The sequence below is a fragment of the Sceloporus occidentalis genome, unplaced genomic scaffold, assembly GCF_023333645.1.
Source record: "Sceloporus occidentalis isolate IW3139 unplaced genomic scaffold, rSceOcc1.0.p SCAF_3, whole genome shotgun sequence".
NCBI lineage: Eukaryota > Metazoa > Chordata > Lepidosauria > Squamata > Phrynosomatidae > Sceloporus > Sceloporus occidentalis.
The window spans coordinates 220,662,031-221,815,463 of NW_028316983.1; the positions used below are offsets into that span (position 1 = coordinate 220,662,031).

Here is a 1,153,433-nt window from a genome sequence, read left to right on the forward strand (position 1 = left end):
CTGTGAATAAAGAGCACTTCAGGAGATTTGGCTTCTCTGGTGGTTTATCAGTAGAAGTCTTGCATCGCTTTGCTGAGTGTCCCCGGAGGTTCCTGCATTGCTTCAGTTCCTGGAAGACATCCAGTTGCTGTTATTTCAACTGCTTTTGGAGCCACGCTTCAGCTTCTAAAATTGCTAGCTCTGCTACAAAGGTCTGATTTAACCCCAGGACTTGTTTGAGTTGCTGACAGTGGTTGTTGGACCCCAGCAGTTGCGCTGACAAGACTCAGTCAGGAAGGTTACAGGTCTGAAACTGGGACTGAGCAGAGCTGCTGAGGATATCATAGAGAAAACTGAAAATATCTCATCCACAGGCTTACCATGAATGGAGGACAACTTGAGGGCAGTTAACAACAAACATGGCTGGGTTAACTGAAATAAACACATTCATTTGGAATTTAGGGGGGAGATACACTTCATTAATATCTCCTGGTTGTTAACCCCTGGTTGTCATGAATTTCAACTGTCACTTACTGCTGTTTTGAAAACCTGATAACACTTTGCCTAGTCTTCCAACTCAAGGTTTATCATTGCCTAGGCCAGTTAAGTTATTTTGGTACCTGAGGCAGAAAATTTCACAAACATCTTTCCTGGAAGTAAATATATAATAAACTGACAAGCTGCTGTTTTTTGATGACACCAAAAATGTGCCTGAGGTGTGGTTTTTTCCCATCTTATCTAATTATAACACCGCAATATATGTTTGGCATTTGAAGCACAGATACAATTATCAGTGGAAGTAGTATTTACCTCTGAATAAGTATTCTTACTTGTATCACAAAAATACACAACCAAAAATATTTCTCTCTTTTTTAAACTCCTGGTCTTGCTCAAGAACTTTCAGCAATGGTCAGGTGTGCTGGAGTGGAAAAGCGCTTTATTTTGACAAAGAGATAAAATGACAGAGTAATCATCACCTGGTTACTAGCTAGTGTTGGGATTTTACCTTCTGCTGTAAGAAGAGAGATGGACACCAAACTCAGAAGCTAGGAGGTTTTATTTTAAAGTAACAACACTGGTGAGTGCAAGGAAAACCATGGCGGACCCAGCATGCCAAACAAAGCTTTTATACCATATAAAACCTTTGAGACTTACTGAAAGAAAGAACTTGGCAGCATGAGCGTTCATAGACTTCAGTCTACTTCCTCAGATACAATTAGAAATGCATCTGAGAAAGCAACCTGAAGTCTACAAAAGTCTCGTGCTGCCAACTTTTTTCTTTCAGTTAGGAGTTTATCACATGGGAGGAATTTCTCTTAATTTCGAATGAAAAGAAAGTGGGGCCTGAATGCATTCATGTGAATTCGCTAGTTCAGCGAATTTACGTGAATGCAAATTGTGTTCAAACTGGCTTCCCATTGCCCAAAAATAGCTTGCCATTGCCCGAAATTGTGTGTGATCACCTCTCACGCAATAACGTGAAACCCCATGATTGCATTCGGATTGCCATTGGATTATACTTCCAATTTCTCTTGTATGATAAACTCCTTAGTCTCAAGGGTGCTATAAGATCTCTCTACATACTGATTCTACAGAGTAACAGGACTATATCTTTGAATTCTACCATATAAAACCTTATCTGTCTGAGAACAGATTGGCTTTAAAATGTCTCATAGGCGGGGAGTGTGCAGAGGCTGCAATATCCCACCCATTAGCTGGTGTTTTCACTGATAGGTTAAGGCGCAGTCTGCTTAAGGGATGGACAGTCCATAAATTGCTTATCAGTAGGACAGTAATCACATTCCAAAGAAAGCAAGCTCAAGCAAGCAAGCTCAACAAGTTTCATATCTCAATACGGATCTTTCTAAAGCTGTCACCCTCTATGGATATATTTATATACACTCAAAGCATTTTAGCTATTCTACATGGTATACATAATCTGTTGCTGTCATTTCTATTTCACTTTTCAATGTCAAGTGTAAAACCAGTTTTCCTATTTCCTCCCATTTTGCTGTCCTCAGGTTAAACTCAGAGGAAAGAAAGAAGCAGCAAGGATTCATCAGTGATTTCTCTCACTGCACTTCATCCCAATCTTCAGAGAAGGCCCAAGACATTTGGCTGCCCAAACAAAAGGACAACATTCTGTACATGTCCTGGGTTCTATGTTACCAATCATAAATGATTATTGCAAACACAATCACTATTTAAATCCTATGTGTACATTTTGGTGTCTGCATCTAAAAAACAATGTTGTTGTGTGCCTTCAACTCTTTTCTGACTTATGACAACCTATCACGGGTTTTTCCTGGTAAGAGTTGTTAAGAGAGTGCTTGCCTTTGCCTTCCTCTGAGGCTGAGAGAGTGTAACCTGCTCAAGGTCACTGAGTGGATTTCCATAGCAGAGCAGGGATTTGAACCCTGGTCTCCAGAGTCATAGTCCAATGCTCAAATCACTACACTACTCTGGCTTTCATATAAAACAATAGACCAAATTACATATTAAATTTAACACTTATCCAGTGTCCCAAAAGTTCCATGTATCCAGTGAAGTGCCAGTGCTGGAACTGATGTTGTATATGTGCTACTCAGCAGTGCAGCAAGCAACCTTTGAAACAAATTAGGATGCAGCATAGGTGCAAATGCATAACAGAAAATCCACTATAAAAAAATTCCCCCTTTTGAACCTTCCTAAATACATATTGAAAATCCTGCTACCTTATTCAAAGTGAATTATTAGTATTTTTATTTATTTCCTGCTTTTCTCCCAGTATAGGACTAAAGGCTGCATGAAAAGAACCAAATTCTTATCCCCGTCAAGTGCAGCTTCTTTTCTTCAGTTCTACCTCTCTTTCTGAACCCACTTTTAGAGTGGCCCCATGTATCCCAGTTTTCATCTGTGAAATGTTGGTGAGTTTGTAATTAACCTTGCACTTGCACATGTCTATTTTTCATTGCTGTAGAAGATCATATTCCCTTTCTTTCTCTCTTCAGCAACCAAAGCACACTCATTGTAGGATCACAGAAGCATCTGGCTATGTCAGAGGTGAAATGATGGCATCAGCCGCTGAGGACCTCAGTAGATTGCATAATTGTTTCTCCATTTCCCAAGCACTGTTGAAAATAGTCTGTCTGTACTCATTTAATATGAAAAGAAGGATCTGAAGATTACAGCAATCGTTAAATTGCCAGGAAATCATACTGATAATCATTCTTCACATACATTGGAAGTAAGCCACCTTGAGTCTCATGCCAGGAAAATGGTGGGATATAAATAAAATAAAATAAAATAAAATAAATGAATAAATAAATACACTGCCAGGGCTTTGCAAATGATCAGCAATAATTTCACCCAAGCTTCAAAATGAAATGCTAGCATCACAGTAAATGATCCATGCTGTTATTAAAACAGTGACGATGGCTGTATCATGATTAGGTCTTTGGTCAAATGATCTATCAGGGCTCTTTTTAATGGCTGGGTTCATCCATATAACTAATTCAGGAAGATGATATTAGTGATAATAGAGAGGGAGTGCTAAGTAGTATACAAATGATTAAATGGTGCTAGACAGTATATAAATAGATTAATATGTTTGTAGTAGATGTGTATGGAAGAAGAAATGCCAAAAATATTGGTCGCAACTTGAATCTAACTGGTAATATTTAGCACATCCTAGCTGTGGATGCTTTGCTTGAAATGTCTTTCTTCAAAGTTATTTTCTTTATTGCTTGCACAAATGAGTTTGATGAAGATTGTTGTTGTTGTGTGCCTTCAAGTCTTTTCCGTCTTATGGCAACTCTAAGGCAAATCTATTACAAAGTTTTCTTGGCAAGCTTTGTTTAGAGGGGTTTGCCTTTGTCATCCTCTGAAGCTGAGAGTGTGTGACTTGTTCAAGGTCACCCTGTGGCTGAGCAGGACCTCGAACCCTGGTCTCTAGAGTCGTAGTCCAATGTCCGAACCACTAAACTGGCTCCTAGGTGACAGTATGTAGGGGCTTTTCTCCTTATGAAATAAAATGTTATATTTAAGGAATTCCGGATCAAAGTGTTGATACTCATCCATCCATTTCCCCTCTGGCATTGAACATTAGTGTCAGAAACCTGCAGCTGCAACAATAAGAGATGGAAATTTGACACACTCTGGGTTGGAGGTGATGAGGATTAGAAGTATAGTGTTAGATAACCTTGCTCTGTTGAATAGAATACACTGCATAAATCAGCCAATAACCTTGGCTAGGTTTTCCAATCCCAAACCAAACGAGGGGGGGAGCATGCAAAGCACCACTCTGTTCCCTTATCAGCCTTGGTCATCTTACTCACATTGAGACACCAGATGTAACTAAGGGGCCCAGGGGAAAACAAAGAGAAGATGAGGTAAAGTTAATAATTGCTGTGACAATTCGCATGTACGGTTTTGCTATGAAAGGAAAACTTCTATAATATTTCCTGGCAAATGTGTAGAGTCCAGTGGGACTGAAAACACATTGGTTACTTCAAAAGGAGCCTTATTGGAAAGACTGCTGGTGACCACCAGGTTGTGACTGATGTTGATGTTAGTAGCTAGTAAAGCCTACTGATAACAAATAAAACAAACAACTGAGCAGACAGAGACAAAAATTTGATGAGATTTCTGTTTTTTACTTGTATTTTGTTTTAATCTTGAAAGCTCCCTTGACCCCCATCTTTGGAGAAATGATGGAGTAATACATAAAGGAATGCAGTATACTACAGTACACATGAATGTTAGAGGTTTTGTATCATGCCCAGAGTCAGCCAACATAGCAAATGGCACCTTACTACACAGTCAAAACCAAGATGCATAGTACACAAAGCCAGATAAGTTATTTTGACCTCTGAGACAGGAATTCCTCTTCTGCTGCTAGCAATAGAAATATAAGAAGAAGAAACAACATTTGCTGGCCTTTCATGAAATCTAAGAATGGTTGCCTTGGCTGGGCTAATCCTGAGCACAGCTATGTTATGACAATTCAGATCATTTTGGCAAGTGACTCTTATAGTATTTTGCCACACATTGAATAAACCTGTATAGGAGCCAGCATGGCATAAGGGTTTGAGCACTGGACTATGGCTCTGGAGACCAGGGTTTGATTCCTAGCTCAGCCATGAAAACTACTGGATGACCTTGGGCAAATCACACTCTCTCAGCCTCAGGGGAAGGCAAAGGCAAACCTCCTCTTAACAAATTTTGCCAAGAAACCCCCATGATAAGTTTGCCTCAGGCCAGGTCACCATAAGTCAGAAATGACTTGAAGGCACACAACAACAACAAATAGACCAGAATATACATATGCATTTATAAATTGTTCTCTTTTTATATTAAGAAGAAACACATTAACGGGAACCCTCAGCTTCACTTAAGAAAGTGCCCAATGTTCTTGGACTACACCAGCTTTATATCAGCCCTATCAGTACTACTGTTGGGTCAAAAGTTTAGAAGAAATTATTGCTCCACCAGAGCTGTTCCAAGAGTAGCACCGTAGGGAATCATCTTTATTAGGACCACCACAAATATCACAGAACTACGGTTAAGAACAAGATGGAGCCTGTCCCCTGTTTCCTATTTTGTGTACAAAATCTAACTGGCAGGTTAATCTTTCGTCATCAGTGGCAATGGGTTAGCATTTTCCATCATACCTGAAGGCAATAGCTTAACTTTCAAGGTGTGAAAACAGGCCAGATGGCATAATATTTCTTCTCCAGTTCCTTACTGCCACATCCCAATATTCTGCCTAATGGTAAAACTCGATCTGTATATTGAAGAAGAGTTCAAAACATGGTGGTACCATTGAGGCAAGACTTGGACACAGAAGTGGACAACTTAGCAAAATGAGCAGGGAGACAGCCAAGCTATCTCACCACAATTTGCATTAAATGAAGAAATACGTAGCACCATCTAAAGAAATGGCCTCTTCAAGTCCAACATCAAACTGTAGCACTGAGAAGTTTGTAACATATAGATTAGCCTTAATCAAGCCACTGTGACGACCCATGACATTACTGCTGATGTCAAGAGCCAGTGTGGTACAACAGACTGAATGCTGGACTAGGACTCTGGAAGACCAGGGTTCAAATGTAAGCAGCTTGCCTGAAACAAGCCATGTGGGAAACAAGGCAGGAAAACTCAGAAATAAAAGATGGAGGAATAGGATTAAGACATACTGAGGCATTAAGCTATGTCAAGCCAGGAAGGGCCCAGAGCAAGCCTCTCCCAAAAAAATAGTCATATGCTTTTTCTCTTTTTTTTCTTCTTCTTCTTTTTTAAATAGAGGGCTCTCATAATCTGTGACCCTAAACAGTATCTTATTTTGTTTGTGCATAAATCATGCTTGGTAGGGAAGAGAGATCTTAAATCATTGTTTGGAAAGGGGTAGAGAAAGCACATCCTCTATTACAACTCCCCTTTCTCAAAGCTTCCTTTCCCTAGAAAAAGCAACTGAGAGGATGCTTGCATTTCCTCCTCAGCCATTACACTCCAAGTACTAAAAGCAAGTACATATGTCAGCCACTGGTTATATTTTTTTTTCCTTTTCCCAGAAGATCATAAGACTCTTTTAAGTACCGAAGTTAGGTTTACTTCACACCTTATAAATTTTCAACATGGCAAACACTACCATCTAGGGAAAAGTGTGCAAACCATGCATTGATTGTCATGTGTGATTATCGCTCACACAGGTTTGGCTCAATGCGCTTGAAGGGCACACATGCTAGAAAGCTGTGTCCAAAGGGAGATCTATTATGTGGCTGATTTAAAAAGCGAGTGAAAATTGTCTTTAGTATATTGCAGAACAGTTGCAACATATGAATTGGCCCTTAGATGGAAACAAAAACCTGGTGCTCTTTTTATTGGGGCACATGCTCTTGGCCTGTGCAAGAGTTTCCCGTTTTCGTCCCTCAATGACACCATGTCTTTTCTCATAGAATCATAAAAGTTGAAAGAGACCATCCAGTCCAACCCTCTGCCAGGCAATAACACACAATCAAAGCACTCCCAACAGATGGCTATCCAGCCTCTCTTAAAAAAAAACTCCAATGAAGGAGACTCCATTGCACTCCTAGGGTTCCACTGTCGAACAGCTCTTACTGTCAGAAAGTTCCTCCTAATGTTGAGGTGGAATCTCTTTTCCTGTAGTTTGAATGCATTGCTCCATGTTCTAGTCTCTGGAGCAGCAGGAAACAAGCTAGCTCCCTCCTCAATATGACATCCCTTCAAATACTTAAACAGGGCTGTCATATCACCTCTTAATCTTCTCTTCTCCAGGCATAACTTAGAATCATAGAATAATAGAGTTGGAATGGTTTCCAGATCCTTCTCCATTTTGGTTGCCCTTCTCTGGACATGCTCCAGCTTCTCAGCATCCTTCTTGAATTGTGCTACCCAGAATTAGATGCAGTGGTCAGGTGCTGACCAAAGCCGAATACAATGGTAGTATTACTTCCCTCGATCACCTCTTAACCTTCTTTTCTTCAGGCTAAACATACCCTGCTTCCTAAACCGTTCCTCATAAAGCATGGTTTCCAGACCCTTCACCATTTTGGTCCTCTGGACACTTTCCAGCTGGTCAATGTCCTTTTTGAATTATACTGTGCCCAGAAATGGACACACTATTCCAGGTAAGGCCTGACCAAAGCAAAATAGAGTGATGCTATTACTTCTCTCTATTGATACAGCTGAGAATCTCATTGCCTTTTTTAGCTGCTTCATCACACTGTCTCAGATCTTAGAAAAGTAGTTTTGGAGGGCAGCTCACAGAATCCCCATTCAGAATGACAAAGGAGTCTGGGGACTGTTGCCCAAAAATCAACTTCCATCATTCTTAGGGTTAAGTCTGGCTGCTTTCCACTGAAACTGTTTAAAAGGAGCCATGGTAGATAGGATAACCTGAGTACATATCCTATTTTAAAGCCAGTCCTATTCCACAGTACAGCATAAAGAATGAGTTTCAATGGTCAGTCAAGATCTAATTTAAAAAGTTTGGGTTGCTCTATGTTAAATGGCAGTATGTGAAATAATCTTGTAACATCTTTCAGACTAACTGTGCAAAAGATATTGTAACATAAGCTTTCATAGACTTGCTCTACTTTCTTAGATGCATGGAGTAAACTGGTACCCAGGTAGGTCCTCTATAATCAGTCTATATAAATGACATTATTCATAGAATCATAGAATCATAGAATTGGAAGAGACCGCAAGGGCCATCCAGTCCAACCCTCTGCCATGCAGGAAATCTCAATCAAAGCATCCCCGACAGATGGCCATCCAGCCTCTGCTTAAAGATCTCTAAGGAAGGAGACTCCACTACACTCCAAGGAAGAGTGTTCCACTGTTGAACAGTCCTTACTGCCAGGAAGTTCCTCCTAATGTTGAGGCAGAATTTCTTTTCCTGCAGCTTGCATCTATTATTCCTGTTCTCTGGAGCAGCAGAAAACAAGCTTGCTCCCTCCTGAATATGACATCCCTTCAAATATTTAAATAGGGCTATCATATCACCTCTTAACCTTCTCTTCTCCAGGCTAAACATACCCAGCGTAGGGCATGGTTTCCAGCCCCTTCACCATTTTAGCTGCCCTCCTTTGGACATGTTCCAGTTTCTCCACATCCTTTTCAAATTGTGGTGCCCAGAACTGGACACAATATTCCAGGTGGGGCCTGATCAAAGCAGAGTACAGTGGCACTATTACTTCAACCTATTCAACTTATTCATTTCAGCAGAATTAAATTCAGAAGGCAAAAAGGCACCAACATTCTTGAAATCAATCTACTTTTTATTATTATTTTGATTTGGGATTATTATTTTTACTTTTACAAAAACACCACAGCACAATGTCACTTGCCCTTATTGTATGCCTTTCAAGTTGCCTGTCATAAATTTCATAGGGTTTTCTTAGGCAAGGAATACTCAGAACTGGTTTTGCCAGTTCCTTCCTTTGAAATATAGCCTACAACACACTGGTATTAATCAGCAGTCCCCCAGCGTACTAACCAGAGCTACCCCTGTTTAGCTTCCAAGAAGCAGCAGGATCTGGTGCCTTTAGGGTTACAGAGCAGGAAAAATGTAACTAGAGGCTGTGTACAAAATATGATCTACTACTATCAAAGGCCAGGATTTGCTTCCCGCTTGGCCATTAAGCTCACTGGGCTACCTTGGGCAAGTCACACTCTCTTGGCCTGAGGGGAAGGCAATGGCAAACCTCCTCTGAGCAAATCTTGCCAAGAAAACCCCATGGTATGTTAATCCTAAGGGCCTCCATCATTCAGAAACAACTTGATGGCACACAACAGCAACAAAAACTATCAAAGCCTGGGAAAGTTACTTTATTGGACTACAACTCTCAGAAATTTGGTCTGGAGGATTATAGACCACAATGCAATTTTTCCAAGCTCTGTCCTTTAGATGGGTGTCACTTAAATAGGTAAAATGGTCCAAAATGGTATTTATGTACAGTAAGCTCTCCACATTTGCAGCTCTGACTTTTTTGGATTTGCTTACTTATGGATTTGCTTATTCACAGATTGTTCTCTCAAGGAATCTCTAGGTCCTCCAGCATGACTTTGCCAGAAGTTGACCATAGAGTCTTGATGGAGGACCTAGAGATTCCTAGAGAAAACACTTCTCTGGGCATTTGTAGGTCTTCCAGCACAATTCCATGGTCAGACCATAGAATTGCACTGGAGGACCTAAAGATTCCTAGATAGGTGGGTTTTTATTTGAAGTTTTTCCACGTTCACAAGGTCCTGCATCCCTAACCCCAGCAAATGTGAAGGGCTTGATGTACAATTGAGATCCTTGTTGAAGCTTCATTTCCAGACACTGTTGACTTCAAGGAGGCAACAGAGATGGACTTCAGGATTCTCAGAACAACCTCTGAGGCAGAACAAAAAGTTCCCTGATGAGTTTGGGGATGTCTTCCAGTTCATCAGCCCAACATTTCCAAGACCTAAGAGCTGAAACATCCCTGTGTGAATGTTTTTCCTATGTCTGCATGTAATAGAAGAACATGAAACAATATTCATTGCCAAGACAAAGCTGGGGAACCTGAGACCTCTCGCACCCATTGCCTGTGCCTCTTTTCTATAAGTCCATTGTGACATCGCTCTTTGAAGGAAGTCCCTTGTAGAGGGGGACGGTCATCCTCCTTTTCCAGGACATGTCCTCCATTTCAACCTTCTGTCTGGTAAGAGTTCCAAAATGTCCTCCATTTCCATTTTGAGCATGCATTTATGTTTGCAGGATCATTTTGAGCTTTTCTGTGGTCATGCCCTCCATTTTTCTTGATTGTCCTACATTTTGCAGGGCTTTGTCCTCCTTTGTAGTTAGGACATCAGGTCACCCTGCCCTTGTAGGGATATTCCAAGGGGCTTTTAAAACTCAGCGAGTCAAAGTACATATTTGAAGTTATTCCCAACTCTTTCCTCCTCAGTGACTCAAGCAAATGCATTGAAATTAGTCCTATTTTGTCCTTTTTCTTGCTACTGCGCCCACAAATAATAAGGGATTACTTAGAACCTTTCCATTCCCCTTGGCTGCATCCACACTGCAAAAATAATCCGGTTTGATACCATTTTAACTGCCCTGGCTCAATGCTGCGGAATTCTGGGGACTATATTGATCATTGAGACCCAAAACACAGTGCAGAAATAATCCGGTCATCCAGAAATAATCTGGTTCGACACCACTTTAGTAAAATGTGTTTTTACTCTTGTAGGATCGTGTCTAGTTCCTTCACACAGCTGTCCTTCCAAGTTTAGTCTTCTTCCAATGGCCACGTCTGCAAGGCAAAACTAATGCACTTTGACAGCACTTGAACTGCCATGTCTCAAAACTATGCAATTCTGGGAATTGTAGTTTGCTTTTGCACCACTGGTGCCCCCCCCCCCCCAACAAACTACAAACCCCAGAATTCCCTAGCATTGAGCCAGGGCAGTTCAAGTGGTGTCAAAGCGGATTATCTTCTGCAGTGTGGATGCAGCTCTGGTCGTGATGGAGACTGTGTGTTTCGTTTCCCAGCCTTTTTCAGCATTTCGTGCTTTTTATGGAAAAGCCGGCAATTCCAAGATCTGTCCTCTCTCCACGTTTTAATGGATGGGCACAAGTTTTGTTTTCAATGGGAAAGCTGATCAAATTAAATAGCCGTGTGGTTTCCCTTGATTGGTCCTTCCTATTTTAATTTTATTGTAATTACACCCGCGCAGCCCTTCATTTAATTTAATAAAGGAACTGAATGAATAAATGAAGGAATGCATGAAGCCTCCCTGGACTCCAGGTAGTAGTACCTTTTAAGTCATATTTATACACGTGTGCCTTCGAGTCGTTCCCAAGTTATGCCAGCTTGATGTAGTAGTGGTTTGCATGTTGGACTGAAAAGGACTTTGGAGGCCAGGGTTCGAATCCTGCCTCAGCCACAGCTGACCCCTGGTCAAGTCACACTCTCTCAGCCTCGGAGGATATGGCTATGGCAACCTCCTTCTGAAGAAACTGGCCAAGAAACTCCTAGTTTTCTTAGGATGACCCTAAAGTCGGGAAGGACTTGAAGGCACTCAACAACAACAACAACAACAACGAAGGGTTTTCTCCTAGGGCTGAGAGTGTGTGATTCATTGAACCCTGATCTCCAGAGTGTCAAACCACTAAACCACTATAATTCTCTGTTCAAAGACTTAAAGTTCTCCGCATTCATAGCTGGCAGAGATCTGCAACAAAGTTTGGACCTTCACCTTCTTCGGACCACAACTCCCAGGATGGGGGGATTCTGGGAGCTGTAGTCCAGAGTTTTAAGGGCAGGATTTCCCTTCCTCTCCCTTTTGTCATTCACCAGGAGTTTCCATCTGCAGAACATAAAGCATAAATTCTGTCCCGACACGTGTCGGAAAAGCGTGACTGACTGTCCCTAGACTAACCCCCTGAGCCTTTCCTTGCCACAGACTGCATCCACATTCCAGAAATAATCCGGTTTGACACCGCTTTAGCTGCCATGGCTCAATGCTATGGGATCCTGGGATGTGTAGTTTGTTGTGGCACCCAGAGCTCTCTGATAAAGAAGGCTAAATGTCCCAGGTTTCCATCAAATTTCACCAAATGGCAATTAAAGCGGTGTCCAACTGGATTATTTCTGCAGTGCGGATGCAGCCAATATCCGAATGGTCAAGCATAATAGTATTTAGGAATATGGAGGAGGATGTTTGTGAATTAAATCCAAGGATTTCTTTGAGCTTTTTTCCAAGTTAAAAAACGAAGTGGTGGTGGATTAGATTCGCTTCAGAGTAACTGTTCAGGGCAAAATAAATCAACCCACCTTTGCCTTTTCTTCCCTTTCCTAATAGGAATGAATAACCTAAAATTGTTTTCAGGCTTCTGGGACGAGGTCCAGAGATTATTTCTTAAAAAAATAATGTTGTTGCTGCTTTGAAAACTCAATAAATTCAATTAAAGGAACAAGCCATCGCTGCAGTCCGGTCCATTATTTCGGATTGCAAAGCCCAGAGGTCTGGGTCGGAAGATGTAGCAACAACACAACTGGAAACCAAGCAATCCGGATTAACGGGTATTCCGCGTCTGATCCGGATTCCTCAATGGTGTGGCACTAGACGCAAACGGAGTAAGGTAAGCAGGAACTGCTCCGTTAGTTGGACCCACTGCAGGGAAGCCATGCAGCTGAGATCTGTGTAAACCCTGTGTAAAAATTCATTTGGGGATCACAACCCTAGGACCTCCATTACAGATTCTCCATTTTTCCCAGTCTTTGATCACTTTTCGACTAGCAATTATTAGATCACTCTCCTTAGATTTTATTAGTCTGGTCAATCAGATCTTGCCTGGTCCACTTAATCCTCAGCAGAGATCCTATTCTCAGATTCATTTCTGCTTCGTGCGGTCCATTCATTCGCAAGGATCTAGTTCCCAGAATTCCTTAACATTGAGCCAAGCCAGTTAAAGTAATCTCAAGATGGGTCATTTCTGCAGTGGGTTTTGGACCCGAGTCACCTTGTCCTCAACAGTCATGGTCAGAGTTGGAAGAGACCTCAAAGGCCATGCAACCCAACCCCTTCTGCCATCCAGCCTCTGTTTAAAGACCTCCAAAGAAGGAGTCTCCACCACTTTCCAAGGAGGCATAGTCCACTTTAAAACAGCTCTTGCTGTCTGAAAGTTGCTCCTAATGTTGAGGTGGAATCTCTTTTCCTGTAGCTTGTAACTATTGCTCTGGGTCCTGTTCTCTGGAGCAGCAGAAAACAAGCTTGCTCCACCCTCAATATGACATCCCTTCAAATACTTAAACAGGGCTGTCATATCACCTCTTAGCCTCCTTTTCATCAGGCTAAGTATGGGTCCTAGAGCAAATCAGGTCCGAACTCTCTCTAGAAATACACCTGGACAGAAGGTTTAAATGTAGGACATGTCCAGGTAAAGGAGGACACCTGCTCAGGGCACCTGCCCTGGTACTTTCACCATTTGACCAGCGCCAGAGCCTCGCTGTGCGCAATGCAAGCAGAGGCCTCCAGGGGGCGCCGGAGCACTTCGTTTCCAGATGCTGGCTCTGCTTCCACTAAATCCAGGACTTTTGCAGAGTCCCCAGGTGTCCTCACTGCAAAGGAGGACAAGGCACTGCCGAATGGAGGACATGCCAGGGGAGTGGAGGACATGATTCTGCGCCATAACTGCAGAAGGCACCACACAAACGTTGAGAAAAATGGAGGTCATGACCAAATAAAAGCTAAAGGCACTCCTATAGAAATGTCAATCCATGCTTCTTGGTCCTGCTCAAAGTGGAGGACATTGTGAAACTTCTCCTGGACAATGAGAAAAGCACTGATATAAATGTCAATTCATGCTTCTTAGTCCTGCTCAAAATGGAAGACACTGGGGAATTCTTTCTGGACAGAAAGGGCTGAAATGTAGGACATGACAAAATAAAAGCCAAAAGCTCTCGTTGTCGAATTCCTCCTGGACAGAAGGCTAAAATTTAGGACATGTCCTGGAAAAGGAGGACAGCTGGTCACCCTGATCTAAGTGCATCTCCAGACAGGTCACTGAAGCAGGAAAAAGGACAAGTGCAGAGGAAGAAAACCCGTTTCACCCCTTTCCTTTTCCTTATTAATTTTTCTCGCTTCTGTCTCATGATTGAGTGACATCCCACAGTGACAGACATGTCTAAGTTCAGTATTCAAATCCAGGAGTATCCATGTTTGGCCATGTAGCAAAGTACAAGAACATCCCAAATCCACAAAACAGGAATACCTTTATGAAGGCCAGATGAAGGTGTTTGGGACAGAATGACCAGATGTCAAGGGTACAAGTGAAAGGGATCTAGGAGTCCTAGTAAACAACAACTTGAACATGAGTCAACAGTGTGATACGGCAGCTAAAATGGCCAATGCGATTCTAGGCTGCATCAATAGAAGTACAGCTAGCCCTCGCCTACTGTATAGTGTCTAGATCAAGGAAGTAATAGTGCCACTCTGTTCTGCCTTGGTCAGGCCTCACCTGGAATATTGTGTCCAGTTCTGGCAGCATTCAAAAAGGATAAAGCTGGAGCATGTCCAAAGGAGGGAGACCAAAATGGTGAAGGGTTTAGAAACCAAGCTTATGAGGAGAGACGTAGGAAGCTGGATATGTTTAGCCTGGAGAAGAGAAGGTTAAGAGATGTTATGATAGCCCTGTTTAACTATTTGAATGGACATCATGTTGAGGGGGGAGCGAGTTTGTTTTCTGCTGCTCCAGAGAACAGGACCTGGAACAAGGAATGTAAACTACTGGAAAAGTGATTCCACCTAAATATTAGGAGGAACCTCCTGACAGTAAGGGCTGTTTGACAGTAGTAGACACTCCCTGGGAGAGTGGTGGAGTTTCCCTCCTTGGAGGTTTTTAAACAGAGGCTGGATGGCCATCCGTTGGGGATGCTTTGATTGTGAGTTCCTGCATGGCGGAATGGGGTTGGGCTGGATGGCCCTTGGGGTCTCTTCCTCTTCTAGGATTCTGTGATTTTATGAGTCTGGGTGACCTGAGCAGGGCTATGATTCTATGTCATAACTGCAAAGGAGGACAAGGCACCACAGAATGTGGGACATTTGAGGAAAAAATGTAGGACATGACCAAATGAAAGCTCAAAACACTCCTAGAAATGTAAATCCCTGCTTCTTAGTCCTGCTCAAAAATGGAGGATATTTGGAAATGTCTCCTGGGCATGACAAAATAAAAGCCAAAAGCACTCATAGAAATGTCAGTCCATGCCTCTTAGTCCTGTTCAAAATGGGGGACACTGGGGGATCCCTCCTGGACTGAAAAGGCTGAAATGTAGGACATGACAATAAATAAATAAATAAATAAAGGCCAAAAGCACTCATATAAATGTAAATACATGCCTCTTAGTCCTGCTCAAAATGGAGGACCTTTTGACATTCCTCCTGGAGAGAAGGCTGAAATGTAGGACATGTCCTGGGAAAGGAGGACACCTGGTCCCCCTGGTTTGGGATCAGTTCCACAAAGAGGGCCCTCCTTCCTTCCTATCCGCCCGTGATCAGTCCTGGGTGTGTTGTGTAGAAACTGATTAAATAAATGCTAAACAAAAACAGGGATCACAACGTGTGAGAACTTGCAGCTTCAGGAAGAGGAACAACCGGATCAGGTGCGTGGCTTTAGTTCTGGATTATTCAAGCAAAGCACAAAAGACGAGACTGCATCTACACTGCAGAATGGATGCAGTTTGACACTGCTTTCCCTGCCACGGCTCAAAGGTATGGATTTCTGAGATTCGTTTGTCACATATTTAAAAAGTATCCAGCTTGGTGTAGTCGTTTGAACTTTGGACTAAGAGCAGGGTTCGAATCCTGGCCATGGCTGACCTTGGGCAAGTCACACTCTCTCAGCCTCAGATCATTCCAAGAAACTTGCCAGAAAAACCTCACAGGATAGAGTCACCTTTTAGGGTTGCCATAAATCAGAAGCGACTTGAAGGCACACAACAGCAACAAAAAAAAACAACGACGACATATTTAGCCTTCTCTGTCAGAGAGGTCGGGTGCCCCCAACAAACTACAAATCCCAGGATTCCATAGGTTAGAGCCAGACTCGTTAAAGTGTTGTCAAACTGCATTCATTCTGCACTGGGTTCATTCCAAGATCCAAAACACACTGCAGGAATAACCCAGTTTGAGACCGCTTGAACTATCCTGGCTCAGTGCTAAATCCTGGGAATTGTAGCTTTGTGGGACATTTAGCCTTCTTTGTCAGAGAGCTCTGCTGCCACAATAAACTACAATTCCCAGGATTCCCTAGCACTGAGCCAGGACAGTTAAAGCGGATTATTTCTGCAGTGTGTTTTGGACCTGAAAGGTCTATACCGACTTCTTTCTTTCAGGCTAGGCTGCGTCCACACTGCAGAAATAACCCACTTTGGCACCACTTGGAACTGCCAGAGCTCAGTGCTATGGAATTCTGGGAACTGTAGTGTTTGTGAGGCACTGAGCCTTCTCTGTCAGAGAGAGAACTCTGGTGCCACAATAAACTACAATTATTATTATTATTATTATTATTATTATTATTATCATCATCATTTTCTTACATCCCGCCATAGAATCATGCAAACAACAATCCTTAATGGTGAGGGACGCTGAGCGATGGTGATCCCTAATCAATCCCTTGATGGTGAGGGATGATGGGAGTTGCAGTGCAAAAATACTCAAAAGGGCACAGTGGTTAGCCCCTGCAATAGACAAACAAACCAGAACAGAAGTTCTGGGTTTAAAACTACTACACTTCCAAAGTGGAGCAGAAAAGGCATCTTATCCTATCTGTGGTTGTTGTTGTTGTTATTGTTGTTGTGTCCCTTCAAGTTCTGGCCGAATTGTGGCGATCCTAAAGGCCACCTTGCCATTGGGATTTTTTTTTGGGGGGGGCAAGATTTGCCTCTGAGGCTGAGAGAGTGTGACCCAACGCATGGGTTCCCAGGGCTCAGCAGAGAGATTTGAATCCTGGTCTCCGGAGTCATCGCTGCCAAACACACTGCAGAAAGCAATCCAGTTTGAGACCACGTGGAATGCCCTGGCTCAGTGCTAAGGAATCCTGGGAATTGTAGTTTACTGTAGCCCCAGAGCTCAGTGACAGAGAAGGCTCACAAACCCGACAGTTGGGTTCTCTGCAGTTGAGCCAGGGCAGTTAAAATGATGTCAAAATGGATGGTTTTTGCAGTGTGTTTTGGAGTCCAGGACTCAAACCACTACAACTCCTGCTTGTTCCGGAGTAAATCCAAAATAAGAGTGTGCTTGGAAAGCGAGAGAGGATCGAAAATAGGCTCAGGAAAGAGCTTCGCATCATTTATTCCGATCGTCGGGATTCAAGCACGGATCCCTTTTGCAAACGGAGCAACCCTCTCTGCGCCAAATACTAGGATCGGGAGTAGGGTCAGAAAGAAAAGGAGCCTTTGGGAAGGAGAGAAACCCTTTGGGGAAACCAGATCATCCAGTCCCAGCCGACCTGAAAGAGAGTCCTACCTGTTCAGACTTCCTTCCCTGGCTCTTTCTTAGGATCAGGACCCAAAAAACGATCCCAAGAATACTTTGGCTTCTGGCATTTCCTCTTTGGATCACGGTTATGGCAACAGCAATTCTATGGCAATTCTTAAACAATGATTGCAAGGGATAATCACACCCCAAATCCCCCAAACAGGGATCCCTGTATGCACATGTATTTGGTGCATTTGGGTTGGCCCCATAAAGGGTACCTCTGTTTTGTGGATTTTGGGTGTGATTGTACTTTTCTTATAGTATGTAATCCCTGGAGATGTTTCCTATACTTTACAATAGTAACGATTATATTATCCTGTATATTGTATTTTGTGCATTTTGGTTGGCCCCATAAAGAGTACCTCTGTTTTGTGGATTTGGGATGTTCTTGTACTTTGATTATATGGCCAACACAGCTATAGTCTCTGGAGATGTTTCCTATAGTTACAATAGTAATGATATTATCTTGCGTGTTGTTAATTTGTGCATTTTGGTTGGTCCAATAAAGGTGTCCCTGTTCAGTGGATTTTGGATATTATTGTACTTTGCTTATATGGCCAAAGATAGCTATAATCCCTGGAGATGCATCCTGTAGTTATAACAGTAACGGTAATAATGTATTATTCTGTATATTGTAACTTGGTGCGTTCCTTGTTGGTCTCATAAAGGGATCCCTGTTCGGTGGATTTGGGATCTTGCTGCACTTGCTTCGATGTCTAAGGCAGCCATAGTCCCTGGAGAGGTTTCCTGTCATTCCAACAGTCACGATAATATTATCCCACCCAAATCAATGGGGGAAATAGCGATAGCGCCACCGGCCAAAGGCACCTCGGTTAATCGTTTGCAGATTTCTTCCTTCCAGGGGAAACAGAAAGGGAAAGGGTCTGATTCAGCCGATGCCTGGATTTAGTGTTTTGGGGGAACATTGCAAGGAAAGCTTGAGGACCTGGATTTTATTTTAGTTTTTAAAATTGTTTCGGCAACAACAAGGATCCCTCTGAGCGCCGGGATCCTTTAATGTTAGGGATCAAGTTGGGAAAAGAGGGGGAAAGGGGTTTATGGGCAGAAGAAGGGGAAATGGAGAGAAATGGCAAGGAAATTAGTCCTCCTTTTTCAAAAGCGATCCTGGGATCCACCCGGCGATCCAACGAGGCAAAGAGGAGGATTTCCTCGCTGGATCTCCTGCAAAATAAAGACACATCAGACAAACCCAAGGCTAAACTGGCCACCCTTGCCTTGTCCTCTCCTTTTTCCTTCTGCGATCGGTTTTGCGGGAGCCAATGGTCCGGAACACACTGCAGAAATAATCCAGTTTGACACCGCTTGAAGATGGTTCCTGGCTCAGTGGTAGGAAACCCTGGGAGTTATAGTTTGTTGTGGCACCAGAGCTCTCTGACAAAGAAGGCTGAATGTCTCCCAAAACTACAAGGGTCCAGGTCTCCAAGCCGAAGCACGCTTACTTTGGAGTAACCCCAGATGTGGGACTTAATTCGGTTTAAAGCGATGGCCGCAAGGGAGGCAGGTTGGCACTGCAGAGGGTCCCGATGCTTTTCGATGCAAGTTGCCTCCGATTCAGACTTTTTGGGGGAGACATTGTAGGAATAATCCAGTTTGAGACCGCTTTGAACTGCCCTGGCTCAAATGCAAGGGGATTTGGGGAACGATAGTTTTGTGGGGCGTTGAGGCTTCTCTGTCTGTCGGAGACGCAGGTGCCACAGAAACCACAATCCCCGGGCGGGATTCGCTAGCACTCAGCCAGGGCACTTCAAGCAGGTCTCACACTGGGTTGTTTCAGCGGTAGTGTTTGGGACCTGAGTGAAAGGATGGAAGGAAGGAAGGAAAGACAAGGAAAGAAAGAAGAAAAAAGGAAGGAAGGAAGGAAGGAAGGAAGGAAGGAAGGAAGGAAGGAAAAAGAAGGAAGGAAGAAAAGAAGAAAGAAGAAAGAAAAGAAAAGAAGGAAGGAAGGAAGGAAGGAAGGAATGGAAGAAGCATGATCTTTCCTTGAGTCTACTTGCTGAGATGCATGGATTCTTCTTTTCTTTTCTCCTGGCTGGCTTCGCTTTCCCTTGGCAACTTTTCCTGCCCTGCTTTCTTTGGGTTCATTGTTGTGGTGGTTGTTGTGTTTGTTGTGTGCCTCCAAGTCGCTTCCGAGTCCGACTCCTGGCGACCTTCAGGCGAAGGTATCCTAGGGATTTCCTTGGCCAGTGTCTTGGGGGGGGGGGGGTTGCCATGGCCTTCCTTCCCCTGGGGCTGAGACAGTGTGACTTCTTGCCCAAGGGGCTTTCCGTGGCCGAGATGGGATTCGAACCCCGGTCTCCAGAGTCAGAGTCAAACCACTCTAACCACTGCGCCTCGCTGCCTCTCTTTCTCTGGGTGCCTGGGTTTTCCTTTCCAAATATTCCATTGGCTGCAAATGCTGGAAATGTGGGGAAAGAAAGGGATGCTTCTTATTCAATACCATTATTCCTCTCCAAAAACAGAAACCCAAACCACTCCTTGGAAGGAAGGCTGCATCCACATTAGAGGAACAACCCGGTTTGGCACCGCTTTAAGTCTTTCTGGTTCAAGGCTATGGAATTCTGGGATTTGGAGTTTGTAGGGGGTCCAGAGCGGAGGTGAAAAGTAATATATTTTAATAATAATAATAATAATAATAATAATAATAATAATAATACATTTTTATTTTTAATCAAAAGAGCCTGTTCGGAGAAAACAATGATCCACATCCTAAACCTTTGATCAAGAGGAGAATTAACAGGGGAAAATGTTTCAAAGGGAAATGAATCGGATGCATCCACACTGCAGAAAGGAGCGGGTTTGATACCGCTTTAAGTGCCACGGCTCCATGCTATGGAATTCTGGGAATTGTAGTTTGTTTCCATCTCATGGAGCTATGGCACTTAAAGCGGTGTCAAGCCCGATCTTTTCTGCAGTGTGGATGCAGCCCCAGTGCAGCAGAGACGCCTTTCCAACCGGGTTTTGACGTTACCTTCCGAAGTTTCTTGGTGGGTCTCCGAAAGGCTGCTGCTCTGTCTGTCTGTCTGTCTGTCTGTCTGTCTGTCTGTCTGTCTGTGAGGTCAAAGCAATACGTCGTTTTATCCTCGAAATAAAAGGAAATCGATGTTTCTTGGGGGGATTTGTGGCGATGAGGCGCCAAAGAGCAAAGAAGCAGCAGCAGCAGGGAAGGTTTGGCTGTAATGAATGCGTCCCGGTTTGTCAAATGGCTCCCATGTTCCAGAAAAGAGGATTCAATCAATCAAGGATCAGATCATTAGATCGCATGGATCTGCTTCCAAGGAAGAGTATTGATTAATAAATAATAATAATAATAATAATAATAGATTAGATAATTGGATCGCATGAATCTGCTACCAGGGAAGATGATTGATTAATTAATTCATAAATAATAATAATAATAATAATAATAATAATAATAATAATAATGGATTTCATTAGATCGCATGGAACTGCTTCCAGGAAAGATAATTGATTAATTAATAATGATAATAATAATAATGGATCAGATCATTAGATGGCATGGATCTGCTTCCAGGGAATAGGCTTAATTAATTAATTAATTAATAATGGATTAGATCAATAGATCTCATGGATCTGCTTCCAGGAAGATAATTAATGAATTAATTAATTAATAATGGATTACATAAATTTGGAAAGCATGGATCTGCTTCCTTTGGCAGTAAAGGAAAATGGCTTCCAGAGAGAGAGAGAGAGAAGGAATGGAGGCAGGGTTCGTTCGTTCGTTCATTCATTCATTTAGAGCATTTATTATGGAGTGTGTTTTGTTCTTCTCAAAAGGGGGGAGTCACCTTAGGTGACCCTTAGGGAGGGTGGGAGAGGCAGCATGGCCTAGTGGTTGGAGTGGTTTGACTGTGGCTCCGGAGGTTCCCAGCTCGGCCAAAGAAACCTGTTGGATGACCTTGGGCGAGTAAGTCACACTCTCTCAGCCTCAGAGGGAAGGCAGAGAGAGAAAAAGAAACTCTTCTGAAGAAAGGAGGAAAACAGGGCACTGTGCCTTTAAATCCAAGTTGCTACCCAAACACAAGTAAACAGAGGAAAGAGAACCAGGGGGCGGGGTTAGAACGTTGCGACTCGCTTTCCCCGCCCTCCAAGCCGCAGCGATTCGAATCTTCACAGCAAGAGCGTTCTAACCCCGCCCAGCTCGGGACCCGCGCTGGGCGGGGTTAGAACGCTCAAGCCGTGAAGATTCGAATCGCTGGGGCTTGGAGGGCGGGGAAAGGGCTGCAAAGCCACTTAAGCTGCTGAAATGGGATGGGAGCCCGAAGAAGAAGAAGGGGAGGTTCAGAGCTGCTCCAGGAGGAAGCCGAGCAGGAACTGCAGCAAAGAGGACTCCCTTGTTGTAATCCCAGCAGCATCCGAGGAAAGGGTTGGGGAGCGCAGGCCTCCTCCTCGACAGCGGAGCTTAGAGGGCTCTCTGGCCTCCCGCGCGTGGATCTAATGCTCCGGAGAAGGCGCTGCTGCTGCTGAAGAGGAGAAGGAGGAGGAGGAGGAGGAGGAGGAGGGCTGGGAGCCAGGAGGAGGCTCCGGGGAGGAAAGAGGGCAGCGGGAGGTAAGGCAGTCTTCACCTTTGTAAGAATGGATAGATGGATCAATAGATAATATATATATATGTCTGTGTGTAGATGATGATATTTATACATGGATAATTATATATATATATATATATATGTATATAAAATTTATATATATATATATGTGTGTGTGTGATATAATATATACGGATAATGATATTATATATATATATATATATGCACATACACATATATATATGGAGAAGGAGAAAATATATATTGATAATGAGATATATATATATATATACACACAGAGAGAGACATATAAGGATATAATATGTATTGATAATGATAGATAGATAGATACACACACATATAAGGATATAACATATTGATAATGATACACACACACACACACACATATATATATATATGGATAAAGATATAATATATATTGATAATGATACACATATACATATTTAAGGATAAGGATACTGATATTATATATATATATGTATGTGGATTATGATATTATATATTGATAATGATACACACACACATTATATTTACAATGATATATGTGTGTGTGTGTGTGTGTGTGTATATATATATATATATGGATAATGATATAAATCTATTGATAATGGTCATGATAATATGTGTGTGTGTGTGTGTGTGGATAATGACATAATAGATACTGATAATGATAATAAGGATATTGATATATATCTTACCCGCTTCTCCCCATTGATACCCCCGCGGTGCCTAATTTTCCCACTTGGGAAGGGGATTCCCACCAGGGTGGCTAGATGATGATGATGATGATGATGATGATAATAACAATTACTAGTAGTAGTAGTAATACTAGTAGTATTTCTTACTTGCTTCTCCCCATTTACACCCCGCGGTGGCTTAGCCGAGGCCTCCCGGAAAGGCACTTTTCATATTTGGAAGGGGATTCCGGCCAGATAATGATCATAATAATGATAATGACTGCTATTGAATCCTCATTGAAACCCCTGCGGTGGCTCGGCCGAGGCCTCCCGGGGAGGTATTTTCCTACTTGGGAAAGGGATTCCGACCAAGATGGCTAAATAACAACAACCACGATGATGATGATGATGATGATGATGATGATGATGATGATGATGATGATGATGATGTCAATGACCATGATAATAAAATCTATGTATTTCTTGCCCGACTTTTCCCATTCAACCCCCGCAAGGGCTCGGCCGAGGCCTCCCGGGGAGCCACGTTCCTGCTGGGGAAGGGATTCAGACCAGGGAGGCCAAATTAATAATAATTAATAATTAACAATAATTAATAATAATATTTATTACCCGCCTCTCCCTGTTTTTAACGCGCCTGCGGTGGCTTGGGTGAAGTGTCCTAAGGAGGCGTTTTCCTACTAGGGAAAGGGATTCCTACCAGGGTGGTCAGATGATGGTAATAACAATACTAATAATGATGATGGAGGACAAAATGTAGGACGTTCAAAAATGGAGGGCATGACAAGCGACAAAGCTGGAAACCACTCCATGCCAAAGTCTGCTTCTCAGTCCTGCTCAAAATGGAGGATGTTTTTCAGTTCAGAAAAGGTGGGGAATGGAGGACCTGTCGTGGGAAAGGAGGACCTGGGGGGGGGGCTTTGATGGTGTATTCCTGCATGGCAGGATAATAATACTAATACCAAGAGTATTTATTCCTTGCCCGTTTCTCCGCATGGATCGAGGCCAACCGCAAGGAACAGACCCGCCGCAATCGCTTGGAACGCGCCACTTAAAATGCGCATCGGCTGGAAAGGGCAAATGAGGCGTCCTCCTCTCAAAAGGAGGACCAGGGTTAGGGTTGGGGTTAGGGCCCGAAAATGTAGGACAGTTGAGAGAGAGAGAGAGAGAGAGAGAGAGAGAGAGAGAGAGAGAGAGCAGGACCAAAGAAAAGCGGGAAATGCTCAGAGCAATGTAAATTCGGATTCCTTCGGGACAGGACTTGGGGATGGAGGACAGGTCCTGGAAAAGGAGGACCTTTGGTCACCTTGGTTCCGACCAATAAATTCGATCCAGTCGGTTCTCTGGATCCATTGATTTTTTTTTCTGTCGGTGGATTCAACCATCCAGGGCTTGGAAAATATTCATATTCATATATATATATATATACACACACACACATATGCCAACAAGCAAATCTTGATATCTTTTTTTACCATTTTATACCTGCGGCACCTTTTGGAAAACCCACTGGGCGACCTTATTTTATTTCATTAAATATAAGCCACACTCTCTCAGCCTCAGAGGAAGGCCAGGGCAAAAGCCCTCCCTCTGAAGAAACCTGCCCCCCAAAACCCCTGTAACAGGACCTCCAATAAGTATTGATTGATGTATTGTATTTCTACCCTTTCTTCAGAGAGGAGAGTGGCTTTGAGTGTCGGACTAGGACTCTGGAGACCTGGGTTCAGTTCCTTCTCGGCCATGAAACCCACTAGAGATCCGGCTGCCTCTCAATTCGCACAGACTGGAAATAACCCGGTTTGGTACCGGTTTAACTCTTTCTGGCTGAAGGCTATGCAATTCTGCTCTGGGCCCCACAACATACTCCAACTCCCAGAATTGCATAGTCTTCAGCCAGAGCAGTAAAAGCGGTACCAAACCGGGTTATTTCTCCAGTGTGGCTGCAGCCACTTGCCTTACTTTCGATTTGGATCCGTCTCTGTCGGGAAGAACAAGGGCTGGGTTTTGTTCCTTGGCCGCGCAGCAGAGACTTCCCATATTGTCGGGTCTGTGGCCGCCCTGAAAAAGCAAACCCCCAAAGAACAAGGGGACCCACTTTAGTCCAAGCCGAGAGAAAAAAGGAGATTTACTCAATGTTTCCCTGCTCTGTCCCTTAAAATAAGTACGGAGTGCAGTTCCTCTGTGCCTTGGAGGAAACAGGGAGCAAAGCTCCTTTGGAATAAAGCTCCTCTTTCCCTTGAAGGAAGTATGGAGCAGAGTTCCTTTGAAATATGGAGTGTAGCTCCGCTTTCCTTTGAAATGTGAATTAAAGCTCCTCTTTTCATTGAAAGGAATACGGAGTGAAGCTCCTCTGGAAGAAATATGGAGTAAACTTCCTCTTTCCCTGGCAAGAAATAGGGAGTGGAGCTCTACTTTCCCTTGAAATATGGAGTAAAACTCCTCTTTCCCTTGAAATGTGGAGTAAATTCCTCTTTCCTTTGGAAGAAATACGGAGAAAAGCCCCTCTTTCCCTTGAAGGAAGTGTGGAGTAAAGGTCCTCTGTCTTTCCCTTACAAGAAAGAAATACTCCGGACTAAAGCTCCGGAGCGCTGGATCCAAACTACAGGGAAAGCGATTCCAGCCCAACCTCAGCGGAAGGCCTTCCTGAGAGTAAGGGCTGTTGCACCGCGGAGTAGGCCGAATGAGAGTGGAAATGGGCTTGCCTTCTTTGGAGGCTTTGAAACAGAAGCTGGATGGCGATCTTTTGAAGGGTGCTTTGCTTCTGTGTATCCCTCCAGGGCGGGACGGGCTTTGGACTGGGTGGCCCTGGGGGGGGGTCTCTTCCTCGGCTTGCTTTTGGCCTGGTTTATGAAGGCAGGCGACCCAGTGGCAAAACGGAAAACCTTCTGGGACAGAAGAAGCACCCCAGGGGCTCAATTGAGGCATCAATGCATGCAAATCTGGGGGGATCTGGGAGGGAGACCCTCCCCATGGCCAGGCCAGCCCCAGAGCCTGTCTCCCTGAAGGTGGGGGGCGCCCCCTCCCAGCCCCTTGGACTCCGGATGTTTGTTTCTGTCTGACCTCAAAGCCCAGCGGTTGCTTTCTCTCTGCTTCCGAAAAAAGGGGCAAGGGAAGGGTCTAAAGAACATCCCTCTTTGGCTGCATCCACACTGGAGGGATAGCCCGGTTTGGCACCGCTTTAATTCTTTACGTATGGACTTCAGCTTGGCCCTTTGGTTTCCACGGACCTGGAGAGTGTGTCTGGGTTTAGGTTTTGGTCGGACCACCTGCCATGGTTTTGTGGGCTTCTGTTTCGACGGTGGGCGCCTCCCCCATAGAAAGAGCCATAAACATAAGCTACATTCATATACATATGTGGAATATATATGGGAAATCCATAGATAGATAGATAGATAGATAGATATAACCCAGTGGGTTTCTCCTTGATAGAAAGAGCCATAAAAATAAACTATATATATATCTATATATCTATCTCCCCCTCTCTCTCTCTATATATATATCCAGTCGTACTTTTGAGACTAGACACACATATATATTAGTGTCCTCAGAAAAGCGAGTGACATAGATCCAAAACATACGTACAATCAATTCAAATAAAACATTCATCCATCTACAGACAAAGCAAACAGAAACAACTCCTCCTCATTTCACATATTCCATATATATATATAAATTATGGATTTTTTCCATGGAGGAGAATGCATATGGATTTTTATTGTTTATTTTTATGCATATTTTTGGTGTGTGTATGAAAATCCGTATATAAACAATATATATGTGGTTTAAGATATATTTTCTATCCTGATTATATATATATATATATATCCATACATAAACTATATATATATATATATATATTTAAGATGCATTTTCTATCCTGATATTTCCATATATATATATATGAAAATCTGTCTATAACCCATATATATATATATATATATATATATATAAAGAGAGAGAGAGAGAGAGAGAGAGAGAGAGAGTTTAAGATGTATTCTCTAACCTGATATTTACATAAATATATATATCCGTATATAAACAATATATATAAACAATATATATTGTTTAAGACGCATTTTCTATCCTGATGTATAAACATATGAAAATCCGTATATAAGCCATCCCGATATTCCGATTTGATTCCGCGAAGACGCCTTAATAGAGACTAAATGCATTCCTAGCCAAGATACAAGAGAGAGATACCTCTGGTCTCTTATCAGTTCCGTCCCTTTGCATTCTGTTCCAAGACCCTTTAAAAACAACAACGAAGTCGTTAATCCGGGACGAATATATGTGGCTTTTACATATATTACTATTACAAAAACATGTCCTTTGGGGTTTTTTCTTTAAAAGGAGACTTGTGTATTTAAGCCTAAATTCTAGTGCATCCCGTTGAATAAACTAGACCCACTTTCTAAGTGTAGGGTTTCCTTGAAAAAGCCAGGTCCGGAGTAAACTGTGGGTAAAACCCCAATGTTTCCACCTCATTACCTTTAACGTAAATGTAACTTCCGTCTAAGGACTCAGTTTCTGCGCAGAGTAAACACTCACCGAAGCGCCTTTTCTTTTCCAATTGGGGACTTGACTGTAAAATCCTGTAGTATCTCTGCTTGGGAATAAACCCTTTGACTAAGGACTCCCAGCTAGATTGACAATCCAAGTGGATTCACTTCGTTTTTACATTGAAACTGATATACTTTTATACTTTTTCATGGACTAATGACTCCCACTTAGAACTGCAATCGAAAAGTATTCCCTTTTGGACGTTAGAACTGGTCCTTCTCCCATCCACTTCCATCCCGGTTCTGTTCGGGAAAATAGGGTTCTTCTTAACAAATAGGGAAACCGAACTTTCCGCAAACTCCTTTTCCAGGGGAAGCGCGACCTGGTCTTTGTTTCTTGCAAGCTAAGCCCCGACTTCCCTGGAAAGAGCCCGGGGCAGCAAGGGACCCACAGCCAGGGACCCTGGAGGCAGGCAGCCCGGCCCTTTGGGCTCCCTTCAAGGCAGCGGGGCTCCCACCGCCCCCGAAGCCCCGCCAAAAGACAGCTCGCTTTTAAGGCAGGAGATCGATCTGCTGAAAGAGCTGCATGCAGAAGTCCATAGATGTGTCTCTCTGTGTGGGGGAAGTCCTTTCACACACCTATACGAGAAGTCCGTGTGTGTCTGTATACACACACACACACAGAGATATGTGGGAAGTCCTTGTGTGTGTGTGTGTGTGTGTATACACACACACACATACATATGGAAAGTCCTTTTATACACACACACACATGAGAAGTCTACGTGTGTATGTATACTGTATACACACAAACTCACACGTACGTATATACACACAAATATATATGGGAAATACACACACACACACACACACACACACGAATATAGTCCATATATATATATATATATATATGGGGGAAATTATCTAACTATCTACCAATACACACACACACACACACACACACACAGTATTGGAAAATCTGTCCCCCCCCTCTCTCTCTTCTATATACAAATACAAATATGGATTTCTGCATACAAATCTTTAACAATATTAGTGTTCCCAGACAAGTGAAAAGCATATATCCAAACCATTGCTTTACTATCAGTTCAATCGAATCAAACATCCATCCATCTACAGACAAAACAAACAGACAAAACAAAAAAGAACCTGGTGCTTCATTCCTTACTTCCTTTTCTATTATGGTCCTGCGGCTTGACTAGCTAAGCTCCAAAACACACTGTAGAAATAACCCGGTTTGGCACCGCTTTAACTCTTTGTCTGGCTCTTTGCTATGGAATTCTGGGAGCTGGAGTTTGCTGTGGGGTCCAGAGAGGAGAGGAGTTCCGCTCTGGATCCACAACAAACTCCAACTCCCAGAATTCCATAGCCTTGAGCCAGACAAAGAGTTAAAGCGGTGCCAAACCGGGTTAGTTCTACAGTGTTAGTTCTACAGCCGTTCATCACCGCATTTTTAGCTCCAAACAGGGGCTATTAAACGCACATGTTTCAGGATGCGCCTGCTTTTCATCTCCAGAGGGAAGGTTTCCAACTTTTTTGGGGGGAGAAAGCACATGGTTTTCCTTCTTGTGTGTGTTTTGGAAGAAGGTGTGTGTAAAGGGGAGGCAGGGGGAATAGTAGGTAGTGTTCCGCTTAAATCAAATTTGTAAAGATTTGGAGGCACTGTAAGGGAAGGACCTTCTCCAAGTAGGAAACTGTTTTGAATCTCAAAAAGTCAAGGAGTCCTGTTTTCACACACCTCCATAGAAGATCTCCCCCCCTTTTTTTTCCCCAGGGTGTCCTCATTGCAAAGGAGGACCAGGCACCGCGAAATGGAGGCTCTCCCAGTCAAAAATGGAGGACAGGACTAAAGAAAACGCTAAAAAAAAGCCCTATCAATTCATAATTCTTGGTCCTCTTCATAATGAAGGGCATTTTGGAATTCTTCCTGGACTGAACGTGGAAATGGGGGGCACAGGTCCAGGAAAAGGAGGACGCCTGGTCCAGGGTGACTTGGTGTCCTCACCGTAAGGTGCAGCAAAAAACGCAGGACTTTCAAGAAAATGGCAAGACATTCCCCATGAACAGACCAAAAGCACTCTGTATAGATGTCAATCCATTGCCTCTTAGTCCTGCTCATAATGGAGGACCATGAGGAATATCTCCCGGACAGAAATGGAGGACCTTTGACCAAACAATAAGCCAAAAGCAATTGTGGAAATGTAAATGTGCGACACTGAAAGGGAGAAAAATTATGGCCACATAAAAAGCTAAGCATATGTCAATTCGTGCCTCTTCGTCCTGCTCAAAATGGAGGACGTTTTCGAATCCTTTCTGGAGAGAAGGTGGAAAGTTGATGGTCAGGTCCGGGAAAAGGATGACGCCTGGTAATTCTGAATTCAGCATGACTTTCTTTCTTTCTTTCTTTCTTTCTTTCTTTTGGAAGAAAGTGATGAGTTGCGGGAAAGGTGAATGAGCGGCGGAGGCCGCATCCGCACTGCAGAAATAATCCGGTTTAACACCGGTTTAGCTGCCCTGCTTCAATGCTGCGAGATGCTGGGAACTGTAGCTTGTTGTGCCACAGTTCCCAGAATCCCACAGCATTGAGCCAGGGCATTTAAAGCGGCGTCAAACCGGTTTATTTCTGCAGTTCGGACGCAGCCGGAGTTGATAGTGAAACCCTCCGACGGTCAGACGCCTCCCATGAATTCCCGAAGGGTTGACACTGCATTCATTTTTAAAATAAAATAAATAGGCTGCATCCACACTGGAGAAATAACCCGGTTTGGACGCGCTTTAGTCTGGCTCAAGGCTATGGAATTCTGGGAGTTAGAGTTTGTTTGTTTCATATATATATGAAAGCTGGATCGGAATATATATATATATATATATATATATATGAGAAGAAGCTTGGGATATGCATGTTTATGTATATAAAAGGTGGCTCAGTGTGTGTGTGTGTGTGTATATATATATATATATATATATAGAGAGAGAGAGAGAGAGAGAGAGAGAGAGTGCCTCGGAATATAATATATGTGAGAGAGGTGGCATGGGATATATATACATATGTGTGCGTATGTATAAAATAGAAGGTGGCATATATATATATACATGAAAGATGGTTTGGGACGCATACCTACATGTATATACATTTATATATGTATGTATCCCAAGCCACCTCGAATATATTTGGGTGTGAAACATCTGAAGGCCTTTTTTGGAATGAAAGAGGCAAACGGATGCGTCCGCCAGCAGCCTTTCGATTGTAACTACTCCTCGTGGGAATTTATTGCCTCTTTTATATATAGGTATATATATGTGTGTACCTGTGTGTATTTATATGTGTGGTATGTATGCATAGGTAAATATATACACACATACATCTAGGTTGGCGTAGTGCTTTGAGTGTTGGACTACGACTCTGGAGACCAGGGTCTGGCCATAGAAACCCCAATGGGGTGACCTTGGGCGGGTCACACTCTCTCAGCCTCAGAGGAAAGCCAGGGCAAACCCCCTCTGAGCAAACCTTGCCCCCCCCCCCCAAATAAAACCTATGATAGCTCCCTCTGAGGGTCGCCATAAGTCAAACGTGGCTTGGACGCGCACCATAAAGGCTTGGAAAAACATTGGGATGGTTTGCTCCTCTTTTTCATGCGATGTTTGGTTTGACTTTTAGTGGAGGGAAAGGGGCGAGTCACACGCTCTCAGCCTCAAGGGGAAAGTCGGGGAAAGCCTCCGGGGAACAATCCTGGCCCAGAAAAGACCACCGTCAAAGGCCTTCGGGCGACAGAAGTCGGGAATGACTTGAAGGCGTCCAACAGCAACGTGTGTGCGTGTGTGTATGTATATCTGTGTATATCTGTGTGTATATATGTGCATGTGTATGTGTGCGTATGTGTGTGTATGTGTGTGTATATATGTGTACCCACAAACGTAGTCTTTCTATTCCCCGCCAATCGCCCTGGACAAGGAGGCAAGAGGGTGGCAAGAAGGGCCTGGCAGGGGGCGACTGAAGAGGGCAGCTGGGCTAGGGATCCGGGGGAAGGGGAATTGTAGCGCGACCCCTCCTCTTTCTCTACATCTTCATCCCCCTCTTCAGCTCCAGATCTCTCTGAGGCTTGTGAAGCTGGTCCTCCCTCGGTGGCCCACTTTTTATGGGGGGCTGTCTCTGCCTTGGCGGCGGAGGAGGAAGGGGGGTGGTCTGTGGTGCCAGCCGTTGGGGGGAATGGAGGGGCCCAGGGCTCTTTGGCTGGGCCTTGCTTTCCTCTGAGGTTCAGATCCATCCATAGTGGTGGTGGTGATGATGATGATGATAACACCAGCTAACCCCGGGGGGCATCAAGCGCTTCCCTCTCTCCCCCACCGCCTCACAAGGGCCTTGCCAAGTAGGCCAGCATTCGTACCCCTTCTTGCCCCTGGGACAGGGCTGGGGAAGAGGAAGGGCCCAAAGGGAAGGAACGGCAGGCTGGCAACTCAAGGTCCATGCTCACAGCCTCAGGGAAGGCTCTTGGTTTTGTGCAGCACTACCTTAGCCGAGTTAAGGTGCATGCTCTTAAGTTAAGTCCCATGCTCTCGGGTGAAGTCACACTCTCTCAGCCTCAGGGGAAGGCAATGGCCAACTTCCTCTGGGCCAGTCTTGCCAAAAAAACCCCAGGATAGCTTTGCCAGGAGTGGGAGAGGGCTTGAAGGCGCAAAGCAGCCACGGGGCAGTCCGAAGAAGGCGCTTCGGCTGCGGGGCTCAGTCTGCCGGGGCCCCGCTCCGTTCCCTGGGGCTCTTGCTGGGCGTTGGAGGCCCTGGGGCCCTGGGCCAGCTGGGAAAGCTCCGCCGAGAGCAACCGAGCAAGAGACTTCGGAGCTGTCGCCTGGCAAAGCCGGGTCGGGTTTTGGAGGATCTGGGAGTGTGGTGTTTATAGCTTTCTTAGGCTCGGCTTTGTAAGAGCGGGGCAAGGGCTGGGTTTGAGCTTCCTTGGCTGAGTCGCTGCTGGGCCTCTCTGGAAAGAAAAGGGAAAGTAAACCCAGAGCAAGTCCTTAAAAAGGAATTCTACCGAGCTGCGATTCTCTGGAGTTGTGGTTGTTGTTGTGTGACTTCAAGTCCTTTCCCGATTTATCGCGACTCTATTATCATGGCTTTTTGTTCGTTCGTTCGTTTGTTTGGGGCAAGTTTCTTCAGAGGAGGTTTGCTCTTGCCAGCCTTTGAGGCTGAGAGAGTGCTCAGTGGCTTGTCTATAACCGAACCAGCATTCGAACCCAACGCTCAAACCACGACACTTCGGAGGTGAAATCCCCCCGACTTTAAAGGGGATTTTCTTTCCAAGGAAACCTACAAGGATCCCAGTCTTATAATTTCAGTGGAACTATCCTGGCTCAATGCTATGTAGAATCCTGGGAATTGTAGTTCGTTGTGGCACCAGAGCTCTCTGACAGGGAAGGCTATGTCTCACAAAAGTCAGAAGTCTCCAGCTTTGAGCCAGGGCAGTTAAAGCGGTCTCAAACTGGATTATTCTTGCCGTGTGTTTGGGACCTCTGGCTCTTAAATGAGTTCCCTTGCATAGCCAGGTAGGCTACAAATATCAATATATATTTTGGAAAGGCCCCAGGAGAAGCAGGAGAGGCTGCCTTTCCTGGGATATTTAATACACACACACACACACACACACATTTTTTAGTTCTCCTTCATTCACAAGGATTCAGGGAGAATGATGCTATATAACAGGCTTATTAGGCTAAGCAGAGCTCCCCTCTGAATCCCACAACAATCTTCAACTCCCAGAATTCCATAACCTTGAGCCAGGGCAGTTAAAGTGGTGCCAAACCGGGTTATTTCTCTACTGTGGATGCAGCCTAGATCTCAGTAATTAATCCTCTTATTGAGGAATAATGGAAGATACAAACAAGAAGGAGATATGGTAGTCATCAGAGGAATATACGATTTCATTGAGACAGGAGAAATGTGATGAAATTAAAGTAAATTTTCAACCGGGAAAATTAAACATCAGTTTAATTTCTTATCAGAAAGTTGATGCTATCCATGTATCTGTTTCTGTTTTATAGGTTCAGTCTGTGTGAATTATGTGAGCTTGTAGTAGGAGTGTGTTATGTGGATGAGGGTAAGGGGTTGATGGCAGGTATTTATATGTATATATGTATGTATATATGTGTATATATATATATATATATATATATATATATATATGTTTGCATTTGTGAAGTCGAAGGCTTTCACAGCCAGCATCCCTATTTTTTTTGTGTTTTTTTTTTGGGCTATGAGGCCATGTTCTAGAAGAGTTTATTCCTGTCTTTTCGCCAACATCTGTGGCTGGCATTGCCTATGAGCAAGTATTCCCCTATCTTTCCCTATGGACAAATATTCCTTTGTTTCCCTATGGACAAATATTCCCCTATCTTTCCCTATGGACAAATATTCCCCTATCTTTCCCTATGGACAAATATTCCCCTATCTTTCCCTATGGACAAATATTCCCCTATCTTTCCCTATGGGCAAGTATTCCCCTGTGTTTCCCTATGGGCAGGTATTCTCCAGTGATTCCCTATAGCAATAGCAAGTGCATTTCAATACCACTTATCAGTGCACTTAAGCACTCCCTAATGGGGTTTACAATGTGTCAGCTAATTGCCCCCAACAAGCTGGGTACTCATTTTAGCCACCTTGGAAGGTTGCCAGGCTGAGCTGACCCTGAGCCCCTGGCTGGGATTCAACTCACAACCTTGTGCTTTATGAGTGAGTGGCTTTAGTACAAGCATTTAACCACTGCACACGTACTGTCATTTGTTTTTGTACATCCTTTTATTATATATGTATTTTAATTTGTAAACAAAATCATTAAAAATAATGACTCCTCTTTTTCTCCCCATCCCTGCTTGCCTTATTTCTTGCTTAGGATCGGCTTGTGAAGCCCCCGGAGGCAGAGAATGGGGAGCAAAGCTCTGCCGGCACCCATCCCGGTGCACCCCTCCTTGCAGCTGACCAACTACTCCTTCCTACAGGCGGTCAACACTTTCCCATCCACGGTGGACCCCTTGCAGGGCCTCTATGGCCTCAGTGCTGTCCACACCATGCATATGAACCACTGGACGCTGGGATGCTATGCTGCAGCTGCCGCAGCCTCAGGCGGCACAGGAGTGGGGTCAGCCCAAGGCTTGGTGGAGCGGTTCCCCTTCCCAGCACTGCCCTTTGCTGCCACCCACCTCTTCCACCCTAAGCAGGCGGCCGCCATCGCCCACGTCCTGCCGGCACTGCGCAAGGAGCGGCCCCGCTTTGACTTTGCCAATCTGGCCCTGGCCGCCACGCAGGAGGATCCGCCTAAGGCACCCCAAGCTTCAGGGGCCTCCCAGGGTGAGCTGGGCAAGTTGGTCGGAGGGCCTTTAGGCAAGCTGAGCCCTGAGCGCAAGGCGCCCCGGGGTCGGCTCCCCTCCAAGACCAAGAAGGAGTTCATCTGCAAGTTCTGCGGGAGGCACTTCACCAAGTCCTACAACCTCCTCATCCATGAGAGGACCCACACGGACGAGCGGCCCTACACCTGCGACATCTGCCACAAGGCCTTCCGGAGGCAGGACCACCTCCGAGACCACAGGTCAGGACCCCAGACCCAGAAAAGGGGAGCAGACCCAGAGGAGTGGGTGGATAGGTGGCTTTCCCTAGGGTTAGGGGTCACCTAACACAAGGGTCAGCTCCCCACAACTGACCTCCTCCCATCCCACACCAGACAGGATTAAATGTCAGGATTTTTGTGTACACTCGTCCTTCCACATTTGTGGCTTTGACTTTTGCAGATTTGATTATTCACGGATTTGATTAATATGTTCTCTCTAGGTCTTTTTTGTGGGTTTTTTCCAGGCTATGAGGCCTTGTTCTAGAAGAGTTTACATCTTCTAAAACACTGCCTCATAGCCAGAGAAATCCACAACAAACTATGGATGTGAAAAACTCACAAAAAACTACAGATGCGAAAAACACACAAAAAACTATGGATGCCTGGCTGAGAAAGCCTTTGACTTCACAGTCTCTATGTTCTCCAGCACAACTCTGTGGTCAACCAAAAGTCACACTGAAGGATCTAGAGATCCCTAGAGAGAACAGTCCACTAGGCATTTGTAGCTCCCCCGGCTCAATTCTATGGTCAATGTCTGGCAGATGTTGACCACAAAGTTGCACTGGAGGACCTAGAGAGATTTTCTCTCAGGTAAAAACATAGTGTCTTTGTTATTTGCGGTTTTTCCACATTCAAGGGGGTCCCGTGCCCTTAATCTCAGCAAATGTGGAGGGATGAGTGTACTAATCAAAGATATACCAGTGTTAGTCTGTAGAATCCATATGTAGAGAGATCTTGTAGCATCTTTGAGACTAAATTCAGTGGTCCCCAAAAGAAGTGGGTGACATGAACTTTCATAAATTTAAGTCTGTTTCCTCAGGTGCAAGGAGTGGGGGATCCCCTGGTAGCATGAGTTTTCCTAGGCTTGAGTCTACTTCCTCAGATGTGTGGAGGCGAGGGTTCAGAGGACGCTTCATGCCTCTGAGGAGGTAGACCTAAGTCTACAGAAGCTCATGCTGCCAACTTCTTTCTTTCAGTTAGCCTCAAAGGTGCTACAAGATCTCTCTACGTACTTTTGTACTAATGCTACTCATAAAGTGTAATTCCTCTATATCACTGAATGTCGTGGCAATAGTTGTGATGTAAACATCTTGTTGCTGTTGTGTTCCTTCAAGTCATTTCCAAGGCGGGGCTTTCTTGACAAATTTCTTCAGAGGGGGGCTTGCTATTGCGTCCTCTGGGGCTGAGAGAGAGTGTAACTTGCCCAAGCTCAAACCATGGGTTTCCATGTCCGAGCTGGGACTTGAACCCTGATCGAACCCTGATCTCCAGAGTCATAATCCAATGCTCAAACTGGTTCTGGTTCTCCGCTGGCACAATTAAAATTATCTTCTTAACTTACAATATCATATGCACATCCTCAGTGTATTTACATAGACATAATTCCATGTACCTCAAGTGAAAATCTAGTAACATGTGATATTTTTAAAGATAATTTTTTAAAAATAAAAAATTATTTAAAAAATTAAAATATTTTATTGGAAATTGGAAATTTTAATTTTAAAAAAATCTGGGGCCTCTCTCCTCCCACTGAGCTTCACCCCACTCCCACCATCTCCTCAGCATTTTAATGGGAGGCAGGTGAATGCCACAGCCTGTTTCTGCCAAAAAGCAGATGTTTGAGGAGCAGGGATGTCACCCCATTTTAGTCAGGTCCACACCCCCATCCCGCTAGTGATGCCACTGTCCCTAGGATGGTCATGCTTCAGTCATGCTCACTAGACCATTTCCAGTCTGTAAATGTGGGGCGGAGTTGGGGAAAGAGGCTCTCCTTTCGGCACCACCTTAGTCAGGTTAAGTTACATGCGTCTCAGAGGAAGGCAATGGTCAGTCTCCTTTGAATAAATCATCATCATCATCATCATCATCATCATCATCATTATTATTATTATTACCCCACTCTTCAGCCAAAAGGCTGTCAGAGCGGCTTACAAATTGTTAATCTTGCCAAGAAAACCTTGTGATATGTTTGCCATAAGTCGCAAAGGACTTGAAGGCACATACTGTAACAGCAGCAGCAGCAACAAACTCCTAGAACAGTTTGGAACCCCTTCTTGACATTAGGAGCTGGGGAAAGTTACTTTTCTTGGACCACAACAACTGCCAGAATTGGAAGCACCTTTTAGCCATCCCCACTTCTGCACAGGCTCCATTTCCTCGGAAATCAACTCACCAGAGCTAGGAAGAGTCACTTTTTTAGACTTTGTTGTTGCTGCTCTGTGCCTTCAAGTCCTTTTCAACTCATGGCAACCCTAAGGCAACCTTATATCATGGGGTTTCTATTGGCAAGATTTGTTCAAAGAAGGTTACCCATTGCCTGCCCTTGAGGCTGAGAGAATGTGACTTGACCAAGGTCACCCAGTGGGTTTCCATGGCTAAGCTGGGAATCAAACCCTGGTCTCCAAAGTCACGATCCAACACTCAAACCTAGCACTGAGCGTTGAGAGCCACCACACTGACTCTCTCTGCCTCCCCAAAACTCACAGCACGCACCTGACCAGCATGTTGGTTGGGCGTTTGGAAGGTGTAGTCCCAAATAATTTGTTTGGGAATATTGTTGTGGTTCTGAGGCTGAGTGTCACCCTGCAGTTTCCTCAGTTCCTGTTCTCCAGAGTTGCAGTCCAATCCTCAAACTTAGAGTCCAACACTCAGACTTATGGCAACCCTATCACAAAGTCTTCTTGGCAAGATTTGTCCAGATTCCTAAATAACATGTTTTGGGAATATTGTGGTGGCTCTGTGGTTGCATTGGCACTCTGCAGTTTCCTCCATTTGACCATTTGACACATTTCTCTTCTCCAGCCCTGTGCAATAAGGGATAACAGTTTTGGCCTACTTTGCAAGGTTGTTGTAAGGCTGTGGGGGAGAAAGGAAAGTACTTGATGCTCCAATGTTAGGTGGTGTTACTAACCGCACTGTTGATGGATCTGAAGCTCAGAGGAAGGCAATGGCAAAACCCGCATGATAGGGTCTCGGAAATGACTTGAAGGCATATAGCAGCAACAACAACTGATGAATCCTATTTGAGTTTATTTCTAAAGGAGTAGGAAATTTAAGTTGGTGGTAGCCATAGGCATTTATCACACTGAGGTTTTTGCAGCTTTTTGCAGCTCAGATTTGACATGACTGCGGGTCCAACGATGTGAATTCATGTGATAGCATGATGTATTATCACGTGATTCCTTTCTATGGGGGCGCCTTCCATGGCGCTTCTGCAGTGAATCCAAAGTGATCCCTCATTTTGGTGAAATCGGTAACAAGCGAATTCACAGAAATCGCTCCCAAGCTCACTTCGCTTTCACTCTGAATTGGTCTGGTGTGGAATGCAACTTTGCTTCTGCTCTGGTACATCACCGCAACCCCCCCGGGTTGCAAATTTCCCATGATGCGGCGCTGCAATTTCCCCCCATTTCTTTTTGGTGGTCCTTTCACTTTCAGGGCAACTTTCAGGGCAACTCATTTTTTTGGAATGTGTGTGTGTGTGTGCGCGCGCGCACGTGTGAATGTGAATATACAGATATGTCTGTCTGTCTGTCTGTTGAAATTGCTGAAATGGAAGGGAAAATAAAAAAGGGGATGAAGAAGACACAGAAATATTCACGAGGAAAATATTCATGCAATCACGTGAAACAGGGAACAAGGACTTGCACCCCTTTTCAGCCCAGAAACGTACAATGCCATGATGTGTTCAGACACCCACTGAGCATGTGCAAGGTTGCTGATTCGAATAGTTGAATCTGCATGGTATGCACCGGTGTGGTAATACAATTTGCACTCACTCCGCTTTGTGTGAATCTGCGTCATGTGACTTGCCTTGGTTTCGATTCCCCCTCAATTTGGAAGGGCAATGGAAGGGCAACCAGGTGTGATAAAACATTCACATTATAATGTGAATTCATATAGCTGAACCAGGAGTCACCCCGGATCTGAGCTGCAAAAACTTCCGTGTGATGAACACCATAGTTTGATCTGTGTGCAGAAGAGCCAATGATCTGAAGGCCAGCTGTCTGACTTTGGCACTGCTTCCCTTCCATTACAGCAGGTCCAAATGAGGACAGGTAGGGCCTTGTCTCTGGGCCATGTGTGTATATGTGTGTGCTCCTTTTTTTGGACTTACATGAATCCCCTTGACTAGGCTAGAACTTATTTCCAAACTTAGAATCTGCAGCCCAGATTTCCAAGATCACTACAGGTGCTTCTTTGGGCCATTCTTAAAATGCTTTCTGTATTTTTCTAGCTTGTGTGTGTAACTTTATAAGTACCCTTAAAAGCTTAGTGATGGCCACAAAGCTTTTCTTTACCCCTGTACTAGAAATCTGTTCTTCTGTGCCTTCAATTCCACTCAACCTTTGACAACCTGTCAGGGTTTTCTTGGCCAAGATTTATTCTGAGGAGGTTTGCTACTGTCTTCCTTTTAGGCACAGAGAATGTGGCTTGCCCAAAGTCACCCAGTGAGTTTCCATAGCTGAGCAGGGATGTGAACCCTGGCCTCCCAGAGTCTTAGTCCAAACAGTCAAACCACCACACTAAGCTAGCTCTTCTTATCTACATGTCTGCTTATCTGTCTCTGGAAATCTACTTGTTAGAAATCCAGTTAGGAAATAGCAGATAACTTCAGTAGATTTATTACTTGGTAAACTTGGATCAAAATGGGAAAAGGTGGGAGCAGGGAGAAAAGAAAGGAGTATTTCCTCATGCTAATAAGATGGTTGTTCATTTCTCTCATATATGCACCAGAGACAGATATTTACAGTGCTTTGGAGCTGGTCCAAAAATGGTATCACTGCTTGTGGATTTTAGATCTTTGCAGTGTTTTGGTTTACAAATCTGTACATATAACCCCTTTCCCTTCTTGCTCAGTTTAAACATTATTTGGTCTCTTCTATTCCCACTAAAACAAAACCGAATCTTTGCACCCAATCCTTTTGGATTGATACACATAATGGCAAAACTCCTTCTGATGTTAACTAGAGGAGGGCTTATGTTATATGCATGTTCACCTGGAAGTAAGTTTCACTCTGTTCAGTTGTGCCTACTGCCATAGGATTACTTCCATAGGATTACGCATTTGTAGATCAAGCCTACATATTTTAACTGTGAAGTAGGTTCCACTCTGTACAGTGAAGCTTATTTCCTAGTAATATGTGTTTAGGATAGTCTCTTTTATTTGTTATCTGAGAAGGGCAATGAAACACTGAGAAGTATTACTGTCATGCATTTGAAATCTGCAGAAAGAAAAAGTAGGAGGTGGCTTAGGATAATATTGTTTTTGAAGACTTGAACTACCTAGAGGCAGCTGGTTGTTGTGGCTTTTTGCTGTGTCTACAGATACTGATTCCAAACTGCCTCTATTGGCTTCCAGGTATATCCATTCCAAAGAGAAACCATTCAAATGTCAGGAATGTGGGAAAGGATTTTGCCAGTCCAGGACTCTAGCAGTTCATAAAACTTTACACATGCAGGTAAGGTTAGATCATATCACGTTCAACCATTTATTTTTGATCTTAATTCCTTTCCAGTTCTTTATACTTAATGGGTACATTTTTAAAATATAGATAAGTAAAGAATGGCAACATATGTTCAATGAGTGATTGTTTCACATTTCAGTATTTGGAAAACAAGGAGAGAGACTCTTCTTTCCATTGTTCAGAGCCATTTATTGCATTTTTGGGGCATATAAATCAAACTAATAAGTTTAAACAAATTGTCTAAACCTACAGTCTTGTGCCCAGTTATTTGTGAGTAAATCCGCTTCAATGCATTGAGTCAGGCTGCATTTGTGCATTTAAGACTTGTGTGGCACTTCTGAAGCAACATACAAATGGCTACATGAGATGCACACTCTGTTTGAAAAGCTTAGGTTAAAAAGACTAGCTTTATGGAAAGCTTTTTGCTGATAGAGCTGAAGCATATATCCCTGGGAAGCTGGGTAGATTAGCAAGAGACATTTTTCTGTAGATCCTAGAGATGGGGAAATGTGATGAAGTGAGAAGAACTGACCTTGACAGGCAGGAAGATATATCCATGTAGTTAAGCCTGTAATCTTAAGCACACTTACTAGGGAGTATATCCCAGAGAATTCAATTGGACTGACATCCGACTAAACATTCATACAATCAGCCTGTAAAGTATCCTATTGCAGATAAAGTGACCTGCACCTGGATCTCAAATGCAGTTGCTGAGATCAGTAAAACTTGCCTTCAACCTAAGGCTCCAATTTGATGGTTACCTAAAGAGATAAATGGCTGACAGAAGGATGCCCAGTAAATATTCTGAATGAGAAAGGATTTGAATTCAGAATCATTATGCTTCAGTCACAATTTATTATTATCACATCTGGATAGCACTTCCTAATAAATATGCATGACTGAACAGCAAATATCTGAGGATACCTATCCAGGATTCTGTATCTGCATTCTGTGCATATTTACCAAGGAGTTACTTCAGGGTCAGCTTCCATAGGATCAAGCTATAAGTGCACATGCATTTACAAAGTAAAATCTATTACTGTCTAAAATCTATTGTAGATAAAGTAAAATCTGTTGCTGTCTAAAGTGTTTTCTGCCAATTTTCACGTACACAGAATTGCAATTTCATGCAGAAACCACTGGTTTTCAGGGAAGAAGATTTCCATTGAAGTTGCTTCTCAGTACATTCTTAGGGTTGCAGTGGTTTATTCCCCCCTCCACTGTTGTGGTGTTGTTCTTGTACAATGCAATGAGGCCAAAAAAATGGGGAGGGGGGATAATGGGTAAACTTTGAAAACTCAGTAATCCAGGTAGTTTGTAACAGGGTTTAATCCTTTGCTTGCTTCAAATCTGAACAGGAATCTCCACACAAATGCCCCACATGTGGAAGAACCTTTAATCAAAGAAGTAACCTGAAAACTCACCTTCTCACCCATACAGACATCAAGCCCTACAACTGTGAGCAGTGCGGCAAAGTGTTCAGGCGAAACTGTGATCTGCGGAGGCACAGTCTAACTCACACCCCGCGGCAGGACTTCTAGAACAGCCAAGAACCTCCACAGGGAGCTAACTCTGGCTCAAGGACTTGAACTGTAGGAAAATCTTGATGTCTGCACACAGGCAGGCAAATATATGCAGGGGCCCAATTCTCCCTGTTCCCCCCCCCGACTCCAGCCAAATCCTCTGTGAGACTGAGGTGGGCAGAAGAACATCGGTCCCGAGCCTTCTCCCCACACCGAGAGCACAGGCCGATTCCTTGTAGATAATAAGAGCGCAGCTCATTTTCGAGCTTTGTACAGAAGAAACTGTGGTATCACGTGTTTGCTTCCTATCGTCTTACCAAATGCACATTGGTAAAACCAGCAAATCTGGGAGTGAAAGTATTGTTTTTCAAAATGTATTTCAAAATAAACATTTTCCCCACCAAAAGCTCTCATACTTGGCTTATGCAATTCTTTATTTAATTTATTTAATTCGTTCCCCTTTCTGTAAATTAATAATCAAGTGAACTAAAGTCTAGTTATTTAAGCTAACTGTATTTCTATGTTTTTATTTTTCTTTCTGTGAGAAAGCATTGATTTTTAAAAATTACTTGTATGTTTGTAAAAGGAATCTATATCTGCTAGTTTAATGGTGAAATTCTTGGTATGTTTACTCAGATGTTAAGTCCCACTAAGATGAGTTGGACCTTAGTGCTTCTAAAGACTTCTAGCTCAGCCCTTCAAAATACATTGAGCAACTATTGCCTTTTGCCTTCCTTTACGGACTTTTCTCTTTCTTTCTTTCTTTCTTTCTTTCTTTCTTTCTTTCTTTTTTAAAAAAAGCTATGGGAGCACATGGAAAGTTAGAAAAGGAAGATAATGTCCATAAAATTCCTTGGCTGAGTCACTGCTTAGTGACATTTTGAACCACCCAGTAACTAGCAAGTGCATTTAGCATTAGTCCAATCATATCCATGCCTGGGAGAGCTAGCATGATGGTGAAATGGTTTGAGTGTTGGAGAATCTGAACTCTGGAGACCAGGGTTTGATTCCCAGCTTGGCCATGAAACCTACTGGCTGACTTTGGGCAAGTCACATACTCTCAGCCTCAGGGGAAGACAATGACAAATCCCCTCTGAACAAATCTTGCCAAGAAAACCCCATGATAGGATCACCATAAATCAGAAATGACTTGAAGGCACACAAGAACGACCACAACCCATGGCTGCTGAGAAATCAGTCCAGTTCAATGGGACTTCTTAATATGTCTATTTATGCCTGTAGGTATAAATAGTGAAACCAGTGGCACTTACTTCTGAAGAAAAGGCTGCATCTAGGCGTGTTTACTTCCCTTGAGTTCACTGGGATTCTCATTCAGAGCCAAATCGATCTGGGACTGTGCTTTAAAAGCCAACAGTCCAGGGTTTGATTCCCAGCTCGGCCATGAAACCCTTGGGCAAGTCACACACTGTCAGCCTCAGGGGAAGGCAATGGCAAAACTCCTCTGGACAAACCTTGCCAAGAAAACCTCATGATAGGTTGCCATAAGTAAAAAAAATAATGACTTGAAAGCACGCAACAACATTCTTATGTATTATGCATTTCTTACGTGGGCCCTCCACATTCACTGGGTTTAGAGATGAAAGACACGTGTGAAAGTGGGAAAACTGCAAATAATAATAATAAAAAACTTCTGTTTTTAATCTGACAGCACCATAGGGTTGCCATAAGTCGGAAAGGACTTCAAGGTACACAACACACACATGCCATTGTATTTGAGAAGCCTACAACCATATCTGTCTCCTCAAAACAATCCCCCTTGAATTTAACAGGACTGGCTTCTAGGTTAGGAGTGGGCAACTATGTGGAAAGTGGGGATCAGTTTTCAGTCACGTAGAGGATTGATGCTGAAGCGTAAAATAATTTTCCTCCTTAAACTTTTGGCATCTTTATGGATCCCTGTCCCAGATTCTGCATACAATGACTTAAAAGAAAAACAAACGGGGAAGGGGGCTTGGAAATGGCTCAAAATCCTCCCTAAACCCTCATGCCATTTATTAGTAACTTATTGGCAATCAGGCCCCAGGAGCAATCATCAGCTCTTCCCTAAAGATTGCCCGAGATAGCCTCCTCCTCCTCCTCCTCCTTGCTTAGACTTTGAACAGGGGCGGCAGTTCAAGAGGTCGGGAGACAGGGACTTTATACAGCTCAAGATGATGCAGCCCTCCCTGGGAAGCTCACAAACAATCACCAAGCTGGCGACAGGCTTGGCACTCCTAGCTAGGCCAGAAGGGTCAACTTCAGGCACCCTTTCAGTGGCCAGAACCACATTTCGGCCACCGGCTGCATCCTCACTGCAGAAACAATCCAGTTTGACACTACTTGAATTGCTCTGGCTTCATGCTATGAAATTCTGGGAATGATAGTTTTGTGAGACATTTAGCCTTCTCTGTCAGAGAGCTCTGGCACCATAACAAGCGACCATTCCCAGGACTCCATAGCATGGAGCCATGGCAGTAAAAATAGCGTCAAACTAGATTATTTTTGCAGTGGAGATGCAACCTTAATGCATTTTGACATTGCTTTAACTGCTATATCTCCAAGCTTTGGGATTCTAGGAATAGTAATTTAGGGAGACATTTAGTTTTTTCTGTTGCCACAACGAATTACAGTTCCCAGAATTCCATAGCATGGTCCCATGGCAGTGATAGCAGTGTCAACCTGAGTTATTTATGCAGTGTGGCTGCAAAGCCAAAAATCCCCCTTTTATCTCAGGCTTTGGAATCTGCCTTTCTCTGCCCAGTTTGGCGTGAAATGGCCTTAGCAACCACCCCAAACTGCCAAGGCCTACCGACCAGGTGTGACCCACAACTCCTGGTGATGGTGGTGGGCTCAGGGTGATGTCTCCTTTTCCAGGATCTAACCTACATTTCAACCAAGAGGAATTTCAAAATGCTTTTCATTGTAAGCATCATTAAGAAGCATGAATTTACATTTATATGAGTGTTTTTAGCTTTTATTTAGTAATGCCCCTCATTATTCTTGAATGTCGTAAATTTTCCAGTGCCTTGTCCTCCTTTGTGGTTAGGGCATCTGGTCAACTTAGGTGGGCTCCAGTCATGCCCAATAGTCCACCAGGGCCAGGAAATGTGGAGCAGACCTGGGAAAGTTCCTTTTTTGTGTGTGGACCACCATCTTGGTCAAGTCACACTCTCTCAGCCTCGGGGGAATCTCCTCTAAACCAACCTCCTCTGAACAAATCTTGCCAAGAAAACCTCATGATAGTGTTGCCGTGGGGTTGCCATATGTCTGCAAGGACATGAGGGCACACAATAACAACCACCAAGTCCTAGAACCATTGAGAATCATGTCTTGACTCTAAGAGCTGAGAAAAATTATGTTTTTTTGTGGACCACCACCTTGGGCAAGTCACACTCTCTCTGCCTCAGGGGAAGGCAATGGCCAACCTTCTCTGAACAAATCTTGCCACCATGATAGGTTCACCTTAGGGTCGCCATAAGTCAGAAAGGACTTGAGGGCACACAGCAGCAACAATAACCAACTCCTAGAACTATTCAGGACCCCTTCTTGATGCTGGGAGCTGGGGAAGTTACTTTTTTTGGGACCATGACAACTTCCAGAATCCCAAAAAAAGTAACTCCCCCAGCTCCTAGAGTCCAGAAGGGGTCCTGCATGGCTGCTTAATTTATTATCCTTTCATTTTGACTTTATTTTTGACATTTTCTGCCTCAGTATGTGGCTTTTGGTGCTATATGCCTTACGGGTAGTTGGGACTAAGGCGCCATTTTGTGCTGGTGCTCCGCCTCAGTTTGGTCTGCTGCTACTCTGTGGATAACAGAGTAAAAACAAAATAAACAGCATGAGGTGAGAAAGTCAACATGAAAGAGGAAGAGAGGAAGAGAAGGGACATGTCAATGGCCATGCTGCCAGCTCTCTGGGCAAATGCCTGCCAAGTGCTCCCTGGTCAACTTCCTGACTTTTTTTAATTGGGAAGCAGGTGAGGGAGAAGAAGCCCTTCCATGCTTGCTTTAGGTAGGGGGAAGGTAAACTTGGCCAGGTCACACTCTCTCAGCCTCAGAGGGTGGTAATGGCACACACACACCCCTCTGGACACTTGCTAAGAAACCCCTGTGATAAGTTCACTTTAGGGTCACCATATGTTGGAAACATCTTGAAGGCACAAAACAACAACAACCAGAAGTAGGAGAAAGTGGGGGGAGACACCCTGAAATTTTGGGGTGAGGAGGAGCAATATGGTAATCTGAGGCCAGGGTGACCAAACGTCGTCCTTTTCCAGGACATCGCCTGCACTTCAAGCTTCTGTCCTGGAAGAATTTAGAAAATGTCCTCCATTTTGGACATAGCTGAGAAACCTGAACTTATACATGAGTGTTTGCAGCTTTTATTTTGTAATGTCCTACATTTTCCTTCAGTGCCCTACATTCTGTGGTGCCTTGTCCTCCTTTGCCGTTAGGACATCTGTTCACCCTGTCTGAGATGCTCCTAATAAGTAATGATTGGAATCATGCTTGTACATGAGAGCCTCTTTCCTCTTTGAATGGCCTCCTTTCAAAAAGGTGTGAGGGCAAAGAAGGCCTCAAGAGCCGGGAAATGTGGACTACAACTCCCAACATTATTCAGTCAGCATGGCCATTGGTCACGATGGCTGGGAATCAAAAAGTTGTTGTTCAGTAATGAAAGAAGAGTTATCCACCCGTGCTCAGATGTCTTCATCTTTTGTCTCAGTGGTGCTACAAGATGCTTTTGCACACTGATTTTCCAGACTAAAATGGTATGTCTATAAATTCCTGTTTATTGTGATGCTCCAGAGCTGAACCCTGCCATGGGGTTGAAAAAAATATACAGTGGTCCCTCCACATTCGCTGAGCTTTGGGATGAAAGACCCCCGTGAATATGGAAAAAGCACAAATTAAAAAAAAACAACCCTCTTCAGCACAACTTTATGGTCAACTCCAGCAGAATTGCACTGGAAAACCTAGAGATTCCTAGAGAGAACATATTAACCAAATCCTCAAATAATCAAATCTACAAAAGTCAAAGCTGCAAATTTGGAAGGCCAACTGCATTGGTTTTAGGGCCCTGGCTCAGCTTATTCTCATATTCACATTATTTTAGTTTGAAGTTACAAATTCAAATGGTCATATACTGACTACACAGTGAGCACTGGTTGATTCTCATATAAATACATTCTTGCAACTAGGGACCCTGCAAATGGTATTACAACTGATGCCTATATGGATCTTTGATACATTCCCATTTTGTAGGTGTAAATAGTATGTTTGACTCTTCCTACTTCAACACTTTCAAAACCCTAAAGAACCCCTTCAATACAGGCCTTGCCATCCAATACTTCTTTTTAAAAAAATTTAAATATATTTATTACCTCACGGGTAATACAGATAACTATGTCATCCTAGGCATGCCATAGGTATGCTTCAATGAAAATTTTAGAGAAGATTTACAAAGGTCAGTGTTACAAACGTAAGCCCTGCAAACATGTTGTTATAAACAGATCAAACAACAAACTATGCAGAAAGACCACTCCATTCTATTCAAGTCATTCTGCTTTTCAAATCTGTTCTGAGTCCTGTTAGGAAACACACTAAGAAGCCCAGAAGCCCTTTTCTTTTGTTTTATTATACGCAGTAACCTCTAAAATGTAGATGGTACCTAAAGATCAATATACCAAGACAAGCCACACACAAAAAGAAAATGGAATATTAATTACTGATATTTGGGAGTGGAAGAGATTTCAGCAGCCATTCACAGCAAGGCTTAAAGTCTGAGTACGTTCAAGGTTAAGTTGACCTACAAAATCTTTATTCTTCGTGGTTTTGGTTTGACCTGGCAAATAGGAAACAAATTTGCCATTCAATACTTCTGACCACATATGCTCTTTCCTCGGAAGCTATATATGTGAGATTTTTAACTGCAGCAAATACTCTCACAATATAATTCTGTAGGTCAACTTAACCTTGAATGTACTCAGACTTTAAGCCTTGCTGTGAATGGCTACTGAAATCTCTTCCAAATGACAGTAATTAATATTCTATCTTCTTTTTGTGTGTAGTTTCTCTTAGTATATCGATCTTATCTACATTTTAGGAGTTATTATCTATAATGATACAAAAAGGGGGGGTTCTGGGACTTCTTATTGTATTTCGTAACAGGACTCAGAACAGATTTGTAGATTTGAAAAACAGGATGACTTTGATGGAATGGAGCGGTCTTTCTGCGCAGTTTGCTGTTTGTTCTGTTTATAACAACATGTTTGCAGGGCTTACATTTGTAACACTGACCTAAACAAGTGAAACTGATATAAGACAATGCATAAGCCCTGGCTAAAAATATTCAGGCAGCTGGAAGCAACATTTCAATGAGGCACAGAGAGTGGGTAGTTCGTATTTAAGAATTCTGCAGTAGCATTTCGCCATGATATTAAAATATAGCCCCTCTATAGCCCCTGTCCTGTTTTTCAACCACAGCTAGGAGCTTCAAAATACTACACTTTTTTCAAAATAAAAAGAAGATTGCTCTCAAATAGTGCAGCATTTTTCAAATTACATTATTTTGGACAGAATATTTTTGGGCAGAAGTTTTCAGAATCTCCTGGCCAGCATGGAGGGACTGAGGGATTTAACAGTCCAAAAAGTAATGTTTCCAAGGTCAAGCTAAAGAAGAATATCCATTTCAGAGCATTAGGGCAGGAGTAAGTCATCTGAAATTCATTTGGGCAGTCTGAAGTAGTGGTTTGAATGTTGAACTATGACTCTGGAGACCAGGGTCTGAATCCCAGCTCAGCCATGTAAATCTACTGGGTGACCTTGGGTGAGTCACATGCTCTCAGCTTCAGAAGATGACCATGGCAAACCTCATCTGAAGAAACTTGCCAAGAAAACCCCATGATAGGTTCGCTTGAGGGCTGCCATAAGTTGGAAACGACTTAAAACCACACAAGAAAAAACAAAAAACAAAAAATCACACCCCAAGAACTGTAGAAAGGGTTATTGTAAGGAGATTTTTTTTAAAAAAAGGTTTCACAGTGATGGTGGGCCAGCATGACTTTCTCTTTAAAACAAACAAGCCATTAAAATGTATTAAAGTTGCTCTTTGTAGTGGCTGCAGCAGCACCATTCTCAGCAGCTAGTAAGAAAAATTGCAAAAATAAATTTCAATTTAAAAAAGGAAACTGTGGCCACTCACTGCTCTGATCACAATCATCCAACAAATTCCCCTTCTAAATTTAATAAGGTGGTGATAGTTCATTTTAGCAAAGTAGAAACAAGATAATTCCAGAGGGAAATTAGCCTAAATCAAGAATGGGGAATTTGCTTTGTTCCATTGGTTGTTGGACTCCAACTCTTATCAGACCCAGCCAACATGCCCTGTGTCAGAGATGCTGGCAACTGTAGTCCAACAACCTCAAGAGAACCAAGGTTCAGCAAGAGATAAGAGCTTATGATCCAAGCTGGGGAATATTGCTTATTGGACTACTGCTTCCAAAATCCTCAAGCCACCATTGGCTACTGACCATACTGGCTTGAGGATTGTGAAAGCTGTCATCTCAAACAAGTAGTTTTTCCAAAATACTGCTACTTAAAAATTGCAGAGCAGTTGGGGAATAGTTTGTCTTATTGTTCCATCTCCAGAAAGCTGGGGAGCAGTCAAGCAGAATGCATGGTATCACCAATTTTCCTGAGATCACAAGACTAACCTGAGAGAGGAGGCTGATGTTAATAAGAAGAGAAGGAACAATTTTGGATCTTTTAGCATCCTAAAAGACCAAAAATTAAGAAGAAAGGCAAACTGTGGCTGCACATTGAATTTTAGGTTATCATGGAGCAAGGGTGGAAATCATGCAGTCCAGAATTGTACTGCAATTCTCATAGGCCCTCACTAGCACAGATGGCCTTGAGGAATGCTGAAAGGCGCTGTCCAAATTCTTGAGAGCCACACAGTTTTGTCTTAGGGCGGCAAGTAATAAAATAGTATGGGGCAAGGAGGAGCTAAGCCAGTCTCAAGTAAAAATAGGTGTTGTTATTGTTAAAAGCCCTGACAAAACATAAAACCCAAGAGGCTATTATTTGGTGATCCAAACACAGAAATTACATAACCACTTTTACCAGGTAAGTTCATTGATTTGTAATATTGTGAAATGAAAAAGATGGGCAGCCAAAACAAAAAGAATTATGCTTTTCTCTGGAATTACCCCTGCACTATGGATCAGGAAGTATCAAATTAGGAAGTATGAGTTTCAAACACCATGAAAAATTGTTCCTACCACAGTTATTAGCAGCAGTTGAGGTGTCATGGTTTGAGAGTTGGACTACAATCCTAGACACCAAGGTTCAGCTCCCTGCTTAGCCATGATACCTACTGGGTGAATCTTGGACAAGTCACACACTCTCAGCCTCAGAAAACCTTAGGATCACCTTAAGTCAGAAATGACTTGAAGGCGCACAACAGCAACAGCAAAGTTGATGTAAACCAGAAAGGTGCTGGGGCTCGAATCTGTGATTAAGCAAGTGAGGCAGGCCTCTTCATGCAGTTGATCATTTGGGGCATGATTAAAAAGCACCAAGCTGTCAGTTCTTTAATTAAATCTTACATTTTTACTGTATGAGAGAAGAGTTGGATTTTCTGCCTCTGATGTCAAAGCATTTGGGGCTGCCTCTTTTGGGATGCCACTTCACTTTAGAAGCTTAACCCCAAGTAACCTGGGATGAGCTATGATTACTCAATGACAATAGAAATTCTGGACATGCTTAGAGGAACTGTTTTCTGACCACATATATTCCAGTGCTGAAGTCTTATACCTTTTGATTGGAATAAACTCATCCTCTGCCTTCATAATGACCAACAAAAACGTAACCTTAAAAAAAGATTCCCTGATCACCAGTCATTTGACTACTGTGACCTTTTGGTATATGGTTCATGGCACATTTAATGCCAAAGTTTACAATTATAAGGTTTATGTTGTTCATTATTATTAACTACATTGTTTCTAGATTCTTCATTATAGTGTTCATTCCCTTTCCATGATTGCAAACATAGGAGCAATAGATACTTTTTTTATCATTATTATTATTAGAGCAAAGTTATGTAGGAAAAAGTAGGAAAAGAAGGAAACCACATTTCAGATAGATTGAGTTAGTACAGAAAGCCACAGCCCTGAGATGGGCAGACCTGAGCAGAGCTATTGATGGTTCTGATCTGCACTGCAGAAATAATGCAGTTTGACACCGCTTTAACTGTCATGGCTCAATGCTACAGAATCCTGGCATTTGTAGTTTGCTGTGGCACCACAGCTATTTGACAGAGAAGGCTACACATCTCACAAAACAACAAAATGACTAAACTGAGCCATGGCAGTTTAAACTGTCAAAATGCCTTATTTCTGCATTGCACATTGGACCCTGGGCTCTTGGAGGTCCCTTGTTTATAGGGTTACCATAAATCAAAGTCAACTTGATGGCACATAACAACACATAGCAAATTTTGAGTGCACAGCATAATGTGGCAAAGTGAAGCTGTTCTCCCCTTACAGTTCATCACACGTTTGTGGACTGAACTCTCTTATGCCAACCCAGGGTCTAAAATAGCTCTCAGGGCCACAAGTAATGCTGTTTTTGAGTCCCACTTTTGGAGGGAAATTGGGATATAGATAAATATAACAACAACAATTAATTACAGTTTTAGGGTGTTGGAATGATTAACACAACAAATAACTTTAAAAGATAACTCTGAAATATTTATTCTTTATGTAGAGTGGTCTGTATAAAACTGGTGGCAAACTGGCATGGATGGGAATTCAGCAGTGATGGGGACCCAGACACTGGGGGGAGGAATGCATTTTATGGCCTTGGAGGGGCTTCTGGGGGGCTTCTGAGCTGCAGGTTGTGCATACCTAGCATAATTTATGAACATGCAGCTATTAGTTTGATAGCTTAAACTCAACATGTTGCTGTGTCACTTTAGATCCACTACTCTGACCACTGTGGGCAAAATAAATGACATGCATTTGCTAAAGCCGTGGTTTTCAGTCTCTGGTCAATGGACGAGGGCCAGCCCACAGGCTGCTTGTTGCTGGCAGTGGAAGAGACTTGCATCTTCTTGCTGCCAGATGGAAACTTCTGTTCTCTCCCTTTCTCCCTCTAGTCTAGCTCTAGAGAGCAAGTGTTGAAGGAACAGACCTGGGAAAAGTTATATTTTGGACTACAACTCCTGGAAATCCCCAGGCAGCGCACTCACTGGCCACTTTCCCAAGCTTTATTAACAATGTCTCAGCACTGGGCATCAGCCTATTACTGGGCAGAACAGACTGGAGTTGACACATTTCATCTCATTCTAAGAGAATTTCTGTCTGCACAGGGGATCTAAGAGAAACATAACTATCTTCATGAGACTAGCTGGCAAATATAGGGCAAGGGGGGTGTCTTCCTCAACTCTTCACTTTCTGAACAGGATGAACTGTTATGTATACTACTAAGATCCATGTCTAGCATTCCAGCTACCTAACTCTGACTCAGGTTAGTTCTGGAGTGAAGACACACTTTTCTCTACACAGGGTGGGGATGGAAGACCTTCCTATCTGAGAACGGTCACATTTCTTAAGGGTTAGAGCTTGGAAAGTTGCTTCTTAAAAGTAGTACATATTACTTTTATAGTAATGATAGTCATATTACTAGCAGAAATAGCAAAGGCTTGGAAAGACTTTTTTCGTTCCTCCCCTCAGTTGTCAGATCAGTTTTGCCATGGGTCTTCTGGAATTAGTCCAATGGCCAAAGATTGCCCACTGCTGGCCTAAGTCATGAAGGCAGGTGATCTGCCAGTAGCTCCCAGTTTTCAGACAAATAAAATATGGCTCCCTAAATATTTGTTCAAAGAATTTTTACTCAATTCTCTAGTAAAAAAAAAAAAGGGGGGGGGCTCATACAGAGCAACTAGTAAGACACTAGTAAGACAATGTAAAAGACATGGCAAGCAGAAATGGATATGAAGGGAGACGGAAAAGAAATCATGCTCAGGTACCAATTCTTAAAGGGTTGGGGTTTTTTTTGCCTATGCTCTTTTAAAAAACTAAATGGAGAGAGGATTAAGTTCTGCTACTTCATTAAATCTATAGCCTCTCCAAGATGGTCATATGCAACTGAGTCTATGATTTCAGATACTTGATGCAGAAATTTAAAATAAATTTATTTAGGTCCCAGAAATACATCCATTGTTTATTCCAGCAGGTTTTAACTTGTATTCTTAAAATATGTAAAACTGAAATGCAAACCAGGAGTTACTTAATAGAAGATTGATAACAGTAGACTCAAGCTTTCCATTACCATGGTTACAATGTTTAGCAGATTAATTGGTTAGACAAGTTCATTAAAACATGCTTGATTGAATGAAAAGAGAATACATAATTGAGGGATGGTTTTTTAAATTTTGAAGTTCCTGTTGCTGAAAAACTAACACATACCAATATACAGATGGATATGATGGTAGTGATGGTGATAAAAAAAAGAATTGTTTAAGGTAATGTGTGTTATCTTCAGAGCATAAAACATATTGGCCAGGGGATTCTTGGAGTTGCAGTCCAACAAAGAGGCTTTTTAATGCTCTACATATATTAACATGAACTACTGAACATTACCTACCAAGTGTACAATATTACCTTTATAATGGTGTAATTACTAAAAAAAAGACAAACTGACAATTGGGATGATTAAGAAATTAGTATATACAGTACATTATAATAGTATCTTCCTGTGTTACAGATTGGTAATTTTATTTGGTAACTGAAGCATTCTACTACAGGTTGCTTCTGTTTCATACTGCTGTTTTATTTACATTCCTTTGTTATGTTTTCTCATAATTTTTTTGAAAGTTTAGGTAAAAATCTTTGATGGATTAGAGCAGGGGCTCCAACTAACCAGGCAGCATATCCTTAATTGTTTAAAATATCTAATGCAAATACTTACAAAATCTTAGAAGAAGTCTTCCATCTTTTTTGAAAGAAAAGGAGGAATGCCTCTGAAACACATCACTTTTGCAATACATTTGTGCATAAAAATGAAATATTTCTCTCTTGAGAACTATATGTTTTGCATATAGAAATGTATGCAAACATGATCAACCAATTTAATAGAATTTCACAGGGGTACACTTCCTTACATCAACATTTCCTAACCTGTAGGTCTTTAGATATTGCTGGTCTGTAATACCCAGAATTCCTCACCATTGGCCATGTGGGCTAGGGCTTCAAGGAGCTGACATCCAAAGACGCTTGGGAACTCAACCACGACTTTACATAGAATTATAGAGTTATAAGAAGACCATATGGGCCATCAAGTCCAACTCCCTGCCATGCAGGAATACACAATCAAGGAACCCTGACAGATGGCCATCCAGCCGCTGTTGAAAAACCTCCAAAGAAGGAGGATCCACCTCTCTGGACTGATTCTCTCAAGGACCCATTTATCTGTCTTTTTGGCTGTCCATGATATCTTCAGCACTCTTTTCCAACTCCACATCCCAAATGAGTTGATTGTGTTTTTATCTGCTTTTTTCATAGTCCAGCTCTCACATCTATACATAGTGATGAGGAATACTAGGGCTTGTATGATTCTAACTTTGGTGCTCAGTTGTATATCTTTACTATTTAGGATCATCTCTAGCTCTTTCATGGCTTCCCTTCTCATTCCTAGTCTTCTTATCTCTTGACTGCAGTCTCCATTGCGAGCAATGTTTGATCCCAGGTACAAGAAATATTTGACTATTTTAATTTCCTCAGTAATAATAGTAATAATGATAATAACAATAAACAACTTTATTTATACCCTGCTTTTCTGTTGCCAAACAATCAAAGTGGCTTACATCTAAAAATCTGTCTAATATACAATACATTGTACATATAATATCCTCGTCCCCCCTAAAAAAGAATTAAACACATTACAATTAAAATTTGTCATTCAAATAAATTGTTAATAATAAAATAATCAAGTGGGCTGAGTGGCACATGATACACTGTCTAAGCCGAATTTATGTAGATTTTTTGTGGCCATTTTTTTTGTTTTGTTTTGTTTTTTCTTTATGTTCAGCAGCAAGCCTGCCTTTGCACATTCTTCCTTGGTCTTTCTTAGTAATCGTTGCAAGTCATCGATGTATTCCACTATTAATATTGTGTCCTCCGCATATGTTGATGTTCCTTCCTCAAATCGTCACTCTTCCTGCTTCTGAGTCTAGCCCTGCACTTTGTATGATATTTTCTGCGTACAAGTTGAACAAGTATGGTGATAATATGCAGCCTTGCTTGACTCCTTTACCTATTTGGAAGCATTCTGTTTCTTCGTATTCTGTTCTGACAGTTGCCTATTTCTTAGCAGAACTGTCAAGTGTATTGGCACTCCTATGTCTTTAAGAGCATTCCATAGCTATTTATAATTGATGCAGTCAAAGGCTTTGCTATAGTCTATAAAGCACATTTTGATTTTCTTTTGGAATTCCTCACTATAACATCCCTTCAGATATTGAAACATGGCTATCACATCACCTCTTAACCTTGTTTTCTCCAGGCTAAACATACCCAGCTCCATAGGGCATGGTTTGCAAACCTTTTACCATCTTGGTTACCCTCCTCTGGACATGCTTTAGCTTAACAACATCCTTCTTGATCTTGAATTATGGTGCCCAGAACTGGACACAGTATTCCAGGTAAGGTCATATTAGCCTGAAAGTAAATCCCACAGAATCTAATGCACCTTGCATGTCTTCACTAAAGAAGATTGGTCTGTTAATCTTTCTCTCAAACCTGAAAATTTGCAAGTTTCTTTTATTGAGGCTGCAGCAGATTCCAGTGGGAAAAATTGTCCCAGATTCCCTTAGGTTAGCTTAGTTTCCCAACTCTGGCCTGTTACAAATATGACTAAGTCTAATTTTATGAAAAAGAAAAGGTAGCCAAACATTTTGCTTTGTCTTTAAAAAATGTGCAGTTCTTTGCAAAGCAGAAGCACTCAGAATTGTCAACTGACATCCTTTGGCGTCATTACCATCTTCATGAAAGGGCTGGGATTACTGCCTGAGGGAGTTGGAGGATGCTTTCAAGGTGTGTTGCCCATAATACATGTCAATCCTGTATCTCCTTGGCATGGATTGAGTAGTACAGTTTCTAAATCTCCTGGTGACCCATTAGCTATGGATCACCGATAAGAGAGAATGCTATTGCTTCTGTCTATCATATTATTACACATCTGACTCTATACAAAGCCAAACAGCTGTATCATACATATTTTAGTGTTATGTGAAGCTTGAAGGATGGGGTAGAAGTGTGTGTGAATTTGTCGACAGAATGTGTATTATGCAGTTCCAGTCATCTTATGCAATTCTTTAGACTGGCTGTTGTGCAAGTAAAATTCCAGCTCTGGCCCAAAGCATGTAATTTATTTGTCACATTTGTGTCTACATTTCTTCCAAAGAACTCAGGGTGGTGCGCATGAGGTGAATATATCTTGTCCTCACAGCACTACTGTACAATAGTGTATGAAACTGAGAAATAGTCACTTGCCCAAGGCCAGCCAAATTGCTTAATGGCTAAGTGGGGATCTGCAACCAGGTTAGACCAGATGTTAGCTAACCACTATATCAGCATCACTTGCCCACATACTTAAAACTCTCCTGAACAAGTGAATGGCATGACTACCTGTAGCACCATTACCACTGTGCACTATAAGCTAAGGTAGTCATGTGATTGCTACATCTGTAGTGCAGCCAGAGGTTCTTGCACAGCTGAAACACTGGTGCCTTTCATTAGTTGACATTAGTTGTCATTCCTTTCAACCTGCCCTGTCCATTTTGAATTTAGCTGCAATCCCCATCGTAGCTGCTTGGAAAACTGATTTTCCTAGCAACAGTATATTATTGTGAAGGAAAATATTTTTGTCTTTGCCTTGAATCTGCATTTAAGGCCCATTAGCTTTAAAAAAAATACATGGTGGAGATGAAAACCATGTTAGAAATAGTATGCAGATGCAATTTTGGGATCTTCTTTGGAAGACTGTATTTATGAGCATTTGTACTTCACTATTTATCTCTGCACCACTGCAAGCTGGGGCAGAATTCTTTGCAAATTGGATTTATGGACATGACCAGAAGATTTTTTTAAAAACCACTCAAAAGTGAAATAACAAGAAGCCAGCCAATGCCAATTTCCTTGTGTTTGATCAGCAGTAACATGATACCCACAATCTTAGGGCCAGCACATATCTGTAGCAGTTGCCAGGTAAAAGACCATTTCATCATCCTTTTTTTTTCTTTTAATTTTTTAATTGAAACTAAACTTCATACATATAACTTTTTAACAATACATAATTCCACATATATATATATATATATATATATATATATATATATTCTGCATTTCATTACAACTTGGCTAACTATACAGGTCCTTTTAAGACACTGGAGGCCTGGGGCAGAATGTACACTTGGGGATCCAGTCCACTGCCTTGTTTTCCATTATGTTTATATGGTTAGTAGGAATCTGAAAGACAAGAGTTGGCAACAGTGCAGGAAAGCCAGGGTTAACATGACCCTCTCTGTGCCCTCATATGTGAAACCTGAGAAAATTATCCCTGTGCCCTCCCTTAAAAAGGCCCTACTAGAATAGGACCATCTTCTTTGGTCTCTCCACCACTAGATGCTAAATCGCCCTTCTCTGGCTGTAATCCTGTGACCACTTGCATACTTGGAAGTGAGCACAAGTGAGGCTATACTTTCAAATGAACATTTGTAGGATCAGGCTGCTAAGTTCTGTTCTGATGTTGCTAAAGAGCCATCCCATCGGTGTACGCATTTCAGAACTTGGAAATGTCACTTTTGGATTACTACTCCTGGAATTCCCCCAGTCACTACTGCCACTGCAAGTTGTCATCCCCCAAAGTAACATTTCAAAGCTCTGGGAAAGATATACAGATAGTTATACCAGGTCAAATTGTCCGCCATTCCACTGCTGTCTCCTCTGCGCTTCAGGCTTTCCCCCTTCACCTGCTACCTAATCCTTTTCACCGGAGACACATTCAAAGCATTTGCTCTACCACAGAGTTATGCCCCTCCGCAGCTTAATATATGAATTGAAAGCCTCATTGTATTTGTTGCGTGGTCTCTACATAGCAATCTTTGCGCTCATACAGCATGATTCCCAAGGGAGAACAGATATGTCAGGGCCTGTGCATTCAAAGCAATGTGTCTTGAAGTAGCTGAAGGCTACACAATCAAACCTGGTGGGCTTCTTCTGTCAATTGTTTACTGCCAGTGAATGAAACCTTCCCTGTACTTCCATTTTCACCTTTTTACCTGCTGTTTTTCAATCTGTATCTGCTGCATAGCTTTGATCAAATGTCCTAATGTTCAGGTAACCATATTATCATTGTACCCACAGCCATCTCATCTTTTTTTTCTCTCAGTAATTTTCTTTTAACACATTTTGCTAATAATCACTAATACTAGTAGAAGAGTACAAAGGTCTTTTATCTTCAGCAGAAATTAATTATTTAATTTAGTCCACAGAGGAATAGTTATGGAAGGGGAGGAATTCCAAATGGGAATTCTGCACCCCCAAATGATTTTTCCTTCAGTTCCTACATTTCTAGCATTGTAGTAACTTAATATTTCTGTTGAGTATTTGCATTCAAAGGAAAGAGGCAGATAAAGTTACCAAGGGAATGTGAATACAGCAAATGTGAGAGTTCTAGACATGAGCTTTTTTACTGTCTCACTCTTGGCAGCACTAGAAATTTGAGGAAACTGAACCAGAGCTCTCTTAAGCAGAGTATTCTAAGCACAAAAATTACAAACCCCAAAAGGCATTCAAGAGGGGTATCAACAAGCTGGACCAAGTCCAGAGGAGGGCAACCAAACTAATTAAAGGTCTGGAAACCATGCACTTGAGGAGTAGCTTAGGGAGTTGGGTATGTTTAGCCTGGCAAAGAGGCTACTGAGGATGGAAGAAGCTTGTTTTCTTCTGCTCCAGAGACTAGGACATGGAGCAATGGATTGAAACTACAGGAAGATAGATTCCACTAAACCATTAGGAAGAACTTCCTGACAGTAAGAGCTGTTTGACAGTGGAATATGTTGCCTTGGAGTGGAGTGGAGTCTCCTTTGGAGGTCTTTAAACAAAGGCTGGATGGCCATGTGTTGGGAGTGCTTTGATTATGTATTTCTGCATGGCAGGAGATTGGACTGTATGGCTCTTGTGGTCTCTTCCAGCTCTATGATTCTGTGGCAGTTAAAGCAGAATCAAGCTGTGTCGTGTAGTGAGACTAAAAGAGGAGTCATGGTGATGGACTTTCCCTGTGTGACACAGACAGGAGGCCTCCAAGGCTTCCCACTCCACAAGACAAAGATGGAGCCCTGCTAGAATCCGTTGCTCTTGTGATACCTCCAGGGGACTCCTGGGATACAGCCTCCCTCAAAAACCCAGAGTCTCATCCTGACATTGCTCCACCTGCTCAGTAATTAGGCTTCAAGAGAAGCAATTAAACAGCCTGATTGAAGGGGGGGGGGGCTTCTCAAAGGGAAGATCTAAACCTTGGGGAAGTGAGGCTTAGCTCTTCCCTCCTTAGCAGTGATCCCATACCCACAGGCACAGCAATGCCACCTGTGCTGGAGTCTGGCTTTTTAAAAGCAAGGTGGCAGTTTTCAAGGGGGTGGTTTGCAGCAGTACAGAGTATTAGCTCTTCCCTCCCCAGCCATACCCCACCTCTTAAATTACCCTTTCATGCTGCAATTAGAATTGTTAAGAAGTGCTATTGCAACCAAAGCCTGAAGGCAGCATGGGGAAGGGGAGTCACAGGAAAAAAACACACCTCTTCTCCTATATTTTCACAGGGCAAATTGTGCATGTGTGTATGTGCATCTTTGTGTGTGCGTCTTCAGTTTGCCTGTTGGCTTATGGTGACCCCATGAATTTCACAGGGTTTTCCTAGGCAACGAATACACAGAGGTGGTTTGCTACTGCACTTCTCTGAAACAGAGCCTATAGCACCTGGCATACCTTGGTGATTTGTCATCCAAGTAGTAACCAGGGCTGACCCTGCTTAGCTTGAAATACCAGAGGGCATCTGGCATCTTGAGTGTATTTAGGCTTGGAAGATCATTTGCCCCTCTTCAAATATGATGAGGGGCAATGGTGGCTGAGAAAGAATGTGGGTGAGCCAAATCTGGACCAACAGATCAGAGGGACTCCATATTTGAGTTAGGTTAATCTATTTAAAACTATCTCCAATGAGATTTTAAAAACCAAACTATTTATTTTTAAGGTATGAATGTATGTTGTTTATAGGTGGCAGATACCATCATGGAAAAGGCATTTCTTCTCTCTCACATGCAGGAGAGAATGGTTCTTCTAAAATGGTTCCTAATGTCTAACAGCGTTCTTTCCTTCAAATATATCACTTCTTTTCAGATGCAAATGTATTGATTGATTAATTAATGCAGTCCTAGAGTCCAGGTAATAACAAATCGTTTAGATAATAGGTTTAAATATTAATAGGTGGATTTAATTGCACTTTCCAAAAATCTAGCAAGCCTTCCAAATATAGAACAAAAGAAGAGGCATGCTGGATGAGACAAAAGGCACGTCTAATCCTGTTGGTGCTAATCTCCCTAAATTTATCTACACTACACCTCTTTTAAAAATCCAACTTGATGATCATCATTACATCTTGTGACAATGAGTTCCACAATTTGCTTACATGCTGTTTAAAGAAGTATCTTAAATTTCAACCTAAGTAAAGGTGAACCTACACATGATGGGCAGTTCTAAATCAGGCATTATGAGAGGACATCTTCTCAAGCAGAGGACTTGTTCTGGAGGCAGTTGTTTCCCTTTCTGTTATTAGAAAATTCAAAATAAACTCTTCCATATTCTTCTCTCTATGCAGAAGGAAAGTTTGATGTTTTTATTTTTCTTACAGCCATGAAAAAGATTGGTAGAAGTGGGCAAATAGCAGGGGAAAGAGTTAAGCAACCATTCGGTTTCACTGGCATGCTGGCCTTTATTTCAGACTCCTACAAATGCTTTTCATTATTTGGAGATTAAAAAAAAATGACAGGAGGAAAAAACAACAAAGCTGCCCATCACATGCAGTTTGGCCCTCCATGTTTCGTTTTTATTGGCCTGTTTCGTATGTGGAACTTCCATTCCAGATAATCATGATACAAATAAAACATTTCCTCACTAGAGTGGAGAAAATGAGTCAACTGAGACTCATGTCAGTCTGTCTAAAGTTATTTTGATATATAACAGGTCCTGTTTTTATTACCTGTAAAAGACTATCAGAGAAAGCATCAGCTATTCTTACACTTCTGAGGTTTGGACCCTTCTTTTGCTGTTCCAGAAAAGGCAGTTCAGTGGGAATTTCTTAATCATTACTGTCTCAAGATGTTGCTTCCAGGAGGACTGTACAGTTTAATATGGGATCCATCTTGCAGTACTTACCTATGTGATCTACTTTACTGGTGAGAGTGATTAAATGAGAAGGAAACACTTATATGAATATGCTGAGGTTATAGTTAGCATCACATCGACCATATGATGTGTTTGTAACAACAGATGACCTAAAACCTGCTAGTCTTGAAGGCTATGGTTTAAACAAAGGAGAGCTGGCTTTAAACATTTTCAAAGTGAAGGCCAGCATTTAAGGAGCATATAATAATTCAAAGTGTACTAAAATCCAGTTCTTTGTCTTAACTAGAGGAGACTAATTGGGTGTATAGAAGTGAAATAAATGTTGGCTTACAAAATTCCCATTAATTTGCTAGATCCACTCTAGCTAAGATGTAAGCCAATATCACTGTTGATTTACAAAGTCATCATACACTTTAATTATGCTAGTTTGGGTGGACACATCTGTATTCAGTATTCCTTGAACCAGGGGTAAGAACTGTGCAGCCCTGCAAAAGTCATTGGACTTCAGATCCCAGTATTCCTCAGCTCTGGGTATGCTGGCCAAGGTTTCTGGCAGCCGAACTCCAAAGACATTTGGAGGGATGCACAAGTCCCACTTCATGGGTCAGAAATATCTTTCAGTTTGGTGGCCAAATGTACTTTCAGAGAAGGAGGGGTGATGGCAGTGTATTCCAGTTACAAGTGTATTTTAGCATAAATTGCAAGCATGTTTTAGTTGAAAGCTCTTTTTGATAGAAACTAAGTTCTAAGGAATTTCAGCTTTTTAAAATGGGAACTTGGAAATACCCCAATAATGGTGTGAGGGAGGAGACATTGATGTTTGGGGATGCCTAGACTGGGACCCTTGTACAGCCTGATTTAGCCTTAGGGCCTGAAGTTCCTCACCTCTGCATTAATCCCTGGAAGGGAAGTCCACAGAAAATAGCAGAAACACAAGACATGTCCACCACTTTCATAGAAAAACCAACAAAACCCATCCACATGCCACAAAAATATACAGAGAGGGGCCATTTGCTCATGATGTACGACACACATCCAGTTCACATCTGCATCATCATACAAGCAATGCCAGGACCCATCCAGTCCTTCGCCCTCAACGCAGCCCAGCAGTAACCTCACTGCTACTAGTCTTTAGGCACCCTTCCAGCTTTTTGTTTTTCCTTCCAATGTTTTAAGTCAAAGCAAATAAAAAGAGTGTGACTGTCAAGTGGGGAAAGGTGAGCGCTTCAGCTAGATCAAAATAGGAAAACAGTATGATTGGAATAATTATGCAATTAAAATGATTAAAAAGTTACTGAGTTTTGATTAGGCATGATTAATGGAACCATGCATTCTTGGCATTCCTGCTATATTCATGTGGAAGTATAAACAACTACATTCCAAAGATGTGTAATCCTTGCCTTGCTGAGACCTTAGGCAAAGTTCTTCATAATTTTTCAGTGTTTTCTGAATAAAACTTTGACATCATTGAAAATGTATGTACGCATTGCCTTAATTTCTAATAGTAGCCCAGTCATGTCCTACCAAAATCACCTGCAGGAGCTATCAAAAAATTAAAATGCACATGCATTCATTTGCTTTCACTCTATTTGGAACAAAATTCTCATATTCTCAGGATTAAGATGGAATATATTTTGACTACTTTTGTGGGTGTGAGAGAGAAGCATGCATGAGTACAGAAAAGCGATAATGCTGCTTTATCTAAAAAAATCTTACAGTAAAAATGGAGATACCATAAATTAATAGAGCATTAAGGAAAACATCAGAACTGCCACAATTGTATTAATCCATTCTTTTTATGTGCCACTTTCTTCATGCTGCTCCAGACAACTGAAAAGTTCATATTACAAAGCATTCTCTTAAGGTCCACAGCCATCAAATTCAATATTAAGTCAGTAAAAACAGATAAACATGGCACCACACATGTACGGCTATGACATTACAACAAAATCACAACGGCAAGCATTTAGGGCTGCTTCCCCCATTCAAACGGATGGAATTTATCCGGAGAATGTACCATTCTCGCTTATGTTTCAGAAGTTTTGCTCAGGAAACAGTTTTGAAATGATTATGAAGGCTCTCCTTACACCTGCAGCACCAATGGCTTATCATAAATGAAAAAGGCTGGAAATACAGAATGTTCAAATGTTTATTGAAAAATTTCCCCCCTACATTCAACAATAGTTATAAATTCATAAAGGCAGATCACCACTCCAGACCCTGCTGATGCCAACTTCCCCCCCAAACACATTAATAATGGAAATTTTTAGTTCAGTTTAACTAGATGACACAAATATATCAGGTCTGTACATCCCAAAAGAACAAAAGCAGAATCTCAATTTAATTTTTGCCGTGCTTCTCACCCCCCACTCAAATAAAAATGAATACAGAAATATGTATTTCAGGAGAGTGGCCACATAAATTTTTATTAAGGAATTATACAAGGAAAAATGGTTTGCAAAATGCATATATTAGGCAAAAGGACATACAGAAATGTGTATATTGGGCAAAAGTGCATACAAGCATTTAAGCATTAGGAGAAATGCATGTTAAAAATATGGAGATATTAGACAAATGGCATGCAACAACCAGCATCGGCTTCCATTCAGATTTCACAGGAAAAACAATGCTATCCAAGGAGGAAAGAAAACAGAATAAAGTGAAGCCTGGAAAAATAAGAAATGGAGAGGAACCGAGACAGATTTGCCCATCTCTGCTACACACACGCACACACACATTTTCAAGCCCGTTTCTGTTAATACCTCATCAGATCCTAGGCCTGTACTTTTTCATCATGACTGGTCCTTTAAGTCCACCTTTCCATCCTGTCCAGCTAAGTGCACAAGGAAGATTTGTCCACGTATGATTTTACAAAACACTGTCTTACTTTCATTAAGCTAAGCTTCCTGCTGATGTCATTCTTGCATTACAAAGGTCTTAATTTAAACCATGACATAAATGCTTTTCATCAGTTCGATTTTATTTTGTTCTTTGTGCCAAAGTTCTTGCATTTTTAAAAATAAAGAGTAAGTTGTATAATAATTGCTGCAGGACAGACTGCTTTATTCTCAAATATGAAAGACAAATGGGGTGTGACATGCATATGTTTCAACACGCAAGAGTTATTTCTTCAGGACCTCACTTTCCCCCCTTCTTTTCTCCATGGAATAGTTTGCTTCCTTTCGATCTGACCGAATAATAACACGAGACTTTAAGCACAACTCTCAGCAACAATTGGGCCAGGAGGTGAAAAATGTTTTGCCTTTTGCCTCCTTCCTCCCTTCCCATCAGGAATTTGTGGGTTATATTTCACAACTAAGGCTGCCAGAATGGAAACTGGAGAAGGCTCCTGTACCTATAATGGCTGTGTAGAAGAGGGAATTTCAGCCAGAGTTGCATGTTACCTGGTTGCATGACAAGCAACTCTTGTTGAAATTCTTGTCTCCACAACCATTAAAGGTACATGAGATCTTGCCAGTTTTAGATATGACAGCCTTATTAAGACTTTTTTTTTTTGGGGGGGGGGGTGGAATCAGAAGGATTCATTACTCTTTCATTTCGCTTTATTGGTGACACATGTTACCAAATTCCCTGAAAGATAAAATATTAGTGGTTTCTCTTGCCTTATTTCATGCATGGCAACCACACAGGCACAGCTACCTATTTTCAAAGGTTACTTCTGTCCAAAGAATAGTTTCAAATTCAACGTAACTATCACTACTTTACATGGATGTTTTCCTGGAATGTTACAATTAATGAAGATATAGATTGGCCTTCAAGGCTTTTGTTTCTCTCTAATCCAAGTTTTGTATTTCTCCTTAGACCAGGGGCTCCCAACCTGGTGTGCCTTTACCCCCAGTGGGTGTGAGATGCAATTTCAAGGGGTGCAACAAAGAGTGGTTTATGTTCTTGAGTGATGAATCATGAGTTATCACTCAGCTGGCCCCCAGTGTGCTTTGAGAAGTGGTAGTAGGCAGTTGTGTTGCACAGATAGTAGTCTCATTGTTAATGTAATAAAACAGAGGGAATTTTACCATTTACAATAGGTTACAACTTTTTCTGAATTCAAATTTTCTGAATTTTCTGAATCTAATTTCTCAATTTAGAATGGCATTTTATGCACTGAGTTAAAAGCTTTTTTTTTTTTTTTTAAAGTTCAGTTTGTTCATCCACAGTAATGTATGTGGTTCAATTTGTGGTATAAATATTATAATGTAGACTTCTTCATCTTCAGATGTAATATTAGTTTTGTAGTGGGTGTGAACATTAACCCAACATTTCTGAGAGGTATGGAGCACAGAAAAAGTTGGGAAGCACTGCTTTAAACTAAGAGACCTTTTGCACTACAGAGTTATATCAGTGTGATTTCACTTTAACTGCCTTGGTTCCATCTTTTGGAATCCTGTGATTTTTTGTTCTGTATTAAGAAATCTCAGCCAGACAAGGCTTGTGCCTCACCAAACAACAAACCCCAATATTTCATAGGATGGAGCTATGACAGTTAAAATGGAATCAGACTGCTACAACTGTGTAGAGTAAAAGGAACATAAACCGAGAGCATCTGCACTTGCTTTATATCAGGAATTTATTCTCCATTTATTTGACAGCATATATTTATTCTAAATTATTATGCTGTCTGTCTAAACAAATTATGAGTAGAGAGATAAAATTGTATGGGGTCCTATTGGTTTTCCAGTTTTTACAGTGGAGTTATATTGTATTTGTCATTTAATAATTTTGATATGTCAGCTGTCCTAGGCTTTACACTGAAGAGGGGCCTAGAAACACGAAATAAGCATGCACACATACATAGATGTAACAGCAAAGCAGGCAGCAATGCATTTTTTTAGACTCATTGAGGTAATGGTTGCTGTTGGCTGAACTGAGATGCAGAGAAGCACAGAGTCTGGAGGATAATATTGATGATCATCAACTGGCATTCCACCTTCTGACAGTCTAGCAGAGAACCACTGTTGGCTGGGAAGGCAGAAATGACTCCAAGAGACCCACATCCTGTCAACACTTCCTTAATAATTATTAATGTTTAAGGTGCCACAAGGGTCTCTGTTTTTGCTTCAACAGAATAATGCATGGGAATGCCCCGGCCCCAGATATTTCATTAATTGTGTTACTTCTGGAAAGTACTATTTAGCGCTACTCAGCAATTAGACTGAAATAGTGCATCCTGGCAACTCATACTCCAAGGGCAAGGGAGGTAAATCTTTCGGCACATAGCTCTCTGTACTCAAGAGTTCACAGTGGAGTTTATCAAACGGGAGGAATTTCTCTTAAATTTGAATGAAAAGAAAGTGGGGCCAGAACGCATTCACTTAAAGTTGCTAGTTTAGCGCAATTACATGAATGTGCATTGCATTCAAAGGGCTTTCCATTGCCTGAAAATGGGATGCCATTGCCCAAATTTGCATGTGGCAGTCTATCACGCAATAATGTGAAAACACATGATTGCGTTTGGACTGACTTCCCATTGCTCCAATTTGTGTGTAGTGGGTTATCATGCAATAACGTTAAACCCCATGATTGCATTCAGATTGCCATTGGATTATACTTCCAATTTCCCTTTTCTGATAAACTCCAGTGAAGGGATGGTTGTGTCCTATTTCCTCAGGATGGGAAATAATCCTGCACTTGTAATCACCATGCTCTTTGGAGATAAGGGTAGCAGTGGCTCAGCTTGTAGTATCTAACTCCCTCATCCATTGCTGTATGAGGATTGTGTTAGTCATCCTTAGGGTAGTGCCCCAAAAATTAATGTGCTGAATTGACTTATGTTAGTCATAACAAACTTAAGTATCATTGACATCAATTGGTCTCTGTTAACAATAACAATCTTGATCCAACTCACTATGTGCTTCATTATTTAAAGAGCTTTTAATAGTAGCCAAACTTTTAATTTATCTATTCACAAATTTTAATTTGCCTACTTTGAGAAATATGCATTTGGGGGGGGTTTTTGCGGGGGAGGGGGTCACTTTAGAAATACTGTAATTAAGTCAGAAGCTAAGTATAGATGCATAACTACAAGGAGCAAAATAAGAGTATGGTCCCCTGCGAGTAAGAATTGTGCCCCGACATGATTTTTTTTTCAGTTCCCCAATTTCTAGCATTCTAGCAATTGCTTATAAGTTCAGATGAGCATTTAGAAATGGTAGATATCTCTATAAAAGGTGCAGGCAAAGTTACCAAGGGAATGTGAATGCATCAAATACAAGTAATAAATAGGCAGAACTCAGAGATATTACTTTTTGGAGATTAAAATTTTCCAGTCAGTGGCCATGATGACTTGGGGATTCTGGTAGTTGAAGCCCACAAAAAATGGTGGGATACAGACCGCCCCTTTCCCCGACGGATCAGGGCCTCAGCTGCCACAGTGGCAGCCCCAGAGGCCCCGATCCGCCACTTTTCCTGGCCTCGGGGAAGCGGCAAAATGCCGCTTCCCCATGGCCTGGAAAGGGCTGTCCTTGGGTCTTCATGCCACAAGGACACTCCAACAGTGGCAGGGAAAGGGAGAACGGGGCCGCTTGGCCCCTTTCTCTCTGTATCGCTGGCGTGGCTATTTAAAGGCCACGCCAGCGATACGCATGGTGGAAGGAGCTCCAAAGTGGAGCTCCTTCTGGCACCACTGAAAGGGCGCCACAAGTGCCCTGCAGCAGCGCCAGGATGTGACGCCTGTGCCGTTTGGACATGGTGCGTCCATCACATCAAAATGGCGGTGCCCATGTAGACAGGGCACCGCCATTTTGACGTACAGAGTACATCCTAGGGTTGCAGGGTGTCTGTAAAGGACACCCCGAGGCAACTCTAATACGTATCCAGGCTGGTGCTTTGCGCCGGTCAGGATACCACCAATATTTCCAAGCTGTACTGAATATTCACCAAGTACTGGAAATTCTATGTTTGATTCTATGGGCCCATACAGACAGGCCAAAATAAAGCTGCTTCAGGTCACTTTGGAGGTATGTTTTTTAAATTATGCATGCATCCTAAGAGGTTGGAAGACACACCAAAGCCACACTCCAGTCCTAAGGACTGTGGCACAGCTTTGGCACAGCTTCTGGCCTCTTAGGATGTATGCATCATTTAAACAGTATACCTCCAAAGTGACCCGAAGCAGCTTTATTTTGGCCTGTTTGTATGGGCCCTCAGTTTCCTTTTTACAAAATCACATTAAGTGTCATCATAGATATTTGGTAGACACATATGTCTTGAGAAAATATATGGAGGGGGAAGCCCTGACACGAAATGCTTTCTATGAATGCTCTTATAATACTAGACTTCTCACATTTCAAAGAAGTGCTAATTTTCACAATTCTCAACAAGCTATTCTTTAGATACATTATTTCTTTCTGATATGAAGCTACAGGGTATAATGTCAAAAGAGAAGTCATGTTAGCAAGGTCTTTACTTTTCTCCTTTTGTGTGGGCAGGAGAAAAGGAAGAAGCTCATAAATTGAAGAAGCAGGCATGTACACATAAAAGATATGTTACTGCTTTGATGCTTTTTGGATGTCAGCTACTGGATTAATTCAAGTGTAGACAAAGTTAAGTTCATTTGAGGAGCATTTTTGAAAATAAGTATTAATATATTTCAATGGGGGGCACTATGCGGTGTTACTTTTGAAGACAATTTGAAAGCTTCAGGTACTACAGAAGCCAGTTGCCCATGTGCTGGTGGTGCTAAGAATTTGGAACACATAATTCCATCTTCACAACTATACTGGTGCTTTTTCATTCCAGGCCCACTTTAAAGCGATGGTACTGACAGAAATAATGGCCATAGAGAATCTGCACAAATTGAACCGAAGCAATGAGGAAATAAAAATAGTAAAAGAATTCCCATACCTGGGATCAAACACTGATCACAACAGGGACTGCAGTCAAGAAATTAGAAGAAGCATAAGAATCAGGAGAGCAGCTATGAAAGAACAAGAGAAGAGCCTGAAGAGCAAAAATATATAATTGAGCATGAAAGTTAGAATCATACAAGTCATTGTATTCCCTATTATGATGTATGGATGCGAGAGCTGGACAGTTAAGAAAGCGGATAGGAAGAAAGTCAATTCGTTTGAGATGTGATGCTGAAGAAGAGTGCTGAGGATTCCATGGACAGCCAAAAAGACAAATAAATAGAATAGATCAAGCTGGAAATCTCCCTGGAAGTCAAGATTACTAAACTAAGGCTGTCGTACTTTGGACACATCACAAGAAGGAGAAAACACTAATGCTAGGAAAGATGGAGGGAAGCAGAAAGAGAGGAAGGCGAGCTGCCTCCTCCACAGGGTCACCATGGGTCAAGATCGACTTGAGGGTGGTTAACAACAAAAACAACAACAGACCTAAAGTGACTGAAAATACTTTAGTTGTTCTAAATCGGGGGTTCGCAACTTAAATCATGGGGCCAAATATAGCCTATCTGGGGTTTCAAACTGGTCCTCTGAAGTTCCTCAGAGTGCTACAGCCCTTTCCCCACAATACTATCATTTGATGATTTCCTAATTTTGTATCTTTTCTGCCCTCCTAATAAGTTGAAATGCCTCTTCTAATACTTAGCTACTGGTAGAAAGAATTCTTGGCACTGACCATGGCTGGAAAAAAAAATCTGCTCTGTTTAGGAGCTTTCCTGGGTCCTGAAGAGACTGGACTTGCCCATGTATTGGTTATGCCCAGACATAGAACTGGTGACTCCCTCTCGGCAGATGACTGCTGAAGGCCAGCAACTGCCTAAGACTAATCAATGTCTTCAGTGTCAGTCAGGGTATGGAATAGTTTTCTCTCTGTCAGATGTAGAAGAGCTCAAATGAGAAGATAAGGCCACCAGCTCCTTACATTATGCATCAGGCCAGTTAGTAATGTGTGGAGATGCAGCCCTTTCAAGCTAGCAAATACAAACCATCCTGTGGAACCACTGGTGTTGCTACAGGGAAGGGTTTTTGTTTGTTTGTTTTTTATCAGAATGAATGTTTTGTCGCTTATGATAAGCATTCCCAATGACATTTTCCTTCAGTTCCCAAATGTTTAGTATTGCTAAATGAAATATTGATAATCGTAAATACTTAGAACTCTTACACTTGCTGTTTTTACATTCCCTTGGTAACTTTGCCTGCCCTTTATCTTTGGATACCTAAACTATATTTCTAAACGCTCAATTAAAATGTTCAGTTGTTACAGTATGGGAAAATGGGGTGTAAAGAAAATTTCATTGGATGGAGAAGTCTTACTTGGAAATGATGCCTTCATTTTGTCCCCTCCCCATAACTACATATCTGAGTGGAGTTCTTCTAGGCAGTGAATCATGACACTGATGACAGACTTGCTTTACTCACACCATGGCACTGAGTTCTTTAAAGTGTCTGACTTCCATTTCAGCACTGTGTTTATGTATGGTGTGTGTGTGTGTGTGTGTGTGTGTGTGCATACGCCGTCAAGATGCCTGTCAACTTCTGGCCAACCAAATGAATTTCATAGGGTTTTCTTCTTAGGCAAGGAATACACAGAGGTGGTTTGGGCAGTTCCTTCCTCTGAAATATACCTTATAGTACATGGTATTCATTGGTAGTCTGCCATCCAAGTGCTAACCAGGGCTGACCCTCCTTAGCTTCCAAGATCAGGTGCCTTTAGGATATTTAGGCCCTTCTCATCTCTGGTTCTGTGTAAAATCTACATATCCTGTTCCATAGTTTATTCTTGAAATAGGAAGAACCATCCTCAGAGTAGTGTAGGTAAAAGACTAAACTTCAGAACAGGAAGCCATTTCTTAAAACACTGTTCCTGTCAGGATCTCATTAAGTGGCTTCAGAATGCGCAAACACTACTTTTTTGGACTGCTAGAATCTCTCCAAGGAAGTTTTAGTAAAAAATAAAAATATAATGCTTCCAACAGTTGGTAGCCTTAGGCAAACTGCTCTCTTTCACTTTTCATCCACAATATGGCAACAATAATACTGACTGCTTTATAGGGTTTATTTATTTAGTATTGGTTGGTTTTTTATCCTGCCCTTTGCTGCAAAACAGGACTGATGATAGCTCACAATAAGACTGAATAAAAAATCCAATAGAAACACAAACTAAGTCCAGATATTACTAAAATTAAATAAGAAACAGGAAGCATGAAAAAATATAAGTGAAATGCATCTTCCTCATGAACCAATAGGTTACAAAAGCTCTGTCTGAATAAAAAAAGAGAAGGACCAGTAGAAGGACCACAGGAGGGGATAATCTAGTCCAGTGGTACTCGAAATGGCAGTGCCTGGACCGGTGCCCATCCACGAACGATCAGCAGCTGAATCACACCCCAGGGAAAAAGAGATAGAAATGTAGGCATTGGGAAGAAATGTGATACCAGTTCCTTGGAATTTAGGAAAAAACCAATTGTTTTCCCTCTCCATATCAGATAGCCTGAGAAGCACTGGTCCAGTCTCCTTTGGTAGAGAGGTCTATAGCCTCGGAGAAGTTAATGAGAAAGTTCTGTTTTGGCATGAAACTCAAATGAAATGGACAAGTCCTGTCTTCAGACTTTTGTTGTTGTTGTGTACTTTCATTTCTGACTAATGGTGACCTTAAGGCAACCCTATCACAAAATTCGATTGCTGTGTGTCTTCAAGTTGTTTTTCACTTATGGCAACCCTATTGTGGGGTTTTCTTGGCAAGTTTCTTCAAAGGAAGTTTGCTATTGCCATCCTCTGAGGCCAGGAGAGTGTGACTTGCCCAAGGTCACCCAGTGGGTTTACATGGCTGAGCCAGGATTTAAACTCTGGTCTCCAGAGTCATTGTCCAATGCTCAAACCACTACACCACATTGGCTCACCCTGTAGTCTTCAGATTACAGATGGGGAATTGTATTTTGAAAAATACTTATCTGTGGGGCTGGAAGTGGGAATACAACATATATCCCACAAATAGAAACTAAGCACCACAAGTTCACCTAGAATTTCTCTTTTGGATATGTTGATGTGGGTTAAAGGAACCCTCTAATGACTGTTTTGAAAAAAGAATAGCCAAAATGGCCTCCCAAAATTGCATTACAAAGTGCTATAACCCACTCTACTGCCTCAGGAGCCTACCATCTCATTTTACTGTGTGTAGATCCTCAAGCCCTCAAACAGATACTAAGGTAATAATGTTTAAAAATTTCAGGGAAGGAAGGGCTGTTTCTAGCCCCTTATTGACAGGCCATGTTTGCTGACTCCTAAGACAATTCCTAATTTTGTTCCTGCTCTCACTTTTTGTCTTGTCTTTGCTTGTAACGCAGGATTTGGGAGGGTCCTTTTTATGTGTGGTCTGCACTCAGTTTAGTCTCAGCTTCAATCCTGCACCAGAGGGATGAAAAGGTGCATGCTGGTGTTTTTGTTATTTTGTTAAGGAACCACCTTTCCCCCCTTTCCAGTTCTGGAGCATGTGCACCATAGTATTTGTCTCAGATAAGTCGAGGAGGAGATGGGTGTGTTCCCCAGCAAGGACAAATGGAGGGCAGGTACAAAGGTGTTGCCGCTTTGAGGTAATGCAGGAGGATCGCAGTGTTGGCTGACTAACTTTGGGGAAATCCTTTGCCATTGTTGCTCCTTTCTGTAAGTCATACCTGGAACTTGACTCACATTAAAACACATTATGAGGATCGTGATGTCTTCATCACAGCCACTTCCCATCTCTAGTGTTTGAGGGATAAGCAAGGGCCAGGAAAGCTCAGCAGTCTTCTTCACACTGTTTGGCTGCTGGAAGAAAATCCAGAAACGCACCCATACTCTCACCAAAGTAAAAGGTGAGCTGGAGAGAGAGAGCCTTTAGCTAGGAGTAATTCCCACTGAAGTCAATAGGGCTTATTTCTGAGAAGACCCATGTTGCTATGTACTGTGTAAAGCAGGGATACTGCAGATGCATAAATAACACAGAGATAAAGCATTACAAATGAACAATTTGACAAGATATTTGAATCTGCAAATATGCAATGTAGATAAATATAAATAGAATATTTCCTGAAAAAGAACAAATGAGCACACATGGGAGAGTGGTTTTTTAAAAAAATACTGGAGCTGCAGCTCATTTTGTTCCTTGCAGCCAAGACAATACCCTATTTCATGCTAATGAGAGATCTATGTGCACACAACTGGCATGCTCCCTTGTTCTGATTTTACACATGTATGTGTTGCACAAGACCAGTTGACAGTTGGACTGAAAATATTCGTTTGGCATGTCAGGGGCTGATCTTGATAAAAATAATCTGAAGCAGATTCAAGAGAGGCTCGGAACATGCTTCACAGGCAACAGTTTGTGAGAACGTGAGAGAGCACCTCCTTAGTGGCTGCTCCTAGTCAATGGAACTCCTTCCCACAGGAGGCCTGGTTAGCTCTCTCCCTGGTCTTTTTTCACCAGCAGGTTCAGACCTTTTTATTTAGCCAGGCATTTGATTGATTTTAATCATATGGCTGAATATTGTTTAAAATAGTATGCTTAAGTTTCCAATTGTATTGTAAGTGTATTTTTAAAACTGTTTTTAACTTTGTGTTTTAAGATGAACTTTTATTTTAAATTTTGTAAGCAAGCTTTGGTCCCTTGGCAGGAGAAAGGAGGGATAAAATCTGAATGAATGAATGAATGAATGAATGAATGAATGCTGTTATGTAGATTCTACCAAGGTTTCACAAACAGGGAGGAACCAGTGAGCACCTCAAGGAAATCATCACATGTTGGTCAGACACATGAGTGCAGAGTGGCAGCTCCATGTGTGCCTTATTCTTGTAAGCCGCCCTGATTGCATTTTGTAGAGAGGTGGGATATAAATATTATTTATTATTATTATTATTCATGCTAACAAGGCATTATTTTCATGTATGAAACTATAAGCTTTCAAGTGCAGCCATGGAGAGAGCTTCTCCACATTTCTGTCCCCTTCTCATTTCTAAGTCTTTTAAACATACTGGCAATGTTTCAGTTATCTCCTCAAATAATCTGGACTAGAAACTTGCTCTCAGGAACAAATGAAACCTGAATTCTACTGGAATTATTTTGAAATCATATTTTATGAACTGCAGATTCTCAAGACATGCCTCTGTGAGAGAGCTTCCCACACTACTAGTTGAGTAATTCAGTGCAATGACTGAAGTATGGAAATGAATGCCTGAGAAAAGCAGGTAGAGATGAGTGTTCAGTTTCATGTGCCAGCACTGCTCCTTCCTTTTTTGTGTACTATAGTGTATGAAGATACCTGAAAGTGATCAACCCACTCACCCCCCATGTGTGAACATGCTACAAGACACTTTACGAATAGGTGTAAGGATAGCCTGAGGCTCCTAAAGCCTGGTACTAATACCTATTACAGAGGTATGATTTTCTATACAGTGCCTCAAAGCCTTATCAGATGCATTGATGGCATCTTAGGGGTGTTTGTCCCATATGTAAGAAACTATCAATACCAACGGCAAAACAAACACTTTAAAACATGAACAGACTATACAGTGTTTAGCAACAGTGGAATGTATCCAGTTCATACAGGGACTGTCCTCAGGCAATTCAATCATCATAATTGCACTTTCACACTGTGTTTTCTGACATCTTCTTTTCTGTGGAGTCCAGGATCTGGGATTCTTTATTTTGAATGAACGTAGATGCCTCCTTCAGGGTCTAAGAGAGAGAGAGAGAGAGAGAGAGAGAGACCCTGTCAACCACATTCCAAAATAAACTCTCCTGCAAGAAAAATGACTGCTTACAGCACACAACTGCTCCAGATCCTTTTCTTTAAAAACAAAACAAAAATGTAAATCTGCTCTTCTTCAGAACCAGTGAGAGGAGCAGAGGTGATAAACATTAAGTCTACAGTAAATTTTATTTTATTCGTTTTGGTGTAGGAGCTTTTCCATTCAGTTCGACAGAAAGCAGCTTTTCACTTTTTGTGGGTCAGTTTTAGGGATTTATCACAAGCTTGATGCCGTTTCATAGACTTCAAGTAAAAAGAAACAAGAGTGATCATTATTCTGTTTGCCAACATCTTCTGCAATTGGTGACTCTCTTGAGGACCAATAAATTATCAGGGAAATGGACATACCATTGATTCCAATAGGAAAACATATGGTTGGTTGCCGCTACTAACAGTGAGTTGCACCAGATTGAACCGACCTTAAGAAGATCCACTGAAATCTATCTAAAGTATCTGTACTAGAGCTTATGACTTAGTATGCTGACTATAAATGGAAGACAGGGGTATTGTTGTTGTTGTGTGCCTTCAAGTTACTGACTTTTGGCAACCTTAAGGCAAACCTATCAGCAGGGAATGGATTCCTGATCTCCAGAACTGTAGTCCAACATTCAAACCATAACACCACACTGGCTCTCTCTGACTGGGGTACAGTACTTCATATACATAATGCATGTATATGCATAATACATACTGTATTTTGAACATTACTAGGACAGAAATTTAGGAGGTTTCTTCTCAGTCATTCTTTACTCATACTGTATTTATAACTCTTAAAACTAAGATAGGTCTTCAGCTGCTTTTGGAATAGTGTTTTTCAAGCCATGTGTCCCAATATATTTTTGAGTGGGTCACACAATGAAATCATTACTTTTTTTCTTTTTCTTTTTGGCATTCATTGATAATTACTGTTGTGTGGATCCTTTACGTCAGGGGTGAGGAGAAGGCAGATTGAGATCTATTCAAGGTGATCTGCAGTAGGTTGCTAAGGGTTTCTGACTCCCAGTTGCCTAACAAACAGAACAACTAAAATGGCTCATCCCCTAAATTAGATTGATGAAAAAGAATGCTGGTAAAGAGATCTGAAGTGGATCTATGAGAGAAGACGTCAAGCATGCTTCTAGCACTGGCTGCAAATTATGGTCTGAGTACAATAATTTTGTTCTTTAATGCTTATCAGGTGTCCATTCACCCAAGTCACTGTTTTGCACAGTGCACTGGTTGGTGGACTTCAATTCAAAACAGTAACTCTTGGATAATGAGGTCTGCCCATTCCTGGTTTAAGAAGCAAGTTTCCTTCCCTCTCTATAGGTTATACTTGTATTTTATACTTCTTATTCTCCAAAAGGTTGACTCAACTCACAGTTGTTTTGCTATTAACCTCTTGCTGTCCTCTCAGCTTGATTGCCACTTTGTGGTTGATCTTATTTGTAAAATTTAAAGCTTTGGAATGTTAGTTTTAGACTATGGCTCCCAGAGTGGCCATTCTAGACTTTTTTTGGACTTCAAAAAAGTAACATTTCCAACTTTTGTTAACATCTGCAACCCATCATGGACAAGTTCATGGCACCTTTAGAAAAGAGATTCCATTGCCGCTGGAGCAGCTATTCAATCTCATCTGTCTGTTTTAAAGAAGAAGTTAAAGAGATATATACCCAGAATGTTTATGTGCTGGACTGGTAATATGCACATTATGTGCCAGGCAAACTCCCTTGGATGGGACGAAAAGAGTAAGAAGAAAGGGCTGGAAATCTATCATCAGTAATTGCAGTTAATGGGAATTGCACAGTTACAATGAGTAACTTAGCTCCAAGGTGCTATCTTTATTTTCCCAGGGTACATTAACATGAATCTTTGAATACATGACATATACTTTCATGGCTAATTGACACAACATATTGGGCTTGGGGCAAGTGTATTTGAAGCAATCTAGACAATGTGAACTTCTATCCAGGCTATTTGAAGGTGAGATGATTATGTACATGCTACCATTCTGTACAGGAGCGCAATATTGTGCTATAACACACACACATTCTGAACTGAATTGCTTGGAGAACAACAGAACATGGATAAAAGCAAAAAAAAAAAATATAATCCAAATATGAAATGAAGTAAAAACAGATAAATAAAAGGAAGAACACTAGGAAACATTTTCTTGCATTTCTACAAAATATGCCTTGGTGGGTGGCATAGGAGCTTTTCACTGAAGATCTCAAACCTTGGGCAGACTTATATGGGAGAACAGTCTTTCAGATAGCATAGCCTAGGTTCAAGCCGGCATTATAAACCAACAGTTTGAATTGTGCCTGAAAGTAGACTAGTAGTACCCTGGTAGTCAATGAAGCTGCCATAACAGGGGAGATGCATACAGAATTGGTGAAAGTTTCTAAGTACTTTTGAAATGCAAACTACACAGACCATGGGCTTATCTACATAATTTAAATACTCCCCATTCTATTTGAGTAGAATGTGATTCCTCCACGTGTGATTCAAAGGAATTCAGGCTTTTTATCAGCAGAGGAATCACAGTTTTTACTGGAGTATCTGTGAGTTCATGTGTATTTATCAAACACGTAGCCATCCTCCAATTTCACATGGCTTTGCATGTGTGCACGTTTTTGGCAGAGGGAAGGTGAATAGATGTAAATTTGTGCAGGAAAACAAAGACAGTTGAGCTTCAATGCAAATGTTTTAAAAATCCACAGCAATTTACATAATACACTTATATGTAGACTAACCCATGTCACAGCAGACCAAATGGGATGCAACCAAAACATATACTACATGGCTCAGTCAAACTTCTTTTTTTCTTAATAAAAGAGAACACAATTTCAAAAGAGATTTGGCATGCAGGCAAACAGAAGTATAAAAGCTTCTTGAATATCTGGAACTCTTGTGTAGTTTTTTGGTTCCAGGACTAGGTTTGTGCTTGCAGTACAAACAATAAAGCCTATATTTTTTTCTATTATGCAGACTTCAGAAGAGTAAGGACCTGGCAAGGGATGGAGGAGAACATTGTTTTTTCTGTCTGATTATTTTCCTATGTGATGCCCTCCAGATGCTTTGGATGCCCATCAGTCCCAGCCACCATAGCCAATAGTCAGGAATGCTAGGAGCTGAAAGCTAAAACATCTGGAGGGCATCAGGTAGGGAAAAGTTCTTCTATCAGCAATGTTTATATATAAGATGCCTTGCCAACACAGAGGTGGTTATTTGACCAGCTTCTGTCCTTTTCCTGTTCAAACTTCCACAAGCTCTTTCATTCCCATTTAAGTAAGAGGATCTTCATTCATTACTATTGTGTCCAAGGGTTTGCCAACAGATTGTCCAGCTAAGGTAAAAGGTGTGATCTAGGTACTGTAGGCTATACTCCCTTAACAACAGGATACTCTGCTTCTGCATGTGTTCCCACTTACCTCTCAAGCAGCAGTAATATATACTTCAGTGCCAACTTGAACTGTAAACTCCTTTCTTTATTGTTTGTACTGCAAACACAGTGGGAATTGACCAACAGGTGTATATCCTGGTATCCCTACATATCTACTACATTAAAAACTTTACTGCTCTATTTACTATTACAGTATGAAATACCATGGTTGGAGCAGGCGGGTGTCAGTGCACTTAGAGAGGGAATGTTTATCTAGAATGTTTATGCATCATAGATGATTCAAGTTTTGGGCATGGATTTGAGGATCATCAGAAACCTTGCACTTGTTGTGTTTCTTCAAGTTGATTTCAATTTATGGTGACCCTAAAATGATGAACCTATTATGGGGTGTTCTTGGCAAGTTTCTTCAGATAGGGTTTGCCTTTTCCATTGCCATCCTCTGAGGCTGAGAGTGTGTTACTTGCCCAAGGTTTACATAGAATCATAGAATCATAGAATCACAGTGTTGGAAGAGACCACAAGGGCCATCCAGTCCAACCCCCTGCCATGCAGGAAATCTCAATCAAAGCATCCCTGACAAATAGCTATCCAGCCTCTGCTTAAAGACCTCCAGGGAAGGAGACTCCACTACACTCCAAGGGAGTTTGTTCCACAGTCGAACAGCCCTTACGGTTAGGAAGTTCTTCCTTATACTGAGGTGGAATCCAATGTCCCGGGTCCTGCTCTCTAGAGTCATAGCCCAACTCTCAGACAACTACACCACACTTGTTCTATAATCTTACACTATAATAGTGTAATGTTCAGTAATGGGAGTTCACAAGTAATATTTCTTTCCCTTTTATTCTCCTTCCATTGTAATGTGTGTAAATATCAGCCTGACCAGGTAACACTCCATACATCTGACAGAGTGGGATACAGTCCACAAAGGTTTATGTCAAATGATCTTTAAAGCCTCTGTTGTTTCTTCTATAACAGGCTAGCACACATCCTGGAAATTTTCACAAACAGTCTAATTCCAGTGGCTTGTGTTAACATGTGAAAGTGAATGGCATTCATATTAGCAAAAAAGATTTAAAAAAACAATGCCAAAATTGTCTATCAAGGGCCCAAAATTAATTATGTATTCCAGAAACTTAGCACTAACATGTTTTATTTTTTGGGGGGGTGGGGGGGAGGGAAAGATGCAGTTCAAATGTAAACTTTTGTCAACTCTATATTACTTTTTTCCTGCAAAGATTTACATATAATATTCTGAAATACAGATACACTGAACATAGTTGGTTTTATATATCATAAGGCCAGCTTTCACTCATTGTTACTCTATGAATGATAGACTTCAACAGATCCTGCAAACTCCATGCTTGTTTGAGTCGATCTCTATGTAATGTAGTGTTTCTTTTTGTTTATGCCAAATGTTATTTCCTTTCACTTTTCCCAGAATTATAGCTCTCATCATTTTATTTTCCTTATAATATGCTCAAAGCATGGGTTTAGTGCTTTTGGCTACTAAGGAGAGTTTTGGTTTCATTTGCTCTCAAACGTATTTGTCTTTTTGCCATTCGGTGGTATCCACAGACCTTTTCCTCCAGCATCACATTTGAAATGAGATTTTGTTTTTCTATCAGCTTTCTTCACTTTCCAGCTTTCACAACAATACTCAGAAAACAAAAAATATCATAGTATGGATGTTTCTGATTTTATTTCACAATATATCTTTATACTTGAGGACCCTATCTAGTTCCATAATAGCTGCGTTTCAAAGTCATTCTTCCTTGGATTCTTGTGATTTCTTGACTACAATCAGTTTCAACTGACACCTTAGACAATGTATAGAAAATCTTTAACAATTTTGATATCTACATCACCCACTTAAAAGTTATGTAAATCATCTGTGGTCATTATTACTGTTTTCTGAATATTCAGCTGTAAGTCTGCATTTTTAATTTTTTCCCCTTTTATTTTGTAAGTAGTTGCTTCAAATCCTTTCTGTGTTCTGTTAGTAATATGATATTTAATGCAAAGCTTAAATTTCTTCCTTCAGTTTTCATATCTTCTTCATCAAAGTCCAGTCCTGCTTTCTGTACAATATGTTCTGTTTATAAATTAAACCAAGTGATTAACTGCTTCCTTGTGGAGGCTCCTTGCCAATTGAAAACCATTCCGTCATTATTATTAACATTTATTTATAAAGCGCTATACATTTACACAGCGCAGTACATAGTAATTTTGTTTCTCCATATTCCATCATAACAGTGATTTAACAGTCCAGAGCACAGATAACATATTAGTGAAATGTCAAATGTTCTGGCACCTATTTCTTAACTGATAGTTTTTCATAATTTCAGCAGTCAAAGAATTTATGATAATCTATAAAACACATACTGGTTTTCTTTTGAAATTCTTTGGTGTGCTCCATTAGCTGATATATGTTTGCAATATGATCTCTAGTGCTTCTTCCTTTTCTGAATCCAGTTTGTACCTTTGGCATTTCTCACTTGATATATGGTAACAGCTTTTGTTGTAAAATCTGGCATCTCACTTTGCTTGCATGGGAGATTAACTCAATGGTTTTATGGTTATGATACTATCTGGTGCCCCCCTTTTAGGAGACTGGAACGTAAATTAAACATTTACAGTCTATGGGACAGGTTTTGTTTCCCATATTTGCTGGGAAAATGTTACAGTTTGGATAGAGTCTGTCTCTGCAGCTTGAAATAGTTCTGTTCCTGTGCCATCTGTTCCTTATGATGTATTTCTTCCAAGGATTTTGAGAGCAGCTTCCAGTTCACCTTCTTAAATTGAATGCTCTTTAACAGAAAGTTCTTCTTTTAAAAAAAGAATCTGTTGTCCTTTAATCTCTGCAGTGTATTGCTTTCATCTTGTTGTAATTTTGTCCTGATCATATAATGTGTTCACTGTTGATCTTTCAGCCATCCTTACTCTCTTTGATTTTTTTGGATCTTATGGGAGAAGTCTTCTGTTATTCCCTTGTTGTTGTCTTTCTTTTGTTTCTTTGCAGTGTTATTGTAACAGTTCTCTGTGTCTCTGTGCACAAGTTGCTGAATAATTGTATTCAGGATTCTCACCCAATTTCTGTCATATTTCTACTTTATCTTCTTGTCTGTCATTTACAATTAGAAGAGTTTCATTAGTCATCCATTGAAGCTTGTCTTTCTTTTTTGTCTACAGGTATAATTTTTACATTGTCACACATTTTCAAGCAAGTATGCAAGAGTAACATTATAATACAAACATTGCTGGTTATGATGGGAATGAAGGCTGAGTTGATAGGAAGTAGGTATGTATCATAAACTGAGAATAAGGCAGTGCAAACAACCTTATGTGTATGATCCACCCCTTGAAATAACACACTTCTCTTGTACAGAGTCTCCCACCACCAGGGACATAGCCAAGGGGGAGGATCTTGGGGTCCGGACCCCCCCCCCCTTCCATTAGAAAAATGAATGGTGTGTGCTGCTGTGCCGCCGCACTCAAGCCCCATTATAATGGTGGCACTTAGTCTGGACCCCCCCCCCTTCCTAAAATCCTGGCTATGTCCCTGCCACCACCAGACAAAAAACTCCTACGTTCTCTGTTTAAGCTTTCCAAATATTTGTATGTGCCTTGAGGTTGCCTGTCATCTCATGGTTGACTGCATGCATTTCATAGGGTTTTCTTAAGCAAGGAATACTCAGAGGTGTTCCTCTGAAATATCTCCTATTGCCTGGTATTTGTTTGCAGTCTCCCATCCATGTACCAACCAGGAGTGACCCTGCTTTGGATCTGAAGCCTTTTGGATATAATACTGTTGTTTAATTCTTGTATAATATTGGTAAAATAAAAATTTAACTGCTGTTCCAATAATCAAATTGTCTGATTTCTTGGATCTTATTGGTAGATAGTAGATAGGTAGATAATAAATACATACAGTTGGCCCTTCTTATACACAGATTTTTTATACACGGATTCAAGCATACACGTTTTGAAAATGTTCCAAAAAAGTATACATTTCAAATATCAAACCTTGATTTTCCATTTTTTATAAGAGACACCATTTTGCTATGTCATTATATTTAATGGGACTTGAGCATACACGGATTTTGTTATACATGGGGGATCTTGGAACCAAACCCCAGCATATAACAAGGTTCCACTGTACAATGAATCAATAATTGAATGGTGATTTAATAAACAGGTAAATTGCATTGATTCAATGGGTCTACTCAGGACTAACAGTAGAATTTGGGCTGTTATATCCTGTCATCCGCTACATCTAGAGAGGCTGATGTTGCTTCCTAGTTTCCAGTATTTTCTTCAACACAGAAACACATAAAAATCCAGAGTAATGAACCATGCTTTAAAAAAAGTGTGTGTATGCTTTCAAGTTGTCTGAGGTCTTATGGTGAACCCATGAATTTCACAGGGTTTTCTTAAGCAAGGAATACTCAAGGGTGGTTTGTAGGCTGAAATATACCCTACAGTACCTGGTGCTCATTGACAGCCTCCCCTCCAAGTACTAATCAGGACTCATCCTGCTTAACTTCCAAAATCTCCATCCTGGGAAAAAATGGAGTATAGAGTCAATAAAATAAATAAATAAATAAATAAATAAATAAATAAATATAAGTTTCCAAATCCTTACATCCCATCATATGTTTTAGGCGACTCTGGACCATTTACCCTCCTGACCCAAAACAATCTCCTTTCAAGATGCCCCATCCTGGTCTCTGTACCACAGTGCACTTTAACATGCAATCTCTCCAAGTCAGATTTTGAAAAAGGTACTGTAGGTTTTACCCCACAAAATAAGAGTTAGGCCACCCAACATCAACATCACTTGTTTCTTAGTCTCCTGACACAACTGACGGTTTGGGTGAGTCTTTCTCCTCCCTCTTTCATACTCTGGCATGCTGCAGTCTTATAGGCTGTAGCCTGTGAAAAGAAACTTTCTCTTTGTCTGGTTCACTTGATGTCAAGATGATAAATTCTCCAATTACTTGGGCATGAGAGGGAGAAAGAAAGAAAGGTATGTATATATGTATGTAGGAGCTTCCTTTTCATCTATGAAAGCTTGTTTTTCTCAGTCTTGCTTGTGTTGTCTTTGACTATCCATTTCGTTAGTTTCTGTTTTCTGATCTGATCTATAGAATGCTCTGGAGATGAATTGGCCATGTTTGCACTGCACTTCTGAAATGTATAATTAAAAATATGTGGCATAGGATGGCATCGGCCCTTTTTTCTCTTTAATCCTTTTTTTTTTAATTCAAACAATATCTGCAAGAAAACAAAGAAAGAGAGTGGGTGGGGTACAGACAGTGTGATCATTTGCTTCTCATTTCTTAAGAAGCACTTATAATTTTTCTCCCTCATCAGTCATGCTGGCTGCCTCTTGAAATTCACAGTCATTCTGTACCTGTATTTACTCATCTCAAGTATCCTTTACCTTCCAGCTTTTCATCACTTTGGAACAGTATTTAGGACACAACAGTAAGTACTCCTTTCTCTTAGTAAGGATGTTCATCATTCTCACATGTTACAGGCACAAATGTATTAGGCAAGTAAATTGCACTCCTAAGTCATAGACAGGGTTGTAAAGCTGTAATTAATCATTAGCTGTCACTTATATCCTCTTTTTTAAGCCTCCTTTGGCCCCATTTCCCCTTTGTGTGTTTGTTGTCTCAGTGCCTTCTCTGCTTGAAAAATAAATAGTTTCACTTTACTTTTCTAAGTTAATGAAATCTACTTCTTCCATTTATAGCAAACAACAGCATTGTTGACAGCTGTGAACTCATCCTGATCCACCCTCATGGACCTGTCAATCAAATATGATATTGCCTTTAAAAACTGCTTGTGTTGCAATAGAAACACCCATATAAACAACATTAATCCACTGTTAATGCATTCATGGTATTACAGAAATATATTATATTTTCTTTACCTTTGTGTTGGTTAAGCAGCAGCTATAAATTGATCAAAACCAAGATATCTGGCCCTTCCGGTTGCATACATTTGTAGAATAAAGGCCTTATTTGACTTATCAATCAATTTGACTTATCAATTAATTTGACAACATCGATATTTTGATATGTCTTATATTTCTCCATACTATTATGTCACACCCCATTATCTCAGAATTTACATAATGCTCTATAATGGACGGCTTGTACATTTTCCCTCTGTTGTGGAAAAGTACTGTGCAATTGTAGTTTATGCTTGGTCATTTGCTTCTTATGCCATGCGGACTTAGAAAATTTGAAAAATAAACTCAGAAATGGGAGTTTGGTACATTATTCAGTTCTATGACAAGGGAAGATTGAACACAGTGAATAAATCAGTTGGCAAAAGCTACAGGAGAAATACATTCTCTGTTCCAAAGCTAGAGAGCATTAGGGGTTCCAGATACTATTGAATGCCTTATCAGCCCTTGTTAGCACAGTGAGTGTTCAGGGATTATGGAAGCTGCAATTCAACATTATATGAAAGGCCCCACGTTCTACCTTCTTACCCTTTCAACAGATGCTCTCATCATCATCACATCATTAGTGCATTTAATATTCTTCAGTGGTTCTGATAACAGGAAACTCACTTGCCACAGCCACAGACTTACTTGGTGACTTCTGACTGGATGACAGAAGTAGTGATTTAAAAGAAATGGAAGTCAGGGCAAAAAAACTGGCAGTTGGTTGGTACATCAATGTAAAACACTAGCCAATGTTTTGTTAAATTGGAGTTCCAATTATGCTATTCTCTCATATGAAAATGAGGAAGTCTCTTTCTTTAGGCTCTGTTTTGCCTAATAATTGATAGGGAAACAAACATTTCCACAGGCAGCTGATTATTAAATAAAAATTATTAGACAGAGACATAAACACACACCTCATATATTATATAACATAATCACTACATAGGTAAATAAAATGTAGACTCCTAGTTCTACTGCTGGGCTTCCCTCTTTATCCCATCACTTAATAGAGTTGGTGAGATACACATCAATTCACTGACTGGGGTGAGAAAGGTGAAGAAGGCCCCTATCTGTCTCACAGTTATTCAACACTTATATCTCCCTTTAGGAAAGGGAAATTTAAGACAGAATTGCCAGATTTTGCCAACTGACAGGCAGATCTACTTTCAATTCTTGATACTTTCTATCATATAAACACAATCCTTGGAGGACTACATCCTCAGAAGGGAGAGGTAATTTATCGCTATTGATTTTTTTGGCTGACTTAATGAAGTTTGCTTGGAGAAAACACAGATCTCTTTTTTTGATAAAATTCCCAGCTTGGTAGATGAAGGAACTGCTGTGGATATAGTATATCTTGATTTCAGTAAGGCCTTTGGCAAAGTTCCCCATGACATTCTTGCAAACAAGCTTGTAGAATGTGGGCTAGACAAAGGAACTGTTAAATGGATTTGTAACTGGTTGACTGGCCGAAGCCAAAGGGTGCTCAACAATGGCTCCTTTTCATCCTGGAGAGAAGTGACCAGTGGGGTCCCACAGGGCTCTGTCCTGGGCCCAGTGCTATTCAACAACTTTATCAATGACTTGGAGGACAGAATTGGGAGCAGATGACACCAAATTAGGAGGAGTAGCTAATACCCCAGAGGACAGGATCAAAATTCAAAACAACCTGAATAGATTAGAAAGCTGGGCCAAAGCTAACAAAATGAATTTCAACACGGAGAAATGTAAGGTACTGCACTTAGGGCAGAAAAATGAAATGAACAGATATAGGATGGATGACACTTGGCTGAATGAGACTACATGTGAAAGGGATCTGGGAGTCCAAATAGACCACAAGTTGAACATGAGTCAACAATGCGATGCGGCAGCTAACAAGGCCAATGCGATTCTAGGCTGCATCAAGAGAAGTACAGTGTCTAGATCAAGGGAAGTAATAGTGCCACTCTATTCTGCTCTGGTCAGGCCCCACCTGGAATACTGTGTCCAGTTCTGGGCAGCACAATTCAAAAAGGACATTGAGAAACTGGAGCGTGTCCAAAGGAGGGCGACTAAAATGGTGAAGGGTCTGGAAACCATGCTCTATGAGGAACAACTTAGGGAGCTGGGGATGTTTAGCCTGGAGAAGAGAAGGTTAAGAGGTGATATGATAGCCCTATTTAAATATTTGAAGGGATGTCATATTGAGAAGGGAGCAAGCTTGTTTTCTGCTGCTCCAGAGACTAGAACACGAAACAATGGATGCAAACTGCAGGAAAAGAGATTCCACCTGAACATTAGGAGGAACATCCTGACAGTAAGGGCTGTTCGACAGTGGAACAAACTCCCTCAGAGTGTAGTGGAGTCTCCTTCCTTAGAGGTCTTCAAACTGAGGCTGGATGGCCATCTGTCGGGGATGCTTTGATTTAGATTTCCTGCATGTCAGGGGGTTGGACTGGATGGCCCTTGCGGACTCTTCCAACTCTATAATTCCATGATTCTTTTTGCAAGCGTGGTTTGAGACACATTTGTCATAACGAAAGCTAAGTAACTGGGCTACCCCAAAGCAGACTGAATGCTCCTGTTGACTGGATACTTATGTTTTGTACTCTCTTCTTTCATCTTAGCCTGACATTCTTGTTGCACAATTAGCAACAATAATAAATGTCTTCTTTTTCTGAGAAATATACTGTTTTATGAACTGATTCAAAGCAAATCTAACTCATGGTCAGGTGCTGATGGACTTGCTTTATTTTGTAGTAGAGAAAGTCACAGATGAGTGGTATTACACCCTTTAGCTTGGCTTGTTGACTGATATGTAAATAAATATTATACAGATTTTCCATTCTTTTCTTATTAGTCAAGCTCCAGCAATCTCGCCCCTTTGAAAAATGATGTCTTCACTCAGATCCTGTCCAGTAGAGTAACTACCGGTTCACCATAAAACAAGAGGTTTACAGCTAGGTATCTTTTTTCATTGCACTGCATTTGATGTGCATTGATACTATATATAAATATTTCCAGATCATATATTTATTTGAGTTTAGTGCCTTCACCTGAGTTCTGTGCAAAGTAGTTCTGTGCTCTAGTTACACCGAGGCCCATGACATGCAGCCATGACACCAGCAGAATGCAACCCTGTATATCTGAAAAAGTGAGCTATAGTAGGCCACAAAAGCCTATGCCAAATAAATTGGATGAATCTTTAAAGTGCCACAAGAATCTCTGTTGTTTTTGCAGCAACTGACTGCATATGCAGGGGGTTAAAATCAGCCTATGAGGCTCTTTTCAACTCTATGTTTGTCTGATTTTATGCTTATCTTGGGAAAGGAGGGTAAAAACCTTCCACAAAAATAAAATTAAAAAATTACAGATATGTCGACAGCATGCCTGGAAATGTCACAGGTGGCCCTTAATCATAGAGTGTGCCAGAGACAAAATCCATATGCTGCCCACAAAACACAGGAGCGGATGGAGTCATAATGTTGGGCTATTCCCTGACTCCATTTCTACACATTATTATACACAACATGTGATGTCCTGCCAGGACTGATTGACTTCCCCCTGCATTTTCTTTCGTGTTGGTTCAGGCCATAGATTATTTTAGTATAGAAAAGTTCATTGTATTAGTTTGTGGGAGGAGCTGTAGGTTTCCCCTGCATTATTTCCAGGTTTGGTTTGCCCTTTCCCAGCATGCTCTGCTGTAGCTAGAGGTTTTTAGTGGGGGAGCAGTCTTTGCTGAGAGCAAGCAGGCCCAGACAGCCGGAAAGGGCATTTCTTACACCTCAGCCGAATTAGTTACCATCAGCAAGAAAATAGAGGAATCCAGGAGCTGAAAGACCCTGCACCAGCTCCATTGAGTGAGGAGAGCAAACCATGAGACCCAGAAAGATGACAACCTGAAGATTGCTGCAACTGTAAAGTACCTTTTGTTTAGAGCTGGGGAGGAGAAAACTCTTTATTTTGTCCTTTAAATTAAATTTCCCCCCCTTTTAAACTTTACATTCAGCTTCAGAGCCTTTTTTGGGTAGAAGAGTTTGATCTCACCAGGGTACCGGCGTTGCACACCCAAACCTGCCACCACCTTTAGTTGGGTGTGTCTTCACACAACACGTAGCCACTGTGACTGTACTCCATCAGACAAAGAGCTGCAGGAGTACAGATGTTGCAGGAGTACTGCTGTAGTAGAACATCTTCTGTTTACATGCTGGAGGTCCTTGATTTTAATCCAAGGTCTAATCCAAATTAGGAAAGGTAGCAAGAGCTTCCAAACACTCTCAGGTACAACTGAGTCAGTCAGGAGTATTGGCTATTACAACAGGATGGCACCCCCAAAGGCCAACCAACCTTTTTATACAGTCCTTTCCACTGTCACTTAAAAAAAAAAAACAACCATAATGTTACGATGGGCAAAAGAATGGCACAGAACCTGAAACAATCCTGTCAAATGCCTCTAAAATGTTCTCAAGTGTCCTTTAAAATAACTAGATGCTTATCACGTGAGTTTAGGAACTCAGAGCCCAAACAGACATGCCAAAATAAAGCTGCTTCAGGTCAATTGGAGGTATTCTGTTTAAATGATGCATGTGTCCTAAGAGGCCAGAAGCTGCGCCAATGCTGTGCTCCAGTCCATAGGACTGGAGTGTGGCTTTGGCACAGCTTCTGGCCTTTTAGGGTTCATGCATCATTTAAATAGCATACCTCCAAGTGACCTGAAGCAGCTTTATTTTGGCATGTCTGTTTGGGCCTTTAGTTCTTTCTCATTGCACTTCTTTTGAAACTTGGTTACACTCTTGTTACTGGAAAAGTAAGTCATTGCAGATAAATATCTTACTTGAAATTAGTTCATTTCGAGTTCTAGTCTCAGCCTTTCATGCATGGAGAGGAGAGAAGATGCTGTAAGTATAAAATACCTCTTCCTCCTTAAGAGGAAGTCGTAGAATACTCTGGCTGGCATCCTGTTAGAGGCCTATAAATTAACTCTGTGCCTGTCTTTGTTTAATTTTGGTCACTGCAGAGGTTGGTATTCCCTTCCTCTCCCTCCAGTGACCAAAAGACCCCCCTGGATCTACCACAGGGCTATGGAAACCCACCCACCCCCATCCAAAGCCATTTATGTTTGAAGACGAGCAGGAAAGGGAGAAATGTGGAAGTATCTGGTTGTGTTTCCCTAGCCAGAGACAAAATGATTACATCAGATGTGGATAGGGTTGCCATAATTCTCTACTGTAAACCAGGACAAAATTTAGACCAAGATGTAGGACAATTGTAGGATAAATTTTAGTCCAAAATGTAGGGCATTTAAGAAAAATGGAGGACCTTAAATGTCCTACATTTTGGGCTAAATTTTATCCTACAATTGTCCTACATCTTGGTCTAAATTTTGTCCTACATTTTGTCCTGGTTTATAGTAGAGAATTATGGCAACACTAGATGCGGAGGTCTCTGAAAGATACTGGTGAACTCAACATATGATGTAATTTTTTTTCCAGTACTGGCCAGAGGAAGACATAGCCAGATGGTTCTGCAATCCCATGAATGGCTGTAAGTGAGGAGCATTAGTGGCTCTCCAGTATGTGTTAAATGGTTCAGCGTAGCATAGTTCAATATGCTAATTTACATGCTTGCAGCCTATATAGGATGGTCTGTTATCTATGTCTAAACTTTAATTTTGCAAGCAAGGCAGAAGTGTTCATAACTGTTTGGCCAGCAGTTGGTATAGCTGGAGTGCCTGGCATTTGCCAACAAAGATCTTCCTTGTATACAAAAATACATGTCTTCCTGAATTTGGGGAGGCTTGGTTTCTCACTGAATGGGTATGAGTTGCAATATGATTCAGATGAGGCACTGTATTCACATATAGCCAAAGAGAAGGGGAGGAAACATATGGGAGATGTTGCAGATCTTAAATTTTCTATTATGTCATGTGTTACTTCTTTTAAAGGTAGTCTGTCCTGGGAAACTGGACAGAACTGGATGTTAGTGTTTTGTCTGGCATTCCAAGCAAGGGAAGGGTTCTAGGAAAAGTATAGAGGCAAAGGAAGTCGTATTGATGAGAGCCTGCATATGTAGTGGCTTGAATGTTGGAGTAGGACTCTGGGAGACTAGGATTCAAATTTCCATGCACTTATAGAAAGCAGTGGGTGGTCTTGGGCAAGTCACACAGCCCAAGAGGAAGGCAATGGCAAATCCGCTCTGAACAAATCTCACCAAGAAACCCTCATGATATGTTTGGCAATCACTATAAATCAGAAATGACTTGAAGGTACACAATCACCTCCACCAACAATTTCTACCGTGTCAATGAATATCTTCTAGCATAAAACTATGCATTTAATTTATAAAATTAATGTATCTTTCTTTGCATGTCCAAGCTATATTATTATGAGTTTCATGCCAACAGTTGTATCATTATTCTACTTCCACTTTAACATGGACAACAAAATCTCTCCTTTTTGTTTCACTCTTTTTTGCTTAAACTATGTCCACTTTTCCTTTCCCTCTATAGCACACAAAATAGATTGCTTAATGCTTACAAGAGCAAGTCAGGCAACAGTTTAACCTTTGACAATGGCAGTATTTTTAGATTTAACTGAAAGCACTTAGTTAAGAAAAATCTGTTTCCACTTTGCTGATGAGATGTTTTAAAATGAATGGCAGGTTACAGTAACATATGGCAAAACGATGACTTTCCCGAGGACCTGAGCTTCCACCCTTTACTCCGGTGAAGTCCAGGGATGTAATCAGAGTCATATGATTGATGGTATAGATTCTGAAAATGAAATCCCAAATGAAATCACTCAGCAAACTTTGCTCTACCACAATGTCTACCCTAAACTTTACCTAAGTGCTTTCTGATTCTATCCCAGTTGCAAAGTAAAAGTGCAGTCATATACATGTCTGCTCAGAAGTGAGACCACCTGAATTCTCTGAGACATTTCCAGCTGATATTACTGCACCATGCAGTTAAAGTGCTGGGCTGTATTTCTCATAAAATTATTGTTTAGTAGAGCTTATAGTTTTTACACTCCACAACGTAATTGTTAAACTGTTCTTGCGTGCCTTAAAATAATTTCTGATTCATGGTGACCCTAAGGCAAACCTATCATGAGGTTTTCTGGGGTGAGAATGTGTGACTCACCCAAGGTCACACAGGGAGTTTCTGTGGCTGAGAGGGGAATTGAACCCTGATCTGCAAAGTCATAGGCCAGTGCTCAGACCATTATACCATGCTGGCTCTCCATTGTTAAAATACTAATAGAAAATCTTACATTTTGGAGTAGATGTGTTTCTGAGGCAGGAGTTTTAGTATACTTTTTGAAAATATAGGTATGTAAGGTTTTAAAAAATGTGATATATATATATCTATACAACTCATACTTTGGATATATAGCATCTCCTGCAGTTATACTTGCATGCCTAAGTTATTTTAAAAATGTGGAAAATGAGAACAACTTCAGCAGTTCATTCAGTGGTTAGACGACAAACCTGGACACTGAAAAACAAAAACCAAGCTGGATCTTTCAGATCGTGGTTTAGTTGGTAGCGGAATTGTTTGATCTATAAATGCATTCTGGTTAGAGAAGAAAATCTATGGAATGGCTACCCTTCCTAGAGACTTTTTCAGTACTGTATCTCAGGCTGCATTCGCATTGCCAAAATAATCTGGTTTGACACTGCTTTAACGATCATGGCTCAATGCTATGGAATCTTGGGAATGTTAAGGTAAAGGTTTGGCTAAACTTTCTTTCTTATATGTGATTCAATTCCATAGGAGAAAAGTTGTGTTTTTCTTCCATTTTGATTTCCAAGTTGAGTCTGAAGCAGTATGCTCTAGTAGGAAAAGCATTATGACTTGATAATGATAAATGAACTAGAACTAATGATAATATGAACTAGAACTTCGATTTTTAGTCATTTTGTAGAAAGAGGTAGCCCTCACACACATAGATTCCCCATGGAATCAGGAAAGCATTAATTCTATTTTGCTGTTTCCACATCACATGGATTTCCAAGTAAAAATTATGTGCAGTAGGTTTGCTTTCTCACATTGTTCTGGTTTATGGATCTTTTTTTTTTGTCAGATCCAACCAGATTTTTTTACTCCCAGTGCAATGTTTTAAATTTGCAATCCATCAGAGGAATATTACTTTTGTGGAGAAACACCCCCCCCAACCCCTAACCCCCAAATCAGAATAGACTTTGAGCTGTTGATTCCTTTTCAAATATTTGTCTCCATTTGTACATGAAACATAAGCAGCTGAGAACACATAACAGAGAAATGTTTCAAATGATGCTGGGAGTGGAATGGAAGGAAATTCAGGGTTACTGTCAAGTTAAGCTACAGTGGGGAATGATCCCATCCTTACTGCCTTTTGGGATTCGGAACAGGCAGAGCCAGCTGTTTGGGAGTAGAATGCAGACATCCTGAGTGCTAAAGGCTTAAATTGTAGCTAAAATCAACAAATTACTATGTTAAAAGGCACACTGCCTCCTTTTCTGACCTCCTCCCAGAATTGTTAATCTGTTTTAGTATTTCCAAACCAATAGTGCTTAAGGAGAATGAAAAATCTTAAAAAAAAAACATCAAACAAGATTTTCTCAGGTTACTATTGTAGAATTTTTATGCTGAATGATGAGGAAGAGACAAACTAGAAAACTTACACTGTTCTGAATTTCAGCTAAAATGTCTAGATTTTAAGAAAAACAGTTAGGAAAAACAGCCTGTCAAATCTAGACAATATGACACTAAAGGCACTGTGAACAACAAGTGTTATGACTAAGGATGGATAAATTGGTCATTTTCACTTTCTCCAATCTTTACCTGTTTATGAAAAATCTCAAATAATTTCCATTGCTTATGAAGTAATTTGTGAATGTTGGGAAGTATGGGGTTTTTTAAAAATAAAAAATGAACCGAACAAAATTCTTAATAATCTGCACTGACCAAATTCTATAGGTGCAGCTGTTCCTAGCGAGGAGAGGATTATGTTATACCCGCCTGACACATAACTGGTAGGGATGGGGAGTTGCTCAGGAAAAAAAAATAGCTGGCAACCTAATTTAGCAGCTCAAAGAAGATGAATAGCAATGGATTGACAGCCAGACTTTTATGACCTGAGCATCTCCTCTGCATCCCTCTCATACCACACCTCTGAATTATTAAAATCTCTGATTCTTTCCTTTGGATTTATGAAGCAACAGGGACATTTTATAAAAGGTTGTTATGAAAAAATGAGCCAAACAAAACTAATTCATTCCCAATTGTCATTGTATATTGGAGATCTTCTAATTCAGGTACAAGCTTCTGCCTGCCGAAAAACTCATTGGATTGCATCTGTATTTCCCCCTAACTTGCCCCACAGGGTTCTTGTTGTGATGGTAAAGTGAGATAAGCATTTTAGAGCAATTTAAAAGGATTGTAAAATAATTAACAATAATTGCCTCTAACCTAACTCATAATGCTAAATCTACAGATCATATTATAAGTATTTTTCTCAAAAATAACTCCTAATACATCTTCATTCAATACTTTAATGAAGTGCTCCATTTACCTTAAATTACATTAACACAATGTTATGTTGCTCTATCCACAAGATACAACACACAATGTGTTCCCTGTACTTTGAGGTAAGAATGAAGAGCTGCTTCTAAAAGTGCTGCAGTTTCCAGCATCTTATTTAGATGGTGATATAAACCAGCAGCTTTTTCATAAAAGTAGAATATAATGGGGGGGGGGGGATGTGTGCTATGCAGAAATATAAAATGGGAGGCAATTAAATGAATAGTTGTCTAAACCATCAGAAAATGAATGTTGTGCTTGGCAGTGTAGAATTTTATTTCCTCTTTTTTGTTGTTATCTAGAATAATAGAATCAGAATCATAGAATCGTAGAGTTAGAAGAGACCGCAAGGGCCATCCAGTCCAACCCCCTGCCATGCAGGAAATCTCAATCAAAGCATCCCCGACAGATGGCCATCCAGCCTCTGCTTAAAGACCTCCAAAGAAGCCGATTCCACCACTCTCCGAGGGAGTGTGTTCCACTGTTGAACAGCACTTACTATCAGGAAGTTCCTCCCAATGTTGAGGTAGAATCTCTTTTCCTGGAGCTTGCATCCATTGCTCCGTGTTCTAATCTCTGGAGCAGCAAAAGACGCCAGGTTGACTGAATGAAGCACATGAATGAAAGACATCCAAGCCACTCTGTCATTAACAGCCCTGCTCAGGCTTTGCAAACTCAGGGCCATGGCTTCCTTGACTGAGTCTATCCACCTGTATTGTGGTCTTCCTCTTTTTCTACAGCCTCCCACCTTTACCAAGCATTACCACCTTTTCTAATAAATCCTACCTTGTCATGATATGCCCAAAGTATGACAGTCTTAATTTAAAAACATAGTCATAGTCTACTCATCTTGGCTTTAGGCAATATCTTTCTTTATAAAAATATTTGTTTATTTAACAAACTTAGTGACAACAGTCAAAGCAGAAAATGAAATAGGTGGGATACAATAAAAGTGAAAAATACATTAGAGGCTTATGCTTAAGGCAAGACATCAGAGATATCAGCTCACCAAACAACAGCCTTCCAGAAGAGGTGTTGAGAGGTAGAAGAAAGATATTAGCATTATTACTGATGTAGGCTATAAAAGGGAGACCAAGATGTGATAAAAGTGTCACTACTAACAAGTCTGTTAATTATTTTAATGCAGTGTGATAATTTTTCCATAAGAAGGGTCTCCCACTTTTCCCCACCAATCTTCCATGGGGATTAACATTTGTTTCAAATGTTACACAATGGTAATTTGAGCAGCAACCAGAAGAAAAGTAACTTCTTTGTACTGCAATTTCTTGTTGTCTTTAACAAAGAGGTATAATAATGTATGACACTAATAGTAATGAATTTCTTGCTTAGTTATTGTGGATACCTGTTTTAAAATTTGAGTCCAAAAAGCCTTTACAATGGGGCAATCAATCCACATATGGATACAAATAGCCTTTAAGCCACCACCCCTCCAATACACTAGGCTAACTTCCTTTACAATTCTAGATAGTTTCATGGGGTTAAGTACTACCTATAGAAAAGATGAAACACATATTCCTTGATGAGAGCGGATATAGACTTAAAGGGTGAAGAGGTCCAAATATGAGACTAGTCATTGTCTGAGATTTGTATTGCTATGTCTGTTTCCATAGTTCACATCCAATCCCTCACCATAAATTGAATTTATTATTCATTTGCAAATTTTAGCCACAGTTACCTTTAGAAGTTCATCAGTTACAATACACAGTGATTCCAAAAAAGTCAATGGAACTGCACCTTTAGAAACTAAGTACTTAGCAAAAGAAGTGATTTGGTCTAGATGTGGCTGAATCCATACCAGAAAAATAATCCAGATCCACTGTGCAGTACTTTGTAAAAGTACTCATAAAAATTCAGCCTCAAATTGTATTGATAGCCAGACATTTCATCTGGCCAAATTCAGATTGGTACAAAAGAGAATCTTTTTCCATACACTTTCCCCACTTCCTAGCATGCATAAACATATCAGTTAATAGCCTTTCTTGTTTTTCTGTCAGTCTTATCAGCCACCTTGCACTTTCATTGGATGAAATCCCCCATGCAGTCCCCTTCCCCTCTTCGCTCCCCAGTGATTGATCATGAGAGAGGGAACTTCAAATGTCTATTAACACAAACACAAACACACACACACACACACACACACACACACACACACACACACGTGGGACAGAGGACAAGTAGTGCACAGGTCTCTGGGACAGAAAAAGGGGACAAGGAGAGAGCTGTGAAGCCTTTGGCCATGAGCCACTTGACACTGGAGCAACTTCACAAGTGGGGCTTGACCATGCAGTGTGTTTTGGAAACACTGCAGTGTCTGTGAAAGTTTATGTTAGCAACTTCTTTCTCTCAGTTAGGCCCAAAAGAGAATGCAGAAATAATCCAGTTTGAGACCATTTTAACTGTCCTGGCTCAGTGCTAGAGAATACTGGGAATCGTACTTTATTGTGGCACCAGAGCTCTCTGACAGAGAAGGCTAAATGTCTCACAAAACTGCAGTTCCCAGAATTCTCTAGCATTGAGCCAGGTCAGTTAAAGCAGTCTCAAACTGGATTATTTCTGCAGTGTCTTTTGGACCCTAGTCTCAAAGGTGCTACAAAATCCTTTTGCAATCTATGTTTAATCAGGAAGCGCTCAAGCTTGATTTGCTCCTGGAACCATTTATTTCGATGCCCAAGCTATCTATAGAACTCTCCTCCACATTTCAGATGAGTTGATTTCAAACCCTATTAGCTTTCTTCACTCTCCAGCTTCCTCTTTTAGCATGGAAATACCTGTTCGAATTAATGGGGAGTGAATATTGCTTGATATAAAGGAGGAAGTGTTTTTTAATTGTAGCTACTTCCTCTTAGTAAATTATTTATATAATGTATGAAATATATTTATGTTCCATCAAATTAACCCAGGTATTGATCCTAACTAGATGTTTAACATCAACAGGTTATGGTGAAACAGTATAATTTTTAAAATGAAATGCTGTGAGACATTTGACACTTTCAATACCTATCAGACAGCAAAAATGCTCGTGAAAACAGAGCCAACTTTCCCAAAGAATTGGACAAGCAATACCCCAAAGAAAGTTGTACCATTGAAAAGATCCTTCCACCAGGCATACCCAGAAATGTTGCTTAGCAGTCAATAGTACAACAACACTGAACCAGAGACAGTTTAGATAGTAGGATCATAGAATCATACAGTTGGAAGGGGTCTTCTGGTTTATTGAGTCCAAACAGCTGCTCAGTGTAGGGTTTCCCTAATGCAAAACACTCCATGCACATGCATGCGGCCACAAGGGAAAAAATGTTAACTCTGCAGTGGGAAGAAGCTTGATGCATCCAGTAGCTACATTTGGTGTCAAGACTTCTTTTGATCTTCAGTGATTAGTGGAAATGATATTGACCACATTCATGCAGAATATACCATCCCAAGACAAAACATGCTCCCATGTAGATAAGAAACAGGCTCAAATGTAGGATGAAAATTCTCAGTGAACCTGTCCTTGGATAATAAGAGGTTCTGCTGCCATTAATAACATGTTCTATCATTTTCCACTGGCACTGAAGGCATAATAAGGTTCACATTTGGCTTAAGATAGACATCTGCTGATCTTTGCATGCTGTATATAGTTTTTGCTTCTCATTGTAATCCCATCATCAGATAATGAGGTCAGCAAACAATTAGCATAAATATTCCCAGCATTGTTTTTTGTTGTTGTTGAAAAACATTTTTATTGAAAACATCTTTGAACAAAACATCAAGAATGACAGCCTGTGAACAAACAAAGCAAATGACTAACACATGAATATAACAAACATATTTTTAAGATTTTGCTGAAGTCTAGTCAGTTAAGAATGTCATTAAAGGCTCTAATAAGAGAAAAGTCCACCTTTCTTGTCAATAAATTGAAATCGTTTTTTTTTAAAAAATCTCTCTGGTTTTCCCTTTGATATACCTTATGTTCATGGTCAATTTCTTATACAATGTCAAATCTAAAACTCTTTGGAACTATGTTTAAATGTGCTAATCTTCTGCATATTTCCCATTTTGGGGGATTTGTTTATGTGTGACAAATAAAAGTTGTGAAATTATGTATTTGTTATGTAGCAATGTGTTATTATAATCCACAATTTTATTGAACTCTCATCTGGAATAATTTATTTATATCATTTTACCAGTGCATCTTAGTTGGACTCATACCTTTTTTTAACCTTCTTTAACTAATACATTATAAAATTGTGAAAAGAAAGTCCTCATTGATAGTTGGGGAGTAGCACAAATCAATTCAAATTCTGATAATTGCTTTGGAGTCCCCTGCAATTTTTACCCAGTCATTGACTATATATTTCAATCTTAGGAAATCCAACCAAGTGTTTTTGGTATTAGATAATGTCCTCTTCAGTAACACTGTTGTTTTAACTTCTGATCCATTAAATACATCTCTGATTGATACATAATTCCTGTCATGCATATGATCTCTGTTATTCCACCAGGCTTTGAGCATTTGACCTCATCTCATGGGAAAATATATCCTGAAGAGTAATTCCCCCCCCCCTTCTACCTGATTAAACAAAGCAAATAAGTATGCAAATTCAGAGCCTGAATCTAACTAAAGGGGATTGCCCAATTGAATTTAAGAACATCTCAGTAATAGAGAGCAAACAAGATGGCAGTTTCTCCCTCTGTCTCACTACAAATGATCCAAAATGGTGGTCATTCTAAAATCTTCCTCCTGCTCGCCACTAAACTATCCATGCACAATTCCCTCATTTTTCTCTTCCATCTGGTTTCCTCCAATGTTGTCATCTATTCTTCTTCCTCAGTCTCAATGTATTATCTTCAAAATCTCTCAGAATCGGTATGTTTATTGCTCTGCATATTTCAACTGATTTTTGCCACCAGGATTCTTCCTTTGTGTGTAATCAGAACCTTAATTGTGTATCTTCAGGCATACTTGATATCTGTATCTCTCAGTCTTGTAGTGATCAGTTTAAACTCTCTCCCTTTTGCCAGTGTATACAGTACTGGGTTGCATCTTGGAAAATCAAAACTTTTGTACTGAAAAAATCCAGTTTAGAAAAACCATTCATGATTCATATTGTTGACACATTTTTTTGCGAAACTTAGGAATGATAACAATATATTCAATGAGTACTAGGCTTTTTAGGTCTAGGGCTAGAGTTGTAGGTGATGGCTGAAAAAGAGATTTAAAAGCATTTTTTTCTTCCTAAGAACCAATTTGGTGGATTCCTTTCAAATCAGAAATAGAAAGCTGGAGAACAGGGCTGAAGTCATTCAGCCAAGTAACAATTATTTTGGCAAGCACCTATGCCTTCTCCTGTCTAGGACCCCTTTCATTCTTAAATTATTCTTCCAACTTTGATTTTCCAAATCCACCCCCTTTTTGTGGCCATTTGCAGTTATTGAATTATTAGATCATTGGAGATCCCCAGTTGTGACGCCGCATTCATAGAGTCCTCCAATTTGTAGATTTTGTCAATAGTTTCTAATCAATTTGATCTAAAGCTGCTGTCTTGAAGCTTCTTTGTGTATCTGGCTAACAATCACCTTTACTGGCATTTCTGGAATTCGGCCTCGTCTAGGTCTTCCTCCGTTCTTCCATTTTATGGGTTTGGTGCCATCATGAGAGAATCTAAGTGGCCCACTGTGCACTGACTGGTTCTTAGGGAGAAAAAATGCTTTTAAATCCCTTTTTCAGTCATCACCTGCTACTCTTGTTAAACCTTGGTGCTCTTTGAAGTATATTGCCACAATCTGAATCAATTTGACAGGCTCTTGGTGGTAAAATCAGGTAGATGTGATGTGGAAGATAGAGATTATGCCGCCATTACTTTGTACTGTTGGCCACATCCCAATACGCCCAGAATTATAATAAAACAAAGAGCGGTGCCATCTCAGGGCATTCCACTCTGCCATATGATGAAGCAAAAATAATTTGTGAAAATATTGTGAAAACATATACTTTTTAATGACCAGAAATGTAACGTCAGATCCAAAACAGAAGCAGTGAAGCCGAGCAGACATCTTACTTGCTACTAGTGTTAAATGAGAGCAGTTCCCCAGCTGCCACATTGCATTGTATAGGGATATTTTTGGAGTTTGTTTTGTATGGGGACCCAGGATTTATAGCCAGATTTCCTGGCAACATGCTGTGCAGGTTGCATGTGAAATCTGATTGAGGTGAGTGAATTAATGTGGTGACTGTTTGGAATGTTGTCCAGCTGCCAGTTAGAATTATGTTTGTTTGCCTTTGGCACAAAGTGTGAACGGAGCAGCCATACATTTCAGAAGTGTGAGCGTACATTTTTATATCTCACACTAATGAATACATTTTTTTGTATCCTTCTCGCTGGGGAGAATGCACTTGTAACCGTTGTTTACCACTTGTGTGGTAAGTGGGGTGCGGGTGGGGAGACCTTGGCCTCAGTTTTAATATGACAGCCACATATTAGATAGATGGACAAACTTTTAATTATGTTTGCAATTAGAACCAAAGTGAGCTCAGAGGATTTTGGTATTTTAGAAAAAAATGAGTGGCTGAAAGGAAGTGTTATAACAATTAAACATTTTGAGAGAAAAAGTGACTGAAAGATTTAATATCTGTTGGCATTAAACTATATTTCTTTGGGGGAGCTTTTTATTTTTAAATAAACTCACCAGTTTCAAATATGCACGCTGCTTCTCATCTCCATGCACAACCTCTTCTTTTATCAACAAGCTGATGGTATTGCACTTTACAATGTGTTTTTGATGTGAAATGTGCTATATAAAAGTGAATTGCTGTTAGTGCTGATATGACTAGAATTTTTCCCAAGCTGTCAATAGCTGACACTAAACCAATAAGGTACAAAGTACATCTGAAGAGTGTTGGGGTGTCAGGCAGGCTTCTCCTCTTTCTCGCTACACAAACAATTCTCTAGATTGCTTGTTTGAGTTAGCATTTTAAAAAACTTTTCTTTAAAGCCTTAAAAAAAAACCAGATTTGATGTTCAATTATGCATGTGTGTGAGAGAGAAGAGAGATAACACAGAGGTGAAGAGAGGGGGTATTTAGTATTTAGTACAGAATTGTGAGGATTTAGACAAAAGAGTTTCATAAATTCTGGTGTGTGAAATTATGTAACAATAATTGGAAATTAACTTTTTAAATATGCTGTTAGTTCTTCATGCAGGCCATTCTATACAAAGGTTTCTTTGTTTTTAATTAGGATGCTTCTAATGTATATGTAGTTACAAATGAAAGACATGGTCATCTGCAAATGGTGGGTAGTGGTGACCAGGAAAAGATCTGACTCCCATTTCCATTTTAAAGTGAATTTGGGAATGTACATGCTAATACATCCTTCCAAAAATACATAGCACATTAGCTTTAGCCACAAAGTCTTTACTGGACTAACCAATATAACTGCAAAATACTAATGAATAATATTTTTATGCTAGCATAATAATATAATATTTGTACTTCTTGCTATTCTGTTCATTCAAGTCATTTCAACTTATAACAACTCTAAGGCAAACCTTATGACAACCCTAAGGCAGGGGTTTCTTGGCAAAAAACAGTGGGTTTGCTTTTGCCTTTCTCTGAAGCTAAGAAAGTGTGGCTTGCTCCAGATCACCCAGTGGGTTTCCATGGTTGAGTGGGAATTCAAACCCAGGTCTCCAGAGTTATAGTCAAATGTTCAAACACCTCATCGCACTAAGAACTTGCAGTGTTAAAATGAACTGAATTCACTAACTACAGAAAAGGATGGAAAAGTGATCAAAATAGATATATAGACATTTTGTTCACTTGACAAATTCTGTCCAATAGATACAGAACTGACACCCTCCCCAACAGTGATTGTACAGTTCTTCATTCTTTGTCTTTTATTCTGTTCTTATCCATAAAATAAAACTGGAACATAAAATTGCCATTTTCTGCAGAATGTTGACTATCAATGAGCCTATGAAAGAAACTGAATGTTGCTGTAATTTATTTATTTAGGTATTTATGTCCCTCCCTTCAGTCCTAATGGCTCTCAGGGCAGCTTACAATAATATGATGGGTGAACCACGGGTAGCTGACAAGTAGACTGACAATCTAAGGTGGATTCTCCCATAGATGCACAGGCCATATAAGAATTATATGAGCACAGCAATATACCTGACATCAAATTATGTTTTTGCGTGGTGAGCAAAATCTAAATACCAAGTATAAAGACACTTATAATCGTGGTTCAGAATTAGAATTCAGTGTTTTTGAAAGCTCACAGTGGCAGTTGAATTTGACAAAGCATGTTTCCAGTCAGAGAGCTCCCACGTACTACCAATCAAAATACATTATGCAGGACTAGACTGGCAACTGTCACCAGAAAACCTTTTCATCCGCCGCCCCTAGACTGTGCAATGACCTGCCGGGATAAATTTGACAGCTAAGTATAGTGTCTGAATTTAAAATAGTATTAAAGACCTATCTCTTCTGACAGACCTACCCAGTCAGTTTTAAACTATGAATTTTAAATTGGTACATTTGAAATTTTATGCTTGGATGATTTTAATGTGTAATGGTTGTCTTAATCTTATGTTTATGAGTTTCAACCACTGTGTTTACATGGTTTCATGTCTTTAGTTATATACTGTATTTTAATCTATGTTTTTACCATGCCTTGAGCCTTGGGCATAGAAATGGTGATGATGATGATGATGATGACGACGATGATTCTTTAATAGATTTTTGTTGTCGATGTTGTAAAAAACAGAAAGAGAGTGAGAGAGAGAAAAGAAAGAAAGAAAGAAAGAAAGAAAGAAAGAAAGAAATGGTAGGAAAACTAAAGGACTATGTACCTCATTGTGAACCCATACTCTCCAAAAGTCATGATTTGGCAGGGACAGTCCTGATTAATCTCAGTTCACTTGAATTGCTGTAAAATGAGTTAACAGTGCAAAAGTAGTTTGTCTTCAGTTAATTCAGTGGGGGCAGAGGAAGGGGCTGAATCTTCCTCTTCCCAGTAGGCTCAAGCAAAATAAAAAGGCCGCAGCCTCTTCTACCTTTTTTCTTCTTCTCAAAAACCACTTTTGCTATCTTGATGTCACTCTGATGTTTTTTGGGTACATGTGCCCCAGTTTTGGAGAGTATGTTAACCTTAGGAACTTTAGGAGAGACATCATTGTGTGTGGAGGATTTCTTGATGCACATGGAGGTGAGGACTTTCTCTTGTTTTCCAATAGCGAAATGCACTCCTTTCAAGAGTGTTACTCAGCTCCTGTTTGAAGTGAATGAGGTGAGTGTCTTAAACTTTTTCCCCAACTGTCTTGTGATGATTTTAAATGTATTGGCTATAGCTATGAGCCTAGTGTTTTTTCTGCTTAATTTATTTTTAATGACCTATTGCTTTTTAGTTTGCTTTTAATGTTTGTTAGCCATCGCTACAGTTCAATCTGTCTCCCTCTTTCTTAGTAGAAAGGCTATAAATATAATAAACATCACATAAATAGACACGGAAGATTTACAAGAATACAGAAGGAAGACAATGACCTCTCCTTCTCCCTGACATAAAATTTAAGGAAGATGGCAGGGTGAGTGAATTAGAAAAGTCTCACAGGACAGCACTCAAAGTTTCAAAACACCAGAACTATGGTGTCAGGTTTGTCCTTGCTAGTTGAATATAATTTCTGTTACAGGGTACCTTATATACATGGATACTCTTCTTCCTATCTCTTTCTTTTACATTTAAAAATAGACCAGTTTCCCCCAATACTTTCCTATGTTGCCAAAATGGCTGCATCTGTCAGCAACAAAATCTGAATAGGATTTTTAGCTGACTTGTGCTCCCTCTCCTGGCTGGCATCTATCTCTGCAGAAGAAGACCAAAAGCAAGTAGCAAGTACTTAAAAGTTTGTGTCGCACATACATGGATTTTTAAAAATAACACTACAGTGTTTCTCTTCTGACACTCCATAAGAGTTTCATGGTTGTTAGTTTTTATGTGATATATTAGTCAAAAGAGGACACAGTCACACAGCACAGCTGGATCAGTTCATCGTTTTGTTTGATGTGCTATTTACACTTCTCATCTTCAGAAGCAGCGAATAAGATGAGCCATACCACAGTGGTAGCAACACATGGGTGAAGCATAGGATAAATCACAACTACTTAGGATCTTTGCCCAGGCATCAGACAATCCTTAACCTTTGTATGTTTCTACTTATTCTTAAGCTTTGTGTGTTTTGGGTCCCTACCAAACATTCCAAACTATATTTGGCAGTTTTTGGTTGAACATTTGGAGAAACAGAAAAGATTATTCAACCATGGAATTAATTAGCTAAGTGGATGGTGGGCTTCCTCACTTCAAGCAATGACTTGGCATCCATTTATTAGGTATGCTCTAATTTCAGGCACTGGACAGCAGGCTGGACCAGACTCCCTTCCCATTCTTACAGTTTTATGAATGTCTGTGTTCTCTTCTTCCCAAGATTTCAGATGATGCCTTTTCTTAGCCTGTATCACCTGGGTGCTACTACTACTAGCTAACTATTTCTTGGCAAATAGTGTCTATACCGCTGTAACAGTCACTGGCTCCTTACTAAACTCTGAAAACTATTTTTTTAAAGATGTAGACGGAAGTGGGCAAAAATTAAACCCTTGAACTTCAGAGACAATTTGGGCCCCAGATGGGGAGAGGTGGAAAGAAATTTACCTCTCAAACTTGTGGAAGTTGAGGCTGTAGCTAAGAAGGTGAAAGATAGGACAGGATGAACAATTTGAATGCTTAGCAATTTGCATTTGATATTTAGTTAGACAAAGTAATGGGGTGAGACTAGGGCAGGTTTCTCAATCATTTTTAAATTGGTTATCATATATATTAATTTGACATTTTCTGTACTCATTTGTTGTACCATGCTTAAGTCTTGATTCTATACATGCTATGTATAAATACATTAGTTATTTAGAACAAGGTTAGGTGGTGTGTTGCTTTCACTTTCTGTGTCTTGAATTGGGGCTCTCAAGTATTCAGGGCTCCAGAACCTAACTTCTTGAGACACCAACATCCTATTGTGACTTGTTCTCAGTCTAATTCTCAGTAGTGAGGATATCAGCTAGGGTATAGTATCTTCTATAGTACCTACTGAGTCTACAATGTAATACCACCCATCCTGAGTATCCCCAAAACAGTGACAACACACCAGGCACTAGAAGTTCTAAATCTTGACGCTTGTGTCCTCCATTCAAACAATTCATCTCTAGAATGAGAGTTCAGTCTGATTCTTTATCTCTTTTCCTGATTTTTGCCTATCATTTCCATAATTTCCATAATACACAATTTCCATTTCTACCTGCTGTTCTTATACTCCATAGTGAAACAGTAAAGAAGTATTTGGACATAGGTACTATAGCAACTTGAAAGAAACTGCAAGAACTGAATATACATGCAACCCTTCAAATAATGCAGTGAATCTGCAAAGAAGAAAATAACACACTCAAACAGCAAGACTGTATTGCTCTCATGTATACATTTATAAAAGCATATGAAGGTATAGAGAAAAATATCTTTATAGCTGGTGGTAACATTTATTTGCTACCTCTTTTTATAATCTGATAATATATTAAATATATATATTAATTGGATCAATCCGAAACCATGCTTCAGTAAAATGCAAACACTTCTTAAGTAGTTGCTTGCAGTCTCCATCACTTAAGTTTCTAATAAGGTAACACTTAGTGAAACCTTCTAAGTTTTGAAGAACTGTAAAAGGATTGCCATGAGAGAGTTCAATTAAGCAGATGGAAATGGAAACAGAATTATTACTACTGTCGGGATTAAATCTAACTGTTCTGTACCATTCTCATGAGATATATACAACCCTACATATCTCTTTTAATTTTGTAAAATAACTGATGGCATCCAAGTTTCTACGAAAACAAACAAACAAAAAAACCCCGACACAACCACCAAGCTTTCTTTCAAGAGTTTTTGGAGAAATGTGGGTGGTATTGTTCCCGCAAAAATATATGATATGTATTTGCCTCCTGGAAAGCAACAAAATCAAGCGTATTGTGGCTCATGACATTAAAAACACTCTTTCCAGTTATTTGTGTTATAGTATGCAAGGAGGAGGTTCCTGCCCTGATTAAAAAGGAGTAGGAGGAGAGCAGACCATTGGGATGTCAAGTCCATTGGAGGGAAAAAAAAGACACATCTGTTCTCTATTCTCCTTTCTCCCGATGTCTGGAAACACAGAGATCTAATTTCTCATTGCAGCTGGCCACAGGGAGGTCAATTTGAGTGTATGACTATTCTCTGAAGATTATCTCTAGAATGTTTTGGTTTCAGTCCCAATTTCTATCTGCCTTCTGCTTTACAGAGTTCATTTTGCTTCAATACATTTTGTTGCAATTTATGTGTGACTCTTGAATCCACTATAAAGTTGACTCCTGAGTTCCGCAGAAAGGAATTTAGCTCCCCCCTTGTTGGTTCACATGTGGTTATTACTTTGTATAAAGATGTTCTTTAAATTCTCATCCCATGTGACGGTTCATGAATCATTGCCCACTTGTTCCTGACTTCCTCTGCTTCATGTTTAGATTTTAATCGTTTTCCTTGGAATGCTATGAGTAGTCATCTGTGCTCCTGAAAAGGAACTCTCCAAGGCTATTGACAGGATGTTTTGCTAGATACTGACTTTGGTTGATGGACCAAGTTGTACAGACAAATTCTTGTTCCAGTAATACATGCTATGGGCTGCAGTGAGGTGTGGACAATAAGGGTAAAAGGCCCAACTTCCACTTATCTGGGGTGGGGAATTGTGGTGCTGTCAAAAAAAAAAGAGCTTCAGTGTGCATGCACACTCCAGGCTCCCCTCCCCCCCCAATCTGATAATCTCCATAGTTGACGAAGATTAATGAAATTTGTAAATATAGCTTGGAGAAATTGCTGAAATGGACAATTTTCTTCTGACTTGTTCTCTTCTGAGCATTTTCTGCTAATTGTTGTTGTGTGCTTTCAAGTCATTTCTGACTTAAGGTGACCCTATCACAGAGTTTTCTTGGCAAGATTTGTTCAGAGAGGGTTTACTTTTGCCTTCCTCAGAGGCTTAAAGAATGTGATTTTTGTTCAAGCTCCCAGTGGGTTTCCATGAGTGAATGGAGATTTGAATCTTGGTCTCCAAAATTGTAGTCCAGTACCCAAACCACTATGACTGGCAAATACAGCTGCCTATATTTTGAAAATAGGCAGGTTAGTTAGGTCTTGGCAGAAAGGATACATCCTTTTTACAACAAACACCTTTCTGCCATTAGAGGGCATGCTCAACAATCTAGAGCAGGATAAGGGGACATTAGCTTCCCAGAACTTCAAGATTTCAAATCCCAGAAGCCCAGCTAGCATGGGCAAGGGTAAAGGGATTATGGGAATTGTAGTCCACAACATCTGGAGTGCCAACATTGTACACACCCATGCTACACCCTTGCCTATTCCACTTCAAGAGACTGCCAAAGAAAGAGCAGGTACATATAGTCTGGTGTTATTCTGTTTATCATGGAATCTTACAATCATAGAGTTGGAAGAGACGCCAAAGGCCATCCAGTCCAACCCCCTGCCTTACAATCAAAGCTTTCTCAACAGATGGCCATCCAGCCTCTGTTTAAAGACCTCCAAAGAAGGAGACGCCACCACTCTCCAAGGGAGTGTGTTCCACTTCAAAGAGCTCTTACTGTCAGGAAGTTCATTAGTTTAGGTAGAATCTCTTTTCCTGTAGCTTGCATCCATTGTTCGGGTCCTATTCTTTCAAACAGCAGAAGACAAGCTTGCTCCATCCTCAGTAAAAAACCCCTTCAAACACTTAAACAGGGCATATCACTTCTTAATCGTCTCTTCTCCAGGCTAAACATACCCAGCTGCCTAAGTCTCTCCTCATAGGGCATAGTTTTCAGACCCTTCACCATATTAGTCATCCTCACCTCCTCTATCAGTCCATGTCCCCTGATCCAGAGCCCTCCCCCCATTTCAAAGACTGCAGACTGCTCCCATCTACAAGGCACGATGATGAGACTTCAATATTGCTTCAAAATTCATTTCAGATAAAATCTTTCCAACTGCCAAGACCACCTAACATCTAGCATGCTAATTTGCTTAAATTTCTATACAAGTGAAGGGGCTGTAAATTTTTCAGATAACAATGTTTTCTTTTCAACCAAAAGGGATCAGTATGGGAATATTTTAATCTGATTATATTTGAATACTTGTTAAAAAGTGACATTATATACAAAATATAGCAACATTAGGTGTAACATAAGAGAAACATAAACACACTGTTAAATTGCCTCTTGTTTCTTCAGGTCCTGGCAAAGGTCACTGTGCAGAAAATCTGTTGGCGATCTTGATCAAGCTTCAGAAGCCAAGCCTCTCCAGAACTGTTTATATTGTGATGGAGTGGCATATTGATTTGTTCTTGATTGCAAAGTTGATTATCTTTGAGTACTGAGGAATACTATCTAATTATCAGTGTAGCTAAGTTATTTTTTAAAACTAAAATGTTACTTTAAAAATTAATTAGTTACAATTACATTCTAAGGCACCCACAATGTATTTAGTTACTATGATAGCTACAAATTAAAAGTAACTACTGTATATCAATCCTTGTCATCCAACAATAACTAGTCACTTGTAATTACTTTTTATAAAAGTCAGAATGCTATAAGTGCTGGTCTGTGATACAAAACACACTTACATAGGGCCCAAACACACTGCAGGAATAATCCAGTTTGAGACTACTTTAACTGCCCTGGCTCAATGCTAGGGAATCCTGGGAATTGTAGTTCTGTGAGATATTTAGCCTTCTCTATCAGAGAGCTCTGGTGCCACCAAAAACTACAATTCCCAGGATTCGCCAGCACTTAAATGGCTTTAAACTGGGTTATTTCTGCAATGTGTTTTGGCCCCTCGTGAGACTATGCCCTGTTACTATAAAAGCGACTAACCCAGTTAGTTACACTGCAAAGTAGTTAATACTTCAGTTATTGAAATTGAATTAATTACCCATAGCACATTATTTGTGCCTAGTTCTGAGCTTCATGTTTTATGTGTGTGGGGAGAAAAGTCTGCCAATATAACTATGGATAGAACTCATTGTGTCTTTCCTTTTTTGCCATTTATACAGACTCACTGATCATGACTCAGAAAATTTTATTTTGCTGTTTAGTATAGGTTTTCAAATAATCTGTTTATACTGAATAAAAATTATTTCAAATGCATGATATTGAAAGTATGGCCCATGACTCCAAATTATTTTTTGTGGCTCCCAAGCCCCTATAATACCCAAATGCTGTTGCACCCCAAATTTGAAAATTTTAGGTGTGAAATTTCACCCCAAGATGTCAACTGTTGCTCTGAAAGACCCAAATTTGTAAACAATGTCATCTCCCCAAACAGAAATTTAAATCAGAACTAACCTTTGGTCACTTCCACTTCTGATTTATTGTTTAGGTCTGGCTGATTTTAAAGTGCTCTAGTTTATTTGTAGGGTCAATTTTAGCCCCATCACAGTTGCCCATCCCTGGCATAAATAGTATGAAGAAAACAAGAATGAGAGTTCCAGACATGTCTTAATTCTTATTTTGAACCTGATCCACTTTACCAGTATGCTTCCCATAATGTCTGGGTTGCTGCTGTTATTATTTATAAAGTGCCCACAATTTTCTAGTCATTAAATAAGTTTTTGTCCCCATTACTAAGAAAAGCAAAACACTGCAGGCTGCTTTGCTTTGTGTTGCTTATATTCATTACTTCCAAGCTGTGAGTAGACTGAAAAATTTGACAACATCAAATAACAACATGGAGCCTTATCACATGGAGGTTTTTGCAATTCAGATCCGACTGTGGGTCCAACGATGCCAGTTCACGTTATAACTTGAATGTTTTATCAGACGCGATTCCTTTCTATGGGCACTCCTTCCTTGGCACTTCCGCAGTGAATCCAAAGTGACTCATCATTTTGATGAATTCGGAAAAAAGTGAATTCACAGAATTCGCTTTCAAGCTCACATCGATTTCACTTCAAATTGGTCTGGTGTGGAATGCAACTTTGCTTCTGCTCTCATACATCACTGCAACCCCCCCCCCCCGGGTTTCAAATTTCCCATGATGCAGTGCTGCAATTTACCCCCATTTCCTTTTGGTGGTCCTTTCACTTTCAGGGCAACTTTCAGGGTAACTCATTTTTTTGGAATATATATGTGTGTGAATGTGAATATACAGATATGTCTGTCTGTCTATCTATCTATCTATCTATCTATCTATCTATCTATCTATCTATCTGTGTGTTGAAATTGCTGAAATGAAAGGGAAAATAAAAAAGGGGATGAAGACACAGAAATATTCACGAGGCAAATATTCATGCAATCACGCAATTACGCGAACCAGGGAACAAGAACTTGCACCCCTCTTCACCCCAGAAACATACAAGGTCACGATGTGTTCAGACCCCCACTGAGCCTGCGCAAGGGTGCCGATTCGAATCGTTGAATCCACATAGTATGCACCGGTGTGGTAATACAATTTGCACTCACTCAGCTTTGTGTGAATCCACATCACGTGACTTGCCTTGGATTCGATTCCCCCTCGATTCGGAAGGGCAACGGAAGGGCAAGCAGGTGTGATAAAACACTCACGTTATAAGGTGAATTCGCATAGCTGAACCAGGAGTCACCCTGGATCTGAGCTGCAAAAACCTCCGTGTGATAAACACCATGGTTTCAGACTGTTCAGGTAGCAAGTTGGTCAGCAAGTATCTGGTGACAGTAGTCCAGTTTGTGACCATTGGAAACATTCCTCCTCTTCCCTGCTTTGAGATACAAACCTATATGTGACTAGGAACTTTTACAACATTCTCAGAGGAAATGTTTACACAAAAGCAACATTTTAAAAAGTTATAAATTTAAAACAACCTTAAATCTGAGATTACCAGATACACAGCACTGTATTTCAGTAGAGATCTACTACCCACATTTATTTGTTACTCTATAGAAACAAATGGATTCACAAAAATAGTTTTGAAGGTTCATCCTGCAATAACACGACGTGTTTAAAACAAATAGAATATGTAATGCTACAACGAATGGCCAGTCCCATTTGCAGTTCACATCTTTGCCTGAATGTCTACATTTGAGAATGTAAATAATTGAAACCAGGGTGTTCGTTTGTGAGTTGTTTTCTTTTTGGAGAGAGGAAAAAAGAGCACTCTTTTGAAAAGACCTGGGGGTTATAATAAATCATGGAGCATTTCTTTAAAAACTAGATACATCTAGTACTTATGCTTGTATATCATGTACTATAACAAGGAAGAGACACTTTGATGGATGCTTTCTTGGTTTTTGAGGTATTCACTCATGAGGTGTTCAGATGAAATGTATCTCATCTAAAGGATGCAGGACCCAGGAGCTTTGGAAACTTGGCAAATGTCCTTATATAAGAAGGAACTCACTATTGACAGCTAGTTATTTGGCCACAAATTTGGTCTTAATATTGAGAAACAGAAGGCGTTTGCTCAATAGTAACTATCCATTTTATATTATTTTGCCAATGAATCAACAGAGAATAATCTGCGGAATATTCCCCCCCATCAAACCACAATACAAGAGGCTATGCTTTATTATTAGCTTGACATTGTCTTTGTTTTCTGCTGTTGTCCTACATTTTAACCTTCTGTCCAGGAGAAATTCTAAAATGTCCTCCATTTTGAGCATGACAAAGAAGCCCATTGAGTAATACCACATTTGCTGTTCACCTTTGATAAATGTGTCAACTTGGCGGTCTATACTCACTGCAAATAGGGGGACAGGATGGATCCTTCTGATGCTGTGTCCACACTGAAGAAATAATCTGGTTTTGTACTGCTTTAACTGCTCTGGCTCAAGGCTATGGAATTCTGGGAACTGTAGTTTCCCAGAATTGCAAACTACAGTTCCCAGAATCCCATAGCACTGAGAAATGGCAGTTAAAGTGGTGTCAAACTGGATTATTTCTGCAATGTGGATGTGACAGTTGTGTGTCTAATTGTTGTTGTTCCCTGCCTCCATCCATAGGGACAAGTGGGTAAGAAATAACCACTTCAAAATAACAACAACAACAGCAGCAGCAACATAGAAAGGGTGATGTTGATAATAACAGCAATAAATAATAATAATTGTCCTCCTTAGTGGTTTTGACATCTGGTCACCTTGCCTAAGGGTGGCAGTAAACTTAAAAAGACTTGAAGGCAAAGAACAACAAAGATCCCTCAAATCTAATCTAATCCGCCCTGACAAAGGCTGCATCTGCACTGCAGAAATAACCCACTTTAACACCACTTTCAACTGCCATGGCTCCCTGCTGTGGGATTCTGGGGATTGTAGTTTGTTGACTTTCTTCCCACTTTATTCACGGTCCAGTTTTCACATCCATAACATAGAAATGGGAAACAGGAATGCATGGACAACCCTAATCTTGGTATCCAACAATATACCTTTACACTTGAGGATCTGCAACTCCCAGAATTCTGCCATTCCCAGAATTACAAACTACAGCTCCTAGAATTCCCTAGCACTGAGCCATGGCAGTTAAAGTGGTGTCAAAGGGGATTATTTTTAGACCCGTGGCACTCAAACTATGTGCCCTTTAAGAAGAGCTTGTGGACTTCATCTCCCAGAAGCCTCAGCCATGTGGGCCAATAACCTGGGATTCTGGGAGCTGGAGTCCAAAAAAACAAAATCCATTAAAAGAGTACATTTTGGGGACCACTGTTTTGGATCTTAGGGAACTGTAGGTATACATGTTTCTCTCATACTTCTGTCTATGAGCTCTGGTGCTACAACAATAAGCTACAACAGTTCCCAGGATTCCCTAGTGCACTGAGCCAGAGGCAGTTAAAATGGCGTCAAAGGGGATTATGAAAGTGATTCTGAGGAGATTCCAACTGGGGAGGGGCGGGGCTACGGGAAGGGGGAGGAGCCAACGGCTCAGAGTCGACTACCCGTCGACTCTGAGCCGTTGGCTCCTCCCCCTTCCCCGTAGCCCCGCCCCCTCCCCAGTTGGAATCTCCTCCGAATCACACGGTCGACTCTGACCGCTGGCTCCTCCCCTTCCCCTTAGCCACGCCCACTTTCCCCGAGGGAGACTCGCTTTAACAAGACTTCCGCCGGAAGTGTCATATTCAAACACGTCCGACGACGCCAAAGGGGGAATATTTACGCCGAGACACCAGTCGTCCTGGGACAGAACCCGGAAGTGTCTTAGAGGCTGAGGATGGCGAAGCCTTCAGAGGAGTGACCCAGGGCTTGATGAGCCTCTTTGGCGGCTGCCTTGGACCAAGGAGCGGCAGGTGAGGAGGGAAAGAGACGGTGCGAGACATACGTATGGCACTTTGGCAGAAGAAGGTCCAAAACAGTGCCCCCCAAATTGTTCCCTTTAAGCCTGTAAGGGATTTTGGACTACATCTCCCAGAATCCCAGGCTATTGGCCAACGTGGCTGAGGCTTCTGGGAGATGAAGTCCAAAATCTCTTAAAGGGCCACAGTAGGGACACTGCTTTAGTCTATGGAAGCTCGTGCTTGGTAGAGGAATAAAGTAGGTCTAACTGCTTTGTCCTAATAATGGTCCAAAACTCACTGTAGGAATAACCCAGTTTGAGACCGCTTTAACTGCCCTGGCTCAGTGCTAGGGAATCCTGGGAATTATTGTTGTGGCTCCAGAGCTATCTCTGACAGAAGGCTAAATGTCTCACAAAACTACAGTTCACTGTCAGGAAGTTCTTCCTAATCTTTGGGCAAAATCACTTTTCCCTGTAGTTTCAGCCTGTGGCTCTAGCCTCCGGAGCAGTGGAAAACACACTTACTCCATCCTCAATATGACAACAATCTTCAGATACACCTGAGGGAGTAGACTGAAGTCTACGGAAGCTCATGCTGCTAGTTTCTTTCAGTCAGTCTTAAACGTGCTGCAAGATCTCTCTATGTATTGATCCCTTCAAATATTTGAGCATGGCTATCATGCCAAGGTAGTGAGATTATGTGTGTTACAGAATGGTACTGAATGTTTTTATTTATTTATTTCTCTTTTGTCCCACTCTTTTCTCAGTGTAACCCCCAAGGTACATTACAGTCTGAGTTAAGTCAACATATTGCATAAAACTAACCAGTTATGATGTTGCAGGGTAGCAGTGTGGTCCATTTAACAAATACAAACAAAAATCCATCAGTGATACCTTTACTGGCCAACCGAAATGCACAATATACTTGTTGCAAGCTTTCAAAGCTCCATGGGCTTCTTTATCAGGCAAGATGTTACAAACCAAACAAGAGGGGGAAAACAATTGGAGATGTTAGTCAGATGCCTGCAGACGATATCATCCCCAGCATTTTTACTAAGCACTGAAACATGTAGACATCTGACTAACATCTCCTGTTGTTTTTTCTTCTTCTCCTGTTTGGTTTGTAACATCTTGCCTGATAAAGAAGCCCATGGAGCTTTGAAAGCTTGCAACAAGTATATTGTGCATTTCACTTGGTCAATAAAGGTATCACTGATAGTTATCTTGTTATAAAACAGTGAATTACATAAAGCATTTATTAAACCTGAGCACTGAATTTAAATTAAAAAAAGGTATTTACAAACTTAATGGGGGCGAGGGGAGTACAAGAACTACCATAAAATGATCTAGCCTCCTGTGGAAGGGAGTCTAAAAGCCTAGGAGTGACCACTGACAAGGCCCACTCTCATGTTGCCTCCAGATGAATACTTGTTCTGGCACAGGCTTAGGAGTAATTGGTGCAGATATATCATGCCATCATAACAGAAATATAAATAGTGTTCAACCTTTGGCCCCAGATCTGTTGCAACCTACTGCATGTTGTCAAAGGAGAAAGCTTAAATAGATAGCTGACTGCATGTTTTTACTTATGGGCATCGCCAAACTATTATTTTGTTCAATATATAAATAGATAATAGGTTATGCTTTACAGTTAATGCATAACTGTGGGATCACTACTTAACAGGTTGTGGTTTAAACCGGTTAACTGAGAATACTAAAATTATTTATTTATTTATTTATTTATTTATTTGCTGTATTTACGTTCCGCTCTTCAGCCAAAAAGGCTCTCAGAAGCCTTACAGACTCTTACAGAAAGTTAATTAGACGTTTACTTGCCCTCAAACTTACAATATAAAAAGACATGACACAAAAAGGAGAAGGGAAGGGGGAAAGTCCATTGGTTCTTCTCTCTCTCTCTCTTTGAAGCCTGGACCATGGCAGATGGAGGGCTCTGCAATCAATCCTCTGAAATTCAATCCTCTGAAAGCAGTATTAAATCAAACCAGTGCTTCTCAATTATTTTCTGTCATGCCCCCCCTAGGAAGAAGAAAACATTTCGCGCCCCCCGCGCGACTGTAAATAGTATCATTTGTCTATAAAATTGTTAAAAGTACACCTCTGCATAACAGAGTTTCGCGCCCCCCTTTACGGAGCCTCGCGCCCCCCCTGGGGGGCCCGCCCCACTATTTGAGAAACGCTGGATCAAACCAAGTTTAATGTTACCAATTCTATTGCAGCCCAGTTTTGTTCATTCTCGCTGAAAGCTATTAGATAGATAAAGTTTGGATTTAGGGGAGAAACCGATTGCCAAGAAGGGGTAGCTTGAAACCGCCCCTTCTGAATACGGATTGGGGCCACAGCAAGCACATGTCGCAGCCCCAGTATGCCTTCAACCCCGCTGAAAAAGGAGCGGATAAGATCCACTCCTTTTTCAACTGGGAAAAGGACAGCTTTGCCAGCCCTGCCATGGCCACGTGGTGGGGCTTCATGACACTCCAGTGGTGTGTAAACACATGCATCATGGGCAGCTGGGTGGCTTCAAGCTGGCTTCCTGGCATCATCGAAGCATGCAGTGTCTAAACACCATGCACCAGTGACACCCAGAAGCGGGCTTATTTCTCCCGTCTGTTTGGGCTCTGAGTGACCAAGGCTATAGAGCTACAGCTGTTTTTTTGGGAAAAATCATCACTGAACTAGGAGAGATGGCTCAATAGACATATATATTATTGCACTGTTAGACTTGTAGGTTAACATGTATGAGTGTTGGTGTTTAACTCTAACAGATGTGATTTAGATTCCTTGTCAACAGTAGTATTAGGTGTGTTCTAAACTGTGTATTGGGCATACTAAGAAGATATATGTGTCTCTTTTAGGTTCTATCATCAAAGGCACCATGCTGGAGTCATATGTGACTCCTATTCTAATGAGCTATGTGAATCGCTACATTAAGAACTTGAAGCCTTCGGATCTACAGCTGTCACTCTGGGGAGGAGATGTGGTTCTTAGCAAACTTGAACTGAAGCTTGATGTACTTGAACAGGTATGTTCTCATTCTTGCTATTTTGTCCTTGAATTAAATAAAATTAAATTTCAATGTAGGTTTATTACTCTCTGTGAACATTACCACAATAAAGGCCAGCATGCTTGGAACAGAATAACGTGAATTTGGGATGATGCCTTACTTTGGGGATATGTATTTTTCCCCCACTCAATTAACTGCTATTGTCAGGTAGATAATCACATAGATGTCTGAAAGGTGTGTATATTTCTCCATTGTGGAGTGTTGGAAGTCAGAACTGGTGTAGTACAGTTTGCTGTTGTTGCTAATTGCCCTTGAGTTTTCCTTGACTTATGGCAACCCTGTGGATGAGACCTGCAAGACCCCCCTGTCCTCCACTGCTCTGCTTGACTCCTGCAGGCCCAGGCCTGTGGCCTTTCTGATTGATTCCAGCCATCTAGCATATGGTCTCCCTCACTTTCTATTCCCCTCTACCTTTCCTAGTATTACTGTCTTTTCCAATAATTCAAGCCTTCTGATGATGTGGTTGGAGTACCACTGTCCTAGAACCATTTGTTTGTTCTCTGGGCCATCCACTGTATCCTTAGCACTCTCTTTCAGCACCCGGTCTCAAATAGGTTTTCTTTCTGTTGGCTTTCTTCACTATCAGCTCTCACATCTGTACATGGCGATGGGGCACATGATGGCTTGGACTATCCTTACTTTAGTGTTCAGAGTTATATCTTTACAGTTTAGGATCTTGTGCAGTTCTTTCTTACCTGCTCTTCCCAGCCCCAGTCTTTTTCTAATTTCTTGACTGCAGTCTCCATCCCTGATCAATGTTTTATCCATAGTATGAGAACTCTTTGACTATTTCAATTTTCTTGTTATCTAGGATGATTTCTTGGTCATTATTATTATTATTTTAATATTCAACAGTAAGTCTGCCTTGGCACTTTCCTCCTTGACCGTCTTCAGTATTTGCCCCAGGTCTTCTCTGATGGCCTTCTAGTAGTACTGTGTTGTCTGATTACCTTAGGTTGTCAATGTTCCTTCCTCTCATCTTCTTTCCTCTTGTGTCTGAGTCTAAGCCTGCTCTTCATATGATATTTTCTATATACAGGTTGAATAAATAGGGTGATAGTATGCAGCCTTGCCTGGCCCCCTTGCTGATTAGGAAACATTCTGTTTTTCCTTATCGAGAATCATAGAACCATAGAATAATAGAGTTGGAAGACACTGCAAGGGCCATCCAGTCAAACCCCCTGCCATGCAGGAAATCCAAATCAAAGCATCCCTGACAATGGCCATCCAGCCTCTGTTTCAAGACCTCAAAGGAGGGCGATTCCACTACACTCCGAGGGAGTGTGTTCCACTGTCAGACAGCTCTTACTGTCAGGAAGTTCTTCCTAATGTTGAGGTGGAATTTCTTTTCCTGTAGCTTGCATCCATTGTTCCAGGTCCTGTTCTCTGGAGCAGCAGAAAATAAGCTTGCTCCCTCCTCAATATGACATCCCTTCAAATATTTAAAGAGGGCTATCATATAACCTCTTAACCTTCTCTTCTCCAAGCTAAACATCCCCAGCTCCCTAAGTCATTCCTCATAGGGCATGGCTTCCAGACCCTTCACCTTTTTAGTCGTTCTCCTTTGAACATGCTCCAGTTTCTCTTCATCCTTTTTAAATTGTGGTGCCCAGAACTGGACACAATAGTCCAGGTGGGGCACTATTACTTTCCTTGATCTAGACACTATACTTTTATTTATGCAGCCTAAAATTGCATTGGCCTTTTTAGCTGCTGCGTCGCACTGTTGACTCATGTTCGACTTGTGGTCTACTTGAGTTCTGATGACAGCCTCTTGTCCTTGTTCTAAGTACAGATTTTTCATCAGGACAATCAAATTTAGTGGTACTTCCATTTCTTTTATTTGAAGTACAGTGCACCCTTGTTTTACGCGAGGGATCCGTTCCGGACCCACCCCCCCTTGTAAAACAAAAAATGTGTATGCTCGAGCCCCAGTACAAGTAATGGGGCTTGTGTTCATGGCGGCATGTGGCACTGCTTTCAGCATATTCTGAAAGCAGTGTATAATGCGCCCACGTATGATGCGGGCACACTGTATTTATACCCCGCTCTTCAGCCACAAAGGCTATCATTTATTTGAGAACATTCCATAACTTTGCTGTAGTCAGTAAAATACATGCACATTTTCTTTTGGAAAATGAAACAGATAGAGTCATAGAACTGAATAGAACAGAATCACAGAGTTGGAAGAGACCTCAAGGACCATCCAGTCCAATCCTCTGCCATGCAGGAACACACAATGAAAGCATTCAACAGATGGCCATCCATCTTCTGTTTAAATCGTAGAAAGAAGGCAACTCCACTACTCTCTGAGGGAGTGTGTTCCACTGTGGAACAGCTCTTACTCTTAGGAAGTTCATCCTAATGTTTATGTGGAATCCCTTTTCCTATATACAGATACATACATTATTCCGGTAAACAAAAAGATTAGGAATGTTTAGTCCTCTAAGACAAAATGTAGATTTTACTGTGGCAATTTGTCCAGATGAAGAAAGTTTTATGTTGGTTATTCCTCACAGTAGAGCTGCCTGTAGGGGTTATTAGATGGAGACTATTTTGACAGGCAATTTATTCAATTTCTACTGTACATTCTCAGAGTCTCTCTAGAAAATATGTCCCATATACACAAGATGCAATTATTTATTTCCTTTTCTTATTGGTTTTTCTTGAGGAGAATGAATATACAGTAGAGTCCCTATTATCTGACATAAACGGGCTGGCTGATAGTCAGATAACCGAAAATGTTGGATAATCTGGAGGGTCCAAGAAGTAGTCCCCAATGATGGTGTGTGCGCACCCGCACCGCCATTGGAAACAAAAGTCCCTCGCCTCCCCTCCCCTCTTCCCCTTCCTTCCTTCCTTCCTTCCTTCCTTCCTTCCCTCACCCATGCCTAGAAGCCCACTCCCACAGCCGGTGACACCGGGGGCGGGAACACCACTTGTTCCACTCACCTGTGATGCCAACAACCCCCTGTGGCCCAAGAACAAATATGCATTTGGAATCTTGTAAGGAGGGCAAATTATTGAATAAGCAAATTTCAGCTTGCACTTAATAGTTCTAAATGTATCCCTACAAACCTTCTTTTCCATAGAAGTGACCATGTAGCTTGCATTTCTGAATTCTATAGCATGTAAACAATGCAGCCCTGTTTTAAGATTGCTATACATATATGACTGAACTAATTCAGCCAATCACTTGATGCTTTGATGGTTCCTGAGTGGCAAAGTTATCAGGTTGCAATCCAAGGAAAGGGCATGTATTTTGAAAACCCAGCTCTACAGCTACTGCAGACATGTGTGCTGTATCACTTCTTGCTGCTGCTGTGAAGAGTAATCAATAAAGAAAGTGGGTTAACAAGGAGGTGAAGAACATGGTCGTGTTCAGACCCCAGATATGCTGAATCCTACTTATTGTTGTGCTGGTGTGTATGTGTGTAATATATGTTTTAATCTGGTTTTAATATTCTTTAATTGTTTAATCTTGATTTACCTTTTGTGTTTTGTGAATTTTTAACAATGTGTTTTAAACTTGTAAGTCACTTTATGTTTCAAACTGGGAAAAAGGCAGGGTAGAAATAGTAGTAGCAGTAGTATTTATTTATTTATTTATTTATTATATTTATACCCCACCCTTCAGCCCTAATGACTATCAGAGTGGCTTACAATTATTATTTTAATTAGACGGCTCCCTGCCCTCAGGCTTACAATCTAAAAGACACGACACAAAAGGAGACGGGAATGGTGGTGGGAAAAGGGATGATGTCCAGTGGTTATTCTCTCCCTCTGAGGCCTGGACTAAGGCAGATGGACTGGAGGGAGGGCTCTGCTTCTTCAGGCTAGCCCTGATCGAGCTGGGCCTGCCTGTTCACTCCCTCGCAGGCTGAAGGATGACAGTTATCATGGAGAGAGGGAGGGTGGTGGTGGTGGTGGTGATGATGATGATGAAGAAGAAGAAGAATTTTGTGAGGGAGTATGTGTTCCCCACAGATTATTCTCCTCCTCAGTGCTTTTTGAGGTGTGCTTTCCCTTTTCCCTGTCTTCTCCCTTGGTTTGTGTTTCTTTTCTCCACTGAGGCTGCTTCTGCACTGCAGAAATAATGTAGTTCGAGATTGCTTTAACTGCCCTGGCTCAATGCCATGGAATTATTGGAGATAATTAGCATTCTCTTTCAGAGGGCTTTGGTGCCACAACAAACCACATATCCCAGGTTTGCATAGCTTGGAGTCATGACAGTTAATGCTGTGTCGAACTGCATTAATTCTGCTGTGCAGATGCAGCCTGACACTGCAGTTCTGTGTGCACTTGGGCCTCATGGAACAGTGAAAATTGTTTCTAAGTAACTGTGTGTAGGCTCAGGCTGCAAGAAAATGTCTTGTCCTTCAGAACAGTGTTACTCAAAGTGATGATTTGTGAAGACATTGGCTGCCAGTCCCTAGTGAGTTTCCGGGAAAGGAAACAACAGCCAATGGGCATAAACATAGTACCAGTCCCTGGTACATGGGGAGGAACCCTGCTGACTATGATATCAAATAGCTTAAAAAGCACTACTTTCAAATGCAAAACATGCCTGGGAATACTTTTTCTGCATCTGTATCCACTTACTATGACTCTGTACATATATTTACCCCATATTCCATGGGATTCAAATTTGAGAAAGATATGATTTGAAATGGAAATAAAGGGGTTAATAGCTGAAAATCTGTGCCTTATTTTGTTGATTAAATTTCATAGTCATTACAACTATGCCTAAGTCAGGTTCCAAAGAGTTCCAGCTGAGCTATGTCATTAGTATGACTTTGAATCTCTGCTCAGTTTCAGAAGTGGCTTGCCATATGATGTGTAGGGGGTGAGGAGGAGGCAGCTTTACAAAGAACGTGTTCTGCATTCTACCATAAATGCTTTAAAATGACATGAGCAGAATGAATGCCAGAGTTTCCAAAATACTTTGCTGAACTGAATGCATTTCTAATATTTTGAGATATTTTGTAAGATACAAAACCAGTGTGTTGTAACTTCCTTGCCTTTAAAGGAAAAATGCACTTTTCTTTGAATAATCCTTCATGTTTGTCGTTGTCGTCGTCGTCATCATCATCATCATCATCGCATCCACCATTTCCCCAGAACCAGGACTTAAGGTGTCTTACAAATTAAATACAAATACAACATACAAAACGTACATGCAAAGCATAAAAAAGGTTGACACTGAAAGGGCATTAAACTATTAATAACATTAAAACCAATTTAAAACATACAGTTAAAATAACAAAAATCAATTAAAACATACAACTTATACAGGTAAAGTTTATTTTATGACATTGAATGACATTTCTGCCTATCACTTTGACAAATAGCTGTGCCTTTATTTATCTGCCAAGCTTTGAAAAGAAATCAGTTTCCATATGTGTGGTTAACTGTACCATCCTATACATGTCTGCGCAGAATTACATACTGTTGACTTGATTGAGACTAACTCCCAGGCTGAGTAGGCTTATCAATTATTTCATTATGATATGTAAAATAAATTTGGCATTCTTCATTGTGCAGGTCTGTTTGAAATGTGAATCTTTGATTTAGCTTTTAGCACCAATGGAATATTAATTCTAGATTTAGTAAACAGAAAAATGGGTACCATAGAGTGCAGGGGACAGTTTTTCTGCATCACCCCCAAACTGGCTAATGAGTGGCTGAAAATAAACCCAGAAGAAATTTACAATTTCTGTTTATGGCCAATTTTATTATTTTTTGGGGTGGGTGGGAACATGTTTTAAGAGCTAGCGTGAAGTAGTGTTTTGAGTGTTGGACTATGATTCTGAGAGACCAGGGCGCAAATCTTTGCTCAGCTATGGGAACTGCCTAGGTAACCATTGGAAACTCACACTTTCCAAATCTCAGAGGAAGGCAATAGCAAATCCTGTCTGAACAAATCTTGTCAAGAAAAGCCTATGACAGGTCACTATAAGTAAGAAAGTATTAGGAGCCACACAAAACATACACAGTGAGTATTTTGAAGGTATTCACTACTCCTAGAGGGTTTCATGTGTTGCTGTGAACCAGTTTTGCATTCACCCTCCATTTGGGGAGGGGGAGGGAGTAGAGGCTGGAAGAGTTTGGTAGGGATCTGGGTTAATTACAGCTGTCCCTCCGTTTTCACAGACTTTGAATCTGCATCCCTTGCCCATTTGTGGGCAGCAAATGGAGGGGGACCAAATGGGGCACGTGCCGCCATTCCAGCCAATGGTCTTTAATACCAGCAATTTTCTGTTTTTGCAGGGAAGGTCTGGAACAGATCCCCCATGCAAACAGAGGGGTTACTGTACATAGTTCCTAGGGTCATGGTCCATGCTTCAGTCCCCCCCCCCCCCAAGTTAAAATATGGCCTGAGTGCTTGAATCTTTGCACATGATGAAAACCAGTATCTTACCCTTTTCTGTTTTGGCGGAAAGCCCTTCTTACTACGATTACTAATTCTTTCTTAACACTATTGGAAGGTGAACTGGCTGTTAGTCAGACTTCATAATAGCATTTTTGTATAACATGCTGTCAGGGACGTAGCTAGGATTTTAGGAAGGGGGGGGGGTCCAGACTAAGTGCCACCATTATAATGAGGCTTGGGTGCGGCAGCGCAGCAGCACACACCATTCATTTTTCTAATGGAAGGGGGGGGTCTGGACCCCAAGAAACCCCCCCCCCCTTGGCTACGTCCCTGATGCTGTGCTATGGGTAACACAAACACACACGCCATGGATGTTCAGTTTACTTTTCAGTCCTCTGATTTCAGCTTTGATGCTGATTTGAATTCAGTATTTTGATGTGCTCTCTTTCCCCATACAGGCATACCTCAGTTAACAAAGCTTCTGACAAAGAAGCTACTGTTTACAACACTTTTCCTGCCCACCCAGCCGCATTTCTTTTCCTTCTTGTCCTTTGTCTTTGTGGAAGATGTTTTAAAATGGCATTGGCAGGGTGGTGAAGGCCTGGAGAATACAGACTTTCAGTTACTGGGTTGCAGCAGTGTGTCTGAAGTAAACAGTGCAATAAAGCTTGATGAGGGAAAGAAAGGGATTTTTTCAGCCAATCTTACTCTAGTTGTGTTTGCCTGCCTACAACAGGCAAAGTAACAGCAACTACCACTAGAAATCCTTCCTGAGCATGCAAAGGACAGAGGGCATGGGGAAAAGTGATTTAGTTTGCCTCACGAGGTACCTACAACACATTCAAAAAGCATAGAACTGTAATGTGAAGTCGAAGGCTTTCGTGGATGGCATCCATAGTTTTTTGTGGGTTTTTCAGGCTATGTGGCCATGTTCAAGAAGAGTTTCTTCCTGACGTTTCGCCAGCATCTGTGGCTGGCAACATCAGAGAATGCTCATCTGGAAAGGAGTGGGTATATGTATATTGTGTGACCTGGGAAGGCAGGAGTGATTTGCATGTGGATTTTTCTGTTGCTAATAGCAGGCCTCAGGGTGGGAGGGTCTGCAAAGGAGGATTAGTGTCTGCTTGATTAGTGCTCATTGTCTGCTGGGAAACCCCAGGCCCTGGGAGATTTCTCATTTGCATTTGTTGAGTCTTTATCTTGCTATCTTTCAGGACTGGTCGCCAAACCTTGTTTACTTTAAGGGTTTCCTCTTTCCTGTTGAAATTGTCCAGGTGTTTGTGGATTTCAGTGGCTTTCCTATGTATCCTGACATGGTAGTTGTTGGTATGGTCCAGAATTTCAGTGTTTTTGAACAGTATTTTATTCCCAGAACATGTTACAAACCATCCTGGGCATAAAATAGTGTACAACTACTTATATATCTGTAAAATATATGATACTCTCCTATCTCCCTAATTCATTTCATCAACAACAACAAAATTGTGTGTGTATGTTTGAATGTATGTATAAGTAGACTGCAGATGGAATACTGGATCACAGCAAATTTTTCAAAAGTGTCTTTTGTAAATTACCTGTTCAGGTTGCCCTTGGTAAATACAGTTGTGTATTTGGAGGTACTCTCAGGATCAGTTTTCTAGCTCTAGAATTTACCCTGAAGGTTTATGTTAAACCTTTCAGCCTAATGATTTTCTGAAATCCCTGTTTGATCTTTATTCAGTGAAATAGGGTTTTACTAGTCACTGATGAGTTAGAATACAGAATACAGTTGTACTTTCTTCAAGCATAAATGCCTGCACATGACTGTAGAGTGTGTGTATGAAATACAACTTTATCAATGCATGTTGATGATACTCCTGAAGATTGCAATAGTTTGCTCTTGTATATAATTGTGTGTTGTTTGATATTGACCATAGAAATAACTGTGCAAGACGTGGTTATGCTTTATGTTCATTTACTTGCATTTCTTCTTATTTCTACTCTCTTACGCTGCCTGATACTTTTTCAGATATCTGGCCATGCCCTGGTAGTGGCGGTTGAAATGCATGCAGAACCAACATATTGTAACACACATTAACACACACAACTTCATGAGATGATATTTGTGGCTCCAAGTTTTTCTTTCTAGCCCAAGAGCCAGTTGTTTTAAAAATGCAGCAGAGAACTTTGACTACACAATTCATATATTCTGTAAATCATGGACTTTGCAGGATCCACTTATTTAATATGAAGGTGAGAATTAATTGCATAGGAAACTTATGTGATATAGTACAGTAATTACCTTTCAACCGGAAAGTTTTTAACAGGCAAACGAGTTAAATTATATATTGGTCATTATATAACTAACTTGGTCATTTCCTGTAACTTTTGTTTTCAAGGAGCTGAAATTACCATTTACATTTTTAAGTGGACATATTCATGAATTGCGTATCCACGTACCATGGACAAAGCTTGGTTCAGAGCCAGTCGTAATCACAATCAATACGATGGAATGCATCTTGAAGCTGAAGGATGGAGTCCAGGTAAAACAGAACTTGCAAATCTGAATAAGGGAGCAGGTGTGAATTAATCCCCCCCCCCCCGAAACTTTTGATTTGGCTGGCTACAAGTGGCTGCTTTTTATTCTTCTTCTGAGTTTTTTTTACATTTACTGAGAATATTTGTGTACTGCCACAAAGTTGTGGATGCCAGTTCAGTTTTTTCCCCTTCATTACATCACTTTTGCTCCAAGTCATCTTAATGCATTTTTCCTGGACTTTTCTTCTTTCTATTTTCTACCAGCTGAGAGAATGGATTGTTTTACTGTAGTTGAGTACTGGCATATTTGCAATATCAGAAAGTGATGTAGGACTGAATTTTAATTTCTAATATTATAATATTGTATTCTTTCATACCAGTGCTCTAAATTGGGTTTAAGTGATTTAACATCCCTTTCTTGTTGTCCCTGAACTAATTGTCATATGTGAGCTTTTGTCCTGTAATTGTACACCCTGTATACAATTGTACAATCTTTCTTCTGTAATTGTAAACCCAGGTTCTTAACTTTTCTGTCAGTACAGGGTTGGATGTGCCCAAGGGATGGCTGGAATGTTGAGATGGAGTTGTCAAATAACAGGTTGCTGGAATTGTGAATTGTCTCAAGTTCTAGCTTCTGCTAAGTACAATGAGCAAGTTACATATTTGAGTATGTGCAGTTGCAAATAGTTGTGTGTGTGTGTATGACTGATTGTGAAGGAAGGAAGACTAGACAATGGAGTAACACCTGAGTTCGGTTTAGGCATTCATGTACAAAACTTTATTTCTTTACTGGAGCCCATAATTATGAGAAAGTCAGAATATAAATGAATAAAATAATTTTCCTTTATTCCCCAAGCCACTCCCACCACACTTTCCTTTTTCACCACTGATTGCTGTGCTGCTTCCTTCTTCACCCAAGCAAACTCTTGCTGTAAGGATTTCCACTGTGGTTTATGTACTACATCCCAATACTTATTCATATGGTTATCTAGTCTCCTTGGCTTTAAGCAACATCTTTCCTCCTGGCTTAGGCTCCCAATGACCATAGTTAAAATGGAACTTGTCACCTTGGTCCAAAACACTACAGAAATAATCCAATTTGAGATTGCTTTGACAGCCCTGGCTCAGTGCTAGGGAATCCTTGGAATTGTAGTTTATTGTGGCACCAGAGCTTTCTGACAGAGGAAGTTAAATGTTTCACAAAACTACAGTTCCCAGAATTTTCTAGCATTGAGCCTGGGCACTTAAAGCAGTCACAAACTGGATTATTTTGCAGTTTGTTTTGGACCCTCATCTCCATACGCACAAGGTTTTGAATTTCAGTTGACATTCTCACACACAACCAGCTCATATCATTCTGTCCCTGGACTCTCCACTCCACCTCATGCATCTGAGGAAATAGGCCCAAGTCTCCTAAAGCTCATGCTACCAGCTTCTTTCTTTCAGTTAGTCTCAAAGATGCTACAAGATCCCTTTGCTTCTTATATGGATGCAATAGCTATGATAGTATATGAGAAATTATTCAGTGTACGAGGAGTTGAGGGTGGGCAATAGTGTATATGATTGCTCAGACATGGACAGATCTGGCAATATTGGTTTTTCTTGGTTTCTACTTTTCCAGTCTTCAGTTTATTCTGTCCCTTTTGTGGAAAGTTGAATTAATTTTTGTGTGCATTATTGCTCAGTATGTTTGTGTACACAGCTTGACAGAGGTCAGAAAACTGCATAATGCAATCTAGAGAATTTAAATTATTAAAGAACTTCTACATTAAAAAATTCTCATATTGAACAGGGAAGTGTGATTTTTTCTCATGTTTTATTGATAATCAAACTGAATAAAATTCTGCTCTGTCACTGGCAACTGCTGTCTTCCTACTTTACCATGACAGCACTAAAATCCACATTTACAAAATCTCTGAGAAGTCACAACTTCTGTGCAGCTAATGTTAAACTAAATTACTGCCTCAATGAGTTCTGGCTTTTTAAATTATTTTTATAAAAATGTGTATGCCACAGTACCCAGAAGTCGCTCCCCAAAATTTAAAACTGCAATAGGTAGATGCATGATAATGGCTGCCAGTATTCAGTTAGGCTGATTCCATTTCTGCCTCTCTTCTAGGAAGGACGTTGTAGCTGCCCAGAATCCATGTTTAAAAGGGAAGCTGGAAATGAACCTGACATACCCTATTTGTATATCTGCACAGATCTGTGATTCTGGCTGGATCCTTAGCTTTAATCAGATCCCAAGATGCTTGTGCACAACTCTTTTCTACTGTACATTTTTGAATGTATTATATTGGCTTTGTCATGTTGGGTTTCCTTTAAAATAAAGTATTGCCCCCATGTGAACTTAGTGAAGAGAACCAAAGTGAAGCCCATATCACAGACAGAGCACCCACATCATATGCAGGCACATTATACGCTACTTTCAGCATACACTGAAAGCAGCGCCGGAAGAAGCGGCACCGCATGCAGGAAGGAGCAATGGTGTGCATGCCCATGGCGTGTGTGTGCTGCTGCAAGCATGAGCCCCATTACTTCTAATGGGGCTTGGGTATACGTGGAATTTCTTTTACACAGGGGGGTCCAGAATGGATCCCCCGCAGAAAAGAAGAGGCCACTGTATTAGAGTGAGTTGCGATGCTGATTAAGTCCCCTTCTTGTACCTGTACTGGAAGTAAAATTGGTTCTTGTCACTTACCAACTTAAATTATTGGTCTGCTTAATTTGCTTTTCTTTCAGTTGTTATTGATGTTACATTTTATTGATTCTCAAGTGAAATATACAGGACTCCCAAGCAATGGAGAGCCAGCGTGACATAGTGATTTGAATGTTGGGCTACGACTTTGGAGACCAGGATTTGAGTCCTAGCTTGGCCATTAAACCCACTGGGTGACCTTGGGCAAGTTGTACTCTCTCAGCCTCAGGGGTAGGCAGTGGGAAACCTCTTTTGAAGAAACTTGCCTTAGTGTCTATGAGTCGGCACACAACAACAAACAACAACACAAGCTATGATACAGACTGTATTAATCTTTTTAATGGCATCAAGGTTAATAATTAGATTTCACAAGTCTAGTTACTGGTAACTCAATTTTTGGCATATTTTCATGTCATTTAATATTTAAATATAATGAGAAGTGGTGCATGTTTTAAGAAGTCTGGTTCTAGTTATGCCCACCATGCAGTGCTTTATTTAAAAAGATTTCCAGAACTGAAGTATTTTTTCCTTCCTAAGGTAAAAGTTTTGAGGCCAGATGTCCCATAAGAAACACATTTTAAATGCAGCAAATTACGACTAATTATAGAAGTTGCAGAAACAGATTTGTAACACATGACTTTGTGCAACCCAGAACTAATATTTGATATTGGACCACGCAGATGGCTACTGCTGGAATGATCAGATTTCCTGCTTGCCTGGTATTTGAAACTTGAATTTTGTGGCACATACAGCAAAAGGTCAAATGTCACAAATGTAAAGCACTCCCAAAACAAGTATTTGTTACAGATGTTTAAGAATCTATAGCAAGAAAGGAGTTTTGAAAATTACAACTGACATTTGGACAAATTATTCCATGGTATGTTCACCCTTGGAGAGTAACTCTTGGATTCAAGCCAATGATAGGATTTATCTTTGTAATAAGAAGAATGTAAATGAAAGCAATCTTTCCCCTTTCTAAGCATATATTTAGGAAGTTATAAATTCATTTTATATCATGACAAATAACTCCTCCTAGATTACTAGTTTCCAACTTCCCCCTTTCCTCATCTGCCCTTAAGAGCTTCAGATATCTGGTTAAGCATTTTCTTTGCCTTTTATTTTAAAATATATCTTACACTCTTAAGTGGTTTTCATCAAAGCTGGTTATACATGTTATCTGTATATCATTCTTTGTGTTGATAGGATGTATGGTATCACAAATTCTACTTTCATATTATATATTGTTTCCCAGTGTGCAAAGGAATCTTGTAGCATCTTTGAAATTGAGTGAAAGAAGTTGTAGCATAATATTTTGTAGACTTGGGGGCAAAACAGACCAGCTCTAAATGCTGGCTTCCTGGTAGGTTGGGGACGTGGCATTTAGACACTGTATGCCTCCAAGATGCCCAGAAGATGTCCGCTTGCCCAGACTTGTGCCTGCTTCTGGCCTGCGCAAAAAGGAGTGGCAATCTGACAGTCAGAATTAATGCAACTGACTGTGTACCACAGATTCCCTTTAAAGCAGTCATAAACAGTTGGGAGTTATAAGCTATTTATGGTCCTTGGGTATGGGTTAGGTGCCCCCTATTTCTCCCCATAGCCCAGGGGTTAAAATCAGACACAAGGAAAAGCCTTTTGTACATTAATCCTGATTGTGGTTGCTAGAGTGGAAGAGGATGAGATCAGTTCTAATGGGGAGATCCCATTTTCATTTCCATCTAAGAAAGAATTTTTTTAAGCATTTAAGTCGAGTGGCATAGTAAAACTTTAAAGGGATAGTGTTGTTTTTTCCATGTCTTATTTGAATAGGCTGTTGAACTTTCTGTGCTAGACTGGGGAAAGCTTCTGAACTGAGAAGAATCATACACATGTCTCTGTGTGTGGTCCCTGACCCCAGCAGCTAACCTTCAAAATGTTATGTTCTTTAGAGAAAGTGTTCAGGGAATCAGGTCCATTCTCTTTCTTATTAAGAAGTTCAGGCCATAAAACCATAAAAACCTTCCTCTGAACTTTCTGGAGAATTAATGGTAAATGGTACCATGCGACATGTGGTGTTAAATTACTTGTTTTGCTTTTTAATGCAGTGGATCCCCAACAGATTAATATAGACTATTGGGGCTATATTGAGTGAGGCAACATTATTTTGCCTGTTTTCTCCTAGCATTTTTGGTTTATCACCACTCAATTTCATTCTATGTGAGTGCTAAAAAAATTGTCCTGACAGTATCCCCAGGGCTAACATTTCTATTTAATTTGGTGATAATGATAGTTTTCCTTTCAGAATGTGTAGTTTTTTGTTTATATAGGGAAGCATTGATGGTTATCCATCCCAGCATCTGGAGGGCCACATGATTTCAACTCTTGTCCTACTTTCTGGGTGCTCTTACTTTCTTTGACACCTTGGACTTATTCTCATTAACATAACCTGCCTCTTGTCCCTAGAGTCAAGTGTTGGGCCAAAGCAGATGTGAGGCAAGAGATCAGTAATTAAGGTAGCCAGCATTTTATTATATAGCACAGTCCTCTGTCATTTTGACACAGTGTTTTGTCATTTTGATCAAATTAACCTCACTATGGATTTACTCTGAAATTGAAACAGAAATTACTTATGGGAGATCATAGTCATGGATATCGTAGACATGGATCTGGCTACATTTAACCTGTGGCATTCTCCTTTCATAGTGTATGGCACTTAAACCTGTTAACCCCAAAGAACGATAGCTTTTCATTTTGTCCAAATGGAGAAACTTGTTTCCACGTTCAGGACAAGGTAGGATCTTAAACCTGTTTCAAACCAGTTTAAGTTCAAGGTGTGGTCTAACATGGTCACTGTGGTTTTCTGTTTGGCAACAGTTGGGTTTATGGTAACCTCCTGGTTTAGTTATTATATGACATGAAGAGAGGAGTTATGTACATAGGTTAAATTATTCATAGTTTATTACATGGAGAAAAGTTCACCTGAGACAGCTCAAGGGGGAACATAGGGCAGTATACCCTTACACACAGAAGGTCTCTAAACTGAGTGACAAAAAGACTAACCAGGAAAGACTTGTACTTGTGAATGATTATTTAACAATAATGCAAAAAAACTTATACACTCATAAATTGCATGTGTTTACTGGAATAATACAATTTAAACATCCAATGGAATAATGAAACTATGTAAACCATCTAGAACATTATTGTACAGCTAAAATGTTGAAACATAACCATAATGTGAGGTATCCCATCTCTAAAACTTAAAAACAAACATAAAGGGAACAGAGAAATGGATAAGGTAAAGTCCACAATTCGGTTAGAAGTCAATTTAAAGCAGATAGAAAGTTCATGAAGTTTATCATGTACTGTAAGTTTTGCAGAACTGGAAGCCTGAAGAGCCTATGGCTTGAAAGAATCTTGGAAATAAATTTTATAGGACATTAGGTTTAGAATCTTGTGACTCCAAAGAATTTAACTGTGTCTTCAAGTTAGCGAGAGACACTGAACAACATTAAGCAAGAAATAGGAAATGATTCACAGTATAATTATGAATTAAATCTTTACAAGCAAAATCTGAAAAATGAATTTTGCAAGAATATGATTTGGCTTGAAGAAGAGAAGAAATTGATCTTTTAAAAAGCATTGTGAAAGAAGGGAAATGGGAAGCACCCTGGTTTTTAAAATATATCCGGGGGTAGTTGTGTTGCCAATATAACAAAATACAATATTATGCAAAATCCACAAAACACTTAAGTTTCGCAGTATCTAAAGCATAAACAGTTTGACATATACAGGGTTACTGTTTGACTTCGGTTTGCATGTAGACATTAAACAAAATAGAACATTACTATGATTATATTTTTTTCATGCTTGCATGTTTTTTCACTTTAATTACCTTGTTTGTAGGGTTGCCATAATTCTCTACTAAAAACTGGGACGAAATGTAGGACAAAATTTAGACCAAAATATAGGACAATTATAGGATAAAATTTAGCCCAAAATGTAGGACATTCAAGGTCCTCTATTTTTCTTAAATGTCCTACATTTCAGGTTAAATTTTATCCTACAATTGTCCAATATTTTGGTCTAAATTGTGTCCTACATTTTGTCCCGGTTTTTAGTAGAGAATTATGGCAACCCTTTTATGGGGAAAGTGCAAAATCTTCATAGAATCCCCCCCCCCTTTCTAGAGTTATATTATTTGTGTTTAAATATGGTAAGATGACAATTTAAGTTTATTGCAGTCTTGTAATCAAGTTCACCTAAAGAGGATTAGGTGATGTTTCCTGCTTTTGTGGCCAGACATAATGCTGCAGAATTTTTTTTAATTCAAGGACAAGCAGTGAGAAGACATGTAGGTTCTGCTGGCTTGCTGCATTTGTTCCTTTCAAACATATACCCCCCCAACTTTGGCCAATGATAATTTAGCACTGTTTAGGCAACATTATTAACCACACTTAGGTCCATTGCTTAGTCAAGTTTTGTTTTTTCTTATTGGTAAATTTTATGCCATTTGTATCATCCTTTCTACTGAAGGCTTTTGTGGAGTTAACATATCGAAATCCATTGACTATCCCGCCACAGTGTGGTTTTTAAGAATATCAGAAAATCCTCAATTGGTGAGGTTGTTGATTAATTTGTAGGATTTGATAGTCAGCCATCCAAGAATTATGCTACCTTTGCTAAAATTAGAAATTATTTGCTTATTCAAGGTTCAGTTTTTAGCCTAATATGTTGCTGCAAAGTACAAAATTTTATTTTTAAAAAGTTCTGAATATTTTTTATTGACTTGATCAATTAATTTTGTTGTCATTTGTTTAGTCATAAATTTATGCTGTTGTTTTGTGCAAGACCCTAATATCATTCTACCATTTCCTGTGATTTACTTAAGCAATTTACCTCTAAATAGTTGCTTGCATGTACATCATACTGAATCTTGTATGTATTCTCTTGTAGGAAGCAACTCTTGGGAAAGAATGTATAGAATCTTCCTAAAATTTAAATATATTTCTCTTGTTGGAAAAATTATATCAAAGAAGGTTTTGCCATATGTCCTAAAGTTATTTGAATTCCAAGTGTCTGAGTTCCTAGGGGAGTGCATTCTGTAGTTAGATCCCCTCAACCGATAATGCTTTAGCTCCGGATCTCATGCATTTGTCAGGAATTTGTAAATGTCATTGTCCCATAAGAGTGCAGCTGTCTTGGTGGGTCATGGGGATGTAGTTGCAGATGTACTGGAGCTCTAATTAGTGTGTGTTACTTTGTGTAGTAATCTGAAATCTTAAAATTCAGTACATTGCAATCTGTTAATGTGCACTTGAGCTATTCATATATAATTGCAATAAAGGAATGTGCTTAATGTTTTAACTTCCCTGCTTTTAAATTGTTGGTTAGATTTTATTAAAACATTTTAAACCACTTTTAAGGCTGAAACAGTCTTAGCTATAATGCATTTTATTTGAAGATGTCTCAGTACACTGTTTAAATAGCTGTTCTAAGATGAACAGGATAACAAGAATTTTCATAAGGAACATATCACACTTCTTAGATATTGTAGTATTCTAGAGCCATGCTTTGTTGCAGAATGCAAACAGAGCTACATCTAAAATCTAGGCATTTTAAAATCTTCAGGTGACACTGTCATCATGTTGCTATTACCTGCACTATACGTTTTTGAACAAGAAATGACGATAGAGATGTGATTGTCTCAACAAATATATTATATTTTGCCATTGGGATACTTTTTTGTTCTGCTCAGTGTAACATGCCCCATGTCATTTTGTGGGCAAAACATGTAGCAGAGAAGCCGATGTGAGTGCTTAAATAGGAAGCCCAGGTGGGAGGGCAACAAATTCATGCTGTGTTGATCCTCTCCATGGAGGATCATGTAGAGATTAGAGTTAGGGATGAAAGGACTTGATTCAAATATTTTTCATCTGCCTAAGTGAGGGTTAAATAAGGTTTTAAAATTTAGTTGTCCTTATTCAAACAACCTCTATTGAAATCTGATTGACTTTCAGTAGGATTTAAAGCTGCATTCCTAAATTCATTTACAAGAGAATTAAACACCATTGAACACTGAGTAAATATGTAGACAATTGTGCTGTAAGCATCCTAGAGTCTGTGCTTCAGCTTGTGTGGTTCTTTTCACTAACATAGCTCATGAACACAAGAACATATTAATATATATTTTTCTGTTTGGCTGTTAAGTATTAATATAGAAATCCCAGTGGAATGGAAAGGGTAGGATAGCATATATGTAAGCGATTCTCAGTGGCTGCATCCAGGCTTTAGAGTGAACAGGTGTGGCACAGGGAAACAGGAGGATCACTTTGATGGATCTCATAAGAGGGAGAGGACTCAAAGGCAGTGGGATATCTTAAGGTACAGAGCGATATCTTTAAATTTTCTATAGAACCATGGTCAGCTCTAGGTTTTTGTGGGCCTCTGTGTCATGTAACAGGTTTTCCTAATCCCTTGTGTAACAGGTCTGACCTGGAAGTATATATACAGAGTATAATGTATAGAATATGATGCAGAATCTAAGATATAATGCAGGAAGCTAGGTATATTAGAGTTTGTGTGTTCCTGGGAACAAGGAGATAGGCTAATGTCAGGTGGAACGCCTACCCAAATGTGAATAAAGAGATCATGATGTTTTCATTTCTATCACTACTGATATCTGAGTAGATTTAACTGCTAAAAAAACATCATAGCAGGTGCAATGGCTGATGTAATATGGTAGAAGGCAGCCAAAAGCCAAGATCCAGCTCTGCATGGTTTGTTTATATTATCTCCAGTAAGACTTGGAGCGATGTTATATCTAAGATCTGTTTTGGTTGGATAACATAAATGAAGCACTGTGAGCATCTTTATTTTGCTAGAACAGCTGATGGCTGAGCAGAGGCTAGGGAGAGAATAAAAGAAGCCAAGAGGAGGCTGTAATCAGACTGCTCTGCCAGTCTCTCTGTATCTCTTTGTGATTATAATGGATGTCTGTGGAGATGCTTATGATTGCAATGTCTGCTGTTAGATTTAACAGTGCTCAAGCAGATTAGCCCTTAGATGCCTGTGTTTTAAGAGATGCTTCTTTAGAAATATATAGTTTCTCAACAGATGAGATGGTATTCTTAATGGATAAATAGCTAAGTTATTATTATTATTATTATTATTATTAACGTTTATTTATAAAACGCTGTAAATTTATATAGTTTATAAAGTTATATAGTTCAAGTTGGTATTTTTCCTCTATGTGTTAACTACCTGTATTAAAGTGTCTTAAGGAAATCAGAGAGCGAAGTTCAGTCCCTGTGAACATGTACCATCTTTTGTGCCATATCCTGTCATGTAATGACTGCATGATGCTTTACATGCAAAGTAATGTACAGTACTGTGATCAAAGCAAGGCACTTAGACATTGGCATATCTTATGTTTCTCTCTAGACAAAATGTACAGTATATGTTGGGTATATGTGTGACTGCATATAATGAGAGCCAGCATGGTGTAGTGGTTTCAGTATTGGACCATGACTGTGGAGACCAGGGTTTGGATCCCAATTCAGCCATGGAAACCCCCTGGGTGACCTTGGGCAAGTCAGACTTTCTCAGCCTCAGGGGAAGGCAAAAGGAAACTCACTCAGAATAAATCTTGCCAAGAAACTTCTGCCATAGGTTTGCTTAGGGTTCAAATTACTTGAAGGCATACATAACCACCAAATTGCATATAATAAATAGCTTAAAAGATTACCAAAGAGCTGACTCATTTTCCCATGAGATTTCAATACTTACGAATGCTTAAGTAAAAGCTTAATCAGTATGCAAAAGGATCTTGTAGCACCTTTGAGACTTAACTGAAAGAAAGAAACTGGTAGCATGAGCTTTCATAGATTTGAGCCTACTTGCTCAGATGCATCTGAGAATGTAGGCACAAGTCTATGAAAGCTCATGCTACCAGTTTCTTTTTTCAGTTAAATCTCAAAGGTGTTACAAGATCCCTTTGCATACTAATTTTCCAGACTAACATGGCAATGTCTTTGAAGTGTTAATATTAACTCTTCCTGCCTGATTTTTACCACCATCATGAGTTGGACACCTAGCTGGCTAGAAGGTGATAATGGGACCCAAGACAGAATACAAATTAACTGAGAAATGGCAAGTCCCTAAAGAGATAGGAGAGGGGAACCACACACACACACACACACACATCTCTTTTCCCAGGACTGGGACTCAGTGGCTTCACAACATTAAAAAACAGTACAATTAAAAACATTAAAAAAACCGACAACAACGTACATTAAAAAGAATTTTTTAAACTGGTCCAACATCCCAGTCTGTCCTTATAGCAATTCCTTAAATGCCTGTGTGAACAGGTAGGTCTTCACTTGCCAGCAGAAGGCCATCAAAGAGGGAGCCATTCTGATCTCCCTGGGTAGGAAGTTCCAGAGTCTAGGGGCAACCACCGAGAAGGCCCTCTCTTGCGTCCCCACCAACCGCATACGTGCTCAAGCCGCGGGGCGTGCGCGGGGCGGAAGGGGCGGCGCGTCCCATTCAATTGAATGGGTGCGCATGCCTGTTGCGCGCTGTGCCGCCGCGCATGAGCCCCATTGTTTCCAATGGGGCTTGAGCATAGGCGGAATTCGCCTTACGCGGAGGGATCTGGAACTGATCCCCCGCGTAAGGCGAGGACGGACCGTACAATGACTTTCCTACACTAAAATATTCTATGGCCTGAACCAACACAAAAGAAAATGCAGGGGGAAATTCAATCAGTCCTGTCAGGACATCACAATGTTTCTTGCTGTTCTTTTCGTTCATGTAGGTTGTAGGCATCTAGCTAGGCTGATCCTGTTCTCTTCAAGGCCACTGCAGAGCCAGAGCATTGTATTCAGAGCTCTCTAGAAAAGGAGGGGTGAGGAGGTGAGTGTGTACTATGGTCACACACAGTAAAAAAGAGTGGGGGCCAATAGCCCATTTACACTTTACTCTGTAGCTCATTCTATGAGTCTACTGTAACCACTGATTCTTTTGCAAAGCCATGTACAGAAGCAGAAAGTAAGAAAGCATAAGTTCAGCTATATTTATGTCCCTCTCAGCATCACTGCTCATAAACATCTCTTCTACTGAGAGAGACATGTGGCACTATGGTCAAGTTCTCTGGGATTCTGTAAAGTCCATTTCTTTTGTACCTGTAACATATAAAACTTTAAAGCTTTAATATTTCAGCTATTGAAGATAGGTATCAGTATACAGCCAGCCCTCTATATGGATTATGTGTCTAAGAATTCAACTGTCCATACCTTTTTTTTTTGGGGAGGGGGATATATATGTGTGTGTGTGTATAAATTACAAAAAAGCAAGCTCAGATTTTGCCTTTTCTTTTCTTCTTATCCGTCTCCCTACTTACACTAACCATCCACACTTACTTAATCCCATTTACATTCTATTCTACCATTTGACTCTTCTTTATTCTATTTTCCACATTCTCAAACAAACTATCTCATTCATACTGACTTCCTTCCTACCAATTTTGACCTATTGTATATACTCGTCTTTCTTACATCTATCTCTTTTCTCAGTGGATCCCCTCATCCTGTAACACATCTAGTTTATATATACCTTTATTAAGATGAGTCTAGCTTAACCTCCTTCCAAATTTACTACTGCTACTTTCTCCCACCTTTGTTCTAAGAACTTGATAACTTCGTTCCATTCTTTTTTCACTTGTTTCTTGGGTCTATCTCTCATAGCTTGTGTTAATCTGTCCATCTGTATTCCCTCATACAATTTCATTAACCACTCATAAATTGTTGGACAGGTTTCACTTTTCCATTTTTGTGCGAAGCATATTTGTGCTAATGTAACCATGTAAAAAAATATAAATAAACTATTTATTATTATTATTATTATTAAAAAAATAATTTTTCCTCTTTCCCTTTTATATCCTTTTCAAAAATCCCTAATAAGTAGCATTCTGGTTTTAGTCTTATATGTTTCTTCAAAATTACATTAATTTGTTCATTTATTGCTTTCCAATACTTTCTTGCCCATTTGTATGTCCACCAACAGTGATAAAAGGTTCCAACCTCTTTCTTACATTTCCAACATAGATTGTTTTTAGTTTTGTAAATTTTTGCAAGTTTTTCCGGTGTAAGATACCAATAGAAGAACATTTTGTAAAAAATTTCCCTTAAATTTTGAGAGACTGTGAGCTTGAAATTGTTAATCCAGACCTTTTCCCATCGTGTCATTTGAATGGTATACCCAAATTTTTTTGCCCATTTCACCATCTGTTTTTTCACCACTTCTTACATCACATGTTTTAACACTTTATATATTTTCCTAATCAGTTTGTCTTTTTCTCCCATTAATTTTTTTTCTAGTTCAGATTTCTTTTGGTTTTCCTCAATTTCGTAAACTTTAACATCTTCCAAATATCAACTATTTGCCTATAGGCGAACCAATTAATATTCCATCCCTTCTCGTTTAATTTTTCTCTTGACTTTATTTCTAATCTGGCCCTTTTCTTTCTTAAATCCTTATATTTATACCATTTCTCCTCTCTTATCATTTCTGTTCTATAAAAGGCTTCATGAGGGGAAATCCAACCCTTCATCTTTGGTATTATCCTTCTTTTGTAGTTATTCCAAACTTTAATCAGTGGTTTTCTTAAACAATGATTACTGAATATTTTATTTTGTTTATCTTTCCCATATGCGTGCCATCCAAATGCTATTCCATCACCCTCTAATTCTAGTAATTTGTTGTATTCTAGTATGATCCAATCTTTGATCCATAACAAACAGCAAGCCTCATGGTACAATTTTAAATTTGGGAGATTTAATCCGCCCCTTTCTTTTGCATCTTGCATGATTTTAAAAGTTTAATTCTAGCCTTCTTCCCTCTCCAAATAAACTTTGACAAATCTTTATTCCAATCTTGAAATAGTTTATCATGCACTATTATTGGTAGCATTTGGAATAAGAACAAAATCTTGGGTAAAGCAAGCATTTTGATCGTAGATATTCTGCCCATTAAAGATAAATGTAATTGTTCCAGTTAGTCAAGTCTTCCTTAATTTTTATAATTATTTTCAAAAAACTCAGCTATCTTTTTAGTAATTTGTAACCCCAAATTTTTGACTTTTTTCCCAACTTTGATTCCAGCTTCTTCCTCCAATTGTTTTTCTTCTTTCTCTCTCATATTTTTTGTCAAGATTGTAGATTTGTTTTTATTAATTTTACATCCTGCTATTTCACCAATTTTTTCCATAATCTCTAGAATCTTTTTGATATTTTCCATCGGATCTTCAACAAATAGGATTATATCGTCCACAAAGGCTCTAACTTTATAATTATGTTTCTTAATTTTAATTTCTTTAATTTGATAATCTCCCTTAATTTCTTTTATAAGAATTTATAAAATTTCTTTTATAAGGAGTTTTTAATTCCATCACAAGTAGAAACAAAAGGGGGGCAAGGAACATTCTTGCCTCATTCCTCTTTTAACTTCTATAAAATTTGTCCTTTTTCCATTAATTCTAATTTGGGCTTTTTGATTGTTATATATTTTCCCTATCCAATTGGTAAAATTGTTCCCTACCAGTATTTTCCCCAACAATTCCATTAGTGTAAACCAATTAACTGAATCGAATACTTTCTCTAGATCCAAAAAGAACAAACCTAATTTCTTATCATTATGGTTTTCATAATACTCTATAGTATCCACCAAAATTCTTGAATTATCCCTCATATTTTGTTGAGGAAGGAATCCCCTCTGGTCCTCATCAATCAAATCTTTCAAACATTTCTTATGCTGATTAGCCAAAATAAATGAGAAAATTTTGTAGTCGTTGTTTAATAGAGAAATGTGTCTAAAATTGGATGGGTCACATACAGTGGAACCTCGCCGTACGCGGGGGATCCGTTCCGGATCCCACCGCATATGGCGATTTCCGCCTATGCTCGAGCCCCATTGTAAACAATGGGGCTCGTGCGCGGCGGCGCGGCGGCGCACAATGGGCGCGCGCACCCATTCAATTGAATGGGACGCGCTGTCCGTTCCGCCCCGTGCGCGCGCCGCGGCTTGAGCACATATGCTCAAGGCCGCGTATGGCGGGCGCGCGTATGGCGAGGTTCCACTGTATATCCTTGTCTTCTTTCGGGATCAATATTATTTCAGCTTCCCTCCATGAATTTGGAATATTACCTTCTATGGCTTCATTCATAATTAATTGAAAGATTTCACTTAATTCCTCCTTAAAGGTTTTATAAAACATGGCAGTTAGGCCATCATTTCCCGGTGCTTTCCCCAATTTACTATGACTAATTGCTTGCTCAATTTCTACTGTAATTATTGGTTGGTTTAGTTGATTTCTTTGCTTTTCTGACAAAATGTTTAATTTGCAAGAAGTCAAATATTCTTTGATTTCTTCTCTCTTGGCTGGTTTTTCTGCATATGAATTTCTGACATCTCAAGGAACCGGCACTGTTGGCACACAGCCTGTAAATGTGCAAAAGCACTCCTGGCCACTGCAGAAACCTGGGCCTCCAAGTTCAAAGTTGAGTCCAGGAGTACAAACTGTGAACTCAGGGGGAGTGTAACTCCATCTAACACAGATTGAATTCCTATTCAATGATCTGCCTTCTGCCTGACCAAGAGCACCTTTGTCTTGTCTGGCTTGTGTTTCAGTTTGTTTGCCATCATCCAATTCATTACTGATGCAAGACAGTCTCCTTGCATTGGGGTGGAAAGGAATGATAGCGTTGGGGGTCATCCGCATATTGATGGTGGATCTTTGTGGCTTTCTTTCACTCCTCTCGTGGTATTTTTCACATTAGAATATTTATACCACCAGTTTCAATTAGAGTGATTTAAGTTTTCATCCCCAGTGGGTGAGAACATATTTCCTGAGAAAATACTATATTATCCTATATTCCTGTGGTGAAATCTGAGCACTTTGGTGGTAGCTAAGTGCTGCTCCTAGCTACTGAGCTTCCAATAGTGCTAGCTAGTGATATAAAACAGCACCAACACATCAGTTGGAATTTTCCTCTCTGTAATCCAGTTTTGCCAATAAATTTAAGAATGAATGCAAGTAAATATTAGGTATATAGACAAACAATAGAGAAAATAGGAATTTTTCATGTGAGGTTAAGTAAAATTTTACATACAACATCTCTGGAAAATATTCCAGCAAACTTAATAGTGTTTTCTGTACTGTTTAAACATTATGGGATTGACTTTTCATGGGGCTAATAAATCTAGTTTTATTTGCCACACAGAAATTATTGTAACCACTGCTTTGTCCTCAGTAAATCAAAAACAATCCTTCCCCCCGTCCCCACCAACTTTACATTCTTTTTTGAGGCTGTGGTAGCTAACAGAGACCCACATCACCGTGCATAACATTCTAATGATATAATTGAAACCAAATTTTGAGAGAGAAAGAGAGATTGTTATGTGCTAAATGAGCTATTTTGGGGACAGTAAAAGAAATGACTTCATGATTCACTATGTTAGAAAATGAACTCTTTCCCACCAATACTGTCAGGATTCAATTAATATATGGCAACAGCAGGCCCTGTGGTGTTTGTAGAACCATGCGATTTTTAAAGCATTACTATCCCCCCTTTCCTCCTTTGGTACTTCTACATTAGACATAGGTTTCATTTGCTTTTTTTTAAAATGCATTTTTGGGGTGAAGGGAAAAACTCTTGAATTTCAAAGTAATGGTTGAGGCAGATGAAATTGACTAACTTGCAATTATGAACATGAGGTCTGCTACTGCCCAGTATTCATTAACATTGTAATATGTGTATAATATCAGACATGTGGGCGAAAGCACCTTTTTCAAAAGTGTGGTTTCCGCATAGCAAATCTATGTGCTGTGCTTCAACAAGGAAAGTTACCTGAGAGTAGGGTGGGGGAAGTAGCCTAAGCATCCATTCAATTCAAAGTTGTGGACTCTACTTTTAATACGCACATACTGATATGTTATAAATGAGGGCAATAACTTGGTTAGTTTACAGACTCCATAGCACAGTGTAGTGTTATCAATCTACTAGCTATAATAGGTCTAATTTAAGAGATAGATCCAGGTTGGTAGACTTACTGTTTGCCAAGTAAGGAGCAGAAAAAGGTGCTATAAAAATGGCAAGCTGGGAGCTAGTATCTCCTAACAGATTTCAGATACTGTGCTACTGCTTAGGCATGCCAGCGTACTATGTTGTTTGGGATGAAGTAAATCCCCTGGATGACGTTGGGCAAGTCATACTCTCTCAGCCTCAGAGGATGGCAAAGACAAACCCTCTCTGAACAAGCCTTGCCAAGAAGACACATTATAGATTTGTCTTTTGTGTGTGTATGTGCCTTAAAGTGAAAGGGATAGTCAGTGCCTCTCTACACCAAGGCAGTGTTCCAACTTGCTTTCTGTAATGTGCTCTACTTCGGGCTACCCTTGTACCAAATTCGGAAACTTCAATTGGTTCAAAATGTGGCAGCCAGACTGGTCACCAATACATCTTCTGGACTCGTCCCTGCAATTGACATCTCAGGTAGATGCGATGGCCAGAAGTGCTTGCTATCAACTTCGGTTGATATGCCAACTATGACCCTACCTAGACAGAAGGGACCTTGAAACAGTGGTACACGCTCAGGCAACCTCTCTTCTGGATTTCTGTAATGCGCTTTACATGGGGCTACCCTTGTGCCAAGCTCGGAAGCTTCAGTTAGTGCAAAATATGGCAGCCAGATTGGTCACCAGTTCATCAAGGTTCGACCATATTACACCTATCTTAAAAGATTTTCACTGGCTCCCTATTTGCTTCCGGGCACAGTATAAGGTGTTGGCTATTACCTATAAAGCCCTACATGGCTTGGGCCCGAGTTACTTACAGGACTGCATCTCCTTATATAATCCGCCCCACACTCTTAGAACATCGGGTAAGAACCTTTTGGAAATAGCAACCTTTAAATATGTTGCTACTTTGCAAAGAGCATTCTCATCAACAGCTCCGAGACTTTAGAATAGTCTTCCCTACATGGCTTGGGTCCAGGTTACTTACGGGAATGCATATCCCTATATAATCCACCCCGCACTCTTAGAACAAGTGGGAAGAATTTGTTGGAAATACCATCATCCAAACATGTTTCTACTTCCCTGAAGGCATTTAGTATAGCGCCCCCCCAAGACTTTGGAATGGATTCTCAGAAGAGAGCCGCCTTATTACATCTCTAGAAATCTTTAAGAAGGTGGTAAAGACAGAACTCTTTCGCCATGCTTATCCTCCTGACCTCCTATGAAGATAATTAGTATGGAACGAGTCCAGCCGACCCCTTGATTGATGGATGCTATTGTTTTTAGATTTGATGTTTTTTAGGTTTTATGTTTTTATTTTATTGTGGTTTTAATGTTGTTGTAATTTTTAACTTGTGATTTTAACCTTGTTGTGATCCTGCTTCAATCCATGGGGAGAGGTGGGAAGATAGAAATAAAAATTATTATTATTATTATTCCCGAGGAGATCCGCTTGGTGGCATCATTAGAAACATTTAGAAAAGCAGTTAAAATTGAGCTTTTTAGCCGAGCATACCCCCACCTGATATAAATACCCCCCTGATATGATATGAATGATATGCCCCCATCTGTGTATGATCCCTGTCTTGCTTGTTGATGCTATTGTCTGATGTTGGATATTTTATTGTTTTTAGCTGCTTTTAATTGAATTTTGATGTAAACACTGTGTGCTGTTACCGCACTTCGATCCACCGGGAGAGGCGGGGAAACATAAATAAATTTTATGTCGTCGTCGTCATCATCATCATCATCATCATCATCATCATCATCATCATCATCATCATCTATGTTTGACCATATAATACCAGTGTTAAAATCTCTTCACTGGCTGCCAGTTAGTTTTCGGACACAGTACAAAGTGTTGGTTATTACATTTAAAGCCCTACATGGCTCGGGCCTGAGTTACTTGTGGGAACACCTACATAATCCTCCCCGCACACTCAGAACATCTGGCAAGAATCTATTGGAACATTATCACACAAGATTAATATTGACTTCCCATAGAGCATTCACAGTCGCAGCCCCCACATTGTGGAATAGTCTACCGAAAGAGATCCGTCTTATTAGCACCATAGATGCCTTCAAGGAAGCACTTAAGACGGTTCTATTCCAGCGGGTGTATCCACCTGATTTTATATAAAACCATAATTAATGCTCCACTCCCAATGACGCTCATAGGACTACAGTTGCTTATATATTAAGGAACTAATAGGAATGTTTAATTCAGTGTTAGTATTTTATAGTTTATATTTGTATTGTACTGTATTTTTAATATGATGTAATCCTGCTTCAATCTTTGGAGAAGTGGGAAATACGAATACAAATTATTATTATTATTATTATTATTGCTTAAAGGAAGCAGTTGTGAGGCCTTTGCTGAAAAGCCACCCCTGAATTCCACTACAGTGCGTCCACGTCATACGTGGGCACATTATACACTGCTTTCAGCATACGCTGAAAGCAGTGCTGCTACTTCTGGCGCTGTGCCACTGCACCACAAGCACAAGCCCCATTACTTGCAATGGGGCTCAAGCATATGTTTTATGTTTTACGTGAATCCCCCGCGTAAAACAAGGGCGCACTGTATAATATATAATTATCACCCAGTGTCCAACTTACCATTTTTGAGCAAGGTATTGGAATGTGCAACGGCTTCCCAACTCCAGGAGTTTCTGGACGAAACGGATTATCTAAATCCATTTCAATCTGGTTTCAGGCTTGGCTATGGAACAGAGGCAGCCTTGGTCACCTTGGTGGATGACCTACACAGGGGACTGGACAGGGAGAGTGTGTCCCTGTTAGTACTGGTGGACCTCTTAGTGGCTTTCTTAGTGGCTTTCAATACCACCAGTCGTGGTATCCTTCTGGGCTGGCTCACTGGCATAGGATTGGAGGTACTGTTTTACAGTGGCTCCATTATTTCTATGATGGGTAAACCCAGATGATGGTGCTGGGGAACTCCTGCTTGATGCCCTGGCAATTGGCCTGTGGGGTCCCTCAGGGTTCTGTTTTTCCCTCTATACTTTTCAGCATATACATGAAACTGCTGGGTCATTGGAGTTTTCTGGTGCAGTGCCACCAATATACATTATCCAATTCTACTACTTCTTTCCACCTCAATCCAAGGAGGGTGTCCTGATCCTAAACCAGTGACTGTTAACAGTAATGGACGAATGAGGGCAAACAAATTGAAACTTATTCTAAACAAGACAGAGGAATCGGGGAATAGTGATCCAGTCCGTGTGAGAGGGGGTTATGTTCCCCCTGTTAGCAATTTGGGGGTACTCCTGGACTCAGCTTTGAACTTGGATTCCCAATTCTATGCAATGACCAGGAGTGCTTTTGCATATTTAAAACTTGTGCACCAACTGTGCCTGTTCCTTGAGACTCTGGTTCTGGCATCGGGAGTACACACCTTGGTTATATCCTGTTTGGACTACTGTAATATGCTCTACTTGAGGCTGCCCTTAAAGAGTGTTCAGAAACTTTAATTGGTCCCAAGAGTTGCAGCCAGACTGTTAACTGGGGCAAGTTACAGAGACCACACAATGCCCCTGTTGAAACAGGTCCAGCGGCTGCCAGTTTGTTTCCGGGCACAATTCAGAGTTCTGGTTACGACCTATAAAACCTATATGGCTCAGTCCCGGGTTATTTGGCAGACTGTATCTCCCTGTATGCATCGGCCCGGGCTCTGAGATCATCAGGAGAGGCCCTTCTTTCAGTCCCCCCACTACAACACTGTAAATGTAGTTTTTACAATTAGTTCTTGTGAAGAACATAGAGAAACTACAGTACAGTAGATGCAATTTTTATAGGACTATGGAACTGGTATAATTGGTTCAAAAAAAGAATTAAAATGGAGAAGAGAGCATCTCCTTAGACCCTGCCAACACCAAAGAAGCTAACCACCAGTGAGAGAGGCAAAGTGGACTGGGAAAGCATGCAAGAACTAAGAATTACCAAGTGCAATGTGGTTGGCATGGCTCAAGTCCTTCTGTAGCAGCTTTCAAATAACACTCTTAATTTTAACCATTGTACTAAAAGCAGCAGCTAGTACAGCACTTGTAATGCACTCTGTAATTCATACAGAAGTTATAAGGTACCCTGAAGTAAAGAATTCACAGGTTTTACTGTTCCAGCTTCAAGAGCGCTTTCCCCTTGGGAACCAGAATCTCTGGGCCCTTTGCCAGTGGTTAAAGCTTTGTCTCTGGTTGTCCAGGGCAACATGGATCTCTCTAGGCAATTAAGGAAGCAAGGTGGTTTGACAAGAGTAACAGAAATCTGGTCCTAAAAACATGGATTAGACATTTACAGCAGAAGGCTGATAGTGCTGAGAAATAATTACAAGGACTAATGTTGGAGATCAAGTGAATCCTTTATGCGCCCTCCCATTAAAAAACTATTTTATGCATTTGGAAGGGATGTATGTTCCCTCGCCCCTTTTCTATGCAGGGCTTGAATGTCAATGGCACTATATAAATAAGTCATAATCATCATAATCACTGGTTAAATTTAGAGTTGAGCAACAGTGAATATCAGGAGTGTCCAAGCAAAAAAGAAAGAGAAACCTACAGTTGTTTCCCAAGCTGAAACACAGTACATATTTCAAAACAAACAGTACAAAGGACCCAGTGCCTCTGAAGCTGGTCACATGATGCATCAAAAAAGAAGAAGAAAGGAACATTTTTTGTGGGTTTTTCGGGCTATGTGGCCATGTTATAGAAGAGTTTATTCCTGATGTTTTGCCAGCATCTGTGGCTGGCATCTTCAGAGAAGGAACAGTTGTTCAACTCTGGATGATGAAAAGAAATGCCATGGAAATCTTTGGTTACTTGATGGAGTAAAGTCTAACTGGCTACACCCAGTAAGAGCCATGGTATGGGAAACAGGTACTAGTGCATAAAACTAAAGAGGTGCCCAGGTGATACCATAATAATTCTCACATGTCTGGTTGGTGGAAATGTTCCAGGGTTGATAAATAGGCTTTTCCAGTACTCTGGATTGGCTAGTGTACAATTATCCTTGTGGGTCAGCTGTCTTGATGGTATTTTGGCACCCACGTAGGCATCTACTGTTTGCATAGTTTGGTTAGAGCAACTTTCTTTCCTCTAACTTAGTGGTTCTCAACCTTTGGTCCTCTAGATTTTTGAGACTTCAACTCCCAGAATTCCTGAACAATGAGCATACTGACTGGGACTTCTGGGAATTGAAGTTCAAAACATCCAGTGGCCCAAAGATTGAGAACCACTGTGCTAACTAGTTGAGGAGACACATGTCCAGTTACTGTCTGGGGTAGTTGTTGTCCTCTTGAGAGCCTTCCAATTTTTGGCCTAGAATCTTAAAATAATTTGATGGGAACTACTTCTGAGTAGAAGGACCACCTGTTGCCAGATTTCAAACCTGAAGGAATCATCTTAGACTTTTCAGACAAAGAATCTAAATCCACTTTAACACTGTAGCAGATTTGACAAGACACAGTCCAAGAAGATATCCAACCTAATGCCAGTGTACTATCCAACCTAATCCAGCCTAATACCAGAGTACTATCCCTTTATTGTGGCCTCTACAGTTTCACTTGGAGTTTATGACTGGCAGTGAGAATGAAAGATGAAGTTGAATCTGGGACACGTTTTCTGCTTTTTAAAACTAAGAAGCAAACAAAAAATTAAATTTAGTTTTTGGGGGTGTTTTAATATTTTAAAAAATCCAATTACCCCATTTTTATCATGCTGGTTCTCACAAACAACTTTAGGGGTGCATTTGACCAATGAGATATGCTTTAGCACCCAAGTTGTAGCTAGTATCAGGTAATCTTTTGGAATATTGATTCACAGGATACCAGATTCTTTACTGATCTCTACTACCTAATCATTAGGACCTAAATACTGTAAAGGCGTAGATCCTGTCTGATCTTGGAAGCAATGAGAGGTCAGCCATGATTAGTACTTGGATGGAACACCATGCATGAATACCAGGAGCTGCAGGCAATATTTCAGAGGAAGGAACTGGCAAAACCACCTTGTAGTAAGAAAATCCTTTGAAATTCATGTGGTCATCACAAATTGACAGGCAACTTGAAGACAGACAGACAGATACATACACACACACACACACACACAGAGAGAGAGAGAGAGAGAGAGTGCATAAACAACTACAGAATCTGTTTAGCTTAGAATCCGTTCCCATAAACTTGTTTACAGTTTTGGACTGTCCTCATGTTCAAAATGGAAACCCCTCTAGACCGATCTGTTGCCTGCTTAGGCTCATAATCTATCTTGAACAGGACCTTGAGAAGATTCTGTTTTTCTAATGGAGGGTTGTTTATCTGACCATGGTTTATGTTCCTTTCTTAATGGGATGTGGGCTTCAGGATGTAAGTATAGCAATCTGTTGGTAAAGCTGTTCCAAAATGGGTAACTTCAGTGCAGGCAAAGCTTCAGTATTCAACTCATTTGAGAATAACTATAACATATTTTATAAGAAAATATACGGTAATATATGCTAGCTTCCATACAATATGTCCTGTCAAATGTCCTTGTCAACATGAAAGGCAACTCCCTGTTTCTAACTGCATTTTTCAACATATCCCGTGAATAGCCATGATGTATACAGTTCGTTAAGAAGTTGAACATAAATAAATACAGATTTTTTTAATGTGAAGGAAGTCGATAATTTTTAAATGGTGACGGCAGTGACTTGTTGTGTGGGAGAATAATTTAAGTTTTGTTACTGCCTTTTGAATTTGGGATCTGCCAATGAAACCGTTTTACTTCTGGCAACTCTCAGTGATAGAACTGAGCTTTATGGTGTTGCATATGCAGTTGACTGAAATGCTGCCATGAGATGCCTGTGGGAGTTCTTTTCATACTCATTGGTTTGGCTGTCACTCAGAGAACTGCTTTCAAAACTATTTTGGTGAACTCAAGGATCATATGAATAATGAGTCACATTGTAAAATTGAGTAGCCTGCAACTCTTCAGAGACACAACTGCTTGTATTGAGGGGATCACATCAAAAGCAGATACTGGAGCACTAAGGAAAATATTTGCATTTTCAACTGCATTTTCAGCCAGCTCCTTGCCCCTTGTCTTTTTTAAATTGTAAAACCTTTTTTTTTAAAGCGGCTACTCTTCTCTGACTGACAAGCACTTCAACCAAAACATTAATTTCTACATAGTTTATGTATAGTCTTCCACTTTGATTTTATGTGTGTGTGTGTGAGGGATGCTTCTGCCATAAAATTGTCGGTCATCATGTAGTTTCATAAAGCAGCTATTTAAAAATATTAAACTTTTGGGCCAGGATCCAATGGTATACATTTATATCTAATGTCAGTGGAATTATTCCCATCCTGTAGCCCTCCAAGATGCCAAAGCCCTGTGCACAGTAGGCACAGAATCAAATGAATCCACAGAAGGGTGCTACAGGATTCTGTACTTTGGTTGTAGTCCTGCACACTTAGTTGTGGGACTAAGTCACTTTCAGTTGTGGAAGTAAACTCAAGGGCTACTTTTGAGTAGACACATATAGGATTGCAATGTGGCCATTTTTGGGGTTATTTTAGTATTTTTAAATGGAGAAGGGAAGGTCCAGACAAATTTGAAAAAAACAAACAGTTTTTTCCCCTGGGGTTTGCCCTCAGAAAATGTTGTTGTTGTTGTTGTTGAAAGAAATGATTTTTGAATATTTTCGTTCAGAGTTATGAATAAGTGGATGGGAAGACTTTAAAGTAAAAAAAATGTACATTATCTAATAATTGCAATTCCTAGTCTTGGCATCCTTTTCTGTCCTTTTTGTTGGAATGAATGGTTTATGTATGTTTGATACCATGGCAGTATAGAGGAGGGGGGAATTTACCCATCTATTTTACTAATGTTAATGGTTTCTTCTGTTTTTTTTTAAATCATTTTTTATCTCCTCTTAATAAAGTGGTAAAACCAAACTGGTTCTTTAAAATTGAGGACCTTATAAGTCCATTTGTAACCAAAGAGAAGAAAAAACCAGCCACCCTAAAACAAAACAAAACATTAAAAAAGACATTAAATTTTGTAACAGTTGTCTGACTTAACTGTATTTTAATATACCAAACATAATTTTATCCAAAACAAAATTGTATAATTGTATAATTATGTATAGAATACATTTTATGATCCTGAAGTAATAAAATGATTTCCAGTCTGTAAAGGATTCCAATATTACATTTTTTTCCTAAAAATGTATATCTTTCTGGAAAAATGGGTTTCCCCCACCCAAGGCGTCAAAATTCTGTACTTCTGATTTTAAGGTTATATCACATGTGCTTTAAATTAATTATATTATTCAAATTTTAATTCTGTTTCATTCATCACATCTGTTTATCTCATTTGGATTTTAGACAACTGAAAATACAGAGCAACATTCTTAACAGCATTCTCAGCCAGTCATTTTTGGAGAGTACTAAGAAAAAAATATATGTTGGTCCTAACCTTTTGCTAAAGAAACATATATTATTTAATAGCCAATACTGTATTGCATAATTCAAGGCTTTTAATTCAAATTTTATTTTTTTACAAATTTGCATAAATATCTCTATTGCAACATGGCTGTGTTACTGTATTGTGTATTATATTCACCTACTTTTCCCAAGATTGGCAAATGTTTCAGTTTCCTCTTTCATTTAAATAGCATTAATGTATGATCTGTTGATATAAGATCATTCTCCAGAACAATTCTTACAAGGATTTTCATTATTTTTTTTTTTACCTGTATTGCTAAATCTTGTGGAGTGTTTTTACTTTTTGTTGGAGGAATATGATCCAGTACTTTTAGAGATATTTTAACTATAATTATTTTGTAGGCTTTTGTTTTGTTTTGTTGTTTTTTGGGGGAGAAAAAAGGCTACCAGAAATGCAGACATCCCATTGATTTTCTGTTGCATTAGGGACATTACTATCTATGGGAACCTAGAAGCATAGGAAACCAGTCTGGAGCGTGACTTTGGTGCTACTTCTGGACTCTTAGCACGCATGCATCATTGAAACACCATACCTCCACTGTGACCCGAAGCAGCTTTATTTTGGTTGTCTGTAACAGGCCTTAGAATCTTTTCCACTTTAAACATTTGGAAGAGTTCCCCCCGCCCAACCATTTTTGGTATAAAACTCTTTATAATATAGCAAATATTTTCCAGGTTTCCATTTTTGAGAAAAAAATAAATTAAACATTTTTGTCTATGTTTTAGGCTTAATGGGTTTCTGTCTTTCTCTGTATCAGTCCCCCCCCCCCCCCCCGTTTTACAACTATTTTTAAGGTGAATCAGATACTCTATATGTCTAATCATAGTACCACATATGCGTTATTTGCTTTGAAGGTAACAAACTGGAAAACTCAATTTTGATTTATCTTTTGTAATTGATGGGGTTATGTCTTTCTATTACATTTGTAAATTTTGCCACTGACATTGCCCTTAGGGAGAAATGTATTATCATTATTGGAATTGTTCACTTCTGCCTATCTATTTCTATATTGATATAGATATACAATCAGCTCTCTCTGTCCATGGATTCGGCATCCACAGATTCAGCCATCCACTAAAATATTCAACAATAACAACAAATTCCAAAAAGCAAACCTCGATTTTGCCATTTTGTATAAGGGGCACCATTTTGCTACACTGCTGTATATAATGGGACTTGAGCAGCTATAAATTTTCCAAATTCCAGTGGATACTGAAGGGCCACTGTACATTCCTTTTCAGTACCTTACTAGATTTTAATTACTGCTAATTGATTATTGTCCTGAATTTCTGTTCAGCCTATATATTTGTTTTCATAAAAGCATTTTCTGTATCTTTAGATACACTTTTTTCGCTTTGTATTTAAAAAATTCTCTATGGCGGTTTCTATACCGCCCAAAAGTACGTGCTGGGCACATACTAGGGTTAGAAAGGGGCATCCTTTCTGGACACCCCCAACCCTAGTACATGCTGAGCACGTACAACATGGCGGCGCCACTGCGGTTCCCTGGAGCAGCAATCACGGGCGCCGGCAGACTGCCCTTTTGGGCGGTCCGGAAAGTGCCTTTGTTAAGGACAAACCAATTTTTTGTTTTCTTTTTTCCACAAACATTATCCTTATAAGTGGCACGATATATGCAGTATTTCTACTAAAATACTAATATATGATTGCAACAAGAGCTCTCTAAATTGTATATTGTAGGTTGAGGGGTATTGTGGTGTCAAAATAAAACATTAATAATACTTGATTATCTGTTCATAAGGAGCATGACAGTCTGTATGACTGTGCCTATTCATCCAGGAAAGACGTCTATGGGTTTACAGGATGGATATCATGTAGATAATAAAACATTATAGTTACTCTATGAAGCCCATCATTGCAAGCAGCTGTTTAATGGTTTTTAAAGTATCATTTGTATTTTTTAAATATTGTGGTAAAAAATTAAATTTTAACATTGTTTATGTGAACCATATTAAATACTGTGCCTTCTCAACAAACATTTGGATGGAAAGAGTCCATCTGTGTAAAGACTGCTATATGAAATGAATGCTTAACTAAATTCAAATTTTGTAGGTCACAATGGAACTTTCCTCCTTTCTACCCCTCATTTTGCCTGTAACTCTTTATGTTACTCCAAAACCAATTCTCCAGTGCTATTTGTGGGATAAATTGGTGGGTTTGGAATGGCAAGGAGGGATCTCCTTTGAGTTCCTCTGGATTCCAGCATTCTCCCAGTGGAATCCCACTGCTGGATCCTGTCTTCTTTAACTAGAACAAGTTAAAATATATAATGATAAAATAATTGCTGAGTTGTTAATGTTCGACTTTGTCTTGGATATATACTGTTGCTAAAAGAGGTCATGATATAATATAGTTGTATGTTTATTCTATGGCTTGCTTTAACTTGAAACACTGCATTCTTTCCTCTGTAGATACTGAATATTCCCTGAGCTGCTTCAGTTTGGCATTATATGAGAAAATTAAGAGATGCTTCCAAATTTTCACTTTCCCACACTTTCTTCTCTTCCCATGTTACATATAAATCTTCTCTGTCCTGTTGACCCTGACTTCCATATAATTAGTGAACTTAGTTGAATTCTGTAATTCAGTTTTTATCCTTTTCAGAAGCCCTTCCCACTCTTGGTTTATCTGAAATCAGTTCAGCCTTACGTATTGCCATTTCTCATTTGCCGACTACATTATTGTTTCGTCTTTTGTTAATGGTATACAAAGGGATCTTGCAGCACCTTTGAGACTAAGCAGGCGAAAGATGTTGTAACATAAGCTTTTGTTGACTTGGTCTATTTCCTCAGATGCGTGAAGTGAACTGATGCCAAGGAAGGACCTTTATAATCAAACTGTATGAATAACCATAGAAATGCAAAACTTATGGGTATGATGATCAGTTTTAACTTTGGTCTTTGAGGGTCAAAGGAAAGGAGGAGGAAAGATGTTGCTTAAGGCCAGGGTTATTGGATGACTATATCAATGGTGGAGGGTGTTGTGGAATGTGGCGTGTGCAGGCTGGGAACCAGAATAGAGATATGATCAACTGACCAACTTGAGGCTGGGGTGTTCACCATAGTTACAATATCTTTAGTGTGCCAGGAAGCCATTGTCTCTGTTCAACCCACTGTTGATGGATTGGAGTTTATGGGATATTCCAATTCAGCTATTTCTCTTTCCAGGCTTTCTTTGTAGTTTTTGTTGTTGTTCAAGGATAGCTGTCCTGTTTTTGTTTTTCATTTTCATGCAGTATGATTATAAAGATCCTTCCTGGACATCATCTGAGGAAATAAACCAAGTCTACAAAAGCTTATGCTATTACATCTTTTGCCTAGTTAGTCCTAAAAGTGCTACAAGATCTTTTGTATACTGAAAATCCAGACTAATACAGCACTGGATATGCTTTTTTGTTAATAGTACCTGATAAAATGAAATTATATATTTATTTGCCACAAGTATGCCATAATTAACTGACTTGTTCAGTAGTACAAGAAAGATGTGAGTGATGGTTTTATGTTTGCATTAATATATTAAATAGAGAGCCAGCATGGCATAGTGGTTTGAGTGTTAGACTACGACTTTGGGGACCAGGGTTCGAGTCCCACTCAGTCATGAAACCTGCTGGGTGACTTTCCTTGGGCAGGTGAAATGCTCTTAGCCTCAAGAGAAGGCAATGGCAAACCTCCTCCGAACAAATCTTGCTGAGAAAAGCCTATAATAGGTTCACTTTAGGATTGCCATAAATCGAAAATGGCTTGAAGACAGACAACACACAAACACAATATGTTAAAGCCTTGTGGGTATCATTTTGAATATTTTGGTAAGATATTTACTCTTAATGTATAAAATTCAGATTGTTCAGTAACATTTATTTTTATGCCTTGTGTTACCTATTTGAATTGTAGTATTGAAGACTGAATTTAATCCAGAACAAGTCATGTAGCATGGCTCCCCAAAGTTGTCTCTGTAGTCAAAGGATCCTATAGAATGGGATGGCCATGGAGGGTGAGGTGGGGGGACGTGTTTTCCCAGACACAGGGATCACCTTTTAAACTATTGTATTGGCTCTTGAGTTACACAGTTCTGAAAGCAGGTTGGCAAATAGATGCATCCTCAGAGAAGATGTAAATAAAGTTTGAAGGAACTGGTCATTTTCACTTGGACAAAGTGATAAAGGAGCAGCATCATTGAGATTTTTTAAATTTTCTCGCTTTTAATTTTCTCACTACATTACAAAGTATCTTCTCATAGAATGGCATCCATTTAGCCTCTTTTTGGTGTGGAATGTTTGCCAGCTGAAAGGATTTCTTATCCTTTTAGAACCACTGCCACCATCATGAAAATGGAGCTAGCCATATAATTCTCTATTCACTTCCTCTTGCAGCCAAAAGGAGAAAAGGCTTCTGCTTCAGTTTAATTTTAACTGAAATCAACTGAGGTCTCATCTGACCTCTAAAACTGTGGATGATCTTAACTATACTTAATGGAAACAAACAAGGTTCATGGGTTCAGGTTCAATTAAATATGGAACTAGAAGCTTCCCTCTTAAAACTGTGCTGAGGGACATGCTAGTCCGAGGCTTGTTGCAAGAGATTCTTATGGAATGCCGAACCATGGTTTACTGTTATACCTTAACTAGCCCATTGAGCATTTATATAACAGAAGTTCTTCTTGAGCCTGACTGAACTTCTGCTTTTCACATTTAATTAGAAATGCAGGCAGTTTCACAGAGTTTTACTGTTTAAACTGATAATCTAAGTAGAACCCTACTGCAAAGAAAAAATAGGTATTGGGTTTTTGCTGATATGTTCCTTGCTTGTATTTGTAACTGCTGTTTCTCTTTATTTTTTGTATTGAATAAGGATTTTACAGATTTAGCCAAATCACTGTCTGAAATCACAGCATTTTGAATTTGAGCTAATATCACAAATAATATATAAGTCTTGTTAACACGTTGTTCACCTGCCAGATCAGGAAGAACTTGTTGCTATAATGACACTAGCAAAGGAGTTAGTTCACTGGTTCTCAACCTTCCTAATGCCACAACCCTTTAATACAGTTCTCTTGTTGTGGTGACCCCCAGCCGATGGTCTTAGTTCCTAAGACTGTCTGAAATATGTGTTTTCCGATGGTCTAAGGCGACCCCTGTGAAAGGGTTGTTCGACCCCCCAAAGGGGTCGCGATCCACAAGTTGAGAACCACTGAGTTAGCCTGACAATGCCTGTTGAAATACTGAAAGGTAGAATTGTTAAAGGATGGCAGTCAAATTAGGAATGGAAGGTCAATTACAAGTCTGAAATAAGTATGATGCCTTCCACATCTAGTTCTATTTTTCATCATCTGATACATATTGAAGAGAAACCTTACTTAAATAACTGAATGGGGGGAAAAGGTAATGCATAAGACCTTGGTAGAAACATTTTCAGAAGACATGTTTGTAACTACAGTAGTTTGAAACGAATTTCAAATCTTAAAGTAGGCATACACTCTGATTTGTGTTGAACATATTTAATGTTGGTGCAAACAGCTGAGGGTAGTAGGAGAAATTTTTTGTGGGAGTCAGAGGCTATGGAAGTGAGTTCATGATTTTGTGACTGTCATCTGATCTTTAACCATGTTTAATGGCCTATTAACAATGTGCCTTCACCTCGCTGTGTACTGATCAGGATTATGGGCTCACATTATTTGAAGTTAATGTTACTTAAAGTGCCACTTTGTGAATTATATATATATTTCAATATAGCATTAACATGTTTAAGGTTTTCAGAGTACTGATTATCATTTTCCCAAATGTCTATATTTTCATAACTGTGCTTTAGCTTTTGTTATTGGTTTTGGCAGCAATTTAACAGAAATAATCTTGTTTTCAGTTATTTGATTTGTATATAATCCAGCACATTTTATTTCATGTTAAGCCGCTTAAAAATGCTACTTGTCTGCACTTGTGACTAATGAAGGAATTACCAAGGCCTGACCTTATTAAATATTCATTGCCCTCCACCTGCTGCTACTTAAACATTAAGATAGGGAAGAAATAACTTGGAAGGTCAAATAGGAAGGCTGTACACAGGCAGTGGTCCTCCTAAATGCCATGTACACTTCAGTCTCACATCTCTTCAAAAATCTGTGAAATGTATTAAGAAATCTGTAACCCAGTAACCCAATAAAAAATTAACAGGACAACAAACTAATATGTTTTGGATACAGTACTAAACCATAATTAACAGTGATTCATTAAACAAGGATCTGGCTTGCAGATGTTCAGACGTTTCATTTAAAGTTAATTTGTTTAATTTGCCACCTTTGTAGACATCTTATTGCTGTACCAAAGTCATTTGCAGTGCTCAAGTCTTGTTAAGGTGTCACTACTTCGTCCTTCTCATAATACTGATTCACAGCAGAAATGGCCTGAGGAACACTTGCCTCCGTCTGGCATCTTTGATTATGTGCACTTCAGGCACAGTTTTGTAATATGCTTTACATTGGACTACCTTTGTACCAAGTTCAGAAATTTTAGTTATGGTAGTTCAAAACATTGCAACCAGATGGATCTAGAAGTAAGCATATCACACCAATATTAAAATCACTCATGGCTGCCAGTTAATATCCGGGCAAAATACAAAGTGTTAGTTATTACCTATAAAGCCTTACATGATTTGGGTTCAGGTTACCTATGGGATCACCACCTCCCATATAATACGCCCCATATACTCAGATCCTCTGGGGGACATTTACTTCAGCCAGCCAGGACTACATTGGCAACTGTCACTCAGGGGACCTTTTCGTCAGTCACCTCTAGACTATGGAATGACTTGCTGAGAGAGATTTGATAGCTAAACATGCTGTCTGAATTTAAAATGGTATTAAAGACCTGTCTCATCCAGCAGGCCTACCTAGTTGATTTTAAACAATGAATTTTAAATGGGTATCTTTTCAATTTCATATTTGGATGACATGTTTAATGTGACCAACGGTTGTGTTTTAACCAATGTGTTTAAATGGTTTTCTGTGTTTTAATCTATGTTGTATGCTGCCTCGAGTTTTGGAAAGGGGGTGGATAAGAGAGAAAATTTATTATTACTTTATTATTATAGTTATTATTATTATATTGTTATACTCTCTCAGCCTCAGAGGATGGCATTAGCAAACCTCCTCTGAAGAATTTTGTCAAGAAAATCTCACGATAGGTTCACCTTAGGGTCACCATAAGTTGGAAACAACTTGAAGGCATACAACAACATGATCTGAATGTAAAGGATATCACTCCTTTTCCCAGGACCACTTTCATTTTCTGCTCCAGTTTTGGCATTTTTTGGCAATCCATGCAGCTTGTGGAGAGACCCAGAGACAAAATAAATGGCTCCTGGACCTACTGAAATCCCCCCCCCAAACAAAAAGAAAAAGGAGCAAACTTTAGCAAATTGTAAGTCTCAATTAGAGTAGATCAACTGAATTGTTAGGTAGCTGACAAGTCAACATTTATGTAAGTATTATTAATTCAGTAGGTTTACCCTAGTTGGGGCTAAGATTCAGATTTTTTAAGTGTCTATGTCATGGTACTATCTTAATAACAGGGAAATTGGACAATGAATTATGACAGAATTGCATTGTAAACCAATTAAAGGAAAAATCTGCTTAGTTATTTCAGATTTAGGCACTCAGAAGTGTAATTTAGTTTTTGGAGTAATTCCTACAATTACTGAGAATCTGTTATGAAATCCTATATTAGAATTCAGCCTAATAAAAATGGCTTTTGAAATGGAAACATATAATTTGCATTTCTTAAACTTTAAAATGTTTGTCATATGGTGTAACCTAGATTTATTAGACTGTAGTAGTTTTAGTGCAATTTGGCTGGAAAGTTTGTCATGACATCAGTGTAATCTCTATGCAGTATGTGATTTCAGTTGGTTCCAGTGTTAAATATTTTCATAATTATGCTAGTTTTGGCAGTTAACTTGGAACTTTTTCACATCTCTTCTAATGAACATGTTTTATTTCTGGGTTTGGGAGCAGCCACATGTGTTTCAAAAATTAATTGTGTGTTTTCAGAGTTAACACTGAACAGAAATATGTATGACTACAGTTTCCTTTGACAGAAAAAGGTCTAAAAAGAAACATAGTTCTTGCAAGGTCATTGCCACATGAGGTACCTCCTAATAATAGTCCAAACTTTGTTCTACAAAAGTGTTAATAGTCATTGTTTTATTTTTTTAAAAAAAAGCTTTTGAATAATCTTTGTAGTTAGAAAATTGGTATTCCTAATAGTGGATGAATAAATGTCATTACCTTTGTTATTCCATATGAATTTCACGTTGCATATACATGCATGCATTGATATTTTAATAAAGACTAACTTCTTTTCAACTCTGGAAATGCAGATTTGTTAAACAGGTATGAATATATCTAGAATAAATATGTAATGAACGGTATTGAAGTGGAAAATACACTAACAGAAGAATTCAGATATAGCTAAGACATATAGATATAATATTTTTTTATTTCAAAAGCTAGATACATAAGATAGCTGGGACAGAAACGTGGTTTGAAACACACACAAACCATCATTCCCTCTGTGTGTGCAGAATCAGTAATATGAGTTGCAGAAATTTAGTGTTTTTTTTAAACTGATTCAGACAATTGGCAAATAATTTTAAAAAGCACAGGTAATTACAACTTGTTACATTGTTTGCATTTTTCTTGTCTGATTATGAATGAATTTGTTGCATTTTATAGGATGACCATGAAAGCTGTGGTTCCAGTTCAACAAATCGTAGTACCTCAGAAAGTACAAAAACAGCAGTGAAACCAAGAAGAATTCAGCAGGCTACCCCTGACCCTGATTTGCCACCAGGTAGTTTGTTATATAAACTGTATATTGTGGTACTTAATAACAAATATAATAACAGAAATGGAAGCACAATTCCTTTTGCTTTTAGCAAAGTGAAATGTATCCTCTCTCAAACTCATGCTGGTTGGAGAGTACGCTGTTTAATTGAACATAGTGTGGAATGTGTTTCATTGTATAAGTGGAGCATTATGCAAGGTTTTGGAAGCCAGTGGTTTATTCCTTTCTGTTGAGCATTTAGGTCAAAATAACTCCTAAGTCATTTAGCAAGCCCAAGGCATTACTTTTATATACCTTTATCTTTTCATTGGCCTTCTGTGTCAAAGGGAAGTGATAGAAAGATATCTGTGCCCATAGACATTTTTTGTTGCTTGAAAATGGGGGAAGAAGATGATCACAGGCACCTTTTTTCACACAAACTTCTCAAAGGTGAGGTTAGCCATGCTGTTACTTTATCTGGCTACGAACAGCTGGTCTCCTTTTTATCTTTTGCCTGAATTATGAAATCTTTCTGACCCTTATCCATTGCCCTGAGAGGCTGGGATGGTGAGTAAATGTGACACAACTTTCTTTCTAGTGGCACTTTGACTGTGGAAGATCCTCTTGAGAGAGGTCAAGCTGGCTCCATCCCTTTTGAGCTTCTGGCAAGCTGTTAGGACTTCATTATTTTGTATTACCTTCAGTCATTAGACACTCTGACTGTTTTAACTGGTATAATTTTTTTAAACAACAACAATTTTAGTCTGTTTTAAAATACTTTTATCTGTTGGTATTATCTCAAGGACACTGGTAAACTCAAAAGTGATAAATGCACGTTTCATATAAATAAATAAAATGACTATCTTAGAGAGAAATTGGTCTTGAAGTACTAGTTGAAGGTCACTGGCATCAATTGTTAATGTCCACTTAAAATCATATTGCCTTCAGATTGTAACATTGGTCTTGCTACTTCTAGAGCTTTCTTTAGTATGTACATCAATTAGCAACATGTTTCTCGGTGTGTGGATTATTTAGTGGCTTTTATTTGTTCTTTTGGTACAGGTTAACCTGAAAACAGGGAAAAACTTGTATTCAGGTTACTCAATATAGAAAACCTGTATTCAGGTATCTTTGTTTTTGTTTTGTCTAAACGCTGTCTCCTAGACTAGCACATTTATTGAACTCATTTTTGTATCTGGCAATTTGTAAATGAGGCTCCTAAATAAAGGATTGATAAATTTGTATTTCTTTTTTAGGATATGTGCAGAGTTTGATTTGGCGTGTTATAAACAATGTCAATATTGTCATCAACAATCTCATACTCAAATATGTTGAGGATGATATTGTTCTTTCAGTCAATATCACTTCAGCAGAATGTTATACAGTGGATGAATTTTGGGATCGAGCGTTCATGGACATATCTGGTAAGTATCTGGTAAGAATTAGGGAAGTGCAGGTTGATCTGTTGCCTAGAAGCTAGTTACTGCTATTTTCTTGAGATGGGATCTAATGTGTCTCTCAACAGATTAAATAAAAATACAGCTAGAAATTGTCATTCTAATTAAATAAGGTAACCTATTTTTTTAAAAAACAGTAATTTAAAACATTTTCACCTGAGAATATATTCTTAGAATATGAGGCACTGCAAAAGGAAGTGTTAACCTTCCAGATTCTATACTTAGTTTTTACACTGACTATACCAGGTAGCAAGATGTATGTGAAACTCCTAGTGCAATTTCTCTGGTGTTTCACACAGCATTGTGGCATGTATTAAAATAGTATGGTCCATTTATTGTGTATCTGATAATTATTCAGCAGTGTGAAAAGCATATGAGTGTATGTCTACTATTTGCTTTATTTAAACAGCAGTCTTTTTATTTTTATTTTTTTCAAAGCAACTGATTTGGTACTAAGGAAGGTGATAAATTTCTCTGACTGCACCGTTTGCCTAGACAAGAGGAATGCCAGTGGTAAAATTGAATTTTATCAAGATCCACTGCTTTATAAGTGTTCATTCAGAACTCGTCTACACTTCACATATGATAATCTTAATTCTAAAATGCCATCTATTATTAAAGTAAGTACCTTTCCAGATCCATTTTATGTTTCATGCATGAATAATTCTTCAATGTATACCCCTAACTCCTTAATAATTGTGGTAATCAGAGAGAGAATTTCTGTTCTTTAGGGATTCTTTATTTCTGAGCTTCCTGATACATATTAAAAACATGGGTCTGAATTCAGTTGTTAGTCTCAAACAAGGCACAAAGTCTAGTCGCTAGTTCGAACTAGAGTACATTGGTTGAATCAGTGGGGTTGATATAAATATTGACTTACCAGTACATTGGTCTAGTAAAGTGCCATTTCTTTTTTAAATATAAACTACCAAGTAATTATTAGATAGTTAAAGCCATTCAGTTTAGTTCATTTTCAGTTTGTCAAGTCTCAGACTGCTTCTCAGCCGCAACCTGAATTATTATATGGAGCTGCTGGATCACAGTTTTTACAGTATCAGTGTTTCTTTTTTTGGGAAATTCATCTTTATTTGAGCTTTCTGGTCTTCTCAGGGTTGGTGTTTCTCTGAAATAACTAAGTATTAAACAGCTTGGTGATTAGTTCTGAACATATTAGTTTATACTGCAAGAAAATCCTAGAATTGCTTCCTCTTTTAAATACAGTTGTCTACATACTAACAGATTATAAATGAAGTATATTTGTATTTCAATAACACTGGAGATGTTAAAAAGAGATGATAGTCATTTAAAGAAATTTGTGTTTAGTAGCTTCTGAAGCAAAAATAGGTCACTGTATAGAATTATGATTACCGTATACTCGTGTATAAGTCAACCTCATGTATAAGTCGAGAGAGGGTTTCAGGGTCAAAATCCTGGATTTTGATATGACCCATGGATAAGTCGAGGGTAAAACTTAGGGAGCCATAAGGAAGAATGGAAAAGGGGAAATACCACTTCCGTCCGTTTCCTTCTCTGGTCCTCTAGGAAGCAAGTGAATTTAAATCAAGATTTGTTTCCACAGGAAGCAAAGGTTTGCAAAATGGACCAGGCAATTGTTTTTCAATGGGGAGTTTTCTCCATAGGAAGCTAAGGCTTGCAAACAGAACAGGCAAGTGATTTTCAATGGGGAGTTTTCCCCATAGGACACAAAGGGACCAGGCAAGTGCTTTTCAATGGGGAGTTTTCCCCATAGGAAGGAAAGCCTTGCAAAGCGACCAGGGAAGGAGAGCATTGCAAAACGGACCAGGGAAGGAGAGCCTCGCAAAGGGACCAGGGAAAGAGAGCCTTGCAAATGAAGAAGGGAAGGAAAGACTTGCAAACAGACCAAGCAAGTGCTTTTCAAAGGGGAGTTTTTGCGATAGGATAAGAAGGAAAGGCTTGCAAACGGACTGGAGGGGGAGGAATTCAATTGAGATTGGGGCACCAGGCTTTCTTGCTATAAGACCTTTCTAAGTACTATTGCTGTGTTGACCCTTCTATAAGTCTACCCAAGATTTTAGGGGCAATTTTTGGGCATAAATTTCTTGACTTATAGTCGAGTATATACTAAAATAAGCTCTTACATAAGCCGTTTTTCTTTGACCATATCTGTCCATTGCACATAAGCAGAAAGTTAAATCTTGTCCTTGTCTCTCTTTTAAATGTGCCACGTGATTGATTTAAATGAGGAATGAGATTCAGACATGGATTTGATTATCAGGTTTTATGCCAAGTTTTAGCAGAGAGGAATCTTTTATGGTTAAATCATAAACTTCTGATAGTATATAATGGAAACATTGACACTGTCTTCACTAGTGTCAATTGGTGCTGTGGTTGAATTCTATGCTTTCCTTTTTTTCGTACTTGTAGAGGTGGTTTTAATGAATTATGGATTTCCATAAATTGTAGCCAGAAAACATGAAATAATATATAGGTTGCCTATTTATCTTTGTAGGTGGTCAAAAATACTCTTTGTCAAAGTACTGTTTGGGTTTTTTAATATGAGAGTATATAACCTGTTTTGCAATTAAAACTAAAATTTGACTTAAATATTTATCAGTTGAAGGTTCATATTAAAATTGAATTTAATTGCTTGCTTCTGAACCTGATCCAGTGCATACTGTATATACTCGACTATAAGTTGACCTCACGTATAAGTCGAGGGCATGTTTTGGGGCCAGAAATAATAGATTTTGCTATGATGCATGGATAAGTTGAGGGTAAAACTTAGGGGCATATAGCAAAGGTTCTGAAGGAAGAAGCAAAGTGAAACAATGTCAAAGCATTTACAAAATTCCAGCAGGCATATGTGCTTAGTCTTAAGGCTGGATGGATGCGAGAACACAGAGGGTAAGTGCTTCTAGGACGGATTATACTCTTGCTTTTCACCAGGGGATGGCCCCTTCTTTTAAATAAGAGTTAAGATACTGTACTTACATTGACCCGTGGATAAGTCGACTCAGTTTTTTTGGGTCCGTTTTTTGACCTGAATTTCTAGACTTCTCTCTCTCTCTCTCCCCTTGCTATTATACCACCGCCAGTATAGCTCACAACATCATTAGGGTACGCAAGCCTCTCCCCCACGACAAGGGGGTGTCAATGGAGAGGTCTAGACTTATACATGAGTATATACAGTATTTATTTACTCACTTTATATTTTGTCTTTCTTACAAGGCAGCTTATAATTAAACAGAACAAATTCTCTTAATACATAAAATAAGCCAAAGCCTAAAAAATCTGTAACATAACTTAAAAACATACCAGTGAAAGACAGTACAGAACGTACCCAGCTAGAAGCCCTTCTGCAACAAGCCGAAGGTCAACCTGAACAAACAGATCTTTACCAGTCAGCAAAGGCAACAAGGTGACAGTCTAACTTTCCTTAGAGATGAGTTCTTTAACCTGGGAATGGCCAATAAGAAAGCCATTTTTTAAAAAGTCAGAACTGAATCTTCCTAGGTTTAATATGAATATAAATAAATACCTTTCAGTATATAAATACCTTTCAGTATTTATAAGGTTGTTGTCTCATCACAATTGAGTCATTTAAACCGACAGCTTCAGAAAATGACTTCAGCCTTGGGAGCCTCCTCAGTTTGTTCGGTGACAATACCTTTAGTAAGGTATTAGCATTGGTTCTTATGACAGCTTCAGGCATCAGCTTGTTTCCAGCACCAAGATCATCTTGCACAATACCATAGTCAAAAGACCATTTGGTCTAGAAGAGTTCCAGTTCAGTTCTGATGTCCTTGTACCAACAGCTCTCCTCCTCCATTAGCCTCAGGCAAGGCAATATCTCTCCCCTGGGAGCAGAAAGCCAAAAAGATACCCTCTTGTTAGACACCCCTACACAAGATCAACTGCCAAAGAAAGAAAGAAAGAAAGAAAGTTGAGAACAAGTCAGAGCATGGCCTTTGTTTTCCTACCAAAACTCTCTTTTTGCAAAAATGATCAGTTTGAAGTGAATGCATACAAATGACAAAGGTCTGTTGATTGGTGTTGAAGTGTCTCCTCCATTTGAAGCAGAAAGGCCTGGTCTTGGCTGCATTGAAGTTCTGCTTGGCAGTCAGTATTTTGTACCGTATAGGGAAGTTTACTATAGCTTCATTGGTCAAACATCCCTTGCTGAAGAGGTTCTTAAAAGGCTTGTTTCACTTGTACCTTCACTTGTGCTCTTAGAGTGGACAGATTTTACATACAAACTAAGTAGTTCACTGCTCTCATGTGACCTTGTTGCCTAAAAAAGTCTTAGCATTCCATATGGGGCAGGGCATAACCATGCCTACTTTTCTAACTAAGCCTGAGAATGCAGTAGAAAAATCACTGTGTTCTCTGGATGTTAGAAGACTTCTTATTTTATAAAGTATAAGCAGATAATCTATTTTTTCTGTGTGGTATTCATTTCTAAAGCCATGTTGTATGGTGTCTCACTGCCAGAGCTGTGCCAGATTGCTATATAAGATCAGCCTTCAACATTTAAGAAGCCTTGCTATTTGATTATTAGTGCAGAGGGAGACACCATCTTTAGTTAAGCAGTGCTTTCTTTGCTTTTGGCATGATCTGTCTATTACTACAGTGAGCTGTTTACTGATTTTTGTCACTCAAAGATATCACAAAGAAGAAAAACATACTGTTTACCTATTACTGTGGTTTTTCAAGTGTGCATGTGTGAATTCACAAACCTGCTTTTTGACACATCCTATTTGGATTAATTCCAGCAAATGGCAGAACTGTGGGGATTAGTTTTGGTACACCCAGGCTTGTGCAGTTGGAACAAGAGATGGGCTTCCCACCCAAATCTCTGATGGTTCCTTAAGAGGCCCTGCACTTGTGCAAAACCCATTTGTGTGAGTTCACATGTGACTGCTCCAAGAACCATAGTTACAGGTTAGAAGCCTTTGCCTATAAGCCAAATGTACAGTTAAAGTCTATCATCTTTGAGTATTTTTAAATATTGCTTTCCTATCATTTTGATGCCCTGTAATTATAGCATATTAGAGTCCCCCCCCCCATCTGTCTAGAAGAAAATAATCTATGGTATGTTCAGTTTTTACCATGAATGCATGCAAGTCTAAAGTGATGGGTACAAATGTAGACAAATGTTAATGAAAATAATTCATACAGTCCATTGCTCAAGCTATGAAATCTGTTGACATTATTATGTGACTGTACAGTTTTTGCATCACTGAACCATTATTCTGCTTTTGACTTTTCAATTTCTGTGAGAAGCTAGATTGAATGGGATTTTCCCAAATGTGTTAGCCATCAGCTTTAGAATTATACAATCGCAGAGTTGGAAGAGACCAGAAGGGCCATCCAGTCCAACCCTCTACCATGCAGGAAATCACAATCAAAGGATTCACAACAGATGGTGATCCAGCCTCTGCTTAAAGACCTCCAAAGAAAGAGACTCCACCACTCTCTAAGGGAGTGTGTCCCACTGTCAAACAGCCCTTACTGTTAGGAAGTTCCTCCTAATGTTGAGGTGGAATTTCTTTTCCTGTAACTTGCATTCATTGTTCCAGGTCCTGTTCTCTAGAGCAGCAGAAAATAAGCTTGCTCCCTCCTCAATATGACATCCCTTCAAATATTTAAACAGGGCTATCATATAACCTCTTAACCTTCTCTTCTCCAGGCTAAACACCCCCAGCTCCCTAAGTCGTTCCTCATAAGGCATGGTTTCCAGACCCTTCACCATTTTAGTCACTCTCCTTTGGACACGCTCTATTTTGTCAACAACCTTTTTTAATTGTGGTGCCCAGAACTGGACACAATATTCCAGATGTGCCTGACCAAAGCAGAATAGAGTGGCACTATAAGTTCCCTTGATCTGGACATTATATCTCTGTTGATGCAGTCTAGAATTACATTGGCCTTTTTAGCTGCCGCATCGCACTGTTGACTCATGTTCAACTTGTGGTCTACTTGAACTCCTAGATCCCTTTCACATGTAGTCTCTTTAGGCCAAGTGTCCCCCATCCTATTTCCATGCCTTTAATTTTTCTTCCCTAAGTACAGTACCTTACATTTTTCTGTGTTGAATATCATTTTGTTAGCTTTGGACCAGCTTTCCAGTTTATTCAGGTAATTTTGAATTTTGATCCTGTCCTCTGGGGTGTTAGCTACTCGTCCTAATTCGGTGTCATCTGCAAATTTGATAAGTATGCCCCTAATTCTGTCATCCAAGTCATTGATACAGATGTTAAATAGCACTGGGCCCAGGACAGAATCCTGTGGCACCCCATTGTTGAGCACTGTTTGGCTTCGGCCGGAGAACCAATTACAAATCCATGTAACAGTTGCCTTGTCTAGCCCACATTTTACAAGCTTGTTTCCAAGAATGTCATGGGGAGCCTTGTCAAAGGCCTTATTGATATGAAGATATACTATATCCACAGCATTCCCTTCATCTATCAAGCTGGTAATTTCATCAAAAAAAGAGATCAGCCTTAAGGGCATCTACCAGTATATTAAAATATTCTGCATTTGGGTGACAGTGATTCAAAGGAGAATATAATTTTGTTTGTGGATTGGATTTTTATGGAAAAACTGTCAGTTTTTTCTGTATTTCAAAACTCATTTATGCATTAAAGGTTTTGTTGCCCTTTTTAAAGACATTAAAACTTGGCAATAAGTGTATGGAATTATTCTCATATGCTTGTACAGTACTTGTTTAAAAACTGCCATATTGTTTCCTTTACTTTAAATCTGAAGTATGTATGTTTGATAGACTTTATTTGATAGTTTTTATCCAGTCGAATAACTGATTCTTATACAGATTGAGTATTCCTTACTTGGAATTCTGGAATCCAAAGTACTCCAAAACAAACAAACAAAAAATTCTGAGGTACAACTCAAGTAGCAGAGTATGCACCTGTACTGTATTTGTGAGGCTGGAGAGAGATGCAAGAATGTCGTGAATCAACACACTGCCATTTCATAAGCCCTCAGTCTCTTTTCCATCTCATTATGTATATGCAAATACAAATATTCCAAAAATCTGAAAAAATCCAAAGCACAGAACTCTCCTGGTCCCAAGCATCTTGGATAAGGGATACTCAATCTGTAATTGAATATGCTTCACCTTAAACATCCTGATCTTTATTTGTTATCTGTTTCATTGTATTTATAGATTCATACATTAGTTGAAAGTCTGAAGCTATCCCTTACTGATCAACAACTGCCTATGTTTATTCGTATAATGCAACTTGGGATATCTTTGTACTATGGAGAAATAGGCAATTTGAAAGATGGGGAAAATGAAGACCTCATTTGTCACACTAAGGATGTTTTGGGGAACATCTCAGGTAATAAAAACTGTACCCATTTATATGCCCCCTGAAGCATTAAAGGAAATTATGGTTCAGATGGAAAACTGGCCTTTACAGTGGTTGTTTGGTAATTTTTGAGGTGAACTTATGTCTGTTTAAAGATATATTTGCAAGGATTTTAAAATATCATCTTCGAGTTCATATAATGGGTAATGATTCTATCTGTAAGATTACTAAGGCAAACCACATTTCATTTTTATCTTTTATAGGCAGCTAATAATAGCATAGTGGTTTAAGGGTTGGACTGTGACTCTGGAGACCAGGATTCAATTCTCAGCTCAGTCATGAAACCCACTGGGTGACCTTGGGCATGCTTTCAGCCTCAGGGAAAGGCAAAATTCTGAACAAATCTTGTCAAGAAAATCCCTTGATAGGTTTGCCTTAGGGTCACCATAAGTCGGAAATGACTTGAAAGCACACAGCACACGCATGAACGCGCGCGCGCGCACGCACACACACACACAGTGTCATAATAACTTATTTTACTGAAAAGCAGATTGTGTAAGTCAATATGCATTTTTCATTATTTTAAACACCTCATTGGTGTTATATAAATATCTGAAAGATAACATAAATGATTAGTCCTAGGATCTTCCACAATCTGTTATCATTTACTGAAAATGAGAGGTGAAATATTTAGTCATGGATTTGATTATTTTTGCTAATTGTTTCCTGTAAATTAGATTTCTAAGATCAAAATCCACCTTTTACCAGTATGATGAAACATTTTTTATTTTTCTTGATTAGTGTAGTGTAGTGTGGATTCATATCTTATTGTGCCTTTTAAAGACAATCTATAGCTTCTATTTAATTTATATATTTATTGCGTAGTCCAACATCTTCCCTCTTTAGTGTAATTTGGTGCTATAATATGGCCCAGTTAGTTCACTAGGTTGTTGTTAATGCGTTAGCCAGAACATCATATTAATAATGCTGCAATAATTCTAACAGTTATTGGCCATGGTGATTGTGGAAAGGAATTATAACTAGATTTTCACTGTGCTCCATTTAAATGGCTGAAGCAGGACTAGGGAAAATCTGTTCCCCAAACCTCAGAAAACCATTTCTCTGCTGGGCCAACAACAGAAAAACTTGGCTTGTTCTCTTGACTCTGTTGAAGGTACTTTTACAGTATATGGTCCAGTTTCATGTACAGTGAACTAGGCCTGACTGGAAAGGTTTTGGAATTACATTGCGGCCTTAACATGTGCCAGAAAAAGCCCTTGTGCGCCCCAGAAGAAGTAATGGGGCGCACACTGCACCGTGCCGTGGGCACGAGCCCCATTACTTCTAATGGGGATCCAGCATATGCGATATTTCCCTTATGCGGAGGGGTCCGGAACAGATGTCCCGCGTAAGGGAAGGGCCCACTGTATTCTTATTTTGTCATAACTTATCTTTCGAAAGAAACCTAAAACTTGTATTGTCCAACTAGAAAAATATGAGAGGCAAAAATTACCAGTCTTATTTGGGTTTCAATTATAGAGGATGCCAAAGACCCAACTTCTGGGAGATAACATATTTTGAATTACTTTAAAAAGCCATCCCAATCTTATAAAAAGATAATAGCCTTTTTACAGCTTGTCTGACATGGTAAAGATAAGTATGCCATTCTTAGGAATAAAATATAATCACTGTAAACCCTACTCTATTTGTGAGATAATCAGCTAATTTGGGTTAATAAAAATATTGTGTGTGTGAGTAATGTTTGTAGATGCATTACAAATCAAAGCGTTTATTATTACAGGAGTCATTTAATTTTTTAAATGTAAAATTTGCAATTTCTCCTTATTAGCATCAGTGAAAGAAGGGTGAGGGCCTATGTTAGTTAATACATGGATGCCAAAGGAAAATGTTATAGTTTATCACTTTTTATTACAAATGGGAAAATTTACCTTGACCAACTTGATAATGATGCTGGTGCAGATGCTAATAATAATAAAAAATAAATTACTGTTATTTCCTATTTCTTATTTGCCTCTCCCTGTGTATCAAAGCAGGGGACAATGGATTAAAATGCAGCAACAAGACACATGGCACAGTTAAAAACACGAACACTAATTAAAATACATAATTATAACATCTGTTAAAAACATACATGTTAAAAACAATAAATTCATAATTTAAAAGTCAAAATTTGAAAACCATCTGGATAGGTCTGCCAGAGAAGATTAGACTCTAGTGCTATTTTAGACTCAGACAGCATATTTAGCTGTCGAATCTCTTCCGGAAGGTCATTCAATCGCTTAGGTAACCTGGACCCCAACAGGAGGGACAAAAAGCTGGAATATCCAGAAGTAAAGAGACGTTGGGAATAAAGCAGAATGAGGAAGGCCCTTAGAGTTTAAAAAATGTAGAGAATGCAACCAGAATTTCTGCATAGTCTTAAAATATTTCCTTAGAAAACCAAGGTTGTTTATGAGCTCTTGATGGTAAGGAGCTACGGTATGTTTGGGATGCTGAAAGCCCTTGATCTATCTCTTTTTCCCAAACTTGCCTAACTATATTTACTTTAAGTCTTGGGTGCAGACTACAATCCTAAAATAATCTCGCTTTATACTCAGACCAAGTTACCTCCCAGCTGTAAGACTAGTAAACTATGAAAGTGTAGAGAGATGCTAGCATTCCTAATTTGCACACCACATTAAATAAACCATGGATGAAAAAACTCTAGTTTATCTAGTCCTCCTGCTTGCAGAAGGAGCCAAGTAAAAATGACCAAACATTGTGCATCAGCATGCTTGCTTAGTCACAATAAGCCAGAATTTTAGAGAAGCTTTTGAAGAATTCCATCTTATTTTAATACCTGAATTCTACCTGTGCCTGCAGTGGTTCTTTGTTTAATATTTAAATAATGTGGTGAATGCTGTGCAGAGGAGTCAACCCTTACTCTGCAAAACCTCAGCTCCTACTCTCATGTGGTGTTTGTGACATCTATGATTTGTGTTTATGCTGGTTCAACTGCAAATAAGACACTGTGCAAAGCAGTCTCTTGTCCTATCAGTCCTAATTTGCTCAGGGAAACAGACTTTTACAAAATCGCTAAAGAGAGAAAGCGCATTCTGATTCGGATAGTAACATTTTGAATGATACTACTTACTGACCCAAGAACAAAATGCCCATCCTCTTCAGAAGAGAGATTACATAAAAACTGTTGTATTCTCAGTACAATTTTAAAAATAGACAAAATCTGTAATAGTACTTCTTACGCTTCTAGAGTAGATGAAAAGGAAATGTAAACATGATACAAAAATAAGGGGCAGATAAGACTCCAGTATTAAAACACTAGTTAAGTCCATGTTTTAAAAATACATAAAGCTGTATGCCTAAATGTAAGATTCCTAAGTTTCAGTGTTGAAGTATTCTTGTTTAAATTTCTGTGTTGAAGTTATCTTCTAACCTTCAGTGAGATTAAAAACAAATATCATATTGGAAATATATTGAAGGAAATTTTCATTTAGAATTCTTCAAGCTGTTCTGTCTTAAATCTTCTACCAGTTATGGATCCTTATAACACACTGAGGTTTCTTAAGGCATTGATTTGATAGTGCATGCATAGGGAAAAGCTGGAAAAAATGAAATGTAATATTTTCATGCCACTGACATTTGTCAACACCTTACAGGGGAGAAATCAGAACATAAATAGATTTCTGCTGTTGAAGAAGGTTTATTTGGCAATCATATATTTGAAATTGTTCAAGAACAGTTAATCCTTGTGTTAAGACTGTTGGCAATGCTGTCAAGGCCATGGGCCAGCGTTGTCAAGAAGCATGTAAAATCTGTATGCCTAAATGTAAGATTTGTGTAATGATGACTGATATCAAAAATTTTATTAGGCATTATGTATTTTTAAAACATGGACTTAACTATTGTTTTAATACTGGAGTCTTATCTGCCCCTTATTTTTGTATCATGTTTACGTTTACTTTTCATCTACTCTAGAAGTGTAACTATTACAGATTTTGTCAATTTTTAAATGGTACAGAGAATACAGCAGTTTTTATGTAATCTCTCTTCTGAAGAGGATTTAATATGAATAGTTAAAGATCATTATATGAACAGTGACAGCAGTGTATTTCATGATGCTGAAGAGTATAGTTTCCACTCCCAAATGAATTGTTTAAGTAGGGTGTCTTGTAATACAGTGCTGTCTTAATTCTGTAGTCTTTCATTATGCTGACAACTGTGTTCAGTGGAAGTTCTTTTCATGGTCAGAAAATTGTCAGTGACTCAGCTGTTGTAGCTCATCTTTTATTCAGCAGTCCTTGATGCAGAAACAGATTGTTTCAAATAAGACATTTCTTTTGACACTTTTCTTTGTACAAAAAGGCCATCATCAGGTCTAGATAATTTTGCATGCAGATTTTCCATTTGAAACACCAGTCCTTCTCTGTTTTTTTTCTTCTTTGCTTTCTTTTTAGATTCCCAAACCACTTTTAAAATACTTTTTAGGTGGAGAGTGTGCGGTATCTTTCATGGTAGATAAAAACCACTGCTTTCAAAACTAGTTTGTAATTCAGTTGGATGTTTACTGTGGTTAATTTACTCATAAAATTTCCCTCAGATAAATGACCCTGTTAAAAATGATATCTGAATGTACCATAAATTAGCATATTAAAGGTTTTATTGTTAACTTCTAACTAATTCATGGCCACCTATCAAACACACGTCTATTTTTCCACAGGGAAGCAAAATCAGTGGCAAGTCACTTTCTCCTTTTCTTGTATTACTGAAGCAACTCATTTCTTGGATAAAGTCGTAGCTAAACCGTCTAGAGTAGCTGATGCAACTAGAAGGCCTCTGTAATACAGATGTATGTGTTATAGAATCTGAATAGGGATATTAATGTTCCCTTTGTGTTGCCAGTAGTACATCTTTGAAGATAAACTAGAAAGTAAACAGTGACTTGCACAGCTGATAGTTAGACTTCATTCTCATCACGTAAAGTATTAAAAAAACCCTTAAGAAAATCTTAATATACCTATATCTAAAATTTTCTCAGTATGCTATACAGTAAGAATGGAATTACAGTGCACCTGCTCCATATGCGGGCGCACCATACGCGGCTTCCGGTTTACATGGAAGCCAGGCAGCAATTAAATGAATGGTGCGTGCACCCGCTGCGCCCATACACCGTCCCACCGTGAGCACAAGCCCCATTATACTGAATGGGGCTTGAGCATACACATTATTCGCCTTATGCGGGGGGGGGGGGTCTGGAACGTATCCCCGCGTAAGGTAAGGCTCCACTGTAAAATGATCTGTTTATGGTTGCCTAAGTTATGCCTCCATGTCATTAAAAAAAATCATACTCATAATGCCAGTAATGCTCACTTCTCTGTACAGTTGGCCCTTCATATTTGCGGACTCGGAATTCACAAATTCGGTTATTCGCGATATGAGCCTAAGCCCTGCCCACTTCCTTCTCCCATGGGCAGGGATCACACGCTGGCTCCCCTGGCCTTTCCTCCCATGCCAGGGACAGCTGGCTACAGCTATTCCTGACATGGGAGCAGGCGTTACTTGCAAATTTCCCACATTCACGGGGGTCTTGTTCCCCTAACCCCCGCAAATGTGGAGGGCCAACTGTATATCTGTAAACACATGATCTAATACTAATTGCTAACTATGTTCAGGCTGCAAGTGTTGTATCTTAACACAGAGGTTGTATTATATACACTGAATTTGTTTGTTTGTGACTAATATTGCATTATAAGCCGAGTAATTCTGTTGTTCTTGTTTCTTTATTTTTAAAGGTTCAGAAGATGAAGTGGGCAAAGATATGCAATATACTTCTCCAGAATCTTATGTTCAGCAAGATGATGATCAACAACAGGGATGGGTGTCATGGGCCTGGTCTTTTGTACCTGCTATCGTGGGTAATGATGATGATGAAGGATATTGTGTTGGCATAGATGATGGAACAACAATTAATCCGCAGAAATTACCAACAGTTAAGGATCCTATTGTTTCTATAGGATTTTATTGTACAAAGGCCACTATCACTTTCAAGGTAAACATTGCTTTTCAAACATATTTTACCTTTCTTTCCTCAGGGCTGGAAAAATAGTGATATAAAGATAGCTATAAAACACAAATAAGATCTTTTAAACAGTGTGAATGTCTACTTACATGTAAATCCCCTTTTATTTTAATTTAATAAAATATTATATTTAAAATAAAAAAAAAATGAAAAAGAAAACGGATTTGAAAAAGTGAATGAAGTATGGTATTCCAACTGTTGTCCATGGCCTGAATGACCTTGAGACAAGTACTGTCTCATATTCTGTTTTATATTTTAAGCATCAAGTGCGCAGGGGAATTTTGAGTATCATATTGAGCTCCTTTAAAGAAAGACAAGATATAAATAAAATACATATTTAAGTAAAACTAGGAAAAAAATTAGTTGTTGTGTGCCTTCAAGTCATTTCCAACTTATGGCGATCCTAAGGGAACCCTATCCCAGGGTGTACTTGACAAGATTTGTTCTGGGGTGGATTGCCTTTGCTTTCCTCTGTGGCTGAGAGAATGTGTTTTGCCCAAGGTCACCCAGTGAGTTTGCATTGCTGAGTACGATTCTAACACTGGTCTCCAGAGCCATAAACCACTATACCGCCATACCTCTATCTTGGGACAGTCATTAATCAAAATGACTAAAATTTGGAAAAGCAGCTATGAAGGAATGAGATGAGATTCTTATGTAAAGACATAATAATAATAATAATAATAATAATAATAATAATAATAGGATTTATTTATATGCCACCCAATCACTGAGAATCCAGGCGGCTTACAACAGAGGGGATAATAGATGGTTCCCTGCCCTCAGGCTTACAATCTAAAAAGACACGACACAAAAGGAGAAGGGAATGGTGAGGGGGGGGGGGATCAGGTCCAGCATTCTTCTTTCCCTCTGAGGCCTGGACCAAGGCAGATGGACTGGTGGGAGAGCTCTTTTCTTAATCGAGGCCGGGCCCAATGGCCTGTCCTTTCACTCCCTCTAGGCCAGAAGATGACAGTTGGAAGGAGGGAGGGGAGGGCTCTTCCTCTTCAGGCCCGATGGCATTGGGCCTGTCCTTTCACTCCCTCTAAGGCTAGAAGATGACAGTTGGAAGGAGGGAGGGGAGGGCTTAAAAAACCAAAGTCAGAATCATCCGGGGTACACTACAGTTGTCACTCCATATTCGCTAGGGTTAGGGGAACAAGACCTCCGTGAATATGGAAAAATCGCAAATAACAAAAACACTGTTTTTACCTGAGAGGACACCTCTCTAGGAATCTCTAGGTCCTCCAGTGCAACTCTGTGGTCAATGTCCAACATACAATGGCCATAGAATGGCACTGGAGTAGATTTCAGTGCAACTTTTAGTTAAAGTTGACCACAGAGTTGCACTGGAGGACCTAGACAGTCCTAGAGAGAACATATCAATGAAATCCGTGAATAATCAAATCTGCAAATATCAAAGCCGCAAATATGGAGGGATGACTGTATTTCAGATTTTTATGGCAGGTTTCAAAAACTGGACATTAAATAAAGCTGGCAGGAAGAAAATCAATGGTGTGGTGGACAAGGGTAATTAGTTTTCTGTTGCTAATTGAGTTGATACTCAAATCCGCAGATGTTCAAGTCCCATTGCCTCTAATGGCAGCGCAGCCATGTGGCTGTGCTGCCATTAGGGACAAATGCACTGAAGTCCTCCTTCCTTCCTCTCTCCATCCTCCCTCCCCCTCTGAGGCTTCTGCCCCATGCTTGGCTTCAGAGGCTGTTGAGGTGCAGTCTAGAGCCCCATCAGCCAGAATGAGCTGGCGCCAGGGCCAAGGTTTGGGTCTATGAGCCTGAAGGTTCAACCCCAGGTGTTGGGCCTGAGGGGTGGGCTCCAAGACCCAGGCCCCAGGCCTCTCTGGCTGATGGGGGCTTCAGCCTCCACCTTCAAACCACCCCTGAAGCCAAGCCTGGGGCAGAAGCCTCAGAGGGGGAGGGGGAGGGAAGGAGGACCTTAGTGCAGTTGTCCCCAGTGGTGGCATGGCTGTGTCCACATGCTACCATTGGAGACAATGCAGGTTTGCCATCTGCAGATGCTCAAATCTGCAGATGGCAAGTCCATGGATACTGAGGTCCCACTGTACTTATTTTTTACTTCCCTTTACCCTAGTCCCCACATAGTCAAGAAGGAGAGTGGCCTTTGTCTTCATTAAGATTTCTCCAGACCATCTTAACTGACAACAGAACTAACATCTGAGACAAAATGCAGGCCTGTGACTCTAACATAGGGCTAAAATAGATGTTTGGAGCTGGCTTGGGGGCATGGCATTTAGACACACCATTCCTCTAAGCCAGACAGAGCCGGCCTGGCGATTATACGTCAACCAGCTTCTCTCCCATTTGGGGGCGTGGCATTTATATTCCATTTTTCCTAAAGCCAGCTCTTCCAGGGGAAAAGCCAGCTTTTTTGGAGAAGGGGTGGCTTTTTTGTACCCCTAAAAGGAGTGGATTTTAGCCACTACTATTTGGGGTGGAATCTGGCTGGATTGGGGCTCAGCATCTGTTTGCCCTGGCCCCATTTCAGCCTGAAAGGGGAGGCTCCAAGCAGCCCCTTTTTGCCCATCTGTTTTGCCCCATAGTCACTTTTCTTCTTTATGATTTTAAACATCTTCACCTGCTGAAGAAGCCAGTTGAAAGCTTGTATGATGTGTTTGGTGCATTTTATTTGGTAAAATAAAGGTATCACTATTTTGTGGGTTTTGGATTTTGTTGCATTTTGCTACATGGCCAACATGGGTACACCTGAATATGTTTCCATTGCATAGTGTTTGGTTAGCCCCTCACCTTGAAATCAGAAGTGAGACAGAGAGCTGTGTGTATATTGATTCCCTAGAAACTGTCCTTATACAAACTCTAAGAAATCACAGCTGCTTGTTCAGTTATCTTCATATTAGCATAGTGCCCCAACATGATCCTGGCCATGATTCCATCTGTCTGAGAGAACTCACTTTATTCCTTAAGTTGTCCTTGCTTCCCCATCTTCCAGCCTTTGTAATATTGTGCTTTATTATTCCCCAAGTCACTTTTTTCACTAACACGTAGGATAAATCTGCACAATTCCTAAGACACTAACGTTGAAATGCTGGTTTAATGAGAACCCAGCTTAGAATGCAGTGACCTTTACATGTTTCAGGTATTATCCCCACTAGATATGATAGTGTAAATTGTGGCCTTTGTAGAAGTAACCGGACTCCTTAAACTTACTTTGCGTTTAATATTTCTTATATATTTAGCATCATACATTAAAATAATTTTACCACATCCGGACATCTTGAATTTTATATCTTTACACTATAAATTGCTATGTATAAGAGAATTATGGCGGCACTGAGAAGGAAAACATTAGAATTCATTGTTCTGCTTGAATGCTAAGAATGTATGGAATTAATTTGTGGTTCATATTTTGGTCAAAAATAAGGTCAGGTTTCTGCATTAGCATTCTGAATAGCTGATACCATTCCAGCTAAAAAAATCATGCCAAATTAAACGTAGCATTTTCCTAATAATGTCGAAAATTGTTCTTGCAGTGTTTGCGTTCTTTTAATCAATTAATTGCTTTTCCTCTAGAATAATTGCATACAGCTGAAGAACGGCTTTTTTATCCTGTTTAAGTTGAGGGTTTGCCTTACAGATTTTTGCTTGAAAACAGCAACCATGTGTACACACAGTTGGAAATAACTAAGTAATTAGAGTTTCTAGGGGTTTTATTTTATAAGAAAGTTTAGAAGGAATTATTTTGGCAGTTGAAGATGTCAGAGCATGAAGGCTTAACTGCAGAGGCTTAACATTTTAAATGTCATCATTTTCCCCTTATTCAGTTATGTTAAACTGAAATTTACAGTGTTAATCTCTTCTTATTGTTTTATGTATTTTGACCAGAGCCTACACAAAAAAACTAATGTTTGTTTATTAATGAAGTTCACAAGGTTTGCTTTGATACATTCATCGTGTGAATTATTTCCTGTGCTGTAATAATAAACAGAGAGATATTCAGTCAAGTTCATAAACTGTGTGACACCTGTGTGTCTGTTCGTATATCTTTTCCTTTGATTGTTTGTGTAACTGAAAAACTAAAAATGTTTGAGCTTTTTAAATTGTGCCAATACATAGATTAAATTGCTATATTCAACTCCAGGTTATTATTCTCCAGTTTGGATAATGTGCTACAGCTGTTCTAGCACACCTGTTTCCTGCCCAATCATGTTCACCGATAGTAAAATTTAATTTGTCGTCATCTTTTCTGTGCAATAATGATAGCTTATATGTATTTAATACTAATGTTGATTAATGGTAAACCTTCATCATATTGTTACACAGCTCACTGAAATGCAAGCTGAAAGTAGTTATTACAGTCCACAAAAAGTAAAATCCAAAGAAATAATATGCTGGGAACAAGAAGGAACTACAGTTGAGGTAATTTTCCATTACTTCTGTACATATATTAGTTTATAGTAAATGTCTTGGCATGAGTATTTTTCATTATTTTAAAAATAATATTCATTATAACTGCCATTCATTATTTTGCACTGGCTGTTAAAATAATGATTTTATATTCCCCTGTTATTGGATATTGTACAAGTGCCTTCGAGTTGCCTGCTGACTTATGGTGACCCCCTAAATTTCAGAGAGTTTTCTTAGGCAAGAAAAACTCAGAGGTAGTTTTGCCAGTTTTCTCCCTCTGAAATATAGCCTACATCACTTAGCTTCTAAGATCTACTATCTACCTAGCTACCTACCTATCAGATGGAATCTGGTGCCTTAAAGGTGTTTAGGCCTTTATTGGGCGTTATATTAAGCCAAATAAGTACTATTGGGGATTCTAGTTATACTAATGTAAGCATTAAGTATAGAATTCTCAGATCTAGTCTACATTACAGCTATTGTTCTGTTGATTCACTTAATCATAATAAGCTATAGTAATGCTGTATATGTTCATCTATGCAACTATCATTTAACCTCAGATAGGTAAGAACATCTATAAAATTTGAATATTAGCCCTTCTGAAGTTGTTCACATTGACACAATGTTTTTCAGCATGTTAAATTTATTCCCTTAGGTCCTCATGCGTGGTGAACCTTTCTTTGATTGCCAAATAGGCTTTGTTGGTTGCCATGCTCTTTGTCTTAAAAGTATTATGGGGATTAAAGATTTTGAAGAGAATATGAACCGAAGTGATTCAGTAAGTACAAAATTATTTTACTGGATTGCAGTTAGGATAGTTGTGACTGGATAATATTTTTAGAATATTTAAAAGATACTGACTAGGAAATAAAAAAAACCTTGTGTTCAACTCATGTCTTTGAAACAGGAATTTGTAGCACTGAATGGAAAATTACCTTTGAAATTGGAGGGAGTTTTAAACTTAATTTCATTATACCATGACAGCCTAAATTTCAAAGAAAAGAGCATAACTCCCAGTTGCTCTTTGGATCCTATTCTTGATATTAGAGTAGAACAAATTTGTGGAAATTTGTTTAATCCACAAAACTAACAATGAAAAACCTCACATTAAGTGGTACATATGTAGTATATCTAACTCACATTTTTTAAAAATTAACAATATAAAAATACTATATTTCAGAATGCTTATTGCTTTAATATTATCTAGTTTTTTAAAATGTTATTTGGCTAAGGATTTAGTTCTACTACTGTGGCTGCTACGTATTATATACGACCTGTAGTTCAATGTGGCATAATGGGGGAACATGCTTGGGTATGCAACAGTATTTTTCTCCATCCTCAGATTGAGGTGAAAATATTGTCAACATTTGTTTCTGTGAAGTAAGCATGAAAACAAATCTTATTTGTTACATGACATTTTCACTGTCTGGAGATGCCTGTAAGAATAAAGATAAAAGCACTGTATGCTGCCTTTATGTAAAAAAAAATGTAAAAATGTTCAATGACAGGTATAGGGGCAACTTTTCATCTTTTGAAAACTTATTTCTCATTTCAATAATAATAATAATAATAATAATAATAATAATAATAATAATAATAATAGCTACCATCATCCTGCTTTCCCCCAGAATTGGGTCTCAAAGTGGCTTACAGTTTAAAAGAACAATACAATTAAAATAATAGAAAAGTGAGCATTAAAATAGAATTAAACTATTATTGTATTAAAACACATCACTCATTGAAAGAATCAAATCCAGTTTATAAATTAATTTAAAAAGATAAACATGCTTTAAAACAGTACAGTTAAAACAGTAAAAAAAAACAACCCTCCATGCCATTCTTTAAAGCCTTTCTGTTTTAAAAACCTATCTGAGTAAAAAATGTCTTAGCCATCCAACAGAAGAACAACACAGAGGAGGCCACTCTGACCTTCGGATTGCAGAGAGTAGGAGAAGCCACCAAGAAGGCTCTCTGTCATGTCCCCACCAACTGTGCTTGTGATGCTGGTGGAACTAAGAGAAGGGCCTCTCCTGATCTCAGAGAACAGGTTGGCTCATACAGGGAGATATGGTCTGCCAAATAGGCTGGACCTGAGACATATAAATGATAAACAGCACTTTTAATTGTGCCCAGAAACAAACTGGTGGCCACTGGAGCAGTTTCAACAGGGGCACTGTGTGGTCTGTAACCTGCTCTGTAACCTGGATGCAGCTCTTTAGATTAACTTTCATTATGAAAATTTGGAACAGTTGTAGACCAAAACCACCTCAAATATGCAGAATATCAGCAATAAAGAACCTGATCAAGTATGATAGCATTCCTTGTTATCTCCTTAATTATTAGGGTTTCAGTTGACACATTGTTCTGTTGTGAAATACATTGTCTCAGAGTAAATTGAAATCACTTTGAATTTTTGGCTGGAACATGGTTGAGAACTGGCAGAATGTAAATCTCCACTGCCATAACTTCAGAGTATTGTGGAGATTATGAAAAGTCCAGGGCTGGGGGGAGAGATGTATTTAAGTACCAGTCCAGAAGTGCAGTTGTGTCACTGGGGGACTGCTTGTGTAAGTAGTCCCCAGAGATATGTAAGCCTATCAAAGGTTTATCCACTGCCATAACTGACAGTTGCACTAGCATAATGCCCTACAAGATCCTGGCCTTAACATTCCCTGCCAGTTGCCATAAAGTACATGGGACAGAATTTGTTTATATTTTTAAACTCAAACTAACTACGATTTTTATTTCTCTTATAAAAGGAGGCCTACTTTTTCCATTGTGGAGAAAATTTGAGCACAAAGGGGATGACATATCTTACCAACTCACTATTTGATTACAGAAGTCCTGAAAATAATGGAGTTCGTGCAGAATTCATTTTGGATGGAGCTGCTCATAAGGTCTTTTTCTCTCTTCCCCCACTTGATTTTGTTAGTTCAGTCTTTACATCCTATGGCTGATTTTTCCATCTTCCATGTTCAGTAGGTGTGATTATGAATTCATTATAATCTACTTTTCCTATATAATACTTTGTCATTTAATAACTTCATGTTAATGTTTGGAATTGAAAGAGTGAATTAGAGTGATGCCACAGTGGGCTGGTTGAGTTTATTTTCACTTTTTTTTAATACTCAGAGGCCATAACTAATTTAATCTGTAGTCTTCTTTGTACGTAAGGGGAAATGAGTGACTATGGCGGGGTACAGACAGCCTGCACCCGCCCCTTTCCCTGACGGATCGGGGCCTCAGCAGCGACAGCAGCAGCCCCAGAGGCCCCGATCTGCCGCTTTTACAGGCCTCGGGGAAGCGGCAAAACACCGCTTCCTCGCGGCCTGGAAAGGGGTTTCCTTGGGGCTTCATGCCCCAAGGACACCCCGACAGCGGCGGGGAAAGGGAGAAAGGGGCTGCTCGGCCGTTTAAAGGTCATGCCAGCGATACACGCGGTGGAAGGAGCTCTGAAACGGAGCTCCTTTCGGTGTTGCTGAAAGGGTGCCACAAGCGCCCTACAGCGGCGCCATGATGTGGTGCGTCCATCACGTCAAAATGGCGGTGCCCATGTAGACAGGGCGCCGCCATTTTGACGTACAGAGTACGTCCTAGAGTTAGGGAGTGTGAGGATGGTGCGCGCTCCCTAACCCTAGAATCGCTGCCGCCATGCCCCATTTTGGCGGTGTAGATCCTGCCTTTGTGAGCCACTTTGAAGCTTCATCTAAGATGGAATAGAATTGTAAGGAGTAGATAGATAAAATAACAAATCCTGAACAATGAATATAATGTTCAGCTGCAGTGGAGATTGAAGGTTCAAATCCCTCATTAGCTACCTTTGGTCAATGTACTCTATTATAGGAAGGATCAGATACCAGTGTGATAACTTTAAAACAGTCATAACGGCTAGTCATGCTATCCATTTTTGCATTCAGTAAGGGCTTTATATCAAGAGTATAAAACACATAACTCTTCCCTCAGATGTAAAAAGGGAAACAGGTATAAATTAAATATATTTCTCTTTAAAACATTCAAAAGCAGTTGTCTGATCCTTTCCCATCTGACACTTTCAGGTACTTTGAAGATATGGTAGGTCCTTGGTATCCTTGGGTTTGATATCTGTGGATTTGAGCACAGAACAACCACAGATTGAAATGAAGAAATATTTAATTTTTTTAACCTGCGATGGCCAGGGTAAGAAGTGGTCCCAGGGCAACAGCAGAGGCTGTTGCACAAGACTAAGGCAAGCTAGTCCCTCCCTCCCCCACAGAAGTAAATCCAGCCACAAAGCCACAGTCAGAACTTAAACCTCTTGCTCACTCTCTTTCCTACCTTCATATTACAAAGCCACTGCCAAAATTTAAACCCCTGCCTCACTCTATTTCCCACCCTCTCACGAGGAAGCCTCTGCCAGAATGTAAACTGCCTCACTCCTTTCCCCACTTTCTCACAAGAAAGTCTCTGCCAGAATTTAAACTCCTGCCTCATTTTGTTTCCCATCTTCACAGAAGGAAGCCTCTGACATAATTTAAACCCCTTTCATGCCAATACACCTTCTTGCCCAACTCCTTCTGCTGCCATTCCCTGAGGTGGATGGGTAGCAAAGGGGTTTAAAATCTGGCAGAGGCTTTGTAATGGGAAGGTTGAGAAGGTGGGAAACAGAGTCAGGAAAGGGTTTAAATTCTGGCACAACCTTGGTGACAGGAAGGTGGGAAATAGTGCAGGAGAAATACCTTTCTGGTGCCTGGATCTTGTTGCTCAGGTGATTTTAAATGTTAAATACTGACATGAGCATCCATGGTTTTTGCTGTACACAAGGGGTTCTGGAACCAACCTCCATAGATATTGAGGGCCCGCTGTATACGTTTCTTCTATACATGTACCCTTTGCACTTAATACTCAGTTGTTCCACTTTTTTATCTATTTCCAAATATAAAATTAAAAGTATGTTTAGAATAGAGGCTGTTTTGAACAGGATACCTACATCTGAGTGTCAGATTACAAACTTCCATGTAAAACATGCTAAATATTACACCTCTTTTAAACCCACAGTCTATTACATATTGGTCTGGACTGTGATTTGAAACTGGTGTTTGCTTTTTTAAAACATGAGAAGAGCCCTGCGGAACAGGATCAAGCATGAATTTAGTCTAGCATACTGCTTCCTGCAAAGGTTCATGGTAGCCATAGTCTTCATTTCTTATGCCTTTCCAGCAACTGGTAGTTTAGTTGTGTCCTACCGTTGAATGTATAAGTTCCATGTAGTCATCTTGATTAAATAGCTTTATTCTCTACAAATTTGTCTAGTTCCCTTTCATAGCTATTTAAACAAGTTACAATGTCAACCTCTTGTGGAAGTGAATTCCATAGTTAAGAAATACTTCTTATCAGCAGTCCTCAGGAAGATCCTGAATACAGTGGTACCCCGGGTTACGAAAATGATCCGTTCTGCCGCCGCTTTCGTAACCCGAAAGGCTTCGTAAGCCGAAAAACCCATAGGCGCTAATGGGGAAAAGCCGCGATTTGGTGCGAAATAGCGCCGAAAAGCACCAAAAGTTTTTTCGTAACCCGAAAAAACTTTCGTAACGCGGAACAGTTTTTTTAAATATATTTTTTTCGTAACCCGGAAATTTCGTAAGGCGGCGCATTCGTATCCCGGGGTACCACTGTATTGTGAAGGAGTACTTTTATTAGCAAGCACTTTACCATTGCACAACTACTGTACTGACAAATCAGGTGAATGCGACGGTCAGGAGTGCCTGTTATCAGCTTCGGCTGATATGCCAGCTGCGCCCTTTTCTGGAAGTAAGGGATCTCGAGACTGTTGTGCACGCGCTGGTAACCTCACGCCTTGACTTCGGTAATGGGCTCTACATGGGGCTACCCTTGTGCCTGGTTTGGAAACTACAGCTGGTTCAAAACATGGCAGCCAGGCTTGTGTCAGGAACATCTAGAAGGGACCACATCACTCCGGTTCTGAGGTCCCTCCACTGGCTGCCTATTGGTTTCCGGGCCCAGTACAAAGTGTTGGTTATTACCCTTAAAGCCCTAAATGGCTTGGGTCCAAGCTATCTCAGAGACCGCCTCTTCCCATACTATCCTCCCAGTGCACTCCACTCCTCTGGGAGGAACTTGTTACAGCCTCAAAAATCGAGGCTTGCGGCGACCTCCTGGAGGGCTTTTCTGCTGTTGCCCCCAGGCTCTGGAACGACCTGCTGGACAAGATTCGTCAATTAACATCTTTGGACAGCTTCAAAAAGGCTGTCAAGACAGATCTCTTCAGACAGGCCTTCCCAGACTAAAATATCCTGGCCTCAGGATCTCAGGATCTCCCCCCTCCTCAGTAATGTCTCCAAAGTCCCCCTTTCTTTTCTTTAGAACTGAAGTTGCAGTGGTTTATCGGTTGGTATTATTTTGTTTAATTTATTGTTGTTCTAACTAGTTGTTGTGGTTTTAAATTAGATATGCAGTTTAATAACTTTTTAAGGGGGGAGGGAAATATATTGTTTTTATGCTGTATGTTATTTTAATGTTGTAAACCGCCCGGATTGGTTCGCTACAGGGCGGTATATAAATAAAAATTTATTATTATATTACTATTATTATTACTCCAAGTTGATAGGTTTACTCAGTTGCCCAACACTACTCTTGCAATGTTCTGCTTAGTCATCATGACTTCGGATACAGTTACTATAGTTAAATTTGGGAACAGTTACACTAGCTTACATTGAACCTTTATTTGAAACCTACTTACAAAGTCATTTTGATCATCCAGTTTGGAAGAGATCCTTTTGGGCCTCTTCAGAGTTTAGTTAGGGTTTCCCCATTCTGAAGAATTTATTGTAATTATTTAACCATCTCATTGCTCATCCCTAACACCACATCATTTCTGAACAAGTTAAAATGTGCTTATCTTAGAGCAGATCGTTGTGGAACACCAATTGTTTTCCTACTTCTATTGTGAGAATTGTCTTTTTATATAATGAGGTTCCTGCTGGCTGCAGAGCGGGATGAGAAGAACTGAAAGTCCCATATTTCTAGTTAAGGCTCAATAAATTCATCTTGCTAAAGCAGCAAAGCCTTCTTTATTGGTAGTATTTATACATTTTCCTTACCTAACATTGACCTTTAAGTCTAATGGCATTATTGTAATTTGTGGTTTATTGCTTAATAAACAGGGCATAAACAGATTCCTAATGAGTCTCAATAATCTGTTTTCTAAATGTATTTCCTACAAAGTTTCATAAGCTACAAGTGTTGCCTTTGTAAGTTTGCATACAGCGGCTGGTTTACTAGGAAGTAAGAGGTCATATTGAGACACTAATTAACTAGCTCCTGTTGGTAAAAGCTGACAGAACATCTAGAAACATTACAAATGTCCTTTGTGTAGCTGGCTGTAGATATTGCATTTACTATCTGAAGGATGATTTCTTTGACTAACCTCTGTCCTTTGTTTTGATAGGTTTTGCCATGTATTCATGCACAAACCCAAACAATCATATATCTCTTGCACTTAGGTATATCTCTGCTAACACTGAGTTGTAATCTCAAGATTCTTTCTTAACAGAACATTAGTTTTATGTACTTTGCTTTGTTGGTAGGAGATGTACACAGAGATAACGGGAATGCAGAGGTTTGGGGCTTTCTACATGGATTATCTGTATACAATGGACAGCACCAGTGGCAAAGGTACTTCATTTCCTTGTTTGCTTTCTCTTTGAATAACAGAAACAAAGGCTTCTTCAGAGGCACTGGACAGTCCTTGACCGATTGTCCTCAGATTTACCTTTTAAAAGCCTAATTTGGAATGTGGACTGATTTGCTGGAAATTTTAAAAGGTGTAGTTTGGCCACCCACCCACTCCCTATCTTATTCTGAATTTTCCATATAAAAGATTTCATTTGTAAAGTCTAATAGATTTTGTTGTGTAGTTTGATGTAAAAGGAATTTTAAATCTACAAAACTGGATTGAAATCCACACTCAGCATAGCAATTTGGGATTATTGTGAGGACAAATTTAGGAATGAGCAAAGGAAGGCTGTGCACATCATATTGAACCTTTGAAAGAGACAAGACTTAGAATGTAAAAATGTAAGAGTGAAAACTTAATCCTGTGCCCTTTTGCTTGGAGGGTGACTTGGAATAATACATTTGGAAAGGATTTCAAAGGTCAGCTAGTCTGATCTCCTGCTGATGTAAGAAATCTGTAGCTACAGTATCCATGAAATGTGCCCATGCAGCCTCTATATATGAATTTCTAAAGAAGAAGAATCTATTATTTTCTGACATGTTATCCACTGTTAGATAGTTCATACTGTTAGAGCTTCTTTCTTGTGTTTAGTCAAAATCATATCCCTCCTTGGATAATTTGAACCCGTTAATTTGGATCCTACTTTGGAGAAATAGAAAATAATTTTGGTCAGTGACACTTACTCCTTGGCAAGTTTGCATAAGATAGCAGCCGAGTATTTTGAGCAGCCATTCCTACTCCAAACTGAATAAGCTAGAGGAACAACGTTATTCATTATAATTACCTTAAAGAAACCTTTGTGTTGGTTAATTGAAAACATATAATATGCAAAGAACTAAATTGGGATAACATCAGAATATTGTATACGAGCAACATTCGTACCATTCTGCTGCACCTCCTTAGGGAATAGGAAGTTCCGGACTGATACTTATAAGGCAATCTCATCTATGTGTACTCAGAAGCAAGTCTCACTGTATTTGGTGGGATTTATTCTCATACGTACTGGATCACAGTATCATAAAGATGGAAAGGACCAACCCCCTGCCATGCAAGAATACAAAACTAAAGCACTCCTGAGAGGTGACTGCCAACAAGTCCATCTGGTGCCATCTGGCCATGAAGAGAGAGATCCAGGCCCAGCTCCATTGGGCCTGGCCTAGATTAAGAAGCAGAGCCCTCTCCCAGTCCATCTGCCTTGGTCCAGGCCTCAGAAGGAGAGAAGAACTGCTGGACCTGATCCTCATCCCCATTCCCTTCTCCTTTTGTGTTGTGTCTTTTTAGATTGTAAGCCTGAGGGCAGGGAACCATGTAATTAAATGTAATAATAATTGTAAGCCACTCTGAGAGCCTTTGGCTGAAGAGCGGGGTATAAATACTCCAAATAATAATATTAATAATAATCAATACTAATAACTTCTCTTTCAAAACCTTACGCTTGCATCCTGTTCAGTATTTACAATGTTGTAAGCTAGACTTAGAGCTGAAAGAGACAACCATATAGAGGTGGCTTGATGCCACTCTTTGAGTGCTGGACAGGGCTACAACAACTGCACGCCACGCCCCCGATCCAGTTTCCCCCCAAAATGCCGCTCCTTTTTTAAAAAATAATTTTTATTATACAAAAAACCCATATAAAACATACACAACAAATAATCATGAACCACATACAAATAATACATACATATAACAATCAACAAGTCGCATACTATAAACAGATTATTAGAAATACTATACAAACAATTCATTTTCAGCACTTCCAGTAGATCACATGATACCCTGCTTACCTAACTTAATGAATCCCCACTAAATTATAGTTACTTGTATAACTTCTGTTATAAAATATGAGAAACTCATCTTCCTTTACAGACCTTCACTTAATTAGCCTGAGTTTAACCAAAAAATCATCCATATAAGATAATTAGTAAATATAATTATATCTATTAAATCTATTATATCTAATTATTAATTTATATTAATATATTATATCTTGTATCATCATTATAACATTTTCACTCCACAATAAATGTCTAAACACTCCCATTCCCTTCTGATAGATTCAGTTTTATCATTTCTTAGACTTGCAGTAAGAATATCCAGTCTTTTAGCCTCCCTAATCTTAACCAACCATTCCTCTTCTGGTGGTATCTGCGTACTTTTCCAGTGTTGAGCATAGATAATTCTGGCCAAAGTAACCATATACAAAATTAAACGAGAGGCTTTTTTTTTGCCTTAGCACTATCAAGAGAACAGATCATATTTAACAAAAATAAACGAGGATCCATTGGAATGTTGATATGCAAAATATTTCCCCCAAAATTCCATAGCTTTAGTACACTTCCACCAAAGATGAAAATAATTACCATCATGTTTATCACATTTCCAACATTTTTTGCTCACGGTTTTATACGTTTTATTGATTTTTACAGGAGTCATGTGCCATCTAAACAGCATCTTAGTATAATTCTCCTTATAATTTTGACATAACAAAATGCCGCTCTTTTTTTTTGCTGTGGCAGTGGCTGCCTGCCATCTGGTCAGATAGGCAGCATGACACCGGCTTGGGGCATCATCAAGGCGCGCATCATCTGAAGGCCACGCCCCCATGCTGCCCCTGAAGCTGCCAGTCTGTTTCACCCCTTACTTATATTTATGAGATTGGCTTCATTGCCACGATTGCAAATGACACCTAAAATCTAACCTGAAAACTAGGCAGATGAACCAACTGAAGAGGTTCTATGGCACTGGTAAGCAGGTTGCTAAAGTAAGATATATCCAGACCCTTCCTGCAAGCATTATGACAAGCAGTTACGATAGGACCCCACAAGACTTCCTGCCACTGCTTGTTGCACCAAAGCTTGTTGGTGGGAGCGGGCTGGAAGTGTTACATTCCAGCATCCTGCCTTCCAGTGATGCAGAATTATTTTGATCAGGCAACTGTCTGGCTTTAAGGGAGGTTTTATGGGGCCAGATTGGGAAATGGATTCTTAACTATGCAACATCTCCCATGCCTTTAGTTTTGCAAACCCAATACGTTAACTCTGTCCTTGGTTGAAATAGCCGCTCCCTCTCCTTCTCCCCATCCCTTTCTCCATGCAGAACAGCAGTTTTGGTTGCTCACTGAAAGCTTTAAAGAAATGGGACTAACCTAACTTTCTTGGGTGTGGAATTCCACAGTTGAGGCACTACTACAGAGAAAAGCTTCTCACTTGTACCCACCATTTAATTGGGGAAAATATGCAGTGTCTGTGTGTGCACAATTGATCTTTTGTGAGCTGATTTTGAGAGAGGCATAAAACATGAGCATTGAACTTAAAGTCATTATTTCAAATGTCAGCTCCATGCTGCCATGGTATTTTCTCCTATCACTTATGGAGGGTAAAAATGAAAATGAAACTCCCCATAAAAATTAATAGAAATGATGATCTTGTACACATTAGTTTATGTTGGAGAAATATCAGCAAAGATCCGAAAGTACATATTGGCTGAGGGAAGAGCCTTTTTCATTGGATTCAGGAGATTGCTGTTTCCCTTTCCATGTAGCCTCTGCATTCTCTCAGTTTCAGGAATGAGAAACCATCTAGTGCTGAGTCATGGCTGGTAGGGAGTCTGGCCATGTAGGTGGGAAAACGGTTTGGTTTGGGGAATTCCCAACTTGCAGATTTGCTGATGGAGCTTTTTCAACATGAATTGCCATCTCCATATCTTCTAACATATTTTCCTTTTGCTAAAATGTACATTGGGGGTAGAGGTGGGTTGCCAATTTGTATAGGCCAAAGGTTTATTGCTAACTGCCATTATGCCAGCTTCAACGTATGGCAATCCCATGAATGAGAGACTTCCAAATCACCTTGGCATCAACAGCCCTGCTCAGGACTGTAGTTTGATTGATTGAGTCTATCCTTCTGGAATATAGTCTTCCTCTTTTCCTACTGCCTTGTAACTTATCAAGCATTATTGCCTTTTCTAGTAAGTCATGTCCTCCCATGATATCATAGTTCAGCAGTCTCAGAAGTATACGTTCCATAATTTAAATTGTAATTTCAAGCTGCTCTTAACTTGAAGAAGAGATGGAATATAGAACATATTTTCTTGATGGAGTTTATGGCAAATTTGGAGGGACAATTGAAACTGATCAAAAGATTTAGTTGCCATGCCATGCCATGCCATGCCATGCCACTGATGTACCTCCTGATGCAGTCACTTCAATAAAAGAGAAGTAGTAGTTCAGGAGATCTAATTGGACATTTCCTATGACATCTGTGCTTTGATCTCTAAAGAACATGTGTGTGTCTAAATGGTTCCCCTGAGCAGGCGGGTGCTCTGCTCTCCCAAGCCCTAATTTCGGCTCCAGATTGGTGCTTTTTGCCCATTTGTATTGGGCCATAGTTAAATTCTTTAATACTCATATAGCATTCTATTCTTTATAATTAGTCTGTAAATATGATATTTCTAGCTAATTTGTGATTATGTAAACAAACCAGTATTTTCCCCTAGCATTATCCTGGAGCATATTAACTATGTGGAAAAACCTTCGTTGTATTTCAGTGTCTGGAAATCAACCAGATGTGAGTTCAGTGAAGACTGAAGACTTTGGCAATATTCAGGAGATGTCTTCAAAAAGCCTTATTGTAGGCCCTCTTAGTCTTCGCCTTGATAGCAGTGCAGTGCACAGAATCATGAAAATGGTTGTTTGTGCTTTAGAACATGAATATGAGCCATATAGCAAGTCTAAACTAGGTATGTAATCTTTTACTTCTTCTTACATTTTTAAAAATGTATAATGTAAATCGGTTACAGTGGAAAATGTTGACAGCAGATAAAAAGGATATGTAAAAGTTGTATGAAAGTTTGAATTGAATTGGGTCTTTTTTGTGTTGCTTGTAAGAACTCAGATGCAATAGTTCAGAAGTGCTGCAGCGCTACTGCCTGACAAGGAAGCTTATCACACTCGCCTTGGTCCCCGATCTGGGCATGGACGGGGAATGTGCATTGCTGAGGGAGAACGGATTTTATTGCACACCGCACTGTCCTCACGCTGGCCCCATGCCTTCACCCGGCACCAGGCCATCCCCAATCAGGGCTCAGGCGTGTGATTTTGCTCTACCTGAAAGCTTCCGTCTTACAAAACCCACTCACCTGCACCATGATTGGGTCTGGCCGGGTGATGGCATGGGGCCGGCCTGAGGACAGTGCAGTGTGTGATAAAATCCGTTCTCCCTTGGCAACGCGCATCCCCTGCCCGTGCCCAGATCGGGGACCAAAGTGAGAGCGATAAGCTCCCAGAATAGTGTCTGTTTAAGGAACTTATTGTGGTAACTTCAAAGAAGTGAAGGAAGGATATGGTATCACAGCAGTCATGTCTTTAAGATCCTAGAAGTATTTCCAGATCCATACTTGAAAGGGATACTTCCATTATTTGCACCATATAAATAATCTCATATTGCTTTAAAAGACTGGGAGATCAAGAGCTTACAGCTTACATCTTTGCCTCTGAGGGGATTGAAGGAAGGGCCCTCATCTGCCCTCAACAAAGGAACTCCTCTCCCCCACAAGGCACCTGGCTCCATCTTTGCCTCTGAGGGGATTGAAGGAAGGGCCCCCATCTGCCCTCAACAAAGGAACTCCTCTCCCCCACAAGGCACCTGGCTCCATCTTTGCCTCTGAGGGGATTGAAGGAAGGGCCCTCATCTGCCCTCAACAAAGGAACTCCTCTCCCCCACAAGGCACCTGGCTCCATCTTTGCCTCTGAGGGGATTGAAGGAAGGGCCCCCATCTGCCCTCAACAAAGGAACTCCTCTCCCCCACAAGGCACCTGGCTCCATCTTGGCCTCTGAGGGGATTGAAGGAAGGGCCCCCATCTGCCCTCAACAAAGGAACTCCTCTCCTCCCACAAGGTACCTGGCTCCATCTTTGCCTCTGAGGGGATTGAAGGAAGGGCCCCCATCTGCCCTCAACAAAGGAACTCTGCTCCCCCCCCCCCACAGAAGGCACCTGGCTCCATCTCCCTCTCCTTCTGGTCCCTCTCCTTCTGGTCCCAGAATTCCCCACAGGAAGATGGACAAATTTAACCTGTGCTGCCTGGAAGAACTTCCTGCCTGCATCGGACTCTTTCCCAGAAGGCCTGAGCTGGCAATATTATTATTGCTTTCGTTATTATTGCTATTGTTGTTTTTGTTGACCTTTTATTGTAAACCCCTCAAACTCCTTAACACCTCAGTTAGAGAGCCAGCTACACCTCTTTCTTTTCTCTGTGAACCCCATCCTTCTCATGGCTCGCCACATTTCCCCTAACCTGATCCCCATTCGGCCTCTCCCTGTCTCCCTGCTTCCCTTCCTCTGTTCCCTCTGGAACTGCCGCTCTGCTGCCCCTAAAGCAACAGCAATCCACGACCTTTTTCTCTCCAAATCCCTTAATCTCCTTGCTCTCACTGAAACCTGGCTCCCAGCCCATGATACTGCAACCTCTGCTGCCCTTTCTTTTGGTGGTCTCTCCTTCACCCACACAAACCGCCCTGAGGGTCGAGGAGGAGGGGTTGGTATCTTGCTATCTAACTCCTGCCAGTTTCAAGTTCTATCTTTTCCCCTCAGCTATCATTTCTCTTCCTTTGAGTATCATCCTATCAGACTCTTTTCTCCTGTACAGCTCCGGGTCGCAGTTATTTATCACCCTCCTGGCTCTGCCACCCAGTTCCTCTCAGACTTTGAATCATGGCTGACATTCTTTCTTTCAGATTCAGTCCCCACTTTGATCCTAGGTGACTTCAATATCCACACTGATGATTCCAATAACCCTACAACATCTCGCTTTAACTCTCTGCTAGCTTCTTTTGGCCTCCAGCCACACTCCAACTCTTCAACTCATTCTCTTGGTCACTGTCTTGACCTGGTTCTTGCTGCAAACTGTGCCATTTCTGACTACCTGGCACTTGACTTTCCACTATCTGACCATCATTTAATCTCCTTTGCTCTCACTTATACTCCACCTCCTCGTCATACTGTTCAACGCCATTTTCGTGATCTTCAATCTGTTGACTCTAACCATCTTGGTCTGACCCTGGATTCATCTCTCTCTTCCCTAAATCTCGGGGATTCTGCTGATTCAGCAATGTCTTTATTTAACTCTACTCTTTCCTCGACTCTCGACCATTTTGCCCCTGTCTCTGTACGCACTTCTTCCTCTAAGACTAGGCCTCAGCCCTGGCTTACCCCCAACATTAAGTTTCTCCGGTCCTGCTCTAGAGCAGCCGAACGTCTTTGGAGAAAGTCCAAAGAGTGGGCTGATTTTATCCATTTCAAATTTGTTCTTTCGTCCTTCTCACGCTCCCTCTCTATGGCAAAACAGAATTATTACAAATCATTGATCTCCGCCAATGAGAGGTGCCCGCAGCGTTTGTTCTCCACCTTCAACACTTTGCTTAAACCTCCCTCTCCTCCTGTCTCTTCATCATTCTCTCCTAATGACTTTGCTAACTATTTCATCTCTAAGATTACCACTATTCGCTCTGAGATAGTCCCTCCTGATTCTTCTTCTGCTCTTAATCTTCTATCACCTTCACCTAACAAATTTTCTGTGTTTCCTGCTGCTTCTTTGGATGAACTCTCTACACTTCTGAACTCTGCCAAACCTGCAACTTGCTCTCTTGATCCAATTCCTACTCGTCTTCTAATCTCTATAGCTCCCTCCTTTCTGCCCTCACTTCTCCATATCTTCAATCTCTCTCTCTCTACAGGCTCCTTCCCTTTGGACTTCAAACATGCTCTCATTTCCCCAATTCTGAAAAAACCTTCTCTTGACCCCTCCTCCTTGTCTAGCTATCGTCCGATTTCTCTTCTTCCCTTTCTTTCTAAGGTTTTGGAACGGGTTGTCTATTCGCGCTGTCTTGAGTTTCTTGAAGCCAATTCCATCCTTGATCCCTTTCAGTCTGGCTTCCGCCCAAGGCATTCTACAGAGACAGCTCTCACCAAGATCTCGAATGACCTTTTACAGGCCAAGGCTAATGGCCTTTACTCTGTTCTCATCCTTCTTGATCTGTCTGCAGCCTTTGACACCGTTGATCACTGTCTTCTAGTTGATATCCTCTCTGATCTTGGGTTCTCAGACTCTGTTCTCGACTGGTTTAGATCTTACTTGTCTGGCAGATCTTTTGCAGTAGTTGCAGGGGGCCAGACTTCTTCTCCAGTTCCCTTATCTGTTGGAGTTCCCCAGGGCTCTGTTCTGGGTCCCCTTCTGTTTTCTCTCTACATACTGTCCTTAGGAAAACTCATCAGCTCTTTTGGCTTTTCCTACCATCTGTATGCCGATGACACCCAGCTGTATCTTTCCGCCCCTGACCTTTCTCCAAGGCTTGAACAGCAAGTTTCGTCTTGCCTCACAGCTGTCTCGCAGTGGATGCGCCATCGGCGTTTGAAGCTCAACATGTCCAAGACGGAGCTTCTTGTCTTTCCTCCTAAGTCCACCCTTCAACACTCCTTTTCTGTCTCTGTGGACAACGTTTCTATTCAACCAGTCCAGCAAGCCCGCAGTCTTGGTTTTATCTTTGACTCTTCTCTGTCGTGTATCCCTCAGATCCAGACCACAGCCAAGGCTTGTAGATTCTTTTTATACAATATTGCCAAAATCCGACCATATCTCTCCGCCTCTACTGCCAAGATCCTGGTCCATGCCCTAGTGGTCTCACGACTTGATTACTGTAACGTCCTCCTGGCTGGGCTTCCTCTTTCTCACCTCCGTCCTTTAATCTCTGTTCAGCATTCAGCTGCACGCATTATCACTTCCACCCACCGCTCTGACCACGTCTCTCCTGTGTTGGCATCCCTTCACTGGCTCCCCCTCCCTTTCCGCATTCAGTATAAGCTCCTGCTGTCCACGTTTAAAGCCCTCCATGGACTGGCCCCTCCCTACTTATCAGACCTCCTTTCTCCTCACCTCTCCACTAGGGCCCTCCGTTCTAGTAGTCAAGGTCTGCTGTCTCAGCCCAGGATTTCCTCTGCCCCATCCCGGATTCGCCCCTTTTCACTTGCTGCCCCTCACTCCTGGAACCTTCTTCCCCCACAAGCAAGAGCCATCACTTCTTTAACCAGCTTCAAAACGGAGTTGAAAACCATCCTGTTCAGAGAAGCGTTCCCAGGCATTGCATAATTGTCGCTCACTATTTGATGTTCTTGTGGTGCCTGTTTATTGAACCCTTTCCTGTATTGCTATGTACTGTATATGTATTATCCTACTTGTGAGTATGTATTTTCCCTGGAAAATGATTAACCATCCATTATGAAGCCTCCCCCTCCCTCCAGTCCATCTGCCTTGGTCCAGGCCTTGGAGGCAGAGAGGAACTGCTGGACCTCTTACCCTTTCCCTCCACCACTCCCTCCTCCTTCTGTATCATGTCTTTTTAGATTGTAAGCCCGAGGGCAGGGAATCGTCTAACTAAAAGATTGTATGTACAGCGCTGTGTAAATTTACAGCGCTTCATAAATAAAGGTTAATAATAATAATAATAATAAATAAAAATAAATACTAGGAAGACAATCAAGGAAGAGGAACAAAAGGCTGAAATCATGTTGAGACACTATGCCAGTGTAAAAATCATTGTCCAAGCTGTTGTACTTTCTCAGAGGTTTCAGAAGTGTGATCCCAAATGCAGTCCATTGTTGGGCATTTGCACACATAGGCCTCTCTTTTATTATGTTAGTGGGTGAGGAGCTAATTGACCATTGAACAATGGGTGAGCTCAAGGCCATGACATCCATTGTACAGTTGCAGGGATCTGGCTAACTACATCGGTGTAAGTGTATAAGAATATGGTTCAGTAGAACCAGGGACAATGTTTGCTTGTTTTTCATTTAGACATACTTTGTCTTAGTTACAAGATGAAAGAGATAAAATTAAAATTAGGATTGACGCTATGGTGAAATAAACTATAGCAAATATATAAAGTTAAGGAAGATTTTTCTCTCCATAGAGTGTAAATGTTTCAGGGATTATAAATTTACATGAAAATAGAACGAGTCATATAAAATAGTGGATTTAGAACACAATAGACATTTATTTTTGTCATAATGCTAACTTTGAGTAACACTATTACAGATTTTGTAGATGGAGCTAAAACTGTGCTAAACTCAGATGAAGTAGCAGCTTTGGAAGAGTATATTCCAACTCGAATCACGAACTTCACAATCCTGAAATGCACTGTTACTATTTCTATGGCTGAATTCAACTTGCTGGGCCATTTGTTGCCTATAATCATGGGTCAAAAGGTATTTTAATTTTGTTTGTGATTAATTATATATTTGGAATTTAAACCTAGACACCTATTTGGATTGATGTGTTATAGGTTAACATAGCACATATATATTTGTATGTATAACATATAGGCATCATTTTTAAAAATGCAAACTTGGAAATGTTTGACTTAAATGTAATGTGCACTATAATCAAATTGTCTTGCATATTTTCCCCATTGTATTTCCTCAAGAGTTCAAGCAGCTTCTTAAATACTGCAAATCTTCAGCCTTTACGACCTCTGCCTTGCATCCAAATGCTTGTGGACAAAGTCGTCCTAGAACACTCTGTGCCAATGTACGCTGAACAGCTTGTGCAAACTGTTAGCAGCCTTAACCAACCATCTGATAACTTACTGCACTATTGTTATGCACATTGCTATCTTAAGGTAATTTATTTAATTATTTAAAAAAAGCCACCTATTTATTGATCCATAAATAGCCATTACTTTCCAGTGCTACAGTTACGCCAATAACTTGGATATCACAGAGTCATACAACTTTATTAAATTTGGATTTATTTGATGTTTTGTGTCACTGGTTTAAATATATGCTCTGTTTTGAGTAATAAATATGCTGTATGTTAGAAAATTTGTACCTTATATTACTTCCTAACTTAGTTTTTCTAAATCTAGGTAAAGTAATATGTTTTTAAAAATTAAAATGATATACAATTTCAGTTCTTGTATTTTGTGTTCCACTACAACTTGATATTTTGGGTTTGTTTCAGATATTTGGTTTTCAGGCAGGGCTGTCCTCACTGGATGTTAATGGATCTTACAGTTCACCAGCTCCAGTTGTTCCCCCACTGAGTACTGCTTTTTATGGCAAAATGCTTAAACTTCCTAAATGCTGGTGAGTGTGAAGTTTTTAATACGGCAAAATACAGTAACTATGAGTATATAATAAACATTATCAATTAATTGTACATTTTATTATGCTAAATTATTATGCTAAATGTATACAACTGTGTGTACGTGGCAGGAGGCAAGTGTGTGCATATATGCCCTTACATATCTAAACACAAAGTACTCTAGAATTCAGCAGTACAGTGGGCCCTCTTTATACGCAGGGGATCCATTCCAGACCCCCCCCCCCGGAGGATAGCAAGATCAGCATATGCTCAAGTCCTATAGACCTCAATGGTGGTGCGGTCACATGGCCGCACCACCATTGAGGACAGTGGCACTTTTCCCCCTCCCCGATGCTGGCCTCGCTGTTCTCTTCTGTTACCTCTTCATCCCTCTCTTCTGCTCCTCCTCCTCTTCTTCCCTGTCACTGTTGCCGCTGCTCTTTCTCCTCCTCCTTCTCCTCCACTTTCCTGCCGCCTCTTCCTCCTTCCTCTTAGGGCCGAAACAGACTGCTGAAATCATCCAGCATGAGAGTGCTTTAACTGCCCTGGCTCAATGCTAGTGAATGCTGGGAATTGTAGTTTGTAAGACATAGAGTCTTCTCTGTAAGAGAGCTCTAGTTCCACAATAAACTACAATTCCCAGGATTCCCAAACACAGAGCCAGGGCAGTTAAAATGGTTTCAAGATGGATTATTTCTGCAGTCTGTCTCAGCCCTTTCTCATCTTTGCTCTTTCTCTTCCTCTTCTCTTCCTCCTCCACTTCTTCCCTGTTGCTGCTGCTACAGCTCTTCCTCCTCTTCCCTTGCCTTCTCCACCTTCCTCCTCCCCCTCCATCATGCTGCTGCCGCCTTCCTGCTTTTCCTTCCTCCTCCTCTTCCTCTTCTTTCCCGTTCTCCTCCTCCTCTGCCAACACCCCCCTCTAGGGTCTTTCTCCTCCTCCTCCTCTTTCCCACCTCCTCCTCCTGCTTCTTCTTCGCTCTTCTCTTCTTCCTCTCCTCCTCCTCCTTCTCCTATTGCTGCTGCAGCGGCTCTTCCTCCTCCTCTTCCCCATATTCTTCACTTTCTCCTCCTTCTCTTACCCCCCTCTGTTGTCCTGCAGACGCTAGTCCTCCTTTTCTTTCCTCCTCCTCCTCCTCCTCTTCTCAGTTCTTCCTCCTCCTTTTCCTTGTTCTCCTTCTCCCTCCTCTTCCTCCTCCTCTGCCAACGCCCCCCCCCCCCACGGGCTTGCCATCCGCGTATGCTTAAGTCTGTGGATGGCAAGTATGCCTATACAGAGGGTGGACTGTATATAGACAGCCCTCCATACCCATTGATTCTGCATTCATGGATTCAACCAGTCATGGCTTGAAAATATTTTTTAAAACTAAAAAAACCAAAAGGAAGCCATGATTTTGCCATAAGGGACAACATTTTACTATGCTGTCGTATATAATGAACATGCATGGATTTTGGTATCTATGGAATAATGGAACCTGGAACCAAACCCCAGCAAATACTAAGGACCCACTGTGTATTGTTATTCTGCTTTATCATGCTGTAAACTTTCCAGTCTCTGGTCATATTATTAAGGTTCTCTTTGCTAGGAGACAAGTCCTTTTTCATTTAGAATTTTAAACTAAATATTTTTTGCTGATAACGCATTGTTATTGCTTGTTTCTGTCCTTTTTAAAATGAATACCACAGTTTATGGACTGATGGTGATTCATGTGTTGAAAATCTCTTTTCTTACTTGAGTCAATATCCCTAACTGCGGTCTGATATCAACTGCAGCAGCATGATAAATAATCTAGAGATGTGTGTTCTTTATTCAGAACATTTGTAAATGCTCTTTTAATTTCGTACCAGCAAAACTTCGGCATCTTTTTCATAAATCCAGTGTAGTCTTTGGTCTACCTCATTTTCTTGCTGTTTTGCATGGCTCTTGGAATTTTCTAGTTCTATTTTATGTATTCTTTGTTGATCTGGGTATGCAGTAAAGGAGCAGGTTAGGGAAAGTGGGCGAGGGGGCAAGGGGGAGGTGTGGCTTTGGTCCATAAAAGCTATATTACCTTGACCAGGCATCCAGTTCCAAAAATGAGACACATCGAGTGTGTTTACCTGACTCTGAAGGCCAAGGACAGTCTGGGGATTCTGTTGGTCTACCGCCCACCCCGTAGCCTAACAGACTCCCTGGCTTTGCTGACACAGCTGGTCTCGGAGCTGGTGTTGGAGTCCCCTAGGCTTATAGCCTTGGGGGACCTCAACATCCCCTTCGAGGCCAGCACATCAGATCCAACAGGTGTGGCTCGGTTGTTCAAGGACTCCATGACAGCCATGGGTCTGTCCCAATTGGTCTCGGGTCCTACACATTGTGCTGGCAACACATTCGATGTAGTCTTCTGTACGGGCCGAGAACATCCATGGGTGGATATAAATGATTTCTTCTTCGTGGTCTCTGCGAATCATACAAATGGGTTGTACTGCGCCTGCGTAGTGCCTTCGGAAACTTCTGGAATCACTAGGCAAAGTACACTTTGCAACATGTTGAAACTTTTTGGCGGTAACCCCGCCCATCCCCTATAAAACCTCCGTTCCCGCTCTTTTCCCCAGTTCCTTTTTTCCGCCGCGTTAGCTGCCATTAGGAACTTTGCTCTCTATCTCAGTAAAGGAATCACTGGAAATCTGACCTCGGACCGTTTTTTGACTCTTCTCTGCCCTGCCCTTGAACTGATTTTGGTTTTAGACCCCGGACTGTTTGACTTCGCGCTTGCCACTTCCTCGGCTTGTCTTTCCTCGCCCGTTGCCAACCCAGACCGTCTGACTTCGCTCTTCGGATCATGCCATCGGTGCCCTTCAAGAAGTGCTCCGTGTGTGGGGGTAAGATTCCCGGCCAGGATCCCCATTCGTCCTGCCTTTTGTGCCTGGGGGAGACTCACGTCCCAGCTTCCTGTGCCTTGTGCAAGTCTCTAACCCCCCAAGCGAGGAAAAATCGGGAGACCAGGCTGAAGGCCGCAATATATACTAAGGTCTTTACTTCGGGGGCAATGTCGTCTGTGGGGGCTTCTTCTTCTACCGCGACCCCCTTGCCGACCCTCGTCGAGGCTCCAACTTAGCCGCTACCTGCTGACCCGTCGGCTCTCGCTGTGGATGCCCCTACCGCTCTGGCCCCTCCTGAGCAGGGTCCGTCGGAAAAAGTCCCTCGGCCCCCGAAAAAGGACAAAAAACACAAGAAGGACTCTAAGGAGAGCCATGTTGTCAACAAGGACTCGAGCTCCCAAAGGGCTCTGCCTCGAGATCCTCTGTCCCGAAGGCACCCACTTCTTCCACTTTGAAGTCGGGTTCCGCTTCGATGTCCTCGACCACCAAGACCCTGTCGCCTTCAGGCTCGGGCAAGTCACCGATGAAGACGGGGACCCCTTCATCATCTAAGAGGCCCCGTACTTCTTCATTGGAGGGGGACCACTCTGCGTCGAAGCGACATCATTCCGACGACCGGGACCCCCTAGTGATCCACCAGAGGGAGGTGCCCCATGACCGCTCGGACTTCGACCATGGACGCTCGGATACCGACCGCAGGCCGTCGGACGCCGATCATCGGCCATCAGACCCTCGCCTGGCAGCTAGATCTGCAAGGAGCTTGGTCTCCAAGGCTCCCAAGACCGACAATAACCGCTCCGATCGTCGCTTGGATTCGCCGTCAGGTTCCCGGCCTCTTCCCACCTTTCACCACACGTCGGAGGACGTTGTTCAACTACTCTTGGAACCTGCTTCTCCCGCTAGTTCCAGACATGATCGTCGTTCCCTCACTCCAATGCCAACTCTCACGCGCCGTGTTCCTTCACCGTCGCCATCTCGAGACCCAGAGCCCGAATACTATTATGACACCGAGACGGACAGATACTACAGGTTAATCCCTCGGGATGCTGTCGACTCCCTCTTCGAACCTCGGGTTCGAAGACCCAGGCCAAGAGCCTCTTCTAGACCTTCTAGGGCGTCGGCGTTTTCACCCCGTCGCGTAGAAGCTTCCACCGATCCGGACGTCGTAGACCTCGAATCGGACGAAGAGGCACCATCCCGGGCTCGTTACCGTCCCAGAGGTGATTCACTGTCTTCCCGAGATGATGACTACCAGTCGGTCAACCAGGATTTTGCCCAGCCTGGTGCAGTCTCGCTGTCCGACGACGTCCGGACCTTCGCAGAGCACGTCATCAAAATGGGCAATGCTCTGGACATTAAGCTCTCCCAGACCGAGGAGGAGGCGTCGGACCCGATTGAAAGACGAGTACATGGCAAATTGCCTACTCCACCAGCAATTCCTCTTCTTCCCTCTCTGGAAAAGTTGGCCAGGCGTTCTTGGGAGGCTCCCGCATCGACGGCATCGAACAACAGAAAGGTTGAGTCCCTCTATAGAATCTCGCCGACTACTCCATCATGGCTGTTTGGACACCCCAAACAGAATTCAGCCATTGTAGAGGGCTCCCAGCGTGCGTCGACCCCGAAGGCCTCCCTGATGCCCTCGGACAGGGAAGCCAAGAAAATTGACGCCCTGGCCAAAAAGGCTTACTTCTCCTCGGCTCTGGGCATGAGGGTAGCCAACTATAACGCATGCATGGGTGCGTACATCCAGTGGCTCATGGAAAAGATCTCCCCTCTCGTACCAGACTTGCCTGACGAGTCCCAAGCAATCCTCTCGGAAGTCCGTGACGAGGCCCACTCGACTGGAGGTTGGCTCATCACCTCCGCCAGGCATGCCACCGACTGTTCTGCAAAATCCATGGCTGCTGCCATAGCACTCCGCAGGCACGCTTGGCTAAGGTCTTCCGACCTAAACCAGAATGCCCGCACGACCATCGAGGACATGCCATTCGATGAGGAGGGCCTCTTTCATCACGAGACTGACGACAGGCTCAACTTTAAGTATAGGATGAGGACCGCGGCAAAGAAGCACGGTATGTCATCCTCCCCCCAGTCATCTTCCCGCAAGCGCTTCACCGCTGTGCGCCAGTGGTATGGCCAGGGCCAGAGACCTTACCAACAAGATCGGCCCTTCCAGTGCCAGGACCAGTCCAGGCAGCGTTTTCTGTCCCAGTCTTCTTCCTCCTCAGGCCGCCGGTCGGGGCCCAAATACAAGAAGAACTACAGGAGGCAGGATTCGGATCAAAATAAGAAAAGAAACTGAGGGGACGCAGCGTACTCCGTCGTTTCCTCTGCCCCTTCTTTCCTTGACAGACTGAGGCCTTTTTCTACCACCTGGGCCTCGATCACCACCAATTCTTAGGCCCTCACCATCGTCTGTAGGGGTTATGCCCATGAATTCGAAGAGCTCCCACCAACTGGAGCTATCCTTTCCACACACCCCTCAGACGAAGTACGCACCCTTCTTGCCAAAGGCGCCATCTCCTCTGTCGATCCCATCGACATTCCCAGATGCTTCTTCTCCCGTTATTTCACGGTCCCTAAGCCTGACGGAGGCATCAGGCCCATATTGGACCTTAGGAAATTGAACTCTTACCTGTCTTATCGCCGTTTCCGGATGGTAATTCTTGCCTCTATTTTACCTCTGTTACAACAGGACCTGTGGTTTGCAACGATCGACTTAAAGGATGCCTATTTCCATGTCAGCATCCGAGAGTCGCACCGCAGGTTTCTGGCCTTCACCGTCGGGACGGACGCCTACAGATACAACGTCCTCCCCTTCGGCCTGTCTACAGCGCCTCGTATCTTCACCAAGTGCATGGCACCCGTGATATCCCATCTGCACCGCCGTGGCATGAGAGTCTTCCCGTACCTAGATGATTGGCTCTTCGTGGCCCCTACACGTCAAGAACTGCAGCGACACACCTCAGAGATGCTCCAGCTCTTACGGGACCTGGGACTGGTGGTCAACCTCAACAAGTCCCAACTGCTCCCCACCAAGCAGATAAGATTCATAGGGTCTATCCTCGACTCAAACAGCTGTACGGCATACCTACCTCCAGACCGTTTCCATGCTCTGGTTCGAGCCGTCAGCCGATGCAATGCACAGAGGCGGGTAGCAGCCAGGAACATCCAGGTGGCCTTGGGTCACATGGCATCGACAACATTCGTCACACCGTGGGCAAGACTCCGTTCTCGACCCCTACAGTCATGGTTCCTGTCAGCCTTCAACCTGGAAAGAGACCCCCCATCCCGCAGACTGACCATCCCAAGACCGGTCGCGCGCTCCCTCCGTTGGTGGCTCGACTCCCAGAACGTCTGCGTCGGCATGCCCTTTTTGCTGCCCCAGCCAGAATTGGTGCTAACCACGGACGCATCGGAAGAGGGATGGGAAGCCCACGCTCTGGACCTGTGGGCCAAAGGTATCTGGTCCCTAGACGAGAAGGTGTTCCACATCAACGCACTAGAACTGTTGGTGGTGGGAAAAGCCTTAAAAGCCTTCGAGTCTTCAATATCGGGCAAGGTTGTCCAGCTCAGGACAGACAACACCACGGTGATGTACTACCTGAACAAACAAGGAGGCACCAAGTCGCGCACCCTCCTAGACATCACGCTCCGAATATGGGACTGGTGCATCGCCCGAGACATTTTACTTCAAGCTGTACACTTGCCGGGCACCCAGAACTCTCATGCAGACCTACTCAGCAGGTCCCCGTCGTCATGCCACGAGTGGAGACTCCATCCAGAGACAGTACACGAACTCTTTACCCGATGGGGAACCCCACAGATAGACCTGTTTGCGACCGTGTACAACTCCCATTGTCCCCAGTTCTGCTCCCGGACGCCAAACGACGGCTCCCTCGGAGATGCGTTCGGGTTCCGATGGTCGGGGGCAACGCTCTACGCCTTTCCCCCCTTCCCTCTGATCACCAGGACGGTTTCCAAGATGACCTCGGATGCAGCCGACGCGATCCTGATCACGCCGTGGTGGCCGGGACAGCCCTGGTTTCCTTGCCTTCTTCACCTCTCTCGAGCCAACTTTCTCTGGCTCGAGTACAGGCCGGATCTCCTCACGGTGCAGGGTCCGACACCCGGACATCGAGACCCTTCCCCTGGTAGCATGGAGAATCCATCCCTAGCCCAGCTGCCAGTCTCGGTACGGAGGGTCATCCTGGCGGCCCGGAAGCCGGCCACCCAGAAATCCTATAGGCTGAAGTGGAATAAGTTTCTTCGGTTCCTGTCAGACAGGCACCTCTCCCCGGCCCAGGTAACGACACCGCTGGTCCTAGAATTCCTGATGTCCCTAATTGACGCGGGCCTCTGCCTCACGTCTGTTAAATGTTACCTGTCGGCCATTTGTTCATTCTTCCAATTTGAGGGCAAACCCTCCTTTTTCAAAGACCCTCTAGTTAAAGGGTTTTTAAGGGGATGCAATAATTTACACCCTCAGGTATCCTTACCGGCCCCGGCTTGGAGCCTCGAGACTGTGTTGGGGGCCCTACAGTCTAGACCGTTTGAACCTTTAGCCACCACAGACATCAGACGCTTGACTTGGAAAACGGTCTTTTTGGTGGCCATTACTTCTGCCCGCCGTGCGGGCGGACTTTGTGCCTTATGCCGTGACCAGCCCGCCCTTAGGTTCCACTTGGACAAGGTAGTTCTTAGAACAGATATTACCTTTCTGCCCAAGGTTGTTTCCTCCTTCCATATGTGCCAGGACATTGTTCTGCCTACCCTGGCCCCGAACCCGACTACCGATACCGAGAGGGCCCTCCATACCCTGGACGTTCGTAGCGCCCTAGCCTTTTATTTGGACAGAACCAGAGACTCGAGCTGCTCCGAGAGGCTGTTCCAGTGCTACTCGGAGCTGAGGAAAGGACTGCCTGTGTCGGCCCAGAGACTCTCTAAATGGGTATCTAGTACCATTGCCCTATCCTATGAACTCTTGGGCAAGCCCTTGCCGACCAGGGTTCGCTCCCATGCCACAAGGGCGGTAGCGGCCTCTTCTGCTTTCCTGTCTGGTGTCCCTTTGGATGACATCTGCAAGGCTGCTGTATGGTCACAACCTCTAACCTTTATTAAGCATTACAGGTTGGACACAAGAGCCAAAAGGGATGCGGCTTTTGGGAGAGCTGTCTTGGTATCAGGACTACATTGATTATATGTAGCTGTCCACTGTGTTCCAGACTCAGACAGCACAAGACTCAATGCTTGGTGTCTTTGGATGCCCTCTTCTGGGCTTGTTCAGGAGGTGGGATTTCTTCCACAAGTTTTATAAACAAACCAATCAAATCTTACATTTGTGTTCAGTTATTTTTTATTGATGCCATTAACATTGTTGGTTCACTCAGGTGTCATGACACTCCTGCCTCCATTAACCTTAGCTTGCCAGTCTCAACCCATTTGTATGATTCACAGAGACCACGAAGAAGAAGGACAGGTTGCTTACCTGTAACGGTATTTCTTCGAGTGGTCATCTGCGAATACATACAAATCCCGCCTGTCCTCCCCTCAGTGTCCTGCTCTGATTGGCTCATTCTCTTGTCGCCTACACGGCGGAAAATTGCGGAACTGGGGAAAAGAGCGGGAACGGAGGTTTTATAGGGGATGGGCGGGGTTACCGCCAAAAAGTTTCAACATGTTGCAAAGTGTACTTTGCCTAGTGATTCCAGAAGTTTCCGAAGGCACTGCGCAGGCGCAGTACAACCCATTTGTATGTATTCGCAGATGACCACTCGAAATACCGTTACAGGTAAGCAACCTGTGCATTTCCCCCGTCATGGACGGATCATTCTCTGGTCAAGGTAGGACTAAAAGCCATGATCCAAAAACCCCTCGGGGGTGGAGGTCCTATTAAAATGGTCCACCCTCGAAAGCTGATGGAACCCAAAAGGTTCCAAGAAGCATTAGAGGGTGCTATGTTTGGGAACGATGGCGATTCTGCTGAAATCCTGGTTGACAACTGGAATTTGAATCTCACCGGGCTAATAGACAGTATCGCTCCCAAGCGTCCTTGCCAGCTCCAAATAAAAGACCCTGGTACACTAAAGATCTTCGCCAGATGAAGCGGACTGTGCAACGACTAGAGCGCTACTGGTGGAAACACCAGAACTTATCTGACAAGACACTCCATGAGAGCATGTTACGTTCCTGCAGAGTGGCAATCGATGCAGCAAAGAATTCGTTCTGTGCTGCACAGATTGCATCGACAGAGTTTTGTCCAGCAGAGCTGTTCAGGGTGGTTAGGGAATTAACACAACCCCCGGCCACCCTGAACCCCTTATTAGAGACAACTATAGCCTGTTGTGATGCCTTTAATGATTTTTTGCCGATAAAATCTCTCAGATAAGGGCTGATCTTGACGCCAGTCTTTTGACCGAACCTGTAGCAGAGGCATCCAGTGACTCTGGAAACAAGGTTATTCTGTATCGTTTTGAGTTTGTTAGTACCGAGGACGGGGACAAGCTCCTTGGTAAGGTGAAAAGGATGACTTGTCCTCTCAACCCTTGCCCTTCTTGGTTGACCATTCAGGGAGGAGATGCTATAAAAACTGCATTACATCTTATAATAAATCCATCTCTTCGGGAAGGGATATATCTACTGCCTTTAAAACAGGCAGTAGTATAACCTCTTTTGAAGAAACCCTCCCGTGATCCCCTGTTAATGAGTAACTATAGACTGGTCTCCCTATTACCATTCTTGGGCAAGGTGATTGAGAGGGCAGTCGCCTCTCAACTCCAAGCAGTCTTGGATGAAGCCAATTATCTGGACCCATTTCAGACTGGCTTCAGAGCGGGACACGGAGTCAAGACTGCCATGGTCACCTTAGTTGATGATCTCCGTCTGGGCATTGACAGGGGGAATGTGACCCTGTTAGTGCTCTTGGACATCTCAGCGGCCTTCGATACCATCGACCATGGTATCCTTCTGGAACGCCTGGGAGAGTTGGGTATCGGGGGCACTGTGCTCCAGTGGTTCCAATCCTACCTCTTGGGAAGGTTCCAGTCGGTGAGGCTGGGGGATACTTGCTCTCGTAAAAGAGAGGTGACATCTGGCGTCCCTCAGGGCGCCATTCTATTCCCCACGCTATTTAACATTTACATGAAGCCGCTGGGAGAGATCATGCAGAAGCATGGAGCACGGTGTTATCAGTACGCTGATGACACCCAGATCTATCTCTCCGTGTCTCCGACTGATACAGTAACTAAGGATGGCACCTCCCCTCTGGATGCCTGTCTGGAGTCAATAATGGGCTGGATGAGGGAAAACAAACTCAAACTGAATCCAGAGAAAACAGAGGTACTCGTAATAGGCACCCCAAGTCCAGATAGGGAAATTTGCCACCCTATCCTTGACGGAGTTATGCTTCCCCTAAAGGATAAAGTTCGCAGTTTGGGAGTACTCCTGGACTCATCTCTACAGTTATCATCTCAAGTAGATGCGAAGGCCAGGAGTGCTTGGTACCAGCTTCTACTAATACGCCAACTGTGTCCCTGTCTGGACCGAAAGGACCTTGAAACTGTAGTATATGCACTGGAAACCTCTCGCTTGGATTTCTGTAATGTGCTCTACATGGGGCTACCTTTGTACCAGGTTTGGAAGCTTCAGCTAGTCCAGAACGCTGCAGCCAGATTGGTCACGGGTACTTCAAGATCGGACCATATAACATCTATATTAAAATCTCTCCACTGGCTGCTTATCAGCTTCTGGGCACAATACAAAGTGTTAGTCGTTACCTATAAAGCCCTACATGGCTTGGGCCCGAGTTACTTGAGGGAGCGCCTCTCCCTACATAATCCGCCCCGCACCCTCAGAACAACGGGGAAATACCTACTTGAATACCCCAGGGTAAAATTAGCAGCAACTCATCAGAGAGCCTAAACGGCAACAGCCTCTGCCCATTGGAATGCACTTCCAGAAAAGATCCGACTCTGTTCCACATTGGAAGCCTTTAAGAAGGCATTGAAAACTTATCTTTTCCAGATAGCATACCCTCCTGATTCTCTTGAAAGATAGTAACCCTAATTAAGATCAGGATGTCCAACCACAACTGATAGTTTTTAATTGTTCTGTAGATGGTTTTAGACTTATATTGAATTGTGTGAAATTGTTGATGTAACTGTTGGTGTAATTGTTGTTATATTGTATTGCTTTGTATTGTGACATGTGTCACATAGCTTGCACAGTGTGAACTGCTTTGATCAGGAGGAAAAGCGGTATACAAATAAAAGTTTTATTATTTATTATTATTATTATCTTTATTCACACAGATTCAAGTACAACACAATATTTTTTGTAGTATATTTCTATATAGTGTTCCAACAAGTTGAAAAGATCTGCTTTATTTACCTTTGGACATTAAGAAGCACATATTCTAATTAATACACCACCAGGTGTAATTTGATTTTTCTTAGTCATCTGTTCATTGGTACTTAATTATGTGAGGTCGAAGGCTTTCATGGCCGGCACCCATAGTTTTTTTGTGGGTTTTTCGGATTATGTGGCCATGTTCTAGAAGAGTTTATTAATTACATTAATTCCATTCCACTTCTGCTAGTATTTCAGTGCATCTATCTAGATTTTAAGCTTAGGATAATGATTTGTGTTTGTGTGTATGTATGAATGAAAAGGAAAACTACTTTCTGAGTAATTCAAGGTGCTATCCTTACATCTTAATCTCAGAAGCAATAACTTTGTTACTGGAAAATGTGATACATAGGGATACATCAATATCCCTATGTATTTTTCTTATGATGGAGTTTTGTTTTAGTAAATAAATAAATTTCAGAATGGTGTGTAAATAAATTGAATGTCCATGCGAATCTTAAATAATTTGGAAGGATGCATTCAAAAATATGTTTGTACTCATTTCTACTCACTTTGGTCTTATTGAATGGTTGCTCAAAATATGTATGTTGTATTTTGAAACTAGAGTGTATGGCACAACAAGGTGAAGCATACCTAAGCTAACAGATACTTTTGTTTGGAAGGAAAATATTGTTTCATTTATAATCACTCATTCCTTTGCAGGCCAGTGCAATAATTGGGCTGAATTAAATAACTTAGTTTAACTTTGTTTTCTTTAGAGGCACATGTATGTATTTATGTGTGTGTATGTGTCTGTTAAAATTAATTTAGGCTAACGATATAACCTAAAAATAATAATTTGAGGATAATGAAGTAGAAATAAATGAATACTGCAGCCACATTGTTAAATGAAGTGTAGAATGAAGTGAATAAAACTCCAGATGAAATACATCAAATAGCACTTGAACTAAATCGAAATGAGCATGTGGATTGAAAGCATCATTGAAGCCATGCAGTGAGTGGGAACTAGTCTGGGAAAATAACCTGGTAATGTCATTAAACTTTTTTTCAAAATTATACCACCTGCTTTATTTGGATTTTGAGATTTCACATTCCAGAGTTGCTTGAAGTATACACATCTGATGATACATATGTTCTATATACACAACAGGTCATAGTTTTTAAAAACAAAGACATTTTATGAACTGTTATGGAATCCCCTAGGTAGTGTGTTTTGAATTAGCAGTGAAAATCTCAACTTTATTTCTGACATAAATCTATAAAATAGCTTTCAGTTTTCTTCTTTAAAAATAATTCCAAACAATATACATCCAATATGTGGTATTACAGTAATATTTGCACTTTTCAAACTCAATTTGACAAACTTGGGTAACATTCTTCATTGACATAGATGAAATAGCATAATTAAAGTTGGACAGTGTTAACAAAATATTTGAAATCAGCTGCAGAAAATAGTACTTTGATGTGCTGCTTTCAATTTTGTTCAAAGTATCATGATATTTTGAATATTTCAGAACAGCAAATAACCTTAATGTTTATAATATTGTTACAAAGAAAATAGTATCTTATTGATCACCACATTTAATACTATTGAAAGTTGTGCTTTCAAAAATAGTTTTTGAAGGCTTGAATTTCTGATTTTGAAAAGGCAAACCATAAGAAACAAATAGGGAAACCAAGTTGTTGAGGAGTTAGGTACAAATGAAACAAGCAGGCATTAAACTGTTTGTAAATTTGATTGCTTGCCAGTTGAATTACATGCATAAAATATCCTAATAAAATATCCTAAGGTACTGTGGGATTAGTTTATAAACTAGTCCATAATGGCTTTTCACTCCTTGCCTCTCTTCACACTATTAAGTGCCGAATTGGAGCAGCATGAAGATGACATTTTCATGGAAGTCATAAATAAGTTTCAGAGACCTCCCAGCCTCATCCTACTTTTAATGTGCATAGTGGAAACTGTATTTCCCCAATAATCCTGGACAGATTACAACAAAAACCCAGTTATCCTTGGTGGAGTCAGAATATTTACGGAAAAGCTCTATGTTTCTTGCAACTGTTATTGAGTAAGAGTATGATTTTCAGTGAGGCAATGAAGTCTCATTGACTGCACTTATCTTGAGATACAGTGTAGGTTCTTGACAGTTGCATCATTTGAGAATTAGATTTGATCCCCATCACATTGCTTCATACCAAATCCTGTGCAGCTCCAGTTACTGTATATTGCACTGTGTTCCCAAGGTGTTGATGCTCATTGTAACTTGTTCATTTGGAATGTGAGCTCTCTTTGAATGCCTTGGGCTGTATTTTTTTTCATTTTTATGTAGTTGGCTCGCTGTACAACAGGTGAAAAGTGTAAATCTGGGATAGGTATATATTATAAGACACCAGTATTGCTAAAAGTGACCTTGATTAAAACTTCAGTGAAATTTAACATAGACAAACTGCTCTTTCTATAAGTAGATGTCCTAGATTCTGAGGATATCTCAATTAGGTACTTCAGAGCAGGAACATTGCCTGCTTATTCTTGAAAATGCTTCTGCATACCTATATCACTATCAAGACTGAGTGATTATTCCTAATGTTCGTGTAAGTAGTTAAGTCATTTCCCACAAACAGTTCCATATATAAGTTGCTGAAGAGTCAAATTCTATTAATTATTGCTTAAGAGATACTTAGTACAATTGGATTCCTTTGGTACCATGTATAAATACAAGTAAATTCTGGAGGCATTAACATTTAAATATTTTATACAAATCCTGAAAACATTTCATACAAATCCTGGAAACCTCTGAAGTCCAGAAGAACTTTCAATTTTAATTTAACTGATCTTCAGTTATTTTGCTTAAGGTCTGGAATGTTGAATGGAAGGGACATGCCCTTGTTGTTCCTTCCATTCATTCACAAATTTTAGCTCAGTGAATAGTCATCCTCTGCTGGCTGTTACTGGACTGATGCCCAGAAAAGAGACATTATTTCCCTATGCTCAGATTCCAGGTTTTTGTTTTTCCATGTAGACTTGAACATATTTTCTTGGTCTTGTAAAGAGATAGAGTTACAATAATTTTTCACCTATGTATATGTTTTCTGACTTTATTATGCATTGTTGTAAAGAGAAGGAGAGTAGTGGTCAGGTTGAACGGGCGAGTGGGGGGCTTGAGGACCCAGAAGCGGTGAGGGGTGGAGAAAGGACCCAGCCGGAAAGGGGGAAGCAATTAGGGGTTACACCTGCGGAGAGGGGTGGAGCCCCGGAGAGTCTGAAAAGGAGCAAGGGAGAGGCGCTCGGGGGGGAGGGGAGTGACTGGAAGACGGGGACGCGGTGAGGAGACAGGGCAAGGGAAAGAGGAGGCGCGCTCAGAGGCAGGAGGAGGACGCCGAGGTTGACGGGATTACTCCCTGGGAGGTAGAGTGCATGTAGGCCCAGTCCTGACTACTCACCCCGCCTGTCCCCGGGAGGAGATTGGAGGTGGAGGACAGCCGTGGAACCCTGAAGTAGGTTGGAGAAGAGAAGGGCTGGGAGAAGGAGAGGAGCCGTGGTGGGTGTTAAGGGAAGGGCGCCAGGCAGTAGCAGCGGCCCCGAGACCCGCAACGAGGGAAGGACAGGGAAGTCCAGCGTGGGATTATCGTCCTCTCCGCTCACGCACCCTGTGAAGAAGGGCCCCATTGGTTGGCTGCAAGCCCCGGGAGAGAGGAAGAATTCCTGGCTGGGCCAGTGAAGCAACTAGGTCAGCGGCACAGGAACTTCGGGCCTAAACTTAAGTTGTCAACTCCAGTGAAGTAACTGGGAAGTGGGCATATGCAACTGTGTGACTTGGAACCAGGAATAAACTGGCTTTGAGTTTGGTTGGCAAAGTTATATCAGCCTCAGTGTTTGTTTGTAGCGACTTTTTTTTTTGCATACATGGAGCCAATCCCAGGGGCGGCGACCAGGGGCGTGGCAGCCACGGCCACAATTGTCATCATGTTTTATTCTTTGTAAAAATGATTCTGGTTATCTACATGTATCAAAACGTGTGATGTGGGTTTTTGGAAAAAGTAGAATGGCAAATTTCCCAATTTCTCTGCATAATGTTATGTGATTAGCACATTTGGTTTAAGTATTTTATTGAAACACATTCAAAACTTAAATGGCAATTTTCAACCCACATTATTCAATTTTTTTCCTTTAATAGCAAAGATGCCAGTTATTTAATTTATCGTATTTATAGAACCCCCCCCCCCCCATCCCCATAAAGTCGACACTGGTTTTGTATGGCTTAGTTGTTGTTGTGTGTCCTATGGTTGTTTCCAATTTATGATGACTCATGAGGGGTCATTTTTGCATGCAAAAATGATTTATCATGTGGTTTTCTTGGCAAGATTTGTTTAGAGGCATTTGTCTCTGCCTTCCTATGAGGTTAGGAGAGTGTGACTTACCTAAGGTCACCCCAATGGTTTTCCATGGCTGAATTGAGATTCGAACCCTGGTTTCTCAGAACTCCAGGTTAAGGGATTACTGTTATGGAAATGAGAACAAAAATGGTGGAACATCACTGAGAATGATGCATCACTTCCAGTATTTATTATGTATGATTCATGTGTTGTAAAAGGATCAAAATTCCTGGAAACAGATCCATTGTTTCTTTTTTCCATCCAGATATTCTCTTCTCCTCTCCCATATCTATGTCGTCACATTTTCTAGGGACTGGAATATTGACTGATTCACAAATTTCTGTTAGTTGTGTTACATTATGTATGCATTTATTAAATTATTGCACTTACATCCTGCCTTTCTCCCAAAGTGGGAACTAAGGCATGAAAGTAATGGCAATCACAGTTTACTGTTGGAACAGTAGTTTAAATGGCTATCTTTGGGGTATTTGATGCCTTTCTTCACATTATGGAGGTAATTGCTCTAAATTCCTTTCATAGGGTAAGTGTACATTGGGTGACATCTTAAAAGACCAACACCTTTGCTCATTTAATCTCCAGTATAAGATGGCTATGCAAGGTTTTCATCACCTGGATTGTTCACAAAGATATCTCTTAGGTGTTAGTCTTCTGAAATGTAGGACCTGTCACCCTGTGAATTCATTCAAAAATGTGTGGGGTTATATGGATGTTATGGTTTAGTTTGTTTGAATAGAGAGGATAATCTTTGCTGTGTTGCTCTGTATCATTTTCTGGAATCCCCCTCAGTCTAAAGCAGAGGTTCTCAACCTTCCTAATGCTGCAACCCTTTAATACAGTTCCTCATGTTGTGGTGACCCCCAACCATAAAATTATTTTCATTGCTACATGCAAATATGTGTTTTCCAATAGTCTTGGGCAACCCCTGTGAAAGGGTTGTGCGACCCCCAAAGGGATCCCGACCCACAGGTTGGGAACCACTGATCTAAGGTTATACTGTTGACTTCATATTTCTACATTTTAGAATTTGTTTTGAAGATCCATATTTTTCATTGTAATACTTGAATTTTTATATTGTTTATGATGCTCAGTTGTAAACCTTAATTAGTGGCCTTTTCCAGTTTGGGAGTTTTGATGAGAGGTTCCAGGGCCATGGTCTAGTCCTCTATCAGTTTTGTGCTCTAATTACAACTTTGACCTACATTTCTAAAATGGAGTATTCCTGTATCTTTCCCCCTTTGTTCCCTTGAAAGAGTCTGACATCCTTTTGTAGGCTGTTGACTTTGTTTCTTTGTTGTGAATTTTGTTGGTGTTTTTGCATGCAAAAATGATTGTAGATCATTTCATTCTTCTTGGGGATTTTATAATTTTCAGATGAATATGTGTAGTTTTGACAGGTTTTGAGAGATAAAATGGGCTGATTGATTTGCAGAGAGAATGTCTTATGCCACATTCTGTGCTATTGCCTGAAGGCTCCTATACAACAAAGTAGTAATGAACAGAATAATGTGATATTAAACATTGTGCATAAAATAAGTTTAAAACATATGGCTACACAGACAAGACATACCATCTGGAGGGTCATTTTTTCCTCTTCCCCCCTTTTTATTCTACAGATTAAGGAGAGAGATCTAGGAACTAAATTAATGCTGCTTTAGAGGTGGAAAAGAACAGTAGAAGGGAAATTGATGCAGTGGTTTGTGATTGGAATGTGGTTGGTGTAAAAGAATTTGAGGTGTAATTAGGTGATAAATAATACTGTTCAAATACAGCAAGTTTGTCTTCTTTTCCTTGCAATAGCTTAAATATGATGAAATTCACTTAGAAGAACTTTGTGTAGACGCCAGCTAAATGTATCCAGGCTTTTTCTTATTTCCCTCCCTCCTAAAAGTAGTTACCAGGTTCTAGTAGCAGGTCTTGTGTTGGAAAAAATGAACTAATCTTATTTTACTGTACAGGATATGAGTAATAAAAAAAATAATTTTTGGAAATACTTGGCAAGTTCCGGTCTTACATTTTGGGACTCTGTATAAACCTGTAGAGCCAGCTGTTCATTGCAGTGTTCTTTCAGTCACTAGGAGGTGTTGATTTTAAAGGAATGAGTTGTTTTTTCTGAAGATACACATTGGTAATATTTCATAGCAGGTCTGTGAGCTTGTGTGAATTGGTTACTTGAATCCAGCTGCTTGGAGGGCCAAATCATGTTTTTATTGAAGAACAGTAATTGTAATTAGCTTAAATAGTACATCAGATTTTTCTTAAGTCTTTAAGTGAAATTACCTGAAAATAAAGAATTCAAATGAGTACAGAATTTTTTCTTTTTTTTTAAAAAATAAACAAACTGCATACCATTGCATAATGAACATTGCTTGTCCCTTCTTTACATCTGTACTGGAATTGTTCCAGCCTTGGCTTTAATGAGTGGTAGTAGCCTTTAGCTATATAAGGTTTATCTCTCCCAAGAGAATAATAATGGAGTGATAGTTTTTTAATCTGTTCTTCTAAATGGTCATATGTAAAACGCATATTTTTAAAGGACAAAGAGAGGGAGCTTAAACATTTTAAAGAATTTAATTATTTAATGCTAGCATAAATGAATAACAAAACTGTAAGAGATGAAGATGTGGAAGATCTGCTTTACATTCTACATGTCATATTTCATGATATATCTTACCCTGGATATTGAGTCTTCCAACGGTATCATTTATATTTCAACATGTTTATAGTGAAAACATAATTCCAAAATTATTTTTCATCTTCAATTACTCCCAGTCAAAATTTCCTTTAACAAACATTTGTTGACCATTTGGTACAGTAGAATGTACTGGTGTGTGTGTATGTGTGTGCACGCGTGCATGCCCATCCTGCCTTTGAATACGTAATATTTTCTTTAAATTCTCCCCATTCACTTAAAATCAGTATCTTTGTCCCAGAGGAAGTATTAAAAACTACAGTAAGTTTTAAAATTTGCATATTGTTAAAAAAGGGTCTTATTTAATATAGTGTTACTAGTCATCAGGGAACTTTTTATGTGGAAGCAGTAAGTTTAAAAGTCACTGTAGTTCAGTACAGTAGCAGTATTTCACATCACACCAGAGACTTGTTTTAAAATGAAGTTATTCACAGATTTGGTATTAGAGATAGTTATTATTGCTACTCATATTACAAACTACATACTTTTGCATCCTTGTCAGAATCCTGTAATGGAAAGAGACAGTTAGAGATGTTTTTATTTAATAACTTTTTATTATATTTGTGTACTAGTCTTTTTTCCCCAAACACACTGCTGAAATAATCCAGTTTGAGATCGCTTTAACTGCCCTGGCTCAATGCAACGGAATTCTGAGAACTGAAGTTTTGTGGGATATTTAGCCGCCTCTGCCAGAGAGCTCTAAACTACAATTCCCAGGATTCCCTAGCACTGAACCATGGCAGTTAAATTGGTCTCAAACTGGATTATTTCTGCAGTGTGTTTTGTACCCAGTGATACATTTTTTACATTGGTCTTACAGTTACTGGAAATACAAGGACTCATTCTTCCTAGACAGAAGGCACACAACAACAAACGTAATAAAATATATCTCAGGAAGTAGAATTCAAAGATATAGAGATCTTGTTGTACCTGTGAGACTAAATGCATCTGAGGAAGCAGACTTTAGTCTAGGAAAGCTCATGCTGACAACTTCTTTCTCCTTACTGTGGCAACCTCCCTCTATCTTCTTGTGGCTGAGCCAGCCGGCTGAGGCCCCACGCGGCTCCACTGCCTCTGGAGCAGGCCTTGCCATGGCTGCCCCCTTCCTTGAGGCCCAGCGCGGTTCTGCTGCTGGAGGGGGCCTTCTTGGCTTTGGCAACTTCCTTCCTCAGGGCCTAGCTCCCTTGCTAGGCCTTGCTGGGCTCAGGAGGGGCTCAGGGCAGGGCCCCCACCACTGCCTGCCACACGGGGCTTCAGCCAGCTTGGCCTCAAGGAGGGAGGCCTCTGCAGCAAGGCCCCCAAACATGGGAAAAAAACATTGTGGAAAATGTCCCCTATGCCCCTTCAAGGTCATTTGGAGGCAAAAGGACTTTTTGATCTTTTGTGAAGGCGGGTATGGTGAGGGCATGCTGCCCTCCAAGGTCTCCTGGGGTGCCAATACAGCCCCCCAGCCTTCCATAGTTGCCCACTCCAGCTGTAGACTGTGTTTGTACAAATGATAAAACGTCTGTCAAATTTGGTGGTATTCTATTAATAAGTCTTGATTTATTTTTGGAACATATTAAAAGCCTTTAAATGGTGGAAAAATAGGAATAAATTGACCCAGAGTATTAAAGCTTTCATAGAACAGCAACATTAATTTGTGTTTATAATTACAAATCAATTATGTCAAAACTGATACTACAGTTTATGTAATTTTCCTTAGACCAACTGAGCTTTTTCTGTCTTTCCACTTCCATGAATAGTGTTCTACATTTATTTCAACAATTCTTTGTTTTGTTCTTATTTCTCAGGTCCAAGTGGTCTGATGTTGCAGTGAAAGAATGCATATTTGAGCTTCCAAATCTCACAATTCAAGCAACAAGGGCCCAAACTTTTCTAATGCAAACCATTTGGCAGAGTTGGGCTTATACTGGAAATGTTAGTTCACCAATTGTGAATGAAGCTTTAGTGAATGAGGCCTTCCAGTTACCAGGTAAATGCTATATATTGTTTTAGCCAATACTGTAGTTTGATAGACTTGCCCTAGCATAATATTTTTTTGGTTTTAGTAAGGGATTATAAACAAAACTTCATATTCTGTCATCCAACTTTTAGGGATGCTTAAATTGGAAAATAAATATTTCATCTATTTGAGTCCTCATGGTTATAATCCAGAATACATCAAACCATTAGGCATTATTTCTGTCAAGAATTTCAAAATGTATTTATGACAGATTCCCCCCCCCCCCATTACAGTTGTATCCTAATGTAATAATCTGATATTAATATGTACAAACATGGAGTAAAACATACTGATGTGGGCTTAATGTAATTTTTGGCCCCTACACCAGGAATGGGAGTCATGCATCCTTCCAATGTTGTCAGTGCAAGTCCCATCAGCGCTAGCTAACTTAGCCAGTGATGCAGAATGCTGGAGTTTGCATTCCAACAGTATGTGGAGAGCTGCACGATTCTCTGCTGTAGACTAAGCGCAAACCTACTTAGTTGCAAATAGGAGAGTAGATGACAATGGAGTTCATGGATGATTTTCTTATGAAACTGAACATGAGGTGAAGCTGTATCTTTAAAAAGCATCACAGGCAGTGTATGCTTAACTCTGTTTTATCATTGTTGGATCATAGCTCCATTCTTCTAGCTTCCAGGCATTTATTATTATTATTACTAACCTTTATTTATAAAGCGCTGTAAATTTAATTTTTCATGACCAACTGAAATGCCAGGTGGATATCTACTGAAATATCCTTAATACACCTCTGTAGGAACTCTTCATTCTGAGACTTTTCTAAAAAGACCCGCTACGAAAACATTGTTGTCTTGGTACTTGGTTGGCATGACTCATGTGTCAGGACACACCATGACTTGCCTAGTGGACAGTGGGTAATCTTGTTGGGGTGGGGTGGGGATTTGCAACAATACCAATGCTATGGTCAGATCTGATTCTCATAATGTTTAGTTTTTCATGGGTAGAACCAAATGGGTCCACGGCATTGCTAATATCCCTTTTGTAGATACTGCTCACCTTCTCATCTCTTCTACATCTTCCCTTGCCTTACTTCATACTGTCATGGTGTTCCCTCGCTTGTTTCTTGCATACTGCTGCTCACTCTCCCATCTCTGCTCATCCCTCTCTTGCCTCACCTTGCATTGTCACAGTCCACTCCTCACTTGCTTCTTGTGCACCACTGCTTGTGTCTTTCACTGCCCTGTCTCTCCTGCTTCTTCCTTGCTTCAGCTTGCTTCATCTTAATGAGCCTCTTACCTGCTTTTTACACACTACTGCTTCTATTCCTATTTTCCTTTTCTCTCCCTTGTCTCACCTTGTATCATTGTGGTGCATGCCTCATTTGTTTCTTATGCACCATGCTCACTCATCTGTCTCTCCTACTCTGTTCCGCACCTCACGTTGTGCTTTTGTAATGAGTCCCTTGCTTGCTTCTTGCACAATGCCTCAGGTCACTCACTCCTCCTTCTCCTTTAATCCCTCTCTCTTACAGCCTCAGTGCTCCCCTTGTTACAGGCTGGGCAGTTTTGGTTGTCAGCTTTGAGGCCTGGAAATATATATATAAAGTATGGAGCATAACCTATAGAGTATGAGATATAAAGTATAAGATAAAATGTAGATAACTATGTGTATCAAAGTGTGTGCGTGCGTGTGTTACTGGGAACAAAACAACAGGTTAATTCCAGTTAAAACACTTAATCAAATGTGAAGAAAGAGATGAGAGTGTCTGCGTTTCTATGAATATTGAGACCAAAGCAAATCTGACCAGTAATGCATTCCTAGCAGGTACAATGGCTGAGGCAATCTGATGAAAGGCAACTAGAAATCAAGATCTAGTGGTACTTGAGATTGTTTATATTATTTCTGATAATCTCATTGGTGGATCAGTCAATGCTTTCATTTTGAATGAATCAGATAGGACAGCTGATAGGCTGGGCAGGGGCTATGGAGAAAATAGAGGAAGCCAAGAGCAATCAGACTGCTTTCACACCATAAGAAGAGAAGGCTACAACATTGCTTTCAAACCATGCTATTCCCGATAAACTCAGGCATGCAAAAAGGTACAACTGGTAAGAAAAACATATAGGCTATGATAAAATAGATATATTTCCCATTCTGACTGCAATGGAAGCCAATTATAGATGATTATTGCTATACAACAGATGTTGTTAGATTTAACAGTGCCCAAGGATACTAACCCTTTGTATGCATGGTTAAGAAATATTTATTTCCTCAACAGATGAGATAGTATTCCTAATGGATAAAGGGCTAAGATAGATTGGTTAGGATGGTATATGTAATTATGACAGAAAAACCTCCTAGAAAGATGCAGAGATAAAGGCTGAGTCCTTGCAGAAGTGTAACATTTGACTTGCCATATTGTTGTTGTGTTCATTTCCAACTTATATTGGCACAGAGACGAACCTATCACGGGCTTTTCTTGGCAAGCTTTGTTTGGGAATGGGTTGCTGTTGCCTTCCTCTGAGGCAAGAGAATGTGACTTGCCCAAGGTTACCCATGGGATTTCTATGGCTGAACAGGGATTTGAACCCTGGTCTCCAGAGTCATAGACTGACATTGAAATCATTATACCACACTGGCTCTCTAAGTTGCCATATACTGTAATATAATGAATATATAATGCATTACATGCAACACAATGTAATGTGGTGAAAGCATGTCAAGAGAAGGGCGACCAAAATGGTGCAAGTTCTGGAAACCATGCCCTATGAAAAACGACTTAGGGAGCTGCTGCTCCAGAGGATATGGAGCAATGGATGCAAACTACAGGAAAAGAGATTTTAGGGAGTTAATCCTGCTGCCTTGGAACATTTTTGCCAACTAAACAAAATTTAGTTTTGAGTAGACCCTGAAATTATTGTCATTAACCTGTCTGATGCAGATGTTTGCTAAGAAATGTTTAAAATGATCTTGTGATAAAAGGCCGAAGCATATGGCCCAGAAGGAGCGGCCTCCGGCCACTCTGGCTTCGATCACGCTGGAACCATAGTGACTGTTTGGCCTGCTTCCAAAGGGGGGCACTGCTGCAGTTTCAAATGGGCCGCTGACAGGAGTGGATTAAATTCGCTCCTTTTTGGGCTGGCTTTTCCCGGCTTGGCACAGCTTCAGAGCAGCTTCTGGCTGCTTTGGGAGTGTGTGTAATGTAAATGGCACACCCCCAAAATGACCAAAAGCCACCTTATTTCTATGTGCTTTTTGGGCCAAAGAATTTTTTTTAAGTTATCCTCTCTAATGCTCTTACTTAGAAAGAAAGATTAATGAAAGTCCAGGGAATGCCATTTTGACATTAGGATGTAGATTTTCTGAAATTAAAGTGTTTAAAAAGGTATGGTTACTGTTACAACTGTTTATTAGTACATCATTCTTTAGCAATGTATTTCTTCCCTAAGAAAACCCAACATAAGTCGACAGGTAACTTGAAGGCATGTGCGCACATGTGCACATACACACACACATGGTATAAGTATAGTGGCCTTGTTCAAATTTCAGTTCAGCCCTGAGCTTATTAAGTGGCCTTCAGCAGGCAATTACTTTTTTTTTACTTGCACATAATAATTATAATAGCAGAATAATTTACTAAAAAAGATTATGGCGGGTTATAAACCGCCGCTTTGCGGCGATCTGCCGCCGCCTCTGTTTGCTCTGTAAGGGAGCCGCTGCAGCCAAACCACGCGGCTCCGTTACGGAGCAAAAAAGAAGCTCCAAAATGGAGCTTCTTTAAGCGGCATCTCTATGATGTCGCGAGGCGCCAGGGGCGGACTCGCGACGTCATAGACGCTGCGACACGTGCGGACACACAGCGTCCGATACGTAAATATGACGGCGGCTGTGTGGAACGGCCGCCGCCATATTGTACGTACAGAATACGTACTAGGGTTAGGGGGGTGCGGAAGCACCGCCCCTTCCTAACCCTAGTACGTATTCATTATGTACTAAATGGCGGTCTGTAACCCGCCTGTGTGTATACTTTGGAGACAAGCTTGGCAAAAGGATTTGTATCACATATTACAAAGTAACAAAATTTATTTATTAATGAGTAACAGTAGCAACTAATTCTAGCTCTTCGATACTTGTACGACGGTCATGTTTTCAAGTCACTTTATCAGAATCTTACTTCACAGTTTTTAGGTTTATGCTGAAACAATATTACATGTATATCTAAAAGGTAATGGATGGTCTCTTTCAACTCTATTATTCTATGATTCTAACTATCAATAAATGTTACCTTTTGCTTTGGAATTTTCGTAAGACTTTTTTTTAAAGTATTTGGCTGCAGCCACATTGATATGCCAGGAGAACATAAATGCAGTTGCATGTGGCTTTGGTTTTCTCTGGGAACTGGAACTTGCTACTACATTTTCCTTGTCCTGTTCAGGTAGTCCATAATTTTGTTGACAGTCCAGTACCATTAATTTGGTATTTTTAGGAAAATTGCTTGCAGACCTTAAATTTCTCTGCTTAAGGTGATCAAATAGGCATTTGAATCCCTCATGTAAATGATGTATTAAAGTTAAAATAAAATCTACTTTCCAGAAAGTAACTGCAAAACTATTTTATGCAAGACTTCATGTGGGATACCTTAATGGTTGAATAATAAATTTTACCTCATAAAAATGAAATTCAATAATACAGTAGCTTTCTCAATGCAGTAGCATCTGGTTAAATCTCAGGAGAGCCAATATTTTCCAACTCATTAGGATCATGTCGTTCTGTATGTCGTCAACATTGACTTAGCCAAGCTACCTTTACTTACATAACCGCCAAACTATTAAATAGGTCTCTTGTGGAGTGAAGTCAAATATTCCTCTTATTTTCCTTTTGCCTTGGAAGAAGAGAAGAAAATGTACATGTTGTAACATTTAAACATCTGGTCAAAACCACATCAGGGTAATGCTAAGGAAAGTAACAGGATTCAGAATTCTTCCCAGGTGTGCATATAAAAAGGGGGTTGGAGTCACTGCATAGTTCTTTAACCACTTAGGAAAAAGATTGAAATATAGTGATTTGCTGTTCTAATGCCCCTGTTTGAAATCTGCTCTTTCCCTCATTCTCTTTTTTAAAAAAAGTATTTTTGAGTTCAGTTGTAATGTAAGTTGTTGCGTGTTAATCATTTCCTTCCAAAGTACTGGCTTGGAATGTGTATTCCACATAATATAGCCAAAACGGCTGCTTATTTTGAACAGTACAGGTTTGATTTTAAACAACATGCAATCTGTGCTTTTGTGAGTAACTGCTTGATTGTGGCATAGTGTGGATACAAGAACCTTCCTGAGTGTAAACATTTTCCTTTTCCTTTGTCGATTGTGGTGCATTACAGAATTCTGATTCATAAATAGGTTTCTATGCTCAATTCTGGTGCACTGTCTTACAGTATATCCATATTGCCTCCGTGGGTCTAGCATGCCATGCCAAAGAAATTGTCATTGTTAGCTTTCATAAAGCAGTTTTTGGCAGTTCTTTTGCATTCAGAAGCAGATGGTTTATAGCTGGCTACAGTTGGAAGCAATGTACAGAACAATTGTTAGGGATGCCTTGGAGAGATTCAGTAGATTTGGTCATCTGAGATTCTCAGTTTTTGAAAAACAATTCTGAGTAATTTTCAGGATTGGTATTTCCTGTAGTTAGTTACATTTCCTGTAGAGAGTTACAACACTTCACAAGTTAGTTTCAGAAAGAAATGTGGTGCTTTATGAAAAGAAGAGTCATGAGGCTACTCAGATCTAGTTTTGAATGCAATTAAGTTTATTTAATTAATGTTCTTTTTTAAAAAAAAAACACCCAGAGATCAAAAAAACTTATTAACATTTGTCACCAGTACTTGTGCAAAATAAAGGCATGTTTAATACTTAAAAGGATAAAATAAATAGTTTTTGGGAGCACAACTGCTTCTTTCAGTAGGCGCTCTCTTTTTAGTCTGTTTGCCTTATTTCTGGTAACACAACTGTAAATATCCCGTTCTTATATGTCTTGGAGTCTAATTAGATTCCCAGGATATTAATGTCATAGAACAGTCAGGTGCAAATATTCTAATTTTCTAATATAAGAAAGTACACCAGAGTTGAAAATCCCACAGTGGATTTAAGTTGGCTGCAACAAGAAAATGGCAGCCAAGCACAACTTTCTTACAAATCTGTGCAAGAAATACATACTATAGTCTTGAGCCAAGATAGATGCTGACAGCTGAGATAGCTTCAAAGCGTTGCTGTTCTGTGTTTTGGCAGCAGAAGGAGCTTCAAAGAAATACTGACTCAGCTGTTTTGCTCCCTCCCCCTTTACTTAATCCTGGGCTTTCATTACCTGTCACCTTTTTCCATGCTAAGTTGAGGAGTTATTTTGTGCTAGTGCTTAAGTCAGTAGACCTAAATACTGAGCAGGTTGAATTGTAAGGGGGCAGGGGCAAAAAAAATAAATAAAAATAAAATAAAATAAAAAAATCACCATCCCTTTTCATAGCTGTTTGTTAGCTTCAGTTGCTGAATAGCCAAGATTGTGCTTACTGAGTACTTTATTAAGCAGACCGAACTGAAATTCTGCTCCTTCCACTTGTGGAGAAAAAAATGCTGGATGATTCCATTGACTTATATTACAGCCTTCCCTCCTGCTCTCTAATGCTTGAGCAACAGTTCTCTGCTGGACATGCTGCAGTATCCCAAGATACTAAACTTCCTCGGTCTAACCTTGAAGCATTAGCTGTTCTTTTCCAAGTCCACCTACGTGTTCCATTATTTCCCCAGTTTCTACTGTTGTTCTGTGTGCAGGAACCTGTGTGATACGTGGTTCATTGACTACTTCAAGGTTAAGAACTGGAAGTTAATGCTTTGGCCACAGTGCACAGCAGCTGTGTATATATTATCAAAGTCAGGAGGCATATAAGAGGAGTAAGAATGTTCTGTCTTATTATCCTCATATACAATGAGCAGGATTCTGTCCCAGAGTCCTGAATGTTGTTGTAAATCAAAAAATCCTAAAGAAATTAAGACCATTTTCTATGAGCAGTGTTACCGCCTTGAAAGACTAATTTATTTATTTTCACTCTTAGTGTATTGCTTTTTCATTGCCAAAGGCAATTCTAGGACAGCATGAATAAAAGACAGCATATGACTATAAAAATTAAACTGGTTTATACAAACTAGAAATAAAATAATCTAGAAATAAATAATTAAAATTAATAAAATATAATAATTAAAATTTAAAAAATCTAGAGCAAATTAGTTTGCAAGTCTAATTCAATTTTAAAATTTCAGGTCACCTCAAAAAGCCGGGACAAGTAGAGCCATTTTAATTTGGTGCAGAAAATAATACCAAGTCAGAATGCTTCTACAGAGAAGATTTCTCTTAAATGCACACTAACCTCTCAGTGTGTCACCCCCAGCATTTGGGCCTCAGAAATTTGGGCTACCAGATTGTGGGCATTAATCTCAATCTACATTTATAGATTGCATGTTCAATTAAAAAAAAACCTCAGCTAACTGAAAAGTTGTTGTTGTGTGCCTTCAAGTCATTTCTGACTTATAGCAACCCTATGGCAAACCTATCAATGGGTTCTCTGGGCAAGATCTGTTCCGAGGAGGTTTGCCATTTGCCTTCCCTGAAGACTGATAGCATGCAACTTGCCCAGGGTCACCCGGTTTCATGGGTTTCATGGCCCAGCAAGGAATCGAACCCTGGTCTCCAATACTCAAACCACTATGCCACACATGTTCTGCATTTTGATTTTTTTTAAAAAACTTTAGCTGTTTTAAAGATTAACCACACTGAATTAGTTGGTCACTAAAATCTTTCTAGCCAGACACTGTAAATATGTAGTTCTGCTGGGAAAGAATGGCTGATTAAAATTTGAGATTGCTAAAATGAATATAAATAAATAAATAATAAAACTTTTATTTATATCCCGCTTTTCTGTTACAAGACAATCAGAGCAGCTCACAACATATTAAAATCCACATTTACAAAATTATGTCCCAAATTCCCCCCGTTAAAACAGGATTAAACATGTACAATTAAAGTATTTATTAAAAACACAATTAAAAAACACAATAAAAATATAACAAGGACAGAGCGGTGGGCTAATCCATGATGTGGGGGGCAGTCATTCTGTGGCCGGGCACTTTATTCAGGAAAGGCCTGCTGGAAGAGATCTGTCTTGACAGCTTGGCAATTTGACGGATCTTGTCCGGCAGGCCGTTCCATAGTTTGGGAGCAATTGCAGAGAAGGCCCTCTGGGAGGTAGCAGTTAGTCTGGTTTTTAAAGGCTGCAATAGATTCCTCCCAGAAGACCTGAGGGTGCGGGGAGGATTATATGGAAGCAGGCGATCCCTCAAATAGGTTGGACCCAAGCCATGTAGGGCTTTAAAGGTTATAACCAACACCTTGTACTGTGCCCAGAAACTAATAGGCAGCCAGTGAAGAGATTTTAAGATGGGTGTAATTCAGTCACTCCTAGTTTTTCCGGCGACCAGCTGGCTGCCATATTTTGCACTAGTTGAAGTTTCCGGACTAGGCACAAGGGTAGCCCCATGTAGAGCGCATTACAGAAATCAAGTCGTGAGGTTACCAGTGAATGTACAATAGTTTCTAGGTCCTTTACTTCCAGGAAAGGGCGCAGCTGGCGTATCAGCCAAAGCTGATAGCAGGCACTCCTGATTGTCGCATTCACTTGGTTCGTCATGTGAAGCGACGGATCTAGGAGCACCCCCAGACTGCGAATACAGTCCTTTGTGGAGAGCGTGACCCCATCTAGGACTGGAGGTTGCAACCCTATACCTGGTTTGGGGGCCCCTACTGTAAGTACCTCTGTTTTGTCTGGATTCAGCTTGAGTTTGTTTTTCCTCATCCAGCCCATTACCGCTTCAAGACACTGATTGATGAGAGAAATGCCATTTGTTGTCATAGCTGCTGATTGGGACATGGAGAAATATATTTGGGTGTCATCAGCGTACTGATAACACCCTGTCCCATGTCTGCGAATGATTTCTCCCAGCGGCTTCATATAAATGTTAAATAGCATCGGGGACAGTATGGCGCCTTGAGGGACGCCACATTTAAGCTCTGTTTTTGAGGAGCGACTCTCCCTGAGCATCACCTTCTGGAATCTACCCGAGAGGAAGGACCGGAACCAGTGGAGTGTAGTGCCACCAATTCCTAACTCTCCCAGGCATTCCAAGAGGATGTTGTGATCTATTGTATCGAAGGCCACTGAGAGGTCTAGAAGCACCAACAGGGTCACGCTTCCTCTGTCAATGCCTAGACGAAGATCGTCAGCCAGAGCAACCATGGCAGTCTCCACCCCATATACTGTCCTGAAGCCGGTTTGAAATGGGTCTAGATAATCGGTTTCATCCAAGATGGCTTGGAGTTGAAGGGCGACAGCCCTCTCGATCACCTTGCTCAAAAATTGCAGATGGGATACAGGCCTGTAGTTCTTCATATCCAGGGGGTCCAGGGAAAGTTTTTTCAGGAGCAGTCTAACAACCGCCTCCTTTAGGCAAGTTGGAACACAACCTTCCCTAAGGGATGCATTGATGACATCTCTAAGAAATGCCCTCAAGGCATCACCCCCCTGGACGGCCAGCCATGATGGGTAGGGATCAAGGGGACATGTCATCTTCTTCACATTTCCAAGGATTTTGTCCACATCATCGGTACTCACGAACTCAAACCGATCCAGTTTAACCTCAACAACGGGTTCACTGGACATCTTATCAGTCGATTCTGCTACAATCCCAGCATCCAGGTTGGCTCTTATCTGAGAGATTTTATCTGCGAAGTAGTTGTTAAAAGCATCACAGCAGGCCATTGTTGGGTTAAGCAAAGGGTTCTGCACAGGTGGAATGCATTAGCAGTTTGTGGTAGAAGAAAAAAAAATGTGATAGGTCCCATCAGTTTCTTTGGTGTTGAAATGGATTTCATTTGTTGCCTTCTGGGCTATTCTGGAATATACACTTTACTTCTGTTATCTTTTATACAAAACCTTTCCTAGTCATGCATACTTTTAATAGTACTTGACACAATGGTAGTTCACGTGCAAAGAGACAACTTATTTTACAGTTTGTAAATACGTCTACACCTGGAAGTGGTCTTTGCTGAATACAAGGAAATGGCTTTCTACAGGATTTTTTCAGTTGCCACTGTAACCATGTTGAAATGTCTGGTACCAGTCATTCATTCACAGCTTGTTTGTTTGTTTGTTTGATGTATTTATTATACCTTGCTCTTCAGTTACGAAGGCTTTCAGATGGGCTTACAAATTGTTAATTTGCCAGCTCCCTGCCTTCAGGTTTACGGTCTAAAAAGAGCTGAAGCTAAGGGTTATAAAATGTCACTCAGTCTATAACAATTAACATACCTACACACACACACACACACACACACACACACACACGTATATGTGTTGTTTGGAAAAAAAATCTCAAATAAATCAAATCATATAATCAAATAAATAAAACAATCCACCAAGTATACAGTAAAAAAAAAACAAAAACAAAAGTCCTGTGGGGAGACTTCCAGTCTCTTGAAATGCACCAATCTTTTTGAAGGCCAAAAATGAATTCAGTTTGAAATAGTATAATTTGTCTTCCTTCAGAAGACAAATGACCATACTGAAAAACTTGATAGGGGAGAATGAAGTCGGCTGGTTTCTGTCAATGACAGTCCACCACTATTTTCAGCCAAATAAATATTTTCAGCCACAGGACTTTTGTCTTTCTACTATAAACTTAATGGATGGTTTTATTTATTTGATTATATTATTTGGTTTATTTGAGAGGTTTCTTTAAAACAGCATATATACATATATAAATAATTTTAATATTATTTTTTATAGATTGAGTGACATTGTATAACCCCGAACTTCAGCTCTTTTATCCTTTGGTATTGGTTAGGTTTTCATTCCCCTTTTGTTGAATTTTGCAGTCTAAATAAGACAGGACACACAAAGAAAATGAGAAGAGGATTAGGTCCAGTAAATACTGCCAGTCCTTCTCTCCCTCCAAGGCCATGGCAGTGGCAGTTGGGATGCCACTTTCATCTGCTTCTGGCCTTAGGCATGATGGAACTGTGCTTCCATCTTCTTTCCCTCCAAGGTCAGGGTAGTGGAAATTGTATGAATGACTTACTTTCATATATTACAAATATTTCAAGTACAGTCGGCCTGCTGTATCAACAGTTTAGCCATCCATGGATTGTAAACATCCGCAGATGGTCTTGCCCCGTTATCTTCAGTGTTGGCACGTGTACGTGTCCTCACCAATGTGGTCATGCACATGTCACATGTCCATAGACAACAATATGACTTGAAGACTTTTTGGTATCTGTGTGTGTGTGGGGGGGGGGGAAGGAACCCTCAACTATACATGTTGCTGTTCTGTTCTTGAAATGTTTATGCATTCCTGATTCTTTTCTTAGTATTTGCTCTGTAGGGCAGCCTGTTAATGAGGATCAGTTCTTATCTGTGCCAGTCTAACATTTTGAGTTATAAAACAAATAACTGTTCCAATCCTTCCTCCAGAAATTCTGACATGGTTTTGAGGGCAGATGGTTACTTGCAGGTGGGACCACTCGCCTGGCTTTATTCTGCATACAAAATATGATTGTTCCTGGCTCTACCCTTATATCTACTGCTTGGCCCCTTTTGTGTTTGGCAACAAGGGGCTGTTAATGGTGACACAAGTAAAGCTGGTTCTTACAGTTAGACCATAGGAATTAAATAACAAGATCTGTTACACATCAGAATATCCAAGCTCTTACTATCAAAACGCAAGTTTATTCTTGACCCCATGTTGCTAAGAGTTCTTTAATGCTATTTTGTACACTTCAGCACCTGTTTCACAGAAAAGGAGTTGTCTTTCTAAGATTTATGTACACAACAGGCCTATCTTGGAGATTGTTTTCATCTGTGTTAGGAACTGTTTGATATTTAAGTTGTGTGACTGTTTCCCAACAAAAGTGATGTGACATCAGCATGGAGGTGCAATAAGAGCTCTCTCAGGATTACTTTAGACAGAATGGAAGACTTTGGGTATGTACGGTTGTGTGGCCTTGAGTATAGTTTATATTTGATATATGAGCTGTCACATAGCTGTTGCATGACTGAGATGTGCCTGTAAGCAATGTAATATGCAGATGGGTTTTCTCTGAAACAAAGCCAGATACTAAATCTGAATGTGTTCATTTGGAGGGTAAAAAAGTACTTCATAAAACATATGGAAGCATTTCTATTTTCTTTCTTTTTTTATTAAATAGCCCTTTTACTCTTTAAGAGTTTTTATGATGCTGAAGCTGGTTACCTGAATTGGAATCTGCATGAACGGGAAATAGAGCAGTGTGGTGAGGACATTGCTCATTTAAATTATCAGTTTTTTAAAACGATTAACTCACTTTTCTAGAACGCTATGTTAGCCTTGGAAGACAATACGTGGAGAAATAATCTTGTTGAAAACAAATTAGATGAAATGTTGAGGTCTGGTATTTTGTTCTTGGCTCCTTTCTCTTTATTTTTCTGAGGGGAAACAAACCGGTAAAGGAAGTCTACCCACTGCCAGATGACATTATAAACAAGGTGTGAGTAACTGCTACAGATTGAAGACTGGATTTCCCTCCTGCAGGACCATAGAGAGCTGCCCCTCTGTTGTTCCCAAATAGTGCCCCTGAAAGCATTTCAGGGGCACCATTAGCCATTTTGGTTTCTTAGAGAGGGCTTTTGCACCTCTAAGGTGCAAGCAGGCTGTTCCCACAGAAGAAAGTTGCAACGCTTTGGGAAGCACAAATGTGGCTTTGAGGAGCCACATGCAGCCCCCAGGTCCCACATTGTCCACCCTTGCAATAAATCAATAAAATACAATAGCAAACCTTTCTGCTTTGTTTACTTATTCCTACAAGAGCAAGAATAACCAAGCAGTTTGCACAAGCTGCTTTATCTGTGGCTTTTCATGTCATGTGAACATGCTCACAGGTATGTTTTTCACAGAACAATGTATGTCTTCTCTCACTACATATTATTTCATATATTTCACTACATAGCATACATACATGAAGGAAGAGCCCTCCCTCCAATCCATCTGCCTTGGTCCAGGCCTCAGAGGGAGTGAAGAACCACTGGACCTCATCCCCTTTTCCTCCACCATTCCCTTCTCCTTTTGTTTCGTGTCTTTTAGATTGTAAGCCTGAGAGCAGGGAACTGTCTGGTTAAAAATAATAATTGTAAGCCACCCTGAGAGCCATTAGGGCTGAAGGGTGGGATATAAATACCTAAATAAATAAATAAATAAATACATTTCATACATACATTTCACTACATGTTATTTTAAACATTTCATTCATTTCTGAGAGTCCTAGTAGACCACAAGTTGAACATGAGTCAACAGTGTGATGTGTTAGCTAAAAAGACCAATGTGATTTTAGAATGCATCAATAGAAGTATAGTGTCTAGATCAAGGGAAGTAATAGTACCACTGTATTCTGCTTTGATCAGGCCTCACCTGGGATACTGTGTCCCGTTCTGGGCACCACAAGTCAGAAAGGATGTTGACAATTTGGAGTGTATCCAGAGGAGGGCCACCGAAATGGTGAAGGATCAGGACACCATGTCTTATGAGGAAAAACTTAGGAAGCAGGGTATATTTAGCGTGGAGAAGTGGTGGTTAAGAGGTGATCTGTTAGTCCTGTTTAAGTATTTGAAGGGGTGTCACACTGAGGATGGAGCAAGCTTGATTTCTCCTGTTCCAGAGACTACTAGAACATGGAACAATGGATGCAAGCAACAAGAAAAGAAATTCCACCTCTTCCTGACAGTAAGAGCTGTTCAACAGTGGAATTCACTCCCTCAGAGTGTGGTGGATGTCAGGATTTGAAGGGTTAAAACACAGCACACAGGGAAATGCTTGATGTGTGTGTTTGGCCATGAGCCTTCAGCAGAGTGGCAAGGCTGATCTAGCACAGCTGAAGCTCATTGTGTTAAGGACTCTTCAGTGTCCAAGTGCAGGTAGCCATGGATGATGAAACATGTGTCTGGATTACAGAGGAGACACATGGCATGGCTACACACCTGAACTCACTGGGTTTGGGAGACCACATGGTCTGGAGTCTGTATAAACCCAGGGGTTGCAAGGGTGTGGTGTGGGTTTGAAGTAGGAGTTGGATTGGTATGTTTTGGAGTTTTAGAGATCTAGTATTGTACTATAGCACTGTGAATAAAGAGCACTTTGGGGACTTTTGTTTCTCTGGTGGTTTATCAGAAGAAGCTACAGCATCGGTTTGCTGTGTGTCCCTGGAGGTTCCTGCATTGCTGCAGTTCCTGGAAGACATCCAGTTGCTGTCATCCCAATTGGCCTCTAGGAGCCACACTTCGGCTTCTGGAAATTTGCCAGCTCTGCTCCAAGGGTCTGGTTTAACCCCAGGACTCATTTGAGTTGCTGACAAGGGTTGTTGGACCCCAGCAGTTGCGCTGACAGTGGAGTCCCCTTCATTTGGTCTTTAAACAGAGGCTGGGTGGCCCTCTGTCGGGGGTGGGAGTGCTCTGATTGTGATTTTCTGCATGGCAGGGGATTGGACTGGATGGTCTCTTCCTTTGGTCTCTTCCAGCTCTATAATTCTATGATACATAATACATTCTGTCATATATTTTTCTGATATAGATCTTTCATCTTATTACTGTATGCTTCCTGATGTATGTAAATGCAATAGGCTTACTTATTCCTAACTTTTTAGACATATTACCTATTTATTTTCATGCTATGCTTCTGAAATATGGATTTTGCTTGGTTTAATCAGTTTTGCAGCCTGTCTTCTATAGCTGAAATTACTTTCTATATATAAAATGTTTGAGTGTTAATGCTTTGAAACCATTACGAGCATTGAGATTTTGGTTCCTGTTCTGTATTTATCACATTCATTTGACTTAAAGAGGGTTTACTAGAGCTAGTATTTCAGTGTCTTCTGAAGTATGTACTGTGTTTATAACTTGCTTTTCCTTGAAAAGGTCAGCCAGTGATACATGACTCCTACTATGGTTTGTTCTTTTCAGATCTATCTATATTGTCTATTTTGTACCTGGGAATAAACAAATAGATTTATTTTTCTTGTTTTGTTGTTCTCGGTAAAACAAAATAAAATGGTTTTTAACTGGGCTACAGTGGGGTATGGTTAGAGTTGTGATTCCATACACTTAATATAGTATTTCCCAGTACACAAAATGCACACAAGAGCTCTTTGTAATACTTGGTATGCAGCACAGATTTGTAATTAATGTAAATAAAGTATATTTATGTAGGTAAGGTAATTCCCTGAGCTCTTAATCAGCCTACAACAACCACTGATGATCCTCTATGGCTAAGCCTCTCATAATGCTGCTTTTGAGGCTCTGAGGGTCCCCCCCCACCACCACCTTTGTTAACTCATAGTGTAGGCTGTTTTTCAGGTGTTGAGCCAAAAAGACTTCCCCCCCTTTTTTTTGTTTGTTTGTTTTGTTTGATTCCCATTTTTAATTTCTCCAGAGAGTTTTACTTCCTATGACAGGGTTAATCTTTATTTCAAATGCTTGAATATTTATATTGTCCATACACTGTGTGGTCACTGGGTGGAACAGCAGCAACTGTTTTCCATTGTTTCCATTATCTTCTCGTCACTTTTCTTTCTGCAGCATGTTCTTAAATGTATGGATCTGGTTGCTTATTTTAAAAATAGCAAGACACACTGCTGCTTTGTTTAGCTTGCAGATCCTGAAATAGTGTCTGTGATAGATTGCATACACCTTTTTGGGCATTCTTTTGTCTTATGCATTAGTGATAATAAAGATCTGGTGCCATTTAAAAGAACTGCCTGCTTCACTGCTATTGAAACATTCAAAGAAAAATCTCTTGGTGCATTCTATGACACTCACTGATAACATCTGGCCCCAAAACAAATACATAGAGTAAATCTTGCTATCTTAGCCTCAAAGTTTGCAATTCTGTGAACATTTACATATAATTCTCATTCAACTTACTGGGACTTGCTTCTGACTAAAATACAGAGGCTTACAATATCAGTTTGTTGGTTTCCCATACTTTTTACATTTAATGCAGATATTTTGAAAATGAACATGAATAGTCAGAGGTAATTATTTCTGTGGTTTCATACAAAAATACTCTATGGCTGAGATCCTATTTCAGAGACTGTGATTGATAACTTCTAGATGTCATGACTACATCCCTGACAAGATGCACATTCCTTCTAGTGAATTGTGGTGGTGCAAATCAGGGAGTCTGTTGCAAAGTGTGAGTTCGTGTTGAGCAGTAGGTCCCACTGGACTCTGGTGCCCACACTATTGGCTCCATTTTCACAATGTTCCCAGAGATTTAACTTCATATGTGCTCCCTCCTAAGGACCCAAGCATTACTTAATTTTGCAATTCACCTGTATGTGATCCTGAGGCAGTTTATAATGATGCAAATTAAAACAGTGCAAATTAAACAAATTAAACTGTGTCCAGTTCTGACACCACAGTTCAAAAAGGAGGTTGTCAGGCTGGAGCATATCCAAAGGAGGGCCATCAAAAAATTTTATTTATTTTTTATTTATTTAGGTATTTATATCCCGCCCTTCAGCCCTAATGGCTCTCAGGGCAGCTTACGTTTATTATTTTTTAACCAGACAGTTCCCTGCCCACAGGCTTACAATCTAAAAGACACGACACAAAAGGAGCAGGGAATGGTGGGGGGGAGGGGATCAGGTCCAGCATTCTTCTCTCCCTCTGAGGCCTGGACCAAGGCAGATGGACTGGAGGGAGGACTCTGCTTCTTCCAGGCAGGCCTGGTGGAGCTCGCCTGCCTCTCTCCCCTTTAAGATGGTGGCTGAAGGGGGGGGGGCTAGTCTTCTTCCAGGCAAGGCAGTTGGAGCTCACCTGCCCCTCTCTCTCCCTTCAAGATGGTGGCTGATGAAGGATGATGAAGGGTCTGGAAACCATGCTTTATGAGGAAAGACTTAGGGAGCCGGTTATGTTTTACCTGGAGAAGAGACAGTTAAGGGGTGATATGATAGCCCTGTTTATGTATTTGAAGGGATGTCATATTGAGGAGGTAGCAAGCTTGTTTTCTGCTGCTCCAGAGATTAGAACACTGAACAGTGGATGCAAGCTTCAGGAAAAGAAATTCCATCTCAACATTAGGAAGAACTTCCTGACAGTAAGAGCTGTTCAGCAGTGGAATGCACTGCCTTGGAGAGTGGTGGAGTCTTCTTTGGAAATCTTTAAGCAGAGGCTGGATGTCCTTCTGTCAGGGATGCTTTGCATGGCAGGGGGTTGGACTCGATGGCCCTTGTGGTCTCTTCCAACTCTATGATTCTATGAACAGGATGCTGAAGTAATGTTTAATCAAATTAAATTACTCTCCTCTTCCCATAAAGTTTTAACGAATACACGCGCATGCACACGTACGCGCATGCGCGCGCACACACACAGTGCGCCCTTTTTATATGTGGTGGATCCGTTCCGGACCCCCCCGATGTAAAAAAAACCCGCGTATGCTCGAGCCCCATTGAAAGTAATGGGGCTCGTGCATGGCGGAGCAGTGCGCGCGTGCGCCATAGGTCCACACCCCATTAAGCTTAATGAGACATGCCACTGCTTGCGCCCCGTGTGCTCCTGCAGGTTCCCTCGCAGCTTTCAGCATATGCTGAAAGCCGCATATAGTGTGCCCGCATATGGCGCGGGCGCACTGTATATATATCCCCAACAGAAATGAATTAAAATCGTTCAATACCTCTAATGCCCTTTTCTGAACAAAAAGGATTAAACTTAATTAAATGTCCCTCCCTGAATGCCTCTATGCTTACTAATCACAAAATAATATCTTTATAATTAGTGGCCCCACTGATTGCAACACCCAGAATAAATGCAACAGCCAACGACTGAATTAATTATTATACTGGTTTGCCAGATTTATTATATGTGAGAAAATCCTCCCAAATGGCATGCACCAATGCACTTTAGCCTAATTGGTTGAAAAGGGGGGCAGGGTTTTGCTGGATGGCCTAAGATGGCAGTTCCTAGACTGGATGAAAATGACCCCATGAGGTGGCCCAAGATGGTAGCCCCCAGGAGATGGACAAAATAGCACCGCACCCTACTGAACAGAATGGCCTCTGCCAGGTGGGCCAAGATTCTCCCAACTGACTCCTTATTAGTAATGCTGAGCTGTGTGGCTTTGTGGCTCCAGCTGGAACAGACTCTCTCTCTGACAACAGAGGAGGGAGAGTTATACACATACTTGCGATGGTTGCCTTGTAGCTCTTTCCACTACTCCTCAGTCTTATGCACCTCTCTGGTGCCCCAAGCAATTCCAGAGACCAGAGTGTGAAGGGGACACATGTCTTAAATAGGCTTCTTTTTTGAAGGTAGCAGGGGGAGAAGATATTAGATTGGTGTACAGCCCATTGTGGTGGAGGGCTAGTCTCTGGAACTGCTTCCACCAGACATGAGACCAGGTGGTGGTGGAAGGAGACTGTCCTTGGGGCTGACCTGGGATTGACACTCTGTCACAAAGTCATGGACTTTGGGGGGGGAGCACTCCAGGTTTGGCCTACTAAATAAGACTGTATGAGATAGCCCAGTCTCGATTAAGAAGAAGAAGAGCCCTCCCTCCAGTCCATCTGCCTTGCTCCAGGCCTCAGAGAGAGAGAAGAACTGCTGGATCTGATCCCCTTCCTCACCACCATTCCCTTCTCCTTTTGTGTCAAAGTGTCTTTTTAGATTGTAAGCCTGAGGGCAGAGAACTGTCTAATTAAAATAATAATTGTAAGCCGCTTTGAGAGCCTTTAGGGCTGAAGGGCAGGGTATAAATACCATAAATAAATAAATAAATAAATAAATAGCAACCAATCTCTTTGGATTGCCCTTGGTGCTTCGCTCAAGGGATAGCTGGGGAGGTGTCCTCTTCTTGCACCTTCAGTGTTCTTGAGTTGCCTGTAAGAGTTAGCTTGTTTTTGTCAGTTTGCTTATTCCCAGCCCTTAAACAGTTTAAAGAGTGAATAAAATGACCCTTGTTTGTTCCAGCTGCTGTGTCTTGTCTCATTATTTCATGGTGGGTCAACAATGTATTCACATTGTATTTTGTATTTGGAGTTGAGCACACAGGAAACAGACCTAAAATGGATTATACAAGTCATAGATGTCTGCTAGGAAGTAAACATTTAAATATATTAAGTGCTGTATACATTTATGTACTAAATAAAGAAAACTAAAATTAAAATATCCCCGCTCGGTTAAAATTTTAACTGAAACTCCATTTTTCAGTGAATGATACTCATATTTCAGTTTTTTCTTAAGCATATTTCCTATGCTACCAGTCTATGTTATCGCCATTGCCTATCTGAGTTATAATAAACCTGGATTCTATTGTAAATTCACCAGAGAGCTTAATGGGAGTTAAGACGTGCCCCCTTTGCTCAGTATTTTTGCTTTGTTTTAAGAATTTGTGTGTGGTTGTGCTCACTCAGATGGTCTCTAGTTCTTAAAAAAAGCATGTTTGTATGCTCTGTATTGGTAAATGTATATACTAGCTGTGCACCATTGAAATGTCAGGCCTTTTGCTGCCAGACAGAATGGAGACCTTGGCAGTAATATTACAAGTTCTGTATGTAGTGGTTGCATTGCAAGTGTCCCTGAGAGAAATGTGGGTAAAAATCATAGTGTGATGCATTTCAGTATTGAATTAATTTGTAAAAGAATGTCTGCTTCTTATTTTGAAGATAATACTGTATTAATGCATACTAGGCATATGAAAACAATTATGGAAATAAGGGTGTGGGATCTGAGCTGCATTTTCAGTTGGAATGTAGTACAGCTTCTGTTAAAGACCCATGTAATTCAACACCTCTGCTAATAGAGATATTAATGTTACTTTTTAAGGGTAATGATCTCTTCCATCTTCACATGTCTCTGTTGTTTTTGTTGGGAGAGATATTGCCATATATAGTCATAGATAAATTGCTCTGAAAGTTCCAGTGTTGATTGATTTTTGACACACTTCCTCTTCTCCTTTATCTTTGCTTGTAACTAGAACAAACTGGATCCAAATTTACTCTCCATTTGAAATATAGTCTGTCAAGTTTTCCTTTGAATGTAGGATTAGAATCTCCTTCCTACAAAACAGTATATTTTATATATTATATGTTACAGCTGAATGTATTGATCTGTCTCAGAAAACTCATGAGACATAGAATTATATCCATCAAGTTTAACTTGAGAAAAATGAATTATTCTTATGCAGTGGTACAATAAATTTGAAATTTGGACCATTAACATGCCCATGAAATGATCTAAAACAGCCATATCTATTGAGTATTATGTACGGTCAGAAAACTATAAACATTTAGCAAAAGAGCATGGATGGTCAGTCTTCAGGCTTGTGGGATTTTCTTTGTTTTTTACTAGACTTCAGGTATCCAACTACTGGAACTTAGGGCAAAAAATAACAAAATGAAAATAAAAAAATCTGAGTCTGATAATTTGTGTAAAGTAACAGAACAACCAGACTCATGATTCTGCTACCCAAGAATACAGTTATTGTCACACAGGCATTCTTTTTATTTTGTTGGATGATATTGTTAAACAATTGAGAGGCAGAAATCCCTTTGAATCAACTGTATGCCACACAATTAGATCTACTGCTACATCCAGGACTACCCTCTGCCCATACTTGGGAGTAGTAGACACTGTTCAATATAGCCTCTATGTAATCATTTTTGGTTTATCATCTTCGAGCCTGGTAACTTATGCATTGGTGCATCTCAAGCTATCTGTTGTGGAGGACCAGCAAATCCACCTCCCCAGTGTGCAGGGAGCAGTACTACAATTGTTGCCATTAGTTACCATTGCTTATTTTTTCCCTGGACATTTGCCAGGGATTGGCAGCCAATTGCATCAGGGCTGGCACCAGTCTGTGAATCATCACTTTGAGTAGCACTGCCTTATGTGATAGGATGCCCCCTGAAAATTCTCCAAATCATTGGCTTATTATTATTATTATTATTTATGCACCCAGGCCTCAAATCTAAGTGAATTTTATAGGACTATAATTATATAAAACTGAATTGCTTCATCCCATGTGCTATCCTGTTTAATTTCACAGTTTTCATTTCAGCTGTCTAATCAGTCATACAAATCATAATGGTGCTGTTATTGTAAGTAAATTTTCTACATTGATTTCTGTCTCTTAGATAGAACCTACAGATTGAATAGGGAAGTGGTGGAAGCATGCACTTCAGATACACAATAACTGATAAGATTTAAAGTGTTGTTTTTTTTTTTAAATATCTATTATATTCAGGGCTTCAGAATATAAAAATGAAAATCTGTGTGTAACTAATAGCAGCAGGTATCTTATTAACATGTACATTTAAGATACTGATATCTGTGACATCAGACAACTGTAGACAACGTGCTGACAGAACATACTGTGAATGGAGACTTTTATACCAGTTTCCCCTGTGTTAAGCAGATTTTAATAAAATTATTTGTTTTATCTCATTTTTATCATGCTGATCTTGCTTCCCTCTCTATGAATCCATTCAAAGCAGATCCATGAAGTCTGTGTTTTAAAAAAGATTATATTTTTATTGTTCCTTTGCATTAAAATAATGCAAACTCAAAACAGCGATTGTCTACTGACTTAATTATGAAGAGATGGAAGAGATAGTATTTACTGGAGGCGAAGAAGTTCTTAAAGATTAAGCAGTTGTGCTGGTTCCAAACAAGTAACAGAGCACACATTTTGCTAACTTAAGACATGCCTTAATTCCATTAACTGTGGTCTAATATGTTGTGCATCCCACTCTTGGTAAACCACAGTGGCATTTACTGGCTATTGCTTCAAAGCACCACTGTTTTTCATCCTTTTTCATTGACGAAATGTGTCAGAGCAACATTAACTAAAGTCTGGAAAACAGTTCTCAAGGCTTTTGCCTTTAATGAAAAATCTAACATGTAGTGCACTTGCTGATATAATCAAGTCAATGGAATTTCCAAAATCTTGACTCATTGTCTTCAGACTATGAAGCAATATTTTTTATGAAGTAGTTTTAAAATGCATTTTTTTGAGGTAGAGAGCATATGGATTAGAAAGGTCTGTTTGCAACAGCAATCAGCAGTGATCATGGTGTTGTATTACAATCACCCTATAAAATAGCCTGTATTTTTTTAAAAATGGAGAACTAAAAGAGAAGTTGTGTGTAAAGGGGAAGTATCCATATTTGTGAAGCACGTGAGAGGTCTGGAGCCTCTTATATTTTGAGATTGTTTCTCCAGCTGTCCTGATGAACATTAGTTTTCAGTCTGCAAACCTCTATGACTTTAGCTTTCATTTTAACTTTGTTTATAGTAATTATGGTTATGGTGACTAGAGAGAGATTTAATTATAATGTTTCCCAGACCCTTGTAGTAAAATAACCAAGGCAAGAGCTAAGCCATATTTTAAAATGCTTGCAGTGTTTCTCTGCACAGTCATAGACAGCAGAAATTGGCGTCCCCATTTCCACGATTCAGTCTATTACTGTACTATTTGCTGGCACCATGGAGCTGTTTCTGAATCGTCTCCTCTCAGAAAATGGCATAGAGTTCTTTTTGACATTTCTTGTCTTTGGTCTGATCAACATTTCTTGTTCCTTGCCTGATTAATTAAATAATTCATTTATGTTTGCTGCAATGCAAAGAGCACCGTTCTTGGCACACTCAGTGCAGAAGTGGAAGAGGAAAAGGCTACAGAACGGAGAACACTATCAGCTATGCCCCTAGGCTGGGAGGATTTTCCACTCTCAGGCATCCCAAACATATCATTCCTTAGCCATTCAGTAGAGATGCTGTTGGAGCATGAGGCTGATAGTCATTTTGGCCTATCCTGCTCCTAGCAAGCCATATGGTTCTGTTGTCCACCTTCCCTGTTGTACCTCTGGTTGTCTTTTACACAATTCAAAGTATCCATTTCACCTGCAGAAACTGGCAAGCTCTCTATTTGCAGTCCCCTGAGCTTTAAGCTTCTCCAATAGCATAAGTGTGCAGGTGTATTACACTTGTATTGCAGGTTTAATTCTGCCATCTTTTTCTGTTTAGATACATGCAGATCCTTTGTTTTGCCATTAATGTTTTAAATACCCTATTTCCATTTTTTTCAGCTAATAATGAATGTCAATTAGGTTGGAAGTTCAGGGGTAACTTTCAGGTTTCAATGTTAGATTACCATATTCAAGTTTTGCAAAATTTATTTTAATTAAATGATACCAAGCATACCAGTTATTGCCTATTAAATGATACCAACTGCAGTACCCTGCCACTGGACTGGATGTTGAATTTTGGCTGGTGCATTTTGTAGTGATAGAATGTGATCTCTTTTCACTTTAAGGAAAAGTTTAATATGGTCTGCCTGTGCACTGTCCAGATGTCAGAGATGAGAAGAGCAATTGCATGTATGTGTTAAGATATTACAGACACAATCTAGAATATTGTTGGACTGTTGGAGGATAGTCTCAAGTTACTTTGTTCCTCTTTGGTTTGTTGGGCCTGTACATTTTATTTGTAGGTGTTTTATAAGTACAGTTTATATGTAGGTGCTTTTGTCACTGATACAGTTAGCAATAGCACAACAAATAGAAATGTTTGTGTCTTTGTGTCACTTCCAAGAAGAAACAGGAAGCACAGATAGGAGGGCATTACAGTTTCTCAAAGACATGTATCAAAGGAATATGCTAATTTAAACATCCTGTCTATTGAGTGCACATTGGTTGCATATCTTTTAAAATTAAATGTTTTAAAGGTCAGATCAAAGCAGAACAGAATTACCTGAAATGTGAGAAATAATACTATGGTGGTTCTGTAACAGCATTGCTTGTTACCTTTATTTGTAAGAGAAAGTGATGTTTCAAATGTTTCAGCCCTCTGTGTATTTCTGAGCAGAGAGTTGATCTCTACAGCTGCTCATCCATTTTTAGGCACTCCTGTATTGAGTAAGTTTGCATACATCAACCTTGCCCAATCTGGTGTATTCCAGGTCTGTGAGGCTACAATTCCCTTCACTGCAAGTCAGCATGACCATTTGGTGAAGGCTAGTTAATGCATTTCTAGCAGGTTATATGCCTATTTTCCTTACCCTTCTAATCGTTTTCTCATTCTCTGAAAATTGCTTCTGTTAATTACCTTTTAATGGTGAGCGGGTTTGTCTTAATGAATGAGGTAGTAAAAGCCAACACAGGGTTTTGGAGACAAAAGAAAATTTCAAACCAGCTCAGGGTAGAGGACTCAATTGCCTAATGGTGGGAAAAAGGGGAAAAGAACAAAACAACCAGTTTGACTTCACTCTTAGATAGATACACACATGCGTGCTTGCATGTACACACAAAAATTATAGCATTTACAGCCAATTCCTACTTACGTTTATTCAGTTATGGACCCTGATGTGTTCAGTGGGCATTATTCCAAAGTAAGATTGTTTAGACTTGCAGCCTTAAACAATGAACATACAAGCATTCTGGACTGCATCTTTCAGATTTGTTCGTCCTTATTGTGGTAAAGCTAGGCTTGTGTAAAAGTGGATCATTTTCTTTTATAGAAGGATATCTGAAGCATTTCAAAACAGTTTCTCCTTTATTCTCCCCCCCCCCCCCCCCCGATATTCTCTACTAAAGAAAGTAACTTGATTCATACAGTGGGACCAAGCAAAAGATTCAGGGCACTCTCTATAATGTCTTATAGTGCTCACTTCATTTCCCTTAAATATATAGATTTTGAGGATCCTTATTTTAAAGTATTTCAGGATCCTAGATCAAAGGAGAGTTTTCACAGCATCTTTTGTTACAGAAAACAAGTGGAAGCTTCACCAGAATATTTGTCATACTCTTTATTGTCAATCAGTCATAATATTTGTTATACTCTTTATTGTCAATCAGTTACATCGTCTGTGGAGTAGGTAGTGATACTGTCTTGAAGCATCTATTCTGCATAAATAACAAATCACAAATCATATAGTGGCAAACCATATTGTGGCATCTGAGGAAGCCATCATTGTAATGGAATTTAAAGGGTGACTTCCAGCTTTCAGTGTTAGATTGCCATATTCAGTTTTTGTAAACTTTATTTTAGTTGTTGTCTACTAAATGATACCAGGCATTAATATTTTTTTATTAATGTTTAATAATATTAATGTCTAACACTTGTGATGAGAAATGTTTCTTGACAAATTCCTCAAATTCCCTATGTCTTCCTTTATTATCTCAGTGCAGTAAGTGAAGATGAAAGAGAGCTCTGGTCATTGACTGAAATAAATATATGTTATGCTATGAAAGAGCATGAAGTAGTCATTTGCTAGGGAGCAGGGACCTTCTACCTCATTGTTCTGACTTAGCAGCCATTCTTTTCATAGGGTATGAAAGCTGTATTCCACTAGGTTGGGATAAAATTATTGACTCCGCTGCTGACTCTTAAATTGGATCCTTAATTTTTGACCTGGGAACATGGAAATTTTTAGACAATTTTGTAACTGCCAGATTCAAGTTTGATTCAGAGATGTTAAAAATTTGCATAAGACATTATTCAAATGTGAGATTTTACAGGAGGCAGCTTTTCTTTCTAATTCTCTGTCAAGTTCAGAACCCTTAAATATTTGTTTTGTTGTGTATTCACAAAAACTGCACAAGCCTCTTGAGTAAGTCACTTGACCTTATAGTGAACAAAGAAGAAAATGCCACATGATTATGACAAAATGTATATAACCAATAGGACGTTTCACAGTGCACTAATTTTTACTGATTTCAGTGATTTGTGCCTGCTAAAGCCAATGCAAATAGTGGTAACATCTGTAAAAAATCAACAACTAGCATGAAATCCTTTTAACATTTTGCACATAATAAACTATTTTATATATAAACTACCTTATTGTTTATATTTGAAACTAAAAAAAATATTCACCCTTTTTCCAGCATTCAGACAAAATCTTTAATAAGTAGACATTGCATAAAAATGACACAATCCAGCAGTTATTTCGGAAGGCTAGCATAATCATAAATTTGCCATCCATGCTTTTCCAAAAATACTAACCCATATTGTTCTCTCTGGACCTGTTGGAAGGATGATTAATCCAGCTACTGAGGTTTCCCTTTATGCGTTTGATGGAACACTTGGCTTGCTTGGCTACAGCTGTGTGTTTATGTGCAGTGCACACCTGCAGGGCCGCCTGACAAATAGCTGTAGTATGCACGATATACAAAATTACCCTGGCAGTGCTGCAAATAAGGAAGTTTCTGTTTTTGAGACCCATATGTGTGTGAGCTTGGGATGCCAGCTGGGGTATTTATGTTGCATTGCACAGATGTAAAACTGCCAACTGATTTTATACCAAATAAAGCCTAATCTTTTTATACATACTTGGTGTCAGAATTATGAAGTGGCATGTAAGAATGTTCTCACGATTTAAGCGACTTTTAAAATAAAAGCTGAAGTTTTTAAAACTGTAACTTAGAGTATAAGAAAACTTAGAATGTTAGAAAAATAAGAACAAACGTAATTTGCATTTATTTAGATGAATACTATTCTACAGTTTCTTACAAATTTTATTATTAATGGTGTATAGTTATTAGGTGCAAATCATGATAAGGATTTGATTTATTGTATGTGTATCCACTATATTACAGACCCTTTTTTCCTGTAGGTCACTTCATCTCTGTGTTGAATCCATTTTATGGGCTCTGAAATGTGAAAGCCAAATGTATATTGCTACTTAGCTTGAAAGCTTTGCCTTCCTGTTTTCAGGAGTATAATTTGTAACAGACTGAAATTTATAAAACCAGTCAAACACCATGTAAATGCTTAGCATGTATTTTAGTTAGTCAAACTTTTGAATGTGCATCATTTTCCAGAGAATAAAACATGACACCCTTTTTGAATGTGTACATAAAAGAAGTAAGTGTTAAAGTAATACACATTAGTTGAGCTTCTGTGGATGTTAACAACCAAATCCCTGTTAGAAATATTATTGCTGTACATGAGAATAAAGTAGATAAAGTATATCAGGTAACTTGTTAAATGAGGGGTGGAGAGGAATCCTACCACTTAAATATAACTTTTTATGTGGCAACCCAGTGCAGAAATAATCCACGTCCAAAATACAGTGCAGAAATAATCTAGTTTGAGACCATTTTAACTGCTCTGGCTCAATGCTATGGAATCCTGGGAACTGTAGCTTATTGTGGCACCAGAACTCTCTGACAGAGAAGGCTAAATGTCTTACAAAACTACAGTTCCCAGAATCTCCTAACCTTGAGCTAGGATAGTTAAAACGGTTTCAAACTGGATTATTTCTGCAGACGTTTGAAAATATTTTAGGGATATAATCCAGTCAAAGCAAATACTGGCTTCAGTAGAACAATTACAAGTTACAAGTTGTGCGAATTCCTGTGGAAGACAATATGATTGAGCAGTGTAAAGGAACATGACAATTTCCTGAAATAATAGTCAAAGAGAATAAAGGTCAGGAGGAGCCTGCTAAAGATAGGAAAACCAAATCAAAAGTCAAAGTTTCAGCCTGTTCTTTGCATGAGAAGCAGATGTAGGAACTGGGGAGTAAGAATCAGAACAAGGAGGGAACAAAATCTGAAGAGCAGAAGAATCTAGTATAATTTGTTCATTGACTGATTCATATACTGAGGCTAGGGCAAGATATTCAGGCAACATTGGATTCTCAATCTGTGCAAGTCTGTGATGTGCAAAGAGGCATGAAAACTGGCACATCCTTATTCCAGCTTCAGCTTCACAATTCTTCATAGAACTACATTCTCCACCTGAATTATAAACGAATCTAAGAGCCTTGCTGGGGGAAAAGTAGCTGAAGAGGAGATGTTGGAGTGGTGAAGCAATAGGCAGGAAGGCTTCCTTGACTTTTTTCCTGTCTACTGCTTGTCATCTTACAACTTCCTTTCCCTCCACTAGATATACACCTGGAGTTGGGAATACTGTGTTTCCCTCTGCGTATCTACCTCTGTCTAGTGCCTAGAACAAAGCAAAATAAAAATTGGGTGTGGTGTGTAAGGCTATCATGTAAGAGTTAGTGAGAATATGGGGGAAGTAACCTTCAGTCTACAAATGACGTGTAATTACTGATCACCTTAAACATGTCAACCATAGTTAGATGTCATTGATTGGTGATCACGTGACATTCATTCTCTTCATTCCTGTATTTTATCCGTAAGAATGTTGGTTTGAGACCCCACTTTGTCACAGGCCTTCTAAAGGCCCATTCCCACTTATGTACATTTAAACCAGTTTGCTAATCGTTTTGACACCAAGTCACTGATTCTGTTGAGGCCAATACCTAGTTCCCACTATGGAAGTGAATAATTTAAAGAATTCCTTGCATTCGTGTCTTTTTTGATATGCTTGTTGTTCACACTAGCTGGTCTTTTTTTTTAATATGTCAATTATATGATGCGCATGTATGTGTCATTGGTGCCAGCCTGGGCTACTTCCTGGTGCTCTGGAGCTCACAAGCCTCCTGAGGAACAGGCAGTCTGGGGCTCCAGGATTGGGCAGGTGGGGTAGATCCCCAATATCCCTGGTGGAGAGGAAGTCCAGGGAGGTTTTTTTGGCCAGTTTCCTCACAGGAGGCTTTGCCATTGCTGTGCTCTGAGGCTGAGAGAGTGGGACTTGCCAAAGGTCACCCAGTGGTTTGCATGGCTCAGTGGAGATTCAAATTCCTCCCCAGGTGTCCTCCTTTTCCAGGGGGATTATGCTGTTGCCACTGCCACCTCCCAGAGATTTTGGGGCTTCCCACCCCCACCTACCCACCACGGGGAAGCCTAGCCGGGAGGTCACTCCTCCTCCTCCTCCTCCTCCTGTGGCGCCTTCAGGAGTGGCTCCATCTGGGGGAGGCTCAGCCATTGCCTCTTGGGGGAACCAAGCCCCCAGCAGCGACTGAAACACAGTGGGCAGGCAGTCTGAGGACTCCAGGATCAGGTGGAGGGCCATCCCCAACATCCCTGGCGGAGAGGAAGCTGAGGGAGTTTTCTTGGAGTTTTTATTCAGAAGAGGCTGTGCCATTGCTGTCCTCTGAGGCTGAGAGACAGAGGCCCGGAGGAGGTGGCAGCCGGGATCCCTGAACAGAAGCCAGATCTGTGAATCACTGACCTGCCTCAGCAGCCCTTCTCTGGCAAAAGTCCACCTCTTTCCCTCCCTTTTGGGACTTGTCTGGGTTATTATTGCCAAAGGCCACCCAGTGGGTTTCCATGGCTCAGTGGGGATTCAAACCCTGGTTTCCAGAATGGAAGATGTTTTGGAATTCCTCCTGGGCCGAAGGTTGGATTCTAGGATGGGTCCCCAAAAACTGGTGAGGGATGGGATATACCCCTGTACCAACCCACTGTCAGAAAAGAGCTATTTGTTCAAAGCAAGGCAGAGCAATCACCGTCGCATCTGAAACCATTTCCAATGGGAATGAGGCACAAATAAAGCGACCAGCAAATCAATGTAACTCATAGTGGGAATGGGACCTCAGTTCCTTTTCAGTCATACTGTAATTCCAGTGGAGGGCTTTGAAGGCTTGAACTGTGACCATGCATATCCCAGTTTAGATTAGATAGTTATTACATGCTTACTTCATAATTCTGAAAAGGAAAGTAATTTAACTAGTCATTCATCCATAGTAGTAAACTAATTGGATTAGGGTGTAGCGAATCTTTATGCTATAATCAAAATATGAATGCATTAGATTTAGATGTTGGTCCAAATGAGTTATGTACTTGCATTCTGTGAGCTCCACATTCATGTATACTGTTTATTATAAATTATCTGGCGAAATTACTGTGTTGATGTTCTTTGGAAAGAAACTCTTGCATTTTAGAGAATGAACCAAATCTCTAGCATAACCCCCAGGTTGTGTGTGTGTGTCTGGATGTTTCTTGGACCCAAGCTTAGACAGTTCCTCTGGATAAGATTGTCTTCTTTTGATAAGTTGAAGTAAATATTATTTGCTTTATGAGATATTCTGCTTGTGAAAAGGACATAATTTGATCATATTTTTGCTATCTATTGGTATATTTATTAAAATTATTATTGTGTTTGGTGGATGTCATGAGATTCTTTCAGCCTTAAAAGAGTGAAGATAGAGGTTACATCCCAAACTTGCAAAATAAAGTCCAGTTGGAAGGCAGCGCTAAACTAAATAGGTGTTATTTCCAGCACCAAAAGAATGTAAAACATCTTTATTTAAAAAATAAAAAAATTAAAATTAAACTAGATTGTGCTGTAAAAGGAGATTGCAGATCAACAGTGGACAACTGATAGAATAGTATGTGCATCAAAATATAGCGTACATGGGTCAAAATGTGTTAAAATGGGTTATTATACTGTCAGTATAATTTATACACAGTTTGCTTGACTAATTATCCTAATACAGTGATTCCCAACCTTCCTAATGCCTCGACCCCTTAATACAGTTCCTCATGTTGTGGTGACCCAAACCCATGAAATTATTTTCATTGCTACTTCATAACTGTAATTAAATAGGTGTTTTCCAATGGTCTTAGGTGACCCCCATGAAAGGGTCATTCGACCCCCAAAGTGGGCCCGACCCACAGGTTGGGAACCACTGTGCTAATAGATATGACTCTATTTTAATGTGTATACTTGGAAGATGTATATAATTTTCTTTGCATTTAGCATAGTTAATGAATGGCTATTACAGGACAATATTGGACCTCCTGTGAGAAGTCATGCTGCAAAGATGGACTTTTTTCCTTGTGACAGCTTCAGCACTTCTAAAAAGGCTTTTACTTCAAACAGTATCACCACCACGACAGGTTGCATGTATCCAGTTGAAGGCTTGTAGTTCTTGGCTCATGCACAGATGTCTTTCAATAATGCTGGCCTATAATTTCTTCAAATTGCTTCGTTTATCAGCAGCATATGTCATCAATCCACAAGTGCTTGCTTGAGTCAAGCCTCAGAATTCTTAGCTTACAGATGCAGCTGCAAACAGGTGAACAGGCAGAAAGTAATTTGTGTAGCTTGGTGGCTGTCAGACAAAAGACAGACAATCTGTGTTTTAAACAGATTGCAGACCTTGCATGAGCCAGACAAAAGGGATTTCTACAACTGCAAATAATTCCAAGGTTGACATATTTTCCTTTCTGCCATTAGGTGATTTGTTAAAATTGAAAACAATGAATGTAATAAATCTAAACAGAAACTGGAGATAAGATGAAAGAAAAAAGGTTTGCACTCTGTTGAAAAGTATAGAATTGGCATTCACATAGGGCTTTTTCTTACCAGGATATGCAGATGATCATAACTCCCAAAGCCACTAATATTCATAGGTTACACTAGAGCCAAAATATTTTAAAAGCCTTCAGCAATTAAGAAGCTACTATAAGCAAAATAATCTGCTGAGCAAAAATAAAAGGGTTGGGGATTTTTTGGTTAACTTTGGAATGTTACCATATAAGTAGCAATTTTTATGGAAGCTAATGTTGCCGATGAATAGTTTATATTCACTGGTATGCTAAGGTGTACTGTGCGACCTCTTCCTAAACACTTGCATTACATATATTCACAGAGGTGAGATCATCATCTAATGAAGAATGGTTTCAATTTGTCTTGGTAAATCAAGTGAATACCATATTTACAGGGGAGAAATGCACTCATACAGGTTGCTGTCTGCAGTCCAAATTGCTGATCAGAGAGTCTTTGTACACATTGGTAATGTGCTGTGCAACATAAGCTGAAATATATTCCACAAGGGAGGAAAACGGAATAGTTTACATACGCTGTTCCTAAGTGCAATGAATATAAAACTCCATTACTCACGTTAAGCAGGTGCTTTTTATATGAGGCTTTAAAGAAATATAAAACTGCTGATGAAATGATTGGTTTGTATAGGCATGACTTAACTTCCAGTGGCCTGATCAGATAAAGAGGCTAAAAATGATCCCACAAACATTTGTTTAATGTTTTCAGGGATTAAAGGTTAATATCTTTTTGGTGGAAGGAACTGTTATTTTGGACAGTAAAGTCAAAAATCCTGAAATACTGTTGTAGAGTTTTCTGGATAGCTTCCTGCAGGTGGATAGGTCTTGGATCTGATGGAAATAAATAGAAACATTTTAGGTCTTTTTTGCATTTACAGTATTGCCAACTGTGATTTCTTAGTATTGTTTAAGATCCATGCCTGTGATGGAATAATGAAGGGGAATCAGATTTGCTTTTGGTTAAATATGTATATAGGAGGGGGAATGTGTGTTCCATATATACTTAAAAATGCAGGCTGGAACTGATGCAGAGATGTGAAACATGAATGTGGGAAGAGAGCTTTTTAGGGAGAGATTAAAATAATGTGAATTATTGATACTGTAAAAAAATCTGAAAGCATTTTTGAAAGCACTATAGATACATTAGATTGTTTTTCATTACAAGGATAATGACAGATGCCTACAGACTGAATTTTAAGAGATTAAATTACAATTGAAGGTAGATAAATTATGGTGCCTTTTTCTGGGTTGGTTTTAGTTTAGTAAACATATAAATCAGGGAAGGGAAACTTTCTGTTTTGGAAAAAAAAGTCTGCTGGGCCTAAAACGGCCAAATAAAGTCTAAAAACATGGCACAAAATGCCCCTCATTCATTCATTCATTCATTCATTCATTCATTTTATAACCCCTGGAATGATGTTTGGTGCGTGGGGATTTGAGGCAAACAACTTTTTGTGGGTATTGTGCAGTAGCAGATGCACCCCCCCCCCCCCCAGGTTTCCTTGGGGCTAATGCAGCTCCCTAGACTCCCACAGCTGCGCATCCATGATACAAATGGTGAATCTGCAATGACATGTGGATTAAATTTAGAAATAAATGCCTGACCCTGTAAAAAAACGTCATTCCAGAAGCTCACTGTTACTTCTGGCTGTTCTCCTCTCTGCTGCTTCTATTAACATTCTTCGTTTATTTTTTCTTGGAGGAGAACGTAAGTATATTGTTTGTGAAATTGTACTTGCAAGATTTACACTGCTTCAGGGGAGCCCTTTGTATGCATGCTTCCAGGCAAGGCCCGTGTTGGAGGGCTCTGGAGATGCTCTGATAACAAAATGTCTGTGGCTCCATTCATCCACATAGGTTTGTGTAATAATTGGTTCACTGTCCCCTCAATCTTGTGAATCAGGTCACAGATATATCAATATGCGTGTGGTTTTGGGAGGTGTTTGACCCCTTTGATAGGAATGCTTTTAAGAATGTTTTGCCTCAATGTTCTATAAATGTAATAATAAGAATTAGAATAAAGAATTGCTTCTCACCTGCCTCTCCCCGTGGAGAGACAGAGAACAACAACAATTTGAAATACAATTTAAATACAATTTAAAAGGACAAGATATACATATATTAAAATAATCCACATTCAAAATTCATCATTTAAAAATCACAAGTTAAAAGTTGATTTCCCCAACCAGGTGTGTATCTACACTACAATTTGATGCCAATTTTGTGGTCTCTTCTATGGAATCTTAAGATTTGTTGTTTGGTGAGGTTCTTAGAATTCTGATACAGAGCTCTAGTGTTATAGTTTCAAGAAATCCATAGATGAGAATTCAGAATACCTTGCCAAACTACAAATTCCAGGATTCTGTCGGACAGAGCCATGACAAGTGGCATTACACTAATATATTTGTATAGTTTAAATACATTCCAGGCATCAACAGCTTTTATTTAAGAAAATTCAATATTTAACACAACACATGTGTAAATTTTACACACAAAAAAAAAGTTGTGAAGAGAAGTGGAGGGAAGGGATCAGATACTCCAAGTTTTGCACCCCCCTTGATCAACTCTCACGGCCCCTTGGGGGTCCTGTCCCACTGAGAACCACTGTGCTAGTGTAAAGAATGCAACATTTTAAGACAATTTTAACTGGTAGGGAAGAATATTAAGTAGTAATAAGGGATTGTTACAGTTTAGGGATTTGAAATGAGAGATGAGATTGTGTGCTGCTCCTTATTTGCCTGGAAACACTCTGCTTGAATCTGGGATTAGGTAAACTAGTTCTTGAGGTCCTTTCTCTCTGGATTATTTTTAGCCAGGATATAATTCATAGAGATATATTGTGTAAATAGGACAGTTGACTGTCCTGAAATGAAGGAGTTAAGAGCTGAAAATGGAAAGGAGAGAATAGGTGAGGGAAATAATGACTAGATCAGGGAATCAGAGCATTTTCCAAATTATTTGAAGCTGAAACCACAATAGGAATATTCTATTTCTGATAATGCCATGGTGTCTGTTTTTTAAAAAACAAATAAGCTTCTGCCTTAGTGTCTCTCAGTGGCTGTTGGAGTGGAGGTGTGTGGACCTGAAGCTTGCTTAAACTCATTCTGTGATGTTCAAATTGGCCTAATACAAAAAACTACATAATATGATCCAATTCTGGATTTAATACCCCCCCCCCATGCACACACACTTCTGGTTACTTCACCTCTAGCTGCTTTAAGAAGGAACAGGGTAAGGCCCTTCTGTGGAAGCTGTTCTTGATTGTCTTCACGTGCTAAAAGAAGCACTAACTACAGTTGGCCCTTGGTATCCGTGGGAGATCATTTCTGGACCCCCCTGCAGATACCAAAATCTGCGGACGTTCAAGCTTGCATTGTCCCCAATGGCATGCATGTATGCAACCATGCCACCATTGGCAATGCATGCATGTGACTGTGCTGCCATTGGGGACAATAAAACTTAACAGTGGCATGTGCCACTATGGGACAACAGTGGCTGTACCTAATGGCAGCAGGGCCACATGTACATACCACTATTGAGGACAATGCAGGCTTGCCACTCACGGATGCTTGAATCTGCAGGTGGGAAGTCCGCAGAACAGAAAGCCAACTGTACAAGTTGATGAGTATGTCTTGAAATAACCATGCTGCAGCTTATGGTAGAAAATCATTAAGCAAAGACATTTATCTTAGTGAATACACTGGTTCTGGAATTATTTCAGAAGATACTTATAAAGTCCAAATATCAAGCATACTTGGTATGGGGATAAAGGAGGAAGAATAGGTGGACAGTGTGTCTTATAATTTATTGCAATGATGACTCATTTATACTGGTTTGTTTGTTTTCTTTTCTTTCACCTCTCTCTTGCTAATTCTTTCCAATTTTGCATTCAGTTAAACAGTAAATATTTATGGACTTTTACAGAGTTTGATATTGTTCAATGTTATTTTGACACTGTTACTAATTCAGTACTACTTCTGATTTTTTGGCTACAACTTGGGCAATAGATTTTTCACTATTATTCACCCTGTATATTTTTTTAATTACATGTAGATTGAGACCCACCATGGTATACTAACTTGAGTGTTTGACTAGGACTCTGGGAGACCAGGATTCAAATCCATATTAAAATGAAAGAAAGAGCTTAATTTCAAACACAATCAGTTTCTAGTTTGAATTCTCACTTCCATATAAGCAGGGGAGGCAGTCACTGAGGTTTTTAATTCTTTATGTCTTTTTTAAGACATAGCCTTGTTTGTCTGGAAAATCAGGATGCAGAGGGATCTTGTAGCACCTTTGAGACTAACTGAAAGAAAGAAGCTGGTAGCATGAACTTTTGTCAACTTGGGGAAATAGATAGGTTTATGTAAGCTCATGCTACCAGCTTATTTCTTTCAGTTAGTCTCAAAGGTGCTGCAAGATCCCACTTCTGCTCATTTTTAGGTGGCCAAATTGATTTTTCCAAATACTGTGAATACATGTAATTTTCCTCAGTGTTGTAGTTTATGAAATAATAGGAATGGCTGCAGCAAAACATAATTGGGTGAGTGGTGAATGAGGCTTCTTGTGCAACTGTGTAAAAGTTCTGCTCTCCTGACCTATCACATCCCCCGTTGTTGCACGTCTAGGTTTCTCTTCTGAAATGGCCACCAGTAAGCACTGAGTTGTGCCAAACTGTGTGGTAGTCTCCTTGAGTGGAGCGAGAGAGAGAGAGACCGCCCAACCTATTTTCTCGTTTTACTTAAAGCAGAGTTTGAACTTTGATTTTGATAAAAGGATAGCAAGTGCATTTACCTGCAGTGCAGCTCTGGTGCATATGTTTACTTTTTATTTTGCTACTGAATTGATGGTTACATACAGTCAGAGCCCATTTTTACTCATGGTAATGTCCTGAAACTGCAGGATTAAATATAGCCAGAGAAGCATGGTTCCTGTATTGTGTAGCATAAGCAAAGTTGTATGGATATATAAAAATGACTTGCTAATTAATTTAATGCAACATTTTATGTTCATATATATCATTTTGTTTACATAAGTTTTTATGTAGTAAATATATATGCATAGATATTATATAGTTGTGTAAACAAATAAAAGTATACAAAGAGATTCACCTTAGAGTTTAAGAGAATAGTATAAGACTATCTAAAGTAGATAATTAAAGTATAATTAAATGTAAATGCCTTGGTGAAAGAATATAAAAAATATTTGAATTCAGCAGGCTAGTACATTTGCAGTTTTCTTTTATTAGGTGTGAAATCTAAGAATCCCCTGCCAACTCTTGAGGGCTCAATCCAGAATGTTGAATTGAAGTACTGCAGCACATCATTGGTCAAATGTGCCTCTGGGACCATGGGATCAATAAAAATTTGTGCCAAAGCTCCAGGTATGTGCAGCTGGACCATGTAAAAGTTTACGGCCTGTGTAGGAGAATTGGCCTTCCTTTTTACAAGGAGAGTTACTGAAACAAGAATTTATTCATTGTTCCTATGAATCAGAGGTAGTTTTTATTTTTGTTTTTAGAAACAGGGTAGGATGATGTAGTATTGCATCGTCAATAGTAAAAAATAAACACTATTGAGGTGTTTTGGCCATTACAAATCTTCCAGATCTACAAATGTCAGAATCAAGTTACTTATAGATATGGCTATGAATATGGAGGTAAAAACTGAATGTTGCATCTTTGTGAAGGAGCATTCACCAAGCTGTGCCCCCTGGGTTGTTTTGGACTACAACTCCCAGCATTCCTGACCATTTTCATGCTAGCTAGGGCTTGTGGGAGTTGGTAAAAAAAACAACATCTGGAGGGCACGTTGTTGAGAAAATTCCCATAAAAGCTAAGCTTAAAAACCTATTCAAGACATTTTTGGAGTTATTCTTGAAAGGAGATCAAGTGCACTATGAAGTGATTAAACTGCAGTCAAATTGTTTTGTATCTCAAAGTAGTTAAATCTTCACTGAATTATAAGCTTATCTAAAACAGAATGGATTCTGTACTGTGAAACAGTTTTTGTCTCCCACTCCCAATTATGCATTTGCATCCAGTAGTGCATAGCTGGGAACAACAGTTTTATTTATGCATCTGGGAGTAACAAGTGTTAATAAGTAGATGATTAACGGTTCCTGGACAAAATAGCATTGCTGCCTTAGAATTAATTTTATCTTTTAATATCTATGAAGACCCATTTATATAATATCAAAAGAAAAATACATAGGGAATCTAAATGTTTTTGATCAAAAGGAGAAAACAATATTGCTGTTTGCAGGTGTGTCACCTGCTATAAGTTATTTCTTAGGCAGATTTTCTGCCTTTGCACAAAAAGGTTCTGCTTCTGATTTCTCCCTACGGTCTCTGTAAATGAGGTCAGTACTGTAATTGCTACCAGAAGGAAAGCCACACCACACTGCAGAAAGATAACAAAATGGCAAAGTCACTTTGTGAAAAAGGAGATGACTGAAGGTTGATTTCAATATTTTTTTTATTGCCAAGCAAGGAAATTGATTTATAGTGTTAAAAATATCCAGATAAATCCACAAAAATATAGTTTGTGGCTACCTTAATTAACTGATTGAAGATATATTAAAGAATACCCCCAAACTGCATCAGAGGGTTTCTCAGGCCTACAAGGCAGGTTCTGAGAATGCATCAGGAATTGCAGGGCTGTGAGTGAATCACCCCTTCTGGTTCTTTGGACATAAGCAATCCTGTTAGCAGAACACCCCACTGGATCCTGGCCAGCATCTTATAAAGTAACATTATTTGCAGTCACAGCAAATAATGCTACATTATAAATCACTGGACAGAATCCTGTGGAGTGTTGTATTAACAGGATTGCTTGTATCAACAGAACCAGGAGGGATGATGGCTTTCTCCCTCTGCAACTCCTGACACATTTTCATAACTGTTTAGGAGAATCTCAAACTATTGGCCAATATGGCTGAGGCTTCTGGGAGCTAAAGTCCAAAATCTCTTAAAGGGTGCAGTTTGGGGACAACTGATTGTACAGCAATGCAAAAAGAAAGAAAGAAAGAAAGAAAGAAAGAAAGAAAGAAAGAAACGTTTGGGGGGGGGGGGGCAGAATCTGACCATTCTAGTAAGATACAGATTCGTTTATAAATCTTGTCTTGCCTACTGGCTTAATTGGCCAATTTCTCACTGGATGATGAAGAATTTTTCTTGTTATGCTCCTTCAAGTTGTTTCTGATTTACAGCAACTCTAAGGCAGTCCAGTCATGGGTTTTTCTCAGCAAGATTTGTTGGGTTTGCCTTCCTCTAAGGCTGAGAGACTGTGACTTGCCCATGATCATCTGTAGACCTTTCCAAATTTAGGGAAGCATTATACACTTGCTAGATTGTATATGGCATCTGTGAAACAAGTGTGATACTTATTTAAAATTTCTCTACTAACAGATTTTATAAGGTAAATTCTAGAACTGATTTCTGTTTAGTATGATAAAAATATTCAAAAGAAAAAGAAATCACATTTTCATGTAGAATTTATGGATCTGGCCTCAGCCTCTGGCCCTTTTGATAGATGACATATATATTCAAAATTCCATTTTATTTCTCTGCAACAGTTCCTCACTTAATAGTAAGTACTCAAGGAGGAAAAAAATGCTTCCAATTAGTTACATGGTCATTGTTACATTCTTTGTCAGATATGTTCTAGTTAGCTACTTATCACCCAATTACGGTTTTGAACATAACAAAGATGCAAGTTCCATCGAACGTGAAGTGGGCAACATTTTCTGTTAAAAGTTCTTGTAATGGAGACACTTGACATGTCTTAGGAATTTTAAAATCCCTAGTACAGAGCCTTCTTGGACTGTGTTGAAACACATGTTCTGATAGTTCTGATAGTTATGCTTTTTACACACTTATTTATTTGCATGCATAAACCAGTGAAGTTTTACATTCTTTTGGCTTCAAACAGGTCCTTGAATTATTTTTCCAAAAAAGAAAAACCAAAAAAAGAGGGAGGGGTAGGTTGAACTGTTTGGCTTTGCCATTGTGTTATTTTTTTAGTATTGATCAAGAAAGAAACGTACATTTTAAGCATGCTTAAAATGTGGCTCTTGTTTGCTTTATGGCAGTGACAAGCTCTGTTATAGAGTATTTAGTGTAGTTTTGGAGAATGAATAGAGCAGCTCCGTTAAGCTGTACCCAGTGGGTCCTACGTATATACAGAAACAGCTTTGATTAATTATTTGTGAGAGTAAACAATTTTTTCTCCCCAGAGAGACTGCCTTTCACTTTACACTCTCAGTAATTCTAGTAATGCCAAGGTTAGCACATTATTGTGTCCAATATTAGATTAATCCATAGTATAGTGTGCCTGCGTCATACACAGCTTTCAGTTTATGCTGAAAGCCATGCTTTGGAAGAGGTAATGGCGCGCGCTCTGCACCACACCGCATCAAAGGCACAAACCCCATTGTTTTCAATGGGGCTCCAGCATACTCAGTATTTCCCCTATGCAGGTGCGGGGTCCCGAACAGATCCCCTGTGTAAGGGAAGGGTGCATTGTACGTGGATTTAATGCAGTTCAGTTCTCAAAATTAGATATTTAACATACGTAAATGTGCTTCAGATGTTTGCAAGATTATTGGTGTATTTCGGTTTTTTAATTTTAAAATTTGCAGGTTAAGTATTGTTGTCCTTTAACATATGTACAGTAGTACAAATTATTTAATACATTTTAATTTCCAGAAAATTAACATTCGAGGATTATTTGATGTTACAATTAATAGAGTAGGATATGTTGTCCATTTCTTTAGTATAATAAACTGCATGGTATTTATATTATTCACCATTGTTCTGTGAACTCTCCTGGACACCTATTCATTGAATCACAACGTTTGAATCATGCATTTAGGAGACGGTGGGAAGGAGAAACTGATTCCTTTAATTCAAGGACCATCTGATACAAGAGACTTACACAGCAGCAAATGGCTCAATGAAAGCAGAAAACCAGAGTCTCTCCTCGCTCCAGATCTGTTAGCTTTCACAATTCAGATCCCTCAGCATAAGGACTACAGCTATAGTTCTGGTGAGTGTTGAATTCTTGAGAAATGAATATTTGGTTCTCTTTGTGTTGAGTGTAGTACTCAGAAGGATTGTAAAGAATTCTAGGGCACCCAAAAGTTGCAAAACAGTTATTTTTGTTTTGCATGTTTTAATGTGGACCCCTTAGAGACATAGTGTGATCTCATTTAGAAAGCTAGAATTGGAATCCTCTGTTGGTATTATCCTAAGTATCTTTATATTCTGTTAAGGTAAGATACCTTAGTTCTATGTTGCTTATATACATATTCTATGATGTTTCTATACATATGCATGGACATGCATGCTGACATACAATTCTCATAATCCCTGACTATTGGCAATGCTGGATAAGAGTGTTGTGTCCAAATGTCTGAATGGTTCCAGGCTGGTGCAGGTTGATAATAAGGCAAAGAACATTCGTTTTTATGAACTTAAAAAAAGTTAATTAAATTCCAGCTAGATAATTTGCACCATTCTGCTGACATAACAGCTTCTGTCAGGAGAAGTGGGAGTGCGTCAGTTCTCTTTTCCCTGAACCATCTCACATCCCATCAAAATTTGTGATTGAGGCAGGTTTTTTTTGGGGGGGGGGTAATGCAGAGGGCTGCAGGGAGAGAAAACAGCCCCATTCACCTAGTATTCTGGGTTGTTGTGACTACAAGTTCCAAGGATGCATTGCAGTTACAGCCATGTCTTACGCCTTTCTTCATGGCATTAATGGAGTATCATGCGTTCATAGGGCCAACAAAATAGACGGGGATGTAAGATGAAGTGCAGGGGGGGGGGTTAACTTGTTGAAAGATGCCAGATATGGGTTCATCTTTCATGGCCTCATATTTGGATTGTAATTCAAATTGCCATTCAAACACTGAGAGCTGATTATAATTTTTGAAGGAATCTCCCATTAACATTAGATGAAGAAGCTACAATGAATTTGCTGATTCATTCATTTATTCTTGCTGTTTTATTTAAGCACATGAAATAGTTCCAATATAATTATTGAGGCCACACTGCCAAAACGTCCTGTTTGTTAACTGACCTGACCTACTTTGCTTATTTTCAAGCAATAGGGGCAGTTAGGGAGATAGAAATGGCTTAACTGTAAAGGTTCTTTAAAATATTTAATTGCAAAAAGATTGTTTGTACCTATTAGAGTAGACCAGCTGATTCAGTCAGAACTTATTAAATCAAAACTTTATCTAAGTTCCATCAAGTGAATGATTGTAAGCTTACTTGGAGCTAATAAATGGATTTATCCATTAAACAGAAATGTAGTAAGTCCGTTGGGAAAGCAGACTGAAAGAAATTAGTCAAACAATGAGTTTTAATACAGATGTTGTTTGTTTTTAAAATCTGTTTATTTTTTTTAAATTACCTTATTTTTTGAACCTCAAAAAGATTTCTAAGGTGGCCAGTAATCCCAGTTGTTAGAATATAACTAGTGGGGGGAGCTCCAATTTCTAGTAATATTATCTGGAGTAGTAAGCAAACCACTTGATTTTGCATTGGATTTCATGTTACATTAGTAATGTTGCATTTCAGTCTTGTTTACAGGTCTTAAACAGAATAAAGAAAAAGATATTTTAACTCACATATTGAAGTTGTGTAGTGGGAAATGTTATGAATGTGTTTAGTGTCTTTGCAATGGAGCAGAACATATTTTTCAAAGTGATACCTTCATTTCCTTTTTAAAATATGGAAAATATGTTCACTCCTGACTCTTAATGATTGTGTTTCTAGAATGTTTTGCTCGTGTAGATTATTTCTGTTGTGATATTTTTTCTTCTCCCCCAAAGTATAAGGAACATTTTGCATACTGCATTCTACAGAAACGTAAATTAAAACAGCAACAACAATGTTACTTGATACTTCCATACTTTATAAAGGTTAATTTTGTTCAGTGGGGTTAATTGGAGAGGAAGAGATGGGCATAAAACTGAGGTTTGCTGCCTGACTTTTTTTAGACCTCAAAAGTGGGTAAAATGAAGTTACTGATTTTCTTACTCAAGATTAATATTCAAGCTGCTGTCAGTTCTGACAGAATCTAGATCGCAAACAGCATGGTATTAGCTGTATATTGTAGTTTAGTTTAAAATATTACAAAGCCCCATGTGATCAAAATATTTAGTACATTATTTTGGGGACTTTTATCAAATACAGTGAATGGGCAAATATAATGTAGTAGTTAAAGACAGTTCACATATATGGTTGGGCATAAAAGCATAAAAATTATACTATCTATCTTGTTACATTTCCTCTTCTCTCCCTGAGGACTTAACTATGTACTTTATCTATAATTGTTGCCAGTTTTCTGTGATGTTTCCACTGGATTTCTGCTGGGGAAAAAACTTATCCTCCTGATGACAGAGCTTGCTTGAATGATTTCATGCTCTTTGCATTTTTGTTCACGGGAATTAGAAGCAAAATGGAACTACAGCTGAATATAGCATCTATTTTTGTAATTTTGAAGTTTATACTCTGTTATTGGAACTAAATGAAGAGATACAGGTGTTCTCCAGCTCAAATCTGTTGGGATTTCTTGATGGCTGAGGCTTGAAAAGAAAATGCATGTGTTTCCAGAGTCAAACAGCAGCTGTGAGACAAGGATTTATGCTTTTCTCAGAACTTTGGGATTTCAAAATGTTACATTTAATCACAGGCACAGAAAGAGAGCAAATGTTAAAGATGTTACATATAAAAAGAGAAGATTGATCTCTTTACCATCCGAGCCAGTTGTGGGAATAGAGGAACAAAATAGTCTTTAATCTTAATATGAATAATTTCAAAACGATTATAATAGTTGCTAAAACTGAGTCATCAAAGTTCTTGCACAGAATAATTTTACTCTTACATAATCTGAGACATTCTTACTTCTTTGAATGCAACTAATAGGAAATGTGCTCCAATTTGACATTGGGCTTTATTGAAATGTATCAGTCAATTAATATATTTAATTTGTTGAAAATAGCATGTCAGACTAATGTTTAAAACATTTAATTCCCACTGGATTAAATTAGAAAGTGTTAAGCAGATACTTAACTCTCCCTCTGGAATCAACTCGACTTAAAAGTTCTGTTTTGAAAATCTGAGATTAGGTTGGGAATCATTTAAATTGTTATATGAAGCTAAATAGAGCAGTCTAAAACATGTAAAGCCAATCAGCAGTAGAAACAAAAATTCTATAATATGACAAAACGGACAATGTACAGTCGGCCCTTCTTATACACGGATTTTTTATACACGGATTTAAGCATACACGGTTTGAAAATGTTTCAAAAAAGTATAAATTTACCTTGATTTTCCATTTTTTATTAGGGACACCATTTTGCTATGTCATTATACTTAATGGGACTTGAGCATACACGGATTTTGTTATACACGGGGGATCTTGGAACCAAACCCCAGCGTATAACAAGGATCCACTGTAAAAATATTTAAAACAGTGGTGCCAGCATTAACTATCTCAAGAGGTGTGACTCAAAACTGGCTTAACCTACCTCTTAAAACTTATTTATTATGTCTCTTGGTATGTTGTTTTTCAGGACGAAGGATTCTATAGTTCTGCTTCTTGATGTTTTCTGTGTTTGCTCCAGACTAACACAGAAAAAAAAAATCTCGCTAGAATACAGTGTTGGGGTGGGGGAGACCTCCATTTGAAGATGTAAGTTTTTCTAGGGGAATTAAATTCTAAGGCATTTGATGTCCGAACAATTTCTTTAATTTAGCACCAGCAACCAATGATAGTCTTCAATTTAAAAAAAAAGTTTGTTTTTAATTACTTAGAAAAATATACTGAAATTATACTCATTGGATTACTGTTTATTTAAAAATAGATCTTTTGTGATGGTATACTGTTGAAGTAGGGTGTCTTTCATAGTTGCTATTACATATTTATATGTGGAGAAGAAGTGTTTTCTTTCTTTCTTTCTTTCTTTCTTTCTTTTTTTTTTTTTTGATACAGAGGTTTTAATCTTTCCAGATCTTGTGGTGAGATCATAGTTCTATGTTTATGACATAATGTTCTGTTCTTATGGAAATGATACTATATAACAAATTGAGCATTTCAATTGTTTGTGGATTTTAAATAGGAGAAACTGAATGGATGAGACCAAATATAGTACTGTAAAAAATAAAAAAATGATGATTTAGAAACAATTTTTAAATTGTAGCTGCTCAAAAGATTTAGTTAAGGTTTTAAAAATTGATATCCTTTTAAGTTGTTTCTACAAGTGTAAGTGATTTCTTTTGTACTCTGTAAAGGAGCTTTGGATGCTTGAGAGAACACTGTTCAACCCCAAAGCACTTCTGCATCTGCTAGCTTATAAAAAACTTGTGACAGCTTTAGGGTTATGAAATGCTGCGATGTAGCTACCTATACCAAGTGGGAAGCAATTCCTTTCCTGTGTCGCACCTGTTACCGTTCTCTTCAGTTATAAATCTGTGTTGAGCAGATGACAATGCCTATTCAAACTTCTTCTGGTAGTCATAGCTATTGGTAGATGAGATGGTCTGAATTTGATCAGAAAACAGGACTGGCTTTATGGACAAAGGAGTTATTTCCATACCCTATAGTTATTCATCATATGAAGGACTTTAGAGAACAGAAGGTAACCAAAGCTTCAAGCATAGAAGAAAGGGAATGTTACTTGTCATCATAATCATCATAAATTACTGAGGTGATTTTTATCTTGATATTATTTAATTACATGTTGTAAACAGCCTTCAGTGAACAAAAACACATAAAGATTGTATAAAAATTGAAATAAACAAATATCCATTCAGTTTTAATTTTAAGGGAGTATAGCTGTGACTTTGCTCCTCTGGATGTCTACTCACCTTACTCCGGTGCCCTACCCCACACGTCCCAAAAATGAAGACTATAGATTTTACCCAAGGGTAAAGAGGAAGGAGTGAGATGCATCAGTTGTAGCACATATCAAAAAAGCTCATTATGATAGATAAGCACTAGAAAACTGAAACCTCCCTATCATTAGTACCAGTGTCGCCTTGGTATTGGGGGGAATTATTAGCTCAAAAGGAGGCCTGTGAGAGGTGGGAAACTTTGGGAATCTTTTTTCCTCTGTATACTAATACTAACTACAGAGAGACTCTGGGATCAGTGAACATAAAGATTTTATTTGAAAATGTGCAAAAATGCATACAAACACACAAAAAACACTGCAACCTTAAGAACCATGATATGCTAGTATCAAAATTAGAGTAAATCTAAAGAAGTAGACTAAATCAGTCATCATTTGAAAAGTACAATCTGAATAACACCTTTGTATAGCTTAAAGACATACAAAGAACAGATTTGAACTACTAACAGCCTGAACACACCGGCAGTAAGTGCCAGTGTGGAGGCATGGTGTTTAGACACACCATACCCCTGAGTCTCCCGGAAGCTGCACAGCCATTACACACTGGCCAGCTTCTGGGTGACTTGGGAGTGTGGCGTTCAAATGACATTCGCCTCAGAGCCAGCAAATTTTTCCCGCTCCTATTTGGGGCAGAAGCTGGCTAGATTGGGGCTGCAGCGTGTGGTCGCTGCAGCCCCAATCCGACTCTGTCAGGAGTAGTGTCACGCTGCCCCTTTGGGGCTGTTTGTTTTGCCCCTAAGTTTCATGGCCAGAAAGCCAGAAGAACTCGGGACTGAAACCAGGAATATTGGTAGGGAAGAATGCAAAGAGATATTATTTGTAGCCAAAAAGAAAGAAAAGCCTTATTGTATGACAGATTAAACCCTTCAATCATTTAAGGGCAGATGAGAAGCAAAAGTAACAGGTCACAGAAACAGGGTCAGAATCCTACGGCAACCTCACGTACCTGGTCATGATCGGGGTTGTCACCATGGTCCTGAGCTGGCCGCTGAAAAGGAGCAGTTTTTGTCCGCTTCTTCTTGGTCCAGCTCTTCTGAGTTGGCATGGGCTCAGTGAATCTTCCAGCTGCGTTCGGGGCGTGCGTCGTATAAATGCTACGTGACCAACAGCGGACCTTTGGCCCATCTGTTTTGGGCACTTGTTACATTATCCTTTCATAGTGTAAGGATTGGGATATATTTCCTATATACCATTATTTTGGGCAATATAGGATTTGATCTGAATTTACAATCTCAGAGATGGCTAGATGTAGGAATATGCTGTTCAGCTCAGTGAATAACCTAATCTTCCTTGATTTATCCCATGTTCAGGTTTTCACCTCTTTTCTCCTTTGTCTTGCAGCTAGTAAAGGAACAGAAAGAAGTTAGGTGGTGTTTGTCCCAAAGTTCTTTTTTTTTTTTTTGGTAACTTAGATAGAAATATTCTAAAATGTAAATGACAATACCAATACAGTTCTTAAATGTAAATGTTGGAAATAATCAATATTATGGCAACCAGAATAATAGTTAAATATACATGCTACATTATAAAATACAGTAGTTGACAGTATTGGAAATATATGCTTGCTGACAGTTATTCAGTCTGAATATCATAAAACCTGATTTGAATATGAAAAATTGTTTTAATAGCTTTTAAATTATTTTTGTAGGATACTAGGGAAATTTATACTGATTAAAAAAAACATGTAACCTCTCAATTTCTACATGATTTTATGCCACAGGTGGGCAGAAGAGACTCCAGCTGTTCACTTTCTGTTCAAAGCAGCTATGGTGCTTCTAACTACATTTAATCACTATTATTTAGTGCTTCTGTTAATGGTGGAAGCTCCTTAGTAAGGAGGAAAACATAACAGTAAATGCCAAAACATTTGTTTTAAAAAATGGTTGAATTTAACTGAATCATGATGTATATATTTGCTGAACATGGGCTCCAATTCTGTGCTTAGATATACCTGTGCAAATATTGTTTGAAACAGTGAAATTTAATTGAACTAAATCTAGGTGGTCAAGATTTGTGTTTTTTTTAAAGACAATGCCCTGTAGTTTTCTTATTCAAAGTAACTGTATTAAACAAAACTAAATTGTGGATGGTCCATAGTTCCTTGGAAAAACTTTATTTGAAACTCTGGAAACCCTTGTCAGTCAGTGTAACAGAGTAACTCATCTGACCTACAACACTAGAGCTTTGTGACAGAGAATTTTGAGTGCCTCACCAAACTGTAAATCCCAGGATTCTGTAGGATGGAGCCATGCAATTAAAATGGTATCGAACTTCATGGTGCAGATAAACTCGTTTGTGTTTGAGTGCCTTCAAACTGTTTCTGACTTAGGGTGACCCTAAGGCAAACTATCACCGTGTTTTCCATAGCTCCAACATGGAAAGATTTCTCAAAGAGCAAACAAAGCCTTAAATCTCAGTGTGGCTATGTACTGACACTGTGTGTGTGGTGTGTGAGCACCTTCAAATCCACGTATGATGACCTATTGAATTTCATAGGGTTTCCTTAGGCAAAGAATAGTCAGAGATGGTTTTGCCAGTTCCTACCTCTGAAATATAGCCCATAGCACTTGGTATCCCTTGGCAATTTCCCATCCAAATGCCCACTGTGATAGGCCGGGGTAAACCTTTCATATCCCCATCCAGATCACCCCCCTGAATGTCAAAAGCAAGTTCTAGAGCTCATATGCCTCAAGAAGTAAAGAAAATGTACATACTTCTTCTCTTTCATAATGCCTGATACTGACTAAAGTGGATATACACAAGAATAGAACACCAGGGTCTGCTTGATGGAGAATATTCATCAATGAAAGGAACAACCATTTCCTCCTATATAAGGGAGAACTACATGATTTTGTTATTGCAGGAAAAGAGTTTTCTGTGACTACTGGGATAGTTGTGTATATATTTATAAATTGGTCTTTCTTTATTCACAAGGCACTGAATAATACATCTAGGCTTCCAAGATCATGAAATCACAGGGAAAAGAATCTGCATGATTCTATTTTTTAAAAAAATCATACAAGCTATATAAAGCAGGCGACAATAACCTGAATCAATATAAAGCACATTTTTATATTTCATTTAAATATCATCAATTAACTGTCTGCCTTTATTTGATAGTGTTGACTCCTGAGCAGTCATCACTGACAAGATTGGAGTTTATGAGTTTTGTAGTTTGGTGAGCCACTGGAACTTTCCAACTGAATTCTAACAACCCCTCTCTAAACTACAAATACCAGGATTCCATAGAAGTTGTCATAGCATAATGATGGGTTGTAAAAGGGTCCTTAGAGTTTATCTGAGAGCCACCATGGTGTAGTGGTTTGACCATTGGACTGTAACCCTGGAGACCAGGGATTGATTGCTCGTCCATGGAAACCCAATGGATGACCTTGGGTGAATCTCACTGAGGGAGGCCATATCGATAGCATTAGCAAGGTTTATTTTGCAACAAGATCTCCAGCTGCTAGGACTACTATTGTATAGGGTTCCATTTGGCCTGGAACAAGAATGCTGTTGATACATCTCTGCCTTAGAGAGGCTGACATGGGGGAGGAGAAAATGCAGTCACTCTCCCCAAGGCTGCCTTCTCCTGTTATATAGAACCAAGGAGTTCAAGCTTGCGGTGAACTTCAAGTTTTAAACCTGAGCAGCTGAATGTTATATAGTGGTGGTGGGAGATTTTCACCCCTAAGAACCCATATCCACCATGACTGCCTTTTTATTGTTGTCACTAGGTTTTCGTATTTCTTTTGAGTGTGGTAATTGTTCTAGTCAGGCAAAAGAGCCACTAAATTTATTTTAAATAAATAAATAAATAACACTGGTAGCTCTTCAGTGTTACAGAAATATGTAGACTTACAGTTCCTTGTCATGCCATGTTGGGATTTTTTAAACGTGACAGACTCCTATTTTTTTCATTAAGGGAATTCCTTGAATTTATATTAACTGTTTTCCTATTTTGGCTGGCAATCTAATTTCAGAGTAGTATGCACTGTATCTCCTGAATTCAGTATTAGATAGAATGATAATGGTGCTGTGTTGGTTGTTTCAAATGGGTATCCCCCTCCCGCATAAATATTTCAGTTTACAGAGACTTATGGCAAAGCTCATTAAAGGAGTAATGGGGGTGTCGGAGAACGTTTGATTTTTCCCCATTCATAGTTAGTGCAAAGTTGGTAATTGTAAAGAATGTCAAATAAACATTTATGATTAAACTGACACCTTGTTTAAATATGCTACCTATATATGTAGCAGTATTCAAAAGGAAGACAGCCATGTGCCCTTTGGTTGAAGCAGTAATAATTAGTAATGGTGCCAGTGCTTTTCTTGCATTTAGCTGCTTTCAGGACTATGGCAGTGGCAAGCAATACTAGCTGCATTCAGGGGCAATCATAACTGGTTATTTAAACCAGTGCTACTTAGGCTGTTGCCTGTACTCTGATGTTGGCGCATGAACCATTGGCTGCTGATCTATGATGAATTTCTAGGAAACTATGTGAGTATGATAATACAGCACAAATGGATACTAGTCCCTGATGCACTAGGAAAAAGTGTTGACTTACCACATCTGATAGCTTGAGAAACCCCAGTGTAAATCAAAACTTGAAATGTTACTTATAGTGCTATGCCCCAAGTAGCTGATGTTACAGTACATTTTTAAAAAGTAAATCTTTACTTACCCAGTTCTAAATAGTAACTATTTAATTTAAAATTTAATTAGTGTTTTAAAAAATCTGAATGTTACAGTTCATTCACCTCTAGTACAAATTTTGATCTCCTATCTATTTCATAGTTGCCCAACCACTCCCAACTATGACCAACACAGCAGTATGAGGCATAGCATGAGTTATTACTTGAACCATGAGGTATTTCTTCTCTGTCATTTAACAAGGCCACATCTCCATAACTACAAAAGTGAAGTTACTATTATACTTCAAAATGAGTTGCATGATACCTTGTTAATTTACAATTGCAAAGTTATGCAATTATACCTTTGTTACTGAAAAAGAAAATATTTCAAAGAAATAGTTATTGTAATTAGTTACTTCTGTGTTCTGATCATTCCATAGTTTTTTATGGTCTACATAATCAAAGGCTTTGCCATATTCTATAAAGCACAAGCTGATTTTCTTCTGAAATTCTTTGGTGCACTCCATTATCCTTTATCCAACATATGTTTTCAATATGATCCCTAGTATCTCTTCTGCAACAAGAATAACCAAGGTTTCAGCAAGCTTTGTTTTGTGAGCCATTATTGTTATTGTGTGTTTTCCAATTGTTTCCAACTTAGGGTCACCAAATCACAGGAAGTTCTTGGAAAGATTTGTTCTGAGGGGGCTTGCCTTTGCCTTCCCCCGAGGCTGAGAGTGTTTGATGTACCCAAGGTCATCCATTAGGTTTCCATGGCTGAGCCGGGATTTGAACTGATGTCTCCAGAGTCATAGTTCAGTGCTCAAACCACTACATCACCCTGGCTTTCTTTATTGAGTCACAGCTAAGCACAGTTTTTTTATCCATCTCATGAGATTTCCAGCACCAGAGGAACATCAAGGCCAGATACTGTACCTAAGGATTGCTGCAGAAGCAGTTGTACAGTTAGCCCTCCTTATCCGCAGATTTTTTCATCCACAGATTCAAGCATCCATGGATTGAAAATATTCAAAAAATATAAATTCCGAATAGCAAACCTCAATTTTCCATTTTATGTAAAAGACATCATTTTGCTATGACATTATATTTAATGAGACATGAGCATCCACGGATTTTGTTAGCCATGGTTGGTCCTGGAACCAAACCCCAGCAGATATCAAGGACCCACTGTATTTGTATGCAATGAAAAATTATGGTTTATCATTAGTTGTAACAAGATGGAAAGAGGCATGTAGAATGCCCACACCCTTCTTCTCCTCTGGTATTGTCAAAGGAGGAGATCCACAGTAAACCATAGCTGAGCATAAATGAAGTTTATCTGGTCTTGGGTGAAATGACGGTATGCTCTAAATGGAAGCTTCTGATCTCCTCCTTTGGGAAAATCAGAGGATAAGAGGGGTGCGGACGTTCTACAAGCCTGTGGCTCTTTGCATCTTGTCCCACTAATGATAAACCACAATTTATTGTTAAATCCAAACACAGCTGTTTTCACAGCAATCTTTTGGTATAGCTATCCAGCCCTGATGTTCCTCTGCCTTTGAAGTCGCCTTAGAAGGAACAAAAAAATATACTGAATATGAGAGAGAAATGTTAGAGGGAGTCGGGGATGAGAGACTGTTTTCAGATTCTCTGGTTTCTTTCTGGTTGTTAATAATTGCCACTAAATTAGGGAACTACTGCTGTTTTCTACATATGTTGGAGTCTATGCAGCTGTGTGTGAATGGTAAGGGCTATAATTTGGATTTCAGCTGTAATTGTATAACAGATACCTGATTATTTTCATTAAGAGAACAAGGAAATGCTGAAGGCTAATTTGATAGTTTTATGTCCCTTTAGCACAGTACTTCTCAAATAGTGGGGCAGGCCCCCCAAGGGGGGCGCGAGGCTACGTAAAGGGGGGCGTGAGGCTCTGTTATGCAGAGGTGTAATTATAACAATTTTATAGACAAATGATACTATTTACAGTCGCGCAGGGGGCGCGAAATGTTTTCTTCTTCCTAGGGGGGCATGACAGAGAATAATTGAGAAGCACTGCTTTAGCACCAAAGGTTTACTAGTAGTTGAGCTAGTAGTGGTCTCTCTCTGGATCCATTGCCTCCAAAAATTAATAGGCATTCTTGTGTGCTGATATTTGCAATCTACTTAAGAAGTTAATATTGTAAAACTAGCATGAAACTGATGCATTAATCTTACTGATATATGAATTTTTATATTTTCATATGTTATTTATAGATATATTGGGAATATTAAAAGTTTGTTCCAGGGGAAAAACAATTTAACTCATACTTGACAAACACTATCATTTGATGGTTCACATGTTTACTATTCTCAGTAGAAATTTATATTATTTGTGTTCTAGCTGTATTTTAATATGTAAAACAGTCTGAAATAATTTTACATCTGAAATCTATGACATAATGGTCAGTAATTATTTTTTCTTAGTTTTTCCCTTACGTGTATAATACCCTCTTAAAGGAATGGCTAAATAGAAATGCTGTTGCGTTTGGAGGGAAACATCTTTATCAGGTTAATATAAGGCATAGTTGTACCCTACTTGAATTACTCATTCATAATGGCTGAGCAGCATGTAGACTTTGAAATCCTGGGAAAAAAATATATGTGTGCACATACTCTGAAGTCTTTGCTTTAAACAGCTGGAAAACGTTCCAGTGAGTAGGCAGCTACTTGCTGTTGTCTACTGTTTCGTCTTCATGGAGGCATGATCAGTTGAACTACTGACCAATCTCATTATTCCTTAGTCACATTCTAAATTTGTGAACTTGGTTGTTTTATAACTTCAGGGTTCACTTGATCACATTAGGTAATTCTTCTTCTTCTTTGTCTCTTACTGTCCTTCAGTAACTTGACCTCAATTATAGTTGAATTTGACAGAGCAGCTGTCAGTTTTGATGTGTGTAGCCAGGATAAGATCCATAGTTGCACAAAGTTTTGGCAGTTTGAAAGTTAAGTATGAGCGGAATAATAATATATTTTAGCAGTTTTGATGTTACTATATGTTACATTTATTTTTATGTATAAGAACATGATTCATGAAAAATATGTACATAGCCAGCAGTGTGTTTGATGTGATATGAAAGACAATCTCTGTCCCAAAGAGATTTGTCTAATAAAATTGAACTAAAGTGGGAAACCAGAAAAAGGCAGAACAACTTTAATAAATGTTGTCTATCATTAGTTGGCTGGCTGCTTTCCTTTGATTCAGAAGCATGTTCTGTTCTTTCATCCTGTGTCTCCAGATAACAGTGTCATAGAATTTAACTAGATATGCTTTTCTATGTCTGTCCGTTTTCTTCATCTATTCTGTAAGTAAAAGACAAAGCAAAAAGAAACTGTGGCGGGATACAGACGGGCAAAAAGGGGTGTATTCATGACGTCATGAAGGTAGAGCCTTCAGACGGCCCTTACCTGAATGCCGTCATGAACGCGCCGCCCGCACGCCCCAAGCGGGAAGAAGCGGCATTAAAAAGGTGCTGCTTTTTTCCGCTTCTTTTTGATATGCGGCGTACGTACGCATCTCCGTCTGTAAGTTGCTGCACCGGTACGCCAGAATTGCCACGCCGCAAATATAAGTTGCCCGTTTAAAAGCTCCGTGTCAGCTGCGTCGCATAATGGGTCGGGGTCCGGGACATGCGTGGTTTGCAGTCAGGCTTTAATTGCAGCGTCCGCTGTCATGGAGCTGTGGAAGCTGCGGCACAGCTGCAGCGCATTTTAAGTCTCGTAACCCTAACCCTAGAGCTCCATGTGCGCATGCGTTGCTGGAATCGCGGGAAGTTGTAAGTTTTGCCGGCGGATGTTTTGGTTGTAGAAAGTGATAAGGGAAAGTTTGGAATTTAAAGTGACCCCCTACACACATTCCTGCGCCATTTTCACCTGGGAACGGGCACAGTTCGGCTGCTCCTGGCACAGCTGTGTGGCGGCTCCCCTTTGCCACCAGGCAGGATGGCACAGCCATCCACCAGCACCCCGAAAAAAGGCAGGGGGACGTCTTGGTCTCATGCGGAGACGGCTGACCTGATAGCTATATGGTCCCAGCCAAACATTCTGCAGAAATTGGAGCAGTCCTACCTGAATGCTGACACATATCGAGAAGTGGAAGAAGCCATGAGAGCCAAAGGGCCACAACAGAACTTTGGAGGAGTGTCACCGAAAATGCAAGTCACTAAAATCTCAATACAAACAATACAGAGATGCCCAGGCCAGAGGTACTAAGAAGGGCACCCCCCTGCCCTTTTACAAGGAGCTGCATGCTTTCATTAAAAGTGATGGAAGCATCAGACCCAACAGACTAGCCACCAGTGGGGAGCATGTGAGGGTCCCGGTGGGCCAGCCAGCCAGAGCGGAGCCTGTGGTGGTGGAGGAGGAGGAGGACGAGACCCCGGACCTTGAATGTGCCCAAGACCTTTTGATGCCCCCTCAGGGTAAGATGCGCCATGGCCCCTGGGGGGAAGGGAGGGGGAAATGGGGGAAGGGGAAGATGTGGCCCCGAGGTGGGCACAGGGCAGAGATGACCCTTGTCATACAGATGAGGAGCAGGAGGAGGAGGAACACCCCGACTCGGGCGATTCCTCCAGCAGCCAGAGACCTCTGGACCCCCGCGCCCTGCTCAGACGAATGTCTGCTGGGGCCGGGAGCTCCAGAAGGAGACCACCATCTCGTGCTGGATCCTCTTCCACGACCAGCAGCTACCGTGACCGCTCACCTCTCTCCCGGGCCAGTGCACCCGCCAGCGATGGCAGTGAGGCCGAAGAGAATATGCAATGTAAACCCTATATTATGTTTATAACTGCATGGCTCAACTGCGCAATTGTGGCATGTTTCTTTCACTGCTTACTGTGCTGGTATGTTTGCAAGGTTGCTGTGGAAGTAAGATTGTGAGTGTCCCTGGCATGGTCATGTGCTGCATGTGTCCCACATTCCTAAGGCACCCCTCCCTTGCATGTAAATCTCTCCTTTCCCCACGCCCTTAGTTTGAAGCTCTACCCTTTGCCACAGCTTCGAGTGAGAGTTCCTGCATGGCAGAATGGGGTTGGACTAGATGGCCCTCAGGGTCTCTGCTAACTGTAGGCTTCTATGACTTGTATGTCCCATAGTAGGAGGACGAACTGAAGCAGAAGAAGAAGGAGAAGGAGAACCACCTCCAGCTAATCCCATAGCAGCCATGTCAGCAGAGGAGCGACTTGCCACCAAGAAGTAAAGGGTGCGTCCGTCAGCAGCTACTAAAACTGTGTCGGCTGTGGATCAGCTCAAGGCTTGCTCAGAAGAGCACATGGCAGCACTGATGCAGCTGGGGCAGCGAGCCTTTGAGGACAGGGAGAGGTGCAGACAGTCCCGCAGGGAGCTCATGGAAAAGGCACTGGGATTTCAAGAGACGGCACTAGGATTTCAAGAGAGGACACTGGGAGTTCATGAGAGGAACCTAGAAGTTCAAGTGAGGGCACTGGGATTTCAAGAGAGGAACCTAGAAGTTCAAGAGAGGGCCGTTCAGAACCAGGAGAGATCAATAGACAGGTCAGACCAGGAGCAGAGGCGACTCAACACCACCTTGGAAGCCCAGACTGTTCTGATGGGGCAAATGCTGGAGATCATGAGAGGAGGGCAGGGTGGCCCGAGACGCAGAAGGGTACGTAGGGAGCAGGGTGGAAGAGGCAGGGCTGTCCCCAGGGTCGTGGACGAAGGGGTTGAGCAGCAGGAGCCCCCAGCAAGAGCTGGAAGAGCCAGGGCTGTCCCCAGGGTCGTGGAGGAAGGAGTAGGGCAGCAGCTGGAAGGATTGCCCCCAGCAAGAGCAATCCTTCCAGCTGAGGAGCAGGGAGTTGCCATGGAGGTGGAACTGTCTCAGCAGCCTCTTGCTGGGCCATCCTCCAGCCTCTTCAGTGACTCAGTGGCAGTCCCACCGCCCACAACTCGCCCCCAAAGGCAAAGGGCAACTAGAGGGGGCCTGGGATCAAGGGGCAGGGAGCACTGACAAGGCACTAGGTCCCATGATGTCCCATAAAGACATCATTTCGCCTCCCAGGGCATGTGTTCCCTCCCAGCCCTATCTAATCTATTCTACCCTTCCTGTTCTCTCCTCCCACCATGCCTGGCTCACTGGTCCCCAAACCAGTCCAAACTCTGTCCTTCCAGGTGTTTGGACTTCATCTCCCAGAATCCCCAGCCACCTTGCCCTGTGGTCTGGGATTCTGGGAGATGAAGTCCAAACGCCCGGAAGGACAGAGTTTGGACATTGCTACCTCACAGCACTCCTGCCTAGCTTTAGACTGCACAGTTGCGCCTAAGCTGTCACATTCACACTCACAGCGACACTGCCGCAGTTGCACATAATGAACCACACAAATTTTTTTAAAAAAATAAACTTTTTTATTAACAATAATTAAAAACTTTTGTATTTACATATATACAAAGGGAAGGGGGAGGGTGAAGGGGGGTGGTGAAGGGGGGATGGCAGAGGGGGCAGGGGAGGGAAGCTGCTTCAGGGAGGGGGAGGAGGCGGTGGGGCGGGCAGCCGGCGGAGGAGTTCCCGGAGGGTCTCTTCCATGGAGGACACTCTCTCCGCCAGCTTGTCCACTTTCTCCTCCAGGGCAGCGAACCTCCTCTCCGTCCGGTTCTCTGTGGGGGGAAAAGAAAGAGGATGGTTAGGATCAGCCTGTGGAGCCCATCACCCACTCCCACAGGCAGGGTTTCTGGGTGCCCCCGCTCCCTTCCCTGGGTTCACCTCCGCACTTACCTTGCTGCCGGGCTTGGAGGACTCAATCCAGGGCCTTGGCATCGAGGGCCAAGTTCCCTGGCTCCCCTGGCAGGCGGCGGCTCGGCCCAGGCTCCTCTTCTTGTGCGGCAGCAGCAGCAGCAAGGACATGAAGCCCTGCCAAAGGGGAAGGAAAGGCCCAAGTTACCATGCTGGCATGGCAGACGAGGGCACAAGTGTCGTGGGGGCTGCAGTCAGGCAACCCCCACCCCTCACCCTAGGGACCTACCTTCCGCCAGAGGAGCCTGCTCTGGCTGCGGAGGGGCCACAGCAGCTGGTCCTGGCTGTGGCCCACCCTCGGGGACATCCTCGTCCCCCGAGGATGGTGGAGAGGGCGACCTGGCACGGTGCCCTCCCTCCCTCCGCCTCCGCCTCAGCCGCACGCCTGCAGAAGGGAAGAGGAGGGATGGCATTGGCACCATACAGGAAGGAGAGGAGGGCAAGGGAAGGGTCAAGGAGGGGAGGACAGGGCATGGCAAGAGCTCTGACTTACCTGGAGGACAGCGATCTTCTGGTCTGGGCCGATCTCCCCTGATCCACAGGTCCTTCAGCCGCTCAAAGAATGGTGGCCGCCTGTCAACCGGGGGGTGCTCCCCGAAGTCTTCGAGGGTTTCGAAGAAAGATGCCTTCAGAGTTTTAAACTTCACTCTGCACTGATGCATCTTTCTTCGAAACCCTCGCTCTTCGAGGGCACGGGATGCCTGGAGAAAATGCCCCCGGTTGGGCTTGTTCGTGCTGGCCATCACCCTTCGAGCAGCTGCCTGCGGCATTAGGGAGTCCAGGAGGATCCCGACCTCCTCATCGGACCAGTAGGCGATTCGGACCGGGACCCTCCTGCGTGGCGCTGCCATGTTGATCGCCGTCCTGGGGTCTTGCACAGTTGCGCACGGGTATATATGGGCACCTGCGGCTCAGGGCCGTTAGGCCAAGGTGGTCCTAGGCCAATGAAAGCTTTCAGAGGGGCAGTTTGAATCTCTCCCCCAATAGATGCCCTCTGGGTGCCCTATTGATACATTCAAATGGGCCATTAGGAAAGCTTGAATTTGAGGGGGATTGATACATTGTCAAAGGGGCAATTGGCAGCTGGAGCTGATGTATCTTTTTGACCCAGGAAAACAGGCGCCAGGAGACCTTTTGTGTGTGTGTGTTTGTGTGTGTCCCCCTCAGGCACGTGGCAAAACATGCCCACAGCACAGATCAGGAATGATAGGCAGACTCAAACTGTGGATAATGGGATACATTTATTCATGTGCTTATGCTATTACAGAACATTGCACTCTGACATCACAGATGATGGCATAGGAGCCATCCTTCAGATTCTCCTTGTCAGAAAAAAATCTGCCAGGGCATTCCTCACAGTCTCCCCTGCTTTCTTCTTCTCTTTCTCTTGAGCCTCTGTGATTGGTGGGCAGCACAAAACGGCGCCTATATCGCATCCCCTCATCCAGGACCCTGCCCTTGGTCTCACAGATGTTGTGCAGAATGACGCATGATACCAGGATGGGCACCACGTTCTCCTCTGCCACCAGGAGTGGGGCAGTGAGACAGCGCCATCTCACCTTCAATCTGCCAAACGATCTCTCCACGGCCCCCCTCACGCGATTCAACTTCTTGTTGAAGAGCTTCTGTTTGGGAGTGCGGGGGGTCTTAAACGGTGTCATGAGCCACTTCCGAATGGGGTAGGCACAGTCAGCCAGTATCAGGGGCCCGATCTGCTGGCCTCTGATGTTGATGCTGGGGTTCCCTTGCACATAGATGCCAGCCTCCATGGCCTCGTAGATGAGAGAATTCCGTGCCACCCTGGCATCGTGGGCTGACCCATGCCATCCCAGCTCCACGTCCACAAATCTTCCTGTGTGGTCACATGTCCCTTGCAGGATGACAGAATAGGAGCCCCTTCTGTTGACATAGGCATTCCTCAGCCCCAAGGGTGGTATGATCAGGCAGTGGCACCCGTCCATTAGGCCAACCACTTGTGGGAAGCCGCGGCGACCAAAGGCATCCATAATCTGTGGGGGAAAGAAAGGGAGAGAAACAGAGGAATTGAGATGACAACTCTTTTACACGTGCGCAACTGCACCATAGCAAGAACAGCAAATGTACAGTGAGGGGGTGACACTTGACACAGAATATCACAGAGCTGCCAACGATTAAAGGGAAGGTGGTCTGGCTGTCCCTACCTCACGTGCGTTCCCCAAGTACATGGTCCGTGACAGCAGCAGCTTCTCCATGGCCAGGGCAAACTCCACCACGATCTCCCCCATGGTGGCAACGCCAGTCCCAAAGAGCGCCCCCGTCACAATGTAGGTGGACTTGTGTGCCAGTGAAAAGACACCAATGGCCACTCTCTTCTCCACCGGGATGGCTTTCCTCATCACTGTGTCTGCCTTCTCCAGTTCTGGGCACAGGATGCCCACTAGCCTGTGGAAGAGGGCACGGGGCATTCGGAAGAAATGCCTCCATTGCTCATCAGACCATATGGTTGACACAAAGTTGTCCCACAAGTCTTGCGATGCAGGGACCTTCCAGCATCGGCGGAGGCGTGCCACTCTGGCCAGGGCCATGGCACCGCCAACAGTAGCCTGATGAAGCGCTATGGCAGCCACTGCCGTTCGCTGTTCTGTGTCATCATCATCATCACTACTGCTGTCATCCAAGTCTACAGCTGTTATGGTGGTGGATGATGGGACCTCCATTGCAGCGGCAATGGAGGCGGAGGGGGCGGAGAAGACGATGGTGGCACCGGCGACAGCTGTGGCTGTGGATTGCAGCTTCAGGAAGACCACAGGGAATAAAGGAGAGGAGGCATCCATGATGCCAGTGGTGGCACTCGCAATGCACAAGCAGGCAAGAATGCCAACATCAGCTGATCACCAGCTGGCAGGAGGCCACCTTTGTTCTTGGGCAGGGCGGGGAAAAAAGTTTAAAGGGGCCTGGCGCTTTAAATGTGCACATGCGCATTCCGCAGCCGGCAAAAGGGAAATTGCCGGCTGCTGCTGGAGTGCAGCAGCTGCGCACTTCTCATGCGGCAAAAGAAAAAAAAGCCGCGGTTTGGGCCGCCCGTGCGGAAGCTGCCTCTTTCTTTGCGGCGTCCTCTGAGGCGGCGGTATAGAAGCTACGGGTCTGAAACGGCCCCAGGTGAGGCGTCTTCACTGCCCCCCGTGTGGAAGCCCCAACACCTGAAGCACGCCCCCCGGGGCGGGCGGTCTGGAGGCTCCGTATTCAGCAGAATACACCTCCAAGACGTCTTCCCCTGCCCGTCTGTATCCCGCCTGAGAGACTATTTTCTCTTCACTGCAGAGTAACTTGGACAAATTTTATGGTAAAGACCATGATAAAAACTTGGCATCAATTACGTTAGAAATTTTCTAATTAAAAATGGTAGCTTAATTAAATGTACTTAAAATTTTTCATTGATTAACTTAAGTTGAACTCCAGAATTAAATTACTAATTAAAAAAGAAACTGTGCTAAAGAGACAACAAATGTTATATTTTCCAGCTGTTCCTTTAATAGATGCAAATTGCTTAGGAATCTGTTTATTTCTGTTTATGATTAAAGTATGATACTTGAATTAATTCCAAGTCTAAAAGTTTTGAAATGAACTTTTAAGGACACTAATCTTCTTACCATCCTGGTACTCCTTGAGTGTTCTACATCAGACTCTGTATAATGGACACATCTCATTTCTTTCAAAAAATTAGATTTTGAAGTTCTTTGTCCCTGGGACCCTTGCTGGGACTGACATGGCAGTTGGTAAACTAAAGAAAGGGGGCAGATAAAGAGGTGAGATTATAAAAGAGCAACTGGTGATGTAGATAAGAAATAGGGTTTTCAAAAATTCATACAACTGTTTTCTTTGTTTTCAAGGTTACGATAGAGATGGGAAGGATAAATAAAATCACGAATGATAACTTTTTCAGCTTTATTCTAGTAAAGGTTTCAGTCCAGGCTTTTAACATAATGAAATGGCTATTAAGCATAAATGTAATAGTTAATTTCCTTCCCACTTTAATGTTAATGAAATTGAGGCCTGAAACAGACAGGCCAAATGACGTGGCTTCTTGCTGCATTTGAGGCAATGCCATGTCTTCCCAAAAGGTCTGAGCCAAAAAGGAGCAGAAAAACCTGCTCCTTTTTGGTGGTCTGTTTCAGGACCATGGCAGCCTGGATCAAGACTGGACATGTATAGTTGCTGCGGCTCCATAGTGAGTTGTGCTGGCATGGCCCTACTGCATTTTTTGGTGGGTTGTCTATTAGATATTTAATCTTATTAAAGATTAAAAAAACCTGTTAATCTATTTCTATTATCCTTTTTCTGGAGAATGATAATATATTTGGATTGCCAGACATACAGTGATAATGCACTTTACAGGATGAGTCTCCTCAACCAAAATGTTTGGGACCAGACATACTATGGATTTTGGAGTTTTTCAGATTTTGGAATACTTGCATATATAGAATGAGATATCTTGGAGATGAAACACAAGTCCAAAAATTAAATTCATTTATATTTTGTATACATCTTATGTAGGTAGCCTGAACGTAATTTTATATGCAATATTTTTAATATTTTTGTGCATAAACCACAATTCGTTTACACTGAACTATTAGAAAGCAAAAATGTCTCTATCTCAGCCACCCATGTGGATAATTTTGGATTTTAGAATTCTGGTAAGGGATACTCAACTTGTATCAGTATTAATTCTGCAGTATTCATGCCCTTTGCTATCTGAAGAAGAGGAATAAAGGAAACTCTGTGTACTGTCTTAGTTCTCTGTGCTCATTATTATTTTTACATTGCACCAAAAGATTGCAGCTTTTAAAAAAGATTTTAAAGCTTTAATGGGTAACACAGTGCAAATATTGGATGCAGAGAGACAGAAGCAAAAGTGTTTATTCCAAGAATCTTTAGAGAGATAATACATATTTTAAAGATTGCAGCTGCTCATGTGTGTTCTGTATCTTCATCTGTTGAGGGGGTAGTTGTAACTAAGTGAGGGAAGAACATATTTTTAGCATTCATCAAGACCTCAAATCACTAGTTAAGCTATTTTATATAGCAGGAAGAGGTTCAACTCTGAAACTGCGGAGGTATAGTAGTGGACTAGAACAACCTGTTGTCTCGTTGCAGTTCTTATACAACCCAAGCTGACTTGAGCTCTATTTCAATGTTTGTCTTTTATTTATTGTTGTTTTGGGGTATGCATGTGTGCGCATTGTGAGATGCAAGCCAGTTTCTCACTGGTCTCTTGGAAGTGCTCATGAAACACTGGAACATTATGCTTGTTCTGCACTTTGTGTTTTTTGAGGTGATTTTTGTTCTGGTTTTCTGTGCCATAGGGATGACATCTTTGTAAGTGCAAGAGGGCAACTCTATGCCTCTATTATATATAAAGTCTGTAATTCAACACAGAAGAAATACAAAATGGAGGAGAGTGTATGCAAGGGCAAATAAATATTTCATGTATGAGTTTTCTGTATGATATGCAAAGATTTCTTAAAGAAAACCAGTTTTTTAAAAAAAAGAAAACTGCATAGGATTATTAGATACAAAAGGGGGGAAAGGAGAGGGAAACAAGAAAACAACATAAGGCACTGATGCTTTGTAAATATGCCCAGTACATAATAAACTTTAAAAGCAGTGGTAACTGGTTAAAGACTTGAGGGTTAGTTAATAAAAATGTCTGCTTTCAAAGCTTTAGATCATAGGTGGAAATTGTTCAGTTTTTCAGATATGGTTGGATGCAGCTTTCAACATGCATCACCATTTTTAATGCTGTTTATGACTCAACAAAATCTGGAGGTATGTATGACACACACCCCCGGCCATCTTAGATGCTGCTATTTTTGTTACTGTTGCGTTGTTTCCTAATTTGCTACTTGAAGATTGCATGATGTTTACAGTGATTTATATTAGTGTGTGGTAGGGACAGGTCAATCAGTCCATTTCCTGTTTTTATCAAGTTCATTAATAAATCTGTTCCATCCCATTTCCTCATTAATGTGTAGAATAATAAAAAAACCAGCATGAGAATTTATTTATAAATGTAGCTCTTGCACCCCTGGAGTTCCGCCCTACCATTTGAGAATCATTGGGATTAACTGTATGAAAGAGGTTGTAGTAGAAGCTTTCATAGTGTACCAAGTCTATGAAAGTTTATCTACAACTTCTTTCACGCAGATAGGCCCGGTACAGACGGGCAGGAAGGGACCGCGAGACGCTGCCCCTTTCTGCCCCGGATTGTTGCCACAGCAACCACACGGGCACAGCAATGATCCGCTACAAAAAGGAGCTGCAAAAAGCAACTCCTTTCCATGCCGCTGCCAAGGCACCACTAGCGCCCTGGAGCGGCACGGTGATGTCTCTTGTGTGCCACCCCATTTGGACGCAGCACACAAGGCACGTCATCGGCGCGCACAGCAGGTGGATGTGTGCGCGTCCAAAATGACACCGGGAGAGCACGGAGTGTGCAGACGCTCCGCTCTCCCAAGCCGTAATTTTGGCCCCAGGCAGTCTGTACCAAACCTTAGTCTCAAAGGTGCTACAAGCTTCCTTTATACTGTCAGCCCTCCTTATAGGCAGGCTTGCCTTCCACGGCTTTGAGCTTACGCGGAAGGCAAGTCCCATTAGAAGTAATGAGGTGCATACTTGTGCCTTGCACCACTGTGTGCACACGCATAATTATTCCCTATGGGGCTTGAGCATACGCTCTTTTCCCCATATGCGGGGGAGTCTGGAATGGATCCCCTGTGTATAGGGAGAGCGAACTGTACTAGTTCCAGAGTGTTTGTGTTACCAGTAATGGTTTTGTGAAGGGCCATTGTTAATAATGTTGTTGTGACTGTCAGCATTTTCTGCATTGTATTTCCCTCTTACTTCACTGTCTACAATATGCCCCTTTCCTCATACCATGTGCATGCACACCCAAATGTTCAAGATAACACCTCATTTCTCTCCGTTAGTCTCTCAGCAGTCCTAGCTAGCACAGCCAATAGTGAGGAATATTGGGAATTGAACCTGTGGGGTATCTACATGCTTCCTCCCCTGATTTAGCAGATGAAGTGATCTATTGTCCATGAAAGCTTATGTTTTAAGATGCCTGGGGAGTCTTTAGCCTGAATTCTATTGTGAATCCTGACTGCAGAAGACCATTAAATTAATGGAACTTACTCAGAGGTTGACTAAAGCTTTTTCTCATGGATCATTTTTAGTGGTGGATTTTTGATTTTGGTTTTCCTCCCCTCTTTGTTTGCTGTTCCTCTTTTTTCACATCATGATCTGTCATTTTGGAAGAATAGTGCAGTTTCACTTTTTCATCTTATTACACAGCTGTGCTCCATTTTCCTGTCTCCCAGAAACACACAGAATTTCAGAGCTGGTTATTGCCATATTGGGCAAAGATGAGGAAAGTTTGCCAAACTTCTTTTGAACCAGAAAACCCTTAAAGAATGAGAATGATTTGAGGTTTTGATTTTAAAAAAAGCCTCTGCAATTCTCTTTCGTTTGCTTTTGCAGACACAGTAGCACAACCCCAATTCAATCACACACACCCCTCTGGAAATGTAAGTGGAAACATGCACAGTGTGATACAGTTTTAAAAAGGGTGTTTGTTTCCTAATAAAGGTATTGGGAGAAAGATAAGCCTACTTATCTCCTTGGATGCCGAGGAAGAAGCTTCCTTCCAAAAAGCTAAATCAAACGTAGTCCGTTGGTGGAAGATGAAAGCAAGTGGGTAATTCAGTCTATTTCAACTTCACCTAAAATGGAATGGCCTTCTCTCCAGAACTAGAAAAAATACAAAATGCACTCTGCATTGAAATCTGATGAAGTAGACAAAGTCTATAGAAGCTTATACTACAAATTTCTTTCTCATAGGGACTGAACAGATAGCCCTTTTGAGCCTGCTTGGGGTTGGCTTGAGGCATGGCGTTTAGATGTGCAACACCCCCGAGCGGGATAGAAGATGGATTAGTGATTACACACCAGCTGGTTTCTCTCCTGCTTGGGAACGTGGCACTTCGATATCACTTTCCCCAGAGCCGGCTTTTCCAGAGAAAAAGCCAGCTCTATGGGGGAAGGGACGACTTTTTCTTGCCCCCAAAAGGAGCCTATCTTATCCGCTACTTTTTGGGGTGGAATCTGGCTGGATTGGGGCCAGGCATCTGTTTGCCCTGGCCCTGATCTAGCCTAAAAGGGGTGGCTCTAAGCTGTCTATATCCCTCCATAGTCTCAAAAGTGCTACCAGATCTGTTTGTAGTCTGATACAGAATAACATGGCTATGTCTTTGAATACTACTTGGAAGGAAAGACATTTTGTCTTCTCTTATCATGTTCCTGAAGAAGTAAAAATTTTCCCATTTAAATTTCCAAGTGTGTGTGTGCATGCACCCCATTGTAATGAAGACTCTGCAATTCTAGTTTCTTGTTCTTCCCAAATTGAAGAGAAATGTCCTCCAGCCTAAATAAAATAAATATCTTGCTGGAAAAAAGATATCTAGGCAAGGACGTAGCCGGGGGGGGGGGGGGTTGGGGGGTCGGAACCCCCCCTATCAGGCCCTGGGGGCGTTCAAGCTCCTTCCTCCCCCCTCCCCTCCATTAAAACCACAGCGAGGGAACAGAGGAAAGACAAAACAAAAGTTCCCCTTTTCCCTCTGCTCCGTGGCTTTAATGGAGGGGGGAGGGAGGAGGGAGGAGGAAGGAGCTTGAACCGCAAGCTCAGAGAGAGAGGGGGAGGGAGAGAGAGAGAGAGAGAGGGAGTCCCTGTGACTCCTTTCGCTTTCGTTTCGGAAGAAAGAAAAAAGGAAGGAAGGAAGGAAGCTTCTAAAAGGAAATATAAAAGAAAGAAAAGGTGACTTCTAACTTTTAGCTGTTATATCCATGTACAATATAGTATAAAAATAATAATAATATCCCTTACCCAAAATGCTGAGGATTAGATGTATTTTGGATTTTGGAGTTTTTCAGATTTTGGTATATTTTTATACAGTATGTCTAATGGGATATACTGGGAGATGGGATCCATGTATGTTTCATATGCATCTCATAGACATAGACTGAAGGTAATTTAATGCACAATATTTTTAAAATAATGTTGTGCTTCTGCATACTGAGCTTCAGCAAAACCCTGAGACCACTATGCCTTGTATAATTCAATAATTCAGTAATTGATCTAAACCTTCAGGATTTCCAAGTTTCCTTGAGTTGGGGGTCAGACCAGATGCTCTCAGGGTCAGTTTGGGGTTTTGGAAGTCCAGAGAAAGGAGACTCAGACTCTACTCTGGACATTTCTCCTGAGAATGGACTCATGTTTTCAAAAACAGTCATTTCTGGATTTTTGCAACAACAAAAAAGAGGTGGGTCTGTGATGCAAAAAGGCAAGAGGCTTCCTTCCAGCCTTGTTTTTTCTCTTTTTTAAAAGACAAATAGAATAAAATACAGTTAGCTGGCCCTTTTTCAGCATGTCAATGGGGATGCTTTGATGGAGAGTTCCTGCATGGCAGAATGGGGTTGGACTGGATGGCCCTTCGTGGGGTCTCTTCTAACTCTATGTTTTTATGGTTAATTAATTAATATATGGAATCAATCTAAGATGATGAATCGTGGCTGTGGAGTCCTATGGCCCTGCTCCAGGCAATGCTAGACTGCAGGCCCCATCATCCAGCAGCACCACAGACTGATGGGAACTGCAGTTTAATAAGGCTGCACACTGCAGAAATAATCCAGTTCGACACTGCTTTAATGCTATGGAAAATCCTGCGATTTGTAGTATGTTGTGCCACCAGAGCTCTCTGACAAAGAATGCTAAATGTCTCACAAAACTACAATACCCAGATATTGTTGTTGTTGTTGTTTTCTTATATCCCGCCTTTCTCCCAATATACAGACTCAAGGTGGTGATTTTCCATAGCATTAATCTATAGTATATCTTTCTACAATGTAGATGGACACCTCCATTACATAATATGTTGAGGATGCTTTGACTGGGAGTTCCTGCATGGCAGAATGGGATTGGACTGGATGGCCCTTGGGGTCTCTTCCAACTCTATGATTCCATGATTCTATAGCACTCTGAGCCTACTGTGATTTTAATAGTTTTTAAATGTATAAAGGTATAAAGTCTTATAATGTAAGCCATGCACTGATGGACTATTACACTATAATTTTTTATTGATTGATTTTATACCCTGCCTTTCTCCCAAAATAGGATTCTCTTAAAGGGGTTTGTTTAATATAAAAAGAAAGGAACCTATAAAGGAACCAACAGTCCGGCCAGAGAGGATAAGGAGAGGAGCTGCTTGGCAGCCATTTTGAGACCGTGTGCTCGAGACCGTGTGCTCGTTGTTGAAGGGGCGGAGCTTCTGTGAGTCACATCTGTTAGTCACAAGGGGGCGGAGCTAGCAGACTAGCTTTATATACCAACTTCCAGAGCCTTCCAGAACAGTCCGGCCAGAGAGGAGAAGGAGAGGAGCTGCTTGGCAGCCATTTTGAGACCGTGTGCTCGTTGCTGAAGGGGCGGAGCTTCTGTGAGTCACATCTGTGAGTCACAAGGGGGCGGAGCTAGCAGACTAGCTTTATATACCAACTTCCAGAGCCTTCCAGAACAGTCCGGCCAGAGAGGAGAAGGAGAGGAGCTGCTTGGCAGCCATTTTGAGACCGTGTGCTCGAGACCGTGTGCTCGTTGCTGAAGGGGCGGAGCTTCTGTGAGTCACATCTGTGAGTCACAAGGGGGCGGAGCTAGCAGACTAGCTTTATATACCAACTTCCAGAGCCTTCCAGAACAGTCCAGAATTTTCATTTTCTTTAACTCAACAACTCTGCTCAAGTGGCATCAGGTTAGAATCAGATATTGAAACAGAACCTTCCCTTTAAGTGTAAGATAGCAGCCAGTACTTACCTTTAAAGAAGTATTCCTAGTAGATTGACTGTTATATTTATTACTAAAGACTTTGCAGTATGGACAACGAGGGATCTGCCGCAGTCACCTGCATCTCTTGTGGGATGTTTCTCTTCTTGCCTACAGAAGTGGAGAACTTCACATGCACCAAGTGCAAGTTGGTAGCACTCTTGGAGGAGAAAGTGCAGCAGCTGGAGTCCAGAGTAGCTACACTTCAGCATATTAGGGAACAAGAGGATTTCCTGGACTCAATAGAACTAACCATCTTGGATGAGTACCACGCAGAGGAAGATGCTAGGGTGGAAGAGGTCACTTGCCAAACAGAGGAGGCAGACAGCTGGAGGAATGTCACAAAGAGAAGTAAGCCAAGAAGGAATTGTTCGGGGAGCTTGCAGCTAGAGAATCGATTCCAAGCTCTTTCCCTTATCAAGGAGGATGAAGAAGAGCAGCCTGGACAGACTTCAGGGACAGAGCAGGGGAGCCTGAGAGTCCCACCCGAGGGAACAGTCGCTGCTAAGCCTCGGAGGAGGCGTGTGGTCGTAGTGGGGGACTCCTTGCTGAGGGGTACAGAAGCAATGATTTGTAGGCCTGACAAGATGTCTCGAGAGGTGTGTTGTCTTCCAGGTGCAAAGATCTGTGATGTGACAGAGAGGCTGACAAGACTGGTCAAGCCTACTGACCAATACCCCTTCCTTTTGGTCCATGTGGGAACTAATGATACTGCAAGACACACCATTCAGAACATCAAAAGGGATTACGAGGCGCTTGGTAGGAAGCTGAAAGGAATGGATATACAGGTTGTCATCTCGTCTCTTCTGCCAGTTGAAGGGCATGGTCCAGGAAGGGAGAGGAAAATAGCAGATGTGAACAACTGGCTTCGCAGATGGTGCCACCGAGAAGGATTTGGATTCTTCGATCATGGGCTGCGGTTCCATGAGGAGGGACTTCTTGCAACAGACGGGTTGCATCTCACGCCAGTTGGAAGAAATGTTTTTGCCAACAGTCTCAAGAACTTGATCAGGAGAGCTTTAAACTGAGTTCCGAGGGGAAGGGAGACAATATTAAGGAAGGCGAAAGGGATGGCGAAAATAGTCAAACTGACATAGAGGAAACAAGGCAAACAGTGCAAGGACCCAGCAGTGGGAGGCAAAAAAACTTGCACAGGCAGCAAGTAAAGGAACCATGGTCTGCGATGTCTCTACACTAATGCACAGAGCATGGGAAATAAGCAAGATGAACTCGAACTCCTAGTACAACAAAGCAAATATGATATAATAGGCATCACTGAAACCTGATGGGATGAGTCTCATGATTGGAATGTGGAAATAGAGGGGTATAACCTTATTAAGAGAAATAGGCCAAACAGGAAAGGAGGAGGAATAGCACTGTATGTCAGAGATATTTACACCAGTGAAGAGATCCTGGACATCAGTCATGGAAGCCAGGTGGAGAGCATCTGGATAAGAATCAAAGGGGAGGGAAACAACAAGGTTGTTACGGTGGGAGTCTACTACAGACCCCCAAGTCAGACTGAGGAATTGGATGATATCTTTCTAGAACAGATGACCACACAGTCAGAAAAGAGAGATGTATTAGTGATGGGCGACTTCAACTATCCTGATATTGGCTGGAAGTCAAACTCAGCAAAATCCTCAAGGTCTAGCAAATTCCTCACTTGCCTGGAAGACAATTTCATGGTCCAAAAGGTGGAAGAGGCAACAAGGGGGTCAGCTATTTTAGATCTGATCCTAACCAACAAGGATGACTTGGTTGATGGGGTGCAAGTGGTGGGATCCTTAGGTGGAAGCGACCATGTTCTCCTGGAGTTTGTTATACAATGGAGAGGAGAAGCCAGGCAGAGTCAGACACGCATCCTAGACTTTAGGAGAGCGGATTTCAGTAAACTTAGAGAAGTATTGAGGGCGATTCCATGGTCAGAAATACTAAAAGATAAAGGAGTTCAGGACGGATGGGACTTTCTCAAAAGGGAGATACTGAAGGCACAATTTCAAACAGTTCCAGTGAGAAAGAAAAACGGGAGGTGTCTCAAGAAACCAGGATGGATGACTAAGGAACTTTCAACCGAGCTAAGTTTGAAACGGAACATGTATAAGAAATGGAAAAAGGGGGAAATCACGAAAAAGGAATTCAAAGAAATAGCAGGCATGTGTAGGGGTAAAGTCAGAAAAGCTAAAGCGCAGAATGAACTCAGGCTTGCTAAAGAGGTTAAGAACAATAAAAAGGGCTTTTTTGGATATGTCCGCAGCAAGAGGAAGAAGAAGGAAACGGTAGGGCCATTGCGTGGAGAAGATGGCAAAATGCTAACAGGAGATAGAGAAAAGGCAGAATTACTCAACACCTTCTTTGCCTCAGTCTTCTCAGAAAAGGCAAAGGGTGCTCAACCTGAGGATAATGGAGCAGAGGACAGAATAGGGGAATTTCAGCACAGAATAAGTAAAGAGATAGTAGAGGAACACCTTGTTAAGCTAAATGAATTTAAGTCTCCGGGACCAGATGAACTCCATCCAAGGGTATTAAAAGAACTGGCAAAAGTAATATCGGAGCCATTGGCAATCATATTTGAAAACTCCTGGAGAACAGGAGAGATCCAGCAGACTGGAGGAGGGCAAACGTCCCCATCTTCAAAAAGGGGAAAAAAGAGGATCCCAACAATTATCGTCCAGTTAGTCTGACATCAGTTCTAGGAAAGATTCTGGAGCAGATCATTAAACAGAGAGTTTGTGAACATCTAGAAGGCAATGCCATAATCACAAAAAGTCAACATGGGTTTCAGAGAAACAAGTCATGCCAGACAAATCTAATCTCTTTCTTTGACAAAATTACCAGCTTGGTAGATGAAGGGAATGCTGTGGATATAGTATATCTTGATTTCAGTAAGGCCTTTGACAAAGTTTCCCATGACATTCTTGCAAACAAGCTTGTAAAATGTGGGCTAGACAAAGGAACTGTTAAATGGATCTGTAATTGGTTGACCGGCCGAACCCAAAGGGTGCTCAACAATGGCTCCTTTTCATCCTGGAGAGAAGTGACCAGTGGGGTCCCACAGGGCTCTGTCCTGGGCCCAGTGTTATTCAACATCTTTATCAATGACCTGGATGACAGAATTGGGAGCATACTTATCAAATTTGCAGATGACACCAAATTAGGGGGAATAGCTAATACCACAGAGGACAGGATCAAGATTCAAAATGACCTGAATAGACTAGAAAGCTGGGCCAAAGCTAACAAAATGAAATTCAACACAGAGAAATGTAAGGTATTGCACTTAGGGCGGAAAAATAAAATGCACAGATATAGGATGGGTGACACCTGGCTGAATGAAACTACGTGTGAAAGGGATCTAGGAGTCCAAGTAGACCACAAGTTGAACATGAGTGAACAGTGTGATGCAGCAGCTAAAAAGGCCAATGCTATTTTAGGCTGCATCAATAGAAGTATAGTGTCTAGATCAAGAGAAGTAATAGTGCCACTGTATTCTGCTTTGGTCAGGCCCCACCTAGAATATTGTGTCCAGTTCTGGGCGCCACAATTCAAAAAGGACATTGAGAAACTGGAGCGTGTCCAAAGGAGGGCGACAAAAATGGTGAAGGGTCTGGAGACCATGCCCTATGAGGAACGACTTAGGGAGCTGGGGATGTTTAGCCTGGAGAAAAGAAGGTTAAGAGGTGATATGATAGCCCTGTTTAAATATTTGAAAGGATGTCATATTGAGGAGGGAGCAAGCTTGTTTTCTGCTGCTCCAGAGAACAGGACCCGGAACAATGGATGCAAGCTACAGGAAAAGAGATTCCACCTGAACATTAGGAGGAACTTCCTGACAGTAAGGGCTGTTCGGCAGTGGAATGCACTTCCTCGGAAGGTGATGGAGTCTCCTTCCTTGGAGGTCTTTAAACAGAGGCTGGATGGCCATCTGTCAGGGATGCTTTGATTTGGATTTCCTGCATGGCAGGGGGATGGCCCTAGTGGTCTCTTCCAACTCTACGATTCTATGATTCTATGATTCTATGGCTTGGAATTAAAAATTATGGTAGATAGATAGATAGATAGATAGATAGATAGATAGATAGATAGGTCGGTCTTGGAATTAAAAGGTGTGTGTGTGTGTCTCAAAATTAAAAATCCCTCTTGGAAGTGGGAATGAAATGTGTGGATGCAGCCTGGGTTCGTAGCTCAGCTCAGATGTTGGAATACAGTGTCTCAAAGCATGAGCAGAGTGTCTCTGAGCATGAACAGAGTGGCTGCCGCTCATTGCTCGAGCAGCTGCACTTTGCTTTATCGAACTGAATTTATCTGATGTAAACACCTTCAGAGGAAGGACTCAATTTGCATCTGCACTGAAAAAATAATCCAGTTTGATGCCACTTTAACTGCCCTTGGCTCCATGTTGTGAAATGCTGGGATTTGTAGTTTGTTGTGGCACCTGACAGATGACTCAACTACAGTTCCCAAGATTCCATTGCACGAAGCCATAACGGAAGTTAAAGTGGTGCCAACAAGGTGTCGAGGGTAAACGCTCGACCCTCTTTTTGTGTCTTAGGGGGGGCTCTTAGCCTCTCAAAATGGTGGCACTTAGTCTTGACCCCCCCCTTCCCAAAATCCTGGCTATGTCCTTGATCTAGGTCTGAGGACATAGCCCATACAAAGTAACAGACACTGAGTAGGTCTGCTTCAGTTTGGATTTGCTATAAAGGCCTGAAACAGACAGGCCAAATGAAGCGGCTTCCAGCTGCTTTGAGGACATGGCATTCAGATTACACACACCCCCAAAAGCATCTGGAAGCTGTTTTGAGGCCGCCAAAGCATCTGGAAGCCACCAGAAAAGCTTTGAGAGCGGATCATGCGGTCTCTGTCGTCCCAGGCTGATCATGGCCAAAGGCAGCTCTTTGCCACTCATCTGCTTCAGGCCATAGTTATTTTTTTTCTTTTAACATACTGCTTGGGACTAATTTCTGAAGTGTGGCATTAGAAATGCCTTTGCTTTTCAGATGTTTTATGTACATGTTCTTATCCAACTGGGCTGGTAGGAGAATTTGTAACTTACTGGAGGCTGGATTATTTCAGCCAATAGAGAATAAGTGGTCAGTTAAACTCTTGATAATTATAATAGTTCCTGACTCTAGGAAATGAAGTTTGATTTTGAATACATTTTGTTACCACTGTCCTCCACAGCAGCCATGCCTCTGAACTGGTGCCTTCAGGGCAGCATTTGGGGGCAGAAATCTAGGATCCTAATCAGTACAATAAGCAGGATGGCGGTGGCAGAACACAAGCACTGTAGGAGGTGGTTTACTACATTTTGAAGTAAGTTCAGCAGTACATGCAACCATCCAAAGAGCCCTTTCCCAAGGCCATTAAGTCCAGATACTCAAATTACCTAGCTGCACCACTGACTCTACATATTGTCTTCTTTTTGGCTGCTGTGTAAGTCATGAGTTATAGCAACATTCCCAGAGTAGATCAGGCTGTTCTCCATGAGATTCCCATGCATAAGAAGCATTGTTAAGCTCTTTACACATTTGAAAAAAGCTGAATAGAAGTAGCTGGCATAATTAAATTAAATTTGGGCCTAAAGTTCTAAAGAATGTAGAAGAGAAAAATAATTTATTGCTAACAGCTGAACTACACATTCACTGAACTCTTCTAGCTGTTTGTTCAAGTAGCACATATAAAAGTTGTCCCTATAAAATCATTCTGCCATAGTATCCAGGAAATTATTACTAACAGCCTGGTCAGATCTAGGGCTGAAGCGATACATACTGTATATAGTATATAAAGTAAGGTAGCATAGCTGTACAGACCTCTGACAGGACTTTTCTCCCCAAGCTGTTCTTATATCTGTTTACAGCCATGATAGTGTTAGATGGACAAAAATATTACCTTGATAAATCAAATTATGGTCAGTAACTCCTTTTCTGAAAGAGAAACTAGCATTGTGTGTTTGCTGATTATAACTATAGCCCGGAGCTTGGACAAGTTCCCTTTTTGAAAGTGTAGCCCCCAGAATCCCCTAGCTAATGTAGCCAACTCCCATACTGGCTGAAGAATTCTGGGAGCTGAAATCCAAAAAAGTAAATATTTTGCCATCTGTATTGCTGCTTTTGTGCAAAGAAAGGAAGGCACTGAAACCTAGTCCATATGGTGAATGGCACAGCATATGATCTGAGCTTTAAATGGTGCTCAAAATCTAGGAAATGTATTAATGAAAGAAGTATGTGTAACTGTTAGTAAGTGCAGTTTTATATTTTTTCCAAACATCACCTGTGTTGGTAAACAGACCAAAACACTAAGAGATTACTAATGCAACCTAAGTTATCAATTGAATACATGAAAAATGTTAAGGTTTTAATAATGCTAAGTAAGAAATAATACAGTGGACCCTTGTTATACGCTGGGGTTTGGTTCCAAGATCTCTCGTGTATAACAAAATCCGTGTATCCTCAAGTCCCATTAAATATAATGACATAGCAAAATGGTGTCCCTTATAAAAATGGAAAATCAACATTTGATATATGAAATTTATATTTTTTGGAACATTTTCAAACCGTGGATGCTTGAATCCGTGTATAAAAAAATCCGTGTATAAGAAGGGCTGACTGTAATTGTTAATTTACTCTTGTTCTTTTTACCATATAAATGTATTCAGATATACCTAGATCTGTTACATATGACATACCTAACATTTTCTTTGGCTAAAGATCAACATCTAAAGATATGAGAGCAGGAAAAAGGTACTCAGGACATATGATTATGAACAGACACTGATTTATTTCCTTTCAGATTGTAATTGTTTTTGCTTGTAGGTGCAATTCAATCCAAGTTATCTGTAGAGCTAGTTATATATGTTATGCTTTGGATCAAAAGATAGATAAAAGAGCTCATATTACCAAGCACAGAATGATTTAGAGGTTTGTCCATACTATAGAAGGGAGCTGACATTAGACTTGCAGTGAATAATTCTGAGCAGTTTTCTGTGCCATTAGCGGAACAAATTAAACTTTCACTGGTTGACTGCATATACCTAAACAGTGCAGTGTGGGAGGATTATCAGCCAGTTAGACTTATTGGTTTATTGGCAGCAGAGCAGATTTAAACCAAGTTTTCCCATGGCAGAAGTACTGTACTCAAAATTCCAGAAGTTGAACTAAGAAATTTATGACGTGGTATGAAAGTAAATTACTGAAGAGTCATCAAAGTAAGCATGTTATTAATTGACAATTTATTGACTTCATCCCCAGTGCCAGTTTAAAAAAAAAGAGGATTAACTTACAGACTCTGCTTTGAAAGCTGTGTGAGGTCTTCTGTTTAAAATACTTTAGTTAAGCTGTAATTAATTACCTTAATTAAACAAATATTAGTAAAAACAAAGCATGCTTATGCGTATAGGTCTGAAAAAGCAGTAGTCATGAGATCAGTGTAAATACCTAATCGAAAGTGTGAATCTGGATCTAGTTAAGACTGAATGCATCAGTGGCTATCTTTGATCTTCTGAGAAACTTGGGACTCATTCAAGTGAATCTCTTGCTGACAGCACTTGACTAATTGCCTTAAATTGCATGATATGTATGCTCCTGGTTGCTGATGGTTAATAATGTGTAACTTGTTCATACTGCTGGATGTGCAGTTTACGCTAGCAAATGTAGGAGCTTCTCTAGCAGAAAAAATACAAAATGGATCTCCCAGCTTGGAGGTTAATATGACTTAATTGTATCAGAGACACTGATGGACAGAAGCCTACTTCATCAGCAAGACTGAGCACCCAACTGACATGTTTGCCAGTTATGGATGGCATGGGTGCCATTCCTGTCAACAGCAACTAAAGGAACACATTACATGATTGCTGTATATGGAGATCTATATCCACAGTCACCAGTATTTTTTCTGTACAGGAAGGACTCTGCAAATAGGCAACAATGTCTTGAGGCCTCTGCATGGCACACTAACATCTGATTTACTATAGAAATATCCTGCTAGGATGGGGGAGCTTTGAACATTTTGCCATCAGATGATGATAATGATGATGATTTATATAGTGGATGCGCCATCGGCGCTTGAAGCTCAACATGTCCAGGACAGAGCTTCTTGTCTTTCCTCCTAAGTCCGCCCTTCAACACCTTTTCTGTCTCTGTTGACAACATTTCTATTCAACCAGTCCAGCAAGCCCACAGTCTTGGCTTTATCTTTGATTCTTCTCTGTCGGGTATCCCGCAGATCCAGACCACATCCAAGGCTTGCCGATTCTTACTATACAATATTGCCAAAATCCGACCTTATCTCTCCGCCTGTTCTGCCAAGATCCTGGTCCATGCCCTTGTGGTTTCACGACTTGATTACTGTAATGTTCTCCTGGCTGGGCTTCCTCTTTCTCACTTCCGTCCTTTAATCTCTGTCCAGCATTCAGCTGCACGCATTATCACATCCGCCCACCGCTCTGACCACATCTCTCCTGTGCTGGCATCCCTTCACTGGCTCCCCCTCCCTTTCCGCATTCAGTATAAGCTCCTACTGTTGACGTTTAATGCCCTTCATGGGCTGGCCCCTCCTTACTTATCAGACCTTATTTCTCCTCACCTTCCCACTCGGGCCCTCCGTTCTGGTAGTCAAGGTCTGCTGTCCCAGCCCAAGATTTCCTCTGCCCCATCTCGAATTCGCCCCTTTTCACTCGCTGCCCCTCACTCCTGGAACCTTCTTCCCCCGCGAGCAAGAGCCATCACTTCTTTAACCAGCTTCAAAACGGAGTTGAAGACCATCCTGTTCAGAGAAGCGTTCCCAGGCATTGCATAATTGTCACTTGCTATTTGATGTTCCTTTGTTGCCTGTTTTATTGAATCATTTCCTGTATTGCTATGTCCTCCCTCCAGTCCATCTCCCCTGATCCAGACCTCGGAGGTAGAGAAGATCTGTTGGCCCTCATCCCCTTCCCCTTCTCCTTTTGTGTCGTGTCTTTTTAGATTGTAAGCCTTAGGGCAGGGAACCGTCCAACTAAAAAGATTGTATGTACAGCGCTGTGTAAATTTACAGCGCTTTATAAATAAAGGTTAATAATAATAATAATAATAACAACAACAACATTGATGTACATGATGCTTTACCAATACAACAGCCTAAACCTGGGCCCTGTCAAAGGGGTGCAATTTAAAATATATGTGTATATATGTACACACACATACACACACACACACACACAGATGGAAGGAGGAAATAATAAAAAAATATACGATAAATTGTAAAACAAATTATCCAGATACAATTCAAGAATTAAACAAAATATAAAGCAATCTGATACACACACACACGCGCGCGCACACAAGATTATAAAGCAAACTAAAATTCCAAAAGCTTTAAAAAGCAGTTTTACATTGAGATTTAAAAATAATGAGGGAAGGAACAGTTATCAAACTATGAAGGCTTAGAATGAGGCTGTTGTACTTTGGCCACATCATGAAAAGGCATGACTCACTTGAAAAGGTATTAATGCTTGGAAAGGTAGAGGGCAGTAGAAAAAGATGAAGACCAGTTCTGTGTAAAAATGTTTGTCTACCATGGAAAGAAGCAAGCACTATATAAATGCATCTATTTATATTTTGGGCTTGTGTTTCAGATAATGACCTTAATATCCTAATGACATCAGATCCTGTCTGATCATGGAATCTAAGCAGGGTCAGCTCTAGTTAGTACTTGGGTGGGAGACAACCAAGGTGTTCTAGGTGCTGTATACTATATTTCAAAGGAAGGAACTGGCAAAAACACCTCTTGAGTATTTCTTGCCTAAGAAAACCCCATGAAATTTATGGGTTTGCCTGAAGTGAACAAGTGACTTGAAAGTCTATACACACACATATATGGTATTTAGTTTCTGTATTTACCTTTTCCTTTTTTCTTTTTCTTTCTTTCTTTCTTTCTTTCTTTCTTTCTTTCTTTTTTTTTTTTGAGCTACCCAGAGCATCCTTTGAGACTAGATGGAAGATTTAATTAATTAATTAATTAATCAGAAACACAGCTTACCTCATCTCTTTTAAGTGAAAACAATAACAAAGAAAAGCTATTTGGAGAATTTCCCCCTTTGTTTTTAATGTTAATAATTAAATTAATATTAACATTGGCACTTTAGTTTCTGAATAAAGTACTTCAAACCATATTGTGTGGCTGTGTTGAGAGTGTTTTCATTTCCTTTAGTTAAAATGAAATATGTCTCATTGCTCTAGGATTATACTAAAATTACCAAACAATTTTACTTTCATTCTTTGATATATTTTTAGGTAGTTCCTTCATGTGCTTTGACATTTCATCAGCCATGTTTTCTCGTATTCTTAAGTTGCTAGTTTATTGAGAATTAGTGTAAATGGATTCTTGACAGGCAGTGCATTATGAAGCAGCATTTTATGAGGAAGGTTTGGAGGAGGAGGTTTTTAACCTGACATTTTGTGGGTTTTGGCTCATAAAACTAGCAGAGGACTCTTTGCACAAATTGTTAAGTAATGAATTTGGGGTGGGTAGGATAGAAGAAACAAACAGTCATGATGGGGAGGGGAGCATATGTACACAGTAGCTTTATTAATAGATAAAAGCAGTGAGAAGTTGGTCATATTATTTTGCTGGAGCCCATGCTATGAAACAAAGCCACACTGTGAACACCAGAAAATCATTAAGTCAAGCCGTAGATGTTGCTTTCAGTGACTTATGGTTGAAAGTAGAAATCAGTGAACTGAGCAGCTTGAAGGTATCCTACTTTACTTTCTTTAAAAGTCAAAATGGATATAGATTAACTGAGCATTTGAAAATCATGCTGGTAGTGAAAAACAATCTTTTTTTGGCTTGAAGGAGTGTATGTTTACTGCAGTGGTAACAAGAGGCCAGTTAACAGCATTGAATCTGCTTCCCTTTCCTGATGACACTGATTTCTTAAATTAAAACTGTAAATTGAAAAATTATAAAATTAAAAAAGTCTGCTGCTAAGGTTAAAGCATGCCATAATTCTAACAGTTGCCTGAAAGAAAGAGAAGAAACAATGGATAACAGAGGAAATGCTTCAAGCAGTAAAAGAAAGAAAAGAAGCAAAAAAAAAAAAAAAAAAAGGGGGGGGGGGAGGAGAGATAAGGACAAAACCATAACCATGAATGCAACTGTCCAACCACTGGTGTGCAATGATAAAGAAAACTACTATAATAACCAATGCAGAGAAATAAAAGAAGACAACAAAAAAGGAAGAATGAGAGACCTCTTCCTCAAGATCTAGGAACTCAAAGGAAGGTTCAAAGCAAGGATGGAGATTCTCTATGATCAGAAGAGGAACTTACTACAAGATCAAGGAGGGATAAAAAAAATGACGGGAGCAATATATAAAAGAACTATACAAAAGAGAAGAAAAAATGAACACATGGATTGAAGAACCATGTGAAGATGAACCCCAAATTCTAAAGAATGTGGTGGAAGCCTCTATAAGAGATATTGGGAAGAACAAGTCACCAGGAACAGATGATATTCCAACAGAATTGCTACAGTTCACACAGACAGAATCAACTCTAGTGATAACTAAAATATGCCAATACATATGCAAAACAAAAAGTGACCAACAGACTGGAAACAATCAATTTATATCCCTATCCATAAAAAAGAGACACAAAAGACCACAGCAACTAACGACCATAGCATTAATATCCCATGGAAGCAAAATTATGCTCAAAATTCTGTAGCATAGATCCAATCATATATGGAGAGGGAAATCTCAGAGGTGCAAAGCAGAGTTCATAAAAGGAAGAGACACTAGAGACCACATTGCAAACAAACAGTGGTTAATAGAGTGAACCAAGAAATTCCGGAAGAAAATCAGCATGTGCTTTTATAGACCATAACAAAGCCTTTGACTGCGTAGATCATGAAAAGCTATGGAATGCTCTTAAAGATGTGTGTGTGCCACTACATTAGATAATCCTGATGAGAAGTCTGTACTTAGGACAAGAGCTACTGTTAGGACAAAATACAGTCGGTCCTTCTTATACACGGATTTTTTATACACGGATTCAAGCATACACGATTTGAAAATGTTCCCAAAAAGTATAAATTTTCCTTGATGTTCCATTTTTTATTAGGGACACCATTTTGCTATGTCATTATATTTAATGGGACTTGAGCATACACGGATTTTGTTATACACGGGGGATCTTGGAACCAAACCCCAGCGTATAACAAGGGTCCACTGTATGGAGAAACAGAATGGTTTTCAGTTGGCAAGAGGGTCAGACAGTGTTGCATTCTATTGCCCTATTTGTTCAGCTTGTGCAGAGAAAACATAAGAAGAGCAGGTTTAGACTCAGAAGAAGGAGGAGGGAAGATAGGAGGAAGAAACATCAACAATCTAAGATATGTGGATGACACTATACTACTAGTGGAAAACTTCACAGGCTTGAAACAATTACTGAGGAAGGTCAAGGAAGAAAGTGTAAAGTCAGGCTTACTGCTGAACATGATGATGATGACGACAGCCAGGGGAAATTTACATGAATTCATCTTAGATGATTAGAAATTTGAAATAGTCAAGAGTTCCCATGTCTTGGATGAAACACTAATCAGAACAGAGACTGCAGTCAAGAAATCAGAGGAAGACTAGGAATGGGAAGGGCAGCTATGAAAAAATTAGACAAGAGGTTAAAGTGTAAAGCTATGCAGCTGAGCACTACAGTTAGAATCATATACAGATGTGACAGCTGGAAGGTGAAGAAAACGGACAAGAAGAAAATAAATTCATTCTAGATGTGGTGCTGTAAAAGAGGGCTGAGGATACCATGGACAGTCAAAAGGACAAGCAAATGGATCCTAGAACAGATCAAGTTGGAAATCTCCCTGAAAGCCAGGATGATTAAACTGAGGCTGTAGTACTTTTGGCCATTTTATGAGAAGGCATGAGTCACTAAAAAAGACAATCATGCTAGGGAAGGTAGTAGGTAATAGAAAGAGAGGAAGACCCCATACCAGATGAATAGACTCAATCAGGGAGGTCACGGCCCTGAATTTTCAGGACCTAAGGAGAGCAGTGGAGGATAGGGGGTCTTGGAGATGTCTCAAACACAGGGATGCCATGAGTTCAGGCTGACCAGAGGGCAGTTAACAACAAAATGTTATTTTGGTTGTCCCTGTTGCCCCCAAGTGATACAAATTGTCTCTTTAAATGAAAGATCTGAAATTTAATTGCAATCTTATTCTGCTGCCCTCCAGTGTTGATATTCTTTCTTACATAAATTGTCCCTGAGGGTGTCCTTAAATTGAATAGGTACAAGGGGTTGTAGAGTTAAAATAGTGTTCTGCCTCTCATGTTGGTAGTCTAAGGACTGGAGCATGACTTTGGTGTGGCTTCCAGACTCTTAGGACACATGCATCATTTAAAAAGCATATCTCCAAAGTGACCCAAAGCAGCTTTATTTTGGCTTGTCTGTGTGGACCCTCTCTTACTCTTTTCTCCTCTATTTTGTCTTGGCCCTATCTTAATAGGCAGCTGTACAGATAACCTTTGATTGTCTCTGTGCTTGTCTGGGTACTTTATGGTGAATCTGTCTCCTCCCTTCTCCTTTTTCTCAGGCCTGCATTTCTCAGTCACACTTCCCATTTAGAATTATCTCTTTCATCAACCTTAGGCCTGTCACTTGTGCCGACTCAAACCATAAGAGAGGAGCCCATAAGCAGAGAGTCATATGACCAAGTGAATCTTCTATTTTTCTTTCCTCCTTCCAGCAAGTTCCCAACAAATAGAACAACATAAACTATTTCCAACCATTTGTTGAAGTTGGTAGTGTGCTTGCAGTGTTTTTGGTCTACATATAAGTTAGATATTGATTGTAGTGATGTTTAGCCCTCATTGAGCTGAAAAATTAATTATTAAAAGAATTTATAATGAATTTGTGTCTCCCTCTGCCCCAAGTCCTGGACTTGCTTCTGGAACCTACTGGCGTATTTACACTCAACCTAGCCATAGAAAGCCAAGACTGGGCTGTGGGTTACACTGAGGTACCTATGTAGGTGTGAAATATGGTAGTCAGATGCCCATAGTCCCGTTTGGGAAGAAGTAGAGGAAGATAAAGTTTCCTATGGAACAGAGTAACGTTCCATGAGAAATTAATGGAGTAGACTAAAGTCCTTTCTTCTGGATTGTATGGGTTGCAATGTTGGAACAAGGCTATTATGTTTAAGGACAGTTGAAGTTGTTATTGGGAATTTACTCTCCAGAAGGGAGGGGCTAGAAGGAAGGAATTTTTTTTTTCTGGCTAACTTCCAATTGGTAAACAATCATAGATTTGAAAAACAAACCATTTCCTCTGTTCATCAGAAGTTGACACACATTTTAAAAATGGCCTTCTGTGTTAAGTAAAATAGATTCATGCTTCTAGATTTCTCCCCTTGAACACAACTATTCAAATGAAAGACAGTTGCAGGGAAAAAAACTGTGAACACAGTTAGAGACACTGTGTCAATTGCTTTTAATGTAGTATGTGTAACTGTGAACAGAATTGTAATCAAAACTTGTAGAAACAGGTTGGACCTGCCAACAACAGAAGACCTAGAAGGTCCAAGTTGATCGTATTAGTTTGTTTTTCAATCAGAACAGCATTTGCAAGAATTATCAGCTTTTTCTTTCCATGATTGTAACAGGTATTCAGCTGCAGTTGCCAAGGTCCTACTCCAGAAGGCAGAGAAAATCCATCTGCCATAGAGGAAGCTCCTTATTAGTTCCAAATTATGAAGAAAACTGATATCTTTTCAGTTCTTAAGCTTCTTCCATCTGTAATGAACCCTACAGTTCCTTTTGGTAGTCAGCTGGAGTGAAACCTATCAGCATAATCACCAGATATGGTGCATAGCTTTGACCTTCTTCAGCCCTAGATAGGGTAAGGTCTGTTCTTTGAGCTAATAACCTGACACAGATAAGCCTTTTCTTTCTCTGCACCGGAAATCCACATCAGTCTGGCCATGTGAGGTTGTGATTTAGTCAGAGTACTCTTCTGTAACTCAGAACAAGCATATCTTTCCATCTTTTTTCTTGTTTGTAAGCATTATTATATTTTTAAAATGGGTATTATTCTGGCTATATAACTTTTCATGAAAATGGAGGGAATAGGGCTTTAGTCCCTAAAACTGAATTTTGATCGGTGGCTCCTTATAGCCTTAAAAGGGTAATTAAGTTTATATTAATAAGTAGCAATGAATCACATCCAAAAGAGTGTGTGTGTGTATTCATTTTGCCCTGCCCCCATCCTCAACACATGCACACACACTGATTGTGAAACTATTTCAGACAGAATGGTTGTGACTCCATAGGACTTTTTAATGTGGATGTGATACAATTCCCACTGTTTTAGGCTAAATAAAGGCCAGCCTGTTTATGATGAGAGTGAATTAAGATTATGGAGAAATGGGAGACTAAAAGGCTATAAGTGGCTACTACCCACAATGGCCATATGTTGCTTCCTGTATTATCAAAAGTGTGTCAGTATATGTCAGTTGCTGGGAAACACAAGCCAGAGAATGCAGTTGTACTTATGTCTCGCTTGTGAGTTTTCCAAAGTCATCTGATTGACTGCTTAGTGAAGAGAATTCTGGAGCAGTTAAGCATGCTCTTAGGTTCCTACATTTACCAGTGCTAATGTAACACTGAACTTTTAAAAACCCAAATAGGAAAATTTTACCACTTTTTCCTCATCATTTAAGTCTCTATTTGTTGGGGTTGTTACTGTGTGCCTTCAAGTCATTTCCAATTTATGGCAACCCTACAGTGAACCTATCATGGGGTTTTCTTGGCGAGATTTGTTCAGGGGAGGTTTATCATTGCCTTCCCCTGAGGCTGAGAGCATGTGACTTGCCCAAGGTCACCGAGTGGATTTCATGGCCGAACTGGGAATTGAACCCTGGTCTCCAGAGTCGTAGGCCAAGATATTATTTAACGCTGCCTCAAAGCATCAGATTCCATCTGATCCTGGAAACTAAGCAGGGTCAGCCCTGGTTAGAGTTTGGATGGAGGCAGCCAAGGGATAGCTGTAGGCTATATTTCAGAGGAAGGAACTGACAAAACCACCTCTGAGTATTTCTTGCCTGAAAAACTCCTATGAAATTAATTGGGGTGCCATAACTTGACAGGTGACTTGGAGGCACATACATACGTACATACACACAATTTGTATTTCCCCGTAGCTGAATTTAAAAGAAATTACAGTTTCAGTCAAAGATTTCCATTGCTTTATCTAATCTGACATTAAGGATTATTTAAATGATAGTGGATGATAGTGACAAAGTAGAGGTAAAGCTAGTCTATATGTCTAGTCAGTGTAGCAATTAAATTCTATATTCTTCCACGGAAGATGCAAAAAAGATTTGGATATCGTTTATGAAAAGTATATTGAACACTTCTTTCTCATTTTGTATAACCATCTTTGCTCCAGCTGTTAATTAATGGGTACTATGTAAATTTGAGTAAGAGCACTCGGACCACTGATTATATATTTTTGTATGTGTTCTGTTGTTTTTGATGTATCAGGACTTGCTTGAATTTTTTTTTTTTTTTTTTTTTTTTTGGCTGAGATATAGATGAATGCGATCATAACGATAGCTAGTGCTGGTTCATAAAGTTGGTTGTTACTGAATATGTATCATGCATAGGGGTAAAATGAGTCGACTGAAAAAAATGCTGGAACAGTGTCTTAATGAAGTAATATGGTTGGCTTTAAACAAACTTGGAAGTGGTGACATTCATACAATAAGAAATAATAAGAAATGTGGGAAAGAAACACAACAGTGGCTAATCCAAGGAACATACTAACTACATCAGGATAACATCATGACTGAGACAGGAATTCAAATATAGAAATGAAGATGTGAAACTGCCAATTTATTGCTGAGAGGAAAATCTTACATACTCTAGAGACACGGTTGGACACTGGGTGGTCTAACATATGAATCTTCAGTGGCATTTTAAAAGAGGGCTGTTCAGTAGGCCATAACCTTAAGGTTTTATATTTGCTACTTTCTGACTAACAGCTGTATATGTTTTTTTTTATTGAGAAGATCCAAGGAAATTCTCTGAACAAACAATTAAGGTAACTGTAGTATAGTTACTATTTTTGTTAAGCATTACTGCCCCCATATGGACATAGTAAGGAACATATGGTAAATGTGTAGATAAAAAATTCCTTTCTAGAAAGCAAAACGTTCTGCTTTAAAATTGTTTTAATCTAGTCAGACAACAACATGTTTTGAATGATTTGACAAGTAAGTTGAAATTGTTTTCAAAGATTTCCTACCCTTTTGGCTATTTAAAATATTAAGGATCGTTTGCACACCAAAAGGTACTGATTTTTAGCCTAGCCTGATTTGCATCTGCAGTTAATACTTCATTTTAGTTCTTCTTTTTTGTACACTTGAATTTGGGATCATCTCACCTTTCTGAGAGTAAATGTGCTCTGCCATGGATGTTGAGTTGCTTCTTTAGAATATTTGGCAAAATGTCATGGTAGATTTGGCACACAGCAATTTCTATGTTGCTTTTTCCATACATGTGGCTTCATGAACACCAACAAATGCAAGGATTGTCAATCCACATCTTCAAAAACATTTGTACCTTCATCTGTAAAACATAATTGCATTTTAGGATTTGCCAACATTTTCTCAAATTTCAAGGACTGTTGTAAAATTTCCAGGTTTGAATTGGTTGAGATTTAAAGATTTAATAAACCAAGAGCCCTAAAACCTGCTGTTATTCCTTACTAGAATAGACTCATTGAATCAGTGGGATTTAGCTATATGTTCATTCACCATTCACTAATTGACTGAATGGGTCTAACCCAATAGGATGCCAATCTCTGTGTCCAAAGGGTATACAAATTTCATAATGTAAAGATTTACTCCTACTCCCACAACATGTGTTCAAATGAGTTCTGAGAAAAAGTTCTTATTCATTTTTAACAGTTAGAAAAGTTGTATGTCAAGTCAAGTGTTCTTTATTTTTTCCAAATAGTTCATTCACTGAATTCCTTTGATTGTCCCGGAGGGCTCTGTGTGGAAAGGATGTTTACAAGTAAAAAAAAAAAAATCAGAACTACACACACCGTGCCTGTTTGGCTTCAGTTTGTTTCATGTACTCTGGAATAGGTTTCTCTTTTCAACTACTTAACCACTTTGCCAAAGAAAAAAGCTAAAATACATTTCAAGATCTGTATATAGCTATCAAATTGATAATTTCTCTTTGTACTTTAGAATAATTTGTAAATATAGAACAAGAATATTATCTAGACTTCAACAAGTTCCATCAATATATTTGGTCAGTTTCGTCAGAAAGCCATTTATTGCTGCTCAGGCTGTTTGGATAATACTTCATGCTATAATCCTTTTAAATGTCCACTTTGAAGTCGACCAAGGGGAGAATAATGATAGCTAGATTCTACATGTATGATATATTTTCATTAGCAGTGGATTTTTGTTGTTCAGCAATTTTGGTTTTAGTTTAGACATTTCCCCGGCATCATGCTTTTGTACAAGATGTATCTGTATAATGTTTGCATACACATAGATCTGGGAAAAGAATTTACCTTGAATCTCTCTCTGGGGGCACATGTATCTTTATGAGATAGCTGATTCTTCCACTAGATTGGGGTTTGGGCTCCCTGACAGTGGTGGAAATCTAGAAATGGACTTGCAGATTCCCACAGCCTAAGATAAAAGCAGGTGTTTAGGTTTACAGTATGCTGAACAGACTTTCTGGATGCAGCTTGATTTTCGTTATGCCCAGGACAGTATCTGAGAAGGTTGCAAGATATTGTAAAGACAGTAAAGGAAGAATGAGGGGAGGAAACCCAGAGAGAAAGAGAGGGCCAGTAGAAGACATTTAGGAGCAAAAGAAAATCTGAGGGGAAAATGGCCACAGGGGAGTTATGCATGCAGCTAAAAGATTTTGGAAATTAAGAAGGCTGTGGTTCATATGGTAATGTCAAGCCAGATATTCTTTTTCGTTGGGCTTTTAATACTGAGCTGGGCACCAGTTCCTGTCTGATCTTTACAACTAAGCAGGACCAGGCCTGGTTAGTACTTGGAAGAGAAACCTGCATGAAATGCCATGTGCTGCAGACCATAGTCAGAGGAAGGTCATGGCAAACCACCCCTGAGTATTCCTTGCCTAAAAAAGCTCTATGAACTTCATGGAGTCACCATAAGTTGACAAGTGTCTTGAATTTTCTTGTTTGTTTACTTACTTCTCTTTGCTTATATTTATTCTAATTAATAGAAGTCTTAAAGGCTGAGGAAACAAAATGGAATGTCTGCTAGTAACTTTTAACCCAAACTATTACACCTGAGTGTGAAACATCATTTTCTTGCAAAGTTCAATAACATCCAATATCCGCAAAGCAGTGATACCTTTATGGTGTCCAATCCAACCTGCTGCCATGCAGGAATACACAATCAAAGCACTCCCAGGAGGAGGGGTATGACAGCATAAATGACCCTCCAGTAACAACTAGACTGAGAACAGCAATTCATTACTTGCCTGCCAAAGTACTGGACTCCAGCCACCAACTTTTCACTCTGCCTCTGAGTTGGTGATTCTCTGTGGGCTCAAGGAACATTCAGAGGGGAAGAAGATTGTAGTTGGCTGGAAGCTAGCAGTTTATTTTGAAGTGATCTTCAGTGCTAAGAAACATGGATATATGGGCAATGTGTAGGGGTATTCTCTGAAGCCAACACAGTTTTTAGCACAATACAAGATGTACCTCACATAACAATGACGGAATAATGTGTAGAGATGAATACACACTCATCCCAAGAGGTCTCGCTAGAAAACCTCAAAATAACCATTATAGCCACAGATGCCACCCACTTCAGGTTCGTTACACATCCCACCCCACCTGAAGGGCCGTGTAGCCAGGAAACCTACTGACCACCAAGGTTTCAAAAAGAGCATGGTTTTTTTTGTAGATTTAAGCCACTGAAATGGCCCTAATGTTTTGCCAGGAAACCGTCCATTAATATTGTAATATGAATGGACAGTGTGTTGGTTGAGGCATGTAAAAAGAGCCTGAGAGAATGTTGATGAAATAATTTTAAGTGTTTATGTGTGTATGTATGTGTGTGTGTGTGTATACACATGCAGAATTATACACATTTCACATGTGCATGTACAAGAGTTGTAGTAGAAAATTCAACTAAACTTTCTCCAGAGAGATACTTTATGTAAGCATGTAAAATCTAACAAGAAAGCTAGTTCCAAAATTAGTCATATTGATGAGATAATAAGACATGGCTAGCCATCTGTAAGATTATGTGATGTGTAAATAAACTTTGTGTGGTGTCATAATTATGATGCCTTTACATAGTTTATGTGAAACATTTTTAACATCCAAAATAAGATTTATATAATCATAAACATGCCCTGTAAATCTCAAAAATAGCCATGAGAAACACTGTTCTTCATTAGTATTTTAAAAAAGTCCTGTAAATGATAAATCAAATGATAATAAAAGATAAAAAGACAGCCTAACTTACATGTGTTTCTGTTGCCTTTCTCTGAGGCTGAGAGCGTGTGACTTGCCCAAGGTCATCCAGTGGGTTTCTGTAGCCAAGCCTATATGCAGAAAGAACATTATTGGGACACTTACATTGGAAGAGGTTACACTCTTTATATGACGGTGTTGTATAGTTGCTTTAGTAATAATATACAGTCATCCCTCCATATTTGCGGATTTGATTATTCACGGATTTCATTAATATGTTCTCTCTAGGACTGTCTAGGTCCTCCAGTGCAACTCTGTGGTCAACTTTAACTAAAAGTTGCACTGAAAGACCATTTGTAGCTACTCCAGTGCCATTCTATGGTCAGTGTATGTTGGACATTGACCACAGAGTTGCACTGGTGGACCTAGAGATTCCTAGAGAGGTGTCCTCTCAGGTAAAAACAGTGTTTTTGTTCTTTGTGATTTTTCCATATTCTCGGGGGTCTTGTTCCCTTAACCCTAGCGAATGTGGAGGAACAACTATACACATGCATTTTATATTTTATAAAGATCTATCCATCAACTTCCATGTTGTAGATTAACAACTAATTATGTTTAATGAACTCATGAAAGGTTTACAGAGTAATAGTGTGGTACTCATATAGTTTATGGGGCTTCCCCTCCCCTTTTAAATTAATAAAATTATACTTATCTGAGGAAGTAACTTGCAAAGAAAACCCTATGAAATTCACAGGGTCACCGTAAGTCAACAGGCAACCTGAATGTTCATACTTATCTGGATCCCATTCTTAGCTAAGTAGCTAGGTTTATACTGAATATTTCAACAAGAGAATTTGTTACATTTTAAATTATTTTTAAAAAATGATATTTTAAAATAATTTCTAGGCAAATGTACAATTGTTAGCAGTGATTTACTTTATATTTTTCTCTCAGCATAACCGTTTTAGTATGCCATTAATTTCTATAAATGGTAATTCAGTTAGAAAGCCAGCAGTAAGAGAACTGTTTTATGGTGAACAGCATTTTAATGAGGTCTCCTTTCTGGATCATGTAAACATGATGGGATGTTAAACTTGAAATGGCAAAGTTTCTAAGACCTGGGTGTATGTACGAAATATCTAAACGTGTAAAAATAAACTCAAAGTATATAAGTATAAATGAAGCTAGCATTTTAAGAATATTTTGGAACAGTTGTTCCTTTTTAAGACTGAAGATTGTTAGTATCTTATGGATTTTGTAACTGTATTTATATTTTCCTTCTCTTATGAGAATATGAAAGCATGTCAGCATGAGAAGTTAATGGTAATAGCTTCAAATTTTGCCCAAGCCAATTTCTTCAATCTAGCCCCCATCCCATCCCATTCAGCCAACAGTATGTATGTGTGTTGCTGCGGGTATTAGAAGCAGTGGTCAGCACAACTTGTAGTCAACGAGTTGCAGAAGATATACGTACTACTATGTTTGCTTGATTTCAGAGTTGAAAAACTGTTGCAGACTTACATTAAGTGCTTAAAAGTAACATTCATCATTTTTGGAGGTATTGAGAGCAAAATAGCATAAGAATGGGTAACTTTTCTTTTGAAATGAGTAGCAGTTACTTTTTACTTATAAAACAACAGTTGGGGAGGAACTTTGGGGGAATTTTGCCTGTTTTCAAAGTTTTAAAAATTATAATAAGTAAAAATTAATATGTTATTAAAAAGCAATTGCTGTACATTGAATGAGTTATCCCTGACAAGTTTTTTTTAAAGAAAGTAACACAAATGTATTAACATTTTAAAATAATATTTCAAGTGTGCTTATATCACAATCCCAAATACAGTTACTTAAAAATAATTGCTGTTTAATATATAAGATTTATTAATAACAAAATGTGCTGAAAACATTTTGGAATCTAGCTCAATAAATTTGACTGACTGTAACAATTTATTTGAAAAATAATAAGAAGATGATTTTGTCTGACACCTGTCTCTAAAAATCTTCTGCAAATTTATAAGACTCTGATAGAAAAGAGCTAATGGGAATCATTTTGCTGACTTCTAAGAGAGATGGATCAACTCTTCAGTTTTGGTATATTTATTGATTAGATGCTATGTAACCATGACCTAGAAAGCTTTCAAGTTTTAATCTTTTCATGGAATCTTTCCCATGGAAATTTCTGAGCACTTTGCTTTCAGTATTACATATTTTGTTTGCCAGTACTGATATAAAAAATGCTTACTAAGCCAGTGTTAAAGGAAACAGTTGGTAGGCATTTAGACCCACCTGATCCTTAAACTTAGTTCTATTTTATCCTGCCTTTGATTTCAGAGGAGACATTTTTTTATTTTCTTTTTTAAAAAGAGAAGCATGGAATAGATTTCCTTGTACATCATGACAAATAATCACATCCCAGCCTTAGATATGAGTCCCTTCTTGTGGCCTGCCAGGGAGAATGGATCTATGGCAGTTGCCATAGTCTTTTTATGATATGCTACAGAAGCTCAAATGGTATCTGTGGACTCCTTAATCTTACTGAACCAGTCAATTAGGAGGCTGTCAAACTAGGGGGGGGGGGGGGGTCCTAGGCAGACATCTGAGAGAATTTTTTCCTCTGGTCTGCCTGAAGAGCTTAAAATTGTTCTCTCTTAATGTTCCCAGCCTGTCTTGCCTCCACTGCCTTTGTAATCTTCCTTTATGTCTTTCATGTTATTGTACGTGCATACTTTTGTAATAAGAACTGAGTTTGTCTTTGTGGTTTGATCATTCTCATATTTGGGTGGTTTTTTATATAGGGCTAGTTCAAAGTTTGGGGAGAAACAAGGCTTTATGTCCTGTATTGCAAAGGGACCTTGGGATGGAAGAGTGCCAGAACCACCCAGGTCAGGGGCTGTTGGACTTATCTTCTGCTGATGGGCATCCCTTCAGTGGTGTATGCCCACGTGGAATCCCATTTCTTGTCAAATCCAGGTCCCACCCACCCCAGAACAGCTGGGCAGGGTAGGATCCTTGCTCAGCAAGATCCCCCTGCTAACCAAGCTTTTACATCTGTAACTCAATAAAGCTTTGGCCTGTTTTACATCAGCTATATGTGTTGTATTCTGTTCTTACCATTTACCACTTCTGTTGTCTTACCACTTGTCATACTGAGTTTACCACTTACAGATTTCAGTGCAATGTAAGAAAAGTAATAGCCCTTTAAACTTTCAAGTTACACAGACTACTAGCTAATGAAGTTTTGTGTATCCCATGAGTACAACCAATCCTTGTTGCTTAAAAAAATAAATAGTAATTTCTACTGCTGGAAGATTCAAGGCCTGCTAATGTTAAAACAGTAGCTTTCTATTTAGCTGTCAGAGCTGCTGAGTTTTTTTAAAAAAAAACTGCCAAAGCCCCGTGTCTGTGCTGTTTTTATTTTTGCTTTATCTCTATTTGAACCCTGCTTTCCCCCTAAGGAATTATATTCAAAACAACTCACAAAAACATAGAAAAATACAGTCGGCCCTCCATATCCACAGATTCTTTATCCACAGATTCAACCATCCAGAGTTTCAAAATATTAATATATATATATAAATTCCAAAAAGTAAACCTTGATTTTGCCATTTTATATAAGGAACACCACTTTCTGCTTTGGTGAGACCTCATCTGGAATACTGTGTCCATTTCTGGGCACCACAATTCAAAAAGGATGAGAAGCTGGATCATATTCAGAGGAGGGTGACCAAAATGGTGAAGGGTCTGAAACCATGCCCTATGAGGAGAGACCAAGGGAGCTGGGTATGTTTAGCCTGGCGAAGAGACGGTCAAGAGGTGATATGATAGCCCTGTTTAAGTTTTCGAAGAGGTGCGACATTGAGGAAGGAGCAAGCTTGTATTCTGCTGCTCCAGAGAATAGGACCTGGAGTAATGGATGCAAACCATAGGAAAAGAGTTTCCACCCCAACATTAAGAAGAACTTCCTGACAGTAAGAGCTGTTCGACAGTGGAACACACTCCCTCAGAGTTGTGGGGGAGTCTCCTTCTTTGGAGGTTTTTAAACAGTCTGGATGGCCATCTGTCAGGGGTGCTTTGATTGTGATTTCCTGCATGGCAGGGGGTTGGACTGGATGGCCTTTGTGGTCTTTTCCAACTTTATGATTCTGTGATTCTATGATTTTACCAGGCCATTGTATTTAATGGGACTTGAGCATCCACAGATTTCACAGGAGATCTTAGAACCAAACCCCCATGGATACCAAGGGCCCACTGTAAAACAACAATCAGCTAGGACAATTAGGACATGGTAGAAGTGCAGTTAGATAATCTCTGGTGAAAACTGTAAGCAGCCACTATTTCTGTGTGACTGGCAGATTGAATAAAGGAGGAAAGGGGAGGGAGGGATTGGAGTAAATGCAAACCTTTATATCTAATGAGTAGGCTGAATGGTGATTTAAGTGGGAACAGAATAATCAGAGAGGAGAAGGACTGGAGGGATAGAAAAGTTACTCATTCTTTGACATAATTAGTTTATAACTATGATGACATACCAACCTGAAATATCAGTTAACCAATTGGATTCATAGGAGGAAAGGTATAGGATGGAAATTGAAAGCTGCTGTCAGTGACTTAAAGGAGCCATGGGATTTCATAAAGACAGCATGAAAAATCTGACTACAGGGGATCCAAGAGTTGAACTGTGAGGAATCTCAACGGAGAAATGAAGCCTTTTCCAGTAGAAACACTGAATGAGCAGCATTATGTATTCTGGTTTTTTGTTTTTGTTTTTTTGTAGGAGCTGTGCTTTTGGCCAGTGTGCAGGGATTAACAGTCAACATTGATCCAGTTTTGTATACTTGGCTTGTGTACCTGCCTCAGAAACGAAGCAGCAGACCCATGCAACAGGTAGGAGATATTGACACTTAATTGTATGTTCTTTGTAAGAACAATACAACAATGCCATTAGTTGAGAAGTGGGGGTGTGGGTACATCCTCTTAGCTACTGCTTTTATAATGTTATAGAGAGGCGCATGATTTGACCGCAGTTAATGTGAAAGAAAACAAATTGCTATAATCCCACATCTTGCGTACTTAAAATGAAAGTTTCTGCATTTGTTCAATGTAAGAAACACAGCTTGTTGTTAATTTTAAAAGCCTTCTATTTTATGTTGCATTTGGTAACCCTGATGTTACCCACTTGATAATTAAAATTATTCCCTGGGAATTCTTTCTATTTTACTCCAATTGTTTTAAAGATAACATAAATGAAAAATAAGTTAATAATATTTAAAGAAAGACTGATAGTAGAAAAGGTGTATTATATAATGTTATTATTGCTATGAAAATTGCCCAGCTGTATCTCAGTCTCAGCCAATTAACTTCAAAAAGAAAGTTTATATTATTTTCTGAAGATGTGCAGACATAACCTTGGGGAAAATATGACATGGTAGATTGAAGCCTCAGGTCCAAAACAAACTACAGAAATAATCCAGTTTGAGACCACTTTAACTACCCTGGTTTAATTCTAGTGAATTCTGGGAACTGTAGTTTTGTGAGATATTTAGCCTTTTCTGTCAGAGAGATCTGGTGCCATAATCAACTACAATTTCCAAGATTCCCTAGCACTGAGCCAGGGTAGTTAAACCGGTCTCAAACTGGAATATTTCTACCGTGTCTTTTGGACCACAATGAACTATTCTCTGCCCTTAGGTTTGCCATAACTCTCTTCCACAAAACTGGGATGGGTGGTCGGACGTCCCACCCCTTCCTGGCCTCCCAATGAATCAAGAAGGCTTCCAGCCAGAAGAAGGGGCGGGACCTCTGGCTGCAAAGATCGTTGGGGCTTGTGGTTGCAGGAGGAACCTGCTGGCAACTACAACACCCAGTGGCCTTTGCAGCCAGAAGCCCCGGCTCTTCTTCTGGCTGGAAGCCTCTGGTTGGAGGCTAGGAAGGGGCAGGACATCTGGCCGTACCTCCTGCTGATTGAGATGGCAGCAGTGGGCTGGAGGTGGAGGCCCGAAGGAGGAGGAGGATGTGGGCTGGAGGAAGAGAAGGAGGAGGAGTGGGGGGGGGGTGCCCCAGAGCCTGAACCCGAACTGGGATGGGACTGGACGGGATGTCCCAAACCCGTGAATGTCCTGGCTAAAATCGGGACATAGCAACCCCATCTGCCCTTGTCTTGTACCAAGAGAGTACACAAACAGCATAGTTTTGATTAATATTATTTGCGTCTGCCTTCTAGGAGTATTAAATGGGCTCTTCTATCAGTTCATCACATCTCTGTCATCACATGTCTTGAATCCCATTGTGAGAGAAAGGCGGGATATAAATTCTTGAAATAAATAAAAATAAATAAAATAAATTTGGAAGTTGGCAGATTAGGGAAGGTTGCAAAGTATATTTCTTGATGTTTGTCTTGTGTTTTGCAAAAGCGGGTTTAAAACAGAAGACGTAAATCACCTTGAAATATAGGACTGAAATTAATGAAAGTGCCATAATCCAAAACATAATACAGTTGGCCCTCCATATTCGCGGCCTTTAGACTCATGGTTTCGATTATTCATGAGGTCAATGCTGCTAGTGTGAGCATTCCTCCTCCTTTTCCTTGCCCGATCTCTCCTTGAACTGCCCAGAGAAAGAATCAAGGAGGAGAAGGGTCTCAGAGGGGCCAAGGGGAGGTGATGGAGTTATTTGCGATTATTCCCATATTCTCGGGGGTCTCATTCCCCTAACCCCCGCGAATATGGAGGGAGGACTGTACTAATGTTGATCTTACTGGGACAGGTGTAATAATGCAGTGCTGTTACACCCCTTTCAGGGTCATGTTCTCAATAAAGCAAGATGATTCTGATGAAGTGGAATAGCTTACATTAGACATTTATTTTTTTCAGTTTCAAAGATGTTATAGGATCTTCCTATATTTTTAAGGGGCATTATTATTACTCTAACTTCAATATAATAAATGATGAATTATTGTGTTTAAACCAACTTTGAAAGGGGCTACTGCAAGACTGTGGCTGCCTGAGATGGACGAGATCCATATACAGAAGGGAACCATATTCTCTGTTGAATCTTACTTCAACAATGGTGATGGGAGAGCACCTTCTATTGCACTTAAGAGCAGAAAAAACTATCAGGGATTTGAAGGGTTAAAACACAGCACACAGGGAAATGCTTGATGTGTGTGTGTGTGTGTTTGGCCATGAGCATTCAGCAGAGTGGCAAGGCTGATCAGCACAGCTGAAGCTCATTGTCTCAAGGACACTTCAATGTCCAAGTGCACGTAGCCATGGATGATGAAACTATGTGTCTAGATTGCACAGGAGACACATGACATGGTTACACACCTGAACTCACTGGGTTTGGGAGACCACATGGTCTGGAGACTATATAAACCCAGGGGTTGCAAGGGATTGCTTGTGGGTTTGAAGTAGGAGTTGGATTGGTATGTTTTGGAGTTTTAGAGATCTAGTTTTGTATAATAGCACTGTGAATAAAGAGCACTTTGGGAGACTTAGTTTCTCTGGTGGTTTATCAGAAGAAGCTGTAGCATCGGTTTGCTGTGTGTCCCCGGAGGTTCCTGCATTGCTGCAGTTCCTGGAAGACATCCAGTTGCTGTCATCCCAACTTGGACTTTGGAGCCACGCTTCGGCTTCTGGAAATTTGCCAGCTCTGCTCCAAGGGTTTAACCCCAGGACTCGTTTGAGTTGCTGACAGTGGTTGTTGGACCCCAGCTGTTGCGCTGACAAAATCCCTATATCGAGGGGGGGAAAGACAGGCTACATGATGCACACAGTTCTGTCCATTCTGCTCCCTTCCCTCAGAATGTGCTACAAGACACAGGCGCTTCAGTATGTTTAGTGGTGGAGCTGACCGTGGTTCTAGATATGAAAAATATGACAACAAACTGTATTATGTTAAGATAAGAGACTAGTTCTTCAGCTACAAGAAACGTAAGCCAGTGCTTTCTTATATTCTAGAGTTTTGACCAGTGCCCAAGAGGATTTGGGATGGCTTGTGATTCCTCCACTTAACTGTGGTATGTGAAGTACTCTAGAACTTGAACCTAGGCTGGAATGATCCCTAGCTAAAAGGTTCTCATGTTTTCAGTTGCTTGTGCAGTAGAAGTTGATGGTCTTTGGGAGGGGGGTGTTGTTCCTTGTATCTCATGTTTTAGAGCTAGCTTTGTTCATTCTTTGCCTGCTTCTTATTGACAGAATATAGGCATGTGGTTATCAATAACAAGGAAAATTTACAAACAAATTCATATTTTTAGATATTCCTCGTTAGGTTGATTTTTCATTGAGTAAAAAAATCTGGTTTTATTTCATTATTCAATCATGTATTTTTGCATAATATATATGTATTTTATTGTGATCTAAAACAAAAAAAATCATCAATGTTATCAAGGAAGGAAATATATCTAATAACCTTTCTTTGATGTATTATCTACTTTCATGGATTTGCCTTGGGAATTATTCCTCTGTAGTTGTCCATAAAGGAAACAGAATCCTTTCCGTTAGCTTGAATAAGACCAACATCCATTTGTCTCCTCCCCTCTCCTTTCCAGAACTCTGACAATTACCATGGATTTGTTATCATGCTGAGAAGATAAAGAAGACCCACAAACCTAAACTATAAACCATATTAAAAACTCCCAGCTTCTCAGTAATAAGTTTTATATATCTCCTCATCACCATCAGATGTTGAGTAGTGCTCAAGGCTTGGAAACAGACTCACCAGATGTCAATAGATACAACCCAGATAATTGACTTTGACTGAGGGATGTTGATAGTTAAGGAAAACAGCATAGATCCAGTCTCTGTGTGATTTTTCTGTTTTGTTCTGCAAGCTACTTTGAGACATTAAAGTCATTTGAAACTGAAAGGTAGTGTGAAGATACTCAAGGATGTTATTGTGTTAATAAATACATTGAATCTGATTGTCAGTGTAATCAAGGAAGATCCATTAAAAGAACCTGCTCAATTCTCCTGTCTTTTCAATAGTTTTTATGAAGAATCTGTGTTAAGAAAATATTCCATGCAGTACTTTTGTTTTAAATAATTCCAAAACCAGTTCAATATAGACAAATAATAAAATAGATACTAGCGTGAAAATAACTTTAACACTGTTAAGGTCATTAGAGTTACCCTCCTTGTATATGTCCCCAACACCTATGTTCTGTTGGCATGCTTGAAATATTATTTGGAAAGAGGAATTATTGCAGGTAATTGGTTACATCTTTTTAAAAGGACAAAATGGGATAATTCCCACCTTAACCAAATGGTACTATCATTATAGTAGACATTTATTTGCAAATAGAATTAAAATAGTTTAAATAAAAATATTGCAATGTCATGCTTTTCTCTAGTAGTTTACAGTTGTAAAAAGTTAGAAATGGAATTATTTTGTGAACCCTAACCATTTTGATATGAATGTGGAACAGTGGAGAACATTGCTATTGTAGGTCTGAATATAAATTTTCAATATAACTTTAGTTAGGAGGAACGTACTTTCAAAATGCAGCATATTGTTTTAAATATGCGCTTTCCCCACTACACATAAAAATGTAGGCCAAATTGTGGTGGCTGTTACATATTTGGGTAAGGATGTATGTAGTTCCTGTTGCAACTATGTGGTTACTGCTTTAGGGGCAAAGAGGATGTTTTTCCATATCCGTATTTGGCTTCCACATGCATCTGAACATTTTTTTTAATTTTCAGTATTGAACAATGTGGATATTCACTAAAAAATGAAATCCATGACAAAGTCGATGAATGCCTGCATAAATATGCATAATGCATTTTGCTTTTCTTCACTGGTCACTAGTAAAATATGTTATTTATTTGTTTTTACTCTTAAAATTTTTTTAGCTCTACAAAAAGTTTAGCTTTATGGCAAATAAGTTTATATTTTCCCCTTTAATTGTCCACTTATAATTACTCTGCACATGGTGTATGAATGCTGGTTTAGCTGATAAAACTGTGTTTCCATTTTCACATAAGAAACACTTCAATTTGATATGTTAACAATCTGATAGATTAATAGTTATAGGACAGCAGTGATACCAGGAAATTTCAGGCAGTGAAACAGGTAGAAAAATGATTTACATTTTTTTATGATAGCCTCTCTCCAAATATACCTCCAAACAACTTGAAAAGGCATTTCTAGAGGGATGAAGGATTTGCTGGTATGGGATTGAGCACTGGGTGAAACCAGCAAATATCCTTGCATTAACCTTCCACAAATTAACTTATCTTGTCAGCTAAACAAATATGTTTAAAAGCTATTTATTTATGAAATAAAGTATTTCAGTGCTTTGAAGGTGCTTTTTATTAGATAACTTACAATCTTTTTTGTTGGATCCCATTTGCTTTCTCTCTCTGGATAATTTTAGAGATTAGAAAATCTTGAATTTTTAAAGCACTAGGAAAACTTATGTTTCTAAGAAGCAGTAACTCATTAGAGATGCCACCTTCTTGATTGTCCAGTATTGTTTTCAAGATCAGTGTAATTACTGATTTATGTTCAGAATGAAGTTGCTATAATAGTAGCAATCTTAACCAGCCTCCTTTTGAACTAGGTCAGCCTGTGGTCTGTCATGTTCAGACAGCATGGAAGGAGAGCTAAGCTATAACGAATCTAGAACAGCTGCACTATCTTAGTGATATTTATTTACAATTTGCACATTTTACTTTGCATTTTATTAATATGAATATACTTCACATTATAACTTACACAGCCTGAATCCCAACTAAAGCAAATCTTTTGCATCAGTTTTGCTGAATAGCAAACCAATATTAATATACATTCAGTCAGTTTTTGTAGGCATACTCTGTTTGGAACTAGAATAATAAGTTTTTTTATTTGCTTTGTTACACTGCATTTAATATTAGTCTTTTAATACATTTATTAACAAAGAGCAATACCTTAAAATGTAATAGATTTATTTAATATATTTGATACTCCTTTTGTACTTATTAACATTTCTAATAAAGTTATATTCAGATTCATATTATTTTCTAAATACTATAATTTCAATATTTTTTGAATACTCAAATATTTTTATTATGCCAAAATAGATTGGAAAACGTGACTAAATGTTAAAATTGTTATACACAAGACTTTAATTTGCAGGTGGGATACAGGAACTGGGCATGACTCTTTTATGAGAATGCTAAATGTTCCCCCCTGTTTTAAGTGCTGATTTTCCATTATGCTGTCTTTTCCTCCACCCTTATAGGTTCTTATACAACACTGGTAGATATGGCCCTTCAAACTAAGTACAGAAGCTCCAGCCAGCATAGCAAGTGGAAAGAAAATGTGGGAGTCGTAGCACCAGACAGTACCAAATTTCCTGCCACTTACTCACTTTACCTTTTTGATTGATGGTTTTTCAGAAGCACAACTCTAGCTTTTTAGGTGAAAAGATTCTACTTCATTCCATGATTGCCTCCCTCATGTCATGTTAATATACACTACATTTGTGTCTGCTTTGCCACAGTATTTCATAATGACTCATTTGGCAGGAACAAATCTTTGCTCTGTCAACTTATCTGATAGCATCTTTCCACTCCAGTGCTGATGATCTTCGCAGTTGGCTAAATTATCATATAAAAATAGGTTTAATTTTGCTGGTCTTGGGATTGCATTTTTAATTACATTTGAAGTTTGTAATCCTTTGTAATTACAATTACACTGCCCTGGTGGCGCAGTGGTTAAATGCCTGTACTGCAGCCATTCACTCAAAACCACAAGGTTGCGAGTTCAAGACCAGCAAAAGGGCCCAAGCTCGACTCAGGCTTGCATCGTTCCGAGGTCGCTAAAATGAGTACCCAGACTGTTGGGGGCAAATTAGCTTACTTGCTAATTAGCTTACTTGCTGTTCACCGCTATGATCTTTGGAATAGCGGTATATAAATAAAACAAATTATTATTATTATTATTATTATTATTATTAAAAGGTGATACATACTCAGTTCAGTGTTGCAGTGTTGAAAGGTTCTACTCAAGTGTTCTTGGCTTCTTAAAGCTAGTAAGTCTGTCTTTATTTACAATAATCTGTTGCCCTATTCTATTTTTTCACTCCATCTGACAGTCAGGATTCCACGCCACTTGGGGATGTTCAGTTCTCTCGATACTGTTTTTTCCTCCTCTGAGACTCCTTTTGTATATTTGTGTGTTATTTTGTTTATATAAGTAGTAATATTTTCAATGACTAAACTAAAACTTCATTGCAGCAATATCATTTTGTGTCACAGACCAATCTTTACTTTATGAAAATGAATTTGTCACAGATATAGCTATTAAAAGTTAGTAGCAAATAATAAATAGAAGTAGATAACTGATGCCCTTAGCTGTCATTGCTGAAATGCAAAGAAAGTGTTCTTGGAAAGAATAAAGGGAATCATAAACATCTACTTTATTCCATTTGTGGAACCATGAAAGCGGGAATGGGAATCCTGCAACTTCCAACATGCTTCGCCATTGACGATGTTGGCTAGGGCTGCAGGAACATGCAATCTAACAACATCTGGAGAACTTCATGATTGCCATGATGATATTTTTTAAAGTATGGAAATACTTAATTTATAATAGATCTATCCTCCAAAAAGGTGCTGGAAGACACATTTGTTTTCCACCGTGGGTACTAACTGTGTACAGACATCATTAGGTCCAATCAAGCATCTGCAGGCTGATCTTATTTATTAATAATTGTATTTATTACATTTATATCCTGCTTTTCTTCTGAACAGTTCATGGTGATGTACATGATTTTCCTCTCTTCTACAATTTCATTCTCATAATATATCTGTGAAGTACAGTGCGCCCGCGTCATACGCAGGCACATTATATGTTGCTTGCAGCGTACGCGAAAGCAGCAGTGAAAGAAGCTGTGCTGCATGCCGGAAGGAACAATGGCATGTGCGCCTGTGTCACGCCGCAATGCTACCCCACCACCGCAAGCATGAGCCCCATTACTTCTAATGGGGCCCAAGCATACGCACAATTTCTTTTACGGGGGGGGGGGGTGTTCCAGAATGGATCCCCCGCGTAAAAGAAGGGACCACTGTAATTAAGCTGAGACAGTTCACCGAAGAAGATCTACTGACCTAATTGGCAGAATGGACATTTGAATCAGAATCTCCACAGTCCTACTCAGACGTTTTGGCTACTATATTACACCAACCCATTTCCCACTTCATTTTGCTTCATTTTAATCCATCTGGAAATAAATATTCCTAATTCATATGTTCAGATCTTTAATTTTAGTTTTAAATAGAGTATAAAATAATTAGTGTTTATTTAGAGAAAAGGCTAAATTGGGAATATTTAGAATCATAGAATCATAGAGTTGGAAGACACCACAAGGGCCATCCAATCCAACCCCCTGCCATACAGGAATTTACAGTCAAAGCATCCCTGACAGATGGCCATTCAGCCTCTGCTTAAAGACCTCCAAGGAAGGAGACTCCACTACACTCTGAGGGAGTGTGTTCCACTGTCAAACAGCCCTTACTGTCAGGAAGTTCTTCCTAATGTTGAGCTGGAGTCTCTTTTCCTGTAGCTTGCATTGTTCTGGGTCCTATTCTCTGGAACAGCAGAAAACAAGCTAGCTCCGTTCTCAATATGACATCCCTTCAAATATTTAAACAGGGCTATCATATCACCTCTTAACCATCTCTTCCCAAGGCTAAACATCCCCAGCTCCCTAAGCCTCTCCTCATAAGGCATGGTCTAGACCCTTCATCATTTTAGTTACCCTCCTTTGGACACACTCCAGTTTCTCAACATCCTTTTTGAATTGTGGTGCCCAGAACTGGACACAGTATTCAAGGTCAGGCCTGACCAAAGCAGAATAGAGTGGCACTATTACTTCCCCTGATCTAGACACTATACTTCTGTTGATGCAGCCTAGAATCACATTGGACATTTTAGCTGCCACAACACGCTGTTGACTCATGTTCAACTTGTGGTGTACTAGGACTCCTAGATCCCTTTCACATGCAGTCTCATTCAGCCAGGTGTCCCCCATCCTATATCTGTGCATTTCATTTTCCCACCCTAAGTGCAGTAATTTACATTTCTCTGTGTTGAAATTCATTTCGTTATCTTTGGCCCATTTTTTCTATCTTTCTAATCTATTAAGGTAATTTTGAATTTTGAGCTTGTCCTCTGGGGTATTAGCTATTCCTCCTAATTTGGTGTCATCTGCAAATTTGATAAGTATGCCCCAAATTCTGTCATACAAATCATTGATAAAGATGTTGAATATCGCTGGACCCAGGACAGCACCCTGTGGCACCCCACTAGTCACTTCTCTCCTGGATGAAGAGGAGCCATTGCTGAGTACCCTTTGGTTTCAGCTGGTCAACCAATTACAAATCCAAATTTGTTAAAATTCACTTCAAAGATCAGTCTAATTGGGATTTTTATTTTGTTTTTTACAGTCTAGTTAATGTTCCAAGAGCTACATGTGGTTCTAGCCACATAAATCCCATTGACTTCAACAAATATAAAACCTCTTCCCCTGCTTTGAAAATATACTCCATAATGCTTGCTTTGTGGCTTTATATGTTTTCCATAGCAATGAACTAAAAAAGGTTAAATAAAAGCCATGTAATTGTTTTGCGTTCCGTACAATCCTGTGACTGTTTAAAAGAAGAAGGGCAAAAGGATGTGTCCATATATCTTGTACTATAACCATCTGGTCTACATCAAGACAATATCTGCAGTAAAAAAGAACAGTAGTGTTTTGGATTTGTTGGCATCCCTTGAAATATAGTTCTCTGGTGGAGATCACTTAGACAGAAAAGTTCCCTGTCACACATTGTATAAAGAGAAGTCACATGTAGAGCCATACCTATTGGGCCATACCTCTGGCCTCCTCTGGGATGCTCAGCATTATCTTACCACTGCTCAGTTTCAAATTGATTCAGCATGTTATTGTATTCATTCTTCTTAAAAGGAACTTTCCACACTCTTCCAGAACCCCAAAAGCAGACATCATGTTAAACCATATAGAAAGGGTCCATGGTCTGTTTGGCTGTTCTGCTTGTAGAATGAGCTGAATAGGAGTGACTAGGCAGCATATTGCTTGATCCCAATAAAACCCTGCCTGTCATATCATCACTTCTGAAACAGCCCATTGAATTTTGTTCAGTTTTAGCAGCCATTAATTACATTGAAAAAAAAGTTGAAATGTTAGTCTTCAATGAGGTTAAGGTTCAGACTATTTTTGTTTTCACTAGTAATGTATTCCTAAAATGATAACATTGAGAACCAGCATGGCGTAGTGGTTTGATGTTGGACTATGACTCTGGAGACCAGGGTTCAGTTCCCAACCTAACCATAAAACCGACTGGGTGACCTTGGGCAAGTCACATGCTCTCAACCTCAGGGGAAGGCAATGATAAACCCCCCCTGAACAAATCTCGCCAAGAAAACCTCATGATAGGTTCACTGTAGGGTTGCCATAAATCGGAAATGATTTGAAGGCAGACAACAACAAACAACAAAACAGGATGTACTGTTCAGGAGAGCCAACATGGTGTACTGGATTACGACTCTAGAGACCAGGATTTGATTCTCCGCTCAGCCACAAACACACACTGGGTGACCTTGGGTAAGTCACACCCTCTCAGCCTCAGATGAAGGCAAAGGCAACCTTTCTCTGAATAAATCTTGCTAAAAAAACAATATGATAGGTTCGGTTTAGGGTTGCCATAGGTTTGAAACTAATTGAAGGTACACAACAGCAACACCAACAACATTTTTCAGGACCCTAATTCAATTTACAGATTTCTAAGAAACAAAAGAGCATGATGCCATCATCCCAGCTCTTTTTGAGACATAAAATGGACATATTCACATAGATCGTACTGTAATATTCTGAATGTGAGAATTCTTACATTCTGTTGCATTGAATGCAGCTAAAATATGTCATAGTCTAACCTCCTCCAGCACTGTTAAAAGATATATTTTTTCAGAAAGCATATGCTACTTCCTTCTGCCCACTCTAGATTTTCTTTCTATTTATATTTTATCTCTTCTGTTATTGAATTAAGAAAGTATTTTCTAAACTTTGGAGATTTAAAAAAGTAGCTTCTGATAGAGATAACTACTGAAAGGGGAAGAAACAACTTTTCTTCCCTAGGTGCATGGATGAAACAGATTATCGGAATCAATTTCGGTCTGGTTTCAGGCTTGATTACGGGACAGATGGTTTTTGTCACCCTGATTGACATTGGAGAGTGTCTCTGTTGGTTCCTTTGAGACTTGGTTTTGTCTTCCATGCTATTCAATGTCTACAAGAATCTGTGGAGAGAGGTTTCTGGAGTTTGGATTATAAACTCGGATTATGGTTATATTCATGGGTTTTCCCTGAAAACCCCACAAAAAACTATGGATTCCGGCCATGAAGCCTTCAACTTCTTATTGATATTATTTGATCAGACTTTGTATTACATCCTTTGACTGCTTTTCGTATATCTCTCCTCGCTGTTAATGTTGACTCATTTCTTTTTAGATTCTCATTCACTCAGGAACACACTGTATAATTATCTGACTCGAAATGTCTCATCCCTGTCTTCTTTAGCTCTCTCACCCCAAGTATTGCAATGTTTACAGGTTCCAGTTCTTATTTTACCACGTCTAACTTCTCCTGATTCATTCTTTTCACGTTCCAAGTTCCTATGATATGTGTTGTATGGCTTTGGACTTTGCTTTCACCTATGATGACAACAGCTGAACATCTTTGTGGCTTGAGTGCAGCTGTATAATTATCCACAGTGCCTTCTGACCTGGTAGTTTAATCTCTTGTTTCATTTTTGACTGTCTCATCATATGGTTTTCTTGGTAAAAGACATTAAAAATGGATTTAATTTTTACCATGCCTTCTTCTACATGATACTAACACTTTGTACCAGTTTTATGACATCAGTTCATTGTCTATAAATACAACTGAAATACCTTCATGTGCTTTTGCAATTATTCAGATACTTTATTTTCTTACTGATGGGTAGAAAATTTGGAATGGATCATTGCTTAGTTACTTGCAGATTGTTTTGTCACCATGTCTTTATGCAAAACAATCCTGCCTCTTTTTTTCTCCATTACAAAAGCAGCTTTGTGATTTAGTTAGTAAAAGCTACTCCACAATTTGCATGTATAATTCTCATAAATACATCCAATTCGTTAGTTTTCTTGTTGATTGCTTGACAAGTGTGATGTTCTGTAATGTTAAGGTGGCTGCGCATAAGAAATAGTGAATCAATGTAACTTGCAACAAAATCCTTCTCATATTATCCAGCTGTAGGTGCTGTTGTCATTTGCTATTTTTTCAAGCTGCAATTTCCTTGTGGGTTTGTGGCTGTAACCCAACATTTTGATCATTTCCCACCAAGTTTAAGATTGATCTTTCATTTACTTTATAGCTACAGCCAGGACTGCCAGAAAGCTGGCAAAATTGTATTGGGTGTCATCAACATCAACTTCAAGCCTGAGTTCAGTGATCAAAGATGAAACAGCTGTTTCATTGTCCAGATCAGCACTAATTTTTTCCAGCTTTCTTTGGCTTTGATAATCTTTCTTTTCCCCATCATTTCACTGTGATTGATCCATCTCCATCATGGCACCAACATCTTCAGTCCATATTTTGCATCAGCTAGTCACACTGTCTCATGTATTTTTTTCAGGTTTCCAGTGTTCCTTCATATTTGGCATAGTAGCACTATTGGCAATAGGAGATTTATAGGAGACACAGCACATTGTCTTCTGTGTCCTCTCCAGCAGGCTTACCAAATGAAGAAAGCTGACTCCAGCTGCTCACTGCTCCCCTCAGCACTACATCGTTTGCATTGGGGCAATGCAAACTGAGACACATCTGTACATGTTATAAGAATGACTGAACTGGGATACGTTGTTTTATACGTAGAAACTGAAATTTCTGATAGGGAAAAGGAATGCCCCAAAGATTTTGTTAATATTTGTTGGCTATAGAAGTTATTTAACTTTTTTTTTCTTCATTGTGAGTTTTTTTCACTACCATCTTCCTCTAAATGAATTGTCTTAGATTTGGAAAAACTAACAAGCACATTATCTTGATTCATACTAACTTATTTTGCAGAAAATAGTGTGTGCAATGTGTTAGGTTTCTCACTAACCAGCTCAGCAACAGATTCAGTACAGTGGTGGTGGTGGTGGTGGTGATGATGATGATAAAGCTAATGAGAAATTCCATAACGCAGGTGCCTGTTGTATGCAACAAAGTTATGTTTAAATAATATTTTGTATTGAATTATTGGGATATTTTTTCTAAATACTAATATATTGGTATTTACTGACAATATGCCCGATAATTATGATTTATCATAAGGTGCATAAAGTTCTACACACAGTTTAAATGCCAAGCTTTGCCCATTTGTGCAGTTCTCATGTTGACTTGATGGTATATTCCTTTTTTTCCCCTATTCATGGAGTTACAAGCTTGGTAGATAAAGGGAATGCTATGGATGTAATGCAGGGGTAGGCAACCTGTGGCCCGGCAAGGCCTTGGGACCGGCCCCAACCCGGTCCTGCTGCCGATTGCTGCAGGAGCCTTTGGCCTCTCGCGTGAGGGCGTGGGGCCTTTGGCCTATCAGGAGGAGGCGGGCAAAGGGGGGCAAGCGGCGGGCAAGTGGGGCAATTGTCTATAGAAGCCTCAGAAACATGCATTTATATTAACATTTTTTAAAAAATCAGCAAATTTTTCGCATGTCCTCCATTTTTTAAAAAAGTGTCCTCCATTTGAAATTTTTGTCCCACATTTGTCCCGGTTTATTTATTTATTTTTAAAATTATTTAATTATTTATTTATTGGCTTCGGCCCCCCAGTTGCCTGAGGGACAGCAACCCGGCCCCCGGCTCAAAAAGGTTGCCTACCCCTGGCCTTTGACAAGTTCTTCCATGATATTCTTTCAAAAAAGCTTTAAAATGTGGGATAAAATACAACTATTAAATGGATTTTTAATTAGTTGACCGTCCAAACCCAAATGGTACTCACCAATGGCTCCTCTTCCTCCTTGAGAGAAGTGACTAATGGGATGCCCAGGGTTTTGTCCTGGGCCAGTTTTATTCAGTATCTTTATCAATGAATTGAAAGAATAGAGAGCATGGTTATCAAATTTGCAGATAACATCAAATTAGAAGGGATAGCTCCAGATGACAGGATCAGAATTCAAAATGACTTCAACGGATTAGAGAGCTGGGCCAAAAGTAGCAAAAAGAATTTTGACAGGGAGAAATGAAAGGTGCTTGACTTAGGTCCTAGTGAAGAAATGGGATAATAATGCAGACTTTATTCTAATGACCACTCAGTGGCTTCAACAGCCATGGTTTGCCATGCTCCTACACCGGTCCTGTTGTCGCTTTCACAGCTTTGTATTGGGATCTGCTCATCCAAATCAGAGGCCAAATTCCATGTCTGCATCTTCATACCCTTCCTTCGTGGCTTGGAGCATATTTCCCAGCAGGGATTACCATCCCCCATCCTTCACTCTGCATCTAGAAAGTCAACTAGGAAGTCATTCTACTATAATTGGAAACATTTCCCCTCTTTCCTCCAGAACTTTAATGGGGACTGGCACTGGGTTTCCATTAAACACGCTTTTCGGTTCCTGTCCTCTTTGACATTGTAGGGCAGGGGTAGGCAACCTGCGGCCCGCGGGCCGGATGTGGCCCGGCAAGGCCTTGGGACCGGCCCCAGCCCGGTCCTGCCGCTGATTCCTGCCAGAGCCTTTGGCCGATCAGGAGGAGGCGGGCAAGGGGGGGCAAGCAGCAGGCAAGGGGAGCAAGCGGCGGGCAAGGGGGGCAATTGTCTATAGAAGCCTCCGAAACATGCATTTATATTAACATTTTTAAAAAAAATCAGCAAATTTTTTAGAGTGTCCTCCATATTTAAAAAAAAAGTGTCCTCCATTTGAAATTCTGTCCTACATTTCTTCCAGTTTATTTATTTATTTAATTTGTTTTTAAAAATATTTAATTATTTATTTTTTGGCTTTGGCCCTCCAGTTGTCTGAGGGACAGCAACCCAGCCCCCGGCTCAAAAAGGTTGCCTACCCCTGTTGTAGGGCCTCTCAGTCTCTTTGATACAGGTTAGTATGGCAGCTCTCTCAGCACTGATATGAGCCCAAGATTTTCCTTCTTGGTGTGTTCACTCTTTAGTTAAACTTTTCTTCAACTGTTTTGTGAACACCTTCTGCTCCAGCCTGGGATTTACACTTGATTCTCCCCCATTTGATGAGACATCCTTTTAAACTGCTAGCATCATGTGACTTGCATCTACTCATATGGAAGACTGTGTTCCTTATGCCATTCCCCTCTCCCAGGTGGGCCAGTGAATTGGCCACGTTGAGGGTAGATGCACCACTCTTGCAGTTCCACAAAGACTAGGTGGCCTTCTTTTTGGATGTCACTTTCACTCCAAAAGTGGCTTCATCGTTTAATTTGTATCAGAAGTTCTCACTTCTGATTTTCTTCCCAAACCCATCAACTGACAATAAATGGGCTTGCCATACACTAGGTGTCAGACATGTCCTTGCCCTCTATGTTGATCAAATAAAACTTTTCAAGAAATCTCCTAGACTCTTTGTCTGCTATAGAACTCCTAAGCAATATTATTAAGCTTGTTTATAGCACATTTCCATATGAGTGGCAGCTACCATCTTCCTAGACTGTCAGGAAGCCAGAGCCTTTTTCTGTCTGTTCCCATCCCACATGTGCTTTCTCCACTTCATCTCCTTTCTTGGCTTATGTGCCTATTCAGACTATCTGCCAAGCAGCTACTTGGGCTCATAAACATGCCTTTGCAAGCATTACAGACTTGATGTTGAGAGCAAAGATTCTGCTTCTTTTGGCTTGTCTATTCTTCTGTCATCATGAGCATAATCTCCCTCTGTCCAGGTGTGTATAGCTTGCCAGTCTCCCACATCTGAGATATACAGAGACCATGAAGAAGAAATGCAAGTAGCTTACACAACCCACCTGCCTTTGCTCTGCTGCCATATTTGACTTCCTTGGTTGCTGGTCATTCTGGTGGACATAGAACTTAGGAGGTTTGAGTAGGAACTGTACAGAACATGTGAAGTTTGGAGGTGGGGATGGACCTTTAGCCAAAGAGGACGTGCTAGAAGTCTCTGAAAATGGACTGCACAGGAACAAAGAATCCCATATGTGTGAGTTCACAAATGTCCACTCTAAGAACCACACTTAAATGTAAGCAACTGGTGTTTTCCACTTCTGATCCAAATCCCAGGCCATGGAGCTGTATTAGAAAAATTATGGTGGTGCCAACCAGCTGTCTGGGAAGGAGACCAGAGTAGGTCTGAATTCTATTTTGTGTATTCGCTTCTCCCTAACCTAAAGTGAATTGATACAATTGCTACTTTTCTAACAGTTTTGTACCCATTGTGCAAATGTAGAGTTGGAATTAGCAATGCAGAATGAGACTTTTCTTCAGAAGTTGTAATTTGCCTTTTCAAAGGTTCTAATTATCTTTACATTTTAATTACAAAAAGATGTTTCAAAACATTATCTGTAATTGTAAGAACAAATGAAAGCTGCTTGTTTGTAAGAAACAGGCTATTAAAGCATTTCATCAATCCAGTTTTTAATGTTGAATTTGCTTTGGCATACTGTGTGCTTAAGTTATGAAGTCAAAACTTTTTCTTGAAAATTTACAATGAAGTAACTGTTTATAATATTATAGGAAGTATGTGATAGTAAGTATGCTTTCTAATATTCTGTTCATAGCTTTTGAATTAGTCACTGTAGCTTTTCCCCTCTGCTTCTAGCAATCTGGCTCTGTTTCTCTGGGGACATCAGTAACAAGGAAAAAAGAAGATGAGGCGTCAGTTGGAAGCACCCCATTGGCTAAGCAGCAATCAAATCAGGCCTCTGAATATGCCAGCAGCCCTGTCAAAACAAAAACGGTAACAGGTATGTTCTATTTTCAATTAAATCAGGCCAGTCTTGAAAATTGTGTACATCCCAGCAGGTTCAGTTGCACAAATACAGTATATTTTCTCTGTTAGCATGGAAAGCTAAATGTACAATTTCTAGTATTTAAATGGTTAGATTTTTGATTCCAAGGTCACAGTTTTGTAACTAATAGCAGCTTGAATATAACATCATTTAATACACCCCCCAATACAATAATAGCTCATATCAAGCATATATATATATATATATATATATATATAAGATAACTATAGTGAATATAGTAGATTTTGTTTTTATTTTTTTTGTAACCCAACACATTAGTATAAGCAAGGGGAAATGCTGTATAGTGGCAGAATATTCTCTGTAGTTTGAGTTCAGATCCTTTTTCAAGCACAAAGCTCACTGAGCATGTTGCTGTCTCTTACCTAATTTTCGGGGCTTTGTGCTTCTTTGCTGCTTGGGGGTATTTCTGGGAAATGGGATGCTAGATTAGATGGACTTTGAATCTGATCTGGTTGGTTCTTATGATTTTCCCTTTGTAAGATTCCTGTAATACTTACTGCTGATATGGATTTTTCCAGTGTGACCTACATTTGCCCTGAGGAGACAGAATTACTGTAATAACTCTTTTGGTGTTGCTTAAGTTATAGCTAGTGACTGCCTCTTCTTCTTTTCCGAAGGAGGACATGGATACACCAACATATTGGGGCAATTGTGGATCCTGTATAATGCTACCATAGTTTAGCACTTAAGATTGTTGATGACAAAAAATGTGTCAGAAACAGTGTCTTTTCAAATAATTTACCTGGGTTTATTTAAAATTTCTGCTGCTATCCATCAAAACTTAAAATTAATGGAATAAAGATAGTGAGCTCCATATTGAGAAACCCTAGAAACAAAAATTGCCTCTTGTGTTCTTACAGAAGTCTTGAAATTCTGTTATGTCCTTGTTTGAAAACCTGTGGCAACTGCAACTGTAAGGGGGTGGGAGTAGAAAAATAAAGCATATTTTATAAATACACTAAGAGATACAGCCGTTGCCCTCAAACTAAATGGCCTTGCCTCTTGAATTCCCAGTATTTTTTTTCAGCTGACATTTTTTTATTCCTCTGTACTTTGGAGACAGCCAAAAGGTTATGTCATCCTTGGGTCAAGACCTACCCATCGCAAAATATTCCCCAGGCATCTGTTTCCCTTACTGAGCATTCAGCAGAGCTCCGGAAATGTAACACTTTTTGAAATGTTGTAGAACATTGTTTTTAGTTCAGCCAAGGTTTTGTCTCATAAACTATTTTTAACATTTGTTCAGTATATAACAACAGTGAAATATGTGCACAAAGTGATATAAGAACAGATTTTCTCTTGCAGTTCTACCCATTATAACCATCAACAGTTTATTTATCTGTCCACTGTGTTCCTTAGTTATCTATGCTGTTTGAGTCACCTAGCAACAGTTGAAAGAAAAATTAAGAAAAGGGTATATGAATCAGAAAAAAGAAAGCATTTCCCTTTGTTGAAAGAGATACTAGATAATCATAATCTTCAGTATCTTCATACATAAACTATTATCATCACAACAGAAGGTGTGAACTCTAAAAAGAACTAGACAAAGCTGTTGGTGGCTTCAGATTGAGTAGAAGATTTCCAGAGCGTAACGGAACCATTGAACTGGATGTAACATGTACTGCCTAATGCAGGGGTAGGCAACCTGCGGCCCGCGGGCCGGATGCGGCCCGGCAAGGCCTTGGAACCGGCCCCAGCCTGGTCCTGCCGCCGATTGCCGCCGGAGCCTTTGGCCTACCAGGAGGAGGCAGGCAAGGGGGGGCAAGCAGCAGGCAAGGGGGCAAGCGGCGGGCAAGGGGGGCAATTGTCTATAGAAGCCTCCGAAACATGCATTTATATTAACATTTTTTAAAAATCAGCAAAATTTTTTGTGAGTCCTCCCTTTTTTTTTTAATTTAAAAAAGTGTCCTCTATTTGAAAATTTTGTCCTACATTTGTCCTGGTTTATTTATTTAATTAATTTTTTAATATATATATATATATATATATATATATATATAATTATTTATTTTTTGGCTTCGGCCCCCGTTGTCTGAGGGATAGCAACCCAGCCCCCGGCTGAAAAAGGTTGCCTACCCCTGGCCTAATGCAATCAAGCAAATGATCCACAATATGCATAAGGAATTGGAAATTTGTACAAGGAAATTGAGGAAGCAACTGATAATAACAGTTCCATTTGTTACTGTATAACAAGGGTTAAGGTAAAGGTCTAATTGGCTGGAGGGAAGTATTGGGGCAGTTTTGAAGGGTAATTTAATTGTGGGCCTGTAAGAGGGTGGTTTCTAAATTTTTCAGCTATGCAACACTTAGTGGAGTTTTCAGAGTGGTCAGAAAATGCACTACAGTGGTCCCTCCGGATTCATGGGGGGGTATGTTCCTGGCCCCCCCACAAATCTGAAATTTCACAAATATTCAAGTCCCATTGTCCCCAATGGTATTATTAGGGAAAATGGGACATGACTCTTTGTGAAATTCCCCCCCTCCCTCCCTCCTTTCCTTCCTTCCTTCCGTCTTCCCTCCCTCCCTTACCGGCATCTTCCACCCAGCGCTGGGAACTTTAATTGGAGCCCGGGCCACTGGGGCTTGTAATTGGCCTCAGCAGCCATTAGGACTCTCCTTCCCAGCAGCGCTCAATGTCATTTGGCTGTGGTGGAGGGGGTGGGGCATGCACACACTGGGCCCCAAGCGCTGCTGGGAAAGAGAGTCTTGATGGCTGCTGGGGCAGCCTAGGCTCTGATTAAAATCCCCAGCACTGAGCAGAAGATGCCAATAAGGGAGGGGGGAGGGAGTCGCAGCCTTGGCCTCGTGAATGACTGAAGCTGCGAGTGCCAAGGCTGTGAATCCGGAGGAACCACTGTACATGCAGTGAGGACCTGTCTACCTTTCCTGCTTTTCTCTTTGAGTCATGCATTTTGAATTGTAAGACCTAAACCCTATTGTATGTTTCAACTAGAAAAAATCCATTGAATCTACTGTAAAGAATTGTCAAATCAATAAGTAGTAAGTTGCTTGGGACCCTTCTGGCTGAAGGGTAGTACATAAATAGAATCAGTCAGTCAATCAATCAAATTTATAAGTCAAAAACCAATATGAATAAAACTAATAAGCAAACATTAACATTGATAATAAAGTAACTAAAAATTCTTGGAGATTCAGCCCTGGACCATTGACACTTCTTATTTAATTCCTTCTTGTTTAAAACACAGCAAGCAAACATTAGAAAGTAAAACTTCTATTTATTGAAATATTAAGCTTAAGCAAATGGAGAAACTAATTTGGCAGATGATAAATCACTGAAAATCACTTCAAAAGGTTACTCATATATTCTGTCCAGTTACTCAGAGCTATTGTGTGTGTTTGCCTGCTGTGCAGTGGTTTCTTGAACAAGGATACCATGTTAACTAGACATGAAAGAGGACAATATTTTTATTTAAATCTGATCTTTCCCTTAAGAATTGCAGTGGAGGAAGACTTTCTCCTGTATACTTTTTACATGCTAGCAATAATCCATTGAAACAAGCTTAGCCACACCTTAAACACTTTGTTTTCATCCTGCAGTAGTGACTTCAATACATTTTTATTCCTTTTATTGAAGAGTATTATTGTAATGTTTTCTTTTTTCTTCATCCGTATCTTTCTCCTTGCAAATTGGTCAAACATACCGTGTTTTATTAAAAATGAAATTATTTCTATCATGCTAATCTTGCACAAAATAATACAGCAATTATGAGCTCTAACACAGGCCACTCAGCAGCTTGATGTGAGGAATTTACAAGATATTTTGCTCTGACTTGGATGTGGTAGTTGATACAAGTCCAATGGATGTCATATTGGCACCTGCTTGTCCTGTGTTACTGGATATGTTTCAGTTTGTACAGCTTTCCAGCTCCAGGGATTCCTGGTTGAAATTCATTTATCTAGACCATTTCAATTTTGCTCCAGGCCATAGCTATAGGATGGAGATAGATGACCTAAGCAGGTCACTGGACAGAGGGAGTGTGTTCCTGTAGGTTCTACTGGACCTCTGGTTTTCTGTACAATCAGCTATGGTATCCTTCTGGGCCGCTTCTCTGAGATGAGACTTGGGGACAGTATTACAGTGGTTCTGGTCCTTCCTGGAGGGATGCTGGGAGATTCCTGTTTGATGCCCTGAGTATTGGTAGCTCATCAGTGCTTGGTTCTCCCTCCCTCCCCCATGCTGTTAGGTTTGGACTACTGTGATGCATTCTATGTGGGGCTGCCACTGGAAACTATTGGGAAGCTTTAGCAGGTCCAAAATCCTGGAGCCAGAATGCTGAATGAGGCCAGTCACAGAAAACATATAACTAAGGAATTCTGGGAATTGTAGTTTTGTGAGTCATTTAGCCTTCTCTGTCAAAGAGCTCTGGTGCCACATAAACTACATAAACTGGAATTCCCAGGATACACTAGCACTGAGCCAGCACAGTTAAAGCAGTCTCAAATGGGATTATTTCTACAGTGTGTTCTGGACCATAGTGAAAGCAAGGGACAGATTAGATGTAAACTCACTTGTTTCAGGATTTAATCATGACTAATTTAACTTTGATAGTGGCTGTTCTATGCAAAGTGATGCATACGGGATTCAGGAAACTAGTTTATCTTCCTTGTATTTTTTAAGAATCACGGCCTTTATCAGTTCCAATGAAAGCCATGTTGAGCTCACTTGAAAGCTGCAACAGAAGTCCTGAAGAAAGAATGAAAGAATGTATTGGAGTAGTCTGGAATGCAGTTAAGCGCCTTACACTTCAGGTAAGATATTATAGGTGGGGGTGTGGAAATGAATTTATTAAAGCAATTAATAATCTCTGAAATCTTAGTTTATTTTCAGATCTAAGGACAGACATCCCACTAGGCAGAGTAAAGCAACTACCTTAGGGAATACATTTTGGTTACATAAAAGGGAATCAAATTGTTAGTGATTTAATTTGTTATATTTTCTTGCTGGGTATGGGGAGAACTATTTATCAGATTTTCTGCCTTGTGTGCCAAAAACATGTCTTTGTGTAGATATGCACTTTGGGTTATATGGATGGGAAGTGCCGTATGTTCCTCTACCTTAGCCCAACTGTATTGAAAACCCTATAAAATAAGTTGCCAAATTTTGTTTCTATAAAGAGCAATGAAGCCAGATTCAACTACAAAACTGCTTTGGTTTCAATGAGAAGAGAGGTTAAATGTAATTTTATGTGGTCATGTGTGGTCTCATGTAACAGTCATAAGAGCACAGTTGTGAACTTTTTACAATGCCTTGCTCTTGTGCATATCTTACAAGCCATTTTAAATTTATTTGATGAGATATATGACTACTGGATAGTGCATTTGTTGCATACTTGCATCTGTCTGTCTTTCTGTCTGTCTGCCTATCTAGTATACCTTACACATTGATTTAAGAAAAATATTAATAGTAAAAGTTTATGTACTGCAGTGTTTTGCTCCACCGCATTTCTCCTCCACTTTTATTTGAAGATATAAATCATATTATGGCAGGCATGACCAAGCAACAGCGAATGTTAGGAGGGTTACCGAGTTGAGGTGTGGACCATCTGCAAACTGAGAGAGGTGCTGGTGTTCAGAGATGACATAGTCAGAATGCACTGTAGGTCTCCAGCCCAGGCCATGGAACAGAAATGGCTGGGGAGAGAAGGGAGGGTGGAGCATCATTGGGAAACTTAAAGAAAACTTAAGGAAGAGGCAGACACAAGGCAGTGGGAGAAAGGACCAAGAATATGGAGGGGGGGGGGAGAGAGAGAGATTGGAGAAAGTGGAAAAAGTAGCAGAAGTGTTAGGAGGTAATTGAAGAAAAGGGGTAACTGTATGTGAACACAGGAGTGAGAGAGAGAATGGAGGGGGTGAAGCTTCACCTGAAGGAATAGATGAGACACAAAGTTGGAGGTTTAACAGTGGAAGAAGGACATAAATTGAAGAACCCATTAGAAAATAGCTTCAGCCTTGGGCTTCAGCATGAAGTGTCATAGGACTTCCTAGTGGAGATTGTTTCTTCCTTCCTGGGTCCAAACTGTTCCAGAAGCAAAGTTGTGTACATGACAGACACTCCCTGTGAACCATGAGTGGGATGAACTGCTTTCTTATAGCATAAGAGGAGTTTGGAGCAGTTTCCCCCCCCACCCCCGATCTGAAAACACAGTCAAGCTATTCAGTGCCAGTTACAGTGTGCTTGCTTCGGTTCTTTCCAGGAAAGGACTGTTATTATCTGTAATAAGTTAGTCATGGTCAAGGAAGTTGATATCATAGAATCATAGAATCGTAGAGTTGGAAGAGACCACAAGGGCCATCCAGTCCAACCCCCTGCCATGCAGGAAATCACAATCAAAGCATCCCCGACAGATGGCCATCCAGCCTCTGTTTGAAGACCTCTAAGGAAGGAGACTCCACTACACTCCAAGGGAGTTTGTTCCACTGTCGAACAGCCCTCACTGTCAGGAAGTTCCTCCTAATGTTGAGGTGGAATCTCTTTTCCTGGAGCTTGCATCCATTATTCCGTGTTCTAATCTCTGGAGCAGCAGAAAACAAGCTTGCTCCCTCCTCAACATGATATCCCTTCAGATGTTTAAACAGGGCTATCATATCACCTCTTAACCTTCTCTTCTCCAGGCTAAACATTCCCAACTCCCTAAGTCGTTCCTCATAGGGCATGGTTTCCAGACCTTTCACCATTTTAGTCGCCCTCCTTTGGACACTCTCCAGTTTTTCAATGTCCTTTTTTAATTTTAATTGTGGTGCCCAGAACTGGACACAGTATTCCAGGTGGGGCCTGACCAGAGCAGAATAGAGTGGCACTATTACTTCCCTTGATCTAGACACTATACTTCTATTGATGCAGCCTAAAATTGCATTGGCCTTATTAGCTGCCTCATCACACTGTTGACTCATATGTAAGTAAGATATGTCTTACTTACCCAAAGTACTGGGTGAAAGTCTGTGAATATAAGAAGAATCTCCAATAAAGATCTTTGTGAGTACTTAATATGGCAGTCTATGGCAGTGTTCCCCATGGAGAAAGGAATCATGTGCCCCATATTTATAATTTACTATTAATACAAATTGTCTTGGTTTCTGGATACTATTTGCTTATTTGATTCTCCTGGTCACAAGCACACCTTGTTTCCTCAGGAGTTCATTATAAATACTTAGATTCTTTTGGAAGTAGGCTCAAGTCTACGAAAGCTCATGCTACCAACTTCTATCTTTCAGTTAGTTTCAAAGATGCTGTAAAATCCTTTTGCATACTGATCTTCAAGACTTACATGGCTATGTCTTTGTACTTTATGTGCGCTTCTTAAAAGACTAGTTCTGCTTGCCCCTTTCTCCATGTGGAACATTGATTGACACAAACTGTCACATTTTGGCTAAATACAACGTTTCCTTATGCACCCAGTTCCTTCATTCCTCCCTTTCTAGTATAAGCAGTTACACCAGAAAGCCTCAAATTACAAATATTTTTTTGTTCAGACAGGGAAATTGTGTCAAACAGCTTCAGAAAAAGTCTGAATATTAAACTGCATTTTGTTTAATATCTTGGCTTCTTCTGATTCTCAAGATAAATGAAATAGAAAATTAATGCTAATTACAATTAGCATTTTACAGGAAAGTTTACATGAAAAGTAAAAGGGCTGCAAACACAGGCAATATTGGTGGGTTTTTTTTTCCTGGGTTTTTCAGGCTATGTGGCCATGTTCTAGAATATTTTCTTCCTGACATTTCGCCAGTGTCGGTGAAGATGCCAGCCACAGATGCTGGCAAAACGTTAGGAAGAAAATCTTCTAGAACATGTTCACATAGCCCGAAAAATCCACAAAAAACCATGGATGCCAGCCATGAAAGCCTTTGACTTCACACAGGCAATATCCTTATTTTTATACTGGCTTATTAAAGTCAAAATATAATTGTTCAAATTCAGTTCTTTGTAATTTTTTTCCTGTGAGAGATGGTACTCATGGAGACCTCCTAAAGCCATGTCAGTGAGTGCTTTTAATTGATAATTTCAATTTATCCCTAATGATTTCTTCTTAATTCAGCTTAGTAAAGATGTAAGGGAGGTTCTTTATTAATCATGATTACTAACCAGCTACAGAAATGCATGCTTCCTTCTTACATCCCTTTCCCTTGTCCACAAATTCCCTCTTGCTCCTTAGCTGCACAGATGTTAAGCATGGTTAAGGATAACCAAGTCTATATTAAACATGGATCTGAAATCTATGGTTTCAGATGGTGATTTAAGGAAATGCAGTGCAAAGTATTGTTATAGCAAAACTAGTGGTTGCAGAGTATGCTTTGTTGTTGTTGTTGTTGTGTGCCTTCAAGTAGTTTCTTACTTACGTCGACTCTAAGACGCTCCTAACATGGAGGGGGTTGGAATTGGCAAAATTTGTTCAAAGAGAGTTTGCCATTGCCTTCCCCTGATGTTGAGATCGTGTCCAAGGTCACCCAGTGGGTTTCATGGCCAAACAAGAAATTGAACCCTGGTCTACAGAGTCATAGTCCAGTACTCAAACTGCTGTGCCCCACTGGCTCTTGTAGAGTATGCTACTGTGTTTTATTGTCAAGGCTTTCTCCAACTTTGCTAGTCACACTTGCAGCATTGTTAGAGAACCAGAGTTGTATCCATGCCAGCTCTTATTGTAGTGTTCATGTTCCACTCCCCCCCCCTCATTTTAACAATGTAATCATATTCTCAAGAGTTTTATCATTTACTAAACATAGAACTGCAAATCTGAAAATACTTAAAACTTTGCCTTTCCATGGCAGTGGGTGGGATGTGCTTGTATGAAATTCTGGTACTGTGGCCTTGTCTACAAAATCTGCCTTGGAAGCTCTATTTATATATGGTGATTTAGGACATAGATGTTATCTATGACAAATGTAGACTGAAGAAGTCCTTAGTTGTCAACAGATAAATCAGAACTTCATTGTAACATGAACTCTTGGAAAGATTGTTATTTCATGTGAGATTAGAGCAAGTAATGTATTGAGAACAAAAAACACCTGGGAAGTTTACTTTGGATGCAAGGCTAGTGTTTACATAGCTTTATTCAGTTTTTGCTCATACTAGTATCCTGCATGACAGCTCAGTGTACCTGGCTTGCTGTAAGCTCTTATGATGTCAGTGAAAAAAATTCTATACTTGACTGTTTTGCAAAGGTCTTTTTTCTGTAGATGTTGAAGGCTCCAGTGTAAGTCTTATAGAATGTTTCTTGGCAGCTACAGTGTGCAGGAGGGAAGTTTTCACTTTTCATGTGTTCTTGATACTAATAGTTGCTAAAGTCATGGAGAAACATAAACACAATTATTTTTAATTGGTTGTTAATGCTCAGTTTCTGTGAGAATAACACAGTTTTCACATTGCAACCAAATGAGTTAATCATGAGTAATAGTATGCTGAGTGCCAAACAAATACACATTGTTACTGATATATTTCAGATAAATATACTGTTTTCAAATGTTCCTTAAAATAGTGTAAACTATTTTTAAATTATTTTTATTGATTTTCATATCTTTATAAAACAGTCAAATATTACAGTGCAATTAAGGAAGAGATAAAAGGAAAAGGAAAGATACAAGAACAGATAAAACAATAACCACAGGATGTGATGTTACTCAACAATCATTGGTCTGCAGGGTTTCATGAATGCAACCCATCGAATGCATTAAGTTGTAAAGTGTCCTTCCAGAAGTTGTTCTGAGAATCAGAGGTTGGAGATGGTGTGAAGGATCATATACAGTGTGCCCTCAGCTTATGCGGGGGATCCGTTCCACCCCCCCCCCCCGTAAACCGAATTCTGCACATGTTCAAGCCCCATTTGCATGAATAGGGCCCATGCATGCAGTGGCGCGGCAGTGAATGGGACACACCGCCCCGCATGTTCCCCCACGGCTTTCCACATATGGTTAAAGCTGCGAATAGCGCGCCCGCATATGACACAAGTGCACTGTACATAGTCAATGAAAATCATCCAGTCCTCATAAAATGTGTCATGCTTTGAATGACCATTCCAAAGTCTCATTGTGTTGGAAAGTTTTTCCATTAACCACCAACCTTCAATAGTCAAATTCCCATGCTTCCAGCATTTGGCCATGTCTAATCTCACGGCTGTGATAAAAAAGGTGATCAGCTTTCTATGTTTAAGTGTGGCATTTCTGTTGACAAATACTGAAAGTGGAATCAGTGCAGGACAAAAATATAAAGTTTGGCATGTGATACAGGAGATCTGGTGTAAACTATTTTTAAGGAACATTTAAAAATAGTTATTTACAACCAGCAGAGACTATATTCAGATACATTTATAGTATATACTTGACTATAAATTGACATCACATACAAGTCAGGGGCAGGTTTTTGGGCCAGAATTATGGATTTTGATATGACCTGTGGACATGTAAAGGGTAACACATAGGGGCATGTAACACAGAATGTAAAGCATGAAGCAAAGGAAGAGAATGCCAAGAAACATCAGGCATTACTGTTTGCGCTCACACTAAAGTCTGTATGGATGAGGAGGTAACTATGTTAGATCAACGCTGTGTGATGTGGGGGTGGGTCGACCAAGTGCAGACAGGGCTAAGAAAACACACACAAGTTAAATAGGATGAAAAGACAAAGCAAAGTAAAGAATGACTATGTTATCGGTCATTATAGCCTTTAATTTTAATGTGATTACTTTGTCTGAAAAGCTGACAATTATACACAAATGACTTATTCAGTTCCTTCAAAGTTCAGTTCCTCTTGGCACCTCTTTGAGGGAAGCGCCAAAGAACTGCCTCTGCTGCCATTTTCCTGCACAAGCACTCAAAATGGCTAGAAGTGGCACTGTGGTCAAGAAAGTGGAGTGGGTTGGTGCTTTTTTTAGGTTCTACCAGGATGGACAATGTTCTTTACTTTCTCCACTCTACTCAGAGAAAGGGGATGGTTCCCTTTTTTAAAATATGAGAGTTAGAGTACAATACTTACACTGATGCATGGATAAGTCATCACAGGTTTGTCAAGTGATTTTTTTACTAAAAATTCCTAGACTTATAAATGAGTATATACAGTATCTCGAAATAATTTGAGTTGAAATTATATGCAACGCTTCTGTTGCATAAAACACATCTGCCCCATAGAGTGCCTAGTATTCTCATTAGCTATCCTACCCTTAAGAAATTAAGTTTTCTCTCTTGTTTCCTGCCTATGTCAGGATTCAAATTGCTACTCAGTTTCTGCTCATAGCTGTTCTAGTACAGTTGACCCTCTGTAACTACAGATTCTTTATCCATGGATTCAGCCATACACGGTTTGGAAAGATTTTAAAAAATACATAAATTCCAAAAAGCAAATCTTGATTTTGCCATTTTATATAAGTGGCACCACTTTACTACACCTTTGTATTTAATGGGACTTGAGCATCCAAACATTTTGGTATTGATGAGAAATCCTGGATTCAAACCCCAGCAGATACCAAGAGTCTACTGTAAAAGAAATTCTGTAAACAGAGCTGACAGGCATCTTGGATCAGGTATTTCCAGTTCCTCTATGGGTGTCCATAGAAAGTAAAGGCACATTCTCAAAATTTGTCTATGTGAATAGCTTTTTGGTTCCTCCTTTGGCCATGTTTTTTCTTTCTGCCATGTATTCCTTCCTACTTACCTGGTTCTTTCCCTATCTGATTGGATTTCCAAGCTTTTGATCATCTTGGCTGAACTCCTGATTAGTATGATGTTGACGGGGAAAAGAAGCGATGAAGAGATAGATAGCCATCCTGGGTTTGTTTCTTTAAGAACTTCTGACTGTACCTAAATGAGAGAGAGAGAGAGAGATGATTGCTGTTAAGAGGCTGGTAAATGCTGAGAAGTTATCATGTAAGTTGTTGGAGAAGAGGATGTGTATGTGCCAATGCATGTTATATCTACCATATTTTCTAGGAAATATGGCATATATTTATAATAAATTTTAATGTACTTTATTATTTTTAGTAGTTTTTTTCCCTTTTTCCTATCTTTTAATATTGTTTCTTCACATTAAAATAAATTAAATATATGTTACTTTTATTGTTGTATTTTTATTATTACACTTCTAAGTCTATTGTTACACTTTTTAGTGTATGTTGTAATTATCACTTTTTACACTATGTTATTAACAATTAAACTGTTGTAACAATTTCCAGAGAGCCAGTATGGTGTAGTGATTTGAGTCTTGGACTAAGAATCTAGAATTCAAATCCCCACTCAACCATGGAAACCCACTGGATAACTTTGGGCAAGTCACACTCTCTTAGCCTCAGAAGAAGCCAGTGGAAAACCCCAGTGAACAAATCACACCAAGAAAATGTGGTGATAGATTTACGTTAAGAGTCTCTGTAAGTCAAAAAAGACTTGAAGGCACACAACAGCTACAACAATTTCCAAGGGTTGCCATGTTACTCTTTTGCAAGGAGAAAAACCTTAAATGGATTAGCTTTCATAGAGTATAACTCTCATAGACTGTAACCCACTTCATCTAGTGGGTAGAGTATTATTTCAAAGTCAGGTGTATATATGCAGTACATATGGTATAGACTAGGACAGGGGTAGGCAATCTTTTTGAGCCGGGGGCCGGGTTGCTGTCCCTCAGACAACTGGGGGGCCGAAGCCAAAAAATAAATAATTAAATATTTTTTTTAGAAAAATTAAATAGATAAATAAACCAGGACAAATGTAGGACAAACTTTTCAAATGGAAGATACTTTTTTAAAAAAATGGAGGACACGCGAAAAAATTTGCTGATTTTTTTTAAAAATGTTAATATTAATGCATGTTTCTGAGGCTTCTATAGACAATTGCCCCCCAAAGGCCCCGGCGGCAATCGGCGGCAGGACCAGGCTGGGGCCGGTCCCAAGGCCTCGCCGGGCCACATCCGGCCCGCGGGCCGCAGGTTGCCTACCCCTGGACTAGGAGGTTTAGACAGTGGGTGAAAGAGAAATTAAGAGCAGAAAGCACTACCAAGTATATTTTTCTCAGCTATGAGCTGACATAATGTGGTGCTTAAATGTGAAATATTAGCTGGAAAGAGCTAATCAAATTTTAAATGGCAGTTGAGTTACTGAGCAGGATTATTATTATTATTAATAATAATAATAATTTGTTTTATTTATATACCGCTATTCCAAAGATCATAGCGGTGAACAGCAAGTAAGCTAATTAGCAAGTAAGCTAATTTGCCCCCAACAGTCTGGGTACTCATTTTAGCAACCTCGGAAGGATGCAAGCCTGAGTCGAACTTGGGCCCTTTTGCTGGTCTTGAACTCGCAACCTTGTGGTTTTGAGTGAATGGCTGCAGTACAGGCAGTACACCATTAAACCCAGTATCTCTCAGTTTTGAACTTGTATATAAAAAATTGAGGTTGTAGTACTGGTTTAAATACTTCCTTTTATGGTTTGGTTGAATGACTGCTGAAATACTGTAAACAAAGTGCTTTTTAAAAATGTCAAATATTATAATATTCACACTGTATCATTCTTAATAATTGCAAGAAACCAAAACTTCTCCATAGTTTTTTGTGGGTTTTTCGGGCTATGTGGCCATGTTCTACAAGAGTTTCTTCCTGACATTTTGCCAGCATCTATGGCTGGCATCCTCAGAGAATTTAGTCCAAGTTATATAGCAACAGTATTTTAGCTTCTTCCTAAAGTCAAGTATGCTGTTATTAGTGTGAAAATTGGCACACTTGTGGGGGTTATACATGTTATCGAGCAGAGAAAATAAATACATGTTTTTCTTACATTTTGTGATTGCAAAGGCATGTTGGCCTCATTGGTCTGTTATCGGGGAGTGCTGCATCACAAGCTTGGTACTTAACATAATCAAAATACGAGGTGATTCTATTTCAAGAATTTGTAATAATTCCTTGTCTTTAACACACAAGTATGTTCAGTGTTGGCAAAAGAACACGTTGCTACCAAAACTGAAATACAATCTTAGAAACAGAAAAGAGGTTGCCATGGAAAAATGAAGTAACACTCAGTGCAGCTGTGATGCATTAATGAATAGGATATTTTTTTAAAAGATCATTTGTGCTTGGTGTGGCTTAGAGGGTCCCAACCAGATGGTTTCCATGAACAGGATCTGACCCTCAGCTTGAGGACTTCTTACTGGCAGATTACTTCATTTTCTTTCCCTTGGATTGTCAGATCTTTACATTAATGTAAGATTTACTGCTCCAGATTTATATTCAGTTATATAAATCAGTCACATTTCACATTACATTCACAATTTTAGACATGCAGTTTAATAGTTATTTTTTAAAGTGTAAAAAGATTTATTAGATAGTTTTAATATAAGCTATTGATGTAACGTTAAGAGTACAGGATTTTAAAATTATTTTGATTATATATGTTTTAAAACACTATTCCTATCATTGAAGTGATTTTTGACACATTGTCATTATTTAATCCAAAGATTCATTTTTTTTTTAAAGTACTCTTCTTCATTTTAATGTAATTTCCATTAATATGTCAAAGGGCAGATCCTCAATGCATGGAGATGTGTGTACTTGTGCAGTTACATTCTTGCATGTGGACCTGCAAATAAGAATAGTTTGTGCCTAGATATGGATTTTGGATATCTAAGGCTTTCGGAGATATTTTTCAAGATTCTACATTTAATAGACTACATAGATAATCCTTTTCAGAAAGAAAATATGGATTTACTCTGAAGAAGCATTTTTTTTAAAAAAAGTATGCATATCCTTTTTGTAGTAATTCTGTAATACCATATGAAGAACTTTGTATACATAGAAATTAAAAACCCTAATTGGAACATATTCATATGCCAGTATCTTGCTCATCAATGCCTCAGACAAAGGGTTGAAAAGCTGTTGTAGCTAAATCATCTGTAGGGATGGCTACCTTTGGATGATTACATATATTTTTTGCCACACCCTGCTCTGAGATCTTGTCAAATGGAGTTAAGTAGCTTTTTCAGTATGGGCCTGAGAACATTAAACAACAACCCTAAGTATGTTGCCATCAAAAGGGGAAATAAACAGGCAAGAGAACAGTATGTAAATTGTAATCATAACAGTTAGTGCGTGGTCCATATGCTCTGGCATTCTAATTCTGTCAACAACAAAAATAATAGTGTATGTAGTTAGCGAGAACTAGCATGGTGTATTGGCTTGAGTTTGAGTAGGACTCTAGAGATGAAGATTTGTACCATCACTCAAGCATGAAAACCCACTGCGTTACCTTTTCAGCCTCAGGAGAAGGCATTGACTGCCCCCGCAACAGATTTTGCTAAGAAAACCCTGTGATAGGGTTGCCATATGTCAGAGACAAGATGAAGGTATGCAACACAAACAAATGGAGTTAGCTCTCCTTGACAGCAGGTGAAACAGAATGCATAGAGGGATAGGGTGAAATGATTTTTGAAAAGGCGGGTAGCTAGAAGCTTTCCAGTGTTTGTCTCCCTTGGTAGAGTACAGCAGAGTTCTTCCTGGTTGCAACACCTCAGGAATGAAAATGTCTTCTGTTTCACTTAAATCAGTCCCACTGAATGGCCAGTAAGGAAATCCTGCTGATCTTTCATCACTTCTCAATTTTCATTAAGCTTCAGTGTGGCCAAGATAGAGAAAATCTCAATATGTCTTCACAATTTCAGCATATTATATCTTCAGTATATTATATTTAGGAAGTGGAGAAAAACACTGCATATATATTCAAGATGTGTTAGTGATTTGTTTTGTGCATTTCATAAACTTTGGAATGCCCTATCAGAGGAGACCCGTCACATAACATCACTTGAGACCTTTAAAAAAGCCATCAAGATGGATCTCTTCTGGTGGGCATTCCCAGACTAATACATGGGCCCTCTCCACTTTCCCACAATTGTGCCTCCTTGACTCTCCCTTAAATCGCCTCATTGTAATGGGGATTAAATTTTATTGTAATTTTAAAGCAATTTTAATAACTGGTTTTTATGCTGTTGTATTAAAAAAAATTAAAGCCGTACATAGATGTATGATCCATGAATGCAGAATCCATGGATATGGGGAGCCAACTGTATTTCTTATTCATTTTTTCCAATCAATTTTTTTAAAAATAAAATTATCAGAGCTTTTTTAGGGGAAAATATCCTTTAAAAATAGTTAATTTGGTGGCAGTCCAAGGGGTGGTGGAGATGGTAGAGGACACAGGGGCCAACCCCCTGCTGAGAACTCTCTTGCCATAGATACCCTTTTGGTATTCAGTAGGAAAACTCCTATCTCAATTGTGGAATGTTAGCTTCTGAACATTTACCCAATTCATTATTATAGAGGTAAAGAATATCCAAGGCTGGGCTTCACTTACTGCTTAGGCAGTCAGGAAAGTCAGCATGGCCTATTTTTTCTTTAAAAGCAACAACAACATTGTATGTATCTGTCAAAGGCTTTGCTTAGCCCAATTAAGAGAAATTGGGGATGGGGCTTGTAAAGCTTTCTTTTCTGGGCATATTTATGAGTCCTCAATTTAATATTGAGGCCCAGTTTCAGAGAAATTCATCAGCATCTTTGACACTGATAGAACAAAAGCTGTGCTGATTATAACTGTATAATCATGGTAGACATGATTATATATCAAAACTGTGCCACTAATGTCTAATGAACCAAAAATATACGTATGCCATTGCAAACATCTTTTTAACAGCCTTTGATTATACAAATCTGTGAAAATACACAATCTTTTTTGTTCAATTTAAAGAATACTTTGTACACTTGAATCAATAAATAGTTACAAAGATAAAATTACTTTTGTCTTTCAACTTTAGATAGCTTTAATATTGGAAATGATTACATGCATGGAACTTTGTATTTATTGTTGTAAATTGAAGTTATATGTATGTGCAGTAAATCTTTGTCAGTTTGTTTAAATAAAACAAGAATAGAGAGAAATATCTACATAGTATAGCAAATTACTTTAGAATTTTTCAGTGCTGCATATTTTTTGTTCCCTTCTGAGGCAAGAATAAGGGACACCCCACACTGTGTGACAATCTAATCTTTATACATTCCATTTTGCTTTATGAACATGAAACAAACCAAATGGGGCCTTTTTTTATAGAATACATAATAGCTTAAAATGTACCAATCTCATGTAGAAGCACTGTATATTGCTTCTACAGTTTAGAAGACAGGATAAAGTGTATATTTTTTAAAAAAATATCTTCATTCAGATCATTCATTTCTTTTGAAACTCTTTCTGAACAGGGAAGAATTTTTAAAAGCAATCCCATTTAGAAGTCAAGAAATTATCTTCATATGAAGGATTTAAAAGGAAACTTTTGCCTTTGTTGTGTGTAAGTGTGTTTGTGCATAAATTCAGGGATACATGTATTCCAAAATTATTCAGATCTGTTTAACTCAAATACTGCCAACAAAAATTATGGAGATTGGTTGAATACTTTTGGTTGAATCCACATTCAGGTGTGTTGCAATTGGACTATTGGACTTGTGTTCAATTCTCTGTCCCCTTCTTCCCATAGGCTCTGCTCTGACATGCCTCTCAGACTACAGAGAAGGTAGTGAACACTTATGAGAGGGTGGGACTGTGTTCTAGTGAGGACTGTGAAGCTTCTGCCCCTTTATCCCAATACTTTCCCATCAGATGTGAGTTTCTGCCTAAATCTCTTCTGCCACTAGATGTGAAGATTTTCACAAATCTCATGTCTACCACCAAGAATAAGGGTTTCCATTATTCCCCACTTTGGGCTTGAACAGACAGGCCAAAATAAAACTGCTTTGGGTCACTTTGGAGGTATGCTGTTTAAATGACACATAGATCTTGAGAGGCCAGAAGCTGCACTCCAATCCTTAGGACTGGAGTGTGGCTTTGGCACGGCTTCCAGCCTCTTAGGACATATGCATTATTTAAACAGCATATCTCCAAAGTGACCCAAAGCAGCTTTATTTTGGCCTGTCTGTTTGGGTTCTTTGCCACCAATATAAGGATCTCCTCCTGTCTTTCTGCTGTGCCATCAACTGTGGGGACCTTACTAGATGCCCTGAAGATCTCTGTGCAGGATATTATGCAGCTTCTAACACCAACTCTATTTCTCTGCTTCCACCACAGACACCATGTCTGAACCCTATCATTTAGCTGTCTGTCCTATGTATCTGGTTATCTATCTATCTATCTATCTATCTATCTATCTAGCCATCCAGCCATCCAGCCATCCTTGCATCCACCCAGTTCCTGCAGGCCAAAAGTTCATGATAATACAAAACAATACTTTATTAACAGAAGTTGCATGAAACAAAACAGATTAATAATTTGATACTATCAAAACAAGTATTTTATTCTCACTCACAGTCTTCACCTTGGTAACTCAAACACTTAAACACCACACATTAATTCCTAAACCTGACTGACTGACTCAAAGCTAATCCCCACTCATTTGTTCACTTCACCACACAACTCTCTAACTCTGAGTCCCAGTTTTGGGGAAAGGGTGGTGTATATATATATATATATATATATATATATAATCTTCATTCACCACCCTTATTCAAATCCCCTCAAACAATCCACCAGTCATTTCCAACATTTCATTTTTTCACCATTGCTGCCAACTTATTACTATGGTATCTAATACATGGGAGAACATTTTCCATTAAAAGTCTGTTACATCACAAGCATGTCCCTGAATAGGGTGGTGGAACAAGTGGAGCCCTCCCACTTCTGGAATGGAGATTCTGGATTCTAACCCTTGGTTTTCAGTCTTTTCAGTCATTACATAAACTTAATTAATGTATACTCTTTTATTTTAGATGTGATAATTGCTTTTTGGGAAAAATGTATTGGAAATGGGTTAAGATAGTATTTAAGGATACAGCAGTGGGAATAAATAAGGATTGGGTATGATGAAGGAGCCTTTGGTCATAATTGGTGAACCCGATTCCTGAGTCCTTTTGTACACACTTTATGCATCCTTTTTCCATTGAAAGTTAATTACATGCATGCTTTGAGATCTTTGTTCTGTATGATGAAGGTTAACAGATCTGAACTTTAAAACCCCACATAAATATTAAGAGTAAATTTCCCAGGATCCTGAGCCAGGTTTAACATTCCATGTGCACATAATTGCAAAAGGGCTACAGTTCTAGTAATGTGTGGTTTTGGCAATAATGAGCAACATTTGGCAACATAATGGAACTCGTATGTCTGTTATATGCGTTAAGAATGATACAGTGATCATAATGAACTTTATTTTCTGTACTTTATTTAAAAAAAAAGGAAGAATTTTCACTGAAAATGCAAACCTATGAGTCAGTAGTCTGATCTGAAGACTTTAGGTAGTGCTAACAAAAAGGTAATAAACTGCAAAGCAGGAGGATTTTCTCTCTTTCTCTCACCCTACTTTTTTTGCAAGTACGTTATCCAACTCAGTCACCTCTCGGAAGGAGGTGTGGAAAGGTAGATATATGTTGAGCTTTTTGTGTTAATGTTTTTCTGAACAAGTTTATAGGCTAAAATGACACCTCTTCAGGTGTGACTTTTTCTATGTGGAAATTTCAAAAATGAAAAACACCTGCTGCTGCTATGTGACTATTTTAAAAATAATCTGTGATATATAAAACAAAATACTTGCAAATGATTATCATTCTTGCTGTTGTGTAATATTTTGATCTCAAGGTTCAGTAAAGACATCATAAGGTCTGTGTGTTGTTTTTCAGCTTGAAGTGCAGTCCTGCTGTATGTTCATTCCAAATGACAGCCTTCCATCTCCCAGTACAATTGTATTGGGTGATATTCCTGGGACTGTCCGCAGCTGGTATCATGGGCAGGCTCGTATGCCTGGAACTCTTGTCCTTTGCTTACCACAGATAAAAGTTATGAGTGCTGGCCACAAATACATGGAGCCCTTGCAAGAGATTCCATTTGTTGTGCAAAGACCAATTCTTGAAGAAGGTAGAGTATTTCAAATTCTAAAAGAAGGAATTTTGGCACATTGCTACTATTTCCTATGAATATTTTAATATGATGAAATCACTTCAGATATAATAATGTTGTTTAAAAAATATTTTTTGGGAGGAGGAGTTGCTTCTAAAATTAATTCAGCTATTTGATTTTATTGCCATTATATAATATTTTCAAAGTGTGTCCTTCTTTCTACCATTATTTTCAAGATTTTTGTTCAGCTACAAGTATTTTCTGATTTTGGTTCTTATATCATTTAAGATTTAGTCTTCTTCTTTTTCTTACAAACACCCTCCATCCCCAACATTTGAATCCACTGATCATTTTGATTATTTGCCTTATTTTATTGGTTTTTTTCATTGAGTGTTACTTCAGTTTTAAGTGAGCTTAAGATTTTCGATTTTAATAATTTGATTGCTAATTCTTTGAAATTTTATGGGTCTATATTTGATAGGGTTTGATGCTATTGACAATTTCCCTCCTTTAACAAATTTTCTTTGGCTTGTCTGATGTCTTGAAATGACCATCTAAAAAGAATTAATTATTCTTGGGGAATTGCAAGTAATTGTTTGTGTTACTTGCACCATATGATGCTTTTAACCTTACTATTTGTTTTAAATAGTTAAAATTATAGCTTTTAAATAGTTAATTTTTTGTTTTGAACTATTCGTTTTTTTACTAAATGATACATGACAATTTGTGTGTAAGTAAGCATGATGTTTCCTATAGGGTCAGTTTAGTTTGAAAAATTTACCTGACCGCAACAATATTGTACAGGATAGTGCTTTTAATACAGATGCTTCCTACTTTTGTAGAAGAATAAAAATACAGTTGGACCTTACCAAAATATGGGGGACCTCAAGTCCACTTGTCCCTAATGGTGCCGTAATGTGCGTGCACCCACTAGCTCAGCCACATGCATGCACCACCATTGGGAACAATGGGCTTACTGTTTGCGGATGGTTAAATCCATGGATGACAAGCCTGCAGACAAAGAGGTCCCAAGGTAATATCACATGGGAACATCTCATTATGTGTGAAAATAATGAAGAACCCCTGCTAACACTTTCCAAACTGGAAGGGTTGCTACATGGCAGTGGCTGTGCAGGTCAAAAAGAATGTACCAAAGTTTCAAAAAAAACCAATGAGGAGGGACAGTAAAAATGGACAAATGCAAATGAATGAAAATCATATAAGTAATGGCCTAAATCCATTTGGTTTTCCCAAAACAGAAACAGTGGATCAATGTGAATTACTAGATCAAAAGTCATGTATGTTCATTCACGGAGTGGGTCTACTCTAGTATGGGTTAGTAACTGGCATTAGGAGTCCTGATTTTGCTATGCTATGAATTTTCTTTTAGCTAACCTCACTTCTTAGTGCATCTGCTTAGTAACTACATCATCAATTATCTGGAGAAAAGAAGTCCCCAGAACCCATTCCATCCTTTGATGTGTTTATCAAGTTTTTAAATTTTCTGCCTTTTTTCTATTAACAAGATCTCTCCATGGCTGATCCATTGTATGAGATTCTGTGGAAACCTTGAATGCGCTTTAAATGCATCAGATAATTTAGCACGATTAAGGATTGATTCTGAAATTATAAAAGCTAATGTTTAATCAAATAAAGAGGCTTTAAATGTCTTCCATTTTCTTTTTAAACTCAAACGATACAAACAACTGTCTGTTTAGGATTCTAGTACTACTCCTATCTTTAATATCATGCAGTGTTATTTGCACAACCACAGTAAAAGGTACATGTGTAAATCAAGTGCTAATCTGTATACACGGATCAAAACAAAAATTGAACTCAACTGTGGCCACACACTTCATCATTTCAAATACTACCTAATATTGTCAAGCTCACTCACTTGAAATCAACCAAAAAAATCTGAAAGTCTGGATGGAAAGCAAAAGCATTTGCCTAGGTAGACTTTCAGTGTAACTCCCTATAGTTTATATGTTGGATTAAGCTGCAGTACACATGTTAGTAATGACTTGACTTTTCATTCAGAGCTGTTCCACACTGAAAATCTTTGGTAAACTCATATATTTCTATTTAATGTTAATTCCTTCTCTCCAGAGATAAAGAAACAGAAAACTACTTAAGTAGTCAGTTGTGTGTGCATAATAACATTAATTTAAAAAGGTATTTCTAGCTTTCTCACATACTTTGTGAAGAGCTTGGAAATGTTGTTTATTTATTATAATTCTTAAAATACCCCTTGCCGTATTGGCAGGGGAGATTCTTGAGAGATACAGTACAAAAAAGACCAATATTTCCAGGTTTTACTTCCTTGGACCCATTGAAACTTTCAAAACATTCATTTTTGTACAAAAAGAACTTAAATGGGAAAACAATCATACCTTGCCCTCTATAAACAAATGAATGCCCTCTGTCTATAAAATACTTTGGATCCTACAAAGAATTTCTCTTGTAGAAAAAAGGGAGGTGGTGATTTTTACAGATCCCCCCTCTTTTCTAACTGTCCTAACCCTCCTTCCTCCCAAAGGGTTGGGACACTCTCAGATAGTATGAGATGTTGCCTTTGGCAGATGGTGAAACCCCCTTTCTCCTCACCTTTCCTCACTGTCTAGAACAGTGATTTCCATCCCCGGGGAGAGGTGGAAGGATCCAGAGGGGCAGTGAGATGGAAAGTGGGCAGAAGGGGGCCGGTGAGGGAAAAAGGGGACAGCAGGGAGCCTTCAGTCAAAGTATTGGTGTGCAGGAAAGACAAGGGGAACCAGCAACCTTTAGGACCATGCTGGGGATATAACTTCTTTTTAGGGTCCCCAAAAAGCCACTACACAGCCTCCCTAATCATTTTATGTGGGGTTATCTCCTGCTCTTTGCCTGCCCATATGAGTTCATTCGCTTACTGGCGTCGTTCGCTAGTAGTAGTACTTGGGAAACTTGTGTGAGACTTGGGTACAGGGCATTGCTTCTGTGACTCAGAGCAGCACCATTTGGGGACAGAGTAAGAGCACAGGGTGGCAGGGGAGAAGTGGCTGCAAACAGGAGCTTTCACATTTGAGAACCTGTCTGAGCTTTGTTGGGACCTGGCTGGTAGGTTTGAGTTGCACTGCTGCACCTGCTTTCTTTCATCAGACAGGCTGAGAGAAGAGGTAGCAGAAGAAACAATTTTTTGTGGCAGAGTGGACACTTGAAACTGTGTGGGGTGGACATGTGACTGAGGAAGGAGTAGCTGTACTCAATTCTTGAAAAGAGTCCTTTGTCTTGGAGTGACTCCTGTAATTAAAATCTCTCCCTTTCCCAGTCCACACCAATTCTCAATCCAGAGCATGTCACCTTTCTCTGCCCTGATGAAGGATTTAGAGTTCCTCTTCTCTAGGGTGAAGCTTCTCCCTTGCACCTGGCTGCCTTGGGAGCAGCAAAATAATCCAGTAATCAAAACTATATAAAACTTTTTCAAAAAATGCAAATCAATTTATGTCCCATCTAAGAGGAAATGCACATTCTTGAAATTCTCCCACTAGGGTGGAAGAGGAGAGAGAGAAAAGGGGGGGGGGTAAGAAGGAGAAAGAGGGATAGAGAGATAGAAAGACAGTGTGTGTTTTTATAATAACATTTAATAAAAATTTTAAAAAATGAATAGAAATTCTCCCACTGAAAAAATGAAGCTTAAACTGCTCTGTTTTGGTGTGCCTAGTTCTTTAAATACAGCCACAACAATACAGTTCTAGCACATGGACACATCTGAAGCATGGAATATGAGTCCAATTTTCTTGGCATGTAAGCTATACATGAGGTGAAAATGGAAATGTGAAGTTGAAGGCTTTCATGGCCGGCATCCATAGTTTTTTTGTGAATTTTTCGGGCTATATGTGGCCATGTTCTAGAAGAGTTTATTCCTGACGTTTCGCCAGCATACTTGGAAATGGTTAGGATCTTGGTGTTGCTTTCACTATAGAAAGTATTCCTGTTATAAATAAATATTTTTAGGTGACATTTGTTTATTTTTCACTGTATTTTTTTAGAATAATCAATTTGAGTATTTTTATTGATCAAATTTTTGAAGTTATTTACTGATTATTTCACTTTTTGTTTTGCTTTGTTCCTTATTCTCCAGGTGATGCTTTCCCTTGGACAATCAATCTGGATCATTTTAGTGTGTATACTCTTCTTGGCCAGCAAATGACTCTTAATTTAATAGAACCCATGGGCTGCACCTCCACCCTGGCAGTCACTTCGCAAATGCTGCATGCTGCAGGGCCTGAATCCAAGAACTCATTTGTTGTATGTCTCCATGTTGACCTTGAGTCTCTTGAAGTAAAATGCTCAAATCCTCAGGTTGGTGCATTTATTTGATTTATTGAAGTCAATTAAAAATCGCTTGATTTAAGGATTATTATTTTAGGTTTTGTAAAAGAAGTTTCTTTCTTTCCAGCATTTTTAAACCCTAAAAACAGAGCCATCAAGATCAGGGTACTTAGATTAAGATTTGCTTTGAAGCTCTTTCAAGTTTTGTAATTTAAATTCGTCTCAAAGTGTAATAGCTACAGCACATAAATGCATCTTTTGGCTGATGGAATGAAATCACTTGCAGATGTACTGTTAAATGCTGGGGCCCTGCCTTGCTGTCGCTGTGGATGCATCTGTTTAAATGATCTAATATAGTCTTTGTACAAATTAACACATACCTGCTTTCATATTTTTAAGCAAGGTAATGATACTCTCTGTTACAAGGAGCAGACTCTTCCTTCCTTCCTTCCTTCCTTCCTTCCTTCCTTCCTTCCTTCCTTTCTGTACCCTAATTTAACCTTTCCCTCATGCAGATTTTCAAAAGGGTCAATCATAAATCAAACATATAAACAGATAAAATATCAATGAATAAAACTTAAGAGAGAAGCAGCAAAACCAGAAACAAATCTATATAAGAAAGGAAAGCAGATGGTCAGCAACACCTCATGGCAGAAATTAATTAAGAGTTGTGAGGAAGAAAGAGAAGGAGCAAGTTGGGCAAAATATTCCATTTTTAAAAAAAATCCATCCCTCATACCTACACACTATACCCCAAAACTAGTAATTTTAAGGTTCACGTTGGTTTATAGAGTAGGTGGAATTCTTTGTTGTTGCTGTGGTTATTATTATTAACTGCCCTGGAGTCAACCCTTACTCATGGTGACCCTGTGGATGAGACCTCTCCAAGCCCCCCTGTCCTCCATTGTTCTGCTTAGGTCCTATAGGTGAGTCTATCCATCTAGCTTGTAATATTCCTTTCTTTCTACTTCCCTCCACTTTTCCTAGCATTATTGTATTTTGTAATGAGTCATGCCTTTTCATGATATGGCCAAAGTACAACAGCGTCACTTTGATCATCTTGGCTTCTAAGGAGAGTTCAGGCTCGATCTTTTCAAGGCCTCTTTTGTTTGTCTTTTCAGCTGTCCACAGTATCCTCTGCAGTCTTGTCCAGTACCATATCTCAAATGAATTGATTTTCTGCTTATCAGCTTTCATATCAAACCCAATTCCATTTTGGACTTTAAAGGTCAGATGCAGGATTTGGAAGTGATCTTCCAAATCCTGCATGGCCTAGCTACTAGTGAATATTATGTAATTTTGGTAAAAAGTGATCCAAAAACCTCAGTCCCCCATCAGTAACTAGGATGTCTCATCTTCTACCATTTGAAATTCCAAGCACTATTTTAATTGGCTCCATGTAACAATCTGTAATAATCCAATCTGTTTATAATCAAGGTGAAAGTAACAGTATCCTGATCCATTATAAACAGTCATAGGTAAATATGAAGTGTTTGCAAAGGTTTACTCTGATGTTTATTCAGGCCTGCATTCTCATTAGATTTGGATATGGAATGAGTTGAAACAGTCTTCTCCCATTTACCAGCTCATTCACCTAGTTAAAGTCACTGGTTCAAAACACACTGCAGAAATAATCCAATTTGTGACTGCTGTAACTGTTCTGGCTCAATGCTAGGGAATTCTGGGCAGTTAAAGCAGTCTCAAACTGGATTATTTCTGCTGTGTTTTGAACCATGTTACTAAACTTGAATAGGATGCATATGACCCAAACCCTGGAACATTTTTAGAGGAAATAGAGTTAGTGTTGGGTCTAGTAGTGATAACTGCTTGCCTCCTTGCCCATTTCTATGGTTTTAAAAACTTATGATTAAGGACACAAGCTTGTGTAGTACGCATTACTAGAGCACACCTATGAATTCATCATACATGTTCTGAGTCTACACAACTATAAGAGAGTATTTGATCTTGAGATTAGCACATTTTAGACTGATTGGACTCAGTAACCCATATCCACACAGATCCCTGAAAGTGGGAGTTATATTTGAATACACAAAAATCAAAATGCACACAATGACTGCATAAGAGAGTAGCAAATATTATTGTAGAGCTTCATAACTGGCAATGCATATGAAACACAAATAACTAGCTAATAGTTAAAAGACTCCAGGAGACCAAAGTTGAAATCCCTATTTGGCCATGGAAGCCCACTAGGTGACCTTGGACAAATCACACTGTCTCAGTCTCAGGGGACAGCAATGGCAAATCTCCTTTGAACAAAAGAAAATCTATGATAGGGTTGCCATAAGTTGAGGTCGATTTGAAGGGACATAACAACACCAGTAAGTAGCAAATTAACACTATAGAATTTAGTCTTTTCCAACTTTATGATTCTGTGATTCTATTCTGATGAGAGAGGTCTGTATGCAAGCTAGCATACAGGTACTAGCTAACAATTGTGATGCTGTAAGATCCAAAGTGATGTATATCTCTGCATTTCCCTGTACAATCACACAAACAGCTCCACAAAGAGAGATCTGAGATTGCCATTATAAAACTTGCAGAAAATGCATTAAAAATACTAGCTTTGTTCTCTTGCTTTTAATTTACTTATAGTTATAATTTTTAGATAAGCTACCAAAGCTACCACAACATTTAAGAAGTATTGCCAACACTGGGAATAAAAGAGACCACATAACAGGACTGGCTCCTCTTAATTATTTGATGTGTACATGGAAATGATTTTTAAAAAATCATTCTAGAGACATTGCCACCAGCATGCAAAATAGAAACCACCACCCTTATGATAATCAAATGCAGTCAGTGAAATATATCAATTTCAGACCAAGTAAAAACAATAGACAGCTACTATTGACCTATGACAGTGTATCTTAGCATTTCTTTTGTACAATGGAAAAATCCAGTTTTCTGTATTCTGTGTGTCAGCAACTGAATACTTTATATAAAATATCTTTATTTGTTATTTTTATATAGTAGATTTTTATACATATATGACAACCTGTAGTCATGCAAATTCCTTGTTTAATGCTTATTTATGAAGACATTATCCCTTAGAATTTAGTCAAACATGTTATACAGAATGTTATCTGAATATTAGAATGAATTATCTCAGATAGTTTATCAGTTGCATATTGGTTATTGGTGTTCTAGTTATAGATTAGAAACTTTCTATCTACCATGGGAACAAAACTCCTTCACTTTACATAATAGATTTTAGAATCTGGAACTGATTCATAGTCCACTGAAGAGGCAACTTGTATATGAGTCTGTGAAATAGTCTAGAAACTGTAAAATGAACTTTTTAAAAAAAATTAAAGCTGTAACTTAATGTTTTACACAATGAGTTGTACTGATTTTTAAGGCCTGCTTCCTGTACAATGATATTATTTATTATTATTAAAATTTATTTATATAGCGCTGTAAGTTTTACACGGGGCTTTACAAAGTCATACCAAAATACAGATAAAAACCTGCCAAAATACAGATAAAAATCAAAAGCAGCAAAATATAATCTAACAATTTATCATTAAAATAACTCTAAAAGAACACACTATAAAACAATACACACTAATACACATTATCTAATATCAGAAATTAGGTTGTAAGCAGGAAAGCTTCCCTAAGCATAATCTTTCATGCAAAACTTTCTTTCATAAGAATCAAAATGCTGTTTGTAATGTGGTTATGTCAAACTGATCTACAGTGGGCCCTTTTTATCCTGGGGGTGGGTGGGCTCCATTCTGGACCTCCTTCCAGCAGATAGCAAAAACTGTGGGACCTCAAGTTCCATGGTATTTAATGGTGGTGCACGCATGAAATCAGTGAGGCTTGCCATCTGCACATGTTCAAATCTGCGGATGGCAAGCCCATGGTTGGGGCAGGTGCACTGTATTTGCAATATGAAATCAGGCATTCTTAAAAGAGAAATTAAGTGATTTGTTAAAGCTAATGTTTATTTTTTCCTATATAAGGTGCAGTTGCTGTATGAACTAACAGATATAATGAGCAAAGTCTGGAATAAGATTCAGAAGAAAGGTGTTTTGCATCACTCTCAGGCCCATACAGAATCTGCTTCAGGGCCTGCACCTCCTAGCTCCCCAATTAAAAGCAGCGTTGGGACAGCTCCACCAGATACCAGCACATGTAGTCCATCTGCTGACTTTGGGACAACTACAGAGGTAATTAAAAATTATATTGGCATGTAATAGTGTTCTGGAAGATAAAGCCTGGGCAAGTGACCAAATAGAAATCAAAAGGATAAAAGATGCAAGTTAACTTATATGGATAAAGATTGAACAAATGCTGTAACAATAAACATGTAGTACATAAACATTTAATGAATCATGTTTGAAATTAAACATTGGAAACCCAGGAAGAAGCGATGCAAGGTTTAACATTATAGCTATCTTCGAACATAATGGCTCTGTTCACTCATAATAATAAACGTTGGCTTCCAGCTGGCCCTGCCCTCTCTCACATGGCTAAGAGGAGACGGTTGTAAGGCTTTGCTTCCTTTTTTGATTATTTGCTGTTTATTTATGCACAAAGCATAAACCATCTGTCCTTGTGTACTGCTCTTTAGAGACATTGGATTAAATCTTCCGTACTTTCACATCTAGCATTTCTGCATGTCTTGTAACACCTCTGTGTTTTCAGTTGATTGCAAGATCCACCAACTACAGCCAAGTATTTGTTGTGGGAATAGAGGGAGCCCTGATCACCAGAGGAACGTGCCCACAATGTTCAGGACTTTGTTACATACTTCCAAGAGGCATGTATACCAAGAGGTATGTAACCAAGTCCTGAACAGTGTGGGCATGTTCCTCTGGTTATATTATGTGCTTTCTCCTTTGATCTCACTAGAAAGGGGTATAGGGGAGTGGATTTTTTCTTAGCTGCATGCTCTTTTTACTCTTCTCACAGCTTCTAAAATACAGAGATTGGCTGCACCTCTGCAAGATTATTTTCTTTGTCGCTAATTCCACTTTTAAAGCTTTGGGTTTGAGATCACAGGTTGATCTTATTCTAAGGTGTTTATTCCAGTATGGACAACTGCTGAATTGGGGGCATAGTCTTTCTATCAGCTGCGGGACCTGACTGCTCTTATCTGCTGTAAAACCCTTGCTGTATTTGTTATTCATTGATTCAGTGACAAGTGCCAGTTTTGATAACAAATGCATCTTTTGAGAGGTTTGGGTTTCCATCCATTTCCAGCTCAGAATATTTATGAAGGGAATTCAAGGTCAAATGCTCAGCTCAGAAATGTCTTTTCATTATCTGAATTGAATTCTCACACCTGCTTTTCCCTGTAAGTTTTTATTCATTTGTTTCAGACGCTAGCGAGAAAGAGAGACTTTTTAATTGCTGCTATTGTTTAACAGATGGAATTCAGAAACCCAGTAGATCTCAATCTACCTTTTCCCAATCCCTGCCCTAGAAGACTTAAATGCCAATCCCCATAAGGATGTGTAGAGATAAATTTTGAAGCAATGTTGGGCCGGGGGAGAATGGCCCCTTTTTAATGTTATACTTTTTTCTATTTTTCCAAAAACTCTCATTTCTTTTTCTTTTTCTTTTTTTAATAAAAAGGGCCCATGTTTAATATGTATCCTGCCTTTTCTCCAGCCTTGGGGCTCAATGAAGGTTACAATAGTTACAACATATACAATTAAAAATACAAAAGTGAAAATACAAGTGAACTATCAATAGAATTAAAAGCTTGCTATTGAAAAAATATTGCCATTACAGCATGGTGCAGCGGTTTGAGCACTGGACTATGACTCTAGTATCAGGATGAGGGTTCAATTCCCTATTTGTCATTGGAAATCCACTTGGTGACCTTGGGTGAGTTAACCATTCTCAGTCAGCCCCAGAAAATCCAGTGTTAGGGTCGCCATACATCAGAAACAACTTGAAGGCACACAGCAACAATAGCTATTAAAAGTATTCTTGTAGTACGTTTGAGATTAATTGAAAGAAAAGGTGCTACAAGATCTCTCTACATACTGATTCTACAGACTAACACGGCTGTATCTTTGAATTCTGTTAAAAGGACTGTTTGTTCAGAATACAATTACAAGTTGAATTTACTCTGGGCCTAAACATGTTAAAGACATCGGATCCTGTCTGATTTGGAAACTAAGCAGAGTCAGCCTGGTTAGTACTTGGATGGGAGATGGCCAGTTAATACAAGGTGCTGTAGGCGTTGAATCTGCCTTGAATTTGAGGCTTTGTTCTAGAAACGGTGGTCTCTCACTCAGATGTTTAAGGGACAAATCTATAGAGATTTTGAGATTATAGAATGTCAAATCTTCCTTCATTCTAAGTAGAGCCTTTCTACTGATTTACTGTGTCAGACCATTCCTACTATCTGTCATCTGAATGTTGTTTCAGTGTTGAGATTCATCTGAAAATATTACCGTATTTTCCGGCGTACAAGACTACGCCCAGGAAAATCTTCCCCAAAGTCGGGGGCCGTCTTGTATGCCGGAAAGCCCCTGGGTCCTAAAGAGAGCCCTCGGCAGGGAAGCCTTCTCCCAAAGGCAAAGGAACGTCCTTCTCCGTTCCTTCCCTCCTTTGCTTTTTCTCCTTCCTTCCCTTCCCTTTCCCCTCCTTCCTTCTCTCCCTCCCTCCTTCCTTCCTTCCCTTTTTCTTCCTTTTCTTCTCGCTCCAGCCTGAGAGCGAGGCTGGCTACAGAGCAACCAATCCTTTGGAGTCACACACTCACAGTTTTCAGCCAATCAGAGAGAGGGCTGGAGAGTGGTCGCCACCCCACCCTCAGAAAAGGGTCTCTCTCTCTCTCTTAGCCCATGAGTCCCTCTGAGAGCCAGGCTACAGAGCAACCAATCCTGTTTGGATGGAGTCACACTAACAGCCAATCAGAGAGAGGACAGTGGTTGCCCCCCCGCCCTCACAAACTACAATTCCCAGGATTCCCTGGTTTTTCAAGGGAATTGCCTCCACACTTCCAGATCCCAGCCCCAGAGAATGAGTCTACAGCATAATCAGTGTTGCCAATTTAAGTCCACTTCTGCAGGTGCATTTGGATTTAATAATGATAACAATAATGGTGGTGATGATGATAGAGAGATAGATCTTATAGCACTTTTGAGACTCACTGAAAGAAAAGTTGGCAGCTTTCCTAGACTTAAGCGTACTTCCTCAGATGCATGGGAATTGTAGTTCATTGTGGCACCAGAGTGCTTTCTCACAAAACTACAATTCCCAGGGTTCCCTAGCACTGAGCCAGGGCAGCTAAAGCAGCCTCAAACTGGATTATTTCTGCAGTATGGATTGGACCTTGAGCATTTTTAATAACCAAGGTCCAAAACACACTGCAGAAATAATCCAGTTTGTGACCACTTTAACTCTCCTGGCTCAGTGCTAGGGAATGTAAGGTACTGCACTTAGGGCGGAAAAACAAAAAGCACAGATATAGGATGGAGGACACCTGGCTGAATGAAACTATGTGTGAAAGGGATCTAGGAGTCCAAGTAGACCATAAGTTGAACATGAGTCAACAGTGCGATGCGGCAGCTAACAAGGCCAATGCGATTTTAGGCTGCATCAATAGAAGTATAGTGTCTAGATCAAGGGAAGTAATAGTCCCACTCTATTCTGCTCTGGTCAGGCCCCACCTGGAATATTGTGTCCAGTTCTGGGCACCACAATTCAAAAAGGACATTGAGAAACTGGAGCATGTCCAAAGGAGGGCGACTAAAATGGTGAAAGGTCTGGAAACCTTGCCCTATGAGGAACGACTCAGGGAGCTGGGGATGTTTAGCCTGGAGAAGAGAAGGTTAAGAGGTGATATGATAGCCCTGTTTAAATATTTGAAGGGATGTCATATTGAGATGGGAGCAAGCTTGTTTTCTGCTGCTCCAGAGACTAGGACCCGGAGCAATGGATGCAAACAACAGGAAAAAAGATTCCACCTCAACATTAGGAGGAACTTCCTGACAGTAAGGGCTGTTCGACAGTGGAACAAACTCCCTCGGAGTGTAGTGGAGTCTCCTTCTTTGGAGGTCTTTAAGCAGAGGCTGGATGGCCATCTGTCGGGGATGCTTTGATTGTGATTTCCTGCATGGCAGGGGGTTGGACTGGATGGCCCTTGTGGTCTCTTCCAACTCTATGATTCTATGAATCCTGGGAATTGTAGTTTGTTGTGGCACCAGAGCTCTTTCTGACAGAGAAGGCTCAATGTCTCACAAAACTACCAGTCCCAGGTTCCCAAGCACTGAGCCAGGGCAGCTAAAGCAGTCTCAAACTAGATTATTTCTGCAGTGTGTCTTGGATCCAACTCAGGCAGCAGCTTCATTCCAGAGACAATCCAGTTTCGTACCGTTTTAACTGCCATGGCCCAGTGCTATGAAATCCTGGGAATTGTAGTTTGTTGTCACACCAAAGTTTCCTGAGAGAGAAGGTTAAATGTCTCAGAAAATTAGAATTCCCAGGATTCCATAGCACTGAGCCAGGGCAGTTAAAGGGGTGTCAAACTGGATTAATTCTGCAGTGCAGTTGCAGCTGAACACGTTTCTGTTTGGCACAAAGCTTCCTGGTCTTTGATTCCAATAGGAGCCACTTGAACTGCCACGGCTGCATCCATACAGAATCCTTGGGGTTTGTAGTTTGGAGCAGTGCCCTCCCCAGCATTCTTTGGGCAGAGAAGGCAAAAGACCTTATAAAACTACAAATCCTAGGATTCCAATAGGATGGAGCAGCAGCTCTTAAAGTGGTCTCAAACTGCATTAATTCTAAAGTGTAGATGCACCAAGAGGAAGGGCGGGAGGAGTTGTCGAGGCGGGTGAAATAATGTTGTGTATGCTGTTATTTCAAACGTGGAACACACTCCTTCCTCAGAGTGTAGTGGAGTCTCCCTCCTCTTCCCCTCCTTTTCTTCTTTCTCCTTCTCCTTTTTTCTCCTCCTCCCTCTTTCTCCTCTGTCGCTGCTGCTGCTGTTATTGTTGTTGTGTGCGCCTTCAGCTCCTTTCTAACTTATCATGGAAGAGAGGGGTGGTCTTATACGGTGAGTATATCCCAAACACTCTATTTTAAGTTGTAAATTTGGGGGTCGTCTTATACGCCCAGTCGTCTTATATGCCGGAATATACAGTAAGCAAAAAATAGATTTCATGATGAAATGGCTGACATAAGGCTTATTTGATTGCCATAAATCTGCATGATAATTCCTACTTTTCTAAATAATGGAAAAAATGAAGGCCACTTTTACAATTGATTTAAAGGGGCAGGTATGTTTACAAAGGAAAAAAGAAACCTTTCCTTGCTTCTCTAGTAAAGCCCCTTTTTAAGTTGTGTTAGAGAATGTTTTAAAACGGCTTAGGAAAACTAAACACAAAATGAATGGATTCAAGATAGCTCCTGTTGTGCTGATGTCTCACTTGATAATTTAATTTGATACCACTAGGGAGCATTCACCAACATATAATGTGAGAGAATTAGTTTTGCATCCTCTAGAGATTCCTTTTCCCATAAGGACTTTTAGGAGAGCAAAAAGCCTTGTGGGATGTGTATTCCTTACCCAGAAAATAAAGTCTGTCCTTCATTGTATTTGTTGTTGTATGCCTTCATGTCATTTCTGGTCAACCTAAGGTGACCCTATCACGAGGTTTTCTTGGCCTTGAACCTACCCTGAGCCCTGATGGTGCAATAATAAATGCCATTACTGCAGCCAGTATTGCAGTCTCAAGGTTGTGAGTTCGATCCCAGGGCTCCAGGATTGACTCAGCCTTGCATTCTTCCATAACTTGCTAAAATGAGTACCCAGCTTGTTGGAGGCAGTTAGCTTACACATTGTAAACCGCTTAGAGACTACTGAATTCTGTATGAAGCAGTAAAGAAATGTAAATGGTATTGCTATTGCTATTCAAAATTTCTTTTTGAGTTATTCATTGCGTTATACGTTGACGTGAAGCTGGGTTTATTTGCATTTGTTAAAAATCTGGTGGAGAGAAGCGCTAGGTTGGCCATTTCCCCCTTTTAATAATAATAATAATAATAATAATAATAAGTTTTATTTATATTGTCCCGCCTCTCCCGATGGATCGAGGCGGGATTACAACAGAATTATACAAACACAATGATACTAATAACAGTATCATTTACTTTTGAAATAATTATTTTCATTAAAACTGTATTGTAGGTTAAGCCTATCTTGGGTTTAACCACTTAGCATACATGTACAGTATTCAGTTCTAATGGAGAAAGTTACAGAGTGAGGCAGCAGTTATAGCTCAAAATGTGCTTGAAATTATTTTTAAAAAGAAGTCCTTAAGAGACTCAGTTAAATTTACAGACCATAAATCAAAATATCTCAATATCGTTTCTTGAAGATGATTGACTTTTTTTCCTTTACTCAGTATTGTAAACAGTAATAGTATAGGTAGGCTCATTAAGCTGAAGAATTTATTTCCTCAGGGTTTATAATATTTTAGTTATGTCACAATTACTGGAATTTGCTATGGTGTAACATTTCCTGGATATATTTAGATTATTGTTGTATCAAGGGACCACTTTGAAACTTGTTGCTATTTTGTTTATACGTCCCTTACAATTCATGTTTAAAGCCTTGAACGTTGTCAAATAAAAGCTGTGTAGCTTATGTATGGGTGGTTTCCCCCCCCCCTCTCAGACATTTCATGGTTAAAATGTACTACTTCTCTGCTGAGCCAGAATGATTATTTTGAAAGGCTTTCTAGGTCTTTCAAGTGTATTAGGTTTGCTGTAAATGAACTGGAGGTGGAGGGATGGTATGGTATGACCCACTCCAACAACTGTTTGTATTAAATAGCATATGAAGCATTTATTTATACTATCGGTAGATGATTTATACTTCTAAGCTGTGAGTAATTCTTTTCATGCTGACAGGTTGATAGTGAGTGCTGTATTCTTGTGTGGGTAAAGCAATCAGGATTCTTGAATTTTGCAAACTGGGTGGTGGTGAGGATGGAAACATGAGTGAAAGGCTTAAGTACCAGGGCTTAGAAACAGTTAATCATTTTAACCACCCCTGCATTGGAGCAAAGGTAGTACAGACTACAACAGACCACTTGTTACCGTTTACTTAAGTACAAACAGTTAAGGAAGTGTTTAATCCTTGGGGAAACTGAATGATTGGACAGAAACACAGAAGTTATTTTGATAAGGCAAAGCAGTAATTTACTCCAAACTCTGATCATCCCTGAGTTTTAATGCAGGCCAAGGATGAAGGCCTTATATGTTTAGTTCTTCCAGATGAATAAAGATACATTTTCCTAAGAAAAATAAATGCTGCATTTTGAGTCAATTTGCAAGAATTGGCAAAATAATTAAATAGTGTATGTTAGGGTTTGGCATGAAGATGGTGGGAAAATAGCTCAGTCTTTTATATTCTAGTATTATTTCTTTGGATTTAGCTGCAGAGTAAAAAAAAGGAAAAGTGTAAATTTACTCAACTTAGCCCTTCTTATACACAGATTTTTTATACACAGATTCAAGCATCCACGGTTTGAAAATGTTCCAGAAAGTATAAATTTCAAATATCAAACCTTTGATTTTCCATTTTTTATAAGGGACACCATTTTGCTATGTCATTATATTTAATGGGACTTGAGCATACACAGATTTTGTTATCCACGGGGGATCTTGGAACCAAACCCCAGTGTATAACAAGAATCCACTGTACATGCTAAAAGATTAGAAGCTAAAAATGAAGCATTATGAGAAACAGTTTTTGTCAGGGCAAAATATTTTGATTGAAATAGTATATTTTTAAACATTAAATCTTTCTTTTAAAAAATAGGCACTGTAATAATGAAATTGTTACCCTTCCTATCCCAAAATATATTGGAATTCTTTGGCACACATCTTGGTAACTGGAATTCTTTGGCATACATCTTGAGAAATTCATTCTTATAATATTCTGGAAATTGCTTTTACCTTCAAGAATCTAAACTGAAACAGTTCATGTGAAGCAATCATACGGTGAGGTTTTATTATAAATTATAATCAAAGACTAATGCTATGTACAAAAAAAATTAAAAACATTAAAAAAACTAAAGTCAATACAAATATCAGTTAAAGCCAATTACAGCATATGTACAAGTTATCTTACTCAGTAAAAGACTGCTAGTGGAAAGTTACCAAGATTGGGCTAACTGAGCCTTTTTGGAATGCCAGAATCTGACAGAAGCCAGCCAATAAGGGCCTGAGCAGACAAAGAGGAAAAACCAGACCACTTCCATAAGCCACCTGGGTCTTCCTGCATTCCCACACTTGCATTGTGCTGTTTAAACGCTCGTGCAATAATGCACACTTCTCATATTAGAGCTGGGCATTTTTTGTTCCATCCCCTTGCCCCCTTCGAGCATGGCTTCATCCTGGTTTCACCTGGTTTTAGCTTTGTGCGTCATATAAACAGTTGAGGCTTGAAATGGGTGAAACTAGGATTTTTTGACAGTGTGGACAACCCCTTAGAGTACTTACTTTCTGAATATTTCAGATGCAATAGCATTATAGGACCACATCTTGCAAGCTTATGATTGCGAAATAGGGCAGGTGATAGTCTCATTTCATTTTCTGGGAGCTGGTGCTGAAATGTATCCAAAAATATAGTAACAGGATTGCAGCAATGAAGCCTACTTTATTGTGAAAAAGAAACCCCATCTTCCACTAATTTCATATAGGTATGGACTGTATTAATTTTATGAATTTGTCTTGTTCATTAATTGATGTAATTTTAGATATTTTGTGCTTGTTGTAATGCTGATTTTATGTTTTGTACTCCCGCCTCGATCCATGGGGAGAGGCAGGAAATATAAATAAAGATATTATTATTATTAAATTGCATTTATTTTTTTCAATTGGAGTTAATTGGGTTTTTTAAAAAAAGACATTAGAATTAAGAAATAAGCTTAAGAATGTCACCCTCTATTGCTTTAAAATAACATTTAAATATAAATCTAGAAATCAGAAGAATTAAGTAATTGTAAAGTGCAGGAAATTGTCACTGCCAGAAGAAATATTGGAAAGCTACAAAAGATCTAAGCATGTGATTTATGATGATAAACCTTAAAAGGAGATTCAGTTAACATTGAAGAACAGATTGAAAGATTGAAATTCAGCTATGTTTCATACATTCACAAAATATGCATTTTCAAACTTTGGCATTTCTATGTTGTGTAGTGTTATTTTCACCAAAATTTTCACCTCCCAGCTGCTCAAAAATCAAAGCATGCTTAAAGATCAATAATCCTATTATGTATGATTATTTGTATTGTTAGTAAAGATATAAAACTGAGATTTCACAGTGCAAAAAAAGCCACATCTTCTAAGAGAGAGGATGAATTTATAATATTGGGAAACATCTGAAAATTATAGTAATGGCAGCAATTATTACATAGTTTTGTCAACTGAAATTGCAGTGTTAATAAGGGGAATTAACATACATAACCAAATGTTCAACGTAATGCATGGTTTCATTTGAGAACAAAATATAGAGTGGTCATTGATACACCTAACATATTACTTCCAACATATTACTTTGCTAACTTGTTCCATTTTCAGTAATAGGTTTTCAGGAGTGCTATTACATTTTCCTGGTAATGACCAGGGCTGTAATTCATTACTTTTTGGTGTACAGTGCCCATGTATCCCTTCTATTTGGGGTGTTGTGCCATGTGTGAGGAGCCAGTGAGAATGGGATGGTGTGGGGGTGAAGAGAGACATAGACACATTGAAATCTAGAGATTGTTAGCCAGAATTGTAAAAACTTAACCATTAACCTGTGTTTTCTGTTTTCACCATTCTGCCCAAATGGAAAAGAGTCAGAAAAAAGTTAGTGGGTGTGCAGTGTGAGTGGGGTGGGGAGGAGGAAAGAGGCTGCTTTGCATGCCTAGAGTGAAATTTAGAGCAGTTGTTTGTGTGAGGGGGATACGTGAAGAAAGAAGAAATGGGTAAGGGACTGTTTAAACTGTTGCAAAAAAGGAAGATATCTTGCAACAGAAAATGCCATCTACAGTGGGGCCTCACTATCCATGGACTTGGCATCTGCAGATTTAAGCACCCATGTATGGCAAACCCCGTTGTCCCCAATGGCAGTGTGTGCATGCAGCTGTGTGACCATTAGGGACAACGGGACTTGAGGTCCCCTGTTTTTTCATATCCACCTTACTGACCTATTATAAGGATCCTGTACTCCCCTTTCCACGCAGAGGAATGTCCTTTAATTGAGACACGAAAATAGTATGTTTGTTCAATATTTTCTTTTGTCATTTTTATGTGTTCTGGAATGAAATAAATCCTATAGGTAGGAATATTGTTTTGCAATCTCATCTGGTTGTTTAAAGAAATACACCAAAAAAGTAACATTTTAAGCTCTGGATATATCTTTGTAAAACTAGGATCAGGTTCACATGGCCTATTGAACCGGTAGTTGCTGCAGTTGTGTATTGATGTTTGTATGGTGCATGTGTAACCAAGAATTATTTTATTCTGTGCATGTACATTTGCTGTTTTACATATTAAACTCTAATAATATTTAATAATAATAGAATATAATTTAATAATAGCAGTTATTTTTGATGTACTTTATTTAAGTGGGGTTTGGATAATTGTTTGTGTTTGTTCCCCTTTTGGCAGGGTGAATCTCTACAAGGTGGTGATGATTCTCCATTCTCTGACTCTATTACATTAGAACAAACAACAAGTAACATTGGCATTTCAAGTGGACGTGTTAGTTTATGGATGCAGTGGATGTTGCCAAAACTCACTGTAAAGTTGTTTGCACCAGATCCAGAAAATAAAGGCACAGGTACTGCACAGTTTTAACAAAGCCAGTGGTTTGAATTTGCCAAGCAGTTTCCTTCCAACATAAATTTTATTTATTAATTCCCTAGAATATATACTTAGCATTTCCCACTTGTTTGTAAATTAAATGAAACAAATGGTTGACTGGTAGTACCTGCAGTGCTCAAAATTTGTTTCACATTAAATTCCTTGCAAAATAAACCTAAATCAGAAATTTTCTGGAAACAAAAATACAGATGAAATAAAAGTTTGTTGATAGATCCCAATGTGCATGACAATATTCAGAATGTTTGACGTGCAAAACTTCTTGTTTGGTTTTTTAAAAAAGTAGCTGATAGATTAGATCCACAACCTTAGTTCAGGCTTCATTTGTTTTTGGTAAATAATGCAATACATTTAGTGACTCTTTGATAACATGATATATAGACAAATACTTTAAATATGGTATGGAAGTCAAATTCATTAATAAAGTTTCAGGGCATGTTGCAATCAAAATTTTGAAGAAATATGGACACAGCCCTATTTAAGTATCAAAGGAAAAGACCTCACAAGATTAAGTCCCTAACATATTACTTTCCATCATCACCCTGCCTGTGATTTACTTTTCTTAGTCAGCACATCCTATCCTGCAGCATCTTAATAGCAGATGTCCTTTGGGCAGATCCTTGCCTGCATAGATTTTTGATGGGTGTTTGAAAATCAGTATAGCATCAGTGAGGTTAATAAGCTTTGAGTGGAAAGAAACTCGTTTCTAACTTACTTCTTCCTGCTTTTTCCTTGCCTCCAAATTAGATTACCAATGATTTGACTGATGGATAAAGTCAAGACCAGTTAATAAAACACCAGATTGTGTGTGAAATTACTAATGTAGTTAGGGATTTAAATGCCTACAACCTTTGTTGAGTTAGAGCAAAAGTATTTCATGTAAAGTAGTAGGGCCTTCTTGATCTCATCTTTTATGTGATACCCATTGCTAGCTGTTTAAGAAAACACCGTCTTGTAGATAAACTTCAGAAAAATATTCTTCCAAAGAATATTTGTGTTTTATGAGTGGACTAATTATTGGAATTCCTAGCTAATTTTTATATGTTACAGAGATCTGCGTTGTTGGTGAACTAGAAGACCTCAGTGCCTCAGTAGATGTGCAAGATGTCTACACTAAAGTCAAATGTAAAATAGAAAGTTTCAATGTTGACCACTATAGAAACAGGTAACAAACAGATCTGATGTGCATTGTATTATATTCAAATGGAATCATTCTACTGTTTCACATAGATAACAACTAAACTTGATTCAAAGAGGTAAATGATTTGAAATAATATTCTTGTGCTATACTTTGCACAAGTAAGTAATAACACTAGTTGTAATAGGAAGTTCATATGAAGTATGAAAAAGTATCTATTATTTTCCTCATGGCTAATTTTTGAATGTCTGTTACAGAGATTTCCTTTTATTGTCTATGGACCTCAGGTTAATGCTTTCCATTGTTAATTCAGGGGTGAGCAACACTGACCTTCCAGATGTTGGACTGCAATTCCTGTTAGGTGTGGGAGTTTGAGTCAGTACCATCTGAAAGGCCACAAAAATTAATGTAACAGTTTCACACTGCTGCTTTAATCATTCTGACATAGTTACAATCAAAAGTTAATTTATAGCAAGAAGATATATTCCCCTTCCTAGCATTTATATCATCTTCCCATAGCAGCTTCTGTATAATAAGGTAGAAGGCAATATGTGCATGAGAAATAGGAAAAATTCTTGTTTGTTACGAACATTAAGATTTTAAGAGAAATTCAGATGAAATAAAATTGTATATGAGTTTGCTTGATATGATCAAAAGTCTCAACATATCAACATTGTTTTTATCACTGCATACCATTCTGTGGAATCTTTCAGTGATCTTGAAAAAAATCCTGCTATAATCATTTTTATTTCCTATGCAGATATTGTGATAATAAAAATCTTGAAAGAAAGTTTTCAATAGCTCTTCCAAGTCCCTTTTTCAAGGGTCTTCTCTAAGTTCTACATGTGTGTTTCAGAATTGTCCATCCATCCATTTATCTCCACAGCGGTGAGCAGAAAATGCCTATTTGGCAGTAGGGGGCAGTGGTTTGTTTTAAACTCTGTTGAGCCAGCCTGCCCATTTCCACAATCTCTTGAGCAAAAAGGGAAATGTATGTTTTTGTTTATGACAGGATTTAGTAGAATTATGAAAACATACCCATCTTCCATACTCCTGCCTCATCTCCTGATTTGACTCACTGCCCTGTTCTAATTCCCATGTTTGTGAACATTACATAACATCACATCCATCTTAGGGATTATTACTTCATCAGGTATGGTGTTTAGGTCACGGTGTCAACCTAGCAGCTCACCTATTAGTTGTGAAGGGTAAGGAAAGGCTTACAAACTTAGGTTTTCTATTTTCACTTTCCCTCTCTACCTCACAGTTCCTGCAGCTCCACCCCTAATTATTTGCCTATTGCAACTTCAGTGTCTGTAATTCAATATCAGTTATATCTCTGTACCTACATCTCCCAGTGCTATCTCCCAAATCTACCTTTTCAGCCAAGGTGTGGGATGGACAGGACAATGAGTGATGGTGTGTCTGGCCCTCTTTCACTAGTGGGGCATGCTGCAACAGGCAGCGAAAGAGCTTCTGTTGCAGCTGCCTGTGCTCCACTGGCAGGAGAAATCTGGATACACCATCACTCATTGCCCCCAACACCTCAAAAATTCCTCTGTTGGGTCGTCTTTAATGTATGTTTTGGAGAAAACTTTCAGTGGTTAAGATGGTGCAGTGAATTAGTGTAATTATGGTGTAAGTTGGTTTTACAACAGCAACATAATTAATGAACAGGATTCTGGTCATCTTTTTAAATTTAAATTTTAAATTATCACTTTAAACAATTTCAGTTGTTGGTTATGTCTGTAGGATCTAGGACTGCTTAATGGCACCCAGATCTTAAAACAAGGCCTGTGTCAGGATGTATGACTCTTTTCCTACCTATTTTCTTTTTCAGAGAATGTTTCAGCACAAAGAATTAATTTGCAGCACAATTTAATTGCAAATATTCAGTGTTTTCTATTTCTGTAGAGTAGACTGAATTCCAGTCAAGAAAGTGTTGTAGTGTTAGTTTTTTCATTGAAACTAATCTAACAAAATAAAATGACGTTACACAGCATAACAAGGGCCATTATGTTTGCAAATCACAATGACAGTACTATGCGTTTGAAAATATTCAAAGTCTAGTTTTCATGTGGTTGAAATGTATGGATTCTGACCAACTGCAGAGAACAGATAAGGTGAACATTGTATTTTCCAGACCAGGAGAAGGCTGGCAATCTGGATATTTTGATGGCGTGTTTCTACAATGCAAAGAAAAGCTTGTGGTGAGATTTTCTGTAGTGGAATAAGACATTTAACCAAATAACAATCCTAAAAATCTAAACATTTTTTTTTGTTTTGTTTTCATATAGAATGGAGAAGGATTGCAAGAATTATGGTATAAACCACCATGATACTCTTTTATACATCAATTTGTTATTGTGGAAGATGAGGGAAGAAATTACTTCAGTGCTATCGTGTGTAGTTTTTAATTTCCTTAATTCTTGCAGTCCCTCTCCTTCCATTCTAATTGTTTTGTAATTAAAACAAATCAACATACATTGATTTTTCAAATGGACAGCGTTGCTCTACTTTAATTCCTGATGGTTTTTAAAAATCTTCTTCTGAGTGGCTGCTTCCAAATAATAAAACTCTGGGAAATATATTGAAGTTCATGATTTTCCTTTTTGATTTATATGAGTTGCAGTACAGTATTTGAGGTGAAGGACTTCCAAGTCTGTTATATGCTGCAGTGTTGTGGCAGAATCCAACAATTATTGAAATGCCAGATTGTTTTTTTCTTTTCTTATGGCTTGTTTGTTTCTTTGCTTTTTGCCTGTGTCACTTCAAGCATTGGGGAAGACTCTTGGTCTCTGGGGAAATGTGGAGGTGTCTTCCTTTCCTGTACTGACAAGCTGAACAGACGTACTTTGTTGGTTCGACCCGTCAGCAAGCAGGACCCTTTCAGTAACTTCTCTGGCTTCTTTCCTTCTGTAAGAAATCAATGCAATATGTTTATTACAGAACTTCCATTAACAAATAATATTGAAGTTTGGTGGTGGCAATAGAAGAGATCTTTTCATTCAAAAGCCTAGTATGTACTATTTCCCAGGTTTCTGAAAATAATTGTTCCCTGTATTCACATTTGAAAAGTAGAGTAGCAATGTAAGAATATTTACTTGAGTCTTTGTTTTAAGAATATAGTCTTTCAAAACTAAAAGGAAATCCTTGAATGTTTAAAAGTACTCATATATGGAAAATGTTTGAGGACTATGGAAGTCTAAATTGTATAGACTGAAAAGTATAGCAAGGAGGGGAAATGTGTTATTGATTACAACTGCTATCATCCCTCACCATCAGCTTTACTATCTACAGCTTATGAGTATTGCAGCCAAAAATGCCTGGCAATTGCAGACTCCCCATTGCCCAATTGCCATCCCTTTTAGTATTTCACAGTTCCACCGTTGACTTTGGTCCAAAATACACTGCAGAAACAATCCAGTCTGAGACTGCTGTAACTGTCCTGGATCAATGCTAAGGAATCCTGGGAATGGTAGTTTACTGTGACACCAGAGCTCTTGGATAGAGAAGGGTAAATGTCTCACCAAATTACGGTTCCCAGAATTCCCTAACATTGAGCAGGGACGTAGCTAGGATTTTAGGAAGGGGGGGTCCAGACTAAGTGCCACCATTATAATGGGGCTTGGGTGTGGCGGCGCAGCAGCACACACCATTCATTTTCCTAATAGAAGGGGGGGTCCGGACCCCAAGACACCCCCCCCCCCCGGCTACGTCCCTGCATTGAGCCAGGGCAGTTAAAACTATCTCAAACTGGATTATTTCTGCAGTGTGTTTTGGATCATAGCTGCTGGAAGCCTACTAAAAAGTTTTGAACAACTGGGTTAGGGTTTTTTGTAATTACAACAGCAAACATATTGCTGAAATTTGGAAACAATAACAGTGCAATAGTAGCCTTTATTCAGACCAACTAAAATGTCATAGAATAGTGAACATTTTAAAAATGTTTTAGGATTGGTGGGATGATGTTGGTGATCACTTATAAATTAACCTCTAGCTTTGCCAGTATGAAGACTATAAATGTTTCTCTTTTTTCTTACCTCATAAGGCTATATATACACATATGGGTATCCACACTTGCCAGTGCCACACACATGGAAAGAGCCACTGTGTTGTTGTCCTTCAGTGCTTCTTGAAAGCTATTTTATAGTTAGCAAGGACTAATCTAATGAAGTCATAGCAAATCCTGTACTTCCTCCATTATAAACTTCAGACTTTGGCTTCCAGCTTAGCAATTTATTCCTCTCTCCTAGAGCAGAGTTTAGAGACTTACTCATTCTTTGTAACATTACATTTTCTGTGGAATTTTTTTTCTTATGAACTATTTTTTTTTAAAAAAAATAACCTATATTTTACTTTGTATGTTTCTAAAAAGGCTCAGATCTTAGAAATGAACGTGTCATTTGTGTATTAAGGCTTAAGATGGGCATCATATTACAGTGGTTTAAAAACACTCATTAATTTTCTATAGAAATCTCAACTTGGTGTGAGTGTCTGGTTTTAACACCTTGCTCTATGTCAGGGTAAAGAAAAAGTAATAAGTGAATCTGCTTATGTAATGTTTATTTAATTGCTGTATATCTCTGGCCACCTAATTAAAAATCCACTTTCAATCAGAAGACATATGAGGTGGTCACTAAATATTGTATCCAGATAGGCACAATATAGTCTTGTCCCCCTTATTGCTTTTTCTTTACTCTAAGTGAGAGAAGTGAGAGAGCCAGAGATTAATAGTTGACAATAGTCAACATGGAAAATAGACCCATTGTTAGTTTGTTTTTTAATGTTAGTGGAAGTTCTGTTCTGTTTGATTTGATTTTCTATCAGGAACATAAAAAACTATTCCTCATACTTACCTCAGTTATTTCATCCTAACACATATTAAGCTAATATACTAATGTTACAGTTTAAAACCTATAGATTTCCATTTTCAGAATTTAAAAATAATGGTTATATTTACATAAGAATTTCATGTAAAATATACTTCAATTCAGTGATATCTTAATATTAGAAGAGAATGCACTGATTCATTAAACAAGCAGGACCTGTAATTTATATTTAGAATTCTTGTTTAAGTAAGTATGTAATCATTAATATAACCGTCAGAGGGAATTCTGCAGACTGATTTCCATTGCATGTGTGGAGCTCCTGCCCTAATATCAAATTAAGAAATTCACATGGATAGAAGCTGTATGTACAAGTCAGAGCTCCTATAGAGCTGTGAATTTGACTCAGTAAATCAAAACCAGGAAGCTTTATGCTGCTGATTTCCGTGGGATTTGCATTGGACTGGGGTCCAAGATGCAGCTGATGGATGTTCATTGGCTTATCTCCCCTGCTACTTTCAGTGTTGATTTTTTTTTACTGAAATAAAAGTGGTAAAAAAATTTTAAATTGACTTTAAATTTAAATTGTTACATTTTCTTTGATTTTATGATCAAGTCTAGCATTAAGTATAGCTGTCTCCTCTAGTCAGATAAATATTAAACCTAGCTATCTCCTTCTCATTCTGAATTGTTTGTTTACAGTGTGCATTTGGGAAAATTCATTGTGTTTGCTCAGAATAGCCCAAATCTGATGTAACACAAAACGCAAATTAATATTATGAAGAACTATGGCAAGCCTCCTTCTTTCCATGCAGCTTCTGCTGTTCTTTTTGAATAAATTGTGCTTCCCTTTCCATTCAAAATTGGAAAACTGTAATTTATTATGACTGTGATTTGTTAACAAACCAAAGTCAAATTATGACTTGAAATCCAGCTACAATAACTAAACACAGTTGATCCATAGTTCTTCTTGTGGTCTCTGTGCATCATACATATTGGTCTTCACCTGCACAGAGTCATTCTTCACATTTTATAGCTAGCTGAGCATTTTGGCAGTGTCAGTACCCTCTTCCCTCCCTCAGTGGCCATTTTCCCAGTTTATACTTCGTCCACCACAGTGGTAGCAAATAATAGGAATTTCTTCTCTTAGCTGAGCACATTCTCCTTTATGCTCAAAGGGCCTGTACAGACAGGCCAAAATAAAGCTGCTTCATGTCACTTTGGAGGTATGCTGTTTAAATGACACATGCATCTTAAGAGGCCAGAAGCTGCGCCAAAGCTGTGCTCCATGCGTCATTTAAACAGTACACTTCCAAAGTGGCCCAAAGCAGCATTATTTTGGCCTGTCTGAGCAGGGTGTTTTTATTTTTGAGAGTTTGTATGAGGCCTATGGCCTCACAGCTGCCGTTTAAGACCTGTTCACTTTGCAAGAGAAAGCTCTTGCTGGCTTACGGGAACTTTAAGTGCCTTCTTTGCCTAGGTCCATCACACAACATCTCCACCTATAGTATTTGCCTTGGCTTTACCTCTCAGCAAGGTGAAATGGAACGGAGAAGCTGTGGATTCTCTGTTCAGTTGGTGCCATCACCACCAGGCATGGCTGAAGCCCCTAGTTGCCATTCTCAAGCTCATCCTTGGTACCATCTATGCAGCCTCTCTCAGTACTGCAGCATTCTGCTGTTCCCCCTGTACTGGTTTCATCATCTTCAGATAAGGCACATAAGACCAAGACTAAAAGATCTCATCAAGATGATCCTCTAAAGAGATGGTGGGGGGAAATTGGCCTGCTTTGGATGTTCAAGTTCCCTCAGCCATTGCTTTACCTTTACACCATCAGCATGACTCTTCAACTTGGAACTATCCCCACAATATGAGAATTCAGTTACTATCAGAGGGAGAAATGTGTGAAGAACCATCTATAGAGCCTTGTCACTCTCCTGCAGCCTGCAGGATCCAGCTTTGTATTTCCAAGAGTGATCTTAGAGGGTTACTGCCATGGGCATGGTCAACCTTGAAGGATTCCCACTGCCCTGAATATCTTAAAGACCAGGGAGCTTATTATTATTTAGTGCCTTTTCCAGGGAGAGAATACTCATCATCTATTAGCAGTAGATACCATCAGGAATAGATAGCACAGTCCATCCTGAGATACTTCTGTCAGGCAATACTGTGAGCCACAGTACCACTCTTGATCACAGTGACAATCAGCCCGCTCATCCAGTTCTCACTGCAGAATTGTACAATCCTTGCCACTGCAGACTATTGTACCCATACCACCTGTTGCCTCAACCAATTCTTTGGCAGCACCTTCACTACCATCTAAGGTACAAGCTGTGAGACAGGCAACTGTGGTGCCTACAGGGCCAGCTATAGTGACTCTACTTTTGGTACCATTGCCTCATCATCAAGATTGGAAGAGGATTCTGCCCCTACCTGAACCTTTTGCTCTTGCTTCACTTCAGCTGTCCCCACTTTGTTGACTGTGTCAGAGGGTTACAAAATATACTGGGATTTACTTATCTGGATGGTGAAATATCTCCAGATCCCTTATCAATAGGACTCACCATAACCGAATAATCCAGTATTTTCAGTGGTACACTAGCCTCAAGTGCCCCAATATCCTTCCCTTTCTCTTCTCCTTGGTGTTGATAGTGAAATTTTTTGAGAGAAAAGCATCACTCCAATCCACATCCATGTGGTTAGAGAAACTCTGTTGGATGAAAAATGAGGGCTGCATTTTCCTCCTTCAGCATCTTGAATTTAATTTAGTTGTTGTTGCTTCTTCCTCTGGGAAGAGGCTCCCATCTACTTCTCCAGACAAGGAAAGAAAGAAACTCTAAGGGCAAGAAATCCTATGCGTTGTCTTTCAAAATGAACAAACATCAGAACTTTCTGGGTCGGTATCATTTTTTTCTGTGGGAAACAGTGGCAACTAATGGACTACCTACCACAGGTCAAAAAGGAGGTTGCAAAGGTCTCTTTGGGAAGCTGGAAATGTATCAAGTGACCAGTTTACTTTCACTAACCGTGTACTGGACTGTTCCTCTAGAGCACTGATGGGTGCATCAAGTCTTGCAAAGGTATGCCTGGCTCTATTCTACAGCACTAATACAAAAGGTGTAGCTGAAAATTGAGGACATAGCTTTTGACGGCTTGGACTTGTTTAACGAAAAAACCCAGTGAGAAACTCAGTGCAAATCACAAGCTAGCCAGCCCTGTGAAGAAAATCAGAGTGACCCCTACAGACACCAACCAAACTGTATAGAGCATGGCCTAAGACTTCCTACCACAGAGGATGGCTCCACTCTGATTTTAGTGTCTCTACTTCTAAAATAGCCCCAACTACTGCAATGAAATGTCAGAAATACGACAGATGCAAGAGTGTTGAGAGCAAATGGCATTTTGACTACTGTGCCATGCCATTTGATTCTGGCTCCCTATTGCTACAGGTTCATATTCTTCCTTACTTTGGTGATTGCATTCGTCCCTTCCTCTCAATTTAGGAAAGCATTATGTCAGACAGATAGGTCCTCAACATCATTGTGAGGAGCTACTGGATATAGTTTCACTCTTGTTCTCCAGATTACTTCTGCAGTTCCAAATCTTCCTGGACCATTTTGGAAGAAGACAAGACACTGTTAACCAAGGAGGCCATCAGGAGAGTCTTACCTTTTGAAAAGACTGTGGACTTCATCTCCACATACTTCAGTTTAGTGGCATCAATTCCTTCATCACTGGGCAGTGTTTTTGCATGGTCACATAACCAGTATTCTTCCTTTACTCTGGGAAGGAAATTGGTTTACCAGGAAGCTTACTTCCATGTCAGCATTCACCACAACTGCAGGAAATTCCTCAGGGAAGGTATACAAGGTGATTATTTCTAATTCAGCATCTTCCTATTTTGATTAGCAACAATGTCAGGGGTGTTCAGAAAAGTAATGGCTGTATCTGCATCAACAACACATCCTTGTGTTTCCATACATCAACAATTGATTATTAGTCACTTGACTCCACATGAAACCACTACAACTCTGATTCCTCCAAAGCATTGATATGTCCATTTTAGACATGACAGCCTGCCTGTCCAGAGTTTGGGACAGTGTTGTGATGGAATCACCTCTCCACTCTGACTTAAGGCATACCTTTTCACCTCCTCAGTCTCCCCAACCAACTGTACCACCAAGACTCCTTGCACCACCAGGGTTCAAGAAACAGTGCCTCCGCATCAATGCCTAGAGATGTTGGCAATACTCAGTGCTTGCAAGATCTACTTTTCACTGTTTTGTGGCCGAATACTTCAAGTGGCAACAGATAATACAATGATGATGTGGTGCATAAATAAAGTGATGCCTCTTCATTGGCCACCAAGGCACTTCACTTATGACACTTGTGTCTGCAGTACCATATTCATCTGTTTGCTGCCCATGTGTCCAAAACACAGAACACACTGACAGATTGCCTCAGCAGTTCAGCTACCGAGAACCACAAGTTGATCATTCACCCATTGGATCACGAGAGGATGTTCTCCTCTATTGATGGATGGGTCAGTTGCTGTATGTCTTTCCTCAATTCCCAATGATCACCAGGGTGATTTCCAAGATCAAGAGGGACCACACCAACTGCATCCTCTTGACCTTTGGTTGTCCAGGCATATATGGCTACCCTTCCTGCTTCAACTATCCTGGGACTTACAGATTTCCCTTGTGGAATTATATAATTTCCAGAGACAATGGCTTAGTCCTGCCTCCTGAGATACACAGGAGAATAAATTTCTGATAACCTTTGACAGAATGTGTGACATCCTTGTTGGCATAAAAACCCTCCACTAAAATGTCATATGATTATACATGGAAGTGTTTAATAAATGTGGATTAGATTCTGGTTTTAATCCTCTTGACTACTCCTTATTCCACATTTTTTCATTCACCCTAATGCTTTTGGATATCTATCCAAAGTTTATCATTCTCTGCTGAGAGCGCCTACCTGTCAATTACATTGGCCTGAGGGACCTATCCATTTCATTCTTTGCCCTACCATGACCAAGAGGTTCCTTTGAAGAATACAGAACCTTTACTCCTGCCATCTTCACATGAACCATTCTTGGAGCCTGTTGTTAGTCTTGGTAGCATTTATTAATTTATTTGTTTCTTGGGGATAGGGACTAAAGACGTGTTATCAAAGATCTCCAATTTTTTGCAAAATAGGTGATCAAAATAATGACCCCATCCTGTAGACTTGCTCTTTTGTCATTGCATGGACAGCTGAAAAGCCATTTTGCTAGAGCTACAGGTATGTCCTACTATATTCCTGAAGTGTGTCCTCTTACTGGAGCCAAATGGTCTATGGCATCAACTTCCATTCATCATTACTACTTAGATATCACAGCACTTGCAAATGCAGCTTTTTGTAGTGCAGTTCTGTATTCAGTCCTCTCTTGATGTGTCTCCCTCATATTCTGCACCCATATGTATGATGCACAGAGACCATGAAGAAGAAAGACAGGTTGCTTACCTTTTACTGAGCTTCTTCTGTGTGTACCACTGAGTTGGACGAATCACAACTGGGAAAATGGCCACTGATGCATGTGATTTAAAGGAGGGAGTGGAGCTACCACCAAAAATGCAGTTATCTACTGAAGGTATAGACTTGCATATGTGAATGTACAGTTGACCATTTGAAGAACCTCAGTTACATGTGAGCAACTTGTTTTTCTTACATTTGGATGTAACGGGAAATGCTGATTTATTAGAACAGAATGGCAACTTCAGTCTTCTCTCCTAATAAACAAATGAGGAGGAGAGGAAGGTATTACCATGGTTAATTCTTTGGTTCTTTGAACCACAACAGGGTCTTAAATTAGCATACATTTCATCTGATATATTAATATATCAATTGATCAATTATATGAGTAATCAAAGTTGAATTAATTTTGTAAAGATACATAACAGTTATCATTTAACACAAATACACAGTTTTTTTCCTTCTGTTATCTAGGAAAGGTGGTGGGAGGAATATTGATTAAAGAATTAATTGATAAGTGTTCAAATATTATTCAGTGAATACAGGTTACTTATTTCTGGCCATATCGGTTTCTTTGCATAGGCTACTGCAAAACTTTTGGATGGTTCTCATCAACAACATGGATTCCTCTCACTGACTTACACAAAGGCAGTTACAAAGAATGTCCGTCACAAATTGATTTCAAGAAATGAAAGAAGAACTTTGCATAAATTATCAGAAGGTTTCACTGATGGTTCTCCTCACTTCCTTCATGAGATCCTTCTTTCAGCTCAGGCATTTGATGTTGTTCTTTGCTTTCCTTTCCTCAATGCAATTGCAAGTATTTTTCAAGCAAAACGTCAAAGAAATCAAAAGGAGAAGAGAAAATCACCAGGACAGCCCATGAGGACCCATATTCTTACATCTCGCAACTTGCCACTTATTTATATCAATACAGGGGTAATAAGAGTATTTTTCCCCAAAATGGACAGAATGCAGCATAATACAGAAGGTACAATTATAATATGATAATGTCAGACTGCTAATTATTCTATATACAGTAAAAAGTTTTATTATACCAAAGTATTTGTTTCAAACACACCACAAAGATCCTGTATTGACACATGAAGCTTTTGTACTTCTACTAATGCTGCCTTCCCAAACCCTGCTTTTTCATTTAAGCAGTGCTGAAGGATTTCTGAGGTGCTACAAATCAGGGAGTTGGGGAATTATGACTCAACACTGTCCTGTCACGGAGTCCATTGAAATAGGGAGCTTGGGGGACCCCTTGGAGTCCTGCCAACAACTGCTTGTCTCAATGTGTCCTGTGACCAGGAGAGCACTGCAACCTTTCCCCAGTGCCTCAAACTACAGCACTTCGGAAACCCTTCAGTTGGAAGCGGCCTGGCTAAAGAAGTAGGATTTGGGATCACGCTTGGTCATTAATAACTGTAAACGTGAATCCTCAGAGTTGAAAATCATAAGTCCAGTTTACGATCTCATAACTGTTGAACAGGTTGCCAGCTGTTGCTGTTTCTTTTGTTTTTGTTTCTGTTTCATCCTTTTAGTCATTTTGTCCATTGTTGAACTGTATACTGGATGTCCCTTTCTAAGATTTTCATAAGATTTTAATATAAATTTTCAATATTTCAATATAAATTTTAAGACTATTAACTGGAATGTTGTTTTATAAATGCTTTGTTAGAAAATCTAAGGTCCAAAACACACTGCATAAATAATCCAGTTTGAGACTGCTTTAACTGCTCTGGCTCTATATAGCAAATATCAATAGCAAGTAGATTTCTGTTCTGCTTACCAACATACTAAGCTGTTTACAAAGTGTTAGCTAATTGCCCCCAACAAACTGGGTACTCATTTTAGCAAGCTATGGAAGGATGCCAGGCTGAGTCGACCTGACGCTCTTGGCTGGTACTGAACTCACAACTTTGTGGTTTGTGAGTGAGTGATTGTGATACAGGCATTTAACCACTGCACCACCAGGGGATTTGGGAACTGTAGCTTTGTGAAACATTAAGTTCTCTCTATCAGAGAGCTTTGGTGCCACAATAAACTACAATTCTGAGGATTCCTTAGCACTGAGCCAGAGCAGTTAAAGCGGTCTCAAACTGGATTATTTATGCAGTGTGTTTTGGACCTAAAGAGTGCCGATACCTTTTTGTTGATGCACTCCATTATATTCTGTTTGGTAATAGATGAAAGCTTAATTGTAATAAGATACCTAGAACTACATTTATTTAGTAAACTTAGGCCCGTTCTGGACGGGCGTAAAGTACGTATCCAGTACGTACTAGGGTTAGGAAGGGGCGTCACTTCCTGATGCCCCTAACCCTAGTATGTACTGGATACATACAAAATGGCAGCGCCTGTTCCACACGGGTGCTGCCATCTTGACGTAGTGGACGCATAGCATCCGCATGCCGCGCGCCCGGATGTGACGCCGCAAGTGCGCAACTAGCGCCTCGTGGCATCACATCCGGGACACAAAAAGAAGCGCCATTTTCGGGCTTCTTTTTGCTCCGCGAGGGAGCTGCACAGTACGGAAGCTGTGGCTCCCTCGCAGAGCAACCGGTGGCGCCCAGAGACCACCACTTTTGGTCAGTCTGTAACGCGCCTTAGTTTAAAAGCCTACATACGTATAAATGAGAGACAGTATCACTTTTCCAGTGTGGTTGATTTTGTATCAAAACTTATTTGAAATCACTTTAAGCATCTTTTCCATTATAATACTTATAAAGATTCACAAAAGCACAGGGAGTTATGTGAGTATTAAGTAAGAAGCTGAGTTTGATGGTTTATAAATGCTGAGTTTGATGGTTTAGAAATATTACCTATGAATATCTTATACAGTGGGCCTTCCCCTTACGCGGGGGGTCTGTTCTGGATCCCCCTGCGTAAGGGGAAATCTGTGTATGCTTGCCTCCCATTGGAAACAGTGGGGCATGTACATGTGGCGGCGTGCACGCCATTGTTTTTCTCGCCATGCAGCTTCCGCGTAAGCTGGAAGCCGCGTATAGTGCACCCACATATGGCGTAGACATACTGTACTGGTTTTTTTTCAAAGAAAGAAACTGCAGCTTAAATGTCTACCTCAATATTTGTAATTGAAAAATGGCATAACCTAAATTAAATTATTACTCCCAACTAAAGTATGCCTTTTGAATCAGTGAAATTTGAATGAGAATGTGTCAAATTGCCAGTGGGCCTGACTGTATATTGCTAAAACATAAATGCTTGCTTTGCATATAACTATGCCCCTTTCTGCAAAAAAGATGTCAGACAATTCATTCTTATAGTACCCAAATAAGAGACCAGCTTCTTCTTTATGTGTACTGCAACTATCTTATAGAATTATTTGCCTTCCAGCATGGTTTGTTCATTAAAGCTGTGTGCCCAGACTGTTGAATGTGGCCTCAGTTTGGTTGTTTGATTCATCCAGGATGGAATTCTATAGTGTGGGCAAGCTGGTTTACACACACACACTTTTTCTTACATGATTCTTTTGAGTTGAATGTGAAGTTTGCTTGCTCTTTCCACATCAAGCAGTGTGTTATTTAATAAAGTACTTAGCACTCACCACATTCTTAGCATCTGTAGCTAAAAGCTTAGCTTTCCAAAACAATTGTCTGAGATATCTCACTGGGTGGCCACAGATGGAGAAGGGGAATTGAAAGCTTACATATATCCTCAAAGCACTGGCTTGTGGAGAACACAAGGCCTGCCTGTATGTATATATCAGATGTCACTGTCATCTTCTAAAATATAATGAAATCCTTCATGGGGGAAAAGAAATGTTGGAGACCATAGAATACAAATTTAATTTCTGAAGTACATGTTCAGTTCATTTCTCTGCAGTATAACAAACAAACAGTAGAAAGACAAGCACACACTAGTGCACAGACACAATATTTTGGTGCATGAAATATACTGATGTCATACATACTCTAGCTATAATAATTACAGACTTTTCACTGGTCAGTACTAAACATGGTTTGCCTTCCAGTTAAACAGATTGGGTTGAATTTTGAGTTTTATTCCTTAAATGGAAGAGTTTCCATCCATGGAAGTGACCCTGCTATTTCCACTTCCACTCACACTGTTCCACAGATTCCTGAGTCTCTGAATCATTTGTTCAGGTGTGAAAGTGGCTGTGGAGGGAAAAAGGAAATCAGCACAAGTTGCTCTCTCTCTTAGGTGGATGGGACTGCCCAAAGATGAAATTCCACCAAGGATATGCTTCCTCCATTTGAACATTAATTAGGATCAAAGTCATTGTTATTAGCTACCTTTTTTGTGTTACAAAGTAAGGATGGTGCATCAGCTCCCAGGCTACTAGAATATCATGAAAAGTCAGACTTCATAGGCTAACTGCATATGATGCATATTGATATTTATCTATTTACTCTGATACAAAGAGCTTTTGTTGTTGTTGTTGTTTTGTGCCTCCAAGTTGTTTCTCACTTATAGCAACAAGGCAAACCTATCATGGGTTTTTGCTGCATGACAAAATCAACATGCTGTTATTGACATAGGGAAAAATGAGTAAGAAATGTAGGGAGCTAAACCAACTAAACTCAAATAATTTATATATATTTTAGTAGTAACAGTCCAGATTTGCCTCATCCTTACCAACAAGTTATTTGACTCCTTCCTCCATAATTCAGTGGCTGATAACTTGCTCAGTGCTGGCCACACTGGTTGTTTGTGTATATGAATTAGAGTCAGTCTTCAAATAATATATTACTTTTGTCTAGTCCTTGTTACTTTACTTGCACCCACTGAATAAGTAAAGTTGCTCTGCTCAAAAGTCATTTTGCTGATACTTAGGCATTTGAAATAACCAGTTTGCATATCTGTCTCTATACATATGCATACATATAACCCATATATTGTTGTTTTTTCTCATGTCAATTGCAGATTGTAAGACAAACAAGGAAGATACTTTGGTATTTAAAATTGGTTCTGTATCAATGGCTCCGCAGGCTGACAACCCTCTTGGTAGAGTTGTGCTGAGGAAAGATATTTATCAGTAAGTATATGTTTATATATATAATATAAACTTAACTATATAAATGAAATCTTTGGGAGAAGACAGTTTCATGAAGTCTGATACCCATAGTTGAGCGATTGGGATTGTATTAGTTTGTCCCCACTTGCTGTGTACACATTCAGTATTTCTGTAGGGGCCTACATGCATACTGCCCAGTGTACAAAGTCTGTATCTTCATAATGTGGAAAACAAAAAAATCAAGGTGTATATATGATCTAATTTGAACCATGTTCATTTGACTCTTTGCAAATATGCTCTTTTACAAACAATAAGGGGTGAAAGAGACTGCCCCTGAAAAAGTTGAGTGGCTACCATGGCAACTTCATACCATGGCCCCACTCTGACTTTTCTGCTGCTGCCATAACTTTGCAGCATTCCTGCAGTGTGTGCCGTATTTATTTGTTTATTTCATTTAAATGCTGCACCACTGGAGTGCTGCAAAGCTGCCCACTGTTTGGGCGGGTGGCATGATGCAGGCTTAGGGGTGGTGTCAGAGCGGGCAGCTTCTAAAGGCCATGCTCAGATGCTACCCCCATGCTGACGCAAAGGGGCAGTCTATTTCACCCCTAAGTTCAACATATGAAAGACTTGCATGTCATGGGCAGAATTCTGATCCTTTTATCAGTGACATAGTTTTTCTGTCTTCGTAGTGTTGGTATGAAAGTGAGCCATATAACTTGGATCTTGGTAAAAATATGTTGGTTGATTTTTATTTATTTAATTTTCGTGCCCATACACTTCATTCAAATGTCCACACTAAGTATTTGTGAATCATAAACTAAATATTCATCATGTTGTTGCATTACTAGGAACATGCTCTGAATGACTTTCCCTTGCCTGTAAAAATTCAGTTAAGAAATACTCTTTTTTTTTTTTTTCAAATTTCATTCCTCTCAGTAGCTACATAGTGTGAAAGTGATTTTCATAATGCTAAATGGTTAGCAGACACTCAAAATGCTGGACTGCTGATGTCATGTGGATCAAAGCTGTGAAAGAAAGCAAACTTCTAAGACAAAGTTTCACAGTAAACACATTTTTGTATGAATGTCGTGCTCTGGATTGTGTCACTGACTTTGCACAAACCACAGTAATCATGTGGAGGGAGAAAAACTGGAGAACATATGTAATCAACATGATAAAAATAATATATGATCCTTAGTAGATTTGGCACTGCTGAGAAACATGAAAGCAGAGTTGCAAATAATACCAAGTGAGAAAAGTCACAGAAATACAGATGAACAAGTGTATGCTTCCTGTTGGTCTGTTTCTCAGATGTGGCAATATTTCTTTCTTCTTTCGTTCTTTTTTTTTAAGTATACTTCAATAGAAATAACTTGCAAACATCAAAATCTTTTCCCAGCAGTAAAACATTTTACAGCTTTAAAAATGACAGGTTTTACTTTCAATCAAGCATAAGAATTTCTACAACGGTATATGCTTTCTGTAACTTTCCTATTTTGCTCTGAAGAGGGAGGAGAAAGGTTTTTATATATTGTATGTTTAAAGGAAGATTTGCCTTTCAATCCCATATCAAAACAGTGAAATGTATTATTTGAAGTGGTTTCATGGACCTGCATCAGCAACAGGTAGATAAAAATCAGGAATGTGTTTCTAGAGTATGCAATGGTGGAGTGTGCAATGTCTTAAAAAAATTAAGAATAGATAAAATTACACAGTAGAATAGTTTTCTGGCCTGCCAACACATTAAAAAAATATAAGTAATTGACATAGCACCAAGAACTTGGGAGAGAGGGAATGCAGACAAAAATTGAATAGGTTGGACATTTCACAACTTAAAACTGTTTTTTGAGCACACAGCAAAAAAGTACAGTATGGGGGTGAGTATAAATATATTTGGAAAAAAGTACAAAGTGAAATAGCCTTATATATTCATGATACATTTCATCAGAAATGTTATAGAAAATTGGTATTTTCAGTGCAAAAATTAACTTGTGTGAAAGCTATAACATCTGAAGCTGCCTTAATGCTGGCATTATTGCATGAAATCTTAAAACCTTCCTGTAATTGGATTGGAACTTCACGTAATAGTTGCCATTAACCCATGCAGTTAAGCAATCCAAATTTGATACAGCAATCAGAGCCCATTGCATCTGAAATAGGAGCAGGCCTTAGGGAATCAGATTCTTAACTGAGGCTCGGTACAGATGGGCAGGAAGCGCCGTAACTGGGCGAAAACTAGGGTTCGGGAGCACGCAGCAACCACACGCTCCCAAAACTTAGGGTATGGCAGTGGCGCCATCATGGCGGCCTCCACACAGGGGCCGCCATTATGGTGCAGTGTCCACGTCGCAGACAGGAAGTGGTATCATGGCGGCACCCCTTCCTGTTTATGACACTGCAAAAAAGAAGCTGCTCTAGGCAGCTTCTTTTTGCCAGTGCGTTAGTTCCGCACGGTGTGGCTGCTGCGGCACCAACAAATGTGCTGAGCCCCTGTGTGTACAATGGGCTGTTGGTATCCCCTGGGGTTTGGTTCCTGGACTTCCTAAGGATAGCAAGATTGGTGGATGCTCAAGCCCTACTGAATACAACGGTGCAGTAAAGTGATGTCCCTTAAATAAAATGGCAAAATCAAGGTTTGGTTTTGGGAATTTATATTATATTTTTTGGAATATCTTTAATCTGTGGATGGTTGAATCCATGAATAAAGAATCCTTGGATACAGAGGGCCAAGTGTAATTGAAACAGGACTGAAAATGTGGCATTTAGAAAGATATCCTATTATATAGCCATTTTTGAATGTGAGCAGTTGTGATGTACAGAGTGAGTTTTGTCAGCCTCTAAATAGATTTCGATTTCATGGCTATTCCCATGAGACACTTTGGAAACACCATTACACCAAAGCTTTGTCACTAATCTGTAGCAGGATGACTTTATGCTCTGTTATAGGATAGTCCCTTATTTGGAAGGTTTCCAGTCTAAGACCAGTTCAAGTGTAACAACCACTATGATGGGAGAGCATGGGATCTGGGAGTTTCCAATCTACAGCAGCTGGATAGTAGACTAATTAGTCATGTAGGCCATCTAGTCACAGCCTTCCCCACTATGATGAGATGTGATGTATTTTTATTTAAAGTATTGTAATTATTTCTACAATTCCATTTATGGCACAAAAGTATCACATTCACATCCCATGCAAATCTGTGCTTTTTCATGGAGAGTCAGTATAGAGTAGTGATTTGAGTGTTGGACTATGACTCTGGAGAACATGGTTTGAATCTCTGCTTGGCCATGGAAACCTGAGTGACCTTGGGCAAGTCACATTCTCTCAACCTTAGAGAAAGGCAAAGGCAAAACCCCTTCTGATGAGCATTGAAACCCTTCCTAAAAGCAGAGGGAGGGTGAACTGATCATAGCTTTGAGAGGCGCGCTTCTCACAGTCTGAAAGAAAAATAAGAGAAAGTCCTCTCCCACATGTGACTATCAGGAGAACTCCAGGTGAAGATATTCTCATGCTTCGGCACAAAGTAAGATAGAGGACTTTGCTCTATAAAGTAGGACTCGGGGTTACCCTGTTTACCATTGTTGGAATTGTCTTGGTGCTGCAAGATTTTGTACATATTTCACTGTGGCTACCTTTCATGAAGTCTGCTATCAGCTAAACATTCCTCTTTAAACCATAGCAATAAAATACCCTGGTGTTCATTTCACCTGTGGTGCAATGTCTTTATATTTGGTCCGTGAGCATGCAATTGCATTTCCATTTACATGTAAACAACATTGCATGTAGGCAAATTGTTGACTTTCCACAAAATATCTGTCCTGTATGTATTTCCTGCTGATTTCAAAAATATGTTTTTGAATAGTCATTTCAAGGATACTTTGCTGCCATATATGTTTAAAATTGACATATAAAAGCCTTGGTTGTGGTAAGCAGTGTTACTGTAAAATTGAGAAAGCTTCACAAAGCTTACTGTTACCCCCCCCCCCCCTTCTTATTAATGGTATGTGAGTAAATATAATTTACATTGTGTTTGGTTTCAACAGATGTTGTGTTTGTTTGGAAAGTATTTTCCAGTAATATCTGAAACAGATTATTTTCTCTCTTTTAATTATGGTGGAATTTTAAGTTGAACATAATGTGAAGACTATGCTTCTGTTACTAAGAGAACCATATCCTGGTTGTAATGAGACATTTGTTAACTTCTGTATACAGCTTGTGGTTCATTCCATAAATATCTGTGGCTTCTCTGATGTCCTTCACAAGGTTTATCTCTGACAAATGTTTACCGCAGCTCTTGAAGTGCTTTGTGAGAATGGGTGTGGGTCTTTCTTTCTTTCTTTCTTTCTTTCTTTCTTTGCTCATTCTTTCCTTTTTCAATTTGTTCCATAAAATGTTTGCACATTTCATAGCTAGCCATCTTCACTTTTGTTGCAATTTATCTTATTATATTTTAAAATAAGATAAATTGCAACAAAAGTGAAGATGGCTAGCTATGAAATGTGCAAAAATTTTAACATTTACAGTCTGTTGATTTCAGTAGCCTTGAATTGATTTAATGAGGAATAAACTCCTTGTAGCATTCAGTATGCAAGTTGTATCTGCTATTGTGACACAAGATTTCCACCATTTTTCTGTCATTTTCTGGGTAGAATTTACACAGTAGTAAAAAGTGTCCATGTATGGTTTTGTGGCATTTCAATATTAATCATGCATGCATCCATTGTGAGTGCAGCATAGTAAATATATGAACTGCTGATTATAAAGGATTGTGAAGTTTTAATCCATACTCATGTATTTTCCCATCACTTGTGCCTTGTACAAAATATGGTGGATTTATTATACATTCTTTATGTATATTATTTTTATCTTCTCCAACGAAGAAAAGCAAGCAAAGTTAACCTTTCAGCATGTAATTCTTAGACTTCGGTATATTTTGGTAATTTGGAACAGTGTCACTGTAAGCCAGAGTTGACTTGGAGGCACATAACAACAGCAAAGCAATAATGAGGTAATAATCATACCACAGGCAAATGTGTATATGTATAAAGAACAAACAAAACATATTTATACAGTAGTTACATTCAGACAGTTCCCTGAAGCATAGTTCGGAGTATTAGAAGCTAAGCATCGTTGAACATCTGCCTTGTACCTTCCTTTATGTCACATGCAAGGGAAGATAAGAAGCTTCTCCTTGTAGTTAATAGCAAACCAGCAAGTACATTTGTCCCAATGCAACAAATGGTAACTTTCTTAAACCATATTTTGCCCACAAACTGGAATTCCAAATCATGTAAGACACTAGAAGCAGAAGATTCTACATTATTCTTTTTGTATGTGCATGAAAGGGGAACAGAGGCTAATTTCATCTTCAGGAGAAATGGAGAAAAACATATATTCACAATACTGTTGCTGATTATAAAGACATCACTTAAAATAAGCTTTTTTGGTTTAAACTGTATTTTAAATTAATCTCTTTGGGTCACTTTAGACATTATAAATTACTTTTATAGAAGAAAAACCATAAAAATTCCAATTTTCATGCGTCTCTTCTATTGCAAACACACCTGCTGAAAAATGCCACTATGGCATCTCAGTTTATATGCACTCACAGCAAATACTCACGTTCAATTGTTACATGTGGCAAAAGGCACAGTTTTTCATGTATCTCCTGAATATTAGAACAGAGTAATGGAAATTAATATACTCACCTTTCTTGTTTGTGGAGAGCCTCTTGAGTGAATTTTCATTTCATAAGTCAGTGAGCTAAGAGAACAACCTGTTTTGGGGGACACTTCAAACTATCTTATCGTATAAGAATTAATTAACTGTTTCTTTACATAACATCTTTTTCTGTTCATTACTGTCCTATCATTTTGTGATTACATATTCTTGATGAATGGTTTCAAAACTGTTTGCAGAAGTCCTTAATTTATGGTTTTAGGAATTTGCCTTAGCCTTAGCTATTGACATCACTGCTGAACATAGCTTGTTGCTGAAATAAATCAGTAGGGCTGTGCATATTACTCCCCCCCCCCTCCAGTGTGGGACCCAATTTGGCAATTTGGATTGAATACTGGTGAAGTCTAGCTGGATTCAGACAGTTCAACCTGATCCAGACTCCAATATTCAGAATTCTTGAATCTCCAGTCCTCCCATTGATTTGCACTAATCCAACCTAAAATGAATATAATTTCCCCTTTTCACACATCTTCACATAGTGTGGAGACTGCCCCATTATAAATCAAGTGCAGCCATGCAAAATTTCAAATAGATAATGTCATGCCCCCCCTCCCCCAAAAGTGGGGGATCTTTAAAGCTGTTGATAGCTTATTCTTATTCACAGCTAATTTGTGTAGCTTTTGCCTTGGCACTGTCTCCAAATATCTTGTAGAACTTTCCAGTCACACAAGAGTATTCCCAAGCTTTACAGTGGATAAACAGTACCAAAATAGCAAAAGCAGCTATGCGGCAGTAAGTAATGAGCTTCAGGCTCTGGTAATGCATTGCAAAGGCTAGGAGGCAGAGAGAAAAAAAACATCTTGAGTCAAGATGGCAAGCAAGCAAGCATCAGCCAGTTAAGCCTGTTAAAGTTTTCACTAGTGATCAGACATAATCACAATAAAAGTGAAAAAAATCATCACCACAAACAACAGATTTTGAGAAGAGTGTATATTTTCTTTTTAGGTCTTGTTTTGTAAAGCCATGTTTGTTATTTTTCTTTAACTGTATATTTTGTTGGTGTTGTTACAATTGGGAAGCCCCAGCAAAGTGTATACCTTAAGAAGCTGCAAGATGCAGTAACACAGTTGGACTTATCCCCTGATAAGAGACTGAAACTAAAATTTCAAGGAGAGTAGCAAGATTATGAAATTATGAAGCTGCAAAGACTCCTTCTAGGTTGAAATTAAATTTGGTGCCATGTTTTATTTATTTGAGTTTACCTGCAAAGTTTATCTATTTGAAGACAGCGCTGGGAGTGTCATGCTAGGAGAACTGAGAGTTGGAATCCCATGTTTCTTGTCAAAGAAGAGGAATTGTGCCCTCCCCCTTTCATGCTACTATAGCATGGAGTTGGTTTTAGAGCCTTCCATCACCAACCTTGAAAATGCCTGAAAATCATTCTAGAGTGGTAGACCTCTTTTAAAAGGAAGGAAGCATGGAGAATCAGGATGCAAATATATATCAGGATACATCTATAACAACACACAATCTCTCCCTAAAAGCATGGTGTTTAGAAAATGCTCGTGAGATTTTTACACTAGAGGGAAGCTAGCAATATCCACCAGAAAAATCCAACTTTGTCCCAAAGTTCAAAACCCCTCCCTGTTATATCCCCTAGTTGTTTTCTTTATATAATAAGAGGATTGGAAAAAATACCTTTCTTCCTTTTTTGATTCAAAGCAGAATGTAACTATTTGGCATCCAAAGCATTCTGGATTTCTGGGTATCTCTTCTTCTCTGAGACTAAATTGGTCCAGTCCAACCCAGTAACAGAGCTCGCCTAGGCTGGGCTGGATTGAGTTGATGCACACCATCATTCAAAATTCAGACGAATCACAGGCACAGCCTTATAAGCAGTTATCCATTACATCTGCAAAAGTCAATTGATGTGAATGCCAACATGCACAACAATGTAAAAATGATATACCTTGTGAATTAGGTATTTCACAACCAAGACAGACTCTATAATTTAAGGGTGAATGACTTGATATGAATAATCCTTAGTGACAAATTAGGGCTGCTCTCCTTTGGTAATGTGAAGAAGTACAGCTGGCATAAAACCAGTATTCAAACATTTCTTTGATACTGATGTTTAACTGATTTAATATGGTTTTGCATTTGACTTTGGCAGTCACAAAAGCAATGGTCCACTTTGTGGCTTCCTGCAGCAGGATATAGGAATATATTGGCTTTCATCGCCAAAATCTAGCTTAACAATACTATTGGACATGCCTGAATACTATACTGTGTGCTATTTTCCTCCATTTTAACTATTCAGGTTTTAGAATTTTGTTTCCAGTATGCTTTCCAATTTCTCTTGAACACTGGTGTGTGTTTGTAGCTCTATTTACCAGTAAAAAGCATTTTTGTGTTGAGTATGTAGATAGATTCTTTTCCCCCTGTTGATCAGAGTCTCTGTTATACTTTGGACAGCTATATGTTTAAAGCTTGGGGTATAGTTCTATGCACTTTTTATCAATTTCTAACTGAACCAGTTTCTAACTGAATTTTATACTTGGGTCCACTTGAAACCAGTGCACATCTGAGCATGCCATCCTGTGCACTGCACCACAGTTTTCTCACCCAATCCACTCAGGGCTCTGTATGTTTCTAGAGCAATTTTCCCCATAAATATGCTGAATCAGATGGGGAAACATGCATAAATGTATGCTGCCTGCATGGATTCCTCTTCCTGATTATGCTTCTGAATCTATGCACATACAGGCCATTTAGTAAACTGAAATCCTGTCTATAGCTTGTTCAGTAAGAAGAGCACAGAGCCAAATGTGATACCATTGCTTTCTTGGCCTTGCTCAAAAGTCATGACATGCTCTCAGACCTATGATCTGTAAGACATTTAAATAACTATATTAGTAACAAGCATATTTACATATAAAACTTCTGTGTTTCAGATTATATGACAGTACATGTGGCTATAGGAATGGTCAGGAATATTTATTTACTCATTCATTCATAATTAAATATGTAATTTCAGAGAGGGGGGGGGGTTACTGTATATACTCAACTATAAGTTGACCTAATGTATAAGTCAAAGACAGGTTTTGTGGCCAAAATTATGAATTTTGATATAATCTGTGGATAACTCAAGTGTAAAACTGAGAGGAATGTAACAAAGGATGTAAAGAATGAAGCAAATGCCAGAGAGCTTACAAAATCCCTGCAGGCAAAATTGTTTGTGCGCACCCTAAACACTACCTGATGAAGAGGGAACTATAAATGCTATTTTCCTACCCAGGCATTCAAAAAGGCCAAAACAGGAGAGAGTAGAGCTGCTTCTTTAGGTGCTCCTGGGATGGACTAAGCTCTCACCGTTTTACATTTGACTTCAGGAAGGGGATGGTTCCCTTTTTTGATAAGAGTAAAAGTACAGTACTTACATTGAGGCATGATAAGCAACTTAAATTCTCCTCATTGACCTCTCCTCATTGATCAAGCAGATAGTATAAAGTCCATCATCATTATATCCATATTGGAGGAGATGAGTCTGTGACTTATCCTGCAAAGTAGCCCAGCATTGCTATTTTCATCTTGCTCTAGTATGTTGGGATGCGTTATGACAAACACTATAGCATTGCCCAATGTTGTTGGATTTCTTTGGGCAATGACTTATTTTAGCGAAATGCATGGATGGTGTTTTAAGGTTATTTGTAGCAACAGGACATTTCATTAAAGGATAAAGGAACATTACCTAGGGTGAAGGGTATCAGTGAGTATTAGCTACAGGTGGAAAAGCATATTTTGGAAAAACCAGGTATACTTACTGGGCAACAATAGAGAAATAAACTTAGTATAGATTTTGCAAAGACTGGCTCTGTCTCTTGTGGTAGACCTAATGTATGGGCTACCCCATCTACTGCAAATGGTGGATGTCTTCACCTTAACTATCATAGCTTTATTTATATATATATATATATATATATATATATATATGGCAGCTCACAAAAATGACACTTGTATAGTTAAAAACTGAAATTCTTTTATTTTAAGCTGAACAAAAAAGTGACATATATCAAAGTGAAAAGTAAAATAAACAGTCCATACTCCTCTTGCAGACCCAACCTGATTCAGCATAGTCATTTCTCATTTTCCTACTAAAACCTCCAATACTATGCTGCTTTTTCACTGTATTTAAAAACACATTGTCTAGTTGATTGATTAAAAAGGAACACATTTTAACTGTCAGAAGGTTGCTAGTCAGTGCAACTGTTAATTGAGGCAATATTGCAGCCTTATATTACGGTGAACGTTTTACAGACTGAGTGCCCAAACTGCAACTCAGACTCCCACCTATTTATTGCAAAGTGCCACGTCCCTCTGGCTTTCTAGTAAGAAACTCTGGCACACTCTGTGCTAGAGCAACAGCATGTGTGCCCACAGAGAGGGCCCTGATTGCCACCTCTGGCACGCATGCCATGGGTTTGCCACCACTGGAATATGCAGTTGAGGTATTAATAAACTGAGAACACTTAGTTGAACTCTTAAAACAATCCAGAATAATGTTATGTTTTAGGCTCCTGCAGAATATGATATGGATGTTAGCCTTTCTAGTGTATCTTTTTTTAAAAAAAAACCTATCTCAAGTAAAAGACATTTGTGTTGTCCCAGCAGTCCTTCAAATCACCATCAAATAAACAAAATGTAATATGAATAGTTAACATATTCAACTGTAGACGCAGTGAAATGTAATATTTCTAAGTGTGGCCTAGTTATCAATAACAGCAAATTTGAATCTGAAAGCTCTCAAGAAAGTTAAGCATTTAAAAATACTAAAAGGACCAAGCCTATAATAATTTAGGTAGGAAATCTTATGATGTCTCAAAATTCTAAATAAGATTTAAACATCTGTGTTATCTTCCTAGATAGCCTTACATAAAAGTTGTGCTAAAATTAACTTGAGGAAAATGTCTTAACATTCCTTTTCTGTTATTGTTAGTTTGTCTGAAATATTTACTATCACAAAGTAATGCTGAAGACAGTAGGTAGAATTTCACATTCATTGTAATCTAATTTGCACTCAATTTAATATTGGAATGCTATGTATGCCACTTCAAAGGCTGCTTTTGACATGCATGGGTTTCAGCAGATAAAATAATAAAAATGTGAATCCATAAGACATCTGGCTTCTCTCCCCCCCCCCCCCCCCAATATAAGTTATGTAGCATCAAAGATAGATGCTGCCATGTGCCTTATAAAAGTGATAACTGAATAATCGACCCATATGAAGTACATTTTTTCATTATGTGTAAGCAATGTAATAATATATTCAAACAGTAGAGATACAATATACACCAGTAATTGTATATTGTACATTGCTATTATCACCATTATCACACCCATTTCCTAGTCTGGGACTTATTAGTACACAGACAGACAGGCTGACAGACAGACACAGACACACACACACACATATACACACACAGTAGATATCATGTGCTCAACTTCTGAAAAAATAATGCATCTGAGGAACTAAACTTTAGTCTACAAAAGCTCATGCAGCCAACTTCTTTCTTTTAGTTGGGCTCAAAGGTGCTACAATATCTCTCAAAAAATATTGTCATGCTTATTAGAGGATTTTCCGTGTATGGATTTGCTAAACTGACACAGTGAAAAAGACCTTCTGTCTCCATGTCAGCTCATCAAACACATTATGGATGTTCCGTCTTTCTTCTCACATAAAAATAAGTACCATAAAGTAAACATGAAGCTTATGTTCAGTGAAACTCAACCTCAGTACTTCCAGGTGAATATATACAACACCTGATAAGGCTGAGGTATTATACCACTAAACAAACAGAACCTGAAGCAACCTCAGTGAATATCTGCTATGACTAGATTGAAATTGTAGCAGAACTAGAAGGACACTGTTTGCCTCAGTTTAGCAGTAAGCCAAATATTTATGTAATGTTTCAGAAAGGCAAATCTTAGTGTCCTGTTTCAGGCAAGCAGTGTTGCATTCTGAATTAAAATTATTTCACCCATTTTAAAAAAAAACCAGTAAAAAATGTGTTGCACTCTTACGTCTGGTTTTAGCAACAATTATTTCTTATTACTGCTAACCTCCCTCCCTGTTCTCCCTCCTGTCTGAGTCTATTTAGAAAAATTATGCTCTTCTTGAAACTAGTGAAAAAGTTCTCTCATCCAAACATATCACCTTCTTTTAGAATTATGCATATGTATCATTTCCACAGCTATCAAATCAACATTTAGAATACACTCTGTAGGCTGTTGAGTGTTTAAAAAGTAAATCAATGTTAGACTGCCCAAGCATTTTAAAAATTAAATTATGCACTTAACCACTCATTTGCTTTCACTTTAACTTTTTTTGTTGAGCGTTTAAACAAGACACTGGTGCCTGTTTTTCAAAATTACCAGGCAGATTATATAAATTTACACAGAGAAAAGTTAAACATTTCCAGAGTCATTTTTCACACACACACACACACACACACACCTGCTAATATATTGTACAGTTGTTATACTTTACCCTTTTCACCCAATTGTGCTCCAGATATAAGTCTAGAAGACAACTGCAGTGGAAAACAATCTTCTGCTTATTTATGGTAAACTACTGTACAGGGAGTTTTTTGGAACAAAGTGCTACTTTTAAATGTCTGGTCACCTCCCGGGATATGTAGTGCATTTCCTGCCACTAGGATAAGAGGAAGGAAGCAAAGGCCAACACATTTGATGTGTGGTCTACTGTAATTCCTTTCATGTGTTCAGTGGCTTTTTTATGATCCTTGTACTACAATCAGTTCTGACCATTCTGTGGTCCATTTCATTACAGCTGACCTTCCTGAATGAAAAACAAATTCACATTATAGTGGTATTCACCTGCCACCATAATAATGATGGGGTTAACATTTTTCCCTCAGGCAGATTGCTTAGCTAAGTTTTAAAGATAATTTCTTTTAGGGAATGCATACTAAACAAAGAAGCATCCAATAATATGAAACCAGCTATACAGTAAAATCTAATATTTTAATGAAGAATTAAAATGTAAATCAGGGGTCGGCAACCTACGGGCCGGATCCAGCCCGCCGAGGCCTTTCTACCGGCCCCTGCGCAGTCCTTCCGCCGATTGCCCCTGTTTGGCAGCAGGAGGAGGGAGGAAGAGCAGGAGGAGGCAGCAGGAGGAGGAAGAGGAGATGGGGCAGCAGGAGGAGGAAGAGGAGGGAGGACGAGCAGGAGGAGGCAGCAGAAGGAGGAAGAGGAGATGGGGGCAGCAGGAGGAGGAAGAGGAGGGAGGAAGAGCAGGAGGAAGAAGAGGAGAAGGTGGTGAGTGGCCAGTGGCCACATGGTTTGTTTGTTTGTTTGTTTTTGCATTCTTTTTAATTGCTAATAAGTCTCCCTGCTTTGACAATGATAGTGTGACGATGATGACGATGATGATGATATAAGCCAGCTTGAGAGGCATGGAGGCACTGTTTCTGAAGCCAAGAGAGTGTCACCTTCCAAAGTGTGTTTTGTGTGCTTTTAATGTTAACAAGTCTCTCTTGCTTTGACAATGATAGTGTGGTGATGGTGATGATGAGTCAGCTTGAGAGGCATGCAACTACTGTTTCAGAAGCTGAGAGAGTGTCACCTTGCAAAGTGTGTTTTGTGTGCTTTTAATGTTAACAAGTCTCCCTTGCTTTGACAATGATAGTGTGGTGATGGTGATGATGAGTCAGCTTGAGAGGCATGCAACTACTGTTTCAGAAGCTGAGAGAGTGTCACCTTGCAAAGTGTGTTTTGTGTGCTTTTAATGCTAACAAGTCTCCCTTGCTTTGACAATGATAGTGTGGTGGTGGTGGTGGTGGTGGTGGTGGTGGTGGTGATGATGATGATATGAGTCAGCTTGAGAGGCATGCACGCACTGTTTCTGAAGCCAAGAGAGTGTAACTTTCCAAAGTGCCTTTTCTGTGTGTTTTTGGTTCTTTAATGGTGATATTGATATCAGAAAGCCTCTGAGGCAAGGCCAATGTAAATTGCTGTGATTTTTACAAACTCATGCGCAGTGAAGAAAAAACAAAGTCCCTTGACCAAGTACACACTTCTGAGAAGTACACTTGGTCCAAGAACTGTGAAACCACCTTGACATGTTCAATATGCATAGCCATGTTAAACCATGCTAACCCAAGGGGTTTGGTTATGGAATAAGCCTCTGAAATATGCAAGAGGCCATGTTAAGTAAAGCCATGTGAAATGCACAACTGTGCTGTTGTGTGTGTTTTGGAATGCAGGTTGGGGGTGTTTGTCCAGAAAGGGACTGAGGAGGAGAGGGCGGGCACACGCCTCCTCCTCCTTGCAGGGCTTTGGTGGAGGATCCGCCCCCAGAGGGTGGCTCCGCCCCTGGAGGGTGGAAGCTCTGCCCCCAGCATGCAGCCCCACCCCGGAGGGTGGAAGCTCCACCCCCCGGCTTCGGCCCCCCGACTTGTCTGAGGGACAGCAACCCGGCCCCCGGCTCCAAAAGGTTGCCTACCCCTGATGTAAATCCTCAAAGATTTACATTGAAATAACTTAAAATCTAGAAACTGTGCATAATTGAGTCTTCTTAATTTGCTTCTTACAGTACAGCACAGCACACTACCTTTTTGGAAACTACCTATGTCAAGGTTATTGCAAGATCTCAGCCATAGTATATATACAATGGGCTCTTGGTATCTACTGAGTTTAGTTCTAAAATGCCCTGTCGATAACAAAATCCATGGATTCTTAAGTCTCATTATATACAGTGTAAAGATCTAGCTGTGTTAGTCTTGAAAATCAGTAGGCAAAGTGATATTTCAGCACCATTGAGACTAACGTAAAGAGAGAAGTTGACAGCATGAGCTTTTGTAAACTTCCAAATGCATCTGAAGAAGCATTATCAAGTCTACAAAAGATCATGCTATCAATGTCTATCTTTCAGTTAGTCTCAGAGGTGCTGCAAGAGCCCTTTGCTTATACAGTGGTGTAGTAAAAAGATGTACCTTATAAAAATGGCAGAATCGAGTTTTGCTTTTTTTTGAATTATTTTGTTGGGAGGTTCAAGATGTGGATAGTTGTATCTGATGATGTAGAATCCATTGATGAGGATGGACAACTATATCAGCCCATGATGCAGATCAGTTCCTACTATAGGATGTAGTTGGATGGCTGCAGAAAAGACAATTTGTGTGGCAAATATGTACATGCACATACTGACACACACACACGCACACACACACCTGCTTGCCACATGGACCAGCTGACATGTCAACTCATGTTCTTTTGAATTCATTTTCATATGAATCGATGCCATAACTGTGTCATGAGAAGTGGCTTGGGTTTAATATGGCAATAAAGAGAATTGTTGTCTCTGTAAATAGCAGATTATTTCTCTTCCATGAAATGCAATTCATCATTTAAGATTTGATATTGGTATACGGTCACATCTCGAGGCATAACGATGTATAGGTGTTGTGGGTTTTTTTTTAAAGAGGCTTTAGGATGTTTTACAGGTCAAATAATATTGGCCCATTTCATAATTAAAAGGCTTACTTTTGTGGTTGATTGCAAAAATACATACTCTCTGCTATATGGAGAGAGGTTAACAAGATGGAATGCAATGGAATACGGGTCAAATCTCTTTGTGACTGTGATGGATACGACAAAGGTGGAGATATCTACATTGGGTGAGCTATGCAGGGATAGGCTTGGGATTGTTTGGTTGTAGTTCAAATGAGTCCTGAGACACAGGAAAGTTTTCTTCAACTGCAAGCTGATATATTTCTTTGCCATTCAGAAAAAGGTAGAATTAAGGCCCATTTGCAGCTGCCTTTTCTCCCTTCACTTCTCCCTCACTATTATACATAATGGTTAGGAAGAGCATTACAGAAAACACAGAAACAGGAATGGCACTGTGGGAAATTACAGTAACTGAGGTCATATAGAAAAGGAAGATCAGGAAAGTGAAGCAAAAGCCTGTAATTTGATACTGAGAAAGGGAATAATTTAAAGTGAAGAAAAGATGCTTAAGGGAGAATCACTGGCATTTACTAAAGGCTATTTTCCCACATAATTTGTATGGTAACTGATAACTCAAAAGGCAGTGTAAATCAGACTCTCAATTTTGTGTAGGAGAAGCTCTCCATGTAAGAAAATTGCCTTTTCCCAAAGTTCTCCTTAATCTTCTCATTGTTCAGTTTTGTCTATATGATCATTTAAGCAAAAGCAATTGAATGTAAGATAGCTTTAAACTATCAGTCAGTATAAAGGAAATAATAGTATCCAGAGAAGTATTTTAATTGTCCGTTGATGTATTTTGCATTTTCTTTTTAGCATTTAAAAAAAATATAATTGGAAAAAAGAACAAACAGAATGTACTCTTTGGTATGTTTTCATCATTCTTTGCTATTTATTTTCAACAAACAAATTGTAAAAGCATTTAGGTTTAAGGATTGTGCATATGTTTGTTCGGACACATTGTTAACATCACAAATCAATTATAATGTAATATCCTTTAATTACAGAAAATGTCCTGTCTGATTCCAGTTAACAGTTGTATTGTTCTTATGATACTAATTACAAAAACTGTGCAAAACTTCAGTAATAGCAAAATCATTGAGAACTGCAGTTCTATGGGGCAGCTGTTATGTTTCTCTGCTAGTGGGAATGGCTGCAATGTTGCTGGTTCCTGGATAATAAAAGAAGTCCAAACCACAGACAAGGCTAGTAGATTTATCGAGAAGAGGTATAGTGTGGACTTTTCTCTTGCAGCCTTAATGTAGTAGCTCCCATACCTCCAGAACAACACAAGTATCAAGTCTTAAGGACCAAACTAGATGTTTCACAGGAAATTTGGAAATGGATTCTTCTTTGGGTGAAAATTTAGCAGCAGTGATTCATGTAGAAACGGTGGCACTGTGGGAAGAATTTTTAATCTTTTCCTCCGTCACCATTTACTCAATGAAAATCAACTTTCAATCTTCACACTCCTAGACACCTCTGTTTTACCATGAGGGGAATATTCAGGTGCCATGCTAGAAGGAGTGGCAGCCAGGAGAGGTTCTGATGAAGGAAACAGTAAAGAAGAGTATAAACCATCCAGCCCCTCATGGTAACCTGATCCAACCTGATCCAAATTCCAGAGTCCACTTATTTTTTTTTCAAAAGGTGGGAGATAATTATTCATACATTTTCTGCATTATGGCTTATTTAGTCCTGAATTTAATATTGATCCAGTTTTACTTATGGAATTTTAAAACAAATTTGGATTTCCTAACTTTGGCGGGATACAGACCACCCAAAAAGGGCGGTCTGTCCACGCCTTGTTTTGGTGCGCAAGGGAGCCGCAGCAGACAAGCCATGCAAGTTTTTTCTGTAGCGGGTTCTTTCTGCAGCGCCATAAGGACATCGCAGTGCGCCAATGGCGCACTCGTGACGTCCTTACGGGGGCGTGACGTGTGGACGCTAAGCATCCATTGCATCAAAATGGCACCGCCATTTTGACACCCTCGTCACATGCTAGGGGTGAGGCATGTATGGGTGATGCGCCTTCGGTCAAGCCCTAGCATGTGACTGGGGCGCCACAAAGGCCCATCTAGATCAGGTCTTCGTTACATCATGTCTAAAGTTAATTAAAGTTAGTAAAGGACTGTACCTGGGGCAAAACAGATACACAATTTTGAAAACTGCACCAAAATACATTGTTTCCTCCCCCCCCCCCAAAAAAAGGTGATTTTGTTATTCTTTTATGTTTTATTTGTGTGTGGGGGGAGGGTTGGGAACAGATAGTAATTGCTCTGGAAGTGGTAGAATATTTTCCTCCAGAAGATGAGAAAGCGTGTTACGTATTCCACCAGCATTCAGTTCGAAGCAACATAATATGTTGAAGAGTAATTTGCATATGAACATTATAACTGTTCTCTTTGGCAGACAGATTTTTGTATGGATTAGAACAGCTGCTCTTAATAGTGGTCCATGGACTGTTGTCAGTCCCTGAGGCACTGGCTGCTGGTCATTGAACCATTGACAAGTGTATAGGAAATTAAGAAACAATTGTAGCCAATGGAGACAAATATAATGTCAGTTCCTGACACATTTGAAAATAATAATAATTACCAATCCCCCTAATCACATAACCTGAGAGGCAGTGGATTAGATTTTTTTTAAAGGGGGGATGCTTTATTCAGAGTAGTGTCACAGAAGGCAGCGGCTCAGAAACCTCTCCCAAACAGCTTCTCTAATTCTCCTAAGCTGAAAAAAGAATCTTAAAAAGGCATAAGAGAATTTTAAATGAGAAAGTTGACATATGTATACCAGCAGCTTTTCTCCTTGCAAAGTTCTTATACCTGATTACTAGACTGCTTTTGGAACTTGATTGTTTCTGTGTTTGAATGGGTGGGTGGAATCAGTTGAAAACAGAAACTGTATACATGTGGTCTTTGGATTGTGCTGAAGGGCAGGTTACAGTAAATCCATATTCCATATTTTATCTTCATAACAACCCTGTAAACAGTATATTAGGCTAAGGCAAAGTGGCTTTTCCAGTATCACCCAGGGAGCTGTTAGCTGCAGAACAATACTTTTGAAACTATATATTGTACTCATGTAATCTCTGGTTTTGGAAAGTAAAGAAATGTGTGAAAGTGGGACTTCCTATAATAAATACGATTAAACCATACAATACTATTATTTATATCCTTCTTCAAAATTTACATTTTTTTCTAGTTTCTACAGCCTTTTATAATTCTCAGCTGACCTGTAAGGGAATACATTTGATTTCCTTTCAATGAGGATCTGAATTATGCCTATTCAGCAGTGAGTAGTAACTGTTTCAACATGAGCTTTTTCTTGTGTAAACATACAAAATGCCTGACCCAGACTAAATCAATTTAAAAAAGGAAAACATTAAAGTTATGTTTCCTGTTACATGCTTAAGGTCTTCTCTGGGTGCATTACATTACTGTATTATTTATCCTGTTTGATAGGCTTTTAGTTTTTTCTCTAATGCCACCTGCGAGAGGATGGACCAAACAGGAAACAATAAAAAGCAAGTTTAATTTTATACATCACAGCAATTAGATAAGCTTTTGTACTGCAAATCAGGAAGTCCTTAGCATTGCTTATTGTCCAGATTTCATTGGAATCTGCATTTGCATGCTACAGAATTGCATGCTCTCCACTGGACTTACATATTAACAGATTTTGGTGGGGTAAAGTTCAAAGGGAAAGCTAAATGAATGTTGAGTTTTGAGCTTAGCTCAGATTTAAAGTACTAGAAACTTGTGAGAAGGAACATGGGTGAAACAGAAAACCTGCTCCCATGCCTCAGAATATGCAACCATTATATATATATATATATATATATATATATATATATATATATATATAGAGTGGGAGATGCTTGTGAATTTGAGAGCAAGTAATGTCTCCATTGTTATGGATGGATCATCACCTTGGTGAAGTAAATCTGATCTCTTCAGAAACAATGAGCCAGTTAGGATCATCATAGGAAACCACTTTCTACCAATTTAGTAGGTAGATCCATGTGCTCTACCACTGAGCTACAGCCCTTCCCTAAATGGTCTAACTTCAAAGATGGATAGAAATAGAATTTTCCATCTGTATATTTCGGCTGATACATTTGGATATACTGATGTAGCCCTAGAGATTTCTTGAAAAGTGGTTTATTTTAATTTACATATGAGCTCTTAACCATCTTCTCACACTTTGAGCTTCTCCTTCTTGGACTTCTCATTGTTTTCTGTGAAGTTACAAGAAATGAAATAGATGGGATGATGACTAGTTGAGAGAAAACTTGTGATAAGTCTGATTTATTGTATCTTACAGGGATATTTTAATGATATTTTTAAATGTGAAAGCAATAATGTAAGCTTTGTCATAATTTTTTGTTAAGTATTGCATCTGTAGAATTTGTGTAAGCATTTACATCTATTCATAGTTAGATTGGTAGGTGTGAGCTATCACAGTTCTTCAGAGACGGTCCTACAGCTAAAACCATGTGCATTCATCCCAGCTTGGATGCCACTGTTGAACTGGATCCCTGTGAATTAGAACCAACTCCTCTGCTTTATTGGATAAATTGCGAGTGCTGACACCCAGACAAGTGTTTGGTGCAAAACTGTTATGGGAGGTATTGCATGATTCAAAAGAGATTTACTGTTTCTCTGTAGGAAAAGGAAATTTCCATCAGCTTATGACAGTGATTAGCATCTCCTGATGGGAATTGTTGCCTTGTGAAGGACAAGAGGCGAGAGAGCTACTGTTGTGTTTGTGTCCTATTTTTGGAATCCTGAGAACATCTGGATGGCTACTATTGGGAATAGGATGATGGGCTAGATGGACCTTTGATCAGCATAATTCTTGTTATGTATTAAAAGAAAGTGGTAATCTAATAGGAAATGGAGAGTTGTGTTTTAAAATCTTTCTTAAATGTATTTGATGGAAGTTTTGATTCTCCCTTTTTAACCAATATTTCTAAAGTAGAAGGTGGTCAGGCAGCTCTAGATTATTAAAACAGATATTCTAGATCCATTTTAGTCTGGTTTCCATTCAGCTGAATGGAATTTGGGCCATTCTGATCCCCTTAAGAAAGAAAACTCTGCAAGAAATAGACAGATGTTTGATCTTGTTGACATTCCTGGCCCTCTCAATGGATTTTGATACAATCACAAAGGGGTTGTGGAGGGGCTGGTTGTTGTACTGATTTTCCTGCTGCCTGAGAGGTAGGTCCCCAAAACAGAAGTGGTTGTTACTTGTGCCTAGTTAAAATTAGAGCCTTTTCTTATTGAGTTAGAAGTTTTAAGGAGAAATAGTTACAGAGAAACAAAAACTAGAAGGAACTAAGCGGTCTTTCAATCAGGAAAGCAGAAAGCAGGTTTCCGAAAGCTGCTCCTTCTGTAGCTGATGGAATAGGCCAGGTTGGCCTGCCCTTCATATTAGTTCTTGAAAACAACAAATCCATCCTCTCTTAGTCCTGTGACCTCTGACTTACAGCTCTCCTGACCCAGAGCAACTCAGAAATTAATCGTATTGACTGATTATGGCCTTGAGGTACAGATGAAATATATAGATGAAAACAATGGAATCGGTTTTTTAACCTTTCTGTTTCTTTCTGTCAACACAGAAGAGCATTGAATCTGGGGATTCTTCGAGATCCTGGTTCAGAGGTTGAAGACAGACAATATCAAATAGATCTTCAGGCCATCAACATTGGTACTGCTCAGTGGGATCAGCTGAAGCCTGAGAAAGAGAATGGTAAAGGCAGGACAGTGCCAGAGAATGAACGGAATTCTCAGAATCCAGCACTTGAGTGGAATATGGCCAGTAGGTAAGAAACTGCCTGAAAAACGGTGCCTCTTGAGTAAAAAGTGTCATGGTAATAGCATCTCATATATTTGAGCTAACTGTTTTGATATTTTTATATTCAAGGGTGTGTTTGCATTCCATTGCAAACATGTTTTTCATGAACGAGGGACCTGAACAGTACATTTCAAATTGTTGTTTGTATTATTGTTGAACTGCAATCACCATACAGATACAGTTATGTCTGCATTTCCATAATAGCTTATTATATGGCCATAGAATATAACTCAAGGCTAAAACCTGGCATTCACATTTCCAGTCTAGGAACAACAGAATTATTATCCCCTTTGTACTTCTACAAAGTTTGAACAAAACCAGTTTAGACATTTTTAAGCCAGCAGAGGACAAAAAGATTTTCTCCCTGTTGGCCCCAGACCAATTTTTGTGCTTCTGTAAATGAAAACAGCTGCAGTTTCTGAAATGACAAATTTCTGTTGATTTGTTGATATGCAAAAAGAGCTTCCAGTTCAAATCTACTTAGAAATGTTACTTTGACATCTTCCATTTTTGGTGCCCCATTTTTGATTATCCTTTTTCCAGTTAGAGTTCACAGTAGTCCTATGTAGATGACATGTTATGTTCACTGAGCACTGGGGAGGGAGCTGGGATTGTGCCTGCTGAAAAAAGCCTATGTAAACTTTGTCTGCACAATCTCTACCCTGCAGAAATGTTGAGTTCCGATCACATAGAGAGAATTTACATGCAGTGGCTCTGATCAGAAGAGTGGGTGGCTGTGCAAAGTTTTGAGGGCTAATGGATACAATCTCTATGCCAACATCAATTTATTGTACATACTTCAATACGTTGTACTCAGCATATGGTAAAGTATGCCATTAGGACTTTGTAACATCTCTCTGTATGTATAAGAAGGGTAAAGACGCAGGATAAAGGGTTACATTAAGTGAACACACAATTTAAACAAAAATTGGTTTATGATGGGGTTTTGCCTTTTTATTCCATTTCTATAGATAAATATCCAAATTCTGAACACTGAAATGAATAACCTATTAAATAAACGGGGTCCTGAGTTAATCCAGTAAAATAAATGTATAAATATAAGAACAAGTAATTGAAGGTGACCTCAGAAGGTATGGCAAAAATTGTTTCCATTTCAAGAATCAGGCCTAGTGAATATAATAGCCATGTTGGATCAGACCAAAAGTCCATTTACACCAGCTTTATGCTGAAGTGAACAAACAACACAAGGTGTAGGAGGTCCAAAAGCAGGACATGAGTTCAAGAGCTTGTGCTCTCTAGTAACTGATATACATAGACATACTGCTTCAGGTATGATAAAGAGAATGTACCTATCCTGACTAGTAGCTACTAGTTGTCAAATCACTGTTTAAAACAGTTTAAGAGGCATACTATATTTATGGGAATGAATGTCAAAGTTTAACTATGTCCTGGGCAAAGAAATACTTTTTATTATTATTCCTGAATTTTGGGCTTCCACTTCAGTTGTATACCCTGGATTCTAGTGTGATGAGAGATGAAGAACTATCTATCCTCCATACCATACATATTTTTGTACATCTCTAAGCTAAACAGCCCCAGGTATTATAACACTGATTCATAGAAGAGTTGCTCAGTCATCTTTGTATGTTCTACAATATCCAATGAACAGTATTGTATGTGTTATTCCAAGTACATAGGTTAGGAACCTTCATAAGGATAACACATGGACAGATGTTTTGAGATCACTTAGAAATGTACATTGAAACCTGCTGTTGTTGTTTTGTTATTGTTGTGTGCCTTCAAGTTGTTTCTATCATGGTGTTTCCTTGGCCATATTTGTACAGAGGTAGGTTGCCTTTGCCTTTCTCTGAGGCTGAGAGAGTGTAACTTGCCAAAGGTCACTCAATGTGACCCTGCTCTCCAAAATCATATGCTCAACCTCTACACCATTCTATCTCTCGAAACTACTGTACAATTATACTGTTAGACAGGTAATGTTTTTGTAATTGACAAGGTACCTATTCTAATACAGTAAGTGCGTCTTTTTGAAAATGTGTTTTGTCTCTGTGTAAACATTGGCCATGTGTGAACATTTTAAGAGGAAAAATGATATATGGAGTCTAATTATGGTAGTAGATCTCCACCATATGCTTCTGGAAGTGATGAGAGAAAGAGAAAAATGACTATGGGTGTAGTAGCAGCAACAAATGAAGGAAGCTGAAATTATAGCAGAATGGCAATGCTGCTTTCTCCCAAAAGCTTATTTCTCCAGTGAGTGTCTTGCAGGGGGTCCTTAGTGCAAAAGTACTTCGGTAAGTTTGGCTTGGACCTGTAGACAGGACATATAGTCATCTAAGCCAGCTCTCCCAGAGTGCTTGGCTCCAAGGACCCTTCCCCTCTGAAGGGAGGAATTAGAAAATCAGGCTCTTCAGAACTAGTAGCTTTCCTTTCCCAACAGACTTTCATAATGGACTCACATAATGGACTGTTAGATAAGTGGATACACCAACTGGATTCCAGCCATAATCGTTTTGTCATTCTGAAGGTTTTTTCCCCCCAGTTGGCTTTTCCAGTCCTGACCTTGCAAGTTGTAGGAAACATTTTAAAATGTATGTATTTTATTTTATTTTAAGCATTGCTTTTCAAATACAACATTGTAACTCTATGTAAACCTCAAGGGCCATTTTTGAACCATATCTGTTTAGTGCTATCTATCTATCTATCTATCTATCTATCTATCTATCTATTCTATAAAATCGGCAAAAATTCGCTTTATGGTAGAAATACTGATGCAACAATAACTCTAGCTGTGATCATGATAACTCTATGGCATGCACATGGGGCAGAGCTATCAGATACTCTGAAAATTAAAGAGCTTTTAAAAGCTTGGCAAATGTTTCATTGTTCTTATCTATTAGATGGAATAAAATGTGCAGATACTTCTAACTCTTGACATAAAACATCAAAAATATCTCTGGAGCTTTCAGTTGAAGCACTTAAGGACTGAATAGATGACAGTAGTTTGAATGATTGAGACATATTTCAGCTTTTAACTGTTATCAGAAAGACTAGATAATGGTCAGACTGTAAGAAAATTAGATCATGGTGTTCTCCTGCATGTAAATAGATTAAGGGAGGGCCTGATGGATTTTTGGGACACAATTTTGAGTCCTTAGAAAGGTTTAGAAATATAATGCATACTTTCTAAGGCCCCAATACATTTTATTTTAAAGAGTTCTAGATATCTATGGAGCTTCCTAGTGCCAGAATCCAACATTAGTGTAATGCTCCAAGTTAGGGCACTTTTTGCAGGGCTGCAGGTGGATAAAATAATTGGTGCTGTAGTTGGAAGAAAAAGTTGATGGTTCTCAAGCAACCTGTTTAATTCCTGTCTTCTGGGTACCTTAGAAAGCTGGCTTGAAAAATCATATATCCTACCCATTTCCTTGTCCTACAGTGAGTTTCCAGTTTAGAATCCAGGCTTCAAGGACCTACCCAGAAGCCAGTCATTGCAGAAATAGGTTGCCTAGTATCTGGTGGCTTTCTCTTCTGACAGTAGTACTGCTGAGCTTCACTGTACCACCTTGTACACTGGCAGCCTTTGTACTCCAACCACTATTGCAATACCTGGGCTACCATGCCACCAGTGGCATGGTTATTCTCTGCACCAGCAGAATCTTGGCATAAATATTCCTGCAATAATTATGGGTACACAAGACATTACAAATACAATGTGAATGAACAACATGTGGAAAATATAAAGCGGGAGTAGAAAATGTAAGTGGATTTCACAGAAAAGCTCTGACAAAAGAATGCTATCAGCTCCTGTGCTTTGACATATTCTGCAGAAACATGTTCAACTGTGAAGACGTTTCTTGTTCCAGCATAGAGCCTCAAATGTACTGTAGGCTAATCAATAGGAAATGTGTATTCTGTTTCTTTTACTGGAAAATATTGTGTTAGACTTCTCTAATTTCAAACTGAGTAATGCTGTTTTATAGAGGATGCGATGGCTCAAGTTGTTAAGATGCCGATTCTGTTGATTGCAATATCAGCAGGTTGGCAGTTCAAGACCCAGGTGCCAAATGATGGGGTGAGCTCCCATCACTAGTCCCATCTTCTGCCAACCTTGCAGTTCAAAACCATGCAAATGCAAGTAGATAAATATGTATAACTGTGGTGGGAAGGTAAACAGCATTCTGTGTGATCATGCTGGCCACATGATCACAGAGTAGTCTCTGACAACACTGACTCTTCAGTTTAGTAACGGAGATGAGCACCACCTTCTATGGTCGGTCACGACTTGACAACCTTGTCAAAGGGAAATACCTTTACTTTTACCTAATGCTATCTTTAATATCCTTTTGCAATAAATTGAATAGTTGCATCAACTTCCATTATTTTCCAAAGTAGCTGCATAATGTATGTGTCCCATATCATTTGCGTGCTCAACAGCAATATGCCGCATGCTGTATGGAAAATAGATGTCTACACAGTTGTTTTCTCAGGCTCTTACTCTAAACAGATGTTCTTTAACGTATTTTAAAGATTGTCAGCTACTTTAATATTTATGAAAATTATGTCCTCCTTTTAAATGTGTAAGTATGTAACAGATGCCTAAATAGAACCTGGACTGAATATACTGTAGTCATAGTACCATCATTACACTGTTACTCATCGAGGATGCTCATGTGGTATACACCTGTATCAAGTTAGCACTTAACCTCAGTGCAGGCATAGTACAGTGTGGAAGACTTAAAAGAAAGTTTAGGCTTCTTTCTTTTTTCTTTCTTTCTTTTTAAGATTTTTATTTTGTATTTTTATTTTTCCAATTGATGTGAACATCCATGAACTAAATTTAAATAATTCGTACAATCACTAGTGAAGATGTTTGCTGGGAATCACTTGAGTGGAAATGCCTCCATGTCACCACTGTGTCTGGTTTACTAAGCAATTTCTTTTTTAACTGAATATGAGCATTGCCTTTTCCTTGTTTGTACAGTGTGTGAATTATAATCATGATGATTTCTGTAGTAGGCTATGGCAGCATTAATTGTTATGCAGTTGATTCTAAATAGCATATTCAAAAACTTATTTAACCATCATTTCTCACATTCTGTATGTAAGATGAATGATAGGAGCTGTGAGTGAAAAACATATTGTTTGAAGGAAACCTGAAGAAGACTGGGATGATGCCAGTTGTCAGGAAGGAATACTGATAGAACAACATGTAAACAAACATAAAAAACAAACATGGGAATATTTGAATCATTGTGAATCTGATTTCCAGATTTGGGCTTTTGTATCCTCCCTTTCTTGTTTGGCTCATAGGCATATTTTGGAATGGCTGATTTACATTTCAGTTAACCAGAATAAAATTCTTCAGCTTTGTCATTTTGCCCATTCACTCTGAGTTTTGCTACATGTAAAACAGTAGTAGGAGTGGTAGTAAGAACAAGAGTACCTGTTGCAGTTTGTTGTTGTTGTTAATTGCCCCAAAGTTGACATTTATCATCAAAGCAGATTATCCTTTGTCCACTTTCTGTTTACGAACATTTCAGTCTATTCATTAAAAATTAATGTTGCAATCTTTAGAAATATAGAGAATCTTATTTCTGCCTCCAGAATGTATAATCCATGTTGAATTTATTTTTCTTTTAGTATAAAACGGCATCAAGAACGGAGAGCTATTTTAACTCCAATTTTAACAGACTTTACAGTACGAATAACTGCTGCTCCTGCCATCATTTTCACAAAAGTAATTTCACCAGAGAATTTGCACACAGAGGTTAGTGTTTGATTTGATTTACTCACAGGACTTACTTTGTTATTCTAATTGTTAAAATGCTACATTAAGTTGTGTTAAAAATAATGGATTAGGTTCCACCATGTTGTTACACAGCATTGCAGACATGGTTAGCAGAGTGAATTTCCTTCCATGTAACCCCTTAATTTTCTCCAGAAGTTTTGGGGTAAACCTCCAGAGCAGATTTGAAGGGGCACAAGATACAAGGAAGGGAAGACACCTGCCCATTGCATGAGAAGAACTGCTTGTGGGCTGTTGATTGAAAAACAGTATTTTCTGTCATGCCAATCTTTGGATATAGCATGTAGGATAACAATAGTGAGATTGTGCATGTATGTCTACTTTTTATTTTTAAAAAGTCATTAATTTTCCACAATGTTAATCCAAAAGCTAGCCCTTCCCTAGGATGTGGACCCATGGGATGGAAACAATATACACCTAAGCAATTTGGCCTAATTTAAATGAGATGCCAGCTGCCCATCAATATTTTTAACTTAGCTGCTCATTATCATGACTAAATCAGTTCTGACCATGAACTTGTTAAACTTCACCAGCTTTTGCCAAACTCTAAAACTGGGAATGACAGCTAGCAATTTTTGGATAAAGTGTTCATAGTAATTACCAACTATCCAAAACTATTATCTCCTGAAGGTTCTGTGAAAGAAAAGGCAAACCATTCAGTAGGATCATAGCACATTTCTAAAGACCAGAATACCATCTCACTTTGATCCTTTAACTTTCTTTTTCTTGACTTATCTCTTTTCTTTCTTTCTTTCTTTCTTTCTTTTGAGGCCCAATTCTAGCCTCTATTCCTCTCAGATTTTGTACAATTTTTTTTCAACTCAGCCCATCTAAGAAAGGCCTAGTCTTCTACCTGACATTCTCTCACTAGAAATGCTGAGAATTAAATTTGGAATGAAAAGAAGTTAAATGTCCAGTATATGCTATACCTGCTGTGGCTCTGTCTCATCTATGTTGACTGCTACTGCATATGTGCTGGAATGGAAATTTAAAGAAAAATATTAAATGAGCTTAGGGAATTGCTGAGCTATAGAGAAAGCATTCAGTGAAAAATAACAGGTTAATGTTACTGTTGTCCTTCAGGACTGTAAATGGCTGTTCTAAATCTTCTTGAATCTATACCCTCAGTGATGAAGGGAGAGGCCTACTATGGATTTGCAAGAATTTGAATAATTATACATGTGCTCTTCAAGACAAGGGATATGTGCTTCTGCTGAGCAAGCAAACCTGGTCATTTTCTGCTTTCCATCTCAGAAATCATTTGCCAAAAATGGTCAAAAGCAATTTCTGAGCATGTGTAAGTTGCAATGATAAAATAAAGGTCATTTAATTTTAATTCTGCCAAGATGTCAACAGTGATTTACAGGCAGCAACAAATCAATTAAGCAGTTATATATGGGTTGCCATACAATTTCATTATCAGTCAAGATGAATTTGTGCTCCTGCACACACAACTAAAAAGGGAGAATTGTAAGACTCTGCCAAGAAAATGAATAAGGGCTCTGACGGAATAGAATTTGATGCAACAAAGGAATAGGACCCCACACATGAATCACATGAAACAAACAAAATGTATTTTAATCATAAAATTTCCTGCTGGGAACATAGTGGTATGCTATCCCACACTCCTCCACCTAATTTTCTTTTGCAGAAGGAACACAGTACATTTTTGGCTGAAGAAATCAGGAAATGTTATTATTCTAAATTTAGAGAGCATAAATACTCTATACTGTGTTTGGTTAGAAAAGCAAATCACATAATTACGTAGAAACAGCTGGTACCTATTGATTATATTTTATAAACTTCTTTTCACAGGAAATTTTAGTCTGTGGTCATTCTTTGGAAGTGAACATGACAACAAGCCTGGACTTCTTCCTTAGTGTGGCTCAAGTGCAACTTCTACAGCAATTAATACAAGCTAATATGGCTGGATTGGAACCATGTAATAAAGCTGCAGAGGTAATGTCTATAACCAGCTTTTTTTCACAGCTTCTACTGCTACTGTTTTTAAACACCTTTTTATCAGTGCATTTTGACTGGAAATCTAGCACACCACAATGATACTGTGATAATGACATCTTTTCTGTTGAGTATCCTTGGGATGCCATGTATGTTCCTGACCTCATTATAGTTGGTTGATCATTGTGTGGGGAGGTGGTTCTTGCTGTTCGCATTTGGTATTTCACAAAATTTCCTTCAACATTTTCTCTAATTAAATATTCAAAGAGCATCCCCCCATAAGATACAGCATATTGGATCACCTGGATATCTAGTGCTCAAATAGCCACATACAGCCATTCTTGAAATCACTAGTTTAAACTTCAGCCCTAAGCAACTTTCTTTGATTTATTTGTTATCTTGCTCATCATTCAGAAATCTTAGAACAGCTTATGTAATTATTAATAGTCTCCCGTGTCGAAATCTGTAACTGCTTAGTTTCATAAATGCTACAACATTAACTTGATTCCAGGGGGAGAGAGCCACTGTAGAATTGATCAACAATTGTGGAAGTTATTTTGTGCCTATCCAGTAATGTTGGTACAGATTGACATATATGGGTTTAGTTATTAATTATTGACATTTAGGGAAGATGCTGTGGGAAACATTGTAGGCATTAATAGAAATGAGCAATGCTTTTGTTATCATTGAACTGCTTAATACAAGACATAAAGTGCAGTTTACACACATGGAGTCTCTTTTGGAAGTTAGCTCTCAAAGTAAGCATACTATGGGAATATTTGCAATAAATAACTTACAAGGCAATGTTTTCCATTTTTAGCAGGATGAATAGAATCATAAAGTTGAACACATGCCCAGAATTTTAATTTAGGGATTATGCTGTTCAGCAATTCTGTATTATAAGTGTAGAGCAAGCAGATATTTAAATGATTTTCAAAAGTTCTAGAATTGTCACATATCCAGTCTCTCTCTCTCACTCACTGTCACATTCCCCTCCAGTCTCTCTCTCTCTCTCTTTTGCTCATTCATGTTCTTCTTTTTGGATTTTTAAAAAAAGTTTCCAGTTGTGGTTGGTTGAATCCCTGGATATGGATATGGAGGACCAACCATAGTAAGAATAATGCACCATGAGAATACAAATCTTCTAAACAGCCAATTGTAGTATTATAAATACTATATGTATGCACTACACATCTGGTTGGAAATAGCTGAGTCTCATGGTGCAACCTTTGAACATTGCTTTGCTTTTTCTTATATACCCAAGTCTTTAAATCTCAAAGACCTCTGTAGCACAAGTGGCACAAACATGATTTGTTGTTTTGTGCGTGTGCCTTGTTGTTTCTGACCACTATGCTTGCATATATACATGCTGACACAGGGATAAATTACTCTGTTTCCAAAGACTGTAAAGGCCACAATCTAAAAATATAATATAACAAATATAATAAAATGTGCTCATTATAGGCTTCCTCTCAGTGCCCTTTTAAAGCACTGCAATACCTATAGTATATGATTATGGCTTTTCCAAATGCAACATCAATAACCCTTTCTATTGGGTACATTAGATATGGGCGATGGGAGTTGCAGCCCAAGAACATCTGGAGGGTCACTGTTGGCCACCCCTGTTGTATAGGTAAATAATCCTCAAAATTGCTTTTTAGAATTAGAATTTCATCATAGGAATGATCTTGCTGTCACTTTGTGGAATATTGGTAGTTCCTTTAATCTTTCTCTGGGAGGAGATATAACATATTTTATGGCAGAGGTCTTTTGTTTTTACTTACTCCCCCTCAAAGCCATGTTTTTCTTCTGAGGAATGAGCAGCCAGGAGGAGGAGGAGGAGAACTCAAAATGTGTTCTCTTTCTATATTCTTTCTAGCTCCCCTTAGAAGCTCCTTCACATTTCTTTTACCAGCAAAGGAAGGCAATCCACTGTTATCTAAGCTGCAAAAACCTCTTCCAGCAGTCAGACCTTTGAAACATCTTTAATCTCAAAGTTAAAAGAAAAGCAACAAAAATATTTTAATGTTTAGATTGAGTGATTGTCAAGCTTTTTGAAGTTAAATGTGTGTGTGTAATTTGACTAAGAAATGACAAATGGAGAAGAACAGCCATAAATCTGCAAATATAACACACCAGGATGTAAACACTAAGGAGGAAAGGGAAATGAAAGACTTTGCAAGAGATCACTGGCAGAAGTCAGATAGTGACATTCAGAATGATGTTGTTTTGTGTGAGGCTGTTGTGTTAAAATATTATGCTACAGAATTATTTCACAAGGTGTTGTTGACTTCTTTTAATCAGAAATTGTAATGGCCCTTATCTATTTTAATTCTATTTTTATCTGAAATTTGAATAGTTACTTGGAAGCTCTGTGATGTATTATTTTATAAAAGGATACAAGACAAAAGCTGTTGCTGTATTACAATAATTGAATCACAAGCTTGTTTTAAAATGTGGGCAGAGTAGCTAAGTGTATCAAGGCTGCTTGGGATAGTTGCATTTGGCAGCAGTAATTACTTTGTTCACAAACATCAAGTAATCATCATATTAAACCTATTTTCAAAAGAACCATATGTTAGAAATAACATGTGTATATGTTTTCTAAAGCCAGTGTTATAGAGTAAATTAAATGTTTACATTTTCACAGAATATAAACATATTCTTTAAATGGCTAGAGGGGACCACATAATGAAGTTCAAAAATGGTTGCCTTTTCACCTAAGTAGGTGTTAAAGGACAAATGTTCTTCTATATAAATGTAACATTCTGAAGTTTGTTTGATTCCTCCTGCTATACCTCTCAGATCCTGATTTATAGACAGGTGTTTTATTTTAGTTTTACTTGCTTTCCTAGCATTTTTGTTTTCTTTAGAGCTTGTTTGCCTGCCATTAAGGCTTAAATATTTAAGAAGACAGTAATGGCTTCTGTGGGATTTTTTAGAAGTACAAATCAACATAAGAAGGATCCCACAAGTTTAAAGTAAAACTTGCTGTACAAAGTTACATTGCTTAAGGAAATGCAAAAATCCAACCAAATCCTTTGGTATATTATGTCATGGAAATATATATTTGTAGACAATATACTGAAGTGAGTATGATTTTGAATTAGTCAGAACTCTTGTCAGGATAGGAATTAATCAAGAAGCAGAAGGGAGACAACCAGATGTTGCAGGACTTGATGAAAAATTCAGAGCTGCACTTCATAATTATTGAAAATGGAATGTTACCTAGATTTAATTGGGTTGTGCTATGCTTATACCAAATGTGATATGGACAAAGAGGAATGGCAGCTCCACTTTTTGAAAATATAAAGGCCAATTTTTATGCAGATGTGTCTCACAGCCACCTAGGTACCTGTTCCACTTAGTTTTTCTCTTTCCTCAAGTTCCTCTTTAACCTTGTTTCTGTCCTTTAATTATTTTTCAGTTTGTTTATATATTAGAAATAATTTATCTCATTATTCCACTAAGTCTGTCCAGTGTGACAGACAACAGCAGTAGTGGCAGTAATGAGCAGTGGTATCACCTAAACTTTAGGAAAACTTCCTAACAGCAAGAGGCATTTGACAATGGAACACTCTCCCTCAAAGAGTAATGGAATCTCCTTCTTTGGAGGTTTTTAAACTGAGGCTGGATATTCATCTGTTGGGAGTTCTTTGATTCTGTATTTCTGCATGACATGGGATTCAACTTGATGGCCCTTAGGGTTTCTTCCAACTCTCTGATTCTATGAAATGACTAAGGTAGTATAATTTATTCTACATCTCATATTATAATTTTGGTAATTCTCTGTAATTGTACACCAAGCTCTTGTGTAAAAAAAAAAAAAAATGTTCCTTTCATTATAACACAGTCACTTTAGTGGGAACTGTCCGTTATTTTTCCCTATTAGAAATGGCCATACCCATAAGTTAGGCTTGTTAGATTTGAAATCCAAATGATTCTGTCCATTCTGTCTATTTGTTTAATTTTGTTTTTAGCATATTAGTATATTATTTTAGTATTTTGGTATTGTATAGTGTGGTGTTGTATTGTTCACTTTTCATTGTACGGTCTGCCCTCGCCATATGCGCCCTCGCCATTTGCAGCTTAGGAATACACGCATGGCAGGTGGTGAGGGACAAAATGGCGCACATGCTGTGGCGTGCATAAGCTGCCATTCAAATCAATGTGACGCCAACATACATGAAATTTGCCCTATGCGGGGGGGGGGGAGGCAAAATGGATCTCCTGGGTGTGGCAAGGGCCAACTGTATATGTTCTAATGTACAGCCCTTTGGTGGAATAAATAAACATCATCATCACCATCATCATCATCATCATCATCATCATCACATAATCATGCCATGTTGCTTTTTCTCTCTGCTACATTTAATACTCTTCTCGTTTGTGTTTTATTTAAAAGAATCATAAGTATTATAACACAGATCTGAAAAAACAACACACTTTTTAGGCTGCCAGACGGCTTAGGTTTGAGTGGATGATGCACTTTTTCTACAGAAGTACTTGATTTGCTTTGATCCTGATGGAACATTTGTATTTTATTTTTAACAATCAGTATATTTTGACATCCTATTTTACCCATTTATTTTAGCCCACAAGATTTTATCTTTAGAATACAAAAGAATACATGGTTGAGATATCTATAGTAAAAATTGCCACTGTGAGTGTGCTGCTGCTGTCGCTGCTTCTGGAAGCTCATGCTACAATGAACAAGCTGGGATCAATTTTTTTGTTACAGCCATCATGTGGAGACCACATGAAACTGCCTCTGGGTAGTGGCTGCTCCATGCACAACCAGTTTCTACACTGTCATAACCAACTTAGCTATTATATGGACAAAATCCATGTATTAAGGATGTTCTGAGGGCCACTTCACAAAAATATAGCCATCACATTGACACTAGTCACTTGCATCACATTGCAAGTCATTATCTATACCATGGCTTGCCTTGTGGAACAGCTGCCACACAGAGCCAGTTTGAAGTATAAATATTTGAGGCTTTGTGGAAGAAAACCACAGTGCAAGGTACAACCCAAATGATGAGCTGGCAGAGACATAAAGCTGCACCACACAGAGGCACTTTCAAGCAGCCACCCTCAGAGAACAATATCACAAGAAGCAGCCCACACAAATAGCCCATGATGTAGAGTAAACATACAAAGGCAGCTTCTGGCAGCCTCCATGTGGCAACTATATGATGAGAAGTAGTATTTAAGGTGGTGTGTGTATGTGTGAGTGAGTGTATACTGTTGCATTCTTGCTTTACTGTTCATATGTAAAAAAAAGATTTTTATTGTACTCTGAAGTAGTGCAGAACATGTAATGTTACAGGACTAGATAAAACACATTACACCTCTTCAAATGTTAATTCATATATTGATCTATGTCAGTGAATGGTTTTGTGATCAGAGGGTGTCTAGAAAATGAATAACACTTCCTGTTCTGAGGTTTAAGAGTGTGTTATCTTTCCTTTCATTTTATGCTCCTTGGAAGACATCTGGTGCTCTCCTTGTGCCTTCCTAGGAGCCTTCATAAATAACAGAGAGTCTCCTGTAGGACGTATAAAGGATTGTGTAGTGTGCTGTATGTAGTATTTAGAAATATAAAAGCATATACAGTCATGGGCAAAGGCACCAGGATTTAGTTATGAATGCTAGTGTGAATGTTAGTTGATGATCCATTATTTTAGTTAATTAATAGTAATGTTATTGTTTTAACAATTGTATTTTATATGGAATTGTTTTATTGCTGTAATCCCGCCTCAATCCACAGGGAGAGGCGGGAAATATAAATAAATATTATTAGTATTATTAGTATTATGTCATTTTCTTAAGAATTACTCAATGTCTCAGCACTTCCTGAGTAATCTGGTTTTTGTCTCACTTTACATTGCCATTCCAATTATTTCAGGGGCAAAGAGATGCTACAGGGAAGCCAACTGTGATTTTATATAAGGCTTTAGGGATGCAATACTAGGTTTTCCACAACTTCTTTACAACTTGGAGTTGAGGTTGAGCTAGTCGATCTTTCCAGCTTGCCTCCAGATTTGCGGATTTGATTATTTACGGTTTTGATTAATATGCTCTCTGGGAATCTCTAGGTCCTCCAGCGCAACTCTGCCAGACATTGACCTATAGAGTTGTGCTGGAGAACCTACAAGTTTGTAGAGAAAACACTTCTCTAGCCATTTGTAGCTCCTCCAGCATGATTCTGTGATCAACGTTAGCAGTTGTTGACCATAGAGTTGCACTGGAGACCTGGTGGTTCCTGGAGAGGTGTTCTCTTGGGTGAAAGAACAGCACTTTTTATTTGCAGTTTTTTCACATTCACGGGGTCAGGTACATCTAAGCCCAGAGAATGTGGAAGGACCACTGCATTTCTTCATTTAAATTATGTCCTGACTTTCTCCTAATAGGGGACCCAAAGCAGTTCAGAAAAGTTAAAACAACATGCAAGTAAATCATAGACTAATAATGTTGGAATGGTCCTCATGGGCCATTCAGTCCAACCCTCTGCTTAATAAGGAATCTCCAGCTAAAGCATCCTCAGCAGGTAGCTGTCAGCCTCTTTTGAAAAGGTCCATCTCTAGGCAATTGATCTCATTGCCAAAGTGCTCTTACTATCAAGACATTCATTCTAGCATTCAACCAAAATCTCCTGTTCTGTAAGTTTAAACCACTAGACATAGAACCCGAACAGACAGGCCACTTTGGAAATGTGCTGTTTAAATGAAGCATGCATCCTGAGACACCAGAAGGCATGCCAAAGCCATGCTCTAGTCTAATCCTAAGGACTGGAGTGCAGCTTTGGTGCAGCTTCTGGCCTCTTAAGATGCATGTGTCATGCAAACAGCATACAGTGGACCCTTGTTATACGCTGGGGTTTGGTTCCAAGATCTCCCGTGTATAACAAAATCTGTGTATGCTCAAGTCCCATTACATATTATGACATAGCAAAATGATGTCCCTTATAAAAAATGGAAAATCAAGGTAAATTTATACTTTTTTGGAACATTTTCAAACCATGTATGCTTAAATCCGTGTATAAAAAAATCCGTGTATAAGAAGGGCCGACTGTACCTCCAAAGTGACTCGAAGGAGCTTGCCCTTGGACCTTCCCATTGAGGCAACAAAGAAAAAAAAACACTCCCTTCTCTCTTTAATGGCTCTCGAGATATTTAAAGAGCACAGCCATGTCACTTCCTCAGTCTTCTCTTCACCAACTGAACAAGCCCAATTCCCTCAACCTTTCCTCATGTTTTGTTTTCCATATCATTTACAATCCTCATTTACCTTCTCAGAACCTGCTCCAACTTGTCTATATTCTTGTTAAGGCACACAGAACTGAATGTAATACTCCAGAGGAGGCCTGACCAGCTCAGAACGTAGTGGGACTATTATTTGTTTTATCTTGGAAACAGTGCTGCTGTTAATGTAAGCTAAAATAGCGTTCACCTTTTTTTACTACAGCATCACACTTCTGGCTCATGTTCAGCTTATAATCAACAATAATCCTAAAATCCTTTTCACATGTAGTATTGCTGAGCCACATATCCCCCATGTTATACTTGTGTATTGGGTTTTTGTGGCCTAAATGCAGAATTTTGCATTTGTCTCTACTGAATTTCATTTTATTAATTTCTGCCCATTTTTCTAGTTTATCTAGGTCCTCCTAAATTCTGTTATTATTTTCCCGTGTGTTAGCCACCCAACCAAATTTTGTATCATCTGCATATCTGATAAGGATTCCCTCTACCATGCCATCCAGGTCATTGATGTATTATTTATTTATTGTAGTTATATCCTACCTTTCCCCTAAAATGGGGTCCAAGGTGGTTTACAGTGGTTTAGAAAGACAGTTAGATGAATGGTTAGAAAAAGAGAATAAAGTAGTACAATATTATTTTAAAAATACGATTAAAACTGTTAAAAACACTTTAAAATGTTTACAACATAGTTTCAGTAAAAATTAAAATTTAAAAAGCACAGCACACCACACACACACACACACTACAAGTGCATAATTAAAATTCAGAAGGCCTGGGTGTAAGAATGTCTTCACCTACTAGTGGAAAGACAGGAGGGAGAGGGCCAAGCAGACCTCCCGTGGAAGCAAGTTGCACAACCTGGAATGAGTACTCACCGACTGTGCCTAAAAGGTGGTGGGACTGTGAGAAAGCCTTCCCCTGCAAATCCTACTGTACACCCTGGCTTTGATAGTCTGGACCAAAGCCGTGTAGGGCTTTAAAGATCAAAACCAGCATTTTAATTTCTGCCTTGAAATGGACTGGTAGCCAGTGCAGTTGTTTAACAAGAGTGTCACACAGTCCATGTACCCACCCCAATCAACAGCCTGGCTTCAGCATTTTGGACCCACTGAAGTTTCTGAACAGTTTCAAAGGGCAGCCCTACATAGTGTGTGTTATAGTAGTCAAGGCGAAATGTAATCAAGGTATGTGTCACCATAGCCAGATCTGACTTGTCAAGGAACAGGTACAGCTGGCACATTGATTTTAACTGTGCAAATGTTCTCCTATCCACTGCTTACACCTGGGCATTCAGGCTCAGATCCAAGTCCAGGAACACATCCAAGTTGTGTACCTGAGATTTTACGGGAAGTGTAAGCTCCTTCACTACAGGCAGAAGCCCTGTTTTGATAAAAAATGTTGAAGAGCCATGACCCTATAACCCTGAGACGCTCACTTGAGATCTCCTTCCAATTTGAAGCACAGCGGTTGATGACAACTCTTTGAGCATGGTTTTCTAACCAATTATGGATCCATCACAGAATCCATCTATTTCACTTTTAATCAGCTTGCTAATCAAAACCTTATGGGGTACCTTATCAAATACTTTGCTAAATCCAGATGAAACTAGTGGCTTGAGCAAAAAAAGATATAAGATTAGTTTGTCAGGATTTGTTCTTGATAAACCCATGCTGGCTCCTTCTGATTACTGAATTGTCATGAAGATACTTGCAGACAAACCCCTGTATAATCAATTCAATTTCTTTATTTCTGTCTGGTATGGAGGTTAGGCTGATTTGTCTGTAGTTTCCTGGATCTTCTTTGTTTATTTATTTGTGGTATTGAGATTAGGCTGATTTGTCTGTAGTTTCCTGGATCTTCTTTATAGCCTATTTTAGAAGAGATGGACACTGTTTGCCCTTCTCCGTTTCTTTGGCACCTCACTTGCTCTCCCAGTATTTCTCAAGCAAGTTCATTAAATACTTTGGGTTGCAGTTTGTCTGACTTGGCAGATTTGAACTCCTTTAGGTTACCTGGATGATTCCTAACTAAACTCTCTATCAGTCTTGATTTGCAATCCAGAACCCTTGCCAAGGTCTCTGCTGCTAGCATAGAAGTATACTCTTTTTGTTTGTGGCAGCAGGAGGGGACTGAAGCACAATAGGTATTTGAGTATTTCTGCCTTTTTGTTGTAATCTGTCAGTATTTTGCCATCCTTACTGAACAGTGGCCTCAACGTCTACTTGATCATTCTCTATCCCTGAATGATTGCTTCTTGTTTGGACACTGTCCAAACAGTCTCAGATAATTCTGAACTTTATTTAGGTCTGTTACAGACTGCCAAAATAAAGCTGCTTCAGGTCTCTTTGGAGGTATGCTATTTAAATGATGTGTGCATCCTAAGAATCCGGAAGCTGCACCAAAGCTGCACTCCAGTGCTTAGGAATGGAGTGTGGCTTTGGCGCAACCTCTGGACTCTTAGGACCCATACATCATTTAAATAGCATACCTCCAAAGAGACCCGAAGCAGCTTTATTTTGGCAGTCTGTAACAGGCCTTAGCTTTCTTTATACTGTTCCTGCAAGCTTGGGATACACATCGGTAGTCTTTCTTCTTAATTCATCCTTCCTTCTATTCTTTATACATAGTCTTTTTTTCCCCAGATCTGTTTGGGTTTGATGTGCAACCACATTGGCTTTTTCAGATGTTTCCTATTTTAAACCAATCATTATAAAGACATTTTAAACAATTAAATAAACTATACTATCTACAACTCTTTAAACTTATAACACTGAAAATAAAATATAGCTACCCCCAATCTCCATCCAATTAAAAGATACTTTCGCAGCAACCAATTAGTTACCAAAAGTTAATCTAAATTAAACAGTCTTTGCCTGCTTGAATGCACTAGAAAGGCAGATAAAATAAATAAAGGTTAATAATAATAATAATAATATAAAATTCAACAGCATTCTTCTTTCTTTGAGCATACTATGAATATGTGTTGGTCCCTATCCCCATCTATGTCCTCCCAAAACATAGTAGCTAGTAGTTATCCAAAACCTTTAAAAGATATTTTAAATAGGTTATTATTTTATGATTATCAAACACAAAATGTGAGCTGAAAGAGGAAGTTTTTTGTGGGTTTTTCGGGCTATGTGGCTTTGTTCTAGAAGAGTTTATTCCTTATGTTTCGCCAGCATCTGCGGCTGGCATCTTCAAGAGAATGTTGGCATAGAAGAGAGCTGGATACACACACACACACACACACACACACACATACACACACACTATGTGAGCCTGGGTAGGCAGGAATGATTTCCATGTTAACTTTGTATTGTTCTGTTGTTGATGCCAGGGCCTCAGGGTGGGAGGATAATGCAAGAGGATTAGTGTCTGCTAATTGGTGATCGTTATCTGCTGGGAAAGCCCCTGATCCTGGGTGATTTCCCATTTGCATTTGTTGAGTCCTCATTTTGCTATTCTTCAGGTGAAACGTCAGGAATAAACTCTTCTAGAACATGGCCACATAACCCAAAAAATCCACAAAAAAACTATGGATGCCGGCCATGGAAGCCTTTGACTTCACACTGAAAGAGGAAGGTTTTATAGCTCATTCATCTAATAATGGTAATGAATATAAAGGGCATGGATGAGTATCATGCAAACCTCCCTACACAATTTGGTTAATTCTGCTAATTTCAGTAGTGTTGCAGTTACAGATTTTAAAAAAGAAAAAATAATCCTATTTTTGCTTAAAACATGGAGTGCTAGGAGGTACATCTTGTTTTAAAGAAGACTCTCACTACCACAAATACAATTTGCTTTTAAAACATTGTGTGAGTTCCTTGTACACCATGAAGTGTTTTTGTTTATGGTCTCTATGATTCATATGTATGTTTTATTTATTTATTTATGGTATTTATACCCCGCCCTTCAGCCCTAATGGCTATGAGAGCAGCTTACAATTATTATTTTTAATTAGACGGTTCCCTGCCCTCAGGCTTACAATCTAAAAGACACGACACAAAAAGAGAAGGGGATGGTAGTAGGAAAGGAGATGAGGTCCAGTGGTTCTTCTCTCCCTCCCTAGAACAAGGCAAATGGACTGGAGGGAGGGCTCTTCTTCTTCAGGCTAGCCCTGATAGAGCTGGGCCTGCCTGGTCAACTCCCTCATAGGGCAGAAGATGACAGTTATGGAGGGAGGAGTCTCTTCCTTCAGGCTAGCCCTGATGGAGCTGGGCCTGCCCGGTCAACTCCCTCGCAAGCCGGAAGATGACAGTTATGGAGGGAGGAATCTCTTCCTTCAGGCTAGCCCTGATGGAACTGGGCCTGCCTGGTCATCTCCCTCATAGGCCAGAAGATGACAGTTATGTAGGGAGGAGTCTTCCTTCAGGCTAGCCCTGATGGAGCTGATCCTGCCTGGTCATCTCCCTCATATGCCGGAAGATGACAGTTATAGAGGGAGGAGTCTCTTCCTTCAGGCTAGCCCTGATGGAGCTGGGCCTGCCTGGTCAACTCCCTCACAAGCCAGAATATGACAGTTATGGAGGGAGGAGTCTTTTCCTTCAGGCTAGCCCTGGTGGAGCTGGGCCTGCCTGGTCAACTCCCTCATAGGCCAGAAGATGACAGTTACGGAGGGAGAAGTCTTCCTTCAGGCTAGCCCTGATGGAGCTGGGCCTGCCTGGTCAACTCCCTCACAGGCCAGAAGATGACAGTTATGGAGGGAGGAGACTCTTCCTTCAGGCTAGCCCTGATGGAGCTGGGCCTGCCTGGTCATCTCTCTCATAGGCCAGAAGATGACAGTTATGGATGGAGGAGTCTATTCCTTCAGGCTAGCCCTGATGGAGCTGGGCCTGCCTGGACAACTCCCTCACAGGCCGGAAGATGACAGTTATGGAGGGAGGAGTCTCTTCCTTCAGGCTAGCCCTGGTGGAGCTGATCCTGCCTGGTCATCTCCCTCATAGGCCAGAAGATGACAGTTATGGAGGAAGGAGTCTCTTCTTCCAGGCTAGCCCTGGTGGAGCTGGGCCTGCCTGATCACTCCCTCACCTATTTTAAGGTGTGTATGGTGCCAAAAGATCCCCAGTACATTGTGGGTGTGAATTGATAAATGTTGCTCTTATTTTCCCTAGGAAAGGGGGGAAATTGCTAAAAATACTTTTATATGCCCTTACTGTTAGAATTTGATAACATGGTTGTATGGTCAAGAAAGTGCTTTATCAGTTGACTTTAACCATTGTTCTTATAAAAAGTAGTAGAGGTGGTCTGCACATTTGTGGGTCCTAAGCCGTTAATCATGTCTGCTATCTTAAATATCTGGCACACCACATCCCAAGCACTTATTTGCTGGCAGAGCAAGTCCTGGGAATTTAAGGTGCCCTATTTATTTTCTTTTATTTCTTGTAAAAATTAGACATGACTCTAAATCTTTAGCATGAAGTAAATGCCCTACTCATATGACCTTCTTATATTATTCTAAAGGATAAAAATTTATTGCAATCAGTTATGTAATAGTTGTTGATAAAGATTTAACATTTGCTTCCTCCCATAGTAAAATCTAGCATGCTGACCAGTGACTAAATCAATAATTATCCCAAGGAGATGGTTTCCCATAAGAAAAACAAATTAGAAATTGTGCAGTCAGAAATCTGAATACTAAATAAGGTACCAAAGCAGATTTTTCTGGTTAACTTAATCTAAACTATTTTTATTCCTTTTTCAATGTGTTTCAGAAGTAACCCTTTTGGATCAAGCAGTTTTAACCTGAGTGTTAAGTGCAAGTTTGGGCACAGTCCAGATTTTAAGGTCTATGTTATTTGGTTATCTGAAACAGACCTCTTTGTTGTTGAGATTGTATTTCTTTTGTCTTTGTCTAACCTTACTATAGAGGTTTAAAAGAGATGAATGTTCTGGCCAGCCTCTTTCGGAATCTATCACAATATTGGATTAAATATAGCAGTCTTTTGTTTTATGTCTCAACGATAACTTAAATCAATCTTCAGATTTATAAAACTTCAGAAGCCTAGTTTGGTAGCTAAGTGGATTGTGTTATATTTTGACTATTTAAATTTCAAATAACTACTTTTATACTTAGACCAGATAACTTTTGTTTTATATTGCAAAGTATATAAACATGTACACCACAGCTATTTATTCCAAAAATGTTTTTTAAACTTTTCCTTATCTATATAGGATTGTGTCAACTTATAAAACTTGCTTATTGAAAATAATGGATAATACATCTCACATATCTACTGTTTGCTTCAGTTTATTATGTATGCTCATTTAGGTGCTAATGGTACCATAAATTAAATATTTGCACACATTGAACCTACAGAGACACTCTGCTTTCCATTGCAATCAATTCCTAATAAAGTTCTTCCAGTTGTTCTACAACAGCCTACCCAATTGGAAGAAATAATATTATTTGGTAATAATAAACAGCTAATGAACAGTACTTTTCCACCATACTTTTTCTTCTGTCTAAAAACTGCTTCTGAAGTGTTGATAGCAAAATATTTGTCTGATCTTCATTTTGAATTAAAAATAACACAATAATATTTGCTTAACTGGGGTTGGGAGCTAGCATAGGCCCTGGACAAATGGGCCCTGTAGCACATCCTGGTGACGTGCTAGAGTTGCCTTGGGGCGCCATTTCTAAACGCCCCACAACCGTAGGACATCACCAGGACGTCACAGCTGTGCGGCGCCGTATACACGGCGCGCACAGCTGTGACGTCACTGCCATGCACCTTCCAGATGGGCACACGTGGCAGTGATGTCCTCGCGCCGCTGCAGGCAGTTTGCAGCGGCGTAAAAAGGTGCCGCTTTTTAGCGGTCCTTTTGCTTCCACATAGCCACGCCGCACAATTTGGATGCTGCAGCGCAGTTTCGCGGAAAAGAGAGGTGGCCTGTACCCCGCCATAGATGCCTTTATTAACATTCTGACATTAAGATGATATATGTTAGATAAATTAGACTAGACTAGATTAGATTAGATAGATATACAGTGGACCCTTGTTATACGCTGGGGTTTGGTTCCAAGATCCCCCATGTATAACAAAATCTGTGTATGCTCAAGTCCCATTAAATATAATGACATACCAAAATGGTGTCCCTTATAAAAAATGGAAAATCAAGGTTTGATATTTGAAATTTATACTTTTTTTGAACATTTTCAAACCATGTATGCTTGAATCCGTGTATAAAAAATCCGTGCATAAGAAGGGCCGACTGTAATATATAACCCAAGTATATGAAATAATGTGTGTTCACATGCATCTCTTGAATGTAAAAAGTAAATCCACCAGTTTGAAAACATCCCTAAAACCATTCTTTGATGAAATCCTAAAAACACTTCATAGACATGTGTTCTCTTTTATTCTGTCGATTACTTCTTTTAATTATAATCAGTTGTGAACCAATCATGACAGTGCACAATGGACTGTTACAACAGCAGTGTGGAATTTAAAAATATGTAAAAATGGTGTTATGCTAAAAGGATGTAGTAAAATAGCCCAGGCTTGAAATACTAGATTTTAAGGCATTTCTGAAACATAACCATGTAAGTCTGGAGCATCAGTATGCAAAGGGATCATGTAGCATCTTTGAGACTGAGTGAAAGAGTTTGCAGCATAAGCTTTTGTAGACGCAGTCTATTTCCTCAGATACATTTCAGTTATTTTTTAAAAATGCATATTTGAACTAATGTGTTTCTTAATAGCATGTAATGTAGAATTAGACTTTCCCAACAATAAAAATCTATTTGTATATAAAATGTTTTAATACATACTGACATTATAACTGTCAGGTTTTAAAGAAAATTCTGTTTGTGAAATCGAAGGCTTTCACGGCCAGCATCCATAGTTTTTTGTGGTTTTGGGGGACTATGTGGCCGTGTTCTAGATGAATGGAAGTGTGTGACATGGAGGTGTCTGGGGTAGCATGGAAGTGTGTGACGTAGATCTGTGTGGCCCTTGGTTGAGAGGAAATAATTTACATGTGAATCTGCGTGTTGGTGAATGGCAAGGCCTTGGGATGGGAGGATATGGGAGGAGGAGTGTGTATATTTAATTAGTGAGCCATTGTCTGCTGGTTACCTCCTGACCCTGGGGGATGTTTCTTTGCATGTGCTGAGTCTTGATTTTGGTACTTTTCAGGACTGGTAGCCAAACTTTATTTACTTTCAGGTTTCTTCTTTCCTCTTGAAGTTGTCCAGGTGTTTGTGGATTTCAGTGGCTTCCATGTGCATTCTGACCCGATAGTGTTGGTGTGGTCCAGAATTTGAGTGTTTTCAAATAGAATTTTATTCCCAGGTTGTTTTAGAACATATTCTGCTACTGCTGATTTTTCTGGCTGGCACAAAATTCTGTTTGTTGCATTGTAGATTTTTACAAAAGCTAATGTGGTATAGTAATTAGAACGTTGGACCAGGAGACTAGGGTTCAAATTCTAGCTTGGCCATGGAAATCCACTGGCTGATCTTGGGCAAGACACACTTTCTTAGCTGCAGACAAAAATAATGGCAACCCCCCTCTGGACAGATCTTGACAAGTTAACCGCATGATAGGGTCACCTTAGGATTGCCATAAATTCGAAACAACTTGAAGGTACACAACAAAAAGTTTCTTACAATCTAATGCTTTGCTTTCTTCTTTTCACTCACACTCCTAAACTCCAGCGTCCTTTGTATTAAGTATCTTGATCTGGCACCCTCTTTGGAACCATTCTGTGAAAAAAGCCAATACAAAGCAGAGAAGGCTAAAAATAAAATGTTCTTATTTGAATGTTGCCTGGCAATTATTCTGTCAATGTCTTTCCAGATTACTTATGTTTAGTAAGAAGGCATCCATTGATATACTCTCTTTTAGACAGGGGTGGGCAATGTGGCCTTTCAAATATTGAGAGAATAGTATCATCTCTAGCCAGCATAACAAAAGGAAGAGTTGAGATGTGGAGACTACAGGTTGCCAAACCCAATACTGCATGATAAGTTGTCCAGATATGAAACTTGAGTAGGTTCTGTATCATGTTTCATGATGGGGAGTTGGAAATACCAACCTAGTGAAAGTAATAACATCATTCTGGATGTTTGTCATTTGTCATTCTGGATTCTTAATATTCGTTTCTATAGGCTTTCTCAGGAGATATCAATCTAGTTCTAGTTTTTAAAAGTCAACATGGTAACTTTTTCAAGGGGGTATATGCATCAAATAACAGTGTTGTCTCTACTTCTCAAAACAGATTTGTGTTATATTATGTATAAACTGTAAAGAACAGTGAGTGGTTCTACAATACAAAACTAATAATAATTAGTGAATCATGCTCAGATATGCTGCTGTTTCTGGTTAATTGGACGTTATTTTGTATTCTGACCTGCACTTTATACCAAGTGTTCTATCTATTTTTTTATATATGTTGTAGTTGTGTGCCTTCAAGTCATTTCCAACTTATGTTGACTCTAAGATGAACCTTTCACAGAGTTTTCTTGGCAATATTTGTTCAGAGGGAGTTTGCTTTTACCTTCTTCTGAGGCTGAGAGAGTGTGACTTCCCCAAGGTCATCCAGTGGGTTTCCAGGCCAAGTGAGGACTTAAACCCTGGTCTCCAGAATCATAGTCCAATACTCCAACCACTATACTATGCTTGCTCTCTTTTGTATATGTATGTGTGTATAAATATATTGATTTATATATTTGTGTGTCTATATATGTATATCAGGAGTGGGAAACATATGGCCCAAAGGTTTTTCTGAGAGCTCCCAGGGTCCCTCAGGATTCCCATTTTTACCCAAAATGCCTTGCCATGGCCAATGCAAAGTTGACTACCAGATAAGTTCCTGCTTTGGGTTTGTTTGTTTTTTAAAGGCCTCTACCAGGTCTAAATAACTTTGCAGTCCAAAAGCATGGTGAAATCCCGTACACACACATTTTAGTCTATTTCATTTAAATTAAAAAAAAAGTCAAGGGAAGTAGCCAGTAAGTATGGTGCAGACTTTCAAAATGCCCTGAGGAAGGAAGCTATGTGCCCCTAAACTCTGGTAGTTGCCTACACCAAGTGAGGATATGTGTGTGATGTACATACACCATTTTCTCTGCTTCACTGGTGCAGCTTGGTTTTATTAGAGTTCAAGACTGCTTCACTGTCTGACAGATATTTTAAAAATAAAATATTGCAGGATTTTGGCTCCAACTTTTATCTTTGCATTTAATCATATGTATTTTGTCTGAAAGCCTTTCCTTATGGTTTGTTTTCATAATGTAGTTCCTTTATATGAGCACATGCTTTCAGATGGGATGTTCTCATTTTTAACTAGTCATCTAATCCATACATACTCTATGGTACAAACTATCCAACCTTTCACACTAACCTGTTCACCACTAATTACTTTTTCATCATCAAAATTTTAAAGCCTGATCTTCGTCCCATTTAATTCATTGTTTCTTCTCCTTCTGCTTCTTAGCATCCTTCAAGAGATTTATTTACGTCCTCCATTTGTGCCCTGCATTTCACACAAAAAAAGCTGCTAACAATAAATTAAAAACAAAACTGGATTGAACAATTGTTCTATTACAACTGTTACTGTAATTGTTATTTATTTTGTTGTTGCTAACTGCCCTCAAGTTGATCCCAAATCATGGCAGCCCTGTGGATGAGACATCTCAAAGCCCCGCTATCCTCCACTGCTCTGCTTAGCTACTGTAGATTCAGACCTGTGATCTCCCTGATTGAGTTTATCCATCTAGCATGCAATCTTCCTCTTTTTCTACCACCTTCTACCTTTCCTAGCATTCTCTTCTTTTCTAATGAGTCACTGCATTGATTTTCTTCCTGTCTGCTTTCTTCACTGTCCAGTTATTACATCCATACATGGCAATGGGGAATACAGTGGCTTGGAAGATTGAAACTTTAGTGCTCAGTTGTGTACCTTTACTCTTTAGGATCTTGTCTTGTTCTTTCATGGCTGCCCTTCCTATTCCTAGTCTTCTGCTAATTTCTTGACTGCAGTCTCCATTCTGATTGATGATTGATCTAAGATACAGGAAATCTTTAACTATTTCAGTTTCCTTATTGTCTAGGTTGAATGTACAGTAGTCCCTCCACATTCATGGCTTTGATACTTGCAGTTTTGATTATTCATGAGGTCAAGCCACCATGTGTGTATGCACTCCTCTTCATCCTCACTGCTGGGCTTTTCCCCGGGAAAGGAAAAGGCCAGGAGAGAGCAGCCACGAAGGGTGTGCGTGCCAATGCCGGCCCATTCCTGGCCAGATGGGTGCCTTCCCCAGGTACCGATCCAGCCCAGGCACTGCTTTGGCCAGGAAAGGGGAGGAGATGGAGCCACCACCACCCAGCCTCTATCCTAGGGAGATGGGTGCCTATCTTGATAACTGCCATCCTCCGGCCTGTGAGGGAGTTGACCAGGCAGACCCAGCTCCATCAGGGCTAGCCTGGAAGAAGAGACTCCTCCCTCCATAACTGTCATCTTCCAGCCTGCGAGGGAGTTGACCAGGCAGGCCCAGCTCCATCAGGGCTAGCCTGGAAGAAGAGACTCTTCGCTCCTTAACTGTCATCTTCCGGCCTATGAGGCAGTTGACCAGGCAGGCCCAGCTCCACCAGGGCTAGCCTGAAGAAGAAGAGCCCTCCCTCCAGTCCATCTGCCTTGGTCCAGGCCTCAGAGGGAGAGAAGAATTCTGGACCTGATCCCCTTCCCCCCACCATTCCCTTCTCCTTTTGTGTCGTGTCTTTTTAGATTGTAAGCCTGAGGGCAGGGTACCGTCTATTATCCCCTCTGTTGTAAGCCGCCTGGATTCCCAGTGATTGGGCGGCATATATTATTATTATTATTATTATTATTATTATTATTATTATTATTATTATTACCTTCACCAAGCATCCATCTGTCTAGGAAAGGGGATGATCCACATGCCCCAGGCCTTGTTCATTTTTATATTTTTAATCTTTAGGATCTTGTCTGGTTTATCATAACTGCCTTTCCCATTCCTAGTCTTCTTCTGGTTTCTGGTGGCAACACTTAATAGTATTAAGAACACAGGAAGAGCCATGTTGGATTAGACTAAGTGCCTATCTAGTCCAGCATTCTGTTCACACAATGGCCAATCCATTTTCAGTTGCCAGCAAAATGTGTGTACAATACCACAGCAAATGATATTGAGAGCCATTACCTAATAGTACAGGTAACATGGTCGTGTCTGCAGACAAAACTAGACTATACTGCTGCAGAATTTCAGGTTCTGGACACCAGGAAAAAGACAAGCAGACAAATCAGAACCACTGGGATACAGTAGGCTAAGAAAAGAATATATAAAATAATACACTCACTTCTTGAATAGTTCTAGATGTCATCTTCTCCACAGATCAGTCTGAACAGTCATGGTAAGTAGCCAAAGTTCCATTCTATGTATGTGTATGTTGAAATGTGTTTCAGCAGAACTCTTTTACAATACTTAACCAAGTAACCAGATAGGAAGCTGAATAGGGTTTCATACATTATTTAAGTGATGTCTTCTGGTTTTCAAGCTTTATATTATAAAGAAAACCTCTGAAATGTTAACACAATGTGGTTGAAATAATTCAGCTCTCACTTTAACAGGTAGGAACCATGTAATGCCACAAAAAATGATCCCCTATCTACAAAGCATCTTAGGATCATGCCAACATGCCAAATTGGAAAAGCGGGATATAAATAAACTAATTATTATTATTATTATTATTATTATTAACATATTTGTATTATCTTAGTATAATACTTTTTTATATCCCAGTCACAAGTAGTCTTGGTTGATTATCCCTCAAACCCAATCTCACAGAGTTATTATTATAAATAAAAAAGGTGACTAATAAAAAATTTGTATAGAAGCGAGCATAGAAATGTTGTATAAAGAAATAATTGATCAGTGGTTCTATTTTGCTCCCAACATACTTTAGAGTGTGTGGTGCTAAGAAGCAGTTGACAAGTTGTGCAGACAGTGAGTAGTTCCATTGACATGTTACTGAAGTAATGAAAAAAAATCCAAAGGGGAGCGGTTGGAGCATGGTGTAAGTCATGTTTAATTAAGAAACATGGAAAATAGCCAGAATCCAATCAGGGACATCTACTGATAGAAGTGTTTTCATCAGTGGAATCAAGAGGAAGAGCAATCTTCCCTCTCCAGTACTGTTCGCCCTGAAATCCTGTTGAGGACTAATAAACCTTCCAGAGCTTGTTTTGTGATGCTGAGAGCTCTCATACTGGCACTGCAGCACCATAACACAAAACTAGATTTAGGTCAATGTGATTTCAGACTAAATATATAAACTTTTCTTTCCTGAGTCATAAGATTTTATTTATAGGATGGGACTCCCATCCTATTATGAGGTGTCATATTACAATTTTTTCCTGTGCCCAAATAATACTTGAGCCCTCAATGTTTTTATGAGATAAGAAGTAATACTCAAAGCAAACACTATTTGTGTGATAACGGTAAACTTTCTGCATATTGTGGCTTTTGCAAGATTATTTTCACTGAAGAACTAACATGCACTTTGCCACCTCCTGTGTGAAAATTTACTCTTACCTAATGCTTTTGCACTGAAATAGAATGTAACTGTTCTCCACTTGGGAAATTTCGACATTTCTTCTGAAGAGGTTTAGGATTCCAGGAAAGCATGCATCTGTTGTCTTGCCTTACATATACTTGTTTTGTCTGGGGCTTGGATAAAATACATAATATGGTCTTCCAGTTCTTTGTCCTAATAATAAAAAGCACTTGAGCATATTTACTCTTATATTTTAGAAGGCTCAGCAACAGAGTGGACACATACTATAGCCCTTATCTCCTTATCCTCCCCTAGATGCTTTTGAATTCAAGGGGTTAAGCTAGTAAAGTCACTTATCTCAACACATGACAGGAAAGAATTTGCCCGAAGTACTCTAGCTACCAGCATAGCTTTCATCACCTGGGGGAACAAGGGGGGCTTATATGTCATGGAAGGAAGAAAAAAATGCACCAAAGATATCTAATAAGTAAACTATCAGTTTGACATGTTTCAGCAATTGAAAACTTTTTCACATTGTAGTTCATCCAAATAGAGAAACTGCAAAATTCCTCTGATTTTTAAGATGCATCTGGTTATGCTCAAAGCTTTAAAACTATTCTCTTGGCATAAAAAAATTCCAAGTCCTGTACTACTTTTCTTCACCAAACTGTCCATTTTTAAGCCACAAGTATTTTCCCAGTACTTCTAGATTTTATCTAAAAGTATATTTTATCAGTATTTTAAAGTTTTTTTAAAAACAATAACAATTTATCTTGATAGATGACATGCTGTGTTTTTTCGTTTTATTTTAATTAACCATTGTGAAACCACATTCCCTTTTGTTTTATTCCTTTGAATATTGTTTAATTATGGTTATCATGCCAGATATCTTAAAGGTTATTTTACCAATACAGTTTCATTTAACATAAGCCATATGGAATCAATAGCACTGTTTCCTAAAGTAAATGCTTGGAAAATCTTACATTCATATGTTAAGAGTGCACATCCTTTCCTCATTAGTTGGAAAGTACAGGGATTTTGGCACAGGTTCTGTGTGGAAGCATTGTGCAGCTTTTATATGGATTTTGTTTTTAGCCTTTGATGACACTGTTTAGAATAGGAAGTATCTAATAAGTAAAGCATTTTGTCTAATGTGCTGCCAGTGTGTTTAATATATGCCTGGAGGTCTGAAACATTATCTTCTCCACTGCAGTAATATGCATTTAATTCTCTGAAAGCAGAAGGTTGAACTTTTAAAAGGGACTCAAAGTACATTTTCAACTAAAATAATTTAAAACACATGTGATAGGGGACTTGAGTAATGTACAGTTGGTTTTTATGGTTTAATCATGATCATGTTAATGCACACCAGTAGCTAATTAAAGAAAACTTTTATTGTTCATTTTAAATGGGTTATGTAAAGAGTAAGTGAACTGATATTAATGCAGCTCAATGATAAATGTTACCATTACATTTGCTATCAGGAAGCTGATATTGGTGCATTTGACATCTTTAAAGTATTGGTCTATTCCTTCCATAACAAAGCAAAGAAAGTTTTTTAGAGTTCTAACATTTGGAATTGTTCACTAATATAAAAGGATATTCAGTTGATGCCCAGATTTATTACCAAGCTTGCCTTTTAAAGTTAATAGCTGCAAATCCTAACTCAGTAACTGGCTAAGTGACATATAAAGATATATATTTTCCAAGGGAGTGTCCATACCATATTTCACTAGTTCTTTCTTACCATACCTTTCAAGCTCTGCATCTTCGAAATTCTTTTTTGGAGGCATTGTCTGTGTGCTTAGTTAGATCATTAAGATATGATATTGTCAGTATAGCTTCTAGCTGTAAAACCCCCTTTCCTTAGAAGCTAACTGAAGCCTAAGTTTTCCTGAAGACAACATGGACTTGTGCTTAATGATTGAAGGATCCATCAGTGTTTCACTTTAATTGCTGATATGCTGTCTTTAATGTTTTTATTGAGATCTTTTATAATATGAATTAATACAGTCTGCTTTTTATACATCAGTTTAACCTTCTGGAGTGGCAACATGAAAAGAAGAAGGGTATACAAAATTCTAATAGAGCTCATTTTTGTGGGTTTCCAAAAGAGATTAATATGCACCATATGGTTTGTAAGTAGTAATCAAAGAGATAGCTGTGTTGATCTGTTTTAGCATAAGAAGACATAAAAGAATCCAGTGGTCTCAAAATCCACCTTTGAGACCAACTAGAATGAAATTTCTGGCATATGTAGTGGAGTCTGTCCACAAAATTTTATGCTTGAAAATTCTTCTTCCCAGTTAACCTCGAAAGTCCTAAAGATGCTACTGGATTGCTTTATGTTATGCTTTATAAGAATGTAGAAATAGAAAATATAAATTGGTATCAAAACAAAGGCATAAGAGGGGAAACCAGCAAGTAGAGCATTGAAAGTATAATTAAATAATTAAAACCCTTTAAAATTTCCACAGTTAATTAGCGCTATAACATATAGAGCAATAACTAGTGGCAAGTAAATCAAAGGAATATAAATATGGATTAGATGCACATATTGTGCCTAAATGATGGGAAATTTATTTCAATCAAGTTTTTAACTTTGATGTTGGTTCTGATTTAGGCTGATGAGAGTTGCATTTCAACAATTTCTGGAGAGCTACACAGTTCCCACCGATGTCTTATATATTAGATACTGAATATATTGAAAGTAACCATTAATATAATCCTGACAGTGACAATTGCATGGTTAACAATTAACACTGACTATGCATAAAATTCTTACTTATGACATAAAGATTTGTTAGTTTTAAAGATGCAGTAGGACTGCCATTTTTGCTGCAACAGATTTAACATGGCTACCTCTTTGGAAACTGATTTAATCAGTATTTTAAAACACAGTCTAGAACGGTGATTCCCAAACTTTGGTCCTCCAGATGTTTTGGACTTGAACTCCCAAAAGCACAAGCCAACTTGAGTCCCTATATCAGGAGGAAGGCAGGAAATAAATAAATAAATAAATAAATAAATAAATAAATAAATAAATAAAACACTTAGCCAGCAGTCGAGAATTCTGGGAGCTAAAGTCTAAAATACCTGGAGGACCAAGGTTTGGAACCACTGGTCTACAAGAAAGTTAAATGGAGGACTGAAGCCCAATTGGGAACCTTAAAAATTATCTTGTGCTACAAACCATTTATCCATCTAATTTGAGATTTTTATACTATCAGCCACCCTCCAGTGTCTTAGGGAGAGGATCTCCCTATCTCCTGTTCTCCAATCCTCTTGTTGCTGGGGACATATCATATTGGGAATGTCTGCATGTTTAGCGCATCCTCTGGCACTGAGCTACAGCTCTTCACATAGCTCATTGACCACTGGTCAGCAGGCATATGATTTCATATGCTATTTATATTTGCTTTCTAGCCCACCTTTCTGGGTAAAGCCTACAGAAAGAGACTGCAAAATCTTTAAAAATGAAAATAAGTAGTGAAAACATAAAAACAGCAATTATCAGCACATAAATAATTGACAAATAAGAACTGTGTATGTATGTGCCTTCAAATGTCCTGTTGATATTTATAACAACTGCATGAATCTCATGAGTTTTCTTAGGCAAGGAATACTCAAAGACGGTTTTTGCCAGGTCCTTCCTCTGAAATATAGCCTACAGAACTTGGTATTCATTGGTAGTCTCCCTTCCAAATACTAACCAGGACTGATGCTGTTTAGCTTCCAAGATCAGATGGGATTAGATGCCTTTTGGATATTTAGGCCTACAAGGATAACAAAATAAGAAATTCCACAGCAAATAAAACTTCATTTAAAATCACTCTACATGAATATTAACAAATGTACTGGAATAAACAAGTCTTTAAAAGCCTTTTAAAGATCAGCAAGCAGAGACCTATTTATTCTTGTTAACATTTTCTGGGGAAGGGTATTTGAAAGATGAGGGGATCACAGAGAAGGCTCTGTCTCTGATGTTTCAGAGTCATAATTCAACCTCATGTTGAGGGCAGGTTTTGGGGCCAAAATCGTGGGTTTCGATATGATCTGTGGGTACGTCAAGGGTAAATCCTAAGGACATGTAATAAAGGATTAAAGGATGAAGCAAAGGGAAAAAATGCCAAAGAATTTACAAAATTCCAGTTGGAATAACTGTTTGTGCTTATACTAAAGGCTGGATGGATGAGAGAGCAGATGGGAGTCAGTGCTTCCAGAATAGATTATGCTCTTGGCTTTAACTATCATTCCCTTTTTAATAAGAAAGTGCAGCAGTTACATTGACCTGTGGATAGGATGACTTAGGTTTTTGGGGTCAATTTTCTGACTAAAATGTGTAGAAGTATACATGAGTATATATAGTAATTAATCCTATTACAGTGCACCTGCATTATACACAGCTTTGAGCTTATGTGCAAAGCTGTGCGGGAGTGTGCAGGGCGCAAGGGGTGGCGCATCCCATTCAGATGAATGGGGCGTGCGCCTGTGGCATGCACCACCGCATGCATAAGCCCCATTCACTTGAATGGGCTTGAGCATGCACGGTATTTGGCTTACGCAGGGGGGTCCGGAACGGATCCCCCGTGTAAGCCAAGGGTGCACTGTATTCTTACCAATGGCTTAGACCCTGCTTCTCAAAAAGTGTTGATCTGTGGATTGTTGTTGATCTATGAGCGATTGATTAGTGGTCTGCAGCAGGTTTGCAGGGGGAAAAAACATAACCAATGGGCTCAAATATGGTGGTAATGCCAAGGACACTGTGGGGAAAAGCCTGCTGCTCCACCATATCAGATTTTAATCACTGGACAAAACATTACAGCTCTAGGTGCTGATGTTGAGGTTCAAGCAGAATTGTTTGAATGCTAATATTCTCCAGATTACCTGCTCCTGAACTGTTTAGTATTTTAACATAGGGCCAAGAAACCTATAGGCAGCTGATGTAACTGGCATAGTGCTTTACAATAATTATGCCTGGAGGCACCCAAAACATGTTACTTTTAATGTGTAATCACGGAAATGCTTCTTATGGGGGATGCTTTATTTTTAACATTTGTATGCCTTTTAATTACTATACTTTCCTAATGTGATTATTTTAATTGTCTTTAAGATTTTTTTGATAGGTTTCAGGTTATTTTTTTGTGAGTTGCCTTGGGTCCCACTCCAGGAAAAAGGTAGCATATAAATGAAATAAATAAAACACTAAGAAGGCAAGCTCAGTTTTCTGTAAGTAAAGCAACAGCTGATGAGCCTGGTGAAGATGCGAAAAAGTACTCATAGCCACTGATACTGCCTGTATCTGTATGAGAGAACTCCCAAAGTTAATACCTGGTTCTTTAGGAAGAGCACAGCCTTACGTGGTGTTAGTTGCACATTTCCAACCAGATCACTGAATTTTGCTAGACGCTGTATTTCCATCTTCCTTGGATAAGCTTCATCTCGTCTGCTCAAAATTACTCTGACACCTTTCAATGTTTTCATTCTATACTGCATTACAGTATAATAGTACATGGTGATAGGGAATACAGTGCCTTGGATTATCCTTACTTTAGTGTTCTGAGTTATATCTTTCCACTTTACTCCACAGATACCAAAATCCATAGATGCTCAAGTTCTGTTGTTCCCAGTGATGGCATGTGCACGCACCATAATGGGGCATAAGAAAATAAAAATAACCTTTTCAACAGATGCATTACATTAAACATCAATTAAAATGTCTTTAATTGTTTGATCGAGTATTTTTGTTATGAGTGTTGCCTAAATGATTTAAAATATCCAAAGATAAATTAGTTTGATGTAAAATATATTTCTTTCTACTGCCACATCTTTCTTTGGCACGATAGCCTTTTGGCTGAAAAGTGGGGTATACATAAATATTATTATTATGTTTTAAATGTGAGTTATCATTTCTCTGAAACAAACACTTGCTGGGTTTTCATGAGTGATTCCTTTTTTAAAATTTAATTTGACAAGTTTTCCTTTAAATTGAATTCTCTCTCTTTTGACTACATGTTTATATAGCAATTGTATTATGTAACTGAAATGAAAATACTTGGGATATGGCTCTTTTAAGTTAATGTAATATTTTCCTTCCCAGGTTTCCAAATATGAGCAGAAAAAAATGGATATGTCAGATGGAGGTATGGTTGAAACATCTTCACGTTACAGTGGAGCCCAAGACAGCGGCATTGGAAGTGACAGTGTTAAGATTAGAATAGTTCAAATAGAACAGCACAGTGGCACAAGCCATCACCGCATTGCCCGTCCTTCCCGACAGTCTTCCATTGTGAAGAACCTGAACTTTATTCCATTTGACATTTTTATTACTGGAAGCCGCATCTCCTTCATGACATATTCCTCTACGAGTTTACCTAAATCAAAATCAACAGAAGATCAGAGAGATGATGAGAAATCAACCAAAAATTCATTAAACCTTACAGAAACCATTGAATCTGATTGCAAGAAAACTGTCAAAGCAGGTATTTCTTCAGTAACAGCAGAGGATCTCTTAAATAGTAACAATTCATTACCCCCTGGGAAAAAGACAGGCCTTTTATCTCTAGAAAGTCTTCATGCATCCACAAGATCATCTGCAAGGCAAGCCTTGGGTATAACTATTGTCCGCCAGCCCGGTCGCAGAGGAACTGGTGACTTGCAGTTAGAGCCATTTTTACATCTTGTTGTATCTCAGCCTTCTTTGATCTTAAGCTGCCACCACAGAAAACAGAGGATGGAAATATCTGTGTTTGATGCTGTCCTTAAAGGTGTAGCTTCAGATTACAAATGTGCAGGTAAGACTATTTATGCCATAAATCTTATAGTTTATCTATTACCCAGTTCTTTAGTTCAAAGATTAACAAAACCAAAAGAGGATTGAGTGACCCAAGCTTAGTTAGGTTTAAATCTCCACTAGTATAGGTAATTTTTCTTCATGTACTAACATTTACTCACCGTTAAGGTTCAGAGTGGTTGTTTTTAAAGCACACAATATAACAGAATGCCTCTATGGCCCTCAGCAGACTGTCAAAAAACACCGGTGTGAGGGCAGGGTGGGGGCATGGCAACCACCTGCCCCCATGCTGGCATCATGCCATCCAACCAACTATAGATCAGGCAGCATCACGCCGCATGGGCCCGTCTGTAACGTGCCTTTGTTAGTACTTGGATGGGAGACCACTAAGTAATACCAGATGTTATAGGCTTTACGTATTTCAAGGGAAGGAACTGGCAAAGCCACCTCTTAGGATTCCTTGCCTCAGAAAACCTTATGAAATTCATGAGGTTGCCATAAGTCAACAGCAATTTGATGACAAACACATACACAGGGTCTGGACTTGCAGTAATAGCTTTGCTATTGGTCATTTGTAATCCTTCTGAAAGTTTCATGCTAAGTACAAATATCAGAATTTTTATCCAAATTGCTATTGTTACTCCAAAAACTGATATTTCATGTTTCAAATTGTTGGCCTAGTTTTCCTTTCTGATCTAAATTCTTCAATAAATGATAACTTTAAGATAAGCACCAGCAATATTTCTAATCATTCAAAGCATCATGTCATCCATATAATTATCAGATCATTTTTGAGACTATGATTAGACTATATTCCACAAATGACCATGCTTTGATAATTATTTTGTATTTATTTATTATCTATTATTTAAAATTTAAATTTATTTATTTATTTATTAAGGTGCCACAGGATTCTTAGGGGGGGCAATTGTTTTGATAAAACAAACTAACATGGCTTTGGAACTGGCTGCATTTAAAAGTAGTGGACCAAAATGTAACAATTTATATTGCTGACTAAAAATAATGACAAATGGATAACATGTTCTGAGGAAAAAGAAGGAAATAAAGAGGACAAGATCATGTAAATTTACAGCGCTTCATAAATAAAGGTTAATAATAATAATGGGGAAGTGAGAACCATCATGTGTGTATTTGATCCTTGCTCTTCCTGTCTAACCACAGGCAGGAGGACATGCCACCTGGGAAAAAGTTATGGGGAACATCTTTCTGGAACAAGGCAAGGTTTCAATGAGATTAAAAGTAGTAGTTGTAAGAATCTCTACCTGAACTCCACTTTACTAAATAATTACCAGCCACTCTCCAGTGTTTTATTTTGGAGGATGGTACTGGGGCATAAGAGATGTACTTGTGTATCCTGATTCTGACTACCCATGTTTTAGATGATCAATGTTCTTTCTCCTCAGTGCATTTGAGCAAGTGTTTTTGTTTCTAAAATCATTTGAGTTGAAGCAGGGACAAGTCAACAGCCTAGAGTGAATGATTTTCTCATTCTCACATTCCATGTGCTTTGGCTTCTTCTTAATCCTCTACATTTTAAAGCATTTTAATTACTTGAATCTGTTATTTATATATCTGAGGTTTTACCCAATGACCCAATAAGAAAGTAAATAAATTAATATGGTTCATCAGATAACTACCAATGCTATTGCCGGATTTTATACAGCAGTACTTCATAAATTACTTTCTAAAGCCTTACAGCAAAGATTATTAAAAAAATAATATCTGGTGTTAACAAAATAAACAATGATGCGGCTCTGTAACGTTTTAATTACATTTTATAACATGATTTTAAATAAACGGCTTTTGCTCAAAACTCATAATTCCCTAACAGATGAGTAATGTTCTCATTCTGTTGTGTCAATGTCAAACATTTGACTATCCTGTTTTGTTTTGCTTTTTGAGATTCATTACACATAGGTCAGGTTTATTTGTAGCTGTATTATTTACTACCAGGTTATATGACATTGGAAACCAGGCTCTACATGTAATTCAATTATAACATTATTAGTCAGGCCAGTTTTTGAAAATCATTCTGATGGATCATCTACTAATACTTTGTGGTAAAGAGCTGTATCTTCTGGAGGACATGCAGGGTTTTAAAAATAGTGCACACAGTGTCTGGAAAGTTGCCATGGAGCTGAAAGTAACAAGGAGGCCCTTCACATGGAAGACTAGTTCATGTACCACAGGTAGGTAGGTAGGTAGGTAGGTAGGTAGATAGGTAGATAGATAGATTGATTGATTGATTGATTGATTGATTGATTGATTGATTGATTTAAAGAAACCTTTGTAACCTATTTATGATCTGGTGGTGGGCTGAAATATAACAGGAGAAAAATTCTGTTTTTCTCTTTTTGCCAACAAGTAGGGATATTTACTTCCCTATACTCTCAGTTTATTCCACCTCTCTGCTTTCTATCTTTTTTTCTTACTTTATTGCTGCTAAATGTTTCAGAGGGCTTGCTTGTACTGGCCAGAATATTCTGGGTTTTGCCGAGAGTATTCTGGGCCTGAATTCCCCCCAAATTCACCCCTTACTTGCTGTCTTTTGCTGCTGATTTTCAGCTCTCTCAGCAAATTTTGGGCAGTGCCTTCCCACAGGATTCTTGTTTATTGGTTGTAACACAGCACCCAGCCATGTTATTGATGCTGAGCCCTTCATTCTGACCTCAGAGTGACTCATGCCCACAATGGCGGCACTGGCACCTTGCAGAGACCACGTAGGAAGATGTCTGCCTGTTGTCACTGAGTTATTTAAATGTTGGTTAGAAAGAGGGAGCCCCAAACTGGGTGCAGGCATGTTGAAGGCAGTTTGGACCCAATTTAGGGTATTGATTCTGCATCATGTGAAAAAGGACATAGTGAGCTGGAGTTGAATTTGGGGTAAATTACCCATGTAGACAAGGCCTAAGTCTCTCAGCAACTTTGTCAAACCTATTTTGAAAGTTTGTAAGACATTTTGAAAGGTAAATAAGACCAATATATCTTGTTTTAATCAGATATGTAGATACACAGAAACCTGCCTTATACTCAAAGTGTGCTCAGCTCTTTCAAAAGACTTTTAAAGCACTGATTTGCAGTATTTCCCTGTGCTGATCACAACCCTCCCATCGAGCTCTGGTGCGTTTGAGAAATGTTGAGAGGGAGGATAGAAGATGGCCAGCTGTATCCCCAAGGAGCCACCAACAGCTACTTGGAGGCAACCTGCAGCAGTGGGATCAGTAGTACACAGCAAAACTATTATTTCTTATCACGGCAGTGCAATTGGACTCATCCCCTTCTCCCAGGCTCTGGGGATGAAAGGCCAGGCCCTGACATCTGGGAACCTTCAGCTCAGTAAAGCTTCCTGAATTGTGGCTAGTAATTATAGATTTATTCAGGCTTCTCACCAGTTCATCTGAGGTAACCATTAAGACTGTGAAGTGTGCTTAATTCCTTTGCCTTATTCTCTTCAGATTCTGTTGGGGATCTGGGGTGGGGGGTAATAGTTTTTACCTCTTATCCATGTAAAGTTAATTCAGTGTATATTCCAATAGACAATACAACACAAAACAATAGTATGCCCCTAAAAGGCACACTATCACAGCATAAGAATGTAGAATACCTTTGTTTTTTCTCTATAGTACAATATTTTTTGGGAGGGGGGATAGAAACTGCAATAATCTAAGTAAAGGAGAAAAAAAGAAGTGGGCTGTTTTGTATTGGTAACGTATATAGTGTATGAGATAGGTCTTACTGTAAAAAGCCAATTTCTGAAAACTGCTCAAATCATGATATATATTGTTTCAAAAGCCCTCAGAGGAATTTGCTTACTTTTAATCTTTTCCCATGCATGGCTAAAGTCACAGCCAATTGGTTTCTGCATTCTCTTTGAAATTGCTTATGGGCCCACATATACCAGGTTTTGTTTGAATCATGTGATTATGTTAAGAAATACATTCCAAGACAGATTTCATATGCCCCAGTTTGCACTACACTCCCATATGCTTACTCTAAGTGGTGGTATGAAACTACTCTTCTTGAAAAGGAGGTGCAACTTGAGAGTCTTAAGAGGTGCATGGTAACACTGTGAAACTTTCTAAACATTATCAAGTGGTATTTTCTGTAAACATCACAGTATAAGAGAAGACAATTAAGAGACATGATGGTTAACACAATATGTGCTTATCAGGCCAGTGTGAAATAATTTTGTAACTGAAATTCTGCAAGAATGCTTTTTTAAAAGGCAGAAGCACTGGAATCACTTTTTTAAAAGCCAGTTCAAATTATTATTATAAAGATTCTGGACTGCCAAGGTTTCAAAAAGTTTTACAATGATGATTTATCATGTACATTATGCAGAACATGAAGAAAGACACAGAACTGAGAAGTACCGAATGTGAACTTTTAATCACAATTGGGAATGTTAAGGATTGAGCAAAAGGGTCCCATTAAAGAGAGCCAGGAGGAAAAGCTACTGAAGTTACTTCAAAAGCTTAGCAGTAAAAAGGGATTGCAGTGTCAGTGAAACTGCAAACTGTATCAAATAACCCATAAGTAGAACCACTCTATTGCATCTCTGAGCATGTGGTTTTCTGATTTTTGCGACTTGTATATCGTTAATTCCTTCTCTTGTTGGCTTTCTTTTGTGCAAATAATTTTTTTAAATGGCTAAGGAAAATTTAAATGCATTACTATTGGGGTGGAATGCAGATACTAAACTTGTTTTAAAAGTACAACTCAAGACATGTTCCACACACAATGCGTTTAAAAATTTGATGGCAGTAGTAGCTGAAAATTTGTAGTCTTGACAAAATATGTATAATTATTAAAATGCAGGATTTGTATAAGATATATGTGGACCTCGGCATTTCTTGTTTATACAAAAGAGGTCATAGGTGAATATTAGCTATGTATGCCTAATATATAATCATGTATATAGCTCTTCCATGGGTAAATACACTGCTATTTATTGTATTAGCAATATGTCATGACAGAGTTCTTATTGCCAATAGATCCTGGAAAAACTCTCCCAGACACTCTTGACTACTGCAAGACATGGTTACAAACCGTGGCAGGAGAAATTGATGCTAAAAGTGGCATCCCGCCTCCTCTCATCACATTGCAGATTAAAGATTTCCTGAATGGGCCAGGTAAGAGCATTATTATTAATTACAAATAACATTCAAAAGTAGGTTCAGGCTCTTAGAACAATACATATGATAAGAATAATCGCTTCTCCATATCTTCAATCTCGCTCTCTCTACAGGCTCCTTCCCTTCGGACTTCAAACATGCTCTCATTTCCCCAATTCTGAAAAAACCTTCTCTTGACCCCTCCCCTCTGTCTAGCTATCATCCAATTTCTCTTCTCCCCTTTCTTTCTAAGGTTTTGGAACGAGTTGTTTATTCTCGCTGTCTTGAGTTTCTTGAAGCCAACTCCATCCTCGATCCCTTTCAGTCTGGTTTCCGCCCAAGGCATTCCACAGAGATATCTCTCACTAAGATCTCCAATGACCTTTTACAGGCCAAGGCTAATGGCCTTTACTCTGTTCTCATCCTTCTTGATCTGTCTGCAGCCTTTGACACCATTGATCACTGTCTTCTAGTGGATATACTTTCTGACCTTGGGTTCTCAGACTCTGTTCTCAACTGGTTTCGATCTTATTTGTCTGGCAGATCTTTTGCAGTGGTGGCAGGAGGTCAGACTTCATCTCCTGTTCCCTTATCTGTTGGAGTTCCCCAGGACTCTGTTCTGGGTCCCCTTCTGTTTTCTCTCTACACACTGTCCTTAGGTAAACTCATTAGCTCTTTTGGTTTTTCCTACCATCTGTATGCCAATGACACTCAGTTGTATCTTTCCACCCCCGACCTTTCTCCAAGGCTTGAACAGCAAGTTTCATCATGTCTCACAGCTGTCTCGCAGTGGGTGTGCCATTGGCGTTTGAAGCTCAACATGTCCAAGACGGAGCTTCTTGTCTTTCCTCCTAAGCCCACCCTTCAACACTCCTTTTCTGTCTTTGTGGACAACATTTCTATTCAACCAGTCCAGCAAGCCCGCAGTCTTGGTTTTATCTTTGATTCTTCTCTGTCATGTATCCCTCAGATCCAGACCACAGCCAAGGCTTGTAGATTCTTTTTGTATAATATTGCCAAAATCCGACCATATGTCTCCGCCTCTACTGCCAAGATCCTGGTTCATGCCCTAGTGGTCTCACGACTCGATTACTGCAACATCCTCCTGGCTGGGCTTCCTCTCTCTCACCTCCGTCCTTTAATTTCTGTCCAGCATTCAGCTGCACGCATTATCACATCCACCCACCACTCTGACCTCTGACACTGGCTCCAGGCTTTTTCAAAAACTCTGACATCTCTCCTGTGTTGGCATCCCTTCACTGGCTCCCCCTCCCTTTCCGCATTCAGTATAAGCTCCTGCTGTCAACGTTTAAAGCCCTCCATGGACTGGCCCCTCCTTACTTATCAGACCTTATTTCCCCTCACCTTCCCACTAGGGCCCTCCGTTCTGGTAGTCAAGGTCTGCTGTCCCAGCCCAGGATTTCCTCTGCCCCATCTCGGATTCGCCCCTTTTCACTTGCTGCCCCTCACTCCTGGAACCTTCTTCCCCTGCGAGCAAGAGCCATCACTTCCTTAACCAGCTTCAAAACGGAGCTGAAGACCATCCTGTTCAGAGAAGCATTCCCAGGCATTGCATAATTGTCACTTGCTATTTGATGTTCTTTTGTTGTCTGTTTTATTGAATCATTTCCTGTACTGATATGTATTTTATATGTATTATCTCTTCCCCACCACCACTCCCTTCTCCTTTTGTGTCATGTCTTTTTAGATTGTAAGCCTGAGGGCAGGGAACCGTCCAATTAAAAAGATTGTATGTACAGCGCTGTGTAAATTTACAGCGCTTTATAAATAAAGGTTAATAATAATAATAATAATAATAATAATAATAATAATAATCTCATGATTTTAATTATGAGATGTGCTAGGTTAGAGTCATTGCTGGAATTCTTATTAGACTAAACAAATACTAGTCCAGTCTGTAGCCAGAGACATCATTTGAAGCCACAGAATCATAAAATAATAGAATTGTAGAGTTGGAAGGAATCCCAAAGGACATCTTGCCAAACACTCTGCCAGTGCAGAAAAACCATAACTAAATCTTCCCTGGCAGGGGCCATTGGATCTCTAGTTTAAAAACTTGCAAAAAAGGTGAATACATTTCAAGGTATTTTGTTTAACTGTGAAAGAACTCTTACTATCAGGAAGAGGTCACAGATGACCTTTTGAAGAATCTCTGTTACTGGTAAACAGCTGGTTCTTCCTAGTGTTGGTAGAAAACTAGTGTTAGTAGTAAGCCATGAAAATGGAATAAGGAACAGATGCTGGTTGACAGGAATATAATGAAAGTATAGTCCAGGAAGCAACATACTTGTATACTTGTGCAGTGATAGTTTTTGAAGAAAAGATGGAAATCCAGCCATGTAATATTGGTTTGCTTATTATTCCTTATTGATGTACAGGTGAGAATCATTAACCCATTGAATATTCATAATTTCTGGTAGACAAATTCCCTGGAGACTGCCTCAAAAACAATTCATTTTTTAAAAAATATATTCTGGAAAATATTCCTCCAAATTCAAATATATGAGAGAGCTTCAGACAACAGCAGGAAATGGATAAACTTTGGTTGCAGTGATCTAGGCATTGTGGCACTAGGGAAAGGGAGTGTTTGAGCTGTTTTCTCCCACTTGCTTTTATCTGTATGAATTTTGATGTATTTTTGATCTGCTTGAAGTCCTAGTTATAGGCATCAGTCAACATATGGGGCAAATAAAATAAAATACCACTTCATATTGGAACTGTTGTAATGTGGAGGCTGCCCTTAAGGCTGATCAGAAGCTGCACAGTAGTCTGCACAGTTCTCCAGGTCAACAAGAGTCCTTCCATGGCAGGGAGAGCAGGAAATTCACTGCTCCTGGAGATTACCGGAGGCTACTGCCTCAAAGCACTCATCCAAACCTGGATATAGTGGTTTGTTTTTCATTGAGAAATGGAAGAAACCTGGCAGGGAGTGCTAAATGTGGATGTGAATCTAGCTTTGGTTCAAATTGTGATGAAGTTTTTCAAAATCCCCTAATGACTCTTTTGCCTCATCACTTATTTTAAGTAAAACACTTCTCAGATTGGCCACTCAGGGTGGTTTCATATCAGTGCTGTATCCAGGCTTTTTCAAAAACTATTTGACTGTAGTAACTTTTGAATGACCCCGATCAAAACCAAGCAAGTAGCATCCCCTCTTTCACACATAGAAGAACAATATGTGTGTGTGTGTGTGTTCTCATTCCATACAGAGAGTAAATAAATATGCTGATAACAAATGTCAGTGATTAAAATGTGTGCCACTTCATAAATGTGAGATGATGGCTCATGCTAAACAATCATTAAAGATTATATTACAACTATAAATATTCCGAGGTGTATACATTTGTTACTGATGGCTATGGAGACAACAGAACTAAATTTGTTTTATAGCACATTTCTTTCAGCTCTACAAATGGCACAAAAATATATTCCAATTATCCCAAAGTCAGTGCATAAATAGATGTCAAGCTATACTGTGTTTTTGAACCAGGTTTTTATATATATATATATATATATATATATATATATATATATATGAAATAATATTTAGATTTCTTTTATTTAAAATCTAGACTAGCATAGCATTTATTTTATATGCTGCATTGCATAGTAATAATTGCAAATTTATCTCCTTAAGTTTACATTAGTAATGAAATTCAGTAAATGTTGAAAGCTTGACGAAGATACATATATGGAGGCATGGTAGCAGTTCCACCATAGAATGATTCCAAAATTATTGATCAAACTGTTTGAGTTGGGAATATATCACACGGAGCTTTTTGGGGATTTTTCAGCTCAGATCCTGGGTGACTGCAGGTCCAACGATTCATTTCTATGGGAGCTCCTTCCATGGTGCTTCCACAGTGAATCCAAAGTGACTCCTCATTTTGGTGAATTCAGTATAAAAGTGAATTCACAGAATTCTCATTCAAGCTCACTTTGATTCCACTCTGAATTGGTCTGGTGTGGAATTCAACTTTGCTTCCCTCCTGGTACACCCCCCCCAAACCTCCAAAGAGGCAAATTTCCCATGATGCTGTGCTGCAATTTTGCCCCAATTGCTTCCATTGCTCAGAAAGGTAGATGACAGGGATGGAGGGAATGAACAGGAAAATGGGAGGAGAGATGGGAGGCTGGGGGGAGCAACAAACTCCAACTCCCAGAATTCCATAGCCTCGAGCCAAGGACCCCACAACAAACTCCAACTCCAAGAATTCCTAGCACTGAGCCAAGACAGTGAAAGTGGAGTCAAACCAGAGGCAACTGTTACAAAGGGAAGGAGAGTGGATTGGATTCAGGGAGGTGGTATTTTAGGGAGCATGGAGAATCATTATAATAATTATAATTTTAAAAAACAAAAAATGTTTTTAAAATAATAATACAGTAATAATAATAATAATAATAATAATAATAATAATAATAATAATAATTTAGTTTGCTGAGGCACCTGAGCTCTCTGACAGAGAAGGCTCAATGTCTCAGGACACTACAGTTCCCAGAATTCCATAGCACTGATCCAGGACAGTTAAAGTGGAGTCAAACTGGATTATTTCCCAGTGTAGATGCAACCTAAGAGAAGGCAACTGTTACAAAGGGAAGGAGCGTGGATTGGATTCAGGGAGGTGGTACTTTAGGGAGCATGGAGAATAAGGGAAACTGGATCATTTCTGCAATCCTCCAAAATGGGTCTTTTTCAGATCCAAAGGATTTACTTCCAAGTAAACCTGCAGCTTCTACACTGATTATTTTGCAGTGAATAATAATAATAATAATAATAATTCCTTAATAATAATAACAATAATAATAATAAATGGATGGGGGCTCTGACACAAAGAATAGATATAGATGTGGCTGAAATGGAATCATAGAATCATAGAATCATAGAATCGTAGAGTTGGAAGAGACCACTAGGGCCATCCAGTCCAACCCCCTGCCATGCAGGAAATCCAAATCAAAGCATCCCTGACAGATGGCCATCCAGCCTCTGTTTAAAGACCTCCAAGGAAGGAGACTCTATCACCTTCCGAGGAAGTGCATTCCACTGCCGAACAGCCCTTACTGTCAGGAAGTTCCTCCTAATGTTCAGGTGGAATCTCTTTTCCTGTAGCTTGCATCCATTGTTCGGGTCCTGTTCTCTGGAGCAGCAGAAAACAAGCTTGCTCCCTCCTCAATATGACATCCTTTCAAATATTTAAACAGGGCTATCATATCACCTCTTAACCTTCTTTTCTCCAGGCTAAACATCCCCAGCTCCCTAAGTCGTTCCTCATAGGGCATGGTTTCCAGACCCTTCACCATTTTTGTCGCCCTCCTTTGGACACGCTCCAGTTTCTCAATGTCCTTTTTTAATTGTGGCGCCCAGAACTGGACACAATATTCTAGGTGGGGCCTGACCAAAGCAGAATACAGTGGCACTATTACTTCTCTTGATCTAGACACTATACTTCTATTGATGCAGCCTAAAATAGCATTGGCCTTTTTAGCTGCTGCATCACACTGTTCACTCATGGATGAGGTGAATGACAGGAGAATAGATGTAGATGAGGCTGAAATGGATGGGGGCTCTGACACGGAGGATCCCCTTTGAATTTGGCTGCCAGAGATGGGAAAATAGAAGGGAGGAAGAAATGTGAAGCAGTCATTCACATGAGGCTAGCATTCACGTGAAAGTGGCTCCCTTCTTCACCCCGGAGGTGCAAAGTTTCAGAATGCGTTCAGAGCCCCACTGAGCATGCGCAAGAGCCCCAATTCAAATCAAGTTGAATCCGCATGGTATGTCCTGGTGTGGTAATACAATGTGCACTCACTCCGCTTTGCTTGAATCCACGTTGCATGACTTGCTTGGAATCAAACTGACTCCACTTCCTCCTCGATTCGGAAGTGCGACGGAAAGGCAACCAGGTGTGGTAAAACATCACGTTTTAACATGAATTCGCATTGCTAGATAGGAGTGACTCCAGATCTGGTGTGAAAAAACATCACTTTTCGCATTGCTAGAACAGGACTGACTGCGGATCTGAACTGTAAACCCCCCATGTGTGATAAGGGCCTTGGGCTGTTCACATATTTCTGTACCGTCTACTGGAGTGAAAAGTTGCAGCTTCTTGTGTACAATCCAGCCATCAGATCTCCACACACAGGAAGTCCAATTACATGCACATTTCCCAGCTGTGAAATCACATCGCTGAAGAGTGGTTCTAATGCTCCTGAGGTTATATGTTACAAAATGAAGAAAGCTTCTTTCACTAGCCAAATTACAATGCCTCTTCAAGTCCACAACAATTTGGATTGTTTTAAAAGCTGACAGCCTTTAAAATTAATTTATCATACAACATCATTGTCTTTATTTGCAGCATAACAGCCATGAATATATAACTTATAAAGCTGTGTTTATTTGGGTTGGTCAGTTAATTGATGATGGCCATCTTGAAGACTGTGGGTTTTTTTTATTACCTCACTCTTCTTTCTAATGAATATCTTTCTGTTTTCAAAGATAAAAACCCAGAACATGGAATATTTGGGTTTTCTTCAACAAACCGTATCACAGCCTTTGTAATAATATATTACAAAAACTGTCAGTGATTCATAAAATTTGACATATCTAATAATTGTTAATTACAAGCCTAAGAAAAATGCTAGCTTTTCCCCTGCCAGAGCCATCATATATGTCATCTTCTTGGAAAGATCCTTATGTACTGACATTATTAAGCTTATTAAATTTTTGCTATTGGAGTGATTTTCTCAAATTAAACAAATACATACAATGAACTCCTTTTTAAAAATCATTCTGCAAAAGATCCTGTTGTAGCCATTTTGTTTGTCTATGAATAAACTTCAACATTTTTGGTACTTGCATCTTGTGATGAATAGTATACTGCTGTCCTTACATTAAAGAAGCACTTTGTTGGGTTTGTTCTCTGCTTACCTCCAACAGTAACAATTGTACCCATTAGCAAGGTCAGTGGTTGGGAGGAACCTGGAAAATAGCAGCTACCAGAAACCCACTACAATAATATCTCCAGCAGGTGATAGATTAGTTGGAACAAATTGGAACCATTGCGCTTTGACAATCCTGGTTTCTTTCAAGCTGTTTTAAAATGTCGTCATTTTAATACACAATCTCAGCCCTGCGGAACAGTCCACAGCAGGTTAATTTGAATCATATGATGTGTCACTGCCCTCAGTTGACATGAGCTCCATTCCATGTGTGAAGCCATAATAAATCCATTCCCAACCGAGGCAAATTCCCTGTGAGAAGGTGAACTAATCCAGGCCTCACACTGGCATGTTAGCCCTCCATAATTGAAAGCAGGGCCACCTGTTCCCAACACAGTTAGCCTATAGAGAGAGAATTAGCATTAGATCAGATACTTTCTATATTGAAAAATCATTCATACTTTTTTGCGAGTTCAGCTGTGGGCTGCTTAGCATGACATCATATATAAACCCAGGAATGTGCCCACTTGATCCTAGTTTAACAGTTTTGTTAACCATGGTGTTGGTTAACTTTGAAATGAGAATTTTTTGATTTAATGAGAGCTGACATGTGAGAAGGGAGCTGACCGGGGTGCAGACTTTTCTAATTAACTTAGGGTCATTTGCAAAACACTTGAGCACTCTGGTAGGGTTATTTTTTCCTCTCTTTTTTTACAAATAGTTGAAATAGTGACGTAACTGTAAAGCTGTATTGCTTAATAGAATGAAGACAATTATGCCACATGGTGAATAATCATATAATACAGGTAAGGTTTCTTTCAGTTGTTGGAAGCCACAGTTTTAGGAAATGCTTCAAGTACAAATAAATTTCAATATCCCCATCACTTAAAAGTACCCTACATTTTTATAGTCATGCTTTTGCTTTCTGCTGTAATTTCTCTCCCCACCCTCAGTTTTACAATTTTCATTTTATAATTCTTTATTTAAGGTAATTTTAAGATTAATTGTTGCTAAAGTATAGATCTTAGGTTAGGAAGATTGGATTTCTTGCTCACAGCTTCTAAGATGAGTTTTGGAAGTTGCTTTGGAAGTTACAATTATAGTTCAATAAGACATCATTGTTAGTTCTTATACCTTTTGAGGAAAAGTAACTACTTTTTTGGGTCTCAAAAGTACTTTACTAGTTAGTTTAGTGACTAGTTACCTCCTATCCATGCCTGTCTGTCTGATTATCCGTTTCTTCTTCCCCAATCTCTCAGCTTTTTATGGGCTTTAAATGATTGAGGTGGGTAAAATAAGTAATGTTTGAGAGGAGGAAAATATTTTGCCTCTTACTGCAGGTTTGAACCTGTGGTCCTCCAGATCTCATCTGCCCCAATTCTCCAGCTATGGCAATGATGAGGAGTGATAGAAATTGTACTCCAGCAACATCAAAAGTGTCACAAAGTTCTTGCCATTGGCTTAATGCATTCTCATTCCCACCTATCTCAGTCTGTACTTATGAAATCCTCTCTGTTCGAAAGCAGTTTTTTTCACTCTATGTGATGTCAGCTCCAGGTAGAGTGATGGTTAAGACTGATGAGGCCTAAATTAGGATCATCGGAGCAAGCCCAAGTAGATCTAATTGTCTGTTTCTACTCATCCTCCAGTCTTGCCTTAAGATTTGGGCATCATATGTTCTGGAAATTAAAGTCTCCATTGCTAATTTCTGTTGAAACAACGCTATTATAGCATAAATTCTGCTAATCTGTAACTTGGGAGTCAAGAAGCAAAAATATCCTTTTGCTTTCATTTGCTAGGAATTTTTAAATGCATTTTTCTTCACCTGCACCCCATTTTCAGTGAAAGTACAAGTACAAAGGGAAAGTACAAAGGGAAAATTATTTGCCAACATGATGGTTGAAGGTATATTAGCACACATGAGCCTTCTCTTGAGCCTATGGGCCTTCTTAAAAAATTATAGAGAACAGGCTGAGGGGAGAGTGGGATCCTATAAATAATAGCCCGAGGAGCTTAAAAAGAAACAATGTAATGTGTCAAGACTGAAAGACAGATGCCCTTTGGGATTTGGGTAGTAGTGGGTACTAACCTAAAGAGAACAGGGTGAAGGTTTCAGTGACAGGTGGATTCTAGAAAGTTGTGTAATTGAATAATGGGAAGTCAGGTTTAGGTGAGAAGAACCTCAGTTTTGGGGGCAGACTATACATATGATTTTTAATTCACATACCTTGTTTTAAGTGTAAGCCACCTTGGTCCCATTCAGAAGAAAAATATTGTTATCCAGGGAAATAGTGGCATCACTAAGGTTGGTGGCAGGGGGTTGGACTGGATGGCCCTTGTGGTCTCTTCCAACTCTACGATTCTATGATTGGTGTAGCCCCTTGTGGTAACTCATGGTGTCAAACCCCCCCCCCCCCCCATTGACCTCTTCCAATTTCAAACCATACAGAATCCTTAGTAATGCTTTTTTGCACTAATGTTACTCATAAATACACAGTGCGCCCATGTCATACACTGGAAGCTGCGCTGGAAAGGCTTCTCCCACGCCCCAGAAGAAACAATGGGGCGTGCGCCCCACAGTGTTCCAGGTGCACACAACAGGAACAAGCCCCATTGTTTCTAATGGGGCTTGACTTTATGCTGAATTTTCCTTACGCGGCGGTGTCCAGAATGGATCCCCTGCGTAAGGGAAGGGCCAACTATACTACTGAATGTAATGCTAATAGCTGTGACAAAAAACTAGCAAAATTAAAATTACACCTTCAAATTACAATATCATATGCATAACCTAAATGTATTTGCATATACATAGTGAATATTTGGTTGAAATGTGAGGTCTTTAAAGAAAAATTTAAAGCATAAAACATTCTTTTTAATATCAAAAAAATTAATTTTTAACTTTTGAAATTTAAAATTTTAATTTAAAAAAAACTGGCGCCTCTGCTTTCTCCTCCCACTGAGCATCAACCCATTTCCACCATCTCTTAAGGAATTTTAAAGGGAAGCAGGTGAATTCCACAACCCATTTCTCCCAAAAAGTAGATGTCTGAGGAGCAGTGGTGTCATCCTCCTTAGGTGCTGAAGATTCTCAGGGAAAACATTTTTTTCTTTTTCTTTATTGATGTTACCTATTAAATCTATTAACTTCTATAGTAGGTTTCAAAATGTTTCCAAAAAGTAGGTAGTGTGGTGTCATCAGTAATGGACTGGATAAGGGCGAATAAATTGAAACTTAATCCAGACAAGATGGAAATGCTCCTGGTCAGTCAAAAGGCAAATCAGGGAATAAAAGATTCAGCCTGTGCTGGATGGGGTGACACTTCCCATGAAGAAAGAGGTTCACAGCTAGGATTCAACTCTGAGCTTGGAGTCTCAGGCTTCACCAGTGGCTGGGAGTGCATTTGCATAGTTCAAGCTTGTGCACTAGCTGCACCCATTCCTGGAGATGACAGATCTGGCCACAGTGGCACATGCCTTAATTACATCCCGGTTGGATTACTGTTATGCGCTGTGCATGGGGCTGCCTTTGAAAAGTGTTCAGAAAATTCAACTGGGCCAAAGAATCACAGTCAGATTTGCTGACTGTGGCTGGCAACAGGGATCACACAACTCTCGTGTTGCTCATCTCCAGTGGCTACTGGTCCGTTTCTGGGCACAATTCAAAGTGCTGGTTATGACCTTTAAGGCTTTACATGAATCAGGTCCAGATTATTTGATGTACTGTATCCTCCCTCACAGTATTGTATTGTATTCATACTGTATTGTACTGCATTTCCCTTAGCAGTTAAGATGTTGACTCTGATAGTCAGCAGGTTGGCATTGGAGATCTAAGTGCTGTGGGATGGAGGGAGCTCCTGCCACTAGTCCCAGCGTCTGACAAGACCTCTGGTGGCGCAGTGGTTAATTGCCACTCATAAGCCACAAGGTTGTGAGTTCAATACCAGCCAAGGGCTCAGGGTAGACTCGGCCTGGCATCCTTCGGAGGTCACTAAAATGAATACCTAGCTTGTGGGGGGCAATTAGCTTACACATTGTAAACTGCTTAGGCAGTGCTTAAGTGCACTGATAAGTGGTATAGAAATGTTATTGCTATTGCTAACCTAGCAGTTTGAAAGCATGTAAATTGCAAGTAGATAGATAGATACCACGTCAGTGGGAAGGTAACAGCATTCTGTGCAGTCATGCTGGCCACATGTCCATGGAGTCATCTTTGACAATACTGGGTCCCTTGACTTAGTACAGAGATGAGCATCACCCCCTACATTCGGACATGATTAGACAATCACGTCTAAAGGGAAACATTTACCTTTATCTTTTATTCTCTCTTATGACTTGTGCTTTGAGATCAGCTGGGGAGTCCCTTCTGTCAGTCTCACCACTTTCCCAGATACATCGTACAGGAACACAAGAGAGGACCTTCTCAGTGTTTGCCCCCAGGCTCTGGAACATCCCAGAGAGGTTAGACTGGCACCCTCCCTAGTTTCCTTTTGCAAACAAGTAAAGACTTTTCGATTTTGACAGGCATTTGACGAGTGACTATATAAGGCCCATCCTATACAGTGTACTGAATATTGCTAATTGTTGTGTTGGGTGGGAACTGTCTGTTTCTGTATGTTTTTAATGATGTATGTTTTCATTGTTTTATGGTTTAATCTTGTTTGAATTTTTGTATCTTGTGGATTTTTAACAATGTCATTTTTAATTGTAAGCCACTTTGAGTCCAATTCCTAATTCTTTGGAGGACTATGGTGATAACATGGGAACTAATGTGATGTAGTGGATACATCCTCCAAAGAACCCCATTCAGCCATTAAGTTCTTTGGAGGATGTGGAGCCAGTCATTGTTGTTTTGAAATAAAAGGATGGCTCCAGAAACAAGCTTGTAAACTACCCTGAGCATCTTAGAGTTCCAGATACTGTTGTACTGTAACTCAGTATCCCTCACTATTAACTGTGCTGGTTATACTTGATGGCGTTTCAGTCAAGTAACTGCCAAAACATCACTTTTCCCATGCCTGTCACTCAAAAATACAAAGGGATCATGTAGCACCTTTGACACTGTGCAAAGAAGTTGTCCTCTTGTCCATCTGCCTTGGTCCAGGCCTCAGAGGGAGAGAAGAATTGATGGACCTGATCCCCTTCCCCACCACCATTCCCTTCTCCTTTTGTGTTGTACCTTTTTAGATTGTGTGCCTGAGGGCAGGGAACCATCTAATTAAAAATAATAATTGTAAGCCGCTCTGATAGCCTTTAGGGTTGAAGGGCAGGGTATAAATACCATAAATAAATAAGCAAGCAACCAAGTAAGCAAGCTTTCATAGACTTGGAAAGCTTCCTCAGGTGCATGAAGTGAACTGATCCCCAGGAAGGACCTTTATAATCAGACTGCATGAATAGCCATAGAAATGCAAAATATGTGGGTATGGTGGTGAGTTCACGATATCAGATTTAACTATGATTGTTGAGGAAGAAAGGCAGGAGGGAAAATGTTGCCTAAAGGCAGGGTGGATGGATGACCATAAGAATGGTGGAGAGCATTTTAGAATGGCTATGTCTCTGAATGTCTTTCAAAAAGGGAAAGCTAGAAAGGTTATGGCATAAATTAAGTTGGAAAGAGAAGGTAGTTTTTTCACATAGTATATTTCAGACTGGTGTGATAGCTTTTTAAAAGAAATAACAACTAACATTATTGTCATTGTCATCATTAGTAGCTTTTCATTTCCACAGATCCTGAAGTCATTTACAACAATACCATCAGAATATTATAATGTTATAAAACATTTAAAAACAGGATAATGTGATAAAGAACTTTGCAGACAAAATAACTTTTATGAGGGTACATTTCATTGCTAAGTCAGGGAACCATTCATTTAATTTATTTTCTGAAAGATAAAGTAGATTCTAGCTGTAGTCTACAAAAACATGTACCCTAGTAAATTAAGGCCTTAGGGCCCCACAGCATCTTCTTTTGTGTTCAGTTTGTAGTTTATTATTCATGAAATGTATAGACAAATTTGTATATACTGGTATAGCTAGACAGGTGGTGTGCAGGTTTTCCTACTGTGTCATTGTACGTTAGGAGATACTTGTTCCAAGTTGTAAAGGGAACCTACGTGTTTCTAATTAACAGTCCATTCAAATCATTTCAGTAATGTATAGAAGGGGGAAAACGGAATGTAGAAATGCTTTGTAACCTTAACATACCTATATTGTACCATCAGAAGTGTCAGCATACAAAAGTTGGTTATGTAGTCAGTTTGTATATTTTCATAAATTCTCATATGAAGACTGCTATTCTTTGTACATTTAGTTGGGAATAATGCTCATTTGAATATACTGTACTGTAATGTGACATGTGATCAAACACTGAAAGCAGGGGGAGAATTTGTATGAAGAAGTAGGATGGCACATTCCCAAATAGCCATCATTTTCAGAGTAGGAATGTTATATTTGAATGGGGCATAATACAAAGTCCTTTTTGCTAATTAATTACCATAGAGAACACTTGAATTAATTTTAAATGTATCTAATTGTGGAACTGTTCTACATGCTGCCTGCGTTCAAATGGAAACCCAAGTTATTACCTACTTGAAAAGCAGTTGAATTTAATTTTCATTTTAGCATAATCTAACTAATTTTTTCAGGATGCATTATTTTTATTTTATTTTAAAAAACACTAAGACTGTTTCTTTCATATGTATCTTTCTCTTGTCTTCCTCCCCCCCAACAGCTGAGATAAATGTTGATATAGCAAAGCCTCTGAAGGCCAATATCAGCTTTGTCAAACTCGATCAAATAAAACAATTTCTAAAAAAGATCAGAAGCAAAAGTTATTATGAGACCCAGGAGGAAAGTGTTTCAGCAGCTGATAGCCTTCCAAAGAAAGATGACACATTAACATATCGGTGTTACAAAAGCAGAATTTCTGACTCTGAAGATCACAGTGATGGAGGGCAAAAGATTTCAGCGCAGAAAAATCTGTGGACAAGTATTTCCTGTTGTCAGAAGATTTCCATTCATACCACTCAGATGGTGATTTCCATGGAAACTTGCCCAGATCCTAGAAAACCCTGCCTACTAGCATCTTTATCAAGCCTCCATGGAAACTTGCTTGTCAAAGCTAAAGGTAAGAATTTTAATCTCTTTATTTCTTTATAATATTGGCATTGTGATGTCAGCAGGTTGTAATAAACTGTAGTTTTAATTATGGTCCAGAGTCTCCAGTAAACCCAGAAATTGGTATGGTTTACTTTTATTTGTGAAGATTTAATCCCGGTCTCAGTGCATGTGCACCCTATCTTAAACCATGCACTCTCTGGAGTGCATGCACACTGTTCAGGGCCACTTACTTGTTAGCTGGGTCAAAGCACCAGACCTTCTCTTACACAGAAGTTCAGTTTCAGGTGAAGTTTGTCCTGTAGCCAGAAACATATTCATAACCAGGCATGCAAACAACATGTATGCTTCCTACAGTAGTGGGTTAACGACAATGGCATAATGTCCAAGATAGCTATTTTAAATCACTTTAGCAAAAATGTTTATCCGCAGTGCCACTTTAGAAGTGGGTTCTTGTCATTTTAAGTGGAGAATCACTTAAAATGGTCTACACTTGCCCTTAAGAATCAAGGATACCTAGAAGTTTGAATTGTCCTTCATGTGAATCTTCAGGACGAGCTTGCAAGAGGTCTTCCTCTTGGAAGAAGTCTATCTCTTAAGCTTGTCATTACCATAGAACTGTGACTCTACCTGTGTGTGCTTAAGTGTTTGTGTCAACCCAGTGTTTAAAGCAGGAGCAAAAGAAGAAGGAAATGTGAGTACATGTATGCACATACGGACACACACACACACACTGTTGACGGAAGAAAACATGCTACACATTTATTGGTAACAACAGTTAGACTCTTGGTATAGCATAGGTAACAGATACAATCACTGTGCAACTCACTGCCATCCAGAGAAATCCCCTCATCCTAACCCTGCTTGCTGGGGAAAACCATGAGGTGTCTAATGGGTATAAACTGGGAGTGAAGAAGGTCTAATGACCCCTGAGCTTGGATTGCCCTTGATTGATTTCATCCCCAAGATCACCTAAATAGGCACACAGTCTCACAGCCACTATCGCCATCAAAGCTCTCAGCTCAGAGACAAAACTATCTTCTACAGCTGTGGCAGAGAAAATCAGAATGACACAGCTGAGGAAACAGAACAAGATTCATTTCACTGCTGAGAAAACACAAAGCCCAGCATACCCCAAAAATGATCCAAGGTGGGGAATGCCAAAGAATACTGAGTGCTGGCTATTTGATAGGAAATGCTTTTTAAGCTCTTCCAGGTAGACAGCAGTGAAGAATGCAATCAGGTTTGCCAAGGGAAATTCCACCTCCTAGCCATCTAACTGCTGCAGTCTTCACTTTGGTCTGCCTATAGAGTTTAAAAGCATTCCCTGCAAAGCAGCTGACGAAACTGTTCTCATAGGTATTACCAGACTGGTTGGGTTTTCTGGGGAAGAGGTGTGGGACCAATGCCTGTGCAGAAAAACATGGTGAGCATCAGGGGAACATGACAGCAACTATCCTTATCTCCATGTCCTGCCCCCCCCCCACACACACACACAGACCTGCAAATAGGAATCCAAGCAAGTCTGGAAACTGCACTTGTCACTGCCCATCTGCTGTTTGTTAAGATGATTATCAGTGGTTATACATTTTTGCTCCCATGCACAAAAATTCAAACATACATTTAGCATGTATATAAATATCTTCCTGGTCAGGTAACGTTATGTACATATGATGGAGTGGGTTACAGTGCTTGAAAGTTTATACTGAACAAAGTCTATAAGATCCCTATGGATTCTGTTATTTTTTCAAACTCTTTTTGAAACTCAGTATAAAACAAGGAAGAAAGGAAGATCCAATTTATACAGACACTGTTTACTGTGTAATATCTTTCATCATATTATATAGCTCTAGTTATCTACCTTTCCAATATTTAACTTGGTATAGAGGTACTAAATCTGGAGCTGGCAGGTTGTGCTTCATTTGAGGCTTTTATTTAAGCAGAATTTGGACAGCCATTTGTCAGGAATAGTGTTGATACATCCTGCATTATCTAACATTATACAGTGTCTGTATAAACTGGCTTGCTTAATTATCAAGTGGAAGAACTTAAATTGTGAAATTAGGACCCAAAGTAATACTTTTCCATCCTTCTAAATCCTTGCTTTGGAAACATATAAAGAGAAACTAACACCTAGTGTTGGTTCCTTTTTGATCATTAAAACTTTAAAGTAGTTGGAAAGATAAACTGAAAAATATGACTCATGACTGGACTTCCATTCCATTTGGGGGGGCAGGGTTGCACTGATTGTTATTGTTATTTTTAAAGCTGTTATTAAAATACATTTACAGAGTAGTTATTTTCCTTACTGGATATTAGCTAGATTTTAGTGAGCTGGCATAAATAGCTTAAGAGAAAAAGACAGCAATTTGTAGCTGAGAAGTATAGGTTCCAAGCCAAGCTAAGTGATTTATTGCTTTGTCATCAATAATATTACAGTGGACCCTTGTTATACACTGGGGTTTGGTTCCAAGATCCCCCATGTATAACAAAATCCGTGGATGCTCAAGTCCCATTAAATATAATGACATAACAAAATGGTGTCCCTTATAAAAAATGGAAAATCAAGGTTTGATATTTGAAATTTACACTTTTTTTGAACATTTTCAAACTGTGGATGCTTGAATCCGTGTATAAGAAGGGCCGACTGTACTACTTGGGCTAATAAATCTTAGCACTTTCTATTGTTTTAAATTAATGTTACAAGTGAAAAATTTTAGGTTCATAGAACACAAAAGCCCAGTTTAAATGCTGGAGGCTAAAACCATTTTTATGTATAAATAAACTGCTGTACAGCTAAGACAAGCAAAGACATTCCCACACTTTTCTAGCTGCATCTCAATTGCAGAATGGAAGGACCTTTCAGTAGCAGGTAATATATTTATGTAGTTATAAGTTCACGTTGACTGTTCCAGTTCTGGGTTCCCCCCCCCCGACCCCCGACACTTTTCATCAGCTATTCTAGCAGTATGATGCTTATGGTGTTATCTATCTATCTATCTATCTATCTATCTATCTATCTATCTATTTCAAAATCCTTGATGTGTGCAGGCTGCCTTAGCAGTAGATTTCACTTACTTTTGATAGTGATCCATCTGTTCCAGCAATGTAAAGCTGTGTGGCAAAGCTGTGGCAGGATGGTACTCAGAGCAGTCTTGAGATTTTGAAGGCTTCTCCTCCTTATCTGTCCACATAGAGGGCAAGTGGCTACTGTTGATAAATTGTTTTCACTCCCATGGCCATTCACCCAAGTAGGCACGTGGCATTGGCAACTGTGGCAGAGCAGGAACCACAAATGTGGACCAGAGGAAGAGGTAGGGAATAGCGCATACTTTCAGCAGCTATTATAATTTGGTCATTGACCTGCTTAGGCAAACAAACATTTGATAATAGCAATATATTACCACAACCTCTTGAGCAGAACTTGGAAAAGTTACTTTTTGCCCTGTAGCCCCCACAATCCCGTTGCCAGCATGGCCAGTGACCATACTGGCTAGGAATTCTGGGGCTTATAGTCTATAAAAGGTAATGTTTCCATGTTCTACCCTTGCCCTTTTTTTCTAGGTGCTAGAAGCTGCTCCTATAAGATATTGTTGTTGTCAAACAAATGCCTTTGCCATGCTACACCAGGTATCATCAGTTATACTGTGCCTTCATCAGGCAAATGAGGAAGGGTAGAAGATAGAATTGGGATGAATTTGTTGTGAACCTTCTGATGATACAAGGGGAGTTTACCTGTTGTTTGAAGATATCAAGCCCCTGATTCCAGTCATAGCTCAGAGCCTGGAACTTTACTTTTTTGGACTATAGCTCTTAGAAATCTCCAGGCTGCATGTCCTGCATGGAGTTCTTTTAGGTTTAGTAAATCATCATCATCATCATCATCATCATCATCAAGTTCTGCCTTAGGTAATCCTTCCATTGTATTGAATGCAACAGCATTAGTCCCTTTGTATAGAAAACTAATCTTTCAGGGAGAAGTGTTAAAGCAGATATGGAAATCATACAGCCTGCATATGTTGTCATATTGCAACTCCCAGCACTCCTTACCACTGGATACGGTGCACAAATTGTAATCCAACAATTGCCATCCCTGAGTTACTGTATAACATAGCTTCCACATTAACATGCTAGGATTTTATTCAGATTGGGTGAGAATGAAGCATAGCATTATGTGATATCTTTCAAACAAAGACTTAATGCCTTTGTGAACACTAGCCCTTGTTTTGAGCACTAGTCTCATATACTCCCATATAGTCTTTTCCATGCCAGTTTGGAAACCAGTCCCTTATGAGTTAAATTGAGCTTTCATGTAGATAAATGGATACAGGATTGCAGCCTCTGTTACACTTTTAAACATACATGGTATTAAGGAGGGAGCAGTTTTGAATTTTCAAAAATCTTGCAGATGTCTAGAGGGCTTTTAATCTGGCAAACATGCTTAATAAAGTAATAGCAATACATAGCTTAATTAAAGTGAAAGTTCTTTATTTAAGAACTTCCTTAATTAAGTTGTAAACTAGAAAAGACAAAGTGATATAATATTTCTACTGCTGTAGTTCATTTATTCACATACTAGCTGGTTAAAAGTCTCCTGGTCTAAGGCTGTAGTAGAACATTTATTTGATAAAGTATTACTTTTGAAATATATTGCATATTACATTTGATTTATATTTATATATTACATTTTGAAATGTATTTATAAATTTAAAAGAGCTTTAGGTTTACTGTACAGAGATGTAGATTGGTATAACATTAAACTGCAGTAGCTACATCTCAAATGAAAGTATAATAGCAAAAATATATCAGAATAGGCCCCTTTTTATTTTCACAGTTTTATGAATATACCTTTTGAGCCAAATAGAGCTGATGTTGGCATATGAAACTAATACGCAAATACTTCACTGTGTTTCGGGTTTTTACAATCACATAACTATGGTGACCATCTGTAGCAGCTGCATTTTACGAATTATTTGCTAAAGTAGACAGCATACAATGACAAAAAGTAGTCATCTCAGATGTACTGTTAAAAAGACAAAATAGCATTGCTTGCCTTTTATACAGAATGGCCATCTGCTGTACAGATGTTATAATAACCAATGACTTCACATTCAATAATTGTAGAAAATTTTCATTAAAACCTCAACAATTTGCACTTGTTTACTTGAATCTGCATAATTCTCCCATGAGACAATAACACACTGGGTTATTTTTTTTAGTTCTCACTAGCAGTGGCTTTGATCCTTTTTGATGTGCAACTTTAATAAACATAGTCAAAAGGCGCTATTCAGAAAACATCATGGAAAAAACTACAAAGGAACAATTATAGCAGCAGAAACTACTCTAATCCTTTACTTACGCAAGCTATTTTTAGTGAAATATGTTTTTTTACAAATTTTATGTGACAGTATTTTATAAACAGTGTAAACGGCCTCTTTTCCAGATGAGTCTTTGTGTAAGTGATGGAAGTCGGTTTGTAATGTAAGAGGAATCTTATGTGCTGAGAAGCAATTTTTAAAACCTCACTTGGGAATGTGTTGTACGCATGTTTCCTCCCTCGCACAGCAAAACAAGCACTTACGACCTTGCCTAATGACTTTAAAGGAGTTTCAATTAACTAAAAACTCTGCATTAAAATGTTTTATTCTAGAAGTTATCAATTTTGGATCCTTTAATCAGGAATTTTAATAGCCACCCTCCCCTTTTTATTAGTAGGAAACTAACATTTTATTTCATTAAGCTGAACTTTTTTCATGTGTGATAGGGAAATAGCATGCATGGAACACACTACTTAGCCTTCTGCAGTGGTGTCATTCAGCCAGTTTGCACAAGTTCACCAGAACCGGTTGTTAAAATTGTTGAAAGATACAGAGGCTGGGAAGGTTAAAGGAGGAGCCAAGTGAAGTGGAGGAGAAGGAAGAGATTGGAGCTGACAAGGAGGCCAGAGAAACCAGAGAGTAAGAGGGAGGGAAGGAGCGCTGATGGGAACTGGTTGTTAATTATTTTGAATGACACTACTGGCCTTCTGTGTATAGAAGAAATCCATGCAAAATTCAACTGAACACAGGCAAGAAAGAAATTCCATCTGGACTGGCACACTTAATGAATAAATCCTTTCCCAGTTGCTAAAACATGCAGAGCTATGATGCACTCTGGCTAGCCAGTCTCTTCCATGCGCACCATGCTCTTTTGGACATGCTGGGTTTGAATTAAATTAGAATGAAGATTTAAAACATTTTATGGAAGAGGTTGGCAACTGATGGCTTTCCAGATGTTGTTGCACTGCAGCTCCCATCATCACTAGGGCTGATGAAAGTTGCAGCCCAATAACATTTATTGGCCATAGATTGTGTTTCCCTGTTCTGTACTACAAAATCTATACAGTACCATTTTTTTAAAAAGTATTCTGCCTAGAGTTACCATTTCTTTCCTTGAATTTATTAATGCATACCAGATTAACAAAGAAGTACCTGTGTTAAAAGAGCTGGACATATTGTGCTTAGAGTAGTTATAGTGCAGGAGTTGTTCACTTATCTACGCTATCTGAGAGCCAGTGTGATCTAATGATTTGAGTGTTGGGTTAGAACACTGAGAGACAAGAATTTGAATCCCCGTCTGGCCATGGAAACCCACTCAGTGATCTTGACAAGCCACATTCTCTTAGTCTCAAAGAAAAGCAAGGGCAAACCTTCTCTGAAAAAAATTCTGCCAAGAAAACTCCATGAGGACCACCATAAGTCAGGAAGGACTTGAAGGCACACAGCAGCAAGAACTCCATTCTGTCACACATATGAGATTTGGCTTGAATTAATATAAAATCAGTTTCAGTACTGAATCTATAACATGACACAACTAGAATAGGTGGAAGAGAGATCACCTATTCTGCTTGTTCGTTTTCATCTTTCACAGCTTTCATGACAATATTTTCTAACAGAAATTGTTAGCATGATTGTTGCTAAAATAATAATATTGTCATATCTGCTTATGGTAGGATCTTGTGAGGATCAAAGTAGAATCAGATTAATATTAGTACTGTACAGTTATCTCAGAAACGAGATTGCAGAACTGTTGGTGTTTGTATTTTAATTAATAGCATTTTTCAGAACTGTAAACTACTTTTGCAATTATGCATAGATATTTTAGTTGGTCAGTAAGATCACATGCTTGTCATTTGCAGTCTTCTCCTACATGGACCAATATCACAGTGTCAATATCAGGCCCTTAGGATGCTTAATTGTCAAGTTGTCCCAAGACATATGCTGCCTAGGACTAGGTCTCAGTCCAGTTGAGAAGCTTAAAAGCCCACTTCAGAGAAAGAAGAGTGACCACTTATATTCCAGCCTTTAGAGGCAAAGCCGTGGCAAGTCTCTGAACCATGGATCTCAGGAATCAGTCTTCAGGTCCACAGCGCTACAGTTCCCCTCTATTTCTGTCTCACTTCTAACATCCCATAGTCATGCTTGAATAGCTAACAGGATAACCAAATGGAACATGGTGAAAACCTGGAAATATGTCTTTTTTGTAGTAGTGACCTTACTGACCAACTAAATATCTATGCATAATTGCAAAAGTAGTTTACAGTTCTGAAAAATGCTATTACTGTAATTAAAACATAATCAACATTTCTGCAATCTTGTTTCTGGGATTGCTATACTAATATTAATTTGATTCTATTTTGATCTTCACAAGATCCTACCATAAGCAGAGATGACAATATTATTTGTTAACAGCGACATTTGTTAAGAAGCTGACATTCTCTACAGGTGCTGGGGGAAAAATTCAGAACCAGGTTTTGTTAACTGCAGTTATGCCCAGAAGAGTTCCTTGGCCTCACAGCTTCTCCTTAGTGACTTCTCATCACTCAGAACATGACACATGTCTCCTTCATATAGTTCTGTTCCACTCAGTAGTTTTGTTCAATCCTGTTATGTTGCAGTTGATAACAAAGCATAGCAGCATGAAGCTGAGCACTGGTTCTAGAAACAGAATCTGTTTCTGCTATTGCCATACTACTGACAATGAAATTGCACAGACACATCAGTCTGTGCAGCTTCCTAATTTCTATATCTGGGGTGAGCAAGTTTGTAGTGCAGGAGCCAATTTTTTGTCCTGGGACTCTGGACACCACATGGACTCCTAAAAGCAGTTATCTACCAAAAAAATGGAAGTAGCCAGAAGTTCATTTCTAATTCTGAAAAACAGGTTTTTTTAAAGGTTAAACAGGATGAGGTAGCTGCAACCTATTTTTAAAAGTGAATGAAGGCTTTTTGCCAAAATCCAAGCAGTCTAAGAAGAGCTGGGGCCTTAAAAACAATATTTGGGCCACATGTTGCTTCAGGGCTACACTTTGCTTGCAATCTTGGAGAAAAGTAAATCAAAACATTGTTCAAGTAGTCTTTATTTTCTGCATAATACAAGTAAATCTATCAAACATATTTTGCAGCATTCAGTTTTTGACTGTTTTTTGTGGAAAATCATGATATATATGTTGTTGTTATATTTAAGTTGCTGGTATATAACTGTAATAAATTATTAATTGATTGATTATACGTCATATATGCATCTCAGGAAGTAGACTGAAGTCTACGAAAGCTCACACTGCCAATTTCTTTCTTTCATTTAGTCTCAAAGGTGCTATGAGATCTCTCTATGTACTCATTCTACAGACTAATATGGCTATATCTTTGGATTCTGACTCTCTCTCTCTCTCTCTCTCTCTCTCTCTCTCTCTCTCTCTCTGTGTGTGTGTGTGTGTGTGTGTGTGTGTAAATATTTTTGTTAATTGAAGTACTGAAGTACTTTATCTTTAGAATGGTTACAGCACTGGTGTGCATACCTAAAGCAGATGTAGAAAATACAGATTCAGTCTCCAAAAGGAATGAAGGAAACCAATTTTTTTTAAAAAAATCCTTTAGTTGAGAAGAAACAGTTAGTGCCTTGGGTCAGAGAAAGAAATGTGGCAAACTGTGTAACTTCAGTTCAGAATAAATTCCATCACTCTCATTTTTATATGTAAATGTGTTTGTTTCTCCTTTAAATATGAAAAAAGAAAGGAAAGAAAAAAGAAAAGAAAAGAAAAGAAAAGAGAAATTATCTGCAATTACCAAAAAGTTATAAATCTCAAATGCTTCAAAATGTGAAATAACATCTGCCAAATACAAAACAGTGAAATTAAGGATGATATTAAATAGAAAATATTGTGTGTGTGTGTTTTATCAACTGATATTTATCTGGCTTACTTTAGAAAACTCTGCTAAGGTGTTGCTGTGAGCCTTCAATCCTTAAGATCTACAAGTTAGCCTAAGGAGAAATATAACATCAAATTAATTTTGAATATCTAAAATAATATTCTAGAGTAACAATCTTTTTATAGGTGCCAGAAGACCATCGTTACTTTTAGAAGAAAGGTAAATTCTTTCTAGCACTTGAACAATAGGAAATGAATCCTTTGTCAGTAAAAGCCAGAGGACAAACTAAACATTTTAATGGCCACCAAGGATTGAAGTGGAAGTTCAGCCTGTAGACAGCTATACAAATCACTAACGAAGCATAATGAATATTGGGTGTGGGCATCAGGGTCCTGTCAGTTTTGACACTGTGTCCCAAGTAGCTTAAACACAACACTCAAGGAAAGGTGGAGACCTCATCAGGTCTCTAACATCTGGGATTTTATTTGTCATTTTGGCATACCCTACAAGCGCAAAAGAAAGAGTAAAAGGGGATTATCTTGACAATGAAATGAGTTACTGAATCTTGTGATAATGAAAAGCAGAACAATTCTAATTCCTTTCTATAGTCCCTGAGGTAGAGGTGCGTTTATAGTTCTGCAGAAGTAAATGTAGGAGGGAAGAACAGATGGCCAAAAATCCATGAAATAAGACACCACCTAATCCCAGGACTGAGTACCACTATTAATCCTGGTCAGGTTCCCTACTGTTACTTTATAATAGAGTTCAGAGTTGCTACTGATGAACTGGCATGTCCTATTTTTTTCCAGGGAAAAAAATAAAATTAACTGAAATTGCTGATTTGGAGAAAGAAAATACTCTATGTATAAAAGTCTATTAAAAATGCTGTTCCACCTGCCAGTTCGCTTATGAACGTGCAAAGCAGGGATGACATTCAGATGGAACTGCCTCAGACTATTTGGTTTCTTTCAAAATCTTTTCCCCCTACTGTTACATTCATAATGGATGTAATAGCATATCCGCTGAGAAAGGAACATTTTGTTTATTAAATTGATGTATGTGCTGTGCAGGAGAACTGTACACTGGAGTCATGGGCCCAACACTTTATATTTTACTATTGTAAAACTACTATCAAAATATTGTTAACTGTAAAGTTAGACTTTGCTGGAACAGCTGCAGTCTAATAAATAGAAGATGTAAGAGTGAATCTCAAAACTAGGGACACAGCCTTTTGGAAATATATTTTCAACAAAACTTACTTGGTTTTGTGCCACAAAAATAAGAAAGTGCTTCATAATTGTGATTTTGAAATAACCATTCTAACATTTGACACATTGGGGCCATGCATTTTTAAACAGTAAATTCTGTGTTTTAGTGTCTTTAGTGTCATGTGGGGTTATAATCCAGATTGAGTATCCCTTATCCAAAATGCTTGGGATCAGAAGTGTTTTGGATTTTGGATATATTTAGATTTTGGAATACCTGTATTTGCATATATGTACATAATGGCATATCTTGGAGATAGGACCCAAGTCCAAACACAAAATTCATTTATGTTTTATATACATGTTACACACACAGCTTGAAAGTAATTTTATACAATATTTGGCTTAGGTCCAGACTATTTGAAAGACCGTATCTTCCCATATGAACCCCCTAGAGCCCTAAGATCTTCAGGAGAAGTCTTTGTCTCAGTCCCACCACCATCCCAGGTTCGCCTGGTGCAGACCCGAGAGAAAGCCTTCTCCGTGGCTGCTCCTTCCCTGTGGAACTCCCTTCCACGGGAGACTAGGCTGGCCCCCTCACTGCTGGCCTTTCATAGGCAGGCAAAGACATTTTTATTTAAACAGGCCTTTTGAGATCTGGCAGGCTTGGTTTATTGGGAGATGAGAGGGTTGGACTTGGACTTTTTAATTTTAACTCTGTATGTTTTAAAAATTTTATATTTGTAATTTTTATATTTTTATGATTTTAATTGTACAATTTTAACTTATGTTTATATATGTTCGCCGCCTTGGGTCTCATTTTGGGAGAAAGGCGGGATAAAAATAAATAAATAAATCATAAAATAATTGTGTGCATGAAACAAAGTTTGTGTACACTGAACCATCAGAAAGATGACACTATCGCAGCCATCCATTTAAAAAGTTTGGGGGGTTGGAGTATTTTGGAGTCAGCCCTCCATTTTCACAGGTGATCCATCCTGATCCCCCCCCCTCACGAAAACAGAAACACACAGATATTCAAGCTCAATAGGCTTGAATGGGAGTGCGAGCCCACCTCGTGCCCCATTTTAACCCATCTGTTTGCTCCTTGTAAATAAGTGAGGGTCGAGGATCTGAAGTCCGTGCAAACGGAGGGACAACTATAGTGTTATATTTTCAAATATAAATTACAGTCCTCACTTAACTAGTATAGTCTTATGTAGTAAATCATAAGTAGTAGTCAACCAAAAGTGCAAAAGTATGTGTTTACTAGAACAGTAAATTAAAACAGTAGATAAAATCAGCCACCACTGTGATTTCCTTGTGAGTCTTGTGATTTCCAGACTATTGAACATTCAGTATTGAACATGGAGTACCTGCTCAGCTTTTCTTGAATGGATATGAGCTCATTTCATAAAGATAACGATCTTTGACATTGCTTCTGATTCATCACTGGCCTGAACTTCATTTGAACCTTGTTAGACACAGAACAAGCAGGACTCCTGGCCTAGGCTATAAAACAAAATTAAGCCCTTTTCAAAAGATGTGCAAGAGAGCATTGCTCCCCACCCTTGGCCCTCAGTATATATCCACTACCACCGGCACAGCCAATAAAGTTAAACCAAGCACTGCCTGCAATGGATTAAAGTAATAGATGTCTCTGAACAGTTAGTGTTTGAAATACTTAAACAAAATACACACCCATGCTGCCAGGGCTTCTGTAATGCAGTAGGGACATACATTCATAATGAATTCAAGGATCTGGTCTGTTCAGCATCATTAATTTCTGTTTACCATTGGTAACACATCTTGCATTTTTTACAGGGCCCACATGTGGTCATATACAATGCTGAAAAACTCTTTCAGTGATGAATGGTTAATTGGTAATGGAGAAATATAGTACTCCTGGGGAGAGTGAACCATTGCAAGACTCTGTTTTACACTAATGAGAAATCCAGTAGTCTTAATTTATTGTACAGGATCATTGCTGGCATTTTCACTTAACCTGATGTCTTAACCTGCTGATGTACACTTGACCTAGCACAGCATTTCTGTTAGATTGAGTACCTGTTCAAGAGGTCTGTTCTTTCATCTTTTAATGTTCAGGTGTGTTGGCCTCTGCATTCTTCTGAGACCACACTGGCACTTTCTAATTAGGTAGAAAGAATATCCAACCCCCCCCCCCCCACACACACACACACACAAACGATACATGTTCTTCATCTGGAAATTGACAGAGGCCCTTCAAAAGACAGGCAATAACAGAGTGCTCCTCTTGTTGGTCTCAGTATTTTCACACTGATTCTTCTACCAGTTCTATATAATCTGCAAAATATCCAAGCCCAGGCTTTTGAGTGGAGTGGGGGAATCATGTTGCCCTCCAGAAAAGTCCCAGGAGCCATGACCAATATGGCCAAAACGGAGGCATTCAAAAAAACGCTGTCCGACAATTTCTGAAGGATGGTTTTATGACACTCACCACTGCATTAGAAACAGCAGTTAGGAAAAGTTGGTGATAAAAGCACAAAAGGGAAGTGGAGAGGAGAGCAGACAGGAGGAAGCTCATGAAGATGACAAGTACTGCATGAAATTCTGTCTCTCCATTCTCCGAGTTATCCTCTGCCCAGCCTTTTATGCAAATTGATGTGCATTTAAATGCTGTAATCACCAGGTCGGTCCAATCACATATAGCCTACCCTCCCCAGCCACAGGCTTGCCATGTATAAATAGCGAGCCCCATTGCTGCTAATGGCCATGCACACACGCTACCATTGAAACCTGTGGAACAAGGTCTCATGCTTTTTATCATCCATGGGGGAGTCCAGAACAGGGGGGTGGGGAACAGATAAGAAGGGCCCACTGTATATTCCTCCTTGATTGCCACTCACCTTCCTGATGATCATATGAAGATATCTTATACTAACATCATTTAGCACAAGCCTCAAGCAGAGGAAGATCTTTTCCACCCTTCCTACATGGGATCACATATTTGTGGAAATGCTTGAGGTTCAATCTGAGATTTTGACATACAAAGGGTGAGCCCAGCTACTGAGCTATAGCTCTATTCGTGATAGTGGGCACATGTATAGATGACTGAAACAGTACTTGTGACTGAACATGGTATAACTCAGTAATATATGCTTGATACTGGAAAATGATCATTTTTTACCATCAGAATTCTTTTTGTTACTCTTTAAGTAACATTTTGAAAAGTGCACATTGGCTGTATGAGTGTACAAAACACAACTGTTCATTTGGCTTCACGTATGCAGTATCCTGTGTCTCAGTATCTGAAAAATAAATTTTTTGGCCTAAATCATTTTGTTAGTCCTACTAGAGTAGGCGTGTTGAATCAGTGGGATTCACTTATGAGTTGGCTCACTATTCAACAGTTGATTGAATAGGTCTACTCTCATTCAGAGTAACCAGCTATAATGTTAGGCCAGAAATGGTGAATAATTATAAAATAAATTTTGTACACTGAATTGTGTTCCTTAATAATTGAAGCTAACATGCTGATGAACCTGACATTTTCTTATTTGCACATTCCACTAAGACTTCTTAGTTGATTTGTCTGTGATTTCATGGGCAGGTGGTCCTCATTTCAAAAACTTACCTAGACACAGAAATTTTAGACAGAAATCTTCCTTGATGCGAGCTAAATGTACCTTGAAAATTAAGTTAGCACTAGACTGGATTAATTGATATTGATTGTTTAAAAAGTGTACAAATGTAAAACATAGCTCTTAATGTGTGTAGACTTGAGCCAGCTGATATTGGCTCCTGGGGTATGGAGTTATGCGAATAATATTTGTGTCTGAGTTTCTTAGACTTTTGTGACTGCCAGTGGTACCTGGGATGTTGGTTGCAAGTAGTGAATTATTCCATAATTGTTATACTTCAGTGATGCAATTGGGCCCACCCACTTGGTTGCATTATTCAGGCATGTTGTACTGACTTGGAACATGACTATAGGTAGGTGTTTTCTGTACAGCATGTGTGAGCTAATGTGGTGGAAATTCCTTGTTGAAATAAAAAGCTATAGAAAGATGGAGTCACCTTTGTCAGCCAGAGAGATGGTTTTTGAAATAAAGGCTTGGAGTTTAGAAAAACTAGAGCAAAGGAATAATGAGTGCATCTTGACCTGGATGGAAGCTGGCACCAGTAAAAAAGACATAACATAAACTACTGAGATAAGGATACATAGTTGACATTCAGAAGCAAGGTTAGAAGGAAGGCTAAAGGAGGGGGTAAGGAGTGATGATGCAGTTTTAATGTATGCATGTATTTCTGTTCTGATTGTAAGAATTCTGTATGTTTAAATTGTAATTAGCCAATCAGGTGTATTGAAGAAGCTTCTTTGTCTTCAATAATATAAAAAGAGCCATTTTGTCTTGTTCGGGGCCTCAGCTTTTTGGAACTTGAATTCCACTGAGTTCAATGTTTTCCTTTGTCGAAAATTGGAAATAAACTTATGGATTTTCGATTACTAGGTCCTCTTGCCAATTCTTTTGCTCTGTCAGGCCTAGAACTTTAAGTTTCCTGAAGTTTCTGTTACACTTAAAATATACCTGATGTTTAGCTTAGTTGTTAAGCATACGCTTTGCATACAAAAGGCCTCTCACACCTGCAGTTAAAAAGGGCCCAGGTAGCAGGTGGTTTGAAATAAGTGTCCATGAGACTCTGGAGAGGCAGTTCATCAGACTAGATAGTACTGGGCCAGAAGATAAAAGCTTCTTATTAAATTGTTCCCCTCTTTTCTGAGCAAGAACAAGTGCTCACTAATGAGTACACAAGTTGTGTGTCTGTGTGTGTCAGTTTGACTAGGAATTGTTCCAAAGAATATAAAGAAGAGTTCTAAGATCATTTCTATCCATTGTGGAAACAAGCCTATCTTTTTGGTCCTGACTGTGCCGTTTGTAATAGCGCAGATTGGTCTTGTAATATCCCTGAGAAGAAACCATTGAAGTTAGACCAAAAACAGAATATGGCTTAAAATCTTTATGCAATAGATGCAGTGATTTTCAACATTCTGTGGGACTTTGACTATTCAAGTAGAGAAAACACAAATGTGTGAATCATGAGCATTTTTGCTGCTCTGTTGTAGTTCTTTTCACTTATTGGGACCTGACTTACATTTAATAGCTCATCTTTAAAAGGAAAATAAGCCATTTAGTCATTTCATGAAGTTTAAAGGTTCTGATTTTTGTAATTGTTATGCACATCAGCTTCTGGATATTATCCATCATTTGCTTGTAGATTTCTCAAGCCTTTCTAAACCATTTCCAGCTGCATGAAGAGTACCTGGATATTCCTTGCTAACATGTGTCAGCCCACTCCAATTTTTATAATGACATACAGAAGCCTCATTGTAAAGAGAGCTGATTGTCTTTTGCTCCATCAGCACAGTGGTACATCCGAGTGCTATTACAGATCAAAGTGCAGCCTGACAATGTAAGGCTGGAGCATTTTGTAAACATTATCCGAACCACTTTTATTAGCCTCCTGAAGGGTTATTTTGAAAAGCCACAAAACTTTCTGCTCCTTGAGCTAAATTATTGCACTGGCTGAGAAAGATGCAAGACTTCAGTAAGCAGCAATACCAATACAATGTACTAACTTCTGTACATCTCTACAGTTGTTTAGGAAGATAAATATGTTGTTGTTTTTTTAAGGCAAGCCACTGTATCACCATGAATGGAAATGGTTACCATGATTTTATCTATTTGAGCAGAAGGTTTAATTCTTCAGTAGATTTTTCAGTCGATAATTCTTCAGTAAATGTTTAGAGAATATTTGAAGAGCTATGTGAAATTCAGTGGGGAGGCAAGAAAGGAAAGAGGAATATAACTTTATTTCATTTTCTCAAACTGAACTATCAAATTGTTGGAAAGTAATCTTGTAAGTTCACCTCACACTTTGTAATTCAACCAGGTGCATAGAAATCTAAAGATAAGTCTCTAGAGAGTATGCTGATAAGTTCCATCGATGTTTCAGCACTCTTCTCCTTTAGCATTCAGATTCCCTTTGTCCTCACAGATTTTTCTATATGTGATGCTCCAATGAAAGAAGTTTATTGAAGCCCATGCCTTATTTCTCTCACCATTACTCTTGCAGTACATCTGTAGCTGTCTGTCCTCAGCTGTTCTTAAGTACTTATTTTTAACCCCCCATGATTGTACTTTCTGTACGTTCTGACAATATTTCTTTTTAGGATCCACCTTTCCTCCTTCATTAAGTGTATTATGATTTATACAACAAAATTTATTTCACCCCAAAGAGGGAACAGAACAGCTGAAACAGAAAGGTATAATGTCCTTGAGGAAAATGTTGGCTCTTAGTAAGATTAGGATAAAGAATATGTTTCAAAATTGTCTTTGATCCCAGTGCAGTTGCCTTTTACAATATAAATCATCTTTCTTTGGAATTCAGAGAGGGTTTTTTTTTTCTTTTATGGATCATTCAGGTTTAAATGAAATTAATGCTGGTTGGAAAGAATATTCTGTTTCTTTATCAGTACACTACATATTCAAAAATAAGAATATTTTGCAGCACTGATGTTGAAATACGCTTCTAAATATAGCCCAAAATGTTTGAGGTATAAAGTACACATAGGCAATCTTGGACCAACCATTGTGTTATAAGGGTTTTGCTGGCCCAAGCAAGATGTACTTTTTAGTTGCATTAGTGAAGGATAACATAGCAGTAGGATTCCTTTGCACAGTATTTAACCAGTGTTGAAATCCATTATTCAGATATTCTGGGATGCCATGTGTATCAAGTCATGCAGTGTTGATATTTAGGGCAACAGATATATATTAAAGCGATCCTTAAGTAGCCAGTAATGAGTTAAGGCAGATGGTAGAAACCTATTCATATCCTTGACTTTATAGCCCAATCCCATTCATATTTTCTTGAAGTAGTACCTGAAGATGGATTTCTATCCAAGTTAAGCAGAAACCCTGGTTATATTTAACTATACTTAAAGCAAGCATAGTAATTAACTCCGGAGAAAGAAGGCACAGACCAAGTGGAAGCACAGAGTGGTTGCTTTCTTTCAACAAATATTTCAACTAAATTTCCCATATTCTCAAAGTGAAAACTTTTAGAAGTGAATGAGGAGGTATCTGGTAAAGGGAGAAGCTTTATTAGAGCCAGTATGTAAGGGATGCGTGCAAGCCTTTATTATGATTTTGAAGGATCCATTTGAGTTAGGACAGCAGTGTTGTTTAATGTCATCGATAGATTTTAAATAGATGAAATAATTTCATCTTTTTTCTTGGCTGAGGAATTATGCTTTCTTCTCTTAGGTTGGTTGGGCAGGATGCCATTCTTGAGAAACTGGAAAATACTATTTATTTGATTATTGTAAAACAATTTTCTTGGATTACACAGTGCTGTTTGACAATATTGGTAGATTGCCATTGCTGACTGTGTTACTGAAATTTTATGTATTATTTGAATTGGTGGTATTTTCTTCATTAATTTTCTATGTTTGTATTGTTTTTGTTATTTTGATAGAAATGTCTCTGTTACTAACAGCTATCTTACCACAGACCTGTTTGTGAAAACCTTACATATAAAAATTGCCAGTTTAAATTTCTGGTATTTAAGGCGGTTTACAGACCGCCTTTTCCCGACAGATTGGGGCCTCAGCTGCCACAGCGGCAGCCCTGAGGCCCCGATCCGCCGCTTTTCCAGGCCGTGGGGAAGCAGCAAAAGGCCGCTTCCCCATGGCCTGGAAAGGGGTGCCCTTGGGGCTTCAAGCCCCAAGGACACCTCGATAGCGGTGGGGAAAAGGAGAAAGGGGCCACTCGGCCCCTTTCTCCTTTGTGTCACTGGCACAGCCATGTAAAGGCTGCGCCAACGACACAAACCCAGGAAGGAGCTCTAAAATGGAGCTCCTTCTGGCGCTGCGGAAAGGGTGCCACAGGCACCCTTCCGCAGCACCAGGACGTCACGTGACATCGTAATGGCGACGCCCATGTGGACAGGGCGCCGCCATTTTGTACATACCCTGTATGTACTAGGGTTGGGGGTGTCTAAAAGATATGCCCCCAGGCAACCCTAGTACATACGGAGTACGTACGAAACAGCCCATTTGTACAGGGCCTATGATAGATAAGTTGAAGCATTGTTCGTGAGAGTAGAGGACTAGGATTTCATAACACATTTTGTATGGATTAATTTATAAGGAGGAATTGTTGTTAGTGTGGGCCCTCAGTATCTGCTGTGGTTTGGATCCCCTGTAGATAACAAAATCCACAGATGGCCATCCCATTATATATAATGGTGTAGTAAAATGGGATCACTTATATAAAGAGGTGAAGAACTCAGTTTTGGTTTGGGGGATTTTAAATATATATATTTTCAAGCCATGAGATTTTTTAAAAATATATTTTCAAGCCATGCTTGGTTGAATCCATGGACGAAAAAAAAAACACAACTAGTTGTTATGAAGTGCCAACTGTATGCCCTGTCAAGTTGGTTTTAATGTAAGATGTCCCTATGAATAAGTGACCTGCAAGACACTGTATTATTAACTTCCCTGCTCAGGTCTTGCAGACTCAGGGCTGTGGCTTCTTTGACTGAGCTCATCCATCTTAGTCTTGATCTCAATCCATCTGTAACGTGATCTTCTTTTCTGTAATGCTCCATAGTTTTGTCTCCCACTTGCATCCTCTCATGTATCATTCTTTGGCCTCCCTTCTGTTTTTATATGTTTTGTGCAAGAGTGTTATACAGGACATACATAATGGAATTACACCAAGGAGTACTAAAGGTGTTCATCTTTGAATAGCCTTTTGCTGTTCAGACTCGACAAGAGATTTTTGAGGGGAGAAGCAGAGCAATATCCTTCTGGAAAAGGCATCTATCTGTTTTAACAATTTCTGTCATTGCTCTCACTAACAGAAATATAGTCTTATCCTTGTGATGAATTTCCTTTACTGATGACCCATCTTAATTCAGGGACGTAGCCCGGGGGGGGGGGTTTCTTGGGGTCCAGACCCCCCCTTCCGTTAGATAAAATGAATGGTGTGTGCTGCCGCGCCACCGCACCCAAGCCCCATTATAATGGTGCCACTTAGTCTGGACCCCCCCCCCTTCCCAAAATCCTGGCTACGTCCCTGCTTCATTGATAATTCACCTCTTTCCCATCATCTCTTATTTTCCTCCAATTAGGCTCATTCTTTCCTTCTCCAAGTTGGCTTGCTTTTGTTGCTTGCCCTCCGCTCTCTCTCTGCTCCTTCTGTACCATCTTCTGCAATTTCCTTTTAGTACTACCCAATGGTTTTTGGAAGCCTGTTGCATGTAACTGTGGTTCTAATGGGTTTTATAGCAAATAAGCTGGGTGGCTCATGCATGCATTTTGTACACGAACAGTGGTGTTTGAGCTTTGCAGGTGTGGAAAAGCTGTTTGCCCTTTTCACCAATGTTTTAGTATATTTATAAATTTTAGGACTCCTCCTAGCTTACGGATTACTCCCTATTGTGTGTGGGTAGTGCCATTTTGTCCATATAAGGGTTGGCACCTATGTCTGAAAATGAGAAATGGGTCAACATTCTGGAACAGATGAACCAACACTCAGTCTGTGTATAACACAATTTACTGTGGTCTGCTCTTTATCTCTTATCCATGGTTTAGAAAAGTTTTGTGTTATGTCTCTATTGATTCCATACAGACTGTAGGTGCGTTATGTGTTTGTGTACTTTTTAGCATATACCTTGTTTTCCAGCATGACCACCTGGATAACACTTATGTTAGGGTCTCAGTCTTTTCTGCTGCTGTCTGATTCAGTTAAAGTATTCAGCATGTACTTGAAGTCAAAAAAAAGTTCATGAAACATTATTGTTCTGTAACATAAACCTTATTCTTAAGGAACAATAACTGAATACATTATGAAATTATTCTTGGCATGATAGGTACATGTGGAAATGTTACAGTAAGGAAACAGACCAATTTCCCCAAATTTCTAAAAGAGATTAAATAAGCAAATCCCTCTGCTTCTCCACCTCATTTGAGACAGGTGTGTCTCTGTTATATGCAGGATAGAGTTCGGACTTACTGAAGTATTTTCTTTTTCTTTTTTTCAGTGGTTTGAAAATTCTGGTCCATGAAACAGCTGTCCGTTGTAGACCCTAGGTGTTTTTTAATCTTTCATCTTTTATAAATATTAAAATTACATTAGGAAAATAAGCTATAGGTATTACAGATTAAGTATGTTGAAATTCAATATTCACAATGACAATTCCAAATATTAATAGTGTCATTTATAATGGGGTGAGAACCCCTGGCCCTCAAGTATATTATTTTGTCTTTGTTGTCCTAAGAATTTTGAAGCAATTTGAACTACAGTAGAAGTGTTTGGATTTTTAGGCAACATTTTTCTTTCTTAAAATGTATATGTGTAGTCAAACTAAAAACACAGTTACTGCAACTGGATATGTTGTGGAATGGGTTTTGTTGTAATTTCACACTGCATATAGTGAATTATTTTAACTAGTTTGTCCAGTTGAGTTTTCAACCTTTTCTGAATGAGGTTGTACCTCTGGATCTGCTATGTAGTTTGGAGGTGCTGCTCCATCATTGTTGCTTGACATACTGGTACCCTCCATTGATAGGGTTGTATCCCCACTTCAGAAATAATCCAGTTTGACACCACTTTAACTGCCTTGGCTCAATACTATGGAATTCTGGGAACTGTAGTTTGTTGTGGCACCAGAGCGCTCTTGCAGAGAAAGTTCAATGTCTCACAAAACTACAGTCCCCAGAATTCCATAGCATAAAACTGACTTTTATCTGCTTAGCCTGATAAACCTGTTAGAGCAGGCTTAACGTGCTGATGTCTAAATCATGCTATATCTGGTAATGTACTTGTAGGATTATTGCAATGATTTTTGTGACAGGCAGGGACAGTCCCTTATTCCTCCTTAGACTGGCTCTCAGTCTCACCTTAATAAAAAGCATTGCTCTGTTCTTTCCTCAGCAATATCTCCTACCTACCTTTGTCAAACACCCCCTTTGTATCAGAGGTCTAGGAACCCCAGTGTTTACTCCAGTGTCCAAACAGAGTAGTTGTTAGCATGTTTCTGAATAATACACCACACTGACAGTCTTGAGCCCTGTGCAGACCAGACATTAAGGCGGCCTGGGGGCGGAGTCAGGGCGTTGCGTCCACATGATGCACACCCCGACTCTGCCCCCAGGGCGCCATGTCTCTGCACGCCACTCCACATGGCGCATGGCGTCACGGTGCTCCTCTGGTGCTGCATCCACACAACACAGAACCAAAGGAGCACCTTCAAGCCACAGCATTGCAGCTATCATGCACTTTCTAGGCTGCAAAAAGGAGCTGCTTTTTGTGGCTTCTTTTTGCGCCCTGGAAAGGCCACATCGAGGCCATGGCATGCAGTTGCTGCAGCCCTGATCCAGCGCACACGAAGACAGCTGCAGGCTACCCCTTAGGGGTAGTCTGCACACCCCTTAGTGATTATATGAAAACAAACTGTAACTCTTATTATAGTGACAAGTATAAGATATCTTCATCAAGGACTAACCCAATAACCCTCTAGTTCTATCAGGTGTCAGCTCACCAGCCCATTATATAACAAATAGATCCACTTCAGGTACTACAGTTGGCCCTTCTTATACATTGATTTTTTATACACGGATTCAAGCATACACGGTTTGAATATGTTAAAAAAAAGTATAAATTTCAAATATAAAACCTTGAATTTCAATTTTTTATAAGGGACACCATTTTGCAATGTTATTATATTGAATGGACTTGAGCATACACAAATTTGGTTATACACGAGGGATCTTGGAATCAAACTCCAACATATAACAAGGGTCCATTGCATTTCCTCTCAGTCTTTTACACTGTACACAACCCCAGCCTTTCCCTTCTGAAGGTGATGGCTCAGACCTTACTTAAAGCGCGTTCTGAGGTCCCTCTCAGCTGACTCTCATCCCTCTTTAAATTGGCAAGGGTTTTTGTTTTGGTCTCTTCTAAGAGTACCATACATTTCCACTGTAGTAGATTGGATGTTTCATGTACCCTACCACTCATGTCAATTTTGGTTGCAGCTCTCTAGGCAGATGTTCCAAAGGGGTCCCCATCACAGCACTTTTGAAAACACCTTAGAAACATGAGTTTATTCACACTAGAGCTGCTAAGTTACTAACTGTAACTGGTTGATATGATAACACAAGTGCCTTTTCAGCTGCACTGGCTGTGCCCAGTTGAAAGTGTGTGTGATGACCTTTAAACCTCTGAAGAGCTTGGGTACACAGTGTCACAAGGTGCATTATCTCTGACATGTGTCTTCCTGGATGCTTGGAACATCTTCAGAGGCCCTCCTTTGGATACCTCAGCTGAGGAAGGTTGGCAAAAAGAGAGAATAGCTTCTCAAATGTTATGTCCTGTTAATGGAATTTCCTCCAAAAGGACATACCTGGTCCCAGTACTTTCAATGCCAGATACATTTAAATTTTTAGGCTTTAAAGATGATGGTGGTGGTGGTGGTGATGACGACGATGATTTTGTTGTATCTTATTGTTTAATCTTTTCGCAGGCCATCAAGTATCTTTTGTTACTGGTAGATTAGATATATAATAAACAAATCAGTAAACTAGAGAACATGCCAAAATACATATGTGAGCTGCCTTGGATCCCACTCTGGGAGAAAGGCAACATATAAATAATATATATATATTATATAATAATATAATATAAATAAAATTATAAATAAATAAATAAATTCAGTTAAAAGAAAGGCAACTGCAAATGGCAGCGAGGCCAGCTTTCACCATCGCAACTGTTTTGAAAGGTTACCCCTTCCAAGGGACAGTGAGCAACTAAAAGAAAAATTGGGAGTTACTTCTAATTTTTGATTTCAACTAGTTTTCTTTATTTCTATGATGGAAGGAGGGGGTTTGATCCTGGGAAATCTAGGAGTTTGTGGGGATCACTGGGAGCTATATTTTGCTTGTTGGCCATAGTTTACCCAGTCTGAGGTAAACCATTTCAAATTAAATACTAAACCATAGTGTAGTATTTGAGTTTTGGTCTTGCATGCTCCTCTCTGCCTGTTTTGCTTGTATTCCCAGAGATACTACTGAAAAACAAGGTTAATAAGTAAATATTAAATGAGAGAATATGTAGTCAAAAGCAACACTTGAATTACAAAATAATTTACTTTTGGCTATTTTCAAGAAAACAATTGTGCAGGTCATCCTTTCAGCTATAGCAAGGGATAGTAAATAAATTTGTTTATTATTTATTTTTTTATTTATTTATCATCTTAATTTATAAATTTTATTTTATTTATAAATGAATGAATTCAGCCTTACCAGCTTAAAATGGAGCTTTAAATATAAGTGTAACAATAATGCTATGGGGGGAAAGTTGCACTAAATGTAATGACATCTAACTTTAACAGTATTTGTTTTCTGTTTGTATATTAGGTAGAATTAATGGATCATCATTAATGCTTGACATCAGTGATTTCCTTATCGAGACAAGTCTCCAGGAAAAAAGCAGAATGCTGCTTGGACCTGTCTGTTTTTCTGTTACTGTAAAAGCCAAATGGTGTAAACACAGTGGTAATCCTGGTCCAGAGTTGTCAGTTCCAAAAGTACACATAGATGTGAGAAGTGGACTGATGCAGGTTTGTATGTGGTAATTCCTAACTGAGACTTTGGATGTCAGGACAATATGAAGTTGTCAACAGAATGAGAAAATTTCCTAAATCTGAGGAATTTTTAGCATGTGTATATTTGCCTCTTGAAAGGCAGCATTGTGTAATGGCCTGGGAATTGGAGCCCAGGCTATAAATCCCTGTTTATCTATGAAAATCTACTCAGACCTTGGGCAAGACACATTCTCTCAGCCTGAGAGAAAGGCAAAGGCAAACCCACTCTGAACAAAGCTTACCAAGGAAATCCTTTGATAAGGTTAAGAGGATCATCAAAAGATAGAAATGACTTGAAAGCACACAACAGCAGTGACAGTATTTGTTTTCATACATGGAAATGGCATCCAATTATATATGTCGTATAGGAATGTCTTATTAGACTACTAACTAAACACTGTTAGAACTCGCAGTTGGATTCAGGCCTGAAAACATTTACTGGGAATCTCTTTCCTTTGGTAATTATGATAGTTTTCAAAGAATTCATTTTTAATTTTAAAAAATCCCCAGTAACTTGAAAATAACCCAAAGATTTATTTGTTCCATCTTAAATCCAAGTAGCAGTCTGTCTGTTTCACTATCTGTTTTTAAAGTTTATATTGTGATTTTCAGATACTCTGCAAAAGTGACAATATATTAGGACTGTATGATGATGTTTTTAGTAGTCTTTTCTGCTGTCTGAAGATGGATTTTATCTGCCTAGTTAGAGGCTTTTCCCTTGCAAGGAAAAGTAAAGAAGCCACTGCAGAGGGGCTAGGGATATGCTAATAGTTTTTTTTTTAATGTTCCTTTTCTTTAATCTAGAGGAGTGTAGGCCCATGCAGAGGATGCAAGGACAAATTTTCATCCCTGGATCAAGACACACTGTGCCGATTTGAATCTGAAAATAGGGCAATGATCATAATTGGAAATCAATTTTAGCTGTACCTTGGGGACAGGAGTTGGAAATGATCCAGCACTGCTGGAAGACTCCAGGAATGGCAGTAGATCAGTTTTGGCATGAAAATCCTCCAAATAAATAAATAAAAACAGGTTGTGGGAACTGGTGGATTTGATGTTCTGGACAAAGTCTGAAGGTTGTAAAAAAAACCCTCATGGTTTGCATACAATCCATGGTCTACTCAATTCCTACTCCAGTCTACAAAATCTTCTTGTCTCTGGCATTTATATGAATGAGAAGTGCCACTACTGCCATCAAAATAAGAAGAATGTGTAGTCTGCAGATATTTCATAGCTGCTTTATTCTTGTGTATATGAGATATCACCCACAAAAGATTAGTTATGCTAATTTTTAGATGCCAAGGCTTAATCATCATTCATTACTAATTACAGTACCATGCAGATGAGGTTAATATGCATCCTACGTTAAATATTTAACATTTAAAATCGTTGTTAAACTTATTAATTTGCTTCTCTTTCATGTACTTTCATCTTGTCATTTTTTATCTTTTTATTGCTGTGATATGTTTATGATACTTATGTTAGCTGTTTCTCTTATTTTTCATAGAATCATAGAATCATAGAGTTGGAAGAGACCACAAGGGCCATCCAGTCCAACCTCCTGCCATGCAGGAAATCCAAATCAAAGCATCCCCGACAGATGGCCATCCATCTTCCTTAGAGACTCCTTAGTGGAGTCTTTAAGGAAGGAGACTCCGCTACACTCCGAGGGAGTTTGTTCCACTGTCGAACAGCCCTTACTGTCAGGAAGTTCATCCTAATGTTGAGGTGGAATCTCTTTTCCTGCAGCTTGGATCCATTGTTCCTGGTCCTGTTCTCTGGAGCAGCAGAAAACAAGCTTGTTCCCTCCTCAATATGACACCCCTTCAAATATTTAAACAGGGCTATCATATCACTTCTTAACCTTCTTTTCTCCAGGCTAAACATCCCCAGCTCCCTAAGGCTAGATGACCATCTGCTGGATGTGCTTAGATTGTGTATTTCTGCATGGCAGGGGTTTGGACTGGATGGCCCTGGAGGTCTCTTCCAACTCTATGTTTCTGTGATTCAGAATAGAAGGATATTATTACTTCTCTTGGTCTGTACAATGTATTTCTCTTAATCTATACAATGATTGGATTAAAGAATACTACATACTCATATATAATTTTTCTAACTCTTATCACTTGACATGTGAGGAGAGAGAGAGAAATTGAGGGATCTTGTCTGTTCTGTTTCCTACTACTGAGAGATTTTTTATTTATTTTTTATTTAAGGAAGTTCACCATGTGTTGTTGTAGGAAACTTTGCTGCACTTAAAATGTTTGCCATTATAAATACATCTGCTTTTCCTAGTATTTTGGGGCCAGAGTCTTGTCTTTTAAACCCTTCAAAATGTACAAGCTTATTTATCTGTTAAGTCTGGAGAATTTCTAGAATAAACTAGCTAGCAATTATGCTGGTTTTGTGATGGTTGAACTTAAAATGTTTAAATGTTTTTGAAGTTACTTTTCTCTTCTCTTTAAGGTTTTTTGGGGACAAGAACATTTGAATTGCTTAGTTCTTTTGCATGAACATTTGCAGAGTTACTTTCTGCAAGATGACAAGGAGGAGAGGCAGGGCACCGCTCAAATAAATCCCGTACAGATTCCTACAGAAAGTAACCAGGGCTCTAAAACAGAGCATACTTCAGATGATCTGCGTACAGGGCTGTTCCAATACATACAAGATACAGGTACAAGTATTTTTAAAATGCACTCCAGTTACAAAATAATTTCAGTAGTACCCTATTAAACATTACTTTCCATTAACAGGGTTTTTTTTAAGAACCAAAAAAGTTATCTGTTAGAAAATGTTTTGACATTTTTCTCCATTTTTTACTGTGACTTTTTAAAAGTTAGGGAGATTGCTCTTTTTATTTTTCCTCCTTTTGATCCAAAGGGATTTCTTTTTAATTGCCTTGTTCTCATAAAACAGCATGCTCCCTTTTTAGAAATTATGTAACCAATTATGGCTTCCTTTCCTAATTTGATAGAAGCACAGAAACTCCCTAGTGCCTATGAAGTTGTGTTTTACAATGAAACAGAGGATAGTCCAGGAATGATGCTGTGGAGATATCCAGAACCCAGAGTGCTCACACTTGTGAGAATCACACCCGTTCCTTTTAACACCACTGAAGATCCAGATATTAGCACTGCAGACCTTGGCGATGTCCTTCAGGTTGGTAGCATTTTTGTCAATTTGGAAAGTACTTTTTAAAGTGTTATTTGGAAAGTTCTTAAAATACTTTCATTTTTAGAAAATTTTAGCAAAGATCTCTGATTTGAAAAGAAGAAGCATAGACATTATAATGAGTGTAGCTATTTATTTTGAATGCTTTGGTCTGAATAAACTGGCCGGGGGTGGGTTCCTGAAATTCTGAAAATCTGCAAACATAATGTTTTTCTGGTGCAAAAGTTTAGAACTGGCTCACAGGATTCCATACATCCCACTCATTAATGCAACCTTCTCCCCCACCCCCATATGTATTTTCCCACTCCTTGGTCTGAATTTGATTGTCTATTTAAGCCTGGCTAAAATAATCCGGGGACAATCTGAAACCTGGATTCTGTAAAGGATTCAGTGGTATCCACCTACTAATAGCTATTTGTTCCCCTCTCATATTTACAAAAGTTTTTCTTTGTTCATATTTGTCATTAAAAATCTTTATTTTGTCTTTTGGACACATTAGAAATGTGAAATATTATTTTTTCAGTCTTTCTACCTGATGTCTGACACAATGTAAAAGTGAGTGCCCGTATGCACTGACCAAAAGGCCCATGCTCCCCTGTATCATGTAATGCTGTAGAGAAGATAAGGTGATTAGCCTTGGCCTAGGATTGACTTGTCTGGATATCGACCTGGCAGGCTAGCATGTGCATCCAGTTAGTCTAGATAGACAGGGAAATGTGTAGAAACGGATTGGATATTGCTTTAAGTTTCAGTCTCGTGACTTGGGAGTATAAATAAGTGGGTTCTAGTGAAGAGATGTCATTAATTTCAGATTTAACCCATCTGGTGGTATGTCTTTCAGCTATTGATCAGATAAGCTGATTTAGCGGTGAAACAGACCACCCCTTTGCTCCGCCATGCAGGTGGCTTCAGAGCACAGCATTTTTACCCTGCATGCTCTGAAGCTGCCCATAAGCCGGCTTCCAGCTGCCTAAACATGGCCCGGCTTCCGGGCACTCCGGTGGCGTGACATATATACACTGCATACTGTCAGAGCGCCATAAAGCTGGCTTCCTTCTGCAGCAGGTGGGAAAAGCTGGCTTTTTGCTGGCCCAAAAAGGAGCGCCTGTTTGCTGCTCTTTTTCTGGCAAGCAAAATGGTGAGGTTGCTGTGGCCCCAACCCATCTTTGGAAGGGGCGGTTTGAAGCTGCCTCTTTGGGGTGGTCTGTTTTGCCTTTTAGTTGGAAAGCATTAAAATAATAATAATAATAATAATAATTTATTAATAATAATAGTGTGAGGTCAGGAAATGCTAATCCTCTATTTCTAGCAGTAATATATCTAACTCACTTAAGGAACCTGTGCCTTTTTTATTACCAATTAAGTGCTTAATTATCACTTGCCATTTTTAACATTTAGATAGAGGCGAGGTCAAAGGGATATTTTGAAGTAGAAAAAGCAAATGAGGGATCAAAAACATGTTAACTGTAGCAATTCACTCTAATAAGGTTTCAACAACAACAAGTTTATTGATTAGTCAACTGACCATATCAACAATAAAATACAAAACATCAAAATACATACAAGGATAAAACTGAGTCACTCCTTGGACTCATATAAAATTAACTAAAAAGGTAAAACACATAAAATTAGATAAAACACATAAAAGTTAAATAAACGCAAATCTAATAAAATAAGGATAGGGTATATAATAAAACAAACACACTAAGACTGGGAGAGTGGGAGAAACCAATGGGAGTATTTAAATAAACTCATCACCATGGCATGGAACCCCATTTTGTATAATAAACTGATCTCTCAGGTGAGCAGCATTTATAATAAATTTAACGGTACAGTGCACTAAATGTAAATTCTCTCCAGAAAGAAAATGGTACAATTTAACTATAGGATCCCAATCAGTCATTCGTACCAAAAATGGTTGTAGAAAATGGGATCTCACCTTGTCATAAATACAACAGTCAAATAGGATATGTACAGTATCCTCAACGGCTGAGGCACCACAGATACACACCTTAATAAGGGAACATTTAGTGGTTGCCAAGATTTTATTTTTCTTGCCATCCACAAAGTAACTCAGCTATGATTGCATGGGACAAGTTGCATGGTATCTCTCACTATTTTCTCAGCCTGAAGTGGGCATGATTTGTCAAACGGTATCACCACCCCTCTGGACTTATTTGAATCACCAGTCATATATTGAGCATTAAATATGAATTGTGGAAGAATGGAATCTGTCTCATTCTTATGGGTCTCTTGCTGAAATACAATAATGGGCATTAGTTTTTTTATGTATTTGGTAACACATGCACATTTGATGGAATATCTAGACCCTTAACACTGAAGGAGACAATTCTAATTCCATCCAGGGAGAGAATACAAGGATTATGAAAGGATAATTACCAAAAAGGATTGCAGTCTGTGTGGTAAACACCCACACTGTATGCATCCATCCATTTGCCATTCCACAGATAGAGCAGTTGAAGGACAGGCATCATTACTCATGATGAAGGAAACTTACAACTATATCAAGGGGGTATGAATCTCAATTAACATCCATAAGAGGTAAAAGGGGGATGGGTAATGGAGCATATAGGAGCAAGATGGATTAAAGCAAAAGAAAAGTGGAGACAGTGTAAATGGATTATTCTGTTAACAACATATGCATTTTAGATATGGCAGTCACGAAAGTCTCTGCATGCATGATAATTCACTTGAAAAAAGAACCCCATTTATACATCACTCCTGCTTATTGTAGAATTATCACGAAGGGCTTAAAGTTGTGTCTTTTTTCTCAGCATCTCCAGGGAAAGGTCTTGGAATACTTGTATATTGTGGTTTTGATAGGTTAGATCAGAGATATTAACGGTTTTGTCAGTACCTGAGCCTTCTTTGGGTAATGAGCAAAGCAGAGATAATTTCTCTAGGCAAGATATTTGATATATTTTTATATGTATTTTATTACTGATGTATGTGTTAGTGGACTGTAATCCCGCCTCAATCCATCTGGGAGAGGAGGGAAAATATTATTATTATTATTATTATTATTATTATTATTATTATTGGTTAAGATCAATAGATCTATGTATTCTTTCAACATCTGAGGGATTAAAATCCAGGTCTGGGCAGGTAGCTTTAATTCAGGTGAGTATAACAGGTGTGGAAACAACAGGCAGATTAGAACCTTGGCACTAGTCTATGGGAGTGAAGCCAGGAAATGGTGGGGGCTGCTCCCAGGAGTAAGTATATAAGAGGGAGGAGGTTTGAAAGTAGTTGATATTTATTGCACCCTGAGGGGTTCAGGCTAGTTAGGCTGCTGTGAGGGGCAGTTAGAAAGGGTTTTAGGTACCCAAGAAAGGAACAAAGAGTGTCCTTAATTAAATTGTTGTAGTGTCCTGCGGGAGACAGTGTTTGGTGACTAGTGGAGTCACAGGTAACCAGAAGGGTTATAAGATACAAATAAAGGTTCTGTGAGAACTTATGGCCTCGACAGACCGGCATCAAAGGCTGACATCAGGGCAGAGTGGGGATGTGGCGTCCACACGATGCATGTCCTAACTCCATCCTGTGCCGGCGTAACGCCGCACACACCACCACACACAGGCGGCGTTACAGCACTCCTCTGACACTGTGTCCAGATGATGCACCAAAAAAATGCTGCGCTGATGGTTTTGACACCCTTTCCATGGTGCAAAAGGTAGCCGCTTTTTGGTGCTCCTTTTTGTGCCACGGAAAGGCCAGATCAGGGCCACAGCATGTAGTTGCTGTGGCCCCTATCTGGCGCTGAAAGACGAGTCTGCACACCGCCCTTTAGAGGTGGTCTGTTCAGCACCTTAGTCTATAAGGAAACCTTATTTGTTTCTATAGAGAAACAAAACCAAGGTAAAGAAACTGTTAAACTGTGTAACTAATAAAGTATTTATACACTGTATCTATTTTGAACACTATCCACCAAAATAGATACTTTTACAGCCTGACTTGTAAATAAATTTATTACTTTGTTTCAACAAACAGTTGTTTGAAGTGATTTTAGGAACACATTAAAAAACTCTACCAACATTGAGAAAAGTCTTTTAGGTTTGGGACTTAGATAGTGGGTGTGTGGTTCCAAGCTGGGGGGAAAACTTGGAACCCAGAATGCTGCCATCTAAGGAGGTTATAGTGCAGGAGACACTTAAGAGAGTCCTGGGTTTGAGTCTCACAGTTAAGAATTGGTGGGATAGTGAACATCATCTTCACAGCAGGTCACCATGTTCTACATGCACCAAGAGTCCTCTTACGTGAATATTTAACAGTCTCCATTGATTTTCAAAGCCTTCAATCTTGTTGAAGAGATAATCATCTGCTTGTTCCAATTTCTGCAGTCTGTCTTCATGTGATATCCCTTGCTGAAGGGCTGCATGTGTGGTATCTTCAATATCATGTATGCATCTAGTGAGTGCAGTGAGTTTCAAGTACATAGGTTCCAGAGCAAGCGGCCATTCCTGAAGCCCTCTCACTAGATTTTTCAGTATTTTTTTCGAGGCAGTCCAAAAAGGGTAGGACTGGAGCTGTTAGCTGGTCACCTTTCACTCTTTTATTTCCCCTATTCATTCCTTGTGTCATGTCAACATCTCCTGGTGATCTTGCCTCTTCAAAGGGGAACTCGGGCTCCTTGATAGGTAGACAAAATCCCAAAAGTCTGATCCATGACCACAAGTCATTTTGTTCCTTGCATCAGACCATCAGACAAAATATCAATTGGCAAGATTGCTGCATATGTTCATTCCCAAATTTAATTTATTTGTTGGCATCCAGCTCCACTTCTTTTTATTATTATTATTATTATTATTAACCTTTATTTATGAAGCGCTGTAAATTTACACAGCGCTGTACATACGATCTTTTTAGTTAGACAGTTCCCTGCCCTCGGGCTTACAATCTAAAGAGACATGACACAGAAGGAGAAGGGAGTGGTGGAGGGAAAGGGTAAGAGGGTAAGATGTTTTACATGTCTACCTTGCTGAGAGGCTGGGCACTGTTATTTGGTTCATTTTTTTCTACCACATAATTTCCACTGACCCTAACAATCTAGCTAATTGCATTTTGCATGCATCTTTGAGTGCTCCCCTAAACTTCACAGGTAATCAAAAAACAAAGGAAAACTGCTCTTTTTGATAACCAGATCCTACTTGATATTTACTCTGTTTTGACAGGAAGGCTGACTAAGGGGACATCACCAAATCTGTTTGGAGGTAGATCTTTTCCTTTATAGGTCAGGTTAAGACTATTTTAATGTAGCAGTCAGCCATTTTCCTTGTAAGTGGGTTGACTTGATCTACCCCCTTGAATGACCTATGTGAGATGTCAGCCAGTAGTTCTGATCTATAAGTTTTCTTTAACAAATCATGTAGAGGTTATGTCATTGTGTATCTATTTCCTGTAATGTTCGAAAGAAACAGGCATCATATAGAGAATTTTTATGCTTGTGATATAACCAAGCACTGAATCATTTATGGATCATATCCAATAATATTTTAACCTTACCATTGACTCCAAAAGATTTATGGCAGGTTTAAGCTGGATTTATAAAATTTATATTTATTAAGAAATTATTAAAGAAAAACTTTAACTTCTGATGAATCATTTTTTTTCATTGCATTATATTCCATTAAGTGTTTTCCCCCCCTTTAAATAGAACATTCTTGGTTAACATGCCATGTTAGCCTATAAATATGCCTGTTTTAAACAGCTTGCTACTGCTTAAAACAGTGGCTAAAGGAACTGTGAACATCAGAGCAATTGGCTTTAGATTTATGGCATCTCATAATTCAGAAAAGATTTGATATGACAGTCAACAGAAAACGAATTATGATCAGCGTCAAAGACATTCATTTTTCCTTTTAACAGAGAATACCCCAGTTTTGGCTGACTCCATTTCCTTTTTGTTTTGCATTCCCTATTGAGACTACTATGTTGAACTGGGATTGAAAGTTTGAGAAAGGGGTTTCTTAGAAAACCACAAATTCTCCTGGTGTTTGACTTCTTTCTCACATTTCAGAAACAAGTATTTTGGGAATCCAAATAATTTGCGTATGACAAGGTAGTGATTTAAGAGCATAGCATTAGCAAATAAAGCAGTAAATACTCTGCTACACTTATCAACAGCAAGGATTAACACTTGCCCCTTTCAGAAGCTGACCATTACAACAAACGGATGGTCATTTAATTGCACAGGTATTTTTAATATGTGACATATTTCCCAGACTAGCAATTATGAAGAAAGCTCAAGTGACAAGATACTCCTTAATTCACACAGGTGACAATACTGGAGTTGAAATGACTTCAACTATATTGGTTACAGCTATTAGAGCTTCAGTGCCACATAGGCTATGGATCCAGGTATCAAATAATCTGTCTGCAGGCAGATGACACCCATCCTCAACCCGTCCACTGGAAGAGAATCCATAGAATCATAGAGTTGGAAGAGACCGCAAGGGCCATCCAGTCCAACCCCCTGCAATGCAGGAAATCCAAATCAAAGCATCCCCGACAGATGGCCATCCAGCCTCTGTTTGAAGACCTCCAAGGAGGGAGACTCCACTACACTCCGAGGAAGTGTGTTCCACTGTCGAACAGCCCTTACTGTCAAGAAGTTCCTCCTAATGTTGAGGTGGAATCTCTTTTCCTGCAGCTTGCATCCATTGCTCCAGGTCGTGTTCTCTGGAGCAGCAGAAAACAAGCTTGCTCCCTCCTCAATATGACATCCCTTCAAATATTTAAACAGGGCTATCATATCACCTCTTAACCTTCTTTTCTCCAGGCTAAACATACCCAGCTCCCTAAGGCGTTCCTCATAGGGCATGGTTTCCAGACCCTTCACCATTTTAGTCGCCCTCCTTTGGACACGCTCCAGTTTCTCAATGTCCTTTTTTAATTGTGGTGCCCAGAACTGGACACAGTATTCCAGGTGGGGCCTGACTAAGGCAGAATATAGTGGCACTATTACTTCCCTTGATCTAGACACTATACTTTTATTGATGCAGCCTAAAATAGCATTGGCCTTGTTAGCTGCCGCATCGCACTGTTGACTCATGTTCAACTTGTAGTCTACTTGGACTCCTAGATCCCTTTCACATGTTGTCTCCTTAAGCCAAGTGTCCCCAATCCTATATCTGTGCATTTCTTTTTTCCTCCCTAAGTGCAGTACCTTACATTTCTCCCTGTTGAAGTTCATTTTGTTAGCTGTGGCCCAGCTTTCTAGTCTATTCAGGTCATTTTGATCCTGTCCTCTGGAGTATTAGCTATTCCTCCTAATTTGGTGTCACCTGCAAATTTGATAAATATGCCCCCAATTCTGTCATCCAAGTCATTGATAAAGATGTTGAACAGTACTGGTGTGTGTTTATCACTTTGACCTGAAGATGATGCAGTGGCTGATGGATTCCCTGCTGTTCTTGTCCAGAATGCCTCAGCCACTAATAAGGTCCTTGAATGGGACCCCCTATATAGGAAAGCAGGTATATGTTTGTTTCCTCCCCCAATGGATCTAAATAATATCCAAATCACTCCCCCAAAGACTGAGAAGTATGAAAACAATTCACTTACCAAAAATAATATCTCATTCTGGCGTGACTTTCATGTAGAAACCCACATATATAGCTCAAGCTAAGGGAGGAAAGACTGGCTAGGGAATGCTTATGGTATATTGTTCCCCAGGCAGGGCAGGACATATATGTCTTCGTCATGCCTCTGTGCTAGGGCATCATACCCCATGGCTGGCCAGCCATTCAATCTCCTGTTTAGCTGGCCATTCCTGCTGTTTTCAGGGAGTCTGCACTAGGCACAGGGCTCCCTACAAGAAAGATGCACCACCAGACACTGAAGATGGAGAGGTCTTGCTGCTTCCTTTCCACAACAGGGAAAGGGGAGCTTCTGCTAAGTTGGAAGCCCATGATTCTCAGTTGCTTTAACTGATAAATAAAATTGAGACAGTTTCATCTACTGTTTACAGTAATCATATCGTTAAGTATGTTAGACCATACTTTTTTGGTTCCACAATTCCAATCTCAGGTATTTGAACATCATGAAATTATTATAGATGAAACTGGAATGAATAAGCCCATTAAGTAGTACAGACAACCCTCCACATTTGTAGGGTTTTAGGGGCACAGGATCCCCATGAAAGTAGAAAAACCACAAATATCTCCAAGCTGTCCAAGCCTTGTCTCTTAATATCTAATGCCAGCCTCCCACTTCTGCCTTTGCAAAGAATGGGCACAAGCATCTTCGAGACCTTTCTGGGGTTCTTGTGCTCTTTTATTCCAAAAGCAGAAGTGAATGGCTGGCAGGCGGCCACCCCCTTTACCTTTGCAACAAGGAAGGAGAACTGAAAGGTACTTCCCTTTGCTCCTTCCAAAGGCAGAATCTGATGACTGTGATGCTCCCCTGCCTCCAGATAGCATAGCTATTGCTTCTTTTGCCTTTGGAAAAAACAATGGGACTGTCTGTTCATTTGCAACCTCTTGGAACCTGATCTTGGGCGATTGGTCTGGATGATTTTCCAGGAAGCCTGCTTTGATTTGGGGCAGGGAGTGAGAGAGCACATACAACCACTTCTGCATGGCTCAAGCCAGGAGGAGTTTGCTGGATTGATTTCAGACGATCTGCTCTCCCCCACCCACTTGGTGACCTTTTATTGAGTGGTCATTTTGTCTGGTTTTTCTGGGAGCCCAGGCAGCTGGGAGAGGCGCAAGGGAGTACATTGTCCAGAAGCAACGTGGCAAACTCCTCCCAGCATGAGCCGTGCTGAAGTGACTGTAGGTCCTTTACAACCATCCTCATTTTCCTCCTTCCATCTCCACCAAGCTGGGCAAGCCTCCCCCTTCCAATAATAAAACTATACATGAGACAGCCCTTAAAATATATAAGACAACTCTATGGAAAATAAATGACTCTAGAGCTTTGATGGAGGCCTACAGTATAGTGTTGTATCTTGGCTTCATTTGATATTCAAGGCATGTAGGGTCACTGAAGTAAAATGTAACACTCATCAGTATGTGATCAGTTACTTCTTAATTTTTGAACTGTCTTTAAAGATAGCCCATGGTAAAGTAGGGTACATCAGATAAGTAAATATGATTGAGAGACAGAGAATGGCACAGTCTGGAAAACATTACTGTTATGGAACCTCAGCTCAGTGCCTATAAAATTGTCTTTCCTGAAATGCATTTCTTTATTTACATAGTGTGTCATTGCCTTGTTCCTTTGTGGTGATTAAGAGAAGAATAAATGCAGAGCAGGTTGGACTCTATAGATTTCAAAGTCAAATAGCAAGCATTAAGACCAGAATTTTTGTACAGTGCCTTTCTCTTCTTGCCATCAAATTTTTCAGTGGGTGTGTGTGCAATAATAAAAGGCAGGAAAGGCATTTCTTATATGATATTATTTTGGTTCTTACCAACATAATACTTTATTGCCATATGCATATATGTCTGTCTATATCACACACTGTTCCACTTTCTGTTCTTAAGAAACTGATTTTTTAAAAGTTTGTTTGCTTTTCTAGATTTTAAGGAGACTAAATCTACCCTTTGTGGCACACTACAGTTCATAGTTCCACTCAGCACACCTGCATTTACTCTAAACCTAGTAGCTTGATGAATTGATAAGATAAGCTGGCCACATGCTTTCTCTAAAAATAAAGGAATGCTACATATTTCTTCCTAAAGGTTAAAAAGTATTTCTCAGGGCTCTTGAATTACCATATTCTGATACCAAGGGAAAATAAAACCTCAGCTTAGAGTCTTGTTTGTACTTAGAGGGCTTTCCGGACAGGAAGGCAATCTTGATGCAATGCAGTAAGCCACAATACCAGTGGGGCATTACAGGTGAAAAGCACACAGCTGTACCCTGTACCACAATGTATTACAACTGTACAGTGGAATATTTCCTGAACAGAAATAGGGCTTGGTTAACTTTGTTTCCCAAGAGTAGATCACATTAAAATGTTATAAAATCATGATTTCCTGCATTTGAATTCTTGTGGTTTCTCAACTGGTTCCAGTATTACAATGGGGGTTTTATGGCTTCTATTAGTTGAAGATGTATAGAATCCTCCTTCTCAAGTCATCTAAAAGCAGGGAGATATGTAAAAAGAGAAGTATTTTTTCCTGAAATATGACTTCTCTAGCATTTCAGCTGTATAACTAAACATCTATGATTTCTTTTATAGAACTTAATATGTGTTCAAGTGTTAATAGAAGGAGTGAGAATATATTGTACTACTTTTGAAGACATCTTAGTGTATTTACTTGGAAATAAAGTACAGGATAATTTTTCTTCTGCTTTCATTTTATTTTTTATGGAAACAAAGAAAATAGATTCAAGGCATTCTGTCATATTACACCCAGTTACACCCATATTACACCCTTGCAACTTTGCAACTCAGTATACCTGTGGCAATACTCCAAAGGGTTGTTGCATCTGAACAATTGGATTGGTATCCACAGAAGCTCATGCTAAAACAAATCAGTTTCAAGGGGGCTGCTTGATTACTTCATCCCCCCTCCACTTTCTATTTTATAATTATTTGTGAATACCTTCCTTGAATTACATTGTAGAAATAATGCAGTTTGACACCACTTTGACCATCATGGCTTCATCCTACAGACTCCTGGGATTTATAGTTTTGTGAGGCACCAGCACTCTTTGGCAAAGAAAGTTGAAGGCCTTGTAAAACTACAAATCTTGTGATTCCATAGGATGACGTTGCAGCACTTAAAGTGATGTCAAACTGCATCATTTCTACACTGTAGAAGCACCCTCTGACTGCTACTTGCTTTCCAGGTTCTTGGATGGAAGTACACAAAACAACTGATAGATTTTTAAAGCAGGACTAGTAGGCCCAGGCAGGCCTTTCTTTGGACAGAAGGTGACCAGGCAGTTAAGCAGCTGGGGCAAAGAGATGATGTACAGCACAAAAAAGAAGTTGAAATAGGGCAAGAGAGGGAGGAGGAGACAACAGCAGGGTGTGTGTACCTTCAAGCCACCCGTTGACTTATGGCAACCCCATGAATTTCATAGGATTTTCTTAGGCAAGAAATACTCAGAGATGGTTTTACCAGTTCCTTCCTCTGAAATAGAACCTACAGAACCAGTATGCATTGGTGGTCTCCCATCCAAGCACTGACCAGTGCTGACCTTGTTTAGGTTCCAAGATCAGAGGATTTGGTACCTTTAGGATATTTAGGACACATGGCTGGCAGATGGTGGGAGGGAGGAGGAAACATGAGCCAAGATGGAGGAGCAGCCACGGTCAGAGAGTTAGAACTGTTACTGACTTCTACAAGTCTAAATTTAATCCAATTCTGCCAACAGATGAAAAAATGCAGTTGTTGGTTGATGACCCTGTCTAGTAAATGGGGATGACACTGGAAAATGAGACAAGAAAGGTTCTCCATCAGTTTTAAGCTGAAGTATTTTGTGTGTTTTTTTATGTACACTTTTCAATTAACCTTACCTTGGTGTCTTAGGAGATACCATTGTCATCTGCTGAGTTGTATCACATTTGTAATTAGAGGAAAGTAATCCATTTATGTGATTAATTTAACATGGAACTCTCTGTTTTGATCCCAGATTTTGTTCCAAGAAGTTAATGTTAGGACCTGCAATAAGAATTTGTCTTACGTTAGGCAAGGCTTTCTCTCTCTTTTTTTTTTTTCACTGAACCTCCAGACCTGCACATTAAGGATTAGAGAGTGAAGCTTTCAGATTAGAGGCCCAACTTCCAGGCAGTCATGGTCTTGGGCATCTCTAATTTTACAAATTAATCACTGACTACGAGGTATGTTAAGATCTAGCTTTTGTGCTTATCCATAGCATTTTCCTCAACCACACTGATTTGCCTCAAGTGATGCTCAGATGGCACATTCACTTGAGAGAAATACAGTGGAAAATTTTTAAAAGGAGAAGAGGGGATTTCTCTGGGGACATTTCTCAGACGATCAACTTATGAAATATAGATATTAACAAAATCTTTGTGCGCATGGATACATATAAATTTTTAATGGAGAATTAATTATACAAATAAGAAGAACATTCCAGTACCGTGACAAATGTCCTTCTCTTATATACTGTATTTTATTCTGTGTCATCAGTAAAAAAATTATTGGTCACACCTACACAGCTAGATAGGCTTCTTGTATAATGTGTGTGCTTTGTTGTAAAGTAATATTTTTCTGACATAGACATCCTTAGAGAAAACTGTTAAGAAATAAGAAATTTAAACTTCTAAAGTAAACATATAGGGTGTGGTCCAGCAGACCTAATATGTTGAAACCTCCCCAGTTTCAGTTGAATGTTTAAGTACATACATAACCTTGTCTGTTAAATCAATGAAGTTTAAATGCAGTTAGCTTCAGTAGGACTGAGATTTAGAGTTAACTCTCTCTATATATGTGTGTGTGTGGGTGTGTGTGCGCACGCGCGCGCAAACACATACACACATACATATAGTAAAACAAAGTTAAGGTAGCCAGTTAAAGTGAAATTCATAACCAATTTTGGTTTAGAATTCATTTATTCAGAACAAGAAACACTGCTATTTCAGCAGTTGGTAATATGTAGACAGCTGCTGGTAGCTTTTGCTTCCAAGTAGTTACTCAAAGGTGTTGTTTTTATGAGGAGCTAGATACCAACAATACAGCTTCTAAATTTGCCACTGCTGTGTTCATTATAAATGGTTTGCTTTCTACTAATTTCACAATTGTTAACAACTGTTAAGATTGTGTTCTGATCTTTAATTATACAAATGTTCATTAGTATGGTACTTGGATGTTCATCTTCTATTATAATTTCAGAAATTAAAGTATCTTTGGAGTCAAGAGGGATGTTCCAAAGGTGGCAATATTCTTATATGGATAATACTGTTTTCTTTTTTTCTTTTGTGAATATTGATATTCTGCTTGTTAACCCTCACAAGGTTTCAGAGCAGCTTACAAAAGGATTTAAAACATATTAAATTAGCATAGCAGTATAAAATTATTCTAAACACAGAATCAAAAGGTATCTTTTGGGATAGAAAAGTGAGAGGCAGGTGGAGAATATTCCTGACTGAGATAGTTTGCCTCTGCTTCTACTTGAGTAAACAAAAAATTTCACCAGTGAACCTAACAGATCAGATAGAGAGATACTGGATCAGCAAGAAAAGAGGCCATTCTGTCATCCCTGCACTAGCACACAGTTACTATCCTCAGGCTACCCACCTTAGAATTGATTTCATCTCTTCTTAGCTTTTAGTAGCAACTCAGTTCTCTTCACAGATTGCCATTGAAACTGGTTTAGCTCATCTTGAACAAGAGAAGCTCAAGCCATCACCCCTTTTGCCTTGCTGTTTCACTATCTGTGTGCCACTGACTCCAGATTTTTTTTTTGCTGGTATTTTATGGAAGACCCAGAGTGTAGAGTGGTGTTTTGTTTTGTGTATCTCTGTGTGTGTGTGTGTGTGTGTGAGAGAGAGAGAGAGAGAGAGAGAGAGTGTATGTATGTTCTAACAGCATTCTGTCAGTGCCCCTTTCTTAAACTTTTATGTTAGCAGTGGAAGGAGCAATATCCCTGGAGATAACCATTATTTGAAATGTAGGTAAAGTATTAATCATGTTTTTCAAGACAAAAGGAATACAATTTTATTTCACTTATGGGACACTTTCTAGCTCAACTAATATCCTCACTTCCCCTGCCATGAGTCATTTTGTGGAATATACTTGATATCCAAGTTTCAAACTATTATTTTTGGCAGCTGCTACTGCACAAAGCATTCATCTTCCTTTAAATTTCCCAAGCTGGGCCATTAGTAATACCCTGTATCCACCCACAAGAACAAATGATGTGATATGGTTAGAAATATACAGTTGAAATAAGTTTAAATTCCCAAATCTAGTACTCAAAGCTCTCTTCCACTGTGAACCCTATGGGTTTCAATGGGACTTTCTCCCTTGCTCGCCTTTGTATATCAGGTTATCAATCTCCTTTTAATATTTCACATTATGAAGTTTGCTATTTTAGCATTTTGGTGACTCGCGAAATCCTTAAGGAGGTCACTGAAGAATGAATGTGCAGTTTTTATTTTATAACATACACTCTATTTCCACTGCATTCTACATATTTGCTGACATAAAGAGCTTTCATGTCTTAAATGCCTTAGCATGAAGTATTGTGTACAAAGAAATCTGCTTTCTGTTGCTGCCTTGTTTTTTAAAAAATATGTTTTAAAGGCTTTCCTATTTAAACAGCTAAATAGAAAATCCTCCAAATAATTATTTGCCTTCCTGGTGTGTATAATAAAATTGGCCTAATGCTGGTCTTATGAGTAGTTAATTATGGTTTAGTCTGTTTGACTCCTAAATAGCCTACATACTGAAAATTCAAGATCCTTCATTTTGTTTATTTCAGTACTAGTAGCACATATTAATGGCATTTGAAGAGGGTTACGATGGATATTTGCCCTTCCCGTGGGTGTGGTGTGTCATATTTTATAATATGTCTTGCTGAATATCATGGCAGTGGAGGGAGGGAGAGTGAGTTGTGGAGTATGGTATCCTCGACATACTGACCACATACCACAATTATTTTTGTTCTTGGATGAGCAATGGTGATACTTCCTTAATGGATGCTTAGATACAGCAGTAGTCACGATGAGGGTTAACAAGCCAATGCTGAATCTAGATAAGAACAAACTTTTGATGGTTCTTAGAGGTGGGATATCCTGTCCTGGACTGGGTCAGTCTTCCTGAAAAAAAGAGTCTAAGTAGATAATTAGCTACTCACTGTAATAACTCCTGATCTCTAACAGATGTACAATGGGAAATGCTACTTTCTGTCTCCAAATTTTATTTGTACATGAAAAATTATATCAAAAATTTCAGTTACTTAAAGTGTTAGGAAAATGCTTTCTGGATATGATTGTGTCATTCAACTTTTGTAGAGTTTGCAACTACTTAACATCTATTTTCCTTGTATATTTGTATAGTAATTTGGATGACTTGTATATTGTTTTTAGTAGTTGGTTGCAATATATACAGATGATAGTTAAGTGGATAAAAGCCTTTATTAATATCAAATGGATTAATATTAAAATTCTGGAAGAAATATTTAAGAGTGTGACTGAAGAGATGACAGCAAGTACAATCATTTACTATTTCCCATTTTTTTAAAAAGCAACAATGTAGCAGTTATAAATAATATTATAAATACATGGGGGGGGGGGGTTCAGTTTGTTTGGAAAGGGCATGCAACTAAAGTTTGTTTTGTGAATATTACAGATTCCGTGCAGCTTGGAATACTGGGATGAACTCCAGAAAGCATTTGTTGCTTTCAGAGAATTCAGCCTATCAGAAAGCAAAGTTTGTGAGCTTTCACTGCCTACTATCAACCTAATTACAGACCAGAAAGAGCTTGTAGCTTCAGATCTTTGGAGGATTGTCCTAAATAGCAATCAGAACTCAGGGGATGACCAAAGGTAATCAGACTTTGAGGTATTTAATGAGAGAGATAATTCTGTTATGGGGTCACAGAGGTAGATTGCCAAAACGGAATCATTCACTCTCCCCACAAAATATTTTTATGTTGTGTTCAAACTTACTCATTATCTAATCTGGCACATGCAGTGAGGAAGAATACATCATACTTAAAACATTGCTGGTAAATATCCAGCCTAATTTTGTGTTTTTGTTTTGCTTCTTTTTCTTTTTTTTTCTAATAATCTGAGGAGTCTCTCCCCTAACCGGCTTTATTGTCACAACAACACTTTGAGATAGGTTAGGTTAAGAGATAGTGAATAGCATAGAGTAATCTAGTGCTTTCAAAGCACAGTAGGGACTTGGAACCTGATTCTAAAGGTTTAATCTATTACTTGAACCACTATACTGCTTTTAGTTCTTAGGTTGAACACAGAAGCACCAGATGAGTTCTGTGCTTTTTGGCCTGTTGTCTCTCATGGGACCAGCAAGGCTTTGAAGAGTACTGAGTATGTTTCCTGATGACTTGTTTGAGTGAACATACAGCTGAAGATACAGATAGCTGTTGTTGTTGTGGTTACATATCCTGCCTTTCTCCCAGTATAGGAGTCTAGATATACGGATTCCCTTGCTTCACCAAAAAACAAAAATCATAAATTAGTAGAATAGACAGCATAGTTCTTGGCTGTGTTTTGCCTGTGCATATAATATACTAGAGTCTAGAAATTAGAAAATGGGTAACAAATCAATAAAAAATTGAGCATCTGGTTTCCATTGATCATATCAGGTTGAAATGATCTCTTCATGTTAATTGCGAAGGAATGCATTTTCATCACTGAGAAGTTAAGCATTTTAGACAAGGTTAATTCCTATGAATCTGGGACTGTCACAAAATTACCTTTGTGGTTAGCTTAGGATCACAGAAACATGAACTCTTTGGGAAATGGATGTAAAACTTGTGGAGTTCAATTTACTTTTTTTCATCAAAGCATTTAGCAATGTAGTCAAAATTGGTGCTGTGTGTTCATTTGGGACTTGCCACTCTGACTAATATTTTATTTAAAAGTATTTTCTAGAAAAGTTTTTGTCAGTGACAACACTGACAGTATGTGGAGAGTTAATGTCTATTGCAATTGTCAAAACAATAAGACTCCAAGGGTACTTTCAGGTATTAAGAGATTACACTGGATATTAAGGGGGATCAGAAGGGCATATAATTTTATTCCTTAAACAGCAGTACCTATGCTGCATAGTTGAGCTGTTAATGGTCCCCAGCATTTCACATAAATCCCTTTCTGTGTTGTTATTCTTCTGTTCTTTGTATAGTATTGGCCTCCCAATTGTTCTTATTCTTGTTAGTCCGAATATAAATATATATTACTGTACATGAAGGCAATAACCTTTTGAATTTATTAAACTTAAATGCCCAGAGGTAACCTATCGTCTACAATTCATTTATGTATCTATCTCTCCGTCAGGTATCAGTGGTGGCTACATTAAACCCTTTGATATGTAGCTCTCCATAGCTCCCAGTTGCCACCTCTGCTTTAACCACTGCTTTTTACCTATTTTTCCTACCTTTACCATATTTGCAATTAGAAAAGCAGTGAAAGAGCCCCTACAATCAGGAAGCCCTATGAAATGCTCTGGCACCCACTTGCTCCTGAAATTGTTGCTACATTTATTGCCAAATTTCAATAGTAGAAGTGGCACCAGCAACATAATAAATGGTTGTACAGTGTATTCTAGGAGATCTGGGGCTGTCATATCCCCTGCAAGCCTTGGGGACATTTCCTGTTCCTGAAATACACAGAGAGAGAGAGAGAGCTCTCATGATGTTAGTCTGTATAGTATTTCCAGCACAATCTTATACATGTCTTCTCAGAGGCCTCAAGGAAAGGGTGTAGGACTGCAGTATTAGAAACTGGGATGTGTTTAAACTTGTTTGTTGGTATCATCAATTATTACTGGGAGACAGGGCAATAGGATATTACGTTAATTATGAAATTACAGCTTTAGAATTTTGTTTTAAAATTTAAACCGTGCCACATTTAAATTGTTTTCTTTCTTAATGATTGGCTGTCCAGTAGTATTCACTGCATGCAAAAATGTGAAGAAGAGCATCATCTGAGAAAAGAATGTCATTTCTTTGCATTTAGATTTATAAATGCTGTACTGTATTTCATTCGTTGCTGAAATTAATGCAATGAAATTATGTTTAACTGTTGTTGATTTCTCAAACACTTCCTGTTCTAACAGCTAGCACTAGCATTTTAGAATACTATTTAATCTATTCTCTTTAATTAAAAGGGGTAAATGAGTTGAAATAACAATCATGCAAGGTCTGCTTAAAGGTAATGTGTGCACAAGTTGTTGCAGTTAGCTAAAAAACAAGTTGGTAATTTCTGGGAGGGGGGTGCCCAAAATCAACAGTACAAATGGCCAAATACCTCGATTAAGTACTAGGATATGTTGAAGCAATGCTCTCAACTATATTTTCCTCTTCAGCACCGAAAGCGAAACAGGCTCCCAAAGTGCTTGTGACCAGCTTGTAACTCCTACTGCACTAGCAGCCTGCACCAGGGTGGATTCATGCTTTACCCCTTGGTTTGTGCCTTCCCTTGGAGTTTCAATCCAGTTTGCTCATTTGGAACTCCACCTTTGCCATCATCTGGATCAGTTGGGCACAGGTATGTATCTTGCAGTCATGAGGGGAAGCCTATAACTGTTTCTTTTACTTTTATTCGTCATCGCCCCACCTGCTTTATATTTGCAGTTTCTTTGTTTCGAGAACCATATGCTCAGATAACTTACACCTACTTATCAGTAGCAGGAATGTGTACAAAAGAGTGTTTGGATTCAGTAACTGCAGAAGGTGCTGCATTTTCTAAGCCCTGACTAATGGTTGCAAGTGCCCCCTTCACTTTATTCTTAGCTATCCGATAAAGTAAATTCAGCTTTTTAGTTTTCCAAAAATAATGTACTACTTTTACATCCTTTGAGCAAAGAGATTCTAAAGAATACTCTAAGAATTGAGAACTTTGTTGTTATAAAAAGAAGGGAACAAGTCATCTGTTTTTGTTCAGTAGTATGTGCTGTTATGCTGATGTTGATTTTACTTGAAGAAATTTTGTTAGATTGTCTGATTTCAAATAATGCTTTCCAGGAAAGATGGACAAATATCTACTCTCTTTTTAAAAGTAGGGCTTTGTGCTGAAGTAGTTTGTTCTTTTTCAGATAACAAAATATGTGAATAACAATTTTTTCTAACATAAATATTATATCATCTTGAAAACAGTGACTTGACACTGTCTTTGGTTCTTCTGTGTCCCAGCTGATGAATCCAAGTCCACATTTGTGACATTATATTTTACAGACAATGAGAAAAGCAAAAGCAGCTTGGACCAAACACAGCTCATATTAGCATATGTAATTCTCTTTTCCAGAAAACACTATGCTAAGCTGCTGTTAATTATAATTGTTTTCTTTGCAAGTTTAATCACAGTGGGACAATTAAGTATACACAACTATGGGTATTGCAGACTGACTCTTAAGTCAACTTAATAACCATTTATTTCCAGGAATATGATTTTCCACAGATTAAAAATAATCTGTTGTTCTATAATTTGGGTAGTCATTTTCTTGAAATAATGTATCTGTCTGTATGTACCTTTAAATTACCTGTAGATGTATGACAACCCCATTAATTTCATAGGGTTTTCTTGGGCAAGGAATACTTAGAGGTGGTTTTGGCAGTTCCTTCCTCTGAAATATAGCTTACAGCACCTGGTATTTGTTGACAGTCTCCCATCTGGGTACTAAATAGAGCTGACCCTGCTTTGCTCTCATGATCAGATGCGATGTGGTGCCTTTAGATTATTTAAGCACACTAAAACAACATAAGCATGATCCTGCTTAGGCCTGAGATGGTTCTGTCTCATGATGCTTTTTTTAGAAATGCACATAATAATGGGATATATTTAAAACAGTTCTACTTTTCCATTTCCCTTGTGCATTTATTAGCTGTTGAGCCATACAGCCATTAACAATTTATTTTTCATCAGCATCCACATATGCTGCAGAACTAAACAGATGTTGCAGATGAGTTTATCCCCAATGTTCTCTTAGGCCTAATTTGCTCTCTGGCTTTTGCCTTCAAGTCAGAGATCTGTGATTTGGGTCTGGACTTTGTTGTTCAGTGGTGATGATTATTTTTACTCTTATTACCATAGCCATTATCATCAAGATTTACTGCAGTAATAGTCTGTTGATAGTTACTAATGGCTGTTGTATACTGCTAACTTCCTAGAATGCTAGGTTTTGTACAATACACACAATAGTTCTTTTTTTTTTTTTTTTTTTACTTTCCACTGTACCTTTTTTCTATCAAAGGGATGTATGTAAGATTCCTAGGTAGTCTCTAGTTTTGGCACTGATTAGACCCAGACCTGTTTGAGTACAATAAGATTGCTACTTCTTGTAACTTTATGACAGGAATAAGCAATGTGTTGACCCTCACAAATATTGGACTACGCCTCCCGCAATACTCTGTCTTTGGCCATGCTGCCTGCACTTTATAGGTTTTATAATCTAAAACACTTGGAAAGCAACAGCTTGCTTATCCCTGCTTTAGACTGTTTCCTGGGTCCTATGCTTAAATGCATATACCCAAAGACAAAAACGCATAAGCTCTGAAAAAACAAACTGGGCTCAACCTGGTGGGTACGAACTTTTAAACATAGATGATTAACATTTGATTTGTGACTTAGAACAAAATAAATGATAAAATAAATTATATGAGTGCTTACAGATAAACATGTCCTTGACAGAACAGATAAAATGTTTTTAATTTTTAGCAAATAGATTTGAATTCTGAATGTATTAAAATTATAGACTTCATTTTAATTTCAAATGTGGCTATGTTGGTTTCAAGAGAGGATTTGCCTGTAATATTAACTACTACATTAAGCTCATCAAATTTATCTATTGATATAATTATAATTTTTAGTATAAAATACATTGATCTGATCTAGAAAATGTGTGGTTTGTTCTGTCAGTTGGTACTGTGCTCATCAATAGATTCTTTTCCAGTTTATTTTATTTTGCATTATGGATCTTTTTTGTTTTGTTCTACAGGATCACCAAAATTCCTTCATCCATTTACTTCTGATAAAAATGTGCCATCTGAGCTAGAGTACTTGATAATTTCATTCAAAAAACCACATATCTATTTAAGGCAGTGGAGTGATGGATCAGTCTTCAAGGAAATCCAATTCTCTTCTAAGATTGACTGCAAACATTTGGAATATAGAAACCTTACAATGCAGGGTGTTGTAAAGCCATTTGGTGTGTTTGGTCAGGTTGCCATTTCTGGAAATTTAGTGGAAAAGTTATTGGATGCAAATGTGATGGTGGATCCAATATTTATCAGCTTTGGACAACATGCTGTTTACTCTCTACATAAAACTATTCAAGCATGGCAACAGGTAAGGCAAATAGCCAAATGTGAAATGAGAATGTCAGTCTATGTACTCTAATTCAAGATTTCTAAGAATGGGAAAGATTGTTAAGATGCAGGGAAAATATAGGGATAGACCAGCTGGCAACAAGTAGAACCATAGATGTTAATGAATATAAATTGGGAGAACAGGCAAATGCAATACATAGAATCAGTTTAAATATAATTTGGTTCTAAATGAGCAAGTTTCTGGCTTCTGTATTCACTCCTCTTCTTGTACATTTGCATTTAGCTGACACTACTACTTTAGTAGAAACCATAGTTTCTGAACCAGCAAGCTATTGTTTGCAATTTTTTTCCAGATCATAAGTACAAACTTTGATTTAACTATGGTTTGCAATTGCATTTTGGAGAGCAAGTGCAAACCATAGTTTTCTGCTTCAGATATAATAGTAATAAGTTTGTTTTGTTTCGGTATGAACTAACTAACTACCTCTGAGAATATGAGGAGAATGGATAGGTCATGGCTCCCCATGGTATGTCTCTGATTCTACAGGCCATTAAGTGGATCTCAAGAGTGGAAAGAGTGGAAACCCAGCCAGCATTTTCTGCTGATTCCATTTTCTGTTGCAGCCCCTGTTCCCCTTCCATCCAAGGACATCCCATGTGCCAATCCCAAAGAGCAAGAGTTTGTAGTTCTGTTACTGGCACATAGAACATGATTTCAAGTTCCATTGGCTGAATGGATTTTGGATGGATTTAATCCTGTGTACTAGAGATCAGAATCTGACCTAATGAATCATTGTATTTTTTTAACTTTTATTTATTTCAGTTCCATAAAGAATACTAAATCAACAACAACAAAATGTCAAAACAGGGTATGAATCAACAGAAAAACACATATAAGGGACGTTTAACAAACGTTTCAATTAGAGTGGTTATCTGGGGAACATTGTACAGTTAGGATGAACACAGAAGTTCACTGAGAGAGCCTTTCAATTTCAAGCAGAAAGTGTCTCCCCATAAATCAGCAGTTCATGAAAGTAGTTTGGGCAAATGTGAGGTAGCAATAACATAATAAGAGTTTACTAGTTCTCGTAAAAGGAGTGTGATTTCTTTTGTCCGTTACAAGAATTAATGGTATAGGAACATTTTCCAAGTAAACTTGTATTCCAAACTCTAGTCCACCATTGTTTCAGAGTTAAATCTTTTGTCTTCCAGCTGACTGCTATTTCAATTCTTTCAGCACCCAGAAAAAAGGCAATAAGGTTTCTATGTTTAAGAGCACTGTTTTCATTGGTATACAAATGGATTAAGAAAAGTGCAGGACAAAAATGCCTGGTTTGTTTGTTGAAAAGTGAGATCTGGTTTATGACTACTGCCAAAAAAGTTTTAACTTTAGGACATTCTATCCACATATAGAAACAGGAACCATTCTGTTTGCAGCCCCTCTAACACGATGGGACATTTTTTAGCTATTCTTCATATTTGGATGGTAATTAAATACCATCTGTGAGTCCTGATTAGAGTTTTGTCAAGGCCAACATAATACAGTAGGCCCTTGGTATGCGCTGGGGTTTGGTTCCAGGACAACCCGTGGATACCAAAATCATGGTTTCGCAAGTCCCATTAAATAGAGTGGCATAGTAAAATAGTGTCCCTTACATAAAATGGCAAAAGCAAGGTTTGCTTTTTGAAATTTATATTTTTGGGGAATATTTTCAAGCCATGGATGATTAAATCAAGGGATAAAGAATCTGTGGATATGGAGGGCCAACTGTATTTGAACCAAAGAAAGTGGTAGGTATTTCAATGGAATATAATTTAGAGTAGAATGAGTGAAATTCATAGATGATCTCATTAGTGGAAGTAGCCTGATTGCCCGTGGCGAATATTATGGAATAAATTGTTCCTTTCTCGGCCTGTCTTTTCTCTACTCTAGCTAAAAGGTGGAAATTCTTATTACTGAAGATGGAGTAATAAGCTTTTGTGTAGTCAAGTGAGGCCTGAATTTTCCTAACGTCTAAACCAACTAATTCTGATTTTTTTGGTGAAGTACTGTCAGAGTCACCTGAGTTTTTATGAATTTGAGATAGTCATGAAAGTCCTTGTATCAAGGATAACCTTATCAGATTTCCATGCTTTTTCCTAAGCGGTCCTTCCTGAATGAAGAGTCTACAGAGGACTGCTTTCAGTGTGTCTCAGAGGAGAGCCTCTGAAGTGGATGAGTTTTTGTTCTCCTGATAGAACAATTTAATAGTCTCTTGTATGTGCTTTTTGAATTTGTCTGCCAGGAGGATTGCATTAAATGCCCAGAATTTAGTTTTGGGCATTGTAGGACCGATTTTCCAAATTAGAGTGATGGCTGCATGATCGGAATAGATCATTGGTTCTATTGAAGCATCGTGTATGTTGTTAAGGAGACAATTTGAAGTGAAGAAGGAATCAATTCTAGAATATGCCTTGTGGGCATTAGAAAAGATAGTGTAGTCTATCATGCACAACTCTCCATGGATCATTTAGGTTGGCTTTTGTTGTTACATCTGATAAGGGGGAGTAGTGTCATCTGAGTTTCTTTGGGCAGTGGGACCTATCCAGGTAGTGGGTTCCTAATGAATCATTATAATATAAATCACTTCATATTTATAAGTTAATAAATCAATGCAGTATATAATGGACTACGAGGGGCAAGCTGCCTGTGAAAGTGGAAATGACCCCCTCTTTAGATACAGGTGATGGTGACGTTAGTTTTGGTAGCTGTTAATTTTGTCAGAAATAAACAATGTAGAGGTTTTAATCCTTTCCTTCATCTCCATGTCACAGATTGAAATCACCTTCCTCAAAGCTTCTATTTATACAGCTAGATGAGGGAGGGGCACTATCTCCATTACATTTGATGTCTGGCATGTGTTAGTTACATTTTCCCTTATTATCTAATTGAAGGTATTCACTACATAATGTATTATATTCTGTACATGCAAAAGTAATCACCCCAAATAATCAAGTATATTAACATTTTTGCAGTTTATTCAGAATGCCTTGAGTTATCCCCAACTATCCAGTCCCATAAGAAAAGTACTTCTCTTGACCAATCCAAATGCTTAAACAAAGTTCTGTGCATTAATTACCCATTGCAAACTACAATAGTAAAGCTAGAAAAGATAAAACATCTGTTTCATATCAGAGTTTCTTTTTTCAAGGCATTCCATGGTTTTCTTATTGTAAAAGGACGTTCATAAAACAAGAGCTAGTGTGATTTAAATCTTTACAGCTGGTTCAAATATCACTGTGAAAAAAGAGTCTTTGTAGCTCCAATTTCTGCTTTTTGTCATATTTTGAGCAATGTGCTTAACAGAAAACAAGCAAACAGAATTTTGGATGAGACCCATTATGTATGGACTGGTGGGGCAGCAACTACTGCAAAATGGCCTTCAGAAAGGTCTAGCGGTTTGTGAAGTTAAAAAGTCTCTCAGACAGCATATACATAAAAATAAAATGCAGTGTATAAATATTTAAATGTTTGAGACCACATCAGAGTGTGAATGACTGACTTGGACTGCAGGGTGCCTTAAAGGAATATTCTGAGTTGGAAACAACAAAACTGTATATTTGATTAAGTAGAGCCATATGTTACGTAGCAGACTATTCCTAACAGGTACATTCTGTGAATGATTGGGTCTGAATTATACATGGGGGTGGCAGTGTTCAAATGGCCCACAGGTGGATACGCTTCTGTAATTGTTGTCGTAATTTTCTTGTTTCCTCTCATGTCAGGAGTTCTTGCCACCATCTTCTGATGTGGTGGGTGGGTCTTGATTAAAACCTCACCCTAGTTTTTCAATTAGGGGACATCGGATGCAAAAGTGGATTCAGAACTGCTTATTAAGGTTAATTGTTAGCAACATGTTCCTTATGTGGCTTTCCTTCTGCCTCATATCAAATTATTAACTTCCCACTGCTAAGTGTTATTTAGTGTTTAGCCTTCACAATCAATACATTATGCTGCCAGACAAAATCAAGAGCTCCACCATTAGTCAAATTCTTCACATTTTCTAACCGAATATCAGAGACAAGTAATTTTGTACACAGTGTAAATGGGAGCTGACATATGAAGCATAAAGCAATTTGGCCTTGCACCTTTAGGTCAAGAGTTCAAGATTAACAGAAGCCTCTGTCAGTATTTGTTTCTCCCAATATGTGGGAGAATTTTTTTCTCAAATCATGATTGAAGTTTTAGAAGTAGATTAGGCTTAAAAGACATCATCATCCTCTTTGCTTTATAATTCTGGGTCACATGTTGAAATCCCAAAATGATGGATCTTTTTCTTGCAGGAGAGACTAATTTGCTTCTATAGGTAACTGTTTCGTAGTCCAAGATTTCAATCTTACAATGCCTATTTGCTTGATAATGTGTCTCACTTAACTCAGTGGGACTTACTCTTGTGTAAACCTGTATAAGGCTACACTGTTATATCTAGCAATGGAGAATATCTTCCAAAACATTGGTTATAGTCCAAACCTTTTTTAATATGTTTAATTCTAAGCACCTGTCTAATTCTCTAATTTAAATTGATTGAGCACAAACATTTTAAATGCTAGGCAGATCATGTTTAAGTGTTGGTAATAAAGCGTATGCCTTATTGAATACCAACCATTGAAGACAGTTCTAATATTCTTGAAAGTTTGTATTCTTTTGCCATAAAAACATTGGTCCCTCCCTTATGAAGTTTGAGCTGTAGTGATTTAATTTTCAAAAACTATTTAATTGTATAGCAATACTTCTCAAACTGATGTAATGGATTGGAAACTAGTTGTTGCTCCTTTTCAGTCTCAGGTTGCCAAGTCTCAGAATCTGGCTCTGAGTCTCTATGATCATTTCCAGGTTGAAGACAAGAGTGCAAATTCTCCAGGTTTTGTGGGCTTAGCTCCGAGCCAACGGGAAGGACTATATATAGATCTCCAGCTCAGCTATAAAATAGCAGCTTGCTACCATTTGCAATCGTTAATTGATTTGTTGCTGCAATTCGCAAAGCCTGTCCAGAGCAATGGTTCCCAACCTGGGGGTTGAGACCCCTTTGGGCGTTGAACAACCCTTTGACAGGGGTGGCCTAAGACCATCAGAAAACACATATTTCCGATGGTCTTAGGAACCGAGACACTCACACCCAGAGTCCCGCACTCCCCCTTCTCCTCCTCCTCCTTCTTTCCTCCTTACCTCAGCAGTCCAGAGAGAAGTGGCAACCTGTGGGTCAAATTCTTATTTTTATTTTTTTAAAAAAAAATAGTTTCCCTATAGGCTGAAAGTGTATACATTGCGCATATCAGATATTTACATTACAGTAGCAAAATTACAGTTATGAAGTAGCAGCAAAAATAATTTTATGGTTGGGGGTCACCACAACATGAGGAACTGTATCAAAGGGTCGTGGCATTAGGATGGTTGGGAACCACTGGTCCTGAGTCTTTATTCAGCTAGCTTCCTCTTATCTCCCAGTCATTGTAATGCTAAAGCAAACCCTACACTCTTGTCTGTATCCACCTTCTGGCCAGAAGTAAGTAGGCTAAATTAAACTTTCCTTATCCCAACTTCCTAAGTAGGTCAGAAGGAATAATACCCTAATTTTACCTTGCTTGGGAACAGCAGCTTTAGCTAAGAGTTCTATCTTAATTTTTAAACAAGAAAATAAATTGTGTGTGTGTGTGTGATTGAATTGTTAGAGCAGGATGACAGCATCAATGGAATTTCTATAAGTCTTGACTACTGATTGATTCAGTGGGTCTCTTCCAGTTGGGACTAACAGCTAGATTTAGCCCACGATTCTAAGAAAAAAGGGAAAATAATGAGTTACCATAGAACAAATGTGGTACTTTTAGCTATTCTCAGTCTTGCACAAATTGACATACTTTCAGTGAACACTCTTTAGTTAAGGGAACAACTAGATCTCCACTGGCAGAGAGTGGCTGTCGGTAACTTGTAATTGTTAACTGACAGGCAGTGGAGTAAAAGAGTCCTAGATACCAGTAGCTTTCTTTTAGAAAATGCAGAACACTTTACCAGAGACACTCTTGTTAATAGCTTCTTAAGTGTTACACAAATACTTAAGAGTTCATTTTTAACAAACATGAGGAAATCTACATTCTATCGCATCAAATCTCATGTGGTGGTTTAATATTTTTAAATAACGCAACAAGTGCAAATGAAGTTACTTCATTGATGTAACAAGCAGTGTTTTGTAGTTATGTATAAACTTAAGATCATTTTAAAGCATTTCTAGAATCATTTTGAAAAGCATATTGCAGGTTTTATGCCATCCTTTGGACAGAGGGATTAAAAAGAAGCAGAAGCAGCAGAGCAACAGAAAGTAATAGAAAACTGACCAGCAATGCATTATTTAGTAAAGGGTAACTGTTAACAAGTTACTTTTAAACTTTCCCTTTCTGCAACAGATAGAGAGGTTATGGAAGGGAAGGAAATGATATATTCAGGGGAGGGTACCCAGAACCATCAGGTTGAAGATGGCATGCCTAGTATCTCTTGTATGCTAGAAAGAGGCATGCCAACAGGAGGAGGTAGAAGGAGAGAGGTATGCTCACTTAGTATTCTAAGGAAGAAGTGCCAGTAACAAGGCTTAATTAAAAACCCTGATTTTTCATTGTAACTCCATTGTTATCTTCTCTGTTTGCTGCTATGTCACTTAGTGGGACAAGGCTTCTCTGCCTTATGTATGAGAGAAGAAAACAACAAAGCATCACCTTTAAAAATAGTTTCCTGTTTTAATGACTGTAGGCTTTTCTCATTGACTTGGTGAACAGCTGTGGGAATCTTGCTGGTTGAAGTAGGAAATTGAAATGCTTACAGAGAATAAATAGATAAAAGGACTCTATACTTACTCAGAGGCATCCACATCTAACAATGAAAGGACATGAACACTGGTAAACACCTTGGAAAAAATTAAGTCTTCAGTGTGAGGAACAAGGGTACACAGAAACAGAGCGAGAAGATTTTTCCCAACTTTGTTTCCTCTGTTCCTCCTCTTTCATCTGTGCACAGAGCAAGAATGGCATATTTCCTTATCTTGACAACTTGCTACCTATTCTTCTTGCTCGTTCAGACCCACCTACCCTTCAGCATATGTATGCCCACAGCAGTTTTAGTTGGCCTGTGAAAATTATATAAACTAGTTGGAGATGGCCATTTTTGCATGGTCCTGTTTTAAAGATAAGCCAACAATGCCACTGTATGTTGGTACTAAGTTGAAGGGCACGGTCCAGGAAGGGAGAGGAAAATAGTGGATGTGAACAACTGGCTTCACAGATGGTGCCGCCAAGAACAATTTGGATTCTTTGATCATGGGCTGCGGTTCCATGAGGAGGGACTTCTTGCAATGGACGGGTTGCATCTCACACCAGTTGGAAGAAATGTTTTTGCCAACAGTCTCAAGAACTTGATCAGGAGGGCTTTAAACTGAGTTCCGAGGGGAAGGGAGACAATATTAAGGAAGGCGAAAGGGCTGGAGAAAATAGTCAAACAGACATAGAGGAAACAAGAAAAAAAGTGCAAGGATCCAACAGTGGGAGGCAAATAAACTTGCACAAACAAAAAGTAAATGGGACCCCTGGTCTGCGATGCCTCTACACTAATGCACAGAGCATGGGAAATAAGCAAGATGAACTTGAACTCCTAGTACAGCAAAGCAAATATGATATAATAGGCATCACTGAAACCTGGTGGGACGAGTCTCATGATTGGAATGTGGAAATAGAGGGGTATAACCTGTTTAAGAGAAATAGGCCAAACAGGAAAGGAGAAGGAATAGCACTATATGTCAGAGATATTTACACCAGTGAGGAGATCCAGGACATCAATCATGGAAGCCAGGTGGAGAGCATCTGGATAAGAATCAAAGGGGAGGGAAACAACAAGGATGTTATGGTGGGAGTCTACTACAGACCCCCAAGTCAGACGGAGGAATTGGATGATGCCTTTCTAGAACAGATGACCACACAGTCAGAAAAGAGAGATGTAGTAGTGATGGGCGACTTCAACTACCCTGATATTTGTTGGAAGTCAAACTCAGCCAGATCCTCAAGGTCTAGCAAATTCCTCACTTGCCTGGAAGACTATTTCATGGTCCAAAAGGTGGAAGAGGCAACAAGGGGGTCAGCTATTTTGGATCTGATCCTAACCAACAAGGATGACTTGGTTAATGGGGTGCAAGTGGTGGGATCCTTAGGTGGAAGTGACCATGTTCTCCTGGAGTTTGTTATACAATGGAGAGGAGAAGCCAGGCATCGTCAAACACGCATTCTAGACTTTAGGAGAGCGGATTTCAGTAAACTTAGAGAAGTATTGAGGGTGATCCCATGGTCAGAAATACTAAAAGAGAAGGGAGTTCAGACCAGATGGGAGTTTCTCAAAAGAGAGATACTGAAGGCACAATTTCAAACAGTTCCAGTGAGAAAGAAAAATGGGAGGTGTCTCAAGAAACCAGGATGGATGACTAAGGAACTTTCAACCGAGCTAAGTTTGAAACGGAACATGTATAAGAAATGGAAAAAGGAGGAAATCATAAAAAAGGAATTCAAAGAAATAGCAGGCATGTGCAGGGGTAAAGTCAGAAAAGCTAAAGCACAGAATGAACTCAGGCTTGCTAGAGAGGTTAAGAACAACAAAAAGGGCTTTTTTGGATAAGTCCGCAGCAAAAGGAAGAAGAAGGAAACGATAGGGCCACTGCGTGGAGAAGATGGCAAAATGCTAACAGAAGACAGAGAAAAGGCAGAATTACTCAACACCTTCTTTGCCTCAGTCTTCTCAGAAAAGGCAAAGGGTGCTCAACCTGAGGATAATGGAGCAGAGGACAGAATAGGGGAATTTCAGCACAGAATAAGTAAAGAGATAGTAGAGGAATACCTTGTTAATCTAAATGAATATAAGTCTCCAGGACCAGATGAACTACATCCAAGGGTACTAAAGGAACTGGCAAATGTAATATCGGAGCCATTGGCAATAATCTTTGAGAACTCCTGGAGAACAGGAGAAGTCCCAGCAGACTGGCGGAGGGCAAACGTTGTCCCCATCTTCAAAAAGAGGAAAAAAGAGGATCCCAACAATTATCGTCCAGTCAGTCTGACATCAATACCAGGAAAGATTCTAGAGCAGATCATTAAATAGAGAGTCTGTGAACATCTAGAAAGCAATGCCATAATCACAAAAAGTCAACATGGGTTTCAGAGAAACAAGTCATGCCAGACAAATCTGATCTCTTTCTTTGATAAAATTACCAGCTTGATAGATGAAGGTAATGCTGTGGATATAGTATATCTTGATTTCAGTAAGGCCTTTGACAAGGTTTCCCATGATATTCTTGCAAACAAGCTTGTAAAATGTGGGCTAGACAAAGTAACTGTTACATGGATCTGTAATTGGTTGACCGGCCGAACCCAAAGGGTGCTCAACAATGGCTCTTTTTCCTCCTGGAGGGAAGTGACCAGTGGGGTCCCACAGGGCTCTGTCCTGGGCCCAGTGTTATTCAACATCTTTATCAATGACCTGGATGACAGAATTGGGAGCACACTTATCAAATTTGCAGATGACACCAAATTAGGAGGAATAGTTAATACTCCAGAGGACAGGACCAACATTCAAAATGATCTGAATAGACTAGAAAGCTGGGCCAAAGCTAACAAAATGAAATTCAACACAGAGAAATGTAAGGTACTGCACTTAGGGCAGAAAAATGAAATGCACAGATATAGGATGGGAGACACATTGCTGAATGAAAGTACATGTGAAAGAGATCTAGGAGTCCAAGTAGACCATAAGTTAAACATGAGTCAACAGTGTGATGCGGCAGCTAAAAAGGCCAATGCAATTCTAGGCTGCATCAATAAAAGTATAGTGTCTAGATCAAGAGAAGTAATAGTGCCACTGTATTCTGCTCTGGTCAGGCCCCACCTGGAATATTGTGTCCAGTTCTGGGCACCACAATTCAAAAAGGACATTGAGAAACTGGAGCGTGTCCAGAGGAGGGCGACTAAAATGGTGAAAGGTCTGGAAACCTTGCCCTATGAGGAACGACTCAGGGAGCTGGGGATGTTTAGCCTGGAGAAGAGAAGGTTAAGAGGTGATATGATAGCCCTGTTTAAATATTTGAAAGGATGTCACATTGAAGAGGGAGCAAGCTTGTTTTCTGCTGCTCCAGAGAACAGGACCCGGAACAATGGATGCAAGCTACAGGAAAAGAGATTCCACCTCAACATTAGGAAGAACTTCCTGACAGTAAGGGCTGTTCGACAGTGGAACAAACTCCCCCGGAGTGTAGTGGAGTCTCCTTCCTTGGAGGTCTTTAAGCAGAGGCTAGATGGCCATCTGTTGGGGATGCTTTGATTTGGATTTCCTGCATGGCAGGGGGTTGGACTGGATGGTCCTTGTGGTCTCTTCCAACTCTATGATTCTATGATAAGTTTAAAGTCAGGAGTTGTGCTGATGGTCACATGCACAACCTTATAGGGTTCAAGAGGCTGCAGAGCAAGGTAAAATATGCTCCAGGTCTGAGTTACATCTTGCATGTTGTGCTGCACAGATGAAGAAAAATAGAGAATTAAGCCCAATGAGTCCATGTGCAGAGGGACAACGCAACTCAACTATGGTATCTACCTTTGTAAATAGTGTAGTATTTTTCTTTTGAAAGATAAGGACTTCATTCCTCAGAATCTTGCATCTTGATATGTCCAAAATGTTTCCAGTGGTGAAAACATTTCAAAACATCGTTCCAGAAACAACAGGAAGGAGGCTAGTTTTTCAAGAAGGCATGGCAGCTTTAGGTCACAGAGCATTATAGCAAATATTCCTATTTTATTCCAGCCTTCTTTCAAGCAAACTTAGAGTAGGATTCATAGAGCTTTAGCTTTACAATAGCCCTGTAGACAAGGTGAAAGGTAATAGTTGTTCAAACCCACCCAATAAATTTAATGGATCTATGTGGACTTCAAATTGGGTCTCTTTGTTTCAGTTCAACATGTTGTTCACTACACCCACAAGAAAGTTCTGTAACTAGAAACATAAATGAAAAGAGAGCTGTATGTTGAGTGAAAGTCTATAGTTCAGGAGTATATTTGGTTTGTTTTTCTCCCTTTCATTTCTCACAAAAATATCTGAAATTCTCTAGATTTCCCAAATAGAGAACTAGGAATCTTGTTGAGAGGATGGTGGTGCTATTTCTCTAAAGCTGCTCTGCCATAGACAGCTGGGGCTGCCTGCTGTTGAGTCTTTTCATTTTTATATGTTTTATTCTGTAAACTCGCATTTTAGGCTCCTATGTTTTTTATTCTTATGTAGTCAATCATGTAGCATTATTCCTGTTGAAAGCCCATTTGACTAATTTAGTTTCTTTGAATGTAGTGACTAAAGCTCAGCACATATACTCTTCTTACTAACTAGGAGAGTACCAGTCATCCTTACTCAACATGACACACACACTGCATCTCACATGATGTCTACCAAGTCATGCTGGCTGCAGATGATGGTATTTGTAGTTGTACACATCTTGGGGTTACCAGTTTGGGGGAGGGGAGAGAATCTAAGATGTTGGGTTAAGATGGATCAAAATCATTTACAAAGCCAATGGGTGTAATGAGCTTTGTCTGCTTTTTTGTTATGGGAAACTGAAGTTTCTGATAACTGTCTTTTTATCTGAGAATTTCACTAAATGTGATGTGGAATGTGAAGTTCCACAACTCACCCAGACTTCTTACTGCTCCTTTAATCCACTACGTATGGAAATATTTGCTGAGGATATACAAGTATAGGTTCCCATTTCTTGTTCCTTGACCAATTTAATTAAGAAAACATAAGAATTCTAGCGTCCAAGGAAGAGATCTATTTTGTACGGTCAGAATGGATTAGGATGTTGGGTTGTGTCCACCTTCTCATTCTTGACAGAATTTCCCATACCCACTCACCCCAGATATGCTCTGAAGAGTTGAAGGACTCTACAGCAAATTTGAGAAGCGTGCAGAGGGATTGTTGCTTATTCTGTGGAAAAACAATAATAATTCTCTACTCTCATTTTGTCCAAAACTACAGTAAATCTCAGTTTGACCAAAAGAAAGGGGAGGGAGGAATGGCCTCACAGTAAATAAAACAAGGTGAAATTACAGTGTCACCAATTGAACTTCAAATTTATGCATATATTTATTACCTACTTGTTTTATTTCTTAACCACCTTCTTCATCAAAAAGATTCCACAGCTAAGTACAAAAGTGCAGTTTATAAATCTATAGAACTTATTCTGAGAGACTGCATCTTTGCTAGTAGCTAGACACTGGACACACTGATTGCACTATAGGCTAGAATGACCCTTGATTTGTACCATGAAGGTCCAGTCTCTTACAGCCTCCAACAGGTGCTTAACATTTTGCAGACTGTTCTGTTTCTGTTCTTTAGGTTAGGAATAGCAAACTGCTGTATTCCTGGAAGCCACTCTTTTTACCAGATGGTAGTTTTGGAGCAGAAGTGTATAGTGCTTTACAAAGATGACCCTTCTAACCCTCTCAACTTAGGAGGCTCCATATACATTTGGCACCATCCAGCAGTGAGAACTTCACAGATACACAGCACATGTGCTCTGGCATAGTGCTACACATAAATATCTACATTTATCAATTACATAATATCAATGCAACATAGAAAAGATGAGTAATACTAAAGTGTGGAATCTCTCTTCAATATACTACTTGAAAGCATTTTCCCATCTCTTTATGGTTCTTGTTGCCACTGAAACATTCCATATATAATTATCTACTGTAAAAATAGCATATTATTTTCTTTACATCAGTAAATTGACAATAAAACTTCAAATCGACCTATTCCACTGAGATAAATTTTAAACATCTTGCAGTGCTATGCTTCCAGTCCCTCTGTCTACAAATTTAACAAGAAAATCCAGTAGATAACTGCCTTAGGGGGTGAAATATGTTATATATTCTTGTTTTACTTTAACATACAAAGATCTTTAGATGTTAAATCCTTTCTTTTTAGAAGAATATTTTATAAATCTGGAACAAGAAAATCCATGTTTGTGGGTACTTCTCTGAGCATGTGGGTATGGCAATCTGACAATACAAAGTCATAGATCCACCATTAGAGAATGCCAAAACAAACTATGCTCTGAAGTGACACCAGGAATGTCAGTCTTGCTTTCTCCAAATACTACTGCACGCCATACATATAGATGCTTAGTAGTACAATTCACTTCTTATAAAACATGGATCTTTGGTCATTCTGTTGACTTTTTCTGTGTGGAGCATCTTAATGAGAACGGTGTCAGATTAAATATTTTAGATGATATTATTGCAAAGATCCTGTGAGTCTGGAAGTTCCAAATGAGACTGACTTTATATCCAGCTCTACCCAAGCTACCTTGAGAACTGTTACTGAGCAGGAGTAGTAAATAGAGTGGGTATAGATATGTACTACAAATAGAGGATAAAAGAAAAGACTAAGGATATAGAAATGGTCTAGCTGGGAAGAATACAAAATAGATTTTCATATGATTGCTTCCCCTTTCTCCATTCCTTTATTCTTTCTATGGAAAAGAAAGTAATGACGCCAAGGAGAAATGCTGAGAAAACACAGGAATGCAGGGTTTGATTTTTTTTTAAAGTACATAATGGAAAATGGAGTATAAACATTTGTTTATGCAGTTGTCATAGAAACCAAGTTCTTCTTGGTGATATTCAGGCTTCATACAGATGTTAATGTATGTATCCAAGGATAATTTTGCATAACTCTGAAAAATTAATGGATCACATACTTTACACACCTAAGAACTGAACATTTGGCCCTTCATGTTTGTCAAAGTGAAGTGTTGACAGCAGCAGCTACCAAAGTGAGCTCTGTGAAAAACCAGTGGCCAAGAAAGTGTTGGCTAGCTAAAGAGAGCTGGCCCTCACCCTTGCTTTTATATGCTGCTATGAGCTCATTGGCATTTTGCTGACAGATCCTTAAAGTAATTGTAAACAAGGAAAGATCCAGTCTGTTGGTCATGGAAGAAGATGCTATGAAAGAAAAGGACACTGGGAAATAAGTCCAGCTCTAAGAGTGAAAACCATAACAAAGCTGACAAGCAACCAAACAGAAGAGATATGGTCAGAGGGAGACAAAAAAGACAAAGAAAAATATAAAGTGAATAGAATGACAGGAGTAAGAGTGAAATAATATGATATGTTACTTTATTGGATAGGTGATCGTCATGAAATTAGACTTTTATTTAATAAAGTAACAGGATAGAAACATCTTGCATAAGTGGTAGGGTTAGAAACTTGTTAACGGACTTGTTACAGTGTTGCCATGTGTTCTTCTACTGGCTTGAAATTATTATTGTAATTCAAAGTATGACCTGGATTAATGAATCTCTGAGGATTTAGTAATTTGTACAAGACTCCTAATGTATGAACTTTGGACTAAGTCTGTTGCAACTGGTGGAAAGCTATCCAGTGTGCTCTTTGCTTCGGTCTGATCACTCAGTGAAGATTGAAACCAAGTACAAATTACTGACGTAGGATGGCAGTGACATACTTCCACTATTTTAAATTGAATTTTGAGAGTAGATTGAGAGTAGCATAATACTTTCAGGCCTAAATCCATTCATTAGTTCCTCTTTAAATAGACCTGTTGAGTCAGTGTGAGGTTTTTACACTCGTGTAAGTTTCATTGATTCTGTTGATTCTCCTCTGGTTGAGACTGCTGGATTGAGGTTTAAATATCAGACATATATAATTTATTTGAAAGAAATTTCATGGATATGCAAAACTATCTTTCGTTTCCATGTTTCCTGTTTCATATGCACTTTGGCACAAGAACAAGAATGCTGAAGCATTTTGGGATAAAGTAATTCCATTATAAAGGATGAAGCTTGTGTCTCAGTAGTCTTCAAGATTTGTTTTCAACTTTAGGGGGCTCCATTGTTATTTTCAGACTTTTATTTTATCAAGTACATGGATTTGCCTGTTCTAGTCTACTGATTCCTCTTGTTTATCCACAGCCGTTGTCCATGCAGCTGCCAGGGTAATATTATAATGGTTACTGCCAGGAGAAAAATAAAGATCATTTTTTTCTCCAAAAAAGAGTATCCAAAAATGTGTGGTGTTGATGATTGTCATGAAATAGAAGAATATGTTGACCAATTATTTACATAAGTTTCAGAATGGTTGCTATTTTGTCATGTTTGAAACACTCTGTTAACATCATGGGATGGGAAAACACAATCTGTTTATCCTTTCCCTACAAAAAACTGACTGAGCACTTTAACATGTTTTCACACATCCTGGCACAAATGGACGTGACTATGTTTTATTTGCTTACATCAGTGCAACAGAGCATTCCAGAATCTCTCTGTGAACAGTATGGCTAAGCCCAGTTCATGAAGTGAAGTCAGTTTTTAAAAAACAAAGTGAAACCTAAGCTTGACGTTTTAATATTTGACATTTCTGCTTTAAATTAGGGGAGCATATTTGGGTGTATGTATGTAATTAAATGTCAGTAGCTAAATGCAAATTTCAATATTGCTGTTGTGATGTAAGTTTTTTTATTGTTTTATTGATAAAAAACATTATACACATCTAAAATTACACCTTACATACAAAGACGTACATATATTGTTACAATGAAACTCTAAACACCAAATCCCCTACCCCCCACTCATATGACTGTGACTAACATACAGTAATAGATAACCTAATACACCAGAACATAAACTTGGACATAACCACCACTATCACAAATATTGACTTCCTGAAGCCTACTACAATCTTCCTGTATCTACATAAAGAAAAAATTTGGTAATTTAAATCCTCTCCGACATTCTCACAAACAGAGAAACTTACTTACTACTTTAATTTAAATGGTATTTCTTGAAATATTTCCTAGGCTAAACCTATAACCAAAAAGAAAAAGAAAAAACCAAATCGGAAAATGAGACTAAATGATGTAAGTTTTTTAAAAAGGTCTCCTAAATAGAATTTATTTTTCTAAAACGTCACACTAAATCTTAAAATATCAATTCAGAACATTTGTCTGTAGTATAAATGGTATGTTATTTCCAACACATGTGGAGCTGTTGATTCAATTCAAACAATCTTTTAAAAGTTGAGATTCCATTGTCTTTTTGGTTGTTTGTGGTTTACAGTTCAAGAGGTATAAATGAAAATACATTTTGGGGACCCATAAATTGCTTTGCCATTTAGGATATGGAAAGAAAACCTTCTAGAAAACCTTGTGACAATTGAGGTTTTTTTGGTGTAGGAACTTTCGCCACTGGGCAGACAGCTGCCAAACATCTTGCAATTAATCTGATACTTGTTTGGCTTTCATATTCTTTTCCTTTCAGAACCAGTGCCCCGAGGCAGAAGAATTGGTCTTCAGCCATTTTGTAATCTGTAATGACACACAGGAGACACTGCGGTTTGGCCAGGTGGATACTGACGAAAATGTTTTGCTGGCTAGCCTTCACAGTCACCAGTACAGCTGGCGTTCTCACAAGTCCCCACAGGTATGTGAGAAAAAGCCTTACAAGTGCAACAATTGTTAAAACTGGAGGGTGTTTTAATAATTGATTCTGGTTTTTATTCATGCATCCAGCTATCTGTAGCCTCCCAGATTCCAGCTGGGGTCACATGCTTTAGCTGCAAGAGACACAAAAGATAAACAGTAAGGATGAGGAAACCCAGAAGTGTTTAGATTTCATTCAAGTTTGGAACTGTGTACCCGTACCCTTTCCAATTTTAAAAAAAGAACTTTAGGCTTCTGAAACAGAACACAGCAATTTAAGGGGAGAGATTAGTCTTCAGGTTTTTGGATGTTGATCCAATGTCAGCACAAAGTTCTTTTGCAATTAAAGCATCCTAAAATTGAAGGTTAAACCACAAAAATAGTGTTTGAAGGAACATAATCATATGTAGAATAGGCTCCTTTGTTCTATAAGAGCATTGATATTCTCCACAGATGATAATCCCTTCACAATTTTTGTGGATTTCATAGATATGCATAGAAATCAACATGGGATGAATCTGTGTCTATTTTTCACTTGCTTTTATAGAATTACATGAACAAAAAGACCTGATGTAGGGTCTTCAAACAATGCAACCTACCCAGGGGTTTTTTTTCTGGTTAATTCCTTCATTCCTTTATTCTGTGAAGTAATATGAAAAAATCAAACACATCTAGCATTTGGCTTTGTCTTTTTGTTTCTTGCGCTTGTAGTGCAAAAACAATGGGACATATTTAGGAAAGAGGATCTCCAAAATGTGCTGTCAAACACAGGCAGAAAAAAAAACTATTCAAGGAGATTGTGTTTGTGGGAATATTGCAAATTCTGAAGTAGCAGCTATAAAGAATAGTGTCACCAAGTCCCCATTCCCATATTGCATTGCTGCTGCTAATGTACTTCCAGGATAATCAGGACTGAAGTCCCAGATTCGGCAGGAGAAGTGATGTATGTGATGATGAGGGGAAAAGTCTTAAGCGAAATCAATAGGAGAGAGTCCTTATTCTGGGTGAGCTATTACCTTCCAGCTTGCCAGGGTTAAAATTATGCAACACACCTGTAAACTTTGAAGTTCTTAATATAATACTAACTGTTCTCATTTTGACATTTTTTTTTATTATTTCTAAACCTGGGAAGCTACTGTCACATGGTAAAACTTTATTTCCCTACAAATATATAAAGAAAGGAAAATTCCTACAGAATTTTCTTTTTTTAAAAAAAAAGAGGTAACAATCATGTACACATTATTATTCTTTGCAAACAAACAAATAAGACACCGCATACTTAAACAAAAAGAGAAGGATGTCTTAGTAAAAGTGGGAGAAATTACATACAAAAATGTGGTGATCCTTTGCAAATAAAGAAATAAGCCACATCATGACAATTGCAGAAATGTTATAAAGTATTGAACAACCTTTCAAATTTATGGGGACTCTTCTTTAGGCTACAAAGGGGAATGTGGAGCAGGATTTAGTGGGCATGCTAGAAAAGATCGTCTGCTCATTGTAAGAGACTTAATTAAATAGGTATTTTTCAGAATATTGTGGGTTTTTCTTAAATACATTCTCTATTTCTACTAGAAATCATGTTGAAGGTGGCTAACAACGTAACTTAAAAATTATAGTGATGAAAGAAAATCAAATTAAAAACACATCAATAAAATTTAAAAATAAACCTGTCCTTCTGACACGTTAGACAGTGCCCAATGCAAAAAGAAATGGAACTGGTAGGTGTGTCACTCATAGATATAATGTCACACCAACCTAGGATCACAGTAATAGGCCAATAGATGACAAACTTACAAAGTGGTAAGATTTCCTGCTGTTGTTTTTCTAGACTCTCCATATTAAGGCTTATTAAGATGTTCTAGACTATCTGTGGTGACATTTTTCTTGCCACAAATTCTGATCTGTGGCAAAGGCTTGAGTTCTATCCAATAAGTAGGGGCCCTGGTGGTGCAGTGGTTAAATGCCAGTACTGCAGCCATTCACTCACAAACCATAAAGTTGTGAGTTCAATCCCAGCCAAGGGCTTAGGGTCAGCTCAGCCTGGCATCCTTCCGAAGTCGCTAAAATGAGTACTCAACTTGTTTGGGGCAATTAGCTTACAGTTGTAAACCGCTTAGAGACTATTAGTGCAGTATGAAGCAGAATATAAATGAAGCTGTTATTGCTATTGCTATCGCTATAATTAGGTTTCTCTAAATTAATCAATTAGTAAGTAAATTGGATTTTTGGATTTTGGATTTTTCAAAACAATATTTTCAAGCCGTGGGTGTTTTAATCAGTTGATACATGCAGTGTGGATATGGAGGGCCAACTTTATATCTGATGACTCATGCCAAAGGATGTCCAGCTGCTGAGATGTGAAACAACAGTACAGATCTGCACAAAACACATAATAGGAACATAGAATGTGAAAAGCATGGTATCAGAGGAAGCTAGAAATTGCAAAACATGAAATTGAAAATACAGAAATTGAATGTACAGGTATATCTCAGTTAATGAACATGATATGATCCTGGGCATAGCTTACTTAACAGAAAATGTAACAGAGGCAGAAATAACATGAAAAGTACAGGGATAGGTTCCTATGCAATGAAAAAGAAGAGCAGCTCAACATGTTTCAGCAAACATTTCTTTCAAAGCTAAAAATATACACATGTAAAATGAAGCAACCAGGTCAGGTAGATCTTGCATATGTAAACAAAAAAACTTGAATAATCTAGAAACCACTTGTAGGTTTTTAGATGAGTTTTTCTTTCACAAACCTCAATTTTTCTTAATGGTTTCCATTTTGGTGGCCAGACTTGTAAATCTATGGGGATTTTTGGCATGCTAGTGATAACTGGTAAGGAAAATTTATCTGATCTCTTTTCCGTCTGTTTCTCTGTGCACACATGCTCAACAAAGGATTCTGGAGCCAGTGGCTGTTTACCTTGCCTGTTGTTGGCAGAATCACATGGCTACAGTATGATTGTCTAAAGCAGTGTTTCCCAAAATTTGGTACTCGAGATGTTTGGGACTTCACCTCCCAGAAACCTTAGTCAGTTTGGCCAACCATAAGGAAGTCTAGGAGCTGAAGTCCAAAACGTCTGGAGGACCAACGTTTGGGAAACACTGATCTAAAGTGTAATTCCACCCATTCCCAACTTAAGCTTTGTTTATTGTGTTGCTCACTGCAGACATGCTGCTGCAGCTTAACACCAGAAGTGCTTTACCATGCTCCCAGTGCTGATGTTGCTAAAAAAAGTCTAGCTAAACAGAGGATGAACAGGAAAGGAAGAGGGCTGGGCAGGCATTAAAAAGCCTTAGGATAAAGGAATTTTTTAATCACCTGGCGGAAATAACACCACATCCTGTCTGATCTTGGAAGCTAAGCAGGGTCAGCCCTGGTGAGACCTTGGATGGTAGACCTCCAGTAAATACTAGGTGCTGTAGGCTACATTTCAGAGTAAGGAACTAGCAAAACCACTTCTGAGTATTCTTGTCTAAGAAGACCCTATGAAACATTGCCATAAATCAACAGGCATGCACACATGCACCCACACACACAGAATGGAGCAAAGAGGGAGAAAATTGGAAAGCAAAAGGCAGATTGGCAACTGTGGGCAGCTTCTGTCACTTGTAGGGCAGTAGTGCTTGGCTTTCTGAAACTTTATCATCTTCAGATTAAGATCTGGCAAGTAAGAACAACCCAAATAAATAACTGTAGAATCTTGCTGCCTCCACCCCAGCATATGTCTGGTAATACTCTTCTGAATAAATATTGTTCTACTTACATTGTATTGTATCTCCCAGAACAATAGAGTTTAGAAATAGAAATGAAACATTTGGGTAGCTTGACAGGTTGCCAGAACATAAAGCGCTTTTACACAGAATAAATTAAATATTACAGATTCACTACACTTGATTCTAGGTGCAGTGTGTAAAATTAAAACCTAAACAAGAAGTTGTGGTGTTGTATTTCTTGGAAAGAACAGCAAACAGCTTGATGCTTTATCTCCTTGGATAAACAAAGAAGCAAATACTTTAATGTTTCATATAGACTATGTTTATATGCAAAAGAAATGAATGCAACTTCATTAGAATGTCAGTTTGTTGTGTGTGTTATAATGCAGCACCTTCCTAAATTGTTTCATTACTGGAATGGGTTTTGAGGAACTCATTATCCAAAGGTCAGAATAGTGCCCAAGCATGGACAAGCCATGCAAGTGTCAGATGAATGGAATGGTAAATGACTTCATAGTTTTTAAGCTATTTCATTCCTCCTGATAATTCTCATCTTGCCAAGTTAGTGAATTTTAAGAACTCTGAGAGCAGATTGTAAGATAAATGTGAAATATGAAATAATCCATACTTTTGGACTCCGGGACTTTCCTCTAGGCATTAGTTCATGTTTGACTTGCTTGACTCACACTTGGGGATAAAATGAGTTAGGACAAGGTCTCAGATACCGCATTCCCTTACTGGGAGAAAACTCACTTGCAGAACTTTGGTGAGCTCATGTTTCTTGTTACACAGGCACTAAGCAGCAGCGGTTGCCATAAAATACTTTATTTAACCTTTGCAAAAATGTTTTTTTTACTATGGCAAAGCAGCCCAGTTAAATGAAAATAAATAGTTTTCAAAGGATTGGGTTTCATTAACATTCATATCATTTAAAGTCTTAATTTTTCTTTTACTGATTAAAGTTGAAGAGAGGTGTTGTAATTACCCTTTTTAATACATAATAAAAATAAATGAAAGAAGCCTTAAAATTCCTTTGGTTTTGCTGTGGTGGTATGAAGCTAAAACCTCAAAACATATTTGCTTCAGATGTAAATTTATAAAAAGAATTAAAACACTGCATTCAAGAATAAATCTTTTATTTAATAGTTACTTTACAGCAGTAGTAAAAAGAAGTTGTGTTTTAATATCTCATATTTTACACACCCTCTAAAAATCACAATGAGTAAGAGGGATTTTGGTGGGGGGAGGAACCCTGGAATTTCTCAGATTATCCATTCCTTTTCATTCTTTTCCTTCTATAAAGGTCCTGCTTCTGAATCATTCATTATATTTGGTTGAATTTTCATTTATTTTGTGGATGATGGTTCAAGTATACTTTTTTTTAATTCAACCACTTGCTTGCTGTAAGTTCTTGACCTTACTTGATGAGATCTTTGAGTATGTGGTTCTACTCAGTTTAGCAGTTACAAAACAGGTAAAATGCCTGATAAATTCAAAATGCAATTATGATTTCATGGTCCCATGAAAGCTTGGCATAGTAAGAGGTCCTTTGGAAGTCAAGTTTGTGAAAATAGGAGGCAGCATCAGTTGGTGTTTGGCATTAAACCCAACATTCCATCATTGGAGGCAATGTACCAAGCAGAAACCATTTTGCTCTCCAAAAGGTAAAGAAATGTGAAGCACAATGAACTTAAATGGGACTCTTGAATTTTGAAATGTAGTTGAGTGTCTTCTGCAGCTGTCTTGCAGCCAAATAGTGTCTTTGTGTCACTATAGTATCTTACAGTTTGAGATTAATATGAAAGAGGCATCAACCTATAAAAATATGAAACTGTTTTATACTATTGGGGTTTGTAGTCCAGGAATTCCTATTTTGACTTTCCACAATCTCTTCAGCATATGCTGTACCAGAACTAATAACATTCAGAATCCAAAGCCAGCAGGGCCACAAATTTTAAAAAGTAATACATTTAAGTTCTGTGTACTATGTATATCCACTGCAACTATCTCCCCTATCCTGAGACCTGATCTTTTTAGTATTCCTGATCATGAACTTCCAAATTCAAAGTACAGACTGCATATATGACTTTGGCTTGTATGAAAGAAATGCTCTCTTGTCCTTTTCCCTACTCTATTTAGAGTACTTCATACTATCTGTAAGTCTTATCAAGGACATTATACACCTAGCTATAAATACCATCATAGTAAAATCACCATTCGTTTTAAACCACTCATGCTTATTATCTCCAGACCACAGGTTTCAGATTGTCCTTTTGCTTTTTGTGCTTTGTTTTATTATTTGCAAGTAGGCCTTTAAATTTAGCAGCACTGTCTAACATGGATCCCTGATCCAGTACTGATCACAGCATTCACAACTTCTCACAACTGTCTTCCATTAATAATGGAATGATTCCCAGGAGCAAGTGGTCTATAAACAATTTTCTTATAACTAAATTTTGCAGCTTGAACTAGAAATAGCACAGGCAAGTCAAATTAAATATTGAGTAAAACACAACTGTAATGGACATTATGGACAAACCCAACTCCCTCCCAAAAAAATCTATGTGCTGTTTCACCTCCCATTCCAGCAAACTGATCCTAGACATTTGCACCAAGGTATTTCATGGCAAAGGAAGAACTGGGATTGTAACACTAAAACCCAGTATCACAGCTGTTGGTGATCCCACCATAAACATTTATTTTCTGATATAGTGAATATCAGCCTGACAGCAGATGTGCTACACAATGGCATGATATATACAAATGATTTTCACATTTTTGGAGCATTAATCCAAAGAGATACATGAGAAAAGGATGGACTCAGAGTTATACCAACTTTACAGACTATATGACTTTAACTACAGTTTGTTTTTCTGTTTGTCTCTATAACATCAACAGTGTGGATCGTGTAAGGTACAAGGGGCAAAGCTCCTGCCCTACAGATGTGACAGTATAAAATTTGGCATAGGAAAAAAGTTGGCAGCCCAACCTGTATATGACTTGGAGAGAAGCGGCAACTGGTCCTTCACTTCAGACAACAGCATGTGTTGGTCCACATTCTGACACAACAAACTCCTCACAAGCCATTGCGTCCAAATATGCATTTTCTTTTTCATGTGTAGCCACAGTTGAAATGAACTGTTAGTTTTTGTGTATTCTCACTGCCTACTGTGAAAACGTTTTACCGGAGGGACTGAGAGTAATTTCATACATCTGGGGGGATGGTAGGGATTTCCACCATGGGATGGCTATTTTGCTTTTCATAATATTTCTTGCTTCATTTCAAATGCATGCAAATCATTGTGATGCAAAGTCAGAAAATTATTAAGTCAGATGAAAACTGACAGCATATTCTTCATGATAACTCAGTGAATGAACTAGCCGTTTATACAAGATGGGAGGGAGTGCTCCAGAGAGAAAATTTTGTGCTCCGACTCATTATTATCAATTACATCTTAATCCAAAGCATATAATTTTGGAGTTAAACATTTTTAGTGTGTTGGTAAGTGGGATCAGCCACACCTCCATTTTGTTTTTCCAGCAACAGTGCTTCTTTCCAGGTTCGGCAGCTTTTTCTCTCTCGTATTTTCTGCAGTATGTGGCATCCCAGCTTGGCAGCTGTAAGCAACTTGGTTTCAGTTATGGCAGTTTTACTTTATTCTGTGACTAAGATTTAAATATCAAAGCTATCAGAGGCTTTTATGTCACAGAGTACATTTTCCCCTCAGGGTACTTATTATCTTGTATATTTGTGTTAGGAGTCAAGGCCTAACTGTTGTAATTCAAAAACCACCCACTGCTTTGGACATGTTTGTTTTACATGCAATTTTGTGCTGAGGAGAACAAAAACTGCCAGGAGGCTACTGGGTTGTAGCATCTTAACAGTTTGTTATTGTGGCTCTCTCTTAAAGGCCAATGTCAAACTTCACTGGAAAAACCATAATTTGAATGTTTGGTCCATTAACCTTGATTCATTGTCCTTGCTGTGTGTGGGGAAGGGTTCCTTATCTCCTTTTTGTAAAGCTTCATGTTTTGTTTTGATTTGATTCTAGCATTCCAAGGATATAAGATTTGTAACACTCTTGATGGATAGATAGGTAGATGGTATCAGCATAAAAAGCTGCATGGTAGGCCTGGTTCATTCTTACCTGTGCAAATTCGCCTCTCTTAAAATAGTAGAGTTATGCGTAAGATTTTACTTTTCAGGACTGAAAGTTATTTACTTTATTAAATATAGAATGCATGATTATCTAGGCCCTTGGCATTCGAGCAAAGAGGCGTCCATGAGTCATACAGCTTGTTTATTTTTCCAGTTAAAGATAGTAAACATGTTTATTAATTTCAGTACTTTTCCAAGCAATATAGGTTTGTTTTGTTTTCTTTTCCTATAAACATAGCTAATTGTTATATTAGTTAATTAGTTAAATTCTAATTGTTTGCTTTTGTTTTTGTTTGTCATTTTCAGCTGCTACATATCTGTATTGAAGGTTGGGGAAATTGGCGGTGGTCTGAACCTTTTAGTATAGATAATGTAGGAACATTTATTAGAACTATTCAGTACAAGGGAAGGACAGCATCACTTATTATCAAGGTCCAGCCACTCAATGGAGTGCAAAAACAAGTAAGTGTTCTTATGTGTGCAGTACATGATGATTTTCTACACAGTGATTCTTTTTTCCATTTAAAGTAAGTTACCTGCAGATGCCACTAACGATAATTGTGCCCAGTAATAGAAACAAGCATGCTGATACATGTTGGCAATTCTTGGTATCTGAATAAACCAAATAAAACTATTTTGAAAACAATGCTGGTTTTAGATTGTAACAATCCCACCAGTTTATTGTATGTACATTAACCCTATATTTTAGGCCAAGTGGACAAAATACCAGTGTAAAAGGTTTTAGAGGTATCATTGTTCTCCAGTGATGGTTTAAGCAGTGCAAAGAGGCCTTCGCATAATGAAGCTATTTGCTGTTGTTGCTAACTGTCCTCAAGTTGATCTCAACCCATGGCGACCCTGTGAATGATTCATCTCCAAGGCTCCCTGTCCTCTGCTGCTCTACTTAGGTCCTGAAAATTCATAAACCTGACCTCCTTAATAGAATCCATCCATCTAGCATGAGACCTTCCTCTCTTTCTACTTCCCTCCACCTTTCTCAGCATTATTGGGGGTTTTTTCCCCCTCTAATGAGTCCTCTCTTCTCATGATGTGGCCAAAGTACCATCATCTTGGCTTCCAGGGTGAGTTCAGGCTTGATCTGCTCTAGGACCATGTGTTTGTCTTTTTGGTTGTCCACAGAATCCTCGGCACTCTTGTCCAGCACCACATCTCAAATGAATTGATTTTCTTCCTATCTTGTTTCTTAATTGTCCAATTCTCGTGTTCATCCACAATCTCACAAAGCTATAATGAGTAACAAAGCTGTTTGCACTATGACTTGCACAAGTGGAATAGGTTTTGCACTGAAATGAAAGAAATAAAAATGGGATACAATTCGTGGTTTCTGAAATTTTAGTTTTTCTTTATGTATGGTGGCATTTATAGTTTTATATTGAAACATTCCTATCTGATCTTGGAAACTAAGTGAAGTCAGGCTGGTTTAGTATTCAGATGGGAGACCACCAAGGAAGGCCAGATGTTGCTAGGCTATATTCAGAGGAAGGCAATGGCAAATTATCTTGGAGTATTTCTTGCCTAAGAAAACCCTATGAAATTCATTGGCTCACCATAAGATAACAGGTGACTTGAAGGAACATATATATACACACACATGGCCTAATGACCTATTTCAGATGTAGTAATCTGATCCTAATTTTGTAGACTGCTTTTGAAAGTACCATTTAAAGTAGGTTTCTAAGTTTAAGGAAGTGTGGTTTAACAACTTCGGCCTCAGAGGGAGTCATCAGGCAGACCCAGCAACATCAGGGACTGCCTGAAGGAAGAGGCCCCTCCCTCCTCAACTGTCATCTCGGCCTCAGAGGGAGCCATCAGGCAGACCCAGCAACATCTTGGACTGCCTGAAGGAAGAGGCCCCTCCCTCCTCAACTGTCATCTCGGCCTCAGAGGGAGCCATCAGGCAGACCAGCAACATCAGGGACTGCCTGAAGGAAGAGGCCCCTCCCTCCTCAACTGTCATCTCGGCCTCAGAGGGAGAGATCAGGCAGACCCAGCAACATCAGGGACTGCCTGAAGGAAGAGGCCCCTCCCTCCTCAGCTGTCATCTCGGCCTCAGAGGGAGCCATCAGGCAGACCCAGCAACATCAGGGACTGCCTGAAGGAAGAGGCCCCTCCCTCCTCAACTGTCATCTCGGCCTCAGAGGGAGCCATCAGGCAGACCCAGCAACATCAGGGACTGCCTGAAGGAAGAGGCCCCTCCCTCCTCAACTGTCATCTCGGCCTCAGAGGGAGCCATCAGGCAGACCAGCAACATCAGGGACTACCTGAAGGAAGAGGCCCCTCCCTCCTCAACTGTCATCTCGGCCTCAGAGGGAGCCATCAGGCAGACCCAGCAACATCTTGGACTGCCTGAAGGAAGAGGCCCCTCCCTCCTCAACTGTCATCTCGGCCTCAGAGGGAGCCATCAGGCAGACCAGCAACATCAGGGACTGCCTGAAGGAAGAGGCCCCTCCCTCCTCAACTGTCATCTCGGCCTCAGAGGGAGCCATCAGGCAGACCCAGCAACATCTTGGACTGCCTGAAGGAAGAGGCCCCTCCCTCCTCAACTGTCATCTCGGCCTCAGAGGGAGCCATCAGGCAGACCCAGCAACATCTTGGACTGCCTGAAGGAAGAGGCCCCTCCCTCCTCAACTGTCATCTCGGCCTCAGAGGGAGCCATCAGGCAGACCCAGCAACATCTTGGACTGCCTGAAGGAAGAGGCCCCTCCCTCTTCAACTGTCATCTCGGCCTCAGAGGGAGCCATCAGGCAGACCAGCAACATCAGGGACTACCTGAAGGAAGAGGCCCCTCCCTCCTCAACTGTCATCTCGGCCTCAGAGGGAGCCATCAGGCAGACCAGCAACATCTTGGACTGCCTGAAGGAAGAGGCCCCTCCCTCCTCAACTGTCATCTCGGCCTCAGAGGGAGCCATCAGGCAGACCCAGCAACATCTTGGACTGCCTGAAGGAAGAGGCCCCTCCCTCCTCAACTGTCATCTCGGCCTCAGAGGGAGCAATCAGGCAGACCCAGCAACATCAGGGACTACCTGAAGGAAGAGGCCCCTCCCTCCTCAACTGTCATCTCGGCCTCAGAGGGAGCCATCAGGCAGACCAGCAACATCAGGGACTACCTGAAGGAAGAGGCCCCTCCCTCCTCAACTGTCATCTCGGCCTCAGAGGGAGCCATCAGGCAGACCAGCAACATCTTGGACTGCCTGAAGGATGAGACTTCTCCCTCCTTTAACTGTATTTTTATTGTATTAACGATTTTACTGTACACCGCTATGATCATCGCGGAATAGCGGTCTATAAATAAAACATATTATTATTATTATTAATATTTTCCTCAAAGTCAGGCACACAAAGGAGGAGCAAGGAGGGAGCATGCAACACAAGGCTTCTTTTCCATATGATAAAAAATAGTTTATCTGACAGAGATCATTATATTGACAGGAGCCTTATGTCTGCATGAATATCCATAAAATATACATGATAATTTGTACATTTGGTGTTTCATAGTAGGATTTGATTTCTGTATAATATGTCTTTGTGTTTGCATTTTTTAAAACTTAGATTATCATTTGTGGAAGACAAATTGTATGCAGTTACCTGTCTGAAAGCATTGAAGTGAAAGTTGTGCAGCATTATATTGGACAAGATGGACAGGCAGTTGTGAAGGAGCATTTTGACTGTCTTGCACCTAAACAGAAGCTGCCATCTTATGTCCTAGAAAACAATGAACTAACAGAATTGAGTGTGAAGGCTAAAGGAGATGAAGACTGGTCAAGAGATGTATCACTTGAGTCTAAACACACTGAATATAGCACCGTTGTCCAGGTATGCAAGTAAATATTTTGTAAAAGGTTTTAATTGTCTGGGTTATAATATTCTTTCTTAGCCAAAGGCTAGGATTATGGTTGACTAAGCACTACCCACTGTTAGACTCATTACCTGTGATGTGCTGTCATGGTACTGTGATGTCTCATAGAATGAGATAGATAGATTCCATCCACTTGCCTGTTTTAAGGAAGGGATATCATCTAAGTCAGACATAAAGAATGTATGACTCTTCTGATGTTATTGTATTGCAGCTCCTACCATCCCACAAAATAGGTTGTGCTGGCTAGGCTTAAGGGTAATTGCAGTGCAACATCTGGAGAACCACACATTTCTCACTCCTCCTCTGAGGATCAAAACTAGACATGGCACCATTGACACAATTGCATGGATTCTATTTTTAGTAAACAGTGGACCTGAACCCTCTTCTAAATTGAGACCATAGTAGAGGACATTAACCTTTTATTCCCTTCTGTGTTCTAGAATTGCAGCCCTGCACCTTCTATTTTCATTGGGAGAAAAGATTGAATTGGTGCCGGTGGAGATTCCTCTCTGAGCAAACAGGAAGATTGTAGCCCTTGATTCAGAACAAGATTGATAGCAGAGAGTTGAAGCTGCCTATACACTCCCTGCCAGAGTTCCGATACATCTTGGGTGCCTGATATTTACTCTTCCAGAAAAAACCCAAAACCAAAACACACCCCACAATTATTCAATTCCTAATTGTGTAAATAGTTCCACATCTGATTTTGGGTCCTAAATCCAGTGGCCTATATAGTGTCTAAAAATAATATGCAAAAAGCAGAGAGAAACTGGTCTTCTTTCTAATTGGCACTGTGTCTTTTGTTGTGGATGATGATATAAAATATTTAGTTCTGTGAGGCTACAGTAACCTCAGCAAGTTCCTGTCTTTCTTTCTGTCTGCAGGTGCCATCCTCAAACAGCTCCATAATTTATGTTTGGTGTATGGTTTTGACATTAGAGGCCAATTCTCAAGTGGAGCAACGAATTGTGAGTACATTCCTCATTGTCCAAATTGATCTTACCTCTTATGTGCTGAAATAATTACGGTCAGATTGACCCTGAACAGAGATTTATTGACAGTTTGTTATAGCTGGAATGCTGCAGCTGGATGGAGCAATCCAAGCGTAATGCTGAAATTGTTCTGCTCTTTTGATTTTGTAGATTGTTTTCAGCCCTCTTTTTATCATGAGAAGCCATCTTCCTGATCCCATCATCATACATTTAGAGAAAAGGAGCCTGGGACTGAACGAAATACAAATGATTCCAGGAAAAGGGCAAGAAAAACCATTGCAAAACATAGAACCAGATTTAACTCATCATTTGACCTTCCAAGCCAGGTATATATTTAAGGTTTTTCCTGTTAAAAACATTGGCCTAGATTTACCATTGCACTGCCCCTGCAGTACCAACACATGGGGAAAAATTCCCCTTACCTGCCCCTACTGGCCGCCACACAAGCCAGACCATCTCTAGAGATTTTGGAGTGTACATGGAATATTAGCCCTTTCTGAACAAATCTTGCCATGAAAACCCCATGATAGGGTCACCTTAGGGTTGCCACAAGTCAGAAACAGCCTGAAGGCACATGGAAGATTACACTTGTCCCATTTGATGGATTGAACTGTTTCACCAGTGGAAGTTCAGAATTGGATACTCTTCATTCCTCAGTATGTTTGATTATAGAGTAGCTCCAGCTAATGCAAAGTCTTCTCATAATTGTCCATGTCTTGGACAGGGGCTAACAATGCCACTTCTCAAAGCAGTGGTTCCCAAACTTAGTTCCCCATATGCTTTTGGCCTGAAACTCTAATTGTGTCTGATAATAGGCCATATTATCTAGAGATTATGAGAACTGTATTCCAACATCATTTGCAAATACTAGGTCGGACACCAATACTGCAAAGCATACATAAAGCTTTTTGAAATAAAGGTGTATAATGAAAACCACACCTATTTTGTTTTGTATCCTTATGACAGGGAAGAAGATGATCCATCTGAATGTGCCGTTCCTATCTCAACAACCCTTATTAAGCAGATAGCCACCAAATCAAATACAAGTGGCACTGCAAATGAAATACTTGCTGACTTCTATGGATTTGGCAGCCCCCCTCAGTCTGTATGGCCTTATACGAAGAAGGATTTTGTCAGGTACTGTGTCTTGTTAACTGCTTCTCATTGGAGAAGTATTGTTCACAGTGAAAAATCTGCCAATTATATGTCTGAAACAGCGTTTTTGTTGAATGATTTAATATTATGTATTTTATTTTTCTGTATATTCTTTAATTATCTACTAGTCTGTTAATTTGGCAGGGAAGAGCCATAGCTTAGAGCTAAAGCAGAGTACAAAAACCTAAGTTCAATTCTTGGCATGTACATAGGGAAGGACCCTCCACAGATACCTTGCTAGCTGGTTCTAGTCAGTTGTGATAGTACTGTGCAAGATGAACCAGTTTTCACACTTGACACAAAAAACCTTCCCATGATAACAAAGCATGATAACGCCAATACATTCCAACAAAGTTGCAATACAGAATGACATCAGAATCTCAGGAAAAGTGGTCTTATAGTGTAAGGATCACATAGTTTGTATTATTATTATTTTGTATTATTATCTATTGTTTTATATGTATTTTGTAGAATGTACGCCATTGGCAGGTTTCATTTTTATCAATTTTATTGTTTGTATGTACAGTGATGTGTAAATCTATAGTGCTATATAAATACAGTACAATAATAAATAATAATAATAGTTCTTGAAAGCTACGTTTCTGCCTAAGACACTGGCACTGCAGTTCCAGTTCAGCAAATAACAGAAGGCTGCCCTCTTCATTACAGTTTTGTAAATGATAGCAATAATAAACTGCACTAGACTTTATATGTATTAATTTATGCAATAAAGTACTAAACAAAAGAAAAGTACAATTATTATTATTATTATTATTATTATTATTTATATAGCACTGTACATTTGCACAGCGCTGCACATAAAAACAATAAATGTAAAAGAGTAAACCTGCCTATGGCATACATTCTAAGAAATAATAGGATAATAAATATAAAATACATAGCAATACAGGAAATGGTTCAGTAAAACAGGCAACAAAAAAGAACATCAAATAGCAAGTGACAATCACGCAATGCCTGGGAACACTTCTCTGAACAGGACGGTCTTCAGCTCCGTTTTGAAGCTGGTTAAAGAAGTGATGGCCCTTGCTCGCGAGGGAAGAAGGTCCCAGGAGTGAGGGGCAGCAAGTGAAAAGGGGCGAATCCGAGATGGGGCAGAGGAAATCCTGGACTGGGACAGCTGACCTTGACTACCAGAACGGAGGGCCCTAGTGGGAAGGTGATAAGAAATAAGGTCTGATAAGTAAGGAGAGGCCAGCCCATGGAGGGCTTTAAACGTGGACAGCAGGAGCTTATACTGAATACAGAAGGGGAGGGGGAGCCAGTGAAGGGATGCCAGCAAAGGAGAGATATGGTCAGAGCGGTGGGCGGATGTGATAATGTGTGCAGCTGAATGCTGGACAGAAATTAACGGACGGAGGTAGGAAAGAGGAAGCCCAGCCAGGAGGATGTTACAGAAATCAAGTCGTGAGACCACTAGGGCATGGACCAGAATCTTGGCAGTAGAGGCAGCGAGATATGATTGGATTTTGGCAATATTGTATAAAAAGAATCTACAAGCCTTGGCTGTGGTCTGGATCTGCGGGATACACGACAGAGAAGAATCAAAGATAAAACCAAAACTGCGGGCTTGCTGGACTGGTTGAATAGAAATGTTGTCCACAGAGACAGAAAAGGAGTGTTGAAGGGTGGACTTTGGAGAAAAGACAAGAAGCTCCGTCTTGGACATGTTGAGCCTCAAATGCCGATGGCGCATCCACTGCGAGACAGCTGTGAGACAAGACGAAACTTGCTGTTCAAGCCTTGGAGAAAGGTCAGAGGTGGAAAGATACAACTGGGTGTCATCGGCATACAGATGGTAGGAAAACCAAAAGAGCTAATGAGTTTACCTAAGGACAGTGTGTAGAGAGAAAACAGAAGGGGACCCAGAACAGAGCCCTGGGGAACTCCAACAGATAAGGGAACAGGTGAAGAAGTCTGACCACCTGCAACTACTGCAAAAGATCTGCCAGACAAGTAAGATCTAAACCAGTCAAGAACAGAGTCTGAGAACCCAAGGTCAGAGAGTATGTCAACTAGGAGACAGTGATCAACGGTGTCAAAGGCTGCAGACAAATTGAGAAGGATGAGAACAGAGTAAAGGCCATTAGCCTTGGCCTGTAAAAGGTAATTCGAGATCTTAGTGAGAGCTGTCTCTGTGGAATGCCTTGGGCGGAAACCAGACTGAAAGGGATCGAGAATGGAGTTGGCTTCATGAAACTCAAGACAGTGAGAATAAACAACCTGTTCCAGAACCTTAGAAAGAAAGGGAAGAAGAGAAATCGGACGATAGCTAGACAAAGAGGAGGGGTCAAGAGAAGGTTTTTTCAGAATTGGGGAAATGAGAGCATGTTTAAAGTCCAACGGGAAGGAGCCTGTAGAGAGAGAGAGATTGAAGATATAGAGAAAAGAGGGAGCTATGGAAATTAGAAGACGAGTGGGAATTGGGTCAAGAGAACAGGTTGCAGGTTTGGAAGAGTTCAGAAGTGTGGAGTGTTCATCCAAAGAAGCAGGAGGAAACACAGAAAATTTTTTAGGTGAAGGTGATAGAAGATTATGAGCAGAAGAATCGGGAGGGAGTATCTCAGAGCGAATGGTGGCAATCTTTGAGATGAAAAGAGAGTATACTAGCACTGTAGGAATCCAGATGCTTGTCTAGATAAACTTTTAGCATGATTTAGAAGTACTTTTATGTCCTAACTAAAGGTAGTATGTATGCTTGTGTACACACACACACACTGAAAATTTATTAGTTTCAAACTATCTAAAGCAGTTGTGGGCAAAGTGTGATCTGCAGGCTGCATGCAGCCCCCAGGGCCATTTATTGTTGTTGTTGTTGTTATTCCAAAATGTCCAAAAATGATTTTAGGGAGTGTGGAGGGCATTTCCCCAATGTTTGAAGCCCCGAGGGGGTTAACTTTTGTTTTGCAAGATTTTGATTTAAAAACAAAACAAAACATTTTGCCTCAAATGCCCTCTAAGAAGTCCCAAAAGTATAGCCCCATTTGAGGGCAAAAATATATTATTTTTTTGCAGGAGGAGATGTGGCCATCCAAGGTCTCCTGGAGGGCTAATAAGGCCCCTCTTAGTCTTTCACAGTTGCCCATCCCTGATCTAAAGCAATAGATGCATATCTCGGTTAACTAGTAGATGTATTCCTGGGCATTATTTCTTTAATAGAAAATTTGGTACCCAGAGTGGAAATAACATGAAAAGAAGAGGGTAAATTCCTACACTACAAAAAAGAAAACCAGTTGAACATGTTCAAGCTAACTTTTTATTCAAAGCTAACATTAGGCACATGTAAAATTAAATGACCAGGTCAGTGAAACCTTTCATGACCAAACAAAAACATTTTGAACCTTCTAGAGACCAATTTTTTTCAAGAATTCCATTTTCAGTTCTCATGGTGTATTTACATGTGCTTTTGTTCCACTATTTCAATGCAGAGTATTTTTTTAACATGCCAACATATAGTAGGTAATGAAAATATTAAAAATAGAAGTCATATTTGCAAGGAAGCATATTTGCTATCATTTTTTGTAGGAGTAAGAAACAAGGAGGTAGACTTGATGCCAGATGGTGTTCTTCTATCACTTTTGATTCAATTATTTTAAAATATGCTTTGCTTTTTGATTCTTGAATAAAGGTCTGTTTCAATCCCCCCCTAAATCAGGGGCAGATTTGCCCTAGCAGATTATCTTTGTATTTCAGAATCATATCTGTTATCGGGAGGCACTGCAACATAACAAAAGCTTTATGAATGGCTAGAACTGCAAATCTTACCAGTGAATTAACAGTTTTCTTTTATCTCTCCTTTGATATCTTGCTCGAAACAGCAGTGAACAGCTCACTCAGTGGGATAGCCCGATGCGAGTGAAATTGTCAGTGTGGAAGCCATGTGTGAAAACGCTGCTGATAGAACTTCTGCCATGGGCTCTGCTGATCAATCATTCCAAGTGGGATCTTTGGCTGTTTGAAGGCGAGAAGATCGTGCTGCAGATACCTGCTGGGAAAACCATGATACCTCCAAATTTTCAGGCAAGATTACTGTTGAAGTTCATATACTCATTTTGTTTGAAGTTACTTTAATTTCATGTTGAGTGGACAGAGCCTGATCAAAGGACATAAGGCCTGTACTGGGCTATGATGAGGGGAACTAACTTTCAGGGTGTTCAAAGTTAGACACAGTGGCAGGCGTCTTCTCCCCCCCCCCCCCAACGATTTCCACCTAAAATCTTGCTCCAGTTACTCAGTTGGTTCTAATGCAGGGCAAACAATGAATTTTCCATGTACCTCCTAGTCAAAATGGGTCTGCTGTGGAATGTGAGAATAACTATTCTGAAAATAATGTTCTGAGCAGTGAAGAATTTTAAAGGGAAGTTCCATGAAAGAACAGAAATAATCTCCTTATCACATTGGCTATGCTAAGGTCTGTTAATTCAGTTTACCCATCTCCCACAAGCTAAGCTCTGTTAATTAAACTTGCCCATCCCCATGATTTGAAATATTGCTATCTGTCCTTCGAGAGATTTAACCTTTTGTTTCTGGATCCATCCTTTTTCTTTTTTTTCTCTTTCTTTCTTTCTTTCTTTCTTTCTTTCTTTTTTTGGGGGGTGCTATGTTGGGTGTACAAGAAATGAAAGGAATTTTAGTCCTAGTACATACATATGAACATTGATCAGAACGAAGATTGCAGTCAAGAAATACAAAGAAGACTCGGAATGGGAAGGGTAACTATGAAAGATCTAGACAAGATCCTAAAAAGTAAAGCTATACAACTGAGCACTCAAGTTAGAATCATCCAATCCATTGTATTCCTTATCACCATGTACAGATATAAGAGCTGGGGAGTGAAGAAAGTAGACAGGAAGAAAATAAATTCATTTGAGATGTGGTACTGGAGAAGAGTGCTGAGGATACTGTGGATGGCCAAAACGACAATCAAATGAGTCCTTGGAATAGATCAAACTTGAACTCTCCCTGGAAGCCAAGATGATCAAATTGATGCTGTTGTACTTTGGATACATCATGAGAAGGGATGACTCATTAGAAAAGACAATAATGCTAGGAAAGGTAGACAGTAGTAGAAGAGGAGGAAAGGCACACGCCAGATGGATAGACTCAATCATGAAGGTCACAGTTCTGAATTTACAGGACCTAAGCAGAGCAGTCGAGGATAGTGGGGTTTGGAGATGTCTCATCCAGAAGAGCACTATGAGTCAGGGTCAATGTCAGGGCAGTTAACAACAGCACACCTACATACACGCACTTGGGCAGTGGCATAAGGTTCTCTATCCATTCACACACAACAGTTTCCAATGTCAAATAGGCCCTTCTCATCTGTAACCCTTTACAGGGAGAGCAACATCAGACAGCAGTTGACTGTTCATGAAGTCTACACTTCACCATGGACAGTAAGGGTCCCAACTATTTCTTTATCACAATATTACAGAACCTCCCATGGCAAGTATAGGCTGCGGTGCATTATTTACTTCATCCAAGGACCATAAAATTTCACAAATAGTCATGATTCAGCATGCACATTAGATAATATTGATTGATGTTATACAAAATAAAGAGAATGAAAATAACATAAAATTTAACTATAAGGATGTGCTGAGTGTGATAAAAATGTTTTTGTTGCAGGAGGCTTTCCAAATAGGAATATACTGGGCAAACACTAACACTGTACACAAATCAGTAGCAATCAAGCTGGTCCACAACATGACATCACCAAAATGGAAGGATGGTGACAATGAGGAGGTGGTGACTTTGGATGAAGAAGGATTTGTTGAAGCTGAAATAAGACTTGGAGCTTTTCCAGGACATCAGAAAGTAAGAAATATTTGAGATTAATTCCATTTAAATACTAGAATGAAATCTGTTTGTACATATCCAGTATCAAATTCAGAAATATTTATGTCATTCAAGAATAAGTATATGTAAAAGATTGTCTGATGAAATATACTGTATCCACAAGAAAACAGTCATTTGGGATGATCTGCTAAGTGATGTAAATTCACATAAACACGCTGCTTCCAAACTCCAATATATGTGTCTGTATACATGCCTTCAAGTCACCTGTCAACTTATGGTGACCCCATGAATTTCACAGGGTTTTAGTATGTCAGGTTCTTACCACTGACACAGAGGATTTATTCCAGAAATGGGACTCAGCCCCCACATAGATATGGTAAGAGTCACTATTGTTGCTGTGCCTAGGTGTGCCACAGAAATCACTTCAAATTGCAGTACAGTACTTTAACAGTTTCATTGCAACAAGATTTAGCAAGGGTAGTGATCTCACCCCTCTGAGCAGATTTTCTGGGGGATGCAGGATATCAGGGAAATTGACAAAATATAATTCCTGCTTTATCCATCATCAGAATTCCTCTTCTGCATTGAAAACTTCTGGAGAGAGAATGAGTCAATCTATCCAGGATTTATAATAAGTTATTTTCCTAACAGACAAGGAGTCAAAGAGTTGTTGTCAAGGAGACACTTCTTCCCAATCTATCTGGCATCATAGGTTATTTTGTGTGGCCATGCATGGTGCAGCTGCAATTTAGCCTCATGCTCCAGAAGCAGTAGTGTGGCTGTAGCATATGAAGGGGGTACATCAAAGTCACTAGTGTCAGTAACATGTTTAGAAGGATTATTCCACTGGTGACCCCTACCTATGCTACTGCCAGGAGATCTGAATTCCCCTGCTTCTAGGCAGAGATCAGATCTTTCATGTCCTCTGCATTGTTGATAGGCACACAAAATAATGCATGGAGCCATATCAAGAAGGAAAAGTATCCTTCATTCATACCCCAGTGGTAGCACAAGATCCTCAGCCCTGTGCTCTCTTCTGAATCTTATCAACTGCAAAAACACACTGTGCAGGAAAGAGTGAAAGAGGAAAGAGAATGATTGTCTTTCTCTGGGATTGCCAGGGGCAGATAGACCCTATATAACTGAGGAGATCAGTATAACTCAAACCTCTGTATAACTCTGTATGGTATACTAGGGATAGTAAGAGACAGTCTCCTTGAGACTTTGAAGAGACATTGGCACTGCGAACTGAACCAGAATTACATAATTATAAAAGTCAGTACAAAATGTGGTGAGGAAACTAGTGCTTTCTCAGTGTCAGTTATCTCCTGCAGCCATGATGCAAAAGGAGTGCTGGAGTTTATCATATCTGCAGCAGAACAACTGGATCCATACTGGCTACATGTTTCTTGATGCATGTATACTCCTTGGCCGCAGATGAAGTAGTCAAGTGGTTGCTCCCAATAAAATCCTGTTGATATAAGGTCATGAAGGCTGAAAGCTGGCAGCAATCATTTTAATTATATCTTTTTCTCATCTACCTGTTTTAGGAAATAATTTTTGTGCCTTATTAAAGCCTATACTGCCAACTCCCCCAATACCTAGTTCTTGCTACACTTATTTTCTGCTGCACAAAATAGTTTCAGTTACAAATAAGAATAATGCCTACCATATTTCTATCCATGGGAACCTGAACCAGTGTAAATCATTTTCCTACTTACTTTGAGACAAAAGAGTAGTTATGAAGGAAGATGATGCGCTTCTATTGGTGCAGCTAAGTAGAGGCTGGTCCTGAAGACTAAGCTTCAAGCTATTTTGAAAAAGAAAGAGCTGTCGGATGAATAGGCTTTATTAAAAGGTAGTTGCAAGCAGAGGTTTTTTCCCCTCTAAAGTACTTAAACTAATGCACATGCATTCTTGCTATGTTATTTCCAGGGAGGGGGGAGGATTTATATGCTTGCTATGTTGGAAAAAATATGTTTGTTTATAATATTCTATTACTGCTTTATCTTGCAGTTGTGTCAGTTCTGCATTTCTTCCATTGTTCAGCGTGGTATTCAGATCCTGCAGATTGAGGACAAGAGTATCATTGTCAATAATACTCCATATCAAATCTATTATAAACCACAGCTATCAGTTATGAAGTCCCAGCTAACAGAGGAGGTAAAATATTAACAGTGTTTTTGTTTAATTTCTACAATGGGTAGAAAGTCATATTTATATAAAGTCTAAACTTCTCATTGAAAGAAAAACAATGGATCAGGAGTTAATAAAAGTCACCCACTTTAGGTTATTTTAATTGAAAACATAGATGTCACAGTACAGTCAACTCTGGTAATTAACGTATGATCTCTGCATAGTAGAAGATCTCAATACTTTATGGAATTAGTTCTGCCTGGTCCCCATCTGTTCAGAAGCTGAAGGCTGCTGCTGAAACAGAGGCAGCATAATATATAATAGCTGTTGAAACAGTTCTAAGAATTTTTACCAAGTTCTCACATAGAAGAGGTACATCTGCTTGCAGGCTGAAATTGTTTACAGCACCTCAACTTAAAATCTGTAGGGTTGCCATCTATTCCTTCATTCTAGCAACAACAACAACTAAAAAAAACCCTTTAGGTAAGTATGCACAGATACACTATAATTTTAATGTAAAACTGCAGCTTTATACATTTCCCTCAAAGGAATGTAAAGTTTGTACCTGAATATATTTTAAATCTATTTTTAATTTTTATTGAAGAAAGCTGCATCCGCACTGCAGAAACAATCCTGTTTGACACCACTTTATCTGCCATGGCTTAGTGCTATAGTATCCTGTAATTTGTTGTGGCACCAGAGCTCTAATATCCTACAAAACTACAAATCCCAGAATTCCATTACACTGAGCCATAAGCAGTTAAAGTAGTGGAAAACTGGATGTTTTTCAGCTGTGCAGAGGCAGCTGATGAGATATCCATGGGTATCTCTCTGTTCTCCTTTGATCTGGCATATTAAGTAGCTGTGGCTATGATGTAGTTTTAGAAGATTTTAAATATGATTAACATACTCTGAATTATGCCTACTTCTCAATGAATTCTTCAGGAATTTAACCTTATGATTAGAATACATTAAGAAGTTCAGGCAAATGACAGCTTGTACTCTCTTCCTTATTTTCTTTCCAGTTCTTACACGTTCCAGACAGTAGTACATTCAGCATCTGCTCAGCCATGGAGTCAGATACTGCCAAAGCAAGTTCCATTCTTTTCTGGGACTTGATGCATGACATTAGCCAGTCTGTTTCTGATGTGCTCCCACTTCAAAAGTACATGTTGCTAAGCTTCAAACCTGGCACAAATGATCCTACCACCGTTCCATGCTGGAGCCCACCAGCTATCATTAAGCAGGAATTCCCAAGGCAGAGCATAGCCATACCTATCTGTGTTAGAGATGAACATGGATTCTCCACCAGGTATGTAGAATGTGTGTTAATGTTTGATGTTCTAGGCTCTTTAATAAAAGTATGGATGTTCTACCTGCGTGCAACAAATCCAGTTGTTCTGATTGCATCGCCTCTTCATGAGGTGCACATGATTTATTTTTTTCTATTATTATTGTTACTATTGTTGTGTGCCTTCAAGTAGTTTCCAACTTACAGTGATCCTAAGGCAAACCTATCATGGGTTTCTCTGGGGCTGAGAATGTGTATGACTCACAATTATATTTATTTATATTCCACTTTTTACCCAGTTCAAGATTCAAAGTGGCTTACAACATTTAAAAACATCTTAGATAAACAGACATAACATACAAACATTTTTAAAAAGGTATGGAATTAGTTAAAACCAGTTAAAAACATAAAGAGTTAGCCAAACAAGATTTATAATTTTTTGTGGGTTCTTCTAGAACATGGCCACATAACCTGAAAAACACACAAAAAACTATGGATGCCAGCCATGAAAGCCTTCAGTGTCACAAACAAGATTTGTTCAGAAGGGGCTTTCCATTGCCTCTGACTGATTCAAATCCACACTCAGCCACAGAAATCCACTGGATGACCTTGGACAAATCACAATTTCTCTACCTCAAAGGAAGGCAAGAACAAACCATCTCTGAACAAATCATGCTGAGAAAACCCCATGATATGACCCCTTAGGGTTGCCATAAGTTGGAAATAACTTAAAGGCACACTAAACAAACCTGTAGTCCTCCAGATGCTCGACATCAGGTTTCAGTCTTCCTCACCATTTCAGTCTTCCTCACCATTGGTTATGCTAGCTACAGCTGCTGTGAGTTGAAGTCCAACATCTGGATGGCCAGGTAATTTCAATCCCATATATTTTTCATCCATATATTCACTGTAACCGCCTACAAGACAGTGAATGTAAATCATGTAAGCCAGAAGGCACAAGGGAGAGATTAGCCCATCATTCCTGAGAAACAACAGTTTTTCCTCCTGTATTCCCCAAGAGACAGATGTTACAGTTTTTTTAAATATTGTAAGCCTTGGGAGAAGGGTGGGATATAGTAGTAGCAGTAGATCACAAGTTGAACATGAGTCAACTGTGGAGTTTATCACACGGGAGGAATTTCTCTTAATTTCGAATGAAAAGAAAGTGGGGCCAGAACGCATTCACGTGAATTCGCTAGTTCAGCAAATTTACGTGAATTCGAATTGCATTCGAACTGACTTCCCATTGCCCAAAATTGTGTGTGGTAGTCTATCACGCAATAACGTTAAATCCCATGATTGCATTTGGATTGCCATTGGATTATACTTCCAATTTCCCTTGTCTGATAACGTCCATTGTGATGCGGGAGCTAAAAAGGCCAATGCAATTTTAGGCTGCATCAATAAAAGTATAGTGTCTAGATCAAGGGAAGTAATAGTGCCACTCTATTCTGCTCTGGTCAGGCCCCACCTGGAATATTGTGTCCAGTTCTGGGCACCACAAGTCAAAAAGGACATTGAGAAACTGGAGCGTGTCCAAAGGAGGGCGACTAAAATGATGAAGGGTCTGGAAACCATGTCCTATGAGGAACGGCTTAGGGAGCTGGGAATGTTTAGCCTGGAGAAAAGAAGGTTAAGAGGTGATATGATAGCTTTGTTTAAATATTTGAAGGGATGTCATATTGAGGAGGGAGCAAGCTTGTTTTCCGCTGCTCCAGAGAACAGAATCCGGAACAATGGATGCAAACTACAGGAAAAGAGATTCCACCTTAACATTAGGAGGAACTTCCTGACAGTAAGGGCTGTTCAACAGTGGAACAAACTCCCTCGGAGTGTAGTGGAGTCTCCTTATTTGGAGGTCTTTAAGCAGAGGCTGGATGGCCATCTGTCGGGGATGCTTTGATTGAGATTTCCTGCATGGCAGGGGGTTGGACTGGAAGGCCCTTGTGGTCTCTTCCAACTCTACGATTCTACGATTCTATGATTTTAGTAATAAATAATAATATCCTCTATGCTCCTCTGCAATTTTAAAATAAGTGGGTTTTGACTGCTCTTTCAGTATGCCATGTACAAACGACAGCAGCAATTGGAGATCTTACTGATGGCTCTCCCTTTGGTAATTCAATCCAGACAGAACCTGAGCATCTAGAACAAACACTATTATGGCTTTTGGTTTGAGCCAACTGCAATTGGCCTAGAAGATAATTAGTTACAAATTCAGCACTAGATAAGGGAATGGTTCATGCTCTGTCTTACAAAAGAAATTATACTAACTAAAATTTCTTCATCTTTAATGTGCGACAGGATTCTTTGTTGTTCATGAGATTTTTATAACCAAATTCCACATTGCACAAACACACAAAAAATCTGTTTTCAGACATGAAGGAATGTCATTCTTAATGTTTGCATTTGTTTCATATTAAAAAAGCACATCTTCCACAATTATGCTTTTCATTCTTTATGTGGCAGGTATAAAATGATAAGAAAATTTATTTTGTTCTCCATCCAAATAGCTTGAGATTTTCATAAACTCAGTTACTTTGTGAACAATTATATTTTCATAATCTGTTTTTCTGCATGTCTGTCCAATTCAACTGTTAGCGAAACCTCTAACTTGTTAATTATCTAAAATGTGAAAAAGAGAGGACATAAAAAGAATGGGAGAAAAATGTAAGTCGGGAAGCTCAATGATCTTGGGAATAGAAGGGAAAACTTTCCAAGTTTGAAAGTTTGCCTTATAAGCAAGATTGCATTTCTCTCTTTGAAAATGAGCCACTTTATGCAGTAAAAATTCCATTGTTGAGTAGAGAACTTGCTTTCCATTTCCTGGCCCCAAAATTAATTTTGTTCTTACTGCTGAATGCAGATATAAATAAGGAGCTATATAAAGCTCTCTCAGCTCTGAACCAACCATATGGTATTGCCCTTGTTGTGAGCTGTGTGGGAGATGCTTTAAAGACAACCTGTTTCAAACTCTGAGTATTGAAGGAGGGAATGCTTTATATCATTTCAATCACTCAGCAGTGACACTTCTGGATGATTTATGAACAATGTGGCTGGGCTCAAAGAGATTCCTGTATAGGTCTTGAAGAAAAAGATGTTGATGCAATACTGTGATCCTAACAGTTAAACAAGAGAAGGGGAAAGTAGTAAAATTTTGAGAAAATATTCCTTCCTCCAAACTGATATATTTTATCATATTATTTTATTATCTTTATATATTCTAGACAAATCACTTTAATGCACTCAGTATAAACAGGAAAGTAAAAATTCTCTGCAAACAGAAATATACTCACATCTGTGGGAGTGTTGATTGAAGATAATCCTGTTAGAGGGTGTGCTGCTTGATATGCAGTTTCTGTCTGTCACTTTTTTGGGCTCATTGGTGGACTGTTGCTATTCTACTTTTTTTTTTTTTCTTTTTTTTTTTTTTGTGCCAGCAATGTGCTAGGTGCTGTATAATTCTATTGAGCATGCAAGTTAATTTCCTATGTAAATTTTTATCTTTCACTGCATATAGTGCTATTTTATACAGTACATACTTAATGAGAGTAGTTCATTTACAATATTGTCCCTTCAAAGCTTCATCCCAGGTTTAACATTTCCATACTGATTCTATCCATGTTATACACTGTCTTTATGCCAAATGCTTTCTAGAGATAATCTAATACTGTGTATGTTAAATAGTTTCATGGCCCTCATTTATTCATTCCTACACACACTTTAATCCTGCAAACTTTTTTCAGCAATAAATAGCTAAAACTCATCCTGCACAGATCTATGAAAGCTGAGGCAACCACTTAATATATACATTCTTGTGCATTTGTGCACATGGTTATTTTTCTCATATGATGTCTGATCGCTTGCTTCTCTTCCTTTCCTTTGTAAAATTATCAATGGTGGACACACTGTCACATTTTTAAAGGTGGCAGTTATTCATGAGATCCTATTTGAGAGAGAGAGAGAGAGAGACTGAAAAATTTCCCAAAGTTATTATTTTAAAACATTATTAGGTTGGTATGGAGTTTGTAATAGCAAATGAAACCTGTGTAAAGATGCATATAATATTACAATCTTGTTCACTTTAGAGCTATAGCACTGACTTATCAGGAACATCTTGGAGTGACATACTTAACTTTGTCAGAAGATCCTAGTCCTCGCATAATTATCCACAACAGGTGTCCTGTCTCAATGCTTATCAAAGAAAACTTCAAAGGTATGACATTTATACTGCTACAGAATAATGTTTTAAGTCTATGAATAAAACAGTTTGCTTTCTCCTCTTATACTCTTTGTTTCAGTAAATTTATTGATAATTTTCAAAATTAAGCAGAAGGTACATTTGTGTGGATGAAGCCAAGAAAAGAAGCTCTGTAGAATAGAGAAAAAGAGCTCTGTAATAATTATGTGTGCTGATAATATATCAGGCAAACTCCATTAGAGGCTCGTGTGCATGTGTGTGTAAAGATAACATGGAACTGTGCCATAAGTACAAACATCTTCCTTTAAAGAGACTATTTGACCTTTTATTATATTCCAGACACACCAAAGTTTGATGTTTACTGCAAGCATGTTCCAGCTGAAAGCTCAGTACACCATGAGCTTTATCATCAAGTTTCCAGCTATCCAGATTGCAAAACCAAAGATTTGGTGCCCAGCATTGTTTTGAAAGTTCTCTCCTCAGAAGAATTAACAAATGAATGGAGTGATTTTGTGGACATTAATAACCAAGGCACCCAAGTTAGTATTTTGTTTTTAATTTTAAATTTGTAGAATAAAATACTAAGATATTGGAAGACTTCTGTATAACTACCTTAGATATAACCTTCATTTCAGTAGCATGAGCTCTAACAAAAGGAGACACTGATATATACTGTATTTGACATCCACATCTTAAACATGGAGCTTAATTAAATGTGTTTTAGAATTAGGATTCAAAGGCAAGTCATAATGAATTCACTGAGAAATTTTCCTTTGCAACACCTATTGAAAGTATCAGAAAGTGCACACACAGTGTGTTTGGGGAACTTCCTCTTCATTTCAGTGGTGATTTGTGTAGAAAAAAGAAGAAGAATTCTCATTTGCCCATTCCATGTGGTCTTATTTCTAGACAGGAGCACAATTTTTACTCTTAATTCTTGAACCAGAGAGATTCTTGTCCAATTGGTTTTCCTCCTTTTGTAAGAAGTCCGTAAATTATCTTTCTCTTTATTGTTATGCCAACTGCCCAAAAAATATTTTGCCATCTATGAATGAATGAATGAGATTTTATTTATATACTGCCATTCCTTCGATCACAGCGGTTTACAAGATAATAATGAAATACAATACAGCACAAAACAGAATTAGAATAAAAATTAAACCACGAAAATCCCCCATATTAAACCGTATAATAGAGTACATCATTAAAAATCCATCATTCATACCTAATAATTAAAACCAGTTAAAATCAATAAACAATCTAATAAAACAACACGCAATACACAGGAGAAGATGACAGTCAGGACATGTGGGGGAAGGCTTGGCAGAATAAGTGAGTCTTGAGGTTTTTCTTAAATGACTCCAGGGAGGGGGCCGAGCGGAGCTCATCAGGGAAAGAGTTCCAAGACTGCGGGGCCACCGCAGAGAAAGCCCTTTGCGCAGTCCCTACGTATCTCGTCTTTGGAACTCTCAAAAGTTTTTTCCCACCTGACCTGAGAGTGCGGGGCGGATTGTATGGGGAGAGGCGGTCCTCCAAGTACTCTAAAAGGTCATTAGCACAATTGCAAGTGGCACAGATTTCTTGTTTTAAATAAAATTGGGAATTCATATCATCCTTGGGCCAATTCATCATCTCAGGCCAGTTGTGTCTTTGTAATGAAGAGAAATATGCTTCTTAGTATAAAACAAATTGTATGTTTTGCATATCTTCAGTATTAGTGAAGAGTTTTATTTCCCCCCGCATAAGGGGAATTCTGCTTATGCTTATGCCCCATTGGAAACAATGGGTTATGTGCTCGCAATTGCCGCATGGCTTCATCATAAGCTTGAAGCCATGTATGGTGCACCCGTGCATGGCACGGGCACACTGTAATCTACACACTGTAATATTTTCGCAATTCACAAATATACATGCATTTTCCATTACAGTGGAAGATTTGCTGTGTATCTGGGAACAAATAATCACTACAAATTGATGCTACCTTTGAATAATTAAAATGCATAAACTCTTTCATACCTATTAATTAGCTTTAGTCACAGAGTAACAACATCAGGCAGCAGATGATGGAGTAAGATTGTTTTCTGTCAGCATCAACATAGCTACCCAAAGTAGGAATGCCAGGGTAGATGGGGAAAAGTGTCATTTTGACCCTTTATTTCAAGGGCAAAAGTGTTTAAGGTACATAATGGATCTTTACAAAATGGATTGTGTTAATTCTAAATAATTTGAAATAATTTGTTACTGTTTATGGCATATTGGAATGGTAGAGCAGTCTGACAGGGACAGTCCCACAGTATAGATGGCTGGGGGATTGCACACTGATTTCACAGCCCCACTTTTGATGACCAGTCCTCCTTACTAACACCTAATGTATAGCCCTGCTCCCAGCTAGAGTCTCTGTTTCTCTATTTTTTATTTTATTACTGAATATTTATTAATTTATTTATTTCAAAGATTTATATCCCACCTTTCTTCCACAATGGGATTCATCGTATTATGTGCATGTGCAGAAGATGCAGTGGCCAGGCTGTAGGGAGGAAGCCAAGAAAACATTCAGAGAGCATTGGCAACAGCCACTCTCTCTTTCTCTCTATGATATAAAGGCATAAATTAGAATGTGGTCAAAAGGGAGAGGCTAGAGCTAGCTCAATGGCAAGTCAAATAACCAACTGTCTTCCCATTCCCCTTCTTTTCTTCTCTGGCAAAAGTTTCCCACTATACAAAAGACAGCGGCAACTCATTCTCCCGGAAAAATAGTGTTTGTTTCTGTGGGAGAAAACATGGATAATTGTGGAGGTAGTGCAAGTGTAGGAGACTTGGAAAGCAGCATGGTGGAGAGAAAAATGGGGTGGTGAAAAGTAGCAAGAAGGACTAGAGAGTAGACTGGGAAGTGATAGAGAGGTGGGGCAGAGAGGGAAATACTGTGCGTGGCTGTGTTTTTACAAGGAGGCTGTATACTGTATGTGAATAGTTGGGGCAGCATGTCTGTGAGTGCATATGCATGAATGCATGTGGATGAATGGAAAAAGCTGTATATACATGTGTATGTTTTCATATATGTATGCACATGCATGTGGGTGAACTGTTTGTGCAGCTAGTCATGGCTCTAAAACTTCACAAAATACAAGCTTCTGCACCTGAATATTTTCATGTCTCGGAGGCTCCCAATTAACTATTCATAGTTGTGAAGACACACCCAACTAAAGGTGGTGGCAGGTTTGGGTGTGCAACGCCGGTACCCTGGTGAGATCAAACTCTTTACCCAAAAAGGCTCTGAAGCTGAATGTAAAGTTCAAAAGGGGGGAAATTTAATTTAAAGGACAAAAATAAAGAGTTTTCTCCTCCCCAGCTCTAGACAAAAGATACTTTACAGTTTCAGCAATCTTCAGGGTGTCATCTTTCTGGGTCTGATGTTGGTTTGCTCTCCTCACTCAATGGAGCTGGTGCAGGGTCTTTCAGCTCCTGAACTCCTTTATTTTCTTGCTGATGGTAACTAATTTGGCTAAAACCTGGTAACTGAAATGGCTAACTTGGTAACTAAAATGGCTAAGGTGTAAGAAATGCACTTTCCGGCTGCCTGGGCCTGTTTGCCACCAAAAGACAGCTCTCTGCCTGCTCACAGCAAAGACTGCTCCAAACTAAAAGCTTCCAGCTACAACATGCTGGGAAAGGGCAAACCAAACCTGGAAATAATGCAGGGGAATCCTACAGCTCCTCCCACAACTAATACAAACAACTTTTCTACACTAAAATAATCTATGGCCTGAACCAAAATGAAAGAAAATGCAGGGGAAAGTTTCAATCAGTCCTGGCAGGACATCACAATAGTGTTACATTTCAAGAATATTTATAGTCTTGATCAAAAGCAATGAGTTAGAATAAGGTGGTCATATTAAGACAGAGATGAATGAAGCAGGCTACCCATTCTTACTTTTGAATAGTCCAGTACTTTTTACTTGGTTTTTTTTTTTTTCATTGTACCTTTCTGGAGTTTCTTTAGTATTTTGGCTTAATCTCATTATTGTCCTTTCTGGATTTTTTTTTCATTTGAGCCATTAAGAAGCATATCTAATGTTAAATTATGTTTTGGGGAGGAAAGGAAAAAATGAGCTCTTGTCAATCCCCTTCTTCTAATGTTTGACTCATACCCTCTAGTATTTCTATACCTAATTTTTTAATATGAAAAGACCTCAGCTGCTTCTAGACCAAAGCCCTTGAGAAAATGAGTGAAAACTATGAAGAATCGAACTGTCCTGAGGTATCATTTATACTTTCCATTTGACTTTAGTGGTTATTATGCTTTTTCTAGGCTTATGATTATTTGCCATTTATGGCCACCCTATGATGAGAGACCTCCATGAGCTCAGGCATCTCATGCTCTGTTTGTATCTTGAAAATTCAGACTTGCATTATGGAATCACTCCATCTTTTATGGGGTCCTCCTCTTTTCCTGCTGCCTTTCACTTTATGAGGATTATCATCTTTTACAGTGAGTCGTGTCATCCCATTATATCTTCAAAATATAATGGTTTCAGTTTAATCATTTTGGCTTCTAATCAGAGTTCAGACTTAATTTCTTCTTGTTCTTGTTGTTTGCTTTCAAATCATTTCCAGCTTATTGAAACCCTAAGACTATCATGGGGTTTTCTTGTCAAGATATAGAATCATAGAATTGGAAGAGACCACAAGGGCTATCCAGTCCAACCCCCTGCCATGCAGGAACTCCTAATCTAAGCATCTCCGACAGATGGCTATCCAGCCTGTTTAAAGACCTCCAGGGAAGGAGACTCCACTACACTCCGAGGGAGTTTGTTCCACTGTTGAACAGCCCTTACTGTCAGGAAGTTCCTCCTAATGTTGATGTGGAATCTCTCTTCCTGGAGCTTGCATCCATTGTTCCGGGTCCTGTTCTCTGGAGCAGCAGAAAACAAGCTTGCTCCCTCCTCAATATGACATCCCTTTAAGTATTTAAACAGGGCTATCACATCACCTCTTAACCTTCTCTTCTCCAGGCTGAACATCCCCAGCTCCCTAAGTCGTTCCTCATAGGAAATGGTTTCCAGACCCTTCACCATTTTAGTCGCCCTCCTTTGGACACGCTCCAGTTTCTCCACATCCTTTTTTACTTGTGGTGCCCAGAACTGGACACAATATTCCAGGTGAGACCTGACCAGAGCAGAATAGAGTGGCACTATTACTTCCCTTGATCTAGACACTATAGTTCTATTGATGCAGCCTAAAATCACATTGGCCTTGTTAGCTGCCGCATCGCACTGTTGACTCATGTTCAGTTGAGGGGTTTTTGTTTTTGTCTTCTGCTCAAGCTAATAGAATGTGACTTCCCAGAGTCACCCAATGGGTTTCTGTGACCAAGTGGGGATTCCAGTCCTGGTCTCCAGAGTCATAATCTTGACACTCAAACCACTACACCATGTTGGCTCTCAATTGCTCTGGGAGCCATTTATTTATCCTTTTGGCACTCCACCATAACCACAGAACTCTCCTTCAGCACCACATTTCAGACGAGTTTATTTTCTTCCTCACCTTTCTTCAATGTCCAGATTTCACAACCTTACATAGAAAACGGGAATATGTTGGCATGAATTATTTTGACACTTGATATTTAATGATATATCTTTAGATTTGAGGATCTTATCTAGTTCCTTCATAGGTGCCCTTCCCAGTTCTTCTGTTTTGACTACAGTCTTCATTCTGACTGATGACTCAGGTCCAAAACACACTGCAGAAATAATCCAGTTTGAGACCATTTTAACTGCCCTGGCTCAGTGCAAGGGAATTCTTGGAACTGTTCTTTTGTGAGACATTTAGCCTTCTCTGTCAGAGAGTTCTGATGCCACAGTAAACTACACTTCCCAGGATTCCCTAGCACTGAGCCAGAACGGTTAAAGCAGTCTCAAACTAGATCATTTCTGCAGTATATTTTGGACCTCAATCAAGGTACAGAAAATCTTTTAATTACTTCCATGTTTTCATCACAGCACTCTAAAATTATGTAAATCATCTGTGGTCAGTGTTTTTGTTTTCTTGATATTCATCTGTAACCCTGCTTTTGAACTTATTTCCTTAACTTTCAGCAGTAGTGATCATAAGTCGATTGGAATTTTTTGCTAGTAGCATGGTATTATGTATGGATCTCAATTTTTTAATCTGTTCTCACTTCCTTCCTCCAAATCTAATCCTTCTTTCTGTATGGTACATTCTGTGTATAAATTAAAGAGATAGAGGGATAGAATTCAGTCTTGTCTGATCCCCTTGCCAATTGGAAACCATTCTGTTCTTCCATATTCTGTCCTTACAGTGACACTCATCCAGTGTGTAGGGTATGCATCAGAACCATCTCATGTTATGGCACAGCCATTTTTGTTAGAGCAATTTTGCTAAATCTATAATGCATAGGGTTAACAATAACTACATAACTGGTGTATGGAGAAAGCTGTTGATGCATTCCATTCAGTATGTTTAGCAGACCTGTCAGATAAAAGTCTCCCCCCCCCCCATAAGATAGTTGCATTCTTTGGCAGATGACTTGGATGATTAACACTGAATATCAGCATAGATCCTAGTTAATTAATCTTAATATTTGCAATATATCCAAGTTAATTTAACTAAAATATATGTGAGTGACTGAATATGATGTGCTTGTGTGTGAGAGGGAGATTACAGCATTTAATTCTTAGAGATTACTTAAGTATACTTAAACTTTTCAGAGGAGAAAAAGAGTAGAGGGCTAGATTAGTGGTTCTCAAACTATGGGGCGAACCCCTGGGGGGACATGAGAGTTGCTCAAGGGCGCACAAGGCTTGGAGGGCCTGTTCCCCTCTCCTCCTCTTTTTCCAAAACTTCTTATGTATAAAATTTACACATACATTGAGTTAAATATTGAATTTACTTAAAGCTATTCTAATTTGAACAACGTTCTTTCTTTATAAAATGTTAAAACATAAATATACATGAATGTGCCAATGAAAGTATGCACACTAAATAAACAAAATATTTTTATTAATATACTATCTCAAGTGGAGGTGTGTGATATTCACATATAGATGTAAAGTGTAGTTCAAGTGAAAAAGTTGGAGTCCCACTGTGCTTGACGTAGTTGGTTTCTCTGGGGAGTCTGTGCTTCATACCCCCAGTTCCAGTAGTGCCACTATAATATGACACTGTATTGTTATTATTTGGCAACATATGTGTTTGATAGGGTGCTTGGTGCTTGACAGAGTAATTTGGGAAGTTCCTGAACTACAGAACTTCTAATATACATATTGGTAGCAGAAAGACAAAAAGATAGTAAGCAAACAGAGAAGTAAGGTTAACAGACAAGGTAGTTTAGATGGCAAATACAACATTAACAGAAGATATTAATATGTAAATGATTATATATGATTATAAATGATATAACTTTCATGCCTAAAAGAAAAACAAAACGAAATAAGCAGAAGTTGTATAGGAGCCAAATTAAATGCAACTCTGATCTTGGCCACCATAAAGCCATCAAAAACCAAAAGTTTCTCTTTCCATAATGCCAAGAAAAGTTTTCCCTCCTCCTCTAAGACAACAGGAAATGGCACATGATGTGACTCCATACCTTTCCCTTATTAAATGGGGAAAGTAATATTGACTTTTTCATTAAAGACCTGTGCAGTGTATTGACTACAAGCTTATCTGCCAAAAAGAATGTGGTCCTTTAAAAAACTGAATGTTGGAATGGAATAAATTATGCAAAGAAAGCAAATAATAATTTATCAGAACTTGTTTGTTTCCTTCGCACCAGAATTTGATTGCTGTAAATGTTGTTCTACAGCACACAGTGTTGATCTCACAGGATCATGAACCACTTACTCTTTCAGTCCAGCTGTGAATTTAAGCTAAGTGCTCTTTCTTCCACTTGTAAGAAAGCTCTATAAGTATTTACTGAAATTCACATCTGCCATCCGCTATCAGAGCCAGTTTTGGCTCAGATTCCAAAACGATTTGATTGAAGTTTTCAGAAACATGCAGGAGTTGCGAAGGCAAAAAGCATTTTCCACCATATGAGATTAAAAGGATACTTGGTGAAAGGGAATGTCTGTTAATGTAAAGGAACTAAATAGGAATACTTCCTCTGCTATGTTTATTTGACCTGTGGAATTAATTGCCATCAGGAAATCTTCAAAGAAATAATTTAGCAATATGTTATTTCATGTATCAGAGCAGCGCTATGGCCACTAATAACATTTCTAAGCCAAGATAAGGGTAGTCCGGAAACAAAAAAGAATAATGTATCCAGCTTTTAATAACAGAACTGCCTTTGGAAAAGACTATTTTTCCACACTGTTCAGTTAGTGTATGCCATTGTTATTCTTCTGATTCAAAGCAAATGTGCATGGGTCATAAGTATAGAAAAATGAGCCAGACCAGTGGCATGATGATGCTGTTAGAATAGAGAATGCAGATCTCCTTCTGGACTAGTCCAGGAAGTTTGGCACCAGCTACTTTACTGTTTACCGTGGTTGGGAATCAGACAGCTCTCCAGATAATGTTAGATTGTAAATCCCAGCAACCTTAGCCTGTATGCCAATGATAAAGGATGCTGGGAGTTGCAGTCACACATCATCAGGAGGACCACATAATTCCAACCCCTGATGTTTGCCAACAGTTGGATAGGAATGAGGAACCTCTCAGGGTCAGAGATCTGCTTTGCCATTACTCTCAATCCCCCAGGGCCAATATATCACCATCACGGCCAGTGTTGCACTATACTTCCAAAACTGAGAGGTACAACCCCAAAAATAAACACTTTAAGTTAATGCATTCGGGGAGTGTGCACCTTTTTATGAAGCATGCTCACATGTCTGGCACATTTCCATCTTCACAACAAGGCCCGTGCTCACTGTGAACTTACCTGTCATGTTCATCATATCATTTCCTCTCAAGTACAAGATTTTCCTTTGAAAACAAAACCCAGAATGGGAAATACAGCATAGCTGTAGGGGGACTTCAGCCACCACTCCATCCCTGGCTGCAATCCAGTACAGATTAAAAGCCCTTCCCCTGCAGTTTGCTTCTTTTAAAGGCTCTAATAAAAGCACATGGCTACTTTCTTCCTCATGCAAAATACAAGTGTGGGGCCACAATCTGGATTGGGCTACCTCTTTGGTTTATTTCTGCAAGACAAATCTTGTATTTGAAGACAAATTAGTGTTGCATGTAGTTTTGCCTTTAATGAAAACTGGGACCAATGACTTACTGCCATTTTTGCATTTAGGTTTTGGCATTTCTTTAGAGATCTTCTGTTTGCATAAGTGACCCTGGTTAGCTTGTGTGTTCAACCTGCACTTGTATATAGCTACAAAACATCCCCTCCACATGCTGCTGTTTGATTTCTTGTTCCACAAAAACAAATGTTACAATTTGACTATGGAAAAAGTAAACCAGGCTACAGCTATAACAACATTCCAAGTTGTTAAGTTTATTAACTTAAAACCAAGAGCCATCCTTAAAACGGCATGTCTTACAAACTACTGTGTGTTACATAATGTTCTCGCGATTGATCTGTCAACAGTTGGCCTTTCCATTCAGTAAAGATACCTACTGAGTTTCCTGAGTGTTTTAAGTTTGTTTTTTCTCAGCAAACTCTCTCGCATTTGAGCTTCAAATTAGTTTCATGCAAAGGTTTTCCATGGATGAAATAATATTCTCCAATTCCCTTGAAATAAATACTGGTGCTTATAGCAAGTAATTCTCTCCATTCAACTTTTACTGAAGTTTTCCTTGTGATACAGATTTTTTCTTGTAAGCCATTGATTGGTTTTATTTCACAAAAGTTGTGCTACAAAAAACTGGAAAGTGTTCTTAATTTAATGTTGTCTCTTTGTAATTTCCTGAAAAAACAAGCCTTTTTCTGAGCATTAATCCTGAAAAACCATACTTTTTTTTTTCATTTTAATTTTTGAATTTTAGTCATACATTAATTGTAATTACTAACCATCATGCTCTTTGTCCTTGTTTACAACAAAGTTCACTTATCAGTTACCATATGCATAGTAAAATCAGTATGCAAAGATATCTTTTAGCACTTTTTAGACTGGCTGAGTGAAAGAAGTTGTAGACTTGTAGTCTTGGTCTACTTCCTTAGATAGCAAAAAGAGTTAGAGTTCAAAGTCTGTTCTTCCACAGCATTAGATGAGATAAGTGTGGACAAAGCTTGGGGTATTTGGAAACACATTGCAGTCTTTCTTTCCAAAGCAGCATCAGTTGCCCTAAAAATATTCTAGGATAGATTATTGCTTCATTTATAAATATGGCGCTCCCTAAACTGAAGTGTCTTCTTTCATTTTATATTTGTTTTCTTGAAGAAACTTTACTAAATCACAGAATAGAAAGAAATTCTCAGTATTACATTTTCACAAAAGAAGCTATTAACACAGTTATGGAATTACTGGTGTGTGTAATTTGACAAGAAAGAAGGGAATGCAGAGTCAAGTATGCCAAAAGGTGTGGAGAGAGAGAGAGAAAAACTCAGACAAGTTTGTGTAGAAGTTATTGGCCCAAATGCACTGTCTGTTTTCCTCCAAACATACCTTCTTAGGGCCAACTATTGCTTCTGTTTTTTTACATGCTTCCTTAGTGATCCTGTTTATACAAGATGTTCCTCCAGGACTGTTCCTCTTGACATCTTTTTCAGATTTATCATTCTGTTTGTTTCTTCAGCTGTTTACATCACAGTTTAAAATTCAGCATCTTATGGACAAACAGCTTTATGTTGTTGGGGGGGGGGGGGGGGGGCATCACTGTAATGCCACAGTTGGTGACATTCTGTCAGTGGCCAGACCCATAATTATAGTGCTCCTAATATTGGTAGGTGAAGTTTCATAATAACAATGTTAAAGCTGGAAAAATTGCCAGACTAAGGTTGCCTCCACATCTACAATTATTTCATAGTTTTACTAAGAACTACTTCGTTTCGCTGTGATGAACCTTTTATGTGAAATGATTCCAGTATCAAAAATGGAACCCTAGTCAACTCTTTCCATTTTCCATTTTCATCACAGTCATGCTCTACAAACATGACTGTTAAACACTTGAACAAGCTCCCAGCTGTTATATTACGGAGAGGTTTCTTGGTGTAAATGAAATGACAAGAAGAACACGGTGGAGGGATAAAGTACATCTTAGCAGAGAAACAGTAGGAGATGTCTCCTTCTATGTCTCACTCAGTCATACGATGTAGATCAAGTGTGCTCCTGAGCCAGAATTCAGCACTGGTAATTAGGAACACTGCTATATTTGAGAAGTGAGAGTGATGCAAACTCATATGCTCTCCACATATGTTGCAGTGAGCCTAGGCAGGCAAGCCAAATGGCAAGCGTAAATAAAGAGGGGAAAATGCATCATTCCAGGTTCTGCCTCAAACAACTAGGCTGACTGATCTTTAGAGATACCAGAACATGGGCCTGACAGATGTTTTCATCTAAACCTGTAAACCATGGGTTCTTAATCTGTGGTGCATGGACTGTAAGTAGTTGGTGGATGGTTTTAAAACAATGTTTTAATCTGTGTTCTTTGATTTCCTTCCTGTTACATGTGAAAATTATACTTGTGTTTTTCTGGGGAGAGGATCCATAGCTGTCATCAGATTCTCAATGCAGTCCATGGGGGAACAAAGTGTGGGAACTATGCTGTAGACCTGTTTTTATTCTTTCCTTTGCAACAGAACACAAATATTAAACATTGACATTCTCAAACTACTTGTTTCAATATAGTTTTACAGATCTCACTGTTACTATTGTGGAGTAACTGTTCTGTCCAACCAGAACAACATGACTGAATCAAGGTATACCCATGTTTTGCAGATTTCTAAGTACTCTTTTTCATTTTAGATTGTGTTCTTAACTGGCTTTGGCTATGTTTATGTGGATGTTGCTCATCAGTGTGGGTCAATAGTGATCACTTTAGCACCCGAAGGAAGACCAGGACACCAGGCCAACTTGAACAGGTATGTTAAAACTGCTTAGAAGTAGGAAATCCTAAAGAAAATTATCCTGTGTAAACTGTTCACCCTCTAGGTGTGAACTGACTTATTAAATATAGCACCACTGTTTGTTTTGTCTGGTGTCCTTGCGTATGTGTGGCGTATGTTTAGACCACATGTTAACATTTTGTATATCATAGTAAAACATGACAATCTAACATCTAAGGTCATGTCACTCTAGGATAAACACAAAATGCCTGGTACAATAAACAAGGCTCAGTGCAGACTCACAAGTTTAAAGTTTATTTGGCCAGATAGGCAGTCCGTACTTTCACAGAACTCCCATTGAGGTCTGTGGGAGTTCTTACTTGTGATGAAGGACAGAAGAATGGTCTCATGCAAACTATGTAGTCGATCATCTTTATTACACTTCCTCATGCGCTAAAATTGCAAAATCTTCTTAGCAAGCTCCACTCAGTTTAAATTATAGCAATACCTATTTATAAACTGGCCAAGTGCTTGGCTTCCAGAGGTGATGTCAAAGGGAGAACAGAATGTGTTACTGTGGATTTTTTAAAATATGCCCTATTGTTAAGTATGAATCCCCTCGAAATAAGTCATTATCAGTGCTTCATAGCCTGCTTGTTAGGTCAGCTCAGCTCAGCCAAGAGCAGTTAGAACTATAAAGTAAACACCACTATCATCAGTCTAAAACAGTCATGGCGATTTAATAGAGGAATATACACTTCCATAATGTGGTGTTAATGATCCATAATAGAAACACCCTATATTGTCTGCTGCAAAAGAGCCAAAATCTGACAATGTGTGAGGATATATCCCATTGTCTGCTTGAGCTTCATGCTACATTGCAAGTATGGCTGAAAACTGTACTTTACAGAGAAGTTCAGATACAATTTGCTGCTAAAGAAGCAGAAGAGTGTAATTTGGCACCAGCTAGCAATAATATTTCTCTGGATGTGTTGACTGTAGGTAATTTGCATCCCCAGATCTAGTTCATATTAATCACATTTGCATTTGATTTAATTTTGATTGTAAAAAGACCTTATTGCTGTTGCTTTTTGTCATGCAGAACTCAAGAGCAGAGCCTTGTGTTTAAAACATTCATCAGTCAGCTGAGCCTCACTGTGAACGATGATATCTCAAACCCCAAAATGTCATCTGAACTTCTGCGGTTCACAATAGACCACATTTACCTTCATATGGTTCCAGTTGCTAGCTATCTTAGGCCTTTGTCACAGGAATTTAATGGAGAGGCCACCAACAGTGTTCAGCAGTTTTATACTCTCCAGATCTATTGTGGAGACTTACAGCTGGACAATCAGCTTTACAGCAAATCCAATTTCCATTTTCCAGTCTTGCTGTGCCAGGGAGAGAAAAATGAAAGCATACAGTGGACCAAAATGCACAGCATCATGGTATCCAGCAAAGATCTGGAAGAATATAGCGAAAATTCCTTCATCAAATTGTGCCTCACTTTGTCAGGAGAGCAGACTTTACTGTTCCATGTGAATGAACTCAGCTTCGAAATGAAACCAGCCAGGTTATATGTGGAAGACACATTTGTTTATTATGTTAAGACTTTATTTGAGACCTACCTCCCGGACAGCAAAAACATTTATCATTCCACCAAAGCCTCTGCTCTGAGCCAGATATTACCTGAACAAGTGAAGCAGCATGCCAATGCTTTAGTCAATCCCGTGAAGCTAAGAAAGTTAGCAATCCAGCCAGTTAACCTCTTAGTTAGCATCCATGCTTCACTGAAGCTATACATTGCTTCAGATCACACTCCTCTCTCCTTCTCTGTGTTTGAACGGGGACCTGTCTTCACAACTGCCAGACAGCTCATTCATGCATTGGCCATGCATTATGCTGCAGGAGCATTATTCAGAGCAGGTATGCTTCTTTTTCTTTTTCTTTTCTTTTTTATAATACTTTTGTTCTATTTGGGGATCATGTAACCATGTGATTAAAGCATACAATAACATTCCTGAATGTTGGCAATTGAGGATACATCTGATCATATGGTGATCCTGACCAGCAGTGTCCCATATTAGGGAAGCCAAACATGGCCATAGCTTGTTTATTGTTGTGTATCACAGGAATTTGGTGTGATGTTACTCCATCAGCCAAAGTAAGAGATGTTGATTAGGTTAAACTTCTCTTTTTATTTCATTCAAAAAATATCACTACCTACAATGTACTTAATTTTTATTGATGTGCAAGTGCAATGACTATTATGTCTGAAGAAAAATATTGTCTTCATAAAAGTGATCTTTAAGGGGAAGTTGAATAAAATGATAGAACTGAAACTGACATGAACAGGAGAGAGCAGAGGTTGGCCTCTTGAAGAATATTTGCAAAGCTTGTGAGAAACTGAGAAATATATTGAGTTACATTTTTCTTTTTGTTGTCCCAGTCAGCCTGTACATCCCAGAATTCAAAACTAATTCCTAACATGGTCTCACAAAAGGATTTTCTTTCCTCAGTGTGTCTCTATACATTTGAAGCAAATTATGCCATTGAACACTGTTTTCTTGTTCAATCTCCCTTTGGCTGCCGTTTATGATTAGCAATCTGTCTTTCTTCACAGAATCCTCATGCTAGACTGGCACACAGATGTTTATTGTCCTTTGATCTAAGGAGTGTGTTTGTTTTACTGATTCTTTCTCATACAAGATCAATAGTGAGCAAACAGTCTATTAGATTAATGGATGCCTTGTCTCACTTCCATACATGTGCATTCATAAAGTGACTCCATCTATGTTGCATTTTTCTCACATAGAATGTGTACATTGCAATGGATAGAAAAACTATCCATAGCCCGAGCTTTCACTGAACTATGATTATCATCATCCTCTGTACCAGTTGCTGTTGCACTCTGTACTATTCCAAGCAATGTGCATCTATGTCAGTCAGAATTTAAGTGGCTTGGAAAGGACAATCCAACTCAATTGTGTATCATGTACACTTCAGAAAGGCCAAAGTTAGGCAGACTTCTTTGGAGGAATTTTGGGTGCTCTTGAACATACCTGAATTTCACATGCTCCCACCTCAGGGGAAGGCAAAGGTAAGCTGCCTCTGAACAAACCTTGCCAAAAAAAATCTCCATGATAGCTTTGGCTTAGGGTCACCATAAGTCGAAAATGACTTGAAGGCACTTAACACATACACAGAAGGTGATAGCAAAGACTTCTGCCTACAACCATGGAGAGCCAGGCAGAGTACAAAATAGGTGGTCTGACCTGTTTGGGAGCTCCATATGCTTATATGTTCAAACTATGTAATCCTGTAGAAAGACTTTTCTCATGACTTTCCCTTCACTCAGTGTGAACGTGAATTATAGATAACACCAGCAATGAAGAGAGTAGTTTTTGGAGCACCAGTGAAATGTAGGATGCGGTTTGAAAAGGTGCACTTTGTGATCCCTTAGCACAGGCATGTGTAACCTGAGGCCTTACAGATGTTGTCAGACAACAGCTCCCATCAGTTCTATCCAGCATAACCAGTGAAGAAACATCATAGGCATTTCAGTCAAATGTCTGAAGAGCCACAGTTGCCCATCTTATGTTAAGGGGAATAGTGAAGAACAAAATTTGGTGTGCGTGAGATTTCAACATTGCCTACGAGTGAAGTCAAAGGCCCTTGGTGTGACCTTCCTCTCAACCAAGGGTCACACGATATAGCCCACTCACTTCCATGCCAGCATTCTCTGAAGATGCCAGCTACATATGCTGGTGAAATGTCAGGAATAAACTCTTCCAGAACATGGCCACATAGCCCAAAAAACCCACAAAAAACTAATCCTCTGTGACCTTTGTATCCTCATGTGGGCTTGCTGCCATTTGAAGCAGTGTTTGATGACACTGTTTTTTACTGAGTATTGAAGTAAGATGAGTAAGGGTAAGCAATATTGTTGATTGTATTGGTTTGCTCCCTCAGTTGTTCGTTGGACAATAGGTAGAAGGAACGTTTTTACAGTCCGCCCTCCTTATCAGCAGACTTGCCATCCAAGAATGGCAAGCTGCTGTTTTAGTTCATGGCGGGGCTAGGGTTGCCATAATTCTCTAGTAAAAACTGGGACAAAATGTAGGACAAAATTTAGACCAAAATATAGGACAATTGTAGAATAAAATCTAGCCCAAAATGTAGGACATTTAAGGTCCTCCATTTTTCTTAAATGTCCTACATTGTTGGGCTAAATTTTATCCTACAATTGTCCTACATTTTGTCCTACATTTTGTCCCAGTTTTTAGTAGAGAATTGAATGGACTTGAGCAAGTGTGGATTTTCATATCCACCAGAACCTGGGCGGGGGGGGGGGGGGGGGGGGGGAACAGATCCTCCACATATATGGAGGCTTGACTGTACATATGAATGAGTCCAAAATCATAAAAACAATATATGAATGATACTCACATTTTCAGATATTTGTCCCAGGATACTGCCCAGGTATTTGAGGACTCTTCATAAGTCCCAAGGACACAAGTATCACTGTATGTATATAAGCAGTGGGAAGCCACAGCCTATCAGCAAATCTCCTCGCCAACTTATTTCCAAGTATTATATATTAAATTTCTGGCATGTTTTATATAATATATATAACATATATAACATCATACAATGATGCCAGCTTCATCCAGGCTTATCTAAATCACAAAAACTGAACTCCACCAATGCTGTCCATTGGTGAGAGGGCGCAATCTCAAGAACCCCTTTGTTCCTAGTCTTTGAGCAAAATTCTCAAGTGGAATCCAATTTTTGCTATTTAAGTCAGGAGGAGGTGAAACTGGACAGGAGAAATCCTGCCGGAGGCTAGATCTTGTCACGCTTTTTGAAAGAGGGCAGTAGCAACTGAAGTTTTAAGCAGGCACTGGAGATGGAAAAATGTAGTTCCACCCAAGTTATCTCTGTTAGGTGAATGACATTTGTGTAAATGTGTGTGTGTGCGCACGTGTGCACGTACAATCCTTTCAGGTCTCTTGTCAACAGTGACCTCATGTATTTTATTGGGTTTTTTTTAAGGCAAGAAATACGGTGGTGGTTTGCCATTGCCTTCCTCTGAAATACAGCCTACAGCACCTGATATTCCTTGGAGATCAGCCATCCAAGTACTAACCAAGGCTGACTCTACGTAGTTTCCAAGATGGGATCTGGTACCTTCAGAGTATTTAGAACTGCAATATTATTATTCAGATTCAGAATAGTTTTTCAAGGAAGGTTACAGCTTTTGAAATATAAGGAGATGAAAAGGGGAGCGTTTTAGTTGCTTGACCGTTTGCTGCAGAATAGAAGAAACAGTTTCTGACAAAATGCCCTCTGCTCCATGAAAGTTTATTCTTCACTATGTTTGTTAGTTTTTGAAGGAGCCACAAGCCCCTTCGGTGGATTTTTCTAAGTAAGTTTTATTCATTTCCCCCCAAAGGGGAAGCTCTCTATAATGAATCTAATAATGTTAAAAAGGGTTTTACATCTCTGCTTGCAAATTACATGGTGCACTCCTGGATTTTCCATGTAACCTTGCTTGACTCGGTTGATAGATTATCCCACATTATGAGGCATGAGTCAGAAGATTTATCTCACATTATGATTTGCTACCAGAATTGCAAACGCTCAGCACTGAGTAAAAACACTGCTGATGTGCAGTCATCCATTGGCTGTGCATGCTTCCACCCTAAAAAAAACCACTGTTGTTAGATACAGGCACAGTCCACCCTCCGCTTTGGCATCCAAAACAGAGCTTTTAATTTTCTTTGAGGGTTTTCTAAGTAGCCCACATGGTGCCACAATGTTGGCTGCTGCAAACAACAGTTTTGACTTTACAATCTGTTCCAGTAGTCCTGCTCTGGCTTCCAAACCAGGATTGTAGCACAGCTTGTAGGAAAGCAAGGGCAATATGCTTGGACATTGGGCTATCAGCCAACCACTGTAATTTTATGCAGGGAACTCAATCCAAAGAATCCTCCAAGTTCATCCCCTTGTGGGGAACTCATAAGGGATCCTCCCTCTGAGTAACTTAATCAGCATGCAAATGCCATTTATGTTTACACAACTGTGCTGAGCAAAAAGCCATTTATCTGGCTATAACTAGACTCTACAAGAAAGTGATCAGCACAGAGCTGTTGGCTGGATTAAAATAATTCCTTATGCACTTGTCAAAAATCTGCATCCCCTTTCCCACACCCCATCAAGCAGCTGACCTTCACACTCCCCCAAGGCTACACACTGTATCACTGTAAACTAGCTGTCATGAGTCTTTCGCTGTGAAAATGTGGAATAACAAAGTTGCTTTGCAAGATGTAAAGCCTCCTAAGCAAAATAAGCCCCTGCTCCTATTACTTCAAGCCATTTGCATGCGGCATCCATCTCTCCACACAGAGTTTTAGCAGAAATACAGGAGGCTCATGGAAGGAAGTCATTTTAAAGCTATTTGTGTTTTTGCCAAAGGGATTTCTTTGATTTTGAAAGCATGAAAGATTGCCGTTGCGGAATCCGTAGTGGATGAGCTATTTCCCATGTTTTTTCTCAAAGGAAGCTCATGATGTGATAAATTTTGGTATAAAAATGACATGGGGGAGCCAGAAAACAGAGAGGTTTTTCTTCCCTTCAAAAAAACCCAACTACTGGTGTTTCTATGATTTCTCTAACCATCCACATTCCATTCTCTCCTGTTTTGCATTATAGGATGGGTGGTTGGATCTCTGGAAATTCTTGGCAGCCCAGCCAGCTTGGTAAGAAGCATAGGCAATGGGATAGCTGACTTCTTCAGGCTTCCATATGAAGGGCTGACCCGTGGTCCTGGAGCCTTTGTTAGCGGTGTCTCCAGAGGAACAACATCATTTGTGAAGCACATCTCCAAAGGTAGATGTCCAAGTCAGCCACCAGGTGTTAAAAGGAAGGCACTAATATCTTTAGATGGATTTCTCATCCTCCTCATTGTTCTAACTGGTTGGGATCTCAGTGAAATGCTGGGTGGGTAAGAAAGCTCACTTATCCTCACTGTGTTTTAAAAACAGGTAACTTCTTTAACAATAGCATCTTAGAAACACTAGTGATTTAAACCTTCCCGCATGGCCACTTTGTCATGCAGTAACTAAACGGAGATATTAAAGACTGCTGTACCTTAGAAATCCTACACCACATTGCCTCATCATATGTAGTGTTCAAAAGGGGAAAAAGCACTGTTGTTAGATATTTCTGAGCATGTTTTTGAAGTAAGTGGTACATCTGGATGTTACTAGACTTGAAAACAGACATAGTGCCATCTTGTGGCTTCAAAGCACTGCTGCGTTCTCAAAGCAAGGGAAATGTTTTGCCAGCAATTTAATGAGAATGCAAATGGTCCTATGTGAGCTCATTTTCAAATTCTGCATTTCCACTGCCCTTTCCCAATGGTATTCATGTTGCTTTTGGATAAGCTTGCTAATTATCAGTGGAAGATTTGGTAGGTTACAGTTACAGCAGACCTCATAAGGAATCAGGCTGAAAAACTGTGTTAAATCTGCACCATGCAGTGATGAAGCCAATCCTTATAGCAATACCAAGTACATTTCTATACTGCTTATCAGAGAATGAAGCACTCCCTAAATGGTTTACAATTTAAGATACAGAATGACATTCTGTATTGCAGTTGGATATTCACAATTTAAAAGTTACAAATCCATAACTGTTCCGTATTCAGAAGTGGACATTCAGGAAGGTTCCACTCCACCAAATGCATCTGAGGAAGTAGATTGTAGTCTTTGAAAGCTCATACTGCCAATTTCTTTTCTTTCCATTAGTTTCAGAGGTACTGCAAGATCTCTCTATGTTCCATTTTCAGTAAGACTATATAGTCATGTTGTAAGATTACATAAAATGTACCCACCAGCCCACCTTAACAGCTAGCAGCTGCTGGGGCAAAAGAGGTCTTTTCAGCACCCATTTGGGATACAAGGAGGATGACATTTCCATTCCCCTTCTTCCAGCAAGCAAGACTGCAACAGTCAGAATTTGGATACAGCAACCATGTGGTAGATTTAATGGCTCACATGGCATCCAAGGAGTAAAGAGGAGCACTATTTTTTGTCAACTTGGCTCTGTATAACTTGCAGTAGAGGCTCCCTTTGTTCCATCTGCCTCTGAGGAATTCCTCATTGCAGCCTCCATGACAAGCAGCTGTAAACATCCTCCTCCTTGCACCCAGTCAGCAGCTTAATATACCTTCTTTGTTGGATGGGGCTGCTAGCTGTTAAGTGAGGCTGGGGGACTCAGGCCAGGAGATGTTAATTAGTTATGCACATGTATCTAAGTAAGTATGCAGAATATCAGCAGTAGGTTATACCTCATGAGCCTGGCTTAGCTAGGCAAAATTATGTGTTATCTCGTTTCACTTGGCCCGGTACGCACGGGCGCTTTGTGGCATGGTGGCGGCGATATTAGGGTTCAGGAGCGCACAGACACCACACGTTCCCAAACTCTAATTTGTACAGGCGCCAGCATCATAGCAGCCTCCCATCCATACAGGGGCCGCCATGATGCTGGCGCCAGCGCCGTACAGCAACCAGACGCCGCTAGCATGAAGTGGTGTCATGGCAGGGCTCCTTCCTGCTTCCAGCATCACTAAAAAGAAGCCGCTCTAGGCAGCTCTTTTTTTTTTTGTGGCATGGGGATGCTGCAGAACAGACACGGAGCTTACAGAGGCAGCACAGACCTCCCATCTGTACTGCCCCATTTGTTTGCAAATAAAACAGTTTCATCTGCAGGTTTTTGGACCACAACTCTCACAATCCCAACATCCAACTTGGCCATTAGGAAATCTGGGAGTAATAGTCCCAAAGGGGGAGGGAGGTATTTCAATATTCTGCTTTCATTGCCTCCATTCTAAGCAAATCATTGATTTGATTGCCCAACTTTACATTCAGGTACGCTGACATCAATTACCAACCTGGCAACAAGCCTTGCTCGCAACATGGATAGGCTGTCCCTGGATGAGGAGCATTACAATAGGCAAGAAGAGTGGAGAAGGCAGCTTCCTGAGAACCTGGGAGAAGGACTGCGCCAGGGCCTCTCTCGACTAGGCATCAGCCTACTAGGTAACAATGCCTGGTTTCATTATTATTGTATCAAAGTCTTTGAGGAATGAAATCTGAAAAGAACTGCAAAATGTACACTCACATTTTGGCCTCCTCATTTGGGGTTTTTGTTTTTTCAGATGCTGGGAGAGTGTTTGGTTGCGAGTTTTAGTTTCGTGTTTTCTGTTGTCAATTTCAGTTTCTCATCATGGATTGAGTCTCACAGAGTAAGAAGCATATGATTGGCAGAGGCAAAGGGATTGTGGCTTGTGGTGCAGAGGATGCAGTCAATGTTGAGTGTGCAATTCCAGCCTAAGAACTGACAAGGATTTGGTGGCAGAGGGAAATTAGATTGAGGTTACTGGAAATGAGTTCATGGGGAAATGCCAAGATCTGGCCCAGCTGGGCCCTGCAATAGGATGAAGCATCTGCTTCAAGAAGCGCCATGAGTAGAAGTGAAGGGAGGAAATATTATCTGGGAAATCAGCATACCCCTACACTAGTAACGGAAGGCAATAAAAGAAAACACTAGCATTAGTGGTGAAAAGCTAAAGAGTGTGACTTCTATGATATTATCTTGTACAAATAAATGCCAGCAAAGTGAATGAAACAGCTTGAGAGCAATTATATATTTGTTAAGTATTTGCATGAGCAAATGGAGAATTTTCAGTGGCAAAAAGAAATAAATAAAATAAAATGTCACTGTGATTTTTAAGCTGTTTCTGGTTTAGCTGTAATAGGGAGGAGCAGTGTCCATAAGGCAGAAATCTGGAATATATGTGATTAATATATCCACACTGTCCAACATTTAAGTTATGCTACTGGAATCCACATGGTACAAAGCTCTTTGAAAGGGTTCTTCAACAGTTCTAACAATCTTTCAAAGTTGCTTTGTATGGTGGAAATTGTACCATCATTTGATTCTCATTGTACCGTCAATAGATTCTCATCAAGGATATATTTATTTAAGCTGTAGAGATGTCCTTATGATTGTGTGAAACTTCGATTTTGCCAGTGGTAGTGACATGCATGAGAACAGTAGAACTTTGATTTTGCAGGCACTTACTATCCTGGGAATCTGAAGCTATGGCCCTTATATTTAAACATACCCGATCACTTATTGGTCTCACTTGCTGTATTTACTCAAGATAAGTAGGTTTCAGGTTGGTTTAAATCTCAATTACCTGCAGCATTTTACTTAAAGGGGATGAGGAACTTTTCCTATCCCTTTGGTTCTGTTTACAAATATTTTATTGATGAAATAGTGGCCACTATTCTTAGATAAAAATATTAACCACCCAAATAAATACAAGTATATTGTGATGTGAATAAGCAGATACCTACAATGTATCTTACAAGTGAGGTGTTAGCAGACATAATAATGGACATGAGTTCTATATCTGAAGGTCTCATGTTCTAGCCTCAGCTGCTTTTTAAACTGTTTAACCACCAATATATTCTCTCAGCACAGAATTCTGAAAATTATGATTTTGAGAGGGGGCAGATCTCAAACAAAGGCTCTCAGGCCCTAAGGTTCTTTGGGGAAAGCAAAAACACACTTCGCATATTTACTCTACACATGAGAAAAAGAACTATGTTAGCCCCCCACATCCATCTCCAGAGATACTTCTCTATCTGTGGAAAAGTTCCACAGACGTTCCAGGGGTTTCCAGAGTTTCAATTCACATGAGCCTCCATGGATTTAGGAGGCTCTTAGGTTCAGAACCATCATCCTTCACATAGTGGAGACTGGTGAAAGTAACAATGGAAGGAGCAGGAGTAGCACATTTCCTTCCTCATATGTTGAGTAAGTATTGTAAACATCTGTGAGTAAAAATGATTGAACAGGGCTAGTGGTTTATGTCTGGAGGTCAAGCATAGCTTGATTGCTCTCCTCTTCCTTAAGATGTCTAGTGTCACTTCTCTGCAGCAGTATTACAAGGACTTTTGAAGCCATCAGTTCTTGTGACAACAGACCTGTTCAATTAATAGGGGGATAGGGGAATATTCCACCGATGCAGAAGGAGACACTGAGTTAAGCAAGACCACTAGCTAACTAGTCAACATATAAAACTACCAATAGTTCTGTTTCCAGTATGGCCTGTCACATGAGCATCTGCTTTCGCCAGACACTTTACTCCAAGTTTACTAACAGAAAAGAAGAGCATGGAGTGCACAGGAAGCATTTATTAGTACACAATAATATTGTTCAATTCTGTTGCAGAAAAGAATGTACTAGTTCCAACATTAAAGAAGTTTAAATATGTTTAATAGGGTAATAATGTCTGAGTAGTCTCTATGAATGACCAACAGAGATAGGATGAAAGAAACCAGTAGAGTAACATAATATTGCCACAGGGAAAAGCACAGAATATTTTGCTATTCTCCTCAGATGCTGTACTGTGATACCAAACCAAAGAGGGGGATTTTTTTAGTTTTGCAGTGAGGAGCTGGTTTACATTTCATTTAACTAGCAAACAGCAGGAAGGATGAACTGTTAATGGGGAAGAATGAATTGAAAATACTTTTTTTTTCTTGACAAAATGAACAAAAATTAATTGTGTCTGAGGATCAAACTACATATTGCACTGCCTATAACATAATCTTGTTGACCCCTACACATGACTGTGCTTCTCCTTCCAGCCATTTCTGACCTAAGCATCTCCTCCACTCACCCCAATTATTTTCCTGGGATTCCAGTCCTATGTTTCTGAGAGCTAAACACATGTCAAGTGAGAACAGTAACAAGGGTAAAGGGAGCTGGGAAATAATGAAGTTTCAGTGATAAAGCAACCGGCAGTTGAAGCACTTCCTCTTCCCATCCTCTCCACCCATATATTATGGGAAAAGATCAACTGTAAGAGCAGGTTATAAGCCAGGTTTTTTTTGGGGAGGGGAGCAATCGATCCATTTGAATTTCTGGAAAAGCATCACACATTTTCTAAATGTTTGATACCAAGCAAAACATTGTGTGTACCTCATCCACAAGAACAAATATAAATGTGTATTTCACATCACATAAATATTACAAAATGTACATGCTTGGCACATACAGTAAGCACAATTTTCTACACAGGTGTTCCTTCTTCCTAGGGATTTTCAGATTTGTCAGGCTTGATCTTGTTGAGGGTTTTTTTTCCTGCAGTGCAAAATTCATTCTGACTCAGATCTACATTGGATTACAACCCTTCATTTATGCATGTACTCAGTGAAATATGTATTTACTGCTGTTCACATTTTCAAAACAGATGCATTATTTGTTCATATTTTTCCAATGGACCTATTTTATACACATTTCCCTATCAAATGAAGTCTGTTGATATATATATTTCAAGTGGATGCATTTTTCTGAAATGCATTTTTCTGCACTTCTGGAACACTTGTGTGTGTTTTTGCAGATTGCATAGCTAGCTGAGAAATGTGTGCATTACCAACTACAGTACAGATTTCATTTGGGTCTACATTTGGCTCCAAGAACTTCAAATTCAGATGTAAGGTCAAGAAATTCCTCACCCATCCCTTTCTATAAAACATAAATTCAGTGTGACCCTAGAACTAGATAGTAAGAAATCATATGATTAAAGAATGGGAGAAAAACTAATTTGTTTCTCTCGTGGTACTTTGCAAAATTACAGCTACAATCATGCATTTGTTTTGATCATGTATCCATTGTTCCTTAATTTGTTCAATTACCATAAAAGTAGCTAAGAAACTAATAAAGAGGAAATTTTAATACTACAGATAAATAGCCAGTTGTTTGCCAGAAGAATGTATGTTTTTCTTGCCTACCTTATCCCAGAGTTTAGGAATATATTAGAATGTATCTTTTGAGAGCCACTGTGATGAAGTGGTTTGAGCACTGGACTGCAACTCTGGAGACCAAGGTTCAAATCTTCACTCACCTGTGGAAACCCACCAAGTGACCTTGGGCAAATCACATTCTCTCAGCCTCAGGAAGATGAAGGCAAACTTCCTCCGAACAAATCTTGCCATGATAAATTTGCCTTTGTGTAAAAGATAAAAAGCTTCCCCTTTGACAAGGTTGTCTAGCTGTGTCCAACTATAGGGGGCATTGATCATCTTGGGCCATATGACAACTTCTGTGGTCATATTGCCAGCATGACTACACAGAATGCTGTTACCTTCCCACCAAAGCGGTACCTTTTACATGCTTTCGAACTGCTAGGTTGGCAGAGGCTGGGACTAGCAACAGAGGTTCACTCTGGCACTTAGACCTTGAACTGCCAACCTGCTGATCTTGCAGTCATCAGAGCCTCCATGTCTCATAAGTTTGCCTTTAGGTGACCATAAACTGGAAATGACTTGAAGGCACACAACAACAAATCTTTGTCTTATGCACCAAACAAACCAATGAAAGCATTAGGTTGAGAGACAGTGGTGTGCATCTGTAGCATTTCTAGAGTATAATATTTTAGGTCATGCACACATAACAAAGAACATTCTCTGTGGTGCCCACTAGCTGTCCTCTGCATGTGACCAAACAGATGTCCCTTCCAGTGCAGCTGCTTGGCCTCTGTTTTCCTGTAAAGCTCCTGAAAAAGAGGCTTGCAGACTTTATCCACCGATTTCCTCTGTGCTGAACAATGACCTTGAGCTCAGGCACTTCAGATTCAAATTGCCGTCACATAACACCTTGTCATTTTGTTCAATCATTGTCCTTTTAGTGAATTCCAAATAGCTTATCCATCAAAGTTACAACAACTAGAGACATCTCTCTGGTAAGTGGCTTGAGTAAACTTGAGATCAAAGAGAGATCCCACCTTACATACCTGTTTACATTTAGGAAGATTTAAACTGCAGTCCTCTGTTGATACTAAAAGCCAGAGGGGTCATTAAGGCACTTGTAAAAGTTTGACCCATGCACATTAAAGTAAAATATGGTTGTGTTCGCAAAGACAGTAACAAAAAGTCCCAAAGCCTAATTCTGCTAAGCTTAGTAATATATCAGAGGTTGCATTAGTTTATGAGCATTTCTGGCAATAGAAAGGGATATTAAAATGATATATGAAATGCAGGCAGTTTTTTTTCTTATGAAGTCAAGCTTACGTGAAAATCTCATTTCCATAACAGCTAAAAGTCTCAGAACGCTAGCAGACATTTGTTCCCATCTGATGTACCTATATATACAGTATTCTGAGTTCGACCAAGTCAACAAAGATACTTCAGAGGAAAACGTCCGAGAGATTAAATTGTACTGTGAAGTCACAAAGTGCAAATGTTTATATGAAAGAGAAACACAAAAGGAGCATGCAAGAGAAAGAGAGAACCTTATCTGAATTAAAGAAACTAAATTATTGCTCGAGTTTCATTGGTATTTCTTATTGCTGTATTTGGCAGATGGCAGTCACATTTTGCATTTAAACAAAACTGTTTCAGAGCCACAGTTTCCAGTTGTTCTGTTCTACTCTTCTCTTGTAATGCTTGGAAACTCTTATTACAGGTGCGATTGCTGGCATTGTAGACCAGCCGATGCAGAACTTCCAGAAAACATCAGAGGCCCAGGCTTCCGCTGGACACAAGGCAAAAGGGGTCATCTCTGGTGTGGGGAAAGGAATCATGGGAGTTTTTGCCAAGCCCATTGGAGGAGCAGCTGAGCTAGTCTCACAGACTGGTTATGGTAGGTTGCAATGAATCTGTGAATTCAGTATGGATGGTACCAAATGGAGTGCAAGTTTTCACTTGTCTATTAAGTTAGCATGCTGTATGCTTTCATTGTTTTTAAATGTTTTCCTTCCTGTTATCGTAACCTTCTAGTGCCACCAAAATGTTGTTAGTTGAGGCTTTTAGACTCTGTTGCAAAGAATGTTTGAGTCATAATAAACAGTGGTGGGCACTTTTTTGTACAAGGGAACCTAGGTTGGTGCTGGATTTTATGGAAAGTGAAATTGATGTCAAAATGTGGGTGTACGTAAAGGCTGATCTAGTCTTCAAAATGGTACGTTTTTTGCTTCCATTACTTGCAGATGATTCAACATGGCTTAGAGAGAAATGTAGTTGTACTAAAGAGAACTGGATGGGACAGATGAATTTTTGCACACTATCTACAGTCCATCACAAAACTAGCAGATTCCATGGCAGAAATCATATTGGGGATTTCACACATATCTCTAATCAAATCTTGTGCAAATGTAAACATTTCAAAAGAAAGCCAGATATGCCTGCTTACTCTAAGCCGCCAAAAGCTAACCCAAACAGGAAATCCAGCATACCCAGAAGTAGACATTAGCTGTTTTGTGAGGGAAGTGAGGTGGTTCTGTAACTGTCAAGCAGCTACAAAGAACCTGTCTTTCAGTGCCATGATCATGAATATAATAATATAATAAAAAGGAACTCTTGGCCAGTTTTAGTCAAAACAAGATAATTGGGAAGGTTGTATTTTAACAGCATCAAACTCAGTACATTTAGGGCTTTTAACATGGTATATTGTGTTACAGAAATTAATTCTGACATGTTTATGTGGCCTTCCTCCCAACAGACTAGTGTTATATATTTAGTTAAAACATTATTTTATAACTGTCTTTTCCAAGGGACTTAAAAGTGGCTACAATATAGATGAAACAATACCATATAAAAACCCAAGTATAAATATTCAAAACAACAGGATCAAAATACTGTATATACTAAAAATTTAAGTTAAAAAAATTGACCCTAAAAACCTGAGTCGACTTATCCACAGGTCTCAGATATAATGAATGTATATATGTTTGTATGTATGTATATAAAAACCATCCCCCGGTGAAATGCAAGAGTTTAAACTGCCCTGGAAGGACTGACCCCCTTCTTCTCTCTCATCCATCCAGCTTTTAGTATGAGCACAAACAGTTATGCCTGCTGGAATTTTGTAAGTTCTTTGGCATTCATTACACACCCCTAAGTTTTACCCTTGACTTACTCATGTATATCCATAATTTTGACCCCAACACCTGCCCTAGGCTTATACTTGAGGTCGACTTATAGTTGAGTATATATGGTAGTTTTAAAGACATCTACATTTTTTAAAAGGATTTTTAATGGCAGGAAAGTTCCATTAATAATAGGACAAGGCAGACTTCCCTTGGGATGAAGTTCCAGAACCATAAGGTCACCAGGTATATTCCAGATATCATTGGGACATACACAGGCTTCCAGCTGAACATCTTAATAAGCAGAGAGATTTGTGCAGTACAAGGTGGTTCTTCAGATATTTGTCTTAGCCCCAGACCAGCATCATCCCATGTTTTGGGATATTAAATCTTTGGCCACTAAGCCTTGTGGGCTAACAGAAGACACACACACACTCCAGAAACAGTCAGATTCTACCTACCAGTTCTTGTGTTGGAAGTTGCACCCTCCCTCTTGTATTACACAAAGTTTCCACAGTTATTAGGATATGCCAAGAAGCCTGTTGGTGTTTCTACTGTAGAGGGCCTGGGCTGGAGAGGAAGTAGGGACATTTTCTGCATTTTCCTGTGTCAAGGTAGCTGAACCCTGGCACTGCATGCCAATCATTTAGTCCACTGTAGCCCAGACATAATTGTTCAATTAATGCTGTAATATAGAATCATTAAATCAAATAATCCACACATTTGTAAATATTTTACTTTTTACTCACATAATATGCAGTTCCCTTTTTCTTTAACGGGCTCAAGTTTTACTTCCATAAAATACTGGCCACTTAATATTAGCAGGGTCTCACTTCATTTTTTAGATTTCCATTAAAGCTTTAGACATCACTTTGCATCTAAAGAAGTGTACTAAGTCTAACTCGGTGGTTCTCAACCTTCCTAATGCCGCAACCCTTTAATACAGTTCCTCATGTTGTGGTGGTTGGGGGTAACCATTAAATTGCTTTTCATTGCTATTTCATAATTGTAATTAAAAATAAGTGTTTTCTGATGGTCTTAGGCGACCCCTGTGAAAGGGTCAGTCAACCTCCAAACGGGTTGCGACCCGCAGGTTGAGAACCGCTGATCTAACTGCATAGTATTTTTGCTCAGTTCACCCATTATTTTTTAAAGTGCTTTGGAGATAATGATTCTATTAGGGACCCAAGTGTTGTAATTTTAACCTTGTTGTGATCCCGCTTCGATCCACTGGGAGAGTCGAGAAGACAGAAATAAAAATTATTATTATTATTATTATTATTATTATTATTATTATTATTACACTGGAAGACCAGGGTTTAAATCTCCATTTGCCCATGGAAACCCATTGGGTGACCTTGTGCAAGTCACACTCTCTCAGCCCCAGAGGAAGACAAAAACAAACTCCCTCTGAACAAATCTTGCCAAGAAAAACTCACAGTAATGCAGAGGAGGCAGGAAAACAGCTTTGTGTGAATAGCAGCCAGTTCAATTTCATTTTGTGGTTTTGTTTGTGCATGTGATAATCTTCAGTTTGCTGAGTGTTGGGAAGCTTGAGGAACAGATATAGTCATTTGTAATAGCTTTAGTGAAAACCAAGCCATCAGGGTCCAGAATTAAAGCAGAATGAAAATAAATTAATCAAGATCAGTAAAGATCGGATCCTCTAAACTCCTAAGGAAGAAGTTCACAGCAAGGGGATACTGTCTGCAATAGCCTTCCCGTGCATTTATTTTACAAGACAGTTTTTAAAATGTTGTTGGCAAATGATAAGTAGCCCATAATAATGGAGAGATGCACTTTATTGCAAACAAGGCCTGGATCCAGAAAGCTACTTTAGGAGACCACATGGGCTTGTATGCACCCAGTAGGGTTTTTTTTTTATTGTTCCTTTGAAACAACAGACATCCCCTTGAAAAGTTACCAACTAGAGGCTTCCCTCAGTTTGAAAAATATGTTGGAGTGCAGTTGCCTTGGATACACTGAACACGTTGCACAGTTCTTTGGATCCTGGCCAGTGTACACAACATGTTGTACAGACTTCCCGTGTCTATGTGAACAAAAGAGCTAAGGAAAGAAGCCATTTGAAAAATAGATGGTGGTCGATGGGTGGCTATCTTGGCCATAGTTGGATTGCAAATGGGATTGTGCCCACCAAGAGGAATGCGAGGGTGGGAGACCACACAGAAGTCAACACATGTTCTCACTTTTTCCAACTGCAAATGACATTCTCCCTCGCATAACACTGAAAATCCTCAGTTGGTTGATTGTTACAAGTGGAATGCATCTTTTAAGTATTAACATTAGCTTCTGTGTTAAACATTAAGCTGTATTTTCTCCACAACCAATGCAATGTTTAATAAAACTGGGTCCCACATTGCTTACACCCCAGTGCAGAAATACCTACTGTGTCACAGGAGAATGCAACTTTTCAAAGTCCTTCCCTCAGCACTAACACCATCACTCCATTACACACATATTAGCACTCAGTTCTCTGTACGCTGTAACTCTGCAGCATCAGGCTTAGCCTAGCTTCCATCAGTCTTGTAAAACTTTTATTATATCTGTGAAGTTTTTACACCCTGCTAATTCTCAATCTAATGACCATGCCTTCATTTATAAAAATTTACAAGCCACTAGAAAGCATGCATGCCAGGTCACCCCTTAGCTCTGGCAATTCTGCTCAGAACAAACAGGAAAAGAAGCACCTCCAGAGAACTCTACCTTGGCACAAAGAAGCACTCCTCATATTTTGGGTGCCCCAAGAGAACTCATAAATGTTTGGGATCTATGTTTAACAGCTGGATTAAGTAACCTATATTGAAATGCAGTATCTAGGGCAAGCTTGCCTTCTAATGTTGACTAATCATGACATCTCTCTGGAAGAATTCAAGCATGAAGCACGGAAGTTAAGAGTGGTCTTGAATTTTTATACATAGATTGTTAAATGACGTGCTCAAACCTTTTCTGAACTGATGGCCCTTGAGAGCATTATGTTTCCCTTAATTCTAGTATTTGACTGTCATTCTGACTTTTGTTTATTTCTAGCTAATGTTAAAATCCACTAGGGTTAAGTGAATGATTATTGTATTCTAATACTAAATGAATTATCTCAATTATGCCATCCAAAGAAATGACATCACTTTGAATCTCCATTATTTTACGGACTGCCCTAAGATGACATCACTGCAGCATGTTCCTCTTTCAAAAAAAACAAAACAACCAATGAGTAAAATCCCTTACTTCTCTTACCACAGGCATTTTGCATGGAGCTGGACTTTCTCAGCATCCCAAACAGCACTGTCCTCCAAGCGATCAACATGCTGAGCAGGCACCAAACAGCCACGTCAAATATGTCTGGTAAAATTATGGAGACACTTGCTCATTTTTATATCCACCTTGTTGATTAATAGATTCTGGTCTGTGGGCAAGTTAACAGGCTGTTGCTCTAGGAAAAGGCTGAATTACAACAGTTTATTTAGGAATGCTAAACAGAAAGTTACTGCACAGAGGCCCACTTTGCAACCAGTGAACAGACAATCTCCATGGACCCTAGGGGCTAGTCTGTGTCTTACTTACCAAATATTTCACTTAGTGGCCTCTACACTGGGATCAAGTAGTGCACAACTTCTGAAATAGCTGCTAGTTTCTTTTCTGTTTGGTTTCAGTTTCTCAATGTGATTATGATTAATAATGTTACAGAACAAACATGACATCCTTAATAGGATTGCAAAACTGGTGCTGAATAGTGTTGCCATGTGTGTGTTTATGCCAGCAGCTTCCCAGAGAAACATGCACCTCATGACAGATTGAGTTCCAGGTTCCTAATCTTGAGTTCTTCTTTTAACAGGAAAATGCTTCAGTCTCTAGGGAGACCAGAGGCTCACATGGCTTTGGAAGTAATAATTGTGAGTGGATCAGGCCAAGAACATGAAGGATGTTTGCTACTCACTTCAGAGGTACTGTTTGTGGTTAGCATCAGTGAGGACACACAGCAACAGGCATTTCCAGTGACAGAGATTGAGTGTTCACAAGACAGTGAGCAAAACAACCTAATGAAGGTGCAACTCAAACAGCAAAGAGTTCCTTGTGACTCAGAGGTAAAGCAGAACATTCTGTAGCTTTGAAAACAGCAGTTGTTTGAGGGGAGGGTAATTTGCAGGGGGAAAGTGTACGTTTCAGTGAATCTGTGTTCTCTGATTTCAGGCAGAAGGCGGCAGAGAGAGATTGTCTGAGCAGCAGTACAACCGACTCGTGGACTACATCACCAAAGCATCATACCACTTTGTTCCTGGTGCTGTGTCTGTACAAACAACAGCACACGCGGTAGCTGTAGAACCAATTCCTACATCAGTTAAGACTTATCAGTATCTTGTGGATCCTGTTTTTTCCCAAATATTTATTAGTAAATTTACCATGGTAAAAAACAAAGCTTTGAAAAAGGGGTTTAACTAAAAATACTCAGTGAAAAAAATTGCTTCCATTTGTAAAGTAACATCTTCTATGCAGTTATCTAGTGTGAACTTCTAACTCCACCTCACATTAAATTGATGCTTAAATTTTGTGAGCTGGTATAGAAACATAGCACAGTTAAAAAAAAACAAGACTATATTTTCTGTCTATCTTATATAAACAGTGGTAATTCCTGCTAACTGCATGAGACAGGATTGAACAAAATACTAACAAGATGCTAAAGGGAAGTGTAACAACCCTAAAGGAAGATACTGAAATCCTTTCTCTTTTCTTTAGTTTGGAAATCAAAAAGATAAGACAAAATTCATATTTAAGTTTTCTTGTCCTACAAAGAACAGCCCTTCTTTGCTCTGTCCTATTTTAGGGTCTGCTAGATTCTGTTATAAGCAAGGTTTATAACTCAGCTGTAAAAACTCGCTCAGGGCTGAAAATTTTACTTCAAATGTGCCATCCTTCTAGCAAAACATTTCCTCCCACTCAATCTGAAAGCATTGAAGTGGCCGTTTTAAGTTACTAGTGACAGCTGGGTTTTAGCACTGCTTTAACCTTATAATTGCATTCTTTATTTGACTGAAATCCTGCAGGACTTTAGTCCTTAATATAAACTAGTGCCTTTGGGTAGCTTGGGAGAGGAAAATGGTAACTACAGCATTAATTTATTTTTGAAACTATCTGTAGTACTTCATTTTATTTATTTTTTCAGACTTTTGAATGTATACAGTGATGTGGATTGTTTGACGATACATAATTATGCAAGAAATGTTATTGGTTATTGTTGTGGGACCAGAAATATGCATTGTATAAAGCTTTAGGAGTGATGTGCTCAGTCCAGTGTACCAAAAACAAGCCCAAAACATTGAGATAAAACCCAGTCTCTCATCCAAGATGTGTTCAGTCAAATAGCAGTCCGACTGAAGGATTTGCTTCCAAGAAATGTGCACAGAATTCTTGTGGCAGTAACATCACTTTCAACCAGAAGATGCTATTTTCCATCAGTAACTTCCTTTTAGGTTCATATAATCTCTATTTTCCTGGAAATAGACAATTTCCCTCCCTGTAATGCAAAGTTGGGCAGTTTTGGCTTTTCAAATGTTTTTTGACAGCACCACCTGTAATACCTAGCCTATGCTAGGTAAGAAAGATAGACAATTGCCCGTCCATAACATAGAAGAAAAAACAAACAAATCTGGCAGATCTTGGCACTGTCATTATTTCGCACCCTGCTTCAGGGAGGAATGGCTATGTGATATCCACATGCAGGGCATGTGAGGTATGTTGTGCGGGGCAGCAGGGGGGGGGATACCAGCACCCCCCAGTGCCGAAAAAAGGGTATCTGCGCCCGTAAGGGACACTCATCTGTGCAGATGTCCCTAACAGAATTGCAACCTGAAATTGTGACTGATGTGACTGTAGGCACTACAATCTAGGTTCCAGTGATACATACTGCTGCATTACTATGGCTTCTCATCCATTGGACCTGCTCATCTACACAGGATTGTCCAAAGAACTCTCCTGTTTGTGCTTTTAGGCCTATAATACGAGATGTTTTCAGACAAACGTAATTTGTTGCAGGTGCTTCAAATTCTGTTTTACAGTCTGGACTTTGAAAGAAATCACTGTTGCCGTGACAGCTGTTAGATTTATTTGTGTATTGAAATTGGATCAGCAGGCTTCAATTTGCAGAAATCTCCTTGATGTGGGTTCTCAGTTATTGTCTGTTTCTACTTGAAAATGTGGTCCTAAATGGTTCTCCTTCTGGCTCAGGTTTTCAGGTCAGAAGCTCAGCATTAATCCTTGGAGAGTCTTACTAAACTTCAAAACTGGGTCTAAGACAAGAACTGAAATTAAATCAAATCACTGCCTTTAGCCGTTATCTAATTTTCCCTAACATTTCCAGTGCATACCAGCACACTCAGATACAGAAAACTCAGAATGTATTAGTTTCAGTATGCTTGCCATGTATCTCATTTTGTTGTTGAGTTACCTTTGAAAAACAAGTTATTATTTATTGATTATGCAAAGTGTGAAATAAGCCTACCCTCTGTTAACATTTCATATGTTGATCTGTCAAACTGGTCAGTGCTTACTTTTTTAAAAAACACTACTTAAAATTGGTGAGTTTCATTCCTGAATCTTTTATGAAAATAAAGAGTTATATTGCCAGTTTTGCACATGGACTGTATGCATTACAACTATTTCATCAGTGGTTTGAGTGTTGGACTATGACTTTGGGAGACCATGGTTCAAATCCCTGCTTGGTCCTGTAAACTCACTGGGTGACCCTGGGCAAGTTGTCATGGCAACCTTTTCTGAAGAAATTTGCCAAGAAAACCCTGTGATAGGGTTGCATTAGAGTCGCCATAAGTCAGAAATCACTTGAAGGCACACAATAACAATTTGATGGCAAGCACATTCACATTATTGCAGCCACAGAACATGAGAGCTCAAAGTTATAATTCATCTGAGTCAACCAGCCTTACAGCAGTTGTTTAATGTTCCTTCAAATCATAGTGCCTCCCTTATAGTTCCTTCCAAAAACACCTTTGCCCACAATCCAGCTGTGTGAGATGCATGAAGACTATTGAATTCCTACAATTTTCTGGATTATGAGCAGTAGGCCTACATTTGATGTGAATTGCAAGACTGCAACAAAATGTCGATGCTATCTAGTCTGCATCTACATAATATAAAATAAATAAATAAATAAAAATCTACTTTCATATTCTGGTGTAATCAGTTATACAAATTCTCTTTTTACGTACACTACATTTGGATCAAGGTACTTCAGTGCAGCTGTGGTGATTTGCAATTTGGAGGAAGTGTGAAAGTGTCTCAGTTCATGCACAGTGTATAATGAGCCCCATTTAGATTGTCTTATGTTAAACATCAGCCCAAGAAGATTGACAGGAATATGCTCTCTGCAGTCAGGCTGGGTGTTTCAGTAACAGACATCATAACTCTTAATACTTACTTCTGTTTAGAACCCTATTTAGGAGTTATAGGACCAGGTGACTATGCAGATATGTCAGGGTATCTAGGAATTATGTTTCTTACAGTTTAGTTTATGGGTTCCATTGAAACCACTAAGAACCACAGTTAATTTACAAATACTATTTGACAGTATTTTCCCAAAACGTGGCCTCAAAATCCAAACCAATCACTTGCTTAAACAGGCTTTCTAACCTATTGAACTGTAAAGTATGTTTCTTATTCTCTTTCCTACAAATATGGCTGCATTCTTCAGAACAGTTTTCGCATTGCTCCAAGACACACATTTCTGCATGTCAAGACTTTTTTCTCAAGCTAATTCATTTTATCACAATAGATTCAGGGTCACTTTTTCTGAGCAGAATGCCTCTGCTTATTAAAGGTACCTCTGACTGATTTTCAGCTATTCCACCCCCATACACACACCACAGTTCACCCTATGCAGCACAGCCTCCCAGCCCTCAGTATACAGCATTTCTAAGGAAGAAGGAGAGGCTGCTATGGGAAGAGGAGCAGGAAAGCAACTTTGCTAGTCCAATTTTAAGGACCTAAATGAAAGCCAGCCTCTGAAGAGTGCAATGGACTGTATCAAAAGCAGAAAAACAGCCTTCTGCAAAATTAATCTGCTGGTTCCCAACCAAGTACATCTAAGGATGCATTTATGTCAATCAGCTCAAACAAAAAGTTGTTCTTTCTGACTGCAGTTACAGTTCTGATCACCCATTGCGAAGGGCAAACTGATGGTGAGTTCAGTAAACTACCTTCTCCCCAAGGAAGAGCTACAGCATTTGAGACTTCTTGCGTAGAAAGGCTATGATATCAGAACTTGCAGTCACCCAACAAAACTGATTAGATGTAGTATTAATTCACTGCCACAATACATACCAATTACCACTAGATTGGAGAGCATGAAAAAAGTAAGATACCATTCATGTTGGCCACCGGTTACCAGCTATTGGCTAAATGCAACCTCCGAGGTAGCACCAAAAAAAGCCAAACAACAAATGTAAGCAACAACAATAGAACTCGTTTATCTGGCTATTTTGGCAAATAGGATACTAGACTATAGACAAGAAGGACTTCCAATCCAACCAAACAGGCACTTTTAATGTGGGAAACTGACCTCAGAGTTGCACAGATGTGTCATTTCTAGTCAGCAATGCATTCAAACATCTGACTCGTTGGCTTTCTATATGGTAGACGTACTGTTCTGCACATAGAAACCTTCATGGAGAAACTGGTACTGATAGTATCATTTTATGATTCTAGGAAGACATATAGACAACCATGTTAGTTAATGTCTTGCTCCTTCCAGTCTTTCCCTGGATAGACTACACAGTCTTAAATATTCATCATAAACTTGCTAAATCTAAATCTCTCAAAGTATACAAGAAAAATCCAAGATTTAGAGGATTTATGATGAATATTTAAGGAAAAGACAGCAAGAAGCGGGAAATTAATGCTTTGATTTGGAAGACTGTCTATATGTCTTCCTCTGTCTTACATATAGACAAATACAGAATAGTGCCTGTGCTTCACTGATGGGAACTGTGCTTTTTTATAATTAAGCAGCTACATTACTGGTTTTGGGGCTTCCAGCATAATCATCTAGCTAGCATATAGAACTGTTACCACTGGCAATCCTTTCAGATATTTATTAAGTCTTCACATAGAACAAGTTTCCAAATCAAACCATCTGCATTTTATTTTCAAGCTTGTAAATTCTGCTAGCCAAACATCAACTTCAAATGGACCATTAATATCTCACCACTCTATATGTGCACGTATCCTCCAATTCACTCTAGTGAAGCTACTTAGTAACTTCTTAGTTGATTCAAAACACCAAAGAGTAACAAGGGATCTTCAGACTTTCCAGCTTCTTTTCTTAAATTGGGGAATGCATTTTACTGGCTTTTAAAACATCGGTATTGGAAAAGCATTTTAATGGCCAAACCCATTCATATACTCCACTGTTAGAGGTCAGCTGGAGAGCTGTTTACTGCTGGAAGGCAGACTGTAAGAAATTAGCAGAGTTCAAGAGAATGTAACCAGCAAAAATGCTTGAGAAAAAGTTAACATTAAGGCAGCCAGGAAAAAAGGTGATTTTTTAAAATTATCGAAAGGAAAGCACAAAATTCCCTTCTCCCGCTCCCTCCCTCCTTTTTAAATTTGTTTGGGTAACTATGCAGTCTCTAGCATTAAGAAGCATTGACCCTTCAATCCCATTTACTTTGAAGCACCTAACAAACCAATGTATTTGCTTCCAAGTACATTATCAATAGTATTTACATTTCTGTACCACTTAGTGCACTCAGCACTCCTTAAGCAGTTTACAATCTGTATACCAATTGACCTCAACAAGCTGGATGCTCATTTTATCAACCTATGGAAGGATGGAGCCCTGGAATCAAACTCACAACCTTGTGGCTGTAGTAAATTGTCTTACTATATAAGCAGGTCTATATTGTTACTGATTTTCCATCTTGCACAATTTGTGGAAATTAAACAAAACCACATTAATTTTCTTCTTCATTCACACCTGCAAATTAGGCAACTATTACGCCCAATGTACATGTTGGCAGCTAAGGTAGAATTGCAGTGGTCCCCAACAGAGTTTACAGCTGAGCTAGGAATTCTCACTCACGGTAACCACAGTGGTTCCAAAGTTTTCTACACAGGCTTACACTTCAAGCATTTGTCTATCATGCTCCTACTAACACTAGTCTCTCGGGGAACTACAATGACCACTGCTTGAACACCAGTGTCAGATAACTGTTGCATACCAACAATTTTAATTCTTCTACAGTAGTAGGAATGGGGGGAAAACTATTGTAACACACACCCCTGAAGTACACCTCATATGATAAATATGGTGACTTGACTATAACCTACACCAGTAAAGGTTTCGCCTTGACATGAATGTCTAGTCGTAACCAACTAGGGAGTGCTGCTCATCTCCGTTACTCAGCCGAAGAACTAGTGTTGTCAAAGACGACTCCGTAGTCATTTGGCCAGCATGACTGCACAAAACGTGGTTACTTTCCCACTGAAGTGGTACTTATTCATCTACAGTAGTCCTTTCTTTTACGCGGGGGATCTATTCTGGACCCCCCGCTTAAGGAAATTCCACGTATGCTTGAGCCCCATTAGAAGTACAGTGCGCCTGTGCTATAGGCGGGTGCCCCATACGCGGCTTACAGCTTACATGGATGCCACACGATGGGAGTGATTGGCATACGCACATGCGGCGTACACACTCTCCTGCGACACGAGCCCCATTCAATTGAATGGGACTCGGGCTTACACATTTTTTGGCTTACGTGGGGGGGGGGGGGCTGGAACGGATCCCCCATGTAAGCCAAGGGTCCACTGTAATGGGGCTCATGTTCATGGCAGTATGGCAGCGCGCGCGTGCGCACGCGCCACAAGCATACACACCATTACTCTTTCCGGTACCCGGTACCACTTCTTCCAGCACTTGCATGCTTTCAAACTGCTAGGTTGTCAGAAGGTGGGACTAGTGACAGGCGCTCACCCCATCACACAGCACTTGGACCTCAGACTGCCAGCCTTCCAACCTTACGATCATCATAATTGGCATCTTAACCACCGCATACCAGTAATACGCAAACTTTTTACCCTAGAGACCCTCTTTACATCTACATGAGGATAGGTACCACTCAATGTAGTATATGAATCAAAATATATTACTTAGTGTATGTATTTTCATTCATAAAATTCATGTATATTCATATTTTAAAATTTTATAAGGAAGCAACATTGTTCAAATTAGAACATTTTCAATAAATTCAATGTTTAACTCAACACATGTGTTAATTTTACACGTAAAGTCTAGGAAGAGGAAGAGGGATCAGAGCCTGTAAGTCTTGCACCCCCTGGAGATCCCGCACCACCATTTAAGAACCAATGACCTTCACTACTAGCTTTGCTTTCTTTACCATCACAGCAGTCAGCTCTTGCTACAGCTATTATCTTGCAATGTCCATCCCAGAACAACTAGGATTATGAGGCCAACAAACATGACTGTTTATATAGAGTATGTATTTCACCACAGCATGTAAACATTTTTCCAAGCAAATTTTACTTTAACCTTGGAACTCTAACTTCCCCTCTTTCATGTAATTCATATGCCATTTGAGAATGAGGTATTTCAGAGGAGAGTTCAATCTAGCAAGCAACCTGACCTCAAAATTACTAAAGTTTAGATTAGGTGTGGCAGTGTCTCAAGGCCTCCATCACTTCATCCTACATTTTCTCCTTACGTCTTCTGTAGATTTCCTATGGCCAACTTTTTTTTATTATAAGATTTTTGGGGAAAAAGATCTAAATCCTGACACAATACCACACTGTCACAGGGGGAAAAACCCTTTAAATATCACGAGTTAGCTATCACTAGGAATTTAGAAATAGACCACCAGCATTACTTGCTAATCTAGATAAGGTTTTTGACAATGCTGCAGAGACTATCTCACATCTTTTGGGGTAGGGAGGATGTGGAAGCTGACTGCCTCTTGAGCACGTGGGTGCATGCAGCACAGGCATTACACTACTGCCCATCTGATGCAGCTCTTTTCAAATCTACAAGATTTAATAGCTTTTTCGTCCGCAAATCACCACAAAACTACAGGCAGCTGAAACTGGATTGATGACATGGGCAAATTCTAATGTGAAACACAAAGCATAAATGTTGAGCTTATAACCAATGTTTTTCAGGATACTCTACACACAGATACTTGGAGATCTAAGTCCCGTATCAAAACAAGGAAGCAGGAAGGAATTGATATAAAGAGCAATGCTGCACATGAATTTGTACACTTAGGCCCAAATTCTACTGTTGGGCCCAATCAGAATAGACCCACTGAGTCACTTGGATTTACCATAGTAAATCATTCAACATTCAGCAATTGATTCAGTGGATCAACTCTAGTTGGGACTAAATAATACAATTCATCCCACAAACTCTCAATCCTGTATGTAACAGCCCATACTACAAAGTACATCCATTTACACAGCGCCTTTTCAAGCAGCAAAGATAAAGAGGACTAGAAGGATTTGGTGCTCTTTCTCAGTGGTGGAAGACAAAATGCACAATACACTAAGGTAAGGGTTAGCAGCTGCCCAGTGGCCACGTGATACCATTCCATGGGCCACACCATCACATTTGAGAGCACTGGAGGTGATATAATACTTCCAGGTTCTCATTTTGACTGATTTCTACTCAGGTTCATCCTTTGAGATGGTTGGGTATGGTAACCCAAATCTCATTTGTGGGGACTTGAGAGTCATTCTGGCCCATTTTGGGACAAGAACTTGCCCCCAAATTAAAATCTGTCTTGGGAGGCTTCAGAGGACAAGGACAGCCTACATGCTACACTTTCCTTACCCCTGGCCCAAGTGAATGAGGAAACATATTCCACATAGCCTGAATTGTGACAACTTCAATAGGATTACCTTTCCTTGAACTGAGGCCTCACTGCAGCATCCTGAGAAACAAAGATGCCATTAGATCAGAGTGGAGAAAGTATGACCCACAGGCAGTTCCACATGGTAATTTTTGTGGTCCCAAGATAACCTTCACCCCACAAAAAACTAGAACTTTTTGGTCACTTCCTGTAATAAAAAAAAATGCCTCTCCTGGATCTACAATGGTCCAGGGAGCCAAAAGCATGGTAAAATGCCCTCTGTAATTGCATCTGGAGGCAAAGAAATTAACTGTTTTTGCCAGGGAGATTCAGCCCTCTGAAGTCTCTTGGGGGACCAATACCACTTCCTAACCTCCAATAGTTGTACATCCCTGCATTAGATGCCCCCCCTCCTTTATTGTAATATAGATATCTTACAATCATCTTGCTGAAGAGTTTTGCTAGAAACAGTAAGTATATTAAAACCCAAGATGACTTAACATCCCTCAAAGCCCAAGCTTGTCATCTTTTTTTCTAGTTTCCTTAGAGCAGGAGTGAAAAAGTGAAAGAAGGCCAAGGCATTTGAGATCAGTACTTCATTTAATGAGCAATATTACAGTGTGTCAGACACTGAGGTGAATCACAAGGTATAGTTCTCTGAAACAGCGATGCTTAGTTGTCATTTATCCAAATCTGAAAGAGAAAATCCACAAGCAATAAAGATCAGCCATCTGTTCTTATTTTCAAGATGCAAAAACATTGTCACCTAAACCAAGCAAGAGACTGCTTTTGTCAGAATATTTATACATACAGTAATAGGTTTTCATGCTACAAAATACCTTTGTTTACAAGCAAAATCTGACCCAAAACCAACAGACTAGAGATTTAAAAATGATAGTGATGCATGCAGTATCACACTCAACAGCTACACCATCAGAATGCAAAGGAGCTAACAGAATGTTTTGAACAAGCAGCCTTTGGAAAAAGATGAAAAGAGCAACCATGTATAAGTACTTGGGGAGGAGGCAATGCAATAGTTTTCTTGTCTAATCTCCTCAGCTCTCCTTACAAAGTAAATCACAGGTGAAGGAGGCAACAGTGGCAGGCTCACAAGAGTGAGTGTTTAGCAGCTATGTACTTGCTACTAACCACAAGCACCAAATATATAGTTTAGGGCCCCGGGGCATTCTGATGGATGCCTTGCCAAATATACATGCTACACCATTTAAAAGTAGGGTTTGCAAAGCAACATCTTCCTGTTCTTTTTTCCCCATCGTTTTTGGAAGTCAGTACATTTATCACTGCCATTTTCTTCACACTGTTCTCCAACATGAAGTACTAGTTAATCATGAAATAGCAGCACATTAAACACAAATACAGAACCTTACTATCACAGTCTTCATATTAATCTTAATTATCAAATAAGTGGTGTTCTAGGTTATGCAGCAGAGTTTATCAAAAGACTGCTATCGCACACTATGAGCCCTTCTAATACAGTAGATTGCACACCTTAACACCTTGGCAAGTATACCTTGCCAAAAAGAAATCTCTTGGTGAAAGTGAACATCTTGTATAGTCTAAAAGCTATCCAGATACCTGCTTAGATCATTTGGGTCCCACACTCTGAAAAACCCCAGCTTTCCTCATTTCCTCAAAGTCCTTCATGGCATCATAGTTTTTGTAAAAGTCTGCATATGCTTTTTTCCTGGGCTCAGCCACACCAAACTGAAAAGGAAAAAGATCAGACTGAACAAAATAGTCAAATCTATAATTTATTATTATTATTATTATTATTATTATTATTATGACACATCTCAAGCCACCTTCTATGAAAAAAGATTTTACCAGTGTCCGCTAGGGGTTTAGTTTCTTATAAAATATTAACTAACAGCACTGAACTGCTGCACAACTCCACCTCCCTATTAAGGCTTCAATTATGTATGGATTTACCAAAATGAAAGAGCCACTTGTGTTATGGGCTTATTCCTCAATGGACACACACAGGATTGCAAGAGATTGTTATAAGAAAATTATCTCCCTGATGACGGAAGGTGTAGGTGGGACAAGGTACGACTATGTGAAGAATGTATGAGGAAGTGAAGGGCAAAGGTAAGGGGGAAAGAAAGAAGGAAGATGAAGGGTGATAGGGAAGAGTAGGGATAGATAAGATATGAGGGGAAGAGAAGGGGAGGAGAAAATAAGGAAAGGAAGAAGAAGGTTAAAGATGGAAGAGATAAGGAAGGAGAAGTAGGGATAAAAAGTATATAGAGAGAATGGGAATGGAGATAGAGAAAAGGATAAAAAGAATGGGAGTAATATCGAAGGAATGAGAATGTAGGGTTGATAGTTTTATGTAAGATCTATTGAAGTATAAATATGTTTCTGTACGAGTATGTTTTAATGTGGTGTATATAAATTTGAATAAAGGTATTTTTTTTAAAAAGAAAATTATCTCCCATGTACTGACCTTGTAAGAAGCGGCACATCCCAAAGCAAAGATAAATGCTACTGCGATGTGTTTTCTCAGACGTTTGGCCAGAAGGCCTCTCATCTGTGGTTTGGGCAACAAAGCAGCTGACATGGTGATGATTCTCCTGAAAAATGGGAAAGCACCAAAACAAAAGCAAGTCCTGTTATCACAGCACCAACACTAAGATCAACAAAGAAAAACAACAGGAATGAAGGTGAGATTATCAAAACCATGAAACCCGATGCAAATGAGTTCCACTTCACAGAAGTTGAAGGAGTTGCTATCAAAGCTACTCATATTCTGAAGAAATTGCCATCACTTTAGTTTGAAACAAATATTTAATGAGTGCCATGATCCCATCTGATCTTGGACGCTAAGCAGTGTCAGCCCTGGTTAGAACTTGGACGGGAGACTGCTAATGGATACCACAAGCTGTAGGCTACGTTTCAGAGGACTGTTCCTCAGTCTAGCCTTCCCAATTCTATTCAGGTGCCTCTTAAAGTGCAAACAAAAGCTAAATAGTAATGGCACACTCACAATGGCGACTGCGGTGTCGCTCCGGAGGGAAAAAGGCCCCAGGGAGGCTGCCCTTTTGGGGCGGTCTGTTCCGCGCCTTAAAGTTGATATGGTCTCTATTCTGCCTGCCAATCTTATCTCTCTCTCTCAATCTTCCTGCTAACTACCTTTAGTTAGGTTAGGATTTAGTTTTGTTATGTATATATTTATTAAAGCCATTATTATTTGTTTTTAAACCACAAACTACATGTTTGTTGTTTCTTTGAGTCAGTCTTTTTTTTTTAGGAAAGCATATAAATATATAATCTGACCCACACTTCTGCCTCACTGCTAGCGAAAGCTAGACTCCAACACCTTTGACTTTCATACTTGCTTGTTTTTGTTTCCCTTTAAAAGGGTTAAGACCCTGGGAAACTCAGACTGTAACTCATGGCAGCACCGATCCTACTGACCTCCTCCAACCCCACACAAGACTCATAGAATCATAGAGTTGGAAAAGACCACTAGGGCCATCCAGTCCAACCCCTGCCATGCAGGAAATCACAATCAAAGCATCCCCGACAGATGGCCATCTAGCCTCTGCTTAAAGACCTCCAAGGAAGGAGACTCCACTACACTCCGGGGGAGTTTGTTCCACTGTCAAACAGCCCTTACTGTCAGGAAGTTCTTCCTAATGTTGAGGTGGAATCTCTTTTCCTGTAGCTTGCATCCATTGTTCCGGGTCCTAGTCTCTGGAGCAGCAGAAAACAAGCTTGCTCCCTCCTCAATATGACATCCTTTCAAATATTTAAACAGGGCTATCATATCACCTCTTAACCTTCTCTTCTCCAGGCTAAACATCCCCAGCTCCCCAAGTCGTTCCTCATAGGGCATGGTCTCCAGACCCTTCACCATTTTAGTCGCCCACCTTTGGACACGCTCCAGTTTTTCAACATCCTTTTTGAATTGTGGTGCCCAGAACTGGACACAATATTCCAGGTGGGGCCTGACCAGAGCAGAATACAGTGGCACTATTACTTCTCTTGATCTAGACACTATACTTCTATTGATGCCGCCTAAAATCGCATTGGCCTTTTTAGCTGCCACTTCACACTGTTGACTCATGTTCAATTTGTGGTCTATTTGGACTCCCAGATCCCTTTCACATGTAGTCTTGTTCAGCCAGGTGTCCCCAATCCTATACTTGTGCATTTTATTTTTCCGCCCTAAGTGCAATACTTTACATTTCTCCGTGTTGAATTTCATTTTGTTAGCTGTGGCCCAGCTTTCTAGTCTATTCAGGTCATTTTGAATCTTGATCCTGTCCTCTGGGGTATTAGCTATTCCCCCTAATTTGGTGTCATCTGCAAATTTGACTCTCTGATGTTTTTCCAATCATAAATCATAACTCCCATCTACCGCTGAATGCAATTGGACTTGCCGATTAAACTGCAATATCGTACACACAGCCTCAATGGATTTACCAGAACACAGTTTCCTGCGGTTGAAGTGAAAACTGGGTGAGATTTGATTTTTTTAAAGCGTGTTTTTTAATTTGATGTTTTAAAATTTAAACTTAACTTTAAAAAAGAAGAACCTGTGTCCTCTCCTTCCTCTTCCCAGCCTCTCCTTCTCCTCTGCATTTCAAAGGGACTTTTGGCTGTTTCTGCCCAGAGGCAGATGTTTGAGGGACACTTGTGTCTCACACACACCTTTTACAGTGTCAGCCGGTGCAGTCCACACACACCCACACTTCATGTATTTTGGTGATGTTTTACTATTGTTAGCCACTTTGATCTGCTCCCAGGGGCTGGATATAAATAAACTTATTATTATTATTATTATTATTATTATTATCAGGGATGCTGCTTCCAAAAAGGGTGACCATGTGTCCCAACCAAAAAGGAGGCCCAAGCGCCACAAAATGTACAACGTTCAATGAAAACGGAGGACGTGCCAAAATCAAAGCTAAGAACCCACATAGAGACACAGCTGCCCTCCACATTCTCTGGGTCAGGGGCACAGGGCCCCGTGAATGCTTTTGCCCGAGAGGAGGCCTCTCTAGGGATCTCTAGGTCCCCAGACAATCTGCCAGACATTGGCCATAGAAGGGCACTGGAAGAGCTACAGAGGCCTAGAAAACGGCATTCTGCAACCCCAAGGTTTGAAATGCAGGGGGAAGGAGGAGGAGGCCTGGTCTCCCGGCCCCTGAGGAGCCACTCCTGGAAGCCTCCCAGGGCAACACGGGGCAGGTCACACTCTCTCAGCCTCAGAGGAAGGCAAGGCAAAGCTACAAAACGAAAGACGCCTCCCTCCGAGAGGGAGACCAGGAGTCCTCCCCAGAAAGGAAGGCAAGGCACTGCTAAAAGGAGGGCCTGAGAGGGAGAGGGCAGGACAAAGCCAGGAATGCAGCGAAGTCACACAAGATGAAACAAGACATAGAACAAAGCGATACGGAATTGAAAATGCACTATTAAATAAAGCAACATTAAAAGTAAAACATCCTTAACCTTTGTTGCTTTTGGTGCATCTAAAATGCCTGCATTGCAGCTAATGAATATTATCTAAAATAAAATAAAATAAATAACAATAAAATAAGATAAAAATAATAATAAAACAATATAAATGGAGTTAAATATGATAAAATGAGGTAAAAGCCTCGTGCCAGTTTCAGCCCCTGCTTCTGAGCCCTGATAAAGTGGAGGCCGCTCCGGGGGGACGGAGGACGGGGCCTAAGAAAGGAGGGCGCCTGCTCCCTCCCTCCCTCCTGCCTTCGCCGTTCCCCTCCGGACCGAGGCCGAGACCGAGGCCGAGGCCGAGGCCTCCTCCGGGAACTCCCCTCAGCCCCCGCCGCCTCAGCTCCTTTCCTTTCGCGGAGGTAGCTAAGAGAGGACTCACTCTCGCCTGGCGACTGAAGCCGGGGAAGGAAGCTCTGTGGGGAATAAACCGCGCCGCCGCTGTCCTTCCTCTGTCACCTTTAAAAGCGCAGCCTCGCTCTGCGCACGCGCGCCGCCGCCGCCGCCGCCGCGATGACGCCACGCCGGCTACGGCACGGAGCGTGGGACAAACTTGATCGCGAGGCGCAGTGTTGCCTTGTTGGTTCTTGCCCCGCCCCCCTCCTCTTCCTCCCTTACTAGCGCGAGCGGAGCTAGTAATGGGATGTGGGCGGGGCCAGTGTCAGGGTTCTTTTTGCCCCGCCCCCTCCCTTGCTAGCGCGAGCTAGAGGCGGTTATTGTGAGGGGTTTTGCTCGGGCCGCCCTAACGCGAGCGGAGCTAGTGGCGGTTAGGGCTGTGGGCGGGGCAATGTGAGGGATTTGCCCCGCCCCCTCCCTTGCTAGCGCGAGCGGAGCTAGTAGCCGTTATTGAAAGTGGGCGGGGCCAGTGCCAGGTGGAGGTTTTGCCTCTGACTGGGAAAGGAGGAGTCAGAAATGGGGAGTTAAGGGGAGGCTGTGTGGCGCAGTGGTTGGCTCTGGACTGGGACTCTGGTCTACATTCTGGCCTACATTCTGCCCCGGTTTATAGTAGAGAATTATGGCAACCCTACTTAGGGCAGAAAAATGAAATGCACAGATATATTATGGGGGGCACCTAGCTTAACAAGACTAGATGTGAAGGGGATCTAGTAGGCCACAAATTGAAATGAGTCACCAGTGTGATGCGGCAGCGGACAAGGCCAATGCGATTCTAGGCTGCATCAATAGAAACATGGGCCCATTCTACCCAGGCCTTTGCCACGCCCCCAGTATGTCCTAGACGTTGGCCGAGGACGCAGCGTCCAATCAGGCCTCACCCCTAGGATGTACTGGGTACTTCAAAATGGTAGCTCCCTATGCACATGGGTGGCACCATTTTGACGTCGCGGACACTTAGCATCTGCACGTCGCAGTGTGGAAATGATGCCGCAAGTGCACCATTGGTGCCTTGCAGCGTCATAACCATGGCGCAAAAAGAACTGGTTTTTTGTGGGTTCTTTTTGCTGCGCCAGGGAACCATGTGGTTTGTCCGCTACGGTTCCCTGGCACAGCAAACACGGGTGCTGGCAGAGCACCCTTTTTGGGCGCTCTGTAAAGCGCCATGGTGTCTAGATCAAGGGAAGTAATAGAGCCAATGTATTCTGCTTTGGTCAGGAGGACTCACCTGGAATATTGTGTCCAGTTCTGGGCACCACAATTCAAAAAGGACATTGAGAAACTGGAGTGTGTCCAAACGAGGGAGACTAAAATGGTGAAGGGTCTGGAAACCATGAAGCCCTATGAGGAGAGACTTAGGGAGCTGGGTATGTTTAGCCTGGAGAAGAGAAGGTTAAGAGGTGATATGATAGCCCTGTTTAAATACTTGAAGGGATGTCATATTGAGGAGGGAGCTATTTGTTTTCTGCTGCTCCAGAGATTAGGACACAGAGCAATGGATGCAAGCTCCAGGAAAAGAGATTCCACCTCAACATTAGGAGGAACTTCCTGACAGTAAGGGCTGTTTGACAGTGGAACAAACTCCCTCGGAGTGTAGTGGAGTCTCCTTCTTTGGAGGTCTTTAAGCAGAGGCTGGATGGCCATCTGTCGGGGATGCTTTGATTTAGATTTCCTGCATGGCAGGGGGTTGGACTGGATGGCCCTAGTGGTCTTTTCCAACTCTATGAATCCATGATTCTAACCTGTCACCAATAGCCCCCTGCTACAATCTTGCAGACTCAGAGCCATGGCTTCCTTGAGTCTTTCCATCTGTAATGCAATCTTTCTTTTGTCCTATTGCCTTCCACCTCACTAAGCACTACTGTCTTTTATAATTAATCATCTCATCTCAAGATATGTCCAAAGCTGTCTTCTTCTATTTCTTTAAATTGAGTACAGTGGACCCTTGTTATACGCTGCGGTTTGGTTCCAAGATCCCCCGTGTATAACAAAATCCGTGGATGCTCAAGTCCCATTAAATATAATGACAAAATGCAAAATGGTGTCCCTTATAAAAATGGAAAATCAAGGTTTGATATTTGAAATTTATACTCTTTGTGAACATTTTCAAACCGTGGATGCTTGAATCCGTGTATAAAAAATCCATGTATCAGAAGGGCTGACTGTAGTATAATATTAGCCTCAGTTAATTCATTTTGGTTTCTAGGAAGAGTTCAGACAAGATTTGCTCCGTTTCACTATTTATTAGTCATTTTGGCAGTCCATGGTATCCACAGATTCTCCTCTGGCACCACATTGAAATGAGTTGACTCTCCTGTCAGATTTCTTCACTATCCAGCTTTTACACCAATACATAGAATGCTAAAGCATGGATGATCCTGACTTCAGTATTCAGCAATATATATTTTTGCTGTCCTTGAGCAAGCATTGAGGCCATGCTATTGAGGACGCAGCTGCGCTGGGCAGGACACGTTTCTAGGATGAAGGACCATCGCCTCCCAAAAATAGTATTCTACGGTGAACTCGCCACGGGTCAGCGTAAGAGAGGCGCCCCAAAGAAGAGATACAAGGACTCCCTGAAACAACATCTCAGGCTTGGCTAGATTGATCACCAACAATGGTCTGCCCTGGCCTCACGTCAGGAGGCATGGAGACGCACTATCCATGATGCTGCAGCCTTTTTCGAAAGCTCACGGTGAACGAGTCTCGAAGAGAAACGACAACACAGAAAGAACCACAACCCAGAAACATCACCCAAGGAGACTTTCTGCTGTGCTTTCTGCAACCGGACCTGTTTGTCCTGGATTGGCCTTTTTAGTCACCAATGCGCTTGTAGAAAGTGCGGGATGAGTCCTTCCTGAATCTTCGTTTGCGAAGCAAAGCCAGAGAGAGAGAGAGAGAGAGAGAGATTTTTGCTCTTGATGATCTTATTTATTTCCTTTATAACGCCTCTTTCTAATCTTAATCTTCTTCACATACTTGACTTGTCTTCATTTTGATTTATATCTGAGCCAATGTATACAAAAACTTTAACAGTTTTGATGTTTTCATCATCCAGGTTAAAGTTATGTAATTTTTCTGTTTTCTTGAAGTTCAGCTGTAACCCTGCTTTAGCACTTTCTTCCTTGACTTTCTTCAGTAGTCATTCCAAGTCTTCGTTGTTTCTGATAGTAGTATGATGTCCTCCACATATCTTAAATTGTTGATGTTCCTTCCTACAATTCTCACATCTTTTCCAAATTTAATCCACCTTTTTTATATATGATGGATGTATAAATTCAACATCTGAGAGCCTCTAGGGCTGAAGGGCGGGGTATAAATACCGTAAATAAATAAAAATAAACATATAAGCTGATAAAATGCATGCTTGTCTGATTTACTTGTCAAGTGGAAGCCATTCTGTTTCTCCACATTTTCTCCTGAATATAGGTTATGCATCAGGACAATCAAATATTGCAGCACACTCATTTCTTTTAGTGTGATCTTCACAGTCACAGGCATTGCTATAATCTATCACAAGTACAGGCTGATTTTTCTCTGGAATTCTATGGTATGCTCCATTAGCTAATATATATTTGCAATCCGATCCCTAGTGCCTGTTCCTTTTCATAATCCATCTTGGACATCTGGCATTTCTTGCTCCATATATGCTAAAAGTCTTTGTTGTTAAGTTCTGAGCATCACTTTGCTTGCCTTTGAGATGTATACAATGGTCCAGTGGTTAACTGCTATCTCTGGAACCCTTTCTTGAGCAATAGAACAACACACAGTCTGTTAGCCATTGGTTTGTTTTAGTTTTATTTTAGTTAGAATTTGAGTACATTCTGTTTCTATAGCTTGAAGCAGCTCTATTGATATGCCATCTGTTCCTGGCGATTTATTTCTCCCAAGTGCTCTGAGTGCAGCTTTCACTTTGCTTTCTAAAATTGTAAGTTCATCTTCAGATGGCTCTTCCTTGAACCAATCTGTCATTGATAATCTCTTTTATACCATTCTTCACTATATGGCTTCCATCGTCTTTTCCCCCCATGGTCTTACAGTGTTGATTGTGTAGCATATAGACTCTTAAATTTCCTTTTGATTTCTTGGATCTTTTCTCTCTTTGTTGTTGTCTTCTATTTTTTTTACATTGATTACTATAATAATTCTCTTTTTTCCTATGCGCAAGTTCTCCTAATTAGAGCAGGTAGTATAAAAAGCAAGAATTGAGAGATAAATAGAAACATCCAAACACTTCCACAGGTTCCACAAAATGTTTCCAGGAATTTCCAGGTCTTACAGAAATTTGCAAACTGAATGGATTTACCATAAGGAAGTCCTCATGCATCCATCTAAAGCCAACCAGTAGCTGTTTGTGTTGTGGGTGAAACCATCCAACTACCATTGCATATCCTAGGGAAGATAACGTCTGGAGACTACCTTGTACAACGTCCAAAAAGTGTTTAGGCTGGCATAACTGGCAATTATGCCAGTATAAATTAAGAGGATTGCAGCCAGACGTGCCAGAAGTGCAACTGAAGTCTCCCAACCTTATTGAAACAAGTGTAACTTTCTGCTCTTAAACCATAGCAATATTCTCAGTGACGCTGTTTGCTTTTCACATTTAGCCAGTCCTTGCCATGACATCATGGCAAGGGAGAAAGAAAAAGATAGATATTCCCATTTGCAAACCTCCAGTGAATCACAATCTTTCAAGTTTAGAAAGGCATTAATGTTTTTCATTGCAAGATGGCCTGCTTCTACTTTATTGTTTTGCTAGAAAAAGAATCTAATTAAGAAATCACGGATCTCATGTTCCCTCTACAATGCCATATTTGAGCTTGGTGATTAACAGAACTGGCAGTAGATAACAGTGTAAACAATCAGCGTTAAATGCATTTTGATTTAATGAACTTGGAGCACATTTTCCTTAGGCTTACTTGGCCACCTTCAGTCTGGTAAAATATGTATACATATTCATAATGGGGGAGAGGGATTGTGGCATCCTCTGCTTTCCACCCCCATGGAGACAGCATGAGACTACTACAATCCCTAGCCTCAATCCCGGTATTAATTAGATTGTCTCACCAACCAGAGCTGTAATATATATAAATGAAATTCTAGAAAGGCATCAGCAAGAACAAGATGTTGAAGCCAAATGGAAAACATGAACCAATAAAAAGGGCTGAACCAGTAGAAGTGCAAGTTTGCCCTTTGAAGTTGTTTCAAGTACTGCATGCTTTAATTTGGGGGTAAGCGTATGACGATGGATGCAAACAAAAGAATGTAGGATCAGTTTGTGTAATTTTTTGGACCAACTCTAGATGAATCAACATGTTGATGGTTACCAGTGATTGCCACAGTCACTGAAAACACTGCTTGTTGTTAAGTTGGACTTTTAATCACTGATTTTAGAAAGCTGTGTGAGCATGGGGAGTGCAAGTTCCCAGTGCCAGCACTTTTTAATGGGGTTAAATCTTGGAGCTTCATATAAAGTTTAACCCAAATAAACCAGATGGTCTTGGTCATTTGGCAAGCAACAACAAACCTGAGTTTTTTCATTTCAGATGTTTGTGTAACTCATTCATCTTAATGAGTCTGTTTATACTTAATTTCCTGTGACAGTACAGTAATGATAAATGTGCATGAGACAAGCAAGTTTCTTACTCTCATTCTTGAAAATTGCTCTTTTTGGCAATGTTCACACATTTATGCTATATCCAAAATAAATGTTCCACATAAATATCCACATGGTCTTGTCTCTACTTCCTGATGTGGTCATAGGAAAACCTGAAGCTTCCTTGTGGTATTAGCAGACCTTTGGTTCCCCAACCCCAGTATCTGATCTGACAGCAGCCGTTCAACAACTCAGTTCTTCCCGTCATCTTCTACCTCTTTGGACCTAGAATGACATTTGATTGAACCGAGAATAATTCTGAGATTCATTGGGTTAGATCCAAAGTAGTCATCAGTAGAGTTCCTTTTATATTGGAGGAAGGGGGTAGAGTGAGCATTTTTAAAAAAATTAACCTACCCTTGCAACAACTTGAATAAATATCAAAACATGCTAATCTGGGGTGGTACCATAAACAATATCAGTCTCCCCATATCTGGAAATAAGATCAGCTTGAAATTATTTTAGCCTGTCTAACAGAACATTCTTCATTTGCAAAACATAAACAACCCCCACCAAAAAAAAGAATCTGTTATTTTTCATTTTAAAAATTCTCTCTTTTCTACCAGATACTTGGCGATAAGATTCTATGGTTGTCAGACCAAGATTCTCTTGATACCACTTTAAGTGCTGTAGCTCCACGGTATGCAATCCTGGGATTTGTAATTTTACAAAGTCATTAATTTTCTCTGCCAAAGAGTGTTGATGCCTCACAAAACTACAAATCTCAGCATTCTGTAGAATGGATCTGTGCTAGTTAAAATGGTGTGAAACTGCTTTATATCTACAATGGAGATGAACCCTAAATTAAGGTCAGTGATACAGTCAACTAGATCATTTAAGACCCTGGACTGAATAGTTAAATGAGCTGGATAGATTTAGTCGTTCTTGTTGTTGTGTGCCTTCAGGTCATTTTTTACTTATGGTGACCTTAAGGTAAACCTATCATAGGTTTTTTTTGGCAAGATTAGTTCAGAGATGGTTTACCATTGCCTTCCCCTGAGAGCATGTGACTTGCCCAAGTTCATCCAATGGGTTTCATAGCCAAGCTGAGAATCAGTCCAGTACACAAATCACTATGCCACGCTGGTTCTAGGTAAGTTTAAACAGCTGTGAAAATTGGTCCTACTCAAAGTGGTGTGTGGACCGGTGCTGGTCAACAACTGTTGGCTGCCGGTCTGCATTTATTATCTAGGAAATAAAGAACCAGTTATAACATAACATAAATATGGTGCTGTGCTGGCGCACATGGAAAAAATAACCGCTGTCAGTCTCACACATCAAATGGCTTAAGAAGCACTGATGTATAATAATTTAATTGCAAAGCAGAAATAAGCTCCCCAGCTGCTTCTGCATTCCTGATATGTGAAAGCAAGACAATGAATAAACAAAACAAACAAACAAACAGTTTGCCAACTCCAATGAAAAAAGCAAATACCCTGAGCACATGTAATTTCACTTCTTAATCTCACCTAAATCATGTCTGTATCATGAAATGACTACATGATCTTTTGTAAGTACTTAGAAACGTCACTTGTTAATTTAAATTTGTTAAGCAATTTGTTACAAAGCCACACAAACACAAATTTATTACTATTCAGCTATTTATTTTTAATCCTCAGGTAATTCATTACACTGCTCATTGCTATTATGCTGTTGTTTTAAAAAAAGGAATGACACAAGAACAAAGTGGGGAGAAGCCTCAAAAGTATCCTTTAAAATTAATTAGAAACTTGAAAGTGTTAAATTGTCACACACACACACACACTTACCTGCCTGCTTTTGACATTGCTTTATCCACTGTTACTATTAAAATCTAATATATCCTTGTGTGTCCCTCCACCCCACCTACAAAAAAAGCTCAGATATGGTCCAAAAGCACACTGCAGAAATTATCCCGTTTGAGACCGCTTTAACTGCCCTGACTCAGTACTAGGGAATCCTGGGAATTGTTGTTTATTGTAACATCAGAGCTCTCTGACAAGGAAGGCTAAATGTCTCACAAAACTACAGTTCCCAGAATTCCCTAGCTTTGAGCCAGGGCATTTAGAGATAATCCAAATTTAATCAAACTGGATTATTTCTGTAGTGTGTTTTGGACTAAAGTCGCTATTATCTCTTTAAATCCAAATTCTAAATAAAAGGGATTGTTTCTGCTTCCTGAGTGGTTTTAACAGCTCAGGCATCCATAAAGACCATCTCTTTGCTCCATTATTTGCCTTTGACATTAAGATTTAAGATTTCTAAGATTTGGTGAGGAGCTGTATGTTAAACAATACCACATACAGTACAGTATTTAGAATCGTAGAGTTGGAAGAGACCACAAGGGCCATCCAGTCCAACCCCCTGCCATGCAGGAAATCTAAATCAAAACATCCCGACAGATGTCCATCCAGCCTCTGTTTAAAGACCTCCAGGGAAGGAGACTCCACTACACTCCGAGGGAGTTTGTTCCACTGTCGAACAGCCCTTACTGTCAGGAAGTTCCTCCTAATGTTGAGGTGGGATCTCTTTTCCTGGAACTTGCATCCATTACTCCATGTCCTAGTCTCTGGAGCAGCAGAAAACAAGCTTGCTCCCTCCTCAAATCCCTTCAAATATTTAAACAGGGCTATCATATCATCCCTTAACCTTCGCTTCTCCAGGCTAAACATCCCCAGCTTCCTGAGTCTTTCCTCATAGGGCATGGTTTCCAGACCCTTCATCATTTTAGTCTCCCTCCTTTGGACATGCTCCAGTTTCTCAATGTCCTTTTTGAATTGTGGTGCCCAGAACTGGTCACAATATTCCAGGTGGGGCCTGACCAAAGCAGAATAGAGTGGCACTATTACTTCCCTTGATCTAGAGACTATACTTTTATTGATGCAGCCTAAAATCGCATTGGCATTGTTAGCTGCCGCATCGCACTGTTGACTCATGTTCAACTTGTCATCTACTTGACTCCCTCATTGCTTACCTTTGTTTACTAGAACAGAGCATATTTAGTAGTTTTCTGTTAATATAGATGGCATCTAAAATGGGGCTGCAAAACTGGAAAGGAAGGAAGGAAGGAAGGAAGGAAGGAAGGAAGGAAGGAAACCACCACACACGACTTTACACTGTGATTACGTTTGTCTTCCAAGAAGTAATAACTGCAAATTGCTTCTGCATATATTGATTGTCAAGTTGTTTTCCTTCAATAAAGCAAATAATTCAGTCCTATAGATGGCTGGAATCCTATTGGTGGTGTATGCTTGCAAAACCTGGGGTTATACAAGTGTATACATTTTATTTATTTATGTTTATGTTATGGAAGGAGGTACTCAACATTCCTCCACCAGAAAGGCAGCTTCCAAGCACTGGGGGGTTCTGCCATAGCCATTTTGTGGCTAAGAAAACCAGGGAGGTGGGTGGATAGTGTGGGAAAGACCTAATACAATATGGTATGAAATGCTCGATTCTATGCATTTTGTATATCTTTGAGCCCATACAGACAGGCCAAAATAAAGCTGCTTTGGGTCACTTTGGAGGTATGCTGTTTAAATGATGCATGCATCCTAAGAGGCCGGAAGCTGTGTCAAAGCTGTGTTCCAGTCCTTAGGACTGCAACGTAGCTTTGATGCGGCTTCCGGACTCTTAGGACGTATGCATCCTTTAAACAGCATACCTCCAAAGTGATCCAAAACAGCTTTATTTGGGCCTGTCTGTATGGGGCCATTGTAATCTGGAGATCTCAGATAGGCAACTTCTAGAGGTCCATGGACCACATACTTCTTTTCACAGGGCTGTGCCCACTTCCTGCCAGTTCCTGTCAACCAACTCTTTTTACTTTAAAAAGACCTTTACATCCTCTACAGGGTGCAGGGGGAGTTGTTGTTGTTGTTGTTGTTAATAAACACGGAGGTCAGAGGGAAAAATGCAGAAAGTTATAACTATCTTATTAACAGTGGATTTTCACAAAACAGTTCAGGGGGTCAATACAATTATCCTGGCATGATCCTAATTCAAGCTATAGGTGATAGAAATGAAAATCGTGGGGAGATGAAAAGGGCCCCGGGGGGAGGAGTTACTCAAGGGAGGTGTGAAACATGTGGGGGCCCTCCTCCTTGTCCCAAACTTTTTTTATGTATAACATCTACATATGCTTTGAGTTAAATATTGAATTTACTTAAAACTGTTCTAATTTGGACAATATTACTGTCATATAAAATGTTAAATTATGAATATGCATGAATATGCAAATGAAAATATGCACATTAAATAAACAAAATATTTTTATTCGTATACATACGATGTCCACAAGTAGATATAAAGGAATGTTTCAAGGGCAAAAGGTTTGAGTACTATTGGTTTACCTCCTTTAAAAAGCAGAATAAATAAATTAGTTTTTTGACATAAGAGCATTCTTTTTCCTTTTGGTTAGCAATAAAAAAAGGGATAAAATCTGTCAGACTCATAACTCCATTTCTATCACTTTTTTACTTACACATGGAGATTTGACCATAAATTGGATATATCAATGTCAGAATTAATTTATGAAGTAATCTGGAAAATTTAATGTTCACAAAGCCATGAGAGAAATGCAAAATTCTACCAAATCAGTAAAGCAATTCCTGTCCCTTTCTGAAAGACAAGGCATTTCCTTATACCACTTCCATCACTGCCACAGGGGAAAATGTTGTTTCACTCCATGGAATGATATAATTCTGCAAGGCTGGATAGCATTCATATGAAGTTTTATCCTATCAGATACATCTCTGGATAATAGCCTTCATATAACAAGTAAAATAAGTATGACTCAGAAGAGATCTACTGAATAAGACAAACAGAGCTGATGGTTATTAAATTTGGGGGGGGGGGGGTAATAATAGGAAAAAGAGAACTATATGAACCCACTGACTTGTGGAAAAGTTGTATAGATAATGCAGCTCAAAAGCTTGGCTACAGAGTTAGTTCATATTATTTTCCCTTGTTGTAAATATTTGATGGAAGGAGGGAAGAATGCTACCTGCAAATCTTTTCATATATGGCATTACTTCAGTTTGAGACTACTTTAACTGGAAACTGTAGTTTTGTGAGACATAGTCTTCTCTGTCAGAGACCTCTGGTGCTATAATAAACTACAATTCCTAGGATTCCCTAGCACTGAGTCAGGGCACTTAAAGCAGTTTGCAGTGTGTTTTGGAACATAGGAAGGGGCCATCTAGTCCACCTAATATCTCCAGCTAAAGCATTCCCTGCAGGTACCTATCCAGGCTCATTTTGAAGATAGCCAGAAAAAGAGATCCCACTGCCTCTCTAGGCAATTGGTTCCATTGCCAAACCATCCTTACTGTCAAGTAATGTTCAATCATAATCTATTCTCCTGTAACTTCAGACCATTAGACCTGGCTGTATCCCTCTGGGATAGCAGAGATGCCCTCTCCTCTGTGACAACCCTTGAGGTATTTAAAGAGTGCCATCATGGCACCCCTCAGTCTTCTGTTCACCAAACTGAACAAGCTGAGTTCCTACGTTTTATTCTCCATACTTCTTAGCATCCTCACTGCCCCTTTCTGAACCTGCTTCAACTTGTCTATATCCTTCTTAAAATAAGGAGCCCATAACTGAATGCAGTACTCCAGATGAGGCCTGGCCAGTGCAATCTTCAGCCTCTCCAGATATTTTGGAGTTTAGCTCCCAGAAGTCTCACCAGCATGGTCAATGATAGCCAGAGATTTTGAGAGATGATGTCCAGAGCATCTGGAGAGCCAATGGTTGAGAATCATTGACTGAAATTCTCCTCCATTTCAGGAAGAGCCTTACCTAGAAATACCAAGCCTGAACCTTTTACATGCAAAGTATGTGGTCTGTCACTGAGTTAGAACTGAGTCGTGAAAATACTTTGTGATCATGTTGTTCGATAATCACTCCTTCTCAAAGCAGAAAGCATGAAGACATAATCACAGACTAAATAAAGTTATCACTTAAATCAGTTTCTCTTCTGTTAACAATTATATTAGGAGATGGATGCCAATCTTCTTCGAGTATTAGTGAAAGCTAATAACCTGCACTAGTTTCTTTTAGCTATAGACAATTCCTATGATGGCTGCATACACAACTTCTTCATCACCTTCCTTAAAGTTTTGGAGTTCCTGTAAAAAAGAGAAAATAGAGCATTAATATAAAATAAAGTGTGACAAAGAAATTTTATCTGTGAAAAAAAAGAAAAAAGAATAATGTTTCCTACACTGATGATTTAAAATTCTATGTAAATTGTATCCTTTTTTGTTCCCTTTCATTCCTAATGTTAAAAATGCCTTCTTACCACATGTTTCTCATCTGTAAATACAGCTAGTGGGCTAGTAGTACCAGAAATAGACTTTTCAATTTTTATCATAGAGGTTTAGTAACAAAAGGTGACACCCATAATGCTCAGTAAATATGTACACTCAAAGAGCTGCCTTAAGATATGACTCGAGTCATGAATATGCTGGGTATGATTTGTCAGGATCAGTTCAAGACATTTTACTGCCTGACATAGTTGCAACTCCCTTTCAAATTCAGAAGCAGATTGGATTGGCAGCTGAATCACACTTCAGCAGTGGCAATGGCATAGGGAGCTCCATCACACCAGAAGGCAACAGGCCAGTTTAAGAGACACAGGAGGGTCTGTGTGAAATACAGCCCTGTCATGGGGGTAGGGGTGGATTAATGGCAATGAGGCTAATCAGGAATAGCAAAGGAGCTACTGATGCCCTCATCATCTGCTGCCTGAGATGATCCGTCACTCTGCTGAATGGTAGGGATGGCTTATACTGAATCAGTTGTTGTGTGCCTTCAAGTCATTTCCAACTTATGGCAACCCTAAAGTGAACCTATCATGAGGTTTCCTCGCCAAGAAGCCTTCAGAAGGGGCTTGCCTTTGCCTTTTTCTGGACTCAAAAGAGTGTGACTTGCACAAGTGGGTTTCCATGGCTGACAGTCATAGTCCAGTGCTCAGACCACTGTGCCATGCTGGCTTTCCTATACTGAACCAGGCTATTAATTTATTAAAACCAGGAGCTGGCAACTGCGGAAGGCTAGGAGAGCTGCATTAGGCCCCCAGGAGTCCTTTGAGGGCCATACAAACCCCCACACCTGCTTTTACAGAACAAAAACATTTTGGCTCCAAATGCCTACAAGGGAACATGAGGGCAATCTCACTATGTTTTGGGACCTTCCTGTGCATCTAGAGGGCATTTTGAGAGGGGAATTAAAAAAATGTTTTGCAAAATTTTGTTTTGACCCCTGGGGTCCAAGGGACCTCCCAACCTGGTGGAATTGCCATCCACATGTCCAAAGATAATTTGGAACATTTTGGAGCAAACCAAAAAAAATTACAGAAAATTTGGGGAGGGGGCTGGGAGCCATACAAACCAGCCCTGGAAGACACGCACATCCCACAGTCTGGGCTTTGCCCACCCTTGATTTGAACCAACAGCGTCAGAATTCACTGGCAATGGCACCTCAAGGTTTCAAGAAGTTTCTCCCAGCCCTATCTGGAGATGCTGAAGATAAAAACTGCAGTCCTTTGCATGCAAGAATATGTCCTTGGCCTACATGCAAAAGTATGTTCTGTGCTGTGCTGTTTTGCCTCGGTTTTCATCAACCTACACTGCATATTGATCTTGCAATGTTACATTACTGCTTGCTTTCAAGAGGGCATTTAAAATTAGAATTTTGAGTGCTGTTAAATATTTTGGCTACTGGGTGTTTCAGCTTGCTATTATTGGATTTTGTATGATTTACTTATGGAGAAATGATAGGAAAGTAATAATTTTCAGTATATTAATTATTTTCAGTAAATTAATATTATCTTGCTCTCTTACATCACTGTACAAAACAAATGAAGAATAGAAATGTATAAAATGTATACTTTGGAGGTATGTTGTTTAAATAACACATGCATCTTAAGAGGCCAGAAGGTGCGCCAAAGCTGCACTCCAGCCCTCAGGACTGGAACACAGCTTTGGCGCACCTTCTGGCCTCTTACGACATATGCATCATTTAAACAGCATAGCTCCAAAGTGACCTGAAGCAGCTTTATTTTGGCCTGTCTGTTCAGGCCCATAGTTTTTAAAACATTAGCTCTTAGGCTCAAGGTTCATTTACCTGTGAGTAAACCCCACTGAACTCTTTGGTCCTTATAGCATCATCCTATACACATTTAACTGGAATCAAGACTGCAATTTTGTTAGTAATGAGAAAACATGGTTTACTGAACAAATTCCAAACTGAAAAATTAATCAACCTCTCTGTGAAACATACTTTCATTGTCTTTAGGTGGATGTGTACGTTGTTGCTTGACAAAAGCTGAAGTGAAGGGTGTTGGGTAAACCGCTTTCTCAGGCACAGGGTGAAGATCACTCTTAAATGTGAAAATGGAGGAGACTCCTGGATTGCAAACAAATGTATATTTCAAAACTTCAAAACTGCCCAGAGCTTTCAGAGCATTAAAGCATTAAGAAAGGCAACAATTTTAGGACCAGCTCAACAGAACTGATGCTATGATATGAGTGAGACAGTAAGAAATTACAGCACAATGTAAAAAGCAGCACAAAGACTTATGAAACATCTTTCTCTTTGTAGAGACATCTTGTAGCACCTCTGTGACTAATAGAAATAAAGAAGTTGGCAGCATGAGCTTTCTTCACCCTAAGCAGCCCAAAATGAACTGAACATGACTGTGCCAGGAAGTCTAAGAAAGCTCATGCTGCTTTCTTTCAGTTAGTCTCAAAGGTGCTACAAGATCTCTCTACATACCGATTCTACAGACTAACACGTCTATATCTCTGAATTCAATCTCTCTCTTTGTGTACGTTAAACCTGCAGTACTAAAGCATTGATATGATAGCCCTGTTTAAATATTTGAAGGGATGTCATATTGAGGAGGGAGCAAGCTTGTTTTCTGCTGCTCCAGAGACTAGGACATGGAGTAATGGATGCAAGTTCCAGGAAAAGAGATCCCACCTCAACATTAGGAGGAACTTCCTGACAGTAAGGGCTGTTCGACAGTGGAACAAACTCCCTCGGAGTGTAGTGGAGTCTCCTTCCTTGGAGGTCTTCAAGCAGAGGCTGGATGGCCATCTGTTGGAGATGCTTTGATTGTGATTTCCTGCATGGCAGGGGGTTGGACTGGATGGCCCTTGCGGTCTCTTCCAACTCTATGATTCTATGATTTTATGATTCTATGATGGACTCTGGATAAAACACTGTAACAAACTGCATTTTCCTGAACCCATGCAATATACGGAACCTCTTTCTTTCAATTTTTCCTCTTTCTTGTCTCAAAAATTCAACAGATCTTGAACACTGATATAGAAGAATAAATATAAACTACAATAAAATACTGCAGGGCACAGTGCTGCTGTTTCCAGATGCTCAATTCCTTTCCATTTCTCCATCCTCCCATTTCCAATCCTGTTCACTAGCACAGTCATGTTCAGTTCATTTTGGGCTGCTTAGGGTGAAGATTTCCACAATTCTGAGTATCTCCCCCTTAAAGTTCTTTTGTAACTAGGCCAAACCTATGCAAACCAGAGCATGCTGCGTCTTCTCCTGTTATGTACAGGTGTTGCTGTTTTGACTACATAAGCAACAGTACTGACCTCTGAATACTGGACAAAGAGAAAATGATGGGATACAACAGGGGTGGAGAAATCCAAACCCTTTCAGGTACTCATGGAATCCAACTCCCATCAGCTCCAGGCAGCATGGCTAGTGATCAGAAATGATGGGGAATGTAGGGTGCATCTACACTGTGGAAATAATGTAGTTTGACACCATTGTAAGTGCTGTAGCTCCATCTTATGGGACCCTGGAATTTGCAGTTTTACAAAGCTTTTAGCCTTCTCTGCCAAAGAGTGCTGGTGCCTAACAAACTACAAATCACATGATTCTATAAAGATGGAGCCATGGCAGTCAAACTGCATTATTTCTACAGTGTAGATGAACCCATATTCTGACAACATCTGCAGACCAGCAGCTGCATCAGCCTTCGGCTACAGTGGCAATGCTGATCTTGTCAGTAAATAGGCTTACCACAGAATTCATATTTTCAGCTACATACTTATTGCAAAGTATGTTGAAATGCTTGTTGCAAAGAACCCAAGGGACCGTAGCTCCTGTCCTGAGAAATTTCAGTTCCACATAGATGCAATTTATTTAAAACATTCATATTTTACTTTGATCTATATTCAGTGGGTTCTGTTTTTTAATTACTCTTTTTTGTTTTGGAGTCATTAATCCAGAATAACAGAATTGTTCTGTTGCATTTGATAGTGTGGCCTCTAGTTCATTAATGCATATTACATACAAGTTATTGGTAGCTGGACCTTGGCAGAGGAAATATTTTAATGTCAGAGGAAAGGAAATACTCTAAAAACTCTGATTTCTACTGAAGGAAGCCTGGCTGTCTTTTTGCTTTAAGTAAAACAGTTTTACTCCAAACGCATTTGGAAATCTTCATTTGAACACTATGTCAGTCTCCTTGGAAGGATCCAGATTAAGGCTACCATCAGTTTGGCCAGACACAAGGGATTCTAGGAACTAAAGTCTAAAACATTCAAAATTACTGTGATAATGCATAGAATATTAGGTACAGTCTAAAGAGATCTGAATTCAAATCCCTAAACCAGGATGTTCACTCATTAAATGGAATCATTGCCATCTCCCATCTTAAACTATCTCAAGAGGGTGCCTGTGAGGATAAAATACAGCAGAAGAGGTGCAGGTCAAATGCAACCCCGAATTTACATGATGAGGGATAAAATGAATGGATTAAATCCAATGTTATTCCTACTTAGATTAGACCCACTGAAATCAATGTAACTTTCATTAGGTGACATACAAGTTCCAATTGTTTCAGTGGTAGTACTCTTGGGTAGGACTAGCATTGGATTTAGCACAACATGTTCTGGATGCATATTTGTAAGCTGCCCTGAAGGCTTCCTTGTTGAATTTTTATAAATCTTTACCATCTTGTGAAAAACAGAGAACAGATTTCTGTCCAACTCAAAAGCATATCCTGAAAAATGGATGGTAATATAACTTTGGGGGCACAGGTTTTGGTCACATTGTGGGTACAACCCCCCCCCCAAAAAAAGATTAAATGAAGCATTCTGGGAGGGGGGGATCCAAATAAGTTACTGTAAATATGCACTGAAGTACAGCTTTGAAAAGTTACTATTTTGCACACTACCCAGAATACCACAGCCAACTTGACCCATGGGAGTTGAAAGTACATGCAACTTTTCAGGCCTTGCATCAAAGTGATAGAGGCTATCAAAAAGTATCAAAAAGATTTTTAAAAATTGAATACTAAAGTGATGCTTACTTAGTTCAGTTAGTGAGAAAGCACTCTATAAGTGGATTCATCATAATCTTTTTCTAGCTGAACTACTCAATTAAATGCTGACCTGCATAAGCTGATGAGTTGACTGCCTTTTTCTCTAGATCTTCCTGAATCTTCAGGAGGACTCTTTCCTGCTGGAGAGCTTCCAGGTACTTTGAATAATTCCAGGAAAGCTGCAAAGGCCATTTTCAAAAATGAAACTAACATTTTATTCATTCATTTATTTGAACATTTCTATCCCACCTCATATCAGAAGAAGTTATGTTGAGGAACAATCAGAAAAACACATTTCAAGCCATTTTAATACACTTTACACAATTAGAAAACCAGTCAACATAATCAAAGAATTAGATGCGAAGTAAACACACATAATATCTTGGCATAGCAAGTTAATATCTAAATAGCTATTAGTTGACAAGCCATTTTACTTATGAAGGATGAGTAAAACTAGTTCCATAATTTGGTCAGAAAAGAGCTAAGAAAAGTTACTTTTTAAAACAACTTCAACAGCAGCATAACAATTCCAACAGCAGAGTAAACCCCTCTCATTGGTTCAAGAAGAAACTATTGTCTGTCATTTATAATTTAATCACCTGTCTGCCAAACCCAGAAAAGCTTGGCGTAGATGAAAGTTCACTTTTACTTGTTCGCCTAGATTCAAGACCTGTAGTCATAGTTGTAGCTGCTCCTGTCTTTACAGACACAGCAGATCTCTTCCTTGGGACCTAGCAATACAAAAATAAAACTTTTGCTCAATCTCAGTTTAAGGTGAATTAAAAGCACTGGGTGTCATAGGAGGATTTTTACAGCATTACTCTATGATTTATTTATCCTTACCACCATTTCTTAAGACAATCCAATGCAATTATCTCAGTACCATAATATGTTGGGCATCTAGAGTGAATACAATTTTTTTCAAAGTTGCTGTCCTTCATCTATGAATTACCTCTTCACTGAATTGCCCAAGACTAAAACCTGTGTTGGTTTATATTTATAAACAAGTCTATGAACTTTTTAGACTTCAGACAACAGGGGAACCAGAAGTTCGGTGTACACAATGTTAGCAGAGATAAGAAACAGGAGAGAATCATGAAGAAAATAGAACAGTGTTGGTTTTGTTCATTGTTTTTCCTGCTCATTTGGGGATCTTAACCACCATTTCCAAGGTGATGCACAGAGATAGGGCACTGATATAGGTGTGACAGAGAATATGCCAATCCAAAGCATGCTTCTCCTCATTCCTCCTGCAGTCTCCTTTAGTGAGGAAAGGGTTCACCTTTCCATTCTCAGCAGTTGCTGGAGATGAGGGATATCCTGCTTCATGAGCAGGTTGAAAGAAGCAAACTGCAATCATTCCCACTACAATTCCTTCTCCCTGTCCCCAGTTGCATCACTGAGGTTGGTGTCCCCAGTATGTGTGTGTGTTGGGGGGAGGCAAATGGCCTTGCCTTCCCTCCTCCCACAGCCCCAATCTGTCCTCCGAGATTACAGCTGAGAGGGATGGCACTGTGGCCCCTGGAAAGCCCATTTGGGGGTCCCCCCAGCAGTCTGTGCTGCTGAGAGGGGCAGTGCTGGGGCCCCTGGAGGGCCCATTTAGGGTCTGATGTAGCTGCTGGGTGAGTGGAAAAGGGAGGTGATTCCCTTTCTCACTCACCTAGTAGCTATGGCAGTCCCTCTGGGTATACTGCCCCACCTGGTGACACCCTCCTCTGGGGTGTCACCTGTTTTGGTCCACACACCCCTAATGATGCCTCTGCCTGTTCAAGATTATAATTTGCATGCTGGCACCTAGGGCTGGGAAATGTACATGCACTAAACATAACTGGAGCTAGTTATACAGAGTTGGGAGAAACTTGTTTAAAATCACCCCCTCCCCCCAAGATTGCCAGGTCAGGAAAACTCAATTTCAGGGCCAAAACCTGAAACCCATGTGATATTTTATAACATGAGACATTAAACATTAATGCACAAAGTACCCCCATTCAAATTAAAATAAAAAAGCAGAAAACACCAAGTCTAAGAAAGGAGGAAAATATATATGTTCAACCCTTTTTGTCCAATATGTTTGCACCCTGAAATTCTTCCTCTCGCCCTGAGAACTGGAGAAGAGGACCAGGGCCTGAGATCTGGCAACTCTATCTCCCACTCACCCACCCATATTATCCAGTAAGGAATGAGATTTCTACTGTTGTTAGAAAACCTGTAATACACTGTTTTCCCCTTCCACCAAAAGCTAGGGTCACTATCAGTTGTTAGAGCTGTGGTTCACAAACTTGTTCCCCAGTTGTTGGTGAACTAGAACGCCAAGAAGTCGGGGCTTCTGAGAGTTTCAGTCCAGCAACATAAGGGGTTACGTTTATGCTATGTTTTCTCTTGCCTTTTGCATGGGCTCCCAGCATTCCATGTGTGGGGAGCTGATGTTGTTAATTTCCATATAGAAGCATCTCTCTGCAGTGCATCAGGAAAAAGCGATCCCTTTCCTTTTCCTGACTCATGAAAGATGAATGATTTTGGGCATCACTAGAAACTGTTTTTATTTGGATTGACTAAGTTTTAGCTTGCATGTTACATTTTAGCCACATTTCAATGTACGGTTTACTTTATTTTAAAATAGTGTTGCTTGTTTCAATGGCATAGGAGGTCTGATGTCAAATGTAATAACTGAATCAGACAAGCTATGGATACAAAGACACCCCACAGTGAGGACATTGGTCTTTTCCACCACTCCCCAACATGGATGTTGCAGAATTTTCCTAAAAGTGTTTCCTTTTACAAGCCAACCTGTCTAAAGTATCTTGTGCCTCTGCTTAGCTTCTCTCACCTTTTCTTCTGCTTCTTTGGCTTTTTTCATTTTCTCTAACGTCTTCTCTCTCTGCTTGTCCAGAAGAGGCAAAATGTTCTCATCAGCCAAATTGCTTCGAAACTCACAAAATTTTGGCCAAAATTTGAAGAGCAGTGCAAAAATAGTCATCTTGAATAGAAAGAAAAGGGGAAAGTCATATTGTAAAATTTCAATACAACAGAAACAGATTGTTGTTGTTGTAGTTGTTGTTGTTGTGCCTTCAAGCCATTTCCAACTACCTAATGGGGTTTCACAGGGGTATCACGGGGTTTTCTGGGGCTGAGAGTGTGTGACTTTCCCAAGATTGCACAGTGAGTTTCCATAGCCCAGGAGGGAATCAAACCCAGGTCTTCAGAGTCCAAGTCCAATGCTCAAGCCACAACACCATGCTGGCTCATATTGTAGTCATAGTGTGAAGAGTCATATTGTAAAAACGCCATAGAAAGAGATGGTACCTTGTTGCGATTAGGGCATTTCACCACCACCACAATGAAACAAACATTTATTCTTTAGTGAACAGCACAAACTTTCACCACTACCTCCACCTTCCATACTGCCTCCTAATATTTTACTCTAGATTTGGATATGCTTCTCATCAGTATCGCTGATGAGGAACCTTCTTAAACCACAGTTTAAAAGGCTTTCCTTCTTTTCAAAATGCTATTCTAAATAACTGCTTGCATTAATAAAAACATCAAGTGTTGGCACTGGCTTGTTTTTAACATGTAGGTTTTTAAAGAAAAAATGCATCAGTATTTTTATGTTTAAACCAAATGTTACCCAGAAAATTCCACTTACACAGACAAGGAACTTCTATTAAAATTCTACTTTAGGAGAAGACAATTTTGCCTTTGGAGAACTTCTAAAAACAACATTGCTGAACTATGAGGAAATTTTTAAAGTGATATAATCTCATTGCAAGGTCTGTTTTAAACTAGGAGGAGGAAAACAATTCTGAAAGCAAAGACAGAGATTCAAAGAATGACCTCAATTAAGGCATTAACACTGTGAACCAATAAAGTGATGCATACTTTTGAAAGGAGCTTTTAGGGATGAATTTAATTCTGTGGTTCTGGAAATTATCATGAAAGAAACAGAACAGACTGAACAGCAGTTTACCTCTTATACCAAACAGCAGCTTTGGGTATGTAGGATATTCACTGAGACCCAAGACATGTGGGGGATTTTTTTAAAAAAAATGGCATCCTACCATTATGATCCATTCCCAAAGAGGGCTGTCCTGCAGCTGCTGTTTGAAGTTTTAAAAAAATCAGCATACACTGTGGAATTACGTATTTAGCAGCTATTCCTCAGAGCTCATGTTCTCTACTTCTGTCAAGATTGGCTTAGATATTGGGGCACAATGACTCTTCATCTCCCTCCGTTGGTGAGCATTTGCTAGTGAGCATTCCCTGAACATGTCAGCCACAGATGCTGGTGAAACATCAGGAATAAACTCTTCTAGAACATGGCCACATAGCCCGAAAAACTCACAAAAACATTTGTTCAGAATTTACAGATGTTATCTTTTGGACTACAACTCACAAAATACTTCAGCCACTGTAGCCACTATGGGATTCTGGGAGTTGTTATCAAAACAAGTAACATTTCCAAGCTTTAGTTTTGCCTCTCTCCCTTGCTTACTTTTTTTAATACCTCAAAATACTCTCCACTCTTCCCTTATTCTTCTCCTAGACCTGTTTGTTTACCACTATGAATTGGGCAGCTGTAATGTGATATTTGGTGTTAAGGAATGCTAGGATACCATTATACTGTAACTCCATTGCTCACAAATAGTTGTGTGAGCTGCATTGAATTCTGCCAGGATTCAATTGTTGGGAAAAAGAGGGACATAAATTAAATAAACATAGACAGACAGATACTGTAGATCCATATTGTACATTGATAGCCAACAGGTTATGTAAGCTCTGACTAATGCTTATTATGTAATGAGTGAATTGCATACCTCTCAGACTTTTGTCAATTCATATCAGCTTTTTGCCATTAAATCCTGTTATCTAGTATGATGCGAGAATGCTGTGCATTCTTAAACTTCACCAACAGTTGCCAGATTGCAGTTAAGGTTATCAGGACCCTATTGTGATTATATACCTTGCACATATGACCACATGAACAGTATAGCACATGAGGCTGGAGTCATTCTTTGCTTTTAAAACAACATTTTAACTACTGTAGTTACAACTCTATAGAGAGCACAGTATGGTATAGTGGTTAGAGCACTGGATTATGACTTTGAATTCATGCTAACCCACGGAAATCCACTGGGTGACTTTAGGCAGGTCACACTCTCTCAGCCTCAGAAGAAGGTGAAGGCAAACTTCTTCTAATCAAATATTGCCAAGAAAACACCATTATATGTTCATTTTAGGGTTGCAGTAAGTCAGAAATTACTTTAAAGCACACCTCGACAACGATGTAGAGCGTATCCTCCAACATTTCACAGATGAAAACCAGGAGATGTGTGGCCAAACAACATCAGGATGTGATCAAATTATTAATGAGGAACACATAAGCTAGGAAAGACTGCTGCAATTTGTTTTTGCCTGAACCTACTGGGAATTCTGCCCTCTCCTCTTCTCTAATTGAGTGCAAACTATTTTTGCACTTTGAAGTCTATTTGTAGCAGTTGTGGCAAGATGAAGGCAAACAGGAGAGAAAACGTGGGATAGAAAATATTAACTGCTGAATTTGGAACAGTTGAAGGGTATAGGAGAGATACCAGGCCTCTTTATTTTCTCACTCTCTGTATAATCTCTTCCAGACAAAAATAAGACTCAGAGACATCCTCTGTACATTTCTACTTGGGATGATCTGTAAGGCAAAGCTTAGAAAATTACTTTTTAAGTATAGTTCATTGTGTAACTTGTTTCAGAGCCCCTAAAGGTAAATTGTTGTGGGTAACAAAAATTTGTTAGATTGCACATTACTTTTTCAGGTCAGTGTAAAAAATTTCAAATTTCCCTCAAAATTTCCCAGTAACCCATTCCCTTAAAAATTAACAGAAAAAAGTAACTAGTAAATGTTACCCATTGCACATAAGGATGTAGCGATACTGCGATCATTACATTACTTGCAAAAGTAATTATGTCCTGAAAAAAGTAACATGTTACAGGCAAAATGTCCAAGCTATGTCCTAATTATGCATAAGGCATTACAGTGGACCCTTGTTATATGCTGGGGTTTGGCTCCATGATCCCCTGTGGATAACAAAATCAGTGGATGCTCAAGTCCCATTAAATATAATGACATAGCAAAATGGTGTCCCTTGTAAAAAATGGAAAAATCAAGGTTTGGTATTTGAAATTTATACTTTTTTTTTAACATTTTCAAACCATGGATGCTTGAATCGATGTATAAAAAATCCATGTTTACGAAGGGCCGACTGTATACTGTAACTTTAAAACCTTTATAATAATTAATCGAAATTTACAATATCCTTTGCCCTCACAAAAATAACATGTGGGTGAGCTGTGGGTGAGAGCAAACAATGTGAGCAAAATCGATTTTTCCAAATTCCATTATATAGAAGAAGCCTGAGACAAAGCGCTAATGAATTTGCCCCATGCTGATATTAGTTTATGACTAAAGGGACACTTGAATTCAGATCAACTAGTGCTCTATCCACTAATTGTACTATCCTAGTGAAAGCATCCTTTTTTTATTGGGATAAATCTTCACTCATTTCCAGACTCCATTTCTGCATTACTGTTTTTTATTTCTTCTAATGTACTGGGCCTTTATAGACCTTTTATCCAGCTCACAATCTGCCAAAATTCAGTTGTCTTCCAGATTACTAGATTTTCATGATCATGGAAAGTTTAAAAACTTTAAAAACAGAATCCCAGTTTGGAGGAAAACACAGGGAATAAATAAAGTTATTAACAACAAAAATAATATAGTTACAACTGTTGTTGAGATTTGGTAGGAATAGGAGGGACAAATGAGTGGAATGCCCTTTAAAGACAGAAGCGTAAAAGGTAATAATTATCTTTAGTTTTTTGTGGTTTTTTCGGGCAATGTGGCCATATTCTAAAGGAGTTTCTTCCTGACGTTTCGCCAGCATCTGTGGCAGGCATCTTCAGAGAATACATGCCTGAAAAAGAGTGGGTATATATATACTGTGTGACCTGGGAATGGAGGAATGATTTGCATGTGTCTTGTTCTGTTGCTAATGGCAGGCCTCAGGGTGGGAGGGTCTGCAAAGGAGGATTAGTGTCTGCTTGATTAGTGCTCATTGTCTGCTGGGAAACCCCTGACCCTGGGAGATTTCTCATTTGCATTTGTGGAGTCTTCATCTTGCTATTTTTCAGGACTGGTAGCCAAACCTTGTTTACTTTAAGGGTTTCCTCTTTCCTGTTGAAATTATCCAGATGTTTGTGGATTTCAATGGCTTCCCTGTGCATCCTGACATGGTAGTGGTTGGCATGGTCCAGAATTTCAGTGTTTTCAAACAGCATTTTATGCCCAGGATGGTTTGTGGCATGTTCTGCTACTGCTGATTTTTCTGGCTGGCCCAGTCTGCAGTGTCTCTCGTGTTCCTTGATTCTTGTTTGCACACTGCATTTGGTGGTCCCTATGTAAACTTGTCTGCAGCTGCATGGTATGCGGTAAACTCCTGCGGCTGTGAGAGGGTCTCTCTGGTCCTTGACTGAGCGAAGCATTTACTGGATTTTCTTTGTTGGTTTGTAAACCATTTGAAGGTTGTGCTTCCTCACCAGTTTCCCTATTCTGTCAGTGACTCCTTTGATGTATGGTAAAAATACCTTCCCTTTGGGTGGTTGTTTGTCTTCCCTCCTTTGGGTCTTTCTTGGCCTGGCAGCCCTTCTGATGTCTGAGCTGGAATAACCATTAGCCTGTAGAACCCAGTCCAAGTGCTTCAGTTCATCTTCCAAGAAGTGGGGTTTGCAGATGCGTTTTGCCTGGTCTAACAGTGTTTTGATTGTGCTTCTTTTTTGTCCTGGGTGATGGTTGGAGTTCTTGTGCAGGTATCTGTCTGTATGTGTAGGTTTTCTGTATACTGTGTGACCCAAACGTTGGTTCGGTAATAATTATTGGTGGCCAAACAGTGTTGTTTTTACAAATGACCTTATTTGGTCAGTGGAGCAGAATAGGGGGTTGTTTTTTAAATAAGGGGAGAAAAGAAAAGAACAAAAGCCTTCAATGGCATTGCTTATTTAAAGAAAAAGATCTGATAAAGTCAAGCTGCCCTTGTCCATTGAAAACATTTGTAAAATGTTTGGCTCAGATTCAGTGATCTCTGTGCATCTGCACTCGATTTTTCATATTAGTGTAAGGTCCTCCTTATGCTGCTTTAGACACCTCTCTCAAGGGTCCCCTGACTTTCTGGAGATGTTTTTCAGGGATCACAAGAAGCTGATGTGGGTAGGGGTTTTCAGCAGTACCAAAGGTTGTATATAATCTCCTGGGTACAACTGGAAAGACTGCCTATGGAATAAACTTTATACAATATTCTTCAATGTTCTAAAATCTGGCTCTAAATTCAAGGCCCTGATGGAACAACACACAGCAGATATTCACAGGCAGAAATATCAGCTCACAAAAACCAGAGGACTCTTCTACCACTCAGGTCTAGAGCATGGAATCCCTATTTTTAAAACAGACATGTGAATGTGTTACTTCAAAATAATAATAATAATAATTGATGTTGATGTTACTCTTTTAAAAAATCACATTTTGTTACTCTTTGGCAATTACTTCTTCATTTTTGTAAGTACTAAAAACAACCCAAATGTCCTCCTTAAAATAATGAGTTGCAGTAAAGAGGACTGTTACTCAAAATATATTCCTGTTGCCATTTTGAAAGAAAAGATGCTAATTCTAGGGGTGTATCTACCCTGTAGAAATAATGCAGTTTGACACTGCTTTAAGTGCGATAGCTCCATCCTATGGAATACTGGAAGTTGTAGTCTCATAAGACTTTAGCCTTCTCTACCAAAGACTGATGATTCCTCACAAAACTAAAAATCTGATTCTGTAGGATGGTGCCATGGCAGTTAAAGTGGTGTCAAACTGCACTATTCCTACGAAATACACTCTCAGTTTTAAAAGAACATTACTTGCATTGTGTCCCTTCCAAGATATGTTCAAACCCAGCACTTTAGAAAGATCTGTTCTCTCTATGTACCTGTGCTTCCCTAAACACATAAGGGCCCAGCTCTTTCCTTTGCTCAATAATCTTCTGAGCTTGCTCTTCGGGTATGTCAATCTGAATTGCTGGCGGAATGGATGAATTAATGAAGCACCTGATGATTTCTGTGATCTTCTTCTGGATTATGGCATCGTCACAATGGGAATGACACATATCCTGCAAAAGCAAGAATAGAATATGGCAGAAGTATGAGGAAAGGCACCATTAATACATTAGCTCTCATATTTTAAGGTTTTTTTTAATTCATCTGTGGAATATATTTCTGTACCACTCATCAGCTGAAGTCTCTCAGAACAACTAAAATATTTTTTAAAAAGAATTCAATGCAATACAATGCAAAACTGCATAGAAAAGTAGTAGACATAAAAAACAAGCAAATAAAAAGCCAAATTTAAAGCAGTGTAGAAATGTGTGTGTGCGTGCTAAAGGCCTGAGTAAAAATGAAGGTTTTCTCTTTGTGACACATAGATATCAGGCTCAGTGCCAGGTGAGCCTTCCTGAGCAGAGCATTTCAGAATGACAACACCCAACTGACAGGGTTCCCTCTGAGGTTGCCATTCAGTGCCATCACTAGCTATGGAGTCACCCAGGGCAGGAATAGTGCATGTGCTTCCCTCCTGTTTCTCCATTACTTGTTTTTCTCCTTAGGAGGAAGCCAAGGGATGGAGCAGCCAAGAAAGGCATGTATTCACCCATCCTGCCACAAAGGGGGAGGAGGGCGCAACCAGTTTTCCTCCTTTTGCGGGTGTCACCTGATGAAGTCTGCGCCTCTGCACTCCCCAAGTGAAGCCACTGTTGCCACTTGCCTCACTTCAGCAGGGAATTAATCTCTCAAAGAAAGATCTCAATAATTGGACAGGTTCGTGTAGGGAGAGGCATTCCTTAAGGTAATCTAATAAAATCTAACCTCATAAGAAAAGCGCATTTATTAACCTTTTATTACATCACTGTAATAATTATTATTTTAAAATGAGGTTTTTAGCCTCTAAGACTTGTCTAAAAGTGGCCATGCTATGCCACTGGTGACTTTTCTTTTAGTATTGCACCAAACATCCACATAAACATCATAAAATGCTGAAGTAAGAAAGCCTGTAGGGAGATAACAGCCAATATTATAATGTGTGGTAACAGACTGAATTTTCCACCATCTTCATGGCATGGCTTTCCCACTGTTTCAACAGAGCCCTTAGCTGTTATCAAGAATTCACTCAGATGAAGATATTCAAGGCCTTTCCTGTTTATGTGTTCTCTGTTTCTGCACTGCAAACCACTGCTGTCTTTATCCAGTTGTCATCATTGGAAAAGAAACAGAAAACTGGGGGATGGAATGGCATGTCCTGAAAGGGGAGTGCCTGAGACCAAACAGAAGCAATCTACACTGCAGGTCCCACATTTCTATTCAAATGGCCATAAGAGGCCTGCAGAGTATCAGAGCACAGTAAAAAACAACAAAGCATGCACACTTTCAGCTAGTGACATTAAGTATTCTCAAAACAGTTTAAAAACCTCAGATTTAATAAATGTTCAGGTCTTATGATACCACAGTGGATCTATATGTTTATTTTGAGGGAACATCATCTTTTATTGTTAAATATTTGAGGCCAGCAGACAAGGGCTCTTTGTTCTCTACAGGTGGTATCTCTTGTTCAGAACCACACAGCAGCCATCATAGAAGAACTTAATATCTTTGACACAACTGCATGACTCTTGTGTAAATAATAAGAGGTCTTTTCCCCACATGAAACATGAACATCAGCGTCAGGCCTTCTGGTCTTTTAGCCACATAGTTCCTCAATACTGTTGCAGTAATAATTTTTACATGAGAAGGAATAAGGTTTCACAGTGGGTTGTATTTACATTAAGTTTAACAGAAATAAGGGAATAGAATTCAGAGACATAGGCATGCTAGTCTGGAATATCAATATCCAAAGTGATCTCAAAGATGCTATGAATCCCTTTGCATAGAAATTAGGGAGTGGTCTTTTACTAGCTCATTGTCATTGGCTACTGCGTGCTAAATTGGACCTGCATGAATTATGGTCATTAGGGCTACCCTATTTAGAATTTATCACTATTAATGCCAATTTGGTTGTAAAACTATACCAAGGTTAAAGCAAATCATGGCCAACTCAAGATATTTTGCTGCCTGAGACAAATAAGAGTACCAGTCCCAATATGAATGCTGACTGGATTAGGAGTTGAATCTTTTTTAAAACTGACAATGCAAGAACAGCATCCTCTGTCCTACATGAAGGCAAAAGGATATCTTAGAGGCTTCAGGGAAGGTTATACAGAACACATTCTTCTTCTTCTAACATCTGCTGCTTGAGGTGACTGCCTCACATTGGCTAAAGGTAGGGTGGATGAAAATTATACCATGGAGGGGAATTAACACTGGAGAGAAGGTGAGGGAACATGGGAGCACATGACATGCTGTCAGGAGCTTTATGCCTACATAGGGTCATTACAGGGCAGGTCTCCTTTCATTTTGACAAAGTCTTCCTCCTCTTTCCTAACAGAAGTCACAGTAGATTTTCTAGTATTTAATCTGCTAAATTAAAAATAATATTGTTTTTTTCTGGTACGCAGCCTCAAAGCAGAGGCCTCCTTACCTTGTCCACCTAGTCTGGGAAACAATTTGCCATGACAGGCCTTGAGGAATCAGTGTCATCCCCAACTTTCCCATTTCTCAAAGAATGCCTTTGCTCTAAAATAGAAATATCACTGTTTCTGAGAAACAGCATTTGTTTCCATTCTTTGACAGAATTGTACCTTATATTTCTGCACCTCTTGCCAAAAGATTACCCCGTTCTCCAGTAAATCTCCTTTCAGTGACACAAAGCGCTGAAACTGAAAGGCCGTGATGGGATTCAACAGGGCTTTGCGGAAAGTTATTATTTCCCGAGATGAAGAAACCCACTTATTGTCCACATGCTGTCAAGGGAGGGGGGACATGGGAGGAGAGAAAGCACAGTGAATAAACTTCATTTCAAAAAATGCAGCAATAAAAGCATTAGTTAGGGTAAACTGTCTGATGCTTATCTTTGCATTGACCCTAACGTTCAGTAGTTTATTACATGGACACAATAGAACTTGGCAACCATTTGCTCTCTCCCACTCTTTTGTTTGATTTGGGCAACATTTCTTTGAAAAGGACAAAAGGGGAAAGGAAATGACTAACAATGATTTAGAACATATGACTCTCTACTGTAAGTATGGAAACAGCAATCATTGTTGATTATGGCAATAAACCTTCTAGGGGGAGAGGGGTTATGAATAGAAGGAGAAGGAGATCAGTTTGGGATCTTCTAGAAACAAACAAGAGAGTGGAAGAAACAGGCAAACCACAGACTTTACAAGTATAAAACTCCCTTTGACAACTATCTTGCTAAGAAAAATGGCTTTGAAATCCATTGCCATGATTGTGGACAGAAGCAGAGAGTTTGTTGTTTCTGGAACATTGTCTCACCAACAGTAAAATGTGAAATAATGTTATCAAGACATTTAGGAGACCTTTATACTGGAAAACCAGGAGCATGGAAAGCAGGTGCAAACAAGCAGAAAGCTAACAGAAAAGCTGAAAGATAAGGAGAGACAATCTAGGAGTAGAAGAATGAAGAAAAGATTACACTACCTAAAAGCCCAAGAACCAGTTTGGTGTAGTGGTTTGGGTGTTAGACTAGGGCCCTATACAGACAGGCCAAAATAAAGCTGCTTCAGGTCACTTTGGAGATATGTGTTTCAATAATGCATGCGTCCTAAGAGTGTGGAAGCTACACCAAAGCTGTACTCAAGTCCTTAGGACTGGAGCATGGCTTTGGTGTGGCCTCTGGACTCTTAGGACGCATGTGTCATTTAAACAGCATACTTGCAAAGTGACTCGAAGCAGCTTTATTTTGGCCTGTCTGTATCAGTCCTAGGACTCTGGAGGCCAGGGTTCGGATCGTTGCTCAGCCTTGGATGACACTGGACAAGTCACATTCTCTTAGCCTCAGAGAAAGGCATGGCAAACCCCCTCTGAACAAATCTTGCCAAGAAACCCCCATGATAGTTTCACCTTAGAGTTGACATAGTCAGAAATAACTTGAAATAATATCAGCTTCAATGAGGGGGCACTTTTATTGCTAAAACAGGAGCTTTCTACCATAGCTTGGAAACAGAAGGTTCCCTTCTTTTATTTCCAGGCTACTTCCATGTACCCCTCAAAAATCTGCCCAACTTTTTCACCCATACCTGTCTGAAATGGCACAGGCAATTGGCAACTGGGTAATACCAGATAAGATATACAGAAGTCATGGAGGAGTTGCAAAAGAGGTTATAGAGAAACAGAAGAGGGCTACTGGGGCAGAGTGGACTCTCTTTTATTGGATGTTTTAAACAGAAGTTGGATGGTCACCTCTCAGGGGGTTTTAGTGATGGATTACTACACTGGTAAAGGAATGGAGTGGAAGGCCTTTCTATCTCTATGATTCTGTCATTTAAGTCTTGGGACTGAGGTTCATACATTTGTCTGTCCTTTTCGGAATATATATATAGAAGTCTACTATCACCAGCATTAAACAATATACTGGAGTTATATCACTACCCTAGAGGGGAAAAAAGCACTTCAAGTAGGCACTACCAGAATAATGTGCATCTGGAACTCCCACATTTTACAAAGTGCAAAATGAAGACACCAAAATTAATGTGCTTTTTCTTTGAGTACTTTATGATAACTTGAAAAGTGACATGTTTCACTTCTCAATTATCTTATATTGTATTATCGTATCTTATTTGGTAAGGTCTTTTTTACAATTAAATTCATTGCTATTCTCAACAACAGTAGAGTCAACATAAATCACATTATTTCATTTGTTCTAGTATAGTTTGGATTAGTAATGAGATTTAGGCATTTGCCTGTTGCATGAGAGGCTATTAATACTAATAGTGAAAATCCACGCTTGATTCCATTTATCAAACATATCTGTAGCAGATCCTACATTTCAAGCATGTGATTAAGTCCTGGGTTTTGCATTGAGTATGTTCAATAGTGCATAATATTCCAAACATATATCACAATACTTTTTAGGCTTTTTAGACTGTTTCAAGTGATACTTTGGACCTTATAGTTTAGGAGTAACTAAACTTTGAACTTTCACAATTCACATCAGGATGGAACCGTGGTAGTTAAAGTGGAGTCAAACTGCATTATTTCTGCAGTGTAGATGCATCTCAAGTTGGTTCTTACTCAGTATGCTGAATTATACCAAGCTCCATTTTGGTATGATTTTGCATTTGCCTGGTTCCTCTTCAAATGTTTCTCTCTGCTTGCTCTATGTCCTTGCAAATATTTCATCCTGATGTACATCCCAGTCTTGTCTAGGTGTCTTGCCTTTGCCTGGATTCCCTTGTTTTCTTACACCTCTGTGGTCTTGAGCTAAGCAATTCATGATTATATCCCAGCTGGCTCCTGGCACTGGCTAACTAACAACATGGAGCCTAGACAAAAAGAAAAATTCCCCACCCTTCACATAAATGAAGACAACATGTGTTAGAAAGAGTCTGGTACTCTTTGAGAGAGAGAGAAAAAGAAGAAGAGGGAAAAAATGAAACCCACCCCTCCTGAGATATGTTACAATGCTTTAAGATGTTTAACAATTGATATGATCTTCATGTTAGAGTGCAGTTCTAAATGAAACAGATACTGTGAGATATGATTAATCCTGCCCACTTTTCCTGCATATTTCAAATTCTTTTTTGGTGACTGCATTTAATCACTCTCAATAATAAATTATATTCCAGATGCTGGAGTGAACAGCTTGTCCCAATGAGTCTACCAAATGTAGAATGAACAGAAAATATGCATTAAGATGACATACATTATTTCCTACATTAACAGTCATGGCAAACAATTAAATGTTATGGAAGTTTGGGGGGAAAGTTCTGATAGCAACGGTGGTGGGTTCAGAAGCCAGTTATTTCCTTGCATGCATGCAAAGAGCTCTTTATTGCATTTCAGTTTTGTTCTAGAAAATGCAGTATGGTGATCCCAATGCAAATCAGAGTCAGTCTACTGTCCACATGTGCCTCAGGAAATATTGTGTTTTTGTGTGCTGTCAAGTCATTTCTGACTTATGACAACCCTAAGGCAAACTTATCAAAGGGTTTTCTGGGGCTGAGAGCATGCCACTCACCCAAAGTCACCTAATGGGTTTCCATGGTCAAGCGTGGATTCAAACCCTGATCTTCAGAGTTCCAGTCTTGCACTCAAATGACTACACCATACTGACTCTCTCAAGAGGTATTGCAATAAGGCAAATATTAATGGAATGGACCACCATTGCCCAAGAGTCAAGGCTCTAACCTGCACAGGAAATGATGTGCCTGGCTCCTCAAGATGTATTTGAAAAGAACATCTAGCTTCCTAGAATAATTGTCCTATAAACTCAAATCTGCCTCTCTATATAGATACATACATATCTGTATGCATACATGCATAAGACATACACATTTCCATATATCAGACAGATGTGCATGTATGTATAGAAATAGTTTTGAGTTTACATAGGGTTTTTTTAAAATAGAGTATCAAATGGTTTTGTTTGTTTTGTTTGCTTCCTTCTGTCTAGTGAGCCTAGGGACTGCTTGCTGTGAAACTCCGCCTTGAACAAAGAAATTACAAAGGAAGACTAGAAAGAAAAACTGCTGAAGTGAATTATATTTATAAATGTATATATTTATAAATATTAGCAGAGGTATGAACAAGGACAGCGCTTTCACCATTTCATGAGACACTGCATATATTAACACAAGTGTCCTCAGTACTGCACATATAGCAAAATAAATTTTCAGAGAGAGTTGTGAAACATGGGACTTTTGCTAAGCAGACTTGTTGTTTTCACACATCATCACTAACTGTCCACTGTAAAGATCTGAGAGATCTGTATCACCTTACACAGCCCTTTGAAAATTTTGGACAAGGGTCATGATTTGCATCTTTCTAGAACCCATTACAGTCTAAGTATGCCTGCATACTAAATACTACTAAATTCTGCAACTGAAGAAGAGGGTTTCTACTCATGAAAGCTCATGCAAAAATAAAAATCAGATAGCCTTAAAGGAGCTGCCACTTTTTTTTTATCCCCCTTCATCCCTCCACTTTATGAGACAGCCTGCAAAACCCTTCTCCTCATTCCATCTCAGTGAAAGCATTCAGATGACATCACTGTTTGACATCAGGTCTTCCCCTACCCTTCCACTTTCTCTTCCCCCTGCCTACTTTGTGAAATATTCTGTCTGACAAACAGATCTGATGACCTCAAAGGTGTGGGTGGATGTTCGTGCTTTTTTGGTTAGCCCAGTAAAGGTATTACCACAATATACATTTTGAATTTCTCTTACAGCCCAAACAGCTGCTGCCGCTAATGTTAATGCTAATGCTGGTTTCCATGCCCCAATTATAACCATGTGCTAGGTGGGAGCAGAGGGCAGAAATAACTACTGCATTAACCCTCCTGCACCAGGATGGGACATTTTACTCCCACAGAGTCATGTGTTGTTGCAAAATCCACATTCAACATTGTCACCTGAACAACTATAGGCTCCCATGTTTTGAGCACTTGCAGTATTTTTGTTCTTTTTCAGCAAATACAAAAAAAAAAATCTGAAACAAAATATATCCCTCCAAATATTTTACTCAATGAGGGACTTTTTTGTCCCAGGCAATGTAACATAACATGAGAAGCAGAAATGGAATCCTCTGGTTACCAGAATGACCCCATTTAGTGAGGGAGAGGTACACTGACATTCTTGTGGGGTCAGAAAGTATAGGTAGTTTATATGAAACCCTACTTCTAATCAACAGTAACCACCATGCAAATCTAGCCCTAATCTTCAATGTTTTTATATATTTTCACTTAAATTTTTTAAAGATACAACTTACTTAACTGCAAGAATGTTGTGTTTTTAAACCTTTTAACATAAAGTTACATTCATTTCTCAAACTACAATAGTTATAGGAACAACGTGATCCTATATTTTATAGAAGCCTCTGCAACCTGGTACCTTCCAGATGTCTTGTTTTGTAATTTATGTTGCCCATACTGGCTTGGGGTGATGGAAATTGTGGTCTAATACATCTGGAGTGCACCAGGTTGTGAAAGATTAGCTCATAATACTAGGCATATAATGATGACTGCACTTGTTCAGCACTGAGCAAGCTTAGTATTTGTATCAAAATGGCTGAGGAAACTCTGCATGCTTTAGGGACCTGTAATGCTGAAATTCAACAAAAAGCAAGGGAAAACGGAGCTTGCCTTCCACGGTTCTATTTTCTTTTCAAATCTCTGAATTAAAATATCTTCTGCAGCATCTTCTAGGTGTGGCTGAAAGCAAATAAGAAAAAAGGCAGCATGGATATTGTTGATGTGCACATTGAAAATGTTTCTATGTTCTACCTTCTATGTTATGTAATTGTTTTGTTTTCAAAATCAGGATTAAATGTAATGTTCTCCAATAAATATAGCAATTCTCATCAAAGTTAAGGAAGCTAATATATGGACAGTCTGGTTGCCTATACCTGCTTTCTTAAAATATGATGGGAGTTTGAAAAAGCCTCCTTCCCAAATTAGCTGAATCTGTCCACTTTTGGAAAGAAAGGCTACTTGGCTGAATGAAACATTTCTCAAAACGCACAGCAGCTCATATAGCTACCAACATTTCCCAGAAGTGATTATTTTTTTCTAGCTAAGAAATGTGATCATTCATATAACAGATCTTGAAGGAGTAGGAGGAAAACACAAATAAGCTGGGTGTTTGTACATTACCAGTGAAAGAAACAAGCTAGTGTACAAACAGCCAGCTCCAATGCCAGAAATAAATAAAGACTACAAGTTCACCAGGCTTTGCTGCCTGTTGTGTCACTAGGTTCAATGCTGCTTCCTAGCCAATGTAGCAAATATTAATTCCTTCATATAGTCAGTCAAAGATGTGGCTGATCACCAGTCAAAAGACTGCCTACTTAACTATTGTGCAGAAGAAGGGAGCAGAACTATTTGTGATAGAATAGGCAGTCTCAGATGGAAAGCTGGGAGAGAGTGGTACGAAAAACAGACACAGCAGAATGTTAAAAAGTCGCCCTATTTTTCTTTGGGCTTGTTTTCCTCTGTGCTACTCAACAGCTTCCAGCTTTCATGTGTTGCTCCAGTGAGGGAGAGATGGTGTATGGAGGGAGGGTGGAATTCTACAGCAAAAAGATCAAACTCACTGCACCACCACCCTTCCCAAATTACACCCTGGAAAACTTGCCAGATGTGGAGACAGACTTTGTCTGCCTCTGATGTCTTCAGTGGCTAACAGGAAAACCAGCTAGATGGGGTCAATTAGAACAGAAACTGCATCTGTTAAAAATACATAGTGTGTGGCTAAGTTTACTCCAAACTAAGTGCATGTGGGCCTCATCTGGCCTGGGACTACTGTAAATAGGCAGGGCTGGCTTACTGTATATACTAGACTATGGTCCAAAACACACTGCAGAAATAATCCACTTTGAGGCTACTTTAACTGCCTTGGCTCAATGCTAGGGAATTCTGGGAATTGTAGTTTTGTGAGACATTTAGCCTTCTCTGTCAGAAAACTCTGGTGTCAAAATAAACTACAGTTCCCAAGATTCCCTAGCACTGAGCCAGGACAGTTAATCCTCAAACTGGATTATTTCTGCAGTGTGTTTTGGACCTATAAATCAACCTCATGTATATATTGAGGGTAGGTTTTGGGGCCAAAATTGTGGATTTTTATATGACCCATGGATAAATCAAGGGTGAAATGTAGAGGCATGTAACAAAGCATCTAAAGGACGAAGCAAAGGAAAACAAAGCCAAAGGACTTACAAAATTACGGTAGGCATAACTGTTTGTGCTCACACTAAAGGCTGGATGGATGAGCAACTAGAGGTGGGTCACTGCTTCCAGGACAGATGACACACTTGTATTTCACCACTTACATTATAAACCCATGGATAAGTCGACTCAGGTTTTTTGGGTCATTTTTTTGAATAAAATTTCTAGACTTATACATGAGTATATACAATAAATCTCCTCTTCCCTTAAGTTGTTGTTATTTTATTCATGTATATCCTCCCTCTCTTCCACTACAGGGACTCAAGGAAGCAAATCTAGCCCTAACCTTCAACATTGTAATATATTTTCACTTAAGCCAAAAATACTGTACAATTTACCAACTGCAAGAATGTTACGTTTTTAAATCTTGGAACACCAAGATGAAATTGAACTTATTTTTCCCTTTTCACCCCATCCCATTCCCTGCAGGAGCCTGAAAAACAGTAGTGAGAGTCCAATGGTCCCAATGGAATCATTTTAGTCTATGAAGAAAGAAGGGGTGAGAGCTGAATTTAAGTGGTTAGCAGCTGGGTTTGAGCCTTTCCTACTGGCACATGGTGATCTGCGTTTGGGGTAGACACACACAAATGTATTTGGAAATAAGAAAGAAACTGAAGCTTACTTGCACACTCTTGTGTTTAATATAGTATTTGCTTTAGCTCTTCCATCTAACATGCTTCACATATTCTTTTGTCTATGTCAGCTTTGAGATAATTGATCATTCTGTTGCAAAATGCTCTGCACTATGAAAATAATTATGTTACCTTTGGTTTTTTCTTTGGTCCTGATTCTTCACTTGAAAAATATAGTGGCAGCCACTTTTTCTCAAGCCTTGCCTGGATGCTTTTTTGAACCTCTAGCAGGATCTTAGGACAAACTTGTTCATGAAGTATTTGTCCCCAGCCACCACCTAATTTCATTATCTTCAGGCGAGAGAAATGTAAATACATCAGTGGACTGCAGAGACATTGTTTCAACAACACAAAAATCTTGGGAAAGTTAACATGTTATACTACAACTCCCAGAATTTCCCATCCAGAATGGACAATGGCCATGTTGATTTGGAAGTTTTGGGAGCTGTAGTCCAATTTTTCCATCCATCCAATTATCCCCTCCACCCCACCCCTGGCACGCCAGTTCTGACTACAACAGCAGCAAATGAAAAACAAAAGCATTTTGCAGAGTTTAAATACTTCTCAATGTCTGGCTGTATGTAATTCCTATTAAAAATGATGTCAGCTAAAGAGTACTACACAATATACAGTCTAAGCATTATATTTTCTAGCAAATAATCATTTACAATTGTTGTTATGTATCTTCAGATCAACTCTGACTTATGGCAAACCTCTCTTAGGGTTTTATTGGCAAGCTATATTCAGAAGAGGTTTTCTATTGCTAAGGTCAACAGTGTGTTGCCCAAAGTCACCCAGTGGGTTTCCATGGCTGAGTTCAAACCCTGATCTCCAACACTCAGACCACTACATCATACTGGCTCAAGGTTACCCTGAAGGAGCCTTCTGCAACTGGTATCCTTTTAATATGCAACTCTTTTTAGGGTTTCATGAAAATGCTGAACATCAAAGGAGTCACACAGATAGAAATTCTTGCACACATCCAGGTGATGAACAGACCCTGCTCTGTCCTTGGAATTTTATAAGGGTTTCAGATGTCTGTTCACATCTTAGGCTGTCTTTGAGACCTATCAAGTAACCTTTGCAGAATATCCTCTTTCCCTCAATCAATATACTCTAAAATAAAATAAAATAAAATAAAATAGCTGAAAGACATGCTGGGTAGGGCACAGGGCAGGGAGGTGGGGTTAATGTGGAGTCAGAGAGATAGTGTGCCATGATGGCAGCAGCCCCAGTTGCACAATTAAAAGATGTGTGATAATGGCTTCTCTACAACCAGTATGTTTCCATTTTTTTTAAAAGCTGACACGATTGCTGCAAGAATGGGGCTTCTGTGGTAATGTCCATAATAATATTAGAATTTTCAGGCAGCAAATTAAAAACAAATTAAGACATTGTGCTCGGAAGCATCCTGCTTTGAGTTAACCGTTTTCCCCATCAGTTAATGAACCAAGGTGTCCCTGCATTGTATGATGATAAGGTTGTGGAATGCATACAGGTCATATGAGGCAGTGACCTAGGTACTAACAAGGTAGTAACCAAGTTTAATCCTACTTAGGGGAGACTCAAGGAAATCTGTGAGGCTTTAACTGTGACCTACAATTTCAGTGGGTCTACTATAGGTAGAAGTAACTACAGAGTTAGCCTAAGAGATGTTGAGCTTTGCAAGAGTTTATCAAACTGGGAAAAAAGATGAGAGCATAGCGGAATGCTCCTGTCAATATTGCGCGATTTGCCAAAGATTATCACACGATGTTGCAAATATCCTGTGATTATCTTGAAATAAAAAGGAATTATAGCGCCACTTTTTATTCATGGGATTTCCCCATGAATAAAAAATGGCACTATAATTTCTCTTTATTCACAGGATAATTGTGCGATATTTGCGATGTTGTGCGACATCGTGGGATAATCCAAATTATCCAAATCCATGTTCCAAATCACGCGATATTGACAGGAACATGTCACTACGTAGATGCCATCTTTCAAATAGTTTCCCAAAGCGAAATAAAATTCAAAATTAAGAGAACAGCACTTTAACAACAACAGCAACATGTTGAGGTTTGAAGTAGTCACATATTCAAAAGGCCAACAGAAGATAAACTAAACATAATCAACTTCAAATATTCCTAAGATAAAGTGGACCAAAATAAAGAAGTTCATTTCAAGAATCAACTCGAATCCAATTAAACTATGTTTTGGGGAAATTGAATTTTTCCATTTCCAATTTTGCCCACAAATCTACTTGCTTCTAATGATGGGCAAAAACATAGGGCAAATCTCAACAGGGTTGAGTGCAGTTAGGAAAAACAATTTTTATTATTATTATTAACCTTTATTTATAAAGCGCAGTAAATTTACACAGCGCTGTACATACAATCTTTTTAATTGGACGGTTCCCTGCCCTCAGGCTTACAATCTAGAAAGACACGACACAGAGGTAGTGGTGGTGGGGAAGGGGCATCTCTAGTAGGATAATACAGATAAAATACATAGCAATACAGGAAATGATTCAATAAAACAGACAACAAAAGAAGATCAAATAGCAAGTGACAATTATGCAATGCCTGGGAACGCTGCCCTGAACAGGATGGTCTTCAACTCCGTTTTGAAGCTGGTTAAAGAAGTGATGGCTCTTGCTCGCGGGGGAAGAAGGTTCCAGGAGTGAGGGGCAGCAAGTGAAAAGGGGCGAATCCGGGATGGGGCAGAGGAAATCCTGGGCTGTGACAGCAGGCCTTGACTACCAGAACGGAGGGCCCTAGTGGGAAGGTGAGGAGAAGTAAGGTCGGATAAGTAAGGGAGGGGCAAGCCCATGGAGGGCTTTAAACGTCAACAGCAGGAGTTTGTACTGAATGCGGAAAGGGAGGGGGAGCCAGTGGAGGGATGCCAACACAGGAGAGATGTGGTCAGAGTGGTGGGTGGATGTGATAATGCATGCAGCTGAATGCTGGACAGAGATTAAAGGACGGAGGTGAGAAAGAGGAAGCCCAGCCAGGAGGACGTTACAGTAATCAAGTCGTGAGATCACTAGGGCATAGACCAGGATCTTGGCAGTAAAGGCGGAGAGATATGGTCAGATTTTGGCAATATTGTACAAAAAGAATCTACAAGCCTTGGCAGTGGTCTGGATCTGCGGGATACCCGACAGAGAAAAGTCAAAGATAAAGCCAAGACTGTGGGCTTGCTGGACTAGTTGAATAGAAATGTTGTCCACAGAGACAGAAAAGGAGTGTTGAAGGGTGGGCTTAGGAGGAAAGACAAGAAGCTCCGTCTTGGACATGTTGAGCTTCAAATGCCGATGGCACATCCACTGCGAGATGGCTGTGAGGCAGGACGAGACTTGCTGTTCAAGCCTTGGAGAAAGGTCAGGGGCGGAAAGATACAGCTGGGTGTCATCGGCATACAGATGGTAGGAAAAACCAAAAGAGCTAATGAGTTTACCTAAGGACAGTGTGTAGAGAGAAAACAGAAGGGGACCCAGAACAGAGCCCTGGGGAACTCCAACAGATAAGGGAACAGGTGAAGAAGTCTGACCACCTGCAACTAGCGCAAAAGATCTGCCAGACAAGTAAGATCTAAACCAGTCGAGAACAGAGTCTGAGAACCCAAGGTCAGAGAGTATGTCAACTAGGAGACAGTGATCAACGGTGTCAAAGGCTGCAGACAAATCGAGAAGGATGAGAACAGAGTAAAGGCCATTAGCCTTGGCCTGTAAAAGGTCATTCAAGATCTTAGTGAGAGCTGTCTCTGTGGAATGCCTTGGGCGGAAACCAGACTGGAAGGGATCGAGGATGGAGTTGGCTTCAAGAAACTCAAGACAGCGTGAATAAACAACCCGTTCCAAAACCTTTGAAAGAAAGGGGAGAAGAGAAATCGGATGATAGCTAGACAAAGAGGAGGGGTCAAGAGAAGGTTTTTTCAGAATTGGGGAAATGAGAGCATGTTTGAAGTCCGACAGGAAGGAGCCTGTAGAGAGAGAGAGATTGAAGATAGGGAGAAGCGAGGGCAGAAAAGAGGGAGCTACAGAAATTAGAAGACAAGTAGGTATTGGATCAAGAGGACAGGTAGCAGGTTTGGAAGAGTTCAGAAGTGTAGAGAGTTCATCCAAAGAGGCAGGAGGAAACACAGAAAATTTGTTAGGGGAGGGCGAAAGAAGATTATGAGCGGAAGAGGAATCAGGAGGGACTATCTCAGAGCGAATGGTGGTAACATATATGCATCCATATATAACAATATATGCATCCATAGCAGTAGCATTTATTAAGATTTTAAAAGCAAACAGTTACCTGCTCTTGTTCCTCTTTTGTAGCTGGGCTATCAGGTCCAAAGAAGTATTTCTTATTTAGATATTTATTTTTAATCTCCTTAGATTTTTCTTCTCTCTGTGCTTTGTTTTTGTGGAGCATCCTCCTGAACTGCTCAATGTCTATCCAGCACATGAGGTCTACACTACAAGTAAGGCAAAGAGTATTTCTGTGTTACCTGTTTTCACTAACAACTTATTCATGGCTTTAGCCAAAGCATACAGCTTTTATCACATAGGAACTATAATCTTATGCACATTGACTACAACCAAATTCAAAATCCACAAACAGAGATAACTTTATTGGGCCAACTCCAAAGTATAAAATACATTATGCAAGCTTTCTAAGCTTCACTGGTTTCTTCATCAGACAAAGAATTAGGGACAAAGGGCAATAAAAGACAGGTAATAATATTTCAAATCCATGAGTAACAGAAAAATAACTTTCCTTGAGATCCAGCTGTCCCTCTCCTGTATGAAACTAGTCCTCAATTGGCCAAGAAAGGGAGTGGCCTCTGTCTGCATTGAAATCCCTCAATACCATATTTACTCACAACAGAGTAACATCTGAGAAATAATGTAGGCTTGTAACATCATTACCCTTTTTTCTCCTGTATGATTTTTTAACATCTTTGTCTGATGAAGAAGCTGGAAATCACCACCTGCCACTGTATTTGGCCAGTCCTCCAGCAACTACTACCACCTCCACCATCCTATCTAAATTTAGACTGTAAGCATATGTCTGGCTTTAGTTTATGCTAGTCTGTGAAACATCATGTGCACTTTATAATCACTAAATAAATGATTGCACTACATGAACAACTTCAGCTAGGCCAACCCCATTGCATAAGCACCAAGTGGAAGACTGATGGATAATCACCTTTCAGTGCAGAGGGGTCAAGGAAAACAGGCACAACACATGATGCAAGAAGTGCTCTCTTGCAGTACCATACAAGGTGGTATGCCATAGTGCCTTGGTATTAGCCATGCACAAACTGAGAGGTGCATCCCGGAATCTCTTATGACAAGCCATCTAATGAGATGGGTTGAGGAAGAGATGTTGGACTGAGTGTTGTTGGTCTGCCAGTCAGTTTTGAGTCAACTCTGCACACACCTCTTATATTTCTTTTCTGTGGATAATGTATATCTGTAGATAGGAAACAATTGCTTCTTCTCTTAAGACAGGATGAAGGGGAGGGTTCTATCATATGTTCCCTGGAGTAGAAATGAGGTTCAGAAATGAAGCACATACATCCATGTTTTGTATGCACCTAGACACACAACTACTGCTGGGTGCTACCAGCTAGCCACACAGAGCCTAAAAATCCAATTCTTCCTGGTGAAATAATTTTTCTTTTGTTTTAGCTATAATAGTTTCCTCATGTTTGTGACTGCCACATTGTTAGATTACAACTGTAGTCATCCCCAGCCAACACTGGCAATGAATGTATACATGCCTGGTTGGGAGGGAAAGGCATACATCTAGTCTCTGAAATATTATCTGCATAATGAGTTTAGATACTGGTATCATAGACACCACCCACATAGATAGGTTTTAATGACAAGGTCACACTCTGGCATAGCAGAAATACCTGGCAGATTGCTGTTCAAGAAAGATTCTGAACTGTTCCAAATCCAGCCGTTTCTGCAACAATTCTGCAATGCTGTATGGCTTATCTGCTTCAGGGAGGATTTGAGCTGGGCGTTCTGCAACTGTAGTGGAATCAGAGCGCTCTGGGACCTTGTCTTCTTCCACTGCCAAAATCTAATGAAAGAATTGTATAATGCAGTCCAGATAACCTCTTAACCCAGCTTTTTAAAATCCCTGTAGATTTTTCTATCTTCCTTCTTTGTACAGATAGCTATCACTTTCGACTTTTCCACAGAAATAGATTTCAAGACCAATGATTTAAGGGGTATTATTATTATTATTATTATTATTAATAATAATAAAGCGCTGTAAATTTACACAGCGCTGTACATACAATCTTTTTAATTGGACAGTTCCCTGCCCTCAGGCTTACAATCTAGAAAGACACGACACAAAAGGATAAGGGAGTGGTGGTGGGGAAGGGGCCTGTCTAGTAAGATAATACATATAAAATACATATCAATACAGGAAATGATTCAATAAAACAGACAACAAAAGAACATCAAATAGCAAGTGACAATTATGCAATGCCTGGGAACGCTTCTCTGAACAGGATGGTCTTCAGCTCTGTTTTGAAGCTGGTTAAAGAAGTGATGGCTCTTGCTCGCGGGGGAAGAAGGTTCCAGGAGTGAGGGGCAACAAGTGAAAAGGGGTGAATCCAAGCTATATGTATCATGATTTGTGAGTAGGAGTTACAAGGATAAAGCCTCCTATCATTGCCATATACTGTAGCTTACTTAACAGCCAGAGCTTGGAAAAATTACTTACTTTAAAGTACCAGAATCTACCTGGGAGCTTGTGAAAGCTACCATCCAAAGAAGTAATGTTCAAAAAAATGGTAAGCATCATCACTGATGAAAAACTGAGAGCTAGCTAATTAATATTGTTGATTGTTTCAGCAAGTCACTTCTCATGAAATGCATGCAACGCCCCTCAGGCTGTGCAGTTTGTTTGTACAATCTGGGCAATCACATGAAGAGCATCTTGTGAAAGCCAGCAAGGCTGAGACATGGTATGTAAAATACTACTGTTTCATAAAAGTTTTGTTCCAGTCAAGAAATCTAAAGTGTTAACCTCCTGATGGTAGGGAAAAATAAAGAGTTTATTTTTGCTAATAGGTGCTTGTCTTACCTCACTCTTCTTGGAAATACTCTTTTCATGCAAAGCCTGCAGCTTTCTAAAGTACACTGACTCCAGCTGTCGAGTTTCTTCCACCAGCTCCACCTAATAAAAATAATATCTTATGTCATCCACACAGTGCACATTATAGAGAAGAAAGATGAAGAGGTAGGAGAGGCAGGCTGCCAGAGACAGTGGGTAGAAAAAAGCAAGGTTTGCCAATAACAAGGCAGATGTTTAGAAGGCATATCAATGAATGTTGCTTCCTCTGGAGCAAATGATTAAAAGAGATTTGCTGAGACAGCTAAAGTAAACATTTCTTCTTAGAGCAGGACATGCTTCTCACTTAGGGGTACTCCTTCATACAGAACAGAGTTAAGCTATGCGATTCACATCCACAGAATATAGGGAAGGCCCAGGGACATAGCCAAGGGGTGGTTCTTGGAGTCCGGACCCCCCCTTCCATTAGAAAAATGAATGGTGTGTGCTGCTGTGCCGCCGCATCCAAGCCCCATTATAATGGTGGCACTTAGTCTGGACGGCCCCCCTTCCTAAAATCCTAGCTACGTCCCTGGAAGGCCACCAACCTGGATGGCTTTAAAAGGGGATTAGACAAATTCATGGAAGATAAAACTATCAATGGCTTTTCTATTGTTCTTAAGTTACCTTCCTATAAGATTCTTTATCTTGTTCCACCATCTTCCTCCATGGAACCAAGAGAAGAGTAAGGATGTATTCTTCTGCTGAGTCAAAAAGATCTTCAAATGGTGGCTCAATTTTTGAATATATCTCATTTTTAGTAGCCTGTTGTAGCCCAATATCCATATTGGCAGAAGGAGCGATGTAATTAGCATAAAGGAACTGTTGTAAATGGGGAAAGAAGCCAGCAGTTGCTTAGCATGCCTCTGTCCTAATAGACACTGTAAATATATTTTTTCTAAATGTATGTGTTGTGTGCTTTCAAGTTATTTCCAACTTATGGAGACCCCAATGCAACTCTATCACAGGGTATTCTTAGGAAGTTTCTTCAGAGGAGGTTTGCCATTGCCACCCATTGAATCTGAGAGAGTGTGACTTGCCCTGTGGCAAAGCAGGGATTTGAAACCTGGTCTCCAGAGTCATAGTTCAATGCTCAAACCACTATGCCAACAGGCCTCCCTGGAAGAAGTTTACCCATCCATTAAGAAGCCAAGCCCTCCCTCCAGTCCATCTCCCCTGATCCAGGCGTCAGAGGTAGAGAAGAACTGCTGGCCCTCATCCCCTTCCCCACCACCACTCCCTTCTCCTTTTGTGTCGTGTCTTTTTAGATTGTAAGCCTGAGGGCAGGGAACCACCTAATTAAAAGATTGTATGTACAGCGCTGTGTAAATTTACAGCACTTTATAAATAAAGGATAATAATAATAATAATAATAATAATAATAATAATAATAAATAATAATAATAATAATAATAATAATATGCCACACTGGCTCTTTTTTCCCCCTAAAAGGTGGGGGGGGGGAGATTTATTGAAGACATACTCACAACATCTTGTTTCATTCAATACCAGGCTCTACATTTGCTATTGTAAGTGATTCCAAAATACAGTATCTGCCCCCACAATTTTACAACTTCCTATCACAGATTCCACCACTGCTGGTATCTCAGCAATATTCCCAGGAAACATGGCATGTGCTCTGTCTTGTCAACAGAGACATGCACTCAGATGGACTACTGAGTGTGCAGTTCTTCTGGAAAAGCCATGCACTCCCCGTGTAAGGTCTTAGAAGAGTTACTTTTTTAGAGTACTGTCTCAGCTTTTGTGCCACATACCATGTGTCCCAACAGAGTTACTAGCTTTCTGCTGATAGCAGAAAGAGTTGGGAAGTCTGTCATTGTCAGTGGGAGATGCCCTCATAGTAGTTGCAGTAGGAGGCAATGTAACCCCAATTTGTGGGTAATTGCCCATCCTTGTCTTGCAATATCCAAAATGCAGATCTTTGCATCTTTGACCACTTCTGTAAACTGTAACCTATCCACTCAACATTCTCCTGAATCATATTGTCCTTAGGCTTAACTGGGGTATTTCTTTTACGACAGTGGCTCGCAAACTTTGGTCCTCCAGATGTTTTTAACTTCAATTCCTAGCCAACTGTCAGGAATTCCGCATCATATGGTGAACAAAAGTTTGGGAACCACTGCTTTAGAGGAATCTTCTAGGCATTAAGAAGGATATCTATTAATAGAAAGTAATTCCCCAACAAATTCCCCAACAAAGAGGATATCTGGCAATTTTGGCAAGACTAAGGGTTGAATCTCTGAGTTGTTGACTGAAACATCGAGAGGGAACCCAGTTGGGAAAGCTTCTTTAAAGGGGAATACTTATTTCAACTAAGGTAATGCAAATTCACTTTGCATGAAAAATGGCAGTAAATTTATCCTATGCAATCACAGAATCATAGAGTTGGAAGAGACCGCAAGGGCCATCCAGTCCAACCCGCTGCCATGCAGGAAATCATAATCAAAGCATGCCCAACAGATGGCCATCCAGCCTCTGTTACACAATTGAACAGCCCTTACTGTCAGGAAGTTCCTCCTAATGTTGAGGTGGAACCTCTTTTCCTGGAGCTTGCATCCATTGCTCTGTGTCCTGTTCTCTGGAGCAGCAGAAAACATGCTGGCTCCCTCCTCAATATGACATTTCTTCAAATATTTAAACAGGGCTATCATATCACCTCTTAACCTTCTTTTCTCCAGGCTAAACATCCCCAGCTCCCTAAGTCATTCTTCATAGGACATGGTTTCCAGACACTTCACCATTTTAGTCGCCCTCCTTTGGACACGCTCTAGTTTCTCAATGTCCTTTTTGAATTGTGGTGCCCAGAACTGGACACAATATTCCAGGTGGGGTCTGACCAAGGCAGAATAGAGTGGCACTATTACTTCCCTTGATCTAGACACTATACTTTTATTGATGCAGTCCTCAAAGACAACACATTCAATTTGTTAGGGGCAATTAGCTTATACTTTGTAAACTGCTTAGTACATCAGTAAGTGCTATAGAAATGCACTTGCTATTAGGCAAAATATTTCAAATTGCCTGAGTGCAAAATAAATTGATATTTTCAGATGCAGCAGCTCTAAGTAGACCAAATGGTACCAAATCTTGGAAGCTGTATAGAAAAGTAAGATTACAGTTGCATCACATTTTAATGTTTCACATGTAAAAGGCTACGTTAGCAAAGAACAGAACAAACATTAAACAGTACAACATGTATAAAGCCATTTATATGCCATTTTATTCAGACTGAGCTGGGGAACTTCAAGGCCAAATTGATTACTCTCCTATGACTCATAAACCAACACATAAGAGCTGAGAAAAGGAAAGGATGAAAGAAAGAAAAACGTTTTCCTTGCTGGAAATGTTTTCTCACCAGTGTGTTATTTTAGAGGCTCAAATATCATGTTTTTCATATTACTGTCTTCTCGCATGCCCCTTAACTACAGAACAATTCTATAAGCCTTAATATGTGTTGAACAGAACAGTGTCTCCTACATTTGTTATGCTGAAACCATTATGTTTTCTTTCATACATGAGGCTGTTTAAAGCAGTAGGTTTAGTTCCTTCTACAAGTATCTTAACTAGAGTGACATATGTCTGAGTGACACAAATGCAGAAGGGGCATAACACTGAGACAGATTATTGGTCCACCTAGCTCCATATTTGCTATGTACACTGACCAGTAATGACTCCCCAGGGCCTTTGAGGCCAAACGTGACATAACATACCCTCAAACTGTCCTGATTTGGCAGGAATAGTCCCAATTAATCTCCTGCCATCCCATATTCCCAACTGTTTTTATAATGTTTCAGTTTCTATCCTCTCCTCCCACTTTGCCATTTATTCTTCAGTTAATGTCATTTAGTGCAAACTGAGTTCAAAATGCAACTATAGTTTGCACTCCATCGATACAGTGAGGGAGACGAAAGCACATGATTGGAGGGAGTAGGAAAGGATGGGGTATTCAGCCTTCTCAGTGGGCTCAGGCAAGAGTAAACTGATGCAGCCTCTGCTAGATTGTGTTTCATTCCTTATTAATAACTTTTGCCATCTTCATCATAGTAATGTAATTGTAATGTTGCTTGGATACATGTGCCCCAGTTTTCATTGGTGAAATGTCAAAGTATATGACATCAGCTTATTCCAATGGTTAGCTTTGCACAGGTGCTCTTTTAAAAATAAAAACCAACAACACATGTAGCAGATGGACTAGACTGGAATCATGGCATTAGATAATATTTGGTATGTGGGCTGGGTGTGTGGGCAGGGAGAAGTGTTTCATTTCTGCTGTTCCATAAGGGGGTCAAAGGACAATTTTTACCTACTTAAAGCCCTTGGTTCAATCCTCAATGTCTCCAAGCTGGGCCAGGAAAGATTCCTACATGGAGTCCTTGTGAGACTCAAGTATGGACAATACTAATTTAGATGAATGAGAAACCTGATTCAGTAGCTTCCTATGCCTAAATAACAACAATTTAAGTACTGCATAAATCTCTTTGGAAAAAGAATTATAAAGATGGGGGCCACCAATGAAGAGATCCTCTCTTCAGTTACCACTCATCTGGCCCTGAAGTTAGTCAGGGAAGAACCTATGAAGCTGACCATAAAGGTTGGCCTAGCATTTCTGATGCACTGAGGGTACACACTAATCTCAAACTGGCAGAATTCTTAAGAATTTCAGTTACTGTGTGTGTTATTCAAAGAAAGACAAGAAACAGAATGAACTTCAACAGGGAGAAATGTAAGGTACTGCACTTAGGGCAAAAAAATGAAATGCACAGATATAGGATGGGGGACACCTGGCTTAAGGAGACAACATGTGAAAGGGATCTAGGAGTCCAAGTAGACCACAAGTTGAACATGAGTCAACAGTGCGATGCGGCAGCTAACAAGGCCAATGTGATTTTAGGCTGCATCAATAGAAGTATAGTGTCTAGATCAAGGGAAGTAATAGTGCCACTATATTCTGCTCTGGTCAGGCCCCACCTGGAATATTGTGTCCAGTTCTGGGCACCACAATTCAAAAAGGACATTGAGAAACTGGAGCGTGTCCAAAGGAGGGCGACTAAAATGGTGAAAGGTCTGGAAACCTTGCCCTATGAGGAATGACTCAGGGAGCTGGGGATGTTTAGCCTGGAGAAGAGAAGGTTAAGAGGTGATATGATAGCCCTGTTTAAATACTTGAAGGGATGTCATATTGAGGAGGGAGCAAGCTTGTTTTCTGCTGCTCCAGAGACTAGGACCCGGAGCAATGGATGTAAGCTGCAGGAAAAGAGATTCCACCTCAACATTAGGAGGAATTTCCTGACAGTAAGGGCTGTTTGACAGTGGAACACACTTCCTAGGAGTTTAGTGGAGTCTCCCTCCTTGGAGGTCTTCAAACGGAGGCTAGATGGTCATCTGTCGGGGATGCTTTGATTTGGATTTCCTGCATGGCAGGAGGTTGGACTGGATGACCCTTGCGGTCTCTTCCAACTCTATGATTTTATGATTCTAACAGGTAAGAGATTTTAAGGCAAGAATGGAAAAGTGTGGCCCTCCAGATGGTATTAGACTGTAACTGCCATGAGTCCTAGCCAGCACAGACAATAGTGAGAAATCTTGGGAATTGCTGTGAGAAGATGGAGTCCATGAAGAGGGTCTGGAGAAAGGGAAACTAGTCCCTGGCCCCCATTTAATTACTTGCCCCTGCTCTACATCATGCATAATTTTTACATATCTCTTAATATTTCTGCCCTTCCCTGCCTTTTTCAAGGCTGAAAATCCTAAATCATGGTCACCTTTCCTCCTTGATAATTTTGGCTGCCTCCAGCTTAAATGTCTTACCATCTAGTTTGAACATATGATGGCAACAATTTCTAATTTAGACTTTTATTTTTCTTTTTCTCAACAGCAGTCTCTCTACTAAGGGTCATTTCATTTTCCACTCAATGTGTACTTTCCAGAATCTTGCTAGAGCAACAAAGCTTTCCAGTGCCCTTTGGATAGGACTCCAAACAATTAGAGTATGATGTTGTCCATTACATGAAAAAGTATGTTTTAACTGGGTGTCTGTAAATGCCTGAAAAGTTCAGACAAAAGTCACCACGCTTATAATAGCATATCAGACTTCATTTATCCAGTGATTTCTTTTTTACTTCAGTAAAAGAAGAATGCATTTTCCTATATTGTCTCTATATATTTCCCTATAATATAAAATGTACTGAAGTTAGAGATGGGCCTAAAGCAAATTCCAGATGTGAACTCTGCTTATGGTTTGCATCTTTATATAATTTACAAAGGCAAAAAACAGAAACCACAGTTCTCATACCCTCAGATCAGATCTGCATTCAGATATAAATGTCATGAATCCAGAAAATCAAATAGGCATTTGGCTTAGTTAAAGATTTATCCTCAGGTACGTATTTCTGAAATCCAAAGAATCACAGTTTGACCAGAATTAAGAAGTACATCTGCTTGAATTATATGGGAAAGTGATGCCATGTTATATCATCTAATGACAGAAAATTAGCCAATGTCAGAAAGTTGGGATCTATATTTGTGCATGCAGAGAAAGTGCAGGTTGTCAGTGTTATTCTCAATCGATTTAATCCCCTCACACAGAATCATGATCATTGTTTTTGTTTAAATTATCTCTGATATAAGAACAATATATTTCCCATAACTGCCTTACATTTTTCTACCTCTGAACAGCATATTTTTTCAGAGCTTATTTCCACATGTGTTTGTCGTTTTCCTTTTCCAATACATTTTGCATTTTACTACATGTAACCGCACACATTCCTTTTGCAACACACACACACACACACACAGAATGAAACTCTCCCTGGAATGCATTACCATATCTTTGGTATATCATAAAGCATATATAGAAATGCATTGAAGAAATGAAAAATGCTAATAAACAAGAACATTTAGCGCATATTTTCAGTACTCCAGTAACAAATAAAAAATCTTATTTCTGCCTTCTGTGTGTGGTTGTGAAAGCTGGACAGTGAAGAAAGATGTATAAAAGGAAAAGGTAGTCCCTTGACATGAATGTCTAGTCATAACAGACTGTAAGGGGTGATATTCATCCCCGTTACTAAGCCAAAGAGCCAGCACTGTCCGAGGACTACTCTGGTGGTCATGTGGCTACCATGACTGTACCAAATGCTGTTACCTGAAAACAGGGATACTAGGTGTTATTTTATGCATTTATGAGTTACTGGCCTTTTTTTTTTTTTTTTTTTAGATTTCACATTTTCTAGTCTCTGTGTGTCGTTTCCATAATAGGCAGCTAAACTCTTCCAAAATTCCCATTTCATTATTGATGGCAAATTTGGAAATAATGAAATTTGTGAAAATTAAATCTGTGAAAGTTAAAATTTGACTGTAATGCTTTTGTGGTCAGAATAAAGACAGTTTGGGGATTCTGGAGGTGTCAAGGGCCACAGAAACAACCTTTATGGTCCATATGTAGCCACAGTCTGCCTGTTGCCCATGCAAATATATACACACACATAGATAAGTTGAGCATAATAAGATGGGTCACAGCATTAATACTCAGAATGATTCTTGTTCCCTATCAGATTTATAGTGTTGCAGGTCATCCTAGTCAGAACCAGTTCCTAGATAAAATGAGTTCCTGACATGCACCCACAATCCATTCATCTTCACCTTTTGTATAATGGGAAGAAGAAAGATGCCCTACTAGGCCATCCTAGCTCCCATTGAAACATATCACTAGATTGTTACTGGCTATCAACAACACTTCAATAGGAGTAAATTGCCATTCCACAGCTACAGCAGTTTGATGCCCCTTTAGATATCATGGCATCATCCTATGGAAACTTGAGATTGGTAGTTTGGTTTGGTATTCTAATGCACTCTTTTCAATTACAGCAATAAATTCATTTATTAAAATGCCTATACCCTAGCTTTCATTAAACACAGCCAGCATGATGTAGTGGTTTGAACATTAGACTACAACTCTGAAAATCAGGGTTCGATTCCCTGCTCAGCCATAGAAACTCAATGGGTGACGTTCAGCGAGTCACACACTCTCAGCCCCCCCAAAACCCTGTGACAGGTTTACCATAGGGCACACAAAAACAACGACAAACTTTCATTAAAAACTTTCAAGATGCCTAAGAATAAGTCAAATTACAAATCTATACATTAAACCATAATCCTAACAAACACAATCAAGAAAATAAAAGCATGCTTGTTTGCTCAGGCTTTTCCATTATCATTTTCCTGCCTTTTGTGTGTAATCAGTTGCCCCAATATCTAAATTGTTTTTAATGGGTTATTTTATTGTTTAATTTTCCTTTTATTATTTTAAACTATTTGGTTTATCGTGTATATTTTTATTGTAGTCTGTTTGGAGAATTTTTTAAATGAAAAATGGCATAAAGTTTTCTTAAATAAATAATAGAAAATTGCTTGAACAAAAATGTGAAACTAGGGACTTTCAGACTGCTGAACTCTCTTTGCAATGCTACTTGTCATGTGCTAAGAAAACTACAAAACACTCACAGCAGCCTGGTAATAAATGGTTAAAAATAGTAATGAAGTGACAGCAATATGTTATTCAATTCTCCTCATCTGGTCATGGGTATGATCAGAATAAACATTACATGAATTTTGTTCCAGTGGTGAAGGCAGAGTTTGGAAAAGCACAGTGACCATAAGCAGCCTCTTTTCTTGATTGGATGCAGCTTGAGTTTCATCTATTCCAATGAAAATTTAAAAAAAACAACAACCACCAATGAAAAAACAGGCAGCCATAAAAAGCAAATTCAAGAATGATACCAAATGTTGCTGCACATGTGTTGATTTGTAATGTAACATTTGGGCTGTTAGTTATGCTAATGGAACAGTTTCACATCTTGCATTTTGATGTATTTGGTTTTAATGGTGATGCAGACATAGCTTTTTGCAATTTCCTAGTTATATTCTTATGTGCAATGTTCTGCTGTCACCACCAGGCCCAGCCTGGTAATAAGATTAAAATGAGGAAAATGAACAAGAACACAATTATATACACGTCTACTCAAGGACTAAGTCCCAGTATGTCTCCTGGCATCCTAGTAGAACCACTTGCCAACATGTTTTAGAAGGCCTGGAGAACAAATGAGGTGCCAGAAGACTAGAGATGAGCAAACATTGTCCCTCTCTTCAAAAAAGACAAAAAAAGAAGTTGCAGGGACTACAGGTCAGTTAGCCTGACATCAGTGCTAGGAGAAATATTAAAACAGAATATACAGGAGTCCATCTGCAAGTATCTTGATGGCAATACAACGATTAGTAGGAATTAGCATGGGTTTGTCACAATAATCCCATTAAACTAATCTTATGTCTTTTTTTTAATCGGGTGACTAGTTTAGTAGGTTCAATAAATAATAATAATAATAATAATAATAATAAATTATTTTTATCCCACCTCTTCTAAAAGATCGAGGCGGCATTACAGCAATAAAAGCATACAATACAATAAAAATCCCATCCCCCCCCCTCATTAAAACAAGTCAGTACAATAATTCCAATACTGTATAACAATAATAAAAAATACATTAAAATCAATTAAAACAATCAAAGATAGGGGGCAGCACATCTTAGGAGAGTCGCTAAAGTAGACCATGTCATATCACATCATATCATAGGGAGCAAATATGTCAATTACTCAGGAAAGGCCTGTTGGAAGAGATCCGTCTTGACAGCCTTTTTAAAGCTGTCAAGATTGTTGATGTGTCGGATCTCTTCTGACAGGCCATTCCATAATTTGGGAGCAGCAAATTAAAAAGCCCTCTGGGTAACTGCAGCCAACCTAGTCTTTGTTGGCTGCAGTAAATTTTTTCCAGATAACCTAAGTGTGCAGGGCGGATTGATTTTAATTAATTAATTTTAATTAATTTTATGTCCAGTTAACGCAGTAAAGGTTTGCAGCCTAAAGGAAATAAGGCATCTTCTACATATAACTAAGTTTCAGCCAGGGTAGTCGACCACATTAAGCATCTCCATTGAGTTTAATGATACTCATTCCAAGCAAACAATTTCTATAACATGCCCTATTGACCAAAATTTAACTAAGAATTAACTTCTTGCTATATATGTCTCTGATGCTCTGATATAGATGATATGGTTTTTAAAAAAAGAATTAAATCAGATCTGGTAGATTTGTCAATGGTGTCTAGCCATGACAACTATGTGGATTATTTCAGTAAAGCGACAGTCTGCCCTTGAACACTAGATGCTGCCCCTAAACACCAATAATGCCTTATAAGACTTGGAAATTTGAGAAACAGAATTTTTCTTTTCTTGTGCCCATTTGTACTTTAATGTGCCTATGGGAGGACTAGCAGCCCTTCCAAGCATCCCTCATTCTGACGTTCAAAAGCTGGCTACTAGAGAGAACTTAATAGTAGTGGGCCCCAGATGGGGAATTCTCTCTCAGACAAGGTTTGCTTGACATCAACATTGCCTTCATTTTTCCACCATGTCAAGATTTTTCTGTTCCCCCAGACTTTTTAAAATCCATATGACATTAGTTTTGGTTCATGTGGTCATTGGTTGGATGTTAGCTCTTTGAGCTGTATTGTATTTTACTATGCTGGATTTTGTATTATTGATTTTAAATTTTTTGTTAGCTTTACTGTTGCATTGTTGTTCTGTTTTAAAAGGACCGTATGATACGTAGGCAATTGGTTTTATAGGTTCAGCCTAAATACAAACAATAAATATATAATATGTAAAATTATACCAACAGTAAATAAGTTCAAAGTACTAAAATGCTTAACAGTACAATTCTGCATATGTCAACCTAGATGTCAGCCATAATGATTTTTATGGTTCTTACTCCCAGGTAACTGTGTATAGGGCCTAAGTATCCTAAAGGCACCAGATCCCATCTGATCTTGGAAGCTAAACAGGATCAGCCCTGGTTAGTACTTGAATGGGAGACCACCAATGAATACCAGGTGGTGTAGGCTATATTTCAGAGGAATGAACTGGAAAAAGCACCTCTGATTATTCCTTACCCAAGAAAACGCTATGATATTCATGGGGTTGCCATTAAGTCTACAGGTGACTTCAAGGTGCACGCAAACACATGCACACACAATTGGAGATAGGATTACAACCCAAGAATGTATATTACATTCTGATTGGCACAGGTTGAGCAGCAGCTGGCAAGTGAAACAAATCCTGGGAGAACATGAAACAAAATCTTGCACCTGGAATGATGCTTCTGTGGCAGCTAAAGTATTCAGGTTCTTTCATGTTTATATCCTTTCCGTCAGCCAAGAAATAGCATAATATTTCAGTAGTTCAAGCAAAATGTGGAGCTCCTCTGAGGTATGTGCTTACATTTTGATGTTTTCCATAGACATTATGGACTGCTTCTGTACTATTAAACCTATTATTATTATTTATTAAAACTAGGAATAAAAACAAAGCCATGGTGCAAAAGTGGATTGAAGAAATAATCCTTTGGGGAGAGAAAGAGGGGCTTTTACTCAAGCAGATGTGCTGTAACCACATGGATCAAAATGAACAGACTGGAACTTCCATGATTTAATGTATTTATTGAGGCAGTTTTTATTAAGATGGTATTCTAGAGTGCTGTAAGCATTGTTTTAAAATAATGTATAATTTTATATTAATAGTTTTTTGTGGTTTTTTTCAGGCTATGTGGCCATGTTCTATAAGAGTTTATTCCTGACTTACCGCCAGCATCTGTGGTTGGCATCCTCCCTGAAGATGCCAGCCAAAGATGCTGGCGAAACATCAGGAATAAAGTCTTCTAGAACATGGCCACATAGCCCGAAAAAACCAAAAAACCATAGATGCCGGCCATGAAAGTCTTCGACTTTATATTAATAGTTTGTTCCTTGTTTATCAAGTGCTTTTCTTGGCAGAATTTGTTCAGAGGGGGTTCCTCTGAGACTCAGAGGGTGTCATTTGCCTAAGGTCACCCAGTGGGTTTCCACAGCCAAGCAGGGATTCAGTTCCAGGTCCCCCAGTGTCCTGGTCCAACATTCAAACCATTACAGCATGCTGGCTCTCTATTAATACTATATTTTCTGGCATATAAGACTACTTTTTAACCCAGGAAAATCTTCTCAAAAGTCTGGGGTCGTCTTATACACCAGGTGTCATCTTATAGGGCAGGTGCTGAAACTTCTGAGCCGGACTGGAGAATCTGCAGTCGCCGCATATGGTGGGGGGAGCTCAAAAACGGCTGCGGCCACATCCCCACCATATGCAATGATAGTATGAAAGCAGCTACCGCTCTGATAGTCTTGGAGACAGGGAGGGCTGGGCAGGCAGGGAGAGCTGACCAATCCAAGCAGGCTTTGTATACAACAAGGTTTCCTGCTAAGTACCTACATGTCATTTGAATTAAAATTACCATATTGAAATCAAATCTAATTTTTTTTAATTTTTATTTGGTGTGTGTTGGAAGAGGAGTAGTCTTATACGGTGAGTATATCCCAAATTCTATATTTCAACTGGAAAAGTTGGGGGTCATCTTATACGCCCAGTTGTCTTATACGCCGGAAAACATGGGTAGTTTATTGCGGTTTAGTACATTTTAATAATGTTGTACCAGAATATTAGGAGAAAAGCAGGATATAGATAAGTTAATGAAAGAAAGAGAGAACACAGGCATATATGTATTAGTAAGAGATTTCCTCCAAATGTAAAGGAGTGATTTTTGTCAGTGCATCAACATAGGAAAAACAAACTCCCCCTTCTTGCCTGCTGGAACATCAATAATTACAACCTTTATCTATTTTGGCCATCAATTGCCCTAAGCAGCTAATGCATTACTCATTTATAAAGGATGCACCCTTGCCCATAAGAAGTGCATCTAAAAGGCAACCTCACCCCACATTCTTTGCAAAAATCCTAGCAGGGTCTAAGTTCCCCAGTAATTGGTCAGAACTTCAAAATCCAACTTCTCAACCACACCTTGTTTTTCAGCTCCCTCATCTATGATTTGGAGTTGTAGGGTGAGCTGTGAGATAGTGAAATTTGCTGATGACAGCAAATTATTCAGGTTTCCTCGGTTAACAAAGCAGATGTGTTCCTAGGCATTCCTTCTTTAACAGCAAATTTGGTTGTAGAGGCAGAAATAACATGGATACGTACCTTCACCACAAAAAGAGCAGCTTGCCACATTTCAGCAAATGTTTACTCAAAACTAACAATATGCACATGTGAAATGAAGGAAGCAGGTCAAATAAGCCATTTACAAGCAAATAAAAACATTTGGAAGCTTCTAAAGACTACTTGAAGCATCATCCAAATTGTATTGGGAGATGGATTTTTCTTTCTTTCACCAGCCTCCACTTTCCTCATGATTTCCATTTTGGCCTAGATACCTATTTTTTTTATGCTGGGGTAACTGGTGAGCAGACCTATCTGTATCCCTCTTTTCTCCCTGCTTTGCTCTTCATGAATGCTCAGTAATGGATTCTAGAGTAGGTGCTATTTACAGTAGCTACTGTAAGATATTCCTACAGACAGGCAAGAGTAGAATCCCAGTCTTTCCCAGAACAAGCTTTATTGCATTGATTCTTGCAGACATGTTGCTCAATCCCTCACGCAAAATCTGTGGCCTCAATCACGTCATTTTTTTTACCAGAATGATGCAAATAACCTCACTAACACTTTCCGAGTTTGTTATTTACACCATGGACTCATAACTGTCCAGGAACCATATCACTCTGCATCTCTGAGAGTTCAGTTGCTCACACATGGGGGCACCCTTCTGTTGTCCCTGCACCCACCAGCACCTCTCAGCCCGACAGATGTGGGTTGGCATCCCTTTTCTTTACCCCTTTTGCCCCTGTCTTTCCTTTTTTCTCTCTCCAGTGGTGGCTGTTATGTGGGGGAAAGGCTGGTGCATTCTTGATCACATGGGCTGTCGATGATGCAAATGCCCATTAAAGGCATGGGGAGTTTTATCCTAAGTCTCTTTGGGTCTATTTGCATTGTGGTTCACACAACTGATAATGTGAATCTTTTGTAAAAACTCAGAAAAAAGCCTGATACAGATTATCCTGAGGTAAACAGGATTTTTGGCAGCCCTCCACCACCCCCCAAACTTAATCAGGTGCATTTGGAATGCATGTGAACAACAAAGATTCATCCCAAATTCATTCCAGGATTATTTTCATCGTGTGAATAACCCCTGTGTTTCTACAACCCTCTTACACCATCCTCTCAATGTTGCTGCTATTAAAACACTTCAATTTAGACAGAGGGAAAGGAGGGAAATAGGGAAACGTGAAAATACTTTATGAAAAGGGACTTCTTAGAGACTTTGTTAAATACAGTATGGTATACCTGTATAGGGTAGTCAAAACAAAGAACTGCAAAAGCATCCCCTCACATTAGGGGAACCAGGTGTTCAATTTAAATAGTGTTCTAACATTTTAATTACCTCCCCAAACTGAAAATCCTTTGTATTTGAATGTTCAAATATTCCATAACATTAAAGACAATTTTTATTTATTTTAGCATTAAGAGCTGAAAGAGATTGGCTCAAAATGCCAGCTTCCTGGTGGCTTGAGGGCATGGTGTACTTATGATGCATACCCTGAAGCCTCCTGGAAGCTGCCGGGCTGCCCACATGTGAGCTGGCTTCATGGTATTCTTGCAGCGTGGCATTTACACGCAGCATGCTACAGGAGCACCATAAAGCTGTGGCGGGGAGGAAAAAGCCGACTTTTTGCTAGCTCAAGAAGGAGCGGCATTTTGCTACTTCTTTTTGGGCTGGCAAAAAGTTGGATTGGGGCCACAGTGTGCGGTTGCTGTAGCTCCAACCTGGCTCTCTCAGGGGCAGTTTTAAGCCACCTCTTCAGGGTGGTCTATTTTGCCCCTAATGCTCAAGTTTTGGTGCTAAAATGTGAATAATCACAATAGGAGTCATGATCCACACATTCCCCACAGTATTTGAAACTCATCCAAACTTTTAAAACTGAAATTTCAGTCTTTAAATCCAAAGTGTCTGAACTGTTCTATTTTTGAAATTCTGAAACTGAAATTTGCAAGCTGAATTTCAAACGTACAAATTTCATTTGTCTAATTTGCTAAAATAATGGAAACAACCCTCAACTGAAAGAAATATATTAATTATTATTTTAGTCTTTGCACATACTTCTTTGTGCTGTATAGTAACCAAAATACAAGCCCTTCTCCAAAAGACCCTCTAAATTTATGTGGGTTTTGGAGAGAAATGGTTTGGAAAAGAAAACATTGAGTTGGCGATATATAAAACTAACAAAGTATGAATTGAAAATTAGAACCAGCGTTCCTTTCTAATCATTAGTTCAATCTTCCTTAAGACAGAGGGCCAAAGATAGCTTCATGATGCTCTGGCAGCATGCAGCATGTAAACATTGCATTTCCAGAGCACCCGGAAGCCGGACCACATGTGAGTGGCTAGGCAGATTGAAGCCGGCTTCCAGGTCATGAAAAGCCACCTGGATGGCAGCGCAAAAGGACTGTCTGTTTCAGCCCATAGTGCTTGAATCTTTGTATTTAGGAAATACAGCTGTATCAAATCTGCTTTTTCATTACATCCCCAGCAAGAAGGAAAATAATGGGGTAGTGGGGGTTTTTCCCCCAACATCCATATGGGAAACTGTGGCCTCAGTGCAATTGCTAGTTCTCTTGAACAGATGCAGTGAATCAATAGCTGAATAGCAAGTAAATCTTACTGGGACAACGGATTTATTTTAGTTGGAACCAGAAACTGGATTAAAGCCTGTATCATTACCATAAGGCCATTTTAAACTACATTAACTGAAACACATTAACAGTTCCATACTAGCCTCCTACAAATATTTCCAAATTTCATATTGACTTTTATATTTAAATCTTGAGCTACAACTTTATGCTGGTTGTGACCAACAGTCAGTCAAACGAAGATGGATGCAGACTGTCCAACTGTCCTGATTTGGCAGGAACAGTCCTGATTAAGTCTCTGTTGTCCCACTTTTTTCAGTTCTCTTAAAAACATCCCAGTTTACCTCTCCCTTCCCACTCCCCCAGCCCCACTTGTCTTCAGCTTACTTTAGTTGTTGCAAACTGAAATCAAAGTACAAAAGTAGTGTGCATTCAATTAATTCAGTAGGGAGGGAGAGGAGATGGCAGAATCTTGCCCTTTCTAGAAGTTTAGACAAAAGCAAACTGCTGCAGCCTTTCCTAGCTTGTCCATTGTTCCTCATTAATACTTTTTGCTACTTTGACAACACCATGATATTGTATGGCCACATGTATCCTGGTTTTAATCTGTGAAATGTGGGAGGGTAAGTGGATGTAAACGAATGTAGGTCCACATACTGAGTTTCATTACAGTTACAGTCATGCTTTCTAGACCCAAAAACCCAGTAATGTCAATATATACAAAAATAAAAGAGGGTTCTATTTCCATATAATAAGCACTACAAGCAATCAAGCAACTGCAGATGGATTATACAAAATGAACCAAATGCCTGGAATCCAGAGACAGTCTTCAGTAAAAGCCATGCCTGACTAACATTTAGATCATCTGTCTTACCCCATAGTAACTATTCAAAGTTTTATTTGTTGATCATGACCTCAGAACAATTTTCCTTGGGGCTATGGACACTTGGAAGAAGTCTTATTTATGACTTACTTGAGCTTGCTTGCAGAGTTTAAAAGGATGGAGGGTTTCTTGGTAGAAAAGTTGATGATAATCCTGCAAGTCAAACCAGAAGTACGTGCTGTTCTTCCATACCTAGTGATAGCAGAAGGAAAGTGAAGGCATTACTACTCAATTTTTCATTAAAAATATATATAGCTTTAAATTTCTGGAGATAGAAACTCCTCAGTTCCTTGGGGTCACGATAAATCACACCTAATTTAGAATGGTTTGAATCATGCGTTCTATACTGGCAGCACATGTGAAGCCACTGCCACTGTAATGCATGCTCTATCTTTTATTGTATCCTTTGCATATAATTGGCTATTAAAATTGTTAATGTTATAGTTAACATTTGAAGATTAACCACATTTGGTTGCTATTAAGCTAGGGGTTCACAATGTGCATCTAAAATTGATGCAGTGCTAGGACAGTGCTTTTCAAGCAATTGCTGAGGTCATTAAATGTTTCTATCCTGACTATTGTTACCATTTTTTTTTATTATATGCCTTTCAACCATCCTTCACTACAGCTTGGTGCTGTTGCACAGAGCTAAATACTTCCAGAGGGACAAAAGCATTTCACAGACCCCATTACCTCAGACACTCATCTTCTTTTGAAATAAAATCAAGCATTTTTACTTTGAAATGTTAAACAAGCATCAGTTCCATCAGTTTAGACAGTTGTGTTTGAACATTTGTGCCAGCCAGACTGGAGACAAATGTAAATTTTGACTATAAAAACTGGACTGTATGTGAAATAAAGAAGATACTCTGTTAGTAAATCTGCAATTAACTGGATGAGTTCTGATCACTTGATCTTAAACATAAAACTTATTTCAAACACAACTGTCAATTTTCTTCTTGGTGAAAAAAAGTCTTTGAAAACCACACAGTTTTGAAAGGTTATTCACAATTTGGGACTTATTCTGCACAAAACTCACACATGGTTGTTTTGCACATGTGAAAAATAACATTTCAGTGCAGAAATAATTCTGTGTGGAAACATTATTTTCCACATAGAAAATATTTTTTCTGTGCAAAACAGCCACCTGCTTTGTGAATTTTGCACAGAGTAAGTCCCAAACTGCGAAGATTCTCATGAACCCAAGATTCTTTTCATCAGTTTCTCAACACTCAAACGCATGTTTTTCAAACATTTTTGAATATTCTTTCCATCCCTACACCTGCAGCAGCAGAGCATTAGGAATGGTGAATTTGTTTTCCCCTCTCACTGCTTGACTCAAATGTTTTGGAGAGACATAACAGAGCTTTACACACAGCTCATCAAAGGCAGTTACTTTCCAAATACTGGGGTCTGAAGATGTCTCATTTCTTTCTACAAAACCAGGTATCCTCCTTGTGCCAGGTTCTGAGTACATCTCAGAGCCGGACATTGTGAGTAGACTGTCCTTCGCTAAGGAAAAGGCAAAAGAACAAATCAAATCCATATAATGAATGATAAGAAAATCCCTGTACCATATTTCCTGACTTTTCACAAAAGTCTGTGAAGACGTAGCCTGCTCTGTTTTCTGTATTGAGGGACTGTAGCATCCTCTCCATTGTAGAACTTCCTAGTTCAGAAATGTCTGGTGATGTTTTACCCTAGACAACAGAAAGCCATGTTGAACAAAGATTGTTGTTTCATTTAATCTCAGATGTGAATAGCTTTGAAAGTACTGTTGTTTCTCTTCTCTTCCAGGAAAAAAAAGTAGGAGGGCAGTCAAGCAAACCAATGGCTCATCTACCCTTACCAGAATACTCTGGACTGTCCTGGAGTATCCTAGCCCTGAATTCCCACCAAATTCCTTCTTATCGTGTGGGTTTTTCTCTCCCAGTGACTATGGCAGCTGCCTTCTCATGTAGTTCCCATTTGTTGCTCAGCACCACTGCTGAAGTCAGAACAAAGCACCCAGCCATGCTGACAACACTGGGCATCTCATTTTGACTTCAGAGTGATTTGTGTCTACAGAGACGGCACTGGGAGATGAATGGGGACCGTAAGTAAAAAGGCAGATGCTGCTGATGCTAAACTCTTCCCCCACCCCAAACTTAAGCAAATGGTGAATTATTCCCCCATGGATTGGGGGAAGAAGCCATGAATCAGGCAAAGGCATCATGAAGACAGTCCACATCTGATTCAGGGTTTATGGACCTGTGTTGTGTAAGCAAGACACAGTGGGTGTGAGGGGAACTTACCAATGTATATCACCAATGTAGACAAGGCCAAATGGATTATCTCCACTAATTTCTTTTCATTATGTTCTTAGATACACCATTTCATTTCTAATTTTATACACTGGAGATGATCAAAGAGGGATGAAACGTCCTTGTCTCATTCTCATAGCATGATTGCAAGAAGATTTTCATATGCCATTGCACTTATCCTGACATTATCCCATCCAAAAAGCATGATTGACCTCGATTGCACAAAAGACTTTCAAACACCACGCAGATCCCATCATTGTCTCATCATTGAAGCGGCATTGTCCAGCATTTTGCATTAACAGGAGTTTGCATTAATGCAATGCTGCTTCAATAATGTGACAATAGCTCTGAGATATGGAAGCCTTTCACGAGATCACAGTCAAAGACGGGATAAGGACGGGGGAGTGATCTGTTGCACATGACTTTCTCATACTTCCTCTCCTTCTGTTCTCACCCTAGTTCCTGCTATCAGGCTTAAGGAACCTTCTTTTCTTTTCAAAACAAACTTCCATTTGTTTTGAATGTAACATACATCATATTTAAGTATATAATTTGTATGGTAATTATGGCCCATAATTGGAAAGCCCTTTCTGAAATTGTGATAAGCCCTTGGTATCCATTGGGATTTGGTTTCAGGACCCCCCTCCCTCCGTGGATACCAAAATCCATGGATGTTCAAGTCCCATTAAATACAATGGCATAGTAAAATGGTGCCCCTTACATAAAATGGCAAAATCAAGGTTTGCTTTTTGGAATGTATATTTTTTTTAATATTTTCAAGCCATGGATGTTTGAATCGATGGATAAAAAATCAGTGGATATGGAGGGCTGCTTGTATTATGTAGTTTGCAGGCCAACACAGGTTATTTTGTTCCCTGAAACAGAGTAGCAAATGGTGCCTCCTCTAACACAGCCAAGTGAAGATGCATAGTAACCAAAGACAGCCAAGTTATTTTGGCACACAAAACAGAAAATCTCACAATCACCTCTCCCCATCTGTAGCAATGCAAATACCAAAGTGAATAACTAGAAAAATTGCCTTTTCATGACACCAAATGTCTGCTACCTGAAGCAGCCAGCTCACTCTGCCTACTGTTAGGGGCAACCCTGGCAGCCTCATGAGGTGACAGTGGCAAAATTTATGTACCTCCAAGGTCAAAGGCCACTGATGGGTGAAAAAATTGTAATATTTGATAATGGTGGCCCAATTTTACTTCAGCCATAGGATAAGCTCTGGTGTATCTACCCTGGGTAAACCCAAATTGGAAGCGAGACTACAAGCACACTAATATGGAATACACTGTTTTAGGCTCCATCCACACTCCAGAAATAATCCAGTTTGATACCTCTTTAATTGCTATGGCTCAATGTTATGGAATTCTGGGAACTGTAGTTTTGTGAGACATTTTGTTTTGTCTATCTGAGAGCTCAACATCTGTACCACAACAAACTACAATTCCCAGAATTCTACAGCATTGAGATATGGCAGTTAAAATGGTGTTAAACTGGATTATTTATGTAGTACAGATGCATCCTTAGTCATCTTATCACCAAACCACTTTGAAAGATCAAAGAACTCCAAATGGTACTCACTGGGATTACTTCTGCATAGGTATATTTTCTATCTAGTTGCGGCTTCAGATAATCCATTTTGTCAGGAAATACTGTTAGGTGAGTCACATTGCTGCATGCTGTAGCTGGTCTGACCAGTTAAGAAAAAACAGATTCAAAACGTACTAAAGGAATCTATTTAATATATTACAGAGGAAGTAAAAGATGCTTTGGGACAAAAAATATCTTGTGGGCTCATGATTAAGGTCCTCAGATTTATGCCTGGAATCTAGGGAGTGGTGACAAAATAAGTCTAGTGCTCTCCCAACTAAAATTTTGTCCCTCACAAAGTTTTCCTCCAATCCAAGGGGCCCGGATTCCCAGTGATTGGGCGGCATATAAATAAATCCTATTATTAATAATCCTCAAATTTCTAGCATAGCAAGAGTGAGATATTGAAAACTGTTCACATCGAGAACTCTTATGTCTGCTGTATTTCTATTCCCTTGGTCACTTTGCCTGCTCCTTTTCTTTGGATGCCAAGATTCTAATTCTAAATGTTCAACTGAAGATGTAAGTTACTGCAATGCTAGAAATTTGAGGATTGAAGGAAAATTTGATGGTAGAGCAGAATACTTATTTTGGTGGAGAAATGCCTTCATTTTGCCCAACTGGTAGCAACACCCCTGCTGGAGTCAATGCCTTTACTTTTAAAGGGTCTAAGACAAGGGTTCCCAACCTGTCTTCTGAGGAGCCCTTAGCATGCACTTCCCAGGTGCTCCACAGCCACTCCAGGAAAATGAAAGAAATAAAAATTGAATGAAATTAAAGAATAAAAATATATTCTTATATATACTCCTAAACACCATTAACGGGTAAAACATGGGGTAGGCCTCTTAAGGGCCATAGAAATAAGGGCTTTGTGAGTCAAAAACACCTGGTCTAAGACAATGAGATAACATATTTAGTCCATCATTCTTATTTCTCCAAAAGCCCTTATACCACTCTTCCCCTCACATGCTTTGGGACGAACTTAGAGTCCAGTTGGAAACAGCAGATAAGGAAAGAGGGCAGACAACATGAGCGGGAAAGGAGCAAAATCCAGGAATCACAGAAGCCCTATCCTTTCTCAGTGCCTCACAGTAAGAAAATTTCCCCTTTGGATTTCAATTCCCAGAATTTCTTAGCTGGCATGGATTCTGGGAGTTGTAACCCCAACACATAATGTCTCCAAACCCTGTCCTTACAGCGTGGGTGGGCAATTGTTTATATACTGTTAAACCTAATGAAAATAACATTTTGAGAAGTTTGAAGACGCAGCCTAGAAATCAAAAGTACATTTCTTTGCCAGGGTGAGTTTGTATGTATTAATAGCTTGGAAAAGTTATATTTTAGACAACTCCCAAAATCTTCTAGCTAGCCATTGGCTGTGCTGGTTAATGAATTCTGAGGATTATAATCCCAAAAGGTAACATTTCCAAATTCCGTTTACACCATAACTATAAGACCAGAAGCCAGCCTCTGACTAGCTACTCCTTCACTACCCACCTTAAGAGGCAAATCCACCTGTCCTGAACCTAAATCAGTCAAAGGAAATTGCTGGCCTAAGGGCAACCTAATTGCAAACTAAGGTTAAACCAAAATATCAGATTCTTGTTAAACAGAAAATCCAGTTCATGCTAATCATAGACAAGACTCCCGATAACTATGATAGGAAAAGTGCAGTCATCACTCTTGGGAAGCTACTGGAGCCCAAGTGCCCCAACAAGGCTCTCAGGTGCTGAGTACTACTTTGACCTTCCTGCATTCAGGTTTATAAACCACAGTTTAAATTTCTCACAGTTAGCAAGAGCACCTTGTTGTTCAGATCAGACCAACAGCACATCAATACCAGTGCCTTGACTTCCTCAGGGCCACTGCTGCTACCTCAGTGACCACAAAAGGAACTCTCTGGCAGAAGAGCCTTGTTGGCAACATAGCCTCTGGTGATGCCAGAACAGGATGCACAGCCATGAGATCAACAAGGGGGGGGGGGGAGGGTAGAGCAACCCCCCTCATTGATGATCATATGGCTGGCCACTTTGCTCTGATGGCAGGCAAGCAATATGTCAACAGTGGAGCTCTGCTGGGAAGGGGTGCTTATCCAGGAAGACAGTGGCAGGAAGTGGCAGCACTTTTTGCAACAAGTGACTGTGGTCAGAGTGAGTGGCAAGTAGCACAGGCCCTTTAAAAGAATGGCAATGGCTGCCACCCACCCAAATCCAGCCTGATCCAGGTGTCCACACTTCCAAAAACACCATAGTCACTCTGGGATTTCCTGGAAGCTCTGGGGTAACTAGCAAGTTTTCTTAAGTAAGATTAAAGGTTAAAAGAAGCAGTTTTGCTGTGGAACTGGCTATATCTTATCTGGACTGATCACACCAGGTATGGGGTGAGTATGTCCCCCCCCCCCTCTTGTGTAGATATGTCCTAGGTCTGGCTCTCCATATATTTTGAATCTTTTACCATTAGGCATACTGGATTGGTAATGATGTTTAAAACTTCTCAAGTGTCACAAATCCCCCACTCTTTACCTTATAGCCTGCAACTCCATAGTCTTAAATGTTCTGCGCAAGAGACCACAACATACCAGTTTTCTTTTACTTCATTGTTAAGGAAAACAGGTACCATGTATACGTGACTATAAGTCAACCTTATGTATAAATCGAGGGCAGGTTTGCGGACCAAAAGTATGGATTTTGATATGACCCATGGATAAGTCAAGAGTAAACCTAGGGGTATCTAAGAAAGGATGTAAAGGGTGAAGCAAAGGAAAATAATGCAAAAGAACTTGCAAAATTCCAGCAGGCATAACTGTTTGTGCTTTTACTAAAGGCTGGATGGATGAGAAAATAGAGATGGTTCAGTGATTCCAGGACAGGTGACACACGTGCCTTTCACTAGGGTATGGTTCCTTTTTTTTAATGAGAGTTAAAATACAGTACCTACATTGACCCATGGATAAGTCAACTTAGGTGTTTTGGATCAATTTTTTTTTACCTAATTTCTAGACTTATACATGAGTCACCTGTTTTCCTTAAAAAGCTGCACAACTTTTTGTATGTGGAGTTTTTAGTTCTTACCTTTGTCTACTAATATTTGCTAAATCAACTAAGCCATCAGGATCTTCCTGCACAGCACTTTGACTTCGTGGCAGGATTGCAGATAACAGCCTGGGAGGCCTCTCGGAATACATATCTACTACAGCTCCTTTTGACAGAGGTGGTGCTGAACTGATTTCTTCCCTCTAGTGAAAATAATGGAGTGTGGAAGAAAAAAAAACCTCTCAGAAATAACTCTTGTCTTAATCATATTTCATCTGCTACACATTTACTTTCAGTATTCTAGGTTTGATAAATATGTCTTGTTTGTAGCCGTTCCAGGTTTTTTATGTTAGAGATTACTTCAGCATCATACTAAAACAAAACAAAAAAAACAGCTTTTTCCAATTCAGGACAAGCTAAAGATCAGTTTGAGGAGTTCTGTAGAGATAGATAATAAGAAGACAGATCTCAGAGAAATTTATGTACACACTTTTGTACACACCTTTGATGTGACCTAGGAATGCAAGTACACTTGTCTCTCCACATTTGGTGGGGTTAGGGGCAAGGGACCCCCGTGAATGTGGAAAAACAGCAAATAACAAAAACACTGTTTTTACCTAAGATAACATCTCTCTAGGAATCTCTAGGTCCTCCAGTGCAACTCTGTGGTCAACATCTGCCATACCTTGACCACAGAATTGCTCTGGAGAAGCTATAAATGCCTAGTGGAGTGCTCTCTCTAGGAATATCTAGGTCTGTCATTGCAACTTTTGGTTAAAATTTACCATAGAATTCCACTGGAGGACCTAGCGATTCCTAGAGAGAACATATTAATGAAATCTGTGAATAATCAAATCCACAAAAGTCAAAGCAGCAAGTGTGGAGGGATGAGTGTATTCCTAATTGAGAAAACAATCCGAATTCCAGGTTTCTTTGGGTGGAGGACTTGGCCAAGATGCCCTCAGTGGTCCTTGGTCCTTATTCTTTTTATTTTATTTATATCCCTCCTTTTTCCTAACATAGGGCCCAAAGTGGCTAACAATTTAAAACAAAGTACAGCTAAAACCAATTTGAAAAAAAAATTAAAACATTAATTGTTAGATAAACAATTCTATTAAAACACTAAACTGAACTATTTTTAAAAACACATTAAAACATAGTAAAAAGAATTAAAAAAAAAAATCCCTTTAAAAGACTGTTCTGTTCCAACAGGTTAAGAGCCAAATCTCTGCCCAAATAAAAAGGTATTTGACAGCTGGTGGAAAGAAAGGAGACAGGGGACTAACTAAGGTACATTACAGACTGCCGAGAAGCAGCGGTCTGCCGCCGCCGCCGGTTGCAGCGTCCAGGAACCGCAGCAGCCAAACGGCGCGGTTCCCAGACGCTGCCAAGGAGCACGAAAATCGCACTCCTTCTTGCGGCCCGGAAGAGACGCCGCATGGCGCTAGTCGCACACTCGCGGCGTCACTTCCACTGCACGACATGCAGACACACAGTGTCTGCTATGTCAAAATGGCGGCAGCCGTGTGGAACGGCTACCGCCATTTGTTACAGACTCTGTCCGTAATAGGAGTAGGGGCGTCTAGAAGAGACGCCCCTTTTTCAAACTGGGACGTCCTGAGGACATCCGAAATGGTGGTCTGTAACCCGCCTAAATGTCCTTTCCGTGGATTTTACATAACTTAGAGTACATCTACACTGTAGAATTAATGCAATTTGACACCACTTAAAGTGCTGTGAATCCTATGGAATCATGAGGTTTGTAGTTTTACAAGGTCTTTAACCTTCTCTGCCAAAGAGTGCTACTGCTTCATAAAACAACAAATTTCAGAATTCTGTAGGATGGTGCGATGTCAGCAAACATGGTGTCAAATTGCTTTATTTCTAAAGTGTAGATGTACCTTAGGAACAAGGACCAAAAAAGCTCTCTCCCATGTCCTCACCAAATTAAGCTGTGATGGTGGTGGGACAGAGAGAAAGCCCTCCCCTGAAGTTCTTAAAGAGTTGGGCAGGCTCATAGAGCAAGATACGGTCTTTCAGATAGACTGATCGAACCACCTCTTCCTCAGAGCTGTTGCTTCTACCCATTTACTAGTCCTTTTTCTCTGGGACCAATTCTCTATTCATAAATCAGGGATTGGTTGTTGTTTCTTGCTTGCTCACTTAGATGGGATAAATGAGCAGAACTAGTGGGTTAATAAAGGGGTCCCATCTAAGTAATAAAGCCTGAATGATAAAAGAATTACCCAGCCAGAGTAATAAAAGAACATACACCACTGCTGTATAGTGGGAAATGGCCTGTGAGTGGACCCACAGAGATTTCCCAAACCTGCTTTAAGTCTTACAGCATATTTCCCCTTGACACCTCTTCCAATACCAAGCGTGTGATGAAGGCTGCATCTGCACTGCAGAAATAACCCAGCTTGACATCACTTTAACTGCCATGGCTCAATGCTATGGAATTCTGGGAAATATACAATAATCATGAGGAGCTTTGCTCAGGTGCCACAACAAATTACAATTCCCAGAATCCCATAGCATTGAGCCATGGGAGTTAAAGTGGTGTCAAACCGAATTATTTCTATAGTGTGGATGCAGTCATCGTGATGTTCCACTTCTGTATATATGTCATACCTGAGAGGGATGTGCTATTTTTGGCATACAAGATTTAGCTCTCAGTGGCAACAGTGACACCATCTGTGGGAAAGGATCCACATCCATCCGTGGCTTTTGCTGTCGGGAATGCCAGATTTTCAGCTTCCTATTTAGCGTCTGTATGGCAGCTGTATGAATGACACAAAATCTGGGGCCCCTAAAAGGTAAACATGAAGAAGAAATGGTTCATTTACGGTTACTAGAGTGAAAATTGGGCAGATTAAATAAGTAAGAAAATTTCAGCAGGTATTGCTTGTTTCCTGGTTGCATGACAAACAACACCTGTTGAAATTCCCTCTTCTACACTACCATTAAATACAGGACCTCTGTCCAATTTTCAGTCTGGCAACTCTAGTTTTCACATGGTTGGGTCATGTGTTCTCTTGCTGGATGAAGAACATCTTCACTCTTGTTTTAAATTTCCCTTTGATTTCTTCTATCTCTTGTACAAGGTCTCTTGTGCTTCCTTTTTTGTAGTCATCTTCTACTATACTGCAGTGATCATTATAGAAGTTCCCCTTGTAATCCTCCTTGTCCCTGTGCACAAGTTGCTAAACAGTTGAAATCAGGGTTCTGACTCTATTTTGTATCTCATCTGTCATTAACTGCTTGAACAGTTTTATCTGTCATCCATTGAAGCTTCTCTTTCTTTTTGGATCCGATAGCATCTTTTTGCATTCTTCAGTTCAGCCTTTTTTGGGGGGTTCTGGTCAATTAGGCTTAATAGTGCAAATCTATACATTATCTACATGGATGTTCTTCAGGTTGTATTTTGGCACAATGGTTGGTGTAATGTACTTCAGCTTTAGTCTAGTCTTTCATATTTACATTCAATATACATTAAAATCACCAAGGAAGGGGGGCATTGGGGTTGTAGTGACCATCAGACCCTTGCATTCATCTCTCATGCAAGAAAAGTGATGTTTGCTATGTATGGTGTGAGTAGTACCAGACAGCAAAGCTAAATTCAGTCAAGGAAGGGACTCTAGAGATTACACTGAAAACATATGGAGTATACAGAAAAATTTCTGAAAAATATCATCCTTCATATCATTGTCCTGATGCATAAAGTAGCTAAGCGATCACACATGTATCAGTATGTATCACTTCTATAATACAGGTGTGTATATATGTTATTAGGCAAGGAATACTCAGAAATGGTGTTGCCAATTCCTTCCTCTGAAATATAGCCTACAGCACCAGTTATTTGTTGGTAGCCTCCCATTCAAATACTAATCAGGGCTGACCTTGCTTCCAAGATCAGATGAGATCTCGTGCCTTTAGGGTGTTTAGGCACTAGCAACAGCCCATGTACTGAGATAAAAACAGAACTGAATGGAACAACTTAATATTTAATCCTCTTACCAGTAGAGAAGCAAAGGTTTCACTACTTCAGACTGAATACGTCTCAGGTTATGCAAGTTCCACCGATCTCCATCCTCCAGGTTTAGTTTCTGCAGAACTTCAGAGGTAAGGAAATAATCTCCATTGCTCACTAGGTAGATTTTTTTCATCCTATCAAGCTGTCTTGAATGAAGGAGAACATTCACACAAAATATGCACATATATTGATTGATAATGCAGAAAAATCCATTCTACCACTGGTGATTATTGGCTTCCAAATCATTGGAGCAGTAAATCTGGGCTAGGTTTTAGCACAAACATTTCCCCTTAAATAGTCTGACCCCTTTGAACAGCTACTTTAAAGTTCAGTCTAGAGCATATTCATAAACCATTGACACAGAAGCCACCAGCTGTGATGATATCCCACCAAAGCAAGAGCCTCTTGTTTGCAAGCAGTATTTTTGAAGAAGATTTCATATTGCAAAAAAACAGGATAGTTCTGTTCTCAAAAATCAAACTCAGAAACCAAACAGACAGGCCAAAATAAAGCTGCTTTGGGTCACTTTGGAGGTATGCTGTTCAAATGACACACGCATCTTAAGAGGACTGGAGCATTGCTTTGCCACGGCTTCTGGTCTCTTGGGATGCATGCATCATTAGGATGCATACTTCCAAAGTGACCCGAAGCAGCTTTATTTTGGCCTGTCTGTTCGGGCCCTCAGACTTTCTGAATAATTCATCTTATTATAATTTTCACCTGTTATCTTTCCACTTCCATCCACACCCAGATGACCACATCCTTAGAACTTGGACATTATCTTGTTTCTGGGACCATGTAAAGCCAGTGGAAGAAAATCATCAGTGATGGATGGAAGGGCACAGAATACAGTGGGGAAAGAATATGGTGACTAGGCTTGGGAAAAGGATGGAATTGTTTGTCCAGCATTGTCCAGTTTCCTGCTGTCCAGATGTGTTGGAGTAATGATCTTCTGGAAGACACAAAATTGGGAAACACTGCTGATCCTTTCCTATCTTTTACCCCCATCTTTCTTCCCTGTCTCATGTGATGGGTCTTTGCTACCAATATAATATTATAATGATACTTTAGAAAGTATTAGCAAAAGGTTTACTGTACATTTCCTTCCCTTTATTTCCTGAAGCAGCCTTGTTATTGCATGACAGTTGTAATTATTCTTTAAGATGTTGAATACTATCCAAATCATAAGGAAAAACTTGATAAATAAGCATAATCTAACCTGTAAATAATTGCTTAACCAATCCAGCATCCTTAAATTAAATCAAATTAAAAACAACCACTCATTTATAAATATTAAAAACAATACCTTTTCTGCCTCTTAGGATCTCTCAGGGCCTTCAGTCTTTCTATGTCTACCCAAAGCCACCAGTACCTTTCACCCAAAGTCCCTTTGATGAACCCCTTGAACCTTTCAAACTCATGCCTGTTACCAATATCGTAAGTCTTGTGGCTTATACACCAGGCAGCCCTGGTTTCAGTGTTATCTTTTTCAGATTTTGTACTAATTTCACTCTCTCTTTCCACTGTATCATCCTCAAGGAGGGGAGTGTGTTCTAATAGAGGCTCCATGAAAGAATCACTGTCTTCTATTTCATATACAAGTACTCTTGACACTCTATTGAAGTTGACATCAGTTGGGTTGAGTTTAAGAGGCATTCCAGTTATCACAGCAACAGAGTTCTTTAGTATATACTGAATGTAGGCTAATGTAAACTCATCCACAGTCCGAAAACATGCAACTTCTTGGTATCGAGCAAGGTCATCACACATTTGTTCCTGAGGAGCAGAATCCCAGTTCTGTTCTACATATGCTCTTAACATGGTGTGTGAAGGAGTATCAGGAACTGATACAGAATGACCCTCATCTATGCTTCGCCTGGCTCTTGCCTGTTGAAGAAGGGGAATACCTGTTGGGCTTTGCTTCTTCTTAAGCTTGGATTCCAGTTCTGCATTAAAACCAGATAACATGAGTTCCCAAATGTCCCTCCAAATACACACAAGAACATCCTCTTAAATCACACAAAAAATGGCCCTCTATTTTGTCGTATAACCTGGCACTTGCCAGAAGACAACAGAATTCTCATTAACGGCTGGTGGCTTCCCCAACCTGCTGGATTTGTGTCACATCTCTACTTGTCCAAGATGCATTTTCAGCTCAGATGCATTTCCTTTTGGAAGTTGTTTGAAGAGGTTGCAATGAGGTTTCTTCTTTACAATTCTAATACTGTATACAGTATTAGGGTCAGGATATTAGCATACAGAAATGATGGTGCTTTGAAAATAGATATGCAGTGCCTCTTCATATGCTTCTTTGCTCACTTTCTGCTCATCTTGTATGAGCAGAAACTATCTAATATATCAGGGGTTGGGAAATGGATGATGGAATGAATTCTCACTTCACTATAATTATCACCATCTTATGGGTAAGATAACTTCAGAGAATGTGATCATGATTCTAATTTAGTCATGAAGAAGGGGATTGTTTTGGATTGCAACTCCCATAATTCTCCAGGCAGTAGAGCCTTTAGCAGCCTCCCCCACTACCATCTCCTTTTCTATGTGTTTTGGGTCTTTTTAGATTGTAACCCTGCAAACAGGGAACTGTTAAATTAACCATAGTAAAGCAGTATGTACAGTGATGCTGCTATATAAATAAATAAATGATGGTGGTGGTGTTGCTTGGGAATTCAAGAAGTTGCAGTCCAAAAATAATGTTTCCAAGCTCTTTGTTGCTATGTGCCTTCAAGTAGTTTCCAATTTACAGCAACTCTAAGGCAAACCTGTCATGGGGTTTTCTTGTTAAGATTTGTTTAGAGGAGTTTTGCCATTGCTTTCTCCTGAAGCTGAGAGCATGTGGCTTCCCCAAGCCACCCAGTGGGTTTCATGGTCAAGCAGGCCTGACAAATTAGTAGCTGGACTTTTTTCCAGTCAGTACCTCAGGCAAGATGCTGTTTCCATCACATCACCTTTCCTACACAGAAAAGGGGAAGGGTGAACAAACACAGAGACATTCAGATGGCATATTGGGATTCAGCTAATTCGTATCAACTTGAGGCACTGACTGAGCTTCAGTCTCTTTGCTTTCCCTCATAGGGAAGATAAAGGAGGGGTGAAGCCAGGTGCTCTCAGCCATCACTTCACCCTCAATTTCCCAGTGTAGAGAAGGCATGGGAGGAATGAAGGCAAGACTGTTCAACCAGCACCGCTGTGATGGTGCTTCACTCCTCCTCTTTGCCTTTCCAGCACAGAGACGAAAAATGTGGAGGAAAGCCAAACGAACAAAACTGGAAGTTTGGGAACCAGTTGCGTCCCAAGATCATCTGGCTCTCCCAATCCCCATTTGATTATTGGCCCTCCACATTTGCAGCTTTGACTTTTGCAGCTTTGGTTATTTGTGGTTTTGATTAATATGTTCTATCTAGAAACCTCTAGGTCCTCCAGCACAACTCTGCCAGAAGTTGACCATAGAGTTGTGCTGGAGAACCTAGACATTCCTAGAGAAAACACCTCTGTAGGCAATTCTAGGTTCTCCAGCATGATTCTATGATCAACCTCTAGCAGATGTTAACCACAGAATTGCACTAGAAGACCTAGAGATTCCTAAAGAGGTGTTCTGTCAGGTAAAAATAATAGTGTTTTTTTATTTGTGGTTTTTCCACATTCACAGGGGTCCTTCACCCCTAACCCCAGCGAATGTGGAGGGACCACTGTATTTTGCTCTTCCCCATTTTATCCATGCATGGAAGTTGAGGGAAGAATGGAGTCAACTGCCCAGCTGTGGAGATCCCTGCCTCCTACTTCAGCTCCCACTTTTAGCACAGGGAATAAGGCTTCTAAATAGGGGAAGAGAAAATGGAGATCCTTGAGGGCTAAACTGGGTGAAGGCTGGGAGTTCTTTATAACTATCCCATTAAAAAAGTCTCCAGTGTACAGCAAGAAATGATACTGCACAAAGCTTCCCCTCAGACTTAATCCCAACAGTAAAGTGAACTCCTTTTTTAAAACCCTTCCTACTTTAGTGCTTTCACTTTACTGGGATTTAAATAAGTGCTCAGTACTATAAATGCCCCCTTACCTGCATGACCACTGCTGTAAACTGTTGCATTGAGAAGTATAGAGGAAGCTGTAGGCAACATTTCTTTAGTTCTGAAATCTAAAGTAAATTAAAAATAAACACCAAAATCAATAGAAGATTATTCTCATAAATATTACTATCTACACTGCTATCTTCACTCAGTTTTCACATAATATAAACAACTGTTTGTCAAGCTGTGAGTTGGGATGGACCCCCAAGTGTCCCTGGTTGGCTTTCCACCATGTGGGCTATTTCCACCAAATGTGATTTGCAGCTTCTTTGGGCAACATGCAGCCTATTTAAGACCCTTCCCCCAACCCGTCCCTCTATATCAGGACTGTAGAAAGTGCAGCCTTTCAGATACTGTTGGATTGCAGTGCAGCCTTTCAGATACTGTTGGACTGCAGCTCCCAGCATTCCTCACTGTTTTTTTTTAATTCCAAAATTTTTATTACACTGTGTATAATACATATTATACAATCATGTTTCATATTATAATTTTTGCTACACCCCCCACCCAAATAAGAAAACAGCACAGAGAAACTTACAATCCAATCAAATTCCTCACTGTTGACTAAGTTGGCTTGGGCAGATACAAAGTGCAGCCCAACATCTGGAGGGCCACACTTTGCCCATCCCTACTATACGTCATGCACAAATTTAATCCAGATGCACACTGCTTACGCACAGACATACACACTCACTCTGTCTCTGTCTCTCTCTATATATATATATATAAATATATACACACACACACATACGTGTGTGTGTGTGTGTATAATGAGAAGGGAAAATCTAGTATAAACATGTTGATTCAAATGTAATACTTGTGAATTTTTAGTTGCAGGGGGGAGCAAAGCTTAAAAAAGTTACTCTTTGGAACATGTCAGCTGGGGGATCCTAGAAGTTGAAATCCCCCAAAGTACCCAAGTTCTGGCCTGGAGTCAGCACATGGCATGGTGGACACATTACCTATATTTGAAGAAGACATCTTTGAAGGCTCAAAAGAAAAACGAACGTGGGAAGATGACACGGGGCGAGTAATAGAATCCGTAGTGATCATGTGCTCTCTTTGCTTGGCTAGAGTAAACCAATCCTTTGTCTGGGTGACAGTAGCCTATTAAATAAAATATTAAGTGGTGTAGGTTTCTTACAGTTTAAGCCTCTGGTCATGCTTGACTTCCTTGAGCACTAATCCTAAGGGAGCTTTGTACAGCTATAAAGCCTCAATTTAATACGAACACAATAATACATACAGTGGGCTCTTGATATCTGCTGGGGTTTGGTTACCAGGGTCACTTGTGGATACCTAAATCAGTGGATGCTCAAGTCACATTAAATACAGTGGAATAGGGGGAAAGTGCCCCTTATATAAAATGGCAAAATCAAGGTTTGCCATTTGGAATTTATATCTTTTTAAAAATATTTTCAAGCCATGGATGCTTGAATCTATGAATAAAGAATCCGTGGGTACAGAGAGCTAACTATAAATGTATCAGGTGTATGTTCTTATCATATCAAGCCATTATACTGTCATAGCAGTGACTTGGTCCTGGTTTTGTCTCAGCCTTATTGTATGACACTGTGGTTCTCCTAAAGCTATTGTGCTGTACAGTAGCTGAGAATGTGATTTTTAATGCTGAAAATAATCCAGGAATGACCTCCTTTCCTGCTAGTTTAAGTAGCTACTTCTCATTCAATTACATTTATGACAGCGATCAATTAGTAGATGAGATCTGGGTGTGGTCAGGTTGTCCCTCCCTTGGGGATTCCCAAGGAAACCTTCAGCAAAGATACCTCAGATTACTTCTGATGTTTGGGCAGGGAGGACAAAACTTCTAAAGAGAACAGCTGTGTTTTCTGTAGTCTAAGCTCTCAAAACCCTTTGTTCTAAAAAAAATAATTTAAATGGTTTGCTGTTATAGTGCAATAATGCTGTGATCATGACCTGTTAATCATTTCAAATGCTATTCAGATGCCTTTACTGTGTGTGGGTATTTTCCAGAGATTTGTCTATTGGTTTCCTGTAGTACCACATACCATAGTGTTACTTTTTTAAAATTATTTTAATTTTTTAAAGGTAATAGTGTAATACAGTGGGCCCTCGGTATCTGCTTGGGTTTGATTCCAGAAGCTCTTGTGAACACCAAAATCTGTGGGGGCTGAAGTCTCTTTATATACAATGATGTAATAAATCCCTTATATAAGCCAGAAAAATCAAAAATTGCTTTTTGAATTTGTGTGTGTGTGTGTGAATATTTTTGAACCGTGATTGGTTGGATCTGTGGGTGCAGAATCTATGAAATATGGACAGCAGACTGTAACACTATGATGTTATGCTATAATAACATTATTACAACTTAATGAGTACAAACGAAGTGTTTTTTTTAACTGAACAACCAGAAGCACTGACTAAAATGATAAACACTTTTGTTTTTCACAGAACAAAGTTATCAGAAATGGCACGGGGTGGTGTGGTCCATTTCTCTTCCTGTGCCACCTCTCACAATAAGTGATTTGGGCAGTGATTGCTATGTTGTAATGATTAAAAAAAAAAGGTAAAAGTTTTCCCTTTTAACAATATTATCTAGTCGTCTCTGACTGTAGAAGCTGGTGTTCATCTCCATTACTAAGCCAAGGGAGCCAGCATTGTCAAAGACACTGTTACTTTCCTACTAAAGTGGTATCTATTTATGTATTTGCACTTTTTACATGCTTTCTAACTACTAGGTTGGCAGAAGCTAGAACTAGTGACAGGAGCTCACTCCATCACGCAGTGCTTGGGTCTCAAACCACCAATCTGCTCACCTTGCAATCGTAAGAGTTAGTGTCTTGACCACTAAGACACCATTTTGTAATAGTATTGTGCTGTAATAGTGTTCCTATGGTTATTTTTTAAAAAAAATATTGAAGCAAACCAAGCACAAAACAAAGGCAGGGCAAATGAGGTGATGATAACAGCAATAGAGCAGATGAAAAAACTGTATAAACCACACTAAGTTACTGCACAAATGTGGCAAGAGTGTGAAACACAGCATCAACAATTAGCTGTCATTGCATGTACAGCCGAAGTGATTTTTGAATGGTATGACATGGCAAAACAGCATGGTGTGATAAGGACCAATTAGCTAAACACTAACTGGTCCTTTTCCCTAGACTTACTTGTTCAAATAAGATGATTTTTGAAGAGTGACAGCATAGGTTAACTCTTACCTCCCCAGATAGCATTCTTCTGCATAGCAAATAATCTTAGAAAGATATATTCATTTGTGCAAATGGGATGTTTTTTCTAAGCTGCATTTCTATGCAGAGTTGAGAAGGGGAGTCACATGAACAGGCTTTATAAATTGTTTACAGTGAAGGAAACCTTGAAATAATTTTCAGTTTCAGGGAATTCTTGCACAAGAATTATTACATCTACAACTAAAAAAATTAATGATAATTATGATTTTTCCCATTATGATTTCTTGCAGAATCTCTAGAGTTCATAAAATCTTAGTGTTTCAGGGAAACTTGGTTGAAAAACCCTGCATGAGAATAAAATTAGGAGAGGGTGTTATATAGGAGCTTTATTTGAGGGATTAAAGGGATAAAAATGTAATATTAAAATTGGCCTCCATACTTCATGGCTCTATGGGGTTCCACACATTAAATTGCTTAGTTTATTTTACCTGGCCAAGAGAGACATAGAACTTTTTCATAATCACGTCATCTTCATCTTCTTCAAAGGCTTCTGGGGGTGGTGGCATTTTTGTGAACCAAGGGTAATACTTTTTATCTATAACAAAATTGACACCTGTTCTGCTCCACTCTACCTGTGATATAAGTTTAGCTAACCTACAGAGAAATGACAGATAGTATGGTCACAAAGTTATCTATCTACCTACAACATTAAAACCAGCAAACTTTTGACTGTTACTTTTTATACAGAAACCAAAATCTTAAAGGCATTATTATAAAACTGCTGTTCTCATCCTCATTCTAGCTTGAAATGTATAGTCCACTTTTTCTATCCAACAGAGAAAAGCTCAGAGCAATTTAACAAAAGAACAATAATTGAAAACAATTAAGACCATTAAAAATATCAATATACCAACACTAGAAATACTTTAAAAAAACTGAAACAATGAGACCTAACATAAAACCACATGGAGCAGCCGTCCTTGTGTTTATTTATTTATTTTAACAACAACATTCAAATACAATTAAAACAAAACACAATTAAAACCACATCAGTAGCAACTGTAAAGCAAATATAACTTCCCCTCATCTAACATTTCCTTTCCCTCTAATTTTCTAGACAAATTTGGATCTGGTCATTCTAACAGGCTTGAGAGAAAGGCTATAATTTTTTCAGCGTACCAAAGGTGGTAAATAGGGACACTGGTGCCTGTAACATATGCACACATTTAATTCATGTTATTGATCATTTTCATACATGAAGGTTCAATTGATTTTGCCTTTAAATCTTTCTAGTTATTCTTAGAATGCAGATGCAAAGAAGGCCGGTATTGAATCTGTGGTCATTGAGGCAGTGAGTCCAGTCTGGCTTCTGATTCTCTGGCCACAGCTCCAAGCCAAACAGGAGCTCTGACACTGCTGGACCTTAGTTCAGCAACAACAGAAGCCCTGTTCAACTTGGAGCAATTGCAGGAGAAAAGGCAAAAAAAAATCCAGAATGAATTCATAAATAAATATATAAGAGCTGCAGAATTATGGAGGGAATGGGGAGTGGAGGTTGACAGTGGACCTCCAAGGTCCCAGTGGGGATGAGTGCAGTTCTCAGCTTTTGGAAGCTGCTCACCATTGTCTATCAACTCTCTTGAACACATTTCCTGCCCTCAGAATACTAGCTTTGACTAGGATTGATGTATACATTTAACTAGTATTAATATTAATTCTCAACCAAGATTTTAAACTGTGGTTTGTAATTTAAATTCATCACTTCATGTGTCCTCTAAGTAGTGTTAAACTGGTTCAGATTGGTACAACCCCCACCCTACATCCTACTGATTAATCCCAAGTAGAGTAGGCTCACTGAATTAACTGTTGAATGGTGAATCTCCATGTAAGTAAATCCCATTGATTCAGTGGGTTTACTCATTATACTCATAGGTGTGGTTAACAATAGGATTCAGCCATCAGGGTGAGGGAAGAGGGCTGATCCAAAACATTTTCTTGCCTGAGGGAAAAGGAATAAGATGGTACGTGCACATATGCACACCGTTCCACATACAGAAGCTGGCCATACTGGTAGATCAATCTCATTTCATTTCAACATTGCTACTGCACCTAAGAGCAGCCAACTAACTTAGGGAACATAGAACAGTTTGCAAAGCCCATAGAACTTTGTCTTCCAGCAGGGGAGGATGGCTAGGGACTCTGAAGAAATATCCAGGAAGTGTGTGGCTGCTGCTATCATCACACAAACCTCAGTATCAACTCCTTGAGACAGCTGCCTCACTACCTAATGGTAGGAATAGCACTTGTAAAGAGTCCGGCTAACACATAATTAAAGAGGCTGGGAAAGAAAGTACATGACTGAGTGACACCTCTCAAACATAAATAAAGCTTTGCAACCACTATCTCTTCAACACCCTTTAGATGTCACAAAATGGATTTTAAAGAAAGTCATATAGATGTATATGCAGGCCAGATTAAGCAAAATGAGCTACTATGGAGACACTGTGGGAAAGATCATTTGATTAAACACATATATACAAGTAAAATTTGGCAATTATTAAATATGGGCCATAAAGTAAAGGCAATAAATTATTATTGCCTATGAAAATTACAGAATGAGAGGCTATAAAATAGCATCACTTTCATTGTTATTATTCACAGATCATTAAATTATGTAATCTAAGACAAAAAGCATCTGAGAATTATTATTGTTTTTAACAAGAGAAGCTTGCAGTTTTAAAACTTGTATGCTAGTTAGAAGGTGCCGTACCTGTATTCAAAGTAACAATCACTCTCTAAAAATGCAGGCAATCTTTCCTTTTTAATCCATGTAATGGCCTGTTCTCGATCCAGACACTAACAAAAGAAAATCTTCGTAAATTTTCGTTCAGTTCAGGTTTTGCTTCTCATAGGAGTTTATCAGACAAGGGGAATTGGAAGTATAATCCGATGGCAATCTGAACGCAATCACGTTATTGCGTGATAAACTACCACACACAAATTTGGGCTATGGCATGCTATTTTCGGGCAATGAGAAGCCAGTTCAAATGCAATGCGTATTCATGTAATTGCGCGAAACTAGCGACTTTAAGTGAATGAGTTCTGGTCCCCTTTTCTTTTCATTCAAATTTAAGAGAAATTCCTCCCGTTTGATAAACTCCATTCAGTTAACACAGAAATTGGCTGACCGTATAAACCAGTGATTTGCAAACAGTGCTCCTAGGAACTGTGGTGTTAACTGAAAGCTTATTATGGGTTCTACAACAAAAATCCATAACAGTGCTGGAACTGTGACACTGTCCAATTTTTAATGTATCTTTCAACGAAGGTCCCCATCATTAACAAATTTGCTGTAACAGTGCCCAAGAAAGTGCCATTTTTCTTTTGAAACAACATGCATGCTTCTTGCAGCATGTCCTTCTGGAAACTCAAGACAACTTGTAAACAGGTGCTCAGAGAGCACATACCTTATTTAAAGAGGTGCTTTCTGTTGCAGCAGATTGAATGGCTGTAGCAACAGGTGTTGGGGATATAATCTCTTGTTAGGTGGAGGGGCAGTGTGGGACTTCACTGCCTGGAACTTGCTCATCCCTGCCGGGCATCAATATTTCTCAGCCTTGGTTTGCAACTCCAAACATTCCCAGACAGCACAGGCAGTGAGAGAAAATGGGAATTGCAGAGCAACAATATCTGAAGACCGAAGAGCAATATGGCCAACCTATGATCGACTAAGATGAATGAAATTAACTAGCAATCTTTTAAGGCCTCTACAGTGCTTCTCAACCTTTTCTGTCTTTGTAGTTCCAGGCTGACATGAGAAAAAGTCATTTTCTCCTCCTTCAATGGGTCATTATAGACAGCTGGTGTGCTCCATACAACTAAAAGTTAGAATACTTTTATTGATTATATAACCACAGGAAAGCATTGGGTGTGTTTTAAAACTCTGTATATAATAATCCATTATTAGGCCAACCAAGGCTAGAAGACATATTTTGCATGTAGAAGGTCTTTGGCATTTCTTGCTTGGTATCCTGGAAAGCTGCTACCTGTCAGTGTCAACAATATTAGACTAGACTGACCATGATCTGACATGATATAAGGCAGTTTCTTATTTTCAACATTTTGTGGGAACAGTAGCTGCAAATCAAATAAATAAATAAGGAAACTGACATTAGACAACAGTCAGGAAACCTAATAAGTACAGTATGACCAGGGTTGTGCTGCATGAACTGAAGGTATGCCCTAAAACACAGAATCTTTTGTAACATGGTGAGATTTCATGGCATACTTGCAGAGGTTTCAAAACTACTGATACAAGTGGCTTCATGATATAAGTGGCCAAGTTGACCAGGGAAGATGAAATCCAAAAGAGCATTTTTTCTGAGGTCTAACACTGGGCTAATTGCACTGCATGACTGCATGACATTTCAATTAATCATCCAGAACCTTTTATAAAAAACAGTGTGAACTGAGATCACAACTTGGCAGTGGCATGTCAGAGGCTATACATGAACAGTCACCAAATCTGTCAGAATTTTGATTTGTCAGAATCCATTATGAATGGCAAGGAATGGCTGCCAAAGCGAACCATGAAATCCAAGAAGTACTGCTACTTGGCAACCTCCCATTGTTTCTATAGGGTTATGTGGGAACTTTGTTCCCTGGTGCCTATGAACATCTGCAGTAGATGGGAAAACTTCACTTAAAACAATGCCTCAGCATAAAGAATGCTGGTGTTGGCTACAGAATGTATAATACATTTTGCAGAGGCAGAGGCAGAGGATAGTTGCTCTTGTCCAGCTAAAATGTGCCCCCTATGGCTTACTGATAATAGTTTCTGGAAAGACTGAAGACTGCTTCTTTATTTTGGCCATTTTTTTTCAGGATGGAAGAAAATCAATTTGCAATTATTTATGCTGAATTGAAAGAAACTTCAGCTTTTTGTCTGCAATTTGGATGAGAAAAGAAGATATGCCAAAGCCACATTTATCATCTGAAAGAAAACAGCCTCCAAAAATGAAGTTCTAAGTTTCATAAAACCACGTTTCTATGTATGTTTACTACATTCATGGAGACTATTTTCATTAGTGTGGTTGGGATTCCAGTTTCTCTAGAATAGATGATCATGGATGATAATGATAGAATTATAAAAACTACCATTCTAATAAAGTTTAAGCGCTGTTCATACAACAAATTTATATGAAGGATTGAAGGGAGGAAGGGAAAGAGACCATGTCCTTTAGTAACATACATTTATGCATGGTCTAAACAGAATCTATGAACATATATAACTACAGTATATATTTATAGACAATGTATCCTACTACACACAATATACACATATGTACACTGGCATCCTGTTAGTTAGTCCCAAATCTCCATTGGTAGACCCACTGAATCAGTTCTTGACTAATAAGTCAACATGTAGTTCATTCAATGGCTCTTGTCTAGTGGGGACTAACAATAGCATTTAGGCCATAGTCATACACAATACATAGAAAAATTACTTTTTTTTTACAACAGCTCCCAGAATTCCTCCAGCTAATGACCATGCTGGCTTGGGAATTCTACTGTAGAACAAAAAGTAAATTTTCCAAGTTCTGAATATGTAGGTATATTCCAGGAAAAAAACAGGCAAGGTGCGGAGTGAGTCTAATAGGAATAAACCTTACTTTCCACATACTTGTTCCATATAAACCTTTTCTGTGAGTAGATATTAGTTGTACGGAGTGATTTAATATGAGTCTGATCCAATTACATTTGTTTTAATATGAATTATAAAACAAACAACATTCTCTGTTTCTAAATGGTACACAAACAAGTCAGAGCAGGTACCATCCTACTGAGATTTTCTCTGTTGTGTGGGACATGGAAGAGTGTCTCTTCTAATATGGCACTAGCCATTCACAGTTTTTGTAAGTATAGTACTAAACACAGAACCCTACTTAATGAAGCAAGATATCTGAACTGCTGGTGAGGAATAATAATAATAATAATAATAATAATAATAATAATAATAATAATAATAATATAAAAGATATTCTTACCATTGCTGCATAATTTAGGTCAATATTTAAGTGTGGTGGGGGTGGTGCCAGTGGTTGACGACTGAGGTCTTTAGAAACAGGACTTTCTGATTTTGTTGGTCTTGTAACATCGTAAATGGGATTCCGAGGTTTCTGTTCATACAACAACTTTTTCAGCTGATTTTCTATCTGTTCTGGGGCATCACTAGCCACTTCAAAAATTCCAAAATCAGCATTATATTTAATTGTCTCTGCAAAGGCCTAAAATGACAATATTTTAATATTAAAAAAGAATATCTGGCACAGCACAGATAATAATAATAATAGGCTGCAGTATAACCACCATATAGTTTATGAATTGATTGATATGGAGCCCTGGTGGTGCAGTAGTTAAATGCCTGTACTGCAGCCACTCACTCAAAACCACAAGGTTGCGAGTTCAAGACCAGCAAAAGGGCTCAAGCTTGACTCAGGCTTGCATCCTTCCAAGGTCGCTAAAATGAGTAGCCAGATTGTTGGGGGCACTTAGCTCACAGTTGTAAATCGCTTAGACACTGCTTAGGCGGTATGAAGCAGTATATAAATGAAGCTTGTCAGAATTCTACTTGCACTGAGACTCAGCATTTTGAAGCATTTAACTCTTCTTATTGTTAAAAAAAAGTCCCTAGAGCTTTGTTTTTCTAACTTTCTGTGTCTGTGGGCCTCATGAACTGATTATATGGCCAACCCCAAACAGTCATAGTAATCACTTGTAAGGAGCTCTTGGTGACACAGTAGTTAAATGCTGGCATGGCAGCCACAAGGTTGTGAGTTTGATCCTAGGGCTCCAAGGTTGACTCAGCCTTCCATCCCTTTGTAAGTCAGTAAAATGAATACCCAGCTTTTTGGAGGCAACCGGTTTACAAACTGTAAACTGCTTAGAGAATGCTGAGTTCACTATGAACCGGTATAGAAGTATAAATGCTATAGCTAAGTGGTACCAGTATTTTTTCTCCTACCATGTCATCATTTTCATCCTGAAATCACTGCATCTGCTCAGCAATCATCAACAGCAGCCTTCCTTCCACTTGTCAGAGAATACTAATGAGGCAGCAACCCTTGCTTTGAGAAATATTGAATCTCAACCTTTTACATGCTTAATGTGAATTAAGAAATGCAAAAGTAACTCTGCTCCTTTCCTAGCTTATATATACTATTCACTAAGGAAACATACACCTCACTCCTAGCCTGGGACCATAAATGTTCCAGATCCTTCCTTCCAAACTAATATTCTTACATTTTATGCATATATCATTTTGACCTTTTGTGACTTCAACTCTGCCTCCCTTCCCATAAAAAAAATCCTAACCATGCAGCCTTAGCAATGTATGAATGCACATTTTAATTCAAAATTTCATATATATATTGTTGATTTGAAGAGGAATTTATGTACTTCATTTGCATGTTCACATAAGCTAGCAAGGATTCAACACTTTGGAATGAGACACATATTTTAAAAAAGAATATGTGTCTCATTCCAAAGTGTTGAATCTTTGCTAGCTTATGTGAACATGCAAATGAAGTACATAAATTCCAAAATCTGGAACTATTTGAATAGACATGAGATAATTTTTGTCGCATGATATTTACATAGAAAACTAACCAAGGATAACATTAATTAATCACTCATATCTATTTTTAATTCAGCCTCTAGCAATGGAGCCCTAGGACCCATTTTCCAACATGCATTCCAATTAACTAAATTGAAAACATCTGGCTTCTTTAATGTAGTAAAACATATGCCAATAACAATGTTTTAAATATAAATCGTATTGTCATTTTGGATGCTTTACCACCAATCATTTACAAGGTATACACAGGAATGGAATAAAAGAACCAATTGCCTTCACCAGTGTACTTAGCACCAAACTGCTAAGTTAATCAAAGACACATGCCTTTATCCAATAATTGGCTTCACATTTCTGAACTGAGCCCCACACATGCAAAGGGGTTGTGGGCAGAGCTTGTATTATAACATGCAGAATTCCCCAGCTACCAAGGCCAATAGGATAGCTCTCTTGTAGTGGGGTACACCTTTTAAGTTGTTCCTATTGTTAAACGACAGGAGAGGGTTTCAGATATTCTTGTGACATGTTGTAAGTCATCCAGAGATCTACCCATATTCACCCACATCTGGGCATCCAGTGGTTGCATCCACAAAGCCTGCCAATTTGTAGGTTTACTTTAGTGAAAGATGTCCAATTCCACTATCAACGTATGCTACAAGTAGTCTTTTCTTCTCTAGCACATGCTTCCCAGGGTCAATTGACATTGGGTTATGCACAGCTCTTTCATAACCTCTTGCCTATATACTAATGCTTATACCTGGGCCCTGTTTCTAGGCAACAGCTGCATAAGCATAACAAAGATAAAAAGCCAAAGTGTAATGGTGTTTTAACAGGGGCGCCACATTCTTACTGAATAACTTCTGTGATGAGCTGCAGCAGAGTAAAACTGGAAATATAAAATGTTCACATTAACCATATTAATGTTGGGGAGAGAAAAGTCTCCTGAGAAAATCAAATTATGATGAGGTCAGGATTTCTCAACAGCCACTTTCCATTTCAGTGCTTTGACATGCCTTGTAGCATTGTTCTCTCAACCTAGAAATCCACACTGGGGGTTCCGGCATGAGATAATTCTTACACAGTCAAATTTCTTTCAGTACACTGTTTTTCAGGAGACTTCCATGGGCAACTGCATATGCTCAAGATCTAGAAATGCAACTCAGAATCTGCAATGACATGGAGGCGATGGGATAGGGTGGGCAACAAACCTATTTGACCCATACAAAGAATGCAGATGTGATGTTGTTCTCCTACAATCTTATGGTTCCTTTATCTAGGTATTCACAGTAAGTATTTGATGAAGCATTTAGATTACATACTTACTGGGAGACTCAAGAATTCATTAAAGAAGTCTACAAGTATGTCATCAGTAACTAAAAAATCTTCCTGTGAGGAGAGAAAAAGAAAAAAACCATGTTAAGAGATGGAATACAAATGGGTTGCTTCTAACAAGGAATGATTATTTGCAGTGTGCCTGAATCAGCAATCTTTCCTTTCCCTCAAATATATATACCACACTGCCATGGGCTAGTCTACATGTAAGTGTACCATGCAGATTGGTGTGCATTTTTGCACATTTGCATTGACGGTTAATTTTCTTCACTCTCCTGCACAACTTTGCATCTATTTGCATGTATTCACACTCCCTCTACTGAAAATGCACACCCATCCAAATGCATCTGACACAGATGGACAGCCACACGTGTGATAAAGCACATTTCTGTGGATTTCAGTGGATACTAAGGTAAAAACCACAAAGCCTTTTCCCACAGGGTTTAAGGAGTTTTTCGGGAGTGTGCAAAAAGCCTGAATTCCTTCTAATGGTTGGGTCACTTTCTATGCTACTGGAATGAGAAGTATTTTAAATATGTAGACTAAGCCCATATAGATCATACTATGAGCATATTACCACAATACTATAATCATATCACCTCATATATCTTTTAACCCTATATTTTACTATATACATCTATACATATTACAAAGTTGAGGGTTGTTTAGCTTAACTTAAAATTCATTTTGACACAAGGGATCCACTTCAAAAATTTAGAAAATGGCCTAAAATTTAAATGAAAATAAAACCTTTCAAATTGCCCTAACAAAGCATTTAATGCTCCTCCAAAGTATGAGAAAAAGTAATAAGTAAAGACTCTGGAGATCAGGGTTTGAATCCCCACTTGATCATGGAAACCCACTGTTAAACTTGGGTAAGTCACATTCTCTCTGTTAAGGAAAAAGCAACATGGGATATACAGTGTAAGAAATAAAACATGTATGTGAGAGTCAGGATGACTCAGCAAAAGCAATTAGGAGCCACACAGGTGTAAAAGGTAATGTAATTAGCAAGTCCTAAATGCCAAGGACAGAAATGCAAAGTGGATAATTGAACACACCTGAGAATTGTTAAAGTGGACAAGGTGAAATGATGAAATCATTAATTGTGGGATGAACCAAGAGAACCAATGAAAATGGATATACACACCCACTGGGTGGAAACTGACAAGAGTGGGTGGTGTTTTCCAATGACTATAATAATGGCTATGAATCCCAATGTATTGTGTGGGTAGTAGTATTGGAGGAGTATTGTTGTGTTGGATAGTTTTGGAGCTGTATATAGTAGAATAAAGTAGATCTTTTATATAAGACTACTGAGTTGTCTGGTGTCTTGGGTGAAGATACAAGAGCCAGCTGGATCCTGAAGAAGTGTGAAGACTTCTGTGGAAGCAAGAGTGAGAAGGCTTGGAGAGTTTGTCAGGGTCTTCAGCCTATTCTCTGTAAGTCTGCTGCTTTAGAGCAGAGCTTTAACCACTGGCCAAAACTGGTCAGCGCCGGTGCGTAACAAGGTGGTGAGTTCGAGCCAGAGGTGAAGAGCTACAACTCCCATCATCCCTGACACTCTCAGCCTCAGAGAAAGGCCAGTCTTTCCAAGAAACCACTATGATAGGTTCACTTTAGGATTGCCATAAATTGGAAACAACTTGAAGGTACACAGCAACAAGAATAAAACATAGCTAGTTACACAAAAGTTATGTTATCTGTCATTACAGAACTGTGAAAATAATACCATTTTGCCTTTGTCATTTTCAAAAGTGGCATGATACAGGTAATGTCCTTATTTTTAACACACTCTTTCCAAAATCTGTGACCTAAATGGCCTCAGAGACTTCCCATAAACTCAACTGAATCTTTCAAGCCTATTTTGGGGACCCACCTCATGCTCAAGGGCTGAAGCCTATCCATGTGATCTGCTGTGGAGTGCAATTGTGGAGCCATCAGACCTTTCTTCAAACACAAAAATGGAACCAATGGCTTATTTATGTTTTGCTTGGCTGTGCAAATACTGTAGCAGCTACATTGGGTGAGATTTTCATCCCAGAAACTGGTAAATGGGAAAAGGTTAAATTCCCCTAGTGCAATGGTCCTGACAGGAATCACCTGTTGTTATCATTCTTTAAAAAGCAAGAAATCTGGCTCATGTAATTTCTGTATTATGCTTTATCTGACACTATAAAAATTAAGATGGCAGTGCTGAAGGAAGACAAAACAAAGGTTGAAACATATGATGAATGAGAGATCAATCTACAGAAAATCACATAAGTGAGTACAGGCATAAGAAGGGTTCCACATAGTCAACAAGTTTAGTCTTATATCAAGGTTGTACAGCTTCCCACACACTCAATATCCATTTGTTCAGCGTTCATGACACATGCTCAGACATGGATGCATTTCAGCCAGCAGTGAAAGGAGTGTGGAACCAGCTTCCTTTGATGACATGGTGTACATTCACATGTTGAAAGTTATCTTTTTACTCTGCATTCAATCAGCAACAGCTTAAAACACTGTTAGTAAACGATGTTAATCTCTCAGCACATTTGTGTTTAAACCTGGAAGGTCGGAAGTTGCTTTGGAGCAGGGATGGGTAACATTTCAGATGTCTTTGGACTGCAGCTTCCAGTCCCTCACCATTGGCTTTGTTGGCTTGTGTTAGTGTTCGATGAAATTCAACAATATCTGGAAGGCTACATCTCTCCACCCCTGGTTTACAATTTAAGGGGTGCTAGAAAATCATGAGTTTGAAAGGAGGTTGATTCAAACAAGCTGAAGCAAGCTGGGGTTTTTTTGGGGGGAGGGGCTATCAAGAGAGAAATATAAACTATAATTTGATGCATTCTATCTGGTTATAACAGCAAGATTGTGGTATGTCCAGACTTGGAAAACTGATTATCTTCCAACAGAAGAAGACTGTACTGCTAAAGGACTATTAAAAGACTACTGAAGTCTTTGAATTGACTGAGATGAACAAACTGGTGACGATAAAAGAAAAACTGTTGGATAACTATTTTTGCTTTATATGAAGAAGAAAGAAATAAAGATTATGATTGAGAAATTTAAGAAAGACCTGAAGCATTTCTGTTTATTTATTTATTTTTAGATCAGAAGTAAGATAAAAAATGAAGTACGTTATTGAGAAAACATATAGAGTGAGCATTAATATTCTTAGATTTGGGAAGTGGGGAGTCAGTTATAGTTTGTGCTAGCTGTATTAATCAAGTTTCTGTTTACTGTGTTAATTGTTATAGTTTTTTATATGAGTAGGGAATTCAGAGAATTAGGGGATTGGGGGCTAATTTAGTCTAGGCTAGGGTTATGTTTATAATTTAGTATAGGGTCCCTCTCCATTGACACCCCCTTGTAGTGGGGGAGAGGCTTGCGTACCCTAATGAAATTGTGAGCTATACTGGTGGTGGTATAATAGCCACCGGTAGGGCCTCTCATGCCAGACAGGTCACAACCGAAGGGTCTGACCAAGAGCGCCAAAGGGCAGGATGGGCTCTCTAGCCTTATGGCAACCATCCTAGGAGAAGGAAAACTCTAATCCCAAACCCAGGCAGATGGTGCTCGTCTAACCCTGTAAGATCAACCATCTAAGAAAAGGAAACTCTAATCAAACCTACTACCCAAGGACCTCTCTGCCACCGTCCATGCTTGTCAAGGCCTCAGCAGACAAACTTCTGGTTTAAAGTGTGAGGCCAGTCCTGTGCACGCTGCGCTCCACCAGAAAAATCCATTGCCCAGGCTTGAAGGATACATCCAATGTCCGAAAAAGCCCTGTAGTGATAGGCAAGGGACGAAACGGCAGGTGTAAAGATGCACTGGAAGCCGCAGACCCAACCCTGCATGCAGGCGGTTCAGGACTTTGGTTGCTTGAGATTGACCTGGGGGATGACAGTCTTGTTCGGCAGCATCCTGAATGACCAAGCAGTCTTTTTAAGGAGAGCACTGCTTGCTCCATATGGACAGGGGCCTAGAAAAGGTGCCCTAACGAAAGCTCATCCCCATTGACCCAGTTGGCTAGCTGCGGCCAATGGGCATCTTCTGATGCGGTCAAACAAAGACAAAGAAACAAAGGCACACACCAGCCTCCAAAGGTGCAAACAGACTAACACTTGCATGCTGGAACATCAGAACCATGCAAGATTCTGCAGATAGTGGACGTCCTGAGCGTCATTCTGCTCTAATAGCCCAAGTTTAGTACAAGAACCGTCACGACTTAACATTGACATGGCTGCTCTTAGTGAAGTTCGTCTCCACGAGGAAGGCAGCCTTAAAGAACACGGTGCCGGCTACACACTCTACTGGTCTGGCAAACCCAAAAATGAAAAACATCTTTCAGGTGTAGGCTTTATGATAAAAAACTCCATTGCCTCCAATCTCGAAACCTTGCCAACAGGACATTCTGATCGCATTATCTCCTCATGCCTCCCACATGTTGTTCTCTTCAGTATATATGCCCCAACTATGCAAGCCGACCCTGTGGAGAAAGACAAATTCTACTCAGACCTACACCACCTTATACAAAAAGTCCCTGCAGAAGACAAAATCATTATCCTTGGTGACTTCAATGCCAGAGTAAGAAAGAACTTTGAAGCCTGGAAACATGTTTTAGGCAAGTATGGTGTTGGAAACTGTAATGATAACGGACGCCTCCTGCTAGAGTTTTGTGCAGAACAGCAGCTGACTATTACAAACACCATCTTTCAGCAGAAAGATAGCTTGAAGACAACCTGGATGCATCCCCGAGCCAAACAGTGGCACCTCATTGACTATATCCTAGTGCACCAGAGAAATATTTGCGATGTCCGTCATACCCGAGTGATGCCCAGCGCAGAATGTCAAACAGATCATCGCCTCATAAGATGTAAACTAAATCTTCATTTTAAGTTTAAACCTAAGAGGGGTGGCATCCTAAAGAGGAGACTCCAAGTCAACAATCTTCAACAAGCTGCCATGAGAGACAACTTCCAGGCAAATTTGTGAACAAAACGTGAAGACTATCCTACAGATTCTTCCCCTACAGTGCTTTGGCAACATATCAAAAACAGCATCCTGCAGTCTGCGGAAGAATCCTTAGGGTTCTCCCTTAAGAAAAATCAAGACTGGTTTGATGAAAACAACCAAGAGATCCAGGAGCTGTTGGCAAAGAAGAGAACTGCTCACCAGGCACACCTCACACAGCCATCTTGCCATGTAAAAAAAGCAGCCTTTCGCCTTGCATGTAGTCAACTCCAACAAAAACTCCGAGACATTCAGAGCAAGTGATGGATCAATTTAGCAGAAAAAACACAACGTGCAGATCTGGGTGATTCAAGCGGATTTTACAAAGCTCTTAAAGCAGTGTTTGGACCTACATATCAGATCCAAAGCTCCCTATACAATACAGGTGGTCAAACACTAATCAGAGATAAAGGTTCCATTCTGAACCAATGAGCTGAACATTTCCAAAGCCTCTTTAGTGCCAACCGAGTAGTCCGAGACTCAGCTATTCAACATATGACACAACAACCAATAAAAAATGAATTGGACATAGCTCCCACTTTGGAAGAAACCCTCAAGGCCATACAGAAGATGAAAAACAGCAAGGCTGCCAGGATTGATGGAATTTCACCTGAAGCTTGGAAATACAGAGGTCAGGTACTCCATGCTAAACTCCATGAGCTCCTTGTGAGTTGCTGGGGAAAAGGCAAACTGCCATCAGGTCTTCGAGATGCAGTCATCATCACCCTGTATAAGAAAAAAGGAGCAAAATCCAACTGCTCAAACTATCGAGGTATAACACTGCTCTCCATCACTGGAAAAATCTTTGCAAGGATACTCCTGAACAGATTAGTTTCTGCTATTGCAGAAGAACTTCTCCCTGAAAGCCAATGCAGCTTTAGAGCTAATAGGAGCACTACAGATATGGCCCTTAGACAACTGCAAGAGAAATGTAGAGAGCAGAACAAAGAACTCTATGTAACATTTGTTGACCTCATCAAAGCCTTCGACACTGTGAGTAGAAAAGATCTGTGGCAAATCCTGGAATGACTAGGATTCTCCCCCCCCCACAATTCCTCAAAATGATCATCCTGCTACATGAAGGCCAGCAAGGTCAAGTCAGATATGGCAATGCTCTCTCGGAGCCCTTTCTAATAACAAATGGTGTGAAACAAGGTTGTGTTCTCGCTCCAACTCTATTTACAATCTTCTTCAGCATGATGCTCCAAAGGGCTACGGCATATCGCGAAGAAGAAGACAGCATTTATGAATGCAATTGTACTGATGGTAGCTTGTTTAACTTAAGCCGTCTGAGGGCTCGCACTAAGACTCTAAACTATCTAGTCCGTGAGCTGCTTTTTCTGACAATGCTGCCCTCATTGCCCATACGAAAGCAGCTCTGCAGCGTCTAACATCTTGTTTTGCTACAGCTGCAAAGCTCTTTGGGCTAGAAGTCAGCCTGAAGAAAACAGAAGTTCTCTACCAGCCAGCACCACAGGAAGAACACTACCATCCTCACATCACTGTAGGCAAATCTGTGCTTAAGTCTGTCCAGCAGTTCACCTACCTGGGAAGCATCATCTCCTTAGACGCCAAGATTGATAAAGAGATCAATCACAGACTAACAAAGGCATATAGTGCATTTGGAAGGCTTCACAAAAGAGTCTGGAGTAACAAACACCTGAGGCGAAGCACAAAAATCAGTGTGTATAGAGCCATTGTACTGTCTATTCTCCTTTATGGGTCCGAAACATGGGTCACCTATCGCCAACACCTACGACTCCTTGAACGCTTTCATCAGCACTGTTTACACACAATTCTAAATATACACTGGACTATGTGACAAATGTTGCTGTCCTTGAGCAAGCAGTGATCACCAGCATTGAGGCTATGCTATTGAGGACGCAGCTGCACTGGGCAGGACACATTTCTAGGATGAAGGACCATCACCTCCCAAAAATAGTATTCTATGGTGAACTCGCCACGGGTCAGAGTAAGAGGGGTGTTCTAAAGAAGAGATACAAGGACTCCCTGAAACAACATCTCAGGCTTGGCCAAATTGATCACCAACAATGGTCCACCCTAGCCTCGCATCGGGAGGCATGGAGACGCACTATCCACAATGTTGCAGCCTTTTTTGAAAGCTCACACCGAACGAGTCTCAAAGAGAAACGACAGCACAGAAAGAACCACAACCCAGAAACATCACCCAAAGAGACTTTCTGCTGTGCTTTCTGCAACCAGACTTGTTTATCTCGGATTGGCCTTTTTAGTCATCAACACGCTTGTAGAAAGCGCGAGGTAAGTCCTTCCTGAATCTTCGTTTGCAAAGTAAAGCCAGAGAGAGAGTGTGTATAGGGTTATGATTCTATATGTTATGTATGCAATTGAGTGTTGCTTTATTCTGTATGTTTTTTGCTTTAAAATGAATTTTAAAAATTATTGTTTAAAACAAAACAACCAGGGAAGCCAGGGAAAGAAATCTTGAACAGTATCCACAATAGAACCTCAGTCTGAGATAGTTAACTTCAACAATGTAAAGACCTCTTTCTTCTTTGTGTGCCGTATTATTTCAGACTCATCCAAGAGTCACTCTCCTCTCCTTAAGCAAAATGAGCCAAGATTTATGACCAAATTATTTGACTCTTGTGCTGATACATACGTACATACATACTCACTCACACCCCTGCTTGGTTCTGGTATGTCAACTGTGGAATTGAGGCAAAATGTAGCATTTTCATAACAGACTTGCACAGCTTCATTCCCCTGACTTTGCAAAGACACAGGAGGATGAAGAGCCTTATTATATCATAAGCATTAAAAAAAATCAGAAAGCATTGATAATGACTTTCCTAATACTGATCATTTGTATGACAGCACTGTGGTACAGCAAGATGTACATTGTAAAAATCACATTAAAACAATATATTGATATTGATTTCTTTCTGATTTTGATTTATGAACTATATTCTTGCATATATTATATGTGTGACAATATGCCAAATTACAGAGTAGTCAAATTTATATTTTCAACAACTACTTTTTGTAATCGAGATTGAGGACAAGAAAAAAAATAGCTTACTTACAAACTCATTTTCTCTTATACATGGGGGCACTGAAACACATACAAGAATACAATAAAATAAGGAAAGTTAATCAGACAAAGCTTTTATAGTTATTCCATACGTGTTCCGTAACACCATAAAAATGGATCAAAAGTCATAATCATAAATGTTAAGACCAATGCCAATTTTAAAACAAAGAGCCCTTTCACATAATCAAAACACAGCACTAATAAAGCAGTGAAATATATGTCAAACATATATGTCAAACAATGCTTTTACTTGCTCACTTTCTTAGCAGATTCTTCCTTGTATCTTTAAAATCTGTTTAAAATATTGTACGTTACTTAGAGATCATGCTTAATAGATCCGTGTCACAAAAAGTTCCATCTGCTGATTTGGGCCTATGAAGATACCATTAAAGAGTACCAAAGCTTGGCTAGTCTCTCCCCTTCCATTTCAATCCACCTGTTATTCGTTCTGCCATAAATTATTTTGAAAATGAATGTACAGAAATTAAAATAAGTGGTGGGGTTAGGCAGTAAATAATCTATGATATTTAGCACTGTAGTTTTCTGGAAGAAATATTAGGAAAATAATGTCTGTGCCATGTCTCTGCCGGGTAGGGTCTATGTGAGAGACCCAAACAGACAGGCCAAAACAAAGCTGCTTCGGGTCACTTTGGAGGTATGCTGTTCAAATGACACACACATATTAAGAGGCCAGAAGCTGGTGCCAAAGCTGCACTCCAGTCCTTAGGACTGGAGCGTGGCTTTGGTGCGGCTTCTGGCCTCTTAATATGTGTGTGTCATTTGAACAGCATACCTCCAAAGTGACCTGAAGCAGTTTTATTTTGGCCTGTCTGTTCTGGCCCTGAGAGACTGAGTTGTCACATCTGAATTAAAATCCAGAGGACTTTAAAGAACATCCTATTACATGAGTCTCAGCTGGAGTACTATAGATTTTGAATACAGCAAGTCTCATTTCCAATTCCTGAAACAAACCTTCTTAATTGCAAAAGGGCTCCTGAGTCAGTGAATGAAGAATTGAACTTGGAGCTAGAAAACTTTGGTTTGAACTTTAAGCCACTTTAGGTCCCATATCGGGAGAAATGTAGGAAGTAAATCTAATTGACATTATTGGATGGCCTTTGGTAATGTCACCATTTTTCTAGCTTAGTTCACCATCCATAAAATGGGAAACAGTTTACTTTGCAGAGCTTTAAGAAGTGAGACTACAATAATCCTTGAAAATAAATAAAACTGCACATTTATAAAAAATCATATAAAAGAGTACAGTGTTTGTGTATTATGGGACAACTCAGCATTAAACAAACTTAATGCTGCTGGCTTTAAAGAGTTTAACCATGCTTAACTCTGATTACGTAGAGATGGGTTTACTCCTGTGGAACAATTTGGAACAGCGGATTCACTCACATCCTATGCTCTTAATGGAAGAATACTTGCAGTGAAAACCCCTATTATGTATATTAGTGTATGGAAACAGGGAACACCAAAATAGGTTAAATACCGTATATGACTTGGCAGAATTTTTCTCCCTCAAGGAAGAATTGCCATTTTCTCTCACCTGTTGTATAAATGAAAAGCTTACATTGTCAGAACATATACTCAGCTAATGACTGTTTTCACAGGTGAAATTTAACAGTGCAATTACATCCATCTCCATTTTAAAATAAATCCCATTAAGATATGCGGGTGCTAAATTTCAGCTTAAAAGTGATTTCGTGACTGGGGTGGACAACTATGACATTCCAAATGTTTTTGGACTATAATTTCCATCAGACCTAACCATCACAATTGGTGGTGTAGGATTAAGTCAACAGTATTAGGAGGGCCACAGTTACCAGGTAAGCTCACTACTCAGAGAAGGTGATAATTTCTAGTTTGATAAGAACTAGACTGACCCATGGATAAGTTGACCCAGGTTTTTTTGGGTTGATTTTTTGACTAAAAATTTTAGACTTATAGATGAGTATGTACAGCATTTGCAATTCACACTGTTTGTGTCACGTGTGAATTCTGCAGGACTAAACATATTTTACTGCTTGAGTATGAGCTGGATTAGACAGTGCCTGCCCTGCCATACACATGGCCAGTCAATTTATTTTGGTCCCCAAAGTAGCAAATAATGCCTCTTTCCCTCCTTAGAAACAAAATTACAATAACACTGTCCTACATGACCAAACATTTTCCTGAAAGCCTTCGACTTCACATTTTCCTGACTATTCACGGACGCCCAAGACTGGCCTGTTTGGCAGAGTAATGAAGCTGTTTCTCATGTGGATGAGAGGAGGCAATAGAGGCAGCCTCTGCAGCTTTCTTCTCATTGTAGAATAGCTTTATTTCTCATGTGATATGCCCTTTACCCCTTAAATTAGCTTTTTAAAAATTTGTTGCATTTAATAGTTTTATGGTCTGTAATAACATATAACATATATAATAAATCCTTACTAAACATTACCATTATTACAGCACATACTTTTCAAGCCCCTCTTCCATCCTTCTTCCCTCTCCAGTGGCTACAACCAAGTAATTTCATTTTTTATAATTTAATTTAATTTTAGTTTAATTCAGTAATTTAGCCATTTGCATTTTAACTACCTATAACATGGAATATCTTATCACTAGTTTCTCTAACTTTACTGTACCCTTTTTCAGCTTTAACCTTCTCAATCCAGCAACTCTTGCAGACCATTTTCTTTATTTGTCCATTATATTTTGATTTATTTGACCATTATATAACAGATATTCTTCAATATAATATGACCTATTTTGGTGTTACCTCTTTCCATAGACTAATCCCCCCAACATTATTTTTCCATCCCAATGCTATTACAGCGTGTGCCACTCTTACATAATCTTCTCTTATTCAACCCCAAGTTTCTTTAGTTCATAAACAATTCTACTTATCAAAATGGAGGTTTCTCCCCATCATGTGGAGCTTCTCCTGTATAACTTCTCTTAAAAATCTTTGTACATAGGGCCACTTTCACCACATATCAATATATGTTCCCCTTTGCCCACATCATGCCAGCAATTTGGATAAATACTTTTTTATTTATAATTGTGGTCTGATATGAGATTTTATACCACCTGCTAATTAATTTGAGTTGTTGTTCTCTAAGCTTTATATTTTTAATGTTAATTATCTGGATGGATTAAAATTATCCAGATGGATAAGGAAATAATAATGGATAATTAAAATCCCTTAAGTTAGCCTGTGCTTTTAAAGTTTAATCAACATTTAATTATCTGGATAATTAAAACCCCTTAAAATGTTCAGGGGTAGCCATGTTGGCCTTACAGCAAATCCAATAACATCCAAAATCTATCAAACATTGGACCAACCAAAATGCATAATATATATGTTGCTAGTGTTCAAAGCTCCACTGGCTTCTTGATGAGGCAAAAAAGGTGTTAAAAATCAATACAGGAGGGGGAAAACTGAAGATGTTAGTCATAGGCCTGCATTTAAAACCTTGCCAGACAAAGAAACCAGTGGAGCTTCAAAAGCTTGCACTATGTATATTGTGCATTTTGGCTGGCTCCATAAAGGTATCACTTGGCCAAAACACACTGCAGAAATAATCCAGTTTTAAGACCACTTTAACTGCCCTGGCACAATGCTAGAGGATCCTGGAAACTGTAGTTTTGTGAGACATTTAGCCTTCTCTGTCAGAGAGAGCTGTGGAGCCACAACAAACTACAATTGCCAGGATTCCCAGGGCAGTTACAGTGGTCTCAAACTGGACTATTTCTACAGTGTGTTTTGGACCACTGTTCAGTAAAATGCAGGCCTATGACTAACATCTTCAATTTTCCCCTTCTCTCCTGTATGGTTTTTAAAACTTTGCCGGAAGTAGAAGCCAGTGGAGCTCCAAAAGCTTGCAGTCTGTATAAAATCCCTTAAATTTGCTTGCAGTGAGGAGGCAATGAAAGATGCTGTGCCATCATGAGTCCTGAAGCAGGGTTCAAGTCCACCTCATGGACTGGAAAAGGGACCCCTCTTGTCCTTCCACTCAGCCAGCACAATATATGCTGGGGCTGGGCCACCAACACCTGGTGCCACAACAAACTACCATTCCCAGAATGCCATAGCAGGGAGCCATGGCAGTTAAAGCGGTGTCAAACTGGATTATTTCTGCAGTAAGGATGCAAGTCACTCCCTTCTCTGCTCCTCAGCTAGGGGTACCTACCGGTGGTCAGCCTTTTCTCCCTCATGATGGAGCTGCCCAGCCTGGGACTGGCACTTCTCCTGCCCTGGGAGTCGTTGCCTCACAGCCTCATTGCCCTCAGGGGAGGAGGTGGCCGGCTCTGGCTCAGCGGAGAGAGGCTTTGGATTCGAGTCCTGCGCGCATACCAATGGGGTTTTGAAGCCGGCACTTGAGTTTATGTGGGTTTCTCAGGGAAACCTGAGAGTTGGGTTGCTATAGAGAGTTATTCCTGTAGCTAATGCCTGAGATGAGAAAGCAGCTCTCTTGTCTCCATGAAGGAAAGGTGGAAGGGAGGGGAGTTGTCTCCTTAGGGAAAGGTGTCTCTCCCAAAAGCCAAGGAGGGAGTCTTAAACTGGGCTGGAGAAGGGTAGTCCCTTGTCTGTTTCTGTTGCTGGTAGGAAAGCGAGGGAGCCAGAGAGGGGTCTCCAAATAAGCCCCAGCTTGACAGTTCAGCCTTGAGGCTCCTCCAAAGCTGCAGCTCTTTTTTCCTTTGGGTCCTTAATAAGTTGCTTCTCGTTGCCTCTTTCTCTAGACCTCCTTTCTAGTTTCGAGGACTGCGAAGGCATCCCTCCAGCAATCTTGGCCCAGGCAGCAGGAGATGGGCATCCCTGGCATCCTGATGGTTCCTTTCCAGCCCCAGGCGGCGCTATTGTGATGCCTTTGGCGACACCGGAGGCTGCCTTGGCGACCACTCCTCCGCTAGGGATTGCCCTCCTGGTTCCCTGCCTCCCTGCTCCCGAGGCAAGGAGCAGCACCTGCATTCATTACCCTCCAGTTGTTCTGGTCTGCCTTCAAGTCCTTTCCGATTTATGGAGAGGAGACCCTTAGCTGGCCTTGTCCCTGGGTTTTCTTGGCCAGGTGTGTCCAGAGAGGGTTGCCTTTGCCTCCTGGATAATGAAGGAAGCAAACATTTCTTTTTGAAAAAATCAACTGATTTGAAATGAAGTGCTGGGGGAGTGTTTGATGGATGGGCCACCAAGAAGAATAGATTTTAGAGCAAATGAAGCCTGAAATCCCACTGGATTCCAAAATGACTAAACTGAGGTACTGTATTTTGGACATATGGAAAGATGATATAATGCTTTGTAAAGCTGGAGGCAATAGGAAAAGGGCAAGACTGCCTTACAGGTGGATTGACTCAAAGAAGATACAGCTCATAATCTGCAAGACCTAAGCCAGGCTGATAATAATAACAATAATAAAGTTTTATTTATTTAATCCCTGGGGCTCTTGGAGGTCTCTCATTCAAAAGGCGGCCATAAGTCAAACTGCAGTTTATGGCACCTAGCAACAAGAACAACCCAAAATCAAGGTGCATAGTACCCAAAGTTGACCAAATTACTTTGGCAGATGAGGCAGAAGGTCCCCCAAGTCCCCCAGTCCTGGCTGTTAAAGGCAACATTAACAATATTTTATTCCTTGTGGTGTTGGCTTTACTGTAACTAGGCACAGGTTGGTCTGGATGGAGGCAAGGGTGAAGCCTGAGGGCAGGGAACTGTCTGGTTTTTTTAAAAAATGTAAGCCACTCTGATAGCCTTTTGGCTCAAGAGCGGGGTATAAATACTATAAATAAATAAATAAATAATAAACTCATAAAAGTTTCTGTCTTTCGATCTTAGAAGGCAGGAATGATGCATATGAAGATAGTCCTGTTGCATTCGCTGAGATTTGTTTGAAGGTGAGCATAGTGTTGCAACCTTGAATTCAGAATCACTACCTCTATGATATTCCAAAATCTCCATTTGCAAGTCAGAGAACATCAAAAATTTGACAGAAATGTGTGTGTGAGAGAGAGAGAGAGAAAGAGAGAGAGAGATTAAACTATTTTAAAGCAGAAGCCAACATTGCATACTATGTATACTTACTCAGAAGCAACCCCACTATATGCAATGGGTATTACTTTCAGGTAAGTAAAGGTATAGGGTTACAATACCTCCTTATCTGAAGCAATATTGTTGTCCTGCCTACTCAGAAGGAAGGAGGCTCCACCTGCTTAAGTAGTTGTTCAGCTTGCGCTCATACCCATCCTTTTCTGTATCTGTTGAAGATAATTGAAATTGATCAATGTAATGAGCAATACTTATTACTGAGTTCCCATTTCATCTTCAAAAAGCCAGAAAAGTCAAGCCAAATACAGCTATTTTTGTTTCCAAACATGTTGCAGTACAGTCAAAATAACACCATGTTGGCAGAGACAGCTCAGGTTGAACAGCCCACTCATGTGTCATCTGAGCTCTGTTGGATAGTTCATTTACAAATGAAACTTTTACTAATATAATCCAATATTTATCCAGACCAAGCATGACTACACTAATAGATCAAGGTCACTTATTAAATTGTATAGTTCTACGATGTGGCCAGCAGTACTTCTCTGGGGAATATATTCCACAGAATTTTAGGATCTAATCCATGAGTGCCTTAATTCAATTGTCCTATCTGCATCCTCGTCGGAAAATCCAGCTACTTCTTGCCTTCCATGTCTTTAATGTGATCCTACTGGAATAAACCAAGCATTCTCGGTGCTATAAGTTATGACTGATACCCAAAAATATTGCCATATTTTAATTGTTGAATGCACATTAGCTATAGTTGGCAGGCTAAACTGGAGTATGCCTTTGTGATACAAGTTTACAATTGCACTGGATGGCCTGTGAGCATTAATACATGATGATAGTGATGATGATGATCAAAAGCATTTTCAAAGTCATCTCTGAAGGTGAATCTTTGATGTCCCCTAGTGGCAGAGTTCAGTATCTTTCAAGGAACAACTCACAGAAGGCCTTTTTACATGTCAAACGCTGGAGAAGAGATGACATGTCTGGTGTTGTTACCCAATTCTGAATATGGATTTGAAAATATTGAATACTGCCACAACAGGAGAAAATTTAGAAAGAGGGAGCAATGGAATGGGCTTAATACTTTGATATTTTTACCTCCAACAAAGATAAACCATTTCATTTGAACTACAATTCTTTACCTATACAGCACCCAGGTTTTTCTGGATGTAACGTCACAAAGACTTATTGAGAAATTCAAAGTTTTCTGCCTAAGAAAGGGGCAGTTAGCCTCACACAGGATAGGGACAGCCTGGATCTCAGGGGATCTTTTCTGTTGCTAATGGAGTTGAAATTTTATTACCTATTTATTACCTGTCTTTGATCCAAAACACACTGCAGAAATAATCCAGTTTGAGACTGCTTCAACTGCCCTGGCTCAGTGCCAGAGAATCCTGGGAATTGTAGTTTATCATGGAACCAAAGCTCTGACAGAGAATGCTAAATGTCTCACAAAACTACATTTCCCAGAATTCCCTAGCATTGAGGCAGGGCAGTAAAAGTAGGACATTATTAGAGTGGCAAAAAAGACAGGAGCATAGCAACATGCTCCTGTCAATAACACACAGATTATCACACAACATCGCATGACATTGCAATTATTGTGCGATTATCCCATGAATAAAGAGGCATTCTAGCACTGCTTTTTATTCATGGGATTTTTCCGTCTTTTTTGCCTGTCTGATAAAGTTCGCAGTCTCAAACTGGATTATTTCTTCAGTATGTTTTGAACTTTTGTCCCTATTCCTCACACGGCCAATAAGTTGAATGGCCTCTGCCTGCTCTGAAATCCCTCAATACCATTTTAACTGACATCTCACGCTGTATCCAAACTAGGGGGGAAAAATCCGTACCCACCTTGATTTCAGTGATGTTGGAACACACAACATATAACCATTTTCACAGTAAAAGTGCTTCTTTTAGGCTTTAATTTAAATTTAGAAAAACTTTGGGCAACATATGTCCTGCCAGATCAGTGTGGCATGGGGGGGGGGTAGGGTAGTTTGGGGGCAGGACAGATTGGTGGGTAGCATCTTCCATCCAGCAAACAAACAGCTTCAAACAGATTCATTTATATACCACTTCATACTGAACTAACAGTGTCTAAGTGGTTTACAACTGTAAGCTAATTGCCCCCAACAATCTGGGTACTCATTTTAGTGACCTCGGAAGGATGCAAGCCAGGGTCAAGCTTGAGCCCTTTCGCTGGTATTGAACTCGCAACCTTATGGTTTTGAGTGAGTGGCTGTAGTACAAACATTTAACCACTGCACCACCAGGGCTCCTTTTACCATTTTTTCCCTCTTTTGTAGTGTATCCACATTAACGCATCTAGCCGACAGAAAGAAAAAAAGACAGGAATTTTACTCAAAATTCATTTCCTATGTAACATTTGGGTTTGGGTCTGGGTGTTTTTTAAGGAAACCATCCAAGACACAAAAACACTAAATGAAGCGTGCTCCTGTTCTCCTACAGGCATGGATTCAAATCAAAAGTTTGTTTCCATCTCAAATCAGAGCCCAGGGGTTGTTTTCCTAGCTTCTGAAAGTCCTGGCTGTCGGTAGCTCTTGGAAAAGAGGGAGAGCGGCGGTGAGCAAAGAAGCAACATCAGTCAAACATCACACCGAGAAGGAGCTTCTACTGTAGACAACTATCTTAATTCAATTAGTGATTCAGAATGGAGAAAAGTGAGGGAAGAAGCATCTTATTTTTCTCCTGTTCCTTAGGGCTGCCTGTGTCAGGAGCTATGTAAAGTTCCCTCACTTATTCGCTGGGGAGCAAGAGGTTAAGAAGATTGGATGGAGGATCTATTCAATGAGGGCAAGATGGGTGGTAAGACTGACAAAAAACAAGGCACATTATTGGTTTATACATTCTGGGAAGGGGCAAAATGTGCATGGGAAGAAACATCCTTTTGTACCGATCTGAATTCACCTGGAGAAATGTGTGGCTATCAATAAAATTTGAGTTGAGATTTTTACAAATTGGTGTGGCATAAATGGGATGAAATCTGGGCAAAATACTGCACACTGGATTGGGATTATTTTGCTGCTCTGGATTCAGCCTCAGACAGAATGTAGGCCTCTGACTGACATCATCCTATTCTCCAGTATGACTTTTTAACATATCTTGCCTAATAAAACTATTGCTCTTTTGTGGAATTTGTATTCTGTTGTACAGTATTTGTGAACCTGTGATTGGTCAGAGCAGAGAGCATAAAGTATTTAAATTATAGATATGGAAATATACCATTGCATTTTTCATAACATGCTGCTGTTAGGACCTGGTCAATCATGTACTGCAGAACTTTCTTTCTCATCAAGGTATGTTGATCACTCTCACTGAAATGTGGAATTTTTTTTATTTTTTGCTTTAGCAGCTCAGAAGACCAGGATGAAATTTGTACAATCCATCAATTTCTGTTCCTTCTTATGCAGATCGTTTGTTATAAACACAGCTTGAGAGAAATGTAGTTTTGTAGGAGGAATTATATTTTGTTTATTCTGTGCTGATTATCTTGACATATATTTGTATGCCTTCCAGATTGCCTTGTGTTTGATCTGCTTGGCTTCAAATGAAGTTGCTTTAGGACCACAAAAATGAGGGGGATTATGCTCTGGCCCATCCATCAACCAGAGGAATAGGGGCTGCTGGATTGCATATAATACACACACACACACACACACACACACTTACAGACCAACAAACCCACCTGTCCTGCTCAGATGATACTGTTCGAATCTTGTAATCTCTGCACACCATTTAGAATGGTAGGTGCTTTAATAGGTAATAATCCTAAAGGTGAGCGCAATGAATTACATTCAGTAAACAAAAAACAAAAAAAGCTTATTTTAAATAATGTATAATACTGTAGTGCATTTCTTATGCAGAAATATTTTATTAAAAATATGGAAAGGTAGCACAAATATTTAACTCTTTTTAATTTACCATTGTTATAACAACTATATTTAAAATTTCATAAGTCATATTGAAGACTATGCTGAAAGTGCTTTATTGAAATCTCATTGTGTGTCTCTGACACCAAGACTAAACAGCTTAAAATTTTTTCACTTTTTTCAAGAATGTATGAAAAGTTTAAGATATTTATGTAGAGAATTAACAGCTTGATTGATGATCAAAAATATGACATATAATACTTCTAAAAATGCATAATTATTAAAAGTGCTACCTATATAAAATAGAGAATTAAGGAAATATAATCTATTTACTCCAAAACGTTTAGAGACGTTTTAAGTTTCTTTTGCTTTTGGCACTTCCTGGCAGGGCATATTTTGTATTTTGCCAGTAAGGAGACGAAGTGCTACAATCTCTTGACCCATGGAAAGCGCATAAACATAAACTGCAGAAGTCAAATGCACAGTCTTCCCGGCTACAGAGTCCACGTTTTTTTAAAGATTGGTATTTAGCAGGACATTGACACTTTGGACAGGGTTTTAAAGCTTCATCGCTGAAGAGGGTTTGGGCAACCTGTACGAGGAGAACAGACAACATTTAACATACAATTATACATGCATTTTTTAATAAATTTGTTAGTTACCTCATTGATATGTTTTATATTCTAACCAGTTACATTAGATTCTAACAATTAGAATTATTCAATTGATTTTTGAATAGAAATACATTAAGACAGAAGGAAATTTTACTACACAAGCAATGAGAAAACTAGTAAAATTTCCTGATACATTCTGCAGTAATTCTCACTTAGGCTCACCACCTCTTGTATGATTGTTCATTTTCATTTCATGTATCCATCTCATGTATACTTTGTCTGCGATTGTCCACAGTAACACTGTAAAATTAAGTTATGGGTTTTTGCTTGTAGTTGCCTACCTTTATATATGCTTCCTGCTTACTAGTTGATTGAAGAATAGGGCTACGTCGCTGAAGTGTCAAAGATTCACTAAAAGCAGACTGCATTTGCGATGCTACAGGTTTTGCTTGAGCCTGGACAGGCCGTAGTGCAAATCTAGTCATCATTAGTCGAGTGGCAGCATCTTCAACATCCAGTAGGTTTTTCTGTTAAATTTACCAAATACCAGGGGATTATAGTTGTTTACCACAGTATGTCAGATATGCCCTTTAAGAGAAACACTATACCATAGTTGAGGTAGATTGGCCATAACAAAAAGCAACATAAAACATTAATATGAAAATGTTTCAATAGTGCATCAGTTCTATCCACAGATAATTTGTCATGGAAACTCATAGTACACACACTGAGCTGACAGAGGGCATTGCCAAGGCCTTTTGGCTTTCATGTTGCCCTCCTCAACTTTGCACATTCCCCACAGATCACAAACAACACTTTTTGGCCTTCATATTGGAAAAAGAAAATTGCCTTCTACGAAAATCTCCCACAGCACCTTTCAATACACTTTGAAGAATACTACCAACAGGGAAAGGAAATAAAGATGCATGCAATATAGCATAAGTGCAACCTATGAGGGTATTTGGTTTATCTCTACACTTAGGAGTCCAGAGAAACTTGTCAAAAACTCAAAAATGGCAAAAAACCAAAATAAAGCAAAAAACAGAAATCCTCTTAAGAGATACCTTTGTACATGAACAATTTTTATAAAGGCCAAAATGCTACATCATGCATGCATAGTGCATATCTATACTTGCATAGTTACAAGGTAGTTGCATACTATTCTTAGGGCTGCTATAAGTCAGAAACAACCTGAAGGCACACATCTACCACCATCACAACCCAATCTGTTGAATATCAACACTGTGCAACCAACGGTATATTTGCCAGTGTGGCTCCTTATTGCTCCACTGTACATTGGGAATACCCAGTAGCTCTTTCTCCAATCCTACTAAATAAAATGTCATACTGAAGGCACTGATGAAGCTAGGTACCATCCAAGAATATGCTAGTACATGGCTGGAATCCTGTTCATTAGTCCCAGCTAGATTAGACCTTTGGATCAGCTGTTAAATGGTGAGTCAACACACACAGGGAAATCCAAATGATTCGGTAGCTCTACTCTAAATTGGTACTAACAGAAGGATTTAGGTGGATGTGGAATGTCACTTGTAAAGTCCACTGATGAAGTCATGAACTGTTGCACAATGACCAAAAAAGAACAACTGCACGTGTTAGGAATTTACACATATGACACCAAGAGGATTCCAATAAATATACTTGAAGAGCAGCTGAATTCTAAAGATTGCTTTTCATTTAGTAGGCATGTGTAGAGTGTTTCAATTTTATCTCTGCTCTTCCTTCGCTTCATACCTCCCCAAACAGCCTTCCAAAATACTTTTACAGAGATTTTACCTTAGTCACTGCTCTCAGCTGTTTAATATACAACTTCCTCCTTCGATTTGCGTGTTTATCCTGTACAACAATTTCCCGCCAATTTTTGCTTACTTTCCACATACTGAAACAAAGAATGCATATCAGCCAGTATTCAAAAATTGTACAGGAATACAGTAAATTGAAGTGCTTTGTCCTAATAATGTCTTTGAGGGGAAGATCCACCCCGATGGATCTGAAAAACACTAACAGAAATTAAGAAATTTCTCTACATTAAGAGAAAACAAAGCTTGAAGGCCGTAGCACTGGACCAAGAAGATAAGACACCAGTATTAGCTGCATTATTTTCCAAATCCTCAAGCTTTTAAGAGCCCCAGAATTTGATACATAAAGTTAAAGATGGCAGATGAATACTAGATGTATGTTAATCTTGCTATTGAATTACTCCATTCAAATTTCATTGTATCTGTTCACATTCATTTCTAAACAATATTGCACCAGGAAAACACACACTTGCATCAGTCCTGAGTTTGTTTATAATTTATAAAGTGGGTGTATTTTCAAGCATATTCCTACCTTGTTAAGGAGTGTGTGAATATGTGCCTTCAAGCCACTTGTTGACTTCTGGTGACCCCATGAATTTCACAGGCTTTTCTTAGGCAAGTACTCAGAGGTGGTTTTGCCAGTTCCTTCCTCTGAAATATAGCGTATATCACTTGGCATTCATTGGTGTTTCCCATCCATGTACTAACCAGGGCTGACCTTGCTTAGCTTCCATGATCAGAGGGAATCTGGTGTCTTTAGGGTATTTAAGCCACAGGGATACTGACATTAAGGCAGACTATTGAATGTGAGGAGCTCATGGCAATTCATTTGTTATGATGTATCTATGATGTATCCATGTATGCAAGAAGGACGGAATGGGAGTTTTAGCCACACCACATTCAGAAATGTAATTGCAAGGTAGATAAATACTGGTAATAAAAGTTACATAGATATTAAAATTGTAGTGAAAAAAACAAAAATGGGCACACAACACATGAATGAATGAAGAAATGAAAGCTCAATACTTGATTAGCCTTACACTGAAATAATTGGAGAAGCCCAGCAGTGAGACACTCCAGCCAAAATATTGTTTTAGAATATCCAATAATTTAATAACCAAGAATTTGAGATACTTCACAAATATGAGAAGAGAGGAATGTGAATGGGCCAGAAACTAGCTAACTTATTGAAAATGTGGCCCAGTTTGGTAGAGGAAGGCAAATCTCATGCAAATGCTGATTGATGTTACATATGCAGGTGGGCTAAGAAGTAGTGTTGGATAATGTGACAGAGAAATCACAACAGAAAAGAAGCAAAACCTGTACTGGAACATTTGAACCACACTGTTAACATCATTTGTAAAACTGCTGTTTTTGGGGGGGAAAAGAACGATTTGTTACTGGTCATTACCGATTCTTTCATGCATTGTGTAGTTATTCCAAAGGAGAATTCAACAGCAACAAACCCCAAAACTTACAACATGTTCAGATCCTCCCAGACAGCATCTGAACAGGAAAGAAGAAGTGGAGAAATGGGGCCTGCAACAAATACTGCAGTGTAATGTACTCCCATTACAGCTTCCAGTTACAGGTTGAGCATCTCCAATACAAAAATCTGAAATGCTTCAAAGCCTGAAACCTTTTCATGGCAGGCTGAGATAGTAACAGTTTGCTTTCTGATGGTTCAATTTACACAAACTGTTTCATGCACAAAATTATTTTAAAATATTGTGTAGTTACCTTCAGGCTATGTGCATAAGATGTATATGAAATATAAATGAATTTCATGTTTTGGTTTATGGGATTCAAGGTGGCTTATACATATGCAAATATTCCAAAATCTGAATAAATCCAAAATCCAAAACATTTCTGGTCCCAAGCATTTCAGATAAGGGATACTCAAAGCTGTACTTTATTTCATTCACCCACCCTCCATGCAACCATCAGCAAGCATGCTGAATCTTCAAGAATTGATTTATAAGATGGCAAGAAGGAGCTGTCAGTTTCTGTAACAAATTTTGCAAAGAAATCTTCCTTTAAAAGGAAAAAAAGTGAACACACTTGTACATCTGCAAATATTGATATCTTCCCGATTTACAACTTCCCTCATATTCTTGAATGGTGTCATTGTTGTCTACATATATTGTCTTTATATAGGCACTCCAAAGATTAATTTCATTAATAGTACATATTTGGTTATACTTGGACAATATCACTGGGAAACATCCAGTGAAAGTTTATAATCTTCCAAGTTGTCTCTCTTACCTGCATAGGCTTTCCACAGTCAGGATATCTAAAATCATGGTAAGAACATGTTTTAAATCTCTGTCTCTTAATTCTGTTAATATATCTAGTTTTTCTATGCCCATTTTCTTGCCAATGAGTTGAGCAACAATACACTTTAACAGTGACATGTCAACTCCATCAGTATTCTTCAATAAATCAGTTTCCTCTGTTCTTTTACTTTTGTTTTGTGTAAAGAGTTTGTGAATTAGTTGCAATGCTGGGGTCTTTGATATATTTTCTAGATTTGGAACCATTTGGCTATTATCATCCACACTAAAAACTAATTCACTGTCTTCACCAATACATCCAGCAGTTGTTTTTAGTTCACATTTTGAATTAGAAAAGGTAGTAACATAGTCTTCTTCTTTTTCTGATTGTGAGCCACATTCTGAAAGAGTTGACAGTCTTCTTGATCGTTGTAGCGTTCTTGCCTTTCTTTTAGAATTTAGAAGGCTGGATGGTTCACTGCGTTTTTGAAGAAGTTCTTGGAAAGACCCCTCATGATCTGTCAATGAATCTTCCGACTTATCATACCCAAGAGAATTATAGCTGCTATTATCTGTAGTTAATGGGCTGAAGTTATTTATTTCTGTAGATGAAGGTGTATTTATTTCAGCAATGGAAAGATTAAATCCTTCCACAAGACTATTGACTGGTGTGACAGATTTATCATCATTTGTTCTATACAGTCTACAGTGCGGAGTTCCAACTAACTCTGAACAAGTGTTCTGGTCACTAAAACTAGTAAGAGCACTGTCAAAGAAACTGCTGTGTCTGTCTATAGAAAGCTGAGGCTGGATTGGAGATAAACAACCTGGTTCTGACAAAAGGCTGCCTTCAGGCTTTGAATCATCTATTGTAGAAGTCCTCTGCTGAGAAAATACATGTCTCAGTCTCTGACAAGCAGAAGTAGAATCATCACTTTTTAAAGTACTGGTAGCCAGTGGCTGATAGCTTTTGTCTCTTGAAGAATCCAAAGCACATCTTGAAATTCTTTCATCAAAACTAAGAAAATGAGATGAACATGTTTTCCCCCCACTGTTTCCTGAAGATGATACTTGTCTTTCATAGCATCCAAAAGCACCAACAGAAGCTGCTTTGGGCACAAGCAGTCTTCTACGGATTGACAAATCTTTTTTAGCAACTCTGGGTGTTTCAGAATAGTCTGTGTGTACACTAGCTTCCTTCTTTTCTGATGATACAATAACATTGTGTTTATTTTCAATGGGAGATGACACTGAAGTGCACACATTACTGGAATGGGCATGCTTAGAATACTCAGGCAGGCCTCTGTCATTCTGTCCTCCTTTATGTTCTGCTTCAGTATAATTAAAACTTGGGTCTTTTAATGATTCATTGTATCCACTGTCATAAAATATGGAAGGAGAGCCAGAATCTTTAAAACTGAAATATCTTGTACTGTTGCCAGGAGAAGTCAGTTTGCCTCTTTTAAGAATATTAGACAGGATTGAATTACTTTCTGACATCTTGTCTTTAGAACTGATTATATTCTGTAAAGTGAAAACAACATTGTATATCATAAATAAAACAATAATAATTGTCTAATTTTAGACACTAGTATCCCTGGGTAAACAAGAGACTATTAATAAGAAATTATTTAATTAGAAGAGCAAGTTATTACTGTTTAATTAACTGTACACACACACACTGTATCTGTTTTATAGTAAAATTTAAAATGTTTCATATTGCCTTGGAATAGCTATATAATGTTTCACTGACTGCAAATATTATGTCACTCTTGTTATAACTAACCATTAAGTTATTATTGTATCAGATGACACACATTCACAAATAATTGAATTATTATTTATCTACAATTATTCTGGAATAATAACCCCTTGATTTCCTCAATGATTTGTTTGTACTTTGAAGGAGTAGAATCATCAAGTTGGAAGAGACCATAAGAGCCATCCACACAATCCAAGCACCCCCGACAGATGGCCACCCAGCCTCTGTTTAAAAAACTCCAAAGAACGAGACTCCACCACTCTCTGAGGGAGTTGGTTCCACTACTGAACAGCTCTTATAGTGAGGAAGTTGTTCCTAATGTTGATGTGGAATCTCTTTTCTTGTAGCTTGCATCCATTGTTCCAGGTCCTATTCTCTAGAGCAGCAGAAACAAGCTTGCTCCATCCTCTATATGACACCCTTTCAAGTATTTAAACAGTGCTCTTAGCCATCTCTTCTCCAGGCTAAACATACCCAGCTCCCTAAGTCTCTCCTCATAAGGCATGTTTTCCAGACCTTTCATCATTTTTTCACCCTTCTTTGGACACAGTCCAGCTTCTCAACATTCTTTTGAATCGTGGTGCCCAGAACTGGACACAGCATTCCAGGTGAGGCCTGATCAATCTGTTTTTTTCCTTTCTATATGGTAATTTTATCTATTCCTCTTTTAATTGTTATTATCTTAGAATGTACGCCTTGGGCAGGCTTTTATTTACTCCTAATTTTACCGACTTTGTACAGCGCTGTGTATAATTATAGCGCTATAGAAATAAAGTTTAATAATAATAATAATAATAATCAAAGCAGAATACAGTGGCACTATTACTTCCCTTGATCTAGACACAGGAACCTCAACAGTGGGGGATCCAGAAGATGGCTCTTCTTATGTTCTTCCACATTCCGGACCCTCCACGTAAGGCGAATTCCACCTATGTTCGAGCCCCATTATAGTGAATAGGGCTCGTGCATGTGGCGGTGTGGCATGCGTGCGTGGCGGTCACACACACCATTCAAAATATTACAGCATGGCTTCTGTATAAACCAGAAGCCGCATATGACACGCCCGCGTAAGGAGCAGGCACGCTGTACTTCTATTGATGTAGCCTAGAATTGCATTGGCCTTTTTAACTGCTGCATCACACTGTTGACTCATGTCCAACTTGTGTCTACTAGGACTATTAAACAGCTTCATTTATATACTGCTTCATACTGAACTAGCAGTGTCTAAGCGGTTTACAACTGTAAGCTAATTGCCCCCAACAAGTTGGGTACTCATTTTAGCGACCTCGGAAGGTTACAAGCCTGAGTCAAGCTTGAGCCCTTTTGCTGGTATTGAACTCGCAACCTTATGGTTTTGAGTGAGTGGCTGCAGGACAGGCATTTAACCACTGCGCCAGATCCCTTTCACATCTAGTCTTGTAAAGCCAGGTGTCCCCCATCCTATATCTATGCATTTCATTTTTTCTGCCTAAGTGCAGTACCTCACATTTCTGCCTGCTGAAGTTCATTTTGTTAGTTTTGGCCCAGGTTTCTAATCTATTAAAGTAATTTATCCTGTCCTCTGGGATATTCTCCTCCTCCTAATTTGGTGTCATCTGCAAATTTGATAAGCATGCCCTCTATTCTTTATTCCAAGTAAGTGATAAAGATGTTGAATAGCACTGGGCCCAGGACAGAACCCTGTGGCACTCCACTGGTCACTTCTCTACAAAATGAAGATGAGCCATTGCTGAGCATCCAATTAAAAATCCACCTAACAGTTGCATTGTCTAGCCCATATTTTACTAGCTTGTTTGCAAGAATATCATGGGGGACCTATGATTAATTGAGAGGCTGATAAATAGGAAGAGTAAAACAATCTCAGTGAGAATCTATTGAAATCACCTCTATTATCAGTAGCAATATGCCACTTTGCATCAGTTGCTGGGGTTTGCAAGAAGAAAGGTGCAGTTGAATTCATGTCCTGATAGCTTCCCATGTACAACTGACTGGCTACTGTGTAAAGATAATGTTGGACCAGATAGTCCTTCAAGATGGCTCTTCATATGTTCTTATTTTACTTTCTGGGATATGATCATATACAATTTACATACTGAACAACTCCTTTTTTAAAAAAAAAGAAAAGAAATTAGAACTGAATCATTACCTTCTATCAATTATAGTGATTTGGATATTGCGTTTCTAAATAAAAGAAAAAAATCATTGTATTAGAAGAATTTCCAGCTTTTGAGGTTACACATTAAAGTGAGCTGTGTGTTATACCTTTACTATAGACATCCTATAGGGCGCAAAAACTATCAAATAATTGTATACAAAACATGTATTCATAACCTACTGAGTGTTTATTAGGTTTGTTGACTAAGTACATTTGAATGATTTATTTATTTATTTATTTATTCCTTCCAACTGACTGAACTGTTTTCATTTAGGAAATCATTGAGTATTTGTTGCTGTACTAACTAAATAATATGGATATTTATTTTTCATCTCATGGAGACAAACTATTCTGCTCAGTAAATACCAGTCTAATCATCTAAACAGTTACAGATGCTTAGAAATTAATTCTATGTATATCTCCTTAGAAATGATTCCCACTTTGTTCACCGAGGGCCAAAAGACACTGCAGAAACAATCCAGTTTGAGACCGCTTTAGCTACGCTGGCTCAGTGTTGGGGAATTCTGGGAACTGTAGTTTTATGAGACATTTAGCCTTCTCTATCAGAGAGCTCTGGTGCCACAACAAACTACAGTTCCCAGAATTCCTTAGCACTGAGCTAAGGCAGTAAAGTGGTCTCAAACTGGATTATTTCTGCAGTGTGTTTTGGACCTGAGTCTTACTTCCAAGCATGTGCCTAAATCTACAGATTTATCATGGAACTCAGTAATGGATACACTTTAGCCACATGGAATCTCCTTCTGTATTCTGATTAACTGATCTACAAACCTGAGTTTAGTGCAAAAGACAACCTGAATCCTTTGGGCGTAGCATGCTATTCGTTGTGTTTTTTCTAGATTGGCACAGTGATGGCAAGGAAAGGCAGATAAAATCTGCCGGCTCTAAACAGCCTATTTCTCCAGTGTCTTATTTCCTTCACAGCCACCATGCCCATGGCTTTCCCCCACTTGCTGGCTTATTGTGCACCAACAGGGAATTCTGGCCATGCAATAATAAGTAATGATTTCTAAGTCCAGGAATTTCCTTTGAGAATCTGATCTCGTAATACCTCTACACACACACACACACACACACACACACACACACACTCCCTAAGCTTTCTTCATTCCAGTAATATAATTAAGGGTGTGTTCCCACTATGATTTAAAGCGAATCACTGATCAGGTTATGTGACTGTCATTCCCATTTGAAATCGGTTCTGATCCTACTTTGATCAATTTCTGTTGCAAGAAAGTGAGTCAAACCCCCCCCCCCCAAAATGGTTTTCCCGGACACTAGTTTCCTAGCGGCTCTTTTGAAAAGAATTGATTCTGAAACGCATTTTGAAGCAGGGCAAACTAGTGGGGATGACAACTATGCCAAAAAAGAAGTGATTACAAGGGGATAATGAAAAGATCCGCTTTCATAGTGGGAACGGCGGACATTTTGGAATCGATTTACCAACACGGAGCAAAGGCGAATCGCAAACCCATTTAAATGTAAGTGGGAATGAGCCCTTATTATCACTTAGAAAGGGGGGGGGGGGGACATCATTTTGCTGCTACCAACAACTGGGAGTTAGCAGTCTTTGTCAATCTGCTGCAGATCATCTAAGGACCTACAAGCCGAACCAGATGCCTCCTGCCCATCCCCAATCTAAGCAATTTTGTTTAGTTTCTGTGCATATATACAGACAGAGCAAAAAAGAGCTCAGTTCTGTCTCTAAGCAGGTATAATTTTGCAGGGCAAACAGCATGTGTTACGGATGAAGGAAGACTTCAGATTATGCTCCTAGGTGGTATATATTACATTGCAAACCAATATGTTTTGTTTTTATAACAATCAGTTACTAAATGACTTTGGCTGGTAAATATATAAATTTCAAAACAGGAAACTTGCTTTAAATCATCTTTCTTCTTGGCAATCTACAATAAATACACTCCACTCTACCAAGGACTTACTAACCTAATGATATTGTTTACTTAAACAGTTGACTCTCATTAAGAGTTCACAATTTAAGAAAAACAAACGCCCCTCAGGATCAGAGATCTAGTCAGACATTTCTTTAGCTCTTGGCCAATATTTGCAGTGGTTCTTTAGAAATTCAGTACTTACCCTGGTGGATTCACAAGGAGACTGGAGTTTAAAAAAGTATTCCACAACGGTGCAGACATTACCTACGGTAGGATGTTGAAGAGAAGCATATGACATTACAAAATTTAACAGTTGCCTAGATTTCTTAATAACCTCTATGTGCTGAACCAGGGAGGTCGCAAACTGCATAAAATCCAACATATATCATATAATGGGGATCCATTAACAATATAAATAAAACTTCCAAAATTTTGACATTTAGAGCTAGTCTGACTGCAATAGGCATTAGATTGTGTGTCATGAAATGGCAGCAAATAGTTAATCATTTCATTAACCATACTTGTAGCTACTATTAGGGATAGGGAGATGTGTTTGTCAGATTCCTTGTCTCATGTACCAAAATAACTTGACTGTCTTCAGGCACTGCTTTCCCATTACAATCCAAGATGTTCTTAACATGGAGTTGGCATTGCTGTGTAAGAGATTTCTGCTTCACCTCTTATGAGCCATATTTGAACTGATTAAAAAAATACATTTACAGTGCAATCCCATGCATTTGTTTTACTGGATTCAATGGTCTTTATTCCCTGGCAAGAACACAGGATTTCTCCCAACTTGAAAATTATCTTTTAGTGGAATGACTGTAAAATTTTAAGACACGACATACTGGCGGAAACAGTAAACCCATTTACCTGGGAATGCCCATTATATTGTTGTTTCTGTGTGCCTTCAAATAATTTTTGACTTATGGTGACCCTAATGCAAACCTATTACAGGGGTTCCTGGGGCTGTGAGCCAGTATAGTTTAGTGGTTTGAGTGTTGCACTACAAGTCTGGAGACTAGGTTTTGAATCCCCGCTTGGCCATGGAAACCCACTGGGTGATCGTAGGCAAGCCACATACTCCCAACCACAGTGGAAGGCAAAGGCAACATCTCCCCAAATCTTGGCAATAAAATCCAGCGATAGGGTTGCCTTAGGGTCACCATCAGTCAGAAACAACATGAACTCACACAATAACAAATCCAATTTATTGTCCCATCTACAGTAGATCCATTGAATAAATCACTGGATGGAAAGTCAAGTTAAATGAATCTCACAGATTTAATGGATCTTCTTTATTTAGCATTAGCAATTGGGTTTAGAACAGGGGTAGGCAACCTGCGGCCCGCGGGCCGGATGCGGCCTGGCGAGGCCTTGGGACCGGCCCCAGCCTGGTCCTGCCGCCGATTGCCGCCGGGGCCTTTGGGGGGCAATTGTCTATAGAAACCTCAGAAACATGCATTTATATTAACATTTTTTTAAAAATCAGCAAATTTTTTCGCGTGTTCTCCATTTTTTTAAAAAAAGTGTCTTCCATTTGAAAATTTTGTCCTACATTTGTCCTGGTTTATTTATATATTTATTTTTTTTAAAAAAAATTATTTAATTATTTATTTTTTGGCTTCGGCCCCCCAGTTGTCTGAGGGACAGCAACTCGGCCCCCGGCTCAAAAAGGCTGCCTACTCCTGGTTTAGAATCATAGAACCCCAGAGTTGGGAGAGACTACGAGGGCCATCCAGTCCCACCCCATTCTGCCATGCAGGAAATCTCAATCAAAGCATCCACGACAGATGGCCATCCAGCCTCTGCTTGAAGACCTCCAAGGAAGGAGACTCCACTACACTCCGAGGAAGGAGTGTGTGCCACTGTCGGACAGCCCTTACTGTCAGGAAGTTCCTCCTGATGTTGAGGTGGAATCTCTTTTCCTGGAGCTTGCATCCATTGTTCCGGGTCCTAGTCTATGGAGCAGCAGAAAACAAGCTTGCTCCCTCCTCAACATGGCATCCCTTCAAATATTTAAACAGGACTATCTTATCACCTCTTCACCTTCTCTTCTCCAGGCTAAACATCCCCAGCTCCCTAAGTCGTTCCTCATAGGACATGGTTTCCAGACCCTTCACCATTTTAGTCGTCCTCCTTTGGACACGCTCCAGTTTCTCAATGTCCTTTTTGAATTGTGGTTCAAGTTTAGAACAAGGGGATTTATTTCTAAGCCGATATGAACAGGATTGCCATCACACAACAGCACACATTTCTCTTACATTATTTATATTAAGAAAAAATGAAGTCATAACAGCAAACATGCCGATGATGACATGGGTGAAAAGTTATGTACATAAATACGAATTTCCTAGAGACAGCCACCTGAAATAGCTAATTACAACTTAGATCTGACCGAAGTCTACTCCAGTTGTTTGATTTGATTGCTAGTGTATCCATCAATTGTGATTTTAAGACAACAATGAATTTCTAAAAGGAGGAAGGTTTCCACAGTAATATATAGTTGTGGAATATTTTCCAGCCTACATCCACTGAAAGGACATGGAGGGGAAAAATATCTCCATCCACATTCTGTCCCATACGCAACTACAAGCAGATAAATTGTGTGTACATCAGAATTTCATAGAATCATAGAATCATAGAGTTGGAAGAGACCACAAGGGCCATCCAGTCCAACCCCCTGCCATGCAGGAAATCCCAATCAAAGCATCCCAGACAGATGGCCATCTAGCCTCTGTTTGAAGACCTCCAGGGAAGGAGACTCCACTACACTCCAAGGGAGTGCATTCCACTGTCGAACAGCCCTTACTGTCAGGAAGTTTCTCCTAATGTTGAGGTGGAATCTCTTTTCCTGTAGCTTGCATCCATTGTTCTGGGTCCTGTTCTCTGGAGCAGCAGAAAACAAGCTTGCTTCCTCCTCAATATGACATCCTTTCAAATATTTAAACAGGGCTATCATATCACCTCTTAACCTTCTTTTCTCCAGGCTAAACATCCCCAGCTCCCTGAGTCATTCCTCATAGGGCACGGTTTCCAGACCTTTCACCATTTGTATGATTACAATTTCCTAGAGACTACTATAGCAATTAGGCTACATAAGAAGGAAGTTTGAAAACAAGACTGTCAGGAAAATTCGATATTGTGTAGCAAGTGGGGAATGATATGTGCTGGTTTATGTCATCATACAATTTATGTTGCCATTTACAATACAAATCTCCATACCTGAGGCTGAAATGCTAAAATATTATAAGGAAGTAAGCCCAGCTGTCATTTGAAGGCTGCATCCACACTGGGAAAATAATCCGGTTTGGCACCACTTTAAGTGCCCTGGTTCAAGGCTATGGAATTCTGGGAACTCCCAGAATTCCATAGCCTTGAACCAGGGCATTTAAAGTGGTGCCAAACAGGGTTATTTCTCCAGTGTGGATGCAGCCAAAATGTGGTGCTAGAAAAGATGTCTGTGGATACCATGGACTGTCAAACTGACAAATAAATGTTGAGAGCAAATCTGAACTTTCCCTAGAAACCAAAATTAATAAACTGAGGCTATGGTCCTCTTACTCTTAAGTCAGTGACTCTCAAACTTTGGTCTTCCAGATGTTTTGGACTTCAGCTCCCAGGATTTCTGACTGTTGAAAAAGCTGGCTGTGGCTTCTGGGCGTTGAAGTCCGAAACACTTGTAGGACCAAATTTTGAGAATTACTGCTCTAAGTATGGTAAATATGAAAGAAACATCTAATAGTATAATCAGTGGGTTAATAGAAGATTTTAGTGACAGCATTGTACGGTGATTTGAGTGCTGGGCTATGACTCTGGAGACCAGGGTTCAAATCTTTACTGTCATAGAAACCCACTTTGGGGAAGTCACACTCTCTCAGCCTCAGAAGAAAGCAAAGGCAAACTCCCTCTAAGCAAAAGTGGCCAAGAAACTCCAGTGATACCTTTGCCTTAGGGTCTCCATAAACTGGAAATGACTTGAAGCCTGTAACTACAAATACAACAAATAGAAGATGTTATGTTGAGTGGAACATAGTAATTAAGGGATACAGTCCACAGTGCATTTGAAGTTCTGTAAATGAATGCAAAATGACTATCTATCTATCTATCTATCTATCTTTAACATTTATTTATACAGCGCTGTAAAGTTTGCATAGCTCAGAAATAAAAAGCTGCAAATGTTACTTTTCCCCTACAGAGTGATTTTTAAATATTTAAAAACACATAGATAAGTGCTTGTTTTCATAGTATGCAAAACTATTAAAACAGAACATCCTAAAACAAGTGTACATTTTTATTTACACTAATATCCTCAACATTTCACTACAGATTAACAACGCAAAGCTATACAAGCCAATTTATGAGTAAGTCCCATTGTTCTCAATGAGATTTACTCCTAGGTAAGTGTATATAGGATTGTAACATTAGCTATTCAGAATAGTTTTCTCCAGCTAGTATTAAAAGAGCTCAATTCTGATTTAGAGGGATGTTGACTGTATTAAATTTTCGTCCAACAACTTACCAAATTAGTCTGAAGACCGGCAGTTGCTTCACATTTAAGTGCTCCTTATTTTTACAACTAAAATGGAGAGGACATTTCCATCCCCACAAAGAAAACCCTACCAAATGTGCAACTATTTAATATACTGAATAAATAATATGTCAGGTATAGTTAATCTGAGGCAAAGTATGGTTGAATAAAGCGCTCCTTGTTGTTATGGGTAAAATGGAGGACGAAAGACATCCCCAACTCTCCAAAAAGAGAGAGAGAGACCCTACCAAATGTGTAACTATTTAATATACTGAATAATTAACATGTCAGGTATAATTAATCTGAGGTAGGAAAAAACAACAATTAATAACACCCTGCCAATTATTTTCTTCAGGATTTACTTAAAGATTGCAAAGGAAAGAAACAATTATCTGAAGGGAAAAGGATTAGTAAACCTTGAGGAAGAGGTACAAGCAACCAAAAGTAATTTAATTAATAATTAGTATACCAGGTATAATTAATCCTGAGGCAAAGTATGGTGAAATAAACCAAATTAGCAGCTGGTCTAATTTAATAACAACACTCTGCCAATTGTTTTCTTCAGGAATTACTCAAAGGTTGCAAAGGAAATACACACTTCTCTGAGGGGAGAAGGGTTAGTAAACTTTGAGGGAGAAATACAAGCAACCAAAACTAATATACTGAATAATTAATATACCAGGTATAATTAATCCTGAGGCAAAGTATGGTAGAATACACCAAATTAGCAGCCGGTCTAATTAATAACAACCGGCCAATTATTCTTTTCTTCAGGAATTGCTTAAAGTAACCAGAGGAAAGACACTTATCCTGAGGGAGAAGTACAAGCAACCAAAACTATATACCAGGTATAATCAATCCTGAGGCAAAGTATGGTCGAATAAGCCCAATTAGCAGCTGGTCTAATGAATAATAACACCCTGACAATTATTTCCTTCAGGAATTTCCTAAAGATAGCCAGGGGAAAATAAACACTCCTCTGAGGAGGGGAGGAGGAGGAGGAGGAGGGTTAGTAAACCTTGAGGGAGAAGTACAGTACAAGGAAACCAAAACAGTGGGGGTTTTAAAAAAGGGGTGGGGGAATAAACTGGGCTGGCCCTGGAGGCAAGAGCTGAGGCAGAGAGTTGGGTGTAAGAAGCGCTGGTCTCTCCTGAGGGAGGAAAAGGAGCACGGACTGGAGATAAAAACTACACTGCAATGGCTCCCCTCCTCAGAAGGGTCCAAAGCCTTGCCTCCTCAGGGAGGAGAGCTAAGAGAAAGAGAGAGAGGCCTCTCTGGCTGCCCGCCCGCCCGCGTGGCCCTGCCCTCAGGGCTTCCCTCGCTCCCTTTTGAACTACCCGCCATTCCCAACTGCTCTGCCCTTTCCTCCTCCTCCTCAGCCCTGCCTCCAAGGAGCCCAGGCGTCGACAACAACACAGAAAGAGTAGCCGCCACAGAGGAAGCAGGAGGGGGCCACGTTGCCTTGGAGAGTAGCACAAAGTGTGTGTGTGTGTGTGTGTGTTGTGCAACTCAAAAAAGTATCTGAAGCTGAACTTCCATGGATCAGAGTAGTGAAATTTTATTAACCACCCTCCTTTTTCAGTCAATGGCATCCAAAATCCACCAAACAGTGATATGGGGGCCAAGGCAAAATGCACAATATAGATGTTGCAAGCTTTGGAAGCTCCACTGGCTTCCTATTAGAAGAGTAAGAATACTCCACTGGCTTATTATTATTATTATTAGAAGAAGAAGAGTAGGAATACTCGCTTCTTATTCTTATTAGAAGAGTGAGCATACTCCACTGGCTTCTTACTGTTATTAAAAAAATAAGAATACTACACTGTCTTCCTATTCTTATTAGAAGAAAAATGATATTCTACTGTCTTCTTATGATTCTTATTCTTATTAACCAGTAACATAAAATAAAAATCCATCAAACAGTGATACATTTATGGGGCCAAGCAAAGTGCATGATATACATGTTGCAAGCCTTCAGAGCTCCACTGGCTTCTTGTTCTTCTTATTCATATTCTTATTATCCAATAATATAAACAATCCACCAAACCGGGATAGCTTTATTGGACCAATCAAAATGCCCAATATACATGTTGTAAGCTTTTGAAGCTCCACTGGCCTCTTATTCTTATTAGAAGCCAGCAGAGCTTCGAAAGCTTGCAACATGTATATTGCACATTTTGGTTGGTCCAGTAAAGGCATCACTGCTTGGTGGATTTGAGATGTTATTGGATTTGCTATACGGCCAACATGGCTACTCCTGGATGTTTTTCAAAGCCATGGATGCCAACTCTACAAATATCTCTGATACCTGTAACTTTTAAAGATAATATCCTTGTCAGAGTATTAAAAAAGAAGCCTGCACATAAAGCAACCTAGTAGCACCTGTGTGATTAACTGGGAAGAAGAAACTTTTCATTGTTGTGTGCCTTCAAGTAGTTTCCAACTTATGGCGAACCCAAATCATGGGGTTTTCTTGGCAAGGTTTGTTCAGAGGAGGTTCACCATTGCCTTCCCCTGAGGCTGAGAGAGTGTGACTTGCCCAACGTCATCCATTGGGTTTCATGGCCAAGCTGGGAATCAAACCCAGGTCTCCAAAGTCATAGTCCAAAAAGAATGGAAGTTTATTTAGCCTGGCAGGACAAAATAAATAAATAAATAAATAAACTCTTCTCCAGGATGACCAGATGTCCTCACCGTAAAAGAAGATAAGGCACCACAGAATGTGGGGCATTCAAGAAAAAATTGAGGACATGACCAAATAAAAGTAAAAAAAACCACTCACATATATGTCAATTCGTGCTTCTTAGTCATGCTCAAAATGGAGGACATTTTGGAATTCCTCCTGGATAGACAGTTGAAATGTAGGATATGTCCTGGAAAAAGAGGATCCCTGGTCACCCTGCTCTTGTCCAAAGTGGGGAGTGAGACATCTAATGCATTGTAAACTACATCTTTTCCTTGCAAAGGGATGTTGTAGCACCTTTGAGACTAAGTGAAAGAGAGAACACATTCAGGTTCTTCAAGTCATTTCCGACTATGGTGACCATATTGTGGCATTTTCTTGGCACGTTTTTCCAGCGGGGTTTTGCCATTGCCATCCTCTGAGGCTGAGAGAGTGTGACTTGTGCAAGGTCACCCATGGAGTTTACATGGCCTAGCTGGGAATCAAATCCTGGTCTCCAGAATCTAATCAGGGTGACCAGATGTCCTAAATGCATAGGAGGACAAGGCACTGCAAAACATAGGCATTACCCCAAAAGGCAAGAGAAGAGAGCTTGGTGACCAGGTGTCCTCCTTTTCCAGGACATGGCTTACATTTCATCCTTCTACCCAGAAGGAATTTTAAAAGGCCCTACATTTTAAGCACCATTTAAGAAGCATGAATTTATGTTTATATGATTGTTTGGGGGGGGGTGTTGCTATTATTTTGCAACACCTTACATTTTTCTTGAAGGCCCTACATTTTTTGTTGTGTCTTGTCCTCCTTTGCGGTTAGGACATCCGGTCACCTTGCCTATGAGGCTGGGAGGATTAGCCAGTGGTATAGTGTGAGTAAGGCTGCAACTACACTGGAAAAATAACCCGGTTTGGCACCGCTTTAACTTGTCTGGCTCAAAGCTATGGAATTCTGGGAGCTGGAGTTTGTTGTGGGCCCAGAGCAAAGCTCCGCTCTGGGCCCCACACCAAACTCCAACTCCCAGAATTCCATAGCCTTGAGCCAGATAAGTTATAGTGGTGCCAAACCGAGTTATTTCTCCAGTGTGGATGCAGCCTAAAAGTGTGCCAGGAAACTATTGTCTGTGTTCAACCCACTGTTCATGGACTGCACTTTGTAGATATGCTCCATGACTGCTGCTTCTCTTTCCAGTCTCCCTTCTGCAGGTCCAAAACCAAAACACGCTGCAGAAAACAATCCAGTTTGAGACCGCTTTAACTGCCCTGGCTCAATGCTAGGGAATCCTGGGAACTGTAGTGTTTGTGAGACATTGAGCCTCCTCTGTCAGAGAGCTGTGATGCCACAATAAACTACAGCTCCCAGGATTCCCTAGCACTGAGCCAAGGCAGCTAAAGCAGTCTCAAACTGGATTATTTTCTGCAGTGAGTTTTATGGACCTTTGTGATTATCGCACTGCACTCTTGAAAGCATTGCTATTCCACTTTTAACTGCTCTGGCTGCCTCCTGTTGCATGGTGGGATCTGCAGTGCAGGGAGGGACATTTAGAATATTCAGCCAGAGAGCTCTCAGGACTCAGTGAACTACAAACCCCAGAATGCAACAGGAAGCAGCCAGAGCAGTCAAAGTGGAACAGCAACACTTTTAAGAGTGTAGTGAGAATGAATTTAGGGAGGATGCAAGCGCCTCCACGTGCCTGAATTGGAAACTTCTTCTTTAAGGAAGCAGTAGGGTGGAGCTTGCTTATTTCTTTTTTTCCCATCTTCCCCTTGGCTTGTCTTTCAACGTCATCAGTCTGCGCCATAGAGGAGTGCATGAGCTGCAAGGGCTGGTAGTGGGACACGTTATTTTTATCTGTAGCCTGTGTTGATGCAATGCAATAATCCCTCTCTGCTTCTGACCTCTAGTATGTAATTCATTCTTATTTTTGGGTTCTTTTCGTTTTAAGGCAATATAGACCAGTCCTCTTGAGGACAGGGACTAGATCCACACTGCAGAAATAATCTGGTTTGGCACCACTTTAACTGCCATGGCTCCATGCTATGGAATTCTGGGAATTTGTTGAGCGACCAGAGCTCACAGCAAATACAAATCCCCAGAATTCCATAGCATGGAGCCATGGCAGCTACAGTCTATAAATAAAACTTATTAAATATTAAATCTTTTAAGTTATAATTTATTTTATGTGCAGTCTGTTTTAATAGTGTAATAAGTGTAATTACTTAATTCTGTTTGTTTTTTTAATCTTACCGTTTTGATCTTGTAAGCCGCTCCGAGTCCCACTTTTTGGGACTTTAATGAGTATTTTAATAAGTCTTTTTTAATTGTTCAAAGTGTATTTTATTATTGTGATGTTGAAATTATTGTTGTTTGTGTGGGGAGGGAGGGGTATTGGGATTTATATTTTATATTGTATGAATTGTATGTATTTTATATTGTAAAAAATTGTTGTAAGCTGCCTCAATCCTTCTGGAGAGGTGGGATACAAATATATTTATTATTATTATTTAAAGGGTGGGATATAAATAAATAAAATAATGATGATAATAATAATAATAATAATAAAATTGAAGTCTTCTCTGTGCTGTTTTTTTGGTAATTAAAAAAATATGATGCATCTACAGTGGAGAAATGATGCATTTTGGCAGCACTTTTAAGTGCTGTAGCTCCATTCTGGGATTTGTAGCTTTACATGGTCTTTAGCCTAACTATGCTGGAAGGGTTACCAGGGGCCTGCCTTTTCCAGGATCTTTCCTACATTTCCACTTTCTGTCCAGGAGGAATTCCAAAAGGTCATCCATTTTGAGCATGGCTAAGAAGCATGAATTGACATTTATATGAGTGTTTCTAGCTTTTATTTTGTAATGTCCTGTGTTTTAATTTATTATCCTACATTTTGCAGTGCCTTGTCCTCCTTTATGTTCAGGACATCTTGTCACCCTCATTATGCTCAGAACACTCCAGCTCAAAATATCTTGACTATGGATCTGCCTTCATGACACTGAAGACATCAGGGGAACTTAGGACAATAACACACTACTATTTATTGTTATAGCACATTTTCCCCACTTTAACTGCTATGGCTGCCTTCTGTGTAATCCTGGGGTTTGCAGTTTAGGGGGGAACATTTAGAATACTCAGCCACAGAGCTCTTAGGCCTCCCCAAACTACAAATCCTAGACTACATTTCCCAGTGGGCAGCCACAGCAGTTAAAGTGGAATGACAGCACTATAACAGCATATAGTGGGTCTGTAGATATTATGGATACCAAAATCCATGGATACCCAAGTCTCATTAAATACAATGGCATAGTAAAATGGCATCTCTTAAATAAAATGGCAAAAGAAAGGATTTCTTTTTGAATGTATACATTTTTTGAATATTTTCAAGCCGTGGACAATTGAATCCATGTATAAAGAACCTGTGGATATGGAGGGCTGGATGTAGTATGATATTATACTTAGAGAGTGCAAGGCCGATTCTCTGCCAACCTCTTGCCACTGTTTTGGGCCCATAGCACTTGCTGAATGAAGTATTTGCTTCTTTCTGTCTAATAGTAGGACTGGGTCCTGCTTCAGCCCTGTCTCTAAGGGAGCATTAACACTGTATACATAATGCAGTTTAACATGACTTTAAGTGTTGTAGCTCCATCCTATGGAACCCTGGGATTTGTAATTTTACAAGCTGTCTTTGTCAAAGAGCACTGGCACCTCCCAAAATTACAAATCCCACGATTCTATAAGATGGAGCCATGGCAATTAAAATGGTGTCAGACTTCATTATTTCTACAGTGTAGATGTATCTTAAGTCAACAGTATTGAAGGATCATTTATAAGAGAGGATCTATGTATTTAAAGCCAACACTTGACATGCATGACTTGTCTTCCTTTTACTGACAGAAGATGGACACCCAGAAAGACACACCCCCACCAAAGCAGCAACCAATGATATACATCTGTGGAGGTAAGTCCAATGGGTATGTCATTGTGATGAGGTAAGTCTAAATAAAAGATCCAGAGAAGCAGATGAAGATAACACTGGGCTACTTCTACTGTGAAATTGCATTGCCTCATTCTGGAAGTTTAGGAGAAATCTAGACAACTTGGGTGCATCTATACTGTAGAAATAATGCCATTTGGCACCACTTTAACTGCCATGGCTCCATCCTACAGAATCTTAGGATTTGTAGTTTTGTAAGGTACCAGTGTTCTTTGGCACAGAAGGCTAAAGACTTTGCAAAAGTACAAATCTCATCATTAACTGAAAGAAAGAAGCTGTTGGCATGAGCTTTCATATACCTGAGCCTGCTTCTTCAGATGCATGTTTGTCAGATACAGTTAGTTTCAAAGGTGCTACAAGATCCCTTTAAATACTCAAATCCTATGGTTATGTAGGATGGAGCCATGGCAGCTACAGTGGTACCAAAGTGCATTATTTCTATGGTGTACAGCTTCCAGAACTCATCTTCAGCTTATAGCCTCCACAAATAAGAATTGTTTCTTCTGTCTTTTCCCTAAATAGAACAAGAACATCAAGGAGAAACACACAAAATAGGAGCATAACGCCTTTCAGTTTCTGGGATCATTCTGCTGTCTTTCATTTTGGAAATTATTCTTTGGCTATTGTGCTCGTGTGCAAGGCCCAAATCGTCATTTGGTAAATGAAATTGATAATTCAGAAGAGCTAAGAGCCTATTTCTATCACCACTGCAGGTGCCTGGTTCTGTAAAGTCATCTAATAGCAGTGCACTGTGGAATGGAACATTAGATCCTAGTTTGTACTCCAAGCTAGGCTCACTTGTAGTGTAGTTCATCGTGTATAACTGTATTTTATAAGCTGCTTTGAGAAAACTAAAAGAAGAAGAAGAAAAAAGAAATGTATTTAATAATTACCTCAGGTACAGATTCTGCAATTCCTCTTATCATTTTAGTAAAATATTTTATATCATAGCATTAAAAAATCTAATGTCTCTGTTGTTTTATTCTCAGTTCAGTTTCTTTCCAGCACTGACCCAAGAATGTAATGATTTTTCTTCCTTTCAGAATGTCACACAGAAAATGAAATTAAAGCAAGAGATCCTATCAGATGCAGAGAATGTGGTTACAGAATAATGTACAAGAAAAGAACAAAAAGATGTATCCTTTTATATGTGCATCTTCCAAACCTTATTTATATATGTTGATTCTAACAATCTGAACATTTGATGCTGAAGTGTTACACATGCATAACTGAAGGTAAGGTGCAAAACAGACCACCCAAAAAGGTGGATTGGGGTTGCCATAGAGCCGTGTGATGCGGCGCCACAGCTACCACACGCCACGGCCCCAATCTGACTATTTGCCTGTGCAAAAAGAAGCAGCAGAAAGCCTCTCCTTTTTGAGCCAGCAAAAAGCCAGCTTTTCTGCTGCTGCTGCAGCTTTGCGGTGCTCCTGCGATGTGCGGTGTCTAAACGCCACACTGCCAGAACACTGTAAAGTAGCAGCTATGTAAACAGCTGGCAGGCTTGGGGCTGTGTGTTGTATGTACGCCATGCCCCAAAGCTACTGGGAAGCCAGCTTTTTTTTGCTGGTCTGTTCTGGCCCTTCATTCCATAAAGTTTAATGGGGCATTTCTGAGTAGACGTGTGCACAGGATTGCACTGTTTGTATATTGGTCCTGACTGGCCTTGATTTTATGCCGATGGTGACAGTCTGCAATCTCATCTATACATACAGGTCCCAGCTTTTGTCAAGGTTGCATTGCTACACTTGTGATGTAAATTTTGACTGATGAAAATGGCATGAGGGGGTGCCAGTTACATATGGAATAACTGAAGACCAGGGGGAATGAGTTCCAACAAAACTGAAGTAGCCACAAAGTTGGGGATTTTATTCATCTTGCCACCTCAGAGCTCACGTTTTCCAGGCTAGAGAAATATGTAGATGTTCTCCAGAGGGATCAGAAAAGGTAGAGGACTTGGCTGGGATGATCAACTAGCCATTCAGGGTTTCAAAGAGGAGAAATATGGCTGCTGCCTCTATAAAAATGCCTCTTTTTATTCCAGGAGTTCTGGAAGCAAACGCATTGGGAGTGATGACCAGGCAAATTACCTTTGCTTCCATGGCCTTAGAAGGAAGAAATATTGTTTAAAAGACAGCAGCTGCACTTATCTTGCTAAGGAAGGAAACTGTGCCTGCCATATTTTTTTAAATGCTGATTTTGCTTTCAGAACCCCTACAAAAAGTAAGGCATTTTAAAAGTAGTGGCAACCATGCTGCTCAGAGGCTGAAAAGATGTGCAGCTGCTGCAGCTTTCCTCCTCTGAGCAAGGTTGACAACTCTTTTTAAAAGCTATGTTTCCTCCAACAGTTGTTGCGGGGGGGGGGGGGCAGTTTGCTGTTGAAATTTGACAGCAAATTGCAATGGATGATTGAGTCGGGAATAGGAAGAAGGGAACCATGAGGCATTGGAAGACCACAAAGGGAGAGTTTGGGATTGAGGGGATAGGGTTGACTGTAAATGCAATTACTGTACTTGAAAGTAAGTTGAGCAAGTCACACACTGTCAACTCAGAGGATGGGAACGGCAAACCTCCTCTGAGGAAGCTTGCCAAGAGAACCCTGTGATAGGTTCACCATAAGTCAGAAATTACTTGAAGGCACACAACAACAACAGCAAGTAGTATTAAATTTAGTAGTTTTATTTTAATTAATTTATTTGTTGGCTTCATTTATATGCTGCCTTTCTCCCCGGTAGAACCCAAGGTGGCTTCCAGAAATAACGTTAAACATATTAACAATAAAAAATGTAAAACAATTAAAGATCAATTAAACACTATATCATTCTAAAATCATAAAAAAATTTAAAAAATAAAACACATCTAAATAAAAAATTTCCCTGCTTAACTATTAAAACCCTATTTAAATAAAAAAGGAAACCAAGAAGGGGGGCAGCCTAGTCTCCAGTGGAAGGGAGTTCCAGAGGGAAGGGAGCAATTACCAAGAAGGCTGTCTCTTGTGTCCTCACAAAGCAACCCTGTGATGGTGGCGACTGAAAGAAAGCCTTTCCCTGAAGATCTTAACATCCTTGCAGGTTTGTATAGGGAGACAGAGTCTTTGAGATACTATGAACCTAAGTTTTTAGGGATTTATAGATCATGACAAGCATTTTGAATTGTGCCCGGGAATGAAGCAGTAGCCAGTGAAGCTGTTTAAAAAAGGTGAGGTATATGGTCCCTACAAATGGCCCCAGTCAGATTTCTCACTAAGGCATAACATCTTGACTATAGGAGAAGATGGAAAAGTTGTACACTGTTAGAAAGAACCATAGAAAGCGCAACAAACTTGAGCCACTTCTGCTTCCTGTTTAACCCTCATTTGGAATGTTTAAAGCTTCTTTTACATTAAGGCCAAATTCTACTTTTTTTATATGTTGGCAGGGTCTATTCTTCTCCAAATGCAGTAGACAGGGTCCTATTTAAGGAAGTTATCCCCATTTCTTCTAAGCTGCAAATACAAAGCAGTTGTTCACTTCTTATATTGCAAAGAAAGGCTACTGAACTATGGTGCATGTAAGGCAAGAACAAACAGGAGTTGTTTCCAAAGAACCCTACACTTAATTCATTCCCATATGCCAACTACATCCACTGTATGTCTGGTTGTGTAAATTTTGTCCAAGTGTCTGTATAATTTGTTATAACAATCCAATTTTTTTTCTTGCGTTTCCAAATTTTTTCTTTAATTCTTAATATAGTGGTTGTGTTCGATGCCCGGTGAAGAGAAGATGCTTCCAGTTTATCTATATATGTTTCAGATTCTTCATATGTTCTCTTTGATTTCATATTTCTTGTGAGCAAACGTTTGGTTTTTTTTTCTCCATTGTGACAATGTAAGTTATTCAGCTATCAAAAATAAAGTGTTACTGAAATTTTTTGTTGGCTTTTTTTCTAGTACAGTACTGAAATTTGAACAAAATTAAATATTTTAAAAGTTCTTGCCTGGTTACCTTTGTTCAGTTTATGACACCCTACTTGTGTGAAGGCTAGTTCTAGATTGAGTGATGGTTTGTGGAGCAGGGAGGCATCAGTACTAATGTGGTCAAATGTATAGTGCATTATACTTTCCTTCTTCAACATCCTGTTGTTAAGGTCACTTGAGAGACAAAGGCCCATTTTTTCCTACTAGGCTTTTTGATAGGATAAAAGGGGTGTGTGTTGGTGGGTACAGGAGAGGAATGCTGCCTTCAACTTCTTGGAAGGACAGGATAGAAATGTAACCAGCAAAATATGTTTCTGGTAAGTTTCTCACTGGAGTCAGTATGTAGAGAGATTGTGTAGCACCTTTGAGACTAACTGAAAGAAAGAAGTTGGCAGCATGAGCTGTAGACTAAAGCATTTGAGGAAGTAGACTTTAGGCCCCATACAGACAGACCAAAATAAAGCTGCTTTGGGTCACTTTGGAGGTATGCTGTTTAAACGATGCATGTGTACTAAGAGTCTGGAAGCTGCACCAAAGCTGTGCTCCAATTCTTAGGACTGGATTGTGGCTTTGGCGTGGCTTCCGGACTCTTAGGACGCATGCATCATTTAAACAGCATACCTCCAAAGTGGCCCAAGGCAGCTTAATTTTGGCCTGTCTGTATGGGGCCTTAAGTTTACTAAATTACTCATGCTGCCAACCTACTAGATGACCTTTGACAAGTCACACACTCTCAGCCTCAGGCCATGGCCAACCTCCTCTGAACTATTCTTGCCAAGAAAACCCCTTAGGGTTGCCATAAGTAAGAAACAACTTGAAGGCACACAAGGCAGTGTGGTGTAGTGGCTTGAGTGTTGGACTGTGACTAGAGGCCAGGGCTTGAATCCCAGCTCGGCCATGATGAAACCTATTGGGTGACCTTGGGTAGGCTTGCCATATCCCACCTGGGGGTGGGACTTTCCCAGTTTGGGGCAGGGCCACACAGTCCCACCCCAGTTTAGCCCCTCCCCCAGGACCTCCCCCCCCCCCAGCAAGGCCCTGGAGGCAGCTCCACCCCCTCCCCATGGCTGTGTGCCACCCTCCCTGCCTCCCTGCTTGGCTTATCCTAGAGAGCAGGTCTTCAAGACATCTGCCACTCAGAGCTATTGCCAGCCCACTTGGTATATATGTCTTGCAAAAGGCATTACTTTCCAGGTTACAGTGAGCAAAGAAAAAAAGGCCATAAATTGTTCATGTTTCACTGGGAGTCTAAATGCCTCATCTTTTAAATGTCTACCACTCAGTATTCTTGTAATTCTTTATCACAGGATCGTTTTTGAGGCCCTAAACACCTTTACTTGTAATATGCAAATTTCTCCCGAAACTGACCAATGGGAAAGAAGCAATCAGCCCTCCACTTGGGTTGGTTTTCAATGGCTTGGAAGGAAGAGATTTTGCCTTGCTTGTAAATAGGAAGGGCTTTGGGATAGCAAAAGGCTGCAGAAATAGTTTGACCCCCCCCCTTAAACATGCATGGCTCAGTGCTATGGGATTCTGGGAATTGTAGTTTCTTGTGGCACCAGAGCTCTTTTGACAAAAGGAAGCTGAATGGTCCACAGAGGAGGCGTTGGCTGGGGGCAGAGCCTCTTGCCAGCAGTCTTTGGTGGAAGAGAGGAGGCTGATGGTCCTGGCCACTTCCCTTGGCTCCCTCCCTCCTCCTCCTCCTCCTCCTCCTCCTCCTCCTCCTCTCAGAGTAGTCACAGCCAAGATGAGCTTCTCATTCACTCTCCCTGGCTTTTCTCTCCCCCCCCCTGCACTTTGAGACCCAATGAGGCTCAATGCCACAATAAACTACAGTTCCCAGGATTCCATAGCACCTAGCCCTGGCAGTCCAAGCAGTGTGTTTTGGACACAGAGATCCTCCAAATGAATCCAGTCCCTAGCTTTTATATCTCTCTCACACACTGCAGGAATAATAACCCATTTTGAGACTGCTTTAACTCAGTGCTAGGGAATCCTGGGAATGCTAGTGTTTGGGAGACATTGAGACTTCTCTGTCAGTGATGGCTCTGAGGCCACAATAAACTACAATTCCCAGGATTCCCCAGCACTGAGCAGTCTCAAACTGGACCATTTCCTCAGTGTGGATGCACCTGGGGAGGAATTCTGGGCACTGCAGTTCAACTACGTTTGGAGGGTTTTGGGACACCCTGTCAGAGATAGCTCTGGGGCCACAATGTACCACAATTCCCAGCACTAACCCAGGACAGTTAAGTCACTCTCAAACTGGATTATTTCCTCAGTGTCGATGCAGCTTTGGTGAGGAACTCTGGGCATTTCAGTCCAGCAGTTTTATTTCTGCAGTGTATTTTGGACCAGAGACAAGGTGACCAGGCATCCTCCTCCTTTTCCAGGACATGTCCTCTTCTGTCAAATTTCAAAATGTCCTCCATTTGGATCATGGCTAAGAAGCATGGATTTATAATTACATGGGTGTTTTTAGCTTTTATTTTTGGCCATGTCCTACATATTTTTGCTTGGGTGCCCTACATTTTGGGGTGAGGGCATTGGTCACCTTGGTCAGAGAGCTTTCCAGGGGTTAACTGCCATTCTGCTGTGGTGCTGGAACAAACCACCATTCCCAGAATTCCATAGCATTCATCCAAGACAGTTAAAGTGGTCTCAACCCAGATTATTTCTCCAGTGTAGATGCAGCCCAAGCCTTTTGCCTCTCTTATGCCTGAGATTTCAAAGCCCAGCCTTGGCACCACAACAAACTACAAATCCCAGGATTCCATAGGATGGAGCGATGAGAGTGAAAGCAGTGTGACAGCAGCCTAAGTGTGCTTAATGCAGTTCTTAAGATGGTGCACCTCTTGCCTACAGAGTCTCACAAGACTTTTTTGTTTAACAACTTGTACCCATTAACTCCATTTCATGTCTCCTTTATTTAGTGGGGAGGAATACAGACAAAACAAGTCAAAATGAAGGAAAACCAAAGTCCCTTGACCAAAGGGTTTGGTTGTGGAATAAGCCTCTGAAATATGCAAGAGGCAATGTTAAAATAAAGCCATGTTCAATGCTCAAATGTGCTGTTTGGAATGGGGAGAGGGGGGTGGCCAGAAAGGGAAGTACATTTCCGTGATCTGTCTACGAATAATGTCAAAATGTCCTCCATTTTGATCATGCCTAAGAAACATGCATTTATATTAACATTTCTAAAAAAAGGCTCAATTTTTTTGCGTGTCCTCCATTTTTAAAAAATGTGTCCTACATTTGAAAATGTTGTCCTGCATTTGTCCTACATTTGTCCCGGTTTGGAGGTCCTCACTTATGGCAACCCTAACCTTGGGTGAGTCACACTCTCTCAGCCTCAGAGGATGGCCATGGCCAACCACCTCTGAACAAATCTTGTCAAGAAAACCCTATAGTAGTTTTTTCCATAAGTGTGGAACAACTTGAAGGCACACAACAAAGACACACATCAGGCCGAAAGGGGAATGCCAGCTCTGGCTGCCTTCTCTTCCTGGAGAGGCCTACTTGAGGCCATGAGCTACTACTACCACGTCGCCATAGCAACGCTCCCGCGCGGCCTCCACTCACTCGAGGGCCTGGCTTCCAACTGCGACGCCGAGGAGGCGCCCGTTTCCCCCTCAGAAGAAGGCTGTTAGGCCCCAACTTGAGGGCCATCTCCCCCTCAGAAGCGTTGTGGAGGGGAAGGCTTGGGAAGCCAAGAAAGGGCCGCAGCAGGTGTGTATCTTGGCTGCATGGCTGCGGGCTGGAAAGAGAGAAAGAGGGCCGCGGGAAAGCAATGAGTGCCAAAATGGCAGCCTTGGCTTAGAGGAAGGCGGTGATGTTAGCAGAGATGTAGTCATGCCTTCTTTTAGTCCAAGGCTGCATCCCCACTGCAGAAATAATCCAGCATGGCACCGCTTTGGCTGCCATGGCTCCATGCTATGGAATTCTGGGAAGGGTAGTTTGTTGTGGCCCAAAACAGAGCTTTCAAAGGTACCCCCCTCCCTTGAGAGGAGGAGAGCAAACCTCTCTGGCCCCATAACAAGCTACAGTTCCCAGAAGTTCATAGCCTTGAGGCACAGCAGTTAAAAGAGGTACTAAACTGGGTTACTTCTGCAGTACAGATGCAGCCTGGTCCTCCTTTCCTGAGTGTATAATAGATAAGCACATCTGGATAGTGCCTGGTCTCTCCCCCCTCCCCTTTTTTTAGTCCAAGGATGCATCCCCACTGCAGAAATAATCCAGTTTGAGACTGCTTTAACTGCCCTGGTTCAATGCTAGGGACTTCTGAGTACTGTGTATGTTTTGCCACGAGAATCTACACTTCTCAGATTTTCCCAGGACAGTTAAAGTGGTTTCAAACCGGATTATTTCTGCAGTGTGTTTTGGCCCTAAGATTACCCTTTCGTTTTATAATCAAAATGATGGTGTTTCGCTGTACTTCGGCTGCAGTGTGTGACTTGTGCTAACACATGGGCTTTGGGACATAAATAATATTGAGGACAATTCCTTAGATGTCTGCATGCTGTATTTAAGAGGCCTGGCATGCTGCAATACAGAAAGATACATTTTAATGGGTAGTGAGAGAATGTGACTTGTGGTTTTCCATTTGTGATTTGAACCCTGGTCTCCAAACCCATAGTCTGACACTCAAACCACTACACAAGACTGGCTCATCATACCTTTTTATTAGTAGCACACTCAAGTGTTTAAAATCTGAAAAACGGAGACCCGGTTTAGATTAATCCCTATTTTTTTCTGTATTTCCAGCAGTGTATTTATGCATAATGGCTGGGATCCTGTACAGTATATCCTTTCACAGAACATAAGTTTGTGTACACTTAACTAAGGCTGCGTTTGCACTGCTTAAATAATCCAGATTGACACTGCTTTAACTGCTATGGCTCAATGCTATGCAATTCTGGGGATTATAGTTTGTTGCAGCACCAGAGCTCTCTGACAGAGAAGGCTAAATGCCTCATAAAACTACAGTTCCCAGAATTCCACATCATTGAGCCAAGGCAGTTAAAGTGCTGTCAACCTGGATTATTTCTGCAGTGCGGATGCAGCCTAAATAGCAGAGACACTAAGAAACCAGGGTTATTGAATTGTGAAGATGCATAACAAGTGTGCATCAGAAGTGCTCACTGTGCACCTGAACCTCCTCATCAGTGTCCCATTGTGCATCGATCCTTTGGCTGGTTCTGGTATATAGTTACAAAGCAGCAGCCATCCACTGTATATATGGACATTGTGCATCTTCACAGTTCTGTTTCCTTCACACATACATCCAGTAGCATTCCAGCCTATGGTTCTTGTTCTTTCTTGTCAGAACCAATTTTTAATACTGTATGTAAATAAGAAAAACCTATCCTCTCAAAAGTCTTCTTTTTCCCCCTCTACCTATCAACTGAAGAGACTCCACTAGTGGAATAAATCACAACTGCCATGCTTTGCTGTTGAAGTTGGGGGGCCTTTTGGAGATGACTGGGGATGCACAGAGAGAGATGCAGAAGGAAAGAAGACCATTTCATAACTACTGTTCAATTTGTTGTACAAATCCCTCCATCTGAATGGACCTAATGTAGAAAATCTTAAAACAAGCACAGATGGCAAATAGGCCTGGATCATACTGCACCACAAATAGAAATTGTAATCTTACAACATTCTTCTGTTAACTGAAAGGAATTTGCAGTATATGAATGAAACTAATATTTTTTCAGTAACCTTATATAATTTCAAAATATCTCCGAAAACACTTGAAATACATGGTGTAATGATTATCTCTTTCATTTTAGCTATGAGTGTTGACCAAGTTTCATCCTTGTTTAGTCAAGGAACAACAAAAACATACCACATTCCTATTGAGCATCTGGACTATAAATTCATAGAACAATGTACTGATGTTAAGTATTTGGAAAAGATTCTCAGGATACTAAGGTAAACTTGTTAACAACTTAATTATTTCCTTAATAGTCTTGAAGTAATTTGATAGGAATTGTGGTGATTCTTGAAATAAATGAGTTTGTCTAAAAGCAAAAACAAGGTCACTTACTTTAAACATGATGTAAACTAATAGAAAGTGATAACAGTTTCATTTTATAATAATAATAATAATAATAATAATAATAATAATAGGATTTATTTATATGCCGCCCAGTCACTGGGAATCTGGGCGGCTTACAACAGAGGGGATAATAGACAGTTCCCTGCCCTCAGGCTTACAATCTAAAAAGACATGACACAAAAGGAGAAGGGAATGGTAAATAAAATGGTAAAATAAAACTGAAATGGTATGGTCTTGCTATTTCTGTGTATCTGTTGTATAAATTGGAGATAATATACATGAGCAGCTGATGGATAAACTGAGGAGACAGGGTGATACTTTTATTAAACCTATTTAGGTAAATTTTCAAAGACATAGCCATGTTAGTCTGGAACAGTGGTCCCCAAACTATGCTATTTAAGGGATTTTGAACTTCAGCTCCCAGAATCCCAGACTATTGGCCAATATGGCTGAGGCTTCTGGGAGCTGAAGTCCAAAATCTCTTAAAGGGCACCGTTTGGGGACCACTGGTCTAGAAAATCAGTATGCAAAGGGATCTTACAGCACCTTTGAGAATAACTGAAAGAGAAGTTGGTACCATGTGCTTGAGTCTCTTTGCATAGGGAAGTTCAGTCACCCATTTTGGATGTTTTTTGTTCATATGAAGGTGTTGGAAGGGAAGTGACGTTAAAAATAACTAAGATAAAGATAAGTAAAACAATAATTAACAAGAGAGCACAGGTATGCAGTAACAAGTTGTCCCAATGTTAATATGTACATTTCAATAAATTAAAATAATGAGAGACAGAAGACCAACACATGAAAACATTTCAGAAATGCATTGGTATTACTAAGTAGCCTTTAAAAATCAAAACATTATAATCACTACTATAAACAGTGATGTATTTTATCTGTTTATTTTAAGATCTGGTGAAGAAGGCGTCTATCCTGATCTTATATTGTTTTGTGAAAAACACATTGAGTCTTTGGCTCCAAATAGCAGAGCTTTACGAAGAGATAAACCTGCAGCAACTGCTTCTGACTTTTCTGCTGAGGAATGGGAAAAAATAAACAATGAAATAAAGGTATTGCAAATGTTGTTTTTAAAATAATTATTCAGGGCCTTATCCAGTATTCTGTGTGTTCACTTTCCTATTGTACCCAATTGCTTCTCCTGCTCCATATATAGAATTTTCTCCTTCGGTTCACTGGAGGGCTCAGACTGGGTCATCTCCTTAGTAAATAGGAGACCATCTTAGTATCCCCCATGTTGCTATATTTGTCATAAAAAATAAATTTCTTTAGTATTTCATCTTGGTTCTTATAGTTTTGTTAGCTGATCATGGCAAACAATTGAGTGTGCTTTTTGAAGAATATATTGTTTTAATCTTAATTCATTTGTAAAGTTGCCTGTGATATATAGATTTGATAGATACTGGTGGTGTTTTTAGTGCAAAAATTTTGTGAAAGAAAAGGGGTTTGAAATCACCCTCTCTTCCTACAGTTTTAATGACACATTATATATTATATAAAAATAAGAATCATGTAGTACTTGTAATTTGTAATCTTGTCCCTTGTTTGTGTAAGAGACTTCATTGTTAGAATGTATACAGGTTGAGTGCAATGGTGTCACTAGGGAGGTGTGGTGGTGTGGTGTACACTGGGTGACACCCCAGAAGAGGGGTGACACGTAATCGGGTGATCCTCCCACTGAGGAGAAGGGGTGAGTACACTCGACCTGCTTCCCCGTGGCAACCTCCTCATGAGGACATCACTGCCACTGTGGCAAAGGAAAAGGGGTGAGTGGTGTCTTTTGCCCCCCCCGCCCCCGCCTGACAGCTCTGCTCCCCACACCGGATGACACTTGGATGTGGGACACCACTGGTTGAGTCACCTATATCTGGAATTCCAAAATCCGAAATACTCTAAAAACCAAAATGTTTTCAAATATGACTGACATAGTGACATTTTTGCTTTCTAATGATTCAGCGTACTTTATTTCACACAAAAAGGTAAAGATTTCCCCTTGGACAAGACTGTCTAGTCATGTCTGACTATAGGGGGCGGTGTTCATCTCCATTACTAAGCCAAGGGAACCAGTGTTGTCAAAGATGACTCCATGGTCATGTGGCCAGCATGACTGCTTGGAACACTGTTACTTTCCCACCAAAGAAATACCTATTTATCTACTTGCACTTTTACATGTTTTCAAACTGCTAGGTTGGCAGATGCTGGGACTAGTGATGGGTGCTCATTCCATCATGTGGCACTTGGGTCTCAAACTGCTGATCTGTCCTTGCAATTGTCAGAGTCAGCGTCTTAATTGCTAGGCCATGCACAAAGTTATAGATAATATTTATAAAATTACATTCAGGCTATATGTATAATGTGTATATGAAATATAAATGAATTTCATGTTTTGATTTGGGTCCCATCTCCCAGACATCTCCTTATGTACATGTATGCAAATACAGGTATCACAAAATTTGAAACTCTTCTGGTCCCAAGCATTTTGATATGGGAGACTCAATCTGTACATTGTCCTTCAATCCAATTATCAAGGTGACTCTCTCTCTCTCTCTCTCTATATATATATATATATTAATGGACAAAGAGGTCCCTGTGGATTTGGAATGTCTAAAGAACATCTGTTAGGTGCATAAGAAGAATAATACAGAAAAACAGAGTTGTTTAATATAGACTAAATGCAATATTAGTCCCAACTAAAGTAGTCCCATTGAAATGAATATAAATTATTAGTCATTACTTCTGAACATTCCATTTATTTCAGTGAATCATTCTATTTAGGAATAACATTGGATTTAGCTTTGTATTATATATTGCAGAGAATTATGACCAGGATACAGAGAACTGCACAGCTAGCTCAATGTACCCCAGAAGGCTTTGGGCCTGTGTTTCTTGGCCAACAGCCTTCCTTGTCCCTTCATATTAAACAATTTTTAGTGCTGACATGGTCTTTCAAAAACAATTGTAATACAAGATGAGATTTTGCTACTGAGAGTTTTTAAAAGTGAAAAAAGCAGCTGAGCTAATGCAAGTCTTCGGCTATACCTATAGTAGCCTTTAATTCCTGGCCTATATATCCACTTACCCTTTTCCATTAATTTTGCAGTAGAATATTTTGGAAATCATATGCACAATTAAAGAAATACTTTGCACATTCACAGTTTTGATTTTGAATTGTTATCTGCTTATTTCAGAGTTGGGTTACAGAGATGAAAGAAGAGGAGTATAAAATGCGGTATGCTACAACTGATGTTTTCAAGGACCATCTGGAAAATTTGCCACCAGTTCGTAGTTCAGACTGGCATCCCATTTGTCAGGTGTGGTCCTTGTTTCCATGCTTAAGGTTCAGTATTTATGCATGAATTTTACTTGGTATCTATCTTTATCCATGGTTTATGTTTGCAATAGTTCTATTCATCAGGATTTCCAACACTGTAAATAGGAATGTACATCAGTTTTGGCTGAAGTTTGAACACAAGTGATTTGGACAGGTTTGGGTACTTCTTGATGAAGCAAGTTTCCCTCCAAAACTAATAAAGATCACTGGAAACTTCATTTAAGTTCAGACTTTGGAAATGTAGATAGCTTGATTTCCAGAATAACTTTTCTATGGAAATCATCTGGACGGGGGGAGGATCAAGTGGAGTCGAGTGACTGACACCTCTGCCTTCTAATCCCAGGGCATGTTTTAGAAGAGCCTGTCAAAATGCTGAACATTTTGGAAAGGGACTCTAACTTTAACAGTTGATTTCTGCTTCCCAGCACCACCACAGTTTACTAGTTAGAAAGCCTTAAATTGGATTTCAAGTGTCACCTTTCAGCTATCTGCCCTAGGGACATTTGTATGACTTGTTCCATTTTCATACCAATTGTCTCCCACCCCACACCCAAAAGAAGGAAGAGTAAACAAATACCATCTCCTGTTTTTGACTTCCCTTTCACATGAACTTATCATTTTAAAAGTTTGTTTACTTAGGGCCATGTTGTATGCTAGCTGTCATTGTCATACCAGTGGTCTACAAGAAACATAGGTATACGAAGATATCTTTGGATATCTTCTAAATGGAAATGGTGCTATTACACAAAAATAATCTAAACCTGTTTACCTGAAGCATGGCGGACTTTCTCCCCACAGAAGAGACAAATATGTTACAGATTTCTTCCACTTCTTCCTAGAAGTTTTTAAAAAGGCAATTCTGTAAAACATTTTTAAGGGGTGTAATGAAAAGGCACTTATTTCTCTGTGTTTAGACATAATATCTTTCTAAATGGCTGTTAAGACCATGATTTTCATCATTTCTGACAGAGAAGAAGGCTTATATCCATTTTTGTATTTCCATGATAGTTAAAGGGAGGCACATACTGTACCTTGTGATTTCCATCTTTCAGGTTTGGGACCTGAGTTGTAGTGGATTTTTTCTTAATCTGTCCAAGCAGAAGCAGGCTATTTCCTAAAACCTTAACCTAATCTGGTGCTCCATGCTTACCTCTGCTTCTACATATTTATATGTGTTTGCAAAGGATATATTTATAAGTCACAAATTAAGAGGGTGCTATTAATACCTAGCTATATATTAAGATGAATTGTGTGACTTACTGGGGCTTCTGGAGGTGGAACAGTTCATTCGGCTATTTTAAAAGAAACATAACCTGAACTTGAAATATATTAATAGCCAAGGGTGGTGCTCCATTCCTGGCAAAGGTGCACCAAAAGGATGGTGCTCAGTCAATTCTAATCAGTTCTGATTAGAACTGCTTTTTTGTATCTATTTCTAAGGCTTCAATCCTTGGATTGAAACAGCCTGGGTCACTCTGTGGGATGAATTTGCTTGAAGAGAGATAGTAAATATGGGTCCACTGATTTTCCTGAACATTTTAGGGAAGAAACACATGGCCCTTTTGCGCTGTCTTCTGGGTGTCACATGCTCCTAAGCCACCCATCTGTTTACACAGGGACTGGCTTCCAGGTGGCATAGCATTTATATTCCTTAAAGTTGGCTTCCAGCAACGGTGAGATGGAATAGCCAGCTTTTTGCTGGCCCAAAGCGGCTCTTTGCTGCTGCTTTTTTAGCGGGCAAAAAGGCAATTGGGGCTGCAGCCTGCAGTTGCCACAACCCCAATCCAGCTTTGGGAGGGGCAGCTTAAAGCCACCCCTTCAGAGTGGTCTGTTTCACCTCAGAGTCATTCTTGATACCAGTGACATAGTACTGTTTTGGATAGGATCTCTCAGTTGGGAGCAGAGGCACTAAATTAATTGATTCCACTTTTACTTGCAGGGTTGATTCCAGGAGGTGGTGCTGTTGGGTTATAGTTCACTCATTGACAATTGTGTTTTGGCGTCACAGGGAGTGTTGTTCTTTACCTGTGTTTGTGTAAGCAGTACTTAAAATGGATCCCGGAAGATGGTTTCAGGATAAAAAGAGAGATTAGAGGAAGATGCCGTATGCCCTTTCCACTCACCTATTTTTTTTCCTCGCCTATTGCTTTTGCTCATAGTTCCCTTCTCTCAGGCACTTATTTAGCAGAGCTAAGCTTTCATGGAGAAAAGCACTTGGAGAGAGTCGGGCATTGGGTGAGAAAGAAGGATCCAGCATGTTGTCCAGTGTGTCTCTATCTGCTTTAAACTCCTGCCCACCACTTCAAACACATTTGGCACAGTCCACAGTGTAACGTATGTATCATGCTGCTACATAGGATGCAGTGCAGGTCAGTTTTAAATTTGGGTGCCCTTCTTACAAAAAACAAACACCTTTATTTATATACCACCTCATACTGAACTAACAGTTTCTAAGTGGTTTACAATTGTAAGCTAATTGCCCCCAACAGTCTGGGTACTCATTTTACCAACCTCGGAAGGATGCAAGCCTGAGTCAAGCTTGAGCACTTTTGCTGGGATTGAACTCGCAACCTTATGGTTTTGAGTGAGTGGCTGCAGTACAGACATTTAACCACTGCGCCACCAGGGCTCCTTACAATCTGTTACCTAGCAAAAAATAAAATAAAATTCTCTCACTCTCTTTAGAGTGGAGCTGCAGACCAGATCATAGCTTCTGCTTTTCAGATAAGAATATTTAGTACTGAAACTAAAAATTGATATGGACATCACTATAGAAAGAACAGCAAGTGAAGGGGTCATTTAATGAATATATCAGAATTCAAAAGCTTCCATTTGTACTAGCAATAATAGATTGAGACATGAATTAAATCTCAGTCTTATGTGACAGGATATGAACAACAGTGAAATAAATGGAAATAGAAATATTTTCAAAGGGATGTCCTATTGAGGATTGTGCAAGCTTGTTTTCTGATGCGCCAGAGACTAGGATATAGAGCAATGGATTGAAACTACTGGAAAAGAGATTCATCTAAACATTAGGAAGAAAGTCCTGACAGTAAGGGCTATTTGGCAGTGGAACACACTGCCTTGGAGCATAGTGGAATCTCCTTCTTTGGAGGTTATTACACAGAGGCTGGATGGCCATCTGTCAGGAGTGCTCTGATTGTGTATTCCTGCATGACAAGGGATTGGATTGGATGTCTCAACTCTATGATTCTGTTAAATTCTGTTACAAACAATTTATTTTATCACCTTGTCTGTCCCTTCATTACAGAGTAAAACTTCAAAAAACAGAGAAGTAAAGAAGAAAAATGTACCGAGGGATTATAGAGAGTGGGATAAGTATGTCACATGTCTTCCACTAATTATTTTATACATTTATTTGTTCATTTATTAAGTATTACTTGGGTCTTTAGGAAAGTATATTTTAATATATTTGTATTACGATTACAGCAATTAATAGAATGATTGACTTAATTTCTTTTGACTTGAATGAGTCTGCTCTAAGTACGACTGAGTCAACCACATGTTAGTATTAATAATTTTTTATACAAAAGTATAGGATTATAAATATACAAATTACAGTTTTTTAAAATAGCATTTAGTCTGTGTTCTAAAATAAAATACACTAAAATAGAACCCCTTTTTAGAAAGGGAAGGGGTTTGTACTTCACACATGCCTGGCTAAAGAACAAAGATTCATTATGCTAACTTGTGTGACTCATTTAAGATATGTGTGTGTTATGTGTCTTTGAGTTGTTTCAGACTTAAGGCAACCCTATCATGGGGTTTTCTTGGCAACATTTGTTCAGTGGAGGTTTACCATTGCCTTCCTCTGAGACTGAGAGCACGTGACTTACTCAAGATCACCTACTGGGTTTCATGGCCAAGCAGGGAATCGAACCCTGGTCTCCACACTCCTTGTAGTCCAACATTCAATCTCCTATACCACTCTGGCTTTCTGTTTACGATATAGTGGGACGCATGCGCGCACACATACACCATTTGGAGGTTACTGCTTAAGAAATGGCACAATTTCAGATTACACCTTGGCATTGCTGACAGATTTTTTTAAATGTACAAACTGACGAAAACAGCAGCCCACAAATTCAATATATAATGGAAATTACAGATTCAGCTCTGAGCCTGGATCACTAAATTTCAGCAGTGGCCAGGAGTGCATTTACACAACTAAAGCTAGTGTGCCAGCTGCTCCCATTCCTTGAGATGTCTGGCTGTGGTGACACGTGCCTTACATCCTATTTGGACTACTATAGTGCAGTCTATGTGGGGCTGCTTTTGGAAACTATGCAGAAACTTCAGCGGGTCCAAGTGGAGCCAGTTATAGGGAGCGTATAACTTCCTTGTGAAAAGGGCTTCACTGGCTACCAGTTTGTTTCCATGCACAATTCAAAGTACTGGTCATAACCTATAAATGCTCTGTATGGCATAGGTACCAACTATCTAAAATATCATATCTCCCTATACGAACCTGCTAGAGCCCTAAGATCTTTAGGAGAAGGCTTTCTCTTGGTCCCACCACCTTCACATGTGCACTTGGTGAGGACATGAGACAGCACCTTCTCAGTGGCTGGTCCCACTCTCTGGAATGCCCTTCCACAGGAGACTATACTGGTCCCCTCCCTGCTTTCCTTTCTCCAGAAGGCAAAGATCTTTTTATTTAAACAAGTTTTTAATGTGTAAATAGGGGACTTTCTGACTGAGATGTTTTATTTATTAACTTTTGTGTGTTTTTGAATTATTTTACATTTTTAAAGTGTGGTTTTAATTGGTTTTTTTTTAAAATAAGGTTTTAATTTTTTTTTAATATTAGTTATTAATTTGTATTGAAGTTTTTAAAATTAAAAGTTTTAAAATTTGCTTTCTTTGGGAGTCTTGGATCCCACTCTGGCAGAAAGGCAGCATCCAAATAAAATAAAATAAAATAATAAATTTTGATGTCAAACTATGTTATAATATTAGATCATTTTATACATATGCACAATATAGATAGATATTTATTTTTAAAATTGTTTTCAATTTAAGGTTTGATGTGGAAAAAGAATGTTCAAGAATGGATGGAAATGAAGGAAACCAGTTTTCTAAAAGCAATTTTAATACTAGTATAAAGTTACCAAAAATGAAAGTAGATACTACAGGTAAGTAAGAGATTCTCAGTAATGCAGAGATTGTTTTTATTATTGCTGCTGTTTATTGCAAAATAAGAAGTCTAAAAAAAGAAAAAGAAGTATTTCAAAATAGAAATAGAAGGGTGAAAGCCATATGGTTGTTTAAAAAAAAACAACCTACGGACTATTAGAACAGATTGAGGGACCAACAGGAATATTTCCTCCATCTGTTTTTCCCCCTATGTTTACTTTGATTGCCATGCCAGTCTAAGGTTTCAGGCAAAGATATTTCCCAGTTTTGCAGTCTGAGATTCTTTGAAATGGGGATGTGGATTATAGTTGGAGCTGTCTCTATGCTACCTCTGAGTTTGCTTTTCATTCAAAAAATTCCAAAGCTGGTATAGCACTACATTAGAACCCACAAAATATAGTAAAATCAAGTAATAAAACCATTGCCTGTTAATAAAATAATAAAATATTTAATTAAAATCACTTAAATAACTACTGCTAACTGACCAGATCAGTGATCAGGAAAATGCCTGGACAAACAAATAAGAACTCTCCTGACAGCAGAAACACCCTGCATTGGGACCCTGCCAGATCTCAATTCGAAGATCACTTCATGTGACATGTGCCATAATAAAAAGGGTTCTTTTCCACATTTCAGAAAGAGAAACATCACCATAAGCAAAGTCACTGGAAGAACATGGTCTCTTAGACAACTTTGTTATGGGGCTCTTTGTTATGGAGCTCTTTGAGTTCTTAAAGTCCCACACAAAATGCACTTTGTGTCTTATATGGAGTAGGGAGGCAATTTCACTATGGCCCCATACAGACAGGCCAAAATAAAGCTGCTTCAGGTCACTTTGGAGGTATGCTGTTTAAATGATGCATGCGTTCTAAGAGACTGGAGCGTGGCTTTGGTGCGCGGGTTCTGGACTTGTAGGACACATGCATAATTTAAACAGCATACCTCCAAAGTGACCCGAAGCAGCTTTATTTTGGCCTGTGTATGGATCCCCATGTTTCTCTTTCCTGGGATGTTTTAGGCCTGGGGGCCTTTTTCAAAACTGGAAGTGTCTTCTGGTCATTTCTTGATTTTGAACAACGTGCTCCCTGTGCCTAAAAGAGCCAAAAGGAAGGCTAAAAACATGTCCCCTCAAGGCTGCAGGATGACATTATGGGTAGAAATAATTTTAGGAGGACCAAAGGTATAGTGAGAGGGAATATACTTGAAAAGTTGCATACCAGTGTTATAATATTTTATATCTAAATATTTTTGTTCATCCTAAAAAAATTATTCCTTTACTATGTAATCAACATATTTAGGTATGTCTACAAAAGAAAAGAACTTTATTGCTAATCGTGAAAAAGAGAAGGGCAATGAAGCCTTTGTCACAGGAGATTACAAAGAAGCAGTTGCCTACTATATGCGGTGAGTTAGTGCTAATTGAGTCATTTATTTTAATTTGTTACATGAGTTTTGAACTAATAAAGAATTCTACACCAAAAGCTAGTCCATTTCAAAGTTGGAAGCTTTACATAACTCGCTGTCCTGAAACAACTTCTGAGTTCCTTGGGCCCAAAATGTATAAGTTTGATAGTGTTTTAAATAGCAGCATTAGTAGTAAGGAGAGATGTCATAAAAGCAGTCAAAGGATATAATGCAAAGTCTGACCAAATAATATCAACAAGACTTCAAGGAAAACATATCAATATAACCATGATCCAAATTTATGCTACAGTTACAGAGGTAGAAGAAGAAAAAAACGGAAAGATTCTGTTTTGGAGTCCAGGAGGATATTCACCAGACACCATAACAGGACTTCTTGTTAATCATAACGATTAGAATGCAAAAGTAGGAAACAGAAGAATAAAAAATTGTAGGATAATTTGGCCTAAGATCAAGAAGCATAGCAGGAAAGCAACTGATTGAGTTTTGCAAGGGCAACAGTTTGTTCATTGCAAAGATATTTCTTCAAGCAACCAAAGAGATAACTGTATACATGGGCATCACCTGATGGCCAACATAGAAATCAAATAGACTACATAAACTGAGGCAGAAGACAGAGAAGCTCTATTCTTTTTGAATAAAAACAAGTCATGCCAGACAAATCTTATCTCTTTCTTTGATAAAATTACCAGCTTGGTAGATGAAAGGAATGCTGTGAATATAGTATATCTTAATTTCAGTAAGGCCTTTGACAAAGTTTCTCATGACATTCTTGCAAACATACTTGTAAAATGTGGGCTAGACAACATAACTGTTACATGGATTTGTAATTGGTTGACCGTCCGAGCCCAAAGGGTTCTCAACAATGGCTTTTCATCCTGGAAAGAAGTGACCAGTGGGGTCCCGTAAGGCTCTGTCCTGAGCCCAGTGCTATTCAACATCTTTATCAATGACTTGGATGACAGAATTGGGGGCATACTTATCAAATTTGCAGATGACACCAAATTAGGAGAAATAGATAATACTCCAGAGGACAGGATCAAAATTCAAAACATACTGAATAGAGTAGAAAGCTGGGCCAAAGCTAACAAAATGAAATTCAACATGGAATTAGGCCACTTAGGGTGGAAAAATGAAATGCAGAGATATAGGATGGGGGACACCTGGCTGAACAAGACTACATGTGAAAGGGATCTAGGAGTCCAAGTAGACCACAGGTTGAACATGAGTCAGCAGTGCGACGTGGCAGCTAAAAAGGCCAATGCAATCAATAAAAGTATAGTGTAGATCAAGAGAAGTAATAGTGCCACTGTATTCTGCTTTGGTCAGGCCCCACCTGGAATATTGTGTCCAGTTCTGGGCACCACAGTTTCAAAAAGGACATTGAGAAACTGGAGCGTGTCCAAAGGAGGGTGACTAAAATAGTGAAGGGTCTGGAAACCATGTCCTATGAGGAATGACTTAGGGAGCTGTGAATGTTTAGCCTGGAGAAGAGAAGGTTAAGAGGTGATAAGATATTTAAACAGGGCTGTCATATAACCTCTTAACCTTCTCTTCTCCAGGCTCAACATCCCCAGCTCCCTAAGCTTGTTCCCTCCTAAATATGACATCCCTTCACATATTTAACTTGAAGGGATGTCATATTGAGGAGGGAACAAGCTTGTTTTCTGCTGCTCCAGAGAACAGGACCCGGAACAATGGATGCAAGCTACAGGAAAAGAGATTCCACCTCAACATTAGGAGGAACTTCCTGACACTAAGGGCTGTTCGACAGGAGACAGACTCCCTCGGAGTGTAGTGGAGTCTCCTTCCTTGGAGGTCTTTAAACAGAGGCTGGATGGCCATCTGTCAGGGATGCTTTGATTGAGAGTTCCTGCATGGCAGGGGGTTGGACTGGATGGCCCTTGTGGTCTCTTCCAACTCTATGATTCTATGACAAGATTGTGGTAGATACCATGAACTGCTGGTATCAAAAATTAGATTAAAGCTAAGAAGGACACCATCATGCCAAAATACAACTTGAAGAACATCCCCATAGAATTTAAGGACAATGGAAGAAATAGTTTTGCAATATAAAGCCTAAATGATCAGGAGCCAGAAGAACTCTGAACTGAAGCCAGGGACATTATGAGGGAGAATTGCAAAAAAGATACTATCTGCAGCCAAAAAGAAAGAGAAACTTCAGTGGATTACAGATGAAACTGTTCAAGCAGTTAGGGACAAACAAAAAGCAAATACTGTGTCTTAATAATAAAGACTCCCACATTTGGCTACAGTAATAGGATTGCCTAAGAGGAGTTATCACAGTTGTTGGTATCAGTGTGATTGCCTCAGTGGAAAACCCCACACTTGATGTTTACATCAAAGGGTGGAACCATCACATAGAGTGTGGAAACCTCACAGCTGATGTAGGCAGCAGTGGGATATAAGGCAAAATCCCCACGTAGTCTGCATCTGCATTGCAGAAATAATTCAGCTTGACATTACATTACCTGCCCTGGCTCAGTGCTATGTAATTCTGGGAACTGTAATTTTGTGAGACATTTAGCCTTTTCAGTCAAAAAGCTCTGGTGTCAAATTCCTAGAATTCCATAGCATTGAGTCATGGCAGTTAAAGTGATGTCAAATTGGATTGTTTCTGCACTGTGGATGCAGTCACAGTAAATTGGGTATAATGCTTTATTCATCTATCATATCTGGCACATGAAAGTTTATGCAACAGTGGACTTGTTAGTCTTTAAGGTTCCACGAGACTTACTGAAGTGCCTATGTTTGTTTCAGTCTGACTGATGAATCTAGTCTTTTACAGGAGCATATCTGCATATCCCACTGTGACTGCATACAATAACAAAGCTCAGGCAGAAATAAAACTTCAGAACTGGCATGTTGCTGTTCATGATTGTGAAACTGTATTAAAAATGGACCCTGGAAACATAAAAGGTAAAAGAACATTTTTTTGAAAACAGTGCTGGCAGAAACTATTTCGAATTAAGGGGACAAAACTAACACAAGCCAGAAAATAACTTCAGTTTGAATAATTAGTGGATTGCACTCTGATTTAGCCCTGTTCCTTCACATTTTAAGCTTTTAGTAGTGACCATTTAACACCAATATCTCTACTATACAAGGATCAAGAAAATGGTAGAGCAATGAAAGGTAAAAGTGTGGATCTAGCATTTGGATTGGGTGACCCCAGTTCAAGGCTGGCCCCCCTCACAGACTTGTTATGATGATAAAATTGGGGAGGGCTATAAGCCACACTAAACTCAGGGGCTAAACAGACTATTCCGGAAGTCCAGCTCTACGCAGCCCCTTTGAGGGCTGGATCGGGGCAGTGGCAACCATACGTTGCGGCCCCAATCCGGCATTTTTCTGGCCCCAAAAGAAGTGGCAAAATACTGTTCCTTTTGGGGTGGAAAAAAGGTGTTTTATTCACCATGGTGGCAGCTTTTTGGTGTTTCTGTGCCACGCTGCGTGTAAACGGCGTGCCACCGGAATGGTGTGATGCCACCTGCTGTGGGGCGGCATGACGTCAGCTTGGGGGCATCAGCATGCGCCGTGCATACGCCACACCCCCATGCCATCCTGAAGTTGGCGTCTTTTGCTAGTCTGCTTCGCCCCTCATTTAATTATCTCTGTAGTAGTTCTTCGCATTAATACTGATGGAAGGATAAACATACTTTCAAAAAGGCTGTGTCAGATTTGATTGGGAATGGTATGCAAAAATATGTCCATGACACCTTTGAATTACAGTCCAGAACCAAGTTTACAATAGTCTCAACAGCAACTTGAATTGGATGGACAAAATCGTCATCAAAAGATTAGCATGGAAGTTATCATGCTTGAACAGCTTTGCCGAACAGAGGCTAAGCATAGAAATCTTTTTTTTCCAAAGATTCTCTCCCCCCCCCCAAAAAAAAAAGAAAAAAAAAAAGAAAGAGAGAGATATGGGCCTCTCAAAGTCAAGTAAACATAAATGTTCACAGCAAAACTAAGGAATAGTTGATTCCAGTACACAAGGCATGACTCCAAGCGAGGGTTATTAGTAGCCAGAAATCCACTTCCAAACTAAGTATTAGGCCACTTACACAAAGTAGATCTCAGAAGTGAAGACTGGACTCTTTCAATTGAAGGATGTAAGCAAGAGTTGATTAAAGTGGTTGCAACCCTGGAGCAATTTCAGAAATAAGGGCCCCTTTGTGTGCATGTGTTAGCTGTTCTAGGAATGGTGGCATAGAAATTGAATGAATGAATGAATAATAAATAAATTCCAAAGTACAATAGGCAGTGTAAATATGTTCATGTCTGAACTCATTTAAAGCCCTGCAACTTTACTGATAATGTTAGATGTTATACATTTTATTCAATTACTCAAGTAACATAGACAATATTTATAATGACAGAACCACTGTTACTTAAGAAGTAACTGGAGAAGAAGAGAGATCAAGATGAATCTTTTTTCCTTCAGCAGTGTACTCTAGCCAGTGAGGGAGCCTATTAAAAATGAACTAAACAAACCATTGATAATCCAGCCCTGGCTGTAAATATGTGATCTACAAAACACTGCTATAGAACAGTTGTGAAATTAATTCAGCCTTTAAACCTTCACCATCACCTTAATCAGAAAAAAGTGTAAAATCATTTTTGAATCATTTTTAATTCTGGCAGCTACACATTTCCTATATACTGCTCATATGCAGGTAATGTTAAAATGGATATTCAGGTACTTGTAAGAATTGGATTGTTCAACCAGATAGCCATCTACTGCCAAGCTAAATCTGGATTACCCTTTAAAAATGCACCTTCATTAACATTCACATGGTAAGAGCTGACAGTAGTATTCAAAGCTGACCAATTGTCTGTTTAGATCAGGTATCTATGGCCTGAAACACACAGGCCAAAAGAAGCAGTTTCCGGCGCTTTGGGGGCATGGTGTTTATATGATGCACATCCCAAAAGTGCCTGGAAGCTGCTCTGAAGCTCCCACAAAAATAGTTGGTTTGAACTGATTCCTGGCCGGCGTGGCTTGGGACTGCAGGTGGCGGCCCACTTTGGGAGCAAGCCGTGTGGTCGCTGTAGTCCCAGTCTGATTATGGCTGGAGGCCACTCCTTTCAAGCTGTCTGCTTCGCCCCCAGGTCAGTAATGCTATATTATCTATGTAATGAAGGCAGAACCAGGATGGTGGAGTGGTTTGAGTGTTGGACTACAACCCTGGAAATCAGGGTTCAGATCCCTACTCACCTATGGAAACCCACTGGCTTGTCTTGGGCAAGTCACATTTTCTCAGCCTCAGAGGAAGACTAGGGCAACTCCCCTCTGAACAATTTTGCCAACAAAACCCAGTGATAGGGTCAGCTTAGGTTCTCCATAAGTTGGAAACGAGAAGGCACACAACAACAACAAAGAAGTCAGGAAGTTTTTACTGAAATCACTGACATGAATCTATTAAACTCCAAAACACAAGGCATGTACACAAGGCATGCCTGAGATGAATCACAGAGTTAAATGATGAATAATTACAGAGAGAGCATATACCATTGCCTGAACAACCTAAATCAGTAAATAACATCAGAGCAATATCTCACTTGAGCAATAAATAGGGTTATGATACAATGATCATAACTACCATAGAACTAACACATTCTAATAGAATCAGGAAATGACTTCTCAATAAATAAGTCTTCTAATTTCCTCCACAAGATTTCTTAAGAAATGTCTTTCTATTACGTTTAATGTTGCCAAGTTCTTAAATATTGTAATTGCCACTGGGCATAAAATGCTGGAAGAGCGATAGTTTTTGGAGTAATTATTATTAATTATCCTTGTTAAGACACAGATCAAAAAACAGTTTGTGTGTGAAAATAAATTTTAGTATACTAATTGTTGATTACTAATTATCAACAATTGGGAAAGTGAGACAGGTTAGAAACCTAATTGTGGTACTATACTAAAATTCTTGTGTATATCACTTATTTATTCATAAAATATATTCTACCTTTCAGCTCCTAAAGGGCTGCCAAGTTTTCACAGTCCAAAGTACAAATTTTATTACAATACAACTAGAAGCAATCAAAATCTTTAAACCTGTCATGTTAAAAGAAAAGAACAACATAAAAAATATTCAAATCTTGACAATTTAAAAACAAAACACAACCTTGACTGGCAGAAGCCTGTAACAAAGATGGGGCCTGCCATATGTCCCTCAGAACAGAGTCCTACAACCAGGACCCTACCACTGAAAAAGCTGTGTCTCATATCACAGCCAAGTGTCTGCCACTTGGTGGCAGAACAGAGAACAAGGCTTATGATGATCATTGCAATTAGCAGAGTTTCATATGAAGTAGGTGATTCTTCATATGTTCTGTGAATAAAGTAATTAGAGCTTTATGGGTATTAACAAGCACCTTAAATTTGACATGGAAGCAAATGTGGAAACAGTGCAGGATCCATGCAAAATGATCTAAATATACTGCAGATGGTCTGTATCATGTTAAATCAGGTACACTTCTTACTCTTACGTTTTACAGTATATATAGGACTTTATATAATACACAGTTATTTCTTATTTCTACTGTAAAGATTGTACTGAAAGATTTATTATGTGTTATGTTTAGAATAGTATTGTCAAATTAATATATCATTTTTAACATGCAGCTCTTTTGCGCCGTGCTACTGCTTACAACAATTTACAAAATTTCAAAGCAGCTGCAGAAGATTTAAAAAAAGTGTTACAAATGGAACCTGAAAATGTTACAGCTAAGGTAAGTGTTAATAGTTCATTTCATGGATGTAATGCAAACTAGTAACAATTCTGTATTGCCTATACTGGACAGATGTATTGTGGAGACATGGGATGCAGGTATGATATTGGGGTATGCTGGCATAGGTGTTATAGGATGCCATGCTGCTCTGACCAAAATTGAATTACTTTGCTGACATGAAAGATATGCCAGTGGAACTGTCCAGACATAGCAGTAAAAATTAGCCAGCAATTAGCCACAAATACATATCTCATACTGGGATGCTATTATTCAGAACATCCTTGACTTTTCAACTTTTCAGTATATTTCCTCTTTCCCAGGTCTGACAGCTTCTTAACTTTTAATGTAGCAAACCTTCACTTATTAATTATCAACAATTAGGAAAGTGAGACATGTTAGAAGCCTAATTGTGGTACTATACTAAAATTCTTGTGTATATCACTTATTTATTCATAAAGGGGGTTCTCTGCAAACAATTTTAATAATTTCTATATGGATACATTTAGTGGTATAGGACTACATTTCATTCTAACATTCTAAGCTGCCATACTTGAAGGCCAAAGGGTTCTGTTAACTGCATACCAAATTCTATGTCATAATAAAATTATAAGTCTTAAAGTACTACAAAAACCTTCACTTTTTCTTTGGAAATTACGATCAGCTCAAAACACGTCAGCTATGAGGCTGATTTTGGGGGTTGCAGTGGGTTGAGATCGACTTGATGGCAGTTAACAACAAAGGATAATTTACTTCAGACAGAGCATTTTAATTTACTATTGATGATTGTGTGTTGAAGCCAGATTAAAGGTCAGTTTTAACTTCCCTGAAGTATAGCAGAAAGGGTTTCAGATGGAGTGGGATTCCTGGTGCATCAGTGACAAAGGGTTCTGGCAGCTGGGTGGGACACACTGAGGTGGCTCCATATTCCTGTAGAGTACTGTGTCAGTGTAGAACTGGGGTGGGGAATGTGTAACCAGTGGGCTATATGTACATCTCAAGTCTCTTTTCTGGTTCCCCCTCACTTTTATTTAAAAATTAAAACATTATATGTTCTCATTCTTTCCCTCCCCCCTAGACTGTTTTAGGCACAGAAGAGGCCCTTTTGAAAACAAAAAGTGACTTACGGATAACTTCCTCATTTGTAAAGGAGGTCTCTCCTGAGCCTGAAACAACTGGGGGTTGGAGGAGTAGGGGATTTTGGCCTTCCAGCATCCAGTGAGAGGTGTGTGTGGCTTCCAAAATCTGAGTAATTGCTCACCATGGTGTAGAACTACTCTCAGTGGTATTTTCCTTGGAACTAGTTCCTAAAATAGAGTATTGAGAGTGGGACTCTAGATCCATCAGAAGAATGAGTCTCTGATCCAAAAGAGTGGCCCCACTCTTTTTCTGCATTACCTTCCCAACTCAGTGTGAAATCTATACCATACTTGAGATATTTTTGATATTTCCTGTCTAACTTCAGTAAGAAGCAAAATAAGAAAAAAGGAGGAAATGCCACTAGAAGATTAAAGAAAAGGCTGCTGCTCTACTTCTCATCTTGACTATTATGAGTTAGCAGGGCTGTGGATGTGGTGGCAGCTCTGTGGGGTAATACACTCACCTTCATTCCTCCATTTAATACCAGAGCTTCCATATCTCATTATTTGATTTTAAAAAAGAAAAAGAAACAGGGGGGGGGGGATACACTGTCCTGTCCTAATGTTTCTCAAGGTCAAATGATTACATATGTAGATGACATGCAGAATGAAGCATTCTTGCCATGTATAATTAGGCAGAGGGAATTATTGCCATAGTGTGTTACAAAGACCATAAACATTTTTTTAAAAAAGACAGAACAGAACAAAACAAATATTACATCAGATTTGCAGAGGACAGGTTTTCTATGGCAGTTTGAATCCTCGGTGGCCATCTTGACTGAAGAGCTCATGGTCATAACAAACATTGTCCCATTGTTAATTTAAAAATAACTTTGGCAGGTTATAAACCGCCGCTTTGCGGCGGTCTGCCGCCGCTGCTGTTTGCTCCGTGAGGGAGCCGCTGCAGCCAAACCACGCGGCTCCCTTACGGAGCAAAAAAGAAGCTCCAAAATGGAGCTTTCTGCGGCGCAGCTATGATGCTGTGAGGCGCCGCTGGCACACTCGCAACATCATAGGCGCCGCGACACGTCTGGACGCTATGCGTCCAAGACGTAAACATGGAGGTGGCTGTCTGGAACGGCCGTCACCAAAAAACACGTAGTGACTACGTATTAGGGTTAGGGGGTGCGGAAGCACCGCACCTTCCTAACCCTAATATGTAGTCACTACATATTTTTTGGTGGTCTGTAACCCGCCTTTAATTGTTTTAAGTCAAGTAAATATTTCAAATTCTCCAAATTTCTACAGAGAAAAAGATATCTCTCTCCTTAAGGTCATTCTGATCCAATTGTTTGTGTTCCGTGATAATTTTATCTAATTTAGACCAATAAGCATATAATGGAGCTATTTTATCCTGATTCAAAGCGAACTTGTAGCACCTATGAGACTAACCAAAGCAAAGAAGCTGGTAGCATGAGCTTTTGTAGAGTTGAGTTTACTTCCTCAGATGTTTATTATCCCAATGTCTGTCATTCTGCTTTTATATGCATTGAACTACATTATTGTCTTAAGCTTTTTTATTCTGAATATCTTAATTCTGGTCAGTTGCATACAACATTTTCAATTTTACAAATTGCATACTTTTATTGTAGTGAAATAATATTAGTAGAAGCCAGACTTACTGGTAGTCATGCTTACAGTAGAATCAATGATCACCAGGAGGATCAAGGATCAGGGTTTGGGGATGTTTGGATCTAGCAAAAGTAGGTTCTTCCCGTACTCTTCTTCTTTTTTGTCCCCTTCTTGGCTCTTTTGCCAGCCAACAACCAGCAGAGCAGTTGTGTTGGCAGGGCCATCTGTAGGCTGATCTCTAAGATCAGTCAACACAAGGGGTTCTGCTGGCAAAAGGGCAGTTTAGTTGACAGAAGTCTACTTCATTTGACACAAGAATAAACACAGTAAGTGCATCCTTGAGGTGCAACAGCACTGTTAATCATCCAGTTTTTAAGTCCTTTGGATTCACTGGGTCTAACCTAAGCATATTAAAGCTGCATCTGACCCAGGATTCAGATTCAGATAAGAACACCCAAAAACATCTTTCAGTAGTAAAAAAAAAACCTCTGTTAATTTTATTCTCTAAAGAAAAATAAATGAATACTGTTCTTATATGACAGAAGAAGCTCTCAGATATTGAGAAGAATCTGAAAGAGCCAGAGTGTATACCTCAGAGTCAGACCAAGGGGAGAAAAATATTTATTCAAGATATAGAAGAATCTGATGAACAAGAAGGAAGAAATGAAGAAGAACTAGAAGATGGCAGTAGAGAAAAAAGTAATGCTAAACTTTCTAATTGTTTTCATTTCAAGACCAATGAGTGTACAATGTTTATTTGAATATAGGAGGCTGTCTGTTTTTGAGTCAGACCATTGATTTATTTAGCTTAACATTTTTACAATGACTGGAAATGCCAGGAATTGAAGTTGGGCTCTACTGCATATAAAGTTCTACCACTGGCCCAACTAAGGAAAGATCATAAACGCATATACAGACAAATTTGTTGCATACTGTTTTCCATTCATCTCAAATTTCCCTTTCACCAAAAACAACAAAAAACAAACAGTTTTATGAGAGTAAGCAAACAAAATTATGTTCAAAATTCTGTGACATAGACGCTAATAATTTTACACATCCTTTTAAACTATTTTAAAAGTTTACACATCCTTTTAAACTAAAACCTTCCAAAGTAACATGCAACAAAAAAAAAAACCCAGAAAGTATAAAACAGTAACACCAATCATTTAACAGCAATAAGGAAATCCTAATTTAAATTAGGTGCTTTGGGGTAACAGAAAACGGGAAATTTATATAAAGAGGAAACCTTATATTTTTGGTTTCAAATTCAAAACAAAACAGTATTTCTGTTCAGAGCAGCATATTAAAGTGAACAAGAAGTGAATGTGTACCAGAAAATATTCCTTTTAAATATGCGGTTTTTATTCTGGAAAATATAAAATTCTGCAAATAAAACCTCTTAGTCTTTAAAATGCCATAAGATTCTATTGCGGTTTTTCTGGCAATATATTGACTACTTTCCTGGAAATGTTTACTGTTTTACTGCCTCTTTCTCAAGCTTATTTTATATGCTGATAGAGGCTGCTAATATAAAGTATGTGCTAAATCTGACCTAAAGTGGTATAGTGATTTGAGCATTGGACTATGACTCTGGAGACCAGAGTTCAAATCCCCAATCAGCCACAGAAACCTTGGGAAATTCACACTATTTTGACCTCTGAGAAAGACAAAGGTAAATCCACTCTGAACAAATTTTGCCAAGAAAACCCCATGATAAGTTTGCCTTAGGGTTGCCATACCAGTAAGTCAGAAACAACTTGAACGCACACATCAACAAATCTGTGTATCTGCTATGAATTTGTATCTCTTATTCAACTAACATAAAAAAGTAACCTCCACATTGCTTGTGTATGTTTATGTGCCTTCAAGTTGCCAGTTGACTTATAGAAAAACAGTGATACCAAAATACAATCTGAACAACATATCAACAGAATGTACATGGTAAGGAATAGATTTGTGCTATTAAGCATAATTGACTGAGAGCCAGAAGAACTGTGGTCAGAAGCCAATGACATAATCAAAGAAGAATGCAGAAAAATCTAATGGTGGCCAGAAAGAAAGAAAAGAAACAACAGATAACAGTTTAAATGCTTAAGCAATAAAGAAGAGAAGCAAAAGAAATGGGAGATAGGAACAAAACCAGAAACATGAATGCAACTGTCCACTGACTAGTGTACAGGGACAAAGCTATAATAATCAATGCAGAGAAATAGAGGATGACAACAAAAAAGTAGAATGGGAGACCTCTTCCACAAGATCTGGGAATGTTCAGACCAAGGGTGGGGATGCTATGTAATTAAAAGAACATGCTACAGGATCAAGAAGAAATAAAAAGACAATGGAAACAATACATAGAAGAGCTATAAAAGAGATGAAAAAATGAATGACACAGGGAATGAATATGAAGTTGAACCCTAAATTCTATAAAGTGAGATAGAATCTGCAATAAGAGAAATTGAAAGGAACAAATCACTAGGAAGAGTGGCATTCCAATTGAATTTCTGTAATCCATACAGACAGAACCAACTCTAGTGTTAACTAAAACATGCCAACAAATATGGGAGAAATGGTAGCCACAGACCGGAAACAATCAATATACATCCTCATGCTCAAAAAAGGAGACACAAAAGACTGCAGCAACTATAGGACCATAGCATTAGTTTCCCATTCAAACAAAATTATGTTCAAAATTCTGTGACATAGATGCTAATAACATGGAGAGATATCCTAGAGATACAAACGAGGGTTCAGGAAAGGAAGAGGCACTAGGCACCACAATGCAAACATAAGATGGTTAATAGAGCACACCAAAGAATTCCAGGAGAAAATCATCATGCACTTTACAGACTTTAGCAAAGCCTTTGACTGCATAGACAACAAAAAGCCATGAATTGCTCTTAAAGAAATGTAGTGGTGGTGCCACTATATTAGATAGTCCTGATAAGAAATCTGTACTTAGGACAAGAGACTACTGTTAGAACAGAATATGGAGAAACAGAATGGTTTCCAATTACCAAAGGGGTCAGAGAAGCCTTCATTTTATCTTCCTATCTGCTCAACTTGTATACAGAAAATATAAGAAGAGCGGGTCTCAGAGGAGGGAGGACTGAAGATAGGAGGAAAGAACATCAACATTTAAGACGTGCAGATGGCACCATACCACTAGTGGAAAACATCATAGACTTGGAACAATTACTAGGGAAAGTCAAAGACAGGCTTACCACTTAACATAAAGAAAACAAAAATAATGACCATGGAGAATCTATATACATTCAACCTAGACAATAAGGGAATTGAAATAGTAAAAAAAAAATCCTGTATCCTGGATCAATTATTGATCAAAATGTATACTGCAGTCAAGAAATAAGATGAGCAGTGGCAAGGGCAGCCACAAAATAATTAGATAAGATCCTAAAGTGTAAAGATACACAACTAAGTATGAAAGTTAGAATCATCCAAGCCATTGTATATCCCATCACTATGTATGGATGTGAGAGCTGGGCAGTGAAGAAAGTGGATAGAAAGAAAATAAACTCATTTGAGATGTAATGCTGAATAAGAGCTCTGAAGATGCCGTAGATGACCAAAAAGACAAACATATGGATCCTTGGAAGCCAAGATGACGAAACTGAGGCTGTCGTATTTTGGCAACATCATTAGAAGACATGAATCATTAGAAAAGATAATAATGGTAGTGAAGTTGGAAGATAGTAGAAAAAGAGGAAGATGACTAGACTCAATCAGGGAGTTCAGGGGCCTGAGTTTGCAGGACCTGAGCAAAGCAGTGAAGAATAGGGGGTATTGGAGATATCTCATTGCCATGAATCAGGGTCAGCTCGAAGGCAGTTAACTACTACAACATGAATTATTAATTTTTCATAGGGTTTTCTTAGGTGAGGAATACTCAGAGGTGGTTTGCCAATTCCTTCCTCTGAATTATAGCCTGAAGCACTTGTTATTTGTTAGCAGTCTCCCATCTAAGTACTAACCAGAGCTGACTCTGCTTAGCTTCCAAGTTCAGATGAGATCTGGAGCCTTTGAGCTATTTAGGCCCTCATGAATTATTTACACAGGAATGAAATAATAGATGAAAAAATTATCCTCAGTCGTTGTTTGGAGGACTTGGAAGCAGTATGTGTTTTGATACATTATATATTATGGTTCCAAATAACTTTTTGTATCTTTTATAGAGATAATAATTGTGACCTGAAACCTAATTGCGCTCAGGTTTACTAATCAGCAGCTTTTTCATTTGAGCATCCAGCATTTAAAATGTTAATTTCAAGGTGAATTGTATACTGTTCTGAAGAAGACATTCTGATACTTTAAAAAAACCAGCAACCCTGGTTTATAAATTTTATTCTCACTCTATTGTGAGAATTGTTGATAGGTTCTTTTTATGCCATGCTTTCTGGGAGCACATCTTGGGTTAATTACCTTTCAGTAAGCTAGCTTGTCTTACAAATATGCTGTTGCATTCTTTTAGTCCACCCCTCCTTTGCTTGTACAATAGTTCCTTCTGATGATGCAAACACTAACCAAGCAGATTAACTTCCTTATAGAAGCGGCTGTGCTAGTGGGAGGAGATATCACAAGTGAGAAGACTGACATGGGGAATGCACAAAAGAAGTTCCCCAGCAAAGGAGATGGTTGTAAATCAGAACATAAGGATGCTCAGAAGACCAGAGACCCTTCAGAGAATAGTAAAAAAGGTTTTCCTGAAAAAAAGAAAGAACATGTTTTGCAAGATTGTGAAAGTAAAGTAAATGGCTATTTGAGCAGTGGCAAAAATAATAGTGAAAACAGAGAAGAAAAAACGAAGGTTGCAGAATCATCCTCAGCTGGAACAAGCAGACCTACCTTGCTTCCTCCTACTGCAGCAACACTGAAAGCTGAAGGAAATGAATTATATAAGAATGGGCAGTTTGGAGAAGCCATCATCAAGTATTCAGAAGCAATTGAAAATGTAATCAGTTCAGGTGAGTTCCAAGTCCTCATAGAACTGTGTAATTGCCTTTATGGAAATTTTAAAAAGCACAGATCTTTGTCTATTTGTTTTGTGCCTAGAGCAATTTTTATTGAAAACGTGTAATACATAAGCAGTTGTTGAAAAAATTGCCAAGTAGAACAGATTTTTTTATTTAGCTATTAGAGTAACTGAGATATGGTTGCATATCAAAACAGTATAATGTATTTTTGTGTTCTGTACTGAATAATGAAAATATCCCTGAAGCTTTGTTTCATCAGCAAAGCTGCACTGCTACAGTTTATCTTGGAATTTAATAAAGCATTTATTTATGTTAATAACTATTTATTTCAGCAATCCATTTTCATTATAATCATATATAATTTTAGGAATCCAAAGTCCAGAGGATCTAAGTATTTTGTATTCAAACAGAGCAGCATGTTATTTAAAAGAAGGAAACTGTACTGACTGCATTCAGGACTGTAACAGGTAAATAACAACACACCCCATAATTATGATAGCATTAGAATTGGTTTTTATTGCCTTAAATAGTTTGGAAGGTGTAACACCTATTAATGTTGTACATGTTCTGTTTAAATATGTTGTGAATCACTTCCTTTTTAACCAAGTAGGAGAGAAGCAGTAAGGCAGTGACTATTTCTCTTAAGTTATATTTAAATATAAAAAGAAAGCAGGTATATTACTGAATAGTATGTATATTTCTATACTTATTTATACATAGATTTCATATTGGATAGATAAAATGAAGTTTGATTTTATCCAGAAAATTTACAAGTAATTGCACCAAATTTATGACATGATTATAATTGTGTTACAGTAGTTCAAGAAACCAGACACACATCCTTCCTATGGTGCAGCATGAACTTGCATTTAATCCCTTCTTTCTCCTAGAATATACTGTATTAATCTTTCTCCTAGAATATACCTGTAATATTACTAGCTGTTAAATATACTAGATTAGAATGTTTAATATTGAACATTCTTCTGATTTAGTAAGTATTTTGGATGAAATTAAGACTCCATAATTCTCAAACTATGCATGTGAAATTCAAGCTGAGATCCTGCATCCTTAGAAGTAACTATGACAGTGGGTCTCAGTTGTTGTAGCTATGTCTCATGATGTCACCACCAAAATCTTAACTTTTCAGCCAGGTAGACAACAAGGTTACAGAGGTGCTTCAGATCAGGGTGAAGGGAAAACAACTGGAGAGACCCCTTTGGGTCCTGCCACAACCGCTAATCTCAGTGCTCCTGTAAAAAGATATAGGTTTGGGCTCACATTTTGTTGTTAACAAGAATTCTAGAAGTTATCAGATTATAAATCCGTTTGCAATCTTGTAACTCCTGAACAAGATACCAGTCATAGTTTATCATTGATAAGCAACTTCATATGATCTTTCAGTGTCAGATATCTGAGATAGGTAATACATTGTTATTTTGGTCCTAGACAATTAGAAATACAAACTAACTAGGGAGATTTTCTGGTGGACCAGCTTCTGCTGTCTTATGAATCTATCAGCTATAAAGAAATCTTACTCTTATCTCTTTATGGAGCAGAGTGGACAGAGAGTTTAATCTTCTTTGGAAGTTTTATAAGGCTGACCTGTTTAGACAGCACTGAGAGAGAAACTTAGCTGAAAACATCTTTTCTTCATTTCAGTGAGTTCCCGGGTGGTAAAGCTGTTAACAGGATGAAACTGCTGAAGTTCATACTCCAGATATTGTTCACTGGTCTTGAGCCATATTTAGTTATGCTTTGAATGGACCCAGTGAGCCCTAGTGGCACAGTGGTTAAATGCCAGTACTACAGCCACTCACTCACAAACCACAAAGTTGTGAGTTCAATACCATCCATGGGCCCAGGGTTGACTCAGCCTTGCATCCTTCCGTAGGTTGCTAAAATGAGTACCCAGCTTGTTAGGGGCAATTAGCTTATACATTGTAAACCACTTAGGGAGTAATTAAGTGCACTGATAAGTGGTATAGAAATCTACAAAATGCAAATCTACAGTGCTCTATTAATAATAATAATAATAATAATAATAATAATAATTAATAAATGTACTTGCTATTGCTATTATTGTTGAGCAAGTGAAGCTGCTGAGGGGGAAGCTCCTGGTGCCTGGCTCTCTACTTGTTATGGGGACAGTGATGCAACAGAGGCAGAGATATGTGGAATCTGAACTCTTGGGAGAGAATCCTGATAAACTCTGGTTACACCTGCACAAATACACTTTTAGGCTTTGTGGAAGTAAGCATCCAGCATCTCCTTGTGTAGCGTATGTGCCCTAGATGTAACTACACCCTTCCAGCTATTGAGAGACTGTTGGAATACACCTGGGCATTGTATGGATGCTCATGTGCACATGAGCAAGATACAGCAGCCCTTGTCTTTTTTTGAGGAAACTAGGACTGCATCTGCACTGCAGAAATAATCCATCTTGACATCACTTTAACTGCCATGGTTCAGTGCTGTGGAATTCTGGGAAGTGTAATTTGTTGTGGTACCAGAACAGAGCTTTGAGAGGACCCCCTGGGAGGAGAGCAAAGCTGTGGTGCCATAACAAACTACAGTTCCCAGACTTCCATAGTATGGAGCCATGGCAGTTAAAGTGGTATCAAACTGGATTATTTCTGCAGTGCAGATGCAGCCAAAGTCTATTGGCCCTAATTCTAGATCATACTATTCAGGTGTAATTGGCAACAGAATTCAATCTTCTGAGAATTTCTGCTTTGTTTAAACTAAGGGTGGTTAATTGTTCTGGGACTGTAACTTCCATAATTTCCATAATTGGCTGTATTTATTAGGACTGATGGGAGTTCTAGACCAAAAATATCTGGTGGTTCACAATTGCCCACTCTTGGTTTAAATTATGTAGGTAGATTACAAGTTGTGGGAAGGCTGTAACAGAGAGTTGGTTGAATGAATTTCCATTGGCCAGAGTTTGCTTTTTAAGGCTACCCCACACTGGATAACTTATGGAAACCAAGTGAATTTTTTAAGTTTTAAAATGATCAGTTTATAGAAGCAGCAGAATTCAGTTTATCTTGTTGACAAGACTGTCTTATTTAACTCATACCCTGATTGTAGTGTTAAGAATTCTTCCCTTATAAAGAATAATATTTCCCAGCAGACAAGGTCTCATCCTCCTGAATAATGGGTAGCTCCTCCCATTGCTCCTAGAGGCAGGAATAATAATAATAATAATAATAATAATATGATTTATTTGTATACCGCTTTTCCTACGATCAAAGCGGTTTACAGCATACATATGAATATACAACAACAAAGCAAGTAACAAAAAAAAAAAACTCTGCTTCTCTCCCCTCAAGATGGAGGTCGGGGGGAGGGCTCTTCAACTTGGCAGGCAGAGGAAGACAAAAGCAGATAAGGCCACGCCTGGTCCCTCCTATGGGAGGGGCTACCCCCTCTCTCAGAGAGCCAGTCTACTTCCTGCATCTGCTCCTAGCAGGACGTTTTGGATTTTGCTCTTTGGATTTTATTCCTCTTCAGATTTCTGAGATCCCTGGCCTTCTTCTTCTTCCCTCTATCCTTGCTTTCCCTTTCTGCCTGAGGCTATGGATAGGCCTCTGTAGAGGAGGCTGCTGAGGCAGTGGAGAGCTTGCTCCTCTCCCAGTCCTCCATTCAGACCGAGCAGCCAACCAGGGAGACCACGAGAGAGTCACAGCCAGGGGAGGGATCTGCCCTCCACATTGCTGCCAAGACTCGGGGGCCCCACCCAACCCGTGCAGGGCTGGGTGTGCTGGAGGCCAGGCCGGCAACCGCTGAGTTGGGTGGACCAGGGGTTAGTACAGCCTTTTCCTTCCAGGCCCTCAGATAATCCCCAGATTTCTCTGACTTTATCAAGGCCATTTTTGCCCAGGAGGCTGCCTCTTATTAAGACCTTCCTGCTGGCTTCCCTTGCCGCTCCTGCTGCGTCCCCCTCCCCAGATCGATTGGGGCCTGGTTCCGAGTTTGCTGGCATCGCCTCTCCATTCAGTGGGGGCTCCCAGGGCTGGGAGGACTCAGGGTCGGGGTCTTCTTCCTCCTCTCTCCAGCGTTTTTCTTGGGCCGACCTCTCCCTCCCGCCTAGCACAGCGGACCCCAGCTAGCCCCCCAGCCCTCCCCCACCATCATCTGGGCTAGCCCGACTGACCCACTCCCCCCTGCTTTTCAGGGGAAATCCTTCCCAGTGAGCTCCGGGTCCCAGGATCCAGCGGCGGGACTCATTTTGCTCCGGAGGCAAGTGCCACCTTCCACATGGCCCCTTCCCATGGCGGTGGCCATCTTGGCCACATGACCGACAGCGGTCATTTTGGCCACGTGACTGAAGGTGGCTTTTTCACCCACATGACTGGCAGCAACCATCTTGGTCACGCAGCGGGCGGCAGCCATCTTTTAAGCTCACATGGGGGCAGCCGTCTTGTCTCCCCCAACAGAGGCCTCCATCTTGCACTGTCACTGCTAAATAGAAGTCTCTGAAGCTTGAAAGTTATGAGTTTAAAAATAACGGCCTAGATCCAGAGAAAATTGAATGGAATTCAGCTTGTACGACAGGGCTTTATCAAGATTGACTTGAACAAGCAAGTGTTCTTTTTTCATTCATGCTAGGCATCTTGTGATCCAAGCTAATGCATTTATGGATAGTTGCAGGGCTTGTCGCATAAGATGAACTGTGTGTGAGTAGTTAGATGTGGAAGTACTGTATAGCTTCCAGTATGTCTTGATAAATAGTAGTAATGCCATTTATAAGATTATTGGCCCAAGTAGTTTACAGGTGTAATAGGCCACTAGCACCCATACAAGAATTAATAATCTGCCTGTTAGATTACCATTATGTACCTATATATTTGTGTGTGTGTGTATCAGATGTTTTACAGCTTCCATTGTGAGATAGAAATGTAGGTGCTACTTTAAGAAGAAAAAACATTAATCCTCTAGGTTACTGATCGGCTAGTAAGTATTACTAGATTTAAATCTCTTCCTTGGCCATCTGATTAATAGGCTTTTTGAATATGCCCCAATGTAAACAGAATGTAATAAATAGTAATAGATCATCTGGTATAAACCATACTATTCTACCATGTAAGCTTATTTTATTTTAGGGTAGGTCCAAGATAAAAATCAGATGTGTGTTTATTAATGTCTTTTAAGTTATATGTTTTCCTGTATTTCCTCCCTTCCTTACAGTACATTTTACTAACTTCTGGCCATTTTTCTTTAGTGCACTGGAACTTCATCCATATTCTCTCAAACCTCTCCTGCGTCGAGCAATGGCCTATGAGTCTATGGAACGATATCGCCAAGCATATGTTGATTTTAAAACATTACTACAAATAGATAGTGGAATCCAGGTAGCAAATGACAGTGTGAACAGGTAAATATTTATAATATTGATACAAAATAGTTACATGCCAGTCTCTGGAGGACGGGTCCATACACATGTGGGTTATTCCCTTGTGCCAACCCAAGTTCTTTTCAGTTTTATTTGTTAATAACTCTTCTCTCCCTTTCTTCATTTTTTTTAAAAAAAATTCCTTGCCTTGTAGCTGAGGTTTTACATCTGTTCCCTTTTGTTTCTTTTTAGTTTTAATTATTGATTATTATAAAACATTTGGATAAATAGCAGTGGTTGCAAATAATTCAGAAGGGATTAATAAAAAAGAAAAAATGCCTCTCCCTCTGGTGTCACAAAGGATCCAGCCACCCTGCCTGAGTGACTTTTCAGACTGGCAGCATTCTACAGCACTTGTTGACTATCTTTTTGATGTCACTTCCTGTTTAAATGCCTAATCAATATGGCTCACAGTAACCCTTTAATGCCTGGTTACTATTAAAACCCACATTGTACATTTTCCTTGTGACTCTATATCCCAACAAACAAAAGGGGGAGAGAACTGAAAAGAGCTTTGGATCGCTGCCTTGGTGACTTATGCAACGAAATAACTCACGTGTGTATATATTGTTTCTTCAGTCATCCAAGAATAACAATTCATGGTAAGTGTCAGCCTCTTAGTCTGGAACAATTGTGACATAATCATGTGATTAGCTGGTCAAACGTAGGAGTGAAACAAACCGGCATGAAAAGCTGGCTTACACATGCTGCACACCCCCAAGACACCTGGAATTGGTGCCGGCACTCAGATATGAGCCAGTTTCCAGGCACTCCAGCAGTGTGGTGTTTACATGCTACATGCTGCCAGAGCAGCTTGAAGCTGCCCATGGACTGTGGCAGGGCGGGAAAAGATGGCTTTTTGCTGGCCCAAAAAGGGGTGGCTCTTTGCTGCTCCTTTTTCAGCTGGCTCCAAGGCATATTGGGGCCACGGTGCGTGTTCACCACAGTCCTAATCTGTTTTCAGAAGGGACGGCATCAAGCTTTGTGGTTATCCTGCTGTGGACGTTGCCAGGTTCATTCTGTGTGCAATAGTTTTGAGACTATCTGAAATAAAATAATTTGATTCTATGCAGAAGTAGGAATTTTAGAAATTCTTGTCAATTTAAATAAATAACTTTTCCTTAACTTACATAGTATTATGCTCTGAAGAATTTGATTTGGTTCTGTAAACATGGACATACCAATACTTGACAATTCATTAGAATTCTTGTCTTCTGCATGGAAAGGTAGAGATTTGGTAGAGATTTCCCCAGAGACGAAGGATTCTGCTCCCGACTGTATAGTCTAGCTGAGTTTTGTATTGACTGTCTGATAATCTCCATGTATACAGTCTCCTTTCTGGTTGTATGAAGAAGTGATTTGAGATGAATTGGCTTTGCAAAACTCTTTATCGGTCGATCTTCTGCTTCCTTTCTTGATTCTAGCCCCAATTTTCCTACAATCTTTAATTCTTCCCATCTTCCAACATTAGCATTCCAATCACCTATGATTAACAAAAAATCCTATTTTGATGTATTATCATTTTCTTCCTGGACTTCATCACAGAATCTCTCAATTTCCTCTTCCTTTGCATTTGCAGTTGGTGCATAGACTTATGATAATGTTGATTCTTTTTATATTTATTTATTTATTTATTTATTTAATGCTATGATTCGATCTGGGTTTAAATTATATCCTTTAACTGATTTTGTTACATCTCTCCTCACTATTAATATCACCCATGTCTTATTTTTTCTTTTCTGGAGCAGAACACTGTGTAATTATCTGACTCAAATGTCCCATTCCTATCCTTTTTTGCTTGCTCATCCTAAGTATTGCTATGTTTATGCTTCCCATTTCTTTTTTTAATATGTCTAGCTTCCCTTGACTTATGTATTTCACATTCCATGTGTAGTACACCTCTGGACATTGTTTTCATTTCTGAGCACATATACTGTTTGTCTTCCATTCTGGTTGAGTCCTATTGTGCCCTTGACCCCATCCTTATTGATTTTCCTTCTCTGCCTATTTTAGCACTTTGTTTGTGTTTTATCCCTAATGCTTGTTTCACTTTGGATTTCTTCATCATAGGGTTTTCTTGGTGAGAGATTCTAGTAGGGGGGTTCACCATTGCTTCCCTCTGTGCAATATTAACATGCATTAGCTATGGTGTCACTGCTGTTGTCTCTGAAAAATCCTTCACCATTGTCACCCACCACTACTGCTGCTGCCCAGTAGCTGCTTTATACCCTAGTGTGCTTCATTTACTGTTGTTTAGACTAAGCATGATTAATCTTTACTTCTTCTTATTTGATGGATGTAAAATGTTGCATCCTCCTCATTTCATTCCCTCTATTCCACCCATGTGCTCACAGAGTATTAGCCTAAAAAGGCTTTTAAGACAATTCGACCTTGCTGATTTAAATATGAGACTTTGTTTTCTCATTTCCTCACCTTTGGTACTGTGAGTAGAATAGGGAACAAATTCAACTAGTTGTGTCAGGCACTTTTGATTATTTTACTGACTGTGGCTGAAATGATCTATTTTGTAACTTCTATAAGTGGACCTAAAGGGAAGGTGCCCTTCATGAAGACAGATGCTTTTTTGTTAATGTAGGTGTCTTGCATAGAATAAAGTCTTTCCTTTAAAAATATTTATCTCATAAGCTTCACATGGCTTCATTCAGTCTGTGTGTTGCTCTCTGCAGCGACAGAGATGAGAGCGCAGTGCACACTAAGTGATGAGAATACCAGCAATGTCCCATTGTGTTAGTGTGAAAGGAGAATTCAAATTAATGGGTGATGACAGTTGAGATAGTGGATGATCTCTAGGAGGTCCCATACAGCTCAGGCAGAAGCAGGAGGAGATTCCCAGGAGTAAACACATTAATATACTCCAAATTATATTCCACAATAAACTCAGTAATTCCAGAGTAATAATGTATGGATGCTATTTGCCTTATTATTATAGATACTTTTAGACTTTAGGATGTGCACAAGAGCTTCATGACTTTTCCTATCCTAGTTAATTAATGCAGCCAAGATTGGGAAGGCTGGTTGGATGGCTGTTTCTTTGAAAGAAGGCAGCATGCTGAATATCCTAAAGAAATCCATTACAAGGTGTTTACAGAAAAGGTCATTCTGAGTTCCACCAGTTTGGACTGTTGTTGGTCTTTATCCGTTATACCATATTTGATGAAGTGGTTCATTGTATTGTAGTAATCCAAATACAGGGTTTTCAGGATCTTTTCTATGAGGTTCTGGCATAATTTTTTTGACAGAGACTGCCTAGATTGTCCTGAGAGATTACTTCCATAAGGAATTAGACAGGAAGACAGTATCCTTTTGCTCCATCTATCTGTTAGTGGTGTTCGATAACACTGGCCACAGTATCTTTATGGGATGATTAGCTTGGATGAAGAGCACAATTTTCCAATCAGTTCTGGAAGGTAGGTTCCTAAGGCAGTATTGGTGGACAACTGCTCAGCTTTGTGGCTCTTGGCTTGCAAAATTCTTCAAGATTCTGTCTTGTCACCCTAATTTTTCAACATCTTCAGATAGCCACTGTGAGAGATGGTTCAGAGATTTGGGAGAAATGTTATCAAAGCCTAATGACATCCAGTACAGTGTCATTATCATGAAATTCTGGTGAAATCATGGAGGTCCTGATCTGGAGTCTTAAATCAGTGAAAGGAAGGGATCTGGTAGAAAGCTAATGCAAATAAGACACAAGTGCTGTTTGCAAGAAAGGTAGTGCATTGTTACAGCCTGTTTTATACAGAGTGTTGGTTCTTTTGAAAGTCCAGATTTATAATTTGAGAGTGCTCATGATTGTGGCCATAAGTATTTTTGCAGCTGTCAGACAAGTGTCCTTTCTTATTGGCAGAATTGGCCACTGTCATAAACACTCTAGTTACATCCAAGTCATATTGTTAGACCATGTTCGGTATGATTCTCTTTGAAAAGTGTTTAGAAACTTCAGCTGTTACAAAAACAGTGGGCTGATTTTATTCATTACAAATTTGTTCTTTCTTCCTTCTCACATGCCCTGTCTATGGCTAAACAAACTTATTACAAATCATTGATCTCCGCCAATGAGAGGCGCCCGCAGTGTTTGTTCTCCATCTTCAACTCTTTGCTTAAATCTCTCTCTCCTCCTGTCTCTTCATCATTCTCTCCTAATGACTTTGCTAATTATTTCGTCTCAAAGATTACCACTATTCATTCTGAGATAGTCCCTCCCGATTCTTCTTCTGCTCATAATCTTCTTTCACCCTCGCCTAAAATATTTTCTGTGTTTCCTCCTGCTTCTTTGGATGAACTCTCTACACTTCTGAACTCTTGCAAACCTGCAACCTGTTCTCTTGATCCAATTCCTACTTGTCTTCTAATTTCTATAGCTCCCTCTTTTCTGCCCTCGCTTCTCCATATCTTCAATCTCTCTCTCTCTACAGGCTCCTTCCCTTCAGACTTCAAACATGCTCTCATTTCCCCAATTCTGAAAAAACCTTCTGTTGACCCCTCCTCTTTGTCTAGCTATCGTCCGATTTCTCTTCTTCCCTTTCTTTCTAAGGTTTTGGAGCGGGTTGTTTATTCTCGCTGTCTCAAGTTTCTTGAAGCCAACTCCATTCTTGATCCCTTTCAGTCTGGTTTCCACCCAAGGCATTCTACAGAAACAGCTCTCACTATGATCTCGAATGACCTTTTACGGGCCAAGGCTAATGGCCTTTACTCTGTTCTCATCCTTCTTGATTTGTCTGCAGCCTTTGACACCATTGATCACTGTCTCCTAGTCAACATGCTCTCTGACGTTGGGTTCTCAGACTCTGTTCTCGACTGGTTTAGATCTTATTTGTCAGACAGATCTTTTGCAGTGGTTGCAGGTGGTCAGACTTTATCTCCTGTCCCCTTATCTGTTGGAGTTCCCCAGGGCTCTGTTCTGGGTCCCCTTCTGTTTTCTCTCTACACACAGTCCTTAGGTAAACTCATTAGCTCTTTTGGTTTTTCCTACCATCTGTATGCCAATGACACCCAGTTGTATCTTTCCACCCCTGACCTTTCTCCAAGGCTTGAACAGCAAGTCTCGCCTTGCCTCACAGCTGTCTCGCAGTGGATGTGCCATTAGCATTTGAAGCTCAACATGTCCAAGACGGAGCTTCTTGTCTTTCCTCCTAAGTCCACCCTTCAACACTCCTTTTCTGTCTCGGTGGACAACATTTCTATTCAACCAGTTCAGCAAGCCCGCAGTCTTGGTTTTATCTTTGATTCTTCTCTGTCATGTATCCCTCAGATCCAGATCACAGCCAAGGCTTGTAGATTCTTTTTATACAATATTGCCAAAATCTGACCTAATAATAATAATAATAATAATAATGATGATGATGATGATGATTTATTTATAGCCCGCCCAATCACAAGGAATCCAGGTGGGTTACAACAGTAAAAATAAAGATAATAAAATAAAATACAATACAATAAATAAATAAAATACAATAAAATTAAAGAGAGCGAAGTGAGTACATTCACAGTTAGGCCTGATGGAAGTTGGGCCTCTCTTTTTAATTTCCTCCCAGGTCTGATGATGATGTCATGGAGGGAGGGCTCTTCTTCTTGAGGCAAGGATTTTATTTTAATTAATTTTAATTTAATTCTTCTCATTAAATTTAAGAGAAGAATTGGTGGACAGAGTGACATAAGTCACAGTAAATGGGAAGGTAGAACTAGGTAGGGAAGGCCTGCCGGGAGAGATCTGTCTTAAGAGCCTTCTTAAAGGCTGTAAGAGTAGAAATGTCACGGATCTCCTTCGACAGGTCATTCCATAGCTTCGGAGCTGCAATGGAAAAGGCCCTCTGGGTGACTGAAGTTAGCCTAGATTTTATTGGCTGAAGTAGATTCTTCCCCGAGGACCTTAGAGTGCGGGACAGACAGTATGGAAGTAGGCGATCTTTTAAGTATTCTGGACCCAAGCCATGTAGGGCTTTGAAGATAATCACCAACACCTTGTACCTTGCCCAGAAACTAATTGGCAGCCAGTGAAGGGATTTCAAAACCGGTGTTATGTGATCGGTACGACGAGTACCTGTAATTAACCTGGCTGCCATATTTTGTACGAGTTGAAGTTTCTGAACTTGGCACAAGGGTAGCCCCATGTAGAGCGCATTACAGAAGTCCAATCGAGAGGTGACCAGCGCATGTACAACTGTTTCAAGGGCTCCCTGCTCCAGGAAGGGGTGCAGCTGGCGTATCAGCCGAAGCTGATAACATGTGCTCCTGACTGTTGCATCTACCTGAGCTGTCAGGTGAAGCGACGAGTCAAGGAGCACCCCCAAGCTGCGGACAGAGTCTTTCAGGGGAAGTGTGACCCCATCCAGAACTGGCTGACATAATTCCATACCTGGGCTTGGGTTTCCTATAACAAGTACCTCCGTCTTACCTGGATTCAGCTTGAGTCGGTTTTCCCCCATCCAGTCCATTACCGCCCCAAGACAGGCATTCAGAGGAGAGATGCCATCCATAGACACTGCATCAGTTTGAGACATAGAGAAATATATTTGGGTGTCATCAGCGTACTGATAACATCCTGCCCCATGTCTTCGGATGATTTTTCCCAGCGGCTTCATGTAAATGTTAAACAGCATAGGAGACAATATTGCGCCCTGAGTTATCTCTCCGCCTCTACTGCCAAGATCCTGGTCCATGCCCTAGTGGTCTCACGACTTGATTACTGTAACATCCTCCTGACTGGGCTTCCTCTTTCTCACCTCCGTCCTTTAATTTCTGTCCAGCATTCAGCTGCACACATTATCACATCTGCCCACCGCTCTGACCATATCTCTCCTGTGTTGGCATCCCTTCACTGGCTCCCCCTCCCTTTCTGCATTCAGTATAAGCTCCTGCTGTCAATGTTTAAAGCCCTCCAAGGGCTGGCCCCTCCTTACTTATCAGGCCTTATTTCTCCTCACCTTCCCACTAGGGCACTCCATTCTGGTAGTCAAGGTCTGCTGTCCCAGCCCAGGATTTCCTCTGCCCCATCTTGCATTCGCCCCTTTTCACTCACTGCCCTTCACTCCTGGAGCCTTCTTCCCCCACGAGCAAGAGCCATCACTTCTTTAACCAGCTTCAAAACGGAGTTGAAGACCATCCTGTTCAGGGCAGCGTTCCCAGGCATTGCGTAATTGTCACTTGCTATTTGATGTTCTTTTGTTGTCTGTTTTATTGAATCATTTCCTGTATTGCTATGTATTTTAGATGTATTATCCTACTAGAGAGGCCACTTCCCCACCACCACTCCCTTTGTGTTGTGTCTTTTTAGATTGTAAGCCTGAGGGCAGGGAACCGTCCAATAAAAAAGATTGTATGTACAGCGCTGTGTAAATTTACAGCGCTTTATAAATAAAGGAGGAGGAGGATGATGATGATGATGATGATGATAATAATACTGTAGGCACAAAAGTGGAGGACCGGGTTTTTTAGACTATTTGATTTTGCTGTCATCATGGAGCTTCACCGGATCCCAAATTCTAAGCCTGATTCAGAATTGCTGCTTATTGTTTAAAACTCATAATGATTAGGCTGCTTGAAGGGATTCCTACATGATTTGTCTGTGCGTTCAGGTCAGCAGTGAGTTGAGGTACTGTTGATGGGTAAGAGCCACTGTGTGTTGTGGTTTGAGTGTTGGACTATGTCTCTGGAGACCAGGGTTCAAATCCTTGCTCAGCAGTGGAAATCCACTGGATGCCCTTGGGCATATCACACTCAGCCGCAGAGGAAACCAGAGGCAAAACCTTCTGAACAAAACTTGCCATGAAAACCCTGTGATATGCTTGGCTTATGGTTGCCGTATGTCAGAAACAACTCAGAGGCACACAACAACAACAACAACAACAACAACAACAACAACAAACTGTTGATGGGTATAGAAGATGGGAGCTCTCAGACAGAAATTTTCTGCCTTAGGCCTACTCCACCATCTCTAAGACAAAAAAAAAAAAAAAAAAAACTGGAATATATTGTGATTCTTTCTGAAATTCAGCTTTTCTCCAGCAACAGCAAGAAACAAACAATAAAAACAAATTCAAAGCTGCCAAATATATATTTGTAAATGGCAGAATTTTGTAGAATGACTGGGAGATGTTTATTGAAATATGAAAGAACACTTGTATATGGTTAAAAATAGTTGTTAGTCTGTATCACTATACAAAGTATTGCCTCAAGGGAATAAATATTTATTCAATCAACAAGTGCAAGTTTGGTTTTGTGTACTGAACTTTTTGGGCACTACGAAGAGACACCAGGGATCATATTGCAAATATACTTTGGATAATGTAGTACATCAAAGAATTTCAAATGAAAATCAGCCTGTGCTTCATAAATTATAGCACAGCCTTTGACTGTGTAAATCATGAATAACCATGGATTGCTTTTAAAGAAATGGCTTTGCCACAACATTTGATTGTCCTAATGTATAAACTATACTCAGAACAAGAGGCTACCCTCAAGACAGAATATGGAGAAGCAGAATGGTTCCCACTTGGCAAAGGGACAACCAGAGCTGCAGTTTATCATCCTATTTTAACATTACACTGAACAGATGATATACAAAGTGAGATTAGAATCAGAGGAAGGAGGGGTTAAAATTCAAGGAAGAAACATCAACAATTTAAGATATGCACATGACACGGTACTGCTGGCAGAAAATAGAGATGACTTGGCATAATTGCTGAGGAAAGTCAAGGAAAAAACTGCAAAGGCAGGTTTACAGCTGAATATTAAAAATAAAATTAAATAACCATAAATGATTTACATAACTTTAAAGTAGACAATGAAGACATTGAAATTGTTAAGGGTTTTCCATAACTTGAGTTGTTCACTAATCAGAATAGAGATTGCAGTCAAGAAATTAGAAGAAAAGTAGGACTTTTATGGGCAGCAGTGAAGGAACTAGACAAGATCCAGAGGTTTACAGATGAATCATTAAGTACTAAAATTAGGATTGTCCATGCCATTGTATTTCCAGTTTCTATCTATGTTTATGAAAGCTGGACAGTGAAGAAGGCTGATAGGAAGAAAATCAACTCATTTGAAATGTGGTACTAGAGAAAATTCTATAGAAACCATGAACTGCTAAAATTACAAATACATAAAGGGGTCCTAGAGCAAATCAATTTTGAATTGTCCCTAAAAGCCAAGATGACTTAACTGAGATTCTTATACTTTGAACAAATCATGAGAAGACGAGTCAGTAGAAATGACAATAATGGTAAGGTAGGAGCTAGTATGAAAAGATGGATAGAGAAAGCCATGGCCCTGAGTGAACAAGACCTAGTGACAGTATGACTTGAAGGTCACCATAAATCAAAGTTGACTTGATGGCAATTAACAACAAACAAAAATATTTTCCTTTACAGTGTTGAGTATCTTGTGTACAAGTGATGAAAAAAACAAATCCATTTCATTTCTGGGATGTAATACAACAAAATGTGGAAGTCAAAAGGGGTGTATGTGAATACTTCAGCAAGGATTTTCCTTGAATCCTAGAACTAAGGCTACATCTGCTCTGCAGAAATAATCTAGGTTTACACCTCTTTAACTACCATGGCTCAGTGCTAGAGAATTCTGGGAATTGTAATTTGTTGTGGCACTGGAACTCTCTGACAGAGCAAACTAAATGTCTCACAAAACTACAGTTCCCAGAGTTCTATAGCCTTGAGATATGGCAGTTAAACTGTCAACCTGGATTTTTTTTCTACAGTGTGGATGTAGCCTGAATCTATCTATTGTCAGAAGTATATGGTTGCATGTCTAAGATACTTGAAATTTATCTTATGATATTTAGAGAGATACAAAACATTAATTACATTCATTATGTTTAGAAAAGTGCATGGTATGTTTGAGTCCTTGTTATCGTGTGCCTTCAAGTCATTTCTGACTTGTGGCAGCTCTAACATGAATTTATGCGGTTTTCTTGGCAAGATTTTCCAGAGATTTTCCTTTGCCTTCCTCTGAAGCTGACAGAGGGTGACTTGCCCAAGGTCAGTCAGTGGGTTCCCATGGCTGACCAAGGATTTTTGAACCCTGGTCTCCTGGAATCCTAGTGCAACATTCAAACCACTACATCATGCTGGCTCTCTGAGTCTTATAGTCTCAAAGTCTTCTTTCATCTTTCTTTCTTTCTCCCATCTTTTTTCTACTTCTTATAGCAAAAGCTGAAAAAAACATTTTAGTTGATTATGTTTGAGTCTTACCTTAACATAATCAGAGAAAAAAAAATCAGCCTTTGCTGTAAAAAGTGGGGGGAAAGACAGGAGAAACAAAAAAGACGAAAGGAAACTAACACTTTCAATTTCATTTTACTATACGCTTTTCTGGATTGCAATCAGTTTCTGAGATACACTAAGGAAGTGGATCATAATCCACAAAAGCAGATGTTAAAATAAATCTGTTAGTCTTAAACATAACATTCTTATTTTTTCTCCCATCTACTCTTTTATATGCAGGAAAACTAACATAGGGCTGGAACAGACGGCCCTTTAAAACCTCCGTCCGGGTGGCTTGGGAGCACGGCATTTATATGCCGCATGCTCCCAATGCTGCCCTGAAGCCGTCTGGAAGTCAGGCCAGATGTGGGTGGCTTTAAGGTGCTCTGGTGGCACAGTGTTTATACGCTGCATGCTGTTGGAGTGGCTTGAAGCTGCCACCGGGCCGCAGTGGGGTGAGAAAAAGTGCCTTTTCCCCAGCCAAAAAAGGAGTGGATCTTTACCACTCCTTTTTCGGCTGGCTTCAAGGTGGATTGTTTGCAGCAGCCCCAATCTGTTTTTGGAAAGGCCCTCCCGCCCATCTATTTTGCCCCATAGTTATCTTTTTAAAAATGCTATGAGTAGTAATATTTTTAAATGTCATTTGAAATAAATAATGTGTAACGTACATGACATAATTTTATGCTCACATTTACACAATTACAGAACTGCCAAAATACTCTTTTCTTGCTTGCTTGTTCTTTAGGACGCCTTCTGTTTTGTTGTTCTTAACAAGATGACTTTTTCCTCCTTTCTAGGTCTTATGTATGCTTTTTGCTTCACTGCTTATTACTCATCCCTTCCTGGCAACCTATCTCCTTATTTCAGCTACTTCCTTCTCTTCCTCCTCCTTCTCCACTTCCTGCTGGTAATTCATTTTCGCTTGCAAAGTATTTGTTTCTAGATTATATATTCTGGATTACAGAATATATAAACTATAGAATTAAGCTAAATTGAATGTATATATCTATATATTAAGATTTGAAAATATTCTTTCAGGGGATGTCAAATTGGTTTCCAACACTGCAGCTACTGAGTTTCTTTTAAAATGCTAGTAAAATGTAGAGACGATCAAATCTGTCACCTTTGCTTTTTACTGCATTCTCATTTGAATAAATTCAGATTAAAACTGAAATTCTTCCCAGTCGATAGAGATGGGAAAGTCCATCAGTTGTGCTTTCTCACTTTCTGGATGTTGTTAAATTCTGATTTTTTTTTTTTTTTTAATGTGACAAAATTCCCACCTATATCTGGTGAAATTCTCTAGGCATACTAAACAAGAGGGGAATCTTATCTCAGAACTGATTTGTAAATTCCCCCAGTTAGTGGTCAGTGCTGGGTTCAGTGAGATAAACAGTGCAGCTTTTAAGTTTGTACTTAAATATATTCGAATATAGATTGAAGGGACCATTTAAAGGCTGTGTCCTTTCTAAGCAAAGAGCGCATATGTGTAATATTTTTTTAAAAAACTATAAAGATTAAAATTTAACTAAATACTATATAAATTTTCTTATTTTTAAAACTTTTCCTCTGTAAAAATAATGAGTGTATTACAGTATAAAAATGTGATTACAATCTGTGGGAAAACTTCTTGTTGTTTTTTAGGATAACAAGAATGTTAATAGATCAGGATGGCCCAAATTGGCGAGAAAAGCTGTCCCCGATTCCTGTTGTTCCTGTATCTGCCCAATTACATTGGTGGGATGGAGGAAACGTGACTTCAGAGACAAAACTGGATAAAACTTCACCCAGGCATGGCGGTCAAAAATCACAGATTTCTAGTACGTATTGAAGTGCAATGCAATGTAACACATATGTAAATATCTGTAAGTAGTACTGATAGTAAACATTTATTGAAAAAAAGCACTCATCATTCTGAAAATGTTGATCTGTTTACAGAGAGGTGTGTATATAGTTTCCATGTATTAAATGTACTGGGAGATTCTCGAGATTCTCTTTCGCTGCAGGCTTTTGTGCCAAAAAGACTCTCACCAAGACATATCTAGAATATCAGAATTTTTTTGGAGTAGCTTCTGGCATATTCCAAAGGTTTAAACAGCATTTACAAGTAAAAATTGGAAAGGTTTGATGGACACAGTGTTTGGGTGTTTATACAGGATTATTTCCAGCTCATCCATTATCTGCAGGGACAATTAAGATTAACAACACAGGCCTAAAATATTTGTCATACACTGTCAGTAAGGTGTATTCTGTGTTCTGATTATGGCTCACAATAAAATGTACATGAAGGAATTTGAAACAAAACTTTGCAGTGGATTAGATAATCTGTGATATATATAGTCCAAAGATGCTAGAATCATAGCCCACTGCCACCTCTGAGTCTGTAAATTTTATTGTTACATAGTGAGTGGCAGTTGAATGTAACATCAGGAAAGGACATTTTTTAACTTTATGCTATAAATTTTTCCTCATGGTCTCTGTGCTTCACACAAATGAGATTATCCCGTGCCTGTGAAAAGCATTGTTCAGAACCTTCTAGAATCCAGTAGAAGCCTTTTGACAGTAATAATAATAATAATAATAATAATGATTTATTTATAGCCCGCCCAATCGCGTAAAATCTGGCCGGGTTACAACAATAGCAAAAATACATAACAAATAACAATTTCAATAAAAAATAGCAATACAAATGTATATCAAATTCAATACAAAATACATAGCAAGTAACATAACAAATCAATTAAAAATGCAAATTAATTCCTTCACACCCCCATTCCAATCCTGAAATAAACAATAATTAGCTAATTTATAGTCTTAAAGTAAACATAATCCAAGATACTAGACATAACAATACGAGATACAGAATCCAAAATACAACGATATAATAATAATTAAAATACAACATATGAATCTAACTAACTCTTACAACTCTCTCCTGACAGCAAAAATCATAATACAGTATAAAAAAACAATAATAGATAACAAGTAAAAACCATTATCCCTATACTTCCATTAGCATTAACACACAATAAACTTTCTTCTCAGAGTGAAATAAATTAAATTATTGGAATTGTGGAAGAAGGAGGCGAGTGCATATTCCCTCTTCCCTCTTTCGGCTGGAGGAGTGATGGTCTGGAGGCGAGCACCGAGGCTTTTAAGTCCTTCCCTTGCCAGTAGCCCCACCCACCTCCGGCAACTTTATACAAGGGGCTTCCCACCGAAACCACCCGTTCCTTTTTGTCTGCCACTATAGCAGCTTCATGAGGAACCATTCTTCATTGCTTCACTTTCAATTTTGCTTTGGCCTTTGACCACTTAGATATCAGCTTTGCCATGTTGGATTTCTCTTCCCATCTAGCATTTGGCTGTCAAAGCCATGTTCACTCTCAAGGCTTGAACTTCTTCCTTTTCCAAGCTACCTGGCTGGGATGGACAGCGTGTCTAAATTGTTTGGGTGTTCTACCTTTATATCACAAGCATGCAATAAAAGGGAGCTGCATTTAAAGTGCTGCTTTATAAGCAGGCCCTTCAGCCTCCAACTCCAGCAATGCCATGTGCCTCTATTGAGATGAATGCTGCTGCAAAAGCAGACCATCTGTTAACAGCTGCTGGTACTGATACCAAATGATTTCCAAAGTCCAGTTCAGTCCCATCTGCTACTTGACATGGAGCAGTTGGTGGCATGTACCATCACTACCACACTCAAGGCTGCTTGTGGAAATTCTGATACCTGTATGACTTGTACTCATCCTCCAACACCGAGGAAATCTTTTGAGTTGGAGTTATTGAAAGAGGCACAAAAAGAAGACACATTAGAAGGACAAGGGTGAACCATCCACCCCATTCTGATCAGACACAACTCAACCTGTGGTGGTTTCTCTTACTGTTGAGGCACCTGCAACCTGGGAAGACTCCCCAAAAGACTCACTTGGCAAAGCAAGTGAATGTACAGTGTTAAAATAAATAAAACTTATTTATACCCCGCTGTAAAAACAATCAAAGCAGCTAATAATTTAAACATCCACACACAATATTACATCAATATAACAACACCCCCCCCCCTTATAAAAGGATTGGTTTTGGCTGACTGAGAGGAAGGGTGAGGAGGAGCGGGGTGAAGAGATTGGTCATGTCAAGCAGCAGCTACAAAGTTCAGAACATTCCAAACCACAAATCTGAAACCTGCGAATGTGAAGGGTGGGGAGATTTGTCCTGGAACCAAAGCCCAGCAAGTACCAAGAGCCCATGGTATGTTCTTCATGTTTGCTTTCAGGAGTGAAGAGACACATAGTCTGTGAATACCAGTCTTGGTTTTTGAATGGGGCAAAACTGGTTCAGCAATACAGTCACCCCTCCACATTCATGGGGGTTAGGGGCCAAGGGCCCCCACAAAAGTTGGGGTCAAAGTTGCCATTAGTGAATGGGCATCTCTTTATCTGTTTTGGGAAACAGGTGGAAATTCAGAAGAGATGTTCAAGATTCTTAAGAAGCAGGGAAATGAATTTGTGAAAAAGGGTAACTATGAAGAAGCACTGAAAAAGTACAATGAGTGTATGAAGTTAAATTCCCAGGAACTGACCATTTACACTAACAGGTAAGAAAATCTCCAGAATCTGGAACCTATTTTCATTTCAATCAACAGGATTAGTTATTAAATTTATTGGAAATTATTTTCTAAGATCCATCATTTTTGTGGTTGAAAACTACTTCCAGTGTTACTGTTATATGTAGGTCCATACTTATATACAAAGATGTCTTTCTTATGCAGAAATAATGATCGTCATCTGGGCTCATGATCCCCACACTGGCTTTCCATCCAGTTTATATGAAAATTAAACGGCGTAGCCATTGATAACACGTAGGCTGTATGCAGTGTGATAATTTGTTCTCGGACTGGATGAGTGCAGAGGTTATATGTGCTTAACAGTGCTGTGTCTGATTTTTTTCCCTCCTACTGTATTGTATTAGAGCCCTTTGTTGCTTGAAATTGTCTCAATATGAAGAAGCCAAAAAGGACTGCGATTATGTTCTTCAGACAGATGATTCTAATATAAAAGCTTTATATAGAAGAGCTCTAGCATACAAAGGATTAGAGGTAAGGCTAGGGAGTAACATGCCTGTTAACTTGCAATTGCTGTTTATTGATTATCACATATATTTAGCAGTTATGTAACTGAAGCTTGCAATATAAGGGGATGTGTAAACAAACCCCAAACCATAAACATTAACTATATATGGGGAGGGGTGGGACATGTTGGGTGAAGCAGCATGATAACAAGGAATATAAACTTGAGTGATACTTTTGGTAAATACTACCAAGTCTTAACACCTCCACTGGCAGGGTATCTTGACAGCACAGGACTGTTCCAAGATCTATTGACAGCAGTGGTGTCTTCATTGCCATTTTCTCTTATCAAGAGGTGAGTGAGAAGACACTGTAAATCTAGGTACATTGCTATGTAGCATTGCCCTTTGGGCAAATGAAAGAAACAGTACTTGAACAGGGTGGTTTTTTCTGTCTGACTGTGTTACTGGAGTTTTATTAGCCACCCACCAAGTGCAGTGCTGGAAGATGGAAAGTGTTGCTGACTCCCTAGGTTTAACAGCATGCGATTCCTTCCTCTTATCCCTAACATGGTAGGGAAGGTCCTTTGCCCCTGCTTGTAGGGTCACCCAGTAGCACTGAAAGAACTCCCTCTATTCACAGCCAGCCAGCAGGCCAGGAGTAGATGGGTGTAGCAAGCAGACAGTACATTGTACCAAAAAAGAGTAGTAGAAAAGGATTTGTATGTTTACATGCAAATGTATCCAATTAAAACCCACTTGCCTTGGGAAAGGAAAACTTTAAAATGTTGAATCAAACAAATAAATCGTGCCTTAATATGGTTTTAAAATATCTTTTAACTGATATTATGTGTTGTGTTATTTGTTGTTGTTCTCCACTTCAATCCACAGGGAGAGGCGAGTAAGAAATAAGGAAGAGAAGAAGTAATAGTAGTAGTCGTAGTTAGGCTTAACAATGATTAAAGTTATTTAATTGCAGTTCAGCCTAGTCAGTCATTTTATAGCATTTTAATACAATTTTTAGTTATTTAGCAATAGCATTTACATTTGTATACTTCTTAATAGTGAATTCAGTGGTTTACAATCTGTAGGCCAGTTGCCCCCAACAAGCTGGATACTCATTTTACCGACTTACAAAAGGATGAGTCAGCCTTGGAGCCCTGGGATTGAACTCACAATGTTGTGGCTGCAGTTTCGGCATTTAACCACTGTGCCACCAGGGCTTCTTATTTATTACAGTACTTATTATATGCTGCCCTAAAACATTTGATTCTCTGGGAATGTGATGCTGGTTGGCAACAGTGCATGAAACAGATTAAAAGATTGAAACCAGGGATGGGAATTGTGCCCAGCAGATACTGTTGAATTGCACTCCCAGCTTTGTTCATCATTGGCTGTGCTGGTTAAGACTTATTAGAGCTCCTGGTCAATAACAACTGGATAATTCAGAATTCCTATTCCTGATTTAAACTTATCATTATAGAAGTTGCCTCTGTGAAGTAAGCAGATGCTTCTCCCACTTCAGACTAAGGGAAAGAGATACTTAGAATCATGTTGTGATTACCAAATTTTTGTTCAGTCATGAGAACAATTGGGGGGAAAATTGTTTGGCAGCAATTCCCTCACCATACTGGGAGATGCCTGAAAACATAAAAAGTGTCTTACTGGACACAGATGGCAGCCTAACATTTGGCAACACCTTTTGTATAAATGCAGTAGAGCCAGCATCGTCTAGTGGTTTGAGTGCTGGACTATGAGTCTGGAGTCCAGGGTTCGAATCTCCACTCAGCTGTGGAAACCCACTGTATGACCTTGGGCAAGTCACACCGATGCCGCCTCAGAGGAAGGCAAAAGCAAACCCTTTCTGAACAACTCTTGACAAGAAATCCCCTTGATAAGGTCACCATAAGACAGAAATGCTGCGAAGGCACGCAACAATAAATGCAATAATTTTAGCCCAAACTCTTATTACCATGTCTTTTCTTCTAAGCATTTGCAACTATTGACCAAGCAGTTACAAATAAATAAGCTAGACTTATACATTTGTGACTCTCTCGTGTTCATGTTTATAGTGGTAGTACTATTGCCACGGTCCATAAACCTACCATTAACAGCCTGCATTGCACCGAGAGGTCGGTTCTGCTGGTGATCAGGGTGCAGCAGGGTGACATTTCCAGCCTCGCCACCCAGCAGTCTGCAGTGTGAAGGCAGAAGTAGGACTCCTATGGCAATTCCTCATCACACTGCAGATCACGGGCAGGAGGGGGCTGGAAATGTCATTCTGCTGCACCTGGATTACCAGCAGAACAAAACTCTTGCCATTCAGTGCAGCTGATGGCTGTTAAGGTAGGTTTGGGGAGCTGGATCAGGAAATGTAGCTACATATATGTAACAATATCTGTGATGTATGCTTTCATTTCATTGTGTATTTTGAAACTTTAGTTTTGATGGCCATTTCCCCCCTAAATTTCAGGACTACAAAGCTAGTATTGATGACCTGAATAAAGTTCTTCTAATAAATCCAAGTATCGATGAAGCAAAGACGGAACTGCAAGAAACTACTCGGTTGCTTAAACTCAAAAATGTTATAACCAACAAACAAAAGCAAAGGAAAACAATTGAAATCCAAGAGGTATTTAGTTTTAGTTTTGTTTTTAAAGCAGAGAGACCCAAAAGGGTCTGAGATCACTATGCCAAGTTTAAATCATGCTCTCAGCTTTAGTTAACAACTCTCAAGTTCTTTTGGTCAAGTTGTACATAGAAGTTCTTTGTTTTGAGGAAACAGGGCATTGATAAGTAACCCAACTATTTCACATCTTGCAGGTTTTGGATCATACTCCACTAAAAGGATCCTTTTGTTGCTACTTTTACTAACATGGTTGCTAGTTATCAGCTGACTTGGTTCCACATATTATACCACATTGATGTTAACAAAGGCAGCTCACTGGTCATTTCCTGTTCAGTATTCATATTCAGAATCCCATTAACTGACTAATTGCACATATTTCTGGTTTTTAGCTGTAAAAACTCTGAGAGAAGGTTTAAACAAATAGAAACAAGACATTCCCTGCTATCAGGTTTACAGTCTAAAAGGATATGGCACAAAAGAAAAGGGATGGGGAGTAGTATGGTATATTGGTTTAAATGTTGGACTAGGACTCTGAGAGACCAGGTTTCGAATCCCCACTTGGCCACTGAAACACACTGGGTGACCTTTGACAAATCATGTTCTTTCATCCTAAGAGGAAAGTAATGGCATACTCCTCTGAAGAAATCTTAAAAAACAAAACAAAAACCAACCGCCTTTGAAAACTGTTTAGAAACTTCAGCAGGTCCAAAATGTTGCAGTCAGGCTGTTGAGCAGGGCTGGTTACAGGGCTTATATGACCCTCCCCCCATTGTTGAAACAGCTACATCGACTACCAGTCTGTTTCCAGGCAGAATTCAAAGTACTGGTTTTGACCTTTAAAGCTTTACATGGCTGGGGTCCAGGCCTTTTGAAGGACTATATCTCCTTATATAAACCAGGGTGTGCATTGAGATCTGCAGGTGAGGGGTTTTTTGCCATTTTGCCACCCTCACAGGCATGGTTAGTGAAGACTCGGGAGAGAGTCTTCTTTGTGGCTGCTCCCAGGCTTTGAGTTGGCCCCTTGCCTCCTGCCTTTCCACCGGCAATTGAAGAAATTGCTATTTAGGCAGGATTTTTAATTTTACCTATGAAGTTGCAGTGTGTGAAGTGGTGTGTGTAGAGAGAGAAACTGTGTTTTATATGTTAAGATTTTTTTAGTGTTTTAGCTGTTTTAATCATGTTTTAATAATGCTGATGTTTAATTCCTTTTTAACTTTTTGTAAATTAATGTTTCAGTTAGATCTCTCTCCTTTTTTTAATTATTGTAAGCTGACTTGGATCCCATTTTGAGAGAAAGGCAGGATATAAGTGAAATAAATAAATAATTTAAAAACCAGCAAAACACAATAGGGTTCCCATAATTTGGAAACAACAACAGAAGTTTTGATTGTGCCACAGGGTTCTGTCCTGAGGCCAACAATCATCAATATTTTTATCATTATTATATGGTGAGCTAGAGCATCCTAATCAAATTTGCAGAGGAATAGCTCCTAACACATTGGAAGATAGGAACAGAATTCCAAAGAATCTAGAAAAAAATAGAAAATTGTCCTGAAATTAATGGAATGAAATTCAGCAGAGACAAATACAAAACCCTACATGTAGGCCACAAAAACCAGATGCATAGGATTGGAAATACTTAGCTTAACAGTAGTACATGTGAAAAGGACCTTGGAATTATTGTTGAACTTAAGTTGAATATGATCCCAGCAATGTGATGCTGCAACAAAGAAGGTAAATAGTATTTTAGCTTGCATTAATAGAACCGTAGTTTTCAAGTGGAGGGAAATAATAGTCCCACTACATTCTGCACTAGTCAGACCTCATCTGGAGAACTGGTCTTGGTTCTGGGCACCTCATTTTAAGACTATAGACAGGTTGGATCAGGTTCAGAGTAAGGCGAGAATGATAATAAGAGGTATGAACAACAAAATACAGTGTGCCGGCACCATTCATGGATGCATTTTATGCGTCTTCCAGGTTATGTGGAAGCTGCACGGGGAGTAAAACAATGGTGCGTGCGCCTATGGCTCGCACGCACTGCGCTGCCACATGCACACACCTCATTATTTCCTATGGGGCTCGAGCATAGGCAGATTTTCCCTTACGCAGGGGGATCCAGAACGGATCCCCCGCGTAAGGGGAGGGCCCACTGTATGAGAAACAGTTGAGGGAGTTGGACATATTCAGCTTCGGGTAGAGAAGACTCAGGGGTAGTATTATTGCACTCTATCTAAAGGGGTGTCACAGAGAGGAGGGTGCTGGTTTATTCTTTAGTGACCCAGAGGGCAGGATTGGATCTAATGGTTTTAAGTTACAGGAGAATAGATTTAATTTGACCATTGAAAGGAACGTCTTGACATTAAGAGCAGTTCAACAGTGGAACCTATTACTTAGAGAAGTGGTGAAATCTGCTTCTTCTTCGTGGTCTCTGCGAATCACACAAATGGGTTTATTCTGCGCCTGTGCAGCAATCCTCGGAAACTTCTGGAATCTCCAGGCAGAAAGCAATGTATCTTTCTGCAACTTTTTGGCAGTAGCCCCGCCCACCCATATATAAGGCCCCTGGTGGCCCACTCCTCTTCAGTTCCTTCATTCCGCCGCGCTAAGCAGCTCGAGGAACTTCGCTAGCATTTCGCTTGCTCTTACATTGGAATCTCTTTGTCCATTCGTTTGGACTCTCCTTCGGCTTGACCGCTTCTCTGACCTAACGGACTTCTCTTGCCATGGCCTCCTTTAGGAGGAGCACAAAGTGCGGGGTTAAAATCCCCATGGCCAACGGCAATGTCCACCGGACCCTGAAGCGGGGCCGGACATTGAAGGCTGCGCTGTACGAAAAAGCTCAAGCAGCGGGCTTGCTCATCCTCGCCGCCTCCAAAACCCAGCGTAAAGGGTCTCCGAGCACGGTCTCAGTGCCTCCGCTATAGTCGAGGCCAGTACCTGCTCCGTCTCCTGACATTGGGTCAATCAAGACCACGATGCCGACGCCAAAACCCGGCATAAAGGGCCTCCGAGCACAGTCTCAGTGCCTCCGCCATAGTTGAGGCCAGTACCTGCTCCGTCTCCCGACATTGGGTCAATCAAGACCCTGACGCCGACGCCAGAACCCGGCGTAAAGGGCCTCCGAGCACGATCTCAGTGCCTCCGCCATAGTCAAGGCCAGGACCTGCTCCGTCTCCTGACATGGGGTTGATCAAGACCCAGCCTAAAGGGCCTCCGAGCACGGTCTCAGTGCCTCTGCCATAGTCGAGGCCAGTACCTGCTCCGTCTCATGACATTGGGTCAATCAAGACCCCTACGCCGACGCCAAAATCCGGCGTAAAGGGCCTCTGACCATGGTCTCAGTGCCTCCGCCAGGATCGAGGCCAGTACCTGCTCCGTCTTCTGACATTACGTCAATTAAGACCCCGACATCACCTGTGCCGGCATCTTCCTGGACAGTGCTCTTGGAGCCCAGGGTCCTCCTTGCGAGCCACCTTTCTGTACTGGCGGACAGCCTGCAGATAGTCAGCATGGATTCTGAATCGGAGGGAGAACCCTCAGACTCCAATGCGCCTCTATCCCCACAGAGGTCAAGATCAAAGCCACGCTCTCCCTCTCGGGACAAATGGCACATAAGTTCTCCTTCACGGAAGGGCAGGGGCGCCCTTGGTACAGAGGCTGATGAGGCTTTGGCCTATGAACGACCGACACGGTCGAGCCAGATCAGGACCCACTCGAGTCGTTCCCAGACCTTGTCTATGACCAGCCCACGGGACAGTACCTACTCCCAGTGGCACCTTCCCATCTGCGTCGTAGCATTCGTGGCCCCACACGGACGTTCCTCCCCACTCAGGCCGTGGACGTCACCTAGGGGCCCAACGACTTTGACAGAGATGACCCTCCTAAGATCACCTCTCTCGGACAGAGGATCATAGTTCATTCCTGAGGGCCCGACACTGCCATCGCCCACCGACGATGTCAGGGCCTTTGCTGACAGGGTCATACGGATGGCTGGCGCCCTCAAGTTAGAGGTGGCCCATCCTGATGATGACGCCCTCGACCCAGTAGAAAAGACTATCCACGGATCGACAACTTCTACCGGGTCACTCCGTCCACTCCGTCCTGGCTCTCCAACCACCCTCAGCTGAATTCTGCTATAGGGGAAGGAGCCCAGGCTACTTTCGTTCCTAGGACGTCTCTTCGCCAGTAGAAAGACAGCAAGAAGCTGGATGGACTGGTTAAAAAAAAATTCTTTTTCTTTTTTGCCTCAGCTGCTCTTGACTTAAAGATAGCCAACTATGCAGCCTGTATGGGGCCTATATACAGTTTCTGGTCGAGGGGATGGGCCCTACCATTGCTGATCTCCCAGACGATAGGAGACGCATGATGGTCGCTCTGTGAAATGAGATCCATCTGATAGCAGGCCAACAGATCATTTCTGTCAAGCACACCACAGACTGTGCATCCAAGTGCTATATGGTCCATAGCCCTTCGCCGTTACGCGTGGCTCCGGGCCTCTGAACTCAACCCCCAGGCAAAGGCGGCGATTGAAGATATGCCCTTTGACAACTCGGGCCTCTTCAGTTAAGACACGTCAAAATTATTCTGGCCGACACCCCTGGTATCCCGGCTCCCAGCAGGGAGAGGTTCTAATGTGCTCCTGCACACCTCTTCGCCTCCTTCTCTGATAGGCTAAAGCCCTTTTATGACACCTGGGCTTCTATCACCACTGACCCCTGGTCACTTAGCATTATCCGTAGGGGTTATGCCCTAGAGCTTTGTGAGCTCCCACCAAACGGAGCTTTCATCTCAACTGTCCCCTCGGACACCCTTCTCGATGGAGTGCGCACTCTTTTAGTCAAGGGCGCTACTAAACCTGTTCCCCCTTGGAGGGTTCAACGGTATTTTTTCTCCAGGTACTTCACTGTACCGAAGAGAAACTCGGGCCTCCGGCCCATAATGGACCTTCAGCCCATGAATGCCTTTATTCTGTGCAAGAAGTTCAGGATGGTAAATCTTGCCTCGATTTTACCACTCCTACAGGAAGATTCCTGGTTTGTGACACTGGATTTAAAGGACGCCTATTTTTACATTTCAGTATTGGAGGACCACCGGAGGTTCTTCCCCTTGCTGTTGCCATAGAGGCTTACCAGTACGAGGCCCTTCCCTTCGGCCTCTCTAAAGCTCCACAGGTCTTCACCAAGGGCATGGCGCCCGTGGTGGCCTACCTGCGCAAAAAAGGGGATCACAGTCTTCCCGTACCTGGACGACTGACTCTTCAGGGCGTCCTCCAAATAGACTCTCCTCGAGGACCTCCATTTGCCCTCTCGCTCCTTCTTGCCCTGGGCCTGCAGGTCAACTTTGACAAGTCTAACCTGCTCCCTACCAAGCTCATTGACTTCACAGTCAAGACGTTCCTTCCAAGGTGCTCACTACCCCACGGACCATACAGAGATCCTTACGCTAGTGGCTCCGACATGACACTGTCTGCATAGGGATGCCATTACTGCCTCCACAACTGGTCCTCTCCTTGACCACGGACGCCTCCCTGCAAGGTTGGGGTGCCCACACTCTGATCTTGCTATAAGGGACAAGTGGTCGTCCGCAGAGGCCGCTCTCCACATCAACATCTTGGAGATCCTGGCCGTGGAAAAGTCACTCAGAGCTTTTCGGATGGTTCTTTCCGATAAGGTCGTGCTTCTGCTCACAGACAACACCACCGTCGTACACTACCTCAACAAACAAGGAGGTACGAGATCAGAGACGCTACTAGCTGTCACCATCCTCATTTGGGAAGGTGCATACAGCACGGGATGCTGTTGCAGTGCATTCACCTGCCGGCGATCAAAACAACCTCGCGGACTAACTGAGCACGTTGTCCTCCACTTGCCACATATGGAGGCTACACCCGGATGTGGTGAACCAACTTTTCGCCCACTGGGTAACCCCTCGGCTGGACCTGTTTGCTTCCCTGTCAAACGCTCACACACCGAGGTTCTGCTCTCCAACCGGAGAGCCGAGATCAGAAGGACACGCCTTCCAGCTCAAGTGGACTCAAGGCCTACTGTATGCCCCTCCTTCGTTTCCTCTGATCACAAGAGTGTTCTCGAAGATGTTAGCCGACCGGACGGACTCAATCTTAATAACTCCGTGGTGGCCCACACAACCTTGGTTCGCTTGCCCCTTTACTACGACAAGCCCAATAGTATCTCCGCTTGGAATACCGGCCCAACCTACTCTCGCTTCATGACGAGCAAGTCCACCATCCCGAGATGCAAGCTCTCCCATTGGTGGCATGGAGGATTCAGTACTGAGGGCTCTTCCACTCAGTGTACAACAAATAATTAGGGCAGCGTAGAGACCGTCTACCCAGACGGCCCATGCTTACAATGGAACAAGTTCCTTGCCTTCCTACAGACCAAGGACGTTCCACCAACCCGTGTCTCCATCCCAGTGGTCCTGGACTTCTCATGACACTGACTGGAACAGGTTTCTCTGTAAGTTTTATAAAGTGTTACCTGTCTGCCATCTCCTCTCACTATTTGTTTAAGGACAAAGCCCCTTTGTTTAGAGACCCTCACATAGAAAGGTTCTTTAAAGGATTCAATAATGTGCATCCACCGGCTGCGGTTCCTCCTCCGCAGTGGAGTCTAGACACCATCCTGGCGCATCTGGTGTCTAAACCCTTTCAACCCTTAGCTACTACGGATCTGAGACTCTTGACTTGGAAGGCAGCTTTCCTAGTAGCCATCACATCAGCCTGCTGGGCTGGTGAACTGTGTGCCCTCAGGGTGGATCAACCCTTTCTCCATTTCACAAGGACAGGGTTGTTCTCCGTACAGACATCCCCCTTTTACCTAAAGTGTTGTCTGCCTTTCACATCAATCAGGACATTGTTTTGCCGACTCTGGCTCCTAATCCGACCACAGACTCTGAACGTCAGTTTCATCAGTTTCATGTCCTGGATGTCCGGAGGGCGCTGGCGTCTTACCTGGACAGAACATCTGCTTACAGGCGCTCGGAGAAACTCTTTGTTTGCTACTCCGAAGCCAAGAAAGGGCTGCCGGTTTCACCGCAGAGGTTCTTCAAATGGGTCGGCAACACCATCCGCCTCTGCTACGAACTGGCTGGGAAGCCCTTGCCAGGTCGGGTTAGAGCCCATGCAACTAGGGCGGTAGCCGCATCCTCAGCCTTCTTGATGGGTGATTCCCCTTGAGGATGTGTACAAGGCTGCTGTCTGGTCCCAGCCTTTGACATTCATCAGACGTTAAGGCTGGACGCCAGGGCCAGACAAGACACAGGCTTTGGGAGGGCAGTGTTACTTTCTGCCATTCACTGAACCTACTGCACTATTAATAGATACAAGGTGCTGGGTTACGCTGTTTACTGATTGTTGATTTCATTGATTATGTTTGACACTCCCTCCTCCACTGACTACAGCTCGCTAGTCTAAACCCATTTGTGTGATTCGCAGAGACCACGAAGAAGAAGAACAGGTTGCTCACCTGTAACCGTGTTTCTTCAAGTGGTCATCTGCGAATTCACACAAACCCGCCCATCCATCCCCTCAGTGTCTGTTCATTTGACAACGCTTGTTGCCGCGCTGTTTGCGGCTCATTCGGAACTGAAGAGGAGCGGGCCACCAGGGGCCTTATATATGGGTGGGCGGGGCTACCGCCAAAAAGTTGCAGAAAGATACATTGCTTTCTGCCTGGAGATTCCAGAAGTTTCCGAGGATTGCTGCGCAGGCGCAGAATAAACCCATTTGTGTGAATTCGCAGATGACCACTTGAAGAAACACAGTTACAGGTGAGCAACCTGTTCTTCTCTGGACATCTTCAAAAAAAGATGGATGGCTATTCCAAATCTGATTCTGTGATTTTGCACTGCTGCCATTGTGATGATTTACATTGCAATTTTCAGTACTTCTAACTAGATGTAGAAGTACTAAATTGCTAGATGCACATTCCCCACCACCACATACACACAAAGCACAGTTTGGCCATTCTCATGGCAGCTTTGAACACAGAAATTTGGTTCTGAAAATAAGTACCGTATATACTTGACTATAAGTTGATCTTATGTATAAGTCGAGGGCAGGTTTGGGGGCCAAAATTATGGATTTTGCCATGACCTGTGGATAAGTTGAGGGTAAAACCTGGAGGCTCCTTCATTGTGTGTATGTGTGCACGGGACAAGAGGGACTGTTGAAGCAGCAATGAATCACTTACAAGGCTTTTTGCTTCAGTGTTTCACCCTTTACTCCTGAGACAGCAATGAGGGCAGGCAGGAGAGGAACTCCTAAACAGCAGTCAGTCACCTAGGACTCTGCTTGGCTCAAGAGAGAAAGAAACTGCACTCCTGACCGCATGGAGAGATCTGAAAAAGCTGGTATCACATTACCATAAATAAGTCAACTTTGGGGGGATTTGGGGGTCAATTTTGGGCATAAATTTTTCAATTTATAGACAAGTATATACAGTAATCATTTATGCATGTAAGCAATGGTGTAAATCATTCTTTATACGCTTGAATTGGATACTATTAACATTCTTTCCTCAAGCACATTCTCACTTCTTAAGTATTATAGGTGCATAAATACCCTTCAAATACGAAGCTGGGATAAGGAGGTCACCTCCTCATTGCGGGGGAATGTAGCTGAAGAGCATGTCCAGATGATTAGCGGCAATGGCATGGGTCTTTTTAATGCTGTTGGCAACCCATTGAGAAAAAACCCCTAAGGAACGGAGTATCTAACTTCACTGTAGTCAGCCATGGTTGTAAGTGCAAATGTACTAGTTTTTCAACTTAAGATACCATTGTGGTAGATGCTGCAGTGAGGTCTGTGATGAAATGAAGTTTGGAGTATTACTCTTAGGATAATAGGAGGGTTTTAAAGGATTTGTGCTGCTTGAAAAACTATACGTAACATATCTATATTAAAACCAACTGAACCGTGGTTGTTTCTTTTTGAAGGCAAATGACTGTGAGGAAGAGGAGGATGCCAACACCAATGCTTCAGAGAATGTTGCAGTAAAATACCAAAGTGCTAAAGGAGAGCTTGAAACAACAGTGCCATTGAATAGCTCAGAGAAGCTGATAATTTCTAAACCATCAAATGCCTATGAATTTGGTCAGATTATAAATGTTGTGAATGCCAATAAGGACATCACTGCTTGTGCAGAGCTGTTAAGAGTGATTGAGCCAAAAGATTTGCCAGTATTTTTGAGCAACAAATTAGAAGGAAGTGTTTTTCTAATCTTTATCCAAGCCCTGCAATCGGATGTGTTTTGCCAGGACTCCGATCTAGTGTACCAACATCTTGTCCATCTGAGTAAAGCTGAAAGGTTTAAAGTAAGCAGCTAATGTTGTCATTGTAAATTCTTTCAGTGAATGTAAATCACAATGAAATGCTTGCTAATAATTGTGTTGACTAGTCATTTAGCAAATACAAGTGTTAACACACATATTTGTTCTCCTTTTCAGATGGTCCGGTCACTACTTAGTAAGAATGAAGTGGAACAGGTTCAACGGCTGTTTGATTCTCTTGCCAAAGAGCAAAAACAACAATTTTCTTTAGATGATCTGAAGAGTCTTAAGAGAGACTTTGAACTTTAAACTATTTCATTTTGGATTTTGCCTCTTGCATGCATTCCCTTGATGCTTGTAAGACAGGTTTATAAACTATGCAGACTTGCATGGGGTAAAGTCAATCTTTTATCTGGACTGTTTGATAAGCTGCACACTTTTCACATGCAGATTGAAAGTATGTTTTTCCATCCTGTATATATTTTACCCTATAGTGTACATGTGCATGACTTAATAGGCCTGTTTACTCATTACTTGGTTCATTCAGTTGTATCTAGAGAGACTTGGAAGCAGGCACATTCCCCTCATGGGGTGGGGTAGGGATTAGTACCAGAACGGGAATGGTTCTGAGCCTGAGGTAAGGAACACAAGCCAGCAAAATCCTCAGTGCCAAGTGGACAGCCCCCCCCTTCTGTAACACAATATGTTGATCTAATAACTAGAATATACGCTACTACAGTAACATATATTCATGTAGCTGTATATATCCATTCATAATTTTTTGGTTGTTTGGGTTTTTCTTAGAATACCACCAACCTTCTGAAGAAGGTGTTGCTCAGAGATGTCTTTGGCAACAAGACAACTTCTTTGTGAGCCTGACTGGCTAAAAGGGAATTGTGTCATGTTAAAAGGCATTTCCAGGGTGTTTTGTACTTAAGCCTTTATTTTTTTACTGCTAAGTGAGATGGCCATTCTGCACAACTAACTTTAGTGCAGTTGAAACCAGCCTTTGCTTCCATCTACTACCATGTCTACTTAGGGCAGACACTCACATCTGGTTCCCATCCAGTGTGGCTTTAAAGAAAAACAGTGGCTCATTTCTTCTCCTCTTGCATCAGTGCTCCAATGAAATATGTACAGTTACATGCTCTAAGGAGCTGAACATGTAAACCAAATTAACTGCTTGATGGCAAGCTGGTACAAGAATGGTTTGATTCTTTTCTGTGCTGCTTTTTGGATATAGAAATGTACTTCTCATGCACTACTGGTGAACAGTGATGAGGAAGCAAAATAAGAGATGTAAAATGATTTGAAGCAATATAACTTATGTTTTTAAACTAGACGCTAGTAATTTATTATTAGAATGTGTATCAAATTTTATTATGAGAGAGGCTGCTCCGGTACTTGTACTGTTTTAAAGGTGGTATTACTTTGTGACAATTCTTAATTAAATATAACCAATGTTCCCATATAGGCAAAGAGCTTACTTACTTGAAACTGTTTCCTTTGAAGAGCTTTTGCAACTAATATTTAAAAAAATAAAAAATGTGAGTTTACCTTTTCACTGCTATAACACACTGAGGTAACAATTTTAGTATGTTTTCTATGAGGCTGATAATAATTTAGCTATTGTTTATAGTTCCAGTATTTATATCACTTTGTTTCTTCACAACAAGTTGGTGGTTTTTGTAAACCTCACAACCTCACTTTTGTTCATCTCTCTGTAGATCATTAGAAAAGATAACTGGGCAATGAGAGGATAGATGTCACATTCCAGTGAATTGTTATGGTAGGAGAAAGGCATGATATACTCTTGATTATTTCATAACATGTAACCATTCTTAACTTACGTTTCGTTGATTTCAATCCATCTAATGTAAGTATGTATAAGCCTAGCTCCTACACTTTCTGAAAGCAACCACATGTGTTCCAATAGCTTAGACAAATTCACATAAGAAACTTTTGTGAGGTGAGTTGATGCCATGCTTTAAAGTAGTTCTTCCACCTCTAATGTGGCAAGTCATGCTTGCTTGTTTTCCCTTTATGTTCTTTTGGAGGCTAAACGTATGGTCAATAAACAGAATTTTACTTCTAAATGGATACTGGATAATGCATGCAGTGCTGAAACATTTTTTGCACTGCATGGGGATGATTCTTCCAAGAGTTTGGAGAGCCCATGAATCCTATTTTAAAATAAACCATGGTTTGTTCAGTAAACCAGCATTTGAAGTCCTGAGCCATAATCCTGTATCAGCTACTTAGTTAATTAAGTAACCGCTTCAGAGCTGCCCCACAAACCTCAATGGCAGTCATTCAGCCATTCTTCAGTCACTGGCAGAATGAATCTCCACCTTTCCATGCAGCTGGTGCCCAGTAAAGTAGGTTATGGGGGAGAGTTACAGTTTTGGTAGCAGTGTCACAGTCATGACTAAGTAGCAAGCAGGAATATAAAACAGCTACAGCTAGGTCTGACATACTTCAGTCAATTACCAAATTTAAATTCAAACCAGGATCTTTTCTTAAATGTTTCAACAGTCACTGGCTACACAGGAACCTCATACTTTACTCACATATAGAAGTGTAGCTACATAGTACCAAAAAATACAGTAAGCCACGTGAATGTAATAAATGACAATTAGCCCAAACCACCTGAAACATTGTTTTTATATCAAACTACAAATGCTCATTTTAAAAAAATGCCCTTATCTGAATCTGAATGTGTCTATCCTTCACTTCTTGTAGCTTTGGACAAGTCTGTTAAATCAAATTCTAGTCAGGACTCTAATGCAGTTTGAGAAACTCTGCATAGGTCCATCTCCCCCTGTTTAGATTACATGGGAAAAATATAACAAAGAGTATGAAAGCAAGCAAGGGCTCTTTCAAAATGATATAAATTACCTCAGAAGGCAGTGGACTTTCCTTAGTTGGAAGCTTTTAAACAGAGGCCAAGAACACACTGCAGAAATAATTCAATTTGAAACTGCTTTAAACTGCCCTGGCTTGAATGCTAGGGAATTGTGGGATCTGTAGTTGTGTGAGACATTTAGCCTTCTCAGAATTAGTCTTCCCTTAGCAATGAGCTAGGGTAGTTAAAGCAGCCTCAAACTAGATTATTTCTGCAGTGTGTTTTGGACCAGAGTTTCAATTGCCATCTATTAGGGATGCTTTAGAGCTAGATTCTGCATCAGATGGGCATTGGAGTGGATGATCCTTACAATCTCTTAAAATGCCACAGTTTTATACGTTATTCCATATCTTCTCCTTGGCTAGCACACTCAGGATTCTCCTATTTTAGCTTCACAATAATCCTCAGAGGCAGGTTAGAGTGAGAGTTATAGATTCAGATGGTAAGCTTCATGTATAAGGCATTTGAACTCTGGGCTCCCTGCTCAAAGTCTATGATAACAGACGGTCTGTTTAGCAATACAGATGACATTTTACTTTTTAAAAAAAGTATTATAGGCTATTCTAACAGTAGTTCTCAGGGTGAGTTGCAGCCATACATAGCAGTTAAATGAACCAGTGTCTTTTCCCTCAAAACTGGATCCCTATACTGTTAATTCCTGTGATATAGCAGCAGGAAGAGCTGCTTTAAAGATATTTAAGAGTCTGGCAGAGACTTCATTAGTTTTTTTTTCTAAATCTGCCAAAGTTGTGTGACACTATTGTCTATGATTGCATTGTTTGCATTTTTGCAACTGTTTTAGAATTGCTAAAACAATTTAGAACAGCATTTTTTTCCGACGAAGACTTTGTCAGCTCTGGCCTAGACTTAAATTTGGAACAATCTCTTTAATTCAAATTTATTCAAAGCAAATGCCTTCATAATCTTTCACTGATTATAGATGAGAAGGAAGGAATCTAGCTAGTCTTGTTTTGTTCTGGCCACTAATGCTAATAGGTTTACAGTAAAATGCTACTATAGTTCTTCATTTAGAACTTGAGAGTAATTTTAGCTTACTCATCCCTTGATCTCTTGTTCGTTTCCATCTTAAACTGAATTAACCTCATGCTTGCTGTCTAATATTCAAGATGTGATGTTCAGTGAAGAGACATACAGTTTTGAACATTAGTATTTCATTCAAACAGTAGCACAAAGATGAATACCTAACCTAAAATGATTTAATAAAAAAATACCTGTTTTCTCTGTAAAGAACCATTCTACAGATTCAAGGAGTAAAAGCAATTGTATTTCACTACACTGTTGTCTTCCATATTTGTCAGAAGACAGCAGATACTTAAGGAAAGGCACATTTTTCTCATTGTTCAACAATGATTTGTTAAATCAGATGAAAATGTTATTTACTCAGTCATTCTATTCACACATTGGCCAACCAGATACCCCTGGGAAGACTTGAAAGGTATAAAATACTATTTTATGCTATGAAATGTATAAAATATGAGCTCATAGGCAGGACACCAATGCAGTAACACTCTCCCACTTGCAGTCATGGTAGAACATGGGTTTAGACCCTAAAGTTTACCAAGAGCTGCTCTGCTTTCAAGTAGAAGTATAGAAAGTGGCAGCATATCATTTAGAAGCCAAACCTATGTTAAGGAAATCCAGATTTCAGACCAGGAATATTTTTCAGAACATGAGTTTTAATTGTGTAACTTTGAAAAGTATTAGAAATACTAAGTTTTCATAATTGCTTAAAAGAATCCAGATCAGGACTTAAACTTCATGTGCTCCAATGGAAATTCCATGACTTCTTTACTTTTACTCAGATGTGGAGTATAGAGAACAAGCACAAGCATTCTCCTATCTTGACAACAGCTTTGCTAGCCTGGGCCCTGCAGTCACACAAAAGTATGAGTGAATAAACCAGCTTGTGGAATTAAAGAGAATAAAAATAAAGATGACATCTACCTATTTTGAAGATTGTACAAAGACTTTTACAGTAACGGCTCATGGAGAAAAATACACTCTGCCCTCCTTTTCCATGAATTCCACTATCCATAGCTTGAAAGTCCCCCCTCCCATATATCCCAACGCTTCCCTTTAATTTTGCAATTTTTTCTAAGGCACACCATTTTCCTTTGCTACTGTATGTAATGGGAATTGAGCATCCATGAATTTTGGTATCCATCAGGAGTCCTGGAACCAGTCTCAGTGGACACCAAGGTATGTGAAGGTTTGGTCTTACATAGCAGCATTGTCAGTTTAGATTGCAAACAGTGACCCATCAGGGCATTACAACCACAGCAACAGCTCTTATGTTTTTCAAAACTGATATAACTAGTTTTCATGTAAGAATGATCAAGGCTGCTGTGTAATACTCCTTGTAAACTTTTAACATTTTAATGCAACAACATTAAGAAGGTGAAATCCCCCCCCCCCAAAAAAAAAAAACCACTAAAATCCTGTTAATTGGATAGAAGCATCTGAAATTCAGTTCCATGAAACCACAGGAGGATGGATCTGGTATAGCATGGGAGGTAGCACTGAGGAAAGATGTCGTCAGAGACTCTAGCTTTCCGTAGTTGGAGGAACCCCTTTATGTTCCAGCGATAGCAGATCTGGATCCAACAAAATCTATCTTCTTAGGAGTGTGAACAAAGGAAGCTATCTTTTTTTTTTAAAAAAAAAAATTAACTTATTTTTTAAAAAAATAGAAAACAATAATAACAAAACATAATAAACATATAGCAAAACAAAGACAAGCCAATAAACAAAAGAAAACCCGATACTACCAAATCTTCTGGTTTTAACCTTCTCTACCAACTATACATACTTCACTTCCTTTCATTTACTGGAATTCCCCCTTTTCCTCTTATCATTATTCCAACTAACTCTTTCTCTTATCTCTCAAGTTTCTCTCTTGCGAATCCTTATTATAACTTAATAAATCTTATGCCCCGATTTAATATCCTCTATACCATAATTAACTACTACAACCTAGACTAATTCTTGAAATTATACACCCTTATACTTATATTTATACTATTTATACTTATACTAATACATATATGGAGCTCTATTACATATCCTCCCTATTCCTTAGCAATTGCTACACATTATATCTCCTTTTTTTCTTCCTGTAGAAAAACCTTCCCTATGAAATTGATCTAAAGTTTTCTCTTTCAATAAAGCAGTTAATTTATGCATTTCATATATATCCAGCACCTTTGATTTCCAATCTTCTACTGAAGGGATCTCCTCCGACTTCCAAAATTTTGCGAACACCAGTCTTGCAGCGGATATCATATAAAATATGGCCTTCTCATTTTCTTTCTTCACATTCCAGTTTCAGGTTAGGTTCAGAAGGTACACTTTTGGATCTGCTCTTACTGATAATTTAAATATTTTCTTTATCTCTTTATGAATTTCTGTCCAAAATCTCTTCACTTCCGGGCAGTGCCACCAACAGTGCATATATGTTCCTACTTCTTTTTTACATTTCCAACAATTTTGGTTCCTATTCTTATACATCTTTGCTAATTTAAAAGGGGTAAGGTACCATCTATAAAATGATTTATATAAATTTTCCTTGATTTCTGCACATGGGGTATATTTTATTTTAATTTGCCACAGATTTTCCCACTCACTTAACTGGATTGGAACATTTAAATCTTTCGCCCATTTCACCATAACTTCTTTAACCGTTTCTTCCTCAAGTTCAAGACTTCTAATCAAATTGTATATTTTTGCAATTTGCTTTTTCAGATTCCTAATTATCAAACTGTTGTAATGCTGGTCCTATCCCCTCAGTTTTGCTATCCATTATGAATCTTTCTTTTAACTGGCGATGTGCAAACCAGGTGCACCTAAATCCCTCGTTTTGCAATTCCTCTTGGGATTTCATACGCCTTACTCCTTCCTCTAACTTTGTTATATCCTCGTAGGTCGCCCAGGTATTTTCTTTTAAGATTTCTCTCCTAAATAAAGCCTCATTCGACGAGGTCCACATTGGTAACTGTGGACACCTTTTTTTTTTGTATATTTCCCAGACTGATCAATGATTTTCTAATTAAATGATTTCTAAAATTACTATCCACTTTTATTTTATCATATAGCAGGTAACCATGTAAACCATAAATTAAATCGATTCGCTCCAGATTTGTTGTTCTTTATCTAGCCTAATAAAGGAAGCTATCCTAACAACAGGTCATACTTTTACATCTAGTCCAGAACTGTGCACTTTGACTGGCACTGTCTGAAGACTGCTTTTTAACATATAAAACTGATCATGGGACCTTCTGTCTTGTTAAGTAAGGATGAAGTTCAGGAAACCTCATTGTGGTCCTTCTACATTCTTCATGAAAACTACTACTTCCCAAATATAAAACCAAACCACTGCCCCAAACTTGACTGAGAATAGTTTACTTAGGTTAATATTTTAGGTTTTTAGGTTAGATTTTAGAGGGAGAAAGAAACATTGGTTCTTACCTGTGATATATCCATTTCTAGCAGCGAAAGGTGAATATTCTGAGATGGGTTTAGGCAGGAATGGTACAGATCTTTGAGGAGCACCCTATAGTGAGTACAACCCCTGATAAAGTCAGCCAAATTATCAGCTAACTCTCCAAAAACTTAGAACTCAAGAAGGTAAAGGAAATAAAAACAAGATGAAGCTGTAGCACAAGAAAAGAGCTTTCCTTTGCTGACAAGTAATGTAATGCGCCAATACCAGCAGTGACCAAAATAAAACTGCAGGGTGGGAAGGATGTTCATCTTACAGTGCTGGAAGTGGATGTGCCATAAGAACCAACATTTCTTTTCCCAGCAGTAAAAGGCTGAACATATTGTTACGAGACGAGTTCCCAAAATTAGAAGTGGGAAAGCAAATTGCTAATATCCCATGCATAAACTATTATTGACTGCCTACTGGGCATCCTTATATGCCATGATGCTTCTGTAGATCCAGGTGGCTGTCTGGTAGATGCCCATCAGACGGGCCATATTGGCAAGAACCACTGGTGTAATAGTATTCCCAACGTGGTGAGCAATGGCTTCTCCAGGTAAAAAGGGCCCAAAGGACTTGTAGTATGAAGTGATCCAGGCTTTGATCCATCTGTTGAGGGGGAAACTAAAAGCTTCCTACCCTATGGAAAAATGAAAAAAAAAAAACTTCTCTATGAAAGGAAAAAGAGACTTTGTCATGTGGAACTACAGTATTTTGTTCTCTGTAGACGGAGAACTTAGGAAAAAGGTTCTGTGTTTCTTACTCTTCTAGACAGGTCAGCACTGCTCTCTAAGGTGGCACAGATGGGTGTGTACATTGTCTTCAAGGACATAGGGAATGCTTATGAAATTTGCAGATGACACCAAATTAGGAGTAGCAGCTAACACTCCAGAGGACAGGATCAAAATTCAAAATGACCTTAATAGATTAGAAAGCTGGGCCAAAACTAACGAAATGAATTTCATCAGGGAGAAATGGAACGTACTGCACTTAGGCAGAAAAAATGAAATGCATAGATATAAGATGGGAAAGACCTGGCTTGACAACAGTACATGTAAGAGGGATCTAGGAGTCCTGGCAGACATGTTGAATGTATGTCAACAGTGTGATGTTGCAGCTAAAAAGGTCAATGCAATTCTAGGCTGCATCAGTAGAAGTACAGTGCGCCCTTGCTTTACGCGGGGATCCGTTCCAGACCTCCCCGCGTAAAGCAAATAGTGCGTATGCTCGAGCCCCACTGAAAATAATGGGGCTTGTGCATGCGGCGCACGTGCCATTCTATTTCCGTTGCACAACATGATGTAGGCGCACTGTATTGTGTCTGGATCAAGGGAAGGAATAGTGCCACTCTATTCTGCTTTGGTCAGACCTCATCTGGAATACTGTGTCCAGTTCTGGGCACAATTCAAAAAGGATCTTGACAAGCTAGAGCGTGTCCAGAGGAGGGTGACCAAAATGGTGAATGGTCTGTTAACTATGCTCTATGAGGAGAGATATAAGTAGTTGGGTATATTTAACCTGGAGAAGAGAAGGTTAAGAGGTGATATGATAGCCCTGTTTAAATATCTGAAGGGGTGTCATAGGCGGGTTATAAACCACCGCTTTGCGGCGATCTACCGCTGCTGTTTGCTCCGTGAGGGAGCCGCTGCAGCCAAACCGCGCGGCTCCATTACGAAGCAAAAAAGAAGCTCCAAAATAGGCGCCGTGACACGTCTGGACGCTATGCGTCCAAGATGTAAACATGGCGGCGGCCGTCTGGAATGGCCGCCGCCAAAAAATACGTAGTGACTACGTATTAGGGTTAGGGGGGTGCGGAAGCACCGCACCTTCCTAACCCTAATACGTAGTCACTACGTATTTTTTGGCGGTCTGTAACCTGCCATAGTGAGGATGGAGCAAGCTTGTTTTCTGCTGTTCCAGAGCAATGGGTGCTAACCACAGGAAAAGAGATTCCACCTCAACATTAGGAAGAACGTCCTGACAGTAAGACCTGTTCAACAGTGGAATATGTTCCCTTGGAGGTTTTTAAACAGTCTGGAGGACCATCTGTCGGAGGTGCTTTGATTGTGTCTTCCTGCATGGCAGGGGGTTGGACAGAACAGCTCTTGAAGTCTCTTCCAACTCTATGATTCTGGGAAACAACCTGCTGCAATTCCCTGTATTCCATACCAGAAAGTTGGCTGTCCTTTTTACCTGTTACAGTTAACACCTATGATGTAAATCCCCCTCATGTTGTACCATGGGGCCATCTTGTACTGTCACCAAGTTTTGAAAAAAAATAATTTAAGTTCCCTAAACACATGTAAGCCTTGAATATCAAATTGAGGCAAGGCTGGAGGAAGGGAAGATTTCCCTCATTGTTTGGGTAAGAGCTGAGCTTCAATGATTAAATCTTAAACAGATCTGACCTTTCAAAGCTGAGGTCTATGTCCTAGCACTGAAACTCAGTGTTGCAAGTATGGGAAGTTGCAACCATTTGTTCATCCTCTTGTCTTCAACTGGCACTACCGCTTGGGATAACCTTTGGCAGCTCTTTGCCCAGAAGAAAAAAAGGCTCCAGCAATAATGGAAATAGCAGTGGAAGCCTGGAAAGCAATGAAGAGAGAGAATAGGATTCTTGTGCATTTTAAGGCTGACCTCTGCCTTCCTAGGTTGTTAGTTTCCAAGCTTCTGCTCTAAAATCAGAAAAGAGGGAAGCACAAACAGGGCCTGTAGTTTAGACATCACAATTTGGGGAGGCTGGAATAATTTAAGCTCATGCCAGAAACAGCTACTGGAGGCAGGCTTGTTCCAATCCACATACTGGGTGGGTGGGGGAAGCCGTTACCAAATGCTGCTGTTCCACCAACTGAGCCTGCGTCCTGCCACCACTGCTACAGGGAGAGGCTTCCTTCCCCCTCTACTTGCACAATTAAAGGTTGCCTTGGGCAGCACCTTCTGCCAGACAGCTGGAAGACTACTCAAGGATAGCAGTGCTAGTAGCTGCAGATGCTCATGAGTAGGGATGACTGCCAGCCAAAGCGACTGGCTGTGTGGCTTGGAAGTCACAGCCACTTGTAAGCAAGGACTACCCATGAGCAGGCAGGCTTGTGAGTTGCAGCTCTTAATGAGAAAGGAGGTATGGCAATCCTAGCTACAGGCTGGCATTATCTTGCACAAGTTGGGAGTATTTTGCAGACCCAGCCTCTCAAGCTTCCAGTTGTTGCCTCACTGAGGTCTCCAAAGGTTGCCATCAGGGAAAGGGGGCTTAGTTGTACCTGCTCTAGTGCAGATGCTGTGACTGCTTGTCTTGCTTCTATGGTCATGGCATGGCTTGAGCCCAGGCCTCCCTGCCCTGGGTCGAAGTGGCGGACTTTGGTCTCCCAAGATGCCTGGACATCTCTATGATATTGGCAACATCCTGGTCTCTAAAGCTGTTGTTGTCTGATCCTCAGCCTTGTTCCTGCACTCCTAACAGGTTGGCCATCAATAATGCAAAGAGGTTACAGAATGGAGTTTGTTTTCATGGGAAATGAAATTCCCATTCATGAGGGTCTCACTGAGGAACATGTGGAAGGTAAAGAGCCTCTTTGTGGCTGATGCTGTTGTAAGGGATCTTGTGAAGCAAAGAAGAACAAGAGAGAAACATGACCCATGGTGTGTGAAGCAAGAATCAGGGCAGGCCTTATCAGAGGTCTGCACTTACTACTTCTCAAAAATCTGTACCATTCCTGCCTACTGGGACAAGAGGGAAGAGCAATCCATCTCACAGTGTTCAGCCTTTCACTGCCAGAAAATGATCCAATTCATAAGAACTCTCAAATCAAAAGCTCACTTCAGTCGAGGGTGGGGGACTGAAATGCATGATACTCTACTTTCAGGTATCATACTTTCAAACATCTTTTTCATCCCATGCCAATAAATTGGGTGTGAAAGATATGAGAAATGAACTCAGAACGTTGCAAGAAAAAATACTGATGATTACCTATATTGTGACTCAGTTTTTTGTTCAGTGGAGAGAAGAGAAATGAAATAGTACTCAGACATTTATTTCTGGTAAAATGCAGTTTACACACATCTTGAGCAAATGAAAATAGCAAATATACAAATATCATAACAAGTGTTACCAAGTAATGTATCTGGCACTACTAGTGTTAGCTGATTAAAGAAAACGGTAAGGGGAAGCCATGGAAGAGGACTGCAGTCCATGGCAACTTTCTTCTCATATACTAAACTTTCAGTAGCACCATTAATGGGAACTTACCAAAAATAAAAATCCACAAAACAAAAGTATTGGAGAGTGTTCTGCCAAGATTCACGTCTCTCTCTCAGGTGAGGGGCAGAGGTACATCAGTATGAATTGTGTAGCAAACATCTAGCAGTGCAGATGCCTGAGCTAGCTTCAGCTTGTGTTCAGCTGAACAGCATCCATAAGCAGGCAAGCGGGACCCTGGAAAGCCATCCATACTTGGAGCTCTGCTTCTGTATATATGCAAGCTCTGCACTGTGCTTTTTTCCTCTGCATGTGATTTGCAAAGGGATGTCAGAAAAATTGACCGCTAAAAGCCAGAGTGAGTCTTTGGTCGGCTAATACTTCAGTATTATGATACTTGTTAATCTACCACAGTCCACTGATCTGCTATAGTTTTCCTTTAGATTCCAAAAAGGTGGCAAAAGAAAACATTCTGGAAAACTTTAAACAGTGAAATCATAAGACCAGGCACTTAGAACCCCAGTCTTCTCCAAAGGCACAAAGAATTAAACAGCATAACAAAGTCCCCTCGTGAAAGGCGACAATCAGATTCTATACAATGATTACAACTTAAAATGATTTTAAATTTTACAATATATAGCTATCATAAGCTTTATCTCCTGCTGTCAGTTGAAAGTTTAATTAAATTACCTCCATTCTCTTGACAAGGAGACGTCATTTTGCTAACTATCGTATTTCAAGTACCTTTTTTGTATTTAAAGTTAAGCTAAATGCCATAACCTTGCTCAAAGAATGTGTGTCTCTGTATTACTTAAAAGAGACTACATTCTGCTCCAGACAAAATTATCACACTGAAATATATTTGGTATGTTTACAGCAATTCAGTTTTCATAGATCCTGTTTTACACCAGCATGATGTTGTTACCTCTGTGTTCCTAGAAATTCACTTAAGAGAGTTCTACATGAAACTTTCAACAAGCGATCATTCCAGCATTTATTGTGAGCCAGCTTTTCCCCCCCATTCAAGTACACCAAATACAGACCTTCAGCAAAGTCATGGCAAGAATACAAAACATCAACATACTGTTTCATTGTAATGCACTTGTTAAAATCTTCATGTTACTTCACATAGTTCTGCAACAGAGTTCCACACAAGCCTTAATAGAGACATATATAAAAAGTAAATTGCATTGAAGCTTTCCTTCTCCTGGCCACTTCAAGTTACCTGACTAGGGCGCTTAGTGGTAAACACATTTCTGCAGCACAAAAAGAAAGTTTAAATTTCAGTCTGGATTGTAGTGTTTAACTCGACAGCATGTTGTGAATGATTATTGTTTGTTTCTTTCAGTGTTTCCATAGTACTCACATCTGCACCACTTGAAGTCCCATTATAAACATATTCTTCAGCAATATAACTCAGCTGTGGAACCTCTGAGTTTGGAGCAGCTGGAACAAGCAATGGATTGCCACTTTGGTGTGGAGAGTTTTCTAAATGGTCATTTTCTACTTCTGGAAGAATACTAACCGTAGTAAAGCGGGTATGATAATCACTGGAACCATGGCTACATGAGGTTTTCATACTCTCCATATCAGAGCAACTAAACTCAGAAAAATGACTTGAATGAGAATCAGCTACAGATGGGATACTGTCACTGAGAGAGGGAGAGTCAAATTCACTGGAGTTTGTACTTTGCTGCTCCAACAACTGAGCATCCATGTCCTCTCTGGTCTCATTAATCTTCATGCTACTCTTTTTTCTTAGTTTACCTTTGCATTTTTTCCCTGCTGATGCATCTTTGGACCACTTGGTGGCACTAGCTTTGTTTTCTGACAAGCAGGTTGAGGAACAACCAGCGTTACTACGTCCTGCAGCACAACCATCATCAACACTACTACTTCCACTATTGTGTCTGAATTTTGTGGGCTTCGATTCAATGTCTACTTGCACTTCCATGCTGCTGCCATCCCTAGTAGGAAACAAAACGGTTAGAATTCCATTATTAAGTATATAACAAGCTGCAACATTATCTTAGTTAAATTTAAAACATTTTAAAAAATCTTTTAGCAAAAAGAATTAAAAGATTAGAAAAGATGGAACAATCTGCTGGCCCAAACTACCCATTTTAACCTTAATCATAAAATTATGTAACACAACATTAATATGTAATTTCACATGTTAAAATATTATAATCTTTCATGTGGTTATCAGACTCCTTCTACTGCTTGATGTTGCGAATACCAACCAAATTACGAAGTTTATAAGAACATGGCATCTTTTCCTTTGCATATTCTGTGCCATTTATAGGGGGAAAATATTACTTGAACAGTCCCATAAGCTCTATGCACCTTACAAATAAGTCCCTTAAATACATCATCTCATTTAAAAGAAAAAAAATTGGCTGCTTGCTTCATGGATATCAACATACATGAGACAGACTGATAGTCCAAAGTGGGGGGCTATGAGCACGTTACTGCCCCACCTTTGTTCAACATCCTTGACTACCAGCCACACCCCATTAAAATAAGATAGCTATTATGATTCAAATTCCAAGTTACCAAGTCATAAGGATCATACCCCGTCTTGAGCCTTGGGGAGAAGTTAAGATTGATTGATTGATTGATTGATTGATTATTTATTTATTTATTTATTGAGAAAAATACAAATGGGCTATTGGACATCAGGGATTTCCCAGCAGTAAAAGAGGAAAACACCCTTAGAGGTGGGCGCTCTGGAAAGATCTGTACCATTTCTGCCTATCGGATGAGAGGGAGGAAGAATCCCTCTGAAGATTTTCACCCTTCACTGATGGAAATGGACACAACTAAAAATCAACATTACAGTACTTTCCCGCACAATGCTAAAACTGGAAAATATTCAGGATTGCGGCTTCAGATGTTGGCAACAAGTATATTGAGCATTTTGATTGGTCAATAAAGGTATAACTGTTTGGTAGATTTTTGTTTGAATGCTAAAACTGGTCAGCAGAACAAAACATGGACAAAAATACAAATATGTACTCCTATTTTACAGATCAGGACTACTGGGGCTGGGAGATAATCAGCAGGGCCAATTGTACCAGAAATTTTTTTTGCAAGCTTTCTTGCTGTAATGAGCTGGGCCTTTGCCATCAGGCAGATGGGTTTTGGAGTCCCTGTTAGCATTGTGGCCAAATGTTAACCGCTGTCCAGCAGCGTGAAAGAGTTAACTTTAATTAGCAACCTCCTGGCTACTTTTTGTGTTCTCTTTCAGTTTGAGGATGGGAAGGCTGAGAAGTAACAGGCTTGCGGGTTCAGTGCAAAGAGCTCCTGGTTCTTGAGGACTAGTGCTTACGAACTTGTTCATAAATGCTCAGGAAAATGGCTGGACCATATACTAGGCAAATTTACTGCTGCTGATACATTATTTAGATTAGATAAAACAAGAAGCACAGAGCCAGTGTGGGGTAGTGGGTTGAGTGTTGCACTATGACTCTGGGGACCAGGGTTCAAATTCCTGCTCAGCCATGGAAACCCACTAGGTGACTTGAGAAAGTCACTCTTTCATCTCTCAACCTCAGAGGAAAGCAATGAAAACAACCCCCCTGAACAAATGTTGACAAGAAACCTCTCTGGTACATTGACCTTAGGGCCATCATTTTGAAATAAAATGAAGGCATACAACAACCAAACACAAAGTAATAGCAAAGAATTCCAAAATGACCCCTCAAAACAAAGGGAAAGAGGCTCAAAATGACAAATGAAGTTTAAAGTAGGCAACTGTAAAGTGATTGACACTGGGGAGACTTTTTATAACTATAGCCAGAACGCATTCATGTGAATTCGCTAGTTCAGTGAATTTACAGGAATTCAAATTGTTTTTGAACTGACTTCCCATTGCCCAAAAATAGCTTGCCATTGCCCGAAATTGCGTGTGATCACCTCTCACGCAGTAACGTGAAACCCCATGATTGCGTTCAGACTGACTTCCCATTGCCTGAAATTGCGTGTGGTAGACTATCACGTAATAATGTTAAACCCCATGGGTTGCGTTCGGATTGCCACTGGATTATACTGCCAATTTCCCTTGTCTGATAACGTCCACAGAGAGAGGGAGAGGGAAACAAATTAACTGCATCTTTCCAGAATTCAGAATAGGCCTGTGAGATGTGCTATTTCTTTCTTTTTAAATCACCTTTGTTGTTGTTTGCCTTCAAGTCATTTCCAACCCTGAGGCGAACCTATCACTGGGCTTTCTGGGGGTGAGAGTGTGTGACTAGCTTAAGATCACCCAATGGATTTCCATGGTCAAGTGGGGAATTACCCACATATGTACAGACACAAACATGCATGAAATACAGAGTGCTTTTCAGCATATGAAATACAAAGTATACCTTCCTTTATCAGTGAGTAGCCACACCCCATCATTATAAACCTGAATTTAGGTTACTATGTCTTACAGGTCAAAGGAAACTTTTCAGGTAGGCGAGGTCTACGGCAGTGATTTCCAAAGTTTGATCTTCCAGATGTTTTGGACTTCAGCTCCCAGAATTCTTGACAGTTGGCCAAGCTGGCTGGGGTTTGTGGGAGATGAAGTCCAAAACACCTGGAGGACCAAAGTTTGGGAACCAGTATCTTGTTTTTAAAAAGATATAAAGCTCTAAATATTCTAAAGACTGGTCACAATCACACTAAAGACATTTCAGTTTAGAATTCGTTTATGTTGCCATTGCTAATGATTCTAGCACTTGCATACTTAATTTTTTGCCTTAGTATTACTTGAGCTATTTAAGTTCCCTTTCAACCAAATTTCTACTCCATCAGTCTTACCTGTCCAATGGGATGTAGGAATTTGTAATGGATCCAGCCATTGCTTTGGTGCTGGCATTGTCACTAACTGTTCCTAAGCTAACGGTGCCTGATTCTCCACTCAAACTGCATCTTTCCTTCTGCACATCTGCTTGGACTTCCAACCTTTGGGAGAAATTCAATATTATTTTAATAATTATATTTAGTTTTCATACTATATTGGAGTTAAAGAGTTTTTATGACTCACCTTTCTAAATTCTGTGGTAGGGAAAATCAATTCTGTATACAATATAGTGGTAAACCCAAAAATACTCAAAATGGGTTGCCAGGCTAATACTGCTGCCCCCCCCCCCCAACAGTCTAAAGATGACAAGTACTGTAGACTTTGTTTCTTCCTGAAAATTCAAGGATTAACTCTGTCATACATAGATCTAACGACAGAATTCCTTATTGCTATAGTTTCACATTACTCACTGTAGTTGAGAGCTACAGAAATCAGGAAGAACTCTTCCTCAATCCAAATATATTCGATCACTGTTTTTAAAATGCCTATATATCAAGCTGTGATCAAAAGACTTTGCAATTACAGCATCACAGTAAGCAGATGCAAAGTATAAACATGTTTTCAGTGATAACTGCAGCTCAGACACAAAACTGAAAGCTGGCTAAAATCTGGGTGAACACTGAACAGATTCTTTTACCTGTTAAAGCAATTGACCATTGCACTTCCTGACAAACTTCCTGTTATGCTAGCTCCTGCCAGAGCCATGGTGCTAGCTGTTTCACTCAGGTTATCTCGAATGGCTCCAATTCTGTCCATATGGCTCCCACTTGCACTCAGGCTTCCAGTTAATCCTCCAACACTCTCTTCACCAATGCTAGGGTTATGACGTGCCTCTGCTACTGATGTGGTATCTACATTTGAAAAAAGTAATAATTTTAAAAATTAACAGAAATAAGGTAGGCTTTTCCATCCAGCCCGTGAACTGAGAGTGAACTAATGCCAAGCTCGACTCAGGCTTGCATCCTTCCGAGGTCGCTAAAATGAGTGCCCAGACTGTTGGGGGCAAATTAGCTTACTTGCTGTTCACCGCTATGATCTTTGGAATAGCGGTATATAAATAAAACAAATTATTATTAAATTAAATTATTACTGGTCCCAGTTTGGCGCAAGAAAGCATGTACTCAATAACTGACTATGGGAAAGTTACAAAGTACTGTAAATGGAAAAGAGCAATTTTAACTCCAAAGTGCCTTAATTTTGTCTTGAAAAGAAACGGGGAGCAGGGACAATACAATTACTCCCACAATCCATATTCTAGATTGCAATTCTGCTATTCTGAGATTAATATTGAGAATAATCGGAGATCTTCCTCCAGAACCGGGTTACAAATAACACTGATTCTGTTCCAGAAATCAAGACCACCAGCGAGTTTTGTTTTATCATATTTATTAAAATTCCCACACCATTTTTACAAACCAAGAGTAACAAAACAACAAAAAAAGAACACAATGGAATATTGCTAGAAGACAAGGAAGAGCAGTATATTTTTTTTCTGCTACCACTGCACCTTAAAGGAGCTATTCAAGAGAGCAATCAGAGGTTTATTACTCTCTGGTCCTCAAATATAACATGTAGACCACGCAACAGCCTGCTATGAAGAATTTCCATGACACATTGCAGATAAACTTATTCAGATCTGCTCCAGTATGGATGCTGTAATGATACAGATCCAGTGGCTGTAATCTTGGCTCCTGCCTGTCCATTGCTATTGGATACTTTTCAATTTGTGCAGCCTCAGGATGTAGACAGGATCCTTGGAGAGGTGAGAGTCAAGACATTGCTCTTCTTGGCTTATTAAACAGGCCAGAGGGGGACTGGCTGAGTGGGTGACGGAGGTAGTCCTCCTTACAACAAGGCAGAGTTCAAACTTGTCTAAAGAAAGTAATTGTGAGGCCTTGGTTTAAAAAAGCCATCCCCCGATTCCTCTATAATAGATCATTATTGGACAGTGTCCAACATGCAATTTCTGGGCAAGGTACTGCATGTGGTGGCCTCCAGCTCCAGGAGTTTCTGGATGAAATGGATTATCTGCAACTATTTAAATCTGGCTGTGGTTGCCTTGGCAGATAGCCTACATAAGAAACTGGACTCAGGAGGTGTGTCCCGGTTAGTTCTGCTAGACCTCTGAGCAGCTTTTGATACCAATCACCATAGCATCCTTCTGGGCCACCCCATTGAGATGGGAAGGCATTGGAGGGGCAAACCAGGGTGGTGTTGGGGGGACTTTTGTCTGACCCTCTGGCCATTGTCCCCAAGGTTCTGCTAACATATACATGAAACTGCTGGGAGAGGTTGTCAGGACTTTTGGGGTGCAGATGGCATCCAACTACACTGGTGCCTCGGGTTACGATATTAATTCGTTCCGCCATTCCTTTCGTAACCCAAAAATTAATCCGTTAGCACTGGAAAGCCTATAGCTGCACTTTGCAGCATTTGAATTTCGCGCCGAAATGAATTTCGTAACCCGAAAAATATTTCGTAACCCGAAACAGTTTTTGCCAATCCAACTTTTTCGTATCCCGGAAATTTCGTAACCCGATCATTTCGTATCCCGAGGCACCAGTGTAAAAGCTTTTTATTCCAACAGGCTTTTAAAGTTTTCAATGAAAAACAGGCTAGGGGGAACTGTATTGCTGGGAGCAAGCAGTATCTAGCATGAACTTTTAACTATTTTCTAATTGGAGTCATTGCAAAGAATTAACTGCAGATTTAAAGTGATCATCAATAGAGAAGGGATCTATGAACTAGTCTGCTGTTAAGCTCCTACTGAGTTAAATGGCTCCAGTAGCTGCAGAATGCAGCTATTCAACCCAACAGAGCAGGATCACTCTAGGTTGCGGCGTGGAAAAGAAACTCACCAATACTTTGCTACGAAATCAAGGCTCATAGCTATGTAAGCATGCAAGGTGTCATACTCTTGCTACATGGGTCAATAAGGACCTTACTAGCCTGGTAGCTGCAGCAATATGGGCCATCACATATCAAAAAGTAACATCTCTTACCTACTGCTGCATTGGTTCCACCAACAGTTATATCATTTTCATCATCAAATTCTATTCTGACACCTTTTCCATTCCCAGCAGATACACCACAACCTCCACTTCGACAAAGGGAAATGGGAACTACTCCATACACATACGCCAACATAATTGGGACACCTATACCTGCAAAGAAAATGAAATATATTACAATGAATTCAGATACATCATGTATATATTTTTTAAAAGGTGTTTCCTAAATGTACAATTTAAGAGACTACTACTGTTCAAAATAAACATAAAGGGGGGGGGGGAATACTGACTTTAAAACACAGTAAGACAACTCAAACCAATCTCATGGACTCTGGCTGCATACAGAACAGCAATATGGAAGTCTATGCCCACAGTACCTTCCCTTTTAATATAACTAGAAGAAGTAGGTACACATTTTTGTAACTATGGATCCTATGCTTCCATTGAGATTAATGGGCCCATATAAACATGTACTAAGCACTCACAGATCTAAGCCAAGACTCCATTTTTCAGACAGAATGCTACTACTTTTCGAAAGATAACTGGGCCAAACACCAGGAAAAGGAATTACATTTCAGCTTCTTAAATTGTTAAACTAGTCAATCATACTTTTAAGAATTAAGTTCAGTAATAAAGCCTGCAATGTAACTAATATCCATTTGTGCCCTGTATTTCAATAAAGATATACCTAATGACTTAACTTGGTGTAATAAAGAATAAGTTATTTAAGAAAATATTTTCCTAATCTTTTAAGCCAGTAAATGTACTTACCTACAGTGACTGCAGCTACAACGGGTGAAACAATTACAGACAAGGTTACACCACCTGCAATAGCTAAATTCCTCTTATGTTTTGAAATGTCTTTGCCCTCATAGCGATTGTGAATCTTTATGAGAAAAAGAAAGAAAGTAGATTTTAGAGAATATAATGCAGATGATAGCGAGCATGTTACAAAACACAAGTGATTCCTTTAACAGATTTATCTTTATCTTGTTCTTGTTATTTTAAAACAAGTATCTTTAAATATCTTCAGAATGACCCTAAACAATGAAAACTAAGACTCCACTACTTCCATTTGGTATGCACATGGTGAATCTTTTATGAAGTCTCCATCTTGTGGCATACTAACTTGTAAATATAATCCACCATTTTTATATTGGTACTTTTTCTTGCATATATCATACAACCATCCCAAAACACTCTCTCTTCATTCCTCAAAAAGTCATTTTTCTCTCACAGTGTTTTCTGTACACCAAAGATTCACATGTTGCATACCTCAACTGCATGTTAATCTGACTCACTCACTTCTTTCCCATCAGTAGATATAATCAGCTTACATGTGACACTTTATTTCAAATCTCCTAAGGAGAACTCCATGGCCCTTATCCATACAGTGGTGGGGTCAAGGTATGGTCACTCAATGCTACCTTTGGGACACAAACTTACAGATAGGAACAGAAACACTCTATTGCTGTTCTTCCAACTTTCAAACTTGTAATGCTGGTCTAGAAGGAAACTATGATTGATAATATGAAATGCACGAGAAGTCAAGGAATATCCACAGGGTTACAGGCTCCTTTCTCTCTCCCAATTAAAAGGTAATCCACTAGGCTGATTTAAAAGTAAAACCTGCCCTGTGGCAAAACAATGTTTGTTGTGAAAATGGGCCCCACCATTATCTTTGGCAACACAGCTGAGGAACATGGGCTCATCCCCAGGGAAACAAAGTGTAATAAATGACACTAGGTTAGATTACATTTTTAAGGTTGGCAGTACATAGGATCAGGAGAAAACACAAAAGCCATATTGGGATGAACTGCTTGACAGAGACAATTTCCAGACTGTTACAAACCATGGTGTCAAGAGGTGTAAGAGATCTGAAGGAAAATTAGGAGAAGTGCTGCCTATCCCACTAACTCTAGGGAAGTCTAAAAAATGAGAACCAGACTCCCAACTTCCTAGAGAAATCCAATGACCCAGAATACCAAACATAGTATTGTGAATTGAATAGGAATATTTAGCTAGTTAATGTTAGGGCATTTGTTCTTTCTGACCATGGTTTCTGACCACGAATATGAGAATTTTTTTGTAATTACTCCTAGCCAGAAGGAAGGCACCTTCATAAATATGAAGCCTTGCTAAAGTAAGATCTGCTTGCTTAGAATGTAACTTTCCTTAACATATCCTCTCTTTTCTACTCTTTCTCCATAAGCCTTTGCATATGCCTTTGCTGAGGAGGTTCTCTTCCTTAAGCCAGTGCCTTTTGTCTCCAAGTAGCTCTGCCCTCTGTCCACAAAGGGAAGGTGGGAAGGAAGATCTGACAGTGATGCTGCCTTTTCTGTTTTGGTCTAAATGTTGTCTTTCACCCGGTCAGACCAGAAGGGCATCAGCTCTCTCATGAGAGGGAAGGGTGTCCAATAGTGTCAATGCCACGTGTGAATAAAGCTAGGTTGTTTTCTTCACTCTGATTGGAAGGAGAGTCTGGCTGCTAGTAAGCACTTCTCTTCTTGTTTTTCTCTCCTGCATTATCTCAAAGGAGAAGCAGCAGCTGCATGTGGGTACTAGGTGAAAGAGAGTCGTCGTCCCCCATCACTCTCTCCCTCGGGTCCAGTCAGAGGGTGGTATCCAAACAGGGCAGGGGCAGCAGTAGCCCTGCAGGATTATCTGCTTTGCAGAAGAAAGGAAGCATTTTTCCCTTTCTTTCTTGTTCTTTTGGGGTGTTTTGTCAGGCCAGGGACTGCTTTTCCCAAAAAGGAGGGCTTTCCTCCACCTAAAGTGGGGGAAACATCAAAATTCTTCCTCTTGGTTCTTGAGTCTGCCTAGTTTGGGGAAGGGGGGAAGGAATCTTTTTCTGAGTTAGCCTTTCTGTGATTCCCTTTAAAGTGGTAAGCCTTGCTTTGATAGCCAAGACAAATCTAGTATAGTTTAGTTTAGTTTTGATCTCTTCCTTGGCTCTTGAACAGGGGGCACTTCGTCTCTGAAGAACAGTAGTGCTTTCTTCCAGAAGGGTATCAGAGTGGGACATGAACAATTTTACCATGTATGTGGAACTGACAAGCCTACATCTGGGCCTTGCAGTAAAAGCAGCTAGGAGGCACTCAAAGCTATGTCTGGAATCTTGTTTTCAACACGGCGTAAAGGCTAACAGGGTGGAAGAACTTCACTTCCAGTCTGGGTTGGAACAGTTCTTAAAGCAAGTCCCAAGTGAGACTGTGCATTACATGTGCTGGAAAAGGACTGTAAAATGCTGAAAGATGCTGGTTCAGATGCAGACCCTTGGGAAGAAGCCTGGGGAAGGCAGCTACTGCCCATGAACATGGTATCCATAAAGCCAGACTTGACACTAATTTCACAAAAAAAGTGAGGCCTCAAAACCTGTCACACAAAGCTGGCACTCCTGCATTTCTGGGTCACCCCAAACCTATTAAACAGCCCAAATCTAATCAATAGCAGTATTCTAACCCTCAGATCCAGCAAGGAGATAAGCCCAATGAAAAACGCTTCATGTGTGATAAGTGTGGATATCCTAATGTGCACTGTGAACAAAAGCCAAAGATGGTCAGTTCGTTTTGGTTTCAGATTACAATGAACCTGAGAATGGGCCATTTGTCCATCCAGACCCTGAAATGCTGCCCAAACACAAAAGACGCATGAAACCGGTGGGACGAAGGAAAGTTAGTTACCTACAGGGATCTACCTACCTCAAAGAGGCAACATTTTAAAATAAATACAGCCACTTTACCTTTCGCCCTACATATACAGGGATTCCAATAATCATAGCTGGAATAGCAATGCCTGCTATTAAGGCAATTCCAACAGGTGCACCAACAAGCGTTCCCAGCTGCCACAATATTTTCTTCTTCCGACTCCATGGTTTTTTCCCCCAGAAGGTACAACCTGAGGGACTACAAAATGTTTTCAATTAAGTCTCGTCAACCAATGACTAAGAGAGAGAACAGTCCTAAGTAAGTATTATATGTAATCAAAATCTTAACTAACAGAGAACAATCCATTCCCTAATGTTTGAATGTCCAATTTAAATAAATAAATAAATAAATTTTGAGCAGGGAGAAACTTGAGTAATATGAAAATACATTTCCAGAAGTACAAATTTTATTTTACATATACTTTTTTGAATGCATGTGAATATGTCTTTTTACATAATTGAAACTGGGGAGCTATGGCTATAATTTAATAACTCAAGCTTGAACAAATGTTTTTCAGCCTACATCTCAAATGAGGCTTTTTTAGCCTGGGATGGGCGTGTATTTGACATCCTGCTTTGGTCAATTTATTGAAAACCATTTGTCAGATTGAGATTTGTGTTGCTCTGTCTCCAATAAAGAAAGGGATTAAGACTGGCAGTTTTACTTACTTCTTTTTTACATTTACATTTTTTAACATTTAAATATATGTGTATATATATAAATGTATTATATATATGTATGTATGTATGTATATTCCACATATCTTCATAACTCCAAAGTCTTTAACAATGGGGTGTGGAACAGAGATGGGAACCAACAATGCCACCCAAAGAAATCAGAGTGCAAGACTGATAGACTACAAGAACAACAAAACTGCAGTGTAACAGATAAGGCAGAAAACCTGGAAGGTACTTTGGTAAACACTATCATGGACTTCTGCAGTAAAGATCCTACCAGAGAACCCGGCTTTGTCTAACATCAAGAGGTTTCCCTCTCAAACACTTTCAAATTTGATGTGTTAGGAAAACAGAATTTTACAGTGGATTAGATTATGCTGTAGAGTGGGCCCTTAGAATTGGCGGGCTAGCAATCTATGGATTTGACCACCCATTGATTGACATGTCCCGTGATATTCAATGGCAGCATGTGCACACAGATGTGCTGATGTGTCCGCATGCACATTGCTGCCATTAAATAATATAGGACACAACTGTCTGGGTCTTTTGGTATCCATAGTGGGGCATGGGACTGAATCTTGGCAGATAGGAAGGGTCCATTGTATATTAAATATGCACTACCTAGGAAAATATAAATTTTATTTTAAAACTGTTTCCCATATATACCTTAAATAATGCAAGTCTGAGATCTCCTTCATACATAGCCAACAGAATTCACAACCACAGACAGCACATGTCATGTGATTGCAGCTTCCATCGTTCATCTTTATTATATAAGCAGCACATCGTGGGCATGGCTTTATGTCATCAGCTGTTTAGAAAGGAAAAAAACTTAATGACCATATTGCTTCCAAAAACAAATACAATTAAACTATATATAGTTTGAAAATGTTTTTTGAATTTTAACTAGATACTTCCATTTCCAAGCATTATAATATGGTGTAAATGTCACTGAACCCAATATATATCTGTGTGCTTTATTAATTCCATCTATACTTGTACAGTTACCTTTCCACATTTGCAGCTTTGACTTTTGTGGGTTTGGTATTCACCGATTTCATCAGTATGTTCTTTTTTGGAATCTCTAGGTCCTCCAGCATGACTCTATTGTCAATGTCTGCCAGAGATCATGCTTGAGGACTTAAGAGATTCCTAGTGAGAACACTTTTCACGGCATTTGTAGATCGTCCAGAGCAATTCTGTGATCAATTTCTGGCAGATGTTGACCACAGATTTGTGCTGGAGAATCTAGAGATTCCCAGACAGGTGTTCTCTCAGGTAAAAAATCCAGTGTTTTTTTAATTTGCGGTTTTTTCCATTTTCACTGGAGTCCTGCACCCCTAACCCCAGCAAATGTGGAGGGCTTACTGTATTTATTTGAGTATGTTCTGCTAAATATTCATGGCTGAATGCACTTTAAACAGATTATAACAATTTGGATTTCAGATATAGGCCACAACAACAAAATCCATACCCACAAATAAGCCTCTACAATTTGAGCTATTCAGAGTCTTCTGAAGGTAACTGAAGAACATCAGGGGCATTGCTAGTAGTGTGTAGACCACACCAGGTGACACCCTAAGGAGGGTGATAGTACTGGTCCCCAATCATCTGCCTTTAGGCAGGAATGAGCTGTGGTGTTCACCCATGTCCCTTTAAAATGCTGAAGCTCAGCAGAAGAGATGGTGTGAGTGGGGCCAGAGTGAGAGGAGAAATTTTGCTAGTTGTTTATGTCACAACTACTGCCGTTACATTTAGTGACATAGGGGAATTATGATTTATAAGCAGCATTAGTAACAAAAGCACTATTAAAGATTCTGTATTGTGTGGGATGGGAAGAGGTCAATGGTGAGTGACACCATGAGTTGCCACACCAGGTAACACTAACTCTAATGACGCCACTGAAGCCATTACTGATTAATCGAGATTGTTCAGAAAATATAAGCTACCCTTGACTACAGTAGTCTCCTTCCTAGTTCTCTTATTGTTGTTGTTGTGTGCCTTAAATTAATTTTAAATTAAGGTGACCCTAAAGTGAACCTATGGATGGGGTTTTCTGTGGCTAAGACTGTGTGACTCACCCAAGGTCAGCCAGAGCACTTCCATGGCTAACTGGGGAATCAAACCATGATCTCTAGAGTCACAGTCCAATGCTCTACCACACTGGCTCTTATTCTTTTTATTATTATTCTCTTATTACTCAGGGCTTAACTGATGTGTTTCACATGAAGCTGTAACAAATAAATAGATTCTTATATAAGAGACACAACTTTAGTAAATAATGATTTCAAATATAAAAATGGGAAAGATACACTCTAGCCTGTTTCTTTGCTCTAAAATTGTCTCCTCCCAATGTTGCTTTTTGAGCAAAAAGTGGCTGGGGTAGCTATGATCTTAACTGTGCCTTCCTCTCTAATAAAGACAGTGATTTTGTCTGCCCATTATTAGCATACCCTACACCCTTCTCTCGCTGAATATGGGGTTTCATATTTTCGTATTTGATATCTAGCATCAGACATGTTTTGAAGAGGTCACCATGACCTTTGGAACACTAGGAAGTTACACATGTAAGAAGGATTGTTGGCCTGAGGACACACTGGAGACCTAGATAGTACTAAAATAAAAGTTAAATGGGTTTGCTGCTTACTGCATCCTCCCCCAGGCTTTCTGCATCTCCTCTTGCAATGAAAACTAAGCACATCTAATCACAAAAATAGTTAAAAAGCATACCCTATACCAGTGATGGTGAACCTTTTACAGACCGAATGCCCAAACTGCAATCCAGACTGCACTTATTTATTGCAAGTGCCACATCCCTCTGGCTTTCTAGTAAGAAACTCTGGCAAACTCTGTGCTAGAGCAACAGCATGTGCCCACAGAGAGGGCTCTGGGTGCCACCTCTGGCATGTGTGCCATAGGTTCGTCATCACTGTCCTATACTTCATTCCCAGGCTGTGCCACTATTCAGCTTTACTGTCTGACTATCCAGGGGCTCTCAAATCCTATCAATGTTTTGTCACTCTAGAGTTAAAGCCATCAGTCATTCTGGAGTCCTTTTAATTCCATGGGAAACACATCAAGCTTTGTTACACCATGGGATAACATCAAGTACCCCTTGAGGCTATGAAATTGGCTATAAATATCAGTCCCAGACATAGTCACCTCATGTTCACAGTTTGCCCACGGACCCTTTGTGCACGTAAGGTTCCTCTTACTTACTGAGTCACTCTCAGATACTATCTGAGCCACTCTCCCATCTTCTGTGGAACCCCCTTTCTTCAGGACTGGTAATTATCACCCTCTCTAATTCCTGACTTCTAGCTATCCAACCATCACACCTTCCATTCTCTTAGCCTTGTATTGTTCTTAAGATTGCATTGTATTTGTGTGTTTAAGTGCATTTTTGCACACGTTACATAGAACTCTCTTATTCAATGAAACCAGAGTGTCTCTGCAGTTAGTATAAACAGGTTAAAAGATCCCCTTATGTTACCCACTTCTCACAGGCCTTCTTTTGAGCTAATAATTCCCCCAACATGCCAGGAAGATGCTGACATTGTTAATGGTGACCCCAAGTCTGCACCACCACCTTTTAGGGTAAAACAACTCTGAGACTTTGTGATAGCAAGAAGTCCAAATAAATGACAGATTGGATCAACCAGGAAAATTCATTCAGAGATGGCTGGAGTGTTATGCCCGAATGGTTTAGACCAATCCATTACTAATGGGTTTCCTCATGTCAACTAGGTCTGCAGGAGGCAACTTTCTTTTTCAGTTGCTGTCCGTTGACCTCCTGTCCTCCTCAGTCAGTTTATTTATAAAGCCTTAACGATCCTAATTTCCTATCTATCTAATTTATATTTATATATTAATTTATTTATTTAGAGTGGGTATGGATTGGTCCTCTGGCCATCTCTGAATGAATCTTCATGGTAAATCCAATTTGTCATTCACAAGATGGCCAGAGGCACAATCTAATTTTTTTGAATGGGGCCAAATTGCTCCTGGCCTTAATTTCTTTTTCCAGTCGTAACAGAGAAGATGCACACTTTTATCCATTTTCCTATAATCATTTTTGATGGTTTGGATTATAGGAAACAAATAATGACTCTGTTTTTCTTAAAGATTTTGCTCTTTATATATGCATTTATGGCCCTTCTCACATCCTATGTATGTCACCTCAACTCTTCTGGATGTCTGGGGTTAGGACAAAAGGTAGGTAGATACAAAACCTCTCATATCATATAATTGTTTGGGCATTTTGGTATAAACATTGGATCTAACATTAATACCACTGTGTCCTTTTCTATTCTACAATGAGTTTACGGACAAAGCTTGCAATTCCCAAATTCTCCTTGCTGAAGTTATCGCTACCAGGAAAGCAACTTTGTAAGACAATATTCTTAAAGTAGCCTCTCACATTGGTTTGAAGGGTGGCTTCGTTAATCTGTTGAGTACTAGATTCAAATCCCATGATGGACACCTATATCTAGTTGGTAACAATTTAAAAGTAGCTCCTCTTAAGAAACATTTTATATGTAGCTGTCCAGATAATGCTACACCACCAAACTCTAGAACTGTTGATAATGCCATTACCTGCCTTTTTAATGTATTTAGCCTGAGACCCTTTTCTAAACCGTCTTGTAAGAATTGTAACACATGCTTAATGTTCACTTCCATGAATTTTATATTCCTTTCCAGACACCATTTACCAAATGTTTTCCATGTCCTTGCATATATTGATTTTGTTGAGTTTCTTCTCGATGACATGACAGTTTCCACCACCACTGTGGAATATATTCTGGTGCCCAATCTCCAAGCCATCAAATTGAGCCATCTGGGTTTAAATGTACAATTGGCCCTTGACTTAAAAGGTATTCCCTGTGTGGCAGTTTGTATGGTTGATCTACCGACATCTGAAGAAGTTGAGGGAACCATGGTCATTGTAGCCAATGAGGCACTACCAACACCACTACTGTTTGTTCTTGATGTATCTTCTGTATGACCCTCTGAATTACTGCAATGGGCGGGAAAGCATACTGCCTCCCCTTGGGCCATGAGATCATCAATGCATCATTCACTTCTGCTGTATTGCTCCCATCTATGCAGTCGTACTGTTGCAATTGTGCATTCTTTGCTTTTGCAAACAGGTCCACTGTGAATGGACCCACTTCTGCTGAAGTTTTAGAAATACTTCCAGATGCAGTTCCCATTCGCCTGGATGCAATTTGTTTCAACTCGAGTAGTCTGCCTTTATATTGCATGCTCACTTCAAATACAATGCTGTCAGTGAGCTCAGATGTTTTCCCGCCAAACTGAACAGCATGTTTGAGTCCTGCACCAATGCTTTGGAATGAAGACCTCCTTGTTTCATTATATACGCTCTTAATGTCATGTTCTCCATTCTGATTTGTACATGATGACCTTGAATATGTCTCCTGAATGAGAGCAGAGCTAGACTGACAATTATGGCTAACGAAGCTAGTGAAAATATTGGGAATATTAATATCATCAATGAAGCTGGTGGCTTGCGGCCAACATCATTGCAAGATACTACAAACACATTTAAACACAAGGAAACCCACTAGTAGTGATTGTGCCTCCGGCCATCTTCTGAATGTACAATATTTTGCCTTTAGGCCAGTATCCAAATAGCTGTGTAAAGAACACCATGCACACACTGGGACTTCTCCATATTTTTTCCCTTGTAGCCCCTTTCTATCTAAAACCATTCCCGAAAGCCAGAGGCTTGTAACACAGAATGAGCCATCACCAGATCAAAGTCAACTTTGTACTTCAATGTAAACAATGAAGCATATTCTGCTCAGGCATCCAGAAGAGTGGTGACCTTAGCATTGCAGTCATCCAACATCTGTGACCACCCCCACCCCACCAATGATTCAGAACAGAAATATAAATGTTGAGATCTATAAAATCTAAGAGGAGAAATTTAGAGTACAAGTTAAGTTTTCAACTCTAGAAATAGTTCATTCTGTTCCAAAACAATAGAATAGGATCCAGAACAATGGATGCAAGCTACAAGAAAAGAGATTCCACCTCAACATTAGGAAGAACTTCCTGACAGCAAGGGCTGTTCAACAGTGAAACACTCTTCCTCGGAGAGCTTCCAGAAATGGGCCAGCCACACTCTTTGGTGATTATTTTTGGGAGGAGAACGTCAAACATGGCCATCTGTCAGGTATGCTTTGATTGAGAATTCCTGCATGGTAGGGGGTTGGACTATATGGCCCTTGTGGTCTCTTTCAACTCTGTGATTCAATTATTGTCAAGGTACTCTGACAAGGCTTTGGCTAGCCAGTGTGAAAGGAAAGTAACTAAGAGTGTGGCTGGCCAATTTTTAGAAGAGTTCTATCAGCAGGCGAGAGCCAAGAAAATGTAGTTTCACTAGTCAATTACCTCCACTGTTCTCCATTAATATTAGAGACCACCATCTGTTTCAAAGGATATTTCTAACCCTTGCACCAACAATAATATAATATTGAAGTATGTGCAAATCAATTAATCTGTTTTCTTTATAAATGGTCAAAATAAGTAAACAGAAGATTTACGCAAGAGGCTATGTAAAATTGTTTAGAACACCTGTTTCAATCATAAATACCTGCAGCTCCAGACTCCTGGCTGTAGCTAATGGAGGAAGAACGAATTGTTCGTAAGCGCAGACTCTGGGCTCTCTCTTGGCGAGCAGCATCACAGGTTTGGTTCGGATGCCAAATTTGCTTACAGTGGTAGCAGAACTCAGTTCCACAGCCTTCACGCCCACATGTAAGCTTAGGGCAGCTTGCACAGCCAAAAGCAATCACAGCATACCTTAGATGTTAAAGAATAAGCAGCAAGATGTTATTTTATTTCCTTTTCTCCCATCTTTTTTTTAAATACACACCCTTATTTGGTGTTTTATCTCAACTCCACATAAAATTATAGAAAACATACAAAACAATAAATGTTATGCAAAATATGAGAGATATTAATTAGAGAGAGAGAGAAAGAGAGAGAGAGAGAGTATTCAAGTCTATCATCTGAGGTAATGCCATTGTTTAAATCAAGGAAGAATTTACACAGTGAAACATCAGGAGAGAATGAGTGGTAGACACTTAACAAGAAAGGTTAATTTTGTGAGGCTGAAGGCCCAGTCCATGACACATGAGTTTATCCCTTGTGCCAACTCAGTCAGGCAGAATTCTCGAATTCCAGACAGTTAAAACTGTTGCTCCCAACCCCTTTCTGTCTGGGAGGCCTGAAACAGCAACACTGCTTAACAGAGAATCTAGCTGTTCCATACTAATGCTCAAGTGGCTATCATACTTTCATGGATCTGCCTTCTTTTTTAGTGATGATTTTCCATTTTTAAAATGGCAACCAGAAGCCATTTCCTGTTTTTTGCTCTCTGAATTGTCAATGCTGATTTTAATAGACTCACAAGGTAAGTTACTTGACTTGACTTTTGACTTATTCCTGGTCTTTTTTATCCTTCCACTTTGAAATGAATTAATATCAGAATATTTTCTGGATTTCCCCATTGCTGTGGAGACTGGTTTTCTGCCTCACTCTCGCTGAACATGAGAAATATTTTCTTCAGACACTATTCCTGCCTCGCAAACATGTCGCTTGTTCTGTTGGTGGCTTGTATCCTTATTTTCTTTTACATTATCCTCTGCAAACATCCCATTTCTGCCAGTTGCCTATGTTTTTTGGAAGGGAAATGGTCAATTTCCAAGGTATCCTCCGGTTCTTTCTGTTTTTCTTTTTAGTCCCTAAAACTAAATCCATTCTGTCACAAATTTCTATTTTAAAATTTACTTGCTACCTAAAAATGATACATAAGAGAGAGGAGGCTAACTGCCCAATGGTTTGGCAAAGCAGGTAAGTCAAAACTGAGGAGAAAGTGGTTGGGAGCAATGGTAGTAACAGTTTGGTATTTTGAAAATCCTGCCTGATCAAGTTGGCACAAGGAATAAACCCATGTGTTGTCGATTGGGTCTTCAGCCTCACAGAAACTGCTATACTATACTTTGTTGGTGGATTTACATGTCATTGTTTAAATAACAGCACAGTGGGCCCTTGGTATCAGCTAGGGTTTGATTTCAGGACACCCCCCCCCCGCCCACTTGTGGATACCAAAATCCATGGATGTTCAGGTCCCATTATAGAAAATGGCATAGTAAAATGGTGTCCTTTATTTTAAAAAATGGTAATATCAAGTTTTTATATTTGGATTTTTTTTCTGGAATATTTTCAAGCTCAGGATAGTGGAATCTGTAGATAAGGAGGGTCAAATATATTCAATAAAAGGTGATCAACTGTCACAGAAAGAGCTATCTGTCTTATTATTTCTCATCTCTTTAATACACCTGTTAGTTTTCCATAACGGCTGACCCCATATTCTACAGTGCAGTTTTGAACAGTTAATTTTAGGGAAAAATTGGGAATCATCATTCTTTATGCAACCAAAAGCATATCAAGATTAACAGAGATGTAAGGTAAACTTCACAATAGAATGGCATGTCCTGGATTCTTATATTTCTAAATTTTTGGAATTAACTTCTATGGAATTGTTACACCGAATTATGCAGTTGCAGGCATTCAGTGTTGATTATGGACTCTTTAGGCTACCAAAACAAATAGGATCAATAGGATTACACAATAGATTCCCAGAACGCACTGCTGAGCCAAGGTAAAAGGGGGTATCAGTTGCTTATAGACATCCCATGTATTTGCATGAATCACAAGATTAAGTTAATTCTACTCTGAGTTTCTGACAATCAAACTACATGGAAGATAACAAACATTGGAATACACAAGTGAAACTAAAGGCTAACTATAAAGTCAGGCATAGTGTAACTGTACTTAACATCGCTTATGTTTTGACTACTTCCACACCCATAAACTGTAAACTATACTGATGAGTCTTTGTTAGAAGTGATCACCTGAAGCGATACAGAAATTATTGAAGGTACAAAAGAAGCTGGAAACTTCACAGAGGATACGTGTGTACTGTCAGGGTTCATAACCTTGAAATTTCTAGAAAGCAGCAAAGCTTAAACTCTTGGGGAAAAAGAAGAAGAATACAAAATATTCCAAAAATGCAGTTGTGTCTGTGCATTTCTAAAACATAATAATCTAACTGGTCAGAAGCAGACTTCTTGACTGAACCAAGAGATCCCATTAAAATGCAGTATCTCTCTTTCTCTTGGTCACAGACTTCCTACAACCAAATAAATCTGTGACTGCCTAGTCCTCTCTGTACCTTTTCTCTTGATGGGGGGGGGGGGAGTGGGAGGGTGCATAGAACCTATGTGTTGCCTTTGATCTCTTCACAGAGACTCCTGAAACCTAGATTATAGCTAAAAATTGTCTTAAGGTCAAACATTTCAAGAATATAAAAAACTACCAAAGATAAAGTGTGTCATACTGTATCAGATGCAGTACAATTATGACTAAAAATCAGATATGGAGATAATACATAATCTCTTGAAATACACAGAGATTTAACTATGGAATGAGGGTGCTACTCTCATAATGTTCCTAAAAATGTTCAAAAGGTAGTAATGCAATAACACTATTACTTCTATTTTAGTATGGAAGGTATGTTCAACAGACAAATAGGAATTTGGCATTTCTGGAGTACAAATACAAATGCCACGCAGTGCATCAGGAAACAGAGGCTGAAATGGTGGTCTTCAAAAGACAAAAGCAGTACAGTTTAAGCTAAATATTAAGTTATACCATCATTAGCCATAGAGATAGGCATCTTTTCTTTCTGAAAAGGCATGCCTTCATTCTTAGAAGAAACACAAACTGTGGCTAAAATATGAAAATATACAAGTGTTCTCTAATTAACCACCATAAAGAATAGTATCTTATATTCTAATATCAGAGGTTGTTTGACAGAAACAGTAAGTAGCTAAGGCAGGAGGACAAGTTTGCTGTTTAAAGAACCCCTATAAAACTGTATTTTTGAAGGGAATCCACAATTCCAAAAATACACATCACCATTCTCATTCTGGGGGTCTTGTTTTGTCTGCAACAATAAACTGCATTACTCTGATACAACAACAAAAAAGCCTGTAAACTGATCCCTAGCAATGAAATCTGAGAAACCTAGCTCAGTCAGGAAATCCTGTACAACCACAGCCCTTCATATTGGAGCCCTATATATGTGGGTTCTGGTCATAATAAATGCATGAGGAGGAGGAACATGCTAGCCTTGGCCTCTGCCAGTTCTGTAAACTTCCAGACCCATCTTTTCTCTTTCCAGATGTTTCAAATGACAACTCTCACTATCCTAGTCAGCAAATCTGATAGTTAAGGATGGTGGCAGGTGTAAACCAAAACATCAGGCGTGACCAGGCACCAGCTGGAGAAGGATACTTCAGTCATTTCATTAAATGCTGCTTGGTCCACCTCCTCTGTTTACTCCTATAGGGTTCCCCCCTCCCTTAGACAACAGGCATTTAATTATAAAATTAAGCACCAGAGATTCATGTACACAGAACCTCAGGACCAAAACTGTCTCCTACAAGAAAACATTAACTCAAATCAAGCAAACTAGAAAGGAGATTTTTCTGGAAACTCTTTCAATGTTCAAGGAAATATACAGGAAAACAATAAAATGGAAAATGACCTAAACATGTTTTAATATCCAAGAGAAGTGCATTAACACAAATAAATAAATTTGAAGACTTCATTATTTCTTCCCAAAGTCAATATGTGCCATCTTGGAATGTTAAAACAAAACTGCGCTGTAAAGACTGCCTTTCTAGCTGACATACTAAAAGGACTTCCAGAAGTATCACATGTCAGTTGCTATAGCCTAAAAGAAAGTTTCACTTCAAATTGCATCTTGCACACTACAAATGTACACAATGCAAATATGAAAGTATTTTTAAAGTCTATTTTAAAATCTACTTTTGCTAAAGAACCAGCCTATCAGTCAATCAACCCTAGGCTTGAAATAAAAATTCTAAGGCAGACATTTGAGAAACAAAACGTCTGCTTGTAAGCAGATGTTCTAGAATTTAAGGAAAAGTTGACTTGATTACCAAAATGTGTTAGTCAATGAAATCCTTCAACATACTTTGGCAACACACCAATTATCCCTGTCAGAGCAATCCTAGGCATATTTACTCAGAAATACGTTGTACTGTGTTCAATGGTGCTTACTCCTAGAAAAACACATAAAGAATTGCCTCCCAAATTTAGGAGACAAAGCATGTTTTTCACAAAGCTTAACCTGGACAATGCAAGAATAAAGCATAAAGCTAAAACAGTCTTTGTCCTGGACTCAGTAGATCACGTGGGATCCTATGAACACACAGATATCCCTATATAAACTCATATCACTGGGAGGCAACAGAATGGTAAAGCAAAAATGACTTCTCACATTGCCCTGAATGGAAGGCCAGGAAGGAATTTGCTCTCTCCCAGGCAAAAAGCATTTGGAGGAATGCCAAACAGTAATAAAGAGCTTGCAACAATAAATGTTCATAGATTCCCCCCCCCCCCCCCAAAAGAACATCACGGTATTCTAATAGGGCGGCTATGCAGTTCAGTTATGGGTTCCAATAATGTGGGTTCAATTTTACAAACATTGTAAAATACTTAATATACTCTAGTCTAAAAGTGGGATATAGATCAACAAAATATATGACGTAGTGCTTAACTTACAACATACAGCAAAGCAGTATGCATTCTGATCTATAAATGTGTTTAAAGTCATGAACTAGATTTTTTAAAAAACTATTCTGCATGTATTACTGCACACATATTTACAACAACAAAAGAACTATAATCATAGCTTTCTCCACAATTGCAGATCTTACTAGATTGTTGAAAAGAAACACACTATACTAAGTACATTCAGTATGGTAATGACTGTCAATCAAAATTCCAGACATAACACAATTACAGAGAAAAAGCACTTAATACTTTGATAAGTGTTGCAAAGTGTCTTCATTATATTTCTTCTCCTTGCATTTTATTCTCTTCAAAAACTTCTTTGGTCCAGTATTTTAATGTAATCTTTGCCCTTCTCATTTCACATAATCATTTCCAGCTAAATATATTTATCCTTGCTAACAGGATAGTGTGACATTTCAGCTCTTACTGTATGCTTTTTAAAAAGAAAATTGTCTTATTATTCATTTCTGAAATAGAAAGTTCTTAGTGACACAAGCAAAGCATATCAGGTAAATCTGTAAATCTGAAACTACCACTTTACTGAAGATTAAAGTTATCTGAGAAACTCAAATGTGATCACAAATCTTTTTCTTAATAACACCATAGGAAAGTAATTAATACTTAAACAATACATTTGAAATGTAGAGAAATTATTCTGCCATTAAGGGACAAGAAATGATTTATGATCTCTTACACAGTCCTGTTGGCAACCTACAACTGATCTTTTTAACATCAAAATTACTTCTTCCAGATGTTGAGTCTTTATATCAAGCTGCATATTCCCAAATGGCTAAACTGCAGGTTTCTATTCCTCCTCTACCAATCCCTGGCAAGCTGGTAAAAAATGTAAAAAGCTATCAGTTTTTAGAGGATGTACTCAAACGATTTATATTCAAATTTAAAGGAACTAAACCTCTCCTTCAAGCACCCTGAAACACAAAACAAGAGAAGTCTGATACAGAACAAATCTGTCACTCTGCTCTCACTTGGTATGTGTCCACTTTACTGGAAAGAATGGGAACTAGGAAAAGAAAGCAAGATAACTACCTACCCACAATCTGGAGCAGGGCACCATCTACAATCAGGGTCTGCAACAAGCCATCGTCTGAGCATGAATTCTTCATATTTTTCCATCAAGATGTCATCATTTAGTATCAATCGAATATCATGGGGATTGAATCGCTCAGAACACTCTGGACAGCTAATATTAACTCTGCTCTCAGAGATCTCTATCCGCAGATACTGACGTAAGCAATCTACACAAGATCTATGGTGACAAGTCATTATTTCTGGAAATCTCTCCTTAGAGTGCCGCAAAAGGCACAAGGGACACTCCATGAAGTCTCCACTCTGTTTGCTGCAGATGTTTGCTCCATTCTCAGAAGATATATAGGCAGAAAAAAATGTGTTCTTGTCTGTACACATTTCTGAGTGTATAGTTTCAATACTTGCAATCCCATCAACACCGCCATTTATATCTCTGGATTTGCGTTTTGTATCCCTTTTTCTTCGAAACAGAGACCCTAGGGAGATTCTTCTTTTTTTCGGCGCCTTTTTAATTGAAGGCAAGCTTACAGAAGAGGCAGAAGATTGCAGGTCTCTATCAGATCCCATTTGCCGATGTAAACTCATGGCTAAAACATTCATCAGAAATGGATCAAAGCACACAGGCAACCCTAATCATTTTAAGGATAAAATTGCTATTAAGAAGCAGCACACTTGGGTCATCTTGAAAAGTGGGCTTAAGTCATGTTAGGCATGGTCAGGTCACGCTGGTTTATGTACAAATTTCTTCACAGCAAGTAATTCCAGGAAAATTCTTCAAAGATTCTGTAAATGAGGTAAGAAATAGATTAGTAACACATATATTCATGCCAATGTAATTTTCAAAGAACTTTTAATATGAATAAGAAGCATAATACAATTACCTCATTACCTAATATGCTTCAACCACCTGTTGTATTTGTATAAAATAGCAAGTCAATATAATCAGAGGACAGATGTGTCTTTTTATTAAAACATAAAGGACTAATTCAATGTGAATAAAAATCTCTATAAAAGGTAAACATCCTGCAACAGTAAATGATACTATCCTGCTCTCCCATTAATGACCAAATATACTAATAGTAACCAAATTTGTTTGAGACATCCTAAAAAAATATACCAAAGCTTCTAATTACTGGTGTTTGCATACACAGATTGTTTCTTTAAAAAGAAACCATTTTGAAATTTAAACAACTCGTATCACCTTTTTTAGATATTTTAAAAAAACACCTGAAGTTCAGATTAACAGTTACAAACATTTTACAGGATACACCAACCTTTTTTTTTTCCAAATATATAGACAGATGCATGCTCAGTGTTAGAGGACCTAAATACCCTAAAGGCATCAGATCCCACCTGATCTTGCAAGTGAAGCAGGGTCAGCCCTGGTTAGTACTTAAGACAGGAAACCTCCAATGGATGCCAGGTGCTCTAGGCTATTTTTCACAGGAAGAAACTGGCAAAACTGCCTATGATAATTCCTTGCCTAAGAAAACTGTGTAAAATTAATGGGGTTGCCACAAGGCAACATGAAGACATACACACTGCCAAAAATGTTGAAGACACCTTTAAAGAGTTACTTATCATTATTCCTCAGCCATAGCTTTCTTAGATTTAAAGCAATGCAAGACTAATTAATTACATAATTTTATCATTAAAATAACTTTTCAGCCTGATCTCAAAAGGTTTTTTATTAGCTAAATTAAATAAGCAATTTAAAGTGATCCTTTCATTTATTTGCCAATAATTTTCCTGAAGAATAGAAGCTGCTATTACAAGCCAGTTTGCATTTTCTTTTGATTTTCATCCAAAACATTTAGCAATGGTGGTGATATGATATAGATAGATAGATAGATAGATAGATGTTGTTATTTTATTTTGCTGGACTTGTGACATGTTTCATTCCATGCAAATTTTTAAACATGAAATTAAACATGAATCACACTCAACAAACTTTTCAAAACATGTAACAGAGTGCATTTTACAGGATTCTTTGTTTCATGCATGACCAACAAGCCACTTTTAAGAGCATTTGTTGCCTTAATAGGTTCAACTTTATTTGCTGTTTCGTACAATAACATACAAACCAGTACATATTAAAATTTAGTTGTTATTCATACCCACCACAAAAAATATAAAATAATTAAGTATCGTATCTGCCACCTTCATATAGCTTACAGAAAGAGACGACAACTCCCAAACATATGAGCTATTAAATATATCTCGGTTGCAACACTGCCACACAGAAGTCATAGCTTCAGAAAAACCAACTAATTTAACATGGCATAAGTATTTGCAAGCCAGAGTTAAGATAGGATAGCCTAACCTGGCAGGTATATCTGGGAAAGCCAAAGATGTAACATTTCTGCAAATTCTGAGGCTGTGGGGAAAAACATATGTTGTGTATAACTCCATGACACTGGGTTAAATTCCCCACTTGGCCATGGAAACCTTGGGTGAGTGTCACATACTCAGCTCCAAAAAACCCTGTCATCGATTCGCTTAAGTTGTAAACGACTTGAAGGCAGCAAGTATCCAAGTTATATTTCAAGTATATAGTCACATGCACTGTGTTCTCAGTAACTGTGTAAAAGCAGCATGCAATACAATATTGACTATTCAATAATCTCAATAATCAATATTGACAACTCAAAATCTCACAATGCAAGCCAGCCCCCCACCCCGCGTTTCACATGAATAACCCCTGTGCTAGTGCATACTGCTTGATCTCTCTTGCTTGCAAAGGGAGCATAGGAACATAAGGTGGTGACTTAAACTGAGTTAAATCATTGGCCAATTTGGCTCAGCATTGTCAGCTCTGACTGGCAGCAACTCTGCAGGGTTTCAGGCAGTATTTTCTCCTAGCCCTTCCTGGAGATCCAATGGTAGGCTCCCATTCAAGTTCAAAACAGGCCCAACCCTGTTTGGCTTCTGAAATCAGACCAAACTGGGTGTGTTCAAGATGGTATGCTGGAGGGTGAAGCAGCTAAACAAACCAAGGAACTTTGTCTTGTAGTTTGTTTATTGTGTGGAAGCTGTCAGCTTGCCTTTTCTGGTTTCCTCCCTACCATGAAACCAATGAAGAACCCAAGGCTTCTTTTTGGGTTCTTTTTCTGGTTTACTGGGAGGGGATAAAACAGCAAAGGGAAGCTTCCATGTGATACATACAGATCACTGAAAAACACTCCACTGTTTGTTTAGCCACTTCCACTGAAAGCAAAACCAAATAAGTCACATGCACAAGCATAGTACTCATTCACCACTGGTAAGGGTTTTTACTGATTCCTGCCTTACCATGTTGCATTAACTGGGCCACTGGGTTTGTCTGTTTCCAGTTGTATGGATAGGGGTATTACCTACTGGTAAACTGCAATATTTCTTAGCATGTACTAAGAAAATTCTCTGACTTTTAATTATATTTATTTGCACTGCCATTATTAGTTTTAGTACTATTTTAAAATAATTTTAAAAATAGTTGTCAACTGCCTTGGGAATCAATGAAGCCAGGTAGAAATACAGGCTGATTCAAGAAGATTGGTATGAAACCGAATAAGAACAGCTTTGTTTTTGCACCATTCTTTTTGAATCACCCTGTACTTTAAAATGTAAGTATTGTACTGAATTACTCTCATGTTTAACAAATAAGTTACCACAACATTGTGGAATGTAGCAATGAATGCAGAGTCATATGAACTTTAGAGATGACATATAATCTCAACACTCTAAAACCAAGACCGTTTAACTTCTATTCAGACTTGTAGTAGGGAGGCAGCCCTGAAGTCAGCTGATTTTTTTCTGTTGACACTCTCACAAGCAGTGCCTATCTAATCCATTTCACTTCTGCCCATTTCAGCTGCTGTTATTGATGATTTTTAGCAGGTTGGCTTTACTGGGAAATTCTATGCCTGTGAAATCTGTTCTCTAGCTGTTCAATGGCAAGAGTAAGCTGCCTTGGGTCCCATGTCGAGAAAAGCAAGTTATAAATTAGGCAGATACATTCTGCCAGGTATGTGAAGATCTTGTCAAACAGATCATTAAAAGAAAGTCTTTCTCATTCATAAAGCGGGTCTATTGTGTGAAGGGTCAGCTCTCTAAGATATGGGCCAAAAATTGTGTCTTGGCTGTAACCCCAAGATAATGTCTGGAAAAAATCAAGTCTGGCATCAGCAATCCATGCTGACTGTATTTCAAATTTCTTATCTCCGTGTATCTGACCTTAATATAATCTATTCAGGATAGCATGATTCTCATCTATGTAGAGTAGTAGGATTCTGCAGTATTTGCTAGTTGAGATAACAGTCAAGTTAACATTTATTGTACTAGCCAAAGGCCATGACAAAATGAGCTTAGCAAAAAGCATAAAACATTTAAAACAAAAAGCACAAAATACAAAGGACAAAAAATGTCCCAACATTTAATGTGCAGTTAAAAACAGCTAACTGTTAAAAAGGACAAAAGGAAAAAGAGATATCTTTCCTGGATATTAGTAAACATACATGATATAATCAGAAAATCTAATTAATACTTGGCGTCTCCCTGGCAATTTATGGAAATTTTATTTAACTCTCTCTTTCTGATCTTTTTTGCAGCCATGGCAAAAAGAGCCACTCTATGTGTTACATAGTCATTGTTGTCACTTAAAAGGAATTGGACCGAATCAACAGTAGAGCTCCCTCTTTTGTTTATCAGTAAAGGTGTTAAAAATTTCTTTCTAGGGTTGTTGTACAATGGACAAATTAACAAGTAGTGAACAACATCCTCCACCTGAGGCTGACTGCAGATGCACAGTCAGAGAAAGCAGCTAATGTAAGATTTGATATATAGTTGCCCCTCCATTTTTGCAAACTTGGAATCCGCATCACTCGCTCATTCGTGGGCGACAAACTGAGGGGGACAAAATGGGGGGGGGGGTGCCACCATTCAAGCCAATGGGGCTTGAGTATCGTCAATTTTCCAATTTTGCAAGGGGGGGGCCGGAGCGGATCTCCGCGAAAACATAGGGGCGACTGTATATTCAACAATAAACTTCACAACTAATGCTTCCTGCCTTTTGCTTGTTTCAAAAACAGAGAAACTAGCTTTCTAGGGTATGGAAAAATATGTGTAGCTTAATATAGTTTAAAACATTGTCAACTTATATGCAAGTAGCTTTAGGGAACTATTTAAAAATAGTTAATAAGAGGATAGAGACAGCCCAAAAGGGGCAGCTTAGAGCTGTCCCTTTTAGGCTGGATCGGGGCCAGGGCAAACAAATGCCTGGCCCCAATCCAGACATGTAGGCCTCAGGTATACAGCATATTTATATAGTTATGTTAGTGGAATAGGATGTACTAAGATCCAGAAAGATGCAAGTCATGCCTTTGGTCCTAAATTTTCAAAGGGCTGGGCAAAGTTTTTCAGATCTTTACAGTGGTCCGTTAGTGTACATGTGTGAAAGCAATAAAACTGCTTACCAAAAGTATGTCTCCCTGGTTTCCAAGCTCTCACTGGCCTGTTACAGACTGCCAAAATAAAGCTGCTTCGGGTCTCTTTGGAGGTATGCTATTTAAATGATGCATGGGCCCTAAGAGTCTGGAGGTCGCGCCAAAGCAACATGCCATTCCTAAGCACCGGAGTGCAGCTTTGGTGCAGCTTCCGGACTCTTAGGGTGCATGCATCATTTAAACAGCATACCCCCAAAGAGACCCGAAGCAGCTTTATTTTGGCAGTCTGTATGGGGCCTCTGAGAAGATTTGTTTTGTTATACATGCATTAACGAGGACTCTTGCATTACTAAAACCATTCTCTTTGCTCATACCTCTGAACGGACTGGAATTTGTGAATATAATTCGATTCAGTTGTTTATCTTTCTAATCTTCCTTTGTAATTTCCTTATTCAAGGACCTCAACCTGTAAATCCCTTTCTGTAAGAAGGTTGAAATGTTCTGCAACAAGTTTTTGGGTACTGCCATTTCTAATGTCAAACTTGTGTCAATTTATTCTCTTATGTAAAGGCTGTCCTATTTATCCAATGTAGTGTAGAGGGGCATTGCTGGCAGAGGATGGGATATACTGTATAGGAAGAAGAGCAAGTAAATATACCTCTGATGTACTGAGTGATGGTATCGGCCACTGTAATATCACTCTGTACTGCATCTGGAGAAGTGGGTTTATATCCATAAAAGCCCATGCTAAAATAAAAATAAGTAGACTTAAAGATGCTACCACATGTTTTTTCTTCCCCTCCCTTCTTCCTTTTTATGTTTTTAAGTGAAGGATACTAAACATAACCTTAAAAATTCTTAGAAATCATTTGTAATTCCTCTTAAGAAATTCAACTGACACCACAGTACCTTACCACTCAGACTTAATGTTTTTAAACATATTTTTAAAGAACTATATTTATTTTAATTTTATTAAATTTGTTAAATTAATTCTAAAAGAAGTAACATTAATCAAAATGTTCTTAGCTTTGTGATTTTTTAAAAAAAATTAATCAGTTACAAGAGTAGAGGAAGCAGCTATATCTGTGTGGAATGGTACATGGAATTATGTGCCTACCATCATTTGAGAGATAGGAAACTTTTCCCTATGTTTTTAACAAAAGCTTCCTTTCTAAAAAAAAAAATACAACAGAATAAAAAATCGACAAAAGAGCAATACATTTATTGGTCAACCAAAATGTAGAAAATGTATCATGCAAGCTTTCAAAGCTTCTTCATCAGACAAAGATGATAAAAATCATAGAAGAGAAAAAAGATGACAATGTTAGAGTCACAGGCCTATACTGTATTATATCTCAGATGTTAAAATAAAGGAAGTCTCCTTGGTAGTAATTAGTCAATAGAACATAATTAGTCAATAGAAATTATTATCTCCTAAAGTAATTACTTTTTGTTTAGCCTTTTAATTTTACTTTAGTGTCATTTTCAGCAGTGTACGCCTTACTTGTGAAAGAATGTAACATTGGCAGGGTACAGACCGCCAGAAAGAGGCAGCCATTGGTCGCCTCTCTTTTCCACATAACCACACCACAGCATCCAAATTACGCGGCGCGGCTACGCAGAAACAAAAGGACCTCTAAAAAGCGGCTCCTTTTAGCACCGCCGCAAACTGCCTGTGGTGGAATGAGGATGTCGCTGCCATGCGCGCCCATCTGGAAGGCGCACAGCAGTGATGTCACAGCTCTGCGCGCCATGTATATGGCGCCGCACAACTGTGACATCCTGGCGATGTCTTAGGGTTGTGGGTCGTCTGGAAACGGCGCCCTGAGACAACCCTAGCATGTCGCCAGGATGTGCTAAAGGGCCCGTATGTACAGGGCCATTGTCTCTTTTAAGGGTTTTCGCCAGCCACCTCCAGTTTTGGAAAAATACTTCCATTTCACCTAAAACAGGTTCAGAGATCCAATATTTGGAAAAATTGCCCCCCCCCCCCCGCAACCTGTGAGACCTTTTTTTCAGCAATCTTAAAAATTACCCCAAAATTGATGGGTTTGTGGAGCTGTGGGGCCATATGCAGATCAGATACTACACTCTGCGCATAAGTACAATTAGGCTGGTAGATAAGGACCCCACTGTGGCACTCTGTTCCAACTTATACCTGCCAAGCCTCATCACTACAAGCCTTCAAGCAGGCCTTAACTGCTCAAATGTTCACCTTGCTCTAAAATCAAATTAGAACTGTACTGGGGCCACAAAGCGTATGGTGCTATTTAGATTAAACTGTAAAGTACTGTCAATATGTTTTTATCATGTGCTTTGTGGCTTCTTTTGTTATGTACTATTTTGAGAAAGTTTATTCTAAAAGCAGCTTATACATATTTTATATAAATGATGATATTTTTGTATGAGTGTCAAAACCTGTCATGCAGTTATTGGTGCATTCCCTTATATAGCAGAAATCCCACTGAGCAACCGCTATTTTGCATAATGATAAGCACACTGTTACTGTTACTCCTCAGCCCTTGCACAGAGCCTTCTTGAATGTGTGCTGCTACACAAGGGCTACTTGAACGCTGTGTCTGGTGTGCAATTTACAGTTCAGACCTTCATATTTATTTCAAACTGAAAAGATACTGAGTCAGCAACAAAAAATGTCAATTCTTTCATTTTCTGTTAACCTGAACTCTCCCCACATCTCCAGAAAGATGTCAAGTGCTCAACAGCTTTTAAGGTCTTGGCAGAACCTGAATGATTTCTGTTTGAAAGTTACAGCAAGCCTGTCTTACAAGAAGAAAAGAGTTATTTGTTATTTAGTAGTTATTTTCCAGTAAAGTGGTATAAACATGCAAGTGTATCAGTCTAAAGAATAACTGGCATTAAATAAAGTTATACTGAACAAAAAAAAATATACACAAAAAATGGTGTATGGTAAAATCAAATGCAGCCTCAAAACAATGCATCCTTCCCAAGTAAAGTTACTAAGAACTGCCTTTTCCATAGCTTGACCGTTCTGCTCCATTTAAACTCCAACACGGGCAGGAGTTTTCTAACAATTGTGAAATTAAGCAGAAGAAACTACAATCGTTTAGATAAAAGCTAGCTATTATTACACATCTCACTTGTTGAGTTTAGTTAAAGCAGCACAGATACTTGGTTTCCTGGGTAAAAACCAGTACAGGGATACCATAGTTAAGAAAACCTCTGAAAAAGATGCTGCTTTTTATAGAACCTCCAAACCCTCAACCCCTTCTGTCTAGCTGCATTATTTTTTTTTTTAAAAAAATTTGTTTGTGTTTGTTTTGCAGCATTGGCACTGGGAAGATGGTGAATAAGGGTGAAACAGTGTTGGGTTGCAGCACATCTGTAGTAATGAAATAAAGCTTAATCGGATTTTACATTACATGATCTTCCTGTAACTGCATGTGCTTAAACAAAGCAGGTATGTTCAATAGCTGCTACCAGAATCACTTACTGAGCATGTGAGAAGAGTAAATCAGAAAAAAATAGGAAAAGCCTGCTTCACCAGCTATTTGGGTATGTTGAAAAAGCATAAATTTCTAAGTAGGTTTTGCCACCAAAATGGAAATCATAAGAAAAGTGGAGTCTAATGAAAAGGGAGGGGGGGAATCATCCCAGGATACCTTTTGGAAGAAGCTTTCAAGTGATGTGTAGAAGATTCAAAATGTTTTTGTTTACTTATGCAAAGCTTACCTGACCTGGTATTTTTACTTTATCTGTGCAATATTAATTTTGAATTAAAAGTTTGTTGAAACACGTTTTTCTGGGGGGGAGGGTTGTGGTGTAGAAATTCTACCTCTTGTACCAAAGTCTCTGTTAAACAAGTAACACCTACTTTGTTAACTGAGGTATACCATTATTGTGTTAAGGATAACATGACTTTCTCATCCTTTCATACCTCACACTACCCCAAATTCAGAAGGTTCCCCCAATGTAGATATTGTGGATTACAACATGAAGAGATTTAAATTCAATAACTATGCCTATTTCACTGAAGCATGGACACGCTGAATTTTAATTGGCATGTTTTGTATAGTTAGATTTTGGGATTTTTTTTCAATTTAAAATATTTTATTCCACCTTTTCTTAAGAATTCAAGGAAGCTAACAAGCTACGTATATAACTACATCTACATTTATTTTTTATTTAAAAGAGCTGAACTGTTAATACCAGGTTGACTCATTCCAGGCTTGTTTTCAATAATTCAGCTTGTTTTCAATAATTCAGGCATTTAACCACTGGTGGCGCAGTGGTTAAATGCCTGTACTGCAGCCATTCACTCAAAACCACAAGGTTGCAAGTTCAAGACCAGCAAAAGGGCCCAAGCTCGACTCAGGCTTGCATCCTTCCGAGGTCGCTAAAATGAGTACCCAGACTGTTGGGGGCAAATTAGCTTACTTGCTAATTAGCTTACTTGCTGTTCACCGCTATGATCTTTGGAATAGCGGTATATAAATAAAACAAATTATTAATTAAATTATAATACAGTCAATGGTCAAAGAGTACTGATTACCATACGTGACTATAAGTCAACCTTGTGTATATGTCGAGGTCACCTTTTGGGACCAAAATTATGGGTATTGGTATGACCCATGAATAAACTGAGGGTCAAACTTCAGGAGGGAGCCTGGCTGGGGACAGGCTGCAGGGCAAGGCTTTCTCCTGGGGGAGGCAGCTGGGGAGAGGTTGAGGGGCAATCAGTCGCCCTTCCCAGCCGGTCTGTCCCTTCCCAAGACAGCCCGGCTGGAGAGACGCTTGGGTCAAGTTCCGAACGGACCAATGTGTAAGTCAACCCAGGTTTTTGGGTCATTTTTTGATCTAAATTTCTTGACTTATACACGAGTATATAAGGTAAATTGAATGAGGAAGTCACATACAGCTGAGCACATCAACAGATGAAAGTCCTTTCAACGTGAGTCCAGTTGCATTACTAGCCACAGCACTACTTGGACCTGTCCTTTGCTCTACTCCTGTAGTTTGCTTAACTGACATCCAGCCTGGAAGTCTCATTTTCCAGCACAATCTCGTTTAATTTTGGATTGTCTCCTCATAGGGTTTTCACGGTAAGACATTCAAAAGAGCTTTGCTACACCTCTTTCTGCGCAGTTCTAAGTGTTAGCTGCGGTGCCACTACCATTGTCTCTGACAGATCCACTGTCAGCGTAAACCTCCACTACAACTTTGGCCCAGTAGCTCTTTGGCATATTTGGTTTTGCTCCTCAGCAAAAGCTTATCTGACATGGGAGACCCTTTTAGCAGCACTGCTGCTATCACCATAGCCACTTGCCTCACAGGAGCATGCAATTCAACCACCATGGAAAGGTGGACCTCAAGTGGTAGTCAGTGATATATCTTATACTCTTTCTCTTCTTATTGTGTGCGATTACTATTCAAATCTACAGATCGTCCTAGGTAATAGCAGACTCTATTCACACAACTATGTGCAAAGATCTCTGCACACTCACTTGTGAAGAGCTTCCACAAGATAAAATTCATAACCCAAGGCCAAGAATAAAACTGCTAGTGCAAGCTAAGAGACCTAACCTTTGTCCCTCGAGTATTTTAACTCATGAAATACATGCCTGTGTATTCTAGCAGTGTTTCTCAGATGGGAGTACCTCTAAAATCTGAGAAACACTGCTAGAATGCAAATACCACAGTCATGTATATCATGAGTTAAAATACTAAAGGGACAAAGGTTAGGTCTCTTAACTTGCACTAGCAGTTTTATTCTACTGTTCAGGTACTAGTCCAGAGTTCAAGTGTATTTAAAAACTGGAAGACAAAGAAGCTTTTAAAAATTTGGTCACAATTAACAGTGCTTTATAACTACTTGGAATGTCTTTTAAAGGACCTGAAGAATAGCTGGTTTCTGCTTTTGGCAGTATAACAGCTGAAAAACAGGAAATGGCTCAGACTACAACAGTTAAACTTAAAACACATGCATTGGAAAACATGTGATTCAGCCATGAGAAGAAATGATTATTTTATTTAGGGTAACACTACAAATTTCATTTTTGATTGTCTGTCACCAAAAAGAATGCAGGAAAATGATTGATGCAAGTTACTGGAACTGAGTAAAATGCAGTCAAATACAGCTAAGCAAACCCCAACATTTCTCATTTGTAATATCAAGTTTCCACAGTTTAAGTCTATGTCTCAAACAACTTGCCTGGTTACAAGTAATGATTAGGAATTCAAAGCAGCAAGTTGTTGGTAACTAGTAAAAGAACAACAGAATTATTTCCCTCACTGACATAGCTTTCATGTTGACTGTAGAACAAGTGAAACTCCTTCTACACTGAGCATGGAAGCCAACTGATTTAACTAAACAGAGATACTGTCTCTATGTTCCAACCCAACCCATTTCTGTGCTAAGTGCATACAAAAGGACTTGATCTGCTTTGGAGGCAATGCAGAAGCTTATGAGGCACTGAGCCTCATTTTCTACTGTAGATATATAAGAAGCAAAAGCCCCATCATGTATGTCCAACTCAAAAAATTAAGAGGACTGGCAGAGGAGGCATTGAGAAATTATAAAGAGGATTATTCATGCAGCACAACTGATATAGTGTATATCCTTCTGTGTTTGATGCACAGAAGAAGCTTTGTCCTCTACATGTCTAGTACAAAAACACAGTGGATATGCAAAGAAGGCATGGGACACATCCTACCTCTACAGACTCACTTTGTTTCCATGATGACCATGCAGTAATGCCAAATGAAGTAGCAGAGGAGGCAAAAAGTAATCCACAGTTCCCTAAATCAGGCAAAATATTTTCTTTCTTTCTTTTAAGTTTGCAATACCAGGGCTTCACAAAGTTGGACTTGACCCCAATTTTAAAAAGAGATTTGTTAGCATTCTACTATTTGAAAAAAATATATGCGTTTTTGTTTCCTTATGACATTTCAAGATAGTAAGCAATTCCCTCCCACTCTAATTTTTTTCTTTGAAAATTTAACCCACCCACCCACCCCCATTGATATCACTGCATGAAGCACTATGAGTCGAGAAGGGAACACTACTCACCAGTTCACACAACTACTTCTGACATTTTAAAATGTACATACTGGGTTATGTCTAATGGTGGAACACTGTTATTATGATACCTAATTAAATCTTCTCACATGATAGTATTTGTAATTAAGATAAATTATTGGCCGTGTGAGGAAGCAACAACTGATGACACACTAACTGCATGGGTTTCCTGAAAAAGAAGAGCCAGTAACATGTCAGGGGACAATAAATACAGAAGACTCTTGAGAATGCTGGAATGGTTGTCATTCAACTTCAACTGGTTTATAAACAGGATCTCTATTCCCAGTTTTCAAGGGAGGGGGCTTCTCAAAGTAGCTAAACGGGTTGCACATTAGCTACCAAATGCAGAGAAAGAGTGGGAAAAGGCACAAATCCTTCAGAATGGAGCAATGGTATATGGAAGGACCTAAGAGGAAAGAACACATAACCCCAGACATTCTGAATGCTTTGACACTTCTGGTTAAATAATACTACTGTTAGGGGCACTACTGTTAGCTCTGAAAATTTTCCACTAGTATATTTTCCCATGAGAAAGGTTCCAATTTTTTTTTAAAAAAACTTATTTAATAACATTCTCTTGAATGCAATGAGTTCATCACATAGCAGAACTGATGTGGTTAATTTCAAAGCTGTCATCAATTTTTTTCAGGTGACTATTCGTATGCATCACACCCTTTCATCCCACACAAAGTACATACATACTTTATGTATTTGCAAATGAAAATAAGGGGAAGATCCAAACTAAAAGTCTGCATAATTCAAAAATACCAAGTCCAGATTCTAGTCAATTTAGGTCACTACAGATTTTCTGAAATAAAGGTTTTTCAGAACAAAAACACACCACTCCCAACAGGTAAACTGCAAAAGAAATAAGAAACCTAGCAGCTTTATTGTAAGGCAAAAGCAATACTTACTTGCCATCCATGGAAGGTTAAACCTCTACAACTTTATAGATTTTATCCACTACATTGATAATGGATTTTGGAGAACTTTTGTACCACTAACTATATGCAAAGTTGTGGGGGAGCTTTAAAAAACCAGAAAAGTGTTGTTGTTGTTTTGATTTAAACTTTGGGTTTGTTTGTTTAAGCCACTTTTTTTTTTTTTTTGCATTAATGTGTTGGACTACACCAATATAGAACTCAATCAAAAAAACCCAGAAAATTAAGTAGCAAAATGCAGTCCAGATGTTTTAGCCACTAGCTTAAATAATAATTGTTCTTTAAAAAGTGCTCTGTTAAAGCAAGTTGTTTTGCCTGAACTTATGTTAATTGAAGGATCTGTTTCTGAATGATGTTTCTTGCACTATGAAGTTTAGTGGTTCAAAAGAGGCAACTAACACTGAATACTGATCTAACAATGAGCAACTGCTAATAAACTGTTAAAGTTAAAATGTTTAAATTCAGAGTCCTTGTTGGTCCAGTAAGAGGGTTAGAAAATAGTAATAATAGCCAGATCTTTTTTTTTGAGAGAATGGTTTAAAAAACAATAATTTGATTTAAACCATTGTTTAAACCAACCTAAGTCTGCTCAAAATGGGCTTTTATGCCTGAACACAATTAGCTGTTTATTAGTGGTTAGATCCATCATTGGCATGTACCACATTCAAAGTTCCTCAGTCTAGTCCACATATCCTGAAAGGCAACATATTTGTAAGCAACTCTGCCCTTCTTTCCTCACTGTCAAACCTCAAGTACTTTATTATGAGTCCACAAACTTTTCTCAGAGTCATCATTGCTCTGAAGTGGCAATGTCCTGAGATTGGATGCTACAGGCTTCATATTGTCTTTAATCTGCAAAGAGTAGTAGGCAAACATCCTTTCAGTCATTGATATGAGAGGGCTTCCATGCTGACTTTGGCAGGGTTCTTCACATTCAATGCCATGCATGTACACCATTCATCCTATTTACTTCAAAGTTTATGTTGTAAAGGAGCTTTCTATGAGGAGCAATTCAAAGGTTTCCACCACTCTATCACTGGCCCGATTTAAATGGGCCTTTGCGCTGCCCCCGTCACATGCTAGGGGTTGGCCGAGGATGTAGCGTCCTTACCGGCCTCACCCCTAGCACGTGACAGGGGCGTCAAAATGGTGGCGTCCTGAACATACGGGGACCGCCATTTTGACGCAACGGACGCATAGCATCTTCACGTCATGGCACCTTTGTGATGCTGCAAGTGCGCCATTGGTGCCTTGCAGTGTCACAAAGGCGCCACAAGAAGAACCCGCTTTTTGTTCTGCGACAGAGCTGCGTGGTTTGTCTGCTGCGGCTCCTTCGCAGAGCAAACCAGGGCGGCGGCAAAACACCCTTTTTGGACGATCTGTATCCCGCCTTTGTCAACATCCTGCCCTGACCCCGAATGTTAGTAAATCATGTATCTGACTGCCCTATGATGAACTGCCCATGAAAAAACTACTGTAGAGAGCTACATCACAAAACATAATTTACATGTAAAGAGTTTTAAAAAAGCCTTGATGGGATGTTTTAATTATGATAGCTAGGGGAAATATTTTACCTTAAGGGGCTGATCACACAGGCCAAACGGCCATACAAACAGGCAAATAGCCCTGGGCCAGAATCAGCCAGTTTGGACATAGATTCAGTAGTGCCAGCCCAATCCCTGCCCAAAAGCCCTTAACACCTATCTAAAAAGACTGGTGGTTTGTGGCTGAGTTTCAAGGAAACTCCACTATAACAGCTGCGAGATCACATGGCCCGGTGTGCTCCTTACCTACCTCTGCTGTCATGTCTGCTCTGAAGACCCCCACTGTAGCATGTGATGTTAAAGGGGGCACTTGCCCACATGGGTGTAGCCAAGCACTTACAGGCCATGGCAGAGGCTTCAGATGGGATGTGATGGCAGTGGCAGGTAAGGGGCACATGGCAGTGCCACAGTGCAGTAGCAGGCCGGCCACCACAAGACCACCCGCCCACTACCATGCTGGTCTGGAAATAGAATCAGGTCAGAACAGGGTTGGCAAGAAAAACACTAATGAATGAAGTCTAAAGGCATATATGCTGGTTAAAGGCATTAAGACAACAGCATGACTCAATGACAAAACATTCTGCTGGCATAATACCAACATATTCAATAATGTTATGTCAACAGAAAATACTGCAGTCTAATTCAGTTTATTCTTTAATCACACAAATACTTTCTTTATAGGAAATGCTGGCAAACAATTTGGAAAGAAATTATTATTATTACTGTTAGATGGTTAGGTATAAAGTTGTTTTATTTACATTAAAAGCAAAGAAAATATTTTTAAAAATACAGACCACTGTAATTATAGAACTCTTCCTAACTTGTTTAAGATATCAAGGAATATACAAAGAACCCCTCATAAAAGTTACATTTGATACAGTAAAACAAAGGTTATTATAATTGCCAAACAAAACAAATTTAAATAGCTTTATCTAAGCTAGGATACTTAAGACAAATTCAGAATCATCTCTTGGGACACCAAACACAAAAGGTAACACAAGAATGCTTGCTGGCACACAAATGACTGACAACAAATATGTGGCAGACAAGCTATTAACTTTTGTGGAGTTGTTTACAAGACCATCTTTATCCTACGTTCTCCTCCACTACTGCTTCTGTCAGCAGTAGTATAGTGTAAGCAAATGTGCAAAATTAGTTTTAACTGCCATCTTTTAAATGTCCTCATTAAACCACCTTTGAACATATAATTCTGTCCATCATATGATAAACCTGAATGTGATAAAGCTCCTTTATAAAACTATGCCCTGCATTTCATCCTCCATTTTTAAAGAGAAAACCAGTACACGATGCCGTAGTAATTAAGGGGCGAAAATTCATAAGATTCTCATTTATGCCTCTTATAATTTCTACTACTCCTACCTGTGGAAGTTCCTTTCAAGCAATTGAAGCATACATGTGCTTCTATATCACATTAGACATGTGTGCTTGGAAATATGAATCCCTTCCATTCCTGCCACCTAAGTTTCAGATCATGAAGAACATGGAAACATTGAGGGCTACCAATAGGACTAGAAAATGATTTTGGCAAAATATCTGCACTCCTGGCTGAAGTATAATCTGTTTTTAATAAAATATATTATGTTGAAACATCACATAAGCATATTTGGGATGTCAAGATAGAAGAAGCAATTTAAAAAATATCAAACAAAAACCACTCTCAGAGGATTAATAAAGTGTACCAACATAATTCTGAAGGAGACACTCACAAGAGTATAAAAATAATATACTGGATAGGTAAAATATTTATTTTATTCTTTAACCAAACATTTACACCTTGATTATTGCATGTCTAGCTGTAAAATGAGAAATCAATATTTTTTAGTCTTCAAAACAAAAGTCCTTACTCTAAGTTTTATTATTAAGAACAGTTGGTGAATAAAAATATTTTAACATAATATTGATATGAAGAATTAATCTACTAAAATTTTGTTCACTTGATTTGTGATGATTTGACTGTGCATCGTTACATAGCTTGAATACTGATATTATTGGCTTAGAACAACAGGACTTCCAGTATCTTTCCATTCCCACTGCAGCCCAATGTCTCTCCTGAAAATCTGCTCCAAAGGATTTCCCAGTGCCACCCCCGCCTCCCGCCTCAAGCAAACACTACGTTTGGTGAGGGAAAGTAAGACCTAACTCTCCTTAGTTCCGCTGATGAAAGCATTTCTATCAGCAGAATGACATTACAAAATCCAGCCCATTGTTATATATATTACAGCCATTATCTTATCAGGCTGTTTTGTTGTGAGCCACTTTGGGCATGTTCTATTATGGGAAAGCACTATACAAATAAAATGCTGCTGATAAACTGTACTGTATTAAATGGAACATACTTTCAGGTCAACAAATATATGCAAGGCTTATTATCGTCAACTCTCACAGGATAGCAATTGGGTAGCCAAAAATCCACATGGATGACCTGAATGAATACATAACTGATAAACAATATTTTTCCAAGAACTTTAAACAAGTTTTTTTTAAAAAAAGCATCTCAAAAACACTAGCCTTATTTATTTTCCCACATCTGTAAATTACTCATTTCCAAAGAGTTCAGAGCAGCAAATATAAAGCTATCTAATCTTATCACCAAACCATCTGGTTTGGCAGATTGTTAAAATAACAAGACCCATGCTTCCCCAATTCAGGTCCAATGAACCTCCACTAGATACCACAAATGCATGAGGAAACAGCCTAGTCCGAGAAGAATGAAATGTAGTGTCCTGTCTTAAGTATAGAAAGAATGTTTATGGTCTTCATTAATTACAGAATGAAAGAAGAGGCAGGGCAGTTATCAGATTAACAGATGCCACCAAACTGGAAGAGATTACAAAAAACTGAGAAGCCTGAATTAATGAATGAGTGAATACCAATGATCTGGAAACAAAGCATACTATCTTATCCATACAGGCTGTACAATGTCCTTGCCTTTGATTTTTTCACAAGATTGGGCGGCCACCTGTTCGAAGACAGCTGAAATATAAGACTTTTTGGACAAGAGCATTAGCCTAGATTAGAGTATTAAATGAATAAAGGTTCCCTTACAAGCAAAAAAAGAAAAAGAAAGAAAGAAAAAAGAAAAGAATGATTTTTCCTCCCTAGAAAGGCAAACGAACAAGTGGATGCAAAAACAGGCAATTTTTATAGGAACTTGAAAAAGATAAAGACTATGCTACTGCAGCAAACACACTATAAAGCCTGTTAGTTATACAGATGACATCAAGGAATTTCCCTGTCATCTGTATCTATGCAATAAAAAATTACAGCTAAACAATTACTCATAAAATTTAAAGCATAATAAAATAAAAGAATAAAACAACAATATGCTCCAATTCTAAAATGCTAAATATTCAAGCAAAAAAAGTTAATACAGTACTTTGTTTCTTAAAACAAACAAAAAATTTTCACATACTCTAAATTCCCTATTTATCAGATGATTCTGTCTGCAAATTATCAGAAATATTCAGCTAGGATGCAATTCTTAAAATCTTGAAAGCCTAATAGGAAGCAGGCAATGGCTCACTAAAACAAGGCAGAGTTTCATCATATCTAAAAGAGGTAGTTGTAAGACCACTGTTGAAAAAGCCCTCTCTGGATCCCATGGTATGGGCAAGGTACTGGAGCTTCCCAGCTTCCTGGATGAGACAGATTATCCAGATCCATTTCAATCTGTTTTCAGGCTTAACTATGGGAGAGACAGTCTTGGTCACCTTGATGGATGTCCTATGCCAGAAACTGGTCAGGAGGAAAGTGTCTTTGCTAGTTCTGCTGGACCTCTGTGGCTTTCGATACCATTCATCATGGTATCCTTGGCCCCTTGCTCGGATGGGACTCACAGAGCCACTGTATTATATGATCCATTCCTTCCTGGAAGGGATCTGGCCATGGGGAAAACACAGCTTAGTTACATCTGTAGCTGCCTTTGAAGAGTGTTCAGAAAGTTTGCTGCCACATTGTTAACCAAGGTGCAAACAGCTCCACTGGCTACCAATCCAGTTCTGGACATAATTCAAAGTATTGATTAGGACCATTAAAGCCCTATATAGCTCACGTCCAGGTAATCTGAAAGACCCTATTTTCCCTTATGAATCTGCCTGTGCTTTGAGATCTGCTAGGGCAACCTTTCTCTCTGTGCCACCATCCTCACAGGTACGTCTGGTGAAAACACAGGAGAAAACCTTCTTAATGGCTGCCTCTAGGCTTTGGAACACCTCTGAAGGAGAGGTTAGTTTGGTATCCTCCCTGCTCTCTTTTCACAAACAGATTAAGTGTTGTTGTTTTGTTTGTTTTTTAGCAAGCTTTTGAAGGCTGACTACTCAAGCAGACTAGGTCCTGTAGAATTTTGGTGTACTGACCGTATTTTGTTTATCTGTCATTTTAAAGAGTTATGTTTTTAACTGGTTTTAATTTTATGGATAATTTAATTATATTTTTAACTTTTGTATTTGGTATATTTTTGTAGCCATGTCTCTTTTGAATGTTGTAAGTCACTCTGAGTCCCAAACCAGTAAAAAGGCAGGATATTATTATTATTGTTATTAGTATTATTATTATTTCTAATTTGATATAAATAACATAACTTTTATAGGTGTGAGAAGGTAGAGGTGGCAATTCATCTCAACAGATCTAGATTTATTGGACTCAAATGTTGCTATCACAGTTCCTCTGAAAACTCATGCAACTTTTTACATGAAATGATATCAAACATTCTTTTGTCTTTGCTGCAGCCTCCAGGGCAAAGCCTAGTTTATCCTCAAATATGTACAACTACTGAAGAGAGGGAATATGAGATTTAGCTTTAAAGAAGTCTACTTCCTCAATGAGCCAATACCTAGAGGGCCAAAAGCAAGGTGGTATAATAGTAACAGGCAGTTTTCAAAAGGAAAGGCTCCAACTGTGCTACATCTGTTAAGAAACTGCAATAATTTAACAGAGTAACTTCTGTACTATTTAGATAAACAGCCACCTAGTTACTTTCACTGAGGAAATGTACAGGACTTAGGGATGACCAGCTGAACTGCTACTGTTTCCCAGTTCCTAAAATGTTTGCTCTTATCTTCTTGCTAAACATTCCCTACATAAAATACTTTTTCTTTAAAGGGAATTTTATAATATGAGGAAATCAGTGTGCACACGACACAAAGAAGAGCTCTTTTATCTCTATAAACATTGCATGTGTCTTTAACCTGCCATTTTTAAAAATCAATCTCATTTGCAAATTTCTTGAAGTTACTGTACTGTGACTATGCAAGGGCAAAAATAAGTTTCAACAGTAACCTTCATAGGAATGGTTTTGGAATTGTCCACATTAAAGAATGCACAAAGAAAACATATCATATGTGGAAGATATGATAATCTGAGTATAAAAAAACACCCCTTCCCCCCTTTGTGGCCTATATTCAAGAATTATTTAAAACCTTCCCCCCCCCCCAAAAAAAATGCCTTTAAATGCAAAGGCTGTACAACTGGAACTCACTAGATTGATCTGAACACCACTGATTGATTATTCAGATTCTCCTAGAAGACTGCCAGAGTCTATGTAGTGCAAAGCTAGTAGTAGTAATAGGGTAGAAATGCCATCTGGAAGCCCATATGAAGAACCCCAACCTATGAAATTGCCCTGAGCTCCAGATTTAGGGAAAGGACAGGGAATAAACAGATAATGATGACGAGCCACCAGGTGGCTTAAGAGACACTGGCACTGTTTTAAATTCTGGTGTGGGGGCTGCAGCACCAAAACACATGAAAGCAGCACCCCTTCGTGCTGTTTGGACTGTTAAGAGAGTTAACTCTGAATAAAAGGGAAAGAAATACTTTCCCAGCAGAGAATCTGTTCTTTATCTGCTTTCAGGTTAAAATGAAATAAAGTGTTGTAATGTGGTAAATGGATAATCTCACAATTCCAGTCTTTCTTTTTTCCATCAGTTACCGTATATACTAATGTATAAGTTGACCTCAGGTATAAGTCGAGGGCAGTTTTTGGATCCAAAATCATGGATTTTGATATGACCCGTGGATAAGTTGAGGGGCAAACACTGGAGGATGTTACAAAAGATCTAAAGGGGGGAAACAATGCACCGCTTCCCTCCCTATATCTCCCTTTCTGGACCTTTCCCAAATATCAGTCTCGGCATGGAAAAGGGGAAACAAACCTCGGCACGCGTACAAACACACACACACACTTCCCTGTACCAGAAGCATCTCCAAGGCTCATGGCTTGCAAAAAGGAGGACAGAACCCACTGTCTCTCTGCTTGTCACTCCCAGGACTCCCAAGGCTCATAGCTTGCAAAAAGGAGGACAGACCTTTCTCTCTCTCTGCCTTTCACCCCCAGGACTCCCAAGGATTAGGGCTTGCAAAAATAGAGGACAGACCTTTCTCTCTCTCTGCTTTTCACCCCCAGGACTTCCAGGCGAAACAGGGGACAAGCCAGGGCATACTTTCTGTGTGTTCCTTTTCTCAGCAGCAGCTTGTTAGCTCTGGCTGCGCGGGAAGGCTGAGAGGGAAAAAGACACACACAGAGGGAAGGAGGAGGAGAGTGTGCGCCAGGGCTTCAAACAGGGAGCCATTACAAGGCTACAGAGAAAGGTGGGCACATTTTCTTTAAAGAAATTTATTAGCATTAACTCATTGCCCCATACATAAGTCTACCCATGATTTTGGAGTTCATTTTGGGGCATAAATTTTTTCAACTTATAGTTGAGTATATACGGTAGCTCTCTCAATCTGAACAACACGAGATGACATAAAGCAAAGTTGCTGTCACTCTCCCCATTGCTCCTAGTACCATGTGAAGAGCTGTGGTAAAAGAAACAACAGTCAGCAACTCCTACCAAATCCATCATGTTCTTGTTGCATTGAAAGAAGAAAGTGACATGGGATGGTTCAAAAACCTATTTCAGGACTGGACTGATAACACTGAACACATGTATTCTTCGAATATACAAATTTCAGGTATTACTGATAAATAATAAAAAACAAAAACAGATTCAAATGAGCTATTTAAAAGTATGAACACCCAAGACATTCAAAATGTTACAAGATAATATTTTATATCATTCTGTTTGTTCCTGCTTTGTTAACTCAAATGTAAACAACTGAATTCAACAGTGTTGCTCTTTCTCATCTACCACCTTTGGTCTTTCCCACTTATACAACAGAATCCAGGACGCAGTATACTGGATAAAGGTGGCTTATATCCAAATACATTACTCCCTTCATTCTCGCGTCCCTTGACTATGAATGGAGGGGGTTAAAATGGGGTGCGCCCTTATGGGGGCATGCCTCCATTCAAGCCAACAGGGCTTGAATATGCGTGGTTTTCTATTTTTGTGCAGGGGGTCCAAAATGGATCTACCACGAAAACGGAGGGAGGACTGTAATGCTTTCTTCTGGAAAAATTGTTGGATAATTTTGGCTTCCTGTTAAGTGTTTGAATGACCTAAATATAGGGGTGAAGGATCATCAATGTTCCTGACAGGGTAGCAGTTTTAAACGGGGATCATGTGACTTATGCAATTTAAGTTTAGGCAGACCACAGCGACATAACTTTGAAGGCTTTTCATCTTAAGAATGGAAAAATAGTTTTTAAAATGTGAAGAGTCACATTATAGAAAAAATATACTTGTCAAAATGCAACTTAAAAATAAGATTTCCACTTACTCAACATAGTTCCTATATTTACAGAAAATAGAAGACAAAGACATATGCACTCATGGGAAAATAACTATAATTAGTACAATCAAACTCAAAAGTCTTATTACCTTCATGAATGGAGACCACCATTTGCAAGTCAGCAAGGGAACCTCAAAAATCATGATTTAACTGGTAATGCAGCCATCTGTTGAATTAATCAGTTACATTTTTGTCAACTAACATGAAAGTGAAACTTGGAGCTGAAATGTCAACGGAAGAAAAAGAAAGCAATTAGCTCCACTGTAAAGGTAACTTTTACAATATACAAAAAATATTTTAAAAATTTTCGTCAAGCCAAAAGATTGCAGTTACTGTTTTAAATAAAGTATTTGCTCATTCAAATCTATGCTTAATAATTTCCTAAAGATTGTAAACCCACAGTTACAAGTTGGAGAAAGTACAGGACCCATGTTCATTTGAGTCTTCTACTTGATCTTATTGGATGAACACAACAGCCAAGCTATGTTTCTAAATAATCCTCAATTTCTACAAGGTTAGCTATATTCTGTCCAAAAAAGCCACCCACAACATTTGATGGCTAGCTTTCAGATAGACAGCTAAGGTCATATTGACTGTGTCATAAAACAGATATGAGGAAAGGAAACCTGGACTCATTCAGATACCAAACATACTTATTAGCCAAATCACTAGGCTCAAACCTTGTCACATCACTACTTCCTTATTTTGTCAGCCATTCAATAAGAGAGAGGAAAGTATACATAAGTGTTTTTAAGGACAATCTCCCCTTAACCAGCATAAAGTACCCCAGAAGTTAAATATTTCATTATACGTAATTATTTTAGCCAATCATCTCTACTACTACTACTACTACTACTACACACACACATACATTTTCTTGATTTTTAGCTATTTTACTAAAACATAAGTCTGCAGAAATAACCCAGTTGGAGAATTATAGTTTATTGTGGCATTGGAGCTCTCTGATAGAGAAGGCCAAAACTACAGTTCCCAGGATCCCCTAGCATTGAGCCAGGGCAATTAAAGCGGTCTCAAGATGGATTATTTCTGCAGTGTATTTTAGCCCTTAGTAACTATGACCTAGCATAACAGAATACTCACAGGAAGTTTTAAAGTAAAGAAAGTTGCTATGTCCACCAAGTGGAAACAAGGGAGAATTGTGGCAGAAGCCACACTATTGTCTATCCCTCCCCACCCCTTTTCAGAAACAGCAAGTCACTCTCAAGCTTTTGGTTTCTAATTGAGAAATCAACAGAAAGATTCTCAGGCCAGGCTGCTGTGTTGGTGGAAGAGGAAGGGAAAATTCCTGAAGTTACTTCACGCTGACCTCCCAAGCAATTCACTTGACAGGGAACAAATGGCTTTCGTCTTTTATTAGATCTAAGCTTTGAAAAAGCCATGCTCCTGATGCCTATGTAACTCTCAGGGATTAATGTTAAGGCTATGTTCATTAAATACTTTTCAGCCACTGTTATCACAACAGGGTTTTAAAAGTTCCAGGCAACAAAAGGGTAAAATGCCAAAGTCTAGTCACAGAAGTGACTGTACTGTGTTTGTTGTTTTGTCTGTTTTTCAGGTGCTTCCCCTCCAAAAAAACAAACTAAACCAAACCATTCCACCTCAAAGCATGACCGTAAAATGCAAATCCAAGGAAATATTACAATATTCCTATCAACTCTTTGGCGATCAGCTTCTCAAAAAGGTTTAAAGAGTCTCCCCAAAAGAGAAAGGGAGGGAGAAAAGAAAATGTAAAACTCTCTACCAGAAGTTGTAACTTGAGGAGGATGGCAAGAGAACATATTACTACATAAAGACTAGTACTGTAGTCTTGCCCCAAAATCAGATTTGTGTAGAATGTGGGAACTTTATTCCTCTTTCCCCCAGGAACAGGCTTCCTTTACAAGTCTGGGTGCTATTATCCTCCCAGCCAAGCCCAATTAAAACTGACAAGGGTTGGACTTTTAAGAGCCGTATATGGTTTGTATAGGGTTTTATACAGAGTTTTTAATATATTTTAAATTTTAAAATGAAAGGATTTTAACTTTTTATATTTGTTTGGGCATTTTTTAAACTTTGTATTTTTAATGCTTTGTGTTGTTTTTAACTAGTACCGTTTTAAAGTTTTGTTCGCCGCCTTGAGTCCCAATGCTAGGAGAAAGACAGGATATAAATACTGGAAATAAAATTATTACTACTACTAAATAATAAAATTATTACTACTAACTACATAAAGCCTGCTACTGTCCTGTCCCAAATTCAGATTTGTGGTAGAAATGGGAACTTTATTCCCCTTTCCTCTAGGAATCGGCTTCCTTTTCAGGTTTGGGCTCTATATCTTTCCAGCCAAGCCCAATGACTACATAAAGCTTGCTATAGTCCTGCCCCAAAATTCAGATTTCTGGTCGATCTGGGAACTTTATTCCCCTTTCCCCTGGGAACAGGCTTCCTTCCAGCCAAGTCCAATTTACACACACATATAATATATATATGGCAAACCTCTGAACACATCTTGCCAAGAAGAAAACCCCATGCCTTAGGGTCGCTGTAAGTTGGAAACAATTTGACAGCACACAACAACAAATACACACACACACACATATATAGAAAGAGAATTGCTCCACAATTATGGAAAGGGGGGAGGCTTTTGTTGTTTAAACTTTATTACTATTATTGCCTGAAATTGTAGAAGGTTTTTTTTAATAGGGGAAAGGGGATTTTTAAAAGGTTTTTTTTAATAAGGGAAAGCTGATTTTGTAGAGGGTTTTTTTTATAGGGGAAAGAAAGGTGATTTTTTTAAAGGGTCTATAGACGAAAGATAGTTTTGGGTTTTCTATAGGGAAAAGGTAGTATTTTTAAAAGGTTTTCTATAGGGGAAAGTTTTTTGTTAGAGTTTTAGAGTTTTTTTATAGGGGAAAGGTGATTCTTTTAAAAAAACATTTATATGGAGGAAAGGTTTTTTGTATAAAGGAAAGCTGATTTTGTAGAAGGGTTTTTACAAGGGAACAGTGTTTTTTAGGTTTCTTATAGGGGAAAGTTGACTTTGTAGATTTTTTTTAATAAGGGAAAGATGATTTATTTATTTTTAGGTTTCTTATAGGGGGAAGGTGATTTCGTAGAAGGTTTTTTTTAATAAGGGAAAGGTGTTTTTAAGGCTTTTTATAAAGGAAAGGTGATTTATTTTAGGTTTCTTATAGGGGGAAGGTGATTTTTTAAAAAGGTTTCTTACAGGGGAAAGCTGAAGGAGAAGGTGGTTTTTTCAAAAAACATAGTTTCTTCCAGAGGAAAGGGGTGCTTTTCAGGAGGTATTTGTTTCATAAAGCCCTTCCTTTGGTTGGAATATTTATTTGGGGAAAGGGGGGAGGGAGAGAGACAGAGAATGCGCTTATTCTTCCTCCCTCTCCAGTCAGTAGTCCCTGCCCACAGACCTCTGCTCTCTCTGGCTCCTTCCTCTCGGGGTTTGGGGAGGCTTTACCTTGGAGGAGGAGGAGGGGAGCCGTGTCTCCTGCGTCCTGGTCCTGGGTCTCCCTCCAGAAGCCCCACCGCCTTGGGGCCCAGCCGGGCTGCTCCGGAGGAAGGGCAGACAATGGCCACGATGATGACTTCACCCTCCAGCAATGCAAAGGCTCAGCCTCAGGCTGCTGCCACCGCAGCCCCTCTCACAGACACAGCCCAGGGCAGGCCCCGGGCGTCCTCCTTTTCCAGGACGCGTCCTCCAGGACCCCCCTCCTTCCTTCCTTCCTTCCTTCCTTCCTTCCTTCCTTCCTTCCTCCTCCAGCAGAGTCCTCCATTTTGAGAAGCATTGGTTCCACACTTCCTTCAGCGTCCTTAGAGCTTTGATGCGATCACAGCCTGCATTCCTTTCTTTTTATCCCCCCTCCCCTTCAGTGTCCTACATAGCATGCCTTGCCCTCCTTTGTGGTGAGGACATTTTTCCAGGGCTCTCCTCCACCTCATGTTGGTCAGGCGTCCTCCTTTTCCAGGACTCTCCTCCACCTTGGGTTGACCAGGCGTCCTCCTCCTTCCAGGACGTGTCCTCCAACCAGTGTTACCAGGCGTCCTCCTTTTTCCGGGACGCGTCCTCCGCTCCAGGAGGAATTCCAGAACGTCCTCCATTTGGAGCAGAAACTCAGAAGCATGCATTTCTATTTCACAGCACAGTAGTGCTTTTTAGCTCAGGGTGACCAGGCAGCCCTCCTTTTCCCGGACCCTTCCTCCATTTCATCCTCCTGTCCAAAGAGGAATGCCAAAATGCCCTCCATTTTGAGCCTCAGAAGCGTGGATTTATGTTAGTGCTTTGAGCTGAGGGTAACCAGGCGTCCTCCTTTTCCAGGACGAGTCTTCCACTTCCCTCTTTTCTATCCAGGAGGGATTCCGAATGTCCTCCATTTTGAGCAGAGACTAAGAAGCAGGGATTTACATTTCTAGGAGTGTGTTTGGCTTTCATTTGGCCATTTCCTACCTTTAAACCTCCTCGTAAACAATGTCCTCCATTTTGGGCAGGGCTTCACATTTCTAGGTGTGTTTCTGGCTTTTATTTAGTGACATCCCGCCTTTCAACCTTCTCTCCACAAAGTTCTCCATTTTGAGCAGAGACAAAGAAACTGGGGCTTAAACTGTTAGGAGTGTTTTGGTTTTGTTTAGTCATATCCTGCCTTTCAATCTTCTGTCCACAATGTCCTCCATTCTGATCAGGGACTCTACGTTTCTATGCCTGTCTTTGGCTTTTATTTGGCCATCTCCTGCCTCTAAACCTTCTGTCCACCAAGTCCTCCATTTTAGGCAGAGGCTTCACATTTCTAGGAGTGTTTTTGGCTTTATATTTAGTCATATCCCGCCTTTAAACCTTCTGTCCAAAGCGTCCTCCATTTTGAGCAGGGACTTCGCGTTTCTAGGAGTGGTTTTGGTCTTTATATTTAGTCATATCCCGCCTTTAAACCTCCTCTCCACAACGTCCTCCATTACAGTCCCTTTCCCCCCTAGATTTCGGGGTGCCTGGGTCCTCCCTTTCCCGGACGGGGAGAGGCTTCTTGGAGGACTCCCTCCGCCTCAACTCCGCCGTTCTTCCCACAAGAGACACAAAATGGGGGAAAGACCCCATAGACACAAAAGCACGCATAAACCGGCCCCGCTTCCCCCAAATACCTTTAACTCCAGCAGCAGAAACAGCAGCAGCAGCCTCCTCCCGAAGTGCCTGGGCCCAGCCCTGCCCCGCGTAGGAAGCGCCTCTGAGGGGGAAAAGAAAGCCAAGGCGAGAGGGAGGCGACTAGGCCCCAGGCAGCGGGGCTGGGCTGGGCCTTCCCCGGCCAGGAGGAGCAAGAGGAGGCTTCCTGCTGCCGCCCCCCCCCACCCCCCATGAGCTCATAAGAAGCCGGGAAGGGCCGCCTGGGGGTTGAACCCAGTCTCTCTAGTCGGAGGAAGAGGGAGAAGGAGCCTCCTCCTCCTTTGTGAGAAGAGGAGGGTGACTAGTGTACTACACCTGGCCCCCCATTATCTGGGGTTAGTAGGGGCACACAGGACCCCCCTGAATCTGGGGGGAAACAACAGATACACTTTGTCTTTAACCTCAGAGGGCACCTCTCTAGGAATATCTAGGTCCTCCAGTGCAAATCTGTGCTCGACATCTGCCAGACATTGGCCATAGAGTTGCACTAGAGGAGCTACAGAGGCCCAGTGGAGTGTTCTCCCTAGGAATATCTAGGTCCTCCAGTGCAAATCTGTGCTCGACATCAAAATGGAGGCCATTGAAGGTGGGGGAATCATTTATTTATTTATTTATATGCCACCTTTCTCCCCAGAAAGGGACCCACAAGATAAAATGGAGGAAAGAAACAGAGGACAGGACCACATAAAAACTTTTAAAACATATTATAGAAGTGTAAATTTGTGCTTTTTGATCCTGCTCAAAATGGAGTCTGTCTGGTCACCTTGCCTCTGAAAAACCATGCCAAGAAAACCCCCATGATAGGGTCAGCCATAAGTCAGAACTGACTTGAAGGCACACAAGGAGAACAACATCAACATCATCATCACACAGGGCAAGTCACAGACTCTCAGCTGCGGAGGATGCCCATGGCATACCGCCTCTGAACAGGGTGACCAGCTGTCCTCACCTCACAGGAGGACAAGACACCACAAAATGTAGGTCATTGAAGGGAAAATGGACATGAGCAAATAAAAGCTAAAAACACTAATATTATGGCATTTTGTTGGCATGATTTGTTTAGTGGGAGCTTTCCTTTACCTCCCTCTGAGGCTGAGAGAATATGACTCGCCTAAGGTCACCCAGTGGGTTCTCCATGGCCGAGAGGGGATTCGAAACCTGGTCTCCAGAACTGTAGCCTAGTGCTCAAACCACTAGGCCATGCTGTTTCTCTAAATGCTGTTAGTTGACAGTATCTTTAACTCTTAAAACACATATTTAGAACTACTGTGAATGAAGTATGTTGAATTAGAAATACTAATTGTTGCCTTACTGCTGGATGTTAACGCCAAGGCAAAGAGACAACTTAATCAAAGTTTTTATATATTGCAGAATCAAATAGTAATGGCATTCCTGGACAAATACCTCTTTACCCATCTATCCCTCTGATGGCATACACAGGTATACCTCAGTTAATGGAGTAGATGTGTTCTAGAGCATTAATTCTTTAACAGAAACTTTAGATACCAGAGACAGAAATAGCATGGAAAGAACAGGGATATCTTCCTGCACCACAAAAGAGAATAGCTTGTTTCAGTAAAAGTCTTATTTAAAATTAACAATAGGCATATGTGACATGAAACAACCGGACCAGATAAGCCTTGCATAAGGAAACAAAAATGTGTTGAACCTTCTGGAGATAACTTGAACCATTATATCAAATTGCATCCAGGGATATTTTATTTTTTTATTTTACCATTTTTTCCCTCCTGATTTCCGTTTTGGGGGCCACGTCAGTTGTGGGCACCACAATTCAAAAAGGATGTTGAGAAGCTGGAGCATGTTCAGAGGAGGGCGACCAAAATGGTGAGGGGTCTGGAAACAATGCCTTATGAGAAGAGAGACAGGCAGGTTACAGACCGCCGAAAAGCGGCGGCCTGCACCCGCCCATTTCCTCACCAGATCGGGGCCTCAGCAGCCAGAGCGGCAGCCGCTGGGGCCCCAATCCGCCGCTTTCCAGGCCACGGGGAAGCGGCAAAATGCCGCTTCCCTGCCGCCTGGAAAGGGGTGTCCTTGGGGCTCCAAGCCCCAAGGACACCCCACGACGGCAGGGAGAAGAAAAAAGGGGCTGCTTGGCCCCTTTCTCCTCTGCGTTGCTGGGCGCAGCCGTCTGAAGGCTGCGCCCAGCGACGCAAAGCCAGGAAGGAGCTCTGAAATGGAGCTCCTTCCGGGGTCGTGGAAAGGGCGCCCTAGGCGCCCTGGCACAGCCCCAATATGTCACAACCGCGCCGCCTCATTTGGAGGCGGCGTGGTCGTGACGTAGTGATGACGGCGGTCGTGTGGAACGGCCGCCGCCATTTTCTACGCACAGAGCGCGTACTAGGGTTAGGGGCATCCGGAAAGGACGCCCCTTTCTAACCCTAGTACGCGCTCATCGCATACTTTAAGGCCTGTTTGTAACGGGCCTTAGAGAGCTGTGTATGTTTAGCCTGGGGAAAAGATGGTTAAGTAGTGACAGACAGTAATATTTAAATATTTTAATAATAATAATAATAATAATAATAATAATAATAAAAAATATTTAAAGGGGTGTCATATTGAGGATAGATCTATTATTCTATGGCCTATGATTTTTTTTAACCTGCTGGCAGAGAGCTAGTGAGGAAGTTGTATCTGCTTCCTCTGTTTGCACATATACTCAGTAAGGGATTCTGGAGGCAGCTGCTGTTTATCTTGCCTGTTGTAGACAAGTATGTGTAGGTATAGTAGGATCAGTAAAAGTACTGAATCATAGAATTGGAAGAAACAACAAGGGCCATCCATTCCAACCCCCTGCCATGCAGAAACTCACAATCAAAGCACCTCCAACAGATGGCCATCCAGCCTTTGTTTAAAGACCTCCAAGAAGGACAATCCCCCACTCTCAGAGGGAATGTGTTCCACTGTCAAACAGCTCTTAATGTCAGAAGTTCTTCCTAATGTTGAAGTGGGATCTCTTTTCCTGTAGTTTGCATCCATTGCTCTGTGTCCTAGTCTCTGGGGCAGCAGGGAAAAAAAACTTGCTCCATCCTCAATATGACATCCCTCCAAACATTTAAAGAGGGCTATCATATCGCCTCTTAATTTTCTCCTGGCTAAACATACCCAGCTCCCTAACTCCCTCATCATAGGGCACGGTTTCCAGACCCTATACCATTTTGGTTGTCTTCCACTGGACACACTTCAGTAGAATCCTGCTCTTTCTCAAGCTTTGTTCATTGGAATGTTACTGCAGACAAGCTACTGCAATCTCAAACCTGAAATTTGGAATTTCCCCAGTCATCCTTCACCATCCTCCCAGTACTGATGCTAGTAAGTACTGCTAGACAGAGCATAAAGAGGAAGCCGGAACTGGGCAGAAGTAAAAAGACTGTAAAAAGGAGCTTCCTTGTCAGAGGCTTTGTTAATTGAAGTATGTCAGTACGTTTGATTTTGTGTAGAACAATTAGATTTCCCAGGTGAAATACAAGACAAGGTTCCTCTAATGTTAATGGTTTTACAGAAGAGAGAATTTCAGCAAATGTTGGCTGCATGACAAGCAACACCTGATGCAATTTCCACTTCTACAGAACTATTAGCTATATGAGCCCTGCCCTGTATTTCACCTGGCAACCTGGACACAGTGAAAAAGGAAGTTGTGCTGAACCCATCTTCCAGAGGTACTAGATTGAACATAAGGGGAGTTGGTTTCAGTGTGTTGCTTTTTTAAAAAGAAGAGTATTAAAATGCCAGCTTTTGTGCTGTGAATGTGCAGTACTCCCAGGAATACTTATCACTGTATTATGTGGAACAGCTTGTCGGTCTTATCACCACCTTAGATGCCTTCAAGAAGGCACTAAAGACGGATCTCTTCCAGCAAGCCTACCCACCTGATCTTTTATAAGAGAGCTTAAATACTCCGCTTCTGATCTGATTGTATGAATGTTAGTTGATGATCTGTTATTTTAGTGAATTAATAGTAATGTTATTATTTTAACGATTGTATTTTATGAATTTTATTTGTTGTAACCCACCCGGATTCTTCGTGATTGGGTGGGCTATAAATAAATCTTTATTATTATTATTATTATTATTATTATTATTAGGAATTGTTTTATTGCTGTAATCCCATGATCCGCAAGGAGAGGCGGGAAATATAAATAAAAATTGTTATCATTATCATTATTATTATACATATAAATGAGGCCTCAGTTTCCAGATATGGGCAGGGCATTTTTCCACAACTGCAGAAAGTATATTGGAAATGGTGTATGTGTGTGTGTGTGTGTGTGTGTGTGTGTGTGTGTATATATATATATATATATATATTAGCTCACCATCTTCAACCTGTTAAGCAAAGACAATTCCTTTGGAATAATTGTTTTTTCTCTTTCTCACCCACACAACTATGATTAATTTTCCCTCCAAGTATGGGCATCCATGTGGGTGAGACCAATCAAAAACTGAGTAGGTCATCATCTGTATACCACATCCTCACACCCACATTCTCTCAAAAAGTGAATTTTAATTAGTTTTTTTTAAAACATCCACTTGTATTTATTATTGGTTCACACTCTCCCCTACATGTCTGAAAACATTTGTATTCTATACACCGCTTCCAAACAGGGCATCTTCACACCCACACACATTGTACGTTCATCTTTTTCAAAGTGTTTTCCCCTGCTAATTTTGATTACAGATCCTCTCTTTTGTACAGTATTCTTTATATACATTGAAGCTCTTCACTGTCAATTAAAAACTGAATTTCCAGTAAGATGAAAGATTAAAATTCTGAAACTGCTTATATACTCACCAGTCTGATTTATGAACAGAGTTCTACAAAAGACACTTAACAGGCGGATCCGACGAACTCATTAAAGTAAAGCTTACCTCTGAGTAAAAAAGTCATCTTGCCCCTTGCTTTTTATATTTTATTTATTTGTACAATATCACATTGTAACCTCGTGTAATAAATATCGCAATGTAGTACAGTAATAGTAGTGGTAGTAAGAAATTATATCCCAATATTTTCTTGTACAAGAAAATCTATTTATTTGAGGCAAAGAAGCTTTACCTAATTATATGTATAGTAATATTCATTTTTAAAAGAACTGATTCATAAGAACAGAAAGTCTACCATCACTGAACTTGTCACTTTTCTTAGGATTATCAAATTGAATTAAATATGACACTTACACATGCTGCATTAACCATATATGACTGAAAACAATGCCCTTTAAAAGCCCATAAAGTACAGAGAGCGATCACAATCCAGGTATGGCTATATGCAATGGAATGGTAAACCAATGGCAATACACATTTTCCATTGGCAATAACATACTTACAGCTTACACTTTGCAAACCACTTAGGGAGTGCTTAACTACACTGATAAGCGGTATAGAAATTTACTTGATATTGCTACTCCAAATTTGGCATATTCCTAATTTGCTGTTGCTGTGTGCCTTCAAGTTGTTCCATTTATGGTGAACCTACCATCGGGTTTTGATAGCAAGATTTGTTCAAAAGAGGTTTGCCTTTGCCTTTCCAAGGTCATCCAGTAGATTTCACGTCTGAGTTGGGAATCGAACCCTGGATTCCAGAGTTGTGGTCAAGGCTACATATCAATGATGTGTGAACTTCTATCAAAATTATCTTTTTGTTAGAGGCAAGGACAGATATCCCAATTTTCCTTGTTTGTGGCATAACTTGGGGAGGTATGGGCGGGGCTTGTGCTCCGGCCTGCATCCCGCCTGAGAGTCCTTCTAAGTTGTTCCATGTGTGCTACAAACTTACACACATGCTGAGTAAATGTAGTCAAACTTTACTTTGAAATAACTTTGAAGTAATTTTGAAATAAACAACCAAAAGTCCAAACAAACTCCCCTTTCCCAACTTCCCCTCCAAGGCTGCTTCTCTCTGTCAGGCTTCGTCAGCGTCTGGGGCTTCTTCTCTGAGCCGGCGTGCCCTGTGCTTCTCTAGGGGCTCATGCTCTGCCTTTTCCCAGGCCGTGGGAATGGGGGCTTGCTCCCAGCACCCTTCTTTTGGGTCCCACCACTCTCCTTCCAGGGTACCCCCTTCCTTCTCTCTCCACTCCCCCTCTTGTGGGTACCTGAAGTCCCCCTCCTCTTTGTGGTCGCGTAGCCGCACCTCCGTGTGTGGCCCTATTCTCAGCAGCCCATGCCGCCCCAGTAGGGAAACTGGTCGGCCCTCTCTGTGTGGGCTCCTCATGACCTTTTCTCTCCCTCTTCTGACCACCTCTCCGTGATCAATTCTTCCGCGTCCTCCCTTCCTCCCCGCGCTGGTCTCTCCCTCTCCTCTTATACCTTCCCCCAGCGTCTCTTCCCCCGCCCTTCACTCTTCCCCGGGGCCTTCCCTCTTCATCTCCTCCATCTGCTTCATCTCGCTCCAACCAACCCTTTCCTCATCCTCCCCTACCTCACTACAGGAGGTAACATTTTTGGACTACAACTTCCAGAAGCTCCTAGAATCTTCCATCCAGTCGAAGGTGAAATACAAGATGCCACCAACCTCTATTCCATGTACAGAAGCTGACATATATGCATTCAGATCTTGTTTCAACACTAATAATGATCTTTCACTAGACCTGAAGGCAGGAGCTCATTTAAGAGATGCAGCAGGAGACACAGTTCTGTCATGTTCCATCACCCAAGAAATGGGATAGGCCAGTGGCTCAGAAGAACAGCTACCAATGCTGCCCACACGCATCTGCCTTCTTTTGATTAAAAGAAAAGTAAAGAAAAGCTATATCCAGCTTTCAGAGTATGAACGAAAATGGTAATGTGACTGCATTTGAATCTTAATAGCAAATAAAATACAGGTTGAGTCTCCCTTATCTGGAATTCTGAAATCCAAAACATCCCAAAATCCAAAATGTTTTTCATGGGTGGCTGAAATGCTGACACCTTTCCTTTCTGATGGTTCAATGTACTGTACACAAACTTGATTTCACACACAAAATTATTTTTAAACTTGTGTATAAAACTATCTTCAGGCTATGTGTGTAAGGTATATACAAAACATAAATGAATTTTGTGTTTAGACATTGGTTCCCATCTCCAAGGTATCTCATTGGTCCAAAGCACACTGCAGAAATAATCCAGTTTGAGACCGCTTTAACTGCCCTGGCTCAGCACTAGGGAATCCTCGGAATTGTAGTTTGTTCTGGCATGACAGCTCTCTGACACAGAAGGCTAAATGCTTCATAAAACTACAATTCTCAGGATTCCACAGCATTGAGCCAGGACAATTAAAATGTTCTCATTATATATATGCAAATATACCAAAATTCAAAAACAACAATAACTCCAAATCCAAAACACTGGTCCCAAGCATTTTGGATAAAGGAGACTCAACCTATAAAGCTTTTATGACAATAACAGCACAATTATCCACTATATAAGCCTAAACTTATATTCCTTCATTTAAAAATGTATTGTTCCAAGATTAATAGGATTTTCTTACTCAGCTACAACCCATATCAAATTCATCCTGGCCAAAATTAAATATTGATAACAGCTGTTGACATACACCTTCCATGGGATGGTTAGTTCCTTCCCTGCTCTGGGCTGCTTAGTGGGAAGATAGGGCATAAATGAAATGAGTCATTCAGTCAGTACTACTAATCAGGTCTACCTAAGAGAGAGGGAAACAGGTTTTTTAACTTTTAGAATTAGATGGCTCATGATACAGTAATACTAATGTGGCAAGGATGGTTACATGGCTATTATTGTTGTGTACCTTCAAGTAGTTTCTGACTTATGGTAATCTTAAGGCAAACCATGACAGGTTTTTCTGGGGATGAGAGTGTGTGACTTGCCCAAGATCAGCCAGTGGGTTTGCATGGCCAAGCAGGGAATCGAACCTTGAACTCCAGATTTGTAGTCCAGATCTCAGGTTACATGGTAAGCCTGTACAATTGGTTCAAAAATTAAAAGGTCAAATCATTTTTAAATAAATGGAATTTCATGGTACACAACACATGGTATGCTTGCACTCTGAATTCCACCCAGTATCTCACCAATAACTGTGTGGCAATTGGTAAATGCCATTATCTTTCAAGCATAAAATCTTGAAGTCAAGCCACTTCTAAATTCTGCCACTGTGTCTGGCCCTAACAACAATACCCAACATGATTATAAATATGCTGCTAAACAAGAGGCCATTGGGGGCCTATTGGGACTATTATTTATAGTTAACATCGTTCTTTCTTAATTAATTAATTAATTAACTAACTATGATCATGGGCAGTTTCTGAACTACGCCAGTTGGGGCTCCTTGCTTTAGAATTTCAGATGGGGAGAATCCCTCCCTAATCATGATCCATCAATGATTTTTTAAGAATCTATTGTAATCAGCACACTGTGAAGTTATGCCAAGGTGGCTGCTTACACTTGGGGTGGGGAAGAAATACATCACCAAAAAGAGGATCGATTTGCATTGAATTGGTACATGCAAATGGAAAGATATAGAGGCAAAATCTGGAATAATTATTCTTTTCAAATAGAAATATAATGTATATTACCACCTGTGGAGAAGACTGCAAACGTGTGGCCTGTGCACCTATTCCATTCTGCTGAACAGACGCTAACTGTTGATAGAGTTCTTTATCTTTAAACCCTGCTTGGACCAGAGAGCTCTTCAAATAAAATAATTTTAATAGAGGGTTTACTGCCTTCTGTTGTTGTTGTTGTTGTTGTTGTTGTGTGCCTTCAAGTTGTTTCTGACTTATGGTGACCCTAAGATGAACCTATCATAGGTTTTCTTGGCAAGATTTCAGAGGGATTTTGCCTTTGCCTTCCTCATAGGCTGAGAGTGTGACTTGCCCAATGTCACCAGTGGATTTCCAAGGCTGAGCAGGTATTAAAACCCTGGTCTCCAGAGTCATAGTCCAACCACTACGTCACACATGATCATGGACTGCCTTCAGCAAAGTAGGAAACGTGCCATCCTAAGTGATACACCAGTCAAGGCCAAAGCTCTGTAGCATTTCCTTTTCCTCAGATTATCTCTGGAGCCTTGTGTATTGTGGGTCCAGTATCCTTGGGGAAACAAGAAAATCATGTCCTGACTGCCATGTTATCACAAGAGAGAAAGAAGAGGGTGCCTGGAAATAAGGAGACACCAAGATGACACAGGGAGTATAACTTAACTCTGGACACAACTATTTATGTATCTACAAAATCTGTTCCCTCCCGCTGAACGTTTTGCTACTTGTTCATTGTCTGGTAACCTCTTCTTTAGACTACTGTAACATCCCATATTGACTAAAACAGCTTGACAACTCTGTTCTTGAGAGGCTGTCCCTCTGCTCCCTTTTGCCCCAACAGGACCTATAAAAGTGAGGAAGAACACACAGCATGACCTCACTAGTAAGGTTTCAGAAAGGAACATTAACAATGGCTGTCATTCCATCTTAGTTGGCACAGTGCAAGTCTCTCCTTCTTCTTTGGTAAATGAAGAAAAGGAGGGTGGAATGTTAAATTTACCCAGGAAGCAGCAGATTTCTTCCTTGACATGTACTTAAGTTTCTTAAACTGGAACAATTTTACTGGAAATGATAAGGAAAGAGCATGGAAAAGTGCAGTCCATCTGGGATACATACCAGCATTCTTCTTCTTTCTAGGGACCTGTTCTGCTACTCATTGTAGTTGGTATAGAGAAGCTAACATAAGCACATGCACAAAATTAGTACTTGCTACAAAACATTTTTGTAAAACCTAGATGCTGTTTAGTCTAGATAACATATCATTGATCTATAGAATAAACTGAGGTAAGATGTTGTATGATGTTCAGTAAATGATTTAAGGTTCATCTGGATCAGGTCAGGGACGTAGCCAAGGGGAGGGTTCTTGGGGTCCGGACCCCCCCTTCCATTAGATAAAATGAATGGTGTGTGCTGCCGCGCCGCCGCACCAAAGCCCCATTATAATAGTGGCACTTAGTCTGGAACCCCTCCTTCCCAAAATCCTGGCTACATCCCTGATCAGGTGGCAAAGTGAGTGTTGCTGGAATCCTGCTATTGGCTGTGCACACAGACCACACATAGACACACCTGCAAACACAGATAGTCTTTAAAACATTATTTTTTGTTTGTCTGAAAAGACTTTTACTGTTTTGCAACTAAATTTAATGAACATGATGTTCTGGGTGCCTGGATGTCACAAAAACAACTTTGGAGCCACATACAAATTGCATGTTGCCCACCTTGCTGTAGATGGAGTTTTAATTGGCAGCGATCAAAAGGCATCCTGTAGTGATTCCACTGTTTTCTCTTCCATTTTTTTTTTTTCTGGCAAGAAGTGGTAGATAAATATGTCAGAGCAGCAAATTGCCGATGTTACCATCTGGACCCACTCTAAAATTCTGAGGATGAAGCAGGACAAATTCATATTAAAAGCCTTGTTTGGGTGGTCCCTTGGTAAACAGGCGGCAAGAAATCCACTGAGATAAATCTATCCTTTGATGCTATGATGCCCCAAACAGAATCTCCATATTCAATGCCCTGTTTGTGGCTAAAAGGTGCTGAACCCTAAAAGCATGTGCCCAATCTATAAATTTCCGTGAGGCATCTTACAGAGTTATGCAGCAGATATGCTGACATTGATCTTAAGAAATGTGGGGATCTGCAGGTTGTTAAGATCTTGTGCTGATCCTATAATCATTCACATTAGAGAAATAGCTCTGGCTATTGTCTTATAATCTAACAACAGATTAATTGCTCATCTCCCCTCTCATTAAATGCTACAGGTCTCTTGTTTTATAGTATCAGTCCCATCATTTTTGTCATTCAAATCCACAAGTTTACATTGTAGAAAGCTGGCAGGGAAAAATGTATTTCACTGGAATTCAGAGCTTTAATTATCTAGAATTGTACATTTCTGCATTCACTTTTCCCTTAGCACTCTTAAAAGAAGAATTTATAGATTTCCTCATCTGTTCCTTCATCTACTGTATGAAGGTATGGGAAGAACAGAACAGAATAGAATAATAGAATCTTGAAAAATCTAAGGGTAATTCATGGATCCAATAAAGACAATGAAGTTTGATTGACACTTCCATGAATTATTAATGCACATTTTAAGCTGAAAACGTGCAGAAAAAAGAAAGACATTGAAGATACTTTATATTGCTAGGATTTTGGTCTGCACAATCTTAGTTACATATATTATCATATGTTCAACTATTGGTACAAAGCAGACTCCACCTGGGAAAGTGATTCTTCTTCTGAGAACTTTAACAAACAGAATGTAGTATTAGCCTGAACTGCTGCACTAAGTACTCTTACATTACTGTTTAGGATGGGTCTTATTATCTAGACCTTATCTTTGGTGGCTTTTCTATACAAACAGCCAATTACGTGATACACTAGTTCTTATACTAAAAATCTGTAGTGTAGTGGGCATTAGCACTGTTTCCAAATTGTGGGTTGACCTTCACAGTGGATGATGGGAGCTGACAAGTTGAAGACATTGAATGTTTTCTCCTATTTTGCACCACTGGTCTTCAGGATCCACTACTGGGTTGCAGCCTAACTCATAGAATCATAGAATCGTAGAATTGGAAGAGACCACAAGGGCCATCCAGTCCAACCCCCTGCCATGCAGGAAATCTCAATGAAAGCATCCCCGACAGATGGCCATCCAGCCTCTGTTCGAAGACTTCCAGGGAAGAAGACTCCACTACACTCCGAGGGAGTGTGTTCCACTGTCGAACACGTTCCACCTAATGTTGAGGCGGAATCTCTTTTCCTGTAGCTTGCATCCATTGTTCCGGGTCCTGTTCTCTGGAGCAGCAGAAAACAGAAGAATGCAGACATAATGCAGACTGGCACAATGTGTCCCAAGGACAAAGCAAGATCTAGGAATGTGCAGAACTAACAATTAAAGGATACAATCTCAAACATAATCTATACTTCAAGTCACAAAATATCTAGCATGTATTGGTTAGTAGTTGATGGGAGACCACCACCAATGAATTCCAGGTGGTGTAGGCTATATTTCAGAGGAAGGAACTGGATAAAACACCTCTGAGTATTTCTTGCCTCAAAAAATCCTATGAAATTAATGGGAGTGCCATAAATCGACAGGCAACTTGAAGGCACATATACACACAGAGGGGAAGACATACAGACATCATGTTCTGTTATATTCAAGGAGGCTTGCCCAGTTTCTTCATAGCATATTTATGGTGTTTAAAACGTTTACGGCTTTAAACTGTTTTTACTGTTTTTAATCTGTTCTATTATGTGAATTGACCTAAGAATGTTTTAGTATTAAGGTAGCATATAAACATAATTAAGGAAATAAATAAATAGTATGCACATATGTTGTGCATTTTGAGGAATTTTGAGGAATTTGGGGGGGCATCCTAGTCGTTCCAAGATCTGCCACAGCTGACTATGTGACGAATGTCGCTGTCCTTGAGCAAGCAGGGATCACCAGCATTGAGGCCATGCTATTGAGGACGCAGCTGCGCTGGGCAGGACACGTTTCTAGGGTGAAGGACCATCGCCTCCCCAAAATAGTATTCCACGGTGAACTCGCCACGGGTCAGCGTAAGAGGGTTGCCCAAAGAAGATACAAGGACTCCCTGAAACAACATCTCAGGCTCGGCCAAATTGATCACCAACAATGGTCCACCCTGGCCTCACATCAGGAGGCATGGAGACGCACTATCCATGATGCTGCAGCTTTTTTCGAAAGCTCCCGCCGAACGAGTCTCAAAGAGAAACGACAACACAGAAAGAACCGCAACCTAGAAACATCACCCAAAGAGACTTTCCACTGTGCTTTCTGCAACTGGACCTGTTTGTCCCGGATTGGCCTTTTTAGTCACCAATGCGCATGTACAAAGCGCAGGATGAATCCTTCCTGAATCTTCGTTTGCGAAGCAAAGCCAGAGAGAGAGATGTTGTGCATAATCAAGAAATTAAACACAGAGATTGGGTATGCTAGTGAAAGATCTGGATGCCTTGAAGGTACCAGATCTTGTCTGATCTTGGAAGCTAAAACAAGATCAGCCTGTTTAGTACCTGGATGGGAGATTGCCAAGGAATAGCAGGTGCTGTGTAGGTGATACATCTCTGAGTATTCCTTGCCTAAGAAAACCATATGAAATTTATGGGGTCACCGTAAGTTGACAGGCAACTTGAAGACATACGCACACATCCTAGCCAAATTTAATTTTTATCCCATTCAAGTACTAACCAGGCCCAACCCTGCTTAGCTTCCAAGATCTGACAGGGATCTTAGCTTCCAAGATCTGACTGGAGATGATGGAATTTGTAGAATTTGTTTAAATGTTCAGAGTGGTATGGCTGTAGGCATCCAAATTTAATTTTTAAACAAATTCTACAACTCCCATCATCTCCAGTCAGCCTGGTCAGGCTAGAAGAGCTATGGAAATCGTAATCCAAAACAAAGGAGATCACCAGATTACTCTTGTTGTTAATAACTGCCATAACTGCCATCAATTAACACCTTACCATGCCATCCTATTGATATTATTTTGCCAGACTTTGCATTATATTCCCCCTGACCACTTTTCCTATGTCTCACCTCACTAGTAATGCCATCCATTTTGCCTTAAATGTTCATTTGCCAAGTAAAACACTGTAATTATCTGATTGAAAATGTTCCATTCTTGTCCATTTTATCTTACTCATCCCAGGTATTGCAGTGTTTATATATTCCATTTACAGTCAAATTCACACCCCCACAGCTGTCTTAGTTTTTTGATGCATGAATATGTCCAGGTCTTGTCTGTTTCTTGTTAATTCTCCTCTTTCAGAAAGACGTGCACAACGTCACAGTCAAAATTGTCTGTAGTCATGCTCTGCCATTCTTATCCCATACGTTTGATACTACCAATCTCTGCTGCTGTGTACTTGGAACCAGGATGCTTAAAGGAAATTTGCTTAATATTGAGATGCAAGCACTACTTCAGTCTTAAGCATATTTACTGTTGGTGTCTTGTGTCTTCAAGTCACTTCATCTCTCTTCTCCCTCCTCCAAATTCTGATGGCACTGGTTTTGGAAAATGTATCTGTATCAACCATCTTCTAACCATTAGTTTTCATTAAGGAAACATCCATCACAGTGATTCTAAGTCATGGTGACCCTAAGATGAAACTATCATGTGGTTTTCTTGGCATGATTTCTTCAGAGTGGCTTTGCCATTGCCTTCTTTGGAGTATATCAGAATAAAATTTGTCCAAGGTCCCGCAGTGGTTTTCTGTGGCTGAACTGGGATTTGAACCTAGCCTCCCAAAGTCCTAGACCACCACTCAAACCACTATACCACAGTGACATATAAAGCAAGGTCAGTACAAATCAGCTAACTAGTAACTATACAAAACCTTTCTTGGTCTTTCTATTTTAAGTGGTTCTTTCCCATTTCTTTGAGTGATAAGAAGTTCTAAGGCCAGCACTACCTTCCTTTGCCTTCCTTAGAATGAGAGATCAGTTCAGATTTATGGCATTTTTGGAATATATTATTTATGTACAAAATATACAGGTAAACATAAGTGTGGGAAAACAGCATGCACATACCTGACAGGCACAGAGCTCCATCACCACTCATAAAATCTCCAGAAGCAGTTTCCTTGTACTCTGCCAAGTGCACTGTCTTCCAGCAACAGCTCAGCTGTTTGCCATTGAGCCCCCAAAATTACTTCTTTTGTTATTTCTGTTTCCTCCCCCTTGCAAATTCTGATAGCATTGGTTTTGAAAAATGTCTCTTTATCATCCAGCCATCTTCTAACACTTGGTTTTCATTAAGGAAACATCCATCAGCCATTCTGATCTATCAGCACGCAATCTGCCTTACAAAGGAAGGCTGTCTATAAACATTTTTGGAGGCTGGAATGATCTATCACAAAATTTGTGATTCATCTGCTTTCTGTATTCTTCCTAAAATAACCAATACACTTTGCATTTCTTAAGAGATAGCTGAAGAATTACAATCTACCAAATGCATTTATGAACTTCGCAAACATTTATTTTGAGCAAGACAAACTCAATTTTCCTTTCAAGCAGTTATACACTCACTATTACAGCTAAAACAGCAACACAAGGTGAATCAGTGGGTTTACTCTCCAAAATGTCATGTACATGCCGATGCAATGATAACAGGGTAACATAATGGTAATGGTAATCATGTAGGACCTAAAGTGGAGAGCCCCAGGTTCAAATCACTGCTGAGCCATTAAGTTTACTATAGGGTAATTTGGGTCAGTCTCATATTCTCAGTTTAATCTACCTCTCAGATCTGTTCCTGTTCAGAAGATAAACCACTTTGAAGAGCTACAATTTGACATTTCTTTCCTGAAGATTTTACTACAGAGCATTCTGTGTTCAGACTAGGGTTGCTAGGTATCTCTTATTATAAGGGAACTTCCTTATTTGAGGGGCAGAAAGTTTGTCACTTAGAAGGTTGGTGCCCCTTTTTATAAGAGATGTTCCTCTATTTGAGGGTTGGAAAGATTGACCTTTTATATCACTCTTTTAAAATCCTGTATTTTGAGTGAGGGCCCTTCATAAGATAAAAATGCATGCTTCATGTAATTTATAAATGTGTATGATATATTAATTTCACAGAGAAATAAATGGCTAGTTTAACTGGAACCAATATTTTCATTTAGTATTTAGGTAGAACACAAATTTGTCAATATATTCTTTCTCATTCTCAGTCCTGCAAATAATGAAAGTTTAATGTCCCTTACTGCTATTCTGAAAAACTGGCAACATTAATTCAGTACTAAATTCAATTAGTTAATCAACACTACATGGTTACAGAAATTTGAGCCCACTTAAATTGCTATCACTCCATCCTATATTGGGATGAAATACTGGGATTTGCAGTTTGGCTTAGTTAGGGCAGAATTCCATAGGATGAAGCCAAACAATTAAAGTGGGATCAAACTTCTATAACCCTGTAGTGTAGACAGACTTCCTGTCATGCTATCAGAAATTCACTAACAGATTGGGACTTTCTTCCCTCTTCTCCCATACAAACCTCCATACCACCAAAAAACTTTCTCCAGTGGGTTTGCCAGTACTCTGGAGCAGGTTTTGAGGATGCTCCTGAGTGCTGTAGGGGGAAGAGAGGATCATCCTTTTTATTCCACTAATGGAAATAGTTCCATCTGTGGAAAAACACAACTAGGCCCCATTCAATGCAAGTAAGTAAGTAAGTAAGTAAGTATAAAAAGGAGTATGCATACTGCCTTGAGCTCTTTGGAGGAAGATTTGTTATTGCCTCCAACTCAATTTATAGTAATCCTATCATAGAGTAGTCCTGGCAAAGTTTATTCAGTAGAGGATTACCACTGTCTTTCTCTGAGGTTGAGATGGTGTGACTTGCCAGGACACCCAGGGGCTTTCCACAAAATAGTTGATCCAAACTTTAGTCTCCTGGAATATTCCAGTGCTCAAACCCATACAGGCCAATGGCTCAAGGGAAAGTCAGGGGTAAATAATATCCTCCTTTTTGCATGTTTGCTTTCCCAAAATCACTGACTAAAGAGCTGACAACAAGAAATAATATTCACATCGTTCATCATTAGCTTTAGGCCCTGCTTATGTGGCTTTTTAATTCTCATTCCCTTTTCATTCCGGATGATGTGAGGAATACAATTCAAGAAAGCTAACAGAAATATATATTTTTAGACAAATAATGCCATAGTTCCCCCATACCACAAAGGTATGTTAAAGAAATTATTATCCTTTTTTGGTTTTTGGATTAGTATGTATGCTGTTGTATCCATTTACTTACATGGGGGGGCTCTATTTACTAATATGGTGACTGATCCCTTCTATAAAAAACAAACAAACAATCTATCCCTGAGAATCACACTAGACCAATCCCTGATCTAGCTGCCCAGTTTGGACCATCTACCTAAGACCATACTGGCTTCTATTTTGCTCTTTTGGCTTATCCAGACACTTTACTACTCTGATCACATTGTGATCAGAAAAAATCCTAATCCTAATCCTTCTGGAGTCACTCTCCTCATGTGGAAAGTGACATGACAAAAGAGGAAAGGCTGGTGGAGGAGACCAAGAACCCCAGGAAGCCTTGTTTATGAATTTAGCCTCCATCTGAACTGGAATCTCTCCTCTTCAGACAAAACACTTTCCACCTGAGGAAAGTGACAACAGAGGGCTAGGTGTTTTCCATTTTATGTGTTGAAGAAAGCAAAGTGAATAATGCTTGAATTGAACTTTTGTCCAATGCTATGGTCTGGTTTACATATTCAGCAGAATAAGACAGAATGAGATCATAGACTGTACTCTACCAATTCAGACTATGTGAGAGGATTATTTTTTAAAATTTCCATCATTGCACAAAACAATTCCCTGAAAATTTAAAACTTGCCTGCAGAGAATGGGATGGGTTAGACCACTAGAACGTTTCTCCCTGATGTACTACATTAAAAGAACAGCAATCACAGAGAAGCTCTCAGAATTAGTATTCATTTTACCACCAGACGCTTCTGTATGTTCGTCTGTGTCTTCTGTCAATGTGCACACACAGTTTGAATACGATGACGTAAATTTATGTTAAACTGTCCACTTATCAAAGAGTGGAGTACCTTACAACTAAGGCACCTTAATTAGAAGGTAAGGTTTGTACACAAGTTTTTTAAGCCTGCTGTCAATAACAATCCACTCAACTGCGAAACACTCTCCAGTAAATTATGGAACTCTGAAATTAATTGGAAAAAACATGGCTTTGAAACTGTAAGAAAAGTATAATGCAAAAATGGGAGGCATGAATGAGAAAGTGGCACTCAAGTACACTTCATGCCATCTGCTTATTTCATTCTGCTAGGAGTTGCAAGGGATGCCAAAGACTGAAGGGTGCTTAAACTGCACGGCTGAATGGTTTGTTGCTCCTAATCTCAAGTGTTAAAAAATTTAGATTAAATACTCCCATGGAATAATGTCTGAAGCAGAACTGGCCTGGATGTCTGTCTTTTTCTAGTCTTATTTATCTGTTTTCACAAGGAGATGCAATGACACCTTAAGCATTATCTGTCCTTTTTATTTTTAATGAATTCTAGAACAAATTCCTGCTACAGTGAAGAAATGCCAAGACAAATGCCAGTAGGAAAGAATAAAGACTTATTCTTATAAAAAACAGAACAGAAGGAGAAGCAAGGAGATGCTAATGGTAATAGTATATCTGGCAATAGGAATGCCATTAAAACAGCATGGAATGACAAAAGTCCTGCAGAAATAAACAGGCTTCAGGGTGCTGACAGCTTTCACTATCCTCTACAACAGCTCTTGCTGTGAACAACATGGATTAGTGCTCTTGGGCTCTGTTTGTGCCTGTTTTGACTGTTAGAACTGTTTAAATACTGGCTGAAAGTCAGCACTCAGCCAGCCTCCATAATCTACATCGAATCATGAGACAATTGTACATGGTTTATGTGTTACTGTGTGCCGCTGAGCCAAAGCATCTAGATTCTAAACTGATGTGATTAATAATGCACTCGTGTCACTGAGGACACCCAACAAATGTTCTTTGCAGTACCACAGATAACTGAAAACACAACAGCTGCCTGTTTTGATGGCTATCTGATGAACTTCTAAGATCAAAGGCAGCATAAGAACATCAGAAGAGTCATGATGCATGAGACAAAGATTTCCCTAATCTAGGAGTCTGTTGTCGCAGTGGCCACTCAAATACAGAAAGGAAACCCACCAGAAAGTCATGTGTGCAACTCTATCTTACCTTTTGTGTCCTCCAGAATCTGGTATATAGAGATATACTGTCTTTAGTGCTGGAGGTTATACGCAATAATCACTATTGGTTGCCACTGATAAACTGCCTTCCGTTGCCTCTTACAGAAATTGCTGGGGAACAAGGTTAGGTCTTGTTTGTGGGCTTCCCTCGCCCATTCAGTTGCCTTTGGGGCTTTCTGAACTCTCCAATGCAGCAGTGTTTCTCTTATGTCAAACTTCCCCAGTTAGACACCCACTTTTATAATGTAAAGGCAGCAATAATGTGGGTCATGTCCTTACTTCCATGCCAGTATCAATAACCTGAATGGAGGTGTAATAGTGACATATAATCCACAGTTGCGGAATCTTAACACTTACTGCTAATAGCCTTTCTCTCATTTTGCAATCCTTGGTTCTAAAATGAATAACCATTCATACGAATATAACATAAAATACACTTGTGATCCATACACTGAAACACTGTAAAAATTTACAGTAGATATATCAACTGCTGTGCTATGAACTGTAATTCTCTGTGCCTAAGTGATGAAAATGAATAAGCATTCCACTGCCTCAAAATACCACCAAAACAGTCAGGGATAAAGGTTGTGCATACAGATACCCTTCTGCTGCCAAGGAAAATCCCCGCTATCCAGAAACAAACAGCATGAAGGAGGATGCAGTACAAAACTAAGACTCAGTCTTCATTTTAGGGGCCTGCCATCTGTTTTCACCCAGTTTAGCAAAAGACTAATTTGCTGGTTCAGGGTAGAAGCAATACCTGAAGAGTGTTGCTTACTCCTAGTGCTTCATCCCTGAGCTCATTGCAGGAGATGCAGTATCTTGGTCTCAGGGACAGACCTTGGGAAAGTCACTGTTTGGATTACAACTTCTCCTAGGTGAGAAATTCTGAGTTCTAGCTCAAAACAACAACAACAATAACAACAATAACAACATTTTTCTGATATCTGGGGCCGATTTTAGGGATCAGGAGAGCGAAGCGTCTGCATGTTCCCAAGCCCTACCACGCTGTCTGGGCAACATCATGGCTCACCCCTGTCCACATGGTGACATACATGTGGCGCAGTGTCCAAATGGTGCCACGCCATGCGTACATCAGTGCACACGAGGGCTACAATGGTGTCCTGTAAGCACCCTAAAAAGAACCCTCCAGGAGTGGATTTTTTTATGCCTTGCGGAGGCCGCGTTGTTTGATTGCTGTGGTCTCCATCAGGGGCAGAAAGGGGTGGCATCCCGCCGCCCCTTTCTCCCCGCCTATCCAGCCCCTGAAATAGTTACATTACCCATAGTTCCCGTACCTTGGATCAAACAATGATGTAAATGCAATGAGGAAATCAGAAGAAGACTGGGATTAGGAAGGGCAGCTATGAAGGAACTAAACAAGGTCCTAAAGAGTAAAGTTATACAATTGAACACTGAAGTTTGAATAATCCAAGCCATTGTATTCCCTATCACCATGTACTGATGTGAGAGCTGGACAGTGAAAAAAGTAGAAAAGAGGAAAATCAACTCATTTGACATGTGGTGCTGGAGAACAGCCAAAAAGAAAAGCAAGTGGGTACTTGAGCAGATTAAACCAGACATCTCCCTGGAAACTACAAGATCAAATTGAGGCTGTCATTCTTTGGCCATATAGGCACAACTCATTAGAAAATACAATAATGCTGGAAAAGGTGGACGGGAGTAGAAGCAGAGGAAGACCACATGCCAGATGGACAGACTCAGTCAGGGACGTCACGGTCCTGAAATTACAGGAATTAAGTACAGCAGTACAGGATAGAGAGCCTTGGAGATATCTCATTCAGAGTCACCATGAATCGGGTAGTTAAAAACAAACAATAGGTAAGAGTGTTAACAAGCCAAGATTTCCAGTTCCTTTGCAATGTTACATGCCAAAAAGAAGCTCATGACTAGATTTCCTCCCCCCCCCCCCCCAGGCTTTATGGTGTTCTCTTAGCAAAGTTAAGGACTCTTTCTCTCAAAAAAGTAGTGCCAAATAATAGAAAAGCTAGGTGCATAAACTGCACAAATATCACAATGATATTTTTTTCAGCACTGTAAAGAGCAATAGAAATGTGTTACCTTTCAAACAGTGTAACAATTAATGGGAAGTAACTTTCCAAGTTTTGAGGTTCCTCACACATACCAAATGGGGGAGGGGTGTAAAATATCCCTCTTTTTTCAGATCTATTCCACCATCATATCTGAATTCTTCATGTTCCTATTGTTATATCTGATCTACAATAGTTCTCATGACTAGGCCATGTCAAGGCTCTGAACTGCAGCACAAATAAAAGATGTGTTCAGTTCATTGTATTGTTTATCAGAACTGCTGTTCATCAGGAATGCTGACTGCAACAGAGGCACCTAATGGTAAGCAGAGTTGTATTCAGCAGAGTAAAGTTTTTAGGAGGTGCAGCAAAATCTCAGCCGATAAGACAAAGTTATGTCCAGGCAAAGTCTGAGCTCAAGAAATTATATGCTCCAATTGTTAGAATTCATCGGGGACAATCCCACTTTTTCATGTGCTTTTAAAAGGTTCCAGTTCCTTTTTCTTCTTTCCACTTTCCCCTTTGTCCTCAGCTTAGTTCCGTTGCTTCAGATTGAGTTTAAAGTGCAAGATTACTTTGAACTCAATTAACTCAGCAGAGGGAGAAATGGGGAAGAGTGGAATCTTGTTCTCTCCAATAGGCTCAGGCACAAGCAAACTGCTGCAGCCTCTCCTGGCTTGTGGTTTTTTTCATGAATAACCTTTGCTATCTTGGCCATCTTTTGACATTGCTTGGCCTCATGTGTCTAGGGTTGCCATAATGGAGGACCTCCAAACCAGGACAAATGTAGGACAAGGTTTGAAAATGTAGGACATTTTTTTTTTAAATTTCCTGGCTAGGAAATTAAAAAAAAAAGACCTAGATTTTTAAACCTTGTCCTCCTCCTCCTCCTCCCGGCCTGGGAGGAAGCCTAGGCCTGCTCCCAGGCCGGGAAAGAGGCAGGGGCCGCTCCTCATTGGCCTCGTGCAGGCCTTGGAAGACCCCACGGCCGGAGCTCCGACCGCAGAGCCGCCTCGAAGGCCTCGCTTGGGCCCGGGAGGGAGCGTCTCCGCGGCTGGAGCTCCAACCGCGGAGAGCCTTCCCAAGCCTCAGCAAGGCCTTGGAGCCGCCGCGGGGGCTGAGGTGGCCGCGGTGGGCGGGGCCATCCCGGTTTGGGCGCCAAACCGGACCGGGACCGGGTTGGCACCGCCCAAACCGGGATTGTCCCGCCCCCCGGCAGGATATGGCAACCCTACATGTGTCCCAGTTTTTGTTTGTGAAATGTTGGAAGGTGTGGGCAAGACAAAAAAAGTGTGATAACCCAGGAGAGAGTCCAGTTCAAGGCATGTGTGTACATATATGCTCACTTGTTTGCTAGCTCATTGTCTCCTGCACAAGCAAGAGCTGTTATTTCAGGAAGATACAGAAGCCTTCTGAATGTTGGCTGCTTAGTTCTGTATCTGACCTTAAGTCAACTGAGAAGCTGCCTTTACCCTTAAAAGGCCATTGCCTAACTTCTGGAAGGTCTGGGAACAGATTATGAAGGTTCACCGTCCATGTCTTCCTCTATATTTTAAAGGGGGTAGTGGTTGAGGCTGGAGAATACAGCATATCTGATGTTTTGCCACAGAATTGTGTTCCTAGGCGATAGGCCACAGAGGTATTGATGAAGGGTGAGGATTCTGATAATATATGGTATTATTGCACCTTTGTTATCTGGATTATCTGAACTTTATAAAAGAGAGAGATATGTAACAATAAAATAAAGGTGCAACTAATAAATAATAAGGCCAACAGGACCTTGGCTCAGAAGCTTCTGCTCAGAAAAAGTCACCACAGAGTAATTCATTCTACCAAATTAATCTAACTAAAAGTTGGTTATTAAAACAAGGCACTTCTAAATAGCAATGCTATCAATAGAGTTATGATGTGTAAGTAACCAATACAACTAATGCAGAATTGGTGTTATATGACTGAGTCCTGCAGGCACTCTGGTGGCTGAATTTTGCACCAATCCGTGGAATGTCATTAAAGGCAGGGTCACATAGGCAATACCAAGGTAACCTAGTCTGGATGTATAAAGGAGGCACTTCTTCCTTTCCTGAAACCCACTTGCACTTCTGGAATTTCCCTGTCAAGGGCCTGTTACAGACAGCCAAAATAAAGCTGCTTCGAGTCACAGTGGAGGTATGGTGTTTCAATGATGCATGCGTCCTAAGAGTCAGAAGTCGCACCAAAGCCACACTCCAGCTCTAAGGACTGAAGCGTGGTTTTGGTGTGGCTTCTGGACTCTTAAGGACGCATGCATCATTGAAACACACTACCTCCACTGTGACTCGAAGCAGCTTTATTTTGGCTGTCTGTAACAGGCCTATGTATGGTTGAATTCTATGTTGCAGAATGTTGAGCATAATTTTGCTCGTATGTGAAATTAATTCTATGGTCCTATAATTGCTGCATTCATAGAAAAAAAAATAACTATAAAAAAATCATAGATTCCTTTGTATGTCCTTGTGCATTGGAATACATTTTGATCTTTTACAATCTGTTGGCCATCTCTTTGCTTTCCGTATTTGTTGCTTCTGTCTGTATGTATTGTAACAGTTCAGTTGGGATATAATCTGTTCCTGGTAATTTATTTTTTCCAGTAGCTGGTCTTGTGGCCCTTGAGCTCTAAAGAGTCCCTTGACTGCCCTTTTTCCAGACCAAACAGTGGTGGGTTCCTTCTCCCAATGCCTCTAATAGCAGCTGTTGCAAAGTATTTTTAAATTGTTTAAATTTTTAATAATTTACAATTTTCAAAAACAGAAAATTACTACTGGGCACTCCCAGATTTTTTTAAAAAGCAGTTTTGGAAGTCCCCAGGGGTCCACAAGGGCAGACAATTGGCTCCCAGCCCTGCTATATTTGCCCATTCCTAACAACACAAAGACTTAGAAACTGATCAGCAAACATGTGTAAAAGTGCACTGTAAGATCGCACTGTGATTAAAGACAACTGGGGATAGAATGTGAAAAAGTGCTTTTCTACAGTTAATATTACAGTTTGAGGTTCCTGAGTTAACAATAAAAAATAAATAAAAATGTCCCTGAACTTCCCTTGCACTAAGCATTGCCATATGTTAACACTCCCAAAGAAGGTCTTTGAAAGGTCATGCAGGTGGATTTGGAAAAAGCTTTAGTATTTAGACTTCTTTTTTTAAAATTGTGTATAGGAAACTTATTAACATCTGGTAAAAGAAGAAAACAATCAAATACTAGGAAGCACTGAGATGGAAAATTAATTCAAGACCAGTGTCATCACACAGGTAAAATACATATTCATGGGTTCATAGCTGCCCTCTTTCCCTCCTCCCAACAAATGCTTGCCTTGCTAGCAGCTTCCTAGCAGAGTGCTCAGAAAAATAGCCACATAATAATAATAATAATAATAATAATAATAATAATAATAATACATTTTATTTATAGACCGCTATTCTGCGATGATCATAGCGGTGTACAGTAAAAATTGTAATACAATACAAAATACAGTTAAAGGAGGGAGAAGTCTCGTCCTTCAGGCAGTCATTGACATGGGGCCTGTCATTGGATTTTCTGAGTTTTCTGTGCATAGCAAGAGGAAATATGCATTTGGCCAAAGCTTCCTTCTATTAATTGCTGTGTGAACTTCCTCTATAAAAAAAATCACCCACGTCTCAGCAGTAAAATCTTCCAAAAATAAGTATAATAAACCATATGTTCACATTACAGGTCTAATTTAAAAGTAAAAGCAAGCCAAAGGCCAAAAGCAAGGCAGCTTAACAAACAAAAAAACACTCAGCAACCACACAAAACAGAAATGTGTGTTTAATGCAGACTTAGACAGGCACAGTTGTTGCTATTTTTACATTGTTTTGAGTATGTTTACCTCCTATGAAAAGTTACACACTTGAAAACCATGCTGGATAAATAACACATTAGTCTAAATAATTTACTTATCAGAGCTGTTTTCATGGTTGCTTTTTTCTAATGTAGAGGTAGTAGGAGCACTGACATTCTGGTAATCCTAACTGCTGCTGCAGCTACCAGCCAAACGTTCTGCAAGGTTATCATCGCTCAACAGATTATTATCCCTTTGAAATGCTAGTATTTCTGTAGAATATTTCTTTATTTTTTACAATTAAGTTTTTTAGTTGTTTTTAATACAGCAGAAATACATTAATTGCCTCAAAGAGGAGGGGTGAGTTTGTTCTCTGCTGCCCCAGAAGGTAGGACAAAGTCTAAAGTTTTTAAATTATAGGAGGGTGGATTTCAATTGAACTGTCAAGAATGAACTTCTTGATAGTAAGAGCAGTTCAGCAATGGAACCAATTGGCTAGAGAGGTAATGAGATCTCTTTCTCTGGTTGCCTTCAAAAAATTCTGGACATCTACTTTCTGGTGATGATTTAGCTGGAGATCCTGTACTGAGCAGAGGATTGGACTCTGTGGTCCATGAGGTCCCTTCCGATGCTGTGGTTCTATGATTCTATGAAGAATGTTCAGTGGGCCATTGGTGTCCACTGGAGTTTGGTTCCAGGACACAATTCCCACGAATACTCAAATACATGGATGCTAAACTCCCTTTAAGTGCAATGGTGTAGTAAAATGGCATCCCTTATAAAAATGGCAAAATCACGCTTTGCATTTTTACACATACATATGTGTGTGTGTAAAATATTTTCAAGCCTTGGATGGTTGAATCCGTGGATATGGAGAACCAACTGTACCTCACTATGGACATACAGCAGTTTGATGTCATTTTAAATGTTGTGGGTCTATCCTATGGAATTTAAATGGCATGGGCCTATCCTAACTGATTTATCCTGGGAGTCATAGTTCCACTTTGTTGCTGTGTGCCTTAAGTCATTTCCAACTCATGGCAATCCTAAGGCAAACACAGAATTCTCACAGAGTATTCTAAGTACCTCACCAAACTACATATCCTAGGATTCCACAAAACAGGGGCCATGAAAGTTATAGTGGCATTAAGCAGCCATAATGGTGCAGTGTAGATTCTCTCTAGTAATGAAGGTTCTGTACACAGGAGCCATTCAGCACATAGTGAGTAGTCAGTTTTTTTAGCTTTTGCAGCATCATGGCAGAGACCAAGGAATCTTCCCTGGCTGGCTACTTCTTGTAGCAGCAAATTTACCCCTTGAATTTCATAGGCAGAGCCCATTTTGCACCATGGGCCCTTTCACATTACACATTACACAATCATAGCACTATGATTCTACTTTAATTGCCATGGCTACATCCTGTGCAATTCTAGAACTGGGAGTTTAGGGAGTATTTAGAATCCGCAGCCATGGGAATCATAGAGCTACAGCTGTGTATTGTGAAAGGGACAATGTCAGTTTTATGAGATGGCCATTTCAGTTTCCTCCCAAAATCACTTTTGCAATCTTTGTCTGTTTTATTTCACTTGTGAATTAAGCCCTTGTGTTTTTACTTCAGATTTCTACTTTCTCCCTTCTTAGCAATTAGATACATATATCATTGTCAGTCACCCATATAATAGTGGCATGGCAAAATAATTAAAAACTGCCAGAAAAGAGGAAGTGTATCACCTCCTGCCTCCCTCCAAAATGGGGATCGGGAGACAAAAGAGGACACCCATTTGCACTTATGTATACAAGCGGATTTATGCAGTGCGGATGCAACCAAACTGGCTGCTTCCAGGCATTGGAACTCCCTCCCCAGGGAGGCCAGGACAACTCTCTCCTTGTTCCTTTGCCAGCAAGTTACAACAGGCTTTTAAAGAATTGACTCCAAGGGGTTTCAATGCTGAGCTATTCTACCAGCTTTTATGTTTTGAGTATTAAAGGATTAGTTTTAAAGGAACTTAATGCTATGTATTATTTATTTATTTATTTTAAAAAATAATGTCTTATGTATCTTTACCTGTGTCTTTGTAAATATTTTTAATTGTATTTGTTTTCATTTTTGTAAGCCATTCTGTGTATTAAGGAAAAGTTGGAATATGAATGAAGAATAAGGGTAATGATGAGAGAAAGCATGGTTTGCATGAAGCCTATTAAGTCAGTAGCTTTCTGCTGTGAAGCCTGAGGTTCCTGGATTTCCTTAATTCTCCTGCCGTTGCTGTCAGAGTTCTAGCATCTGTCCCAAGATGCTGTCCCCTTAAGCTGGCTGGGAAAGAGGATATCCTTTTATGCAGAACACATATAGCTGTTGGTGCTATGTAAAAAAGCTGAGGAATCTAAAGAGGTATTTTAAAAATACATCCTAACCCAATTCAGTGTACTGCATAAGAATTTACATATCTCACATACCTGCCTACAGTGCAAAAGATGTACTATATATACACTCCTGTATAAGTCTAGAAATTTTAGTTAGAAAATAGACCCAAAAGACCTGGGTCGGCTTATGTAAATACGGTACAGTACTTTAACTCTTATCAAAAAAGGAACCATCCCCTTCTCTGAATAAAGTGGGGGAAAGCGAGAGCTTAGTCCATGACAGCAGAACTTAAAATTAGCGTTGTCCCCCTCTACTCTCTCCACCATGGCACTACTTCTGGCCTTGTTGAATGCCTGGGTGGGAATATAGCGGTGGTAGTGCCATCCAGCCTTTTGAGTGAGAACAAACAGTTATGCCTGCTGGAATTTTGTAAGCAGGCTCTTTGGTATTGTTTTCCTTTGCTTCATCCTTCACATCCTTTCTTACATTCCCCTAGGTTTTACCCTTGACTTATCCACGGTGATGTTAAAATCCATAATTTTGGCAATCAAACCTGCCCTTGAAGAGCCCTGGTGGTGCAGTGGTCAAATGCCTGTACTGCAGCCACTCACTCATAAACCACAAGGTTGTGAGTTTAATACCAGCCAGGGGTTCAGGATTGACTCAGTCTTGCATCCTTCCATAGGTTGCTAAAAGGAGTATCCAGCTTGTTGGGAGCAACTAACTTACACATTGTAAACCCTTAGGGAGTATTTAATTGAACTGATAAGCGGTACAGAAAAGTACTTGCTATTGCTACTGACTTATATATAAGGTCAACATATAGTAATTATAATTGTTGTTATTATTATTATTATCAGTTATTATTCACTGCAGCAGCAGCATCATTCAAGTGGTAGAGTGTCCTGTAAAACAGTGGTACTCAAAAATGTTACTGTTGGGACCCCAACTTTACATCTATATGTGAGTTGCGCGCCCCCTCCTCAACTTAGTATATGACTAAAAATTTTTTGTTTATTTAGTGTGTGTATTTTCATTCCCACATTAATGTATATTCATATTTTAACATTTTATAAGGAAACAACACCTTTCAAGTTAGAACAGTTTTGTTTAAGTAAATTCAATATTTAACTTACTGCCACGCCCCCTCCGCCTCCTCACCGGACCACCGTCGCTGCCGGAGCCGCGTTCTGCCGGGCGGCCTCCTCCCGGGGTGTCAGAGGTGTGCATCTGCGCACCGCCCCAGGAGTGCCGCCCACGGACTGCATAGGGGACCGCTGCGGAACTCCGCAGCGTTACCACCGCGCAGCTGCGCAACTGCGCAGTTTTTATCGGGTTAGGGAGGTTGTGGGTTAGCCATAGAGCAGAGGATGCCTGAGGTGGCTAACCTCTGCTCTCTTAATTGCTGGAGAGGGGTGGGGGGAGGTTATGGATGTGGGGGATGCATGGGCTGGGGAGGAGAGGGATAACATCGTCATGAGCGGAGCTCCCATTGAGGTAGTGTGGGGCAGGGGGAGGTATGGCGGTGGGAGAAGGGGCTTGCGTTCCAGGGGAAGGCGAGATCGATGTGTCATATCTATCTCCCCTTCCTGTCCCCCTCCCAACCTAAGGGACCTGAGGGTCACTCCAACCATGCCACAAACCCTGTCACTGCTCCTGTGCAATGCCAGGTCGATTAACAACAAGTCCCACATCCTCCACGATCTGTTGGAGGACAGTAATTGCGACCTGGCTTGCATTACCGAGACCTGGCTTGGGCCTGAAGGAGATGCTGTGTGGGCTCAGGCCCTGCCTGCTGGGTTCTCGGTGAAGGACCAGCCCAGGTTAGGTGGGCGGGGAGGGGGTGTGGCCTTGATACATAGGAACACCTTGTCCCTCACCAGGAACCACATCCGACAGACATCCTATATTGAGTGTATTTACCTGACCCTAAAGGCTAGGGACAGTCTGGGGATTCTGTTAGTGTATCGGCCACCCCGTGCGCTAGCGGACTCCCTTAACGAGCTGACACAGCTGGTCGCTGAGCTGATGCTGGAGACACCCAGGCTACTTGTCCTGGGTGACTTCAACATCTCCCTCACGGCCAGCTATGTTCCACCCGGTGCGGCTCGGGAATTCATGGATACCATGATGGCCATGGGCCTGTCCCAGCTGATAGAGGGTCCTACGCATTGTGCGGGTAATACTCTTGATTTGGTCTTCTGTTCGGATGCGGAAAATCCGTGGGCGGAAATAACTAATGTTTCCCCCCTGTCATGGACGGATCATTTCCTGGTGGAGGCAAAAATCAAGGTCTCTACCCAGATCCCCCCCGGGGGTGGCGGACCTGTGAGGATGGTCCACCCTCGAAGGCTGATGGAACCCAAAAGGTTCCAGGAAGCTTTAGAGGGGTACATGGTTGGAAGTGACGGCGACTCTGTTGATGCCCTGACTTGTATTTGGAATACCGGTCTCTCTAGGGCTATACACAGTATCGCTCCCAAGCACCCTCTCAGGCCCGCTTCCAAACGTAAGCCCTGGTATACGGAAGATCTCCGGGCGAGGAAGCGGGAACTGCGACGGCTAGAGTGCCGTTGGCGGAAACACCTTCGCTTAGACGACAAGGCTCTCCTAGACCAACTGTTAGAGGACTACGGAGAGGCGATACGAGCAGCTAAGAACTCGTTCTATGGTGCTCGTGTCGCGTCCGCGGAGTCGCGTCCAGCAGAGTTGTTCAGGGTGGTGAGGGAGCTAACTCAGCTCCCTCCTGCCCCGAACCAGATCCTTGAACCTTCTAAGGCCTGCTGCGACCAATTTAATAACTTCTTCGTGGATAAAACCTCTCGGATAAGCGAAGGTCTTAACGCCAACATTCAAGCAGAACCTAGAGTAGAGGCGTCCAGAGCCTCCGTGGACTCCATTAAACTGGATCGGTTTGAGTTGGTAAGTACCGATGATGTGGACAAGATCCTCGGAAGTGTTCGGAAGACAACTTGCTCTCTCGATCCCTGTCCCTCATGGCTAGCGGCCCAGGGGGGACCGGCGGTAACTTTATTGCTACGCCGGATTATTAACACATCTTTGAGGGAAGGGCAATTTCCATCTGAACTAAAATTGGCCATAGTAAAACCTTTATTAAAAAAGCCCTCCCTCGACCCCCTGGTACATAACAATTATCGGCCAGTTTCGCTGCTGCCATTTTTGGGGAAGGTGATCGAGAGGGCGGTTGCAATCCAGCTTCAGGCGGTCTTGGATGAAACGGATTATCTGGACCCATTTCAAACTGGCTTCCGGGCGGGTTACGGGGTTGAGACGGCCATGGTCGCCTTGGTCGATGATCTCCGTCTGGGCCTCGACAGGGGAAGCGTGTCCCTGTTGGTGCTCTTGGACATCTCAGTGGCTTTCGATACCATAGACCATGGTATCCTTCTGGGACGCCTGGCAGAGGTGGGAATCGGGGGCACTGCGCTCCAGTGGTTCCGGTCCTACCTCTCTGGGAGGTCCCAGATGGTGCAGCTGGGAGACGTGTGCTCCGATGAGAGGGCCCTTATAACTGGGGTCCCTCAAGGAGCCATTCTGTCTCCCATGCTATTTAACATTTACATGAAACCGCTGGGAGAGATCATCCGGAGACATGGGGCGCGGGGTTATCAATACGCTGATGACACCCAAATAATTTTCTCTATGTCTCCGACTGATGCAGTGACCGGGGATGGTGTCTCTCCTCTCGTGGCCTGTCTGGAGTCAGTAATGGGCTGGATGAGGGAAAACCGACTCAAGCTGAATCCAGAGAAAACGGAGGTACTTGTGATAGGTTCCCCTGGTCCAGGAATGGTGGTAGTTCCACCTGTCCTGAACGGGGTCACGCTCCCTGTGAAGGACTCTGTGCGCAGTCTGGGGGTGTTTCTTGACTCGTCGCTTCACCTGACTGCTCAGGTGAATGCGACGGTCAAGAACATCTGTTATCAGCTTCGGCTTATTCGCCAGCTGCGCCCATACCTGGCCCAGAGGGACCTTGAAATGGTAGTACATGCTCTGGTAACCTCGAGATTGGATTTCTGCAACGCACTCTACATGGGGCAACCCTTATACCAAACCCGGAAGCTACAAATGGTACAGAATATGGCAGCCAGGCTGGTCACTGGAACTTCCAGGGCCAGCCATATTACACCGGTGCTTAAAGATCTGCATTGGCTGCCTATTCGCTTCCGGGCACAATATAAGGTGTTGGTGATGACCTATAAAGCCCTAAATGGCTTGGGCCCAGGATACCTGAAGGACCGCCTCTCCCCGTACATTCCGTCCCGCACCCTCAGAATATCTGGGCAGCAACTACTTAAGGTGCCAGGGGCTAGGTTGACCTCCACCGCGAGGAAGACATTTTCCATCGCCGCCCCGGCCCTTTGGAACACGCTACCCACAGAGCTCCGCTCGGCCACCTCCCTGGCCCAATTTAGAAAGGACCTAAAAACCTTTCTATTTCAGCTTGCATTCCCCGATTAAAGTCCAGTGGGCCTCCCTTCCTCTTCTGTGGCAAAGAGGACTGGCTAACGGGGGTTTTATTCTGTTTGTGTGTAATTGTTTTTAACCCTGATGTATATGTTGTTTGATATTTTGCTGTCAACCGCCCTGATCTATGGAAGGGCGGTATAAAAATAAATTTTTTATTTATTATTTATTATTTATTAACTCAATGCATGTGTAAATTTTACACATACAAAAAGTTTGAGAAGAGAAGGAAGAAGAGGGATCAGAGCTTCCAAGTCTCGCACCCCACCTTGAGCAATTCTAGTGTCTGCCTCCGGGGTTCCCACCTCAACATTTGAGAACCACTGCTGTAAAATATTGCCTTTAAATATTGCCCTTAACTACTGCTGTAAAATATTGGAATGTATGGAAGCAACTGAAGGCAATTGAAGTCAATTAATGATATAGGCTAGGGGCTATAAGGCTAAGGGCTAAAGTGCATGTTACATAGACTAAATAGCAAGCAGCTGGGCCTGTCTTTATTATTATTATTATTATTATTATTATTATTATTATTATTATTATCAACCTTTATTTATAAAGCGCTGTAAATTTACACAGCGCTGTACATACAATCTTTTTAATTGGACGGTTCCCTGCCCTCAGGCTTACAATCTAAAAAGACACGACACAAAAGGAGAAGGGAAAGGTGGTGGGGAAGGAGCCTCTCTAGTAGCATAATACATATAAAATACATAGCAATACAGGAAATGATTCAATAAAACAGACAACAAAAGAATAACAAAAAGCAAGTGACAGTTATGCAATGCCTGGGAACGCTTCTCTGAACAGGATGGTCTTCAGCTCCGTTTTGAAGCTGGTTAAAGAAGAGATGGCTCTCGTTTGCGGGGGAAGAAAGTTCCAGGAGTGAGGGGCAGCGAGTGAAAAGGGGCGAATCCGAGATGGGGCAAAGGAAATCCTGGGCTGGGACAGCAGACCTTGACTACCAGAACGGAGGGCCCTAGTGGGAAGGTGAGAAGAAATAAGGTCTGATAAATAAGGAGGGGCCAGCCCATGGAGGGTTTTAAACGTCGATAGCAGGAGCTTATACTGAATACGAAAAGGGAGGGGGAGGCAGTGAAGGGATGCCAACACAGGAGAGATGTGGTCAGAGCGGTGGGCGGATGTGATAATGCGTGCAGCTGAATGCTGGACAGAAATTAAAGGACAGAGGTGAGAAAGAGGAAGCCCAGCCAGGAGGATGTTGCAGTAATCGAGTCATGAGACCACTAGGGCATGAACCAGGATCTTGGCAGTAGAGGCGGAGAGATATGGTCGGATTTTGGCAATATTGTATAAAAAGAATCTACAAGCCTTGGCTGTGGTCTGGATCTGAGGGATACACGACAGAGAAGAATCAAAGATAAAACCAAGACTGCGGGCTTGCTGGACTGGTTGAATAGAAATGTTGTCCACAGAGACAGAAAAGGAGTGTTGAAGGGTGGGCTTAGGAGGAAAGACAAGAAGCTCCGTCTTGGACATGTTGAGCTTCAAACGCCAATGGCGCATCCACTGCGAGACAGCTGCGAGACAAGATGAAACTTGCTGTTCAAGCCTTGGAGAAAGGTCAGGGGTGGAAAGATACAACTGGGTGTCATCGGCGTACAGATGGTAGGAAAAACCAAAAGAACTAATGAGTTTCCCTAAGGACAGTGTGTAGAGAGAAAACAGAAGGGGACCCAGAACAGAGCCCTGGGGAACTCCAACAGATAAGAGGACAGGAGATGAAGTCTGACCACCTGCAACTACTGCAAAAGATCTGCCAGACAAATAAGATCTAAACCAGTCGAGAACAGAGTCTGAGAACCCAAGGTCAGAGAGTATGTCAATTAGGAGACAGTGATCAACGGTGTCAAAGGCTGCAGACAAATCGAGAAGGATGAGAACAGATTAAAGGCCATTAGCCTTGGCCTGTAAAAGGTCATTTGAGATCTTAGTGAGAGCTGTCTCTGTGGAATGCTGTGGGCGGAAACCAGACTGAAAGGGATCAAGAATGGAGTTAGCTTCGAGAAACTCAAGACAGCGCGAATAAACAACCCGTTCCAAAACCTTAGAAAGAAAGGAAAGAAGAGAAATCGGACGATAGCTAGACAAAGAGGAGGAGTTGAGAGAAGGTTTTTTCAGAATTGGGGAAATGAGAGCATGTTTGAACTCCGAAGGGAAGGAGCCTGTAGAGAGAGAGAGATTGAAGATATGGAGAAGCGAGGGCAGAAAAGAGGGAGCTACAGAAATTAAAAGACAAGTAGGAAGTGGATCAAGAGGACAGGTTGCAGGTTTGCAAGAGTTCAGAAGTGTAGATAGTTCATCCAAAGAAGCAGGAGGAAACAGAAATTTTTTTAGGTGAGGGTAATAGAAGATTATGAGCAGAAGAAGAATCGAGAGGGACTATCTCAGAACGAATAGTGGTAATCTTAGAGATGAAATAATTAGCTAAGTCATTAGGAGAGAATGATGAAGAGACCGGAGGAGAGGGAGGTTTAAGCAAAGAGTTGAAGGTGGAGAACAAACGCTGCGGGCGCCTCTCATTGGTGGAGATCAGTGATTTGTAATAATTCTGTTTTGCCATAGAGAGGGCGCGTGAGAAGGACGAAAGAACAAAATCAGCCCACTCTTTGGACTTTCTCCAACGACGTTCGGCCGCTCTAGAGCAGGACCAGAGAAACTTAATGATGGGAGTAAGCCAGGGCTGAGGCTTCGTCTTAGAGGAAGAAGTGCGTACAGAGACAGGGGCAAAATGGTCGAGAGTTGAGGAAAGAGTGGAGTTAAATAAAGACATTGCTGAGTCAGCAGAATCCTCGAGATTTAGGGAAGAGAGAGATGAATCCAGGGTTTGACCAAGATGGTTAGAGTTAACAGACCAGAGATCACGAAAAAGGCGTTGAACAGTGTGACAAGGAGGAGGAGTATAGGTAAGAGCGAAGGAGATTAAATGATGATCAGATAGTGGAAAGTCAAGTGCCAGGTAGTCAGAAATGGCACAGTTTGCAGCAAGAACTAAGTCAAGGCAGTGACCGTGAGAATGAGTTGAAGAGTTGGAGTGTGGCTGGAGGCCAAAAGAAGCTAGGAGAGAGTTGAAGCGAGATGTAGGGTTATTGGAATCGTCAACGTGGATATTAAATTTTATTAGCAAAATAGCATGGAGGGCCCTTGCCACCAAGTAGGAGAGGGATATGATTAAATCAATACACTCACTCCTCGTTTTCATCCAAATTTTAATGGTGCTGAACCCTTTTCTTCAATATCTTTGGCATCTTGGATTTCATTTCAAGTTTAGAGCAGATTCAATACCATATTTAGAATAGATTCAGACCCAGAGCAGATTCAATATCTTGCTGCCATAGAGCCACCAGCCTTCCCTTCTTCCTGCATGTGCTTCCCCTCTGAATTCCTCCCACTCACAAGCATGCAGTGGAGAGAACCAGGCAAGTTTCTCCTGGCATCAATGGAGTGTTATTTTTCCTTTTAGTCACTATGCTAGGTGGGGCAAATAGCAGCATCCTTACTTGTAAGCAAAAAAAGATTCAGTAGCACATTATATATTTAACACAGCACATAATTTATCCCTGAAAGGAGGCACATCAGTACCCTGGGACTGTCAGAAGAAGAGTGTGCAGAAGCTGGATGTGGATCACAGTACTCTCCCTAGAGCTCCTATGACCTGCATTAAATTGGTATAGGCTTCTGAGTCCAAAGTCAATTACAACAAGAACTGGTTAATACCACACTATACTGTTATAGTGCTCTTATTCTACTTTCACTGCTATGGCTGTCTCCTGTGGAATTCTGGGGTTTAGTAGTTTAGTGAGGCCTAAGAGCTCTCTTGGAGAGCCAGAATGGCATAGTGGTTTGAGTGCTGGATTACAACTCTGGAGACCAAGGTTCAATTCCCAGCTTGGCCATGAGACCCACTGGGTGACTTTGGGCAGTCACATGCTCTCAGCCTCAGGGGAAGTCAATGGTAAACCACCTCTGAACAAGAAAACCCCATGATAGGTTCATCTTAGGGTTGCTGTAAGTCGGAAATGACTTGAAGGCATACAACAGCAAGAGCTCTCAAACTGAGAATTCTAAATGCTACTCCCTAACTACAAATCCGAGACTTCCACAGGAGGCAGCCTTAGCAGTTATGTTATATTGTCCAAATGAAATTTTGGATTACCAGGCATGACCTTGGGGAGTGGAACAGTTAGCTCAGTTCATTTCTGGCACTGTTTCACACAAACCTCTTAGTTCAGAATATGTGAAGGGCCACCAAGTACCATCTTGGGTCTTTAATTCTATCCTTTGCCTGTGTCTTTGATTGGTGCACATTGAAACAAACAAAAGTACAGTTTGAAAAGTAATGTTTCTGGCCCCTGCCACAAAGTGGATCTGACAAACCTATTGAGGACACAGACCAGGATTGGTTTTGGCCATTTATCAGTACAACTGAGATGTGAAAGTGAACATACTGAAACAAACATTTACCAAAGCACGTGCCATCCAGTGCATAACCCACCCAATGACAGATTTGCCCTTCCAGCTCCTCCTTTGACATTTTTAAAATTCAGACTTTGAGACTCTCTTCTAACAGGGATCATAAGATGTAGCTATCATTCTTGCTCAAATAGAAGTGATGTGAAAGAGGCTGAAACCCAAAGCGGATTTTTTGTACATGTCTAAGTCTAAAGAAATGAATGAAATTAGCTGTTGTGGTTTCTTGTGAACTTCAAGAGCTTATTTGATGTATTTTGTAGCAAAAAATAATAGGGGTAGGAATCTCTTTGCTTCAGATTTAAAACAAGCTTTTAAGACAATACAAGAGCTTTATTCTCAGCAGCCACTAAGTAGCAGGTCACATAACTGCTTTAATAGTATTGATGTGAAACCTGTGTGAAAGGAAGCAAAGACAAAAATGAAAAACCACCAATTTGGAGGTTATAACAGGCAATCTGACCAAAAACAGCAATAGCTCACAAAAAAAGAGCAGCTAAATTAGATGCAGGGATTCCTGGTACAATTTTGTACTTAACCTAACATTATGGTTTAACTCCTGCATTTTAAAATTTTATTGTGCTGCAGCAGACTTTGGTATGAAAAATACATTAAGTGAAACACAGCTGCTGTTAGCGAGAAAAAGATATTTCCAGCCATTAAGGTTTTTGCCCTGGAGCTGGGTTTTACTGGGATTTGTCTGTCTCCCACTGCTCTTGCCCAACTATAATCTTCTCTTTCATCCATAAAATATGTTTTCTCATCAGTTTACTCCTCTTGGTCATATGTTTCCTACTATGAAAAGTGCATAGCTTCTTTTGTTATGAAAAAAGTGTTTCAAATGTTCCTCAGCCACAATTCTTGTGTTCATGTGGAAGGGTCAGATTCCTCATTTACGACACTTCGGTCTGCTTCTGTTTTTAAAACATCACATCTGTGAAGTAGTGGGGTGACAGCCAAACTGCAGATCAGCCACACTGACATCATCAGTGCTTTCATGGGAGCTGGAACACAACCCTCAGGCTCACATGACTTACCGCAGAGCTATTCTGCTCCAAGTCTGGACAGACAAGGAGGAGGAAAAATTACAGTGCTTGAGACTATGAAGGAAAGTGTGTGTGTGTGTCAGTGTTGGAAATCTAGCAGTACCCTGGAGACTAACTGATAAATTTCAGCATAAGCTTTCATGTACTCCACTCCATCTGCTAAGAAGGAAAAAAAAGGGAATTAGTAAAGAGATCCCTGACAGGGGTGTATAACATTAAGCATGCTGTGGGTATGGAGAAACTGACAGGGGTGTATAAAACTAACCATGCTGTGGGTATGGAGAAACTTCTCTTTGTTGTCATGTGCCTTTGAATCATTTCCGACCTATGGCAACCCTAAGGCAAAGCTATCTGGGGTTTTCTTCGCTAGATTTGTTCAGAGTATTTGTTTGCCATTGCCTTCTGCTGAGGCTGAGAGCATGTGCCTTGCCCAAGATCATCCAGTGGGTTTCATGGCCTAGCCTACCTCTTACATAATACTAATGTTGAAAAGTAAAGCAGCAGCACTATAACCTGGGCCAGTGGCATCACCAGGCTTGGTGACACCTGGTGCAAAGGGTACCAAGCAGGTGGAGGCCTGCCTCCCACTTCCTTGCTCACCTGCTGCCCTCCACCACCCTCACCAGTACCTCTTTTTCTTTCCCAGGGACAGAGCTGGGGTGGTGGCAAAGCCACGAGGGGTGTGCTTGCCCCTCCATCACAGCAAGAGGAGGACCTGACCAGGTGTCACCTCTCCTCTGGGGTGTTACCTGGTGCCGTCCACACTCCACACACCCACCTTGTGACACCACTGACCTGAACCAGGAAAATAGCTCTTGGTGTTTTCTTCCTCTTCTCATTTCTAGATCTGTGCAGGGATCAACGTTGCTTCCTTTCTCTGAGGTCACTTCAAGCTTTCTCTTCTTCCAGTTAGAGATAAGGAGTATGACGGCTGTCTAAACAAAACTGCACACATGGAAGCCAGTTTTAAGAGTGCCTGTAACCAAATTTAGGGGATTCCACACTATCTTTAAACAGATTTCCGGAAACAAAAGAAAGGTGGGTTTTTTTTTACTACAATCTTTTTGGTTGCTATAACATCATAGCACTGGCCTGCTGTTCAGTAATACAGTGGTTCTCAAATGGTGAGGCAGGACTCCCAGGACGAGTAAGAGTTGCTCAAGGGGGGGGGGGACTGCAAGACTTGGAAGTGCAAGACTCCTCTTCTTCCCAAACTTTTTTATGTGTAAAATTTATACATCTGTTGTGTTAAATATTAAAATTACTTGAATAAAAATGTTCTCATTTGAACAATGTTGTTTCCTTATAAAATGTTAAAATATGAATATATTGGAATGTGTATATGAAAATATGCACACTAAATAAACAAAATATGTTTATTCATATACTGCGTCAAGTGGGGAGGTCATGATGTCCACATGTGGATGTAAAAAAAGGGGAGAGGGTTCCAAGGGTAAAAGGTCTGAGTACCGCTGCTCTAATACTCTAATTTTTACAGCTTTCGCTGACTTTCACTGATGTTACAGAACAATTAGACTTTACAACTTTTTTTTTTTAAAGATGCTGTTGAAGGTACTGGAAGAATGGTAGTAGCTTTACTTGGTGATGGGATAGTGTTTTTATATGCCTTCAAGTCAACTCTAACCGAAGGTGATCCTATCCTAGGGTTTTGTTGGAAAGATTTATTCAGAGGAGGCTTATCATTGCCTTCTGCTCGGGCTGAGAGAGTGTGACTTGCTGAAGGTAACCCAGTGGAGTTTGAACCTGGTCTCCCAGACTCCTAGACCAACAATCAAACCACAAATAGCTTGTCCTGTTCTGGTACCTTTCACATCATTTTGGTATGAAGGAATCAACAGGTGACACTTTGGAGGGCTATGGAAACAGACATTATTTTTGTTTCTGCATCAACCTGCTCTTTAAGACTAAAGCTGGTAGCAAAACATTGGCAGCCCTGGAATTATTGCCATGGAATTCTGCTTTTTCTAAAAAGTAAGAACAGGAAGACTCAGACTGTATAGCTTCGAAAGTCACCACTTTTTAAGCATTAGGTGTAGGGGTATGAGGACTGGACTATAACCATGGAAATCAGGGTTCAATTCCCCGCTCAGTCATGGAAATTGGCTGGGTGACCTTGGGAGAGTTACACACTCTCAGCCCAGAAAACTTCATGATCCTTAGAGTCACCCTAAGTCAGAAATGACTTGAAGGCACACAACAACAACAGCTTTTAGAAAGAGCCAGCATAGTATAGTGATTTGAATGCTGGACTATGACTCTGGAGGCCAGGATTCGATTCCCTGTTTGGCCATGGAAACCCACTGGGCAACTCACACTCTCTCAGTCCCAGAAAACCTCATGATAGTTTGCCTTGGGGCTACCATAAGTTGGAAACTACTTAAAGGCAAACAACTGCAACATACTGTTTAGACAAGGATTCATTCTGTATTTACAAATGCGTATAGCTCATATTATTCCTAAGCATATTAAGAAATGAGAACTTATTTGAACCAATTTTGTAGACATAAACAAAGAAGAAGAGGAAGCTATTTTGATTCCTGGTTAAACTGCTGTTAAATCTTATAGCAACAAAATAGACAAGGATATTCATGATTTACACAAGCCTTTTTAGGCATCTGAGCTGGCCACATCTAAGCTCAATGTATATTTCTAGTGATAACTTGTACTATGTTGTTTGCTAACACTTTATAAATGCTAGATCAGAACTATGGCTGGTTCACAAGCAAGAAATAGTGCCAGCCCTCAGCAACAATAATTTACATGGGCATTTTGGATAAAGTCCAGAGACCCTATAAAACCTGCTTTGTCGATAGTATAGTAGGTAACTAATTTCAATTCTGAGAGAAAGGCATACTAAATAAATAAACAAGCCCCAAGAAATGTGTGGCTTCCCAGTGATTGTAAAATAAACATAAACATGTATACATTCTTTAAATCTGAACTTCAGGACATTAATTACCAGTTAATGTGTTTGGTACATTGCACCAAAAAAAAAAAAAGAAAAGAAAAAAAAGAAAAAAGAAATAAAGAAATAAAAATTAAAAAATCCTTCCAAAAATGGAAATAATGCAATCTGCAACATGAACTTCTCAGTATAAGGAGCTGTTAGCAATGTTAAAATAAATAAATAAATAAATAAGGGTAAAGATATATTGCTTCCTGGAATAACTTTAGCTGGACAAAAATGCACGCAGGCTCACATACGTAAACTCACTGAAAGAAGCTGATTTATCCAGTGAACTTCTTTAGGAGAGTAGAGCAGAGCTTTGAAGAGTTACTTTTTTGGACCACAACCCCCTGCACAGCCATGTTAAGGGGAACATTATGAGAATTGTAATAAAAAAAAAAAAAACCTCTTCCAAGCTGTGGTACAAGAACGGGGAATCTGTGGCCGTCCAGATCTTCATGAACCACCATGTCCATAATCTCTAACCACTAGCCATGTAGCCCATAGCTGATGGAAACTGAAGTACAACAATATCTGAAGAGTCACAGGTTTCCCAGGCCTGGCCCCACTCCAAGCTATTTATATATTTATTTAGCACAATCAGTGTACACTGCACTTTACAGGTTTGCAGTGTTTAAGTTAACAGTTCCCTGCATCTAGGCTTACAATCTAAAAAGACACAGGACACAAGGAAAGGAGGATGGCAGTAGAGAAGAAGGCTAGGTCCCAGGCCACAGCAATGGCAATTGGGATGGAGCAAAGGCTTTCCTTTAGCAGCTGGCCCTGGACAAGATGGAGCTGTGTCTGCCTGTACTTCTCTCCCTCGCCAATGATAGCTGTGATGGTGGGAGACCCTTTTCTCTGCTGCATTGCCTGAGCAGGATAGAGCTGTGCCTGCCTTTTCTTTTCTCCATCTGAGGCCAGAGCAATGGCGGTTGGGATGAACGGAGGACCTTTCTTTAAAGGTTGAGCATAGGCAAGATGGAGCTGTGCCTGCCTGTTTTTCTCTCCCTCTGAGGCCACAGTAATAACAGTTGGGATGGAGGTAGGCCCGTTCCTCTGTTGGTGAGCCTTAATCATTTTGCTACCTAAAACAATGTTGAAAGAACGCCTCACATTTTCCCGTTAAGGCCAACATTTCAAAAGGCTTGATGCATTGTTCAGATATCCATTATTGCTTTCATGTATGCCATCACATCATACCATCTGGGGTCACTTCACCCTATGCCATGCTAGGGAGGGTCCTAGGTTGAGCTGAAAAGGAATCTCTAACTCTAGGGAGTACTTGTAGCCGTTATAAACATAAAGACAGAGTTGATCACAATGAACTTTTCCTACAGCCTTTAGTAATCTGCTTCTGTCTCATACTCTCTTAGTGGGGAATGTTGATCAAACCTGATAGATTCACAAGAACAGGTTTTTCTTACCATGTCCAGATTTTTGGCATCATTATATCTAGAAGAGGACAATCATAATGGTTAAAGTTCTGGAAACCAAACCCTTTGCAGAACATCTTAAGGAGCTCATTAAGTTTAATTTAGGGGCCATTCAGACTACCTTTTGTACCAAATTGTAACCCAGATTAAAAGTGGGCACCAGTTTAAACACATCAGAATTAGGATCTTGCACACCCAATCCAGGGCAAATCCTCCTTAGAGTGGTTTTTCTGAAAGTGGATTATTTCCAGTTTCTTTTAGGAAAACCCTTTTCTTCTCTGCTACCAGCAAATGTGAACTTGGCCCCGGTCTTGATCGGGTCAAGTTCAGGGGAGGGATTCAGGTCAGAGGGAGGGCAGTGGGCAGAACATGCCTCCCCTCTCGCACCGGTCACTTTGCAAGCAGCATTTTTAAAAATTATTTTTTGTGTGTGTGTGAGACAGAATATGTGAATGCTTGTGTCCCCTTTTAAATTTGGCAAATTGATACATAATGTGTGAATGCTTTTGCTACATATGTGTATGTGCGGAGAGATGGCATTCTGGGGTGGCAATCAGAGAGAAAGAGGATGCAGAGATGGCATTCTGGGGTGGCAATCGGAGGAAAAGCAAAGAAAGAGGATGCAGAGATGGCATTCTGAGGTGAGATATAATTATTGTGACAGATTATGTGCATGCTTTGGGCTGGAAGGGAAGGGAAGAGGCTGGCATCCGAGGGGGAGGCAAGGGCTTCGGAGGTGGCATTGGGCTGTAAGCGAAGGGAAGGGAAGAGGCTGGAATCCAGGGGGGGAGGCAAGGGCTTCAGAGGTGGCATTGGGCTGGAACAGAAGGGAAGAGGCTGGCATCCGGGGGGGTGGTGGTGGAGGCAAGGGCTTCGGAGGTGGCATTGGGCTGGAATGGAAGGGAAGAGGCTGGCATCCGGGGGGGGGCAAGGGCTTCGGAGGTGGCATTGGGCTGAAAGGGAAGAGGATGGCATCCGGGGGAGGGGAGGCAAGGGCTTCGGAGGTGGCATTGGGCTGGAAGCGAAAAGAAGGGAAGAGGCTGGCACTTTTATTACCACTTTCTGATACATTGTACAGCAGGATGGGAATCATGCAGCTTTCCAGCTACTGTGAGACTGCAACTACCAACATTATTCAGCACTGGCTATGGTGGGAGCAGCAGCTGGGAGTTGCAGTCCAACAACTAGAGATCCGCATGATTCCCACTCTTTGTCTACACCCAGAAGACTAATCACTTGGGTCTGCTTGGGTCTATATCTTTGATAACAGTGGACACAAAGCAGAGTGTCCAGTGCTCTAAACCAGCTATCAATTAGACTAAAGTGTTATCAGTAATATGTTGCTCTGGGGGATCCCAAGGGCATAACAATGGTTCTTTTCAAAGTAATATAATATTAGTAATCTATATAAAGAAAAGTGTAAATGTTTGTTTGTTCAAAATCTTAAATATCCGAAAGTTCTTCACCGATTGCTTTGAAATTTTGAGACAATGTTGCATTTGAATACACGCATGTTTTTATATACATAATATGCTTTTATATATAGATGTCACACCTGTGACAGGTAAAATATGTTTTTTTAAAAATGGCGCCATTTGTTGGATGTAATAGCAATGCACCTCAACAGATATGCCATTTCAATTTAAGAGATTGCAGTTCCCAATTCGGTTGGCGTTTGCAATCACCATCAATAAAGCTCAGGACCAGTCTTTAGTATTGTGCAGTTTAGATCTAAACAGAGATTGCTTCTCACATGGATAATTATATGTTCTGTGTTGTAGAGTCGGCAAACCAGACAATCTCTATATCTACACAGACAATGGAACAACAAAAAATATTGTATACCCACAAGCATTGTGAAATAAAATATTTTAGAAACGTGTGCTTTCTCTTTTCTTTCTTTTCCATTTAACCAGACTAAGCTACAGCAAAGCGTGGCCGGGTACAGCTAGTTAGTAATATAGGCCCCATACAGACAGGCAAAAATAAAGCTGCTTCGGGTCACTTTGGAGGTATGCTGTTTCAACGATGCATGCATACTAAGGGTCCAGAAGCTGCACCAAAGCTGTGATCTAGTCCTTAGGACTGGATTGTGGCTTTGGCATGGCTTTCGGACCTCTTCCAGCTTTCTGTTTTTGATTTTTGCCAGAAAATCAGCCCTCAGATCCCGTACAGTTGCCCATACTTGCCCTAGAGAAACATATTATCCCTATGCTACCTCTAGGAAATTCTAGTGGAGGAAACATTTTCCAGATAAATGGAAGTGTCACTAAAAACAAAGGATGGTTTCTGAGCCACAGGTCAATATAAAACTATGAAGATATTTCTTTTGCACAGGATCGGCTGTGACTTAATCACTTGCATCCTTTTTTTTTTTACAATTCTTTTTGCAGCCTCTTCTTCGCGACCTACAATGTCAGTGTTATCTTTCTCTCATTAATTATCTCTGACATGTAGCTGGCAACCTTATCAGAGCAGCTCTTGCTGTGTCATATTCTACTTTGACCTTAGCCTGGTAAGTCATTTTTGAAGCCACTTTAAAATGATGCACACACTCTCCACAGTAACATGTGTGGTGACAGGAATGGCACAACAAAGGTTGTCAGCAGCTGCTTTCATGAGTGCTTCATTTGTGAATGGGAGGTGCTAACAATCAGATATCAGGCGCCATGCTTTATAGTGCCCACCGCAAGATATGTACAATACTAACATAAATATAAAATAGTAACAGTTGGGGAGAAATTGTGTTAACTAAAAAAAAATAACCAGGGAAGACAGGTACTTAACAATGCTACAAAAGTTTCTTTAAACCATAAATAGCATGTATAATGTAATATTAGGCGACCAATGGAATACTGAAACTATATAAATCATGTAGAAAATGACCATACAGTAACAACAACAACAACAATAATAATAGAGTTTATTTATATCTTCCTGCCTCTCCCAATTGGACTGAGGTGGGATCACAACAGAGTTTAAAAAATACAATTAAAACATTACAATATTATCACACAAGTTAAAACTACAGTTAAAAACATAAAATCAACAAACATGGGGTCAGATGCTCTCGTTCCATAGAGAAACAGTCTGTAATTCATAGACGGTCAGGTGGGTATGCACGTCGAAAAAGCTCTGTCTTAACTGCCTTCTTGAAAGTTTCCAGGGATGTAGCAAGGCGGATCTCCTCTGTTAATCCATTCCATAGTGTGGGGGCAGCTATACTAAATGCTTTTTGGGAAGTAGAAACGTATTTAGATGCTGGTATCTCTATCAATTTCTTCCCATTTGTTCTAAGAGTGCGGAGCAGATTATATAGGGAGATGAGTTCCCATAGGTAACTAAGGCCCAAGCCATGTAGGGCTTTAAAGGTAATAACCAACACCTTGTATTGTGCCCAGAAGCTAATTGGAAGCCAGTGTAGATCTTTCAGAATAGGTGTTATGTGGTCAAATCTCGAGGTTCCGGTGACCAACCTGGCTGCCGCATTTTGCACTAATTGGAGCTTCCTAACTTGATACAAGGGTAGTGCCATGTAGAGTGCATTGCAGAAATCAAGACAAGAGATTACCAGAGCATGTACTACAGCTTCAAGGTTTTCGGTCGAGGTAGGGTTGCAGTTGATACCAAGCATTTCTGGCCATCGCATCTACTTTAGATGACAAACGTAGAGACGGATCCAGAAGTATTCCCAAACTTCAAACTTCATCCTTCAGGGGAAGTGTGACCCTGTCTAAGAGTGGTTGACAAATTTCCTTCCCCAGGCCTAAGGATCATATGGCAAGTACCTCCATTTTCCCTGGATTCAGCCTGAGTTTCTTTTTCCTCATCCAGTCCATTACCGTAGTCACTGTAACAGTGAGGGACATAGAGAAGCATATTTGGGTGTCATCAGCGTACTGATAACCCCGCGCCCCACGTCTCCGGATGATCTCTCCCAGCAGTTTCATGTAAATGTTAAACAGCATGGGGGACAAGATGGCGCCTTGGGGGATGCCAGATGTTAGCTCTTTTCTAGAAGAGCAACTGTCCCCCAGCCTCACCATCTGGAACCTGCCTGAGAGGTAGGATCTGAGCCACTGGAGCGCAGTGCCCCCTATACCCAACTGCCTCAGGCATTCCAGAAGGGTACCATGGTCGATGGTATCGAAAGCCGCTGAGATGTCCAAGAGCACTAACAGGGTCACACTTCCCCTGTCTGTGCCCAGACGGAGATCATCGATTAAGGTGACCATGGCGGGATACAAACCGCCAAATAGTACGTCATCAATACGTACTAAGGTTAGGAAGGGGCGGTGCTTCCGCACCCCCCTAACCCTAATACGTATTGAATACGTACAAGATGGCGGTGCCCTGTTCATACGGGCGCAGCCATCTTGACGTATCGGACGCTGAGCGTCCGTACGCGTCGCGTCCTTTGTGATGTAGCGAGTGCGCCCCTGGCGCCTCGCTACGTCGCAAACGCGACTCCAAAAGAAGCTCCATTTTGGAGCTTCTTTTTTGCTCCGCGCGGGAGCCGCGCGGTTTGGCTGCTGCAGCTCCTGCGCAGAGCAAACAGCGGCGGCGGGGAAGCGCCGCAAAGCGGCGGTTTGTATCCCGCCCATGGCTGTCTCCACTCCATATCCTGCCCTAAAGCCAGTTTGAAATGGCTCCAGATAATTGGTTTCATCCAAGACAGCTTGGAGTTGGAAGGCCACTCGATCACCTTGCCAAGAATGATAATAGGGAGACCGGTCTGTAGTTATTGCTCTCGAGGGGATCTAGGGAGGGTTTTTTTAGAAGCGATTTGACCACTGCCAATTTTAACTGAGATGGAAATTTGCCCTCCCTAAAGGATGCATTAATTATGGACTGCAATAGTTCAATCATAGCATTCCTTCCCTGGGCGGTCAACCAAGATGGGCAAGTATCGAGAGCACATGTCATCTTCCTTACACTTCCAAGGAGCTTGTCCACTTCATCGGTACTTACAAACTCAAAGTGATCCAGTCTAACATGGTCCACAGAGTTTCTGGACACCTCTCTTATTGTTTCTGTTATAATGCTGGAGTCGAGATCAGCCCTTATCTGAGAGATTTTGTCTGCAAAGAAGTCATTGAAAGCATCACAGCAGCCTTTTGTTGGTTGAAGTAAAGGGTTCAGGGTCGGAGGCAGTTGGGTTAGCTCTCTAACCACCCTGAACAGCTCTGCTGGACAGGACTCTGCAGACGCGATACGTACAGAATAGAAAGAATTCTTTGCTGCACCTATCACCACTCCATAAGACTTCAATAAGTTCTCAAGGAGTGTCTTGTCGGATAAGCACTGATGTTTCTGCCAGCAACGCTCTAGTTGTTGCGCGGCCCGCTTCATCTGTCAGAGGTCTTCCGTACACCAGGGTTTTTTATTTGAAGCAGGCCGGAAAGGACGCTCGGGAGCAATGCTGTCTATAGCCCTAGTAATGTCATTGTTCCAGGTATTGACCAGGGCATCAACAGAATCATCGTCAGTCCCAATCATAGAACCCTCTAGAGCTTCTTGGAACCTTTTGGGTTCCATCAGCTTTCTTAATAGGTCCTCCAACCCCGGGGGGGATCTGGGTAATCGTCTTCAGTCCTACCTTGACTAGATAATGGTCCGTCCATGACAGAGCAGAGGTTTGAATTACCTCTGCCCATGGTTGTTCCTGCTCTGTACTAAAAACCACATCGAGTGTATTACCAGCACAATATGTCGAACCCGAGACTAGTTGGAACAGGCCCATGGCTGTCATGGAAGCCATGAACTCCCAAGCTGCCCTTGATAGATCTGTTGAGCCGGCCTCGAAGGGGATGTTGAGGTCCCCCAGAACAGCTCTGAGACCAGCTGTGTCAGCTTGGTCAGGGAGTCTGTTAGGCTACGGGGTGGACGGTAGACCAAAAGAATCCCCAGGCTGTCCCTGGCCTTCAGGGTCAGGTAAATACACTCAATGTGGCTAGTTTTCCGGACAGGTTTTCTAGCCAAGTGTGAGTGTTTTTATGAACTAAGGAAATCCCTCCCCCTTGCCCACTTTCCCTAACCTGCTCTTTAGAGTAACCGGCTGGGAGGGCCTGGACCCAGACTGCATTACTCTTGGCCCCCAGCCAGGTCTCTGTGATACAAGCCAGGTCAGTAGTTTCATCTTCCAAAAGGTCATAGATTATATGGGCTTTATTCCTAACTGACCTGGCATTACATAGGAGCAGAGAAAGGGTTTGTGGTATGGTTGGGATGACCCTCGGTTCTCTTGGGTTAACAGGGTGGGAGGAAGGTGAGCTAGATATTAAGCATCGATCTCGTCTTCCTTTATGCCTCATGCCCACCCTGTTACTGCTATATCTCCCCTTGCCTCGCACTACTGTAATAGCTGTTCCACACCCTAAATCGATGCTATTACAATTGCAATTACAACCTTTTCCTGTCATAGTAAACGAGAGCACCAGCAAGTTGGTTTTAAAGGGAGCCGCTCTCACCTGGCCGCTCCCCCTCCTCAGTCACCTCAGCTGCTCTGGTGCTGGTGCTGGCACTGGTCTTCTGGGCCAAATGGGGATGCAGCAAGCAAGATGGATTTAAAGGAGCCGCTCTCACCTGGCCCCTCCCTCTCCTCAGTCACCAAAAGAACAATCAGAAATAAGTAAGGTAATGTCCTTAATATAATAATAATAATAATAATAATAATAATAATAATAATAACTTTATTTATACAGTATACCGCTTTTCCGGTGATCAAAGTGGTTTACATATAAATATAAGTCCATTTAAAGTTTTATAAAACCTGAGTTCTTAAGATCCTGTGGCTTGAAGAAATCTTGAAAATTACCTTTTAAGACATAAGGTTTAGAATCCTGTGGCTTCAAGGAACTTGAAAATGATGATGTGACTTGTGTGGAACCTGAGGTTTGAAAATCCCATAGTTGGGAAAATCTTGAAAATAACAACAACAGCAAGAAAAATGCTGTAATGTGGATCAATAACAATTTATTTTAAAAAGTAGCTTTCTAAGCTAGCCCAATTGGGGAAGGGGCAGCCAACATACCAATGTAAATTAAAGATATCTTCTAGAAATGGTGTTGACATCTTCATCATCCCAAATTATTTTATGGGCTACTCCAATAGACCACTCAGTTTGCATGAGATTGCTGTAATCAATATTAAATGTTTGCATTTAACATGGCTATTAAAGAAAGAGAAGAAAACATAATAGCAGGTATGGGAAGGACTCAAATCTGGAATAGGCCTTAATGGATGAGAGGCAATTTAATCCTTTCCCTCTCTGCCACAAATGCAATGAAACTCTCCTCCTTCAAAGGTGGCATTTACATTGGCATAGACAGCAGCATGTCCCCCAGACAGCAGCATGTGCAAAATGGCATACACTTAGAATTAAAGAAAAGAATTCCATTCTAAGTCTAAGAATTTGATCAGTACCAGGATGCAACTGCACAGTAGAAATAACGCAGTCTGGTCCTACTTGAAATGCCATAGCCCCATCCTACAGAATCCTAGGATTTGTAATTTTGTGAGAGACCAACACTCTTTGGGAGAGAAAACTAAAGACCCTGTAAAACTACAAATTCCAGAATTCCACTTAAGGACACTACTTAAAGTGGTGTCAAACTACATTATTTCTACAATATAGATGTGCCCTAGGACTAATCTAAATACCCTAAAGGCACCAGATCCCATGTAATCTTGGAAACTTAAGCAGGGTCAGCTCTGGTTAGTACTTGGATGTGAGACCTCCAACCAATAACAGGTGCTATAGGTTGTATTTCAGAGGATGGAAGTGACAAAATCTCCTTTTGAATATTCCTTGCTTAAGAAAAACCTATGAAATGAATAATGCTGCCATAAGTTAACAGGCAACTTGTAGGCACACACATACTTTTGGACTGTACTAACTGTGCCTTCCTCTCTAACTGTCCTTCTGCTTCTACCCATCAACCCAAACCAAGCATTTATTTTCAGCAACCTGACTGAGAAAAGGGGCATTTTAGTTGTTGTTTCTTTTGCCAGTCACACTGTCTATCAGGAGATCCCAGTCTACCTTGCCTCAGTCCATCTAATATGGTTCTGTGGTGTTGCTATAATGCCATATCCTCCAACAGTCCCAATTTGGAAAGGACAGTCCTCTCACATCCCATTTCCCCCCTAGTGTCAGGATCAGTCCCTCATGCCTTCTTGCTGACAGATCCAACAATTTCCAAGACTGCTACTAATACTACTACTACATCTTTAAGTTTCTCTGTCTTTTCCAGAAAGGCACCTGGCATGCCTCTGCCCTACATATGTTAGAACAATCCTGACCCCTGGCTTGACGTCCCTAACATCTGTACATAAATTTTGCAGGTTGCAAATAATCTGGGTCTCTTCTCTGATGTGATACTGTGAGCATTTTTACTCCTTTCTAACCTGTTGGGCTCAGGAAAAGCAGCAGACCTTTGTCACTGGGAGACAATCAGCTCTCTTTGAAAAAAAGTCCTCTTTCAAATGAAGCCGCAAGAGATGACTCAGTCAGAGAATGCTGATGTGTATTTGCAGAGGTTGAGAATAAATAAACCTGTTGTGGAAGACTCATCCTTCAGAGTTTAGCAATTGACTGGTATTTAAATTATTGCCATGCTTCACAAAGAGTCTGTGAATCAAAATATATGCATCTAGATGATCAGGTCTGGGCCTGTTGTTGGGGAGTGGAAAGCAGCTACCTCCAATGGCAGAAGGCAGAGGGTGGGAAATGAGTGCAAGATTTTGAAGGGCAGAATGGTTTCTCATGCCGACTTAACTTGTATGTCCTGCCACCACAACTGCTCCAAGTTGTTCTCTTGACATTTGGCATAGTGGGCCTTGCTTTTCTGTTGTCAGCACTGAACTAAGGTTCATCAGCCAGTCTGGTTGTCTTCTGTATGTGGAAAAGTGGTAGAGGAGAGGGAAGATCTTGTCCTGTGATTCAATTAGGAATTAAAGAACATATCAGCTCTTGACACTACTGGTTTCATAGCTGGTCTTTCATAAATGGCCTTTCCTGGTATTTAGTTTGGGAATAAGGAATGCATGTGGTAGGGGGAGCAGGTAGTATCATGGTGCTTTATCCCTTGACTACATAAATCCTTTAAGGCAGGGCTAAGGAACTCAAGAGTTGATTCCTTGCAAAACTCAGGCCTGTTCCGCACAGGCCTTTGCGCCGCCCCCATCACGTGCCAGGGGTTGGCCGAGGACCTAGCATCCATACCGGCCTCACCCTTAGCCCGTGATGAGGGCATAAAAATGGCGGCGCCCTATACACACGGGCGCCGCCATTTTTACGTGCTGGACGCTTAGCATCTGCACGTCGCCCTTGCCTTGCGACGTCACGAGTGCGCCATTTGCGCACTCGTGCGCCGTGAGCGTGACATGAAAAGAAGCCGCTTTTTGCGGCTTCTTTTTCCGCCACCAGGAAGCCTCCCCGTTTGGAGGCTGCAGCTTCCTGGCGATGGAAATGGAGGCGGTGGCAGACCGCCGCTTTCAGGTGGTCTGTAACGCACCAGAGAAAAGTAATTTGGTTTTGGATGTCAATTCCCAGAATCCCTCAGGCAACATGGGGAGGTTTCATAAACTGTAGAACAATTTCCCCCCTATATTCCGCCTGTGCATACATGGACATGTTGTTGCTGTGTGCCTCAAGTCATTTCTGACTTACGGTGACCATAAGACAAAATTTGTTCACAGAAGGTTTGTGCTTGCCCTCCCCTTAGGCTGAGAGACTTGCCAAGGGTCACCCAGTACACTTCCATGGCCAAGCGCGCTGTAGTCTCCCAGTGAGTCAGCACTTAAACCACTACACCATGCTGACTCTAGGTTGTTGTTGTTAGCTGCCCTTGAGTTGACCCTGACTGATGGTGACCCTGTGGCTAAGACATCTCCAAGACTTCCTGTCTTGACTGCTTTGCTCATTCCTTCAAACTCATGTCTGTGGCCTCTCTGATTGAGTTCATCCATCTTGCACGCAGCCTTTCTGTCTTTCTACTCCCTTCTACCTTTCCCAGCATTATTGTCTTTTCCAATAATTCATACCTTCTCATGATACGGCCAAAGTATGACAGCCTCAATGTGGTCATCTTGGCTTCCTAGGAGAGAATACTAATATGCACACACATGATTATTGAGAGAAATGGATTTGAATCAAACATTTAAGAGTTAATAAAAGTTAGAAACACATGAACAGAGTAAAAATCATGTAAGACTATATAATCGTATGCTATAATAAGATTACATATATACATGTATAATATAATCAATATATCTATTCTAATAGGATTAAATAAAGGTCAGCTGAGGCCCTTTAACTGAAAGGGAATTTTATAAAAATATATGTTAGTAAAAGAAAGTTTAGACAAGCTTTTTATAACACTGTTATTTATTAAATATATTGTTTTACAAGAATAAAGGGGGTTTATATCTTTGATTATAAATTAGCTAAACTTATAAAATATGCTGGACTTAGTTATTTTAAATAGCATTTTTGGCTCTATTAAGATTATCAAAATGGCTAAGTGTCCTGTTTAGAATAAATAAATAAATAATGAAGTAGATTTGCATTACAAATATAGCAATTAAATTAGAAAAAAAAGCTTCAAAGGAAAGAAACCTTTGTCTGCACCTGCAAATCAAGGACAATGTTACAAGGCAGAAATAAATCAAGAGATATGGGAGTTTTATTCTCACTAATTGACAAGAATACTTTTTTTATAAAAGGGTGACTTAAAGTTCACAAAAATTTCTAACTGACCATGCATAATAGGGGGCTATGAATATTAGAACACACCTATGAATCTATAATGACTAATTTAAATGGTCATGAGATGTATGATGAGATATGTTATGGGTGGAGTTTTTACATACATGAAAAGGTGGTCTTAAAATTGATCACATGTTTAGATCTGGCCAATAAAAAAATGAGATAGAAATATTGTAACAGAAAAAGTCTTACAAATACTGTGTAAAACCTCAGACAGTGTGCCTACTTGCCTGAGACACCCCTTCTTGCAAGATTGCAATGAATAAATTGGAAATTGCTACTTCACTTGTTTCGTCCTATTAATTTGATTTGGTACTTTGGTATTTAGAAAAAATCTGTATCTCACAATTATACATTGTGATGTACAGTGGAGCCTTTCCTTACGCGGGGGATCCGTTCCGGACCCCCTGCGTAAGGTAAATTCTGCATAAACTCGAGCTCACAGCAGCACCATTCATCCAATTGCAGTGTGACTTCTGCATAAACTGGAAGCCACATATGGTGTGCCCACGTATGGAGCGGGCACACTGTACTAGCTAACATCATTTCAGGAGCACAACTTCAGCAGGTTTAAAATGCTTTATTCAGAAAATGAAAGTTGTTCACAGCATAACAATGTTGTCAGGACTGAAGCATGTGTCAGTTACACAGTAGATTAAAAGTCCAAGTGATTCAAAAATTTTCATGTGCTCACACCCTATTTGGCTTTAAAGCAAAACATTCTTCGTCCCTGGATACCTGTCCTTACTTCTTCCAAACTGATCTAGATAACTCACATCCCTTTATATCTTCTCACTAACCAATTCCAAAGAAGATAAACAACCTTTCCATCCACCATCTCAAATTGTGTAGCATATCCCATCACCCAGTGTTACAAAAGATATACAGAATATATGGCTAGCAAGCATGCCGGGACGTGGGATCCTGACACATATGCAAGTTGGCACAATAAAAAGTTTATTTTTCTGCAATAGGAACAGGATTGCCAGATCTCAGGGCCTCAGGGATAATCTCCAGGTGGGAGACAAAGGTTCAGTTTGTACAGTTTGGGGCTCAGCTCCAGGCAACAGGAAAGGGCAGTTTGCAAATTTTCAGCTCAGCTAATAGTGTACCAGCTTGCTAAAATTTGGAAGCCTTTTTTGGGTGTTGCTGCTACTTGAAAAGACTCTTCAGGAGTTCTGTGTATTTATTTAATTAGCAAGATCTCACCCTCCACTTGCTCTACATCTAGGGTTGCCATAAGTCAGGACCTCCAAACCGGGACAAATGTAGAACAAATTTTTCAAATGTAGGACACGGTTTTTTTAAAATGGAGGACATGTGAAAAAATTGATGGTTTTTTAAAAAATGTTAATATAAATGCATGTTTCTTAGGCATGATCAAAATGGAGGACATTTGGCATTATTCCTAGACAGATGGCAGAAATGTACTTCCCTTTCTGGCCAAAAACCAGAAGAAGAGGAGGAAGAGTGGAAGAAGCAGAGGAGGAGGAAGAGGAGAACAAGAAGAGGAGGAAGAAGAGGAAGTAGAGAGGAAGAAGAAAGGGAGGAAGGGGAAGAAGAGGAGGAGGAGGAGGAGGAGGAGAAGAGGTGGAGAAGAAGAGGAGGAGGAAGAAGATGAAGAAGAAGGGGAGGAAGAGGAGGAGGAGAGGAGGAGGAGGAAGAAGATGAAGAAGAAGTGGAAGAAGGGGAGGAAGAAGAGGAGGAGGAGGAGAAAGAAGAGGAAAGGCTCTTTCCCCTGCCTGGCTGCCTCCGTTGCCGGCGGAGGAGACCAGGCAGGGGAAAGGGGCCTTGCTGAGGCGAGGCTCCAATCCCCTGCCTGGCTACCTCCGTCGCTGGCAACGGAGACCAGGAAGGGAACGGGCCTTGCTGAGTCAAGGCTCCTTTCCCTGCCTGGCCTCCGTCGCCGGGGGAAATCCCGGGGGCGGGGGCAAACTGGGGCGGGACCATGCAGACCCGCCCCCAACTGGGAAAGTCCCGCCCACAGGCGGGATATGGCAACCCTATCTACATCCATCTTCTGGCTAGAACTAAGTAGGCTAGTTTAAAGGCTCCTTTCCCATCTCCCTAAGTAGGTGAGAAGGAACAATCCTCTCATTTTACTTTGATCTGTGATCAGCCCCTTTAACTAAGATTTATGTCTTAATTTCAAAACAGGAAAATATATTCACTCTCTCACTGTGTGTGTGTTTTGAATGGCAGACTGGAACAACCATGGATGGCACTTAATGCATAATCCTTAACAGCATTGACCTGTGTTAAGTTTTGACAGAGAAACATCAGGCCTAGAAAGATCTTAATCTGGCAGCTCTATATTGATCGATGGAAAAACGGTATACAAATAAAATTTATTATTATTATTATTATTTGGGAAACATGCCAATGTATTCCTGTCTTCCATTTCCATTATTTTATTCTGTTACTTACCCATTATAAGATCTTGTCTTTTTTTCCATTTTATTGTTAAATTTGTTTCAGAGCCTTTAGCAAAGGCCTTTTTGCTAATACAAACATATACAGTTTCCCAGTTAACCCCACCTATATACTTGGTGACTCCCTCAAAGAATTCTAAGCAGTTAGTGAGGCAAGACTGACCTTTGCAAATGCCATGCTGGTTCTTCCTGCTCTTACCTGGAAAACCTGATTGCTTATAACCTTATTGAACTAGGAGACCTGCACCTATTGCTTAATCAGGTAAATGATTCAGACATTTTCTTCCAGTCTGGGCTCAGCTGTACTCCCAGTCTCTCCTCTCTGCTATATAGTTTACACAGTAATAAACTGTTATATCACACACCCTCTTAGAGGTTAACTGATGGGCAAATAAATGTGGTATTGCTCCAATGCTGTTTCTTTTTTTCAAGAGAAGTTACATCAGGAAGAGGAAATGTAGAAAGGAAAAGACAGATGGAAGAATTCAGCCGTGCCCCATTTCCAAGGCCAAGCTCATTTAAAAGATAAGAGCAAGGATGAGAAACAGAGTTTGGTAAAGTCCATTTTTGTTTTTATAATTTATTTATTTCTTTATTGAATTTATATTCCACTTTTCTCCCAAGATGGGACTCAAGGCAGTTTACCATAATTTTTAAAACATTAAGCTAAAGCATTTGTATACAAAAGTTCAAAAGGAATTAAATAATATTTTTTTTAAAAAATGATCAAAAACAGTTAAAACACTTAAAACATATTTGAAACAAACATTATCCATGCTGGCTCAGGGTGATTCTGGGAGCTGAAGGCCAAAACAGTTACTTTTAATGCTAAAGCAAGGGTGGGCAAGTACAGTATGCCGGTTGGGCCTCATGAGGATCCAAATGTGGTTTTCTGCCCCATTTCTTCAAATGACTTTTGTCCTAATTAATGATGGCCAAAACCCTTCAGGAGAAGCACTTCCAAAAGCCTTGTGGGAGGACCATTGACCATTTCAACCTCTCAGCATTCACCTAGACTTAGGAAACTACCTAAGCTAAATGATATTGCATCTAGATGTGGAAATATTGTGCCAAGTGGCACAATCAGGGCAGGGCTCAGCAGAAGGAGCAGGAGGGCTTCCAAACATTAGCAGGGCTGGCTCACCCTGGTTTAAAGTAAGGAAGAAAGATGCATTACTATTTAAAGAGTCTGCCTACACAGCAATAACATCATTAAGTCCAGGGTCTTAAATTACTTAACAGCAACTCATGTTAATCACTATGTTGATAGGCTACTTTCCAGTAATCTCTCCAATAATGTACTAAAACTGTATAAGCTAGTAGAGAGTCAGCATAGTGTAGTAGTTTGAGCACTGGACTACAGCTCTGGAGATCAGGGTTTGAATTCCCCACTTGGCCATGGAAACCCACTGGGTAACCTTAGCCAAATCACACTCTCTCACCTTCAGAGGGAAGCAAAGGGAAATCTGCTCTGAATAAATCTTGCCAAGAAGACCCTATGATAGGTTCACCTTAGGGTCACTGTAAATTGGAAATGACTTGAAGACCTACAACAAATAATACGGTCATGAAGACATGCAGTTGTGAATTGCATAAATTAATTGTTAATTGCTGTCAAGTTGACTTTGACCAATGGTAACGTTATGAATAAAAGATCTCCAAGTCACCCTGTTATCAACAGCCCTGTTCAGGTCTTGCAAACTCAGGGCTGTAGCTTCCTTCTTTGAATAAATCCACCTGTAATGCAGTTCTCCTTTTTTCTTACTGCCTCCCACTTTACCAAGCATTATTGTCTTTTCCAATTAGTCTGGTCTTCCCGTGATATGTTCAAATATGTTTTATTTTAACCATCTTGGCTTCTAGAAACTGTTCAGTCTTGATTTGTTCTAGGAACCATTTATTTGTTTTGTTTTGTTTTTTTGGCAGTCCATGGTATCCATCAAGGATGTAGCCAGGATTTTGGGAAGGGGGGGGGGGGTCAAGACTAAGTGCCACCATTTTGAGAGGCTAAGAGCCTCCCCCAGACACAAAAAGAGGGTCGAGCGTTTACCCTCGACACCTTGTTGGCACCACTTTAACTTCCGTTATGGCTTCGTGCAATGGAATCTTGGGAACTGTAGTTGAGTCATCTGTCAGGTGCCACAACAAACTACAAATCCCAGCATTTCACAACATGGAGCCAAGGGCAGTTAAAGTGGCATCAAACTGGATTGTTTTTTCAGTGCAGATGCAAACTGAGTCCTTCCTCTGAAGGTGTTTACATCAGATAAATTCAGCTCGATAAAGCAAAGTGCAGCTGCTCAAGCAACGAGCGGCAGCCACTCTGTTCATGCTCAGAGACACTCTGCTCATGCTTTGAGACACTGTATTTCAACATCTGAGCTGAGCTACGAACCCAGGCTGCATCCACACATTTCATTCCCACTTCCAAGAGGGATTTTTAATTTTGAGACACACACACACATACACCTTTTAATTCCAAGACCTACCTATCTATCTATCTATCTATCTATCTATCTATCTATCTATCTATCATAATTTTTAATTCCAAGCCATTATAGGTTCCTTTCTTTTTATATTAAACAAACCCCTTTAAGAGAATCCTATTTTGGGAGAAAGGCAGGGTATAAAATCAATCAATAAAAAATTATAGTGCAATAGTCCATCAGTGTATGGCTTACATTATAAGACTTTATACCTTAATACATTTAAAAACTATTAAAATCACAGTAGGCTCAGTGCTACAGAATCATGGAATCATAGGGTTAGAAGAGACCCCAAGAAGGGCCATCCAGTCCAAACCCATTCTGCCATGCAGGAACTCCCAGTCAAAGCATCCTCAACAAATTATGTAATGGAGGTGTCCATCTACATTGTAGAAAGATATACTATAGATTAATGCTATGGAAAATCACCACCTTGAGTCTGTATATTGGGAGAAAGGCGGGATATAAGAAAATAACAACAACAACAATATCTGGGTATTGTAGTTTTGTGAGACATTTAGCCTTCTTTGTCAGAGAGCTCTGGTGGCACAACATACTACAAATCACAGGATTTTCCATAGCATTAAAGCAGTGTCGAACTGGATTATTTCTGCAGTGTGCAGCCTTATTAAACTGCAGTTCCCAGCAGTCTGTGGTGCTGCTGGATGATGGGGCCTGCAGTCTAGCATTGCCTGGAGCAGGGCCATAGGACTCCACAGCCACGATTCATCATCTTAGATTGATTCCATATATTAATTAATTAATCATAAAAACATAGAGTTAGAAAAGACCCCACGAAGGGCCATCCAGTCCAACTCCATTCTGCCATGCAGGAACTCTCCATCAAAGCATCCCCATTGACATGCTGAAAAAGGGCCAGCTAACTGTATTTTATTCTATTTGTCTTTTAAAAAAGAGAAAAAACAAGGCTGGAAGGAAGCCTCTTGCCTTTTTGCATCACAGACCCACCTCTTTTTTGTTGTTGCAAAAATCCAGAAATGACTGTTTTTGAAAACATGAGTCCATTCTCAGGAGAAATGTCCAGAGTAGAATCTGAGTCTCCTTTCTCTGGACTTCCAAAACCCCAAACTGACCCTGAGAGCATCTGGTCTGACACCCAACTCAAGGAAAGTTGGAAATCCTGAAGGTTTAGATCAATTACTGAATTATTGAATTATACAAGGCATAGTGGTCTCAGGGTTTTGCTGAAGCTCAGTATGCAGAAGCACAACATTATTTTTAAAATATTGTGCATTAAATTACCTTCAGTCTATGTCTATGAGATGCATATGAAACATACATGGATCCCATCTCCCAGTATATCCCATTAGACATACTGTATATAAATATACCAAAATCTGAAAAACTCCAAAATCCAAAATACATCTAATCCTCAGCATTTTGGGTAAGGGATATTATTATTATTATTATTATACTATATTGTACGTGGATATAACAGCTAAAAGTTAGAAGTCACCTTTTCTTTCTTTTATATTTCCTTTTAGAAGCTTCCTTCCTTCCTTTTTTCTTTCTTCCTTTCTCCCCTTCCTCTTCCTCCCTTTCTTTTCCTTCTTTTCTTCAGTTCTCCCTCCCTCTTATTCTTCCTTCCTTTTTTCCCTTCCTTCCCTTCTTCTTCCTTCTTCTGCAAAAGCACAAGGGAGGAAGGGGGAAGAGGGGGAGGAGGAGGAGTGGAAGCCGGACTCTGAAGGAAACGAAAGCGAAAGGAGTCACAGGGACTCCCTCCCTCCCTCCCTCTCTCTCTCTCTCTCTCTCCCCCCCCCCTCTCTCTCTGAGCTTGCAACTGGCGTTCAAGCTCCTTCCTCCTCCCTCCTCCCTCCCCCCTCCATTAAAGCCACGGAGCAGAGGGAAAAGGGGAACTTTTGTTTTGTCTTTCCTCTGTTCCCTCGCCATGGTTTTAATGGAGGGGAGGGGGGAGGAAGGAGCTTGAACGCCCCCAGGGCCTGATAGGGGGGGGTTCCGACCCCCCCAACCCCCCCCCCCCCGGCTACGTCCTTGTATCCATAGAACCATGCAGGTGGGGCACTTCATCCAGTTCAGACTATGTCCAGTTCCCCAGATTCCATGCCCTCCTGTGGAAGTTGCCAACTCCTATTTGATTTGAATATTCAGGGAGTCTTCTGAGTGCTTACACACTTGAGAAAATTGGATTGCTGATGTCTCTGGAGTCATGTGTGATGCTTAAGAAAAGATAATGGTAGGCAGTTGTTTTTAGCAGGAGATTAGAATGTGTTCCAAAGTTCCTCACTTTATCACTTCCTTCTCCAATATATCTGGTTTCACTTCAGTAACCAAGACCTCTTTCTGCTCAGCTGGATATCACAGTTAGTTCTCCCCCCCCCCCCCCCAAGAGGACTAAATGGACAGCGGCCACTTGTCACAACTGCTCTGAGGCAAGATTAAGCTTTTGCAACCAATCTGCACATGAAAAAAAAGGAATATCACAGATTGGATGCAATCTTTGATTCTTTACTTGATACATATGCAATGAGACTTGGAAGCGTATTGCAACATAAAAATGAAGATTATGTTCAACTAATTATTCTTCCCTCATTAACTGCATATTTAGATGAATATAATCTTCATTTTAGATATGCTCTTCTAATCAACTGCATAGAGAGCCATGGGGTTTAGCGGTTTGAGTGTTGGATTGCTGCTCTGCAGACCAGGGTTCGAATTGCTGCTTGATCATGGAAACCCGCTGGGTGACCATGGGCAAGTCACTCTGTCAATCTCAGAGGAAGGCAAAGGCAACCCCCCTTTGAACAAACCTTTCCAAAAAGTTCATGACAGGTGCACCGTGCAACAAGCCAGAAACGGCTTGAAGGCATACAACAGGAACAAAGTAACTGCATACGTAGAATTTAGGTAAATTAACTTTTAGTGAGGGGTGTATCGTTTCAGAAAAACAACAGACATGGCTAAATAAAGTCCAGTTTAACCTTTCTCCTGCCCTTTATCTGAATTTATCAGCTAGTGGACCTGGGCTCTGTTTTAGCCTCAACAGCTTTGTGTGGTAGGTTGGGCCTTTTGAAAAAACAGCTTGTCAGTTAACCAAGGAATCATTTCTTCATTAAATCCTCCCCACAACACACTTTTCTGGAAGAAGCTCAGGGCATAATGTACCCAGTTCTTTTCACTTCGTTCCCTCGCTTTATTTTTCCAGCCAGTAAACGATAGCCGAAACTCAATGCTACACTTCCTTGTTTTTCTTTTCCTTGTCCCTGGACCTAGCTTTTGTAGAACCCCCAAGACTGTTTTACTGAGGTGTCAGATCCCTTGGCTTGATCTTGTACTGTCCACGTAGGAAGTACAAGGAAATAATTTTGAGAAGAATAGTGTTTGTCCATAGCTGCTGCCTAGGTTGCTGTTGCTCTGTGTCTTCAAGTCATTTGCATCTTATGGTGACTCTAAGGCCTACATACCCCAAGGTACCAGATCCCATATGATCTTGGAAGCTAAGCAGGATCAGTCCTGGTTACTACTTGGATGGGAGCCCCCAACAAATACCAGGTGCTGTAGGTTATATTTCAGAGGGAGGAACTGGCAAAACCAACTCTTGAATATTCCTTGCATAAGAAAACACTATTCAATTCATGGGATCGCCATAAGTCAACAGAAGATTTGAAGGCACACATGCATGTATGCGTGTTCACACTCACACATGCACACAATGAATCTATTATGGGGTTTGTTTGGCAAGATTTGTTTATAGTGGGTTTGCTTTTACTCTTCTCTGAGGATAAGAGTGTGTGACTTAACCAAGACCACCCAGTGGGTTTCCATGGTTGAATGGGGATTTCACCCCTGGTCTCCAGAATCATGCTACTGCAGAATTCTGGGAGTTATAGTCCAAGAACTATCTTTACCTAACTTTACTTTACCATCTTGAATCCTGAATCTTTGTTCTCAAGAAAGAAAACACAATCTTAAGCAAGTCTGCCCAGAATAAAGTCCCATTGAATTTGTTGGATCTTTCACCAGTCTAAAGCCATTCTTCCTTGGAGGCCAACCCTCAGTAGGAAAAAGCTTTTGGGGACTTGGGAGACAATGAATTCCATTAGCCTGTCATTAAGCCAGACCAATTTCTAGTTATCTTACTAAGTAACCAGCATCAATCAGGCCACCCTGCTAGCAAATGCTCCCAGAATTTCTCTTAACAAACCTCATCTCACTGTTTGACCCTAGTGAGTAAACAATTGTTCCTGGATCAATACTCCTTCAACATTGCCTCCCCATGGCTTTCAGGTTTTGTAAAATAGTACTGATTCACAAAGGAATTGTATGTGTTTGTGCAAAAAGGGTTTACTAAAGGAATACAAAACAGCAAGAAGTGTAATGGTAAGAAACAAATCATTCCTGGCATTGCTAGGATGGGACTAGGAGTAACAGAGAATTGCTCTGTCAAGCAAACTCATATTATACTAGTCAGTTTAGTCCATTCAGGGATCTCCTACTTGGGAATATAAACAGGTGGATATTAAGAGCTAGACAGGGTCAAAGTATCCTTCTTTGTCTTTCTGCTAGCTGCAGAGACAGTCTCCAGGCTGTAATCATCAAGTCTATTTGGACTTGTAACTCTCTATAATATTTCAATCCCACTCTCCCAATCCCCTCCCTTAATTCTGTCTTTCTTTAAAACATATACTACCACCTCTGTCTCTAGGCCTTTTCCTTTTTGAAATAAATATGTTCCAACTTTTTGGCCAAATGAAAGAAACAAAGGAAAACCTGGTTTTCTTTAAATATTTAATATTTCTAAAACATTTAATAGTAGAATAACTTTAAAGATGTTATTATTTTATCTTTAAATTCTGATTATTGTATGTAGATTCCCTATGGCACATGGCCCTCTCATAGGATGACCATATTTCCTGGAGACAAAAACAGGACATTGGGATGGGAAAAACTGGATGTATTTACATCAGGTTCGAGGTGAGTACGTTGTTTTCCCCCTGTGTAGACATGGCCTTAGTTATGGAGATATGTGCTATTTTTTTTTTTATTGCAGGGGTACTCAGGCCAGTTCCTTATGAAGGTTGCTTCTTCTGTTTTGTGGACCTCTGGTGTGTTTCAGGAGATGGGAACCAGTACCCAAATTCAGCCTCACAAGGGTATTCCTACATGCTTTCCTGGATTGCAGGTTTGGCCCAAGTAGAACATGAGGAAAGTGGAAAGGATTTGTATAGGTTTTCTGGAAAAGAGGCTCTCACTGTGCTGTTCCAGCCATGAGCATGAAGAGCTTGATTTTTAACCTCTCTATTGTTAGTCTGTTATAGTAAAACCAACAGATTTTGTGGCATTATAAAGCTGAACGAATCTATTTTTACATGGCAAGAAGACTATATATGTTGATTTCCTTTTTACCTTTTGGGTTTTCCAGCTTTTGGGAGAGGGTGAACAGGGACGTAGCCAGGATTTTGGGAAGGGAGGGTCCAGACTAAGTGCCACCATTATTATAATGGGGCTTGGGCACGGCGGTGCATGTACCATTCGTTTTAACATAGAGTAACAGAAGGGGGATCCGGATCCCACGGACACCCCCCCCCCCCCATTGGCTATGTTACTGGGGTAAAGTTTTGCTGGTTTAGCAGTAGGTAAATAATTATTTTCAAAACACAGCACATACATGTTTGTGCATGCACATGCATCTGTAGTAAAAAGTAGAAATTATGGTCTAAATTCGCTATCTTGGGCTATGATGTATAACTTCTCAATCTTTGTCATGCAATGAAACCAGGTTACCAAATTGCAATAATGTGCAATGGAGTGCCACACAAAGTGTCACGTTGTGCAATGGGGGCTCCCCTTACACAACAGGGCACAACATAAAGTAGCAGAGTGCCAATACAATGTTTCCCCATTGCCCAGGTCCAGCTAGTAGCAGGCCCAGGCCCAGCTAGAAGCAGATGTGGGCCCAACAATGGGGCTGGCACAGATTTCAAGCATCCAATTCCTGGTTGTGCCATAGTGCAATGGCATCCTCCTATGCAAGGTGCCGTGCCATGCCATGCCATTGCACTTCACTCCACAGTGAAACGGCCATAATTTTTGTTCTGCTTGTGCAGTGATCACAGTGATGTAGCCCCCCTTCTGGGAATACGACCATTACATAATGCTACAGTTCTAAACTGGTAATCTTATATTGGGTTTGTGGTGTCATAAATTCCAAACAGGATGCCAACCAACATTTCTGCAATAAATATAACATCTCCACTTGACCACTTTTAGAGTTCCAAAATGGGCCAGTGGTACTGGTATGCTGATAAACCTAAGGCAGAATCAACTGAATTGTACATCCAGCTTTTAGCCATTCTTTTTCAAACTTCCATTGCGTGTCATGATTTAATGTTATAGTTCTTTTGCAAAAATATATTCTTTGGTCCTGTGCCATCCTAATCAAGTCTTACTGCACCATCCCAATTAAAGTCTTGTAGACCACACACAAGTACTTAGGTTGCCATGATTTCTGCTCTTCATGTGTTTCTGTCACCACTACCATGCCATAATATTGCATTGTTTTTAACTGCTGTCCTGTCCTCTTGACTTACATTACATTTTACATTAACATTGTTTTATAATTTTATATTTGATTATGTGTCAGTTACTTCTATAGTGTGTACTGTATTTTACTGGCATAATTATTTATAATTATTCCATAGTTTATATTTATTCCTAAAATGTATGCCTCTAGCAAGATTTAATGTCTTGAACTGACTGTTTCTGTAAAGGGCTATGCAAATTTATGGCCCTATACAAATCAACAACAATAACAAACAACCACAATAACAACTTGTGCAAGCCCTTTGAATGAGAGACCTCCACATCATGCTGTCATCAAAAGTCCTGCTTGGGTCTTACAGATTTACTCCCATGGCTTCTTTAATTGAGTCTCTCCATCAGTAATGTGGTTTTCCTCTTTTCATACTGCCTTTTTAATGAGTCCTGTCCTCTCATGATATGTTCAAAGTATGAAAGTCCCAGTTTAGTCATCTTCACTTCTAGGAAAAATTCAGGCTTCATTTTCCCCAAATAAACATTTATTTATATATGCCCTTCTCATGATGCAGCCATAGTATGACAGCCTCAATTTAATCAACTTGGCTTCCATGGAGATTTCAGGCCTGATCAGTTCAAGGTCTCATTTGTCTGTCTTTTTGGCTTTTCACAGTATCTTCAGCACTCTTCCCCAGTACCACATTTCAAATGAGCTGATTTTCCTCCTATCAGCTTTCTTCACTGTCCAACTTTCACATCCATATATTGAAACTGGAAATACGATGGTACGGACAATCCTAACTTTAGTGTTCAATGATATATCTTTACACTTCAGGATCTGTCAATATGTTTTTGCTACATCTCTCCTCACTATTCATGCCATCTCATTTCTTCTTAGATTTTCATGTCCATTATCAGATTCCCATTCCTGGCCACTTTAGTTCACTCACCCCAAGTATTAGAATGTTTATATATTTCATTATTTGTTTTGCTATGTCTAGCTTCCCGTGATTCAAGCTTCTCACATTCCATGTTACTATAATATGTGTTGTGCAGCTTCAGACTTTCATTTCATCTCTGGGCATGTCAACAGCTGAACATCCTTTTGGCTTGAGTCCAGTTGCATCATTAGCCAAGAGTGCAACTTGTAGTTGTCCTCTGCTGTATCTCAGTAGCTTGCTGAGTGACTTCGAACCTGAGAGTGTCATCATCTAGCACTACCTCTTGGTTTATTTTGAATTGTCTCATCATAGGGCTTTCCTGGTAAACGGTATTCAAAGGGATGTACTCTGCCTCTATCTGCACAGTAATAACAAATGTTAGCTATGGTGCCACTGCTGTTTACTCCAAGAGATCCTCTGCTCATGTCACCCTCCACTACTGCTCCTCCCAGGTAGCCGTTTGGCACATTTAGTCTGTCTCCTCACCAAAAACCTGTCTGATATGACAGTCCCTACCACGAGCACTGCTAACAGAATAACTTCTTGCCTCACAGGAGCATGCAGTCCCACCATGGCAGGATTGGTAGTCCCATAGTGAGAAGATATTACATAGCTGATTGCAAATATTCTTACCATGCTGGGAAACAGGTTTGGTGCCTTGTAGTGACTCAGCTTACACTGGAATGCAAAGCTGAGGATAGTTCCCCAAATATGTACTGTATCTCTCATAAACTGCTCAGCAGCCAGACACACACACGCACATACTAATAAAAGTTAGTAATAACACATCATAGGGATGTGTAAACTACATAATGTGAATTACAGTATTTTAGTAAACAAAATGGGAATTTTGAATTAGATCCAAAACGAGTTGGCTGTCATTCCAACGTTTTATGCCCTACAAGAAAAGTACCAGCTGCATAAGGGAAGACATGATGTTGGATATACATACTTCGATTCCATGAAAGTATAGAAAACGTGCAAAGGTTGGCAAGTATACAAACACCAAGATTCTGAAAAATCTCTACTTTTATTTTTCAAAAGTATGTTTCTAGCCCTGATCATGGCAAAGCTAAGATGAACACTGTGCAGTAAACAGTGATGATATTGAGGAGGGAGCAAGCTTGTTTTCTGCTGCTCCAGAGAACAGGACCCGGAGCAATGGATGCAAGCTGAAGGAAAAGAGATTCCACCTCAACATTAGGAAGAACTTCCTGACAGTAAGGGCTGTTCGACAGTGGAACAAACTCCCTCGGAGTGTAGTGGAGTCTCCTTCTTTGGAGGTCTTCAAACAGAGGCTGGATGGCCATCTGTCGAGGATGCTTTGATTTGGATTTCCTGCATGGCAGGGGGTTGGACTGGATGGCCCTTGCAGTCTCTTCCAACTCTATGATTCTATGATTCTATGTCAGTAAGATTTCTGGGTGACAAGAAGCAGAATTCATGGTGAGAGATAAGCAGAAACTATGCAAATCACCCAGCATGTGTCATGTATAGCATTGCAGAGTTACATTTTATTTGCACGCAGTTTAGGATTCCCCAATTCTGGAGTCCATACACGTGTGAGCAGTTTTGCTTTAACTGTTTTTAAACTGCCCTTTTAAAAATATCAATTGTTTAATATAGCTTTTGGTGTTTTAATTTTTTTTAATAAAAGTAAATAATAATCAAAGGTTGCAGGGGGGAAAGGGAATGAAGTGAAATTGTCTCCACCTTCTAACACAGATGTCTCACAGAACAATAATCGTCCAGGTAGCTACATACAGAGTAGACTGAGTCATTTGTTGAATACTGTGAACTCTTATGTGCTTGTTCTAGTTGGGACTACCAGTTGAATTCAGACTTTCTGTTTATAAAAGGGCAACCCTTGACCCAAGCCACAAACTTCAGCTTTAGAGATAACTCCTGAAATAAGTGACACTATAAGGAACATTGGCTTGCAGATGGACTTGAGTCCTTGCTGCTTATCATGAAGATGATAGATTAGACAAATCCCTAGCTCTCTGATGCCTGGAAGTCCCTGCTGATGTTTTAGAGGAGCACAATATTTATGGGATTGTCCTACAGAAATTCTCAGGAAATATCCATGTGTGTGTGATGCCTGCTTTCCAACAACAAACCTTAAGGAGGTGAGGTTGAACATCCTGCTTTACAGTGTAAGGCTCAACAGAAAAGCACATGGCTTCCTCGTTTTATGATGACATTCAGTTCAGTTGCACAGCTTAATATTCATTTGATACAGTTGCCCAGCAACAACGGAATATTTTTAACATGGTCTTTAAAAAATATTCAGGCTCTGGTTTGACATGTCATCTAAATGAGCAAGATGAAAAGCAGCAACATTTATTTATGGGTTCAAAACTGTGATCATGCCCATGGAAAGCACCATCATTTGATCAATAAGCAATCTAGCAACCCTATTCTTGCCAACCTCAGAAAATATGCATGCACAGAATAATAGAATTATAGAATCATTGAATTGGACTAGAGCCCAAGGGTCATCCAGTCCAACCCTCTGCCATGCAGGAATTCACAATCAAAGAATTCTTGATAGATGACTATCCAGCTTCTGTTTAAAAACCTCCAACGATGGATCTAAATACATTACACATTAAAAATTAAAAAGTATTAAAAACTCTATACAAATCTTAAAATATGACTTGCACAGCATTCAAAAGCCTAACACTCGTCAGTTTGAAAAAGCCTGACATCAGAAGAATGTTTTTACCTGCTGCCAAAAGGAGAAGCTCCTAACTTCTGCCCCTAATGGGAAGCACCCCCTCTATTCCTCCCACAAGGTTTGCTTCTAGCACTGATGCCTTCTGGGCTCTCCTCTTACAGAATAAATATACAACAATCACTTGCACCTTCATCATTCAGCCTTCAGTCTTCAATTACAGACCAGTTTTATGGGGCCTTCAACAAACTGCCCTGGTTGCTAAGAGATTGGGGCTCATGGAATGATAATGGCCAGACACTCCTGTGATTCCAGAATGGCTACAGCAAATAGCAAATTTATCAGTGAAGAATGAACAGTATACAGAAAGTAAGATAAACTTACTAAGGTATGAACAAATAAAGGCTTTTAGAACTAAGTATGAGCTTGGCTTTATTCTCAACCCCTGTTGGAGGCTGTTTCTTGTTTGTTTCCCTCTTTCTCTAATGTAACACTTTTTTCTTTGCCCATGAAAACTGTCATGTCACAAAAATAATCTTTCCCTTTCACAATAACTCTAAGATCCCCTATACAACATCCTTATTCCAAGCTCCCATTATCTTGTAGGATGTTTATCCAAATGTTGTTTGACTACAGCTCTCAGCATTCTTCACTATTGGTTATGCTTGCTAGGACTGCTGGGACTTGCAGCCAAATAATATCTGGAAGGCAATCTCTGATCTGGAAATTAGCTGTATTAGTGGAATGACACCAGAATTGCATTCTCCATTAGAAATACCCATGCATATGAGTTCTACATGGTGTAGCTCTGGCTTTCACATCTTGTCAACCAACTAGCTGAATGGAATGAAGTCCAACAGCTAAAGTATATTGTTGACAACTGACACTTTGGATCACGGCTGATTCAATACATTTGCCTGCTTGAGGCAGAGCAGCAAATGGTGATCCTTTCCCTGAGTCAAAGTACAAAGTATCTAAGAGCAGCCACAATTTTGTATGCCTCAGCTAATTAACTGCACTAATACAACTTGGGCTAATTAACATATTGATATTGTCCCAGAACACAACAGACATGGCTAGTTAAACACTAGTGTAACATTTCCCCAATTCATTGTCTGAAATAATTTTCTGCAAGACCAGAGCTGTATTTGACTCTCACAACTTCCCTGTCTTAGATATAGAGACAGCCCAAACCCACCTAGTGAAGCAGCTTGACAATGAATCAGGGATTTATTCTTCATTAGATTCCCCAGCTTCCTTCAAGAAGCTCAGGGCAAAGTACATGGTCTTTCTTGTCCTCTCCCTGTTTATTGTTAAAGCCAATGAACCTGGATTTCTCATCTTCCACAGCCCTGTGTGTTCCAACTACTGCAACCTCCAGGCTCTCTCTGTTGTGAAGGATGATGATTAAATTTGGTGCATATCCTGTCCGCATTATTTTGGTACCTGGAGCAATAAATCCCACACATTCCTCTTGCTGACGGGAAAACTCCACACTACAAGTGATAATCCAGATAATTAGGAAGAACCTCCTGACAGGAAGAGCTGTTCAACAGCGGAATATGCTGCCTTAGAGTGTGGTAGAGTCTCCTTCTTTGGAGTTTTTAAACAGAGGCTGGATGGCCATCTGTTGGGAGTGTTTTGATTATGTATTCCTGCATGGCAGGGTGTTAGACTGGATGGCCCTTGGGATCTCTTCAAACGATACTGTGATTCTATGAACGAATATTTTGCTGCTCTTTTGTGACATCTCAGATCTTGTTGCCTGGCCATACACTTTTGGCACTGTGATATTGCAAAGCCATATGTCTCAGTTTTCATCTGGGAAATACTGGAGGGTATGATGCATTCTATCACCCTATTTGTTCAACTTGTATGCAGAAAATATAAGAGCATGTTTGGATTCAGAAGGAGGAGAAGATAGGAGGAAGGAACATCAACAATCTAAGATATGTGGATGACACCCTATTACTAGCTGCAAGATAGACTTGGGACAATTACTAAGGAAAGTCAAAGGAGAAAGTGCAATGGTAGGCTTAATAAGTGAACATAAAGGAAACAAACATAATGACCATGGATCATAAATTCAATCTAGACAATGAGGAAATGGAAATAGTTAAAGAGTACCCATGCCATGGATCAAACATTGATCAAAATAGAGATTGCAGTCAGAAGAAGACTAGGAGGGGAGCAATGAAAAAACTAGACAAGATCCTAAAGGGTAAAGACATACAGCTAAGCATTAAAGTTAGAATTGCCCAAGCCTAAACCCCTTGCTCTTCTGTGTCTCCCCATATTAACTGCTTTAACTCAGTGCTAGGGAATCCTGGGAATGGTAGTTTATTATGGCTCCACCACTGTCTGGCAGAGGAGGATAAAAGTCTCACAAACACAACAGTTCCCATAATTCCTTAGTACTGAGCCAGGGCAGGTTAAGTGGTCTCAAACTGTATTATTTCTACAGTGGGTTTTGAACTACAGATGAGGTTTATTTCATAAATTAAAAAGTTGTCACTTTATAATTTACTTTAGAAATACACACACACACACACATCCACACACAAATATAAAACCTACTGTTTCAGTGAAGAGAGACTCTGCATCCAAAGCCCAGGGTTGGAAAATTGGATCAAGGAGGAGAAGGCAGTGGGTTTCAGTGGAGAGAGACTCTGCATCCAAAGCCCAGGGTTGGAAAATACACACACACACACACACACACACACACACAAATATAAAACCTACAGTTTCAGTGGAGAGAGACTCTGCATCCAAAGCCCAGGGTTGGAAAATTGGATCAAGGGGGAGAAGGCAGTGGGTTTCAGTGGGGAGAGACTGCATCCAAAGCCCAGGGTTGGGAAATTAGATCAAGGACATGTACTGCAAAGCCCATCTGCTGCTCAGGGGCTCAGGCAGAGGCAAAAAAAGAAAAAATAATAGTTAAAAATGATGTTCAATGGCTCTCCTCACACATCGGTCTATGAATGTGGAGCAGAGGGGAGGTTGCAATCCACTGGGGTAAAGGCTTTGCGAATGGAAAAAAATGGCGCTGGCGATGCAGAAAGAGAACAAAGAGGGTGACACCCCCAGGCCAGCCCCTTAAGCGCTGCTCCTCCCATCTCCAGGTTCCCGAATCAGACACCCTTGTCGTTCCCATTCGGATACCGCGAATCGGACCCCAGGAGCAAAAATAATCCACGTTAAAATCTACTATTTTTTTAAACCAGTTTATAGGTATATAATCCAGATTATACAATAAAACCCGAATCAGATTCGAAACTGAATGGGAACGATTCCGGGGCAACGTGGATCGGATTCGGGGTTAAATGGGAATGATGCCCCCTTAATTCGCATCCTAATCCACATTTTAGACCAGTGGGAACGCCACCCAAGATGATCCAAGCGAGCCTGTCATACTATGGCTGCATCATGAAAAGGCAAGACTCATTAGAAAAGACAATAATGCTAGGAAATGTAGAAAGCAGTAGAAAGGGAGGAAGACTTCATGCCAGATGGACAGACTCAATCAGGGAAGTTATGGGCCTGAAATTACAGGACCTAAGCAGAACTGTGGAGGACAGAGGAGCTTGGAGATGTCTCAACCATAAGGTCGCCATGAGTTGGGGTCAACTGAGAGCAGTTAACAACCACATGTTGTTGCCTACCTGTAACTTTCAAATTCTTTCTTCTCTGAGACTTTAAAGCTTGTAAACATTACACTTCTAGAGTAGAAGTCTCAGAAACTCCAGCCACAAGTAACTTGCCCAAATTCTGCTGTAAAACCAGGGTGGCTAACAGGTACTTGGCAGGCTAGAGGTAAGCTTGGTAGCTGGCATTTGGCTTGGCAGGCCACAAGTTGTAGAGGCCTGGAGCAGCTCTTGTGGATGTTTACTCATCTGCAGTTTGCAATTTGGGTCCAGTTAATCTTGCCCCTCCTTTACAAGGCAGGGATGTCTGCATTCCACTCCCTGCAGAGCAAAGGATCTGTGACACATCCTATTTGCAGTATCCTTTTTTTTGTATGAGTTGTGTGTGCTTTATGAGCTTCTGGCCACATGCCCAACCCCGCAAGTGCAGGATCAGGATCTCATTTCATCAGTCATGCTGAAAATAAAATAGCTATTTTAACATAAGTCTTCAATGGAGAGATAGCAGCCAGTTCAGCCTGGAGTCTGGTTTCTGCTGTAGTGTTCATTCTGAAACACACCCGGCATTTGACTAGGTTCAGTTGTTTTTTCAGAAGCATTTTCTAAATATTCTTATCCTGGAAGTGGTTTTCTTTCTTTTTTAAAAAAAGTGTTTTACTTCCAGAACATGTATGTTATTCACAGGAAAAAGATAGCAAAAATAAAATAAGGGAGGCCATACGAATTAGAATTAGTTGATGGTACTAGTGAAGGTGGAATGCAAAGATAGAACTTTAAAAAAAAACAACTTACAATTCACAAGGACAACCAGCCAGGGGTCACTGGGAACACTGGCTCATCTAGGACAAGGAGCACGGTGGTAAAGGGTGCCTGCTTGCAGGAATGCTTGCAAGAATGTTTACAACAGAATTTATTCATCCTACCGTTTGAATATGGGCTGTGGCTCTGGCTTGTTTCCACCAGCTTCCAATAATTAGAGAAAGAGTCCTGGATTTCTGTTACAGTGTTTTTAGATCTAATAATTGCAGAAATAATGCATTTTGACACCTCTTTAACTGACATGGCTCAATGCTATGGAATTATGGGGGTTGTAGTTTTGTGAGATATTATTTGTCAGAGAGCTCTGGTGCCACAGCAAACTACAAATCCCAGAAATCCATAGGATGGAGCCATGGCAGTTAAAGCAGTGTCAAACTGCATTATTTCTGCAGTGCAAGTTAGGCCTTAGTCTAATTTGCAGTGGGGGAAACAAGCCAGAGTAGCAATTGGATACATACTCATTCAGATATTGTGGCTAAACAGTTTAGCTATTCCTATTGATAATGAGAATATTCAGGCAACAGATGTCATCACAGTGCTTATAGTCAATGGGGGTACCTGCAGAGGACCCAGTAAGGCTCCATGGGACAGTAATGGGACCCTTACAGTAACAGGAATGTCTCAGGTGCTCAGTGAAATCAACCAGTGATGAAAGAAATGTGATAACCATACTTATTTTGTTTTTAAGATTTATGTAAGAGAGCCAGTGTGGTGTAGTGGTTTGAGTGTTGGACTTGGACCCGGGAAACCATGGTTTGAATCCTTGTTTATTTATGGAGACACACTGGCTGACCTTGGGCAAGTCATACTCTCTTGGCCTTGGAGGAAGGCAATAGCAAGGCTCCTCTGAAAAAATCTTGCCAAAAAAATAAATAAATGATAAGTTTGCCTTAAAGTCGCCATAAGTCAGAAATGACCCGAAGGCATACAACAAAAATAAACACTCTTAGTGATTTACATTACACTTCATAAAACATAAAAGCAGAATAAAACAATTTTTAATGTAAGAAAAGAACTGAACAATTAAAAGCACAGTGCAACAACAGCAAACACAGAAACAGAGCAGTCAGAATTATTCTCAGCCAGAAAAGGTCTGTGTAAATAGCTTTGTTCTCAACAGATGCTTAAAGCTGAAATGTTTCTGCCTCTTGACACCCCTCACCCAGGCCAAAATTTTGTTAGTTTGGAATTCCTGCTCACGAAGGTGTTTTTCTTTCAGAATCATTGGCTGTCTCATATAAGATAAACAGGTAGATATATTCCAAGTGCTAGAATGTATGTGTGTGTGGTGGGGGTTGTCTTAAAACATTTAAGACAAAGCTAGTAAGTAGGAAGAAAATCCCACCCCATACATGCTTTTATAGAGAATTTCATTGATGTGCCCAGCTCATGCCCAGCTGGTATGCGGCAATCGCACAACCACCATTTCCACACCTCTCTACAAGTGCTAGTGAGGATGAGGAAGGTAACTCTCCTTATAGGACTGTAGCAAACTGAGGGGTCGCCGAAACCCACAAGCCCTAAGGCTGGTGGCCCGCCGCTGGAAGAAGGAGTCAGGAAACCGAAAATCAAGAGAAACAAAACACCATTTATTACTGCAGGGCTGCAGCACACTCAGAGAGTGTTACCAAGACTGCAGCGCCCCCTATCGGGCTTATCTAGCTTTTATACCTTCTCCCTACATCACCCCATGTAATGCAAGCCAATCGCAGAAGCCAAAGAACATTTTTACCTTATATGGTAACATCACCTCATGTAATACAAGCCAATCACAGAAGCCAAAGAACCTTGTTACCTTATATGGTAACATCACCTCATGTAATGCAAGCCAATCGCAGAAGCCAAAGAACCTTATTACCTTATATGGTAACATCTTTCTAAATACCAACTCATCTGATTCTGCTAGCATCTTGACTGCCCCTATTCACCCAAACTAAACCAGAGCCAGCGCCATTTTTAGGGTGTGGTCCTCTCATTTCCCCCCTTTTTCTTGTTACTGCAAATATCTATTTTGCAGTGACATCATCACTATACATCCTAACAATAACATGTATCCCATAAGGTTCAATGTAACACCTCGCAAATGCGAGCTAAGAGGGCAAATTGAAGGGTCTAAGGAAAAGGGGTTGTCAGGGATCTCTATTTCCAAACAATCCCTTTCAAATGTCTCTGTGTTTTTATTAACCAAATGTCCCTTCTTTCTTTCAGAACTGCTCTCGGGTAGCAGTCCCTCCTGTTCTTCAGGGTGGAGCTTGGTCTCCTGACCCTGGAGAGGGGGCTCCTGTTGCGACGCTGCCCTCTCCTCCATCTGGAACCCTTTTCCTGGTAAGTTTTACCTTAAGCGGATTATCCTTGTTTGGTTGTGCTATCCACTTGTCAGGGGAGCTGGTGTGGTCTTTCTTTATGCGTGTGTAGTGGATCCAGGACTTCACACCTGCCAATTTCACTGCAGTTGGCGTTGTCAACAATACAATGTACGGTCCTTTCCACTTTGGTCCCAATGGTGTTATTTTCCAATCTTTTAGCCACACCGAATCCCCTGGAGAGAAAGAATGTAGAGCAGTAAAGGGGAACGGATACCTCACAATGCTCACATATTTGTGCAGTTTGTCCAATACTGAGCCAAGAGCTATAACTTCTTTGGCCAATCCTTTTGTTCCCAAAGCTCCTGGATTTTGGGAATTGTAGGTAGTGATTGGACTGACCATAGGTGGTCGTCCAAACACCAACTCGTATGGAGACAATTTTAAATGTTTAATGGGTGTACATCTTATCTTTAACAAAGCCATAGGTAACAATTGGACCCAATTCATTTCCGTTTCTTGATGCAATTTTCCCAAAATGTCTTTCAGAGTCCTATTCATCCTTTCAGTAACTCCTGATGATTGGGGGCGGTATGCACAGTGCAATTTCCATTTTATTCCCAAAAGGTCAGCCAGTGTTTGAATCACTTTGTGTACAAAGGCCGGCCCATTATCACTTCCAATTGTAAAGGGTATCCCTCCTCTAGGGATAACATCCCTCATCAGAATTTTAGATACTTGTTCAGCTTTTTCATTTGCTGTGGGCCATGCATCGACCCAACCAGAATAAGTGCATACAGACACCAGCATGTATTTAAACTTTCCCACCCTTGGCATTTCAGTGAAATCCACCACAATGTTTTCCCAAGGGCTCCTTCCCACATATTGTACTCCTGGGGGTAAGAGGGGTCCAGTACGGGGGTTGTTCATGGCACATACCTGACACTTCATAGTTACTCTCCTAACTATAGCTGTAACCCCATTTATGTAAAACTGTCTATTTAATAATTCTAACATAGCTATGGCACCACTGTGTGTCTGTTCGTGTACCCTCTGTATGAAAGCCTCAGCTAGGAAACTAGGTATAAAGACTCTATTTCCTGAAAATATGAAAAGCCCATTTAATCTTTTTGCTCCCTCTATTCTAGCCCATTGTTTTTCTTCTGGGGTGTAAATAATTTCTTTCGGTAATTCAGTGACTGTATTCAAAGTAAGAATCTGTGTATTTCCATTCCTGGCTGCCTCCTTTGCTGTTTGATCAGCTAAGCGGTTTCCTTTTTCAATTAGTCCATCTCCTGTTTGATGACCTCTGCAATGCATCACAGATACCGTCTTAGGCTTCCACACTGCTTCCAATAGCCTTAAAATTTCTTCCCGATTTCTAATCATTTGTCCTGCGGAATTTAAAAGTCCTCTTTCCTTGTACAATGCTCCATGGGCTTGTAAAGTGAGGAAGGCATATTTTGAATCTGTGTAAATGTTCACCTTCTTTCCCTTTGACAGTTCTAGGGCTCGATATAACGCAATCAATTCTGCCTTCTGGGCTGAAGTCCCTGCTGGTAGAGGTTCAGCTTCCCAAACTTCTCCTTCTTCAGTGACCACAGCGTAGCCTGCATATCGGATCCCATTTTCTACAAAGCTGCTTCCATCTGTGAAGAGGGTTGCGTCTACTTTGGACCTCGGTGTATCACGTAAGTCTGGTCTACTTGAGTAAACTTCTTCCATCACCTGTAAGCAATCATGTTCCTGTTCTTCCTTTGTCTCTATAGGTAGCAAGGTAGCAGGATTTAAAGTGTTGCATGTAGCCAAACTGATACTTGGGTTGTCTACCAAAATGCTTTCGTACTTTAGTAATTTTGCATTTGTCATCCAATGGTGTCCTCTATGTTCCATCAGAGTCACAACAGCATGGGGTGTTTTCAAGGTTGTTGGTTGTCCCAATGTCAATTTATTAGCCTCTTCGGCCATAGTGGCTGCGGCCGCTACTGCTCGCAGGCACGGAGGCCATCCTTTTACTACTGGTCCCATTTGTTTTGAAAAGTATGCCACTGGTCTAGGCCAATTGCCAATGACTTGTGTAAGAACTCCAACTGCAATACCTTCCCTTTCTCCTACATATAGAGTAAAGGGCTTAGTCAGATCAGGTAGTCCCAAGGCAGGGGCTTCCATAAGGGCCCTTTTTAATTTCACAAAGGCCTGTTCTCTTTCTTCTGTCCATTCGAAGGGGTCTTCTTTACCTCCTCTGGTGGCTTCATGTAATGGCCTTGACATGACGGCAAAATTAGGAATCCAGAGCCGGCAGAATCCAGCTGCTCCCAGAAACTCTCGCACCTGTTTCCGCGTCCTTGGACTTGGAATAGAACACACAGCCTCCTTCCGCTCGACTCCCAGCCTTCTCATACCATCCTTGAGAATGAAGCCCAAGTATCTGACGTCTTGTTGTATCAATTGTGCTTTCTTCTTAGAAACCTTATATCCTTTGTATTCTAGGTGTAACAAAACCTTTTCTGTGGCCTCTATACATGACTCTCGGGTTGTCGTTGCTATCAAGATGTCATCTACGTATTGGAGGATGCCATATGGGTTTCCTGCTTGGGTGAGTGGAACTAAATCCTGGGCGAGTGCCTGTCCAAAAATAGTCGGGGAATTGCAAAACCCTTGTGGCAAACGAGTCCAACTGACATGCAGTTTCTGGCCTGTATCCGGCTGTTCCCATTGAAATGCAAAAATGGGAATACTCTGGGGGTGTAATCGAATGCAGAAAAAGGCATCCTTTAAATCTAATACTGAAAACCACTTTGCCTCCGGAGATACCAAACTAAGTAGGGTGTAAGGGTTAGGTACCACAGGGTGCAGGGGTTCAACTCTTTTATTAACTGCTCTTAAGTCTTGCACAGGCCTGTAACTTCCATCCTCTTTTTCTACTGGCAATAAGGGGGTGTTCCAGGCCGACTGGCATGGCCTAATTATTCCATAATTTTCTAGTCTCTTAAGGTGAATGTGTATGCCGTTTACAGCCTGTCTAGACAAAGGGTACTGTGGTACTATAACAGGAGTTGTTGATGCCCGAAGTTGAATGATTACCGGTGGTACATCTTTGGCCATCCCCGGAGGATTGTCCTCTGCCCAAATACCAGGTATATTAAAGGACATCCAATCTACTCTCTCTGTCAAGGCAGCAAACAACCTCCACTCCTCTTCTTGGGGTAGAATCAACATCAATCTGTTCTCAGATTTCTCCTTCGGGCCTCTAAAAGTAACTTCTAATTTTCCATCATCCTCAAACATTAATTGTGCTCTCATTTTGCAAAGTAGGTCTCTTCCCATCAAAGAAACTGGACATTCAGGGATATAAATGAATTTGTGTTTAACCTCATAGGTGGATAAATTACAACTTCTGTCGGTCAGAATAGGGCGTATTTGTCTTCTGCCCATGGCTCCTATTATGGCAGTTGATTCCTTACTAAGAGGGGCATATTGTTTATTTACTACAGATTTAGTTGCTCCCGAATCGATTAAAAATGTTGCTTCCTGGCCACCAATTTTCATCTTGACCAATGGCTCCTGGTGGCCATTTACAATCACCCTACATCCTTGTGGAGCCGGTCTGTCTCAGTCTTCATTTCCATCCATGGCAGCCATCCCATATAGGTCTTGTCCCAAGGCCTGTCCTACCGCCGCTCCCATCCATGGTTCTGCTCGCGGATTCAATCCTCCTTGTCCACGTCCTTGTCTTCTACTTCCTTCACCCTTCTGGTTGGTCCCTTTCTTAGGACACTCCCGCTTCCAATGACCTTCTTCTCTACAGATGGCGCACTGGTTACGTCCCAAGGAGGGACCTCCTCTACCTCGACCCCTTGATGCTCCGCGTCCTCGTCTGGCTGTGTTTCCCTGGAACACAGCTGCCACCAAATGGGTCCTCTTATTAAACTTTTCTTCCTCTTTCTTCTGCACTTCACTTTCTCTTCCCACATATACTCGTGTCGCTATCTCCAAAATCCTTCCCATTGTCATTCCAGGTAACCCTGTATCCTTCTGTAGCCTTCGCCTAATGTCTGGAGCACATTGGGCAATGAAGTTATTTTTCAAAAGTGTTTGGCTCTGTCCGTCCTCTGCCTCATCGTCCATGTTATAGGGGGAATATTTCCTGTAACCTTCCCTCAGTCTTTCCAGAAACTTCGCCGGTGGCTCATCTCTTTCTTGAACAATATCTGCAATCTTCTTCAGGTTTATTGCCTTAGGGGGCCCTTTCTTCAATCCCTTGATTATGTACTGATGATACTGTTGTAACTGAGTTCTACCTTCTGATGTCGTATAGTCCCAGTTAGGGGTTTGTGTGGGCACTTTTAACTCTGTTTCTGCCAATCTCTGTGCCTCCTGTCCTCCTGTGTCCATATAGTCTCTCCCTGCCTCCTCTCGTGCCTGATTGAGAACCATGTTTTTTTCTTCGGGAGACAGGAGTGTGTCCATGAGTTGTTGTACATCTTGCCAGGTAGGCAGATGGGTTCCGAAAACTCCCTCTATCAATAAGGTCATAGACCTAGGGTCCTCCGACCAGGCGGACTTGCTAGCCTTCCAATTCAGCAAATCGCTACTGGTGAAGGGAACATGTTGATATGCTGTAACTGTTGCATAAGCGGGTCGTCCTGTAGCGGGGTCTTCTGTTGGCACAATTTGGGGAACTTGCCGTAAAGGCAATGTCTTTACTGGACTGGTCACTGGCAATCCTATTGGATTCATAACTCCAGTTGTTTCATTGGTCCTTTGTTCTAATGGCTGAGGCACCAATTGGGGTTTTGGAACTTCAGGATATAATGGCACATATGGAGGTGGTTGCACCAGGCCATCTTCCCCTGAGTCAGGTAGAACTTTGAGTTCCTGTATCTTCCCTTCCTCTTTGGGTGCCTCTAACTTTCCTGCATTTTCCCTTTCCTCTTTTGCCTTTAACGTATTTGATTTCATCATGCATAATTTGGAACACTCACATTTTTTGAGCCATTCTGGTTGATCCAAAACTATATCATACCATGCCGAAATGTAATACCATTCATTCGGTTTGTGTCTAGCCACAAATTCTCCTATTCCGGCAACCACATGTAGATCTAAAGACCCTATTGCTGGCCATGGGTTTGGTACTGGGTATGTAGGCCAAGCTGTTTGACACAAGGTCCTAAGGGTACTTGACTTCTTAGTCCCTCCTTTTATGTATTTTTTGAATTCCTTCCAGTTTCCTAACATGCAATCTAAGGGCGTTGCCTGACTTGACTGGCCCTGTCCCATTGCGGATCTAGGTCTTGGGGCACCCTCACTAGTCCGACTTCCTGACAATTGTCTACCTCTTTTATATTCCCTTTAGGTACCTTCTATGTTTCTTATTCTTCGTCTAGACTGTATTCCAACCCACACAACATCACAACATTCATTCAGGGATAACAGGGAAACAATCACTTGTAGAGGATGGGGGAAGTGATTGTTGGGTTTTGAGGCGGCAAAACCTCTGGAACCGATTCACACAATACACACAAAAGCCACCCACAGTTTTTTCCCAAGAATCCCAATCAATACTTGCCTCCTCCTCCTCCGGTGCACCGGTCCCCCCGAGGTGGTTGTTTCTCTCGTCCCCGTAGGGTTTCGGCACTTGCGTCGCAATGTCCTGTCCGAACGACAGAAGCCACGCCAACGGTCTTTAGTAGGGGCCCCTCTCGTCGCACGTCGGTTGCGCCGTCCGGCCAGGAAATGTCAACGAAGTGGGGACAATGGCCCTATCCCGATCCGTCCTCCAAAACGGCAGCGGCGATCCCGGACGAGCCCCCAGAAATATGTAGCAAACTGAGGGGTCGCCGAAACCCACAAGCCCTAAGGCTGGTGGCCCGCCGCTGGAAGAAGGAGTCAGGAAACCGAAAATCAAGAGAAACAAAACACCATTTATTACTGCAGGGCTGCAGCACACTCAGAGAGTGTTACCAAGACTGCAGCGCCCCCTATCGGGCTTATCTAGCTTTTATACCTTCTCCCTACATCACCCCATGTAATGCAAGCCAATCGCAGAAGCCAAAGAACATTTTTACCTTATATGGTAACATCACCTCATGTAATACAAGCCAATCACAGAAGCCAAAGAACCTTGTTACCTTATATGGTAACATCACCTCATGTAATGCAAGCCAATCGCAGAAGCCAAAGAACCTTATTACCTTATATGGTAACATCTTTCTAAATACCAACTCATCTGATTCTGCTAGCATCTTGACTGCCCCTATTCACCCAAACTAAACCAGAGCCAGCGCCATTTTTAGGGTGTGGTCCTCTCAGGACTGCATTACTCAACATAGTATAAGTTCTTAAAAGTTTGTAATGTGGGACATGGAGAATTTGTTAAGGACATTCTTTTTTGGCAGCATCTTGCAGGCAGGCTAATGTATTTTGTGGGTCTCAGCATTGATTTCTGGGATAATTCTAGCCCCAATTCTTCACTGTTTACTATCGCATGCAAAGATATTTGCATCAAGCAGATTATTTCTCTCCTAAAATAACATATCACGTCAACAGACTGAGATGTTTAAAGTGTTCTCTGTAGTGTGGTCAATTTTCAGTTTTAAAGTGTTCTCCTGTGTGGTCAATTTGCAGTTTTTGCATGAGCTTCATTGCACATTTTCCCAGATGAGACAGAAGACATAAAGTCAGCCTATTCAGTCTTTAGCAGCTCAGAAATGTATCTGGAAAACAACCCACTGTTGTTTATTTAAATACATGAGAGATTCAGTTTTGTGTCAAAGCTAATGAGAAACAGAACTGGAATACAGATTTTGCTTTTTAGTTGACCCTCAGAATAACAAGCACAGATAAGAACAATTCCAGAACAGAATGCTTCTTTTACTCTATTAGGCCACAAACAAAGCCAAAAACAGATTCAGAGAGCACAAAATGGATGGCTGTGTTCCTTAAGTTTTTAATGACTTGAAAAGTAAAGCAAAGGACTTGAGAAGCAAACCATGTATTGCTCTACAGCAGTACTCTGCATCTCTGAAAAAGCTGCCATCTCTAAACAGCCTGAGGGCTAAACTATGCACCATTTAAATTCAAGGTTGCTTTTTTTGGTTTGGGGTGTGTGTGTGTGTGCGCACGCACATGCCTGTGCTGGATCTGGATCACTGAATACTGGTGGGGGTGGTTTACATCTTTCCTTCCAGTCAGTATTTATAGCAAAATCCCCCATACATGGAGAAATATAAATAAAATGCAACAGTGACATGGTGGTACAGATGTTGAGTGCTTCTAGATCGAGCACTCAACTGTCAAGCATGCCAGTTCAGAATAACTGACACAGAGTGGAGAGTAGCGGCTTTCTCTGTGCTACTCCGCATGCAATTGTAGCACTTCCTTTATCTTCCCAATGGAGACAGTTGTAAAAGCATATCTTTTCTCATGTTGGAAAAAGCCATTTGGCAAAAGGCATACTTTTATTACCGTCTCCCTCAAGAAGGAAAATGGAAGTGCTACTATGGCAAGCAGAGAATAATGGAGAAAGTCACTACTCTTTCACTCCGTTTTGGGTTTCTTTTCTCATGTAATGAGGCCCTCAATAAATACACACAGGCTATATAGAGCAGCAAGAAATGCCAGCAACAGGGTGCAGTGGGGGCATGGCGATCGCCCAAAACCTATCCCAACTCCACCCTGATGCCAATGTCATGCTGCCTGACTGACCAGACAGAAGGTGGCATCACAATGTTTCTGTAATGCAGCGTTTAGACACACTGCGCCGAAGAAATGGGGGAAAGCCGCCCCCACGGTGGCAAGGGTGGCTATTTGTTGGCTCCAAAAGGAGTGGCTTTCTGCCATTTCTTTTGGAGCCAGCAAATTGCTGAATTGGGGCCACAGCATGCAGTTGCTGCTGCCATAATCTGGCGCTCAAAGGGGCAGCAGCAAGCCATTTGTTTAGCCCCATTGGCATCCTAAAAGAGTCTTTACAATCAAATAAAGCTTGCAAATAGTAACGAGCTGCTGCTGTACCAGCTGAGCTGTAGATTTGTATATAGCCCTTTCTTCTTGCTTGGAGATGACCCCACCAAAACTGTAGAAATTGCACATCCATCTCCCAACTGGAGATGACCCATGAAAACAGGAGACTCAGGAGGACTAAGCCCTGCAATATGGCAATCCTACTTATACACCAAGAAATACCATTCCTTTGAGATACTTCCTGCTTCACTTCCTGAGCTGGCGAAACAGCTCATTTATCCAACATCTGAAAGGACACAACTGGTAAATGTACATTTGGGATCACCAGGGGTGGTCTAAGATTACAGTGCCTGAAGTGGAACAGCAAATGGCACCCCAGCCACCCAGCTTCTCATGCTGGCTGGGAGATGAAGGGAAAAGTAGTCCAAAAAGTTATTTTTCCTAACTCTGAGGTCAGGCTGTGGGCTGTATGCAGTTTAGTCTGGCTATTCTTATCTGCACTGTGTTGACAGAGCAAATGTATCCTTTCTGAAGAACACTGAATACGTAAAATAAATGCAGAATACAAATGGTAAGTGTGATTTTTTTGTACATCCCCCCCCCCCGCCGCCCCACCTATTGCTGGCTGAACTCTTACTGCTTTCCCTTGGACTTTAGATTACATAGTGCTGACATTATTCCTAGTATAAGGAACAGACAGGCACAGCTCCTGGATAAGTTGTCTGGGGGATTCTGTGAGTTGTGGTTCCAAAAATCAACTTTTCCAAGTCGAAAAACTCAGCCAAGTTATTCTGGCACATGAAGCAAAAAATCCCACAAGTTCCTCTCCTTCTTCCTGACAGTGAGAACACAATAATAATAAATTAAATTGTTAAGAATTTGCTGAACTTTCATGGCACTTCAAATTTGCTGCCTGAGGTAGCTGCCTCCGACTAATAGAAGGGCCAACTCCAGTTGAGATTCATTCAGCAGACTCTTGGTGACAGCCTAATTCCAAACCCAAAAGGCTTCACAACCACTGATGGATCACACCCTAGCATTTGAGACCACTTAGCATGGCAACTGTACTATGAGAAACGAATGTCCCATATTTCCATGGCTGAAGTTTAACAGTGACTTAAGGAAGAGGGAGGAGTTTATCACACTGAAGTTATTGGAGCTAAGATCAGGGGTGACTGCGGGTCGAACGATGCGAATTGACGTTATAACGTGACTGTTTTATCACACCTGGTTGCCCTTCCGCTGCCCTTCCGAATTGAGGGGGAATTGAATCCAAGGCAAGTCACGTGATGCGGATTCAGGCAAAGCGGACTGAGTGCAAATTGTATTACCACACCAGTGCATACCATGTGGATTCAACAATTTGAATTGGGACCCTTGCACATGCTCAGTGGGGCTCTGAAGGCATCCTGAACCTTTGCACTTCCGGGGTGAAGAAGGGAGCCTGGCTCCACTTTCACGGGAATGACAGCTTCACCTTTCTTCCTCCCTTCTATTTCCCCATCCCTGGCAGCCAAATTCAAAGGGGTCCTCCGTGTCAGAGCCCCCATCTATTTCAGCCACATGGACGTCTATCTTCTTGTCATTCTCCTCATCTATTCCATCTACATCTCTCATTCCCTTTGTAACAGTTGCCTTCTCTTAGGTTACATCCACACTAGGGAGATAATCTGGTTTAACTGTCTTGGCTCAGTGCTATGGAATTCTGGGAACTGTAGTGTCCTGAGACATTGAGCCTTCTCTTCCAGAGGGCTCTGGTGCCTCAGCAAACTAATAACTTAAGTTATTATTATTAATAATAATATTTTAATTATTATTATTATTATTATTATTATTATTATAATTATATAATACATTATTATTATTATTTTAAAAATAAATTATTATCATTATTATTATGGGAGTTGGAGTTTGTTGTGGGGTCCTTGGCTCGAGGCTATGGAATTCTGGGAGTTCCATCTCTCCCTCCAGCCTTCTGTTTCATTTCCTTCACATCTGTCATCTGGATTGAAATCCCTTTCCTCTGCATCTGCATTAGGAAATAATCCGGTTTGACTTCACTTTAACTGTCCTGACTCAGTGCTATGGAATTCTGGAAACTGCAGTGTCCTGAGACATTGAGCCTTCTCTGCCAGAGAGCTCTGGTGCCTCAGCAAACTAATCACTTAAATTGTTATTATTAGTAGTAGTATTTTAAAAATTAATTATTATTAATATTATTATTATTATTTTAAAATAATAAATTATTATTATTTTTTAAATAAATTATTATTATTATGGGAACTGGAGTTTGTTGTGGGGTCCTTGGCTCGAGGCTATGGAATTCTGGGAGTTCCATCTCTCTCTCCAGCCTTCTGTTTCTTTCCCTTTAAATCTGTCATCTGGACCTACCCTCCATCCCTAGCCTCACGTGAATGATAGGGAATGTCACCTATCTCTAAATGCCCTCTGTTTCATTATTATTATTATTATTATTATTATTAACCTTTATTTATGAAGCGCTGTAAGTTTACACAGCGCTGTACATGCAATCTTTTTAGTTAGACCGTTCCCTGCCCTTGGGCTTGCAATCTAAAAAGACATGACACAGAAGGAGAAGGGAGTGGTGGAGGGAAAGGGTAAGAGGTCCAGCAGTTCCTCTCTACCTCCAAGGCCTGGACCAAGGCAGATGGACTGGAGGGAGGGCTTGGCTTCATAATGGATGGTTAATCATTTTCCAGGGAAAATACATACTCTCAAGTAGGATAATGCATATACAGTACATAGCAATACAGGAAATGGTTTGATAAACAGGCACCAAAAGAACATCAAATAGTAAGCGACAATTATGCAATGCCTGGGAAGGCTTCTCTGAACAGGATGGTTTTCAACTCCGTTTTGAAGCTGGTTAAAGAAGTGATGGCTCTTGCTTGTGGGGGAAGAAGGTTCTAAGAGTGAGGGGCAGCAAGTGAAAAGGGGCGAATCCGAGATGGGGCAGAGGAAATCCTGGGCTGAGACAGCAGACCTTGACTACCAGAACGGAGGGCCCTGGTGAGAAGGCGAGGAGAAAGAAGGTTTGATAAGTAAGGAGGGGCCAGTCCATGGAGGGCTTTAAATGTCAACAGCAGGAGCTTATACTGAATGCGGAAAGAGAGGGGGAGCCAGTGAAGGGATGCCAACACAGGAGAGATGTGGTCAGAGCGGTGGGTGGAAGTGATAATGCGTGCATCATCCAAATGTATCACCCACTGGCAAAATTGTTGTTGTTGTTGTTATTTTGCAGTTTATTATTATTATTATTATTATTATTACATTTCTTTCACTGCAAAATAATCAGTGTAGAAACTGCAGTTCTACTTGGAAGTAAATCCTGCCTCCACCTTGGCCCCACTTTGGAGGCCATCCTGCCCCCCACCCCCAAAGAGTCCTTTAGAAACTTTACTAACTCCACCCTCTCTCTTTGCCCCCTCTCTTCCCTTTCTCTCTCCCCCCCCCGATCTCCCCCCTCCTCGCCAGCATGTCTCCTGTCCATGTTAAAACGTGAATGCATTCATTCAGGGGGGAGCACTGGAAGCAAATGGGGCAAAATTGCAGCACGGCATCATGGGAAATTTGCAACCTGGTGGTTTTGTGGTGGTGTACCAGAGCACAAGCAAACTGGCATTCCACACCAGACCATTACGCATTGAATTCGAACCAAGCCTCAATGCAAATCCTGTCAACTCACTTATTTAGCGAACTCTCCAAAATGAGGAGCCAGTAAGGATTCAGTTCGGAGCCCCGCAGAAGCCCCACGGGAGGAGCTCCCATTGAAAGGAACCAGGTGTGAAAATACATGAACATTATGACGTGAATTCGCATTGCTCAATCCGCACTCACCCTGGTTCTGAGTGGGAAAAACCCCGTTTGATAAACGCCGGAGAGAGTCGGATTTTCCTCATGTGATTCACTACCTCAGCCCTCTTAGTTGATCTTACTTTAATCCTAATAATTTACACCAAAAATCAGAGGCTTTTGACAATAACTGCTGCTCAGTTCGGAGGCAGGCAAGGGTCCATGAGTGGCTCATAGAAAATGTGGGAAGTGGTAACATGCCATCATTCTGCTCTTTGCTAGAACTTTAGAGTATTTGCATTTTTAAAAAATTTATTTCTCTGCCCTAAAACTGATACTACTGATGCCATCCCAAAGAACAATGTCTCTATTTTATCCTGGGAATGGTGCAGGCTGATCAAACAATCCAACCTTTTCAGCACTTAAACTCAGATTGCAAAACTTGCAATATTACTTTTTGGACGACTGTCCCAGAATCCTTCAGGCATCACGGCCATATCTGATAGCCTTAAAATCTCACCCTTTCTAGCTCTAACCAGCTAATTCTAAAAAACAGGCTGGATGCTTTTCCCACTACTAAGGAGACACAAAGACAATAGTGTTGTCATGAATTATCTTGATGAATCCTCCTCAGATGAGGAGAAAAGCCAAGATGGGCTCTAGCAGCAGGAACCTGAGGGGTAGCTGAAGGATCTTTGCAATCATCTCAGGTTCAGGAGTCTACAACTGAGAAATATTACTTCGGGTGGGGATTGAATGGGAGACTATGGAGATTTTCATGCGGGCAAAAGTGATGAGAGCATAGTGGGATGCTCCCATCACTAATGTACAATTGCGTGAAGATTAGCATACGATGTTGCAATAATCGTGTTATTATCCTGTGAAAAAAGAGGAATTCTAACATCACTTTTTATTTACAGGAAAGTCCCATGATGCAATTATTGTGATGTTGTGCAACATCATCTGATAATCTTCACGCAATTGAGCAATAGTGACGGGAGCATCCTGCTATGCTCCTGTCACTTTTGCTCGTGTGAAAATCTCCTATCACAGCTACATCTTTCAATACAGGATCATAGCTTCTAGCTACTGGGTATGCTTACCAGCAAAGCAGGCCCAAGGGATTATTTATTTATCTATTGAGGGTATTAATATATCACTTCCCAGACCACTAGGGCTTCTAAGGCAAGGCACTACAAGTAAATATATTTAGACTAATACAGAGATAAATATTTTAAAAACAGATTAAAATACTCAGTTTAAAAACAAACTAAAAATAGATTTAAAAATTATTAAAGGCAAGAACTGCTTTAATTAATTGTGAGTCTGTCTCCCTTTTTAGGTGCCATTTTCAGCTGCCTGCACATTTTTGTGTTTATTCCTAGAAATGGCATTGTAAGATAAAACACAAATTCTGTTGCTGTACTGACAAAGTTGATCATGAAGTGGTGTTAGAACACACACCCCAAAACAGTTTATTGGTCAAACTGAGACTGTCTTCTTCAATGTAGTTTAGAATTTTATTGTCGTTATGACTGGAGCTGAGAAAGTTACTTCAGAAGTAGCTACTTACAATTTTAGTTCCAACATTCCAATAAATTACCATTATAGTTTCAATTTTTCCAGTTTTACTTTCCTAGTTACTCTTTTGAGATAAAATATGTCTTCTCTTCCAGGAACGTAGCCAAGGGAGGGGTTCTTGGGGTCCGGACCCCCCCTTCCATTAGAAAAATGAATGGTGTGTGCTGCTGCGCCACCACACTCAAGCCCCATTATAATGGTGGCACTTAGTCTGGACCCCCCCTTCCCAAAATCCTAGCTATGTCCCTGTCTCTTCCAGGTCACATCATCGCCTCCTTCCTTCCACCTCAACGCCCACAACAAAGCATGGGACAGCAGCCATGATACAGCACCTCTTCTTAAGAAGAAATAGCAGTTATACTAATGGTTGCTGGAAACAATTCAACCGAGAAAGTGCCTGAAAGCTTTGTTTCAGCAAAGCTATTTGAACGGCCCCATCTTCTTCCCCTGCAGCTTGATAAAATATCCTATTCCTGTTTCAATTAATGGGCCTAAAAGTGCTTAACCAAACTGGTAATCTTAAGAGCTCAGACAAGCAAAAATGAAATGGCTCCATCAGTCCTCAGTTTTTATCAATCTCTTTTTAAAGGAGGGAGACATGCAGTGGTGGCAATGAGGGAAATCTGTCTCCTTGCTAAATCAAGATATTGAACAAAACAGAGCAGAGGTTGCTGGTCTCACCTCGTAGTCCCGCTGCCTGCATCCATACGGACACCTCCCCAAACACTTGGAATTGAAGATCAGTTTTAAAAAAGGCATCTCAAAAGCATAGTGTTCTTTGTTTTTAATTTATGGATATGTATATGTTCAATATGGAGAAACAACATCAAAATAGTTTTAACAAGAGCAGTCAGTGAAGGAAATGAGCTACAGAGGAGGAAGACTTGAAGAAAAAAGATAAGTTCTACATAAGACAGAGAAACATCGTAATGATAATGTGGTTGTTGGTTTGCTGTGCTTTCTAGTTGTTTATTTTTATATTGCAATGTGATAGTGATTATTGTTTATGGTATGTTAGAACAGTATAAAGTAAAATAAAAAGATGGAGAAAAAATCAGTTTAAAAAAGAAAACAAAACTGAATATTGAAGAATTGGCTCCCCATTTCTGGCTCCTGGCTAGTCTGTCATCTGTGGGCCTTTGTCAGTGTCATACCTGCAAATCCATCCCTGTGCATGGTGCTTCTTGTTCTTACACCCCACTTGTACTACTAACACAGGAGCATGTGATTTTCAGATGGGGGAAAAATTATTCCATGGTCATGAAATAAGCAATCTGAGCCTTTCCCAAGAGTAGCGAAGACAAAACAATCATGACTCAGCTAGCAGAACTTGCTCTTACTCCAGGCACAGAGCCACGTGGATCAATGGAAAGGGGAAGGCATTTGGCTTGCTTTTACCATCTCTGTTAGTGTTCAAGGAAAGTAGACGCTTGCAAAATGCAGGCAGTTCTAATTTTGGTCTCAAGCGCATTAACCCAATAAGTGGTGCACCAGCAAGTGAATTAAACCAGTTGCAAAAGCACTCCCAGTATTTCTCATCTATCTGTCTTACTGAAACAGGCAACTGTTGGGTGCCAATTTCATTTAAGTGGGAATGACAATTGGCTTCATGACATGCCCTCTTGGGCCAAGGGACCTCTGTGGATTATGGAGGCAAATTACACAAAATGACCCACCAGTTAAGAGAGAGGGAACTATAAATACTTTTATTAATTAGTCTATAGTAAATAATATATCTATTAGTCTATAAGCTTCCAATTTGCTTCCAAGCTCAATTCAAGGTTCTGATTTTATTCTTCTTGCTGTGTACCTTCAAGTTGTTTGCGACTTCTGGCAATCCTAAGGCAAACCTATCACAGGGTTTTCTTGGCAAGATTTCTTTGGGAGGGGTTATCATTGCCTTCCTCAAAAGCTGAGAGAGTGTGACTTGCCCAAGGTCACCCAGTGGGTTTCCATGGCTAATCGAGGATCTGAACTCAGATTTTTCAGAGTCCCTCAAACCACACCACTATACTGGCCCTCTTGCATACATATAGCCCTCCATTATAGAATGGCCAATTAGGAACAAAGAAGACAATATAGGATACAGATCTGCTGCTTTATCTACATCTGCAAATTTGGAAGTTATTATAATCCAAATAGAAATGTAATTGTGGAATACTGTAACCATTCTGGAATACTGGAAATTGCAAGGATTGGAAATAAATATCATAATTTTAAAAGCAATGCAATACAGCTGACCATAATGGGAACAGTAACCAGATGAACATTGCGACTGCTCAACTGTTGTTGATGGACAAATTCAAGGTCCTGATTTCCTTTCTTATGGTTCTTTAACTTTAAAGTAGACTTAAACAGGACATCCCTTCAAACAGGAGATGCCTTTGGAGAGAGGGATGTCATGTAGGACACATGGAGCTTCTCACACTATACAGTTATAGCAATATATCCCATTTTAATTGCCATGGTTGCATCATAAAGAATTTTGGGATTTGTAGTTTGGGAAGGCACTTCAGCTCTCTAGCTGAGAATTCTAAATGCCGCATCCTAAACTGCAAATCCCAGGATTGCATAGGCTATTGGCATGGCAGTCCAAGTGGAATCATAGTGCTTTAACTGTGAAAGAGGCCTTTCTGTGGTTTTTAACTGTAAACCACATTGGGCGAGAATCTCATCTGAAGAGCAAACAATCAGTGGTTGAAAGCTGTTACAAAAAATCAATTTCTAGTTTGGCTTCTAAACAGAAGCAAACATAAATATAATAGGATGTTCTACTTTTTTGAGACAAAAAACTCTACAACTTTGACACTGATATCTCAAAATTGATTCATACGTGTCAAAGGCAGAAGTGGTCCCCCCCCCCCTCCTTGGTAAAGGTGAATTGTTTAAGGTTTCAAACCATACAAGAAACTGTTATCTAGATAAAGAGTTACTATCTTAAATCTGAAAACTGTATTGATCCAATACTTACTATCTCCCTTGATCCAGGAATGGAAAGGGAAAGTAGGCGGGGGTGGCAAGGAAACTTTGCCTGTTACATTGCAAAAGGCAGGCTGTGATACACAAAGGATGAAAGTTGTTATGTAAAACTAATTTCTAGTTTGGCCCCAAAATAGAAGCAAACACTAGTTGGATGGCCTACTTTTCTGATGAAAAACACAGCTTGGAGACACAGCGTGTCACACCAAAAACCTGTCCTCCAAAGTCAATTAAATCGTGATTTCTAGCTGGTATATCTGAGAACAGGAAATTGTTTCTGATCTCCTTCAAGGAGCTTGGATGGAGAGGCCTATGAGCCTCGTACTTCATTTGAGCTGTTCCAGCTTATATATATTTACTTGAGAGTAAATCCCACCAAACACAGAAATAAATTTACTTCCAACATAAACATGTACAGAATTGGGCTGCCATAGATTTTTCCCTCCTCTTTTTTCTGTTGATGTAGAAGAAGGTAGTGACATACTGAAGTAAACAAGATAATTTGAAGGACAATTAATGTATGCAACATACAGTTGTCCCTCCATATCCACAGATTTTTCTATCCACAGATTCAACCATCCACAGATTGAAAATATTCCAAAAATATATAAATTCCAAAAAGCAAACCTTGATTTTGCAATTTTATATATTTTACTATGCCACCGATTTTAGTATACATGTGGGATCCTGGAACTAAACCATAGCGGATACCAAGGGCCACTGTATTCACAAATTACATCAGGGTAAGAAATGTGTTATTCTTGCCCTGTAAGTCCCATGTTCTAATTGGACTGTAATTCATGTGCAAGTGGTGTCTTGGACTGCAGCTCCCATGATTCTTAGCAAGTGGTAAGGAATGCTGGGAGTTACAGTCCAACTATCTCAGGAGGGCTTGCACTCTGCATATTCCTGAATGATGCTATCAAACTGAGCTTCATTTGTGAAGGAGTGGTGTCTACCACTTGGTGAAACAGAGGGGCCATTCAGACTACCTTTTACCCCAGATCAGAACCCAGATTAACCACGGGAAGTTCATATTGGCCCCGATCCTTTCACAAGTGAAAATGAGGCTTTCACATCCGTTCAAGGGCAAATGTCCCTTGGCACGGGTCTTTTGAAAGCAGAGTAAAAGCTGTATCTTTTGAAAAAAACCAGGTGCTGTCAATATGAACTTGTCCCCAATCATGATCAGGTCAAATTCAGAGGAGAAATTTAGTTCAGAGGGAGGGCAGAGGGCGGAACATGCCTCCCCTTCATCGGGGTGATGGAAGAGGAGGAGGAGAAGGAAGGAGCCTTAGGATGCCAAGAGAATCGGGTTGATGGAGGAGGAGGATGGAGCCGGAGGAAGGGTGCCAAGGGCAATCGGGGTAACAGAGCAGGAGGAGGAGGAGGAGGAAGGAGCCAGAGGAAGGGTCAAGTTCAGGGAAGGCATGTTCAGAGGGAGGGCAGAGAACGGAACAAGCCTCCTTCTCGCACCAGGCAGCTTTCTCTCTCTCTTTTAATTTTTATTTTTGACAGACTATGCAAATGCTTTTTGCTACAGGATGATACCTATAGATAGACTGTGTGTGTACTTGTGCTATTTCCCTTTCACTTCCTTGCTCCCATCAGGGCTTTGCAAGAGGCTTTTGTTGTTGTTGTTGTTGTTGTTGTTATTATTATTATTATTTTGTGTAAGATTCAAATGCTACAAAGCAAATGTTACAAATGTTTCCATTTCAATTTGGCAAATTGATACAATATGTGAATGCTTTTGGTACATGTGTATGTGTGTGCATTCTGAGGTCGCAAGGAGGGAAAACAAAGCAAGAGGATGCAGAGATGGTATTCTGGGGCGAGGAATTATTATTATTGTGACAGGAAAGGGATGGCATGGCATGGAATGGGGGAGGCAAGGGCTGTAGCATTGGGCTGGAAGCAAAGGGAAGACTGGAAGGCGGCGGAAACCCATGACTTTGGGGGAGTCACACTCTCTCAGCTTCAGGGGAAAGGCAATGGTAAATTTCCTCAGAACCAATCTTGCCAAGAAAACCCCAGGATGGGGTCATTTTAGGGTTGCCATAATGCATAATGACCCAAATACACACAACACACACACACACACACACACACACACACACACACACACCTGGAGGTTTTTAAATTTGACAGAATATGCACACACTGTCACCAGTTTTTTTAAAAAAAGAAGGATGGAAAGCACCCATTCCATTGGCCAGTGTCTGTAAGAAATGTCACCTTTGACGAAAGCGAAAGTGAATTGGATTGACAGCAAAGGAGCCTTCATTTTAAACCGGTACTACAAATGTGAACTTCGGAGGGGTAAATTGCCCCGATTAAGGTAAATGATAGTGGGCACTTGCTTCTGGAGAGATTTGGGAGGGGGGGATCCGAATCTGCCCAGTTCCATCCAGGGCAAATAGCTCAGTGGGAATGGGCCCCCAGTATGATCACTGCTCTAAAGCAAGTTTGTACCTTCTGTTCCAGAGCCCTTTCACACTATACAATTTTAGTGCTATGATTCTACTTTAAATGCCACAAAAATGTTCTGTGGAATCCTGGAGTTTGCAATTTAGGGAGAGATATTTAGAATTCTCAGCCAGAGAGCTCTAGAGCCTCATAAACTAGAAATCCCAAGACTCCATAGTCAGTGGCAGTTAAGAAGAAATATAGTGCTATAATTGTGTACTGTGAAAGGCTGTACACCAGCCATTATAACTGGGTGCTCTACAGATGGGCTAGACTACCACTCCCTTAATCCCAGCCAACACAACAGTTGATGGCCCTTGTAGTCCAGTCCATTTTCAGGGCTACCTGTTGGGGGTGATGGCTGTACACTGTTATACACTGTGGAGGATCTCTGCATTGTAATATACCCACCCACTTGAGAGAGGCTTGCCTTCTGTGTAGTAGTATTTGATATGATGTTTGTAACATTTGGGATCCACTAACCATATAGGTGGACCTGAGACAGAGCATGGAAATTTATTTTTAAAGAAGGAATTAGTTGTACCTAAATTTCCTACCCTTTAGGTGAGAAACCACAGTAATTATTATTGTTGTAATTTAAAAAATCATTTTACCATTTCTCAAAATTAAAAAAAATCCGAAAGCTGCAAACCACTGGCCTGTTATACAACACATATATTTCTCCCACTACCTCCTAGGAGGTAAACCTTAAAAACCGTTCCTTGTAAAACCTTCAGTTTTATGTAGGTACATGCTTAAGTAAAGTGCATGATTCTGAAGGGCCTCTACATATAATAGCAATGAGATCTCTTGTAGATGAGACCCAAGTCTAAACAGGGATGATGTGCATATAGATTGTAATAATATTTTTATATTGTTTTATAATTGACTGGTAATCAATATATGTATGAAATTGTGAGTTGTGAAATTTATGCATTGTAATGCTCATTTTAGCTGTTGTGCCCCCGTCTCGATCCATGGGGAGTGGCAGGAATAGAATCATAGAATCATAGAGTTGGAAGAGACCACTAGGGCCATCCAGTCCAACCCCCTGCCATGCAGGAAATCCAATTCAAAGCATCCCTGACAGATGGCCATCCAGCCTCTGTTTAAAGACCTCCAAGGAAGGAGACTCTATCACCCTCCGAGGGAGTGCATTCCACTGTCGAACAGCCCTTACTGTCAGGAAGTTCCTCCTAATGTTCAGGTGGAATCTCTTTTCCTGTAGCTTGCATCCATTGCTCCGGGTCCTGTTCTCTGGAGCAGCAGAGAACAAGCTTGCTCCCTCTTCAATATGACATCCTTTCAAATATTTAAACAGGGCTATCATATCACCTCTTAACCTTCTTTTCTCCAGGCTAAACATCCCCAGCTCCCTAAGTCGTTCCTCATAGGGCATGGTTTCCAGACCCTTCACCATTTTTGTCGCCCTCCTTTGGACACGCTCCAGTTTCTCAATGTCCTTTCTGAATTGTGGTGCCCAGAACTGGACACAATATTCTAGGTGGGGCCTGACCAGAGCAGAATACAGTGGCACTATTACTTCTCTTGATCTAGACACTATACTTCTATTGATGCAGCCTAAAATAGCATTGGCCTTTTTAGCTGCCGCATCACACTGTTCACTCATGTTCAACTTGTGGTCTACTTGGACTCCTAGATCCCTTTCACACGTAGTTTCATTCAGCCAGGTGTCACCCATCCTATATCTGTGCATTTTATTTTTCCGCCCTAAGTGCAGTACCTTACATTTCTCTGTGTTGAATTTCATTTTGTTAGCTTTGGCCCAGCTTTCTAGTCTATTCAGGTCATTTTGAATCTTGATCCTGTCCTCTGGGGTATTAGCTATTCCTCCTAATTTGGTGTCATCTGCAAATTTGATAAGTATGCTCCCAATTCTGTCATCCAGGTCATTGATAAAGATGTTGAATAGCACTGGGCCCAGGACAGAGCCCTGTGGGACCCCACTGGTCACTTCTCTCCAGGATGAAAAGGAGCCATTGTTGAGCACCCTTTGGGTTCGGCCGATCAACCAATTACAGATCCATTTAACAGTTCCTTTGTCTAGCCCACATTTTACAAGCTTGTTTGCAAGAATGTCATGGGAAACCATGTCAAAGGCCTTACTGAAATCAAGATATACTATATCCACAGCATTCCCTTCATCTACCAAGCTGGTAATTTTATCAAAGAAAGAGATTAGGTTTGTCTGGCATGACTTGTTTCTCTGAAACCCATGTTGACTTTTTGTGATTATGGCATTGCCTTCTAGATGTTCACAGACTCTCTGTTTAATGATCTGCTCCAGAATCTTTCCTGGTATTGATGTCAGACTAACTGGACGATAATTGTTGGGATCCTCTTTTTTCCCCTTTTTGAAGATGGGGACAACGTTTGCCCTCCTCCAGTCGGCTGGGATCTCTCCTGTTCTCCAGGAGTTTTCAAAGATTATTGCCAATGGCTCCGATATTACATTTGCCAGTTCTTTTAATACCCTTGGATGGAGTTCATCTGGTCCCGGAGACTTAAATTCATTTAGAATTTAGGAAATATAAATAAAGATTTTATTTATTACTATTATTATCTCAGTGTCTCTCAAGGGCTTAATTTGGAGAGGAGATCCAAAAGAAAGGACATTCCTAGAGTTCACATTTGGACCCTCATAACGTTCAAAGGCTACCTGAAACATACATGCTTCAGGTTATTAATAAACCATAGGCTGCTGCTTGACAAATTAATCTGACCCTTTTCATTGTCTCACCATCTTCATAGGCACATCTGGTAGGAAAACAGTACAGGAGCTTCTGGGTGCCTGCTCCCAGGGTTTGGACCTCTCTTTTCCAGGTAGACTAGAATGCCGTTTCATCTTTTGCATTTTTAATGGATTTGCTTTAAAAGGTTTTAATTCTATGGAGAGTTTAATTTCATTTTAAAAATAACTTTGTGCGTGTTTTTACTTATGTTTTCATGTGATAAAGCCCTTACATTGCTTCCAATTAGCAGTCCTTCTTAGAGGGCCAGTTCCTGAAGGTGCTATTTGGGGACTCCTGCTTGACACCTTGGCTCTTGATATACAGTATCCTGTTCCCTGAGGCCTATGAGGGAGAATAAAAATACAGTCAGCCCCCCACATTTCTGTGAATGAAAAGCGGCACTAAAATTACTCTTTATTTGCAGGATAATGCCACGATTATGGCAACGTCACATGACATCGTCTGATAATTTTCAAGCAATCATACTATAATGATGGTAGCATTCCGCTATGCTCCCATCACTTTTCGTCATGTGAATAGACCTGCAGATTTCATTATTCTTGGATTTGATTAATATGTTCTCTATAGGAAACTCTAGGTCCTCCAGTACAACTATATGGCCAAATTGTGCCAGAAGATTTACTGGAGGACCTAGCGCTTCCTAGAGACAACACTTCTCTAGACATGTGTAGGTCGTCCAGCACAATTCTGTAGTCAATATCGAGCAAATGGTGACAAGAGAGTTGCACTGGAGGACCTAGAGCTTCCTAGAGAGATGTTCTCTCAGGTTCAAAAATAGTGTTTCTTTACTTACAGTTTTCCTACTTTCACAGGAGTCCTGCATCCCTAACCCCAGTGAATGTGGAGGGCCAGTGTAATATCAGTACATAAGAATACATCCATATTTCTCCTTTGTAGCTGATCCTCCATACTCTCCAACTGTCTCAATTTGCCAGGGACACTTTTAATTAATTCTCTGTCATACCACTTTTCCACCTGCTTTTAAAATGACCCAGTTTGTCTTTCTTCCTTTCCTCTTTGTCCTCAGCTTACTTCAGTTGCTGCAAAAATAATGTACAGATAGTTTGCATTCAACTCAGCAGGAGGGAGAGAACAGGAGGGTGTGGACTCTTACCCTTCCCAGCAGGCTCAAGCAAAAGCAGACTATTCTTCTTTATTAATAATTGTTGCCATCTTGATGTTGCTTGGCCACATCTGTCCCACTTTGGATCTGTGAAATGTTGGAGGGTATTAATCCCTGCCCTTTAGAACCAAAGTAGTCAGATGGGTTTATGTGACTATGATGAAGCAGGGCTCATAATTTTCACCCTCCCAGAGCCTTCAGATATTTATTAATGGCTTAGTTATGATTACACCCTGGAATTTGCCATGGACTTTGTTTATTGTACTTTCTGTGGGTTTAAGAAGCACCAAATGATAAACAGTAAGGGATTAAGCAGAACAGTAATGTGCATCATTCTGTACAGTATTGTTCTATTCCAGTGCTGATTGTTATTTCTTCTGTGCAAAAAAGGCCTCTAGCTGTATTGTAAGTGAGAGGTTTCTCAAACTGTGTTGCTAGGGTACCTTTCTGGATCAAGGAAGAGGAGAATACTAGCTATTTGTCCCTTGGCTATATTTTTTAATAATGGTGTGGAGGAGAGGAGAGACAAGCAACCACAAATGAAACCTTGGCTGGTACTGCCTGGTACATTCCTATCCTTTGCCCAGGACTGGCAAATGAAAGGAAATATGCCAGAATGGCAAATAATTTGTTGTGTTAGTGGGGAGGGGGGGGGGAATGTCCTGTTTGATTTCCATGGGATAACTTTTATTCTTCAAAAGAATAACCACACTGCATTGGTAAGCTTGCATCCAATTCTTGGCCAGTTAGGCACTGAATTTAGTATTTATAATTCATGACTTATGATCCAGAGCTGTTTGTTGGCAAAAAATAAAATAGGCTAGTGTAGCCCTGTGGAATTTGATTCATATCTCTCTCCACTGAGACACTAAATTTACCCTATCTACTGAACAGCGAGCTCCTAAAACGGCTCTCCTTCCCCAGTCAACATTGTCTGACTCATTTGAGAAGTCTTATTTCATCATTAACAGTTTATAATGCAACATTCTTTATACAGGTTTAAAAAATAATAGCTGTAGCCAGGCTGTTAGTTAATATCTGCCACAACAATAGTCTGTAAAAGTTACGTGGTGATTTGCAATAAGAATGTAAAGTTAGACTTTAAACTTTCTTTGCAAATTGTCACTCTCTTCTGCATTGGCAGATACTTTGCTTTTAAGGGTCACAACTATGATTAATTTGGTAGAAAGAAAGGGGTCTGGGCTCCAGATGGTTGCTATGCTGTCTACTGCACTCTATTTACTTAGAGTTGTATCCCACTGCATTGTTATAGCACTATATTCCACTTTAATCATGTGGAATTCTGGGATTTGGAGAGAGACATTTAGAATTCTCAGCCAGACAGCTCTTGGGCAACAGGATATTGTCATGGCAGTAAAAGCAGGTTATAGCATTTCGGTCAACCCTCCATGTCCTCATCAGATTCTTTGTCCATGGCTTGAAAATATTTTTTAAAAAAGATATACATTCCAAAAAGTAAACCTTGATTTTGCCATTTTATATAGGAGATACGTTTTCACTACACCTTTGTATTTAATGTGATTTGAGCATCCACAGATTTTGCTGTCTATGGGCTGGTGGTCCTGGAATCAAATCCCAGTGGCTACCAAGGGCCCACTATATGACACTGTAGTGTGAGATGTTGGTAACATAATTTCAGAGACATAGCCATGTTAGTCTCTAGAATAAAGGTTTATTAAAGAGGATTATATACAATTCTCTGGCAACCCATAACACAGGCCTGAAGCAGGATTTTTTTTACTCCAAAGGAAGACAAGAAAGGGGACAATTTGGTATTTCAGAAGTACTGAGAAGCACAATGAACATTGAATGCACACTTCTTGAGTACACAGCTGCCATTACAGCTGCAGTAACTACACCCATGAATCAATAATTAAAGAAGAGGGATCAGGCCAGCATAGAGAAAGCAACTGTCTACAAAGTCAGGACAAATATGGCAAAGGCTGTGGTAAAACATAGGGTTTCTACCCATAAATTGGCAAATAATAAGAAAAGAGGAGGATAAAAATTGCATTCAATGTCAATTTATATGTATATGTGCATTAGTAAATAATCAGTACAATGTAAATAGAAATATAATGCATCTGACCATAGTGGGGAAGATTGTGACCAGATAACCTGTATGCCTGTTCTGCCTGCTGTCCATATGTTCACAGCAGGCTGAGGAGGCATATATTTCACCTGGAAACAATCTTCCCCACTATGGTCAGAGGCATTATATTTAGATTTACATTGTACTAATTATTTACTAATGATTTCAAGACTTTCCTGCTATCCTGTTATGGTTCTTTATATTTAAATTGTATTGCACAGGGATGGCAATTGTACGGCCCTCCAGATGTTGTTGGACTGAAGTTCACAACAGTTCCAGCCAGTATAGTCAGTGGTTAGCAATGCTGGGAGTTGCAGTCCAACAACATCTGGAGAAGCAAATGATTCCTACCCCTGCTGTGTAAAGTAGAAGAGTAAGGTCCAAAACACACAGAGATCTTTCTCTACTGCTGCTCCTAAGTTGTGGAATGACTTGCCGGAGGAGATCCGCCACATTTCTACTCTTGGAGCCTTCAAAAGGGCTCTTAAGACAGATCTCTTCCGGCAGGCCTTTCCAAGCTAGTTAACAAATCCTAGCTTCCTCTCCCCGTCTATGAGTATGATTTCAGTTGTGATTTATGTCTGTCCGCCCGCCAAATCTTTCCTCTAATTTTAAGCTAATTACGTATTGTATTTTATTGTTTCTAACTCTGATTATTTAATTTGTAGTTTTATCATCAGGATGGGGGGTTGGGTAGGGATTAATTTTGTATTTTATTGTATTTTAAATGTATTTTTACTGTTGTAACCCGCCCGGATTCTTCGTGATTGGGCAGGCTATAAATTATTATTATTGTTGTTGTTGTTGTTGTTGTTGTTGTTATTAAATAATCCAGTTTGAGAGTGCTTTAACTGCCCTGGCTCAATGCTAGGGAATCCTGGGAACTGTAGTTTTGTGAGATATTTAGCCTTCTCTGTCAGAGAGCTCTGGTGGCACAATAATTCCCTAGCACTGAGCCAGGGCAGTTAAAGCACTCTCAAACTGGATTATTTAATAATAATAATAATAATAATAATAATCAAACTGGATTATTTCTGCAGTGTGTTTTGGACCTATGATGGGGCCATTGGTCCTATAGGAATGTATTCTGTATTGAGTTCTGCTCTTCTGTGATCTTTTCCTCTCCAGCTGACTCTGACAGGTCTTCTTCTGGACAGTTTTATCAGCACCGCTGTACTGTCCTGAACTGCCACACAGTGCAACCTTGGATGTTTTATTACACAACTGCAGCATCTCAGCAGTACATAGCAATGGTACATTCAGGGAATAGCTATAACTCAGTGATAGAGAATATGATCTACAAACAGGCTCGGGTTTAATTCAGGTCAGACTGGGAAGGAATTCTGTTTTCCTAAAGGTCTAGAAACTATGCCCTATGAGGAGCAGTTTAGGGAGCTGGGTGTGTTTAGCCTGCAGAAGAGAAGGCTAAGAGGTGGTATGAGAACCATGTTTAAATATTTGAAGGGATGCCATTATGAGAATGGAAAAGCTTGTTTTCTGCTGCTCCAGAGACTAGGAGGCAGAGTAATAAATTCAAGCTACAGAAAAAGAGATTCTGCCTAAACATTAGGCACAACTGTAAGAGCTGGTTGACAGTGGAGCACATTGCCTTGGAGAGTGGTGGCATCTCCTTCATTGGATGTCTTTAAACAGAGGCTGGATGGCCATCTGTCGAGAGTGTTTTGGTTGTGTATTCTTGCATGGCAGGGAGTTGGACTGGATGCCCTTGTGGTCTCTTCCGACTCCATGATTCTCTGGTTCTTTGTTGCTAGTCAGATCATTCTGTGCTGCCGGTAAGATAGATGAGCCAGTTTCAGCATGCACTTCATCTGCCTTCCTCATACAGTCCAGTGGTCTTTCCATAACAGGACTGTCCAGTCAGGTCAGAAGCCAACTTTCTGGATCTGGTAGTTGGTTGAATGAACAAACCCATGCAACTTTCCAACCAAGGAGCACAGAATGGGATCTAATGGATGAGGGAAAAGCAGAGCTCGGAAAACATTATTGTTTTGACTACAACAGACTCTGTAGTCCAAAAAATATTCCCAAGTGCTGGAGGGAAGTGGATACAAAATGCAAGCAGTTGATCCTATCTGTATATGGCACAATTTCAAATTAAACATCTGAAAGGAGAGTTCATGTTCTCATAAGTGCATTAGCATTAAAATGGAAATTACACATTGAAATATTTATTTATAGCTTTTTAACTCCTTGAACTGTTGCCCTAGCAGCAGCTTCAACCTCATGCACATTTTCCTAGTCTTTTGACCCCCTGATACACCCTTTTGCATTTTTTATTTAACATCTAAAATAGCCATCAGAATAAAAAGTTTCCCCAGGAATTGTTGGGTGAGAAGGACAAAAATGTGAGAGTCTATGTAGATTTATCATTCTTAATGAGTATGCTTTTAAATTGCTCTTAATTCTGCTGATGGTTAATTTTATTTTAATGTGTGTATTTTTAGTGAAGTGAATTTTGATCTGTATCTTTTTAAAATTGTCTAAACTGCCTGTATCAGGACCAGGGGAAAAGTTCAGATGATGATGACGATGAATCTGAAAATCTTTCATGCCTTGCATATATGTAAAGTGAAAAGCTGGTGCACTAATAAGCATAAGGTGTCATCCAAAATGAGAGACTAAAGGATAAAATTTTCAAGTCTTACCTTTAATGCCAACAAACTAGGATGTGGGGTGGGTAAAAATAAATTGGGATGCATAAACTTTTTTAATTGTGTTTTTAATATACAGTGGGCCCCTGGTATCCATTGGGGTTTTGTTCCAAGACTTCCCACGGATACAAAAATCCATGGATGCTTAAGTCCCATAAAATACAACAGCATTATAAAATAGTGTCCCTTGTATAAAATAGCAAAATCAAGGTTTGCTTTTTGGAATTTATAAATGTTTTAAAATGTTTTCAAGCCATGAGTGTTTGAATGCGTGGATAAAAAAAGTCAGTGGATATGGAGGGCTGATTGTATTTTCTTTATGGTGACTTGTAAAGCAGGAAATGTTTGATACATCCAGCTGGATGTAAAACTTTTTCATCAGATTTGGTTTGGTCCTAATAAAGTATTATTATCCAACTGCAGTTTGTTTTTCTTCATGGACCAGTACAATGATCTTTCCATTGTTGCTTTTTTAAAAATCCCCAGCTGTTTAACAACAGCAACCATTCTCTTCCCACCCACCTACACCTCACACATTCCATTTGTGAAATGAAGCATCAAAGGAGATTGATGAAGGAGAAAGAGGGAAACGAAGGGTGCGGTGATCTTGTGTTGAGGCAAGGGGAGAGCAGTGATGACACCACAGCAGTTTATAGCAATAGTTTTTTTTTAAAGAAACATGTTTACAGGAATAATGTTCAAGTTCTAGAGAGATCTTTTCAAAATTAGAAATTGTAAAGAGGCACTGGGGAGACAGGAGACCAAGTGTTGACTGTAACACATCTAGAAACACATCCATAGGTAAAATGGGGAGGGTGTGACATGTGGCATCTAATAGCACATGTCACAAGTAAGATAGCCACAAGCGAATCAAAATGTGCTCCCTTTTTGTGTGTGTAGATGCCTTCAAGTCGCCTGTTGACTTATGGGGACTTCATGAATTTCATAGGAATTTTTTTTTTTAGGAAAGGAACCCCCAGAAGTCGCTTTACCAATTCCTTCCTCTTTTTTACTGTGGTTTCAGAAAAGTCAGAATGTGGTGGAAATATTCCTTGTTGAAATAAAAAAGCTATAGAAAGATGGAGTCACCTTTGTCAGCCAGAGAGATGGTTTTTGAAATAAAGGCTTGGAGTTTAGAAAAACTAGAGCAAAGGAATAATGAGTGCATCTTGACCTGGATGGAAGCTGGCACCAGTAAAAAAGACATAACATAAACTACTGAGATAAGGATACATAGTTGACATTCAGAAGCAAGGTTAGAAGGAAGGCTAAAGGAGGGGGTAAGGAGTGATGATGCAGTTTTAATGTATGCATGTATTTCTGTTCTGATTGTAAGAATTCTGTATGTTTAAATTGTAATTAGCCAATCAGGTGTATTGAAGAAGCTTCTTTGTCTTGAATAATATAAAAAGAGCCATTTTGTCTTGTTCGGGGTCTCAGCTTTTGGAACTTGAATTCCACTGAGTTCATTGTTTTCCTTTGTCGACAATTGGAAATAAACTTATAGATTTTCAATTACTAGGTCCTCTTGCCAATCCTATTGCTCTGCCAATCCTAGAAATTTAAGTTTCCTGAAATTTCTGTTACAAGAAGAAGTAACAAGAAAGGAAATTGTGTGATTTCCCTCCACACCCATACCCACACATTGCTGAAACACAGGAAAGCTCAGGGAAAACCACAAGTAGATTTTTGTGTAAGATTTGTTTTGGTAACTGGTCTCAAATTGACTTGGACTTGTGGTGACCCTATCAATGAGAGATCTCCAAGTCATCCTGTCATCAACAGCCCTGCTCAGGTCTTGCAGACTCAGGGCCATGCTTTCGAGTCTATCCTTCTGTAAAGTGGTCTTCCTCTTATCCTACTGCCTTCTGCCTTATCAAGCATTATTGTCTTTTCCATGGAGTCATGTCTTCTCCTGATATGCCATGATATGTCCAAAGTATGACAATCTTAGTTTAGTCATCTTGGCTTCTAGGGAGAGTTCAGTCTTGATTTGCTCTGGGACCTTTTTATTTATTTGCCTTTTTAGCAGTCCATAGTATCCATAGAATTCTTCTTTAGTACCACATTTCAAATGAGTTGAACATCTTTATGTCTTCAAATGTGTAAGATTGTTGGGAGCCTAAATTATGATAATGAAATTGATCCCTAAGCCAAGAATGAACTCAGGTGTACATTTTATCCTTCTTAAAACATGTACTTGGTCCACTGAGTACCTATGACAAAAATTGGTTCCAGCTGGTGTTTTGGGCATCCAAAAAGAAATCTTTAACAGACTCTACAACCCTGAGGTCCGATTACACCTGAAGTAGGGGACAACCCCAAGACTAGCTCTACTATTATTCAGAGTTAGCCACTACTCATTAGCAATGGTAGCTAGTGGATTCTGGGAGTTGTAGTCCAAAAAGATCTAGCAAACCATCTACTTTTACCTTTGTGGATGTAAGTTATTTAGTTTTTTTCTACATGAATAAGAGCTAATATTATTAGATTATTCCCCTCTACTTTAGTTTTACTAATAAAAATATGGTAAAATCGGTAAAGAGAACACCAAGTACTTTAAACTGAGGACAGAAGTCATATTTTAATTCTCTTTTAAATATGACCCACTTTGCTGCTATGCATCTCACCACATCTGGGTTACAGAGTTCCAGTAAATGTTACTTACAGTCCAGCAGCTGGAAGAGCAAAGAAGGAAAAAAACCCCTCAGATTTCTCAGGAACTCTGTTAATGGGTTTCCTGCCTTGTCCTGCTTTGTTATATGGAAAATTTGTGCTCTCCCGGGAGGCTGCTAATGCCTGATCTTCTTGCTTTTCAACTTTTAAAGAAGGGTTTACTGTTACCTTTGCTTAGCATTCATCCACATATACATTCCGTGCATACATTATAACTGCTGTGGGGCATAGCTGCAAGTGTGAGCACAGCCACTGGAATTATTGGCTGGGATCCTGGATCAAGTAGATGCATTATAAAGTTCTGCCAGGTGGAATTATACTCTGTCTCCTTCCTCGTCCCCCCAAAAGACATACTTTTTAACTGCAGCTCCAACAGCCCCCACAGCCACTTACTACTGGAGAATGGGGTAGGCTGGCAGAGAAGCATCCAGTGATGTTCCTATAGCATTTTCCCCATTCTTCTGCCATTTATTTTATTTTTTATTCATTTTTTTAAAAAAAAACAAAAATTAACATGGAAAAGGTAGAACAACAGTACTAAAACACTGACAGTGCTTACACAGGACATATGTTATGTTATTATGATCTTGAAATGCAAAGCGAAGCCCCCTGCAATTATTCTATTCAATTAATCCTTTCCAACCGGAACCATAGGTCGGTGGAATATGACTTCTTTTCTTATTAATTTGATTTACATGAGAGGAAAAAAAATGGGAATCATGTTACCACAAAGGTATTATTATCTTTCTGTTCTTTTGCTCATCTTACTTGCCATGTTAATCTTTCTGATAGTGCTAAATTCTAAACCTTTTTATACTATAGGATGTTTCTATAGCTGAATGCACAGCAATGAGGCATCCCATGTAAACTCCCAGGGGGTCTTTCAGAGGTCCCAGACACTACTGCTGTGGATCCAGGTACCTGGATGCTTCTTTCCTACACTTTCGGCTATCCACTGGCCAATAAATGGCTATTGGAGGATTGCAGCAGGTAATAAGGAAGAATGGGGTGGCACTTTGGACACTGTGTAAGTTTGGTAGAGAATTCAGCTACACTGCAGTTTTAATAAGCAACTCCAATATGCTCCAATTACCATTCCAAGCTTTTCCCAACATGCTGCCTGTTACAACCCCAATCATTCTCAGATAGATCGTGGTCAATGAGTCATATATTCTAAAACATTTGGAAGTCTTCACATTAAGGAAAGCAGATACATACACAATATGTAAACCATGGAGTATTAATGTTGAAAATTATAGACTCATACAGACTTATAGCTGACATTTTGTATACCTAATTTAAATCTGAATGTGTAATTCAGCCTAGTGGCCCTATTTTTATGTCTTTGGTCTTCATGGCCCACAGTCACCACATTACAAAACCTCTTGCTTATCTACAAAGCACACAACCTCTCTATTGTCTAGGTACTATATTTTCCTTACAGACTTTGCTATATTATTAGCATTTCTCTCTCTCTGTGAGATGCACACACACACACACCTTTAAGTTGCCTGCCAACATATATCAACCCCATGAATTTCATAAGCAAGGAATATTCAGAGATGGTTTTGCCAGTTCCTTCCTCTGAAGTAAAGTCTATACTAAGTGACTTTGGGCAAATCACACTCTCTCAGTCTCTAAGGCAAAGGCAAACTCCCTCTGAACAAATCTTGCCAAGAAAATCCCATGATAGGCTCACCACCTTTGGGTTGTTGTGAATCAGAAATGACTTGAAGGCACACAACAACAACAACAAATCTAGTGTTAATAGGAGGTCTCCCATATAAGTACTAACCCAAGCCTGACCTTGCTTAGCTTCCAAGATCAGACAGGATCTGGTGCCTTTAGGGTATACACATTATCTGCCAGTAATTAGGATATTTCTTAACCTTCAGTTAAATCACATGGTTTAGCTAAGAGCTCGATGATGAGTCATAAGTGGTTTTTAACATTTACTGATATTCTAAGATTCTTTCCTATTCCAGACGTAATGTTTAAAAAGCCTTGCTTTTGTCCTTTCAGTATTAGTCTCCTACTAGGATAAAGGAGGGAAATACCATCTCCTGTCCTGAATATTCTCATGGGAAATCATCATGTAGCAGCACAGTATGTTGAAACAATTCCTAAAAGAGATAAATCAAACTATCCCTAAGATGCAAAAGATCACTATGTATGTATTTCTTTAATGTATTTTCAACCAACCCTTCCTGCTGTGAATCAAAGGCAATAAACAAAAAACATAGGAGCCAAAATATATGTCATTCCCATTCTTACTTGGGTCAGAATAAATAAGCTTAACAGGCATTTAATCAGTTGCAGAAGGAATGCCCTCATCCTCACAATGGGGATTGCTTTGGAAATAAAAAGGCGGCTATTGCTGTGTGTCTATATGTCCAGACAGTGTGTGAATCGCAGATGAGACAGACAGATGGAGGATGACTGAGGCATCATTGTATCATCATCATCATCATTATTATTGCCATAGCATTTATATCAGGCTTATATTTAACTACTAACTTGGGGCTTTTTGACACAGGTCAAATTGCCTACAGGTGACTAAGTGAGGTCTTCTTACTGTGGAGTTGGACACCTTGTATAGCTCATTGTCTCTTCCATTTCTAAGACATCTTAGCTATTTATGATTAGAGAAGATTGCCCAGCTTTCCATACCATCCAAACTATCCTGATTTAGCTGGAACACTCCCGATTAATCCACTGTCATCACATTTTTTTATCTTGGAAAATCTCCCACTTTCTCTGTCCTCCCCCACTTCCCCCCTTTGTCTTCAGCTTACTTTCATTGGTGAAAAATGAGTCAAAAGTGCAAAAGGTAGCTTGCATTCAATAAACTCAGTAGAGAGGAGAGGAGAGGAGAGGACAGGTCAGACTGTTGCCCTTCCCTGTAGATTCAGTCAAAAGCAAACTGCTGCAGTCTCTCCTTTATTTCTTCCTCATATCAACCAATCCCTCCTACTGCAAAGCAATGGCACTAACCAAAAATATTGCCATTGTTGTTGTTAGCTGCCCTCGAGTTAACTTAGACTCATGGTGACCCTGTGGATGAGACATCTCCAAGTCTCCCAGGCCTCATCCTCTCTGCTGAGATCCTCCAGGCCGAGTCCTGTGTCTTCCATGTTTGGGTCTAACCATCTGGCATGTGGTCTTTCTCTCTTTCTACTGCCTTCCACCTTCCCTAGCATCACTTTCTTTTCCAATGATTCATTTTTCCTCATGGTGTGGGTGTCTTAAGAAGGATATAGACTAGTTGGAGCAAGTTTAGAGAAGGTCAACAAGGATGGTGAGAGGTATGGAGAACAAAACACATGAAGAAAGGTTGAAGAAGCTGGGTTTCTTCACCTTGGTGAAGAATAGACATGATTGTACAGTTGGCCCTCCTTATCCATGGATTTTTTTATCCACGGATTCAAGTATCCACGGCTTGAAAATATTCCCCAAAATACATAATTTCCAATTAGCAAACCTGGATTTTGCCATTTTATACAAAAGGCACCATTTTACTGTGCCATTGTGTATAATGGGCCTTGAGCATCCACGGATTTTGTTATCTATGGGGGGTCCTGGAACCAAACCCCAGCGGATACCAAGGGCTCACTGTATTCTTTAAATACCTTAAGGGTGTCACAGAAAAGAGCAGGAAGGCTTGTTCTCTATTGCCTCAGAGGGTAGGACCAGGTCTAATGACTCTCAGAATCATAGAATCATAGAGTTGGAAGAGACCACAAGAGCCACTCAGTTCAACCCCCCTGCCATGCAGGGACTCACAATCAAAGCACCCCTGAGAGATTGCCATCCAGCCTCTGTTTAAAAACCTCCAAATAAGAAGACTCCACCATACTACGAGGGAGTGTGTTACATTGTCCAACAACTCTTATTGTCAGGAAGTTCCATCTAATGTTGAGGTGGGATCTCTTTTCCTCTAGCTTGCATCCATTGCAGAAAACAAGCTTGCTCCATCCTCAATGTGACAACCCTTCAAATACCTATACGAGGCTATCATATAACTTCTTAACTTTCTCTTCTCCAGGCTAAACACACCCAGCTCCCCAAGCCTCTCCTCATAGGACATGGTTTCCAGATTCTTCACCATTTTGTTCACCCTCCTTTGGACACGCTCCAGCTTCTCAGCATCCTTAGATTGTATGCTTCTGGCAAGATTTAATGTTTTGAACTGATTGTATCTGTAAAGCACCATGTAAACATATGGTGCTATAAAAATAAATGATAATAATAACCATTTTTGAATTGTGGTGCCCAGACCTGGACACAGTATTCAAGTGAGGCTTGATCAAAACAGAACAGAGTCTAGACACCATAGTTCTATTAATGTAGCCTAGAATCACATTGGCCTTTTTAGCTGCCACATCACACTGTTGACTCATGTTCAACTTTGATCTACTAGGACTCCTAGATCCTTTTCATATGTCTTGTGAAACCAGGTGTCCCCCATCCTATATCTATGCATTTCATTTTTTTCTGCCTAAGTGCAGTAGTTTACATTTCTCTCTGCTGAAGTTCATTTTGTTAGTTTTGGCCCAGCTTTCTAATCTAGTAAGGTTATTTTGAATTTTGATCCTCTCCTCTTGGGTATTAGCTACGCTTCCTAATTTGGTGTCATCTGCAGATTTGATAAGCACGCTTCTATTTTTTTGTCCAATTGATTGATAAAGATGTTGAATAGCACTGGGCCCAGACCCCTGTGGCATCCCACTGGTCACCTCTCTTCAGGATGAAGAAGAGCCATTGCTGAGCACTCTTTAAGTTTGGCCATTTTAAGTTATAGGAAACCAGATTTCGATTGAATGTTACTTGACAGAAAGAGTGATTTGGCAATGGAACCATTTGCCCAGAGAAATGGTGAGGTCTCCTTCTCTGGATGTCTTGAAAAAGAGGCTAGACAGCTACCTGCTGCGGACAATTTAGCTGGAGATCTGGCACTGAGCAGAGGATTGGACTCAATGGCTCATGAGGCCCCTTCCAGTTCTATGACTATGATTCATTAATAGCTTTTGCCATCCTGACTACACTCTGATACTGCTTGGGCACAAGTGTCCAGTTTTCATCTGTGAAATGTTGGTGGGTATGGCATTCTGCCTTCACTGGATATCACTTTCTCCCTTACAGCCCCACAGAAAAGTCAAAACTGTTTCAACATGATGCTTCTCGCTTGTTCTGAGAGAAAAACATATGCATAATGCGTCTTAACTTCAGAACATGAATCTCCAGAGTCAAGTCCTACGATTCCCTTAGCAGAAACAATCTAAACTTCTAAAAGAACACCATGCTAAACTCCAGTATAAATTGCCTGTTTACTTTCTTATAAACTCATTCAAACACTGCTTGGGATAGTTAATGGCTACATGAAAATGAGGCCATGAAAGGATGTATTTCTACTAAGCCAGCAAAGGTCTTGACTAAAGAAGGTAATTTGGCAGGATGTATACAACTTCTGGAGGTAAAAATATTTATAATATTTTCAGATTTCTAACCTTACCTTCTATTGTTGAATGGTAAGGGATGCAACTCAAAGCATTCAAAGATGAATTTCCATGGATCACAGTAGTAAAATCTCATTAATCAACAACCTTTTTCAGTCAAAGGCATGGATGCCAATTCTACAAACACTTCCTTCAGATACCTATCAGTTTGAAAGATAATATCCTTGCCAGAATATTCAAAAAGAAGCCTGCAGATAAGGCAATCTAGTAGCATCTGTGAGATTAACTAGGAAGAAGAAACTTATTTCGTTGTTGTTGTGTGCCTTCAAGTTGTTTCTGACTCATGGCAACCTGAAAGTAAATCTATCATGGGGTTTCCTTGGCAAGATTTGTTCAGATGCACGTGTAGACATATGCCACACATACATTCTCCAATGCTTTACTAACTTCATGGCTGCTGCACCCATGACCTTTTTGACTCCTGCTAGTACCCAGTAGACCAGCATAGTTATGCCAGTATTGTGCAAAAGAGAATTAAGACCTATGTCATCATTCAGAGATTTTTCTTCTTGTTGTTCTTCTTGAAGAGTCACTGCTGCAAACAGTGAGCTTCCTAGGTCAATCACTTATCTTTTTCAAGCAAGTACAAGTACAGGATGCAACGCAAAATGTAACAGACTGAATGTTCGTTGGAAATTATTGTGCAACAAGGAAGAGATGAAATGTGGCTACAACCGTAGTTTCTCAGGAATCTGAAAGATACATGATGACCTTTTAAAGCAGCTTGACAATCATAATAATAGTAAAATAATAAAATAATTTCCAAGGGCAAGCAACATTTTCCAAAGAAACAAAAATAGTGTTGTGATAACTCAAAATGAACTATGATGCCAGAAGATGAATCCAACAGTCCTTGTTGCCCCAGCTTCTGTGGAATAATTTAAACTCACTATGGGTCAGGTCTGATATATGTGCTCCTGAGTTGCTTCTTAGTTACCATAGGAACAAATACTCTTTTAAAATCTTAATTAGATAGAAGCAAGAAAGGGTACTGGAGAGGAATAATTTGTCTGCTTATGCAGAGATCAAAATAATGGTTTAACATGACTGTTTGCAACAGCTGGTTCCTTCTAGCTTGCACTTGCTTATAGTGGCAAAATGAAGTAGCTGGGAACAACTAGAAAGAACTTCTTATGCCATTGTGAATCACAACCCTCAGATCTCTGAATTTCTGCTGTACTGAGAAACAGGCCATGACTTGTAGAAACACAGCTGGTCTCCCATTCCCTTTTTGCTTTGTCAATCTCCTTAGAGGCAAGTGCAACCCATCTATCCTCATAAGAAACTGCCCCGCGTATCTTAAACCAGACTGCTGTGGGGGGACCAAGAACAAAGCAAGACTCTGACTATCAGTGATTGCTGTGATGGGTTAGTTTGCCTCCACTTTATTCATGGTGTAGGTATGTACTTCGTATGCAGTCTTATTTGCAATGCTTTGCTGAAAGAATTCTACAAATACCATGGACTGCTATAATAACCAGTAAAAGGGTTCTAGAGCAAATCAAGCCTGAACTCTCCCTAGAAGCCAAAATGACCAAAATGAGACTACTCTTTTTTGCCATATCATGAGATGACACACAGTTGGCTCTCCATATCTTTATCCATGGATTTGACCATCCACATTCAAACAAATATAAATTCCAAAAAGAAAGCCTTGATTTCGCCATTTTATGTAAGGGACACAATTATACCATACCACTGTATTTAATGGGACTAACACCCATAGATTTTGGTATCGGGGGTGGTGGGGGTGATCCTGGAACCAAACCCCAGTGGAACCAAGGGCCCATAGAAAAGGTGATAATGCTTAGTAAAGTGGAAGACAGAAGGACAAGAGGAAGACTGCATTACTGGTGAATAGTCAAGGAAGCCACAGCCCTGATCTGAGCAGGGCTGTTGATGCCAGGTTGTCATGGAGGTCTCCCATTCGGCATACGCTGAAGTTGTCTTAACAGCAATTGAGAACAAAACAACCCTAACAACAGAAAATGATCAGTTGCCAAGCATAAACTTTGGAGACACTCTTTTAAGAATCCATGTAGATTGATTTTAAAGTTGTATTCCTCTAAAGAAGTCCATAAAAATATTTCCAGGCCAAAACATGTTGAGTTCTTTCTAAGAATAAAATTACCTCTTCATACCCTGAGATTTTGTCTCCTTTCCACATCTACTCATAGAAGCTACCTGTTCTGGATCCAGAAGAGGGGAGAACGTTTCCCACCTTTACCCCTTCTTTACAAGGGCTGCATGCCAAATAATTATAGGTTAAACTATTGACGCCCTTTAGTTTGTCTGGATGCTTTTGGACTTTCTAAGACATTTGAATAATATTTAAAGAATCAACCGCATATCTACAATTTATCTGGTTTCAAGTCTCCTTTGCCCCCTGAGTAAGCCAAATGGTCTCATTTCAACTGCATTCATTATATAGGCTGGATCTGTTTAAGTTCACTCACAATGAAAACTGCCTTGAGTCCTAGTTTTGGTGCCAAAGAGGGATGGAAATCAAGTTTATCTATAAATAAATTCCAGTAATCATTTTCAAGTGAAAACTATTAAGTAAAGAAAGCTTAATAAAAATCCAATCTGAAGACAGACATATTTCCTCATAAAACAAATTTTGAAACGGCCAGTGTACGAAAAAGATCCTACAAAAATAGAATATCAATAACTGCTACTTTACTTGGTGAAGAGGTAGACACAGAAAGACACATACATGTTGGCATACATATTTATTTGGAATATATAGTCATGCTTAAAATGTAACAGTTATTACAGGGGAATAAAATGGAAGAAAAAAATAGAAGTGAAAAGTAATTAAGATTTTGTGTTAAGAAAAGGACTTATGCCATCTGATATTATTTTTTCATTCCTTATGTGTATACAAAATTAATTGCTCATAAATTTGCACACTAAATTGGAATTTTACTGATTGATTTTACCATAACTTAAATGATCTAATACTTTTCAGTGGATCTATTAAGCAACTACTAATTTTTTTCTTGGAAAAAAAGGACAAAGGGACAGTGCCTACTTCCTTCTCTGGAAAAACAAACACCTTCAGGAAACCATTCAAAATAAAAACCTATAAAATGCCTCAAAATGTTTTTGCTTCATACAGCTGTCAGAAATCCCCTGCTGGAAAAATGGATTTAATACTAGATGAACTCATCAATTATGTGCTTAAATTTCCACTTTAAAAAAATATTTGTTTTACTTAGTTGAATTCATATGAGTGAGCACCCACAATTCTCCCTCAGCTGGACCCACAAGTGTGTGTGTGTGTGTGTGTGTGTGTACAAACACATTATTTGAGTTCTGCTGTTTTCTGAGTTCTGTTCAGTAGCCAGATTGTCAAATGAATCATGAATATTCCAGTGCTACCTAGCTACTAGTTATACAATCTTTCCAAGAGTATATTAGTCAGATCTTATGTAAATTATTAACACCACCTCAGAATGTGAGTACTACTGAGCCACATGTCAGTTCATGCATGCTAATCCCATATACAAAGAAGTTAGGTCACTCGGTGCATCCCAGAACTTTTAAATAATGCCTGAAAGATGTGAGTATTATAGTAATACATTTTTCCCCACAATCATGCCATTTAATGATCATCTCTTAATGGGATAATCTTTTCTACTTCCTATCGAACACCCAAAAGTATTTCTAGTATTTCACACTAGAATAGCACAAGTGAATTTCTCAGTTAAAATATAATTTTAAAGAACTTTTAAGAAAAAGACATCTCCCCCAACAGGGGAAAAGAAACACTACATTTCTGAAGGCTGGAGCTGTTCACTTTTACAAAAATGAAAGTAAATTCATTTAGAAAGATTTATTAGTATTACCCAGTCAAACTAGGTAAACTACAGTTACCTTGAACCCATACCCAAAAATCTGACAATATTTGAAATGAAGATAATAAAGATATGGCATATTACTACTTGAAACACATGTACATTTTAGTAACAAGGATGAGTGCCCTTATATTATACTATGGATATTTCTTGCAAAAAGTACCACTGTTAAACACATAGAAGGACAGACATGGTCCAATCACATAACAATCTGCTTTTAAAGAAATGTTAATGACTTGGTCTCATTTCCAAAATACATATTCCTTCCACAAAACATGTTGTTCAAGACATACTAGTAGAGCACGCTAATAACAACATTTGACCAAAACATGTTAGAGGTAGCACAGATATACCTTCAAATTTAGTACTGTTCAGCTGGAATTAATGCATCCTCATTTAAATCAGCTTCTCTACATGGGAATATATAGAAATGTCAACAGTATGTAGGCGGCAGCGGCTGCTGCCTGCACTGAAGAAAACAATCTGAAGAGCTAAAAATAATAGTAAGGACACGATTTATTTACATGGCCTTTAATGGAGCAGTTCAGGCTGATTTTCTACAAAAGGAAGCACTCCACTGACATAGTATGCAATCCCAAGGGAGAGCAAGGCGATGACAAAGATCAAGAGCAGCACTCGCCAGAAGCCAAGATCCTCCACAAACTCTTGCCATGTAGTTCGGAAGCTGGAGAGAACTCCTTCACCTTGCTGCAGGTTGGGATTGAGAAGAGAATGGCTCTCCATTGCACTATAAAAGGAATTCAGACATGAATTACATTAAGTAAAAAATCCAAACAGAGAACATTAATGATGACCCAGTTGTGCAAGGAACCTGAAAAGGGAACCTTAACTAGGATTGCATGCCACAGGTCCAAAACACACTGCAGAAATAATCCAGTCGGACAGCGCTTTAACTACCCTAGCTCAGTGCTAGAGAATACTAGGAACTGTAGTTTATTGAAGCACCAGAGCTCTCTATCAGAGAAAGCTAAATGTGTCACAAAACTACAGTTCCCAGAATTCCCTAGCATTGAGCCAGAGCAATTAAAGTGGTCTCAAGTGGGATTATTTCTACAGCGTGTTTTGGACCATAGAGAATCCAGGTTCAAATAACCATGCTTCTTTGGGATTTATGTGGTGCTTGTATCTGCCTCAACTACATCAGTGCTGCAACATTTCCCACAGAAAACAAGTGATTAAAAAAAACTGTTTAAGCAAAATGGCATGACTATGATATTTACAAAAGATATTATAGCTGCTTATGCATTTGTAACATCTCCTATGAATGCAGTTAAGACATTTTTATCAAACATCCATATATGGTTTAAACTTGTACAAGTGGACTGGTGCATATGGTGATGCTGTGCATACGCATGTGCATGTGATACACATGGATGTGCGTTCAGCTGCACATTGAAGTGTGCGTTTGACTGCACAATGTTGCCATTCAACACAAGGGCTGCACAGCCCAAAGAGTGTGCAACTCTACATGTGAAGGTTGTTACACACCCTCGATGTGGGATCTTGGCCATTATATAGTACTATTCATTTATGGGAAAACACACTAGGGACCTCTGACTAACCCTTGCTTCCTGTTGCAAGTCTGCTGTGCATTCAAGAACACATGTCTGCCATTCACATTTGAAGGTTTTGCTAACTGGACACAGGTGTAACACTGCTGAATATGCACTAAACCACTGTTCATTAAAGAGGCTCTCACAGGCTATGATTCCTAGGCAACCCTGGATAAGTCCTGACTTATATATACCAAAAAAGTTATGACCAAATCAATCAATAAATATTAAAAAATTAAAAAATGCTTGAGGAATAAATATCTCACTGCCTTAACACTAGGGCTTTGGGATGCCATATGACCTCATTAACTTGGTTTTACCCTGATTTCCTTCATGCCCATTTCCACAATCAGCTCAGTGCTGGCATCACCTCAACTTTTGCATGCCTGGCTCCTCTAACATCATCAGGTGTTGTTCCTAATTCTGACTGTGAAATCTTTAGAGACTGGGATCCAGCTAACTTGGCAACCCTGTTTATGGGCAAAAATAGAAATATGTTTGTGCTCTCTGAAAGTGTTGCTTTTCCACCAAAAAGTTTAAACAGACAGATTTGCTTGAGCTTTATTTAGCATTTAGCCGGATTGCTGGAAGGGGGAGGCGGACAACTGGGTAGAATGCTGCCTCTGTGTTCTTCCTTGTTGTTGTTGTGTGCCTTCAAGTCAATTCCAATTTATGGCAATCCCAAACTGTACCGAGCATGGGATTTTTTTGACAAAATTTGTCCAGAGGGGTTTGCCTTTTCCTTCCTCTGAGACTGAGAGTGATTTCCACAAGGTTACCCAGCAGGTTTTCATAGTCAAGCAGGGATTCAAACCCTAGTCTCCAGAGTTGTAGTCCAACCACTTAAACCACTACACCATGTTGTCTCTCTATATTCTTCCTTACACAACTGAAAGTCCAAGGATTGGGTGTTGAGAAAGAGAGAGACAGAAGCCTGAATATCTGGGAAAGGATCATGGAGTAGCAGTGAGTGCCCTAGGTTTACATAGGCTGCTCTGATGCCTACAGCAGTGGCTCTCAAATTTTGGTATGGTATTTTGGATTTCAGTTCCCAGAAGTCGCAACCAGTTTCGCCAGTGGCCAGGGATTCTGGAGCTGTAATCCAAACCATATTGAAAACCAAAGATTGAAAACCACTGGTCTACAGTACACTACCATCAGAGTCACCAGCTATCAGTACAAGTCACATGCAAAAAGTGCCTGACTTTTGAGACTTTCCTTTTCTTTTTAAACATTTATTTCCCTTGGAAGTTATTCAGCATATTACTTCAGGATCAGTCATCTCACTCCTCCCAAGCAGACAAGGAGGGAACCTTGTTTTTTAAGATATCCATTGGTGCATACGAAGAATGTTTGCTAATTAAGATTCAACCAGTTAATCTATAACTGCTATAGAGGTTAAATCAAGGTACGATGTAATCTAAGTGGAAAGGTGACATGGTTACTGAAAACAAACTAGGCTTGTTTCTTTGAAAATGGGGGGGGGGGGGGCTCACTGAGAAAACACCTGGGTTATTTTCTATGACAGCCAAATTAAGTTCCCAATGCTAACATGGTACCTATCTACCTGCTATTTTGGAAGGATTTGGCAAATAACATAAATCCCAGATGTTATTTCTGCTGCTAAGAAAAACAGGCTGCATTTTTGTCAGATGTTGCTAGCAACACAGTGGTTAGTGGTTAGTTATAGGTCCCTCCAAGGCCAGGTACACAAGCAGAAAATATCCTCAGTAGTAAAGTGCTTCCAATCACCCACCACATGAGAGTAAAGGGTACAGCGGATGCAAGCCGCAACTGCTCCAAACCAAACCAGAGAATGACTAGCAATTAATTCAATTGGAAGAGGAGAATAAAACACAGGAGGGAAATACATTAGGTACGAAACCAAACTATAGTAGCACTATTTTTTGTAATAATTATCACACAAACAAGCCAGAAAGTACAGTGTAAAAAATTAAACCAATTCATTGGCCTGGGAACTGTTAGATATTTGCAGTTGAATAAGGTATTTTTCTTTGGCAAGCTAGAAACTTGCATTAAAATTAAGTTGCATTTTAAAAGATCAAATTACTGAGAGAGAGAGAGAGAGAGAGAGAGAGAGGGAGGGTTTGCACATGCCAGCATGCCATGTATACTCTTGAATTGCAAACAAAAGCTCAATTACAGTTTCAGAGATTTGACAAAAGAGTACAGTAATAGCTTGCGTCTCCCACAGTATCAGCAAAAGAAACCATACTTCTGATGTACTTTACTGGTGATATGATGGTCTTGAAACAGATCAAGAAAAACCTGAGAGGAAGAGTTCTTGTTCTACTTTCCAAATTGTGCTGGTAAAGTGCGAACAACAATACAAATCTCCCTCTTTTTTCCCCAGAATAATTTTCAAATGATGACCCAATGGTACATATGAACCTTTTTTGATACATGCATTACCAAGTTTGTAACCAATTATGTTTGCATGTAGTCACTGAAGTAATTTTATCCCACCCTATATCGAAAAAATCTCAGGCCAGAATATAGACTACAAAGCAATTTAAAACCAATTTAATTGTCCACAACAGATGGTAAGGTGTTGCCATCTTGATCCATCAGAGCTGAGAGGGGCAAGACCTCCCTTGCTTTACTACCCATCTTAGGCATTGTATAGACAGGCCCTATCGGGCGCCGTCATTACACGTGAGGGGTGGCGCTTCCCGATGCGCCTTGCCCCTCACACGTAACGAGGGTGCCGCCATTTTGACATGACGGACACCTAGCGTCCGCACGTCTTGGCGCCTTGATGATGCCGCAAGTGCGCCATTGGCGCCTTGTGGCATCATAATGGAGCTGCAGAAAGAAGCCGCTTTTTGCGGCTTCTTTTTGTTGCGCAAAGGAGCTGCGCGGTTTGTCCGCTGCGGCTCCCTCATGCAACAAATGAGGACAGTGGGAGACCACTCTTTTGGGCGGTCTGTATCCCGCCTTAGAAAAGCTCTTCACTTCACCCAAATGGGATGTCCAAGTGAGACTACGATTCATCCAATCCAGTGCTGTCTATTTCAACTGGTAAACTTTTCAAGGTGGTCATGTTTTCATAGAAGCATATTCCCCTTTAAAATATACAGCATCCCTCTACATATTTGAATTAGTGGCTGGGGAGGATAAGACAGAGAGTACTGTTGCACAGACAATCTGTACATCACTGCGTGAATAGAATGCTGCACTAGAAAGGCCTTTGGTGTAACGTAGCGTGAGTTGTCCCATGCTTTTCTGAAATAATCCCAGCAGCCACTGTGAGATATACAACAGATATGCTGAAAACCATATGGCTGTCACATAAAACAGTACTCTGAGACTATATTGCTGAAAGAACTATGGCCTAGTTCTCAATGTATTTGGTTTTTATCTCTCAAAACTAAAATACAACAATACAATCATACAACAAGAACAATAAGAAAACAGTAACAACAATAACAAAACAACAAAAACCTTAGGCCTAAATCCAACTGTGGATTCCAGCTAAAGTATAGATATTGAGAACTTGGTAAGACAGTTTTCATTCATTGGGTTTACTTTAGCAACATAATTTAAGATCATAGCTGCACATTAAAAACTAAAATAGCATGGACAAAGTTAAACTAGAACCTTTTCCCTAGCATCTCGCTTTCTATTTGTAAGATTTGGGAGGGAGGTAAATTTTATGGGCGGAAAAGCATTCAAATCTCTTCAGGCTAGGCAATGAGTTATTGCCTCAGTGAAAATTAGACATATGCAACTGTGGCTGACTGCTGAAGCTCATGGACAGTCTAGCTTTTTAAAGAAATCCGTCCCTTGAAAAATAAGCTTGAAAGCCAAAGCTTAAACAGACATCCACAGAGTATAATATTTTATGGAAACATGTCTCATAAGAAACCTTGACCTTTTCTTTTATGTAGCACAAGCTCCAAATATGACAACCCACTCAACTATGCTAAACAAGAAAAGTAAAACCAGCACTGGAAAAAAAAAGATTATATTTTTGGCAATACCTTTCACTTTCAGCTGTCTGCATAGTTTCCAGCTTTGAATGAGTTCCTCTGTTGAATCCTTTCACTTCTTGCTCCTCCAAAGATTCTAGCAATCGAATCACATCTTTATTTACACCTCTTCTTTTTGCCAGGACAAGAGGTGTTGCACCTTGGTGATTGCTGTAATAAATTAAAGAGAGGAAAAAAATAGACCTCATGAACTGTTCCTACTTCAAACAAGGACAAATGTCCACTGTATTAAAAATTCAGCATACAGAGTAGTTTTCAGAAAGACTACAATCGTTGTTATTTCAGCAACAAGATTTAAACTGACTGTGTTAACAAGACTGTTAGCTAATGCCTGACTACTGATGAAATATTAATCTGTTACATTAGTAGCATCTTATGGCATAGCTGAGTCGACATGATTGCCTCTTGAAGTCAGGCACTTTGATCTAACAGTTCCCAGGTCTACTTCCTGTGGGCATGATGGGGCTGTAATATTTCAACATAATTTTCCAAGTGGTTCAGCAAAAGAATGTAAAAACTCCCAACACCAACACCAGCAGTTTTCAGGACTCTGTGGCAAAGTCTTTCCAGACTAGTCAGTGGAAGCATTTTGAAGGCAATTTTCTAATGACAGAGCAGCCATATAGAAATAATTTCTGGAGCTATTCATATTGGACTTTGGCATTAGAACTGGTCTTCCACTAGCCCATTATGGTAATTTACTTTAGTATTATTATTTAATTTAATTATTAATTTTAGTAAATTTATTGAGTTTTTCTTGTAAATGGAAATACAAGATGATAGCTATATTTTTATTACTGATTTCTCTGACTTGGATGCTAAGAGATGATAGAAGGAGAAAGAAAAACAACATTTGAACTCCATGCACAGGTTATTCATTTATGTTAAGATACAGATAATTGTATTTGACCACACTGAGGGTCTACATTTATCTTTTCTGCTTTCATTTTGCTGTCTAACATTCAGAGTGGAGATTCCCAGCATTTGTCCCATGTTCACAATACACCTGGAACAGTAACAGTGCTGATAATTCTTCACAATTACTGCATTACCAAGGACATAATTATCACAAAGTTAATTATGATAACCTCAGTAGAATTCAAAGGAAATATAGATTAACTACATAAGACTTGCCTCATCTAAATCTCTTAGCTATAAATCATACACTATGAACTGAAAATAAAAGTAAAAACCACTAGCTGGTCATTTAAGGCTGATTGCAAGTTTTAAATCATTAGGATCTGTGAGCAGAGAGTTCAAGCAAGAAACCGTTCTATGTGGATTGTTAATTGTGTTTGTCAAATAGCTATTTATTCAGTACACTAAGTGCTTTTGTCTGGGCAGTGGCGTACGACAGATGTTGGGAGCTTGGTAGAGTGAATATACAATATTTCAGAGAAAGACTGAGTCACCAAGTCTGAGAGCAGGTGGGGTGAGCACTGGAAAAGCAGTGTTAGCCACAGAAATGGCAAGGAACTGATGAATACATTTTCTTCACACTGGAATAAACATATAACTTATAACGTGTGTGTATATAGAATGTTAAAAGAGGTTATTTTGTGACATCATTTCCATTTCAAACCGGCTTTCGGGCGGGTTACGGGGTTGAGACTGCTATGGTCACCTTGGTCGATGATCTCTGTCTGGGCATGGACAGGGGGAGCGTGTCCCTTTTAGTGCTCTTAGACATCTCAGCGGCTTTCGATACCATTGACCATGGTATCCTTCTGCAGCGCCTGGCAGAGTTGGGAATCGGGGGCACTGCGCTCCAGTGGTTCCGATCCTACCTCTCTGGGAGGTTCCAGATGGTGCAGCTGGGGGACATGTGCTCCGACAGGAGGGCCCTTACATCTGGGGTCCCTCAAGGAGCCATTCTGTCTCCCATGCTTTTCAACATTTACATGAAACCGCTGGGAGAGATCATCCGGAGACATGGGGCGCGGGGTTATCAGTACGCTGATGACACCCAAATAGTCTTCTCTATGTCTCCGACTGATGCAGTGACCGGGGATGGCATCTCTCCTCTCGTGGCCTGTCTGGAGTCAGTAATGGGCTGGATGAGGGAAAACAGACTCAGCTTAAATCCAGAGAAAACGGAAGTACTCGTGATAGGTTCCCCCGGTTCGGGAATGGCGGTGGTTCCACCTGTCCTAAAAGGGATCACGCTTCCTGTGAAGGACTCGATACGCAGTTTGGGGGTGCTCCTTGACTCGTCGCTTCACCTTACATCTCAGGTGAGTGCGACGGTCAGGAGCACCTGTTATCAGCTTCGGCTGATACGCCAACTGCGTCCCTACCTGGGCCGGGCTGACCTAGAAACGGTGGTACATGCTCTGGTAACCTCTCGCTTGGACTTCTGCAATGCGCTCTACATGGGGCAACCCTTGTACCATACCCGGAAGCTACAATTAGTACAGAACATGGCAGCAAGGCTGGTTACTAATACACCTAGAACCAGCCATATAACACCAGTCTTAAAAGACCTCCATTGGCTGCCTATTCACTTCCGGGCGCAATACAAGGTGTTGGTTGTTACCTATAAAGCCCTAAATGGCTTGGGCCCAGGGTACTTAGAGGACCACCTCTCCCCATACAATCCGCCCCGCACACTCAGATCAACTGGGCAGCAATTGTTAAAGGTTCCAGAGGCCAGATTAGTTGCCACCACTAAGAGGGCCTTCTCCATCTCGGCCCCCAGCCTCTGGAACGTGCTGCCCTTTGAGCTCCGCTTAGCTGCCTCCCTTACCCAGTTCAGGAAGGGGTTAAAAACATTCTTGTTCGAGCAAGCTTACCCCTGACTCCCTGACCCCTAAAGTATTCTCTCCTCGCCCCCTTCGTCAGCATGTCAAGCTGGCACGAATTGTGGTGCTTATTGTTTTATTGTAAAAGGTTTTTAATGCTATGTTTTGATGTTTTTATATTGCTGTATTGTTGTATGTATGTTGGAAACCGCCTTGGTCTTATAAAGGTGGTATATAAATAAACTTTTACTTACTTACTTACTTACTCTTTTAATTAGCAGCTGAGAACAGTATCACAACAGTGAAGTCATCCATGATCCTGGACACTGTGGCTGCATCAAGCTAGTGAATGCTGTCTCATAACTGCCACATGGCAATCTAGTAATGGCATCTGACTGCTGGCTCTTCAGTTGACCCACCGCAGCATGCAATATGGTCACTCATAATGTCCTCTTATGTTGCATGAAGAGTGTTCATAAAAGCAGCAGCCACCAAGAATAGGCAGTGCTTGTGCAGATACTATTCCTATGATCTGAGTGTGTTGCCATTGACGTGGAAAAACAATTCCAGGAAAACTGTTTCAGCTCATTCACGTGATAAAGGGAAATATGTAGATGCTGAAAAAGCTGGTTCTTTGGTTTTATTTTTTTAGGTGATGCTCTCCAACTGAGTGCAAGCAAAGCTATTTTATGTCATTCTGAAGAAGAAACTAGAATGCCTTCAACCTTTTCTGTCAGCTACTAGAAATTATCAGCCTACAAGTGGCCATTCAAGGTTTAAAACATATATTCAAGACTGATACTTCCAAACATTTTGTCGCAGCAAACTTACCAAATATCTATTTTGAGTCCATTGGAGACAAGGAACTGAATGGTATCCACATGTCCACACAGGTGAAGGGCTGTGTTACCTTGGTAGTCGGTAGCCAGAAGATCAGCACCAAATTTGTGTAACAGTTGACTGATGTCTACATTTCCTCTAGCCGCTGCTAAGTGGAGACCTGTTCGCCCTCTGCTGTCACGAATGTTTGGATCAAAGCCACTCTCTAAGAGCCTCTTGGAATAGTTAAAATCTCCATCAATGCAAGCTTGCAGCAAAGGTACGTTTGTCTGAGAAGAATCGTTTACAAACACATAGGACATGACTGCTGGGATCCAGGAAATGCAGCAAGCCTACAGTTGAAAATGAAATGAAACAAATGGTGAGCCTATGTGGAACAGACGATCTCTGCTAGATGTGTTTAAACAGTTTGACAGTGAAATGTACTACCTCCGTTGGAGGCTTCTAAACAGAGGCTGAACAGTTATCTATTAAGGGTATTTTAACTGTGGACCTCTGCACTTGCAGGGGCCTGGATTAGATTATTCTCAGGCTACCATCCATTGGTACAGTTCTACAACAATGCCAGTACTGCATGTAACTATTTTTTTTAAACAAGAAACCAGCCCAGAGGATGAAAAAGATCAGTCTGTATTGATGGCATGGGAGGCAGTCTGGAGCTGTAGTTCAAAAAGATAAGTTTTCAAATGTGTGAAAGGGCTATGATATGAGTATGAGCTCTAAAAATGAGTATTGTGCATACACACAATGTGCCCTGCTGCCCTATCAACAGAAATAACTTCTTTTATTCCTGTTTTGTTGATTCAAGGATTTGTAACTCCCTCACTTTTGAGGGTTGATTCAGGTCACTACAATGACTGTCAGACAGTTGGTAAATCCTTCCTAAGAACGGACTGCTCTGATCTCTGGGGCTTAACTTCAGAATGTAAAGGGTATACATATCCTGGGAGGAGGGGGAAGCAAAGAAAAGATACTGTTCCCCAGTTGGAAAAGAGGCATAAGTATATACACTAGGCTGTTTCAAGGTAACAGATATAGTAATGCAGATCAGACATTCTTATACTTGCTATAAATAAAACTACTCTTAATGGGATTTAAACTCTCATTTATCTGCTCCTTATTTACCTTTGAACTTCAGTATGCAGGCAATGGCAGATAGTCACTGCTGAAAATATAATCATTTCCACATGCATCAATTCTTCATCAGATTTGCTATAAAATTGCTACCACCCTGTTTATTCTATGTTTCTGTTTCCACAGTGGCTAACCAGATGCCCATGGGAAGCTCACAATGCTTCCTCCCACTCATGTTCTCCAGCAACAGACATATAAAGGCACATCCTGAGTAGCAAGCTATTGAATTTGTCTAATCCTCTTTTAAAGCAGTCCGATCTAGTGGTCATCATTACATCTTGCAGCAGCAAACTGATACATACAGGGACGTAGCCAAGGGGGGGGGTTCTTGGGGTCCGGACCCCCACTTCCATTAGAAAAATGGTGTGTGCTGCTGCGCTGCTGCACCCAAGCCCCATTATAATGGTGGCACTTAGTCTGGACCCCCCCTTCCTAAAATCCTGGCTACATCCCTGATACACAAGAAAGACAAAACAGTGCTTCTATTTCTGCTACTTTTTAGTTTATGTCTAAATGAGCCTGTTTAGATGTATTGGACTACAACTCCCTTAGGCCCCAGACAGCATGGACAATGTGCAGGTTTCTTGGGAGTTGTAACACAAAACATGTGCAGGGCACCAGCTTCCCTACCCCTGCCCTACAATCAAGGGCAGCCATGGTTTCATCGTAATACAGGGTGCAAAGCTAAAGCAAAGCTAAAGTACTTAATACAAAGCTAAGGTACTTGAAATTATTTCAGTTAACTGTGTATTTATAAATGTCATATTATTAGGCTTTTTCCATCTTTTTTATCAGAATATCTTTATTGATTTATCAAACACATAGAACATAAATCAACATGAAAGAACAACTAATCCACATAGAGCGCTATGTCATGGGGGGAACCACACACACACACACACAATTACACATCAACAATATGATAAAAGAGACTTCCCAAATAACACGGGATCAGCCTATGTCACTATAGTTAAGTAAACTTTCTTAGTACAAACATAAAAGAGAATTGATAATACAATCATATTTCCCTTTTAATATCATGATAACCCTCCCCACCACTGAAACTCATCAAAATATTTTTTTTCTTTATAACTGGAAACAAACACATAAAGAAGCAAACATTGACTTGAATATGCCATCAAATACAAACTGTAATAAACTCTCCCCTCTATGCAAATGCTACTTCTGTTTAGAATGTTTATGGCTAAAGCATGATAATTTTTTCCAGTTAGCAAAATGTAGAAAAACATTTGGGCTACTGGTAAGTCTACAAAAGATACTAATAGTCCATCAGCGCCCTCTGGAGTATGAATTCCTTTCTTTATTCCAGTTAACCATCACAGAACAAAAAGAAAAAAGAAACAGGAGGAGAAAAAACAGTCTTTATATCCAGCTTAATATGTGGTTAAGCTTGGCAGGCTGAAGAGATCACTCTGTTCTCATATGAAGCAAATCACTTCTCAGCCCAGAAGTGAAACAGCAAAGCTCCAGTTTCAGCAAGTCCTTGCTAAGTATTGTAATATATTCATCTATACATCTAGAAATGTAGGTCAAAAAATTGACACCCCCCATGAGTTGACTTACAGTATCTATGGGTCAATGTAGGTACTGTACTTTAACTCTCATTAAAAAAAGAACCATTCCCTGGTGAAAGGCAAGAGTGTCATCTGCCCTGGAATCACTGATCCCTCTCTATTTTCTCATCCATCCAGCCTTTAGTATGAGCACAGTTAGGCTTGCTGGAATTTTGCAAGTTCTTTGGCATTGTTTTCCTTTGCTTCGTCCTTTACATCCTTTGTTAGATGCCCCTAAGTTTTACCCTTGACTTATCTATGAGTCATATCAAAATCCATAATTTTAATCCTAAAACCTGACCTCAATTTATACAGCAGGTCGACTTATAGTTGAGTACAGTGTGCCCACGTCATATGTGGGCACGCCATATGCAGCTTTCAGCACATGCTGAAAGCCATGCGCCGGAAGAGGCAGTGACATGTGCGCCCATGGCACACGTACTACGCCACAGGCACAAGCCCCATTGTTTTCAATGGGGCTCCACCATAAGTGGTATTTCTCTTATCTGGGGGGTGGGGTCCGGAATGGATCCCCGTGTTCATACATCAGCCTGCAGAAACTGAACTTTTTTCCTCTTCAGAAAACTAGGACGACAGATTACTTTAAAATCTCTATCAGTACAATGCAAATGACAGATTAAGTAGTAAGAAAATACCAAGTCTTACCTCGAGTAAATCTACCCACTGGATTGTTAAAATTGTTCTAATCAAATAGTTGTTGGTCTAGTACAAATCTGTAAGAAAATCAAGGAGTCTTATTAAATGATCAGTTCCATATCCCTAGCTAAGAGTGTATACTGATAAACTGGAGTCTATTCTGTTATTTTACCTTTCTGCAAGCATACCATTTCTAGAAGAATAAAACCTACTAACTAGAGAGACAACAGATTTTTTAAAATGTTATAATGTAAAATATATGAGCAGCAATACATTGTGGAACTGAAATATCCCATTTCAAATATGGAATTAATTGAATATTCCAATTAAAATGAAACTGAGAAGAACAAGAGAATGACATACTTTATTGCTTTCCTACTGATTAAAAAATGATCAATATACAGGACTTTCAAGTTTCACTGTAATAACAAACATTCAATTTAGAGACAGAGGTGCAATCCAAAAAACATGCAGGCATCCAGGCTTTGTTGGCACAGTCATGGGCAATTTGCAGTTCAACAACATCTGAAAGACTGCATGGTGTCCATTTTTGCTATAAACTGAAGAGTTCTTTTTGCAGAAGACGTGATCCAGTGGAGAAATCCCATAGGCATAATGGGGGACAATCTGGTTATTGTCTATCTCACCTTCTTCTACAATCCACTGTGGCCCCCTTCCTAAATCTGCTATAAAATTCTTTGGAACAGTTTAGGAGGCAATGCTGACATCTCAGAAAGTAGGAGAAATCAAGAAAATTTATCCTTTTTCCACATCCCTTTCTGCTGGAAGAAACATTTTGATAGGAATTTCACTTAGCTGGAAACAAATTTTCAGCTTAGTCCTTTCCCGCAATAATAGGTTTTGAATCCTACAGAGCAGTGACTGTCCAATGGCACTGCTAAACTCTGGCACCCATTTAGAAGACTGATCTTCCACTATGGACCTTCTCCTAAAAGGCACAGTTGGAAGAGAGAGCAAGAAATATTCAACGGTATGTTCTCAGTTTATATGGGAAAGCCAGATACAAAATGAAAGCACACTTTCAGATGTGTTTTAAAAATTCTTCAAAATTCACGAATTCTTCAGAATAAACACAAAACACTAGAGGCAAACTAATGTTAACAGATACTTTCAGATAAAAGTTGATGAATAGAGCTATTTTTAGTTAACAGTCATTAATATTTCTAGATTCGTGAATGAATCTCTGTTTGGTAGATTGGACAGAGAAGAAAGGGGTGAAAAACATGAAGAACAGACAGAAAGGACCACTAAAGTCCAAAAGACACTGCAGAAATAATCAAGTTTGAAACCACTTGAATTGCCCTGGCTCAATGCTAGGGAATTCTGGGAACTGTAGTTTTGTGCAACATTTAGCCTTCGCTGTCAGAGAGCTCTGGTGCCGTAATATAGTTCCCAGGATTCCCTAGCACTGAGCCAGGGCAGTTAAAGCGGTTTCAAACTGGATTATTTCTGCAGTGCCTTTTGGACCAGTGCCTTTTGGAAGAAATAATTTTATAAATTATCTGTCTTCATTGTATAATTTAATATCCAGGGTTAGCCATATTGACCATATAGCAAAGTACAGTGGACCCCCCTCATTTGCTGGGGTTTGGGGCGCAAGACCCCCAAGAAAGTGAAAAAATGCAAATTAAAAAATCCCTTTTTGCCTGAAAGAACAACTTTCTGGGTCTTCTGGTGCAACTCTATACAAACATCTGGCAGAAATTGACTACAGAATTGCACTGGAGGACCTACAAATGCCTAGAGAAGTGTTTTCTCTAGGAATCTCTAAGTCCTCCAGTGTGAGTCTATGGTCAATGTCTGATAGAGTCGCACTGGTGGATCTAGAGATTCCTAGAGAATTGCTAGACATATTAATCAAATCTGCAAATAATCAAATCCTCAAAAGTCAAAGCCGCAAATGTGGAGGGCCAGCTGTACAATAACATCCAAAATCCACAAAACCTGGACTTGACAACATTGTCTTCCAGAATCCACAGAAAGAGGAGCGGCCTGCCTGAATGGATATCCACCCATACCATCTTAACTGAGAACAGCAACAAGATCTTCACAATATAGGCCTGTGGCTAACATCGTCATATTCTTCTTTCTCCTGTATGATTTTTAACACTTTTGCCTGATGAAGAAGCCAGTGGAGCTTTGAAAGCTTGCAACATGTATTTTGTGCATTTTGGCTGGCCCTGGCTGGTAACACTATTTTGTAGATTTTTTATTTTATTGTACTTTGCATAATTTGATATTATTTACTTTGAAAAAAGAGATAACTGATGCAGACCTAGCTCCCTATGCTTCTGAACGATGGATCAGTTCCCAATATGTAGCTTTCATTTCCATGGTATTCTGAGGGACATTTTCTTTTGTGCATTTCAGAACCAATTATTTAATTTTGCACTTGATATTGATAGCTGTTTATAAATTTAAGGCCAGGTTACAGAGATTATATCAAAATTCATAATCCTTCCTTTCCAATATTCAGTAAATTGTTGTTGTTGTGTGTCTTCAAGTTGTTTTTGACATTTACAGCGCTTTAAAAATAAAGGTTAATAATACTGTAATAATAATATGGCAACCCTATCATGGGGGTTTTCTTGGTAAGATTTGCTCAGAGGAGGTTTGCCATTGTCTTTCCCTGAGGCTGAGAGCATGTGACATGCTCAAAGTCACCTACTGGGTTTCATGGCCAAACAGGGAATCGAATACTGGCCTCCAGAATCACAGACCAACACTCAAACCACTATGTCACACTGTCAATTTACAGATAATATTAATATACAGATAATACAAAAAAGAGCTAAACCAGAGCTCACTCTCTCAGTTAAAGACATTTAAACTTATGGATCAAAGCACTAGTACATAACATTTTTAATTTAGAGATAAAGCTGTGTAAATTTACAGTGCTATATAAATAAAGCTTATTAATACTACTACTAATAATAATAATCTATATTATTTTCTCTTTTGCTGGGATAGTTATATTCCCACATTTTATCAGCAACAAGATTCCTGCTTCCACATCAAACTGCCTCATGAGAGTACATGTCCAGTGTATTAATGAATTCTAAACCCAGCTGAATTCATAGAGATTTCCTTATACTTTGGGGATCAGGGGAGAAAGCAAGTGGTGTCCCACATTATACCTGCACAGAGAAAAGCATGTGAACAACCTATTGCTGTTGTTTACACTACCGAAGCAGTAAATAATTTGGGCTGGCCTCCACACGCTTCTCTGAGGGTAAGTACCACTGAACATAGTAGGACTTCAGCATAAGACTGTGTTGTTACTAAACCATGGTGCAGCTGCCCCAATATGCAACAGCAGCCCTCCAGATGTTTTCATCTACAATGCCCATAAGTCCTAGTTGGTGTTAAGTTTTAAATCTGAATTAAAGACTTTCTTGTTCCCTAAAACATCTGGAACTGTATTTTACTATTTTTAAAAATAATTTTATATTTGATTATATGTATTCGTTGTTTTTACCGTTTGTATTTTAACTGCATATCTTGCTTAATTTTGTATACTGTAGTTTATATTTTATGACTTTTAGACTGTACGCCATTGGCAAGCTGTTTTGATGATGCCTGTAAAGTGCCATGCAAATTTATGGTGCTATATAAATAAATAAACAACAACAACAACAACAATAATATAGCCAGTGATGAGAGATTATGGAATTTAACTTCCAAAAGCATTTATTTGGAAGGTGAGTTGCCCTTCCCTGCCATAAACAAATAATTTCTTTGTATATTTCTTGCTCTTATAAAAAATAAATTGTCACCCACTTTGAGGGTTTTTAAAGCTGAGAGGCAGTATTTCAGTCTACACTTGTCTCTCCATATTTGTAGGGTATGGGGCATAAGACCCCCGTGAATATGGAAAAAAGCAAATAACAAAAACACCATGATTTTATCTGAGGGGACACCTCTCTAGGAATCTCTAGGTCCTCCAGTGAAACTGTGGTCAACGTCCAACAGACACTGACCATAGAACTGCACTAGAGGAGCTACAAATGCCTAGTAGAGTATTCTCTCTAGGAATCTCTAGGTCTTGCAGTGCAACTTTTAGTTAAAATTGGCCACAGAGTTGCACTGAAGGACCTAGATATTCCTAGAAAGCGTATATTAATCAAATCCGTGAATAATCAAATCCGTAAATATGAAGGCCGCAAATATGGACGGATGAGTGTAATATAAAATAAAAATGTCTCTGTGTCTGCAGCAGCTAAAACTCCTTGGGACATCAGTGAGTCAAATTCTTGTCTCTAAGAGTTAATGCAGTTTCAAACTGGATTATATTTGCACTGTGTTTTGGAACCTGGTTTCTGATACCTGTGAACACTGATTCAACATCAATGCAGAAATTTATTAAATTCATAAATTGCATGTGTTTACTACACTGATACAATTTGAACATCCAATGGAATGATGAAACCATATAACCCATCTAGAAAATGATCATACAGCAAAATATTGAAAAGTAACCATAATTTAAGGTATCCCATATCCAAAACCCAAATAAATAAATCACCAATGGAACAATCAGAAATGGATACGGTAATGTTCATAATTCAAATGTAAGTCCATGTAAAGGAGATATAAAATTCATGTAGTTTATGATGTAAGTCCACAGACTCATAGGCCCAAAACATACTGCAAAAATATTCTGGTTTCGCACCACTTTAACTGCCCTGGCTCAGTGCGAGGGAATCCTGGGAACTGTAGTTTATTGTGGCACTGGAGCTCTCTGACAGAGAAGGCTAATTCCTATTATTATTTCTGTGTATATTCCTTGCTCTTTTAAAAAATACATTGTCACCCACCTTGAAGGTTTTTAAAGCAGAAAGGCAGGATTTCAGTCTATAATATAAAACAAAAATGCCTCTGTGCCTGCAGCAGCTAAAACTCACTGGGACACCATCTCAGTCGCCTCCCACTGCCTCCCCTGTCTTGTCCGTTTTAACAATCTTAACTGTATTGTTTTATTGTTATTGTTTATTGCTATGATTTATTGGTTCTGGTGGGTTGGTGGGTTTATGGGGCATTGCACTTTACTGTATTTTAAAGTTCTTAATGCTGTTGTAAGCTGCCTTGATCTCATTGGAGAGTCGGGTATAAATAAATTTATTATTATTATGAGTGAGTCAAATCCTTGTCTCTAAAGTCCAAAACACCCTGCAGAAACAATCCATTTTTGAGACCGCTTTAACTGCCCAGGCTCAGTGCTAGGGAATCCTGGGAACTGTAGTTTATTGTGGCAACAGAGCTCTCTCTGACAGAGAAGGCTCAGAGTCTCACCAAACTACACTTTCCAGAATTACCTAGCATTGAGCCAGGGCACTTAAAGCGGTCTCAAAAATGGATTGTTTCTAAAGCGTGTTTTGGACTTACAAGTGTTTTTAGCTTTTATTCCATATTATCTTTCCTTTTTTTCTTGAGTTTCCTCCATTTTGGCGATGCCTGGTCCTCCTTTGCGGTCTGGTTGGAAATGACTGGAAGAAACACAACAACAACAACATTACAAAGGATGCGGGGGGTAACTTGTAGCAAAAACCTACCAATGTGGTAAATATAAGCACTGTCGAAGAAATTTGGTGGTTGTCAAAGTTCTTTTAAAAATACACTGCTGCTATAATTTCAAAGCGACTGAGCTTTGAAGGGCTTGAAAATTAAGTAAAACCTTTGGTTTTTGGCCCCATCTAGAGAATCTTAGCACCAGACCTGTGTGTATAAATGTGTGTAACAATTAACATGTAACCACACTATTCCTGTATGTAGACAACTGCAGTCTATTGTCATCAGAAAGTCAAGTTTTTTCTCTCTGCACAGAAGAAAAGCATTAAATCATGGAAAGCTTCAAAATGTGTTGTGGCATCCTGCATTGCAATCATCTGCATGCTGTATATGCATTACCCATCTTGGACTAGGAAACCCCCCTTTTAAGGATACAAATGAGCAGATAAACCTAATGAAAGTTCATCCTTAAAAAGGGGGTTTTGCAAGATGGAGTTGCAGAGGTGGCTGGTTCTTAGTCTACATTTGTCTGTTTGTGAGTCACTTTCTGGACTACAACCCCTTGAATCTCCTACAGCCACAATGGCCACTTTCAAGTGTAAGCTTTGCAGATGTATAGCTTTAAGATTCTGCTGTATAGATTTATTAGGATCCAGTGTGGTTCAGTGGTTTGAGCATTGGACTATGACTCTGGGGAAGAGAGTTCGAATCCATGGAAAGCACTGGGAGAGTCACACTCTCTCAGCCTCAGAGGATGGCCATGGCAAACCCCCTTTGCAACTAAAACCCCATGATAGGTTTGCTTACAGTCACCTTAAATCAGAAAAGACTTGAAGGCACACAACAACAACAACAACAACATAGGAGCAAGTCACACTCTCTCAGCCTCAGAGAATGGCCATGGCAAACCCTTTTTGCCAAGAAAACCCCATGATAGGTTTGCTTAGGGTCGCCATAAGTCAGAAAAGACTTCAAGGCACACAACAACAACAACAACAACAACACAGGGGCAAGTCACACTCTCTCAACCTCAGAGGATGGCAACAGCAACTAAGGAAGAAACCTTGCCTAGAAACCCCATGATAGGTCTGCTTAGGGTCACCCTGAGTCAGAAAAGACTTGTAGGCACACACAACAACAACCACCTCACACTGCTCCTTACATCCAAGGGGCCCTTTCTCCTCGGGGCGACGCAGTGGCTCCGAATCCAGGCCTCCCAGCCTCAGGCGACAGTCAGGGAAGGAGGAGCACCTCTTCCCCAGAATCCCCTTCCAAATGCAACCCTTACCCCACACTTACCTCCCCTCCAATTTTTGTCGGAGGTAAAAAAAAAGCCACAAACACAAGCCCCGCCCACAGCAGGCCTGGTTTGCACCAAAGAAGTAGAGTCGCCGCTATGCTGGAACCTCGACCGACACTTCCGGTGCCTCAGCGCACCTCGCTGACTCCTCTTCCATATGCGTCTCAGGAAGTACACTCGCAGTGGTTCCCCCAAACTGTGCCCTTTAAGAGATTTTGGACTTCAGCTCCCAGAAGCCTCAGCCATGCTGGCCAATAGACTGGCATTCTGGGAGCTGAAGTCCAAAATCTCTTAAAGAGCACAGGCGGCGCCCTGCAGACCCTGGTGGAAGCAGCTCCCCCTGCAGGTTGGAGGAGGTATAGCCGCAGCAGTATTCATCATCCTGGAGGGAAAAAAGGCTGCTGCCACACTGCAGAAATAGTTCAATGTTTGACACTACTTTTAACTTCATGGCTCAGTGCTGTGGAATCCTGGGATTTGTAGTTTGTGGTGGCACCAGAGCTCTCTTGACAGAGAAGGCTAAATGTCTCACAAAACTACCAGATCCTAGAATTACATATCACTGAGCCATGGCAGTTAAAGTGATGTCAAACTGCATTAAGGTTGCATCAAAAATAAAGCGGTTTGACACCACTTTAAACTGCCATGTCTCAGTCCTACGGAATTCTGGGATTTGTAATTTGTTGTGGCACCAGACCTCTCTGACAGAGAAGGCTAAATATCTCACAAAAGCTACCAAATCCCAGAATTCCATAGCACTGAGCCATGACAGTTTAAAGTGGCGTCAAACCGCTTTATTTCTGCAGTGTGGCAGTTTCTTTGGCTGGGTTTTTAAGGCCAAAAAGTAAAAGCAGAGTGTAAGAAAAGGGATTTGTCTGGACTGTAAAGGGATTCTGGGAGTTATAGTCCCAAAAAGTAACTTTCTTTTTCTTTTTTAAATCTTTATTTTCATGAGTAGATAAAAAAGGAAGAAAGTTAGAAAGAAAAGAAGAGGTAGGGTAAGGAAGAGGATGAATGTGAAAGTGTGGGGAAAAAGGGTTAAATTGGAGAAAGAGATGGAAAGGGAACAAAGGGAGGAGGATGAAAAGAAGGAAGAATTAAGGAAACATATAATGACTAAAGTAACTGGAAAAGATGGACTGAAATCATGTAAAGGGGATGATAAATGGAAATAATACTGTGTTGGCAAATTTATCGAGGACACTGTATGCAAAATGGGGTAAGAGCCAAAAAAGTAGCTTTCCTGGTGGTTGGTATAGGCCTCTCCTTCTAGGGTGACCAGATGTCATAACCACAAAGGAGGACAAAGCACCACAAAATGGAGGATGTGACATGATAACAGTTAAAAACACCAATATAAACTTATGCTTCTTAGTCACGCTCAGAATGGAGGGCATTTTGAAATTCCTGCTGGACAGAGAGTTGAAATGTAGGACATGTCCTGGAAAAGAAGGATGCCTGGTCCCACTGGCTGCTGTATCGCTTTCCCTGCAGAAAGTTTCATGTTGGATTCTGCACATCTCTAGCTAAGGCCGAAAGGAGAAGACCCTCTGAAACCCTTTAGTTTGGGAGCTGCTGCCAGTCATAAAGAACATTCTTTTCTAGAGAAATAACCGGTTTGTGTGGATATTTGCAACAGGGTAATGGGACCTACTGAAATGTACGTAGCTGCTCAGCCTGAGAGACCCTATAGCTGCGCCCTACTCAAGGAAGTACAAAAACTAAGGCTAGCTATTGTATGCTAATCCCCTTTATCTCAAAATCAAACCTGGGTTGCATCTGCACTGCAGAATTGACGCAGTTTGACACTACTTTGATCGCCACGACTCAGTGCTATCAATTGCTAGTTTTGTGAGACAGTTAACCTTCTCTGTCTGGGCTGATCTGCACTGCAGAAATAAGGCAGCTTGATACTGCTTTAAAAGCCATCGCTCAGTGCTATGGAATTTGTAGTTTGTTGTGGCACCAGGAGAGGTGTGAAGGCCTGCGGAAAAACTAGGGAAAAACTCAGGACAAAACAAGAAACATTGAAAAAAGGAAGAAAATCAATTATGGAGTATTTTATTTTAGCCTGATTCAGGAAAAACATGGACAAAAATGGTTTTTCACCCCTAATTTTTCTGCGGGCCTTCACATCTTTAGGCACCACAGCTCTCCGAGAGAGAAGGCTAGTTAGGTTACAAAATTACAACTCCCACAGTTCCATAGCATTGAGTCATGACAGTCAATGTGGTATCAAACTGCATTAGCACTTAAGTTTCTATACTGCTTTATAGTAGTAAGCACTAAGTATTATTTCTGCAACACAGATTAGATCCGAGAGATCTCTGGTACCACAAAAAACATACAAATCCCAGGATTCCATAGCATGGAACCATGGCAGTTAAAGCGGTATCAAACTGGATTATTTCTGCAGTGTGGCACCAGCCTTGGTGTAGCAGGTGTTTTGGTTTTTTTAACATCTACTGGGAACCAGCCTTTTGTAATGTTAATGGATCTTGATTACTTGTTCCCAAGTCATCCACAAATACTTGCCTGCAACTCGGGTGTATTCCTGAATTCAACCCTACAGTTCAGTGATGTCCACCAGTAGTACATTTGCACAGTGAAAATGACTGTGTTCCAGCTGTTCCTGTCTAATCCTGAAGAATGATTCCTAAACACCTTTGCTTGATGAAAAAGCCAGCTGAACTTCAAAAACTTGCATCGTGTATTTTGTGCATTTTGGTTGGCCAATTGATGTTTTGTAGATTTGGGGTGTTATTGTACTTTGCTGTATGGACAACATGGCTAACCCTGGATACACAATCTAAGACATGACATGTAATAAAAGGGAATTAAGTCCAACAGATACTGCCGCCTCCTCCTCTCTCTCTTTCATATTGAGGTCACAGAAGCAGCAGACATGATGGATGGAGGTTATCACATGAGGTTATAAAATGGGAGAAAATGGAATGCTGCCATCATTATATTGCAATCACAGTAAGATATTCCCATGACATCGCACTCATCCAGTACCTCTTCCTCCAGAACCCGTTATCATAACTTCTTATTAATGGGTTAACACTATGAATGATCTGGCAATATCACCCCATTCGCACTATTACAGGGGCATAGAAGCAAATAACAATGCATTCACTCTATCGCAGAACTGACACTGTTTCCCTTTCCCAGACTCCTGTTCAGAATATGCATTCCCTTGCCATTTGTAGGATTGTTCTCAGAGTCAATTTCTGTCTTAATTCTCACTATAGAAAACATTTGATTTAAACTGGATGAGAATTATCTTCTTAATGGTTAAAATTTTGTGAGGTTGAAGGCTTTCACAGCCAGCATCCATAGTTTTTTGTGGGTTTTTCAGGCTATGAGGCCATCTTCTAGAATACAGCCTCATAGTAGCCCAAAAAACCATTGAAATTTTGTCTAGTTCTGTTTGAGGTGGAGCCTTTTTTCAGATATGCAGTCAAGATATAACAGGAAGAAGAATGGATGCATGGAAATTTACATACACGATACATGAACGATACAGCAATGAGATCAATTTGGGTATGCATAGGGTTGCCATAAGGCAGGACCTCCAAACTGGGACAAATGTAGGGCCACATTTTCAAATGTAGGACACGTCTTAAAAATGGAGGACACATGAAAAAATTGATAATTTTTTTAAAAAATGTTAATATAAATGCATGTTTCTTAGGCATGCTCAAAATGGAGGACATTTTGGCATTATTCCTAGACAGAAGGCTGAAATGTACTTCTCTTTCTGGCCAAACACCCCCCCCGCCAATTCTACAAGAACATTTCCCACTCCCAAGCAGGCATAGCATTTAAAGACCACAGGCAGTCCCTTGTGCCTTTGAAAACTACATTTCCCACTCCCAAGCCTTCTTAGCAATTCCCCCCTTCCTCCTTTTCCTTGCCCCCTCCAACCCCCCAAACCCCTCACCCCCTCTTTTCCCCAGGTATGTCTCAACTTAGGAGGGATTTATGGGACAGATCCAAAGCCTTTTTTCTTTTCTAATGGGGGCAAAGCCTTGAGAAGCCTTGGACCCCTGTGAAGAAGAGGAGGGGGGCTTAGAGAGAGGAAGAAAGAGAAAAAGAAGATGAGGAGGGGGAAGAAAGGAAGAAAAAGGAGAGGAGGAAGAGGAGGGGAAGAGGAGAAGAAAAAAAACCGGAGTAACAAGAAGAAGAGAAGGAAGGGAAAGAGAAAGGGGGAAGCAGCTTGCCTGAGTGTAAATTCCTCCCTGCTTGGATGTTGCCCAAATAAGGAAGCAGAGGGCTGGCCAATAGAGGCAGGGCAGTGCAGCAGACCCCGCCCCTGCTAGTTTCAGTCCTCCTGCTGCTGCTCCAGGCATGCTTCACAGGCAGCACTCTATAGAAGGCAGGCAGCAGCCCTGGGAGCTCAGAGTTGGGCAGCCACCCGGGGGCGGGGTCGGGACCGGGCACGCCCCCCAGGGGGCAGGAAAGTCCCGCCCACCACCATGAAATGGCAACCCTAGGTATGCAGAACATAAGTGCACTCCTCTTTTGTTTTTGTTCCTTTGTTGTATCACAATTGCAAAGCTGTGCGGAAATATATTATCATTGTAGCACAATGCTTCCATTCACTTCCAAAAGTATGATTGTTGTGGAATTGGCCTTAGTGTAATAATCACCATAAACTGTTGGGGTCTATGCTGGTCTAGCTTGTGCCTACCTATTCTACTTTCAGTTGTAGTTCTTGTGTGCCTTCAAGCTGTTTTCAACTTATGGCAACCCTGAGGCAAACCTATCATGGGGTTTTCTTAGCAATATTTGTTCAGGGAAGGTTTGCCATTGTCTTCCCATTTTTCCTTTCTAGCTGCTTAGTGAGGTGTGCACTAAATTACCTTGTCTACTTCTTGTCTGTTAAAGTAATACCTATTATTATTGCTGTTGTGTGCCTTCAAGTCTTTTCTGACTTACGGTGACCCTAAGCAAACCTATCATGGGGTTTTCTTGGCAGGTTTCTTCAAAGGGTTTTTTGCCATGGCCATCCTCTGATGCTGAGAGAGTGTGACTTGCCCAATGGGTTCCATGGCCAAGTGAGGATTCAAATTCCGTTCTCCAGAGTCGTAGTCCAATAGTTTTCTTGTGGGTTTTTTGGGCTATGACGCCATGTTCTAGAAGAGTTTATTCCCGACGTTTGGCCAGCAGCTGTGGCTGGCAACTTCACAGAATGTTGGCATGGAAGAGAGTCCAGTGCTCAAACAATACTGGATCCTAATACCTATATAGCAGAATGTTAACATCTGCAAAGATTACACCTGAAAGTGGCAATTGTGGCTAGCAAATTCAGGGGGTTGTAGTCCAAAAAGTAACTCAAAGACAGACAAATGTAGACTAACAACCAACTACCTCTGCAATTCTATCTTGAGATTTCTTTTGCAAACCCTTTGTTAAGGATAAACTTCATTAGGTTTAAATGCTCATCTGTGACCTTAAAATGGCTGGTTTCTATTCTAGTATAGGTAAGGCATAAGGCATGCAGATTGCAATGGATGATGCCACCCCACATTCTAAAGATTTCCATAATTCCTGTGTGCAGAGAGAAAACCTTGACTTCCTTATGACAACAGACTGCAGTTGTCTACATACAGGAATAGTGTGGTTACATGTTAATTTTTATACACATTCTTGGAATACATAGGCTGGGTGCTAAGATTCTCTAGCTGGAGCCAAAAACCAATGGTTTTACTTAATTTTCAAGCCCTCGAAGCTTGGTCACTTTGAAAGTAGAGCAGCAGTGTATTGTTAAAACAATTTTGACAACCACCAAATTTCTTTCACAGTGCTTATATTTAGCATACTGGTAGGTTTTTGCTACAAGTTACCCCCCACATCCTGCATAATTATTTTTTAAAAATTCCTTATACAAAATGTAATAGGTTTAAAAAACAAACAGAGACTGTATTGTATTGGAACAGTTAAAGGAGGGGACCGACAGTCCTGAGGGCGATGCATTCCAGCAACCAGTGCAAAGTAGGGGAGGAAGGATGTGGGAAGAAGAGAGTCAAACATATTAAATGAACATTTTCATGCAACAGATCTTGGAGGGACCAAAAAAACTGCAGAAAAAGTCTTACAAGTAAATTCTGCCTGTTTGACTTGGGAGATCACGAGGAGATTGCACCATGTACTATTGTACACAGAGAGATCCTGCCAACATTCAGTGCATGGCTTAACTTACCATTGGATTGAAAAGAGGCAGGGAAAGATTGTACCCCTTGAAACAGAACAGTGGTTGACATTCCAGTGATTAACCACATAATGCCACATTTTCTTCAACACTTGCAGCAAACAAAAAGCTATTTTCCGTTTTTAAATTCCTGTACATGTTTAAAAATTAAAGTAAACCCAAGTATATGTGCAAAAATATTTACAGATTTCCTTCTAACTGCAGGAAATTATGGCTCTCTCAGGCATGATTTACTGATGTTTTTAAAATATCAATATCCAACCAAGAGACAGAAAATGTAAATTGCCATTGGAGGACAACTGCACTAATTGTTGGTTGTTCCTTTTTAAAAAAAATTCTCCAAAAGCAGCAGCTGAAGATCACAAGTCATCTTCACTTATCTTCTCAAACACACAGTCATCTTCACTTGATCTACTAGTTGGTATCTTTTTTCGTGGCTTAAAACCAGAATGAAATATCTGCACAAAATGAAAGATATCAAAGATAATAATATTATCCAGCTGATTAAAATGCTAACCATAAATAGATGAAAAACATTGGTATAGGGAGAAACAGAGTGCATTAAATTTATGAAGCCAGCAGCTCAAGTGGAAGCATTAAAAGATAACTATATAATTGCTGGGGATATCAACAGCTATTATTTTTGCAAACAGTAGGTAAGGCAGGCAGGTCAGAAGAAGTGATGGAAGGCTAGGGTTGAGCTCTTTAGTTTCAATGTCTATATTCAGAGCTTGGAAATACAACTTTTTTGGATAGCAACTTCCAGAATCCCCCAGCCAGCATGCTGGGGAGCATGGGAACACATTACAGTTAGCTCTCTGTACCCACATGTTCTGCATCCATGACTTGAAAATATTTCCACTCCAAAATTCCAAAAAGCAAACCTTAATTTTACTCTTTTATTTAAGGGACATTTTACTACCCTCCCTGTATATAATGGGACTTGACCAGACCAAAAAAAGTTACCTTTCCATCTTTACCTCTGTCTGTTAACATCATTATGACAACAAATATATAGGATTACATAGAATTGACTAGCCCCAAGATGTAGTAGTCATCTTTATATCTCTCTCATCCTACTCAAATTCATCTCTCCCCAATTTGCGAAACTGAATCCACTAACCTGACTTGGATGGATGCTTGCCTTCTTTGCTTTATCTGGTTCAGGAAGTTCAATCTGCTAAAATAAATTCATTTAAGTATAAAATGTGTTATACTGAAAGATAAAAACAGAGTAGCAGCAACTAGCTCAAGCTTATTTCAGATGAAGATACTGGCCAATTATGTTACAGTGACTGGATTCTTACCAATTACTTTTTTCTTCAGTTTATGAGCATAGTCTTAACTGATTATCAAGAACCTCTTGCAGCAAACCAGGACTGGATTAAGATATACTGACATGCTCAATTACACGCAGTTTAGGAGGCTCCATAGCATTACAAAAGAAAGAGTATTATCTCTGAATAAAAGTGCCCGGCCACAGAATGACTGCCCCCCACATCATGTATTAGCCCACCACTCTGTCCTTGTATTTTTGTGTGTGTGTGTGTGTGTGTGTTTTTAATAGATATTTTAATTGTACATGTTTAATCCTGTTTTAAGGGGGGGAATTTGGGACATAATTTTGTAAATGTGGATTTTACTATGTTGTGAGCCACTTTGATTGTCTTGTTACAGAAAAGCGGGATATAAATAAAAGTTTTATTTTTATTTATTATTATAGCAATCATATAAAATGATTTATGTCTTTATTTGGTATGTGAGCACCTCATTACCTGAGGCTAGGTATACTATAGTTTACTTAACTGGTATGCAAATTGAGGATTACTGACCAATAGTATGCATACATACTGTATATACAGAAAGGAAAAGTTGACATATCAGTGCCATTTTTCAGCCTTGTTAAGGGCTTACTTAGAATCTATACTATACATTCAAGTATAGACACTCACTGCTGATTGTTGTGGTTAACTGAGAATTAGTTATCACTCTTGTCCAAGAAGATAGGGCTTTCTATAATATCCCTATCGGTCCTGCCTAGAAGATAGTATTTGATAGTATGTGAAAAAACTTCCTAGGGGCACCTTGAACTTCCTAGGTCAGACCTACGTCCTAGTTCCTTTGCTTCCAATAATAAAAATGGAAATATACATCCCAATCTTATGCATGTTTTCTTAGAAGTACATCCCACTGAACTCAGAAGGAATTACCCTTTATATAAATGCAGGGCTACTGTAACTATAAGGTTCTTAAAAGCATGAATGGAAAGAGAAGCTTGCTTTCTGTGTTGATTCCTAGGAATGTGGTAGACTACTAATTGAAGCAAAAACAGTGAGATCCATTGGTATAAAGGTATATAAAATTAAGTATGGTGTGGGGAAGGTAGATAGTAAAAAGTTCTTCTCCCACTTTCCTATTACTAGAGTCATCTTGAATGATGGAGATTATCACCCGGCAAAAAAGACAGGAGCTTAGTGGTATCAATATTGCACGATAATGTGATGATTATCACACGATGCAACGATTAACCCATGAATAAAGAGGAACTCTAGCACTGCTTTTTATTCACAGCGTTTTCCATGAACAAAGAGCAGCACTAAAATTCCTCTTTATTCACAGGATAATCACAACGTCATGTGATAATCATTGCATTATCACACGATACTGATGGGAGCATACCGCTAAACTCCTGTCTTTTTTGCTGAATTGATAATCTCCAGTGAGAGATTCAAGACAATTAAAACATTGTTTACTAGCAATCAACTGGCTAAATCAGTGGTCCCCAAACTGTGCTTTTTAAGGGATTTTGGACTTCAGCTCCCAGAATTTCAGACTATTGGCCAACAATCTTATTAGCCTTAGCAGTCTTATTAACACCAATAGGCTGACTCCTTACAGAAGGCATTTATGTTTCTGTTACTGTGTGCACATAATCTGGAATTCTTCTGGATTTGCAGTTTGTACCTGTTTAATTTCTACTTAATTTCAGGATACCTGAAGGACCGCCTCTCCCCATACACTCCGCCCCGCACCCTCAGAACATCTGGGCAGCAATTACTTAGGGTTCCCGGGGCGAGATTGGTCTCCACTACCAGGAGGACCTTTTCCATCGCCGCCCCGGCCCTTTGGAACACGCTGCCCATAGAGCTCCGCTCAGCTACCTCCCTGGCCCAATTCAGACGGGACCTAAAGACCTTTCTGTTCCGGATCGCATTCCCTGAATAAGGTCCTATAGGCCCTCCTCCGCCGCACTGGCAATGGGACTGGGTAATCCTGGGGCCTTTTGTCTTTATTTTTTTGTAATTGTGCTATGTTTTTAATTGTTTATTATTGTATTTTAACCGCTGTAAACCGCCCTGATCTGATGGAAGGGCGGTATATAAATAAAAATTTTATTATTATTATTATTATTACTTGTTTATTTTGTAGCTGTCAACATCGATTTATGACTCTAATCAAGTTATGCAAGACAGAAGTAAGTAGTTCTTCACATAGCACATAGTTGAACTGTAGAATTCACTGTCACAAAGTGGTTTAGTTATGGCTGCCAAACGAGAAGTTTTAAAAGGGTAAATTCAAAAGGTGAATTCATAGAGGCTAGGGCTATTAATAGCTACTAGTCAGGAAGGCTATATATTACCTTCAGTATTAAAGACAATATAGAAGTATATTAGTTACTGGTGAATGCAAGGAGGAGGAGGCGGTCTTGTTCATATTCTGTTTCCCCCTTGGCCATTTGGTTGGACACAGTATAAGCACAATGTTAGACTTGACTGGCCTTCGTGACTTTTCGTATGTTCTAATATGTGCAGTGGTAATTTCCCAAAAGCAACAAGGGGCAAGATAGCTGACAGCTTCTTGTTAATGGTTAGGCAAACCATTCTCGTCAATGGCTAGTCAAACTCTGCTCACCATTTCTTGATCACTTTTGGTTGTTGTCATCAGCTGCTCCGATATTATCTTTTTTAAGCAACTGCTTAGTAGAAATGCCTAAAAATGGGGGAAAATACATTAATTTTGGGCTCCCTTTTGGGGGAAAAACACCACCACCACACTCTTTTTACTGAATGGTTCTCGATTGGACTATATTAATCTTGCTCTGTAGCAAGAAGAGGACAGATAGCAGTTTCAACGTATTTTGAAGAGTTGGGAAGACTTATATGCAACTATCCAACATCTCTACATTTCAGTAGTGCGGAATCTGGATGAGAGAAGCACCAGAAGGTATGTGACCATGGGCACTGCTACTTTGTTCCAGATCCTCCAGCCTGTTTTACCTCCCCACCCTGGGGACATGCACAGAAAAATATATATTTTAAATCTACAATAGGGAAAAGTAGCTCAAGAGAATAATTTGGAGTAGGCAAGCTGTGGATGGAAAAGGATAAAGCACCTGCATCCTCTGCTTCTTTTTCCCAAAGTAACCAGGCTGTGGATGGAAAAGGATACAGCACCTCCACCCTCTGCTTCTTTCCTCCAAAGTCCCTTTTTAGGTCAGCTAGCACTGGAACTTTAATATGGGCATTAATACAACACATGAGAAAAATGTCATTTTGATCCCTCCACCCTCCTCTTCTTAAGTATACCAGAACAAACCTGTTTAGTATTAAAGACAATCCATTTCCATGTATCAGAATCATTATATTCAAACCTGAGTTCCAAAAACTGGTCAAGTCCTTGACCTGTAACAGATCCCTAAGCAGTTAAAAGAAAAAAGAAAAAAGACAAATACAATTATGTTTTACTACTAATTCAGATATTCTTCAATCTACATTGCTGACCATTCACAGCTATAACAAAATCCTGGCTATCTCTGCTGTTTCAGTGGCAGCTCACATGTTCTTATTCTTTAACCAACTGGTGGGGTTTTTTTTTTGGGGGGGGGGGGGTTGTTTGTTTGTTTAATAGAAAAAGGAAAAAGCTGTTTCCACACCTGTGATTTTGCTTTATGGGCAGGCCTCCCTTGCTACTGGTTTTTCTCAAAACAAATTCCCAAGAGAATCTTACAAGATGAACTGTGCTTTGGAAGAGAGGTTCAATTTTGGTTTTTTGGGTGGCATCCAGAGCCTGCCCTATACTGTTCATAGTAAGTGTCTTTGGGAAAAGGCCTTAGTACTGGGGAAATGGGTAAGACTGAACTTCCCTCACTGCATTGAAAACAAAACAAAATCCACAAAGGAGTGCTATTTTTATTGACCAGCCAAAATGCACAAAACACATATTGCAAGCTTTTGAAACTCTTTTGGCTTCTTCTTCAGGTGAAAGATGTTAAAAATTATACAGGAGGAAGAAAAGTAATGGTGTTGGAGTCACAGGACTACATTTTGCATAGATGTTGTCTCTATTGCAGTTCAGTTAGAGGGATGTCAATGTAGGCAGAGGCCAGATCTCTTCCTCAAGTGGGGACTTAGACAATGGGCAGAGAAATTTGAAAACAGTTATTTCAAGAGGGTGGAAATGGAGGAGCTTCTTTTCCATTTCCTGCTATCTACAATTTCTCCCCTCTCCATTTCCCAGAAACTTAGGTAACCCTGAGAAGTCTGAACAGAACTACAAGGGGTCCAGTGTGAGTCTGGCTGAAGCACTGAGTAGCAGCATTGATCCTAGGGTATGGGATACACTGCAATATTTTATTTCAGATCCCATCTTAAGAAATGGAAAAAAAGCTACACTGTCTCACCAGAACTATTTCTTGTAAAATACATTTATAAATATTCAACCAGATGAAACTCATAATTAATTGAATAAAGTTGCCTGGAAATAGTTCTAATGATGGGGGATTAGTTGGCTTGTTCTACTTGGGCTGTAACTGTATGACCACTTTATTGTCTCAGGTCAAGAAGTGGTAGCACACTCTGGGCATTGCTAAGTTCTTTATCCAGCCCTTCTTAGTGCACATTTCCTAGTGGATAGTATACCCTAAAGGCACCAGATCCTGTATGATCTTGGAAGTTAAACAGGTTCAGCCCTGGTTAGTACTTGGTTAAGAGAGTGCCAACAAATGCCAGAGGGTGTAGGCTATATTTCAGACAAAGGAACTGGCAAAACCACCTCTGAGTATTCCTTGCCTAAAAAAATACTATGAAATTCATGATTTCATCATAAGTAGACAGGCAACTTGAAGGCAGGTGCAGAGAGAGAGAGAGAGAGAGAGAGAGAGAGAGAGAGAGAGAGAGAATAGACTACTACAATCACCACAGATAAGCTTATTGCTAAACATATTTGGTGGGGGGGAGTCAAAGAAAGAGTTTCTTCTAAACACATACACAGCAACAAATCTATATAGAGGAAATATACACATGTGTGGTGTCTTATTTCCTGCATTCAGAGCACCTCCACTGAAAGATTTTTAAAAAAAAGAAGAAAAGAAAATAGAACTCATTTTCAGATTTTTGGCCTACCACCAGCATACTCATGATACCCAAATTCTATCTCTCCTTTCAATCAAATCTTATGGAAGATGTTTCTGTAATGGAGTGGATAAGGGCAAACAAATTAAGACTTAATCCAGATAAATCAAAGGTGCTCCAGATCAGTGAAAGGGTCTTTCACTGGGGGGTATTTGTGCCATTCTCCTCCTAGTTATGTTTTAAACACTTTTTAACCATTTTGAATTACTGGTGTTTTTATCAGGGTAGTCTACTTAATTGCTTTTTATACTTTTATTACAGTATTTTGTTAGGTGTACTTTGTATTAATCTATGCTGTGATCAGCCCTTGAGTTCCATATTGGAAGAAAGCTGGGGTGTTAAATAAATAAATAATTACCCCAGAATCCACCAGCAACATAACCAATACCCATGTTGGCTGGAGGATTCTGAGAGTTGCAATCCAACAAAGTACTGGTAACTTTTCCAAGCTCTATTCCTTTTAAAGGAGGACAATGATGAATCACAGCAAGGCAGTTAGCATTACACAATATGGTTAAGCAACTGAAAAAACATCAAGTTGCTCACAAGGTACTTACTAGAAATGTGACCTGCCAGCACCTCACCCGGTTGATCTTGAAGCTGACCTCTTTGATCTGGTTACTAGGCAACTTTATGCAGCAGCTAATCTCATTATTTCCAACATGAATAGCAGCAGTACAGCCTACTTCAGGGTAGTCACAAGAGCAAGGATCAAGCTGTATATATCCATAATGCTGGACCTCCTGAACCACCTCTAAGAACTGTGCAAGAGAAAGAGAAACTGGAGGAGAACAGTGGGTTATATATGATACGATGTAGGAAGATGGCAAGGGCTAGCAACTTCACCAAGTGACTGGAAGCCACATAATATATTTTTATAAAGTTACTTATGTAGATTATAATTCCCAGAACCCCTTAACCAACATAGCCACTAGCCATGCTAGCTGGAGGATTCTGGGTTACAGTACGTATTATAACTCAGTTCTAAACTCTGGTACAGAGAGCCCATTCACATATTGATGACCTATACTACAATTTACGTTCCCTGGTTTAAAGGGACACATCTCACATTTAACATTAATGCAGGAGATTTCCCCCATACTTATTTTGCCAGTAAAAGTATCATATGTTAGGTGGGAAGGATAAATATGGCCTTGCAAAGAATTTTCAGAGCAAGACTCCAAGAGCTGTTCAGCAGGACACATCTGCACCAGTCATTCCTTCCCAGTACCTTCAGATGCAGGCCTAATCTGCATTGCAGAAGTAATGTGACACCACTTTAACTGCCATAGCTCAATGTTATAGAATTCTGGTATTTGTAGTTTTGTGAGATAGTTAGCCTTCTCTGTTAGAGAGTTCTGGTGCCACAACAAACTACAAATCTCAGAATCCCATAGCATTGAGCCATGGCAGTTCAGGCAGTGTCACACTGAATTATTTCTGCAAGTAGATTAGACTACAGAAGCAAAAGTAGTAGGTGGGTTTTTCCCCCCTTTTAGTAAGTCACTTGTAAACTTGGTTTGCAGATCTAAGTGCCCTTCAGAAACCAGGGTAGGAAATTCATGGGCCTCTAGATTTTTGGTGGTCTACCCTAGCTAGTAGAGGTCGTAATGAGAAGTGCTGAAAACTGCTGAACCAAATGCTCCCCATCCTTATACTACAGGAAAAGTGGCAAAGTGAATTGATTTTGAATGTTGCTTCTCTTTCATACATATACCGGTTATATTTCCATCACGAAACAAATGCATATAGCACAAGTAGTTTAAAGGAATGTAATTCTTCAGTGGGGAAATGGAAACACACATAGACAGACTAGGTCAAGGTAACATACATAAATATATGCCAGTGCAGTTATGCTGAATCTCAAGTTTATACAACCAACTGCATAATAGGCACAATGGCCTTAAGTTCACCCACTAAACAACACTCAATTAGCTCCATATTCCCCATGTCAGAAATGAGAGAAGGACTGTATGTGCTTGCAAAATGACTGGCTGCCCTGGGGACTGCATTTGTGCAACCTCTGTGAAAGCATAACAACTTGTATAATGATTTTTATACTAAGCTAGCACCCCAGCTGGATTTCAGCTACAAAGATAGTCATAAACTTGCCAGCACAATAGCAACAGTTCCAATGGACTGGGTCTACCTCCACCTTTGTGTCTGTATTCAATTAAATGTTCCAAGCAGAATTTCAACTGTAATTACTTCTTACAGGTTTTTTTTTTTAATGAAAACAAAAATGGAAACAATTGGATGCATTCTATGCTGAGTGACTAGCCAGAAGAATGCTTTTAAATAAGAGTTTAAAACAACTGACATTTTTGCCATTGTTTTGTATTTACCATAAAGAGAAAGCAAGAAAACACTGGCTAAGCATCTCTGCTCACACTAGTGCATGATCAAAAAGAAGAATTCTGATCTTAGCCTGATAGCATAGTATGAACTATGCAAGCAGAGTTTTCTTTGCTGCTTCTGTCTTACACTCAACCATGGAGGCAGAGCAGTGTCGTCACTAGGCTTGGCGTCACCCAGTGTGCCTGCCCAGAAAGGGCTGCTGAGGGGTGGGGGGGACAGCTATGGAAGCCTCCCATGACCAGGTGTCATGCCTCTGAGGTGTCACACCCAGTGCATCTGCACTTGCTACACCCCCCTAATGCCATTGAGGTAGAGTTAGAGGTACAAAGAAGAGTCTGCCAACAGGGCTGCACAAAACTGAAAGGGAAGCGATCTGATGCTGTGGAACTGCCCTTAGCCCTCCCCATGCTGCTTTCATATCTTTCCTGTTGCCACTTCTCCACTCTGCACCTGAAGGAAGAATACAGAGCAAGGGGAAATCTTTGCTATATGTATAAATGGACCTCGGGAAAAGTTGCTCTTTTGGACTACAACTTCCATAATCCCCCTGGCCATGCTGGAAGATGCAATCTGAAAAGTAACCTAGACAAGCAGTTTGACAAACAGCAACTTTTATGATAGCATGAGCAAATGAGGCAAACAGAGGAAGCCCTTCTTTCTCTGCTACTTATAGGAGAAGTGTAAATGCTCACTCAAACTTTGGCTGAGTTTTTACAGGAAATCATCAAGAGCTTGTTCTAAGAGTATGTTGCTGTTGTATGCCTTCAAGATGTTTCTGACTTATGGCGACTTTAAGATGAACCTACCTTGGAGTTTTCTGGGGCCGAGAGTGTGTGATTTTCCTAAGGTCACTCAATGGGTTCCATGGTTGAGCGGGGATTCAAGCCCTGGTCTCCAGAGTTGTAGTACAACTCTCAAACCACTACACCAAGCTGGTTCTAAGAATTTATGTAACACTTAGATAAATCCTTAGACAAAATGGCAGAATAGCATGTGTTGATGACTTTTACAAAAACTGAGACCCACTGAAATTCATCTAACACAGTTTATTCTAGCTGGACACATTTTGTTCAACAGAGGAGAAGTATAGTGGGGGAAGCAAGTTTCTGTAAAGTTGAGCATCTTAACTGTAATCCTGTGGTAAATTAACATGAGGAAGGTCACAGAAAGTAAGTTCTGTCCTCTCTTTCTCCTCCAAAGCCCCCTCCAGATATCAGGACACAAGGGGGAACTTCCTAAATACAAGATTATGAGGAATGGAAAAACTGCTACTATGTGGTAAATTTCCCAGAATTGGGCTTGGATCCTAAAATATGTTAACTTAAGAAAATCCACAGAAGAAACAACTCCTCTCCTTCTTCCAGCACACCCCTCATCCCATCCCCACATTCTATTGGAGATCTCCTGGAGAGAAGTGTGGGCTTCAGATGGTTGCAAAGGAGGGAGGTAAGGTATGAGAAACTTTGCTTCCATTAATAACTTAGCCATATATCCAAGCCATAGAGAAGAGACAGACAAAATGTGTCCCTGGGGTCACAAGGGGTTTCCAGCTTTTACAGCTTTTGCTACAACTCAGCTTCAGACCATCCTTTCTCTGACCAAGAAAAGGGGGTGACTTTCCTGCAAGCCCCCAAGAATAAGTAGGTTATGCCCCCTGCACTTTCCTGCTTAACATAAAATCCCATTTTTCAAAACCACAAGTGGATTCCTGTCCTCTCCAGAATTTTGGTTTTAGTAGGGAGGGAGCAGCATTTTGTGGCATTTTTGATAGTCCATGCAACCCCTGAATGATCCCAGGGCAGACAAACAAACGGCCCCTAAACTTGCCCATCTCTGGCTTCAAGCAAGGATTGAAAGAAAGACAGTTTCCAGTAGTAGGAAGGGCCCAAAGTTAAAAGACAGAACTGAAAATCTCAGTATTTTTTAGCCTGCCAATAACCAAGCCTTAGATGTGGCATTTCAACTTTTTAGAAGTGTGAGAACATGTATAAAAGCTTAAAAACCACTAAGTGATGGTGTCCTGGAGATGAAGACTTGGCCATCTGGAAAACATCAGAACGGGACCCCAGGATAACTGGAAGGGCCTTAGGGCTAAGGTTCCTCCACCCTTTTTAAGCAAATGCAGTCTTTATATTGTAGCATTTAACTTGAAATGAGTCCCATTTTTTAAAAATAAAAGTATTACCTTCATTTTATTAGGTGCCTTTTGTAGCATTTGAAGTTTCTGCATCTGTCCATCAGTAGGTCTTAGCCAGTTCTTCTCAATTTCTTGTACAACCTTTTAAAACACACACAATCAAAAATTGTTATCCCAATTGTTTCACAATTATATCTCATTTACTATATTAAGATGAAAGCAGCCAAGTCCAAAATCTTTGGGGACCTTGGCCAATGAACCCCTCTAATTGCCAGGTCTTGCTGTTCTATATGGGCTCTGGTTGTTCTTGCACTGGCATAGCAAAAAGAGCAGAAGAGAGAAGTTCCATAATGGAACAAAATCAGCATAATTCCCACAAGGTAATTCAGGGACGACACCACCCATCATTCCTACCATAAAGCAAGTCCCATTAGGGCTACAAAGCAGTGCTGATTCCTGTCAGCTTTAATTTATAATATAGTTTAATTATCTTTTAAAACTACCTTACAGAAATTAAACTATCTTGTATTCTTACATATAGACTGCATCTGCACTGCAGAAATAATCCAGTTTGACACCACTTTAACTGCCATGGCTCAATGCTTTGGAATGTTGGGAACTGTAGTTTTGTGAGACATTTAGCCTTCTCTGTCAGGGAGCTCTGGTGCTACAGCAACCAACAAATCCTAGGATTCCAAAGCACTGAGCCATGGCATTTAAAGTGGTGTCAAACTGGATTATTTCTGCAGTGCAGAAGCAGCCATAGTGTATTTGCATTAATTAATCCAAGTTGTCTGCAACAGAAGCAGGACATAAATAAGTAAATCTGTTGCAATGATAAACGATGCGTATCTGATTTTAACAGGAAAAAAGTGTTGAAGAATACTAAACCCTACAATCAGCTATTGCCTATATCCCTAAATCAAACCCTCCCTAGATCTTTTCTTTCAGTCAGGTTCACTTCTTGAGTACTCCAGTACTTGGGAGGACAGAGATTCTAGGAAAATAAACCCTGGGGGATGTTTTTAATAACACTTACCAATGGATTCCTTTTGCTTTTAACACCATCATCACACTGGTTTCTATAGGGCTGACTCAGTTTAAACACAATATTTCAGCTCTCACATCTAGTCCTGCTTTATACATTCTGTATATCTCACTCGATTAGTATATACATCATAAGGTTAGCAGGATGGGGGTAGAAGATTGTTGTGCTTGCTCATTTAAAAAAATACTGATTTTAAACACAACTTTACATTAGTTATTTTCTGAAGTAAAAATAGTGCTTGTTCTAGAACTTACCTGCATATAGAGCAAGTTCACTGCAGTTCTACAGTCCATAAGCATTTTATCAAGGGAAGGGTCCATATACCTGTCCAGTGAAAGTGGTGGAATTTAAAATGTACACAGAACAAAGCCACTGATTCAGTGACATTTATGAAGAGAAGACTGCAATTAACAGTTTTCTAGCAAAAGATAGTTGCAAATGCTGTTCTCAAATAGTATTTAAACAACAAATATATATATATTGTCGCATATATACCTAATACTTATGAGGAGGAGCAAAACTGACTTGCCAAGGTAACAGATTCACTGGTTAACGTACTCTAGCACCAGCTGTGAGGCTATGTTGAGAGAACACTGGAGGATTTTTTTTTTGTTAAATGTGGGAGGGAACAGTCCTGTCAATGCATTCTTAACATGTCTTTGTTAATTTGTTCAATTAAAAGAATTCACCTGGGACTGGATAGTTGCCAGTTTCCCAAAAATACTGGAAAATCAGCAACCATCTCCCTAAAAGCTCATAAATACAGTTGGAGAAATATGCAAGAGACCCTATTATTAATAGCTTTGCTCAGGTCTTGCAAACTTAGGGCCATAGCCTCCTTGAATGACTCTATCCACCTGTAGTGCAGCCCTCCTCCCCCATTTCTCCTAGCCTTCAATTTTATCAAGTATTATTGTCTTTTTCAATGTAATGCTGTCTCATGATATGGCCAAAGTATGATAGCCTCAATTCAATCATTTTGGCTTCTACTGAGAGTTCAGACTTAATTTCTTCTCCCTTTGTAGTCCATGATAGCACACTCCCCCAGCACCACAATTCAAATGAGTTGCAGTTTTCCCCCCTACTTTCTTCCATGTTGATAATTAGCCTACAGGAACTGAACCAATGACTTCCTCCTCCTCCAGCATACTCATTTTAATTATTAAAATGTAATGCAACTTGCTAATTTCACTTCAGTTTCCTGCTCACCACTTTCTGATCCCAATTTTACAAGATGATTCCTTCATACTGCGAAGACTCACATACGGGAGTTCAAATTCTGCCAGTTTTTTCAGTACTAGAGGAATGGGAGGGTGAGAAGGGGAAAAAAGATGACAATTTCTGAAACACTATTTAATAAGTGGGTTTCTATGTATTTAAAGTTATACAGAGGGGTGTGTGAACTCTAAATATTGTGTATTGATCCAAGCTTTGTACAAACAGAATTCTGTAACTTGTATAAATTATGCAAACTATATAATTTTACATAATTCCATTTTCTTTCTTTTCTTCCTTCCTTCTTTTTTTCTGCTAGTTATGGGATGGGACAAGGACCATGTCTATTTCCTTGTTTTTAAAGGTGAACGTTTACCAAGGAGGAAAGGATGGACTCAAAGAATAAATGCAAATCAAGATCTACTAGCATTTGATAAAACTATAAAATATCACTGTCCAACTGAAATACCCATTACCAGTGAAGAAGCATGATTAACATTTACATGTTAAAATGCATCTGGTAAGGAATTAATTCAGTTCTGGTTCCATGTGTTCTGTTAACTTCCCAAGTGGATTCCTGCAACATATTGTAAGTTGACCTGCCCTTGAAGACAGTTCAGAAGCTTCAATGAGTGTAGAAGACAGTAGCTACAATTTTGATTGGCACTGTTCATGCTGCTTGTATCACACCAGTAACAAGAATTCACTGGCTGCCTGATAACATACAAGTGCAATTCAAAGATTGGTGCTTACTTTAAAGCCCTGAGTGGCTTGGGCCCAGGTTCCAAATAGGGGTTTCCTCCTGTATCAGTCACACAACATCCTTCTAAAATGTGCTTCCCCTACTACAGGTGAAATAGATTTCTATGAGGGAGGCAGGACAGGATTTTTGACCGTCCCAATAGTGGAACACAGTCCCAAAAGCTGTTGACAACACTGTGCTCCTTTAAGTTAAGAAAATTTGTCTGCTAAATCCTTCAGCAGGCAAAATGGGTGAAGCATGTATCAGCATCACTCATGGTGGGGCAAGAATGAGAAATCATCCAAGAATTCATGCCACAAAAATTCTAAAAGGTTGCTATACTCAGAGCAAGGAAAAATTGCTTTAATGTACCACAGTAACTTTCCCATTCTTGGCTTATATTCGTAGTGATCTTCTTTAAAGGCTCAGTGTGGAAGGCAAAAGCATGTTTCTAAAGATGCGCACATGTGGAAGGACACCCAAACCGATATGGTTCCCCACCCTGCCTATACATCTTCCAAAACAGATTTGCCTCTTTCACAACGTACAGTTTTAACATGGACCTGCTCAAAACACCCAGCTTGTGGAGCTACAACTGTCTTTTTTTCCTCCTAACTAAAAAAATAAGGGCAAGCAAATAAAATGAGGGTAGAAGTATGCCAAAAAAAATCCTAGATTTAATATGTGATCAAAACTTTATTTATAAGAAATGATATATCTAAATTCGGTTTTTTAAAACCAATGCCTGACATATTTTATGAGAAATGTAGTTATTTCCATAAAGCTGTCTACTACTGTTTCCCCATGTTAAAGAAATGCAAAGAAATGTGACTAAAGTGTTTACTGTGCTACTGATATGCAAAACACTTCTTACCAGATAGCTTTCCATCATTGTGATCTTGAATAAGAAATAAGCTGAAATAACCTAGTAGTTCTCTTGAAAGCTCAATCTTGTATGATACAACCTAGGGGAAAGAAAAGAGATACTTTTCCCTTAGCCTGTAAACAAAATAGTAGACCAGACAACACGTATTTAGATTAGCTTTTTCAACACCATGGAACAGAAAAATTCCATAAATAGATTTTTGTTTTTTCTTGCAGAGACAGAGAGAGATAAAATCACCTAGGTGATACTTTTTAAAGGATTAATGTAGTTGTTGCAAACTTTAAAGTTTCACAGAACAAAATGTAAGTATGAAAAGACTCCTACATGCCTACCCTTGCTGATTCTATGGGTGTATCTGCACCAGTTCTTTCTTCCATGAGTTACAGGTATGATTTAAATAATTATCAATCACAACTCACAAGCTGTATCAATAAGAAATAAGCACCTTTTTATATATGTATTTTCTTCTAAAACATATTTACAGTCTTTGGACATATATTTATGGTTATTCAGAACAAACTATGTGTTGCTATACATCTGCAAGGAAGAAGGGTGGTTTAAAAACACTTCAAATTAAAATAATAATAATAATAATAATAATAATAATAATAATAAATGTATTTATATACCGCCTTTCCAAAAAGATCAATGAGGTTTACAAAATTACATAAAAACACATAAAATACATAAATGATTTACATAAGCAAATAAATAAAATACCTAAACAGTACATAACGTATACAAACTAAAATTACATCCCTCATTCCTTAACTAAAATACAAACATGATTAAACATTAAAGAAAATTGCATAAACCATTATATAAAATACATAAATGATTTGCATAAGCTAATTGCTAAATATGCCTGAAAACACTTCATATGTGATAGTACTGAACTCATTTGTAAAAGAAGCAGATCTTGGAAAAGTTACGTTTTCAAATTAAAGTCTCAGAAAAGAATCTTTCCAAGCTTTCAAATGTACTTACCTCTAGCACCCTTTCAGCAGTATCTGATGTCTGAATATCAATTCTGAGATATCTTCCATCAGCAAGATAAATATCCAGAAAGGCTTGTTGGGTTTGGATTTTAAAAGTATCCTGCAAAACATGAAAATACATTTGGGGGCTTTGCTGCTGAAAGCAAGAACTTTCATCCTTCCTTCAGAAAAATATATTGGTTAATGAGTAAAATAGGAAAGAAGGTGTAACTTTTAAATGAAAGGTAACAATTACTCTGTACCTTTAATTGAAGTATAGAGAAAATGGGCAGCATTATACCACTGCAAGATTCAAAATGCAAATGGTAATGCTGCAGCATTAGTCAACTAACTGTCACCTTTATCACACTATATAATTATAGCACTTTCACTGCCATACCTCCATTCTACAGAATCCTGGGATTAATAGTTAGGTATGGGACATCTAAATACTCTAAGGGTACCAGACCCCACTTGATCTTGGAAGTTAACCAGAGTCAGCCCTGGTTAGTATTTGTTGGGAGATTGCCAACAAATACCAGTGCTATAGGCTATATTTCAGAGGAAGGAACTAGCAAAACCACCTCAGAATATTCCTTACCTAAGAAAACCTTATGAAATTCATGGAGTCACCATAAGTTGACAAGGGACTAAGAGAAACACACACATACACACACAAAACGGACTACAGGTCTCTGGCAAAGAATTCTAAATACCTCACACAATGACAAATCATAGGACTCTAGAAGAAAAAGCCATGACAATTAAAGCAGTATTGGAGTGCTGTAAAATATGCACTGTGAAACAGATATTATTAATAGTGTTGTAATTACTCACAAAGATCCTCCAAGTAAAATATTATTTTCTGTGCAAGTGCTTCTAAACAAATTGCATTTAGATAAGACATTTCTCCTCTTCTTTCATGCCAGATGGCATATCTCTTGTGAGACAGCATTTCCTGTGGCATATGAATGCATGCAGTGAAAAACAAAGTACATTTTCTACTTTCAGATGGATACAGAAATATATGTAGAATTAAAATGCCTAATTTAAAATAATTTTAATGAAGTGATAGCCTTACTATATAGACAGTACTAGACTCCAGATAATTAGTCCTTTAGGGTTTCCCCTCAGCATTAAACTTTTTATGATCAGCACAAGTCATCATAAGGATAATCACAGTACCAGCTTACACCTATTTAACTGGAAAAAAAGCTCCACTGAATCCATCGAAATTTGTTTGCAAGTAGACATATAGGATTATAAGGTTAAATCAATCAAACCAATTGATCCTAAGCACGTTGACTTGGGAGACTTGAACTCATTATGTTCTGAAAGATGCAATTAGGGATTAAGATTTAATTCCCAGATGTTCTGGGAAAAGAATAAGGCCCTGTGCCCTCAAAATCTGTGCAGAAGGGCTGGAAAACCCTATGAAACAGATTTTGGGGTGGTGTGGAAGATTGCAAAACAGGCAAAAAGAGATGGGAAGAAAATCATTTTATTGCAACAAATACCCACTACTGTTGGGTTTACTGACATTAATGAATTCTGTATATTCAAAATTACATTGGACTCACCTCCATTGTCAATTATGGAGCCTACTTAGGGTACAAAATTCAAGACATGGATACATGAGCTTTCTTTTCTGTTTAATGTTTACAAGCCCACAAGCACTTTCTTCCTCATATACAGTATTTTTGTATGTTTCTTTTGAACATGTAGCAAATAAATGTTGAGAGTCAAAAGAGCATGAAATAATCTAAATGTACTTAACCTCAATATACCAGTATCTATATTCCTCCTTTATATAAGCACTTTGTTTTTCCCATCTCAAATCTTCTTGTTTGCTCCATGCAGGGGGCAGAGACAATCTTATCATTAAGGCAGTATGATGCAGGCTACAGGTTTTACATACCTTTAAAGGACAACAGATTGCTAGTCATTTGATTTAATATACTGTTACTACTAATATGGAAGAATGATTTCAACTGGCTCTTTTTTATCTCTAACTTCCATAGTATCTTGGGACATCCATAAACTCCCATCACCTATAGCCATCATAGCCTGTAAAGAGCAATACTGGTTGCTGTAATCCAACAAGCTATGGAAGGACATACTCTGCTTATCTGAATCTTTATTGTTGTTGTTTGCATTCCTCTAGAGTCGTAGCTCAACAATCAAACCACTGAATCTAGGGATATTAAAATTCTCTTTAACAGTTTAAAGAGTACATCCTGCTTTCCAATCTATATCTGTGATACTGGTAACTATGCAGCCCAGTTTTCCAATCTCTTCAATGAAAGATATTATTGAAGCAGAAAGTGATGGGATTTTGGTGGTCAGTTTCAGGTAAGGAAAAAAAAGAGGATTTTCTTTTTCAGGAAAAGCACTAAAAGGCACCTCCTGCTGAAATGCATCTATTATGCACAAGACAAGCCTTAAAAAGCTGCTTCTAGAGCTGTGAAAAGCCTGGCCAAATGTCACAATCCCCTCAGGGCCTTTAGTATGAGGAGGATGGCAGTTGTTGCTGTTGTGTGCCTTTCAAGTCATTTCAACTTATGGTGACACTAAGGTGACCCTATCATGCAGTTTTCTTGCCAGGATTTGTTCAGAGGTTTGCCATTGCCTTCCCTTAAGGCTGAGAACATGTGACTTGTCCAAGGTCACCCAGTGGGTTTCATGGCTGAGCCAAGATTTGAATCCTGGTCCCTAAAGTCATAGTCCAACACGCAAACCACTACACCATGCTGGCTGTCGCTCTTGCTAAAAAATGAGGGAAAAGAAGGTAGGAAATGGAGACCCCTTATGCTTTCTCCTCTTCCTCTGCTTGCATGAGTTAGGAGGCATTTCCAAATGGCCCAAATACCAACTGCTATTCTTGGTGCACTATTAATGCCAATGTTTGGAGAGGTTATTTTTCTGGACTACAACCCTCAGAATTCCCCACCCAGCATGGCCCAAAGTTGTAATCTAAAAGTAATGTTTCCAAACTGTAATTAGCACTACCCAAATCCAGTGCCAGTGACAAATATCCTAAGAATGATGTCATTCTTAGAGACATTATATTTGAAGCAGAAATAATAATCCCTCTTTTTCTTCATTCCGCCAAAGCTTGGAGCTGGAGATGATAGAATCATAGAATCCTAGACCTGGAAGAGACCGCAAGGGCCATCCAGTCCAAACCCCTGCCAGGCAGGAAATCCAAATCAAAGCATCCCCGACAGATGGCCATCCAGCCTCCGTTTGAAGACCTCCAAGAAGGGAGACTCCACTACACTCCGAGGAAGTGTGTTCCACTGTCGAACAGCCCTTACTGTCAGGAAGTTCCTCCTAATGTTGAGGTGGAATCTCTTTTCCTGCAGCTTGCATCCATTGCTCTGGGTCCTAGTCTCTGGAGCAGCAGAAAACAAGCTTGCTCCCTCCTCAATATGACATCCCTTCAAATATTTAAACAGGGCTATCATATCACTTCTTAACCTTCTTTTCTCCAGGCTAAACATACCCAGCTCCCTGAGTCGTTCCTCATAGGGCATGGTTTCCAGACCCTTCACCATTTTAGTCACCCTCCTTTGGAGACACTCTAGTTTCTCAATGTCCTTTTTGAATTGTGGCGCCCAGAACACAATATTCCAGGTGGGGCCTGACCAGAGCAGAATATAGTGGCACTATTACTTCCCTTGATCTAGACACTATACTTCTATTGATGCAGCCTAAAATCGCATTGGTTTTGTTAGCTGCCGCATCGCACTGTTGACTCACGTTCAACTTGTGGTCTACTTGGACTCCTAGATCTCTTTCACATGTTGTCTCCTTAAGCCAGGTGTCCCCCATCCTATATCTGTGCATTTCATTTTTTCGCCCTAAGTGCAGTACCTTACATTTCTCCCTATTGAAGTTCATTTTGTTAGCTGTGGCCCAGCTTTCTAGTCTATTCAAGTCATTTTGAATTTTGAACCTGTCCTCTGGAGTATTAGCTATTCCTCCTAATTTGGTGTCATCTGCAAATTTGATAAGTATTCCCCAATTTTTTCCTCCAAGTCATTGATAAAGATGTTGAATAACACTGGGCCCAGGACAGAGCCCTGTGGGACCCCACTGGTCACTTCTCTCCAGGATGAAAAGGTGCCATTGTTGAGCATCCTTTGGGTTTGGCCGGTCAACCAATTACAAATCCATGTAACAGTTGCCTTGTCTAGCCCACATTTTACAAGCTTGTTTGCAAGAATGCCATGGGGAACTTTGTCAAAGGCCTTACTGAAATCAAGATATTTTATATCCACAGCATTCCCTTCATCTAACAAGGTGGTAACTTTATCAAAGAATGAGATAAGATTTGTCTGGCATGACTTCTTTCTCTGAAACCTGTGCTGACTTTTTGTGATTATGGCATTGCTTTCTAGATGTTCACAGATTCTCTTTTTAATGATCTGCTCCAGAATCTTTCCTGGTACTGATGTCAGACTAACTGGACGATAATTGTTTGGATCCTCTTTCTTCCCCTTTTTGAAGATAGGGACAATGTTTGCCCTCCTCCAGTCTGCTGGGACTTCTCCTGTTCTCCAGGAGTTTCCAAAGATTATTGCAATGGCTCCAATATTACATTTGCCAGTTCTTTTAATACCCTTGGATGTAGTTCATCTGGTCCTGGAGGCTTAAATTCATTTAGGTTAAACAGGTATTCCTGTACTATCTCTTTACTTATTTTGTGCTGAAATCCCCCCTATTCTGTCCTCCGCTCCATTATCCTCAGGTTGAGCACCCTTTTCCTTTTCTGAGAAGACTGAGGCAAAGAAAGTGTTGAGTAATTCTGCCTTTTCTCTGTCTTCTGTTAGCATTTTGTCATCTTCTCCACGCAGTGGCCCTACCATTTCCTTCTTCTTCCTTTTGCTGCGGACATATCCATAAAAGCCCTTTTTGTTGTTCTTAACCTCTCTAGAGGGAGAAAACATACACATTTTGAAGAGAAATGCACAACTTCCAAAAGAAGAAAAGGATTGGGGAGAATAATTATAGCATCAAAGAGACAAAGATATTTCCTCATAGACGTTTGACAACTCTTTTTTTAAGGGTGTTTTGAATACTGTTGTGTTTGGCCGACTGAACAAGAAAGTATTCAGCCTTTACTGAAATTCACATTCTCTTTCCACCATCTGTGCCATCCAGGAATCCTAGAGTGGTTTGTCATGATATAGCTGTACTTTTTTTAAACAGAAGGAAATGCTGTTTCTCTTGATCAAAAGCACAAAGTCAGCTCAGTCTACATATTTCTTCTCATCTAGGCCTCAAATTCATCATTCGGAGGAAAGGGTTGACAGAATGGGAATGCATTCCAGGAAGAAAGCACAAGAGTTAACACAAGCATCTTCCTAACTAATTGCCAAATTAAGCTATAATGCTGCCTTGGTCCATCTTGCCACTGCTGGCAGACTGGTAGCACTTCTCCAAGGTCTCGGGCAATGTTCTCTTTCATCCTTCTTGTCCTGAAGCACTGACCTAAAGGACAGTTTGATCACCACCCTTTGATAAAAAAATGTTATACAGCCTGATGAATAATTCTTCTTGGGCAAATGTCTTCAAACTGCAGTTGGCAAACTACTGGTGTCCCATTTAGATTAAGTAGCCCACCAGATGTCTACCACTGGCTATGCTGCCTAGAAGTGAGAGGATTTGCAGTCCAGCAACCTCTGGAGGGGGAAATGATTCTCACCCCTGATATAGATGGTCTACAGAAAATCTGCTGAGAGTCAAGAATTAGAACTGTACTGAAGTTATTTATGCTGACGACAGATCTCTGTTTCTTGATCAGGGCTAGATTAATGAAGAGGACAAATAAGGTTCTGGTCCAAAAGCCTGTGGTTTGTCTAATATGCCACTAATTTTGACACTGATGTAGGTCCTGAAGAGTTCTAAAACTTGAATATGTTCATGTTCCAGTTTATGTATAACATAAACAAGTTTATTAAATGGTTCACGAAGATCCTCTGCAATTTTCAAGCAGCCCATGGACAAAAAAAGAAGAAAAGAAGAAGTTGAGAACAGTTGCTTTTGTGTCTGCCTGTTAGGCAAAGTCAGAGAGCCACCTCAGGAAGTATACACAGGTTGGTGTCAGCTAGTAGCAGCAAGGGTCTGGAAGCTACAGATCTATGTGTTACATGGCCTGCATCTGCATTGCAGAAATAATCCAGTTTGACACCACTTTAACTGATATGGCTGAATGGTATGGAATTCTAGGAATTGTAATTTGTTGTGGCACCAGAACTCCCTGACAGAGAAGGATAAATATTTCACAAAACTACAATTCCCAGAATTCCATAGCATTCAGCCATGGCAGCTAAACTGGATTAATTCTGCATTGCAGATGCAGCCATGGTCTGTCTTATGCCTCATACATCAGCCTGCTGCACTCACCAGACACTGTCCTACCACCAATACTGAAGTTAGGATTCAGTTACTAGTCCAGTTGGCTTCAGTAAATGGGAGTTCAGAGGAGTAGGTAAGTAGCATTATCCTTTCTCTCAGACAGCATAATGTCTTGGGTTAGTCTTGCTGTCACCTGCACCCCATATCCTCCTCCTAGATAGGGGATCCTATAAAAATATTTTGTCTATAATGTGCTTTATGAGCTCTGATAATACACTTTGCAACTCCCTTTGGAACTAAACATTTCACCATCTCAAGACACACTCCTGTTCAAGCCAGCAACCTTAGAAACTATTTACAAGCATGCAAGGTATTTCTGAGCTGTGGCATTATGCGAGTTCAGAGCTTTAAACCAAGAAAAGTAATTTTAGTGGTAGGCCAAAAAAGTAAGTCATCAGCAGAACAGGCAATTCAGATGAGAAAGCAGTATGGAATTTTGCTGCTTTACACTGACTAAGTATTGATGCTAGTTTGCTCTCCTGGGTTTAGGACTTAAATTACAAAACTAAAAAAAGGCAGCATATTCACATTTCACTATCAAATACCAATGTTTCTCCACTTCTTTCTTCCTCCAATGCTCACTGAGTGACCTTGAAGCAGCCACTGACTCTCAGTCTAATTTACTTCACAGGATTTTTGTGAGGCTAAAGTGGGTAATGAAGAACAATGCAATGCTACACAATACTCTTCAGAGGAGGAACAGGATGAAATAGTGGCAAAGTATCTGGGAAAGCTCAGCTGGCTGCAGCAACCAGGAATGCCTTTTCAGCACCTTAGCTATGTAAACCAGCAGAATCCGAAAAAGCTGACTTTGCCTCAGTGATCCCGTACAGCTATACTCTACAATTAACTCAATTTTAAAGATGATTCAGAAATGTCAACTCCAAATGTGGCGAGCTAGGGGTGGCAGGTGTGTGCTGTTTTATATGACACTTATAGGAAGCATCCTGTGAGTGAATTATACAAACATAATTCCACCATATACATGTGTATTTCTGTGGTTGTTGCAGATGTTGATATTCCCTTCCTCTCAACGCAACTTGCCCATGGTCATTTCCAATTTATATTGATCCTAAACAGCACCTAGCATGAGGTTTTCTTAAGATTTGTCCAGAGGGTGTTTGTTTTGCCTTCCTCTGAGGCTGAGAGTGTCCGACTTGCCCAGGATCACCTAGTGGGTTTACATGACCAAGCAGGGATTTAAACCCTAGTCTTCAGAATCATAGTCCACAGATGCTGGCAAAACATCTGGAACAAACTCTTCTAGAACATGGCCACATAACCTGAAAAATCCACAAAATACTATGGATGCCAACCATGAAAGTCTTTGACCTCATAGTCCAATGATCAAACCACTGCACCACGTTGGCTCTCATGTCACCTTGATAACCCTCCTCCACAGCCATTCTGTGGCTGGTGGACAGCGGATTGGATTGCAGAAATATCTGGTGATGTTCCCATAGCCAGATGTAGAGTGATAACATCATCTGCTGAGATCTCTGGAGGCTCCAACCAGATCTTGATGGAAGATGTCCTTGGTTTACATCTGAGTATGGGAACACAGCCAGATGCTTCTCTGAACCGCCCTCCCCCTGCCATCCATAGAAAGACATGGGGATGGGGCTATCAAACCAATATAGTGGAGCCTAGGACTGGTAACAGGAGCACTATAGCAGAGTTCAGCATGGAGAATTCTTATACAGTGGACCTTGTTATTAGCTGGAGTTTGGTTCCAAGATCCCCTGTGGATAACAAAATCTGTGGATGCTCAAGTCCCATTAAATATGACATAGCAAAATGGTGTCCCTTATAAAAAATGGAAAATCAAGGTTTGACATTTGAAATTTATACTTTTTTTGAACATTTTAAAACCGTGGATGCTTGAATCCACATATAAAAAATCAATGTATAAGAAGGGCAGATTGTACTTCACCCAACTATATAGAATCACGAACCCTCCCGGAAGGCCTTCTGTGCTTCACCTGACACCCATGACCTTTAAAAAAAATGGACAAAACTCATAGAATCCTGTTTCCAGGGGACAAGACTGAAGACTCTCCATCTGATAGCTATTCCAATTCCTCACTGCACCTTTTTTTAGGCCTGAAGTATTTTTTTAAAGAAAACCAAGTGATCCTTCATTACTTATGGCTTTTTTTAAAAAAAGGATGAGTGTGACCTCGGAAGCAAGTACAGCAATAGCCTCTAGAACCCCTACAGATGCCCTGCCACTGCTTTAAGATCTTAAGCATCTGACAGCCATGCTGGGGTTTACTTCTGAACAGGCATGCACAAGATCTGGATACCATGCCTTATGAGGAGTGGCTTAGGGAGCAGGGTATATTTAGCCTGAAGAAGCGATGGTTAAGGGGTGATGTGATAGCCATGTTTAAATATTTGAAAAGATGTAATATTGAAGATGGAGCAAGCTTGTTTTTTGCTGCTCCAGAGACTAGGACACAGGGCAATGGGTTCAAGCTACAGGAAAAGAGATTCCAGATAAACATTAGGAAGATTGTCCTGATAGTAAGAGCTGTTCAATAATGGAACACACACCCTTGGAGACTGGTGGTGTCTATGTTTTTGGAGGTGTTTAAACAGAGGGTGAATGGCCATCTGCTGGGAGTGCTTTGATGGTGTATTCCTGCATGGCAGGGAGATGGACTGGAGGGTCCTTATGGTCTCTTCCAATTGTCCTATGATTATAAGATTCCACTGTGAGGAACATAGTGCCAGGCTGACAATATATCAGTACTCTGGTAACTTCTTGACATAAAAAGTAAGTGCTGATTTTTAAAAAAAAGTCTGTTGTAAACCATACGTGAATGTCTTTGTGTATGAAGACATATGCATAGGAAAAAATACTGTCATGTTTTACCTTTTGATTGTAAGAATATGAACAAAATGTTAGAAACAAAAACATAAGCTTTTATGGAAATTGGAAATGTTTTCTCTTGAGAAACACATACCCAACCAAAGCAATTAAATGTGTTACTACATTTATGCATAGTTCATGCCAACAAATCATAATATGTTTTAGGGCCATGCTGTTTTAGTAAAAAAAAAGTAGTTACTTAACAAAAGGAAGGAAAAGCTAACAACAAATTTGTTCATCAGTTTCATAATTCATTTACAACTTTCATAGAAAGTCCACTGAGGTCCCATAAAATATTTTACAAGGCAATATTGAACATCTACATTAATAGCTGTTTGACAAGTTTCCTTAATACTGGCTCAATATTTGCTTTCTGTTGCTCAATCTAAATGCACTTAAAATACAGAGTAAACAGAATGGAAGCTTAGTATATACATAAAGTTCATGACTTTTCTAATCAATTAGTTGTGGAAAATGGCATGAAAATTTATGCTATATCTTGACATCACATGTACCATTGTTAAGCCAGTCCCGACTACCCGAAATATATATAAAGGAAAGTATGCTAGCTTTCTATGCAACTGTATCACTATGCATAAGAAAGATGACACTGGATCCTGGCTGTCAAATAATCTGAATTGGCAACAGTTTTAAGTAAAAATCAATTATCTGGGATATTCACAGAAAGACATAGACAGAAAATGCCTCAAACATGAGTTATTTTATTTATGGAAACCATATCAATTGAGCTGGGAAGGATGCTGACAATGAATTGATTTTTGGCTAAAAATGAAACCAAAAATGATGCCACCAATCAGAGACAGTGCTGAAGACAACAGTAACATCTACCCCAATATCCTGTGACAGTCAATGACTTTATGATGGAGACAACGTTCCAATACACACACACAGAGAATACACATATCACTATATGCACACAACATGCAATACTGGAGCCACAGAACCCCCATTCCATTCATCCCAGTAACACAGTCAGTAATGACCCTACATCTGAAAGGCCCCAGGTATTCCTAAAGGAATCTTCTTACAATTATTTTTAATGTACAAAGTGAATTAAGAAGGAAGAGAAGGAGAATATCCAGGAGAGAACAATGCCATCACTCCATGGGCAGAAGCCTTGCAAAGCACACATGCAGTCCTCCTGGGACAAAAGCAGAGCCTGAGAAAGTAGCTTTATCCCATTTTATTACAACCCCCCCTCCCAAAAAAAAAAAAAAAGAACCTCCAGCTATGGCTTTTCCAAGTTGTAGACAAGAGCTGAAGACACAACCAAGGGTACACAACCAGGGCAGCCACAGACATTCACTGGTAGTTTCTGTATAGTGCCTGCAGTTTGGAAACTCAAGCCCCACCAAGGAAAAGTGAATATGAAAGTATGAATATATATTTAAAAAAACGAAGCTGCTAATATGACCTCACTCAATTGTTGCATGCACTTAAAAAAAAGCATTATCATGGCCAAAAGATTGCTAATATACTGGCAGTGGTATAGTGTGATTGGGTTATGCCATATTCTAAACATGGAGTCATGGAAGTGGCTAATTCTAATTCTATTATTTATTCTTCCCCTCAACAGTTTTAATTGGGGGGGGGGGGTATTCTTTGTGTCAGATCCAAAGCTGGTGTAAAATTCCTCCATAGCCAGATGTATGGTTATACACTAGAGGAATACAGGCTACAAAATTGCATCCTATACTGCCACCACCTCTGTACAGTTTTAGCCATTTCCTAAGTATATTGGGGAATATACAACTGGCATTTCACCATCTAGCAGAACTTCCACCATATGCTATCACCCCATAGCTGGCTGAATTTGAGAATAGGATTAAGTTTTTAAACTCTGAATAAATTATCACAATATGTATGCTTTGCACTTCATCTTTGCACCCTTTAATTCTTCTGTTCCCCCTTTCCCACCATTTGGAAATTTTGCTTTTTTCATCTATAACTCCCAGAATCCTCCAGCCTTTAAGACTACTGGTCAGACTGACAGTTTCTAAGAGTTGCAGTCAAAAAGGTAACCTTTCCAAGCTCTCCACCTTCACTCATATAAACATATTCCTGCCAATGAGGTTAAACCTCATGTATGTGGAGACAAATGGCTCCTGTGACAATGGGGCAGCAAATTTGCTCTGAGATTTAGTCTAAATTAAAGAACTATCCACAGGTTAGTTTGAGGACTGGGTTCTTCATCACCTCAGACAGCTCCTTGGATGTTTAGAGCCTTATCTCATGAGAAAAGAAAGCCAAAACAGAGCAGGAGAGTAGCGGTTTCCTCTGTGCCTCTCTGCATTCAGTCGTAGCACTTCTGTTATCTTCTTGAGGAAGATGGTCATAAAAGTGTGCCTTTTGTCGAACAGGTTTTTCCAGCACAATAAAAGGCACGCTTTCACAACCATCTCCTTCAGGAAGAGAACAGAAGTGCAATGACAGCATGCAGAGAGGCACAGAGAAAGCTGCAACTCTCCTGCTCCATTTCGGCATTCTTTTCTCATGTGACAACTCTCCTAGACTAAAACCTGGAGTAGATTCATTACCTCACACAAATCGCAGCCACCAGCCTTGATTGCTGCATGTGTACAATGAAATGGGATTTAGTCCACAAAAGTTTGTGCCATACTAAATTTCTTAGCATTCAAGATGCCACAAGACTCTCTGGCATACCTCATAAATATCCTTGCTATAATGTTATGGCTTTAAATGGATTTAAGTAAGTAAAGTACTGAGAAAAATTATTGTTGTTTCACTTTGCACTGTTATTTTGGATATATCTACACTAGAAATACTGCAGTTTGACACCACTTTAGTTGCCATGGCATCATCCTACAGAATCCTGGGATCTGTAGTTTTGTGAGGCACCGGCACTCTTTGGCAGAGAAGGATAAAGATCTTGTAAAATGACAAATCTCAGGTTTCTATAGAATGCAGCTGCAGCATTTAAAGAATTGTCAAACAGCAGTAGTTCTACAATATAATTGCTTTTCTCCCGTATGAGTTATCTTCCAAGATTTGCAGGGTTCGCCCCATCCCCCTGCCTTATTACACTGCACCTTTTGGCCCATAGCTCACACCCAAATTGTCAGCTACAGAGGACACAGAAAAAAGAGCGTTGCAACTTGAACCTCCAGCCGCTAAGTACGTGCCAGACTGGAGCTGTCAGCACCATTATAAGAAAAAAAGATGTTGACATTTTCACCTCAACATACCTATCATTACTTGTTCTGACACAACCCAAAGCTTATTTATTTAGCACTAAATCCCAAGAAGCACTGTCATCTTTTAAATAAGGTCTTACAAAGGGAATTGTTCAGGGACCAGAAAAACATGAAATATTTCATCACCAAGCAACCAAATAGGTAAATTCCCCTTTTGCCTAGAATATAAAAGGAAAAAATAGAATTTTGGTGCCATTTAAGTGGCATACTTGAATAACAAGGAGGTATTACTGGATTGAAATCTGTAGGGAAAAGAAATTGTTATTGCTGCTGCTTTTAATTGGACTATAACTGCCAGAATCCTCCAGCCAGCATGCCCACTACAAGCAGCAATCTGTCTTCAACCCAAACCCAGATACAGCAAGTGTTATAAAAAATAGTTATTCTGATGTTTATCACACTATACTCTTATAGTGCTACTATTCCACTCTGACTGCTCTAGCTGCCTCCTGTTGCAGTCTGGGATTTGCAGTTTTAAGGAGGGGTATTTAGAATTCTCAGGCAGAGAAGTTCTCTGCCTGAGAATTCTAAATACCCCTCTTAAAACTGCCAATACCAGAATGCAACAGGAGGCAGCTAGAGCAGTCAAAGTGGAATAGTAGCACTATAAGAGTATAGTGTGATAAACACCACTGATTCTGAGTGTGTGTGTATGTGTGCATGCGCCTTCAAGTTATCTGTCAACTTGTGGCGATCTCATAAATTTCATAGGGTGTTCTTAGGCAAGGTATACTCAGAGGTGGTTTTTGCCAGTTCCTTCCTGTGAAATATAGCCTATAATACTAAACTGAAATGGAATACTTTGCATGCACCTGTCCCCTAATGTTTAACCAAATGTTGATTTCAATATTATTTACTTTGGTAGCATTTTATTATGCGTTTTTGCATATTAACTGATGTATATAAGCTTGTTGGGAACCTGCTGGCTGAACTGGGACAGAAACAGAATAAATTAAATTTTAAAAGGATTAGATTGAACTACTCCTCCAAAAATAAGAACTGGGCCAGACAAAATCTTTCAAGAAGCACCAGCATTCTTAAAGGTAGGACTGGAGAATATAGTTGTCAACAATTATTTACTATGACAAGAAAAAAAAAGTAAATTCAGTACAAATATATATTACATTTAGCCACAGACTACAAAAATGGAAGAGTTCAAGATAGCAGTCAGCTCAGTAAGTAACATTTAAAAGAAAAATGCAGGTAAAATAATATCAGATTATTTCCATCTTTATATAGATCATTTAAAGTCACTTTGTAAAATTTGGCTCATACATTAGTAGAATGGATCAATTCAAAATCAAATTATAATTGTAATCAGTGTAATTCTTAACAGGGCTTGGTGGCCAGTACAGTGAAGTAAGCAGCGCATGAATCAAAACAGAGCCATTCATATTTGAATAAAATCTAGAGTACAATACTATTATATGCTGACAACATGGCCATATGCCTGAATCTGACAGAAGCCATTCCTCTAAATATTCAATTGATGAACATATCAAGTGTGCAACTTGCACAAGGTTACGTTTTAATATGATAGATGAAATAAAATTGAATAAGTGGAGGAATATATACATGAAAATGAATTGTCATCAAGAAAAATCTTTAAAACAGCCCAACATGGAACCTGGGTGGGCTCAGGTAAATGAGATGTTGGTTGACATGGAGGGAAGGCAGACAGAAAACTGGAGTTACGGAAACTGAATAGAGTATCCTGCAAAAGGTCATTGCTAGCACCATGAACAGAAACACTTCTCAATTGCAATATTTTGTAGTAGGTTCCACTTGTTATTTTCTAATAACAACCTGGTTTCAGCCTGCATACGCAAAAGTTTCTCTACAGGTGTTGTAAAATTAAAGTGTAAATAAAAGGATGCAACCAAAGGCAACTGGTTGCTCAAAGCACACACAAGAGTCAAACTTACCTGCTGCAATTTCCTAAAGAAACTGATAAAGACATCACTGTTTGTGATACTTGAATCAATTGACACTGAAATGCAAAAGCACAAAAATCAGGATTTATTATTTAAAGCAGTGAGAAGGTGACTTATATGCAGCATAAGCTGTCATAGACCGTTGTATGAACAATGCAGAAATTAACCTATAATAATTCATACCAATTCAAGATAGAGATAGTAGACAACATTGAAAGATGTTTATAAATTAATTCTAAGACTTTTATAGCACAATGGAGAATCCAGAAAGGATTGCACAGAATTCTTTTTCAGAGTCTTCATATCACAGATATATGATGTGCATTTTTAGGATTTCCACCTGAGACTTGGATGTGTCTCTGTTTCCTTGACTACTGAGTACAAATTCAGGAAAACAGGTGAGTTAGGAAATCCTCTGTCTATCGTCCTCCTGCAGTCGTGTTGCATGTTCCACTCATGCAAATACTCTGCACTCAATTCCCTTCCCTTTCCTCCCACAACTATAGCTCACTGTCCCCACATCCCAACCCACACAAGAGGCACTTCAAAATTTGGAAGAGAGTGTTAAACCTTTTCCTGCCTGATCCACTCCTCTGCAGAACAAGAAGTTAATGTATGCATCATGTATTATTAAAATATATTTGCTTAAACAACCAAATAAAAAAAAGATTCACTATACCATTCTGTAGATATTGTTCTAGCTGAGCTCTCCTTTCATCAGCCATTGACTTTGTCATTGCAAGGTAGAATTTGGGAGGAAAGGAAGGCACTCCTCGTCCAAAGACACGCCTTAACTGAAAAGACAGCTAACTTTAGCATGGTACCAATCTATTTATGATATTTTATAATTATGTAAATTTTCCAGATGTCAACTAATGAAAGTACACTGCTATGAAGATACACATGCACACATTTCTTATGACAATGACCTTCCAGGATGTTAGCATTAACAAAGAAGCCCATATTAGCCTGTTCATTCCAACTAAATGTGGTTGCCAATGGTCCCTACATTTATTCATTTACTTATTTCTTAGCACAACTTTCTGCCACAACTGGCACTCAAGGTAACTAACAGTACCACGATTCAAATAAAAACAGAAAGACAAACTAAAATGTAATGACAGCTTAGAAACACAATTTAAATACACACAAAAATAACAGCATCCAATCATTTAAACCCCACTTCAGCAGCAACCCAGGTTAACTGTCGTGCCTTCTCAAAAACATCCCTGAGGACCACATGCAGTCCCAGGTCTGCTCTTTGCCCACCCTTGAAATGGCCAATGATCTACCCAAAGACTAAGGAGGGCATGTTTAATTAGAAAACATATCTTGATTTCACATCTGTTTAATAGTCCTGACTTCTCTTTGACACCACCATCCCTAGTTCTGGGAATGATAGTTCTCTCAGGCTGCTGCAAAATAACAGAAATGCATTCCCCCTTTCACAGAACTACAATGTCAAAAGGGAAAGGGAATAAGTATTGAATCATCATAAGGCACAACACTGCAGATATGTAATGAATATTGACATAAGTAATGGGTACCAAACTTTGGGTATTACTCTTGAGTTGTAAAGTGCTTCCTTTCTCTACTGGTGTTTAAAAATTGTGAATAAGGCAATTGTGCTACTGCTACAAATATAGTGCACATTTCCCCATCTATCTCTATATATGCCATTGCACAATTGCCTAATGTTCAAGAATTTTCATATGAGGCAAACAGACTTTCCCTCTTGCAGCAAGGTTTCATCTGCAGTAATATTCTCCTACCGTGCAATTTGTTCCCATCCTGCAATCTGATGGCGACCATTAGCCATGCAGGCATTATTTGCTCCTCAAAAATTATGGGGTGTGTACAACCTATCTGTCCTTGTCTTTTGTAATTGGAAAGAGCAAACTGATTCTCCCCCTCCAATTCTGAGAAGATCCTCAGGAAGGAGCCCTCAAGGGCATGGAGAGAGAGCATAAATGTAATTAACCTCTTTCAAAGCACATATCCACCAAGTTTCAAGTAACAGTAAACTGCTAGCCTACAGATAATCTCATTCATGTACAAATTTGGAAGGACATCAGGCGCTTCAAGCTGAAAGGATACTTACACTGCCATCTATCAAAGTTCAAAGAATGCATCAATATTTATGGTTGAGACTCATAAGTGACTCTGTCCCTGCCTGGACATTGATAATGAATGAATATTAGATGTTCCACTTCTTTGTGAAGCATATACTGTGAAAAGTCAACTGGAAGAATATGAAAAAGGAGCAGTGATAATGAAATAAGTAACTTAATGAATGGAAATGCCTTACCTGTTCATTCCAGCGGTGCAGTTGACTGTAACGAACCTTGCAGAAAAGGAAGCCTTCCAGATACACAGAATACAGCTGAAAATACATAATCCCCAAATAAATCTTTTTGGGAGAAGTAAGCAAATTAGTGACTTCACATGATCTACACTTGCAGCTTTCCTTTTTAGAGCCCATAACTTTCCCTATGCAGATCTGGCAAATGGTTTAGATCTTTCTGTATGATAGAATCCCTTAATAACCATAAAATACATATATGCATACAGTGGCCCCTTGGTATCTGCTGTGGTTTGGTTCCAGTAAACCCCCCCCCCCCATGGATACCAAAATCGGTGGATGCTCAAGTCCCATTAAATAAAATGCTGTAGTAAGATGGTGTCCCTTGTATAAAATGGTAAAATCAAGGTTTGCTTTTTGGAATGTATATTTTTAAAGAATATTTTCAAGCCATAAATGCTTGAAACCATGGGTTAAAAAAATCTGCAGATATGCAGGGCTGACTGTACTAGATTCTCATCTTTTTTATAGACAGAGAGCCTGTCTCAATTCCCATTAAACAGATATGCATTCCCATAACTTTGGGATGGGCACACACTCTCTTCCCAGTCTACACATGCCAGATATCACATTTTAAAATACAGATGAACAACCTGCTGGCTTCATGTGAGCCTTGACTGGTTCCTGTCAGGAATGGAACTGGCTAAAATTATCTCTTTAGATTACAATTCTCATAATTGTTGGGGTTTCTGGGAGTCGTAGTCTTTTGATCTTTCTAAGGTCTGGCCTGGAGATCGTACCTATTGTTCTTTTCCTTTGCTAATCAACTACCAGATGGTTCATAGAGACCAGTACCTGTTCCAGCACTGCTATTAGCAACAAGAAAATGGAAATCTTGACCAAGTTAGCTTGATCAATATATATATATATTGTTGGTTTTGGGTTTTTTTTTTAATATTGTGCCCTGCCTCGAATCTTGAGGACAGGCAGGAAAGAAATATGTTGTTGTTGTTATTATAATATACAGGGTGGGGCAGATATGGCTAGGATAAAAGCAGGAGTGTTGTGCATGTGTGTCCTGATCCCATCCACTACTATTAGGCTTGCCCACTCAAGGGGCTGCAAAAGTTTTCTGCATATACCAATGTGTCCCGCCACCCAAAATGGTTGCCAATTCCTGTTTGTTTTTTAAATAATCATTTAATGACCCTTATTCCAGTTTATTGCAGCTCTGGATGAGGTGTTTATAACTTCAGGTATCCCAGTGTGACACTTTATGTGAAGAAAATATCACTTTTGACAAAAATAGTATGCAAAGCTTCACAGGTTGCTTGAATGACCTAAAAAAACAAAAATTGAATTGTGGCACAACAGCACCTTCACCTTCCTCCTTTTTTTCCTGGCTTTGACAGAGCCTCAAAAATTGGGCTACAGCTGTATTAATATAGTAAATATCCAGAAACAAGTGAACACACAACAATCATTTACATATCAATAGCACATGTTGAAGATGAAACAAAAAAAATTAGTTGCGTAGCAATAACACATATTCAAGACTTTAAGGCTGACTGAAATTTGAAATGAAGACGACCATTTGAGGAAGACTGCATTTCAAAACAGAGTTCTTGGATTGGCCATCTGCCAAGCCATTTACATCTTTAATATGTTTTATCATTATGCAATTGATTGTTAAGCTTTTATTTAGCTGTATGTATCTTTTACATAGGTAAACTTCAGTTACCCGTATATGTCTTGAATATATATTGTTATCATACAATTAATTATTTCATTTCACCTTCAACATGTGTCACGGATATGCAAGTGATTGCTGAGTGTTCACTTGTGTATTACTGGATATTTATTATATTAATACAGCTCCTGTCCAACTTCTTGATTCATTCAGATTTGTAAATCTCTTTTCTCTGCAGTATGGTGCCTCTTGTGTATTATATGCTTTTGTGTATTCTTCTATTTCATTGCACCCCTCCTTCCTCCCATTCTTTCCATAGAGCCTCAGCAATACCACATTCCCTCAAGAAACAAGTATCGGGAGTGTCCATGATGCAAAAAATGACACCCCTTCATGAGTTCATTAATTTATTACTTTGAAATTATGCAGATGCTTTCATCATCCAGGAGGCAGCTTTATTGGCCAGGCAAAGGAGAAAACTCCAGTCTTCTGCATCCACAGTGCAGAAATAAGCTGGTTTGACACCACTTTAAGTGCTGTGGCTGAATGCAATGGAATTTGGGGAATGGCAGTTTGTTGTGGCAACTCTGGTGCCACTGCCATCAAACTACCATTCCCCAAATTCCATTGCATTGAGCCATGACACTCAAAAGTGGTGTCAAAGCAGATTATTTCTGCACTGTGGATGCAGCCTGCAACATCATGCAAAGCTTTTTATCCCCCTCAAAAGCCACATGGCAGCCTTCCACGTGGTCCTTCTCTTTCTTTCTTTTGTACATACACACACTCCACTCTCCGGTTTCTTTGACACATCAGTCCAGTTCTGTGTCACTGGAGCAGAGCTTCTTCCCTCCAGCAAAGACCCAGACTCCCATTTGTTAGAGCTCTGTCTCCCTTGGGCTGTCACGCCAGCACCCTCCACCCATCTTTTCCACCCAGAAAGCAGCGCCAGCTGCATCCCCAGCCCCCATGCCACATGCCACAGACAGAGCATCCCCATGTGCTCGCCTGCCAGACAGCCAGCCACACAGCCAGCTTTCCCCCTCCATACTGTGCAAGGTCCCCCCAAACCTGTGTTGCCCCACACTGACTCTCCCTTTGAAAATACCCTTCCAAGCCACCCTTGCCAACCCAGACACTACTTTAAGTGCCCCTCCGCATCTTTCTTCCTTGGGCATGCTAAGTCCAGATGCCCTCTCTGCCTGCCTCCTCTTTCTCCCCATCTTTCTCTCCATCCTTCCTCCATAATCCCCTTCCCTCTTGGCACACAAGCAGCCTAGGAAAGGGGGATCCAGTTGGGATGTGGGCACATTTGGCTGCCCGCCTCTCTGAGTGCCACCACTTTCCCCTCCTCTTTCAGCAGGTTCTGGGCAGGGAGACCAGACCCCTTCCTTTCTCCAGGACCTCTCCTCCGCTTCCACCTTCTGACCAGGAGGAATTCCAAACTGCCCTCCATTTTGAGCAGCACTTAAGAAGCAGGGGCTGATATTTGTGTTTTGAGCGTTGCTTTTGGGGAAAGGTTCTCCATTTTTTCTGGAAGGTCCTCCATTTTGCAGTGCCCTGTCCTCCTTTGAGGTGAACCCATCTGGTCCTCCTGGGGCTTCGCTGCTGGAGAAGCAGCAGATGCCCCCCTTGAGATGGCTGCCCAGCCACCTCCCAGCCCTGCTGCTGCCCCCCGTCTGCCAGCCCTGACCCCCAAGGAGGACAAGGCACCCCAAAAATGGAGGACCTTTCTCCAAAGGAAGAGCTCAAAACACTCACAGAAATATCAACCCATGCTTCTTAGTCCTGCAAAAAGGAGGACCTTTCCCCAAAGAAAAGCCCAAACCATTCACAGAAAAGCCAGCCCCTGCTTCTTCGCTCGGCTCAAAATGGAGGACCGTTTCCCCCAAGCCAACCTCCAGAAACGCCCCCCGGGGCTTCTTAGCCCGACAAAACGGAGGAGCCTGCAGGGGGAAAATGGGGGACCTCCTCCCCAAAAGGAAAAGCCCCCAAAAACTCCTCCAAATCTCAGGTCTTGGCAGCGGTGCTCAAAATGGAGGACCGACCCGGACGGACCAGAGGTTTCCTCCTCCTTTTCCCGGACACGGCCCTCCATTTCAAACAAGGCAGGGAACGGTCCCAACGCCTTCCATTTCTGAGCCAGACTGGGAAGCAGGGGGCCCTTTCTAGGAGTGTTTCCTAGCCTTTTTTGGGGGGGAAGGTGCCCCCCTTTGGTCCTCCAAAATGAGGACTCCTGGGCAGCTGGGAGAGGAGGAGGCGCAGCACTCTGTGGAAATGTCAGCACTCCCTGCTTCTGGGGGCTGCTCCACATGCAATGGCTCCTGGAGGGAAGGAGGGGATGGAATGGAGGACAGGTCCTGAGAAAGGAGGAGGAGGAGGAGGAGGAGGGGGGTCCTGGGAAAGGAGGAGGAGGACCCCAGCCCAGCCCAGCCCAGCCCAGCCCTGGGGCCCCTGCGCTCCTTCACCACAAAGCGCCCGCCAAACTTCTCCAGGAGCTCCTCAGAGAGAGGGATGCTGAAGTGCATCTTCATGGCGCCAAAGCCAGAGAGAGGAGCAAGGACCAGGCGCTGCTGCTGCTGCTGCTCCTGTTGCCTCAGCCTCAATGGGAGCTTGGATGGCTGCTGGCTCTGGAAATATGGGGCAGGGCTGAGGGGGGGGGGCTGTAGTTGTTTTCCCCACGTGATGGAAGAGGAGGAGGAGGAGGAGGAGGGAGATGCTGGAGCCTCCTCCTGAAGCTGGGCAGGGCCCCAAGGGGCCGCCCCTCCCCGGGTTATTCGTCTACCTTTGATAGACCTACCTAACCAGGGACGAGTTTCTCTCATGGCCAGACTGGGAGCCATTACTACTACTACTTCTTGTGGCTCTGTTGAAAGCCCTTCCTCTCCTTTGAGTCTGCCCTCCCCTCCTCACATGCAGCACAAGCCTCCTCTGGCTGTGTATATACATACATACATACATACATATATATATATGTGCATACTTATAGTTGGGTTCCTTTTTAATAGAAAACCCCTGCTCTATTCAAACTTGTAATGCAGCCCTTTAAGGTTTGGCTGCCCTGATACAGTTAGGCATTTGTGGCAATTAAATACTGCTTCTGTCTTTGGTCTTGTGTCTCTATGGCTATGATTGCAAATGCGTATGTATATTTAAATTTTAGACAGACTAGGGGCTTATGTATTACATAACAACATACAACAAATACAGTCCTCTTCTCCATACATCATGCTCAAGAAATCATAGAATCATAGAGTTGGAAGAGACCCCAAGGGCCATCCAGTCCCACCCCATTCTGCCATGCAGGAAATCTCAATCAAAGCATCCCCAACAGATGGCCATCCAGCCTCTGTTTAAAGACCTCCAAGGAAGGAGACTCCACTTCACTCTGAGGGAGTGTGTTCTCTCCTAATGTTGGGGTGGAATCTCTTTTCCTGCAGTTTGCATCCATTGTTCTGTGTTCTAGTCTCTGGAGCAGCAGAAAACAAGCTTGCTCCCTCCTCAACATGACATCCCTTCAAAGATTTAAACAGGGCTATCATATCACCTCTTAACCTTCTTTTCTCCAGGCTAAACATCCCCAGCTCCCTAAGGCGTTCCTCATAGGGCATGGTTTCCAGACCCTTCATCATTTTAATACCATTTTAGTTGCCCTCCTTTGGACACGCTCCAGTTTCTCTCAAATATGAATCAGCAATCAAATGCCCTTAAGTACTGAGTGAAGGTAGCTCCAGAGTATATGCAGAATGTGAACCCAGCTTACTCACTCAATAATGACTTATGCTGTTCCATCTCCTCTGGTTTTTCTGCAGCATACAGAGTTACAAAATGACCGCTGCAAGCTCTCCCAGCCCACTACAGAAAGTAACCCTTGGCTGAGTGGAACAAGTCTTAAAGAACACTGTGCCTCGGTGTCATTTAGGACAAACGGCCTCCTGCTGTGTTCTGGCTTTTCCAATCATGCCATCACAATGACTGTCACATCAATGGACTATGCACAGCTTACATGTTCAATGATATATGATCACCAAATAGGAGTCATATTGAAAACTACTGAAACTCCAACTGCAGAAGACTGAGAAGGAACCAAAATGATTCTAACAGTTATCGATGAAGAATGCCATCCCGGGATGCTGTCCATTTGCAGGCACTGGGTTCATGGGAAACAAATTTATCAGAATTTTTAAGATTTAGAGCAGCCTTTCTCAACCTTTTCATCCTGGAGGAACCCTAGAAATAATTCTTTGGCAGGATACAGACCACCGCTTAGCGGCGGTCTCCCGCCGGCACTATTTGCTCCGCACGGGAGCTGCAGCAGCCAAACCGCGCGGCTCCCGTGCGGAGCAAAAAAGAAGCTCCATTTCGGAGCTTTTTTTGCGGCGCCTTTATGACGTCGCGAGGTGCCGCTGGCGCATTCGCGACATCATAGGCGCCGCGACACGTCTGGACGCTATGCGTCCAGTACGTAAACATGGCGGCCCCCATGTGGAAGGGGCGCCGCCATGTTGTACGTATTCTATACGTACTAGGGTTAGGGGGGTGCGGAAGCACCGCCCCTTCCTAACCCTAGTATGTATAGAATACGTACTATATGGTGGTTTGTATCCCGCCATAGGTCTCAGGGAACTCCTGCATAAAAATAATTTGCTGTTGTGTGCTTACAAGTCATTTCTGACTTACAGCAAACCTAAACCTGTCATGAGGTTTTCTTGGCAAGATTTGTTCAGGGGGCATTTGGCTTTGTCTTCCTGTGAGGCTGAGAGAGTATGACTTGACCAAGGTTACCAAGTGGGTTTCCATGGTCAAGTGGGAATTTGTACCCTGGTCTCCAGAGTCCTAGTCCATTATTATTATTATTATTATTATTATTATTATTATTATTATTATTATTATTGTTGTTGTTGTTTCATTTGTATGCAGCCTTTACATTGATTCTCATCCCAGTCCTTTCTTTATTAATTTTTGACAGGAGGAATAAGGAGGGGAATGATACCTGATGATTCCTGTGTCATTGGGATGGGAAATCTATTCTGGGTATAATCTAGAGTAGACTTTAAAGGAACTAGTGAAACTAATAAGAATTTCTCCTTTTTGTTTCCAACAACTGGTACTCAAAGATTGCCAAAACCTAATGATTGCTTACATCCATCATGATCTGCAGCCATTGATAGGCTTTCCGCACATAAATCTGATCAATAAATTTTAAAAGTATCAGGCCATCAGTTCATCATGCAGTAGCAATTTTCATAAGGCAAATTTGCTGCTGTATTCCTACAAGTTTCTGATTTATGACAGCCTGAAGGCGAACCTATCACAGGGTTTTCTTGGCAAGGTTTGTATAGAGGGGGTTTGCCTTTGCCTTTCTCAGAGGCTGAGAGAGTGTGACTTGCCTAAGGTCACCAGTGGGTTTTTATGGCTGAGTGGGAATTTTAATCCTGTTGGTCCCCTACCTACTGCCAAGTTGATACACTGCTCCACTTCTGGCCTGCCAACAGATTTTTGTTTGTAGAAAGAAAGAGGAAATCTACCTTTTCTGTAGATGAGGAAAAAGCCTCCTGTTTTGCCAAAGCTATGCTTCTGTATAAGCTATATTTTTCTGTACTTTTGATTTTCTTATATTTTATATTGTTCTGACAGTTCCTTTAGAATCTCATAGACATTTTCTTAATATTTCAGCTTTTGGACTGATTTAAGAATATAAGAAAAGCTAAGCTAGAACAGGGGCCAATCTAGTTCAGCATTTTGTCTGTTGGCAGCTGCCATCCCACATAACCCGCTTTTACTGGGGGCCAAATATAGCCATCCTGACTTCTAGCCAATTTTGGTCCTAACCAGATAAAATCTTGTAGCTCCTTTGAGACTAACTGAAAGAAAATAATTGGCAACATAAGCTTTTGTAGACTTAAGCATATTTCCTCAGATGCATTTGGTCAAATGAATCTGAGGAAGTAGATTTTAGTCTACGAAGGTTCATGCTACCAACTTCTTTCTTTCAGTTCTTCTCAGAGGTGCTACAAGATCTCTCTACATACTGATTCTACAGACTAACATGTGTATATCTTTGAAACCTGATGTGTTTATCTTATGCCCTTGTAAAAATTGGCAGCCATTATGATTTGTTGTGGCTCTGCTATGTGAAGAAGTACTGTACTTCCTATTTGTCCTGTGTCCCCACCTATTCACTTTCAGCAGATGACTCCCAGGCTGTAATATTATGAGATACATACTTTTATTCATCTCTGGCGTGCTTCTCTTTATCCATCTTTCCCCTGAGCTAAAGAGACCCAAACAGTGCAACCTGTCATCATAGGCAAGTTGCTCCAGTCCACTGACCATATGATTGCCCCTTTACCATTTCTTCCAATTGCTATTTTAGGTATGGCGATTCAGAACTGTACAGTCTTCCAGACTTGGTTACACCATGGATATTTAGAAAAGCTGTATGGAATTGGCTATTTATTTCTGATTATTTTTCTAATAATGCCTAGAATGGAATGTGCCTTTTTCACAGCAGTTCTATGATGGATCAACATTTTCAGTGAGCTATCAACCACAGCAGGAATCCTTTCTTGGTCAGTCAGTGCCAAGGACCTTTCACTCTGCACAGCTATAGTGCTATGATTCCACTTTACTGCCATGGCTGGATCCTGCAGAATCCTGGGATTTGCAGTTTGGTGAGGTGCTAGAGCTCTTTGCCAGAGAATTCTAAATAACTCTTCCTAAACTGCTCACTACAGGAATCCATAGCATGGAACCATGGTAGTTAAAGTAGAATAATAGTGTTATTTTTTTGTAATATGAAAGGGCCCACAATCAGATCCTATCATTCTCGATTTGAACTTTACACTTGCTCACATCTAATTTTCATTTGCCATTTTACTGCCTTTTCTGTCAGTGTGTAGGCATCCTTTCAGAGGTTTTTGTACATTGGGCCCTTGTTATCTGCTGGGGTTTGGTTCCAGGACCCCCCCCCCCCCCATGAACAACAAAATCAGTGGATACTCAAGTCCCATTAAAGTGGACCGGAAAGCTACCTGGAGCAGGTTTTCAAACTGCTCCAAGGTCAGCAGGGGTAAGGGAAGGAACAACATGTGCAGCATATGATTTTATCTCTAGTCTCCAGGACAGTACACTCTAGGACAGACACTTTTGCAACTGCAAAAAATATATTACTCTGTAATCTTGCCTTACTCAATAGCCCATGTTCAATGCACCTGACTCTTAAGAAATGCTGACAAATATTTCCTCTCCATGGGAATCTTTAGTAAAAGGAACAAGATTTATATGCTCACAAATATTTTAATGAGAGCTCTTACATGTTAGACCGCCTTTTAAAACCTAACCCTGTAAGAGGTGCTTATTACTCAGCTAAATTAAAATTAGCTGATAATTTTGCTTATGTTTTCTGTGTCTGCAGGCTGTGTAGAAGGAAGAAATACATCAAAAATGTCTTGCAATAAACCTACTTTGTTTCCTTCCCCCTATAAGATTATATTAAGTCTACGTCTTGATATTTATCTAAAAAGATATTTATGAAACCAAGTAAAAATAAAATAAAACAAATCCTCAAACAAATTTAAAATCAGTATTTCTTCGGTCTAAAAAGTAATGTAACTATAGAGCTATTCCAAACTATTAACAATAGCAGCAATAAAAATCTCCACCATAAATTATATTGTAGAAATGAATCAAGCTTGGGGATACCAAGAAGGGCTTTTGTGCAGAAGGACTAATTCTGGTTGATGGAGCTCTAGCAAAAAATTAATGCAGAGATCTCACAAGCCTGAAGTGTGTCCATCTCTCCTCTACATCCCTTGCATCAATACAATCCAAACTAACATTATTCTAAAACTTTCAGCAGTTGGTAGGCTAATCATAGAACTCTAGAGCTACTCTAATTTGATAGCTGGGAATCTGATTTTCACAGATTACCTATTCGTCCATTATAGTGGCCTCACTTACCCTGTTTGTTCAACATGGAAACAGGGGCATATGCCTCTTAGAACTTACACATCACTGAAACAGTGAAGCCATCATCAACAATAAAAGGTCTGTAACCAAAATAAAATGTAGTGTAAGGTAATACCTATTTAGGACCACTGAAGTGTTACAAAATTGGCATAAAGGCAGTACAGCTTGTTTTGAGTTCTTCATCACATATGATGGTACATAAATCAGAGAATGGAGGATAGAAAAGGAGGTGAAAAATTGTGATTGAGGGAGATCTGTATCGTTGAAATAGACAATAGGCAGGTAGTTGCCCAAAATTCATCTGGCCCTCTAAGGTCCAAAACACACTGCAGAAATAATCTAGCTCAAGACCACTACCTGCCTTGGTTCAATGCTAGGAAATTCTGAGAACTGTGGTTTTGTGAGACATTTACCCTTCTCTATCAGAGAGCTCTGGTGCCACAACAAACTACAATTTCCGGGATTCCCTAGCACTGAGACAGGGCTGTTAAACTGGTCTCAAACTGGATGATTTATTCAGTGTGGTTTGGACCTAGGTGGTGGGGATGGAGAGTAGTAACTTTGCACCCCAGCAAGCTAAAAAGTGATACTTTAATGTTTATGGGGCTTGCTACAACTTTGTGGCTTCAGAGACCCAAACCATGGCCAATTCTCTGGCTTTTTTTATGGGGGGGGGGAGGGTGGGGGACTTCATTTCTCTCTTACTATACCCTATCTTTTGTACCATCAATTCCCAATTAAGAGTTCTGAGAGAACTGGAAAGCTCATACCACCTTTGTACTGCTTTGGTAAGATTTTAGTGATTTAAAATAAAACACATGTTACCCTACTGTGTATTCTGAATATTTCAACAATGTATGAGTTTTACGAGGTTTGTGTGCCTGTTAAACTGTGTACCCAGATCTTGAATGGATCATTTGTTTTCGTATATGCATTTGATTTGCACCATAAGCACAAAAATATTTATTTTCCAAACCTTACATTAAAAAAATGCTTGGGGCAGCATTCTTAATTTTATTCATACTGTTTTAAAGTAGGCTGCAGAGCGTAGCGACCAAACTTAAGTAGATGAAATCCTAATTGATTATTTTATTGACTAAAAAGGTTCTACCAATTAATCAGGCAACATACTTTAAGGGGGAGGGGATAGGAGCCCTTTTCTCAAGAGATAAATGTAGAATCACATAAAAAATAAGTATGCTTCCCATTTCAATAATTTTAAAAAATTATTCAAGTTATACAGATCTGTGCAATCAGTTAATATGCATTCAGTCTTCCATTAATTGGGTGACCTTTGATTACATCTCTTTCCTGAGACATCCTAGCCTTAGTGTACATATTAAACACCAAATTATCCCACTATTTAGCTTCCTTTCATCTTTGTCTCATTAATGTAATGTACAGGATCATCTCCAGGACCTTTATATTTTCCTAATTTTTGCAGCACCTGACACAATATTAGTTTCAATCATAATCTCAATTCATGGCAGTCTTCTTTTAAGAGTCAGTATTTGCTTCTTGCACTGTAGTGGTTTGAGTGTTGGACTATGACTCTGGAGAGCAGAGTTCGAATACTGGCTCAGCCATGTAAATCAGCTGGTGACCTTGGGCCAGTTACACCCTCTCAGCCTCAGAGGATGGCCATGGCAAACTCCCTCTGAAGAAACCTGCCAAGAAAACCCTGTGATAGGTTCGCCTTAGGGTCACCGGAAGTTGGAAATGACTTGAAGGCACACAAAAACAACAAATTTGGTTCTGGCATAGTGTTGGAATGTTTTAATTATCTATTGTTTTTGTAATTAAGAAATCTTATTTTCTTAATTGAAAAACTAGTACTTTATATGGAAAAATAGAATTTGGGTTATTAACTTTTACATTGGTGAGTGAAGCTCTTCCTTTCCCCTTACATTCCTTGTCTAGGAAGTATCCACTTGTTTTTGTGTGAAACTGCTGCCAAAAGACCAGTAAAGCTCATCACCCACCAAGCTGGAATAGAAAGACAACACACTATATATACTCACCTATAGGTCGACCTCCTATGGAAATCAAAAGCAGGTTTTGGGGCCAAAATTATGGATTCTGGTATGATCCGTGGATAACTCAAAGGTAAAACATAGGGGCATCCAACAAAGAATGTAAAGGATGCAGAAAAGGAAAATAATGTAAAATAAATTACAAAATTCCAACAGCCATAACTGTATTCACTCTAAAGGCTGCATGGATGAGAGGGAACTACTATAAACAATGGTTATGCAATGTGTGTGGAAGGTGACCAGGAGCAAGAGTGGCAAAAGGCGAGAATTTAGTCCCATTTTGGGAGAAAGGTGGGATATAAATCCAAGAAATAATAAGTACCAACCCTTTCTACTCTCTTGGCACTCCTTTCAGAGGCACTGCCAAAGAGCCACTGCTGCCACTATTTTCGTGCCTAGGCCTTCGAAAAGGTCAGATGTGACACCACAGTGGAGAGAGTAGAAGGGGTTCTAGGTTCTCCCAGGACAGACAAAACTCTCACCTTTTGTCACCTTATTCAAATAAGAGGTTGGTCCCGGTTTGATAACAGTTAAGGTAATACACGGATACATTGACCCAGGTTTTTGGGGTCAATTTTTTGACTAAAAATTCTAGACTTATACATGTATACAATATTCATAACTTTTGGTAACGACAGTATCACTGCCACTTTATGGGTACCGTTTAGGCAATTATCCATGATGAAAAAGTCAGAACTCCTTCCTGTTGTTTAGCCACATTAAGTTTCCTATTTTAACAAGCCATGACTTTTATGCCTTTTTTTTAAATTCCCCTGTCGAAATGTCTAACACCCCAGTCTAAAGTTGGTACTTCAATCTCTGCGACATGCGAGATGGTCTGTTTGTGTACACAACCATCCCATTAGCCAGACATTGTTTGGACATGCTTTTATGATTCATCATTTTTGGAGTGTTTATTTTCAAATGTCCCACCTCCAAAGTTCTTTTATTTATTTTTGAATATAATACCCTGCCTTTTACTACCAGAATAAGAGCTGAAAGGGCATGTTATTCTTTGAGTCAGTCAATTTTATGTAGAATTGCATATACAAGTTGTGTCACTATGGTTCCATGTAATCACAGCAAGAACAAAAAATGCAGCACTGTGTCACTGTGGATGTCAAGAGACTCAGTTTCTGTATAAAAACAAAACAAAAAAGCTCCTAGCTCACAGAATTGTGCAGAAGGCTTGTAGACCTATAGGCAATGCCTGATAAGATCCCTATGGCAAGAAAAAGGATCAGAAGATTTTCAGCTATCCAGACTCCATTCGGGTGCGTGGTTCCAACCATGTTTGTCCACATGCAGGACAAAGTTAGTAGAAAATTTCTCTGAGCCTGCAAAATTTATTATAAGGAGCTTTATCCAAGCTTTAGATTTTTTTCCTCCCTCTCCTGCATCTTTGTGGGGGATTGCTATAATTTCCCCTCAAAAATTCTGTGTTCTCCCACATTTTTGAGACATATTCTCTGACCGCTACAACTTGATACTAGAAAAGGGTAGTTTTGAAGTCGATGTTTCATATTAGATATGGGGAAATAAAGTTACAGAAGCACTGGCATTAGTTCCAAGAAAGGATGGGGAAGGACAGGTGGTTACCTGCAACCAATTCTTTTGAGTGGCAGTATGTGAAGTCTTACAAATGGGGTTGCCTGGACCTGAGCAGTGTATTGTTCAGAACCTAAGAACTATTATATAAGTTTTTAAAAGAGGCTGGATGGCCATCTGTTGCAGGTACTTTGATTGGTATTCCTGCTTGATAAAGGGTTGGACTTGATGGTCCCTTTGATCTTTTCCATTTCAATGATTCTGTATCTTACTCCCTAAACTGCTCTTCATAGGGCAGTTTCCACACCTTTCACCATTTTGGTTGTCCTCCTCTGGACATGCTCTAGCTTGTCAATACCCTTCTTGAATTGTGGTGCCCGGAACTGGATACAGTATTCCAAGTGAAAAAGAAGCTGTATGGAGCAGCCTGTTCTCCACTGCTTTGTCACCTGCAAAGTTCTCTCCCAGAGGATGGCTTTGAGTCTTGACTCATGATTATAACAAACTCTTGCTTTGCAGTGAGAGCAAGATCCCACATTATGACCTTCACCAAGGCATAAAAGGCAGTGTGAGTGACCATCATCTGAGGAGTTTTAGCCTCGCAAGAGGAGCACATTTTGAAAGAGGCTAAGGAAGACAACATCTTGAGGTAACAGTCACAGAAGATCAAGTGAAATGAAGTCTCAGAAAGTAGTTAGAAAAAATCCAAGTACAAATCAAGACAAAATGCAAGTGAAAGTCAGAAATTTAAGCCAAAATAGCCATAAACTGAGAGACTGTCATGTCCTGCTTCCAGGATCCTGGGATGGACTCCGATTTAGAGAATGAGGGCTCTTTTAGAGAGCCTGAGTGCCTAGAGGCTGTGCCAGTTCTGCAGCCACAGGAGCAGAGCTCTCAGCAAACATAACCCTTAGAGAAACATGTGGACTTGCCCGTACCTGCCGCAGCCAAGCGTCACCAGAAAAAGAAAAAAGGACTACTCTTTTGGAATACCCTTTGGGCTGTCTGCCTGGATTGTTTATTGAACCATAGATAGCTGTACTACCTCTGCTTTTCAGCCAATGTTTTGGTGAGCTGTCTCCCTATAACTCCATGGGATGCTGTTCTTTCTTGCTGAGTCCATTTTATTTCCGAAGAGCAATATAGGACAAAGACAAGTGAGAGATTAACAACTGCTCTAATGTTGTTGCTGCGGCAGCCAAGGAACTGAAGGTTTAGGCAGCAAACCCGCTGGCTAGATGTGTGGAGAGTGGGCAGGGATATTGCCAAAATGCTTATGAGGCAGCACTCAGATACACTGTGCAGGTGCAGATGACCCATTTGTGCGAGTCAAAAAGAAACCATGGCTCTACCATCATTGACCTTAGGCCATAAGGAAATGCATCATAGGCATAGATGTGATTTCTCCAAACCTATTCTGAAAACCTCTCATCACAGAAACATTTGGGGAATGTACACCTTGAGAACAACTACAACTGATTTTCCTCCTAAAAGCACCCTTGCTCCTGCTCCTTTAGAAGAGAAGAAACACAGTAGGGGCAGGAAGAAACTACCATGTGTTCTAGATGAGGTAAAACTGAAGGCTGACAAAGGGAACCATCTCTCCATTACGGTCAGCCCTGAAAAGGTCTTCAGTATGAGTTAAGACACATACCTCAGGTAGACAATCATCTACATTTACAGTACATATCAGAAGTCACCAGCAGGGTATTCCCCCCCCCCCCCCCGCTGTTTGCTTATTCTACAACTTACGTAAATTATGTGAGATGACAGCACCACCCAGTGGCAGAAAAACACAGCCAAAGGGCCACACATCAACCATGTAACCCACAGATTTAATGAACAGATCTCTTCCACTATGCTTTTGTGGAAACATTTAACCTGTTTTTCAATGAAAAATACATTAGACTGACTTAAATCAAGTAAGGAAGGTAAGGCACCAATACCTCTTTTGGTTCATAAGGTATTCACTAAAAGCTCTGCATTGAACAACACTGCTTTCTCAGAGCAGCCTGCAATAGAACAATGGCTGTTCCTCTCAAGGGAGAACAATTGCCAAGTTTAATGTTCAGACACTTAAAGTTCTTAGACACATGAATGACTTACAGAACACTTACAGCTGCTGTAGCACACATCAAAGGTTTAGGTGAATTTTACTAGATTTAAAATTAGCCAGAAAAAACAAAACAGAATCCTGCTGTCCTATTTGTAAGTCACAGAACCTCAACGCAGTCAGAGGATAATGTGATTTTTGGTTATTGACTACGTTAAAACTATTATCCAGGAATATAGTAGCTCCAGTGATATAAATGTCAGAATGCCCTCTTGATTCTAGGTCAGACCTGCACAACTTGGCAGAAGGTAGGGGCCAAAATTAAAATAGGCTAAACATTTTCGGTCTGCAGATAGGTTTTTAATTGAATACTAATTAATTAATATTATTAATTCAATTTCCCTCCTCCTCTGTCTGGCCCTCTCCACAGGAAAAAGCTGAATTGTGGAAGAGCCTTGACTGCCCTCCTCCTCTACCCGGACTTCTCTTCGGGAGAAGAGCAGCATTGACCAAATGCATCTGAGGAAATACACTTAAGTCTACAAAAGCTTATGTTGCCATTTCTTCTTTTATTTTCTTTCAGCTAGTCTCAAAGGTGCTACAAGATTTCAGCTGGTTAGGACCAAAACATTTAGAGGACTGGAGCTGCATTCTAAAAGCTATCTTTTCATGCACCCGGGAAGATCAGATGGCTGCATTTCACTCACTACTTGGATGTACTGCCTGTTTTGCAGGACTAATGGACAGAAAACTGCTAATTCTTGCTGTCACCAAGCAACAAAACCACCAATTCGCATGGCTTGATGCACCACAAATGGATACCACAGCTGTTTCTGGATCCTAAAGTTCCTAGCTCCCAGCAACTGTTTGCTCCTAAAAACCAACAAGTCTACTTTAGACCAGCCCCTGTAAACTATATAATAGCTGAAGCATGTTGATTTGCAACAAAACTTGAGCAAACCATTCAGTTCATTGTTACTGATGACTGCCAATATATATGGGTTGGCTTCCCATCTACTCTGTCCCCTTTTGTTGTGTCTGTCACCTTGAAAAAATAATTTACAAGTTAAGCAGTAAATCTAGTTGTACTACTAAACACAAGTATGTATGGGCTTCAAGAGTAAAGTTTATACAAGTGTGATGTTATTTACATTTTAGAAAACCCCTCAAGTCCAATTAGCTTAAAGTCAAATAAATAGTATTCACCTCTAGAAAATGCTACCAAATGATTCATAAAGAGATGAATCCAGCTGTTCAATTCATTTAGTGCTTACAGGCACCCTATTAACAGGTGGCTCAATGTAGGTTAATCTCATCTGAAATGGAATGTATAATTTATGGCATTTTAAATCCATACTTTATTCTGACAACCACACTAGAAAGAAAGAAAACAAAATGGTCAGTGTTTAAGGATTTTTATTAAAGCAATTTTATAATCCAAATTATGGTTCTTTGCTCAGCTATCAATCCTTACTGTTAACTACAACAGTAGCGATATTCTGAGCTTTTCCACAGTAAATTACAAAATTAAAGAAAGGAATGCTTTAAATTTTTTGTAATGTGCTGAAAATTCTTCCCCCCAGGTTTTATAAAACATTAATTTGTTTTTTTAAAACTTTTTGCTATTTTTTTGTATTTTAAATCAATAGGTAATCTAGGACTGTTTTGCTAGTCCTGGCATTGGTTGTGTACATAAGCTTCAAAGTTTCCTTTCCTTTTTTTATTTATTTTATATTTTGCAATGTTTTTCTCAATATTTAGTAGTTTTTCCATGTTTAGATTTTTTTCTTCGGTGAAGCGAAATTATAGTAAGTAGTCCTGGATCTTCTGTAAACAAGAGAATTCATGTATTAATATGGAAACATAACACCTTTTGAAATACAAATTGTGCCATATAGGCAGCCCATGTATTACACAAGGGATATTATATATTCTGGGACCAGTAACATAATACAATATTTTTTGCATAAAGTTGAAATTTTCTAGGTCAATTTTATGATATACTTCTGCTGGTAATTGTAGTCATACTGGAGGACCTAAAAATGCCTAAAGTAGTACTCTCTTTCAGAATCTCTAAGTCAATGTCTGGTAGAAGTATGCTGGATGACCTAGAAAATGCCTAGAGAGAACTTATTTCTTCTGACATGTGAAAGTGAACTTGTGTTACATGAACCTGTGTAATACATGGGCCACCTATGTTCTGACTGGAAGCACAAAACATACAATATAACATTTCTACTGTCCCAAAACTTAAGATGCTAGGTGCTATTCTCTAATAGAAAGAACAGAACAACCTATATAAAAATCATGTATTACAGTTTGTGCTCACTGAATCAAACTTTCCTCAACAAAAATCTGAACACTGAAATCAAGCCCTTTGGCTATTTTTGGAGTACAACAGGTCAGTTCCCCAACCACAGCTATTAACATTCTAAATTGAATGGGTCAAAGTCTCTCCAGGCAATATACAGTACAGCAAAAGCACTGGAGATAGAAAATATGGTTGGGTGGGTTTCTCATAGGTAAACTAGGAATGAGGTAGAACTGCCGATACACAATATAAATTTGGCTATAACCTAGCCTCACAGTTTAGGATGAAAACATACCAGAACTGATGGGATCACTACTCATGATGTTCTGCTGGATGTGTCAGCAAACTTTGTAGGTGCTGCACCACAGGAATGCAGGCCAGTTATCAAGATCTAACCTGTGGCTAGTAAGACTACACCATCCTTATTCCACAGTGCCTTGTTACATTTAAACTCAGTTCTCAAGAATACATACGTAAATTAGACGCTTGGAACGCCTGCTGGATTGTTAACTGCTTTCTGGGCAGCTTCTTTAGCTTGATGGGCTTGCAGTACGGCTACAGCTTCATCAACCTAATCAAGATTTTTAAAAAATCAAGTTTTATTTCTATGTCTATACTGGTAAGCTAATTCAATAGCTAAGCTGCTGCTGGAATAAAGAAACCACTTACCTTCGAACGAAGAGATTCAGGAGACTCAAGCATATGGAGGAGTTCGGAGTTATCTATTTCTAACAGCATACCAGTGATTTTACCCGCCAGAGTGGGGTGCATGGCTTGAATAAGAGGGAACAGGCGTTCTCCTAAAAGTAAAGAGTAAACAAATTTGCAAAGTACTTTTTTCAACTATCCTGGACGGATCTGACATGTAGTGATCATTTACTTATTAAAAATATTTCTTCCTTGAGAACAGCAGGGATTGATTTACAAGTAAAGATCTTGTGCAAATGGTAGCAGAAAACCTACTTGCTGGCTTTACAGAATCATAGAGTAGGGAGAGACCACTAGGGCCATCCAGGGCAATGGTTGTGGTTTTTGCACAACCATTTGTGGAATAAACACTACCATCTATTTTCCTTCTACTCTTGATTCTTTAGTGCAATCCTGTTATAGTCTGAACCAATTAAGAGATCATGATGAATTAGGGGCTGCCCCACCTTATTTCTCACCATGTGACTGCCACCATGCATTAAATTCTGACTTACCCAGCATCTGCTTTTGTTCCTGTGGTGGAGCGGAGGCCAGCATGGAAGCAGTCAAAGGTTCTTGACCTTGCACATGGACAGCAGGCTAGAATTTTAAACATTAAGAATACATTAAGTATTTTTTCCCCTAACAGAACATGCATTGTAGGTGAAGCTATACCTATATTACTGGCCTTTAGCAAAATTGACTTTCACAATAGCAGCAGTTAGTTCACTGCTATGCAAACCAAGTTATTGGCAAATTAATTGACTTCATGTCACCATTTATATTCTTTGAGATCTAATGAAACATTGAAATGGTCTTAGTTTGAACTTTTTTATAAATCTAAACTTTTAGTCAGGTCTCATGCAAAGTCAGTACTATTGATTTCAGTAGATTTGGACATGCCTAATTGCATTGGCTCAGATTATTATCACAACTTAGAGGATACTGCAGCAACGAGCAACTTTGGTGGTCAGTTTCAAATGCCAATTTCAGCCACACAGATACTGTCATGTGTTGCACCTGTCCTAGCCATGGAAATGTGGCAGCACAAGGTCATCACATCCCCCCCACCCTATCTCTAGTTCACACTAAGGAGAGTGTGTATTCCTCAGTACATCCCATTCGAACCACATTTAAACAACAACAACCAAAACATTTCATGAGATAGTGGTTCTGTTTTCCCCATCAATTTTTTATTTATTTTCAAAAATGAAGGGTAAAAATCTTTTGTCTGCCTTGTTTCTACCGACGTCTCCTTTCTTCAGTCTCTCAAGGTATCGGGCAGACAAAATGACTCCAACATCACAATTCTTTCCACTCAGCTTTTTGTAACACATCTTTGTGCTCTTTTGGTTCACCTAACCAAATCTGACACACTAAGGGGCTGTACAGACTGGCACTTTGAGCTGGCCTGGGGTCAGAGTTGGAGTGTAGCGTCTCCACGACACGTGCCCCAGCCCTGCCCCAAAGCACTGCGTGCTGCACAGCATCACAGTGCTACATCCATACGACACAGCGCCAAAGGAGCACAGAGCCGCAGCTATCGAGCCCTTTCAAGGATACAAAAAAGAGCCGCTTTTTGCAGCTCCTTTTCATGCCCTGGAAAGGCCAGATCGGGACTGTGGCATGTGGTTGCTGCAGCCCCAATCTGGCTGAAAAAGAGGTGGCTGTCCAGCCCATAATACAATTTTAAAAGATCTTGTAGTAATCACTATACTTACCTGTTGCATGGCAACCTGAGGCTGGGTGTTGAGATGTTGCTGAGGATTGCGAACACCTGCAGCGTACTTGTATTGTGGAACAGTGCGTACAGCTGGAGTGGCTGCAGCAGCAGCAGCAGCTGGACGTGGACCCATGGTTTGAGTTGATGTGTTAGCTGGGGAAAAATGACATCAGGTTCATTGGAGAACTAAGTTGAACTTTATTCTAATGGACCTCTTTACCATCTAAGGTTGAGACAATCTTTTAAACATGTATTTTATTCAAATTTTCAACAAGAACTGAACTGCATGTGTTAATTAGTATAATCCAACACAGTTAAAGTAACTGAACTCCAGTACTCACCAACACGTTGTGTTGACATTACTCGTGGAACCTGTGATGATGCTGGCCTCATGGTACTGAATGGGGGTCTAGGAGCTGCAGGGCGGATGGCACCTGGCATGTTCTGGAAAGCTATGTTTAAGAACATTGCAGATAAATATTTTGCCATTAGCAATATTATGTTTTACCTAGTTAAGTCCAAGCTACCCCTTGAGAAAATGCAAGCTTACGATGTGGTCTGGCACCCTGAGCAGTCCAGCGAGGACTTGGTCTAAGCTGAGCAAGTTGGCTAGTAGGATAATACGCAGCACGGTTTTGTGTCTGTGAAAAAAAACAACAACCCACAACAGTATGTGAATTAATTCCATCTATCTGCTTCAATATTTCACTGTAGTAGAAAAATGGTTTACAAAATTAACATTTATTCAATTTATACTCAAATATTTATTTTAGGTAAAGCTATTCTGAGATCTCTGAAGAGCCCAACTATTCCAACACAAAAAACGTTGTTAGCAATCCATTGCAGCCACACAGATTTCTACACATTAATTGTAACAGGGAATACCACTCGAGACATACCTGTGGAATAGCGGCCATGAAGTAACCAGAAGGTGGTGCAGGCTGGTAAGGATTGATGACTGGATTGGGCACTGCTCTTACACTTGCCATTCTCTGCATGTACTGGTTCGTGAGGTGGGCTTGGCGCTCTTCTTTACGCTGGGCTAAGGCTACATATAGTGGTTTGGTGGCCACAATTCTACCATTCATTTCTGTAACTGCTTTTGTTGCTTCTTCTGGCGAAGAAAAGCAGACAAACCCAAAACCTTTACTGCGACCACCTTCCATCATGACCTGCCAAAATAAAGAATGGAATAAAAAATGCAATGCAGAAAATGAAACGGCATCTTATGAACACAAGAAGAGCCATGCTGCATCATATCAAAAGCCTATTTAGTGAAATATTCTGATCATAAGTGACTTCCAAAATGCCAGCAGGACATGAGTGGAGATGAATCCACATTCTCAAGCAACTGATATTATCTGATACTGAAGATCCTAACAACCATTTTAACTAATCATTAGAAAGAGATTAGATAACTGTAACCTCAATTAATTTAGCTAATTCTCTTCTGAAGTCATCAAAATTGGTGGCCATTATTACTTCCTGCAGCTGTAAGTTCTACAGTTATTAGTTTACATGTGGGTATTTTGTTCCACTATACATCGTTTTGCACTTAACTTATACTGAGTCCTATTTGTCATTTTACTGCCCATACTCCCGGTTTGGAGAGACCCTTTTGGAGCTCCGCAATCCATATCTGTTCCTACACCCTAAATAACTAACACAGTCAGGAAACCTGGCCATCTTGCTATACATTTCTAACTCCAGATACTTTAATGGACAAATTAAAAAGCACTGGTCTGACTACAGATCCAGGAACAACACCAATGCTGACATACCTCCATTGCAAGAACTGCCCATTTATTCCTACGCTGTGCTTCACAATAGGAATTCTTTTATCCAGTTAATACTAATTTTGCTCAGGACTGTTTTGTTTATTACAAAGATCTGGAAGTCCAACGTTTTCCTAACATTTTCTTAGGCAACTAATGGTCTTGAGATACTGACCAGGGCTAACCCTCTTAGTTTCCATGAACATATGAGATCCAGTACAATTGCTTTAATATATAAAGTCATTACACATTTGTCAGTTTCATTGTGCACAAAGCCCACATCCTTTGCTAATGAACTACCCTACTGCCACATGGAGTAATTTAGACTTTTAAACTAAACTATTTTCTCCTAGAAGGCAGTCTGAGTGGGAAGGGTTGTATTTTTAATACAATGGTAATAGACAATACATCAGATATTATGGTTAAGTTTTAGGACTGTACTGTAAGAAGTTGTTTGCAAATACAGTTTTGTATGGCTGTACTTGAATCAAGTTAACTACAAGAATAACCAGACAACTATTATAAGACTGAATTCTTTGCCCAAATTGTCATAAAAATGTAAGCTGTTTAAAAAGATGTTACCTTTGCACTAGTAATTGTGCCAAATGGTGAGAATTCTTTGCGTAGGCGTTCATCATCAATTCCATCATCTAGATTTTTCACATAAAGGTTCACACCCTGGAAAAGTAAATAGTATCAAGTATATGACAGAACAGAACATACATAACACAATGAAATCTTATTTGTTCAATTGAAGTTCTTTCTACCTGGTATCTGGTGATCCTGTCCTGCTTCATTTGTTCAAATTTGCGCTTCAGCTCTGTTTGTCTTTCTACTTTTTTCTGAGCTCTGCCAACATATATTTGTTTGCCATTCAGTTCTTTTCCATTCATCTCATCGACAGCCTTCATTAATAAAAAAAAAGTACTTTAAAATATATGTGTAATTGATTCCATACAGTATTTGGTCTTGCAAGAAAATAGAAAAAGCGAAAATAATAATTAAAAAAAGAGAACCCCAAAAAACAGACTGAACATATAGCAAACTGAGACGTGCTTCTATCCTTCAAGAGAAGGGACTACATGAAACATAAGCATTCAAATGAGAAGAAGAGACGCAAAGTGGAAACAGAGTTATATTTTTTGGTTCTCTCTCAGATGAACATTAGATCTGCATTAACAAACCAAAACAACACAAAGGAAAATAACTGATATAAAAGCACACCTGATAAAAAGACCAGAAACCACAATGTTAACGAGACCACTTACAATGTCCACAAAGTTTAAAGAAAGTTGTACAGACACTTACTTTCTGAGCATCCTCATGTCTTTCAAAACTGACAAAGCCAAAGCCTTTGGATTTCCCACTTTCATCAGTCATAACTTTCACACTCAAGGCAGGTCCTAAAAGAAAGATTCATTACATTTATTCTCTAGTTCCTTGACTTTCTAACAATGTAGTCTGGAGAACTGTAATTCAGGGAACATGTTGTGAGTTATTCACTGAGGTAACATCTCACAAAACTGAAATGATGCCCCATTTAGGAAAATTATTTTCCACACTGAGTTAAAAATTACCGTATTTTCCGGTGTATAAGGCGACGTGGGGTATAAGACGACCCCCCAAGTTGCCCACTGGCAGCGTCCCTGGCCTCCTATGAGGGGGTCTTGTGCCGGCTGGAGGTGGCCTCTCTAGAGGCCTGAGAGAGGTTCCATGGTGGCTGGGCTCTCACCGCCATTTTTCTCCCAAAAGGCGGCGGGGAAGCGGCTCCAGAGCTGGCCGGGCCAACGAAAAGAACCGGCCCCTTACTCCTCGGCGCCGCTGCCGGGGATCCTCCGATCCTCCAGCGGCTTCAGAAGTCCTCCACCAAGAATCCTCCACTCCTCCAGCGGTTTCTGCGGAGGACCTCTGAAGCCGCTGGAGGATCGGAGGATCCCCGGCAGTGGCATCGAGGAGTAAGGGGCCAGCTCTTTTCGTCAGCTTGGCCAGCTCTGGAGCCGCTTCCCTGCCGCCTTTTGGGAGAAAAATGGCAGTGAGAGTCCAGCTGCCGCGGATCCTCTCTCAGGCCTTTAGAGAGGCCCCCTCCAGCTGGTGCAAGTGCCAGCTGGCTGAGAGAGGACTCAGCAAGGACCCCAGAGACAGGGAGGTGGCTATGCCATTTGCCTGTCTCTGGGGTAAAAATCCGGCGCATAAGGCAGGCTTATACGCCAGAAAATACGGTAATATTTGGATGATTAGATGTCAACATCCAAGTCTGGTTTGTCTTGTCAAACTCATTTTGAAAGAATGCCCTGACTTCTCAGGCGCATTACAACATTAATCTAAACAAAACATTATAATCATGGAAGTAACAGGCCATAATTTATAATAATTACTATGACACCAATGAACTGCTGTAAGCATTATACTGGAGTTAGGTGTATACATCTAAGATAATACTCTTATGTTAAATTACTTGGCTATTTCATGGTAGCAGGCAAAAATATCCCTCCCTCCCCTCTTTTACTTCATTTAATGGTAGCATCTTAACTATGCTGGTATCTTAACCGTTTGACTGTGGATAAGAAACTGGAAAAAGGCTGAGGGATCATATACCCACTACAACCATTATCTTTTTTCTTCACTGGAACATATATTCCTCTTGGTGGCTTTATCTGAGATTACTGTAAGTGTTAAACTGGTTATTTTAATACAGTCGAGAATAGCCAAGATTTGAAATCAACTAGGTTTAAAATTAAGTGAAAGCTCCAGGTAGTCTTAATGGACTGTAGAGTCAATGTTATCACAATGCGTTATAATCAAGTTGCAAGATACAGTATTCCTACTCTACAAGATAGGAACCAGTTTAGCCATTGAACACATGCAGATTAACACAGCAGACTTTAAGATCAGGTCCTACTATGTCCAGATAAGAGGACAATGACTCCCCTTAAAAAGATAATGGACTCTACACAAGGCATCCTTGGTATAGGGAAGTCACAGCTGGGAGGGAGCACTATGTTCATATCGACTCTTAAGTCATTTTTCTATACATGGAAAGGAAATGACATTACCAAACTTGCCAAAGAGTTCCTTAAGTCTCTCATCATCCATATCTTCTCCAAAATTCTTGATGTAAACATTGGTAAACTCCTTCGCACGAGCTCCAAGCTCTGCTTCACGCTCTTTACGAGATTTAAACCTTCCAACAAATCTAGTTTTAAAAAGTAAAGGTGAAAACTTCTTAAGATTTCTTGATAAGATTCAAGGTTTTTCTTTTTACAAGGAAGTAGTTTATGTAGTAAAAATCTTTAAGGGTTCTCACCCATGTCTCATGTTGATTCCCTGGATACAGGTTTCTGCCATAGGGAACCCTAATTAGGGAAACCCCAATTAGGGAAACAGAATATTAAACTGCCTTTAGCTTTCTCTGTCTTGGAAGACAAGACTGTTCAGAAAAGGGCATCCATATCCCACCATGGTGTTTCCTCACCCAGGGAAACATGACAGCATGAACAGCTACTTTCAACTGTGACATAACTGTCTCTCTCACAGTTCCTGTGCAATGTGAGCAATTACACTCCCACATACCTTGGACAGGCCCTACAAGTGTTAGCTCCTATAGTCCCAGGCCACTGACCATGCTGGCTGGGGATGATGGAAATAGCAGTAGAAAATATCTGAAAAGTACCAGGTTGAGAAACCTATTCTAAATGAATGTTGGGAGCAGAGCTTTTAATATACTGAACTTGGTAAAGCAAGCATTTAAAACATCCGATTATGTCTACTGATGGTTTTCACTAGAAGCAAGCACAGGGGAACCAAATGTCCCTCCCTCCTTACAAGCCCTCCACACAATATTCTCTATGGCACTGGATGATCCCCCAATACTCAGGGACAGCTTTTGGGGGCCAAAAAGGACTAGAGTGGATAAAAAAGGATCAGCAATAATCATGTGCCCTGCCTTGTATAAAGTGGACACCCTTTTATGGAAGCATAACCACTATTCAATTTGAGTTCTGAATTTTAGAAACAACATGGAAACATTTGTGTACTCACACTTTGCGATCATTAAGCAGCATTCCATTCATTTTTTCAATAGCTCTTTCAGCTGCTTCTTGTGTTTCAAAGTGTACAAACCCATAGCCTTTGGATCCATTTTCATCACATACAACCTAATGAAAACATCACAATGTTTGTGAAACAATTGGAATGCAATTATATTAACTTGAATGATGAATTAGTGTTCTGTTTCCATTTCTCTCAACTTACCTTGCAAGAGAGGATGTTTCCAAAAGCAGAAAATGTATCATACAAAGCTTTATTGTCAATCGATTTATCCAAGTTTTTGATAAAGATGTTTCCAACACCACTCTTACGTAGAGATGGATCACGCTGGGACCACATGATACGCACTGGCTTGCCTTTAATGACATCGAAGTTCATGGTATCTAAAGCTCTCTCAGCTGCAAAAATAAACCAATTAGTGTTATTAAAGTAATGCTAGTTACACATGCCTGTGATGTAGCCTATAAAATTCAAGTCCAATCTCTACTTTCTGAATTCCACAAAATTGTATACTACACACAGTACCTACGGATTCTTTATCCACAGATTCATGTATCCACAGCTTGACTATATTAAGCAAACCTTGATTTTGTCATTTTATATAAGGGATGCTGTTTTACTATGCCACTGTATTAAATGGGACTTGAGCAGCTACAGATTTTGGTGTACACGGGGGTTCCTGGAACCAACTCCTTAATGGATGCCAAGGGTCCACACTATTCCATTTTGTGGTGTTCAGGGGGGACTATGCTATTCCATTAAAAAGGCAAAACATTGAGGAAGACGTTCACAAGAGAAATTGGAACCAGGGCAAGCACTTAAATAAAAAAAGACAACTAAATGTGCCCGACAGGTAGACTGTTCTAATTAAATTCCACAAATCCAGTTGTTCAGTTTGTCTTGTGAAATACCACTTTTGAAAAGAACTAACTTCTGTCCTTCACATTTTAAGACACAACTATGTAGCTTCTGACGCCTAGAGGCTGTTAGCCAGAAATATGAGAAAATCGAAGTTTGATAATAATTTCAGGCATCAAATTACAGTCCATTCACTGACTTTGTAATTGCTCTGCATATACATAACAACGTTAAAGATGTTACAGTGCTAAGTTTATTGACTTGATAGCAGATAGCAATATAAAAAAAAAAACCAAGTAAAAACCAGTTGATGAAACAGAAAAGTTTTCTGTCTCAAGAAGGTGATCCTCTTATCAAAGTACAAAAATAATAGATTTTTTTGTTAACAAAGTCAAGCACCCAAACTCTTCAAGATAAATACTTGATGGCTCCTATTTCCTTTGTTGTTGCTGTGTGCCTCCAAGTCATTTGTGACTTATGGTGACCCTAAGGCAAGTCTATCATAGGGTTTTCTTGGCAAGTTTCTTCAGAGATGGTTTGCCATTGCTATTCTGAGGCTGTGAGAGTGTTGCCCAAGGTCACCCAGTGGTTTTTATGCTCACAACACCTTGCATCCAAACCAGTGGTGGGCCAAGTGTGGTCCACAGGGGTCCCTGCATCTCTTGGAAATTACTTCTGCTCATTTCTAGTTCTGGGACGTAAGGCCACACTGGGCCAAAAACAGGCCTGGGAGAGAACAGAAAACAGCACAATTACATACCACAAACCACATGTTGAGGCCACTGAAGCCCCAGAATATTACCCAAGATCTCCCCCTGCTAAAATGTCAGGCAATTCCCCCAATGGTCAAAAACCACACTGCAAGATAAAGGGATACCCTGTCATATCCAGTTTTGCTTTGGAACAGCAATGTGGACTGCTGAGTATTCACCTTGTACAGGGGTGAATAATGGCACCCCTGCACAGCTGCAGACGCTGCTCCGGTGTAATACTCCCTCTGATACCAAATGGCATTGCCCTTTCCCCATATTTTTTAATCGATCTATGAATAGATATGGCAGGAGATTACTTTGAGTCAATGGCAACACATCAGATGCAATGTCTCCTCTCAGCTCAGAAGGTAACATGACAATGTGAGGACCATACTGTCAAAAGAGCCTGTCAGCTATAGATAGAAGAAATTCTCATATCACACTTTCTCCCTAGCCTCATTTAGCGGACTCAGTTTGTCACGTGAAACAACCTGAACAGTTCTCCACCACTATTGCCTCCTGCCCCACAGTTGCCAGTGGGAGCTTTGGGCAGTCTTATAAGCTGCCTGTACTAAGAACAGAACTACCTGCAGATACTAACGCTATAACCTTGTTTCAACATGAATATGTCATGAAACTCCACAGGTATGTACAGTGTACCCACGCCATATGTGGACTTGATGTCACACATACAGCGAGCCCCCATTAAATTAATGGCACGCAGGAATGCGCCATCATTGAAAACAATGGGGCTTGAAGTCCCACTTTTTTTTCTTTTACACGGGATGGTGGGTAGGGGTCCAGAACAGATTTCCTGTATAAACTGAGGATCCACTGTATCTACAGCCTTCAAAATCATCTGCTAGTATTAGATCTTTAAACATGTTGATAACTGGGCTAATCTTGCATTCAAGGTGCCTAAACTGACTGTTCTTCCATGCCAAGCAAACAGCCAAATCCCATACTGATGTGCTCAAAGGACAGTATCCTGTGAACCAAATGTCTCAGGGCAAACATCTCAAGCCCTGGATGCAGCTAGCCAAGTGGTGTTAGGCATCTATGTAGAGTGGAAAAGCTTGAGAAAATTTTACTTATTAAAGTGGTTGGTCTGTCTGCTAAAAAAAAAAATCTTGGTTTTTTTAAACTAGACAGAGTACTGCAAAACGAATGACAGTGACCAGCCCCAGCCAGCAACTGGGAAAGACACTCAGGTTCTGCAAGTTGGCTGTTCCTCTAGCTTCAAGGAGAAGAGAAAACCAAAAAAATATTTTAAACCATGTAGCATGCCTTCTAGACCTAACTAGAACCAGTCATGGCTGAACCTCAGTATGTATTGTTTTTTTAACAATGCAGCACTGAAACCACAGCTCTGGTAGAATGTGCAGCAGTACCTGCTAACTTAACATAGCACTGCTCCCTTTCTGCACCTACAAAATCTGACTTGGAGAGGATCGGGTGGGCTTAAGAGTTCAGGGAAGCATGTTGCATGGATAACTGTGTCTTGTGATCCCATCTTGTAATACTGGTTTAAATATTGGTGCTCTAACATCTTTCATTCAAGAGTTTAAAATATTAAGAAGTAGAGAATGCATTGTTTTGTTCTTGATGGTACTAACTTCTGAATATGACAGAATAAACTGACAATGCTGAAGATCTCCTCCTTCCAAATAAGGTAATGTTTTTCTTAGACAAGTTTTCCATGAGTTCCAGAATACCAGTTATTACAAACATGCCCTTCAAATAATTTGAGTGCTAAATATTTTTCAGTATCTGTATAGAATACTGTACAGTGACAGTCACAAAACACCCTGCACCAGCTCTGCATAATTTCTTAGCTAAGCTAGTAAAAAGGCTCTTCTCAATTTTAAAGCAAGCTGACTTCCTTCACTTTTAAAATCCTTGTAATATAGTAAGAAAAAACTGGACTAGCCATTCACCCTGGTAATTAGCCTTTCAAAGATCGTGGTTAACCTATTAATTATTCCTCAAATTCTTCTTATCTGGAATTTGTCAAAGTTCAAGTTGAATGAATTGGCAGCTGAAGAAATATCAAATTCATCTGAGCAAAAGTTGAATCTTGTAGAAAGCAAGCATCTGAATTCTTACAGAAAAAATCTACAAAACTAAGCCCACTTCTGGACACAGTTTGGAGGTATGCATTTGGATTAATTTACTTTTGTTACATGAACAGATTTAGCATGAAACTGCACAAACTGTTCCATTTTCCTCCCTTAAAAATCAATGTGAAAAGTTCAAGGGGAAGTAAGCCTTTCAGATGTTAACTACAACTTGATTCAAGAAGTTGCTCTCGCCTTTTTTGTTCCTCATTGACCAATTTATGGGAGCAGTATGGCTGTAGAAACTTACAAATGCGTGACATTTAATAAAAAGAATATAAACTGGTTAAACTGATTATTACCCAAACAAACTTGCCTTTTATTAATTCTGGTATGGTTGTTGTTGTGTGCCTTCATGTTCCTAGCAACTTATGGTGACCCTAAGGAAGCAGCATGGTGTAGTGCTTTGGGTGTAGGATTACAACTCTTGAAACCAGGTTCAAAGCCCCACTTGACCATGGAAAGCCACAGGGTGACCATGGGCAACTCAATCAGCTTCAGAAGATGGCAAAAACAATCCCCTCTGAATAAACCTTGCCAAGAAAACCCTGATAGGATTGACACAACTTAAAAGATATACAGCAACAAGCTGAATCTACCATGCACCACACTACCATGGTGGTTTCTTGGTAAGATTTGTTTGCCTTTGCCTTCCTCTGAGGGTGAGAGAATGTGATTTGCCCAAGGCCACCCAGTGGTGAGCTTTCATGCTGGAGCGGGGATTCAAATCCTTGCCTGTTAAGTTTTACTCCAACACTCAAACTACAGCACCATGCTGGCTGTAGGGTAACTACACTCAAAAGTACAAGGTGAATCTCTTCAACAAGAGAAGAGTCCTGTTGATAAGCAAATGGACTTTACATTTCCTGGACTTTGAAAAACTCCCAGTTCCCTCATGGTCAGAAGGAGGGGGAGCCCTGTCTGCAAAATTTACCCTTCTCCTACCATCTCAACTAAGGAGATACAACAAGACACAGGCATCTTACTAACATCTCAATTTTTTCTCCTGTTTGGTTTGTAACATCTTGCCTCATGAAGAAGCCAGGGGAGCTTCGAAAGCTTGCAACAAGTATATTGTGCATTTCGGTTGTCCAATAAAGGTATCACTGTTTGGTGGATTTTTGTTTGAATTTGCTAAGTGGGGAACACAGCTACCCCCTGCGTATTCTCAGACTTGGAAAGAGAAAGCAAGTCCTCTCAGGTCAATTCGATTTCTCGCCCTCCCACAAAACTTTTACCAATCAATAATGCGACCAGTCATACTGGCACTCTTTCTGCTTCCTTCCAGCTTCAAGAGGGGTGGATTTCCCTCCCTTTTGGACTGTAAACCATCTGAATCCAGAGGAAAGTAGTTACATACTTTTCCAGCATTTATAAAAGATCCAATACTCTGTAGTTTGTTGCTGTGTGCCCCCAACACATTTTTTATTTACAGCGACTCAAAGGAGAACCTAGCATGGGCTTTTCTTGGCAAGTTTCTCCAGAAAGGGTTAGCCATTGCCATCCTATCCCAGCATTTCCACTGAATAGGCTTACTATAATAGTAGGGCAGGCTTGACCTGTGGGGAGGAAGGGGAAATTGCAGGAAGAGCAAGCAGGCTGCCTGAGGCCACATTACTCAGCGCCTGGCGTCGCCCCAGTCCCTCCTGCCTTCTGGGGGGAGAGTGTGCCTGGCGCCCCATCTGCCCCCCCCCCCCTTTCCCTCATTAAAAGCCATCATTGTTCTGGAATTTCCTCCCCAACGCCTTTCGTCCAGGACACGCCCTGGATGGATGGATGGATGGATGGAGGGGGAGGAAGGGGCCTCCGGGGCTGCTTTCTCAACGTGGTTCTCTCCTTCGGAACCGGCCGGGAGGCCTCCCTTCCTCCCCACGAGGCACCCGCTCCGGGTTTCATTTTGAGGGAGGCGAAGGCGCGCCAGGCGTAAAATGGAGGCTCCGCGGCATGGCTCCCTCCCTCCTCCTCCTCCTCCTCCGGGGAAGGAGGAGGCCCCGGCCTTGGCCTGGAAGGCCGCCCCTCCCAGCCCCATGTGGCCGACCGTCAAGGCGGAGGCCAGGCGGGGCCCAGAAGGAAGGGCCCAGAGAGAAAGCCTCCGCCGCCGCCACGTGACGCTGCTGCTGCTGCTGCTGCTGCTGGCGGCGGCGAAGGCGAGAGCCCCCGACACACTGCTTCCAGGCAGGCCCCCAAAGACCCTCCCTCCCAGGCTCTTCTCCCCGCCACGGAAGCCTTTCCCCGCCTCAGTACTTCCACATGGCACCCAATTACCCTCGGAAGCTCTTCTCCCCAGCCATATTTCTCCCACGCCCCCCAATACCTCCACAGTCTCTGCCTCCTTCTGCTTTTCTCCCCCAGCCTTTTTTCTCCCCTCCAAGCCCCCAAATACCCGCAAGAGGGTCTTCCTCCTCCCTCCCTCCCTCCCTCCCTCCCCTGCCCCAAAACAGCCCCACAGACAACAGTGTTGCCAAGAAGCCTCGAAGATAATTCCCCAAACCTTTGGCCAAAACTCACCCAGCCCCCCCACATCTCACCAAAGACTTCTTTCAACTCTCTAAAGGACCATTAAAACCAATCCCCAAAAGCACACCAAAGGCTCTGGAAAGGACCAGCGCCTCCCTCCCAGGCTCTTCCTTCCTCTTTCCCCACGCAAGCACCTATTTCCCTTAAGACTTAGGAGTCCTCTAAGGCTTCACCAGGCCTACTTCCTCTTCGCCCCCAGCCCCGTCCCAAGACGCCCCTTCCCCACAGAAGCCTCCCCCTCCCAGCCCTCCTTCATACGGAAAGGTTTTCAGGCCTGATGCCGGTCTTTTTGGCTGTCACCCCCCTCCCCCTCCAGCCCTCGTTCTCCTTTCACCCCCAGCCCCAAAATGCCCTCCCCCTCCTCCCCCCCAATGCCCAACACAAGCCCCCCTCTTCCAGCCCCATTTCTCTTAAGACTTGCAGCCTAAGTCATACTCTAAGGTTTTCAGGCCTACTTCCTCTCAGGCTTCTCCCGCGTCCCAAACTGCTCCCCGCAGGCTCCTCTTCTTCCCACATACAGGCCTCCCCTTCCAGCCCTATTGCCCCCCAACTAGGCTCTTTCCCCCTAAAGCCTCTCCCTTCCTCTTCCTCCAACTGATACTGCGAGGTTTTCAGGCCTACCTCTTGCCTTTTTGGCCCCCAGTCCCATCCCAAAATGCCCCCTGGCTTCCCTTCCAGCCCTACTGCCCCCACAGGCTCCCCTTCCCCTTCCCGGCCTATTTCTCCCCCCCCCCCCCAAATCCCCTCACCGTCGGCGGGCTGCTGGAAGTTGACATAGGCGTATCCGAGGGAGCGCCGGGTGATCATGTCCCTGCAGACGCGGATGGAGAGGATGGGCCCGGCGGGGCTGAACTTCTCGTAGAGCATGGCCTCGGTGACATCGGGGTGGAGGTCCCCCACGTAGAGCGAGGCCATCGGGTAGCTGGGGGCGCTGGGGTTCATGGCGGCGGCGGCGGAGAGGGAGGGAAGGGGCAGAGGCAGCGGAGGCAAGAGGGCAAGGCTCGCGGGAGGCGGCGGCGGCGGCTTCGAACTCAACGGCTCCGCGGCGGCGGCGGTTGGCGGCGGTTGGGCTGTTGCCTGGCGGGTGCTGCTCTCCTTCTTCTCGGCTGAGCCGGGTCGGGACTTGGCTTCGCTTCACCGGGCTGTTTACTGCTGTCGTCGTCGTTGGTGTTTCTCTTGAGACCAAACCGGCCGAAGGGAAAACAGTATTTTTTTAAATGGTTTTTTGGGGGTTTTTAAGATTTTTTTGGGTTTTTAAAGGTTTTTTCTTTAGTAATAAATGGTGCGGCGGAGCTGGTGCGTCCGGGGGAAAGCCGGAGCACGCGCACTGCACACACTGCACCGTCGGCGGCCGGGGGACAAGGGGGAGGCCGACGCCCCGGACGCCCGATATATATACCAGCCCCGCCCCCGACGTCGACGACGCACGGCACGCCACGCACCGAAAGGGCCTCAGTGCGCACGCGCGGGCTCACCCCCTCCCAAAAAAGCACCTCACACTAGGGTTGGGTGAGGGAAGGAAATGGAGGAGGAGGAGGCGGGGCCAGGACGCGCTGCCGTTGCGTTCGACCCCGCACGTTACGTAATGACGCACTGCCCGGAAGTGGGCAATAGGTTGCGCATGAGCAGTTGATAAGATGCCAGGTGGGGGGGGGACTGTTGTGAAGGAAGGGCGAGTCAGGGGGAAAGAACGCATGCGCGAGAAGAGTAGTGGTGAAACGATGAGTTTAAGGAGCCCTTTGGGCGCATGCGCAGAGCTTTTCTAATAGTAAAGTTGGCCAGAACACTGCAGGAATAATCCAGTTTGAGACTGCTAGGGAATCCTGGGAACTGTAGTTTTGTGAGACATTTAGCCTTCTCTGCCAGAGAGCTCTGGTGCCACAACAAACTACAATAATTCCCAGAATTCCCTAGGATTGAGCCACGGCAGTTAAAACGGGCTGAAACTGGATTATTTCTGAAGTGTGTTTTGGGCCTAACTGAAAGAACCGTCTTCCTTTCAGTGAGTCTCAAAGGTGCTGCAAGAGCTCTGTACATATCGAAGGGGGCCAGGCATTTGGACCTTAGAGTGGAGAGAGGGAGCAGAAACAAACAAATAATGGCTTAATAGGAAAGACACGAATGTGGAAGTATTCAAGAAAAGAGGTGGGGTACTTCGACCTTCAGCACTCTTCCTTGGCCAAAGAGGCCGGTCCCTGCCCTAGGAGATAAACAGACATAAAAACAGACTTTAGGAATGGGAGACTTCAAAGAAATAGCCGTTTTAGTCTGAAAATCGGTATGTAGAGAGATCTTGTGGCCCCTCTGAGACTCACTGAAAGGAAGAAGTTGGCAGAGTGAGCTTTCGGGGGCTTATATCTACTTCCTCAAATGCGTTTTGCTCATGCTTTCGTATTTGAGGAAGTAGACTTAGATCTATGGAAGCTCCTGCTGCCAACTTCTTCCTTTCAGTGAGCCTCAAAGGGGCTACAAGATCTCTCCACAGCTGCATACACACTGGAGAAATAACCCGGTTTGGCACTGCTTTAACTGCTCTGGTTCAAGGCTATGGAATTCTGGGAGTTGGAGTTTGTTGTGGGCCCAGATTTTGACCCACCCAGGGCCCAAACAGACAGGCCAAAATAAAGCTGCTTTGAGTTGCTTTGGAGATATGCTGATTAAATGACACACACATCTTAAGAGGCCAGAAGCTCCGCCAAGGCTGCACTCTGGTCCTTAGGACTGGAGCATGGCTTTGGCGTGGCTTCCAGCCTCTTAGGATGCATGCATCATTTAAATAGCACACCTCCAAAGTGACCTGAAGCAGCTTTATTTTGGCCTGTCTGTCCAGGTCCACGGTCACCCATTGATGTGATCCCCAAACAGGATGCTCTATGGACCCATCTCTTTGTATTGCTCGTTTGTTTTAATTGTTTTAATAATTGCTGTTATTTTATTGCTGTAAGGGAATTTTAATTGTTGTGATGGTGGGAGGAATAATGGATTTTATGTTATTGTTGTCTTTTATTCTTATTGTATGCCACCTTGATGGAGAGGTGGGATATAAATAAAATTTTATTATTATTGATTATTATTTTACTTTACCAAGCTTTATTGTTTTTTCTAGTGAGTCATGTCTTCTCATGAGAGCCAAAGTTTCAGAGCCTCAGTCACCTTGGCTTCTAGGAAGAGTTCAGGTTTAATTTACTATAGGACCCACTTATTTGTCCATTGGTAGTCCATGGTATCTGCAGAACTTTCCCCCAGTATCTCATTTCAGATCAGTTGACTTTCTTCCTATCAGCTTTCTTCACTGTCCAGCTTCCACATCCATACATAGAAATGGGAAGTACAATAACAATCCTACCTTTAGTACTAAATTATATATCTTTACACATAGCAAGATTTAATAAAAATATGAGACATCAATAACCTCTCTTTTTATATGAGCATAATGATGATACTTCTTAATAGATAAATAAAGTCAAAGTCACATGTGGTAACAATTATTCCAATTAGCTATCAATATCTCTTCCCTGGACCCTTGCATATTACTTTGTTCCAAAATAGATGGCATGAATCCCCATCCCGTTCTTTTAAGACTGGTCCTTGCCACTTTTCAGATAATCTTGATTCTGTCTAGGGTACCATTCTCATCTTCTAGCCTTTGACTGCTCAGTTTATGGTGACGGTTAAAGCAGACAGGCTGAGGCTGCATCCATACCAGAGAAATAATCTGGTTTGACATCACTTTAAACTGCCATGGTCCAGTGCTATGGAATTCTGGAATTGTACTTTGTTGTGGCACCAGAGCTCTCTGACAGAGAAGGCTAGCTATCTCTCAAAACTACAAATCCAAGAATTCCATAGCAGTTTGAACTTTGCTTTGTACCTATTGTCTCAATTATTTCTGTAAATACCATTGCTGGAGAAAATGCTGTTGTCCTCGCTCTTGTTTGTACTGTACTTGGGTACGTTCTTTGTAGTGACTTGCTGCTTTGGTAATTCAGCTAATCTTGAGAGCATCTTTGAGGTCTGACTGCTTCCTGCCTTTTTTCAAGGTACTTTCGCACAAAAACATCTAACAATTATTGTTAAAGCCATTCAGACTGTGTTCCAGAATAAACAGAGAACTGGTTCCTCTGGTAAAACAGCCAGGTCAAGCTTCTGTATTAAATTGTGGGAAACACTGGCAACCTGGAATTTATGATGTGTTTCAGGTACCATCTGTGTCTCTCTCCTTGAGTGGTTTCGCTTGTATATGAAGAGTCAAAGAGACCCGCCCACAGTCACAGGTTTGTCTCAGAGTTGTCATAAGTTGGAAACGACTTGAAGGCACACAACAGCAACAACAACAAAGTCAGAATGAGTGGTTGAGGTGTCTTAATGGTTTATGATCTCACCTTGGAACTAAAGAAGGCTCAGGAGCCATTTTAGAAAAGGACACAAACTCCTCCATCTTATGGCCCTATCCAAACAAATAAAGGTGGGTAACGTGGGCCATGAGTTCTGTCTGTGAATAGAAAAATAGAGACTAATGTGTGGTCAACAAAGCAGAAGAAACTGCCGTTTAAAGAAGAGTCGAGAAAACATCTGGGACTCTTGGCTTATCTATTTATCAGATGTGGGATAATATATTTGCTGCCTGTACTTCTAAGCTATCCTTTTGTGCTCAAACTGTATGTTTGTAAATCAGCCCCCCAAAAGATCATGGCATAGTGGATTGAGTGTTGGATTACAGCTCTGGAGACCAGGTCTCGCTTTCCAACTTCACCATGAAACCCACTGAGTGACCTTGGGCAAGTCACATTCTCTCAGCTTCAGGGGAAGGCAATGGCAAACCTCCTCTGAAATCCTGCCAAGAAAACCCCATGTTAGGGTCGCCAAAATTCGGAAACAACTTGAAGGCACACAACAGCAACAACAAAATCAACCCAAACGTTACAAAAATGCTAAAAGCCTCCATTGACTTTTCATTTAAGAGAAAACAAGACCTGAGTAAACTGCTCTTGGAAGTACTCACCACTTGAAAACAGGAAGTACAAATCCTGTTAAGTGGTATATCATTATATGTACTGTTGGGAGACATGACCTTTTGTGTAGCATGTTCTCTTCCAAACTCTTTGCCCTGTCCCTCACACACCTGGATCTGTCACCAATCCCACTTGACCTCCGCCTCCGGAGTCAATCTAGTCAACTTCAGCAGCGTGAGAAAATGATGATGTTTATTACATAAACTTGCTGATCTTATGTCTGTAATTTCTATAGAGCAGGAATTTCCCTTTCATTTGGATTTGTTAAGCAAAATAAGCAGCTATAGTTCATGCTTTTATTCACAGAGATTTTGTTCTCTGGACTTCTTCATATTTTAGCAAACCCAAAATCACACTGTTTCTGCTAATGAGAAGTCTTTTCCATGGCAACTGACAGTTCTGCAGAAGGAAAATAATAAGATTGCTGCTGTTTATAGTGGGATTTAATAAACGGATGTTAGCTGTTGGCACTGAGGTGAAGTCCCTACAAGCTCTGGTTTGTGAGGAATCCCATCTGAATGACAGAGTAACATATACAGTACGCCCTTGATATCTAATTAATAATAATAATAATAATTTGTTTTATTTGTATACCGCTATTCCAAAGATCATAGCGGTGAACAGCAAGTAAGCTAATTAGCAAGTAAGCTAATTTGCCCCCAACAGTCTGGGTACTCATTTTAGCGACCTCGGAAGGATGCAAGCCTGAGTCCAGCTTGGGCCCTTTTGCTGGTCTTGAACTCGCAACCTTGTGGTTTTGAGTAAATGGCTGCAATACAGGCATTTTAACCACTGCGCCACCAGGGCTCCTTAGTGTTTGGTTCCAGGACCCAGCGTTGATACCAAAATCCGTGGATGCTCAAGATCAATTAAATACAGTGGGGTAGTAAAATTGTGTCCCTTATATAAAATGGCAAAATCAAGGCTTGCTTTTTGGAATTTATATATATTTTTGGAATATTCTCAATCTGTGGATGCTTGAATCCGTGGATAAAAAATCTGTAGATATGGAGAGCCAGCTGTAATTCCAGGATGGAAATAGAGTCAAAGAATAAGAACTAATTTAGTAGGGAAAATTAAGATCAACAACAACAACAACAGAACATTTTAGCTTTGCAACTGAAGATGCTTTGGATGGCAAGCACAGGATCTGGTAGTTTCTCAAACACTGTTGCTTTGATGACATTTGGAAGCAGTTATAATGCAAGTATTGGGGGTTGTGGCAAAAGGTTAGATGTTTCCTACTCTTCTTTCCCGATGGAGCGTTCATAGAAGTCTGTCTTGTATGATGGGAACAATCCAGAACAGGGGTGTGGAGTCTGCAGTGGGAAGACACATCATAATACTAGCAGAAAACGTCACAGACCTGGAACTACTGGGAAAGATCAAGGAAGAAAGTGCAAAGGTATGGTTACTGTTGAACATTAAGAAAACCAAATTAATGATCTTGGAGAATCTACACAAATTTGACCTAGAAAATGAGGAAATAGAAACGGTAAAAGAATTCTCACCCCTGGGATCAAATATTGATAAAAGCAGGGACTTCAGCCAGGCAATCGGAAGAAGATTAAGAATGGGGAGGGCAGCTATGAAAGAACTAGGAATGATTCTAAAATGCAAAGATATACAGTGGGTCCTTGTTGTCCGCTGGGGTTTGGTTTGAGGACCCCCCCTGTGGATAACAAAATCCATGGAGGCTTGAGTCTATTAAATACAATGGCATAGCAAAATGGAAAATCAAGGTTGGAATTTATTTCTTTGGAATTTATACTTTTTTTTTTAACATTTTCAAGCCGTGGATGCTTGAATCCATGGATAAAAAAAATCTGTGGATATAGAGGGCTGACTGTACAACTCAGCACAAAAGTTAGAATCATACAGGCCATTGTATTCCCTATTACCATGTATGGATGTGAGAGCTGGATAGGTAAGAAAGAAGATAGGAAGAAAATCCATTCATTTGAGATGTGGTGCTGGAGAAGAGTGCTGAGGATCCCGCTGACAGCCAAAAAGACAAACAAATAGGTCCTTGAACAGATCAAGCCTGAACTCTCCTTGGAAGCCAAGATGACAAAACTGAGGTTACCAAACTTCAGACATGTCATGAGAAGGGAGGACTCATTAAAACAAACAAACAATAATGCTGGGAAAGGTGGGAGGAAGTAGAAAGACAAGAAGGCTGCATGCTAGATGGATGGACTCTATTAAAGCAATCACAAGTATGAGTTTGTAGGAGATGAGTGGAAAACGGGTTTTGGAGATGTCTCATCCACAGGGTTGCCATGGGTTGAGATTGACTTGAGGACTGTTAACAACAAAGTCTTTTATTAAAGGAAGGATCATAGTAAGCAAAGGCTTTTGCTGGCATATTTGATCTTTTAACTCATTTTGATGAGTGTGCCATACCAGGTCCAAAGCATAAGGCATAGAGCACTGGACTGAGATGTCAGATCACACGGAGGTTTTTGCAGCTTTTTGCAGCTCAGATTTGACGTGACTGTGGGCCCAACAATGCGAATTCACGCGATAACATGATGTGTTATCACACATGATTCCTTTCTCTGGGGACTCCTTCCGTGGCGCTTCTGCAGTGATTCCAAAGTGACCCCTCATTTTGGTGAAATCGGTAACAAGTGAATTAACAGAAATCACTTCCAAGCTCACTTCAATTTCACTCCGAATTGGTCTGGTGTGGAATTGCAATTTTGCTTCTGCTCTGGTTCACCACTGCAACCCCCCACCCTGGGTTGCAAATTTCCCATGATGCGGCGCTGCAGTTTCCCCCCATTTCCTTTTGGTGGTCCTTTCACTTTCAGGGCAACTCATTTTTGGGGAATATATATATGTGTGTATGTGCGTGAATGTGAATATACAGATCTGTCTGTCTGTCTGTCTGTCTGTCTGTCTGTCTGCTGAAATTGCTGAAATGGAAGGGAAAATAAAAAAGGGGGATGAAGACACAGAAATATTCACGAGGCAAATATTCATGCAATCACGCAATTACGTGAAACAGGGAACAAGAACTTGCGCCCCTTTTCACCCCGGAAACGTACAAGGTAACAGTGCATTCAGACCCCCACTGAGCATGTGCAAGGTTGCCGATTCAAATCGTTGAATCTTCACGGTATGCACCGGTGTGGTAATACAATTTACACTCACTCTGCTTTGCGTGAATCCGCATCATGTGACCTGCCTTGGATTCGATTCCCCTTCAATTCGGAAGGGCAACCAGGTGTGATAAAACATTCATGTTATAACGTGAATTCGCATAGCTGAACCAGGAGTCACCCAGATCTGAGCTGCAAAAACCTCCGTGTGATAAACACCAGAGATTCAGGTTCAGTTCTGCTCTGAGCCATAAAATTGAGTGGATATCCTTGGTGAGTCCCCTTACTTCAGTCTAACCCACCTTGCAGTGTTATTGTGAGGCTAAAATGGGGGAGAGGGTTTATGTAGCACTGAGCTCATTAAAGGGAAGGAGAGATAGAAATCTAACAAGAAAATATACAGCTTCTCTTCCCCTCCCCACCGCATGGTTTGGGCTTGTGAAGCAGCAATCAGAGTGCTATCTTAGCAGTCCATCCAGAGGGTCTGTTGCTCCTGTCCTGACATTTCACAGATTCCTGCCAGATGGCCACCCTGGTATTGAACATTGTACAGACAAATAGCCATTTAGAACTCAAACCTGAAAAGTGAGATCAGGCATGGAAAAAGAGCAGTTCTGGAATAGATGTAGATATTATTTTAGTGAATGGTTTTTCCTAAATATTAGACAAAGAAAACAGAAGAAGGCTAGGAATGGGAAGGGCAGACATGAAAGAACTAGACAAGATCCTAAAGTGTAAAGATATTACCCATCACTATGTATGGATGTGAGACCTGGACAGAGAAGAAAGCTGACAGATAGCAAATAAACTCATTTGAGATGTGGTGTTGGAGAAAAGTGCTGAGGATACTGCTGATGGCTGAAAAGCCAAACAAATAGGTCCTGGAACAGATCAAGCCTGCACTCTTCCTGGAAGCCAAGATTATAAAACTGTCATATTTTGGCTACATCATGAGAAAGCATAACTTACGAGAAAAGACAATAATGCTAGGGAAGGCAGAAGGTGGCAGAAAAAGGGGAAGACCACTCACCAGATGGATGGATTCAAATCAGGGAGATCACAGGCATGAAATTACAGGAACTAAGCAGAGAGTGGATGACAGAGTGGCTTGGAGATGTCTCATCCACCGTGAGTCAGGGCCAACTCAAGGGCAGTTAACAACAACAAAAAGATCATTTTAGGTTTTACACAGGTTTGTATCCTAAACGTTTAGGTCAACCAGTGCCATTCAGGTAAGTCATCAGGTATGAGTATTTAACTCAGGTTTTTAAACAGAGGCTGGATGGCCATCTATCGGAGGTGCTTTGATTGCATATTCCTGAATGGAAGGAGGTTGGAATGGATGGCCTTTGTGGTCTCTTCCAACTCTATGGTTATATGATTCTATGTTTCAAATCCCAGAGTTTTGATTTTGATTAACAGCCTGTGTAGGTCTGGCTTTTTTTAGTAGCAAGTTGCCTACATCCTGAGAGCAAAAGTGACAATATCTGTAAAGCAGTACTTTTAAAAGTGACCTGTTTTACAGAAAAAACTAACATCACCAGCATTATTGTGAGTTTTGAATAAAAAGTTTAGGGAAACATGTTGGACTGCTCTTCTTTTTTGTGATGAAAGAACATATCCCTATTCTTTCCATGTTATTTTCCCCTCTGATTCCAAATTTTCTGTTAAAGAAGTACTGCCTGGGAAGACATCTTTTTTGTTAACTGAGGCATACTTATACTCATTGTTGATGGACAGCTGCAGAAGGAGGAAAGTCATGAGCTAATTGGAGGAAAGACAAGAAATTAATGTAACAAACAGAGTAGGGCACATGGCTGTCTTTAGCCTCCAAGAGGACTACTCTCTTCCCATCCCATGTAGTCATAGCCTGTGGCAGTATGGTACTGCCAGAATTAACCTTTTTAAGCAATTTTAAAGATGGTCAGCAAACTACAGAAACATAGAGTTGGAAGAAACTTCAAGGACCATCCAGTTCAACCTTCTGCCATACAGCAACACAGAATCAAAGCACTCTCGACAGATGGCCACCCAGCCTCTGTTTAAAAACCTCGAAAGAAGGAGACTCCATTACACTCCAAGGCAGTATATTCCACTGTCAAAAAGATCTTACCATCAGGAAGTTCTTTCTAATATTTAGGTGGCATCTCTTTTCCTGTATCTTGAACCCATTGCTCCATGTCCCAATCTTTGGAGCAGCAGAAAACAAGCTTGCTCCTTCTTCCATATGACATTCTTTTAAATATTTAGTCATGTCTATCATGTCACCTCTTAAACTTCTGTTTTTCAGGCTAATTATACCCAGCTCCCTAAGTTGCTCTTCATAGGGTATGGCTTCCAGATCTTATACCATTTTGGCCTCCCTTCTCTGAACATGCTCCAGGTTGTCACCATCCTTCTTGAATTGCGGTACCCAGAACTGGATGCAATATGCTAGGTGAGGTGTAACCAAAGCAAACTAGAGTGGTACTATTACTTCCCTCGATCTAGACACTATACTCCTACTGATGCAGCCTTGAATTGCATTGGCTTTCTTAGCTGGTGCATCGCATTGCTGGGTCATGTTCAGCCTGTGGTCCATTAAAACCCTGGATCCCTTTCACATGTACTGCCACCAAGCCAGGTGTCAGCCATCCTATATCTGTACATTTCATTGTTACTGCCCAAGTGCAGTATCCTACATTTCTCCTTTCTGAAATTAATTTGGTTAGTTTTGCCTCAGCTTTCTAATTTGTTAATGTCTTTTTGAATTCTCATTGTCCTCGGGGGTATTACCTATCCCTCTTAATTTAAAATCATCTGCAAGCAGTATTAAGCCCCCCCCCCTGCCTTTCTTGGTGTTGTTCAAAGTAAAACAAATTGTTATTTAATTTTTGTCCATACGTATTCTTCAAAAGCCCATTTTATGCATTAAAGTTAGAAGCTTTGCCTTGTGTTCCAAAAGTTTGATTTTATTGTCCAGAATCTGTTTGAAAGTTACTTTTTGTCTAAAACAGACAAAGCATGCCCATTCCTTTGCTGCAGTAGAGGAATCACACTTAATTTTTTTTTTTTTTGCCCAAGCTCTTCAATATGCTTAGCAATTGATCCTCTTTTGAATGTTGTGTCCCACTGAGTTTTCATTATCTCCATGTACTGCCACAGTTCTGAAAGAGGTCCTGAAGATATGGGCCATGAGCTACTTTGTGCTACCTTCAAAGGTCCAGAATTTTTCTAAGTTTTTTTCTGTTAGGTTTCTATCCTTGACCTACAGCAAGCACACAAAAAACTAATTTGTCATTGGGGAGGGGAGGGAAAAGAAATAATGGATCTGAACATTATGAGCTGTTCATAGAGACAGCCTGACAATGATGTTGCTTTTAATTATCCCAGATTTCTTCACTTAAAAAGGACGATATTTATCACTAGGGGTTTAGAATTTAAACTTTCGGAAATGTATAATTTGTCTCTCATGGCCAAGAGTTTAACAGAAAGCAGTTGGGCTTTTTGCCTTGTTATGAATATAAGTTACAGTGGTGTTCTTAACAGCAAAAATGACACCTGCAGCATCTGTTTTGTTTATATGTCCATTGGGGATGAGGTAGGCTTGGGGTGCAATTCCTTCTGGACAGAAGCCTGAAATGTAAGTCATGTCCTGGAAAAAGGAGGACATCTGGTCACCCTATCCTGAATGGGGTTGGGCTGTGGGGCAGTTGGCTGAGCAAAAAGGGAGAACACCAAAACTGGTGTGTGTGAACTTTTTATTTTATTATTATTAACCATATATATATATATATATATATATATATAAAATTTATATTTATAATATATAAATATTATTAACAAACAGACGGTGTCACTGTCAAATGCCCAACCATCCTATTTTCTCTGACCCCAGTTGCCCAGTTCTCCACATGACAGCCCAACCAGATCCAAGAGCATCCTTTGAACCACAGAGTAACTTGATGAATGGGACTCAGGGCTGTGGCAAGGGGAGAAAGGCAGAAAAGTCACCACCTACCTGCTCCCTCCTATCAAAGCTGCTCAAGATCCAAGCTATGAAGGAAGGATATTGAAAGTCTTTATTGAAAGCTACTTTGCTGCTGCTAATGAATTGACATTTTATTGCCTGTCTTTTACTATCCTCTATCCCCATTCTCCACAGGGACAAAAAGAGGAGTGGCTCTCATATCTGTGAATTACCATTCAGCAAAGTCTTCTGAGATTCCAGTTGAATCACTCCTCACCTCTGGTGGTAATCTGAAAACTTGATTGTTGTAAAATGTTTCGCATGGGATTATTTCATGTGTTGCTGTCCTATGCTATCAAGTCGTTTCAGATATATGGCGACCCTAAAGCAAACCTATAATGGGGTTTTCTTGGCCAGGTTTGTTCAGAGGAGGTTTGCCTTCCCCTGTGGCTGAAAGCATGTGACTTGTCCAAGGTCACCAAGTGGGTTTCATGGCACATAATGTGTGGTGCAGTGGTTAAATGCCTGTACTTCAGCCACTCACTCACAAACTATAAGGTTGTGAGTTCAATCCTAGCCAGAGACTCAGGGTCTAGTCAGCCTAGCATCCTTCTGAGGTCGCTAAAATGAATACCCAGCTTGTTGGGGGCAATTAGATTACACATTGTAAACTGCTTAGAGAGTGCTTAAGTGCACTGATAAGCGGTATAGAAATGTACTTGCTATTGCTATTGTACATGATGATTATTGGAAATGGGAGAAAATGCAGATCATGACCCTAATATTTGGCTGCTGGGGGCACTTTGGCACACTTTCCAACATTTCACAGATGACAATCCAGGACACATCAATCAACATCAGAGTGTGGTCAAAATGGCAAAAGCAATTAGTGAGGAAAAACAGACAGTCTAGGAGAGACTGAAGCAGTTTGCTTTTGCCTGAGCCTACTAGGGAGGGCAAGATTATGACCTCACAGAGGATTAAACAGAACTGTCCCTGCCAAATCAGGACAGTTGGTGGGTATGCATTGACTTAGTGGTTTAGTTATTATTATTCTCTGTATATTTTTGTTAAGTATGCTGGCTATTATCTATAAAGCTGCATAAAATGGCCAGTTTTCTCAATGACATCTTAGTTGTCTAGATCTGATCATTAATTGTTTAAATAGTGAGGGTATGTAGAAAAGTGTTCCTGAAGGGAGCCCTGCAATTATGGAATTCTCTCACCTTGGAGACTTGTCAAAGTTTGAACCTGTGCACCTTGCTTAAACAAATTATTCTGTTATTACAGTTTTTGGTTTGGGCTGGAGATCAGGGCCCAGTGAAAGGGACAGAGTGTGAAAGAAGCTGGAAGAAGACTAAAGTTGAAAGTTGGCAATGTATTTTATTTTATTAGATGTTATTAGTTCAGGCTCACAATAACAAACATTTAACTGATAAAAAAGATACTGCAGCTATATATATGTAAGTGTAGCAATATATAACATCTTTTTTTTTTTTTACTCATCTTGCTTTTACAATTTACAAGGGTATGAGCATATGGGTATTAATTCAGGCCTCATAAGAATCAGTTTTTCAAGAATCTTTGCTGGGCATCAGGGAAAAATTTCTGTGCCTGTATTCTCAATAAACTTATACCATGTGCTGCCAAATGTGTCATAGTTGTCTTCATTCTGCAGTGCTCTCATTCAATATCTTAAATAGAGAGTGTGTGTGTGTGTGTGTGTGTAAATAAATTGAACAACTTAAAACCAGCAACAGACACAGCAATTGTCATCTATCTGATCTCCTTGGAATTAGGTACAGTAGATTCCTTTCCCCTCAAATATTTTTTTTTCTATTCGAGAAATCTACTTACTGTACAAATAATATTTTTTGGCATCCATATGTGACCAATTTACCATATCCATGAGCTGCGATGCAGCAGACTTTTGCTTTTCCATTCTCTCTCCTCTGCTCTGTAATTCTTTAAATTGTCCATAGTACTCTGCCATATACTAAAATACTATTGTGAAAGCTAAAACGCTCAAGATCTGTGCCAGGAAGATAAGAAAGGAACATGTAGCTTTAGTAAGGGAGTGTAACCTTCTTTAAACAGATACAGTGTGTTCTTGATAGCACCTTGTGGCTTATTTGGTTTGGACACACTGTTCTGTAATGATTTTTTTAGGCATTTCCAGTTCCAAATAAAATTTAAGGGGGAGTGTATTCTAAAGCTTTTGAATCTAGGCTGAACTCTTCTTTCCCCCCTGATAATTATAGGTAATCAAAGAGCCCCATTATCATGAAATCTATTTGTATGTGTGCTTCAGGTGAGTTCAGGAGAAAGTACAAGGAAGTCATTTGCAAAAAATTGGAGAATTCCCCCTTTGCTTCCTGAGTAGATGTTATAAAACATAATTATTCTTTAAGAGAGTGTAAAATGAAGTGCAAAACAAAAGACAGGCAATACTTGCATAGATCTCTGGTTGCTGAGATGGGCAGTGATTATTTTAGCATTTTATATTGTTTTATTGTCCATTTTTATTATATATGTTTGATGTTCTGTCCTTTGATGTAAAGGGCCTTATAAATAAATGTTGTTGTTGTTGTTGTTATGAAGGAGAACTTTGCTGGAATCAGAGTAGTAGTAGCCTCCTTGAATCCCATTTCTGGGAAAAGGTCGCATATAAATCCAATAAATAATAAGTAACAATATAAATACTAGTACTGACAGTCATTCCAGTCTGGATAAAACAAAGGTTCTGTACAAATCTTGTGTGAATTCAAGAATCATAAATAATTCTTGTTACCCAAAATGTAGCCAGAGCACGTCCTTGGAGGAGGTGATGATGGGGACTTGCATTTCAAAGGAAATCTCCACTGAGGCTTGAAATGCAAGAGTTTCTGTGAGAGGAGATTTTTGTCTATGGTAAAGAGAGAAAAACTCCTTCTATTCAGCACACCAAGTCCTGAGACTGCTATTTACCTTTCCAAAATATCAGTACGTTAACCAAATTCACACTAAATTAACTGAATTTTCATATGAGAGCCAGAGAAGTGTAGTGGTTTGAACACTGGACTAAGACTCTGGAGACCAGGGTTCAAATCCTGGCTCGGCCATGAAAACTCACTGGGTGACTATGGGCAAGTCACACTTTCTCAGACTCAGAAGATGACAATGACAAACCCCCTCTGAAGAAATTTGCCAAGAAAACCCCATGATAGGTTCGCCTTAGAGTCGCCATAAATTAGAACAACCTGAAGGCACACAGCAACAATAACAACTGAATCCACACAGTTAAATTTGGCGGTGTCCCTGGAATCACTATTAGCAAACGTAATACTAAACAAGACAGAGTCATTGGCTCCTTCATAGTGCTTCTCCTGTGAGAGAGCGATCTTGTAGGGGTGACAGATTCCCACACAAATACCTCTCCCAGTTCAGATAAAAACATGCAAAACTTGGAACAGTGGGAGGAGGATTCGGAATTAATAATCTTGTGATGTTGAGCCAAGCTATTACTGTCTCAGAATCACATATCCTTCCGGATGGGAATGTTGCCACATTCACTATCTAACAATGCATTTATCTGACAGTATAACAGAGAGATGCACAATAACCTGGACATTTGGGGTATGTGTAGATGTCTATTTGTGGCTACTGTAACAGTTTGACAGTGTGGATCATTTGGTTAAGCATCACCTGTGGTGCTCACCTTGAAAGCCCCCCACATTTCCCCTGGGCTGCTGCTGTCACCATGTTCCCCTATGGATCTGTGTCCTCTAGGGCTGCCTCCATGCTGCAGAAATAATTCCGTTTGATGCCACTTGAACTGCCATGGCTCAATGCTATGGAATTCTGGGAACTGTTGTTTTGTAAGACATTTAACCTTCTCTGTCAGAGAGCTCTGATGCCACAATAAACTACAATTCCTAGGATTTCATAGCAACTGAACCATGACAGTTAAAGTGATATCAGACTGGATTATTTCTGCAGTGTGGATGCAGCCTTCGGTGGTGTACAGGGCTATTCTTTGCTGCTGCCAGGCTCTAATCCTCTAGGGCTGCTGCTACAGAGTAGAATTAATCCAGTTTGATACGCTTTAACTGCCAAGGCTCAATCCTATGGAATTCTGGGAACTGTTGTTTTGTGAGACATTTAACCTTCTCTGTCAGAGAGCTCTGATGCCACAATAAATAAACTTGTAGTTTGTTGTGGCAGCAGAGAACTCTGATAGAGAAGGCTAAATATCTCACAAATCTCCAAATCCCAGAATTCCATAGCATAGAGCCATGGCAGTTAAAGCAGTGTCGAACTACATTAATTCTGCAGTGTAGATGCCCTAGGATGCTGGTATTAGGTGTGGTCACGGTGAATAATAAATATAAATCTTTATAAAATAAACATATTAAAAATAAATATAATAAATACAATTTTAGTAAAGACAGCTTAAGATACTATAGAGACAGTGTGGTGTAATGGTTTCAGTGTTGGACTAGGACTCTGGGAGACCCTGGTTTGAATCCCTGCTCAGCCATGGAAACCCACCAGGTAACCCTTGGCTAGTCACACTCTATTAGCCTCAGAGGAAGGCAAAGTCGAACCTTTTCTGAACAAATCTTGCCAAGCAAATCTCATGATAGGTTTGCCTTAGAATCGTCATAAGTCAGAAATGACTTGAAGGCACACAACAACAGGATTTTACATGGATATTATGTCACTGTTGTATTTCCAACACATACACTCTTGTGACTGCAGTTTCTATTATATTTAATATTCTGCTAGCAAACAGTGTCATAGATAAATAATACATTCTTCCCTCACACAGCCTCCCTCTGCTTTCAGACCTCAGACATTCCTTCCTCTTATCTTCCCCAGAACAGAAACAGAGCTGGATTCTTCTCCATGCCCCCCTCCACTCTTCACCAGCCAGTAAATAGCTGTGTTGGGGGGGGGGGGGTTGCAATATCTAACAGGTGGGATTGGGGGTTGAGGGAGGTAACACACCATATTTCCACCTGCAAAATTTTACAGTATTGTTACGTTTCTTGATCCAGGATATATATTTTAAAATAATTAAAGCTACAGGAGTCCTGTCCCATATTCAACCTGACCACCCTACCCAGTCTTTATATACCTGCCTAAGCATACTTGTCTCTGTGTGCACCTTCAAGTTGTCTGTTGACTTATGGTGACCCCCCTGAATTTCATAGAGTTTTCTTAGGCAAGGAATACTCAGAGATAGTTTTGCCAGTGCCTCCCTCTGAAATATAGCCTACAGCAGCTGGCATTCATTGATGGTTTCCCATCGAAGTATTAAGCAAGCCTGACCCTGCTTAGCTTCCATGATGAGACAGGGGGTACATAGGCCTCCTAAGCATACTTACCATCTAATATTAAATAACTGTACATCTAGACAAGCTATATTACAATCTATATGATGTCACACATCCCTAGTCAGCATGTACAATTCTGTATACTCTGGAGGGTTGAAAGGAAACCTTTTCTTTGGTGGTAAGGTGGTTAACACTGCCCCCACTTTATTATGAGGCTAAGTCCAACCATCCTGAAACAGATGTGTTGGATTTTGATACCCAATATCCTCATGTTGGCAGTGTTATAATGAGAGTTACAGGAGTGGAGAAACTGTTCAGTTATGCTTTTTCTGGCATTCAAATGTTTTAAATGTCAATTCTGCCCATCTCAAATATGCATAAAGGTGGTGAATTCTTCTAAAATGAACTGAAATGAAAAAAACCTCTCCTTTTCACTGAACAGATTCAATAGTACAACTGTTCCCAGCATGGAGATGGGCTACTTGTCTTTACTTGCCATAGGTTTTAAAGATGAGGAGCTTTTCAGAAAAATGTACAACACTAATTCAGCATGTATTTAGTTACATACAGGCATTTGCAGTGATGTAGACTCAATTCAATTGATTCAGACTCAAATTGGGCTTCAGTCGCTTCAGTGACTTGACTTGGACTCGACTCGGCAATAAATGATGGATTGAGTCAACTTGACTTGCAACTTGTATATTTTTAGTGACCAACATGCTGGTGTAATTCACTTTGAGCAGTAGACAAGACCTGCCCCAAGCATTTGGGTCATGTTTCTTGGAGAGGAGCAACAAATGTGTTAGGCAATGGACTTAAGGTGAAAGGATCCTTCTAAAGACCCTTTCTCTGAAAATGCCAGCCACAGATGCTGGCAAAACGTCAGGAATAAACTCTTATAGAACATGGCCACATAGCCTGAAAAACCCACAAAAATGATCCTTCTAAAGCTTTTCAAAAACTTTAGAAGGTTTCTCCAATGTGTAGTGGTTACAGGCTGCTGAGTAGACCTCAAGCCCATTCCCTAATACATTTGCTGTTTCCTTCTGAGAAACACGTTACCTCCTTTTTGTCTGTTAAAGTTGGCTCTCAGATGTGAGACTTGTCTTGAGTATCTTGCAAGAACTTGAGACTTGAGACTAGTGAGTGTAGAGATATAAGACTTGACTTGAAACTTGGAGTAAAAGACTTAAACGAATCACTGGACATTTCTGATTTAAACACTCTGAGCCCTGGGTCTGAATGGATGAATTAGCCTATTTTTATTTGTCCCCAATTTTTTTAATTGTCAAATCTAATATTTTTCCCTCCTGAATTGAGATAAATTTGAGAATTCAGTAAATTCCTGCCATGAAATGAAACTTCACTCACCTGTAAGTCCAGTGCATTTGGAGGGCATAAGATCTATCTTTGTTAACTAGGAAAAAGTGAGGACTTAACGAAGAGAGAGTTAATCTATCTGTAATTGCAGTCACACTACACACAACTGTAGCACTTTAATACAGTACACTTTAGCTGCCATGGCTCCATCCTATGGAGACCTGGGATTTGTAGTTCCATGAGATACTTAGAATTCTCTGCCAGAATCCTCATCTACCTCCAAATTGTAGGTTTCTGCAAGATGCAACCATGGTAGTTAAAGTGGTATCAAAGTGTTGGAATTGCGCAGTGTGAAAGTAACTTAGAGACACACAAGCACAAAACAGTCTCACTCATGGCTAGCATTCTTGGGCAGTGCAAGGACATTTCACAGGGATAGTTCCCTGGATGGGCAGCACCTTTCACAGCGATCTTGATATTTCCTACAATGCCCCCAATGTGCCTCTATTGTGTTGCAGGGCATTGTGGAAAATCTGAAAGGAGACTCTCATGTGCCACAGAATTCATGAGACCACTGCTAGTCCCACCTACATAAATAATCCATAAGAGGAACTCACTGACACAAGAGGGGTCCCACTAGATAGCACAATAGCAAATATTCCCTCAAAATTGGAACAAACTCTGGTCTTAGTCTAATACTACAATGAACCATTTTATCAGACTTTTCCTCATCAAGACCTGCCTTTCTAAAGGGAACAGCAGGCAAACAACATGACAGTGACTTTTTCTTGCAAGAATAAGTTTCCAGCAGGGTGAACTAGGATGACCTCACATCCCTCTAGAAGCTGACAACAGGCTGTGGGAGAAAAGGTTTTGAATGTACAATTTTTTAAAAAAGTGTATTAATACTTTCACATTTAAAAGCTGTACTCCTTTGGATTTGTGAGGCGACTTCAAAGCATTCCATTGTTAAGTGAGACAGCAAGCGATAACATTTGCTGTGCTTCCTGGGTGTCTTCATTTTGTTGTCATTTAGTTTTCAGGTTACACACTGGAACAGGTTTTTGCAATTGCATCTATCTCTACAGGAGCAGGACCACGGCTGGCATCCTTTTGGTGACCTGCATATACGTGTCTTCCCCTACAGAAGTAGCTAGACATTTTTGTATGATGAAACATCTGTTTTCAGCTGAAAGTTGCAGAAGCAGAGCTGCGTGCTGTTGTGCATGTGATGTAATTGCACATTGCAGATTTCATATTGCATGTTGCACTACATAATGTGCATTGCAGTAGTGCATTTTACATCTGTTTGCACATTCTGCTGCCAGTATTGCAGTTCACTGGTGTCACTTAATTCTGTGAATGTAAACTTCTTGTTTGTTGTAATTCACTGGGAGAAGAAAAAAGCTGCATGGATAAATAGAAGACTAGAGGTCAAGGTGTCGAGGGAGCTGTCAGTAGCTGGGAAAAGCAAGATAAAGAAAGGTAAAGGTACTCCCTGTTGACAACATTGTCAAGTCGTGTCCAACCATGGGGGGGGGGGGGGGCTGTGCTCATCTCCATTACTAAGCCAAAGAGACAGCATTGTCAGAGACTATTCTGTGGTCATTATGACTGTGGTCAGTATGACTGCACAGAATGCTGTTTACCTTCCTATTTATCTACTTGGTACCTATTTATCTACTTGCATTTGCATTCTTTCAGAAGCTAGGACTAGTGATGGGAACTCACCCCATCATATGGCATCCGGGTAGGGTTGCCATAAGTCAGGACCTCCAAACTGGGACAAATGTAGGACAACATTTTCAAATGTAGGGCACAGTTTTAATAAATGGAGGACACGTGAAAAAATTGATGATTTTTTAAAAATGTTAATATAAATGCATGTTTCTTAGGCATGATCAAAATGGAGGACATTTTGAAATTTGACAGAAGAGGACATGTCCTGGAAAAGGAGGAGGATGTCTGGTCACCTTGTCTTTGGTCCAAAATACACTGCAGAAATAAAACATAGTTGGACTGAAATGCCCAGAGTTCCTCACCAAAGCTGCATCCACACTGAGGAAATACAGCGCGCCCGCGCCATACGCGGGCACACCATACGCGGCCTTAAGCATACGTGCTCAAGCCGCGGGGTGCGCGCGGGGCGGAAGGGGAGGCGCATCCCATTCAATTGAATGGGCGCGCGCGCCCGTTGCGCCCCGCACGTGCCCACGCTGCCGCACAGCCGCACACGAGCCCCATTGTTTCCAATGGGGCTCGAGCATAGGCGGAATTCGCCTTACGCGGAGGGATCCGGAACGGATCCCCCGCGTAAGGCAAGGACGGACTGTAATCCAGTTCGAGAATGATTTAAATGTCCTGGGTTAGTGCTGGGGAATGCTGGGAATTGTAGTACACTGTGGCCCCAGAGCTATCTCTGGCAGGGAGTCCCATAACCCTCCAAACGTAGTTGAACTGCAGTGCCTAGAATTCTTCACCAGGTGCATCCACACTGAGGAAATGGTCCAGTTTGAGACTGCTCAGTGCTGGGGAATCCTGGGAATTGTAGTCTATTGTGGCCTCAGAGCCATCTCTGACAGAGAAGTCTCAATGTCTCCCAAACACTCGCATTCCCAGGGTTCCCTAGCATTGAGTTAAAGCAGTCTCAAAGTGGGTTATTACTCCTGCAGTGTGTGTGAGAGAGAAAAGGCTAGGGACTGGATTCATTCATTAAATCACAAAAGGAGGATATCTGTGTCCAAAACACACTGCTTTGACTGCAAGGGCTCAGTGCTATGGAATCCTGGGAATTGCAGTTTATTGTGGCACCAGAGCTCTCTGACAGAGAAGGCCAAATGCTTCACAGACACCAGAATTCCAGAGCATTGAGCCCTGGCAGTCAAAGTTAGAAAAAATACACAGGGGCAAAATAAATATTGAAAATGGCCACACACCTCCTCCTCCTCCTCCTCCTCCTCCTCATCATCATCATCCTCGCCTCGGTGCCAAAGGAAATGGCCCTCTCCCACCTGCTGCCTTGGGAACCAAACAGAGGAGGAGCTCCTCTTCCTGAGTCTGGCAACAATTGTTGCCAACAAGCCTTGAAGATAATTCCCCAAACGTTTGGCCAAAACTCACCAAATCCCCCCATATCTCACCAAATATTCAGTCAAAATCCCTGAAAAGTCCCTGTAATGTTAATATGGCAATAAAACGTAGCCCTAATTGAATAAAAATAATTGGAACTTATTTCAACTCTCAAAATTACCATTAAAACCAACCACCAAAATCACACCAAAGGCTCTGAAAAGGACCCATTTTGGTGTGAAAGTCACCAGATTGGCGAAACCCAGGACAAACCTGAGTCAAGGAGGAAACCGTGCAAGGACACCCCCTAGTGGTGAAAAACCAGGAATGTCCCGCCGGCAGGAGAGTTATGGCAACCCTACATCCGGGCCTCGAACTGCCAACCTGCCAGTCTTGCAATCAACAGAATCAGTGTCTTAACCACTGGGGCATGCAAAAGAATAGTCGAAGTTCAGTTTCAAGGGACCAGAAAGCAGAGCAGAGCTGGCCTGGGTGTCTTTACCACAGAGTGGGAGATAGGTGTTACTTCCAGCAGATGATCAGTGTTTGTTGCCTGTCTTGTGTAGTAGGTAGGCTAATAGTGTAGAGAGATTGGCTGAAGCAGCACCACCTGAGCTGGAGGTGTGCCATGGCCTTCCTCAAACCCTCTTGTACTGCTGTTTTCCCAGAGGAAGACACAACATTGCTGTTATGTGTTGTTATCAAAAAGGTGTTGTTGTTATTTAAAAAATGATAGCAAAAAGGATAATAATAATAATAATAATAATAATAATAATAATAATAATAATACATTTTATTTATAGACCGCTATTCCGCAATGATCATAGCGGTGTACAGTAAAAAATTGCAATACAATACAAAATACAATGTGACAGTTAAGGAGGGAGGGGCCTCTTCCTTCACGCAGTCCCTGATGTTGCTGGGTCTGCCTGATCGCTCCCTCTGAGGCCGAGATGACAGTTAAGGAGGAAGGGGCCTCTTCCTTCAGGCAGTCCCTGATGCTGCATGTATGTTTTAGGCATGTAGCTGAGAGGTCATGGATGTCCTCATGTGGCATGGCTAGTTTCCCAGTGCAGGAAATTAGCCATGCCGTATAAGGACATCTATGTCTATATGAAGAGATCCAACTCGTTTAGCATGGAAGAGTTGCATGATTCTTGAATTCAGCACATAGCCAGGATAGCCACTTTGCTCAGCCCCAGAGGATGGCAATGGCAAACCCCCTTTGAAGAAATGTGCCAAGAAAACCCTGTGATAGGATCTCCTTAGGGTTGCCGTAAGTTGGAAATAACTTGATGGCAAAACAACGCACACAATTTAAGAACTGGTGTGCCCTGTAGGTGATTTGTTTGCTTGCCTGTGGAGTCTGGAAATGTTACTTTTTAAATTCTTCTAAAATCCCCAGCGTGCATAGTTAAAAAATGAACTATAGTTCTGTGTGGTGTTAGTCCTGTAGACCTGTGTTGGTGTTACACAAAGGCCTGTTACTTAATTAGAATCAGGAAGTATATTAGGAAATCCAAATATACAACAAGGTTTCACAGTATAGTACAGTACAGATGTTTGCTTCACAGCAGAGGTGTGACTTTTGAGATGTTACTGGCCTGTAGCTTCCATCAGCCCTAGCCAACATAGAAACTGGTGCTGAATACTAGGAATTGCAGTCCATCGACAGCTGGAAGACCACACCTTCCTCAGCACTTCTTCATAGGTAATTTGCAAAACCTCTACTGTTCCCCAGTAAATATATTTTGTTCTTCAGCCATTTCATATGATTAATGCTTTGCTTGGAGAACACAAGTTCAAGCTTTTGCACTTCCAGGTAACGAATTTCAGGTAAAAGGGAAAGAGAAGACATCCTGCAAGAGGCCTTGGCAAGACCCTGCCTGAGACTTTGGTAAAATAATGCCAGAGTAGACGGGACTAGTACTGTATAGGCAGAAGAAGAGCCTGAGTCTGAGGCACTAGAGAATTAGGGGCTGTACATATGGGTGGCTGAACGCTGCCTCTTGTGCCCTGGATGGGGTGTCATAAGCGCCATGGCGTGGTGTCATCATGTCCCACAAACTGCTGGTCTGTACAGCCCCATAATTAAGTTTTATACCACTTTAACTGCCATGGTTCAATGCTATACAATTCTGGGATTTGTAGTTTTGTGAGATACTCAGCCTTCTCTGTCAGAGAGCTCTGGTGCCACAACAATCTCCACATCCCTGGATTCCATAGGATGAGGCTATGATAGTTAAAGTTGTGTCAAACTGCATTAATTTTGCAGTGTGACAACAACCTGGTACTGTATGGCAGCCTCCATATTTTGATGTATGTATCATATATAACCATGTAGTAATATTGTGTCAGCTCATGAAATGTTGCTAAAGGGTTGCAACATTTCTGGAGCTACAGCTATTGCACCACACTGTTGATTCTATGTAGAATTACTGAGTTAGTGAACTCTTACATTTCCTCATCTTTACAGTCTTTTAGTATAGTAATGGATGAGTAGCATCATTCTATGTGAGTTACTGTGGGAGAACAGAGTGGTCAGCTCAGCTTCAGATGAGTAACGCTGTTGCTGCATGAAGCAGCTGCCAAACTGTTTATCTGAAAGTAGGGGGGAAAGCCACAATACCACTTGTTGCAATAAATCAGGGACGAATCATACGTACAACCTTAGTTCCCCAATTTTATGGCTCCTCTCATTTCTACCAAGATTGCTGTTGTGACACCAATATTTCATAATACAGCAAAGAAGGTCTTGCAATTGTACATGAAGTAACCTCTAGAAAGGTATGGACACAAAGGTGTTTTCTCCCACACGTGTGGGTTTTGGATTTGGGGGGGGGGGGGATGCATGAGAGACTTTTCCCTTTCTGCAAACCTGAGGAGGCACAAGAATTAAGTTTTCCAAAACTAGAAGTGATGTGACACCAACTTTCTTTTGGCTATTATGTGGGGGTCATGGGGTAGGGAAGCAAAACTGCCACATTTAGGGATTGGTTGGCATGGTTTTGTGCTATTTGAAAGTGGGAAAATGTCAAATTTAAGTGTGAAGCTTTGGAAGTGCTTGGGAGTTTGGGAAAAACACAAATGGAACTAATTGTTGTATTTCCTAAACCCTGTACTCTTTCCTGAAAAAATATTAATTTCGCTTTCTCTTCTTCCTAAAACAGTTACATTTCTCTTTCTCTTTTTAGCTCTGCTGATTTTCAAATAAAAAGTAACTAAAAGAATATTCAAGCTCAGCACCAGCCAGGCTTTATCTGCACTGCAGAAATAATCTGGTTTGACACCACTTTAATAACCAGGGCTCAGTGCTATGGAATTCTTGAAATTGTAGTTTGTTGTGGCACCAGAGCTCTGCTCTGCAATTCTCTGGTGCCACAACAAACTACAATTACAAGAATTAAAGTGATGTCAACCTGGATTATTTCTGCAGTGCAGATGGGCTCTTAGACTGGATGACTGTAACAGATTCTTGTTTTATCAACTGATGTTGCACTTCTGCCTCTCTGCCACCAGAGAGCATCCCTCCAATTCCAAGTGGCTGAACACAAAGGAGAAAATGCAGCAAAATAAAATATTGTCATTCCTCGAATTCTCAGACTGTGCTCTTGTTGCCAGTCCCACAGGGGGATCGGAGAAGACTCCATAATTCACTAGATAATGCTGTGGAATTAAACAGTTCCATATAAATGTAAAGCGTCATCTTTCACTTAGGTTTAGCTCCAGAGATTGCTCTGCGGTGGTTGGCATGATGTCTCCTAAAAAACCCTTAATTCTAAACAAATGAGGGTGTTCCCCCTGTTTTATTGACAACTCTGCACCACCACTAACCCTTGCTACCACCCACCCATCCTTTGTTCCTGTGGATGTTACCTTTTTAAAAACCCAGCACTTTCTGGTTCTGTTTTAGAGCAGCCCTCCCTCTAGACAGACACTAAAATATGCTCTTTATTAGGCTTTGCTTTTCTTGAATGTCTGCCAAGGTTAACACCTCTGTTTCAAGCCAAAGGCTATACAGAGTCATTAACAGTGCAATCCTATGCCTGCCTACTCAGTTAGATCCACAGGATTGAAAGGGACGTATTCCCAAGTGAGGACAGAACTGCCGCTTAAATCACTAGAATGGATTAATTTCTGCACTGGCTCAATTTAGCCTTTAAGGTAACTGTAGCAGCATTTCTCAAGTGTCTTTAAAGCTGGAGAGGTCCTCCCTTCCAATAACGATTGCAGGTACTCCTCCATAATGCAATAAGACTCCATTACGGAATAAGGAAATGGAAAGGGAGATGCAATAACATGGTGAAAATGTTTCATACTCCTACCTGGACCTTTTGGCAGATTTCTATTCCAGGATGTTTAATATGCTGGCCCATGAGAGAAAAATTTAGGCGACAGCCCTGTGAACAGCTTGCCTGATACTTTACTGACAAAATACCTTGGGTTTGCTCTGACTTGAATAATGGAATTAATAGAGGAGCTGTTCATAGTATGTTATAAACTGATTTGCAAACTGGTTTAAAAATGGGTGTTCACACCGGCACCGGGTTTTGTACACGCAAATAGGAATGGACCTGGGGGTTTCCCCCATATCTTTTGGGGGAAAATGGTTTTTATCAGCATGCTACCAACATGAACTTCCCCCCGATCTGGGATTAATGGGCAGAGGGTGGGCAGAGGGCAGAACATACCCATCCCAGCCCACAGGTGTACCTTGAGTGCTCGCACATAGTTGCCGGTTCTGAGTGGGGCTTCATGGCAAGGGGTCTTCCAGGAGGCTTGCCCTCCGCATCCTCTGAGGCTGGCAGAGAGGGAATGCCAGCAAGGAGAAGCTCTCATCGGGTTTTCATGTCAAGGGGTCATCCAGGAGGCTTGTCCTCCCCATCCTCCAAGGATGAGGGGGTTCGCCCAAACAGCGTGACAAAGATGCACATCATTTGATTGACAGAACAAATATAACCCCCCGAAAAGGATCTAATGCGATTGATAAGAAGGCTCCATTTTTAATTGGTACTTTGGTCAGTGTGAACTTGTCAGGATTAAATTGCACCGGAGAGATTTGATCGGGGTAAATGTAGTGTGAACTTCTATTCAGGTCAGATTCAGTATTGCATCAATGAATTTGCCTGGATCTACCCAGCACAAAAACACAAGTGTGAATGGGTCCAGAGATGTTATTTTGGCTCCTGTATGTTCATTGATAATACAGTAGTCCCTCTATGTTCGTTGGGGTTCAGGTTGAAAGACCCCCATGCAAGTGGGAAAAACATAAATTAAAAAACACTGTTCTTTTTATCTGAGAGAACACCTCTCTAGGGATCTACAGATCCTCCAGTGCAACTCTATGGTCAATATGTGCCAAAAGATGACCATAGAATCATTCTAGAGGACCTACAAACACCTAGAGAAGTGTTTTCTCTAGGAATGTATAGGTTCTCCAGCACAATGCTATGGTTAACTTCCAGCAGAGTTGCACTGGAGGACCTAGAGATGCCTAGAGAGAACATACAGTGGGCTCTTGGGGTTTGGTTCCAGGAACCTCCGTGAATAACAAAGTCTGTGGATGCTCAAGTCCCATTAAATACAATGGCATACCAAAATGGTGTGTTCCTTATACAAAATGGGAAAATCAAAATTTGATACTTGGAATTTATACTTTTTTGGATATTTTCAAGCCATGGATATTTGAATCTGTGTATTTAAAAATCCATGAATAAGGAGGGCCAACTGTATTAATCAAAACTGCAAATAACCAAATCCACAAAAGTCAAAGCAGCAAATGTGGAGGGCCAACTGTAGTGCCTTTTCAGTTTGTACAGCTCAAAGATGTGGACAGGATTCATGGAAAGATGAGGGCCACATACAAGACCACTGTTGATAAAGCCCTCTCTGGCTTCCTCCATATTGAATAGCTACCATCTAATATTTCTTTTTGGACTTTTTGGATAAGAGTGTAAGATGGCTTCCCAGGTCCAGGGGTTTCTTGATGAGATCAATTATCTAGAATCTAAATTCTAGATCCATCTGTTTTCAGGCCTGGGTATGTGACAGTGACAACTTAGGTTGCCTTGGTGGGAGACCTATTCCAGGAACTGTCAAGGAGGAGTGTGTTCCTGTTGGTTCTCCTGGACCTTTCAGTGGCTTTCAATAGCATTAACCATGGTATCCTTCTCGGCTGCCTTGTTGGAATGGGACTTGCAGGCACTCTTTATGGCAACTCTGTTCCTTCCTGGAAAGGTGAACCCAGATGGTGGTGTGGGAGGTGCCTTTGACAACCTGGCCATTGGCCTTTCTGGCCCCCCAGGGCTCAGTTTTGTCCCTCATGATGTCTGACAGACATATATACAACTGGTAGGAGAGGTGGTCTGGAGTTTTGAGGATCACTAGCTTGAGTATGCTGTGACACTCACCTCTGCCTCTCTTTTCCATTTAATTCCAAGGAAGCTGTTTTGTCTAGTAGACAGTGTCTTCTATCAGTAATGGACTGGATGAGGGCCAACAAACTGAAACTTAATCCAGACAAGACAGCGGTGCTTTTGGTCAACTGAAAGTCAGACTGGGGAAGAGCAATTCAGCCTATTCTGGATGGGGTTACACTCCCCCTGAAAATGCATGTTTGCAGCTTGGGTATATTCCTGGATTCAGCCATGAGCCTGCAAGTCTAGGCTTTGGTGGTGGCTAGCAATGAACAGTTAAGACTTCTGTGCCAGCAATGCTTGCTCCTAACAATCTGGCCACACTGATGCATACTTTATTTATATCAAATTTGGATTACTGTAATGTTTTCTACCCACCATGGCACTATCTTTCCATGGTGGTGGGATTGCAAACTGGATTATTTCTGCAATGTGGATGCAGCCTGAAAGGCAAGTAGCATGTCAGATAGGCTTTTGTTTAGGAACCTGACTAAATGTGCCAAATAGCTACTGAGCAACAGCAGTAATGGAGGGTGATACTGACGGCGGCTCTTTCAGCTATAATATCAGTGGTACTTAACTGTCGCAGGCAAGATAGGCTTCCAAACAGGGCTGACCTTATCATTTGATAGAGTGAGGGACACAAACCAATGGCAAGGTTTTGGAGAACAAAGTTTGTGCGTGTGCATGCCATGGAACCTGCCCTCACTTTCTGTTTGTGAAATGAGGGGAGACAGGGTGCATCTGATCTTTTACCCAGATAGCAAAATGCCTTTGACCGGTTCTGCTTCCAAAGCAGCTTACAATGAAAAATGATACAAATTATGATGGACGTGTGTGTGTGTGTGTGTGTGTGTAGCTGGTTCTTCCTGACAGTTGCTAACGTAGTCCAGAATGGTTTCAGGGTCTTTCTTCTAAAGCAGAGAACAAGCAGAAAGATCTCAAAATGGATGCAGGGGTTGTCTGATGGTAAAGATGTGGATCTGCAAACTCTGCTACAGTGTGCAGACCTATGGAATGCATACTCCATAGATTTTCCTTTTGTATAGATCTGCCTTCCATTGATCTGCACGCTCATCAGTCCTTGGTCATTAATAATATTTGAACTATGCAATCTGAAAAAGCATAAAGTATATATTTTTTAACGTTCTCATTAAATTGCTATTTATCTTATTGTTATTGTGAGACAGCAGAACAGTATTAATTAATATTCATTCCCCCATTATCAGATTGTTCCTTTTAACTGTGATGCTCTGTGGCCTGTCTCCTGCTCTGGCGGCGGCAGGAGAAGAGAATCAATGAGCTGATGGGTATTTTCCGTCACCAGCTGCTACGATCCCAGCCCTTTTCACAGCTCCTTGAACCGGAGCCAGGGAGAAGTGGCCAGCAGCAGCATTGCCAAGTTGCAACTCCCAGCCATTACAGTTGCTATTTATAATTCTGCTATGGCCTGTGCACGCTGATGAGATAATGGCATCACTGTTCAGCTATGCAAAGCTAGCATTTTCCTCTCTGCCCCTCCTGCACACCCATCTACTGTATGCAATTGTTTCCCAATTGTCTTTAATGCTAACCATGTCTTTCCCCCTCTTTCTTGTTCTTTCTCTCTCCTTCTTTGCAAAAGAAACTCTGTTAATTTATTAAGAGCAGGGAATGTATACCCTCTAGATTTTGTTGGATTGCAACTCCCATTAAATCCATCCAACATAGTGAATGGTGAGGGATGCTGAAAGCTGTAGCACAACAATGTTTGGAATGTTACATCCCTGGTTTATATAACTGTGGCTGCATCTGCACTGCAGAAATAATCCAGCCTGACACTAATTTAACTGTCATAGTTCAATGCTAAGGAATTCTGGGAAGTGTAGTTTTGTGAGACATTTAGCCTTCTTTGTCAGGATCTGGTGCCACAACAAACTACAAATCCCAGAATTTTAGTACTGAGCCATGGAAGTTAAAGTGGTATCAAACTGGATTATTTTTGCACTGTGGATGCAGCCTGCATGAGGAAAAGCCAGAAGGGGAACAGCTGCAGCTGGTGGCCTCTCCTCAAATTACTCACCTCTTAATTTGCTCTCACTCCTTTTAACTAAAGCCAGTCTTGACAAACATGACAAACCTTTTTGTCAAAAGAAAACAACACAAAACATTGGGTATCATCAGTTTCCAGGTTTTTTTTTTAACCACACTACACTGTTATAGTACTATTATTCCACTTTAACTGATATGGCTACTTCCTATAGAATCCTGGGATTTGCAGTTTAGGAAGACTTCTCAGCCAGGAAGCTCATAGGCCTCATTAAACTGCAAAGCCCAGAATTCCACAGAGGGGTAGCCATAGTGGTTAATGTAGAATAATATAGCACTAGTGTAGTGTGATATTGCCCTTTGTAAACAATAAGTAAAGTAGGCTGTATCGAAAAGGAGAAATAATCTGGTTTGACACTGCTTTATCTGCCATGGTTCCATGCTATGGAATTCTGGGAATTGTAGTTTGTTGTGGCTCCTGAGCAGAAGAGCTCCAGTGAAATTTTCATGCAGACCACAATTTTTTATTATTGTTGTAATTTAAAACATCAATTGAATGCTTAGAAATAGAGTTCAGGCATTTAAAAAAAAGGTGGAGGCAGGCAAAGTAATCAATGGAATCCAAACACAGCAAACATGACATCTAAATGTGAATGATTTTCAGTATTTCACTCACTGCAATGCTAGCTGTTTGGGGACTGAAGGCAAATTTTCATAGGGGGGTCCTCAGAATTAGTATTTGACAGTGCAATGGCCTAATTTTGCTCTCTCCATAGTTACATCACTGCCAACTGCTTGGTTTAAACCACTTCACATGGTTGGTTGTGAGCATTACAACTGTTCCTCTTTGAATATTTTGAGGCAGTGTGAGGAGACAACAGGACACAATGAAAAGAATGGAAAAACACTTTTGAACCACACTTATTTTTATTGAATATGACTCATAACATAAAAAATGTAAAATTGAATAGAATCATTCTATATATGGTTACGTGCGCAAGAATATTGTTTGCACAATATTGGAAAATACCAGATAACCCATCTATCGAAGAATGGCTGATTACAATTTATGAAGCCAGAAATATGGATATATTGTCTGCTTTACTAAAGGGAAAATCTAAAGAAAGTCTTGAAAAAGAATGGAGTGTTCTAAAAACATTTGAGGAAAAGGGTAAAATATACAATTGAATAATAGTTACGGTTGATTCTAAACTGTGTAATTTGTATATCACCATGAGAATGCATTATTACTATAGGTTGTGTATATGGAGTAAATAAGTAATTTACAATATGCGGTAAATATCCAAATGTAAAGGAAGTATAACTAGAAGGACAGTGATATCGATGATCTTATTTAAATATATGTGTGTATGTTATAATGTCGATATGTATTTCTAATGTTTAGTGTAGATATATGTTGTTTTAGGGTTTCTATTCTTTTTTCTTTTCCTTACTCTTTATTCTTTATAGATGGTTATACTTTATTCTTAATAAAAATTAATTAAAAAAAAGAAAAGAATGGAAAAACACTTTAGGAATTGAGCTGAGGTTGCTATGAAGAACCAAAAATTCCTACAGAAATCCCAGTAGACATGTCAGTTGTGTCAAAATAACATGCGAATCATCAGACACAACATATTCCCCAATAACCAAGCATTGTGACCTGTTAGATCAGGAGTGGGCAACTGCATTGTACCTGGGGGGGCTTTCATTTTTCATCCTTCATTTGGGATCTGACCAGCTCTGGAAAGTGAGAATTCATGACATTGTAGTAGGGAGGGTGATCCCAGCAGTCATAATAGAATGACACCATTGCTCAGCTGTTTTGTCAACATTGATGGACACCTCACTCTGCCTTATGAGGGAGTCTCACTGCTTGACAGTCTCCATTTTTTAATTCCGGAAGGTAGCAGATCTGTGTAAGATGGCCAACCTTAACATGGGTGATGAAGAAGGAAGAAAGCCAACACCCCATGAGCAAATCTTTCCAAGAAAACCCTGTAGTAGGTTCACCTTAGGGTTGCTATAAATTGGAAATCTCGCAACATCAGCACTACAATGGTGCTGCATTTTAAGTGAATTTAGGATGGTAAATCTGCCATACCTTCCAACTGTCCCTATTTGACAGGAGCAATCTTGATTAATCTATTGCCATCCCACTTTTTCAACTGCTTATCAAATATCTCAGTTTCTGTTTCCTCTTTCCATTCTTCCTTTTGTCATCAGCTTGCTTCAGTTGCTGCAAAATGATTCAATTATTTCAGCAGCCTTAGGCAAAAGCAAACTGCAGCCGCCTCTCTTATCTTGTATGTTCTTCCTCATTAATAATGTCTGCCCTTTTGACAGCGTGCTTGATCACACGTAGGATCAGAGAGAGAGTTTAGATGCAAATAGCCCAAAGCTGGAAAGGATAGGAAATGGAGTTAGATTTTATTGAATGACACATGAGATATGATGGAGGATTGTGATTATGTAATGTGGAGGCGATGTTAGAATACCTACCATATTAAGATGAAGAAGTTCTGTTGTAGATGATGTAAATATGTGGTAACATGTTACTATGATGTAAAAAAATGAAACAATATAATAAAGGCTCAGATATAAATATCCTCAGGTGTAAATATGCTTTATCCCAGAGCCTTTATTATCATGATTTACAACATTCGAGGAAGCGGATTTATATTCACAAAAGCTCATGTGAAACTAAAAAACAGTCTTTAAAAAAATAAAAGAAATCTTGGAAGGTATTAAATTCACAATAAGAATATTATATTAGCACATGTAGAAAGCAGGTTTTTGTTTTGCAGTAACATATATTGGGAATGTAGAAGTAGTTGCATAGCACGGAATCGTAGAGCGCAATGAAGCAAGAAGAGCAATACTAATTTTATGCTGAAGTAATACACTTAGCTATCTAAACAGCTTCCCTCCCCTCCCAGGGTTATGGCCATTAAATCAAGGGTCTAAAATAGCTGTGGACATTTTGGGTCCTCCAGATGTTGTTGAACTGCAGTCCCCATTCTCCTCAAGCATTAGTCATGTTAGCTATAACTGCTGGGAGCTACAAGGCCATAAGCTGCCCATCTCTGTCCACAGTTTCCTAGCTGCACAATCTGTTTTATGGTTTAGTTACAGAACAGGATGGTTTTTTTTTAAAAAAAAATGGAAGTACAATGTTTGAACTAAATTGCTGGGTTCAAGAATGGTCAAACATCAGGCAGAAGATGGCAGAATCCATAGTGTGTACCTATTTCAAACTGTGCATAATGGTGGTGTCCTTTTTGAATTGCTGTCCTACTCTACATTGAAAGAAGTAACAAGATCCTACAGATTAAAACAAAATGAACACACCAGGGAACAAGCTGGTCCAGAATCATCCTCCCTGGTGTGATAGATTCCTACAAGCTTTTTCAAAAATTTCATTAAAAAAATTAAAACCAATTTTTTTTAAAAAAAATCAATTTGCAGTAAAACAAACAAACAAGCTTCATACCACCTAAGCAGTGTACAACTGTAAGCTAATTTGCCCCAACAATCTGGGTACTCATTTTAGCAACCTTGGAAGGATGCAAGCCTGAGTCAAGCTTGAGCCCTTTTGCTGGTCTTGAACTCGCAACCTGATGGTTTTGAGTGAGTGGCTGCAGTACAGGCATTTAACCACTGTGCCAACAGGGCTTTTATACAAGCAATACCTCCCACACCCATGGCATGAAGTTGCAGAGCCCATTCCACCACATCAGGAATACATGACCTCAGTGTGCTGCACGTGTAAACTAGTCTCCAAATGGAAAGCAAGGGATAAAACAAAGGTCCAAATGGGGGGCAGAATGGAATTATTACCTGCTTTGGGTCCCAATTTTGGGAGAAAAGCGGGATACAAATTAATATAATAAATCATAGAACTGGAAAGGGCAGAGTGATCTCATGGGTACGTATATAAAAGTGTTGCTGCATTTATAGTGTTAGTATGAGGTAAGTAGCTGTAGTGAACGGAGTAGTGAATGCTGACTGGTGAAGTGTTTGAGGAATAGGAGTTTCACTTTGAGTGAAGAGCTGTTTAGCCAGGAAGCTAGAAAAAGTGTTTGAGAGGAGTTTGAGTTAGCCTAGGGTTAGAGTGAGAGCACTAGGCTGGTGCAGTTGTATGTGTGTTGGGTTCATTTCCCAGTTTAGCCATGAAACCCACTGGGTGACCTCAGGCAAGTCACATGCTCCCAACCTCAGGGGAAAGCAATGGAAAACCTTCTCTCAGCAAATCTTGACAGGAAAACCCCTTAGGGTCACCATCAATCAGAAATGACTTGAAAGCACACAAGGAGGGTTGGAGTAGGATAAAGGAGTTTCATAGGTAAGGGTCTAATTTAGTCTGAAAAGTAAGAGTGTGCCTTCAAGTCATTTTTGATTTATAGCGACCTTATCACAGGGTATTCTTGGCAAGTTTCTTCAGAGAGGGTTTGCCATTGCCTTGGAGGCTGAGAGACTGTGACTTGTCCATGTTCAGCCAGTGAGTTTTCATGGATTTGGATCGTGCTCTTAGTCACAGTCCAATGCTCAAAGGGCATAGTGTTTTAAATGTTATATTATAAGCAATCTGCTGTTTTATGTCAACTCTGTAAATAATGTTTTTTTTATATATATACACTTTTGGCCTCTGGAATTGCTATCATTCTGAGAGTTTGGTTTCGGACAAGGTGTCTGTGGTGGCAGCATTTCAGGTTAAAGGATGGTGTCCTGTTGGGGATAAAAGTATTATAAAGTAGATCAAAGTAGTATAAATAACCATAAGAACCTTCAGGGCATTTAAACTGACCCCACAATTAATGTCACACAAGGGATAGAACTGCACCCATCATCTCTTGAACTTCAGTAGCTGATAGGAGCCTACTGCTTCTAATACTGGAAGTGGTTCATAGTCATCGTGACTAGTAGCTACTGACAGTCCTAACCCTCATGAATTTATCCAGTGCCTCTTTAAATCCATTGATGTTGGCAGTCATACCTGCCTCTTCTGGCAATAACTTTCACATAACTGAGAAAGATTCCTACAGTCCCCATAATCTCCAACCCTAGAATCTCCAACGAACATGTCTGAGCAATGACAGCAAGAAGATGCGGGGCACTAAAAAATAAAATAAAATAAAATAAAATAAAATAAAATAAAAAGGAACATTCACATGGTCTACTACCAGGTGTACATCTTTTGTTCCTTGTAACATCAAAAGATGGCATAGCTACACGACATGCTGGCTGAAAAAAATGGTATAGGACATGGCAGGGAAAGAGTGAGGCTGTTTGGGTTAGGCAACAAGAGGTGGAAGAGCCTGGAATTTTACTTTTCTGGCTCCTGTTCATTTTCTTTAATGGGAGCCATGTGCCTAAAACCATGCAATGCTTTGGAAATTTGGGAGTGGGGAAGTTGCAGATAGTAACACGCACGTCAGTGTACAGAAATGGAAATGCTAATAGTTCAATCACAGTATGGGGCAAGGCTTGAATAGCACCACTAGATTCCTTTCTAACAGCTGCAATTTAGTGCTGGATTTGGGCTAGGAAATGCTCAAAAGGACATAGAGAAAGCATTTTCCTTTCCTGGGGTGGGGATAGAATAAAACATAGATATAGCTATTACAGCATTCGCTTTCACGGGTTATATACACAAAGGCTTACATCATAATAAATTTGTTGGTTTTAGAAGTGCCACAAGACTCTTTGTTGATTTTGCCACAGCAGACTAAGACCTGGATCCTATGGTTAATTCCAACTAGAAAATATCTACTGAATCAAGTATGGTGAGTCAACACATAGTTAAATCCTATTGATTCAATAGATCCTCTCTAGCAGGGGTAACAATAGAATTCAGGATTTACACAGCTATCCTTCCAAAGAATAAAATAATCTTTAACATTTCTTACCCAGAAAGGGGAGAAAGATACAAACAAGCCACACACCTATTTAAAAATATATCTGTAGGAACCTATGCAATTCATATACAGTACTTCATAGAACTGGAAGGGATGCAAGAGGTCATCTTGTCCAACCCCAAGCAATGGAGGATCTTGCATCTAAAGCATCCCTGAGTGGTGACCACCCCACATCTAAATAACTCCAGTGGAGTTCATTGCCTTCCTAGCAGCCTGTTACACTCTCAAAAAGCTTTTACCATCAGGAAGCTCTTCCTATTTCTTGGTTATTTGATGCCAAGTTGATTTTGACTTATGGTGCCCTTATGAATAAGAGACCTTTAAGATACCCTGTTATTTATGTATTGTTTGTTTTGTATTGTTGTTATAAAACAAATAAACACACACACACACACACACACATAAAGACACCATGTTATATCAGCCTTGCTGAGATCTTCCAAATTCATGTCCATGGCTTCCTTGACTTGAGTTTATCCACCTGCAGTGTGGTTTTCCTCCTTTCCTTCCATCTCACCAAATGTTATTGTCTTTTCTAGTGAGTCATTTCTTCTCATGATACGTCCAAATATGGCAGGCTCATTTTTGCCATCTTGGTTTCTAGGGATAATTTAGGCTTGATTTGCTCTGGGACCCACTTGTTTCTCTTTTTAGCAGCCCACATTATCTGTAGAACTCTTCTCCATCACATTTCACAAGTTGATTTTGTTTCTATCAGTTTTCTTCACTGTCCGGCTTTTGCAACCACAGAACAAAACACTGGAAAGGATATATTCACAGTAGAAGAGTGAAAGGAGATCAAGTCCCACGTTCTGTGTGATAGTCCAAAACCCTTTTTTTAAAAGTCCAACACGTTTCAGCATTATCTCCAGTAATGATAAGGGACTCTGCTTCCTTTCATTCTTCAGCTTTTGCAACCATACATGGAAACTGGAAATATGGTGGCACAGACAATCCTGACTTTGACATTTAATGATAGTTAGTTTACTTCCTATTAGTTAATTGAAAGTTCTTTTCTAACAATTGGAATGTTGATATTTTGAGTGATGAACCTTGCCCGTGATTCCAGTCCGGTGCCAAATGGATGAAGATGCCGGTTGTCTCACCAACACGGGAACAGAGCAAAACTCCAAAACAGGCTTTCAGCTTGCTTGAACAATGCCTGGAGAAACAGCTGCTAAATCAAAGAATCAGTCTCCAGCAGTATTTCACTCCTTAGAGGGCTTTATTACTTTGTTTCAAATAAACATGAGTGAGTCACTACTATACAAAAACTCTTACTGTCACACCACACTATCTCAAACTCCCACAATCCACCAGAACACCGTTTTCCTTATATACAGTATTACCATGAGGTGACCACTAAGTCCAGCCTCTTCATATACAAGATGCTATGCACCACAGACACCAATCCCTCTTGAGACTGAAGACATAGCATATTTACATTTAGTCCTGCTCAGTTGACCTTGAACATCTGGCTGCTGCTCTGGACTCCAGCTGTAGCCAGTTTAGGCTTCTGCAGCCATTGCCACATCTGAACATTTTCACCTTCAATATACTAACATGGAATCCATTGGTATGGGTCCTACCCTCTGGAGCAGCAGAACACCATCTCATTTCAAGCAAGGTATGCACAGTACAGGATAAAAAGAATGGTGTTATGCACAAATCTGAAAGGCCTCATAATGTGAGAATGTGCTAAATCGACACAATGATATTGGCGTGATCCTGCATCAGGTTTCCATACCTAAATTCCTACATGGAGAGTTACTCTTTAATTGTGCCAACACAATTCTTGTGTTGAATGGCTGTGTTAGGCAACTGAACCAAGAAACCAAACATACAGCCAAGTACACAACTGAATGTGTATTGCACAATGCACATCCATGTGCAATGGCACTGCATGTACAACTCCACTTTTATAGTTTGAACTAAATGTAACCATTCTAGTGCCACTCTATTCTGTTTTGGTCAGGCCTCGCCTGGAATACTGTGTCCAGTTCTGGGCACTACAATTCAAAAAGGATATTGACAAATTGTAGCATGTCCAGAGGAGGGCCATCAAAATTGTGAAGTGCCTGGAAACCATGCCTTATGACTTAGAGAGGTTTGTGGTCTCTTCCAATTCTATGATTCTTCTTATATTTGCTGTTCTGCATCAGAGAAAAATGTCCCACTGCTTCCACAGGGTAATGTATGTATGCAACAGACACCACCAGGATTCTGGCATCAGTTTGTTGGGGCTAGCCAGGATCTGAGGGAGGATTATTCATAAATTTCTACCAGTTATACATAACTGCTCAGAATATGTCAAGTTTGTAACTTTTATTCCAAAATAGTATCAACGCCATGTTGGCATTAGGTCAAATGTGCCTCTTTAGTAAAGCTTGAAAAAGTTACTTTGTGGTTTGGTGATTCTGGCAATTGTAGTTCAAAAATAACTTTCTCAAACTCTGCTTATTGAGCACATTTTGTTTAGAAGGAAACTTAACAATCTATGTTCTTGTTCTCATCTGCCATTCACAATCATTCTAGTTTAGTGACTGATCATGAAATTCCTTTTATCCCTTCAAGTGCATATGGATGTTGGCCAAGTGGCCTTACTTAGTTGGAGTACACAATGAGATTATTCCACTTTTTAGATGGCTGCAGGCTCCCCATTTCTCCAAGCATTAAGTTCTAGGAGCAGTTCTGTGAAGTTCCATTTGGTACTAGACTATTGGCATCTTCCTTGTGGCAAAAGTAGTTTTTACTGCCTTCCTAAAAATGAGCAGTGATGGAATCTTATAGAGCTCGAGAGAACTGAAGAAATTGGGGGCTACCACAAAGACGACTACTGTATGCATTTTGTTGTTGTCATGCATCTTCAGGTAGGTTTTGGTGATCATAAGGCAAACCTATTATGAGGTTTTCTTAGCAAAATTTGTTCTGAGGAGCTTTGCCTTTGCCTTCTTCTTAGTATCTTATAAATATATCTGGAGAGGCAGTAAAAGCTTCTGTGCAGGATTTCAGTTCTCAGTAATGTTGAAATGGGGGAAGCAGTCTGTGATCTGTCCTTCCTGGGGTTCCTGAAATAATTATGCCCTTTCTCCATATTGTTGTTGGGTCACTTTCCAGTTTTTGTCCATCCCCTCCTAAAATACTGAAATGTTTCACCTAAGGCTCAGTTGCTGGTTGTATGAAGTTTCTTACCTTCGGCTGTGTCTGACACAGGGAAAGAGCTGCCAAAGAACTTCTCTGAAACTGCAATTTAGCTTTTGTGCTGGAAGGGATTTTCTTCCTGTATTGATGTGAAGGGAGTAATTCAGGTTACCTGACCCAGGTTTCCCCAATCCAGGTCTCTCCAGATGTGTAGGATTTTCCAGACAGCATGGGGCATGATTTAGGCAGCTATATGAGTAAGCAGCTGTATGACTTGCTATTTATATTGACTAAATGTGAAATGTGGAAGTACAGTCAGAAGGTTAATGAATCACAGCCCCCTGAATTCTGAGGAATTCACAATAGCCTCAACCATGCATTAGCCTCTCTCTCTTTCCTCCTCCCAACTCTCTGCTCCTGAATCCAGCTTCACTTATGGCTAATAGTTTCCAAATCAGATGCAAGGATTGGAGAAGGCTTGTCGAATTACCTAATAGAAATGTCTGTGAGGCATGATGGAAATACCACAGCACGCTCAGAGCTATTGGGGAACAATTATGTAACGTTTAATTGCTGGAAGGCACTGAACACCAGCTACTATTTTTGGTATGAATATAGAAGTGAACATTTATTCAGCTTTCTAAAGACTTTCTGTATAGGTAGTTATCCCTGCACATAAGCTCCAAAGCAGCACTGATTCCAAACACAGTACAACTTCTATTCTCCAGGTTGTCTGGAAAATCAACATGGAGAAACAGAGTGGTATAGGTTTGAAAGATTTGAGTGCATGCTAGAATTTGGATATTTGCATGTTAAACTCCAAGGACAGATAACAAGTTAAAAACAGAGGAATTTTGTGTCCCTCCAGATGTCAAACTGCATTTCCCAGCATTCTCACCTTTAGCTATGCTAGAGTAGCAGGTCAACAGCATTTGGGCCCACACACAACTCCCACTTGTGGCTTTTTCTCTTTAATTCAAAGAAACTAAAATACATTCAAATCTCTACTTGGATGGGAGACAGCCAATGTATAACAGGTGCTGTAAGCTATATTTCAAAGGAACCACCTGGCAAAACCACCTGTGTATTCCTTGCCTAAGAAAACGTTATGAAATTTATGGGGTCATAAGTCAACAGAGTACTTGAAGGTGTGTGTGTACACACACACTCCTGTCAAGTCAACAGGCAACTTGAAGGCACACACACACACTTTTCTAGTCAAACCTTAATCCTCTGCCCTTTTTACCATGGTTATGAAGAATGCTTAGAGACAATTCAGAAATGGGAAAGCGCCAACCCCCCTTTCATATTTCTTGAAAAAGAAATCCTCTTTGCAGATGATTCATTTGCCACATTCATGAAGGAATCCAGGATGGGGAAAGAGACGAACATGCACAGTGGTTGTGCGATTTGGCAGAATAGTGGAACAACTCTTCCAGGCATGTAGGCTAGATAATGCAACTGTCAGGCGGATTTGTAGTTGGTTGACTGACCGAACTCCAAAAGGGGTTCACCAACTACTGCTCCTTAATCTGGAGAGAAGTGACTAGTAGGATGCCACAGGGTTCTGTCCTGAGACCAGTGCTATTCAACATCTTTATCAATGACTTAGATGGTGGGATAGGGGACATGCTTCTCAAATTTGTAAATGACACCCAATTAGGAGGGGTAGCTAATGTCCCAAAAGACAGGATCAAAATTCAAAATCACTGTAACAGATTAGAGAGCTGGGCCAGAACTAACAAAATGCATTTCAATAGGGAAAAATGAAAGGTACTACACTTAGGCAGAAAATATGAAATCCATAGATACAGGATGAGTGACACCAGGCTTGACACAGTACATGCAAAAGGAATCCACAAGTCTTAGACAGCAGGCCACAAGCTAATCATAAGTCAACAGTGTGATGCAGGAGCTTAAAAAGCCAGTATTATCCCAGGCTGCAACAAGAGAGTGTAGTGTCTAGATTGATGGAAGAGACCTCACTGGTATATCGTGTCCAGTTCTGGGCAGCACAGTTCAACAGGGATATTGACAAGCTGGAGTGTCTAGAGGAGGCCGACAAAAATGGTGAAAGCACGTCCTATGAGAGCTACTTGTGAGCCAGCCTTTGTTCTGAGCTATGGGGGTAGGGGCATCTCTCTGTCCTACTAACCTCATAGGTAAGTGTAATGGGAACACAGGAGAGGGCCTTCTTGGTGAAAGGTGGGGTTGTGTGAGTTCACAGATGACCACTTGAAAAATCACAGTTATAGGTAAACAACCTGTTCTTCTTCATGGTCTCTGTGACTCACACAAATGGAAGACTAGCAAGCTACTCACTAAAGAAATAGAGAATATAATGCAACACAGGAGAGCTCTCCCAAAAGCAGCCTCTTCATGGTCTCTGTGACTCACACAAATGGAAGACTAGGAAACTACTCACTAATGCCTGAAACACTGCATTGAGCTGTGTTATGAAGTTTGAAGGTTGGGACCAGGTGGCAGCTCTGCAAATATCATGGAGTAGAATGCCTCTCAAGAAGGCAGTCAACACAGCCACAGCTCTGGTGGAATTTCTCTTCTCCTGAGCTGGATGATCCCTCCTAGCCAAGGTTTAGGCTAAATGGAAGGTAGTTGAAACCCACTTCAAAGTGTAGCATTGAGGCAGATCTTTTTTATTGGTGGAATAGCACACAAAAAGCCTCTGGTGCTGCTAAAAGAATGCAGTAGTCAACATAGAATGCTAGCGTACATCACATGTCGAGTGGAGTGAATGCTCTAAGTCTGATGTGGGGTTCTGCATCAGAGCAGAAAGCACAATGACTTGGTTGAGGTGAAAGGCCGAATCTACCCTGGGAAGGAAGGATATATCAAGAGTGAGGATCACATTGTCCTTATGAAAGCAAAGGTAAGGCTGGTCCACTTGTAAGGCACCAGGTCAACCTGCTCTCCTTACTGAGGTTATTGGCACTAAGAAAGCTGTCTTCCAGGTAAGTAGATATCACATGAGATCAACTCAAAGGGCTTATTTGACAACTGGGAACGCATCAGTTCAAGGCTCCAGTGAGCCTGCAACAGATGGTGCAGACTCCTATATCCCCTCAGAAGCCTCTTGATCAACGGATGTAGAAAACATGTAATATGCTGGGTGTGAGAGTGCAACCAGAAGCCAATAGTCTATGTATGAAATAGAACAATGCCTTCCTGATGAAACCAAGTCGCTACCACTGGCAAACATTTGGTGAACATGCATGGGGTAGTGCAAATGCCAAAGGGAAGGATATAAAAACATTAAGCCCATCTTCCTACTGCCAAAAAAGAAAATGCCTGGGGATGGTCTGATTGCATTGTGAAAGAAAGTATGTGTCCTTCAGGTGAAGAGTGGCAAACTGATCTCCCTTTCGCATCAAAGGGAGGATGGAATCAAGACCATTCTGAAACATCTAGGTTGTATAGAGAAGTTGATGTCTCAAAGATCCAGAATGGGATTTAGTCCTCTGTCTTTCTTTGATATGATGGAGGTACCAGAAGAAACCCTGAACTGGGTTTCTTGAGCAGACACTATTCTTCCTTTAAGCAGCAGGGACTTCACCTTCTCCTTGACTGTGGGTAAGCACAGGTTAATGTGAAAGACTCTGGTGTGGGAGTCTTCCAGAGTTCTATTGCATATCCTTTCCTTATGACATGGAGGACTCTCATGTCTGAGGTGGCTGAGGACCAGGTGTGATGGTATTTGTGAAGACTGTGTCTGGTGGTGCCGACTGAGGTTTCTAGTCATGGAGTCCCTATTAGCAGTCTCGGCATTAAATATTCACCCCTTGTCAAAGGGAAGATTTTTGATGGTTGCTCTGGTCTGGTGTTAAAGCCCAGAAGATCTCAGACAGGCATGCCAATGAAGAGAAATAGTTCTAACTAGGACTTTCTCATTAGTCACTGGAGTGGCAAGCCATAGTAATCTGTTTTGTTGCCAAACTGTATGCTTCTGTGTGAAGGATCATAGTGACTGTGATCCTATTCAGAAGTTATGGTGTCATTTTTTCTTATAGGAGCTAAGTTCTCATGCAGGCTCCATAATTAAGAATGCAGAACAACAGGCTAGTGATGGAACAGAAGTACGCCTCATTCTCTTGAGTTTCTTGGCTTCCCCGCTTGAAGGTGTGGAACGGAACCTCTGTGACAATCTCAACTGGGCACTATAATGGAGTTCGGCTTTTGGTGCTAGAAGAGCCATTCAGAGCGTGTTTTGACAACCTTGAGATACAGGAGCAGGGGATTAGAGGTGGGTGTTTGATTCTGCACCTGCTGAAACAGGGTCTGACACCTAGGGCTCTAAATGCTTCACCTGTAATTCAAGAGCATTAGCCATTTGTAACAATTGGTCAACAAAGTACCACATGTCAGTTGTTGGAGAAGCAGAATCACCCTCTAGAAACATTCCCAGGCATTGCATGATTATCATTTGCCATTTTGTTCTTTTTGTTGCCTGTTTTATTGAACCCTTTCCTGTATTGCTATGTATTTTATATGTATTATCCTATTATTTCCTAGATTGTATGCCATAGGCAGGTTTACTCTTATCTATTTATTGTTTGTATGTACAGCACTGTGCAAATCTACAACCAAGAGATTCCAACCAAGGCTGTATGTAAGGGCCTATTCTCCGTTGCTCTGTCAGCTGTCTTTAATGCATTCTCTGAGAAGAAGGTGACACAAAGAAAATGAACTCATTTGAGATGTGATGCTGGAGAAGAGTGCTGAGGACACCATGGACAGCCATGAAGACAAACAAATAGGTCCTAGAACAGATCAAGCCTGAAATCTTGCTGGAAGTCAGGATAACTAAACTGAGACTGTTGTACTGTGGCCACATCATAAAAAGGCACGGATCATTACAAAAGACAACAATGCTTGGAAAGTCAGAGAACAGAGGTCACCGAACTGAGCATAGCAGCAAAGGACAGGGTCTCTTGAAGGTGTCTCATCCAAAGGGTCACCATGGGTCGAGGTTGGCTCAAGTGCAGTTAACAACTTTGGCACTTTACAGACCGCCCAAAAAAAGCGGTCTGCTGGCGCTGTCATTTGCTGCGTGGAGGAGCCCCAGCGGCCAAACTGTGCGACTCCTCCGCGCAACAAAAAGAAGCCAAAAAGCAGCTTCTTTTTGCACTGCGGAAATGGCTCCCCAAAGCGCCAATGGTGCACTGGCGGCGTCATTTCCGCTGCGCGACGTGTGGATGCTAGGTGTCTGTGACATCAACATGTTGACACCCATGTAGAACGGGCGCTGCCATTTTGTACACGCTCAGCGCGTACTAGGGTTAGGGGCGTCCGGAAAGGACGCCCCTTTCTAACCCTAGTACGTGCCGAGCATGTACTTTTTGTCCGTTTGTAACGGGCCATAGCTACTTTAAAGATGGAATTAATTATATTACTCTCTTCTTCTTAACATGACAAATCCTTATGGGTGAAACACAGAAAAAAATGAGACAATTAATATCTATTCTACTGTGTTTGAGTGCCTAGCACAAATTGGGCTGAGTCTCTCAGGTCAATATTTTCTCATGTTCCCTAAGAGGTTCCCAAGTACTTGATATCCGATTTTTCCATGCATGTCAAATATAATAGCTAACAAAAGACTGTAAAAATGATACAAAGTAGCAGATGGCTAGGAAAATGCATAACCAATTACAGGAAAGTGCAAGCAGTGATTTGTCTGATTGTTGCTCACTTTAGTACACTCTCTCATTCATGACCCTTTCTTGCTTCCAGAGGTGTTCAAAACTGCAGTCTGTATACTTTTCCGCATTGTAAGGCACAGAAAACTCTGGGCATGTAAGCCAGTTTCAGATTGGTGATGTGCCAAAACCAAACCAAACCAAACCCGGGGGGGGGGGGGGGGGAAGACACTAGGATTTGTGCAGCAGAAGGCAGCAGTTTATCAAAAACATGCAGAACATGTTAAGCTTTTTCTAGAAGTTCTCGATACGCATAGCATTAGACTAAATCCAATGTTAGTCTTACTAAAGAACAGAACCACTGCAATTAATGGGACTTGTCAGAAGTAAGTCAAGTTCCACTCGTTTGAATGGGTCTAAATTTGGGTAGAACATCAAGATTTAACATATTAGGAACAGTATCTGGAGGACAAAACAAACAACTGACACTGCTTGCTCCAAAACAGCAAAATATCCTGGAAAAGGTGTCCAGACATACAGGAAAGCTACAGAGAAAGTAGTTGAAAAGTCCATTCATAAAACTTTTATTCCACTTACATCAACTTAATACACATGTTCTTAACAGTTATGCTTAGATTGTTCATGAAAATTTTCAGGAGACATTAAACAAAGCTAGCCATCATCTCAAGTTATTTCCCTGTTAACTATTTTTACAGCACATGCATGTTAGGCAAAGTATCAAAAAAAATCACAAAAGCAAAACCCTAAAAAAGTTAAATACATGGGTTTGTTTTACTGCTGTGCTCGATATACAGTGTAATTATGGATATCAAGCATTTTCATTTTTACTGCATCTTTACTTGTACATTTGTTCTTAGGTTGCCTAAACCATTTAAATACAAATAAATTGTGTAGCAAAAATAATGAAAGCAACAGCAGGTAACTTTACAAGTAATGGAATGTGAACCATTTATGCCCTTCCCTAGAGAAAGTTCATTCGGTTAGCAAACCACCTTAAGGAACACTTTTCAGCTGCAATCAAAGATGTATACTTGGACTGAAGATTCCACAGATTCACATGATTGACATGCAATATCCATGGGACATTAATTTTTCTTGCTGTGTGTTCCACCTTTGAAGTACCCACGTTCACTACACCTGTGTGGTTGCAACCAATCATCCCTTTTTTACCACTGTGACAGACCAATATGCAAGCAGTTTTTTTTTCTTTGCTCAACATAGGAAGCTGTTTAACATTGGCTTTTGTGGGAAGCCACAAAGTACCAAGATTACTATGCCAAACGTGTAAAACTTTTATAAAAATTCCACATCCCGATATTGGCCACCTTTGATGAACAAAAATTCCCCAAATGTTAACTGGCTCTATTCCCCTAATATTAAACATAAAACCACATGGGAAATATAGAAATCCAAATAGAAGTAACATAAACCTGTCATAAATCGTAAACAAAAACTATTTGTGGGACAGCATGGATGACAAATGGTCTACTGTGTAAATTTTAGAATGAGGCAGACAAAAATTGGAAGGCTGATTAATTTTCCCCTCCTTCTCCTGCTTCAGCTTCATCTCCTTGGGTATCCGATGTCCACAACTGTTTAATAAAAAAAAAAAAAATACAGGAACATATTACCAATTAAACTTTTAGATGTATGAACTAGTATGCATAAATAATCATAATGATCTCCAAGCCTCCTGCAAACTTTCAGAAGCTTCCCAAGGAATCTGAAACAAATCTATTTCATTTCATAATTAATTTCATTTTTTTAAATTTAAACTTTGGCTGTCTGGTAACTCAACATTACAGCTACCCATATCCACAGATTCGAGCATGCATGGCTTGAAAATATCCCCCTCCTCCAATACTACTACTACTACTACTAACAACAACAACAACAACAACAACAACGTTTTTAAAAATCCAAAAAGCAAATCTCGATTTTGCCATTTTATATAATGGAGACCATTATATTATGCATTGTATTTAATAGGACTGGAGGATCCGTGTATTTTGGTAACCTCTTTGGGGGGGGGGGGGCAGTGGGTGGGCTGGAAGCAAACCCCAGAGGATACCAAGGGCCCAATGTTTAATGCTTCTTGGAACCACACTCAGGATTGCCTTTCTCTTGTTCTTATAAATCACTTTACTTAATAAAAGCTATTTAAATACTTACTGTCAAATTGTCTCTCAGTAACTGCATTATTAGTGTGCTGTCTTTGTATGACTCTTCGCTTAATGTATCAAGTTCAGCAATGGCTTCATCAAAAGCCTACAGTAAAGGGAAAAAATGAGATTTATACAGGTAAATTCCTTTTAAAATCATACATACAATATAATAATCACACTATTTACTCACAGTCTTTGCAAGGGAACAAGCTTTCTCTGGAGAATTCAGAATCTCATAATAGAACACAGAGAAGTTTAGAGCCAGTCCTAATCTGATGGGATGTGTTGGTTGCATCTCTTTTTTGCTGATTTCAAAGGCTTCCTGATACGCCTGTTGCGACTGGTCCACTATCCCTTCAAAATTAAAAAGCAAACATATAATTAGAAATTGTATTTGGAAGGTGAAAACAAGTACATAATGGAATCCTCGATATATAGGACATGAACTCTACATAGTTTCAGGAAGCTTTATTTTAAAAGGTACAAGTAATTTTTTATCAGAACAGGTAAACATTTACTGTATGAAAAAATTCTACTGAGTAAAAGAACACTGACTTAAAAGATCACTGAAGTGAAAGTAAATATTTTCATAATAAGCATAATTAGAAATTTGATTTGCTTTGATATATCTATAAACATTTAAGACAAAATTGCTTTCTAGCAGATCAAATAAGATCAGATATACAGTACCTGATCTTGCAAAAGTCTGACAATTCCACTGAATTTTCATGAGTGGCCAGAAAGCTTCTCAACTGACTGAAGTACAGCTTTCAAGGAGCTAAAAGCTTAGACTGACCTGTGCGCTTCCAAAAATTCTAGGCAGTACAAACAATGTTCTAGCAGATAGTTCTTGCCTTCATGGCAAAAATGCTTTCAAATGGCTTTACATTTGAAGACAGGTGCCTTGAATCTGCCCTTTTAATAGGCAATTCTTTACTTATTACATGAAATCATGTAAAAATGCAACAGTCATCTTTGAAAAATAATAAAATTTATTTTTATCCCTCCCCTCTGCGCAACACAACCAGGGCGGCGTACAACATTAAAATATACATTATATACAGAAAGAAAAATAATTGAAGATACCACTGAAGAAGACTCTGACAACTACCCATGGCTTCAAACAAATAAAACACTACACTGCAATCCATTAAGAGGAATATGCATCTAAGGCGCAAGGAGTGCTAATAACCATCACACTGGTTACAACTAGTGATGTGCAGTGTAGCCTATAAAAATGAATCCACTCAAGCAATGTGCAGAAGGCTTAAGAGTTTTGACCATGTATCATGTGATAAAGTAAGCATATCTAGCCCAAATAAGAAGAATGAAATAAAGGGAGAAAAAGAGTGCGCACATTTAGGAGTAGTTAAGTTATCATTTGCTTCTCAACAGCAGCTTGCTTTAAATGGTTTTAATGTTTCCCCTCTTCTATTCTAGTTCCTGATTAAATTTCTTTCCTTCCTCTTATTGAATTTTCTCAGTGTTTTCTTCTTTCTTCATAGGGAATGGAAGCAGTTTCAGTGGTATGGCAGCCATTTTTTTAACCTTCAGACCCACTGGGGATGAAGATTGCCCTATATGCCAAAAACAAATACCCCCAAACCCAAAGCAAATTAGAAGTAGTTAAAATTCACTTCTGTTTTGAACAATGGCATATGCAGGGAGGGCCCCTCTCTGGAATCCCTTTAATACATGAATGGTTATCCAAGAGCTTTCCAAAGGCCCATTCCCACTGAGGTTTACATCAGATCATATAGAATTGTGATCCGATTTAAACCACTAGAGTAGAGTCTCTTTCTGCCCATGGCCTCCTTCTAAGCAGGCCTGCCGGGGCATAGAACTCCTGGAGAAGGAGGCTGGGCAGCGGAGAAAGGTCCAACCTGGAGAAGGAGGAGGACCGGAGGAGAGGGCCAGCCCCAAGCCCTAAGAGCTGCCGCAGCCACCGGGACTGGGACCCATCCACCAGCAGCACCCAGGTAGGCAGGCTGGCCGGCGGAGGGAGGGAGGGAGGGAGGGAGGGAGGGAGGGAGGGAGAGAAGGAAGGGGGAAGGAGGAGGAGGAAAGAAAGAAAGAAAGAAAGAAAGAAAGAAAGAAAGAGGGATGGTTTTTCCCCTTCTTCTTTCCTCCTCCTCATCCATTCTCTCCGTTGCCGTTTTTCCTCTTTTCTCCCCTTAATGTGAACGACAAAGGGGAGTAAATGGCCCCGGAGAGAATTCACTATTAAAATAATCCAGTTTCGAACTGGATTATTTTGTAAGTGGAAATGGGCCCCAAGAGTGGCAACTGATTCCTCGTCTGCTGCAAAAACAGGATAGTCCAAAGAGATCTGCATGTCTTGGAGGCCACAAACTCTATTTTGAAAGCTAAATGCAGGGTCATACTATGCCCACCCCATTGCATAACATGTTTGCAATCTTTCTATTAATATCATGCTGTTGCCCTTCCCTTCCCCTAAATGAACCCACTCCCCATTATTATTTCCTGTAATGTAAACATCTCAATTTCTCAGCCTTTTCATCTTTGGTCTCGATTAACTCATTATCTTTTCCTAAAAGATATAGATTTAGGGGTCTAAATTCAATTGCTAATGTAGACCTACTGAATTAATGAGACTTATAAAGCACTGAGTTATTAAGCAATTGATTCAACTGAGAAAAGCCTCTACACTTTATTTATTTTAAATCAAGTTTCTGTTTTTTGTCCTTCAGTAAGAAAGGAGAAAGTTGTGTTTTCATGTTACTGATTTAATTACCATTCAGTATTTTCTGTATAACTTTTCATTCTGTATAACCTTCCATTTTATAACCATTTATAAGGTTCTGTATAACCCTATTCAAAATGTAATTTAACTTTTTCTTCCAATCATTATTTTTTTAAAGAAAGTTTCATTTCTTATTTCTTGCACACACATGCACCCTGCTGTCAGTAGTCTGCTTAGTGCGTCTCTATGTCAAGATATTTATGAAGATTCCTGCCCTTCCTAGAATCTTTCTGACTGCATTTATTCAGTTCATCTTTCTTCCCCCATGTGGTTATTTATTCAGTATCCATTTTTAATTTCACAAACACATAAGAGTACTATCTTGTATGTGGAGTAGGTTATCATGCTACATCTCATGCAGATTAATTTAATAAACAATGCTGTGTGATCACTGATGTACACATACCAAAGCATTCTGTGTGTGTTTATGAATTTTCAAGTTGCCTGTTGACTTATGGTGATCCCATGCAGTTCACTGGGTTTTCTTAGGCAAGGAATACTCAGAGATGGTTTTGCTAGATTCTTCCTCTGAAATACAGCCTGTAGTACCTGGTACAATGAGCCCTCCCCTTATGCGGGGGATCCTTTCCGGATCCCCCTGCACAAGGGGAAATTCGTGTATGCTCACATCTCACTAGAAACAATGGGGCACGTGCACACGGCGGTGCGTGTGCCATTGTTTTTCTCACCGTGCAGCTTCCACTTATGCTGGAAGCCATGTAAAGACGCAGGTGCACTGTATAATTAAGTTAAATTCCTTTACTTAACACTATCAATCACAAAACTAGCTTGTGATGTTGTCTGGAAAATATGGGACGGCAGCATTTTTGTTACAATAAGAGGCACAGCTACTGGGAATGGCCTTCCCCTACTGTCAATGGTCCCCTACTCCCAAGATCAAGCAATATATCATTTGCTATAGGTAGTAGTCCTCCCAGCAGCTTTGTCTTAGCTGTGATACCATTGGTAGCATAAGCTGCTACTTACCTCTCCTGGTGGTGGGCGCTGCACTCCCACGTGCAAGAACAAAAGGAAGGCAGGCAGGCCACTTGGTCACAGCTCCTTTTGCATCCTTGGAGCTGTGACTGAGCAGTGGACTGGTCAAAGAGTACAGCATGAACCACCAAGAGAGAAGCACAGCATTGTACATTTAGGGACCTGGGTCTCTCCTGCCTGAGAAGCACAAACTGGAGGCATCAGCAAGCTGAGTGCAGATGAGGCAGATACTGTTAGCTGCTATGCAAAGTGGATGGCAACAATAACAGCAAGCCATTCTCCTTGTTTTCGTCCCATAACCACTGAGGATGAAAGGGGGGGGGGGCTCGCCAAGCCCTTCCAGGAGGGAGGAAAAGCAGGCAGGAAGACAAGAGCCAAGTAGTAGTCTTACCTCCCTCCCTCCCCTGTTCTTCACTGTTTTGCCTGGCCTGGATTTCAAATATCCATGCAAAGTCTGGGAATATATCCCCATGGATACAGGAGTCGTACTGTAATTTTCAGCTTGCTACAGATCTTAGCTATGTTGTGCCTGTACTACAGAAAAGATCTATGAAAAGATCTATTTACATTATGGTGGCAAAGGTGTTCACTTGTTTCAGTAGAAATAGCAGAGTTGGGACTCTCACTTTCTCCACAAATCTGGTACTGGAGCACATGACAGAGCAGAAGACAGTGGTGCACAAACTGACATAGCTGGGAGATACCAGTGTGTAGGGTCTACCGCCAAGGCACAGTGGGATGTCATTTTATAACTGGTGGTAATCCTGAACCTCTGTATGACACCACTGAAATGTCCAGCTCTAGCATTACCTTCCTCAGTTATGTAATCTCTATGGTCAAATGTGGTCAGGGTGAGTAAACACTCATCCTCCAGATCTATCATCTACCACACCAACTCACATACAATTTTGAAAAAGTCTTTGATGTAGATGTGTTCAGCATCTTGTTCTGACCATCTCCTCCTCATCCACCATCCATTGCTTCCATCTACCAACCTCCACCATCAGCAACTGCTACTAATCTGCTTTCTGCTATATACCTAGATATCTCTATCAGTGCAGACAATATTATCTAGAACTTGTATGACACCTTTTGCTGCTTTGTATGGCATTTCCTCTCACCACCAAGGTGACTGTGTCCACCTGGCAAGGGAATTGCTCATTTATGTGCAATGAATAAATAGGTGCTCACTTCTCTCTTTGCCTGCCTGCTTAGTGTAGAAACCAAGCAGCACAGCCTAATGAGCATAGCCTTAAGATATAAACTCACAGGCTTGAAGTTTATTTCAATTTGTCACTCTTTGCTGCCTCATTGCTATGCATGATTCTTCTTCCTCCTCCACAACCATTTGCTTCTTTGTATCCTCCATCATCAACTGCTTCTATTTCCAGGCTGCTTAATTAGCTGTTGTTGTTGCTATTGGCCTTCAGGTACTTTCTGATTTATGATGACCTAAAGTAAACCTATCACTGGGTTTGGCTTTGCCCACCTCTGAGGTTTAGAGAGTGCAACCTGATGGGTTTACACTGCTGAATGCGGATTTGAATTATGGCCCTCCAGAATTCCAGCCCAACACTAAACCATAGTGGCCCTCTTGCTGCTCTTTTGGGGAAAATGAAACCATGCAGAACTCTTAGCACAACCTCTATAATACAGTCTCTTGCCACTGGGAGACCACAACTGGCAAAAAGTGTTGCTTGCTTTTACAGTTGGCTATCCTCTTCCGTGGGCTTGCCATTTGCAGATTGAGCACCCACAGATGGCTTCAGCCCAGTGTGGACATATGCACATTACACAACCACTGGGAAGAACGGGACATGAAATCTAATGGATTCTGCTATCTGTGGGGTGGGGTGGTCCAGAATGGAACCCCCATGGATACAAAGAACCAACTGTATTTAACTTTCTGCCCATCTTTCTGCCTGCCAACCTTCGCCAACATTAAATAAACAAAACATCACCTGTCTCTTTACTCTGCCTGGCAGAATGACAACTGCCATTGCTACTACCTCCTCCTGTCTGCCCACTTAGCTGCTCACTCAGTGCAAACTCCTTGCTAATCTGAGCAGATAGCTCTCATTTTTCTGCCCAAGCATCTACACCTAAAATCAAGATGATTGTAGCCTCCTGGCAAGACAGGCACACAGCTCTGGAAAACTGCCCACCTACATCTGTCTTTGTATTACCTGCTTCTACCACTTGCCTGTCTGCCTATGAAGTGATACACATTCCATTACTGTTCTCATCTATGCTCTCTGCCCGAGGCTAGGCCTTATAAGTCTCAGAGCTTGCCTCAGGAAGACCTCTCCTCCAGCCATGAGAGGGAAGGGGGACCCAGCGCTCTTCTCCCGTCTCCTGCCCAAACTCCAACGAGGGTCAGCTGGAGGATGCTGAAGGAACTTGCCATCCCTTAGAGTTAATTATTTAAATTGCAAGGGATGTTTATTGTTACGTTTTTCCTTTCATTTGTTTTGCTTTATTAACTGTTATGTATTTTGTTATTTAATTTGCTGCTGTTGATTTGCTATATACTTTGTTTTTGTTCTGTACTGCTATTGTTGATTGTGATCTTAATTTATTGTTATTGTTCAATATGCTGCTATGTTATATCTTTTTATTTCATGTTTATTGTTATTGCTTACTTTGTATTATTCCTCTGTTGTAATCCTCCCGGATTCCAAGAGATTGGGCAGCATATAAATAAATATTATTATTATTACAGTTGGCCCTCTGTATTAATGGAGTCTTTATCCATGGATCAACCATCCACGGCTTGAAATATTTAATATTTATATAAATTCCTAAAAGCAAACCTTGATTTTGGCATTTTATATAAGGGACAGCATTTTATTATGTCGCTGTATTTAATGGGATTTGAGCATTAATAGATTTTGGTATCCATAGGGGTCCTGAAATCAAATCCCAGCAGATACCAAGGGCCCACTGTACTACTTTACTGTCTGCCTTTGCTTGTCCCCAATGCAAATAAGTAGCAGGAAATGGTAAAATAATGTTGGTTTTGTATGGATCCTATTCTTCAAAAATCCAAACAAACAGTAAAACCTATTAATTATTCTCCCTTTGTAAGGCTGCTGCTGCACAACTGTACAACACAAAGTAGAATTAGACAGGAAAGTCAGTACAGATGAGAGGAGTAGAGCAAAAGGATCGTGGAAGATGGCTGTTCTTCCAACGACACCACATTTTATTATTTATGAAAACCGTAAGCCAGTTATCAATCATCAAAGTTTCCTCGCTCCTACTCCAATTTTGGAATTCTTCAGTTTTCTTACTTAGTACCCCAATACATTACCATTTTCATAACAATGCTCCCCAAGCAATCTAGACACATAAACACATCCTTTTTGGGGCACCTTTCAAATATAAAGTCTGCTTTTGCATACAAATATATGCAGCTATTCATCTCAAACTTGGTGGTTTTGACTGTTTTAGAACAGCCAACTATATCTGCACATTTTTCCCAACTATACCAAGAAACAGAAATGGTATCAGCAACCCTCCCCCTTTAAAAAAAACAAAAGACTTCAGAGAGCTATAGCAAAACATTCTGGACATGCATTTGCTGGAATTTTGGTAAGGCTACTAAATTTTTAAATTTCATGCATTTCTGACAGAGGAAAAAAACCAGCTTTTAAATTCCCTATGACTGCGAATGCATTTTCAGATTTTGACCTGGATTTGGGATCCAAGTTGATTCTGATGGACTTGCAAGATTAAGAGGTGGAAAAGTAATGCAATAGTACTCTCTGAAGAGAAGCAGCAATGAAAATAACAAAAACTGATGTTATAAAAAGATTGTTAGCCTAGTTCCATCAGTGTCTTACATCAAATTAGAAGTATAGAATAGTTCTTACTATCTTACTTTCCCCCTTCACCAAACATAAAGATGCTGAATCATTCATAGTTCATCAAGCAAGGGAAAAGAGGTAACAAGCATACAGTACTTTTTTGTGCCCTTGTTCAAAAAGGAAGGAACCATGTATGTGGGTACCTCAGCAACAGCACTGTCTATGTAGATCAGCAAAAGGAGGTTAGATTGCACGGGAGAGAACACAATGTCTTAGAAGCAGGTAGTACTGTTCTGAACCTCTCCCACACTCTTAAAAACAAGCAAGAATGGATGGATGTGCTGTCTCTTCCACACCACCTCTTACCTACTTTTTCTTTTATGGTTGCTGAACTAAATTCCTGGTACTCAGTATTTCCCCTTCTTTGTCCCACTTTCCCAAGGCCATGGTGCATCTCCCACTTTTTCCTAACCAGCTATTGCTTATCATGTCACACAAGCTCCCCTCACTCCAAATATTTTGCTTTTAAAAACCAGCCACCTTTCCTTTGTCTTGTTGGCCAAGTGTTTCTTGCCATCCCATGGATCCTCATGTGTCCTTGGCTGCTGGTCTGATGGTATCAGTGGGCATGATGACATGCAGCCATTCCAGCTTAACACCACTATGACACTTTGGTGAGCAGGTAACTGCACTTAAATGCTTACATGGATTTTTAGGTGTAGATTATTCAGAGCTTAATTGTCATTTGAGATCAGCAGCTGCCACACTTCCATTAAACTACTAACAGCTATTCCATTTTAGTAAGGGATAGAACCTTTTTTCACAAGCATTAAGAGCTTCAAATGTTGCTATTATACAGTGCACCCTTGTTTTACACGGGACATCTGTTCCGGAACCCCCCCGCGTAAAACAAAGGACGCATATGCGCAAGCCTCATTACAAGTAATGTGGCTCATGCTCGCAGTAGCGCGTGGCAGGGGTGGCGTGCCATGGGCACATGCACCATTATTTCTTCCGGTGCATGGTGCCGGAAGAAGCAGCGTTGCTTTCAGCATATGCTGAAAGCAACATATAATGCACCTGCGTATGACGCGGGCACACTGTACTGCTAACCAAAATTTATATTAATTTTAGAGAACACTTGTTGGGGCATACAAAGGACATGCTTGGATACAGAATACAAAACTTAAGACTTTTTGACATTATGTCATAAACACCATCATACATTAGGGACAGAGTCTCATGCAACATATTTTGAACCCCTGTTGCCTAAATATTACGGTTGAGCTACTTAAAATAACTTAACTGACAAGCAGCGATATTTTAATTGGGCCAACTTCAAAACATAAAATACATTATGCAACCTTTTGAAGCTTTAGTAGCTCCTTCATCAGGTAAAGATTTTAAAAATTATAAAGGAGAAAAATGGTCATAGGCCTACATTCTGTCTTGTCATCTGTTAAGAAGGCACTGAGGGATTTCAATGAGGCAGAGACCACTCCCATTACTAGCCATGTGAGGACTAGAGGCGAAGAGCAATAAAAGACAGGTAATAAAATGTGAACTCCTTTGGCAAACAAAAAGTAATTTCTCTTGAGATCAAGATGTCTCCTGTAACATCATCACCATTTTATTAATGTATGATTTTAAACATCTTTGCCTGATGAAGAAGACAATGAAGTTTCAAAAGCATGTATAATGTACAGTAGTCCCTCCATTTTTGCGGGGAGGGGGGTCTCCGTTCCAGACCCCCCACGAAAATGGAAAATCACAGGTATTCAAGCCCGATTGGCTTGAATGGCAGTGTGCACCCCATTTTGTCCCCTCTGTTTGCGGCTTGTGAACAGGCAAAGGATGCGGAGTCGAAGTCTGCAAAAACGGAGGGCAACTGTATTTTAGGTTTTGGAGCTGGTCCAGTACAGGTAATGCTGGTGGCAGATTTTGTATTTTGCTGCACGGACAGTTAATCTAAATATTTTTCCTTAATAAAGGTTGTAACAATAGCCCGTCAGATTTCTTCATGAGCCAATAAGAAAATCAAATCCTTTAAATCAGTGTCCTTAAAGCAAATATTCAGCAATAGTACTGTATAGTTCAAACCATGTTTTCTCTACAAATCCATGAATGAACCAAGAGACCCAGTCAACTTCACTTGCAATTTGATAAGTACTAAGGAACCAACACACTGTACCTTTCTTGTCATCACCAGCCGCAACTTCAGCCAAATAACGGTAGTAGTCACCTTTCATTTTCAAATAGAAAACTTTGCTTTCTGCTTGTGAGGCATTAGGAATCAAGAACTTTTCCAACAGAGACTGCAATTGAGAACAAAGAAAAGTCAGAAAGCTATTACAGACATTGTCAATACTTGAAGTTTCACACATGTGTTAACCTGTAACAGGATAATACCTTTCTAGCAAGCTTTTGGGAATTGGTTTTAACTCAAGTGACTTTTAAGGTGCTGTAATATCTGTTATAAAGTATGATTTTAATTAGTTTTAATTCTGTTGTTATTTAATACTGTTTTAACCTTAATTGTTTTTGACAATATGTTTTATTGTATTCTGTCTTTTTCTAAGATGCCTTGAGTACCAGAGCCTGGGAGAAAAGCAGGATATAAATAAAGTAATGGATGGAAGTACAGTAGTCCATAATGTATGTTATGCTCTACAAAATATTTTTCATCAATGATACAAACAAACTCAAATTTAGTATAAGTGGGAGCAAAGTCTTGCAACGCAAGTAAACAGCAAGTATAACTGTACATCACTTTTTTTTACATAAACTCATATGACCATGCATACCTACTGCCTTAAAATTAAAGAACACGATACAAGGAAACATTTGTAAAGTTTCCTTGCTTGGCCACAGAGACAATTGTTACTTTCAGAAAGTAATGGAGCAGTAACTATTTACAGGCTAGATTACACAGGTACTTGCCAGCTCACCTACCCCGCACTCTACAGACAAAAGGGCATTTACCATTCACATGTGATTTTATGTTACTGGGGTATGGGCAGCTGCACTCATGCCAGTCTAGCAGGCTGATCCTATGCTGTTGTTTTAGCTGCTGCGGTGTCAGCAGTTACACACAGAGGATCAAATCCTCAGAATGTGGATACATCTGCTTTTTAGAGCCCTGGAAAACAAAAGCTTACTACAGAGTTCAGCAGTTCATTGTTGGGCTGGCACTGGAACAGGGCTGCACCAATAAACCCCAGGCGTGATGTAAGGCACCACCATGGCACTGAAAGTAAAGGATTAAGTGATTCTAGCTTCTTACAACTCCAAGGTATCTTCAAAATGGATTCCACCTACTGCTGCTACTTTTACTAATGCTTAAAGGATGTGAGGGGAGCAGAATGAAGCATCAATAAGTGTGGCTTCATCTTACTCTTTTAACATATATACCGTATTTTCCGGCTTATAAGGCGACTTTTTAAGTCTGCCTTATGCGCTGGATTTTGACCCCAGAGACAGGTGAATGGCAAAGCACCTCCTTGTCTCTGGGGTCCTTGCTGGGTCCTCTCCCAGCCAGCCGGCACTCGCGCAGGCTGGAGAGGGCCTCTCTGGAGGCCTGAGAGGTTCCTCGGTGGCTGCGCTCTCGCCGCCATTTTTTTTTCAAAAGGCAGCGGTGGCGGCAGGGAAGCGGTTCCAGAGCCGTCCGGGCCGAGGCAAAGGGCCGGCCCCTTACTTCTCTGCGCCGCCTCCGCCACCGGGGACACAGAGAAGTAAGGGGCTGGCCCTTTGCCTCAGTCTGGCCGGCTCTGGAATAGCTTCCCTGCTGCCACCGTCTTTTGAAAAAAATGGTGGCGAGAGTGCAGCTGCCGAGGAGCCTCTCAGGCCTCCAGAGAGGCCCCCTCCAGCCGGCGCGAGACCCCCTGAGGGCAGGCCACGGATGCTGCCGGCGGGCGACGTGGGGGGGGGGTCACCTTATACCCCCCGTCGCCTTATACGCCGGAAAATACAGTACATATATAGTTATTTTCCAAATACTTGTCAAGTCTTACTTAGGGGCGGTCTGCAGCCGCCGCCATTTGCAGCGCGGAGGAGCCCCAGCGTCCAAACCGCGAGGCTCCTCCACACTGCAAATAAGAAGTGCCAAAATGGCGCTTCTCTTTGCGGCACGGATGACACCGCGAGGCACCAATGGCGCACTCGCAGTGTCATATGCGCTGTGCGATGTGTGGACACAGTGAGTCCGCTACGTAAAGATGGTGGCCCCCGTGTGCAACGCCATTTTGTACGGACTTGGTCCGTATTAGGGTTAGGGGCGTCCGGAAGGGACGCCCCTTTCTAACCCTAATACAGACCCAGTCCGTACTTTATGCCCGTCTGTAATGGACCTCAGTTTAGGTTAAGTAAACTAATCCGTATCAAAAGGAAACCACTTGGCAGCACCTTAATTAAGCATTACCCAAACTATATTATGTGGATCACACCAATGCTGATCATGGACCTAGTTCTTCTCAGTGGACCCCAGTTCTACAAACAGGCTTGGCCATGCAATCGGGACATTTAACCCTACTCATGAGTGGGAGTCCTTATGAAAAAGCAATTCCTAAGTGGCTACTGTAACATTTAAAGTGTTTCTCAGGAACAAATTTAAATTAAGCACAACAGTTTAGAAGGACTGAAACAGCCACCACCCAAGTTAACTAGCATACTGAGTTATGCATAATTTTCCTTAAATATAGTAAGTTAATATGCCATGAGTGGCTACCAAGATTCAGAACTAGTACAGATATCCCCAGCTTTTTAGCATCCAAAGCCAGATTACCTCTAAATTTGATCAACTATTCAAATAACTAATTCAGTCAAGGTGTCTAAACACTTACAGCAGAACAGTTATTGTAAGAAGCTGTCCCCTATCAGCACGTTCACTACAATGAGGAGTTTCTTTGAACGTTTACCAAAAAATCAGTGAAAAGAGAGTCAAAAATCAAGTTTTCTCTGTATATGAAATCTTGTATTACTACTAATCCTTTTAATATAACCAACAAACCTTGCATCCACAAGTTAACTACCATTTAAGGTGGGGAACCCTAATCGTACCACCTCTCCCAAACCAAGTTATTCAAACTTCTGATGAGGTATTCGGGCTAGTCTGTTAAGAGAACTCTGGTGTCTCACCAAACTACAAATGCCAAGATTCCACAGGACAGAGTGATGGCAGTTAAACAGGTGTTAAACTGCTTTAATTCTGCACTGTTGATACACCCTATGTCTAGCAGGAGATCCAGTCCAAGAACATCTGGAGGACCACACACCCTCACTCTCTGCTAAAACAGATCAGGTATTATTTCAGTACTACCTAGGTGAGAAGTTAATGGTCTACTCCAGTGCTTCTCAGGCTATCCGATTTAGGCGATAGCAATTTTCTTTTCTAATGTGCCAGAGACTAGTATCAATTAGCACCTACTGGATACAACTGTCTCTTTTCTTCCTGGAAACTCATAGCAGACTGGCAGCCAACAGCTTGCAAAGCAGCACCAGTCCACAAATCACCACTTTGGGAAGCACTGGTCTACTCTTTCATTTAAAAAATACATGCTGCCTATTGTTTAACTGCATTCAATGTACAGAAGATACCATTTCGACACCCTGTACTAATTTTTAAAATCAAAACCTAAAACAAGCAAACAGGTGTCAGTAAGTAAAGCTGTGTGTGGTAAAAACTGTGAATTTTAAACACTAGTCTGAAGTAGCCAGAAATTCCAAGGCATCAAGTAAACACACTGCTAGAGGCTGGAGCATTTCATCCCTTCCCTGCATCTGGCATACAAACTAAGCAAGCTGCTAGGAAGAAAGCTCCCTCCTTCAACCTGCTTTTGACTGTATGGACTTTTGATACCTGAACAATTAAGAGGAAGTTTTTCAGGGTAAAATGAATTTGGGTTTGTAGCAGTAAAACAGAGAATATACAAAATGGGAAATGGCTGAGAAAAAAGCATATGAGTGAGTGTAAGTTAACAGTTGGAAGGCTATCCAGTCAGTATACCACCAAGAGTCTATCTAAATTGGAAGAGAGAACATATACCTGGCTTGCTTCTAGCCATCAGTATCTACTGTCTATATCACAACAGCATCTCCATATGCCTTTTTCAGTTCCAGGTAAAAGTGAAAAACGTATGTCCCGACACCTGCTGTCCACCAACATCTAGCAGGCCACAAATTATTCATCCTTGGTTACAGAATCAGAATTTTTGAAGTTGTAAAGTAGCTTGATAGGCTTATAGACAGGTGGATGAATCAGCACCAACCAGTAGTGGACAGCACTCTACTGTTGCCACTTGAAATACCATGCAGTATTCACTCATGATTTTGTGCCTGTTCGAGAAAGAGTTAAATTTAAGGACAGAACTGTATGTTTGGAAGCAAGAATATATAGCTAAGGTACGAAAAAGGAATAATGGCGTTTGCAGGACAATATGAGGAAGAGTGTGGCTGACTAACTTTTCTGTCTTTGCCATCTTCTCTTTGTTATCTATTCACACAAGGGTATTTTGTCAATGTACAAGAATAACCAGGGTGAAGGGTCAGGGAGGAAAATATGGGAGGAATATTTTATTCCCCTTGACCTCTGCATATCTGGAATCCCACTTGCCATCAAATGTGTACCATCTTGCTCCACTTACAAAGTCATTGGTCAGAGTGAATTCATATACACTTGTAAAGTGAATTTAGCTGACAGGATGGCTTTCTGTTAAAGAAACTATAAGCTTGTTTGTGTTTGTTGAATTCTATCCCTTTTATTTGTCACTGAAGATCAAAAATCTTGCCTACAGTACTGCATAACCAAAAGTCTGAAACATAAATCTAAGACATTTCTGATCTTTACATTTTTCAAAGCCAACGACACAGCTCTCATTTGTAATCTCATGTTAAAATGCACTTGTGTGTGTAAAATGGGATTTTCTTTTGATGCTGGTGTAGAAACAAGATTTCTTAATGTACTTTTATTCTGATGATAGCATTAACTCAGTAACACTTGTTGTGTGCCTTCAAGTCATTTCCAACCTCTGGTAACCCCAAGGCAAACCTATTGGCAAATTTCTTCAGAGGTGGTTTGTTACTGCCAACCTCTGAGGCTGAGAGAGTGTGACTTGCCCAAGGTCACCCAGTGTGTTTCTATGGACAAGCTGGGATTCAAAACCTGGTCTCCCTGTGTCCTAGTCCAATGCTCAATTCACTACACCATGCTCTCTCTCAATCTGGAGAATACTGCACTACACTCTTATACTGCTGCTATTCCACTTTTACTGCTCCTGCTGCCTCTTGTGGCATTCTGGGGTTTGTAGTTCGGTGAGGCCTAAGAGCTCTCTGGCTGAAAATTCCAAATGCCTTTCCCTAAACTACAAATCCCAGGATTCCACAGGAGGCAGCCATAGCAGTAAAAGTGGAAAAGCACACTGCAGAAATAATCCAGTTTGAGACGGCTTTAACTGTCTTGGCTCAGTTCTAGGGAATCCAGGGAATTGTAGTTTATTGTGACACCAGAGTTCTCTGATAGAGAAGGCTAAATGTCTCACAAAACTACAGCTCTCAGAAATCCCTAGCACTGAGTCAAGGCAGTTAAAGCAGCCTTAAACAGGATTATTCCTGCAGTGTGCTTTGGACCTACAGATGTGTAGTGCAGTGTTCTCCTCTCCCTAAAGCTATGGGGGGGGGGGGGAGACTGATGCTGTCATATATTTTAAGTATTATAGATCAGCTCATGTGGATATCACAGTTGGAAGAGTGAGCCATTCTGCCTTTGACAAAATGGTACATCATCTATAGTATAATGGAGGGCTGGGCTATTCTTCTGTAGGAAGTGACCTTCTAATCCCCATCTGACTTGCTAGCATTCTTGGAATTCTTGATCAGCCAGGATTTCTTCTCCACAGCCTTGGGCTTTTACTCTCTAACCTTATATAGCATTACAGCTAAAGTAAGCATTAAGATCAGTCCATACAACATGATCAACTATACCTTAAAAGCTCTCATTAAGACCTATGCCTGCTGCTACCACTTGCATTTTTCCTTTGTGGCATCCTAGTGTATCCTTAGCAACTAGTCCAGACTCCAAAAGACAGAATACATAGAGAAATTGAAGGAAGTGTTGCCCAGCAACACTGGGCAATAAGTACAGTCAACCCTCTGTAACCATGGATTATCCACAGATTCAGCTATCCACAGCTTGAAAATATTAAGAAAAAAGTATAACTTTCAAATAGTAAACCTTGATTTTGCCATTTTTATATCAGAGACATGATTTTTCTATCCCAGTACATTTAATAGGACTTGTACATCCACAGATTTTGGTATCCATTTTGGGGGGGGAGGGGCTGTGTGTGTCCTAGAACCAAACAGTAGCAGATAAAAAGGGCTTACTATATTGTCAGTTTAGGAGAAAAGGAATGTGTTTTTCATTTTCAGTAGTTTTTAAAAATGATTTTAAACTGTACAAATAAAGCAGTTTAGCAACTTACAGAGTATTTTACAAGTCTAGAGCTTTTTATGTTTAGATGCAAACAGTGCACACATTAGGGGAGAACAAACTTGTCCAACACACTAACTTTCTGTAAGGGCTGTTCACAATGTCTAGGTGGTCTGTCAGGAGGAAAGAAGAACTTGATCTTTTAACATTCAGTTTATCCTGCATGGATTCTGCCAATGCAGTAAGTGAAGTTACCTGGAGACTTCACTAACTATACTACTGTTGCACTAAAGCAGGGGTAGGCAACCTACGGCCCGCGGGCCGGATCTGGCCCGAGGCCTTCCCACCAGCCCCTGTGCTGTCCTGCCGCCGATCGCCCTGTTTTTCCGCCGCTCCGGGCACCATTTTGTTTTTCAAAATGGCGGCCAAAGTCTCGCGTGATCTCAGGATGGCAAAGGTCACGCGAGACTTTGGCCGCCATCTAGGCTCCAGGGGCTGCAGTGGGCCTGCAGCAGGCTCCACCTCGCCCTCCTCCTCCTCCTCCTCCTCTCCCCTAAGAGCAGGGAAAGGAGGAGAGGCAGAAGGAGTGCAGAGCCAGGGAGAAAGGGAGCCAGGGAGCCACAGCCACAGCAAGGCAAGAGAGGTTGGTTCAATGGGGGAGGGGGTTAGCTGAAGCTACACCAACTACTTGTGGCTTTCTGGGTTGAGCCAGTGCATGCTTGCTGCCTTTAATTTTGAATTGCATTTTAGCAATTTCCATGCCTGTAACTTTAATATTATTATTATTATTATTATTATTATTTACTTGCCCTCGGTGTACTTTCTGCAAAATTCCTTCTTAGCACCTTGTGCTTTTCTGGGTTGAGCCAGTGCATGCTTGCTGCCTTTAATTTTGAATTGCATTTTAGTAATTTTCATGCCTGTAACTTTAATATTATTATTATTATTATTATTTACTTGCCCTTGGTGTACTTTCTGCAAAATTCCCTCGGAGGATGAGAAAGAGGAGGAGGAGGAGTGTGACTTTCCAAAGTGCATTTCTGTGTATTTTTGGTGCATTTATTGCTGAAAGGTCTGCTGTAACAATGATAGTAGTGGTGATGATGATGATATTTCGGTGGAAGCTCCACCCCTGGCATGTGGCTCCGCCCCTGGAGGGTGGAAGCTCCACCCCTGGCATGCGGCTCCATCCCCGGAGGGTGGAAGCTCCACCCCTGGCTTCGGCCCCCCAGTTGTCTGAGGGACAGCAACCTGGCCCCCGGCTCAAAAAGGTTGCCTACCCCTGCACTAAAGTATTAATGCTTTCTTTCCTTTCTGACAAGGTGGAACTTGTAATTTGTTACAAAAAGATCAGATACTGATAACAGCAATACCACAAGAATATAAAGGAATTTATTCTCCAAAGGCAAACTTCTCCTACTAAATACACCAAAACAAATTGGATAATTTATTATATTTAGAACAAAGTTAGAATATTTTCAATTTTTTATACATTAAAAAACAGAAAGGGTCCCAACTGATTTGAATTCTTTTGTAGGAGAGAAAATTAGCTATCAAAGTACTCTTTTTTTTTTTAAGCAAGAAGGGGTAGGAGAAGTACCATATTCTTGATTATCAAATTACACAGGTATCTTAAATCAGTGTCCACAAACATGCTTTCTTCCCTATCACCACTGACAAACAGTCTTAGATTTAGAAAGAGCCTCTGACATTTTCCAGAGACATAATGATCTTTTCTGAGCCTCAGTACCATTTCAGTTCTTCACTGCCTCTATTACACCAGCAGAAATTCATCCAGTGCAGTTGCTTCAAGCAGCTGAAGTGCTGTTACATTCTAGATCTCTGACTGTCAAAGAGCCCCCAGAAATACCAATTTACCAAATATTTTGTGGAGAAAATCATTCAGATTCATTCTGACTTGAGCTCCACATTAAACAAGCAATTGCAAAACCACTTTGAAGAGATCTTCACTAGGCACTACCATCTTAGATAATTACCAGCCAGTTTCTAATTTTCCTTTTTATAGTGTGGTGGCAGCACAACTCCAGGCTTTCAAGAATCCATTCCAATCTGGGTTCAGGCCCTGGTTATGGGATAGAAACAGCTTTGGTGGGTGACCTATGCCAGAAACTAAAATGGGCAATGGACCCCTGTTGGTTCTAGTGGAGCTTTGGAAGTATGGTATACTGCTTTTGGCTGATATGATACCTTGTGGCATTATCCTGCAGTGGTTCTGGTTCTTTTGGCTGAACGTTCTCCCAGAAGGTGATGCTAGGAAAGTGTACAGTCTCTTTGCTATGAGCCTGTGGGGGTCCACAGGATTCAGTACCAACACCTACATGAAACCACTGAGATGTCATCTGAAATGGGGTTGGGCGCCATCAATGATACCTAACTCTGTATATCTTTTACAACAGATGCCAAGCAGGTTGTGGAAGTCTTTGTCTGGGTGGTGATGGACTGGATGAAGGTAATTAAACTGAGGCATCAGACAAATGGAAAGTTCTGTTGGTCAGTAGAAAAGATAACCCGGACTTAGGATTTCAGCTGCTGTGACCAAAAGTGCCTTGATCAGCTTCAGCTGATGTGTCAGCTGCTCCTTTTACTAGGGAAAGCAGATCGCCACAGTGGTCCAAACTTTAATTATCTTCCTATTAAACAATTTCATGCATTCAATGATATAGGGTTGCTCTTGAAAAGTATTCAGAAGCTACAATTAGAGCAAAATGCAGGGGCCATCTATTGTTGGATGTACATTTTAGAGACCATATAACACTGGTCTTAATAAAAACTGCAAAAGACTTCCAATTTGTGCCCAAGATCAATTCAAGATGCTGGAATTGACTTACAAAGTCCTATACAGCTTGAGGCCAGAACACCTGAAAAACCACCTCCTTTCATGTAAGCCTGCTTGGAATTTGAGACCATCATAAGGCCCTTTTCCATGTCCCATCTCTCCACTGCTAAGTTTATGGGTACAAATGACAAAATTTTCTTTGTAGCAGCATCTGGAATGTGGAATTCCCTTCCAAGGGAACTCAGTGTGGCTTCAATGCTTTTGGGTTTCCGGCAGGCAGCTAAGTCTGTGTTGTTCTGCATGATCTTTCGTTCTTAAAACTATGGGCGGCTACTCTGGTTGCTTTAACCATAGATTTAAATTATTTTAAGGGATATTTTTAGTTGTGTTTGAAGTTCTTATTCATGTCTTTCCTATTTTCAGTCTTTTTTACACAATACATCACTTTGGGAACCCTAGTGAATCGAGAGGTGATGCCTAAATGTTACAAATAATCAAACTAATTGCCCCTGCTCCAACATGGATCTGGGGAGGAAGCTGGAAAGTTTGCCTGGCTGTTGTGATGGGAATGCTAGGAATACTGAGGACTTTCATGCTTAAGGTAATTCCAGTTATGACAAACAGATAGCAATGTTAAGGCCAAATCTTAGCTAGGTAACAACAGCAGTTGTAATTTTTGTATATCTGAAGTGTTTTCCTCAGCAATATACTGAATTAGTGCTTGAACTCACAGTGACTGTTACACAAATTGCAGCCATATCCTGCAGAAAAGGGGGAGGCACTTTCATTCCAGTAGAATAATGAAGTCTTTGTAGTAAAAGGTATCATACCCATTCTGACATCCTCAACTATTCCTTGTAAATACATTATGTCGCAGCTAACAGCAGTGCCTTCCTGCTGAAAACTAGAAATCACATTTAAAAGACAATAGTGCAAAAAGTATTGTGACTGTGTAGTTGTCCCAAACAGTGTCTCGACACTGAGACAACTGCACAGTCACACTACTTTTTGTTACTGTCTTACTTCAAGTCACTTCCAACTTATGGTGACCTTAAGATGAACCTATTGTGGGGTTTTCTTGGCAAGATTTGTTGAGAGTTGCCACTGCCTTCCCCTGAAGCTGAGAGCATATGGTTTGTCCAAGGTCACCCAGTGGGTTTCATGGCCTTACTGAGGAAAAAAAAAGGTCTTTAGTAGTAGTAGTAAAGGAAAATCTTAAGCTAGAGGCCTGTTGTATCTTTCATATTATGTAAGAAATTTGTTGTTGGGATTCATAATAGTGAGACAAATACAGTGGGCCCTCTCCTTCTGGATCCCCCTGCGTAATGGAATATCTGCCTACGCTTGAGCCCCATGTGGCAGTGTGGTGTGCGTGCACCATGGGAGGTTATATCCAATGATTTAAGCTTTCTCTGTCCAAAAACCCACTCCAGACTGTTGTCTGCCTTCTTAGATAGTGAAGGAGGTATGAAACCCAACTATAATATGTGAGAATGGAACTGCACACAGGTTTTGCAATGAGGAAGTAAAGAAGAGAACTGGCTGTGTGAACTCCTTAGCAACCACACAGTCATGGGGCTGTATCTAGCACTATCATGGAAGCGGTAGCATTATGATTTCCCCTCCACTCTTGCAACCCTGAAAAACCGTTCTGGATGGTCTCCCACCCACACAGAGCAGATTTTCAGATGAACAAGGGAGTCCCTTAGGAGTTACAGAACCTGCTTGCCTGAAAAGATTTACAGCATTGGAACCTGCCCACTGGAAGCAACCCAGAAACACTCACACACCTTAAATTTAAATGCACTGATTTTTTAACTATTTCTTCCCATCTATTTGAGTAGACACCTTCTAATACATTTTAATTGAATATAACTATCCCCCCCAGTACAGAAAACATGCAGGGGGAGCTGTGTTGGCCATTTATCAAACGCAAACAAAAATTCATCAGTGATACCTTTATTGGCCAACGAAAATGCACAATACAGTTGTTGCAAGCTTTTGAAGCTCCATAAGTTGGCTGGCCAATAAAGGTATCACTGATGGATTTTTTGTTTGCCTTTGTTAAATATCCAACACAGTTATCCCTGCACGATTTCTGTATTGTGAGATACCACATTGTAACTGCAACAGGGGAACCATGAAGAGTGGCCTGTGGACTGGGACCTCCAACCAAGGTAAAGCAATTTTTTTTCTTCTTAAATATGGACTGAATTCGTATGTTTTACCTCTACACCACCAAAATGTTCCTGATGCAAAAACATGGAGACTTCTTGAGGAATCCATTGTTCTCTGCCTACAAAGAGACCTATGACCTCACTGGAATGGAGACATATTGGATTGCAAAAGAGGGATCCCCAATGAGATGCAAATGGACTTTAAATTTCTTAGACTTTGAAAATCTCCCTATTGCTGCATGGCCAGAAGGAGGAGGAACTTGCCTGCACAAAATATATCCTCCTCAGCAGAACATCTTTACTAAGGACTGAAACAACATGCAGGCATCTGACTAAAATCTCCAATTGTTTTTCCCCTTCCTGTTCAGTTTGTAACATTTTGCCTGATAAAGAAGCCCACGGAGCTTTGAAAGCTTGCAACAAGTATATTGTGCATTTCAGTTGACCAATAAAGGTATCAATGATGGATTTTTTATCCCCCCAGTGAATAGTAAAAACATGTTTTTGTTTTACAGATAAACAAATTGAAGTCTGGCTCCAAAATATTGTCTAACACATGAGTAATTCAAGCGAACTGGTTAATAAGTCTATTTATTAAACTGGAATGGCTTAAATTCCACAAGGTTTAACTTGTGTTCAACAGTGGAACATACTGTACACCAAAATTCCTAAATCTACATTCAGGCTATTTGCTTATGCAGAAAATAAAAGGCAGATTTTTGAGATCTCAATTTTCTTCATCAAGCAGGATGTTACAAAAAAGCAGATGGAAAGTAAGAGGGGGAAAGGGGAGTATTAAGAGAAAGTGGTGTAAGTGGAGCAACTATAAATGGATTAAGTTTTAATATGTGTCATGCAATTTCAGGTTACAGTTGTTATGGGGCTTTGCCCAGGACTGGAGAAAAATCTAAGTAACTGCTAGATTTTAATTTTTGAAAAATAGGAAGATTATCCATTACATGTTTGTCCATCTTAACTATACTAGGTGTAACTTGAAACCTACATGACACTTACTGAAGCTGAATCTATTTTGTCCAGTTTTTTTTCCTGCAGCCCACTCTAAGATTATGACCACACAGGCCTTGTTACTTCAATGCCATTCAGCCCTCTTTTCCTTCTTCTCTCATTTGCTTTTTGCCTGAGTGATTCTGAAAGCTTGAACACTATTTCATACACATTGGATTGGTTCTAAGAAAAGTATCACCGTATATACCCGTGTACAAGTCGACCTCATGTATAAGTTGAGGGAAGGTTTCAGGGTCAAAATCCTGACCCGTAGATAAGTTGAAGGTAAAACTTAGGGGGCTATAAGAAAGGATGGAAAGGGGGAAATACCACTTTCGTCCCTCCTTCTCCTTCTCTGGACTTCTCCCAGCCAATTCCCAGGTGCTGGAGGAGAGGTTTTAACATCAGATTGAGAAAGGAAGCAAGTGGATTTAAATGGAGAGTTGTTTCCACAGGAAGCAAAGGCTTGCAAAATGGACTGAAGGGGGAAGGAATCGGTGTTCAATGGAGATTGGGGCATCATACTTGCTTGCTTTAGGAGCCTTCTAAGCACTACTGATGTACTGACCCTTGTATAAGTCTACTTAAGATTTCAGAGGCAATTTTGGGGCATAAATTTCTCGACTTATAGTCAAGTATATATAGTACTTCATTTTGTATTCTGGATTTTTCCCCTTGTTGACAAGCATAGCAGGTTACATTTGTGCTCTATTCAATGCCAGGGAAAAAAAGCATCTAAAGAGAAAGCATGGTGAACAGTTTGGTAGTTCTGTTAATTCTCAGTTTGAATGCAACTTCCCATTATTTCAGAATGTATTAGTACTCCTATCCATAGCTTAAAAATATTCCAAAAACATATTAATTCCAAAAAGCAAAACTTGATCAAGGGCCCAATGTATAAACACAGCATCATGAGCAGGGACGTAGCTAGGATTTTGGGAAGGGGGGGGGTCCAGACTAAGTGCCACCATTATAATGGGACTTGAGTGTGGTGGCACAGCAGCACACACCATTCATTTTTCTAATGGAAAGGGGGGATCCGGATCCCAAGAACCCCCCCCTTGGCTACGTCCCTGTCATGAGTTCTGTACTTTATCAAGTAAGTTGCAAATATTTAATTTCTGAACCAACAGCATGGACATTTTCTCAGTTGTTATTAGCAGTTGCTTTCATACTAAAACTCACTATTTCATTCAAAGATATAATTGTGTTAGTTTGTAGAATCAGTATGGAACCACTCCACCAAATGCATCTGAGGAAGTAGACTGAAGTCTACGAAAGCTCATGCTGCCAATTTCTTTCTTTCACTTAATCTCAAAGGTGCTACAAGGTGCTATCACCCTCTGGAAACATTTAAAAAGAGGCTTAAAACCTTCCTCTTCTGTCAAGCCTTCCCCCCTGGAAAATGAAGTCGTGTACTCTGATCCCACTGACTCTTTACCTCACCCTTTTGATTGATTGAATGATTGTTTTTAGATTGTATATTGTATTTAGTGCTCTTGGTTTTATCTATTTTATGATGTTTTTGTAACTGGTTTTAAACTCTATGTAAATAGCTTTTATCTTTTTGGAAAAGCGGTATATAAATAAAATTTATTATTATTATTGTTGTTGTTGTTGTTACAAGATCACTATTCCATTGGATGAGTTACACTCAACTGTGGTGTGTGTGTGTGTGTGTGTGTCTTCAAGTTGCCTGTCAACTTCTGGTGGTCCCAAGAATTCCATAGGATTTTCTTAGGCAAGGAACAAAAAGAGGTGGTTTTGTCGGTTACTTCAAACCTGAATGCTCCTAAAAGACAAGATGACTAAACTGAGTGTATCATACTTTGGCCGTATCACGAGAAGGCATTTTTTTTCAACAGAAAAGACAATAATGCTTAGCAAAGTAGAAGACCAGATTCTAATGGACAGACTCAATCAAAGAAGCCATGGCCCTGAGTCTGCAAGACCTGAGCAGAGTAGATGGTGATAGGGTGACTTGGAGGTCTCTCATTCAACACCATAAGCTGAAGATGACTTGTTAATAACATATTGCAATTTGTTTAGTGTATGTGCCTTCTCTCAGCCTCAGGGGAAGGCAATGGCAAACCTCTTAACAAATCTTGCCAAGAAAACCACATAATTTGCCTTAGGGTTGCTGTAAGTGGGAAATGACTTGAAGGCATACAACAACAATGTGCCTTAAAGTTACCTGACTTATGGTGACCTCATGAATTTCATAGGGTGTTCCCAGGCAAGCAACACTCAGTGGTGGTTTTGCCAGTCCTTTTCTCTTAAATATAGCCTATAGCACCTGGTATTTGTCTGCAGTCTCCTATCCAAGTGCTAATCTGGGCTGACCCTACTTAGCTTCCAAGAAGCTAAGGAATTGGTGCCTTATGGTATTTAGGCCATATATCATCTAACCATCACACATTCTAAAATTCATTACACCAGCAGATGTGTCACACCCAACTGTGTGCTGGATGATGGCTTTTGTCTTCACAACAGGCCTGTGAAGGCTATGGCAAGGACAAAGACCCTCTCTTTATTAACAGAAATTCTCCAATCTCTATTTTTCAAATATTCTTTGAAATTTCTTTCCTCCAGCTCAACAGAAGTACAGCTTCTCACAAGGGGCTCCAATGTCTCATCAGATATAACATGACAAAGATAGCAAAAAAGTGGGTTAAATGATCTTAGCTTTTGCTATAGGCACTATCTAACTGCAAACTGATAGGCTGCTACAACTAGCACATATTAGTATGTATGTTTATTAGGAATGAGAAAATTGAAAAGTGACTTATCAATTTAAAACTGTTCCCCATCCTGCTGTGATTTAATCATTCCACCAGGAGGGTGTCAGCATATGGAAGAACAGATTACAGTGTTCAAAATTTGGGACAACCTTGGTAACCAAGACAAAATTTGCAGTTAACTAGGACTCTGTCCAATCACTTCAGCAATTTATATATGTGGCTACCTGACACCAAGGATGCTTCCAGACAGAGAGCTGGTGGTAGAGAAAAAAGATGGCAGAGAACACACACACACACACGATTATATATAGACTTCATCATCTAGGAACCCTACTCTCCAATAAAATTCTATATATGAAACAGGTAAATTGGACCATAAAAGCCTTGTCTGAAGTGCCCTCAAGTTTTCTGTTCAATGTACAGGGGTTGACCTAAGGTGCTAGTTCATGTCTTGCAATCTGCCTTCAAAGGAGGTCAAAGATAATTACCTGCTCCATTCACCTTCTCCTAACCTTTAAAGCTATGGAAGAAGAACACAGACTTATTTTTTATGTCATCTGATTTGACGTTACACAGGGAAAAGGATCTTGTCCACTGCTGCACTGAGCCCTATAAGGCTCAGTTGAATTGTGAGAATGACCCCCTATCCACCTAGAGATAGGTAATCTATCACAGTTACCAGGAGAAATAATTAAAATAGGGGCACTCAGTGAAAATAGAAACCTCTGAGGTACTGAAACAATCTGCACAACTGCAGTGGCTGAACTTCTAAATCATGCCTATATGATAGAAGTAGATCTAAAAGTCTGAGTATTAATCATAGAAGTGACTTTCTATCTCCTTCTTTGCATAACAGCCCCATAACTGCATCACCAAGAGTCCCTGTGGAGTGGTGCCACATTAAAATAAAGAGTTACCACTGGAGGGAATATTGTCTTCTATGAAACATTTTCTGCTTGTATTTGAAGTAGATTTTTGCTTTTATGCGAACATGCTACAACCTGATACACAGAAGGGGCAAAACTTGGCACAAAGAACAGACTTGAGACAATATTGTTCAACTGCCAAAAGCTTTTGAAACTCGGCAGTGCCTAGATAGGAGGCCACATGAAAATCATATTCCAAAGCCAGAATGCCTTTGAGAAAGATTTTATGTGTGTGTGTGTGTGTCTGTCTGGGAGAGAGGGAGAACAAAACTCATGAGGTCCAGGCTTCACCCAAGTAATGTGATGTTTTTAATATCCATGTTCATTTCCACATAAAACCATTCACTTACATGACAGAAAAAGTAAGTCGATGCACCCAAGGACATGCTGCAAGGATAGAGATTCTCCCATCCACCCCCAAATCTCCCAAAATGGATTCCACTGTAAGATTTTTTTTTTTTTGGGGGGGGGAGCCTTTTTTTCAGAAGGTTAAGGAGGGAGAACATATTTAGCAAACCACCTTGGCCTAGTAAGACTTTCTGAACCTGACTCAGGAATTAAAAGTTGTGTTTTGATGCGGCTGAACCCAAAATAAAGTCTGGTTTAGAAAGCAGACTTCTGTGACAATGGTTTAGTGGAAATAATGGGAATGGATCTGGTGTGTGTGTGTGTGTGTGTGTGTGAATTTTTCAGTCTCCCCTCCTCCTGAATTTCAGACTATTTTTTGTTGCTTTCATTTCTGACTTATCATGGGATTTTCTTTGCAAGCTTTGTTCAAAGAGAGTTTGTTTTTGCCACCTTCTGAAGCTGAGAGAGTATGACTTGCCTAGAGATGTGAAGGATCAGAAAAAAATAGGGGGGAAAGCCAGGAAAAAATTGAAAAAATATAGAAAATAAATTATGGAATGTTTTATTTAAGCATGATTCAGGGGAAATAATTAGAGGAAAAAAGTTTTTTTCCTGAATTATTCCAGGTTTTCCCCCCCTGCGTCTTCACATCTGTAGACTTGCCCAAGGTCACCAAGTGTGTTTCCATGGCTGAGAAGGAATTCAAGGTCTCCAGAGTCATAGTCCAATGCTCAAACCACTACAGTATACTACCTCTTGGAGGTGTAGTTTACCTTCTCCAAATACTGGAACAGCCAGACTCTCTTAAAAGGATATGCAGGATAAGTAATAGTCCACCAACATTTTAATTATACAGAGTACCCACTGGTTTTTTTGTCCAGTTTTACTATACTATTCCAGAAAGCTTGGAAGAAAAATACTTCAGCATCTAGCTTTGACACTACAGTATTTTCCAGTTTTACCGCTTTAACAGATTTATTCCTACTCTGTTGGCCCAAAGTATCTAAAATGATTACTTCCCTCTCATGTTTCTAATTTAATCTTTAGACTTCACATTGAAAATCTTTACTTGTGTAAACCAAAATTTCTGTTTTAAAACTAAAATCCATAAATGTTTGATGGAAACTGAGATCAAGTGGGCAAGGAATTTACCCACAATTATATTCCAATTTCCTTATGTAAATGGAATACAAGGAATCATGTATCCTTGTATGCCATGAATCCAGGACTGGATACTGACAATTAGTAAAACGTTATTAGCTAACTGACTTATCTGAAACAGTTTGGGAGACAAAACTGGTCAAACATCTCATCACAGAGATATACTACTGGAATAAGACAGTGCAAGATAATGCTAGATAAGCAGCACTGGCCTGATCGGATGAAATGAAAGATCTTAAATTTTATATATTATTCAGTCAATTTTATGATATCTTATGTCATATTTATCTTTTATATTGCCCTTACTATAGCCATCATTATAGCACTTGGCTAAACTAAGTAAGGGCCACCCACTTAAAGGCAAAGACTGAAAATTGTCTCCCACTTCATTTTCGTCTATGACTTTTATATGGAGAGCATCCAAGATAAATGAATGACTTTCAAACCAGGCTATTTAAAAATTCGACTCAACTGTGTTGAACTCTGAACACACCCAATCAGATATTTGTGCAGCTGGTTTCAAAAGGTATGTAGCTTTTATGCTGATAGGGCTTGATTCAGAAAAGATCAGCTAGTTCTTGTCAAACTGAGTTGATTTATAAAATAAGGTAATCCTTTTTAGCAAAAGCACACATTGACAATATGATGATTGGCACATCAGCAACTGTAAATCTGTTTTAAAAACAATTTACATTATTAAGTTCTCCTCAATTAAACATAATTTCTCAAGTTAAAAAATACTCTGTCACAGTTCAGTAACAGATTACTTATTTTGAAATTGCTATGGCTTAAAACTACTGAACTCAAGTTAGGCCCCAGTCCTGTTGCTACTTCCTCCCTCTACTTGCAGCGCTCTGCATGGGTGAGTCATTGCTAACATTACATCATCTTGTTCAGGGAGGGGCCTGGCTTCAATAGTGAAAATTACAACCGTGATTAAGAACCACACAGAACATGCTCTAGATCATATAAACAGTTATGTACCTTGCAAAACATAAAATCAAAGGTTCAAAATTACTTTTCTTGGCTGCTAACAAATTAATAAATTGTGTGATGTACATAAATATAGTGCCACAGGGGAAACTGTCACTATTACAGAAGTGTCTTGCTACAGAAGGGGTAGGCAAAATGTGTCCGTCTGGACATCTGTGGCCCCATAGCCTCTTTTTTCAGTCTCTAGTTCCCTCAAAGCCTTTCCTCATTTTTATTTTTCAGACAATAATCTAGGAATTACCCAGAGAACTGCTAAAATGCCCCCAAACACTGCTGTCTGGCCTAATTAACAGCTTACAAAATGCCTCTGTCTGGCTAGGGGTGGTGATAACTGCCATGAGAACTGTCTCCCAATCTAACTGTCCACACCTTTGTACTACAAAGATCCAGGTGTAAACATGTGAAGCAGAAAAAGTAACTTGCTATGTGTTTTTCCTCAAAAAGTAGGTCCAGAGATTTGAAAGCTTTTTTTATAGTTTCATAGATTACCCTTGAATGTTAACTTTTTTAAAAAAAGAGAGAGAGAAATAGTTAGATTGCATTCTCACCAGCACATCATTGCAGATATCCCTTAGTTCAGTCTCAATTTTCTCTCTGTACTCTCGGGCCATTTGCTGCTTTTTCTCAGCACCTTCCGTCTTTTGTTCAATACTTGAGACAACCCTCCAGGATGACCTACGTGCTCCTACAACATTTTTGTAAGCGACAGAGAGAAGATTCCTCTCCTCATTGGATAATTCTGCTCCTTGCTCAGTCACAGACTTCATGCAGGCTGCCATGTCATCATATCTCTCAGCCTGCTCAGCCAGTTTGGCTTTCTGCACCAACTCGTTTTTATCCATGCTGATTTCTCTGGAGAATAAAAATATCAAAGTATTACTCAGTCATCTATCAGGCAAATGCATTCATTGACTATAGCTGTCTCTTAACAAGTCAATGGGTATACAGTTAAGACTCCAGTCATGTATACTTTTGGTTAGGAACAAATACCACATATTTCAGTGACCCTTCTTCCAAAATAAGTGCAGGATTGCTATGCCTTTGTCAAGATAAGGATCTTACTGTCAGTTCTATAAAATTACTGCAGTGTTCAGAAGACCTCTGCAATCCCAAAAACCTTCCAAGAGAAGACTGGAGGAATGCAAGCTATGTCTCCAGAAGCCTCAGCCATTATTCCCAAGACTATCCTGACTCTTCATTTCAAACAGCTAGTATCAGCGGTTTGCTATTTTGAGGCAAACTCCAAACTGTTATGTAATCCCAAGAATTTCATTTTACAATGGGTGTTGGGAAAGCCATTATTTTCCTTTTCATAACTGTCTCAAGTTTCTCACACTACCTCTTTTTCTTGTAAAATCTGATTGACATCAAATCCATCAGGTTTGATTCATTTCTACATAACTCAGTCAGTGAGATTTACTCCAAAGAGCAAGTGCTAAACTCATAGTGTAATTCCATAGATGTCAATGAACTGTTAAGGACCAGGATGTAATGTTCAAGCTCTTGAGGTTCTGAAGGGTCTGTATTCTGCAGTCAACAACCAAGACTTTGGCCACAAAAACAAGGAAACGTTTTAATGTGCAATTTTAGCCTTAGTGATTCCTTATCTTATTTTAATTCCAGGCTGGTACATTTAATTAATCTGTTTTGTGATACAGTGCCACCTGATTTTATAAGCTCGGCTGTCTGACTGAAAGGAAACAAGTGGCCCTCCGTATCCACAGGTTCATTATCCACACCTTCAACCATTCATGGCTGGAATATATATATCTATACACACACACACACACACGCTCTCTCTCCAAAAGTCAAACCTTGATGGCACCATTTTATATAAGGGACACCATTTCACTAACATCATTATATATAATATGAGACTTGAGCACCCATAGATTTTAATATCCACAGGGGATCCTGGAGCCAAACCTCTGTGGATACCATGGGCCCACTGTAATTTAGTTCTGCGTTTGGGGAGGGAAAAATTTCTTTCTTTCTTTCTTTCTTTCTTTCTTTCTTTCTTTCTAGTATTTCCATATTGTGACAGATTATATTGAGTCCCTAGACTTTAGTCAAGCTAGATTTTTGGAGGAAAAAATACTAACTGTGAAAGTGGACTTTTCCTCCCTCTGTACCTCCATAACCTTACTGGGGAGTCCCTCAAGACTCTGAAGCAAATTGGGGACAAGGGATACTATTTTCCTATGCCACTGTATTTAATGGAATTTAAGCATACACAGATTTTGGTATCCTGAACAAAACCCCAGTGGATAAAACCTTCCAAGAGAAGACTGGAGGAATGCAAGCTCTGTGCTTGAGGAGGAAAAAGGTTTCTTTCTCTTCCCCCATGTTTCTACATCGTGGCAGATTGTACTGAGTCCCTAGACTTTGGTCAAGCTAGATTTTGAGAGAAAGAACTGTAATTATGCAAGTGGACTTTCTTCTCTCTGTACCTCCACACCCTTAGATTGCTACTAGAAGTCTCTCAACCCTCTGAAGCAAATTAGGGACAAGGGACACCATTCTACTATGTCATGGTATATAATGGGACTTTGGCCTCCAGATGTGGGTATGGGAGGGGGCATCCTGGAAGCAAACCCCTAGTGGATACCAAAGAGTTAATCACGTGATTTCAGTACACATTCCCAATTTAAGTCTAAAAAAGCTCATGCTGCCAATTTCTTTCTTACAGTTAGGGCCAAAATACACTGCAAAAATAATCCAGTTTGAGACTGCTTTAACTGCCATGGCTCAATGCTAGGGAATTCTGGGAACTATAGTTTTGTGAGACATTTAGCCTTCTCTGTCAGAGGTCTAGTGCCACAATAAACTACAATTCCCAGGATTCCCTAGCAATGAGCCAGGGCAGTTAAAGTGGTCTCAGAATGGATTATTTCTGCAGTGTGCTTTGGACCTTAAGTCTCAAAGGGGCTACAAGATCTCATTACATACTGATTTTACAAACTAAAGCCCAAAAGAGAAATAATCCAGTCTGAGACAGCTTTAACTGTCCTGGTTCAGTGCTAGGGGATTCTGGGAACTGTAGTTTATTGCACCACTAGAGCTCTTGACAGAGAAGGCTAAATGTCTCACCGAACTACAGTTCCCAGAATCCCCTAGCACTGAACCAGGACAGTTAAAGCTGTCTCAGACTGGATTATTTCTGTTCTGGGCTTTAGTTTGTAAAATCAGTATGTAAAGAGATCTTGTAGCCCCTTTGAGACTTAAGGTCCAAAGCACACTGCAGAAATAATCCAGTCTCGAACAGGGCAATTAAAATAAGGTGGGTTGGGTTTTTTGGGGGAATAAGGGGGGTCAGGTTTTGGAGGAAGACAGAGTGGGTTGGGTTTTGGGGGGGAGAAGAAGATGGGTTTTATATATATATATATATATATATATATATTACATCAACTGATCAAACCTCAGTAAGGGGGGTTATGTTTTGAGGGTGACTGAGGTGGGTCGGGTTTGGGGAGGTGGAATGGGGTGGGTCAGGTTTTAGGGGGAAAGCGAGGTGGATTGGGTTTTTCTGGGATGAATGGGCTGGGATTTGGTGGTGAATAAGGTGTGCTGGGTTTGAGGGGGGCAGTGGAATAAGGTGGGTCAGCTTTTGGGGGGAGAAAATAAGGCGGATGATTTCTGCAGTGTGTGTTTTGGACCTAGCTCTCCTTAACATGCCGGATGATCTAGGGGCTACATCTCTGGATCACTTCCTCCAGGGCAGGAGCTTCGACTCTCGGCTGTCTTAAAATGGTGCTGGCTGGTGCACGAATGCCACAGGCGGCCATGAGGTGTGACTCCTGTGTGTGTGTCTCTTGCCGCAGCTGGCAGGGCTACAAACGTGGCTGGCAGGGGCAAGGGGTGCGAGATGATGGTGGCGGTGATGTGGGCGAAGGGAAGCGGGGAGGAGGAGGGGGAGGAAGGAGAAGAAGAGGAGCCAGGCCAGACTCTCTCTGTGGCCCCTCCCAGCGCCGCAGCCGCCCGGCCCCGGAGGAGACATGCAGCGCCTTGTCTGGGCTCTTTGTCATGGCGGATTCGTGTCAGAGCCCAGCCCACTTCTCTGCGCGTTAATCCCCTTCTCCCTCCCTCCCTCCCTCACCTCCGCCCCGCAGAGGGAGGCGATGCAGCACCAGCACCAGCAGCGAAGAAGGAGCCAGCATTCAAGGAGCATCACCTCCGCCCCGATTCAGGGAGGAAGGAAAATGAGAAACGGAAGGGAAGGGAAGCCCAGGCGCTGGAGGACAAGGAGACACGCCCGCAGCCCACCTGCCTCTGCCCCCAGCCGACGCCTCCCTGGCCCGCCCGAAACCACCCCAAAACCCACCCTCCCTATTCCCCTTCATTACCCGATCCCCCCAAAACCCGACCCACCTTATTTCCTCCCCCAAAAATGACCCACTCTATTCACCCCCAAAACTAAGCGCCCTTATTCTCCCCCCGAAAACCCGACCCATTCCCCCAAAACCTTCCCACCTGATTCCCCCTCAAAAAACGAGCCCCAGCCACATTATTCACCCCCAAAACCGCCCTGCCTTTCTCCTCCTTCCTCCCGCCTCGAAGGAGGAAGGAAGGGAGGAGGCGGCCTCAACGCCGATGCCCTCCTTCTGCGGCGGAGGATCGCGCCGGTTAAATGCGGTAAAAAACCTGAGGCCCCCCTTCCTTCCCTCTTTCCTTCCTTCCCTCTTTCCCTCCCATCTTGGCCTCAGAGAGAGAGAGAGGGGGAAATAGAAATATCTCCTATATAAAAATGGGGAGAGGGGTGCTGAATGCGGGGAGGCCACGCCCTGAAGAGGCCCCCGCAGCCCCTCCAGGGGCAGCAGGGAAGGAAGGAAGGAAGGAGGCAGAAGGAGCCCTTCTCCTCCTTCCTCCTCTCTCCCAACATGGCGCCCCAGACCCTTCCCTCCCTCCCTCGGCGCTTCCAGCCCCCTTCTCCTTCTCCTTCTCCTTCTCCTCCTCCGCCTGGCAGCAGGTAGAGAGCGAGCAAAAGCAGCCGCTCCCCTGCTTCTCCTCCCAGGAGCGAGGGGCGTCACCTGCCGCAGCCCCTGCGTTCAAAGCCAGCCTCGGACATTCCCCCGCAAACCTTGCTCCTGGGCTCCAACCGGGGCCGCCGTTACCTGCGGGGTCGACGCTACGAATGGACACAGGGAAAGGTTCGAGTTCCTCCTCCTCAGGCGGACGACGGTGCCTCGATCGCGGCTGGCTCCGCTGCTGCAGCCTCGCTCTCGCTGCTCCTTCTCCTTCTCCTCCTTCTCCCAAGTGCCACACACGGGGTCTCCGCCAATCAACGCGTCGCAACGCACGGGCGACGCACACACACACACACTCTCTCTCTCTCACACACACACAAGGGGCAGTGACGTCAAGCGGCGCCATGGCAACCGGGAGCGCGCGCGGGAGGGCGCCCACACTTTCCCTCTCTCATATTCCTTCGCCTTCCTTCCGCTTCCTCCTCCTCCCCCTCCCATCACATATGTGGGCGCGCGCCTGCTTCCCTTCTCGGCCTTATCAAAGCGAGGACTGCACCAACCGCCGCAAAAAAAGAGAGTGCGCGCGCCCCAGTCTGCGCATGCGCACCCGTCCCCGTCGGACACGCCTTGGAAAGCCGGGCTCTGTCTTAACATTCTTTTTCTTCAAAGCACGGGAGCGCGCGCGCGCCCTCCCGCTACTGCAGAGCGGGCTATTTGGCGCATGCGCGCAAGCCGCGCCTCTTCCTCCTTTTTCTCTTGCTGGCTGCTGCTGCTTCACAGAGAGAGAGAGAGAGAGAGAGAGAGAGAGAGAGAGAGGCCGAGCTGAGGCGGCAGGGCGAGGCGAGGCGAGGCAGCGCCCTTCCTGGCGCTCTCTCTGTTCACTTTCCAGCCCCACATTTCCCTGAGGGAAGCAGGGAGGGAGGCGCTGGGCGGCTGGCCTGAGGCGGACTTGAGGGAAATTCGACTTAATCCCGGCCTCCTCAGGGGCCTCCAGCCAAGGGCCTCCTTTTTTGTCCAGGGGGAATGCCCACATGCCCTCCATTTTGAGCAGGACTAAGGAGCTTGGATTTACATTTATACAAGCTGATAAGAGGTCTCCTTTCCCAGGACCTCTCCTTCATTTCAGCTTTTTCTGTCCAGGAGGAATTCCAAAAGATCCTCCACTTTGGCTAAGAAGCATTTTGGACCATGGCTTGAGAGCCATGAAACCCACCGGCAAGTTGCATGTTCTCAGCAATGGCAACCCTCCTCTGAAGAAGCTTGCCAAGAAACCCCTGTGATAGGTTTGCCTTAGCACCACCATAAGTAAAAGGCGACTTGAAGGCATGCAACAACAACAAGAAGCATGAATGTGCCTTTAGACTGGAGTTTATCACACGGGAGGAATTTCTCTTAATTTCGGATGAAAAGAAAGTGGGGCCAGGACGCATTCATGTGAATTCGCTAGTTCAGTGAATTTACGTGAATTCAAATTGTTTTTGAACTGACTTCCCATTGCCCAAAAATAGCTTGCCATTGCCCGAAATTGCGTGTGATCACCTCTCACGCAATAACGTGAAACCCCATGATTGCGTTCAGACTGACTTCCCATTGCCTGAAATTGCGTGTGGTAGTCTATCACAATAACATTAAATCCCATGATTGCAGTCAGACTGCCACTGGATTATGCTTCCAGTTTCCCTTGTCTGATAACATCCAGGGTGACCAGATGTTCTCCTTTTCCTGTTCTACATTTCAACCTTTTGTCCAGCAGGAATTCCAAAATGCCCTCCATTTTGAGCATGACGAAGAAGCCTGAATTTATATTTATATTAGTATTTTAGCTTTTGGTAGCATGCCCTACATTTTGCAGTGCCTTGTTCTCCTTTGTGGTCATGACATCAGGTTACCTTGGTCATTTGAGGCCATTGTGAGGAAGTTGTGAGGGAGACTGCTTGGCTCTTTTTTGTTGTACAGCCAACATGTTGTCGTGGTTTGAGTGTTAGATTATGACTGAAGACCAGGGTTCGAATTCCAGCTCAGCCATGAACATCCACTGGGTGACTTTGTGCAAGTCACACTCTCTCAGCCTCAGGAAAGCAATGGCAAACCCCTCTGAACAGGGTGGCCAAATGTCCTAACTGAAAAAGGAGACAAGGCAACTCAAAAATGACTTGAAGGAACACAACAGCTACTGTATATTATTTGAATTGTCTATCTCATCATAAGCATGGGAATAGGACACACATTAAAATAATTATATGAGGACAAACAAACCTAAATTTTACTAAGAACATTATTTTAATATTCACAGATTCCTCAATCAGAATGACAGGAGCAGAAACATACACATTTTTATATATTATATGGGAAGGTAAAAAATGGAAAACAATACAGGTGTTTATAAAAGTTACCATTACGCTGGATTCCTTGTATTTTTCAGAAGGGCAGAAAGAAAGAGGAGGAGGGCAACCAAAATGGTGCACAGTGTGGAAAACATGCCTGGAGAAGAGAAGCTTAAGAGGTGATATGACAGCCATGTTTAAATATTTAAAGGGATGTCATATTGATAGAAAAAGACTTGTTTTCTGCTGCTTCAGAGAGACTAGGACACTGAGCAATGAATTCAAACTACAGGAAAAGAGATTCCACCTTAACATTAGGAAGAACTTCCTGATGGTGAAAGCTGTTCAGTGGACCATGCTGCCTCGGCGAATGGTGGCATCTCCTTCTTTGGAGCTTTTTAAACACGCTGGATGGCCAACTGTTGGAGAGTGTTTTGACTGTGACTTCCTGCACGGTATGGAGTTGGACTAGATGGACCTTGCGGTCTCTTCCAACTCTATGATTCTCTAAAAAGGAATAAAGCAGTCATCTACAACATGGTTCCCTCTAAAAGTTTTTGGTTCAAGTACTCACTGAGATATGAAACTTACTGAGTGACCTAGGGCTAGGGACAGACACTCAGCCTGATTTACTTCACACATCTGTTGTGAGAATAAATGGACGTGGAGCTATGTGCACCTACTTCAGCTCATTGAAAAGAAGCTGGAATATAAAGTAACCAACCAAAATCTCAAAGTCGCCATATAGGGAGAGCTGCTAGAAAGGATATATTTGTCACGTGGGGAGGAAACTTTATCATAAATAGCAATATGTTGTGTTAATTTTTATTGTCCCAACTTCTTTGATTGTGAGGAGGAAGCCTTTCTGGCCAAAATTGTCTTTATGTAGTAGATTTAAATGTAAACATAATTGTCAAAAATTAAAACCAAGTGATTCAGTGGAATTTGCTGCCAAAAAGTGAGGAAAGCAGCTTTGGGAACCACATCCTTAGGCTGCATTTCTTCAACAAGTATTCTGCAGTAAAGAGCAGCAGAATGATTGTTTACCTTAAGGCCTTCCAGATTCCCTTTCTTGTATGATTGTTTTGCCTTCAGAATGCATAGTTGTTCTTTGTTACAGAGAATTAAAACATATTTGCTGAGATAAGTTCTTGTTGCTTGGAGATATTGCATTTTCCTAGATGGGCAAATAAAAAGTCAGCCAAAGGTGATGCTCTGTGTGCGTGTGTATGTGTGTGTAGTGCCTTCAAGTCGTTTCTGACTTGCTGGCAACTCTAAGGTGAACGTGTCACAGGGTATTCTTGGTGAGTTTCTTCAGAGGGGGTTTGCCATTGTCATCCTCTGAGGCTAAGATTGTGTGACTTGCCCAAAGTCAGCCAGTGGGTTTCCATGGCTGGGCTGAGATTCAATCTCTTCTCTCCAGAGTCCTAGTCTAATGTTCAAACTACTGCCCCACACACTGGCTCAAAGATGATGGTCCAAATTTCAGATTCATGGATTTTCTTCCTGTCAGCTTTATTCACTGTCCAGCTTTCACAACCATACATAGAAATGGGAAATACTATGGCATGGACAATTGTAATTTTAAAATTCAATTATATATTTTTACACTTCAGGTTCTTGTCTAGTTCCTTCATAGCTGCCCTTTGTTACCCAAAAAAGGTGGGTGACTGGGGGGTCCCCACCAAATGTGTCAGTTTCTCTTTAAAGGATGGAGAAATTAGCTTAAGCTTTGCAAGAGGTTGGTTAACTGTAGGACTGTTGGCATCTGTATACCAGTACTCACTGAGGAGGTCTCCAAGTTAAATTAAAAAGGTTTAGTTAAGATATAGGTAAGGTTGCAATCAAACGCAAGATAGTAATTCAAACAGACACAGCATTCAGAGCTAATCAAAATGGAAATATGGAAATTGGATTGTGGAGTGTGAGGTGTGCAGAGGGTGATAACTACCTGTTCAAAGAGTAGACCATGGAAAGTGGGAGTCCAAAGAGTAGACCATGGAAAATGGGGTCTGAGGGAATCACAGGGAGCAACGAATACTCAATACACACAGAGAGCTAGATTTGGGACTGATATTTATACAGTGGACCCTTGTTATACGCTGGCATTTGGTTCCAAGATCCTCCACGTATAACAGAATCCGTGGATGCTCAAGTCCCGTTAAATATAATGACATAGCAAAATGGTGTCCCTTATAAAAATGGAAAATCAAGGTTTAATATTTGAAATTTAAACTTTTTTTAACATTTTCAAACCATGGATGCTTGAATCTGCGTTCAAAATATCCATGTATAAGAAGGGCTGACTGTACCTGATAAAATAGTCTGTGGGGGTGTGCTTGACGATCACTACCAATGTAACAAAAACTTGATGGCTTTAAGAACTGACAATGGGATTCTGGACTGGTTTATGGCTTTAACTTTAACAGTAATTGGATGAGGACAACCTCAGGATGGATGGATGCTGGTTGGGAGCACAATAGGAGGTACCCAGTAAGAGCTGGCTAACTGCTTTGTTACAGTAAGACCTCCTTTGTCTCTCAGTGCAAGAGGAAATGCAAAAGGGCTCCAGGTGAGGAAGTAGTCAGCACATCTACGTATTTAGCTTTGATTGTAGCATTACCTGGGTCATACACATGCCTTCAAATCTTCACTCCTTTGTCATTGGAAATCCACCTAATGTTCCAAAGATCATTGTGGCCTCTTAAAAACATGCTGGCTCCAGATACTAAAATATGGAGACCCCAAATATAGTGTGGGTTATGCACAGTGTGCTAACACCTTACAAGTCCTAGTCTTCTTTTAATTACTTGATTTCGGTCTCCATTCTGATTAATAGCTGAACCAAGATATGGGAAATCTGTTTCTGTGTCTTCATTGTCTCCTTTACAGTTATGTAGATCATCGGTTTTTATAATTTTTGTTTTCTTAATGTTCAACTGTAAGCCTGCTTTAACTATTTTTAGTTATTTTAACAAGTCTGCAATTTTCTCCAGTAGCATGGTGTAATTTTAATATCGTAAATCTCAATTTTTAGGTCTCCTTCTTCCAAACCTAATCCTGCTTTACATATGATATGTTCAGCATACAAGTTAAACAAATAGGGTGACAAAATGCAGCCTTTACTGACTCCCTTGCTAGTTGGAAACCATTCATTTTCTCCATATCCTTAACTGCTTGAAGAGTTTCATCTGCCATCCACTGAGGCTTCTCTTCCTTTTTGGTTGCAAACAGTGTCTTTTGGCATTCCTCTCTGATAATGTGCATTGCTTCAGTAGCATTCTTCTAGTTGCTGGTCAATTAGGCTTGATAGTGCAAATCTACTACAGTGGGCCCTTCCTTACATGGGGGAATCTGTTCCGGATCTCCCACGTAAGGGGAATTTGGTGTATGCTTGCACCCCATTGAAAATAATGGGGTGTGTGCTCGTGGCGGCACACACGCCATAGATTTGATTGTTGTGTGACTTCAACATAAGCTTGAAGCTGCATATAGTGTGCCCATGTACAGCACGGGTGCACTGTATTTACATTATCTTTAAATTCTATGATGATGTTTTTCAGTTTATATTTTGGCATGATGGTTGGTTTAGTGTTCTTCTTTAGTTGTATGCTAGTTAATGATCTGTTACAAACTGTTCCTGGTCTTGTTTTTGCGGAGAGAATGGAGTGTCCCCATCTTGTACTTCCAGTTATGTGGTCTATTTGATTTCTATACTGGCCATCAGGTGATATTCATGTATGCAATATCTTCTTGGGTTGCTTGAACCATGTGTTTGCAATGAACAAACTGTTGGCATTGCAAAATTCAGTCAGTCTCCTATTTCATTTCTTGATCCTAGGCCAAATTTTCCTACAATCTTTGATTCTGCTCTGTTTCCTATTTTTGCTTTCCAATTGGCTTTCTTTAACAAGAAGTCCTGTTATGGTGTGTGATCAATTTCCTCCTGGAATCCAGCATAGAATATTTCTGCATCTTCTTCTGCCTCTGTAGTTGGAACATAAACTTACATTAAGGTTATATTGATGATGAGTTTTTCATGAAGTCTTATTGACATGAATCTGTCTTTGTATCACATCCTTTGATGGCTTTTGCTACGTCTCTCCTCACTATAAATGCCACCCAATTTCTTTTTAGATTTTCATTTCCTGAATAAGGAAATACATAAGAGTAATACATCACAGATGATATCATTACTTTGAAGTATCATCATCATCATCATCATCATCATCTTATTTATTTATACAGCACCATCGGTGAACAAGTTGTTCTCATGTTCTGTTATTTTCAGATTTTTGTTTTTAAATGGGTGTCTTTTTCACAGCTATAGTCAATCATTTAGTGGGTAACATCAGTGAGGAACTAATGTAGCCAACACTTCACCAAAAAAGTAGCGTTATGAAGGAAACAAGACTGACTAAGTATATGGGACTGTAATCCTGTACTCACTTGTTTGGGTGTTGGGAATTAAATTCCATTGATGGTTTAGGATGGGTTTTTGAGCATGCTTTTACCCAAGGAAGGAAGATCATGCAGTATGTGTCCACAGTTTTTCCCTGAAGCCACAGCTAACTAGATCTTTTTCCTTTGTCTCATACTGATCAGTTGAAAGCATTTGGTCCATAGAGCAAGAGAGGGCCCTGAAATCTTTCCCCACACTAATTTATTGATCCTTGTGATTTTTCTCATCCAGCAATGCAGCTGAAAGTATTGTTCTTCCTTTTGACTTGTATGGAAAAAGAAAAGAAGTTGTCATAAAAAGTATGCCACCATTTGGAGAGGGGAAGATTTCCTTAGACACTGGTGCCTGAAGTGGGAATGTGTTTGCTCCCAAAGGTTTTCGCAGTTGCAGTCCTACAAGTAACAAACTTTCAAAGCTTTGGCTTTGTGCATGTTATATGCCTACTCTTGAAAAATCAGTTTGAGAACTACTGCAATACAACTTGTTAGATGTAAAATGTGTTTTTCATATATGTAACATGGAACTATCCAGCTGAGGTCTTATTATCCTATGAAAAACTTGCTGAAAGCACAAAGGATTAAGGATTCCTTTGCTACCATAGATAAGATTATATGATATATACCATGAGTAAGATTATAAGATTATATTATATGAAAAAGCCTAGAAATGGAATTAGGGTGCCTATTGTTGTCACACGTGAAAGTGAATGAATGTAGCATTCACGTCAGTCTTCCAAAATATTCCTACCAATTTTTCACTGAAGTGAAATTGATATGCTATCAGATGAAAAGAAGGAAGAGGAAAGAAGAAGAAAGGAAAATGTGGCAGCTCATTTAAGGCCAACTAGTTTTTTCCACATGAGCTTTTGTAAAGATAAACCCACTTCTTCAGATGCAGTATTGTGGTGTCAGCCACTGTGCCCAGAAAATACAAGGGTCTCGATCCTACAGACAAACAAACAAACAAAAAACCCTGGTAGAATTAAGTTTTCATCCAATCCTGGAATAGAATCGGGAGGAAAAATTTGGACCCTAAGATAAGTTAAGCCATAAAAGGGCTCCAATGTTTTTCCTTCCTTCCTTCCTTCCAGCAGCCACCCAGAGGACAGACTATCTTTTTTAGCAGGAACGCCTTACTCCTCCAGAAAAATGTCTTTTGGGCTTATTTTAGTTTAGGATTCAGGGACAAGACATATTTCTCTTCTTCAGGAAAGTCAAATAATTCCTTAATCTGATATATAAAACATTAGATTTTTAAAACTCTTGAGCCACTGTTTTTTTAAAAAAAACTAACTAGGAAATAAATGTAAACAGAGATTAGGAAAGACAAAGGCCTTAGTCTAGTGCTCAGTTGTGCACCCTTAAGCCTCTCTGAAATATCATGGCTTAAGTATGCGTATGCCTGAGCTGGATTTGGGCTGATATTGGTTATATATGTTATCATTTTTAAAATGGTTAATGTTTCACATGTCTGTTAAACATTTATTTTCATTTTATTGTTTTAGAATCTGGATAAATCTGCTAGGATTCTGCTTACAATCATTAACATGCAAACTGATAATGAATGTATAACCTCTTTTGCTGATAGTAGTGGTAAGTAGCAGAAAATGAGCCCAAGAGACAAGTTATCTGAATGAGTATGAAATATCCTATCACACATAGTGGTTTGAAAGAGTATCACAGAGAAGCATTTGCAGTATGTGGGTGAGAGTGGGGGAATGAGTGGGAAGGACTGTAGCATAGTCTTCATACCAAAGAAATTGCCTAATATGAATCACAGCCAATAGTATGGCATATATGCAAATATAAGCAACATATAAAGGTGAAGAGGATATAACAGTTAAGGGAAGGGCAGAGACCAAGGTTCAGAGTTGATCCCAAGGAAGCTAGAAAGCTCAAAGAGCATTTGGTTATTTTTGCTGAGGTTAGTTTGGAGTTACAGGATAAATGGCTGTGCAAAAGCTTTTTATCTATCCATGGTACTAATACACCTTAAAAAAGTGACTTTTTTTGGACTGAAACTCCCAGAGTCTCTCAACCAGCTTTCACCCTAAAGAAAGTTCTTGCCATTGAAAGGAAGTCAGGTTTCTTGTTTCTGCAGGACTGATTGTCCAGTAGATATGGAATCTGTTGTATGTCCTGGAAGCCAATCATGGAAATAAAACTTTGCATCTTTAATAAATCTCAAACTTGTAGAGGAACTTTTAACACCAAATAAATGGTAGTACAAAACCAAGTATGGAAATAATTGCCTATAAACATGAGTAACACTGTGTAAGGATCTCATGGGAAATAAGGTGAACAATTTTCAACATTAAGTTTCCCATGTACCATTTAAGTTTTCCTCTCCTAGACAGAAGATTTCAGCAAGCTGGTCTTTCTCTTTGCATCATGTATTAAGATGAACACAAAGGGCAACTCAGAAACCATAGAGACAGAAAGAGCCAATAGTGCATTGAGAGAATTTAGTTAATAAGTCCTTAAGGGATCATGCATGGAGTGTGTGAATAAAAGTAGCAAATACGAAGCAGACATTTTTAGCTTGGGATTCATTAAATCCTTCTTTAAATAAATAAATGAGAGAAGAACATCAAAAAGTGGGCTTGACATTTGTTTCCAGGAATATGACCCATGTCCCAGAAGTCTTGTTGTGAAAACACCCATATCTTTCCTGGAACACATTTCAAAGGAATTGCATTCTTACTCAAGGCACACAAATACCCATATACAGACATTGGAAACTGCTAGGAACACTTGCCTTGGACTTTAAAGGTGTTTAAACAGCCACAGTGTTCTCAGACTACCTTTAAAACAAATGTGGTCCGACTTCTGGCTTATGAGATCAATTATGTTTGCAATCTATCATCAAGAGCCAGAAACAAAAATGTTTCTTGAGAGGGTGGAGTAAACTATGACACTTTATGAGCCATACATTATATACAAATACAACTCTGTGTTATTATCACTCAGACTTCAAAACACAGAGCTTACAAAGTGGACAACATAGAAGCTTGTAGTAAGGAGCACTGAGGACTTTATTACACATGAGAAATTTCTCTTAATTTCGAATGAAATTTGAGGCTTTGACTTTTGCAGCTTTGATTTTTCATGGATTTGATTATGTTCCCTCTAGGAATCTCTAGGTCTTCCAGCATGACTCTATGGCTAGCCTTCACTAGAGGTTGTGCTGGAGGACCCAAAAATTCTTAGAACACTCCTGTAGGCATTTGTAGGTCCTCCAGCACAATTCATGGTCAACTTCTGGTGAAGGACCTAGAGATTCCTAGAGAGGAATTCATTCAGGTAACCAAAAACAGTGTTTTTTAATTTGTGGTTTCCCCACTTGCATGGGGTCCTGGGTCCCTAATCCCAGCGAATGTGCAGGATCCATTCTATGTATTTTTTTTGTGTGTATATAAATATATATATTTGAAATGTATATGTTTTTCTTTCTGTATCTAAATAAAACAATTAATGATAAAGAAGGGAAAGCAAAAGAGTCTTTCAGTGGCCCATTCACAGTGAGAATCTGGACAGCTGACAGAGGAGATGTGCAGGTCACCAGGGCCCTTTCACACTATACAGTAATAGTGCTGTGATTTCACTTTATCTGCCATGGCTGCATTTCATGGAGACCTAAAGTTTGTATCAGGTGATGCACTAGAACTCTCTGCCAGAGAATTCTAAAAACATCTTCCTAAACTGGAACTATCAGATTTCGTTATAATTCACCCATGACAGTTAAAGTTAAATGAAAGTACAGTCAGCCCTCCATAGCCATGGATATTTTATCCACAGATTTAAGCATCCATGGTTTGAAAATATTAGAAATATAGTTTTTTGTGGGTTTTTCGGGCTATGAGGCCATGTTTTAGAAGAGTTTATTCCTGATGTTTCAGCAGCATCTGTGGCTGGCATCTTCAGAGAATTCTCTAAAAATGCCAGCCACAAATGCTGGGAAAATGTCAAGAATAAACTCTTTTAGAACGTGGCCACATAGTCCGCAAAAACCACAAAAAACTATGGATGTCAGCGATGAAAGCCTTCAATTCCACATTAGAAATATATATACCTTCCAAATAGCAAACCTTGATTTTGCTATTTCATATTAGGGACATTTTACTGTGCCATTATATTTAATGGGACTTGAGCATCCATGGAATTTGATATCCACATGGGGTCCTGAAACCAAACCCCAAAGGATACATCCAAGGGCCCACTCTACTATAATTGTGTAGTATAAATGGACCCAGGTAGTCAGAGTCTTCTGCACTGTAGAGCAATATATACTAATGCTATTTAAATCAGAAGTTAGAAATAATACTTTTAAAGCTAAAATGTTAGTTTTACTCTGGGAAAGAAGTTACTCATTTCCATCCCAGTTGTTACAAAAGTAGCATATTGCATTCTTTGCACTTTTATTTTTTTTTAAAAAAACTCAATAAATAAATAAATAAAATCTCCAAATGACCCTTCATCAACTATGTGTTAAAAGGTACTCATGACTCAAAATGTTAATGTTGTTACTGTAATGTTTCAAGTAACAATGTTGCACTTGTTTCTAAAAATATATAATGAATAATACTCTTATTTTTAATGAGTTATCTCCAAGCTCTGATTTTAATTATAGTAATTATTTCTAAATGTGTATCTATATGTATAATCAGCTGACGCAATGTGTACGTCTCCATGTGTGTGTGTGAGAGAGAGAGAGGAGAAAAAGAGAGAGAAAGCAAGCAAAATCACTGGGCTGAATTTGTGAGTATTGTTCATCCACATTTAAGCAAGTTCCAGGGAAATGGGCAAAGGTTCCATATTCAGAGTAAAGATCATTCCTGACTTGGAAATGTTTATAGAGAGGTTGGGGACTTGCCACATGACCAACTCTGGCTAATGATATTCAGAGATCTTCCCTTTCTCATGTGAGCACATTGTAATTGCTTCCTTTGACTAGCTAGGGGCAGGTGGTGGCCATGCACATGGGTCAAATTCCTGTTTGCCACTCCCTCAGGTTACATTCCTGTGTCACTCTTGAGGCCTGAGAATGAAATCTGTTAAAAGTGACAACAGAGAATTCAGAAAAAAATATGTCTGAAGCATGAGGGAAATTTATAGCCTGTTTACTGAGCTTGTTTACTCAGAAGTAAGCCTCCTATACTGCACATGAAGCTAAAGAGTGTGTGCTTTCCAACTTGTGTATTCAAATATCCTAAAATGAAAGGTTGTTTGGACTAACATTTTTCAGTGCCTTCATCCCGTTCTCTTTTACTTCTTTTATCAAGATTTATTATTTTTCCTGTTTCCCCCTAACTTTGTATATGCCTATTTATTCAGCAGTCTCAGAAGGTATGTTTTGCAAATTCCTCCTTTTAAGAAATTATGCTTGCAAGCATAATAAAGCACAATAAAGCAATATGGGTTAATTTCTCACTAGGCATATATTTTGCATTGATGCCTCCAGAAGCTCCAGCAAGAATCGTAACAGGTAAGGAAGTTGTAGCCCCAAACATCTGTAGGGCATCACAGTGGCTACCTCCATTAAAAACCCACCCATTTAATTTGTCTCACTCTGAAACGTTCCCCTTCCCACCCAAACCACAACATTTTCTTTGTCCTAATGGACCCATTTGAAAGAGAATAGATAATTGTTTCAGGCTTTGCTATCAGTTTTCTGCAAATAAAGACTATAACAGTGGGTTTGCCTTGGGACAATAGCTGACGGAGCTTTTAGACTTGAAAAGGAATGTCAATGGCTTGGGATATTCAGGTGATCGCTCTCAACAGAAGATAATTGTTAGAGGTGCTTCTTGATACAAGCCCACTCTGCAATGTTCTGAATGGGAAAAACTGACCAGAGAAGGGGGTAGGAGGAATACCTTCCTCATTAGCTAACGATGATGTAATCGACTCTCTGTGAAAAGGAGCAATAGAAACTGCAGTTCTGGGTCAGGGAATAGGTACAGAGAAATGGAGAGAGTTCTATAAACTAACAATTTCTGAGTGCTGGCTGTTTCTATGGACCTGATACAGGACACTGAATTTTGCTGTCTGTGGAATATTAAGCTGTACCTTTATTTATGCTCAGCCTGCATGTTTCTTAATACTTATTTTTGTAAATATTTAATGCTGAACACTCAAAGCCTCCAGTGATTCCATTCCTCAGAATTGGACCCAACAGCATGATGTGACACACACTGATAAATCAGGATGACTAGGAAGCCAGATATAGCAGCTTCTTTCCCAAACAGCTGCCCTCCAGATGTATGGGATTATAACTCCCATTTTCTCTCTGACAGCATAACTA

The 1,153,433-nt window shown here is 40.1% G+C and overlaps 12 protein-coding genes and 1 long non-coding RNA gene across 33 annotated transcripts; 5 read left to right on the plus strand and 8 right to left on the minus strand.

Moving 5' to 3' along the window:
• Positions 1-21,999: 21,999 nt before the first annotated feature.
• On the plus strand, positions 22,000-42,280 carry LOC149317531 (protein odd-skipped-related 2-like). Of its 2 annotated transcripts, none has more exons than XM_089518928.1 (4): positions 22,000-22,078; positions 34,173-34,865; positions 40,246-40,345; positions 41,710-42,280. In XM_089518928.1, exons 2-4 carry the CDS (start codon positions 34,204-34,206, stop codon positions 41,890-41,892), a joined length of 945 nt encoding a protein of 314 aa, XP_089375054.1. In that variant the 5' UTR covers positions 22,000-22,078; positions 34,173-34,203; the 3' UTR covers positions 41,893-42,280. The 2 variants fall into 2 exon arrangements, with proteins under 2 accessions (XP_089375054.1, XP_089375055.1); XM_089518929.1 differs by having other exon boundaries at positions 41,792-42,280.
• Positions 42,281-113,142: 70,862 nt separating this feature from the next.
• VPS13B (vacuolar protein sorting 13 homolog B) lies at positions 113,143-586,106 on the plus strand. Of its 3 annotated transcripts, none has more exons than XM_089517705.1 (62): positions 113,143-113,290; positions 116,151-116,317; positions 125,111-125,254; positions 159,238-159,355; positions 160,585-160,752; positions 161,224-161,405; positions 167,954-168,128; positions 173,909-174,165; positions 178,513-178,608; positions 179,252-179,374; positions 181,356-181,493; positions 186,180-186,267; positions 190,874-191,065; positions 196,413-196,582; positions 196,801-196,995; positions 197,337-197,461; positions 217,560-217,741; positions 254,292-254,426; positions 257,917-258,090; positions 310,534-310,643; positions 327,572-327,716; positions 332,422-332,552; positions 347,483-347,717; positions 351,817-352,037; positions 355,997-356,203; positions 366,660-366,831; positions 367,923-368,037; positions 370,154-370,220; positions 378,942-379,350; positions 383,274-383,385; positions 404,205-404,408; positions 410,063-410,189; positions 412,044-412,187; positions 439,079-439,772; positions 444,787-444,924; positions 458,594-458,989; positions 482,844-483,046; positions 485,537-485,744; positions 486,045-486,229; positions 501,538-501,734; positions 504,241-504,422; positions 506,869-507,218; positions 523,579-523,740; positions 531,931-532,086; positions 535,195-535,458; positions 536,386-536,469; positions 536,644-536,819; positions 537,460-537,630; positions 541,485-541,686; positions 543,295-543,483; positions 545,482-545,628; positions 546,627-546,913; positions 550,981-551,108; positions 551,433-551,632; positions 562,973-563,088; positions 564,155-564,978; positions 569,767-569,943; positions 571,986-572,156; positions 577,597-577,773; positions 582,256-582,358; positions 582,849-583,098; positions 583,205-586,106. In XM_089517705.1, the coding sequence occupies exons 2-62, from the start codon at positions 116,171-116,173 to the stop codon at positions 583,451-583,453; spliced, it is 11,994 nt and encodes a 3,997-aa protein (XP_089373831.1). In that variant the 5' UTR covers positions 113,143-113,290; positions 116,151-116,170; the 3' UTR covers positions 583,454-586,106. The 3 variants fall into 3 exon arrangements, with proteins under 3 accessions (XP_089373831.1, XP_089373829.1, XP_089373830.1); XM_089517703.1 differs by lacking the exon at positions 370,154-370,220 and adding an exon at positions 370,787-370,928; XM_089517704.1 differs by lacking the exon at positions 370,154-370,220 and adding an exon at positions 370,787-370,928 and having other exon boundaries at positions 541,488-541,686.
• Positions 586,107-592,463: 6,357 nt separating this feature from the next.
• On the minus strand, positions 592,464-597,854 carry COX6C (cytochrome c oxidase subunit 6C). Its single transcript, XM_089517706.1, has 4 exons — positions 597,746-597,854; positions 594,350-594,476; positions 593,479-593,607; positions 592,464-592,575 (listed from the first exon to the last, which is right to left on the minus strand). Exons 2-3 carry the CDS (start codon positions 594,461-594,463, stop codon positions 593,488-593,490), a joined length of 234 nt encoding a protein of 77 aa, XP_089373832.1. The 5' UTR covers positions 594,464-594,476; positions 597,746-597,854; the 3' UTR covers positions 592,464-592,575; positions 593,479-593,487.
• Positions 597,855-607,741: 9,887 nt separating this feature from the next.
• RGS22 (regulator of G protein signaling 22) lies at positions 607,742-685,748 on the minus strand. The gene is made up of 27 exons (XM_089518383.1): positions 685,740-685,748; positions 685,168-685,230; positions 682,259-682,498; positions 678,982-679,067; positions 676,700-676,865; positions 674,001-674,145; positions 673,029-673,106; positions 670,260-670,899; positions 668,938-669,099; positions 667,552-667,729; positions 664,957-665,120; positions 661,877-661,985; positions 659,555-659,680; positions 658,071-658,172; positions 642,041-642,235; positions 641,387-641,479; positions 640,197-640,369; positions 638,588-638,750; positions 634,434-634,592; positions 632,089-632,157; positions 626,567-626,728; positions 623,771-623,950; positions 617,584-617,733; positions 615,356-615,487; positions 614,827-614,935; positions 611,678-611,803; positions 607,742-609,522 (listed from the first exon to the last, which is right to left on the minus strand). The coding sequence occupies exons 1-27, from the start codon at positions 685,746-685,748 to the stop codon at positions 609,506-609,508; spliced, it is 3,996 nt and encodes a 1,331-aa protein (XP_089374509.1). The 3' UTR covers positions 607,742-609,505.
• A 17,541-nt stretch (positions 685,749-703,289) lies between these two features.
• On the minus strand, positions 703,290-719,425 carry FBXO43 (F-box protein 43). Of its 3 annotated transcripts, none has more exons than XM_089517708.1 (8): positions 718,931-719,425; positions 717,665-717,711; positions 713,923-713,984; positions 711,799-711,833; positions 707,883-709,414; positions 705,595-705,697; positions 704,142-704,327; positions 703,290-703,778 (listed from the first exon to the last, which is right to left on the minus strand). In XM_089517708.1, exons 5-8 carry the CDS (start codon positions 709,388-709,390, stop codon positions 703,530-703,532), a joined length of 2,046 nt encoding a protein of 681 aa, XP_089373834.1. In that variant the 5' UTR covers positions 709,391-709,414; positions 711,799-711,833; positions 713,923-713,984; positions 717,665-717,711; positions 718,931-719,425; the 3' UTR covers positions 703,290-703,529. The 3 variants fall into 3 exon arrangements, with proteins under 3 accessions (XP_089373834.1, XP_089373833.1, XP_089373836.1); XM_089517707.1 differs by having other exon boundaries at positions 718,243-719,425; XM_089517710.1 differs by lacking the exon at positions 717,665-717,711 and having other exon boundaries at positions 718,243-719,425.
• LOC149317536 (DNA-directed RNA polymerases I, II, and III subunit RPABC4) lies at positions 719,042-728,830 on the plus strand. 6 transcript variants are annotated; one of them, XM_089517714.1, is made up of 4 exons: positions 719,042-719,099; positions 724,826-724,889; positions 725,969-726,061; positions 728,657-728,830. In XM_089517714.1, exons 2-4 carry the CDS (start codon positions 724,829-724,831, stop codon positions 728,677-728,679), a joined length of 177 nt encoding a protein of 58 aa, XP_089373840.1. In that variant the 5' UTR covers positions 719,042-719,099; positions 724,826-724,828; the 3' UTR covers positions 728,680-728,830. The 6 variants fall into 6 exon arrangements, with proteins under 6 accessions (XP_089373840.1, XP_089373842.1, XP_089373838.1 ...); XM_089517716.1 differs by lacking the exon at positions 719,042-719,099 and adding an exon at positions 719,438-719,732; XM_089517712.1 differs by lacking the exon at positions 719,042-719,099 and adding an exon at positions 722,635-722,835.
• Positions 728,831-732,345: 3,515 nt separating this feature from the next.
• LOC149317537 (sperm-associated antigen 1-like) lies at positions 732,346-794,633 on the plus strand. Of its 2 annotated transcripts, XM_089517717.1 has the most exons (19): positions 732,346-732,609; positions 734,673-734,814; positions 735,846-736,005; positions 738,142-738,264; positions 741,559-741,626; positions 743,331-743,443; positions 744,743-744,848; positions 747,676-747,806; positions 751,522-751,628; positions 754,879-755,035; positions 758,899-759,315; positions 759,692-759,791; positions 764,549-764,701; positions 776,599-776,774; positions 779,407-779,548; positions 779,923-780,049; positions 782,492-782,650; positions 791,606-791,983; positions 792,116-794,633. In XM_089517717.1, exons 2-19 carry the CDS (start codon positions 734,675-734,677, stop codon positions 792,245-792,247), a joined length of 2,889 nt encoding a protein of 962 aa, XP_089373843.1. In that variant the 5' UTR covers positions 732,346-732,609; positions 734,673-734,674; the 3' UTR covers positions 792,248-794,633. The 2 variants fall into 2 exon arrangements, with proteins under 2 accessions (XP_089373843.1, XP_089373844.1); XM_089517718.1 differs by lacking the exons at positions 732,346-732,609; positions 734,673-734,814; positions 735,846-736,005; positions 738,142-738,264 and adding an exon at positions 740,084-740,653.
• An 8,723-nt stretch (positions 794,634-803,356) lies between these two features.
• LOC149317538 (E3 ubiquitin-protein ligase RNF19A) lies at positions 803,357-856,468 on the minus strand. Of its 3 annotated transcripts, none has more exons than XM_089517719.1 (11): positions 856,324-856,468; positions 851,271-851,347; positions 828,529-829,307; positions 822,400-822,608; positions 816,447-816,591; positions 815,139-815,301; positions 812,168-812,282; positions 811,388-811,549; positions 809,023-809,236; positions 808,343-808,486; positions 803,357-805,503 (listed from the first exon to the last, which is right to left on the minus strand). In XM_089517719.1, exons 3-11 carry the CDS (start codon positions 829,122-829,124, stop codon positions 804,813-804,815), a joined length of 2,439 nt encoding a protein of 812 aa, XP_089373845.1. In that variant the 5' UTR covers positions 829,125-829,307; positions 851,271-851,347; positions 856,324-856,468; the 3' UTR covers positions 803,357-804,812. The 3 variants fall into 3 exon arrangements, with proteins under 3 accessions (XP_089373845.1, XP_089373846.1, XP_089373847.1); XM_089517720.1 differs by having other exon boundaries at positions 851,271-851,402; XM_089517721.1 differs by lacking the exon at positions 851,271-851,347.
• On the plus strand, positions 850,296-852,886 carry LOC149317539 (uncharacterized). The gene is made up of 3 exons (XR_016280644.1): positions 850,296-850,461; positions 851,194-851,450; positions 852,758-852,886. It is a non-coding gene; the product is annotated as an uncharacterized LOC149317539 (long non-coding RNA).
• Positions 856,469-968,776: 112,308 nt separating the features above from the next.
• Positions 968,777-989,439, minus strand: ANKRD46 (ankyrin repeat domain 46). 4 transcript variants are annotated; one of them, XM_089517726.1, is made up of 6 exons: positions 989,281-989,439; positions 987,859-987,959; positions 982,462-982,529; positions 979,079-979,419; positions 975,498-975,656; positions 968,777-970,667 (listed from the first exon to the last, which is right to left on the minus strand). In XM_089517726.1, exons 4-6 carry the CDS (start codon positions 979,387-979,389, stop codon positions 970,451-970,453), a joined length of 687 nt encoding a protein of 228 aa, XP_089373852.1. In that variant the 5' UTR covers positions 979,390-979,419; positions 982,462-982,529; positions 987,859-987,959; positions 989,281-989,439; the 3' UTR covers positions 968,777-970,450. The 4 variants fall into 4 exon arrangements, with proteins under 4 accessions (XP_089373852.1, XP_089373851.1, XP_089373850.1 ...); XM_089517725.1 differs by lacking the exon at positions 989,281-989,439 and adding an exon at positions 989,144-989,270; XM_089517724.1 differs by lacking the exon at positions 987,859-987,959.
• A 5,678-nt stretch (positions 989,440-995,117) lies between these two features.
• On the minus strand, positions 995,118-1,032,347 carry SNX31 (sorting nexin 31). Of its 3 annotated transcripts, XM_089517729.1 has the most exons (14): positions 1,032,200-1,032,347; positions 1,028,048-1,028,122; positions 1,026,419-1,026,533; positions 1,025,731-1,025,795; positions 1,011,282-1,011,392; positions 1,010,283-1,010,373; positions 1,008,661-1,008,748; positions 1,007,706-1,007,775; positions 1,006,452-1,006,544; positions 1,002,466-1,002,669; positions 1,000,095-1,000,193; positions 999,411-999,488; positions 996,622-996,678; positions 995,118-995,956 (listed from the first exon to the last, which is right to left on the minus strand). In XM_089517729.1, exons 1-14 carry the CDS (start codon positions 1,032,263-1,032,265, stop codon positions 995,858-995,860), a joined length of 1,311 nt encoding a protein of 436 aa, XP_089373855.1. In that variant the 5' UTR covers positions 1,032,266-1,032,347; the 3' UTR covers positions 995,118-995,857. The 3 variants fall into 3 exon arrangements, with proteins under 3 accessions (XP_089373855.1, XP_089373854.1, XP_089373853.1); XM_089517728.1 differs by lacking the exon at positions 1,032,200-1,032,347 and having other exon boundaries at positions 996,622-996,675; positions 1,028,048-1,029,511; XM_089517727.1 differs by lacking the exon at positions 1,032,200-1,032,347 and having other exon boundaries at positions 1,028,048-1,029,509.
• A 12,388-nt stretch (positions 1,032,348-1,044,735) lies between these two features.
• Positions 1,044,736-1,061,253, minus strand: PABPC1 (poly(A) binding protein cytoplasmic 1). 2 transcript variants are annotated; one of them, XM_089517731.1, is made up of 15 exons: positions 1,060,873-1,061,253; positions 1,054,084-1,054,277; positions 1,053,871-1,053,986; positions 1,052,886-1,053,025; positions 1,051,141-1,051,235; positions 1,050,600-1,050,737; positions 1,050,415-1,050,510; positions 1,048,957-1,049,229; positions 1,048,608-1,048,698; positions 1,048,399-1,048,509; positions 1,048,056-1,048,210; positions 1,046,850-1,046,934; positions 1,046,317-1,046,447; positions 1,046,121-1,046,218; positions 1,044,736-1,045,163 (listed from the first exon to the last, which is right to left on the minus strand). In XM_089517731.1, exons 1-14 carry the CDS (start codon positions 1,061,063-1,061,065, stop codon positions 1,046,126-1,046,128), a joined length of 1,911 nt encoding a protein of 636 aa, XP_089373857.1. In that variant the 5' UTR covers positions 1,061,066-1,061,253; the 3' UTR covers positions 1,044,736-1,045,163; positions 1,046,121-1,046,125. The 2 variants fall into 2 exon arrangements, with proteins under 2 accessions (XP_089373857.1, XP_089373856.1); XM_089517730.1 differs by having other exon boundaries at positions 1,052,895-1,053,025; positions 1,060,873-1,061,154.
• Positions 1,061,254-1,105,623: 44,370 nt separating this feature from the next.
• Positions 1,105,624-1,140,726, minus strand: YWHAZ (tyrosine 3-monooxygenase/tryptophan 5-monooxygenase activation protein zeta). Of its 2 annotated transcripts, none has more exons than XM_089517733.1 (6): positions 1,140,458-1,140,726; positions 1,135,929-1,136,232; positions 1,117,002-1,117,125; positions 1,107,432-1,107,595; positions 1,107,249-1,107,344; positions 1,105,624-1,106,668 (listed from the first exon to the last, which is right to left on the minus strand). In XM_089517733.1, the coding sequence occupies exons 2-6, from the start codon at positions 1,136,220-1,136,222 to the stop codon at positions 1,106,609-1,106,611; spliced, it is 738 nt and encodes a 245-aa protein (XP_089373859.1). In that variant the 5' UTR covers positions 1,136,223-1,136,232; positions 1,140,458-1,140,726; the 3' UTR covers positions 1,105,624-1,106,608. The 2 variants fall into 2 exon arrangements, with proteins under 2 accessions (XP_089373859.1, XP_089373860.1); XM_089517734.1 differs by having other exon boundaries at positions 1,140,492-1,140,584.
• Between the last annotated feature and the right edge of the window lie 12,707 nt (positions 1,140,727-1,153,433).

What these genes read in the sequence shown, in the direction of transcription:
- LOC149317536 (XM_089517714.1), top strand. Translation starts at nt 724,829, where the DNA reads ATGGACACCCAGAAAGACACACCCCCACCAAAGCAGCAACCAATGATA. An exon ending in AATGATATACATCTGTGGAG is followed by an intron (nt 724,890 to 725,968) that starts GTAAGTCCAATG and finishes TCTTCCTTTCAG; the next exon opens with AATGTCACACAGAAAATGAA. An exon ending in CAAGAAAAGAACAAAAAGAT is followed by an intron (nt 726,062 to 728,656) that starts GTATCCTTTTAT and finishes TTCTTAATATAG; the next exon opens with TGGTTGTGTTCGATGCCCGG.
- LOC149317537 (XM_089517717.1), top strand. Translation starts at nt 734,675, where the DNA reads ATGAGTGTTGACCAAGTTTCATCCTTGTTTAGTCAAGGAACAACAAAA. An exon ending in GCAGTTGCCTACTATATGCG is followed by an intron (nt 744,849 to 747,675) that starts GTGAGTTAGTGC and finishes AGTCTTTTACAG; the next exon opens with GAGCATATCTGCATATCCCA. An exon ending in AGATGGCAGTAGAGAAAAAA is followed by an intron (nt 755,036 to 758,898) that starts GTAATGCTAAAC and finishes ACTTCCTTATAG; the next exon opens with AAGCGGCTGTGCTAGTGGGA.
- LOC149317538 (XM_089517721.1), bottom strand. Translation starts at nt 829,124, where the DNA reads ATGAATGTTTTAGCCATGAGTTTACATCGGCAAATGGGATCTGATAGA. An exon ending in CCAGGAGTCTGGAGCTGCAG is followed by an intron (nt 816,592 to 822,399) that starts GTATTTATGATT and finishes CTTTCTAAACAG; the next exon opens with CTGATGACATAAAGCCATGC. An exon ending in ATGGTCAATTGCTTTAACAG is followed by an intron (nt 808,487 to 809,022) that starts GTAAAAGAATCT and finishes TTTCTCCCAAAG; the next exon opens with GTTGGAAGTCCAAGCAGATG.
- VPS13B (XM_089517703.1), top strand. Translation starts at nt 116,171, where the DNA reads ATGCTGGAGTCATATGTGACTCCTATTCTAATGAGCTATGTGAATCGC. An exon ending in ATATGAACCGAAGTGATTCA is followed by an intron (nt 179,375 to 181,355) that starts GTAAGTACAAAA and finishes CTCTTATAAAAG; the next exon opens with GAGGCCTACTTTTTCCATTG. An exon ending in ATATAGCAAGTCTAAACTAG is followed by an intron (nt 191,066 to 196,412) that starts GTATGTAATCTT and finishes ACACTATTACAG; the next exon opens with ATTTTGTAGATGGAGCTAAA.
- LOC149317531 (XM_089518928.1), top strand. Translation starts at nt 34,204, where the DNA reads ATGGGGAGCAAAGCTCTGCCGGCACCCATCCCGGTGCACCCCTCCTTG. An exon ending in GACCACCTCCGAGACCACAG is followed by an intron (nt 34,866 to 40,245) that starts GTCAGGACCCCA and finishes ATTGGCTTCCAG; the next exon opens with GTATATCCATTCCAAAGAGA. An exon ending in ATAAAACTTTACACATGCAG is followed by an intron (nt 40,346 to 41,709) that starts GTAAGGTTAGAT and finishes AAATCTGAACAG; the next exon opens with GAATCTCCACACAAATGCCC.
- PABPC1 (XM_089517731.1), bottom strand. Translation starts at nt 1,061,065, where the DNA reads ATGAACCCCAGCGCCCCCAGCTACCCGATGGCCTCGCTCTACGTGGGG. An exon ending in GCACAATTACTAGTGCAAAG is followed by an intron (nt 1,049,230 to 1,050,414) that starts GTAACATCTTTT and finishes TTATTTTGGCAG; the next exon opens with GTCATGATGGAAGGTGGTCG. An exon ending in TCAGGGTGCCAGACCACATC is followed by an intron (nt 1,048,510 to 1,048,607) that starts GTAAGCTTGCAT and finishes TCTTAAACATAG; the next exon opens with CTTTCCAGAACATGCCAGGT.
- ANKRD46 (XM_089517724.1), bottom strand. Translation starts at nt 979,389, where the DNA reads ATGTCCTATGTGTTTGTAAACGATTCTTCTCAGACAAACGTACCTTTG. An exon ending in GGACTCAAAATAGATATTTG is followed by an intron (nt 975,657 to 979,078) that starts GTAAGTTTGCTG and finishes AATTTATTACAG; the next exon opens with CAATCACCAAGGTGCAACAC. An exon ending in CAGACAGCTGAAAGTGAAAG is followed by an intron (nt 970,668 to 975,497) that starts GTATTGCCAAAA and finishes TTCCTTTTATAG; the next exon opens with TGCAATGGAGAGCCATTCTC.
- RGS22 (XM_089518383.1), bottom strand. An exon ending in TCTATGTCTCTCTTGGCCAG is followed by an intron (nt 674,146 to 676,699) that starts GTAAAATAAACT and finishes TTTATTTAATAG; the next exon opens with GCTACTGTCACCCAGACAAA. An exon ending in AACTCTGCAAGCAAGCTCAA is followed by an intron (nt 642,236 to 658,070) that starts GTAAGTCATAAA and finishes CATTTACAACAG; the next exon opens with TTCCTTTATGCTAATTACAT.
- YWHAZ (XM_089517733.1), bottom strand. Translation starts at nt 1,136,222, where the DNA reads ATGGATAAAAACGAGTTGGTGCAGAAAGCCAAACTGGCTGAGCAGGCT. An exon ending in ATATCTGCAATGATGTGCTG is followed by an intron (nt 1,117,126 to 1,135,928) that starts GTGAGAATGCAA and finishes TCTCAATTGCAG; the next exon opens with TCTCTGTTGGAAAAGTTCTT. An exon ending in TACTGAGAGACAATTTGACA is followed by an intron (nt 1,106,669 to 1,107,248) that starts GTAAGTATTTAA and finishes TTTATTAAACAG; the next exon opens with TTGTGGACATCGGATACCCA.
- COX6C (XM_089517706.1), bottom strand. Translation starts at nt 594,463, where the DNA reads ATGTCAGCTGCTTTGTTGCCCAAACCACAGATGAGAGGCCTTCTGGCC. An exon ending in GATGTGCCGCTTCTTACAAG is followed by an intron (nt 593,608 to 594,349) that starts GTCAGTACATGG and finishes TTTCCTTTTCAG; the next exon opens with TTTGGTGTGGCTGAGCCCAG.
- SNX31 (XM_089517727.1), bottom strand. Translation starts at nt 1,028,221, where the DNA reads ATGGGCTCTAAAAAGGAAAGCTGCAAGTGTAGATCATGTGAAGTCACT. An exon ending in AGAACAATATCTACAGAATG is followed by an intron (nt 1,025,796 to 1,026,418) that starts GTATAGTGAATC and finishes TTTGCATTTCAG; the next exon opens with TGTCAATTGATTCAAGTATC. An exon ending in TGAACTTGCTCTATATGCAG is followed by an intron (nt 1,006,545 to 1,007,705) that starts GTAAGTTCTAGA and finishes GTGTTTTAAAAG; the next exon opens with GTTGTACAAGAAATTGAGAA.
- FBXO43 (XM_089517708.1), bottom strand. Translation starts at nt 709,390, where the DNA reads ATGTCAGAAAGTAATTCAATCCTGTCTAATATTCTTAAAAGAGGCAAA. An exon ending in AGCTGAGAGCAGTGACTAAG is followed by an intron (nt 704,328 to 705,594) that starts GTAAAATCTCTG and finishes TAAATTTAACAG; the next exon opens with AAAAACCTACTGGATGTTGA. An exon ending in AGCAGGAAGCATATATAAAG is followed by an intron (nt 703,779 to 704,141) that starts GTAGGCAACTAC and finishes CTCCTCGTACAG; the next exon opens with GTTGCCCAAACCCTCTTCAG.